This window comes from Bufo bufo, chromosome 2 (assembly GCF_905171765.1).
Source record: "Bufo bufo chromosome 2, aBufBuf1.1, whole genome shotgun sequence".
In the NCBI taxonomy this organism is placed as follows: domain Eukaryota; kingdom Metazoa; phylum Chordata; class Amphibia; order Anura; family Bufonidae; genus Bufo; species Bufo bufo.
Genome location: NC_053390.1, coordinates 524,137,007 through 525,099,996, shown reverse-complemented (window position 1 = coordinate 525,099,996; position 962,990 = coordinate 524,137,007). Strand labels below are relative to the sequence as shown.

Below are 962,990 nucleotides of genomic sequence, written 5' to 3'. Positions count from 1 at the left end.
GGATCCGCTCGCCTCCGCACGGCCAGGCGGACACCCGAACGCTGCAAGCAGCGTTCAGGTGTCCGCTCACTGAGCGGAGCGGAGGCTGAACGCTGGCAGGCGGATGCATTCTCAGTGGATCCGCCTCCACTGAGAATGCATTGGGGCCAGACGGATGCGTTCGGGACCGCTCGTGAGCCCCTTCAAACGGAGCGCACGAGCGGACACCCGAACGCTAGTGTGAAAGTAGCCTTACGGGAGTGTTTTTGCTGAACCCTGCCGGATCCAGTAAAAACGCTAGTGTGAAAGTAGCCTTACCCTTAAAGTGCTTATGGCCTTGAACTTGATGGTTTACCCTAAAGTTCCCCATACGCGTTATTGTCCACCGACGGCAGGCTGGCCAACGATGTCATGTGTACGGGGAGCTCCCAGCTCTTTCCTGACAGACCATATGCAGGGAGAGAAGGATTGGGCATGTTGAATTCCAACGCCCCTGCAGATCAGCCGCCACCAGAAGTGTCTGACCATACCTACATGCTTGGCATGGGAGATTTGTTCTCGATGAGCACTGGGCACCTTTAGGGTAGGTTATCAATATTTGATTGGCTAGTGTCAGGTGCCCATCTGCATTAACATTGGCATTCCAGAGCAGCAGGCATCATTTTCCCCAGTGCGAGGTACACCAGTATCACCAGTAAAATAGTGGAATTATATCAGAAAGCAGAGGTAACTGCAGAGATAAATCATAGAGAAATCTCTCCGTTTCCAAACCTCCATGGCCTGTGCGCAATAACATCTGAGACCTCCATAGTAAAGCCAGCCATAGATTTCATGTGTATGGGGGAGAGGGGGCTCCAGACTCTCGCCTGATGGTAGATTGCTGTTAGCTGGGTGGGCATCTGATGGTAGATTGCTGTTAGCTGGGTGGGCATCTGATGGTAGATTGCTGTTAGCTGGGTGGGCATCTGATGGTAGATTGCTGTTAGCTGGGTGGGCATCTGATGGTAGATTGCTGTTAGCTGGGTGGGCATCTGATGGTAGATTGCTGTTAGCTGGGTGGGTATCTGGTGGTAGATTTCTGTTTGCAGGGTGGGCATCTGATGGTAGATTAGGGTGGGCATCTGATGGTGGATTAGGATGGGCATCTGAATGGGGAGAAGGGAGCCAAAACCAGGAATGAATTAAAAAAATAGGAGAAGTCATATCTGTCCTTTACACTTTCTCTTCTTTTATGATTCACTCCTGATTTTTGCTTCCAAAACTGCATGCAGAAACCTGACCGTGTGGCCAGACACCAATGGTGACCTCTTATCTTCCTAGAGAACAATACAATGAGCATGCTGAAATCCAACTATCTGATCCTTCTCTCCCCAACATCTACCACCAGGCATGAGTCTGGAGACCTCCATAAACATAACATGGCAGCAAATGTGGTCAACATTCAACTATTTTGAGAGCTTCTATTTGTAGCTGCCTCTCTTTCTAATATTGGATGGTTCTGAGTTTGGGAACCACTTTGTTATGTACCTTATGACCCAGTGGTGCACATGGGCAGAGATATGGTGTGAAATGTAAGGATTTAGTCTACTGGTATCAATTGTCTATTTTTCTCTATTTCTAAGAATATGAACATTTGTGGGATGAGATGTTATGAGGCAGTGTCCTGTGGAGATCAGATGAACGTCAAGGATTATGAATGAAGGTAGACCTGCAGAGCTCAGATGATAGTCAAAGATTATGACTGCCGGAGGACCTGCAGAGATCTACTGATCACCGGAGATTATGACGATTGGTAATTCTGCAGACTTCAGATGATTATCATAGATTATAACTGCTGGTGGAACTGGGAAGATCAGTTGATCACCAGAGACTATTACTGGTAGTTTACCTGCAGAGATAATCTGATTACCAGAGATTCAGTCCCCTAGTTTGACTACGAATAAAGTCAGGAAAGTAAAACAAAGTTTTTAAAAAATATAAAAAAAAAGCTAAAAATTCAAGTCACCCCCTTTCCCCGTTTTCCAAACAAATTTAAATAGGTAACTAAAAAGAAAATGATTGGCATCACCATACCAAGAAAAATGCCCAGACTATTAAAATATAAAAGGATTCATCCTGTGCATTGAATGCTGTAACCGAAACATAAAGTGTCCAAATGGTTGGTTGTTAGTTTTTTTTGGTCACTTCACCTCCCCCCAAAATTTTTTAAGGGGTTATCCAAACTGTATAATGCACCCTAAAATGCCCAGGTAATATACAGGTTATATACCAATAGCAGGCTGCGACGGGAACGAGCCTCCCTAGCATCACCCGCGATGCTAGGGAGGCTTGTTCCCTTTGCGGCCTGCTATTGGCTGCCCCCTCCCCCAGATGTTTTGATTCGTGCAACGGGGAGATGCAGCAGCGGCCGTAAGGGCAATAGGAGCGACGCGGGTGTCGGGGAGCGGGGTAAGTATAACCTGTATACGGTATAGCATAAGATAAACAAATCTGGTATTGCTGTAATCATATTGACCCGCAGAATAAAGGTAACGGGAGTCATTTGTACAGCATAGTGAATACCGTGAAAACAAAAGGGCAGAATCGTATTTTTCTCAGTTCTACCCCATTAGAAATTTTTTCCAGCTTTCCACTACATCAGATGTATTTTTAGTTAATCATTGTTATTTAAATTCTAGGTTTGCCTATACACCGTACTGTGATGTTTATGGTTAGATCTGTCTACTGTGACACAGCGAGTGTTTTTGTCTGGGAAGGCAGATATTTTCCTCCCAACATGTGTGACTGGGCTGGTTTCCAGCCAGGTGAGGTCAAATACTGGACCAGCGTTTAAGTGCCGGTCCGGGTTTTGGCAGCACCTGGCTGTCCTTAAATAGGCTGCTGGGCTCAGCAGCTGAGTCTCTGTGTTGGGATCTGAGGTTTTGTGCCGGACTGGAGGGCTGAGACCCATGTGCAGGGGGAAGAGGCCCCCTAACGCCTGCTGTGGACTACTGGAGGCAGAACTGCCAACAAGGTGACTTGTGCAATTTAAACTTTCCCTTTGTGTGAATTAACACCAAAGACTGCAAAGTGACGTGTTGTTTTATGCAACTGCCGCAAGTGTGAATAAACACTGAAGTTTGAGTTAGGCCTCATGCACACGACCGTTGTGTGCATCCGTGGCCGTTGTGCCGTTTTCCGTTTTTTTTTTCGCGGACCCATTGACTTTCAATGGGTCCGTGGAAAAATCGGAAAATGCACCGTTTTGCAGCCGAGACCGTGATCCGTGTATCCTGTCCGTCAAAAAAATATGACCTGTCCTATTTTTTTGACGGACAACGGTTCACGGACCCATTCAAGTCAATGGGTCCGTGAAAGAACACGGATGCACACAAGATTGGCATCCGTGTCCGTGATCCGTGGCCGTAGGTTAGTTTTTATACAGACGGATCCGAAGATCCGTCTGCATAAAAGCTTTTTCATAGCTGAAAACTCAGAACCGACAGTATATTTCGGTTTCTTCGTGAAAACTCAGAACCGACAGTATATTCTAACACAGAGGCGTTCCCATGGTGATGGGGATGCTTCAGGTTAGAATATACTAAAAGAACTGTGTACATGACTGCCCCCTGCTGCCTGGCAGGTGCTGCCAGGCAGCAGGGGGCAGCCCCCCCCCTGTAGTTAACACATTGGTGGCCAGTGTGGCCGCCCCCCCCCCCTCCCTCCCCTGTAGTTAACTCATTGGTGGCCAGTGCGGGCGGCCCCCCCCCCCCTCCCCTGTAGTTAACTCATTGGTGGCCAGTGGGCCCCCCCCCTCCCCTGTAGTTAACTCATTGGTGGCCAGTGGGCCCCCCCCTCCCCTGTAGTTAACTCATTGGTGGCCAGTGCGGCCGGCCCCCCCCCTCCCCTGTAGTTAACTCATTGGTGGCCAGTGGGCCCCCCCCTCCCTCCCCTGTAGTTAACTCGTTGGTGGCCAGTGGGCCTTCTCCCCTCCCTCCCCCTCCTAATTAAAATCTCCCCCCTATCATTGGTGGCAGCGGAGAGTACCGATCGGAGTCCCAGTTTAATCGCTGGGGCTCCGATCGGTAACCATGGCAACCAGGACGCTACTGCAGTCCTGGTTGCCATGGTTACTTAGCAATTTGTAGAACCATTATACTTACCTGCGAGCTGCGATGTTTGCGTCCGTCCGGGAGCTCCTCCTACTGGTAAGTGACAGGTCCCAGGCAGCAGGGGGCAGTCATGTACACAGTTCTTTTAGTATATTCTAACCTGAAGCGTCCCCATCACCATGGGAACGCCTCTGTGTTAGAATATACTGTCGGATTTGAGTTTCACGATGTAACTCAAATCCGACGGTATATTCTAACATAGAGGCATTCCCATGGTGATGGGGACGCTTCAAGTTAAAATATACCATCGGATTGGAGAAAACTCCGATCCGATGGTATATTAACTCCTGACTTTACATTGAAAGTCAATGGGGGACGGATCCGTTTGAAATTGCACCATATTGTGTCAACGTCAAACGGATCCGTCCCCATTGACTTGCATTGTAATTCAGGACGGATCCGTTTCGCTCCGTACGGCCAGGCGGACACCAAAACGACTTTTTTTTCATGTCCGTGGATCCTCCAAAAATCAAGGAAGACCCACGGACGAAAAAACGGTCACGGGTCACGGAAAAACGGAACCCCGTTTTGCGGACCGCAAAAAAAATACAGTCGTGTGCATGAGGCCTTAAGAACTTGTATTTTACCTCTGTACTGCGCCCGCTTACCCTTTCTACCAGAGCGAAACCCCACAGTACATACATAGGAGTCTAATAGAGTGATTTTGGCATAAACTGTGGCAAAAAAGTAGCACAATTTGGCACATCTAGGTTTAGAGAAAGTTTCTTTACCAAGTCCAAAAATGGTATGCGGCTTAACAGAAAGGGCTATGGCTTTGGGAGAACTATGGCGTTGCAAACTAGGCAACTATTCTGCCGTAAAATTTTCTCTCAAAGGAGATAGTACAGAGTCAGAGAAAAGTGTCTGCCCCTGCACCACATTTATCATCCAGCCTGAGCCCTTGTGATACATCTGTTGCAGGGATAGACAGCCTGGTAATGTATCAATGTGCCACTTTCTACTCTTTTTTTTGAGTGTCTGCTTGGTTTGATGCCATTGTTTTGTGTGACAAATTTACAGAATGTTATACATAAAAAAAGTTTATGTCACATGAAATACTGTACCTAGGGATTTTTCAATGTAAAGTCTAGTCATATTTATAAAGTTCTAAAGTTTAGCTATATTTATTGCAAAGGATCCATCAGGTTGTAAGATCCCAGAGGACTGGAGTATGACTTTTTTGCGCCTTTTTGGAAAATGTTGCAGTGATAAATCTGTAGCCTGCCCACAAAACATCTGTCTGCCCCTTTGTAACTGTCAACTGTTGGGCATGGGGCAAACCACCCTGAAAATGGCACAAATACATCTTAGGCTACTTTCACACTAGCGTTCAGAGCGGGTCCGTCTGGTGTCTGCCCAGATGGATCCGCTCATATAATGCAGACGTTTGGATCCGTTCAGAACGGATCAGTCTGCATTATATTGTAGAAAAAATTCTCAGTGTGAAAGTAGCTTCAGACGGATCCGTCCAGACTTTACATTGAAAGTCAATGGGGGACGGATCCGTTTGAAAATTGAGCCATATAGTGTCAACTTCAAACGGATCCGTCCCCATTGACTTACATTGTAAGTCTGGACAGATCCGTTTGCCTCCGCACGGCCAGGCGGACACCCGAACGCTGCAAGCAGCGTTCAGGTGTCCGCTTGCTGAGCGGAGCGGAGGCTAAACGCTGCCAGACTGATGCATTCTGAGCGGATCCGCATCCCCTCAGAATGCATTAGGGCAGTACGGATGCGTTCGGGGCCGCTTGTGAGCCCCTTCAAACGGAGCTCACAAGCGGAGCCCCGAACGCTAGTGTGAAAGTAGCCTTAACTTAAGCAATAAATGCCTACCCCACTGAGAAAACAGGCAAAATCACTCACACACTTTTGATATACTGTATATTTTGATATACTGTAGTGTTGTGCCGTTCACAGTTGCTGAACACTTGCTATATATATATATATACGTATATATATATATATATATATATATATATATATAATTATTTTTTTATATATATATATATTTTATATGCATATTACACCATAAGCATAGTAAATCTGCCACCATTGGCTTACATTTACTACACTGCGTGCAGAATTATTAGGCAAATGAGTATTTTGACCACATCATCCTCTTTATGCATGTTGTCTTACTCCAAGCTGTATAGGCTCGAAAGCCTACTACCAATTAAGCATATTAGGTGATGTGCATCTCTGTAATGAGAAGGGGTGTGGTCTAATGACATCAACACCCTATATTAGGTGTGCATAATTATTAGGCAACTTCCTTTCCTTTGGCAAAATGGGTCAAAAGAAGGACTTGACAGGCTCAGAAATGTCAAAAATAGTGAGATATCTTGCAGAGGGATGCAGCACTCTTAAAATTGCAAAGCTTCTGAAGCGTGATCATCGATCAATCAAGCGTTTCATTCAAAATAGTCAACAGGGTTGCAAGAAGCGTGTGGAAAAACCAAGGCGCAAAATAACTGCCCATGAACTGAGAAAAGTCAAGCGTGCAGCTGCCAAGATGCCACTTGCCACCAGTTTGGCCATATTTCAGAGCTGCAACATCACTGGAGTGCCCAAAAGCACAAGGTGTGCAATACTCAGAGACATGGCCAAGGTAAGAAAGGCTGAAAGACGACCACCACTGAACAAGACACACAAGATGAAACGTCAAGACTGGGCCAAGAAATATCTCAAGACTGATTTTTCTAAGGTTTTATGGACTGATGAAATGAGAGTGAGTCTTGATGGGCCAGATGGATGGGCCCGTGGCTGGATTGGTAAAGGGCAGAGAGCTCCAGTCCGACTCAGACGCCAGCAAGGTGGAGGTGGAGTACTGGTTTGGGCTGGTATCATCAAAGATGAGCTTGTGGGGCCTTTTCGGGTTGAGGATGGAGTCAAGCTCAACTTCCAGTCCTACTGCCAGTTTCTGGAAGACAACTTCTTCAAGCAGTGGTACAGGAAGAAGTCTGCATCCTTCAAGAAAAACATGATTTTCATGCAGGACAATGCTCCATCACACGCGTCCAAGTACTCCACAGCGTGGCTGGCAAGAAAGGGTATAAAAGAAGAAAATCTAATGACATGGCCTCCTTGTTCACCTGATCTGAACCCCATTGAGAACCTGTGGTCCATCATCAAATGTGAGATTTACAAGGAGGGAAAACAGTACACCTCTCTGAACAGTGTCTGGGAGGCTGTGGTTGCTGCTGCACGCAATGTTGATGGTGAACAGATCAAAACACTGACAGAATCCATGGATGGCAGGCTTTTGAGTGTCCTTGCAAAGAAAGGTGGCTATATTGGTCACTGATTTGTTTTTGTTTTGTTTTTGAATGTCAAAAATGTATATTTGTGAATGTTGAGATGTTATATTGGTTTCACTGGTAAAAATAAATAATTGAAATGGGTATATATTTGTTTTTTGTTAAGTTGCCTAATAATTATGCACAGTAATAGTCACCTGCACACACAGATATCCCCCTAAAATAGCTAAAACTAAAAACAAACTAAAAACTACTTCCAAAAATATTCAGCTTTGATATTAATGAGTTTTTTGGGTTCATTGAGAACATGGTTGTTGTTCAATAATAAAATTAATCCTCAAAAATACAACTTGCCTAATAATTCTGCACTCCCTGTAATGTCAGTGTGTCTAGACATTGTTGCAAACTGCACCAATTTATTTTAATTTTTTTGTGAAATCCACTACACCAGCTGAAAATGGGCATGGTTCTACGGGTTTAGCTCTAAAATTCTGTCTCAAACTAAGGCCTCTTGCACACGACCGTATGTTTTTTGCAGTCCGCAAAAAAACGGACCCACAAAAATTACGGATGACATCTGTGTGCATTCCATATTTTGCGGAATGAAACAGCTGGCCCTTAATAGAACAGTACTATCCTTGTCAGTAATGCGGACAATAATAGGACGTGTTCTATTTTTTTTGTGGAATGGAAATACGGACATACGGAAACGGAATTCACACAGAGTACATTCCGTTTTTGTGAATGGTTCTGCATACTGTCCGCAACAAAACCTGTTTCCTTCCCGACAGCCGGCTGCTTGTTCAGTGAAGGAGAATGCGCATTTATATGCAGCGATCTCCTTCACAGTATGAGTACGAAGGATGGCTACACGATTTGCTGCCCAGAAACAATGATTGATGTGCCTGCAGGAACGACAGGATCACCCAATGAACCAGCGTTTTGCATGTTCATCGGGAACATTTACATCGGCACACTGTTGAGAACGAGCATTCACAGGAACAGTCGTCTGGTGCATGTCTAGACAGCCTGTCATACACATTAATCTTCATTAGAGAACAGCGGGTTTGGACGACACTCTAAAGCCTGTATTAGGCTACTTTCACAATAGCGTTCGGGTGTCCGCTCGTGAGCTCCGTTTGAAGGCTCTCACAAGCGGCCCCGAACGCATCCGTACAGCCCCAATGCATTCTGAGTGGACGCGGATCCGCTCAGAATGCATCAGTCTGCCAGCGCTCAGCCTCCGCTCCGCTCAGCAGGCGGACACCGTTCGGGTGTCCGCCTGGCCGTGCGGAGGCAAACGGATCCGTCCAGACTTACAATGTAAGTCAATGGGGACGGATCTGTTTGAAGATGACACAATATGGCTCAATTTTCAAACGGATCCGTCCCCCATTGACTTTCAATGTAAAGTCTGGACGGATCCGTCTGAACTACTTTCAGACTTAGAATTTTTTCTAAACTATAATGCAGACAGATCCGTTCTGAACGGATACAAACGTCTGCATTATAGGAGCGGATCCGTCTGAGCAGACACCAGACGGACCCGCTCTGAACGCTAGTCTGAAAGTAGCCTTAGGCTAAGTTCACACGAACGTGCGTGACCCGTGGCCGTATTGCGGCCCGCAAATCGCGGGCCGCAATACACGGCCACAGTTCCGTGTGAATTCCGCATCACGGATGCGGACCCATTCACTTCAATGGGTCCGCTAATCCGGAATCGCGGAACGGCCGCACGGGACGGGACCCCTCGGAAGCACTACGGAGTGCCTCCTGGGGTTACGTCCCGTTGTTCCGTTCCGCTAAAAGATAGAACAAGTCCTATCTTTTCGCGGAACGGCCGGATCGCGGACCCATTAAAGTGAATGGGTCCGCGATCCGATGCGGCTGACCTACGGCCGGCGAACAAGCATTGCGGCCCGCTATTTGCGGGCCGCTTCACAGGCACGGGTCACACACGTTCGTGTGAACCCGGCCTTAGACTGGCAGATTTTCTGCCAGATGATCACTAATGAGCGTGCGTAGTAATGCTTGTTAGCAATCATCTGACAGTCTAATACTGCCGCCGATTACCCAATGAACGAGCTAACGTTCTTGTTCATCGGGCTTGTTCATCGATGGGGCCATTGTGATCTTTCACCATGCTGTGTAATCACGATCTGCTGACAGCAAATAACTAGACAGCATTGGGACGAGCAATGGCGTAACGATTGATCCTCCCCATACTCTGCAGGAGATTGCTGCATATAATAGCATTAGTCTCCTCTTCTAGCGGGCAGGCGATTGCCAGGAATTGCCTGCAGAATCGCTGGTGTAATACAGCCTTACGGCCACACATTCATGTTTCTGCATTCAGTTTTGAAAGCCAAAACCAGGATGAGTTCAAACTAAAGGAGAAGTCGTATTTATACTTTACCCTAAGTTCACACTTGCGCGTTTTACAGCGCGTTCGAACGCGCTGTAAAACGCATAACCGATGCAAACCAATGCTTCCCTATGGGACTGGTTCACATTTTCGCGTTTTACAGCGCGTTCGAACGCGCTGAAAAACGCTTGACGCATAAACAAGTTCTTGAGCTTCTTTGGGGCGTTTTGTCACGCGTTTGCGGCCATAGGACACTGCTGTCAATCACACAAACGCGCGTAATGCGCGCGTTGACTATGGACAAAAACGTGCGACAAAAACGCGCGTTAAACGCGCATATCCAATACGCTCAGGTCTGAACCCAGTGTAAGGGAACGGCCACACAGAGTGGCCGTGTTGTGGTTGCGTTGCAGCCATGCTGCTTTCATGAACTGCGCAGCCAATTTGCATGCGGCTTTCTTTCATTTAACTAATAAAGACCTCACAGCATAGTCAGTCTTTATTTTTAATAGCCGCATGGTATTGAAGGGGGGGTTCATGACTGCAGCACAGCCACAACTCGACTGGATCAAGGTCACTCAGTGTGGCCGTACCTTAGGCTGGGTTCACACGGGCATGTCCGGATTAGGTCCGGATGCGTCCCGGTGTATTGCGGCAAACCCGCGCGAGTAGGAATTGCAGTCAGTTTTCACTGCGATTGCGTTCCGATGTTCAGTTTTTATCGCGCGGGTGCAATGTTTTTTGCACGCGCGTGATAAAAAACCGACTGTGGTACCCAGACCCGAACTTCTTTAACCTCCTCAGGACCGCCGTACGCAGGATTGCGTCTTTTCGGCGGTCCTGTTACTCTGGGTGGACGCGCCGGTGCGTCCTCTCGCGAGACGCGAGATTTCGGGCATTGCCGGCCCGCCCATGCGCATCGCGGGCCAGCAAAAGTTAAAGAAGTATTTCGTCACCAGCCTGCCAGCCAATGATCGTGGCTGGCAGGCCTGCGATTTTCAAAAAAATCTAATCAAAAGCCAGATAAGGGCTCTTTCACACTTGCGTTATTGTCTTCCGGCATAGAGTTCCGTCGTCGGGACTCTATGCCGGAAGAATACTGATCAGGATTATCCTAATGCATTCTGAATGGAGAGTAATCCGTTCAGGATGCATCAGGATGTCTTCAGTTCCGGTACGGAACGTTTTTTGGCCGGAGAAAATACCGCAGCATGCTGCGCTTTTTGCTCCGGCCAAAAATCCTGAAGACTTGCCGCAAGGCCGGATCCGGGATCAATGCCCATTGAAAGGCATTGATCCGGATCCGGCCTTAAGCTAAACGTCGTTTCGGCGCATTGCCGGACCCGACGTTTAGCTTTTTCTGAATAGTTACCATGGCTACCGGGACGCTAAAGTCCTGACAGCCATGGTAAGTGTAGCGGGGAGCAGGGGAGCAGCATACTTACCGTCCGTGCGGCTCCCCGGGCGCTCCAGAGTGACGTCAGGGCGCCCCAAGCGCATGGATCACGTGATCACATGGATCACGTCATCCATGCGCATGGGGCGCTCTGACGTCATTCTGGAGCGCCCGGGGAGCCGCACGGACTGTAAGTATACCGCTCCCCCGCTCCCCGCTCCTACTATGGCAACCAGGACTTTAATAGCGTCCTGGGTGCCATAGTAACACTGAAAGCATTTGGAAGACGGTTCCGTCTTCAAATGCTTTCAGTACACTTGCGTTGTTACGGATCCGGCAGGCACCTCCGGCAACGGAAGTGCATGCCGGATCCCAACAACGCAAGTGTGAAAGAGGCCTAACACATCATATTAGTAAATATGATGTGTTAAATGGCTTGTCTGCTCCTCTGCTGGTCCTATTCGTCGGTTGGTTCCAGCAGAGGAGCAGACATCACTGTGAGTACCCACCAAACACTACCCTTAGCCCCAGATCACCCTCCATCACCCCCATCATCCAAATTAACCCCTTGATCGCCCCCTGTCAATCACTTAGTGAAAGACAAAAAGTGATCAGTGTAAACTGTCACTTTTTTTTTTCACTAGTATTGGCTGTTAGGTTTTAGGATAGTTTAGGCCCCTTGGTTAGGTAGTTAGCGATCGGTTAGCGCCTAGCCCGTATCGCTAATCAGCATTTGTACTTTTATAGTATCTGTAAGTGATCAAAACTGATCACAGTCAGATCTATAATAGTATTAGTGTCACCTTAGTTCGCCCTCCACCCAAAACGCAGTGTTTGCCCGATCAGGCCTGATCGGTCGCCCACATGTGCGTTCACCCACACCCGCCCTGCCGCAGTGACCAAAAAATTTTTGTTTTTTGATCACTGCACAATCACTTTCCAAGCTCTGCGGCGATAAAAAAATCAGTTTTGATATTTTTTATCAACCGCAGCGGCCTCCGGTACTTCGCTAGCCTCCCCTTTGTAAGACAGGCTTGCTTTTTTTCTTGGGTAGTCTCAGGGAATACCCCTAAATTTAGTAGTCCAAATGGCAAACAGGGGGTATTCTTCTGAAGAGGCCTACAGGATTCTGACCCAGTTGGATGAGGAATGGGAACCCTCATCTGACGAATCTAGCGGGTCAGAATATGAACCTGTAGAAAGCAGTGGCAGTCTGACCCAAAGTTCGGACGAGGAGGTGGAGGTCCCTGATAGCACCAGGCGTACCCGGCCCCATGTCGCTAGACCACAGGTTGTGCAGGATCCGTTTCAAGAGCAGCAGAGTGGGGCTGGCGCTGTCGGATTACGTGGTGAGGCATACACCAGCAGCGCAGCCCATCCTGGACCTAGTACCAGCACTGCCGTACAACCTGGTGAAGTGGCGAGCACCAGAAGGGCAGTTGAAGCTGGTACGGTGGCACGTGCAGTAGTTACCCCGTCGCAGCCACTGCGCAGACAGGCCCGTAGAGCCCCTAGAGTCCCTGAGGTGCTGGCAAACCCTGATTGGCAGTCACCAACTTCAGCCGCACCTGTAGTTCCCCCTTTCACCGCCCAGTCTGGAGTTCGGGTTGAGACAGCTCAGATCGGTTCGGCCCTGGGATTTTTTGAGCTGTTCTTGACTGCGGAGCTCTTGGACTTAGTCGTGGCAGAAACAAATCGGTATGCCACTCAATTTATATCCACCAACCCGGGAAGCTCTTATGCCCAGTCTTTCCGGTGGAAACCAGTCCAAGTTTCCGAATTTAAAATTTTTCTGGGCCTTCTCCTCAACATGGGTCTAACTAAAAAGCATGAATTGCGGTCATATTGGTCCACGAACCCGATTCATCACATGCCCATGTTCTCTGCTGCTATGTCCAGGACACGTTTTGAGACCATCCTGCGTTTCCTGCATTTTAGCGACAACACCACCTCCCGTCCCAGATGCCACCCAGCTTTTGACCGGCTCCACAAAATTCGGCCCCTCATAGACCACTTCAACCAGAAATTTGCAGATTTGTATACCCCCGAGCAAAACATCTGCATAGACGAGTCCCTAATACATTTTACCGGGCGCCTTGGCTTCAAACAATACATCCCAATCATGCGTGCCCGGTATGGGGTCAAATTGTATAAGCTCTGTGAAAGGGCCACAGGCTATACCCACAAATTTCGGATCTATGAGGGAAAAGATCAGACCCTGGAGCCGGTCGGTTGCCCTGACTACCTGGGGAGCAGTGGGAAGACAGTCTGGGACTTGGTGTCACCCTTATTTGGCAAGGGGTACCATCTTTATGTGGACAATTTTTACACAAGTGTGCCCCTCTTCAGGCATTTGTTCCTAGAACAGATTGGCGCCTGTGGCACCGTGCAAACTAGTCGCGTGGACTTCCCGCAACGGCTCGTTACCACCCGTCTTGCAAGGGGGGAGAGGGCTGCCTTGTGTAACGAAGAACTGCTCGCGGTGAAATGGAGAGACAAGCGTGACGTTTACATGCTCTCCTCCATTCACGCAGACACGACAATCCAAATTGAAAGGGCAACCCGTGTCATTAAAAAGCCCCTCTCAGTCCACGACTATAATGCGCTCATGGGAGGGGTGGACTTCAATGACCAGATGTTGGCTCCCTATTTAGTTTCCCGACGCACCGGACGCTGGTATAAGAAGGTATCTGTATATTTAATTCAATTGGCTGCATATAATAGTTTTGTTCTCTACAGTAAGGCTGGGAGAACAGGATCCTTCCTCGAATTTCAGGAAGAGATCATCGAGAACCTCCTGTATCCAGAAGGTTCCGTGGCCCCAACCACCAGTGTAGTTAGCCGTCTACACGAGCGACATTTCCCCAGTGTCGTTCCTGGTACCTCAAGCCGACCGCCACCCCGAAAAAAATGTTGTGTCTGTAGCAGGAGTGGAATAAAAATAGTAAATTGGGATACAGCGGCTCACCCCTATCACGTATGGATAGGTGCTCACCCTCTAGTCCTACCCTCAGGACCACAAAGAATGCAAAACGTATAGAAGGAACGAGGGGGCACACACACCAGGGAGACACTAGATGGATGAATAATTTGATGTTTAATGTTTAATACTCTAAAAACAAGCCCCTAAAATCACATAAAACGTACATCAAATAACTACAATAGCAGCCTATATAGCATGTACATATAACGCCACAGATATAATATATTGACAACTGTGCAGCCGGTGTAGTGGTGAGACACTACTATGGGTACAATCTATTAGAGTTTGATGTGTAACAGTTCATCCAAACAGTGTCCCAAATCATGCGGTGCTGCACAGAGTAAACCAATAGCGGTAGTAATATAAGAAGTCCTGAAGATAGCCCCAACAGGTGTATCGGATGGGGCAATGAAAATGACTATATGTCAATGTCCGGTATTTGTAAGTAAGTACAGAGATGCGTACGGGTAAAGCGCATAGGCACTGGCCTCCAGATTACTTACAGTGTCCAGCCGCTTCAGGTCTCCCGGTCTCACCCCTCCTTGCTGCCTAGCCGCAGCACGATTTCCCAGGTGGCCGAACACGGCCGTCTGTGGCGTCCCACGTGACCTGGTGCTCTGGGGTTCCGGGCAGACGCTTAGATGACGTCACTGCTTTGCGGCGGTAATTTTAAATCTGGATCTGGATCTCTTGCGCTTTTGATCTGAAGTATAGTTTCTTTGTCCTTTTTCTCCTTGAATCCACGCTCACTCTGTATGCCAGACGCGTTTCAGGGTCTAACGCCCCTTCCTCAGTGGCCACCGAGTGAGTGGATTCTCACTCCTTATATATGGTATTAGCCCACCCTCAATTGTGCTTTGTTCAGCTTGTTGCAATATGTGGGATGGATTTAATTACTGCTGCATTTCTACTAACAATTAAAATGTTACGTTCAAGTTAAAAACATGATACATAATAAATATTACTCCCCTTTAGTAAATACAACATTAAAATATCTTAAAAATGTTCTTGATATAGGACTGCAGGGTTAGAACTGCATTATGAGGAAAATCGCATTGAAAACGCTTCAAAAACGCAACAGTGTGAATTGCGTCTTCATTGCGGTTTTTGTGTTTTTATATTGTATAGAGTCAGGTGACCCTACCTAAAAGGATTGGACCAGGATAAAAAGATTTTAAAAAGATATAAAAAGATATAAAAAGATATAAAAGATCTTCATCAGAAATCATATATTGCAAGGGTAATTCATGGTTGTATAGTTGTATATGTAGGGAGTCATCCGGTGGGGAGGTGAATCACAGTGTCAATATCTGACCCTCCTGCGATATCTCATCCCCACCGGACAGCCCCCCCAAAGTATTTACAGGAACCCGAACACCTCCATCTCAGCATTGAGACCCCTTGGCATAATGGTGTCATACTCGAAAATTCTGCGGGATTCCTGTCGTGACATGTGAGCAATGTGATTCCCTCCTCTCCACATTTTTTTAACCCTTTCTATGGCAGTGAATTTTAGGCCAGTTGGGTCACAATTGTGTTGAATTTTAAAATGTTTCGATAGGGAATGCGTTTCTAGACCTTTTTTAATATTCGCCACATGTTCGGCTACCCTCTTTTTGAGTGTCCTTTTGGTCCTGCCTATGTACTGTTTCCTACATCCACATTCCAATAGGTATATGACATCAGTGGAATCGCACGTAAGGCACTCTTGTATTTCTACACTAAAGGAATTTGTTGTAGATTTCACCCTAGTTGTTTTTTTGGGGAAACTAGTGATCTTACAATTCGTGCATCTACCACATTTAAAAAAGCCATTGGTTGTTAGCCAGTTTTTTCTTTGTTGTTGTTGACTATCCTTTTTAGCTTTAACGGTTGGGGCTATTTTACCTGCCAAATTGTTTGCCCTTGTGTACGTTATTTTTGGAACATCACTCAAAAGTGGGCCAATTAGTTTATCGTCTAACAGGTGTGCCCAATGTTTTCGAATGCTCCGTTCCATTATTCTGTATTGTGAGCTAAAAGGGAGAATGATTCTCAACGTTTCATCTAGCGGTTGTGATGGGCCTATCTCAAAGAAGCCTTTTCGTTCCATCTTTTGCACTTTCTCCAGTGATTTATCAATTATTTGGACGGGGTAGTCTCTCTCCAGCAATTGTTGTTTCAAGTGTGCAGCCTCTTCATCAAACTTGCTATCAACCGTACAGTTTCGCTTGAGTCTGCGAAACTGGCTGGTTGGTATATTGATTAGCCACCGCGGAAGGTGGCAGCTAGCAAATCTGATGAAGCTATTTTTGGCTACAGGCTTGAAAAACGTGTTGCATTGTAGCTGGTTTCCCCTAATCCATATCTCCAGGTCTAAGGATTCTACTTTTTCTTGACTGACAATTGGACTGAATACTACATACATAGGAGTGGAGAAATTCATCAGACGCCTATGTCTGAAAAAATATTTCCTTAAAAATCCCATCAACAGGGAGATAGACATGGGTATTAATGTAAATAAATATGCACACACAGATCTCAAAGTTAGATCGAAAAAATTCCCTAGACAGGAGATAAGCAGTGAAATGGCCACCTTTAGGAATAATGTTGAACGTGACCTGAGAAGAATAAAAAGCCGTAGGGTCAATACAAATCTAAGTAGAGAAGAGATCAAGGCCATAAAATCTCTACAGGAGGAAAACAATATTATAATTAGGCCAGCGGATAAGGGCGGTGCCGTAGTTATTCTCAATACAACAAACTATATAGAGGAATGCTATAGGCAATTAAGATCAGAGAACACCTATCAAAAACTGAAGGGAGACCCGACACAGGAATATTATAATATTTTGAAAGATTACTGTGCAAAGGGGATAAAAGCAGATTTTCTTACTGATCAGGAAGCCAAGTTCATTTTGGACACTGAGAGAAGAATACCAATGTTCTATTGTGTCCCCAAGATCCACAAAAACCTGGAAGCACCTCCAGGTCGCCCGATAGTGTCGGGTATCCAATCTATATCATGTAACCTATCCAAGTACATCGACCAATGGCTCCAACCATATGTCAAGCAGGTGCCATCATACATCCGTGACACCACTGACATTATTAAGACATTGGAGGAAGTCAACTGGGTAGATGGGTGGATCTTGGGGACATTGGATGTTGGATCACTCTACACAGTTATTGAACACACCAGGGGAATACAGGCACTACATGAGCAACTGTCAGGAGATGCCGGACTCCCTGTGGAACAATTGGAGTTCCTGCTGGAAGGAGTGAGATACATTTTAACTCACAATTATTTTTCTTTCGAGCAGGAGTTCTATCTGCAGTGTACTGGCACCGCCATGGGCACCAGATTCGCCCCCAGCTATGCCAACCTTTTTTTGACTCAATGGGAGAGAGAGATTATCCTACCCAGGCTGGGGACGGATCTGGTGCTGTGGCGGCGGTATATTGATGACATTTTGTTCATTTGGCGTGACACTACTGAATCTTTAGACTTGTTCCTTAGTAACATTAACAAAAATGACAAAAATTTAGTATTCAGTCCAATTGTCAGTCAAGAAAAAGTAGAATTCTTAGACCTGGAGATATGGATTAGGGGAAACCAGCTACAATGCAACACGTTTTTCAAGCCTGTAGCCAAAAATAGCTTCATCAGATTTGCTAGCTGCCACCTTCCGCGGTGGCTAATCAATATACCAACCAGCCAGTTTCGCAGACTCAAGCGAAACTGTACGGTTGATAGCAAGTTTGATGAAGAGGCTGCACACTTGAAACAACAATTGCTGGAGAGAGACTACCCCGTCCAAATAATTGATAAATCACTGGAGAAAGTGCAAAAGATGGAACGAAAAGGCTTCTTTGAGATAGGCCCATCACAACCGCTAGATGAAACGTTGAGAATCATTCTCCCTTTTAGCTCACAATACAGAATAATGGAACGGAGCATTCGAAAACATTGGGCACACCTGTTAGACGATAAACTAATTGGCCCACTTTTGAGTGATGTTCCAAAAATAACGTACACAAGGGCAAACAATTTGGCAGGTAAAATAGCCCCAACCGTTAAAGCTAAAAAGGATAGTCAACAACAACAAAGAAAAAACTGGCTAACAACCAATGGCTTTTTTAAATGTGGTAGATGCACGAATTGTAAGATCACTAGTTTCCCCAAAAAAACAACTAGGGTGAAATCTACAACAAATTCCTTTAGTGTAGAAATACAAGAGTGCCTTACGTGCGATTCCACTGATGTCATATACCTATTGGAATGTGGATGTAGGAAACAGTACATAGGCAGGACCAAAAGGACACTCAAAAAGAGGGTAGCCGAACATGTGGCGAATATTAAAAAAGGTCTAGAAACGCATTCCCTATCGAAACATTTTAAAATTCAACACAATTGTGACCCAACTGGCCTAAAATTCACTGCCATAGAAAGGGTTAAAAAAATGTGGAGAGGAGGGAATCACATTGCTCACATGTCACGACAGGAATCCCGCAGAATTTTCGAGTATGACACCATTATGCCAAGGGGTCTCAATGCTGAGATGGAGGTGTTCGGGTTCCTGTAAATACTTTGGGGGGGCTGTCCGGTGGGGATGAGATATCGCAGGAGGGTCAGATATTGACACTGTGATTCACCTCCCCACCGGATGACTCCCTACATATACAACTATACAACCATGAATTACCCTTGCAATATATGATTTCTGATGAAGATCTTTTATATCTTTTTATATCTTTTTAAAATCTTTTTATCCTGGTCCAATCCTTTTAGGTAGGGTCACCTGACTCTATACAATATAAAAACACAAAAACCGCAATGAAGACGCAATTCACACTGTTGCGTTTTTGAAGCGTTTTCAATGCGATTTTCCTCATAATGCAGTTCTAACCCTGCAGTCCTATATCAAGAACATTTTTAAGATATTTTAATGTTGTATTTACTAAAGGGGAGTAATATTTATTATGTATCATGTTTTTAACTTGAACGTAACATTTTAATTGTTAGTAGAAATGCAGCAGTAATTAAATCCATCCCACATATTGCAACAAGCTGAACAAAGCACAATTGAGGGTGGGCTAATACCATATATAAGGAGTGAGAATCCACTCACTCGGTGGCCACTGAGGAAGGGGCGTTAGACCCTGAAACGCGTCTGGCATACAGAGTGAGCGTGGATTCAAGGAGAAAAAGGACAAAGAAACTATACTTCAGATCAAAAGCGCAAGAGATCCAGATCCAGATTTAAAATTACCGCCGCAAAGCAGTGACGTCATCTAAGCGTCTGCCCGGAACCCCAGAGCACCAGGTCACGTGGGACGCCACAGACGGCCGTGTTCGGCCACCTGGGAAATCGTGCTGCGGCTAGGCAGCAAGGAGGGGTGAGACCGGGAGACCTGAAGCGGCTGGACACTGTAAGTAATCTGGAGGCCAGTGCCTATGCGCTTTACCCGTACGCATCTCTGTACTTACTTACAAATACCGGACATTGACATATAGTCATTTTCATTGCCCCATCCGATACACCTGTTGGGGCTATCTTCAGGACTTCTTATATTACTACCGCTATTGGTTTACTCTGTGCAGCACCGCATGATTTGGGACACTGTTTGGATGAACTGTTACACATCAAACTCTAATAGATTGTACCCATAGTAGTGTCTCACCACTACACCGGCTGCACAGTTGTCAATATATTATATCTGTGGCGTTATATGTACATGCTATATAGGCTGCTATTGTAGTTATTTGATGTACGTTTTATGTGATTTTAGGGGCTTGTTTTTAGAGTATTAAACATTAAACATCAAATTATTCATCCATCTAGTGTCTCCCTGGTGTGTGTGCCCCCTCGTTCCTTCTATAGGAGTGGAATAAGGCGTGACACCCGCTATTTCTGTCCTGACTGTCCTGACCACCCTGCCCTATGCTTTGGAGAGTGTTTCCGGAAGTACCACACACAGGTACACTTAGCATAGGGATTGCATCTCACAGGACAGGCACACAGGGCTATTAGGGCCCATTCACTCACAGCTGCTGCAAACCTCTCCTTTTACCTGGGATAAAGTGCATAATGTACTTCGCCACATCTTTGGGCGATTTGCGCTTTGCACATTGTCCCATGGGGAAGGAGAGGTTTGTTCTATAAAGATAAAAAAAAATAAACAAAAAAAAAATTACCGGTAAGTAAAAAAGTTAACGTTCAGTTAAAAAAGTTAAAAAAAAGTTTCTATGTTCTGTTAAAAAGTTATTATAAAGTTAATAAATTTATTGCGTTGCGGCCTGGTTTTTTCTTTTTTGTTTTGTTTTTTTTACCTTCCAGGTGGACCAACCGATCGACTAGCTGCAGCACTGATGTGCATTCTGACAGAAGCATTGCGCTGCTGTCAGATTACACACAAGTCGGTGTATGCGGCGCTGCAAGACGAGATTTCTCCTCTGCAGTAAAAGATACGTTTGCCGAGGCAAATGAGCTGAGGAGGTGGCGGTGTTCATATGCTTTGGCAAACACTTTGTATATATATAAAAAAAAAAAATCCCGGCAATGATTTATTCATTCACATCGATTGATGTGAATGGAGAAATCTGGTTTGCCAGGGCATACGAGCTAAGTGGGTATGGATGTTGGGCGGAGCTCCTATGTCCTGGCAGACGCCTTTCCCCTCCTTTTTTTTTTTTGGCAGAGATTTTTTCATCCACATTGATCGATGCGAATGAAGAAATCTGTGCCGTTCATTTTTTCTTTCAGCCCAGAGGCTGAACGAAAAAAAAAAATCTCATTACCCGTATGCTCAATATAAGGAGAATAGCAGAAACTCCTAATGCTGGCCATACATGTAATGATTGCGGAGACCCTCAAATGCCAGGGCAGTACAAACACCCCACAAATAACACCATTTTGGAAAGAAGACACCCCAAGGTATTCGTTGAGGGGCATATTGAGTCCATGAAAGATTGAAATTTTTGTCTCAAGTTAGCGGAAAGGGAGACTTTGTGAGAAAAAAAAACAAAAAAAATCAATTTCCGCTAACTTGTGCCAAATTATTATTTTTTCTATGAACTCGCCATGCCCCTCATTGAATACCTTGGGGTGTCTTCTTTCCAAAATGGGGTCACATGTGGGGTATTTATACTGCCCTGGCTTTTTAGGGACCCTAAAGCGTGAGAAGAAGTGTGGGATCCAAATGTCTAAAAATGCCCTCCTAAAAGGAATTTGGGCACCTTTGCGCATCTAGGCTGCAAAAAAATGTCACACATGTGGTATCGCCGTACTCAGGAGAAGTTGGGGAATGTGTTTTGGGGTGTCATTTTACATATACCCATGCTGGGTGAGAGAAATATCTTGGTCAAATGCCAACTTTGTATAAAAAAATGGGAAAAGTTGTCTTTTGCTGAGATATTTATCTCACCCAACATGGGTATATGTAAAATGACACCCCAAAACACATTGCCCAACTTCTCCTGAGTACGGAGATACCACATGTGTGACACTTTTTTGCAGCCTAGGTGGGCAAAGGGGGCCACATTCCAAAGAGCACCTTTCGGATTTCACCGGCCATTTTTTACAGATTTTGATTTCAAACTACTTACCACACATTTGGGCCCCTAGAATGCCAGGGCAGTATAACTACCCCACAAGTGACCCCATTTTGGAAAGAAGACACCCCAAGGTATTCCGTGAGGGGCATGGCGAGTTCCTAGAATCTTTTATTTTTTGTCACAAGTTAGTGGAAAATGATGATTTTTTTTTTATTTATTTTTTTCTTACAAAGTCTCATATTCCACTAACTTGTGACAAAAAATAAAAACTTCTATGAACTCACTATGCCCATCAGCGAATACCTTGGGGTGTCTTCTTTCCAAAATGGGGTCACTTGTGGGGTAGTTATACTGCCCTGGCATTCTAGGGGCCCAAATGTGTGGTAAGAAGTTTGAAATCAAAATGTGTAAAAAATGGCGGGTGAAATCCGAAAGGTGCTCTTTGGAATGTGGGCCCCTTTGCCCACATAGGCTGCAAAAAAGTGTCACACATCTGGTATCTCCGTACTCAGGAGAAGTTGGGCAATGTGTTTTGGGGTGTCATTTTACATATACCCATGCTGGGTGAGAGAAATATCTTGGAAAAAGACAACTTTTCCCATTTTTTTATACAAAGTTGGCATTTGACCAAGATATTTATCTCACCCAGCATGGGTATATGTAAAATGACACCCCAAAACACATTGCCCAACTTCTCCTGAGTATGGAGATACCAGATGTGTGACACTTTTTTGCAGCCTAGGTGGGCAAAGGGGCCCACATTCCAAAGAGCACCTTTCGGATTTCACCGGCCATTTTTTACACATTTTGATTTCAAACTTCTTACCACACATTTGGGCCCCTAGAATGCCAGGGCAGTATAACTACCCCACAAGTGACCCCATTTTGGAAAGAAGATACCCCAAGGTATTCGCTGATGGGCATAGTGAGTTCATGGAAGTTTTTATTTTTTGTCACAAGTTAGTGGAATATGAGACTTTGTAAGAAAAAATAAATAAAAATAAAACATCAATTTCCGCTAACTTGTGACAAAAAATAAAAAATTCTAAGAACTCGCCATGCCCCTCACGAAATACCTTGGGGTGTCTTCTTTCCAAAATGGGGTCACTTGTGGGGTAGTTATACTGCCCTGGCATTCTAGGGGCCCAAATGTGTGGTAAGAAGTTTGAAATAAAAATGTGTAAAAAATGACCGGTGAAATCCGAAAGGTGCTCTTTGGAATGTGGGCCCCTTTGCCCACCTAGGCTGCAAAAAAGTGTCACACATGTGGTATCTCCGTACTCAGGAGAAGTTGGGCAATGTGTTTTGGGGTATCATTTTACATATACCCATGCTGGGTGAGATAAATATCTTGGTCAAATGCCAACTTTGTATAAAACAATTGGAAAAGTTGTCTTTTGCCAAGATATTTCTCTCACCCAGCATGGGTATATGTAAAATGACACCCCAAAACACATTGTCCAACTTCTCTTGAGTACGGAGATACCACATGTGTGACACTTTTTTGCAGCCTAGGTGGGCAAAGGGGCCCACATTCCAAAGAGCACCAACTTGTGACAAAAAATAAAAAGTTCTATTAACTCACTATGCCCATCAGCGAATACCTTAGGGTGTCTACTTTCCGAAATGGGGTCATTTGTGGGGTGTTTGTACTGTCTGGGCATTGTAGAACCTCAGGAAACATGACAGGTGCTCAGAAAGTCAGAGCTGCTTCAAAAAGCGGAAATTCTCATTTTTGTACCATAGTTTGTAAACGCTATAACTTTTACCCACACCATTTTTTTTTTTTACCCAAACATTTTTTTTTTATCAAAGACATGTAGAACAATAAATTTAGAGAAAAATTTATATATGGATGTCGTTTTTTTCGCAAAATTTTACAACTGAAAGTGAAAAATGTCATTTTTTTGCAAAAAAATCGTTACATTTCGATTAATAACAAAAAAAGTAAAAATGTCAGCAGCAATGAAATACCACCAAATGAAAGCTCTATTAGTGAGAAGAAAAGGAGGTAAAATTCATTTGGGTGGTAAGTTGCATGACCGAGCAATAAACGGTCAAAGTAGTGTAGGTCAGAAGTGTAAAAAGTGGCCTGGTCATTAAGGGTGTTTAAGCTATAGGGGCTGAGGTGGTTAAAGAAGTTCAGGTTTGGGTTAGTTGTAGTGTAGATTGTATTATTTTCCCTTATAACATGGTTATAAGGGAAAATAATAGCATTCTGAATACAGAATGCATAGTAGGTGATCAATTGAGGGTTAAAAAAATAAATAAAAATTAACTCACCTCCTCCGCGTAGTTCCCGGTCTCTTCTTTACTTCTTTAATGATGAACTACAGGCTAGGACCTGTGGTGACGTCAGATCACATGCTCCAATCACATGGTCCATCACCACGCTGATGGACCATGTGATTGGATCATGTGATCTGACGTCACCAAAGGTCCTTTAGCCGACAGCTCATCAGAAGAGACTGGGAACTACGCGATCAAGAGGAGAAGGTGAGTTAATTTGTTTATTTTTTTTAACCCCTCCAGCGCTATTTTACTAAGCATTCTGTATTCAGAATGCTGTTATTTTCCCTTATAACCATGTTATAAGGGAAAATAATACAGTGAATAGACTGTCAACTAGCAACCATGCGTGAAAATCGCACCGCATCCGCACTTGCTTGCGGATGCTTGCGATTTTCACGCAACCCCATTCACTTCTATGGGGCCTGCGTTGCGTGAAAAACGCAGAATATAGAGCATGCTGCGATTTTCACACAACGCACAAGTGATGCGTGAAAATCATCGCTCATCTGAACAGCCCCATTGAAATGAATGGGTCCGGATTCAGTGCGGGTGCAATGCGTTCACCTACCGCATTGCACCCGCGCGGAAATCTCGCCCGTGTGAACGCAGCCTTATACTTTCCCTCTTTTTATGATCCATTCCTTATTGTGGTTTCCAAAATTGCATGCAGAAACCTGACCATATGATGCTAATGAAAAGTGCTTGAGGAGCTCCCAACTTTGCCAGGAGATAGGCAGCTGCCAGAGGTGTGTGGCAACAGCTTTCTCTGCTCTCTCCTTAGAATACAGTGGATATAAAAAAAAAGTCTACACACCCCTGTTAAAATGTCAGGTTAGACAAAGATAAATCATTTCAGAACTTTTTTCCACCTTTAATGTGACCTATAAACTGTACAACTCAATTGAAAAACAAACTGAAATCTTTTAGGTGGAGGGAAGAAAAAAACCTAAAATAATGTGGTTGCATAAGTGTGCACACCCTCTTATAACTGGGGATGTAGCTGTGTTCAGAATTCAGCAATCACATTCAAAATCATGTTAAATATGAGTCAGCATACACCTGTCATCATTTAACCGCCTCCGGACCGCCGAACGCAGGGACGCGTCCTGGAGGCGGTCGATTCATTCCTCCTGGACGCATATACGCGTCCTCTCGCGCACATTCACAGGATCGGAAGGTAAGCGAGTGGATCTCCAGCCTGCCAGCGGCGATCGTTCGCTGGCAGGCTGGAGATGCGATTTTTTTAACCCCTAACAGGTATATTAGACGCTGTTTTGATAACAGCGTCTAATATACCTGCTACCTGGTCCTCTGGTGGTCCCCCTTGCTTGGATCGACCACCAGAGGACACAGGTAACTCAGTAATAAGTAGCACAAAACACCACTACCCTACACCCCCCCTGTCACTTATTAACCCCTTATTAACCCCTGATCACCCCATATAGACTCCCTGATCACCCCCATGTCATTGATCACCCCCCTGTCATTGATCACCCCCCTGTAAGGCTCCATTCAGACGTCCATATGATTTTTACGGATCCACGGATACATGGATCGGATCCGCAAAACGCATACGGACATCTGAATGGAGCCTTACAGGGGGGTGATCAATGACGGGGGTGATCACCCCATAGAGACTCCCTGATCACCCCCTGTCATTGATCACCCTCCTGTAAGGCTCCATTCAGACGTCTATATGATTTTTACGGATCCACGGATACATGGATCGGATCCGCAAAACACATACGGACATCTGAATGGAGCCTTACAGGGGGGTGATCAATGACAGGGGGGTGATCACCCCATATAGACTCCCTGATCACCCCCCTGTCATTGATCACCCCCCTGTCATTGATCACCCCCCCTGTAAGGCTCCATTCAGATGTCCGTATGATTTTTACGGATCCACGGATACATGGATCGGATCTGCAAAACACATACGGACATCTGAATGGAGCCTTACAGGGGGGTGATCAATGACAGGGGGGTGATCACCCCATATAGACTCCCTGATCACCCCCCTGTCATTGATCACCCCCCTGTCATTGATCACCCCCCTGTAAGGCTCCATTCAGATGTCCGTATGATTTTTACGGATCCACGGATACATGGATCGGATCCGCAAAACACATACGGACATCTGAATGGAGCCTTACAGGGGGGTGATCAATGACAGGGGGGTGATCACCCCATATAGACTCCCTGATCACCCCCCTGTCATTGATCACCCCCCTGTAAGACTCCATTCAGACGTCCATATGATTTTTACGGATACACGGATACATGGATCGGATCCACAAAACACATACGGACATCTGAATGGAGCCTTACAGGGGAATGATCAATGACAGGGGGGTGATCACCCCATATAGACTCCCTGATCACCCCCCTGTCATTGATCACCCCCCTGTCATTGATCACCCCCCTGTAAGGCTCAATTCAGATGTCCGTATGATTTTTACGGATCCACGGATACATGGATCGGATCCGCAAAACACATACGGACATCTGAATGGAGCCTTACAGGGGGGTGATCAATGACAGGGGTGTGATCACCCCATATAGACTCCCTGATCACCCCCCTGTCATTGATCACCCCCCTGTCATTGATCACCCCCCTGTCATTGATCACCCCCCTGTAAGGCTCTATTCAGACGTCCGTATGTTTTTTACGGATCCACGGATACATGGATCGGATCCGCAAAACACATACGGACATCTGAATGGAGCCTTACAGGGGGGTGATCAATGACAGGGGGGTGATCACCCCATATAGACTCCCTGATCACCACCCTGTCATTGATCACCCCCCTGTAAGGCTCCATTCAGACATTTTTTTGACACCAAGTTAGCGGAAATTTTTTTATTTCTTTTTTTCTTACAAAGTCTCATGTTCCACTAACTTGTGTCAAAAAATAAAATCTCACATGAACTCACCATACCCCTCACGGCATCCAAATGCGTAACTTTTCCCATTTTTTTTATACAAAGTTGGCATTTGACCAAGATATTTATCTCACCCAGCATGGGTATATGTAAAATGACACCCTAAAACACATTGCCCAACTTCTCCTGAGTACGGAGATACCACATGTGTGACACTTTTTTGCAGCCCAGGTGGGCAAAGGGGCCCACATTCCAAAGAGCACCTTTCGGATTTCACCAGCCATTTTTTACAGATTTTGATTTCAAACTACTTACCACACATTAGGGCCCCTAGAATGCCAGGGCAGTATAACTACCCCACAAGTGACCCCATTTTGGAAAGAAGACACCCCAAGGTATTTCGTGATGGGCATAGTGAGTTCATAGAAGTTTTTATTTTTTGTCACAAGTTAGTGGAATATGAGACTTTGTAAGAAAAAAAAAAAAAATCATCATTTTCCGCTAACTTGTGACAAAAAATAAAAAGTTCTATGAACTCACTATGCCCATCAGCGAATACCTTAGGGTGTCTACTTTCCGAAATGGGGTCATTTGTGGGGTGTTTGTACTGTCTGGGCATTGTAGAACCTCAGGAAACATGACAGGTGCTCAGAAAGTCAGAGCTGCTTCAAAAAGCGGAAATTCACATTTTTGTACCATAGTTTGTAAACACTATAACTTTTACCCAAACCATTTTTTTTTTTTACCCAAACATTTTTTTTTTATCAAAGACATGTAGAACAATAAATTTAAAGAAAAATTTATATATGGATGTCGTTTTTTTTGCAAAATTGTACAACTGAAAGTGAAAAATGTCATTTTTTTGCAAAAAAATCGTTACATTTCGATTAATAACAAAAAAAGTAAAAATGTCAGCAGCAATGAAATACCACCAAATGAAAGCTCTATTAGTGAGAAGAAAAGGAGGTAAAATTCATTTGGGTGGTAAGTTGCATGACCGAGCAATAAACAGTCAAAGTAGTGTAGGTCAGAAGTGTAAAAAATGGCCTGGTCATTAAGGGTGTTTAAGCTAAGGGGGCTGAAGTGGTTAAAGTGCCTCTGATTAACCCCTAATAAAGTTCAGCTGCTCTAGTTGGTCTTTCCTGAAAAAAAGCCATGGTCCACAGAGAGCTTCCAAAGCATCAGAGGGATCTCATTTTTAAAAGGTATCAGTCAGGAGAAGGGTACAAAAGAATTTCCAAGGCATTTGATATACCATGGAACACAGTGAAGACAGTCATCATCAAGTGGAGAAAATATGGCACAACAGTGACATTACCAAGAACTGGACATCTCTCCAAAATTGATGAAAAGACCAGAAGAAAACTGGTCTGGGAGGCTACCAAGAGGCCTACAGCAACATTAAAGGAGCTGCAGGAATATCTGGCAAGTACTGGCTATGTGGTACATGTGACAACAATCTCCCGTATTCTTCATATGTCTGGGCTATGGGGTAGAGTGGCAAGACGAAAGTCTTTTCTTACGAAGAAAAACATCCAAGCCAGGCTACATTTTGCAAAAACACATCTGAAGTCTCCCAAAAGCATGTGGGAAAAGGTGTTATGGTCTGATGAAACCAAGGTTGAACTTTTTGGCCATAATTCCAAAAGATATCTGGCTCAAAAACAACACTGCACCTCACCAAAAGAGCACCATACCCACAGTGAAGCATGGTGGTGGCAGCATCATACTTTGGATCTGTTTTTCTTCAGCTGGAACTGGGGCCTTAGTTAAGCTAATGGGAATTATGAACAGTTCCAAATACCAGTCAATATTGGCACAAAACCTTCAGGCTTCTGCTAGAAAGCTGAACATGAAGAGGACCTTCATCTTTCAGCATGACAACGACTTAAAGCATACATCCAAATCAACCATGGAATGGCTTCACCAGAAGAAGATTAAAGTTTTGGAATTGCCCAGCCAGAGCCCAGACCTGAATCCAATTGAAAATCTGTGGGGTTGTGCACAGGAGATGCCCTCGCAATCCGACAGACAGATTTGGAGTGTTTTTGCAAAGAAGAGTGGGCAAATCTTGCCAAGTCAAAATGTGCCATGCTGATAGACTCATACCAAAAAAGACTGAGTGCTGTAATAAAATCAAAAAGTGCTTCAACAAAGTATTAGTTTAAGGGTGTGCACACTTATGCAACCATATTATTTTATTTTTATATTTTTTCTTCCCTCTACCTAAAAGATTTCAGTTTGTTTTTCAATTGAGTTGTACCAGTTATAGGTCACATTAAAGGTGGAAAAAGTTCTGAAATTATTTAACTTTGTCTAATTTTTTTACATCACAGAAACCTGACATTTTAACAGGGGTGTGTAGACTTTTTATATCCACTGTATATGTCCAGCTGTATGTGTATGGGAAAACTGAGAGGGAGACGGGAGAGTTACCCGTCAGCCAAATGATCGCTATGTATCTTAAAATGGCAACAATAAAACCTACAGGATTTACAAAGGATGAGCCATCAGACAGCTCTGCCGAAATAAAAATAAAAATGTTATAGGTCTTTGAATATTGTGACACAGAAACAAATTATTGTAAAAAATAAAAGGTTTTTATTGTCGAAAAGTAGGAAAACATAAAACACTATATAAAAGGGTTAATTACTCTTACCGTTAATTGGATTTTCCAATAGCCTCCCCAATGGCACTGACAGGTAAATAACAAAATACACGGTAGTGATGCAAGAACAAAATTATATTAATCCAATTGGAATACAAGAATGAACATGACATTAGAAATTGAAGAAAAAACATAATTAAGGGAGGGAAAATCCATTGGGGACGCTATTGGAAAATCCAATTACCGGTAAGAGTAATTAACCCTTTCCCTGTCGCCTCCCCAACGGCAGTGACAGGAGGAATAACAGAGGACTTTAACTTAAAATGGCATGACGGCAGAAAGAATTCTGCGTCCAAAAGATAAATCCTGGTTATGCATGACATTTAATTTAGAATGGTTGAAAAAGGTCATTGGATTCGCCCACACAGCTGCTCTACAGATCTGTTCAATCGAGATGACCGCATTTTCTGCCCAAGAGGTCGAAGGTGACAGGCAGAACGGTGGTAAGATGATCTCCTGATTACAGTGAAATCTGGATACCACCTTCAGGAGAAAGGATGGACAATGACTTAAAATTATCCTGTCATCTAAGATCCTGAGATAAGGAGGACAGCAAGAGAAGGCCTGTATTTCCCCCACTCTTTTTGCAATTGTTATGGCCAGAATGAAGGTGGTCTTTAACCTCCTCAGGACCGCCGTACGCAGGATTGCGTCTTTGCGGCGGTCCTGTTGTTCTGGGTGGACACGCCGGTGCGTCCTCTCGCGAGACGCGAGATTTCCTGTGAACGCGCGCACACAGGCGCGCGCGTTCACAGGATCGGAAGGTAAGCGAGTGGATCTCCAGCCTGCCAGCGGCGATCGTTCGCTGGCAGGCTGGAGATGTGATTTTTTTAACCCCTAACAGGTATATTAGACGCTGTTTTGATAACAGCGTCTAATATACCTGCTACCTGGTCCTCTGGTGGTCCCCTTTGTTTGGATCGACCACCAGAGGACACAGGCAGCTCAGTAATATGTTGCACCAAGCACCACTACACTACACCCCCCCCCCCCCCCCCGTCACTTATTAACCCCTTATTAGCCCTTGATCACCCCTGATCACCCCATATAGACTCCCTGATCACCCCCCTGTCATTGATTACCCCCCTGTCATTGATCACCCCCCTGTAAAGCTCCATTCAGATGTCCGCATGATTTTTACGGATCCACTGATAGACTGATCGGATCCGTAAAAATCATACGGACGTCTGAATGCAGCCTTACAGGGGAGTGATCAATGACTGTGGTGATCACCCCATATAGACTCCCTGATCACCCCCCTGTCATTGATTACCCCTCTGTCATTGATCACCCCCCTGTAAAGCTCCATTCAGATGTCCGCATGATTTTTACGGATCCACTGATAGACTGATCGGATCCGTAAAAATCATACGGACGTCTGAATGCAGCCTTACAGGGGAGTGATCAATGACTGTGGTGATCACCCCATATAGACTCCCTGATCACCCCCCTGTCATTGATTACCCCTCTGTCATTGATCACCCCCCTGTAAAGCTCCATTCAGATGTCCGCATGATTTTTACGGATCCACTGATAGACTGATCGGATCCGTAAAAATCATACGGACGTCTGAATGCAGCCTTACAGGGGAGTGATCAATGACTGTGGTGATCACCCCATATAGACTCCCTGATCACCCCCCTGTCATTGATTACCCCTCTGTCATTGATCACCCCCCTGTAAAGCTCCATTCAGATGTCCGCATGATTTTTACGGATCCACTGATAGACTGATCGGATCCGTAAAAATCATACGGACGTCTGAATGCAGCCTTACAGGGGAGTGATCAATGACGGAGGTGATCACCCCATATAGACTCCCTGATCACCCCCCTGTCATTGATTACCCCTCTGTCATTGATCACCCCCCTGTAAAGCTCCATTCAGATGTCCGCATGATTTTTACGGATCCACTGATAGACTGATCGGATCCGTAAAAATCATACGGACGTCTGAATGCAGCCTTACAGGGGAGTGATCAATGACTGTGGTGATCACCCCATATAGACTCCCTGATCACCCCCCTGTCATTGATTACCCCTCTGTCATTGATCACCCCCCTGTAAAGCTCCATTCAGATGTCCGCATGATTTTTACGGATCCACTGATAGACTGATCGGATCCGTAAAAATCAGATGGACGCCTGAATGCAGCCTTACAGGGGGGTGATCAATGACAGTTGGGTGATCACCCCATATAGACTCCCTGATCACCCCCCTGTCATTGATCACCCCCCTGTCATTGATCCCCCCCCCCCCCCCCCTGTAAGGCTGCATTCAGTCTTTTTTTTGGCCCAAGTTAGCGGAATTTTTTTTTTTTTCTTACAAAGTCTCATATTCCACTAACTTGTGACAAAAAATAAAATCTCACATGAACTCACCATACCCCTCACGGAATCCAAATGCGTAAAATTTTTTAGACATTTATATTCCAGACTTCTTCTCACGCTTTAGGGCCCCTAGAATGCCAGGGCAGTATAAATACCCCACATGTGACCCCATTTCGGAAAGAAGACACCCCCAGGTATTCCGTGAGGGGCATATTGAGTCCATGAAAGATTGAAATTTTTGTCCCAAGTTAGCGGAACGGGAGACTTTGTGAGAAAAAAATTAAAAATATCAATTTCCGCTAACTTGTGCCAAAAAAAAATAATTTCTATGAACTCGCCATGCCCCTCATTGAATACCTTGGGGTGTCTTCTTTCCAAAATGGGGTCACATGTGGGGTATTTATACTGCCCTGGCATTCTAGGGGCCCCAAAGCGTGAGAAGAAGTCTGGTATCCAAATGTCTAAAAATGCCCTCCTAAAAGGAATTTGGGCCCCTTTGCGCATCTAGGCTGCAAAAAAGTGTCACACATCTGGTATCGCCATACTCAGGAGAAGTTGGGCAATGTGTTTTGGGGTGTCATTTTACATATACCCATGCTGGGTGAGATAAATATCTTGGTCAAATGCCAACTTTGTATAAAAAAAATGGAAAAAGTTGTCTTTTGCCAAGATATTTCTCTCACCCAGCATGGGTATATGTAAAAAGACACCCCAAAACACATTCCCAAACGTCTCCTGAATACGGCGATACCAGATGTGTGACACTTTTTTGCAGCCTAGGTGGGCAAAGGGGCCCACATTCCAAAGAGCACCTTTCGGATTTCACTGGTCATTTACCTACTTACCACACATTAGGGCCCCTGGAAAATGCCAGGGCAGTATAACTACCCCACAAGTGACCCCATTTTGGAAAGAAGACACCCCAAGGTATTCCGTTAGGGGCATGGCGAGTTCCTAGAATTTTTTATTTTTTGTCACAAGTTAGTGGAAAATGATGATTTTTTTTTTTTTTTTTTTTTTTTCATACAAAGTCTCATATTCCACTAACTTGTGACAAAAAATAAAAACTTCCATGAACTCACTATGCCCATCACGAAATACCTTGGGGTCTCTTCTTTCCAAAATGGGGTCACTTGTGGGGTAGTTATACTGCCCTGGCATTCTAGGGGCCCAAATGTGTGGTAAGGAGTTTGAAATCAAATTCTGTAAAAAATGACGAGTGAAATCCGAAAGGTGCTGTTTGGAATATGGGCCCCTTTGCCCACCTAGGCTGCAAAAAAGTGTCACACATCTGGTATCTCTGTATTCAGGAGAAGTTGAGGAATGTGTTTTGGGGTGTCTTTTTACATATACCCATGCTGGGTGAGATAAATATCTTGGTCAAATGCCAACTTTGTATAAAAAAATGGGAAAAGTTGTATTTTGCCAAGATATTTCTCTCACCCAGCATGGGTATATGTAAAATGACACCCCAAAACACATTCCCCACCTTCTCCTGAGTACAGAGATACCAGATGTGTGACACTTTTTTGCAGCCTAGGTGGGCAAAGGGGCCCATATTCCAAAGAGCACCTTTCGGATTTCACTCGTCATTTTTTACAGAATTTGATTTCAAACTCCTTACCACACATTTGGGCCCCTAGAATGCCAGGGCAGTATAACTACCCCACAAGTGACCCCATTTTGGAAAGAAGAGACCCCAAGGTATTTCGTGATGGGCATAGTGAGTTCATGGAAGTTTTTATTTTTTGTCACAAGTTAGTGGAATATGAGACTTTGTAAGAAAAAAAAAAAAAAAAGAAAAAAATCATCATTTTCCGCTAACTTGTGACAAAAAATAAAAAGTTCTATGAACTCACTATGCCCATCAGCGAATACCTTAGGGTGTGTACTTTCCGAAATGGGGTCATTTGTGGGGTGTTTGTACTGTCTGGCCATTGTAGAACCTCAGGAAACATGACAGGTGCTCAGAAAGTCAGAGCTGCTTCAAAAAGCGGAAATTCACATTTTTGTACCATAGTTTGTAAACGCTATAACTTTTACCCAAACCAGTTTTTTTTTACCCAAACATTTTTTTTTTATCAAAGACATGTAGAACAATAAATTTAGAGCAAAATTTATATATGGATGTCGTTTTTTTTGCGAAATTTTACAACTGAAAGTGAAAAATGTCATTTTTTTTGCAAAAAAAATCGTTAAATTTCGATTAATAACAAAAAAAGTAAAAATGTCAGCAGCAATGAAATACCACCAAATGAAAGCTCTATTAGTGAGAAGAAAAGGAGGTAAAATTAATTTGGGTGGTAAGTTGCATGACCGAGCAATAAACGGTGAAAGTAGTGTAGGTCAGAAGTGTAAAAAGTGGCCTGGTCTTTCAGGGTGTTTAAGCACTGGGGGCTGAGGTGGTTAAGGTCAGGAGTTTGAGAGAAATGTCTTCAATAGGCTCAAACGAGGAGTCCATCAGTACCGTAAGGACTAAGTTAAAGTCCCAATGTGGGATGTTAGAGTGTAATCTGGGGAATCCCTGATTGCTCCTTTGATGAATCGCCTGATTAGAGAATGTTTTGATAAATTTGTGTCTAGAAAAACTGCTAAGGCGGAGATCTGAACCTTCAGAGTGGACCGCTTAAGCCCCTTGTTCAAAGCTGCCTGCAGGAGGTCTAGAATTTGGCATTCAATCTTCACGCCGTCAACTTTAACTGAAAGACCCCCGGATGGTGTACTGGGCCCTGGAAGAAGGCCTGGAAACACTAGAAGAGTCCAGGATATTCCTTGCGATAGTCAGAGTAAGAGGGGAAACCAGGCCCTTTTGGGCCAACGGGGTGCAATCATGATGACCTGTGCGTCTTCTTCCGCCACGTTCATCAGGCTGAATGGGGGGAATGCATATAACAAACCTATTGGCCAAGGGCGAGATAGGGCGCCCACTATCTCTGGACCGCCTGGGGGGGTCAGGGAACAAAACCTCTCTACTCTCCTGTTCATCCGATCTGCGAATAAATCCAGAACCGGTACACCCAATTTCTTGGTAATCTGAAGAAAAACGTTGGTATGTAGAGTCCATTCTCCCTCTTTTAGAGTTTGATGGCTGAGGAAGTCAGCCATCATATTGCTGATAGGTGTAAAAATAAAAATATCTCTTGATGTTGCTGCCAGAGATCTGCTTCGGGTACATCCTTGCCTGTTTAAATAAGCAACTGTCGTCGTATTGTCTGAAAGAATTTTGATATGATCGAGAGAGGTTTTTGAGTGTAGGGCTAGAAGAACTTCGTAAACTGCTCCGACCTCTCTTAGGTTTGATGAGGCACTTAACATGGAATCGTCCCAGACTCCCTGAACCATAAGGTCCCCTGCATGGCCTCCCCAGCCTCGACTGCTGGCATCTGTAGCCACCACTAGAATATTCTCTTGACGCCAGAAGACACTTCTCTGCAGATTTATTTTTATTTTCCACCAAGCCAAGGAGCGTTTTACATGTGCTAGAATAGATGCCAGAAGAAAGGCCTACAGAATTCTGGTGTGGCTTTATGCCCATCTGACAGCAGGGATTGAGGATGTCAGAATTTCCAGGATTGTCATGACGTTTCTGATAGTAGCGGATCTTACACTGCAAAACTGATTTACCTTCAGTTGAAGGGACAACTAGTAAATGAGAGTCGAGAAGAACACCTAAAAAGACTCTTTGCTGAGCTGAAACAAGGTTGGGTTATGATCCATCCCAGGTCTGTGAAGGTCTTTTGAACAAGGTCTAGATGTACTAGAAGCTGATTTTCTGATTCTGCTGCCATCAGAAAGTCGTCTAAGTACGGGACAATAAGACCGCCCTGCAGATGGAGATGACTGGTTATCTCTGCCACTACCTTCATAAAAATTCTGGGAGCTGATGACAGGCCAAAGGGGAGCGCTTGAAACTGAAAGTGACAGAGGCGACCTCTCATAAATACTGCTATCCTGAGAAATTTTTGATGGTCTCTGAAAATGGGTACATGGTAGTATGCGTCCTCAAATCTATTGCTGCCATGTAACAATGTTGGGGAAGCAGATTTATTGTTGATTTGATGGTCTTCATCTTGAACATTTTGTAAGATAGGCACTTGTTTGGACTCCTTAGGTTTATAATAAGCCTGAAAGACCCCCCTGGTTTTTTTATTAGAAAAACTGGAGAAAAAAATCTTCGCTGTTGCTGGTTTTCTGGAACTGGTAGCAGGACCTTTTTTGAATCAAGTTGGTTATTTCTGTCTATAGGCGTCGCTACAGGGGAGGCAATCGCCCCCCCCCCCCCCCTAGGTTATTCCTTGCTCCCCAGTGTGACCCCCATCATGCTGATTTCCCTTTACGAGCTCCTCATCAGTTGGCAGCCAAGTGAATCTTCCCCCGCCCACCTCAGCTACTATTGGCTGGGAGGGAGAGGGCAGCACTGCCATTGGCTGCCTGTGTATTTCAGCCTAGCAGGGCCTGCAGAGGCAGATAAGAATGCGGCTTGGGGATTTAACATCAGGAAACATCGTTGCGCGCCCCTCCCCCTGCCACCATGCCTAGAGGAAGAAGGCACGAGGACAGAGCACATTAGAACTGTAAGTACCTTTCTATCTGCGATGCACCCCTGACCAGCGCCCCCTGTGTTACATGCACTCCTGACCAGTGCCCCCTGCGTTAAATGCATCCCTGACCAGCGCCCCCTGTGTTACAAGCACCCCTGACCAGCGCACCCTGCATTACATGCACCCCTGACTAGCGCACCTTGCGTTGCAAGCACCCCTGACCAGCGCACCCTGAGTTACACGCACCCCTGACTGCCGCACTCTGTGTTACACGCACCCCTGACCGCCGCATTCTGCGTTACAAGCAGAATAAGTAGTATTAGTTGCACACACCAACAACACCCACAGGGTTATTTCACAAAAGGGTGAAGAGTTTGGAGAAGTCAGAAGAAGTGAACAATATAGGACAACATAGCTGATTTGAAAAAAATTCTCCAATTCAGCTCAATTCCCTATTCAGTTATGTTGTCCTATATTGTTCCCTTCTCCAAACTCTTCACACCTTTGTGAATAAGTCTGTGAGCGTCTGTTCATTGGTCTTTTTTAGTGACATGTTTAACATATGGGATTATTTACACAGCCCTGGTGTTTGCTGAAACTGCTTTAAACTATAGAGAAAGGTTTTCAAGAGTGTTTCTCTCTCTCAGGTCTGAAGCAATACTGAGGAAGAAAAGAAAACTCTTTAAAGCTTGTCTTTTAAAGGGTTTCTACCACTTCGTTTCACATAATTAGCTTTCAGACACTAGCGATCCGCTAGTGTCTGCTCTACCAAACCATCCTAATATCATTGCTTTTGGGGCAGCCGTTTCGCAAAAAAAAAACTTTTATTGATATGCTAATGAGCCTCTAGGTGCTATGGGGGCGTCTTTAGCACCTAGAGGCTCGGTCTACCTTCACAAACTGCCGCCGCCCAGCGCGTCCCTCCAGCCCGCCATCTCCTTCGGAATGCGATCCTCCCTGTGAGCGTATGTATTTGGCGCATGCGCAGTGAATGTCTGACCGCTTCCCTGCTCAGACTTCTCCACTGCGCCTGTGCGATGACGTCATAGTGCTCCGAGGAACAGGCGCAGTGGAGAAAGCGGTCAGATATTCACTGCGCATGCGCCGAATACATACGCTCACAGGGAGGATCGCATTCCGGAGGAGATGGGCGGGCTGGAGGGACGCGCTGGGCGGCGGCAGTTTGTGAAGGTAGACCGAGCCTCTAGGTGCTAATGACGCCCCAATAGCACCTAGAGGCTCATTAGCATATCAATAAAAGTTCTTTTTTTTGCGAAACGGCTGCCCCAAAAGCAATTATTTTAGGATGGTTTGGTAGAGCAGACACTAGCGGATCGCTAGTGTCTGAAAGCTAATTATGTGAAACGAAGTGGTAGAAACCCTTAAGTCTGTGGTCTTCAACTCCAGTACCCAGGGCCCACCTACAGGTCATGTTTTCAGGATTTCCTTAGTATTGAGCAGGTGATATAATTAGCGTCAGTGCATCAGGACTTACCACAGGTATTCATTCTGTGGGATATTCTCAAATCATGATCGGTAGGTGGGCCCTGAGGACTGGAGTTGAGGAACACTGTTTTAAGTATTAGGTTAGTACAATAAAAAGGTATCCCTGCATACCGCAATACTCTCGTATTTTGTAATCTTATTTATATATACTTATTAAAAAAAAAATTGTAGTATGATTAAGTGGTGAAAATTATTAGTGCCCCCCCCATTTTTGACTGTGGTATCTTATGTGCCCCCCCCCCCCCCTATATATTGTTCCTAGAGTCGCCACTGTCTCTGTCTCTAGGGATGACTGTTCCTCTTTCTTGGTCAAAGATTTGTTGACGATAAAGTGGTCTGGTGGGTAAGTACGGAACTCTACCATGTTTTTTGACGAGCTATCAGGATTGAAGAGGAATTCCTTGTTCCTTCCTCTTGAAGATTGCCATCTTCCTGAGTATTCTCTCTTCTTTTGTTCTGGCTTAGGCTTTCTTTAGCTACGAAAGGAATGTCTCTGATGGAAGTGTCTTGAGTCAGTGGGAAAATCTTACTTCTTATCGGAAGCTTGCTCCAAAACATCATCCAACACTGACCTAAAAGTCCTATCACCTTTACATGGGATGGAACACAACCGTTTCTTTGAACCCGGATCTCCAGACCAAGAACTGAGCCATACGGCCCTCCGGGTGGCATTAGAAATAGTAGCTGATCTTGCTGACAACCTCACTAGATCTGCCGAGGCGTCTGCAAGAAAATTTGAGGCCTGTTTAAGCATAGGTAATGAGTCCAGAATCTCCTCCCTTGGGGTTCCTGCTGCAAGATGATCCTCTAGCTGATTGAGCCATACTGATAGGGATCTGGCGGTACAGGTGGATGCAATGCTTCGTCTGAACATAGCTGTATTTACTTCCCAAGCCTTTTTGAGTAAGTTATCACACTTCTTATCCATTGGATCCTGAAGTAACCCCATGTCCTCAAATGGGAGGGAAGATTTTTTTGGATATCCGTGCCACTGGAGCATCAATCTTTGGAGTTTTATCCCAAAGATTTGAGTCAGAGTCCGAGAACAGATACTTTCTTTTGAAAGTGTTTTTAATCGGGGTTCTCCTTTCAGGATCCATCCACTCCATAGAGATTAAGTCCTTAACATTATTATGGATCGGAAAGACATGTCTTTTCCTCTCTCTTAGACCCTAAAAACATTTGATTCTGAATGGAGTGACTTTCTTTAGACTCATCCAGGAGCTCTTATTGTTTTAAGAGACTGTCTGTATCTTCCGGGAGAAACAATGGTCTCCCTTGCCCGTTGTCAGATGAATCAGAGTCTATGTCGGAAGCAATCTCCCCCTCATCCAAATCCAACCCGAATAAGTGGTAACTATGGGATTTTTGAGACGTAGAGGCTTGCGGTGAAGAGGAAGGAAACCTAGACTCCACTGCAGCATTAACCTCTTCACGTATCATGCTGCACATGGAGTCTAAGAAGGAAGGAGATTCTTTAGCCACCACTTTTTCAGTATATTTGGGGCAAAGTGATTTCTTGGCTTTAGATATAAATGGCTTTTTGCAGATAGCGCCTTTTTGCGACTAGAGTCAGACCCAGGTGCCTTGGAGGTGGAAGTGTCTCTATCCTACAAAATTAAAATTGAAAAAAATAAGTAGGGTTGCAAGAAATAGACACCAGCACCAGGCACCCAAGGTGGATAATAGGCGTAACATCACCCATATCTGCCCAAGTCAGGAGAGGAGGCTTACCGGGCTGATAGTGCTTGCGGCCACATCCAGAGGCTTGCGGGCGGTATCCGGGTCAGAAGGAGCTGACATTGCAGAGAAGGGAACAGCACGTGTCGCTGCTCCCTGAATCCAGCTTCCATTTAAAGTTCCCGGCCTACAGATTTTTTGTTTCATTTGCAGCTGTTCCAGATCCCTAAACCACCCTCCGTCCCTGTCCCCTTGCCTCCGATACTGAGTCTGCCAGTAAGGAAGAAGAGGATGCCACTTTCCTCTACTCCTCTACCCCCTCATCATCATAATCATCCGCTGATGAGGGCCCCTTTAGAAGGCGCCCCAGGGTAGCAGAGGAGGTAGACCCCCAGAGTGACCCCATATGGACCCCACCCCTGACAAATATCATCCACAGAGCCCCCATAACAGTGCGTCATCCACAGAGCCCCCCATAACAGTGCGTCATCCACAGATCCCCCATAACAGTGCGTCATCCACAGATCCCCCCATAACAGTGCATCATCCACAGTTCCCCCATAACAGTGCATCATCCACAGATCCCCCATAACAGTGCGTCATCCACAGATCCCCCCATAACAGTGCGTCATTCACAGATCCCCCCATAACAGTGCGTCATCCACAGATCCCCCCATAACAGTGCGTCATCCACAGATCCCCCCATAACAGTGCGTCATCCACAGATCCCCCCATAACAGTGCGTCATCCACAGATCCCCCCATAACAGTGCGTCATCCACAGATCCCCCCATAACAGTGCGTCATCCACAGATCCCCCCATAACAGTGCCTCATCCACAGATCCCCCCATAACAGTGCGTCATCCACAGACCACCATTAGTTCAAAACCTACCAAAAGCACACCTTTTGGTTCAAAATATTTTTTTCTTATTTTCCTCCTCAAAAACCTAGGTGCGTCTTATCATCAGGTGCGTCTTATAAAGCGAAAAATACGGTATTTCTGTCTTCTGTGAGACACCTGTTTGCTGAAAAGTACCCTTTCTACCACTTAAAATGTTCATATGGGGATGCTCTTTCTGAAATAGGGTCACTTGTTGGGGTTTTTTATTTCTGGGGACCTCAGAAATTTATTAAATGCGACATGGCACCCATGTCTGCCAATTCAGGCCTGTCAGCAAAATTCATATTTTGCCATTTGCCTGCTGTGCGCCCATACAGCAGGCTACAAGCACATATGGGGTGTTTCCTGAATAGGGAGAAAATGTGGAACACAACCTGGGGTGCATTTTCTCCTTTAATCCCTTGTGAAAAAAAATTTGGGTCTGCTAGCCGTATTTTTCGCCCCATAAGACGCACTTTCCCCCCCAAAAAAATTGGGGGGGGGGGGGAATGCCCCTGCGTCTTAGGGGGCGAATGCTGACATTTTTACATCGCAGGCTGCGATGTATGAGCGAGCGGGGAGGGACTGGGAGGAGGAGCTGGGGGCCGGCAATTGCGGCGGGGCCGGTGCAGTCACATCCACAGATGTCCCCCATAAAACTGTCATCCACAGATTCCCCCCCCCCCCCCCGCCGCTCCAGTGCTGCACTATACAAATATAAAATGTCTTATTCAATTAAAAGTGATTAAACATGGCCCCCCCCCCCCCACTTTTAATATTACCGTACACCCTAACAGCTTCTGTAGAATGCCTGCAGGCAGGCGGCGCAGGCACGTGACGTCAGTGAGTGATGCGCCGGCCTGCCTGCGTTGTACAGAAGCTGTTAGAGTGTACGGTAATATTAGGAGTGAGCGGGCATGTTTAGTCACTTTTAGGCCTCATGCACACGACCGTATTTTGTTTCCGTGTCCGTTCCGTTTTTTTTGCGGATAGGATGCGGACCCATTCATTTCAAAGGGTCTGCAAAAAACGCGGACAGCACGACGTGTGCTGTCCGCATCAGTATGTCTGTTCTGTTACTCCGCCAAAAAAATAGTGCATGTCCTATTTTTTTCTAGTTTGCGGACAAGGATAGGCATTATTACAATGAATCCGTAAAAAAAAAACGGATCCGCAGAAAAAACGGATGCCATACGGAATGTCATCCGTTTTTTTTTTTGCGGATCCGCAATTTGCGGACCGCAAAACACGTACGGTCGTGTGCATGTAGCCTTAATTGAATGAGACATTTTATATTTGTATACTGCAGCACTGGAGCAGTGGGGGGGGGATCTGTGGATGACAGTTTTATGGGGGACATCTGTGGATAGCACTGTTAAGGGCTGGGGGGTCTGTGGATGGCACTGTTATGGGCTGGGGGGTCTGTGGATGGCATTGTTATGGGGTGGGGGGGTCTGTGGATGTCAAATATATAACAGTGCCATTCACAGATCCCCCATAACAGTGCCATCCACAGATCCCCCATAACAGTGCCATCCACAGATCCCCCATAACAGTGCCATCCACAGATCCCCCATAACAGTGCCATCCACAGATCCCCCATAACAGTGCCATCCACAGATCCCCCATAACAGTGCCATCCACAGATCCCCCATAACAGTGCCATCCACAGATCCCCCATAACAGTGCCATCCACAGATCCCCCATAACAGTGCCATCCACAGATCCCCCATAACAGTGCCATCCACAGATCCCCCATAACAGTGCCATCCACAGATCCCCCATAACAGTGCCATCCACAGATCCCCCATAACAGTGCCATCCACAGATCCCCCATAACAGTGCCATCCACAGATCCCCCATAACAGTGCCATCCACAGATCCCCCATAACCGTGCCATCCACAGATCCCCCATAACAGTGCCATCCACAGATCCCCCATAACAGTGTCAGCCACAGATCCCCCCTGTAACAGTATCCTTTACAGATCCCCCCATAACAGTGTCCGTCACAGATCCCCCATAACAGTGCGTCATCCACAGATCCCCCATAACAGTGCATCATCCACAGATCCCCCCATAACAGTGCGTCATCCACAGATCCCCCATAACAGTGCCATCCCCAGATCCCCCCATAACAGTGTCCTTCACAGATCCCCCATAATAGTGCCATCCACAGATCCCCAATAATAGGGGCATCCACAGACCCCCTTTTGGTAAAAAAAATATTTTTTTCTTATTTTCCTCCCAAAAAACCTAGGTGCGTCTTATGGGCCGGTGCGTCTTAGGCTACTTTCACACTTGGGTTCGGGGTTCCGCTTGTGAGTTCCGTTTAAAGGCTCTCACAAGCGGCCCCGAACGCATCCGTACAGCCCCAATGCATTCTGAGTGGATGCGGATCCGCTCAGAATGCCTCAGTCTGGCTCCGCTTGGCCTCCGTTCCACTCAGCAGGCAAACACCCGAACACAGCTTGCAGCGTTCGGGTGTCCGCCTGGCCGTGCGGAGCCAAACGGATCCGTCCAGACTTACAATGTAAGTCAATGGGGACGGATCCGTTTGAGGTTGACACAATATGGTGCAATTTCAAACGGATCCGTCCCCCATTGACTTTCAATTCAAAGTCTGGACGGATCCGTCTGACTAACATTCACACTTAAATTTTTTCTGAAATATAATGCAGACGGATCCGTTCTGAACGGATACCATCGTTTGCATTATAGGAGAGGATCCGTCTGTGCAGACACCAGACAGATCCGCTCCGAACGCAAGTGTGAAATACTTATATGTGTTTTTAAATGCTTTCAAGGTATTTCTGTTTTCTGTGAGACACCTATTTGCTGAAAAGTACCCTTTCTAAACACTTAAAATGTTCGTACAGAGGTACTCTTTCCGAAATGGGGTCACTTGTTGGGGTTTTTAATTTCTGGGGGCCTCAGGAATTTATTAAATGCGAAATGGCACCAAAAATACACGTCTGCCAATTCAGGTCAGCAAAATCCATATTTAGCTGTTTGACTCTAGATCCCTGCCATGCGCCCATACATCATTTTTTGACGGGGTGTTGGCGTATTCGGGGGGAAATGGGGAACAAAGTGTGTTGGTGCATTTTGTCCTGTTACCCCTTGTGAGTGCTCACTACACACCTTGAAATATTCCTTGAGGGGTGTAGTTTCTGGAATGTGGTAACTTTTTGGGGGGTTTCCACTGTAGGGCTGCCTCAGGGTGTCTTCACATGCGACATAGCTCCCAATTACCATTCCAGCTAAATCCGCTCTCCTAATGCCATATAGTGCTCCTTCCACTCTGAAGCCTGCTGTGCGTCCATACATCATTTTTTGAGCACATATGGGGTGTTTCCGTATTCAGGGGAAAATGGGAAACAAAATTTGCGGTGCATTTTGTCCTGTTACCCCTTGTGAAAGTGAAAAATGTGGGTGTAAAGCAACTTTTGCTGATAAAAATTGTCATTTTTCATTTTCACAGCCAAGCGTTTACTAATTCTGTGAAACGCCCGATGGGTCAAAGCGCTCACTACACACCTTGAACTATTCCTTGAGGTGTGTAGTTTCCGGAATGGGGTCACTTTTTGGTAGTTTCCACTGTAGGGCCACCTCAGGGTCTCTTCACGTGCGACATAGCTCCCAATTACCATTCCAGCTAAATCCGCTCTCTTAACGCCATATAGTGCTCCTTCCACTCTGAAGCCTGCTGTGCACCCATACATCATTTTTTGAGCACATATGGGGTGTTGGCGTATTCAGGGGGAAATGGGAAACAAAATGTGGGGTGCATTTTGTCCTGTTACCCCTTGTGAAAGTGAAAAATGTGGGTGTAAAGCAACTTTTTCTGGAAAAAAATGAAATTTTTCATTTTCACAGCCAAGCGTTTCCTTATTCTGTGAAACACCCGATGGGTCAAAGTGCTCACTACACACCTTGAAATATTCCTTGAGGGGTTTAGTTTTCAGAATGGGGTCCCTTTTTGGGGGTTTCCGCTAGGGGTACCTCAGGGTGTGTTCAATTGCAAGATGGCGCCTGTCAATTATTCTGGTGAAATCTGCTTTGGTGCTCCTTTCCTTCTGTCCCCTGTGGTATGTCCATATAGCAGTATACAAGCACATATGGGATATTGCCGGAATCAGGAGAAAATGGGCAATAAATTAGGGGGTACATTTTCTCAAGTTCCCCTTTGTGAAAGTGAAATATTTGGACCTAAAGTCAATTTTTGCTCCTTCCACTCTTCCACTCTGAAGCATGCTGTGCGCCCATACATCAGTTTTTGAGCACACATGGGGTGTTTCTGTAAACTCCTGATTCCGGGTAATAGATTTAGAGTTTTGTTTGGCTGTTAACCCTTGATGTGTTGCAGAATAAATTGATTAAGAAAAAAAAAGTTACATTTTGAAATTTCATTCCCATTCATTTAATTCTCGTGGGGCACCTAAAGGGTTAACAAATTTTGTAAACTCAGTTTTAAATACCTTGAGGGGTGTAGTTTATAAAATGGGGTGATTTATGGGTGGTTTCTAATATGTAAGCCCCAGAAAGTGACTTCGTAACTGAACTGGTCCTGAAAAAATTGGGGTTTGGAAATGTTCTTTTAAGATTTGTTTCTAAACTTCTAAGCCTTCTAACGTCCCAAAAAAATAAAATGTCAATTTTAAAATAATTCAAATATTAAGTAGAAATATGGGGAATGTAAAGTAATAACTATTTTTGGAGGTATTACTATCTATTATAAAAGTAGAGAAATTGAAATTTGGAAATTTGCTAATTTTTCTAAATTTTTGGTAAATTTGGTATTTTTTTATAAATAAAAATTAATTTTTTTGACTCAATTTTACCACTGTTATGAAGTACAATGTGTGACAAGAAAACAATCTCAGAATGGCCTGGATAAGTAAAAGCGTTTTAAAGTTATTACCACATAAAGTGACACATGTCAGATTTGCTAAAAATGGCCTGGTCCTTAACCACCTCAGGACCGCCGTACGCAGAATTGCGTCTTTGCGGCGGTCCTGTTGTTCTGGGTGGACGCGCCGGTGCGTCATCTCGCGAGACGCGAGATTTCCTGTGAACGCGCGCACACAGGCGCGCGCGTTCACAGGATCGGAAGGTAAGCGAGTGGATCTCCAGCCTGCCAGCGGCGATCGTTCGCTGGCAGGCTGGAGATGTGATTTTTTTAACCCCTAACAGGTATATTAGACGCTGTTTTGATAACAGCGTCTAATATACCTGCTACCTGGTCCTCTGGTGGTCCCCTTTGTTTGGATCGACCACCAGAGGACACAGGCAGCTCAGTAATATGTTGCACCAAGCACCACTACACTACACCCCCCCCCCCCCCGTCACTTATTAACCCCTTATTAGCCCTTGATCACCCCTGATCACCCCATATAGACTCCCTGATCACCCCCCTGTCATTGATTACCCCCCTGTCATTGATCACCCCCCTGTAAAGCTCCATTCAGATGTCCGCATGATTTTTACGGATCCACTGATAGACTGATCGGATCCGTAAAAATCATACGGACGTCTGAATGCAGCCTTACAGGGGAGTGATAAATGACGGAGGTGATCACCCCATATAGACTCCCTGATCACCCCCCTGTCATTGATCACCCCCCTGTAAAGCTCCATTCAGATGTCCGCATGATTTTTACGGATCCACTGATAGACTGATCGGATCCGTAAAAATCATACGGACGTCTGAATGCAGCCTTACAGGGGAGTGATCAATGACTGTGGTGATCACCCCATATAGACTCCCTGATCACCCCCCTGTCATTGATTACCCCTCTGTCATTGATCACCCCCCTGTAAAGCTCCATTCAGATGTCCGCATGATTTTTACGGATCCACTGATAGACTGATCGGATCCGTAAAAATCATACGGACGTCTGAATGCAGCCTTACAGGGGAGTGATCAATGACTGTGGTGATCACCCCATATAGACTCCCTGATCACCCCCCTGTCATTGATTACCCCTCTGTCATTGATCACCCCCCTGTAAAGCTCCATTCAGATGTCCGCATGATTTTTACGGATCCACTGATAGACTGATCGGATCCGTAAAAATCATACGGACGTCTGAATGGAGCCTTACAGGGGAGTGATCAATGACTGTGGTGATCACCCCATATAGACTCCCTGATCACCCCCCTGTCATTGATTACCCTCCTGTCATTGATCACCCCCCCTGTAAAGCTCCATTCAGATGTCCGCATGATTTTTACGGATCCACTGATAGACTGATCGGATCCGTAAAAATCATACGGACGTCTGAATGCAGCCTTACAGGGGAGTGATCAATGACTGTGGTGATCACCCCATATAGACTCCCTGATCACCCCCCTGTCATTGATTACCCCTCTGTCATTGATCACCCCCCTGTAAAGCTCCATTCAGATGTCCGCATGATTTTTACGGATCCACTGATAGACTGATCGGATCCGTAAAAATCATACGGACGTCTGAATGCAGCCTTACAGGGGAGTGATCAATGACTGTGGTGATCACCCCATATAGACTCCCTGATCACCCCCCTGTCATTGATTACCCCTCTGTCATTGATCACCCCCCTGTAAAGCTCCATTCAGATGTCCGCATGATTTTTACGGATCCACTGATAGACTGATCGGATCCGTAAAAATCATACGGACGTCTGAATGCAGCCTTACAGGGGGGTGATCAATGACAGTTGGGTGATCACCCCATATAGACTCCCTGATCACCCCCCTGTCATTGATCACCCCCCCTGTCATTGATCACCCCCCTGTCATTGATCCCCCCCCCCCCCCTCTGTAAGGCTGCATTCAGTCTTTTTTTTGGCCCAAGTTAGCGGAATTTTATTTTTTTTCTTACAAAGTCACATATTCCACTAACTTGTGACAAAAAATAAAATCTCACATGAACTCACCATACCCCTCACGGAATCCAAATGCGTAAAATTTTTTAGACATTTATATTCCAGACTTCTTCTCACGCTTTAGGGCCCCTAGAATGCCAGGGCAGTATAAATACCCCACATGTGACCCCATTTCGGAAAGAAGACACCCCCAGGTATTCCGTGAGGGGCATATTGAGTCCATGAAAGATTGAAATTTTTGTCCCAAGTTAGCGGAACGGGAGACTTTGTGAGAAAAAAATAAAAAATATCAATTTCCGCTAACTTGTGCCAAAAAAAAAAAATTTCTATGAACTCGCCATGCCCCTCATTGAATACCTTGGGGTGTCTTCTTTCCAAAATGGGGTCACATGTGGGGTATTTATACTGCCCTGGCATTCTAGGGGCCCCAAAGCGTGAGAAGAAGTCTGGTATCCAAATGTCTAAAAATGCCCTCCTAAAAGGAATTTGGGCCCCTTTGCGCATCTAGGCTGCAAAAAAGTGTCACACATCTGGTATCGCCGTACTCAGGAGAAGTTGGGGAATGTGTTTTGGGGTGTCATTTTACATATACCCATGCTGGGTGAGATAAATATCTTGGTCAAATGCCAACTTTGTATAAAAAAATGGAAAAAGTTGTCTTTTGCCAAGATATTTCTCTCACCCAGCATGGGTATATGTAAAAAGACACCCCAAAACACATTCCCCAACGTCTCCTGAATACGGCGATACCAGATGTGTGACACTTTTTTGCAGCCTAGGTGGGCAAAGGGGCCCACATTCCAAAGAGCACCTTTCGGATTTCACTGGTCATTTACCTACTTACCACACATTAGGGCCCCTGGAAAATGCCAGGGCAGTATAACTACCCCACAAGTGACCCCATTTTGGAAAGAAGACACCCCAAGGTATTCCGTGAGGGGCATGGCGAGTTCCTAGAATTTTTTATTTTTTGTCACAAGTTAGTGGAAAATGATGATTTTTTTTTTTTTTTTTTTTTTTTTATAAAAAGTCTCATATTCCACTAACTTGTGACAAAAAATAAAAACTTCCATGAACTCACTATGCCCATCAGCGAATACCCTGGGGTCTCTTCTTTCCAAAATGGGGTCACTTGTGGGGTAGTTATACTGCCCTGGCATTCTAGGGGCCCAAATGTGTGGTAAGGAGTTTGAAATCAAATTCTGTAAAAAATGACGAGTGAAATCCGAAAGGTGCTCTTTGGAATATGGGCCCCTTTGCCCACCTAGGCTGCAAAAAAGTGTCACACATCTGGTATCTCCGTACTCAGGAGAAGGTGGAGAATGTGTTTTGGGGTGTCATTTTACATATACCCATGCTGGGTGAGAGAAATATCTTGGCAAAAGACAACTTTTCCCATTTTTTTATACAAAGTTGGCATTTGACCAAGATATTTATCTCACCCAGCATGGGTATATGTAAAAAGACACCCCAAAACACATTCCCCAACGTCTCCTGAATACGGCGATACCAGATGTGTGACACTTTTTTGCAGCCTAGGTGGGCAAAGGGGCCCACATTCCAAAGAGCACCTTTCGGATTCCACTGGTCATTTACCTACTTACCACACATTAGGGCCCCTGGAAAATGCCAGGGCAGTATAACTACCCCACAAGTGACCCCATTTTGGAAAGAAGACACCCCAAGGTATTCCGTGAGGGGCATGGCGAGTTCCTAGAATTTTTTATTTTTTGTCACAAGTTAGTGGAAAATGATGATTTTTTTTTTTTTTCATACAAAGTCTCATATTCCACTAACTTGTGACAAAAAATAAAAACTTCCATGAACTCACTATGCCCATCAGCGAATACCCTGGGGTCTCTTCTTTCCAAAATGGGGTCACTTGTGGGGTAGTTATACTGCCCTGGCATTCTAGGGGCCCAAATGTGTGGTAAGGAGTTTGAAATCAAATTCTGTAAAAAATGACGAGTGAAATTCGAAAGGTGCTCTTTGGAATGTGGGCCCCTTTGCCCATCTAGGCTGCAAAAAAGTGTCACACATCTGGTATCTCCGTACTCAGGAGAAGGTGGGGAATGTGTTTTGGGGTGTCTTTTTACATATACCCATGCTGGGTGAGAGAAATATCTTGGCAAAAGACAACTTTTCCCATTTTTTTATACAAAGTTGGCATTTGACCAAGATATTTATCTCACCCAGCATGGGTATATGTAAAAAGACACCCCAAAACACATTCCCCAACTTCTACTGAATACGGAGATACCAGATGTGTGACACTTTTTTGCAGCCTAGGTGGGCAAAGGGGCCCACATTCCAAAGAGCACCTTTCGGATTTCACTCGTCATTTTTTACAGAATTTGATTTCAAACTCCTTACCACACATTTGGGCCTCTAGAATGCCAGGGCAGTATAACTACCCCACAAGTGACCCCATTTTGGAAAGAAGAGACCCCAAGGTATTTCGTGATGGGCATAGTGAGTTCATGGAAGTTTTTATTTTTTGTCACAAGTTAGTGGAATATGAGACTTTGTAAGAAAAAAAAAAAAAAAGAAAAAAATCATCATTTTCCGCTAACTTGTGACAAAAAATAAAAAGTTCTATGAACTCACTATGCCCATCAGCGAATACCTTAGGGTGTGTATTTTCCGAAATGGGGTCATTTGTGGGTTGTTTGTACTGTCTGGCCATTGTAGAACCTCAGGAAACATGACAGGTGCTCAGAAAGTCAGAGCTGCTTCAAAAAGCGGAAATTCACATTTTTGTACCATAGTTTGTAAACGCTATAACTTTTACCCAAACCATTTTTTTTTTACCCAAACATTTTTTTTTAATCAAAGACATGTAGAACAATAAATTTAGAGCAAAATTTATATATGGATGTCGTTTTTTTTGCAAAATTTTACAACTGAAAGTGAAAAATGTCATTTTTTTGCAAAAAAATCGTTAAATTTCGATTAATAACAAAAAAAGTAAAAATGTCAGCAGCAATGAAATACCACCAAATGAAAGCTCTATTAGTGAGAAGAAAAGGAGGTAAAATTCATTTGGGTGGTAAGTTGCATGACCGAGCAATAAACGGTGAAAGTAGTGTAGGTCAGAAGTGTAAAAAGTGGCCTGGTCTTTCAGGGTGTTTAAGCACTGGGGGCTGAGGTGGTTAAAGGGGTTCTGCACTTTGTTTTAACTGATGATCTATCCTCTGGATAGATCATCAGCTTCTGATCGGCGGGGGTCTGACACCCGGGACCCCCACCGATCAGCTGTTTGAGAAGGCAGCGGCGCTCCAGCAGCGCCGCGGCCTTCTCACTGTTTACCGCTGGCCCAGTGACGTCACGACTAGTATCAACTAGCGTGGGCGGGGCTAAGGTCTGTTCACTTGAATGGAGCTTAGCCCCGCCCGCGCTAGGTGATACTAGTCGTGACGTCAGTGGGCCGGCGGTAAACAGTGAGAAGGCCGCGGCGCTGCTGGAGCGCCGCTGCCTTCTCAAACAGCTGATCGGCGGGGGTCCCGAGTGTCCGACCCCCGCCGATCAGAAGCTGATGATCTATCCAGAGGATAGATCATCAGTTAAAACAAAGTACAGAACCCCTTTAAGGTGAAAAATGCCATGGTTTCTAAGGGGTTAAAGTTTGAGCTGTCGTGTTGAGCTGCACCCAACTGTCAGTGCTGTTGGGGAGGCGCTGGGGAAATTTGGTATTTTTGTAATCATACTGACCCACGGAATACAGCTATCATGTTACTTATACTGCCCCAAAATTGCGCCATATAAAAATAAAACTCATCTTGCAAAAATGTCAACAGAAAAGTAAAAAGTGTATGGCTCTTGGAATGCAGAGATGAAAATATTTAATAAATCACTGTATTCTAAAGTCCTATATTTACTGTATGTTTAAGGGGTTAAAAAGATTAATAAAAAAAACTGCACTGTGTGAACTTATCATATAGACCTACACCTGAGAGCCTGAGGCAATCAATTCACCCCTAACAAAATATTTATGAGTTTCCCATTAAGGGCTCATGCACACAAACGTATTTTCTTTCCGTGTCCATACCGTTCTTTTTTGCGAACCGTATGCGGAACCATTCATTTTAATGGGTCCGCAAAAAAAAAAAAACGGAAGTTACACCTTTTGCATTCCGTTTCCGTATGTCCGCATGTCTGTTCCGCAAAAAAATAGAACATGTCCTATTATTGTCCGCATTACAGACAAGGATAGGACTGTTCTGTTAGGGGCCAGCTGTTCCAGCTGTCATCCGTATTTTTTGTGTGCATGAGCCCTAAGGCAAAAACATTCAGCTGACTTATCTTCTAAAGCCTCATTTACACGCCAGTGTTCCACGGACAGCACACGTCCCCATTCATTTTAATTAGGGATGAGCGAACTTCATATTTTGAAGTTTGAGTTTGTGTTCGGGTTGTGCTATATGCTGAATTGCATTATGGATTCCATTACCACGGACCATAACGCAATTCCATAACGGAATGCCTTTAGAGGCATTCCATTATTCATTCCGTGATAATAGAAGTCTATAGCCAGCATAACGGATCCATCCGGTTTCCGTTATGCTGGAGTCCTCTCCGACATAACGGAAACCGGACGGATCCATTATGCTGGCTATAGACTTCTATTATGACGGAATGAATAATGGAATGCCTCTAAAGGCATTCCGTTATGCATTGCGTTATGGTCCGTGGTAATGGAATCCATAATGCAATTCAGTATATAGCACAACCCGAACACAAACTCAAACTTCAAAATATGAAGTTCGCTCATCCCTAATTTTAATGTGTGTATTCAAACATCAGTGTTTTAGCACGGTCCGTGGGTCTGTGTTTTTAGCACGGATACATGCTCTATTTTGTCCGTGTTCACTGATCCATCACGCCCATTATAGTCTGTGGGTCCGTGAAAACCACGCATGCCATCCGTGTTGCATCCATATTTCACGGATAATTAAGAAGAGATGCTTTGAAAAAAAAAATTCAGCTTTGCAGGGTCAGTGAAACACGGATGACACATGGACAGCAAAAAATGGACACATGGACCCAACACAGATCCTTCACGGGCAGCTTCAGGGATGCCTCACTGACCACCATCTCACGGATTTGAGCACGGACATGTAAATGAGGCTTAACCTGGTGTTATCAGGGTTAAGGGCTCATGCACACGGACGGATTTTCTTTCTGTGTTCATTCTGGGTTTTTTTGTGGACCGTATGCGGAAACATTCATTTCAACGGTTCCACAAAAAAAATCTGAAGTGACTCTGTGTACATTCCGTTTCCTTTTGTCTGTTCCACAAAAAAAGAAAAAAAAAGAACATGTCCTATTATTGTTCTCATTATGGACAAGGATAGGACTGTTCTATTAGGGGCCAAGTGTTCAGTTTCACAAAATGCGGAATGCACTCGGACGTCATCCGTATTTATTGCGGATCCATGTTTTGCGGAACGCAAAATACATACGGTGGTGTGCATGAGCCCTGAGCCTCATTCACATGTCAGTGTTTTGATCAGTGATTTCCATCAATGATTGTGAGCCAAAACCAGGAGTGTAGGCTACACCGATATAAGGAAAGATCTGCACCTGTTCTGCGTTTAGACCCGCACTTGGTTTTGCCTCAAAATCACTGATGGAAATCACTGACATGTGTGAATGAGGCATTAGGTCTGTGCTAGAGATAGTCAACACCTGGCACCCTTACCGATCAGCTGTTTCGGGCATCCATGGCACCAGAAACTTTACAATATTTGGAGCGGAAAACAGAAATCTTTGTACACTGTGTAGTTTGCCCACATACTGCAGTTTAGTTTCCATTGAGATTAACAGAAGCTGATCAGTAGTATCCTGACACAGACACTCTATAGAGCTGTCTGCTTCTAGTTCCATGCACTGTATAGTTTCTGTTCCAATGGCTGCCTGAAAAAGCTGATTGGGTGTCAGATGTTGAACCCACACCTATCTGATATTGATGAACTATCCTGACGATAGGACAGCAATATAATTTCTGAGGCCCAAAATAGCTGGGGGTGCCGGATGTCAGATCCTCACCGAACTGATATTGATGACTTACCCTACACCTTAAAAAAATCTAAATGGCCGATTTGAAGTTTGTTTTCTTGTTGTTGGTCACTTCACCTCCCCACCAAAAATTGAATAACAATCAAACAGTAATACGCACTCACCCCCCAAAAAATGAGCCCTTACATAGCTTTGTAAACAGTGGCTCACTGGTTAGCACTGGTGCCTTGCAGTGCTGGGGTCCTAGGTTCAAATCTGACCAAGAACAACATCTGCATGTTCTCTGTGGGTTTCCTCTGGTTTCCTCCTACACTCCAAAGACATGCTGATAGGGAACTTAGATTGTAAGCCCCATTGGGAACATTTGGTTGCTAATGTTTGTAAAGTGCTGTGGAATATAGTAGTGCTATATAAGTGCATAAAAGAAAAAAAATAAACATAACTACAAAAAGTTGTAGGGGCCAGAATATGGCGATAAAAAAAAAATAGTTTTCAAGGCTTTTTTTCAGTATGAAAATGCAAGAAAAACTATACAGTTGTGGTCTCGCTGTAATCGTACTGACCTGAAAAATAAGGGCTGTTTCACACGAGCGAGTCCATTGCGGTAATCACGCTCCGTGTGTGAGTGTGATCCTCTGCTCTGGACTTGCAGGAGCGCACGGCATTATCATGAATTATAATGCTATGTGCCTCTGCTTGACTTTATTTCTACAGAATCATACTGACAGCTGTATGTCACTATGATTCTGTGGAAAAAAGGCCATGCAGAGACACATAGCATTATAAATCATGATTAGGCCCCTTTCACACGGGCACGGATGCGATGCGTGAGTTGAACGCATTGCACCCGCACTGAATACCGACCCATTCATTTCTATGGGACTGTTCACATGAGCGGTGATTTTCACGCATCACTTGTGCGTTGCGTGAAAATCGCAGCATGCTCTATATTCTGCGTTTTTCACGCAACGCAGGCCCTATAGAAGTGAATGGGGTTGCGTGAAAATCGCAAGCATCCGCAAGCAAGTGCGGATGCGGTGCGATTTTCACGCACGGTTGCTAGGAGACGATCGGGATGGAGACCCGATCATTATTATTTTCCCTTATAACATGGTTATAAGGGAAAATAATAGCATTCTGAATACAGAATGCATAGTAAAATAGCACTGGAGGGGTTAAAAAAATAAATAAAAATAATTTAACTCACCTTAGTCCACTTGATCGCGTAGCCCGGCATCTCCTTCTGTCTTCTTTGCTGAACAGGACCTGTGGTGAGCATTCATTACAGGTCAAGGACCTGTGGTGACGTCACTCCGGTCATCACATGATCCATGATCCATCACATGATCTTTTACCATGGTGATGGATCATGTGATGACCGGAGTGACGTCACCATGTTATAAGGGAAAATAATACAATCTACAGAACACCGATTCCAAGGCCGAACTTCTGTGAAGAAGTTCGGGTTTGGGTACCAAACATGCGCGATTTTTCTCACGCGAGTGCAAAACGCATTACAATGTTTTGCACTCGCGCGGAAAAATTGCGGGTGTTCCCGTAACGCACCCGCACATTTTCCCGCAACGCCCGTCTGAAAGAGGCATAATGCCGTGCGCTCCTGCAAGTCCAGAGCCGAGGATCACACTCACACACGGACTCCCACAATGGACTCGCTCGTGTGAAACAGCCCTAAAGGTAATAGGTAATTTTTACCACATAGGGAACGCTGTTAAAACAAAACCCATAAAACTGTGGCGGAATTGTGTTTTTTTCCAATACCATCCCATTTGGAATTTTTTCCAGCTTCCCACTATATCATATGCGATAGTAAATGGTGCCAGTAGGAAGTACAACTTGTCCCTTAAAAACCAAACCCTTTTATGGCTATGGAAATGGAAAAAAAAAATGATGGCACTGGAAAGGCAGGGAGTAAAAAACAAAAACTCTCTGGGGGTAAATGAGAAAATTAGCCCAGTTAGGCCTCATGCACACGACCGTTGTGTGCATCCGTGGCCGTTGTGCCGTTTTCCATTTTTTTTCGCGGACCTATTGACTTTCAATGGGTCCGTGGAAAAATCGGAAAATGCACTGTTTTGCAGCCGAGACCGTGATCCGTGTATCCTGTCCGTCGAAAAAATATGACCTGTCCTATTTTTTTGACGGACAACGGTTCACGCACCCATTCAAGTCAATGGGTCCGTGAAAGAACACGGCTGCACACAAGATTGGCATCCGTGATGCATGGCCGTAGGTTACTTTTATACAGACGGATCCGAAGATCCATCTGCATAAATGCTTTTTCAGAGCTGAGTTTTCACTTTGTGAAAACTCAGAACCGACAGTATATTCTAACACAGAGGCGTTCCCATGGTGATGGGGACGCTTCAGGTTAGAATATACTAAAAGAACTGTGTACATGACTGCCCCCTGCTGCCTGGCAGGTGCTGCCAGGCAGCAGGGGGCAGCCCCCCCCTGTAGTTAACACATTAGTGGCCAGTGTGGCCGCCCCCCCCCCCTCCCCTGTAGTTAACTCATTGGTGGCCAGTGCGGCCGGCCCCCCCCTCCCCTGTAGTTAACTCATTGGTGGCCAGTGCGGCCGCCCCCCCTCCCCTGTAGTTAACTTATTGGTGGCCAGTGGGCCCCCCCCTCCCTCCCCTGTAGTTAACTCGTTGGTGGCCAGTGGGCCCCCCCCTCCCTCCCCTGTAGTTAACTCGTTGGTGGCCAGTGGGCCCCCCCTCCCTCCCCTGTAGTTAACTCGTTGGTGGCCAGTGGGCATTCTCCCCTCCCTCCCCCTCCTAATTAAAATCTCCCCCCTATCATTGGTGGCAGCGGAGAGTACCGATCGGAGTCCCAGTTTAATCGCTGGGGCTCCGATCGGTAACCATGGCAACCAGGACGCTACTGCAGTCCCGGTTGCCATGGTTGCTTAGCAATTTGTAGAACCATTATACTTACCTGCGAGCTGCAATGTCTGCGTCCGGCCGGGAGCTCCTCCTACTGGTAAGTGACATGACCTGTCACTTACCAGTAGGAGGAGCTCCCGGCCGGACGCAGACATCGCAGCTCGCAGGTAAGTATAATGGTTCTACAAATTGCTAAGTAACCATGGCAACCGGGACTGCAGTAGCATCCTGGTTGCCATGGTTACCGATCGGAGCCCCAGCGATTAAACTGGGTTACCGATCGGAGCCCCAGCGATTAAACTGGGACTCCGATCGGTACTCTCCGCTGCCACCAATGATAGGGGGGAGATTTTAATTAGGAGGGGGAGGGAGGGGAGAAGGCCCACTGGCCACCAACGAGTTAACTACAGGGGAGGGAGGGGGGGGCCCACTGGCCACCAACGAGTTAACTACAGGGGAGGGGGGGGCCACTGGCCACCAACGAGTTAACTACAGGGGAGGGAGGGGGGCCGGCCGCACTGGCCACCAATGAGTTAACTACACGGGAAGGGGGGCCCACTGGCCACCAATGTGTTAACTACAGGGGGGGGGGGCTGCCCCCTGCTGCCTGGCTGCACCTGCCAGGCAGCAGGGGGCAGTCATGTACACAGTTCTTTTAGTATATTCTAACCTGAAGCGTCCCCATCACCATGGGAACGCCTCTGTGTTAGAATATACTGTCGGGTTTGAGTTTCACGATGTAACTCAAATCCGACTGTATATTCTAAGATAGAGGTGTTCCCATGGTGATGGGGACGCTTCAAGTTAAAATATACCATCGGATTGGAGAAAACTCAGATCCGATGGTATATTAACTCCTGACTTTACATTGAAAGTCAATGGGGGACGGATCCGTTTGAAATTGCACCATATTGTGTCAACGTCAAACGGATCCGTCCCCATTGACTTGCATTGTAATTCAGGACGGATCCGTTTGGCTCCGCACGGCCAGGTGGACACCAAAACGACTTTTTTTTCATGTCCGTGGATCCTCCAAAAATCAAGGAAGACCCACGGACGAAAAAACGGTCACGGATCATGGAAAAACGGAACCCCGTTTTGCGGACCGCAAAAAAATACGGTCGTGTGCATGAGGCCTTAGGAAGTGGTTAAAATTATGACCACCATTACAACATAAACAGTAGAGGAGATTTCTGAAAACTGGCGTAAAGGAAAACTGGCTAAGTTGCCCATAGCAACCAATCAGATTCAACCATTTATTTTTCAGAGCTCCTTTGGGAAATAAAAGTTGAAATCTGATTGGTTGCTATAGGCAACTAAGCCACTTCTACTTTATACCTGTTTTCAGAAATCTTCCCCAATGACTAAAAACAGCATATCTATGAGATGTTTGAGACATAGCCAGAAACTACTGATGGAGCTCTTCCCTGAGATCAAAGGCAAAACAATGACAGAGTAGGGCAGGGAGGAAGGCAGTGGGGTGGGATGTCAAGTAGTCTATACCATAACTGATACGGTATAACCCAGCAAGGAAATTGATAACCCAAAGAAACATGAGAGGTTACTTCAGGACAGGTGGACTTACACATTAATAGGTCACATAACAAACAGCAAAATCAACATATGAACGTAGATACAGAAACAATCATCCAACCAGAGAATAAATGAGATGCAGGAGGCAACGCACAGAAAAAGAAAACATATTCAAAGTGAACAATAAAGGCAGAAAGTGTAAAAAGTCAAAGACATTCAGGTGTCAGTAGTGCTCACGATATTCTTCTTGGACTTTGGAGACTTCAGTTTAGAAATGACTCAACGCACCTGAGACACAAGGAGGTAAGGAAGTTGCACATCCAGTGGAGGGCTGGGACGAGGGGCAGGGAGGTGTGCATTCCGTGTGCGTGTGCATTCAGTTTTTTGCGGAACGGAACAGCTGGCCCCTGATAGAACAGTACTATCCTTGTCCGTTATGCGGACAATAATAGGACATGTTCTATCTTTGAATGGAACGGAAATATGTAAACGGAAGGCATACGGAGTACCTTCAGTTTTTTTTGCGGATCCATTGAAATAAATGGTTCCGTATAGGGTCCCTATACGGAATGCAAAAAACAGAACGTAAACGAAAAAAAAAAATGTTTATGTGCAAGAGGCCTTAGGGCTCATGCACACGCACGTTTTCTGCGTTCCGTATACAGGCTGTATTTAGATTCCGTATATGGTCCGTATACGGAACCATTCATTTCAATGGGTCCGCAAAAGATGCGGACCGCAAAAAACGGCACGGTCGTGTGCATAAGCCCTGTTCCGTTCCGCTAATTTTTAACCGCAAAAAACGGATGCCACCCGTGTGCCTTCCGCAATTTGCGGAACGGAACAGGAGGCCCATTATAGAAATGCCTATTCTTTTCCGCAAAATGGACAAGAATAGGACAGGACTCATAATTTTTGCAGGGCCACACAGAGTGCTGTCCACATCTTTTGCAGACCCATTGAAATGAATAGTTCCGTATACGGAATCAAAATACGGCCCGTATATGGAACGCAAAGCCCTAAATCTCAGATGCCGTGAACAGCCGTTTCCCGTCATTGCTCCCGCTACATACAAAGAAATGCGCTTAGTGACAAACTAATTTATCACAAAGTGAATTTCTTTGTGGAATTTGGCAAAGCAGCCGAATCGAAGTTTCCATAACTTCGCTCAACTATAAACACAATATCCAGTCTACACTAACATATACATTCTCACGTATGGGATGAAAGTCTTCTTTTGACTGCTCTTTTCAACTTCCTTGACATCCTTTTCTAAACACTTTTCAAAGCAGTCAATGAAACCGTCAAATATGTCATAGTAAATTTGGTTCAGGTCGTGCACTCTCAGTTTGTTGCATAATTCGGGCACATTTTGTTGAGATGCAAGTACCAGGCGCAGAAACCTGCTTATGGCCCATTAAGGCTACGTCTACACGACGACATTTGTCGCGTGACAGATAGGGCACAACTACACTGCAACATTTGTAGCGCAACATTTTGTTGCACTAATGTCGCGCGACAATTTTTATAATGGCAGTCTATGGTGTCGCACTGCAACATGCAACATGCTGCGACTGATGCAACAGTCGCAGAAAAATCCATCTCGAATGGATTTTCTGCGACTGTTGCGTCGCAGTCGCAGCATGTTGCATGTTGCAGTGCGACACCATAGACTGCCATTATAAAAATTGTCACGCGACATTAGTGCAACAAAATGTTGCGCGACAAATGTCGTCGTGTAGACGTAGCCTTATACTACTAATTGGTAGGGTCACACCCGAAGAATATGCTATCACTTTTAAAACATTTTCACCACAAATATATCCACAAATTAGGTCTCTTGGCTGTTTTTCTAACTTCCACTATCTTGTACTGTGTAGAGCAGAGCCTGTCACCACAAAATGCAATGCAGTTTGCAGATATCATGTTAAAGAGCAGGAGGAGCTGAGCACATTGTTACATCGTTTTGTAAGAAAAGATTTAGCTAAATTATTTAAGTCTCTGCAATTTCTGATTTATCAGTCCCTGATAACACCTCCATGTGAACTATGAAGTCAGAAAAAGCTGAGATTTTAGGCTTCATTCACACGTCCGCAAATGGGTCTGCATCCGTTCCGCAATTTTGCGGAACAGGTGCGGACCCATTCATTTTTTATGGGGACGGAATGGATGCGGACAGCACACAGTGTGCTGTCAGCATCCGCATTTGCGGAGCGCGGCCCCGATCTTCAGGTCCGCAGCTCCGCAAAAGATAGAACATGTCCTATTCTTGTCCGCAGCTTGCGGACAAGAATAGGCATTTCTATAGGGGTGCCGGGCGGGTGTGTTGCGGATCCACAATTTGCGGGTCCGCAACACACCACGGACGTGTGAATGGAGCCTAAATGTATAGAATACAGGTTTTACTGAAATTAAGTTTTACAGAATTTTTCCCACAAAAGTATATATCAATCTGCTCAGCTCCTCCTGCTCAGTAACATGCTGTCTGCAGACTGCACTGCATTTTGTGGTGACAGGCTCTCTTTAAAATTTAATATTTTGGTGAGTTGTCATATTGTTTTATTATTTACAGTAGGGTATTCTAAATACATGTGAATGTAAACGGCTGGATGTACCATTGGTGCAATACTAGGTAATATCACCCACATGTGCCAATGCTGTCTAGCGTCCAAACTCATACCAATGTCACACCGGTGACAGGTTTGAGAAGGTCTGAAAGATTATCTACTCATTAGTGATCTGACAGCATCTTTTGGTTTCACTTTGTCTGTGTGTTGCTTGTATGTCCACACCTCCTGTTCAGGTGTGGATCATGTGACCTTTACCTCCCCCTATTTAGTTTGACTTCACCCATCACTCCTTGCTCTGGATAGCTTCATTTGGTGTTGGAAGAGCTGGAGTGTGGTTCTAGTTGAAGTCCTGATCATCCATCGAAGTTAAGTGTTCTGCTTGTTGTGTTTTGTATCCCCCTCCCCTCTGTTGTTTACTAGGCCTCAGTGAGACGCTGGTTCCTTCACCAGGGAAGGAGCGGGTTGTCTCTGCCCTGTCATTAAGTCTAGGGCATCTGCGGGCCACCAGGGTTTTCTAGGTTCCTGTGTATGGGCATCTCTACCATCGAGAGGTGCCCATACGGATAGGAGTTAGGGCCAGGAGCAGGGTTTCATAGGTGGTGACCCTTTTCCTTCCCTAGCGGTGAGGCCTAGTGTCTTTTCCCTTCCGTCTTGTTGTCTTTTGGTGTTCTCCCGTACTACATCCGTGACATTATCCAGAGCCCATACCGCCATTTTTTGTTCTGATCTGTGCAGCTATGGATGCTATGACTGCACTGGTCGAACAGATGCAGAATCTGACTTTGGAGGTAGCAGACCTCCGTGCGATGGTTTTGCAGATTCTGAGCCCACAGGCTGCTGGTTCCGGTGGTGGGTTCCAGGCTTGCCCTGAACCGAAGGTAGCTCTCCCAGACAGGTTTTCCGGGGGTAGTGACAATTTCATCCGGTTCAGGGAGTCATGTAAATTATACTTTAGGCTTCGTCCATACTCTTCTGGTGATGAGTGTCAACGTGTGGGTATGAATATTTCATTACTTAAAGAGGACGCCTAATCTTGGGCTTTTTCTCTGACGACCGGATCACCGTCCCTCCGGTCGGTAGATGAATTCTTTAGAGCCTTGGGTCTTATCTATGATGACCCGGATCGGATCTCTCAGGCCGAGACCAAGTTACGGGGTTTGCGGCAGGGAGAACGTTCTGCGGAGACCTTTTGCTCTGAATTTAGGAGATGGGCTACGGATACAGAGTGGAACGATTCTGCTCTTTGTAGCCAATTCTGCCAGGGTCTCTCTGAGAGACTGCAGAAAGCATTGGCTTTTCATGAAAATCCTGAGTCATTGGAAGCAGCTATGTCCCTTGCTGTACGTCTTGATAGACGCCCGAGGGAGAGATCTAGGGGTCCTCACCTTCAGAACGTACTGTCCAATAAGGGTACTGCTTTCTTTGACACTTGTGATGAGCCTATGCAGTTAGGAGGAGCTACTCCTGGAACTACTGGCAAAAGCTTGGGTCATGTGAAAGGAGTCTGCTTTTGTTGTGGCAAGAAGGGACATTTTGTGAATATTTGTCCGCACTTACAGCATCAAGGTGTAAACCAAAGGAAAAAAAAGTTTATTCCCCAAATTACTATTGGTAGTGTGGGTGGGCAGCAAGAAAACCTACTTTTGTCTTTTACTGGTAGTACCCGTTTTCTCCTGTCAGCTGAGGTGGCGCTAGAGTCCAAAACTGTGAAAATAAAAGCTTTTATCGACACTGGGGCAGGAGTTAACTTGATTGATGGACAGTTTGTACGCATTCACGGGTTGACTACTAATGCATTAGAGAATAGTATTTCTGTCTTTGCAATTGACTCAGCACCTCTCGCCCGAAAATGCCTGTCGCAGGTAGTGAATGACATTCATTTAAGAGTGGGTGATTTGCATCAGGAATCTATCTCCTGTTATGTGTTGGAGGGTCTGCCTGCTCTGTTGGTGTTGGGCTTACCATGGTTAAGCAAACATAACCCTAACATCGATTGGCAAGCGAGACAGATTCTCGAGTGGAGTGATTTTTGCATGGACAACTGTCTTAATGCATCGTTCTCTATGGTTACCACTAAAACTGTACCCTCGTTCATTTCTGAATTTTCTGATGTGTTTTCTGAGAGTGGTAATCAGGAGTTGTCTCCACATCGGGAGTATGACTGTCCCGTCAATCTTATTCCCGGAGCTAAATTGCCCAAATCTCGGTTGTATAATCTTTCGGAACCCGTAAGAAAGGCTATGCAAGAGTATATCACCGAGAGTTTGGCAAAGGGACATATTAGACCATCCAAGTCCCCAGTGGCTGCTGGATATTTCTTTGTAAAGAAAAAGGATGGTACCCTGAGACCATGTCTGGACTTCCGTGAGCTCATTCGTATTACCGTCCGTGATCCTTACCCCCTTCCTTTGATTCCGGATTTGTTTAGTCAGATTGTTGGTGCCAAGGTGTTCTCTAAATTGGATCTGAGGGGGGCATATAATCTGGTAAGGATCAAGGAGGAGGATGAGTGGAAGACCGCATTTAATACCGCTGAGGGTCATTTTGAAAACCTGGTCATGCCCTTTGGGTTAACTAATGCTCCTACGGTTTTTCAACACTTTGTCAATGACATCTTTCATCATCTGGTGGGGAGGTTTGTCATTGTATACCTTGATGACATACTAATTTATTCGCCTAATATGGAGACTCATCAGGATCATGTGAAACAGGTGTTACAGATCCTAAGAGAGAATAAGTTGTATGCTAAGAAAAGTGTGTATTTGCTGTACAGGAAGTGCAATTTCTGGGTTACCTGCTCTCATCCTCAGCTTTTCGTATGGATCCCAAGAAGGTCCGTGCCGTGTTGGACTGGGATCGACCCGAAAATCTGAAAGCGCTTATGCGCTTTTTGGGGTTTACCAACTACTACCGTAAATTTATCTTGAACTATTCATCGGTGGTTAAACCTTTAACAGACATGACTAGGAAGGGTGCTGATATTTCTATCTGGTCTGATGCGGCATTACAGGCCTTTTCTGCTGTGAAAGAATGTTTTGCTTCGGCCCCTAATCTGGTGCTGCAGCAAACAAGTCATTCTCCGTGAGAAAGAACTCCCCCCTGAACTGCCAGTTTGAATTAAATCTAGTAGAGCAATCAGAGAAATGAATGGCAAAAGCTCTTGATCGACATTAGGTACAGGGCTGGTTCTAGGTTTGTTAGAATTAAGGGGGTCATTTACTAACTGAAATTTGCCTATTTTGGCCGTATTTCTAGCGCAGATTGCAGCACAAATGTTACTTGCGCCGCAATCTGCGACTTTTCCCCACTCACGCCTGGTCTAAAAAAGAGGGTGGGGAAGGGGACAGGCCGGCAGGACCATCTCATTTATCATTTTCAAGGCCGGTGCTCCTTGATAACTCCAGCGGATCCACCGCCAACGCACAGTTTTGTTAAGACCAGCATCTAAAACGTTGGTCTTAATAAATGACCCCTAAGTTTCTATGTACTATATGATGTCAGATTTTAATTTTTTCACATTAATCATGGGATAACCCGTTTAAGGTATAAAGATTAAAATCTTTCAAAACTGCTGACTGTGTATTAATAAGTGTAATTTCTACATCTACATTTTTCATGCAATGTAACAGAATGGAATGAAATGGGACAAAGTTTTAAAATGATCCAGTGTCTTTTAAATATTGGTAACATAATAAACATGAGTCTGTATAGTTTATAGCCTTTCATATGTGTATGCCTATCAACTAGTGATCACCATTGTCAGTTACCAGCAGTCCCGTGACACTAGATTTTGTTATAACACTTACAGCATACCATACTATTATACCAAATGAATGTTCTTCATTATATGCAATGTTGTAGTGAACTGCAGCTTGACTTAAAATTGACCTTTCACCCTCTGACTTTTATAAAGTTCTATATACACTTATTAAACGTTCAAATATGTCCTGTGCACAAATGTGTTTCTTACGGTATATTTTTTGCACACAGAGACTAAAGATTTCTAAAGGAATGAAAAGTCAAAAGCACAAGCTGGTGTGTGTGGTAATCAGAAACAGGTGGGCACCCGTGGGGCATGCAATAAATTAAAGTAAAAACTGGCACAGGCATTGCTGTTCCAAGACTGAACTTGGTGATAGATACAATTACTTTACATTCAGTGACTATTGAAAATTAATGATTCACTTATTTCATGTGGTTTATTGTTTGCAATTAAACACCTGCTTTTTCATGGCAGTGAAAATTCAGGTTTGTTTTGCTCCAATTAATAAGAATTGGACACATTAGAATGTAAAGATTTATGCCTGTAAGTTTTCGTTCCTGACATTATCTGGCACAGGATAGCTGGACCATGCTACCTCTCTTGTTTTGTGTATAGGATGGTATTATGTACTACCATAGTAATTCTGCTTTATTGCAGGCGAGTACTTAAAGGGAAACTAAACCCAGAATCCAAACAAAGAAAAAACAATAAAATGTAACATAATCTCCGTATGAGTTTTTTTTTTTATTTGCTCTCGATATCAGAATTGCAGACCATAAAAAATAAACAAAAAAAAAGTACATTGTTCTCTCAGGCTGCAGTCATAACTTATCCTTCTCCCTCTACCCCTCTGATACTAATGCACATGGGACAGGAAGTTTAGAAGGGTTTAATCTGGATAACTTTTGTGTACACAGTGAGAGTAGCCTTTTTGTTGGAAGGAATCTCCTAGTTACTAATATTTCAAAATAGATTTGTTAACAGCACCAGCCATAGAGCATCCAGCTGAATAGTGAATCTGCTTAGGTATGCAATGATAATTCCTCAACTGCATAGTTGTACAGATTTGCCTTTCAGAAACTTTCATAAGCTAGGTTGCATGTGGAGGTATGCAGGAGATCAAACTACATACTGTATATAGTATATACTTACGGTTCTTCTGATATTATATTTATGAACGTAGCATATACAGAATAGCTTGTATAAATTGTAGCCTCCATTACATCTCTGCAGAGGTTGTTACCCAGCTCTCACAGACTGCTGAATTCCAAATGTGCCTAGTTTTGTAGTGATAAATCCCTTCATATAGCTAGACTAACTTGCTGATCGGGGGCCTGGAAAGCTGGATGACAACACTATTCAGCTGCATTGGTGACAGCATATTATGTTGCACTGGTACCATATGATAGATTCCCACAATATATCAGTGCAAGATTGTGTATATCTTATGTAACAGTATGCCCCCATCAGAACCCTAGAGATCGTGACCCAGCTTTCCCAGACTGCAGACTGCCAGATCAGCCAATTTATGAATTGGTAAATCCCCAGTATTGTAGAGTACCTAGCTGGATTTTCTAGTCAGGAGCCTGGAAAAGCTGAATAACAATCCCTATGACAAATCTTTCATGCTGTAGCATAGCTAGACATATTTGACATTCAGTATCCCATGGAAGCTGCGTAAAAAAAAATAATAATGATAATACCTGTAAAGTGATGGGGAATATGTTGGCACTATAAATTAGTAAAATAAATCATATGGGCCTGTAGTAGGAACTGCTAAATAATAAGTAATTCTCCTTAAATCCTAACAGTGCAGTAGCTAGGCAGGTTTGCCTGGAAAAGCTAGATTACCACCATGTAAAACTAAAATAGACTGCAGAATACTAAATCTACCAAGATAAATCCCCTTCCTCAATACTAAATAGTGCCATAGCGAGGTAAATTTGCCTTTCAGGGTCCTGGGAAAAATTGGTTATTTGCGCAATGTAAAGGTAGCATTATATGATCAATGTGTACAGATCCATAAAACTTGTAATTCAATTCTTCAATACTGATGAATGTAAAAATGTGCTTAGACAGTGAGAAATTCCTCCTAACTATATAGGGAAACTTGACATTTGAGCACCTGGGAAAGCTGGGTAGCACATTCTGTAATATCAGTGCCCAGGTATTGTCTAGTATCCCTGCACACACCCCGGCATTTTTTGTAAGAAGCTCCTGAAGTTTTGCAGCTTCCATACTCTTTCACAGTGTCTGACAGTCAAGTGAAGTGAATGCTGTGTTAAGCCCCACCCCTAACCAACTTCCTGACTGCCTCTGATGTCATGCTAGTGCAGAGTCAGTCTCTAGCCGAAGATGCAGAATTTGTTTAACTGTCCAAGGACAAACGTTTCTGAGCAGGTTATGCTTCTTTTTTATTTTTCAGGGTTTAGTGTCCCTTTAAAATACAAGAAAATTGTTATATAACAATCATATTATGCTTGAGGTTATGCTGTGACCTTACTTTTCCACTGTATATTACAGAGAGAATGCTTAAGGTGAGATTTGCATCAAGTTTGGAGTTACGTTCAGGGGAACCATTTGAAACATTCCACCAAATATATGACTCACACGTATGCAATTATATGTCCCAAAAAATTAAAGGGGCTGTATTACACAAGGGTTAAAGACCAGATGTTAGGAAATGACATGGAAATGTCACATAAGTATTGGGGATTTCCTTTAAGACAATGTTGGAGGTATTGAACCATTTGGAAAATCTTCATACCCTTTTTCCTTTTTCATATTATGTTGTGTTGCAGCCTTATGGTAAAATAATGACAAAGTAAAAACAGAATCTTTGGCAAATTTATTCAGACCCTTTACTGAAGCAGCTTCCAGAGCGATTACAGCCTCCAGTCTTCTTGGGTATGAGGCCACAACAAGGTTTGTACATCTGGATTTGGGGATTTTCTGCCATTCTTCTCTGCCGATCCTCTCAAGCTTTGTCAGGTAGGATGGGGACTGTCGATGGACACTTCAGGTCTCATCAGCTATGTTCGACAAGGATGTCAGGGTTCTGGTTGGGCAACTCAGAGACATTCACAGAGTTGTCCCGAAGCCACGCATGTATTGTCTTGGCTGTGCGCTTAGAGTAATTGTCTTGTTGGAGGGTGAACCTTCAGCCCAATCTGAGATCCAGTGCACTCTGGATCAGGTTTTCATTAAGAATATCTATGTACTTTGCTCCATTCAGATTTTTATCAACCCTGATCAGTCTCCTTGTCCCAGCCACTAAAAAAGACCCTCACAGCATGATGATGCCACCACCGTGCTTCACTGTAGGGATGGTATTGGGCAGGTTATGAGCAAAGCCCAGTTTCCTCCGGAAATGGCTCTTAGAATTTAGGCCAAAAAGTTATATCTTGGTTTCATCACACTAGAGAATCTTGTTTCTCACTGTCTTATGCTTTTTTCTTGGTTTTCAGGGTGTAATGATCCTTTAAAATTGTGCCTCTGAATGGCCTTTGGAGAATGAACTGAAAATTGCAACAGGTCGTACTGGAGATGATGTGGACCCACTGCATCTGATGGGTTCGGCATAAGGCTTAATGAGGGGGAATATTTTAAGGTATTACGTGTTTTTCATCATTAACCCCACAGAAGTTCCCAGGTCACTACTCAGAATATTCTCCATTATCAACAGCAGAGGCATGGAAGGACAGTACCATGGAGGCATGGAAGGACAGAAGGACAGTACCAAGGCAGGGTATAGAAATTGTAGTCAGTGATCAGTGGCACAATTATCAAGAATGAGCATTTGTATAAATATTTGTTTTGCTGATAATTGTTCCAATAATCTGCAGAAGTAGACTCTAATTCCCAGCTATTTTATGGGTAGGACAACAATACTTTTTCTAGGAAAGTTTTGATGCCAAAAAGACAGAAATGTATATATGTAAAATCATCACAGATCCCTCATTTCTAATTCAACAAGCTAATTGTTGCTATTCAGTGTATAATGTTCCCTCAAACTGCCCTTAGGGTGCTGTCACACCGTTTTTGGGGGTATTTGTTGGTTTGTAAAAAGCTACATTAAATTCATGCATTTTTTTTTAGAAGGGTTGTTTTGGTGTGTTTTTTTTATAGTCACATATTTTGTTTATATTCTTCCCAGACTTTTTTCCCTATAGGGAAGTCTATGGGAAAATGCCTGAAATCACCACACCCAGAGCATGGAAATGCCAGTAGAAAAATGGAGTTAGTAGGGTGGTTTATAATTTCCATTTGGCCGACATGTAACCATAGCTTCAAAAATTGTTTACAAAAAAGCACAGTTTAAAAAAAAACTGTGTATAACCATTCCTGGCGTGTCTTCACAGGTAGTGGAAAAATTTGCCCTGAAATTCAAATATTCATATTCTTAATTCATGCAAATTTTGATGCATTTTGTTGCAGATTTTTATCACAAATTATCATGTTTTCTACAGCGGAACACAAACACATGGATCTTTATGCATTAACCCAGTTCTTTGTTTCTTAAAGGGGGGATATTGTGATTTAATGTTCAAAGCACTCATTTCTTTATGAAACGTATGTTCCACATGGTGATATATGGGCAACAAACAGTTATCACTGTCAATGTTAGCCTAGTTTCTAGGGTGGTCGGCTGGTCCCACTCCTGGCTAATTGCAGATTCTTAGTTGCGCAGAGCTAGAAACAAAACCTGCATGTGTGTGCTCCTGCCTAAAGAGAAGCCTCATCCATGAAACACCATTGCCGAGACTGAAAAGCTGCCAGAGAACAACTGAAAGAATGAGAAAAAGAAAACGGACATTGACAGAACCATCAAGGCCATGCCTGGAAAGACAGTAAGGAATCACACATTTATGGCAATAAGACTTTACTCCCTGTAAGAAAGATATATTGCTTCAGCACCCACCATACTTTAAAATGGACTGGCCATCTGGATTTTGGATCTGCTCCCGGCAACTGGGAACTGCAGAAAGAGTTAATGAGAGTGGATATGCATGCATTGGTTATTTGGAGAGACTGCAAAGTGTACTTAGAGAGATAGATCAGGAAGTGCTACTAATACTACTAATACCATAATTGCAGCCTATACGCAGCTATTAGCAAAAGTCTACACTGTGACAGCTATTAGCAAAAGTCTACACTGTAACCAACAAGCCTGGTCATTGACTCCACTTACCTTTTGTCGGCCCTGCACCTACCCTTATGCCTTGCACCCTGCCAACCGTACTCCATCAAGGGCATCCCAACTGCCATCAGACAGGAGTCCATAAAAAACCCAGGTTCTGCCCCGAGGTAAAAAGTGGTGTGCCCTCCATTCACAGCTACATGGATCCACACTCCGCCAGAGTGATGACAGTTTCATCCATGGGTCCCTACATCTGCCTTCCTGCCTTGCACCCATCTGTCTAACATCAAGGCCAGGGTACCCCACCCAACACCTGGCAAGAGCCCCCAAAAGGTCCAGAGTGTACCCAGAGGGAAGAAAGAGTGTGCCCTCCTTTCACTGCACGGCCACAGGAGCGTTAGGCCTCATGCACACGACCGTGCCGTTTTTTGCGGTCTGCAAACCGCGGATCCGTGAAAAACGGAAGCCGCCTGTGTTGCCTTCCGCAATTTGCAGAATGGAACGGGCGCCGGCAATATAAATGTCTATTCTTGTCCGCAAAGCGCGGACAAGAATAGGACATGTTATATTTTTTTAACGGGGCCGCGGAACGGAGCCACGTATGCGGACAGCACACGGAGTGCTGTCCGCATCTTTTGCGGCCCCATTGAAGTGAATGGGTCCGCATCCGAGCCGCCAAAACGGTGGCTCGGATGCGGACCCAAACAACGGTCGTGTGCATGAGGCCTTAGAGTGAGGAAATTTATGTGGAACAACACTACTCCTATTAGTGCCATTACTACCACTCCCCTCCCTCCGGCTCTTCCTTGCATGCTCACTGCATTTACAAAAGACAAATTTAAACTCCATAGGAATATATGTGAACCTATTTATCATGCAGGTTTTCCAGAAATGCAGTCCGCTAGATTTGAAGGCACCCTTTTGGAGGCTCAGGAGGTTGTGATAGCGATACAGTATGTAAATCAATGGGTTCTTTTTTGTTTCCATGGTAAGTTAATGAGGCAGCTAACATAGATTGTCCCTGATCCAATACAATCCTAAGCAATTTAAATGGGGGCTGATGAGATATGCTTTTTATCACACTTCCCACAAGCAGGCTGTGTTGTTTGTAGATAAGACTAGTCTAGACTTTTATTTAAACAATGTGACTTTTTGCCTAATCGTGTCCATATTTCATGAATTTACTGACTAGACCTCTGTGTATTATCTTTCTGTGTATCAAGTTCTTTTCTCCCATCATACTTCACAAATAAATGACTGTGAAAATCTGTGTGAAGATGATGTCTTTACAAATAACTTAAGGATTAGTCAGTAGTTATCAGTTAAATGTTTTATGAAGAAAGACAACACAACAAGTGCAAGGTGCAAACACTTGAGTGATAGAAATAAATGATATAAGTAAACAGGAGATAATCTTGCACCACTGTTTGCTAGTCTGTGGGATTTTCACCATGTTCTTGAAACAGTTTTGTAGTAATCCCGCAGAAAACACAGGGATAAATAATCTACTGCTAATTTGTTTCACTTTTTCGCTGAGAAATGGGCGAGGGAAAAGGATTTGTCAAGGGGTGAAGCTTAAATTCATTTCTATAGGAGTTCTGAAAATAGCCTAGCAAGCATGCTACTTTCAGAAGTCCCATAGAAATAAATGGAGAGCACACTGCGCAAGCCGGCCACTGCTCCATTCACTTCTATGTGACTTCTATGGGACTGCACTGGCTTGGCTATTTTTGTCAGTCCCATAGAAATGAATGGGGGCTGCCGCGCGTTCACATGCACAGTCCTAGTGATATGACACCAATGTGTAAGGCGAGACAACCACTTTAACATTCTTTTTGTCCTACTGCAGACAGAGTAGATGGGTAGGCTCCTGCTGCAGCTAGTTGTGTTATAGCATTACACAGAACAGTGAGGGGGTGCCATGGCTGATCTCACATACGGAAGGGACACATACGGAAGATTAATTTATATATTTATCAGCTTTAATTGTAATATGAGACAAAATATGATCAAAGAAATGAAAGTGAGGAATTGCAGGTTTTTGTTTTCATTTTTAGTGCATTTCCTAGGTTTACATTTTGTGTAATCTGTGTTTCCTACATGCATACCTCCTTAACTGTTGCTTTTAAATGTGTTACAAAAAGCTTAACTGTTTTATTACAAGATACAGGCTATTTCACTTTTTACATGCCCCAGGCAATAGCGCCTGCTGTATGTAAGCGGTTACAGAGGGAACAGACTCCCTCTGTCTCCCATCGGCACACCACAAATGAGATTGTGGCATGCTGATGTATGTGCTTGCAAGCCAGGGCCTAGTGAAGACCCTAGACCTGCCTCCAGAGTGTCCCAGAAGCGATCAAAAGATTGCCTATTATACTTCTTAAATAGTTTTAAAAAAAGTAAAAAAAAAAACGCTTTTCAAAGGAAATAATTGTAAAAATAGACTCTCCTCAACATATTTGGTATCGCCGCATCCATAACAACCCACGATATGCAAGTTTCAAGTAATTTATCCCATATGGTGAACGCTGTAAAAAAATTAAATAAAAAAAATGCCAGCGTTGCTAATTTTTGCTTTTTTTCACCACCTAAAGTGTTATGTACCCCAAAATGATGCCAATTAAAACTACAAGTCGTCATGCAAAAATCAAACCTCACTTAGCTCCATAGAAAAACAATGAAAAAGTTATGAGTCTTAGGATTCACATTATACACTACTTGTTTACAAAAAGCAGAGACGCACTGGCTATGGTGCCCTCTGCGCTTGCAAGCTGGTGCCATATTTAAAGACCCTCCCAGTGCTGTACATGTAGGGTTAAATGGAAATAGAAGGATAATATAACTCTATTTATTCTCCATATTCACTACTGGAAAATTAAAAAAATGACCACCTATAAGGAATTGAGATAAAAATCCTAATTTACAATAATGCGATCCAGTAAAATTCATTTTGGGGGCCTACCACACAGATAGTGGAGTAAGTCTACTGTGTTATGTGCTACTTGTTGGTGGCAGACTAGGGGACCACCTAGCTCAAGGGCCCACCGGGGGATTCACCTGTACCCCTGTGGGCCAGTCCGAGCCTGCCTGGAGGGGATCATGGAGTAGTGATCAAGTTCCAAGATCCTCACTTTACATACAGATGCTCCACGCATTTTTGTCTGGCATCACTGTTATTTTTTGTATGACAGCACTGTTTTTCATCTTTTCTCTTATAGGACTGTTAATTGAGAGTTGTTGAAGTGTTCACTATGCATGCTAGAGAAAGGCATGCACCAATTAACAGACTTTGAAAAGGGCCAAATGGCACCATTCCTGCTGCCTTTTTTGACTCAGGGGATGTGGCATTCCAACAAGATAATGCCCACCCACACACTGCCCACACTACCCAAAGTTCTCTTCAGGGTATCCAGCAGCTCTGCTGGCCAGGTCGGTCACCAGATCTCTCCCCTATCGAGAATGTCTGGAACTAGATGGGGTGATGGATCTCCCATGCACAGCAGCCAACAACCACCTTGGCTGAACTATGGGTCCAAGTTGAAAGAGCTTGGTATGACACAGGAGGATATCCAGCATCTGTATGACCGTTACCATGCCAGAGTGGCAACTTATATCGCAGCAAGGGGAGATGCCACCAGTATTAATATGACCCTGCCTCATCATATACCCTGCTGCAGAACCCTAAATAAAGGGTGCACCACCTTGGTTTTGTCATTATTGACAAAGCACCACTAGGTTATACTTTATCAATCTCAACTCAATCCCATCACGTTTTCCAGGTGTTCTTTTTTCATTTTGCATTAGTTTATGTTGCACTTTTTACATGATGGTTGAAAAATTTAAGGGGAGATTTATCAATGTTTTTATGGTGTAAAGTAGAGCTGGCTTAGCTGCCCATAGCAACCAATCAGATTCCACATTTCATTTTTCAGAGCTTCTTTGGAAAATGAAAGGTGATTGGTTGCTATGGGCCATTAAGCCAGTTTTCCTTTGCACCAGTTTTGATAAATCTCCCCCATACCGTTGGGCCCCTGCGCCACTTTTTTCCAAGACATACAAATGGCTTAAAAAACAGGATTGGCTTCAGAGTCATGCAGAATGTGACTCATTTATCAGTTTCTCATCACTTCCAGCATTTTTCTGTGGCAGATTCACAATTAGGCTGTGCTTTCAGTAGATGAACCTGGCACATGCTGTATTAGGGGAGAGACTGGTGCATTGCGTGTATGGTGTTGTAGTAGTAAATCTCAACCAGTGTGTAAAAAATGACTCCTGGAGATCAACTTTATTTAAAAAAAAAAAATGAAAGCGTATGCAGAGAAAATACTACATGTTTATAAGAATACTTCCCACATGATGCATGAGAACAACTTGTAAACCACCAGCACTATTGCCAAAAGCATAACAGGTTTTCCAACAGTTTTTCTTGGACATGCCAACGTAAACAAAACAGAAAATACATTCCCATCACCAGCGGTTTTCATACCTAAGCTCTACAGTGGCCTACTATAGTACAAGATGGCAGGCAAGATAATAGGGTCATGTAAAACATCAGTGCTGGCATAAATCAGCAAAGTCAAAGGAACCAATTCAAAGATTAAATCCAGCAAGTAAGGGAGCATGAAAACCAGGATATGGCTCATTGTAAACTGAACTGCTAGAGGTCGTTTTGGGATAAGACCAGTAAAGATGGCTATCCATTATGGTCTCTATTACAAACCTTTAGAATGAGTGTGCTCCGATGAATCTACATAAATTCTCAAGTCTCATACACTTCAGAGTACTATGTGGTTCCAGCTTGTATCTAAACAGGGATCTTGGTAAGTATGTAACAAAGACATCCTATATAATACTTATATTTTGGTGTTGTCAGTAATGGTGCATGCATAAAGAGAAAGCATTGGCTGCCCAGAGTTTGTCACATACATATATATATATATATATATATATATATACACTGCTCAAAAAAATAAAGGGAACACTTAAACAACACAATGTAACTCCAAGTCAATCACACTTCTGTGAAATCAAACTGTCCACTTAGGAAGCAACACTGAGTGACAATCAATTTCACATGCTGTTGTGCAAATGGGATAGACAACAGGTGGAAATGATAGGCAATTAGCAAGACACCCCCAATAAAGGAGTGGTTCTGCAGGTGGTAACCACAGACCACTTCTCAGTTCCTATGCTTCCTGGCTGATGTTTTGGTCACTTTTGAATGCTGGCGGTGCTTTCACTCTAGTGGTAGCATGAGACGGAGTCTACAACCCACACAAGCTGCTCAGGTAGTGCAGCTTATCCAGGATGGCACATCAATGCGAGCTGTGGCAAGAAGGTTTGCTGTGTCTGTCAGCGTAGTGTCCAGAGCATGGAGGCGCTACCAGGAGACAGGCCAGTACATCAGGAGACGTGGAGGAGGCCATAGGAGGCAACAACCCAGCAGCAGGACCGCTACCTCCGCCTTTGTGCAAGGAGGAACAGGAGGAGCACTGCCAGAGCCCTGCAAAATGACCTCCAGCAGGCCACAAATGTGCATGTGTCTGCTCAAACGGTCAGAAACAGACTCCATGAAGGTGATATGAGGGCCCGACGTCCACAGGTGGGGGTTGTGCTTACAGCCCAACACCGTGCAGGACGTTTGGCATTCGCCAGAGAACACCAAGATTGGCAAATTCGCCACAGGCGCCCTGTGCTCTTCACAGATGAAAGCAGGTTCACACTGAGCACATGTGACAGAGTCTGGAGACACCATGGAGAACGTTCTGCTGCCTGCAACATCCTCCAGCATGACCGGTTTGGCATTGGGTCAGTAATGGTGTGGGGTGGCATTTCTTTGGAGGGCCGCACAGCCCTCCATTTGCTCGCCAGAGGTAGCCCGACTGCCATTAGGTACCGAGATGAGATCCTCAGACCCCTTGTGAGACCATATGCTGGTGCGGTTGGCCCTGGGTTCCTCCTAATGCAAGACAATGCTAGACCTCATGTGGCTGGAGTGTGTCAGCAGTTCCTGCAAGACGAAGGCATTGATGCTATGGACTGGCCCGCCCGTTCCCCAGACCTGAATCCAATTGAGCACATCTGGGACATCATGTCTCGCTCTATCCACCAACGTCACGTTGCACCACAGACTGTCCAGGAGTTGGCAGATGCTTTAGTCCAGGTCTGGGAGGAGATCCCTCAGGAGACCGTCCGCCACCTCATCAGGAGCATGCACAGGCGTTGTAGGGAGGTGATACAGGCACATGGAGGCCACACACACTACTGAGCCTCATTTTGACTTGTTTTAAGGACATTACATCAAAGTTGGATCAGCCTGTAGTGTGTTTTTCCACTTTAATTTTGAGTGTGACTCCAAATCCAGACCTCCATGGGTTAAAAAATTTGATTTCCATTTTTTTATTTTTGTGTGATTTTGTTGTCAGCACATTCAACTATGTAAAGAACAAAGTATTTCAGAAAAATATTTAATTAATTCAGATCTAGGATGTGTTATTTTTGTGTTCCCTTTATTTTTTTGAGCAGTGTATATATATAAATAATAATATCGCTTTTTTAAAGCTGAGACACCTAATTAAAAAGTATTTATTATGCTCCTATGAGCCTGCTAACTTAACCCCTTAAGGACTCAGCCCTATTTCACCTTAAGGACTTTTGCATTTTTTGCAAATCTGACCAGTGTCAATTTAAGTACTGATAACTTTAAAACGCTTTGACTTATCCAGGCCGTTCTGAGATTGTTTTTTTGTCACATATTGTACTTCATGACACTGCTAAAATTGGGTCAAAAAAGTTAATTTTTTTGCATAAAAAATAGCATATTTACCAAAAATTTAGAAAAATTAGCAAATTTCAAAGTTTCAGTTTCTCTACTTCTGTAATACATAGTAATACCCCCAAAAATTGTGATGACTTTACATTCCCCATATGTCTACTTCATGTTTGTAGCATTTTGGGAATGATATTTTATTTTTTGGGGATGTTACAAGGCTTAGAAGTTTAGAAGCAAATCTTGAAATTTTTCAGAAATTTACAAAAACCCAATTTTTAGGGACCACTACAGGTCTGAAGTCACTTTGCGAGGCTTACATAATAGAAACCGCCCAAAAATTACCCCATTCTATAAACTACACCCCTCAAGGTATTCAAAACGGATTTTACAAACTTCGTTAACCCTTTAGGTGTTGCACAAGAGTTATTGGCAAATGGGGATGAAATTTGAGAATTTCTTTTTTTTGCCTAATTTGCCATTTTAACCCATTTTTTCCACTAACAAAGCAAGGGTTAACAGCCAAACAAGACTGTATCTTTATTGCCCTGACTCTGCCGTTTACAGAAACACCCCATATGTGGCCGTAAACTACTGTACGGGCACACAGTAGGGCGTAGAGGGAAAGGTGCGCCGTATGGTTTTTGGAAGCCAGATTTTGCTGGACTGGTTTTTTGACACCATGTCCCATTTGAAGCCCCCCTGATGCACCCTTAGAGTAGAAACTCCATAAAAGTGACCCCATCTAAGAAACTACATCCCTCAAGGTATTCAAAACTGATTTTACAAACTTTGTTAACCCTTTAGGTGTTGCACAAGATTTAATGGAAAATAGAGATACAATTTCAAAATTTCACTTTTTTGGCAGATTTTCCATTTTAATATTTTTTTCCAGTTACAAAGCAAGGGTTAACAGACAAACAAAACTCATTATTTATGGCCCTGATTCTGTAGTTTACAGAAACATCCCATATGTGGTCGTAAACCGCTGTACGGGCACACGGCAGGGCGCAGAAGGAAAGGAATGCCATACGTTTTTTGGAAGGCAGATTTTGCTGAACTGTTTTTTTTGACACCATGTCCCATTTGAAGCCCCCCTGATGCACCCCTAGAGTAGAAACTCCAAAAAAGTGACCCCATTTTAGAAACTACGGGATAGGGTGGCAGTTTTGTTGGTACTAGTTTAGGGTACATATATATATATTTTTGGTTGCTCTATATTACACTTTTTTGTGCGGCAAGGTAACAAGAAATAGATTTTTTGGCACTTTTTTTTGTTATTTACAACATTCATCTGACAGGTTAGATCATGTGGTAATTTTATAGAGCAGGTTGTCACGGACGCGGCGATACCTAATATGTATACAATTTTTTTTATTTATGTAAGTTTTACACAATGATTTCATTTTTAAAACAAAAAAAATGTTTTAGTGTCTCCATAGTCTAAGAGCCATAGTTTTTTCATTTTTTGGGCGATTATCTTAAGTAGGGTCTCATTTTTTGCGGGATGAGATGACGGTTTGATTGGCACTATTTTGGGGTGCATATGATTTTTTAATCGCTTGCTATTACACTTTTTGTGAAGTAAGATGACAAAAAATTGCTTTTTTTACACTGTTTTTATTTTTATGTTTTTACGGTTGTTACCTGAGGGGTTAGGTCATGTGATATTTTTATAGAGCCGGTCGATATGGATGCGGCAATACCTAATATGTATACTTTTTTATTTTTTTAAGTTTTACACAATGATTTCATTTTTGAAACAAAAAAAATCATGTTTTAGTGTTTTCCAAAGAGCCATAGTTTTTTCAGTTTTTGGGCGATTATCTTGGGTAGGGTATGATTTTTTCGGGATGAGATGACGGTTTGATTGGTACTATTTTGGCGTACATGCGACTTTTTTGATCACTTTTATTACCTTTTTTGGGAAGTAAGGTGGGCAAAATTTCAATTTCCTAATAGTTTTTTATTTTTTATTTTTATGGCGTTCACCGTGCGGGGAAAGTAACATGACCGTTTTATAGATCAGGTCGTTACGGACGCGGCGATACCAAACATGTGTAGGGAATTTATTTATTTTTTTAATCAGTGATAAAATGTGTTTTTTGATTTTTACTTTTTTTTTTACTTTTTTTCACTTTTTTTTTTACCCAGACCCACTTCGTTCTTGAAGATCCAATGGGTCTGATGTCTGTATAATACAGTACAGTACAATATATAGTGTACTGTACTGTATTTTACTTACACTTTGTCTGAACAGATCTCTTTAGCACAGATCTGTTCAGCACCATGGACAGCAGGATGCCTGAGACGGCGTCCTGTTGCCATGGGAACCTTCCCCGTCTGCTCAGTACTGGTCAGAACTTCGCAGACGGGGAAGGGTAAGGAGGGGGGCTGTCTGGGGGCTCTCTCCCTCTCCATCGGGGGGCTGCAAAGGCACTGCAGCCCCCCGATGCGAGAGGGAGCTCCCTCTTACTGTTAACTTTTTCCATACAGCGGTCCGTACAGACCGCGGTATGGAAAGGGTTAAACGGCTGACATCTGCACAGATGTCAGCCGTTTATACCAGGGTGTCAACAATGTGCTGACACCCTGGTATACCCACTGTACACCAACGAATTTTCAAGAGGAGGCGGGCGGGGGATCGCGATCCCGCCTTCCGCACCGCCGGCAAAAAATCATGCAGGGGGGGTGCAAAATCTTTATTTTAGGGACACTAAAGTTTCTGATCCCCGCGTTCAGGGACCGCGGGGATCAGAAACTGCAGAAAGCGCAGCAAACCGCAGGTCTGAATTGACCTGCGGTTTGCGGCGATCATACGGGGGGGTCACATGACCCCCCCCTGGCGTTGTGACAGGATGCCGGCTGAATGATTTCAGCCGGCATCCCGTTCCGATTAACCCCCGCGGCGCCGGAATAACGATTTAAAGTTAGGACGTACCAGTACGCCCTGAGTCCTTAAGGGGTTAAAGGCTATGTACACCTTTGGGGGCAATTTTTGTTTATGATTGCATTTAACAAATTCATCTTTTCAACTGGCCTTTATTAAAAATTATTTAGCCATTCGGTCACAAAGGGTTAACTGTTTTTTAACTGTGTGACTGGTACTTTCACTTTCACTTTGTACTGGTCATCTAATAAACCTTATCTCTAAACTACTAAGAGGTCAGAAATACTTATTTAAGCCACATTCTTATCAGTAAGATAAGCACTGAGCTTTAATGAGTGTTTATAATGTCAGAGAGCAGAGATAAGGAACCCCTACGGGTACTTTCACACTTGCGGCAGAGTGATCCGGCAAGCAGTTCCGTCGCCGGTGTCATCCAGGAAAAACGGATCCGGCATTTATTTTTTTCTCCTTTTTTTCGGTCTTTGTATTTTGAATGCTGGCACTAATACATTCCTATGGAAAAAAATGCCGGCATTCAGGCAACTGTTAAATTTTTTGGGCCGGAGATAAAACCGCAGCATGCTGCGGTTTTATCTCTGTCCTGATCAGTCAAAAACACTGAACTGAAGACATCCTGATGCATCCTGAACGGATTAATCTCTATTCAGAATGCATGGGGATAAAATTGATCAGTTCTTTTCCGGTATAGAGCCCCTAGGACGGAACTCTATGCCGGAAAAAAAAAACGCTAGTGTGAAAGTACCCTAAGCTCCCCAAATGACGGAAAAGACAGAAAATCCACAGGCTGCTACTACAGCATCTCAGCTATGTACACAAAAAAGGATTTCATATTTTTAATAAAGACCAATTGAAAAAAATGACTTTAGCTCAAAATAAGTACAATGCAATAATCAAAAAAATTGCTATTGCCCCAAAGGTGTACATATCCTTTAACTGTTTACTGTCCCTTTCATTATCACTTCCTTTTACAAATATGTAAATATCAGATCCACAAATAACTAGTGACAGTGTAAGGGTTGTATTAAAATGCCCAACGTTGGGGCATTGCGAGTGCCAATGGATGAGAACACATCCATTGGTGCTTGTTTGCACCAGCCTGTTTACACAGGACATTGAAAACTGAATGTGGGAGGAATGATTGCTTGCTACCTCTGTCATTCCTCCTTCATTCAATTCTGTTGGTTATCGGCTGCACATACCTGATTACATAGTGAGATATGCTGCCAATAATTGGGCATATTTCATCCTGAGGAAAGATGCCCATCAGTCAAGAAACAAGCGTTTGCTCGTTCATTGGCTGCTTGATTATACAGACCAATTATCGGGAACAAACATTCCTACTGTATGAACGCTTGTCCTGATAATTGTCCCAAAACTATGCAGTCTAATAGGGCCCAACCTTCCTCAAGTGGATGCATTACTGTACTTTTCCTATCTTAACCCCTTTAGGACACAACCTTTTTTCACCTTAAGGCCCAGGCCATTTTTTGCAAATCTGACCAGTGTGACTTTAAGTGGTGATAACGCTTTGACTTATCCAAGCCATTCTGAGATTGTTTTTATCGTCACATATTGTACTTCATGACACTGGTAAAATGAAGTTAAAAAAAAATCTTTTTTATTTAAAAAAAAAATACCAAATTTACCAATTTTTTTTTACAAATTGCAAATTTCCAAGTTTTAATTTCTCTACTTCTATAATACATAGTAAAACCTCCAAAAATAGTTTTTACTTTATGTAAAGGGAGAATATTAATCACCAATATTTATGTAAATATCAATAATTAATATTCATAAATGGGAGGACCCGTCTATTGATGACTCCGCCTATTTATACCTTTTATATAACAATAATACAATACTTTACCTTTACCTTATCACTAAGCTAGCTGCATGCGCCTTACTAAACTATCGCTAATAACCACACATTACACAGATAGTTACAAATAAAACATAGTATTTATTAATACCAACAATACACTACGCACGCAATACACTAACAATACAGCACTAAATATACAGTACTAACTACACTACACGGTTCCCAAATTCCACCCACAAACCAACTATACAATACATTCACACATGTATTAGCAGCCCACCCCACCTGACTAAGGCCTCATGCACACGACCATCCGTGGCCGTTGTGCCGTTTTCAGTTTTTTTTCGCAGACCCATTGACTTTCAATGGGTCCGTGGAAAAATCGGAAAATGCACCGTTTTGCAGCCACATCCGTGATCCGTGTTTCCTGTCCGTCAAAAAAATATGACCTGTCCTATTTTTTTGACGGACAACGGTTCACGGACCCATTCAAGTCAATGGGTCCGTGAAAAAACACGAATGCACACAAGATTGGCATCCGCGTTTGTGATTCGTGGCCGTTGGCAACTTTCACACAGACGGATCACAGATCCGTCTGTATGAAAGCTTTTTCAGATATGAGTTTTCACTTCGTGAAAACTGGGACTCCGATCGGAACTCCATCGGGGGGAGAGAGGGGAGGCCGCACACTGTGCCACCAATGAAAATAATACAATAGAGGGAGGGAGGGGGGGCCGCACACTGTGCCACCACTGAAAATAATACAATAGAGGGAGGGAGGGGGGCCGCACACTGTGCCACCAATGAAAATAATACAATAGAGGGAAGGAGGGGGACTGCACACTGGCCACCAATGAAATTAATACAATAGAGGGAGGGAGGGGGGGCCGAGGGGAGTCTGCCCCCTGCTGCCTGGCAGTGCCGGATCTCTTACAGGGGACTATGATATGCACAATTAACCCCCCTCAGGTGCGGCACCTAAGGGGTTAATTGTGCGGATCACAGCCCCCTGTAAGAGATCGGGTGCTGCCAGGCAGCAGGGGGCAGTCATGTACACAGTTCTTAGTATATTCTAACTTGAAGCGTCCCCATCACCATGGGAACGCCTCTGTGTTAGAATATACTGTCGGATCTGAGTTTCACGATCTAACTCATATCCGACAGTATATTCTAACATAGAGGCGTTCCCATGGTGATGGGGACACTTCAAGTTAAAATATACCATCGGATTGGAGAAAACTCAGATCCGATGGTATATTAACTCCTGACTTTACATTGAAAGTCAATGGGGGACGGATCCGTTTGAAATTGCACCATATTGTGTCAACGTCAAACGGATCCGTCCACATTGACTTGCATTGTAAGTCAGGACGGATCCGTTTGGCTCCGCACGGCCAGGCAGACATCAAAACGACTTTTTTTTCATGTCCGTGGATCCTCCAAAAATCAAGGAAGACCCACGGACGAAAAAAAACGATCACGGACCAACGGAACCCCGTTTTGCGGACCGTGAAAAAATACTGTAGTGTGCATGAGGCCTAATTCTATCCCTAAGAGATTGGGTAGGGATCCAGCAATGCAAGGGTTAATACCTTGCAAGTGACTCTGGTAGGATTAGTGTGAAGGGGAACTGAAGGGTAGGGATCCAGCAATGCAAGGGTTAATACCCTGCAAGTGAATACTGGGGTACAGGTGAATGGTAGGGGTGAATAACAGGGAGAGGGGTAGTAGGGATGATGGTGGGGGTAGATTGGGGTATGGGGTGAGTGGCAGGGGTTGGATAATCAGGGGAGATCAGGGGTGTAGGGAAAGGGAGAATGTGGTTGGTTGCCAGGGTATTTGCAGGGGGTTTCACCAACAGGGGTTGATGCTGCTGGGCAGGGAAGGGGTAAATATGTAATTATAAAAAAAAACAGAGCAATGAAGATAAGGAAATCTACAAGATTATGCAGAGAGAGGCCAAGCAAGTTATAAGAACTTCTAAAGCGCAGGCAGAAGAAAAACTAGCTCAGTCTATGAAAAAAGGGGATAAGACATTCTTCAGATATATAAATGAAAAAAGGAAATTAAAACAAGGAATAACTAAATTAAAAACAAAGGACGGAAGGTATGTAGAAGAGAATAAAGGGCTAGCCGACTGCCTTAATGAATACTTCTGTTCAGTTTTTACAAAAGAAAAAGGAGAAGGACCTCCACTAGAAAGAATGACTATTAAATCGTTTGATGCATGTATCTTTACAGAGGAAGATGTTCTAAGTTTGCTGTCTAAGGTGAAGACGGATAAGTCACAGGGGCCTGATGAGATACACCCAAAATTATTAAAAGAGCTTAGTGGTGAGCTGGCAAAACCGTTAACAGATTTATTTAACCAATCATTAGTAACAGGAGTCGTCCCGGAAGATTGGAAATTGGCAAATGTCGTGCCCATTCACAAGAAAGGTAGTAGGGAGGAATCGAGCAACTATAGACCAGTGAGTCTGACATCAATAGTAGGCAAATTAATGGAAACCCTATTAAAGGATAGGATTGTGGAACATCTAAAATCCCATGGATTGCAAGATGAAAAACAACATGTGTTTACTTCAGGGAGATCATGTCAAACAAATCTTATAGATTTTTTTGACTGGGTGAATAAAATAATAGACGGTGGAGGTGCAGTAGACATCGCATATCTAGATTTTAGTAAGGCTTTTGACACTGTCCCACATAGAAGACTTATCAATAAACTGCAGTCATTGAGCATGGACTCCCATATTGTTGAGTGGATTATGCAGTGGCTGAGTGACAGACAACAGAGGGTTGTAGTCAATGGAGAACATTCAAAACAAGGTAATGTTACCAGTGGGGTTCCACAGGGATCTGTACTGGGACCGATTTTGTTTAATATCTTCATAAGTGATATTGCAAAAGGCCTCGCTGGTAAGGTTTGTCTTTTTGCTGATGACACAAAGATATGTAACAGGGTTGATGTTCCTGGAGGGAAACGCCAAATGGAAAAGGATTTAGGAAAACTAGAAGAATGGTCAGAACTCTAGGAACTGAAATTTAATGTGGATAAGTGCAAGATAATGCACCTGGGGCGTAAAAACCCAAGGCCAGAATATAGAATATTTGACACAGTCCTGACCTCAATATCTGAGGAAAGGGATTTAGGAGTAATTATTTCAGAAGACTTAAAGGTGGGAAGACAATGTAATAGAGCAGCACGAAATGCCAGCAGAATGCTTGGATGTATAGGGAGAGTTATAAGCAGTAGAAAGAGTGAAGTGCTTATGCCGCTGTACAGAACACTGGTGAGACCTCACTTGGAGTATTGTGCGCAGTACTGGAGGCCATATCTCCAGAAGGATATAGATACTCTAGAGAGAGTTCAGAGAAGAGCTACTAAACTAGTACATGGATTGCAGGATAAAACTTATAAGGAAAAGTTAAAGGACCTTAATATGTATAGCTTGGAAGAAAGAAGAGACAGAGGGGATATGATAGAAACTTTTAAATACATAAAGGGAATCAACTCGGTAAAGGAAGAGAGCATATTTAAAAGAAGAAAAACTACCACAAGAGGACACAGTTTTAAATTAGAGGGGTAAAGGTTTAAAAGTAATATAAGGAAGTATTACTTTACTGAGAGAGTAGTGGATGCATGGAATAGCCTTCCTGCAGAAGTGGTAGCTGCAAATACAGTGAAGGGGTTTAAGCATGCATGGGATAGGCATAAGGCCATCCTTCATATAAGATAGGGCCGGGGGCTATCCATAGTATTCAGTATATTGGGCAGACTAGATGGGCCAAATGGTTCTTATCTGCCGACACATTCTATGTTTCTATGGTTGGCAAGGGAGATACAATGCCATGCCAGCGTATACTCAGCCATCTCCAGGTGCATATGGGCATCTCTTCCTTCAGGGACCTGTTCCCATGTGTCTCTCTCTCTCTCTAGTCCAGTTCCAAAAAGCCCCACCTCTGTCCTGCTTGGGCTAATATAGCCCAAAAGCAGCCCCCTCCTCCTCAGGCATGTGCCCAAGAGTCCATCCCCCCTAGTCCCAAAAATGCTGGGAGTAGGGGCATGGAGTTTAGCCATGGGGCAGAGGTGTGGAAAACAGGTTTATGATGTCTCTGGTTAGAAAGCCCCCTCACAAACGGTGCCAGAGAGTCTGATTGTTTGGGGCCTGAACAAAAGAGGACTAGATACTAATCAGCTGTTATCCTACAGGCTATCAGCGCAAGTTTTTCTCTAAACATGGGGGATGAACTGTTGATAAGAGTTGGAATTGCATATATACATAGTACATAATACATATATATATCCACAGATGCTTGGGGCACATCTATAAACACATACACATACAAAACCGGGGGTATAAATGGGCAGCAATAAGCCCACATACATACTGTCATGCTGACATAAGTGTATATACATAGACATGTGTGCAAATACATACACACATATCTATATATACACACACCCTTGCATATACCTGGGGCATCACATACAGGGGACATACATATGTCCCCACTTGCCATACAGGGCCAATATATACACGGTCATACAGGAAATATATACTAACTATAAAGGGACACATATAAGGGGGCACATATATACACTGCTCAAAAAAATAAAGGGAACACAAAAATAACATCCTAGATCTGAATTAATTAAATATTCTTCTGAAATACTTTGTTCTTTACATAGTTGAATGTGCTGACAACAAAATCACACAAAAATAAAAAAATGGAAATCAAATTTTTTAACCCATGGAGGTCTGGATTTGGAATCACACTCAAAATTAAAGTGGAAAAACACACTACAGGCTGATCCAACTTTGATGTAATGTCCTTAAAACAAGTCAAAATGAGGCTCAATAGTGTGTGTGGCCTCCACGTGCCTGTATGACCTCCCTACAACGCCTGTGCATGCTCCTGATGAGGTAGCGGACTGTCTCCTGAGGGATTTCCTCCCAGACCTGGACTAAAGCATCTTCCAACTCCTGGACAGTCTGTGGTGCAACGTGACGTTGGTGGATAGAGCGAGACATGATGTCCCAGATGTGCTCACTTGGATTCAGGTCTGGGGAACAGGCGGGCCAGTCCATAGCATCAATGCCTTCGTCTTGCAGGAACTGCTGACACACTCCAGCCACATGAGGTCTAGCATTGTCTTGCATTAGGAGGAACCCAGGGCCAACCACACCAGCATATGGTCTCACAAGGGGTCTGAGGATCTCATCTCGGTACCTAATGGCAGTCAGGCTACCTCTGGCGAGCAAATGGAGGGCTGTGCGGCACTTAGTGTTGCTTCCTAAGTGGACAGTTTGATTTCACAGAAGTGTGATTGACTTGGAGTTACATTGTGTTGTTTAAGTGTCCCCTTAATTTTTTTGAGCAGTGTATATATATATATATATATATATATATATATAAAAGGGACATAAAGGGGGCACATTTTCCCCACAGGGGCCACATATTTCCCACAGGGGCCACCATGAGCCCCTGTGGGCCACTAAGGGCAGATGTGCGCAGATGCTGGGCACATCTGCGCACATCATCCTATAAAATGACCATTAATGCATGCATATATATCATACATGCATGCACGTGTTTGCATGCATATATGTATATATATGCATGCATCTCAACCCTTCCTCAACACTTTACATTCCCCATATGTCTACTTCATGTTTGGATCATTTTGGGAATGATATTTTATTTTTTGGGGATGTTACAAGGCCTAGAAGTTTAGAAGCAAATTTTGAAATTTTTCAGAAATTTTCAAAAACCCAATTTTTAGGGACCAGTTCAGGTCTGAAGTCACTTTACGAGGCTTACATAATATAAACCACCCAAAAATGACCCCATTCTAGAAACTACACCCCTCAAGGTATTCAAAACTGATTTTACAAACTTTGTTAACCCTTTAGGTGTTGCACAAGAGTTATTGCCAAATGGGGATGAAATTTGAGAATTTCATTTTTTTGCCAAATTTTTCATTTTAACCCATTTTTTCCACTAACAAAGCAAGGGTTAATAGCCAAACAAGACTATCTTTATTGCCCTGACTCTGACGTTTACAGAAACACCCCATATGTGGTCGTACACTGCTGTACGGCCACACAGTAGGGCGTAGAGGGAAAGGTGTGCCATATGGTTTTTGGAAGGCAGATTTTGCTGGACTGGATTATTTACACTATGTCCCATTTGAAGCCCCCTGATGCACCCCTAGAGTAGAAACTCCCTAAAAGTGACCCCATCTAAGAAACTACACCCCTCAAGGTATTCAAAACTGATTTTACAAACGTCGTTAACCCTTTAGGTGTTGCACAAGAGTTATTGGCAAATGGGGATGAAATTTGAGAATTTAATTTTTTTGCCAAATTATCCATTTTTTCCACTAACAAAGCAAGGGTTAACAGCCAAACAAGACTGTATCTTTATTGCCCTGACTCTGCCGTTTACAGAAACACCCCATATGTGGTCGTACACTACTGTACGGCCACACGGCGGGGCGTAGAGGGAAAGGAGCGCCGTGTGGTTTCTGGAGGGCTGATTTTTATTGACCGGTTTATTTATACCGTGTCCTGTTTCAACCCCCCTGATGCACCCCTGGAGTAGCAAATCCCTAAAAGTGACCCGATTTTGGAAACTACGGGATAAGATGGCGTTTTTTTTGGGACTATTTTTAGGGTACATATGATTTTTGGTTGCTCTATATTACATTTTTGTGAGGCAAGGTTTCCAAAAATTGAAATTCAGAAATTTCATCTCCATTTGCCACTAACTGTTGAGGAACACCTAAAGGGTTAATAAAGTTTGTAAAATCAGTTTTAAATACCTTGAGGGGTGTAGTTTCTTAGATGGGGTCACTTTTAGGGAGTTTTTACTCTAAGGGGGCATCAGGGGGGCTTCAAAAGGGACATGGTGTCAATAAAAAAAGGCCATCAAAATCGGCCTTCCAGAAACCATGTCGGTCCTTTCCTTTTGCGCCCTGCCTTTTAGTGATACAGCAGTTTACGACCACAAATGTGGTGTTTCTGTAAACTGAAGTATCAGGGTAATAAATATTAAGTTTTGTTTGGTTGTTAACCCTTGCTTTGTTACCGGAAAAAACGTATTGAAATCGAAAAGTGCCAAAAATAGCTGTTTTGGCACCGTTTTTATTTTATATTTTTGACCATGATAATCTGGGCAGTTAGGTCATGGGGTATTTTTATAGAGGAGATTCTTACGGACGCGGTGATACCTAATAAGTCTACTTTTTTTACAATTATTTAGGTTTTAGACTATATTATCCTTTTTGATACAAATTTTTTTTAGTGATACAGCAGTTTACGACCACAAATGTGACGTTTCTGTAAACTGAAGTATCAGGGTAATAAATATTAAGTTTTGTTTGGTTGTTAACCCTTGCTTTGTTACTGGAAAAAACGGATTGAAATTGAAAAGTGCCAAAAATAGCTGTTTTGGCACCGTTTTTATTTTATCTTTTGGACCGTGTTAATCTGGGGGGTGTTAGGTCATGGGGAATTTTTATAGAGGAGATTATTACCGATGCGGAGATACCTAAATTGTATACTTTTATTAAATTATTTTTGTTTTTACAATTTTTTGGGGTGTCTCAAGTCTGAGAACCAGTTTTTTTATCCGATGTCAGTGGCTAAATTGGGATATAAATTTAGTACTTCATGGAAGTGTGGTACTCCCTGAAGCAACCAATAATGCAGAGGCCCGGATGATCGGGGCACGTGTCACATTGAGTAGTGGTGTCCTTCCGTATCCCCCTCCTGTGATACACTCTGCACCTTTTTTGGGTTCGTCCCTTCTTTCCAGTATGGGGGACCACACCTGGAAAGTGTTGGCCAGGGATGATCCGGGCGCCTCCAGTTCCCGAGGTACTCCGGCCTGCTCTTTCCTGGTCCGAAAAGATCAGGGCCTTGAGTACTGCCTCATAGAACTGAAGGAATGTGTTGCCCGCGCTGGGACAGCACAAAAGAGTTGTACATGGCAACCTGCACCAAGTAGACCGCAACTTTTTTGTACCATGCCTGGGTTTTGCGCATGGCATTATATGGCTTGAGTACTTGATCAGAGAGATCAACTCCTCCCATATACCGATTGTAGTCGACGATACAATCGGGCTTGAGGACCGTTGCCGCGGTACCTCGCACAGGGACAGGGGTGATGCCGTTACCATGAATTGTGGACAGTACAAGGACATCGCTCTTGTCCTTATATCTGACCAGCAACAGGTTTCCAGTGGTAAGGGCACGGGTCTCACCTCTGGGGATAGGTACCTGGAGGGGGTGGGCAGGGAGGCCGCGTTGATTTTTCCACACAGTCCCACAAGCGGATGTGGATCTGGCGGCGAGGGACTGGAACAAGGGGATACTAGTATAAAAGTTATCCACGTAAAGGTGGTAACCCTTATCTAGCAGTGGGTGCAAAAGGTCCCACACAAGTTTCCCGCTAACACCCAGAGTGGGGGGACATTCTGGGGGTTGAATATGGGAATCTCGCCCCTCGTACACACTAAACTTGTAAGTGTACCCTGAGGTACTCTCACAAAGTTTGTACAGCTTCACGCCATACCTCGCCCGCTTTGAGGGAACATACTGGCGGAAAATGAGTCTCCATAGGGGAGTGTGTGTCTGCGTGTGTATGTGCGTGCGTGTAAATCTTTATTTGGTGTGCGTGTGTGTGGGGCACGGGTGTTCACGTACTCACCCTAAGCCTAACAGACAAAAAAATAAAAAGACTAACTAAAAAAAAAGGGAAAAAAGTATAAAAAAAAATTAAAACCACTGATCAACCGTCCGAAGTTGATCAGCGGTGGGGTGTGCGATGCCCTAACAGTGGCCGGACGCTAAGAGTGCCGGCCACAGTCAGCGTACGCACATAAAAAAAAAAAACTGCCTACGCCCCAAAAAAGTTGGGGGGGGGCAGGCAGCAGCACCCCTGGGGGGTCTAGAGTCACACAGCTGTGCTGTGGACCCCAGACACCCTACTTAGGGTGATGCAAGAAAACTTTTTTTCACCACTAACTTTCCCTTTATTTTCCCTGCCTAGCCCAACCTTTCCCTATATTTTCCCTAATTACCTGCTGATAAAGATGGGGGTGCTGGGGCACAGATCGGGTCCTGGGGGCAAGGATGGGTGCTGGGGCACAGATGGGGTTGCGATCCACACGTGCAGGCAGCGCTCCTCTCTCCTCGGGCTCCGGACACAAAAGGAGGAGGAGAGGAGCGCTGCTATCATTTGAATCTCCCGCCGGCCCGCCCTCCTACCAATCAGAGGTGATCCTGAGAGGTGATGTCACCATCACCACTCAGGATCGCAGGATGGTGATTGGTGGGGTAAAATCACACCACCGATCACCATCCTGTTCTGGGTTATCGGGTCACCAGAGACCCGAATAACCCGTAAACGCAGAAGTACGTTTAAGTGCCAGGACAACATGCCGTACCGGTACGTCATGTGTCCTTAAGTACCAGGACAAAATGCCGTACCGGTACGTCATGTGTCCTTAAGTACCAGGACAACATGCTGTACCGGTACATCATGTGTCCTGAAGAGGGCCTTTAAAGGGCATTTGTGAGCAGATTTGTGCCTATGAAACTGGCTGACCTGTTACATGTGTGCTTGGCAGCTGAAGGCATCTGTGTTGGCCCCATGGTTATTGTAAAGGCAGTGTAAGTGTGATCAAGTCTGGCCCTGTCAATCACAGTGCAGAGAGCATGGCAGTTGCAGAGACAGTGGAGGGCAAAAAATTATGTTTTAATATATGCAAATGAGCAACAGAGGAGTTGCCCTCCACTCACTCTGCAACTGCCATGCTCTGCACTGTGATTGACAGGGCCAGACTTGATCACACTTAAACTGCCTTTACAATAACCATGGGGACAACACAGATTCCTTCAGCTGCCAAGCGCAGATGTAACAGATCAGCCAGTTTCATAGGTACAAATCTGCTGAAAGATGCCCTTTAAATCTCTGACTTTCTGAAGATAATACATAGTCTTTGTGTTTTTATTTATTTTGTACAACTTTCATAATGTTAAAGAATTTTGTCACCTACTACGCTATACTAGACACTGTAAACAGAGAGCAGAGGACCTCTGTACATGAACGGTATATGAGACCTTTTCTCTCCAGTAGTTCATCATAGGTGGATCAAGAGTTGGAGGGGTGGGGGGAGGGAGGTATGTAGTTTGTGGGGTGGGTTGCGATGCGTCTCCCAGGTTGGGGGGGAAAGAGGTAGGAATTGGGGAACATTTTTTTTATCTGACTGATGTCGGTTCGAATTTTAACCTGGAATGTTCGGGGTCTTGGTGAGAAATGTAAAAGACAAGCAGTTTGTGATCAGGTTAATAGACACCTTCCAGCGATTGTCAGCTTACTGTAGACTCGTTTTACTGAGGGGAAGATCCCTTGCCTCGGTGGGAGATAGGCCGTGCAGACTTATCATTCCACTTTTACTAGCTATTCTAGAGGAATTACAGTATTAATTCATAAAGGGATTGATTTTGTCTGCCGGGCTTCCTCCATCGATAAGCTGGGGAGATTTACTTCTTTCCATTGAGCTATGTATGGTGGATGATAAATACAGGGTTAGTCCCCTATTTAGATTAATTCCTCATTGGATATCTGTAATTGACAACCATGAATTGGTTAAACAGGAGATAGTATTCTTTTGGGATAGTAATTATAATTCAGCAAGGATCTATTTGGTATGGAATGCATTTAAGGCCTTTATGAGGGGGGTGTTTATTAGCAATATCTTTAACTTAAGAAAAGGCTATACTAAGAAAGAGAGAGACTTGCAAGAACCAGTGGCCGCTGGTATGGATGAGTTTTCCAGTAGGAACACAGAACAAACCAGGGAGGCTATGCACAGTACAAGTCAGGCTTATTCTGATGTTCTTCTGGATAAGGCCCAGCAAAGGCCTTTTTTTAAGGGACAAATTTTTTTTTCGGAATCAGGCCGTCCGGGTAAAAAGTTGGCTAGGGTGATCTCCAATCAGGATCCCAAAAAATAGATAGTTAGTGTTCGCTCTTCTGAAGGCACAATTATTCAAGATCAGGAATAATACTTGACCCCCTAACATCACAGAAGAGCTAGAAACGCAACTGTATAACCAAATAGAGCAGGCGGCACAGGCTGGTACAGTAGTCATAATGGGAGATTTTACCTTCCCAGACATTGACTGGGGTCATGGTTCTGTCTCAACTGTAAAGGGGAGAAAATTCCTCAACTTGCTGCAGGACCACTTTATGGGCCAGTATGTAGAAGCTCCCACTAGGGGCAATGCTCTGTTGGATCTGGTAATATCTAATGATGCAGAGCTTGTTGGTAATGTTACTGTTCGAGAAACACTAGGTAATAGTGATCACAATATAATTATATTCCCCCTAAACTATAAGAAGCAAACTCTGTCGGGCAGAGCAAAGACACTGAATTTCAAAAAGGCTAATTTCCCTGGGTTGAGGGCAGAATTTCAGGGCACAGACTGGGAGCAGTTACTGTCACATAATAATACAGAGGATAAATGGGAGAGCTTCAAATCCACATTGAGTAAATGCACTAAAAAATGTATCCCTTTAGGTATCAAGTATAAACGGTTTAAATTAAACACCCCATGGCTTACAGCTACTGAAAAAAGAGCAATAAAAGACAAAAAGAGGGCATTTAAAAAATACAAATCTGAGGGGTCAGCTGTAACGTTTGAAGATTACAAAGGGCTTAATAAAATCTTCAAAAAGGAGATAAAATTTGCAAAGATACAAAACAAACAGCAGGTAGCAAAAGAAAGCAAAACAAATCCCCAAAAGTTTTTTAAATATATAAATGCTAAAAAACCTAGGACGAGCAGGTAGGGCCCCTAAATAATGGTAAAGGGGGGTTAGTCACTGAAGATAAGGAAAAGGCAGAGTTCCTAAATAGCTTTTTTAGCTCTGTATATTCAAAAGAAGAGAAAGGAGCTGATATCTGTGGCGCCAGGGTTGTTAGTACATCCAGTGATATACTCAATTGGCTAACTGTAGATATGGTCCAAGAGAAGTTAAATAGGGTAAATGTGAACAAAACTCTGGGTCCAGATGGATTACACCCAAGAGTGCTTAAAGAGCTCTGTTCAGTCATTGCTGTGCCCCTGTTTATAATTTTTAAGGATTCTCTAGGGACTGGTACAGTGCCAAGTGATTGGCGCAAGGCAAACGTGGTGCCCATATTCAAAAAAGGATCAAGGTCCTCCACAGGCAATTATAGACTAGTTAGTTTAACTTCTGTTGTGGGAAAAATGTTTGAAGGAATCTTAAGGGACTATATACAGGAGTATGTGACTATAAATAATATTATAAGTGATAACCAGCATGGGTTTACCAAGGACAGAAGTTGTCAGACTAACCTGATTTGATTTTATGAGGAGGTGAGTAGTAACCTGGACAGAGGGGTGGCTGTGGAAGTAGTGTTTCTGAATTTTGCAAAGGCTTTTGATACTGTCCCTCATAGACGCTTATTAAGTAAAGTATGGTCTATTGGCTTGGAAAATATAGTTTGTAATTGGATTAAAAACTGGCTGAAGGACCATGTCCAGAGAGTTGTGGTCAATGATTCCTATTCAGAATGGTCCCAGGTTATAAGTGGTGTACCCCAAGGTTCAGTGCTGGGCCCTTTATTATTTAATTTATTTATTAATGATATTGAGGACTGGATTAATATCACCATATCTATTTTTGCAGATGACACTAAGCTGTGTAGAACTGTACGGTCTATGGAAGATGTCCACAAACTACAAGCTGACTTGAACACGCTGAGTGATTGGGCATCAACTTGGCAAATGAGGTTCAATGTGGACAAATGTAAAGTTATGAATCTTGGTAGTATTAATCTCTGTACTTCATATGTCCTAGGTGATGTAGCACTGGGAGAGTCACTTATAGAGAAGGATTTGGGTGTCCTTGTGGATGGTAGATTAAATGATACTATACAATGTCAATCAGCTGCTTTTAAGGCCACCAGGATATTGTTATACATTAAACTAGGCATGGACTCGCGGGGCAGGGATGTAATACTACCACTTTACAAAGCGGTAGTGCGGCCTCATCTGGAATACGCAGTCCAGTTCTGGGCACCAGTACATAGAAAGGATGCACTGCAGCTGGAACAAGTACAGAGGAGAGCGGCTACAATTATAAGGGGCATGGAGGGTCTTAGTTAGTTAAAAGAATTGAATTTATTTAGTCTTGAGAAGAGACGTCTAAAGTGGGACATGATTAACCTGTACAAGTATATAAATGGGCCATACAAAAAATACGGCGAAAAGCTGTTCCATGTAAAATGTTCTCAAAAGACAAGGGGGCACTGCCTCCGACTGAAGAAGAAAAAGTTCAGTCTCCAGAAGCGTCAAAGCTTCTTTACTGTGAGAACTGTGAATCTGTGGAATAGACTTCCTCAGGACGTGGTCACAGCAGGAGCAGTGGACAGTTTCAAAAAGGGTTTAAACAAATTCTTAAAAGTAAAAAATATAAATGCTTATGAAAACGTGTAGAAATCTGAGTCTCACTTCCTTCTGTGATTCGCGTCCCAACCTATCCCTTGGTTGAACTTGATGGACGTTTGTCTTTTTTTAACCGTATTAACTATGTAACTATGAATGCATTAAAGAGGTATTCATGAAATATTTTCTGGAATTGTATAATTCAGTTAATAGTGTCTTAGATTAAGCGGTTGATTTATATTTGGATTCTATCTCTCTTCTAGTCCTTGCAGGTATCCAAAGAGAATTCCTTGTGCAAACCTCTCCTTGCAAAGGTTAGAGGCCGCTTTGAAAGCTTGTGTGGGAAACTTCTCGCCAGGATCTGATGGATTCCCATATGAGTTTTATCGTAAATATAGGGATGTTGTTCTCCCCCATCTTCTGAAGGTATTCATTGAGGCAATAGAAGCCGGTAGTCTCCCAGAATCAATGACTGAAGCTGTAATAGTACTAATATTGAAAAAAGGCAAAGATCCCTTGGATATGGGTTCATATGGGCCGATTTCTTAACTTAATACAGATGTTAAGCTTCTCTCAAGGACTCTTACTACTAGGTTGTCTAAAGTAATTTCATCTATTATACACCCTGACCATAATGGGTTTATTCCTAACAAGGGTACCCATTACAATTTGCACCACCTTTTTCCTCCCGGGGGGTCTCTCGTTCCATCTTGTCTTTGGATGCCTCTAAGGCTTTTGACAGGGTGGAGTGGAGATTCCTTTGGAGGGTGTTAGAGAGGATGGGATTTGGGATTAAGTTCATAAATATGATCAAGCTTTTATACAAATCCAATAAGGCAAGGTTGAATATTAATAAGATGTTTACAAGGTGTATTTCCTTGGGGGGAGGTACTAGCCAAGGATGTCCACTCTCTCCACTATTATTTGATATTTAGATTGAGCCTCTTGCTGTTAGGGTCAGGCAGGATCCCAGGATTGAAGGGTTTGGGATATCGAGAACAGATGATCGCATTTCCTTATATGCCGATGATGTTTTATTTTATATACAACATACTAATGCTTTATTCAAGTTGTTGACTTCTTTGGTGAAGTTTCGGGTCTTGATATTAATTGGTCTAAGACCATTCTTATGCCTTTAGATAGATTAGAACTAGTGTTGATCGAGCACCGTAGGGCTCGGGTGCTCGGGGGCTCGGGCCGAACAGAGCACCCGAGTATAATGGGAGTCAATGGGAGAACCCGAGCATTAAACCAGGTACCCCCTGCGCTGAAAAGGGGAGGGTGTCTGGTTCATAGGGAAATGTCAGAAATTGATGGAAACACCACCGAAATGGTTCTGGAACAGCATGGGGAGGATGTCTGGATGCATCTTGTACTCGCAGGTCGCTGCTGGGAATGATGTTGTCCGAATAGTACGCCACTTTTACAAACTGACAATAATACGCACAAAACCGAAGAAAAAAAATCTATTTTAGAGGCAAATATGATAGGAAACATTCTTTCCTGTATATTTACTTGTATATAAAGTACAAGTGCTGCCAAAAATTACAAGGAAGAGGCACTCCGATACAACCTGTATATCACATAAAGGAGGGCCTCATTCACATTGTATTACAATTGTTCATGTAGTATGTAGTGGGACACCTACACTCATAAAGCCTATGCACTAAGTGAAAGGACTGCCAAAAATTACAAGGAACCGTCACTCCAATACACCCTTTGTTACACATAAAGGAGGGCATCATACACAGCCTTGAAAAATTATAATTGATGGCCTGCTAATGATCCTCAAAAATATTTGAAGCAAGGGCCTGCTGATTTGACCATCTAAAGCATTATGGGCGAGGGCATGCTGCCCCTTTGGTGACTCTAGATAACCTGGGGACGATCGCACGTCCCCGTGACAGCAACGATCCATTCGGAGGTCTGCCCTATCAACTTTCGATGTTATTTTCAGCCCAAACAATGTAGACCATGGGTAACGGGGCAATCATGGTTAGGTTCCAGAGAGGGAGCCTGAGAAATGGCTACAGCTACCACATCCAAGCAAGGCAGCATGCGCACAAATTACCTATTGGGTATAATTAGGTGAGGGCCTGCAGGTGAGCTGACCCTGTAAATGATTGTAGGTGAAGGCCTGCTGGTGAGCTGACCCTGTAAAAGATTTTAGGTGAAGGCCTGCTGGTGAGCTGACCCTGTAAAAAATTATATGCGAGGGCCTGCTCGTGAGCTGACCCTGTAAAAGATTTTAGGTGCGGGCCTGCTGGTGAGCTGACCCTGTAAAAGATTTTTGGTGTGTGCCTGCTGGTGAGCTGACCCTCTAAAACATTATATGCGAGGGCCTTTAGGTGAGCTGACCCTGTAAAACATTATATGCGAGGGCATGCAGGTGAGATGACCCTCTAAAAAATTAAATGCAAGGGCCTTCAGGTGAGCTGACCCTGTAAAAGATTTGAGGTGCGGGCCTGCTGATGAGCTGACCCTGCAAAAAATGTTATGTGCGGGCCTGCAGGTGAGCTGACCCTCTAAAAAATAAAATGCGAGGGCCTTCAGGTGAGCTGACCATGTAAAAGATTTAAGAGGCGGTCCTGCTGGTGAGTTGACCCTCTAAAAAATTATATGTGAGGGCCTGAAGGTGAGCTGACCCTGTAAAAGATTGTAGGTGAGGGCCTGCTGGTGAGCTGACCCTCTAAAAAATTATATGCGAGGGCCTGCAGCTGAGCTGACCCTCTAAAAATTTTATGCGAGGGCCTGCAGCTGAGCTGACCCTCTAAAAAATTATATGCGAGGGCCTGCATGTGAGCTGACCCTGTAAAACATTATATGCGAAGGGCATATATGCGAGGGCATTATATGTGACGAATAAGCATGTTCATATGATGGAGGAGGAGGATGAGAAAAGGAAGATTCAACCATACCCTTGTTTGTGGTGGAAGGGGTGCATGGGAATACAGTGTATTCAGTACATTATAAACAACATATTTAAAGTGCCTTTATGTTCAGCCGCTTTCCTCTGGTGGAGTCGAGAAGTCATGGTCAATCCAGGCCTTGTTAATTTTTATAAGAGTCAACCTGTCAGCATTTTCAGTTGACAGGTGGATACGTTTATCTGTTATAATGCCACCAGCAGCACTAAATACCCGCTCAGACAAAACGCTGGCGGCAGGGCAGGCTAGCACCTCCAAAGTGTAGAGCCTCAGTTCGTGCCACGTGTACAGCTTGAGGACGCTGACACGGTCTGCTATGTACTCCTTCACCATCTTTCAAAATTTTTCCTTCCTTGTGACAATAGCCCGCGCATCTGGGGGAGGGTACTGGCGGGGTGTCATGAAACTGTCCCAGGCTTTGGAGAGTGTTGCCCTGCCTCTGTTGGAAATGCTGTGTGTTCCCCTTGTCTCCCCTCCTCGGTTGGTCAAGGAACTACGGACTCTACCGCCAGTGTTGTCAGCTGGAATTTTTTGGAGCAATTTTTCAACAAGGATCTTCTGGTATTGCACCATTTTGCTCGTCCTCTGCACCAGAGGAATGAGAGATGAGAAGTTCTCTTTGTAGCGGGGTCAAGAAGGGTGAACAACCAGTAATCCGTGTTGTCTAAAATGCATATACCGCTCGGGTCGCGGGAAAAGCAGCCTAACATGAAGTCAGCCATGTGTGCCAGAGTACAAACAGGCAAGATTTCGCTGTCGTCATCACGAGGATCACTCTCAATCTCCTCTTCCTCCTCTTCTGCCCACCCACGCAGAACAGATGGAATTAAACTTCCATGGGTACTACCCTCTGTAGCGGAGGCAACCGTCTCCTGCTCCTCTTCATCGTCCAATTCGAGCTGAGAAGATGAAAAGCGCCCTCCTTCATTGTGAGCAGCGAGCGTTTCAGTAGACACAGAAGTAGGATGGTTACGCTGATAATAACGGCATTGCCGTTTTTTGTTGATTCCTCAAAGTTGCGTAAAACCTCACAGAGGTCAGACATCCATGCTCACTTGTCGCTTGTGAAGAGCGGAAGCTGACTGGAAAGGTGACGACCATGTTGCAGCTGGTATTCCACTACTGCCCCCTGGTGCATACAAAGCCTGGCCAACATGTGGAACATGGAGTTCCAGCGTGTGCTCACGTCGCACAACAGTTGGTAAGCTGGCAATTGCAAGTGCTGCTGCAGCGTTGCCAGACCAGCGGCAGCTGTAGATGACTTTTGGAAATGGGCACACACGCGGCGCACCTTCACCAGTAGCTCAGGCAAATTGGGGTAGGTTTTGAGAAACTGCTGAACCACTAAGTTTAAGACGGGGGATAGGCTTATGATGTGTGTGAGCGTACAAAGTTACGACCATTATCAGACACAACCATGCCTGGTTCTAGGTTGAGTGGCGAGAGCCACAGCTCAGTCTGGTCTCTGATACCCTGCCACAGCTCTGCGGTGGTGTTCTGTTTGTCCCCTAAGCATATCAGCTTAAGCACAGCCTGTTGCTGCTCCCCCACTGCAGTGCTACTCTGCTTCTAGCTACCAACTGATGACTGACTGGTGCTGCATGCAGATAATTGGTGGAAGTGGAGGAGAAGGTAAAGTGGGGGTTGGAGCCACTAACGTAAGTGCTGGCGGAAACCCTGATCGACGTAGGGCCCGCAATCCTTGGCGTTGGTAGCACCTGTGCTATCCCAGGGTACGACTCGCTCCCGGCCTCTACAACGTTCACCCAGTGTGCCGTCAGGGAAATGTAGAGTCCCTGGCCGAATGCACTTGTCCATGTGTCCGTGGTTAAGAGGACCTTCCCAGTAACTTCTTTGGTCAGGGCACGTGTGATGTTACAGGACACATTTAAGGCGGGCACGGCAGACCGTGAAAAATAGTGGCGTCTGGGGGCTACGTAACAAGGGACGACCGCCGACATCAGGCTGTGGAAGGCCTCAGTGTCCATAGGTCTAAATGGCAACATTTCCATTGCCAGTAATTTGGAAAGTTGCGCATTTAGTGCTATGGCCTGTGGGTGGGTGGCTGGGTATTTGCGCTTGCGTTCAAATGCCTGGGGTAAGGACATTTGTACGCTATGCTGAAACACAGAAGTGCATGTGGTCGCTGATGGTGCTTGTTAAGGTCCAGGTGCAGGGCGGGAAGCATCCGGGCCTGCACCTTCGACAGGGGATTGGCCAGCACGTAACACAGGGGAAGAGGAGGCAGTGGTGTGAACCGCAGACACAGATTGTGGACTCAGACGTTCATCCCACTTATTACGGTTCTTGGATGCCATGTGGCGGATCATGCTGGTGGTGGTGAAGTTGCTAGTGTGCATGCCCTGGCTCATTTTCATATGGCACAGGTTGCAAACTACTATTCTTTTGTCGTCCGCACTTTCCTCAAAAAAGCGCCATACTGCGGATAATCTACCCCTTGGCAAGGAAGATTTCCGCAAGGGGTTGCTCCGTGGAGCAGTTTTGGGCCTGTATGGTGTGGCCCGCCTTCTTCCTTTTTCCAGCCAACTGCCTCTTCCAGCCTCTTCCAGCCTGTTGCGGTGCTGCAGATCCCTTCCCCTCTGTATTGCTGTCCTCGCTCGGCTTTCCACCTTCCCAGGTTGGGACAGTGACCTCATCGTCCACCACCTCCTATTCCACTTCCTCATTTTGATCATCCTCCTGATTTGTTGACCTAACCAAAACCTCAGTGATTGACAACTATGTCTCATCCTCTTCTTCAACCTATTGAGACAGTAATTGCGGTTGACTCATTGGCAACTGTGTCTCATCATTTTTATCCACGTCAATAAACACTAATTGACGTTCACCACCGTCATGTTCTTGTGACTGTGGATGTTCAAGAGGTTGGAAATCAGGGCACAAGATCTCATGTCCCTCTTCAAGCGTGCTTGGCGAGTCGTTAAAATTCAGGCATTTAAACAATAAAATGTGTAGCACCGCCCGACCCGGGTATCGCCAGGATAGCTTCCTAAGGGGCGAATGTCGTACCCTTCCTTGGGTGTTCCATTATACCAAGGAGGGAGCCATATAACACACCTCTTTTCCTTTGTTTGTTTATTAAAATATAACTAAATATAAAAACCTTCTACATAAAATTCTCCATACAATATTACACATCTTTTATAAAATTATATACCAAGAATTCCTCCTTATTATTATTAACCAGATGTTATATTTTTCTCTTTCTTTTTTCCTTTATCCTTCTATTCCACACATACCTTTTTTCACCACTATCTCGATCCCATAAACCACATATACCTACATTCTTTCCCTGCACTTATATCCCTATTCACACTGCGGCAGGATAAAAAACCTATTTGATCAAACATGGTTTCAAGTCAAAATCAATATTCAATCCGCTGGTTTGCAGTGAATCTAACCTGTAGATCCACTCAGGTATATGTGGTTTATGGGATCGAGATAGTGGTGAATAAAGGAATGTGTGGAATAGAAGGATAAAGGAAAAAAGAAAGAGAAGAAAAGAAAGAAAAAAATATAACATCTGGTTAATAATAATAAGGAGGAATTCTTGGTATATAATTTTATTAATGAAAAAAGATGTGTAATACTTAGGATTGAGCGAACCCGAACTGTAAAGTTTGGGTTCGTACTGAACTTTAGGATTTTTGGACCCCGGACGGTTCGAGTTCGGTGTTCGGCGATTTAATGGCGCTTTTTGAAAGGCTGCAGAGCAGCCAATCAACAAGAGTTTAACTCTTGTGCCCTTAGAAGCCATCACAGCCATGCCTACTAATGGCATGGCTGTGATTGGCCAGTGCAGCATGTGACCCAGCCTCTATATAAGCTGGAGTCGTGTAGCGCTGCACGTCACTCTGCTCTTAATAGTGTAGGGATAGGATGCTGCTGCTGTGAGGGATAGAATAGGAAAGAATCTGTTATCAGAAGCGCTTGTTAACTCTGCGATCTACAGCTATTTTGTTTTGTGGGTGCAGTGCACCATTTTTTGTACCCTGTCCTGAGCCCAGTGACACAGAAAAATAACTTTTATCCGTCTGTTAGTTAGGTGGGCATCAGCGGCCATTTTGTGTAAGTTCAGAGCACCAGCACAGCATATGGGCATTTGTGACAGTCAACTACAAGCTTTAAATACTGCAGTTATATTCAGGGTTCAAAAAAACACCCATTTTTTGCAAGACCATACATTTAGGGCCTTTGCTGCATTTGTGACAGTCAAATACAAGCTTTAAATACTGCAATTATATTCAGGGTTTAAAAAAAACACCAATTTTTTTGCAAGAACCTACATTTGGGGCCTTTGCTGCATTGGTGATAGTTAAATACAAGCTTTAAATACGGCAATTATATTCAGGGTTTAAAAAAAAAATTGTTTTGCAAGATAATACATTTTGGGTCCTTTGCTGAATTTGCGACAGTCAAATACAAGCTGTAAATACTGCAGTTATGTTTTGGTATTCAAAAAATGCCCATTTTGGGCAAGATAATACATTTGCGGCCTTTGCTGCATTTCTGACAGTCCAATACAAGCCTTAGATACTGCAATTATATTCTGGGTTTAAAAAAACACCCATTTTGTGCAAGACCCTACATCTGGGGCCTTTCCTGCATTTGTCACAGTCAAATACAAACTTTAAATACTGCAATTATATTCTGGGTTTAAAAAAACACCTATTTTGTGCAAGGCCCTACATCTGGGGCCTTTCCTGCATTTGGCACAGTCAAATACAAACTTTAAATACTGCTGTTATATTCTGGTTTTAAAAAAACACTCATTTTGGGCAAGATAATACATTTGCAGCCTTTGATTCATTTCTGACAGTCCAATACAAGCGTTAGATACTGCTGTTATATTCCATTTTGTGCAAGACACTACATTTGGGGCCTTTGTGTCACGGATGGTGTACAGGAAAAAAGACAATACCATATAAACAATGTCTCTCTGGATCCACAACTAAGGAACAAAGGGAGACCCCTGCAATAGACCTGCCGCTCTCCCTCACTGCTCAGCCTATGCGAACACCCCAAAGGTGGATGGCCGCATATCCACGTTCCTCGGCTATCTATTACCTGAAGACCCTACAATAGTGAAGGGACACGACCACCGGCTCCCTACACTGACACGGAGGGAGTCAGGGTCACCTGGATCCAGAAAAGACAAAATCATAAATACATAAACAGCACTTATCTTGCAGACGAATGACGACTGACGACTGGGAACAGGGAACTGGGAACTGGAACTGGAACTGGGAACAGCATGCACACACACTCCAGGAAGTAGTATCAGCCGCACACTACTGCATTATGGGGAGGAACTTAAAGGGTAGCGATCAGTCTAACTGCATGACAGCTGAGATAGACTAACGAGATGAGAAACTAAACCAAAACAAAGAAATTCAAGGAGGAGGATCTGAGAAGCTCCTGTGAGCGCTTCTCAGCTGTCTGGCTGTGACACTTTGCTGCATTTGTCACAGTCAAATACAAGCTTTAAATTCTGTAGTTATATTCAGGGTTTAAAAAAACACCCATTTTGTGCAAGACACTACATTTGGGGCATTTTCTGCATTTGTCACAGTCAAATACAAGCTTTAAATACTGCAGTTATATTCAGGGTTTAAAAAAAACACCCATTTTGTGCAAGACAATACATTTTGGGCATTTCCTGCATTTGTGACAGTCAAATATAAGCTTTAAATACTGCAATTATATTCTGGGTTTAAAAAATCACCCATTTTGTGCTAGACCCTACATCTGGGGCCTTTCCTGCATTTGTGACAGTCAAATACAAGCGTTAGATACTGCTGTTATATTCTGGTTTTAAAAAAACACCCATTTTGTGCAAGACACTACTTTTGGGGCCTTTGCTGCATTTCTGACAGTCCAATACAAGCCTTAAATACTGAAGTTATATTCTGGGTTTAAAAAACACCCATTTTGTGCAAGACCCTACATCTGGGGCCTTTCCTGCATTTGTGACAGTCAAATACAAGCTTTAAATACAGCAGTTATATTCTGGGTTTAAAAAAACACCCATTTTGTGCAAGAGCCTACATCTCGGGCCTTTGCTGCATTTGTCACTGTCAAATACATGCGTTATATGCTGCTGTTATATTCTGGTTTTAAAAAAACACCCATTTTGGGCAAGATAATACATTTGGGGCCTTTGCTGCATTTCTGAAAGTCCAATACAAGCCTTAGATACTGCTGTTATATTCTGGTTTAAAAAAAACACTCATTTTGTGCAATTTGGGGCATTTTCTGCATTTGTGACAGTCAAATACAAGTGTAACGATCGCGTACACACACACACAGGGGGGAGGGAAGTGACCACTTCGCTCCACCCTTACCCCTGGCCCTGCCTACTTGCCTCGCGAGTCCTAATGACAGGGGACAACTGGACGGCAATCCCTAACTTGGAATAAGTGCGGGGATGACAGACAGACAAACAACAGGACATGAACGGACCGAGTCAATACCAGGAAAGCTACAAAGTACAAATGGAGCAAGCAGAGAATTATCAGGAGAAGTCAGGGTCATAAATACCAGGAGAGACGTGAAGTACCAAAGGAGTCAGCAGAGGATCGTCAGGAGGAGGCCGGGGTCAGAATACCAGGAGAGCAGCAAAGTACACAAGGAGCCAGGCAGAGGATCATCAGGAATTCAGCAGGAGGTAAGTACGCCAGGAAAGACCAAATCACAGGTGGAACCTAAATCAACAGGCAACCTGTGGACAGCAGGCTGCCTGTATTTATAGTGGGGAGTGGGGAGTGAGGGTCATGTGACGTGGCCAGCGTCACATGACCGACAGACCAACCAGTCGAGCACCGAGTGATCAACTCGGCGCTCAAGGCAGACTTAGGAGCAGGGAGCCACCCAGCTAGTAAAGCCGCCCTGGGAACGAGGTAAAACACAGATCCTCGTTCCCGAAGCTAAGCATCAGGTCTGCGGCTAATGGGGGACCGAGTGCACCTTCGGAACCCCGTTACAGTACCCCCCCTTTTATGAGGGGCCACCGGACCCAAGACTTCAGGCGATGGCCTTTCAGGGTGTTCTAAATTAAATTTTCGAACAAGTCTAGGTGCATGAACCTCCCTGGCAGGTACCCAAGGTCCATACCCCTTCCAGTGAATCAGGTACTGCAAGGAATTACGCACCTTCCTGACATCCACTATTTTAGACATCACATACTCGACAGCATCATTAACAAGAACCGGCGGAGGTGAGGCTTTCGATGGTACTACCGGTTCAAAATATTTTTTAAGTAGAGATTTATGGAACACATTATGAATGTGGAATGACTCGGGCAGCTCCAACCTAAATGATACCGGGTTAATCACCTCCGTGATCTTATATGGTCCAACAAAACGAGGAGCAAACTTTTTAGAATCTACCTTAAGAGAGAGATTCTTGGAGGACAACCATACCTTATCCCCAACCTGAAAATTCACCCCCCTTGAACGTCTCCTATCGGCCTTGAGTTTCTGAGAACTTTGAGCCTTTTCTAAGTTCGATTGAACTTGGGCCCAAACTGTGCACAGTTCAGAGGAGAACCTATCCGCCTCAGGGTTAGAGGAGGAGACGGATGACCCAGAATGAAAACGGGGATGGAAACCATGGTTACAAAAGAAAGGTGAAACCCCAGCAGAAATTTCACCCATAATTGCTGGTCATCAGCAACATACAACCTCAAGAATTGTTCCACAGACTGAATAAGGCGTTCAGTCTGCCCATTACTCTCAGGGTGGTAGGCAGAGGAAAAAGACAATGAAATTTTACATTTTTGACAGAAGGCCCTCCAGAATTTGGACACAAACTGCACACCCCTGTCAGAAACAATATTTTCCGGGATACCATGCAATCGAACTATTTCTTTCACAAAAATAGACGCCAGGGTTTTGGCTTTCGGGAGTTTAGACAGGGGAATGAAATGGACCATCTTGCTAAACCTATCGACCACTACCCAAACTACAGTCTTACCCTCTGCCGGCGGTAGGTCAGTTATAAAGTCCATCGAGATATGGGACCAGGGTCTACTGGGAATGGGTAGGGGTCGTAGGTTACCAGCAGGGCGAGTCCTAGGTGTCTTGGACCTGGCACAAACCTCACAGGCTGACACGTAGGACTTGACATCCCTAGTTAGAGTGGGCCACCAATAAGATCTAGAAACCAGTGCCCTCAACACCCGGATGTCCACAAAAGGCAGAATCGTGACACTCACCCAACAGCTGGAGACGAAATTGTACGGGAACAAACAACTTATCTGTTGGGGTGGATACCGGTGCCAGATGTTGTTCAGACCTAATGCGAGCCGAGATATCCTGGGTAAGAGCTGCTAAGAAGATTTTTGGTGGTACCTCAGTAGGTTGAAAAGCCTTGAAGCTCCGAGATAATGCGTCCGCCTTCACATTTTTACTTCCCGGCCTGAACGTAATGGAAAAATCAAAACGAGTAAAAAACAAAGCCAATCTGGCTTGACGGGGATTCAACCTCTTAGCAGACTCGAGAAACATAAGGTTTTTATGGTCAGTGACAACAGTTACACAATGCCTTGCCCCCTCCAGAAAATGTCTCCACTCCTCAAAAGCCCATTTAATGGCCAGTAGCTCCCTATTCCCTATGTCGTAGTTTCTCTCCGTGGGAGAGAATTTCCTGGAGAAGAAGGCACATGGTCTCAGGTTAGTGAGGCTAGCAGGACCTTGTGAAAGGACTGCTCCTGCGCCGTCCTCGGATGCATCCACCTCCACAATAAAAAGTTTCTCCTGATCAGGCTGGATCAGAATGGGAGCGCTACTGAATGCCTTTTTTAATTTTTCAAATGAAGAAATGGCCTCAGTGGAACAATTCTCCAAACCGCCCTTTTCTTAGTAAGGTCTGTCAACGGTTTATCAATTACGGAAAAATTCATAATAAATTTACGATAGTAATTGGCGAAACCTAAGAACCGTTGTAAGGCCTTTAAGGATGAAGGTCTTACCCATTCCTTAATTGCTAGTACCTTACCAGGATCCATCTTGAAGGCGTGAGGAGTCAGAACATGCCCTAGAAACAGAATCTCCTGTACACCAAAGACACATTTATCTTGCTTAGCGGATAGCTGATTCTCCCTCAACACCTCTAATACTTGTTTAACATGAGACACATGGGATTCGAAGTCAGGAGAGAATATCAAAATGTCGTCAAGATAGACAATAACAAATTTACCTAAGAACTCCCTAAGAATGTCATTCATGAAGTTTTGGAACACAGCTGGGGCATTGCTGAGTCCAAAAGGCATCACCTGATATTCAAAGTGTCCTACCGGGGTATTGAACGCCGTCTTCCATTCGTCTCCCTCCTTGATTCGCATTAGATGGTATGCCCCTTTCAGGTCAATTTTGGAAAACCAGGTTGCCCCCAGAACCTGGTTAAATAAATCCGGAATCAATGGGAGGAAGTATCTATTCTGGACAGTGATTTTATTTAATCTCCGGTAATTGATACATGGCCTAAGACCACCATCTTTTTTCTTAACGAAGAAAAACCCCGCCCCCATAGGAGAGACAGAAGGTCTAATATGCCCTTTACCAAGGCTCTCCTTAATATAATCTTCCATGGCCTTGCATTCGGGCATAGAAAGATTATAAATTCGTCCCTTAGGAAACTTGGCCCCCTCTACTAGCTCTATGGTACAATCATAAGGTCTATGGGGGGGTAGAACCTCCGGGGTTGGTGATGAGAATACATCAGAATATTCTCTAACAACAGAGGGTAAAGTATCAGACTTTACTAAGACCCCAGCCTGTACCACGGACAAGCACGAGTCACACTTAGGCCCCCATCTCACCAACTCCCCATTGGACCAATCTATAGTGGGGTTATGTAGTCGGAGCCAAGGCAACCCTAGTACCACCTCAGCCGGTAGGTTCTCCAGAACTAAAAGCGAACATCTCTCTGAGTGGCACACACCCACGGTTAGAGAAATCTCTGAGGTACATAAGCTCACCGTACCACCAATAAGAGGAGTAGCATCAATAGCCATGACATGAATAGGAGTTGGTAAGGCAAACATAGGAATACCCAATCTTACAGCATACTGAGAGTCAATAAAGCTAGCCGCTGAGCCAGAATCAATAAAGGCCTTACCCGGCCATTTATCTACTCCCAGAGAAATCGTAATGGGTACCGGAAGCTTACATTTAGAAAATTCAGGGTGTACCTGGTCTTTAGGTTGCCTTGCCTTAGGAGACTTGACAGAGAGGACCTTCTTAGGACACTGGTTGATCCAATGGTCAGGATCTCCACAGTAAAAGCATTCTCCATGTCTGCGGCGAAGATTCCCTCGGGTCATGCCAACCTGCATGGGTTCTTCGGTGGAGACCTCAGCATTGTCTCTGGGATAGGCCTCTGGCTGGACCACCATCTGGGAAGAGAACTGTTGTTTCTGTCGTCTCTCTCTAACCCGTCGGTCAAGTCGGACAACAAGGGTCATCATCTCCTCTAAGGTCTCTGGAAGTTGATAACTGACCAGAAGATCCTTTAATTTATCAGACAGACCTGACCTGAACTGACTCTTCAGGGCTGGTTTGTTCCATCCTGAGGGGACACACCACCATCTGAATTGGGTTATTGGGCCTGTTAATCTGTAACGGTCGCGTACACACACACACAGGGGGAGGGAAGTGACCACTGCGCTCCACCCTTATCCCTGGCCCTGCCTACTTGCCTCACGAGTCCTAATGACAGGGGACAACTGGACGACAATCCCTAACCTGGAATAAGTGAAGGGATGACAGACAGACAAACAACAGGACGTGAACGGACCGAGTCAATACCAGGAAAGCTACAAAGTACAAATGGAGCAAGCAGAGAATTGTCAGGAGAAGCCGGGGTCATAAATACCAGGAGAGACGTGAAGTACCAAAGGAGTCAGCAGAGGATCGTCAGGAGGAGGCCGGGGTCAGAATACCAGGAGAGCAGCAAAGTACACAAGGAGCAGGCAGAGGATCGTCAGGAATTCAGCAGGAGGTAAGTACGCCAGGAAAGACCAAATCACAGGTGGAACCTAAATTAACAGGCAACCTGTGGACAGCAGGCTGCCTGTATTTATAGTGGGAAATGAGGGTCATGTGACGTGGCCAGCGTCACATGACCGACAGACCAACCAGTCGAGCACCGAGTGATTAGCTCGGCGCTCAAGGCAGACTTAGGAGCAGGGAGCCACCCAGCTAGTAAAGCCGCCCTGGGAACGAGGTAAAACACAGATCCTCGTTGCCGAAGCTAAGCATCAGGTCTGCGGCTAATGGGGGACCGAGTGCACCTTCGGAACCCCATTACAACAAGCTTTAAATACTGCAATTATATTCTGGGTTTAAAAAAACACCCATTTTGGGCCAGATAATACATTTGCGGCCTTTTCTGCAATTCTGACAGTCCAATACAAGCGTTAGATATTTGCTGTTATATTCTGGTTTTTAAAAACACTAATTTTGTGCAAGACACTACTTTTGGGGCCTTTTCTGAATTTCTGACAGTCCAATACAAGCCTTAAATACTGCAATTATATTCAGGGTTTAAAAAAACACCCATTTTGTGCAAGACACTACCTTTAGGGCCTTTTCTGCATTTCTGACAGTCTAATACAAGCCTTAAATACTGCAGTTATATTCTGGGTTTAGAAAAACACCCATTTTGTGCAAGACACTACTTTTGGGGCCTTTGCTGCATTTCTGACAGTCCAATACAAGCCTTATATACTGCAGTTATATTTTGGGATTAAAAAAACACCCATTTTATGCAATACCCTACATCTGGGGCCTTTCCTGCATTTGTGACAGTCAAATACAAGCGTTAGATACTTCTGTTATATTCTGGTTTTAAAAAAAACACCCATTTTGGCCAAGATAAAACATTTGCGGCCTTTGCTGCATTTGTCACAGTCAAATACAAGCTTTAAATACTGCAGTTATATTCAGGGTTTAAAAAAACATCCATTTTGTGCAAGACACTACATTTGGGGCCTTTGCTGCATTTGTCACAGTCAAATACAAGCTTTAAATACTGCAGTTATATTCAGGGTTTAAAAAAACACCCATTTTGTGCAAGACACTACTTTTGGGGCCTTTGCTGCATTTCTGACAGTCCAATACAAGCCTTAAATACTGCAGTTATATTCTGGGTTTAAAAAACACCCATTTTGTGCAAGACCCTACATCTGGGGCCTTTCCTGCATTTGTGACAGTCAAATACAAGCTTAAAATACTGCAGTTATATTCTGGGCTTAAAAAAACACCCATTTTGTGCAAGAGCCTACATCTCGGGCCTTTGCTGCATTTGTGACAGTCAAATACATGCTTTATATGCTACTGTTATATTCTGGTTTTAAAAAAACACCCATTTTGTCCAAGTCACTACATTTGGGGCATTTTCTGCATTTGTGACAGTCAAATACAAGCTTTAAATACTGCAATTATATTCTGGGTTTAAAAAAACACCCATTTTGGGCCAGATAATACATTTGCGGCCTTTGCTGCAATTCTAACAGTCCAATACAAGCGTTAGATACTGCTGTTATATTCTGGTTTTAAAAAACACTCATTTTGTGCAAGACACTACATTTGGAGCCTTTGCTGCATTTCTGACAGTCCAATACAAGCCTTAAATACTGCAGTTATATTTTGGGTTTAAAAAACACCAATTTTGTGCAATACCCTACATCTGGGGCCTTTCCTGCATTTGTGACAGTCAAATACAAGCTTTAAATGAGGCAATTATATTCTGGGTTTAAAAAAAACACCCATTTTGTGCAAGACCCTACATCTCGGGCCTTTGCTGCATTTGTCACAGTCAAATACAAGCGTTATATACTGCAATTATATTCTGGTTTTAAAAAAACATCCATTTTGTGCAAGACCCTACATCTGGGGCCTTTGCTGCATTTGTCACAGTCAAATACATGCGTTACATGCTGCTGTTATATTCTAGTTTTAAAAAAACACCCATTTTGGGCAAAATAATTCATTTGCGGCCTTTGCTGCATTTCTGACAGTCCAATACAAGCGTTAGATACTGCTGTTATATTCTGGTTTTAAAAAAACACCCATTTTGTGCAAGACACCTCATTTGGGGCTTTTGCTGCATTTGTCACAGTCAAATACAAGCTTTAAATACTGCAGTTATATTCAGATTTAAAAAAACACCCATTTTGTGCAAGACACTACTTTTGGGGCCTTTTCTGCATTTCTTACAGTCCAATACAAGTCTTAAATACTGCAGCTATATTCTGGGTTTAGAAAAACACCCATTTTGTGCAAGACACTACATTTGGGGCATTTTCTGCATTTGTCACAGTCAAATACAAGCGTTATATACTGCAATTATATTCTGGGTTAAAAAAAACACCCATTTTGTGCAAGACCCTACATCTGGGGCCTTTGCTGCATTTTTCACAGTCAAATGCAAGCGTTATATGTTGCTGTTATATTCTGGTTTTAAAAAAACTCCCATTTTGTGCAAGACACTACATTTGGGGCATTTTCTGCATTTGTGACAGTCAAATACAAGCTTTAAATACTGCAATTATATTCTGGGTTTAAAAAAAACACCCATTTTGGGCAAGATAATACATTTGCAGCCTTTGCTGCATTTCTGACAGTCCAATACAAGCGTTAGATACTGCTGTTATATTCTGGTTTTAAAAAACACCCATTTTGTGCAAGACACCTCATTTGGGGCCTTTGCTGCATTTGTCACAGGCAAATACAAGCTTTAAATACTGCAGTTATATTCAGGGTTTAAAAAAACTGCCATTTTGTGCAAGACACTACTTTTGGGGCCTTTGCTGCAAGACTGTCATGAGTTGAAGGTCCCAGGAGAGACCTCCGCGTCGTAAAGTAAAAACAAATGGAAATCAGGTACAGACACACAAGAGTTTATTGCACAAACAAAAACCAGGGAAGGCAGCACAGACAAAACATGAGCTCTATGTACCGTCAGCACAGTAGGAGAAAAACCCCACTGCGCCACTGTCTAGTAATACTCCAGAGGGGCGTGACTAAGCAACTCCTGGTATTCACTAGGGCCCCAGTTGGTAGGGTTAGACTTTGCAGCAGGAAGTTGCCAGGGTCCACTCTGGAGCGTGAACTAGACAGTGACAACAGGAGCAAACGGACAACAGGTACCAGAAGGTACCGACGGTACATAGGCAAACATAACAAATAGGCAACTAAAAATACAAGCAGGAGTTCACGCAAGGGAACAGGAGTGGCAATGAGCAGAGAAGTATTAGCTCCACCAGTGGTATACTGTGTGGCCTTGCCCATAGCACTCTGCAGCAACGTACGCTGCAGCAAGGGCTTGCTGAACAGAGACATATAACATAACAAACAGGCAAATACAAGCAGGCAACTAAAAACACAAGCAGGAGTTCACACAAGGGAACAGGAGTGGCAATGAGCAGAGAAGGACTAGCTCCACCAGTGGTATACTGCGTGGCCTTGCCCATAGCACTCTGCAGCAAGGCACGCTGCAGAAAGGGCTTGCTGAACAGAGACATAAATACACACAAGGTGACTCAAACATAATGTCACGGCTGAGGATGGGGGAAATCCTCAGCCGTGTGGGGCCTGGTCATGTTATGGCCTACTCGGCCAGGAGAACAGGATAGGGAGCAGGTCACCTCCTAACAGCGTCCCTACCCTGACCCTAACTCCTAACTGCATGGGCCGACCTTAAAGGTAGGAGGACCCATGCGCAGGAACCTCGGATCCCTAACTCACCCTCCGTCCGGTCCCTGCGCTAGGAGTCAGAGTAAGACGCCCCACTCCTCCTAGGCACGGAGGAGCAGGAGTCTCAACGGCCAAGCTGTTGGGAAAATGGGGGAACACAAACAGTCCTATGGATATGGCAGGTAATGTGAACTAGTTCCACTTACCTGCCACAGCCTTGCTGACTGGATCCCTGTGCAGGCAAGCTGAAGTCCAGACAAGATTCAATGAACCCAGCAAACACACAACCACACACAGGAACCCAGATCCATAGCTGCACAAATATACAACAGGAACAAATCAACAGATCATAACATAACATAGAGTATCACAATTTATGATCACAAGGGTGGCCCACACTGGCAGATGGAAAAGACCAGGAGAGTTCCTCCAGCATACAAGGCTGGAGTACCCCCCAGAAGTCTGTCAAAACTGAGGCTTTATAGCCCAGGCAGCCACACCCACAAACGGACACACCCAGTGCACACACACACTAGGAAGGAGATTAACCCTTCCAGTACCAGGGAAGGGAAACACACACTTAAAATAGAAGTGTCCAAAACCCGAGACACACTGTGGTTGTTGCCGCAAGCAACGACATGGGTGGCACACGTGTCCAGGGAGTCAGCCCGAAGGCCGGGACACTGCCACCACATGTACACAACTAAACGTTGCCACGGGCAACCACAGTGAGGGGAAGATGTTAGTGCACACCAAACATACAACGTGCATAACATACAGACACACAAACTCCAAAGGGACCGCACACACTCCTGTTGTCCGCGGCAACCGCACTTGAGGCAAAGAACATCAGGCCCCAAGCTGCGGTTGAAACAACAACCCAAACCGCGGGCAACTGTATGCGGCTCCCAAGGAGTCACGGCCAGAACCGTGGCCGTGACACATAACTGGCAGAACAGATAACAGAAACACAGGAAAGAGGACGGGAATGAACAAGTAGGAAACCCACAGAGCACAGACCGACACGGATCCCATGGGTCAGCAGCATGGGAGAGTGAGTACAAACAAGGAGCAGGACAAGACAACACACACCAGGAGAGCTGACACAGAACTGAGGAAACCTCAGCCTTAGGCCTCTTTCACACTACAGTATGTCCATTTCAGTGTTTTGCGTTCCGTTTTTCACGGATCCTTTGTCCCGTTTTTGGGTTCTGTTGTGTCTCCGTTTCCGTTCAGTATGTCCGCAAAAACCTTTCAGTATGGTTTCCGTATGGTTCCCGTATACGGTCCGTTTTTCATGGATCAAAAACGGAAGCCACCTGTATTTGTGCTCAGCCAAAGTTTGGCAACAAGAAACACATGGCCACAGTGGGCTGGGCCTAGCATTCGTTAATGACGGATCCGCAAAAAACGGATGACATACGGATGACATACGGATGCCTTCCGTATGCATTCCGTTTTTTTGCGGACCCATTGACTTTAATGGAGCCACGGACCGTGATTTGCGGACAAACATAGGACATGTTCTATCTTTCCACGGCACGGAAATACTGAAATACTGAAACGGAATGCACACGGAGACACTTCAGTATTTTTTGCTGAACCATTGAAATGAATGGTTCAGTATCTGTTCCGTATACTGAACTCAAAAAACGTCCAGTATACTGAACGCAAAATACTGTAGTGTGAAAGAGGCCTTATATGCAGGTTCCATGGGTGCAGCAGAGAGGCCACACCCATGGAGCAGACAGAGAGGATTAACTCCAGATAGGAACACAGGGGAGTTAACCCATAACGAACCACAAGCAACACACAGGAACGGAGCTGCAGCGAGAGCATAGGCAGAAAGTCACAGCCAGAGATAACGACTGCATTTGTCACAGTCAAATAAAAGCGTTAGATACTGCTGTTATATTCTGGTTTAAAAAAAAACACAAATTTTTGGCAAGATAATACTTTTGCGGCCTTTGCTGCATTTCTGACAGTCCAATACAATTGTTAGATACTGCTGTTACATTCTGGTTTTAAAAAAACACCCATTTTGTGCAAGACACTACATTTGGGGCCTTTGTTGCATTTGTCACAGTCATATACAAGCTTTAAATACTGCAGTTATATTCAGGGTTTAAAAAATCACCCATTTTGTGAAATACACTACTTTTGGGGCCTTTGCTGCATTTCTGACAGTCCAATACAAGCCTTAAATACTGCAGTTATATTCTGGGTTTAAAAAAACACCCATTTTGTGCAATACCCTACATCTGTGGCCTTTCCTGCATTTGTCACAGTCAAATACAAGCGTTAGATACTGCTGTTATATTCTGGTTTTAAAAAACACCCATTTTGGGCAAGATAATACATTTACGGCCTCTGCTGCATTTCTGACAGTCCAATACAAGCGTTAGATACTGCTGAAATATTCTGGTTTAAAAAAAACACCTATTTTGTGCAACACACTACATTTGGGGCCTTTCCTGCATTTGTGACAGTTAAATACAAGCTTTGAATACTGCAATTATATTCTGGGTTTAAAAAAACACCAATTTTGTGCAAGACCCTAAATTTGCAGCCTTTGCTGCATTTGTCACAGTCAAATACAAGCGTTATATACTTCAATTATATTCTAGGTTTAAAAAAATACCCATTTTGTGCAAGACCCTACATCTGGGGCCTTTCCTGCATTTGTCACAGTCAAATACAAGCTTTAAATACTGCAATTATATTCTGGGTTTCAAAAAAACACCCATTTTGTGTAAGACCCTACATCTGGGGCCTTTGCTGCATATGTCACAGTCTAATAAAAGCGTTAGATACTGCTGTTATATTCTGGTTTTAAAAAAACACCCATTTTGGGCAAATAATACTTTTGCGACTGTTGCCACATTTCTGACAGTCCAATACAAGCGTTAGATACTGCTGTTATATTCTGGTTTTAAAGAAAACACCCATTTTGTGCAGGCAACTACATTTGGTGCCTTTGCTGCATTTGTCACAGTCATATACAAGCTTTAAATACTGCAGTTATATTCAGGGTTAAAAAAAACACCCATTTTGTGCAAGACACTACTTTTGGGGCCTTTGCTACATTTCTGACAGTCCAATACAAGCCTTAAATACTGCAGTTATATTCTGGGTTTAAAAAAACACCCATTTTGTGCAATACCCTACATCTCGGGTCTTTGCTGCATTTGTCACAGTCAAATACAAGCGTTATATACTGCTGTTATATTCTGGTTTTAAAAAAACACCCATTTTGTGCAAGACACTACATTTGGGGCCTTTCCTGCATTTGTGACAGTAAAATACAAGCTTTAAATACTGCAATTATATTCTGGGTTTAAAAAAGCACCCATTTTGTGCAATACCCTACATCTTGGGCCTTTGCTGCATTTTACACAGTCAAATACAAGCGTTAGATACTGCTATTATATTCTGGTTTTAAAAAAACACCCATTCTGTGCAAGACACAAAATTTGGGGCCTTTGCTGCATTTGTCAGATTCAAATACAACCTGTCAATACTGCAGTTACATTGTTTGTTGACAAATGAAAATTTTTTGTGATCGTGAAGTAATTGTATAAAATTCGCCTGTCACACTGTTGTGTGACCTCAAGAGATTTTTCATCTTTATGACACCGTCACTGCCTTACTCTCAGTGAACTTAATTGTTGACTATTGGCGGTTACATTGTCGCTTGACATAAACCATCTGTTAGTTTGGTGGCTGAACGCAAAGAATGAGGAGAGCGTCAAATAAGGGACGTGGCCCCGGTCGTGGTGCTGCTGGTGGAGCTCCTGTTGCAGGGAGAGGACGTGGTCGATCTCTGCCAGCTACACACACAAGTGAAACACATTCCTCCGGTGCGAGTAGACGACAGAACCTTCAGCGTTATTTGGTAGGGCTGAATGCGGCTCTCTGAATGGTGAGGCCAGAACAAGTACAGGCGATAGTAGATTGGGTGGCTTACAGTGCCTCCAGTTCCCTCACATAGTCTCCCACCCAGTCTCCTGCTGAAAGATCAGAGTTGGCACCTGCAGCCCATGGCCATCAGTCTTTCACCTCACCCTCTTGCAAATCAGCCAAGCAGTCTGAGCGCCAAGTCATGCAGTAGTCTCTTCTGCTTTTTGATGACTCTGCTAGCAGGGTTTCCCAGGGCCATCCACATAGCCCTGCCCCAGAAGTGGAAGAGATTGAGTGCACTGATGCCCAACCACTTAGGTTTCAGGATGAGTACATGAAAGGACCACCGCAGCACGCCTCGGATGATGACGAAACACAGGTGCCAACTGCTGTGGCTTTCTGCAGTGTGCAGACCGACAAGGAGGGCAGGGGTGCAGACTGGGTTGAAGCTGATGTGGAGGACGATGAGGTCCTCGGCCCCACATGGAATCAAGGTCATGCGAGTGACCTGTCTAGTTCGGAGGAAGAGGCTGTGGTCGCACAGAGCCACCAGCACAGCAGAAGAGGGAGCAGGATTCAAAAGCGGTGCGTACGTCCCCTAGACAGTACGCCTGCTACTGCCCACCGCACCAAGTGACCGAGCACACCAAAGCCAGCTCCAAGTAGTTCCCTGACATGGCAGTTCTTCAGACAATGTGCTGACGACAAGACACGAGTGGTTTGCACGCTGTGCAATCAGAGCCTGAAGCGAGGCATAAACGTTCTCAACCTGAGTACAACCTGCATGACCAGGCATCTAAGTAAAAAGCACGAGCTGCAGTGGAGTAGACACCTCAAAAACCAAGAAAGGTCTCTGGCTCCTCCTGCTTCCTCTTCTTCTGCAGTCTCGGCCTCTTCATCCCCCTCTGGAGTGACAGTGGCACCTGCCACCTCTTCAAACAGAGGATCTGCCAGCAACGCCACCACCTGGGTCACCAAGCATCTCCACAATGTCCCATGGAAGCGCTCAGCAGTCTATCTCCCAAACACTTGAGCAAAAGAGGAAGTACCCCCCTACCCACCCGCGATCCCTTGCCCTGAATGCCAGCATTTCAAAATTCCTGGCTTTTGAAATGCTGTCATTTCGTCTGGTGGAGACGGAGAGTTTTAAAAGCCTTATGGTGGTGGCTGTCCCACAGTACGCCATGCCCAGCCCCCACTACTTTTCCAGGTGAGCCATCCCTTCCCTTCCCTGCACAACCAAGTGGGGGACAAAATCAGGTGTGCATTGCGCAACGCCATCTGTGGCAAGGTCCACCTAACTACGGATACGTGGACCAGTAAGCGCGGTCAGGGACGTCATATCTCCCTAACAGCACACTGGGTAAATGCAGTGGCGGCTGGGCCTGAGTCGGATAGCAGTTTGGCGCATATACTTCCACCACTGAGGATTGTAGGGCGCTTCTCTTTGCCTCCTGTTGCTTCCACCTCCTACTCCACTTCCTTATCCTCTACCGCCTCCTCATCCGGTCAGCGTAACACCTTCACCACCAACTTCAGCACAGCCAGCAGGTAGTTTTAAAACGTATATGTTTGGGGACAAACCCCACACCGCGCAGGAGCTGTGGACGGGTCTTGAACAACAGACTGATGAGTGGTTGGTGCCAGTGAGCCTCAAGCCCGGCCTGGTGGTGTGCGATAATGGCCAAAATCTCGTAGCAGCTCTGGGACTAGCTGGTTTGGCGCACATCCCTTGCCTGGCGCATGTGCTGAATTTGGTGGTGCAGAGGTTCCTTAAAAATTACCTTGACATGTCAGAGCTGCTGCAGAAAGTGCAGGGCCGTCTGTGATGGCTTACGGCGTTCTCACCCTGCTGCTGCTCGGCTGTCAGCGCTGCCGCGTAACTTCGGCCTTCCTGCTCAGCGCCTCATATGCGACGTGCCCACAAGGTGGAACTCCACCTTGCACATGCTGGCCAGACAGTGCGAGCAGCAGTAGGCGATAGTGGAGTTTCAGCTGCAGCACGCACAGGTGAGTCGCTCTGCGGAACAGCACCACTTCACCACCAATGAGTGGGCCTCCATGCGAGACCTGTTTGCCTTGTTGCGCTGTTTCGAGTACTCCACCAACATGGCCAGTGCCGATGACGCCGTTCTCAGCGTTACTATCCCACTATGCCTCCTTGAAAAAACGCTTTGGGAGATGATGGAAGAGGATGTGGCACAGGAGGAGGAGGAGGAAGAGGGATCATTTCCTAGGGTTTTGAGGCCAGTCATTCACAAGTGGCTCCGAGGGTGGGTTCCTGCACCCACAAACTCCAGGTACATAATTGTCTAGCAAGGGCACAGTTCTGAAGGATGAGGAGGAGGAGATGGAGGAGGAGCAACCATGTTCACAGCAGGGTGGCACCCAAAGCAGCTCATGGCCATCACTGGTGCGTGGCTGGGGGGATACAGACAATACACCTCCCACAGAGGACAGCTTGTATATGCCTCTGGCCAGCCTGGCACACATGAGCGATTACATGCTGCAGTGTCTCCGCAACGACCGCCTAATTTGTCACATTTTAACTTGTGCTGATAACTGTGTGGCCATGCTGCTGGATCCCCGTTAAAAAGACAACGTACCGTCCTTAATTCCGTCACTGGAGCGTGATCTTAAGATGCGCGAGTACAAGCACACGCTGGTAGACGTGCTGCTGGTGGCATTCCGACCTGACAGCGAGGGCACAGTGGAAGCACAAGGCGAAAGCCGAGGAGGAGAAAGATGTCGCCAACGTAGCTGGGGCACCGCCAGCACCTCAGAAGGCAGGGTTAGCATGGCCAAAATGTGGAAAAGTTTTGTCAGCACCACCAGCTGATATGGAACGTCTTAGCAGGAGGCAGCATTTCAACAACATGGTGGAGCAGTATGTGTGCACACGTCTACACGTACTGAATGATGGGTCTACCCCCTTCAACTTCTGGGTCTCCAAATTGGGCACATGGCCTGAGCTTGCCCTTTATGCCTTGGAGGTGCTGGCCTGCCCTGCCCTGCAGCCAGTGTATTGTCTGAACGTGTGTTTAGCATGGCAGGGAGTGTTATCACAGACAAGCGCAGCCGCCTGTCCACAGCCAATGTGGACAAGCTCACGTTCATTAAAATTAACCAGGCATAGATCCCACGGGACTTGTCCCACCTTGTGCAGAAAAGACATGTATTCCGGCCTTACCAAGCCATTGTTATACTTCAGCGCAATTACTCATTGTTGTATTTTTTATATTTCCCACTTTTTTGAGGTGTACCCTAATTTAAAATAAATAAATAAATTAAAACAAAAAACAGTGTTGGCTACCTCCTCCTCCTCCACCGCCGCTTCCACCTACACCGCTACGTCCACCGCCTCCTCAACCTCCTACACCATATGGACCTCCACCTCATTATTATTTTAAATTTTTACGTATTTTATTTTAAGTAATTTCACTAATTTGTCTGATACATTGTTGGGTTACATATCCCAATTTTTTGGCTGTGATATACCCCTGCTCTACCTACTAGACAGGGAAATACATTTCACAAATTTTTCTGTTACATTGTCGGGTGAAACTCACCAATTTTTGGCTGTTATATACCCCTGCTCTACCTACTAGACAGGGAAATACATTTCACTAATTTTTCTGTTACATTGTCGGGTGAAACTCACCAATTTTTGGCTGTGATATACCCCTGCTCTACCTAGTGGACAAGGAAATACATTTCACTAATTAGTCTGTTACATAGTTGGGTGACATTCACCAATTTTGGGCTGTTATATACCCCTGCTCTACCTAGTGGACAAGGAAATACATTTCACTAATTAGTCTGTTACATTGTTGGGTGACAAATGCTCATCTTTTGTGCTAGAAAGTACATTTGCGGCCTACACTGCATTTAGGACAGTACGAATGGTGAGGCCAGAACAAGTACAGACTATAGTAGATTGGGGGGCTGACAGTGCCTACAGTTCCTTTGCATTGTCTCCCACCCAGTCCCCTGCTGAAAGATCAGAGTTGGCACCTACAGCCCATGGCCATCTGTCTTTCAACTCACCCCCTTGCAAATCAGGCAAGCAGTCTGAGTCCCAAGTCATGCAGCAGTCTGTTATGCTTTTTGATGACTCTGCTGGCAGGGTTTCCGTGGGCCATCCAAATAGTCCTGCACCAGAAGTGGAAGAGATTGAGTGCACTGATGCCCAACCACTTATGTTTCAGGATGAGGACATTGGAAGACCACCGCAGGACGTCTCTGATGATGACAAAACACAGGTACCAACTGCTGTGGCTTTCTGCAGTCTGCAAACAAACAATGAGGGCAGAGTGGGTGGAAGATGATGTGGAGGATGATGAGGTACTAGACCCCACATGGAATCAAGGTCATGCGAGTGACCTGTCTAGTTTGGAGGAAGAGGCGGTGGCCGCACAGAGGCACCAGCACAGCAAAAGAGGGAGCAGGGTGCAAAAGCATCTGTTACATTCTTGGGTGACATTTTACCATTTTTGCTGTGAATAAACCCCTGCTTTGCATAGGTGACAGGGACAAAAATTTTAAAAAATCGTCTGTTACATTGTCAGGTGACATTTTACCAATTTTGCAGTTTACAAACCCCTGCTGTGCATAGGTGACAGGGACCTAATTTTTGCAAAATCGTCTGTTCAATTGGTGGGTGACATGAACACAGTTGTGCCGTGAATAAACCCCTGCTCTGCATAGTTGACAGGGACCGAAATTTTTAAAAATCGTCTGTTCCATTGGTGGGTGACATTAACCCATTTTTGACGATGAAAACCCCCTGCTCTGCCTAGGTGACAGGGACTTAAATTTCTAAAATTCGTCTTTAATTGACGCTCGTCACCTCCTTTAATTCGATCCTTCCGCTTTAACAACTTGGCCCACATTTCCACTCGATCACATTTCAGCCCTTGACCTCCCTTGGATGTGGTATCCCTTTCTCATGCTCCCTGATTCGCCACTAACCATGATCAACATGGTAGGCGCAGAAAAGAACATCAAAAGTTGATAGAGAAGATATCCAATTGGATTGTGGACGTCACTGGGATGTGCAACATGGTTGAGCAGTATTTGTGCACACGCCTACACGTACTGACTGATGGGTCTGCCCCCTTCAACTTCTGGGTCTCTAAATTGGGCACATGGCCTGAGCTTTCCCTTTACTCCTTGGAGGTGCTGGCCTGCCCTGCAGCCAGTGTATTGTCTGAACGTTTGTTTAGCATGGCTGGAGGGGGTTATCACAGATTATATTTTCCAATGTTTTGGGGTCTACCCAAATGTAAACAAAAAAATAAAAAATAAAATAAAAACAAAACCAGTGTTGACTACCTCCTCCACCGCTGCTTCCACCTACACCACCACATCCACCGCCTCCTCAACCTCCTACTCCATATGGACCTCCTCCTCCTAGATCAAGATTATTATTTTCTATTTTTACGTATTTTATGTTATTTTAAGTCATTTCTCTATCCACATTTGTTTGCATAACACTTGCCATGCTCTTAACCACATTTTGCTGCCATTTGCCTCTAACCCTTTCCATGATTTTTTTAGAGCCATTTTAGTGCTCAAAAGTTTGGGTCCCCATTGACTTCAATAGGGTTCGGGGTCAAGTTCGGGTCCCGAAATCGAACTTTTTTGTGAAGTTCGGACTAACCCGTGGATCCCGAACATCCAGGTGTCCGCTGAACTCTAGTAATATTGTATAGAGAAATTTATGTAGAAGGTTTTTATATTTAGTTATATTTTAATGAACTAACAAAGGAAAGGAGGTGTGTTATATGGCTACCTCTTTGGTATAAAGGAACGCCCAAGGAAGGGTGGGACATTCGCCCCTGACCAAGCTATCCTGGCGAAACCCGGGTCAGGCGGTGGTACAGATTTTATTGTTTAAATGCCTGAATTTTAACGACGTTTGTGAGTATATTAAAAAGTATTTGAGAGATAAAGATTGGCGCAACTTTGTAATCCACAGGAGGAACTCGTATGATAGAGATTACCTTTTGGTGGAAGCCTGTGTTATAGCTACAGAAAAAGAGCTGTTGCTTTTCCTTGACTTTGCACTCTGATGCTTTGAAGTGTGCCTGGCAGCGCGACTACCTTTTGAATCCACTGAGACATATTGTGAAAATCACCCACATCACACGGTTGGTCTGCGACGCCGAAGAAGATTTGAAATCCTGCAGTGGTGACTTTATAACATATATTTACATCATTTTGGTGTTTTAAGATTGGACTTGGTGGAAGACAGGGTGGTTCTTAACCGACTGGAAGCATTGTCTGCTGCAATCAAACCAACCACCTGGTCGCACTGGTCTGATTTCAAGAGTGGTGTCCTGCGCCGCCCTGCAAACTGGGACATGAAGCTAGGTATCTTGGATGATTGTTTTTCTTGTGCTCTGGCAGCAGGCACTGTTTCTCCGCGTCCAGAGCCACAGCCTCTGTGTGCACCATCAGCATCACGGCCACTTCCCCGTCCCTTACTGCTCGCCTTCTTTATTTTAAATGTGATATATGCTTGAAAGTATGTCACACGTACAGTAGCGTAGGATTTGGAAGTGTATGTGCAAAAAAATTTACGAAGGTATTTGTGATGAGGAAACGTTATACAGCACAGGTACCACAGGTAATGTCACAGTTCTCAGTGTCTATGGAAAAAGTGTACTGGATGTCATTGATATTTTAGGGATGCGCACATTTTAAACAGGAGATGTGGCGCGGTTAATTTAACTGTCCACAGCGGACACCATCTACGGAAAAAGTGCACTGGATGTCACTGATATTTTAGGGATGCGCACACTTTAAACAGGAGATGTGGTGCGGATAATTTTACTGTCCGCAGGGGACACTATCTACGGAAAAAGTGCACTGGATGGCACTGATATTTTAGGGATGCGCACACTTTAAACAGGAGATGTGGCGCGGATAATTTAACTATCCGCAGCGGACACAGTCTACGGAAAAAGTGCACTGGATGTCACTGATATTTTAGGGATGCGCACAATTTACACAGGGCATGTGGCGTGAATAATTTAACTGTCTGCAGTGGCCTATTACATGGTATTTTGCGCAGGATGCACTAAAAATGTATATTGCTGCTGTCACACACAATAGTCCTTAAAAGAACTTTTGGGTCTCTGAAAAGTTTTTTGTGTAAAAATCTTCCTATTACACTCCCTACACTGTCTGTCCCTTCCTATGCACAGCCCTCTCTAACACTGAGCAATTTAGAGCAGGTTGTGCTACAAACATATATTGCTGCTGTCAAACACAATAGTCCTTACAAGGACTTTTGGGTCTATGAAACGTTTTTGTAGAAAAATTTAATTGAATTACACTCCCTACACTCTCTTCCTATGCTCTACTCTCCCTGACTTAGAATGAGCCGAACACGCGTCATCGGGTGCTTTATAGCACCCGATGACTTGTTCCGGCCAGCCAATCACTGTAATGCCAGTAGCCAACATGGTTACTGGCATTACAGTGAGGGCAGTATTAACCTGCATGTTTATTGGCTGCTTAGCGGGGAGGAGACTCGAGCATTTCGCTTGAGAACATGCGGTACTCGGCTGAGTACCGCCATGTGCCGAGCATAGCGATGCTCGAGCCGAACTGGTATTCAGCCGAGCATGCTCGCTCAACACTAATTAGAACCTTTCACTGAGGAGTTTTCTAGTATTTTGAAGATCGCTGATTCATTTGAATACTTGGGTATTACTATTTCTTCTAAGATTGAAGACTTCCTACAGCTTAACTTGATCCCATTGATAATGAAATTGAGATCTAAAATTAAGATATGGCTCCGACTCCCGCTATCTAGAGCTGATAGAATATCCTGGTGAAGATGGTGATTTTGCCCCAATTACTGTACATCCTCAGGAACTCCCCAATATGGATTGAAGATAAGTTTTTTAAACTGTTTGAGAGAATGATCAATGATCTACTTTGGGGGAGGAAGTGAGTAAGGCTTAGATTGGACAGTTTTTATCAGCCGATAGTACGGGGAGGATTAAATCTTCCCTGTTTCAAGGTCTATTTTATAGCATCACAGTTATGACTGTATTATGAATGGGATAAAAGACCACTTTGCAGAACCCTGGTGAAGATTTCTTCACATGATAATATCTTTACTTTATTTGAATCTGGTCAATTATTCAATCTTCAACAGGAATATAGAGTTGCTGGAATATAGAGTCCTGGAATACTATTAGAGATTGGTTGGGAATAAAGGGATCCCTTTTATTGTACGCCCCTTTGGTATAATTGTCATCTAGAGGATTTAGATGAATTGGTTGGGGATCAGTATTGGCAAAAGAATAATATTTATTATCTTGCACAAGTGGTTGGGAATGGGCATATTTTTTCGTTTTTGGAGTCAGCACAAAGAGAAAATATATCTAATTTATCTTTAGCTCTTTATTATTTATTTCTAGGTATTTTCAGTTAGGTTCAGCACTTTCTAGTATAAAAGAAAAATCGCTTTTTGATATAGACACCTCCACATTGCTGCATAATTTCATAGTAAAGTCAGCATGGAGGGTTAAGATTTCTCAATGTTATAAAAGTCTACTTAAAGCACGATTTATTAACATATATTCCCCTGGGCAAAGGGCCTGGAGAAGGGCTAGTGATTCAATTGGATGATTGGGATAATATATTGGTGAATGTGGGATTAGTTTCTTATAATTTTAATCAAATATTGGTTCAATTTAATATTTTACACAGAATTTATATTACACCTTTATGGCTTAACAAACAGGGTTTGAGAAACACCTCTAATTGTCCACGGTGTGATTCATCTGAGGCAGATTATCTACATATGTTTTGGACTAAAAGAATATTGGGGGGCAATTCATAACTATATTACCCAAAAATTTAAAGTGGTGATTCAATTTACGTTTGAGTCTTGGATTTTGAGTGATCTTTCCAAGGTTGGGTGCTATAAATATAAATTGATTCTTTTGGTTAAAATAATGTTTTTGGCAAGGCTCTTGATTGCACAGGCTTGGTTCTCATCCAATACTCCAAGTATAAATACATGGTTAAAGCTCATTAACAAAATTAAAAGGTATGAAAATATTTTAGATAAACAAAGAAACTCTGAGGATAAATGGTTTAAGGTATGGGGAGAATGGAATTTGTAATTTTTCCTGCCTCAAACTCCTCACTATCCCCGTTCCGTTTTATTTTATTTTTTTTACGGGGTGGGGTGGGGTAGGAGACGCATCGCAAAGGGGTGGGAGTCCGGGAGGAATTGGGGGTCTAAGGTTTAAGAAAATAGAAATAATAACTTTGATGTTTTATTTTGTATAGAAATATTATTGTCTAAAATAAAAAATAAAATTTAAACTTTTATAAAAAAATAAAAAAAATAAAACAAGGCCTCAGACAGCTACATCAATAAAAAATAATAAAAACATTATAGCTGCTGAAATGCTGAGAGGAAAAAAAAAGAAATGCTGGTTATTGGGGTCTTTTAAGGCCTTATTCAGGGGTTAAAAAGCCTAAAACTAAATAAAACGATAAATCAATTTGTTCTTGAATAAAAGATTGCAATGATTAACCTCCGTTATTACATTCCTGTACGTGCAATGCATATGGATTGTCAGAATAACCCTTGCAGGGCACAGCTGTGCATTAAGCTAACAAAGGAAACAGCTGTGTTTATCTACAGATGTCCTTAAAACTTTGTCATGTTTGTGAACTAAGATTCTGACATGAGATGTATATGGTCATTGCATTTATTACCTTTTGAAACAGTGGCTTCAATCAGATCTTTGTGAACATATAGAACAGAGATGAGCGAATCAATTCCTTAACAAATCGTATTCATTCTGAATATCACAAAAATTAATCCGCAAAACAAACCTGAAGATTTTTTTATTTGCTTTGGACGAATTTGCGTAAAAATGGCACCCATTTTACTGAGAATATTGGCGAAGAAAACCATGAGGAAGGAAGAAGATGGAAGATCACATGACACTGGGATGAAGTGGGGGGTATGCCCTGATAGCCTGGATCAGCCAAAAAGCTATTACAGACAATAGCCACTAATGTAGTGTAATAGAGGCACTATAGGGAGAGAATAAGGAGGTATATTTTAGTAAATTTAATTAGGGGAAGCTTTAAGGGAAGCTTTGAGGGAGTGTGGGGCTAGTCACATTGTTTTTAATACAGTTGATGCTGGCAGCTAGTTCTGCATTACGAAACCCATTATAAAACCACTAGCAAGAAAAATAAATTTGAACAGACAGCTTAAAAAAAAACTCTTGGGCTCATTGGCCAATTGCCAGCACACAGTAGCATTCTGCTGCAAATGCTGAGCAAGTGCACGTTGTATTTTCTCCCTAAAAACATTTCAGTGCATTATATATGTGTTTTTAAATGCGTTGCATTATAGCAAAAGCATTTATCTGAAAATACACAATTTTTATACCCGTGTTTTATTGAATGCATAGTTCATTTTATAGCAAACATTGCATTGTTATATCTGTATTTGCGAGTGCATTAATGCATCAGACTGTGAAGTCCAAAGACATTTCACAGCAAAAATTGAATTGTTATGATATACCCTTATTAACTGCATAGTTCAAATACATTTTACTGCAAACATGGTGTTGTTATAGCCATGTTATTGAACGCATTACAGCATTAGACCTTGTAGTTCAAAGACATTTCACTCCAAGAATTACATTGTTATACCCTTGATATTGAATGCTTAGTTCTAATGAAAACATTGCATTGCTATATCTATGTTATTGAACGCATTACTGCATCAGAAAGTGTAGTTCAAAGACATTTCAACAATCCATATTATTGAACGCATGGTTTTACCGCAAACATTGCATTGCTATATCTGTGTTATCGAATGCATTACTGCATCAGGTCTTGTAGTAGTTCAAAGACATTTCACCACAGAAGTTACATTGTTAAACTCGTGATGTTAAGTGTATAGTTCAAATACATTTTCTTGCAAAAATTGCATTGTTATATCCCTGTTAATGGACGCATAGCTCAAAGACATTTTACTGCAAACATTGCATTATTACCAGAGTAAATTATCAATAATAGTGTGTAGTGTGTTTGTAGAAGGGAAGGGGTGTTTAAAGGGATTATCCTGGAAAAAATAATGATGACTTATTCTCAGGATAGGTCATCATTATCGCATAAGCAGGGTCCATGTCCCAGTATCCCCTCTTATTAAAGCCAGAGCTCTGGTGAGCGAAGAGGGCTCCCGGCAGCTATCCAAGGACAGCGCGGTACATTGTATAGTGGCAGTTCTTTGTATTGCAGCTCATCCCCATTGACTTAAGTAGGGCTGAGATTTAACTAGGCCATGTGACCAATATACAGTGATGTCACTGGCCTAGGAAGAAGCTGCGGCGCTCAAGTCCTCTTCTAACAGCTGATTGGCGGGTCCCGGGTGTCTCACCCCTGCAGATGACCTATCCTGAGAACATAAATGTATTTTCCTGGATAACCAACCCCTTTATTTTTGCCTGTCTTTACATTACAGAAAACACACTTGCAAATCTGTGTATCAAACCCATGCCTTTACAGTTATAGGAAATCAGTGACTTTTTATTTATAGGCCTCATACTAAAATGTCTAGAAAACAGAAGAGAGCAAAATGAAATACCCAGGCCTCATCATTAGAGAGTCAGAATGTGGGTAGTAGCAGCAGTGGCAGCACCAGCCATCCAGCCAGTCGTAGTAGGCTACTGTGCTCCCTGGCTTCCGATAGTTGGCACATTATTATTGAGGACAAAGTGGAGGACACTGTGGACTTGATGGCTCATTCCTCCTCTCACTCACAGCAGGATGATGTGGATGTCACCTCATTCATCTTGGTCACAGCATTTATCCTGCTCCTCCTTCTTGCATCCCCAGAGAAGCCTTTCAGTTGCATCTTCTCTGTCTTTACCTAGTAGGGCACCTACTTTTTTCCTAAGAGGAGGCAACAAAACCATAAGTGCTATAGAAGAAGTGCTATAGAAGATACTCAAGATATTCTCCCTGCTGATGGCTTGATGTGAGAACAGTCAGCATTTGGACTGGAGGGTTATGCTGGGGATCCCATGCATAGCTGTGTTGGTGGTGGTGTTATTAGGGGCACTGGTAGCGGCAGTGGGACTCAGGGAAAATACAGAGAAGGGAATGCAGAGCCAAGGAGCCCACAATGACATATCGCAGTCTGATAAAAGTGGAATAGAGGGTGAGGATGATGAATACAATGATTGTTTCTTGGACAGGACCTGGGAGCCAGATTGGGGTGCTGAGGAGAAGGTAACAACAGAGGAAGAGTGGCCATACATTGCTATGCCATATTAGAGCTGATCAGCCTGGGTGAGAATAGTCATTCACTTCCTAAAGTACATCAAGCAGCAAAAACATCCCACTGACTGCCCAGTCCAATTGGGCAAGGTGGTCAGTGATAATAATACATGCTCCTTGCATTGTGCATGTGATAAATTTTGTAGTGCAACGCTTTTTAAAAAAGTACAGTGGCAAGGAAAGGGTGCTGGCCAGGTCCAGTAAAGTGTCCTCACATGTCAACTATTCTTATGTGACAGAACAGTCTGCCATTTCACTGCTTTATCCGTGACATTCCAACTTGCTTAAATTCCATCTTGCATTTGCTAGAGCATGTTTATGAGCAGCATAAAGTGGTGAATGGTTTCGCCATGCACCAGACCTCTGCAACAGGGACCATGTGTTTTTTCCAGGTAAGGCAGTAGCAGCTCACCAGACATGTCTGTTGTATATTCAGTCCCTTCAAAGGGGCCAACAGATTTGTCAGTAGGGATAACTGAGGCGTCAACTACCATATGTCATCCCCTGATATTTATCTTAGAGCAGATGCTCACGCTGATGATACAAGGGATGGTGGAAGAAGAACAGCTTACACATCTTGCTGCCTTAGAGAAATCCCTTAGAGAATGAAGTAGAGGATGAGAAGCTACCACTAAAGGAGGAGGAAGAGTAGGAGGAGAAGGAGTCACTTGTGTAGGAGGATGAGGCTGATGATGATGATGACCAATCTCAGTGGGGGGTTGAGGCGGAATGAACTTGGTCCTTGGGCATGCAGTAGGTTTCCTTGCTAATGACAGGCGTATCCTTACTATCAAGCAATCTGATGATTACTGGATAGCCATGCTTTTAGACCCTCACTACATAAACAAAATGGGGGAATATTTTCCTATTGCCAAAAGGGAGGCTAAACTACGCTATTACCAAGATACATTATGTAAGCAGCTTGCTGCAGCTTTTAGTAAGCAGATACCTGCCATCCACATGTCTGACAGGAAGGCCCCTCTTCACACCCCTGCAGAGTCACCCACCTCCCACCTTCTCTGCCACAGTTAGTATAGCATTATCAACATGATTGAGAAATTTTTCCATGTGCTGCGCCAGGCTGACACAAATCAGAAAACAGAGATATACCGCCTAAAGACCCAGGTTCAGCCGTATGTGGACTCTGGCCTTTCTCTGGCACATGCTGTCTTGCTTGAACCTATGGACTTCTGGGTAGCCATATTGGAAAGGTATGCACTGTCTGTAGTGTCTTTCCCGGCCTCCAGTCTTATCTCATAGAGGGTTTTCAGTATGGCAGGTGGCATTGTGATGCTAAAATGGGCAAAGTTGTCCTCTGCCATTGTGGCAAAGTGAATGAGGCATGGATCATTGAAGATTTGAGGACACATCCTACTAGGGCCAATGAATAGATCTGCCCTTGCTGACGGTGCCGCATCATGCCACTGCATCTGTCTGCCTACATACCATTATGTTCTGTAAGATATAGCTGTTGCTGCTGCCATCATACCATTATGTTCTGTACGGTATGGCTGTTGCCACCGCAGCTGCTACTCCCTGCTGCTAACTCCCATACTGTCACTTCAATTACCCTTACTGCCTATTCCATTACTGCTACACAACCAGCACTACTAATACCCATTAAACAGCCACACACACTTCTGCCTTGTCTACTGCTGACGCTACTATTGCAACCACATACTACTATTACCCTTCCTTTTCCACATCCACACTGTACTGCTTCTGCTCCCAATTAAAAGGAAGAAATTTTCAAGGCTTGTTCATGCATAATTTATGAATGCTTGTGCAGAGCAAACCACCATTTCTCATTACATTAATATGTATGTGGTTATACACAGGACCTGGAACATGCAGCCATTAAGGCATCATTTTTGGACACTTGGTCACAACAAGCCACAGTTTTTTTCACTTAACATTGTGTGTATTTAAACACCATCTACACCCAATAAGTAATATTTTTGGAAGGTTTCTAACATGAAAAGCATAACACATACAGTGGTGCAGTGTCTTTTTAAACACACTGTTTGTTAACACTGTCAACCATGCGTTTACCCATTACTATATGTGTCAGTGTCACTATTTGACATTACTTGCTATTGCTGTCATTGTGTTCAAGAGCTTAAAAGGGAGGGCGGGGGGCAAGATTTAAAAAAGGGATAACTAACATATAAATAAAAAATCTGAGTCCTAGGAGAACTCAGAGTGTCATATACCAAGTTTCAGGTCATTAGGAGCATATTTGATTTGTGTAGAATTAATTCAGACATTAATCTAATTTTTTGAAAAATTAGACGAATCGGACGCAAAACTAATTTCAATAAATTTTCTATCTCTAATATAGAACGTTAAGGGTGATTGCCAAAGCATCACCAACTAGGGAGCTCATTCAGGTCATTTAAGAACTTGTAATTTGTAATATGCACATCTGTTCTTTATCTAGAAACATCCTCTATAGCTTTATCAAATGAGCAGCTCTGAGATAGTAATGATGGAGCATTCAAAAGGTCACAGAATAAACCTCAGGTAAATAGTTTAGGAATTTTCTCACACACACTTCCAGAGTTAACAACATGAAGACAATATGTTTTCCTTTTAATATTAAATCCGAGTAAATCTATAACTGGTGTTATATTTAGAACTGAACTATATAGAGGAAGTTTCAAGTCAACTTCCTTATATTTGGTACCACTTTATCTGTACATAATTACTTTAACATTTTATACAACAATCTTAACTCTATGGTAGAGAGGTGCTGTGGATAGTGTGCCTAATTTGCATGAATACTGTCTCTAATTAGTGTGGATAGTGTACGTAATTGGTATATAGATTCCCTAGTTTGTGTGGTTAGTGTTCCTAATAATTGTGGATAATGTCCATGATTCCCGTGGACAGTGTCTCTAATTCAGATTAATACTGTCCCTAATTTCCATCAATAATTAGCAATAATTAGTGTAAATAGTGTGCTTAATTGGAAGGGTTTGTATAATATCCCTAAATGGAGTGGATACTGTCCCTAATTAGAGTGGATACTGGAGAGGATAGTGTCCACAATTAGCCTGGATTGTGTACTTAATTGGCTTTGATAATATCCTTAATGGTATTCCTAACTGGCGTTGATAGTGTCTTTAATTATCATGGACAAGACATAGGCATATGCTGCATGTACAAACTCTGCACATCTTTTAACTTTTGATTTAATTTTAACTTTTAATTTAAGCTTTTTGCATCTAAGACTGGCTTGCATCAGATTTTTAGCCATAAACATTATCTTGTTTGCTTTTTATATCACATTTTGATTCAGAATTGCAAAAAGGCATCCACATAACTTCAAACTGCTGGGTCATTTATTGATTAATCTCTTTATATCACCAGAGCCAAGTAAACAGAGACTAGTGAGGGACTAGGAAAGCATTGGCACAAGAGTGGGAGGGGGTTGGTAAGGTAACACGCCTTTTGTTACTTTATACCATTGTCAATAGTTTGTAAAAAAAAAACATGTGGCTGGAAACCCATTCTTATGTCGACACTTACTACTACATACCAGATGATAATAACCCACTCTTAGAGCTGTCAACAGCTAACACCTGAAGATTCTTTCACGGATAAGTCAACTGAGGTTAATTACTTCCTAGGATGTAGACAGTCCTAAACTGAAAATCTTATCTATCACTTATCATACTATGAGAATGGAGCTTGGCTTTAAATTTTATAGAATATCCACAATATAAAAAAATAAATTAACTTTTGGTAATTTGGCACCTGATGTTTAGCACTTTTTATTAATAGGTTGTACTAAACAGCCTGGAGAATAAGTGAATATGTAGTCATCAAAAGTGCCTTGGTGAACTCTACTCTGTTTACTGAAAGGATGATATTGGAGACTCAGTACAGCATAGGGGAAAAAGTATGGTAAACATGCTTTTAAAGAGAAACTGTCACTTGATTTTTACACTTCCAGCTAATAACATATTGATAGCTGGGAGTGCACTAATGAAGTAGATGTGATTTGTTTTCCCATACTATCAGTCTAACCCCAGCAATACTCCTGTCAGTCATCAACCTGCATGAGACCTAGTGAGTCCTTGCAAATGTTACGCGTGAGCTACTGCAGTCCTGGTATGTAAATTAAGTCTGCTAGGACCCGCCTACTTCACTCTGTGTAGGACATCCCCTTCTCTTTTTCCAGGCTGTAATGTCGCACATGCTCCATTCTTACACAGTTGGAGCATGTGCAGTGATTCTTTTGAGTCATTTGCCCTTCTATACAGGAGCATAACTACGTGTTTCATCCATTAGGGGGGCAGCAGCTAGTGCTCTTGCTTAGATACATACACGTCCCACCACCAGCTGCAGCAAAGTGCCTTTATACCCTACAGTCTGACCTCCATGCTCAGCACTGCCCTACTATAGTGCAGCACTGGACAGAGGAGTCATAGTACTAGCATTCATCCACGTCAGGGAGAAACCTTTGGTGGCCCTTGTCTGATCCTTCAAGCCATAGGAGAATGTGGCTGCTCTGCTGCAGGAGGGGAGAAGACGACGACAGTGAGACCAGAAGGATGGGTCCGAGCAAGTATGGATGACAAGACTACAAGGAAGTGGAGACAGACTGCATACTGTATATGTCCTCACTACTAACTGCATGTATCCTGACTACTGACTATACACTGCATTTGTCCTCAAAACTGACTATATACCATATACTGTATGTTTTCTCAAAACTGACTATATACTATACACTGTATGTGTCCTAAAAACTGACTATATAGAATATACTGCATGCATCCTCACTACTGACTATATACTATATACTGCATGTGTCCTCACTACTGACTATATACTATATACTGCATGTGTCCTCACTACTGACTATATGCTATATACTGCATATGTCCTCAGTATGATGATACACAATATACTGCACGTGTCCTCAGTACTGACTATATACTGTATGTGTCCTCACTACTGACTATATACAATATGCAGTGGCCAGGTTTTGGGTGGCCTCAACGCTACGCTGGGTCCCTCAGACAACGGCGAGGTGTCACCTTGTGTTGCTGCTCTACGGAAGGGATGGTAAGGCATGATGCACTCCAATGGGAAATAAGTCTAGAGAGTCAAGGTCTGCAGTAAACCAGTGTGCTTCTTTACTGGAGAAAAACAGGTGCAAAACAATACAGTTGAGGCATTGGGCTGGCTTCTCCAGTCTCCTTCCTGGTAGAAGAAGGGTTTGATGCTGAGGAAAAGCCTGAACCAGGTGTCCCTCTCTCTTTCTCAGAAGGCTGGTACCCTGATCAAAGGCTGTAGGCCCACGGTCTGTAGCTCAGTAGTCCAGGTGGCTCCTTGGTCACAGGGCTGGTGACCCATGGTCGGTGGCTCAACGTCCCCCTCTCAGCATCTTCTTCTGGTCACTCATGCAGTCTGGCAGAATCTCCCCCTCCAAGCACTGGTCCCTAACTAAAGAACATTAGGGGCTCTGACTACTCTCCTTATATACAGTTTCTGGCTAAACTAGAACTTCTTCTAGTGGGAGGGATGGAGTGGAAAAACTCAGCACAAACAGATACAAAGTTATAACAGATACAAAGTTACAAGTTACATTAGAGCTTTAAAGGGTTGTCCAGGTTCAGAGCTGATCCCGGACATACCCTTATTTTCACCCAGACAGCCCCCCTGAGGCTAGCATCGGAGCATCTCATGCTCCGATGCGCTCCCGTGCCCTGCGCTAAATCCCGCAGGGCACAGGCTTTTTTGTTTTCAATAACACACTGCCGGGCGGTAACTTCCGCCCGGCAGTTTGTTCTGTGACGTCACCGTCTCTGAGGGGCGGGCTTTAGCTCTTCCCTAGCCGTTTTACTGGTACTCAATGGCAATGACACAGCTAGTTTTCCAGACACCAACAAGTTTTCACACATAACAACATAGCTAAACCAGACATTCAAATGGTCTGGAGTATGGAGACAGGTCTCCATACAGTATTAAAACAAATTGTTTGAACGAATTGACTTCGGATTAGTGTTGAGCAAACCTGGACTACTATTTCTGGTACCCGAACCCGAACTTTGACAGAAAAGTTCGAGTTCGGTGTTCGGGCATTTAATAAAGCTTGTTGAAAGGCTTTTAAGCTGTGTGCCCTTAGAAGCCATTACAGCCATGCCTACTAATGGTATGGCTGTGATTGGTCAGTGCATCATGTAACCCAGCCTCTATATGAGCTGTATCACATGTAGCACCGCCCATCAGCTCTCAGTAGTGAAGGGACAGAAACCAGGCAGCTGAAGTGAGGGACAGTGTTAGTGCGATTTTTTTGAGGGTGGAATACACCATCTTTGTACCCCTGACACAGAAAGCTAATCATAAATCTGTCTGTTAATTCTGTGGGTGACCTACAGCGATTTTTTTTGTGGGTGCCATGCAGCATTGTACTTTGTACCCCTGACACACAAATATAATAGTTAATCCATCTGTTAGTTAGGTGTAGAGATGGCCTTGCGGTTCGCCCGGCTGTTTCGCGGCAAACTATGCTCGTTCGCAATTCGGCGATCATGCGAATATATGGCAATGTTCGCATGCGCCATATTTTTTTGCATTGCGCCGAACTTTGATCCATGACACATCCATCAGGTGGGACAGGACAGCCAATTGAGACGTTTCAGCACATGGACACACCCCTACCCTATAACAGAACCCGATCTGGCAGCCATTTTACATTCTGCGTTTTGCCAGTGTAGGGAGAGGTTGCTTTGTGGAGCAGGGACAGACTGTTAGGGACACCAAACTATAGCTAACAGGGCCCCAAAAGTCCTTTTAAGGATTGGTATAGGTGTGCTATTGATAGGTGTGATATACTGAGGGGTGTGATATACTTATAATATACTTTCTAACATAGAAAGTATATTATAGTGCATTTGTGATCACGTGGGTCGGCATTGCAGTCGTGCACGTCTGTGTATCTATGACGCGCGCTACCGGTCACGTGTGTGTGGCGCATCACGTGACCGGTCATGTGACTCAGGGGGCGTGGGAAGAGCGACCCAGCGCGCTCTATAAATGTAAGTACGTTCTGCATTGATGCCGCTGCTACCACACATGGAAGGCCACTAGGGACTGCCAAACACAGGATCTCCAACATGCTACAGCTGACTGTCATCCGGATTTCATCGGACATCTAAGTAGTCCTATTAGGAGACTAATCCCCGCTTTATACAGTTATTCTTATCATGGATTTTATAGTTGCAACATCATCATATGTATGTACTTGTCCCCTGAAGATTTGGCGAGAGCCAAAGAAACGCTTTGGAACACTTTCAGTTACCATTATTGTTTCACCTCTCTTTTCTTTATACATCTTGACGAAGTTGGGCAGTCACTGTCCTGTCTTTAGGAGAGAGAGGTAGGGACTTTAAGTTCTTTTGGGTCTGAGGATTAGCATATAGGGACATACAGGGACATAGACCCAGTATTCTATATCTTAATACTGTTCTTGCTATTTCCTCCTTCCCATTTGTTTCTGTCATTCCACTGTGTATCCACCATACAGTGTTGGATGATTAAGCGTAAGCTATCAATAGTGTTATATGTATTTTACACATTGAATATCTATTTTTGGGCTCATTTTTTATAACGTATATGTATTAAATGTTACGTTTTAATATCGGTTCTATATACCTGCCTCCACAAAATACTGATTAAGTGGATTGATATACCTGCTTCCACAAAATGCTGATTAAGGGGTTTGATATAACTGTTTCCACAGAATACTGATTGAGGGGTGCGATATACCTGCTTCCACAAAATACTGATTGAGGGTTGCAATATACCTGCTTCCACCAAATATTGATTAAGGGGTTCTACTGTATATACCTGTTTCCACAAAATACTGATTGAGGGGTGCGATGTACCTGCTTCCACAAAATACTGATTAAGGGGATTAAAATACCTGCTTCCACCAAATATTGATTGAGGCCTGCGATACACCTGCTTCCACAAAATAGTGATTAAGAGGATTGATAAACCTGCTTTCACCAAATATTGATTGAGGCCTGCGATATACCTACTTCCGCAAAATACTGATTAAGGGGTTTGATATACCTGCTTCTGCAAAATACAGATTGAAGGGTGTGATATACCTGCTTCCACCAAATATTTATTTAGGGGTTCTATATACCTGATTCCACAAAATACTTATTAAGGGGGGTGATATACCTGCTTCCAAAAAATACTGATTAAGGGGATTGATATACCTGCTTCCACAAAATACTGATTAAAGGGTTTGATATATCTGTTTCCACTAAATATTGATTGAGGCCTGCGATACACCTGCTTCCACAAAATACTGATTAAGGGATTCTAAATACCTGTTTCCATAAAATACAGATTGAGGGGTGCGATATACCTGCTTCCACAAACAACTGATTATGGGCTTTTTCTATACCTGCTTCCACAAAATACTGATTGAGGGGTGCGATATACCTGCTTCCACAAAATATTGAATTAGGGGTTCTATATACCTGTTTCCACAAAATACTGATTGAGGGGTTTGATATACCTGCTTCCACAAAATACAGATTGACTGGTGCGATATACCTGCTTCCACCAAATATTGATTAAGGGGTTCTATATGCGGATGTAGTAGAGTTAACAATCATAATTTATGAGACGTGTTATCTAAACTAAATGCATTAAGCAAACACCTTCAATTGCTTTTCAATGTTTTTTGTCTCAAGATAACACAATGAGTTAAGAAATTTGAGTTAAGAGCTTGAGTACTAACCCTGCTACATCTGTACCTGCTTCCACAAAATACTGATTAAGCGGATTGATATACCTGCTTCCACCAAACATTGATTGAGGCCTGTGATACACCTGCTTCCACCAAATATTGATTGAGGCCTGCGATACACCTGCTTCCACAAAATACTGATTAAGGGGATTGATATACCTGCTTTCACCAAATATTGATTGAGGCCTGCGATATACCTACTTCCGCAAAATACTGATTAAGGGGTTTGATATACCTGCTTCCGCAAAATACAGATTGAGGGGTGCGATATACCTGCTTCCACCAAATATTGATTAAGGGGTTCTATATACCTGATTCCACAAAATACTGATTGATGGGTGCGATATACCTGCTTCCACAAAATACTGATTAAGGGGATTGATATACCTGCTTCCACAAAATACTGATTAAGGGGATTGATATACCTGCTTACACAAAAAACTGATAAAGGGATTTGATATACCTGCTTACACAAAATACTGATTGAGGGTTGCAATATACCTGCTTCCACCAAATATTGATTAAGGGGTTCTATATACCTGTTTCCACAAAATACTGATTGAGGGGTGCAATATACCTGCTTCCATAAAATACTGATTAAGAGGATTGATATACCTGCTTCCACCAAATATTGATTGTGGCCTGCGATACACCTGCTTCTACAAAATACTGATTAAGAGGATTGATATACCTGCTTCCACCAAATATTGATTGAGGCCTGCGATACACCTGCTTCAACAAAATACTGATTAAGGGCATTGATATACCTGTTTCAACTAAATATTGATTGCGGCCTGCGATACACCTTCTTCCACAAAATACTGATTATGGGGTTTGATACACCTGCTTCCACCAAATATTGATTGAGGCCTGCGATATACCTGCTTCCACAAATACTGCTCTTCTCTAGGGACTTTGGCACAGGATCATTTTGAAAATGACAGGCAGAGGAAGAGACAGGCCGTTCCGCAAGGGTGGTAGGGGTCAGGCAGGTGCACCAGGCCGGAGCCTAAGTGGGAAGTTGGAGACGGTGTGTGCGATTACGTTAAAGGACGCCCCAGAGTTGTTTGAGTGGCTCACTCAGCCTTCCACTTCTGCAACCTCCGCTTACTCTGCATCTCCACCCTCCTCACTCTGCTGTGTGCACCCCCAAAGAAACCACCACCACCATAGCCCTTCCACTTGAGTCAGAGGAATTATTTTCCCATCCATTCCTAGACCTTACTGATGTGCAGCCATTCTTGGCATCGGATGAGGAAGAGAAGGTAGCAACGGCCGCCATCCAACGTTCTGACGACAGTACCCAGATCAGCCCAAGGAGGGTGGTCTCCGCTGTTGCTGCCTACTCCGAGATCTCTAATGTCAGTGGTGGTGAAGGTAACGATGATGACATGTCGATGGACGTGGGTGTGCACAAGAGAGGAAGAGGAAGGGAGTTCAGAGGGAGAGACGGAGCAGCAGATAGGGAGGAGAAGCAGGCAGAATTCGCAGTGCACAGGAGGCAAAAAGCAGACTGCAAATGTATCTGGAGCGAGCCATCCACCATGCACGGTCACATCTTGCACTCCCAGGATGCCGGCACATGGCTCTGCAGTGTGGGCTTTTTTTTATGTGTCAGGTTCTGACAATAGTGATGCCATCTGCAGCCTGTGCTGTCAACGCATAAGTTGCGGTAAGCCCAACACTCACCTAGGGATGACCGCCTTAAGATAGCACCTGGCATCTCATCACCGATTCCAGTGGGAACAACGCCGTCAGAACTCACAAAGCCACACTCCCGACACTCCACGTCCTGCCACTTCTTCTTCTCCTCTCTCCTCCCATTTGTCCTCCACTCCACCTTCCACCGTGCTGTCGTCGTGTTCATCTGGCAGAAGGCAGGCTTTCATGGCCCAAATGTTCGAGCGCAAAAAGTTGATGACACCGGATAACCCTTTTGCCCAACGGCTGACCGCTGGCTTGTCGGAACTGTTAGCCCACCAACTACTGCCATATAAACTGGTGGACTCGGAGGCCTTTAGAAAATTTGTGGCCATTGGCACACAGTCCCCGGAAGTCCCCGGAAGGAAATATTTCTCCCAGAAGGGTATCCCAGAGCTACAGTACAGACCAAAAGTTTGGACACACCTTCTCATTCAAAGAGTTTTCTTTATTTTCATGACAATGAAGGCATCAAAACTATAAATTAACACATGTGGAATTATATACATAACAAACAAGTGTGAAACAACTGAAAATATGTCATATTCTAGGTTCTTCAAAGTAGCCACCTTTTGCTTTGATTACTGCTTTGCACACTCTTGCCATTCTCTTGATGAGTTTCAAGAGGTAGTCCCCTGAAATGGTCTTCCAACAGTCTTGAAGGAGTTCCCAGAGATGCTTAGCACTTGTTGGCCCTTTTGCCTTCACTCTGCGGTCCAGCTCACCCCAAACCATCTCGATTGGGTTCAGGTCCGGTGACTGTGGAGGCCAGGTCATCTGGCGCAGCACCCCATCACTCTCCTTCATGGTCAAATAGCCCTTACTTTCAAAGTTTTCCCAATTTTTCGGCTGACTGACTGACCTTCATTTCTTAAAGTAATGATGGCCACTCGTTTTTCTTTACTTAGCTGCTTTTTTCTTGCCATAATACCAATTCTAACAGTCTATTCATTAGCACTATCAGCTGTGTATCCACCTGACTTCTCCTCAGCGCAACTGATGGTCCCAACCCCATTTATAAGGCAAGAAATCCCACTTATTAAACCTGACAGGGCACACCTGTGAAGTGAAAACCATTTCAGGGGACTACCTCTTGAAGCTCATCAAGAGAATGCCAAGAGTGTGCAAAGCAGTAATCAAAGCAAAAGGTGGCTACTTTGAAGAACCTAGAATATGACATATTTTCAGTTGTTTCACACTTGTTTGTTATGTATATGATTCCACATGTGTTAATTCATAGTTTTGATGCCTTCAGTGTGAATCTACAATTTTCATAGTCATGAAAATAAAGAAAACTCTTTGAATGAGAAGGTGTGTCCAAACTTTTGGTCTGTACTGTATATGGCCACGTTTATCGGCAAGTGAATATATCTCTGGCACACAGCTTCGGTGCCAAGATACATCTGATCACAGACACGTGGTCTAGCAAACACGGGCAGGGATGGTACATAACTTTTACTTCCCACTAGGTGAACCTTCTGACAGCCGTCAAGCATGTAACCCGTGGCACCCGTGTGGATTTGGTGTTACCGCCACGGATTGCATGCAGGCCTGCCTCTTCTTCTCCTCCTCCTACTCCATCCTCCGTCTCCTCCTAGGCTGACTCCACCTTTTCCACTGCTACCGCCTCTTCCACTACATCCCCCAAGCTCCCCAGAACCTATTTGACGTGCCAGGTGAGAGGTTGCCATGTTGTGCTGCGGCTGTTGTGCCTGGCAGAGCCACACCGGTACTCCACTCCGCGGTCACAGGCCGATCAGTGGCTAACTTTGCTCAATTTGACAGTTGGTAAAGTGGTGTGTGACAACGGTGCCAATCTGAGAGAAACAGGGCAAAATGACACAAGTGCCGTGCATGGCACACATCCTGAACTTAGTCGTGCAGCGATTTGTTCCCAAATACCCAAGGGTCCAGGACGTCTTGCAGCAGGCCAGTAAGATCTCTGGACATTTTAGAAGATCTTACACGGCCATGGCTCGCCTTGCTGACGTTCAGCGGCGACACCACCTGCCCGTCAGACGTCTGATTTGTGACAGCCCGACGCGCTGGAACTCCACCTTGTATATGCTTGATAGGCTGCTCAAGCAGCAATGTTTCGTTAACCACTACTTGTACGAACTCTGCAGCAGGAAAGGTGAATGCCTAATTTTTGGGGCCTGTACTGGCCTACAGTAAAATTGTTATTCAGTGACCGCCTAATGTACCTCCAGCCACATACCGTATTTTTCACCCCATAAGACACAGTTTCCTCCCCCCCCCCAAAGTGGGGGAAAAATGCCCCTGTGTCTTATGGGGTGAATTCTAATGAAGCGCTTCATTAGTACCGGGAAGCGGTGAAGGATCTGTACTCACCACTTCCTGATCCTCCGCTCGGCTGTTTGCTGTGCAGGGCTGTGCACCATTTGACCTCACTGTGCGCAGCCTTCACAGCTGACAGCCAAGAACCAGGAAGAAGATGGAGAGCGCTGGTGGTGAGGAGCGGCGGCGTCCAGGAGCAGGAGAGGTAAGTTATTTTTTTTTCTTTTATTTGCTCTGATTGCTGACATGGGGGCATGATGGCTGACATGGAGGCATGATGGCTGACATGGGGGCATGATGACTGACATGGGGGCATGATGGCTGACAATGGGGGGCTGATGGATGGGGCTGATGGCTGACATGGGGGGTTGATGTCTGACATGGGGTCTGATCTGAGGCATTGGGGGTCTGATCTGAGGTCTGATTAACATTGGGGGTCTGATTGGGGCTGTGAACTGAGTTCTGATTAACATTGGTGGTCTGATTGCTGGTCTGACCTGATGTGTAATGGAAAATAGTTTTTTCTTATTATCCTCCTCTAAAACCTAGGTGCGTCTTATGGGCCGAAAAATACGGTAATCACTTGTTCTTTTCTGTCAGATGAAGGCCTAATTTTTGGGGCCTGTACTGGCCTACAGTAAAATTGTTATCCTCTGACCGTCCAATATACCTTCAGCCACATAATCACTTGTTCTTTTCTGTCAGGTGAATGCCTAATTTTTGGGGCTTGTAATCCCGTGGCCTAAAATAAAAATTTTCTAGGCTCCAGCAGGGCACATTTTTGAGAGTTTCCCTTTAAGATGCATAAAAATGGTCCCTGATTAAAATACATATTTTTTGTGGGAATTTTTGCCATTGATCGCCCTCTGGTATGTCACTGTCCATGTTGTGGGACTATTTGTGCACTTCTAGTAAGTATTTGGAGGCGGCAAATATGACCTGAAGGTTTTTCCGGTTCGCCTGCTATTAAATTGAATGGGGGCCGCCGCGAACGTGCGGTTCGCTAACATTTGATCGCGAACATGCGGTTTGCTAACATTTGATCGAGCCGATGTTCGTCCTTCACTAGTTAGGTGCACATCATATACCCATTTATTGTGTGAAGTACACCTGCACTGCATACGTGACAGTGAAATTAATATAGTTAATCCGTCTGTTAGTTAGGTGCACGTCATATACCCATTTATTGCGTGAAGTACACCTGCACTGCATACGAGACAAAGAAAATAATATAGTTAATTCGTCTGTTAGTTAGGTGCACGTCATATACCCATTTATTGCGTGAAGTACACATGCACTGCATACGTGACAGGGAAATTGATATAGTTAATCCGTCTGTTAGTTAGGTGCATGTCATATACCCATTTATTGCGTGAAGTACACCTGCACTGCATACGTGACAGGGAAATTTATATAGTTAATCCGTCTGTTAGTTAGGTGCACGTCATATACCCATTTATTGCGTGAAGTACACCTGCACTGCATACATGAAGCACACCTACACTGCATCTCCACAATGTCCCATGGAAGCATTCAGCTGTCTATCTCCCAAACACTGGAGGGAAAGAGGAAGTACCCCCCTACCCACCCGCGATCCCTGGCCCTGTATGCCAGCATTTCAAAATTCCAGGCCTTTGAAATGCTGTCATTATGTCTGGTGGAGACGGAGACTTTTAAAAAACTTATGGCGGTGGCTGTCCCACAGTACTTGGTTCCCAGCTGCCACTACTATTCTAGGCGAGCCATCCCCGCCCTGCACAACCAAATAGTGGACAAAATTAGGTGTGCACTGCACAACACCATCTGTGGCAAGGTCCACATAACCACCGATACCTGGACCCGTAAGCACGGGCAGGGACATTATATCTCCCTAACTGCACACTGGGTAAATGCAGTGGCGGCTCGGCCTGAGGCGGATAGCAGTTTGGCGCATGTCCTTCCTCCACCGAGGATTGCAGGACGTTTCTCTTTGCCTCCTGTTGCCTTCTCCTCCTACTCCGCTTCCTCTACTACCGCCTCCTCATCTGGTCAGCCTAACACCTTCACCACCAACTTCAGCACAGCCAGAGGGAAACGACAGTAGGCTGTTTTGAAACTCATCTGTTTGGGGGAAAAATCCCACACCGCTGTGGATGGGCATGGCACAACAGACTGATGAGTGGTTGGTGCCACTGAGCCTCAAGCCCGACCTGGTGGTGTGTGATAATTTGTCGAAATCTTGTAGCAGCTCTGGGCTTAGCCGGTTTGACGCACATCCCTTGCCTGGCCATGTGCTGAATTTGGTGGTACAGAGGTTCCTGAATAATTACCCCGATATGTCAGAGCTGCTGCAGAAAGTGCGGTCTGTCTGTGCGCGCTTTTGGCGTTCTCACCCTGCTGCTGCTCACCTGTCTGCGCTGCAGCGTAACTTCAGCCTTCCCACTCCCTGGCTCATATGCGACTTGCCCACAAGGTGGAACTCCACCTTGCACATGCTGGAGAGACTGTGTGAGCAGCAGCAGGCGATAGTGGAGTTTCAGCTGCAGCACGCACGTGTGAGTCGCTCTGCGAAATAGCACCACTTCACCACCGAGTGGGCCTTCATGCGGGACGTGTGTGCCGTGTTGCTCTGTTTCGAGTACTCCACCAACATGGCCAGTGACGATGACGCAGTCCTCAGCGTTACTATCCCACTTCTATGTCTCCTTGGAAAAAATGCTTCGGCGATGATGGAAGAGGATGTGGCACAGGAGGAAGAGAGATCATTTCCACGGCTATCAGGCCAGTCATTCACAAGTGGCTCGGAGGTTGGGTTCCTGCACCAACAGAGACCAGGTACACAATTGTCCAGCCAGTGCACAGTTCTGGAGGTAGTGAGGTTCTGGAGGAGGAGGAGGAGTAGGAGGAGGAACCGTGTTCACAGCAGGGTGGCACCCAAAGCAGCTCATGGGCATCACTGGAGCGTGGCTGGGGGGATACAGAGGACACAGACAATACACCTCCCACAGAGGACAGCTTGTCGTTGCCTCTGGGCAGCCTGGCACACATGGGCAACTACATGCTGCAGTGCCTGCGCAACGATCGCCGAGTTGCCCACATTCTAACCAGTGCTGATTACTGGGTGGCCACCCTGCTGGATCCCCGCTACAAGGACAACGTGCCGTCCTTAATTCCGTCACTGGAACGTGATCAGAAGATGCGCGAGTACAAGCGCACGCTGGTAGATACGCTGCTAATGGCATTCCCACCTGACACCGGGGGCTCAGTGGAATGAGTTACCTCTGAGCTTTAAAGAGGACCTGAGATTACAATATAAGTACCTGTTACTGTAGGGCAGTGATGCCCATCCTACGTCCCTGGAGAAAGTCTAAAGAATACCAATACACCTTAGACTTTTCCCCCACATTCATCAGCGCAGTGAGCAATGTGAACGTCACAGGCAGCGCAGGCTTACAGCAAGGAGCTTTGTTATTGGTTGGTATAGGTGCGCACCGGAGCAATACAGGTCCTGCAGCAGGGGAAGCCGGCGAGAGCTGGAGGGAGGAGGGGCCCGCTCAAGGGGTGGCTGTTGTAAGGAGAGCGGGGCGTGCTGCCCGAGGACCTTGGGAAACATGACGGCCCTTGGAGAGGTAAGGAGCCATGGACTCATGTAACTAGTCTCCGGTTACCCTGCTCCTCCCCCTCCTCCTATCACCCCACTAGTGACCCTGCTCCCCCCTCCTCCTGTCATCCCACTAGTGACCCTGCTCCCCTCTCCTCCTGTCACCCCACTAGTGACCCTGCTCCCCCTACTCCTGTCACCGCACTCGTGACCCTGCTCCCCCTTCCTCCTGTCACCCCACTAGTGACCCTGCTTCCCCCCTCCTGTCACCTCACTAGTGACCCTGTTACCCCCTCTTCCTGTCACCCCATTAGTTACCCTGCTCCCCCCTCCTCCTGTCACCCCACTAGTGACCCTGCTTCCCCCTCCTTCTGTCACCCCACTAGTGACCCTGATTCCCCCTCCTCCTGTCACCCCACTAGTGACCCTGCTCCCCCCTCCTCTTGTCACCCCACTAATGACCCTTCTTCCCCCTCCTTCTGTCACCCGACTAGTGACCCTGCTCCTCCCTCCTCCTGTCACCCCACTAGTGACCCTGCTCGCCCCTCCTCCTGTCACCGCACTAATGACCCTGCTCGCCCCTCCTCCTGTCACCGCACTAGTGACCCTGCTCCCCCCTCCTCCTGTCACCCCACTAGTAACCCTGCTCCCCCCTCCTCCTGTCACCTCACTAGTGACCATGCTCCCCCTCCTCCTGTCACCTCACTAGTGACCCTGATTCCCCCTCCTCCTGTCACCCCACTAGTGACCCTGATTCCCCCTCCTCCTGTCACCCCACTAGTGACCCTGATTCCCCCTCCTCCTGTCACCTCACTAGTGACCCTGCTCCCCCTCCTCCTGTCACCTCACTAGTGACCCTGATTCCCCCTCCTCCTGTCACCTCACTAGTGACCCTGATTCCCCCTCCTCCTGTCACCCCACTAGTAACCCTGCTCCCCCTCCTCCTGTCACCCCACTAGTGACCCTGCTCCCCCCTCCTCCTGTCACCCCACTAGTGACCCTGCTCCCCCTTCTCCTGTCACCTCACTAGTGACCATGCTCCCCCTCCTCCTGTCACCTCACTAGTGACCCTGCTCCCCCCTCCTCCTGTCACCCCACTAGTGACCCTGCTCCCCCCTCCTCCTGTCACCTCACTAGTGACCCTGCTCCCCCCTCCTCCTGTCACCCCACTAGTGACCCTTCTCCCCCTCCTGTCACCCCACTAGTGACCCTTCTCCCCCCTCCTGTCACCCCACTAGTGATCCTGCTTCCCCCTCCTCCTGTCACCCCACTAGTGACCCTGCTCCCCCCTCCTCCTGTCACCCATGTTCTGTTTTGGTGCACTATATGCTAATCCATACCATCGGTACAGGGAGGAGGATATGGCAGTGTTTCTCAGGGCTGTGAGTTAGCCAACCACAGTGGAGAGCGTCACAGCAAGGGAGAAAAAAAGCTTGCCTTTTCCCTGATGCGCTCCGCTGCGTTTGGCCATCTCACAGCCAGGGAGAAGGAGACGCCCCATGAGAAACAGGGCCGTCTCCTCCTCCCTTTACCGATGGTATGGATTAGAATACAGGGAGGGAAACCAGAATGGGGGCACAGCAGGAGAACGGAGCAGCCCATTGGACAAAAAATAAGAGTGAGGACATCTCCTCAATATGCCAGGTACATAATGTCAGGACCGGTGAAAGGTTCTCTTTAAACAGGGTCGATCTGTTAGAGAGCATTTTATAATATAAAATACTGTATTTTCATGGGATTTTTTTACTTACTGTATAATCCACCTATAAACATGTATTCATTTTGTAAATATAAATGTCCATACAGGATGCAATATTTATGAAGTCAATAGACCACTTTTTCCTGTATTACTATAATAAAATTGAGCAAGGTATAACTGCAATAAAAGACACATAACACTACTATGTTATGGAGCATCTTTTTATTTCAGGTGCTTTTGCCTATTAGCCATTTGCTATTTCACGGATCACTTATGAGGGACAAATGATGAAAGAACCTTAAGTAGGTTTTTGAAAACGGCATGCACATTCTTGTTGGAAACTTATCCTCCTGTTCACAAAGTATATTTAAGGACAACGTGAGTGCCATCAGTTGTAGCCTTCTCAGGTGATATGCCTCCTGAGGTGTAAATGGCCTCTTGACCTTTTGCTGTAGTTCATAGACACTAGGAAATTTTATAAAATGCCAACATTGTCTTAGTTAAGCATGAAAACACTTGGGAGGACAAGTCATCAACAAAAGTGAAAATGTCCAGAGGGTATTCTACAGAGAGCTGAGTTTGGCGTAAGTCAGGAACATGCAAATGAAACATTCTTTAATCTAGATTGCAATGTCCAGTATTTAAAAAAGAAATATTCTTATATAGTCTTCATTTTGTCATTTGGAGAACATATTACATGTTCATATTACTGTATACATATATCTACATGCAAAATCATCTGTGTTTTGTTAGCGTCACTAACTTTTGAAAAAACTTTTTATATATCATAGAGACATATCAAAAGTTTTGATTGGTGGGGGTTTGAGTGTGGATAAAAGCGACTGGACAGGAGCTACAGAGACTCACCAATCTCTACATGGCCTACAGAAGGAGAGAAAAAGGCAAGAAGTTTCAGAAATCTGAATGAGTATTGGAGTCAGCAATGTATCCTGCTACCAAGGCTCTTTAGACTTTACTTCAGTGAGGGAAATACTGTTAAGGCACCCTTCACACTTGAACACGACTTGGCCTGTCTTACCTTGAAAAATGAGAGACTATAAAAAGATAGAGAGCAAAGAGTATGATAGTTACCATCATTGCTTAAATCTATACAAAACCATCTAGGAAGATTTGCGCTGTATATTTTAGGAACTGTGTTTTTGCTATTGTTGGATGTACTACAATTCTCTTCTGCACCTGAGTAAAGAGATACATTTTATTTTGATATGTCTGGCCTGATTTCTGACTCCCGCACCATACGCTAGCCATTGAACTGTAACAACCAGAGCTTATATATTTCCCTACTTATAAATGCACCCCTAATTAAGAATAAGAATGGTAGTTATACCTAGACAACCAAAAAAAAAGAAAAATACAATCCAGCAAAATGGCTCACATGATATCCAATAACAAAGATAAATACCCAATCAGGATAATGAAGGTGTCGAGGTTAAGACATGCAAATTTTCTACCCTATGAGTATCACTGGTGGACAGCAACTTCCTCAGAGGTTTTAAACGTTAAAACCTTAAAATACTGTAATACATATTTTGTACATTACATTACTGAATTGTGCTTATTTATTGTTGTCAGGAATGAGGACCGCCTTATTCCTAGTTATTATAATGTTAGCTGTGATAATATATGTTTTATGGTTATGTGTTGTGGTGTAACATGTTCTGGTGTGATTCACATATATATACAGTATGTATTTATATATTTGTGTTGCCAGGCCAGCAGCTATTGATGAATTGGTTTAAAGGGAACCTGATGCTAACGAGGATGTTCTCGCTGGCTGGTCACACTCGGGACAGGGGACAGTAGACTCTCCGGCGCCTTGTGTCAGCGTGGGGGCTTCCTAACCAGAGCATGAACCATAATCCGTACCCTTCATAACTTGTTCAGGAGGGATCGGATGTCCCCAAAACCTAGCTTATCATCTCTGGTATGATGGGGGCATCGCATGGACACCAGACATGGCATATCAACTCACCTTTATCTTCTTAAAATAAGGATCTCATCTTCCAAGTATCGTGGACGTGTAGAGTTTGATATGCTAGGACTCAGAACGATGAGATATGAATTATGAAGAAGGGCTGGGGTCTGTATCTTCACCAGGGCAACTGGGAAACTATCTTTTTGATATTTTCATACCTGTTCCCTAGTTGGCCAGGGGGCCGGCTGCATGGGTAATGTAGCTTGGCCCAGAGGGGCTGAGCCAGAGGTGGGAGTGAGAATCCCCCTCAGGCCTGCCCCTGGAGGAAAGGCATAAAAATGCAATCCCTGGATATTTGGGTGTCACAAAGTGGGAGATCCAATCAAATTGATTTGTGCACCATTACTCTGCCCAAATCTCCTGGGAGGAAAGGACTTTTACCACCCACATGCTTAGTATCAGAACTTTCTATGTTTTAACCTTTTTATTTTACATTTGTTTGCCATTTATGTATGTCTCTTGTTAATCATTTTTTGTAACCAAGTGCTGTCCATTTTTCATACATTAAACCTAAAAGTTTGATGGTTTGTCTTGTAACCTTAAGAACTTGTTAGCTCCATGAAGAGTACGTGTGCAGTCTGAGGCTGTATGTTGTTTTTCCGTGAGGCCTACTATCGTGTGTGTGTTTGCTTGCGAGTGGAACACTCAGGGGTGTCCTGTCGAAATTATAACGGGCGAGTGGTGGCGGCAAAAGTTTTGTGTTATTGCATGGATGTGCTTGCAGGCTTCAGGTGGCGATTTATGCTCGAGTTACGGCTTGGCGCAGGGCGTAACATCATGTGAGGACGTGAGAGGTGAATCGGCCTGAAGGGCTTGGGCAACCCTTGTCACTTGATGCGGTGGGGCTGTCTGGTCCCTGGTACGTGAGAATTGTCTACCGAAACTACAATCACAATTAAGATATTTTAAATAATCTGAGCAACAACCATGCCCTGATTTATATATCTGAAATGTGATTTGACAGCATGCTTGAATTGTTACGCTATATAATTTAGCAACATTGTCAAGTGTTGTCAGGCCACTGGAGTTGCACACCCATTTTCACTGTTTCATTTCAATTTTGTTTTGTTTTCTCTTTTATCATTTTGATGATGAAACTACTAAAACATTGGATTCTAAAAATAGAAGGAACTTACTGGGTGAGGTTATTTTACAAAAGCTGTTTTAGCACAAGGGATAGACTCCTCACTTTTGACTGCTATGACATGGAATTTACAAAGAAATATGTTACTTGTAACTAAGAAGCAGCATTACATAAAGAACATACAAAATATTAATTCCATATAACAGCACTTAGAATTTTGAGAATTGGCAGTTTGCAGGTTTGGGGACTTTATTTTAGCTACGGCTCATTCACTTAGCTTATGAGTATACCTTTCTGTAAATGGTCCTCCAAATTTTAGTTCCTTTTTATCAACATCTAAGCAAAATATGATGGAAAACTCTTTCACTTTCTCAAGGTCATAATATTAATCATTAACCATCTTAACTATTTTACTGGAAATTTCCAGGCTTGTCATGTCCCAGTAACCTCTGCTGAATTTTCTCATGCATGTCAAACTTTCCAGTAGGGTTTATTTAAAGGGAATGTGTCACCAATTTTTTTTCTGCCAGTTAAAACCAGAGAGTTACACATATCCTTTTTTCCAATCTGTTTTTATTTTCTGATTATAGATTTGTTTTTCTATTTCTAGAGCATGATTATTGGGACTGCTATATTGCCTCAACTGTTACTAATACCCCATACAGTATAATGTCTCCTTGTAGCCCAAAAATATTTTTCTTCGAAATGGGTATTTATCGTGATATATATTGCTATCACAATAAATTTCTTAATATCGTAATCATGGGAATATTTTGTATATCACCCAACCCTACTCTAAACTGCTTCCATACCGACAATCAAAGCATTGCTAAGGAAATCTTTTGCATATATTGTATATTGAATACAGACATAACATAAACTAACAAGGCAGACTTCTCAGCCACTGCCCACTGCCTCCCTACATTGAATATATACATATCATTGCTTTGTACTGAAAACCAAAACCTTCTACCTGTGTCCATGTGTGTAACACTTACTGTCAACACTGATTGCTAACAGTCCTGCTGGCACTAACTAACTAACTAGCTGCCAAAATGCGCCGGGAACCTAGGGGAGAGTTGATCTGTCGGAGATCAGTACTGACAGTAAATTTTAGACCCTGAAGCACAGATAGAAGGTATAGCTTTTCAGTTACTGGTGTCTATATTCAATGTACAGTACACGCTGAAGATGGAATTTCCTTAGAAACGTTTACAAACTTTCCTAATAAAGTATAATTCAAAAATTCATAAGATCACCTAGACATAAAAAAGAAATTTAAACAACAGTTACACTTTAAAATATGTTTTATGTAACTTACTTATATGTATGTAATTTTAATGTTATACTTTGAATGTCATTTTTAATGCTATTAGCACATGGGTCTCAGTAAGTTTAAAAATTCTAATATGCTTACTCTTATAATTCTCCATTAGTTCTCTGCAGCTTACTGTCCACTATTAACTCCTCAACACCTCTCCAACCATCTGCAAATGTCAGATTATCACAATATGATAATAAAAGGAAGCAGTTAAATGAGAACAATGCCACATTAAATGTTCCTTTACACTGCCCGATATTTAGACAGATTATTGCTAACGAGCATTTGTACTAACTCTCGCTAGCAATAATTGGTTCATTTAATGGTGCCGCTGCTTACCCTCTGAATGTGCGAAATACACATTCATTGTGTAATAGATCATTGGTGTGGTCACCTAAATTATTGTTTCTGCTACCCACAAACAGTGATTATGTATGGGGACAAGCTATTTCATTAGTGATCGCTCCTCCCCATACTATGGAGGAGATCACTGCATATAAATGCAGTGGTCTCCTCCACTGACGACAATCATCTGCTCTATCGAGCAGTGTAAAGGGGCCTTTAAAGGGGTTGTCCCACAAAAAATATTCTACAGTTTTGAAACCAGCACCTTGATCTGAATACTTTTGTAATTGCATGCAATAAAAAAATTTGCATAGCCACGGAGTTATTCAATAAAATTTATCTGCATAGGACCATATCTGTATCTGCTGTTTGTTCTTTTTCCTATTTCTTTGCCCTGCTTACTGACATAGGCCACACATGCTCAGTTTCATCTTTCAACTGCATCTTGAGTTGTGATAGGGAAAGCATGGACACGCCCCCTGATCTACAGCAAAAAAGACACTCCCCTTGAGCTGTGAGCTTGATATCAATCTAGCAGAGCAATGAATGGGGAGATCTCTGGATCCATGTGAGGTACAGAGCTGGTTCTAGCTTTGTTAGAAAGAGGTCACTGTGTACTATATGGTGTCATTTTTACACTAGTCATGGGATAACCGCTTTAAAAGGTAAGTATATTAAAATATTTTTACCATCTTGATACGTGATTTTGGGGGGACCGATAGCTCCGTCAATATGGTATTCCTACAGGTAGAAGTTTTATGTTGTCAATAGTAGTTGGGAATTCTATAGATGCACTCTACAGAACACAATTTTACTGAATCTTTTACACCTTGACACCACAGTATCACCAGGTGCTTAGTGTGTATGGAGGGTCAAGACCCCTTTACCACATAAAAAGATCTGTATTATAAATGCATATGGTAGTTGGTGGGTCAAGTTACAAATTTTGCATTTGGGCTTCATAGCTTTAAACTGCACATCTAGTTACTAATATCTTGCTGGCAGTTGAAGAAGCTATCCAATGTACAGTAAGTGACTTTATGAATTTTATATAGTCGAGTAGAGATATTGAAGTTAAAGGGATTCTGTCACCTTGTTTTAGCTTATAGAGCTGCGGACATGCACGGCTAGATCGCCGCTAGCATGTCCGCAATATACAGTGCTGCCCATAATTATTCATACCCCAGGCAAATTTTGACTTAAAGTTACTTTTATTCAACAAGTAATTTTTGGACGGAAAATGACATAGGTGTCTCCCAAAAAATAATAAGACGATGTACAAGAGGCATTATTGTGGAAAAAAAAACATTTCTCTGCTTTTATTTACATTTGAGCAAAAAGTGTCCAGTCCAAAATTATTCATACCCTTCTCAATAATCAATAGAAAAGCCTTTATTGGCTATTACAGCAATCAAATGCTTCCTATAATTGCAGACCAGCTTTTTGCATGTCTCCACAGGTATTTTTGCCCATTCATCTTTAGCAATGAGCTCCAAATCTTTCAGGTTGGAGGGTCTTCTTGCCATCACCCTGATCTTTAGCTCCCTCCACAGATTCTCAATTGGATTCAAGTCTGGACTCTGGCTGGGCCACTCCAAAACGTTAATGTTGTCTGCTAACCATTTCTCCACCACTTTTGCTGTGTGTTTGGGGTCATTGTCATGCTGAAATGTCCATTGGTGCCCAAGGCCAAGTTTCTCTGCAGACTGCCTGATGTTGTCGTTGAGAATCCTCATGTATTGCTCTTTTTTCATGGTGCCGTTTACTGTGATTAGGTTCCCTGGTCCATTGGCTGAAAAACATCCCCAAAGCATTAGGTTCCCACCACCATGTTTGACAGTGGGGATGGTGTTCTTTGGGTTGAAGGCTTCTCCTTTTTTACACCAAATGAAGGAAACATCATTGTGACCAAACAATTCAATTTTTGCTTCATCTGACCATAACACAGAAGACTAGAAGTCTTCTTCTTTGTCCAGATGAGTTTTTGCAAAGGCCAAGCGAGCTTTTGTGTGCCTTATCTGGAGAAGTGGAACCCAACAGTGTGCAGTGTCCGTTGGTTTGTCTGCCTTGAGACATTGCCACCAGCAGAGCCCAGATTCACCAGGATGGCCCTGGTGGTGATCTTCGGATTCTTTTTCACCTCTCTAACTATCCTCCTGGCCAGCACAGGTGTCACTTTTGGCTTCCGACCACGTCCTCTGAGATTTTCCACAGTGCGGAACATCTTGTATTTTTTGCTCAAATGTAAATAAAAGCTGAGAAATGTTTTTTTCCCCCCACAATAATGCCTCTTGTACATCGTCTTATTATCTTTTGGGAGACACCTATGTCATTTCCCGTCAAAAAATTACTTGCTGGTTGAATAAATAAAAAATTTGCCTGGGGTATGAATAATTATGGGCAGCACTGTACCTGTCCCATAAAGCTGTGTCCTTTCATTGTGCTTAAAAAATGATTTTGGAGATATGTAAATGAGCCTAGTAAGGTGCCCAAGGGGCTGTACTAACCTTCTTCGTGCCCAGCCACGCCCCCCTGTGAAGGAGCCCAGCACCGCCTGCATCCTCCGAATCGCCTCCTTTCTTCACAGTTAGATTGCCATAATCTTGCGATGCGCGAATTCGCGCATGCGCAGTTCGTTCCCAGAGGCTGATGCCAGCACAGGGAAGGAACACTATACCGGCACTATGCATGCGCGCGCCAGATTACAGCAATCTAACTGTGAAGAAAGGAGGAGTTTCGGAGGACGCAGGCGGTGCTGGGCTCCTTCACAGGGGGGCGTGTCTGGGCACAAAGAAGGTTAGTACAGCCCCTTGGGCACCTTACCAGGCTAATTTGCATATCTCTGAAATCATTTTTTAAGCACAATAAATGGACACCGCTTTATGGGACAGGTATATTGCGGACATGCTAGCGCCGATCTAGCCGTGCATGTCTGCAGCTCTATAAGCTAAAACGAGGTGACAGAATCCCTTTAAGTGCAGATACTGTTGAATTTGTAACCCCTTAAGGAGTGGGCTAATTTTCACCTTAAGGACCAGGCCATTTTTTGCAAATCTGACCAGTGTCACTTTATGTGTGAATAACTTTAAAACGCTTTTACTTATCCAGGCCATTTCCAAGTTTCAGTTTCTCTACTTCTATAGTACATAGTAATACCTCCAAAAATAGTTATTAATTTACATTCCTCGTATGTCTACTTCATGTTTGGATCATTTTGGGAATGCCATTTTATTTTTTGGAGACGTTACAAGGCTTAGAAGTTTAGAAGCAAATATTGAAATTTTCCAGAAATTTTCCAAAACCCACTGAAATCACTTTGTGAGGCTTACATAATAGAAACCACCCAAAAATGACCCCATTTTGGAAACTACACCCCTCAAGGTATTCAAAACTGATTTTACAAACTTTGTTAACCCTTTAGGTGTTCCACAAGAGTTATTGTCAAACGGAGATGATATATCAGAATTTCAATTTGTGGGCAAATTTTCCATTTTAATCCATTTTTTCCAGTAACAAAGCAAGGGTTAACAGTCAAACAAAACTCAATATTTATTGCCCTGATTCTTTAGTTTATAGAAACACCCCATATGTGGTCGTAAACTACTGTACGGGCACATGACAGGGTGCAGAAGGAAAGGAACACCATATGGTTTCTGGAAGGCAGATTTTGCTGGACTGGTTTATTTACACCATGTGCCATTTGAAGCCCCCCCTGATGCACCCCTAGAGTAGAAACTCCATGAAAGTGACCCCATTTTGGAAACTACACCCCTCAAGGTATTCAAAACTGATTTTACAAACTTTGTTAAACCTTTAGATGTTCCACAAGAGTTATTGGCAAATGGAGATGAAATTTCAGAATTAAATTTTTTTTGCAAATTTTTCATTTTAATCCATTTTTTTCAAGTAACAAAGCAAGGGTTAACAGCCAAACAAAACTCAATATTTATTGCACTGATTCTGTAGTTTATAGAAACACCACATATGTGGTTTTAAACTACTGTACGGCCACACGGCAGGGCGCAGAAGGAAATGAACACCATATGGTTTCTGGAAGGCAGATTTTGCTGGACTGGTTTATTTACACCATTTCCCATTTGAAGCCCCCCTGATGCACCCCTAGAGTAGAAACTCCAAAAAAGTTACCCCATTTTGCAAACTACACCCCTCAAGGTATTCAAAAGTGATTTTACAAACTTTGTTAACCATTTAGGTGTTCCACAAGAGTTATTGGCAAATGGAGATGAACTTTCAGAATTTAAATTTTTGGGCAAATTTTCCATTTTAATCCATTTTTTCCCAGTAACAAAACAAGGGTTAACAGCCAAACAAAACTCAATATTTATTGCCCTGATTCTGTAGTTTATAGAAACACCCCATATGTGGTCGTAAACTACTGTACGGGCACACGGCAGAGCGCAGAAGGAAAGGAACACCATATGGTTTCTGGAAGGCAGATTTTGCTGGACTGGTTTATTTACACCATGTCCCATTTGAAGCCTCCCTGATGCACCCCTAGAGTAGAAACTCCAAAAAAGTGAACCCATTTTGGAAACTACGGGATAAGGTGGCAGTTTACTTGGGACTATTTTTAGGGTACATATGATTTTTGGTTGCTCTATATTATATTTTTGTGAGGCAAGGTTACAAAAAATTGAAATTCAGAAATTTCATCTTTATTTGCCAATAACTCTTGTGGAACACCTAAAGGGTTAAAAAAGTTTGTAAAATCAGTTTTTATGGAGTTTCTACTCTAGGGGTGCATCAGGGGGGCTTCAAACGGGACCTGGTGTCAAGAAAACCAGTCCAGCAAAATCTGCGTTCCAAAAACCATATGGCGCTCCTTTCCTTCTGCGCCCTGCCGTTTGGCCATACACCATTTTACGATCACATATGGGGTGTTTCTGAAAACTACAGAATCAGGGCAATAAATATAGAGTTTTGTTCGACTGTTAACCCTTGATTTGTTAATGGAAAATATGGATTAAAATGGAAAATTTGGCAAAAAATAGCTGTTTTGGCACAGTTTTTTATTTTATTTTTTTGACTGTGTTCATTTGAGGGGTTAGGTCATGTGTTATTTTTATAGAGCAGATTCATACGGATGCGGAAATACCAACTATTTCTACTTTTTTAAATTAATTTAGGTTTTACTTTATAATATCCTTTTTTAAACAAAAAAAAAAACATTTTAGTATCTCCATAGTCTGAGAGTCAGTTTTTTTTTTTTAGCCTATTGTCTTAAGTAGGGGCTCATTTTTTTGCGGGATGAGAGGACTGTTTTATTGGCACTATTTTGGGGTGCATATGACTTTTTGATTGCTTGCTATTACACTTTTTGTAATGTTAGGTGACAAAAAAAAGCTATTTTTTTGTCCCCTTACATCACTAAAAGTGTACTAGCAAGCGATTAAAAAGTGATTTGCACCCCAAAATAGTGCCAATAAAATCGTCCTCTACTCCCGCAAAAAATTAGCCCCTACTTAAGATAACCGGCTAAAAATAAAAATGACTCTCAGTCTATGGAGATACTAAAATGTTTTTTTTTTTGTTTAAAAAAGGATATTATAGTGTAAAACCTAAATAAATTTTAAAAAGTAGACATATTAGGTATTGCCGCATCCGTAAGAATCTGCTCTATAAAAATAACACATGACTTAACCCCTAAGATGAAAGCCATTTTTTACACCATTATTATTATTTTTTTACTGTGTTCATCTGAGGGGTTAGGTCATGAGAGCCATATTTTCTTTTTTTTTTTTTTCTGGGCGATTTTCAGTGGCTAAATAGAATTAAAATTGTGGAAGAAGATTATTAATTTAGTACTCCATGGAAGTGTGGTACTCCCTGAAGCAAACGTCAATGCAGAGGCCCGGATGATCGGGGCACGTGTTACACTAAGTGGTGGCGTCCTTCCGTATCCCCCTCCTGTGTCACACTCTGCACTTTTTTTGGGACCGTCCCTTCTTTCCAGTATGGGGGACCACACCTGGAATGTGTTGGCCATGGACGATCCGGGCGCCTCCAGTTCCCGAGGTAATCTGGCCTGCTCTTTCCCGGTCAGAAAAGATCAGGGCCTTGAGGGCTGCCTCATAGAACTGGAGGAATTTCCCTGTGTTGGACAGCACAAAAGAGTTGTACAAGGCAACCTGTACCAAGTAGACCACAACTTTTTTGTACCATGCCTGGGTTTTGTGCATGGCGTTATATGGCTTGAGGACTTGATTAGAGAGATCAACTCCTCCCATATACCGATTGTAGTTGATGATACAATCAGGCATGAAGACCGTTGCCGTGGTACCTCGCACAGGGACAGGGGTGATGCCGTTACTGTGAATTGTGGACAGTACAAGGGCATCCCTCTTGTCCTTATATCTGACCAGCAACAGGTTTCCACTGGTAAGGGCACGGGTCTCATCCCTGGGGATAGGCACCTGGAGGGGGTGGGTAGGGAGGCCGCATAGATTTTTCCGCACAGTCCCACAAGCGGACGTGGATCTGTCGGCGAGAGACTGGAACAAGGGGATACTAGTATAAAAGTTATCCACGTACAGGTGGTAACCCTTATCTAGCAGTGGGTGCATAAGGTCCCACACAAGTTTCCCGCTAACACCCAGAGTGGGGGTACATTCTGGGGGTTCAATATTGGAATCTCGCCCCTCGTACGCACAAAGTTTGTATAGCTTCACACCATAACTCGCCCGCTTAGAGGGAACATACTGGTGGAAAATGAATCTCCCTTGAAAGCAATGAGAGACTCATCAACAGCGACCTCTCATCCAGGTACATAGGCCTCCAAAAATTTTCCGGATGGCCTTAAAATGGGAACGTGTCATGGCCATACAGTAGAGTGGGGTCTGGTAGAAGACGTCCCCACTCCAGTACAGCCTGACACTGGGTTTTTGACTAGGCCCATGTGCAGCACGAGGCCCCAAAACGTCCTCATCTCGGCTGCACTGACCGGTGTCCAGCCACCGGACCTAGTCAAAAAAGAGCCCGGGTGTTGAGCAATGAACTGTTAGGCGAACAAGTTTGTTTTTTCCACCATCAGATTCACAAAGTGGTCACTGAAAAAAAAAAAAAAAAATAGTCATATTCAGTGAAGCCCACTGTCGGAATCTGGATTCCTGATTGGCCAACAAAATCAGGAATCACGGGCTCAAAATCCTCTGGGGTACACCATGCTAGTTCACCGGTAGGGGGCTCAGGTGGACTTATCTGGTGGGCCCGGAAAACTAGTACTACCCGCTGAGCTGCTCGTACTAGTGTGGGCCACAGTGTCCCTGGCATGGGGGTCCCCTTGCTCTGCCTGGCGGCTTCCCTGTCGCCTTGGGGGCTCATCATCATTACTAGATGATGAGGATGACGCGGATGACAAGAGGAAAGTTGGGTCATCCTCGTCCTCACTGGGGCTCTCGGAATCGGAGGCAAGCAGGGCGTATGCCTCCTCGGCCGAGAACATCTGGCGGGCCATAGGCGAGTGTGTAGGTGCGTGTGTGGAAAACTTTATTTAGTGTGCGTGTGTGGAAAACTTTATTTAGTGTGCGTGTGTGTGGGCGCACGGGTGTTCGTGTACCTACCCTAAACCTAACAGAAAAAAATAAAAATAAATTAAAAAAAAGCCCCAAAAAAAAAAAAAAAAAGATTCTAACTTACTGATCAGCGGTCCGAAGCTGATCAGCGGTGGGGTGGGCGATGCGCTAACAGTGGCCGGACGCTAAGAGTGACGGTCACAGTCAGCGCACGCACACGAAAAAAAAGTTATTTCGCCCCAAAAAATGTGTGCGGTGGGGCAGGGTCACACAGCTGAGTGTGCTGTGGACCCCAGACAACCAATCAGGGTGATGCTGAAAAAAAAACTCTCCCTAATCTTCCTGCCTAATCTAAGCTGTCCCTAAACGTGTCCCTAGGTACCTGTGGTGGCTCAGATGGGGGGATGCTGGGCACAGATGAGGGGTGCTGGGGGTGCTGAGCTCCATGAGGCTCCTTTCTCCATGCTCCAGGACGCAGTGTGGAGGAGGAGGCAGAGCTGGGGGTAGTCAACCGCCCTGCCAGCCCGTGCAGCTATTCGGAAGCGATCCTAAAAGGTGATGTCACCATCATCTTTCAGGATCTAAGGATGGTGATTGGTGGTGTATTATCACACCACCGTTCACCATCCTATTCCGGGATATTGGGTCACCAGAGACCCAAATAACCCGGAAACGCAGCAAACCGCAGGTCTGAATTGAACTGCAGTTTGCCGTGATCGCCGATACGGGGGGGTCGCAGGACCCCCATCCACATTGTCACAGAGTGCACTCTGTTCCGATCACCGCCCTGTCAGGAATCAGGAATACACAGGGTGTACAGGTACGCCCTGTGTCCTTAAGGGCATACCTGTATGCCCTGTACCCCCAACAGGTTAAGCTCTGAGTTGAACAACCCCATTAACTAATTTGACATTTATAATGGAGATGATGATCATAAATGTTTTTCATAACGACTTTATCAGTGGTTATTTAAGTTTCAACGCTTAGATTTTGTTGATCTTAAAGAGAGTCTATCAGCAGTTTTGAATGGCTGAAACGGCTGACAGCACTATGTAGGGGCTGAGAAATACAGTATAAACATACCTTTTGTGGAGCTTTTATTATCAGGAGTAGTGTGAATATGCAATGGAGACAGAGCTTCACTGTGAAGTGTTCTCTTCTCTTTGCACTGAGCTGCTTTACAGCCCCTCCCTCTACTTTCAATGACATCTACAGCATCCAACCAGGCGACCACTACATGTGTCACTCAAAGCAGAGCAGTGGGTTTGTGAAGCAGATCAATGCAGAAAGCACTTCACAGTGAAGCTCCTCCTCCAGTACGATAAAGGAGCATACTAAAAGTCCACATTTTCACTACTCCTGATAATAAAAGCTCCACAAAAGGTATATTTGCATTGCTTGCCCCCACCTAGTGCTGTCAAAGGTTTGGAATTGTCAAAACTGCTGACAAATTCCCTTTTAAAGGGATTCTGCCAATATTATTCATGTATCAACAGGATATGTGGGGTCCCAACCCTGGGTACTAGTAGGAGTGTGTATGAGGAGTTGGTTGAGTATTCACATTGACATTTAATAAAAACACTTTGGGAGTTATGAAAATTTGTAGCTATTTGTAGCACTCTAGCAACTAAACTTAGATCTCCTATTCATTGGAAAGAATCAAAATATCTAGCATTAATGAAGAATGACATTGAATGGGTGACATTAAGTATAATTTGCCTGAATATCAAACAAAAGGCAGTTAAATTTCTAAGACAGATCTCTCCTTTTCATAACCCCCAATGAAGATATTGTTTTTATCAAAGCCACATGACTTAGTGTATTTTTAGTTTAAAAAAAGACCAAATTTACATCTACAGATGACATACCTAGAGCGTGTCCTTATTCTACAAAAACTCATAGTGGTGGTGTAATACTGAAAACGCTGTGTAACCAAAATATGATTGTCTAGGGTTATTTGTGTAGACATAATAAAGACACGGCTATGGAGAGTACAGCAGTCTGGCAGTATGCACAAAAGGATTTGTATTGTTACAGAATTTTCAAGTGCAATTGTGCAAATGTAAACAGGCTCAGGCAGGAATCCCCTGACTAACATTATTTAACTCTACTGTTTACCAGATAGAGCACACTACCCGCATATCTGCACCCATCTCTTGTTTTGCATTTGGAAAATATGTATTTTGTCTTACTGTGGTTTTAATTAAACAAATGTCTTTTAAAATATCTATGTTGTGTTTCCATGGCAATACTGTAAAATGTTATGTAAATGAATGCAACAGATATTGATCTGTAATTTATATAGTTTAAAAAGGTATGTGAGAGGAAGTGAGAGGAAACACAAGCGGAGCTTACACAAGATACATTAGAACCAAGAGAAGGTCATTAATTGCACCACTGTTTGCTTGGATAAACACGTTTGAGAATGTAAGCAAACCCGTGAAAGATGTATAGCATAGTATGACAGCTCTCAATAATTTTATAGATCCTGTAGGCCCAAATATGTTACTTGTTTAATTGTGCCGAGAACTATGGAATGTATAAGCCAGACAGTTGTTCGATGTTCTTCTGTATGTTACAGGCAGTGACAGAAGCCTGTTATTGCGGAAGGTTTTATTCTGTCTACAAATGTCCTCTAAATGACATATCTAGAGATGGGCAAATCCCTTCTAAACTAATCAAATGTGTCTCAAATTTCCCCTAAATTCGGATTCCAGTCAAATCTGAATCTTTGGTGATTGGATTTGGTAGACTCTCCCAAAATGGCAGCCACCATGTTATGAAAAAGAAGACATTTCCAAATAAGGGATAATTTGTGGGCTATGTTTAAATTTAAAAATAAAATCTAACACTTCAGTGTGTTTTTAAACAGACTGTTACCATCGGCTGGCATGCATTTACCCATAGCCATATATGTCACAGTCACTTTGACATTATGACTGGTGTTTTGGTGTTAAAAAGCTTGAAAGGGGTTGATGCAGTCCTACCAGACCTCAGAGTGTCATGCATGACTTTTTAGGACAATCTAAGCACTTTTGATTCTGGATAAATTTATTCATACCTGAATAAAATGTGCCAACTGATTCCTTAAATACAAACCCGAAATTAATTTCAAGTATACAGTGTCAATATTAGGACATCCTCAGATATAAAAAACAAAACAGCACTGACTCGAACACTGAGTCTGATGCTAACCCTGATGATGACATTGACTCTGACCCTGATACTGATCACTCAGTTTTTAGGGTCATCCAAACATGTTAATGGGTCCGGATCCGTTCCGCAATTATGCGGAATGGGTGCGGACCCATAAATTTTCAATGGAGCTGGAAAAGATGAGGACAGCACAATGTGCTGTCCGCATCCGCATTTCCGGTACACGGCCCCGAACTTCTGGTCCGCGGCTCCAGCTGCGGACAAGAATAGGAATCCTCTATTAAGTGCCAGTAATGTGCGGCGTCAGTGTTTTGCGGTCCGCAATATGCGGACCGCAAAACACTACGGATGTATGAAGGAACACTTACTTGCTATTACGGTATTTTTTAATTTGCTACATTATGCATATAACAATTCTGATTGGTCACAGATTAGGTCTAGCCACTGTATTAACTGATATTGAGGAAATTTAAAAAAAACGGTGTAAAGGAAAACTAGCTTAGATGTTCATAGCACCTTTAATTTTCCAGAGCTCCTTTGGAAACTGAAAGGTGAAATCTGATTCATTGCTATAGGCAACTAAGCCAGTTTTTATTTACACCAGTTTTGATAAATCTTCACCTTTGTCTCCTGATTAATGCAGAATGCTCATACAATAGGAAAATCCATTTGATTACAGTCAAGGTAAAGTACATATCTGTGTCTTAATTCTAGTTATTATAAATAATAATTTATACAATTGCTCCCTGAATATAGACAAATAGTTTACTTATATTGTGTTGCCTTCACAGAATTTAACCTTTGACAGTGTTCTCAGGCTCCTTCAGAAATCTCTTATGATAACACTTTAACCAGAAAAACTTCCTAGCTACCTAGGTTCCAGTTTAGACACTGAAATGATGTCTGACTTTCACATCTGCTTCACTGGTCTGTGTCAGCATCAGCATGAGCAGGTTGATCCCCTCTCTAGCTCCATCTATCTTGTGCAGTGGAGTATTGTCATAGAAGGGAGGGGTACTGTCACTCACAGATCAGAGACTGACGATGACCCAAGGCTGATGTTGACCAGTGAAGACGATCAGATGTGAAAGTTAGACATCATTTAAGATTGTAACCTGAAACATTGCTAGCTGTAAATCTTTTCTAGTTAGAAAATTAAGGAGTCTGAGGACATTGTCAAAAGTTTTATAGCTAGCTAGGTTTCAGATTTCAATCTCAAATGATGTCTGACTTTCATATCTGTCTTCACTGGTCAGTGTCAGCCTCAGTGTCAGCAACAGTCTCTGCCCTGTGAGCAGCAGTTTAACACCCTTCTGTGAATACACTACAGCCAAATGTACAACACTATGGGGGGAGTTTATCATGTGTGGTGGTTAGAGATAAGTCGAAGTTGACGAAGTGGAATTCGATCCGAATTTCAGGAAAAATTTGATTTACACTGAATCCGAATTTCCTCACGTTTCGTGGTAACCAGTGGCGACTCTAGGAACAATATATGGGGGGGGGGGGGGGCAAATAAGATACCACAGTCAAAAATAGGGGGGGCACTAATAATTTTTACCACTTAATCATACTACTGAATAAAACAAAATAAATATATATAAATAAGATTACAAAATACTAGAGTATTGCGGCATGCAGGGATACATTTATAATAAAAACAATTTACTTACAAAAGAAGCTATTCAGTCGTCTGCTGTGCTGTCCCCTCCTTGCTTCCGCTGATTCTTACCCCTCCTTTCTGCCTCTCCTCAGTGCGCAGGCGCTCTGTTATGGGGGATCTGTTAATGACACACTGTTATGGGGGATCTGTGGATGACACACTGTTATGGGGCATCTGTGGATGACACTGTTATTATGCCTCTCATTAGCCCCCATTATGCCTCTCATCACCCCCATATCAGCCCCCATGCCTCTCATTAGCCCCCATATCAGCCCTTATGCCTCATTAGCCGCCATATCAGCCCTTATGCCTCAATAGACCCCCTATCAGCCCTTATGCCTCATTAGCCCCCATATCAGCTCTTATGCCTCATTAGCCCCCATTATAAGCCCTTATGCCTCATTAGCCCCCATTATAAGCCCTTATGCCTCATTAGCCCCCATATGCCTCTCATTAGCCCCCATTATGCCTCTCATTAGCCCCCATATTAGCCCTTATGCCTCATTAGCCCCCATATCAGCCCTTATGCCTCATTAGCCCCATTATCAGCCCTTATGCCTCATTAACCCCCATTATCAGCCCTTATGCCTCATTAACCCCCATTATCAGCCCTTATGCCTCATTAGCCCCCCAAGAGCTTCTAAAGCACAGGCAGAAGAGAAATTAGCTCAGTCAATGAAAAAAGGTGATAAGACATTCTTCAGATACATAAATGAAAAAAGGAAATTAAAACAAGGAATTAGCAAATTAAAAACAAAAGAAGGAAGGTATATGGAAGAAGATAAAGAACTAGCTGACTGCCTCAATAAATACTTCTGTTCAGTTTTTATAAAGGAAAATGAAGGAAAAGGACCTCAGTTAGGGAGGAAGACTAATGAATCTTTTGATGCATGTGTCTTTACAGAGGAAGAGGTTCTAAGTCAGCTGTCTAAAATTAATACAAATAAGTCACAGGGGTCAGATGGGATACACCCAAAGCTATTAAAAGAGTTTAGCGGTGTACTAGCAAAACCATTAACAGATTTATTTAACCAATCACTGGTAAAAGGAGTCGTCCCAAAGGATTGGAAATTAGCAAATGTTGTGCCCATTCACAAGAAAGAAAGTAGGGAGGAATCGGGCAACTATAGGCCAGTGAGCCTGACATCAATAGTGGGGAAATTAATGGAAACCATACTTAAGGAGAGGATTTTGCAACATCTAAAATCCCATGGATTGAAAGATGAAAAACAAACAGCATGGGTTTACTTCAGGGAGATCATGTCAAACTAATCTTATTGATTTTTTTGATTGGGTGACTAAAATAATAGATGGCGGAGGTGCAGTAGACATCGCTTATCTAGACTTTAGTAAGGCTTTTGATACTGTCCCACATAGAAGGCTTATCAATAAATTGCAGTCTTTGTGCTTGGACTCCCATATTGTTGAATGGATTAGGCAGTGGCTGAGGGACAAACAACAGAGGGTTGTAGTCAATGGAGTATATTCAGACTATTGTTACCAGTGGGGTACCTCATGGATCTGTTCTGGGACCCATATTGTTTAATATCTTTATCAGCGAAATTGCAGAAGGCCTTGATGGTAAGGTGTGTCTTTTTGCTGATGACACAAAGATTTGCAACAGGGTTGATGTTCCTGGAGGGATACACCAAATGGAAAAGGATTTAGGAAAACGAGAGGAATGGTCAAAAATCTAGCAACTAAAATTTAATGTTGATAAGTGCAAGATAATGCACCTGGGGCGTAAAAACCCAAGAGCAGAATATAAAATCAGTGATACAGTCCTAACCTCAGTATCTGAGGAAAGGGATTTAGGGGTCATTATTTCAGAAGACTTAAAGGTAGGCAGACAATTTCATAGAGCAGTAGGAAATGCTAGCAGAATGCTTTGGTGTATAGGGAGAGGCATTAACAGTAGAAAGAGGGAGGTGCTCATGCCACTCTACAGAGCACTAGTGAGACATCATTTGGAGTATTGTGCGCAGTACTGGAGACCATATCTCCAGAAGGATATTGATACTTTGGAGAGAGTTCAGAGAAGAGCTACTAAACTAGTACATGGATTGCAGGATAAAACTTACCAGGAAAGATTAAAGGACCTTAACATGTATAGCTTGGAAGAAAGACGAGACAGAGGGGATCTGATAGACATTTTTAAGAAATATAAAGGGAATCAACAAGGTAAAAGAGGAGAGAATATTTAAAAGAAGAAAAACTGCTACAAGAGGTATAGTTTTAAATTAGAGGGGCAATGGTTTAAAAGTAATATCAGGAAGTATTACTTTACTGAGAGAGTAGTGGATGCATGGAATAGCCTTCCTGCAGAAGTAGTAGCTGAAAATACAGTGAAGGAGTTTAAGCATGCATGGGATAGGCATAAGGCCATCCTTCATATAAGATAGGGCCAGGGGCTATTCATAGTATTCTGTATATTGGGCAGACTAGATGGGCCAAATGGTTCTTATCTGCCGACACATTCTATGTTTCTATATGCCTTATTAGCTCCCATATGCCACATTAGCCCCCATTATGCCTCTCATTAGCCCCCATATGCCTCATTAGCCCCCATTATGCCTCTTTAGCCCCTATTATGCCTCATTAGCCTAATTATGCCTCTCATTAGCCCCCATTATGACTCTCATTAGCCCCCATTATGCCTCTTATTAGCCCCCATATGCCTCTCATTAGCCCCCATTATGCCCCCAGCAGCCTAATTTTTTATAAAATAAAAAAACACTTACCTCTCCTGCTTCTGGACATCTCTGCTCCTCGCCGTCCGTGATTTTCTTCCTCCTGATGTCGGCTCTCGGATGTGCGCTCTGAACTGGCGCGCACAGCGTCTTGTCACAAAGCGCCTCACGCTGTGCTCAGCCCTGCGCAGCCGACAGCCAAGGACCAGGAAGCGGTAAGTACAGAGTGTTCACCGCTTCTTGGTCCTCCGGTACTAATGAGCGCTTCCAAAATGGAAGCGCTTCATTAGTATTCACCGGCCAGCGGGGCTCAAGAGGCTTTGGGCCCGCCAGGAGCAACTGGGACCGGGGCAGCTGCCGCGTGTTAAGGACGGCATTGGTTTTAAAGGGGAATCAGCGTGTGGGCTCCCAGGGGGGCAAGGAAGCGACGCCTGTAGCCTGTAGCGACACCACTGGTGGTAACGAATCGCATTTTTTCCTAAAATGGCTTCTGCACGAGTTAGGACATGGAGCAAGGAACTCTTGGAACGAGGGATCACCCACAATGCCATGCATGCAGCCAATCAGCAGCCAGCCAGCCCTGTGATGTCACAGCCCTATAAATAGCCTCAGCCATCTTGGATTCAGCCATTTTCCAGTGTACTTAGTGCAGGGAGAGACGTCAGCAGTCGCTAGGGATAGTGGTAGAAAATACTTTATTGTGCTGAAAAAACGATTTAGAAGTTCGGGGAAAGGAAAAGGAAGAATCATTCCACAGTATTGAAGCAGAACAGGGTTCAGTAGGGGAGGTTACAGCCTAGGTAATACGAACAATTCTTTTAAACCTTGCTGCACTGACTGCGGATCCTAATTGCCATTTTACAGATCTGTAATTCCAGCAAACTGTTCGTGTTATTGTTGTGCAAGTGCTTTTTGATACAGCCATTAACAGGGTTTATTACAAGGAAATATTTATGTTTTATTTGCCCTTGTTCAGTGCAGTTATATGTTCTAAAGCATTTTTTGGCTTATTAGCCGTTGTGTGGTAAAGTGAGAAAATTACAGCCCTTTTTGGCGTGTATTACTGGCAAAAAAGCTTTTTTGCCGTTCAGCGGTGCAGTTATATATTCTAAAGCCCTTTTTGGCGTGTATTAGTGGAAAAAATATATATATTATTTGCCTTTTAGCGGTGCAATTATACAGTATGTTCTAAAGCACTTTTTGTTGTGTATTAGTGGCAAAAAAATATATATTATTTGCCGTTCAGCGGTGCAGTTATATGTTCTAAAGCACTTTTTTTGCATGTATTAGTGGCACAAAAAAAAGTATTTGCCATTGTGTGGTGAAGTGAATAAATTACAGCCCTTTTGGCGTGTATTAGTGGCCTAAAAATATATATTATTTGCTGTTTAGCGTTGCAGTTATATGTTCTAAAGCCCTTTTTGGCGTGTATTAGTGACAAAAACAATATATTTGCTGTTCAGCAGTGCAGTTATATGCTCTAAAGCCCGTTTTGGCGTGTATTAGTGGCACAAAAAAAAGTGTTTGCCGTTCAGCGGTGCAGTTTTATGTTCTAAAGCCTTTTGTGGAGTGTATAAGTGGAAAAAAGTAAGGGCCTATTTGCCGTTCAGCGGTGCAGTTATATTTTCTAAAGCTCTTTTTGGCGTGTATTAGTGGCAAAAAATATATATTATTTGCTGTTTAGCGGTGCAGTTATATGTTCTAAAGACCTTTTTTGCATGTATTAGTAGCACAAAAAAAGTATTTGCCTTTGTGTGGTGAAGTGAGAAAAAGAAAACTACAGCCCTTTTTGGCGTGTATTAGTGGAAAAAATATATATATTTGCCGTTCAGCGGTGCAGTTATATGTTCTAAAGACCTTTTTTGCATGTATTAGTGGCACAAAAAAAGTATTTTCCTTTGTGTGGTGAAGTGAGAAAATTACAGCCCTTTTTGGCATGTATTAGTGGCAAAAAAATATATATTTGCCTTCAGTGGTGCAGTTATATGTTCTAAAGCTTTTTGTAGAGTGTATAAGTGGAAAAAAGTAAGGACCTAGTTGCCGTTCATTTGTCCGCTAGCCAGGCAAGTAGTGATGAAAAGAGTGGCGTGGGAGCTGGTCTTGCGAGCGGTCAGCCGGGTGAATTACGAGCTTCATCATCATCGGAAGAAGAGGGTGGTAGCTTACCTGTGAGGCAGTGGGAACTAGTAGTTTCTAAAGAAAGGTGAAAGGCTGCCTAGGTATATAAAGCCACAGGTACCATGTATGTTTATGTCTTTTATGTTCTTGTGCATGCTATTTGCTCCTGAGGAAGGGGGTGTTTTCTGTAAACCCCCGAAACGCGTTGAGCCTTGATTTCAATAAAGGGAATCTTCCAGAACTACCGTCCGTGGTTGCTGCGGTTATTCCTGTGATTCTACAAGCGACCCTGGCAGGGGAGTTTAGCCTATGGGTGTCTTGAGCTTTATACCATAGACTATCTGTGGCGAAACCAACCTCGCCACTGGGTTTTGGAGAGGACTGGCTGCTGGCCTCTTGCCCCTGGATTATGGGCCATATACTAACTTTTAAACCCCTGAACCGATTCAAGTGAATTTTGGATAGGTTTGTCCCCAAGTTATACTGTTTAAATTAATGTAAGTTATATGTATGGCCAATGTAAACTCACAAAGTTGTAACAATTTATAATAAGTGTAACTTGTCAGCTTGGGAGGAATATGCGGGTGTGTTTCTATTGTGCCATTGTCCCATTGTGTGTTTAAAATGGTGATGTCTGTTCTGTTGTCCTCACATGTGTATTGGCGATCTCCCTTTTGTCCTGAGAGATAATTGGATTGCTCTTCAGGTTGTCTTAGACAGAGAGGAGGGAACCATGATGCATTGTGGGGATATGTTGTCCTATGTCACAGTCTTCATTCTGGTCCTCTGGGGGCGTGAACGATTGGTTGCTGTAGTTACATTGTATGTGTTGTAAATTACTGATTGGTTGTATTTCAAACCCCTGTGGGCAGTACTATGTTTGTGGTTTATGAATAAAAGAGGCTGTACGTGAAGTACAGTCAGACCACTGCTTGACCCTCAACACGGAGCCTTGTCTCGTTATTGGGGGGATTCACTGTATGCTGTTAGAAGACCGATTGCCAGGATTGTAAGCTGATTCCTGTTCGTCTGCTAGCAGCTATTCGTGAGGTTCCAGTTTGGAGTGCTACTTTGTATCCAGTTCGGGAGGTTGGTGTCCTGCAGTAGCTGGGCCTGTCTCTCAGAAAGGGGCTTATCGCCTAAACGGATTTTAACCCCTTGTCTGCTGAAACGGTCCGTTACACTATCTTCCCCCGTGAAGTGAGTTATCCAATGCACACTTGCATATTTACCTATATTGATGTTTTTAACCATCTTTGAGTGTTCAGATATATACTGACCCAGCTTCCTATTTAGGATTATTTCACACTAAGATCTATTATATACTTTATATTTAATATTTGATATTTGCCATAAATGCTGAATAATTTTTTATTCCTATGGATCTATAGTACTATTTGAACCGATTTCAATCTGTGGACTGGCGCCCACACTGTGTTTGCGTTCTTCTTTTTTCTCTTACCTCCACACTCTGTCATTGTGCCACCCTGTGGCCTCCTCCTGATGATGCTGCTGCCACCTCCACACTGTTATTGTGCCACCCTGTGGCCTCCTCCTGATGCTGCTGCTGCCACCATCTCTGCACTCTGTCATTGTGCTACTCTGTGGCCTCCTGATGCTGCTGCCACCTCCACACTATGTAACCTTGCCACTCTGTGGCCTCCTGATGCTGTTGCCACCTCCACATTTTCATTGTGCCACTCTGTGGCCTCCTGATGATGATGCTGCTGCCACCTCAACACTGTCATTGTGCCACCCTGCGGCCTCCTCCTAATGCTGCTGCCACCACCTCCACACTCTGTCATTGTGCCACTCTGTGTCTTTCTGATGATGCTGCTGCCACCTCCACACTGTCATTGTGCCACCCTGTGGCCTCCGCCTGATGCTGCTGCTGTCGCCACCTCCACACTCTGTCATTGTGCCACTCTGTGGCTTCCTGATGCTGCTGCCACCTCCCCACTCATTGTGCCACGTCTGTGTGACCTCCTGATGCTGCTGCTGCTACCTCCACACTCTGTGATTGTGCCACGCTGTGGCCTCCTCCTGATGATGCTTCCGTCACCTCCACACTTTGTCATTGTACCACTCTGTGGTCTCCTGATGCTGTTTCTGCCACCTCTACACTGCCATTGTGCCACCCTGTGGCCTCCTCTTGATGATGCTGCTGACGCCACCTCCACACTCTGTCATTGTGCCACTTTGTGGCCTCCTGATGCTGCTGCCACCTCTGCACTGTCATTGTGCCAATCTGTGGCCTCCTGATAATGATGCTGCCACCTCCACACTGTCATTGTGCCATCCTATGGCCTCCTCCTGATGCTGCTGCTGCCACCTCCACACTCTGTCATTGTGCCACTCTGTGGCCTCCTGATGATGTTGCTGACACCTCCACACTCTGTGATAGTGCCACTCTGTGGTTTCATGATGCTGCTGCCACCTCCACACTGTCATTGTGCCACTCTGTGGCCTCCTGAAGATGTTTCTGCCACCTCCACACTCTGTCATTGTGCCACCCTGTGGCCTCCTCCTGATTCTGCTACCGCCACCTCCACACTCTGTCATTGTCCTACTCTGTGGCCTCCTGGTGCTGCTGCCACCTCCACACTATGTCACTTTGCCATTCTGTGGTCTCCTGATGCTGCTGCCACCTTCACACTATGTCACCTTGCCACTCTGTGGCCTCCTGATGCTGCCACCTCCACACTTCATTGTGCAACCCTGTAACCTCCTCCTGATGCTGCTACTACCACCACCTCCACACTCTGTCATTGTGCCACCCTGTGGCCTCCTCCTGATGCTGCTGCCGCCACCTCCACACTCTGTCATTGTGCCACTCTGTGGCCTCCTGATGATGCTGCTGCCACCTCTACAATGTCATTGTGCCACCCTGTGGCCTCCTCCTGATGCTGCTGCTGCCACCTCCACACTCTGTCATTGTGCCACTCTGTGGCCTCCTGATGATGCTGCCACCTCTGCACTGTCATTGTGCCAACCTATGGCCTCCTCCTAAACCTGTTGCCGACAACCTCCACACTGTCATTGTTCCACTCTGTGGCCCCCTGATGCTGCTGCCACCTCCACACTGTCACCTTGCCACTATGTGGTTTCATGATGCTGTTGCCGCCGCCTCCACACTGTCATTGTTCCTCTCTGTGGCCTGATGCTGCTTACACCTCTACACTATGTCACATTGCCACTCTGTGGCCTCCTGATGCTGTTGCTGCCACCTCCACACTCTGTCACTGTGCCACCCTGTGGCCCCCTCCTGATGCTTCTGCTCCTGTTACCTCCACACTCTGTCATTGTGCCACCCTGTAGCCTCCTGATGATGATGCTGCTGCCACCTCCACAATGTCATTGTGCCACCCTGTGGCCTCCTCCTAATGCTGCTGATGCCACCTCCACACTGTCATTGTGCCACCCTGTGGCCTCCTCCTGATGCTGCTGCCACCACCTCCACACTCTGTCATTGTGCCACTCTGTGGTCTCCTGATGCTGCTGCCACCTCCACACTGTCATTGTGCCACTCTGTGGCCTCCTCCTGATGCTGCTGCTGCCGCCACCTCTACACTCTGTCATTGTGCCACTCTGTGGTCTCCTGATGCTGCTGCCACCTCCACACTGTCATTGTGCCACTCTGCGGCCTCCTCCTGATGCTGCTGCCACCTCCAGACTTTGTCATTGGGCCACTCTGTGGTCTCCTCATGCTGCTTCCACCTCACCACTATATCATAGTACCACCCTGTGGACTTCTCATGCTGTTCCAACCCTCCCCACTTCATGACTGGGCCACTATTTTGCCTTTTGACCTGGTTGACATCATTATTTATTTGACCCTTCTTCTGATCTGTCAGAAGGAAGGAAAAATGAGATGTACAACGGATCCTTTCTATGTAACAGCTGTAGGGCCTGCATGACATGGTCCCTATTTTGCATCATAGCCAAAAGCAGGAGTGGGTACAAAACACATCTCTGTTTTGGATCCACAGTTTTTTTTGGCATTATCAATACTGATGGATTACTGACCAAATGCTGACCGAGTGAAGGCGGATGCTCCACAGACAGGATCCGTTTTTTGGGGTTATTGTTCTGACAGATCAGAGAAAGGGCAAAATAATCAGTGATGTCAACACAAACTTACTGCTGACACCCACTCTGTCGGGGGCTCTACTTGTATAAGCGTTTAATAGAACAGGTTCTGTAGACATCTATGTGGAATCAGCTGCCGATGGTGTAAAAGGAGTGCGCTTCTTCTTGACGCTAACATTAACCTGTAAGGCTGAGTTCATACTTGAGTTATTTGGTCAGTTTTGGCCCCATAACTGCCCAAATAAGTGAAGTGTGCAGTGATTTTAAGAGCGACGCCTGTCATCTACATGTCATACTGACTCACAGTATTGTTTCACTACCACAGCAGACTCTCCATTAGTGTTACTGCAAGGCACAGTGTTCTACACCACTATAAAGGCTCTCTGCAGCTCGGAAATAGCCGTGTTTTAACGAAATTTGCCACTAATAAATTTGGATCAAATCAAATTTTTTCGGAAAATTCGAAGAACTGGCCAAATCGAATTTTTGAGAAATTCACTCATCTTTAGTGGTGGATTTGGTGTCAGTTTTAAGTCTGTCTTTGCTTTGTGAATTTGATGCAAATTTATAAAATGGTGCATCGTAATAATATATTTGGCGCAGGTGCTATGTGGTGTACACCTATGTCTGTAGAAGTACACCAGGTGGTTGCCTGGTGTGGAGATGCGACTTTTTATAAGTTGTGCATCATAAATGAGATAGGCCATGAATATTAAAGTCCCATTGAACCCTTCTAAAGAGAATTGCATCTGCAAAGATGAGAATATTTTTCTATTATTCTCAGTTTCAGGGAGTTACATAGTCACATGCTTAATATGGTTAAAAAAAACCATAAGTCCGTCAAGTTCAATGAAGGGATAGGTGAGGATGCAAATTTTCGGAAAGGGGGAGCAAGACCAAGGCTTCCACACATTTGCATAAGCATTAAATGTTGTTTACTTTTAAGAATTCATCTCCTTTTTAAAACTGCCCACTGTTCCTGCTGTGACCATGTTATCAGGTAAAATATTCCACAGATTCACAGTTCTTACAGGAAAGAAGCCTTGCCTTTGTGCTCCAGACAGAGGCAATGCCCACTTGTCTTTTGAGGAGATTTTACATGAAATAGTTTTTCACCATATTTTTTTGTACGGCAAAATTATGTATGTTAATCTTGTCCCCCCTCAGACGTCTCTTCTCAAAACTAAATAAATGTAATTCTTAAAATCTTTTCATATTACTAAGACCCTCCATGCCCCTTATCAGTTTAGTTGCTCTCCTTTGTACTTTTCCAGCCCTGGGGCATCCTTTCTATGGACGGGTGCGTAGAACTGAACTGCATATTCCAGATGAGGCCACACCAAAGCTTTGTAAAGTGTTGTGAATATTGTTACTGTTTATTGCTAAGCATGTATTACATCTTATAATAGATGTTCAAAAGCTGTGATAAAAAGGGTTTATATTCAGTAAGGACATAGTCAAGCAATTCTTGACACAAGCCTGTTGAGGAAGTTTCTTAGGATGCTCTAAAGGTAATAAAGCTGTTAGTGATGGACGAACATCTGCCGGGACGATCAAATGTTTGCTAACCGCAAGTTCGCGGCGGGTCCCATTCATTTTAATGGCAGGCGAACCTGAAAAACCTTCAGCTCATATTTGCAGCCAAGAAATAATAACTAGAAGTGCACAAATAGTCCCACAACATGGACAGTGACATACCAGATGTATTATTCGAATTTGCGATCTCCATTCATTACATTTTTCAATGCAAAATATCGGCAATATAATTTCCGCGTACGCGCATGCGCAAATGCACTATACAGTACCCAAATGCACTATAAAGAAAGTATATTGGTATATAACACCCGGCTTCAATCAGTTTTTTTGGGGGGCGACTGGTATATCACACCAGTAGAAATTATTTGTTCCAATAACGCTTGTCCCTCTATATACCTGCAGTATCGCAGCAGAACCGCATACAACTGCCGCACAATACAAGTGCACTATAATATACTAACATAGAAAGTATTTTATAACATTGTACAAGGAAGGCAATCTATTAGAATATACATAAAGATAAAACGTAACCTTTAATATTGTTACTATGAGGGTCCATTCACACATCCGTAAGTGTTTTGTGGATCCGCAAAACACGGACACCGGCAATGTGCATTCTGAAATTTGCGGACTGCACAACGGCGGCACTATAATAGAAAATGCCTAATCTTGTCTGCAATTGCAGAATTTTTTTTGCAGAAACGGAAGCACGGATGCGGAAGTGCGGATCCGCAAATGCGGATCCGCAAATGCAGATGTGAACAGCACATTCCGGCCCCATTGAAAATGAATGGGTCTACACCCGTTCCGGAAAATTGTGGAATGGATGCAGACCCATTTTGCGGACGTGTCAATGGAAAAGATATCCCTCAAAATGAAAATAAATGAAATTATTAAAGTTAAGCAAAAGCATAGATGTGGTAGGCAATAACAAGTGCTCGGCGGCACCAAATCAGAAACCATATGTCCTACCACAATCCGGGGGGTTCCAGTGCACATCCATGAATCCCAGAGGGAAAGCAAAAAACATCTATCCCTGGGCTAGATAATGATGTGGTATTGAAGGACAGGGTGGGCAAAGAACTGTCCCTAATATTGCTCTACAGGGGAGTGCTATTCTGGCCCTGAATGCCTAACCACAGACAACCCACCCCGATAAGAGCGACCCCGTCCAGGACCTTACCCTGTATAAAAATGGCCCTAGTAAGCCCCTAGCCCCTAGGCCCCTGACTTCCAGGTGATCACTATATAGATCTATGTGTTTTTGACTCATTATAAAAGTATATTATAAGTATATCGCACCCCTCTGTGTATCACACCTATCGATAGCACACCTATACCAGTCCTTAAAATGACTTTTGTGGTCCTATTAGCTAATGTTTGGTGTCCCTAACAGCCTGTCCCTGCTCCACACAGCAACCTCTCCCTACACTGGCAAAACACTGAATGTAAAATGGCAGCCAGATCAGGTTTATTTATAAGGTAGGGGGTATGTCCATGTGCTGAAATGTCTGAATTGGCTGTCCTGTAACACCTGATGGATGTGTCATGGGTCAAAGTTCTTCACAATGTAAAAGAATATGGCGGGCGCGAATATCTCCATATGTTTCCATGTTCTGCAAATCGCGAACACGCAAAGTTCGCCACAAAACAACATATGGCAGAACATTTGACAAATTTTCACCAGAAAAGTGGAGCACTAATGATGTCCCACCATAGGCTATGTATGTCTTCATCTCATTTTGAATTTTTCTATTAGAAGCCTCTTGTAGATGCATAGTTTGCATGTACTACAGTTAACATTTCTACAACTCTTGTACTCGCAGGAATTCTTTGCAGTGTACTACTAATAGGGGGATTAGCTGTAAGTCCAGCTTTTATGACAACAGGCTCTGGATGGAGATCTAAAACTATTTTTGAAATTTCTGTTTGCATGTTTCTAACTGAAGAGTGGGACCACCATGTCTAATGATATGGGACTAAAGACTCAGAGCCAAAGATAAGTCAACGAGCTGGGGCAATAGCTTTTGCAAGCTGGAGCTATTCATGTATTTGACTTTAAAGAGGGGTGGAAAGCAGAGCTTGAAGATGTGTTTTTCTTTTTGTAAACACTGTATATGGTATAAAGGCCTGCACCTGCAGTGCTTCAATAAATTCTGCACCTGTGCTTTTGTTTTGCTTTCAGTAAGCGGAGTTCCCTGGTCTGCATCAGTTCTCCCCACCTCCCTCATTCAGACACCCTGCAGACAGATGCAACAATGACTTCCATTCATCTCCACAGCTCTTCTGTATTCCTAAGGTTAGAGATTTTCTTCCTGATATACTTTGTCTCACTATAAAACTGTCAAACAAAGGCGCATCAGTAGGACTCCAGGACACAGAGACAAAGTCAAAAATAAAGTAAGTTCTTCTTCTAAAATCCATAGAGCATCCACAGAGTTAGTGAAGTCATCTGTGATAAAAGTAAATTAAGTATAGAGATCACATTTATTTCTGTAGCTACTGCAGAACCATGTCAAGTATCTCAGCTGGATCTTGGCTTAACTATAACATAACCAGATGTATTATTTTAGTGTAACAATTTAATTGATAAGTACTTCCAATTCGGTTACTTGATTCATGAGCAAACAGCATGAATTATGAATAAGTTATAGCAAGCAACCCAAGTTTCTTTTCTTAAATGTAAAGTAGATTTTTTTTAAGGTTTATCATAATGAGAAATATGCTATAGGTTAAGCAGACCCATTCTCAAGGAAATCACTGACTAATATATCCGTTGTTAGAAACTTGGTATCCTACTGGTTTTAAGGTTACAAACTTTATTCAAAAAGCACTTTGTTTGTAAGGCTTGGTTCACATTATAAACATGGCTTCTGTTAATAAAAGAGCTACGAGAGCGATGACATTTTGAAGAATCCTCCTAAATTCTGACAGAATAAATTGACTTATAACTACAGGTCTGGCACATTTAACCCCTTAAGGACACATGACATACCGGTACGGCATGTTTCCCGAGTCCTTAAGGACACATGACGTACCGGTACGTCATGGCTTTAAATCGCGATGCCGGCATCCTGTAACAACGCCAGGGGGGGTCATTTGACCCCCTCATATCGGCGATCGCAGAAAACCGCAGGTCAATTCAGACCTGCGGTTTGCTGCGTTTCCGGTCCATTCGGGTCTCCGGTGACCCGATGAACCGGAAAAAGACTGCGATCGGTGGCGTGATTATACACCACCAATCACAGTCCGTGCATTTGGAGAGGTGGTGCTGGCCCTGGTGCTGAACGCTGCTGTCCAGGGTGCTGATTAGTGCAGGGGAGAGAGGCGCGAGATTCAAACTTCCTCCGCTCCTCTCTCCCCTCCTCTTCCTGTTCTGCACGAGCACCCTGCAGCACCGTCCAGCACCAGCTCCTGAGTCCCCCTAATCGTAATCCATCACCCTCCTGCACCCATCACCCTCCAGGTAGGTTAGGGTCAGTGAGGGAGAGGCACCGTTAGGCAGGGATAGAAGGGAAAAGTAAAAAAAAAAAAAAAAAAAGCATATTTATTCTTAACGTTTTTGTTTCAGCTTTCAGACCCCAGACCCCCCCTGCCACTTGCCACGTCACGCATACCCCCCACCACCAGCCCCACCCCCCCCCCACCAGCCTCCAGGTACCTATCCCCAGGGGTGAGACCCGTGCCCTTACCAGTGGAAGCCTGTTGCTGGTCAGGTATAAAGACAAGAGGGATGTCCTTATGCTGTCCACAATCCACGGTAACAGCACCACCCCCGTCTCTGTGCGAGGTACCGCGGCAACGGTCCTCAAGCCCGATTGTATCGTCGACTACAATCGGTATATGGGAGGAGTTGATTTCTCTCAAGCCATATAACGCCATGCGCAAAACCCGGGCATGGTACAAAAAAGTTGCGGTCTACTTGGTACAGGTTGCCATGTACAACTCTTTTGTACTATCCCGAAGCGCTGGCAGCACAGGGACATTCCTCCAATTCTATGAGGCAGTCCTCAAAGACCTGATCTTTTTGGACCGGGAAAGAGCAGGCCGGAGTACCTTGGGAATTGGAGGCACCCGGATCGTCCCTGGCCAACATTTTCCAGGTGTGGTCCCCCATACTGGAAAGAAGGAACGAACCCAAAAAAGATGCAGAGTATATCACAAGAGGGGGATACGGAAGGACACCACTACTCAATGTGACACTTGCCCCGATCATCCGGGCCTCTGCGTTATCGATTGCTTCAGGAAGTATCACACTTCCATGGAGTACTAAATTTTTATAATCTTCAACAGTCCCCTAGAGAACATAAAAAACTATGTCTCTCAGACTTTGGAGACACAGAAACAATATTTTGTTTCCCAAAAAATATTAGTTTTAGTGCAGGCATCCTCAAACTGCGGCCCTCCAGATGTTGTAAAACTATAACTCCCAGCATGCCCAGACAACCTACAGCCATCAGCAGGGCATGGTGGGAATTGTAGTTTCACAACATCTGGAGGGCCGCTTAGTGTCTCCAAAGTCTGAGAGCCATACATATTGGGCATCGTCGCGTCCGTAAAAATCGTCTCTATAAAAATAACATTTAACCCAACCCCCCCGGATGAACAGCGTTAAAAAATAAATAAAAAAAAACGTGTAAAAAAAGCCATTTTTTGTCACCTAACAACAGAAAAAGTGTAATAGCGAGCGAACAAAATGTCATATGCACCCCCAATTAGTGCCAATAAAACCGCCATCTCATCCCGCAAAAAATGAGCCCCTACATTAGATAGTCGCCCAACTAAAAAAAAAAAAAATTTGCTCCCAGGCTTTGGAGATACTAAAATAATTTTTTTTGGTTCCTAAAATGATAATGTGGTGTAAAATCTAAATAACTTCTAAAATGTAGACATATTAGGTATCGCCGCGTTCGTAAGAATCTTCCCTATAAAAATAACATTTGACCAAACCCCTCAGATGAACAGCGTTAAAAATATAAAATAAAAACGGTGCCAAAACACCAATTTTTGGGCAAAATTTCCATTTGAATCCTTTTTTTCCGGTAATAAAGCAAGGGTTAACAGCCAAACAAAACTCAATATTTATGACCCTGATTCTGTAGTTTGCAGAAACACCCCATATCTGGTCGTAAATGGCTATATAGCCACATGGCATGGCGTAGAACAAAGGGAACTCCATATGGTTTCTGGAAGGAAGATTTTGATGGACAGTTTTTTTTTACACCATGTCCCATTAGAAGCCCCCCCCCTGATGTAGCCTAGACTAGAAACTCCAAAAAAGTGACCCCATCTAAGAAACTACACCCCTCAAGGTATTCAAAAGTTACTTTACAAACTTTTTTAACCCTTTAGGTGTTCCACAAAACTAAATAGCGAATGTAGAAACAATTTTAGAATTAAACATTTTTGTTACCTTGCCTCAAAAAAGTGTAATATAGAGCAACCAAAAATCATATTTACCCCTAAAATAGTCCCAAAACAACAACCACCTTATCCCGTAGTTTCCTAGATGGGGTCACTTTTAAGGAGTTTCTACTCTAGGGGTGCATCAGGGGGCTTGAAAGGGTACATGGTGTAAATAAACCAGTCCAGCAAAATCTGCCTTCCAAAAACCATATGGCGTTCCCCTTCTTCTATGTCCTGCCGTTTAGCCAAATAGTAGTTTACGACCACATTTGGGGTGTTTCTGCAAACTACAGAATCAGGGCAACCCATTTTGAGTTTTGTTTGGCTGTTAACCCATTTTTTTCAGTAATAAAGTAAGGGTTAAAATTGAAAATTTTCCAAAAAATATAAATTTCTAAATTGTTTCTCCATCTGCCATTAACTCTTATGGAACACCTAAAGGGTTAACAAAGTTTGTAAACCCAGTTTTGAATACCTTGAGGGGTGTACTTTCTTAGATGGAGTCACTTTTTTGGAATTTCTATTCTAGGGGTGCAAGGGGGGCTTGATATGGGACATGGTATAAACAAAACCAGTCCTGCAAAATCTGCCTTGCAAAACCCATATGGTGTTCCCCTCCTTCTATGTCCTCTCGTTTGGCCAAACAGTAGTTTACGACCACATATGGGGTGTTTCTGCAAACTACAGAATCAGCGCAACCCATTTAGAGTTTTGTTTGGCAGTTAACCCTTGTTTTTTTTCCAGGAAAAAATTTATTATATTGGAAAAGTTTCCCAAAAATCTAAATTCTTAAAATTTATGTCCATTTGCCATGAAGTCTTGTGGAAGACCTAAAGGGTTAACAAAGTTTGTAAAAACAGTTTTGAATACCTTGAGGGGTGGTTTCTATTATATAAGCCTCACAAAGTGACTTCAAACCTGAACTGGTCCATAAAAAGTGGGATTTTGAAGATTTCTGAAAAATTTCAAAATTTGCTTCTAAACTTCTAAGCCTTGTAACATCCCCAAAAAATAAAATATCATTCCCAGAATGCTACAAACATGAAGTAGACATATGGGGAATGTAAAGTCATCACAATTTTTGGGGGTATTACTATGTATTACAGAAGTAGAGAAACTGAAACTTTGAAAATTGATAATGTTTCAAAATTTTTGGAAAATATGGTATTTTTTTATGCAAATTTTTTTTAACTTTTTTGACCCAATTTTAGCAGTGTCAGGAAGTACAATATGTGACGAAAAAACAATCTCAGAACGGCCTGGGTAAGTCAAAGCGTTTTAAAGTTATCAGCACTTAAAGTGACACTGGTCAGATTTGCAAAAAATGGCCTGGTCCTTAAGGTGAAATAGGGCTGTGTCCTTAAGGGGTTAAAGGGAGTCTGCCAGCAGTTTTGATCATGCTAAACTGCTGATGGCACAAAGTAGAGCACAAACATAGCTTTTGTGAAGTGTTTATTATTAGAAGTGTGAGTATGAATATTTATTCTGTTCTTGCAAGTGCCCAGGGCAGAGATTCACTATGAACTGCTCTCATTAATGAGATGCCTCACAACTCTTTCCTCTGAGTGACAGTTGTAGCAACCAACCAGGAGACTACTACAGCTGTCACTCAGAGCAGAGTGTTAGGGCTGTTAAGCAGGTCAGTGCAGATAGCACTTCACATTGAAGCCTGGCCTCAGGAACTTGCAAGAGCAGAATCTGGCAGAATAAAACTTCATATTCTCACTGCTCTTGATAATAAAAGCTCTGCAAAAGGTACACTATATAGTATACACCTACACTTTACATCTACAGGAGTCTTATGACTAGGGTTGAACGAATCAGGTTCGGATTGCTATCTCCAAACCAGATTGTTTTACAATATCAGTTCTGTCCTACTGTAAAATGTATTGCCTCTGCAGAGCTCTTTCCGAAGGTTCAGCAAATATTGCGAGACTTACTTTGTCTTGCCTCTATCACATGTCACTATGTTTATTCGCATAAATTACTGTATCAAAATGCAAAGCTGAACTTGGCTTCATTAATGAGGCACGAAGTCGAGTTCTGCTTAGTACTTAGATATTTGCTGAAAATTTGAAAAAAACCTCTGCGGAGGATGGCGTCAATATTCTTAACAAAGTTTTCAAAACAATTGGTCTCGGAAACAGCAATCCGAACCCTAATTATGACACCTCATTCTATAAGTATTAATATGGAGTTGTTCTCCCATATGCAGCTAAAAAATCTTTCACTTTTCTGGGAAGGCTTTCTACAAGGTTTTGGAGTGTCTATGGGAATCTTTGCCTATTCCACCAGAAGAGAATTTGTGAGATCATACACTGATGTTGGACAAGATGGCCTGGCTTGCAATCTCCATTCTAGGTAATCGAAAAGGTGTTTGATAGCGTTGAGTTTAGGGCTCTGTGCAGGCAATTCACATTCTTCCACATGAAACTCACCCAACTTGCTTTGTGCACTGGGGCACAATGTTGGAAGCATACAATTTGTCCAAAATATCTTGGTATGCTGAAGCATTAAGATTTCCCTTCACTGGAACTAAGGGACCTAGGACACCCCCTGCAAAACAACCCCAGAGCATTATCCATCCTCCACCAAACTTTACAGTTTCCACAATGCAGTCAGGCAGGTGATGTTCTCTTGGCATTCACCAAACCCAGATTCATCCATCAGACTGCCAAACAGAGAAGCGTGATTTGTCACTCCACAGAACATGTTTTCACTGCTCCAGAGTCCAGTCGCAACATGTTTTAAGATACTCCATCCTATGCTTGATATTTTGCTTGGTGATATAAGGTATGTAAATGCAACTGCTTGTCTGAGGCTCCCAGCACACAGATTTTATGCCGATGTTAGGGTACGGCCACACGGTTAAGTTTCTGTATACAATTTTGAAAGCCAAAATCAGGAGTAGATCATAAAAGGAGAGAAAATACAGTATAAAGGACAACTTCTCTTTTTTCAATTCTCCCCTGTTTTTAGCTTCTGAAACTGCATTCAGAAACCTGACTCTGTGCCTTAGTACCATCAATGCATCAGTGTAAAATTTTTGATGGGCATCAGAATGTGACTTACAATAATGCAACATAATACAAAAAAATAGCTAGTCTATGCCTTACAACTGAGGGCCATTTTCCCGCCCAATATAAATGGCTGCTTAACATACAAAACACCTTATTTAAAACAGATCAAGAAATGTGTGATGGGACAAATTATTCCCCAGCAACAAGGCTTTGATCTGTGAACAAATGAGCCCTTTTATTTGCATATAATATTTCTTATTTCTATATCTGTCTCTAAGACACTTGTAAAGATGAGATGAAAACAACTCTGCAGTTTCTCAAACTGAGCTGTGTTTACTGATGAGTACTTTGCAACTAATTCCCTGCTCTCATCCTTCTCTGGCAAAACACCAATAGCAACCTACATCCCAATTAGCTATTTCTTAATGTCTGGAGTGGCTTTAAATTGTTCTAAAACTTTTGTGACCAAGTAGAGTTGGTAGGGATAACAATTTTGTTCTATATTCCCAGCAGTCTAACTTTTACAAATTTCTGTTTATGATAGTTCACATATGTTGAGGATCTAGACCCGGAAGAAATCAATACCAACCATGGCTAATTCTTGTATTCTGTTCATATTATGGATTTTTTCTTTTGTAAGTAACTGCCCCCACTAAACTGAGAAATCTAGGAAGGAACTTTTCTTAATTGGCAAGAAAAAGGGCGTTGCTCAATAGGAGTGGTGGAGCTTCAATGCTCTCTGAATTTACTATAATTTACGTCACAACCTGGTGCAAGTTAGAGCTCAAGGTGTAGATTTGAATTTCCAGCGCATGGAGGACTAGATTTATTAAGAGGCATCTGCAGTCTATACTTGCATGAGGAGGGTTCAGATGCAGATGCTTTCTTTGCTCCTCCAATTCCAGCTGTTGGGCAACCAGTTCTCAATATGAGATTAACTTATTTCCAGGCAGATATAATACTATGTCCACAATTGGCAGCCCAAGATCATACAGTCTCTCTCGAACTTGCCAACAAATCTATAAGGTCTCACTTCTCACTCTTTCTACTGGTCCTGACATATCATTCATAGCAACCACTATACAAGATCAGTACTTCCCTAAGGCTTCCATAATTCTCTGCCTCACTCAGCCAGTCAATAAGCTTGCTCCACAGTGGCTGGCTAGGTCTAGACCTTGGTACTCTTTCACAGTGGTTCTCCTGTGAACATACACACTTGGCACCAAACATACACTTTTAAGGACACACCTTAGCCTCACCTACAAAGTTTCTGGAGCAATGCTTTTGGCGCCAGTGTTTGCCGTCAACAGTACAGGGCTTCAAGGCAATAACCCCCATTAACCTCCACCACCTCCTGCAGAATGGCATCCAGGAACTTAATTCCTTTTGTCTTCAACTTTAAACAGGTGATAGTGACAGTGCTGCCGCCACAGTGTGCCAGCTTTTACCCAATATGCAAGGCAGGTGCAACACCAACATACATTGCAGTACAATATTGAATCACTCAATGTTGCATAAGGTGAGTATATAGGAGCAGGGAAATTCCAACAGTTGCCAAAATGATCCCCAAAATTTTGACAAATATAATATGAAACTGAAATCCATTTTAGGATATTTATGAAGAAATATGCTTACATCATTCTGTATTCTTTACACAGTACTGATTTAGAACATTTACGTTTCTAATGTGACTTTTAATTACATTTTATTCATCACTTTTATTTTGTTTAGTATTATTATACTGGCTCATCACATAATTATACATGTAGCCAGTGTCAGACTGGGCTGTCTAGGGCCTACCAGTCAAATGTATTTATTTATTTTGGGGGCCCACTGTATGGACACATACAACTATTACCTGCTTACACAGCAGCAAGACGCTAAAACATGATTGATTATGGGGTCCTTGCAGCAACTTTGAGAAGGCAGGTCCCTGGGAAAGGAGGATACTAGCTGTCCTGCCTCTATACCTTGAAGTTAACTCAGCTACAAGAACGTATCTATAATAATAATCTGGGTAGTTTCTTAAATATTCTACCCAGTTTTTTATATGAACTTAGGCCGATTGAGGTGCTGTACGCTGCCTATCTACAGTCGTGGCCAAAAGTTTTGAGAATTACATAAATATTGGAAATTGGAAAAGTTTTTATAATAGCAATTTGCATATACTCCAGAATGTTATTAAGAGTGATCAGATGAATTGCATAGTCCTTCTTTGCCATGAAAATTAACTTAATCCCAAAAAAAACTTTCCACTGCATTTCATTGTTGTCATTAAAGGAACTGCTGAGATCATTTCAGTAATCGTCTTGTTAACTCAGGTGAGAATGTTGACGAGCACAAGGCTGGAGATCATTATGTCAGGCTGATTGGGTTAAAATGGCAGACTTGACATGTTAAAAGGAGGGTGATGCTTGAAATCATTGTTCTTCCATTGTTAACCATGGTGACCTGCAAAGAAACGCGTGCAGCCATCATTGCGTTGCATAAAAATGGCTTCACAGGCAAGAATATTGTGGCTACTAAGATTGCACCTCAATCAACAATTTCTAGGATCATCAAGAACTTCAAGGAAAGAGGTTCAATTCTTCTTAAGAAGGCTTCAGGGTGTCCAAGAAAGTCCAGCAAGCGCTAGGATCGTCTCCTAAAGAGGATTCAGCTGCGGGATCGGAGTGCCACCAGTGCAGAGCTTGCTCAGGAATGGCAGCAGGCAGGTGTGAGCGCATCTGCACGCACAGTGAGGCGAAGACTTTTGGAAGATGGCCTGATGTCAAGAAGGGCATCAAAGAAGCCACTTCTCTCCAAAAAAAACATCAGGGACAGATTGATCTTCTGCAGAAAGTATGGCGAATGGACTGCTGAGGACTGGGGCAAAGTCATATTCTCCGATGAAGCCTCTTTCCGATTGTTTGGGGCATCTGGAAAAAGGCTTGTCCGGAGAAGAAAAGGTGAGCGCTACCATCAGTCCTGTGTCATGCCAACAGTAAAGCATCCTGAGACCATTCATGTTTGGGGTTGCTTCTCATCCAAGGGAGTGTGCTCACTCACAATTTTGCCCAAAAACACAGCCATGAATAAAGAATGGTACCAAAACACCCTCCAACAGCAACTTCTTCCAACAATCCAACAACAGTTTGGTGAAGAACAATGCATTTTCCAGCACGATGGAGCACCGTGCCATAAGGCAAAAGCAATAACTAAGTGGCTCGGGGACCAAAACATTGACATTTTGGGTCCATGGCCTGGAAACTCCCCAGATCTTAATCCCATTGAGAACTTGTGGTCAATCCTCAAGAGGCGGGTGGACAAACAAAAACCCACTAATTCTGACAAACTCCAAGAAGTGATTATGAAAGAATGGGTTGCTATCAGTCAGGAATTGGCCCAGAAGTTGATTCAGAGCATGCCCAGTCGAATTGCAGAGGTCCTGAAAAAGAAGGGCCAACACTGCAAATACTGACTCTTTGCATAAATGTAATGTAATTGTCGATAAAAGCCTTTAAAACGTATGAAGTGCTTGTAATTATATTTCACTACATCACAGAAACAACTGAAACAAAGATCTAAAAGCAGTTTAGCAGCAAACTTTGTGAAAACTAATATTTTTGTCATTCTCAAAACTTTTGGCCACGACTGTATATGTATTGCAGTAAGTCTACTGTGTCATGCGCTACTTTTGCAGGAAGTGGAAGACAAGGCCCCACCTTGCTCACGGGCCCACCGGGGGATTTACCTGTACCCCTGTGGGCCAGTCCGAGCCCGCATATAGCCCAACTAGAAAAATGTTAAGGAATGCCCATCCTGATACATTCCATATACAGAATTTTGGTTTATTAATGCACATTGCCCATGTGACATTAAGTACATAGTTATAGTTAACAGAAATGTCTCATAATCACTGTCAACCAAGGAAAGAGAAAATCAATTTTTAATCCCTTCCCACACAAGGCAAAGTCCAGTTTTTCAGTTATGATGTGTCACTTTGTGTGATAACTTTGGAATGCTTATACAGGATGGCCCACAAAAAAGTTTTTTTTAATTACCCACAAGTCACAAAGGATGCTGAAAGTGGTCCCAGTTACCGTCTATACATCTTTGGGCACGTTCGATGCTGCAAATAGTGTTTGTGATGTTTTCCTTGAGTTCATCCAGGGGATGTGGATGCCTAGCGGACACCCTCTGCCACAGTTAAAAATCGCACATGGACAAACCTGGGGACGTGATGGTCACAACCCCTTGCTCACAGTTCGTTCCTCCGTAAATAGTTCATGAACCCGTGCCTGTGAGCTCCGTGAGGTGCGGCATATTGCCCCATCTTGTTGGAAAAAGCAGGAATTTTTTCTTTCTGCAGCATTACTGTTGAAGAGCTGCAAGCAGTATCAGCCAACATAATCAGAAGTGCCCAGAGATGCATGTGAACGAGGACCACTTTCAGCATCTTTTGTGACTTGTGGGTAATTGTGGGTGTTGTTTCTATTGGCACCATTTTGGACAATGCATATATGACTTTTTGATAGTTTATTTTAATGTTTGGGAGGGGAGGTAAGATTAAGGGCTATATTTGACCTGGAGACAGTCAGGCAGATCATTGCTAGCAATCTGCAAAGAAAGAAATGGGGGTTAGTCAGCACATCCCAATACGCAGGTGCACGTCACCATGGCTGAAAGCGCAAAAGCAAAACAAACACAATGTAACAGCACTCTGCAAGCACAAATAATAAAGCAAATTTTTGCAGGATGACTTGTAGTTTCTATTAGTTCTACTTTGGGGTACATATCACATTTAGATCACTTTTTAATTTTGTGGGAGGCAAGGTGGCCAAATAATAGAAATTCTGTAATTTTTTTATTTCTATTTTTATGTGGTACACTGCATGTGTCAAATAACCTGATAGTATGAAAATTTTATTCTGCAAGTTGATATGATTACGACATACATTTGGGGTCATTTATTTGGGGTCATTTATCATCTGAAGTTGTTTTTATGTCAGTTTTAAGTCTGGTTTTGCTTTGTGTGCCTGCACCAAATTTATGAAATGGTGCACGTTAATAATGTACTTTATCTGGCGTGAGTCCAATGTGGTTTACAACTTTAGGTGTACAAGTACTAGAGGTTTGCCTGGGGTAGGTTGCGACTTAGTCACACATAGTAAATGAGCCATAATCAAGGTCTACTCTCACTTTTAGATCACTGTGAAAAGTGGCAAGGATCACTAACTGTCGCAAATTTAACTAAATGTTGTAGAAAATGTTGTAGTTGCCACGACGTGCTACTTTTTTAGACCACAAAACTGACATATCTGATTTGATAAATGTCCCCCATAGTTTCTTTATGTTTTACTACTTTTGCATCATAAAATCACTTTTAATTAAAAATCGTTCTAAGAGTAAGACCCATAGCATTTTTACTTTTTTTGTTGAGGCAGCTAAATGAGGGCTTTTTTTTAGCAGGACAAGCTTTCATTTTTATGATTACAATTTTGGAGTAAATATGCTTCTTTGGTAGGGTGGCTTAAAGCAGCAGTTCTTTTTTTTTGTTGCGTAACGTAAGGTATAAGTGACGTAATGATTTTATAGATCGGGTTGTTACGGACTGGGGGCTACGAATTATATGTAGTATATTTTATTTATTTACTTCTTTTTCAATAATAAAAGGCTGCATAAGGGATGAAAGGCATTTTTTTCTATATTTTTTTCTTTTTCTTACTCTTACAGGATCTAATCCACTTTGCCAGCTGGCAGACCCAGAGGCATTGATTTAACTCTGAACACCACAGCAACCATTGGCACCCCACAATCATGTGTCCCTTTTTTCCTTTCCCCTTTGCTTACTTGTTTATTTATTATAAAATAACTGTCCTGAACAGAGCCAAACAGATTCCATTGACTATAACTAGGTCCATTTGGTTTCCGTTTGGGAGCCCGCTTTCTTTGCGGGGGCAAAATGGTCCTGCATAGGAATTTTTTGTCCACTGTTTTTGAATCAGCAATAGAGCCCCCAAATGAAGCCTCTGATTCAGTTGTGAACAAGCCCTCAGCTTTGCAGTGATTATAACACCCTAAGCTATGCAACTAAAATGTTGCTACTGTAATTATGAAATATGAACGTGCTATGGTGTTCACATTTATATAAAATATATATTCAAACTAAAACGGATATATACTATATGTGATCTGAGTAGTATTATGGCGGTACATGGGTGGACACTGGCAACAGCAGGCTCCTACACAGGAGAAGTATATTGTGATTTCCTGTAAACAATATAATGACAGCAGAGTGCTAGTCATAGAGCTTTTCAAAAAATCTGATTCTCTAGTACAGATGGGAATGTGCATCAAGAGTGACCAGATAGTAGGTAGCATTGTAACGTTTAGGTAGCAGTGGCTCCAATATTTTCAGGACCTCTGTATAGCTGCACAAGTTGCACATATGATATGTTTGCATCTGTGCCACACATACATAACACAGTGCCTAGAGAAAATAATTTCTCATTTGTTAGAATAGGACAGTTCTTTCCACACTGTAAATGAATGAGGTTTGCATTGGCAAGGACTGTACACTATGATTGCAGGATCAAGAACACAGATCAATTTACCAAAACACTTTGCCAATTTCTTTCCATTCCATGAAATACACCCACAGATCATATAAACTAAAGGGGATAGATTATACAGTTGCAAGAAAAAGTATGTGAACCTTTTGGAATGATATGGATTTCTGCACAAATTGGTCATAAAATGTGATCTGATCTTCATCTAAGTCACAACAATAGACAATCACAGTCTGCTTAAACTAATAACACACAAATAATTAAATGTTACCATGTTTTTATTGAACACACCATGTAAACATTCACAGTGCAGGTGGAAAAAGTAAGTGAACCCCTAGACTAATGTCATCTCCAAGAGCTAATTGGAGTGAGGTGTCAGCCAACTGGAGTCCAATCAATGAGATGAGATTGGAAGTGTTGGTTACAGCTGCCCTGCCCTATAAAAAACACACACCAGTTCTGGGTTTGCTTTTCACAAGAAGCATTGCCTGATGTGAATGATGCCTCGCACAAAAGAGCTCTCAGAAGACCTACTATTAAGAATTGTTGACTCGCATAAAGCTGGAAAGGGTTATAAAAGTATCTCCGAAAGCCTTGCTGTTCATCAGTCCACGGTAAGACAAATTGTCTATAAATGGAGAAAGTTCAGCACTGCTGATACTCTCCCTAGGAGTGGCCGTCCTGTAAAGATGACTGCAAGAGCACAGCGCAGACTGCTCAATGAGGTGAAGAAGAATCCTAAAGTGTCAGCTAAAGACTTACAAAAGTCTCTGGCATATGCTAACATCCCTGTTAGCGAATCTACGATACGTAAAACACTAAACAAGAATGAATTTCATGGGAGGATACCACAGAGGAAGCCACTGCTGTCCAAAAAAACATTGCTGCACGTTTACAGTTTGCACAAAAGCACCTGGATGTTCCACAGCAGTACTGGCAAAATATTCTGTGGACAGATGAAACCAAAGTTGAGTGGTTTGGAATAAACACACAACACTATGTGTGTAGAAAAAGAGGCACAGCACACCAACATCAAAACCTCATCCCAACTGTAAAGTATGGTGGTGGGGGCATCCTGGTTTGGGGCTGCTTTGCTGCGTCAGGGCCTGGACGGATTGCTATCATCGAAGGAAAAATGAATTCCCAAGATTAGCAAGACATTTTGCTGGAGAACTTAAGGCCATCTTTCCACCAGCTGAAGCTCAACAGAAGATGGGTGTTGCAACAGGACAACGACCCAAAGCATAGAAGTAAATCAACAACAGAATGGCTTAAACAGAAGAAAATACGCCTTCTGGAGTGGCCCAGTCAGAGTCCTGACCTCAACCCGATTGAGATGCTGTGGCATGACCTCAAGAAAGCGATTCACAGCAGACATCCCAAGAATATTGCTGAACTGAAACAGTTCTATAAAGAGGAATGGTCAAGAATTACTCCTGACCGTTGTACACGTCTGATCTGCAACTACAGGAAACGTTTGGTTGAAGTTATTGCTGGTTCAACCAGTTATTAAATCCAAGGGTTCACATACATTTTCCACCTGCACTGTGAATGTTTACATGGTGTGTTCAAAAAAACATGGTAACATTTAATTCTTTGTGTGTTATTAGTTTAAGCAGACTGTGATTGTCTATTGTTGTGACTTAGATGAAGATCAGATCACATTTTATAACCAATTTGTGCAGAAATCCATATCATTCCAAAGGGTTCACATACTTTTTCTTGCAACTGTAAATTAACCTAAGCTATATAAAATTAAGTATGAGAGATTTGAGCATTGTTCATTTAATATATCTATGCCAAGATGTAATTTGGATTAATAGAATTAAAATGTATGTTGCAATCAAATTACATAACACATCAGATTTACTTATAACAATATAACCTAGACAGTTTAATTGTATTCCGTAAATCTATGAACGTCCAAGTGAGAATAAATCTCTTTTGTCAGAACTCATTTTGAAGTTCTCAAATGTTGGGTCATAGATTTAAGTTTGGTGTATGCCGGCGGATCATGCGCCGAAATGATGTAGAGGTCTGTGCCTATACATGACTTTGGGGTGTCCACCACCGATGCAGGGGTATTAAGACCAGCGTTTAAATCGCTGGTCTTAATAAATGACCCCATTATGTTCTATATATTGTTTGTGATTATCTAGATATATATAGGAATTTGCATATTCATTTTGATGTTGCAGATGCTGTCCCTCTATACCCACACACACACACACACACACACACACTACATACACAACCTATTGCTTAGATAATCTATCATACTATGAGTCACAGTCTATATTAATATATATCTTACTCACTCATTTAATTGACAAGTATAAATGAGAAATGTAGTGTAATAACTCTTTTTGTCAAGGTCTTGACGTTTTTAATAACAGCACTATTGGTAGAACATACATTGTTTGCCCCACAGCGGTACAAAGGTTGTCAGGTCAATGCTGCAGTCACTTGACCCACACTATGTAAAAATGGTACCTAGGGATATATTACCACCAGGAAAAGTGATCCTTGTGCTACCCTACACCACACTGATAATTAGTATTGTAATAATGAATCTAGAACCATCTTAAAAAAGTCAAAGGTGTGTCAAGTAATGTCAGAAATGTGTTTACTATTGAATTCCTGTCTTCAGGCTTAAAATGATTAAAGGGGTTGTCTCACTTCAGCAAATGGCATTCATCTTGTAGAGAAATGTAATACAAGGCACTTACTAATGTATTGTGATTGTCCACATTGCCTGCTTTGCTGGCTGTATTCTTTTTTCCATCGCATTATACACTGCTCGTTTCCATGGTTATGACCATCCTACAATCCAGCAGCGGTGGCCATGCTTGCACACTATAGGAAAAAGTGTCGGCCTATGTGTGCTCACATGGGTCGTGGTGTAGATATGGTAAAGTGTCTTTTATTCACAGCGACGTTTCAGTCCCCTCATGGAACCCTTTTCATGCCTTGGCTTGAAAATGGTTCTGTGAGGGGACTAAAACGTTGCTGTGACATGTGTGAATAAAGGACATGTGTGAATCTACAGGAGTCCCATGACATTTTTCCATATATATATATTAGTGATGAGCGAGCACCAAAGTGTTCGTGTGTTCGGTCCGAACACATCGCGATATTCGTGCGCTCGGCCGAGCACCCGAGTATAATGGAAGTCAATGGGAGGCGGATAAGGGGAGAGTGCCTGGTTCATAGGAAAAGGTCTGAAAGTGATGGAAACACCTCTGAAATCGATTAGGAACAGCAGGGGGACCATGTCTGGAAGCATCTTGGACACTAATTTCGCTGCTGGGAACCATGTTGTCCGAGTTGTACGCCACTTTTACAGACTGACAAAAAATGCCCAAAACCCCGCCCCCACAAAAAATAAAATTTCTTTTAGAGGAAAAATTGTTAGGAAACATTCTTTCCTGTAAATTCAATTGTATATACAGTGTAAGTGCTGCAAAAAATTACAAGGAAAAAGAGATACAGCCTCTATATCGCATAAAGGAGGGCCTCATTCACATGGTGTTACAATTGTTCAGGTAGTGGGACTTCTACACTCATACAGCCTATGCACTAAGTAAAAGGCCTGCCAAAAATTACAAGGAACAGGCACTCCAATGCACCTTTTATTACACATAAAGGAGGGCATCATACACACCCTTTAAAAATTATTAATAATAGCCCGCTGCTAACCCTCAAAAAACATTAGGAGCAAGGGCCTGCTGGTTACCCTCTAAAACATTACGGGTGAGGGCCTGCTGCTCAGATGACCCTCTTAAACATTATGGTTGAGGGCCTGCTGGTGAGCTGACCCTGAAAAACATTGGAGATGAGGGTCTGAAGGTGAACGAACCCCATAAAACATTGTAGTGAGGGCCTACAGGTGAGCGGACCATATGAAACATTGGAGGTGAGGGCCTACAGGTGAGCAGACCATATGAAACATTGGAGTGAGGGCCTACAGGTGAGCGAACCCCATAAAACATTGTAGTGAGGGCCTTATACTGAGCAAACCCCATAAAACATTGTAGTGAGGGCATACAGCTGAGCAGACCGTATGAAACATTGGAGGTGAGGGCCTACAGGTGAGTGAACCCCATAAAACATTGTAGTGAGGGCCTACAGCTGAGCAGACCGTATGAAACATTGGAGGTGAGGGCCTGCAGGTGAGCAAACACCATAAAACATTGTAGTGAGGGCCTACAGCTGAGCAGACCCTGGAAAACATTGGAGGTGAGGGCCTGAAGGTGAGCAAACCCCATAAAACATTGTAGTGAGGGCCTACAGCTGAGAAGACCGTATGAAACATTGGAGGTGAGGGCCTACAGCTGAGCAGACCGTATGAAACATTGTAGTGAGGGCCTACAGCTGAGCAGACCGTATGAAACATTGGAGGTGAGGGCCTACAGCTGAGCAGACCATATGAAACATTGGAGGTGAGGGCCTACAGGTGAGCAGACCGTATGAAACATTGTAGTGAGCGCCTACAGGTAAGCAGACCGTATGAAACATTGGAGGTGAGGGCCTACAGGTGAGCAGACCGTATGAAACATTGTAGTGAGGGCCTACAGCTGAGAAGACCATATGAAACGTTGGAGGTGAGGGCCTACAGGTGAGCAGACCGTATGAAAAAAAGGAGTGAGGGCCTACAGGTGAGCAGACCGTATGAAACATTGGAGTGGGGGCCTGATGTTGAGCAAACCCCATAAAACATTGTAGTGAGGGCCTACAGCTGAGCAGACAGTATGAAACATTGGAGGTGAGGGCCTACAGGTGAGCGAACCAAATAAAACATTGTAGTGAGGGCCTTATAGTGAGAAAACCCCATAAAACATTGTATTGAGGGCCTATAGCTGAGCAGACCGTATGAAACATTGGAGGTGAGGGCCTGAAGGTAAGCAAACCCCATAAAACATTGTAGTGAGGGCCTACAGCTGAGCAGACCGTATGAAACATTGGAGGTGAGGGCCTACAGGTGAGCGAACCAAATAAAACATTATAGTGAGGGCCTTAGGGTGAGCAAACCCCATAAAACATTGTATTGAGGGCCTATAGCTGAGCAGACCGTATGAAACATTGGAGGTGAGGGCCTGAAGGTGAGCAAACCCCATAAAACATTGTAGTGAGGGCCTACAGCTGAGCAGACCGTATGAAACATTGGAGGTGAGGGCCTACAGGTGAGCAGACCGTATAAAACATTGGAGGTGAGGGCCTACAGCTGAACAGACCGCATGAAACATTGTAGTGAGGGCCTATAACTGAGCAAACCGTATGAAACATTGGCGGTGAGGGCCTACAGGTGAGCAGACTGTATGAAACATTGGAGTGAGGGCCTACAGGTGAGCAGACTGTATGAAACATTGGAGTGAGGGCCTGATTGTGAGAAAACCCCATAAAACATTGTAGTGAGGGCCTACAGCTGAGCAGACCGTATGAAACATTGGAGGTGAGGGCCTACAGCTGAGCAGACCGTATGAAACATTGGAGGTGAGGGCCTACAGGTGAGCAGACCGTATGAAACATTGTAGCGAGCGCCTACAGCTGAGCAGACCGTATGAAACATTGGAAGTGAGGGCCTACAGGTGAGCAGACCGTATGAAACATTGTAGTGAGGGCCTACAGCTGAGAAGACCATATGAAACATTGGAGGTGAGGGCCTACAGGTGAGCAGACCGTATGAAAAAATTGAGTGAGGGCCTACAGGTGAGCAGACCGTATGAAACATTGGAGTGGGGGCCTGATGTTGAGCAAACCCCATAAAACATTGTAGTGAGGGCCTACAGCTGAGAAGACCGTATAAAACATTGAAGGTGAGGGCCTACAGCTGAGCAGACCGTATGAAACATTGTAGTGAGGGCCTACAGCTGAGCAGACCATATGAAACATTGGAGGTGAGGGCCTACAGCTGAGCAGACCATATGAAACATTGGAGGTGAGGGCCTACAGGTGAGCAGACCGTATGAAACATTGTAGTGAGCGCCTACAGCTGAGCAGACAGTATGAAACATTGGAGGTGAGGGCCTACAGGTGAGCGAACCAAATAAAACATTGTAGTGAGGGCCTTATGGTGAGCAAACCCCATAAAACATTGTATTGAGGGCCTATAGCTGAGCAGACCGTATGAAACATTGGAGGTGAGGGCCTGAAGGTAAGCAAACCCCATAAAAAATTGTAGTAAGGGCCTACAGCTGAGCAGACCGTATGAAACATTGGAGGTGAGGGCCTACAGGTGAGCGAACCAAATAAAACATTGTAGTGAGGGCCTTATGGTGAGCAAACCCCATAAAACATTGTATTGAGGGCCTATAGCTGAGCAGACCGTATGAAACATTGGAGGTGAGGGCCTGAAGGTGAGCAAACCCCATAAAACATTGTAGTGAGGGCCTACAGCTGAGCAGACCGTATGAAACATTGGAGGTGAGGGCCTACAGATGAGCAGACCGTATGAAACATTGGAGGTGAGGGCCTACAGCTGAACAGACCGTATGAAACATTGTAGTGAGGGCCTATAACTGAGCATCCGTATGAAACATTGGTGGTGAGGGCCTACAGGTGAGCAGACTGTATGAAACATTGGAGTGAGGGCCTACAGGTGAGCAGACTGTATGAAACATTGGAGTGAGGGCCTGATGGTGAGAAAACCCCATAAAACATTGTAGTGAGGGCCTACAGCTGAGCAGACCGTATGAAACATTGGAGTGAGGGCCTACAGGTGAGCGAACCAAATAAAACATTGTAGCGAGGGCCTTATGGTGAGAAAACCCCATAAAACATTGTAGTGAGGGCCTACACCTGAGCAGACCGTATGAAACATTGGAGGTGAGGGCCTACAGGTGAGTAGACCGTATGAAACATTGGAGGTGAGGGCCTACAGCTGAGCAGACCGTATGAAGCATTGTAGTGAGGGCCTATAGCTGAGCAGACCGTATGAAACATTGGAGGTGAGGGCCTATAGGTCTGCTATGTATTCCTTCACCATTTTCCATAACTTTTCCCTCCTTGTACCACTAGGCCGTGCTTCAGGGTAAGGTTGCTGGCGGGGTGTCATGAAAGTGTCCCATGCCTTGGAGAGTGTTGCCCAGCCTTTGTTGGAACTGCTGTGTGTTCCCGTTGTCTCCCTTCCCCGGTTGCCTAAGGAAGTACAGACTCCGCCGCCAGCGTTGTCAGATGGAAAATTCTGGAGCAATCTTTCAACAAGTACCTTCTGGTATTGCACCATTTTACTCGTCCTTTCCACCACAGGAATAAGAGATGAGAAGTTTTTTTTGTAGCGGGGGTCAAGAAGGGTGAACAGGCACCAACAGTACCAACAGGCAAGATGTCGACATCAGAATGACTCTCCATCTCCTCTTCCCCCTCCTCCTCCTCCTCTTCGGCCCTTCCACGCTGAACAGATGGAATTAAAGTTCCATGGGTACTAGCCTCAGTAGCAGAGGCAACAGTCTCCATCTCCTCCTCTTTCTCCTTCTCTTCACGGTCCAATTCGTGCTGAGAAGACGAACTGTGGGTGGTCTGGGTATCACCCTGTGAGATGTCCTCCCCCAGTTCCTCGTCTGTCACATTCATAGCGTCGTCCTTAATTGTGAGCAGCGATCGTTTGAGTAGACACAGCAGTGGGATGGTTACGCTGATAATAGCGTTATCGCCACTAACGATCTGTGTGGATTCTTCAAAGTTTTTTAAAAGGTGTGACATCAATGCCCACTTCTCGCTTGTGAATAGTGGCAGTTGACTTGAAAAGCGATGACCATGTTGCAGCTGGTATTCCACAACTTCCCTCTGCTGCGCAGAAAGCCTGGCCAACATATAGAATGTAGAGTTCCAGCGCGTGCTCAACAGTCATTGAGCTGGAAGCCGCAAGCGCTGCTGCAGCATTGACAGGCCGGATGAAGCTGTGGACGACTTGCGGAAATGGGCACACACACGGCGCGCCTTTACTAGTAGCTCTGGCAAATTGGGGTATGTTTTGATAAACCGCTGAACCACTAAGTTTAAGACGTGGGCTAGGCATGGGATGTGTGTCAGGTTGCCGATCTCCAAAGCCGCCACCAAGTTACAGCCATTGTCAGACACAACCACGCCTGGTTGTAGGTTGAGTGGAGAGAGCCACGGCTCGGTCTGGTCCCTTATACCCTGCCAAAGCTCTGCGGCAGTGTGCTGTTTGTCCCCTAGGCAGATCAGCTTCAGCACAGCCTGTTGACGTTTCCCCACAGCAGTGCTACACTGCTTCCAGCTAGTGACTGATGGCTGACTGCTGCTGGAGCTGGAAGTGGAGGAGGATGAGGCAGAAGAGGAGGAGAAGTGGGGGTTGGAGCCAGTAACATAGCTGCTTGCGGAGACCCTGATGGACGTAGGGCCCGCAATCCTGGGTGTGGGTAGCACCTGTGCCATCCCAGGGTACGACTCACTCCCGGCCTCCACGACATTTACCCAGTGTGCGGTCAGGGAAATGTACCGTCCCTGGCCACCAGCACTTTTCCATGTGTCCGTGGTTAAGTGGAACTTCCCAGTAACTGCGTTGGTCAGGGCACAGTTGATGTTCTGGGACAGATGCTGGTATAAGGCAGGCACGGCACACCGTGAAAAATACTGGTGGCTGGGGACTGCGTACCGAGGGACCACAAGCCTATATGGCAACATTTCAAGGGCCAGTAATTTTGAAAGTTGGCAAATAAGTGCTATGGCCTGTGGGTGGGTGGGTATTTGTGCTTGCGTTCAAATGACTGTGGTATGGACATTTGGACGCTGCACTGGGACAGGGAAGTGGATGTTGTTGCTGCTGGTTTATTCGAAGGTCCAGGTGCAGGGCGAGAGGCACCCGGGCCTGCGTCTTGGACAGTAGATTGGACGGCACGTAACACAGGGGAAGAGGAGGCAGTGGTGTGACCCGCAGACACAGATAGTGGACCCAGGCGTTCGGCCAATTTAGTAGGGTGCTTGGATGCCATGTGGCGGATCATGCTGGTGGTGGTGAGGTTGCTACTGTTCATGCCTCGGCTCATTTTGGTACCGCACAGATTGCAAACTACCACTCTTTTGTCCTCTGCACTTTCCTCAAAAAAGCGCCATACTGCGGAACACCTACCCCTTGCTAAGGTTGATTTACGCATAGGGGTGATCGGTGTAACGGTTGCGGGCCTGTTTGGTGTGGGCCTTTTGTAACCCCACTGCCTCTTACAGCCTGTTGCGGTGCTGCGGATCCCTCCCCCTCTGTACTGCTGTCCTAGCTCGGCTTTTCACCTTCCCATGTTGGGTCAATGACCTCATCGTCCAACACCTTCTCTTCCACTTCCTCACTCTGATCATCCTCCTGTCTTGACCTAACCACAACCTCAGTGATTGACAACTGTGTCTCATCTTCATCCACCTCGTGAACTAATGATTGACGTTCACCACCGTCATCTTCTTGAGACTGTGAAGGCTCAAGAGGTTGGGAATCAGGGCACAATATCTCAGGTCCCTCTTCAAGCATGCTGGCCGCGAGGGCCAAATCTAATAGTGGAGCTGAAAAGAGCTCCTGGGAATATCCGAGTGTGGGATTACTCGTTTGGCAGGCCTCTCCATGGTCGGAGGAAGGATGATCTGAGTGAGGAGTTAGCTGACCAGACTCTTGGCTACAGAGACTGGACTTGGTGGAAGAGAGGGTGGTGCTTAGCCGACTGGAAGCATTATCGTCAGCAAGCCAACCGACCAACTGTTCTCACTGATCTGACTTGGACAGTGTTGTTGTGCGCTGCCTAGCTAAGTTGGACATGAAGCTGGGTACGGTTTTCTAACTCTTTTTTTTTGGGTGCACTGGCAGCAGGCACAGTTTCATTGCGCCCAGTGCCATGACCTCTGCCTGAACGATCAGCATAACTCCCATTTCCACGTCCCTTAGTGCTGGCCTTCTTCATATTTACATACAGACGGTATAGAAATGCAATGCGCTGCGATAAACAGTTTCTAGCGCAGACAAAAAAACTGTGTGCAGATTCAGTGAAATTCAGTGAAATTTGTATATATATTTATTTTCACTTTTTACCCAATATATGGGATTGAAGCACTCAGACGGTATAGAAATGCAATGTGCTGCGATAAACGGTTTCTGCCGCAGACAAAAAAACTGTGTGCAGATTAAGTGAAATTTGTATATATATTGATTTTCACTTTTTCCCGATATATGGGCCTGAAGCACTCACACGGTATAGAAATGCAATGTGGTGCGATAAACGGTTTCTACCGCAGACAAGAAGACTGTGTGCAGATTCAGTGAAATTTGTATATGTATTGATTTTCACTTTTTCCCAATATATGGGCCTGAAGCACTCACACGGTATAGAAATGCAATGCGCTGTGATAAACGGTTTCTACCGCAGACAAGAAAACTGTGTGCAGATTTAGAGAAATTTGTATACATATTGATTTTCACTTTTTCCCAATATATGGGATGGAACACTCAGATGGTATAGAAATGCAAAGAGCTGCGATAAATGGTTTCTGCCGCAGACAAAAAAACTGTGTGCAGATTCAGTGAAATTTGTATATATATTGATTTTTACTTTTTCCCAATATATGGAATTGAACACTCAGATGGTATAGAAATGCAATGCGCTGCAAAAACTGTTTCTGCCGCAGACAAAAAAACTGTGTGCAGATTCAGTGAAATTTGTATATATATATATTTTTACTTTTTCCCAATATATGGGATTGAAGCATTCAGACGGTATAGAAATGCGCTGCGATAAACGGTTTCTGCCGCAGACAAGAAAACTGTGTGTAGATTCAGTGAAATATGTATATATATTGATTTTCACTTTTTCCCAATATATGGGATTGAAGCACTCAGACGGTATAGAAATGCAATGCGCTGCGATAAACGGTTTCTAGTGCAGACAAGAAAACTGTGTGCAGATTTAGTGAAATTTGTATATACACTCACCTAAAGAATTATTAGGAACACCATACTAATACGGTGTTGGACCCCGTTTTACCTTCAGAACTGCCTTAATTCTACGTGGCATTGATTCAACAAGGTGCTGATAGCATTCTTTAGAAATGTTAGCCCATATTGATAGGATAGCATCTTGCAGTTGATGGAGATGCTCTATTAAGTTGAGATCTGGTGACTGTGGGGGCCATTTTAGTACAGTGAACTTATTGTCATGTTCAAGAAACCAATTTGAAATGATTCGAGCTTTGTGACATGGTGCATTATCCTGCTGGAAGTAGCCATCAGAGGATGGATACATGTTCTCATTCTGTTTACGCCAAATTCGGACTCTACCATTTGAATGTCTCAACAGAAATCGAGACTCATCAGACCAGGCAACATTTTTCCAGTCTTCAACAGTCCAATTTTGGTGAGCTCTTGCAAATTGTAGCCTCTTTTTCCTATTTGTAGTGGAGATGAGTGGTACCCGGTGGGGTCTTCTGCTGTTGTAGCCCATCCGCCTCAAGGTTGTGCGTGTTGTGGCTTCACAAATGCTTTGCTGCATACCTCGGTTGTAACGAGTGGTTATTTCAGTCAACGTTGCTCTTCTATCAGCTTGAATTAGTCGGCCCATTCTCCTCTGACCGCTAGCATCCACAAGGCATTTTTGCCCACAGGACTGCCGCATACTGGATGTTTTTCCCTTTTCACACCATTCTTTGTAAACCCTAGAAATGGTTGTGCGTGAAAATCCCAGTGTAACGGATCCGCTTCCGTTAATGGACGCTTCCTAGCTTGCGCCGAGGACCACAAGCACCGCACTGGACACCACAACCACCGCAGACTCCACAACCGCCGTAGCTTAACTGGAGCCGCGCCGTCTTCCTTCCACCCTGAATGAACCTCCAGCATTCAGGACCGTGTGGGAAAGATCTCTCCTCCAGGGAATATGCAGAGCATAGCAATCCCCAGCGTGATACAGAAATTCCCTCCAATAACGAGACAATGCTGCGTTTTGAAGGGTTGGAAAAACATGAACTGAACTGAACTCTTTATTGAGGGCTACCCGCCCGTATTTATGCAGGTCCCCACAATGCATCATGGTTTCCTCCTCTCTGCCCTGGAGACACCCGAAGAGCAATTCAATTATCTCCCAGGACAAAGGGAAACCACCAATACACATGTGGGAACAATAGGAGAGGAATCCCCACCCGAATACACAAAATCCTCCCTTCTGTCTGGGATATAATTATGGATTAACATAACTATCACAGACAGTAAAATACAGTTTTTAAACATACACTGTAACTTTAAAACCATACATTCCATCTCCATAAAAATTACATATTTAAACTCAGCATACATCAAACATAAACACTTCTAAAAATCACACAAATCCCTCCAGCGGATCAAAAGTTTAGTGGAAGTCCTTTATGACCGACCGCAAGCACAATTTCCTGCCCAAAACAGTTCCATAGATTTGGGCTGTGCGGTCGGTCAATTTCATGCAGAAAACGACTAAGTCCCATCTTCGAACGGGACTTAGTCTCTGGAGCTGAAAGTTCAGTATGGAAGAAGGTAATATGTCCCGGGGCCATAGTCGTAGGGCAGGAGGCTAGCCACAAGTTTTCTACAATGCCCAGTGACAAATGGCAGTTTGTCACACCCAGTAACTGAGCAGATTGTGAAATACTCAGACCGGCCCGTCTGGCACCAACAACCATGCCACGCTCAAAATTGCTTAAATCACCTTTCTTTCCCATTCTGACATTCAGTTTGGAGTTCAGGAGATTGTCTTGACCAGGACCACACCCCTAAATGCATTGAAGCAACTGTCATGTGATTGGTTGACTAGATAATTGCATTAATGAGAAATAGAACAGGTGTTCCTAATAATTCTTTAGGTGAGTGTATATTGATTTTCACTTTTTCCCAATATATGGGATTGAAGCACTCATACGGTATAGAAATGCAATGCGCTGCGATAAACGGTTTCTAGCGCAGACAAGAATACTGTGTGTAGATTCAGTGAAATTTGTATATATATTGATTTTCACTTTTTCCCAATATATGGGAATGAACACTCAGATGGTATAGAAATGCAATGCGCTGCGATAAACAGTTTCTGCCGCAGACAAGAAAACTGTGTGCAGATTCAGTGAAATTTATATATATATTGATTTTCACTTTTTCCCAATATATGGGATTGAAGCACTAAGACGGTATAGAAATGCAATGCGCTGCGATAAACGGTTTCTAGTGCAGACAAGAAAACTGTGTGCAGATTTAGTGAAATTTGTATATATATTGATTTTCACTTTTTCCCAATATATGGGATTGAAGCACTAAGACGGTATAGAAATGCAATGCGCTGCGATAAACGGTTTCTAGTGCAGACAAGAAAACTGTGTGCAGATTTAGTGAAATTTGTATATATATTGATTTTTACTTTTTCCCAATATATGGGATTGAACACTCAGATGGTATAGAAATGCAATGCGCTGCGATAAACTGTTTCTGCCGCAGACAAGAAAACTGTGTGCAGATTCAGTGAAATTTGTATATACGGTATATTGATTTTCACTTTTTCCCAATATATGGGATTGAAGCACTCAGACTGTATAGAAATGCAATGCGCTGCGATAAACGGTTTCTAGCGCAGACAAGAAAACTGTGTGCAGATTCAGTGAAATTTGTATATACAGTCAGCTCCATAAATATTGGGACACAATTCAAATTTTGAAACAAACAAGATGTGCTTTAACTGCAGACTGTCAGCTTTAATTTGAGGGTGTTTACATCAAAATCAGGTGAACGGTGTAGGAATTACAACAGTTTACATATGTGCCTCCCACTTGTTAAGGAACCAAAAGAAATGGGACAAAATAATAATCATAAATCAAACTTTCACTTTTTAATACTTGGTTGCAAATCCTTTGCAGTCAATTACAGCCTGAAGTCTGGAACGCATAGACATCGCCAGATGCTGGGTTTCATCCCTGGTGATGCTCTGCCAGGCCTCTACTGCAACTGTCTTCAGTTCCTGCTTGTTCTTGGGGCATTTTCCCTTCAGTTTTGTCTTCAGCAAGTGAAATGCATGCTCAATCGGATTCAGGTCGGGTGATTGATTTGGCCATTGCATAACATTCCACTTCTTTCCCTTAAAAAACTCTTTGGTTGTTTTTGCAGTATGCTTTGGGTCATTGTCCATCTGCACTGTGAAGCGCCGTCCAATGAGTTCTGAAGTATTTGGCTGAATATGAGCAGATAATATTGCCCGAAACACTTCAGAATTCATCTTGCTGCTTTTGTCAGCAGTCACATCATCAATAAATACAAGAGAACCAGTTCCATTGGCAGCCATACATGCCCATGCCATGACACTACCACCACCATGCTTCACTGATGAGGGGGTATGCTTAGGATCATGAGCAGTTCCTTTCCTTCTCCATACTCTTCTCTTCCCATCAATCTGGTACAAGTTGATCTTGGTCTCATCTGTCCATAGGATGTTGTTCCAGAACTGTGAAGGCTTTTTTAGATGTCGTTTGGCAAACTCTAATCTGGCCTTCCTGTTTTTGAGGCTCACCAATGGTTTATATCTTGTGGTGTACCCTCTGTATTCACTCTGGTAAAGTCTTCTCTTGATTGTTGACTTTGACACACATACACCTACCTCCTGGAGAGTGTTCTTGATCTGGCCAACTGTTGTGAATGGTGTTTTCTTCACCAGGGAAAGAATTCTTTGGTCATCCACCACAGTTGTTTTCCGTGGTCTTCCGGGTCGTTTGGTGTTGCTGAGCTCACCGTTGCGTTCTTTCTTTTTAAGAATATTCCAAACAGTTGTTTTGGCCACGCCTAATGTTTTTGCTATCTCTCTGATGGGTTTGTTTTGTTTTTTCAGCCTAATGATGGCTTGCTTCACTGATATTGATAGCTCTTTGGATCTCATCTTGAGAGTTGACAGCAACAGATTCCAAATGCAAATAGAGCGCTTGAAATTAACTCTGAACCTCTTATCTGCTCATTGTAATTGGGATAATGAGGGAATAACACACACCTGGCCATGGAACAGCTGAGAACCCAATTGTCCCATTACTTTTGATCTCTTAATAAGCAGGAGGCACATATGCAAACTGTTGTAATTCCTACACCGTTCACCTGATTTGGATGTAAATACCCTCAAATTAAAGCTGACAGTCTGCAGTTAAAGCACATCTTGTTCGTTTCATTTCAAATCCACTGTGGTGGTGTATAGAGCCAAAAATCTTAGAATTGTGTCGATGTCCCAATATTTATGGACCTAACTGTATATTGATTTTCACTTTTTCCTAATATATGGGATTGAACACTCAGATGGTATAGAAATGCAATGCGCTGTGATAAACGGTTTCTAGCACAGACAAGAAAACTGTGCAGAATCAGTGAAATTTGTATATATATTGATTTTCCCTTTTTCCCAATATATGGGATTGAACACTCAGATGGTATAGCAATGCGTTGCGACAAATGGTTTCTGCCGCAGACAAGAAAACTGTGTGCAGATTTAGTGAAATTTGTATATATATTGATTTTCACTTTTTTCCAATATATGGGATTGAAGCACTCAGATGGTATAGAAATGCAATGCGCTGCGATAAACGGTTTCTAGCACAGACAAGAAAACTGTGCAGAATCAGTGAAATTTGTATATATATTTATTTTCACTTTTTCCCAATATATGGAACACCTTCTATTAAAATAGCCAATGAAGCGATTTTTTTTGTAAATCTGCACTTTAAATTGCTGCCAACACACAGAGTAGTCCTTAAAAGGACTTTTGGGTCTTTCAAACGTCTTTAAAATTAGTAATTTGCGATAAAATTCTCTCTACACTCTATGTCCCTTCCTAATAGCAGCTTTCCCTGACTCGCAATGAGCCGAACCTGCTTGACCGGTTGCTATATAGCACCCGATGATGTGTTCCGGCCAGCCTATCATTGTAATGCCAGTAGAAAACATGGCTAATGGCATTACAGTGATGGCAATACTTACCAGCATGTTTATTGGCTGCTTAGAAGGCGCCAAACGTGCAGGGAGGAGACTCTAGCATGGCGCTCGAGCACATGTGGTACTCGGCCGAGCACTCGGATCTGCCGAGCATAGCGATGCTCGAGCCGAACTGGTACTCGGCCGAGCATGCTCGCTCATCACTAATATATATATATATATATATATATATATATATAGTGCCAGTGGAGTTACCAGAGTAGCATATGAGGGCCACCAAAATAGGGGAAGGGTGAGAAAGTCTGAGAAAACTTGGCTTTCCCTCTCTGTTCATCAGCTAGGCTGTTAATGGGGGATAATTACCAGCCAACTGAGTAGCTCAGTGAGATGTGGGCTGTACATTTCAGTTGTGTCCGTGGGAGCCAGGAACCTCTGGGGTTCTGTTTTGGGGAACTGGGTGATAGGCCCAGGTCCTGCTAGTGAGGGAAACTACTGTTTAATTAGTGGCCAGACAGAAAAGGATTTTGTTTGTTACTGTGTTTGAAAGTACACTGATTGCTATGAAAGAGATAATAAAGCTGGTTGCGGCCAGATTGCACCCAAATCTATGGTGTTGGAGTGGCTTCTTGAGGTGTGCTTACTGTCTGAGAAGAGGGCGATCCCAGAGAGCTAAGTGATCCTAAAATTTTCCAATATATATAAACATCATTTAACTTGTGTATTTTGTAGAAAACTGACTTCCAATGCATAAAAGTATTAATTAGGAGGGAGGCTGCATTATTGATAAGGGAAACTTTTTCACCCGCTATTTTGAAATCCACTAAATTGAATTCAGCTCAGGATTTTCCAATAGGAAGTGGGTCATGTGATATATCAGTCTTGGCTAGAATTTACTCAGAAACACACTGGAATTGTCAGCTTTGACCTATCTGTACCTGTTAATGACATTTACAAGGTCAAAGTTTCCTAAAGTGATTTACATGATGTGTTTACCATTTTGCCGGATGGACATGATTAAACTTTTAATCCAGTCCATGAACACACTGAAGAACTGCAGCTGATACTTCTTCACAGCTCTGTAGAATTTGCCATTTCGGGTGAGCCCAACTTTTCAGCATAAAAATTTGATCACTGACAAACAATGATCAATCAGAAGAATACTATTCCATTATCATAATTTAACCAAGCATACTGTTTAAAGTATAGCTTTGTATATCTAAAAAAAAAAAATCTAAATAATATTAATGAATGTCCATGAAAAATAAGCATTGACTCTTCATGTTGTTTTCTTCGCTTAGATGAGCCACAAGTGCCACTATTCAAAATTATATACGTACTGACATAGCTGCATAGGAAGTACAGTTGAAAAGACAATGGACCACTACATCAGTTTCAACCAGGGAATAGGAGAGGATGTGGATGAAGGGAAGAGGAACAATATAAGTTAAATGCTTGTGTTCTAATAAATCACCTGAGCCTTTTTTTGAAGCTATCATCCGTTACTACTGGACTGGCTCCTGAGTCTATTCTACAAATTCATAGCTCTCTATTTTTTTTTTTCACCATGTGAGGAAAATGGGGCACATTTATTAAGACCGACATTTTAGAGGTGGAGGTGGTTCCGCCAAAGTTATGAAGATGCGCTGGTTTCTTCATAACTTTGGCGGATCCTCCACCAGTTCTTTTTTTTTAATAGCGTTTATTTAACACTTTTCAAGTTAATACAACAATCCCAAAGGGAAAAACAATTCTGCATGACAGTCACACACGTAAGCAAGTCCAGACAAATCCATCATTATCATATTGCACAACAGTAAGAGACATAAATGTATCTTTATTACAGAGCATCACTGTCGTCACAAAGAAAAATCTGCACTCACTCACTCCACATCCACACTCGCAAACACACACTTGGGTAATGCAGTCCCAATCATCAATGAACCTCAAACTGTGCCCTCCACTTGCACCCATATTCCCCAGATTTTGTCAAATCGATCAGGCACTCCTCTTGCTTCATATGTCAATTTATACATCTGAAGATCTTTGTTAATAAGGTGCACCCACTGGTCCACCGTGGGGCACTTGGGTGGTTTCCAGTTCAAAAGTATGTTCTTTCTGCCGTAAAACATTAATAGTCGTAGCAATATTCTACTATACTTGGATGGGGTCACATCAGAAACAAGCCCCATAACGCATATTATTGGATCACAGATCCCTGGTAGCCCCAACTTAACATTAATGAAATTGCACACCCCCTTCCAGTATATCTGCATTGTCGGACATAGCCAAACCATGTGAAAAAAAGATCCCCTATCCCCCCACACCTGTCGCACCCAGGGCTCGGTATCTGCCGCATCTGATATAGACGCATTGGGTTCAGATATACCCTATGTATCTATTTGACCTGAATGAGTTGATCTCGAGCGCTTATAACAGACTTCCTCCACCCCAGACGCCATTCCTCCAAATGAGAGTCTTCCAGCTCTGGGATATGCGCCGACCATCTAACAAATGATCGCTGGATAGGGGATTCTTGCATCTTAATAATTTCAACATAAAAGGAAGAAATTGGTTTGTGTGATTGCTCTCTCCTAGCTGCTAATTCCAGAGGACCACACTTTAAGCTCAGGGTCAAAGATTGAAACTGCTTATCACAAGCGTGCCTCAACTGGAGGAAACGGTAAAAACTCGTCCGAGGTAACAGGAAGTCCGACTGTAGACTCTCAAAGGAGCGAAAAATCCCATCTTGGAACAACTGTGTCAAATACTTAAGCCCTTTCCTAGGCCAAAATTCAAAATCTGACAGATGTAAGAGCTCAGGGAGGTGCTTATTACGCCATAGTGGGATATACGAAGACCAGGTTTCTCCTGTTTGAGTATCCATATGTGTATTCACAAATCTCACCCAGGCCTCTATAACCATCACCATAGCCTCCGTATACCTCCCATGAAATAGAGATCCGCCTCCCCTATAAACTAAGTTCGTTAGAGCTCCATACGACCCAACTAACGCCGCCTCCAACACCACCGCTGGATTGTTGGCATCCACTCTAATCCACCAGGATGCATACATCAAGCGTGTCGCTATGTAGTAAATATGCATGTCTGGAAGCTGCAAACCCCCTTGTAAGTAGGAAGCTTTCAACGTCTTTCTTGCTATTCTTGGGGTCTGGTGACACCACAAGAATCGAGACATGACTTTGTCTAAGACATCAAAATGGGACTTAGGGATCCTTACTGGAGCTTCTCTATACACATACAATAGTTTAGGCAACAACACCATTTCAATGATGTTGATTTTGCCTATTAAGGTCAAGGGGAGATTTTCCCAGGCTTCCAGCTTACGTGTGACATATTCCATAGTGGGTCTCAGATTCAAAAGGCAGAATTGCCGAGGGTCTCTATGGATATGAATCCCCAAATAAAGAAAGCTGTCCACCACTTTCAGGGGGGACACCGGAGAGATATCTACCCCTTCATCTACGTCTACTATACATAGACTGGATTTAGTCCAGTTCACTCGCAATCCTGAATATCTACCATATCCATTCACCACATCTAGCAGGGTTTCTAAGGAAGGGCCAGGGTCAGCTAAGTACACCAACAGGTCATCCGCATACAGCGACACTTTCTCTTGTATCCCGGCTATCGTCCATCCCTCTATCAAAGAGCTATTATTGATTAATTGTGTAAGAGGTTCCATTATCAGGGCAAACAGCAATGGTGACAGGGGACAACCCTGCCTTGTGCCCCTATACAACCTAAAAGGTCGGGAAGTAAAGCCATTCACTCTGATGCGCGCTGTAGGCGCCTGATACAACAGCTGGACCCATTTAATAAAAGAGGAAGGGAAATGAAGGCGGGACATTGTCTCCCAAATAAAATGCCACTCTACCGAGTCAAAGGCTTTCTCATTATCGAGAGACGCCAGGACCCTTGATCCCGCATTATCATGCCTGACCTGTAAATTTGTAAATAACCTCCTAAGATTGATATCAGTTGTCTTTCCAGGAATAAAACCAGATTGGTCGGGGTCAATGATGGATAAGACTACCCTACTAAGTCGCTTGGCCAAGACTTTGGCTAAAATTTTGGCGTCAGTATTCAGTAGGGAAATAGGCCTATATGATGCACAGTGGTCCGGAGACTTCCCAGCCTTATGAATTACCACTTAGGGAAAATAAGGTACAATTTCTGTTCAAATATTTGACCCTCTAGCGCTGCAAAATCCCGGACACAAGTGAGCAAAAAGTCAACACAGTAAAATAGAAGAAAAAATGGATTGCGCTGCAGGAGAGTATGCTAGAAATAATCAAAGTCACAAAGTTATTTGTATTTTCTTCCTATGTAAATCTTCGGTCAAATGGATTCATCCATATACATCAAACACAAACTGGAATGTAGAATTCTGAAATAAAATAGAGACCGCACAATGGTGTAGTAACTTCTAAAAGAGTGCAACCTAAACACAGGTTATACTCACAAAACTCAGATGGTGATAAGCGTAGAGGACCGGCTCAGCGCTGTCATGGACCCAGGAGCTGCACACCTCAGATGCGGTTCACCAGACCAGACAGACGGACAGAATCTTTAGCCGTTTACACAAGCACAAGCCGGATCTCCGAGTGAGAACCACTTAGGCAAGATGTCAAACTTTACACTCCTCAAAGTCTCGGAAGAAAGATATCAACCAATGGTGAAGTACATACCGCAATGTTGAATAAAAAGGGTTTATTATACTCACAAAGAACGCAAGTCCGGGGCATCATGGCGAAACCCGGGTCGGGCACTTTGTACACTTGTTTTAAATTTGCTCCAAAACTTGCGTTCTTTGTAAGTATAATAAACCCTTTTTATTCAACATTGCGGTATGTACTTCACCATTGGTTGATATCTTTCTTCCGAGACTTTGAGGAGTGTAAAGTTTGACATCTTGCCTAAGTGGTTCTCACTCGGAGATCCGGCTCGTGCTTGTGTAAACGGCTAAAGATTCTGTCCGTCCGTCTGGTCTGGTGAACCGCATCTGAGGTGTGCAGCTCCTGGGTCCATGACAGCGCTGAGCCGGTCCTCTACGCTTATCACCATCTGAGTTTTGTGAGTATAACCTGTGTTTAGGTTGCACTCTTTTAGAAGTTACTACACCATTGTGCGGTCTCTATTTTATTTCAGAATTCTACATTCCAGTTTGTGTTTGATGTATATGGATGAATCCATTTGACCGAAGATTTACATAGGAAGAAAATACAAATAACTTTGTGACTTTGATTATTTCTAGCATACTCTCCTGCAGCGCAATCCATTTTTTCTTTTATGAATTACCACAATGGTAGCCTCTCCAAAGGATAAAGGCAATCCATCGGATTCATAGGCGTAGTTAAAAACTTTTAGTAATCGTGCAGAATGTAACTCAACATCTAAGCTGTACCATTCGACTGGGAAGCCGTCCGGACCAGGTGATTTCCCCACTGCCATATCTCCAATCGCAGCTTTAATCTCCCCTTCATCGATAACTCCCTCTAAATACTTACTATCCGCCCTCGCCAAAGGTATAAGGGGGATGGCTTGAAGGAAAGATCGGATCTCATCCGGGGTCAAACTAATTTTAGAGCTATACAGGTCTGCATAAAATTGGGCAAACTGCTCGCAGATATCCCCCGACCGATATACCCTCGAGCCATCTCCACAGGTAATGTGTGGGACCACCGTCTGAGGTGTCTCAGTCCTAGCCAGGAAGGCCAAAGCACTCCCGTTCTTATCTCCGTCAGCAAATACTAAGCGTCTTTGATACAATAGCTTCTTCTGGGTATACTCTGTTAGGTGTAAACTAAGTTTCCTCTGCGCCTCATCCCATAACCTACGACTCTCTACATTCGGGTTTACAATAAAAGCCTGCTCTTTCTCTACCACCTCCCCTTCTAACTTAGTCCTATTAGCACTCAACTCCTTCTTATGCGTAGCTATCGCCTGACTCAGCGTACCACGCATTACAACTTTAAAGGCTTCCCACTCCACTGACGGGTTGGTTGAGCCCTCATTGAATTCCCAATAGTCCTTCATACCTTGCTGTGCAGCCCAAACTACAGGTAGGACCTCCAGCCATTTACTATTGAGTCTCCATATTCTTTCAGCCGGTGCAAGGGGTTGCTTCAGAATTACCAACAAGGGGGCCTGGTCAGAAATACCTCTTGGCAAATAATCAGCTACCACCAGAGAGGACAACAGGTCCCTACTAAGGAACACTAAGTCTATCCGGGAGAGTGCTGCGTGAGAGGCAGAATAACAGGAATATTGACGTATCCCCGGATGCAAATACCTCCAACCCTCCGTTAAATCAAACACATCAGCCCAGGAGCTTAACGCCTCATTGTGAGTATCACTAGGGCGAAGCCGATCCAGCGACCGGTCTAGGACCGCATTGTAGTCCCCAAGCACAATCAGAGGCATCGGGGGCATAGATGCTACTTGTCTCATAATCTCATCCAATATTTTCCTCTGAAAGGGGGGGGGGACATAAACATCCACCACAAGGTAATCAATACCTCTGATTGCAGCGTGAAGAATCACAAAATGCCCCATCATATCATTATGCACAGAATGCAACCGGAAAGGAAGGGACTTCGCCACCAGAATTGATACACCTCTGGCTCTAGAGTTATATACAGCGGGGTAGGCTGCACCCACCCAGGGCCTCCGTAGTGCCAAGAGTTTCCGCCCCCTGCAGATGTGTCTCCTGCAATATCAGTACATCCGGGTTGTGATTTCGTAGGAAAATTAAAGACCAGAGATCGTTTAATTTTGTCATTGAGACCCCTGACATTCCAGGAGACAATCCGACAGACCGTCATCATGGCGGCTTGATAAAACAATGACCCCAAAAGAAACTGCACCACCCAAGCCATACACTCACACATTCATACCAACTCCTCAAAATTAAAGCAAAAACCTCCCAATATGCCCAAAACATCAGGCAATACCCCCCTCCCTGCCCAGATGACCCCAACTTATCCAAGCCTAAATGCCCTCCCCCCATTTGTTTCACTAATAGAAAAAGGGGACGGGAAACCCGTTCTCAACCCCACCGCTCTAGGTAAACCACTAAACTGAACCTATGCAGCAGGTTACCCCAACCATCGCACATTCAGCTCCATTGATACTGCGATCATCTGAAAACATATGGTGAGACACCCAAAACATAAGACACGTTGCACTCAGCCCCTGCGGTCGAGCCAGTCCGATGCCTCTCCAGGGGTAGCGAAGAATTTCACCAGCTCTCCATCTTGCACTCTGAGCCGTGCCGGATACATCATGGCATAAATAAGACCCTTCTCCCGTAGCCGGGTTCTCACCGCCGTAAATTGCCTACGCTGCTTCTGCACTTCTGTAGAAAAGTCCGGGTAGAAGGAGATCCGGGTGTTGTCAAAATGAATGTCGTTCAGTCGGCGAGCCGATGCCAGAACTGCATCTCGGTCTCTATAATTTAAGACCTTAAAGATGAAAGGACAAGGCGGGGCCCCAGGAGGCAAAGGACGAGTGGGAATCCTGTGGGCCCGCTCCACTGCAAAAGTCCCTGAGAGATTTATAGGATCAAAGACCTGTTTTATAAGATGTTCCGCAAACTCCTCAGGAGAGGGACCCTCCGCCTTCTCAGGTAACCCCATAATGCGAATATTGTTCTGTCTGTTACGGTTCTCGGCGTCCTCTACTTTCGCCATCAGGGTCTTGACTTGGTTCTGCAGAGCATTTATCGCAGAGTCTTCACGTTGAGCCCTGTCCTCCACATCACTCAGCCTCCTCTCCACCTCAGTCGTTCTCTCCCATATCTTATCAATATCATGTCTGAGGAGAGTAAGATCTGCCTGGACATGATCAATTTTGACTGTAAGCGCCGTCTGGCAATTAGTCCAGCAATTGTCCAGCATTAATTTAGGCGGGATAGCTGGCCCTAAGGTGCCCGTTTTCCGGCCCATAAAGCGATCTCCCTTTCACCAGCAGTAGGAGCAACGGCTCTCCGGCAATCACCCTCATTCAGGGGTAACAGGGTATCAGCCGCGCCACTTACTTGAGAGAGTCTTTTCCTTGGAGCAAGGGACAGTCTCACTACACCCCAGCACAGCGGCACTCTCCACCAAGTATGATCCTCCTAAGTGTCAGGAGCGTGCAAGCAGGAGAGTCAAAATCCAGCACTAATATCGGAGATGAGAGGCAGCTGTCCCCAGCGCTGCGGGTAAGATGGCGCCCGTACTGTCAGACACGCGGGGGGAAACTTCAGGCCAGCAGTCCAGTCGGGAGAGAGCCTGGGGGTCACACCGACCTGCAGCACCAGGCTCCACTCGACCACCGCCACCGGTAAGTATGATGTTCGTGCGTCCCCACTCCTCTCGCTCTCACCGAGAGGTCTGCAGTCCAGGATATCACGCAGCGTACAGGCCTCGCTCGGAGGGACCAGACAGGCAGCGGCAGCCACAGCCGCAGAGCAGGTAATCAGGTCACCGGTAAGCAATCAGGTTGCAGAATACCGAGGGGTGTCTCAAGGAAAAGATCAGGATCCAAACGGTCAGACAATCAGGATAATTCAGGATATTGCCGGAGCTGAAGAAACTTGCGACCTCACGCCATGACGGTTAGGCCACGCCCCCTCCACCAGTTCTAAATGTAAGACAGCTTCCTAGATGTCTTAGGCCTCATGCACACGACCGTGCCGTTTTTTGCGGTCCGCAAACCGCGGATCTGCAAAAAATGTAAGCCGCCCGTGTGCCTTCCACAATTTGCGGGACGGAACGGGCGGCCCATTGTAGAAATGCCTATTCTTGTCTGCAAAATGGACAAGAATAGGACATGCTATATTTTTTTTGCGGGGCCATGGAACAGTGCAACGGATGCGGACAGCACACGGAGTACTGTCCGCATCTTTTGCGGCCCCATTGAAGTGAATGGGTCCGCACCTGAGCCACAAAAACTGCGGCTCGGATGCGGACCACAAAAACGGTCATGTGCATGAGGCCTTACATTTAGACATTTTTCTACATCTGAAGCAGGCATAGAAAATGGTAAAACAGACGGTCTTGCCCGCCGTTCCCTTCCCCGTCCACAATTTTAGCGTGAGAAGGGAAAAGTTGCAGATGGAATCATCTGCACCTGAAATACACCTAATATGGGCGTATTTCAGTATAATAAGTGACCCACAACGCCCCTTTTTGTTTTAGTTATTTTACATGGAGCAACCTTTTTACATGGACCCCCTTAGACATCTACAAATACATTTCTTTTAATCTTTGTTCATAAGATCTTCCATGCCATGCCCCTTATTAGTTTAGCAACTCTTCTTTTTTATTTTTCCAATCCTTTTTATGAACTGGAATATGCATTATTCTTTAATACTCCTTGGGTATATGATATAAGCATGTTATTGGAATTTAGATGCATAAATTTACATTTAATTTAATCTCTTCTTCTGATTGTAAGCTCTTAAGATCAGGACCTCTCTCCTTTTGTCTCATAGGCTACACATCAGTTTTATTTTTTATTCTACTTGTGTGTTATTTCCTAAAACTCTGCAGGGGGGTATTTTTCTTGCTTCTTCACAGTCTTGTCAAGTAGAATTCAAATTATGTTCTTTGCCATTAATTGCCATCTAACCAGCCACCATACCTCATCATCTGGTGACAGAAACTGCACCTTGTACATACTTTTGCTGGATGTAACTCATGTTATCCTTGACATTTGATGTTCTCCTTTCTCTGCCTGATTCCTTCACGTCATCTTTTCACCGCACTGAACCCCAGGGAGTGATGGCCTGAGGGAGTACACTGTAACACAACATCTTATCAGGGCCACTTCCACTCCCATCCTCTGCACCAAATCCTCAGGGGTTTGCTGCAATTGCAATAATACTAACAGGCATAAGACAGAGCAATATACAGGTGAAACGCGAAAAATTTTAATATTGTGGAAAGTTCATTTATTTCAGTAATGCAACTTTAATGGTGAAACTAATATATGAGATAGACTCATTACAGGCAAAGTAAGATATTTCAATCCTTTATTTGTTATAATTTGGATGATTATGGCTTACCGCTTATGAAACCCCAAAGTCACAATTTTGAGGTATCCTTCACTCAGGGGGTATGGATTAATTAGCTGACTAGAGTGTGACACTTTGAGACTAGAATATTGAACCTTTTCCCAAAATTCTAATTTTAAGCTGCATTAATGCAATTCCTTTTAAGTTCAATTACTGAAATAAATGGACTTTTGCACAATATTCTAATTTTTCGAGTTTCACCTGTATAAGCATTGCAATGTATCATTGAAGCAGTCAGTGAATGGCAGGATCAAACATTAAAAACATATATATATATATATATATATTTTTTTTTAATAGATCTTTCAGAAGAAAAAAATGTGAAAAAAAAAATTCCAATACAAAAGGCTTATTATAAAAAAAAAACACAAACAAAAACTTCAGCTCACGCACGCTTGTTTGCGGCTGTGCAAGGAACCCCCGGACCAGGAATAAACTCCAAAACAAACAAACTTCCACCATCCAGGATGTAATAAATAATGAATATATAAATGGCATGATCTTTTTTTTTATATTAACCCCTTAAGGACTTAGGACGTACCGGTATGCCCTATTTCCCGAGTCCTTAAGGACTCAGGACGTACCAGTACGTCCTAACTTTAAATCCCGATTGCGGCGCGGCAGGGGTTAATCGCAACAGGATGTCCGCTGAAATCATTCAGCGGGCATCCTGTCACAATGCCGGGGGGCAGGGCCGGTGCAAGGATTTTTGCACACACAAACGAAGCTACATTTCGGTGCCCCCCCCCACAACTCGGTGGGGGTGATGTAAAAAGAAGGGCGTGATGTGACATGGAGGGGGTTGAAATGTGACATGGAGGGTGGAGAAATGGGACATAGGGGGGTGATGTGACATGGAGGGGGAGAAATGTGACATTTCTCCCCCTCCATGTCACATCACCCCCTTTGTGTCACATTTCTCCCCCCCATGTCACATTTCAACCCCCTCCATGTCACATTTCTCCCCCTCCATGGCACATTTATCCCCCCATGTCACATCACCCCCTTTGTGTCACATTTCTCCCGCCCATGTCACATTTCAACCCCCTCCATGGCACATTTACCCCCCCCATGTCACATCACCCCCCCAACATGGCACATTTCCCCCTCTATTAATGTTGTGTAAAAATTTATGCTCCTCATCTGGGCCTGTTCCCGTCTGCAGCAGCTCCCCTTCTCCTCTGTGTCCTGGTATCTTCTCTCTGTGCTCCCGACAAGACTTTGAGGACCTTTCCCACTCAGCCAATCAGTGGCTGCAGCTGTGTCATATGTCAGAACAGTGATTGGCTCAGCGGAAAATCACTGCCCTGACACGTGACACAGCTGCGGCCACTGATTGGCAGAGTGGGAAAGGTCCTCAAACTTGTCAGGATTCGGGAGCCCAAAAAGAAGATATGAGGACCACCACACAGAGGAGAACAGCCGCAGGAGGCCGGCGGCATGCAAGTGATTAATGGAAAAAAAAAAAAGTTTCATTTTTCCGCCCCCCCTTCTCTGCACCCTAAGGCGGCCGCTTGGTCTGCCTTATTATAGCACGGGGGGGGGGGGGGTCCTGTGACGGCTTTTACCTTATCCGGCGGGCAGCGGGCGGCGGTGCCATCGGGTCCCCATGCGGCTGTAGGGGGGACCCAATGGCATGGAAGGCATCGCGATGTCTAAGGAAGGCATCGCGCTGCCTTCCGGTGACGATCCTGTGAGATCCAGTTCCCTGGATCTCACAGGCCGGAAGCTGTATGAGTAATACACACAGTATTACTCATACAGACAATGCATTCCAATACAGAAGTATTGGAATGCATTGTAGAAGTGATTAGACCCCCTAAAGTTGAAGTCCCAAAGTGGGCCAAAAAATAAAGTAAAAAAAAGTTGAAAAAATAAAGTTTCCCCCCGCAAGTTTACGTTTCAAGTAAAAATAAACAAAAACATCATTTTCCCCAAATAAAGAAAAAAAGTATACATATTAGGTATCACCGCGTCCGTATCGATTGGCTGTATAAACATATCACATGACCTAACTCCTCAGATGAACACCGTAAAAAATAAAAAATACTACAGCAAAAAGTACAACAGCAAGCGATCAAAAAGGCGTTTGCCCACCAAAATAGTACCAATCTAACCATCACCTCATCCCGCAAAAAAATGAGCCCCTACCTGAGGCAATCGCACAAAAAATAAAAAAACTATGGCTCAGAATATGGAGACACTAAAACATAATTTTTTTTGTTTCAAAAATATTATTGTGTAAAACTTACATAAATAAAAAAAAATTATACATATTAGGTATCGCCGCGTCCGTATCGACCGGCTCTATAAAAATATCACATGACCTAACCCCTCAGATAAACACCGTAAAAAATAGAAAATAAAAACTGTGCTAAATAAACCATTTTTTGTCACCTTACCTCACAAAAAGTGTAATAGCAAGCGATCAAAAAGTCATATGCACCCCAAAATAGTGCCAATCAAACCTTCATCTCATCCCGCAAAAAATTAGACCCTAGCTAAGATAATCGCCCAAAAACTGAAAAAACTATGGCTCTCAGAATATGGAGACACTAAAACATAATTTTTTATTTTTTTTTAAATGATATTATTGTGTAAAACTTACATAAATAAAAAAAAAGTATACATAATAGGTATTGCCATATCCGTATCGACCGGCTCTATAAAAATATCACATGACCTAACCCCTCAGATGAACACCGTAAAAAATAAAAACTGTGCTAAATAAACCATTTTTTGTCACCTTACATCACAAAAAGTGTAATAGCACTCACCCCAAAATAGTGCCAATAAAACAGTCATCTCATCCCGCAAAAATCATACCCTACCCAAGGTAATCGCCCAAAAATGGAAAAAATTATGGCTCTCAGACTATAAAAAAACTTACATAAATAAAATAAAAAAGGATACATATTAGGTATCGCCACATCCGTGAAACTGGTCTATAAAAATATCACATGATCTAACCTGTCAGATGAATGTTGTAAATAACAAAAAATATAAACGGTTCCAAAACAGCTATTTCTTGTTACCTTGCCTCAAAAAAAGTGTAATATAGAGCAACCAAAAATCATATGTACCCTAAACTAGTACCAACAAAACTGCCACCCTATCCTGTAGTTTCTAAAATGGGGTCACTTCTTTGGAGTTTCTACTCTAGGGGTGCATCAGGGGGGCTTGAAATGGGACATGGTGTCAAAAAAAACAGTCCAGCAAAATCTGCCTTCCAAAAACCGTTCGGCATTCCTTTCCTTCTACGCCCTGCCGTGTGCCCGTACAGCGGTTTACAACCACATATGGGGTGTTTCTGTAAACTACAGAATCAGGGCCATAAATATTGAGTTTGGTTTGGCTGTTAACCCTTGCTTTGTAACTGGAAAAAAGTGAAATTTTGAAATTGTATCTCTATTTTCCATTAATTCTTGTGGAACACCTAAAGGGTTAACGACGCTTGTAAAATCAGTTTTGAATACCTTGAGGGGTGTAGTTTCTAAATTGGGGTCCTTTTTGGGTGGTTTCTATTATGTAAGCCTCACAAAGTGACTTCAGACCTGAACTGGTCCCTAAAAATTGGGTTTTTGAAAATTTCTGAAAAATTTCAAGATTTGCTTCTAAACTTCTAAGCCTTGTAACATCCCCAAAAATAAAATATCATTCCCAAAATGATCCAAACATGAAGTAGACATATGGGGAATGTAAAGTAATAACTATTTTTGGAGGTGTTACTATGTATTATAAAAGTAGAGAAATTGAAACTTGGAAATTTGCAATTTTTAAAAATTTTGGTAAATTTGGTATTTTTTTATAAATAAAAATGAATTTTTTTTACTTCATTTTACCAGTGTCATGAAGTACAATATGTGACGGAAAAAAAAGTCTCCGAATGGCCTGGATAAGTCAAAGCGTTTTAAAGTTATCAGCACTTATAGTGACACTGGTCAGATTTTCAAAAAATGGCCAAGTCCTTAAGGTGAAATAGGGCTGAGTCCTTAAGGGGTTAATAGAGTTCTGGTATTTATTGCAGTATTTACATGTTTTGATTTATTTGTTTTTGTTTTAATATGGCACTCTGTACGCCTGTTTTGATTTAATTAATTATTATGCAAACACATGGTAAAAGGCGTGCTGGGGGTGGTACTATAAAAAAAATTTAAGGAAGTGATGTGTGCACATGTAATCTGGTCATGATTAAGACAACACATCGTAACACATTGACCGTTTTGTGATTTAAGGCTGGATTTTATTACGCCCTGGATGCTGGAAGTTTGTTTGTTTGCCTCATGAGTATAAGACACTATGATGATCCTGGACATTGATCGGGAGGATGTCTTGACATGTATCCACCGGATGTATACTGTGACTTACGTGTACACTGTTATTTTTTTATTAATTTTTTCATGATACCATGGTTGCGCCAATGTTATATCTGGAGTTGATATAGCCCTAACAATATGAGGAGAACCCTCTTGTACATGGGAGCAGGTGCTGGTTTGTGGACCTGATAGGATATGCGCTTGATACAAACGTATTGTGCACGTATACACTGTCGGTCCCTTAGGGATGGGGTTTGTCTTCTTTGACAAGAGGTCACCTCCCCTATTCCAGGATGCACCTTAATATACATATTTGCCTCTATAATAGAGGAGCATTGGGTGATTTACCTATTCCAAAATGGCGCTCTATACAGCATCTGGCAGATGCGCATGCGCCACTGAGTCAAACTACTAGTACCATTTCAAAGATGGCCGCCGGGAATGCAATATGGAAGAGCCCACACTCCTGAGACGGCTGGAGTGACTGGTTCCTGGGTGGATGTTTGACGTAATCTGGCGCAAGCGCACTGAAGTGTTTAGTACGCCGAGTTTTCGACTTTGGAGTACACAAGGTCCCCGTCACACCTGGTCGGTATGAATATACATCATTCCCTTGATTTGTCCCTGATCATCATGCTGTCACCCTAATTTGTATCACTTGTGATTAATGAACACTCACAAATGAGTACACTAATGATGTAATATGAATATTGTGCAATACAATATATTTGTACACTGTTACTTATGCTATGCCTATAATGTTATGTAAAAGTGTATATTCACTAGTTTTTATGTCATAATGTCACTTTTTAACATGATTTTATCTATGAATTTTCACTTTTATCACTTATGTATTTTCTTGATTGATTAATTGGTTTGGCTTTATATATGCTACTCGTCACTTGTGTTTTTTGGTTGAGAAAGGCTCTATGGATGAGCCGAAACGTTGCTATATTGTACCAAATGGGTAAATACATTTTTCACTTTTTATATTTTTGGAAGTGCTGTCCATTTTTCCATTTTATGTTTTGGCTCATTGAGCCTGTACCCTGGGACATAGCACCCATTTGTAATTTGGATAGTCGGTGCTGCCATTTTTTCATTCTATATTTTGAGCTTTTTGGCTGAGCACGACCACTGTTATATTTTGTATTTTTTTTGCGATTTAACATGGATATGGATCCGCCATGTGGTTTCGCTTATACTCAGGAGGAATCGGAGCGCATTTTACAGGGCATTGAGGGAGATGCCACCTTCGGTTAAAGAGTTAAAGTAGAAATATGAATTTCTATCAAGAAAAGCTGCATCTCTGCGTTTGCATATGACCACCCTTGGAGAATACCATAAAGAGCAACGGATACCACGTGGGATGATATCACATCTACGCCCTAACTTGTTTTCGGGTAATCCGGTATTCTGCAAGTGGTTTGAGACACTCTCTAACAGGTATTCTTTGGATTTGATCCTTCTCAACATAGAATATCTGCAACATGAATTATCTATTAATAATGTTGATCTGACAGACATTGAGCATTCTTTGACTACACTAATGTCTGAGGAGGACTTTAAACATTTCAAGGACAATTTAATCACACAATTGCAGAAATTCCAGATGGAATCTGAAGAAGTGAAATGTTCCAAATTAAACAGGGACTTAGACGATTATAAAAAGGGCAATGTGTATATATGGCAATCGGACAGCAGTAATACTTTTCAAAGGGATTTTAGAAAGCGGAAAAGGAATGTCCCGCCATCTACATCTGAACAGGTTCCTTTTTTAGGCAACAGATCCAACAAAACGTCCAGAGACGAACTCGGACCAGAAGGGGCGGCCTCAGATATCGAAGAACCCGGAAAATTGAGGAACAACAAAATACGCACAGCAGTCAGCAAACCCCAGGCATCCAGGAGGAAATGACAGTGGTCAATCTGTCCTCTAAGATACTTACACCAGCACAAGTGAGTGTCCTCAGTAAGGGACTTTCTTTTTGCCCTAATGTTTTGATGAATTGGTTTGATTTAGACTCTGATTTGAATGCATTTTTTCGTAATATAAAACTTAAGATCTGGTTTAGCAACAAATCACAAAGTGAGATTCCAGAAACCAGTGAATTATCTTTGACAATGTTACATTTGTCCATCAAGACAGGGTTTACACCATGTGTTAATGAACCAGCTGTTGATGCATTTATGTCTGCTGTTAAAACTGATATTTTAGGTTTGAAATCCACACATGATAGAAAGGGATTTAAGCATCCTAATCTTACCAAATTAGAGGTGGAGGCATTGGATCAATTGAGGAATGACCCCCTCCTTACAGTGAAATCGGCTGATAAGGGAGGTGCTGTGGTCATTATGGATACACACAAATATGTGGCTGAAATTATGCGACAGTTAAGTGATGCTAATGTGTATCAGGTTATTCACTCTGATCCAAAGTTTGATATTGCCAGAATGATTGGAGTGTGTCTGTCTGATGCAGTTGGGGCGGGGGTGGTCGATGATGATCTTTGTGAATAACTTACGGGGGTCCATCCTGTCACACCTGTGATATATGTACAGTGCTGCCCATAATTATTCATACCCCTGGCAAATTTTGACTTAAAGTTACTTTTATTCAACCAGCAAGTAATTTTCTGACGGGAAATGACATAGGTGTCTCCCAAAAGATAATAAGACAATGTACAAGAGGCATTATTGTGGGGAAAAAAACATAGATACGAGGTGTGGCGATGGGGTCACATGTGGCACCAACATATGCTGATATTTTCATGAGAATATTTGAGGAGGATGTCGTCTATCTGTCCCACCACTTCAGACGTGTTCTGGGGTGGTGGCGATATATATCGACAACATCTTCCTCATATGGACTGGTGAATTATCTCAATTGATGGACTTTCATACCATACTTAACAATGTGAATAATGACCTACAATTCACTTTGGTACACTCGAGTTCAGAAATACAATTTCTGGACACCACAGTTAGATACCTGGATGGGAGACTGTATACTCAATTGTATATTAAACCTACAGACAAAAATATGACTTTACGTTTTGACAGTAACCATCCTAGGAGTATGGTGAAGCATCTTCCATACTCACAGTATTTAAGGGCAAAGCGCATAGTTTCAGAACCTAATACACTTGATAATACAGTACATTGGATGCTATGGCTGAAAGGTTTAGGAAAAGAGGATATCCACGTGATCTATTGAGAACACAAATGGAAAAAGTACGAACAATTGAAAGGAAGGACACATTGATCAATAAACAATCTAGACAAATGCATACTAGAATTCCGTTTATTTCTACAAACACAGAGTGTAGTATGGACATTAATTGGATTATCAGACGCCATTGGGGGATATTGTGAGGGTGTTAGGGCAATATTGCAGAATTTAAATCCCCCCCCATTGTTCTCATTTCGTCGTTCGAGAAATCTACATGACCAGCTGACGAGGGCCGACATTGGCCCCAAGAAGGGAATTACACAAACCACATTGACACGGCCGGGCTTAGAAATAGAGTTAAGCGGACACCTGGTTGTTCGGGTTCGACAGGTTCGGCCGAACTTGAAAAAAAAGTTTGGGTTGAAGTCAATGGGGACCCGAACTTTTGGCCACTAAAATGGCTCTAAAATATCCCTGGAAAGAGCTAGAGGGCTGCAAAAGGCAGCAAAATGTGCTTAAGAGCGTGGCAAATGCTCTGCAAACAAATGTGGATAGGGAAATGAATAAAAAAAAACTTAAAAGACCTTAAAAAAATAAAAATTAGGAATGATGTAGGAGGAAGAGGTTGAGGAGGCGGTGAATGGGTGATGTAGGCTCACGTGGCGGTCTAGGTGGAAGCGGCGGCATAGGAGGAATAGGTACGTCCACGTTGGCTTTAGACAGGCTGCTGCGTCTGTCTGTAATGACGCTTCCTGCCGTGCTAAATACACGTTCAGAGAGTACACTGGCTGCAGGGCAGGCCAGCACCTCCAAGGCATACAGGGCAAACTCTGGCCATGTGGACAATTTGGAGACCCAAATGTTGAATGGGGCAGAACCATCAGTCAATATGTGTAGGTGTGTGCACAGGTACTGTTCCACCATGTTGTTCAAATGCTGCCTCCTGCTAACACGCTCCGTATCAGCAGTTGGGGCCGGTTGTTGCGGCGAGGTGACAAAGCTTTTGAAAAAAGCATTCCGAGGTGCTGGCGCTGACACAGCTGCGTTGGCAACCTCTTCCTCCTCCCCTGCCTTCGCCTTGTGCTTCCACTTGTCCCCCGGCGTCAGTCGGGAATGCTCTCAGGAGCGCGTCTACCAGCGTGCGCCTGTAGTCGCGCATCTTCCGATCACGCTCCAGTGAGGGAATTAAGGACGTCACATTGTCTTTGTAACAGGGATACAGCAGGGTGGCTACCCAGTAGTCAGCACATGTTAAAATGTGGGCAACTCTGCTGTCGTTGCGCAGGCACTGCAGCATGTAGTCGCTCATGTGTGCCAGGCTGCCCAGAGGTAAGCATACATTGTTTTTAACACGATTTTATTCCTGTATTTTTCTAAGTACAATAAACCCTTTTCATTTGCAACCACTGGTACGTACTTCCCCATTTCTGCGCCTTCCTTCCTTTCCGAGCTCTATGGAAGTGTGAGACGGGTGACATCTCGAAGTGACGCTCTCCTGGTAGGATCATAGTTCAGACAAAGATCTTCTGAATTGACGGCTCCTGGTCCTTACCTGCCTTACAACCAGAGCTCCCTGACTGAAGACACACCGGTCCCTCTCTATGCGCATTACGAGTGATCTTTGTGAGTATATCGCATACATCCGATGCGACAGGTGTTTGAACATACTACACCATAGTGCGTTTTTTTTTCCACTGCGTTTCAGGTTTCCATGCAACTGTTGAAAGTTTATGATTGAATGTGGTCCATCTAACTGAAGATTTTTCTGAATGTAAGAAAGAGAAGACAATAGGAATATTTAAAAGAATCCTCTCTTGTAGCGCAATCCTTTCTTTTATCATTTTATTTAACAGACTTTTACCCACATTGTCTTGGGATTTGCAGCTCTTGAGTGGACTTATTCCCTATACAGAGACTTTGTGCTTTTATTCTATTTGCCCAGAGGTAAGGACAAGCTGTCCTCTGTGGGAGGCGTATCGCCTGCGTCCTCAGTATCCCCCCAGCCACGCACCAGTGATGGGCCCGAGCTGCGTTGGGTGCCACCCCGTTGTGAACATGCTTCATCCCCATCCTCCTCCTCATCCTCCTCGTCCTCCAGTAGTGGGCCCTGTGTGGCCAAATTTGTACCTGGCCTCTGCTGTTGCAAAAAACCTCCCTCTGAGCCACTTCTAAAAGACTGGCCTGAAAATGTTAGAGATGACCCCTCTTCCTCCTCCTCGTCCTGGGCCACATCCTCTTCCATCATCGCCCTAAGTGTTTTCTCAAGGAGACATAGAAGTGGTATTGTAACGCTGATAACGGCGTCATCGCCACTGGCCATGTTGGTGGAGTACTCGAAACAGCGCAACAGGGCACACAGGTCTCACATGGGGGCCCAGTCATTGGTGGTGAAGTGGTGCTGTTCCGCAGTGCGACTCACCCGTGTGTGCTGCAGCTGAAACTCCACTATGGCCTGCTGCTGCTCGCACAGTCTCTCGAGCATGTGCAAGGTGGAGTTCCACCTGGTAGGCACCTCGCATATGAGGTGGTGAGCGGGAAGGCCGAAGTTACGCTGTAGAGCAGACAGCCGAGCGGCGGCAGGGTGAGAACGCCGGAAGCGCCCACAGACGGCCCGCACTTTATGCAGCAGCTCTGACATGTCGGGGTAGTTGTGAATGAATTTCTGCACCACCAAATTCAGCACATGCACCAGGCAAGGGATGTGCGTCAAACCGGCTAGTCCCAGAGCTGCAACGAGATTTCGCCTATCATCACACACCACCAGGCCGGGCTTGAGGCTCACTGGCAGCAACCACTCATCGGTCTGTTGTTCTTTACCCCGCCACAACTGCTGCGCGGTGTGGGGCCTGTCCCCCAAACACATCAGTCTCAGAACGGCCTGCTGACGTTTACCCCTGGCTGTGCTGAAGTTGGTGGTTAAGGTCTGTCGCTGACCGGATGAGGAGGTGGTAGAGGAGGAAGCTGAATAGGAAGAGGAGGCAACAGGAGGCAAATAATGATGCCCTGCGATCCTTGGCGGCGGAAGGATGTGCGCAAAACAGCTCTCCGCCTGGGGCCCAGCCACCACTACATTTACCCAGTGTGCAGTTAGGGAGATGTAGCGTCCCTGGCCGTGCTTACTGATCCACGTATCTGTGGTTAGGTGGACCTTGCCACAGATGGCGTTGCGCAGTGCACACTTGATTTTATCCGATACTTGGTTGTGCAGGGAGGGCACGGCTCTCCTGGAGAAGTAGTGGCAGCTGGGAACGACGTACTGTGGGACAGCAAGCGACATGAGCTGTTTGAAGCTTTCCGTCTCCACCAGCCTGAATGACAGCATTTCAAAGGCCAGTAGTTTAGAATTGCTGGCATTCAGGGCCAGGGATCGAGGGTGGCTAGGTGGGAATTTACGCTTTCTCTCCAAGGTTTGTGAGATGGAGAGCTGAACGCTTCCGTGTGACATGGTGGAGATGCTTAGTGACGGAGGTGGTGGTGTTGGTGGCACATCCTCTGTTTGCTGGGCGGCAGGTGCCAACGTTCCTCCAGAGGCGGAGGAAGAGGCCGAGGCAGCAGCAGAAGAGGGAGCAGGAGGGGCCTCAACCCTTTCTTGGTTTTGAAGGTGCTTACTCCACTGCAGCCCGTGTCTTGCATGTAGATGCCTGGTCATGCAGGTTGTGCTAAGGTTCAGAACGTTAATGCCTCGATTCAGGCTCTGATGGCACAGCGTGCAAACCACTCGGGTCTTGTCGTCAGCACATTGTGTGAAGAAGTGCCATGCCAGGGAACTCCTTGAAGCTGCATTTGGTGTGCTCGGTCCCTGGTGACGGTGGCCAGTAGCAGACAAACTGTTTTGGCGATGGCTGCTCTGCTTTTGCACCCTGCTCCCTCTTTTGCTACGAACTCTGAAAGTCAGTGGCACGACCTTCATTCAATGTGGGGTCTAGGACCTCATCGTCCCTTGCATTGTCTTCCACCCAGTCTTCCTCCCTGACCTCCTTTTCGGTCTGCACACTGCAGGAAGACGCATCAGTTGGCGCCTGTGTTTCGTCATCATCAGAGACGTGCTGAGGTGGTATTCCCATGTCCTCATCAGGAAACATAAGTGGTTGTGCGTCAGTGAATTCTGTGTCTTCCACCCCTGGGGTGGATGCCCTTGGGAAACCCTGCCAGCAGAGTCTTCAAACAGCATAAGAGACTGCTGCATGACTTGAGACAGGTTCCCCGATATGCACGGGGTGATGTGACAGACTGATGGGCATGGGTTTCAGGCGCCACCTGTGCGCTTTCTGCAGAAGACTGGGTGGGAGATAATATGAACCTGCTGGATCCACTGTCGGCCACCCAATCGACTAGCGCCTGTACTTGCTCAGGCCTTACCATCATTAGAACGGCATTAGGCCCGACCAAATATCGCTGTAGATTCTGGCGGCTACTGGGACCTGAGGTAGTAGGTTCAGTAGGACGTGTAGCTGTGGCAGAACGGCCACGTCTTCTCCCTGCACCAGAGGCTCCACCAACACCACCACCGCGACCATGACCACGTCCCTTATTAGATGTTTGCCTCATAGTTAGCGTTCACCAAGCAAAGTAAAAAGTGGTTGAGTCTGTTAAAAATAATTATCCGCCAATAAAAACCCTGATGTAGGGTATTGCACTCAATTATTTATATATTTTTTAACTCTATATGACAGTAAGCAAAAGCCGTATTTGTGGCCTAAATTTCACAGTAACTTATGCACCTCTAATCCCAGATGTGCAGTATATCAGAGTTTTTTTTTTAACCCCAGTTAGAAAAAGCCGTATTTGTGGCCTAAATTTCACAGTAACTTATGCACCTATAATCACAGATGTGTAGTATATAAAACACTGTGTTTTTTCCACCCCAGTATGCGAAAGCCGTATTTCTGGCCTAAAATGAACAGTCCCTTATGCACCTATAATCCTAGATGTCCACTATATGAAACAGAGGGGTTTGTTTCACCCAGTATGCCCCAGTAAGCAAAAGCCGTATTTGTGGCCTAAATTTCACAGTAACTTATGCACCTCTAATCCCAGATGTGCAGTATATCAGAGTTTTTTTTAAACTCCAGTAAGCAAAAGCCGTATTTCTGGCCTAAAATGAACAGTCCCTTATGCACCTATAATCCTAGATGTGCACTATATAAAACAGAGGGGTTTGTTTCACCCAGTATGCCCCAGTATGCCAAAGCAGTATTTCTGGCCTAAATGTGACACTCACTTATGCACCTATAATCCTAGATGTGCACTATATGAAACAGATGGGTTGTTTTCACCCCAGTATGCCCCAGTATGAGAAAGCCCTATTTCTGGCCTAAATTTCACAGTTACTTATGCAGCGATAATCCTAGATGTGCACTATATGAAACAGAGGTTTTTTTTAACCCCAGTGTCTCAAAGCAGTATTTCTGGACTTGCAGACATGCAGATATCCTGTGCTGGTGCACTATCATTGCATAAAATGGCTGCCGATTATGTATTGACTAACTGAAGGAAAAAAAGTTCATTTTCAGTAGTAGTTGGCTCAGGGCAGGCTTAAAACAATTGTGCACTGCACCCACAAAACACATTTGCTGTAGATCGCTGAGTAAAGAAGCAGTTCTTCATAAGATTCCTCCCTGATCTCTCCCTCACAGCAGCTGCAGCCTCTCCCTACACTAATCCGAGCAGAGTGACGGGCGGCGCTACGTGACTCCAGCTTAAATAGAGGCTGGGTCACATGCTGCAGTTGGCCAATCACAGCCATGCCAATAGTAGGCATGGCTGTGATCGCCTCTTGGGGCAAGTAGTATGACGCTTGTTGATTGGCTGCTTTTTTAGCCTTTCAAAAAGCGTCATAAAAATCGCCGAACACCGAACCCTAACTTTTACATAAATGTTTGGGTTCGGGTCCGGGTGCCGAAAAACCTAAAGTTCGGTACGAACCCGAACTTTACAGTTCAGGTTCGCTCAACTCTACTTAGGAAGTTTTCCGTGCCTGTGCTGTGTCAATTTTGGTTATATTTGCAAGGGCAGTAGGTTTATACATCCAGATACGGGAGTGATATACCCGATTCGCTTCCATCTCACATGCAATTCGAATTTTGTTATTTATATACTAACATGTCCCTGCAAGCTACTATATGTGGGCGAGACCTCCACAGATTTGAAGACACAGTTATATAATCACCGACTGTCCATACGTAAAAAACATATATATATATATTAATAGATCTTTTAGAATAAATAAAAAAGTTTTAAAAAAATTCCAGTACAAAATGCTTATTATTAAAAAAGTACAAACAAAAACTTCAGCTCACGCACGCTTGTTTGCAGCTGTGCAAGGAACCCCCGGACCAGGAATAAACTCCAAAAAAAACAAACTTCCACCATCCAGGATGTAATAAATAAGAAAGATATAAATGGCATGATCTTATTTTTGAATATTAATAGAGTTCTGGTATTTATTGCAGTATTAACATGTTTTTATTTATTTGTTTTCATTTTAATATGGCACTCTGTACGCCTGTTTTGATTTAATTAATTATTATGCAAACACATCGTAAAAGGCGTGCTGGGGGTGGTACTATAAAATGTTTTTAAGGAAGTGATGTGTGCACATGTAATCTGGTCATGATTAAGACAACACATCGAAACATGTTGACCATTTTGTGATTCAAGGCTGGATTGGATTTTAAAAGCAAGAAATAAACGTTTATGGATTTTATTACGCCCTGAATGCTGGAAGTTTGTTTGTTTGCCTCATGAGTAGGGATGAGCGAACCCGAACTGTATAGTTCAGGTTCGTACCAAATTTTGGGGTGTCCGTGACAGGGACCCGAACCCGAACATTTTCGAAAAAGTCTGTGTTCGGGTTCGGTGTTCGGCGCCAGCCAATCAACAAGCGTCATACTACTTGCCCCAAGAGGCCATCACAGCCTTGCCTACTATTGGCATGGCTGTGATTGGCCAGTGCAGCATGTGACCCAGCCTCTATATAAGCTTGGGTCACGTTGCACTGCACGTCACTCTGCTGATTGAAGCATAGGGAGAGGTTGCAGCTGCGACGTTAGGGCGAGATTAGGCAGTGATTAACTCCTCCAAAAGACTTCATTCTGTGATCGATCTGCAGCTGTGGATCATTGAAGTGCTAATATTGACTTGCTCACTTTTTTGAGGCTGCCCAGAGCGTTTTTAGATCACTTTTTTTCTGGGGTGATCGGCGGCCATTTTGTGACTTGTGGTGCGCCAGCACAAGCTATCACCAAGTGTATTTAACCATCAATAGTGTGGTTATTTTGTGCTATATCCTACATCAGCTGAAGGCTGAGCCTGTGTCACCGAAGTGCATTTAACCATCAACAGTCTGATTATTTTTTGGCCATATACTACATCTGGTGCAGGCTGAGCCTGTGTCACCCAAGTGCATTTAACCATCAACAGTGTGGTTATTTTTTGGCCATATACTACATCAGGGGCAAGTTGAGCCTGTCACCCAGCGCCTAAAAAATAGACCTGACATTTCTATTCAACCAAATCTGTACTGTTTTAGCTGGTCAAGTTATTTGTAGTGACTGTAAAAGCACACTTTTTGTTCTGGGTTGAAAAACTATTCCCAATTTTGCCATTCTCAAAATAACTAGTTTCTGGTATATGAGGCCTACTTGAAATCTATCCCAAAAAGAATATCTTACATTGAAGGTACTGATAGTGCCATTCAGAAAAACCTAAGACACATGCTACCGTGCAGATAGAAGTCTGATTCTGAGATTAAACCTTAACCTGTCACACAGTGCAAAAAAAAACAGGTCTCACATTTCTATTCAAGCAAATCTGTACTGTTTTAGCTGGTCAAGTTATTTGTAGTGACCGTAAAAGCACATTTTTTTTTTCTGGGTTGAAAAACTATTCCCAAATTTGCTATTCTCAAAATAACTAGTTTCTGGTATTTGAGGCCTACTTGAAATCTATCCCAAAAAGGATATCTTACATTGAAGGTACTGATAGTGTCATTCAGAAAAACCTAAGACACACGCTACCGTGCAGATAGAAGTCTGATTCTAAGATTAAACCTTAACCTGTCACACAGTGCAAAAAAAAACAGGTCTCACATTTCTATTCAAGCAAATCTGTACTGTTTTAGCTGGTCAAGTTATTTGTAGCGACCGTAAAAGCACATTTTTTTTTTCTGGTTTGAAAAACTATTCCCAAATTTGCCATTCTCAAAATAACTAGTTTCTGGTATTTGAGGCCTACTTGAAATCTATCCCAAAAAGGATATCTTACATTGAAGGTACTGATAGTGTCATTCAGAAAAACCTAAGACACACGCTACCGTGCAGATAGAAGTCTGATTCTGTGATTAAACCTTAACCTGTCACACAATGCAAAAAAAAACAGGTCTCACATTTCTATTCAAGCAAATCTGTACTGTTTTAGCTGGTCAAGTTATTTGTAGCGACCGTAAAAGCCCTTTTTTTTTCTGGGTTGAAAAACTATTCCCAAATTTGCCATTCTCAAAATAACTAGTTTCTGGTATTTGAGGCCTACTTGAAATCTATCCCAAAAAGGATATCTTACATTGAAGGTACTGATAGTGTCATTCAGAAAAACCTAAGACACACGCTACCGTGCAGATAGAAGTCTGATTCTGAGATTAAACCTTAACCTGTCACACAGTGCAAAAAAAAAACAGGTCTCACATTTCTATTCAAGCAAATCTGTACTGTTTTAGATGGTCAAGTTATTTGTAGTGACCGTAAAAGCACATTTATTTTTCTGGGTTGAAAAACTATTCCCAAATTTTCCATTCTAAAAATAACTAGTTTCTGGTATTTGAGGCCTACTTGAAATCTATCCCAAAAAGGATATCTTACATTGAAGGTACTGATAGTGTCATTCAGAAAAACCTAAGACACACGCTACTGTGCAGATAGAAGTCTGATTCTGAGATTAAACCTTAACCTGTCACACAGTGCAAAAAAAAACAGGTCTCACATTTCTATTCAAGCAAATCTGTACTGTTTTAGCTGGTCAAGTTATTTGTAGTGACCGTAAAAGCACATTTTTTTTTCTGGGTTGAAAAACTATTCCCAAATTTGCCATTCTCAAAATTGTGGTGAACGGGAACAATGAGGAAAACATCTAATAAGGGACGCGGACGTGGACATGGTCGTGGTGGTGTTAGTGGACCCTCTGGTGCTGGGAGAGGACGTGGCCGTTCTGCCACAGCCACACGTCCTAGTGTACCAACTACCTCAGGTCCCAGTAGCCGCCAGAATTTACAGGGATATTTGGTGGGGCCCAATGCCGTTCTAAGGATGGTAAGGCCTGAGCAGGTACAGGCATTAGTCAATTGGGTGGCCGACTGTGCATCCAGCACGTTGACATTATCTCCCACCCAGTCTTCTGCAGAAAGCGCACAGATGGCGCATGAAAACCAAGCCCATCAGTCTGTCACATCACCCCCATGCATATCAGGGAAACTGTCTGAGCCTCAAGTTATGCAGCAGTCTCTTATGATGTTTGAAGACTCTGCTGCCAGGGTTTCCCAAGGGCATCCACCTAGCTCTTCACCAAAGGTGGAAGAGATAGAATGCACTAACGCACAACCACTTATGTTTCCTGATGATGAGGACATGGGAATACCACCTCAGCACGTCTCTGATGATGACGAAACACAGGTGCCAACTGCTGCGTCTTTCTGCAGTGTGCAGACTGAACAGGAGGTCAGGGATCAAGATTGGGTGGAAGACGATGCAGGGGACGATGAGGTCCTAGACCCCACATGGAATGAAGGTCGTGCCACTGACTTTCACAGTTCGGAGGAAGAGACAGTGGTGAGACCGAGCCAACAGCGTAGCAAAAGAGGGAGCAGTGGGCAAAATCAGAACACCCGCCGCCAAGAGACTCCGCCTGCTACTGACCGCCGCCATCTGGGACCGAGCACCCCAAAGGCAGCTTCAAGGAGTTCCCTGGCATGGCACTTCTTCAAACAATGTGCTGACGACAAGACCCGAGTGGTTTGCACGCTGTGCCATCAGAGCCTGAAGCGAGGCATTAACGTTCTGAACCTTAGCACAACCTGCATGACCAGGCACCTGCATGCAAAGCATGAACTGCAGTGGAGTAAACACCTTAAAAACAAGGAAGTCACTCAGGCTCCCCCTGCTGCCTCTTCTGCTGCTGCCGCCTCGGCCTCTTCTGCTGCTGCCGCCTCGGCCTCTTCTGCTGCTGCTGCCGCCGCCTCGGCCTCTTCCTCTGGAGGAACGTTGGCACCTGCCGCCCAGCAAACATGGGATGTACCACCAACACCACCACCTGCGTCACCAAGCATCTCAACCATGTCACACGGCAGCGTTCAGCTCTCCATCTCACAAACATTTGAGAGAAAGCGTAAATTCCCACCTAGCCACCCTCGATCCCTGGCCCTGAATGCCAGCATTTCTAAACTACTGGCCTATGAAATGCTGTCATTTAGGCTGGTGGACACACACAGCTTCAAACAGCTCATGTCACTTGCTGTCCCACAGTATGTTGTTCCCAGCCGCCACTACTTCTCCAAGAGAGCCGTGCCTTCCCTGCACAAACAAGTGTCCGATAAAATCAAGTGTGCACTGCGCAACGCCATCTGTGGCAAGGTCCACCTAACCACAGATACGTGGACCAGTAAGCACGGCCAGGGACGCTATATCTCCCTAACTGCACACTGGGTAAATGTAGTGGCGGCTGGGCCCCAGGCGGAGAGCTGTTTGGCGCACGTCCTTCCGCCGCCAAGGATCGCAGGGCAACATTCTTTGCCTCCTGTCTCCTCCTCCTCCTACTCAGCTTCCTCCTCCTCTTCTTCCACCTGCTCATCCAGTCAGCCACACACCTTCACCACCAACTTCAGCACAGCACGGGGTAAACGTCAGCAGGCCATTCTGAAACTCATATGTTTGGGGGACAGGCCCCACACCGCACAGGAGTTGTGGCGGGGTATAGAACAACAGACCGACGAGTGGTTGCTGCCGGTGAGCCTCAAGCCCGGCCTGGTGGTGTGCGATAATGGGCGAAATCTCGTTGCAGCTCTGGGACTAGCCGGTTTGACGCACATCCCTTGCCTGGCGCATGTGCTGAATTTGGTGGTGCAGAAGTTCATTCGCAACTACCCCGACATGTCAGAGCTGCTGCATAAAGTGCGGGCCGTCTGTTCGCGCTTCCGGCGTTCACACCCTGCCGCTGCTCGCCTGTCTGCGCTACAGCATAACTTCGGCCTTCCCGCTCACCGCCTCATATGCGACGTACCCACCAGGTGGAACTCCACCTTGCATATGCTGGACAGACTGTGCGAGCAGCAGCAGGCCATAGTGGAGTTTCAGCTGCAGCCCGCACGGGTCAGTCGCACTGTGGATCAGACACACTTCACCACCAATGACTGGGCCTCCATGCGAGACCTGTGTGCCCTGTTGCGCTGTTTCGAGTACTCCACCAACATGGCCAGTGGCGATGACGCCGTTATCAGCGTTACAATACCACTTCTATGTCTCCTTGAGAAAACACTTAGGGCGATGATGGAAGAGGAGGTGGCACAGGAGGAAGAGGAGGAAGAGGGGTCATTTTTAGCACTTTCAGGCCAGTCTCTTCGAAGTGACTCAGAGGGAGGTTTTTTGCAACACCAGAGGCCAGGTACAAATGTGGCCAGACAGGGCCCACTACTGGAGGACGAGGAGGACGAGGATGAGGAGGAGGTGGAGGAGAATGAGGATGAAGCATGTTCACAGCGGGGTGGCACCCAAAGCAGCTCGGGCCCATCACTGGTGCGTGGCTGGGGGGAAACACAGGACGATGACGATACGCCACCCACAGAGGACAGCTTGTCCTTACCTCTGGGCAGCCTGGCACACATGAGCGACTACATGCTGCAGTGCCTGCGCAACGACAGCAGAGTTGCCCACCTTTTAACGTGTGCGGACTACTGGGTTGCCACCCTGCTGGATCCCCGGTACAAAGACAATGTGCCCACCTTACTTCCTACACTGGAGCGTGATAGGAGGATGTGCGAGTACAAGCGCACGTTGGTAGACGCGCTACTGAGAGCATTCCCAAATGCCACAGGGGAACCAGTGGAAGCCCAAGGCGAAGGCAGAGGAGGAGCAAGAGGTTGCCAACGCAGCTGTGTCACGCCCAGCTCCTCTGAGGGCAGGGTTAGCATGGCAGAGATGTGGAAAAGTTTTGTCAACACGCCACAGCTAAGTGCACCACCACCTGATACGGAACGTGTTAGCAGGAGGCAACATTTCACTAACATGGTGGAACAGTACCTGTGCACACCCCTCCACGTACTGACTGATGGTTCGGCCCCATTCAACTTCTGGGTCTCCAAATTGTCCACGTGGCCAGAGCTAGCCTTTTATGCCTTGGAGGTGCTGGCCTGCCCGGCGGCCAGCGTTTTGTCTGAACGTGTATTCAGCACGGCAGGGGGCGTCATTACAGACAAACGCAGCCGCCTGTCTACAGCCAATGTGGACAAGCTGACGTTCATAAAAATGAACCAGGCATGGATCCCACAGGACCTGTCCATCCCTTGTGCAGATTAGATATTAACTACCTCCCCTTAACAATATATTATTCTACTCCAGGGCACTTCCTCATTCAATACTATTTTTAATTTCATTTTACCATTATATTGCGGGGCAACCCAGAGTTGAATGAACCTCTCCTCTGTCTGGGTGCCGGGGCCTAAATGTGTGACAGTGGCCTGTTCCAGTGGTAGGTGAAGTGAAGCCTGATTCTCTGCTATGACATGAAGACTTATTCTGTGCTGACATGAAGCCAGATTCTCTGTTACGCGACCTCTCTCTTCTGCCTGGGTGCCTGGGCCTAAATATGTGACAGTGGCCTGTTCCAGTGGTGGGTGACGTGAAGCCTGATTCTCTGCTATGACATGAAGACTTATTCTGTGCTGACATGAAGCCAGATTCTCTGTTACGTGACCTCTATCCTCTGCCTGGGTCTAAATATGTGACAGTGGCCTGTTCCAGTGGTGGGTGACGTGAAGCCTGATTCTCTGCTATTACATGAATACAGATTCTGCGCTGACATAAGGCCAGATTCTCTGTTACGGGACCTCTCTCCTCTGCCTGGGTGCCTGGGCCTAAATGTGTTCCAGTGGTGGGTGACGTGATGCCTGATTCTCTGCTATGACATGAAGACTTATTCTGTGCTGACATGAAGCCAGATTCTCTGTTACGCGACCTCTCTCCTCTGCCTGGTTGCCTGGGCCTAAATATGTGACAGTGGCCTGTTCCAGTGGTGGGTGACGTGAAGCCTGATTCTCTGCTATGACATGAAGACTGATTCTGCGCTGACATAAGGCCAGATTCTCTGTTACGGGACCTCTCTCCTCTGCCTGGGTGCCTGGGCCTAAATGTGTGACAGTGGCCTGTTCCAGTGGTGGGTGACGTGATGCCTGATTCTCTGCTATGACATGAAGACAGATTCTGTTCTGACATAAGGCCAGATTCTCTGTTACAGGACCTCTCTCCTCTGTCTGGGTGCCGGGGCCTAAATGTGTGACAGTGGCCTGTTCCAGTGGTGGGTGACGTGATGCCTGATTCTCTGCTATGACATGAAGACAGATTCTGTGCTGACATAAGGCCAGATTCTCTGTTACAGGACCTCTCTCCTCTGTCTGGGTGCCGGGGCCTAAATGTGTGACAGTGGCCTGTTCCAGTGGTGGGTGACGTGAAGCCTGATTCTCTGCTATGACATGAAGACAGATTCTGTGCTGACATAAGGCCAGATTCTCTGTTACGGGACCGCTCTCCTCTGTCTGGGTGCCGGGGCCTAAATGTGTGACAGTGGCCTGTTCCAGTGGTGGGTGACGTGAAGCCTGATTCTCTGCTATGACATGAAGACTGATTCTGTGCTGACATAAGGCCAGATTCTCTGTTACGGGACCTCTCTCCTCTGCCTGGGTGCCTGGGCCTAAATGTGTGACAGTGGCCTGTTCCAGTGGTGGGTGACGTGATGCCTGATTCTCTGCTATGACATGAAGACAGATTCTGTGCTGACATAAGGCCAGATTCTCTGTTACAGGACCTCTCTCCTCTGTCTGGGCGCCTGGGCCTAAATGTGTGACAGTGGCCTGTTCCAGTGGTGGGTGACGTGAAGCCTGATTCTCTGCTATGACATGAAGACTGATTCTGCGCTGACATAAGGCCAGATTCTCTGTTACGGGACCTCTCTCCTCTGTCTGGGTGCCTGGGCCTAAATGTGTGACAGTGGCCTGTTCCAGTGGTGGGTGACGTGAAGCCTGATTCTCTGCTATGACATGAAGACAGATTCTGCGCTGACATAAGGCCAGATTCTCTGTTACGGGACCACTCTCCTCTGTCTGGGTGCCGGGGCCTAAATGTGTGACAGTTGCCTGTTCCAGTGGTGGGTGACGTGAAGCCTGATTCTCTGCTATGACATGAAGACTGATTCTGTGCTGACATGAAGCCAGATTCTCTGCTATGGCATGAATAGACTGATTCTGTGCTGACATAAGGCCAGATTCTCTGTTATGGAACCTCTCTCCTCTGCCTGGGTGGCTGGGCCTAAATGTGTGACAGTGGCCTGTTCCAGTGGTGGGTGACGTGAAGCCTGATTCTCTGCTATGACATGAAGACTGATTCTGCGCTGACATAAGGCCAGATTCTCTGTTACGGGACCTCTCTCCTCTGCCTGGGTGCCTGGGCCTAAATGTGTGACAGTGGCCTGTTCCAGTGGTGGGTGACGTGATGCCTGATTCTCTGCTATGACATGAAGACAGATTCTGTTCTGACATAAGGCCAGATTCTCTGTTACAGGACCTCTCTCCTCTGTCTGGGTGCCGGGGCCTAAATGTGTGACAGTGGCCTGTTCCAGTGGTGGGTGACGTGATGCCTGATTCTCTGCTATGACATGAAGACAGATTCTGTGCTGACATAAGGCCAGATTCTCTGTTACAGGACCTCTCTCCTCTGTCTGGGTGCCGGGGCCTAAATGTGTGACAGTGGCCTGTTCCAGTGGTGGGTGACGTGAAGCCTGATTCTCTGCTATGACATGAAGACAGATTCTGTGCTGACATAAGGCCAGATTCTCTGTTACGGGACCGCTCTCCTCTGTCTGGGTGCCGGGGCCTAAATGTGTGACAGTGGCCTGTTCCAGTGGTGGGTGACGTGAAGCCTGATTCTCTGCTATGACATGAAGACTGATTCTGTGCTGACATAAGGCCAGATTCTCTGTTACGGGACCTCTCTCCTCTGCCTGGGTGCCTGGGCCTAAATGTGTGACAGTGGCCTGTTCCAGTGGTGGGTGACGTGATGCCTGATTCTCTGCTATGACATGAAGACAGATTCTGTGCTGACATAAGGCCAGATTCTCTGTTACAGGACCTCTCTCCTCTGTCTGGGCGCCTGGGCCTAAATGTGTGACAGTGGCCTGTTCCAGTGGTGGGTGACGTGAAGCCTGATTCTCTGCTATGACATGAAGACTGATTCTGCGCTGACATAAGGCCAGATTCTCTGTTACGGGACCTCTCTCCTCTGTCTGGGTGCCTGGGCCTAAATGTGTGACAGTGGCCTGTTCCAGTGGTGGGTGACGTGAAGCCTGATTCTCTGCTATGACATGAAGACAGATTCTGCGCTGACATAAGGCCAGATTCTCTGTTACGGGACCACTCTCCTCTGTCTGGGTGCCGGGGCCTAAATGTGTGACAGTGGCCTGTTCCAGTGGTGGGTGACGTGAAGCCTGATTCTCTGCTATGACATGAAGACTGATTCTGTGCTGACATGAAGCCAGATTCTCTGCTATGGCATGAATAGACTGATTCTGTGCTGACATAAGGCCAGATTCTCTGTTATGGGACCTCTCTCCTCTGCCTGGGTGCCTGGGCCTAAATGTGTGACAGTGGCCTGTTCCAGTGGTGGGTGACGTGAAGCCTGATTCTCTGCTATGACATGAAGACTGATTCTGCGCTGACATAAGGCCAGATTCTCTGTTACGGGACCTCTCTCCTCTGCCTGGGTGCCTGGGCCTAAATGTGTGACAGTGGCCTGTTCCAGTGGTGGGTGACGTGATGCCTGATTCTCTGCTATGACATGAAGACAGATTCTGTGCTGACATAAGGCCAGATTCTCTTTTACAGGACCTCTCTCCTCTGTCTGGGTGCCTGGGCCTAAATGTGTGACAGTGGCCTGTTCCAGTGGTGGGTGACGTGAAGCCTGATTCTCTGCTATGACATGAAGACTGATTCTGCGCTGACATAAGGCCAGATTCTCTGTTACGGGACCTCTCTCCTCTGCCTGGGTGCCTGGGCCTAAATGTGTGACAGTGGCCTGTTCCAGTGGTGGGTGACGTGATGCCTGATTCTCTGCTATGACATGAAGACAGATTCTGTGCTGACATAAGGCCAGATTCTCTGTTACAGGACCTCTCTCCTCTGTCTGGGTGCCTGGGCCTAAATGTGTGACAGTGGCCTGTTCCAGTTGTGGGTGACGTGAAGCCTGATTCTCTGCTATGACATGAAGACTGATTCTGCGCTGACATAAGGCCAGATTCTCTGTTACAGGACCTCTCTCCTCTGCCTGGGTGCCTGGGCCTAAATGTGTGACAGTGGCCTGTTCCAGTGGTGGGTGACGTGAAGCCTGATTCTCTGCTATGACATGAAGACTGATTCTGCGCTGACATAAGGCCAGATTCTCTGTTACGGGACCTCTCTCCTCTGCCTGGGTGCCTGGGCCTAAATGTGTGACAGTGGCCTGTTCCAGTGGTGGGTGACGTGATGCCTGATTCTCTGCTATGACATGAAGACAGATTCTGTGCTGACATAAGGCCAGATTCTCTGTTACAGGACCTCTCTCCTCTGTCTGGGTGCCGGGGCCTAAATGTGTGACAGTGGCCTGTTCCAGTGGTGGGTGACGTGAAGCCTGATTCTCTGCTATGACATGAAGACAGATTCTGTGCTGACATAAGGCCAGATTCTCTGTTACGGGACCTCTCTCCTCTGCCTGGGTGCCTGGGCCTAAATGTGTGACAGTGGCCTGTTCCAGTGGTGGGTGACGTGAAGCCTGATTCTCTGCTATGACATGAAGACTGATTCTGCGCTGACATAAGGCCAGATTCTCTGTTACGGGACCTCTCTCCTCTGCCTGGGTGCTTGGGCCTAAATGTGTGACAGTGGCCTGTTCCAGTGGTGGGTGACGTGAAGCCTGATTCTCTGCTATGACATGAAGACTGATTCTGCGCTGACATAAGGCCAGATTCTCTGTTACGGGACCTCTCTCCTCTGCCTGGGTGCCTGGGCCTAAATGTGTGACAGTGGCCTGTTCCAGTGGTGGGTGACGTGATGCCTGATTCTCTGCTATGACATGAAGACAGATTCTGTGCTGACATAAGGCCAGATTCTCTGTTACAGGACCTCTCTCCTCTGTCTGGGTGCCTGGGCCTAAATGTGTGACAGTGGCCTTTTCCAGTGGTGGGTGACGTGAAGCCTGATTCTCTGCTATGACATGAAGACTGATTCTGCGCTGACATAAGGCCAGATTCTCTGTTACGGGACCTCTCTCCTCTGCCTGGGTGCCTGGGCCTAAATGTGTGACAGTGGCCTGTTCCAGTGGTGGGTGACGTGATGCCTGATTCTCTGCTATGACATGAAGACAGATTCTGTGCTGACATAAGTCCAGATTCTCTGTTTCAGGACCTCTCTCCTCTGTCTGGGTGCCTGGGCCTAAATGTGTGACAGTGGCCTGTTCCAGTTGTGGGTGACGTGAAGCCTGATTCTCTGCTATGACATGAAGACTGATTCTGCGCTGACATAAGGCCAGATTCTCTGTTACGGGACCTCTCTCCTCTGCCTGGGTGCCTGGGCCTAAATGTGTGACAGTGGCCTGTTCCAGTGGTGGGTGACGTGAAGCCTGATTCTCTGCTATGACATGAAGACTGATTCTGCGCTGACATAAGGCCAGATTCTCTGTCACGGGACCTCTCTCCTCTGCCTGGGTGCCGGGGCCTAAATGTGTGACAGTGGCCTGTTCCAGTGGTGGGTGACGTGATGCCTGATTCTCTGCTATGACATGAAGACAGATTCTGTGCTGACATAAGGCCAGATTCTCTGTTACAGGACCTCTCTCCTCTGTCTGGGTGCCGGGGCCTAAATGTGTGACAGTGGCCTGTTCCAGTGGTGGGTGACGTGAAGCCTGATTCTCTGCTATGACATGAAGACTGATTCTGCGCTGACATAAGGCCAGATTCTCTGTTACGGGACCTCTCTCCTCTGCCTGGGTGCCTGGGCCTAAATGTGTGACAGTGGCCTGTTCCAGTGGTGGGTGACGTGAAGCCTGATTCTCTGCTATGACATGAAGACTGATTCTGCGCTGACATAAGGCCAGATTCTCTGTTACGGGACCTCTCTCCTCTGCCTGGGTGCCTGGGCATAAATGTGTGACAGTGGCCTGTTCCAGTGGTGGGTGACATGATGCCTGATTCTCTGCTATGACATGAAGACAGATTCTGCGCTGACATAAGGCCAGATTCTCTGTTACAGGACCTCTCTCCTCTGTCTGGGTGCCTGGGCCTAAATGTGTGACAGTGGCCTGTTCCAGTTTTGGGTGACGTGAAGCCTGATTCTCTGCTATGACATGAAGACTGATTCTGCGCTGACATAAGGCCAGATTCTCTGTTACGGGACCTCTCTCCTCTGCCTGGGTGCCTGGGCCTAAATGTGTGACAGTGGCCTGTTCCAGTGGTGGGTGACGTGATGCCTGATTCTCTGCTATGACATGAAGACAGATTCTGTGCTGACATAAGGCCAGATTCTCTGTTACAGGACCTCTCTCCTCTGTCTGGGTGCCGGGGCCTAAATGTGTGACAGTGGCCTGTTCCAGTGGTGGGTGACGTGAAGCCTGATTCTCTGCTATGACATGAAGACTGATTCTGCGCTGACATAAGGCCAGATTCTCTGTTACGGGACCTCTCTCCTCTGCCTGGGTGCCTGGGCCTAAATGTGTGACAGTGGCCTGTTCCAGTGGTGGGTGACGTGAAGCCTGATTCTCTGCTATGACATGAAGACTGATTCTGCGCTGGCATAAGGCCAGATTCTCTGTTACGGGACCTCTCTCCTCTGCCTGGGTGCCGGGGCCTAAATGTGTGACAGTGGCCTGTTCCAGTGGTGGGTGACGTGATGCCTGATTCTCTGCTATGACATGAAGACAGATTCTGTGCTGACATAAGGCCAGATTCTCTGTTACAGGACCTCTCTCCTCTGTCTGGGCGCCTGGGCCTAAATGTGTGACAGTGGCCTGTTCCAGTGGTGGGTGACGTGAAGCCTGATTCTCTGCTATGACATGAAGACTGATTCTGCGCTGACATAAGGCCAGATTCTCTGTTACGGGACCTCTCTCCTCTGTCTGGGTGCCGGGGCCTAAATGTGTGACAGTGGCCTGTTCCAGTGGTGGGTGACGTGATGCCTGATTCTCTGCTATGACATGAAGACAGATTTTGTGCTGACATAAGGCCAGATTCTCTGTTACAGGACCTCTCTCCTCTGTCTGGGTGCCGGGGCCTAAATGTGTGACAGTGGCCTGTTCCAGTGGTGGGTGACGTGAAGCCTGATTCTCTGCTATGACATGAAGACAGATTCTGCGCTGACATAAGGCCAGATTCTCTGTTACGGACCGCTCTCCTCTGTCTGGGTGCCGGGGCCTAAATGTGTGACAGTGGCCTGTTCCAGTGGTGGGTGACGTGAAGCCTGATTCTCTGCTATGACATGAAGACTGATTCTGTGCTGACATGAAGCCAGATTCTCTGCTATGGCATGAAGAGACTGATTCTGTGCTGACATGAAGCCAGATTCTTTGCTATGGCATGAAGAGACTGATTCTCTGCTGACGTGAAGCCAGATTCTCTGTTATGGGACCTCTGTCCAATTGATATTGGGTCATTTTTATTTTTTTAATTTTTATTTTAATTCATTTCCCTATCCACATTTGTTTGCAGGGGATTTACCTACATGTTGCTGCCTTTTGCAGCCCTCTAGCTCTTTCCTGGGCTGTTTTACAGCCTTTTTAGTGCCCAAAAGTTCGGGTCCCCATTGACTTCAATGGGGTTCGGGTTCGGGACGAAGTTCGGTTCGGGTTCGGATCCCGAACCCGAACATTTCCGTGAAGTTCGGCCGAACTTCTCGAACCCGAACATCCAGGTGTTCGCTCAACTCTACTCATGAGTATAAGACACAAATGATGATCCTGGACATTGATCGGGAGGATGTCTTGACACGTATCCACCGGATGTATACTGTGACTTACGTGTACACTGTTATTTTTATTATTAATTTATTCATGATACCATGGTTGCGCCAATGTTATATCTGGAGTTGATATAGCCCTAACAATATGAGGAGAACCCTCTTGTTCATGGGAGCAGGTACTGGTTTGTGGACCTGATAGGATATGCGCTTGATACTAACGTATTGTGCGCGTATACACTGTCGGTCCCTTAGGGATGAGGTTTGTCTTCTTTGACAAGAGGTCACCTCCCCTATTCCAGGATGCACCTTAATATACATCTTTGCCTCTATAATAGAGGAGTACTGGGTGATTTACCTAAACCAAAATGGCGCTCTATACTGCATCTGGCAGGTGCGCATGCGCCACTGAGTCAAACTACTAGTACCATTTCAAAGATGGCCACCGTGAATGTAATATGGAAGAGCGCACACTCCTGTGATGGCTGGAGTGACTGGTTCCTGGGTGGATGTTTGACGCAATCTGGCGCAAGCGCACTGAAGTGTTTAGTACGCCGAGTTTTTGGCTTTGGAGTACACAAGGTCCCCGTCACACCTGGTCGGTATGAATATACATCATTCCCTTGAGTTGTCCCTGATCATCATGCTGTCACCCTAATTTGTATCACTTGTGATTAATGAACACACACAGATGAGTACACTAATGATGTAATATGAATATTGTACAATACAATATATTTGTATTGTTTGACGTAAATAAAAAGAGTTGCTAAACTAGTAAGAGGCATGGCATGGAAGATCTTATGCGCAAAGATTAAAAGAAATTTATTCATAGATGTCTAAGGGGTTCCATGTAAAATAACTAAAATAAAAAGGGGCGTTGTGGGTCACTTATTATACTGAAATACGCCCATATTAGGTGTATATTTCAGGTGCAGATGATTCCATCTGCAACTTTTCCCTTCTCACACCAGGGCTAAAATTGTGGGTGGGGAAGGGGACGGCAGGCAAGCCCATCTTATTTACCATTTTCTGTGCCTGTTTCAGATGTAGAAAAAATGTCTAAATGTAAGACATCTAGGAAGCTGTCTTACATTTAGAACTGGTGGAGGATCCGCCAAAGTTATGAAGAGACCAGTGCATCTTTGGCGGAACCACCTCCACCTCTAAAATATCGGTCTTAATAAATGTGCCCCATTTTCCTCACATGGTGAAAAAAAAATAGATAGCTATGAATTTGTAGAATAGACTCAGGAGCCAGTCCAGTAGTAACGGATGACCAGGAATATACTCCAAAACAAACAAACTTCCACCATCCAGGATGTAATAAATAAGGAAGATATAAATGGCATGATCTTTTTTTTTTATATTAATAGAGTTCTGGTATTTATTGCAGTATTTACATGTTTTGATTTATTTGTTTTTGTTTTAATATGGCACTCTGTACGCCTGTTTTGATTTAATGATTATGCAAACACATGGTAAAAGGCGTGCTGGGGGTGGTACTATAAAATGTTTTTAAGGAAGTGATGTGTGCACATGTAATCTGGTCCTGATTAAGACAACACATCGAAACACGTTGACCATTTTGTGATTCAAGGCTGGATTGGATTTTAAAAGCAAAAAAATAAATGTTTATGGATTTTATTACGCCCTGGATGCTGGAAGTTTGTTTGTTTAAAAAAATATATAATAGGTACACCAGTACAATAAAATTAACATGTTATTTATTCTGCATAGTGAATGACATAAAAAAACTGGGCAGAATTGCTGCTTTTGTTAACTTCCCGCCCAAAAAAGAATAAAAGATAATCATTAAATGAAAATGTCTGCTTGTCCATAAACAATAAGCCTTATACAACTCCATCTATTGGAGTGCGACAACACAAGAATATTTTTAAAAAGCTTTTTATTGCACAACAGTAGTAAAACATTAACCCCTTCAACCACTGTGACATACCAGTCACTAACCCTGTCAATTAACCACTCAGATGCTGCGATCAACACCAATGGTGGCATCTGTGAGGCAAGGTAGAGGGATGCGATACCCTCTACCTTCTGATCGGAATCCCTGCAGTGAAATCTGTTACCATAACAGCCTGGACACTTCTGAAACTTACCATGCCTGCCATGGTAAGCTCCCTGTCAAGCTGGGCAAGAAGCACAACGCAGCAGGGAGCATATAAAAAATCCTATTCACCCAAATAGATCTCTATTCGGCTGAATAGGAAAAGGGATCAAAAGATCCCAGGTTCTAGCTCCCTAAGGGGGTTAAAAGTTCTTACTGTGAAAAAAAATAAATAAATTAACAGTAGAGATGAGTGAATCCAATCCCACAAAGTGGAATTCGATCCGAATTTCAGGATAAATTTGATTCGCGTGTGTGTGTGTGCATGTCCGCTAAAGGAATCCACACCGTTGCATTTACAATCAAATCAAATTTGGCACACAGGTACATCAGGTGTCCGGGAAGGTTTTAGAGCAGGTCTCAGCCTTTGTAGGATGTACCGGTCCTGAGATATTCCCAAATAATGCATTAGCCAATAGACGCTTGATCACATGACCGTTATCAGCCAATAGAAGCTTGCAGGTCCTTCAGCCTCCACATACAGTTTTACTTCAGGTTTCCATAACAACCCAGCCATTTATTTTCACTGCTGTAGATGAGTTTTAAAGGAAATCTGTCACCAGGATAATCGCTATTGAATTAAAGCCTTAGCCAAATAGCACTTAGTACCTTATTTCAAGATGTGCCTTTGTTCCAGCAATAGATGTTTTTATCTTCTGAAAATCCAGTTTATCTGGTATGCAAATGAGCCAGTAAGAAGGAGCCCAGACACGCCCCCTGCCACAATGTGTCCACCCTCAAAAGATTAACTTAAAACCCAGCCCCAGGTCCCGCTAAGCCACGCCTCTGATCTGGTTAGGCCACGCCCCTCCCACTCAGCCGACAGGGATTGAAAAAATGAAGTTAAAAATCAACTTCTAGGACCCTCTAGGCCACGCCCACGATTTAGTTAGGTCAACCCCCCACTTATTAGCTGATAGGAATTGAAAAAATTAAGTTAAAACTCAACCTCTGTCAGCTGCAAAGGTTGGGAGGGAGGGTGACTTTCTCCTTGCGGCCCAAACTCAAACAGTACAGTGCTGCTGTCTTAGACTGAGCTGTTCAAATGTAAACGCGCCCGATCCAATTAGGCCATGCCCCCTCCCACTCCTCAGCCGACAGGGTTAGAACAAATGAAGTTAAACATCAACTTCTAGGTCCTGCTAAGCCACTCCCTGATCTGGTTATGACATGCCCCTCCCACTCCTCAGCCGACAGAGATTGAGAAAATGAGGTTAAAAATCAACTTCTGTCAGCTGCAGAGGTGGGAGGGACGGTGACTTTCTCCCTGCAGCTCACACTCAGACAGCACAGGGCTGCTTTATGAGAGTGAGCTGTTCAAAAGGATATCCTTGTGTCCATCCAGGCCCTACGCCAGATGGAGGACAGGGAGTCTGAAAGTTAGACTGTCCAGCCTAAAACTGGACCTATGGCCACCCTAGGGGAAGGCTGCTGTGGAGGTCACAGATAAGGGGATTGTCCGCTATGGAGGTCAGTGTTAAGGGGCAGATTGCTGTAAAGGCCACTGTTAAAGGGGCGGGCCCCTGTGGAGGTCACTGTCAAGGGGGTGGTATGCTGTGAAAATCACTGTTAAAGGGGAAGGCTGCTGTAAAGGTCAAAGTTAAAGCTGCTGTGGAGGTCCAATTTTAAGGGACGGGGCACTGTGGGGGGGTCAGTGTTAAGGGGTGGGGGGCTGTGGAGGTCACTGTTAAGGGGGCAGGGTGCTGTAGATGTCACTGTTATAGTGGATAGTGTTGATATCATTTAACGACACACAAACATTAAATGAAATTGATTAAATATACCCGTACGAAGCCGGGTCCTTCTGCTAGTCATATATATATAAAGCTGAGTGTATGTGTGTGCGTGTGTGTATGTCCGCTAAAGGAATCTGCACCATCGCATTTACAATCACGAAATTTGGCACACAGGTACATCAGGTGTCCGGGGAGGTTTTAGAGCAGGTCTCAGCTCTGTAGGATGTACCGTTTCCGAGATATTGCCAAAAAATGCAATAGCCAATAGAAGCTTGGTCACATGACCCTTATCAGCCAAACAAAGCTCTCAGGTTCTTCAGCCTCCACATACAGTTTTACTTCAGGTTTCCATAACAACCCAGCCATTTATCTTCACTGCTGTAGGAGAGCTTTATGAAAATCTGTCACCAGGATAATCACCATTGAAGTAAAGCCTTGGCCTAATAGCACTTAGTACCTTATTTCCAGATGTGCCTTTGTTCCAGCAATAGAGGTTTTTATCCTCTGCAAATCCAGTTTATTTGGTATGCAAATGAGCCAGTAAGGTGCCCAGAGGGGCGTCACTCTTGCAGGAAGGAGCCCAGAAACGCCCCCTGCCACAATGTGTCCACCCTCAAAAGACTTAAAACCCCGCCCCCAGGTCCTGCTAAGCCACGCCCCTGATCCAGTTAGGCCATGTTCCCTTCCACTCCTGAGCCGACGGGGATTGAAAAAATGAAGGTAAAAATCAACTTCTGTCAGCTACAGGGGTGGGAGGGTGGGTGACTTTCTCCCTGCAGCTCACACTCACTTAGGCTCCATTCAGACGTTCATAGTGCATTGCGGATCCGCAAACTGCAGATCTGCAATACACCCAGCCGGCACCCCCATAGAAATGCCTATTGTCCACAATTGCGAACAAGAATAGGACATGCTCTATTTTTTTCCGGAACTGCAGACTGGAAGATTGAGGCCGTGCTCTGGAAATGCGGATGCGGACAACACAGCTGTCCGCATCTCTTCCGGCCCCATAGAGAATAAATGGGTCCGCACCTGTTCCGCATAATTACAGAACGGATGTGGACACCTTCTACGGACATGTCAATGGACCCTTAGAGTGAGCTGTTCAAAAGGACACACACCCTATCTGGTTAGGCCACGCCCCCTCCCACTCCTCAGTTGGCTGAGATTGAAAAAATGAAGTTAAAAATCAACTTCTAGGTCCCGCTAAGCCATGCCCATATCTGGTTAGGCCACGCCCCCTCTACTCCATAGCCGACAGGGATTTAAAAAGTGAAGGTAAAAATCAACTTCTGTTAGCTGCAGAGGTGGGAGGGAGGGTGACTTTTTCCCTGCAGCTCACAGTCAGACAGTACAGTGCTGCTGATAAACATATAATCCAGCTCACCTCCGTAGTAGAGTATATGGTCCCGGCTCCAGGGGCCCTAGGGGAGTGTTCCCGTGGCAGGCTGCAGGTAAGGAGAAAGAAGGTCCCGGAGACAAATGGAGTTCCTCTATCAGCTTTCCTTTAATTTTGCATAAAGTTGACAGACATCACCACCCTCCACATGACATAATATTGACGCGTTTCGGGTAGACACCCTTAGTTGTAACACCATGTCAAGTGTGGCTTTTCTATTTAAAGGGAGTCAAAGTTTCCTCCACCCACCGTGGGGAAGGAATCAGTCACTCCATAGGTTGCCACACACCTTGACACACCCTTTAGTTTCTTGTATCAATTACTACTATAATTGGCAACACTCTGTGCGAACATTGATCCGAGCGTATTAACCCCTACAATACCGAGGTACTCGCTTGGCATCAAAAGCCGCACCGTGTGACCATACTGTCATATTTTAAAATCGCATAGTATATATGCTCAATCCTAATACATAAAGTGAAACAAAAACTGAAATGAAAGAATGACCCTCAGCATTCCAACACTTAGTAGCTCATTATGTTCTAGCAAATGGTGTCAAATTGCACAATGAGCTAACAATGTGTTTGGAAAAATATAAATAGAATTACTATAAAACAAAAAACAATCCATTGCGGCCGGCAGATCTCTATGTGGGACAACATCAGTAGCAATCAAAATACATATACATGTGACCTTAATAAATACATGGTTTGCAGTAAAAACTGATTGCTGCAATATTATTACAATTTACTCATTGTTTGATTGCCCCATAGAGAGAGAAAGGAGAAAATAAACGCACTGTCTAACTGCGGTTCTAAAGCTTGATACGTGAATGAACAGAGATGTGTGCTGTAAATGAAAAGACAAAAAGGGCAAGCTATGAAAGCACTTATATCCTTCTTTAGCTTTCATATGTTCCCTTATATGGCCATACTGTCAGCAGTGAACATTTGCCATTTATTTTAGCAATTTGATAGATCACTGGTAGACATAGGTCAATTCTTTTCTCAAATTCAGACCCGCTGGAGTTCTAGTCGCAAGTCTGAAGATCCAATAGGCTTCCCTAAGAAGGATTTTCTTTCGGTAATCTCCGCCCCTTTTGGGGGCCAAGACTCGTTCAATAGCATAGGCTTGAAAATATGACACTTGACGTGCATGTGTTTTTATAAAGTGCCTAGCTATGTTCGAGATATTTAAGATGTTAGGATTATTAATATAATTGAGATGTTCTAGGATGCGGTTTTTAAACTTGCGGGATCTGCTGCCTATATACATGAGATCACAAAACGTGCATTTAATTATATAAATAACACCCTCTGTGTTACAGTTTATATAACTACGGATGGGGTATTTGCACGTATGGTCCGAGTTTTCAAATGTTTTTGTGGGCAGCACATAACCGCAAGTTTTGCAGGGATTTCCTCCGCATTTAGTAAATCCTTTGTAGACAAGCCAGTTTTGCTTGAAATCTGCTCCCTTATTGCAGGCAGTATACATAAAGGCAGTAGTCCATAAAGGCGTCCACCCCCCCCCCTTCGCCCCATAGTGTCTGGGATAGGTTCCCTGATGGAGCGCCTGGGCAGCTGGCTGGACAATGTCCTCCAGCCGCTGGCCAGGCGCACCCCAGGGTTCCTGAAGGACACAGCGGATGTACTGAGAGCAATGTACGAATTTGTTTGGGAGAAAGACTACTGCTGGATCACGGCAGATGTGGTCTCCCTTTATCCCTCCATTCCCCACGGGGTTGCTCTGTTGGCGATGGAATACCATCTCCACCGGTATACTGGACTTAGTCCAGGGCATGTGGATTTTATATGTGAAATTACCAATTTTCTGCTAACCCACAATTACTTCATGTTTGATGGTGTGTTCCACCTACAGACCCGCGGTGTGTCAATGGGAGCTAAATTCTCCCCATCATTGGCCAATCTGACAATGTCATACTGGGAGGAGAAGTATATTTACGATCTTAAAAATCCTTTTATGCCTGGTTTGGTCTGGTACGGCAGATACATCGACGACGTGCTCATGGTATGGGCCGGCGGTGTGTCTGCCGTCCCAGACCTCCAGGCATATCCAAACAACAATGATTATAACCTACAATTTGTATGTACAGCTCATGCTTCTCATGCCAATTTTCTTGATCTGACGCTCCGCGGGGTTTCTGGTGAGGTGGTGCACACCATCACTTATAGGAAGGAAGTGGCAGGTAACTCCATACTAAATGCTAAAAGTCACCATCCTATCCACACCATCAGAGCAATCCCCGTGGGTGAATTTACACGTACAGTTAGAAACTGCAGCGATACAGCTAAACTGGAGGAAGAACTTAGTAAGGTGGAGAAAAGATTAAAGGATAGAAACTATCCAATGTGGATGATAAAGAGGGGAAGAGAGATAGCCTCCAACAAAAAGAGAGGAGATATGTTGTTTGGAACCCCAAAAAAGAAGTCTAACATTAAACCAGCTGCCGGCCGAACCGGGGTGAATGGAGACAGTGACCAGGACAGAGTTCCTACGCTATCCTTAACCTATAGTAGCGAATTTAATGCAATTAGTACTGTAATACAAAAATGCTTGCCCATATTATACGATGACCACATTCTATACCAAGCCCTCAAATCAGGGTGTAGAGTTGTATCTAGAAGGGCTACAACTCTGTCCTGCTCCCTGTCTCCATCCCTGTATACTGCCTGCAATAAGGGAGCAGATTTCAAGCAAAACTGGCTTGTCTACAAAGGATTTACTAAATGCGGAGGAAATCCCTGCAAAACTTGCGGTTATGTGCTGCCCACAAAAACATTTGAAAACTCGGACCATACGTGCAAATACCCCATCCGTAGTTATATAAACTGTAACACAGAGGGTGTTATTTATATAATTAAATGCACGTTTTGTGATCTCATGTATATAGGCAGCAGATCCCGCAAGTTTAAAAACCGCATCCTAGAACATCTCAATTATATTAATAATCCTAACATCTTAAATATCTCGAACATAGCTAGGCACTTTATAAAAACACATGCACGTCAAGTGTCATATTTTCAAGCCTATGCTATTGAACGAGTCTTGGCCCCCAAAAGGGGCGGAGATTACCGAAAGAAAATCCTTCTTAGGGAAGCCTATTGGATCTTCAGACTTGCGACTAGAACTCCAGCGGGTCTGAATTTGAGAAAAGAATTGACCTATGTCTACCAGTGATCTATCAAATTGCTAAAATAAATGGCAAATGTTCACTGCTGACAGTATGGCCATATAAGGGAACATATGAAAGCTAAAGAAGGATATAAGTGCTTTCATAGCTTGCCCTTTTTGTCTTTTCATTTACAGCACACATCTCTGTTCATTCACGTATCAAGCTTTAGAACCGCAGTTAGACAGTGCGTTTATTTTCTCCTTTCTCTCTCTATGGGGCAATCAAACAATGAGTAAATTGTAATAATATTGCAGCAATCAGTTTTTACTGCAAACCATGTATTTATTAAGGTCACATGTATATGTATTTTGATTGCTACTGATGTTGTCCCACATAGAGATCTGCCGGCCGCAATGGATTGTTTTTTGTTTTATAGTAATTCTATTTATATTTTTCCAAACACATTGTTAGCTCATTGTGCAATTTGACACCATTTGCTAGAACATAATGAGCTACTAAGTGTTGGAATGCTGAGGGTCATTCTTTCATTTCAGTTTTTGTTTCACTTTATGTATTAGGATTGAGCATATATACTATGCGATTTTAAAATATGACAGTATGGTCACACAGTGCGGCTTTTGATGCCAAGCGAGTACCTCGGTATTGTAGGGGTTAATACGCTCGGATCAATGTTCGCACAGAGTGTTGCCAATTATAGTAGTAATTGATACAAGAAACTAAAGGGTGTGTCAAGGTGTGTGGCAACCTATGGAGTGACTGATTCCTTCCCCACGGTGGGTGGAGGAAACTTTGACTCCCTTTAAATAGAAAAGCCACACTTGACATGGTGTTACGACTAAGGGTGTCTACCCGAAACGCGTCAATATTATGTCATGTGGAGGGTGGTGATGTCTGTCAACTTTATGCAAAATTAAAGGAAAGCTGATAGAGGAACTCCATTTGTCTCCGGGACCTTCTTTCTCCTTACCTGCAGTACAGTGCTGCTGTCTTAGAGTGAGTTATTCAAAAGGACACGCCCCGATCCAGTAAGGCCACTGTTAAGGGGGCGGGCACCTGTGGAGGTCACTGTCAAGGGGGTGGTATGCTATGAAAGTCACTGTTAAAGGGAAAGGCTGCTGTAAAGGTCAAAGTTAAGTGGGTGGTCTGCTGTGGAGGTCCAATTTTAAGGGACGGGTCACTGTGGGAGGTTGTGTTAAGGGGTGGGGGGCAGTGGAGGTCACTGTTATAGTGGATAGTGTTGATATCTTTTAACGACACACACAAACATTAAATGAAATAGATTAAATATACCCGAGCGAAGCTGGGTCCTTCAGCTAGTAAAAATATATTAACAATAAAAAATAAATAAAGATCAGGTATCACTATGTCCGAAAATGTCTGAACCATTAAAAATAACGGCCGCCGGCCACCATCTTGATTGAAGATCTCGGCCGAAATCCCATGCGTGGTGATGTATGACGTCACCACATCGGGTGGCGTGATGATGTAATCTCGCGCTGCGCAAGATTTCGTGCCAGATCTTCAAGCAAGATGGTGGTGGCCGGCCAATCACAAGCAAATTGAGGCAGTAAGTTTGATTTTAAAAAAATGTATGTTAATTTTACACAGTTTTTACACTCAGATGCCGCCATCATGTATGAACGCGGTATCTGAGGGGTACAATGACGGGGGGAGACGTTATCGCAGCTCCCTGTCATTGCATCCACTACTTACAAAAAAATTCTGCGAATCAGCCAAATCAAACTTTTGAAAAATTCGCTCATCTATAATTAACAGTTTAAATAACTCCTCTTTTTACATATAAAAATATATTAACAATTAAAAAATAAACATCAGATATCACCACGTCCGAAAAAGTCTGAACTATTAAAAAAAAATTCCTGTGTAGGCAACGCTGTAACGGAACAAACCACACGTTTCACCATGTTTAGTCACCATTCCCCCCCAAAAAATGTAATAACATTGATCAAAAAGTTATACGTACCACAAAAATGGCACCAATAAAACTATAGTTCTTTTCGCAAAAAAAAGCCCTCATACAAGTCTCTAGAGTGAAATATAAAAAGTTATGGGTGTGTTAAAATGGCGATGAAAAGAAAACTTTTTTTTTAAAGGTTTTTATTTTAAAAAAATATAGTAAAACAAAAAACACTATACAAGTTTGGTATCGCCATATTTGTATTAAACAGCAGAATAAGGACGTAATGTCATTTTTAGCGCACAGATTGTGTAGGAAATTGCACAGCACTCGATCCATTGTCCGCACTGCACAGAAAGGGATGATCCCCACAATCAATGTTCAAGTAATCCCAGCAGGCGTTTGTCTCGTTCAGCAAGGTGTATTCTTTATTGTAACATAAATCATAGTTTTTCCCATCTGAAAAAACTATGATTTATTTGCTACAATAAAGAACACACCTTGCTGAACGGGACAAATGCCTGCTAGAATTACTTGTATATTTTTAGCGCATAGTGAACATCGTGATGTAAAAACCCCAAAAACCTTGGTGGAATCATGTTGTTTTTTTTTTCAATTTAACGCCACAAAGAATTATTTTCCCGTTTTCCAATAACAAACTTGGTGAATTAAATGTACAACTTATCCCACAAGAAATAAGCCCTCATATGGCTATATAAACAGAAAATTAAAAAAGTTATAGCTATTGGAACATGTGGAGGAAAAAACAAAAATGCTAAACAAAAAATGGGCCTGGTAATTAAGGGGTTAAAGAAATTATATACATTTGGTAACACTGTAATTATAACGACATGGAGAATAAAGTTATCATGTAATTTATGCTGCATGGTGAGTGCCATAAAAAGACAACTAAAAACTATGTCGGAATTGACGTTTTTTCATCTACCCTCCCCAAAAAGTTCAATAAGTTATATGTCCATGAAGCAGTACCCATGAAAATTTCAACTCATCTTTTAAGCCATAAACCCTATACATCAGTTTAATTGCCCAGATACTGTGGTTATTACTGACCAAGGCATCCCAGTCATTGCAGTGAGATGTCAGCTGCATTACACAGCTGACACCCTCTGTGTATGGAGTGGGCTCAGCTTGTGAGCCCACTCCATACATTTCCTGTACACCAATGACATACAGTTATGTTAGGGTGTGAAATTGTGAATGTCCCCTTTGCTTATAGTTAAATCCAGCAAATTATTATAAAAATTTCTTGTATTTAATTATAAACTAAACTTTTTTAAGGGATGATGACTTTTTAAGGGCCCCATTGAAGTGTGTTTGTGTGCATGAGCCCTAAGTCATCATTATCTTTTCCAGGATAACTACTTTAACATTAAAACTTGCTTGCATTTTTGTGACGTCTTTTCTTAATTATTCCACAGTACACCTCTAGAGGTCATGTGACCTTCTGTTTAACCTCTTCCTGATATTCGGGTCTTTAAAGATAGCCGCTGTTTCATACAGCAGACACCTGCGGCTAATGAACGTGATCGGCAGCAATGCTGACCGTGGACATTTAACACCTCAAATGCCGTGGTGAGATTTGATTATGGCATCTGAGAGGGCTTAAACCTGGAAGTGCGCTCTTCCTGTTAAGGAATACTTCCATTGGGCATAAATTGGGGAGTTGTTTATTCATATTAATCAGCCTGAGCCTATACTAGGCTTCCAGGCTCATTACTTGCATATTACAGTTCAGGCCAGCAGGTGGCAGCACTGAACTGTAATATAGTGATTTCTGTATAGAATAATGGAGCAAATGTCATTATTCTATACAAATTGCAATCTTATGATTGCAAGTTGGGTTCCAATTGGGTACCTAACAAAAAGCTAAAAGAAGGAAAAAAGTTTTGAATAATATAATTTAAAAAAATATAAAAATTTAAATCACCCCCTTTCCCCAAAATCAAAATAATAAAAAAGTTAAAAAATAGCATCGGCTCCTTTTACATCACATCTCCGTGTGCAAAAACACCCATACTATTAAAAAAAAAAATTTAAATATCCCATATGGTGAATGGCGTAACAGAAAAAAATAGAAAAGGCTGATTCGCCATTTTTTCATCACTTTATTTCCCAAAAAAATTGAATAAAAGTGAACAAAAAGTCATACACACCCCAAAATGGTATTAGCAAATACTACAGATTGTCCTGTAAAAAATGAGCATCCACATATCTCTGTAGACATAGCTATAAAAAAAGTTATGGGGGTAACATTTTTTTCAAAAGTTTTAATTTTTTCAGTATTAAAACGCAAGAAAAACTATACATATGTGGTATCGCATAGTGAATGCCATAAAACAAAACTCGTAAAAATGTCAAGATTGCATTTTTTTCCAAATTCTACCCCATTTGGAATTTTTTCCCCACTTCCTACTACATTATATGCAATATTAAATGGTGGAATTAGAAAGTACAACTTGTCCCACAAAAAATAAGCTCTCATATGTTTATGTGAACAAAAAAAATAAAAAAGTTATGGCTCCGGGAAGGCAAAATCGCTGCTTCAGCAAAAGGTTAAGATTGTGATTGGTTGTATTTTAATTTAAATGTCACAGTGAATTCATAAATGTAAGGCACAAAACGCATAAGTAATATAGGTCATGATTATGTGATGAATTATTTGGAAACCTTTAATAAAAGTTGCAAGTTTTAGCGTTTTAATCACTTAATGCTGGTCTTCATTTTTCCTAAGACATCTATACATCTCATAAGCATTGGTGTTATTTTGTTCTAAGAAATCATCTTTTAGTTTGGCTATTTAGACCTGCATCCCCCCATCAGGCCAAAAGTTACAGCTTTAATTTGGTCACAGAAATTGTCTGAAATTGACCTAATTGAAGACTGCTTAAAGGGAGAAATGTGATAAAATAAAAAAATTACCAATATTCACTTGTGAAATCCCTCAGCCCTCCAACACCATTATCTTACAGTAGTGCTTGAGATCCGGCAGGCTGTTCCCGCAGGGAACAGCCTACCAGATCTCTTTGCATTCCAGCATTGCTAGAAGTTCGTAAGTCTCCATCCGACCCCAATAACTATAATGGGGACTGGTGGAGATCTGGTCGCAACTCGGCAAATATTCCATAGTTAATGGGGGCGGAGACTTATAAACTTCCAGCAATGCCAGAATGCAAAGAGATCCGGCCGACTGTTACCTGCGGGAACAGCCTGACGGATTTCAAGCCCTAGTGTGAAACTAGCCTTAATAGAGCAACAGGAAAGGAGTTTTTCATGTGGGACCTCCTCTAGTTCTATAGCTTCCCTATATCTTGGTCCCCAGAACTATGATTTTGTGTGTGTGTTCAAATTGATACAGGTGACATCATTTTCATTGAAGCTATTTGCAGTGGAAAAAAAAACATATGTCAGTATGTCGATACTCATGATTAGAGATGAGCGAATTTCATATTTTGAAATTAGTTCACACTTAGTTTTTTGGTAAAAGGTGAAAAATCATATTTTACATTGTTGGATCCTAACAAGGTTCCAAGTAGAGCTTCAACATGCAACAAGAAGAAATGAGAGTGAGACAAAACATTTTTTGAGCATTCAATTAATTGAAAATAACGATTAAACTGAAACAGGCTGTTTTTCAGCTGATCCAAATTTTAGGACCACATGCCTTTAAAAGGCCAAATCTGTGCAAAGATGTGGATTCATTGTCATTTTCTGTCAGGTAGTCACACGTTGTAATGGCAACGGCAAAAAAACTCCCCCTTTTTGAACATGGTCAGGTGGTTGAACTGCATAAGCAGGGTCTCTCACAGCGCACCATCGCTGCTGAGGTGGGACACAGTAAGACAGTCATTTGGAATTTCTTAAATGATCCTGATGGAACAAAGCAGTCAAGTGGAAGACCCAAAAATTTTTAATTAGCACTGAGCCGGAGGATCCAATTGGCTGTCCGTCAAGACACTGGACGATCCTCGACCCAAATTAAGGCCCTTACTAGTTCTGACTGCAGCCCCAAAACCATCAGACGGCATCTGAGACTGAAGGGCTTCAAAAACAAAAAACGTCCTCAAAGACCTCGTCTCCTTGAACGCCACAGAACTGCTCGTTTGGACTTTGCAAGAGGGCACCAAACATGGGACATTCAAAGGTGGAAGAAAGTTTTATTCTCTGATGAGAAAAAATTTAACCTTGATGGTCCTGATGGTTTCCAACGTTACTGGCATGACAAGCAGATCCCACCTGAGATGTTTTCTACGCGCCACAGTGGAGGGGGCGCCATAATGGTCTGGGGTGCTTTTTCCTTCAGTGGAACAATGGAGCTTCAGGAAGTGCAGGGGCGTCAAACGGCTGCTGGCTATGTCCAGATGTTGCAGAGAGCATTCCTCATGACTCAGGGCCCACGTCTGTGTGGTAACGACTGGGTTTTTCAACAGGACAACGCTACAGTACACAATGCCCGCAGGACAAGGGACTTCTTTTGGCCCATCCTGCGTGTTCCCCTAATCTAAATCCAATTGAGAACCTTTGGGGATGCATGGCAAGGCAAGTTTACAAAAATGGACAACAGTTCCAGACAGTAGATGGCCTTCGTGTGGCCGTCTTCACCACTTGGAGAAATGTTCCCACTCACTTCATGGTAACGCTTGCATCAAGCATGCCAAAATGAATTTTTGAAGTGATACACAATAACGGCGGAGCTACTCATTACTGAGTTCATGTTTGGAAGTTGGATTTCAGTTTTTTGTTTTTTTTGTAGGTGTGGTCCTAAACTTTTGATCAGCTGAAAAACAGCCTGTTTCAGTTTATTCGTTGTTTTCATTAAATTGAATGCTCAAAAAATGTTTTGTCTCACTCCCATTTCTTCTTGTTGCATGTTGAAGCTCTACTTGGAACCTTGTTAAGATCCAGCCATGCTAAATATGATTTTTTGCCATTTTTCAAGTGGTCTTAAACTTTTGATCAGGACTGTATGACGGAATGCATAACGGAATGCCTTTAGAGGCATTCCGTTATTCATTCCGTCATAATGGAAGTCTATGGGCTGCAAAACGGATCCGTCCTATTTCTGTTATGCAAGGGAGGACTCCTGTACTTTGTATAGTGGCTGTGCTTGGTATCGCACTCAGCCCCATGTAATTAATACCTTAAGAATGCAGCCCCATGTTTCAATTCTAACATATGTCACTTTATTTGGTAATAACTTTGGAACGCTTTTACTCATCCAAGCAATTCTGATATTGTTCTTTAGTGGCAAATCATACTTTATGTTAGTGGTAAATTTGAGTCAATGAGAGACATTTATCAAGACTGGCGTACTCATACACCAGTCTTGATTTCCCTGCACTGGAGGGAGATGTGCCTAATGTATTAAGAGGCAGATGCATCTCTGCCCTGGCTTACCCGAGTTTCTTGAGAAAGTTATAATAAATTTGCTGGGCCATGCCAAGCTTTGTCCTTTCCCACAGTCCTGCTCCCTTTTATCTTTATTGGCGATAAGCTTAAAAAGTCACAAATTATGGTGAAATTATGCCATACACCACACCAACTTGTGAGCTCTAAAATACAGGATATGATAATTATCCTTCTAATATGTATTACTTTTTTTTTTTTACCATATTAGCCCACACAGCAAGGCTGATAAGTAGTGATGAGCGAAGTATTTGAAAATTCGATTTGGCTGCTTCACCAAATTTTACAAAAAAAATTACTTTGTGACGAATTACTTCGTCATAAAGCACATTTCTTTGTAAGTAGTGGGTGCAATGACAGGGAGCAGCCATTGCGCCAATCCTCATCATTGTAACCCTTAGATGCCGCATTTCTAGCTGATCATGGCATCTGACAGTAATAACAGAGAGTAAAGTGTAAAAATAAATTAATTAAATCATAATACCTCATCAATTTGATCGCAACAAGCCGGACGCCGCCATCTTGATTAAAGATCTAGCGCGAAATCTTGCACGGGTCATGATTATGTAATCATGTCAAGATTTCGTGCAAGATCTTCAATCAAGATGACAGTGGCTAGCTCGTTGCGATCAAATGGATGAGGTAAGTATGATTTTTAAAAAACATTTTTTTTAACACAATGGCCTCAACACTTCTTTTGAACTCATGCTCTAATTGCCTCACACAGAAAAAAGGCGGTTATAGCCCAGGCACTTAGGAAAACAGTTAGTTTCACACTAGCACTAAACTGTTTCTGCAGGTTGTTCCGGTAGAGGAACAGCCTGCTGGAGTTCATTGTATAAGATATAGCCGGATACTGCCTGTCCCAGCCAGAGCCCATTTACTATAATGGCCTGTTTCTGGCATTAGTGACGGCATTCGACTGGACAAAAAACACTGCTTGCAGCAGTATTTGTCCGGCTGAATCTCAGCACTAATACCGGACACAGGCCAGATCTCCAACGGTCCCATAATAGTCAATAGGCCTTGGTAATGTTGTGTCGGATGCGGTTGACTCCAGCAGGAGGTTCCTCTACAGCAGGGGTACTCAACTAGTTTTATTAAAGGTCCACATACCTGGGTCTGCAGTCAGGTGAAGGTCCGAGCTGAACGCCAACAGTAAAGATGCCATGCGATCATGTGATCCATGCGCGTGGGGCGCTCTGACGTTATAGTGGAGCGCCCCGGGTAAGTCCCAGAATTAGTAATGGCCACATTAGTGCCCCAGTAAGAATAATGCCCCCAGTAAGAATAATGTCCCCATTAGTGCCCCCAGTAAGAGTAATGCCCCCATTAGTGCCCCCCTTCTCTGCTTTTGCAAAAAAATAAAATAAAATTTGCATTCACCTGGCTGCGGTGAACATTCGCTGCTGACTGCAAGCTCAGGACCGGTGCTCCAACATGATGACGTCTTGTAGGTCCTGTCTTGAGCTTCTAGTCAGCAGGGAGTGCTCTCCACAGCGTGAGCAAATGGAGGTGGAGGTACCGTAATTTTATTAATTTTTTTACTAGCACAAGTTGCGGTGGAGGTAACGGCTGTACTAATGGGCGTTCCATGATGGAAGCGCTCATTAGTAAGGGTACTTTCACACTTGCAGAAGGACGGATCCGACAGGCTGCTCACCCTGTCAGATCCATTTTGCCACTACTTCGCCGTGCCGCTGCTCTGTGCCCATCGACTATAATGGGGATGGGGGCAGAGCTACGGCGCAGCACGGTGAGAGGCCGCCAGACTAAAAGTACTACATGTCCGACTTTTTCGTCTGGCGGCCTCACGCCGTGCACTGCCATGCTGCACCGTAGCTCCACTCCCGCTATAGTCAATGGGGAGTGGCAGTCCGGCGAAATAGCGGCAGGACGGATCTGACAGGGTGAACAGCCTGTCGGATCCGTCCTGCCGCAAGTGTGAAAGTACCCTAACAGTCCTTAAAGGAAAATTCTGGCACCGGCAAGGGAACTAAAATACCAGCCTTGCTGGTGAACTACTGGCCGGGTGGCAACCCAAGCCACAGAACAGACATATGATAGTTTTGTTCCGCATCCAATTCCCATTATTGGGGGATTGGATGCGGCCCCTTAATTACAATGGGGCCACAAGAGATGCAGACAGCACACTGTGTGCTGTCTGCATCTTTTTCCGCTCCATTGAAACTAAGGGGTCCGCATCCAATGCCCCAATAATGGGAATTGGATGCGGAACAAAACTATCATGGTTTGATGGGGCTTAATCACTTTATTTAATCAGGTTACCTAAAGAAGATGGCCCAGGGGAGATGGGAACACGACACTGGAGTCAGTGACGTGTTCCCGCCTCTCTGTAGCCCTCTCCACGCACCCCTTACTTTCCAAATGTGACATTTATTTCATTGGTGGCAGTGGTGATGTCCCTCCCCTCTCCAGCAGCACGTAAGTGTCCTTTGGAGCTTGAAGCTCCCTTATGTGCTGCCGCTGCTGCAGGGGAGGAGGGACCTGTGAGCGCACTGAGGGAGAAAGCGCTGGTGCCTGCATGTGGAGGGAGCCGTCTCTCACTGCGCCCCTGGGAAGGAGGAAGTTTGCCGGTAAGCTCCGCCTCTTGCACGTACCAGAGTGTGCAGGAGGAGGAGCGCTATATGTGGAGGGAGCCGACCTGTCTCACTGCGCTCTGGGACAGGAGGAAGTGCGCCGGTAAGCTCCGCCTCCTGCACGGCACAGTGTGCAGGAGATAGTGATGGGAAGTTCGGATCTTTTAGGTGAATCGGTTCATTTGAATCAGCTCATTCGGATCAGAATCGGATCTTCGGTTCACTTGGCGAGTCAGACTGCTGAGCTGACTCGCAAGTGAACTGAAGACTCTAGGTGCCGGTGCGCATGCGCAGCTGCTGACTCAGTCAGTGACACTGCAGTGAGTCGGCTCTTCAGCTCTCTGAAGTTGAACTCGTCTCTGATTAGTATTGAGTGAGTCAGGAAGAGTGATTTTTTTATAGTAAAGGGAAGCTGAGGCTGACGTTGGACAGGCGGACAGGAGGAAGCTGTCACTGTGGTGTGCAATGTGAATTGTTGTCTGTTGTGCATTGTTCCCCACAGTGACAACAGTCTGACACTGACAGTAGTACAACGAACCAAGTGAAGTGAAATGTGAATGCACAGGGAAAACTATGTGCTGAACTGTGTCATCTGTCCCTTCTCTTATCTCTCTGCTCCTTATCACTGCTGCAACAAGAGCCGACAGCCTCAGTGTAACCTGTTCTACATTCTGACTCTCGGCTCTTTTAACTCAATGAATCGAATGAGTCACTAACTGAGTTGGATCTTTAGGTTCTTTTGACTCATTCGATTCATTTAGACTCCCTGACCCTGCACTACTCCGAGGACTCGAGTCAGAGCTGCTAGTGTGCTGTGCTTGCCTCGCCCCCTCAGCTCTGGTCGGTGATTGGTTGGTGGGCGGGGAGGGGTGGGGCTGGCAGAAGCCAGCTTCCACTCTAAGATCATATTACTGACTCCTCCCAGTCCCTCCCTCAGGCTCCTGCTGCCAGCGTGAGGTGAGCTGAGCGTCTCTGTCAGCATTGCTGTGTGCTGTGACTGAGCTGAGCCGGTTCAAACGGATCGGATCACTCTGAACTGAATCGATTGGAGGAGCGCTCTGAAGGATGGCCGGGGTCCGGACAACTGGCGGCCGCGGTCCGTATTTGGACCGCGGTCCGCCAGTTGAGTACCCCTGCTCTACAGCAGTGATGCTCAACCTGCGGCCCTCAAGCTGTTGCCAAACTACAACTCCCAGCATGCCCGACAGCCTACAGCCATCAGCCTACAGCAGGGCATGATGGCAGTTGTAGTTTTACAACAGCTGGAGGGCTGTAGGTTGGGCATCCTTGCTCTACAGGAACAGCCTGTCGGAACAGTTTAGCGCTAGTGTGAAACTAGCCTAAGGCCTCTTTCACACGGGCGTCATGTTTTTGGCCCGGATAAGATGCGGGTGCTTTGCTGGAAAATGCATGATTTTTCCACGCGAGTGCAAAACATTGTAATGCGTTTTGCACACGCTTGAGAAAAATCTGCATGTTTGGTACCCAAACCTGAACCCGGATTTCTTCACAGAAGTTTGGGTTTGGGATCGGTGTTGTGTAGATTTTACTATTTTCCCTTATAACATAGTTATAAGCACAAGTGATGTGTGAAAATCACCGCTCATGTACACAGCCCGGATTCAGTGCGGGTGCAATGCGTTCACCTCATGTATCGCACCCGCGCGGAAATCTCGCCCGTGTTAAAGAAGCCTAATAGTTTAGACTTTTACAGATGCAAAAATACTATGGGTGACGTAGCCTCCATGGAGATATGCAGGGGCAGACTGGGGTCAGCAATACCATATCACAAAATGTAATCTCATCAAAACCATATACCACAGTGCAGCACCATTTATTGCCCCAAATGCTGTCCCTCTTTGGTGGCCATCAATAGATGCCATTTTTTGTCCTCCTCCTCCTCCAGTTGTCTCTAATTAACCTGTGATTGTGTTGTTGCAGTTGCTATTGACCATAACCTCTGAGGGGAAAGGGTTAAAAAGGTTTATGTATAATTGAAACATATACCTTATTCCCAAGATATTATGTAAGCATCTGATCATTTGGGGGTCCAACTGATGGAAGCCTGAGCAATCACAAGCACAGATGTCACATGTCCCCCTTTTGAATGGAGTGGAGGTAAAGCAATAGTCATTCCTATAGACTTCAAAAAGAGCATCAGTGTACATGCTCGGCCACTGCTCCTGTGGGCAGGATAAGTTTTGATTCTAGGAACACCCCCTTAAAGCATCTTTTTTCTTTGCAAACCTTGTGTTTTGTGGCAGTGGGTGCTGGATGTCACATATGTTTACATTTTGGTGGGAAAAAGTCCTAATTAATTGGTATGTACATAGACTTTCAAACCAGAATATCCACATATTCCATTCCTCAGAAGTGTAAATGACAGCCCTTTAATGTTATTGCATTTTTTTTCATTCATCTACTTGACACTATTGGTCTGTGCCAAGTCCTCAGTAACGCCAGTAAATTCATTGTTTTTCTTAACTAATAAAAAGTGCACTCAAGCAAATCTTAAGTACAAATAAAAAATCACAGCCAGGATAGAAGAACGATGAAAAGCAGCAAAGAAAGGAAACTATAAAACACCTTTCACTGAAACAACTAACTTGCCAGCATTCCTATAGCATTTATGAGTGTGTCTTGATTATGGTGTCAGCCTCTTTGTATGTGTTAAGTCCAACCCGCTAAGTCAAAATATTCTGCCTGTTTATATTGCTGGGAACATTGAAGAACAGAAGAGAACAAACATTAGACACAGGAGACGAGCATAGATTTAACAATGTTGTCTGCATCAGTTCTGCAGGAGGTGGTCCATTATGATAATCTTGATAGATCAGTCCTTCTATCTGATACAAATTACCAAGGCTGAAAAATTATCTTCTGCATTACCAGCAGGGCAAATTGGAGGTTTGTTTGATCATTTTTGGTTGAGTGTCCACATTTCATACCATACCATTTCTGTCACGGTGGACAGGATATAAGATACACAAATAACAAAACAAACAGGTTTTCTAGGCGAGACGCTGGGGATAAGGTCACCTCCTAGCAAATCCCTAACTGCTCTCCCTATTCTGCTTTGCCCACATTCAGACCCTGAAGGTGGGAATAATGTGTCCTCGTGCCTGGGCTGAGAATACCCTAGAATCCCTGAGATGGTGAAAGGGAAAAAAAGGGCAGCCTGCTCCCTCAGAACCAGGAGGGGACAGACGACACACAAAAGCCTAGACAGCAAACCAAAGAAATCAGAAACCAACTTATCTTATCTGAGCAGGAAAAGACAATCCTTTACTCCTTGCTTATACAGCCAGACAGAAGCAATAACCCGCACGGCACCCTGGGAGTGAGAGTAATTTAAACCAACGACCCCACCCAGAGCACCTGAAGGGAGGCGGATCTAGCACGACTCCAAAACAAAACAAATGACTAGACACGTGCTGCTAATCTGGCAGACCTCCGCACATCGTCTGAGCAGGGCATGACAATTTCATACTGAAAATGTATTCCATTGTATCTCTGATATTAGCCATAGCATCTGGACTGTGAAATAATTCATTAATTAATACAAATATGTGAAAGACCCAAGTATCAAATTATCTATGTTCTCATTTTCATAAAAAGGGATTGTACACTTTTGAAGTTCATGGTTTCTTTGTTAAGGGGAATGTGTCATCAGAAAACGGCCTACTGCTTACATCACTTTTTTATGTTTAACATGTTTTTAAATAAATTTTTGATGTTGTTATTTTCAACCTCACTTTTCATATTTAAACTAAAAACAAAAAAATCCTGCAGTTTTTGCACAGGCCTCTATGTCTAATAATTGGCGCCACTTCTTGGTTTATACAGATCACTTTACTGCAGTTAACTCATTCTAATCATGCCTATAATTATATCATCTCTGTGTATAGATAAGACAGGATCTACTATTCACAATAGGTGATTGTCAGATCTTATTTATCAATAGGGTCCCTCCTGACTATTGTGTCAATGGCCCATGTGGCTACCGTAAAGCAATTTTTTAAATTATTTGTAAATGCTGTTAAGAACAGCTCGGGCAAGATGGCAGCCACCATAATATAGATCTGGTCCAAACTATGTAAGATAAAGTAAATGTCAACAAAGTTCCAGGTCCAGATGCATTACATCCAAGAGTTCTGCGAGAACTGAATTCAGTTATTTTTATACTCATTTTAAAAAACTTCCATAGTGGAAAACATTTTTGAGCCTACTAATGAGACTATATGCAGGAGTACGTGACAGTAACTCTTGTGTCTCAAAAGTTGATTATCAGGTGTTCTAAAAGTTGATTTAGGGTACACCCGCACAGGATGTAAAATACTATGGAAAATCTGCTACATATTTTGCCCCTGATCTTCCTAAACCCTAGCAATGCCCCTGGCCCTGTCATTTCCCAAGATCCCTCCCCTTGTCTCTGCTTCTTGCTCTTTCTTGACACAGACATGTGACCACTGCATACAAACACTGCTTGTAGCAGGTAACTGCGACTGTGGCTTCAGCAGTAACATGTCTATGTCGAGATATTACAGGAAGTAAATTCCAGCAAGGACCCAGATAGTTTTGGAACCAGAGCATCTTGTTGTTGCCTTGATTCATTCTCATCTTGACTACTGCAACGCATTGCTAATCGGTCTCCCTCTCACTAAACTCTCCTAAACGGACTATTCCCCGACTAAGCCACTTCCCCACCAACTCCTATGGCCTGAACTCGATCCTCTAGTAGTCCCAAACCCGAAGCAGATCGGCCGGCACCACTCCTGTCAGTTCAATAATGGCTCAAATCCTACTTATCACAATCAACTACCTTATGTGTCACCCCCAATTCCTCCTAGATTGTAAGCTCTTGCGAGGAGGGCCCTGACTCCTAGTGTTTCAGTTGCATATTAGCCAGTTAGTTTTGTTTCGTACATGAACCCTATGAATTTGTAAAGCGTTGCGGAATATGAAGGCGCTATATAAATTTTATCATGGTCCAATGATTGTCTATTTAAATGTTTTTAAAAGAAATATGTCACAAAAATTTTATCTGCCAGTTAAAACCAGATAGGGACACATTCTTTTTTCTTATCTGTTTTTATTTTCTAATTGGATATTTACTTATTTAATTTCCCGACCATGATTATGGGGGCTACCATCTTGCCTGAGGTGTTCTTAACAGCATTTAGAAAACAACAAGAAAATTGCTTTGTGGCAGCCCCATGGGCCATAGACACAATGGTCTGGAGGGAACCTCATTGACTTACATGGGGGAGTTTTCTAGGTATGCTCTGTGACCTGTGCTGAGGTTAATGTACAAGGAAAAAATAGATAAGCTTTGACAATCACACAGAGATGATATAATTTCAGGCAGGATTATAATGACAGCTAAGCAGGTAACTGCAGTAAAAAAATCTGTACAGCGGTGCCTATCATAAGGCTTAGTGAACACTGAAAGATTTTATTGTTTTTGTTTAAATATATTCATATGGAAAAATAAAAAATTTGTACATGTAAAAAACATGTAAAACATTATAATGTGATTTAAACAATAGGCTGTTTTCTGATGACACATTCCATTTAAGCGGTGCTGCACTTCTTCTTGGGTAAGCCCCTTACTGACACTTGTTTGTTTTTTTCATCTTTGATTTTTATTTAGTAATTTTTTTAATTTTTTTGTGTGAAAAAATTGCACTTTCTAATGTTGCCATTTATATTTCATTTGATATAGTGGGAAGCTGGAAAAAAAATTCCACCATTATGTCATGGGTTTTTACAACTTTCCCTGTGCTGTGAAAATGATATGTGAACTTAAGGCCGAGTTCACACGAACGTGTGTGACCCGTGCCTGTGCTGCAGCCCGCAAATTGCGGGCCGCAATGCACGATCGCCGGCCGTAGGTCAGCCGCATCGGATCACGGACCCATTCACTTTAATGGATCCGCGATCCGCCCGTTCCGCAAAAAGATAGGACATGTTCTATCTTTTTGCGGAACGGAAGTACCACGGAAGCACTCCGTAGTGCTTCCGAGGGGTCCCGTTCCGTGCAGCCGTTCTGCAATTCCGGATTTGCAGACCCATTGAAGTGAATGGGTCCGCATCCGTGATGCGGAATGCACACGGAACAGTGGCCATGTATTGCGGCCCGCAATACGGCCACGGATCACACACGTTCGTGTGAACTAGGCCTTATTCTGCAGTTCAGCACGATACCATATTAGGTTATGACCACACGGTCAGGTTTCTGCATGCAGTTTTGGAAGCCAAAACCAAAAGTCAATTAATAAAAGAGGAGTAGTCCTATATGTCCTATATACTTTCCTTCCTTTTATGATCCACTACTAATTTTCGCTCTCAAAACTGCACTCAGAACCCTGACTGTTTGGCTGCACCCTATAGTTTTTCTTTTGTTTCCTTACTTAAAAAATTAAAACTTTTTTCTTTGCATTGGATAAAAAATTTATGTTTACTATGTAATAGCTCAGTTTTTACAGGTTGATCTGTATTTTTCATTGATACCATTTTAGGAGGTTATGACTTTTCGATCTTTTTTTTCTTTAGTTTTAAAGCTGCCAATAAAAGGTGAAATGCCATTTTGATTTGTTTTACGTTACACTGTTCACCTTAAATGATAAATACTTATATTTTTATAATTTGGCTGCCATAGCGAATTGCCCCTGCTATCTCGTCGCGGGGAGCCATTTGGTTACCGGGAGAAAATTGTTCCTGGTAAATTAAATTTGCAATATACGAGGCATCTAAGGGCTTAAAAGTCTTTCAGTGGTGTTGTCTCAGATCATGGACTCTGCCACTGGGTGTCTGCTATGCTATGGTGCCGGCTTAGCTCCTGAGCAGGAGCCATCTTTAAAGACTCGATGTACATAAACAGTGGATGTCGGGAAGGGGTTAAGCAGATAATATTTAATTTACATTGAATGAATTTACATTATCCCAAAACATGTCATCTGCTATTGGATTTTTCTGTGTAAATATGGTAGACAAGAACAACTGTATATTTTATAGACTGGACTATTCCTTATCCTCCTCGATCATGACGCCTAAATTATTTTTAAGGGGACCAACACTTTTAGCTTTAGGTTTTTTTATTTTTATTTACAGTATTTCACAAAAGTGAGTACACCCCTTACATTTTTGTAAATATTTTATTATATCTTTTCATGGGACAACACTGAAGATATGACACTTTGATACAAAGTAAAGTGGTCAGTGTACAGCTTGTATAACAGTGTAAATTTGGTGCCCTCAAAAAAACTCAACACACAGCCATTAATGTCTAAGCAGTTGGCAACAAACATGATTACACCCGTGAAAATGGCCAAAAAGTGCCCAAAGTGTCAATATTTTGTATGGCCACCTTTATTTTCCAGCACTGCCTTAACTTTCCTGTTGGTTGCACCTGGAATCCTCTTCCACTCCTCCATGATGACAAGAAGTTAGTGGATGTTAGAGACCTTGTGCTCCTCCACCTTCCATCTGAGGATGCCTCACAGATGTTCAATAGGGTTTAGGTCTGGAGACATGCTTGGCCAGTCTAGCACCTTTACCCTCAGTTTGTTTAGCAAGGCAGTGGTTGTCTTTTAGGTGTGTTTGGGGTCATTATGATGTTGGAATACTGTCCTGCGGCCCAGTTTCTGAAGGGAGGGGATCGTGTTCTGCTGTATGTCACAGCACATGTCGGCATTTATGGTTCCCTCAATGAACTGTAGCTTTCCACAGCCAGCAGCACTCATGCAGCCCCAAACCATGACATTACCACCACCATGCTTGACTGTAGGCAAGAAACACTTGTCTTTGTACTCCTAACCTGGTTGCCACTCCTAACTTGGTAACCACACATGCTTGACACTATCTGAACCAAATAAGTTTATCTTGTTCTCATCAGACCAGAGGACATGGTTCCAGTAATACATGTCCTTAGTCTGCTTGTCTTCAGCAAATTGTTTGCAGGCTTTCTTGTGCATCATCTTTAGAAGAGGCTTCCTTCAGGGTGGCGTATGGTCTGAGCACTGACAGACTGACCCCCCATCTCTTTAACCTCTGCAGCAATGCTGCCAGCACTCATACAGTGGATATAAAAAGTCTAAACACCCCTGTTAAAATGTCAGGTTTCTGTGATGTAAAAAAAGGAGACAAAGATAAATCATTTCAGAACTTTTTCCACCTTTAATGTGACCTATAAACTGTACAACTCAATTGAAAAACGAATTAAAATCTTTTAGGTGGAGGGAAGAAAATAGAAAAAAAAACTAAAATAATGTGGTTGCATAAGTGTGCACACCCTCTTATAACTGGGGATGTAGCTGTGTTCAAAATTAAGCAATCACATTCAAAATCCTGTTAAATAGGAGTCAGCATACACCTGCCATCATTTAAAGTGCCTCTGATTAACCCCAAATAAAGTTCAGCTGCTCTAGTTGGTCTTTCCTGAAATTTTCTTAGTCGCATCCCACAGAAAAAGCCATGGTCCACAGAGAGCTTCCAAAGCATCAGAGGGATCTCATTGTTAAAAGGTATCAGTCAGGAGAAGGGTACAAAAGAATTTCCAAGGCATTAGATATACCATGGAACACAGTGAAGACAGTCATCATCAAGTGGAGAAAATATGGCACAACAGTGACATTACCAAGAACTGGACGTCCCTCCAAAATTGATGAAAAGACAAGAACAAAACTGGTCTGGGAGGCTACCAAGAGGCCTACAGCAACATTAAATGAGCTGCAGGAATATCTGGCAAGTCCTGGCTGTGTGGTACATGTGACAACAATCTCCTGTATTCTTCATATGTCTGGGCTATGGGGTAGAGTGGCAAGACAAAAGCCTTTTCTTACGAAGAAAAACATCCAAGCCAGGCTACATTTTGCAAAAACACATCTGAAGTCTCCCAAAAGCATGTGGGAAAAGGTGTTATGGTCTGATGAAACCAAGGTTGAACTTTTTGGCCATAATTCCAAAAGATATGTTTGGCGCAAAAACAACACTGCACATCACCAAAAGAACACCATATACACAATGAAGCATGGTGGTGGCAGCATCATGCTTTGGGGCTGTTTTTCTTCAGCTGGAACTGGGGCCTTACAGCATGACAACGACCCAAAGCATACATCCAAAACAACAAAGGAATGGTTTCACCATAAGAAGATTAAAGTTTTGGAATGGTCCAGCCAGAGCCCAGACCTTAATCTGATAAAAAATCTGTGGGGTGATCTGAAGAGGGCTGTGCACAGGAGATGCCCTCACAATCTGACAGATTTGGAGTGTTTTTGCCAAGAAGAGTGGGCAAATCTTGCCAAGTAAAAATGTGCCATGCTGATAGACTCATACCCAAAAAGACTGAGTGCTCTAATAAAATCAAAAGGTGCTTCAACAAAGTATTAGTTTAAGGGTTTGCACAATTATGCAACCATATTATTTTATTTTTATATTTTTTCTTCCCGCTACCTAAAAGATTTCAGTTTGTTTTTCAATTGAGTTGTACAGTTTATAGTTCACATTAAAGGTGGAAAAAGTTCTGAAATGATTTATCTTTGTTTTATTTATTTTTTACATCACAGAAACCTGACATTTTGTAGACTTTTTATATCCACTGTATGTCTATTTTGAAAAGACAACCTCTGGATATGACGTTGAGCACGTGCACTCAACTTCCTTGGTCGACCATGGTGAGGCCTGTTCTGAGTGGAACCTGTCTTGTTAAACCACTGTGTAGTCTTGGCCGCCATGCTGCAGCTTAGTTTCAGGTTGTTGGCAATCTTCTTAGAGCCTATTCCATATTTATGTAGAGAAACAATTCTTTTTTCACATCCTTCAGATGTGCCATGTTGAACTTCCAGTAACCAGTATGAGAGAGTGTGAGAGCGATAACACCAAATTTAACACACCTGCTCCCCATCCATTCCTGAGCCCTTGTAACACTAATGAGTCACATGACACTGGGGAGGGAAAATAGCTAATTCTGTACAATTTGGCCATTTTCACTTCAGGGTGTACTCGCTTTTGTTGGCAGCGGTTTAGACATTAATGGCTGTGTGTTGAGTTATTTTGAGGGCACACCAAATTTACACTGTTATACAAGCTGTACACTGACCACTTGTACACTGTCCCATGAAAAGATATAATAAAATATTTACAAAAATGTAAGGGGTGTACTCACTTTTGTGAGATACTACGTATATGTAAAAATAAAGTTTTTAAGTATTGTTACTTTCTTTGGTAATGATCCTCTGTGTTTCAATCTTTGCTGCTTATTGAAGTTTGCATTTTTCTACTACCTTTTTGTGTTTCCAGTTTAAATGCTTTCTTTTTATCATTTATTGCGCAATTTACCATTTTGTTTAAACCACATTGGTTTTCTCTTGGCTCTAATATACCTATTGTTATAAGATATATATATTTCACAGTATCAATTTAAGATTTAAAAAATTTACAATTTGGCTTGTTTACATTTAATTTTGTGAACATTGCCCCAGTTTATATCATAAATAGAGTTGAGCGGACACCTGGATGTTCGGGTTCGACGGGTTCGGCTGAACTTCGGAAAAAAGTTCGAGTTCGGGACCCGAACTTGACCCCGAACCCGAACCCCATTGAAGTCAATGGGGACCCGAACTTTTGAGCAGTAAAATGGCTGTTAAAATGTCATGGAAAGGGCTAGAGGGCTGCAAATGTCGTCAAAATGTGGTTAAGAGCATGACAAGTGCTCTGCAAACAAATGTGGATAGGGAAATGACTTAAAATAACATAAAATACATAAAAATAAAAATAAAAATAATCTTGATCTAGGAGGACCAGGTCCATATGGAGTAGGAGGTTGAGGAGGCGGTGGATGTGGTGGTGTAAGTGGAAGTGGCCGTGGAGGAGGAGGAGGTAGCCTACACTGCTTTTTGGTTTAATTTTTTTTAAAAAAATTAAAATTAGGGTACACCCCAAAACATTGGGAAATATAACCCTCCAGTCATGCTAAACACACGTTCAGACAATACACCAGCTGCAGGGCAGGCCAGCACCTCCAAGGCGTAAAAGGCAAGTTCAGGCCATGTGCCCAATTTGGAGACCCAGAAGTTGCAGGGGCTGACCCCTGTCAGTTAGTTCGTGTAGGCGTGTGCATACTTACTGCCCCACCATGTCGCACGTCTCTGTGATGTTCACGATCCAATTTGATATCTGCTCTATCAACTTTCGATGTTCTTTTATGCGCCTACCATGGTGATTACAGGTGGCGGGGAATCAGGGTTCCAGGCCGGAGAGGGAGCGTGAGAAAAAGAGACCAAATTTAAGGGAGATAAATTTATAAAAAATATTTGGGATCGAGAAGAAATGTGGGAAAAGCTATTGAGGCGCAAATGTGGGACAAATTACAGAAGCCCAAATGTGGGCCAAAAGAGTCAAGCGGAATTGTGGGAAAAGCTATTGAGGTGCAAATGTTGGCCAAAAGAGTATAGCGGAAATGTGGCACAAAGTTTTGAAGCTTAAATGTGGTACAACTTGTTTAAGTTTAAGCATTGAATCAAAGGAGGTGGCGCGCATCAATTAAAGAAGCATTTCAGAAATTGTATTCCCTGTCACCTATGCAGAGCAGGGGTCTAAAATTGTATAATGTCAACCCAAGAATGTAACAGAAAAATTACAGAAATTAATTAACCTGTCTACTTGGTAGAGCAGGGGTCTATGACAGAAAACAATTGTTTATTGTCACCCTAAAATGTAAAATAAAAATTATTGAAATTTATTAAGCTGTCAACTAGGTAGAGGAGGGGTATATTACACCAACAAATTGGTGAATTTGACCATAAAATGTAACAGACAATTTTTTTTATTGTTTAACCTGTCTACTAGGTATAGCAGTGATACTTCACACCCAAAAATTGTTGAATTTCAACTGAAAATGTAACTGACAAATATATTTTTTTTGTTAACCGGCCTACTAGGTATAGCAGTGGTACTATACACCCAAAAATTGGTTAATTTCACCAGAAAATGTTAATGAGAATTTATTTTATTTTTAACCGGCCTACTAGGTATAGCAGTGGTACTATACACCCAAAAATTGGTGAATTTCACCCGAAAATGTTAAATGACAATTTTTTTATTTTTTTAACTCGCCTACTAGGTATAGCAGTGGAACTATACACCAAAAATTGGTTAATTTCACCAGAAAATGTTAGAGATTTATTTTTATTTTTTAACCGGCATACTAGGTTTAGCAGTGGTACTATACACCCAAAAATTGGTGAATTTCACCCGAAAATGTTAATGACAATTTTTTATTAGTTTTTTTTAACCGGCCTACTAGGTATAGCAGTGGTACTATACATCCAAAAATTTGTGAATTTCACCAGAAAATTTAAATGACAAAGTAGTGAAATTATATAAAAGAAATCACGTACAAAAAAAAAAAAAATTGATTTATGAGGTGAAGTTCCATATGGAGTAGGAGTTTGAGGAGGCGGTGGACGTAGCGGAGTAGGTGGAAGCGGCGGTGGGCAGTAGGAGGTGTACTGTCTAGAGGATGGCCGCTCCGCTTTTGCACCCTGCTCCCTCTTCTGCTGTGCTGGTGGCTCTGTGCGACCACCGCCTCTTCCTCCGAACTACATAGGTCACTCGCATGACCTTGATTCCATGTGGGGTCGAGGACCTCATCGTCCTCCACATCAGCTTCCACCCAGTCTTCACCCCTGCCTTCCTTGTCAGTCTGCACACTTTCGAAAGCCCCAGCAGTTGGCACCTGTGTTTCGTCATCATCCGACACATGCTGCGATGGTCCTCCCATGTACTCATCTTAAAAGATAAGTGGTTAAGAATCGGTGCACTCAATCTCTTCCACTCCTGGGGCAGGGCTAGGTGGATGGCCCTGGGAAACCCTGCTAACAGAGTCATCAAAAAGCAGAAGAGACTGCTGCATGACTTGGGGCTCAGACTGCTTGGCTGATTTGCAAGGGGGTGAGGTGAAAGACTGATAAACATCGGCTGCAGGTACCAACTGTGGTCTTTCAACAGGAGACTGGGTGGGAGACAATGTGAAGGAACTGGATCCACTGTCAGCAACCCAATCTACTATCGTCTTTACTTGTTCAGGCCTCACCATTCGTAGATCAGCATTATACCCGACCAAATACCGCTGCAGGTTCTGTCGCCTACTCGCACCTGAGGAAGGGGTTTCACTTGTGCATGTAGCTGCCACAGATCGACCACGTCCTCTCCCTGCAACAGGAGCAGCACCATGAACTGGGCCATGTCCCTTATTTGAAGCTCTCATCGTATTTTCCGAATTTAGGATCTTGCCCTAAATGGGTGTTTAATTAATAGTAGAATAGAACGACAGTATGTAAAGGGTGTATCTCACACGGTCTGAACCAGTGTAGGCCTGAATTAAATATTTCTTTGCCCAAAATGGCTGTATTTCAAATGGCTGTATTTCAAATCCCTGAATTAAACCCCTGTATGAAGAGGGAGTATCTCACACGGTCTGAACCAGTGTAGGCCTAAATTAAATATTTCTTTGCACAAAATGGCTGTATTTCAAATCGCTGTATTTCAAATCCCTGTATGTAGAGGGGGTATCTCACACGGTCTGAACCAGTGTAGGCCTAAAGTAAATATTTATTTGCCCAAAATGGCTGTATTTCAAATGGCTGTATTTCAAATGCCTGATTCAAACCCCTGTATGTAGAGGGAGTATCTCACAGGGCCTGAACCAGTATAGGCCTAGATTAAATATTTCTTTGCACAAAATGGCTGTATTTCAAATGGCTGTATTCCAAATCCCTGAATCAAACCCCTGTGTGTAGAGGGAGTATCTCACACGGTCTGAACCAGTGTAGGCCTAAATTAAATATTTCTTTGCACAAAATGGCTGTATTTCAAATCCCTGTATGTAGAGGGGGTATCTCACACGGTCTGAACCAGTGTAGGCCTAAAGTAAATATTTATTTGCCCAAAATGGCTGTATTTCAAATGGCTGTATTTCAAATGCCTGATTCAAACCCCTGTATGTAAAGGGAGTATCTCACAGGGCCTGAACCAGTGTAGGCCTAGATTAAATATTTCTTTGCACAAAATGGCTGTATTTCAAATGCTTGCATCAAACCCCTGTATGTAGAGGGGGTATCTCACACGGTCTGAACCAGTATAGGCCTAGATTAAATATTTCTTTGCACAAAATGGCTGTATTTCAAATGGCTGTATTTCAAATCCCTGCATCAAACTCCTGTATGTAGAGGGAGTATCTCACAGGGCCTGAACCAATGTAGGCCTGAAGTAATTTCTTTGCCCAAAATGGCTGTATTTCAAATGGCCGTATTTCAAATGCCTGATTCAAACCCCTGTATGTAGAGGGGGTATCTCACACGGTCTGAACCAGTATAGGCCTGAAGTAAATATTTCTTTGCCCAAAATGGCTGTATTTCAAATGGCTGTATTCCAAATCCCTGAATCAAACCCCTGTATGTAGAGGGAGTATCTCACACGGTCTGAACCAGTGTAGACCTGAAGTAAATATTTCTTTGTCCAAAATGGCTGTATTTCAAATGGCTGTATTTCAAATGCCTGATTCAAACCCCTGTATGTAGAGGGGGTATCTCACACGGTCTGAACCAGTGTAGGCCTGAAGTAAATATTTCTTTGCACAAAATGGCTGTATTTCAAATCCCTGAATCAAACCCCTGTATGTAGAGGGAGTATCTCACAGGGCCTGAACCAGTGTAGGCCTGAAGTAATTTCTTCACCCAAAATGGCTGTATTTCAAATGCCTGATTTAAACCCCTGTTTGTAGAGGGAGTATCTCACAGGGCCTGAACCAGTGTAGGCCTAAATAAAATATTTCTTTGCACAAAATGGCTGTATTTCAAATGGCTCTATTTCAAATCTCTGAATCAAACCCCTGTATGTAGAGGGAGTATCTCACAGGGCCTGAACCAGTGTAGCCCTGAAGTAAATATTTATTTGCCCAAAATGGCTGTATTTCAAATGGCTGTATTTCAAATGCCTGATTCAAACCCCTGTATGTAGAGGGGGTATCTCACACGGTCTGAACCAGTGTAGGCCTGAAGTAAATATTTCTTTGCCCAAAATGGCTGTATTTCAAATGGCTGTATTTCAAATTCCTGAATCAAACCCCTGTATGTAGAGGGAGTATCTCACAGGGCCTGAACCAGTGTAGGCCTGAAGTAATTTCTTTGCCCAAAATGGCTGTATTTCAAATGCCTGATTCAAACCCCTTTTTGTAGAGGGGGTATCTCACACGGTCTGAACCAGTGTAGGCCTGAAGTAAATATTTCTTTGCACAAAATGGCTGTATTTCAAATCCCTGAATCAAACCCCTGTATGTAGAGGGAGTATCTCACAGGGCCTGAACCAGTGTAGGCCTGAAGTAATTTCTTCACCCAAAATGGCTGTATTTCAAATGCCTGATTTAAACCCCTGTTTGTAGAGGGAGTATCTCACAGGGCCTGAACCAGTGTAGGCCTAAATAAAATATTTCTTTGCCCAAAATGGCTGTATTTCAAATGGCTGTATTTCAAATCCCTGAATCAAACCCCTGTATTTAGAGGGGGTATCTCACACGGTCTCAATCAGTGTAGGCCTAAATTAAATATTTCTTTGCACAAAATGCATGGCTGTGATGGCTTCTAAGGTCAGACAGTTAACTGCTTGTTGATTTCAAAAAGTGCCAAAATAGCGCCAAACACCAAACCCAAACCGGAACTTTTACGGAAATGTTCAGGTTCAGGTCCGGGGTCCAAAAATCCTAAAGTTCGGTACGAACCCGAACTTTACAGTTCGGGTTCGCTCAACCCTAATCATAAAGGTCTTTTCTTAGCTGCTGAAAATTGGCCTTCCCCAACATTAAGCTTTTTGTAGCTTCTCTGCTAAATATCTTAACCCCTTTAGAAACTTTTCTAGTAACATAATAGTAATATAGTAACATAGTACATAAGGCCGAAAAAAGACATTTGTCCATCCAGTTCGGCCTGTTATCCTGCAAGTTGATCCAGAGGAAGGCAAAAAAAAAACTGTGAGGTAGAACCCAATTTTCCCCACTTAAGGGGAATAAAAAATTCCTTTCTGACTCCAATCAGGCAATCAGAATAACTCCCTGGATCAATGACCCCTCTCTAGTAGCTATAGCCTGTAATATTATTACGCTCCAGAAATGCATCCAGGCCCCTCTTGAATTCCTTTATTGTACTCACCATCACCACCTCCTCAGGCAGAGAGTTCCATAGTCTCACTGCTCTTACCGTAAAGAATCCTTTTCTATGTTTGTGTACAAACCTTCTTTCCTCCAGACGCAGAGGATGTCCCCTCATCACAGTCACAGTCCTGGGGATAAATAGATGATGGGATAGATCTCTTTACTGACCCCTGATATATTTATACATATTAATTAGATCTCCCCTCAGTCGTCATTTTTCTAAAGTGAATAACCCTAATTATGATAATCTTTCAGGATACTGTAGTCCCCCCTTTCCAGTTATTACTTTAGTTGCCCTCCTCTGGACCCCCTCCAGCTCTGCTATGTCTGCCCTGTTTACAGGAGTTCAGAACTGTACACAGTACTCCATGTGTGGTCTGTTTTTGCATTTTCATTTTCAACTCTCTGCCTTCCCAGAGCCATAAGGTAAAGTAATGGAAAAATTAAGAATCAGACATTTTTTTTGCTACCCTATTCGCCGTATGGGATAAATATTTTTGTATTTTAATAATGAGCATTTTCAGATGTCGTTAGGCCTATTATTTTTATTTTTTGATTATTTTTATTTGGGGAAAGGGTTGTGATTTGCATTTTTAAAAAAATGTTATTATATTTTTTTTAAAATGTTTTACTTTTTTTGGACCCCAAGGAGCGAACAACATACAATGGTCTATTTCTATTTAGCAATGGAATTAAACCCATTGATAAATAGAAGGTTCAGTATATTCCAATGTAGTGCTGCCACCTGCAGGTCTTCCTTTGAATATACCTGTGAAAGGCCTGGTAGTCTCCAGCAGTATCAGGCCTTTCACAACAAACAAACAGAAGTGGCATACTTTCGGGTTTTGGGCTCTCAGATGCCAGATCCCATTTGACCATGGCATCAGAGAGGTTAAATGCCTGTGATCAGCATTATTCCCAATCACAGACATTAGCCTAGGTGTCTGCTGTATGAAACAGCAGAAACCCAGTGGCTATAGTGCCCAGTGCACTTGTGAGAAACCACCTTTTTTAAAGACTGGACTTCCATTAATATACGTCAGATGTCTGTAAAGGGTAAATAAGAGATACATAAAAACTCATGTTATGATTACTATTACCTATTTGACTACCAACCTTTACTTTTGATATGCTGTCTGGCCTTTTTGATAGAATTAGCTCAAGAAGTTCTCCCCATCACATATGTTGTCTTGCAGGATGGACATTAGTTAGGATTTTACAAATAAACAAACCCCTCCCACTTTCTTATTTTTAGTCATATCTAAACAAACTGTAACCCTACAATCTGCAATCCTCCTACAATATGGTAAATTACCCCCAGGTCACTGGCGTAACTATAGGGGTCGCAGAGGTCGTGGTTGTGACCGGGCCCCTAAGCCAGGGGGGCCCAGAGGGTCCTTGCCAGTGGTACTGTACTTTTTCCTTTACAAGATGCAGTGCATATTATAAAGGGAATACTAGCGAGCGCTTCCACAATGGAACTGCTCACTAGTCTACCCCCTCCTCCTGCTCGCTCTTCTCAGGGCTCACTCTGCTGTGTCCTGTCTGCCTGCAGTGTCAGAATGTACAGAGCGCACTCTGACCTGAGGCTGCAGGAGGTCAGGTGACTGAAGCACGGGCACTGAGAAGAGAAGACTGCCAGGACAAGGAAAGTGGTGGCAGGAGAGGTAAGTTACTTTATTATTTTACAGTCTGATCTGAGGTCTGATATGGAGGTCTAATGGGGGGTCTGGAGAGGTCTCACTCAGGGTCTGGAGAGGTCTAATGAGCAGGGCCGGCACCACCTGTAAGGCGACCTAGGCAGCCGCCTAGGGCACAATTTAGCAGGGGGTGCCGGCCCCGTGCGGTTTAAAAAAAAGAAGCGTTGCCGCAAGTTGTTGTTTTTTTTTTAAGTACGGCAGCGGGCCCCCCCCTCGCATCGGGCGGCTGCCGCACTGCCCAGAGAGAGGGACCGACAGGAGGGAAGCGCCTCTAATGTAACGTGGCTGAGCTCTGTTCGGTCCGCGGTACAGGAGCTTTTGTTTCCTGTACCCGGCTGGACTGACAGGAAGTGCTCACTTAGTGTGCACTTCCTTTCAGTCTGGCCGGGTACAGGAAACAAATGCTCCTGTACCGCGGACCGAACAGAGCTCGGCCACGCTACATTAGAGGTGGTGGGGGGGGGGGGGGAACTGGAATGAGAGTGACAAGGGAGGGAGGGGGGGGCAAGAATGAGAGTGACAAGGGAGGGAGGGGGGGCGGAAATGAGAGTGACAAGGGGGGGAATGAGAGTGACAAGAGAGGGGGAGGGGGGAATGAGAGTGACAAGGGAGGGGGGGGCGGAAATGAGAGTGACAAGGGGGGGATGAGAGTGACAAGGGAGGGGGAGGGGGGAATGAGAGTGACAAGGGAGGGGGGGAGGAAATGGTGAGAGTGACAAGGGAGTGGGGGGAAGAATGAAAGTGACAAGGGAGGGGGGGATGAGAGTGACAAAAGAGGGGGGAATGAGAGTGACAAGGGGGGATGAGAGTGACAAGGGGGGAGGAGGAAATGATGAGAGTGACAAAGGGGGGAAGAATGAGAGTGACAAGGGGGGGGAATGAGAGTGACAAGGGGGGGGAATGAGAGTGACAAGGGAGAGGGGAAATGAGAGTGACAAGGGAGGGGGGGAAATGAGAGTGACAAGGGAGGGGGGGAAATGAGAGTGACAAGGGAGAGGGGGGAATGAGAGTGACAAGGGAGAGGGGGGAATGAGAGTGACAAGGGAGAGGGGGGAATGAGAGTGACAAGGGAGAGGGGGGAATGAGAGTGACAAGGGAGAGGGGGGAATGAGAGTGACAAGGGAGAGGGGGGAATGAGAGTGACAAGGGAGAGGGGGGAATGAGAGTGACAAGGGAGGGGGGGAATGAGAGTGACAAGGGAGGGGGGGAGTAAATGAGAGTGACAAGGGAGGGGGGGAGAGAGTGACAAGGGAGGGGGGGAGAGAGTGACAAGGGAAGGGGGAATGAGAGTGACAAGGGTAGGGGGGAAAGAGAGTGACAAGGGACGGAGGGGGGGAGAAGAGAGTGGCAAGGGAGGGGGGAGAAGAGAGTGACAAGGGAGGGGGGGGGGGGAGAAGAGAGTGACAAGGGAGGGAGGGGGGAGAAGAGAGTGACAAGGGAGTCCCCAGAGCCAGACTGCAGCCAGATACCAGATCATCTTATTGTCCTGGTGGTAAGTAGACAATGCAATATGTTTATTATGTAATTGTTTAGTTATTAAAACTACATTGGAAACTAATTTACCTCACATTAAGGCTCCATTCACACGTCCGCAACGTGTTTTGCGGATACATGGAGCCGCGGAGCCGCAAAACACAGAAAGCGGCAATGTGAGTTCCGCATTTTGCGGACCGCACATTGCCGCCACTAATAGAATATGCCTGTTCTTGTCCGCAATTGCGGACAAGAATAGGACATGTTCTATTTTTTTGCGGAACCGAAGTGCGGACCCGGAAGTGCGGATCCGCAATTCCGTGTCCGGGCAGCACATCGTGCTGCCCCATAGGAAGGAATGGATCCGCAATTCCATTCCGCAAAATGTAGAACGAAATTGCGGACGTGTGAATGGAGCCTAAAAGGACACTATAGTCCCAGAACCACTACAGTTTAATGTAGTGGTACTGGTGTCTATAGCCTGTTCCTGCAGAGAAAAGACACTGTGCAGTACTGGTGTTAAAGGAGCACTATAGTGCCAGGAAAACAAACTCATTTTCCTGGCACTATATAGTTGTTAGGAGTGGGGCACCCTCGTGTCCCCCTCCCACTGGGCTAAAGGGGTTAAAACCCCTTCAGCCACTTACCTTTCTCCAGCGCCGACACTGGGAACTCTTCTCCCCGATCCTCCTCTCAGCTGCGAATGCGCATGCATTCAAAACTATATTCCGCGTCTTCCCACTGTAATTTTCACATTGAGAATAGCGGAAGCACCTCTAGCGGCTGTCAGGGAGACAGCTACAAGAAGCTTGATTAACCCTAAGGGAAACATGCTGAGAAAGGGGTGGAACATATGTGATATCATGATATGGGCAGATCATCTGATAAAGGGGGGGGGGGCGGCAATTTTTATCTTGCCTAGGGCGGCAGAAATCCTTGCACCGGCCCTGCTAATGAGGGGTCTGGAAAGGTCTAATGGGGGTCTGGAGGTCTAAAGTGGCCTAATAGGGGGGTCTGGAGGTCTGACTGGGGGTCTGAGTGGTCTAATGGGAGTCTGGAGGACTGGGGGTCTGATTGGGGGTCTGGAGGTCTAATGGGGGTCTGATTGGGGGTCTAGAGGTCTAATAGGGGTCTGATTGGGGTCTAGAGGTCTAATGGGGGTCTGATTGGGGGTCTGGAGGTCTGATTGAGGGTCTGGAGGTCTAATGGGGTCAGATATGGGGGTCTGGAGGTCTAGTGGGAGTCTGGAGGTCTAATGGGGGTATAGAGGTCTGATATGGGGGTCTGGAGGTCTGATATGGGTGGTCTGGAGGTCTAATGGGGGTCTTATATGGAGGCCTGGAGGTCAAATGAGGGACTTATCTGAGGTCTGATATAGGGTCGGGGTCTTACATGGAGGTCTGCAAAAATCCTTGCACCGGCCCTGTTAATGAGGGGTCTGGAAAGGTCTAATGGGGGTCTAGTGGGAGTCTGGAGGTCTAATGGGGGTATAGAGGTCTGATATAGGGGTCTGGAGGTCTGATATGGGTGGTCTGGAGGTCTAATGAGGGTCTGATCTGAGGTCTAAAACTGTGGTCTTATATGGGGTCTGACATAGAGGTATAAAAGGGGGTTTTGTCTGAGATGGGAGGATCTCCTTTAGGGTTTTATATGGGGGTCTGATCTGAAAGGAAGGGGGGATTTTTTGTACTAGCGCACAATATAAAGAGGTGTTTTTGTACTGACGCACTATCTGTGTGGTACCAGTATTTTCAGGGGGACTGTTTCTGCGGGAAAGTATTGGGGAGCACAGTGGACACAGTATTGGGGGTGGCAGGATGGGGTGTTGAGAAGACGAGGGGGAGGATAGAAAAGAAAGAAAGTAAGATGTGTGTTTGCTTAACTTTGCAGAGACGATGTGCGGCTGAAAGAAGTCACCATGGTGGTCTGGTCTGACAGGAAAACAAGATGAAAGAGAATATCTACATCAGAGAAAGTCACTGGATGTAAGAGGTACATATGTGGCGCTGTATTGCCCTGTATGTTCTGTAGCGCTGTATGTAATGTTTTCCAAGTATGTCTTTAAAGGGGTTGTCCGTTTTTTTTGTATGAGCGCTGCCTTCTCTGCTCTGTTTACCTGCTCATCACTGCAAATGCTACGGCATTGAGCAGGTGAACAGAACAGAGAAAGCAGCTCTCATATGAGCGCTGCCCTCTCTTCAAATAGCTGATCGTCGGGGGTGACGGAGGACCCTGGCTGATCTAATATTGATGACCTATCCTGAGGATAGGTCATCAGTAGTAAAAAGAGGACAACCCTTTTAAAAGTAGGACTGGAGGGAAGGGGGGGGGGTCCATTTCAATATGTGCCTTGGGCAGCAGAAAAGCTAGGTGCACCAGCGCTGAGTGAAGGGGGGCCCAAGCTGAACTGTTGCACCAGGGCCCATGAGCCTTTAGCTACGCCCCTGCCCCAGGTCCTTAGTTTAAACATTCCTGTGACCTTTTAGTCATCTTCTCCCCCAATACCATCCCATCCTACAGTAGACACTGTAGCAAACTGAGAAGTCAGCCTAGTTCTTTAAGAACCCAACCCCCTCTTTTGTACACCAGTTCTTGAGACACTTGTTTACTTCCTGATCTCCTGCTGCCTCTTTAGTGTGGCACGTGGTACCAGTAGTATGTCAGAAAATATTTTAGAGGACCTTGCCCTGTGCTTGATGCACAAGTCCCTAATTTCTACCTTACTTGTTCCCAGATGTGCAAAATCATATTGGCCATATGCATGTCTTCCTTAGGGATCATACTCATAATGCCACTTTCTCATGATCAAAATATGTTGAAAAGTGCCAATGCTTAATGAACTATGCACTCCAATCCCTTTCAACTGAGAGTACAGAAAGCACATCCTAGTTGATAACTATTATATTGGTGTGGGTCCAACCACTGGGAGAGAACGGGGTTGGGCTCCATTCATCTCTATAGGACTTCTAGAGATAGCCAAGTAGCAGCAGTCTGCTATTTTTGGCACTCTCATACAGATAAATAAAGGCACAGTGCATTTGCAAGACCTGTCGCTCAATTCATTTTGGGGCTCAATGTGGGGTACAGGGTCCACATTCTCATGTTTGGTCAGCTAAACTGTTTTATAGTCTAGTGATATTGCAATTTACCTGCATTTACACTGAGTTATTTCCTGCCCCGCTTAACCTCTTGCGGACACATGACGTACCGGTACGACATGATGTCCCGGTATTAAGGACACATGACGTACTGATACGTCATGTGTAGTTCCGATCACCGCCGCCCAGCGGGCGGTAATCGAAACAAGTTGCCTGCAATACGGAAGTATTGGAATGCATTGTAAAGGGGATTAGACCCCCAAAAGTTGAAGTCCCAAAGTGGAACAAAAAATAAAATTAAAAAAAGTTTAAAAAATAAAGTTTCCCCCCCAAAAAATTTAAAGTTTCAAGTAAAAATAAACAAAAAACGTAATTTTCCCCAAATAAAGTTTAAAAAAAACTGGGAAAAAATAGGGGGAAAAAAAAGGTAGACATATTAGGTATCGCCGCGTCCGTATCGACTGGCTCTATAAACATATCACATGACCTAACCCCTCGACCAAAAAGGTGTATGCCCACCAAAATAGTACCAATCTAACCGTCACCTAATCCCGCAAAAAATGAGCCCTGTCATGGCGGGGAGTGAGGGAAACCCCCACCGTACAATATCAGTCGCTGCTACGCCGGATAGCAGGGAACAGGGAGCAGGTCACCTCCTAACGCAACCCTGAAGATCTCCCTAAACTCCTAATGCATGGGCCGCCTCAGAAGGTAAGGGGGCTCATGCTCACCAACCTAGAACCCTAAGTATCCCTTTTATGCCCTAGGCCTGAAGACAGGGCAGAGACCACCCATTCATCCTACACAACGGATGCATGGTGTCTCCAGAAGCCCAGCAGCTGGCCACCAACTAGACAGGGTTCACAGCCGAACGACAGGTAAGTAACAAAAGGCAACAGACAACCTAGGTTACCAGAACTTACCTGCCGCCGACAAGATGGACCGGAAACGCACTGTCTAGATGTTTGCTTAAACCCCTCCAGGAAGGAAACCCCCTTTCGGAGGAAACACACCACAACACAATAACCTCCAAACATAGCCCACACCATAACAACATCCACCAGGTGGGAGAGGAAAAAAACAGAAACATGCCGGAGGGGACACACAGACAGAGCAACGGAAACAATATAACAAATAAGGGTGGCTCACACAGACTTTTACATATAGCCATGGAGCAGAGCTCCTACACAGACTGACAAGCAAAATCAAACTGACCTCAGGTTCCACCACCCCAACATATAAGGAGGCCTGAGGTCACACCCACCACACCTAGCAAACACACCTTAACCCCGTGCACACCAGGATGGGAAGGGACACACAACGTAAAGGGGAAGTGTCAAAACATGCAAAAACAACATGTTGCCACCAGCAAAAAGCCCGCACGGCAAAAGTGTCATGGTCCACGATACCAGACCATGACACAGCCGTGACAGCCCCTACCTGAGACAAGCCCCAGCAAGCGATCAAAAAGTCAAACGCACCCCAAATAGGTGCCAATCAAACCGTAATCTCATCCCGCAAAATCATACCCTACTCAAGATAATCGCCCAAAAACTGAAAAAACTATGGCTCTCAGACTATGGAGACACTAAAACATGATTTTTTTTGTTTAAAAAATGAAATCATTGTGTAAAACTTACATAAATAAAAAAAGTATACATATTAGGTATCACCGCATCCGTAATAACTTGCTATATAAAAATATCACATGACCTAACCCCTCAGGTGAATACCGTAAAAAAAAAAAAAAAAAAGTAAAAAAATGCCATTTTTTGTCACCTTACATCACAAAATGTGTAATAGCAAGCGATCAAAAAGTCATACGCACCCCAAAATAGTGCCAATCAAACCGTAATCGCATCCCGCAAAAATCATACCCTACCCAACATAATCACCCAAAAACTGAAAAAACTATGGCTCTCAGACTATGGAAACACAAAAACATGATTTAAAAAAAATAAAAATTAAATCATTGTGTAAAACTTACATAAATAAAAAAAAAATACATATTAGGTATCTCCGCGTCCGTGACAACCTGGTCTAAACAAATACCACATGATCTAACCTGTCAGATGAATTCTGTAAATAACAAAAAATAAAAACTGTGCCAAAACAGCTATTTCTTGTTACCTTTCCTCACAAAAAGTGTAATATAGAGCAACCAAAAATCATATGTACCCTAAACTAGTACCAACAAAACTGCCACCCTATCCCGTAGTTTCCAAAATGGGGTCACTTTTTGGGAGTTTCTACACTAGGGGTGCATCAGGGGGGCTTCAAATGGGACATGGTGTCAAAAAACCAGTCCGGCAAAATCTGCCTTCCAAAAACCGTATGGCATTCCTTTCCTTCTGCGCCCTGCTGTGTGCCCGTACAGCAGTTTACGACCACATAATGGTGTTTATGTAAACTACAGAATCATAGCCATAAATATTGAGTTTTGTTTGGCTGTTAACCCTTGCTTTGTAACTGGAAAAAAATTATTAAAATGGAAAATCTGCCAAAAAAGTGCAATTTTGAAATGATATCTCTATTTTCCATTAATTCTTGTGAAACACCTAAAGGGTTAACAAAGTTTGTAAAATCAGTTTTGAATACCTTGAGGGGTGTAGTTTCTAAAATGTAGTCACTTTTTTGGAGTTTCTACTCTAGGGGTGCATCAGGGGGGCTTCAAATGGGACATGGTGTAAAAAAAACAGTCCAGCAAAATCTGCCTTCCAAAAACCGTATGGCATTCCTTTCCTTCTGCGCCCTGCTGTGTGCCCGTACAGCAGTTTACAACCACATATGGGGTGTTTCTGCAAACTACAGAATCAGAGCCATAAATATTGAGTTTTGTTTGGCTGTCAACCCTTGCTTTGTAACTGTAAAAAAATTATTAAATGGAAAATCTGCCAAAAAAGTGCAATTTTGAAATTGTATCTCTATTTTCCATTAATTCTTGTGGAACACCTAAAGGGTTAACAAAGTTTGTAAAATCTGTTTTGAATACCTTGAGGGGTGTAGTTTCTAAAATGGCATCACTTTTTTGGAGTTTCTACTCTAGGGGTGCATCAGGGGGGCTTCGTTTGGGATATGGTGTCAAAAAACCAGTCCAGCAAAATCTGCCTTCCAAAAACCGTATGGCATTCCTTTCCTTCTGCGCCCTGCCGTGTGCCCGTACAGCGGTTTACGACCACATATGGGGTGTTTCTGTAAACTACAGAATCAGGGCCATAAATATTGAGTTTGGTTTGGCTGTTAACCCTTGCTTTGTAACTGGAAAAAATTTATTAAAATGGAAAATCTGCCAAAAAAGTGAAATTTTTAAATTGCATCTCTATTTTCCATTAATTCTTGTGGAACACCTATAGGGTTAACAAAGTTTGTAAAATCAGTTTTGAATACCTTGAGGGGTGTAGTTTCTAGAATGGGGTCATTTTTGGGTGGTTTCTATTATATAAGCCTCACAAAGTGACTTCAGACCTGAACTGGTCCTTAAAAAGTGGGTTTTTCAAAATTTCTGAGAATTTCAAGATTTGCTTCTAACTTCTAAGCCTTGTAACATCCCCAAAAAATAAAATGTCATTCCCAAAATTATCCAAACATGAAGTAGACATATGAGGATTGTAAAGTAATATCTATTTTTGTAGGTATTACTATGTATTATAGAAGTAGAGAAATTGAAACTTGGAAATCTGTAAATTTCTCAAAATTTTTCGAAAATATGGTATTTTTTTTATAAAAATGATTTTTTTTACTCCATTTTACCACTGTCATGAAGTACAATATGTGACGAAGAAACTATCTCAGAATGGCCTGGATAAGTCAAAGCGTTTTAAAGTTATCACCACATAAAAGTGACACTGGTCAGATTTGCAAAAAATTGCCTGGTCCTTAAGGTGAAAATGAGCCCGGTCCTTAAGGAGTTAAGTTCTGTTCCAGTGCTCCTACACTTTCAAGTCCAAGTTTAGATTAGTTTGTGTTTAAGTGAATCCAGTCTGTCTTCTCTGTCTGTGCACCAGTCAAGTTTCCAGCCTGCCTCCCTTGTGTGTGCCTTACCACGACCCCTCCCGCAAGTCTTTCCTGTCTCTATGTTAACTTTGCACTGCCTGGATCTCTAAAACCAGCATTCAAGCCATGGTGCCTGTTCATACTGTACCTATGGTTTTTTTGTGCATTGCTTTTGCACTGGAGTCCTTGACCTCAGTGGGTCAGCTGCCAACTGCACTGGGATTATCCCAGGAGGTAGTGGTCTGGTTGCTAACCTGCAACAAGGTCTAGATCTCTGAATAGAGGTCAAGGCAGGAAGTAACAGAAAAACAAAATACACTTAGGGTTAGCCTTACACACAGTGGGTTCACACTCACTGATCCATAACACAAGTTTTAGCTGTTGGATACATTGTATTTTATTGACTCTAGAAAATGTTGGTATACAGAGGAGTTCATTGTCTACTCAGTGACTGCAAAGTGCCCAGCTCCTGTGGCTGCAAAACAAGCCCAAATGATCACATCTCCATTTCTGTGCTTGATAGTTGGTATAAGGTGTTTGAGCTAATATGTTGTGGATGTAGCACTATCCATTATGGTCAAATATCTCCATTTTGGTTTAATCTATTCAAAGAACATTGTTCCAGAAGTCTTATAGTTGGTTCAGATGCAACTTTGCAAACTTAATGCCTTACTGCCGTATTTGTTATAGAAAGAAGAGGCTTTCTCCTGGTAACCCTTCCAAATACTTGTACAGTCTTTTTCTAATTGTAGTCATGAACTTGAACATTTCACATGCGAACTGAGGCCTGTACACTTTTAGATGTAGCACAGGTTTGTTGCAATTTATCTGACCTAGGAGTGAATTTGCTAGGGCTCCACTCCTAGGAAAGGTGTCAACTGTCGTGAATGTTTTTTACTTTAGAATAATCTTTATCACTGTAGAATGATGGACTTCACATTTTTTTTTAAATGGCCTTATAAGTAGTGTTGAGCAAACCCGAACTGCAAAGGTCATGCGAGTGACGTGTGCAGTTCGGAGAAAGAGGTGCTGGTCACACAGCGCCAGCTGCACAGCAAAAGACGGAGCAGGGTGCAAAAGCAGAGTGGCCATCCCCTAGCCAGTATGCCTGCTATTGCCCACAGCACCCAGGAATTGAGCACACCAAAGCCAGCTCCAAGGAGTTCCCTGGTATGGCAGTTCTTCAGACAATGTGCTGACGACAAGACACGAGTGGTTTGCACGAGGCATAAATGTTCTAAACCTGAGCACCACCTGCATGACCAGGTATTTAAATGCAAAGCATGAGGTGCAGTGGAATACACACCTCAAAAACCACGAAAGATCTCAGGCTCCTTCTGCTCCCTCTTCTGCTGCGGTCTCAGCCTCTTCCTCCCTCTCTGGAGTGACAGTGGCATCTGCCACACCGCAAACAGAGGATGTGGCAGCAACACCACCACCGTCACCGTCAACAAGTATCTCCACACTGTCCCATGGAGGTGTTCAGCTGTCCATCCCCAAAACACTGGAGAGAAAGAGGAAGTACCCCCCCACCCCTACCCACCAGCAATCCCTGGCCCTGAATGCATTTCAAAATGTCTGGCCTTTGAAATGCTGTCATTCAGTCTGGTGGAGACGGAGACTTTTAAAAACCTTATGGTGGTGGCTTTCACATAGTACGTGGTTCCCAGAAAAAATCAGGTGTGCACTGCGCAACGCCATCTGTGGCAAGGTCCACATAACCACTGATACGTGGACCAGTAAGCACGGGTAGTGACGTTGTATCTCCCTAACTGCACACTGGGTAAATGCAGTGGCGGCTGGGCCTGAGGCGGATAGCAGTTTGGCGCATGTTGTTCCGCCACCGAGGATTGCAGGACATTTCTCGTTGCCTCCTGTTTCCTCCTCCTACTCTGCTTCCTCCTCTACCGCCTCCTCACCTGCACCACCAACTTCAGCACAACCAGGGGGAAATGACAGCAGGCTGTTTTGAAACTCATCTGTTTGGGGGAAAAAACCCACACTGCGCAGGAGCTGTGGACGGGCATTGCACAACAGACCGATGAGTGGTTGGTGCCACTGAGCCTCAAGCCCGGCCTGGTGGTGTGCAAGAACGGGCAAACTCTCGTATCAGCTCTGGGCCTAGCCGGTTTGATGCACATCCATTGCCTGGCGCCACCAACATTGCCAGTGCCGATGACGCAATCCTCAGCGTTACTATCCCACTTCTATGTCTCCTTGAAAAATGCTTTGGGCGATGATGGAAGAGGATGTGGCACAGGAGGAAGAGGAGGAGCAAGAGGTATAATTTCCACAGTTATCAGGCCAGTAATTTACAAGTGGCAGGTACACAACTGTCCAGCCAGGACACAGTTCTAGAGGATGAGGTGGAGGATGATGAGGAACCGTGCTCACAGCAGGGTGGCACCCAAAGCAGCTCATAGGCATCACTGAAGCATGGCTAGGGGGGGATACAGAGGACACCTCCAACAGTGGACAGCTTGTCGTTGCTTCTGGGCAGCCTGGCACACATGAGCGACTACAAGCTGCAGTGCCTGTGCAGATACGCTACTAATGGCATTCCCTCCTGACAGGGGAGGCTCAGTTGAAGCACAAGCCGAAGGCAGAGAAGGAGGAAGTCGCCAATGCAGCTGGGGCACCACCAGCACCTCAGAAGGGAGGGTTAGCATGGCCGAAATGTGGAAAAGCTTTGTCAGCATGCCTTAACAACCAGCACCACCAGCTGATACGGAACGTCTTAGCAGGAGGCAGCATTTCCTCAACATGGTGGAACAGTACGTGTGCACACGCCTACACGTACTGACTGATGGGTCTGCCCTATTCAACTTCTGGGTCTCCAAATTTCCAAATTGCGCACATTGCCTAAGCTTGTCCTTTACGCCTTGGAGGTGCTGGCCTGCCCTGCAGCCAGTGTATTGTCCGAATGTGTGTTTAGCACAGCGGGGGGGGGGGGGGGGGGGGGGGTGATCACAGACAATCGCAGCCGCCTGTCCACAGCCAACGTGGACAAGCTCACATTCATTAAAATGAACCAGGCATGGATCCCACAGGACTTGTCCGTGCATTGTGCTGAATAGACAAGTATACCGGCTGCACCCAGCCATTGTTATACTGCAGCGCACTTTCTCTTTGTGTTCCTCTTTTCCATTTCCCAATGTTTTGGGGCCATGGAGGGGGGGTGGGGGTAAGATGTGCTGCTGTGCTGCCAGGCACATGGAGGGGGAGAAATGTGCCATTGGGAAGGGGGTAAGATGTTCTACTGCCAGGCCCATGGAGGGGGAGAAATGTGCTATTGGAGGGGAGGAGTGCTGCCATGGAGGGGAGGGGAAGAAATGTGACACGGAGGGGGTGATGTAAAAAGGAGGGGGTGATGTGACATGGAGGGGGAGAAATGTGACATGGATGGAGGGGGAGCCTGGGAGGCATCATTGGGGGCACTTTTTACTGGCACATTATTAGGTGGCACTATGGGGGCACTTCTTGCTGGCACATTATTGGTGGGCACTATAGGGGCATCTACTGAGGCCACAAAGAAGGGGTATGTTATATGGAGGGCTCTGTACAGTAACATTTTATACTGGGACACATTATGGTGGGTACTATGGGGAAGGGGGGAGAGGAGTACTATGGGGTCATCTCCAGGGGGCACTAAGAGGGGGCATTTTATGCTTGCAAATTATAGGGGACACTGAGGGCATCTGCTGGGGCACTATATAGGGGCATTTTATACTGTTACATTATGGGGGCACTAGGAGGAAGGGGGGAGAGCAGCACTATAAAGCATTTACTGGGGGCACTATATAGGGGTATTTTATACAGGCACATTATGGGAGACACTATTGGAACATTAGCTCAACTGGGGGCATTACAAGGGGGTATAATTCTCATTATAAGGAGAATTATTACTACTGGGGGGACATTATGGTGGGCTTTATTACTCCCCCATGGTATGACCCCCTAGTAGCAGCACCAGCCTCTCTCTGCTCTGCTATCCCTCTGCCCTTTCTCCAAATCCTTATTATGAAATCTTTCTCATTAGGATAAAACACAACATCAGCTCCGCCAAGCCCCCGGCCAAAGTGTTGAAGTGGTGTCCGAGATCCCCAAGGGCCAAGCCAAGTATTTGTAAGTTTTCATGTGAAATCTGTTTGTTATACACATATAGCCTACACTGTGCCACACAATATACAGTATACCTCTACACTGTGTAGTCTGTTCTATAAGCACATTATTTTCTGTCCGCCACCGCAAAACAATCTGGAAGTGTCCCTCCATGTGGCATCATGTATGTGGGCAGACAGTGTTGTATCATATATGTAAGCAGTCATTTTTTTAAATTATGACAAGTGCCCTTTTTTTTTTTACTTAAATCCCTGCCCTTCAAAATGTCTGTGCACGTCCCTGCCCTGTACTATGTGCTGCAAGCATGCAACTGCTTAACCCTGACTGTGACATCACTGTGTATACCCTGTACTGTGATGTCACTCACTGTGCATGTTAACCCTGTACTGTTAGTCACAGTACAGGGTTAATATGCGCAGTGATGTCACATACAGTACAGCCAGGGTTAATCTTTATTATCATTTGCATATCTTGTGTTTGTGGGGGCCTCATGTTCGAGTTTTGCCTAAGGCCTCACAAAGTCTAGAGCCACCTCTGCCTACTTATAAGCCTTCCCGGATTGAAAGAGCAGCAAAATGTTCTTCTCTAAGATCATTGCCGATACCTTCCCTCCTAGGCATTGTGTTAACGCACATCTGAAAGCTCCAGACCAGCAAACTGCCCAAACGTCTGCTTTTATAGAGATGGTCCCATTTGGTTATAATCAATTAATCAAGGGTATTTAATTAGCAGCACCTAGCTGCTACGTACTTGGCATAGTTTTAGATAAATAAATAATGGCACAGTGTAATTTATCACATGTTGTTCAACTAAGGTTGTCGTTACCTAATTTTAAGCCCTTCTAAGGACCAGATGTGTTTTTATTATGTCCTGATATGTAAAACCATAGAATTCAAAGAGGGTGCACTTTTGTTGTTCTCACAACTGTATATACAGTAAGTACTTGGAATGGATTGGTGGGTAATTAAACCTGATGTATTCCATAATTGTTGTTTTTCTTCAATACATTTGCCTCCAATGGGATTTGATAAATAGTTCTCTTAATATACTATGGTAGTACAAAGTGATTTGGGAAATTATTTCCTGGCTAACAAGCTCTGTAGCACCAGTGCAGAGATGAAAGTACTCACTCAGGCTTTAATTATGTATGTGATCATCTGTTTAATGTCTAGGTGCACACACTGCTTCTATGCTTTCTCATCTTGAATAGTAAGTTTCATGGCGGTAAGACCCCTTCATACTTTATGAGCTGGCATCCTAACATGATGTTACAGTATTTTAAGTAGAGATGGCCTTGTGGTTCGCCCGGCGGTCGTTTCGCGGAGAACTTTGCGCGTTAGCGATTCGCCGAACATGCGAGCATATGGCGATATTCTTTTACATTGTGAAGAACTTTGACCCATGACACTTTCATCAGGTGGTACAGGACAGCCAATTGAGACGTTTCAGCACATGGACATACCCCCTACCTTATAAATAAACCTAACCTGGCCGCCATTTTACATTCAGTCTTTTGCCAGTGTAGGGAGAGGTTGCTGTGTGGAGCAGGGACAGGCTGTTAGGGACACCAAACGCTACTTAATAGGGCCACAAAAGTCCTTTTAAGGACTGGTATAGGTGTGCTATTGATAGGTGTGACATACTGAGGGGTGTAATATACTTATAATATACTTTCTAGCATAGAAAGTATATTATAGTGCATTTGTATTGTGCAGCAGTTGTGTGCGTTTCTGCTGCGATACTGCAGCTAGATAGAGGGACAAACGCTATTGGAATAACTAATTTCTACTGGTGTGATTTACCAGTTGCCCCACAAAAAAATTGATTGAAGCAGGGGTGTTATATACCAATAATATACTTTCTATATAGTTACCGCAGCTACACAGAGTGACAAACACTATTGGAACCAATAATTTCTACTGGTCCGAAAGGACGTTCAGTGCAGCAGGGGGATCATGACCGATAAGTGCACTCGCCTAGCTCACGACAGTGTGGACTACCTCACATTTCTAAAAATTAATGAGGAATGGATCTCGGAGGAATTCAACACATGTGACGAGTCGACCACGTTTGATTGAATTTCCTCATGACCCACAAATGTCCGCCACCACCCAGAACAAATCATGGTCCCTGTCTTAGGTAAATACAGCGGCATAAAAGACCTTTTATGTTCGTCGAATGCCTAATTTTTGTGGCCTGTACTGGCCGACAGTTACATTTTTATCTTGTGACCGCCTAATGTCCCTCCAGCCACAGAATCCTACAAAGTTGTGTGCTCAGGTGAATGCCTATTGGCTAATTTTTGGGGCCTGTCCTGGCAAGTTCTCACAACACTACTTAGTGCACCAATCACTAATATCTAATGAGACCTTATAAAATATGAAGTTGTGTGTACCGCGGAAAAAAAAATCGCATAATTAGGGATTTTCGCAAAAATATTTTTAACCCCTTAAGGACTCGCCCCTTTTTCACCTTCTGGACTTGGCCATTTTTTGCAAATCTGACCAGTGTCACTTTAAGTGCTGATGACTTTAAAACGCTTTGACTTATCCAGGCCATTCTGAGATTGTTTTTCGTCACATATTGTACTTCATGACACTGGTAAAATGAAGTAAAAAAAAAATCATTTTTATTTATAAAAAAATTTTGTAAAAAATTGCAGATTTCCAAGTTTCAATTTCTCTACTTCTATAATACATAGTAATACCTCCAAAAATTGTTATTACTTTACATTCCCCATATGTCTACTTCATATTTGGATCATTTTGGGAAGGATATTTTATTTTTTGGGGATGTTACAAGGCTTAGAAGTTTAGAAGCAAATCTTGAAATTTTTCAGAAATTTTCAAAAACCCAATTTTTAGGGACCAGTTCAGGTCTGAAGTCACTTTGCGAGGCTTACATAATAGAAACCACCCAAAAATTACCCCATTCTATAAACTACACCCCTCAAGGTATTCAAAACTGATTTTACAAACTTTGTTAACCCTTTAGGTGTTCCACAAGAATTAATGGAAAATAGAGATACAATTTCCAAATTTCAAATTTTTGGCAGATTTTCCATTTTAATAATTTTTTTCCAGTTACAAAGCAAGGGTTAACAGCCAAACCAAACTCAATATTTATGGCCCTGATTCTGTAATTTACAGAAACACCCCATATGTGGTCGTAAACCGCTGTACGGGCACACAGCAGGGCGCAGAAGGAAAGGAATGCCATATACGGTTTTTGGAAGGCAGGTTTTGCTGGACTGTTTTTTTTGACACCATGTCCCATTTGAAGCCCCCCTGATGCACCCCTAGAGTAGAAACTCCAAAAAAGTGACCCCATTTTAGAAACTACGGGATAGGGTGGCAGTATTGTTGGTACTAGTTTAGGGTACATATGATTTTTGGTTGCTCTATATTACACTTTTTGTGAGGAAAGGTAACAAGAAATAGCTGTTTTGGCACAGTTTTAATTTTTTGTTATTTACAACATTCGTCTGACAGGTTAGATCATGTGGTATTTTTATAGACCAGGTTATCCCGGACACTGCGATACCTAATATGTATACTTTTTTTATTTATGTAAGTTTTACACAATAACAGCTTTTTTAAAACAAAAAAAAATCATGTTTTAGTGTCTCCATATTCTGAGCCATAGTTTTTTTATTTTTTGGGCGATTATCTCAGGTAGGGGCTCATTTTTTGCGGGATGAGGTGATGGTTAGATTGGTACTATTTTGGTGGGCAAACGCCTTTTTGATCGCTTGCTGTTGTACTTTTTGTGATGTAAGGTGACAAACAAATTATCACAGTTTTTATTTTTTTATTTTTACGGTGTTCGTCTGAGGGGTTAGTTCATGTGATATGTTTATAGAGCCAGTCGATATGGACATGGTGATACCTAATATGTATACTCCCCCCCCCCCCCTATTTTTTACCAATACTTTATTTGGGGAAAATGACGTTTTTGTTTATTTTTACTTGAAACGTAATTTTTTGGGGGGAAAACTTTATTTTTTCAACTTTTTTTTCACTTTATTTTTTGTCCCACTTTGGGACTTTAACTTTTGGAGGTCTAATCCTCTTTACAATGCATTCCAATACTTCTGTATTGGAATGCATTGGCTGTATGAGTAATACTGTGTGTATTACTCATACAGCTTCCGGCCTGTGAGAACCAGGGGGCTGGATCTCACAGGCTCATCACCAGAAGGCAGCGCGATGCCTTCCTTAGACATTGCGCTGCCTTCCATGCCATCGGGTCCCCCCTACAGCCGCATGGGGACCTGATGGCACCGCCGCCCGCCGATGCCGCACCAGGTAAAAGCCGCAAACCGCAGGTCTGAATTGACCTGCGGTTTGCAGCGATCGCCGACACGGGGGGGTCACAGGAACCACCCCCCCCCCCCCCCCGGCGTTGTGACAGGATGCCCGCTGAATGATTTCAGCGGACATCCTGTTATGATTAACCCCCGCCGCGCCGCAATCGCGTTTTAAAGTTAGGACGTACCGGTACGCCCTGGGCCCTTAAGGACTCGGGAAACAGGGCGTACCGGTACGCCCTAAGTCCCTAAGGGGTTAAACACTCGATCTGCATATACAGCGATTGTTCTAACATGCATGTGAAATGTAATCAAATACACTGCTTTAATGTCAAATTACTTACAGTGACAAGTTCTTCCTCAACGTTGCGAAAATTTTGTCAACCATCTTTTCTGATCGCATCCAACTTCGGTCAGGTGGAAACCAGTTGCTGTAGTAGGCCGCACCTATTTTGCACATGCGCATACGCGAAAATTACATTGCCGATATTTCGTATTGAAAAAAATAGTGAATGGAGAAAATTCTAATAATACATCTGGTATGCCACTGTCCATATTGTGGGACTATTTGTGCACTTCTAGTAATTATTTGGTGGCTGCAAATATGACCTGAAGGTTTTTTTAGGTTCGCCTGCCATTCAAGTCTATGGGGCCCACTGCGAACACACGGTTCGCGAACATTTGAGCGCGAATGCGCATTCGTGAACCGTGCCGGCCAATGTTCGTCCATCACTAATTTTAAGCAAGAATCCATGAAACCATGAAACATGCAGATTTCCACCCTACTCTTATGACTATTTTAGCAATGAGTATATACCGTATATTTCGCCCAATAAGAGCTCATTAGTACTGGAGGACCAAGAAGCGGTGAATAATCTGTACTCACCGCTTCCTGGTCCTTGGTTCTTGGCTGTGCTGTGGCTGTGCACAATGTGAGGGCTCTCTGTGACCTCATGCTGTGCGCATCAGGTCTCAGCACAGCTGATGGCAGGAGGAAGAAGATCACTGACGGTGAGGAGCAGCGGCACCTGGAGCAGTAGAGGTTAGTGCTTTTTTTTATTTTATGTGATATGAGGGATGGGGGCTGATGAGAGGCATCTGGGGGCTGATGAGAGCCATGGGGGCTAATGAGAGGCATATGGGGGCTGATGAGAGGCATATGGGGGATATGAGAGGCACAAGGTGCTGATGTCAGGCAAATGGGGGCTGATGTGAGGCAAATGTGTGCTGATGAGAGGCATGGGGGGTTCTAATGAGAGGCATATGGGGCTGATGAGAGGCATGGGGGTCTTATCTGAGGTGTGATTGGGGGGTCATTCACATTTGGGTCTGAGCTTAGGTCTTATTGGGGTCTTATTAACATTGGGGGTCTGATTCGGGCTGTCAGCTGATGTCTGATTAATATTGGGGGTCTGATTGATGGTTTGACCTGAGGTCTAATGAAAAATATTTTTTTCTTATTGTCCTCCTTTTCCCTAAAACCTAGGTGCGTCTCATGGGCCGGTGCATCCTATACGGTAAGTTTTGCAACAGGTTTTAGGGAAAATGAAGGATTTATAAAATATCTGAAAACAAAATATACGCTGCCAATTATACTGTAAAACATGCTTTTTGTACACTAATTAACTGTAGCAGCTTTGCACCAGATTTCTGGGGGGAAAAAATTATGTAATTGCAGAACCGTTCAGACCAAAATAAATCCTAGTATTGATGCAGTAAAATATAATTATTGTACACTGATTAAGTGTAGAAGCTTTGCAACAGGTTTCTGGGAAAAAAACAAAAAAAAACTAACCCGCTCTTATCCCTGGGCTAAAACGTGTCTTTCTACCAAATAATTTGATCTACCTAACTAAATACATCTTCCCAATCCTTAAAACTGTCCCTTAAAACCCTAAGCTCGCTGTATTGTATGTCTAATTGATGTGTCTGTGAAATGTCGTATCACATCAGTGGCTGGTCCCAGAATGGCACCTCTGCTTGGGACCTTACATAGAGCCTAATAGACAAGTCAATATTGTCCCTCCTCACTGACTCTGAGGCTGACTGGCAATCCCGCCAGCCAGACCCCACCCAGAGTCATGTGATCCTCCATCTTCATCTTCCCTGCCCTGTTTCCCTCACTAGTTTCCGGAATTTGATAAGCAAAATGGTGGGCCCTGTTTTACATGATTAATCCTAATTAAATCTCTAAAACTTTTGCTTCATTTGGAAGTAGAATTTTTGGGAAAATTAGTAATGAATTTGAGTAGTTTAAATTTGATTTGATCATCTCTAATATTTTCAAATATTAAACATTGTGAGGGTTATACTGAAAAACAACAAAGTATAACTATAACATATGGAATGCTCCCGCTAGCTGTAAGGTTGCCTTTTGGAATTAATATGACGAATTGCTCAGAGTAAGATAATGTTTTAATTTACCCTTTCATTTACTCAGAATAGTGGTCATGTTTACAATGTCTTAGAGATTCCAAAAGATTGTTATTCCTTAATCCAGTGTTCACTCAAGAAGAACTTCATTTGTGTGCTGTGTAGGAAGATATGCTGTAAATAAGTAATATACAAAGTATAATAAAAATTTATGGATAGGGCGGATAACCCCTGACATTATATACAATGGACAAGGCACACTCCTTAGATTCATGCGTTTATTTAATAAGTAAAGACAAAGTTTATTTCTTCAGTTCAAGTCTTTCTTCGGGTGATGTGGTCATAGATAACAGCTTGGATGTATAGACTGGTTTGAATAGGAGTCCGAGTTGAATTATCTCCTGGTGAGGCCTAAAATTTACAAAAGAACCATCAGTTTTCAATATCAAATGTGTTTGTATTAACAGGCAATATTATGATAGTTATGTCCATGGACTGTTGAAGTCTGAGAGCATATTTTACAGTTATTCTTACTACCACAAAATACCAGTAGGAACATGGTAATGGTTGACATGGTATGAATTTTTTTTTTAATTAGATATGACTTTGAGACTTTCATACTTTCTTGATTACAAGTCAGCATACTAGCTAAAAAATGTAATCCAATGAATGAGAAGCATGAGATGCTTGTCTGTAGGATGAATATGCAGTGCAGTCACCCTGCAGCAAAATGCTGATTTGGGCAGTTCTAGCAGTGAGATCTTTTCATAATCGTTTTCGGAAGACCTTGAATCTAAAATAGGGATTATTAATTAAGACATTAATATAATGATCAAAGATCCAAATTCTTACTAAATGCCAGAACTGCTATATGGAAGACATTGGTGGGAGTGCTAGCTTTCGAATCACCATCAATGCAACCATCTGATACGTCTAACTTATATACTGAAAAGATACCGTAGTTGAAAAACTCCATTAGTGATTCTCTTTATATGTACGTATTTAACATGTTAAGTGTCAAAGTTTGCTAAACCAGTATATTAACTGTAAGTTCTATGTGAAGTTTGTAAGTAGTCACTACCAAACCCATGCCAGCAGGCAACTTTATTTGCAGGTGGCACCTATGGATATTGTCAAACCAGTAGAAGTAAATGAGGACTTTCATTACAGTACTGCCACTGACTTCCAATGATGTACAACTGAAACAGGAAAAGTCTACCGGGTGCCTAGCCTTGCTTAAACATATCTGCAAAATAATCCATTTGTGTTATGTAGCTAAGGGTATGGCCACAAGGTAAGGTTTCCTAATGCAGTTTTGAAAGCCAAAATCAGGAGTGGATCATAAAAGGGGACAGATACAGCTTCTATCTTTTTAATTTTTTAATTCATTCCTGGTTTTGGCTTCCAGAACTGCACCAGGAAACCTGACTATGTAGTCGTATCCTTTGACAGTGGAAATGTTGATAGAAAATTCTACATAAAAAATCAGTTTGGACTTTTTGAAACCTAAGCAAAGGTTAGGTATTTTAATAAATGTATTAGATATATAAGGGGTTGTGTCACAAAACATAGTCTACACTGGATCTGAATAATTTTGTTAATTGCATGTAATTAAAAATTTTGTATCGCCAGTGAGCTATTCAATAACATTTATTTGTATAGCGCCACCTGCTGTTTGTTCTTTTTGTAATTATTTTGTCTCTTTTACTTAGCTGGTTGAACGTGCTCAGTTTAAATCTTTAAAGGGTTTCTATCACTTGGTATCACATATTTAGGTGTCAGACACTAGCGATCCGCTAGTGTCTGCTCTAACAAACCATCCTAATATGATAGGTTTTGGGGCAGCCGTTTTGCTAAAATAACAACTTATATCTATATGCTAATGAGCCTCTAGGTGCTATGGGGGCGTCATTAGCACCTAGAGGCTCCGTCTACCTTCCTAAACTGCCGCCGCCCAGCGCGTCCCTCCAGCCCGCCCATCTCCTGCTGAATGCTATCCTCTCCGTGCGCGTCTCTGTTCTGCGCATGCGCAGTGAATGTCTGACCGCTTCCCTGCTCAGACATCTCCACTGCGCCTGTTCCTCGGAGCACTATGATGTCATCGGCGCAGGCACAGTGGAGATGTCTGAGCAGGGAAGCGGTCAGACATTCACTGCGCATGCACAGAACAGAGACGCGCACGGGGAGGATCGCATTCAGCAGGAGATGGGCGGGCTGGAGGGACGCGCTGGGCGGCGGCAGTTTATGAAGGTAGACGGAGCCTCTAGGTGCTAATGACGCCCCCATAGCACCTAGAGGCTCATTAGCATATAGATATAAGTTGTTATTTTAGCAAAACGGCTGCCCCAAAACCTATCATATTAGGATGGTTTGTTAGAGCAGACACTAGCGGATCGCTAGTGTCTGACACCTAAATATGTGATACCAAGTGATAGAAACCCTTTAACTGCCACCAGCCATATGTTCTTTCAGAAGCTGTGCCAGTTACAGGGAGAGAGCTGCAGCAGAAAGAACATGCCTTCTGAGCTGCCAGGCTGAAGATGATGTAGCAGAGCAATTAGAGCAATGAATGTAGAGATCTCTGGAACCTTGTGAGGTACATGGATGGTTCTAGCTATTAACCCTTTCAATAGATGCCATATTAGGTGCCCTTTAATCGCATGAGTATTAAAGCATTCAGATGTACTAATGGTGTCCTTTATACACTTACAGCCTGTTTGTAAACTATCCGTATATACAGTGCAAGGCTATTAGAGAAACTGAAGAAAAGAAAAGCAACAGATGCAATGGAAATAATTAATGTCGCTCGTTTTGTTAACATTCAGAAAACTGTCTCAGTTATTTCCATTTGCCAGGTCTGCAGCTGGAAATCTGAATAAACTATGCTCCCAACCTGGGAGCATAGTTTATGTTGACATATAGGCAATGTTAGCTGTACACTGCACTCAGCCACATAGTCACGGTAACCTAGAGTAATAAAACTGTTACCATGCTTAAGAGAAGGATAATACATGTATTGTGTTTTCATCAGTTTAGCACAAAAATAACAAGTAAGATCATCTAACAACTTTAATATCTGATGTTTGCACAAATACAAAGCATCCTGGTATAAATATTGACACTAGGATAGTAAATAAGATATCCGAATATTTTCTTGCAGAACCATTTGATCCAGCCATGCACAGGAAGCAGCTGCAGTTTAATAAACATGATTAATAATAGTAATAATGTGCACATCTAAATCCACCAGGCTGTATGTGCAGAATAGCTGATTATCATGTTATTCATTCCTGTTCACACTAACTAATAGTAGTGAAAGCATAGCCGGATACTGCCGTCCACCGCTAGAGCCCATTGACTATCACAAAGCCATTACTTTTAAATTTTGCCATTCAAATAGCCATATGAGGGTTCGTTTATTGAGGGCCAATTTGTATTTTCTAAGGACACCATTTAAAATTGCATACGATGTAAGGGGACGCTGGAAAAATAATCCAAATGGGGTTTCCTTTTTACGGCTATATGTAAAACTGACCTATTCCCCTCATTCTCTGGGTCAGTATGATTACAGCTATACCAGATTTGTATAGTTTTTTTGTAAACTGAAAAAAAAAATTTGGTAAAAAATTTACATATACTGTGAGGGCTCATTTTTTGCGATCTGTTGTTTTTAATTTTGGAGTGTGCATGTCTTTTTGATCACTTTTTATTCCATTTTTTTTGAGCTGAAGCAAAAATAAAAAGGCCAATTGGTCATTTTAATTTTTTTTTTTCCATAATGGCTTTTACTGTTCGGAATAAATACATTTATATTTTAAACAGTAAGGTCATTTTGGGACACAGCAATGCCTATGATCTTTATTTTTATAGTTTATTTTTATAGTTTATTTTTATTAGGGAAAAGGGGGTGATCTATATTTTAAAAAACCTTTTTTACTTCTTTTTATTTTTTACCTTTTTTAACCACCTCCCGTCTGCCCGTTGACTATAAACGTTCGGGAGGTGGATCTCTATCTCTGGAAGAACGTTTCTGAATGTCCATTAAGAGATGGCAGCTGCATGCTAGTCGTGCAGCTGCAGAGTGGGTTGCCCGCTGTCAGTGACAGCAGGGTAACCCAGAGAGAAGGCAGGGACAGTTTCCAAGTGATCAAAAAAGCGTACGTCCCAAAAAATGGTACCAATAAAACCTTCACCTTAACCCGCAAAAAATGAGTCCCTACATAAGAAAATCGCAAAAAAAAACAACACTAACATGGACACATTAAAACATCATTTTTTTGTTTCAAAAATGCTAATAATGTGTTAAAGTGAAAAAAAAAAAAAAAAGTATACATATTAGGTATAGCCGCGTCCGTAATAACCAGCTCTATAAAAATATCACATGACCTAACCCTTCGGGTGAACATCGTAAAAAAAAAAAACTGTGCCAAAAAAAGCTATTTTTTTTCACCTAACATCAAATAAAGTGCAACACCAAGCGATCAAAAAGGCATATGCCCCCCAAAACAGTACGAATCAAACTGTCACCTCTTCCTGCAAAAAATTAGACCCTAACTAAGACAATCGGTCAAAAAATATAAAAACTATGGCTCTCAGACTATGGAGACACTAAAACATAATTTTTTTGGTTTCAAAAATGCTATTATTGTGTAAAACTTAAATAAATAAGAAAAAGTATACATATTAGGCATCTCCATGTCCGTAACGATCTGCTCTATAAAAATATCACATGACCTAACCCCTCAGGTGAACGCTACAAAAATAAATAAAAACTATGCTAAAATAACCAATTTTTTGGTCACCTTGACCCATAAAGTGTTATAATGAATGATCAAAAAATCATATGTACTCAAAAATGGTACCAATAAAAACGTCAACTCTTCCTGCAAAAAACAAGCCCCTGCACAAGACGATCGGCATAAAAATAAAAAAAGATATGGTGTTCAGAATATGGAGACACAAAAACATAATTTTTTTTCAAAAATGCTTTATTATATAAAACTGAAACAAACAAAGAAAGTAGACAAATTTGATATAATTGTGTCCGTAATAACCTGTTCTATAAAAATAGCACATTATCTACCCTGTCAGATGAATGTTGTAAAAAAATAAAAACAGTGCCAAAAACCATTTTTTTGTTACCTTGCCTCACAAAAAATGTAATATAGAGCAATTAAAAATCATATGTACCCCAAAATAGTACCAATAAAACTCGCACCTTATCCCCTAGTTTCCAAAATAGGGTCACTTTTTTGGGAGTTTCTACTGTAAAGGTGCATCAGGGGGCTTCAAATGGGACATGGCATTTAAAAACCAGTTCAGCAAAATCTGCCTTCCAAAAACCATATGCGAGGAATATGGATTATTATTTACTGGCAGCCCTGATTGTCAGTTGATTCACCTTTTGGCTTGTGTACAGTCAGTGTACATGCAAAATATGTTCCCACCCCCCAGCCATCTGATTGTCAGCTAGCAAGGGAGAAAGCCGCAGGGGTCCAGGCTTCAAGGAGGCCCCAGGTGGATAATGTCACACTTCAACCAGCCAGTTTGGAGGCAACCAAATCTGCAGGAAAACCCCCAGCAGGGGGTCTCAGCTCTTGCCCAAGATCAATGATACCTCCCAGACATGTTGGCACCTACATTTCATAATGAATTATGAATAGCCCGGCCATCGCAGGCGCAAACTGGATACATATTTGTGTCCCAGTGGCCACGGTGAACATGTTTGATGGTGGCATGCCAGGGAAGGGAGATATCCATATCTCCCCACAGAAACCCAATAGCGGCACCATGTTTGGACTCTAGTTGTGGCCGGAACCCAGGCGGATCCGCTGGTCCCAGAACCATCTCCCTGTGACCTTCTGGACTGGAGCTATAAACCCTAAAGGGTTTTGTGGGTCATTTGGAGCCAGTCCAGCAGAGGGGGTGGACCCCTCCCAAAGGCCAGGAGGGGAGGGGCCGGCTACAGGTTAAAAGGCTTGTGCCAGCAAGCGGGCGTGTCTTTCTCTGATGAAGGGTTACATCGTGTAATGTGTTTAGGGGGACCCAAGAACTAGCTGAGATCACTGCCCTTCATGTGACTACAGCAAAGAACACCTTACAACCCAAAGGAACTTTCATCTTACCCAGTAACTGACTTTTACTCTGCTTAACCCTGTTGTACCCATATAACCTGTATCTGTAACCTCAGACCACTGTATATATTCTCTGTGTATATTGTGTTATATCTAGTGTGCCCTTACAGCGATTAAATATACAGGTGAAACTCGAAAAATTTGACTATTGTGCAAAAGTCCATTTATTTCAGTAATAGAAATTAAAAGAAACTGCATTAATGCAGCTTAAAATTAGAATTTTGTGAAAAGGTTCAATATTCTAGGCTCAAAGTGTCACACTTTAGTCAACTAATTAATCCATACCCACTGAGCAAAGGGTACCTCAAAATTGAGACTTTGGGGTTTCATAAGCTGTAAGCCATAATCATGCAAATGAAAACAAATAAAGGCTTGAAATATCTCACTTTGCATGTAATGAGTCTATCTCATATATTAGTTTCACCTTTTAAGTTGCATTACTGAAATAAATGAACTTTGCAACTTTGTATCTTGATCACGAATCCCACGTCCGTGTTTTGGCCTAGTTATAAGCTACCACGGGTTGGTTATTCACCCTATATAATGCCGTTAGCGGAGTGGGCTTATATCAAACAAGAAGCTGGTGGCAGATACCCGGGCTGAGACAGCGCTGTGTTCACTGTGGCAGTGAAAAGGCTCTCTCAGCTTGTTGCCTCTCTGTACCCGTGTGGACAGGAGGTGTCTGTGTAAACTGTACCAAGCTGACCTTACATGCTCCTCTGGAGGGCGTAACGTCACGCTGTGGTAACCCATGACCATACCGCAGCTCGTGAGCTCGACGTAGGTGACGTCAAGCGGGCACGAGGTGTGATATTCGTCACAGCACTCCTTTTCTTCTGCGCCCTGCCGTGTGCCCTTACATTAGTTTACGACCACATGTGGGGTGTTTCTGTAAACCGCAGAATCAGGGTAATAAATATTGAGTTTTGTTTGGATGTTAACCCTCGATGTGTTAAAGAAAAAAATGGATTAAAATTGGCGGTGTAGTTTCTACATTGGGGTCATTTATGGGGGGTATCCACTATGTAAGCCCCACAAAGTGACTTCAGACCTGAACTGGTCCTTAAAAAGTGGGTTTTGGCAATTTTCTTAAAAATTTGAAGAATTGCTTCTAAAATTCTAAGCCTTCTAACGTCCTAAATTTTTTTAATGACATTTACAAAATAATGCCAACATAAAGGAGACATATGGGGAATGTTAAGTAATAAATATTTTATGAGGAATCACTTTCTGTTTTAAAAATTTGGGATTTTTTCATAAATAAAGGTGAAATATATTGACTCAGATGTATGACTATCATGAAGTACAATGTGTCACGAGAAAACAATCTCTGAATGGCTTGGATAAGTAAAAGCGTTCCAAAGCTATTACCACATAAAGTGACATATGTCAGATTTGCAAAATTAGACCTGGTCAGGAAGGGGGCAAATGGCTCGGATGTGAAGTGGTTAAGTTCCCTTAGGGGACTTGAATATGAAATCTTCAGATTGTTTCTCTATTAAAATGCAACTAAGTACTATTGCAGTGTATTGTAAATTCAATATGTTTCTATGCAGCCCTGCTACCTGCAGGCCTCATCTGCAGATAGCTGTATCAGAGTGATTGCTCCTCTTTAGTGCAGAGGCAGATGTGAAGCTGGCTTAATTATTATCTAAGTCATGTCCCAAGCCCTGTTTAAAAAGTTAAACATTGACTTATACGATAACTACCTCAAATCTGATAGAGTAGGAGGCAGAGCTTACTAAGAGCTCTACCCTCTTCCTAGAATTCCATAAGGGAGTTGTCTGGCCTATAAGACTCCTCACTCCATTTAGACACTCTCCATAAGGAGATATTGTATTCCCCTAATCCTGACCTAGGCATCTCACCAAGTTGAGCCAGTACTCTCTGCTCCGCGCTGATGAGGAGAAACCGCCCTGGAACAGTTGTCTGCAGATGAGAGGCTGTATTATTTATTATACAAGTCATGTCTCAAGGCCTGTTTAAAAGGTCAAATATTGACTTATAGGATAACTATCTCATATCTGGTGACATTAGAAGCAGAGCTTGCTAAGAGCTCATTTACATACCCTCTTCCCTTTTGAGACATTGATTGTCATACACAATTCATTTTGGAAGCATGTTAGCTTTTTTGTCATCCAAATTACAAAGGTACTGATATGTCCCCCAATTTATACTGTAGAACCCATTGGACTCTACCTACTTCTGACCTGAAAACAGGGCACTTATCTATTCCCTGAACAAAGTAGAGATGTAGGAGTTGAAAATAGTGCAAACACATATGCAGGGTTGGACTAACCAAGATAACAAAGGAATCAATAAAGGTGATAACCCCATTTGTTATTGACAGCATGGATAGCTTAGTGGTTAGCAGTGTAGCATTAAAGAACTGGACTCCTAGGTCCTGGTTTAGAATTTGATCTAGAGAAGTATTAGGCACATTTTATTTATTTATTTGTTTGTTTCTAGTGTGTGGCTTAATCTGTCACTATCATTAGCCACAAAATGTTGTAATTTGAGGGTTTCCGTGAGCATAATTTAACCTATAGAGCTTGACCCTAATTCTCATATACTTTAACGCTGATTCTTTGGCGATATATCATGACTGGCTAAAGAAAAAAAATTTGCTTCCACGTATGACCTTCACTTAATAAGTAGCATCTCCTGCACTATCTTATTAAATTTCCATAGACTTTGATGTAGCTAGACACTGTTATTAGGTAACTATTGAACAAACTTTGCTACAGTTTAATAAAGAATGGAATTCATTAGATGAACATTTATCAAACCAGACAGTCAGAAAGAGAAATAAACAGGAGATTAATCATTCTTCTAGGAGGCAAAAAACAACTGAAACATTTCGTTTATCTAGGGTACTGACAGATAATTCATATATACTGCTCTTCAAAAGATATGTCCTTCCATATGGAATTAATGATAGCCATTGGAGGAAAACACTATGCCAGCGTTGTCTCCTTCTCCGAGACAATAAATAGTCTCTATGTTTATGCAATGGATGGTGTACACATTTATCATGAGTAGGTCATTTTACTGTTTAGAACTATCATATTATCTATGGAGATGGGCAAAAGTTACAAATCAAGAAAATATATAGGCATGAAGCAAATATTTTAGGATGGATTGTCGTACTCCCATGTACAGGTGCAAACCTTATTCTGTTTTTTTTTTTTTAAGAACATCTGCTTAGTCCATTTGTTAAAAAATCTATATGAAAGTAGTCTGCAGTAAATGCAAATTCTATAGTTTTATAGTTCTACATGCTAGATCCTCATCATGTAAATGTAATAGATGTAATCTTAGTAATCTTTCTGATTATGGAAAATCATTTCATAAAGTCCCAGCACACAGTTCTTAAGTGGTTGTCCCTTCCAGAGGCAGTTTGGATATCTTGCTTTAGGACTTGGTGGCTCCAATCTATACATTTATGTAAAAAAACAAACGGTAAAGGAGTGAGTGAGCACTCACAACATTTGGACCATAAAGGATATATTTATTAATTGATAAGGGAATTGCTTATACAATAAAAACCTACTATATAAAATACATGAATTGCACAAAGTTCATATATCATACAATAAAATACAATTGGTACCAAAGGTTAAAAAAATAAAGAATACTGGTAAAGGGGTGTTGCCCCTATTCCCACAATATTAGTAACGTAGTATGCAGGGATAATTCAATACGTTCAGGAAGTCTCTTTAAGCAACTAATTGGTTGCAGTAGATAGTCCCTGTTAAGTACCGCAGACCGCAAATAGAAGAGAGCGTCCTGTAAATTTCTATAATGGGTCACTTGAGAAAGTGACTTATCCTCAATGGATGCAGGCAAATAATATTCAGAATGCAAGAAGGCAAATACAAAAAGTCTGTCCAGAGTTTGCCGTTATATTTGCTTTTTCAGCTGTTTAGCCTTGCCGCTAAGGTAAATAAATTATAAATCACTTGGTGTTAGAATGATAGTTCCAGGTTCCTACCTGTCTCCTGTCGAACTGTTCCACTGAGACGTGTGTTGCTCTCGTTGCACGAGGGGCGCGCGGTGCCGGCAGCACTCAGCATCTCGCGTTGCACTCCTCGGGTAGATGACGTCACAGTATCGCGGGATTATACAGACAGGAGTGATACCTTGTCAGCGGCGTCCGTTGATATATGAACTTTGTGCAATTCATGTATTTTATATAGTAGGTTTTTATTGTATAAGCAATTCCCTTATCAATTAATAAATATATCCTTTATGGTCCAAATGTTGTGAGTGCTCACTCACTCCTTTACCGTTTTTTTTTTTGTTACCTTACCTTGAGGCAGGGCACCCAATTGTGAGCTAGCAGCACCCATCATAGCCACTAGGTGTGAGCCAACCACTTGTTTACTATTTTTTCTATACATTTATGTGGTCTACTGCTTTGTTCCATTTCACAATAATATCACATACAGTTGACTGGTACAGATCAGAAGTTTCCCAAACTGACCTGTTGCTAGTTGTGACCAGGTTTACAGTCACTCAGCTTTTTAGTACTACCCATATTACTGCTAATACTTCTTGCATTGCGACTGCATGACTGTGTGCTTGGATTTATGCAAGGTATGTTTGAAACACCTGAAATTAAGTGTAGATGTGTTCATATACTTTTAGCCATATAGTGTGAGTATCTGGATGTCCATCTTCTAAAATCACAAATTGTAAGCACAGTCTGTTTTCCTCTTCTATAGCCATAAGTCTAAAAAGTTTGTGGAGATCAGAAACAGTGGCCATCTTGTCTGTGGGTTGTGTACTGCAACTCAGTTTCATTCATCTGAGTGAGACTGACCTACAATACTTTGCACAGTCCATAGACAAGTGTGGCACTGTTTCTGGAAATAGCATAACTCCTGTACAGTCTGTGGTACTGCACGATTGCTTTCACATAAATTTGAGTATTATAATTAGTGTTGAGAAAATCAAAGCATCTGAAGTGGAATTTGATCTGAAATTTAGGAAAAATTAGATTTGCGACAAATGCGAATTTCCTCACGCTTCTAAATGGCTGCTGCACATGTTACAAAGTGAAAGCAAGAATCCCTGGAACGTGATATGACCCATAATTTCTTCCAGCCAGCCAATCAGCAGATAGCCATGCCCTGTGATGTCACATCCCTATAAAAGCCTCATCCCTTACAGTCTCCACCATCTTACTGTGAGATGAACTTAGGAAAAGATGTGACAATCGCTTATGTGCTAGATACAATGTTTCAGTAAGCAGTATAGGGAGATCGTAAGTAGAGTTTTTAGACACTGTAGGGAGAGCATAGGGAGACTGCAGGGACAGTGCAGACTCAGTGTAATCGCCGTGTGCATCTTGTTGAACTGCTGCCACAGTCCATGCTAATCTGATAGTTTATACATAGAATTACTGTGCCTCTGTATTAAAGGGTGGTCTAATATATTGCCGCGTGCATCTTGTTGAACTGCTGACACATTCTTAGTTCGCACATTACTCATATAGTTACTGTACACTATAGCCATCAGACAGTTGCCTGGGCCCTCCAAAGTAATGGGCAGTGGCAAAAATGTTTCTGTAGCTGGCACAAGTAACAGCAGAAGGGGTGATGGTAGTAGCCAGCGGTCATGTTTTGACCAACAATTCAGCTGTACTGGAATGACTGACTCACTCTTCAAAATCATCTCAAGTGACAACAGATACACACAGCCAGGAATCGGTGGGTTTCTATAGCACCATGCTTAGTTGGCATGACACAGAAACTGCCTCTGTGCCCTCATCTATCCTGAACCTGCCTCTTGCTTTTGCTGCTTCTACTACAAGCCAAGTAATGTATACCGCCAGCTCTGCTCCACTTTTCAGCAAGGATAAGCTCTGTGAGGACAGTCAGCAGTTACAGGCCAGCACAGACTTGGAGGAGAGGTCTGCTGTGGATTCCTCTAGGTGTGCAACTACCGATAATGACAGTCAGGTGGGAGCACATCTTGCAATATATCAGGGACGTGTGCAGGAGACAGGTGGGGGTGACAAGTGATGACCAAACAGATGTAGATAACGATGTAGCTGATCGAAATTGGGAGACGGGTGAAAAGGGGGCATCGTCATCATCAGGGGGAAAGAATGGTAGTGTGCCCGTGAGACAGCAGTGTGGAAATGTGCCTGTGAGACAGCAGGGTGGAAGCATACCTGTAAGTCAGCAGGGTGGAAATAGTGGGAGATCTGCAGCCATATGTCGAAGGGGTACACTGTCTGCTACTCAGGAGACTACCTGTCAGAAACACACTAGCAGTGCATTGGTTGATAAAAGCAGTGGCAGATAGGCATCACACAGTGTTGAAGGGAAAATGCCATACTTGCGAGTGTGGGAATTTTTCACCCAGTCACTGAGGGAACGTTAGTGTGACAGCATGCAGGATATGTGGGCAGAAGGTGAGGCACGGCTAATTTTGGCACAATGGCCCTGCATCCACACATGGGGCATCACCATAAAGTTGTGTGAGAAAACTGTGCCACTCCTTTAGTGTTACAGCCTGATGCAGCAACTGCTGCATCTCCCATCGGCCCGCACCACCTCTCCAGCAGGCAGGGCTCGACAATGTCAGCAGAAGGTAGCTGTTGTTCCTTCCCATTGACTTCAATGTCATCTATTGCTCCTGATGCTCCTCCCCCTCCTTTTCCTACAACTCATCACTTGTTTTGACAGCAATCAATCACCAAGGCGATTTCAAAAAGACAACAGTATGCGTGCACTCATCCAATGGCACAGAAGCTGAACATGCACCTGGCCAAGTTGCTGGTACTATGGTCCCTTCCTTTCCATGTAGTTGACTGCACAACTGATGGCTTGTGCCCAGCTAAGGTGAAAAGCCCCAAGCCGACGTTACTTTTCCAAAAAGCTGTACAAGCCCTGCAAATGTACGTTGAGCAGAAGGTGGGCCAGTCCGTAGACCTTTCGGTGTCTGGCAGAGTTCATGCCAGCACTGATGTATGGAGTTAAAACTATGGTCAAGGACTGGGTAAATGTGGTTTGAGACCAGACACACCAGCAACTTGGCCTGGTGATGGCATTGGCAATGTCGCCTCTGCATTGTAAAGCTGGAAATTCTCTTCGCCAACTGGAGATAGGAACCACGGTTACTGATAAAGGGGAGAGCATTTTGTCTACGCTGCATCAGGGAAAGCTGACCCATGCGCTCTGCATGGCACATGTCTTCAATCTCATTGTCAATCGGTTTCTCAATACTTCCACTGAACTGCAAGAGCTGTTAAAAATGTCCAGGAAACTGTGCATGCACTTCAGCCACTTTTACCATGCAAAACACTCTCTCTTTGAACTGCAAATGCTCTTCCCCAACATCGCTTCATACGCAACGTTTCAATCCATTGGAACTCCATGCTCCATATGTTAGACTGCTTGTATGAGCAGAGGAATGCGGTCAACGATTTCTTAATGTTGCAGATGCACAGGTCTACTCCCCGATCTAACTTCCACGTTAGCCAATGGCAGCTCATGTGTGACATGTGCCGTTTGCTCAGGCCATATGAGGAGGCCAATTTATTTGTCGGCAGAACTACAAGATGAATCATGTCATTCCACTCCTTCACTTCCTGGAGGTGATGTTGACAAATCTTATTGGTGAGGGGACAGAAGACATGGCACCTTCATTCCATGTCCACCTGAGCTCCGATGAGGATGCACTGGCAGTGGATTTTATGCACAACTACGTGGTTTATCTGCCCAATCTACAAGAGAGGAGCAAGAGGAGCATGAGGAGCTGGAGGGGTGACGACAAGATGAAGCAGATGACCCCAACATACCATGGCAATATGCAGTGGGGATGGAGGCAGGGAAGTGGCCAGATGCATGCTGTCATGTTTGTGTAGTGACAGACGCATTGTCATGATTCGGCAGAGGGATGACTACTGGCCATCCACATTGTTAGACCCTCGATACCAGTCAAAAATGGGGGCAATTTTTTGGACCTTCTGAGAGGGATGCAAAAATAGACTATAGAGACATGCTATGTAGTCAGTTGGTCGCTGCCTATGAGCGGCATCACCCATCCTCAGGAAGTTCTGACCGGGGGGACCCTTTGCTCGCACGTTTCACTGCCATGACTTGATGGGGGGGCAGGAGCAACACCAGCTACATATGCAGCAACTTCAGTCTGGAGCCTATGATAAGCAGTTTTCTTTAGCCGCCTACTGAAGAAACCACCCAGCAGCAGCAGGAAATGCAGCAGAACCTCAACCAGCAGGTGGTGGTATACTTGGACTGCATCCTGTCACCCATGATCCAAGATCCCCTGGACTACTGGGCATGCAAATTTAAAATGTGGCCACAACTCGCTGAGTTTTCCCAGAGCATGCTTCCCTGCCCAGACAGTAGTGTGGGATCAGAGCGGGAATTCAGTGTGGTGGAGGCATAGTTGCCCCTAGTAGAACTTGCCTTTCCTCCCAAAATGTTGAGAGACTAACCTTTATAAAGATGAATCAGGCGTGGATCAACCTGGATTTCCAGATGTCGGTTCCTGATGCAACAGTATAAATCATTCTGCCACTAATGATCATACCTTAGTGTGCTGCCACACCGGAATATTCTGCAAAATGGGCTGTTGCTTCTGGCCATGTGCTGCTGCCACCATTCGGATGCTGCCACCCGCCTGCTGCCTCTACTGCCGTTCCTACAATAGGGCTTCTTGGCCTACTAATATGTACTTGTTACATTTTTTAAAGGATATGCATGCCACTGGGCCTTGCCATCACACTGCTGTTTTTGGGCTCTGATACTAATGTGATCTGCCACCATCTTGTGCTGTATGCCACTGCTGCAGCCCCCCCTCCCCACTCTGTCATGGGTCAACTATAGTCACTGTCACTGCTGCTGCCCCCGCTCCCCACTCTGTCATGAGGCGACTATAGTTACAGTCATTGCTGCTGTCACCCTCCCCACTCTGTCATGGGGCTACTATTGTCCCCGTTACTGCCACTGCTGTTGGACCCCATCCCCTCTCTGTTATGCTGCCACTATTGACCCTGTTTGTCCGTGTTGACATCACCAGGGCCGCTGATAGAAATCATGGGGCCCCGTACAGCATACATGACGGGGCCCCCTTCAGCTCCACCCCCTGATCCCTCCTTCAGCCACACCCCTGGCCCCGCCCTTGGCCCCTCCCCAGACGCCGCCTTCTGTAAGCCCTGTAAGGCTTCATTCAGACGTCCGGATGCGTTTTGCGGATCCGATCCATCTATCAGTGGATCCGTAAAAATCATGCGGACGTCTGAATGGAGCTTTACAGGGGGTTGATCAATGACAGGGGGGTAATCAATGACAGGGGGGTGATCAGGGAGTCTATATGGGGTGATCACCACAGTCATTGATCACGCCCCTGTAAGGCTTCATTCAGACGTCCGGATGCGTTTTGCGGATCCGATCCATCTATCAGTGGATCCGTAAAAATCATGCGGACGTCTGAATGGAGCTTTACAGGGGGTTGATCAATGACAGGGGGGTAATCAATGACAGGGGGGTGATCAGGGAGTCTATATGGGGTGATCAGGGGTGATCAGGGGCTAATAAGGGGTTAATAAGTGACGGGGGGGGGGGGGGAGTGTAGTGTAGTGGTGCTTGGTGCTACTTTACAGAGCTACCTGTGTCCTCTGGTGGTCGATCCAAACAAAGGGGACCACCAGAGGACCAGGTAGCAGGTATATTAGACGCTGTTATCAAAACAGCGTCTAATATACCTGTTAGGGGTTAAAAAAACACATCTCCAGCCTGCCAGCGAACGATCGCCGCTGGCAGGCTGGAGATCAACTCTCTTACCTTCCGTTCCTGTGAGCGCGCGCGCCTGTGTGCGCGCGTTCACAGGAAATCCCGGCTCACGCGAGATGACGCGTATATGCGTCGCTGAGCGCAGGGCTGCCACCTCCGGAACGCGAATCTGCGTACAGCGGTCCGGAGGTGGTTTGGTTATGTCGAGGCTGCCCGGGCCCCCCTGCCAGCCGGGCCCGGTACAACTGGGCCAGCTGTACTGGCCTATCAGCGGCCCTGGACATCACCATTCTTCTTATCCATCAGAAGAACGGAAAAATAAACAGTAATGTGAACACAGTCTTACCGCCTCTGCTGTTGCCCCACCTCTCCACTCTGTCATGGGGCTACTACTGTAACTGGTACTGTCACAACTGCATTAAAAGAACATTTTTTTCTCTCCACTACTTTATTGGCGCTAGCTCCATTTCTTTATTTTGTTCCATTAAGGAGCCATTCGGACACAGGTCCTGCAAGGGCTGTACATTTTTTATTTTTTTTGCTTTACTGAAGGGTGCTGTATGCTTTTCTTTTGGTTTAACAGAAGGGATTAGCTATGAATCCTGGTGCACTGCACAGTGATGAAGATGGTGATAAATTACACCTGCCTGTAATACTGACGGCACAGTACCTACTGAACGAATGAATGTGGGTGCACTAGAACATAATGCACATGGTGATACACTCTCCCTGAAATCTTCCTACAATTTAAGTTTAAAGGCTTCACACTGAGATTGGGCCACCAAGTGGGAGGAATATGATTAGGAAAAATGGCCTGGGTATAGCTGATTTATCGCGTTTTGTGACAAATTAATTCAGAATAAATCAAATTTCTTGTCGAAGTTCAGCGAATCAACCAAATCAAATTTTCAAAACTTTGCTCATCTCTAATTATAATTCAGGCTACTGAAACTGCAATATAAGATGAGTGACAAAATGGGAACGGGTCGTTGTATACCTGGCAAAATGGGTTATTTTGGAAAGAGTCTGGAAAAAGTCTGTCAAAAAGCTCTGTCCTGTTTTAACATACAGTCAGATAGACACATCATCAGGATGTTTTAAAAGAATCAAAGACATTTTATTTGGGATGACGTGTTCACTGGAAAGGAAGGAGAGGGGACAGAATTTACTTTCTAAAAGGCATTTATCACTATAACTACTGTATAGTGTTAGAAAAATCTCCACCTGACATTTATTTGCTTTCATAGCGGACTACTTGATACTTATGCGCATTTAAAGGTAACACAAAAGGAAAATCCCATGATGGATTCTCCTTAACACAACCTAAAATAACAGCGAGTGCATATTTATGTGTGACTGAGGCACGAACAATGAACCTCTGAGCTTTAAAAGAGCGTACAGATCCCTCATTTCAAGCAGATTCTTAAATATATAAACACACAAAGGAGTGACAATATTAGTCCTCAAGTTTCTAAGTGATACCACTTGTAAAGCCATGAAACACAGGCAGTAAAAACAGTCCAAAATCCTTAAAACATATGGTAATGTGAGAAGAGAAGTGAAAATTGCCGCTTTGCTCAGGGAAAAATATTTACCTTAGGATCCACGTTTAGTATTTTCCTGTCCCGCTTATTTTTGAACAGTAATCCAGATGAATTTTCTGCAATCACTTGGTAATTTGGACTTGCATTTGAAGTTGAAACATGGGTTTCCCAGTTATAGAAACTGCAAAAATGGAAAGAAAACAAAAAAGGTAAAGCAAGACCCTCAATAATGGATATGATTTATTACTTTTTAAAATATTAGCATTGTCTTATAGCTGCAACAAAAATATTTTTAATCTGGAGTGACATCTGTATGTCCCTGTAGGACACTTCGGACCTGGTGACCGCTAGAGGCCACTGTCTCCAATGGTCTCAAGGTCTGTGTTTGTTAGACATGGACTAAAGCAGTGTATGCCCTTAATGGGGTCATTTATGAAACTGGTGTAAAGTAGAAAGTGCTTAGTTGCCCATAGCAATCATTGATATTCCACCTTTCATTTTGGACAGCTCCTTTGGAAAATGAAAGGTGGAATCTGATTGGTTGGTATGGGCAACTAAGCCAGTTCTATGTTAAACCAGCTTGATAAATGACTCCATAAGTTTCTGCACATGGATCCTTGGAAAAAAACAAAGATGAGAAAAAGATAATTTACTTTTATGGGTCCTGGTTCTGTCCATGTGCAGTCTGCTGCACATGCAGACAGCACACAGATTGTGTGAATTAGGTCTTAGACTTAAAGGGGTTTTCTGCGATCTGTTTACTGGTGACCCATCCTCTGGATAGTTAAAAAAAATCAAAGATGGTGGCCAGAACACCCAGGTAGATCTGGTGGTGCATGCACATCTCCAGGGGAAGTGGTTAGATTCCCCTAATAAGTTGGATATCCACAAAAAATAATAAAGAGAGTATGGAGACAGCACATCCTTTCTGTGAGGCTTATTCCAGATGCGACGTTTCGGCTAATATACTTGAAAAAGGCTTGTTAGCCGAAAAATCGCATCTGGAATAAACCTCACAGAAAGAATGTGCTGTCTCCATACTCTCTTTATTATTGTTTGTGGATATCCATCCTCTGGATAGGTCATCAGTATCTGATCGGTGGGGGTTTCACACCTTCTGAGCTGTCTGAGAAGGCACCATTGCTCGCAATAGTGCCGCGATCTTCTCACACCTTTCTTTTGGCCATGTGACGTCACGTTCATTGGTCACATGGCCTAGTCATTAAAGTCAATGAGGCCGAGCTGCGATACCAAGCACAGCCGCTAACAAATGGACGGCACTGCGCTTTCAGGAGCGCTGGTGCCTTTTCAAACAGCTGATTGGTGGGGGTCCCGGGAGTCGGACCCCCACTTATCAGATACTGAGGATCTATCCTGAGGATAGGCCATTAGTGAAAAGATCTTGGACAACCCTTTTAATTGTGGAATAGGACTGTTATCTAATACAGCAGTAATTATTACAAATACACAAGCAAGGTCGATCCTCTTACATTTTGATCCTGTCTGACTGAACTGTTAATGTGGATTGTAAGTAACACAGTAATCAACATCAGACAGCAGTGCTTAATGAGGTCTGGATTCACACGACACTCTAAAATAACTCATAATTGGTTTTGCGGTCTGACAAATGGTTACTCATTTTGTAGCCTTCGTGGGAATAAAATATACACCGGTGGACATAATCCAAGGTCACTCTTAATTAGTATCCAACAGCCGGTATGTGAATACCACATGTAGCATACACAGTGTGAGATACATGGTTGTTCCATTGCCTATGTAGGTGCCTCTGATTTATCATAGAAAGGTCATTTTTCAGAACAAAAGATAACTTGAGGGTGACTATTCGTCTTTTTACAACTCACATCATCCAAGAAAGATATCAAAGACGGAATAGAGAAACAACTGCACATCTTCCCTGGAGTTTTGCACATGATTGCTCACATAAAGCTGAATAAACATATTTTGCAATCGCAAATGCTTCAGACATTACAATTACGTTAACCAGAAACATGATCGACTGTAGATGTGAGAGGCATGTAAGGACGGCTGCCAAGTACGGTGCATGCACTTGTCTCATGAAGCTAAGAGCTGTGCTACATGGATTACAAACGCATGGACCGTAACACTGCAGTCAATAGAAGTCAAATTCGAATTACTGCTTCCTGTGACTACAGAAACTAAAAAAAAAATAAAAGAATTTAAAGACAAACTAATGGGGTGTACAGTATGTAAAATTTCTCTTTACATAAATCTTTCCCATTGATTAGCATTGCTTATACATGGCTTATATGTAATATATCTACATTACTTTTTCATATTGTAACAGATTTTTAACTGAATACAGTCAACACACAGAATAGGTGCTGTTGATGGACCTTGTTATTACTTGTGCTGGTGTAAATGGGATATAACAATTTCATAACAAGGACAACTCAACCTATTGTACATAATTGTTCATAATGTTTCCATAGACTAAGGTACTTAAGGTGTGTAGAACATATTTTTTCAACTATGACGCACCTGACTGATGCACCAAGGTTTCAGAGAACAGAAAATGGGAAAATAATATTTCATGTCAGTTCAGCATTAATAATACTCTATGTGATCTTTAGTCTATGTACAATTTTAGCAATATAAAATATGTATAGTTTTTTTCGTGTGTTCTACTTTTGCACAATAAAAAGCTGTTAAAAAAATCTTTATTGTTGTGTGAGGGCTTGATTTTTGAGCTGGATGTTTGAAAAGTACCGCTTTGGGCTACATACGATTTTCTGATTGTTCTTTTTTTTAAATAATTAAAAATTATAATTTATAGTTACAGTGAAAATGTCTTTTCTGACTGATATATATTAGATATGCCTTTCATGTAATAACTGTTATCACTATTACTGCAGCATGTAACAGGTATTTCTAGAGACATGGTACACATATTTTCCGCAAAAGATTGGGAATATACAGTATAGGGCCACTGTTAAATGTAAAATTTATTGTTGTTTGTGATGCAAGTTTTTTGCAACAGCAATCGGGACACTGGTAAACATTTGGGTTGAGGCATCAATAAATGGCCCAGTTAGGCACATAGGGTTGATTAGAAGAGCAAGAGCTCATTTTCTCACTACTTTTCTGGGGAAATAAAAACCTCTCCTATATGTGACAATCAGCAAGTATGCTGTCTGCATGATTGATAACATGCACTGAAGTCCATATTATCCCTCCCCCTCAGGTCATGTACAGTTACACAGGGAAAGGAGGATCTACATCTCTCCTCCTTTCCCTGCAGTGTGTCAGCATGTCCCCACTGCCTCCTCTCCTTCTCCATACTGGCTGACATGAGTGCTTACTAAAATGGGTGGGTGGGGGCTACTTCAACCTGCTTTATCTAAGGCTATAAGAGACAGATCTTGTTTCAAAGCTTAAAATCTAAAACAAGCTCTCATTCCTCCTGGTTTCTAAAGGTTATATCTCTATCTATACCCTGGTTAGCACTGTGATCCTTTTCTTTTTTTAAGGTTCACATCACTAGCTGCTATACAGCCTGAGATAGTGCCCTTAGTAGCTTATGGCATTACTGGCATTACTTGTATATGTCACATGGCCGGTAAGGTAAAGGATTTACTGTAGCCAAACAAAGCCTGGTGGGGAGGATCAGAGAAGCAGTACTTGAATGGGCACTGGAGATGAAATAGGTGAGTATTCATTTTTTTAAATTATTTTATCACAATTTATGCCTTCAGTGACATTTTTTGTAATAATTAAGACAACCCCTTTAAATGCATAAACATTTGAAGGGTGCATGGTATCAGTATCTCAGATTTGGAAAATACACTGCTTCTTTTTTTTAAAGCAGCACTGCCCACAGAGTGCCTACCAAAGAAACAGCTCCAGAATGCTTATGGCAGAGACAACCTATAGCATGTCAGAGATGCCTTCTTGCAGTGCCAATCTAATTAGTTGGAAAAGAAACGTCCTCCTATAGTGCCTATCAAACATAAAATTAGCGAACTAGGCAATTTGGTTGATTTGAAAACTGAAAAACATTGTATATTAAATCACAGAAATTCAATATTATTCATCAGAAATCAGTACTTAATTTAAAGTAAAACTATATGAATTAATGGAGTAATAGCAGATGCTGGAATGGTCCTCACTAAAGATGAGCGAAGTTATCAAAAATTCAATTTGGCTGCTTAGCCGAATTTCACAAAGAAATTCAATTTGTGACAAATTACTTTGTCATGAATCGTATTCCATTGTATGTAGCGGGCCCCCTGTCATTGAACCCCTCAGATGCCATATCTTTAATAATGAACATTTATACATTTAGAAAGGTGTCTTGACAAAAAGCACAAGTGTCCCCTTGCAGGGATTATCTGTGGGAAAATCTGTCAGTAAGTAGCCAATTTTCCTGCAACACCACAGAAGAAATGAAGCATTACATACTGAGAGGCACTAATAGGCTAAATGAAAATTTGGAAAAAGAAAGAAAGAAGAGGAGGGCACTCGGCTATCTGGTTATCGGGCTACAGGAGCGGTAAAGTTGTGATATGATTAAATATATAGTATAATGGTACCAAAGTTAATATCTGAGGCACCGCAAGATAAGCGAAACTAGCTGATGATTACCACTACCTCTTCTCTTTTTTTGCAATTGGATATAATTGCTCTTTGATTGCTCTCATACTATATGGTGGATCTAGATTAGTTGTCAATTCATCAAATGACTCTCATACCGTATGGTGGACTCTAGATAAGTTGTCAATTCATCAAATGACTACCAACCAAATGTGCCACTTCTTGTGATATCTATATATCATTGAAGCAGCCATTATATTGAACTTGATAAGTCACATATAGAGTATCAATGGCCTGATTGCTAGTGATGGACGAACATCGGCCGGGACGGTTCGCGAACGCGATCAAATGTTCATGAACCGCAAGTTCGCGACAGGCCCCATTTACCCAGCCACGGACAACACCAGGAATCCTCGAAAAGTTTAAAGCCTGCTCTTCTTGCTCCTCCTCCTCCTCCTCCCCCCAGCCACCATACTCCTCTGACTCCTCTTCAGACTCCTGCTGACTTGTCTCGGATGGAGTAGCCCCCCTCTGGAATTCATTCAGCATTGCAACTTCCTCATCTTCCAGCTCCTGCTACTTGACGGCTTGATTAATGACACGACGCAATGCACACTCCAGAAAGAAGGCGTAATGTACGATGTCACTGATGGTGCCCTGGCTGCGACTGACCAGTTTGGTGATCTTATCAAATGGCCGCAGAAGTCTACATGCTTTGCACATGAGCACCCACTAGCGTGGTAAAAAAAAAAACAAGCTCCCAGAACCTGTCCTGCCGCAGAGTTCGTACAGGTAGTTGTTAATGGCACGTTGCTGTTGGAGCAGCCTATCAAGCATATACAAGGTGGAGTTCCAGCGCGTTGGGCTGTCACAAATGAGACGTCTGACGGACAGGTGATGTAGCCGCTGAACGTCAGCAAGGTGATCAATGGCCGTGTAAGATCTTCTAAAATGGCCAGAGAATTTCCTGGCCTGCCGCAAAACGTCCTGGGTATTTGGCAACGAACCGCTGCATGACTAAGTTCAGGATGTGTGCCATGCACGGCACCTGTGTCATTTTGCTCTGTTTCAGCATGCTCAGCAGATTGGCACCATTGTTGCACACCACTTTACCAACTGTCAAATTGAGCAGGGTTAGCCACTGATCGGCCTGTGACCGCAGAGCTGAATGCAGTGCAGGACCGGCGTGGCTCTTGGCTTCCATTAACAACAGCCGCAGCACAGCATGGCAACGTGTTATCTGGCACGTCGAATAGGTTCTGGGGAGCTTGGGGGGTGCAGCAGAAGAGGCGGTAGCAGTGGAAAATGAGGAGTCACCTGAGGAGGAGACGGAGGATGGAGAAGGAGGAGGAGAAGAAGAGGCAGGCCTGCATGCAATCCGAGGCGGTAACACCAAATCCACATGGGTGCCACGAGTTGCATGCTTGACAGCCATCAGAAGGTTCACCCAGTGGGCAGTAAAAGTTATGTACCTTCCTTGCCCGTGTTTGCTAGACCATATATCTGTGGTCAGATGTATCTTGGCACCGACACTGTGTGCTAGAGATACATTCACTTGCCGCTAAACATGGCCATATAGCTCTGGGATGCCCTTCTGGGAGAAATATTTCCTTCCGGGGACCTTCCATTGTGGTGTGCCAATGGCAACAAATTTTCTAAAGGCCTCCGAGTCCACCGAGTTCACAACCACTGACATTAGAGAACTCGGAGTAGGCAGCAACAGCGGGGATCACCCTCCTTGGGTTGATCTGGGTACTGTCGACAGACCGCTGGGTGGCGGCCGTTGCTACCTCCTCTTCCTGATCCGATGCCAAGAATGGCTGCGCATCAGTAAGGTCTGGTAATGGATGGGAAAATAAGTCCTCTTAATCGAGTGGAGGGTTTATGGTGGTGGTCGTGGCGGTGGTTTCTTTGGGGGTGCACACAGCAGAGAGTGAGGAGGGTAAAGATACAGAGGATGAGGAGGGTGCAGAAGCGGAAGGCTGAGGGAGCCACTCAACCAACTCTGGTGCGTCCTTTGACGTAATTGCACGCACCTTCTCCAACTTCACACTTAGGCTCTGGCCTGGTGCACCTGCCCGACCTCTACCACCCCTGCGGAATGGCCTGCCTCTTCCTCTGCCTGTCATTTTCAAAATGACCCTGTGACAAAGTCCCTATAGAAGACCAGTATTTGTGGAAGCAGGTATATCGCAGGCCTCAATCAATATTTGATGGAAGCAGGTATATCAAACGCCTTAATTAATATTTGGTGGAAGCCATTGTATCGCAGGCCTCAATCTATATTTGGTGGAAGCCGGTATTTCGATCCCCTCTATCAGTATTTTGTGGAAACAGGTATATAGAACCCCTTAGCAAGTAGATAATAGAGAAGGCTCACCTACTGATCAAAATATGGAATGGGTGCACCTACAAAGAAGAATTCACCCAATCTTCTAAAAAGATAATTGTAAAAATAGAAAGGTAGCAGGGCACACCTTCACTCAGCTGCACATGGAGAGTTTGTAAAGGCAATATATTTATTCAGACTAAATTGTATACAAAGTTACATAAAATACACATATAGAGAAATATAGACATATACTAAAATATAATAGTAATAAAAAATAATAATAATAAAATCATAAAAAGTACTGGTGGATCCCTGATGTGTTTGAATAGCAATCCCAATAAAGTAGTTCTGTGTAAATAGCATTATTCGTCCGGTAACCTCACTGCCCTAACTAACATCGAGGTGGGGCGTACTCGAGTTTAAATTGATAGTCAGATGGAATCCTCAGTATAATCGCTTGTATTTACTTGGTTAGATCGATTTATATATTTGGTATAGTACCTCAGATATCGCTGCCTGCATATACATTCACTCGGCGCTGGTTTACTCACTACTCACTATAGAACCCCTTAATGAGTATTTGCTGGAAACTGGTATGTCAAACCCCTTAATCAATATTTTGTGGAAGCCGGTGTATCGCAGTCCTCAATCAATATTTTGTGGAAGCTGGTGTATCACACCCCTCAATCAATATTTTGTGGAAGTCAGTATATCACACCCCTCAATCAGTATTTTGTGGAAGTACGTATATCAAACCCCTTAATTAGTATTTTGTGGAAGCAGGTATATCGCATACCTTAATCAGTTTTTTTGGGGCAACAGGTATATCACACCAGTTGCAATTAGTTATTCCAATAGCGTTTGTCTCTCTATCTAGCTGCGGTATCTCAGCAGAGCCGCACACAACCGCTGCACAATACAAATGCACTTTAATATAATTTCTATGTTAGAAGGTATATTTTAGGTATAGCACAACCCTCAATCATTTTTTTTTAGGGGCAACAGGTAAAGTGGATATAAAAAGTCTACACACCCCTGTTAAAATGTCAGGTTTCTGTGATGTAAAAAAAATGGAGACAAAGATAAATCATTTCAGAACTTTTTCTACCTTTAATGTGACCTATAAACTGTACCACTTAATTGAAAAACAAACTGAAAACTTTTAGGTGGAGGTAAGAAAACATAAAGAAAAAAACTAAAATAATGTAGTTGCATAAGTGTGCACACTTATAACTGGGGGTGTAGCTGTGTTCAGAATTAAGCAAACACATTCAAAATCATGTTAAATTGGCGTCAGCATACACCTGCCATCATTTAAAGTGCCTCTGATTAACCCCAAATAAACAGTGACATTACCAAGAACTGGACGTCCCTCCAAAATTTATGAAAAGACGAGAATAAAACTGGTCTGGGAGGCTACCAAGAGGCCTACAACAACATTAAAGGAGCTGCAGGAATATCTGGCAAGTACTCGCTGTGTGGTACATGTGACAACAATCTCCTGTATTCTTCATATGTCTGGGCTATGGGGTAGAGTGGCAAGACGAAAGCCTTTTCTTACGAAGAAAAACATCCAAACCAGGCTACATTTTGCAAAAACACATCTGAAGTCTCCCAAAAGCATGTGGGAAAAGGTGTTATGGTCAGATGAAACCAAGGTTGAACTTTTTGGCCATAATTCCAAAAGATATGTTTGGCGCAAAAACAACACTGCACATCACCAAAAGAACACCATACCCACAGTGAAGCATGGTGGTGGCTGCATCATGCTTTGGGGCTGTTTTTCTTTAGCTGGAACTGGGGCCTTAGTTAAGCTAGAGAGAATTATGAACAGATCCAAATACCAGTCAATATTGGCACAAAACCTTCAGGCTTCTGCTAGAAAGCTGAACATGAAGAGGAACGTCATCTTTCAGCATGACAACGACCCAAAGCATACATCCAAATCAAGAAAGGAATGGCTTCACCAGAAGAAGATTAAAGTTTTGGAATGGCCCAGCCAGAACCCAGACCTGAATCCGATTGAAAATCTGTGGGGTGATCTGAAGAGGGCTGTGCACAGGAGATGCCCTCGCAATCTGACAGATTTGGAGTCTTTTTGCAAAGAAGAGTGGGCAAATCTTGCCAAGTCAAAATGTGCCATGCTGATAGACTCATACCCAAAAAGACTGAGTGCTGTAATAAAATCAAAAGATGCTTCAACAAAGTATTAGTTTAAGGGTGTGCACACTTATGCAACCATATTATTTTATTTTTATATTTTTTCTTCCCTCTACCTGAAATATTTCAGTTTCTTTTTCAATTGAGTTGTACAGTTTATAGGTCACATTAAAGGTAGCAAAAATTCTGAAATGATTTATCTTTGTCTCATTTTTTTTACATCACAGAAACCTGACATTTTAACAGGGGTGTATATCCACTGTATATCACACCAGTTGCAATTAGTTATTCCAATAGCGTTTGTCCCTCTATCTAGCTGCCGTATCTCAGCAGAACCGCACACAACTGCTGCACAATACAAATCCACTATAATATACTTTCTATGTTAGAAAGTATATTATAAGTATATCACACCCCTCAGTATGTCACACCTATCGATAGCACACCTATACCAGTCCTTAAAAGGACTTTTGTGGCCCTATTAGCCTCTAGCTAACAGTCTGTCTCTGCTCCACACAGCAACCTCTCCCTACACTGGCAAAAAACAGAATGTAAAATGGCTGCCAGATCGGGGTTTTTTTTATAGGGTAGGGGGTGTGTCTATGTGCTGCAACGTCTCAATTGGCAGTTCTGTCCCACCTGATGGATGTGTCATGGGTCAACGTTCGGCACAATGCAAAAGAATATGGCGCCTGCGGACATCGCCATATGTTCGCATGTTCGACGAACCGCGAACGAGCAAAGTTCGCTGCGAAACGATCGCCGGGCCATCTCTACTGATTGCTAATTGTGATTATTTTTATGCTCTTATTTATACGGTTTGACTTTTATTTTTATTTTTTAATGATTATTATAGGAGGTATTGATCACCACCTGTGATCATGTATGTCTTGTACGTTTTTTAATAAATGTGCCATATTTATTTTATCTACCTATACCGTATTAGTCCATCTATAACCAGATGCCCCTCTCTTCTTTCTTTGTTTTTCCAAATTTGACATATACGACAAAGGGTGTGTCGTGGGAGGTGCACTGTCCCATTCTTGGTTACAATAGTTTAAGCCACTATTACCTCCTCGCTTGAGGTTATATAATAATGTTTTTATAAACTAGACAACAATCGCTGCAAAACTATGGAATAATAATGATATTTCCAATATCAAATACACTTAAAGACTTAAGCAAAATGATAATAAAAGATGGATATATGACATTGATGTCTTGTAATTTTCTAATGTTATATGTAAAAAAGAAACAATGAGGATTTAAATCAAAATGTATTTGAGAAAGCCAGCAAGTCTGAAGCCATGTTTCAAACACCTTAGGTGTGGTCTGATACTCTGATACTAAAACATAAATTAAAGTAAATTCAAACCTGCTCTGGAAGGAATGATACAAAGGAAACAGAAGGTTATGGGAAATGCCTCTGGATAGAAGATCGATGAACTGGTTGGGAAAAAGAATGAGCCAATTTAAACATGGGTAATTTAAATCACTGCGTCTGAATGAACCACTTCCAAGGTTATTTCCACAGAACATTTGATAAAGATGTTATTAACTAAAAATGTGGTTTCATAACATAATCTTTCATTTCTAATATATCCAAAGAATGATTGCTGTAGATATACATTTCAGTAATAGAAAGATATATCCATGAAACATTTACCAGTCCTATTACAAGAAGCTGATATTAGGTTAATTGGAAATGTAATAAATGATATTACCCAATAAGTCGCTACCGCTTTTGATGTACCTGATGTACCAGCTGTGAATGCCAAGAAACCCCTAATATAATCCCCATGACAAGATAAGTCTATTTGTTTCCACATAACCACTACTATCAATTTGTTTTGATCCCATGAAGCCAAAAAGTGCAAACCTTTCAGTAATTGATAGAAACTGGGACTATGTTTCTCCATGGTAACGGACTACAAACAAACCATGTGTAGTCTGATCCTGCAGTCATATGGTCATCTATCCTCTACTTCTACTAAATGCCAATTTAGCAAATGTATTTTAATAAGATGTAAAGGACATCTGACTGTCAAATCAGACTACCCTATCAGTTCTACCCTATCTAATTTGTTTCTTGTGGGAAGCGCATAACCATTTGGAGGGGCTATGAGGTACTATGCTATAGGCTACAATGTAACCTTTAAAGTCAAGTATTTCAGCTGTCAAGTATACTGCTATGTACAAGCACGCAAAAGAGGCTGACAAGTTAAATTCCCCCACTATAGTCCCATTTACCTCTAAAGATGCCACCAGGGAAATTTGGATTCTGCATTAAAGTTTATCCCACTATTTCACTCAGGATCCATCATGTTATAATATCTACTAGGGGCTACTGAGCTAGATTTGGTTTCCAGGGAAAAACTGCAATAATTAACCAGTCATATTTCATAGGACTGTACCTAATTATTTTACAACTGCAAGATTAGGAATTTAGAATTTAATTGACTTCAAAGCACTTAGTAAAATAAAGGCCTTGTGATGAATAAATACTTTTTGCATGTTTTTAATGTTAAATTACAATCTTGTATTAAACTTCCGTGTTTTTTCTAAGTAAAACACCACATAACTTTTCCCACATTATTTTAATAGGCCTTTTATTTATTTTTTTCCCATACAAATTTACTGTCCATCCCAGCTGTGACAGGAATACTTTGGAGGTTCTGCAGAGCAGATACATTTCCCCAAATTTTTGCCAAATGTCTGCTAAACTCAGATGTATGTTTCGTAACTTTACACTAGTTCACACTTTGTTAAGGTCACAGAACTTTGAAGGTCAACAAAATGATTTATCTCTTCAGTCCACTTTGAATTTATGGTCATACTAGACAAGCAAAATGTCAGACGCTGATCAACAGATATGGTCATAGAACTCATTGAGCGTCATGAGATTAAACTGTGACACCAACTGGAGGTCACCGAAAAGAGACAATAAAATTTAAAAATTAAATGTTCACAAATTGTAGCTGCCAAGGTGTCCATATATGCTTTTGGAAGATGTTTGGCAGATTGAGGGGTGTTGTCATGAGTGAGTTTGTATTACTATGTTGGAAAAATTAGAACATTTCCCCAAATAAGCAACTAATATTAGTGACTTTCTGAAATTTTCTGCCATTTACGCAATTGTTCAATATGGGAAGGGGTGGGTCCTCATCAGCCCAACATATATCAAACCTGCCGTAAATTGTAGCTGGTGTAGATTTTATTTTGTAGTGCATGGGCAGCCAAAGATGTAGCACATTTCTGACGAAGTGTGCTCTATATGTGAATGTAAGTGTAGATGTTAAACCTAATTAAAAATATATCTGCTATTACTATTAGAGATGAGCAAAGTATTGGAAAATTTGATTCAGCTTCTTCGCTGAATTTGACAAAAATGTTTGCTTTGCGACAAATTACTTCATCACGAAGCGCATTTCTTTGTAAGTAGTGGGTGCAATGACAGGGAGCAGCCATTGCGCCACCCCCCGTCATTGTACCCCTCAGATGCCACGTCCATACATGATTGCGGCATCTGATGTTCATAACACGGTGTAAAATAAAACAATAAAAATAAAATCATACTCACCTGATCCATTTGCTTGTGAGGGACCGTCCGCTGCCATCTTGCTTGAAGATCTGGCAAGAAATCTTGCACAGGCCGAGATGACTACATCACACTGGCCCGTTGCGAGTAAATGGAGCAGATAAGTATGATTTTTATATATTATTTTTTTGCACAATTTCAGGTTAAATCGATTCGCTACCACAAAGCACGAGGAAATTCAACTTTGCAGCAAATCAAATTTATCCTGAAATTCAGATCAAAGCCCACTGCCCACTAATTACAATCATTACCATTTTAATGACTTTGTGATAACCTCACCAATAGAAACTCTAGTGTCCAGGGGCTTGCTATTGGTGTTTTGTAGAAAAATAGTGACCTGCTTTTTAGACTTTTTCTCTAGATGCATTTGAGCAATATCAGTGATGATGGGGGAAGCAAATGCAGAGATGGAGGGGAGGATAGGAGGAGTGGTGAAACCGTGCATAGTGAATGGAAGACTCGCCTTTTCTTCCCTCGGGGCTCACCCTAGTGTTTAAACTCCTGCCTAGTGGTAGTTGGGGTGCCCTTGATTGGCTGGGTGCAAGGCAGGAATGCAGAGCTGACAAATGGATGTTGGAGTCAATAAACCAGGCCCATTGGTTGTAATAAATAAAGTATTTTTTTCCTGAATTGATGATAGGGATAGTAGTACATATAGCAGCTAAAGGCCTAATTTCAAAGTAGATCATAGTATGGTCTCCTCTCTATAGCTGTGTATGGCCAGCAACAATGATGGTAAAAGTAGTAGTCCTTAACTCTCATTCTAAGGACACTTTACAGTCTTTCCAAATAACCACAGGCATAAAACTCTGTAATTGTTAACCCTTTCTGCAGTTACCGGCCTAAGGAGTACAGATTTTAGATCTGGGTGGCCAGTCCATTTCATAGTGTGGTAGGTGCTGAAGGCAGCAATCCTCTCAACAGCAGCCAAGTCTCAATGCCATAAATGAGTGATTGCGGTCAAGAATCCTGCAGGGCCTGGGTGATTCTGGACCTTCTATAGACATCTGATATCTTTCTTTCAGGGGTACTCTGGTAGTAGAGCAGCGTCTTTGGCAGCTGTAGTCTCAGAGACAGAAATTCTCTGTACCTGGGCCTGGTTTGCAGGAATTTTTACACACACACGTCCTTCCTGTAGCTAGACTCACTGACCAGAGAGTTTGGCTAAGTCCATCACTCTGATACCTTAACGAGTCTGCCAATGTTAACCATATATTACCCATACATTGATTTTTGGTATACGCAGTGCATAAAAAGATGTGCTTCAAAAACAAATGACATTTAACTTTATAACATTACACTGACCCTTTTAGCAGTAATTAACCCTTTGCAGTCACCCTTTGGGGCACTGCAGAAGTCTGCAAAAGCATCATGGTGTTAACATGGCTATGAATTGGTGATGTTAGGCAAACAAAAATGAGCAACTTGTCATTTGTAGTTTGCTTTTTGCAAAAAACGCCCCATATATCACATCAATTAACGATGTCACTATGTCACATCGGTAAGTGACTTGCCGCAAATTGACATAGTGACATCACGGCAAACTCCAGTTTAAGATGGCTGCTCTGCACGGCAGGCAGCCATTTTAACTAAGGGCTTTTTCCACCCCCCTGCAGCCCCGATTGCTGAGATTGGCCGGTGTCACGAGGGTGTCAAGAACCACGCCTGACTCCGTTATACCCGGGGTCAGGAAGTCGCAGCGGTTGGCTGCACGCTCTATGTAAGATAGGGCTGTTTCCTTATGGTAGCTTTCTGGGTTTGCTTTGCAAACCCTTTTCGCTCACTCAGGGATCCGCAGCTCCTTCTCCTCAGCTGTTCCTTGTCCAGCACTCCCAACCTCCTTATATTCCCCTCTCACACTTCTCTGGTTGCCAGATATAGAGCTTCCTGCCTGGACATCTATTCTGACCCTCTGGAGCTGTGTTGCTGCGTTCTCTGGTAGTTGGTCCAGAACGCTACCCTCCGGATCCCTGTTGGACCTTTGTGGTCTATTGTGGTCGCCCACCTGGGTGTATGTGTTTTTCTGTTTTGTCTGTCCTCTCCCTGGTGTTTCCCTCTTAGTGACAGTGGTGCGGACTAGCGATCCCACCGGCCCGTTCACTATCTAGGGCTCATTTTAGGGAAAGCCAGGGTTTAAGCACGTGATCGCCTCACGGGTGAGGAACCCGTCTAGGGACGTCAGGGCAGTCAGGTGCCAGCCGCAAGGTGAGTTAGGGGTCACCACCTTTCCCTCTCCCTTGGGCAGGGCTTTCCCTTTTTCCTCCCTGTGCGTGACGCCGGTCATTACATTATATCTGGCCCTTATTTTGTGTAGGTAAAAAAAAAAAAAAAAAAAAAAAAAAAAACTTTTTTTTTTTTTTCCTACTTAGAATCCAGTATGGATCAAATTGCTGCTCTGTCCAAACAATTTCATGGCCTGTCTTTGGAGGTGGCAGGATTGAAGGCGTCGGTCCTCCAGCAACAGCAGCAATTACAACTGACCGCAAGCCCAACGGTTGCTATTGGTAACCAGGTTGTTGCGGAACCCAAGGTCCCTCTCCCTGACAGATTTTCTGGGGGAAGGGACAAGTTTTTGACATTCCGTGAGGCCTGTAAATTATATTTTAAACTGCGCTCTTACTCCTCTGGTAATGAAGAACAGCGGGTGGGGGTTGTTATTTCCCTGCTGCAGGGGGACCCGCAGTCCTGGGCGTTCTCTTTACCTACTGATTCCCAGGCTCTTCGGTCAGTGGATGAGTTTTTCGGGGCCTTGGGTCTCATATATGACGACCCTGACCGAGTCGCACTGGCTGAATCAAGATTACGGAGACTCTTACAAGGAGAGCGGCCGGTAGAGGAGTATTGCTCTGAATTCCGTAGGTGGGCTACGGATACCCAATGGAACGACCCGGCTCTCAGGAGTCAGTTCTGCTCTGGGTTATCCGAAAGGGTTAAGGATGCGCTTGCATTATATGAGACCCCCTTTTCCCTTGATGCGGTTATGTCCCTTTCTATCCGAATAGATAGACGCCTTAGGGACAGGTTGAAAAAACCGGAGCAATTGGTAACCCCTCCCAAGCAGCAGTTAGTCTGTACGGACTTAGACGAGCCTATGCAGCTAGGAGGAACTACTCGTCAGGTCCGTACTCCTGAGGCACGCCGTAGGCGTGTTTTTTTTTTTTTTTGTGGGGAGAGGGGTCATTTCATTAATGTCTGTCCTTCTTTCCTCAGAAACAAAAGACCGTCAGAAAACTACTAACCCCAGGCTGTGTGGAGGATGTCAGCCGGGGGGTATACGTTTCCTCCATGCGTACATCGCAATTTGCGGTTATTGTTTTTGGTGATAAGAGGGAGACTATTTCTTTCTTTCTAGACAGTGGAGCAGGGGTAAATTTGATAGATGCCCATTTTGCCCGCACTATGGGTTTGTCTCTCTGTACGCTACAGAGACCTATTCCCATATTCGCTATTGATTCTGCTCCTCTGTCTCAGAGAAACCTCACCCACATTGTTCATAATTTACACCTTCGGGTAGGGGACCACCATAACGAGATGCTTTCATGTTATGTTCTGGAGGGGCTTCCCACTCAGGTAGTGCTGGGCCTTCCCTGGTTGGTAGCGCACAATCCAGTGGTGGATTGGCAGGCCAGGGAGATATTGGAGTGGAGTGAGCAGTGCAGAGAAAATTGCTTAAATAGCAATTGCTTAGTCACCTCCATAACTATCCTACCTACATTTATTTCGGATTTTGAGGATGTTTTTTCTGAAAAGGGTTGTCAGAAGTCACCACCTCATCGTCCTTATGACTGCCCGGTTAACCTTATTCCCGGCGCAAAATTACCCAAGACCAGGTTATATAATCTTTCGGGTCCAGAGAGACAAGCCATGAAAGATTATATCTCCGAGAGCTTGGCTAAGGGACACATCAGACCCTCTTCTTCACCTGTGGCTGCAGGGTTTTTCTTCGTTAAAAAGAAAGATGGGGGCCTGCGTCCTTGCCTAGATTTTCGCGAATTAAATCGGATAACCATCCGAGACCCATACCCTCTTCCTCTCATTCCTGACCTGTTTAACCAGATTGCGGGTGCTAGGTGGTTCTCCAAACTTGATCTTAGGGGGGCCTACAATCTGATTCGTATTAAGGAGGGGGATGAGTGGAAGACAGCTTTTAACACCCCTGAGGGGCATTATGAAAATCTAGTTATGCCTTTCGGTCTGACCAATGCTCCTGCCGTCTTTCAACATTTCGTTAATGACATTTTTAGTCATCTAATCGGCAGGTTTGTGGTAATATACCTAGATGATATTTTAATTTATTCGTCTGATCTGAGAACACATGAGGTGCATGTCAGACAAGTACTGCAGGTCCTACGGACGAATGAATTATATGCTAAAATTGAAAAATGTGTCTTCGCCGTTCAGGAGATACAATTCCTAGGTTATTTTTTATCTGCTTCAGGTTTCCGTATGGATCCTAGGAAGGTCCAGGCAATTTTAGATTGGGATCTTCCTGAGAACCTCAAAGCACTACAACGGTTCTTGGGCTTCGCGAATTTCTATAGGAAATTCATTAAAAAATTTTCACTTATTGTAAAACCCCTTACTGACATGACTAGGAAGGGGACTGATTTTTCTAAATGGTCTGACGCCGCTAAAGTTGCTTTTTCCTCTCTAAAAGAGAGGTTTACCTCAGCACCTGTACTAGTCTAACCTGATGTCTCGCAGCCTTTTATTGTAGAAGTCGATGCGTCAGAGGTGGGAGTGGGGACGGTGCTGTCTCAGGGTCCGTTGTTTCCCTGGAGGGGGTAATGTGAGTGATCCGGTGCCCATTCTTCAAAGAGGAGTGGTTGTTTCTGCGGTACACTCTGTTCTGGAGGGGAAGGTGTTAGAGGCCCAGGGGGACGCCCCGGTCTCTTGCCCCTCAGAGAAATTGTTTGTACCGTTGAACCTACGTTTCGAATTATTAAAGGAACATCATAATTCGGCACCCGGGTAGTAAAGCAACCTTGAAGCTATTGTCTCGTCGTTTTTGGTGGCCAAGGTTGCGTCAGGATGTATTGGATTTTGTGTCTTCTTGTTCTACCTGTGCGCGCGCAAAAGTTTCACATACACGTCCTGCAGGGTCTCTATTACCACTCGTCATTCCCAATAGACCATGGACACATCTGTCAATGGATTTTATCACTGACTTACCTTTGTCTGCGGGCACAACAGTTATTTTGGTAGTAGTGGACAGGTTTAGCAAAACGGTACACTTCATTGCGTTACCCGCACTACCTAATGCTAAGACTCTTGCTCAGGTATTCGTCAGTGAAATCGTGAAGCTTCACGGGGTCCCCTCCGATGTTGTTTCGGATCGGGGTACCCAGTTTATTTCTAAATTTTGGAAAGCTTTTTGTTCCCGTTTGGGGGTACACTTGTCCTTTTCCTCAGCTTTCCATCCTCAGTCGAATGGACAGACTGAGCGTACCAACCAAAACCTGGAGACATATCTAAGATGTTTTGTGTCTGAAAACCAAGAGTTGTGGTCATCATATTTACCGTTAGCTGAGTTTGCCATAAATAATCGTCGTCAGGAGTCCACTGGCAAGTCACCATTTCTTGGTGCATATGGTTTTCATCCCCAATTCTGTACTTTCAAAGAGGGGGGTCTTCTGGGGTTCCCGAAGAGGAACGGTTTTCATCATCTCTTTCATCGGTATGGCAGAAGGTGCAAGCTAACTTGAAAAATATGGGAGGTAAATACAAATGCATGGCTGATAAGAGACGGTCGCCAGGTCCGGACCTAGGAGTGAATGACTATGTGTGGTTGTCTACTAGGAATATTAAATTGAAGGTTCCCTCTTGGAAACTGGGTCCTAGGTTTATTGGCCCTTACAAAATTGTAGCCATCATCAACCCCGTGGCTTTTCGCCTGGAGTTACCTCAGAATTTTAAAATCCATAATGTTTTTCATAAGTCGTTACTCAAAAAATATGTTCCACCTCTAGAACCGTCACCGCTGCCACCCCCTCCTGTTGTCGTGGATGGTAATCTAGAGTTTCAGATATCCAAAATTGTTAATTCTCTTCGGGTCCGCCGCTCTCTTCAATATCTGGTGCATTGCAGAGATTACGGTCCCGAGGAAAGAATGTGGGTTCCTGTGTCTGAGGTAAACGCCGACAGGCTAGTTCGGGTTTTTCATGCCTCTCATCCTGAGAGACCTGGTCCTGAGTGTCCGGAGGCCCCTCGTAGAGAGGGGGGTACTGTCACGAGGGTGTTAAGAGCCACGCCTGACTCCGTTATACCCGGGGTCAGGAAGTCGCAGCGGTTGGCTGCACGCTCTATGTAAGATAGGGCTGTTTCCTTATGGTAGCTTTCTGGGTTTGCTTTGCAAACCCTTTTGGCTCACTCAGGGATCCGTAGCTCCTTCTCCTCAGCTGTTCCTTGTCCAGCACTCCCAACCTCCTTATATTCCCCTCTCACACTTCTCTGGTTGCCAGATATAGAGCTTCCTGCCTGGACATCTATTCTGACCCTCTGAAGCTGTGTTGCTGCGTTCTTTGGTAGTTGGTCCAGAACGCTACCCTCCGGATCCCTGTTGGACCTTTGTGGTCTATTGTGGTCGCCCACCTGGGTGTATGTGTTTTTCTGTTTTGTCTGTCCTCTCCCTGGTGTTTCCCTCTTAGTGACAGTGGTGCGGACTAGCGATCCCACCGGCCCATTCACTATCTAGGGCTCATTTTAGGGAAAGCCAGGGTTTAGGCACGTAATCGCCGCACGGGTGAGGAACCCGTCTAGGGACGTCAGGGCAGTCAGGTGCCAGCCGCAAGGTGAGTTAGGGGTCACCACCTTTCCCTCTCCCTTGGGCAGGGCTTTCCCTTTTTCCTCCCTGTGCGTGACGCCAGTCATTACAGCCGGTCTGTGAAGACCGGCTTATGGCAGCGGCGGCAGTACTGTTTACTATTTATGGTGCTGCAGGGGGAAGTTATACGGAAGTGACTGGTGCCGTGAGGTCAGGAAGGGGACTCCACTGTTTGGAGTCCCCCTGCCAGCGATGCGATTGGCTACAACACTCCAGTCAATGGCAGCGCTATAGCAGCAGAGGGAAAAGGAAGAACCTCTCTGTATGCAGCCATTCTAGCTGGTGACTGCTTGCAGAGTGGTTATGTGCTTCTCTGTGCTGCTGCTTTGCCTGCTGGGACTTGTAGTGCACCACCACAGCAATCAGTACTTCTCCACTGAAAAGAAGAGATGAAGAACATCTGGAACTGCTGAAGTGAGTTTTTTGCTCATCTGCAGCAGTTTCAGATGCCTTATCCATCCTAATCCCCTTATACCCCACCCAACCCCCCGCCTGCCCGTTTTGTCTTTTTTCCAGCTCAAATTTTTCTGTGTGCGAGGTGTGACTGGCAAGTGTTGGTCAGTGGGTATGTGTACAGAATGTATTCAGCTGAGGAGACATATGCATATCTTGTCTCTGAAACTGAGTCTGCCAGCGAGGGAGAAGAGGATCCTCATCATCACCATCTGGTGATGAGGGACCCTCAAGGAGACACCTCAGGACAACAGCTGAGGCAGCCCCCAAAGTGGTCCCATATGGGCTCCACCCCCTAAAGAATATCCGCCCAAAATTCCTCAATTTGTCGGCAGCTCAGGAATCCAGATTGATTGTGCGGGCTTCACAGAAATAGATTTTTGCAAAATCTTTTTCTCTGAAGATTTCATTAATTTGAAGGTGGCACAAAAAAATGTATACGCCCAGCAATTTATTTCCCAGAACTCCACATCATAATATGCAAGCCCACTGATGTGGAACCCTGTAAATGCAGCAGAGATTATGACATTTGACTGTCTAATTAAAATTAGACCCATCCTGGACCACTTTAACTCCAAATTTGCAGAGGTGTACACCCCTGAAATAGATATTTGCATTGACGAGTCCCTTGTACATTTTAAAGGAAGGTTAAAATTAGGGTTGTCCCGATACCACTTTTTTAGGACCGAGTACAAGTACCGATACTTTTTTTCAAGTAGTCACCGATACCGAATACCGATACTTTTTTTAAATGTCATGTGACCGTTTTGGGGGATCTGTGGATCTGTGGATGACGCACTGTCATGTGGGGGATCTGTGGATGGCACTGTTATGGGGGACCTGTGGATGGCACTGTTATGGGGGATCTGTGGATGGCACTGTTATGGGGGATCTGTGGATGGCACTGTTATGGGGGATCTGTGGATGGCACTGTTATGGGGGATCTGTGGATGGCGCTGTTATGGGGGATCTGTGGATGGCACTGCTATGGGGGATCTGTGGATGGCACTGTTATGGGGGATCTGTGGATGGCACTGTTATGGGGGATCTGTGGATGGCACTGTTATGGGGATCTGTGGATGGTGCTGTTATGGGGGATCTGTGGATGGCACTGTTATGGGGAGGATCTGTGGATGACACTGCTATATGTCATCCACAGATCCCCCTCATAACAGTGTCCCCCAATACACCGGGCCCCGCCGCTCACCGAAGTATTTATAAACGTGAATCCTTATCCTGTTATTAAGTTGAACTAACGCTGCCCTCTCCCATGTTCCCCTGTATCCCCCTGTATCCCCACAGCACTTACTTAAGCTTCCATAGCAGGCAGAGCGGACGGCACCAGTAACGTCACTCACTGACGTCGCGCGTCTGCTCCGCCTGCTTCATTCATAAAGTGGGCGGAGCAGGCGCTCTACGTCAGTGAGTGACGTTACTGCTGCCGTCTGCTCTGCCTGCTATTGAAGCTTACAGGGGGATACAGGGGAACATGGGAACATGGGAGAGGGCAGCGTTAGTTCAACTTAATAACAGGATAAGGATTCACGTTTATAAATACTTTGGTGAGAGGCGGGGCCCGGTCTAAGAGTACAGTGACTGCACCGGGCCCCGCCCCTAGTTACGGACTCCAGCCCCTCCTCTCTCCCGATGCTGCATCTTTGCCGGGCCGCAAAAATATTCATTGCGGGCCGCATGACACCCATGCAGTAAGTAATACCCAGTCACATACCAGCAATAATTATCGTTGCCGGCTCTCTCCACCCCTTCTCAGCTGCCGTTCACTGCCCCCTCTATGCACCGCTCACCAGCCCGCTTGATGTAAAAAAAAAAAAAAAGTATTCTATTTATGTATCGGGGCGGGGTATCGGCGGCTGAGTACCGCCGAGAAAACTCGGAATCGGTCCCGATACCGATACTAGTATTGGTATCGGGACAACCCTAGTTAAAATGACGCCAGTACCTGCCCAGCAAGAGGGCACAGTATGGAATTTAAATGTACAAACTGTGCAGGAGTGGCTCTGTGCACATCTACAGGTTCCAGGTTGATGAAGGAAAAGACTCCCAGATTGAACCCCCAGAATGTCCCCCGTAGTAGGAGTTAGTGGGAAGAGAGCGTGGGACTTAATTCACCCACTGTGGATAATTATTATACTAGTATTCCCCTATTCCCTAAACTTCAGAGGTACTGTAGTATGCGGCAAAATTTGCAAAAAACAGAGAGGCCTCCCTAGTTCCCAGAGTTCCCTGGTAGGGCAACCACTCAGAAAAGGTGACAGCAGAGTTCTCCTCCATGAGAACATGCTGGTGGTTATGTGCAAGGACAAGAAAGATGTCTTTTTACTGACCACAGTTCATAGGAACACCAGTTCCTCTACCCATGTGCGAGGTACCACAACTACTATCCCTAAACCAGACTACATTCTAGACAACAACAGAAACATGGGAGTGGTTGATCTTTCAGATCAAGTTCTAAAACCATACAGTGCCATGTAAAGCTAAGGTGTAGTACAAAAAGCTGGCTGTGCACATTGTACAGCTGGCACTGTACAATGCATATGTGTTATATCAACCTACAGGCCAGATGGGAAAATTTGTATTCAGAGCTCTTTTTCAAAATCAATAAGGGGAGGGCCCCAGTACTTAAGGAAGTTATGGTGCCCGTGTTGTACCAGGGCAACATTTCCCTGTTGAAATCCCCCAAAAAGCAAGCAAGGGAAGGACCCAAAAAAGGGTTTGTTACAAAAGTGGGATACTAAAGGACACTATTAATCATTGTGAAACCTGCCCTGATAAACCTAGCTTCTGCATGAAGGATTGTTTCAGAGTCTACCACTTAACCATGGATTATTAATTTTATCCTCCATGTTCCCTGTAATTTTTCCCCCTTATTACTTTCTCATATAGTCTGCACAGCTTCCAATAGAAAGAGAGAATCCAGCTTCTTGTGGAGTAAAAAGTAGTTCTTTATTGGCTCATCGTATAAAATCCACCAAAATCACAGGAAAAAGGTGTACAGTAACAAGTTACAGTCTGCACAGCTTACATATTCACTTTTCACCAACCACTACATATTCATAGTAACATAGTTTATAAGGCTGAAAAAAAGACATCTGTGCATCCAGTTAAGCCTGTTATTCTGCAAGTTGATCCAGAGGAAGGTAAAAAAAACAACCTGTGAGGTAGAAGCCAATTTTCCCCACTTTAGGAAATCTGAATAACTCCCTGGATCAACGACCCATCTCTAGTAGCTGTAGCCTGTAATATTATTACACTGCAGAAATATATCCAGGCCCCTCTTGAACTCCTTTAGTGAATTCACCATCACCACCTCCTCAGGCAGAGAGTTCCATAGTCTCACTGCTCTTACCATAAAGAATCCTCTTTTATGTTTGTGTACAAACCTTCTTTCCCCCCAGACGCAGAGGAATATATATTCATTTTTGGAAAACACCTGTTTGGTCAAAAGTGCCCTTCACAATGGGGTCACTTCTTGGGGTTTTTTACTGTCTGGGGACCTGTGAGGAATATGGATTAATATTTACTGTCAGCCATGTCCTCACACCCCCATTTGCTGACTGATAGCGGAGGTAGTGAACTCCACAGGAGGGCCCTGCTTCAAAGCCCCAGCCCTGATTGTCAGCTGATGCACCTCTTGGCATGTTCAGTGTACATGCAAAATTAGTTTCCACCCCCAGCCATCTGAGTGTCAGTTGGCAAGGAAGAAATCCCCAGGGGTCCAGGCTTCAAGGAGAAGGTCACACCTCAGTCCACCAGTTTGGAGCCAGGCTCAATCCTGCAGGAAAACCCCCAGCATGGGGTATCCGCCCTTGCCCAGGATCAATGAGACCTCCCAGACATGTTGGCACCTACCTTTCATAAGGAATTATGAATCGCCTGGCCATCGCAGGCGCAAACCGGATACATATTTGTGTCCCGGTGGCCACGAGGTACGTGCCCATGGTCTTTGTTTAATGGGACAAGGTCAGGGGAGGAAGGTATCCATATCTCCCCATAGAAACCACATAACGGTACCAGGTTTGGACTCTACTTGTAGCCGGAACCCAGGCAGGTCCATTGGTCCCGGAACCATCTCCCTGTGACCCTCTGGTCTGGAGCTATGAACCCTAAAGGGTTTTGTGGGTCATTTGCTGCCAGCCCAGAACAGGGGGAGTGGACCCCTCCCTGAGGCCGGGAGGGGAGGGGCCGGCTACAGGTTAAAAGTCTGGTGCCAGCAAGTAGGCGCGCCTTTCTCTGAAGAGGGGTCACATCCTACAACTAAAAGGAACTTTCATCTTACCCGGTAACTGACTTTTACACTGCTTAACCCTGTTGTAACCATATAACCTGTAATCTGTAACCTCAGACCACTGTATATATTGTCTGTGTATATTGTGTTATATGTAGTGTGCCCATACGCGATTAAATCTATAATTTAATCTTGTGCTATCTTGTATCTCGATCACGAATCCCCACGTCCGTGTTTTGGCCTAGTTATAAGCTACCGCGGGTTGGTTTCTGACCCTATATAATCCCGTTAGCGGACCGGGCTTATATCAAACGAGGACTGGTGGCAGATACCCGGGCTGAGGAGGCACTGTTTCACTGCGGCAGTGAAAAGGCTCTCTCAGCTTGTTGCCTCTCTGTGCCCGCGTGGACAGGAGGTGTGTGTAAGCTATACCAACCTGACCTTACGTGCTCCACTGGAGGGCGTAACTTCACGTTTTTGGTAGACCCGTGACCATACCACGTCTCGTGAGCTCGACGTAGTTGACGTCAAGCGGGAACGAGGTGTGGTATTCATCACAGGACCTAAGTTTTTTTTTAAAATGCGACATGGCACCTAAAATTCATCAATTTATCTGCAAATTCTGGCCTGCAAAATCTATATTTCGCCTCCTGAATCCTGCTGTGCGCCCATATAGCAGGATAGGAGCACATATGGGGTGTTGCTATAATCAGGAGAAAATGGGTAACAAATAGTGGAGTGCATTTTCTCCTTGTGAAAATAAAAAATTGCACCTAAAGTGATATTTTCTTTTAAATGTGTACGGTAATTTTTTATTTTCACAGCCATGTGCTTCTATATTCTTTGACAAGTGTTTCAAAATTGTGAGACTCCTATATGGTCAAAAGTGCTCTTTCTACCCCTTAAAATGTTCATACAGGGGTGGAGTTTCCAAAATGGGTTAACTTTTTGGGGTTTTCAATTCTCTGGGGACTTCAGGTTGTTGTTTTTTAAATGCGACATGGCATCTAAAATCCATGTCTGCAAATTCTGTCCTGCAAAATCTATATTTTGAAGTCTGCCTCCTGAGCCCCGCTGTGCGTCCACACAGCATGATAGGAGCACATATGGGGTGTTGCCATAATCAGGAGAAAATGTAAGTGTTTCAAACTCCTGCAAAAAGCCTATTGGGACAAAATAGTCATTGAACTCCTTGAAATATTCCTTGGGGGTGTAGTTTCCAAAATGGGGTCACTTTTTTAGGGTTTCCATTTTAGGGGTTCATCAGGCGGTCTTCAAATGTGACATGGCGGCTGAAAATTATTGTGGTGAAATCTGCCCTCCAGAAGCCATTTGGTGGTCCTTCCCTTCTGATTCTTGTGGTGCACCCATATAGTATAATACAAGCACATATGGGGTGTTGCTAAAATCAGGAGAAAATGGGTAAGAAACTATGGGGTGCATTTTCTTCAGTTACCCCTTTTCAAACAGAAACATTTTGAACCAAAATGTCTTTTTCTTGTAAGTGTTTCAAACTCCTGCAAAAAGCCTATTGGGACAAAATAGTCATTAAACTCCTTAAAATATTCCTTGGGGGTGTAGTTTCCAAAATGGGGTCACTTTTTGGGGGTTTCCACTTTAGAGGTTCATCAGGCGGTCTTCAAATGTAACATGGTGGCTGAAAATTATTCTGGTAAAATCTGCCCTCCAGAAGACATTTGGTACTCCTTTCCCTTCTGATCCTTGTGGTGTGCCCATATAGCATAATACAAGCACATATGGGGTTTTGCCGTATTGAGCAGGAAATGGGTAGCAAACTATAGGGTGCATTTTCTTCAGTTACCCATTGTGAAACTGAAAAATTCTTGTAAAAAATATACTTTTTCAGTTTTACAATCAAGTGTCTCAAAATCCTATGAAACGTCTATTGGGCAAAATAGTCATTACACCCCTTGAAATATTACTTGGGGAGTGTAGTTTCTAAAATGGGGGTCACTTTTTGGGGTTTCCACTTTAGGGGCTCATCAGGCAGTCTTCAAATGTGACATGGCGCCTGAAAATTATTCCAGTGAAATCTGCCCTCAAAAAGTCATATGGGGCTACTTCCCTTCTGACCATGCCAGTAGTTTACGACCACATATGTGGTGTTTCTGTAAATTTTTGGAATTAGCGTTATAAATATTGAATTTTGTTTATCTGTTAACATTTACTATGTTACAGTAAAAAAGGATAAAAATTGAAAACCTGCAAAAAAAATATGTAATTTCTAAATTTCTCTTATATTTTCCTTCAATTCTGTAGCGCATGTAGCGCATTAAGGGTTAACAAAGTTTGTAAAATCAGATTTGAATAACTTGAGGGGTGTCATCTCTAAAAAGGTGTCATTTATTATTGACACTTTCTATTTTGTAAACCCCCAAAAGTGAGTTCATAATTGAAGTGGTCCTTTAAAAAATGGGCTTTAGAACTTTTCAGGAAAATCTAAAAATTGCATCTAAAATTGAAAGTTGTCTAACATTCTAAAAAATTAAATTAAAATTTACAAAATGGTGCCAACATAAAGTAGATATATTTTGAAAATTGTAGGTAAATTTTTGATTTGTTTAAATAAGTAAAGGTGAAATATAATAACTTAAATTAACCACTGTCATGAAGTACAATGTTTCACAAGAAAAGAATCTTAGAATGGCTTAGATAAGTAAAAGTATTCCAAAGTTATTACCACATTTCAGATTTGCAAAAAAGTGCTGGTCAGGAAGGTGAAAACTGGCCTGGGGTAGAGGGGGTTAAATGCCTACTATTTACATCCAAACGTGTGCTGTAGTATTTTTTCATAAATTAGCTTGGCAAAAGCAATACATGTTGATAAATTCCCATTAATGACTTCCCAATTATTCCAACTACACACAAAAAATATAAAAATCCAATATGGCAGATTTATTTTACCAGAGATATCCGGCTTCAGTCTGAAAGGCATCAGTTGACAGCAAATTGTCAAAGTTGGGAATTTTTTGAATGTTATAAAAAAATCACTAATGTATGACCATCGTTAGATTTGCTAAGTATCTCCTTAACTGAAATGATGACATATAGTTGATATTAATTTACATGGATTTTCCTAAAGTGTGCTTCATGACCCTACTGTATATTACATTATTGTCCTAACAGGAATAACTGTAGTCATAATGTATTATGTCCAGCTCACTGTGACCTCTGCCTATTACCATAGAATAGCCAAATAGTGTAATAAGGAGGGTGTTGAAGGACATCTTGTTTTTTTGAAGGCATGGGTAGGTACATCTTGTTTTTCTTTCATCGTAATTGTCAGCAAAAGAACTGCATCTCCAGTATAATGTCTGGAGTAAACCATCATTACCGTATGGAAGCATCATTGCAATTGACTTCATTATAAAATATGAAGCCCTGAAGAAATGGGCACAATATAAAATCATTTCCAACTGTGCCAAGACACCTTGTCGTGCTAATGCACAAAGCTTAGTTTTTTTTTTTTTTTTTTTAGGCTCTGCAGACTACACAGTCTTTCTTTGGGAGATACGTTCTACTAGTTACAACTACACTGCCAAGACATAGCAATGAAACAGCTTTGCTGGCACAAGTATCAGCCAGCTTTGGATTCTCTATATCCTTTCATATTCAAATCTTGTTAATAGATCAGACTGAAAAGTAATTTTAATTTTTATTCACAATAGTGCAACCTTAGAATGTGAATAAAAGTCTTTGAAAACCAAGAGAATGTGAAGGTAGCTTGCTAATGTCATTATGTGAAAAACAGTTTTAAAGAAGTTCAATGCACTATATGACTTGTAGGACACAGCCAATTTATAGTGTTATCATATAGTACAATGCTCTCTCTCTGAACCGTAAATCCTTATGCCCTCAAATATACTGTACAGTACATAATAGGACATCATTATACTGGTACACTAAATGTATATAAAAAAAAACTGAATCAGGGATGAGAGACAGCCGCACATGCATCTAGTACTTTATAAGAAAATGACTTCTTGGAGATATTCCTTTTGAAGATAGAAGTAACTGTCATCAAAAATTGGCATATTATTTAAATCAGATTTTTACAGGTTTTTTTTTTACAAAATGTCACTAGTGTGCTTTTATGTTTTTTTCTATCAATAAATTTTTTTCTATTCATTAAAATCTTCACATATTCCACTTACACTAAATGAGCAGAGGTTTATATAAATAAAGTACAAGTAAGGGTCCATTCACACGTCCGTTGTTTCTTTCCTGATCTGTTCAGTTTTTTGCGGAACAGATCTGGACCAGATCTGGACCCATTCATTTTCAATGGGTCCTGAAAAAAAATCAGACATTGAGCTGTCCGGTTTTTTTCAGGACCCATTGAAAATGAATGGGTCCAGATCTGGTCCAGATCTGTTCCGCAAAAAACGAAACAGATCAGGAAAGAAACAACGGACGTGTGAATGGACCCTTATACTGAATTTTCCCCCATAAAACTATATATCAATCTGCTCAGATTCTGTTGCTTTTTACATGCTGGCTACAAGTCAGATTTCATTTTCAATGTGACAGGGTCCCTTTAAATCTGAGCTCCAGCGATAAACAAGATTTTGTTCTGTGAAATGTTCTGTATTTTCTTATACTAAGGTGCAGAATGTATGCAATATGAAATCCTTAAAATTCACATAATATCAATGAACATTGTCATTTATATATATATTAAATCCATCAAAACTAAGTACTGACAGAGATGGTTTTATAATTAGTTGGAGAATAACTTATTTATAATAATTTCTCATAGAAACTATGACAAATCCAAAATGATTCAGTCCCATATGAACATACACTTACACTTTAATTTGATTAAACTTTTACATCTCATTTGTATACAGTATATTATGCTTGTGTATTCTTTCTTTTATTTAAAGCCTAATAAAATATAATGAAATAAAAAAAAAATTGCAACTTTATCTTCAAATCCCATTTATAATATATCACAAAGTAGACCAATCAAAACAAGCCTGGCCAAAAGAAACACCTCCACTTCAATTTCAAACAGGACAACCAAGTTTGTCCTAACAACTGAAGAAGATAAAGGAGTTACAGAAGTGAACAGTGGGGCATATTATGGAGGCATTTATATCTGTTTTCTGCCATAAATACATTGAAAAGCATGGCTTTCAAGCCAAATGTCAAATTTATGAAGTCTCTGCTACTCTTTTCATTACCAATTTGAATGTGATTTATTAATCTAAAAATAATTTCATTTGTTTACTTCAACATCATGAAATATCTAGTTAAAAAAAAGTTGAAGCAAAAAAATCACTTACATGAGTGGTGAAATGTCTTTTAAGGATTTTAAAAATTTTAGTTGCTAAGTACCACCACTAGAATAAATGGAGTATTTAACTTATCTCAACTCACTCTTATATTTCTGGTCTTGTGACCTTCAGTTCTGAATAAAATACATGGTCTCTTTTAAAAAAAAACATAAGGACAAGGCCAATTTTTGTTTCTTACTCTTTCATCTTTTACCTCAGAACAAGCATCAAAAAAATTATGCCTGCCCATATTTATACATACATATGGTAGTACTGGATAAACAGTGGCTTGTTCTGAACAAGTGTCCAAAAATTAGGCTTTGCTTAAGTCTAAAAGCATGGCTATCCAGTAGTTTGTTTGGCGCTAATCATACACCTGTCAGCCCATAAGCAAGCAAGCATGCAGCTTGCCCTTGCCAGTGTACCTGAATACCCAGTTTTTTACAGCTACACCCCCCCCCCCCCACTGTGATGATTGGTCATGGCCAGTGTCATTATCATCATAAAAGGTCTCTCTGATGAGCTGAAAATGCCTGAGCTCAAAATAACACATGCTACCTGCTGTGGTGGTCTGGTGTATGATGTAGTCATTCACCAGTTTATGCTTCTCATACAGACACTCCAGCATATATAAGGTAGAATTCCAGCAAGGTGGAACTCCACAGATCAAGAGGATCAAAGGCAGATTGTTCTGTCGCTGCATGTTCAGGAGGGTGTTTTTAGCCACATATGACTGGCTGAAATCAGGGCCGTCTTTAATATTGATTGGACCCTGGGCAAAAAATTTACTTGGGCCCCCTGGATCCCGCCTTCCCACACCTTAGCAGGCAATCACGGCCTCCACCACAACATACACAAAAAAAATCCACACATCTGGTAGAGTACAGTGAATGACTGTAAATACTTCCAGTTCTGAAGACTCCAGCAGCTCAGGATCAGTGCTCTGGGCAGCTGGGCTCAGGCTGGAAGTGGGCACCGCTCTGCAGGAAGGAGACCAGGGCTCGGCTCACCCTAGTGTTACAGTGCACCCCAGTACCCCACAGTATGCAGTATAGCACCCTATAGTATACAGCACCCCATAGTATGCAGTATAGCACCCTATAGTATACAGCACCACACAGTATGCAGTATAGCACCCCACACTATACAGTACCCCACAGTATATAGTAGAGCAGTATAGCAGCCCACAGTATACAGCACCCCACAGTATACAACACCTCACAGTATACAGTAGAGCAGTATAGCACCTCACCGTATACAGCACCCCAAACTATACACGATACAGCCCACCACACTATACAGTACAGCAGTATAGCACTCCACACTATACAGCACCCACAGTATACAGTATACAGCCCCCCACACTATACAGGCCCCCCACACTATACAGGCCCCCACACAGTTTACAGCCCCCCACAGTTTACAGCCCCCACAGTATACAGGCCCCCCACAGTATACAGCCCCCCCCACAGTATACAGCCCCCCCACAGTATACAGGACCCCCACAGTATACAGCCCCCCACACAGTATACAGCACCCCACACAGTATACAGCCCCCCACAGTATACAGCCCCCCACAGTATACAGGCCCCCCACAGTATACAGGCCAGCCACAGTATACAGGCCCCCACAGTATACAGCCCCCTACAGTATACAGGCCCCCACAGTATACAGGCCCCCACAGTATACAGGCCCCCACACAGTATACAGCACCCCACACAGTATACAGCCCCCCACAAGTATACAGCCCCCCCACACTATACAGGCCCCCCACAGTATACAGGCCCACACAGTATACAGCCCCCCACAAGTATACAGGCCCCCACACAGTATACAGCACCCCACTATACAGTAGTTTACAGTATATTAGCATAACAGCCCCGTCACCTTTTTCTGATGTAATCTTCTCAAAAAAAGCTCCACAGTTAAGGCAAACTTCTCCTGCAACACTCCTGGTAGGACCTGTGATGACCTCATAGCCATGTGACCAGTAATATTGCTAGGTTACTGGTCACATGGTGATGATGTCATCTAAGGTCCTAGATCACAGCTCTCACAGTACGCTGCCTGGACTCAGTGCCGGCAGGCATGGCATGGCAGCACCCACTGTGTAGCTGACAGCCTGACACCCAGGGCAGTGGCTACCAGGGCTCAAGAGGCAGCTGCCTTGGGCCCCCCTGGAGCAACTGGGCCCAGGGCAGCTGCCCCTTTTGCCCCTTGGTAAAGACGGCCCTGGCTGAAATGTACAGACACTCTCCTGGATAGGCCAGCACATTCTTTTTCAAAACGCATTGCACCACTAAATTTATGACATGTGCTATCTAGGGAGCATGTGTTACTTCCCCCAAAATGTAGAGCAGTCACTATGCTTCTGCCATTGTTGCTCTCCTCCTTGCCCAAGAGTAGTTGGTAGGGAGACAGCCAGTGGAATATTTGCTGTTTTCCCCAGAATTATCAGTTCTAAGAAAGCATGGCAACGCATTCGTTTACACATACGATAGATAGAGAGAGGGAATGAAAGCGATTCTGTTGGGGATAGGATATGTACATTGAGGAGGACATAAAGGAGGTGGATAAATGCCTTGTGTTGGAAACACACTGGCACAAACATGTTGATTTCAATAGGACCTGGTTTCATTGTTGTAGTGTTGTGTCACTGCTGCCACTCACAAGATTAACCCAGTGGAGTTCGGCTTGCACACAAACTGTTGTTGCCTAGCCACACATTCAATAATGGATGACTGATGATGAAGTGGATGATGAGTAGTGTGAGCAAAAGAAACAGTAACAGATTATGACAATAAGGAGACTGTACTTGTAGTATCCCACTAGGTAGGAGTGGGCACTACACAAGGGTCAATTGGTTCACGTGTTACTTCTACTCTTAAGGGACAGTAATATTATATTTGACCATGTATGTTAATGTATTTTCTATGTGTTTTTACATGCAATGTTTCCCCTGTGTCATGCATAGCAGGCCTATTAGGGTGTAGTTAGGCATCCTAGACACTAGAGGGAGATAGGGAGCCCCTAGTATAAATGTTCAGGCCCAGACAGGGAGGAGTTAGTCTGTAGTCAGGAGTCTGTGGACACAGAAGTGAGAAGGCATCTTAGCCAGAGATATGCTGAGGGCCTCCTCCTGACATGCAGCTGGATAGTCCAGGCTGCTAGTTGCTACCAGGAGGCTAGTGAAGAACTCTAGCCTGCCTGTTGATAAAGTGAGCCTCAGTTAGCTCAGAAGATTACCCCAGAAGAAGGACTTACCTCCTGGGAGCAACCTGCAGTTATCCTCCAGCAAAGCAAAGGCAATACAACCAGCTCAGACAAGTAAGCTGATGGGGAGAAGTACTATAAAATAGAAGCAAGGGTCAATACGGGAGGAGGATTATTTACCAAGGATTAAAGCCAGCATTTAGGCATCCGGGCCTTGGGATACAGCCAGCCAGAATAGCTGTGAAGATAGTGCAGCCTGGTCTGTGAAGCATTCATTGTATTACGCTCCAAGTATCTTGCAAGATTATACCTGCCATATTATTGAATGTAAGCCTGCTTGTGGAACATTGATATAAGGAACTGCATCATCATCTCTGTACAAAGTTGGACTGTTTTCCAAGTAAAGCAACGTTTGGTTTACCATACCATCTGTGTACCTCACTTACTGCTACTACAAATCGGCGTGCCACCATTACAGGCACTGGCGTCACGAATCCTTAAAGGGACCTTGCCCCAGGCACTCAAAATACCTGTAACATCCAGGGCACCTCATCCACCATCAGGCCTGGTCCCTACATACAGAGTGTGCCCCAGAGGAACTTGTGTCTACCTCTCCTTCACTGCCGCATGCCTGCCCAGGGTCCTCCAAAAAGTGAGTAACCCTCGATTGCCCATAACCGTGACCTCACTATCGCAATACCCTGCAGGTCTGGCGTGCTGCTGTCATGACCGGCGTGCCGATCACATACGTGATGCAAAGGGAGGGAAATGGGAAGGCCCTGTCCAAGGGAGAGGGAAAGGTGGTGACCCCTAACTCACCTTGAGGCTGGCACCTGACTGCCCTGACGTCCCTAGACGGGTTTCTCACCCGTACGACGATCACGTGCCTAAACCCTGGCTTTCCCTGAGATGAGCCCTACGTAGTGAATAGGGCGGTGGGAACACTAGTCCGCACCACTGACACTAAAGGAAAACACCAAGGAGAGGACAGACAATACAGACAAACATATAATCCCAGTTGGGCGACAACAGCGGACAACAAAAGCCTGACAGGGATCTGGAGGGTAACGCTCTGGAACAACGACCAGGAATCACAGCTACACAGCTCCAGTGGGTCAGTATAGAAGTCCAGGCAGGAAGCTCTATATCTGGCAACCAGAGAAGTGGGAGAGGGGAATATAAGGAGGTTGGGAGTGCTGGACAAGAAACAGCTGAGGAGAAGAAGCTACGGATCCCTGAGTGAGCCAAAAAGGGTTGCAAGGCAAACCCAGAAAGCTACCATTAAGAAACAGCACTATCTTTAGACATAGAGCGCGCAGCCACCCGCTGCGACTTCCTGACCCCGGGTATAACGGAGTCAGACGTGGCTCTTGACACCCTCGGGACAGCTGCATACTGCTTGTACATCCACAAGCCAGGAGAAGGAGGGCAGTCTTGTTCTGATTGCTGGTAAGTTCTATTTTCCCAATGGACCTGGTGATGCTGCCTCATATGCTGAAATAGATCTGTGGTGTCTATGTTTGTGCCTGACAATTGTGCACGGTACAAATATAAATATAGAAATATGAATCAATCGCCTTCACAATTCCCACACTGTCCCTGCAAGACCTTAAAATGGCTGGCTTGTGTGTATAATTGCTGTGTCTGTCTGAGAGTCATAAAAAGATGCCACACAACTGCTTCATTTAATAGCAAAAAACCTTTATATCAAAAATTGCTCAATTCCATTGCATGGCACTCCAGTATTTAGCACAGCATATAGGATATAATATTTCTGCTTAAATCTGGTTTCAATACTTTACATTTACTTGGTGCTGTTAAAAGTCCAGTCACAGAGGATACAGTACATTGTGTGCTTTGAGTAGATATGAAACTATGTTTCGGGGAACTCTTTTGTCAAGTAATGTATGTCTAAAACATGGTGGACACATCCTATCACATGAGTGGCTGAGCTTACAATGGCATCTGTGCTTCAGTACTAGCAAAAAGTCTGACAAACCAGCCAATATTCACCCTCCTGATTGGCAATGAGGATGACTGCAAAGCATTGTGGGCACAGTCATGTGATGCTCCATCTTCATCTTTTCTGACTTTTTTATTTTGCTAGTGTACTAAATTTTAAAAGTAAAATGGCAGACACTGTTTTGCGAAATTCGCATGATGCTAATTGCTAAAACTTTTTGTGAAATTCAAAACAATTACGATTTGTTTAGAATCAATTCGTTTGTCTCTAGGCAATACCAATTACATTAATTTATTATTATTATTATTTTTTGTATGTAAAACTGGAAAAGAGGAATAATTGAAATTTTTAATGTCAGATCAAGTCACGTGCAGCAACTCTGACAGATCTCCTCAGAACACCCACAGGGCAGGGCGTGACAGTACCCCCCCCCCCCCCTCTACGGGTGACCTCCAGACACCCAGGCCCAACTTTATCCGGGTGTGCCCTGTGAAAGGAGAGAGACCCTGCGACAAGACTGCTCCGACTCCCACTTCTGACGCATCAGGTTGCATCAGAATGGGAGCAGAAGCAAAACATTTCTAAATAGCAGAAAAAGCCTGTAATGTCTCATCCGACCAGACAGAGAAGTCAGCGCCCTTCCTAGTAATATCTGTCAAAGGTTTGACAATGGTGGAATAATTCAGGATGAATTTTCTGTAGTAATTAGTAAATCCTAAAAACCGCATCAGGGCTTTCTGATTCTCTGGCCGGTCCCATTCCAGTACCACATGGACCTTTTCGGGATCCATACGAAAACCGGAGGCAGAAAGCAAGTACCCCAAAAACGGCAGCTCCTGAACAGCAAACACACATTTTTCCAACTTAGCATACAATTTATTGTCCCGAAGAATCAATAACATTTGTCTCAAATGATCCTGATGAGTCTTCATATCGGGTGAGTAAATTAGTATGTCATCGAGGTAAATAACAACGAACTTCCCCACCAAATCATGAAAAATATCATTGATAAAGCGCTGAAAGACTGCTAGAGCATTAGTTAAACCAAAGGGCATGACTAGGTTCTCAAAGTGACCCTCGGGGGTATTGAAGGCCGTTTTCCATTCATCTCCTTCCCTGATTCTGATCAGATTATAAGCTCCTCTTAAATCCAACTTAGAAAACACCTTGGCACCAACAATCTGATCAAATAGACCCAGAATTAAGGGAAGGGGATAAGGATCACGGACAGTAATGAGATTCAGTTCCCGGAAATCTAGGCACGGTCTAAGGGATCCATCCTTCTTCTTTACGAAAAAGATGCCAGTGGCCATAGGAGACTTAGATGGTCTAATATGTCCCTTTGCCAAACTCTTGGCAATATACTCCCACATAGCTACACTTTCGGGTTGAGAAAGATTATATAACTGAGATTTTGACAATTTTGCTTCAGGGATAAGATTGACCGGACAATCATACTCTCTGTGAGGGGGCAACTCCTGAGCTCCACCCTCCGAGAATACGTCCGAAAAATCGGAAAGAAACTGAGGCAACACCTTAGTGGACACCCCCGAAATAGAGGCACTAGGACGGTTGTTCATACAAAATTCACTCCAATTACTGATTTGTCTTGTTTGCCAGTCAATGGTAGGGTTATGTTTTATCAACCATGGTAAACCCAGAACCATCGGAGCAGGCAAACCTTTCATAACAAAACAAGAAATGAACTCAACATGAGAATCACCCACCCTCAAATGAATATCCTGAACAATATGAGTTAGACAGCTTTGCGAGAGGGGGGCGGAATCTATAGCAAACACTGGTATCTCTTTGCTTAATGCGCTAGTTTTAAAACCATGACTCTGAAGAAATTGAAAATCAATAAGATTAACCCCTGCGCCACTGTCAACAAATACCTTTAACTCTAAACTTCCAGAGTCTAGCGCCACCATGGCAGGCAGGAGGAATCGGGTACTGCAGGTAGGATACGAATATGCCTGCTCTAACTCCCCATTCACACTACCAAGAGTAAGGGAGCTCTTTTTTCCTTTGAAGGAATCCCCTATTTGTTTTTCATTACCACTTCGAGGTTTAATAAAAGGGCCCACATTAACGAAATGACCTTCTTTACCACAGAAGTAACACAGTCTATTCAGCTTCCTAAAATTCCTATTACCAGAGCAAAAAGTAACCTGACCCAATTGCATAGGCTCCTCTCCAGCCCCTAATTCAAGTGGCATAGTACCCCGATGGACAGGAGGGACTGATTCCCCACCAGACAGCACCCCCTGCCCGAAGGGAACCTTGCACCTCTTCCTAAGATGTCTATCAATCCGTACAGCCAAAGACATGGCAGTCTCCAAAGAATCAGTTTTTTTATGAAATGCAAGGGCATCTTTTACTCTCTCAGATAACTCCTGACAGAACTGACTACGGAGTGCAGGATCATTCCACTCTGAGTTAGTCGCCCAACTTCTAAATTCAGCACAATACGACTCAGCAGTACGTTCTCCCTGGCACAAGCTGCGCAACTTAGATTCAGCCATAGAGACCCGGTCTGGGTCATCATAAATCAGGCCCAGGGCTCTGAAAAATTCATCCACCGACCGGAGGGACTGTGAACCGGTCGGCAGAGAAAAAGCCCAAGACTAAGCGTCACCTTTTAGTAGAGAAATAATAATCCCTACTCTTTGGTTTTCGTCTCCAGATGAAATCGGACTTAGACGAAAATACAATTTACAGGACTCCCTGAACCGAACAAAGTTATCACTTCCCACGGAAAACCTATCAGGGAGAGTGACCTTAGGTTCCAAGACGCCAAAGTACTCTGACACCGTGCATCCGAATTGCGGAGGTCAGCTACCTCCAAAGACAATCCCTGCATGCGATCAACCAAAGCATCAATAGTTTCCATTTTGCAAACAGCAAGGGAAAGAATGATGGTATGGCGGGTTATAATGTCACAGTAGGTAAGATAAGGGAAGAAAACAGAACACGGCAAAGCAAACAAAACAACTGACTAGGCCCCAAATGCTAGGGAACAAAGGGATAACCTCCTAGAAATCTCTAAAACACTTTCTCTAAGCTGCTATGCCCATGTGCATATGTCGATGGTAGATATTAACATGCCCACATACCTAAGACTATGACACACTGAACCAAACCCTCAGCTGTAGGAAAGAGGGAAAGAGACACTCAGCTTCTTCAACAACCGAAGGAGCTAGAAGCCTAGTAAAAACAGACACAGAAGGAAAAAGGGAAAAGGACTAATCTAGAGATGTGTTGGAGCAGACGATCCACCAAACTTCCAGAGCTCATACAAGGCAGAACTATAACCCGCAAAGGCTATAGGGAGAGGGAGGAATAAATAGCCTCACCAATTACCTAAAGAACAACACCTGGGAGGAGGTGGGATTCTGTTCAAACCCACAACAAAACAAACTGTCAGATCGAGTCAAGTGCAGCAACTTTGACAGATCTCCTCAGAACACCCACAGGGCAGGGCGTGACAGATAGTTGTACACAGGGGGAGACGTTATCAGTATTTGATAGCATTCTCTGTAAAAGCAGAAAAATCATGTTATAGAGCAGAAAAATCTGAGATATAAATGTATAATTTACAAGTTATACTAAATGTTTTCCCACAAAACTATACATCAATCTGCTCAACTTTTCCTGCTCTATAACATGCTGCATGCAAATTAACATGTCCTGGCTTAGTGTGGCAGACCTGGAAGCCTTTACATGGCCCCAGGGTGTGACAGCAACTGATTGGAGCCCTGCAATTTCTCTGCAGGGGCTCCGACTGGAGGGCTCCGACCTTCCTCTGTCTAACCACTCAAATATCACAGTTACTATTGACTAGGGATCGACCGATATAGATTTTTTAGGGCCGATACCGATACCGATAATTTGTGAACTTTCAGGCCGATAAAATATTTTTTTTGTAAATCTTTATTTTTCATTTATACTTAATATTTATTTTTTACTAACTTTTAGCCCCCTTAGGGACTAGAACCCTTGTCCTATTCACCCTGATAAAGATCTATCAGGGTGAATAGGATCTCACACTGTCCCTGCTGCTCTGTGCTTTGTGCACACAGCAGCAGGGAGCTGAACATGGCAGTCAGGGCTTCAATAGCGTCCTGGCTGCCATGGTAACCGATCGGAGCCCCAGGCATACACTGCTGGGGCTCCGATCGGAGGAGCAGGAGAGAGGGGATCCTGTGGCCACTGCCACCAATGATTAATACTGGGGGGGGGCTTTGGTGGGGGGCGCACTGCGCCACCAACGTTTTTAATACTGGGATGGGGGTGGGGGGCGCACTGCACCACCAATGATTAATACTGGGGGGCTTGGGGGGGCGCACTGCGCCACCAATGAAGATAAGTCTTTCATTAATTCATATACAGGAGGCGGGAGCTGGCTGCAGAATCACATAGCCGGCTCCCGACCTCTATGAGCGGTAGCTGCGATCCGCGGCACCTAAGGGGTTAACTACCGCAGATCGCAGCTACCGCTCATAGAGGTCGGGAGTCGGCTATGTGATTCTGCAGCCAGCTCCCGCCTCCTGTATATGAATTAATGAAAGACTTATCTTCATTGGTGGAGCGGTGGCCACAGCCCCTCCCCTTCTTTTGTCTTCTCTCCTCTAATTGGCGGCAGCGGCATCACAGGGGGAGGGAGACACTGCTTCCTTCTCCCCTGTGCTGCTGAGGGAACACAGAGAGCGCTGAGCAGCGCGTTCTGTGTTCCCAATACGTTATCGGTATATCGGCAAAATAGATGCCGATACCGATAACGTTCAAAATCCTGAATATTGGCCGATAATATCGGTAAAACCGATAATCGGTCGATCCCTACTATTGACCATGGCATCTAGGGGGATTAAATGAATGAAATTGAAGTTCTCTCTCATTCCAGTCTTTTTGGACAGATGCCAGCTATATTACATAGCCACACCTACAGCATGTAGAGTGGGGCCAGCTTGTGCAAGCAAATGTACAGTGTTTTGGGGCAGCAATCATTCGGTGCAATAAGTATGCTGTTGTATTTCTTACAGAACAGCTAATGCATTCTGCTCTTTACAAGGGTGTTCCCATTTCATAAAGTGGTAGCATATTGGTAGTATATGCTATTATATTGTGATCTCTAGGAGTCCAAACTCTGGGACCCTCACTTATCCTGAGAAGGGGCACAAGTTGATTTATGGCTGCATCCCCATGGTTGTACACAGAACTGCAGCCAGCCCCACAATGGATATTTAGGGTGCTGTGAGGTCAAATCAGCAGTGCACCTTCTTCATCCTCAGGATCGGTGGGACTCACATAAAGTGATGCCTTATTCTAGTGATGTGCCATCAATAAAGTGATCTGCCTGGCGACAGGTTTCCTTTCCATTCAAAAGTGTACAGATCGCTTGATACACTATACAGATTTCTGCTGCTAGAGCCATTAGGATGTCGTCAAATGATTCAGCTCCACTTTACAAGCACTGGGATTATGTCTCCCGGTGGGTGTATCCTTCCACTGAAAGTGGGCACATTTTCTAGAGGAATTTTATTAGATATACTATCCTGGTGTTGCCAAAACTGAAAAGTTAGCAATTATGTTGCTAAATAAATGTCATAAGGCGCTTGTAGTCTACTCTGCTTGGCTAGACCTGTAGGGAGTGGCTGGTCAGCTGTAGTCATAGGGATAAATATCCTTGATCTAAGCATTATTGCTATGTATAAATTTTTGCATTTCTTACCTATTATCATTATGATATATACTTTACTGAATTATGACTACAAATTTAAGGAATTTAATGTTTTACCTGTTTAGTTCACTGTTTACCACCTACGCAGAATCTCATTCAATAATTTGACCTGGCCAGCACAACCAAAATTTTTAACCCACAAGCGTCAGATCCATTTGGCCTTAGACTTTGTTCACACTACTGTTTTTAGGTTTGTCAGTTATTTCAGTATTTTACATGGCAAGAATATCCTGATAACTTGCTTTTCATAATACTAGTACCCCTGAGATTATAACTCAGTGAGGTCCATCAAGGTTCGTTGGAATTGAAAGCAGATTCAGCAATGAACAAAAGCCATAATGCTAGTGTGAACAGTGGCACTGATATATCCCATCTGCTTATCAGGAATTTAGAAAAACTGGGTGACAATTCTACAGGAGCTAGAATGATGTCCAATGTGTTTTCCCCAATTTATTAGTAATAGATATAACTGAAAAACAGATGAATAGATTTGTAACAACTTCATAAAAAGGTCTGTGGCGAAACCAACCTCGCCACTGGGTTTTGGAGGGGCCTGTTTGCCAGCCTCTTGCCCCAGGATTATGGGCCCTCTCATAAGCCCATGCTAAACTTTTGAACCCCTGGTCTAATTCGTGCCATTTTGGGATATGTTAAATGTCTATGTGTACTGTAAAGGGTGGGACATTGTATATTTGAGTAGTGATGTCTGTCCTATTGTCTCCACGTGTGTATTGGCGATTTCCCTTTGTCCTGAGAGATAATTGAATTACTCCTCGGTTGTCTCCAGGACAGAAGACATTGTGTATTCTCCTGCCTGTGATGATTACATTAACCCATTGTGTAAGGTAATTGTATCACAGGCAGAGGGGAGGATTTTGTGTGGGAGTGTTTTACTGTATTGTACGTGTTTATTGGTTGTTTTTACAAAACCCTGTGGGTGGTAACCTTGTTGGAAAATGTGTATAAGTCAATGCTTGTGTGTTCAATAAAGAGTTCCTTTTTTACCCTTCATCATGTTGAGGCTGGTGTTTCGGTAACTGATCGACACTGGGGATTGCTATACGCTGAAGATTTGCTATACTCCCCTGGCTATACTACTAGCTCTTGTAAGAGCTGTTCCTGCTCTCTGGATTTAGGAGAGGTTCACCTACTGGAGCCTTGTCGTAGGTCCAGGGTGAGTAGGAGATGGCGAGACCTCAACCAAGCTTTGGCGGTTCGTGGGGTCTGTGGCGGTTATGGTTTCAAGTGGAGTGCTTGGAGTCCTCGGGAAGCGCTAGGAGCATCCATCGACGGAGGTACCCGGTCGGGGTGCTAGGAGATCCGTTAAAAGGTCAATTCAAGGACCTACTTTACGTCAGATTGTTGCGTAATAGGGGAAATTCATAAGGCTTTACGCTCTTGGCCATATCTATATTTTGGTCCACAAAATAGGAATACCTTCCTTGTGCATTCCCCATTTTTCTCAGTACCATCAATAGAATGGGAAATTCTTGTCTGCAATATGGACAAGAATACGATATCTAATATAAAAAGCTGAGTGTATGTATGTGTGTGTAGGTATGTATGTCCGCTAAAGGAATCCTAACCATCGCATTTACAATCATGAAATTTGGCACACAGGTACATCAGGTGTCTAGCACGTACCGTTCCTGAGATATTCCCAAGAATACATTAGCCAATAGAAGCCTGGTCACATGACCCTCATTAGCCAATAGAAGCTCGCAGGCCCTTAGTCGCCACATACACACAGTTTTGCACCAGATATCCATAACAACCCCAGTCATTTTTCTTCACTGCTGTAGGTCAGCTTTAACCACCTCAGCTCCCCTAGCTTAAACCCCCTTAATGACCAGACCACTTTTTACAATTCTGCACTACACTACTTTCACGGTTTATTGCTCGGTCATACAACTTACCACCCAAATGAATTTTACCTCCTTTTCTTCTCACTAATAGAGCTTTCATTTGGTGGTATTTCATTGCTGCTGACATTTTTACTTTTTTTGTTGTTAATCGAAAATTGACCGAAATTTTTGCGGAAAAATGACATTTTTCACTTTCAGTTGTAAAATTTTTCAAATAAAACTACATTTCTATATAAATTTTTCTCAAAATTTATTGTTCTACATGTCTTTGATTAAAAAAAATGCAATAAGTGTATATTTATTAGTTTGCGCAAAAGTTATAGCGTTTACAAACTATGCTACAAAAATGTGAATTTCCGCATTTTGAAGCAGCTCTGACTTTCTGAGCACCTGTCATGTTTCCTGAGGTTAATTATGCCCAGACAGTATAAACACCCCACAAATGACCCCATTTTGGAAACACACAAGTTAGCGGAAAATGATTTTATTTTTAATTTTTTCTTACAAAGTCTCATATTCTATTAACTTGTGACAAAATTTTACATGAACTCACCATGCCCTTCACAAAATACCTTGGGGTGTCTTCTTTCCAAAAAGGGGTCACTTGTGGGGTATTTATACTGCCCTGGCATTTTAGGGGACCTAAAGCGTGAGAAGTAATTTGGAATCCAAATGCGTAAAAAATGCCTTGTGAAATCCTAAAGGTGCTCTTTTGAATTTGGGCCCGTTTGCGCACCTAGGCTGCAAAAAAGTGTCACACATGTGGTATCGCCGTACTCAGAAGAAGTAGGGCAATGTGTTTTGGGGTGTATTTTTACATATACCCATGCTGGGTGAGAGAAATATCTCTGTAAAAGTCAACTTTTCCCATTTATTTATACGAAGTTGTCATTTTAGAGAGATATTTCTCTCACCCAGCATGGGTATATGTAAAAAGACACCCCAAAACACATTGCCCAACTTCTCCTGAGTACGGTGACACTTTTTTTCAGCCTAGGTGCGCAAAGGGGCCCAAATTCTAAAGAGCACCTTTTAGGAGGGCATTTTTAGACATTTGGATTTCAGACTTCTTCTCACGCTTTAGGGCCCCTAAAATGCCCGGGCAGTATAAATACCCCACATGTGACCCCATTTTGGAAAGAAGACACCCCAAGGTATTCCGTGAGGGGCATGGCGAGATTATAGAAGATTTTTTTTTTTGCCACAAGTTACCGGAAATTTAATTTTTTTTGTTTTTTCTCACAAAGTCCCCTTTTCCGCTAACTTGGGACAAAAAGTTCAATCTTTCATGGACTCAATATGCCCCTCAGCGAATACCTTGGGGTGTCTTCTTTCCAAAATAGGGTCATTTGAAGGTTGTTTGTACTGCCCTGGCATTTGAGGGTCTCCGCAATCATTACATGTATGGCCAGCATTAGGAGTTTCTCCTTATATTGAGCATACGGGTAATGAGATATTTTTTTTCCGTTCAGCCTCTGGGCTGAAAGAAAAAATGAACGGCACAGATTTCTTCATTCGCATTGATCAATGTGGATAAAAAAATCTCTGCCTAAAAATGTGCAAAAAAAAAAAAGGAGGGGAAAGGCGTCTGCCAGGACATAGGAGCTCCGCCCAACATCCAAACCCACTCAGCCTGTATGCCCTGGCAAACCCGATTTCTCCATTCACATCAATCGATGTGGATGAATAAATCATTGCCGGAATGTATTTATTTTTTATAAAAAATTTTGCCAAAGCATATGAACACCGCCCCTCAGCTCATAAGCCTCGGCAAACATATCTTTTTTACTGCAGAGGAGAAATCTCGTGTTGCAGCGCCGCATACACCGACTTTTGTGTAATCTGACAGCAGTGCAATGCTTCTGTCAGAATGCACATCAGTGCTGCAGCTGGTTCATCGGTTGGTCCACCTAGAAGGTAAAAAAAACAAAACCCAAAAAAAAAAACAGGCCGCAACGCAATTAATTTATTAACATTAACTTTATATAACATTTGAACAGAACATTAACTTTTATAAACTTTATTGAACTTTTGGAACAGAACATTAACTTTTTTGCTTACCGGTGATTTTTTTTTTTTTTACCTTTATAGGACAAACCTCTCCTTCCCCATGGGACAATGTGCAAAGCGCAAATCGCCCAGAGATGTGGCGAAGTACATTATGCACTTTGTCCCAGGTGAAAGGAGAGGTTTGTGGCAGCTCTGTGTGAAAGGGCCCTAAGACCCCTGTGTGCCTGTCCTGTGTCACGCAATCCCTATGCTAATAGTGTACCTGTGTGTGGTACTTCCGGAAACACTCCCCTAAGCATAGGGCAGGGTGGTCAGGGCAGTCAGGACAGAAATAGCGGGTGTCACGCCTTATTCCACTCCTGCTACAGACACAACATTTTTTTCGGGGTGGCGCTTGGTTTGAGGTACCAGCAACGACATTGGGGAAATGTCGCTCGTGTAGAAGGCTCACTACACTGGTAGTTGGGGCCACGGAACCTCCTGGATACAGGAGGTTCTCGATGATCTCTTCCTGAAATTTGAGGAAGGATCTTGTTCTCCCAGCCTTACTGTAGAGAACAAAACTATTATAGACAGCCAATTGAATTAAATATACAGACACCTTCTTATACCAGCATCTAGTCCTGCGGGAAAGTAAATAAGGAGCCAACATCTGGTCATTGAAGTCCACCCCTCCCATGAGCAAATTATAGTTGTGGACACAGAGGGGCTTTTCAATGACTCCAGTTGCTCGTTCAATTTGGATTCTCGTGTCTGCGTGAATGGAGGAGAGCATGTAAACGTCACGCTTGTCTCTCCATTTCACCGCGAGCAGTTCTTCGTTAAACAAGGCAGCCCTCTCCCCCCTTGCAAGACGGGTGGTAACGAGCCGTTGGGGGAAGCCCCGGCGACTAGGTCGCGCAGTGCCACAGCAGCCAATCTGTTCTAGAAACAAATGCCCGAAGAGGGGCACACTTGTGTAGAAATAGTCCACATAAAGATGGTACCCCTTGCCAAATAAGGGTGACACCAAGTCCCAGACTGTCTTCCCACTGCTCCCCAGGTAGTCAGGGCAACCGACCGGCTCCAGGGTCTGATCTTTACCCTCATAGACTCGAAATTTGTGCGTATAGCCTGTGGCCCTTTCACAGAGCTTATACAATTTGACCCACATACCGGGCGCGCTTGCTTGGGATGTATTGTTTGAAGCCAAGGCGCCCGGTAAAATGTATCAGGGACTCGTCTATGCATATGTTCTGCTCAGGGGTATACAAATCTGCAAATTTGGTGTTAAAGTGGTCTATGAGGGGCCGAATTTTGTGGAGCCGGTCAAAAGCTGGGTGGCCTCTGGGACGAGAGGTGCTGTTGTCACTTAAGTGCAGGAAACGCAGGATGGTCTCAAATCGTGTCCTGGACATGGCAGCAGAGAACATGGGCATGTGATGAATTGGGTTTGTGGACCAATATGACCGCAATTCATGCTTTTTTGTCAGGCCCATGTTGAGGAGAAGGCCCAGAAAAGTTTTAAATTCGGAAACTTGGACGGGTTTCCACTGGAAAGACTGGGCATAAAAGCTTCCCGGGTTGGCGGCTATAAATTGAGTGGCATACCGATTTGTTTCTGCCACGACTAAGTCCAAGAGCTCCGCAGTCAAGAACAGCTCAAAAAACCCCAGTGCCGATCCGATCTGAGCTGTCTCAACCCGAACTCCAGACTGGGCGGTGAAAGGGGGAACTACTGGTGCGGCTGAAGTTGGGGGCTGCCAATCAGGGTTTGCCAGCACCTCAGGGACTCTAGGGGCTTTACGGGCCTGTCTGTGCGGTGGCTGCGACGGGGGAACTAATGCACGTGCCACCGTACCAGCTTCAACTGCCCTTCTGGTGCTCGCCACTTCACCATGTTATACGGCAGTGCTGGTACTAGGTCCAGGATGGGCTGCACTGCTGGTGTATGCCTCACCACATAATCCGACAGCGCCAGCCCCACTCTGCTGCCCTTGAAGCGGATCCTGCGCAACCTGTGGTCTAGCAACACAGGGCCGGGTACGCCTGGTGGTATCAGGGACCTCAACTTCATCGTCCGAACTTTGAGTCAGACTGCCACTGCTTTCTACAGGTTCGTATTCTGACCAGCTGGATTCATCAGATGAGGGTTCCCATTCCTCATCCGACTGGGTCAGAATCCTGTAGGCCTCTTCAGAAGAATACCCCCTGTTTGCCATTTGGACTACTAAATTTAGGGGTATTCCCTGAGACTACCCAAGAAAAAAAGCAAGCCTGTCTTACAAATGGGAGGCTAGCGAAGTACAGGAAGTGATTGTGCAGTGATAAAAAAAAATAAAAAATTTGTGAACGCACGTGTGGGCGACCGATCAGGCCTGATCGGGCAAACACTGCGTTTTGGGTGAAGGGCGAGCTAAGGTGACACTAATACTATTATAGATCTGACTGTGATCAGTTCTGATCACTTACAGATACTATAAAAGTACCAATGCTGATTAGCGATACGCTAATCAGCGAATCAGTGACTGCGGTGTGGTGGGCTGGGCGCTAACCGACTCTAACTACCTACCAAAGGGGCCTAAACTAACCTAAAACCTAACAGTCAATACTGGTGAAAAAAAAAGTGACAGTTTACACTGATCACTTTTTTCCCTTTCACTAGTGATTGACAGGGGTGATCAAGGGGTTAATTGGGGTGATGGGGGGTGATCTGGGGCTAAATGTATAGTGTTTTGTGTACTTACAGTGATGTGTGCTCTCTGCTGGAACCAACCAACGAAAAGGAAGCAGCAGAGAGCACAGAAGCCATTTAACACATTATATTTAAAAATATAATGTGTTAAATGGCTTCTGATTTGATTTTTTAAAAGTCACCAACCTGCCAGCGATGATCATTGGCTGGCAGGCTGGTGACGAACTTCTCCTCTAACTTTTCCCGGCCCGCACTGCGCATGCGCGGGCCGGCTATGCTCGAAATCTCGGGTCTCACGAGAGGACGCATCGGCGCGTCCAGGAGGAATAACCCTGCCGTCGCCAAGACGCAATCCTGCGTTCGGCGTTCCTGAGGAGGTTAAAGGGGTAGCGCGCTGTAGATGAAACTGTTAAGGGAGTGGAGTGCTGTGAAGGTCACAGTTCAGGTGGCAGGTAGGATGGCCATTCAGTCCACCCTCAAAAGACGGACTTAAAAAACCCATCCCCAGGCTCTGCTAAGCCATGCCCCCAATCCGGTTAGGCCATGCCCCCTCCCACTCCGCAGCCGACGGGGATTTGAAAAATGAAGGTAAAAATCAACTTCTGTCAACTGCAGGGGTGGGAGGGAGGGTGACTTTCTCCCTGCAGCTCACGCTCAGACAGCACAGTGCTGCTGTCTGAGAGTGAGCTGTTCAAAAGGACATCCCTGTGTCCGTCCAGGCCCTGCGTCAGACGGAGGACAGGGAGTTTGAAAGCCGGACTGTCCGGCCTAAAACCGAACCTCGTGCAGGCTGCTGTGGAGGTCACAGTTAAGGGGACAGTCCGCTATGGAGGTCAGTGTTAAAGGGAAGATTACTGTAGAGGCCACTGTTAAGGGGACGGGGTGTTGTGGAAATCACTGTTAGGGAAATGGGGTACTGTGGAGGTCACTAATAAAGGGGTGGCCGCTGTGGAGGTCACTGTTAAAGGGGAGGGCGCTGTGGATGTTACTATTAAGGGGGCAGGCCGCTCTGCAGGTCACTGTTAAAGGGGTGGGGTACTGTAGATGTCACTGTTATAGTGGATACTGTCGATATTTTTTAACGACACACACAAACATTAAATGAAATAGATAAAATATACCAGTGCAAAGCCGAGTCCTTTTTGCTAGTCTTCTATATTTGAAAAATGGCAACACAGAGTCACATAAAATACAGGTGTGTACATGGCCTATACAAATGAATGGGTCAGAGTGCTATCTGCAAAAAATATGGATAGCACATAGATGAAAAATACAGCTTTGTGCGTGAGTCTTAAAAGGTAGTTTCCAGACAATTAAAAATGTTTAAAGCTGTATATAGGGTTTACTGATCTCTGGTGGTCCAACCACTGGAAATAGCGAAGCCCTATACTCTTCTATCTCCGGCTAGAGAATGAATGGAGCGGTAGTGCTTATGTCTGACTTACTATTCCATCAGATCAGGGGAATGGGACCTCCGTTCTTGGGACTGGTGTTGGTCCCAATGGTTGGATCCCAAGAGATCAGTTAGTTACCTATTCTGTGGATAGGGGATAACTTAGAAACTTGACACAACACAGGGGCATAGGTAAAGGCTCATGGGCCCTGGTGCAAGAGTTCAGTTTGGGCCACCCTTCCCTCAGTGCTTTGTGGCCACGGGCAAGGAAGCACATAGCCTTTGTGCTGCCTGAGGCAAAAATTGAAACGGCAACCCCCCAATGCTAAATTCTCGACCTTGCCCCTTCTCTCCAGCCAGAGGTGTAACAGGACCAGCGTGCACTTTCTATAATATCAGTGTCTTCTTATGTGGCACAAGGACTTTGGGCCTCCTTAGGCTCCTGGGCCCGGTAGCGACTGCTACCTCTGCATCCTCTATAGCTATGCCCATGGCACAACACCTATTAAATTGAAAATGCTACAGACAGGCCTGAGTAGATTGATTTGCAAAAAAATTTCAAATGACGCATTGTATTTCTATAGACAACAATTTCAGAGCAATTCAGAGTGAGGAAAGTCTACGTGTAATTCGGTATCATTCATCAGATGAAGCTGATATACTATGCAATGTTCCGACCCTTTCCCTTTTTTTCACATTTCGCTATGTTGTGCTAAAATAAAAAACAAAAATCAAGTTTTTCCCATCAATTTGCACTCAATTCCTCATAATGAGAAAGTTAAAACAGAATTTTAAAATTGTTTTTTTTTTTATTGAAAAGAAAAAACAAAAATCTTGACATAAGAATTTAGATCCTCATGCAGTACATAGTTCAAGCACCTTTGGCAGGTATAATGATACAAGGTTTGCACAATTGTATTTGGAGATTTTCTGCCATTCTTCTCTGCAGATCCTTTCAAGATCTGTCAGGTTGGATGGGGACTGTTGGTAGACAGCCATTTTCAGGTCTGTCCAGAAATGTTTGATTGGGTTTAAGTTAGGGCTCTGACTAGGCCACTCAAGGACTAAGCCACTCCTCTGTTGTCTTGGCTGTATGCTTAGAGTCATTGTCTTATTGAAAGGGGAGCCTTTGACCCAGTCTGAGGAGGTCCAAAGTACCCCGGACCAGGTTTTCCTTAAGAATATCTCTGTACTTTGCTCTACTCTGCTTTCCCTCAACCCTGCACTGTCAGCTGTGAGACCTTATATAAACAGGGGTGTATCTTTCCAAATCACGTCCAATCATCTACCACACGTGGACTCCAATTAAGCCATAGAAACATCTCAAAGATGATCAAGAAAAATGAGAGACCCCCTCAGAGCTAAATTTCGGGTTTCATAGCAAAGGACTATATACTTACACATACAGTACAGACCAAAAGTTTGGACACACCTTCTCATTCAAAGAGTTTTCTTTATTTTCATGACTATGAAAATTGTAGATTCACACTGAAGGCATCAAAACTATGAATTAACACATGTGGAATTATATACATAACAAACAAGTGTGAAACAACTGAAAATATGTCATATTCTAGGTTCTTCAAAGTAGCCACCTTTTGCTTTGATTACTGCTTTGCACACTCTTGGCATTCTCTTGATGAGCTTCAAGAGGTAGTCCCCTGAAATGGTTTTCACTTCACAGGTGTGCCCTGTCAGGTTTAATAAGTGGGATTTCTTGCCTTATAAATGGGGTTGGGACCATCAGTTGCGTTGAGGAGAAGTCAGGTGGATACACAGCTGATAGTCCTACTGAATAGACTGTAAGAATTTGTATTATGGCAAGAAAAAAGCAGCTAAGTAAAGAAAAACGAGTGGCCATCATTACTTTAAGAAATGAAGGTCAGTCAGTCAGCCGAAAAATTGGGAAAACTTTGAAAGTAAGGGCTATTTGACCATGAAGGAGAGTGATGGGTTGCTGCGCCAGATGACCTGGCCTCCACAGTCACCGGACCTGAACCCAATCGAGATGGTTTGGGGTGAGCTGGACCACAGAGTGAAGGCAAAAGGGCCAACAAGTGCTAAGAATCTCTGGGAACTCCTTCAAGACTGTTAGAAGACCATTTCAGGGGACTACCTCTTGAAGCTCATCAAGAGAATGCCAAGAGTGTGCAAAGCAGTAATCAAAGCAAAAGGTGGCTACTTTGAAGAACCTAGAATATGACATATTTTCAGTTGTTTCACACTTGTTTGTTATGTATATAATTCCACATGTGTTAATTCATAGTTTTGATGCCTTCATAGTCATGAAAATAAAGAAAACTCTTTGAATGAGAAGGTGTGTCCAAACTTTTGGTCTGTACTGTATGTCCATGCAGAATTTTAGTTGTTCCTTTTTGACAATCATTTCTAACATTCTGTTTTCACTTTGTCATTATGGAGCATTGAGTGCAGACTGATGGGGAAAAACTTGATTTTTGTTTTATTTAACTCTAGGCCATAACACAAAATGTCCTGCATTTTTAGGGTGCCTTCACACATGGTAGATTTTGTTGCAGAAAACCTCTGCGACAGACAATTGGTTCCATTCATGTGAATGGGATTGTAAGCACATAGGGTGAGATTTATCAAGACTGGCGCTTTCTGCGTCTGTCTTGTTATCCTCTGTGCTGCCGGAGATTGCACCTAATTTATGATGAGGTGCACGCCTAGTCATAAATTAGGCGCATCCTCCTGCAGTCTGTGCGGTTAACCAAAAATGTACGACAGCTCAAAGCAAAAGAAAACTGGTGTAAATGAATATAAATTTGTTGCTGAGGCTGATCACGCTCCCTTATCTGCCCTTGCCACGCCTCCTTTTAGAAAAGTGGAACTGATCAGCCAAAAACCTGCCAGGAGTGAAGGCACCCTTACAAATCTGGTTTTATAAATTAAAGATGAGTTTCTATTCGTAATAATTAGAATCAACAGATCATGTAAAATATTCATTGCATATTGCATTATGTAATTTTGAAAATATAATTTTTACCCGTAAACCTGCTCTCCATATACTGTTCTCCCGAGGCAAGTAACACTTCCATCTGTATTATTTCAAACATGACATGCCAAAAATCTATTTGTGTTTCTAGATTATAATTTGCAATGTTAATTGACAGTTGTAAAAAATTATACACATCCTTTTCTTACATGATTTAACCTTTAGGTTTCTGATTGCAATTATTCCTCTATGATTTCTGCCAGGTAATGTAAGGACGAACTTAACGGTTTAATTAGTGTGGGAAAGCGGTCAGGAATGACGTTCTGCTGTTTATTTGGCAAAGTATAGTTTAAACTAAGATAAAGTGGTGATCTGGTTCAAAATGGCTTTGGCATATTACTAAGTAGGGGATTCAGCAAAGTGTAAATTATGTGCAATGTATTCATTTCTTACAATACAATGGTGGAACAAGCAGTGAAATAAAGAAAAATACTGTCACTGAAAACTAGATATATAAAGACATAGTAAAAAAAAATGCCTAGATCAATGTGTCACTGCATCTCCAAAATGACAGGTCTTCTTCTCCAGTATTCTCAGTATCAAATGGATAGTTTCTATCATCCAAGGGAACAACCAGTGAACTAGCGACAGGGTCATGAGTGCCCAAAGCTCATTGATGAGTTTGGGAAAAGAAGCCCTAGACCATCTGATCCATCAGAAGAGCTACTGTAGCATAAATTGCTGAAAACAATGTTGTGCCATCTCAAACTTTGATGTCATATCACTAGGATATGCCATCAAAGTCATATAGGAGCAGGACAGGTCCCAGACTCACACCTATCGCCAGTACGGGCCCCCGAAAGTTAAGGAAAGCGCACCAGGCATGTGCAGTATGCTCTCCATTGATTTCTATAGGAGTTATGAAAACAGTCGAAAGGAAGTCTCATAGAAGTAAATGGAGAACGCACCATGGCCCAACACGGCCCCCGCTCCATTCACTTCTATGGGACTGCTGGAGATATCTGAGCTCGGCTATTTTTGATAGTCGCATAGAAATGGAGGGCAGACACTGGTGGCATATCCTAGCAATACGCTACCAATGTCTAAGATGAGACAAACCCGTTAATTCTTTTCTTCATCAACATCCTGGCTGCCCAAGATGGAACAGTTTGTGGCAGTCCAGGATGGACATGTTCTTCCCTCTCAACATGAGGCAGTTCCTGGCAAGCCATATAATGTTCTTAACCAGTTAAAGACTGGGCCATTTAACCCCCTTCCTGACCAGGAGCATTTTCTATTTTTTTTAGTACAAAAGTCTTTTAAAGCTATAATGTTTTGGTTTCAATTTGGCTATGTAAATCATTTTTGCACCTTTTTTCAGTGATACATAGGGCTCTATTTTCATGTCATATTTATTTTTGACATTTTTGTTTTTAGAAAACAGGAAAATGTAAAAAACGGGAAAATAGTCTATTTTTCACCTTGCCTATATCTCTATATCCTCAAACCACAAATTGAGGAGTAGGAGCATTGCTACAGAGCATATACGATATATACCCCTGATGTGTCGTCCCTTTATTTTCATTTCTATGTTTTGTTTGTCTGTGAGAGTTTGTTATTTTATATATAACCAATATTAAAGGCTATGTTTTATAGCAGGAGGTACCCTGTGACTTAACAATTATACATACATACTACCTGTGATTATTACTCCCTCTGATGGGATATTGTCTTAGGTGTGATTTATTTTTTTGTTAGTAGCACTATATGCAGCTAAATATTTATTTGTAATATGTCCCCTTTTCATAATGGTCATTTTTGATATAGGCTGTTAGGTATGTTCACTGGAGAAATACAGCCTCCAGAGAGGTTTCACAAGACTGCACAGTCTCTCTGCAGAGCTGATCTGGGTCTGCTAAAACCCAACAGCTCATGCAGACACCCAGACCCCGGAGATCACATTGCTAGTGGCACCACAGCAGGAAGCATGATGCCATTTTGTGATTGCTGTTCATTGAGTAGTGTGATGGAGAAGGCACGGATGAGGAAAAACTGCCTGTGCCTTCTCTGTGGGGATCCCTGCTGTCACTGACAGTGGGATCCCGACTCATGCAGGATTAGTATGTTTAGAAACGTCAGAGATATGTGCTAACTGTCCACATATTTATAGTCAAGAGGCAGTTGGCAAATGGTTAAAGGGGTTTTCTGGTTTAATATTTAATAATTTGATATTGATTACCTATTCTCTGGATAGTTCATAAATATCTGATCTGTGTGGGTCAGACTTCCAGCACCCCCATCGATCTGCTGTTTGAATAGACTGCAACACTCTAGTGAGATTATGCAACATCAATCATAAATGTTTTGATGCAGTATCTTACCATCCTCCTTCCCTACATATACACTGCGTGCAGAATTATTAGGCAAATTAGTATTTTGACCACATCATCCTCTTTATGCATGTTGTCTTACTCCAAGCTGTATAGGCTCGAAAGCCTACTACCAATTAAGCATATTAGGTGATGTGCATCTCTGTAATGAGAAGGGGTGTGGTCTAATGACATCAACACCCTATATTAGGTGTGCATAATTATTAGGCAACTTCCTTTCCTTTGGCAAAATGGGTCAAAAGAAGGACTTGACAGGCTCAGAAAAGTCAAAAATAGTGAGATATCTTGCAGAGGGATGCAGCACTCTTAAAATTGCAAAGCTTCTGAAGCGTGATCATCGAACAATCAAGCGTTTTATTCAAAATAGTCAACAGGGTCGCAAGAAGCGTGTGGAAAAACCAAGGCGCAAAATAACTGCCCATGAACTGAGAAAAGTCAAGCGTGCAGCTGCCAAGATGCCACTTGCCACCAGTTTGGCCATATTTCAGAGCTGCAACATCACTGGAGTGCCCAAAAGCACAAGGTGTGCAATACTCAGAGACATGGCCAAGGTAAGAAAGGCTGAAAGACGACCACCACTGAACAAGACACACAAGCTGAAACGTCAAGACTGATTTTTCTAAGGTTTTATGGACTGATGAAATGAGAGTGAGTCTTGATGGGCCAGATGGATGGGCCCGTGGCTGGATTGGTAAAGGGCAGAGAGCTCCAGTCCGACTCAGACGCCAGCAAGGTGGAGGTGGAGTACTGGTTTGGGCTGGTATCATCAAAGATGAGCTTGTGGGGCCTTTCCGGGTTGAGGATGGAGTCAAGTTCAACTCCCAGTCCTACTGCCAGTTTCTGGAAGACACCTTCTTCAAGCAATGGTACAGGAAGAAGTCTGCATCCTTCAAGAAAAACATGATTTTCATGCAGGACAATGCTCCATCACACGCGTCCAAGTACTCCACAGCGTGGCTGGCAAGAAAGGGTATAAAAGAAGAAAATCTAATGACATGGCCTCCTTGTTCACCTGATCTGAACCCCATTGAGAACCTGTGGTCCATCATCAAATGTGAGATTTACAAGGAGGGAAAACAGTACACCTCTCTGAACAGTGTCTGGGAGGCTGTGGTTGCTGCTGCACGCAATGTTGATGGTGAACAGATCAAAACACTGACAGAATCCATGGATGGCAGGCTTTTGAGTGTCCTTGCAAAGAAAGGTGGCTATATTGGTCACTGATTTGTTTTAGTTTTGTTTTTGAATGTCAGAAATGTATATTTGTGAATGTTGAGATGTTATATTGGTTTCACTGGTAAAAATAAATAATTGAAATGGGTATATATTTGTTTTTTGTTAAGTTGCCTAATAATTATGCACAGTAATAGTCACCTGCACACACAGATATCCCCCTAAAATAGCTAAAACTAAAAACAAACTAAAAACTACTTCCAAAAATATTCAGCTTTGATATTAATGAGTTTTTTGGGTTCATTGAGAACATGGTTGTTGTTCAATAATAAAATTAATCCTCAAAAATACAACTTGCCTAATAATTCTGCACTCCCTGTAGTTCATGCTTTTTCTATTGTTTATACTGTAGATATCTGTTTTATGGAGGTCTGTATTCTGCCTATGGAAAAGCTGGTGCATGATCTCATAAAACAGCATGACTAGGAGGGGGAAAGTATACCAAAGGTACACCAAACTTATTCTGAGGTGCACAGATCTTAATAATTTTGTCACATCGGGATATCCAAACAGGAAAAACTGAAATACATGCCTAGTTACTTACTGACATATGTTTCAGGTGTAATTTGCACCATTCCATTGTAAATGATAGCACATTTTTTGAGCCATGAAGATCATACCATTTCCTCTACATATCCAACCCATCCCCTCCCACCAATTCACATGTCTGATTTTCTTCAAAGACCATCAGTCTGTTCAGAGAAAGTCACACCATACCCTACTTTAACCCAATTTTCATGCTAGACTCACCCATTCAAGTCAATAATTCAGTAAAAAAATTGGACAGCACATGGACGCAAGTTGTGTGCAGTCCATTTTCACAGACAGTTGCTAGGAAACACTGACGGGCATTTTATTTTTTATTTTATTTTTATTAAGTGATGTGAAAAACAGGTGACATACTGTTGCCATACAGATGTAAAAAAACAGACAAAAGGAACACAGTCGGAGACAAAATTGAGTCAACATGGATGAGAAATCTTCTGTTTTCAGTGGGCAGAACACAGGAGAGTTTGCTCATCTGAATAAGCTATAATTGTTGAATACCACCACCTTCCATTCTGGGATATTTAACATGAACCTTCTAAATGCTTAAAGGGTATTTCCATCTCATTCATTGATAGCATATAGCTAGGCTACGTCATCAATGTCCGATAGATGCAGGTCTCATCTCTGGGACTCGCTTCTATCACCTTCCAAAGTGAAGGAGAGCTCACTGTGCAAGCGTGACCACCCTTCATTCACCACTATGGGAGTTCTTAAAATAGCGAGCTCTGGCTTGGCTATTTTCAGCAGTCCTATAGTGGTGAATGGACAGGTGGTCCTGCATGCTGGGTGCGCTTACCATTCACTGCTATGGGACTTCCAAAAATAGCTGACTTGACAGCTCACTTGACTTTTAGGGACTCCCTTAGCAGTGGATGGAGAGTACAAAGCGAATGCGTAGTGTTCTCTATTTCACTTTGGGGGCCCTGTTCTGCAGATAGGTGCCGTACCCACCTCTATCTGACATGTATGGCATATCCTAGCAATATGCCATCAATGTCTGAGATGGGAAAAACCCTTCAACAATGATATTTTTAATAAGTTGTACTATTATTGATTAACCAGTTATCTGAGGTCATTTTGAAAGATTGTTAGTGTTGAACACATCAAAGCGAAATGAATTGACCTTGATCCAAATTTCAGCAAAAATTCTATTTGCAGCGAAGCTGAATTTCCTTGCAATTCGTGGTAATGAAAAAATTCTTACTCACCCATCCATTTCTGCATAAAAAATTCATCATGGCCATATTGATTGCAGAAACCGTGAGAAATCTCACGCGGGTTGAAGTATGACGCCACCACACATCATCAGTGATGACATCATCACACCCTGCCAGCTTGATGATGTCGCAAGATTTCACATGGTGTCTTCAATCAATATGGGCAAGACAGCCTCTATGCGAGCATATGGATGAGGTGAGTATATTTTTTTACCCTGATTAACCCATGAAATTCCAAAATTGTAGCCTCAGATGCTACTATCAGCGATGAACGCGGTTTCTGAGGGGTTCAGTGATGGGGGAGACAGGGCGATCGACATTTCTCGCCATTGTGCCAACTAGATACAAACGAATGCGCTCATGACTAAGTAATTCGTCACAAATCAAATTTCTTTGTGAAATTACGCAAAGCGGCAGAATCAAATTGTTCCTAACTTGGTTCATCTCTAAAGATTGTAGCCACACTTCAGTCGGTCAATAGTACAAATACCACGGTGTAAAATAAACCCATAGGTCAGATGAGTGCAAATGGATGTATATCACATAAAACACTTCAGAAGATGAAATAATGCAGTCATAGGCTGCCAATGACTGTAATTCTGCATTAGCATCAATTCATCTGGTACCTGAGCAACCTGCTACCTTTACCTCTAAATCTTTCCACTGCACTCATCTTGTTTTCTTCATAATTTGCATTGAAAAAATGAAATTGAAAGAAGTAATATTTACAGTGTATAACACAAGCCAGATGTGGAAGTAAAGTTCTCCAAGCTAAACATTTACTGAGTTGGCAGAAGCACACGTCTTTCCTACTCCATCCAAATATGTTAAGTTAAAATGGACTGTAATTTCTTCTTATTCCCTTAACCTCCCTGGCAGAGGTCCGTTGCCTTGTTTACTGAGTGGTGGCTTTTAGTTACTGTTACCTACCCCTCTCCAGCACAGCTGCGTTTCGGCTTTGCATAACAACTCATTTTCAATCTAAAAGTATATTTCATGGTTAAGCTGAGCACATTAGTAAAATTTAAATGCTGTCATCAGAGTGTCATGCCACATTTCTCTAATTCTGCACTGATTAATTGTCATGATACATAAACCAATCTTCTCTTCAAGTCATCTCTTTGAACTTGGAAAACAGATATGATAAAGATATTATAGAGATGGAAAAGAAATATATAGATATAAACAGAGATCTTTCTCTTATATAGCACCAACATACACTACTCACAAAAGTTAGGGATATTTGGCTTTCGGGTGAAATTTATGCAAAACACAAAAAGTTCACGCCACAGTGATATTATATCATGGTGATTTCCTCATCTTAAACAATTTATTGAAGCAAAAACCAACAACAATGGTGGGTATACCCTCACAAAAATGTCAATGTCTCAGTAACTTGTCATGTGGCCTTAAGCATCAATTACAGCTTGACAACGACGTCTCATGCTGTTCACAAGTCGACTTATTGTCTGCTGAGGCATGGCATCCCATTCTTCTTGAAGGGTGGCCCTCGGGTCATTGAGGTTCTGGGATACAGAGCTATGAGCCTCTACACGGCGACTCAGCTGATCCCATAGGTTTTCAATGGGATTCAGGTCTGGAAAAAGTGCAGGTCACTCCATTTGTGGTACCCCAGTTTCCAGCAGCCGCCCCTTAATGATGTAACCTCGATGAGCTGGTGCATTGTCATCCATGAAGATAAAATTAGGCCTGTGTTGTTCATGCAGAGGCACAATGATTGAATAAATGATGTTATTCAAGTAGTATGGGCTTGTCACTGCACCATTTACAAAGTATAGGGCAGTTCTGTATTGACTAGACACATCTGCCCACACTGTAACATCACCACTGAAGGCTCCTCTGTGGCTGATGCATAGCACTCTCCTCAATGTCTCATCAGCACTGAAGCCCACTGGTCCCTCGTCCAGCGTAGATGCTCCCTGGCCCATGTAAGATGATAATGCATGCGTCTGCTGGTGTGGTCAGGTACCCTTGCACGCCTTGCCCTGTGAATGTGCGGAGGTCTGTCAGACTGGCTGCACATGTCTGACTTCTCTGTTTGTTTTGATTTGGGTTTCAGCTGGATCCACCTTCCCTCAGGTCTACTGGGTTTCATTGTTAGTGAGGCAATTTATCCCTTCTTCCCCCAGTGGCCTGTGTGGGTTATAATTATTTTCTGGGAGCTCTGGATGTGTGGTGGATTGTCTGCTCCAGCTCTGCTCAAGATGTGCATATCCACCATAAGGGTATACACATGGGCACAGCAGTTTAGGGAAAGCTTTTAGGGATCGCTAGGAGATGACCCTTTTCTCCCTAGCTTTTGGGCCTAGTCGTTTGTTCTGTTTGTTTTTCTGTGTTTGGTTATTTCCCCACTTACCCACCTATCCTGACAGTCTAGCATGCAGACCAAGCTGATGTAAATGGTTTTGAATGGTCTGGTGTGACACTTAGGTATTTCCCGCTTACCTACCTATCATGACATTATAACCCGCCTTAAAAAAAAAACGGCATATCCCTGCTGTTTGCGAAATGGAGGCTATGGATGCCTTGGTTGATCGCATGCAGGGATTATCGCTGGAGGTTGCAGATCTCCACAGTTCTGTTGCACGGTGTCAGAATGCTCTGGCGTCTGGCACCATTGGAGGAAATCAGGTCTGCTTAGAGCCTGAAGTCGCTCTCCCTGATAGGTTCTCAGGGGGTGGTGCTGACTTTATTCGGCTGATGTCATCTGGTGACGAGAGTCAAAGAGTGGGGATCATTATATCTCTGCTCAAAGGGGACGCGCAGTCCTGGTCTTTTTCTCTGCTGACCGGTTCACCATCCCTCCGGTTGGTGGATGAATTTTTTAGAGCCTTGGGCTTGATTTATGATGACCCAGAATGGGTCTCTATAGCTGAATCTAAGCTGCGCAGTTTGTTACAGGGATAACGTACTGCGGAGTCTTATTGTGCAGAATTTAGATGATGGGCAACTGCCTGCTCCGCCTACTTTATGAATGAAGCAGGTGGAGCAGGCACGTGACCTCAGTGAGTTACGGCCGCCTGCAGCCCGGCCTGCCTGCTAGCGCTTACTACAGGAGACGGAGTGTGACATGTACCGGTAAGTACGGTACAGATGGGGAGCAGGGGGAGCGCAGTTTAGATATTATGATTAACACTAGGTATAATACAGTACATACTGATTGGCGGGACCAGAGTACAGTGCCTGCACTGCCCCGCCACTCTCCCCGCCTACTACAACCCCTCCTTAGGGATCTATGGATGGGATAATGATGGGGGGGGTCTGTGGATGGCATTATGATGGGGGGGATCTGTGGATGGCATTATGATGGTGGGGGGATCTGTGGATGGCATTATGATGGGGGGGATCTGCGGATGGGACTGTTATGGGGGGGAACTGTGGATGACACATATAGCAGTGTCATCCACAGATCCGCTACCCCATAACAGTGCCATCCACAGATCCCCCCACCATCATAATGCCATCCACAGATCCCCCCCACCATCATAATGCCATCCACATATCCCCCCCACCATCATAATGCCATCCACATATCCCCCCCGCCATCATAATGCCATCCACAGATCCCCCCCACCATCATAATGCCATCCACAGACCCCCCGCATCATAATACCATCCACAGCTCCCCCCCATAACAGTGCCATCCACAAATCCCCCACCCCATAACAGTGCATCATCCACAGATCCCCCATAATAGTGTCATGCACAGACCGCCATTAGTTCAAACCCACCAAAAGCACATCTTTTGGTTAAAAAAAAATTTTTTCTTATTTTCCTAGGTGCGTCTTATGGGCCGGTGCGTCTTATAGGGCGAAAAATACGGTACTAATTTACTCTCCCGATTTGGAGACCCATCAGGATCACGTGAGACAGGTGTTGTCGATCCTTCAGGAGAATAAATTGTATGCAAAATTGGAAAAATTTGTATTTTCTGTCCAGGAGCTACCGTTTTTAGGATACCTGCTTTCTGACTCTGGTTTTCGTATGGACCCCAAAAAGGTCAGGGTGGTACTGGAATGGGACCGGCCTGAGAATCAGAAAGCTCTGATGCGGTTTTTGGGTGTTTCCAATTACTACAGAAAATTCATCTTGAATTATACCACCATTGTAAAACCTTTGACAGATATGACTAAAATAGGAGTCGACTTTTCTGTCTGGCCGGATGTGTCATGCCCTGCTCAGGCAATGTGCGGAGGTCTGCCAGATTAGCAGCACGTGTCTAGCCTTTTGTTTTGTTTTGTTTTGGAGTCAAGCTAGATCCGCCTCCCTTCAGGTGCAGTGGGTGGGGTCGTTGGTTTCAGTTTAAATCACACCCACTCCCAGTGTTCCCTGCGGGTTATAGCTTCTGTCTGGCTCTGTGTTTGCAAGGAAGGAAGGATTGGCTGTTCCTGCTCAAAAGATAAGTTGGTTTTTGTTCTCTTGTGGTTTGCTGTCTAGGCTGTTAGAGAGACGCCTGCCCCTCCAGGTTCGGAGGGAGCAGGCTGTCTCTATTCCCCTTTCATCATCTTAGGGATTTTTAGGGTATTCTCAGCCCAGGCACGAGGACACGTTATTCCCACCTTAACCACTTCCCATCTGGGCCCTTTGCCCCCTTCCTGACCAGGCCAAATTTTGCAAAACTGACATATCTCACTTTATGTGGTAATAACTTTGGAACACCTTTATTTATCCAAGTCATTCAGAGATTGTTTTCTCGTGACACATTGTACTTCATGATAGTCATAAATTTGAGTCAAAATATTTCACCTTTATTTATGAAAAAATCACAAATTTACCCAAAAATTTGAAAAATTCGCAATTTTCTAAATTTCAATTTCTCTGCTTTTAAAACAGAAAGTGATACCTCATAAAATATTTATTATTTAACATTCCCCATAGGTCTACTTTATGTTGGCATCATTTTGGAAATGTCATTTTATTTTTTTAGGACGTTAGAAGGCTTAGAAGTTTAGAAGCAATTCTTCAAATTTTTAAGAAAATTGCCAAAACCCACTTTATAAGGACCAGTTCAGGTCTGAAGTCACTTTGTGGGGCCTACATAGTGGATACCCCCATAAATGACCCCATTGTAGAAACTACACCCCTCAAGGTATTCAAAACCGATTTTACAAACTTTGTTAACCCTTTAGGCGTTCCACAAGTATTAAAGGAAAATGGAGATCTAATTTTTAAATTTCACTTTTTTGGCAGATTTTCCATTTTAATCAATTTTTTTCTTTAACACATCGATGGTTAACAGCCAAACAAAACTCAATATTTATTACCCAGATTCTGCGGTTTACAGAAACACCCCACATGTGGTCGTAAACTGCTGTATGGGCACACGGCAGGGCACAGAAGAAAAGGAACTCCACATGGTTTTTAGATGCCATGTCCCATTTGAAGCCCCCTGATGCACCCTTACAGTAGAAACTCCCAAGAAGTGACCCCATTTTGGAAACTAGGGGATAAGGTGCCAGTTTTATTAGTACTATTTTTGGGTACATATGATTTTTTGATCATTCATTATAACACTTTATGGGGCAAGGTGACCAAAAAATTGGTTGTTTTAGCACAGTTTCTATTTATTTATTTTTACAGCGTTCACCTGAGGGGTTCAGTCAAGTGACATTTTTATAGAGCAGATTGTTACGGATGTGGCGATACCTAATATGTATACTTTTTCTCATTTATTAAAGTTTTACACAATAATAGCATTTTTGAAACCAAAAAATTATGTTTTAATGTGTCCATGTTCTGAGAGCTATAGTTTTTTTATTTTTTGAGAGATTTTCTTATGTAGGGGCTCATTTTTTGCGGGATGAGGTGACGGTTTTATTGGTACTATTTTGTGGGACATACGCGTTTTTGATCACTTGGTGTTGCACCTTTTGTGATGCAAGGTGACAAAAATTGCTTGTTTTGACACAGTTTTTTTTATTTATTTTTTACGGTGTTCACCCGAGGGGTTAGGTCATGTGATATTTTTATAGAGCTGGTTTTTACGGACGCGGCAATACCTAATATGTATACTTTTTTTTATTTGTTTCACTTTAACACAATAATAGCATTTTTGAAACCAAAAAAATGATGTTTTAGTGTCTCCATGTTCTAAGAGCAATAGTTTTTTTATTTTTTGAGAGATTTTCTTATGTAGGGGCTCATTTTTTGCGGGATGAGGTGACGGTTTTATTGGTACCATTTTGTGGGACATACGCGTTTTTGATCACTTGGTGTTGCACCTTTTGTGATGCAAGGTGACAAAAATTGCTTGTTTTGACACAGTTTTTTTTATTATTTTTTTACGGTGTTCACCCGAGGGGTTAGGTCATGTGATATTTTTATAGAGCTGGTTTTTACGGACGCGTCAATACTAAATATGTCTATTTTATTTTATTTTTTCTATTTTTAATTTTTTTTTTTATTCCTTACTTTGGATTTTTTTTTTTTTTACATGTGAAACTTTTTTTTATTTTATTTTTTCAACCCTTTATTTTTATTTTTTTTTATTTTACACTTTTCGTCCCCCATAAGGTCATACAAGACCTCTGGGGGACATTTACTTCACTTTTTTTTTTTACACAGTTGATTTCTCCTGTAACTGGGGCTGACATAGTAGCCCCAGTTACAGAAGAAATGCACCCCTATAGAGGCTGTACAGCAGCAATCCAGCGCTGTACAGCCTCAGTGCAGGGCTGATCGAGGTCTCTGAGAGACCTCACACAGCCCCTGCACTCTCCGGTCCCGGCGGTCACATGACCGCCGGGCCGGAACAGGAAGCGCACAGCGCTTCCTGCTCTGCAGACACAGCGCTCGGTGAGCGCTGTGTCTGCAGCGATCGTCAAGGCAGGGACACCTGGGAATTGTCCCTGCCTTATCTCTGGGTTGCCCTGCTGTCACTGACAGCGGGCAACCCGATCAGCAGCTGCACGATTAGCGTGCAGCTGCTATTTCTGACAGGACGTTTTAAAACGTGCTGTCAGAAATAGACGTCCACCCATAGGACGTTTATATCCTATGGGCGGACGTGAGGCGGTTAAGGGTCTGAACGTGGGCTTAGCAGTATAGGGAGAGCTGGTAGGGATTTATCAGGAGGTGACCTTGATCCCCAGCTTCTCGCCTAGAAACTTGTTTGTTTATTTATCTGTGTTTCTATATCCTGTCCGCTGTGACATTATAACCCGCCAATACTTTGACTGCCATTGCTCAGCGGTTTTGAGATGGAGTCACTTGATGCGCTAGTTGATTGCATGCAGGGATTATCCCTAGAGGTTGCGGATCTGCGTAATTCGGTCACACGGTGTCAGAATACTCTGGCATCAGGTGCAAGTCAAATTTATGGGGGTGTGGATGACTTTATCCGCTTTAAAGAATCATGCAAGTTGTATTTTCGGTAGCGTCCATCTTCATCTTGTGATGAAAGTCAGAGGGTTGGTATAATCATTTCTCTGCTAAAAGGGGACGCGCAATCCTGGGCCTTTTCTCTGCCGCCCGGTTCTCTGGCCCTCCGGTCGGTGGAAGAATTTTTTAAAGCCTTGGGATTAATATATGATGATCCAGATCGGGTCTCGATGGCGTAATCTAAATTGCGCAATTTATTACAAGGTGAACATACTGCAGAGGCTTATTGCGTTGAGTTTAGGAGATGGGCTACTGAGTCAGAGTGGAATGACCCCGCGTTACGTAGTCAGTTTTGTCAGGCATTATCTGAGAGATTGAAAGATGCCCTTGCCTTTCAGGAGTACCCGGATACATTGGAGAATGCAATGTCCTTGGCAGTACGGTTAGATAGACGTATTAGAGAGAGGTGTAAGGCTCCCTCCGCGCAAGGGATCCCTTCTGTGAGTGGTTTTGTCTCACCTGCTCCCCAGGGTGATATTACATGTAACTCTGGGGTAGGGGAGGAACCCATGCAGCTGGGTCAGGTATCTTTCCGTTCTGGTCGTAGAGACTTTAGGAGGTTGCATAAACTATGTTATTACTGTGGAAAAAGTGGTCATTTTACTTTTGTTTGTCCTTTCGTTAAACTGCATGTTGATGAGAAAGAATCACCAAGAGGTTTACTTAAAGAAAAAAAAGAAAAATTCCTGACACTTGGTAGTGTGAATCGAGTGGTTGGAGCAAGCAGGTATGCAAGCTCCCTGTAGTACTCGTTTTGTCCTTCCAGCTATGGTGGCGCTAGACTCAAGAATTTTTTTTGTTGAAGTATTCATTGACTGTGGTGCTGGGGTAAACCTTATTGATTTTCTTTTTCTTCAAAATCTGGGTCTTGCACTTTAGAAAGAGAGATTCCGGTTTTCGCAATTGATTCTTCCCCTCTTTCTCAAAGGAGTCTCACTCATATTGCTCATGGTATTCTGTTAAGGGTGGGTGATTCACATGTTGAGATTATGTCTTGTTTTGTCACGAAGGACTTACCCGCTCCTATAGTCTTAGGGTTACCATGGTTGACAAAACATAACCCAATTATAGATTGGCAAGCAAGACAGATCATTGGTTGGAGTGAGTTTTGTTCAGATAATTGTCTTGGCACATCTATCTCTGGTGTGTCTACTACGGCTCTACCTCTGTATCTCTCAGATTTTGCGGATGTCTTTTCGGAGGGTGGGGCTCAGGAATTGCCCCCTCATCGTGACTATGATTGTCCAGTTAATCTCATCCCAGGGGTTAAGTTGCCAAAGTCTCGGCTTTACAATCTTTCTCAACCTGAAAGAGAGGTCATGCGGAAGTATATTGCCGAGAGTTTGGCAAAAGGTCATATTAGGCCATCTAAGTCTCCAGTGGCAGTGGGTTTATTCTTTGTAAAGAAAAAGGATGGATCGCTGAGACCTTGTTTGGATTTCCGGGAATTGAACCGTATTATGGTCCGTGATCCGTATATCCTTCCTTTGATCTCCGATCTTTTTGATCAGATTGTTGGAGCCAAGGTGTTCTCCAAGTTGGATTTAAGAGGGGCCTACAATCTGATCAGAATCAAGGAAGGGGATGAGTGGAAAACGGCCTTCAACACACATGGGGGTCATTTCGAGAATCTGGTTATGCCTTTTGGGTTAACGAACGCGCCAGCGGTATTTCAGCGATTCGTCAATGACATTTTCCATCATTTTGTGGGGAGGTTCGTGGTAGTTTACTTGGATGACATTTTAATTTACTCTCCTGATCTGAAGACCCATCAGGATCACGTGAGACAGGTTTTGACGATCCTTCGGGAGAATAAATTATATGCCAAATTGGAGAAATGTGTGTTTTCTGTGCAGGAGCTTCCGTTTCTGGGATATCTGCTTTCTGACTCTGGTTTTCATATGGACCCCAAAAAGATCTGGGCGGTTCTGGAATGGGAATGACCGGAGAATCAGAAAGCTCTGATGCGGTTTCTGGGGTTTACTAATTTTTATAGAAAATTTATTTTGAACTATTCTACCATTGTAAAACCTCTGACCGATATGACTAAGAAGGGCGCCGACGTCTCTGTCTGGTCGGATGAGGCATTGCAGGCCTTTTCGACTATTAAAGAATGTTTTGCGTCTGCTCCCATTCTGGTGCAGCCCGATGTGTCTCAGCCATTCGTGGTGGAGGTTGATGCATCAGAGGTGGGGGTTGGAGCAGTGCTGTCTCAGGGTTCATCTCCTGGCAAATGGGTTCCGTGTGCTTTTTTTTCCAAGAAGCTCTCGGTCGCCGAGAGGAATTATGATGTAGGAGATAGAGAATTACTGGCCATTAAATTGGCCTTTGAGGAATGGCGTCACTGATTGGAGGGGGCGTCTCACCCTGTTACTGTATATATGGATCATAAGAATTTGGCTTACCTGCAATCTGCCAAGCGTCTGAACCCTAGACAGGCCAGATGGTCACTGTTTTTTACCAGGTTACTTTTCGCCCGGGGGTTAAAAACGTTAAGGCAGATGCGTTGTCTCGCAGTTTTCCTGGGGGATGTGATTCAGAGGATCCTGCTCCGATTTTGGCTGATGGGGTGGTGGTCTCTGCTCTGTATCCCGAATTGGAGATGGAGGTGTTGGGAGCCCAGGAGGCGGCTCCTGGTTCTTGTCCCCCAGGGAGGTTGTTTGTTCCTGACGGACTGAGAAACAAGGTGTTCAAGGAACATCACGATACTGTCCTTGCTGGACATCCTGGTGGTAAGTCCACCTTTGATCTTGTGTCCCGGAGGTTCTGGTGGCCCGGGATACGTAAGAGCGTTGAGGATTACGTGGCAGCCTGTGAAACCTGTGCACGGTCAAAGGTTGCTCATACTCGACTTGCTGGTTCACTTCTTCCTTTGTCTATTCCGTCTCGTCCTTGGACGCACTTGTCTATGGACTTTATTACGGATCTGCCGAGTTTATATCATTAGCTAGTCTGCCCAATGCCAAGACTCTTGTGCAGATTTTCGTGGATAATATCGTGAAATTGCATGGCATTCCTTCGGATGTGGTTTCTGATAGGGGCACACAGTTTGTCTCCAGGTTTTGGAGGGCGTTCTGCTTTCGGCTTGGCATTCAACTTTCGTTCTCTTTGGCTTTTCATCCGCAGTCGAATGTGCAGACAGAGCGTATTAATCAAAACCTGGAGACCTACTTGAAGTGCTTCGTGGCTGAGAATCAGGAGGACTGGTCCTCATTCTTGTCCCTAGCAGAGTTTGCTTTGAATAACCGTAGGCAGGAGTCCACGGGTAAGTCACCATTTTTTGGCGCATACGGTTTTCATCCTCAGTTTGGTACCTTTTCTGGGACTAGTTCCTCTGGGATGCCAGAGGAGGAGAGATTTTCTTCTGCCTTGTCTTCTATCTGGCGGAGAATCCAAGTGAATTTGGAGAAGATGGGTGAGAGGTATAAGCGAATGGCTGACAAGAGACGTATGACTGGTCCGGACCTGTGTGTGGGTGATCTGGTGTGGTTGTCTACTAAAAATATTAAACTGAAAGTACCATCTTGGAAACTGGGTCCAAGATTTATTGGACCATACAAAATATCTGCGGTGGTCAATCCAGTGGCGTTTCGGCTGGATCTTCCGCAGACTTGGAGGATCCATGATGTGTTCCACAGGTCTTTACTGAAAAAATATGTGAAACCGGTGGAACCATCGCCTTTGCCTCCTCCTCCTGTTCTGGTTGATGGAAATTTAGAGTAAGAGATCTCCAGGGTTCTTGACTCAAGAGTTCTTCGGGGTTCCCTTCAGTACCTGGTACACTGGAGGGGATACGGCCCTGAGGAAAGGATGTGGGTTCCGGCTCGGGATGTTAGTGCCAGCCATCTGGTGAAGGCTTTTCACAGATCCCACCCGGATAAGGTTGGGCCAGGGTGTCTGGAGGTCACCCGTAGAAGGGGGGGGGTACTGTCATGCCCTGCTCAGGCAATGTGCGGAGGTCTGCCAGATAAGCAGCACATGTCTAGCCTTTTGTTTTGTTTTGGAGTCAAGCTAGATCCGCCTCCCTTCAGGTGCACTGGGTGGGGTCGTTGGTTTCAGTTTAAATCACACCCACTCCCAGTGTTCCCATCGGGTTATAGCTTCTGTCTGGCTCTGTGTTTTCAAGGAAGGAAGGATTGGCTGTTCCTGCTCAAAAGATAAGTTGGTTCTTGTTCTCTTGTGGTTTGCGGTCTAGGCTGTTAGAGAGATGCCTGCCCCTCCAGGTTCGGAGGGAGCAGGCTGCCTCTATTCCCCTTTCATCATCTTAGGGATTTTTAGGGTATTCTCAGCCCAGGTACGAGGACACGTTATTCCCACCTTAAGGGTCTGAACATGGGCTTAGCAGTATCGGGAGAGCTGGTAGGGATTTATCAGGAGGTGACCTTGATCCCCAGCTTCTCACCTAGAAACTTGTTTGTTTATTTATCTGTGTTTCTATATCCTGTCCGCCGTGACAGGATGAGGCATTACAGGCCTTTTCTGCTATTAAGAAATGTTTTGCGTCTGCTCCCATTCTGATGCAACCTGATGTGTCTCAACTGTTCATCGTGGAGGTTGATGTATCAGAAGTAGGGGTCGGAGCAGTTCTGTCGCAGGGTCCATCCCCTAGCAAATGGCGTCCGTGTGCTTTTTTCTCCAAGAAACTCTCGGCCGCTGAAAGAAATTAAGATGTAGGAGATAGAGAGTTGCTGGCAATTATATTGGCCTTTGAGGAATGGCGTCATTGGTTGGAGGGGGCTACTCATCCTATTACGGTATACAGTCAGGTCCATAAATATTGGGACATGGACACAATTCTATCATTTTTGGCTCTGTACATCACCACAATGGATTTGAAATGAAACGAACAATGTGTGCATTAACTGCAGACTGTCAGCTTTAATTTGAGGGTATTTATATCCAAATCAGGTGAACGGTGTAGGAATTACAACAGTTTGCATATGTGCCTCCCACTTATTAAGGGACCAAAAGTAATGGGACAATTGGCTTCTCAGCTGTTCCATGGCCAGGTGTGTGTTATTCCCTCATTATCCCAATCACAATGAGCAGATAAAAGGTCCAGAGTTCATTTAAAGTGTGCTATTTGCATTTGGAATCTGTTGCTGTCAACTCTCAAGATGAGTTTCAAAGAGCTGTCACTATCAGTGAAACAAGCCATCATTATGCTGAAAAAAAAAAAAAAAAAACAATCAGAGAGATAGCAGAAACATTAGGCGTGGCCAAAACAACTGTTTGGAACATTCTTAAAAAGAAGGAACGCACCGGTGAGCTCAGCAACACCAAAAGACCCGGAAGACCACAGAAAACAACTGTGGTGGATGACCGAAGAATTCTTTCCCTGGTGAAAAAAACACCCTTCACAACAGTTGGCCAGATCAAGAACACTCTCCAGGAGGTAGGTGTATGTGTGTCAAAGTCAACAATCAAGAGAAGACGTCACCAGAGTGAATACAGAGGGTTCACCACAAGATGTAAACCATTGGTGAGCCTCAAAAACAGGAAGGCCAGATTAGAGTTTGCCAAACGACATCTAAAAAAGCCTTCACAGTTCTGGAACAACATCCTATGGACAGATCAGACCAAGATCAACTTGTACCAGAGTGATGGGAAGAGAAGAGTATGGAGAAGGAAAGGAACTGCTCATGATCATAAGCATACCACCTCATCAGTGAAGCATGGTGGTGGTAGTGTCATGGCGTGGGCATGTACGGCTGCCAATGGAACTGGTTCTCTTGTATTTATTGATGATGTGACTGCTGACAAAAGCAGCAGGATGAATTCTGAAGTGCTTCGGGCAATTTTATCTGCTCATATTCAGCCAAATGCTTCAGAACTCATTGGACGGCGCTTCACAGTGCAGATGGACAATGACCTAAAGCAAACTGCAAAAGCAACCAAAGTTTTTTAATGGAAAGAAGTGGACTGTTATGCAATGCCCAAGTCAATCACCTGACCTAAATCCGATTGAGCATGCATTTCACCTGCTGAAGACAAAACTGAAGGGAAAATGCCCCAAGAACAAGCAGGAACTAAAGTTGCAGTAGAGGCCTGGCAGAGCATCACCAGGGATGAAACCCAGCGTCTGGTGATGTCTATGCGTTCCAGACTTAAGGCTGTAATTGACTGCAAAGAATTTGCAACCAAGTATTAAAAAGGGAAAGTTTGATTTATGATTATTATTCTGTCCCATTACTTTTGGTTCCTTAACAAGTGGGAGGCACATATGCAAACTGTTGTAATTCATACAACGTTCACCTGATTTGGATGTAAATACCCTCAAGTTAAAGCTGACAGTCTGCAGTTAAAGCACATCTTGTTTGTTTCATTTCAAATCCATTGTGGTGGTGTATAGAGCCAAAAATGTTATAATTGTGTCAATGTCCCAATATTTATGGACCTGACTGTATACTGACCACAAGAATTTGGCTTACCTGCAGTCTGCTAAGCGCCTGAATCCTAGACAGCCTAGATGGTCACTGTTTTTTACTAGGTTCAATTTTGTGCTCACCTTTCGCCCTGGGGTTAAAAACGTCAAGGCAGATGCGTTGTCACATAGTTTTCCTGGGGGGAGTGATTCGGAGGATCCCGCTCCGATTTTGGATGATGGGGTGGTGGTTTCCGCTCTGTACCCAGAGTTGGAGATGGAGGTGTTGGGGGCCCAGGAGGAGGCTCCTGATTCTAGTCTTCCAGACAAGTTGTTTGTTCCTGCTGAACTGCGATACAAGGTGTTCAAGGAACATCATAATACGGTCCTTGCGGGACATCCTGGAAGCAAATCCACCATAGATCTTATTTCCCGGAGATTCTGGTGGCCAGGGTTGCGCAAGGGTGTGGAGAGTTATGTGACAGCTTGTGAGACCTGTGCATCCCTTCTTCCTTTATCCATCCCGTCTCATCCTTGGACACATTTGTCCATTGACTTTATTACCAATTTACCGAGTTCCTCTGGGAAAACTGTGATTTTGGTGGTAGTGGATAGCCCACTTTATACCGTTACCGATAACATTGTGAAACTACATGGCATTCCCTCTGATGTGGTGTCTGATAGGGGGATGCAATTTGTTTCCAGGTTTTGGAGGGCGTTCTGCTCTCATCTGGGAACTCAACTGACTTTTTCTTCGGCTTTTCATCCCCAGTCGAATGGTCAGACAGAGCGCACTAACCAAAACCTGGAGACCTATTTGAGGTGTTTTGTTGCCGAGAACCAGGATGACTGGTCCTCGTTCTTGTCTCTAAGCGAATTTGCCTTGAATAACCGTAGACAGGAGTCCACTGATAAGTCGCCATTTTTTGGTGCATATGGTTTTCACCCACAGTTTGGTACTTTTTGTGGGACTGGATCTTCTGGGATGCCAGAAGAGGAGAGATTCTCTTCCGCCTTGTCATCTATCTTGCGGAAGATCCAAGTTAATTTGGAAAAGATGGGTGAAAGATATAAACAGATGGCTGACAGGAGACGTATGACTGGTTCGGACTTGTGTGTGGGTGATTTGGTGTGGTTGTCCTCTAAAAACATTAAGCTGAAGGTACCATCTTGGAAATTGGGTCCAAGATTTATTGGCCCTTACAAAATCTCTGCGATTGTCAACCCGGTGGCGTTTCGTCTGGATCTTCCGCAGACCTGGAAGATCCATAATGTGTTTCACAGGTCTTTATTAAAGAAATATGTGGAACCTGTGGAACCATTTTCATTGCCACCTCCCCCTGTCCTGGTGGTTGGCAATTTGGAGTTTGAGATCGCTAAGATTCTCGACTCACGCATTCTTCGGGTTTCCCTCCAGTACCAGGTGCACTGGAAGGGATACGGTCCCGAGGAAAGATTGTGGGTTCCGGCTACTGATGTCAGTGATAGCCGCCTGGTGAGGGCCTTTCACAGGGCACACCTGGATAAAGTTGGTCCGGGGTGTCCGGAGGTCACCCGTAGAAAGGGGGGGGTACTGTCACGCCTTGCCCTGTAAATGTGCGGAGGTCTGTCAGACTGGTTGCACATGTCTGACTTCTCTGTTTGTTTTGATTTGGGTTTGAGCTAGATCCACATTGTAGTGGGTTTCGTTGTTAGCGAGGCTATTTATCCCTCCTTCGCCAGTGGCCTGTGCGGGTTATAGTTCTTTCCTGAGAGCTCTGGATGTGTGGTGGATTGTCTGCTCCAGCTCTGCTCAAGATAAGTCCTCTCTGTTATTTCCCTTTGTGTGTTTTATCTAGGCCTCTAGGGAGACGCTTGCTTCCTCCTGGTTTGAAGAAGTAGGTTGCCTCTTCCCTTTTCCCTGCTGCTTAGGGTTTGCCCAGGGTGTTTAGATTTAGGCACGAGGGCATGTGCATATCCACCATAAGGGTATACACATGGGCACAGCAGTTTAGGGAAAGCTTTTAGGGATCGCTAGGAGGTGACCCTTTTCTCCCTAGCTTTTGGGCCTAGTCATTTGTTCTGTTTGTTTTACTGTGTTTTGTTATTTCCCCACCTACCCACCTATCCTGACAGTCTAGCATGCAGACCAAGCTGATGTAAATGGTTTTGAATGGTCTGATGTGACACTTAGGTGCCTCTCACCTCCCTTAAATGTGCCAGGAGTTGTGTGGCATTCTTCATCTGGTTCCGCAGGGAATTGTTCACAATGAAGCGGTTATCATGTGGGATGTGGCCAAAGGAAATCCACTTTTATTGCATTCTGTGACTCTTCCAGTATCTCTGTATCTCTGTTGCAACCTGCTGATGACACTCTGACACTTTAGGCTCAGTGGTCACATCTGTCTGAGAACACCCTGCTTGAAGTCAATGGCGAGGTATTGTTGATCAATTGTTAGGTGTCGTCTTGGTCTCATGATGTCAAAATGTGAACATGATGAGGAGGCCTGTATAAATACCAATTATAATTGAACCAGGAAATGTATTGGGCAATTCATAGATCAAACACCTGTTGTGAATTTTGCCGTTAAGCTCTTTGCTAGAGAACAGCAAGTTGTGCACAAAGTACTGAAACATTGAACAGTTGGACATGTGCAATCAAAAGTTTAGAGAAGGTCACATTTAAGTTCACTTGTAAAGGTTAAAGTGCATTTTAGGTTCATACTGAAATTTCACCCACAAACCAAATATCCCTAACTTTTTGTGAGTAGTGTATTCCACAGCGCTTTACAGACATTACAATCACTAACTGCACCCTGTGGGGCTCATAATATAAATTGTAGTCCATAATATGAATTCAGTATATCTTTGGAATATGGGAGAAAACATAAAATTACACCAATTTATGAAAGACTAAAATGATCTAAATATAGATATTTTTTATGGGAACAGTGCCTCATTTGGCAGATTACCCACATTTAATTGAATTAGACTGAGATGTAATATAAGATGTATAAAGGTAAAAGGTACAGTTATAAGTGCACATTTTGTCCTGATGTCATTTATCAGCCGACTGTAGGTACCTATGTAACCATGGCTGAGAGACTTTGGTACCCAACAAATACTAAGGCTAAATTCAAAGTGTTCACGATGAACCCTTACAAGCCAGTGGTATTCATCAGGATTCATTAGTTTTCATATTGGTGACAGTTTATGCCTTGTGTGAAAATCCTCTGCTGATTTTGCTTCAAATATACAGGGAGTGCAGAATTATTAGGCAAATGAGTGTTTTGACCACATCATCCTCTTTATGCATGTTGTCTTACTCCAAGCTGTATAGGCTCGAAAGCCTACTACCAATTAAGGTAGTGCAGAATTATTAGGCAAATGAGTGTTTTGACCACATCATCCTCTTTATGCATGTTGTCTTACTCCAAGCTGTATAGGCTCGAAAGCCTACTACCAATTAAGCATATTAGGTGATGTGCATCTCTGTAATGAGAAGGGGTGTGGTCTAATGACATCAACACCCTATATTAGGTGTGCATAATTATTAGGCAACTTCCTTTCCTTTGGCAAAATGGGTCAAAAGAAGGACTTGACAGGCTCAGAAAAGTCAAAAATAGTGAGATATCTTGCAGAGGGATGCAGCACTCTTAAAATTGCAAAGCTTCTGAAGCGTGATCATCGAACAATCAAGCATTTCATTCAAAATAGTCAACAGGGTCGCAAGAAGCGTGTGGAAAAACCAAGGCGCAAAATAACTGCCCATGAACTGAGAAAAGTCAAGTGTGCAGCTGCCAAGATGCCACTTGCCACCAGTTTGGCCATATTTCAGAGCTGCAACATCACTGGAGTGCCCAAAAGCACAAGGTGTGCAATACTCAGAGACATGGCCAAGGTAAGAAAGGCTGAAAGACGACCACCACTGAACAAGACACACAAGCTGAAACGTCAAGACTGGGCCAAGAAATATCTCAAGACTGATTTTTCTAAGGTTTTATGGACTGATGAAATGAGAGTGAGTTTTGATGGGCCAGATGGATGGGCCCGTGGCTGGATTGGTAAAGGGCAGAGAGCTCCAGTCCGACTCAGATGCCAGCAAGGTGGAGGTGGAGTACTGGTTTGGGCTGGTATCATCAAAGATGAGCTTGTGGGGCTTTCGGGTTGAGGATGGAGTCAAGCTCAACTCCCAGTCCTACTGCCAGTTTCTGGAAGACACCTTCTTCAAGCAGTGGTACAGGAAGAAGTCTGCATCCTTCAAGAAAAACATGATTTTCATGCAGGACAATGCTCCATCACACGCGTCCAAGTACTCCACAGCGTGGCTGGCAAGAAAGGGTATAAAAGAAGAAAATCTAATGACATGGCCTCCTTGTTCACCTGATCTGAACCCCATTGAGAACCTGTGGTCCATCATCAAATGTGAGATTTACAAGGAGGGAAAACAGTACACCTCTCTGAACAGTGTCTGGGAGGCTGTGGTTGCTGCTGCACGCAATGTTGATGGTGAACAGATCAAAACACTGACAGAATCCATGGATGGCAGGCTTTTGAGTGTCCTTGCAAAGAAAGGTGGCTATATTGGTCACTGATTTGTTTTTGTTTTGTTTTTGAATGTCAGAAATGTATATTTGTGAATGTTGAGATGTTATATTGGTTTCACTGGTAAAAATAAATAATTGAAATGGGTATATATTTGTTTTTTGTTAAGTTGCCTAATAATTATGCACAGTAATAGTCACCTGCACACACAGATATCCCCCTAAAATAGCTAAAACTAAAAACAAACTAAAAACTACTTCCAAAAATATTCAGCTTTGATATTAATGAGTTTTTTGGGTTCATTGAGAACATGGTTGTTGTTCAATAATAAAATTAATCCTCAAAAATACAACTTGCCTAATAATTCTGCACTCCCTGTACTACAAATCCACAATTCATTGCAAAATATCCACGTTACCTGTGGATTTTGTGTTGACTTTGTCAGTAAATTTTGCTGTGGATTGCAAAGCTGAAAATCCCCAGCTTGCACCCAAAACCAGAGTACTACCTGTAATTAGTTTTTTTTTTAAATCCTATTCACCAGCGCTGTACTTTCTTGAAATTTCTTGAAAAATTTAATTTATGTCATTTCAAGTGCACACAGATATGGCTTCTATAAAGTGCCAGTCACATGATTACATGTAGTGCACCATGCTACCTAGCAGGGTATGGGTCACGACTCAGTACACACTACATGTACTGATTTTTGGTAGGTAATTGGATGTATATCTCATGTCCGTGCCAGTTTTCCCCACCTAGATTGTGCTCTTTGCCTCATTACCTTTCCCAATATTATGCAGGCTTAGGTCTATTTGCCTTATTCACATATGTACCTTGCTATCATTTATCTATTGCTTTCCATTTGGGCACCAATCTATCCCAGCATGGACTGCACCATGCTTATCTGTTGCCTGATTTCACATTGATATGGTTCTAAGGTATTTTCTCACTAATTGAATGTGGTATCTGACTCTTTGTAACTGATCACCTACCCTCTATAGTTCATCAGTTACAAAGAGTCGGATAACCCCTTTTATTATACACTGCTCAAAAAAATAAAGGGAACACAAAAATAACACATCCTAGATCTGAAGTAATTAAATATTCTTCTGAAATACTTTGTTCTTTACATAGTTGAATGTGCTGACAACAAAATCACACAAAAAAAAAAAAATGGAAATCAAATTTTTTAACTCATGGAGGTCTGGATTTGGAGTCACCCTCAAAATTAAAGTGGAAAAACACACTACAGGCTGATCCAACTTTGATGTAATGTCCTTAAATCAAGTCAAAATGAGGCTCAGTAGTGTGTGTGGCCTCCACGTGCCTGTATGACCTCCCTACAATGCCTGTGCATGCTCCTGATGAGGTGGCAGACGGTCTCCTGAGGGATCTCCTCCCAGACCTGAACTAAAGCATCTGCCAACTCCTGGACAGTCTGTGGTGCAACGTGACGTTGGTGGATAGAGCGAGACGTGATGTCCCAGATGTGCTCAATTGGATTCAGGTCTGGGGAACGGGCGGGCCAGTTTATAGCATCAATGCCTTCGTCTTGCAGGAACTGCTGACACACTCCAGCCACATGAGGTCTAGCATTGTCTTGCATTAGTAGGAACCCAGGGCCAACCGCACCAGCATATGGTCTCACAAGGGGTCTGAGGATCTCATCTCGGTACCTAATGGCAGTCAGGCTACCTCTGGCGAGCACATGGAGGGCTGTGCAGCCCTCCAAAGAAATGCCACCCCACACCATTACTGACCCAATGCCAAACCGGTCATGCTGGAGGATGTTGCAGGCAGCAGAACATTCTCCACGGCGTCTCCAGACTCTGTCACGTCTGTCACATGTGCTCAGTGTGAACCTGCTTTCATCTGTGAAGAGCACAGGGCGCCAGTGGCGAATTTGCCAATCTTGGTGATTTCTGGCAAATGCCAAACGTCATGCACGGTGTTGGGCTGTAAGCACAACCCCCACCTGTGGACGTCGGACCCTCATATCACCCTCATGGAGTCTGTTTCTGACCGTTTGAGCAGACACATGCACATTTGTGGCCTGCTGGAGGTCATTCTGCAGGGCTCTGTCAGTGCTTGTCACAACCAGACAGTTGAGAAGCTCTGACAGGAGCTTTCCAGATCCTCCTCCTTGAGTTTCTTTGTTTTGGTTAAGTTCCTCATCTCGTTAGTCTTTCTCAGCTGTCATGCAGTTGGACTGATTGCTTCCCTTTAAGTTCCTCCCCAGGATGCATTAGGTTGCGGCTTATACAACTTCCTGGAGTGTGTGTGCATGCTGTTTCTATTCCTCAGTCCTCTGCAAGATAAGTGCTATTCCTTTATTTGTGATTTTCTGTCTGCTGGATTTTCAGGTGACCCTGACTCCCTCCGTGTCTTGTGTAGGGAGCCGGTGGTCGTGTCCCCTCACTATTGTAGGGTCTTCAGGTATTAGATAGCCGAGGTACGTGGATATGCGCCCATCCACCTTTGGGGTGTTCGCATAGGCTGAGCAATTAGGGAGAGTGGCAGGACTCATGTAGGGGTCTCCCTTTTGTTCCTTAGTTGTGGATCCAGTGAGTCATTAATTGTATTGCATTGTCTTGTTTCCTGTACACCATCCGTGACAGTGCTCCTCCTGTTCCTCCTTGCACAAAGGTGGAGGTAGCGGTCCTGCTGCTAGGTTGTTGCCCTCCTACGGCCTCCTCCACGTCTCCTGATGTACTGACCTGTCTCCTGGTAGCGCCTCCATGCTCTGGACACTACGCTGACAGACACAGCAAACCTTCTTGCCACAGCTCGCATTGATGTGCCATCCTGGATAAGCTGCACTACCTGAGCCACTTGTGTGGGTTGTAGACTCCGTCTCATGCTACCACTAGAGTGAAAGCACCGGCAGCATTCAAAAGTGACCAAAACATCAGCCAGGAAGCATAGGAACTGAGAAGTGGTCAGGTCACCACCTGCAGAACCACTCCTTTATTGGGGGTGTCTTGCTAATTGCCTATAATTTCCACCTGTTGTCTATCCCATTTGCACAACAGCATGTGAAATTGATTGTCACTCAGTATTGCTTCCTAAGTGGACAGTTTGATTTCACAGAAGTGTGATTGACTTGGAGTTACATTGTGTTGTTTAAGTGTTCCCTTTATTTTTTTGAGCAGTGTACTTTTTGTCTTTTCCGAGGTGGCGCCTGTCAATTCCAACATGGTTGTACACTCTTACCCTTTCTGTGCAGTCTTTCACAAAATGATGATGATATCCTTCAATATGGCACATAGGCTCAGTGTCTTCAGCCATGCCCAGAATCTTCAAACCTTTGTGCTCATGCCCAGGCCTCTTTCCTTCTATGCATTGTCAGGTTTTTGTAAAATGACAATGGGCTCCTTCAACACGGCACATGAGTGTGCTCTGTATCTCTGGGCATGCCTTGCTGCCCTCTCTCCTTCCTTAAAGGGGTTGTCTCACTTCAGTAAGTGGCATTTATCATGTAGAGAAAGGTAATACAAGCCAATTAATAAGGTATTGTTATTATCTATATTGCTTGCTTTGCTGGCCGGATTCATTTTTCCATCACATTATACACTGCCCGTTTTCCATGGTTACGACCACCCTGCAATCCATCAGCGGTGGTCGTGCTTGCACACTATAGGAAAAGTGTCAGCCTTTCTGGTGGCCGGGACCATGGGAACGCACATAGGTCAGTGCTCTTTTCTCTATTGTGCAAGCACGACCACCAATGATGGATTGCACGGTGGTCTGTAATCATGGAAATGAGCAGTGTATAATCGAAAAATTAATCCAGCCAGCAAAGGAGGAAATATGGATAATAACAATACATTAGTAAGTGGCTTGTATTAACTTTCTCTACATGATAAATGCCACTTACCGAAGTGAGACAACTCCTTTAAAGTAATGTCCCATCCTCTACGCCAACCTCAGCACCAGTGACATACACAGCTCTCAATGCATAGCTCTCTTCTGGTTTCTGGTTTCCATTTTATTTCATGTTCTATGTTTTGAGCACTTAATTATCTAATTTTTCTAAATTGTATTATAGTTTATACCTGTGTCTATAGCAATGAAACATGTTGGGACAGTTTGATTTGTGTCTGTTCCAGTCTTATGACTGATACTGGCTGATTATCTGTACATAATAGTTAGACTACAGATTTTCATCAGCTTTTTGTATCCTGTTCACCCTATAGTAGGGGTAGTCTTTTGTTCTGATGCCGGTCAACCTTTGTCAGGGCACATAAGCTGTTTTAACTGTTTAGGCTTTAGTGGTATATGGACTTCCAGGAAGAGAGGGATGCAAATGAGCTCTTAACAAGCTCTGCCTCTAATGCCACCAGATGTATGGCAGCTATCCTATAAGTAAATGTTTAGCTCTTTAAATAAGCCAGCTTCTCATCTGCAGACAGCTGTTTCGGGGTGATTGCCCCTCATCAGTGCAGAGTAATGGCTTAACTGGGTGAGAGTCCTGTCAGGATTTGGGTGGTACTATCTCTCCTTGGGGAGAGAGCACCTTAATCGGCGTGAGGAGACTTATAGGGCATTCATGTTCCTCTGGAATTCTGGGAAGAAAGGGATGCAAATGATCTCTTAACAGGCTCTGCCTCTAATGCCACCAGATGTAAAGCAGCTAACCTCTAAGTCAATGTTTAGCTCTTTAAATAAGCTGTCAGACATGACTTGGATATTAAATAAGCCAGCACCGCATCTGCGGACAGCTGTTTCTAGGAGACTTCCAGGGTGAGATAGCTTACCGTGCATTTTCAACAGTTACTTTACTGCGTCATACACTGCGCAATGGCTGTGCTTATTGCAGCTCAAGTTCACTTGAATGGGATTGAGCTGCAGAAAGTCCATGTGATTGACAGACGTGACATCATAGGCCAAGTACTGTGGCCCTATGAAACAGCTGATCATCAGCGAGGGTCCCGGGAGTTTGACAATCAAATATTGATGACTTAGGCTAATTTCACACTAGTGTAATAGGCCCCCAGCAGGCTGTTCCAGCATAGCCAGATGTAACCACAATGCCCGCCGGCCCCATTGACTATGATGGGATTCATTGGAGAACCGGCCGTTAGCCGGCAAATAAGTTGGGATTCACCCGGGCAAAAACAATTTTGTGCACCTGGATACAAAGGGGCAGATTCATGAACGCTATCTAAAAGAAAACTGTCTTTGTTGCCCACAAAAACCAATCACAGATTTCGCTATTCAAGAGCAGAATTTGTTTACTTTAATGACAGGCCTTTACTTTTGTACCAGGCTCTTTTAATCACCCTGTACATTACACTTACTTCTGTAGTGTAGTGTATTATACCTGTCATTTTACACTAAAATGCAGCCTGTTAGACCCCCTCCTCTGGCAGGGCCTATCAGGCTACTGCCCTTGGCAAACGCAGGGGCCATTGTTAGTACTCCAGTTGCCATACCGACCATTACATCCGATGATTGTGTTCTGGTGGGCCAATAAAAGTTAAAGAGGGAGACCCCTGCCTCTGAAACTATTTAGCAGCAGCTGCTACTGATCACAGTATCTACGGGGTTAAACTTCGAGCATTGGAAGTTTCTCTGATCCCAGCCTTTAGAATAAAAGCCTGTCTGTCAATCAACAGCCAAGCACCTGCTCCGATAACACAGAAAACCAGTGCCATACTAAAACAGCAGGTCAGTAAAAAGGTGTATAGATGCTCACTATGAGGTAATATGATCCTTACATACTTGTAATTACCAACGACACCTGAACTACAATGCCCTAGCTGCAATCTTAGGAGTGAGTGTGTCTCCAGCTTTTTATGTGTAGTATTATGGTTGTTATGATATATTGAATATAATATGTATTTGCATTTTGCTTATAATTCTGTGGACTGTGTTTTTGTGTTGGTCTAATAGTCAGTGAAAAACACACAGCCCAGCTGTCATTATCATTTTTGAAGCCCAGTTTATATTGATGTTATAGACTGAATGTTGGAAAATTATACATTGTACAGTACAGTACTGTTGTACTGTGGCAGGATTAATTATCTTGGTGAAAGAAGCCACTGCCATTAATGAATACCAATGCCATGACTAGATGTATTTGATCTAGAACAATGTACTTGTATGTGGTACATGTCAAAGTAACATATACTGTAGCTGAATGACAGGACCCAAGGTTTCCCAGCAGAACATTGTTCAGAGCATCACTCTGCCTGTTAGCTTGTCTTCTTCCTATCATGTACCCAGGTGAGCAATGGACAGGCACACGATCATCTGCATGATGCAAAAGAAAATGTTAATTTGGCCAACCAGATCACCTTTTTTCCTTGCTCCATGGTTCAGTTCTGATGTTCATGTGCCAAGTGTAGGCACTTTTGTTGTTGGAAAGGGATCAATATGGGAACTCTGACCTTTTGGCAAATACGCAGCCCTATACACATCAAACGGCAAGGGTGTGTTCTGACAGCTTTCTATCCAAGTCAGAATTGAAGAGGTTGTCTCATTTTAGACATTGGTAGCATATCACCTAGATATGCCACCAATGTCAGATAGGTGCACGTCCCAGAGCTATCTCCAGAACAGGATCCCAAAAACGAGCAGAGAGCAGCCGTGCAAACACGGCCACCCTCCATTCATTTCTATGGGGCTGCCAGAAATGGCTAAGCTATCCCATAGAAGTGAATAGAGCGATGGCGAAGCAGCTGAATTGAAGTTTTGTAAACTTCACTCATCTCTAGTGGCTAGCACAGCCTTATCATAGATGTGCATGGCCTACTTAAAACATAGAACAACTAAATATTCTGCAGATCTTCTCAAGTTCTGTCACATTGGATGGGAACTGTTGGTGGATAGCCATTTTCAGGTCTCTCCAGAAATGTTCAATTGGTGGCTAGCACAGCATTATCATAGATGTGCATGGCCTACCTAAACATAGGAGCACAAATAAATATTCTTGAAAAATGGGTTAAGTGTAATATACCGCCACTTTTTTTCCCTCAAAGTCATAATTTTAGGATCCGATCTGTTGATTTCTACTTTATTTGCAATTACTGTAAGTAATAACTTTAGCAGACAGTAAAACTAGGAACACATCATGTTCAAAGACAGGGGACAAAGTGTCTTTGGGGTGGAAAGAATCATATTTAAAAAAATATATATAGCACCACGTTTCAAATTTGTCATTACCCCTCTTGAAGGAGTGATTCACAGATTTCAGTAGCTCAAGTTAAAACAAATCTCTACAGAAGTTCCATCAAAAGATTTTTCTTAAATATGGAAATGTGTACTTCCTGGTGACTCACACAGTTTCCTTCTTTGTAAATTCATATTTTTGGTGACAAGTTGATTGGAAATGTTTTAAATATTACAGTATCCACTTAAATGGATTTGAAAAAGGGATATTCATTTTTATTATAAAAAAATCTGTAAAAGTTATGATGCAGAATAAGGTTATACATTTATGTACAATATCAAGTTCACACTGTAGGTTCTGTATTAGTGTACTTTGTTTTAAAGGAAACGTCCGCATTTAAAGCCATTTGCTTTTGCGTCCAAGCATTTAAAATGTTAAGTTTTACTTTCAAATCTCCAATTTATTTTCAAATTTCAAATCTCATCCTACTTTGCATGTACAGCTCCTAATTCAAAATAAAAAAAAGTATATGTATGTACAAAACCTACATTAACCCCTTAATGACCCATGACAGATATATCCATCATGAGTGGGAAAAAAGCATGTTTGGAGTGGACTCACAAGGTGATCTCGCTCCACACGTTACAAGGTGATTCGGGCCTTGTGACGTTTGACGACCTTGACTGTATTCGGAGATTACTTCAACTCAGGTCATTTAATCCCTCAGATACTGTGGTTAACAGCGACCATGGCATCTCAGCAGTTAGAAACAGGGAGAAGGCTCCCTCTGTCTTCTGATCAGAGCCCCAGCTTCAAAATCACGGGGATCCGACTGGGTTCTATGACAGCATTGGGCCTTGTGAAAGTTCCCAGTGCTGTCATAGTGAGCTACCTGAAAAGCTGTGCCCAAGGCATGGCCTGACAGGCAACCAGTGAAAATTTAAATCAATTTAACATCTAAAAATAAACAATTAAAAATAAACATAATAGGTACTGCCATGTCTGAAAATGTCCAAACTATTAAAATATAATTATATAATATTTTTTCTGTGTAGTAAACGCCATAACGGGAAAAAATAAAAATGCATAATGGCATACCTTTTTAGTTTATTTAATTGAATTATTATATCTATACCATAATTATACTGTATTAGATATTGTCATGCACCATTACAATTTAATTATAGTATAGGACATTGCTAATTGGTTGTTCTTTTTTGTACATGAGCATTAAGATCAATGCTGTGATATAAACCCTTATTTCTGTATTCTGTGGAGAGAGGCATTTTTCTATCACTATTTCTTTAATGACTGTATAGGGTCATTTTATACTGTTCTGTACTGATATTTAATACATTTTTGACATTATGGAAAGAAACCATATGTAGTCTAATCCTGTGGCATTACTTCCTTCAATTCGTCCCCTGTTTCTTAATAAACATTCGAATGCTATAAAATATTATGGGACAAATTTAAAGAGGTTATCCGGGAATGATTTCAAAAGGCTGCCAGTACCCTGTTCTACAATATGAGCAAGACTTGTTGCTACCACTTTCAGAGTTGCCTAGGGATGTGAAGGTGTGGCCTCACTACTCATTACGCTCTGGCACTGGCATATATTTCATATTGGTGAGTTTTCCTGTCAGGCTGCTCAGTCATAATGGCATATTATAGGCAGGATCACATAATTACCATCTATTATACAGCAGTGTAGTAAGGCCCAGCTCCCCAGCAGTTAGAAAATCTAACAAATTGAGGGGAGATTAATCATGGGGTGACTTCTTAAAGTGGTGAAGTTCAGGGGTGGTAAGTGTGACCACGTGTGTTGTATCATATTTGAAATGCATGTGGCCCGTCAACTGGAAAAAAAATTCGACCAACTTTGAGACCACCGCTCTACTTTTAATGGAGTAAGACTGCAACAATTTATACGACTTTTTAAAAAGTCTCTGTGATAAATCTGGAGTAAAAGTAATTAAACCCTGCCCACTTTCCCACCCTTAGCCCTATTTTGTGACTTTTTGAATCCAGAATTCTGGAGTGCAGCGCTTTATAAATTAGTTCATAGAGTTTCATGGAACATTAACCTTTTTTGCTAATATTTAAGCTGTTTTATTGCTCTTCCCCTGCAGTACCTCTTTGAGACTTATAATTTGTACCTGCTTACATCATACAGCGTTTAATATTCACGTTAATGCTTGTGCTCTAGTTTTTGTACTTCTACATTAATTCTTTAAAATATAATACATCTGGAATGTGATCTATATCTAGTTAAAACCTCTTGTCCGTAATAAAACAGCTCAAGATAGCTGAAAATACTGTGGGTTGCATAGCTGAGGTTCAGCGAGCGCAGCCAATACTGTATTTAAATCCTTTAAAACCGCAACCACAATTAAAGACCACCTTAACTTTGGCTAAAGCCTCTGGTCACTGCATATCTTGGCAATGCAAATAAGTAAGGGTTTCAATAACTACAAAGGATTTCATGTGCTGTAATATGGATTCATCTGAGCAAGTTAACATTGCAGAGACATAACATCTGTGACGGCTACAGTTACACACACTCACAGAAATATGAAGTTATAGAATAATAAGTAACGGCTGACCGTAAAAAGTCAATTATTCATACACAACAAAAAAAGTATGACTATCGATAAAATGATATGTACAGCACACTGATACTTAATATAACAATAGAAATAATAAAGAACCGCTATAACTTTGACATGATGGGACAGATTTACTATTGATGTACATGCTTTGTAGTGCATTAAACACGTGTTTTAGACTTTTTTCTAAACTTTTTACGCCTCATCTGACAAAGGGGCATGGCTTTATGGAGAAAGGAGAGTGGCTTAGTGGGAAATTGCTTGTGGCTTAAATGCCCAAAAAATATACCAAACTTATGGAGTTTTTTTTGAGTAAACAAAGCCAGTTTATAGGTGGCATACATTTAGACTACATTTATCATATTTATCATCAAGGATAGGTATCTGTTAGTCAAATGCTATATGATGTTTTTGGTCATCTTAATGGGGTTGTCTCACAAAGCCATGCCTTCCCACCGTCTTCCCAATAAATGAGCAACTGTTCTGGTGGACTCCAACTGTCCGTGTCATGAATGAACAACTACATTTATCTGCCTCTGCAAGGGAAGTGTCTGCTTGGCAATGGCTTTCACGAGCAAAGTCAGTATATTTTATTGTTAAATGACCATTAGAAGTGGATTTTTTCTGATTACAGCCTCCATGCACCACTACAAAAGCTAAGACAAATTAATTTCATTATTTCTACACTATTGTTATCATAATCAGTACCTTAGGTCAGTGGGTCTTGGAAGGAGCTTTTTCTTGCCACTAAAATAGACTTCAAAGTCTTCTGTCTTTAGACGAAGAGAATAATCAATATATCCAGACACCTCCTGTCCATGTGAATTTTTATGTCGGATAAAGATGATAGACTAAAAGAGAAAATTCAAAAATTATATTTAGAAAAGAAGTCAAAATCATATATTAATGCTGTATTTTAAGAAACTATAAAATCTATAAAATATGCATAAATGATATCATCACCAAAATGTAGGTTCGATTTTTGGATCTGTTCATGCTAGTGTACTGGCCTCCATGTATTATGCATCCAAGAGAGATGTATTTTTAATGGATTGAAATAAGGCCTAAATGGTCCTTTTAATATATTAAAGGGGTTGTGTCATCACAGAGAACTCCATTCAGATTGGTGCTGTTGAGCAATCAGCAGATCACTTAGGGATACGGGCAGGCAAGACTTTTAAAGGCTTCCTTCAGGTTTCAATTACTCCTGGAAGAGTTGACTGCTTTGGACAATCTCTTTATGTCATAAGGATACCCCAACAGTAAGCAGATCACAACTAAGCGGGGGTAGCTCCTAAGGCAGCATATATGTACCAGTGAAAGCATGGTACTGCAAGTTTTCACTGACATAGTGACAGTCAGAGATCTTGGTGCGTGTTCAGTCACTACATTGAATATACTATATGACCACACAGGACCCATATGTCCCCTGCATTGCCACACAATTACTACACCTTAGCCAAGTCTATGCTGCTTTGTGCTACACGTTGGCACCCAGTGATCTTCTATGCCCTCATGAATAATAGTGGTGTGGACACAATATAGAAACAATCAATTTGTGGTGGAAAGTGATCTTGTCCATGGTGGGAGTGTTCACATCGATCACTCTACTCACCAAGGAAGACAAATTATAATTGGTGGCTTCATGGGTGGTATTGCTTAAAACCAACATAGACAACCAGCTCTAGTTATTCTCTGCTATTAGAACCTGTGAAGTCAGATGGCTTCTTCTCTTAATTTTATTAGAATAACCAATAAAACATTTGTTATTTTGTTTCTTAACTGTTTCTTCAGGCAGTGAGTGAGATCACAGGTTAACCCACTTCTAAGATCTTCAGAGACCAGCTGTAACCTGTGAGTAACATATCAGCTAGTGTTTAACATGCCTACAGTGCCACCACAGTAGAAATATGATACAGGTGGGGCAGTCACAAAAGCCATTGAAAAATTCATTGTTTACTTAACTTGTTAAGAATCAAGATGACAATTGCTACATCTGTATTACAGTGTGCTCATTGAAATCAATACGTTGCCCATAAAATGCATGGCTGGTCCTCCAGAGTAGGAGACAATCTTTGTTGCTGCTGTCTTCTTTGGGTTATAGAAAGAGAATTCTACTGTATATTAACATATAATTGCCTAGTAGAAGATATGAAACTAGGTATTCAAAACCAGATAATCACTTTAATGTTGGATATTAACGCAGACTTCACAATTCTACCCATCAAGTGCAATGCTTTAGAGGGGAACTTAAATGAAGTCATGAAAGTAGCAAAATGAAAAAGGACATTAATTGGAAACATTTTGGTAATGATGAAAGAACAGAAAATCATATGGTAAATGTTAGTGTGAACAGAGTCCTCCAGAGATAGCATGGGTGGTAGCTATGCTCCTTCCTGTATCTAACCCCCGCCAGTGGCCTGCCAGTTGTCTCCATGCTACTCTTCACACCATACTGCTTAACATGTGGATATTTTATACATATTTAACACATGATAACTCAATCGTCTTTAGCTGTTATTAATATTTCAAAGGGTGATGATTGAACAGAATATTTTGCTACTATCATAGTCAAAGCCACAGTAAAAATACATTGTTTGATGTTAAGCATAACTAACACCCACTCAGAACACCCACAGTATACCTGGCTGAAATTCTCCAGACGCTTTACTAGTCTTTTGTGTCTGTGCCACTTTATTCCAAGCTCCAATGCCACAAATATTCTCCCAGCCTCTGCTGCCTGTACTAATATAGTATGCCAGTTTCCTACCTACCTGTGCCAATACCATATTTTTTGTAAATGGAGATGGAGTAGTAGCATGGATGCTTTAGATTTGGGGTTTGGGATGCCTATAGACAAAACTCACATTTGTGCAAATCTTTCAGCATTGTAAAATAAAATAAATATAAGATAAATCTTCTCGTTTACAAGCATATAATAAAAAATGCCAAAAATGCCCTCCCCCCCAAAGAAAAAAAAAAAAAAAATAAAAAGGATTGGTCAGATGGTTGTACAGTCGGATGGTCAAATCTTCCTTCTTGCATGCCTTTTTGATTCCAATTTCTAATATGAGGCAACTAATGTTCTCCAAGCTATATCGCACATATGTATTAACCGTGGCAAACTGCAGCATACATTACAATACATTTTAACACAGCAGTATTTATTTTATATGGTATTACAGCAATGCACTTATTTGGTGCATACACAATTTTCAACTTTAACATTTAGATACACAAGACAGCACCTAGAGAGAAACAGTACCATAGTTTGCAAGTGTGCATATTTTGTCAAAAAATATTCATTAATATCAACTAATGCCTCATGTTTGTGAGGTGGAGAATATATGTTTTTTGGGGAACACATAGAGGGTACTGGGCAGCCCACCTTAACAAACAGTATAGGCCTGATTAACTACATGGTGAACTATATCCAGGGCTTTTTTTCTCAGAGAAAAGGTGGTGGAACTCAGCCCCCCTCCCCTGGCCACGCCCCTACCCACCCCTAGGACCGCCCCCTAAAACCGCCCCTTTATAGAACAGGGATGCAAGTAAAATTTGGGGGGGCTATAGAAGTCCAGCCCAGCAAAGAAACCCCCCAGATGGGGATGGCACTGTTAATGGGGGATCTAGGGATCTGGGGATGGCACTGTTAATGGGGGATGTGGGGATGGCACTGTTAATGGGGGATGTAAAGATGGCATCCGCAGATCCCCCATCCTATAACAGTGCCATCCACAGACCCCCCCCATTTTATAACAGTGCAATCCACAGACCCCCCCCCACCCCATAACAGTGCCATCCACAGACCCCCCCATCCTATAACAGTGCAATCCACAGACCCCCCCATCCTATAACAGTGCCATCCACAGACCCCCCCCCCATTTTATAACAGTGCAATCCACAGACCCCCCCACCCCATAACAGTGCCATCCACAGACCCCCCCATCCTATAACAGTGCCATCCACAGACCCCCCCACCCCATAACAGTGCCATCCACAGACCCCCCCACCCCATAACAGTGCCATCCACAGACCCCCCCTTAACAGTGCCATCCACAGACCCCCCCTTAACAGTGCTATCCACAGACCCCCCCCCCCACCCCATAACAGTGCCATCCACAGACCCCCCCACCCCATAACAGTGCCATCCACAGACACCCCCTCACCCCTTAACAGTGCCATCCACAGACCCCCCCTTAACAGTGCCATCCACAGACCCCCCCACCCCATAACAGTGCCATCCACAGACACCCCCCCACCCCATAACAGTGCCATCCACAGACCCCCCACCCCATAACAGTGCCATCCACAGACCCCCCCCTTAACAGTGCCATCCACAGACCCCCCCACCCCATAACAGTGCCATCCACAGACACCCCCTCACCCCATAAAAGTGCCATCCACAGACCCCCCACCCCATAACAGTGCCATCCACAGACCCCCCCTTAACAGTGCCATCCACAGACCCCCCACCCCATAACAGTGCCATCCACAGACCCCCCCACCCCATAACAGTGCCATCCACAGACCCCCCCTTAACAGTGCCATTTACAGACCCCCCACCCCATAACAGTGCCATCCACAGACCCCCCCACCCCTTAACAGTGCCATCCACAGACCCACCCACCCCTTAACAGTGCCATCCACAGACCCCCCCACCCCATAACAGTGCCATCCACAGACCCCCCCACCCCATAACAGTGCCATCCACAGACCCCCCCCCACCCCTTAACAGTGCCATCCACAGACCCCCCCACCCCTTAACAGTGCCATCCACAGACCCCCCCCACCCCTTAACAGTGCCATCCACAGACCCCCCCCACCCCTTAACAGTGCCATCCACAGACCCCCCCACCCCTTAACAGTGCCATCCACAGACTCCGCCACCCCATAACAGTGCCATCCACAGACTCCGCCACCCCATAACAGTGCCATCCACAGACCCCCCCCTTAACAGTGCCATCCACAGACCCCCCCACCCCATAACAGTGCCATCCACAGACACCCCCTCACCCCATAACAGTGCCATCCACAGACCCCCCATCCCATAACAGTGCCACCCACAGACCCCCCCTTAACAGTGCCATCCACAGACCCCCCCACCCCATAACAGTGCCATCCACAGACCCCCCCACCCCATAACAGTGCCATCCACAGACCCCCCCACCCCATAACAGTGCCATCCACAGACCCCCCTTAACAGTGCCATCCACAGACCCCCCACCCCATAACAGTGCCATCCACAGACCCCCCACCCCATACCAGTGCCATCCACAGACTCCCCCCCCACCCTTAACAGTGCCATCCACAGACCCCCCCCACCCCTTAACAGTGCCATCCACAGACCCCCCCCCCCCACCCCTTAACAGTGCCATCCACAGACCCTCCCACCCCTTAACAGTGCCATCCACAGACCCCCCCACCCCATAACAGTGCCATCCACAGACCCCCCCATTTTATAACAGTGCAATCCACAGACCCCCCCCCACCCCATAACAGTGCCATCCACAGACCCCCCCATCCTATAACAGTGCAATCCACAGACCCCCCCCACCCCATAACAGTCCCATCCACAGACCCCCCCACCCCATAACAGTGCCATCCACAAACCCCCTCTTAACAGTGCCATCCACAGACTTCCCCCTTAACAGTGCTATCCACAGACCCCCCCACCCCATAACAGTGCCATCCACAGACCCCCCCCCACCCCATAACAGTGCCATCCACAGACACCCCCTCACCCCATAACAGTGCCATCCACAGACCCCCCCTTAACAGTGCCATCCACAGACCCCCCACCCCATAACAGTGCCATCCACAGACACCCCCCCACCCCATAACAGTGCCATCCACAGACCCCCCACCCCATAACAGTGCCATCCACAGACCCCCCCCCCCTTAACAGTGCCATCCACAGACCCCCCCACCCCATAACAGTGCCATCCACAGACACCCCCTCACCCCATAACAGTGCCATCCACAGACCCCCCCACCCCATAACAGTGCTATCCACAGACCCCCCCTTAACAGTGCCATCCACAGACCCCCCCACCCCATAACAGTGCCATCCACAGACCCCCCCCACCCCATAACAGTGCCATCCACAGACACCCCCTCACCCCATAACAGTGCCATCCACAGACCCCCCCTTAACAGTGCCATCCACAGACCCCCCCACCCCATAACAGTGCCATCCACAGACCCCCCACCCCATAACAGTGCCATCCACAGACCCCCCCACCCCATAACAGTGCCATCCACAGACTCCCCCTTAACAGTGCCTTTTACAGACCCCCCCACCCCATAACAGTGCCATCCACAGACCCCCCCACCCCTTAACAGTGCCATCCACAGACCCCCCCACCCCATAACAGTGCCATCCACAGACCCCCCACCCCATAACAGTGCCATCCACAGACCCCCCCCACCCCTTAACAGTGCCATCCACAGACCCCCCCACCCCTTAACAGTGCCATCCACAGACCCCCCCACCCCTTAACAGTGCCATCCACAGACCCCCCCACCCCTTAACAGTGCCATCCACAGACCCCCCCACCCCATAACAGTGCCATCCACAGACCCCCCACCCCATAACAGTGCCATCCACAGACCCCCCCACCCCTTAACAGTGCCATCCACAGACCCCCCCCACCCCATAACAGTGCCATCCACAGACCCCCCCACCCCATAACAGTGCCATCCACAGACACCCCCTCACCCGTTAACAGTGCCATCCACAGACCCCCCCTTAACAGTGCCATCCACAGACCCCCCCACCCCATAACAGTGCCATCCACAGACACCCCCCCACCCCATAACAGTGCCATCCACAGACCCCCCACCCCATAACAGTGCCATCCACAGACCCCCACTACATAACAGTGCCATCCACAGACCCCCCCCCTTAACAGTGCCATCCACAGACCCCCCCCACCCCATAACAGTGCCATCCACAGACACCCCCTCACCCCATAACAGTGCCATCCACAGACCCCCCACCCCAAAACAGTGCCATCCACAGACCCCCCCTTAACAGTGCCATCCACAGACCCCCCCACCCCATAACAGTGCCATCCACAGACCCCCCCACCCCATAACAGTGCCATCCACAGACCCCCCCTTAACAGTGCCATTTACAGACCCCCCACCCCATAACAGTGCCATCCACAGACCCCCCCACCCCTTAACAGTGCCATCCACAGACCCCCCCCACCCCATAACAGTGCCATCCACAGACCCCCCACCCCATAACAGTGCCATCCACAGACCCCCCCACCCCTTAACAGTGCCATCCACAGACCCCCCTACACCGCTTAACAGTGCCATCCACAGACCCCCCCACCCCTTAACAGTGCCATCCACAGACCCCCCCCACCCCTTAACAGTGCCATCCACAGACCCCCCCACCCCATAACAGTGCCATCCACAGACCCCCCCCATTTTATAACAGTGCAATCCACAGACCCCCCCACCCCATAACAGTGCCATCCACAGACCCCCCCATCCTATAACAGTGCAATCCACAGACCCCCCCATCCTATAACAGTGCCATCCACAGACCCCCCCCCATTTTATAACAGTGCAATCCACAGACCCCCCCACCCCATAACAGTGCCATCCACAGACCCCCCCATCCTATAACAGTGCCATCCACAGACCCCCCCACCCCATAACAGTGCCATCCACAGACCCCCCCACCCCATAACAGTGCCATCCACAAATCCCCCCTTAACAGTGCCATCCACAGACCCCCCCCCCTTAACAGTGCCATCCACAGACACCCCCTCACCCCATAACAGTGCCATCCACAGACCCCCCACCCCATAACAGTGCCATCCACAGACCCCCCCTTAACAGTGCCATCCACAGACCCCCCCACCCCATAACAGTGCCATCCACAGACCCCCCCCTTAACAGTGCCATTTACAGACCCCCCACCCCATAACAGTGCCATCCACAGACCCCCCCACCCCTTAACAGTGCCATCCACAGACCCCCCCACCCCATAACAGTGCCATCCACAGACCCCCCCACCCCATAACAGTGCCATCCACAGACCCCCCACCCCATAACAGTGCCATCCACAGACCTCCCCCACCCCTTAACAGTGCCATCCACAGACCCCCCCCCACCCCTTAACAGTGCCATCCACAGACCCCCCCACCCCTTAACAGTGCCATCCACAGTCCCCCCCACCCCTTAACAGTGCCATCCACAGTCCCCCCCACCCCTTAACAGTGCCATCCACAGACCCCCCCACACCATAACAGTGCCATCCACAGACCCCCCCCTTAACAGTGCCATCCACAGACCCCCCACCCCATAACAGTGCCATCCACAGACCCCCCCCACCCCTTAACAGTGCCATCCACAGACCCCCCACCCCATAACAGTGCCATCCACAGACCCCCCCATTGCCGTTCCAGTACAGTTATAGAATGTGTAAAATGAATAATGATTCTATTTATGAGGCCCCCTCTGTAGTAGAACATTCAATATATCCATGATCCTACTCACAGGGCTGCTATCGTAATCCAGGCCGGCCGGGCAGACGAGCGGCAGCATCACTGACTGACGTCACCTGCCTGCGCCGCCTGCTTCATTCATAAAGTAGGCCGGGCACGTGACGTCAGTCAGTGACGCTGCCGCTCGTCTGCCCGGCCGGCCTGGATTACGATAGCAGCCCTGTGAGTAGGATCATGGATATATTGAATGTTCTACTACAGAGGGGGCCTCATAAATAGAATCATTATTCATTTTACACATTCTATAACTGTACTGGAGCTGGGGGCCGAAGCACAGTGAACGCACCGGCCCCCAGCTCCTCCTCCCAGTCCCTCCCCGCTGATACATCCAGCCTGCGATGCTGGAGAATGGCAGGCTGCGATGTCAAAAGGTGGCGGAACGCCGTTCCGGTGCGTTCCGCCAGAAAAAAAGCCCTGACTATATCTTACTATGTGACTGGCACCTTTATCAAAGCCTTATCTGTGTGCAATCGGACAAATAAGCACCCACCTCCTCATGCATGATAGGAGTGCCAGTGGGTAATCATGAGTCTCTTGCATAGTATTTTGTGGGGCATCCTGCTGGGAATTACTGTTACTGTTAGCATGCCCTTGTATCAGTAAAGCAGTCATACACTTTCAATAGCTTTTAGCCAGATGCTTCTCCTACCGAACTCTCCATACACATGCATGTCCAGTTCAGCCATGCATGCATGTGTTTTAAATGAGAAAATAGGAACAAGCTGTTGCCAGGGTCTCTTGTGGCAGCTGATTTCATTGAAAACAAAGGATTGGGCTGGAAATGTTATACACATTAGGTGATTGGCAAGGCCGCTGAGTCCAAGGCCCTGATTTATCATACCTTCACTCCAGAATACGGCTTTTGCACTCGCTTACGCAAAATTTAAGCGATTGCGCAAAATTTTGCAACTTTTTTGCAATCACGCAAAGTTTTGCGACTTTTGCATTTTTACACGACTCACTCCAGTTTTGTAATGTGGGTGGAAACGTGAGTATGGTTAGTTATGCTAATGAGTTTCACTCCAGATTTATCATTGACACTTTTTTTTTTAAGTTGCAGAAATGTCGCAATCTCACTCCAGGAGGACGGAAAACTGAAGGAGCTTCTCTAGACAAAAGTGTCAGGTCTGAGGATAAGGCAAATTTATCAAGTAACATGAGACATTTGATAAATGTAGCATAAGGTACTCTAATGCAGATTCAAGCAAAACTGACTTCAAATTTTCCCCTCACTATAAATTTCCCCCTAAATGTATATGGACACATTTAATATGAATTTTTATAGAGATATGATGTAGATGTGACATACTGTACAGTGATTTACAACCCTATATAACTAAAGTGGACATAGTGTGGATCGAAAGTCAATATAATAAATAGAGATGAGCGATTTGTTGGATTCAAGGTTCTTTCTGAATGCAAACTGGTAATCTTAGATACAACGAGAAGAACATGGATTCAGAATATGTGTTACATCAGAGGTTTCCTGGAAAAAAGGTAGTCTCAAGTTCTGTAATTTCAAAAATTTTTGATCTCTCATTAGAAACAATACAACAATATAAACTGAAGAACCAACAGATTGGATTACCAGCAGGGAGTCAAGTAGAACTAAACGTGCCTCTACACTATAACAAAGCATGGCCAACCAGGCATGATCTGAAGTTAATGCTGACTACTCATCTCGCCCCCATGACAATAGGAGTTGTGGGGATAAAGGACTAGGCATGTTGGAGTTCAACATGACAACTCATTTGTTCCCTCAGAAGATAAGCTGCTTCCAAAAATGTGTCTATCCCTATTAAAAATAAACATACACACTCGAATGTTCGGCAGGGATATGTTTAAGGAGCATTCAGCGAACAGTTATCTCATGTGTATTTCTACCTTTATTCGAACTCTAAGGACATGTTCACACAATTAGTGTTTAGTCAGTGTTTGATCAGCAATTTTCATCGCTAATTGTGAGCCAGAACCAGGAGTGGAGCCTACACAAAGGTAACATATAAGGGAAAGATTTGATCCTGTTCTGTGTTTTTGACCGGCTTCTGGCTTACAATAATTGATAGACATCACTGATCAAACATTGACCAAACACTGAAAATGTGTAAGCAACCTAAGAAAAATTGGACTCTCGTTATATAATTTATACAAATTTCCCTCTGTGGTTTCACAGATAGGATGAGTAAAATATTACGATGACTACCATACCTATATAACTAACCAACTTTAGTCCCTTCCAATTTTCTTACTGCTCAGTAATGAAAAAGCTGATTCCATTCAGCTGAAATTCTTTCTCATTCCTACTGAGATTATACATCCTTTAACTCGTTCAACAACGTGCCATCTTCTCCTGTTGAGAGCCAGATTAAGAGGTCCTATTTATTTAGTCACACTAGTTCATCCGAACAAAGAAAGGATCAACAATACTTAGCATTCCCTTTCCCTCTCCCACCTGTGATAGCACCAGATTTAGCAATATAAATTACTGCAAGGAGTCAATAAACTACAGATGTGTACCTTCAGTTATCACACATGACCAAGGAGGCCCATTCAATATTCATTTAGCTGGAGAACATCTGCTTTATAGACAAAACTGACAGACAAATTCTACATGTCATATGAAAGAAAATGTACAGATCAGCTCAGTATTATTTTACTCTGAAAAGTCTAGATGAGCTACATAAAGTAAAAAAAAAAAAATAATAAATAGGTATAATTAAAAAGAAACATAGCTTAATAATATGGATTTTTTCAATAACAACATTTTAAAAAACAAAAAAACATTACAATAATAATTGAATTTATATCATCCTCCAGTGTCCACTGCCTTAACAGAGCCACATTAACAGACTGAAGCAATGTTTTTAAGGACCGCTAAACCCAGATAACAGAGAAAACAACCAACAAAACTTAACATAATCTCCTTATGTGTCTTTGTTATTTGCCCTTGTTTCGTTAGATATCACAAATGCAGACCAGGGGGAAAAAAAATAGAAAAACATTGCCTTGTTCTCTCAGGCTGTAGCCATGTCTTCTCCCCCTTCATCTCTCCCATCCAAAGCTAGTGCATGTGAGCCAGGAAGTTTAGGAGGAGGAAGCTGAGTTTACTCTGGATAATTGTTGTCTATACAGCAAGTGTGGCCATTTTGTTGGAAGGAATCTCCTAGTTACTAATAGTACAATATAGATTTGGTAACTGCACCAGCCATAGAGCATCCAGCTGACTAGCTAATCTGCCCAGTTACACAGTAATAATTCCTCCATTCACTGCATAATTGTACAGAAGCTGGGTAGCAGGAAAACTGGAGACCAAACTACATATATCAACCTGTTTATGAATGGTTAAATCCCCAGTATTGTAGAATACCTAGCTGGATTTCCTAGCCAGGAGCCTGGAAAAGTTGTGTAAGTGACAAATCCTCCAAACGGTATTGTAGCATAGCAACAAAGAATTGTCATTCAAGGTCCTAGGAAAGCAGTGTAACAAATTAAAGATAATAATGCCTGTGAAGGGCTGTGGAATATGTTGGTGGTATTTAGCAGTCCCTGTACTAGGGACAGATAAATAAGTAATTCTCCCTACTCCCTAATAGTGCCATAGTTACCATAGTGGAGCTGTAATAGACTTGCAAAATACTTAATCTACCAAGATAAATCCCCCTCCTAAATCCTAAATAGTCATAACTCTCTTATTTTTTTTCATTTACATAGCCGAATGAGGGCTTTTTTTTTGCCGGACAAGATACACTTTCTAATGGTGCCATATACGGTTGCATAAAATGCGGTGGGAAACGGGAAAAAAATTCCAAAAGTGGTGGAATTAGAAAAAAACAAACATACACTATTCCGCCACAGTTTTATGTGTTTTTTTGACACCATTTACTATGTTATAAAACTGACCTGTTACTTTTATTCTCCAGATCAGTACGATTATGGCAATACCCCATATGAATAGTTTTAATACTAAAAGAATAAAAACTTTTAAAACATTTCTTTTTCTTTTCATAAGCATATTCTGACCCCTCTAACTCTTTTGTAATAATTTGTATGGAGCTATGTGCATTTTTTGCAGGGCAATCTGTACTGTTCAATGATACCAATTTTAAGTGTGCATGACTTTTTGATCACTTTTTATTTAATTGTTTTGGGATGTGAAGAAACCCAAAAATTTAAAATCGGCCATTTTCACTTTTTTTTTTTTACATTTTACTGTTTGTCGTATGGGAAATAATATTTAATATTTTAATAGCATGGGCGTTTTCGCACGTAGAGATGCCCATGATGCGTGTTTTAATTATTGCTTACATATTTTTTATTTACATTTTGTGGAAAGGGCGGTGGTTTTAATTTTTATATTTAATTTTTCTTTATTTAAAAAATAAATATTTTTACACTTTTTTTTCTAGTTCCCATAGGAAACTATAACAAGCAATTATCAGATTGCTTTTCTCATAGACTGCAATGCATTAGCATTAGAGTCTATGAGAAATCAACTATGTTTCTATGGAGCCCTGCCACAGGTGCGTGCTTCCGGGTTTTAGAGCAGCCAGATACCATGGTCATATTTGACCATGGCATCTGAAGGGTTAAATGTCACAGACATTAGTGCCGGGTGTCTGTTATTTAAAACAGCAACTGAGAACGGGAGGCCATGGCACCTGTTGCACGAGCAAGTGGGCGCCATTTTTAAATGTCCGTCCACCAACTGAAATTTACTGTCGGTGGTTAGAAATGAGCTAAAATAATGGTTGCACTATTCCGGGCATTTTTTTAAAAATTTGTAGGGTAAAAAGAAGGTCTCCAAGCCAGGGAACCCATTTAATATACAACTGTCATCATCATTTATACAATTAGTGATATATGAAATGTGAGTGGGTGAATACTGTGAAGATGCTAGCACAGTGAAAGGTAATGCGCTGAGATGGCTCCTTAAATTAGACATCCTTAAAATAGAAGAGTTAAGCAGAATAAAATGCTCCTGTGGTTTCAATCATCATTGAGATAAGATTTTTCCCAAAGGCTCTTTGCTGTGTTAACTCGACAGCTTTACTGTGTGTTGATGACTTATCTTTTCTGGAAAGGAGAATTGAAGCTTGTTCTTTCAAACAAAGCACAAGTAAACTTGAGACCCCAAAGAATGACAAATTACAAAGAGGAGCTGAAGAAAACAAAGGCAGACAGTCCAGCCATTAAGCCCCTCTGCAGGCGTTGTTGTACCAACAATGTAACAGGTGCTCCTTTTGGGCCCATCTGTAGCTTTTTACAGAGGAAGTCCTTTACCAAATTACAAGGACCATTTTTATTACCCTTTCAAAGAGGACCAGTTCAATTAGAAGAGAATATTCACTGCTGATCATTGATAAGTTTAAATCCTGTGTTTTTTCATGTGGTCACATATAAAAGCTACAAAAAAAAAAAAAAAAAAAAGTTGTTTTTTTACTACCATTATCCATTTTAAATTCCTGAACTACACTTGTTTTATACCTCATGTATTAAAAGCACTATATGTGGGCTAGACAACATTCCCAGTGCACGGCACAGATCTGCATTCACTTAACACGTTACAATGTGTAACGGAAGTGTTACAGCATTATCAAAGCCCCCTCTCCATCTTCATCCTTTAACCTCTGTACAGGGATCTGGACTATGTTGCAGGGGGACAACCAGGCTGCTACCTCTTGGAGTAGTCTCTGTTCAGTAGCTGCTGACCCACGGTGGGGTCTAGACTGTTTAGGAGCATTAAGGCATCAAGCAAAACCATAGTCAGGAACAAGCCAAGGTCAGGGCAGGAAAAGTTCTTACAATCCAGTAAACAGTCCAAAGTTTGGAGTGGCAGCACAGTGTCAATATGAGGAAGAGGCAGAGGTTAGGTCAGTTATTAAAGTGTCACATCCAGTCAGTACACAGGCAAACACACCAATTGCTCAGGCACCCTCTCATTGGGGAGAATGCCTTGAATACCCTAGGTAGAAGAACCATAGACGGGACAGATTAAGATACACACTGTCTCTTTAAAAACTGTCACTGCAGGCAAAAAGCAGGCAGCAGACCAGCATGGAGTGGATGGAGCAGCAAGACACTAAGGGGCACATACTACCGAAGCACAGGAGCAGAGAAACGGGAAAGTGCTCTGGCAGCCATGTCTGCTAGGACCAGGGAAGCGCCAGTTGCCATGGATCTCCAGGTCACACAATTATGGTGCTCCATCTGTGATAAGACTACATAGCAGAGGATGTCTTGACTATGGATTAATATTACTGATGACTAGTCCTTAGAGGTGACCTATAAGATGCAATTTATAGTCTTCCAACTAATGCTAATTACTATATAAGTATTAGTAGTTTATAATTAATGACAGGCTTCATTAATTGTAATAATTACCAAAAAAACAACGGGCGCTTCTGTAACGCCCCAGAGTGGCATTACCACTTATTCACTCTGCTACTGTCTCTAATGGGCTAATATCATGTCATCCTATGTATTCATTTCCAGGTACTATATTATGTGCATTTCCTATTTTGCAACTGTGATGTTCAAATGTAGTGTACCAGGTTCACCAGCAGATGTCAGCAAACATGGCAGAGCTACAGGTATATAGATTGGAGCTTTCCATTCCATCCTAACACCCCTTTTCCCCTCTGTGGAGGACTGGGCGAGTACCACTTCCTGCAGCAAGGGTGGAGTTCAGTTCCTAGTCAGTCTAGCTTACCCCCTTCTAGGGGATGGTCTACCTTACCCCCTACTAGTGGAAGGAAGCAAGGGCTGGGCACGTCGCCATTTGATGTGCCCACGCCAAGCCTTGCCTAGGCCAGCTAGAGCACCTTAAGCTCTGCTGGATATGGAGGCCACAGCTTGAAGCCTCTGGAGCCAGGAGTAAAGTTCCCTGGACCAGTTTAGAGTCAGACTACAGAGAGAAGTTGCAGCATCCTGCAGAAGCAGATATTCCATTTAAGCCTGTCAGCACAGCAGAGCCAGGGAGTGACAGATGTAGCAAAGAGGAGTTTGCCTGCCACAGTTAATGCTAAAGCCTGCTGGAACCAAGATAAATTCTGTGAACTGTTGGAGAAACGTTTATTCAATTAAAGCTGTTATTGAACTTCATCACAAGGTCTGGACTCAACTTATTCCATCTCCTCCTTCATCAACAACCCCCCTTTTCATTGCTTCGGAGCCAACGCCTGTGGTCCAGCGTATCGAAGTAGGAGCACCGTGACACATGCACCAAACATTAAGGAACATTTAGGCCACCCTACACCACTCTGGCATTCCTACACCTGGGTACCATCCACTACATCACAAAAAGGGGCCCGGTAGCCTTGTTGCTTCACTGCAACTGGCGTCACGAAAACAAGTACTTTTTCCTCCTAAAGGGCCTTGGGGGGAGGGCGCCCGCTGCACTTCCACTAAAATAACACTTGTCAAAGGGATTACTGTAGGTTTATGTAAAAATAATCCACATAAACACATTCCTCACAGTTGCTCTCTAATAAGGAGGATAAGATGCTAAAACATATTCAGAAAAACGTACACTTTTGGTTTAACTAGAAAGAGATTCTCGTTTGTGCTACAGATTCACCAATTAGCTATGACATTAAATCCAAGTGAATACCATTGATTATATCATGACAATGACATCTGTTAGTGGTGGGATATATTAGGCAAGTGAACAGCCAGTTCTTGAAGTTGATGCATTAGAAGCCGTAAAAATTAGCAAGTGTAAGGATAATGAGTGACTTTCATGAGGACACTATGTAGTGAATGGAACTGGTAACTGCATCACTACTCCAACTCAATTCAGTGGGAGCAGAGCTTCAGTTACCAACTCCATCCACTACACAATGGATGGAGCAGTGTAGTTCCTGGTGTCAGAGAAACCCCTGAAACTGCTGATTGGAAGGAATGCTAGTGTTGGACCTCTGCTGATCTGATATTGATGGCCTATCATGAGAATAGGTCAATATCAAAATCCTGGTCACCCTCTTCAATGGAAATGGCTTCTTTCAGCTGAAATTGGTCAGGAATGGTTCAAAAATCATAAAAAAGTTTAAAAACTAAAACATTTAAAAAGTTTAAGAACTAGGGTCACCGTTCGGACCACAGCCAGTGAACCCCAAGACTGCTACCAGCCTTCCAAAACCACTCTGGGTAGTATGAAACTAAGGCTATTCCTAGGTGTTCGTCAGGACCTACTACAAGCAGGATCGACTTGGCTGCTTGGGACCCAGGGTATGTCTGAGGAGCTGATAACAGGACACTAGTGTGGGTACACTGGTAGAAGACACAATGAGTCGCACTTGAGGGGACCTCACTGATTTCTATGGGATATTTTCTTAGGCATATATAAGTGATATCTGTCATTGTAATTCTGTCTCTGATGATAATTCAATGGCTACTGAAAAGTTACCTGTATAGGACAACAAGTCTCAGCACATTATTAGGCTTAATGGCCAGTGAGAAAATTGTCCAATTGAAGGTATTAAAAAAAAAAAAACTATACATGAAGACATTGAAAATTGAAACAAAAATTCTAAAAAGAATAAAATAAAAATGTGATTTAAACAATGTCATTTTCTGATGACACATTCCCTTTAACAGTTCAGTGAGTTCTAAATTTCCATTTTCTTCCATAACTCAAAGTAAAGTTAAGACCTGACCATTCCTTTTAAAAGGGGTTTAGGTCAGGTTACGGTAGGTCATCAATATCTGATCATGGTCTGAATATTGACCTCTGAATCAGTTGTTTGTAGTGCACCGCATCCTATTTCTAGACCAGTGACATCACATTGATTGGTCACATAACCTAGGCGCTGCTGAGTGCCATTTAAGTGAATCGACCTGAGCTGCAATACTAAGCACAGCCACTATACAACATATGGCACTGTGCTTGATATGCTGTGAGAAGGCTGGGGCCTCTTCAGACAGCTAAATGTGGGAAGTGCCAGAAGTTGGACCCCCATGGATCAGATACTGATGACCTATCCTGAGGATAGACCATCATTTTTTTTAATCTTGACATCAATGCAGCGTAAGATACAGAATCAATAAATCTAATATGTTCGGACATAACTTGCCAATATATAAAAAAAAAAAAAAAAAATTGCCCTGTGAATCTGACCTTACAATTGTACATGCTTTAAGGCACAGAAAGAGTAGAAAGCTATAGCCTTATTTGGAAGGCTGGGAAAGGCCATGATTGGCTGTTATAGTTATTTTACACAATCTTGAAAGGAAATGTGTTTATTTTCTGATTGCAGATTTTTATTTTATTTACTGAACATGATTATAAGGGAGGCCATCTTGCCTGAGCTGTTCTTAATAGCACTTAGATATCATTAAGAAATTGCTTTACAGCAACCACATGGTCCATAGACACAATGGTCAGCAGGGGACCCTATTGACTTATATAGGAGAGTTTTCTAGGCATGCCCTGTGACCTATGCAGAGGTCATTGTACAAGAAAGAATAGATAAGATCTAACAATCACCTATTGTGAATGATGAATCCTGTCTTATCTGTCATTTAAACCCTGCTTGTAATGATATCACCTCTGTGTATACAGTCGTGGCCAAAAGTTTTGAGAATTACATAAATATTGGAAATTGGAAAAGTTGCTGCTTAAGTTTTTATAATAGCAATTTGCATATACTCCAGAATGTTATGAAGAGTGATCAGATGAATTGCATAGTCCTTCTTTGCCATGAAAATTAACTTAATCCCAAAAAAACCTTTCCACTGCATTTCATTGCTGTCATTAAAGGACCTGCTGAGATCATTTCAGTAATCGTCTTGTTAACTCAGGTGAGAATGTTGACGAGCACAAGGCTGGAGATCATTATGTCAGGCTGATTGGGTTAAAATGGCAGACTTGACATGTTAAAAGGAGGGTGATGCTTGAAATCATTGTTCTTCCATTGTTAACCATGGTGACCTGCACAGAAATGCGTGCAGCCATCATTGCGTTGCATAAAAATGGCTTCACAGGCAAGGATATTGTGGCTACTAAGATTGCACCTCAATCAACAATTTATAGGATCATCAAGAACTTCAAGGAAAGAGGTTCAATTCTTGTTAAGAAGGCTTCAGGGCGTCCAAGAAAGTCCAGCAAGCGCCAGGATCGTCTCCTAAAGAGGATTCAGCTGCGGGATCGGAGTGCCACCAGTGCAGAGCTTGCTCAGGAATGGCAGCAGGCAGGTGTGAGCGCATCTGCACGCACAGTGAGGCCAAAACTTTTGAAAGATGGCCTGGTGTCAAGAAGGGCAGCAAAGAAGCCACTTCTCTCCAAAAAAAACATCAGGGACAGATTGATCTTCTGCAGAAAGTATGGTGAATGGACTGCTGAGGACTGGGGCAAAGTCATATTCTCCGATGAAGCCTCTTTCCGATTGTTTGGGGCATCTGGAAAAAGGCTTGTCCGGAGAAGAAAAGGTGAGCGCTACCATCAGTCCTGTGTCATGCCAACAGTAAAGCATCCTGAGACCATTCATGTGTGGGGTTGCTTCTCATCCAAGGGAGTGGGCTCACTCACAATTTTGCCCAAAAACACAGCCATGAATAAAGAATGGTACCAAAACACCCTCCAACAGCAACTTCTTCCAACAATCCAACAACAGTTTGGTGAAGAACAATGCATTTTCCAGCACAATGAAGCACCGTGCCATAAGGCAAAAGTGATAACTAAGTGGCTCGGGGACCAAAACGTTGACATTTTGGGTCCATGGCCTGGAAACTCCTCAGATCTTAATCCCATTGAGAACTTGTGGTCAATCCTCAAGAGGCGGGTGGACAAACGAAAACCCACTAATTCTGACAAACTCCAAGAAGTGATTATGAAAGAATGGGTTGCTATCAGTCAGGAATTGTCCCAGAAGTTGATTGAGAGCATGCCCAGTCGAATTGCAGAGGTCCTGAAAAAGAAGGACAACACTGCAAATACTGACTCTTTGCATAAATGTCATGTAATTGTCGATAAAAGCCTTTGAAACGTATGAAGTGCGTGTAATTATATTTCACTACATCACAGAAACAACTGAAACAAAGATCTAAAAGCAGTTTAGCAGCAAACTTTGTGAGAACTAATATTTGTGTCATTCTCAAAACTTTTGGCCATGACTGTAGATAAGCAGTTGACTGCAGTAAAGTGATCTGTACAGACCAAGAAGTGGCACCTATTAGGATTAGTGGTCAATGCAAAAACTGCACCATTTTATTTATTTTTTGTTTAAATATAGATATTGACATGGAAAATTAAAAATAACCATCATCAAAAATTCTTTAAAAATGTTAAACATAAAAATGTGACTTAAACAATAGGTAATTTTCTGATGACACATTTTCTTTAATCGGTGTGCATTGCTGTCTGGACAACCAGCAGCGGGGAAATTAGTAAGCAGCAGTACCGGTAAGGGTCTTTTTCAAGGCTATAAATATATGGTTTTTTTCGGACATCTTGTAAAATAAAGGTCCAGATTTACTAATCCTGTAGATGGCTTAAACTTAGGCTGTCTAGACCTGTGCCAGATTTATCACAGGGGCTCAGGTTGGATGATAAATCTGGTGCAGGTGCAAAGGTAGACACTTTTCTCTGACTCTATACTAACTTTTGGTTGGCTTACTTTGAGACAGATTTTGACATCAGATTTTTGGCATATTTTAAGCCTCACCTCCACCCATTCTGGTAAGCCGTACCCCTTGTTGAGCACCTCAGAAAAAAAGTGTATAAACCCTAGATGCACCAAATTGTGCCACTTTCTACATAGATTTTTAACACAGACACATTAGTAAATCTAGTCCAAATTGTTTTTTTTATTATTGCATAAAACCCCACTGTATCTGGTAAAACGTAGCCAAAAAGGTACCAAGGCCGAAACATGGCCACGATGCGGGCACAATGTTTAAGCATGACCTCTGCTCTTTGCTGAATTGAGGAGTATGCTTTCCCTTCGATTCTTGTGCAGTATCTGCTCTAAAGACGAATCAGAATGTAAATTACCAGAACAAAGTCTGTGCAAAAGTGCTGGGAAATGTGAACTCAATCTGTGTAATAAAAAAAACATCATAAATATTAAAATGGCAGTAATGTTTTCAGTGGCAATTATCACTGTGCTAATATGTTTCTTTTAGACACGCTATCCACTTGTGATTCTTTACACACTCAGAGTAACCTCACGATCCTGGCGTGAAGATGATAATTTGCAAATATACATATATTGCTTGAGTCATTTTCTGAAAACTGTAGCTTTTTATGACCAACACCACAGTCTGCTGGAACACGTGCAGCAGCCACACAGTCCGTTCATACCTCACCCTTCACAATCAATGCTTCACCTGCTCATATGGTGTGCACCTGTGATTTGTTGGCACAAGATACAAGAAATGCATAAAGTACAACGCCAAGTAACCCTCTAGTGACTCTAGAGACAATATATTATTAGAGTTCATGTTCCATATTGCATTCCATTTTGGTAACACTATCACACCTTCCAGGTGAAAAGGTGAGCTCCACAGCCACTGCCTGCTGCTCAGATGTCTCATATGTCTCAGGTATCAAAAACACCTGTACAAAACTATTTACTTCTAGCCCAACATAAAAAATAAAATCAACCTCTCATTAATTTTCCCTGTAATGCCTTTGGGCATAGAGCCTACTGATTAATCATGGCTAAGGAATTAAAACTGTTCCCAGAAGATGTACAGGTTCATGGACTCTTCAAATATTTTCAAACTTACAATAAAAAGTCCACATGCAGCACTCTCATTCCATTTTTCACTTCAACAAGTAAGAAGAACAGCACAGAGCAGTTTCTTCTCTGGCTACAGTTATTTCCTCTTGTATGTAATCCATGTTCTATTGCTATGAGTCATCGTAAAATCTTTGCGCAAAATAAAAATGGTGTCAACAAAATGTTTGGACTACACCCTAAATTAACTATATTACGGTGTGAATCTAGATTAATCTAGTTGTGAACAGTAATGACCTAATATATACTTATTATCCATCTCTTCAGGGTTGATCACTGACCCTACAGGGAAACTTCCTGGTGGGCCGATGCCCAGGGGGCCGCCTGAGCCCTCCTCAAGACAGCCAGGCAACCAGGTAATCATCTGATCCTCTCCTTTGACTCATTAATTCACTGTATTGCCATCCTGAGGCAACTAGGGAAGGAGAACGCGGCAGCTGGCATTGGCCACTACAGAGGGGCAGTTTTTGGGGAGGTATTAGTGCTGTTGAGGCAGTATTTTATGAGTGGTATTTGGGGTGGTATTAGGTGCCACAAATAGTAATGATGGTTCCACCTACTTGTGTTGGCCCTGCCTTCTGTTAATTCAAACCTGCCCACAACGTTGGGGCTACTTTTTTTTATACTGTTTTGGATCTCGCCAGGCTTGGATGTTCTCTGCTGTTAACCAGTATTGATTTTTGGCTCCATTTGGTTACGCTTTCCACCTGTTCGCTCCAAAAGTTGGCAACTACTATACAGATGATACCTGTACAGAGGTTAAAGGGTGAAAATCTGGGGTCACTAGATACTGCTAACCATAGTGGCTGGCCAGCTCCAAGTTAGATTGTGGAAGCATTATTGTTAAACAGGCGTCCCAAACCATTACACTGTCCTTCACAAATTGCATCCAGCATTTAGGTAACATATTTTGAGTAATGGCACGAAAATCAGCTTTCATGCAACTTTTATCAAACAGCTGCCTGTGTGGTAGTCATTAGGGCCGAACAATCTATCTATCTATCTATCTATCTATCTATCTATCTATCTATCTAATAGTAGCCTGTAGTATTATTTTAGAAGTATGTAGTGTTATTGAACTGTTCACGGTTTTGTAATATTATGTAATCACTATATGGCAGAATTATTTGGGAGCCATATGATATTGTTATTAAGAATTGTATTGTGGTAGTATATAGGTACTGAAAAGCACTGTCACTGGACCTTTAATATGACTATATTAGTCTGTATTGAACCATTATGTCTTCACTTTATGTAATAGTATTTAAATATATGGCAGTACTGTGTGGCCACTAAATGATACTAAGCTGTCAGGGCTAGATTATGGCAGTAATACTACTAATAAAAATAAAAAAATACTCACCTTATCCATTTGAGTGGGAAGAGGCTGCCATGGCCATCTTGATTAGAGATCCCGCGCAAAATCTGGCCAGCGCGCCAACGTCATACGTCACAGCGCATGAAATTTTGCGCGGGATCTTTAATCAAGATGGTTGCTGTGGCCTCTTTGCACTCAAAAGGATGAGGGATGTATTTTTTTTTTTTTAACGACATTTCAGAATAAATTGATTCATTACCATGAAGCACAAGGAAACTCGGCTTCAAGGCTAATCAAATTTTCCCTAAAATTTGGATCAAAGTCCACTTTGGATACTTCAGTTCGCTCCACCCTAGTTGTTATATAACACTTATTCCAGTTTAACTATCATTAATTACCATTAGGATCTCTTAAAAGGCAAATAAAAATCATTCACATATCATCTGTGTGATTTTGTAAGAAAAAAAAAAAAAAAAAAACTGTTGTGGATCATTTAAGGGTCGGTCTTGCCAAAATATTTTTTTAACTGGCAAAAAAAGTATGTTCCAATAATTTCCAGGTCCCTGTTCTGGCCTCTGCTTCCTGGTCCCTCTTAATCATTGGCTGATGAGGGTCATTGATGCAGCCTGCCATTGGCTGAATGGTCATTTTCTGCATGTCAAAAAGAAACAGGAAGCAGAGATAGGTGGGAACCCAGAAATCATCAAAGTTTGAGCAGCAGGCGTTCAGTGAGGTATGTCTGTATGAAAAAACATGAACAAAAACCTGCACACGTATAGGAACACTGATGAAGGGCCTAAAGGCCACACCTGATTTATGCAGGCTACCAGCTGGACATTGATGACCTGGGTAATGGAAACAGTACTTGCTCTGTACAGTGGATAAGTTAACTATAATGACTCATTTAGTAGAATCAACCCAGCTGACAAAAACAAAGCAAGCACGTTGCTGCTCATGCTGATAAGTATTTCATGCCGTGCCTCTCTCTTCCCAGCTGGGATGTGACCCACAGCAGGGTCTAATTGGAGAGGGATGCAAAAAAAACTTCTTGATAAATTGAGAACGTTGCAGGTCAAAACACAGCTGACACGTTACAGCAATAAAACTGATCCAAGAAATCAAACAGCAAAATCAAATAAAATGTGTTTTGGTAAACGTCTTCAATATCATATTCATATGCAAGGAACTGAATCTTTCCAGATGCCAAAACATCAGCTACATATGAGGATCAAAAAAAGTGGACAACGGTAAAAGAAAGAAGATCCCAGGCTGCAAATCACTCACTGCTAACCAGTTACAGGTGCAAGCAATAGCGGCAGATGAAAAATATTAAAATGCAATAGCTCTGGAGTGATGACATGTGATTTCATAATACAATCATCACAAAGTGCAGCCAGGCACCTGTTTAATATTTGTTTTTCTATTTTTAAAAAATATTGGACGGAAAGCTAAAAACCAAAAAGAAAAAAAGCCCACAAACAGTTCCTAATAAATGCTGTAAAGATTCATAAAAAGCGACTACATAAAATTATGCTGTGGAGTTCATCACGCAGACTGGACTGGTCAGGAATGTTTTTGTAAAACTAGTAGTATTGTCAAACTTTTCGCAAGCCTGCCTGGGTGTGCTGATATGCCCTTGCCTCTATTAGGGTATGTTTATACGTAGAGGTTGAGGTTCTATTAAAACATGCATCAAAACCGCATCGGAAAAAATGCAGTTTTTCCCACAAGTTTTTGAAACTGTTTTAATTGCCCCCCAACAGCTGCATGAGAACATACTGTAACGCTGGGTTCAGACCTGAGCGTATTTGATATGCGCGTTTAACGCGCGTTTTTGTCGCGCGTTTTTATGCGCGTTTTTTGCAATAGTAAACGCGCGTTTGACGCGCGTTTGTGTGATTGACTGCAGTGTCCTTTGGCCACAAACGCGCGTCAAAACGCCCCAAAGAAGCTCAAGAACTTGTTTTAGCGTAGGGCGTTTTTCAGCGCGTTCAAACGCGCTGTAAAACGCTCAGGTGAGAACCAGGGCCATAGGGAAGCATTGGTTTTCATGTGTTGAGCGTTTTACAGCGCGTTTGAACGCGCTGTAAAACGCTCAAGTGTGAACCCAGCCTCAGCCAAGTTCTTGAGCTTCTTTGGGGCGTTTTGACGCGCGTTTGTGGCCATAGGACACTGCAGTCAATCACACAAACGCGCGTCAAACGCGCGTTTACTATTGCAAAAAACGCGCATAAAAACGCGCGACAAAAACGCGCGTTAAACGCGCATATCAAATACGCTCAGGTCTGAACCCAGCCTTAGGGTATGTTCAAATCTGAGTTTTTCATTTTTTTTCCCATTATTATTTAAAAAACAAAAATAAAGGAAGCGCCATTACATGATAGACAACATGATGGATGACCTCATTGACAATAATAGGGTCCATTCTGTTTCCGTCATGGAGTCCATCATTTTTTTTACACTTTATATAAAGGGCATCTGTCATCAGATTTGTACCTAAGAAACTGGCGGACCTGTTACATGTGCGCTTGGCATCTGAAGGCATCTGTGTTGGTCCCATGTTCATATATGCCCGCATAGTTACATAGTTAATACGGTTGAAAAAAGACATAAGTCCATCAAGTTCAATCAAGGGATAGGTCGGACGGGAATCCCAGAAGGAAGTGAGACTCAGATTTCTACACGTTTTCATAAGCATTTATTTTTTTTACTTTTAAGAATTCATCTAAACCCTTTTTAAAACTGTCCACTGTTCCTGCTGTGACCACGTCCTGAGGAAGTATATTCCACAGATTCACAGTTCTTACAGTAAAGAAGTTTTGACGCTTCTGGAGACTGAACTTTTTCTTCTCCAGAAAATGAGAGAGAAATGATGTTTTATATAGGCAAATGAGTCTCTGGGAGCAACGGGGGTGTGGCCATTACACCTAGAGGCTCAGCTCCCTTTGCAACTGCCGCATCCTCTCCACTTTCATTGACAGGGCCAGGCAGCAAAAACTTCATCACGCCTGGCCCTGTCAATCAAAGTTGAGAGTTCTCCAGGCCTGTACCTAAAAAGATTCTTTCTGTAGAGAGAAGACACTTTGAGCAGTACTTACCTGTCTGTTGCTTCGCCAATTCTGCGATTCCAGCAGGGATCACATGACCTCCCGACTGGTTGCAGGCTCTTTTCTGACGTAGCAACCGTATATGCTTCTTTCTCTTTATGTTCAGCTATATCTACATTATGCAGCCAAACAGGAAGTAAGAGGTGCACATTTGGTCACGACTTCAGAAGAAGAGACCATAGCCAGTCGGGGGTCACATGAACCCAACTGGGATTATGGAATCGGTGGAGTGATGGAAGGGTAAGTACTGCATAAAGTGTTTTCTCTCCACAGGTTAGGCTACTTTCACACTTGCGGCAGTGTAATCCGGCGGGCAGTTCCGTCGTCGGAACTGCTCGCCGGATCCGCCGATTTGGATGTGACTGAAAGCATTTGTGAGACGGATCCGGATGCAAGCTTGTCATGCGGACAGACGGATCCGTCTTGTATTTTTTTTTCACTTTTTTACCGGTCTGAGCATGCCCAGGCCGGGAGGATGGATCCGGCATTCCAGTATTTTGAATGCCGGATCCGGCACTAATACATTCCTAAGGGGAAAAATGCCGGCATTCAGGCAAGTCTTCAGTTTTTTTCCGCCGGAGATAAAACCGTAGCATGCTGCAGTTTTATCTTTTGCCTGATCAGTCAAAAGGACTGAACTGAAGACATCCTGATGCATCCTGAACAGATTACTCTCCATTCAGAATGCATGGGGATATGCCTGATCAGTTCTTTTCTGGTATAGAGCCCCTAGGACGGAACTCAGTGGCGGAAAAGAAAAACGCTAGTGTGAAAGTCTCCTTAGCTGAATGAGGCTTTTTAGGAACAGAACCCGAGAACCCATTTAAGGCAACATATAAAGAAAAGAAACAAACAATGAATATGACCTTATGATCACCCCTCAAAAAATGCATATAATTTTACCAGAACAAAATAACGCTGTATATTATTTTTTTTTACTCAGGTTTTAGTGCCCAATAGCCTCAATTTAGCACCCTATCTACAGAGCATACAAGTGAGGCCTTTATAAGCTTGCATTATAAATGGAAAATATTAGCTGGACGCCAAGTCAGTATACCGAGGTATGGCAATGAGGAACAATCACAACCAGGCTTAGACACATTGGGGACCCACTGTCAGCTCAGCTACCTAAGACATCCTATGGGATTTTTGTAAAGATGTTTTTAACCACTTTCAGACCGGGCCATTTTCTCCCTTCCTGACCAGGCCTAATATTGCAAATCTGACATGTGTCACTTTATGTGGTAATAGCTTTGGAACACTTATTTATCCAAGCCATTCTGAGATTGTTTTCTCGTGACACATTGTACTTCATTTATTTTTTAAGACGTTAGAAGACTTAGAATTTTAGAAGCAATTCCACCAAAACCCCACCATTTCAGGTCTGAAGTCACTTTGTCGGGCTTACATAGTGGAAACCCCCCATAAATGACCCCATTGTAGAAACTACACCCCTCAAGTTACTCAAAACTGATTTTACAAACTTTGTTAACCCTTTAGGTGTTCCACAAGAATTAAAGGAAAATGGAGATGAAATTTCTAAATTTCACTTTTTTGGCAGATTTTCCATTTTAATCCATTTTTTTCTTTAACACATCGAGGATTAACAGCCAAACAAAACTTAATATTTAATACCCTGATTCTGAGGTTTACATAAACACCCCATATGTGGTCATAAACTGATGTAAGGGCACACGGCATGGCGCAGAAGAAAAGGATGGTTTTTGGAAGGCAGATTTTGCTGAACTAGTTTTTAGATGCCATGTCCCATTTGAAGCCCCCCTGATGCACTCTTACAGTAGAAACTCCCAAAAGTTTAACCCATTTTGGAAACTAGGGGTTAAGGAGCCAGTTTTATTGGTACTATTTTGGGGTACATATGATTTTTAATTGCTCTATATTATGTTTTTTGGGAGGCAAGGTAACAAAAAAATGCTGTTTTGGCACTGTTTTTATTTTTTACAACAAACATCTGACAGGGTAGATCATGTGCTATTTTTATAGAGCAGGTTGTTACGGATGCAATCATCTATGTCTACTTTCTTTGTTTGTTTCAGTTTTACATAATAAAGCATTTTTGAAAACAAAATTATGTTTTTGTGTCTTTATTTTCTGAACGCCATATTTATTTATTTTTTCTGCCAATCGTCTTGTGCAGGGGCTCGTTTTTAGCAGGAAGAGTTGATGTTTTTATTGGTACCATTTTTGGGTACATATGATTTTTTTGATCATTCATTATTACACTTTATGAGGCAAGGTGACCAAAAAATTGGTTGTTTTAGCACAGTTTTTATTTATTTTTACAGCATTCACCTAAGGGGTTAAGTCATGTGATTTTTTTATAGAGCAGGGTGTTACGGACGCGGCAATACCTAATATGTATACTTTTTCTTATTTATTTATGTTTTACATAATAATAGCATTTTTAAACCAAAAAAATGATGTTTTAGTGTCTCCATAGTCTGAGAGCCATCGTTTTTTTATTTTTTGACCAATTGTCCTAGTTAGGGTCTCATTTTTTGCGGAATGAGGTTATGGTTTCATTGGTACTATTTTGGGGGCATACGCCTTTTTGATCGCTTGGTGTTGCACTTTATGTGATGTTAGGTGACAAAAAATGGCTTTTTTGGCACTGTTTTTATTTTATTTTTATTACGGTGTTCACGTGAGTAGTTAGGTCATGTGATATTTTTATAGAGCTGGTTGTTATAGACGTGGTGATACCTAATATGTATACTTTTTAAAATTTATTTCACTTTAACACAATAATAGCTTTTTGAAACAAAAAATGATGTTTTAATGTCTCCATGTTCTGAGAGCTATAGTTCTTTTTTTTTTTTTAGTGATTTTCTTATGTAGGGGATCATGAGTACGATTTTATTAGTAAAATTTTTTGGTACATACGCAATTTTGATCACTTGGTGTTGCACTTTTTGTGATATAAGGTGACAAAAATGGCTTTTTTTGACACAGTTTTGATTTTGATTTTTTTATGGTGTTTATCGAACAATGTGGATCATGTGATATATTTATAGAGCCGGCTGTCACGGACATGGCAATACCAAATATGTCTATTTTATTTTATTTTGTTATATTTTTAACATTTTTATTACTTAGTTGGGGAATATTTTTTTTTTTACATCTGAAACCTTTTTTTTAATTTCTTTTTTAAACACTTCATTTTTTTATCTTTTATTTTACACTTTGCGTCCCCCATAAAGTCATACAAGACCTCTGGGGGACATTTAACTTCACTTTTTTTTCACTATTGATTTCTCCTGTAACTGGGGCTGACATAGTAGCCCCAGTTACAGGGGAAATAAACCCCCCCAGAGAGGCTGTACAGCAGAATACAGCGCTGTACAGCCTCAGTGCAGGGCTGATCGAGGTCTGTGATAGACCCGACAGTTCCTGCACTCCCTCGGCACCAGCGATCACATGACCACCGGGCAGGGACAGGAGGTGCATGTGTATACAGCGATCTAGAAGGCAGGGACACCTGGGAACTGTCCCTGCCTTGTCTCTGGGTTGCCCTGACAGTGGGCCCCCCGCTCGGTAGCTGCACGATTAGCCTGCAGCTGCCATCTCTGAATGGACGTTTTAGAACGTCCATTTAGAGATAACCGCCCATAGGATGTTTATATCCTATGGGCGGTCAGGAAGTGATTAAGCAATGAAGTACTGTATGTATTCTGGTTCTTATGCATTTTCCTTACCAAAATTTAATGGCATACTTTAACTGCTTTGACCCTACAAATCATGAAAACCCCAATTACTAATAGTTATTATGGTATTAGACATATTATCACATCTTAAGTAAAGAATGACTGAGCTCTTGAATAACAAGGAAGCACCCAATGGCCCAGCATGTGAGGGGGACCACAGGTCCTCATTCCATACATATGATGCAACTGTGGATTCCAATCGGGGGTGGTCAGTGAAGTTGATTAGTTCTTATAAACTGATTACTGAAATTCAAAAAGTTAGCCGACTGATGTAAAATATTGGTCCAGGTCAGCATCAAAGGAAGCATTGTAAGTCCTGATGAAGTTGTGTAGAATAATACAGGCCTGAGTCACCAAGGTGGCATTCTCCGGATCCATCTGAATAGACAACAGGAACATCCTTCACTTGTTGAAAGTATTCCAAAAGTGCATTTCACATACCAACGGGCTCTTGTCAACCGGTAGAAGATACACTTTCTGTCATCCAAATCATGTCTTAGGAAGGGTCACGTGGGGTGTCAATGCAAACCCTTCATCAGCCACAATGAAAAATGAAGCCGGTGGTCATGCAGATCAGAGCAGTTTTCTTGTTGACCTAAAGCCATCCATCTAAATAGAAGCACGAGAGACTGGGCACTGATATCAACAAGCACCACCGAAAAATATTGGTTATAATTGAAGTATCAAGACCATGAGTGAGACGGCTTCTTAACACGTACGTGTTTTCCATCCATTACCCCGATGCAGTTCAGAAACTAAGCAGATTGTTTAAAGCCCTCATTGACACATAGCCAATCTTCTGCTGTGGGCTCTGGCATCATTGTCTCTCTGAGTCACTCCCAGATGACTTCACAAGTGTATTGGATGATCCTAGATATGGTCGAGATCTCCAGCAGGAACTCAAAATGCAGTGACGCATAAGAGTTGGCGGTCGCAAGGAATCTGTAATTAAAGAGATAAATGGAGGGGGAAAAGGTGCAAAAAAGATGGCCAACAAAAAAGTTTTAACGGTTTAGAATATGGCTTCTTACTTCAGGGTGATGATGAGCCTTTTCTCAGGTGAAATGCACCTCATACTTGTCAGATGGTCAAACATGGGCACCAAAACCACTGAAATTTTTGTAGATGCTGCCACAGGTCATAGTACATTGAGTGGAAGTGGCCCTTCCTGCACTGTTGAGAGACAATGGGGTAACCCCACTGCCTCCTCTGTTCTTTGTCCAGCATAGGTGACTGCTGTCCACATCGCTGAGAAAGAATCCAGTACAGGAGAATCATAGCCACAGGTGTTTTTGGCTTAACGAACAGGAAGGAATGACAGAAACCAATGCCAGCCAAGCAGATGAATCTAAAGCAGTAGAAAATGGTGTGATGTGTGATCACATGACCTTCCTTTTGATGTTCACCAGAGGGTTAAAGTTCAAATTATGACAATTTCCTCCTTCCATTTTTTTATATTTTTTAAATCTAAGTTTTGTGCACCTCAAAATGGCAACTGTCGTGTGAATGCACCCTAAGGCTAAGTTCAAATCGCGGGCCGCAATACACGGCCACAGTTCCGTGTGAATTCCGCATCACGGATGCGGACCCATTCACTTCAATGGGTCTGCAAATCCGGAATCGCGGAACGGCCACACGGGACGGGACCCCTCGGAAGCACTATGGAGTGCCTCCGTGGGGTTACGTCCCGTACTTCCGTTCCGCAAAAAGTTCTATCTTTTAGCGGAACGGCCGAATCGCGGACCCATTAAAGTGAATGGGTCCGCGATCCGATGCGGCTGACCTACGGCCGGCGATCGTGCATTGCGGCCCGCTATTTGCGGGCCGCAGCACAGGCAAGGGTCACACAGGTTCGTGTGAACTCGGCCTAACACAGATGCTGGAAGTGCTGTCTGTAGATTAAGGGCACACACAGCCCGCCGAAGGGTGAAAAATCCTATAGGTAGCAATGAAAGCATGTATGGAAAGTTACAACTAATCAAGTATTTGCTTATATTGTATATTATGTATTATATATTAGCAGTAATACTCTGTGCATCTCCGACCAGGATCCAAGCACTCTGTCGTATGCATGACTCTTTAATCAATATCTCCCGTAGATTCCTTTTTTAATATGTCTCCCCTGGAGATGCAGACCTGGTCATATGATTTTTCCCTGATCCTCTAATAAGGACTCAGGGAGAGGTGCCAAGGAGATAAGGGTTCTTTATATTGTACAGCAATGCTCAGCAAGCCATTACCATTATGCCAAGAGAGAATACTGCTGCTTTGTTAACATTTAATTATGTGAAAACGTACAAACAGATGGATTAACACTGAGCAGTGACTTCAGGGATATAACCCCAGGGTTCATTGAGTTAATGAATTTGTCTTGAATGTGCAAATACTTAACAGACTTCTTGAATGGGAATTTCTGTTAGTAAATATTTGTTCTGACACTAATGTCATGGAATTTGCACTAGAACTGCCCCAAAACTAAAGTCTGTACTGCTTAAAGGAAATGTGTCATCATAAAATAGCCTATTGCTTAAATCATGTTTTTATGTTAAATACACTTTTAAACATTTTTGATTATGTTATTATAAATTTTCCATGCCAATATCTGTATTTAAACAAAATCCATAAAATCCTGCAGTTTTTCCCGTGGACACTAAGCCTAATAATAGGCGCTACTTCTTGGTCTGTTCAGATCACTTTACTGCAGTTATCTGCTTATCATTACAGGCAGCACTAGAATAACAGATATCACCTCTGGGTATAAATAACACTGGATCCACCATTCAGAATAGGTGATTGTCAAAGCGTATCTACTTGCTGGATAACAGGCTGAACAGGGTGGACAGATGTGCCTTACAAAGTATGTTACTATGTTACTCCCTCCTGTCCTCTGCACACGTCACAGAGCATGCCTAGAAAACTCTCCCATAGAACTAAATGAGGTCAGCTCCTGTCCATTGTGTCTATGGTCCATGTAGCTGCTGTAAAGCAATTCTCTAAATGCTGTTAAAGGTTAAATGCTGTTAAAGTTGACCACTTTCTGGTTACTGTTGACCAATGTGTATGTAAGATGAGCATATGGCACTTACTAATATAATCTTTGTTGAAATTCTGCACCATTTTCTATATTTCATAAGCTATGCCCCATTGTTTGCCAAGTCTTTTGTGCTGTGCACACAGAGGTCCTGTCCATAAAATGGCTGCTGATGGTGGGTCATGTGAATAGGCAAATCACCTCCATGTGATGTCTCCTCCATTTGCCTAATCACATGACCCTCCTTCAGCACAAAAGACTTGGTAAAAACAAGGAGGCATATCATGAAATATAGAAAATAAAGCAGAATTTTAACAAAGGCTATGTTAGTAAGTGCCACATTGTCATGTTATGCACATATTGGTAACAAGTAGCCAGAAAGTGGCCAACCCCTTTAAAAAAAATCTCAGGCAAGATAGCAGTCCCCATAATTATGTCCAGGAAACAGAATAAAAAAAATCTGCAATCAGTATTTAAAACAGGTGAGAAAACTGTTGTGTCACGATCTAATTTTAACTGGCAGAAAAAAAAAATTGGGTGACACATTTCCTTTAAAAATTCTGGACAGCAAAAGGATAGCAATACGCAGCTGTTTATGGAGCACCAGTATCAATTTTACTTTATGATAAAACCTTTTGGGAGATTTTAATTCAACATCCATTACATTTTAGGTGTCCAGTTGAACTTTTTATTTCTTTTGAAAATTTCAGTCCTCAAGGGTTTGTCTTTTCTCTGGATGAGTCTGTGGGTTTTAGATTGTAGAAATACTCAGAATGACCACTTTTGTTTAGGGTAAGGCCACAGGGTCAGCTTTTCTAATGACTTTTTGGAAGTCAAAATCAGTAGTGAATAAAAAAATAAAAAAAGAGGAGAATTTGTAAATGTCCTTTATACTTTCTCACCTTTTTATAACATACTCCTGAATTTGGCTTCCAAAACTGCATCAGGCCGGGGGGAGGTAGAGCACACCCAGATGAACATGGTATTTGAAGGACACTCGGGGGGACCATTGGCCCCAGCACTGGCGTTGATGGGGCTAATGGTTTATAACAGGCATCCTCAAACTGCGGCCCTCCAGCTGTTGTAAAACTACAACTCCCACAATGCCCTGCTGTAGGCTGATACCTGTAGGCTGTTCGGGCATGCTGGGAGTTGTAGTTTTGCAACAGCTGGAGGGCCGCAGTTTGAGGATGCCTGGTTTATAATGACAGCCCCGGGGATTCCTAACAAAAGCCTGTGCATGAAAAGTACTAATGCATTGCAATACTGTACATTGGTATTTTAATGTATCATAAAAATATATTAAACAAAAATCACAAATATAAAAACCTGCATACTTGGTATCCCTACAAGTGGAACAAACCGGATAATACTCTAAACATGGTATTTATAGTGTGTGGTAAATAGAGTAAAAATAACCACCTAACCACTATGTACACCCCCACTCCTAAAAAATGAAACACTATGTGGTCTGTGTACCCCAAAAAGATGTTATAAAACATACACCTCGAAATTCATAAAATGGGTGCACTCAAAATGCCAGGGGGAAATATAACAGTTATGGCTCTTGTAATGCGATAAGCAAAAAATAGAAAAAATATGCTGTGTCCTGAAGGCCAAAATTAGCTGCATTCTGAATCATTATTACTATGGTGTCGATAGCTACAAAACAGTAAAATATTCAATTCATGACAACATTACTGGATGGGATGTAAGTCAATCGCCATACAGTATGTACCATATTATACTATATCATGGTAAGACTCTGTTGAATGTATTTAGACTCCAGGCACCCAACACTCTTATCACCCAGCTATAGGTACAGATATCTACAGTGTATAGAGAGAGATATTGAGATATTGACCTTTGACCTGCCATCAGGTAAATCCTCTGCCTCTCCCAACCTCTAGAAGTTCTTAGATTATAATAACATCCTTCACTTAAAATGATAAAACTGATACTTCTGATTGTAATGAGTTTTTTTTTAACAACGTAATTTTTTTTGCAAATGTTTTCCATACAAAAGAATAGCAGAAACGTATACAGTACATGGTCATGTAATAATAGTCCAAAGAACAAAAGCGAAACAAAACAAGAACAGTAAGAAAAGGCAGTGGGCACTATAATCAAGCACGGGTGAACCTCCATGGACCTTGTAGGCAAGAATTGCCACATCACTCAGCTATATTGTCATAGTCAAAGAGAGGGAGGAATTACAATGCTAAAACTGAGTCTGGGATAGGTGTAGCATATCAACTGGAGAGCCAAGGCAACCATTGATGATGGGATTTATATCCTGGATTGCAAGGAAGATGCATGTCCTGATTAATCATATGACCTCAGATATCTACTGAGTAAAAGCTAGCCCCCAATGTTGGGCAATAACTTTACACGGGGCAGTCAAAATATGCTTGACTACTCAACGAGCATGGAGGGGAATGTTTGATAGCCCAGCACACAGGATTATCAGTTCTGGGGAAGGGGAAACTGGTCAGTCACCTGATTAAATTAAAGGTGGCTTCTCAGAAGGGTGATACCAGGGGAAAAAACACCACATAGGGAACAGAGGTTCCTCTTTGTCCACAATTTCACCAACATATCAAAGGGTAGTGCTTTGCAAAATTCTGTCAGGTGTCAAATGCCATCTAGGCTGTATATTCCTATTTAGAGTTGAGCGGACACCTGGATGTTCAGGTTCGGCAGGTTCGACCGAACTTGAAAAAAAAGTTCGGGTTCGGGACCCGAACTTGACCCTGAACCCGAACCCCATTGAAGTCAATGGGGACCCGAACTTTTGGGCACTAAAAAAGCTCTAAAATAGTCCTGGAAAGGGCTAGAGGGCTGAAAAAGGCATCAAAATGTGCTTAAGAGCATGGCAACTGCTCTGCAAACAAATGTGGATAGGGAAATGACTAAAAATAACATAAAATACAGAAAAATTAAAAATAACAATCTGGATCTAGGAGTAGGAGGTTGAGGAGGCGGTGGATGGGTGGATGTGGCGGTGTAGGTTGACGTGGCGGTGTAGGTGGAAGCGGCGGTGAAGGAGGAATAGGTAGCCAACACTGATTTGTGTTATTTTTTATTTTTAAATTGAGGTATCCCCCAAAATATTGGGACATATAACAAAATAAAACAAAGAATAAGTGCACTTGAGTACAAGAATTGATGGTTGAGGCTGGTATAAATGTCTATTCTGCACAAGGTACGGACAAGTCCTGTGGGATCCATGCCTGGTTCATTTTAATAAACGTAAGCTTGTCCACATTGGCTGCGGCCTGTGATACTGCTATCTGTCGTGCTAAACACACGTTCACACTATATACTGGCTGCAGGGCAGGTCAGCACCTCCAAGGTCGACAAAGCTTTTCCACATTTTGGCCATGCTAACCCTGCCTTCTCAGGTGCTGGTGGTGCCCCAGCTGCGTTGGCGACCTCTTCCTCCTCCTCTGCCTTCACCTTGTGCTTCCACTGTGCCCCCGCTGTCAGGTGGGAATGCTATCATCAGCGTGCGCTTGTAGTCGCGCATCTTCCGATCAGTAACAGATGTTTTCACTAAATTTAGTTCCCTGTCAACAATGCAGAGCAGAGGTTCTTTTACGGCAAAAGGGGGTTCATGTCACCCAGCAATAGAACAGAGGATTTTGAGAGATTTAGGCCCCTGTCACCCAGGCACAGCAATGGTTCATTCACGGCAAAAGGGGGTTCATGTCACCCAGCAATACAACAGAGGATTTTGAGAGATTTAGGCCCCTGTCACCCAGGCACAGCAGGGGTTCATTCACGGGAACGACGTACTGTGGGACAGCAAGCGACATGAGCTGTTTGAAGCTGTCCGTCTCCACCAGCCTGAATGACAGCATTTCAAAGGCCAGCAGTTTAGAAATGATGGCATTCAGGGCCAGGGATCGAGGGTGGCTAGGTGGGAATTTACGCTTTCTCTCAAAGGTTTGTGAGATGGAGAGCTGAACGCTTCCGTGTGACATGGTGGAGATGCTTGGTGACGGAGGTGGTGTTGTTGGTGGCACATCCTCTGTTTGCTGTGCGGCAGGTGCCAACGTTCCTCCAGAGGCGGAGGAAGAGGCAGAGGCAGCAGCAGAAGAGGGAGCAGGAGGGGCCTGAGCCCTTTCTTGGTTTTGAAGGTGCTTACTCCACTGCAGCTCGTGTCTCGCATGTAGATGGTTCAGAACTTTAATGCCTCGCTTCAGGCTCTGATGGCACAGCGTGCAAACCACTCAGGTCTTGTCAGCACATTGTGTGAAGAAGTGCCATGCCAGGGAACTCCTTGAAGTTGCCTTTGGTGTGCTTGGTCCCTGTTGACGGTGGCCAGTAGCAGGCAAACTGTTTTGGCGACGGCTGCTCTGCTTTTGCACCCTGCTCCCGCTTTTGCTACGCTGTTGGCTCGGTCTCACCACTGCCTCTTCCTCCGAACTCTGAAAGTCAGTGGCACGACCTTCATTCCATGTGGGGTCTGGGACCTCATCGTCCCCTACATCGTCTTCCACCCAGTCTTCCTCCCTGACCTTTTCGGTCTGCACACTGCAGAAAGACGCAGCAGTTGGCACCTGTGTTTCGTCATCATCAGAGACGTGCTGAGGTGGTATTCCCATGTCCTCATCAGGAAACATAAGTGGTTGTGCGTCAGTGCATTCTATGTCTTCCACCGCTTGGGAAGGGCTAGGTGGATGACCTTGGGAAACCCTGCCAGCAGAGTCTTCAAACAGCATAAGAGACTGCTGCATGACTTGAGGCTCAGACAGGTTCCCCGATATGCACGGGGGTGATGTGACAAACTGATGGGCATGGGTTTCAGGCGCCACCTGTGCGCTTTCTGCAGAAGACTGGGTGGGAGATAATGTGAACGTGCTGGATCCACTGTCGGCCACCAAATTGACTAGCGCCTGTACTTGCTCAGGCCTTACCATCCTTAGAACGGCATTAGGTCCGACCAAATATCGCTGTAGATTCTGGTGGCTACTGGGACCTGAGGTAGTAGGTTCAGTAGGACGTGTAGCTGTGGCAGAACGGCCACGTCCTCTCACTGCACCAGAGGCTCCACCAACACCACCACCACGACCATGATCGCGTCCCTTATTAGATGTTTGCCTCATAGGTAGCGTTCACAAAGCAAAGTAAAAAGTGGTTAAGTATGTTAAAAATAATTAACCGCCAATATAAACCCTGATGTAGGGTATTGCACTCTATTTTTTTTTTTTAACTCTATATGACAGCGGTATTTCTGGCCTAAATGTGACAGTCACCTATGCAAGTGTAATCCCAGATGTGCAGTATATCAGAAGAATTTTTCACCACAGTATCCTAAAAGCCTTATTTGTGGCCTAAATGTGACAGTCACCTATGCACGTGTAATCACAGATGTGCAGTATATGATAATAATTTTTTTTAACAACAGTAACCTAATAGCCGTATTTGTGGCCTAAATGTAACAGTCACCAATGCAAGTGTAATCCCAGATGTTATTTATGTATTAAAATCTCACATAAAATGGAATATAAAATACAAAATACAATGTATCATAAAATCAATATGCACTGGGATTTATTCTGTTAATATGGTAGGTTTCAACAGCATCTCATGCTGTTGAAACCTACAATATTAACAGAATAAATCCGTTGATCTATATTGCTACATTAGCGCTACACTGTATGGATACAGCTTCTACATAAGAAGAGTAAAATCCGTTGATCTATATTGCTACATCAGCGTTACATTGTATGGACACAGTTTTTCACATAAGAAGATACTATTAGGTATCTACAAGATTTTCTTCACAGGATATTTTTCACAGGATATTGATCCTATTTTTCATAGGACACTTTTTTCCTATATATTTTTCACAGGATATTTTCCTTTCACAGGACATTTATTGTTTGATTTTATTTACAGGACATTGATTTCACTTATCACTTAGGCTGCGTTCACACGGGCGAGATTTCCGCGCGGGTGCAATGCGGTAGGTGAACGCATTGCACCCGCACTGAATCTGGACCCATTCATTTCAATGGGGCTGTTCAGATGAGCGATGATTTTCACGCATCACTTATGCGTTGCGTGAAAATCGCAGCATGCTCTATATTCTGCGTTTTTCACGCAACGCAGGCCCCATAGAAGTGAATGGGGTTGCGTGAAAATCGCAAGCATCCGCAAGCAAGTGCGGATGCGGTGCGATTTTCACGCACGGTTGCTAGGTGACTGTCTATACACTGTATTATTTTCCCTTATAACATGGTTATAAGGGAAAATAATAGCATTCTGAATACAGAATGCTTAGTAGAAGGTCAATTGAGGGTTAAAAAATAAAAAAAATTAACTCACCTTGTCCTCTTGTTCGCGTAGTTCTCCCGGTCTTTAGTTCTTTAAAAAGATGAACTATGGGCTAAAGGACCTTTGATGACGTGAGATCACATGCTCCAATCACATGGTCCATCATCGCCGGTGATGGACCATGTGATTGGAGCATGTGATCTTACGTCATCAAAGGTCCTTTAGCCCATAGTTCATCTTTTGAGAAGTAAAGAAGAGACCGGGACTTACGCGAACAAACGGAGAAGGTGAGTTAATTTTTTTTATTTTTTTTAACCCTCAACTGATCACCTACTATGCATTCTGTTTTCAGAATGCTATTATTTTCCCTTATAACCATGTTATAAGGGAAAATAATAACATCTACACAACACCGAACCCAAACCTGAACTTCTGTGAAGAAGTTCGGGTCTGGGTACCACAGTCGGTTTTTTATCACGCGCGTGCAAAACACATTGCACACGCACGATAAAAACTGAACATCGGAACGCAATCGCAGTCAAAACTGACTGCAATTGCATTCCTACTCGCGCGGGTTTGCCGCAACACACCGGGACGCATCCGGAACTAATCCGGACACGCTCGTGTGAACCCAGCCTTATAACGCACAGCTATATGAATTATTTTTTGACGGGTATTTAATTTAACTGATTGAAGCAATTATTCTTTGAAGCATATTGTCACAAAGCAATATATCCATCCTGCTAGCTATATATAGAGTGAATAAGATCGAATTACATGTGCCAAGACCACTGATCCCAGTGCATATTGATTTTATGATACATTGTATTTTGTATTTTATATTCCATTTTATGTGAGATTTTAATACATAAATATTATCTACTATAGACATGCCAGCTGGTGAGTGCCTGTTTTTATTCTTTTCGTTTTTATTCTTTTCATTTGGATTACATTTGTTACATCGGATGAATAGGTGAATCATCCAAAAAACAGAGCACCTTAACCACATTAACAGATACGGGTGAGCCACGATATAAATATATTCTACTAATCCCAGATGTGCAGAATATCAGAGGGATTTTTCACCACAGTATCCTAAAAGCCTTATTTGTGGCCTAAATGTGACAGTCACCTATGCACGTGTAATTACAGATGTGCAGTATATGAAAAAAAGGTGTTTTTTAACAACAGTAACCTAATAGCCGTATTTGTGGCCTAAATGTGACAGTCACCTATGCACGTGTAATCACAGATGTGCACTATATCAGAGGGTTTTTTCACCACAGTATCCTATAAGCCTTATTTGTGGCCTAAATGTGACAGTCACTTATGCACGTGTAATCTCAGATATGCAATATATTAGAGGCTTTTTTCACCCCAGTAACCAAAAAGCCGTATTTATGGCCTAAATGTGACAGTCACTTATGCTTGTCTAATCCCAGATGTGCAGTATATTAGAGGGGTTTTTCACCCTAACCAAAAAGCTTTATTTATGTCCTAAATGTGACAGTCACTTATGCTTGTCTAATCCCAGATGTGCAGTATATTAGAGGGTTTTTTCACCCTAACCAAAAAGCTGTATTTCTGTCCTAAATGTGACAGTCACTTATGCACGTGTAATCCCAGATGTGCAGTATATCAGAGGCTTTTTTCACCCCAGTATGCCAAAGCCGTATTTATGGCCTAAATGTGACATTCACTTATGCATGTGTAATCCCAGATGTGCAGTATATTAGAGTGTTTTTTCACCCTAACCAAAAAGCTGTATTTCTGTCCTAAATGTGACAGTCCCTTATGCTTGTCTAATCCCAGATGTGCAGTATATCAGAGGCTTTTTTCACCCCAGTATGCCAAAGCTGTATTTCTGGACTTGCAGATAGCCTGTGCTGGTGCACTATCGTTGCATAAAATGGCTGCCGATCATGTATTGATATTAACTAACTGAAGAAAAAAAAGTTCGTTTTCAGCAGTAGTTGGCTCAAGGCAGGCTTAAAAAAATTGTGCACTGCACCCACAAAACACATTTGCTGTAGATCGCTGAGTACAAAAAACAGTTTTTGATAAGATTTCTCCCTGATCTCTCCCTCACAGCAGCTGCAGCCTCTCCCTACACTAATCCGAGCAGAGTGACGGGCGGCGCTACGTGACTCCAGCTTAAATAGAGGCTGGGTCACTTGCTGCAGTTGGCCAATCACAGCCATGCCTATAGTAGGCATGGCTGTGATGGCCTTTTGGGGCAAGTAGTATGATGCTTGTTGATTGGCTGCTGTGGACCCGAACACCGAACCCGAACTTTTACGTAAATGTTCGGGTCCGGGTGCCGAAAACCCTAAAGTTCGGTATGAACCCGAACTTTACAGTTCGGGTTCGCTCAACTCTATTCCTATTCTGTTCTGCATGATTAATACAATGTGAGCATGTAACTGACCAGTATAGAGCATCATGGCCGAGATCCAAAGGGAAATATTGCCCTAGTTCCTTTTCCCATTGGTCCATAAATACACTTGCTTGTGGTAATGGATGGAAACAATGTTGTATACACTGTAGACAAGATTTTTTGCAGGTAGGGGAGCCTAGGAAAAACTTCTATGGGAGAGAGTTGCCAAGAGTGTGTAGTTTTTTTGAGGGAAGTGGCAGATTTAGAGATATTGATAAAACAGCATATTAGCGAGAGAAAACATTGTACGCAGTGTTTCAAAGTGACCTATGGCATTATTCTGAAATAGTTTCCCAATGGTGTCTATGCCTCTGGCTACCCAAGCAGTAAGTGACAGGTTGAGAATATGATACTCTAGAGCTTCCAAAGGAAAAGAGTAATAATCTTCAATCCTACATAATGAGTTTTTTAAAGTTAATGAATTGAGACCAAATATAAGCAGCAGATTGCAAAGTGGTCGGAAATTATAATCAAGTTGTTTCATAAAATGGGCTTCTAGAAAAGTTTTATCAACTAATACCAATGATTGTAAGGGCTTACTTTATTCATATAGAGCCAATCTCAAACTCATTGTCCTTGGTCAAGTTTGATCCTATGACTTAACTAGTGCTACAGAGCGACCTTACCAATCACTATGCTGCCTATCACTCCTCCGAAATACTGAGAAACCTTCATAGCCTTATTCACACGTCCGTTGTTTCTTTCCTGATCTGTTCCGTTTTTTGCTGAACAGATCTGGACCAGATCTGGACCCATTCATTTTCAATGGGTCCTGAAAAAAAACGGACAGCTCAATGTCTGATTTTTTTTCAGGACCCATTGAAAATGAATGGGTCCAGATCTGGTCCAGATCTGTTCAGCAAAAAACGGAACAGATCAGGAAAGAAACAACGGACGTGTGAATGGACCCTTATACGGCTCATGATGGAGTATGCCACAATTTTATTTCCTATTGTAATATTGCTGTGTGCATGAGGACTAGTGTTGAACGAAGCAAAGCATCCAACGTGGAAGTTAGTCCAAATTTTCTGAAAATTTTTATTCTAACCGAAGCCGAAATTCCTTGCGCTTCGTTGTAACGAATCATTTTTCCTAAAATAGTGGCTGGAGTTGTCTGAAAGAATGGAAAAAAAAAATACCTCATCCACTTGTTCGTGCAGAGGCAGTCCACTGCTCTCTTGATTAAAAAAGACCTGCGCTGAGCGTAGTGACGTCACCATGGCTCCCAGTGTAATCACATGGTGACATCATCACTGATGAAGTCACCACATGACCATGCAAGGAGTGTGTGGTGAAGTCATCACGCTCAGCGCAGGTCTTTTTCAATCAAGAGAGCAGTGGACTGCCTCTGCACATACAAGTGGATGAGGTAATTATTATTTTTTAAACCCAAAAGGCCATATTGAACAAAAATATTACCAATTTAATGGCCATTATACCAATACACTTCTGTCTAAGCGGTCTTTAAAAACGGTTTGAATGGGGTTTTAACAAAGCGATTTGTGACAAATTAATTCGTAACGAATCAAATTTCTTGTCAAACTTCGGCGAAGCTGCCGAATCGAATTTTTCAAAAGTTCACTCATCTCTAGTGGGGACTAATGTTCATTTTAACAGTACCGTCCAATTAAAAGTTTGTACAGTTCCACACAAATCAATATTATTGAATAGTAGGGTGGACCCCTGTTGTTGGATAAAAGGCAAATCAACACATTTTTTCAAATTGATCAAACTCATACAAAAATCTTGCTTCGGTGCCCAGGTACACCACTCTATATCCCAAAGTAGTCTTGGATTGGTGGCAGTGTAGCAGTAACAGAAGAGTAGTCAGAAGCCAGGCAGAAGTCTACAAACCGTAGTAAGCAAAGGTAACATTTATATAGAAAGAAGATACTCAGAACAAGACAAGATCAATACCATAAAGGACAAGAAGTTTGTAGTCCAAGGGATAACAGAAGTAGGTAGTCAGAGGAAAAAACAGTTCCGCAGCAGGAGTCAACAGTCAGGAAAAGTTAATCACAACAGATAAACTGCTATCATGAGATGATGTGTAGAGGTTGGAACAAGGTTTAAAGGAGTTGTCTGGTTTCAGGTGGAAACTGGACAACCCCCTCAGTATGCACCTGAAATAAAAAACAGGAGTACTTACCTGACCTGTGTACTCAATGAGGCCATTCAGTGTCTGCAGTGGTCACATGTTGATGCAAGGTCATCGCTACAGCTCAGTAAATAGAGCCTAGAAGAACCAGAGTGATGACGCAGGACCTGTTCTTTATCGGTTTCTTCATCTTCAGTCGCCACAGGAGAGGCGTGTGCTGAAGATCTCATAGCAACTGGATGGGTTTCACACTGTTCATATAAAACCCAATATTTCCTGCTACAAAGTATAACTTTACAGTATATACTGCTTATAGTACATGATTACCTAAATCTTATCACTGAACAATTTCAAGACCGGGGTCCTCAATTAGAGGGGGGAATACAGCCCCCACAGGTTTTAACATGGCTATTGAGCATCAATGCAGAGCGTATAGTGATCATATGATCACTGGGTATACTAAGACTGGAGTGGGAAGTGGCCTTGCAGCTTCCTGATCTGTATACACAGTATTCCTAGAGGCAGAAGGCACGGATTGTGAAAAAGAAGAAACGCCCTGCCTTCTCTATGAGGAGCCCTGATGTCACTGATAGCGGAGCCTCTTGGAGCTGCATGATCAGCGTGCAGCTGCTAACTCTGCAAGGATGTTCAGAAATGTCCTTGCAGAGGGATATGCTCACCACCCAGATGTTTAAAGTCTACGGGTGGTCAGATAGTGGTTAAATAACATGCCACGACTGCAAGACTGATATCTATACCCCAATAATTTCTTCCTAGAATTTTTCTTGCAGCTGTAGGCAGTCTCTAGACGGTTCCTGTTAGTGTATGTGTTTGTACCAAAACCTGTGGAAGCCTACCTATCAACTCTCAGCTAAGCTGCTTCCTCCAAGATGAACAATCATGCACTTGTAAATTTTGCTGCAGGTGCCTAGGGGTGTCAGCTGGCCTCTGTTTATTATTGGTGTGCTGTGTACAGGGAGACCGGCCAGGCCATCAGAGACAGCCCTATGCAAACGGGTCAGGGAAATGAAAATAAAGCTTGTGCTGCTGGAACTGCTAGGGTCTGAGGTTTTTCTGGCAAGACCTTCCTGAGTTCCTCTTAGGTGCTACTTAAAAATTGCTACTTGTTTGATTTGGAAGGGACTTCACATAACACGGCCTATGTGAGATATGTGTAGCAAGGAAACCAGATGTGTGCAGGTGTGCTGCTTTTTATTTTAAGTTTTACCGGAGGAACACTTCCTTTGCCTATTTCTAAGGGGGTTCTCTTCTTTCAGAAGTCTGTTTATAAAATTTGTTTTGGAGGGAAAAAAGGTGCTGTAAGACAGCCAAGGCTTCATTTGCATGATTTTGAACTTTATTTAAAGCGCTCTTATTTTATATAAATGAGTGAAATATGCCAGCACCTGTCTAAATTCTACAGTTGTCTCACTTTTTCCCCAGCGCACCATTATGAGATGTTCTCAATCTGTTCATCACATCATATTGTGGGTATGAACACGTCTTATGCCACTTAAAGACAATGAAGAGATGACTAGGCATCTGACCAAGGACAACATGCATGGAGTTTCTATGTTCTACCTGTAGTTGTGTGGGTTTCCTCTGGGTACACTCCAATTTCCTCCCACACTCTACAAACTGATAGGTTAATTCACAATTTAGACTGTGAGCTCCAACTGAGACATGGACTGATGTGAGCAATGACAGCTCTGCAGAATATGTAAGCGCTATAAAAATAAAATAACTGAGAAGGGATTAACATGTGAAAACGGATTGCATTTGATTCTGATCACAATGAAAAAATGCATTGGAAAAAACGGATCCGCCATTTATGGACTTTAAATTTTTTTGCACATTTTTCGGGTTTAAAATGCAAAAGCCAGATACGGTTTGACGGAACACATGGCGCCGGATCTGGCATTAATGCAAGTCAATGGGAAAAATGGGCGTTCAGTCAAAGTGTTCCGGATTTTTGGCCGCAGGTGAAAATACAACATGCTACGGTTTTCTGAAAAGCCTGATCAGTAAAAAGGACTGAACTGGATGCATCCTGAACGGAATGCTCTCCATTCAGAATGCATGGGGATAAAACTGATCAGTTCTTTTCCGGATTTGAGCCCCTAGGATGGAACTCAGCACCGGAAAAGAAAAACGCTAGTGTGAAAGTACCCTAAGGCTACTTTCAGACTAGTGTTTTTGCTGGATCCGGCAGGGTTCAGCAAAAACGCTTCAGTTATTGATAATACAACCGCCTGCATCCGTTATGAACGGATACGGTTGTATTATCTTTAACATAGCCAAGACGGATCCGTCATGAACTCCATTGAAAGTCAATGGGGGACGGATCTGTTTTCTACTGTGTGAGATTGTGTCAGAGAAAACGGATCCGTCCCCATTGACTTGCATTGTGGGTCATGACGGATCCGTCTTGATCCGCATCCCAGAATGGAAAGCAAACCGCAGCATGCTCCATTGACAATGAATGGGGACAAAACTGAAGCGTTATTTTACAGTATTGAGACCCTATGACAGATCTCAATACAGGAAAATATTAGCGCTCGTGTGAAAGTAGCCTAACGGTACCTAAAGGTAGGGGAAGCCACATGCCAGTGTAAGAAAGTAGAGAGCTTTGGACCATTAGACAGACAAATGGGTGGCCAGTAGTGACATCACTGCTCTTTAAAGGGCATCTGTCAGCAGATTTGAACCTAAGACCCTGGCTGACCTGTTACATGTGCGCTTGGTAACTGAAGACATCTGTGTTGGTTCCATGTTCATATGTGCAGGCATTGCTGAGAAAAATAAAGTTTTAATATATGCAAATGAGCCTCTAAGAGAATTGGGGGAATTGCCTTTGCAGAGAGAGCTGAGCCCATTGCTCCTAGAAGCTCATTTGCATAAATTAAAACTTCATTTTTCTCAGCAATGTGGCCACATATGAACATGGAAGCAACACAGATGTCTTCAGCTGCCAAGCGGACATAGAACAGGTCAGCCAGGTACAAATCTGCTGACAGATGCCCTTTAAATAGAGTAAGTACATATAGTGCACTGGGTAAGGGCGTATAGATTTAGTAATCAGAGCTGATTCTGTACCATTGATTTTATCGACCATGAGTTCGTGGCCAATTAATAGCATAACACTCCTAGAAAGTAAGTATTTGGAGGCAGATGTTCTCTCGAAATATGCATATAAATCTTCTTAAAAGGACATGTGGATTTACATATGGATCTTGCTGAATTCTACAATTCCTGCAGAAATTAGTAACATATTATTTTACTTTTATTTTCTCTACCCTGAAGTATTGTATTTCTGAACACTCTTCTCTTTGCAGCACAGTAATCCAGTTGTAAGCACAATGGGTGTTCCTATTTACATATTCTGATTCAGCACGGTGAGACTTTAAAGGACTGACCTATTTTCAAGAACATACAGTATGTTGTCATTTCGTCTTGACTATACATGCCATGGAAATATTATTGTATTATAGCACTTATTTATGACTTTCGTTGTAGTGAGCCTGGTATTGAAATGGGATCATATGATCTAATATATAAAGTTGAGTGTATGTACAGTATGTATGTATGTCCGCTAAAGGAATCCGCACCGGCGCATTTAGAATTACGAGATTTGGCACACAGGTACATCAGGTGTCCGGCAAGGTTTTAGACCAGGTCTCAGCTCTCTAGCACGTACCGTTCCAGAGATATTCCCAAAAAATGCAAATAGGGCACCATCATATCACCTACATTAGCCAATAGAAGCCTGCAGGTCTTTCTCCTCATATCCCAACTTTCATACACACGGTCACATGACTCTTATCAGCCAAGAGAATGTCACAGGCCCTTAGTCTCCACATACACACAGTTTTACACCAGGTTTCCATAACAACCCAGCCATTTTTCTTCACTGCTATAGGTCAGCGGTCGCTGTGGATGACACTGTTAAGGAAGCAGAGTGCTGTGGAGGTCACAGTTAAGGGGGCAGGCTGCTGTGGAGGTGACAGTTAAGGAGATGGTCTGCTATGGAGGTCAGTGTTAAGGGGCAGATTGCTGTAGAGGCCACTGTTAAGAGGGTAGGTTGTTGTGGAAATCACTGTTAAGGATTTGGGGTACTGTGGAGGTCACTAATAAAGGGGTGGCTGCTGTGGAGGTCACTGTTAAAGGGGTGGGCCGCTGTAGAGGTCACATAAGGGGGCGGGACACTGTGGAGGTCACTGTTAAAGGGGTGGGCACTGTGGAGGTCACTATCAAAGGGGCAGCCGCTGTGGGGGTCACTTTTAAGGCAGCGGAGTACTGTGACAGGCACTGTTAAAGGGACGGGTGCTGTGGAGGTCTCTGCTAAGGGGGCAGGGAACAGTGGAGGTAACAGTTAACGGGATGGTCTGCTATGGAGGTCAGTGTTAAGGGGCAGGGTGCTGTAGAGGTCACTGTTAAGGGGGCGGGGTGTTGTGGAGGTCACATTTTAAGGAAACAGAGCTCTGTGGAGGTCACTGTTAAGGGGGGCAGATTATTGTGGAAATCACCGTTAATGAGACAGGGTACTGTGGAGGTCACAAATAAAGGGCCGGCCGCTGTGGAGGTCACTGTTAAGGGGGCGGGCGCTGTGGAGGTTACTTTTAAAAGGGTGGGGGATTGTGGAGGTCACAATTAAAGGGGCAGCTGCTGTGGAGGTTACTGTTAAGGGGGCGGGTTATTCTGGAAATCACTGTTAAGGAGACGTGGTACTGTGGAGGTAACTGATTAAAGGGTGGCCGCTGTGGAGGTCACTGTTAAGGGAGCAGGGGACTGTGGAGGCCACTATTAAAGGGGAGGTGGGGTACTGTGAGGTCACTGCTCTGGCAGCGGGTACTGTGAGGTCATTGTTAAGGTAGCGGGGTACTGTGGAGGTTACTTTTAAGGGAGTGGGGTACTGTGGCAGTCACTGTTAAAGGGGCAGTTGCTGTGGAGGTTTCTGTTAAGGGATCGGGAATGGTGGAGGTCACAGTTAAGGGGACTGTAACCTATGGTCAGTGTTAAGGGGCGGGTGCTGTAGAGGTCACTGTTAAGGGGGTGGGGTGCTGTGGAACTCACTGTTAAAAGGGCAGGCTGCTTTGAAGGTCAAAGTTAAGGGGGTGGGCTGCTGTGGAGGTCCCATTTTAAGGAGGCAGGGCACTGTGGGGGGCAGTGGTAATAGGTGGGGGGCTGTGGAGGTCACTGTTAAGGGGGCAGGGTACTATCTTTTAACGACACACACAAACATTAAATGAAATAGATTAAATATACCCGTCCGAAGCCGGGTCCTTCTGCTAGTTTATTAATATTAATAAAGAAATCTAAGACACTTATAAGGAAACTTGAAGAAAGAGGAGGTAGAACTTCAGTTTAAAATCAAGAAGACCTGTCACCAGATTTTACAACACAAACTCCAGAAATGATGACATAGCTTTCTTAAAGGGCATACTTCAGCAGATTTGTACCTATGAAGCTGGCTGACCGTGGCATGTGCGCTCGGCAGCTGAAGACATTAATATGTATATAGGCAACACTTTAAGACTGTACTGTCCCTGAATAACCATAAATAAGCAGAATTGTTCAGCCTTAGGCTGTCGTGTATTTGATTTTGGTGGCCGGAGTTAGTGGGGGAGAGGAAAAAGGGGAATCTGCCGTGGGGAGCTGGTAAGAGCCCAGTTACAATGATACTGTGGAAGGCCATAGAAATAAATAGCTGGATAATAATACCTACATTTGACCTGACTATTTTGAGAAGACACATCACTTTAAAAAGGTTAACTATCATTAGAAGAAACAAGATAGATGGATGCAATGAAACAAATCACGAACAAGCAATTATGAAACCTGTATACTCCAACAGAATAATAAAAATGACAGAGTATAACATAGAACTCTTTTTAATTACCATATTTTTCGCCCTTTAAGACGCACCGGCCCATAAGACGCACCTAGGTTTTGGGGAGGAAAATAGGGAAAAAAATATTTTTAACCAAAAGGTGTGCTTTTGGTGGGTTTGGAACTAATGGTGGTCTGTGGATGGCACTATTACTGGGGATCTGTGGTTGGCACTATTATGGGTGATCTGTGAAGGACACTGTTATGGGGGGATCTGTGAAGGACACTGTTATGGGGGGATCTGTGAAGGACACTGTTATGGGGGGATCTGTGAAGGACACTGTTATGGGGGATCTCTGGATGACACTGATATGGGGGGATCTGTGGATGACGCACTGTTATGGGGGATCTGTGGATGAAGCACTGTTATGGGGATCTGTGACGGACACTGTTATGGGGGGGATCTGTGAAGGATACTGTTACAGGGTGGATCTGTGGCTGACACTGTTATGGAGGATCTGTGGATGGCACTGTTATGGGGGATCTGTGGATGGCACTGTTATGGGGGATCTGTGGATGGCACTGTTATGGGGGATCTGTGGATGGCACTGTTATGGGGGATCTGTGGATGGCACTGTTATGGGGGATCTGTGGATGGCACTGTTATGGGGGATCTGTGGATGGCACTGTTATGGGGGATCTGTGGATGGCACTGTTATATATGTGCCATTCACAGACCCCCCAGCCCATAACAGTGCCATCCACAGACCCCCCACCCCATAACAGTGCCATCCACAAACCCCCCCACCCCTTAACAGTGCCATCCACAGATGTCCGCCATAAAACTGTCATCCACAGATTTCCCCCCCCCACCGCTCCAGTGCTGCAGTATACAAATATAAAATGTCTCATTCAATTAAAAGTGATTAAACATGCCCCCTCACTCCTAATATTACCGCACACCCTAACAGCTTCTGTACAACTTCATTCATAAATTAGGTGGCGCAGGCACGTGACATCAGCGAGTTATGCTGCCGCCTGCCCGGCCTGCCTGCCTGCATTCTACAGAAGCTGTTAGGGTGTACGGTAATATTAAAAGTGGGGGGGGGGGGGGGCATGTTTAATCACTTTTAATTGAATGAGACATTTTATATTTGTATAGTGCCCCCAGCTCCTCCTCCCAGTCCCTCCCCGCTCGCTCATATATCGCAGCCTGCGATGTAAAAATGTCAGCATTCGCCCCATAAGACGCAGGGGCATTTTTTCCCCCATTTTTGGGGGGGGGGGAAGTGCGTCTTATGGGGCGAAAAATAAAGTATTTTAAACTCAAATTATAGGTGATGTGTGAAATAACATCAATATATACAGTAGAAACCATCCATATGTTTCATATAGATATAGCCAATGTATAAAGCAGAACTGTACCCCATTTAGCAACATTGCAGGGCATACAGCTGTTTAGATTTGTAAGGCCACTGTTTTCTACATGTATGATTCCATTCTACAATGTAATTAGTACGTCTATATTTATGAGAAAGTAACCGCTTGCTCTTCCTACATTAAAACTCTAAAGAAAAGCATTACGGTATTTAAGTCCATGCTACTACTGTACCTATATAAGAAGTTCGTATATAAGTGACCATTTCAGTCTGAGAAGTGAGTGACAGAAAAAGACTTCAGTGCCATTACTGTTCACATGTTCACCTCCAAATCTTTTATAATTTAACCCCTTAGTGACCAGACTGTTTTGGACCTTACTGACGAAGCGTTTTTCTTCCTTTTTTCATCGTCGCGTTCTAAGAGCTATAACCTTTTTTATTTTTCCGTCTGTATATCTTTATGAGGGCTTGTTTTTTGCGGGACAAGTTGTAGATTTTAATGGCGCCATTTTGGGGTACACATAACTTTCTGATTAAGTTTAATTAACTCTTTCTCGGAGGGAGATGGGAAAAACAGCAATACTGCCACCGCGTTTTTACGTTATACATTTTACGGCGTTCATATTTCGGTATAAATAACATAATATCTTTATTTTCTGGGTCAGTACGATTACAGTGATACCAAATGCATATATTTTTTTTTTGTTTTACTACTTTTTTGCAATAAAACCCTTTTTTAAAAGAAAAAAATGACCCATAACTTTTTTCTTTTTCTTTCTATGGAGTTGCATGAGGGCTTGATTTTTGGGGGACGACTTGTATTTTTCATTGGTATCAATTTGGAGTAAATGGCGCTTTTTGATCACTTGTTATTATGTTTTTTTGGTGGCAACTAAGAATAAATGAGCAATTCTGTCTTTTTGTTTTTTTACGGCGTTCACCGTAGGGGATAATTTATGTGATATTTATGTAGTCCAGGTTGTTACAGACGCGGCAATACCAAATATACGGGGGAGATATACGGGGCAATTTTTTTCATTGAGAAGCGTATTTTCAATGAAAAAAAAGTGTCTTTTTTTTCATGGAATTTTTTTATTTAATAACTATGTTTTTTTTTTTACCACTTAATAGTCCCACAAGGAGACTATAACAGACAGTATTTTGATTGCTTTTAAAATGCAATGCATTATCCCTATAATGCATTGCATTTTAATAGCAATGCTATTTTAACATTGACCAGCAGGCTGCGCCAGAGAGGCACAGCCTGCTGGAAATTACTACAGCCGGGACCAGGGCCTACAACAGATGCCACGCAGCCTGCACACACATCGGCACCCCACGATCGCATTTGCGGGGTGCCGATGGTAGACAGAGGGAGTCCGCTCCCTCTGTCACCGCTTTACATGTGGCGGGCGCCATTGCCTCTCATGTGAGAGACGGATCACCGCTCCCTGCTGCACGGGGGACCCGTGCAGTGCTTAGACTGGGCAGCCGAAAAAAGCGGCGGCCCAGCCTAAGACCCCTTAGTGACGTATCTGTGGTCACTAAGGGGATAATGTACTTAATTAAAAGAAGAGTGGACACATATGTATGTTATGTACCTCCCCCTCAGGAACTGCACTAGGCTTAACAGTGTATCTGTGTTCCTTTAAAATCACAAATTACAAATATTGGATTGATAGAGCTAGAAATAATGTGACCTAGACAACTGCAAATGATGTAATTGCACAGCAGAATGTGATCATAATACACTAAGGTTGTACATTTAAATGGCCACTGTACGTTCAACAAACTTTGCATAAATCAGTAGTACTAGGGAACACATTAAACTTTGTAATATATCTTATCAGAGATAAATGTCTCTTTCTCCCCCTTCCTAAACTAACATTGTCTGCAGAAGTCTGTCTTAAGAGACAAGATGGACTGCCAGTTCACTGAAGGATCAGATTACATGCTGCCCATAGATGTCTATGGAGAGGGGAGGAAGGAGGAAGAAAAATGCATTTTTCTCTAAAAAGATAAATTACATTTTGGTCCTACTGCAGACATGGCAGGGAGGGAGGCTCCTGCTGCAGCCAGTTGTCTTACAGGCAGACTAAGGATAGTGGAGAGGAGGTGAGGGAACATGGCACACAGAAGAATTCCTAATATACTTATTAGTCTAAATCTATCATTTATCTACCTACCATTCTATCTATAGTAACTATTTAAAGTATAAAAAGTAACAAAAGTTCAAATAGATGAAAAATCTATCCAGCAAAGCAGCTAGGTGAATAGATATAGTTAATTCCTTAAGGACACAGCCTTATTTCACCTTAAGGACCAGGCCATTTTTTGCAAATCTGACCAGTGTCACTTTAAGTGGTGATAACTTTAAAACGCTTTGACTTATCCAGGCCATTCTAAGATAGTTTTTTCGTCACATATTGTACTTCATGACACTGGTAAAATGAAGTAAAAAATAATTAATTTTTATTTATAAAAAATTGCTAATTTCCAAGTTTCAATTTCTCTACTTCTATAATACATAGTAATACCTAAAAAAATAGTTATTACTTTACATTCCCCATATGTCTACTTCATGTTTGGATCATTTTGGGAATTATAGTTTATATTTTGGGGATGTTACAAGGCCTAGAAGTTTGGAAGCAAATCTTGAAATTTTTCAGAAATTTTCAAAAACCCAATTTTTAGGGACCAGTTCAGGTCTGAAGTCACTTTGTGAGGCTTATATAATAGAAACCACCCAAAAATGACCCCATTCTAGAAACTACACCCCTCAAGCTATTCAAAACTGATTTTTACAAACGTTGTTAACCCTTTAGGTGTTCCACAAGAGTTAATGGCAAATGGAGACAACATTTTTGGCAAATTTTTCATTTTAATCTATTTTTTCCAGTAATAAAGCAAGGGTTAAAAGCCAACCAAAACTCAATATTTATTGCCCCGATTCTGTAGTTTTCATAAACACCCCATATGTAGCTGTAAACTACTGTACGGGCACACAGTAGGGCGTAGAGGGAAAGGTGCGCCATATGGTTTTTGGAAGGCAGATTTTGCTGGACTGGTTTATTTACACCATGTCCCATTTGAAGCCCCCCTGATGCACCCCTAGTGTAGAAACTTTATAAAAGTGACCCCATCTAAGAAACTACACCCTTCAAGGTATTCAAAACTGATTTTACGAACTTTGTTAACCCTTCAGGTGTTGCACAAGAGTTATTGGCAAATGGGGATGAAATTTGAGAATTTCATTTGTTTGCCAAATTTTCCATTTTAACCCATTTTTCCACTAACAAAGCAAGGGTTAACAGCCAAACAAGACTGTATCTTTATTGCCCTGACTCTGCCGTTTACAGAAACACCCCATATGTGGCCATAAACTACTGTACGGGCACACAGTAGGGCGTAGAGGGAAAGGTGCGCCATATGGTTTTTGGAAGGCAGATTTTGCTGGACTGGTTTATTTACACCATGTCCCATTTGAAGCCCCCCTGATGCACCCCTAGAGTAGAAACTCCATAAAAGTGACTCCATCTAAGAAACTACACCCTTCAAGGTATTCAAAACTGATTTTACGAACTTTGTTAACCCTTCAGGTGTTGCACAAGAGTTATTGGCAAATGGGGATGAAATTTGAGAATTTCATTTTTTTGCCACATTTTCCATTTTAACCCATTTTTTCCACTAACAAAGCAAGGGTTAACAGCCAAACAAGACTGTATCTTTATTGCCCTGACTCTGCCGTTTACAGAAACACCCCATATGTGGTCGTACACTACTGTACGGCCACACGGCAGGGCGTAGAGGGAAAGGAGCGCCGTGTGGTTTTTAGAGTGCTGATTTTTATGGACCGGTTTATTTACACCGTGTCCTGTTTCAACCCCCCTGATGCACCCCTGGAGTAGAAACTCCCTAAAAAGGACCTCATTTTGGAAACTACGGGATAAGGTGGCGGTTTTGTTGGGACTATTTTTAGGGTACATATGATTTTTGGTTGCTCTATATTACATTTTTGTGAGGAAAGGTTACCAAAAATTTAAATTCTGAAATTTCATCTCCATTTGCCATTAACTGTTGAGGAACACCTAAAGGGTTAATAAAGTTAGCAAAATCAGTTTTGAATACCGTGAGGGGTGTAGTTTCTTAGATGGGGTCACTATTAGGGAGTTTTTACTCTAGGGGTGCATCAGGGGGGCTTCAGAAGGGACATGGTGTCAATAAAAAAGGCCATCAAAATCGGCCTTCCAGAAACCATGTCGGTCCTTTCCTTTTGCGCCCTGCCTTTTAGTGATACAGCAGTTTACAACCACAAATGTGGCGTTTCTGTAACCTGCAGTATCAGGGTAATAAATATTAAGTTTGGTTGTTAACCCTTGCTTTGTTACCGGAAAAAACAGATTGAAATGCAAAAGTGCCAAAAATACCCTTTTTGATACAAATTTTTTTTTTTGTATCTCTAAAGTCTAAGAGTCTTTTTTTTTTTTTTTTGGACCGTGTTAATCTGGGGGGTTGGGTCATGGGGTATTTTTATAGAGGAGATTCTTATGGACGCGGCAATACCTAATAAGTCTACTTTTTTCCAATTATTTAGGTTTTAGACTATATTATCCTTTTTGATACAAAAAAAAAATTTGGGTATCTCTAAAGTCTAAGTGTCATTTTTTTAAAAGTTTTTTAGCCGATTATCTTATGTAGGGGCTCATTTTTTGCGGGATGAGAGGACGGTTTTATTGGCACTATTTTGGGGGCTATATGACTTCTTGATCGCTTGCTTTTAAATTTTTTGTTATGTAAGGTGACAAAAAAAGTTCTTTTTTTGCACTTTTTTTTTTTTTTGGACCGTGTTAATCTGGGGGGTTAGGTCATGGGGTATTTTTATAGAGGAGATTATTACCGATGCGGCGATACCTAATTTGTATACTTTTTTAAAATTATTTTAGTTTTTACAATTTTTTTTGGTGTCTCAAGTCTAAAAAACAGTTTTTTTATCTGATTGTCAGTGGCTAAATTGGGATATAAATTTAGTACTCCATGGAAGTGTGGTGCTCCCTGAAGCAACCGTCAATGCAGAGACCCGGATGATCGGGGCACATGTCGCACTGAGTAGTGGTGTCCTTCCGTATCCCCCTCCTGCGACACACTCTGCACTTTTTTTTGGGTTCGTCCCTTCTTTCCAGTATGGGGGACCACACCTGGAAAGTGTTGGCCAGGGACGATCCGGGCGCCTCCAGTTCCCGAGGTTCTCCGGCCTGCTCTTTCCCGGTCCAAAAAGATCAGGGCCTTGAGTACTGCCTCGTAGAACTAAAGGAATGTCCCTGTGTTGCCAGCGCTCCGGGACAGCACAAAAAAGTTGTACAAGGCAACCTGCACCAAGTAGACCGCAACTTTTTTGTACCATGCCCGGGTTTTGCACATGGCATTATATGGCTTGAGGACTTGATCAGAGAGATCAACTCCTCCCATATACCGATTGTAGTCGACGATACAATCGGGCTTGAGGACCGTTGCTGCGGTACCTCGCACAGGGACAGGGGTGATGCCGTTACCATGAATTGTGGACAGTATAAGGACATCCCTCTTGTCCTTATATCTGACCAGCAACAGGTTTTCCCTGGTAAGGGCACGGGTCTCACCCCTGGGGATAGGTACCTGGAGGGGGTGGGCAGGGAGGCTGCGTTGATTTTTCCGCACGGTCCCACAAGCGGACGTGGATCTGGCGGCGAGGGACTGGAACAAGGGGATACTAGTATAAAAGTTATCCACATACAGGTGATAACCTTTATCTAGCAGTGGGTGCATAAGGTCCCACACAAGTTTCCCGCTAACACCCAGTGTGGGGGGACATTCTGGGGGTTGAATACGTGAATCTCGCACCTCGTACACACGAAACTTGTAAGTGTACCCTGAGGTACTCTCACAAAGTTTGTACAGCTTCACACCATACCTCGCCCGCTTTAAGGGAACATACTGGCGGAAAATGAGTCTCCCCTTGAACGCAATGAGAGACTGATCAACCGCGACCTCCCTTCCAGGTATATAGGTCTGTACAAATTATCTGAATAATGCAGGTATTTCCGGATGGCCTCAAACCAGGTACGTGTCATGGCCGTACTGTAAAGTGGGGTCTGGTAGAGGACGTCCCCACTCCAGTAATGCCTGACACTAGGTTTCTTGACTAGGCCCATTTGCAGTACGAGACCCCAAAATGTCCTCATCTCGGCTGCACTGACCGGGGTCCAGCCACCGGGCCTAGCCAAAAAGGAGCCAGGGTGTTGAGCAACGAACTGTTGGGCGTACAGGTTCGTCTGCTCCACCATTACATTTACCAGTTGGTCACTGAAAAAAAGACTAAAGAAGTAATTATATTCAGTGAAGCCCACTGTGGAAATCTGGATTCCTGATTGGCCTACAAACTCAGGAATCACAGGCTCAAATCGCTCTGGGGTACACCAGACAAGTTCACCGGCAGGGGGCTCCGGTGGATTTAACTGGTGGGCCGGAAAACTAGTACGAGCCCCAGAGCTGCTCGTACTAGGGTGGGCCACAGGGTCCCTAGCATGGCGGTCCCCTTGCTCCGCCTGGCGGCGTCTCCGCCGATTTGGGGGCTCATCATCATCGCCAGATGATGAGGAGGACGCGGATGACAACAGGAAAGTGGGGTCATCCTCGTCCTTACTAGGACTCTCGGACTCAGAGGCAAGCTGGGCCCATGCCTTCTCGGCCGAGAACATCCGGCGGGCCATAGGGGAGTGTGTGTCTGCGTGTGTGTGTGTGCGTGTAAATCTTTATTCAGTGTGCGTGTGTGTGGGGGCACGGGTGTTCACGTACTTATCCCTAAAACTAACAGAAAAAAAAAAGACTAACTAAAAAAGGGGGAAAATGTGAAAAAAATATTTTAAAAAAATTCTATTTCGGACGGTTGATCAGCGGTGGGGTGTGGAATGCGCTAACAGTGGCCGGACGCTAAGAGTGCCGGCCACAGTCAGCGTAAGCACAAAAAAGCGGCAGCACCCCTGGGGGGGTCTAGGGTCACATAGCTGTGCTGTGGACCCCAGACACCCTACTTAGGGTGATGCAATAAAACCTTTTTTTTACACTAACTTTCCCTTTATTATCCCTGCCTAGCCCAACCTTTCCCTATACTTTCCCTAATTACCTGCTGATCAGATGAGGGGTGCTGGGGCACAGATAGGGTCCTGGAGGCAAGGATGGGTGCTGGGGCACAGATGGGGTGATGCTGGTTCAGATCTTCACGTGCAGGCAGCGCTCCTCTCTCCTCGGGCTCCAGACACAAAAGGAGGAGGAGAGGAGAGCTGCTATGATTTGAATCTCCCGCCGGCCCGCCCACCTACCAATCAGAGACGATCCTGAGAGGTGATGTCACCATCACTACTCAGGATCTAAGGATGGTGATTGGTGGGGTAAAAATACACCACCGATCACCCTCCTGTTCTGGGTTATCGGGTCCTCAGAGACCCGAATAACCCGGAAACGCAGCAAACCGCAGGTCTGAATTGACCTGCGGTTTGCTGCGATCGCCTACACGGGTGATTTGAGCAGGCACCGGGTTCCGATCACCTCCCGCCGCACGGCGGTGATCGAAAATACACAGGGCGTACAGGTACGCCCTGTGTCCTTAAGTACCCGGACATAAGGGCGTACCTGTATGCCCTGTGTCCGGAAGAGATTAAAGCGATTCTGTCACCTCGTTTTAGCTTATAGAGCTGCGGACATGCACTGCTAGATCGCCTCTAACATGTCCGCAATATACCTGTCCTATAGGGCTGTGTCCTTTTATTGTGTTTAAAAAATAATTTTATAGATATGTAAATTACCCTGGTAAGGAGCCCAAGGGGCTGTACTAACCTTCTTGGAGCCCAGCCACGCCCCCCCTGTGAAGGAGCTCAGCACCGCCTGCGTCCTCCGAATCTCCTCCTTGCTCACAGTTCGATTGCCGTTATCTCGCGATGCGCGAGCTCGCGCATGCACAGTTCCTTCCTTGAGGCTGATGCCAGCACAGGGAAGTAACACTATACCGTCACATCGCCAGATTACGGCAATCTGTGAGCAAGGAGGAGATTCCTGGATACAGGCGGTGCTGGGCTCCTTCACAGGGGGGCGTGGCTGGGCTCCAAGAAGGTTAGTACAGCCCCTTGGGCTCCTTACCAGGGTCATTTACATATCTATAAAATCATTTTTAAACTAAATAAAAGGACACCGCTTTATGGGACAGGTATATTGCAGAAATGCTAGCGGCGTTCTAGCCGTGCATGTCCGCAGCTCTATAAGCTAAAACGAGGTGACAAAATCCCTTTAACTGACCTGCTATTTCAGTAAAGTAGCTGTGAACTGTTTGTCATCTTGACTGTCACTGACAAGTTAATTAAAATGAAAATTAAATATGGAACTGAAGAGAAATACAAACTTCCAAAGTCAATTACAAATGCCACAAATCAATTTAAAGATAAACAAGTGCCACATTATGTAGCAGACAATAAGTCTAGGCCAGTAGTATGCTGAGCAAGGCAATTAAGTATTCTTTGTGTATTATGACTCACACAATTATGAACACTGTAAAATGTGCACCAGAATATCTGCTCTAGTGACCACAAAAAGCTACTACTAATCAAGGATTGACTACTAAATCCAGGATTAAAAGTGGGTAGATTCTACAAAATTATTTGTACCGTATAAAATTAATAATAGTCTTCATGTAATAACTCTTAATTATCATCCTGTATTTACATATTGGCAGCATACTAGGCCATGTTCACATTACAGTTGTGATGTCTGTTCAGTGTATATGCCAGGAAATTGATTGATTGGGTTTTGATTATGCTGAATTGGTCGATCGATTAGCTTCTGGTCTAAAAATTTGTGTATAACACCCTAAGAAAAATATTCTTTATTTTTCTATTTTTTTATCTCCCTCCCAAAAAAAAAAAAAAAAATCTGATTAAAAATTAACTTTATTAATTGTATTCTCACTTTCATCAATTCATTTTTCTTTTTTTGATGCAGCAGATACACCCAGGTGAAATATAGTTCTATAAGCACACAGGCATCCAAGAATGTTCTGTCACCCAATTGATTGCAGTTGTTTTTTAACGGGCTGCAAGCTGTGACTACAACTGGAGTAAAGCCATTGTATCTATCAAGATAGAATCTCAGTTGGGAGTTGTATTAACATTGGTTGCATTCTGGGCACCAGGAGGTACATTAAACAATAGCAGCTGTATTGCATCTGGCAAAGCCATACAGTTCAGTGAGGTTATATGACCAATAACACTTACATTACAGAGAAAGCCCTATGGGAAAGAACATTATTCAAACCCAATAAATTAAATATACTGTAAGTGTTTCACTATATGGGGCAGTTTGTAACAGATTTCCATGCCCTTCTAATAGGTGTTTCTAAGAAGCAATGGGTTGTAATTGTTAAAATTAAGGAGCATGAACTAAACCAAAAAGTGATTAAAAATTACAGTGCAAGAAAAGAACTAGAAAGGGACAATAATAATACAAACTGCAAGAAAATAGCTCACTACAGGACAATAAAGGGTGAAAAGCAGGGTAGCTAAATTGATAATTACATTATAGAATAGAAGATTAACTTATTCTGTAATATGTATTTATCTATGAATCCATGTGCAATGGTCTACAGTAAAGGGAGTCTGTGAGCAGATTTGACCATGTTAAACCGCTGATAGCACTAGGTAGAGGCTGGGTAAAGCAGAACAAACATACCTTTTCTGGAACTTTTATTATCAGGAGTAGTGTGAATATGAAGTTTAAGCTTTGGCTCTCTAAGTATTTAAAAATATAGGGGGTCATTTATCAAATCTGCTACTCTAGTTTTGTGCAGTAAAAACATCTGGTCAAATTTTGCAACAGTTGGCGAGCCCCACCACTTTTTGAAGTGCAATGAAAAGTTGGTAAGGATTTCAGATTAGAACATCTTCAAGTTTCATTTATGATGTGCGACTTTTTAAAAAGTTGCATCTCCACATCAGTCAACCCTCGGTGTACTTTAACAGACATAGGCATACACCACATTGCACTTGAGGCCAAAATATTATTACCGTACACCATTTAATAATTTTGTCGCAAATTCCGAAGAGAGTAAGGATGGGCAAACCAGTTTGGACTGGACCGGGCTCGTACCAAACTTTGCTATTTTTCGAATGGCATATGAATATTTTCATGTTTGTTCCGGACAAATCTACTAAAACGATGTGCAGCGCCATTTTAGTGCACATGTCGGTGGGAAAAAAAGCACTAGGGAGGAATAAGAAGGGTTCTCACATGACCATGAGATGAAGTGGGGAGGAGGGCTTGCCCTGATTGGCTCCCAGGTGGAACCGAAGCAGAGTTCAGATCCAAGTTTTAAAATGGATCAAATACCGAAGCTATTTAACAAAGTCTGGTGAGACTTTGCAAATAACTAACTTCGCCACATCAGAGGCCGTACATTTTAATGCTTAGTTTTGAGTGAAGTGACTTCAGATCTAGGATCCGAAGCTTGCTTCGTTCATCACTAATTACTACAAGACACAGGTTAGGGCAGCTATCTACTTGAGAGTGATAATGAGAAAATAAGCATCAGGCCTCAATCGTCCGTTTCTGTGAATTCCATTTCCACGCGGTTGGAATAAAAACATTTTTTTTTTTTAGGGGGGGGGGGGGCAATTTCAATTTAATGAAACCAGCATATAGGTCATCAGTACACCAATAAACAGGCTATATTAACAATTTACCTGTGAGTGTTAATGCGATAATAAGGATCAGGCCTCAATTGTCCGTTTCCATATATTCAGATTCCACATGGTTGGAATTTAATTTTTTGGGGGACTTGTTCAATTTAATTAAACCAGCATATAGGTGATCAGTACAAACATACACAGGCTAGGTCAACAATTTAGCTGTAAGTGTTAACCTGAAATTGAGCATGAGGCCTAGTCCTTAATCATCTGTTAACATTCATTTATTTCTTCACACGGTTGAAATTTTATTTTTTGGAACTTATTCAATTTAATTAAACCAGCATATAGGTGATCAACACCAATACACAGGCCAGCACACAAAATTATCTTTGAGGAATAAAGAATTTAAGCCTAAATCAGTATCCCTTTATTTCTGTGTCCACAACCACCTTTCCAATCCATTTTTTTGTAAGCTTTGATGAATACATTTAAACTAGCAGCATGATTACTATACAAATAGACAGGGTAGCACACAAAAATATATGGGATTGATAACCAATTTAGGCCGAAATCCATTTCCCTTTATACACACATTTTTAATCAATTTTTTATGGGGTTGTTGATTATATTTAAACTAGCAGCATATACTGTATACATGATTACTACATCAATACACAGGGTAGTGCACAATATTATCTAAGAGGCCAAAAATGGGTTATGGAAGAGTTTGAAACGAAAGAACCAGAGCCTGAATGTGGGTAGTAGAAGCACCAACTGAAGTAGTGGTAGTAGTAGTAGGCCACAGTTGTCCCTGCTGGCTTTGGAAAGGTACAACATAATAGTTGAGGAGAAACAAGATGAGATTGTGGATTGGATGGCTCACTCCTCCCCTCAGTCACAGTAGGATGTGGAGGTGACTTCACAGTCTGACACCATGCCATGGATCCAGGGGTCACAGCACTCCTCCTGCTCCTACCCTTGCAGCCCCAAAGAAGGCTTTCAGTGGAGTCCTCTCAGTTTTCACTACCTATTCCTAGAGGTGCGCCTTCTTTTTTCCTAAGAACTGTAAAAAAACAAACACCAAGCCTTATGGCAGATGGTCAAGAGACTGTCCCTGTTGACTTGTATTAAAGCAGTCAGCGTTTGTATTTCCCTGAGGAGGAGGTGGAGGAGGAGGCTGCAGACCCCAGGCATAGCTGAGTTGGTGGTGGTGGTGGTAATGGCCCCTGTAGCCGGGGGGGCCAAAGAACCTACTATGATATCCCACAGCCTGATAGAAGCGGAAGGAAGGGTGAGAACTCCGATGACGATTGTGTGCTGGACAGGACCTGGGAGCTGAATCAGGGTGCTGTTAACGAGGAGGGTGATGGGTTAGGCCCAAAATGTGGCAAGAGCTAAGCCAAGCTCGACTGCCTCTACCACTGCTGTGCGAGTATCTCCCGTGTGGCATTATTTTCTCCACGCTGACGAAAGGTAAAAGCATTGCCTTGTGCGAGATGTGCAAGAACAAAATAAGACAGAGCAGGCAAACACAAACATAGGCACCATAGCTCTATTGAACTACATGAAGTGGCATCATCCCACCCCATGGGCAAACAGTGGTGGCAGCTGGCCACCACGGCAGACGTTCCCCTTTCTTCTGGTCCCCTATTCAGCAACCAGTGCTCATCTAAGGGCAATATGGTGTCTTTCACATCGTCATCATCCCTTTCTGCTTCTACTGCTCAGACTTCCACCCCTCCGGTCCATCGTCAGCTATCGATAATAGAATGAGTGGCCAGGAAATAACTCTATGCGCCCAGTAATCTGATGGTGCGCAAGCTTTATTTCCATTTGGCCCAAGTTGCGGGCAGTGCAGTTGCTGCCGTACCATGTAGTCGAGTCTGCTGCCTTTAGAAAGCTAGAAGATTCCTAGCCGGCATTATTTCTCCCAAAAAACCATCCCTGCCTTGTACTCTCACATGACAACGTGGGCCACTCCCTGCAATTCTCATTGTGCGGCAAGATTCATGCCATGGTAGACACCTGGAGCAGTTCTTGCAAGCACGGACAGTAGAATACATGTCTTTCATGACCCACTCGGTCAATGCTTTTTCCGTCAGCCGCAAGGCACCACCCCGGCAATCAGGCGAGGTCCTTTTGATCCCCCCACTATTTTGCTGGCTCGGCTCCCACACCAGGCACTTATCCTCCTCCTTCATGGACACGTTCCCCTCTCCCACAGCAGCAGGGAACAGGGTTGCTTGCACTACCCCTTCTTCCTATCACATTTGTCAGGTCAAGTGTTGCCACTCTGGGTTCAGGCTGATTGGCCTGGGAGACAGTAACCACACCAGTGAGCAGTTGCTCAAGTACACCAAGCAGCGAACATCCCTCTGGCTGTCACCCTGCCGATTCCAACTGGGCAACGCGGTAAGCGACAACGGGCACAACATCTTGGTCGTCCTGAACCCGGGCGAAATAACACATTCTCCCTGCATGGCGCACATCATCAACCTAGTGGTGCAGCACTTTCTAAAAAAGTACACTAGCTTGCGCAAGGTACTGGCAAAGTCCAGGAGACTTTCCAAACACTTCAGCCACTCTTACATGGCGAGGAATGCTCTCCTGGACCTACAGCGACAGTACGACCTCCCGCTACACTGCTTAATCTGCGACATGGCAACTGGCTGGAATTCAACATTGCACATGCTCGAGTGTCTGTACAAGCAGCGGAAAGCCATGAGCGATTTTGTCATGCACCCGACAGACTCAGCAGCAGGAAGCATGTGTTACTTCGAGGTCAGGAAGTGGCAGCTCCTCCGAGATGCTTGTCGAGTGCTGAAGCCCTTAAATGAAGCCACAACGTTTGTTAGCATCGACAACTGCAACATGAACGACGTCATCCCTTCTCATATTTATCTTAGAACAGACACTGACACTCATGCAGCAGGGGAGCACAGCAGAATAAGAGCAGCTGACGCATCTTGCTGTCCACCCTGTAGCTGTTGGGGACACACAAAGGGAATCTACCATGGAGAAGGTAGATGATGAAGATGAGGATGATGAAGATGAGGAGCTGCCACTTCAAGAGGAGATGGTGGTGGAGGAGCAAGAGGACAATAAAGAGGATGACACCGGCCAAGACCCCCAATAGTCTCTGTAGGGACTGGAGCTGATAAAAACTGGCTCCTTAGGCACGCTGGCCAGAATGATGACGTGTATGCTTGCTTACACAGTGACAGGCGTATCGTTGACATAAAACAATCTGATGGTTACTGGATAGCCATGCTTTGAGATCCTTACTACAAAGACAAAATGGGGAAATAGAAATGTATTCTTCTCGCAGAAAGGAGGGACGAATGATATTATTACCAGGAAATACTGTGTACGCAGCTTGCCACAGCTTATGGCAAGCAGACACCTACCGCCTGCGTCTCTGAAAGGGAGGCCCCTTTACGTCTCCCCGCAGAGTCAGCCCCCTCCCGCCGCCATGAGCAGCAGAAGTCACAGTAGCAGCAGCAACCATTTTAGTCTCCTCAACATGATGGAGCAGTTTTTCCATGTGCTGCACCAGGCTGAGGCCAGTCAGCAAGCCAACAGCTTCCAACTCAACACCCAGGTTCAGGCCTACCTAAACTCTGGCCAGTCTCTGGCGCATACCCTGTTCCTTAGCTGCCTGCCATCATGTTCGGTGGCATCATGAAGTCGGCACAGAAGCCATACAGATGCCAACATGTACCATATGTCTGCAGCTGCCACTGCCTCATCTGCTTCTGCTTCTCACTGCTAATCTTCTACCACCACCATTATTGCAAAGCATCTGCCACCAGTATCACTACTACTACTATTGCTACTACTACCCACAGGCAGTCTCGTATGTTCCATGCTATGCTGCTCCTGCTGCTGCTGCTACTATAATTGGTACTGTACAGTTTCCACATCCACACTGCACTGCTGCTGCCTATAATCAAAAGGAAGAATTTGTTTAGGCTCGTTCACAACGAGCCACTTTTTCTTCTGACAATCAACACTTCTGTGTGTCATATGGGCAGGCATCCCAACCCTGTCAAGGCATAATTTTTGGACGTTTGGTACCCCACTTTTTTTATTTTTTTATTCCATAACACTGTGTGTGTCTAAAAATCATCTTTTTGGAAGCTCTGGAATATGAAAAAGCATAACACATGTGCCGACACGGTATGTTTTTAAACACGCTGTATATTTACGCCATTGAAGGTACATTTACCCATAATTATGTATGTCAGTGTCACTCAGACATCATTTACTATTGCTGTCATTGCGTTCCAGAGCTTGGGGAGGCAGGAGTTAGGAGGGGGAAAAAATTCATTAAAAAAATAAACGAGGGGAAGAGATAACAAGTTTTCCTAAAAATTTGGATTCCTAGGAGGCTAGAAGAGTTATATACCAACTTTCAGGAGAATTTGAGAAAATTTGGTTCAGCCCGAATCGATTTAGGTCCGAAGTGAACTTTTTAAAAAATTCGGCGAATCAGACCTGAAACAAATCTCGAGTTGTTCGCTCATCTCTAAAAAAGAGACTTAATAGTAACACCAAAACCATCGTGAATGATAAATTCCCTCCATAATACTCTCAATTACCAATCACTAGTTGCATAGGGATGCATTTTTGTGTCCTATACCAGATATGATTTTTTTTCTTGTATTCCACAGGAATACAATATTCATTTTTTTAAAACGTCGTTAGATAAATATGCAGGTTTATAAAAGTCAAGTCATCGTCTCCATTAGATTGCAGCATGTGTTGGGTAATGACCCAGGAGGAAACGGAAAAATCTAACAGCAGATAAAACAAACCAGAAAAATGCAAAGATAAAGAGCACCTGGAAGATTATTCTTTCCCAAGTGGGTGTAAAATTTATGTATGTGCCATTAATGCAGATGAAGACTGCAACTGCTTCTAATTTAACACTTTAGGTCATACTTATAGAATGTATGTTTAGCAGAGTAGACACAAATTTGTTAAAGAGTAACTAAACTTTTCTACAACTTTATTTAAAATGATTCTTAAAGCCCCACTACAATTTTTTTTTAATACGCTTTATTTTTGTTTGTTTTATTTTTTGTTTTTGTTTTAGGGACTAAATAAGCACCCCAAGTTCTGGGTGTCTATAGTGCTTTAGAATTCGTACACTCGTACACTGCTGACATGTCATCGGTGTATAGATTCTACTGTACTGCAGGCATAGGGCCTGCATTGAGCGATGCACAGGCAGGAGCACACATCACTGCTCTTCCTAAGCGTAGGCAATGATGTGCTATGCAAAGCTTTTAGCAGAGAAGAGTAGGCAAAGGCAGGGGCTCTGTGCAAGAAGTCGCTGCTACTGTCTATCCCCGCTCATTCAGCTAAAAGCTCTGCATAGGAGATTCTACACAGATGTCCTATACCAGGATTCAGCTGAGTGGAGCAGGCACAGGCAGGAGCAGCAATGTGTGCCCCTACCTGTATACTGTTCACTGCGGGCCCTATGCCTGCAGTACAGTGGAATCCATACACCCATACAACGCTGACATGTCATTGGTATATGAATGTACGAATTCTAAAGCACTTTAGATACGGTACCCAGGACATTTTTTAGTAATGATATTCTCCCAGACTGTGCCTGAACATTTTCTCAGTTGAATTGAATAAAACTCCTTACAGGAAGGATTTGCATTTCTAGGAACATGTTACCTGTTCGGTGAGATCTTCTACCTCAGTCATAGGGCCATACATGCCCGTGATGAGAACATAGTCCTACCACTTTACAAATCACTGGTCAGACCACACATGGAGTACTGTGTACAGTTCTTGGCTCCTGTGAACAAGGCAGACATAGCAGTGCTGGAGAGGGTTCAGAGGAGGGCAACTCAAGTAATAACTGGATTGGGGGGACTACAGTACTCAGAAAGATTATGAAAATTAGGGTTATTCACTTTAGAAAAAAGACAACTAAGGGGAGATCTAATAACCAGGGGCGGACATATCGCCTGTGCAGCTGGTTTAGCTGCACAGGGGCCCAGAGAGGGAGGGGGGTCCTTCCCAGTGCCAGCGGAGGTGTTTTCTTTATTTTATTATTTTTTTCCCTCCCTTCCTCTACCAGGGTAACCTGGTGACCTTGGGGTGAGGGGTGGTGAGGGGGGGGGGGGGGATGGTTGTGACTTACTGTGAATCTGCTGCCGGTTTTGGCTATACTCCATAGCTGAAGGACCTGAGATGACATCATAGTCATGTGATCTTTTTAACACTGGAAGTGCTGGTAGGACCTGTGATGAGGTCACCATCATGTGACCAGTGCAGAAAAAGGCAGCACTCAGCAATGGAGACCTGTGAGGCCATGGAATAATTGTAATAATAAAAGTGCCAGAGAAATGCTGGGAGATGTGGTTCTCCCCTAATAAACCTCCTCCCTGCTTAGTTGGAGGGAAATATGTTATTTAACTGGGACTGTATGTTAGAAGGGCTGAAGGGAGGGGATGGGTGTTAGTTACATGGGACTGTATGTGACAGAAGATTGGGGGGAGATGACTGGTATTATTTACATGGGACTGGAGGGTAAGGAGTAATGTTATTTACATGGGACTATGTGTTGGAGGGGCTGAAGGAGGGGATTTAAGTTATTTACATGGGACTGTATGTTATAGAAAACTGTAAGGAAGAGAGTTTTTTTTACATGGGACTGTATCATATAGAAGACTTGTGAGAGAGGACTGGTGTTATAATTTATGGGGGCACTACAGAGAAGATTATAACTCCAGGGGGTACTGAAGGGGGCATTATAATTGCAGGGGGGACTGCAGGGAAGATTATAAATACTGTGAGCAGTGGTGACAGCCATTACTACTGAGGGCTCCACAGAACTGCCTTATAGATTGGCTATTAGGGTGCCTTATTAGTACTGAGGAGACTGTAGGGGTACTATGGTGGTGGGGGGTTCCACCTAGCAGTGAGCCCAGTGACGTCACTGGCATTAATGGACGGGCTTTAGTGCTGCCATCAGCCACCGGAAACACTGCTAGGGCTGTAAACAAAACAGCTCTTGCCGTAAACTTTACAGCACAGGCCAAAGAAGAGCATCGGAGTATGACATGTCAGAGGGGCTGAGTGGGGGGAGAAGGGGATATGTCTCGGTTCAGCTCTGAACCCGGACAACTGCTTTAAACCCTTCTACCCCAGGCCAGTTTTTGCCCTCCTGCCCACTCCATTTTTTGCAATCTGACATATGTCACTTTATGTGGTAATAACTTTGAAACACTTTTACTTATCCAAGCCATTCTGAGACTGTTTTCTCAAGACACATTGTACTTCATGATATTTCACCTTTATTTATGACAAAATCCCAAATTTACCAAACATTTTGAATAATTCGCAATTTTCCATATTTCTATTTCTCTGCTTTTAAAACAGAAAATTATACCACATAAAATATTTATTACTTAACATTCCCCATATATCTACTTTATGTTAGCATCATTTTGTAAATGTCATTTTATTTTTTAGGACTTTAGAAGGCTTAGAATTTTAGAAGCAATTCTTAAAATTTTTAAGAAAATTTCCAAAACCCACTTTTTAAGGACCAGTTCAGGTCTAAAAGTCACTTTGTGGGGCTTACATAGTGGAAACCCCCCATAAACGACGCCATTGTAGAAACTACACCCCTCAAGTTACTCAAAACTGATTTTACAAACTTTGTTAACCCTTTAGGTGTTCCACAAGAATTAAAGGAATATGGAGATGAAATTTCTAAATTTCACTTTTTTGGCAGATTTTCCATATTAATACATTTTTTTCTTTAACACATCGAGGGTTAACAGCCAAACAAAACTCAATATTTATTACCATGATTCTGCGGTTTACATAAACCCCCCATATGTGATTGTAAACTGCTGTATGGGCACACGGCAGGGCGCAGAAGAAAAGAAGCGCCATATGGTTTTTGGAAGGCAGATTTTGCTGGACTGGTTTTTAGATGCCATGTCCCATTTGAAGCCCCACTGATGCACCCTTACAGTAGAAACCCCCACAAAATGACCCCATTTTGGAAACTAGGGGAAAATGTGCCAGTTTTATTGGTACTATTTTGGGGTACATATGATTTTTAATTGCTCTATATTACGTTTTTTGGCTGGCATGGTAACAAAAAAATGTCTCTTTTGGCACCGCTTTTATTTTTTGTTTTTTACAACATTCATCTGACAGGGTAGATCATGTGCTATTTTTATAGAGCAGGCTGTTACGGACGCAATGATATCAAATATGTCTACTTTGTTTGTTTGTTTCAGTTTTACATAATAAAGCATTTCTGAAAAAAAAATTGGTTTTTGTGTCTCCATTTTCTGAACGCCATATTTTTTTATTTTTTTTGCCGATCGTCTTGTGCAGGGGCTCATTTTTCGCAGGAAGAGTTGATGTTTTTATTGGTACCACTTTTGGGTACATATGATTTTTTGATCATTCATTATTACACTTTATGGGGCAAGGTGACAAAAAAATTAGTTGTTTTGGCACAGTTTTTATTAATTTATTTTCACAGCGTTCACTTGAGGGGTTAGGTCATTTTTATAGTGCAGATCGTTACTGACGTGGTAATACCTAATATGTATACTTTTTCTTATTTATTTAAGTTTTACACAATAATATAATTTTTTAAACCAAATTGTCTTAGGTAGGATAGGTAGGGTCTCAATTTTTGCGGGATGAGGTGACGGTTTAATTGGTACTATTTTGGGGGCATATGCCTTTTTGATCGCTTGGTGTTGCACTTTATGTGAATTTAGGTGACCAAAAAATAGCTTTTTTTTTTTTTTTACGCTGTTCACCTGAGGGGTTAGGTCATGTGATATTTTTATAGAGCAGGTTGTTACGGACGTGGAAATACCTAATATGTCTACCTTTTTTATATTTATTTCACTGTAACACAATAATAGCAGTTTTGAAGCAAAAAAAATCATATTTTAGTGTCTCCATATTCTGAGTCATATTTCTTTATTTTTTTTGACTGATTGTCTTAGGTAGGCTCTCATTTTTTGTGGGATGAGGTGACGGTTTTATTGGTACTATTTTGGGGGGCATACGCCTTTTTGATCGCTTAGTGTTGCAAAAAAATGGCTTTTTTTTGGCACTGATGTTATTATTTTTTATTTTACGGTGTTCAGCTGAGGTGTTAGAACATTTGATATTTTTATAGAGCTGGTTGTTATGGACGCGGTGATCTTTAATATGTATACTTTTATTTTTTTAACTTTAACACAATAATAGCATTTTTGAAACAAAAAAATTATGTTTAATGTCTCCATGTTCTGAGAGCTATAGTTTTTTCTATTTTTTGAGTGATTTTCCTATGTAGGGCTCTTTTTTTGCGGGATGAGGTAACGGTTTTATTGCGCTGACCCCAGCATAGAAGAGGTTAATCCGCCAGCATCGGCTTTTACAGCGATGCCGGCGGATATAGCAGGGGCCCCTGCAGTGATTGGGCGCACACCTCTCCGGTGCCTGCCTGATCAACATGACGCAATAATACGTCAAAATCCAGCAAGTCACTTGTCGCCATGACGTACTATTATGTCATATGTCGGGAAGGGGTTAAAGGGCATCTGGCAGCAGTTTTGAAAGCATGAAACTGTCACCGCCAGTTCTGTGAGAAGGTCTGGCAGACGTTCTTCTCTACCTCTTGTATGATGTTCTTTGTTTTGGTTTCACTTTCTCATCTCCTTTCCTTCTGCCAGGTGTCACTTATTTAGACTAATCGTCTTCCTTTATATTCCCTCCCATACTGCCTCACTTTGCGGTTTATACTACTTCCTGGATGAAGTGTTCACTGCTAGAGGCTGCTTCTGCTGTTTGCTCAGATAAGTCCTTTACTTTATTGTGTTTCCTTTCTGGCTTGATTCTAGGTGACCCTGACTCCGTCCGTATTAAGTGCAGGGAGCCGGTGGTCGTGTCCCCTCACTATTATAGGGTTTTCAGGTGTCACACAGACTTAGGTACGTGGGCATGCAATCGTCTACCATCGAGACCCTTGCATGTGCATAGTAGTCAGGGAGAGCTCTTAGGGTTTTATATGGCTCACCTATAAGCTCCTTAGTTTGGGATCAAGCCAGTCGCTCGTTTATTCATAAGTTCCAGCTATCTGTAAACTTCACCCGTGACATTATAAACCGCCATAACCATCTTAAGCATGGATCCGGTTTCAGCCTTGATTGACCGCATGCAAGGTCTTTCGCTGGAGGTAGCAGATCTCCGTAAAACTGTGTCTCAGTTTCAGGTGACCGGTTCTGCTGGCGTTCATGGAGTTTGTTCCGAGCCTAAGATCTCGCTTCCGGATACGTTCTCCAGGGGTAGTGGGAATTTTGTTCGCTTTAGAGAGGCTTGCAAACTCAATTTTCGCCTACTTCCCCATTCCTCTGGTGATGAGGAGCAGAGGGTGGGGATCATCATCTCGCTGCTCAGGAATAACGCTCAGTCTTGGGCCTTTTCGCTGCCGGTGGGGGCATGGCCCCTCCGATCGGTGGATTAATTTTTTGTAGCCCTGGGGCAGATATATGATGACCCGGATCGTATTGCTCTGGCTGAATCTAAACTGCGTTTTTTATGCCAGGGTAAACACTCCGCAGAGATATATTGTTCTGAATTTCGGAGATGGGAAGCTGATACTGGTTGGAATGATGCTGCACTCCAAAGTCAATTTTGCCATGGTCTTTCAGAAATATTGAAAGATGCATTCGCTTTTCATAAGAGACCAGCGTCGTTAGAGTCAGCCATGTCTCTAGCTGTTCGTATTGACAGGCGTCTTAGAGAGAGAGAGGAGACTACTCTTTCCTGTCATATTCAGCCCAAGGACAGTGGGGCTGTCTCATTCAGTGCACAGGGGTCTCAGTCTGTCTCAATCCCCTCTGAGGAGGAGGCCATGCAGCTGGGTTTGCTTGCCTCTGATAGTAGAGGATTCAGCTCTCAGAGTAAGGTTTGTTTCTGTTGTGGGGGTATAAATCATTTAGCTAATGTTTGCCCCTCTAGGAGATTCATGAAGTTTTCTGAGGGTAATAAAAACAATACAAAACAAAAAAAAAACTCTAAAACCTTTCCATTTGCTACTATTGGCAAGGTTGATGCGGAAATTGAAGGTTTGCCGTTTGCTTATAGTTCCCGTTTTCTCCTACCTGCCAGGGTAGCGCTAGACAGCAAGAACATTGTTTGTGAGATTTTTGTAGACCGTGGAGCAGCTGTCAATCTCATTGATAATCAATTTGCAACAACGCATGGTTTCCAGGTATGCACTTTGGAAAAGGATATACCTGTTTTTGCTATCGATTCAGCTCCACTTTCTCAAAGATCGTTAAAGGGCATAGTTCACAATATCCGTTTGACTGTGGGTGACGCTCATGTTGAGGATATGTCATGTTTCGTCTTAAGCGGATTACCTACTCCTCTAGTGTTGGGGCTACCCTGGCTCACTAAACATAACCCCACCATTGATTGGCAAGCAAGGCAAATAAATGGTTGGAGTGAGTGTTGCAGAGAGAATTGCTTCACAGCATCTCTTTCAGAGGTTTCTACCAAGACTGTGCCATCTTTTCTCTCTGAATTTTTGGATGTTTTTTCCGAGAGTGGTGTCCAGGAGTTGCCCCCTCACCGGGAGTACGACTGCCCTATTAATCTCATCCAAGGCGCCAAGCTGCCAAAATCACGACTATACAATCTCTCCCAACCTGAAAGGGTCGCTATGCAATCTTAAATCTCTGAGAGCCTGAGAAAGGGACACATCCGACCCTCGAAGTCACCTGTTACCGCATTATTATTTTTTGTTAAGAAAAAAGATGCTTCTTTAAGACCTTGTCTGGATTTCAGGGAGCTGAACCGTATCACGATTCGTGACCCATATCCGCTTCCTCTGATCCCGGACCTGTTTAACCAGATTGTTGGGGCTAAAGTTTTCTCTAAGTTGGATTTAAGAGGGGCATACAACCTAGACAGGGTCAGGGAAGGGGGCGAATGGAAGACGGCCTTCAATACCCCTGAGGGTCATTTCGAGAATTTGGTTATGCCCTTTGGTTTGATGAATGCTCCGGCCATCTTCCAACATTCTGTGAACAGCATTTTTTATCATTTAATGGGGAAATTTGTACTGGTGTATCTAGATGACATTTTGATTTTTTCTCCTGATTTCAAGACTCATTGGGACCACCTATGTCAGGTCTTGCTGATTCTGCGGGAGAATAAATTGTACGCTAAACTGGAAAAATGTGTGTTTGCGGTTCCGGTTTTCTTCTCTCCGCTTCTGGTTTTCGGATGGACCCTGAGCAGGTCTGCGCTGTGCTTGATTAGGAGCTTCCTGAGAATCAGAAGGCGCTGATGCGGTTTTTGGGTTTTGCCAATTATTACAGAAAGTTCATTTTGAATTATTCCTTTGTTGTTAAGCCACTCACTGATATGACTAAAAAGGGGGTGGATTTTTCCTCGTGGACGGTAGATGCGCTTAAAGCCTTTTCTAGTATTAAAGAGAGTTTTGCTTCCGCTCCCATTTTGGTACAACCTGATGTCTCTCTACTTTTTATTGTTAAGGTGGATGCTTCTGAGGTGGGTGTGGGTGCGGTCTTATCTCAGGGTCCCTCTCCTGCCAAATGGCGACCGTGTGCCTTTTTCTCAAGGAAACTATCCTCTGCAGAGAGAAATTACGATGTGGGAGATAGGGAGTTGTTGGCCATCAAATTAGCTTTTGAGGAATGGCGCCATTGGTTAGAGGGAGCCAGACACCCTATTACTGTGTTTACCGACCATAAGAATCTGGCCTACTTGGAATCGGCCAAGCGTCTGAACCCGAGACAGGCCAGATGGTCTTTGTTCTTTTCTAGGTTTAATTTTGTTGTTACGTTCCGCCCTGGGGTAAAAAATGTGAAGGCGGATGCCCTGTCACGTTGTTTTCCGGGAGGGGGGAACTTTGAAGACCCGGATCCTATTTTGGCTGAAGGGGTGGTCGTCTATTCTCTTTATCCTGATTTGGAGGCAGAGGTTCAGGCAGCCCAGGCAGAGGCTCCTGGTCTTTGTCCTCCTGGGAGGTTGTTTGTGCCTCTAGCTTTACGACACAAGGTTTTTAAGGAGCACCACGATACTGTCCTTGCTGGGCACCTGGGGAGTAGAGCCACAGTAGATCTCATTGCTCGGAGATTCTGGTGGCCGGCTCTTCGTAAGACGGTTGAGGGTTTTGTGGCAGCCTCCGAGACCTGCGCTCGTGCCAAGGTCCCTCATACACGGCCATCGGGTTCTCTCCTCCCGTTACCCATTCCTTCCCGTCCTTGGACGCATCTGTCCATGGACTTCATTACGGACCTGCCTCGTTCCTCGGGGAAGACTGTGATTCACCGTGACAGAAACTCGCTGACCTGTTACATGTACACTTGGCAGCTGAAGACATCTGTGTTGGTCCTATGTTCATATGTGCCTGCATTGCTGAGAACAATGATGTTTTAATTTATGCAAATTAGCCTCTAGGAGCAAAGGGGGCGTTGCCATTACACCTAGAAGCTGTGTTTTTTTTGCAACTGCCACTCCCTGTCTACTTTGACAGGGCCTGGCAGTGAAAATGTAATCACAACTGGCCATGTCAGGAGTAATTGGAACCCCCCCGTTTGCATATAATAAAACATCATTTTTCTCAGCAATGCGGGCACATGCGAACAACACAGATGCCTTCAGCTTTCAAGCTCACATACAACAGGTCAGCTCTTTAATTGTGCAAGCGTATGAGGGAGTCCTGAGGGATAGCTGAAGGCCTAGGGAGCATTTTGCCATCAGCTATTTAAAAAATATGGACCAGTTGGAGGAGGAAGCCGACACTAAAGTGCCTAGGGCAGCATAAAATCTAAATATGGCCCTGGCTCCACAGCAGCAGCACAATGTAGTATCAGACATCACACTGATACTGTGAAGGGGGGACAATATCTGGGCATAGCTACTGTGAAGGGGGCACATATCTGGACATAGCTACTGTGAGAGGCACATATCTGGACATAACTACTGTGAAGAGGGCACATATCAGGGCATAACTACTGTGAAGGGGGCACCTATCTTGACATAACTACTGTGAAGGGACACATATCTGGACATAACTATTGTGAAGGGGGCACATACATATCTGGACATAACTAGTGTTAGAGGTACATATCTGGGCATAACTACTGTGAAGGGGGCACATATTTTGGCAAAACTACTGTGAAGGGTGCACATATCTGGCCATAGCTACTGTGAAGGGTGCACATATCTGGGCATAGCTACTGTGAAGGGGGCACATATCAGGGCATACCTACTGTGAAGGGGGCACATATCTGGGCATAACTACTGTGAAGGGGGCACATATCTGGGCATAGATACTATGAAGGGGCACATATCTGGGCATAACTGCTGTGAAGGGGGCATATCTGGGCATAACTACTGTGAAATGGGCACAGATCTGAGCATAACTGCTGTGAAAGGGCGCATACAGTATCTTGGTATAAGTGCAGTGAAGGAGGAACATATCTGGGCATAACTACTGTGAAGGGGGCACATATCTTTGCATAAGTACTTTGAAGGGGGCACATATCTGGGCATAAATGCTGTGAAGTGGGCATCTGGGCATAACTACTACATTCCTTGCACAGGGGCCCTCTCCTGTCTGTGTCCGCTCCGGCTAATAATTATGTATAAATATATCAGGGGGCAGAAGGGGACATCCTCTGCGTCTGGAGGAAAGAAGGTTTGTACACAAACATAGAAAAGGATTCTTTTCGGTAAGAGCAGTGAGACTATGGAACTCTCTGCCTGATGAGGTGGTGATAGTGAGTTCACTAAAAGAGTTCAAGAGGGGCCTGGATGTATTTCTGGAGTATAATAATATTACAGGCTATAATTACTAGAATTCTGGAGAAGGGTCGTTGATCCAGGGAGCTATTCTGACTGCCTGATTGGAGTCAGGAAAATTGGTTTCTACCCCATAGGGTTTTTTGCCTTCCTCTGGATCAACTTGCAGGTTAACAGGCTGAAGTGAACGTATGTCTTTTTTCAGCAGTATAAACTATGGGGGATATTTATCAAAACTGGTGTAAAGTAGAACTGGCTTAGTTGCCCATAGCAACCAATCAGATTCAACCTTTCATTTTTCATAGCTCCTTTGGAAAATGAAAGGTGGAATCTGGTTGGCTGCTATGGACAACTAAGCCAGTTCTACTTTACACCAGTTTGATAAATCTCCCCTATGTTACTATGTTAGTGTAGTAGTGGTAAGATCAGATACTGGCTATCAGATACTGTGACTGGTTGACAAAAGTTCCCTATAACCTCTAAAATGCTGATGTGGCTACAACTTCCTGTTCACTGTTACAAAAGGAAGTGAAGGTCTAATGTGTGTCTTATCAGTGGGGATATGACTACTTGGACAAGGGGCAGATTGAGAACTTAAAGTGGCCCTGGAAAAAAAATTAAAAACAGCTTGATCAATACCATAGCGCAAAATACCTTCCCAGCAGCAACATATACCACAGTGCAGCACAATATATTGACCCCAAAATTTGTCCCTCTCTGGTGCCGCCCATCAAAAGCTGCTAGTTTCTGTCCTCCACCTCCATTTGTGATAGATTAAGATATGGAGCAGGGGGCTTAGGAGGTGGGATGGAGGCCATAACAGTTGAATTCTGAAGGACATATGAGGTCACTGGCTGGGTACATGAGAACCTGATTCTCACAGCGTTAATTACAGCTAAGAGCTCGTTATGTACCCAGACAGCGGCATAGAGGAGGGCCAGCGGCAATAGGGGTCCCATGTCATTCGAATACCATGAGAATGGGTCCACATCTGTTCCGCAATGGACCTAGAAATACGGTCATCTGATTAGACTATTACTCTGTAAAACCTTATCATCAATGCTGCATATGGATTGGACTTTTCATAAATACCAACTTTTTTCTGAAACAAAATAACTATTCTTTAGCATTTAGAAATTTTTGTTTTGGTTTTATATTCCATAAAAAAATAAAATGAGTGAGGTTTGGTAATGGCATGTTTTAATCAATGGAGCCCAATAGTAAGCCAGGGGACTAATTTGAGAAGTTTCCTTCCACTTGCAAGTACATTGTCAGGAACTTATCTAGCCATGTTCCACCACATAGTGTTCCAGGAGGGATGCTATGTCAACAGGCTGGCTCTGGCTGGTCAGCCTACTAATGAGTCCGGACAGTCAGATCCCTGTCTTAGCATCCACTCCCAAAACCAGTCGGGGGATTGAAGCCATGGACTTATTGCTTGTCAGTACCTGTGATTCTTTAAATCCTGGCTCCGGTTTGTTCTGTATGCACAGAATAGTACTGCATTTCTGTTGCACCATCCTCTGTTTTGTCCTTGGCTTGTTTCTGGATTAACCTCTTCTCTACTGATTAGGCCTCTTCTGATTCTCCTGACTTTGACTCCTTCCCTTTTTTCTGTATTAATCTCTTATCTCTTGTTTTAGCTTCTACTGAGTCTCCTGGTTTTTACTCTTGTTCTACTCTCTTACTACTCCTTGGCATCTGATAGGTCTGCTACCCGTGAGATTGCTCTTCTTTTCTGCTGCCTTACTCTGCAGACATAACCTCGTTCCCTAGTAGCTAAGTCCAACCAGGCTCATGGTGGACTCTGGTGAATACCTAGGAGTAGCATTAGATCTACTAACCAGATTGGTGAAGTTGCAGATTAAGAGTTTGCAGGTGGCAGTCATGGATGATGGCCATGTATTTCTTTCTCACCTGTGTATTCATTATATACATTTTACTTTAAACATTGATCTAAATGGTGTAAATTTAGGAGATGACCTTAAAGAGGTTGCCTAGGATTTAACAACTGATGGCCTGTCCCAAGGATAAGTAAGGGGTCCCACCCCTTGCACAGCCGCCAATCAGCTGTGCTGGAACAACAAAACTCCATCCATTGTGTATTGGATGGAGCTGGTTACTACAGGGCTGATGAAAATTAAGTGAACGGGAGTAACGCTGCAGTAATCAGCTCCATCCACTACACAATGGATGGAGCTACAGACGTGAAATTGATTACCTATCCTATGGATAAGTCAATTTTTAAATGCTAGATAACGCTTTTCAAATATTAGAGCGTGGAACCCTTTTATTTAAAGAAGGGTTTGTAAAGCAGATGCATACTGTATACCACAGGAATTAAATAAGAAGACAGCACTACTCACTGAGCAATCTCAGATAGTCCAATATGTGGCGGTGCCCGCAGTGTCGAGTCCCGGCCTCTGGGTCTCCTCAAATGGCAACCAAAGATGAAATAACTGCGGCACTCCAACGATTAAATATCTTCTGAAATTTATTGACACCGAATGCAGCAATGCGAATGGTTGGAGTGCCGCAGTTATTTCATCTTTGGTTACTGTATACCACACACATATACAGGAGAATGCTTCCAGGAAGAAACATCCACCAATATGTATTATAACTTTCTTCCTGTCCCTATCATTACATTGTCTTTTATGTTTGACAAATTTAGCTTTCAAAGTTCCTATGGAACACAATTTAAAAGAGTTTATTTTTGTCTTGGATATCATAGTTATACTTACAAGGGAGTATGTTTGAAAACAAAGTACATCTGGGTAGCTGGTGACCATGCTATTGATGTCATATGGGAAAATAGGGAAAATAAGAATACTGTGGTTAGCCCTGACCATCTGCGAGAGTGATTGTTATGATATATACATATTGCTTGCATGTTCCATCTTTTATTCATAACCTTTTCATGACTTTCATGTTTTGTTTTTTTTTGTGCCAAGATACCCAGAATTTTTTTTTCTTTTGGAATGCAGTATTTTAAAGGGAGTCTGTCATCACAATTTGCCCTTATAGACCACTTACATAGCACTGTAGCATAACTATAGATCAGTCAAATGGTACCTTTGTCTTTTTGTTTGGATGTTCACCAGGGGCAAAAACAGAGTTTTATTCATATGTAAATGAGGGCTCGCAAGTGCCCAGGTCGCTCTTCCTTCTTCTCACATAACCCCTCTCCAGCCTGTTGCTTGGCCTGCCCTGTATGCCTCTTACGTTATCCAGTGTACTGGCCGATATCCCGCCCGCGCATGCGCAATGCATGGAATGATGCTGCATCCCACAATGGTCATCACAGTGCGCATGCGCCGGCGGGATATCGGCCAGTACACTGGATGACGTAAGAGGCTTACAGGGCGGGCCAAGCAACAGGCTGGGGAGGGGTTATGTGAGAAGAAGGAAGAGAGGCCTGGGCACTTACAGCCCGAATGCTGCCCCTGGTCTATAAGGGCAAATTGTGGTGACAGACTCCCTTTAAAGTTATTTTTATTTTTTTTGTCTACCCATTTTTGCCTTTTATTGCAGTATACGCTTATGGCTTTTTATTGTTCTAAATTGAAGTATTTTTATTCTACAGGTAAAATAAAATGGGCAGAAATTGTTTTCGTAAATGTTAATCCTAACAAATCCCAAACCATACATAGTAGATGTACGCTATATGGACAAAAGTATTGGGGCACCTTCACATTACACCAACAGGTTCTTTTTTGAAATCCCATTGCAAATCTATAGATATTAATATGGAGTTGGTTCCACCTTTTCAGATAAAACATCTTCCACTCTTCTGTGAAGGCTTTCTACCAGATTCATCCAGAAGACAAATAAGGCCTTGCTTAAAATCTGATTTGTAATTCATCCCAAAGGTTGGGATGAGATCATGGCTGTGTGTAAGCCAATCAAGTTCTTCCACAAAAAAAAACCCAAACATGTTTTTATGGATCTTGCTTTGTGTATTTGGATACAGTCATGGGGCAGAGCCTTCTCCAAGATGTTTCAACAAAGTTGAAAGCGTACAAATGTCTAAAATGTATTGGCATACTGAAGCATTAACATTTCCCTTCTCTGGAACTAAGGGGTCTAGGCCAACTCCTGAAAAGCAAGCCCATATCATCATCCTTGCTGTAAAAAACTTTACAGTTAGCACAATATGCTGTGCTGCAATTCACCAAACCCAGACTTATCCATCAGACTGCTGGATAGAGAAGAGCGATTCATCACTCCACAGAAGATGTTTCCTATGCTCCATAGTGGCATCATGCCTTACATCACTTCATCTGATGCTTGGCATTTTTCTTGGTGATGTAAGGCTTGCATGCAGCTACTTGGCCATGGAAACCCATGTCATGAACCTCTCGGCACACAGCTTTTGTGCTGATGTTAATCCCAGAGGAGGTTTGGAACTCTGCAGTTATTGAGTATTGCAGAGCGTTAGAACTTTTAGACACTTATCAAGAGCGGCATACTGTATGATGGTTTTGATTAGTGTTGGGCGCGAATATTTGAATCGCGAATATTGGCACTTTGAGAATTCACGAATATTTAGAATATAGTGATACATATTCGTAATTTCGAATATTCTAGATTTTTTTTTCCATCAGTAACCTCCCTTCTTGCTTGTGGGCCAATGAGAAGGCTGCAATGTCTTTGTCTGAGCTTAGCAACATCCCTAGCAACCAATAGGAAAGTTGCCTACCCCTTAGTATATTAGAACCTCCTCAGCAGCCATTTTCTGCTGTTATTTAAAGTTCTGAGAGAGAGAGAGAGAGAGAGAGAGAGAGAGAGAGAGACGGAGCAGTGTCATTGCTGTGCTCTGTGCTTTCCGCTCATTACATTAGATAGTTAGTTAGCTTATATATATATATATATATATATATATATATATATATATATATATATAATACAGATAGTTAGTGGGAGATAGTCAGTGTAGGTTATATCCTGATATAGTGTATCTGTAGTTCTGCTGTCCATACATACATGCTACAGACATATCGCTGTGATGTCACAAGAATACTTAGTGCACCAATCAGTAATATGTAGTCAGACTTGCTAAAATGTGAAGTTTCACATATTGAGCCAAAATATTTGCATCATTAGTGCCAATTAGCGCAATCGCGAATATATTGGAGCACTCTATCTGCATATAAAGGCATTTTTAATGTTCTGCCGTGCCAACCATTTTCTCCAGTCTTAGAAAACTTCTAGCAGCTTGGAAAATGTAGCAAAAGGGACCCACGTCTGTATTGCATGCGCATTACGCGAATAATACATTGACGATTTTTGCAATCAAGAAAAAAAATTGTGAATTCTTGAATTTGCGAATATATGATGAATATTCTACTAAATATTCACGAAACATTGTGGATTTGAATATTGCCCCTGCTGCTCATCACTAGTCTTGATATTTCCCCCACTGCACGGCTCTCATATACAGTATTTGGCACACCTTTCACACTTAAATCTACGGAAGCCACCTAGCTGCCTAGATTTAAGTATTTCTTAATGCTGGAAAACTGTCCTGAAAAAAGATAAATATTGGGGGCTGCAGAGCCACCCGCTCCCCGACCACGGCAAGCCCCCATGAAGAGGGAAGTGTTGCACATTTTGCCACAGAAATGGCCTGCGACAAAATGTGCAACCTATTTATGCCACTTACTCCATTAGTGAATGTCCTCCAATGTGCCACAGTAATTGTCGACCCTGCTCTAAAACTTGACATACAGTTGCTGTGGTTCCTAAATGCTTCCACTTTGCAATAAAACCACTAAGTTGAAAAATTTGCGCTATGTAACACAGAAGCTGGTGAAGCCAAACTGTTCAACATTTTTAGGCTAAAATACATACTAGTGTTGATCGAGCACCAAAGTGCAGGTGAAACTTGAAAATCGTGCAAAGTTCAATTATTTCAGTAATGCAACTTAAAAGGTGAAACTAATATATGAGATAGACTCATTACATGCAAAGCGAGATATTTCAAGCCTTTGTTATAATTTGGATGATTATGGCTTACAGCTTATGAACCCCGAAAGTCACAATCTCAGGTCCCCTTTGCTCAGGGGATATGGATTAATTAGCTGACTAGAGTGTGACACTTTGAGCATAGAATATTGAACCTTTTCACAAAATTCTAATTTTAAGCTGCATTAATGCAATTCCTTTTAATTTGCATTACTGAAATAAATTGACTTTTGCACGATATTCTAATTTTTCAAGTTTCACCTGTACTTGGGTGCTCTGGTGCTCTACAGCACAATGGAAGTCAATGGGAGAACCCGAGCATTAAACCAGGCACTCCCTGCTCTGAAGAGGGGAGGGTGTCTGGTTCACAGGAAAAGGTCAGAAATTGATGGAAACACCACCGAAATGGTTCAGGAACAGCATTGGGAGGATGTCTGGATGCATCTTGGACTCCCAGGTTGCTGCTGGGAACAATGTTGCCCGAGTAGTACGCCATTTTTACATACTGACAATAATATGCACAAAACCGAAGATAAAATCGATTTTAGAGGAAAAATTGTTAGGAAACATTCTTTCCTGTATACTTACTTGTATATAAATTGCAAGTGCTGCCAAAAATTACAAGGAAGAGGCACTCCGATACAACCTGTATATCACATAAAGGAGGGCCTCATTCGCAAAATAAAATAAAAAATAAAATAAAAGATCGTCAGGAGTCTTCTCAAGAGATGAAGGAAGGGCTGAGTAACTTAAGTAAAAAAAACTGTGTACTTGGAGTCAGAGTGTAAATATTTAAAAGATAAAATAACAGACATGGAGGATAGAGCAAGGAGAGCGAATTTGAGATTTCTCGGTTTCCCAGAGGGAACCGAGAAAGAAGATACTAGAGGTTTTATTCAAAAATGGCTATCTGAAATTATTGATGTAGAATCGCAATCCCTTTGGTTCATTGTGGAGAGGGCTCACAGAGTTCCAAGAAAAACCCCTCCCCTAGCCATCCGCCTAGAGCTATAATTGTTAAAATGTTATGCTCCAATGATAGAAATGTAATCCTGCGGCGAAAACGAGTATTACAGGTTTTTAAATACAACAACAGCCGAATAGAAATTTATCCTGATTTCTCTAGAGAAACTAAAAAAAAGAAGAAGTGAATTCTGGGAGATTAAAAAGAAACTTGACGCTAACAAGATTGTGTACTCAATGTTATATCCAACTAGACTTTAAGTTGTGTATCAGGAACAGGTACAGTTTTTCTCAACTGTAGAAGAAGCAGAGAAATGGATGGAGCTTAGGGGGATCGGTGTATGAGCTATTCTGTATAGAGATGGTGGGATGGGCATGGGGGGGGATAGATTGTAAGAGATTTATGAGAATCTTCTCATGGGTCAGTATGGGGGTGGGCTGGATCTTCCCTTTCTTGCGCTTGATGCCTCTGGAGCCGGGGGACAGGAGCACAACCCCAGCTGAGGGGGGGCCTGGGCCGGCCGCAATAACCCATCTTTTAGGTAGGATATGGTATACAGGGTGTTAATTTGGAATGTACGAGGGTTGGCAGATTTTTATCCTGCAATCCATGTACTAGTTTAGTAGCTCTTCTCTGAACTCTCTCTAGAGTATCTATATCCTTCTGGAGATATGGCCTCCAGTACTGCGCACAATACTCCAAGTGAGGTCTCACCAGTGTTCTGTACAGCGGCATAAGCACTTCACTCTTTCTACTGCTTATACCTCTTGCATTCTTGCTTTCATATACATCCCCCCACCATTTGCACTATACTGTATCTCATGTTTGGCCACCTTTGCCAGTAGTAGGGCTGCATTATAGTTGCCGGGGATTTTAATAACCTGATGTCCCCAGACATAGATAGACTCTCAATTTCCTCTGGTTAGAAAGAACAAAGGGGAAAACATACCTTATTATATAAATCTTGTCATGATCTAGCACTTATAGATATCTGGGGACATTTGTACGGGAATAAAAGAGCTTTTTCGTGTTATAGTCGGTCTTGTGAGGCAATGTCTTGGATCGACATGGCTTTCACGACTTCTGACTTCATAGATAGAGTGGAATATATAAAATATGAACCCTGCGGTGTCTCGGATCATTCCCCTATGTTGTTAGTGTTCAGGCAGACCGATCCAGTCCGGCGGAAGAGGAACTTTAGGTTGAACCCTCACTGGTTGAGTTTGATTGACGAACAAGAGAAAGTCGCCCGCGAGATAGTAGAATTTTGGAATTTTAGTTATGGTTCCTTGCATATACACTTCGTGTGGGATGCACTTAAAGCATTCATTCGAGGTGTGTATGTGGGACAAATTAAGAGGAGAAAAGCAATATTTGCGAAAAAGGAAAAACAATTAGAAGATAGGGTAGGTGAACTAGAAAGGGACATATTTAGGAATAAAACTAAGGAAAAAATGGAAGAACTAAATAAAGCTCGGGAAGATCATAAAAAATATCTTTTTAATAAGGGCCAACAGAGGATCTTCTTTAGTGGCCAGAAATATTTTTGCGAAGCCGGAAAACCGAGCCGCTTACTCTCCTCTATTATTCAGAACCAACAAAGCCAAAATAAAATTCTATGTATTAGAGCTAAAAATGGACGGATTCTGACTGACGCTGGGGAAGTGGAGAGGGAATTTATTACATTCTTCTCCACTCTATACTCCACAGGACAGTCTGGGACTGAAAAGTAACTGGACAATTTTTTTGAGAAATTAAATATGACAACCCTGGTGGAGAATGAAAGGGCTCTTCTAAATACCCCAATTCAATTAGGTGACCTACATGAGGCCCTAGGTTCCATTCAGGGCAACTCCGTCCCTGGCTCAGACAGACTACCATTTGAAATCTATAGAGGTTCTCCTCCCGCTTCTTCTACGAGTCCTTAATGAGTCTTATTTAGTGGGCTCTCTCCCTGGCTCACTTTCGGAAGCCATTATTGTCCTTATACCAAAAAAAGGATAAAGACTTAAATGACCCAAGTTCTTACCGCCCAATATCTCTTTTGAACACAGATTTGCAACTCGACTGAAAAAAGTAATAGGAAAATTGATACACCCAGACCAAATTGGTTTCATACCCAATAGACAGGCCCACACTAATATTCGCATGGTTATAACTAATATTCAGGCGGTGGAAGGTGAGGGCCGCTCCATCCTGTCATTGGATGCCGCGAAGGCCTTTGACAGGTTGGAGTGGAACTTCTTATGGAGGGTGATGTCTGAAATGAAGCTAGGGAAAGAATTTACTCGCTGGATAAAGTTAATGTATAATTCCCCCACTGCGCGAATTATTGAACAAGTATTGACGGGTCTTGTTCATCCCCATTTGGGCTTTAGCGAGGCACCAGGCAGGGATGCCCCCTCTCTCCTCTCCTGTTCGCAATATTTATGGAACCTCTTGCTTGTACGATTAGACAGGATGAACGTATTCTTGGGTTTGGGATTAGGGGCTCCCAGGATAAAATTTGCCTTTATGCTGATGATATTCTTATATTTCTAAAAGAGGGAGGTGCATCTGTGGCCCAAGTTATGAAGGTAATTAATGAATTCGGCTTCCTTTCTGGTCTTGAGATTAATTGGGAAAAATCTGTCTTTCTCCCAATAGGACATCAGAAAATAGAAAGGATAGAGGAATATGGAGATGTGCTTCCTGACACGGAGATAAATTACTTAGGGGTGAGAATTAGTGCCTCTGCGGGTGATTTTACCCAACTTAATTTAGCTTCGTTGGAAGAGAAAATAAAAAATAAAGTTGGAGTCTGGCAGAGACTGCCACTCAAATTTATATATTTTATATATTTTATCTGCTTGCCCGATTTGGATTAATGATGCATATTTTAATCATATTGATCGGCTTTTTAACGATCTGATTTGGGGCCCAAAGAGTGCGAATCAAGCAGAGGTTCTTGTGGTTGGCAGAGGAGAGAGGGGGGAATATCCCTTCCGTATATTGAAGGTTATTTTATGGCAGCACAAATCCAATGGTGCATGGGACAAGGAGAGAAAGACCTTGTGCAATATTTAATCATAAATTATGAGGGATCCCAGAGAGACATTTTTAGTATCTTGGAATCAGGATACTTGGCTACCCGAGGCAAAGTTTGCCCCATAAGTGAAATGTTACAATTAGTTTGGAATAAGATAAAAAAGGTATTAGGGGTTACACAAGGTTTAAGATTTACTCCACTTTGGAACAATTTTAACTTAAAGGAACTTATTAAAAGAGAAGATAGTATATATTGGCAAAAAAGGGGAATAATACTTGTTTCACACGTCACTGAAGGTGGGAATATTCGAACTGCTAAGGAAATTCTTTACTGTTCTCAAATAGATAATATGGCCTGGCTCAGGTATACACAATTACAACACCTCCTTTATAATATCAAGAATAAGCACTTCTTAAACGTAGTAGATAACAGTTTTACGGATTTCTGTTTCTACTGGAAAGATGTAAAAACCTCTATATCACAGATTTACAAACAAATAAAAGAGGGAATAGCTAATATCACACAATTTAAAAGCAAAAAGAAATGGGAACGGGAGATTGGAGGAGAAAGGAACATTCACTGGGTAAGGGTATACAAAAACATAAATTGGGTTATCTCTTCTGCTAATTTTAGAATTATACAATTCAAAATAGTACACCGATTATATCTCTCTCCTCAACAGAATTGCGAACATGTATGGGAAAATGGAAGCAAAATGTCCAAAGTGTCGCTCTGATCAGGCCGAATTTTTACATACGATTTGGATCTGTCCAATGATCCAGCAGTTCTGGGCAGAAATACATGAACTACTAACTAATAAACTAGGCACGGGTCCAGAAACGGGTGTTGAGCTTGCTATTCTGGGAAAATTGGGACCTGATAACCTTAATAGACAGGACCTTAAGGCTTGGCTTAAGAGCATGTTATTAGCCAGAGTAATAATCGCAAGAAAGTGGGGATCAACTGACCCCCCCTCCCTTGCAGAATGGAAAAACCTAATGGATAAGGTGAAACAATATGAAAAAATAGCATTTAGATAAAAAAAAACTGTTGGCGCAATGGGAAAAGGTGTGGGCTAGGAAGGGAAAGAGGGGAGATCCATTGGGGAGGGTTGGGGAAAAATTAATTATCTTTCTTTTATATTAAATAGAAACAGGGAGAGGGAGAATTGACGTTTCTAGAGAAATAGATACTACCTTCTCTATTATATATGTATATGAAATGAGAGATTGTACTAAGGCTGAACTTGATAATTAAGTTGCTCTCTCCCCACTGTTTCTAACTTTTGTATTGTATTGAAAAATAAAGAATATTTAAACAACATTGTGGTACAATTGTTCTGGTAGTGGGACTCCTACACTCCTACACTCGCGATCTCTAACACCTCTAACATCAAGAGTAAACCATGCCTAAAAAAATAAAACATTATGTCCCTACACTATCTGTCCCTTCTGCTGTAGCTCTCCCTGACTAAGACTGAGCCGAACCACGTGTCATCAGGTGCTATATATCACCCGATGACGCGTTCCGGCCAGCCAATCACTGTAATGCCACTAACCAACATGGCTATGGCATTACAGTGAGTGCCAGTACTTCCCCCGCACGTTTATTGGCTGTGTAGCAGCCAACAAACGTGCGGGGAGGAGACTCGAGCATCGCGCTCGAGCACACGAGTCAAAATGATGTTCGGCCGAGCATGCTCGCCCAACACTAATACATACAAATCAATAATATAAATGGTTTCACAAGAGTTCATAGCCTTTAAATGAGTATATATATGTCGTCCTCAAGCCTATCTTAACCCGTAGAGGACCTGCACCGTACATGTACGGCGCAGATGTCCGTGACTGAAGGACCAGTGCCATACATGTACGGCGCTGTGATTGGGCGGGTGCAGGAGATGCGCCCGCCCGATCTGCTACAGGGGTCCGGCAGTCACTAATAGCTGGACCCCTGCTGCATGCGCCGGCATGGGTGAAATCACAGATGTCGGCGCATTAACCCATGATGTGCCGCGGTCAGCGCTGACCGCGGCACATGCGATGTTCTTGCAGGTATCGGAGCTGCCATCGGGTCCCTGTGCTGCTGTGACCCGATGGCATTGAAGGCCGCACGATGCCTTCCTTAGGCATCGTGGCTGCCTTCCGGGAGATCCTGTGAGATCCAGCCCCCTGGAATAAAGTGAAAAAAAAGTTACAAAAATAAATTCCCCCCCCCCAAAAAAAAATAATATCCTTTTGCCAAAATAAAGGGAAATAAAATTGTAAAAAATAGTGGAAAATATAAAAATACACATATTAGGTATCGCCGCGTCTGTATTGACCGGCTCTATAAAACTATCACATGACCTAACCCCTCAGATGAACACCGCCAAAAAATTTTAATAAAAACTGTGCTAAATAAACCATTTTTTGGACAACGAGGCGTATACCCCCAAAATAGTACCAATCTAACTGTCACCTCATCCCGCAAAAAATGAGCCCCTACCTAAGGCAATCGGCCAAAAAATATTAAAATTGGGCTCAGAATTTGGAGACACTAAAAATTGTTTTTTTGGTTTAAAAAATGCTTGTTATTGTGTAAAACTTAAGTAAATAAAAAAAAGTATACGTATTAGGTATTGCTGCATCCGTAACAACATGCTCTATAAAAATACCACATGACCTAACCCTTCAGGTGACTACCGTATAAAAAAAAAATATAGAAACGGTATAAAAAATAGCCATTTTTGTCACCTTACATCACAAAAAGTTTAATAGCAAGCGATCAAAAAGTCATACACACCCCAAAATAGTGCCAATCAAACCATCATCTCATCCCACAAAAATAAAACATGATTTTGTTTGTTTCAAAAAATGTGTAAAACTTACATAAATAAAAGAAAGTAGACATATTAGGTACTGACGCGTCCGTAATAACTTGCGCTATAAAAATATTACATGACCTAAACCCTCAGGTGAATACCATAAAAAAGCGTAAAAAAGCCATTTTTTTCACCTTACATCACAAAAAGTGTGATAGCAAGCGATCAAAAAGTCATATGCACCCTATAATAGTACCAATGCTTAAAAATCTGTATTACACAATGAACGAATGTTTGCTCTTTCATAGGGCAATCGGTGGCAGTATTTCACTGCAAGATGATCGCTAACTCGTTAGCGATTGTCAGTCAAAATATCAGCCTTAAGGGCTGTATTACACCAACAGATTATCTGACAGATTTTCTGACCAATCATTGGTCAGGTGGCCTATTACACACACACAGATATTTTGTTATATACACCAACTAATGACCTGATTGGCCAGATATTGGTCAGATAATCTGTTGGTGTAATACAGCCCTTAGTGGCACAAAAGTGGTGACCAAGTGTGCAAATCCAGGAAGGTCCAATGTGCCTTTTGATAAGCAGTTTCCCACATTATATAGGTATGTCTTATCAAGTTATGCATCTTAATTGTTAAAGTACAGTATTGGAGATTCTCTAATGACATCCTAGAACATAAAACCCCAGTTTTTACACACTAACGATATTATGCCATTAGTTTGTTGGATTCCTGAAAGCCATTGCCAGATTCTTGCTCGCTTTGGGTAAGTTAAAGTGTCACTGACTAGGCAAAATAATCTTACCAAACTTCATAGTTGTGATAAAAAGATAACATGACTGTATTTGGCCCTTTGAACTGGAATTTGTTTGCAGAAGGGCTGTGCTGTACCATAGCAATTTGAGCTTAGGGGTTATCATTTGAAAAAGAGAAAGTGAGATATCTGACATCCTAAGATGGCCATACACAATATAACTATTAGTTGAATGCTCAGCAGCGCTTTACAGACATTAGCATCAGGCTGTCCCCAATGGGGCTCACAATCTAGGCTCTCTATCAGTATGTCTTAGGTGTGTGGGAGGAAACCAGAGTACCTGGAGGTAACCCACAAAAACACAGGAGAACATACTAACTCCATGCAGAGGTTGTCCTTGGTCGAATTCAAACCTAAGACTACAGTGCTGCAAGGCACCAGTGCTAACCACTGGTGTTCATTTAGCCAACCACTGAGCCACTGTGCTTCCCTATACATATACCTGTCTGGCTCGGCTGAGCTTGCATATGTATTGGATGGGTAAAAGGATAGAAAGCCGCTGCCAGACACCCTTAGTGTCAACTGTGAACAAAAGGATAGGGCAGTTGACATCCCACATTCCTGATCTTTATCTCCTTCGACATCAGCGTTTGGGTAAAGATAGTCGTCTGAAGCCACCAAAAATGATGGGTTTGCCCAACATATATCTGTGTATGGCCAGTTTAACCCCTTAAGGAGCATTGCCGTACATGTACGTCACAGCTGGACATGACTTAAGGACCAGCGATGTACATGTACGGCGAGCTGATCGGGCGGGTGCAGGAGCTGCGCTCACCCGATCAGCGGCACGGACACGGCAGTCACTAACAGCCGGGTACCTGCTTCACATGCCGGCATCAATGTCTTATTAACCCCTTGTATGCTCCGGTCAAAGCTGACTGTGGCATGCAGAGGGTTTGCAAGGGGTACGGGTGCCCTCTCCATCTCCATCTGGTCCCCGCGCTGCAGTGGCGGGTCCCGATTGCAGAGAAGGCAAGACCGATGCCTTCCATAGGCATCGGGGCTTGCCTCCTACAGAAGCCTGTGAGAGCCAGTCCTTAGGCTGGGTCTCACAGGCAGGCTGTCAGCATAAAAGCTGACAGCCAATGTATAACAATACAGGTTGTATTGTAATGCATTGCAGAGGGGATCAGACCCAACAAGTTGAAGTCCCATAGTGGGACAAAAAAAAAATATATATGTTTTTTATAATAAAAAAAAAGTTTCAAGTAAAATTAAAATTCACAAAATAAAACACATAAAATTGTGAAAAAAATAGAAAAAATAAATAAAAATGACATACTGGGTATTGCCGCGTCCGTAATGAACGGCTCTATAAAAATATCACATGATCCACCTGAATTCCGTTCAAAAAATTTAATAAAAACTGTGCTAAAACAACCATTTTTTTGTCACCTTACATCACAAAAAGTGCAACACCAAGCAATCAAAAAGTCATATGAACCCTAATATAGTACCCATCAAACAGTCATCTGATACCGAAGAAAATGAGCCCCTACAGTCACCCAAAAAGCAAAAAAAACTATTTTTCAGAATATGGAGACTCTAAAACATGATTTTTTTTTGGTTTCAAAAATGCTTTTATTGTGTTAAAAGTGAAAAAAATAAAAAAAGTAGACATATTAGGTATCGCTGTGTCCGTAACAACCAGATCTATTAAAATATCACATGACCTAACCCCTCAGGTGAACACCGTAATTATTTTTTTATGAAAACGGTGTCAAAAAAGTCATTTTTTGTCACCTAACATCACAAAAAGTGTAATACCAAGCGATCGAAAAGTCATACGCACCCCAGAATAAGGAGACACAAAAAAATCTTTTTTTTCAAAAATGCTTTATTTGGTATTGTCGCATCCGTAACAACCTGCTCTATAAAAATAGCACATGATTTAACCTGTCAGATGATCATTGTAAAATACAGAAATATAAAAACGGTGCCAAAACAGCCATTTTTTGTTACCTTACCTCACAAAAAGTGCAATATAGAGCAACCAAAAATCATATGTACCCTAAAATAGTACCAACAAAACTGCCACCTTATCCTGGAGTTTCCAAAATGGGGTCACTTTTTTGGAGTTTCTACTCTAGGTCTTCAAAAGTGATATGGCAACTTAAAATGATCCCTGTGAAATCTGCCCTCCAAAAACCATATGGCGTTCCTTTACTTCTGCGCCCTGCCGTGTGCCCGTACAGCAGTTTAAGACCACATATGGGTTGTTTCTGTAAACTACAGAATAAGGCCTCATGCACACGACCGTTTTTTTTTGCGGGCCGCAAAAACGAGTTCCGTAGTTCCGTGATCCGTGACTGTTTTTTCTTCCGTGGGTCTTCCTTGATTTTTGGAGGATCCACAGACATGAAGGAAAGTAAAAAAAAGTCGTTTTGGTGTCCGCCTGGCCGTGCGCAGCCAAACGGATCCGTCCTGACTTACAATGCAAGTCAATGGGGACGGATCCATTTGACGTTGACACAATATGGTGCAATTGCAAACGGATCCGTCCCCCATTGACTTTCAATGTAAAGTCAGGAGTCCCTATTAATATACCATCGGATCAGAGTTTTCTCCAATCCGATGGTATATTTTAACTTGAAGCATCCCCATCACCATGGGAACGCCTCTATGTTAGAATATACCATCGGATTTGAGTTAGATCGTGAAACTCAGATCCGATAGTATATTCTAACACAAAGGCGTTCCCATAGTGATGGGGACGCTTCAAGTTAGAATATACTAAGAACTGTGGACATAACTGCCCCCTGCTGCCTGGCAGCACCCGATCTCTTACAGGGGGCTTTGATCCGCACAATTAACCCCTCAGGTGCTGCACCTGAGGGGTTAATTGTGCGTATCATAGCCCCCTGTAAGAGATCAGGTGCTGCCAGGCAGCAGGGGCCAGACCCCCCTCCCTCCCCAGTTTTAAATTCATTGGTGGCCAGTGCGGCCCCCTCCCTCCCCAGTATTATATTCATTGGTGGCAAGTGCGGCCCCCCTCCCTCCCCAGTATTATATTCATTGGTGGCCAGTGCGGCCCCCCTCCCTCCCTCCCCAGTATTATATTCATTGGTGGCCAGTGCGGCCCCCCTCCCTCCCTCCCTCCCCAGTATTATATTCATTGGCAGCTAGTGCGGCCTCCCCTCCCCCCTCTAATTAAAAACACCCCCCCCCCATCATTGGTGGCAGCGGAGAGTTCCGATCGGAGTCCCAGTTTAATCGCTGGGACTACGATCAGTTACCATGGCAGCCAAGACGCTACTGCAGTAGCGTCTTGGCTGCCATGGTAACCAATCGGAGCCCCAGCAATTAAACTGGGACTCCGATCGGAACTCTCCGCTGCCACCAATGATGGGGGGGGGGGTGTTTTAATTAGGGGGGAAGAGAGGGGAGGCCGCACTGGCCACCAATGAATATAATACTGGGGAGGGAGGGGGGCCGCACTTGCCACCAATGAATATAATACTGGGGAGGGAGGGGGGCCGCACTTGCCACCAATGAATATAATACTGGGGAGGGAGGGGGCCGCACTGGCCACCAATGAATTTAAAACTGGGGAGGGAGGGGGGTCTGGCCCCTGCTGCCTGGCAGCACCTGATCTCTTACAGGGGGGTATGATACGCACAATTAACCCCTCAGGTGCCGCACCTGAGGGGTTAATTGTGCGGATCACAGCCCCCTGTAAGAGATCGGGTGCTGCCAGGCAGCAGGGGGCAGTTATGTCCACAGTTCTTAGTATATTCTAACTTGAAGCGTCCCCATCACTATGGGAACGCCTCTGTGTTAGAATATACTGTCGGATCTGAGTTTTCACGATGTGAAATCTCAGATCCGTAAAAGCTTTTATGCAGACGGATCTGCGGATCCGTCTGTGCGAAATTAGCCTACGGACACGGATCACGGACGCGGATGACAATCTTGTGTGCCTCCGTGTTTTTCACGGACCCATTTACTTGAATAGGTCCGCGAACCATTGTCCGTCCAAAAAATAGGACAGGTCATATTTTTTTGACGGACAGAAAACACGGATCACGGACGCGGATGATAAACGGTGCATTTTCCGAGTTTTCAACGGACCCATTGAAAGTCAATGGGTCCGCAGAAAATCATGGAAAACGGAACAACGGACACGGATGCACACAACGGTCGTGTGCATGAGGCCTTAGGGTAATATTTAATTTTGTTTGGCTGTTAACTCTTGCTTTGTTACTGGAACAATTGATCAAAATGGAAAATCTGCCAAAAAAGCGAAATTCTGAAATTTCATCTCCATTTTCCTTTAATTCTTGTGGAACACCTAAAGGGTTAACAAAGTTTTGAACAACTTGGGGTTTAGTTTCTAAAATGGGGCCATTTATGGGTGGCTTCTATTATGTAAGCCCCACAAAGTGACTTAAGACCTGAACAGGTCCTTAAAAATTGGGTTTTGGAAATTTTATAAAAAATTTAAATATTTGCTTCTAAAATTCTAAGCCTTCTAATGTTCCAAAAAAAAAACAATGTCATTAACAAAATGATCCAAACATGAAGTAGACATATGGGAAATGTAAAGTAATCATTATCTTTTTTAAAAGCAGAGAAATTGACATTTTGAAAATTGCTAATTTTTCTAAATTTTTGGTAAATTTGGTATTTTTTTATAAATAGAAATTAAATATTTTGACTTATTTACCAATGTCACGAAGTACAATATGTGACAAGAAAACAATCTCAGAATGGCTTGGATAAGTAAAAGCGTTTTAAAGTTATTACTAGAGTTGAGCGGACACCTGGATGTTCGGACCCGAACTTGACCCCAAACCCGAACCTCATTGAAGTCAATAGGGACCCGAACTTTTGAACACTAAAATGGCTGTAAAAATGCCATGGAAAGGGCTAGAGGGCTGCAAATGGCGTCAAAATGTGGTTAAGAGCATGGCAAGTGCTCTGCAAACAAATGTGGATAGGGAAATGACTTTAATTAACATAAAATACGTAAAAAATAATAATAATAATCTTGATCTAGGAGGACCAGGTCCATATGGAGTAGGAGGTTGAGGAGGCGGTGGATGTGGCGGTGCCGGTGGAAGCGGCGGTGGAGGAGGAGGTAGCCTACAAATGTAACTGACAATTTTTTTATTTTTTTTTACCGGTCCACTAGGTATAGCAGTGGTATTATACACACCAAAATTGGTGAATTTCACCCTAAAATGTAAATGACAATTTTTTTTTTAACCGATCTACTAGGTATAGCAGTGATACTATACACCCAAAAATTGGTTAATTTAACCCCAAAAAGTAAATGACAATTTTTTTTCTTTGTTTAACCTGTCTACTAGGTATAGCCGTGGTACTATACACCCAAAAATTAGTTAATTTCACCATAAAATGTAACTGACAATTTTTTATATTTTTTTTTACCGGTCCACTAGGTATAGCAGTGATACTATACACACCAAAATTGGTGAATTTCACCCTAAAATGTAAATGATAATTATTATTTTTTTAACCTGTCTACTAGGTATAGCAGTGGTACTATACACCCAAAAATGTGTTAATTTCACCATAAAATGTAACTGACTGACTGTTTTTTTTTTTACCGGTCCACTAGGTATTAGGGATGTCCCGATACCATTTTTTTAAGACTGAGTACGAGTACCGATACTTTTATTTAAGTACTCACCGATACCAATTACCGATACCAATTTTAACAATAAAATACACACATATGTATTTTGTGACCACTGACCAACCAAAAGGCCCAAAAACAGAACTATAACATTGTTTAAGTGCAAGAGGCAGTGTATCAGATGTCTGTGGGCAAAGTCATGGGCAACATGAATAAAAAAAAAACACTTGAGGCTCCAAGGAGAGTTAGGAGACATTACACTGAATGGGGGCCACAAAGAGACGTTATACTGTATGGGGGCAGCCACAAGGAGACGTTATACTGTATGGGGGCAGCCACAAGGAGACGTTATACTGTATGGGGGCAGCCACAAGGAGACATTATACTTTATGGGGGCAGCCACAAGGAGACGTTATACTGTATGGAGCAGCCACAAGGAGACGTTATACTGTATGGGGGCAGCCACAAAAAGACGTTATACTGTGTGGGGGCAGCGACAAGGAGACGTTATACTGTATGGGGGCAGCCAAAAGGAGACTGTATGGGGGCCACAAGGAGACATACTGTAAGGAGTCAGGACAACAATTTTTGAAGCCCCTCCCTCCTCAGTATAATAGTCTTGTGGCCATCATACAGTAATATATATTTCTTCTTGCCCTAATGCCTGCTTTTAGAGATCAATGTGCAGCTTGCAGGCAGGAAGGGAAGGACCAGGGCCATAGAAGACAGACACAACACCTTTATTTCTTTCTGTCTGTGACCACTTGGGCTGGTTATAATATTCTAACTAAGCTTTATACACTTACTAGGGTCGGTTCCTATAATTTTTAAAACTACTGGCAGGCGAACTCTGTTTGAGGAGGCCGGAGGGTGTCTGGACTCTGGAGAGGCTTTTCCCGCGGCTGGCTTGCTCCTGTGCTCCGATTCGGAGATTAGATGTCTGTGGGTGGAGTCATCGGGAACATGGGGGGAGATGCCGGGGACGGTGGCGGCCGCTGCGGAAAATGTGAATCATAGCAGCCGTGGGAAAAGTCTCTTTCCAGACAACCTCCTAACACCACATGCAGAACTGGTCACGTCGGATGGCTGTGGGCGGAGTCTTAAACATGCGAGGAGCCGGGGACAGCGGAGGCCGCTGGTAATCAGGGCGAGGGGCGGAGACTGGGAGCAAGAAGCAGCTGTTTTTGCTGTGCGAGATGCAGGGGCAGGCCGCGGACGGACACAGACACATTTAGAAGCGGCGCACAGGTTTCGGGGACATTTGCACGAGTACAAGTACTCATGCAAATGTCCGGTATCGGTATCGGGACATCCCTACTAGGTATAGCAGAGGTACTATACACACCAAAATTGGTGAATTTCACCCTAAAATGTAAATGACAATTTTTTTTGTTTAACCTGTCTACTAGGTATAGCAGTGGTACTATACACCCCAAAATTTGTTAATTTCACCATAAAATTAAACTGCAAATTTTTTTTTTTTTTTTACCGGTCTACAAATTACAAAGTAGTGAAATTATATAAAATAAAACACGTACAAAAAAAAATAATTGATTTATGAGGTGGAGTTCCATATGGAGTAGGAGTTTGAGGAGGCGGTGGACGCAGTGGAGTAGGTGGAAGCGGCGGTGGAGGAGGACGAGATAGCCAACACAGGTTTTTGGTTTTAATTAAATTTTGTAAAATTAAGGTACACTCCAAAAGAGTCTGAAATATCCAAAATACAAACATGAGCAATTGCACTGCAGTATAACAATGGCTGCTTAGTGCCGGTATACATGTCTATTCTGCACCAGGTACGGACAAGTCCTAAGGGATCCATGCCTGGTTCATTGTAATGAACATGAGTTTGTCCACATTGGCTGTGGACAGGCGGTTGCGCTTGCCTGTGATGACACCCCCTGCCGTGCTAAACACACGTTCAGATAATACACTGGCTGCAGGGCAGGCTAGCACCTCCAAGGCGTAAAGGGCAAGCTCAGGCCATGTGCCCAATTTTGAGACCCAGAAGTTGAAGGGGGCAGACCCGTCATTCAGTACGTGTAGGCGTGTGCACACATACTGCTCCACCATGTTGGTGAAATGCTGCCTCCTGCTAAGACGTTCCATATCAGCTGAAGGTGCTGGTTGTTGTGGCGTGCTGACAAAGCTTTTCCACATTTCGGCCATGCTAACCCTGCTTTCTGAGGTGCTGGCGGTGCCCCAGCTGCGTTGGCGACCTCTTCCTCGTCCTCTGCCTTCGCCTTGTGCTTCCACTGTGGCGCAGCTGTCAGGTGGGAATGCCACCAGCAGCGCGTCTACCAGCGTGCGCTTGTACTCGCGCATCTTACGATCACGCTCCAGTGACGGAATTAAGGACGGTACGTTGTCCTTGTAACGGGGATCCAGCAGCGTGGCCACCTAGTAATCAGCACAAGTTAGAATGTGGGCAACTCGGCGGTCGTTGCGGAGACACTGCAGCATGTAATCGCTCATGTGTGCCAGGCTGCCCAGAGGCAACGAAAATCTGTCCTCTATGGGAGGTGTATCGTCTGTGTCCTCTGTATCCCCCCATCCACGCACCAGTGATGGCCATGAGCTGGTCTGGGTGCCACCCTGCTGTGAACATGGTTCCTCCTTCTCCATCTCCTCCTCCTCCTCCACCTCCTCATCCTCCAGAACTGTGCCCTGGCTGGACAATTGTGTACCTTGGGTTTGTGGGTGCAGGAACCCACCCTCGGAGCCACTTGGGAATGACTGGCCAGAAACCCTACAAAATGATCCCTCTTCCTCCTCCTCCTCCTCCTGTGCCACATCCTCTTCCATCATCGTCAGGAGCGTATTTTCAAGGAGGCATAGAAGTGGGATAGTAACGCTGAGAATGGCTTTATCGGCACTGGCCATGTTGGTGGAGTACTCGAAACAGCGCAACAAGGAACACAGGTCTCGCATGGAGGCCCAGTCATTGGTGGTGAAGTGGTGCTGTTCCGCCGAGCAACTCACTCGTGCGTGCTGCAGCTGAAACTCCACTATTGCCTGCTGCTGCTCGCACAGTCTGGCCAGCATGTGCAAGGTGGAGTTCCACCCTGTGGGCACGTCGCATATGAGGCGGTGAGCGGGAAGGCCGAAGTTACGCTGCAGCGCTGACAGTCGAGCAGCAGCAGGGTGAGAACGCCGAAAGCGCGCACAGACGACCCGCACTTTAATTTTTAAGGAATCTCTGCACCACCAAATTCAGCACATGCGCCAGGCAAGGGATGTGCGTTAAACCGGCTAGTCCCAGAACTGCTACGAGATTTCGCCCATTATCGCACACCAGGCCGGGCTTGAGGCTGACTGGCACAAACCACTCATCGGTCTGTTGTTCAATGCCCTTCCACAGCTCCTGCGCGGTGTGGGGTTTGTACCCCAAACAGATAAGTTTTAAAACTGCCTGCTGTCGTTTACCCCTGGCTGTGCTGAAGTTGGTGGTGAAGGTGTTACGCTGACCGGATGAGGAGCTGGTAGAGGATGAGGAAGCAGAGTAAGAGGAGGAAGCATCCGTAGGCAAACTGAAGCGCCCTGCAATCCTCGGTGGTGGAAGGACATGCGCCAAACTGCTACTTGCCTCAGGCCCAGCCGCCATTGCATTTACCCAGTGTGCCGTGATGCAGATATAACGGCCCTGACTGTGCTTACTGGTCCACGTATCCGTAGTAAGGTGCACCTTGCCACAGATGGCGTTGCGCAGTTCACACCTGATTTTGTCCCCTACTTGGTTGTGAAGGTAAGGAATGGCTCGCCTTGAAAAGTAGTGGCGGCTGGGCACGACGTACTGTGGGACAGCCACCGCCATAAGGCTTTTAAAACTATCCGTCTCCACCAAACGGAATGACAGCATTTCAAAGGCAAGTAATTTAGAAATGCTGGCATTCAGGGCTAGGGATCGCGGGTGGGTAGGGGGGTACTTCCTCTTCCTCTCCAGCGTTTGGGATATGGAGAGCTGAACGCTTCCGTGTGACATTGTGGAGATGCTTGGTGACCCAGGTGTTGGTGTTGCTGGCAGATCCTCTGTTTGTGGGGTGCCAGGTGGCACTGTCACTCCAGAGGTGGATGAAGAGGCCGCGACTGCAGCAGAAGAGGAAGCAGGAGCCAGAGACCTTTTGAGGTGTCTACTCCACTGCAGCTCGTGCTTTGCACTTAAATGCCTGGTCATGCATGTTGTGCTCAGGTTGAGAACGTTTATGCCTCGCTTCAGGCTCTGATTGCACAGCGTGCAAACCACTCGTGTCTTGTCGTCAGCACATTGTTTGAAGAACTCCACAGCCAGGGAACTCCTTGGAGCTGGCTTTGGTGTGCTCGGTCCCTTGCTGCGGTGGGCAGTAGGAGGCATACTGTCTAGAGGACGGCCGCTCTGCTTTTGCACCCTGCTCCCTCTTCTGCTGTGCTGGTGGCTCTGTGCGACCACCGCCTCTTCCTCCGAACTACATCGGTCACTCGCATGACCTTGATTCCATGTGGGGTCGAGGACCTCATCATCCTCCACATCATCTTCCACCCAGTCTTCACCCCTGACTTCCTTGTTGGTCTGCACACTTTCGAAAGCCCCAGCAGTTGGCACCTGTGTTTTGTCATCATCCGAGACGTGCTGCGATGGTCCTCCCATGTACTCATCTTGAAAAATTAGTGTTTGGGAATCGGTGCACTCAATCTCTTCCACTTCTGGGGCAGGGCTAGGTGAATGGCCCTGGGAAACCCTGCTAACAGAGTCATCAAAAAGCAGAAAAGACTGCTGCATGACTTGGGGCTCAGACTGCTTGGCTGATTTGCAAGGGGGTGAGGTGAACGACTGATGGACATCGGCTGCAGGTGCCAACTGTGGTCTTTCAGCAGGAGACTGGGTGGGAGACAATGTGAAGAAACTGGATCCACTGTCAGCAACCCAATCTACTATCGCCTGTACTTGTTCAGGCCTCACCATTCGTAGAGCAGCATTAGGCCCGACCAAATACCGCTGCAGGTTTTGTCGCCTACTCGCACCTGAGGAAGGGGTTTCACTTGTGCGTGTAGCTGGCACAGTACGACCATGTCCTCTCTCTGCAACAGGAGCTCCACCAGCAGCACCACGACCTGGCCACGTCCCATATTTGACGCTCTCCTCATATTTTTGAAATTTAGAATCTTGCCCTAAATGGGTGTTTAATTAATAGTAGAATCGAACAACAGTATGTAAAGGGTGTATCTCACACGGCCTGAACCAGACTAGGCATCAATAAAAGATTTTTTTTGCCCAAAATGGTTGTATTTCAAATGCCTAATTCAAACCCCTGTATGTAGAGGTAGTATCTCAGAGGGCCTGAACCTCTGTAGGCCTGAAGTAAATATATCTTTGCACAAAATGGCTGTATTTCAAATGCCTAATTCAAACCCCTGTATGTAGAGGTAGTATCTCAGAGGGCCTGAACCTCTGTAGGCCTGAAGTAAATATATCTTTGCATAAAATGGCTGTATTTCAAATGGCTGTATTTCAAATGCCTAATTCAAACCCCTGTATGTAGAGGTGGTATCTCACAGGGCCTGAACCTCTGTAGGCCAGAAGTAAATATATCTTTGCACAAAAAGGCTGTATTTCAAATGGCTGTATTTCAAATGCCTAATTCAAACCCCTGTATGTAGAGGTGGTATCTCACAGGGCCTGAACCTCTGTAGGCCAGAAGTAAATATATCTTTGCACAAAATGGCTGTATTTCAAATGGCTGTATTTCAAATGCCTAATTCAAACCCCTGTATGTAGAGGTGGTATCTCAGAGGGCCTGAACCTCTGTAGGCCAGAAGTAAATATATCTTTGCACAAAATGGCTGTATTTCAAATGGCTGTATTTCAAATGCCTAATTCAAACCCCTGTATGTAGAGGTAGTATCTCAGAGGGCCTGAACCTCTGTAGGCCTGCAGTAAATATATCTTTGCACAAAATGGCTGTATTTCAAATGGCTGTATTTCAAATGCCTAATTCAAACCCCTGATGTAGAGGTGGTATCTCAGAGGGCCTGAACCTCTGTAGGCCTGCAGTAAATATATCTTCGCACAAAATGGCTGTATTTCAAATGGCTGTATTTCAAATGCCTAATTTAAACCCCTGTATGTAGAGGTGGTATCTCACAGGGCCTGAACCTCTGTAGGCCTGAAGTAATATATCTTTGCACAAAATGGCTGTATTTCAAATGGCTGTATTTCAAATGCCTAATTCAAACCCCTGTATGTAGAGGTAGTATCTCAGAGGGCCTGAACCTCTGTAGGCCTGAAGTAAATATATCTTTGCATGACGACATCGCGCCTCTCCGGCCGGCAGAACGCACACAGAGAGCAGACATCTGGGAAACTGAGCGAGTACCGAGTGGTGGAGGTGCGCCGAGCCTCACATGGGGGTCTCAGGAAACAATGACGTCACCATGCCGGAGGATGAGCACAAAACTGCCGCCAGATCCAAGGAGGTGGTGGCGCCCCCCGGGGAGCACCCGCTGCAGTACCGCTACACCTTCTGGTATTCCCGGAGAACGCCCTCCCGGCCCGCCAGCACTCACAACTATGAGCAGAACATCCGGCAGTTCGGCACAGTGGCGACGGTGGAGCAGTTCTGGCGAGTCTACAGCCACTTAGTACGGCCCGGAGACCTCTCAGGATACAGCGACTTCCATCTCTTCAAGGAAGGCATCAAACCTATGTGGGAGGACGATGCCAATAGAAATGGCGGGAAGTGGATCATCCGCCTGCGGAAGGGCCTGGCGTCCAGGTTCTGGGAGAACATCATCCTGGCCATGCTGGGCGAGCAGTTCATGGTGGGAGAGGAGATCTGCGGGGTGGTCGTGTCCATACGCTTTCAGGAAGACATCCTCTCCATCTGGAACAAGACGGCCAACGACCAAATCAGCACCATCCGCATCCGGGACACCCTCAGGAGGGTCCTCAACCTCCCGCCCAACACCATCATGGAGTACAAGACCCACAACGACAGCCTCAAAGACAACTCAAGCTTCAGGAACACAAAGCTCACGCTCTAGCGACCGCCCCATCTCTGCGGAGCGTCCTGAGGGAAGTAGGGCTGGACACGGCTCTCGGGACGCCGCGCTGCAGTCCTCCTGACCGTCCCGCCCCATCTCTGCGGAGCGTCCTGAGGGAAGTAGGGCTGGACACGGCTCTCGGGACGCCGCGCTGCAGTCCTCCTGACCGTCCCGCCCCATCTCTGCGGAGCGTCCTGAGGGAGGTAGGGCTGGACACGGCTCTCGGGACGCCGCGCTGCAGTCCTCCTGACCGTCCCGCCCCATCTCTGCGGAGCGTCCTGAGGGAGGTAGGGCTGGACACGGCTCTCGGGACGCCGCGCTGCAGTCCTCCTGACCGTCCCGCCCCATCTCTGTGGAGCGTCCTGAGGGAGGTAGGGCCTGGACACGGCTCTCGGGACGCCGCGCTGCAGTCCTCCTGACCGTCCCGCCCCATCTCTGTGGAGCATCCTGAGGGAGGTAGGGCCTGGACACGGCTCTCGGGACGCCGCGCTGCAGTCCTCCTGACCGTCCCGCCCCATCTCTGCAGAGCGTCCTGAGGGAGGTAGGGCTGGACACGGCTCTCGGGACGCCGCGCTGCAGTCCTCCTGACCGTCCCGTTCTTCTTCACTATTTTTTATGTAATCAATGCGAATTAGGACAATAAAGTATTCTCTGCCAAAAAAAATAAAAAATAAAAAAAAATATATATCTTTGCATAAAATGGCTGTATTTCAAATGGCTGTATTTCAAATGCCTAATTCAAACCCCTGTATGTAGAGGTGGTATCTAACAGGGCCTGAACCTCTGTAGGCCAGAAGTAAATATATCTTTGCACAAAAAGGCTGTATTTCAAATGGCTGTATTTCAAATGCCTAATTCAAACCCCTGTATGTAGAGGTGGTATCTCAGAGGGCCTGAACCTCTGTAGGCCAGAAGTAAATATATCTTTGCACAAAATGGCTGTATTTCAAGTGGGCTGTATTTCAAATGCCTAATTCAAACCCCTGTATGTAGAGGTAGTATCTCAGAGGGCCTGAACCTCTGTAGGCCTGCAGTAAATATATCTTTGCACAAAATGGCTGTATTTCAAATGGCTGTATTTCAAATGCCTAATTCAAACCCCTGTATGTAGAGGTGGTATCTCAGAGGGCCTGAGCCTCTGTAGGCCTGCAGTAAATATATCTTTGCACAAAATGGCTGTATTTCAAATGGCTGTATTTCAAATGCCTAATTCAAACCCCTGTATGTAGAGGTGGTATCTCACAGGGCCTGAACCTCTGTAGGCCTGAAGTAAATATATCTTTGCACAAAATGGCTGTATTTCAAATGGCTGTATTTCAAATGTATTAAGGGTGTATCTCACAATGAAATCTGCATCAAAGGCAGCCAACTAAATTTTTTGTGCCCAAATGAGTGTTTGTTAAAAACTGATTTTGACAGCAGTATATAAGCCTAAAATTTCACACGTGCTGATGCTGCAAGGCCTGAAAATAGTATTTTTTGTCAAAAGAGTGTGTTTTTCAAACCCCAGAAAATGATGGGTGTATTTCTACCTTAAATTGCACACTGACTAATACAGATGTTGTAGATTGCCAAAAAAGTCTTTTTTCGCTAACAGATATGAAAGCTGTATATATTAACTTGAATTTAACACTTGCAGATCTGGAAAATACTGTTTTTTGAAAAAAAAAAAGGTGTGTTTTTCAAACCCCAGAAAATGATGAGTGTATTTCTACCTTAAATTGCACACTGACTAATCCAGATGTTGTAGATTGCCAAAAAAGTATTTTTTTGCTAACAGAATATGAAAACTGTATATATTAAACTTGAATTTAACACTTGCAGATCTGGAAAATACAATTTTTTGGAAAAAAAAATAGTGTGCTTTAAAACCCCAGAAAATGATGGTGTATTTCTACCTTAATTGCACACTGACTAATCCAGATGTTGTGATTTGCAATGTCCCAAAAGCTCAGATGCAGTGCTGGTGCACTGAGCATGCATAAAATGGCCACCGCCGCCGCCACCCACCTAACTAACAGAATTCTAAAAGTTAGTAATTTTTGGTCAATGAGCTCAGGGCAGGGTAAAACGATAGTGCCCTGCACCCACACAACTATTTGTCTGTAGATCGCTGAGTTAGATTCTCTCCTATTCTCTCCCTGAAATCACAAGTCCAGCAGCATCCTCTCCCTATACTTGTAACAGCAGAGTGACGTGCAGCGCTATGTGACTCAAGCTTATATAGAGCCTGGGTCACATGCTGCTCTGGTCAATCACAGCCATGTCATTAGTAGGCATGGCTGTGATGGCCTCTTGGGGCAAGTAGTATCGCGCTTGTTGATTGGCTGCTGTGCAGCCTTTCAAAAAGCGCCAAGAAACCACCGAACACCGAACCCGAACTTTTACGGAAATGTTCGGGTTCGGGTCCAGGTCCAAAAATCCTAAAGTTCGGTACGAACCCGAACTTTACAGTTCGGGTTCGCTCAATCCTAGTCATTACCACATAAAGTAAACACGTTACATATGTAAAAAATGGCCTGGTCCTTAAGGTGAAAATTGCCAGAGTCCTGAGGGGTTAAGCAAGGATAGGCAGATAAACATCTGTTATCTAAACTTAGGAGCCATCTTAAAGGAATTTGGTAGACAATGAAGTATTAAATATTCCATTTCTTTCTCCCTAATCATGTCACTGTCCAGCTATAAACAACGCACTTGCCTAATGCCTAATGAATTAGTAGGTGGGTCTGAAACCTGAGTCAAGGACTGAATAAAATATTAATAGTTAGCCCCCAACGGTCTCACCCACATCCTGTGTCGAAGAAGCGTAACTTCCCCTGTACTACTATATATATATAAATATATATATTGTGACACAGTAAGCAGTTGTGTCTGCAAAGCAGGTATTTTTCTCCCAGCATGTGCGGCTGGGCTGTTTCCAGCCAGGTGAGGTCAAATACTGGACCGAGTTTAAGTGCCGGTCCGGGTTTGGCGCACAGGCTATCCTAAATAGGCAGCTGTGCTCAGCAGAGATGTCTCTGTTTTTGGGATCTGAGGCTTTTTTGCCGTGCTGGAGGGTTGAGAGCTGCATGCTGGGGAAACAGGCCCCCTAAAGCCTGCTGTGGACTACTGGAGGTAGGGACTGCCAGCAAGGTGACTTGTGTTATATGAACTTTCCATTGTGGTGAATTAACACCAAGACTGCAAAGTTACGTGCTGTTTTGTGCAATTGTCTCAAGTGTAAAATAAACACTGGACATTTTGTAGTTAAGAACTTGTATTTTGCCTCTGTACTACGCCCGCTTACCCTATCTACTAGAGCGAAACCCCACAATACAGTCCCTGACAAAAGTCTTGTCGCTTCTCTTATTTTGTAGAAACTCCTGCTATTAACCTGACTTTTAATTAATCAATTGGTGTTAGAATGGCTCATATGAAAAGCAAAAGCCATCCCAAATGATGTTTAATGCACTGAAATAAATTAGTTTCACTAAAAAAAGATTAATCATTTAATCAAGACAGAAAGGTCAAATTTTACCAAGACAAAAGTTTTGTCGCCTATACAGAAATTGAACAACTTTACTTAAATCCAAAAATATGTCAGCAAATTTAGAATGGATGCCTGTGAGATCCAAATTTAATATCTTGTATGACTTCCATGAGCTTGAAGGACAGCATCCATGCGGTTGGCAAGGATTCATACAATTTATTGATGAAGTCATCAGGAATAGCAAAGAAAACAATCTTGCATGCCTCCCAGAGTTCATCAATATTCTTTGATTTCGTCTTCCATGCTTCCTCTTTCATCCTACACCACATATGCTCAATGATGTTCATGTCTGGTGACTGGGCTGGCCAATCCTGGAGCATCTTGATCTTCTTCGCCTTAAGGAACTTTGATGTGGAGATGGGAAAGTATGCGAGGAGCACCATCCTGCTGCAGAATTTGGCCTTTTTTATGTTGGGAATATAAGAGGTAGCTAAGATTTCTTGGTATTTTAGATATTGATGTTGCCTTCCACCCTGCAGATCCCTCGCACACCCCCATACTGGATGCAACCCCTGACCATGATTTTGCCTCCAACCAAACTTCACTGTTTTCTGGGTAAAATCTCGGCTCCATGCGGGTTCCAGTAGGTCTCCTGCCAATATTTTCAGCGGACTGTGGGTGTAATTCACAGAAGATTCATCTGAAAAATCCACCTTCTGCCACTTTTCCAGCGTCCATCCTTTTAGCAGGCTGTGGCCCTTGGCAAATGCCACACAGTTTTTCAATTGTCTTTTGTTTAGTGCTGGCTTATGGGCACTGATTCGACCATGGAGGCCATTACGAGACATAATCCGACAAACTGTTCTGGTTGACACAGGGACTTCAGGTGACCAGGTTCGTGAGCTCTGCTGCAGTGGAAAATGGGTTGGCCTTTGGATCTTCGAGTCCAACAAACTGTCCTCTCGAGCAGTTGTCTTGCGGGGTCGCCTAACTGGCCTGTCCAAAACGTCTCCAGGTCTCTTCAAATCTTTTTTTTATCCTCTGAACTTGACGCTGAGACACATTGAAGGTGTCTGCCACATCAGCAGTGATCTGTCTTCAGCTCTTGATAATCAACACTTTAGTCTCCGGGTGACTCTTAGCATGTTTGCAGAGGTCTAGTTGCAGTTGATGTGAAGGTCTAGTGTACTGGGGTTTCTTTTTATACACACCTGAGACTAATTGATCCATTTTAGTCACAGGTGAAGCTCATATGACAAGGCGAAAACACTTATGTCTTGGCAAAAAATGACTCAATGGGCTTTACCAAGCTGTGAATATTAGAATACTTTTTGTCAGTTTCGTTTTGCACTGAAACATTATTACAAAAGCTGTTGGGATTAAAATGACCCACTTCTTGTAACAAAATCTTGATTAGAAATATATTTTAGCGGCACTTCAGGTCAATTTGTACACAAGCGACAAGACTTTTGTCAGAGACTGTATATATATATATATATACAGTTGCAAGTAAAAGTATGTGAACCCTTTGGAATGATATGGATTTCTGCATAAATTGGTCATAAAATGTAATCTGATCTTCATCTAAGTGACAACAATAGACAATCACAGCCTGCTTAAACTAATAACACACAAAGAATTAAATGTTACCATGTTTTTATTGAACACACCATGTAAACATTCACAGTGCAGGTGGAAAAAGTAGTGTGAACCCCTAGACTAATGACATCTCCAACAGCTAATTGGATTGAGGTGTCAGCCGAGTGGAGTCCAATCAATGAGATGAGATGGAGTGTGTTGGTTACAGCTGCCCTGCTCTTTAAAAAACACACACCAGTTCTGGTTTGCTTTTCACAAGAAGCATTGCCTGATATGAATGATGCCTCGCAAAAAAAGAGCTCTCAGAAGTACCTACAGATTAAGAATTGTTGACTTGCATAAAGCTGGAAAGGGTTATAAAAGTATCTCCAAAAGCTTTGCTGTTCATCAGTCCACAGTAAGACAAATTGTCTATAAATGGAGAAAGTTCAGCACTGCTGCTACTCTCCCTAGGAGTGGCGATCTGTAAAGATGACTGCAAGAGCACAGCGTAGACTGCTCAGTGAGGTGAATAAGAATCCTAGAGTGACAGCTAAAGACTTACAAAAGTCTCTGGCATAAGCTACATCCCTGTAAGTAAATATCTGTGAACAGATGAACTAAAGTTGAGTTTTTTGGAAGAAACACACAACACTGTGGAGAAAAGAGGCACAGCACACCAACATCAAAACCTCATCCCAACTGAGAGTAAGGGTAGGGGCATCATGGTTTGGGGCTGCTTTGCTGCGTCAGGGCCTGGACGGATTGCTATCTTCGAAAGAAAAATAAATTCCAAGTTTATCAAGACATTTTGCAGGAGAACTTAAGGCCATCTGTCCACCAGCTTAAGTTCAACAGAAGATGGGTGTTGGCAACAGGACAACGACCCAAAGCATAGAAGTAAATCAACAACAGAATGGCTTAAACAGAAGAAAATACGCCTTCAGGAGTGGCCCAGTCAGAGTCCTGACCTCTACCCGATTGAGATGCTGTGGCATGACCTCAGGAAAGCGATTCACACCAGACTCCCAAGAATATTGCTGAACTGAAACAGTTCTGTAAAGAGGAATGGTCAAGAATTACTCCAGACCATTGTGCACGTCTGATCTGCAACTACAGGAAACGTTTGGTTGAAGTTATTGCTGCCAAAGTAGGTTCAACCAGTTATTAAATCCACAGGGTTCACATACTTTTTCCACCTGCACTGTAATGTTTACATGGTGTGTTAAATAAAAACATGGTAACATTTAATTCTTGTGTGTTATTAGGTTTAAGCAGACTGTGATTGTCTATTGTTGTGACTTAGATAAAGGTCAGATCACATTTTATGACCAATTGTGTAGAAATCCATATCATTCCAAAGGGTTCACATACTTTTTCTGCAACTGTGTATATATATATAACTCAATAGCGCCATCTATTGGTTTCATAGTCTTCTAACAAGAATATTAGACGAGTCTTATGACAAGTTTATTAGTGTAGCCTTTTGCATGGAAATTTGCGATAAAAATTCACGATTAGAATATTCACGATCTACACTAGATGATATCTGACACAGGGAAAGTTGGTTAATAACTCAGTAAATATATCTGACACTGGGAAAGCTGGTAATAACTCAGTGATAATATATGACACTGGGAAAGCTGGGTAATAACTTGCGATCTACACTGAGTTATACCCAGCTTATCCAGTGTCAGATATTATCACTGACTTACAACATAATTATTAACATAATATTCGCTTTATTGCTATATATTAGATTTATTTAGAATATTAACGAATATTCTAAAAAAAAAACAATATACAGCAATATAGCGAATATGATCGCAGCGAATAGTCTTGTTATAACACTATGCAACTAATAGAGAGCGCTGTTCATGAGTCATGATTTATGAATCATGACTCATGAACAGAACCCTCTATTAGTTGCATAGTGTTATGACAAGACTATTCGCTGAGATCATATTTGCTATATTGCTCTATAGCAAAGTCCAATCTAGCCTTCTTATTCTTGAGGCTTATGAGTGGCTTGCAGCGTGCAGTGAACCCTCTGTATTTACTTTCATGCAGTCTTCTCTGGATTTGGATATTGATACGCCTATATCCTGGAGAGTGTTGTTCACTTGGTTGGCTGTTATGAAAGGATTTCTCTTCACCATGGTAATTATTCTGCGATCATCCACCACTGTTGTCTTCCGTGGGCATCCAGGTCTTTTTGCATTGTTGAGGTCACTAGTGCTTTCTTTCTTTCTCAGGATGTATCAAATTGTAGAGTTTGCCACTCCTAATAGTGTAGCAATTTCTCAATATGGGTTTTGTATCTTTTCGCAGATGAAGGATGGCTTGTTTCACCTGCATGGAGAGCTCCTTTGACCGCATGTTTACTTCTCAGCAAAATCTTAAAAATGCAAGGACCACACCTCAAATCAACTCCAGGCCTTTTATGTGCTTAATTGAGAATGAAATAATTAAGGAATTGCCCACACCTGTCCATGAAACAGCCTTTGAGTCAATTGTCTATTACTTTTGGTCCCTTTAAAAACAGGTGCCACATGGAAAGGAGCTAAAACTCCTAAACCCTTTATCCGATTTTAATGTGGATACCCTCAAATGAAAGCTAAAAGCCAGGACTTTATGTCCATGCCCATTATATAACTTGAATATGTTTTGGTAAACAGGTAAAAAAAACGAAAATATGTGTCTAGTGTCCAAATATATATGGACCTAACTGTGTATTAGAGATATAATATATATATATATATATATATCTTTATATACACTGCTCAAAAAAATAAAGGAACACAAAAATAACACATCCTAGATCTGAATTGATTAAATATTCTTCTGAAATACTTTGTTCTTTACATAGTTGAATGTGCTGACAACAAAATCACACAAAAAAAAAAAATGAAATCAATTTTTTTAACCCCATGGAGTCCTGGATTTAGGGAGTCACACTCAAATTAAAGTGTAAAAACACACTACAGGCTGATCCAACTTTGATGTAATGTCCTTAAAACAAGTCAAAGTGAGGCTCAGTAGTGTGTGTGGCCTCAACATGCCTGTATGACCTCCCTACAATGCCTGTGCATGCTCCTGATGAGGTGGCGGACGGTCTCCTGAGGGATCTCCTCCCAGACCTGGACTAAAGCATATGCCAACTCCTGGACAGTCTGTGGTGCAACGTGACGTTGGTGGATAGAGCGAGACATGATGTCCCAGATGTGCTCAATTGGATTCAGGTCTGGGGAACGGGCGGGCCAGTCCATAGCATCAATGCCTTCGTCTTGCAGGAACTGCTGACACACTCCACCCACATGAGGTCTAGCATTGTCTTGCATTAGGAGGAACCCAGGGCCAACCGCACCAGCATATGGTCTCACAAGGGGTCTGAGGATCTCATCTCGGTACCTAATGGCAGTCAGGCTACCTCTGGCGAGCACATGGAGGGCTGTGCGGCCCTCCAAAGAAATGCCACCCCACACCATTACTGACCCAATGCCAAACCGGTCATGCTGGAGGATGTTGCAGGCAGCAGAACGTTCTCCACGGCGTCTCCAGACTCTGTCACGTCTGTCATATGTGCTCAGTGTGAAACTGCTTTCATCTGTGAAGAGCACAGGGCGCCAGTGGCGAATTTGCCAATCTTGGTGTTCTCTGGCAAATGCCAAACGTTCTGCATGGTGTTGGGCTGTAAGCACAACCCCCACCTGTGGATGTCGGGCCCTCATATCACCCTCATGGAGTCTGTTTCTGACCGTTTGAGCAGACACATGCACATTTGTGGCCTGCTGGAGGTCATTTTGCAGGGCAATGCTCCTCCTGTTCCTCCTTGCACAAAGGCGGAGGTAGCGGTCCTGCTGCTGGGTTGTTGCCCTCCTACGGCCTCCTCCACGTCTCCTGATGTACTGGCCTGTCTCCTGGTAGCGCCTCCATGCTCTGGACACTACGCTGACAGGCACAGCAAACCTTTTTGCCACAGCTCGCATTGATGTGCCATCCTGGATAAGCTGCACTACCTGAGCCACTTGTGTGGGTTGTAGACTCCATCTCATGCTACCACTAGAGTGAAAGCACCGCCAGCATTCAAAAGTGACCAAAACATCAGCCAGGAAGCATAGGAACTGAGAAGTGGTCTGTGGTTACCACCTGCAGAACCACTCCTTTATTGGGGGTGTCTTGCTAATTGCCTATAATTTCCACCTGTTGTCTATCCCATTTGCTCAACAGCATGTGAAATTGATTGTCACTCGGTGATGCTTCCTAAGTGGACAGTTTGATTTCACAGAAGTGTGATTGACTTGGAGTTACATTGCGTTGTTTAAGTGTTCCCTTTATTTTTTTGAGCAGTGTATATATACACTCACCTAAAGAATTATTAGGAACACCTGGTCAAGACAATCTCCTGAACTCCAAACTGAATGTCATAATGGGAAAGAAAGGTGATTTAAGCAATTTTGAGCGTGGCATGGTTGTTGGTGCCAGACGGGCCGATCTGAGTATTTCACAATCTGCTCAGTTACTGGGATTTTCACGCACAACCATTTCTAGGGTTTACAAAGAATGGTGTGAAAAGGGAAAAACATCCAGTATGCGGCAGTCCTGTGGGCAAAAATGCCTTGTGGATGCTAGAGGTCAGAGGAGAATGGGCTGACTGATTCAAGCTGATAGAAGAGCAACGTTGACTGAAATAACCACTCGTTACAACCGAGGTATGCAGCAAAGCATTTGTGAAGCCACAACACGCACAACCTTGAGGCGGATGGGCTACAACAGCAGAAGACCCCACCGGGTACCACTCATCTCCACTACAAATAGGAAAAAGAGGCTACAATTTGCACGAGCTCACCAAAATTGGACTGTTAAAGACTGGAAAAATGTTGCCTGGTCTGATGAGTCTCGATTTCTGTTGAGACATTCAAATGGTAGAGTCCGAATTTGGCGTAAACAGAATGAGAACATGTATCCATCCTCTGATGGCTACTTCCAGCAGGATAATGCACCATGTCACAAAGCTCGAATCATTTCAAATTGGTTTCTTGAACATGACAATGAGTTCACTGTACTAAAATGGCCCCCACAGTCACCAGATCTCAACCCAATAGAGCATCTTTGGGATGTGGTGGAATGGGAACTTCGTGCCCTGGATGTGCATCCCTCAAATCTCCATCAACTGCAAGATGCTATCCTATCAATATGGGCCAACATTTCTAAAGAATGCTATCAGCACCTTGTTGAATCAATGCCACGTAGAATTAAGGCAGTTCTGAAGGCAAAAGGGGGTCCAACACCGTATTAGTATGGTGTTCCTAATAATTCTTTAGGTGAGTGTATATAGATATATATATATATATATATATATATACATACAGTATGGACCAAAAGTTTGGACACCTTCTCATTCAAAGAGTTTTCTTTATTTTCATTACTATGAAAATTGTAGATTCACACTGAAGGCATCAAAACTATGAATTAACACATGTGGAATTATATACATAGCAAACAAGTGTGAAACAACTGAAAATATGTCATATTCCAGGTTCTTCAAAGTAGCCACCTTTTGCTTTGATTACTGCTTTGCACACTCTTGGCATTCTCTTGATGAGCTTCAAGAGGTAGTCCCCTGAAATGGTTTTCACTTCACAGGTGTGCCCTGTCAGGTTTAATAAGTGGGATTTCTTGCCTTATAAATGGGGTTGGGACCATCAGTTGCGTTGAGGAGAAGTCAGGTGGATACACAGCTGATAGTCCTACTGAATAGACTGTTAGAATTTGTATTATGGCAAGAAAAAAGCAGCTAAGTAAAGAAAAAACTAGTGGCCATCATTACTTTAAGAAATGAAGGTCAGTCAGTCAGCCGAAAAATTGGGAAAACTTTGAAAGTAAGGGCTATTTGACCATGAAGGAGAGTGATGGGGTGCTGCGCCAGATGACCTGGCCTCCACAGTCACCGGACCTGAACCCAATCGAGATGGTTTGGGGTGAGCTGGACCGCAGAGTGAAGGCAAAAGGGCCAACAAGTGCTAAGCATCTCTGGGAACTCCTTCAAGACTGTTGGAAGACCATTTCAGGTGACTACCTCTTGAAGCTCATCAAGAGAATGCCAAGAGTGTGCAAAGCAGTAATCAAAGCAAAAGGTGGCTACTGTGAAGAACCTAGAATATGACATATTTTCAGTTGTTTCACACTTGTTTGTTATGTATATAATTCCACATGTGTTAATTCATAGTTTTGATGCCTTCATAGTAATGAAAATAAAGAAAACTCTTTGAATGAGAAGGTGTGTCCAAACTTTTGGTCTGTACTGTATATATACATATATTTAACAAATATTTTAAACTATGCATGCAATTTAAATTTATAGAACGTTGGTTTGATAATGTCTGGTATAGGCCTAGCTACAAAAAAGTCTTGATTAAATTAGGATTTATTTATATGGCCCTATTAATTGCGGAAAAGGTCACATTTAGGGAAAAAAACGTACAAGATGACTTGATTTTAAAGAGAGAACTGAAAGTGTCAGTGTTCCGTGCTGTGCTTTTCCAGGTGCACTTCACTCAATGGATCTGCTGAATGAGCTGCCTGGGATTCTGCTGTCGTTCCAGAGAACAACTTAAAACTCACTTGATATTAGACACTCTGCTCAGTTTGGAAACATATTAATTATCATCTATAACAGGATAGGACTTTCATACTTAAATTTATGACTCCCTGAATAGTAGGTATTTTGCCACAAGCTTTCATGTCCCTGCCAATGAAGGTGTTGATATCTAACAGCTGTATTGGTCCTCTTGAAGTGCATATTATTATTTGCAGCCTGCAAGTTCTGGTCAGGGACAGTGCCTATGAAGAAGAGACTTGTAAATCTAATGGACAACTATTAAAAAGCCATACCTTATATGAGGAGTTTGCTAACATGATTCCTGGAAGTGTATTTTCATTGCAAACACTTTATTTAGGGTTAAATAAATGGAATTACACAGTGGTTTCTTTACCAGTGTTCAATTATTGCACAATGTGCTCTTGTCTCAGGATTCCAGAAGGCTAATGACATTCTAACTACCATAGTCCCTTCTTATGTGGGCTCTTCTCTTCCTCTTACTCTCCATCCCTTGGGTCCCCAATTACCTCTTCCCCCTCGTTAGGCCTCAAGCACATGGCTATATACGCTTCTGTGTGCACTCCATATTTTTCTCACTCTCATCAATAGAAAGGGCTATTCTTATCCACAAAAACGGACGAGAACAGAACCTGCAGTGAAATTCTCAGAACAGACACACGGATAGATAAAAAAAAAAACAGAGGCGTTAAAATCCCCTTCACAACAGCCAACCAAGTGAACAACACTCTCCAGGATATAGGCATACCAATATCCAAATCTACCATAAAGAGAAGACTAGATAAAAGTAAATATAGAGGGTTCACTGCACGGTGCAAGCCACTCGTGAGCCTCCAGAATAAGAAGGCTAGATTGGACTTTGCTAAAAAAAAAAATCTTAAAAAAACAACACACTTCTGGAAGAACATTCTTTGGACAGATAAAACCAAGATCAACATCTACCAGAATGATGGAAAGAAAAAAGTATGGTGAAGGCATGGTACAGCTCATGATCCAAAGCATACCACATCATCTGTAAAACACGGCGGAGGCAGTGTGATGGCTTGGGCATGCATGGCTGCCAGTGGCACTGGGTCCCTAGTGTTTATTGATGATGTGACACAGTCCAGAAGCAGCCAAATGAATTCTGGGATTTTCAGAGACATACTGTGTGCTCAAATCCAGCCAAATGCAGCCAAACTGATTGGTCAGAGTTTCATAATACAGATGGACCATGACCCAGGAGTTTAGTAAAGCAAAGAAGTGGAATATTCTTGAATGGCCAAGTCAGTCACCTGATCTGAACCCAATAGAGCATTTCAATTGTTAAAGACTAAACTTCAGACAGAAAGGCCCACAAACAAACAGCAACTGAAAACTGCTGCAGTAAAGGCCTGGTAGAGCATTAAAAAAGAGGAAACACAGCGTCTGGTGATGTCCATGAGTTTAAGACTTCAGGCAGTCATTGCCAACAGAGGGTTTTCAACCAAGAATTGGAAATTAACATTTTATTTACAATTATTTAATTTGTCCAATTACTTTTGAGCCCCTGAAATGAAAGGATTGAGTTTAAAAAATGCTTTAGTTCCTCACATTTTTATGCAATCATTTTGTTCAACCCACTGAAAGTCTGAACTTCAACTGCATCTGAATTGTTTTGTTCAAAAATCCATTGTGGTAATGAGCAGAACGAAAGATGAAATAATGTGTGGATGAAAATATAAAAATACATAAATCACAGAAAAAAGGCGCACCACAATAATATGCGCACCCCACCTATAACAGGCCATGTGACACAGACTACCAGGTGCACCAGAATGTTACCAATGACAAGCATTAGCACATTAAATACATGTAAAGAAAAATCACTGAATAAAGAGGCCAAAATGGCCTGCTATAGGTGGGGCTCGCAGCCTCCTCCTCCCTCCCATTGTATTAGGGATGTTACTATGGAGGTATCTAGGAGTTTGGCTGTGAGTCGGTCCTTAGCACCTATCAGACTGTGTTAACACACGATAGGTAGATACATGGCAGACAGGGCCCCCCCGCGCTCCTAGAGGCTAATTAGCATATTATAAAAGTTAGATTTCTGGCATAACAGGGGCATAGATACAAGTAGGAATAGGCTAGTTAGGTTCAGCTGACATTAGCACATCGCTAATGTCAGCTAGTTTAATAGGGTTAATTCTGATGACAGAAACCCTTTAAAACATTTGCCCGAAAAATACAATTTATAAACCTCACTAATATGCATGTAAAAACAGTATTGAAAAATGCTGACATACTTTACATGTATTTTAAAACTCTGCATTCCACATTAGAAATACATGTTCTCAACCAAACAACCCCTTTAATTTGATTGTACCAAGAAATTTAGTAAACTTATCCCCTAAACATAGAATAGTTCTGACCAGGGGTGGGATTCAAATTTTTAACAACAGGTTCCCTACTTTGCGGGTGGGATGCCCGTGGTTAGCGCACCTCAGAAAATGATTCCTACCCTACTCAATATTTTTTACATTTTTTGTATGCAACAGTGATATTCTGTATATTTTTTCTAACTTGTAAGCCCCACATAGAATTTAAAAACTAATTTGCCATCCATTATTTATAGACTTATATACACTCACCTAAAGAATTATTAGGAACACCATACTAATACGGTGTTGGACCCCCTTTTCCCTTCAGAACTGCCTTAATTCTACGTGGCATTGATTCCACAAGGTGCTGATAGCATTCTTTAGAAATGTTGGCCCATATTGATAGGATAGCATCTTGCAGTTGATGGAGATTTGAGGGATGCACATCCAGGGCACGAAGCTCCCGTTCCACCACATCCCAAAGATGCTCTATTGGGTTGAGATCTGGTGACTGTGGGGGCCATTTTAGTACAGTGAACTCATTGTCATGTACAAGAAACCAATTTGAAATGATTCGAGCTTTGTGACATGGTGCATTATCCTGCTGGAAGTAGCCATCAGAGGATGGATACATGTTCTCATTCTGTTTACGGCAAATTCGGACTCTACCATTTGAATGTCTCAACAGAAATCGAGACTCATCAGAACAGGCAACATTTTTCCAGTCTTCAACAGTCCAATTTTGGTGAGCTCGTGCAAATTGTAGCCTCTTTTTCCTATTTGTAGTGGAGATGAGTGGTACCCGGTGGGGTCTTCTGCTGTTGTAGCCCATCCGCCTCAAGGTTGTGCGTGTTGTGGCTTCACAAATGCTTTGCTGCATACCTCGGTTGTAACGAGTGGTTATTTCAGTCAACGTTGCTCTTCTATCAGCTTGAATCAGTCGGCCCATTCTCCTCTGACCTCTAGCATTCATTTTCGCCCACAGGACTGCCGCATACTGGATGTTTTTTCCTTTTCACACCATTCTTTGTAAAGCCTAGAAATGGTTGTGCGTGAAAATTGCTTAAATCACCTTTCTTTCCCATTATGACATTCAGTTTGGAGTTCAGGAGATTGTCTTGACCAGGACCACACCCCTAAATGCATTGAAGCAACTGCCATGTGATTGGTTGAACTAGATAATTGCATTAATGAGAAATAGAACAGGTGTTCCTAATAATTCTTTAGGTGAGTGTACAAACATGTATACGATGTTTTTTTTTTACCCCCAAAATACAAAAGATTAGTGTTATCTGTACCAATACAATATTGGACCAAGTTAACCGCTTGCCGCCACGCTAAACGCCGAAAGGCGTCATTGCGGCGGCTCCCCCAGGCTACGCTAACGCCAATAGGCGTCATCTCGCGTGAGCCGAGATTTTCCTGTGAACGCGCGGCACACAGGCGCGCGCGCTCATAGGAACGGAAGGTAAGAGAGTTGATCTCCAGCCTGCCAGCGGCGATCGTTTCGCTGGCAGGCTGGAGATGTGTTTTTTTTAACCCCTAACAGGTATATTAGACGCTGTTTTTTGATAACAGCGTCTAATATCCTGCTACCTGGTCCTCTGGTGGTCCCCTTTGTTTGGATCGACCACCAGAGGAACACAGGTAGATCAGTAAAGTAGCACCAAGCACCACTACACTACACTACACACCCCCCGTCCCACTTATAACCCCTTATTAGGCCCTGATCACCCCTGATCACCCCATATAGACTCCCTGATCACCCCCCTGTCATGATTACCCCCCTGTCATTGATCACACCCGCTGTAAAGCTCCATTCAGACGTCCCGCATGATTTTTACGGATCCACTGATAGATGGATCGGATCCGCAAAACGCAACGGACGTCTGAATGGAGCCTTACAGGGGCGTGATCAATGACTGTGGTGATACCCCATATAGACTCCCTCATCACCCCCCGGTCATTGATCACACCCCTGTAATAGTTCCAATTCAGATGTCCGCATGATTTTTACGGATCCACTATAGATGGATCGGATCCGCAAAACGCATCACGGACGTCTGAATGGAGCCTTACAGGGGCATGATCAATGACTGTGGTGATCACCCCCATATAGACTCCCTGATCACCCCCTGTCATTGATTACCCCCTGTATTGATCACCCCCCCTGTAAAGCTCCATTCAAGACGTCCGCATGATTTTACGGATCCACTGATAGATGGATCGATCCGCAAAACGCACACGGACGTCTGAATGGAGCCTTACAGGGGCGTGATCAATGACTGTGGTGATCACCCCATATAGACTCCCTGATCACCCCGCCTGTCAATTGATCACCCCCCTGTCATTGATCACCCCCCTGTCATTGATCATCCCCCCTGTCATTGATCACCCTCTGTACGGCTCCATTCAGACATTTTTTTGGCCCAAGTTAGCGGAATTTTTTTTTTTTTCTTACAAAGTCTCATATTCACTAACTTGTGTCAAAAAATTAAATCCTCACATGAACTCACCATACCCCTCACGGAATCCAAATGCGTTAAAATTTTTTAGAAATTTATATTCCAGACTTCTTCTCACGCTTTAGGGCCCCTAGAATGCCAGGGCAGTATAAATACCCCACATGTGACCCCATTTCGGAAAGAAGACACCCCCAGGTATTCCGTGAGGGGGCATATTGAGTCCATGAAAGATTGAAATTTTTGTCCCCAAGTTAGCGGAAAGGGAGACTTTGTGAGAAAAAATTAATAAAATCAATTTCCGCTAACTTGTGCCAAAAAAAAAAAAAATTCTATGAACTCGCCATGCCCCTCATTGAATACCTTGGGTGTCTTCTTTCCAAAATGGGGTCACATGTGGGGTATTTATACTGCCCTGGCATTCTAGGGGCCCTAAAGCGTGAGAAGAAGTCTGGAATATAAATGTCTAAAAAATGCCCTCATAAAAGGAATGTGGGCCCCTTGCGCATTTAGGCTGCAAAAAAGTGTCACACATCTGGTATCGCCGTACTCAGGAGAAGTTGGGGAATGTGTTTTGGGGTGTCATTTTACATATACCCATGCTGGGTGAGAGAAATATCTTGGCAAAAGACAACTTTTCCATTTTTTTATACAAAGTTGGCATTTGACCAAGATATTTCTCTCACCCAGCATGGGTATATGTAAAATGACACCCCAAAACACATTCCCTAACTTCTCCCGAGTACGGAGATACCACATGTGTGACACTTTTTTTGCAGCCTAGGTGGGCAAAGGGGCCCACATTCCAAAGAGCACCTTTCGGATTTCACAGGTCATTTACCTACTTACCACACATTAGGGCCCCTGGAAAATGCCAGGGCAGTATAACTACCCCACAAGTGACCCCATTTTGGAAAGAAGACACCCAAGGTATTCCGTAAGGGCATGGCGAGTTCCTAGAATTTTTTATTTTTTGTCACAAGTTAGTGGAAAATGATGATTTTTTTTTAATTTATTTTTTCTACAAAGTCTCATATTCCACTAACTTGTGACAAAAAATAAAAACTTCCATGAACTCACTATGCCCATCAGCGAATACCTTGGGTGTCTTCTTTCCAAAAATGGGTCACTTGTGGGGTAGTTATACTGCCCTGGCATTCTAGGGGCCCAAATGTGTGGTAAGGAGTTTGAAATCAAATTCTGTAAAAATGACCAGTGAAATCCGAAAGGTGCTCTTTGGAATATGGGCCCCCTTTGCCCCACCTAGGCTGCAAAAAAGTGTAACACATCTGGTATCTCTGTATTCAGGAGAAGTTGAGGAATGTGTTTTGGGGTGTCTTTTTACATATACCCATGCTGGGGTGAGAGAAATATCTTGTCAAATGCCAACTTTGTATAAAAAAAAATGGGAAAAGTTGTCTTTTGCCAAGATATTTCTCTCACCCAGCATGGGTATATGTAAAAATGACACCCCAAAAACACATTCCCCAACTTCTCCCGAGTACGGAGATACCAGATGTGTGACACTTTTTTGCAGCCTAGGTGGGCAAAGGGGCCCAAATTCCAAAGAGCACCTTTCGGATTTCACAGGTCATTTACTACTTTACCCACACATAAGGGCCCCTGGAGAATGCCAGGGCAGTATAACTACCCCACAAGTGACCCCATTTTGGAAAGAAGACACCCCAAGGTATTCCGTGAGGGGGCATGGCGAGTTCCTAGAATTTTTTATTTTTTGTCACATGTTAGTGGAAAATGATTTTTTTTTTTTTTTTTCATACAAGTCTTATATTCCACTAACTTGTGACAAAAAAATAAAAGCTTCCATGAACTCACTATGCCCATCAGCGAATACCTTGGGGTGTCTTCTTTCCAAAATGGGGTCACTTGTGGGGTAGTTATACTGCCCTGGCATTTCTAGGGGCCCAAATGTGTGGTAAGTGTTTGAAATCAAATTCTGTAAAAATGACCTGTGAAAATCCGAAAGGTGCTCTTTGGAATATGGGCCCCTTTGCCCACCTAGGCTGCAAAAAGTGTCACAACATCTGGTATCTCGTACTCAGGAGAAGTTGGGGGAATGTGTTTTGGGGTGTCATTTTACATATACCCATGCTGGGTGAGGAGAATATATCTTGGCAAAAGACAACTTTTCCCATTTTTTTATAACAAAGTTGGCATTTGACCAAGATATTTATCTCACCCAGCATGGGTATATGTAAAAAGACACCCCAAAACACATTCCTCAACTTCTCCTGAATACAGAGATACCAGATGTGTGACACTTTTTTGCAGCCTACGGTGGGCAAAGGGGCCCATATTCCAAAGAGCACCTTTCGGATTTCAATGGTCATTTTTTACAGAATTTGATTTCAAACTCCTTACCACACATTTGGGCCCCTAGAATGCCAGGGCAGTATAACTACCCCACAAGTGACCCCATTTTGGAAAGAAGAGACCCCAAGGTATTTCGTGATGGGCATAGTGAGTTCATAGAACTTTTTATTTTTTGTCACAAGTTAGTGGAATATGAGACTTTGTAAGAAAAAAAAAAAAAAAAAAAAATCATCATTTTCCGCTAACTTGTGACAAAAAATAAAAAGTTCTATGAACTCACTATGCCATCAGCGAATACCTTAGGGTGTCTACTTTCCGAAATGGGGTCATTTGTGGGGTGTTTGTACTGTCTGGGCATTGTAGAACCTCAGAAACATGACAGGTGCTCAGAAAGTCAGAGCTGCTTCAAAAAGCGGAAATTCACACATTTTTGTACCATAGTTTGTAAACGCTATAACTTTTACCCAAACCATTTTTTTTTTACCCAAACATTTTTTTTTTATCAAAGACATGTAGAACAATAAATTTAGAGCAAAATTTATATATGGATCTCGTTTTTTTTGCAAAATTTTACAACTGAAAGTGAAAAATGTCATTTTTTTGCAAAAAAAATCGTTAAATTTCGATTAATAACAAAAAAAAGTAAAAATGTCAGCAGCAATGAAATACCACCAAATGAAAGCTCTATTAGTGAGAAGAAAAGGAGGTAAAATTCATTTGGGTGGTAAGTTGCATGACCGAGCAATAAACGGTGAAAGTAGTGTAGTGCCGATTTGTAAAAAAGGGCCTGGTCTTTAGGGGGTATAAACCTGTGGTCCTTAAGTGGTAAGAAACAGCACCAGAACCTCTCTGTTGTTGCAGGATATAAAAGAGCAAGGGAAACTGAGCTCAATGGTATATAGGTTTATATGATTTGCTGTAAGATTTTTAAACAAAAAGCAAAGTAAATCCTGACAGGACTCCTAGGAGAGAAATTGAAAGTCCTGATTATCCTGCCTACACACAGTGTGTATGTGGGGTAATCAGGACTCTCACCATCTCGCCTAGGAGTCCTGTCAGAGCCTACTGCTTTAATTCTGACCAAAATCCCATAACTGTATACCGTATATCATATATACTTTTGAGCGAATCGAAATGTCCGAAGTGGACTTCAATTCGTATTTCAGGGAATATTAAATTTGCAGTGAAGCTCAATTTCATTATGCTTTGTGGTAACGAATCAATTTTCCCTAAAATGGCGGTAAAACTGAAGAAATTCATACTCGCCTCATCCATTTAAAAGTGAAGAGATTTCACCCTTGATCTTCAATCAAGATGGCGACGACGGGCTCTTCACTATCAAATGGATGAGGTAAGTATGATTTTAGATATATTTTTTTAATTATAGACCTTACTATTAATGTCAGAAGCCGCGTCCACCAATGAACGCGGCATCTGAGAGGTACAATTATGGGGTGTGGCGCAATCGCCACTTACAAAAAATGTGCTTTGTGACAAAGTAATTCGCCACAAAGCAATTTTTTTGTAGAATTCGGTGAAGAAACAGAATCGAATTTTCAAGAACTTCTCTCAACACTAATCTTAGAGCTAAGATCCTCTCCCTCTTTCATATCCTGCACTCTGATAGGGCAGCAGAAATCACCTGACAGCTTTGCCTTTAATTCAATATTATTCCACCAAGTACACAAATGATGCACCTCACTAGTCTATACATAACCCCTCTGACAATCTAAAAAATAGAATACTTAACATTGTAGAGTTCGGACAACAACATTGACACTGTGTTTAACACTTTTTGCTTGAACATTTCAGCTACAACATACTGTATGCTTCTGGACAGAAAAAATATTGGCCAGCTTTCCAGTACTTAGGCATCAAAAAATCTATGGGAGTGTCAAACAATAATCAAACTGGATTTACACCCTTAATGTGTTACTGAAAAGTACGATAAACAGACAGACTCTCAGAGAGCAGTCAGTTGAATCAGAAACTGGTCCTCCCACCATAATTATCTATGTTTTCGCTGGACAAACACTCGGCTTTGACATGTTTGCTTTAGGCCTTTTCTCAATTAGCCCTCTTCTCGTCTCCTGCCAGCATATCCAGGTGGCAGATCATTCTACAAAAGCAAAACATGGAAGTGTTTGAGTATCAAAAAGTATGGTTACTTCTTTCCCATGTATGATGTATGACAGAATCCAAGTGTTTTAGATGTTTTACTACCTATCATATTGAAAGGTTGCAGACTAACACTATATTTTTCTAAACATCAATTTCTGCTTTAGATTGCTTGCCATAAAAACAACTGTAATATGTGGAAGTTTTCAGATGACACGTATATTGGATATATAAAATGCACAGTTGATTTCAAACTCCCAGGACTGTCCAATAAACCAGAACCAACTGGAAGCATACGCCTGAGCAAAAATAACCAACTAAATAAAAGAATAATAGCATATTTTCTACATTACTTATTTTATTATTAGATTTTGGATGTAGGTTTTCATTGAGTTGGATGTCCCCCGAAACGATCTATATTTATGAAGAAAGTTCTACCCTTCCAATAATCCAGAAAACTGGTTACATTTTAGTACCAAAAGAAAGAGAGATGTGGTCATGTTATGTCCATTAAATCCAGGGAAAGCAGGTTCCACTAGGAGAGGTAAAATACAGAGTGGGCTCAGCATGCATGTGGAACCTGCTTTTCCTGAATTTAATGGAGGCCACAGTGGCACCAGTGGATGTAGTATTTAGCATAGGTAAATAGATCGCCTTGATGCTGGTGGACAGGCACAAATAATTTTGTACAAAATATATTTGCCAAGAATCTCACGTGTCTATGTGTTTGCAGAGTACTGTTGCATTTGTATTTGTTTTTGCTATTGTGCTTTCAGCCATGGCAATGTGCACCTGCGCATTGGGATGTGCTGACTAACCCTAATTTTTTTCTTTGCAGTCTGCATTGGATGGATAAAAGACATGCAGGTGTGGACTGAGAATTTAAAGTGACCCTGAAAGAAATAAACGTGGCCCAATGTTGTAGGTGTGTCCAAACTGACAAAAGGCAGAGCCAACACAAATAAGCAGGGTCGACTAAAATAGGCGGAGTCAGCAATACAATATTGTGGCACAAAATACTGCCCCAGCAGAACCAGATACAACTGCCACTGTGAGGAGGCCAGTGCCAAATGCCACATTCTGTCCTTCTACTCCAGTAGTTTCTAATTAAAATATGGAGGAGGGGGCTGAGGAGGTGAGACACAGGCCACAGCACTAAGCAGAAACATAGAAGCATAGAATGTGTCGGCAGATAAGAACCATTTGGCCCATCTAGTCTGCCCAATATACTGAGTACTATGGATTGCCCCAGGCCCTATCTTATATGAAGGATGGCCTTATGCCTATCCCATGCATGCTTAAACTCCTTCACTGTATTTGCAGTTACCATTTCTGCAGGAAGGCTATTCCATGCATCCACTACTCTCTCAGTAAAGTAATACTTCCTGATATTACTTTTAAACCTTTGCCCTTCTAATTTAAAACTTTGTCCTCTTGTAGCAGTTTTTCTTCTTTTAAATATTCTCTCCTCTTTTACCTTGTTGATTCCCTTTATGTATTTAAAAGTTTCTATCATATCCCCTCTGTCTCGTCTTTCTTTCAAGCTATACATGTTAAGGTCCTTTAATCTTTCCTGGTAAGTTTTATCCTGCAATCCATGTACCAGTTTAGTAGCTCTTCTCTGAACTCTCTCCAAAGTATCAATATCCTTCTGGAGATATGGTCTCCAGTACTGAGCACAATACTCCAAATGAGGTCTCACTAGTGCTCTGTAGAGCGGCATGAGCACCTCCCTCTTTCTACTGGTAATTCCTCTCCCTATACACCCAAGCATTCTGCTAGCATTTCCTGCTGCTCTATGAAATTGTCTGCCTACCTTTAAGTCTTCTGAAATAATGACCCCCTAAGTCCCTTTCCTCAGATACTGATGTTAGGACTGTATCACTGATTTTATATTCTGCTCTTGGGTTTTTATGCCCCAGGTGCATTATCTTGCACCTGGGCGTAATACATCACTACATACCTATTAAATCCAGTGATGTCTATTTTGATGTACAAATGCTCTTTCCTCATCTTCTCCAATTGGCCCATACTGCCTTGTTGACTTCTTTAAGCCGTGTCTCGCCTCTGCAGAGTTTTTCACACAGACATCTTAGATTCCTCATTTTCCATTATCCTTTCCATCCTGATTCTCCCAATACTGTCATCCTTCTGTATTTGTACCAAATACTATACTGCTGTAAAATGGTGCCCTGTTGTAATAATGCCTCATATATTGGGCCCATTAATAATGATGCTACCTCTATATGCCACTATAGTGACCTTAGTATAATTAATGCCCACTACAGTTCCTCAAGCAAAAATAATACCCACATAGTACCCAAATTAATGTTGCTATAGCACCCCCAGTATGAAAAAAAGCCATTGTAGTACTCCCAGTATGGTCACCTACAGTTCGCCCAGTATTAAAAATGTCCCCACTAATGACCCTATAGTGCCTCTAGTAATGCTCATTATACTGTAATGCCCATATGGGCAAATAAAAAAAAAAAACTAATACTCACCTGGGTTCCTTTCCATGCCACCATCTGTGGTGCAGGCCACAGGTCTCTTCCAGCCTGTGGCCTGAGAGTCCTGTGTCTGCACAGGCCTAGTCAAGAAATAATCTTCTCCCGAATGAAAACTTTGGATGAACTGCACAGAACACAGTGCGAAAAGAGCCTTATGAGCAAGTTTAGCTACAGGAATCCAGGCCGTAGGATATCAAACATCTGCATGGAGTTTGTATGTTCTCCCTTTGCTTGTGTGGGTTTCCTCCAGGTACTCTGGTTTCCTCCCACAATCTAAAGACATACTGATAGGGGACTTAGATTGTGAGCCCTATTGGGGACAGTGTGATGCTAATGTCTGTAAAGAGCTGCAGTATATAGTAACGCTATATAAGTGCATAAAATAAATAATAAATAAATGTTATAACAACCACACAATACAACAAAACCCATCAATCCCAGACTAGTAGATATGTGTAAAGTCATTTATGGTGTGACCAGGACTTGTACTATGGCAAAAACTTTGTTCACATAGGACAGTGATGGCGAAGCTTTTAGAGACCGAGTGCCCAAACTGCAACCAAAAACCCACTTATTTATTGCAAAGTGCCACCACGTCAATTAAACCTGAATACTACAGTCCAATATAGTATATCTTCCATGTACTTTATCATTTAGCTATAATAGCCAGCCTGCATTTAATGAGCTGCCTGTACTGTTCATAGTGGGCCCTGTGCTGATGAATGGCAGGAAAAGTCTAAGGCATATTGGTACGCCTCAGACTTTTTCCAGGGTGTGGGTGCCCACAGAGAGGGCTCTTAGTGCCGCCTCTGGCACTCGTGCCATAGGTTCACCACCACTGACATAGGATCTAAAGATCCTGACCACTTCTTGTTTAGGGACCAGAGATGTGAACTGCTGGATACTGTACCATTCAGACAATCACTATAATTTTATTATAATTTTTTATTTTAAATAAATCTTTCTTAGTATATTCTCAATACAAATAACCATAAACACAACGACAATACAAAATATACATTTAATACCGCTCCAAAAAAAAACACCCCAACTTACTGCTGGAGAGAGTTTACACAATTAAGGAGTAACAAACTTTTTCTCTGCTTGATTTAAAAAACTGTTGTGTTTTTACAGCTATACATATATATATTTTTTTGTATTATAAAATTTCCAATTTACGTACACAGCCAGTCATTAAACAAAAATTTACAATAGATGCTATCAAATCTCTTCAATATTGTTTCAGATTTATAGCAATGTTTACAGCTGGCATGTTAGGATAGGTTGGCAACAGTGCCCAGAGTTTAAACAAGATGATTCACATTCAGCCAGAATCATCATGAACCATCATCAGTTCTGTGAGACACATATTTTCTTTCATTGATTGCCAGCAACACTACATGGCAGGAGTTGCTGAGTGTATTCTGTTGACTCAGTAGGCTTCTTGCATGCTGTATATGCTCACTTACTGAAACTGACAGCAGCAGAGCTACTGGAAGTGCAAAAAAGCAGCAAATTTCTAATTCTCTATAGTGTCTCAAAGCATCAATTTTAGCACTATATGACAGTGGCAAATCAGACTCATGTAAAGCACATACATAGATTTTCTGGTTATAAATATGAACTAGGCAATATATACTACATATGGCCATTATGTGTTACTGTAAAGAACCTACATCTTTGCATCTCCATAGTAACAGAGAAATTCTGTGCAGCGTAATCTTGCAGTTTGCCAACTTCGTACTTTCTTGCATTTGTCCCTTATTTTGTATTAATACCTTATTTCCTAGTTTAGCTCGAAGTAGACGACAGACAGAAGGACATATGAGTGCAAGATCAGACTACGCAGAATGCATTTGCTGTCTGTTACTATGGAGACACAACATTTGCATAGAAGCTGTAGAAAAAAATGGTACCAAATTTGTAATATAAACCTAACTGTAAAGTTGCTTCATTTTTTATTTTATTGCAAATCTTTATATAAAATCAAAAGCAATTCACAAAAGGGAGTCAAAAATCGAACATATCATAGAAAAAAAGACATTATGCATTATGCCATAGAGGTCTGATAGGTGTAGGTCCCACCTATGGGACCTACTCCTATCTCCAGAATGAAGACCCAAGGTGAACAGAGAGCAGGCTGCACTTGTGTGGCCACCGTCCTTTCACCATTAAGGGATTCCGAAAATAGCAGATAGCTCTAAGACTTTATATGCCTCCATATCTAATCAGAGTCATAAGGATAAACTTTAAAGGGGTTATGTCCCCCCACAATGCCCCATAGACAATACTTACCTGGTCCATGGTACCCGTGCAGCGGTGGCCGTGCAGCAATCCAGAGGGACGCGGGTGCCGCGGACAGGGTAATTATCTATATGAGGAACCCGGGCATTGGGGGGGGGGGCATTTCTACTATTGAATAACCCCTTTTAGGGCCCAGAAGTTGCATGGAGCCATAAAAAGGCTATATACAGTGTGTATGTATATATACAATGCCTGTCCAAAAAAAAAGTCGCCACCAAAAAAAAGGTCACACACTCTAATATTTAATTGGACCGCCTTTAGCTTTGATTACGGCACGCATTCGCTGTGGCATTGTTTCGGTAAGCTTCTGCAATGTCACAAGATTTATTTCCATCCAGTGTTGCATTAATTTTTCACCAAGATCTTGCATTGATGATGGTAGAGTCTGACTGCTGCGCAAAGCCTTCTCCAGCACATCCCAAAGATTCTCAATAGGGTTAAGGTCTGGACTCTGTGGTGGCCAATCCATGTGTGAAAATGATGTCTTATGCTCCCTGAACCACTCTTTCACAATTTGAGCCCGATGAATCCTGGTATTGTCATCTTGGAATATGCCCGTGCCATCAGGGAAGAAAAAATCCATTGATGGAATACCCTGGTCATTCAGTATGTTGAGGTAGTCAGCTGACCTCATTCTTGGAGCACATACTGTTGCTGAACCTAGACCTGACCAACTGCAGCAACCCCCAGATCTTAGCACTGCCCCCACAGGCTTGTACAGTAGGTACTAGGCATGATGGCTGCATCACTTCATCTGCCTCTCTTCTTACCCTGATGTGCCCATCACTCTGGAACAGGGTAAATATGGACTCATCAGACCACATGACCTTCTTCCATTGCTCCAGAGTCCAATCTTTATGCTCCCTAGCAAATTGAAGCCTTTTTTTCTGGTTTGCCTCACTGATTAGTGGTTTTCTTACGGCTACACAGCTGTTCGGTCCCAATACCTTGAGTTCCCTTCGCGTTGTGCGTGTGGAAATGCTCTTACTTTCACTATTAAACATAGCCCTGAGTTCTACTGTTGTTTTTCTTCGATTTGATTTCACCAAACGTTTAAGTGATCGCCGATCATGATCATTCAGGATTTTTTCCCGCCACATCTCATCCTCGAATACGAGTTTTTAATAATGCGTTGGACAGTTCTTAACCCAATTTTAGTAGTTTCGGCAATCTCCTTAGATGTTTTCTCTGCTTGATGCATACCAATGATTTGACCCTTCCCAAACAGACTAACATCTTTTCCACGACCACGAGATGTGTCTGTCAACAAGGTTGTTTAAGAAACGAGAAGTGACTCATTGCACCAGTTGGGGTTAAATAACTTGTTGCCAGCTGAAAGATAATCACCCATGCAGTAATTATCCAATAGGAGGCTCATAACTATTTGCTTAGTTAAATCCAGGTGGCGACTTTTTTTTTGGACAGGCAGTATATATATATATATATATATATATATATATAGTACTGTGCAAAAGACTTAGGAAGGTGTGGAGAAAATGCTGCAAAGAATGCTTTCAGAAATATGTTAATAGTTTGTTTTTATCCAAAGTGAATGAAGAAAACTGAAATCTAAACGAAGTCAATATTTGGTGTGATCACGCTTTGCCTTCAGAACAGTATTCATTCTTCTCGGTACACTTGTACACAATTTTTTAAGGAATTCGGCGGGCAGCTTGTTCCAAACATTTTCAAGAACTAAACACATGTTCTGTGGATGTAGACTTGCTCAAATCCTTCTATCTTCATATAATCACAGACCAATTTGAAGTTGATATCAGAGCTCTGTGGGGCTATATCATCACTAGGACTCATTGTTCCTCTTTATGCTGACGATAGTTCTTAAACTATTAACACTTCTATTTGCATTTTTCCACAGCTGCTGAAAACTTTTGCACAGTACTATATATACAGTCAAGTCCATAAATATTGGGACATTGACACAATTCTAATATTTTTGTCTCTATACACCACTACAATGGATTTGAAATGAAAGGAACAAGATGGGCTTTAACTGCAGACTGTCAGCTTTAATTTCAGGGTATTTACATCCAAATCAGGTGAACGGTGTAGGAATTACAACAGTTTGCATATGTGCCTCCCACTTGTTATGGGACCAAAAGTAATGGGACAATTGGCTTCTCAGCTGTTCCATGGCCAGGTGTGTGTTATTCCCTCATTATCCCAATTACAATGAGCAGATAAAAGGTCCAGAGTTCATTTCAAGTGTGCTATTTGCATTTGGAATCTGTTGCTGTCAACTCTCAAGAAGAGATCCAAAGAGCTGTCACTATCAGTGAAGCAAGCCATCATTAGGCTGAAAAAACAAAACAAACCCATCAGAGAGATCGCAAAAGCATTAGGCGTGGCCACAACTGTTTGGAACATTCTTATAAAGAAGGAACACACCGGTGAGCTCAGCAACACCAAAAGACCTGGAAGACCACGGAAAACAACTGTGGTGGATGACCGAAGAATTCTTTCCCTGGTTAAGAAAACACCCTTCACAACAGTTGGCCAGATCAAGAACACTCTCCTGGAGGTAGGTGTATGTGTGTCAAAGTCAACAATCAAGAGAAGACTTCACCAGAGTGAATACAGAAGGTTCACCACAAGATGTAAACCATTGGTTAGCCTCAAAAATAGGAACGCCAGATTAGAGTTTGCCAAACGACATCTAAAAAAGCTTTCACAGTTCTGGAACAACATCCTATGGACAGATGAGACCAAGATCAACTTGTACCAGAGTGATGGGAAGAGAACAGTATGGAGAAGGAAAGGAACTGCTCATGATCCTAAGCATACCACCTCATCAGTGAAGCATGGTGGTGTTAATGTCATGGTGTGGGCATGTATGGCTGCCAATGGAACTGGTTCTCTTGTATTTATTGATGATGTGACTGCTGACAAAAGCAGCAGGATGAATTCTGAAGTGTTTCAGGCAATATTATCTGCTCATATTCAGCCAAATGTTTCAGAACTCATTGGACGGCGCTTCAAAGTGCAGATGGACAATGACCCAAAGCATACTGCAAAAGCAACCAAAAAGTTTTTTAAGGGAAAGAAGTGGAATGTTATGCAATGGACAAGTCAATCACCTGACCTGAATCTGATTGAGCATGCATTTCACTTGCTGAAGACAAAACTGAAGGGAAAATGCCCCAAGAACAAGGAGGAACTGAAGACAGTTGCAGTAGAGGCCTGGCAGAGCATCACCAAGGATGAAACACAGCCTCTGGTGATGTCTATGCATTCCAGACTTCAGGCTGTAATTGACTGCAAAGGATTTGCAACCAAGTATTAAAAAGTGAAAGTTTGATTTATGATTATTATTCTGTCCCATTACTTTTGCTCCCTTAACAAGTGGGAGGCTCATATGCAAACTGTTGTAATTCCTGCACCGTTCACCTGATTTGGATATAAATACCCTCAAATTAAAGCTGACGGTTTGTTTCATTTCTAATCCATTGTGGTGGTGTATAGAGCCAAAAATGTTAGAATTATGTTGATGTCCCAATATTTATGGACCTGACTGTAGCCTCTTGAAACTGTGAAATGGCAGATCATAGTAAACCATTATAAGATTTTTCATGTCACCAATTCAGAACCTCTATCCCCTCTGCACCCTGAATTCACACCCAGGAGGAAGTGACTATTTATAGGGTGAAAGAAAATGTGGGGATAGTAAGGGTGCGACTTGGGAAAACAATTTTTATCATTATCCCAGGCTTCTTGGTCCACCTTGTGCCTGTATAGAAACCTTGGGCATCTTCCCATTTTTAATGCATAAAAGTTAGCTTTTAAATGTTTTTTTTTTCCTTCAGGCAATTATACATTTTATAACTTTAAACGTATACCCCGTTAACTGTCAAGAAGTAACCTGTCGACATTACCACTATGTTGGGGGCCCTAAAGGACTATTCTTGTGAGAAGGCATTAAAGGGATTCTGTCACCAGGTTTCACCCCCTCCAGATAAAAATATGGTTATGTTCAGGGAGCTTTAACCATTCCTAATGTGGTCTTATAAATGTAATCTGTAGGCTCATTTTGCTAAAAATACGCTATTACTAACCTGTCATTCATAAAAATAAGGTGCCCAAGGGGATGGAAATGGCTCCAAGCTGCCGCTCCGCACCTGCTGCCGTTTGTGCCCAGCGCCGCCTCATAATCTTCTGTGACGCCTCCTGCTCTCCCTCCCCCTCCTCCTGCTGCTGTAACGTCTCCTGCTCTCCCTCCCTCCCCCCTCCTCCTGCTGTGACGTCTCCTGCTCTCCCTCCCTCCCCCCTCCTCCTGCTGTAACATCGCAATGTTATAGTGCCGTGTATAGTCGGGTGTCGGCTATTTGATTCCGGCACCCGCCTCCTGTATTTGTATAAGAAACATTGGTGGCACAGTGCGCCCCCCCCCCCCCAACACCCCAGTATAAGAAACATTGGTGGCTCAGTGGGAAGTGCCAATGAGGGTTAAAAAATAATTAAAAAAATTAACTCACCTCCTCCAGTTGATCGCGTAGCTGCCGGTCTCCTGTTCTTTCTTCAGGACCTGTGGTGACGTCACTGAGCTCATCACATGGTCCATTACCATGGTGATGGATCATGTGATGTATCATGTGATGAGCACAGTGATGTCACCTTTGACAGGTCCTGAAGAAAGAACAGGAGACGATCAATTGGAGGAGGTGAGTTAATTATTTTTTTATTTTTTAACCCTCATTGGCACTGCCCACTGCGCCACCAATGTTTATTATATTGAGGGGGGGCGCACTGCACCACCAATGTTTATTATATTGCGCCACCAATGTTTATTATATTGGGGGGGCGCACTGCGCCACCAATGTTTATTATACTGGGGTGTTGGGGGGGCGCACTGCACCACCAATGTTTATTATATTGGGGGGGCGCACTGTGCCAATGTTTATTATATTGGGGGGGCGCACTGTGCCAATGTTTATTATATTGGGGGGGCCCACTGCGCCACCAATGTTTATTATACTGGGGTGTTGGGGGGGCCCACTGCGCCACCAATGTTTATCATACTGGGGTGTTGGGGGGGCGCACTGCGCCACCAATGTTTATTATATTGGGGGGGCGCACTGCGCCACCAATGTTTATTATACTGGGGTGTTGGGGGGGGCGCACTGCACCACCAATGTTTATTATATTGGGGGGGCGCACTGCGCCACCAATGTTTATTATATTGGGGGGGCGCACTGCACCACCAATGTTTATTATATTGGGGGGGCGCACTGCACCACCAATGTTTATCATACAATGTTTATTATATTGAACTTCTACCAAGCCTTCTGTATTAAAGAATGCTATTATTTTCCCTTATAACCATGTTATAAGGGAAAATAATACAGTGAATAGACTTTCATCCTAGCAACCATGCATGAAAATCGCACCGCATCCGCACTTGCTTGCAATTTTCACGCAGCTCCATTAACTTCTATGGGGCCTGCGTTGCGTGAAAAACGCACAACATAGAGCATGCTGCGATTTTCACGCAATGCACAAGTGATGCGTGAAAATGACATGACGTGAGGAGGTGTTCAGCACCGCGCAGGCGCACAACGACGGGTTAGGGAAATTTCACAGCAGAGTGCGCATGCGGTTAGGGTAGGGAAAAATTATGGGCCAGTGCACAGGTGCGGTGATCGGATGGATGTTCTCAGCTGGACACCGGCCGACACTGCGCATGCACCGGGAGCCTCACCAGCGGTTAGGGAAGGGAAAAATTACGTACGGGCCAGTGCTTTTTCCCTTCCCTAACCGCTGGTGAGGCTCCCAGTGCATGCGCAGTGTCGGCCGGTGTCCAGCTGAGAACATCCATCCGATCACTGCGCCTGCGCACTGGCCCATAGTTTTTCCCTACCCTAACCGCCGGTGAGGCTCCTGGCGCATGCGCACTCTGCTGTGAAATTTCCCTAACCTGTCGTTGTGTGCCTGCGCGGCGCTGCACACCTCCTCACGTCATGTCCGGTGCGACCGGAAGTGACGAAGGTAGGGAAATCTCACGAAGTAGGGAAGTATAACATTACACCGGCCTTTGGGGTGTGCGTGCTGGTAACTACTTGGTTGGATAGTCAGCCAGCCTATGCCATGATGCCAGCAACAAGCAGTGTTTTTTTTTTCTCCTTCCCATATCACTAGGCAATCATCTATATACCTTTTCCAAGTTCTTAAAGTCCCACTTTTTTTTTAAGTTGGTTCACCTCGGGGTCAATATATAGCTTTTCCCACATGGTCATAAAAATATTCGCGAAACTGGGGGCGAATTTCACCCCCATCGCCGTTCTGACCTTCTGTAGATAATATTCGCCCTTGCACCAAAAATAGTTGTGCTCTAGGCAGAATTCCACACAGCGTACAATATTTTTATGACCATGTGGGAAAAACAATATATTGACCCCGAGGTGAACCAACCTAAAAAAAGTGGGACTTTAAGAACTTGGAAAAGGTATATAGATGATTGCCTGGTGATATGGGAAGGAGAAAAAAATCAGCTGGAGGCATTTATTGGAAGATTAGAAAATAAGGAATGGAACTTAAGTTTCACCAGCACTGTTAGTGCGGTTTCGGTTGACTTTCTGGACCTGACCATATATGTGGAAGAGAGACAATTCAAAACTAAGACCTATTTTAAACCCACAGATGTCAACGGGTACATAGATTTAACCAGCTGCCATTATGCCCCCTGGCTTCAAAATGTACCCAAGGGACAGGTCCAGAGAATCCACCGCAACTGCACTGACACAGCTATTTTTAAAGAACAGAGTAAAATAATAAAAGAACGCTTCCTAGAAAAAGGATATGAGCGTGAGAATTTGGAGAGATGTATAAAAGACACAATAAAACAACTAGAGGAGACCCCAAATAACCCAAAAATACTGAAAAAGGCAATTGACTTCCGTTTTTTGTTTATAACCCAGTTCACACAATGTTCTGGGGAACTAAAAAATGCAATAAAAAAAAACTGGTCCATTTTAAAAAATTATTCAGTACTTGGACCTGCAATTCCCGAACAACCACTAGTCTATAAAAGAACACCCAATTTACAAAATAAACTAGTACATTGTCACGGATGGTGTACAGGAAACAAGACAAAACCATATAAACAATGTCTCTCTGGATCCACAACTAAGGAACAAAGGGAGACCCCTGCAATAGACCTGCCGCTCTCCCTCACTGCTCAGCCTATGCGAACACCCCAAAGGTGGATGGGCGCATATCCACGTTCCTCGGCTATCTATTACCTGAAGACCCTACAATAGTGAGGGGACACGACCACCGGCTCCCTACACTGACACGGAGGGAGTCAGGGTCACCTGGATCCAGAAAAGAGATAATCATAAATACATAAACAGCACTTAACTTGCAGACGACTGAGGACTGGGAACTGGGAACTGGGAACAGCATGCACACACACTCCAGGAAGTTGTATCAGCCGCACACTACTGCATTATGGGGAGGAATTTAAAGGGCAGCAATCAGTCCGACTGCATGACAGCTGAGATAGACTAACGAGATGAGAAACTAAACCAAAACAAAGAAATTCAAGGAGGAGGATCTGAAAAGCTCCTATGAGCGCTTCTCAGCTGTCTGGCTGTGACATACATAGTGCCAACCGACTAGAAGATAAAAACACAAATAAAAAAATAAAAAACACTTTCAATTGGTGTGGTTTTTGCATTGCCTGTAAAAACAGAAAAAGAACAGAAAGATTACAAAATAGTACTATAGTAAATAGTACTGTTAAATGCAAACAATTGGAAGTAGTAGGAGATATGACATGTCATAGCAAAGGGGTCGTATATGTACTGGAGTGCCCCTGTGGCCTCCAGTATGTAGGACGGACCATTAGACCCCTCAAGGTCCGGGTGCAGGAGCACATAAGAAACATAAAAAAGGGTCTCGAAAGTGTTTCGGCACATTATAAAAAATGTCACCAAAAAATCCAGAGGGATTAAAGTTCATGGGGGTGGAACTAGTACAAAACCACTGGAGGGGAGGAAGTTTTCTAGATAAAATTAATAAAAAAGAAAGTAGGTGGATATACGAATTATGTACGCTACAACCAGGGGGCCTGAATGTAGATTTTGACCTGCAAACCGTTCTAAATTAGATAAATAAATTGGTAGAACAATTATTCCCATGTGAATTAGGACCTAAAGATCAGCGTTTTTCCCTTGAGTACTAGGAGATACAAGTGTAGGGTTAATTGTAGGAAAAAGAGAAGGTGTCTGGAGCAGCACATCAGGTGCTTGATTAACTCCAGCCTACCAAATAAAAAGAAGGGGGAGGGATAGATGAATTGTGCCCCTGACGAAGCTTAAGGAGCGAAACCTGGGTCGGGCAAAGAATAAGACGCTGGGATTTTTTAATGCGAATTTTAAAGTGCATGTTTGTAAGTATGTACTAATAAACCTTTTAAAACAGTTATCGGAGCTTCACTATGGTAGGAGCCACTTGTATCCACAGAAACTTTCAAGGAAAAGAAATCGGGAATACTAGCAGACTCATCTGGTGTGCTGGAATCAAGTCCGTGGTTTTAGCCCTGTTTGGTGGTGTATGAACGTGGATCTTCGCCGCGAAAAATCTAACCACCTGCGGAGGATATCGTAGATACGCTTTTTGTTGGTGGAGTGCCGTGTAAGTACAATCTGTGCACTGCAGGGCAAAACAACCGTACGGATTTACACTATTATAATTTTTATTAGTTGCAGGATATCCACAAATAGGACATTTGCAGCCCTCGGTTTATTTCTAAAAGGAGAAGGAGAAAGAAAAAAACTGTTTGTATACCGTCTCTTTATGCGCGCGGTCCGAACCCTATACATATATAGCTACTAGAGAGGGGTCGTTGATCCAGGGAGTTATTCTGATTGCCTGATTGGAGTCGGGAAGGATTTTTTTTCCCCTCTAAAGTGAGGAAAATTGGCTTCTACCTCACAGGGTTTTTTGTTTTTTTTGCCTTCCTCTGGATCAACTTTCAGGATGACAGGTCGAACTGGATGGACAAATGTCTTTTTTCGGCCTTATGTACTATGTTACATACATGCACTGAAAGTACCTGACATAGTTTTTTTTAAATGTATTAGATATTTACTTGTTGTCCCCAAAAGCCACTGGCAAATAGTACTGCCACTATATTACAATGAAATAAGCAATATTTTATGAATTAGTAATTAGTGTTGGGCACGAATATTCAAATAGCGAATATAAATCGCGAATATCGGCACTTAGAGAATTTGCGAATATTTAGAATATAGTGCTATATATTTGTAATTTCGAATAGTCAAGATTTTTTTTCATCAGTAACCTCCCTTCTTTCTTGTGGGCCAATGAGAAGGCTGCAATGTCTTTGTCCGAGCTTAGCAACATCCCTAGCAACCAATAGGAAAGTTGGCTACCCCCTTATTATATAAGAACCTCCCCAGCAGCCCTTGTATGCAGTATTTTGCAGATCTGAGAGAGACAGCAGTGTTATTGCTGTGCTCTCTGCTTTCCTGTGCAGTGGCGGATTATAATTGGGGCGTTTGGGTCTGTAGCCCCGGGCCCAGGCATCGCTGGGGGGCCCAACGCCGATTCAAACGCCCACAAACTACAGCGGGGCACGGGAGCGGATAGTTCCCTGCCCTGCCGCCTATCAATGCCATAAGCTTCAAGCCTAGTAGGCCTGAGGCCTGTGTGGTGGTAAAAGCCCGGCGCGGCGTGCGTGATGAAGTCATCGCGTGACGTGCGTGATGACATCATCGCGCACCTATATAGGGGCACGTGCAGGGCTTTGACGTACGTGCGCCTGCCTCACCATTACAGACACAGGTAAGTATTAGCCTTTTTTTTTTTGTGTGTGTGTGTGTGCCAACTTTGGGAGGCAGAGGAGGACATATTACTACAGGGAAAGTTGGGGAAAATGTTTCCATGGGGGCAAATTACTTCATTGTGTGCAGTGTGGGGGCAAATTACTTAATGAAGGGCAGTGTGGGGGCAAATTACTTAATGGGGGAAGTGTGGGGGCAGATTGCTTAATGAAGGGCAGTGTGGGTGCAAATTACTTGATGGGGGCAGTGTGGGGGGGCAAATTACTTTGTGGGAGCAAACTACTACATGGGGAACAGTGTGGTCAGAATTACTATATGGAGCAGTGTGGGGGAAATTACTATATGGGGCAGTGTGGGGGAAATAACTATATGGAGCAGTGTGGGGGAAATTACTATATGGGGGCAGTGTGGGGAAAATTACTATATGGGGCAGTGTGGGGAAAATCACTATATGGGGAAAATTACTATATGGGGGAAGTGTGGGGAAAATTACTATGTGGGGCAGTGTCGGGGAAATTACTATGTGGGGCAGTGTCGGGGAAATTACTATATGGGGGCAGTGTGTGCGAACTTACTATATGTGGGCAATATGGGGGAAATTACTATGTGGAGCAGTGTGGGGGAAATTACTATATGAGGCAGTGTGGGGCAAATTACTATATGGGGCAGTGTGGGGGAAATTACTATATGGAGCAGTGTGGGGGAAATTACTATATGGGGGCAGTGTGTGGAAAATTACTATATGGGGCAGTGTGGGGGAAATTATTATATGGAGCAGTGTGGGGGAAATTACTATATGGGGCAGTGTGGGGGAAATTACTATATGGAGCAGTGTGGGGGAAATTACTATATGGAGCAGTGTGGGGGAAATTACTATATGGGGCATTGTGGGGAAAATTACTATATGGGGCAGTGTGGGGGAAATCACTATATGGGGGAAATTACTATATGGGGGCAGTGTGGGCGAAATTACTATATGTGGGCAATGTGGGGGAAATTACTATGTGGAGCAGTGTGGGGGAAATTATTATGTGGAGCAGTGTGGGGGAAATTACTATATGGAGCAGTGTGGGGGAAATTACTATATGAGGCAGTGTGGGGGAAATTACTAAATGGGGCGGTGTGGGGCAAATTACTATATGGGGCAGTGTGGGGGAAATTACTATGTGGAGCAGTGTGGGGGAAATTACTATATGGAGCAGTGTGGGGGAAATTACTATATGGGGGCAAATTACTATATGGGGCAGTGTGGGGGAAATTACTATATGGAGCAGTGTGGGGGAAATTACTATATGGGGGCAGTGTGGGGGAAATTACTATATGGGGCAATGTGGGGGAAATTACTATGTACAGCAGTGTGGGGGAAATTACTATGTGGAGCAGTGTGGGGGAAATTACTATATGGGGGGAGTGTGTGGGAAATTACTATATGGGGGTAGTGTGGGGGCGTTGCTATTAGGGGACATTATTTTTGGAGGCACTATACAGGCATTATTACCTGAAGCACAATATTATTACTGGGGGCACTCTAGGGGACATAATAATTGCTGTAGACACTATAGGGACCTTTGGGGTAATTTATCAAACTGGTGTAAAGTAGAACTTGGTTAGTTACCTATAGCAACAGATTCCACCTTTCATTTTTAACAGCTCCTTTGGAAAATGAAAGGTGGAATCTGATTGGTTGCTATGGGCACCAAAGCCAGTCCAACTTTACACCAGTTTTTATTAAATTACCCCAATTATGAGAACTGTAACATGTCTGTGTAACAAACTCTGTAGAGACGAGATGCGGCTGAAAGAATTAGTCATGGCGGTCTGGGTCAAACGGAGGAGAAGAGGAAAGAGAAGGTCTACATGACAGGAGATGACACTGGATGTAACAGGTATGTGATGTTGTATTCCCCTATATGTAGAGCTGGCTCACTACTGTGACCTGCGTCTCATCTTCTCCTCCAAGTCTTTTTTATCATAATCATATGTATTTTAAATTTGGCAACTAAAATTTTAATTTGTCACCTGCAGTCCTATGTAACAGCCCAGATAACAGTGATAACTTTCTGTGTGCAAATAATGTAGTAGATGTTCCATGCAGTCCTATGTAACACCACACATAACACAATAGTTCACTGTGTTATGTGGGTTGTTACATAGGACTGCAGGTAACATCTATGAAATCTGTAGTCACAAAAGTTATGAGATGGTGGGGGTCCAACTCCTGGTACCCCCGCAAATCAGCTGTTTGAGGAGACCGCGATGTCCCAGTGAGCACCTCAGCCTCTTTGCTCCTTACCAAGCACAGCTCTGTCCATTTGATAGCACTGTGCTTGGTACTGCAGCTCAGCCCCAATCACTCAGATGGGACAGAGCTGCACCTAGACCATGTGAACGATGTCATATGGCCTAGGAAGAGACTGTGGCACTTACAAAGCATCGCAGTCTCTTTATACAGAAAAAAACCCTAAAACTAAAATGGAGGGGGGAAGGGGGGGCCCGAGTTGGGTAGACAGCCCCGGGCCTATCATGCACTTAATCCGCCCCTGTTCCTGTGTCATTACATTAGTTAGTTAGTTAGCTTATATACAGTTGCAAGAAAAAGTATGTAAACCCTTTGGAATGATATGGATTTCTGCACAAATTGGTCATAAAATGTGATCTGATCTTCATCTAAGTGACAACAATAGACAATCACAGTCTGCTTAAACTAATAACACACAAATAATTAAATGTTACCATGTTTTTATTGAACACACCATGTAAACATTCACACACCATGTATATATAATACAGATAATTAGTGGGAGATAGTCAGTGTAGGTTAGATAGTGATAGGTTCTGCTGTCAATACATACATGCTACATATATACATAGTGCTGCGATGTCATAAGTTCACAACAATACTTAGTGCACCAATCACTAATAAGTAGTCAGACCTGTTAAAATGTGAAGTTGCACGTATTGCGCCAAAATATTTGCATCATTAGTGCCGATTTTGCAACCGCGAATATATTGGAGCACTCTATCTGCATATAAAGCTATTGTAATATTCTGCCGTGCCAACTATTTTCTCCAGTCTCAGGAAACTTCTAGCAGCTTGAAAAATGTAGCTATAATGACCCACGCCTGTATTTTGCGTGCATTACGCGAATATTACATTGCCGAATTTTCGCGATCAAGAAAATAATCTCGAATTCGTGAATATATGGATATTCTACCAAATATTCGCGAAATATCACAAATTCGAATTCTGCCCCTGCCGCACATCACTATAAATAGTAATAACTGCGTAGTGAAGTACTTAGAAATAGTTTCTGTGCCACTCTATAAAGAGTAATACCCACATAACAAGCTAATTAACCTGTTACTTTGCTGGAAGAACCATCTAACTACGGGTGGCATTTAGCTTTGACAGAGGAATCACCATCGCTACTCAGATTCTACTGACTTGGCCACATGCCATCCCTGGATGGAGAACATTCACCAGCTGTGTAAAGCTTCAAATTCCTAGTTTCCATTCCGACTAAAGAACTGGCAAGTACTGACTTGTCTCTCCTGATCTTTAAGCCTCCACCAGTCTAATTTCACTATTTTTGTATTTGCTGTAGCCCACTAAGCAAGGTTAAGTTTAGCTGTTATGTATCTAGAGTCATGGATGCTCTATGACTCTGAGTTAATATTTTAAAAAAGCTGCTTTTCAAAGGCTCCGTTTTATATGGAACATGGCAGCTTTCCTGGCTTCTCAGTTCCAACACCTGTTTTTAGATAATTCCCGTCTTTTACACAGTGATAGATCTGTATGACATTCTGTTGGGGAAACCCTTTAAAATACAAATATCTACAATTCCATCTATCATTACTGACTAAATGCAACCAAATAAGCAAATTTTAGCTTTCCTAAGGCTTAAAAGGGTTTCCCAATGTTGGAAATTGCAATGAATCTATTCAAAATGTAATGCTCTTTGGATTATCCACAAGTCCCCAATAGCTGGTAATATATTATATATGATACCCAGGTCAATGGCTGGTATACAAAGTGTGCCTATATGACTGAATTTAGATTTTTAAGACTGACAGGCAGAAGAAAGTGTGATAAAGCATGAGTATGTGTCCATAGAAATAGTTCTACTGGCAATCTCTCTTATGTACTTGGTCAAATTCATATTAAAATGATCCTGAATATGGCAATTATAGCCTTGATGTGATGCCATACAGGGCCATACGGCAGGCCCTCTACATGCCTCTTGGTGGATGGGTAAATCTTTTACCATAAAAAGTTGGCAATTAACAGACCACAGAATGGATCCCAAAGGTTGTGACCATTGATTTCAATGTTGGACAAGAGGGAACAATCTGGGCCATTTCCATCAGATCAGGCTGTTTCAAAAGTGAATGGAATTGAATCCATCTCCTGAAGGATGTGAATTCAGCCTTACTAGAAATAAAAATGATGGGCATAAACTGTAATCTCAAGAATTTTAATTAACATACACTATATGTAAAATGACAGAGAGCAGTTGTTCACCTCCTGAATCCAGAATAGAAAAAGAGGCAGCCTCCCACAGTTTGAAAACAAATGGTGCTTTAATCCAAGAAAAGTAGTACAAGCGACCCAAAAATGTAACGTTTCGGTTAAACCTTAGCCTTCCTCAAGCATGCATTTTTGGGTCGCTTGTACTGCTTTTCTTGGATTAAAGCACCATTTCACTGTGGGGTGCTGCCTCTTTTTCTATTCTGGATTTACCGTAAGTAAGGAGTTTTTAGATACGACTCTGGAGGAGCGCATTCAGTGTATCTGTACTTCCCTTTTTGGTACAGTAGGAGCTGTATTTATTTTCCTTATACACGGTTCACCTCCTGAAGATCAGGATTTTGTTCCTATACAACAATTTTTTTTCTTATAGTTGACTTATGACAATTTATGCATTTTGCTATATTACGCTCTCAATGTATGATTGGGTGGTGTTAAAACCTGGTGGCGGTGCCAATAGAAAAGCCTGTTCCACTATATTTCCTCTCTGCCCCACTTTTTTTTTTTTTTGTACTGTACACCCTTTATACTGTAGTCAACGGTTGACCATACAATCTCAGAAATCAGCAGCAGTCACAGCAATGTTGGACTGGGATTCCCTGGGCCCAACAGTGATAGCAAAGGCCATTAAAAAAAGACCAGACCACCTCTTTAAATGAACAATACTTTTGATCTTCCATTTTAGGCAGTACAAACCGTAAGTAGAGCCCTGCATCCACTCATGTATATGTATATTTCAGGCCCCCATTTAAACTAATCACATCACTAAAACACAAGAAAAACATAAAAAAAGAAATATTTATGCAGTAAAGGAAATTAGGGCACAAACATAATAAACTGGAAAGAACTAAACCAGGCTATTTTACATTTCTATGATTACCTGTAGTCTGGATGTAACCCTATCAGTAGAAATCTTTTAAAATAAACATTGTGGTTAGAAAAACATTTATTTAAGTAGAGTTGGTTAATAAAACCTAAGAAAATTTCCAGTATGTATGTTGGGATAACAATACAGTACTACATCAAGCAATAATCCTTCAACTCCTTATGAGACTTCACTTCATCAAGTTCAGTTATTTTCTGGTTTTGCTTTGAAATCTATGATCATTCGCAGATCACACCACACGCATTTCCAGTAATGAACAAGTTCCTCGTCCTTACTTGTTTGATTAAAGAGTCTTTCCCAGGCTACCTCATGATAATTAATTGTGGTCTTATAGTAAAATATCCTGCAATGTACACACAGTACAACATCAACGTTGTTTACCCTGAGGAGTGGGATGGTGCACTTTTACCATGGGTTTAGGGAAGCTTTGTATTGACCACCCAGAAGTGAATAGTTATGATACAGGAGGCAAGACAATCATCAAGGGAGCAGATTGCACAGTCTAACACATGTTCATATTTATCCCCATCTAAAGATAAAATACACATACTTTTATTTTACATTTTTCTGTAGATGTCCCTGACAGCATTCTAAAACATCTGGCATGAGAAATATAATATCAACAATTATCACACAAATCCATGATAAAATATATGGAAAATATTAAACATTTTATTGAAATGATAAAACAATTCAAGAGAACAGCCTAGTAATAAAAAGAACACAGGAATAAAAAGAAAAACTATTAATTGTTCAGTTTCTAACTTTACTTTTGCTCAACACATCAGTAAGGTACAAGAGGTGTGATCTCAAGAGTTTTGACCACTCTTGCAGGTAAAGTCTCATACACTCAATATTGGAGATTCATATCAAGTAGATTTTGTGTTTAGATTATATACCATATTGCGGGTTCAAATGCACATATTTGCGTACATGAGACCTTAAAGGAATTGTTCTGGATATTTTTTAAATGTACTAAATGCAGTGAAAGTATCAAAAATAACTACCACTCCAGATCCAGTTGTCCTCGCCGATCCTGCATGTAAGTTCTATACGGGTAAGGGCACTTGGAGAGGGTGAGATGTGGCTGCGGTGCAGCAAACAAATATGGATGACATACTGTTCTCATAAAACTGCTGTTTGCCTGCAAGGCTATTCTTTAAAGAAGCTCTGTCACCAGGATCAACCCTAATAAACCAGGCATATAGCCTGATCCGGCTCAATAAATTGATTCCTGTATCGTCTTTCTAGGTGCTGGCGTTGTGGAGAAATGAAGATTTTTATTCTTATGCAAAATGAGCCATTGGAGCACCGAGCGGCGGGCTTATGTGGTTTGAGGCCTGCTCTAGTGATGCCTCTGGTGCTCCCAACACCCCCTACCTTTAGATTGACAGCTCTAGACTTCACATCTATTGCTGAGTTCTTGTGCCTGTGCAATCGTTCGCAAACATGGCCTGTGTGCACCCTGTCTTCTGCTGCTTGCCAAGCAGTAAAGATGATTAGCGTGCACGCGTTGTTGAAGTCATTCCACCCAGAAGTGGAGACGCTGTTGGCTTCTTCTGCAGTCACCTTTATTTCCAGATGAAATGACATCAACTGCATGTGTGCACTAATCATCTGCTCAGTGCATAAATGCCGTGTTTGTGAATGAGTGTGTAGGCGCAAGAACTGAGCACTGGATGTGAAGGTTAGCACTGTCAATCGAAGGGGAGGGGTCATGTTTGGAGCACCAGGGGCGTTAATGGAGCGGCGCTCAAACCGCATAAGCCCTTCTCTTGGTGCCCCAATGGCTCAAAGACAATACAGGTATCGTTTTACTCAGCTAGATGAACCCTACCAGGTTATATGCCTGGTTTAATAGGGTTCATCCTGGTAACAGAGCCTCTTTAAGGGTCTATTCATTAATGGCCACATGATCTTACAAGTAAACAGTAGTTTTACTCACAAAACTGCACAGCCATTATCAATTAATTTGAACACTGCCCAGTTGTATTCGAAGCAGCTTCTTATTTATCACAATTCACAAGGTTTAAGTCCTTATGAGCCCAATGTCTATGTGATCCTAGCTATCAAGGAATATGAAAGAATGAAAGAGATAGCTGCATGTTATAAGACAGTGTACCTAGTGTAGGTGTTGTATTTCCATACACAGAATTAGTTTTACTGTAAGACATTTGTTTGCCATTTCAGAAATATATATGACTTAGGCAGGGTGCTGAATCTCCTTAAAGAGACCAGTCTTATAAGGAGACTTATTGGCAATGCTCCATAGGAAATAAATATGTAAAGAGGTAACTCCCACGGAAGAGAACCATCTTGGAAGTGTCTCCCTTTAAGTCCAAATCTGACTTCCAAACAAGCCTTAGGATTTGACAAGGGAATATAGCCAAACCAGATATCCATCTGTAGACAGCTGTTTAAGGGAGTTACCTCTTTGCATATTCATTTTCCCATGGGGCATTGCCAATAAGTCTTCCAGTAAGTCTCCATACAGGTCTCTTTAAGGAGATTCAGCACCCTGCCGAAGCTCCATTGAAAGCATAGACCCAGCCAGCCAGAATCCTACTCCATACTGACAAGGGGCAAGCACCCCGAAACAGCTTTCTACAGAGGGATATCTGACTTGGCTATATTCTCTTGTCACCTCCCAAGGCTTGTTGGAAAGTCAGATTTTGACTCATAGGGAGTGGCAAGATTGTTCTCTTTCATATTCATTTCCCATGGAGCATTGCCAATAAGTCTCCAATACCATGGAGTGCTTCCAGTAAGTATCCATACAGGTCTCTTTAAGGGGATTCAGTGCCGAAGCTGCATTCAAAGCATAGACCCAACCAGCCAGAATCCTACTCCATACTGACAAGGGGGAAGCACCCCGAAACAGCTGTCTACAGATGGATATCTGACTTGAATATTTGGAAAGTCAAATTCATGGGGAGTCATTTCCAAAAGGTGACGATAGCGGGATGGTTCTCTTCCTTGGGAGTTACCTTTTTGCATACAGAAATATACGTAGGTGTTTGCTAGTGGAATCACAGAGAATCCCAGTCTTTGGGTGACAGCCAATTTCGATGACAACAGGGATTGCCACCAATTGTCACCAGACTCTTGAATGGCAAAGGTATACTTCTTCTCTGCTGAGCTGCTACACTAGTTTAGAAAGATCTATATTATTTTAGAGGGAAATGTTCTTCACTATAACCAAAGGAACAAGGTAGGTAATATAGATTTATATAAGTAAGTAAGATACATAGAGTAAAGACTGGCATTAAGTAATGCAAATGGAGATGCAATAAACTGCATGAGTTGTAGGAGAACTGGCAAAAAATCCACTCTGCTATATACATCAGCTATATGCTTCATTTTCTATGATATTATTAGAATGTCACGCCTGATTGGCACTGTATACCTGACACTTTCTCAAGTAGCCTTTGCAGAAGTGTGGATCGTCCAAAAGCTGATTCTTTAACCAGGCCCCCATGATGTAGTGTAATTCACTGGAAGATTTATAGTTCATTTTATACAGTTACTGCTTAATGTAAAGATCAGAAGGATTTTATATGCCACTTCCAGCCTTGGTAGTTTATATTTATTGGTTCAGAAGTGTAAAAGTATTTGGTGGTAAAATGAACCCAGCGGATGTTTTTTCTGGCAGCGGTTAGCTAATGGCAACTGCACAGCTTATTGTGAAAGAATTAACAGCTGAGCATGTGAGCATTTGACTTTGTAACGGTGACAAAGAGGCCAGTACTGCACCATTAATTGGATTATGTTGGCTTTCCACTTCCCACCCGGAAAAATTGGCACCTACGTTCTTCACTTATCACCTGAAAGCTTATAGAGATCAAAGTGAAGCATTTTATAGTCATCTTCAATTATATAATTCAACATGGGTAGCATTTTATAAAAAAAAATTCCCACAGAAACCAGCTATTTATTTGTACAGTGCCAACATATTCCACAGCATTACCATTCACATCAGTCTCTGTAGACAGTATTAGCAGACGCAGTATAGAGGCAACAACAAGATCTTTGGATCAAACAGTTCAGTGTTTTTTTTCACACTTTAGGCAAGTGACAAAACAAGCAGTCATAATCAAGCAAAAAGTCACCTTGTGGTATTGGTGGCAATTCTGCCTCAAAGAGTCCTTGCTGATAGCAGCACCAACCTGTTTTCACGCCAAACAGGTAGCAAGCCTTCATCCAAACACAAGGCTCCCAGATCCCAACACAGAGACCTGGCTTCTGAGCCCAGCTGCCTATTTAAGGACAGCCAGGTGCTGCCAAAACCCGGACCGGCACTTAAAATCCGGCCTGGTATTTGACCTCACCTGGCTGTAAATCAGCCCAGCAGCACATGCTGGGAGGAAAATACCTGTTTTCCCAGACAAAACCTCTCATTGTGTCACAATATATATATATTTATACAGTATGGGCTTGTGAATATAATGGCATATTTTCATATAATTTCATAAGGGACAAGAGGTTTGACCAATACAGATCTTTTTTCATATGCAGTGTCATTCGTTTCACAAAATCTGAAAGGCTTCTTTCACATCTGCATTAACTGTGCAGCAGTTTTTGTCCAGCCAAACTATTTTGCCGAGTAGTGGCCGGATCTCCGCTCCCATTATAGTCAATGGGGCCAGCGGGCATTGCGGTAACATCCAGCAATGACGGATCCAGAGAGGTTCAGCAGGCTGTTCTCTGCCGGAGCTAATGTGACTAGTGTAAAACTAGCCTAAACCGCTAATTTCTTTAATTAATTAAATAAATAAATACATAAATACCTACACACATACATTTAGAAGGGACACTATATCAATATCAATAAAACCCAGGGTCAAACTCAGGAACCCCAGTAGCTGGTCTACACTTTTCTGACTAGAAAATGTTCTAACTCATGACCAGGTCAATGTTTTCAAATTATATCACAATTCCAAATTTTGTTCTTTTTAACAATGGGAAATAAACGACAGTGCCTTCCAAAACATGTTCACCTTCTGACAAATTCCGTCTTAATGACTGATATGTCTCAACTGATACTTGCCAATGTCAGTCACAAATTAGCCTCAGCCATTCAACATGACCATGCAAATCCAGTCAGCTGCACTTTTCCTTGGTGCTCCAGCCCTACTGAATGATACACATAAGGCAGATAATTGAGTTTACTGTCTTTCATGTCCCTCCTAGCAGGTGCTGGGCTCCTGAAGCCCTCACACAGCAGATACATTCCAAGGTACAAAGCCACAGGTGGAAGTTAATTAAGCCAAGGTTTATGGACCTCAATGAGGAGCCGAGGTGTAGATAATCTGAATGGAGTGACAAGACCAGTAATTATTTCGTGATGGCTATTGCCTTAAGTGAAAAGGCAAAAACCCAAAAATGAAAAGCTATTTTGTTGTTTCTCTCTTCTCTTTATTTAATCTTCTCCTACAGGGCCTCTTCCCTACCCCTTCCTGTCTCCTATTACAAGATCTTATTCATAGCTTCCAGCATTTTTTGTTTTCTTTTCCACTTGTAAACTAAATTTGTTAGTGGAAGGTGCTGATCTCCTCTCTTCTCCCAAAGCTGTCTTTTGCCTGCCACCTGACGTCAGTGGAATTATGGTTTCAACACAGCGCTTTCCAAACCTATCAACCTTATCATCCACAAAGGTATAACAACACCTGTCACAAATTCATACATTCAATTTTATTATTTTAAGACCATATGCCCCAGAAATCCAAACATATCTCTCCCATCAATATTTTCTTACCCCCTTACTACAGAACTTGCGACTGTAGACCATGGAATTAACTTCATAAATGGGTCACCATGAAAAAAAAAACTTATTAGAACAATATTATTTAGACATATTTAGGTATAGGTGACTTAAATTAGTTAAAAGTAACTCTCTGGACCATACAAAAGACAGTTCTGTAGTAAGATGAAAGTTTAGCAAGCTACATGTGTAACTTAGAGATTTGCACATACAAAAAGTAGTATAGTCTCAGCGACAAAACAGATCAGTTTTATGTTATACAGAAGAGACTTAGAGAGAGTCAATACAAAGTAAAAGTAAGTGGGTGAGCAATGAATATTTCCCCGGTAGTACTGAGCATGGAAAAGTATCAGTCAAAACAATAATATATGTCACAAAGACATAGAAATCAAATTCATGTAGCTAGTGCCTAAGGGGCAAAATAGTCCGAATATCAGGGATCATCCACCATACCTTACACACACTTTACCAATGACTTGAATTTATTTGTATGTCTAACAGTGATGCCACACATCAACGGGGTGCAATGTTTTGGGGGCGGCAAAAAAAAGGAAATGCATCAAAAAAAGGATGTGTTTTTTGCAACAAAATACTTGCATTGTTTATGCTGTGTTATTCCTCCAGACAGGGAAAACACACAGCAGACCTACATTACATCAATGTAACTATTAATGATTACATAACAATGTAATGTAAGTTTTGTAATTAATGTAATTCAGTTTTGCTGTGTGTGGTTTGCTAAACGCAGCATAAACGCAGATGTATTGTTGCAAACAGTATCACGGCGACATGTGGCAACACTCTTTTACACTGATAGATAAACTGGCAGATTATAGGGGATGAGTGTTTGTATAACCTCTCGATCCCAAGAGGATGCTGGCAATCTACAGCAACAATGATTCTCTATAGGCAAAAGCGATCGCTATATCTCTAGATCATCCCCATACAGAGGAGGTGATCGCTGCATGTAAATACAGTCCTCATCTTCGCTGATTATTAGGCAATTATTGGGAATGCCTGCTTAGTTCCTGATAATCTGCCTGATTATCGGTCCATGTAGAAGGACTAGTGGGATAGATAATTATTTTTAACTGATATTTGTACATTTTCAGTACTTGTGTGATACCAGTGAAATATTGTTTGCTTACCCCCCACTTATTTCACTTGGTATTGGCTCTCTCTTTTTTAGTATTATGAATGGAATAAAGCAGATATGTTTTGTTGCTTTTGCTAAAAAAATAAAATTATAAATAACGTACGCCAGAAAAATGTCAACTGACAATAAAGCAAATGTACAGAAGATGCTGTCTAGCAGAGCTTACAATCTAAAGGAGTTCATGACACTAAAAATAAGTAAAGTGTCATGAACCAGGCACCCAGCCAGTATCTGTTGGGAGTGAGAGAAGAGGTAAGAAAATCAGCTTGTAGCCCACGGAAAGCATAGTAAATATGTGATACGTGCTAAATATGTGTGTATATATATGTTTACATATGTACACATTACGTGCTTTTAAATGTTTAATATGTATAATTAGTCTGATGACCAAAACCGAAGCATTTTACAGTATGCAACACAAGAGAAGTCCTGCAGGTGAAAGAGATTGATAGCCATATGTACTCATAGCATAGAGGATGATCAGAGAGCACGGATAAGGGTCAGAGAAGTAGGATATGGTATGGTGCAGCATTGTTTGGACTTTGTGGATAGGTAAGTTAACCCCTTCTACCCCATGTGTCACTTTATGTGGTAATAACTTTGGAACACTTTTACTTATCCAAGCCATTCTGAGATTGTTTTCTCATGACACATTGTACTTCATGATAGCCATAAATTAGAAAAAATCCCAAATTTACCAAAAATGTTAAACAATTCGCAATTTTCAAATTTTCTATTTCTCTGCTTTTAAAACAGAAAGTGATACCTCATAAAATATTTGATACTTAACTTTCCCCATATGTCTAATTTATGTTGGCATCATTTTGTAAATGTTATTTTCTTTTTTTAGGAGGTTAGAAGGCTTAGAAGTTTTTTAAGAAAATTTCCGAAACCCACTTTTTAAGGCCCATTTCAGGTCTGAAGTCATTTTGTGGGGGCAACATAGTAGAAAGCCCCCATAAATGACCCCAGTGTAGAAACTACACCCCTAAATTTACTCAAAACTGATTTTACTAACTTTGTTAACACTTTAGGTGTTCCACAAGAATTAAAGGAAAATGGAGATGAAATTTCTAAATTTCACTTTTTTAGCAGATTTTCCAATTTAATAATTTTATTTTATTTAACACATCAATGGTTAACAGCCAAACAAAACTCAATATTTATTACCCTGGTTCTGTGGTTTACAGAAACACCCCACATGTGGTCCATAAACTGATGTAAGGGCACACGGCAGGGTGCAGCAGAAAAGGAACGCCATGTGGTTTTTGGAAGGCAGAATTTGCTTCACTGGTTTTTAGATGCCATGTCCCATTTGAAGCCCCCGTGATGCACCCTTACAGTAGAAACTCCCATAAAGTGACCACATTTTGGAAACTAGGGGATAAGGTGCCAATTTTATTGGTACCATTTTTGGGTACATATGATTTTTTGATCATTCATTATTACACTTTATTGGGCAAGGTGACCAAAAAATTGTTAATTTTGGCACAGTTTTTATTTATTTTTTTCTTACAGTGTTCACCTGAGGGGTTAGGTCATGTGATATTTTCTATAGAGCAGATCATTACACATGTGGCAATACCTAATATGTCTACTTTTTTTTTTTTTTTTCACTTTAGCACAGTTTTGAATAAAAAAAAATCATATTTTAGTGTCTCCATTGTTTGAGGGTCAATTTTATTTTGTTACTAATTGTCTCAGGTAGGCTCTCATTTATTGCAGGATGAGGTGACGGTTTTATTGGTACCATTTTGTTCGACATACGCCTTTTTGTTCTCTTGGTGTTGCACTTTTTGTGATGTAAGGTGACAAAAATGGCTTTTTTGACAGTTTAATTTGATTTTTTTCATGGTGTTTATCGGACAGGCTGGATCATGTGATATATTTATAGAGACAGTCGTTACAGACGCGGCGATACCTAATATGTGTACGTCACATGTCGGGATGGGTTAAAGAGGTTTGAATTGTATTCCAGAAGTAACAGTATACTGATCTAATGGCTAACAGAGAGCAGAGGAGAAATATTAACCTGGTTTCTGCTAGACTGGACAGAACTTGTCTGGTTAATGGGATGTCAATGACAGGGCTGGGGAATGTACAGTCAGGTCCATAAATATTGGGACATCAACACAATTCTAACATTTTTGGCTCTATACACCACCACAATGGATTTGAAATGAAATGAACAAAATGTGTTTTAACTGCAGATTGTCAGATTTAATTTGAGAGTATTTGCACCCAAAACAGGTGAACAGTGTAGGAATCACGATAAATTCGATTCGCCTCAAAGCCGAATTTCCTCGTGCTTTGTGTTAGTGAATCGATTTAACCTGAAATAGTGTAAAAAACCCAAAAAATTATACTTGACTAAATCATGTGCGTGGTGACGTATGACGTCACCACGCTGGCCGGTGTGATGACTTCATCTCACGCCGCACGAGATTTCGCGACAGCTCTTCAAGCAAGATGGCGGCAAATGGGGACGGTAAGTTTGATTAAAAAAAATGTTGATGTTAATTTTACAGTGTTTTTACACTGAGTAATTCGTCACAAAGCAATTTTTTTTGTAAAATTCGGCGAATCAGCCGAATCGAACGTTTCAATAATTCACTCATCACTAATGATAGGCATTTAAGTTACAGTAAATAAAGTATGAAATAATGATTTTAAATTCAGAAATATTTTTCTTCAAAAAGCTCAGTCCACTCTATTAAACCAGACATATTGCCTGGTAGGGTTAATTGTGCTGATTAAAATTATACCTGTCCTGTATCTGTAAGTGGAACTGTTGCTGAGATATCTGCATTTTTATTTATATACAAACAAGCTGGTTCGAGCACCGAGGGGCTGGCTGGAGCCTTTGGAGCACTGCTTTTGTAACCACCCTTGGATCTGGGCAGTCCCCTTTGATTGATCGGGTTAAGCAATCAAACAAAGGGAGGGGGAGTGCCCAGAACAGAGGGCGGTTACAGAAGCAGTGCTCCAAAGGCTCCAGCCAGCCCCTTGATGCTCAAACCATATCTGCATATAACTAAATACAGCATGCAGATACCTCAGCAACTGTTCCACTTACAGATACAGGAAAGGTATCATTTTAATCAGTATGATCAACCCTACCAGGCAATATACCTGATTTAATAGGGTTGATCATGCTAATAGATGCTATTTAAGTTAACATGTGGATTAAAGTATTCTCTCTATAGATCACGTAAAGGGAATCTGTTACCATGAAAATGCAGAGCAGTATAGAGCAGAAGGAGCTCAGCAGATTGATACCTAGTTTTAAGGGAAATTGATCATCAAAACGTGTAATTTATTGATCTAAACCTCTGCACTCTGAGCTAACTAGTAATGCAGGCTGTCCTATCAGTGATTGACAGCTATCTATGTATACTATACACACAGGGGCAGACTGGCCATAGACGTTACAGGGAATTTTCCCGGTGCACCAATGCCTAGGGGGCCACCGAAGCCCTTCTCTGAGTATATAGTGATCTGATACTCTCAGCATTAATTAATGCTAGGCGCATAAAGTGCCCTTCTGCATTAAATTGTATCACCGACCTGGGAGCAGAGGTGGCAATTTTATGGTGGCAATGCTGGACTGTGGTATTTGGTTCTGTTGGGGCGGTATTTTCTGCTGCGATACAGTATTGCTGGCCTTGTCTATTTATGTTGGCCCTGCCTTCTGTCAATTTGGACCCGCCTACAAAATTGGGCCACTTTGGGCCAGTTTTTTTCCCAGTTCACCCCTGTATACACACTATGCAGTAAATCGCTGCTAGGACTGTCCACATGGTTACTGAGCCCAGAATGACAGGAGATTACAATGAATAAATGACACCTTTTGATGAATAATCCCCCTTATAACTATAAATATAAATCTGCTCACCTCCTCCTGCTCAATGTCGTGTGGCCTGCAGATTGTATGCATTTTCCCTCTATTTAATAAATCATTACAACATTGCATCAGAAGTCTAGTCAGTTTTAGGATCAGACACAAATGTGTGAGTTTGTACTTAAACGGCTTCTGGCAATGTGTGATCCTTTTGATAAATATGACTTAAATTGTCAATTACATGCTTATAATCTGACAGTGCAGGTGGTAGAGAATAGTTCTACTTTACTCCTAAACGTAGAGAATAAACGCAGATGCTACTTACATTTGACTAAATTACTGTTTCCAGGACATACAGAGTATGTATTCATATGTATATAAACCATCAATATTTATAAGGTAGCATATGAAACTAAGCTATTTCTCTTTTATGTTGATCTATTATATTCAAATAGCCCTAGACGTTAATTGGCGGATCTCTTCATTATGGATGGTGCCGGGTGTGCCCCTAATTCTCATGTGGACAGGAGGCAACATGGATCTTACAGGATGTAATTTGATATATTGTACCTTTGAGATTAGTGACACAAGAGGTATCAGGTAATTACTTATTACATATGGACTACTGAGTCTCCCACCAACAACGGAAGTCCCTTGACTACTGCCGTATTCACAGTCTATGGGACTGAAGAAGATAGCTGAGGACAGCTTCAACTCTCTCAGTCATTTCCATAGTGAACAGAGGGGTGGTAAAACTTCTGTACTACAAATGTATTTATTTATTATATACACTTATAATACTACTACTATATTCTGCAGTGCTTTGCAGACATAGCATCAAGCTGTCCCCAACGGGGCTCACAATCTAAGGTCCCTATCATTATGTCTTTGGAGTGTGGGAGGAAACTGGAGTAAAATATAACTTTTATTAGGATCATTAAAATATGAGTCATTCAACTTAGTTGCAACAATAAATAAACTATATGTCGTCCTGGATCACACTAAATACTAGGTGTGAGTGTTGTATCATCTACTCAAGCTGGATCCTAGGACTGTACACACAAAAGGAACCCCCACACACAATACTCCAGTACTCAGATTATAAGGGTACAGATGTCTAAGAATAACGACAATATCACTGAACCCTGAGCTGCTGCCCTCGGTGCATCTACTATTGGAAACTGGCTACCATGTAGTTTTGCTTCCTATCATTGAGGCAATAGTCTCTACATCACTGTAGGCATCTAAGCCTGTACTGCTCAACGCGTTTCTTAGTTGCTGTATTATGCAACTTAGTCATCAGGAGAACAGAGTAGCGTATTGGAAGCCAACAAAAACAAACAAACAAACAAACAAGTATTGCTGCACGCTCTAATGTATAGCGTGCAGACATGTAGCCTGCGGCACTGGGACGCCCGTAGCGCGGCTGCCCTGTGCTGCTCCAAAAGAAGAAGAAGCCAGTCCCCCTGGGCCGACCGAAGCAGCGTTGGAGCCAATGGATCAGGGACACTGTCAGAGGCCGTTGCGCCCCTACTCCGCCTCTTAACAACGCTGCGTTGTTTTTTCAATAGTTAAACTTCAATCTCTTGTTGTCGCCCATTCATAAGAAAACAATATAGTGAACTATTAGGACACTGGAGTACCTGGAGGAAACCCATGCAAACATGGGGAGAACATACAAACTCCATGCAGATGTTGTCCTTGGTCGGATTCGAGTGCTGCAAGGCACCTGTGCTAACCACTGAGCCACTGTGCTGCCCATCTATTCACATATGTAACTCAGGGACCCCTAATTCTGTGAATGGTGGTGTTCCCGGTAGTCAGACCCTCAACAATCTAAAATGTATCTCCTACCCTGTGGATAGGCAATAAATGTTTATGGGAAAACCCCTTCAAGTGAAATGTAATCTTTATTACCACCTTAATTTCTCATTTAAGGGTTTCTATATAAACATCATTACATCACAATGAAAGCAGGCCTGCAACTGACAGGAAGCGAGATGAGCATCTTGCATCAGGCAATGGTTGACCTGCCTCTAAGGGGGTGGCAGTTTACCAAGTTGCCACAAGCCACTAGTCCTGAAACCTATGAGGCAGTAGAATAGTGCAGGAGCTCCCGATGAGGTGGTCACAAACGTCTGAGTCTTGACGCAGGCAATTATGACTTGAAACCCAGTGCAAGAAGTTGCATCGCAACCTCCTGTGTGGGGATACGTGGAAGAATCTTGTGGTCAACATTGTGGATGGCGGTGTGGAGTTAAAAACAGAGTATTTTTTAAGTACATATGTTGGCATTATTGGGGGCACTAGAGGGGGAAAGAGAGTATTATATATAATACCACTACAAGGGGCATTATACTACAGGGGGGCTATGGGGGGATGTAATCATATATACTGCCACCACAGAGGGGAATTATTCTAAAGGGGGACTACAAGGAGGGAGAACATTATATATACTACCACTACAGGGGGCACTATACTACAGGGGGATTACAAGTGGGAGAAAATGATATATACTACCTCTATAGTAGGCATTATAATAAAGGAGGGGGGATTTATAATACAGACAGAAGCACTACAAGGGGCATTACACATATGGGAGGAAGCATTATATGTACTGACACTACAACAGGCATTATAACACAGGGGGCACTACATGGATCATTTTAATTAGAGGGGCAATGCAGAGAGGCTTTACAAATACTATTGCTACTATTTGGGGTATTATAATCACTGGGGACACTGTAGTGATGCCTTATAGAGGGATCTTGTTAGTGCCTGAGGCAATATAGCAGTGCCTTACTTTTACTAGGCGTTCTAAGGGGTCATTATTAATACAGTGGGTACTGCGGGAGCAATATTATTAATGGAAACAAAATGAAGGGCACTACTACTAATGGGGGTGCTCTTGGCGAACATTCTTGCTATTGAGGGTACTGTAGGGGGCACTATTACTATTGAGGGAAGTCTGGGGGTACAATTACTATTGGGGGGACTATCTGTATGGCACTGTTATTTCTGCAGTACAGTATTTGGGGACATTGAGGAGCACACCAGGCATATTATTCAGGGTGGCAGCAGGATAACAATGTTGGGGCACTAGGAGGGGGAGGATGATGTGGAGGCGGGATATGGCTAAAAGAAGTCATCAAGTTGGTCTGATATCTGAATAAAGAAGATGAAGAAAAGGAATGTCTACAAAAGAGGAGAAATCACTGGATGTAATAGATTTGTAGATCTGTATTATCCTGCATGTTTCGTAGTGCTGTATGTAATGTCCATCCACATATGTGTTTAACAGTAGGTCAAGGAAGGAGGGTTTGGATAAAAAATGTGGCATTTCGCACTGGGAAGGGCGCCATTTCAGGCGACTGGCAGTCAATGATTGCTCCTGATGAAGGGACGTGCCTCTCCCGAAACGCGTTGAGCCGGATTTTTATACATGCAATAAAGACTTTTGAAGAGAAGCACCCGTGTGTTTGGCTGCCTTCATCTGTTAAAACTCTAGAAGCGATCCAGGCTGGGGGGGTACTCGGTTTACAGGTGTATTATGCTTATCCTGGTAAACCGCCCCCCTCGTGAAGTGAGTAAACTTACCTATGATACCACAATATTTTAATATATATGTCGGTATTTTTTTAAACACAAAAAACTTCTTATCCATTGTTCTATCTAACTGTACAACATCAAACTGTGTACGACGCTGCAGAACACGGCCTCTTAGGCAATAGAGACTGTATGCAGTGAGCCCACTTTTATGTACAATCTTTTTATCCTTTTATTCTCTCAGCCGAATTTATATGTGTGTACTATCACTTGCTCTTTGTATGCAGATATTATTTGTTTTATTATTATTATTTTTTACATACATGTATGTACATTTTTTCTTAAACATTTGATATCCCTATACACATTACTATACCATCCCCACTTCTACAAACATAACGCGAACGAAAACCTACCACACACTTAAACAGCCCAACATAAATCCACCATTTCCAACATCCACCACTATTGGCGCCCACAAGGGTTTATTAAAAAAGAGGCGAGATTTGGAGGGTATCCCTACCCACCAGTCCCCCTGTTTTTGGCTCACTACCTCATCCTATACAGGCAGACTTCCTTGTCGACCTGACTAAACCCGGAGCAGCCTCTAGCACCTATTACCCAACTTCCTCTCCACCCCGCTCCTATCCACCCGAGGCGCCTCAAGTCTTTCAGATCTAGTGGAAACCCATTCCAAGAGATCCGTTTGACCCTCATACTTTCTCTTTCTCTCTCTTATAGTCAATGACAGGACATGTAATAAGCTCTGTGACATAAAATTTCCTTCTGCTATGTGCCTGGAAATTGCCAGGCAGAGAACGGGGTGTGTAATGAAGGTGTCACCCGTGGCTGGATAGTGGATAACAAAACTTTGTAAGCTGCTTGTTTGCAGATCAAACAATCCTATCTACTGGTGGTGTGTAAGGGTCATACAAAGCCTGGTCACCATGTGTGCATGCCCTCATGTAACCACTGCTCCCAACACCTCCTAACAGCTAGGTTACAACATCCTAGGTGGCAGGCAATTCTTTGAAACAACCATTATACTTCTCTCAGTCCAATGATGCACTCCTCTCAAAGACTGTCAAGTGGGCAAAATGTATTTAAGTGCATCGTAGAGGAATGTCAACAATCTCACACCAAGAGGTACACTACCCAAAAGTAGCTTCTGAGAGCTTTTTTTTATAGAATCGTGGGTGAAGTACTTTTACTCCCTCTTGTGTGTGTAAAAAGTTATCAAAATTCCTAGGTGCAGCTTCTGCCGTTAAATAACCAAAAATATCAAATATTATAAAGCAGATACATACTAGATATTAATGACACCATTGTAGGAAACTATTTTATTTCACTGTAGTGTAGTTTTGCAGTGGTTTCTGTGTGCTGAATGCTTTTTTGTAGTCGAAACTGGGAGTAGATGCAAAAAATGTTTATGATCAGTAGGGTATTAAAAATCTTTTCCATTTTATCATATGACCCCATAAACTGTTAATCAAGGCTTGAAACTAGGAAATAAAGGTCAAGATGGTGTCTTATTTTCCCAAAAGACATATTACCCAATAGTGACAGAAACAAAAATAAGTAAATGGAAACGTCCAGTAACACTTTATAAAAATCTATTTTACATGGAGGCTTGAAGCCTCTGCATCTTGTCAGGGTGTAATGACCCTTGGAGATGTTTAATGGCGGTTTCCGTCAGATGTGTGCAGACTGTTTTGTTGACTTATCTGTGTTATCGCAGTCTGCCATTGATCCTCATATGTGTGTCTTACCCCTTACATTCAATAATTTATGACTCCGCTGATAAATTCAATTTGTCAGTTCAAACACAGACATCCTCTATAGTGATTAATGCCAGATAAGACAATTTTCCCTGCTTTAAATCAGAGCTGTCAAATTCCTTGCACTTCCAAGTTGTCATGTAGCATTTAAAACCATTTAAACAAAAATGGCCCTGCTAAGGACCTTGAGATTCCACATTTATCATTAACCTAGTGCTAATCCTCTGAGTCACTACAGCTCCAATTTTCCCATCTCGCTTACCTAAAGTGCACAGGAGGTGATGCCTAAAGAAGTCTTCAGGCGTTTTTCCTGAGAACGTGGTGCAGCTCTGTCTAGGCCACGCAGTGTCTCACCATATACAATTATCATTTATTTTGGTTCTGAGGACCAGTCTCAGCTCTCGTGCAACCAACAGCTATAGATTTCTCAGGCCTTGTTCACATTTCTGTTTTTCACTGACGCAAGCTGTCCGCTTTTTCCCATTTAATTTAATATGTTTGTTCACACATCATTATTTTTATACTGACCGTGGGTCAGTGAAAAAATCACGGGCACTTGCACTACTTTGATGCAGACCAAACACCCCCATTGAAGTCTATGGGTCAGTGAAAATCACAGACACAACACAGTTAGCATCCGTGTTTGGTCCGTGTTTGTTCTGTTTTTCACTGCCCACTGATAGCAGTGTCCGTGGAATACAGATGACACACAGAAGGCAAAAAACGGATACACGGACCAAAGACGGATCCTTTGTGGTCAGATTTTTTCACAGATGTCAAACAGATATGGAAATGTGGCCTAAGGGTGCTATGTGTTGGGTGCTGCAAAAAAATAATTCAAAATGCATGCTGTTTTTGCACCGACATGCTATGTTTTCTTCCAGCAAGGGAAATAACACACAGCCGACTTGAATTACATTAATGTAACTCAATTTTGTAATTAATGTAATTCAAGTTTGCGTTGAGGCGGTTCAATTACCTGCACCCTGCTGTTGATGAGAACAGGGGCCCTGTCCTCTACGGCCCCCAAATTGTGTCTCTAGTAACAATAATGTCCCCTATAGTGCCCCCAGTAATACAAAATGTCCCCTATAGTGCCTCCACCAATAATAATGCTTCCTATAGTGCCACCAACAATAATGCACGAAAGGTTGCGATGACGTCATTGTGGCAGCTGCTTTCCTTTGCAACCAGTCGCAATGATGTCATTGTACCTCCTGAGATCCAATGCAGGTAGTTGGGATGATGTCATCGCTTTGCAATTGCCTGCACCCTTCTACCAACTCATAGGCTTCAGGCCTAGTAGCTTGAGGCCTTTGAAGATAAACAGTGTCCTGTCGCACTGTTCATCGCCATTTGAATCCAGAAGGGGTACATAAGTGTCTGGCACTCCCAGAGTTAATTAACAGTGGGAGCGTCAGAATTTTAAGTAGCTGGCCATCAGCTATAATGGGGGCTCGAGAGTCCCACTGGACATCGGCCCACTTGGAATCATACTGGTGTGGTCTTAGGCCTTTTTGTCCTTGCAGAGGTATCTTCTCTTGGATTCATGCTGAATCTGACTATAAAAAGTACCGTATGATCCGCTGTTGTACATGGGCACCATATGGCTCCGCAGGGACTCAGTGTGACGACGTACAGACACCTAGTCACCAGCCCTGTGGCTTGTCTACAGTTATACATTATATATTACATAATACATTCATTGATTCTGTTTTAAAAGTGTTTTCAATTTGAAATTCATGTTTTATCTTGATCTGTGAATCAAACTGATGACACATTAAAAGCTGAAAAAGGATCCACATTTTTATTTGTACGTAACATATTACCTGCTTTCATAGGCTATATATTATATTGCTTTTATATTGCCTGACTAGTTCATTACATTTCAACTTACATTTTAAACCTGTCCAAGATAACATAAAATCTTAACAAAATATTCATCATTTGAATGATCTTCTGACACAGAGGATCATATTTCTGTGAAAACATACTGGGTATTATAAAACAGCTGGCTGGCTTGCAGTAATGCACTGATAGCCTAGCACTGAAATGACTTTAAAATACTTGGGGAAATATTAGGAGAGGATAAGAATACAGTATGTTTTAATGTTAATAAATACATGTAGGATCGTTTTACTCTTGTAAAATATTAGGAAATATATGATTGAATGATATACAATATACATTTTTACATGCACTTAGAGGTGTATTGGCCAAACCCGCTGATTTTGGCAAGTTTTGGACCTTTAACTTGTATGATGGCCTCCCAACTCTCCCCAGTGGCTGACGTTGGGTGAGATAAGGATGGGGCTTTTTGTATTTAACGCCCAGATCCCTTTGTTCACAGACAGATAATCCACTGCCAGAGCAGTCTGACAGCGACAGAAGCTGACAGAAGTCTCCCCTCTACCCATTCACTAAATATACATACCTGGCAGAGCCGAGCATGTATATACAGTATATGTGAGAATCAGGAGATATAGCTGTCTAATGTGTTTGTCTAGCTTTGGTAGGAGCAGAAAATAATGCAGCTCTATGCCTGAAACTTTTAAGAAAAAGTTGGCCATCATTCCCTGTTTGCATCCATTGTACAAAGGAATAGACACAGCATTATAAATCCATTATACTAGTATGAACAGATATTTATATACACTACTCACAAAATGTTAGGAGTATTTGGCTTGTGGGTGAAATAACAGGATGAACCTAAAATGCACTCTAACCTTTACAGGTGAACTTAATGTGACTTACTCTAAACTTTTGAATGCACATGTCCAATTGTTCAATCTTTCAGTACTTTTTGGACAACTTGCTGTTCTTTAACAAGGAGCTTAACAGAAAAAATTCACAATTGGTGTTTGATCCATGAATCGCCCAATAAATTTCTTGGTTCAATTAGAATTGGTATTTAAACAGTCCTCCTCATCATGCTGTTCATATTTTGACATCATGAGACCAAGACAACACCTAACAATTGATCAACAGTACCACGCCATTGCAAGGCTTCAAGCAAGATGTTCTCAGTCGGATGTGGTTACTGAGCTTAGTGTGTCACAGAGTGTCATCAGCAGGTTGCAACAGAGATACAGAGAGACTAGAAGAGTCACAGAAAGAATAGAAGCGGACATCTTTTGGCCACATCCCACACTGATGTCCGATTCATTGTGAACAATGCCTTGCGGAACCAGATGATGAATGCCACACAACTCTAGGCACATTTAATGGAGGTGAGAGGCAACTAAGTGTCACGTCAGACCATTTGAAACCGTTTACATCTTCGTGGTCTGCGTGCTAGATGACCTGCAACGGAACCTGACCACACACCCCAGGCACATGCGCCATCGTCTTGCATGGGCCAGCGAGCATTTACGATGGAAGAGATACAGTGGGCCTCAGTGTTGTTCACTGATGAAAGTCGATTCACGCTGAGCAGAAATGATAGCCACCAACGATGTCAAGGAGAGCGCTATGCATCAGCCACTGGTGAGCCTTTGGTGGTGGTGTTACAGTGTGGGCAGGTATGTCTAGTCAATACAGAACTGCTCTACACTTTGTGAATGGTACAGTGACAAGCCCATACTACTTGAATAACATCATTAAACCAGTCATTGTACCTCTGCATGAACAACACAGGCCTAATTTCATCTTCATGGACAAAAATGCACTAGCTCATCGAGGTCCCATCATTAGGGAATGAATGCTGGAGACTGGGATACCTCAAATGGAGAGGCCTGCATTTTCTCCAGATCTGAATCCCATTGAAAACCTATGGGATCAGCTGAGTCGCCGAGTAGAGGCTCGTAACTCTATACCCCAGAACCTCAATGACCTGAGGGCCACCCTTCAAGAAGAGTGGGATGCCATTCCTCAGCAGACAATAGGTCGACTTGTGAACAGCATGAGACGTTGTTGTCAAGCTGTAATTGATGCTCAAGGCCACATGACAAGTTATTGAGACATTGACATTTTTTGTGGGGGTATACCCACCACTGCTGTTGGCTTTTGTTTCAATAAATTGTTTGAGATAAGGAAATCACCATTGCATGCTTCTACTTAAATCCCCTACTTTCATGATATAATATCACTGTAGTATGAGCATTTTACATTTTCTATAAATTTCACCCGAAAGCCAAATATTAACTTTCATCCTTTTTGTGAGTAGTGTATACTGTATACAGTCATGAGAAAAAGTACACCCTCTTTGAATTTCATAGTTGTATGTATCAAGACATAATAAAAAACATCATAGTTTTTTTTATATTTCTCTGAGCATTGCACAGTCTGACCTTGGGGTGAATTTGCTGGGACATCCAATTCTGGAAATATTGTCATGATTTTTCACTTTTAAGCTATCTTTCTAATTAGAAATGGCCTTATAACTCTTCCCAGATTGATGGGCAGCAACAATTACTTCTCTAAGGTCGTTGTTGATGTCTTTCCTCCTAGGCATTATGTTAACATACAACTGAATGATCAAGCTTAGTGATGAGCGAATCGAAGTTGACGAAGTGGAATTCGATCCAGTAAAAATTCGATTTGAACCGAGTCCGAATTTTTGCTCACGCTTCATGGTAAAGAATCACATTTTTCCTAAAATGGCTGCTGGACATGTGAGGACATGGAGCAAGAAACTCTGGGAACGCGGGATCACCCATAATACCATGCATGCAGCCAATCAGCAGCCAGCCAGCCCTGTGATGTCACAGCCCTATAAATAACCTCAGCCATCTTGGATTCTGCCATTTTCCAGTATACTTAGTGTAGGGAAAGATGTCAGCAGGCGCTAGGAACAGTGCTAGGAAAGACTTTATTGTGCTAAAAAAAGATTTACAAGTTCAGGGAAAGATTTTTCAAGGTATAGGGAAAGGATAGGGAGGAATCATTCTGCAGCATTTATGTAGAACAGGGTTCAGTAGGGGAGGTTACAGCCTGGGTAATAGGAACAATCCTATTACACCTTGCTGCACTGACTGGGGATCCAAATTGCCATTATACAGCTCTGTAATTCCAGCAAACCTTTCTTGTTATTGGGGTGCAAGTGCTGTTTGGAACAGGCATTAACAGAGTTTATTACAAGGAAATATTTCTACATCTTATTTGCCCTTGTGCGGTACAGTTATGTTCTAAAGAATTTTTTGGCTTGTATAAGTGGGGGAAAAAAGGACTTATTAGCAGTTGTGTGGTGAAGTGCGAAAATGACAGCCCTTTTTGGCGTGTATTAGTTGCACAAAAAAATAACATTTTATTTGCCGTTCTAAAGCCCTTTTTGTCATGTATTAGTGACAAAAGATAAATATATTTGCCGTTAAGCAGTGCAGTTATATGTTCTAAAGCCCTTTTGTCCCAAGTGCAATCAGCTACATCATCATCATCATCGAGTACTGTCTGCACGTCACTGATGTCCTCCTCAATGGTCTTTGGGTCAGGAGCCTCACCGCTTGCAACACCAACTCCCACGCCACTCTCCTCATCACTACTTACCCGCCTAGCGGCGGAAGGGGCAGATGTCTCCTCCACATCTTGGCTGGCCAATAGCTGCTGACTGTGCTCTAGTAGCTTGTCCTCACTGTATAGTGGGGCTGAGCCCACACCATAAAATACTTCTCTGGCTGAGGGAACAGAAAAGGACAAAGGCAGGTTGAGGGCACAGGGCCTGTTCCCGGGCCATGCCAACTATGGGTTGTGTCTGACGAACCCACTGACTCTTGGCTGGGGGTGTCTGATGTCACTTGGGATGAAGTGGATGACCGAGTCAACCATTCAAGAACCGCTGGGTTGCTGGTCAAGACATGACCGCTAGATGACATCGGGAGCTCAGGCCTCTCGCAGCGACTCCTGCTGCCACGCTCCCTTACTGTGCTGCGACCTGTGCCTGCACCAGAAACATTTAGGCCTCTGCCACTCCCCTGTGCAGGGCCTGGCAAATGCTGTAAAGGCTCTCTGCAGCCAGGAAATAGCATTTTTTTAACGCAATTCGTCAAAATCTAATTTATTTTAAATTGTAATTTGTCAATTGCTGTTCATCTGTGACTGTGACAGGGACTAGAAGATCGAGGAGACTGTCTGCATGTTATTGACAGCCTCTTTGGTTTCCCTTTTCTGTGTTGTTGCTGGGGATGACCACACCTCTTGTATTTACCACACTGCGCCGTGACAATCTGAGGTTGTGCTTGCTTAATTTTATGTCCTGATACGTAAAATCATAAAATTCATATAGGGCATACTTAGTTTTTTTCATGACTGCAGTCAAAACATAGTTGGATTTACTAAGATTGGCATTATATATATATTTTATAGAACTGAAATCTACTTCAGCAAGGCACTGAAGTAGATTTCAGGTGTAATGTGTACCAGTCTTCTGTTGCTACAGATCCAATGACCCTTTCTTTACAAAAATTGGAAATGGTGAACAAATTTTGGCTTAAACCTGGACCTTCGCTGAAATTTTACATTTGTTTACACCCGAAAACTGGCATAGAAGCTAAATAAATCTCTGCTTTAACCCCTTCATGCCTTATGATGTACCTGTACGTCATAATGCGTGAGGGGATGTATGGAGCGGGCCTCTGCAGCGGGCTTGCTGCATACGCGGCAGATGTCAGCTGTATCTAACACTAACGCACTAACAGGGAGCGGCATTTAACCCCTCAGCGCTGATCGCGACACCTGTGAGTGAAGGCAGACGGATGCAGCTCCCTCTGCCTCCCTATTGGAACCCCTGCAGTGAAATCACGGGGCTCCGATCAGTTGCCATGGCAGCCTGGACGCTGCTGAAGCAATCCAGGCCTGTCATGGCAATCTCCATGCTAAGCTATGCATGAGGCCTAGCTCAGAAAGGAGAGAGTAAAAATCGTATTCACCCTAATAGATCTCTATTAAGCCTCATTCACACATCCGTGTCCGTGCTTAAATCCGTGAAGAAGTGGTCAGTGATGCCTCCGTGAAGATGTCAGTGATGGATCCGTGTGGGGTCCAAGTGTCTGTTTTTGCTGTCCGTGTGTCATCTGTGTTTCACTGACACTGCACAGCTGAAAAATAATTTTCAAAGCATCTCTCCCTAATGATCCATGAAACACGGATGGCATCCGTGTTGCATCCGTGGTTTTCACTGACCCATAGACTATAATGGGCGTGATGGATCCGTGAACATGGATAAAATAGAGCATGCAAGCATTTTTAGCACACAGTGAATACTGTGATGTCAAAACCCCAAAAACTTTGGCGGAATTCTTTATTTAAAATAATTTTTTCCCGTTTTCCAATACAAGACATGGTAAATTAAATGGTGGCATTACAAAATGCATCATGTCCTGCAAAAAATAAGTCCTCATACAGCTATGTGAACGGAAAAATTAAAAAGTTATGGTTATTGGAATGTGGGGGGGGGGAATCCAAAATGCAAAAATGAAATTACGCCTTGACATTAGGGGTTAATGTTCCAAATTATTCATTTTGTATTCTGTATTAAATTAAATCTTATACTAAAAACACATCCAGTGCCTTTACACATAAAAATTACAGATGAAACCTTCATTTTTCCTCTCACACACAACACTGGATATACAAGTACCTCCAACGCATGGCTCAAGTGTTCAAAGGGTTTTTCTTGAATGGAGCTGGAGTCAGGCACATCGTTCAACTCTATGGGACTGCTGCAGAAAGCCGAGCGATAAATGCCTATCTTCAGAATATCTCCTTAAGATGGAAACACTTCATGCGTTTTGGATGATTCCAACACAAAGTAGGTCATAAGTTCACTAGAAGTATTACCTAATTACCATTATTCTTAATGCATCAAAATGTTCCTTAAAGGAAAAGTGTCATGTTGAACAATGTGTCTGAGCTACAGGCGGCATGTTATAGAGCAGGAGGAGCTGAGCAGATTGATATATAGTTTTATAGGAAAAGATTCAGTATATTTTACAATTTATTCATTTATATCACCAGAGAGGCTGCCATTCTTTCCTTTCAGTGCGGAAGTGTGGTCACCGCTGTTGCATTGCAGTCGTGGCTATAACTCCTAGAGATGAGCAATGTTTAAAAACAAGCAAAAGTAGCAAATAAAGTGAACAAAAAGCTCTGGAATGTCCCTGATGAGGAGTTTCTAAAAAATATACATCACACATAGAAATCAGCAGCACGTCTCCTCAGGCATATATTTTACTCTATTTTGTTACGCTCACTCAAAGTACAATCTAAGGTTCATCATATGATACAATATATTTCAATGGAGAGATTAAAGGGGTTGTCTCATTTCAGCAAATAGCATTTATCATGTAAAGAAATTTAATACAAGCCACTTAATAATGTATTGTTATTATCCATGTTGCTTCCTTTGCTGGCTGGATACATTTTTTCAGCACATTATACACTGCTCGTTTGGTTAGGACCACCCTGCAATCCAGCAGCAGCGGCTGTGCTTGTACACTATAGGAAAAAGTGCTGAACTGTCTAGTGACCAGGACCATGGGAGTGCACATAGCCATGCATGTACAACTGCTCCCAGCCTGGCCACGTTGTATCTGTCCTGCAGCAGTGGCTGTAACCCCCAGAAACGAGAAGTGTAAGGTGATGGAAAAATGAATCCAGACAGCAGAGGAGGCAATATGGACAATACATTATATTAGTAAGTGGCTTGTATTAACTTTCTCTACATGATAAAAGCAATTTTCTGAAGTGAATTTGAAGTGAAACTCAAGAATAGCAATCTACATCTCCTAGCAACCATCAGTAAAAAACGCATTGCATCCGGACGTCTTTCGTATTTCACGCAAGCCCCATTCACTTCTATTGAGCCAGAGCTATGTGAAAAACGCACAATATAGAACATGCTGCAAATTTCCCTGAATGCAAAGATGACGCGTGAAAAATTAAGTTTTCATACCCATTGAAATGAATGGGTCAGGATTCAGTACGGGTGCTTTACCATTCGCTACATGCATCACACTTGGGCTTCCTTTTTCCATACTTCATGCGTGGAGTTTTTTTCTAATGGATGGCATTTAAAAAAAATCCAACAGCAAAAATACTATTTTGTGTGCTGCATTCCATATGTCTCATAGACTTTGGAGTTTCTTCAGCATAAAATAAAATACACAAAAAAAGCTGCTAAAAATGAAAACAAAATGCTGAAAAACACAACCAAAAACCTACATGTAACGCACTTCTTCAAGGAGGCCTATGTCACATAACTGTAATACCTGGTCCATACACAATCTCACCTAGTCACAGACATCTCCATTCCATTAGCTACCCTAGTTGCATCACTGTACGTTAGATCCATGTTGGTTAAAATGAATTATAATTTAGATTTTATTTCATGGACCTGACAAAATAGGCCATCATGTTACAGTTGAATGAAAGAAAAAAGAAAATACTGAAAAGTTGTGATATGTATTCACACTTTTTGCTATAAAACCCTTCCAAAATCACATCATTAGCTGAATAAAGTACCCTTGTGTGCAATCAAAGTGTCACATGATGTGAATAGGAATACACCATGCAACAAAGTACAAGGAGTTTTCCAAGCAGGTCAGAGACAACATTGTGGAGAACTATATTACCAGGGCTTCGTTATAAAGAAATATACCAAACGTTGAACATCCCATAAAGCACAATTAATGTCATTATAACAAAAGGGAAAGAATATGGAACAACTAGAAACCTGACAAGAAAAGTCCACCTTCCCAAGCTCACATGGCAAGTAGGACATTAATTTGAAATTCAACAAAGACAACAACGATAACACTGCAGGAGCTCAAACGATCCACAGCGGAGATGGATGTATCTGTCCATAGGACCACTATAGGCCACACACTCCACAAAGGGGGCTTTATGGTAGAGTAATCAGAAAAAAGCCATTGTTTAAAGAAGAACTCACATTTTTTTTATTTTCTGACCTGTTAGAAAGGTACATGATGTAAATTGTAGTGAATGAAATCTTCTCATCAGTGACTATATTTGTGAGTTATCCCCTCTCTTCTGCTTCTCGGCTGTGTCATGTGACCAGCATTCTGACTCTCCAAATATCACAGCATGTTATGTGTGGACAGGAAGTCAGTTTATCTATCTATTCCTATGGGAGCCTCACTCCCAAGTCTCTTAGGAATGAATAGAGAAGTATCTGACTTCCTGTCCTGTGTCAGTTGGAGATCAGAGAGTTGCTCACATGACAAAGCTGAGGATCAGAAGGGAGGTTATAACTCACAAATACAGTCAATGATGAGAAGATTACATTCAGTACAGATTACATCATGCACCTTTCAAACAGGTCAGAGAATAGAATTTTTTGCGGAAGTTCTTCTTTAAACAAAAACATAAGAAAATAAATTTTGGCTTCACCAAACATCATGTGGCAGACCCCCCAAATGAGGGAATGAAGGTTCTCTGGTCAGATGAGACAAAATTTTAACTTTTTGGCCATCATGGGAAACGTTATGTGTGGTGCAAACCCAACACTTCCCATTACTCCACAAATAACATTCAGCAGCATCAGTCAGAGGGGATGTTTTTCATCAGAAGGGACTGGAAAACTGGTCAGGACTGAGGTAAAGATGAATGACAGTAAAAACACGGCAATTCTTGAGGAAAACCTGTTTTAGTCTGCCAGAGATTTGAGACTTGTGATGCAGGTTCTCCTTCCAGAAGACAATGTAGTGCTAACTCTACACTGGAGTTGGGTGTAAGGGCAAACATTTTAATGCTTTGGAAAGGCCTCGTCAAAGTCTAAACCTCAATGCAATGGAGAATCTGTACTATAACTTGAAGACTACTATACATCAGTATACCCATCAAACTTGAAGAAGTTGGGGTTTGTTTTGCCTGGAAGAATGGCCAAACAACCCACTGTCTAGATATGTTAAGCTAATACAGACATACGCCAAGGAACTTGTGTCTATAATTGCAGCAAAAGGTGGCTCTACGAAGTATTGATTTTCAGGCACATTAAAGTTCTCTGTTTTTGTCTTAATTATTATTGGAGTCACAGTAAAACATATTTTGCACCTTCAAAGTGTTAGGCATGTTGCGTAAATCCAATGGTATAAATTTCTAAAAAATCCATATTAATTCCAGGTTGTAATAAGACAAAACAGGAAAAACACTAAGGTGGCTGAATATTTTTGCAAGGCACTGTATTCTACACAAATTTTCCAGCTGCAAATGCAAACTGTGGTATGGATTGTCTGTGCGGCACACCTCACTTTTAAGATACAGTGGTAAATTGGGTTAACATCACTCCTTACCAACATATCTTTTTGTTAACTCAATTCTTGTTACTCCAAGTTGTTAAGCTATCTATACACATTAGCGTCCTCTTAGAAGACTAGATGTGGGTCCATAACCAGTGCGGATCAACAATTAAACATTTGGATTGGTGCCCCTTTAAACAGCCTTCACACCAGCTGATGAAAACAGCATGGGGAACGAACAATTGCTACTACGATCGTTCATCCCCCGATGTAGCTTACTATACATTATGTGGGTAACACATCTCCACTCTACACAGGGAAATATGCTGCCGATGAGCAAGCATTTTTATGTCTGCATAGAAGAAACAATAGGCTAGCTAAAGATCATGTGCTTGTCTGCCAGCTGTTCTGCTTACAATGGACAATGATTGGGAAGAAGTGTTCTGATGTCTCAAGTTATCATTTGCAACTTTTTCTTGGCACAGTTAATGCTCTACACTGTCCTACACTGCTCAGTAAATGCAGATCATTGTGTGCTGCCTCGGTCTTCCTCTTCTATTAATACTGGATTTTGCATAGATGTTTTCCAGTTGGATATAGAGTTTATGTATACTTATATAAAAGGAAAAAAGAATTCTAGCAGAAGACAACTGAATCATTAGAAAACACAGTTTAACATACCATGGAAACAGGTTTTAATAGTACAGTTAGAGAGCGCAGAAACAATGGCGCGTGACAACGTCTTTGAAGACAGACACTGTAAGCTTAGCAATCCTAGCTTTGATGTCAAATCTGTTTAAAGTGTGCTCCACCCGTCTTTCATGGAGACATTCAGTCATTTCTACCATGCACAGCTAAAAGTAGTATGCATGATAGTTGGCAAAGTAGTAGCACCAGATGAGTGAAAAAGGTAAATGTGATACATTAATAATGTCTTCGTTCTGCACTGCTATGCACATTTCATCTTTTCATGGTAGCAGTTATGATATATTAAAGTGAAATCATGGAAGTTTCACATCAGCCTTTGAAGTTATAATATGAAATATACTGCCTGCCCTAACCTGTATCTATCTATCATGTTGCATGAACTCTGCCACCCATGACCTTGTATAACTACTGTATGCTCTATATTGATTGGAACCTCACTAAGGAAATATCATCTACAAGCCATAGATACTACTCTGAGAACTCAACTGGGAATCCGGGGATACAGTTGATATTCCTGTGAGGGACATTTTAAGGTGAAAACTTCAAACTTCCTTAGACTCCTTTCCAATTTCGCTCTTTATGTCAAATGTAATAGTGACACAGTGAATTCACACTCCTATCCAGAAGCCTAACCATGACACAGTTCAATGTTCAATGTTTCTTCAATAGCTGTTGGCCGAAAACTTATTTGGCTCACAGCTACTCCTTCCAACTTAGCATGGGTTTTCAGTAGGGAGAGGAGAAAAACTTGCTGACAGACACCTCTAGCAGTGGATTATATACTGGGAAAACAAACGATCCAGTATGATAAAATGTCTATCCTTCCATCCCTGAAAAATGAGTTGGGAGGCCTCCATGCACATAGGTTGGTTGTCTGGTCCCACAGAAATCAATGGGTTCGGCCGACTTTTCTCTTTCGAGTATGGGGCACTTTACTATACTATACATGGTCAGAACAAAATTGCCACCATACATCAAAGTCCTGTCTTTGATTTTCGAAATGTAAATTTATTGAATCCAGGGAAAATGTTTCTCGCTATTTTTTCATTCCCCTTCCATCCATATGATGACTCTAGAGGATGTCTTTTGAAATGATTTCCAACATAAAGCTATTTATGCCAACTTGCATACATCTGTTTCAAGGCCTTTACTTGTGATCTTGTCTGGTTGCCTGCAGACTGATCTAAATTGCTGATCATGTGGCAAAAAGAAATGTTTTCCTAACAATCTCTGAAAGTTCCTCATGCATTTTTATCAGAATATATCCATAACATCTGCAAAAATAACTGAGATGTCGTTGGCAGGGCTCATGTGTGTATATACAGTATCTAGCTCTGTCTGTCTTATCTATCTATCTATCTATCTATCTATCTATCTATCTATCTATCCATCCATCTGATCTATCTATCCTTTGAATCATCTCCGTAGGGACAAAAACTAATTATAAAATGTAACTGATTTCCTTCTCATTTGCTTAATTATCACTTTGTTGCTTAACTGCTGTATCCTTTGTTGAGGTTTTTTTTTGCAACCTTAAATGGAAAATTAAAGTCATGCAATCTTAATCATGTTCAAAGACAGTTTAGGCCCAGTAATTTGAGCTAAAGTGGTGCAGCTTTTAAGAAGAAACACCTTTGATCATATCTCACCCGCACATCTATTAAAACATTTATGTGGGTGATGGAAAGTACAGCGTTTGCTGCATACAATTCATAACAAGTTCATTTCCCCCATATTACAAAGCCTTAAATGATCTCAAAACAGTCATTAGACTACAACTAAGTTGTCATTTCACCAGCCCCGAGGAAGTGGAAGACAAACACTGTCACATACAGTAGCTAAGCCTGCTGTCTTTGAGGACCTAAAATAAGAAACTGCTTTTTGAAATATTATTTTCGTATATCACAAATGGCTGCACAAAGTGAAAGATTGTACTTTACAAAGGCAGATTCAAGTGCAAACATATTAACTTGATTTTAGAACAAGTAGACATGACACAACTAAAACAGAAAATAATATTGTTACAGTAACATATAAACATAATAAGCAGAGCCACCTCTATGGGTAGGCGACTAGACAGGGCGCGCTACCCTGGACTCCTAAAGGGTGCGCCAGATGGTCCTCTTTGCCTGACACACAGTTACCAGGATGATTCCCCCAGTTCCTGGGTGCTCCTGCATTCTATTTTGTCTGTGTCCACAAGACACAGATACAGTTGAATGCCAAGGTGAACCAGGGAGCCATTAGCTCCATGCTTCACCATAAACTGGCCTGCGCTCCTCAGCAAAGGTACGTGAAACACCCAGCCTGCAGGGCTGAGTAGAAGGAGTGTACAAGCTGAGAATCAGCCTGTTCGCTCTCCAGCTCAGCAGGTGCGATTAAATCACAAAGAGAGCAGGATGTTCTTCATTCATTGCGGGAAGGAGGCCGCTAGGTGAGTATTACATTTCTTATTTTATTAACACTAAGGAGGCAGCACAAGTGGATGGGGCTTTTTATTATGTAGGGACACTAAGGACACATTTTACTCTTTGAGTGCACTAAAGGAGCATAATGGCTATGTGGAAGCCTAAGGAGGCATAACTACTGTGTGGGGGCACAACTACTATGTGGGACCACTAAGGGGGCATAACTACTGTGTAAGGGAACTATGGGGCATAACTGCTGTGTGGGAGCACTAAGTGAGCACTATGAGGCATAACTACTGCCTGTGGGAACTATGGGGCATTCTACTTTGAGGGGCACTAAGGGGAAATAATTACTGTATGGGGCACTACAAGGCCATAACTACTGTGTGGGGGCTCTTAGGGGACATACCTACTGTACTGGGATACAAAAGGGGCATTCTACTGTGTGGGAGCACTAAAGGGGAATTCCACTGCGAAGGGTGAATTATGGGGGCATTTTACTGTGTGAGGGCATTCTTATTGTGAAGGAACACTAAGAGGTGTAACTTCTGTGAATGGGCAGTAGAGGTCTCTCCTTGGGATTTTTGAAAGTTGGAAGGTTTCCAATTGCCTTAGCGCTTACGAGACAAGGAAATCATTGGTTCCCTGCCTTGCCATTCAGAACTTGGATGCAGGCTGCAATGTTCTGCAGATCCCAGTCTGGCATGCGGAAGGCTGCAGATAGCACAACTATGTTATTGCATCGCTTATATCACATAAAAGGGACAAATGGCAAGGCAGGTAACCAGTGTATTTATGTAATGAGCTTTAGTCCTGGTGCTGTATCTATGTAATGAGCGTTAGTTCTGGTGCTGTATTTATGTAATGAGCGTTAGTTCTGGTGATGTATTCACCCCCCTTGACTTTGTTCGCGTTTTGTTGCCTCACAACCTGGAATTAACATAAATTGTTTGAGGATTTGCATCATTTAATTTACAGAACATGCCCACAACTTTTTTCTTTTTTTGTGAAGCAAACAACAAATAGGACAACATAACAGAAGAGGCCAATATGCATAACTATTCACCACCCTAAAGTCAATACTTTGTAGAGCCACCTTTTGCAGCAATCACAGCTCCAAATCGCTTTGGATAAGTCTCTATGAGCTTGCCACATCTTACCACTGGGATTTTCGATCATTCCTCTTTGCAAAACTGCTCCAGCTCCTTCAAGTTGGATGGTTTGCACTTGTGAACAGCAATCTTTAAGTCTGACCACAGATTTTCTATTGGATTGAGATCTGGGCTTTGACTAGGCCATTCCAACACATTTACATGTTTCCCCTTAAACCACTCAAGTGTTGCTTTAGCAGTGTGTTTAGGGTCATTGTCCTGATGGAAGGTGAATCTCCGTCCTAGCCTCAAATCACGCACAGAGTGGTACAGGTTTTTCTCAAGAATATCCCTGTATTTAGCACCATCCATCTTTGCCTCAACTCTGACCAGTTTCCCAGTCCCGGCTGCTGAAAAACATCCCCACAGCATGATGCTGCCACCACCATGTTTCACTGTGTGGATTGTGTTCTTTGGGTGATGTGATGTGTTGGGTTTGCGCCAGACATAGCGTTTTCTTTGATGGCTGAAAAGTTCAATTTTAGTCTCATCAGACCAGAGCACCTTCCTCCATACATTTTGGGAGTCTCCTTCATGCCTTTTTGCAAACTCACAATGTGCCTTTTTGTTTTTAGCTGAAAGTAATGGCTTTCTTCTGGCCACTCTGCCATAAAGCCCAACTGTATGGAGCATACGGCTTATTGTCGTCCTATTTACAGGTACTCCAGTCTCTGCTGTGGAACTCTGCAGCTGCTCCAGGGTTACCTTAAGTCTCTGTGCTGCCTCTCTGATTAATGCCCTCCTTGCCTGGTCCGTGAGTTTTGGTGGGCGGCCGTCTCTTGGCAGGTTTGCTGTTGTGCCATGTTCTTTCCGTTTGGTTACGATAGATTTGATGGTGCTCCTGGGAATCATCAAAGATTTTGATATTTTTTTATAACCTAACCCTGACTTGTACTTCTCAACAACATTGTCCCTTACTTGTTTGGAGATTTCCTTGGTCTTCATGGCAGTGTTTGGTTAGTGATGCCTCTTGCTTAGGTGTTGCAGCCTCTGGGGCCTTTCAAAAAAGGTATGTATATATAATAACAGATCATGTGACACTTATATTGCACACAGGTGGACATCATTTCACTAATTATGTGACTTCTGAAGGTAATTGGTTGCACTAGAGCTTTTTATGGGCTTCCTAAAAAAAAGGGGGTAAATACATACGCACATGCCAATTTTTTATTTTCTATTTCTAAACAATAGTTTTATTTATATATTTTTCTCATTTCACTTCACCAAATTACACTATTTTGTTTTGATCCATCACATAAAATTCATATTAACCAAACATTGAACTTAAGGCTGCAATGTAACAAAATACTAAAAAAGTCAAGGGGGTGAATACTTTTGCAAGGCACTGTATGTACCGGGCTTGGTTGTGGTGCTGTATTTATGCACTCGAGGAGGCAACCTTGGCGCGGTGAGTGAGCTTATGCTTTTTAATCAAAATGTGTACTAATGCCTCATGTATAGTATGCAACATAGGGGCCTGTATACTATTTATGACGCTGAGAAGCGATGTTAATTATGCTGAGAAGCAGTTATTAGATCAAAGCATAGTATGTGGATGTGCTATCCAGATTCACTCTTTTTCTAGATATTTTAACAGAACCTTTCCTTTTTTGCACTCTGGTATTAGCACTCCTCCCATTCCACCCAGGTGATTTTAACTAGCAAGAGACTGCATAAGGGTTCACAAATTCCTACCAGCTCTCTTCCTGAGAGCATATGATAAGGGAAGCTTTGAAAACTGTTCACATGGTGCGGTGCTGCATGGCAACCATTATTGCTGTGATGCTGTGTGGGTTGGTTGGTGGGGCCCAGTGCCAGGGTGCCATTGTCGAGCAGCAGGGGTGCTGTTTGGCTGCTGGGTCCCGCCGCCTGCTGGTGTGGTGTTGTGACGTTGGTGGTTGCCACGCAGTGTCACAACAAATTTTGAATAGGTTCCCACTCAAGGAGGAAACCTTGTCGTGGTGAGTGTGCTTATGCTTTTTGATCAAAATGTATACTAATGCATCATGTATAGCATGCAACATAGGGGCCTGTATACTATTTATGGCGGTGAGAAGCAATGTTAATTATGCTCAGAAGCAGTTACTAGATCAAAGCATAGCATGTGGATGTGTGATCCAGGTTCACTCTTTTTTTTTGGGGGGGGGGGGGTGGTATTTATGTAATGAGCTTTAGTTTTGGTGCTGTATTTATGTAATAATCATTAGTTGTGGTGCTTTATTTATGTTCCATGCTTGGTTCTGGTGCTGTATGTATGTTCTATGCTTGGTTCTGGTGTTGTATTTATGTAATAAGCTTGGCATGGCACCATACTACTACTACTGCACATGCATGGTGTCCTCTTCATTCACTTATATGGGACTTCTGAAAATACTGTAGCCAGTGCTCAGTTATTTTTGAAAGTCCCACAGCGATAAATGCACGGCTTCTTTGCCATTTACTTAGTGGGCCTGTTCTTGAGATATGAGCAGTTCCTAGAGATGAGACTTGCATCATTGGACATTTATGGCATATCCTATTGATATGCTGTAAATGTACCAGATAGGACAACCTTTGTAAGAATTAGATGTGCATTCTACTCTCCATAAACGTTACATTTTAAAATGAATGCTACTATTTTAGTGTATTTAAAACCCCATAATGGTTGCAGAGGTATGTGTGTTGGGGAAGGGGGGGGGGGGGGCACCAAAAAGACTTCTCGAACAGGGTGCCTGCCCTGATAATAAGCACTATAGTGGAGTCCATGATAATGAAAAAATGGCTGTCTCACAGTAATTTGCATGTACTTTTACTAAATCTTACACATAATATAAAATCCAATGCTTAAAAAACAGCCTTTATATTTACATAAATAACTAAAAAACAAAGTTCATACAATCTATTTCATGAACACGGTCCCTTTAAATGCGGAGCCTATCGCATACATAAAAGATAATAAAACTAAAAATACCCCAAAATTTGGTTTCCTTATAATTTCTTTGTTTTGGGCTTGTGGTTAGTAGTGTCAGTTTGTATTTAGTTTTGTTAGCTGGATTGCTTAATACTCTTAATGAATGGTAAACTTGTAACACGTCCTCGTGGTCTGCTACATATCCTTAGATGAGTTATTGCGCCAGTTTGCGTTTAGTTCATATTTCATCCACACATATTGTGTTAATGAGATGTTTACTCAGTCCATAATTTATTTCACCAACATTTGGTATATTATGTTACTCACAATCGTGATTAACCAGGGATGCTTTTCCTCCAACTAGCCTCCTTTCGTGATGTCTCGGTTGTGCAGCTCTTTGTTGCGCATCTCCTGGCGCATGCGTGCTAGACCCGCTAGAATGCCAAGAGCTAACCGAAGTCCTGCTTTGCCTTGACACTAATAGATCTCTATCCACACCGCCCGTTCAGGAACTGCCACCAGACGCGTTTCGGAACCGGTAGTTCCTTCCTCAGTGGTGCAAAAAGTGATGAATACTAGGACGTAACGTTTGGGTTTCTTAGACCATTTTGGGTGGGATCTAATTACTGGAGCAGATCATCATTAGAACAATCTCTTATGGGTGCTGCTATTACCACCTTTTAATTCATCAGTATAAATTTGCATTGTGGGTAACCTGTCCTGTTACATTAATAGATGTTATTCTCCCCTTCTGACCTCTTTTAACATCATTATAGAGAAAAGAGGAAGAAATAACAGAGGACAACAAAGAAAAGATAAATAAAAAATAAGAAAAAAAATTATGAGAATCATGAATAATGTAAAAGTAAAAGTAGCTAGAAGTAGGGGGTGAGGGGAAAGTCATAGGAAGCGTCAGTGCGCTGGTATACAGCCTGGCACTGACGCGTCGTGTGTTCTGTTCTCCCAACCCATTTACAAGAACCCGAAAATCTCCAGTTCTGCATTGAGTCTCTTTGGCATCAAGGATCCAAATTCATATATTTTCTTTAATTCGCATCTAGACATCCAGGAAATAAAATCACCCCCCCTCCAATTTTCACCAACGGATTAAATTGCCATGAACTTCAAACCCATTGGTTTGCTGGTGTGGCGAAACCAACCTCGCCACTGAGTTTTGGAGAGGCCTGTTTACCAGCCTCTTGCCTCAGGATTATGGCCCATACTAACTTTAAAGGAGAAGACAGACACAGCTTAAATCTGTCTTTGGAATGGTATTTTGTTATGTGAGGGTACCCAGATAGCCCATTTTATTGTATTCTTGTATTCTGAGTGCCATTCACCTAATGATTTGCACTCAGACTTGAGCTATCTGGGGCTATGTTAAATGTCTGTGTTTGCTGTGGGGGTGTGACATTGGGTGTTTGGGTGGTGATTTCTGTCCTGTTGTCTTCACATGTGTATTGGCGATTTCCCTTTGTCCTGAGAGATAATTGAATTGCTCCTCGGGTGTCTCCAGGGCAGAGAGGAGGAAACCATGATGCATTGTGGGGATGTGTTGTGTCTGTGTATCCTGAGTGCTACGTATCTGTCCTGTGTCTGTCACAGTCTTCCTTCTGGTCCCCTAGGGGCATGTCCACCAGATGGGGACCTGCATAAATACGGGCGGGTAGCCCTCAATAAAGTGTTCCTGTTTTATACCTTCATGAAGTCTTGGCTCATGTTTGGGGGATGGAATAACTACACTCTTGGGGATTGCTATATCAGAATACTCCCCTGAGTATAAGCTCTTGTAAGAGCTTGTTCATGGTTCCTGCTCTCTGGATGTAGGAGAGGTTCACCCACTGGAGCCTGGAGCCTTGTCGTAGGTCCAGGGTGGGTAGGAGACAGCGAGACTAACACCAAGCTTCGGCGTTTCGTGGGGTCTGCAGTGCTGACGGTGTCAAGTGGAGTGCTTGGAGTCCTCTGAAAGCACTAGGAGCATCTATCGACGGAGGTACCCGGTCGGGGTGCTAGGCGTTCCGTTACAGCTTGCATGATGTATTCTAAAATGATTGGATAATGTATGCTTCTTATATCTCATTTTGATGTTATTAATGTGTTCAGCAACTCTTGTTTTAACCCCTTTAGTATCGGGCCAATTTTTACCTTAAATCCCAGGCCGATTTTTCCAAATCTGACATGTGTCACTTTATTGGAACACTTTTACTTACGGTATCCAAGCCATTCTGAGATTGTTTTGTCGTGACACATTGTACTTCATGACAGTGGTAAATTTGAGTCGATATATTTCACCTTTATTTATAAAAAAAATCTAAAATTTACCCAGAATTAGGAAAAATTCACAATTTTCTAAATTTGAATTTCTCTACTTTTAAGACAGATAGTAATACCTCATAAAATGGTTATCAATCAACATTCCCCATATTTCTGCTTTATGTTGGCATAATTTTGTAAATGTTATTTTATTTTTTTAGGACGTTAGAAGGCTTAGAAGTTTAGAAGCTATGTTACAAATTTTCAACAAAATTTCCAAAACCATTTTTTTAAGCACCAATTCAGTTATAAAGTGATTTTGAGGGGCTTATGTAATGCAAACCACCCATAAATGACCCCATTTTAGAAACTACACCCCTCAATTATTCAAAACTGATGTTACAAACTTTGTTAACCCTTTAGGTGTTCCAAAAGAATTAAAGGAAAATGGAGGTGACATTTAAAAATTTTACTTTTTTGGTAGATTTTTTATGTTAATAAATTTTTTCTTGCAACACAGCAAAGGTTTACACCAAAATAAGGCTCAATATATATTACTCTGATTCTGCAGTTTACAGAAACACCCCATATGTGGCAGTAAACTGCTTTATGGGCATGTGGCAGTGGTCAGAAGGAAAGGAGCGCCATATGGATTTTGAAGGCAGATTTCGCTAGAATGGTTTTTAGGCACCATTTTGTATTTGAAGAGACCCTGACGTACCCCTACAGTGGAAACCCTCAAAAAGTGACCCTATTTTGGAAATTACACCCCTTAAAGAATATATTAAGGGGGTACTGAGCACTTTGACCCCCTAAGCATTTTACGGAATTTGGAAACACTTGGCTGTAAAAATGAAAAGTTTTGTTTCTTCCAATAAAAAGTTGCTTTAGCCCCAAAAAGAGGTAACAGGAGAAAAAGCACCCGATAGTTTGCTACCCATTTTCTCCTGAATACAGCAACACCCCATAGGTGGTGGTAAACTGCTGTGGGGGAACATGGCAGGACTCAGAAAGGAAGGAGTGCCATATGCATTTTGCAGCGCAGATTTTGATGGATAGGTTTATGGGTACCATTCAGGGTCGGCACCACCCATAAGCAGAGTAGGCCACTGCGTAGAGCGCACTCTGCCTGGGGGCACCGACACTCTGAAGTCCGAATCCCAAGCAGTAGCACCGGACTGTTACTTTACTGCGACGGGGGAGGGGGGCTATTGGCGCCATGATACTGGCACATGGAGGGGGGAGGAGAGAGGCACTTGATACTGGCACATTAGGGGGCAGGGGGAGAGGATGGCACTATGATATTAGCACATGGGGGGGGCAAGAAATGGACACGAATCATGAGGCGCAGAAATGTGAAATGATGGGGGGGGGCAAGAAATGGACATGAATCATGAGGGGCAGAAATGTGAAATGATGTGGGGGGGGCGGCAAAATGTAGATTTGCTTGTGTTGACAAAAATCCTTGCACCGGCCCTGACTTCGGGTGCGCAATCCCGCGAGACCAGTGACCTCCAGAGGTGGGTCTTACGGGATCACGCGCCAAAGACACATGATCTTGGCAAGAGCCAAGGCAATGTGGACCTGGAGCACAGCGAGTAGCAAAAACCTGGTGAGCACCCCTGGCAACCGCACTAGGGTGTCAGAGGCTGCAGGGCAGTGACTGGCAGCAGGGTGGCACACACTTGTGTACAGGGGTCAGGGCACACCTGCTGCTTGACTAGGAGCCATAGTTTCTGACTGGCACAGGGTGCCCAGCAGTGGCACATGGAGCCTAATAGGTGGCACAGACTGTTTAAAGGCTATGAATAGTACAGGGTGCAGGACAGTGCCAGACTGGCAGAGGGCACAAGGCAGCATACTGTTTTATGTTGCCCTGGTGGCACAGGATTTCAGACAGTGGCTGAATTGCGCCTGGCAGTGATTAGGTGGCACTGCTAGTGTTTGGTGTGCCAACCTGCTGAACAGAGCAGAGTGATTGGCATCACTGGGATGGTACTAGGTGGCATACAATGGCTGGATATTATATATACATGACCATAGTCAGACTGGCACAGGGTACGTGACCATAGTCAGACTGGTACAGGGTACATGACCATAGTTAAATGTTGCATGCAATAGGTGGCTGAAAAAGGGGCGGATAAAAGGGTGTGGTCAATGGGCGGAGTCAAGGGGGCAGCAAAATTTGCTTTTGCCTAGGGTGGCAAAAATCCTTGCACTAGCCCTGGTACCATTGGTTTTTATTTTTTAAGTGATTGTCTTATGTGGGGGCTCATTTTTTGCGGGATGAGGTGACGGTTTGATTGGTACCATTTTGGGGTACATAAAACTTTTTGATCGATTGGTATTAAACTTTTTGTGAGGCAAGGTGAAAAAAAATGGCTGTTTTGGCATAGTTTTTTTTTTTTTTTTTTTTCAGCATTCACCTGAGGGGGCATATAATGTGATATTTTTATAGAGCAGGTTGTTACGGATGCGGCGATACCTAATATGTATATCATTTTTATTTTTGTTAAGTTTTACACAGTGAAATCACTTTTGAACAGAATAAAATCTTGTTTTTGTGTTGCCATTTTCTGAGAGCCGTATTTTTTTTATTTTTTAGTCGATTGTCTTAGGTAGGGTCTAATTTTTTGCAGGATGAGATGGCGGTTTGATTGGTATGATTTTGGGGTGCATATAACTTTTTAATCACTTGCTATTACACTTTTTGTGATGTAAGGTGAAAAAAAAATGGCTTTTTTGACACCATTGTTTTCCCGTATAACATAGTTATAAGGGAAAATAATAGCATTCTTTAATACAGAATGATTAGTAGAAGTTCAATTGAGGGTTAAAAAATAAAAATAAAATTAACTCACCTCCTCCTCTTGATCGCATAGTTGCCGATCTCTTCTTACTTCTTTAATCATGAGCTGCCGGCTAAAGGACCTTTAGTGACGTCATATCACATGGTCCAATCACATGATCCATCACCGTGGTGATAGACCATGTGATTGGACCATGTGATGAGCTCAGTGGACCATGTGATGAGCTCAGTGGACCATGTGATAAGCTCAGTGGACCATGTGATGAGCTCAGTGACGTCACCACAGGTCCTTTGACAGGTCCTGAGAAAAGAACAGGAGACTGGCAGCTACGCGATCAATTGGAGGAGGTGAGTTATTTTTTTTTGTTATTTTTTAACCCTCAATTGAACTTCTGGTCTGGGTACCACATTCAGTTTTTTCTCACGCGTGTGCAAAACGCTTTGCACTCGTGCGGAAAAAACTGAATAACAGAACGCAATCGCAGTCAAAACTGACTGAAATTGCGTACCTACTCGCACGGGTTTGCCGCAATGCACCCGGGACGCATCCTGAGCCAAAACGTGACGCCCGTGTGAACCCAGCCTTAGGGGGAGATCAGTACATAGAGATTTCTGCAGGTATTATTGAATTTTTTTGGAGCTGTAAAAATTCTGCAGGCAGAGTTGTATCAATAAGAAGAAAATCAGTGGGTTTAGAGGTCACTGGGGGAGATCAATCAGGTTTGTGGCATAAATTCATTGAAAAAACTAATAGAAAATGTAAAACAAACTACAATTTGTTGTGGTGTTTTCTACAGATTTGGGTTTTTTTAAGTGTTTTTTTTTTTTTTTCTCAAAATGAAAAATGTGGTATTCTTTCATGCATTTGCTCTTAGGCTTCTACACAGAACTGCAAAAATGCATGAAAAACATGGAATTATGTGTGAATTAGGGTCCATTCACACGTCCGCAAGAGTGGACCGGATCCGTTCCGGATTGTGCAGAACGGGTGCGGACCCATTCATTTTCAATGGGGCCACAAAACATGTGGACAGCACACAGTGTGCTGTCCGCATCCACACTTCCGTTCCGCATAAAAATAGTAATAATGTCCTATTTTTGTCCGCAGACAAAGACAAGAAAAGGCATTTCTATTAAAGTGCCGGCCATGTGCGGTCCGCAAAATGCGGAAAGCACATGGCCGGTGTCTGTGTTTTGCGGATACACAATTTGCGGACCGCAAAACATTTACGGACGTGTGAATGGACCCTTAAAGGGGTTTTCTAGGAGTTCATGGCCTATCCTCAGGGTAGGACATCAATATCTGATCAGTGGGGATCCAACTCCCATCAGCCCTGCCAATGAACTATTTGAAGAGGCTTGCGGCACTCTGCTGCATCGCTTACCAAGCACAGCATCGCATATTGTACAGAGGCTGTGCTTGGTATTGCAGTCCAGGTCCGTTCACCAAGTAGCATATAGGCCATGAGACTGATGAAGGTGATGTCACTGGCCTAGGAAAAGGCCTCTGCTCTCACTAGAGTGCCACAATCTCTTCAAACAGCTGACCAAATGGGGTGCCAGGAGTTGGACCCCCTCCAATCAGATACTGATGACCTATCTCATGAGGGTATGTCATCAATACTCTCAGAAAACCCCCTTAAAATAGCAATCTTTGTGCATATATTATTCACCTACAGTACAATTAAGCACGTCTTGCTAGGACTATGGTAATGTGATTGGTAAATCCTCTGGAGTGCTTTTATAGTACAAAACATTGTGATATAAAACAGTAGAATCCAGAGCAAATTCATAATTTGAGAGGAAAAGTTAAGATAACATTTTGACTGGAATCATATCTATGCTTTACATCTCTTTGTGTAGAGCTACTACGTTATGGGCGCATTACTTTGTTTTGGTAACCAGCAATTACCTTTGTTCCCTGGTAATTAAAGGCTGGAAAAGAGGCATGTTGCTTATGCAATTTCAGGAATGTCTGATGTTCCGCCAACTTCAGCAGTACATTATTATCATACTCATTAGTGGGTAAATCAATCATAAATGGTACTATCCAGACTCAACTTGAGTAGAAATGAAACATTTAGTAAAATGTCTCATTAAACATAAAAGAGGGCCTGAATGGGTAATAATGCTATATGTACCATACAGTATGTAGAGACAATCATACAAGCACTACCATAAGTGTTATCATTTCACAGTTATTATATATCTATAGTTTATCAGTGGGAAAAATGGTAGCAGCAGATTCAGAGGGGGGCTAAAAAAAAACTAAATAATCGCTACTGATCCCACCCATCCATCGCCCCGCTATGATGCTGCCTGGGTATATTTCTTCCTGCTCATATTTTATATATATTTACATTTATACACATAAAAAAACAATTCATTTACTGCAGCACTCACCTCCAATTTTTTAAAGGAGTCACGGACTGTACTGGTCTAGACGCAGCCAGGTGAGCAATCCAGGAATAGCAAAAAAACATCCAGCTCCTTTTCCTTAAAAACCAATGCTTTATTCTTTCACATATTCAATTAAAATCCATGTGTACAAACTGAGAAACTGTAGCACAATGTGACGCGTTTCGGGCCACTTGCGTATGGGCCCTTCATCCAGACATTGTCTGGATGAAGGGCCATACGCAAGTGACCCGAAACGCGTCACATTGTGCTACAGTTTCTCCGTTTGTACACATGGATTTTAATTATATATGTCAAAGAATAAAGCATTGGTTTTTAAGGAAAAGGAGCTGGACGTTTTTTTGCTATTCCTACATTTATACACAGTATGGACTTCTGATGAAGTGGTTCATATTTGTGAACTCAGTCTCCATCATTATATTGTCAATGTATTAGAGATAAGTAAATTTCTTGAAATTTCTGTCTCGCTTTCGAAAAATTCTATTTGGGTCTAAATCGATTGCACCCAAATCAAACATGCTGCCATTGCTCTGAAAATGTGTATATAGCAGTTTCTGGTCTCCTAGAACTCATTTGCCTGAAAATATTAAGGAAATATGAGCCCTAGAAGACCAGAGAGACCCACAAGTAATAATCCACTGAAAATGAGACATGCAAGCCAGTTCTCCTTCCAAAATGACAAGGCTGCTGGGTGTCACAATATTATGCTTTTCTAAATGAGATGTGAAAGCATGTTCTCCATTCAAAAGGACAAGAATACTGAGTGCCTTAAAGAGAAAATCGCCCTAGTTAGCTGACTGGCTTTGGTGGTACTCTTGAGGCTGCTTTTTTCTCATTAGGGAGACCAACAAGTATGCATGAGGAGTATGGTAGTCCAGCCAACCTGCTCTGCCTTTCTGGAAAACATATGGGCAAATGTTAGTATCTTCTATCTGCTGGCATCAGATAGGCATAGTGTTCTTTTCTTTGTTGGAAGGAAAACTAATTTGAATATCCTTCCCAAAAACCCAAATGTATACAAATTAGCTTCCCTTCCAAAAATAATAGAACACTAAGCCTATGTCATGCCAGCAGATATAAGATACTAACATTTACATATATGTTTCCCAGAAAGGCAGAGCAGGTTGGCTGGACTACAATACTCCTCGTGCATACTTGTTGGTCTCCCTAATGAGAAAGAGTATCCCCAAGGCCACTCAGCTAACCAGAGCAATTTTCTCTTAAGACACCAAGTACCATTGTTCTTTTGGAAGGAAAACTGGCTTGCACATCTCATTCCCAGTGAAGCATTACATATGGGTCTCTCACTCATTTACCTGAAATGAATCACAAGAAATTTGGGACAAATTCCAAATCAGAATTGATTCACACATCTCTACAATGTTTGTATTTTGTGATGACTATTTGTAGTAACTTCAATTTTTTTTTAAAACAAATAAGTAAGTATGACCACTTCGTAGAGCTAATAATAATAATTATTAGGCTATGACAATAACTCCAATACCTTGAAAATTTTGGACATGCACTAAGAATTTAATGAAACCTCTTTGAGACAACTACCCAAAACTGCAATATATAGTGGACTTCTAGAGGGATGGTCTTCTCAAATGAGATGACCAGTTTGCATCATATGGGGTGGAATTGAAAATCTGTAACAGGAAATCTGGTCTGGATAATGTTATAGTCTTTTCAGAGAGAGGGTTTGCTATATATCATACATGGTATATGCCATATAATGCATATATAATTGTAATCCTAGTAACACAGCAATTCCCAAGACAATAAATATTGATAATCTATTAGTTCAACTAATAAAAGTAGAAAAGGTAGAAACATAATTACATAATGTCAGAAATATGAATATTCAAAAGACACCCACAACAAAAAAATATACCCATCAAGTACTAAAACAGTACATAAGAACCAGTATTCGGTACTAAGACTAATTATACAACACAGGAACTGGTGAACGTGGGATCCAAAAACTGGTTCTGAGCAGAAAGTTGAAGATCTATGATTGACCTATATTTGGATACAAAGTAGATCTTCCAGAATCCAGATGATAATTACAGCTCATTTAAAAAAATTTGGCCCTGACATTCTTTCCTTACTGATATCTTGCTGATCAATCACCACGTCTCAATATGTGCAATTTGGGGGTAGGGGGCAGTAGTCTTAAGCTAGCCATGCACATCAGATAACTGTCAGATGAAAAAAGGGATCAGGCACTTAAAATTCATCTTCCTCGAACAACAGCTGTCAGGGGATGCTTTGGAGAAAGTCACTGAAATCGGTAGGTTTGGCGGACATAGGTCTCATGTGTATGGCCAGCTTAAATTTGTGCTGGTACCTAATAACAGATGTTAGAATGTTCTTTTTTGGTGACATCACAAGCTGTTGATGTCACTCATCTGTATTTGATACAAGCAACAGGGATTTATCTGTGGAAACATGCTCACCCGTTGGGGAAGCAACTGCCTTACATGTGAGTCTGGGATAGGTTATCACATAGTTTGGACTGGTTAATTGATGAAGGAGCTATTGATTGCTTAGCCTTTATATTTCCATGCTGTTTTGCTTCTCTGGTTGCAGTGCGCATTTGTTTCCAGACTCAGTATCTTATTATTGTCTGCTGTGTTGTATCCTAAGGGTCCATTCACACGTCCGTGGTGTATTGCAGATCCGTAATACACCCGGCCGACAACCCCCATAGAACTGCCTATTCTTGTACGCAATTGCAGACAAGAATAGGACATGTTCTATTTTTAGCGGAGCCGCGGCCCGGAAGTTCGGGGCCGCGCTCCGGAAATGCGGATGCAGGGAACACAAAGTGTGCTCTCTGCATCCCGTTCTGCCCCGTTGAGAATGAATGGGTCCGCACCCGTTCCCGACATTGCGGAACGGATGCGGACCCATTTGCGGACGTCTGAATGGAGCCTAAGGCCTCATGCACACGACCGTTCTGTTATTTGCGGTCCGCGTGCCTTCCGCAATTTGCAAGACGGAATGGATAGGACATGTTCTATTTTTTTTGCAGTGCCACGGAACGGAGTGCTGTCCGCATCTTTTGTGGCCCCATTAAAGTGAATGGGTCTGCACCCGAGCTGCAAAAACTGAGGCTCGGATGCTGACCCGAAAAACGGTCTTCTGCATGAGGCCTAAGGCCTCATGCACACGACCGTTGTGTGCACCCGTGGCCGTTGTGCCGTTTTCCGTTTTTTTTCGCGGACCCATTGACTTTCAATGGGTCCGTGGAAAAATCGTAAAATGCACCGTTTTGCAGCCGCATCCGTGATCCGTGTTTCCTGTCCGTCCAAAAAATATGACCTGTCCTATTTTTTTTTGACGGACAACGGTTCACGGACCCATTCAAGTCAATGGGTCCGTGAAAGAACACGGATGCACACAAGATTGGCATCCGCGTCCGTGGCCGTAGGTTACTTTCATACAGACGGATCCGAAGATCCGTCTGCATAAAGCTTTTTCAGAGATGAGTTTTCACTTCCCCGCCCCCCCCCCCTATTGTAATATCATTGGTGGCCAGTGTGTGGCCTCCCCCGCCCCCCCTATTGTAATATCATTGGTGGCCAGTGTGTGGCCTCCCCCGCCCCCCCCCATTGTAATATCATTGGTGGCCAGTGTGCGGCCTCCGTCGGCACCCCTCCCCCGATCATTGGTGGCAGCGGAGATTCCGATCGGAGTCCCAGTTTAATCGCTCTGGGGCTCCGATCGGTAACCATGGCAACCAGGACGCTACTGCAGGCCTGGTTGCCATGGTTACTTAGCAATATTACAATATTAGAAGCATCATACTTACCTGCTGGCTGCTGCGCTGTCTGTGTCCGGCCGGGAGCTCCTCCTACTGGTAAGTGACAGGTCTGTGCGGCGCATTGCTTAATGATCTGTCACTTACCAGTAGGAGGAGCTCCCGGCCGGACACAGACAGCGCAGCAGCCAGCAGGTAAGTATGATGCTTCTAATAATGTAATATTGCTAAGTAACCATGGCAACCAGGCCTGCAGTAGCGTCCTGGTTGCCATGGTTACCGATCGGAGCCCCAGAGCGATTAAACTGGGACTCCGATCGGAATCTCCGCTGCCACCAATGATCGGGGGGGGGGGGGGGGAGAGAGAGGGGAGGCCGCACACTGGCCACCAATGATATTAATACAATAGAGGGGGGGCCGGGGGGGGCCGGGGGGGGCGACGGAGGCTGCACACTGGCCACCAATGAAATTACAATAGAGGGGGGAGGGGAGGAAGGGGGCCCAACGGAGGCCGCACACTGGCCACCAATGAAATTACAATAGAGGGGGGGAGGGGGGCCGACGGAGGCCGCACACTGGCCACCAATGAAATTACAATAGAGGGGGGAGGGGGGCCGACGGAGGCCGCACACTGGCCACCAATGATATTACAATAGAGGGGGGCGGGGAGGCCGCACACTGGCCACCAATGATATTCAAACTGGGGAGGGAGGGGGGTCTGCCCCCTGCTGCCTGGCAGCCCCTGATCTCTTACAGGGGGCTATGATATGCACAATTAACCCCTTCAGGTGCGGCACCTGAAGGGTTAATTGTGCTGATCACAGCCCCCTGTAAAAGATCGGGTGCTGCCAGGCAGCAGGGGGCAGTCATGTACACAGTTTGTAGTATATTCTAACTAGAAGTGTCCCTATCACTATGGGAACGCCTCTGTGTTAGAATATACTGTCGGATCTGAGTTTCACGATGTAACTCAAATCCGATGGTATATTCTAACATAGAGGCGTTCCCATGGTGATGGGGACGCTTCAAGTTAAAATATACCATCGGATTGGAGAAAACTCAGATCCTATGGTATATTAACTCCTGACTTTACATTGAAAGTCAATGGGGGACGGATCCGTTTGAAATTGCACCATATTGTGTCAACGTCAAAAGGATCCGTCCCCATTGACTTGCATTGTAATTCAGGACGGATCCGTTTGGCTCCGCACGGCCAGGCAGACACCAAAACGACTTTTTTTTCATGTCCGTGGATCCTCCAAAAATCAAGGAAGACCCACGGACGAAAAAACGGTCACGGATCACGGACCAACGGAACCCCGTTTTGCGGACTGTGAAAAAATACGGTCGTGTGCATGAGGCCTTAGGATGAGTTCACACTTCAGTTATGTAATCAGTTATTTCCATCAGTTATTGTGAGCCAAAACCAGGTGCAGGTCAAAAACACAGAACAGGTGCAAATCAAATAATTACACCTGATCTCTGTGGAGGCTTCACTACTGGTTTTGGCTCACAATAACTGATCGAAGTAAATGACCAAATAACTGAAGTGTGAACGCAGCCTAAGGGCTCATGCACACAACCGTATGGCTTTTTCAGTGTTTTGCGGTCCGTTTTTTACGGATTCGTTGTTCCGTTTTTTGTTTCTGTTCTGTTTCCGTTTCCTTTCCGTTTTTCCGTATGCCATATACAGTATACAGTAATTACATAGAAAAAATTGGGCTGGGCATAACATTTTCAATAGATGGTTCCACAAAAACGGAACGGATATGGAAGACATACGGATGCATTTCCGTATGTGTTCTGTTTTTTTTGCGGACCCATTGACTTGAATGGAGTCAAGCACCATGATTTGCGGACAAGAATAGGACATGTTCTATCTTTTCACGGTATGGAAATACGGAAATACTGAAACGGAATGCACACGGAAACACTTCAGTTTTCTTTGCTGAACCATTGAAATGAATGGTTCAGTATATGTACCCCATACTGAACTAAAAAAACGGCCAGTATACTGAATGCAAAATACTGTCGTGTGCATGAGCCCTAAGAATTGTGTTCCTCCATTGTTGTCCATATTAAAGTTTGCCTGTTTTCTGAATAGTTTTTTCATTTGTCTTGGTTATTTTGCTGGGTTGTATTTCAGAGTAAGGTCAGCTCAGTAGATTTGTTTCTGTTCAATGTCATTCATCTGCTTTCAACCTTGTGTCATTATCATCTGTCATCTAGTCCATTGCCAAACTCCCATATATCATCCTTTGGGTCTTGCTATCTATTGATGATTATATTTGACAAGGGTAATGATACCACCCAGTTGTCAATTTATTCGTATGTTTGTTGGAAAAACAACAGAGGAACTGTATAAAAATTATAGGAAAAGATGCTCCCAAGTAATTGGAGGTTGGTGATGGACACCCTTATTGAATTCCATTGCTGTGGCCTCATGCACACGACCGTTGTTTTATTCCGTGTCCGTTGCGCCGTTTTTCGTGATTTTCTGCAGACCCATTGATTTTCAATGGGTCCGTTGAAAACTCGGCTAATGCACCGTTTGCCATCCGCGTCTGTGATCCGTGGTTCCAGTCCGTCAAAAAAATATAACCTGTCCTATTATTTTTGCAGAAAACGGTTCACAGACCCATTCAAGTCAATGGGACCGCTAAAAAACGTGGAGGCACACAAGATTGTCATCCGCGTCCGTTTTTTTCCTATCATTTGTATGGCAAACCTGTCTTAGACTTTTTTTCACATTCCTTTATGTCTGGTGGTCCTCCAAAAATAAAGGAAGACACACGGAAACAAAAACGGAAACGGATCACGGAACAACGGAACCCCATTTTGTGGAACGGAACACAACAACGGTCGTGTGCGTGAGGCCTTTTATTGTAGCTCCTTATTCAGTTTTATGGAACATAAACAGTAATATGTCTGGTCAGTACTATTAGTATGTTGTATAATTGTACAAATACAAACACACTAATACACTTTAAACTGTGGAACACATGCTATCTGGTACTAAATTACTTTAGCAGAGAACGTGTTGCTCTTTCTTTATAAATATGGGGCACGCTTGATAAAATTTGAACCACTCCCCCCAATGTGAAGAAAAGTGGGCATGGGGAACACTTACAAAACTAGTAGCAAGATTCTTTATAGAAATGGAGCATGTGTGCAAGCTCTTTTCAGTGCCAAATTTACTTACAGGAAACATATCATCACAAAATGCAGTGCAAACTGCAGGGAACATGGTATAGAGCAAGAGAAGCAGAGCACATTAATACATATTTTTGTGGGAAGAAATTTAGAATTAAAGGGGTAGTCCAGTTATGTTAAGTTATTCACAGGATAGGGGATAACTATTAGATTGGGGGGACTCCCATGATCACGGGAACAGGGGTCCCAAACCCAGTGGAGCCCCCCAAAATGTACAGAGAGGCCAGTCAGGGATGCGCTCAGCCGCATTCATTTCTAAGGGAGTTCTGAAGATATCCACGTACAAGCTTTAAAGTGTAACCGTCATAAAAAGAAATCTATTTTAGCATATGGTACTGCTGCAGCAGCATTATGCATAAAGCAATCTTTAGTTTCTTCACATACCACTGTTTGAATTTTTTCCCCTAGTTATGGCTGTTTAAACATTTACAATATGAGTACCTTCTCCAGATGGCTCCTCTGCCAGCAGTTCTCTGAGGCCAAAACTGCATCCCCTCAGGTCACATACACACTTGCTGTAGCCAGCATCTCCCTGCCAGCCAATCAGATTGGATAACTGAGAGACACACCTCCTCACTCTAAAGCCTAATGCAGGCATGCAGTGTGAAGGACCACCCCTCTGTCTTCTGTTTATACTAAAGGGAAGACAGACAAGCCCTAGCAATGATCATTTAAGGGAGCAGTGGAAAGGGTCAGGAGACATTTTGTGTATAGAGCTGAGGACATGGGTTGCTAGATGGCGGCTAGCACATCCACAATATCCAGTCCCCATAGCTCTGTGTGCTTTTATTGTGTATAAAAAACGATTTGATACATATGCAAATTAACCTGATATGAGTCAGAGCTTGAAAATATGACTCTTCTCTGGTCACACAAGTAAGATATGACTCTTTTATGTTAAAGGGAATCTGTCACCTACTTTTAGCATTTTAAGCTGTCACCATCGCTATGTTCACTAAAGTACCTTATTTCCAGCAGTCTTCTTTTTACTTGATTTCGTTTTGTCCTTTTGATATAAAAGCGCTTTTTATGATATGCTAATGAGGGTCCAAGGTGCCTAGAGGGGCGTTTTTTTCCCTCTCCGGTGCCCAGTGACGCCCCCCTACAGTGCCCAAGAACGCCTCCTGATCCTGAAATAACCTCCCACAGCCCGGCAAACGGTTCCGCCCCCTCCCCACATCATAGTCTACCTTCTAGAAATGCCCCATCCTTCTTCCTGTCGGTGGCCAGAAAACTCGCGCAGGCGCAGTACCGCCTGCGGCCTGCGCGATCATCAACCTCCTGGGGGGAACAGCCTCAAAAGTCTCACTGGGCATGCGCCGAGCCCAGTGATGTAACCTGAGCGCTGTTTGCGCTGAGGAGGTTGAAGATCGCGCAGGCGCAGGCCGCAGGCGGTACTGCGCCTGCGCAAGTTTTCTGGCCGCCGACAGGAAGAAGGACAGGGCATTTCTAGAAGGTAGACGATGACGTGGGGAGGGGGCGGAACCGTTTGCCGGGCTGTGGGAGGTAATTTCAGGAGGCGTGATTTTCATGCAGGACAATGCTCCATCTCACGCGTCCAAGTACTCCACAGCGTGGCTAGCAAGAAAGGGTATAAAAGAAGAAAATCTAATGACATGGCCTCCTTGTTCACCTGATCTGAACCCCATTGAGAACCTGTGGTCCATCATCAAATGGAGGATTTACAAGGAGGGTACACCTCTCTGAACAGTGTCTGGGAGGCTGTGGTTGCTGCTGCACGCAATGTTGATGGTGAACAGATCAAAACACTGACAGAATCCATGGATGGCAGGCTTTTGAGTGTCCTTGCAAAGAAAGGTGGCTATATTGGTCACTAATTTATTTTTGTTTTGTTTTTGAATGTCAGAAATGTATATTTGTGAATGTTGAGATGTTATATTGGTTTCACTGGTAAAAATAAATAATTGAAATGGGTATATATTTGTTTTTTGTTAAGTTGCCTAATAATTATGCACAGTAATAGTCACCTGCACACACAGATATCCCCCTAAAATAGCTAAAACTAAAAACAAACAAAAAACTACTTCCAAAAATATTCAGCTTTGATATTAATGAGTTTTTTGGATTCATTGAGAACATGGTTGTTGTTCAATAATAAAATTAATCCTCAAAAATACAACTTGCCTAATAATTCTGCACTCCCTGTATACACAAAATCCCGGTGACAGGTTCCATTTAATGAAGGCTGTTATTATAAGGTATTATAAGGTAATTACAGATCTCTTGACGATCATTGACAGACTAACTCAGGTATACATGCCTAGCTCTAATAAACTAGCAAATAAAAAAATCCTTTAAGCATCTTTCTAAGGCCTCTTTCACACTTGCGTTGTTGGGATCCGGCATGCACTTCCGTTGCCGGAGGTGCCTGCCGGATCCGGAAAAACGCAAGTGTACTGAAAGCATTTGAAGACGGAACCGTCTTCCAAATGCTTTCAGTGTTACTATGGCACCCAGGACGCTATTAAAGTCCCGGTTGCCATAGTAGGAGCGGGGAGCGGGGGAGCGGTATACTTACAGTCCGTGCGGCTCCCGGGGCGCTCCAGAATGACGTCAGAGCGCCCCATGCGCATGGATGACGTGATCACATGGATCACGTGATCCATGCGCTTGGGGCGCCCTGACGTCACTCTGGAGCGCCCGGGGAGCCGCACGGACGGTGAGTGCACTGCTCCCCCGCTCCCCACTACACTTACCATGGCTGTCAGGACTTTAGCGTCCCGGCAGCCATGGTAACCACTCTGAAAAAGCTAAATGTCGGCTCCGGCAATGCGCCGAAACGACGTTTAGCTTAAGGCCGGATCCGGATCAATGCCTTCCAATGGGCATTAATTCCGGATCCGGCCTTGCGGCAAGTGTTCCGGATTTTTGGCCGGAGCAAAAAGCGCAGCATGCTGCGGTATTTTCTCCGGCCAACAAACGTTCCGTACCGGAACTGAAGACATCCTGATGCATCCTGAACGGATTACTCTCCATTCAGAATGCATTAGGATAATCCTGATCAGGATTCTTCCGGCATAGAGCCCCGACGACGGAACTCTATGCCGGAAGACAATAACGCAGGTGTGAAAGAGCCCTAAATAGTCTTCATGCAAAATTTCCTACCACTTTGCTTTTGCTGAGCAGGTTTAAGTTCTTCACTTAGGCTACATGTACACGAACGTATTTTGTTTCCGTGTTTTTTGCGGATAGGATGCGGACCCATTCATTTCAATGGGTCAGCAAAAAATGCGGACAGCTCACCGTGCGCTATCCGCATCCGTATATCCGTTCCGTAACGCCGCAAAAAAAATAGAACATGTCCTATTCTTGTCCGTTTTAGCCATTGTTACAATTGATCCACAAAAAAAAACGGATGGCATACGGATGACATCCGTTTATTTTGCGGATCCTCAATTTGAGGACCGCAAAACACATACGGTCGTGTGCATGTAGCCTTAGCCTGTGGTGCTGTTGAATCTGACATCAATCCATCACAGCACTGTTCCTGTTTCTGACAACTATCTCTGCTGTCCCCCTTTCAGTGTAAGGCCTCATTCACATGGCTGTATCCAATTAACGGTCTACAAAAAACAGATCCTTGTAAAATGGAAAGTTTCCATGTGCATTCCATTTTTTTTTCTCAGCACCATAAAGAGAAAGGATTATTCTCATTTTCAAAAATGGACATAAGTGTAGGGTCAGGCACAGGGATTCGTGACCCAAAACGGATATGTGCATGTCCCCATCCTGGACACACAGATCTAGCGTGTACTACTGGGAGGGTCATAGCACATGCTTTATGTCAGAAACTAGGAGCAGGTTGTAATGTGAATATCAGGGGTCTGAAAAATGAAGAAAAGAGATGTAAATAAATGAAGATTGTAGACTGAAACTGTGCATTTTTTTTTTACTTGAGGTAACCTCTAACATTTAAAAAGCACCTTTTCCTTGTCAAAGGTGTTCAAAGCCTTCAAAGAAACAGACTTCGTCCCATTGTGCACTCATTCTGCCACTCATCAGACAGATATATATCTTATACTAACCAGCAACATATAAAGTTGTGAATTTCCTCTTTTTACACTCTAAACCTAATCATTTTTATTTCCGTAAATAATAATTCATGCTGAATCTTCAAAACCTGGCAGCAATATTGTACACCTGCTATTATGCATTACAATGAAATTAAAATATTTGAAGAATTTGGCACATGTAACCTTTTTAAACTATGCTGGTAGCTTCAACTGTGACCTGAATGGAAGACTGTGATTCCTGTTTATAAGAAAAATATTGGTGCATATGAACTGAAGGAATAGCAGCTGGACACGTAGGAGAAATATGAAATAACTGCATCCGGTAAGATGGCACTAGGCTTCAGCAGAAATTCCTGTCTTTGGTAAAGTGAAACAAAATGCTGAAGAATGCCTACACGTTCCCTTTTTCCCTAAAACATATGCGTTGACCTCAATGGTTGAGAGAGTATTTTTACAGGTGCAATAATACAGCTCTTTGTGGGCTGCTCCGCAATGATAATATATAGAGCGTGCCAAAGAATTTAATCATTCCGTTATGTTCAAAGATCCATTGTAAGCAAATTTTATTATCAGGCTATTATCATTATTTTGGAGCTGTTAAGTATCACCGAGTGTAACATGACTCATCAAATTGAAAGTATGCCACGGGTGGTAAAACAACCTTGTGCTCGGATCGGCTCATGCTGAGAGGGTCCCCTACCTACGCCTATACTCCACCCCCCCAACCTAGAAGCAGCAGAGTTATGCCGGAACTGCTTATCGAAGGGTAGCCTAAAGGGGGCTACCCCAATAATGAGACCTGAAAGAAGGGAGGGCTCCTGGGTGGGTTGAAATCGTTCGAACCGACAAGTGGGGGGAGGAGGGCCAGGTTTAAATAGTGAACGCCCCGCCTCCCCTCACACAAATACGGCACTCTTAATTGCCTACCACTTGTGCTCGGATCGGCTCATGCTGAGAGGGTCCCCTACCTACGCCTATACTCCACCCCCCCAACCTAGAAGCAGCAGAGTTATGCCGGAACTGCTTATCGAAGGGTAGCCTAAAGGGGCCAAAAGAACCATGCATAGGAGTTAGAAAACTTGATAACAGAAACTACAGACCAAAACTCGAAAGCCAATGATATTTCGTATAAGGATCCGGGATATTACGTACGGAACACACGGAACTGCGACGACCCAACCGTTTGATGACATGTACTGGCACCTTATGCATGGACGCCGCCGCTGCCACGCCCATGCGGAAGGAATGTCCTGTGATCCAGCGAGGACCGACCCCTGGACCTGTCAACTAACCTGAAAGTACGTAAGAAAGGCCGCGGTGGTTAGCCGGGCATTGACTAGTTCGAGTACGGGAGAACATGCCGCTTGGACTAAATACTACGCAGCCAAGCCTCCAAGGCCTGCACCGGACACCATCTGCTGTCCGTGGGAAAGTATCTGACCGCCACTGGTTGCCCCGGCCGTGACGTCTTGGACGAGGCCAAGGTGAGGACATAGATGGACCCGCGCCGGATGAGCTGACCTTTCCGCAGGCACCCAGCCAGCGTATTGGTGCCCATGAGCTCGCCTGACCTGAGGAATCCATGGAAAGCCAGGTACAAGGCTGTTTCTACCAGAGCGCTAACCTGCGGCCCGAACGGTTTGCCCCTGCAGTTTGCCTGTCACGGCCTGAACAAGCTACCGGTAAATGGCTGACGCCCATGTCGTTTCACAACAGACATCTTGCGCAAACCCTTCAACGCCGCTTTGATCGGGTGGGCGGAGAAGAGTGACGGTAGGTCCGGATGTAGCCTGCACCAATGGTGCTGAATACCTGCCATGTATAGTTAACAATGCTATAGGACAGGTTTAATTGAGAGTGGCAAAACCCAGACGAAGCCCAATAGGTGAGTGATAGGTCCCCGGCCAGCGGCCGGGTAGGTGTTCTCATATCTCTGAAACAGGTGCCAAGCTGTCTTGTAAGCCCTCAGAGTATTACTGGCCAAGGAATTGGCCATCAGTCTCTTAGCTATGGTGAGATGGGAGACTAGTCCCAGCGCAGCTGGGCCTGGTGAGGAAATTTTTTTTTTATTTTTTTTTTTAATCTCCATGCGTGAGAGACTCTAATGGCGGAGTCATATGTGTAAAACTAAAACGGAGAAGCTCTGCGTGAGGGACTCTAATGGCGGAGTCATATGTGTAAAACTAAAACGGAGAAGCCATGCGTGAGAGACTCAGATGGCGAGTCATATGTGTAACCTAAAACGGAGAAGCCATGCGTGAGAGACTCAGATGGCGGAGTCATATGTGTAACCTAAAACGGAGAAGCCATGCGTGAGAGACTCTAATGGCGGAGTCCTATGTGTAAACCTAAAACGGAGAAGCCATGTGTGAGAGACTCTAATGGCGGAGTCATATGTGTAAAACTAAAACGGAGAAGCTCTGCGTGAGGGACTCTAATGGCGGAGTCATATGTGTAAAACTAAAACGGAGAAGCCATGCGTGAGAGACTCAGATGGCGGTGTCATATGTGTAACCTAAAACGGAGAAACCATGCGTGAGAGACTCTAATGGCGGAGTCATATGTGTAACCTAAAACGGAGAAGCCATGCGTGAGAGACTCTAATGGCGGAGTCCTATGTGTAAACCTAAAACGGAGAAGCCATGCGTGAGAGACTCTAATGGCGGAGTCATATGTGTAACCTAAAACGGGGAAGCCATGCGTGAGACTCTAATGGCGGAGACATATGTGTGAACCTAAACGGAGAAGTCATGCATGATAGACTCAGATGGCGGAGTCAAATGTGTAACCTAAAACGGAGAAGCCATGCGTGAGAGACTCTAATGGCGGAGTCATCTGTGTAAACCTAAAACGGAGCAGCCATGCGTGAGAGACTCTAATGGCGGAGTCCTATGTGTAAACCTAAAACGGAGAAGCCATGCGTGAGAGACTCTAATGGCGGAGTCATATGTGTAACCTAAAACGGAGCAGCCATGCGTGAGACTCTAATGGCGGAGACATATGTGTGAACCTAAACGGAGAAGTCATGCATGAGAGACTCAGATGGCGGAGTCAAATGTGTAACCTAAAACGGAGAAGCCATGCGTGAGAGACTCTAATGGCGGAGTCATATGTGTAAACCTAAAACGGAGCAGCCATGCGTGAGAGACTAATGGCGGAGTCATATGTGTAAACCTAAAACGGAGCAGCCATGCGTGAGAGACTAATGGTGGAGTCATATGTGTAAACCTAAAACAGAGAAGCCATGCGTGAGAGACTAATGGCGGAGTCATATGTGTAAAACTCACACGGAGAAGCCATGCGTGAGAGACTCTAATGGCAGATCTGTATGTGTAAAACTAACACGGAGAAGCCATGCGTGAGAGACTCAAAAATGTATATATTATTATTTTTTTTTTTTTATATATATATATATATATATATATATATATATATATATACATATTTTTTTTTAAATTTTTTTTTTTTTCACTATCAACCACTTAAGCAGCTCCCGTATGGGCACAGCTCTGAGTACGAGCATGAAGAGCATGGTATAACGCAGATCACCTGCACGGACTAACTAACATCTTGTGCCTAAATAACCCCCTTGGAACCTAATGTACGGCCGGCAGCAGGAAGCCAGCCACCGCCTATGATCTGCTCCCCCTGACCGAGCCTAGTACTCCTTCCCCTGATCCCTGCCTACCTAACGGCACGGCGGCCCGTGCCAGACTTTATTGAAGATGAGGAGCCTTACCCCCCAGCCGCGTGGGGAGCTCACGCTGCTCCCTGGCAGAATGCACCAGTGCGGGAGGGCCGACCCACCGCCGGCTGGACACTCGTACCGCGTGGGGAGCAGCGCCACTCCCTGGCAATGTGCACCGGATCAGAGGGAGCCCTTCCTTTACCGTGGGCCCCGGCCCCCGCTGGTTTGAACCGTGTGCCGCGTGAGGAGCCGCACAGCTCCCTGGCATTGTGCGCTGGTGCGGGAGTGCCCCCCCTCACCTAGAGGCTGGTTATTGTGACTGGAACCCGCTGGGAGACTGAAGCCTAACTGGACCTACCTGTGACCGTGAAGGCTGACCTCCCAGGCCGTGGCTGACCCACGTGCGTAGTCGTGACGCAACTACCCGTAGATGCCCACCCAGTGCCTGTAGTTAACGGGAGTGCGACCGAGTCTGTGGATGTGACCGACTAGCCCCTATAGTCGTGAGGGGACCCTACATCGAGAGTAGCGGTAACGGACCATCGCCTGTAGACGTGGTAGTATTACCTCATGAGTCTGTTGACATGAGACTAATGCCTGCAGTCGTGGCCGGTCTTAATAATGAGTCTGCAGTCGTAACGGATTTGTGCCTGCAGTCGTGGCAGGGCTTTAGAGCGGGTCTGTAGTCGTGACAGACTGATGCCTGCAGTCGTGGCAGGACTTTATAACGAGTCTGTAGTCGTGACAGACTGATGCCTGCAGTCGTGGCAGGGCTTTATAACGGGTCTGTAGTCGTGACAGACTGATGCCTGCAGTCGTGGCAGGACTTTATAACGAGTCTGTAGTCGTGACAGACTGATGCCTGCAGTCGTGGCAGGGCTTTATAACGGGTCTGTAGTCGTGACAGACTGTTGCCTGCAGTCGTGGCAGGGCTTTAGAGCGGGTCTGTAGTCGTGACAGACTGATGCCTGCAGTCGTGGCAGGGCTTTATAAGGAGTCTGTAGTCGTGACAGACCTGGCAAAGCAACATTCCTATCTATACCATTATTATAATTTTTTCTTTTTTTTTTTCTTTTCCCCCCCACCAAAGGCCACGACTGTAGGCGCCACCCTGTAAGAGATGCGCCAGAGGCCTGGACATAATAGACCACCATCCCCTGTCCCCCAAGCCTATGCAGGAGAAAAGAGGGGGTTGGCCCCCGCATGCACCACCCCTGACTCACCTGGCGGCCATGACAGCCACGAACCCCACAGTATCGTAAGTTAGCCCACCACCTGTGAACCTGAATAACCAAGGACAGACGTGTGAGTGAGCACACGCCAGCTGGGCGACACTTCACTCATGCCACCGCTCCCTAGCTAACCACCGGATTATTGTGACTGCGCCCGAACCAACCCCCTGACTGACCGTATGGGCTTACGGGCGGCCCGGCTGCGTGCGCAAAGTGACGTGGCCAGCCCCCCTCCTTGAATCCCTCTTTATATTTGATCCTTGAACATATTCAAAATTTTTTTAAATATTTTTTTTTTTTTTTTACTCCTGCCTTAGTACCTAGCCACTGTGCCTGAGCAGAGGAGCCCTGCACCAAGACTGCAGTACCAGTATGGGCCTGTAGGTGTCGACCATCCCCCGCCCTCTCTCAAGCCAGGACCTGCTGGAGCGCAGCAAGCCAGTGATTCCCTTCTAGGTTAGAATTAACCATTGAAATCATAACTTGTTATACAGTGCACATGTCTGAGTATCTGCTTATCTCGTCTTGCCTGAGTTTGGCGCAGTAAAGAAGACGAGTTTATTCTGCAGCGGATTCCTAGACATGAATAAGCATGTCCACCTTCACAGCCTCGCTAATTGTAATTACCAGGAGAACGTGCATCAGGATCGGCTGCGAGGGATTTGCGCTCCGCCATGTGGAACATTGCATCCCGTGCCCACCGCTATCGACTATTTGTACAGGGAAAGCCGCGGCGTATTAATCGCCTATAGGTTTCGGCTTCCGTCCCCTGATCCTGCAGCTGGACCTCCGCTTACTGATTGCAGCTAATGAATAGACCCCTGTGTGAGCGGACGGCGTTTTCCTCTACGGCGGAACGTTCTGATACGGGAGTGAGTGATATATAACGCTGCGTCGTGGAGCCGACGGCCGGCGTGACCGATGCTCAGGGTATGCGAGCGGACGTCGTGACCCGTCGCTGCTGAGCCACAGGTGAGGGGTGCCCGCCTGGGGGATGCTGCATGTGGGAGCGGGGATGCTTAGCGCAGGGCCTGGAGCGGATCGGGGTGCCTGTCTCGGGGTGCCGGAAGCGATCGGGAGTGCGGGCAGTCTCCAGCGCAGCTGGGGACCGGCGGCACGCTCGGCAGCCCCACATGTTATACATAGCGAGACGGGTGTGCAAGCCACCCTGCCTACCTAATCACCGTAGCGACGAGCTCGACGCAGCCGATCCCCCGATCCTCCAGTGACGCATGCCCTTCTCTGGCACCAACCCACAAGCCGATTCGAAATCGTTCGAACCGACAAGTGGGGGGAGGAGGGCCAGGTTTAAATAGTGAACGCCCCGCCTCCCCTCACACAAATACGGCACTCTTAATTGCCTACCACATAGCAGCCATACTTTGCTCAACGTTGTGGATTTGAAGGACAGAAGAAGGACAATTTATGCTGCCTACAGACATGTCTCATTCAGGACAGTACTGTTTTTTTTGTGATGACAACCGCTGCTATTCAAAAATATTTTCAGGTGTGTACAGTACACAGTCCACTAATTTATTGTGGCTGGTTCAATCGCATTTATACATGTAGACATATATGCTTAACAATAATGTCAGAATACACTGATTAAGGCATTAGGCCTGTATTAGGGTACTTTCACACTAGCGTTTTTGTTTTCCGGTATTGAGTTCCGTCACAGGAGCTCAATACCGAAAAAAAATGATCAGTTTTATCCTAATGCATTCTGAATGGAGAGCATTCCGTTCAGGATGCATCAGGATGTCATTAGTTCAGTCCCTTTTACGTTTTTTGGACGGAGAAAATACCGCAGTATGCTGCAGTTTTATCTCCGGCCAAAAATACTGAACATTAATTTACATTGAAGTGTATTAGTGCCGTATCCGGCATTAAGTATTCCGGCAATACGGATCTGGCGTTCCAGTGTGCACATGCGCAGACCTTTAAAAATGCGAAAAAAAATTTATACCGGATCCGTTTTTTCGGATGATACCGGAGAGACGGATCCGGTATTGCAATGCATTTGTCACACAGATCCGCATCGTCTGACAAATGCCATCAGTTTGCGTCCAGATTGACGGATCCGGCCGCAAGTGTGAAAGTACCCTTAGACCTGCAGATCAGCATTTCGATTGTCAGGAATGAAGCGTTCTTTCCCGACAATCGCCTGCTCGTCAGTGAAGGAGGCCGCTGCTATTACATGCAGCAATCTCATCCACAGTATGGGGAGGAGCGGTCACTAATGCCATCGCTCATCCCCATACAGAATCATTATTTGTCAGAAGCAGACGGTTAAAAATTGGGATGATCTGCCTGACTCTCCAAGTCTAATACAACCCTTATATTCAGGTTTTGAATAATTATAGTTTGACTTAATTTGTTGTATTTACCAGATGTGCGTGTATGTGCGCTAAAGGGGGTGGAGGAGTGGGGGTCAGAGTGTGGAAGAAACAAAGCCCCAAAAGGAGCAGTGCAATTATAGGATACTATGGGGGAGGTGTGGTGCTCTAATTGAGTCATTACCCCTCACTCCTTCATGGTCTGATTGCTGGTCTGACAAAGAGAGTTAAGTGCACAATTGTGCTGCACTAAAATTTCAGGCAGACAGTAGGTTAAAGAACAATGAAAGGAACTAGTAAACATGTAACACACATGTCTGTTGTCAGATTGCAGGCACAATGTTTTGGCACTGAATAAAACTCATATTAAGCGACATCAAAGTCTCCAGCTCATTATTTTCAGAGCCCAAAATACTCCAGAAATGACCACAAGCTGCATATAATGAAGCCAAAGCTATTATAACTAAACAGGACTGTTTATGAAACACGCTTGTGCCCAGGGGTGGACTGGCGAGAGACACCCCCTGGGCCCCATGTACAGTCGCTGATCTGACATCAGATGTCTCTTCAACATTTGGTGGTCGCAGGTGCCCTGCTCTGGACAGTGATACAGTTGAATACCGTGATGGGGAACTGTCCTTCTGTTCACCCTCATTGGCTTCAGACAACAAGGACATTACTGGAGCACTATAAGAGACATTACTGAGGCACTATATGGGGCATTACTGTCAGCACTATAGGAGTATTAATCACTACTATAAGTGGCATTATTGGGACTTATTGGGACTGTTAATACTAGGACACTATAGGGGACATTGTGAGTTAATTTTTAATACCGCGGACACCATGGGGGGCACTATCAGATGTATTTTTTAATACTGGGGGCGCTATAGTTGGCATTCCTGGAGGCCCTGGTGGAATTTTAATATTAGGGCACAATAGGGGAATTTTTTATACTGGGGGCATTATTATTAATGAACACAATTGGGGGTGTTATTGTTGCTGTAGGCACTATAGAGGACATTATTAATACTGGAAGTACTGTAGGAGGAATTATTACTTAAAATAGTGAGTACTATTGCTGGAGGCACTATAGAGGACAATAAAACTTTATGGCATTATGGGGAATATTTATTACTAGGGGCATTATTATCACCGGTGGAATTTTAGGAGCACAATAGGGAGCATCATTACTAATGGGGACACTTTTTTTCGGCAATATATTTTTTAGGGTATTGAGGAATAGTGTTGGTCGAGCACCAAAGTGCTCGGGTGCTCGAGTAGAACACCTCGGGATGCTCTGGTGCTCTACCGAGCTCCGAGCACAATGGAAGTCAATGGGAGAACCTGAGCATTAAACCAGGCACCCCCTGCTCTGAAGAGGGGAGGGTGTCTGGTTCACAGGAAAAGGTCAGAAATTGATGGGAACACCACTGAAATGGTTCGGGACCAGCAAGGGGAGGATGTCTGGATGCATCTTGGACTGCCAGGTCACTGCTGGGAACGATTTTGTACGAGTAGTACGCCACTTTTACAGACTGACAATAACACGCACAAAACCAAAGAAAGAAAATCGATTTTAGAGGAAAAATTGTTAGAAAACACTTTCCTTTATATTTACTTGTTTTTAAAGTGCAAGTGCTGCCAAAAATTACAAGGAAGAGGCACTCCGATACAACCTGTATATCACATAAAAGAGGGCCTCAATCACATTGTGGTACAATTGTTGAGGTAGTGGGACTCCTACACTCATAAAGCCTATGCACTAAGTGAAAGGGCTGCCAAAAATTACAAGGAACCGCACTCCAATACACCCTTTATTACACATAAAGGAGGGCATCATACACACCCTTGAAAAATTATGATTGATGGCCTGCTGGTGACCCTCAATAACTATTGGAGCAAGGGCCTGCTGATCTGACCATCTAAAATATTAGGGGAGAGGGCCTGCTGCTGAGCTGACCCTCTAAAATATTAGTGGCCAGTGTCTGCTGCTGATTTGACCTTCTAAACCATTAGGGGCAAGGGCCTGCTGCTGATGTGACCATCTAAATCATTAGGGGCAAGGGCCTGCTGGTGACCCTCAAAAACATTATGAACAAGGGCCTGATGGTGACCCTCTAAAACATTATGGGCGAGGGCCTGCTGGTGACCCTCAAAAACATTAGGAGCAAGGGCCTGCTGGTGACTCTCTAAAACATTAAGAACAATGGCCTGCTGGTGACCATCAAAAACATTATGGGCGAGGGCCTGCTGATGACCCTATAAAACATTATGGGTGAGGGCCTGCTAGTGACCCTCAAAAACATTATGGGTGAGGGCCTGCTGGTGACCCTCTAAAACATTAAGAACAAGGGCCTGCTGGTGACCCTCTAAAACATTATGGGTGTGGGCCTGCTGGTGACCCTCTAAAACATTATGGGTGAGGGCCTGCTGGTGACCCTCAAAAACATTATGGGCAAGGGCCTGCTGGTGACCATCTAAGACATTATGGGTGAGGGCCTGCTGCTGAGCTGACCTTCTAAAACATTAGAAGCAAGGGCAGCCTAATAAGCATGTTGATTTGATGGAGGAGGAGGACGAGAAAAGGGAGATTGAACCATATACCCTTTTTAGTGGTGGAAGGGGTGCATGGGAATACAGTGTATTCAATACACCATAAAAGCCACATTTAGAGTGCCTTTATGTTCAGCCGCTTTCCTCTGGTGGAGTAAGGCCTTGTTCATTTTTATAAGAGTCATTTTCAGTTGACAGGCGATCCGCTTATCAGTTATTATGCCCCCCGCAGCACTAAATACACGCTCTGACAAAACGCTGGCGGCGGGGCAGGCCAGCACCTCCAAGGCGTAGAGCGCCAGTTCGTGCCACGTGTCCAGCTTGGACACCCAATAGTTGTAAGGCACAGAGAGATCACTGAGGACGCTGACACGGTCTGTTACGTACGCCTTCACCATCTTCCAAAAATGTTCCCTCCTTGTGACACTAAGCCACGCATCAAGTTGAGGGTGCTGGCGGGGTGTCATAAAACTGTCCCAGGCCTTGGAGAGTGTTGCCTTGCCTCTGTTGAAACTGCAGTGTGTTCCCCTCGTCTCCCCTCTTTGGTTGGCCAAGGAACTACATACTCGGCACCCAGCGTTGTCAGCTGGAAATTTTGGGAGCAATTTTTCCACAAGGACCTTCTGGTATTGCACCATTTTGCTCGTCCTCTCCACCCCAGGAATGAGAGATGAGAAGTTCTCCTTGTAGCGGTGGTCAAGAAGGGTGAACAACCAGTAATCGGTGTTGGCCAAAATGCATACAATGTGAGGGTCATGGGAAAGGCAGCCTAACATAAAGTCAGCCATGTGTGCCAGAGTCCCAACAGACAAGACTTTTCTGTCCTCATCAGGAGGATGACTCTCAATCTCCTACCTCCTTTTCTACCCATCCACGCTGAACAGATGGAATAAAACTTCAATGGATACTACAGTCTGTAGCGGAGGCAACCGTCTCCTGCTCCTCCTCCTTATCATCCAACTTGCGCTGAGAAGACAAACTGAGGGTGGTCTGGCTATCACCCTGTGTACTGTCCTTCCCCATTTCCACCTCTTCCACATGCAAAGCGTCCGCCTTCATTGTGAGCAGCGAGCGTTTCAGTAGACACAGAAGTGGAATGGTTATGTTGATAATTGCGTTATCGCCGCTCACCATCTGTGTTGATTCCTCAAAGTTAAGTAAAACCTCACAGAGGTCAGACATCAATGCCCACTCTTTGCTTGTGAAGAGTGGAAGCTGACTGGAAAGGCGACGACCATGTTGCAGCTGGTATTCCACTATTGACCTCTGCTGCTCACAAAGCCTGACCAACATGTGGAACGTGGAGTTCCAGCGCGTGCTCATGTCGCACAACAGTCGGCCAGACCGGCAGAAGCTGTCGATGACTTGCAGAAAAATGGGCACACACACGCGGCGCACCTTCACCAGTACCGTAGCTCAGGCAAATTGGGAAAGGTTTTGAGAAACCGCTGAACCTCTAGGTTGAACACATGGGCTAGGCATGGTATGTGTGTGAGCTTGACGAGCTCCAAAGCCGCCACCAAGTTACGGCCATTATCAGACACAACCATGCCTGGTTGTAGGTTGAGTGGCGAGAGCCACAGCTCAGTCTGGTCCCTTATACCCTGCTCTGCGGCAGTGTGCTGTTTGTCACCTAAGCAGATCAGTTAAGGCTCGGCCTGTTGCCGCTTCCCCACTGCATTGCTACACTGCTTCCAGCTACTGACTGATGTCTGACTGGTGCTGCAAGATGATAATTCAGAGGTGGTAGTGGAGGAGGAGGCGGAGAAGGAGAAGGGGGGGGTTGCAGCCCCTATCGTAGGTGGCGGCAGAAACCCCGATGGAAGTAGGGCCCGCAATCCTTGGCGTCAGTAGCAGGGTACGACTTGCTCCCGGCCTCCGCAACATTCACCCAGTATGCCGTCAGGGAAATTTAGTGTCCCTGGCCAAAAGCACTTGTCCATGTGTCAGTCGTTAAGTGGACCTTCCCAATAACTGCGTTGGTCAGGGCATGGGTGATGTTACAGGACACATGCTGGTGTAAGGCTGGGACTGCACACCGTGAAAAATATTGGTGGCTGGGGACAGAGTAACGTGGGATGGCCACCACCATCAGGCTGCGGAAGGCCTCAGTATCCACAAGAATAAATGGCAACATTTCCAGGACCAGCAATTTGGAAAGGTGCGCATTTAGTGCTATGGCCTGTGGGTGGGTGGCTGGGTATTTGCACTTTCATTCAAAGGCCTGGTTATAGACATCTGTACGCTGCGCTAGGACACAGAAGTGGATGTGCTAGCTGATGGTGCTTGCAAAGGTCCAGGTGCATGGCGGGAGGCATCCTGGCCTGCGTCTTGGACAGGGGATTGGCCAGCACGTAACACAGGGAAAGAGGAGGCAGTGGTGTGACCTGCAGACAATGATTGTGGACCCAGGCAATCGGCCCACCTATTAGAGTGCTTTGATGCCATGTGGCGGATCATGCTGACGGTGGTGAGGTTGCTAGTGTTCATGCCCCTGCTCATTTTGGTACGGAACAGGTTGCAAATGACAATTCTTATATTGTCCGCACTTCACCTCAACTCAAAAAAGCGCCAGACTGCGGAACACCTACCCCTTGACAAGGGAGATTGCCGCAAGGGGGTGCTCGGGGGAACAGTTGCGGGCCTGTTTGGTGTGGCCCGCCTTCTCCCTTTTTCCAGACCACTGCCTCTTCCAGCCTGTTGCGGTGCTGCGGATCCCTCCCCCTCTGTACTGCTGTCCTCGCTCGGATAGCCACCTTACCAAGTTGGTTCAGAGACTTCATCGTCCACCAGTTCCTCTTCCACTTCCCCACTCCTGGTTATCCTCCTGACTTGTTGACCTAACAACAACCTCAGTTACTGACAACTGTGTCTCATCCTCATCATCAACCTCTTGAGACACTAATTGCGGTTGACTTATTGGCAATAATGTCTCATCATCATCATCCACCTCGTGAAACACTAATTGCCGTTCCCCACCGTCATCTTCTTCTGACTGTGGATGCTCAAGAGTTTGGGAATCAGGGCACAATATCTCCTTTTGTTCCTCTTCAAGCGGGGTTGTCGAGAGGCCTAAATCAAGGAATGGCGATGAAAAGATCTCCTCGGAATATCCGAGTGTGGGATCACTTGTTTGAAAAGACTCTCCATGGTGGGAGGAAGGAGTATCAGGGTGAGGATTCTGTGGACCAGACTCTTGGCTACTGAGACTGGACTTTGTGGAAGACAGGGTGGTGCTTAACTGACTAGAAGCATTATCTGCTGCTATCAAACCGACCACCTGGTCGCACTGGTCTGACTTCGAGAGTGGTGTCCTGCGCCGCCATGCAAACTGGGACATGAAGCTAGGTATCGTGCATGAGTGTGTTTCTTGTGCTCTGGCAGCAGGCACAGTTTCACTGCACCCAGGGCCACGGCCCCTGCGTGCACCATCAGCAGCACGGCCACTTCCCCTTCCCTTACTGCTCACCTTGCGCATATTAAATGGTATATATGCTTGCAAGTATGTCACACGTAGCGCAGGTTTTGTAAGTGTATGCACAAATAAAGTACAGAATGTCACAGATATTTTTAGGATGCGCACACGTTAAACAGAGACCTGTAGCAGCATCTATGAAAAAAGTACACTGAATGTCACAGATAATTTTAGGATGCACAAGTAATGTCGCTGCCAACAGCGGCTAGTAAAAAATGACACTGAATTAATGTCACTAATATTTAGGATGTGCAAACGTTATACAGGAGGTATAGCGCAAGCAATGTCGCTGTCACCAGCAGCTAATAAAAAATGTCACAGATATTTTTAGGCTGCACACACACGTTACACAGAAGATGTAGCCCAGATAATGTTGCTATCACCAGCGTAAAAAAAAATTACACTGAATGTCACTGATATTTCGGATGCACTAACATTATACTGGAGATGTAGCGCAGGTAATGTCGCTGCCACCAGCAGCAAAAATTTTTTGACTGAATGTCACTGATATTTCGGATACGCAAACGTTATACAGTAGATGTAGCGTAGGTAATGTAACTGTCCGCAGCGGACACAGTCTACGGAAAAAGTAAACTGGATGTCACAGATATTTTTAGGCTGCGCACACGGTACAAAGGAGATGTAGCGCAGATAATGTTGTCTGCAGCGGCCAAACAATTGCAAGCTATTTAGTGCAGGTTGCGCTAAAAATATATATTGCTGCCAGATACAATAGTCCTTAAAAGGACTTTTGGGTCTCTCTAAAAATTCCACGCAATTTAGCACAGGTTGTGCTAATAATTATATTGCTGCCAGATACAACAATAGTCCTTAAAAGGACTTTTGGGTCTGTAACAAGTTTTTTCAATAAAATATTACTATTTCACTCCCTACACTATCTGTCCCTTCTTCAGCACATCTCTCCCTGACTAAGGGTACTTTTACACTTGCGGCAGAGGATTCCAGAAGGCCTTTTTTTTTTTTTTGAATTTTTGCCGGTTTGAGCATGCGCAGACCGCAATGCCGGATCTGTTTTGCCGGAACACTTGAGGTCGGATCCGGCTTTAATGCATTTCAATGGGAAAAAAAGTGTTCCGGAATTATGACAGAGATAAAACCGCAGCATGCTGCGGTATTATCTCCGTCCTGAAAAGGCAAAAAGACTGAACTGAAGACATCCTGATGCATCCTGAATGGATTGCTCTCCATTTAGAATGCATTAGGATAAAACTGATCAGTTCTTTTCCGGTATTGAGCCCCTAGGACGGAACTCAGTGCCGGAAAAGAATAACGCTAGTGTGAAAGTACCCTTAGACTGAGCTGAACACGTGTCATCGGGTGCTATATAGCACCCGATGACGCGTTCCGGCCAGCCAATCACTGTAATGCCAGTATCCAACATGGCTACGGCATTACAGTGAATGGCAGTACTTACCAGCACGTTTGTTCAGTCGAACACCGCGATGTGCCTAGCATCGCGATGCTCGAGTAAAATTAGTGTTGCACCATATACTGCCCCTCTACCGTATTGCTGGTCCCGCCTAAGTGTGCTGCCCTGACTACTTGAGTTGACTCCGACTACTCATGTTGGCCCCACTTTCTGGCAGTTTTGGCCTGCACTTTTAGGTTTTAATTCCCAGGGCCACTTTAAATTCCCAGTCTGCATCTGCTGTAATAATATAATGTCATTGGATCAAATGGAGTCAAATTCAAAAATGCTGAGCAATGTGTTGATAAATGCAGGGGATACATATCAGTTCACTTTTAAAAACGTAATAATTTCTTGTTTCTGACCCTATGAGTATGTGTCTCACATTAGCACCTGCATACTGTAGCCATTAAATAAATATATAAATACACTAAAAATCCTTTTCTGACCTGTTGCGCAGTGTTCTGGTACATGACCAAGAATTTATTCAGCAAGATTTGAAACTCCCCTTATCAGATGTGTGTGTGGTATGAGATAATGAATATAACGTGCAGTTCCTTTGGCAACAGTTCAGTTTCCAGACGTCGGGTCACATTCTTCATCACATTGTTTCTCAAAGCAGACAGTACACGTTTAGTGCTTACATGGAAGCCGCCCCGTGTTTGGACCTCAGAGACAAGCTGCGTTCAGGCCGCAACCTATCTGCTATGATCTCATTCAGTCCTCAGTTAACAGAGCAATATAAAGCCATTTCATGCCAAGTCATAAACTAAGTGTAAACTACATATGTGATAGACTAAATGTGTGGTGTTTTCAACCAAACATTGCAGTCATCTACATTTTTTCATGCCTTAGCAGTAAGGACACCTATGTAACTGACTGTAAACTATATGATGAACCCTGGGAGTTAAATGTTCATGAGATAGGTCATCAATGTCAGGTTGGTTGGGGTCTGACTCCTGGCTGGCACCTCTGCTAATCAGCTGTTGGAAAGGGCTGCAGTGCTTGGGTAAGTGCTGCAGCTCCTTCCTAGGCCTGTGAAAGTCATGCCCATTGGTCATATGGTCTGGTCAAGTGAATGGGCCTGAGCTGCTATATACAGTGTAGTGCTTGGCACACTGTGAAGAGGGCACAGCTTTTGTCATGACTTTTTCAAACAGCTGATTGGTGGGGGTGTCAGGAGCCGATACGATATTGATGACCTATCCAGAGGATAGATCATCAATAAGTACACTCCTGGAAAAAAAACTAAAGTCACATTAAAATGTCACTTTTTATTGTCAATTTTGATTTTGACTCAAAAATATACTTGGTGCACAGAGCAGGTGACTAAAGTGCATTTAATCCCTTGATTCATTTTAACCTTAAAGACCAGTAACATTTCCCCCCCCTCCCCTCTGTGTTCTAACAGTCAGCTGTATGAGACCTTGAATTCTGCAGGACGAGTTCCAGGTTTTATAGGAGCCATTTTAGGGTGCATATAATCTATTAAATAACTTTTATACATTTTTGGGGGGAGATAAAAAAGAAACCAGTAATTTCAACATTGTTTTTGGGATTCAGTTTTACAGTGTTCACTTTATGGTACCAATAACATGATAACTTTATTCTGTGGATTAGTTTGAGTATGATAATGCCAAATTTATATACTTCTTAAGTTCTACTACTTGCACAATAAAAACACCAAATAATTTGCTTTTGCGTTGCCTCATACCAAGACTCATAACATTTTTATGTTTTTGATGGTGTAACTGTGTGAGAGCTTGTTTCTTGCAGGTTGATCAATTTTGATTGCTTTTTATTCTGTTTTTAGTCGGTGAAATGAATAGAAAACAACAATTCTGGTATCACTTATTGTGTTTTCTGTGACCCACAAATAATGTATCATGTTTATAGTATGGGTCATTTCTGATGCAACATAATGTGTTCAGGATGGTCATTACTTGTACCCTTAGGGAACCTCTAATCTAACCGTTTCTGAAAAAAATGGTGTTGGGGCAGGCAAAGCATTCCATTGTCTTATCAAGGTGTGCTTTGTCTGCCTCTTTGTTAAAGGAACTGTCTCATAAAAACAAGCCCTTTTTCAAATATGCCCTATCAGGATAGGCCATCAATATCAGATCAGCAGGGGTCCGACACCCGGCAACCCCGACGATCAGCTGTATGAAGAGAAGGCAAACGCCATGTGCATATCCCGTCTCCTGTCTCTCTTCCTGCACGCCACATGCCTTCTCTTCATACAGCGGATGGGCGGGGGGGCCGGGTGTCGGACCCCAGCCAATCTGATATTGATGACCTATCCTGAGTATAGGTCATCAATATTAAAAGCCTGGAAAACCCCTTTAAACAACCTCTTCACACTTTCCTTTTCAATGTTCTTTTTATATGACATAGAAAGCGGGGGGGGGGGGGGGGAGTGAGAAATGTGAGTACCGTAGAAAAAAAAACCTGTGTTTTAACTTTTTGGAACACAATAGAGGTAAGGGGGAAGGAAGGGAGTGGATTGAAGATGATGTGTTGGTGGGGGGATCAGAAGCAATCGATTAGGACACATTTGTAAGGAGCCTGGTCTGGGGAGACACTTTCCACTTTCCAACACTCCAGCCATAGTAGACCTAGAAGATCATCCTTATACTGCAGGGCTTCTAAATGTCCACCATTAGACATGGATCTGTTTACCCAGCACCTGGGAATACATACAGTATATGTACTTGTGACCAATGTTAATAGAAACCAAGAAGGACATTTAAGCCTTGAGATTAATTGGTGTCATGAGATGCAATAAACAATTCTTGCCGTACTGTAGTTTTTAAAATTTGTTGGACATTGTGAAAGCCTGAAAGCTTTCCCTCAGTGGTTGACCATGTTGTGGTCCTAGAAAGTTAATGGATCTTGTAAGTATGTCTCAATACAAAGTGGTTCCTAAACAGAAATGTTTTGCCCATTTCTGATTTTGAGTGTCATTTGAAGTCTTAGGTCCTGATTTATCAAACTGGTCTTGTCTTCAAGTAACTTTTCTCTCATTTTACTTGTAACAAAATTTTACTTGTTAGGGTGCTGCCACATGTTCCGGTTTTATTATGCAATTTTTGAAGCCTAAACCAGGAGTGGATTAAAAAAAGATTAGTATCTGTTCTTTATACTTTATTTCTTTTGTATGATAAAATCCTGATTTTGGCTTCATCAAAATACTGAACGTGTGGCAACACCCTAACAAATTTTTCAATAGTCTGCGACAGGCCAATGTTTTTGCACCTGCTAAGACAGTTTTAGAAATCCAGCTGTTTTGTGAGAGTTCCGATGGATTATGTTGGTTTTTGGCCTTATTTATCATAGGGAAAGTCCCTAAAAATTGTCTCAACTGCACTCCACTTCTAACCCACCTTAGCTGTGGCATTTGTAAAGAAGTCAGAATATGATAGTTTGTGTGTGCTAGATTTAACTGTGTACTACTTTCAGAAATGTTGTGCACTGACAGTTACTTTTACACAAATAGACAATTGTAAAAAAAAAATTCAATTTGTCCCTTGTTGATAAATATAGTAAAGGTACGACCACATATTCCATATTCCATAAACACTCCAGATTTTCTGCTGTAGAATTTCGTGCAGAAACAAATCTTAACAAACCTCATTCACATGCTGCAGACATTTTTCACAACAATATTTACACATATCTTGAGTTCTAGTGTGGTTCGGATGGTGAAATCTGCTGCAAAGCCCATAACATTTCGGCAGCAATTTCCAAACCAAAATCTGCACCATTTGGTGCGGATTTTGCCACTTCAGAATATCGCCAATTGTGCTGTGTTTTTTTCATTGTGGAAAATCTGCAGCAGACCTGCTACGTGTGGCCATAATCTTCAACACCTGAGGGTTATTTCTATGGACTCCCGTATTTCTATCAGGGCTGTGGAGTCAGAGTCAATTTTGGGTACCTGGAGTCGGAGTCGGCAAAAAATGAACCGACTTAGTTTAAACAAGTTTAAATGTCCCAATTCACAAAAAGTTATAATTAATTACAGTATTTTTCGCCCTATAAGACGCACCTGCCCATAAGACGCACCTAGGTTTTTGAGGAGGAAAATAAGAAAATAAATATTTTGAACCAAAAGGTGTGCTTTTGGTGGGTTTTGAACTAACGGTGGTCTGTGGATGGCACGGTTATGGGGGCATCTGTGGATGGCACTGTTATGGGTCATCTGTGGATGGCACTGTTATGTGGGATCATTGTGGGGGCATCTGTGGATTGCACTGTTATGGGGGCATCTGTGGATGACACATATATAGCATCTTATCTTATGTGTCATCCACAGATCCCCCATAACAGTGTCATCCACAGATCCCCCACTAACTTTTTGGCAGTCAGGAGGCTGGGCGGGAGGGCGCTCGCAGCGTAGCTCACTAGGTCACGCGCCTGCGCCACCTGCTTCATTCATAAAGTGGGCGGAGCAGGTGCATGACGTAGTGAGCTACGCTACGAGCGCCCGCCAGGCCTCCTGACTGCCAAGAAGTTAGTAGTAAGTAGTACAGCGCTAGATTTAAGATGATTGGAATACTTTAACAATACCAACAAGTTAGATATGATTACTGTATACTACAGTGAGCCCGGTGTAGTAGAATACAGTGACTGCACCGGGCCCCGCTGCCATTACAGAAACAGATGCCGGCCCCCTGCCCCTCCTCCCTCTCAGCCTATTCACCGGACGGTTGCAGCATTCGCCCCATAAGACGCACTGCTATTTCCGCCCGCTTTTGGAGGAAAAAAGTGCGTCTTATAGGGTGAAAAATACGGTGCTTCTCTACTGTAAGAAAAAAGGCCAATGCGTGCAGTGCGTCACGTTACCGCAAAACGAACACGTTAAGTGACCGTGAAGAAGCATGCTTTTCATATGCTTCACTATATGGCACGCAACGCACAGTTAAGGAGCGGCAATACTTATACTTTCCATTGTGTTGTGTTCCGCTGTTACAAGGAATGCAACACCCATGGTTAACCTAGCCTCTCACTGATAACTGATTAAGTAAATATGTTTTTTGCAGGACTAGAGACACTTGTATAAGTGAAGGGAATGGATAGTCAATAGTTCAAGACTGAAGCTGTAAACCATTTGAAAGACTCCTGTCATTCAGCTAAGGCTATAAAAACTTGTAAACTCAGATTGTTAGCTTAAACTTTAAACATGACTATGGGATTCTACTAGGGAAATCATGTTTTACAATAAATGTCCCTTCCCCTGCCCCTTCCTGGATCCTCCCACTGCCCTATCATCAGAAGATCAGCACACAAAGGAGAAGGCAGCAGCTTCCTAGCCAGTAGTTCTGTGGTAATGACATGTATGTTGCCTTTCTTTCCTTCAAGGAATGTATAAAATACATTCGCATATTAAATACAGAGGAGTCGGAGTCGGGGAGTCGGAGTCAGAAGTACCAAAAACTGGGGAGTCGGAGCATTTATCTACCGATTCCACAGCCCTGATTTCAATAAGGAGATAGCTTATCCGCTGTCTGAACAAAGGGTAGTCCTGAAATCCAATACTAATCCTTCTTTCCTCCAACATCTGCCATGCCTATTTTTTGATTATACAGTACATTAGTGTAGGCCCACTAAATAAGGTATAAAGAGATAACATTTGAATAAAACTAGAAATATATATAATGAAGTTAATCAAGATATCATGAGCGGGTTCTTACCACCTAGTAAAATAGGTACAAACCATTCTTGAATATGCCTCTACCTTTCATGACCCCCAAAGTAGCCACCCAGGCTGCCTCTATAATATGTATGGCCCTGGGTGAAGATGCTCATATAAATACCAAAATGGACTTGTTCCTCTACACTAACATTTATCAAACTTTAGTCACCTTCAACAAACTTTATATCCTTCATACTCTCCTCCCTTAAAGGGCTTCTACCACCACATTTTGACCTAATTAGCTGTCAGACACTAGCGATCTGCTAGTGTCTGCTCTACCTAACCATGCTATTGTAATTCCTTTCTCTGCAGCGGTTACCCTAAAAAACTTAGTTTTATTGGTATGTAAATGAGCCTCTAGGTGCTATGGGGGCGTCTTTTCAGCACCTAGAGGCTCCGTCCACTCACCATTTCTGCTGCCCAGTGCGCTCCAGCCCGCCCATCTCTAGATTGACAGCCTACTCGCGCCTGCGCCGTGTGCTTCTGTATTCGGCGCAGGCGCAGTGACTGTTGGACTGCTCCCTGCGCTGTAATCGGTGCAGGCGCAGTGAAGATGACGGCGCATTGAGACAGTCACTGCGCCTGCGCCGAATACAGAAGCACACTGCGCAGGCGCGTGTAGGCTGTCAATCTAGAGGATAGGGGCGGGCTGGAGCGTGCTGGGCGGCAGAAATGGTGAGTGGACGGAGCCTCTAGGTGCTGAAAAGACGCCCCCATAGCACCTAGAGGCTCATTTACATACCAATAAAACTAAGTTTTTTAGGGTAACCGCTGCAGAGAAAGGAATTACAATAGCATGGTTAGGTAGAGCAGACACTAGCAGATCGCTAGTGTCTGACAGCTAATTAGGTCAAAATGTGGTGGTAGAAACCCTTTAACCATGGCTACCATAAATTCATTGCATTTATGAGCAATCTTAGACCATAGCAAACAAAATCCCCCCAAAAACAGGAGATGTAGTAGACATTGTGTACAGAACTGAAACTTTGTAGTGACGTGGTCAGTATTAGATTTGCTGTCACTGTAGTGATGTATTAAATATATTAGTGGGGGCCTAATTTACAATTTACATATAAATAATAAATAAAATGGAAAAAAGATCAGTCAGGTCACTATAGAGATATACCACCCAGACTATGTCCATCATTATCAACGGTGCAGGGAGGATCCAGTTAGCACAGGAGAAGAGTAGTTTCTTGATGAAGATAGATGAATCTCCAGCACTCCATTAAAAATATAGAAACAAATATTGTCCCCTTAACCCCTTCAGGACAGTGCCTTATTTCACCTTAAGGACCAGGCCATTTTTTGCAAATCTGACCAGTGTCACTTTAAATGGTGATAACTTTAAAACGCTTTGACTTATCCAAGCCATTTTAAAATAGATTTTTCGTCACATATTGTACTTCATGACACTGGTAAAATGGAGTAAAAAAAAAAATCATTTTTATTTATAAAAAAATACCACATTTTCCCAAAATTTGGAAAAATTTGCAAATTTTCAAGTTTAAATTTCTCTACTTCTATAATACATAGTAATACTTACAAAAGTAGTTATTACTTTACATTCCCCATATGTGTACTTCATGTTAGGATCATTTTGGGAATGACATTTTATTTTTGGGGGACGTTACAAGGCTTAGAAGTTTAGAAGTAAATCTTGAAATTTCTCAGAAATTTTCAAAAACCAACTTTTTAAGGATCAGTTCAGGTCTGAAGTCACTTTGTGAGGTTTACATAATAGAAACCACCCAAAAATGACCCCATTCTAGAAACTACACCCCTCAAGGTATTCAAAACTGATTTTACAAACATTGTTAACCCTTTAGGTGTTCCACAAGAATTAATGGAAAATAGAGATACAATTTCAAAATTTAACTTTTTGGGCAGATTTTTCATTTTAATATTTTTTTTCCAGTTACAAAGCAAGGGTTAACAGCCAAACAAAACTCAATATTTATGGCCCTGATTCTGTAGTTTACAGAAACACCCCATATGTGGTCATAAACTACTGTACGGGCACACGGCAGGGCACAGAAGGAAAGGAATGCCATACGGTTTTTGGAAGGCAGATTTTGCTGGACTCGTTTTTTTGACACCATGTCCCATTTGAAGTCCCCCTGAAGCACCCCTAGAGTAGAAACTCCATAAAAGTGACCCCATCTAAGAAACTATACCCCTCAAGGTATTCAAAACTGATTTTACAAATTTCGCTAACCCTTTAGGTGTTCCACAAGAATTAATGGAAAATAGAGATACAATTTCAAAATTTCACTTTTTTGGCAGATTTTTAACTGTAATTTTTTTTTTCCAGTTACAAAGCAAGGGTTAACAGCCAAACAAAACACAATATTTATGGCCCTGATTCTGTAGTTTAAAAAAACACCCCATATGTGGTCGTAAACTACTGTACAGGCACACGGCAGGGCGCAGAAGGAAAGGAATGCCATACGGTTTTTGGAAGGCAGATTTTGCTGGACTGGTTTTTTTGACACCATGTCCCATTTGAAGCCCCCCTGATGCACCCCTAGAGTAGAAACTCCATAAAACTGACACCATCTAAGAAACTACACCCCTCAAGGTATTCAAAACTGATTTTACAAACGTTGTTAACCCTTTAGGTGTTCCACAAGAATTAATTGAAAATAGAGATACAATTAAAAAATTTCACTTTTTTGGCAGATTTTCTATTTTAATATTTTTTTTCCAGTTACAAAGCAAGGGTTAACAGCCAAACAAAACTCAATATTTATGGCCCTGATTCTGTAGTTTACAGAAACACCCCATATGTGGTCGTAAACTGCTGTACGGGCACACGGCAGGGCGCAGAAGGAAAGGAATGCCATACGGTTTTTGGAAGGCAGATTTTGCTGGACTGGTTTTTTGACACCATGTCCCATTTGAAGCCCCCCTGATGCACCCCTAGAGTAGAAACTCCAAAAAGTGAACCCATTTTTAGAAACTACGGGATAGGGTGGAAGTTTTGTGGTACATATGATTTTTGGTTGCTCTATATTACACTTTTTGTGAGGCAAGGTAACAAAAAAATAGCTGTTTTGGCACCGTTTTAGTTTTGTTATTTACAACATTCATCTGACAGGTTAGATCATGTGGTATTTTTATAGAGCAGGTTGTCACGGACGCGGCGATACCTAATATGTATACAATTTTTTTATTTATGTAAGTTTTACACAATGATTTCATTTTTGAAACCAAAAAAAATAGTCTCCATAGTCTGAGAGCCATAGTTTTTTCAGTTTTTGGGCGATTATCTTAGGTAGGGTCTCATTTTTTGCGGGATGAGATGATGGTTTGATTGGCACTATTTTGGGGTGCATATGACTTTTTGATCGCTTGCTATTACACTTTTTGTGATGTAAGATGACAAAAAATGGCTTTCTTTACACCGTTTATTTATTTTTATTTTTTACGGTGTTCCCCTGAGGGGTTAGGTCATGTGATATTTTTATAGAGTAACTTATTACGGACACGGCGATACCTAATATGTATACTTTTTATTTATGTAAGTTTTACACAATGATATTTTTTAAACAAAACAAATCATGTTTTAGTGTTTCCATAGTCTGAGATCCATAGATTTTTCAGTTTTTTTGACGATTATCTTGGGTAGGGTATGATTTTTGCGGGATGAGATGACGGTTTGATTGGCACTATTTTGGGGTGCATATGACTTTTTGATCGCTTGCAATTACACTTTTTGTGATGTAAGGTGAAAAAAAATTGTTTATTTAGCACAGTTTTTATTTTTTACGGTGTTCATCTGAGGGGTTAGGTCATGTGATATTTTTATAGAGCCGGTCGATACGAACGCGGCAATACCTAATATGTATACTTTTTATTTATTTATGTAAGTTTTACACAATAATATCATTTTTGAAACAAAAAAAAAATCATGTTTTAGTGTCTGCATATTCTGAGAGCCATAGTTTTTTCAGTTTTTGGGCCATTATCTTGGGTAGGGTTTGATTTTTGCGGGATGAGATGACGGTTTGATTGTCACTATTTTGGGGGTGCATATGGCTTTTTGATCGGTTGCTATTACACTTTTTGTGATGTAAGGTGACAAAAATGGTTTATTTAGCACAGTTTTTATTTTTCATTTTTACGGTGTTCATCTGAGGGGTTAGGTCATGTCATATTTTTATAGAGCTGGTCGATACGGACACGGTGATACCTAATATGTATACTTTTTATTTATTTATGTAAGTTTTACACAATAATATCATTTTTGAAACCAAAAAATAATCATGTTTTAGTGTCTCCATATCACTATATACTCATATAGTTTTTTCAGTTTTTGGCGATTATCTGGGGTAGGGTCTCATTTTTTGCGGGAGGAGATGATGGTTTGATTGGCACTATTTTAGGCTGCATATGACTTTTTGATCGCTTGCTATTATACTTTTTGTGATGTAAGGTGACAAAAAATTGTTTATTTAGCACAGTTGTCATTTTTGAAACAAAAAAAAAGATGTTTTAGTGTCTCCATATTCTGAGCCATAGTTATTTTATTTTTTGGGCGATTGTCTCAGGTAGGGGCTCATTTTTTGCGGGATGAGGTGACGGTTAGATTGGTACTATTTTGGTGGGCAAACGCCTTTTTGATCGCTTGCTGTTGAACTTTTTGTGATGTAAGGTGACAAAAAAATGGTTTCAACTTTTGGAGGTCTAATACTTCTGTATTGGAATGTATTGGCTGTATGAGTAATACTGTGTGTATTACTCATACAGCTTCCGGCCTGTGAAATCCAGGGGGCTGGATCTCACAGGCATGTCACAGGAAGGCAGCGGCGATGCCTCAGGAAGGCATCACGCTGCCTTCCATGCCATTGGGTCCCCCCTACAGCCCCATGGCGATCGCCGACATGGGGGGGTGATGATTTGAGCAGGCACCGGCTTCCGATCACCGCCCGCCGCGCGGTGACGGACTGAGCCAAATTTTGCAAATCTGAAGTGTCACTTTATCTAGTACTGTATTTTTCGCCCTATAAGACGCACCGGCCCATAAGACTCACCTAGGTTTTTGGGGAGGAAAATAAGAAAAAAAATATTTTTAACCAAAAGATGTGCTTTAGGTGGGTTTGGAACTAATGGTGGTCAGTGATCAGTGATGAACGTGGAATCTGAGGGGTTCAAAAATGGGGGACGGCATGATTGCCGTTCCCCGTCATTGCACCCGCTACATGAAATGCTCTGCATGACTAAGCAATTTATCAGAAATTTAATTTCTTTGTGAAATTGGCCGAAGAAGCCGAATCAAATTTTTCTTAACTTCTCTAATCAAGAGCACTGGGAGCCAGATCTCCACTGATCAGATATTGATGACCCTTTCTGAACATAGGTCATCAACATTTAAGAGACTCTTTTAATATCGGCACAAATTTATAAATGAGGTTCTTTGAAGCTTTAAATGTATATTTTATGTAAGTACCCTCGCATATGGCTAACGTTAAAGGGATTCTGTCACCTCTTTTTAGCCTATAGAGATGCGGACATGCACGGCTAGATTGCTGCTAGCATCTCTGCAATATACCTGTCTCATATCTCTGAGTGGTTTTATTGAGTGTAAAAAATGATTTTATATATATGTAAATGAGCCAGGTGAGGAGCCCAAGGAGCTGTACTAACCGTTCTGGAGAACAGCCATGCCCCCCTGTGAAGGAGCCCAGCACCGCCTGTGAAGGAGCCCAGCACCGCCTGTATCCACAAATCTCCTCTATGCTCACGAAGTCAGATCGCCGTAATCTCGCTGTGCGCGAGCTCGCGCATGCGCAGTGTCGGCATAGTGTTCCTTTCCTGTGCTGGCATCAGCCTCAGGGAAGGAAATGCGCATGTGCAAGCTCGCGCACTGCAAGATTACGGCAATCTGACTTTGTGAGCAAGGAGGAGATTGCTGGATACAGGCGGAGCTGGTCTCCTTCACAGGGGGCGTGGCTGGGCTCCGAAACGGTTAGTACAGCCCCTTGGGCTCCTTACCAGGCTGATTTACATATATATAAAATAATTTTTTACACTCAATAAAATTACTCAGAGATATGGGACAGGTATATTGCGGACATGCTAGAAGCGATCTAGCCATGCATGTCCGCATCTCTATAGGGTAAAAAGAGGTGACAGAATCCCTTTCAGAGTAGAGATTCAACATCATATTCTTATCAAAGACAAAAATATGTTTACATGTTCAAAATGTCAACTGGTCTTCATGTGTAAAATAATGAAAATAAGAAGTTAGAAAATGGTGTGTGGTCTGTCATAAATGTTATGGTGTAATGTATGCAAGTTAAACATATACAGTTTGTAGAAGCGATAAGATACATATCATAGATTTCAACACTACATCATATGGAAAAAGTCATGCAAGATGAGAGTCTTTACATGAGATAAGTACTACCTGGATATCTATCAGGATTCTTTCCACCTAATATTTCCAGAAGTAACTTCCTTTAAAGGGGTGGTGCCTCTAATATGAATATATCCTGCTGAACAGATATCGTTGTTATATCACTTTCTCCAAATGCCACCATTTAATAATGCCTTATTCTAAATTATTAGCCTACAATTGCACCCTATTGCAAATCTGTTTTCAGAATCAGTTACTGTAGGTTATGTCCTGTATTGGACATAGGGCTGCAACGAGTACTCGATAAAATCGAGTAATTAAAAAAAAATCCTCAATGCAGATTTTTCGCATGGAGAATTCGTTTGTGTCACGTGACCACGGAGCGGGAGTGAATCACTTGCTATTACTCCCGCTCTGGGATCTCCCGCTGGCCCGCAATGTGCTCGTAATACTCACCTTTCCAGCAGGGGGCCTCCAGACATGGTTCCGCTGTGCACTGACCTTCTGACGTACACATGCCGTGACCTGACGCGCTGTGTGACGTCAGGTGCAGAGCGGAACGATGGAGTGTCGGCAGCGGCCCAGCTGGAAAGCCCGAAGTGCACAGCGTCATAGCAACCAATGACGCTGTGCACTCCGGGTGTCAGGAGGCGGGCAGGCTGGGCTTTCAAGGACCGTGCGTCTGTGGTTTAACTAAAGTGTGACCCTGCCTTAGGGGAGAGATGGCACAAGGGGGAGAGAGACGATGGCACAAGGGGAGAGAGAGATGATGACACAAGGGGGAGAGAGACGATGGCACTGGGGGGAGAGACAATGGCACAAGGGGGATGGGAGCTGATGGCACTGGGGTGGGGGAGAGCTTATAGCTCTGGGGTGGGGGAGAGCTGATGGCACTGGGGTGGGTGAGAGCTGATGACACTGAGTGGGGAGAGCTGAAGGCACTGGGGGAGTGGAGCTGATGGCACTGGGTGGGGAGAGCTGAAGGCACTGGGGGAGTGGATCTGATAGCACTGGGGTGGGGGAGAGCTGATGGCACTGGGTGGGGAGAGCTGAAGGCACTGGGGAAGTGGAGCTGATGGCTCTGGGGTGGAGAAAAGCTGATGGCTCTAGGGTGGGGCAGAGTTAATGGCACTGGGGTGGGAGAGAGCTGATGGCACTGGGTGGGGGAGAGCTGATGGCACTGGGGTGGGGGAGAGCTGATGGCACTGAGTGGGGAGAGCTGAAGGCACTGGGGGAGTGGAGCTGATGGCACTGGGTGGGGAGAGCTGAAGGCACTGGGATGGGGGAGAGCTGATGGCACTGGGTGGGGAGAGCTGAAGGAACTGGGGGAGTGGAGCTGATGGCACTGGGGTGGGGGAGAGCTGATGGTACTGGGTGGGGGGAGCTGAAGGCACTGGGGTTGGATAGAGCTGAAGGCACTGGGGGAGTGGAGCTGATGGCACAGGGGTGTGAGGGAGAGCTGAAGGCACTGGGGAATGGAGCTGATGGCACAGGGGGTGAGCTGATGGCACTGGGGGATAGTGGAGCTGATGTTACTGGGGGAAACGGAGCTTATGGCACTGGGGGGAACTGATGCACTTAGACTGATCGCACAGGGGGAAACGAAGGGTGTTGGGGACTGATGGCAGGGGGTCTGATGAGTTTTTTTTATAAAGGAATACAGTCCATTAATTCATTTTTTCTTATTAGAGTACTCGATTAATCGTAAAAATAAATCGGTAGAATACTCAATTGCTAAAATAATCGTTAGCTGCAGCCCTAATTGAAGAGTTGTAATGTAGGACCTAGGACGCATCATTGGTAAAAACAAGGGACTCAGAGTGAGCAGTGCATGTATTAATAGAAATTTCAGAGACTTGACTGTAGACTGCTCTCTCCACTCCATCTGGCTAATGGAAGCCTATAGAAAATGTTAGCTTTTACATCAGGAGTTTACTCTGCATACATGCTTACAAACATGGTGTAAATATAGTTTTACATGAGTTAACATTAAGCCATGGATCCCACAGAGGAAAGAGTTCCAGGTGTTGACTTGGCATAAAAATTTTATAGATCTCAATCTGCCCAAGTGTCTGTGGGATGTCATGTAAAGTCCATGCATGAGAGGGACCTACACAATAATTGTTTTAATGTTATGGCTGATTGGTGTGTATGAGGGCTATATAAAAGTATTCTATTATGTTTCCCAATGTATATTCTGACATACATTTTAGCTACCGAGGTAGACACTATTATCTAAAATAAATGAAGTTTAGAGTATAGACTCAAGCCCAGGACTTGTATTACTGCCTACATTTTTTTTTTCTATTCTCTTTCAGTTTCATGAATATGGGAGGGGGGGGGGGGGGGGGGGTAATTGGTTTTAGGTAAGAGTCTGTCTTCCAAAGTATAATTTTCCTAATTTCACCAAAAGGGTCTTCACACTTTTACGGAGAGCTTCACTGAGAGACTTAAAATGAGTGACCCATTAATATATTCTTTTGTTATTCTAAATATTGTCACCTCCAGATCTAAAAATAATACCATAAAATAACACACTTACTACTTCTGACCAGTTTAATAGATTGGCACTACAGAATTATATTTATGAGAAAGTAAAGTTGACATCTCCATAGAGTGTATTTTTGCTTGAGATTGGAAGTATTTATATAGAGGCAGAAGCTAAGGTTTCCCAAAATTCTTTAGGGGCAGTTCACACAGTAATTTATTGTAAGATGAAAATGCTAACCATTAAGGGTGGATTTACAAAAGAATTTGTCTCACTACCTGAGTAAATGTAAAGTAAATGCCAAAAACAATACACTAAAAAATGAGTTGTTTGCTCTGTGAGTCACCATATCAGACATGTGGTGGAGACACCAAAATTTACAGGACACCGCTGACAGATGTTTGGGGTACCTGAGCCCCACTCCCACTACTAACTTCATCCCAATATTATGTCTGTGAGCTCTAGGGAGGTCTGAGGAGGAAGGGGCAGATATCGACCATATACTTGGTGTGAACACCAAAAATGATGTGACCAGATCAGCATGGATAGTAAATTACACAGATTAGGGTCTATCTTATGCAGTCAGGATCCACTAATGTATTAATGGGTATGGGAAGCATGGGACTCGCTGCACAAAGACTGATGGATTCCCTCTATAAAGCATATCCAGTTATATGTGAGGAACTTGAGCTGGCTGCGAGTCCATTACCCAGTTACCTAGCTAAACCCACCAAAAATCAAAGGTTATTTGCACCATAATCTGCAACTTTTTTCACACCAGGTCTAAAAAAGTGGGCGTGGTGATGGCGGGGAAGTGGACGGGTCAGCGGGTCCCACTCATTCATCATTTTCTGCGCCTGTTTTTGGTGTAGAAAATTGTCTAAATTTAAGCCAGCAAGAAAGCTGGCTTACATTTAGACTAGGGTCAAAATAAATCCTAATAAATGACCCCCTTAGTCTTTACTTTAATATGTGTCCGCCATTTCTGACTTTGACTTCAAAAACTGCATAAAAAATCTTGAACATAGACATCCACAACCACTTGACTTAATTAACACTAAAAATGAAAGGAACACGTGGTACATATCACAGACCGCTACTGAGCCAGCAGAGATTCTGTCAAAATCCATCACTCCTTGAAAGGACTGTTTAAGTGAAATGCTGTTGACAGCTTTCCAGATATCCTTTGCTGGGCTTAGAATTCAAGTAGATAGCATTTACACAATCTTCCTTTGTGAAAATGGTAAAGTTCTTCTACTTCCTTCTTGGACTGCTACTTATTCGGACTATTAAAAACATATAAGGGAACTAAAAACAGTAATTATCTCAAATGGTCATAGTTAGGGCTCATTCAGACTGCCAAATGTTTTTTGTGGCCCGCAGAAATGTGGATCCGTTTTTTTACAGTCAGTTCAGTATGTCATGGACCCATAGACTTCAATGGGGCCATGTCCCAATTTTTACTGACAAGTATAGGACATGTTTTATTTGTTTTGCGGGCCGTGGAACGGAAGAAAAGATATGCTGTCTGCATCTTTTGGGGCCCCATAGAAGTGAATTGGTCCGTATCTAATCCACAAAATTGTGGGTCAGATGCGGAAAGCAACATACGGCCGTCTGAATGAGCTTTTAGGGTGGGAATTTTTCTGGAACTTACTATTTAGTATAAGAACCACAAATGGATAGCATTTTTATGAAACCAAAGCAGCTGTGAGATATATTTTATTTGATTGTAGTTGGAAACAAAAATATTCCAAAAATAACGATGATGATATATTGATGTATGCAGATTATTGAGATTAACAATAACAGGAAGTCTGCTGAGTAATCAAAACCTACATGGTGGGACTACTCAAAGGTAAAACAGAGATCATATTCCACACAACCAACACCTAATAAACGCAACGGTTAGGTATTCTGTTGGATCAATGGACCACCAAGGACCATGTAAGCCTAGTGTTATTTGTACCAATGGTCTAAAGTACACTCTTTAGGTACAGTATCTGTAAGTCAGCTATGCCCTTCAATTGAATCCCTATAAAGAAATTGTTGTAGATGACAATAGAGATGTTCAGAAAACAGATGCATTTAAAGGGAATCTGTCATCTAATTTTACCCTATAGAGCTGCGGACATGCATAGATCGCCGCTAGCATGTCCGCAATATACCTGTCCCATAGCTATGTGTGGTTTTATTTACTTTAAAAAATGATTTCATATATTTGTAAATTAGCCAAGTAAGGTGCCCAAGGCGTGGTTACTTACAGTTAAGGAGCCCAGCCACGCCCCCTGTGAAGGAGCCCAGCACCGCCTGCATCCAGGAATCTCCTCCTTGCTCACAAAGTTGCAGTGCCGTAATCTCGCGATGCGCGAGCTAGCGCATGCGCAGTTCGTTCACTGAGTCTGATGCCAGCAAAGAGAAAGAACACTTTGCCGGCACTGTGCATGCGCTAGTTCGCGCATCGCGAGATTACGGCACTGTAACTTCGTGATCAAGGAGGAGATTCCTGGATGCAGGCGGTGCTGGGCTCCTTCACAGGGGGCGTGGCTGGGCTCCTTAACTGTAAGTAACCACGCCTTGGGCACCTTACTTGGCTTATTTACATATATATAAAATCATTTTTTACACTCAGTAAAACCACACAGAGCTATGGGACAGGTATATTGCGGACATTCTAGCGGCGATCTATCCGTGCATGTCCGCAGCTCTATAAAAAAAACTAGGTGACAGATTCCCTTTAATGTAACTATGCTGAATATTTTTAAGTCATTTAGATACAAAAAGTCAGTTAGATGTACAGGCAAGATTTGCTTGCCAAGTTTGGTCTGAAAGAGGATGTGAGATCTGAATTAAATATTAAAACAAAACTTTTATTTACCTTGATCATAGAAAGTTTGTATAAAAAAAGACTATAGGTCAAATCAGCACAGACAGACATGTTACACACAGTGATGAGCAGCATAGGCAATATTCGTTTTCGCGATAGTTTGCAAATTTTTGGCCTAATCGCCATAAATTAGCAAATTCGTGATTGCCAGTCATTATTTTCTTGATTGTGAAAATCGGCAAAGTATTATGAGTATATTGCGCGCGCAATACAGGCGTGGGTCACTTTTGCTATATTTTTCAAGCTGCTAGAAGTTTCCTGAGACTGGAAAAAATGGTTGGCAGCAACTTTCATGACTGTGAGGAAGAACTCCTGATCACTGTAAGTAATTTTACATTACAGAACTGTTTTTGATTTCATTTTGCATGCATGGCAGAACAATAGCTTTATATGCAGATAGAGCGCTCCAATATATTCGCGATTGCGCAAATCGGCAATTAATGATGTGCATATTTTTTTGGCACAATACATGCAACTTCACATTTCACTACACTATATCACTATCTAACCTACACTGACTATCTCCCACTGACTATCTGTATTATATATATTAGCTAACTAATTATCTAATGTAAGTGGATAAGGAATAGGATCCAGATGAAAGCAGAGAGCACAGCAATGACACTGCTCTCTCTCTCTCTCAGAACTGCAAAAAAACTGCAGAAAATGGCTGCTGGGGAGGTTCTTATATAGTAAAGGGGTAGGCAACTTTCCTATTGGTTGCTAGGACAAAGATATTGCAGCCTTCTCATTGGCCCACAAGCAAGAAGGGAGGTTACTGATGAAAAAAAATCTTGAATATTTGCGATTACGAATATATAGCTCTATATTCTACATCTTCGCAAATTCTCGAAGTGCCGATATTCGCAATAAAAATTAATTATTAGAATATTCGCGATCAACACTAGCTACATATACAGTGATCTATTGGGTAACAATGGCCTGAATATTTTCTACTGCATGTGTGAATGATGCTGGAGGATCCAATTAATTAACATGGACTTTTCACATCCATACTACTAAGCACATGCGCTGATTAGCTGTCTAGTAACACCATTATACAGTATAGTACAGTACAACATGTCCTGATACTGTAAAGCTCTTTAAGTGTGACAGGATGAGCCGCTCCTTTGGACACCAGGTGAGTCAGCTCCATGTTATTTTTCTGGTACATGTGTGTAATGTAAAGGACCATGAAGAAGCTCCTGTCCTCAATACAGAAAGTGATATACAAGTGGAGGGGATGGGGATGGGGATGGGGATGGGGGAGGGGGGGGGGGGGGAGCGAAGCCCAGACATAGATATTTCTAGTTACACCACTGGCATCTATTTCTAGTTTCGCCACTGGCATCTATTTCTGATGTAGGTCTTGCTTTATCTGTATTACTTATCTAATTACTTATCTAATCTTATTTCATTTTGACTTCTTTCTTATTGACATATAGTTTTCAGTAGAGTTATGATTTCAAGTTACCATGTTTTCAGCTTTCAATGGTCATACTGGATGAGCTAATATTGCAACCGGAGGAACGATCATACAATAACACTCTGCAAACCAATGGGATAACTAGTGTTGAGTGAATCGAAGTTGACAAAGTGGACTTCGATCCGAATTTCAGGAAAAATTTGATTCATTACAGAATTTCCTCACGCTTCGTGGTAACTAATAAATTTTTCCTGAAATGGCGGTAAAAGAAATAAAAATATATACTTATCTCATCTATTTGGTTGCGGAGAGGCCGTTGTGGCCATCTTCATTGAAGAAAACTTGAAAATCAGTGATGATGTCACCGCGCCCGACCAGTGTGATAATGTGGTGAAGTCAGTGTGCACAAGATTTGACGCGTTTTCTACAATCAAAATGGCCGCAATGTTTTTAACCCCTGATTGGCCTTAAAAGGCGTAAATGTGACTGTAAGATGTGACTGAGGGGTTCAATGACAGGTGGGCAGCGCATTCGCCATTCCCCGTTATTACACATGCTCCATACAAAGGAATGTGATTAGTGACAAAGTAATCTGTAACAAATGTAATTTCTTTGTGAACTTCGGCGAAGCAGCCAAATCGAATTTTTGATAACTTTGCTTATCTCTAGTGATAACCAGAAGCAAATGTGAGTACAATTCACATGAATATTACCGACAGATAGCACGCTATTTGTTACAGACATTTCATCTATGTATACACACTTACACAGTGAATGCTATCAGTCAGTGAAAACACCTCCCCTGTATACAATTATCAGTGACTGACAGCTATCTATGTATACACACTTACACAGAGAATGTTATTAATCACTGATAACACCTCCCCTGTGTACAACTGTCAGTGACTGACAGTAATCTATGTATACACACTTACACAGAGAATGCTATCAATCACTGATAAGAGCTCTCCTGTGTACAACTATCAGTGACTGACAGCTATGTACACCCACTTACACAGAAAATGTTATCAATCACTGATAACACCTCCCCTGTGTACAGCTATCAGTGACTGACAGCTATCTATGCATACACACTTACACAGAGAATGTTATTAATCACTGATAACACCTCCCCTGTGTACAACTGTCAGTGACTGACAGTAATCTATGTATACACACTTACACAGTGAATGCTCTAGTCAGTGAAAACACCTCCCCTGTATACAATTATCAGTGACTGACAACAATCTATGTATACACACTTACACAGAGAATGCTATCAATCACTGATAACACCTCCCCTGTGTACAACTGTCAGCGACTGACAGTTATGTATGTTACAAACTTACACAGAGAATGTTATCAATCACTGAAAACACCACTCCCGTGTATAACTATAAGTGACTGACAGCTATCTGTGTATACACACTTACACAGAGAATGCTATCAATCACTGATAACACCTCCCCATGTACAGCTATCAGTGACTAACAGCTATCTATGTATACACACTTACAAAGTGAATGCTCTCAGTCAGTGAAAACACCTCCCCTGTATACAATTATCAGTGACTGACAGCTATCTATGCATACACACTTACACAGAGAATGTTATCAATCACTGATAACACCTCCCCTGTGTACAACTGTCAGCGACTGACAGTTATCTATGTTACAAACTTACACAGAGAATGTTATCAATTACTGAAAACACCTCCCCGGTTACAACTATCAGTGACTGACAGCTACCTATGTATACACACAGAGAATGCTATGAATCACTGATAATAACTTCCCCATGTACAACTGAAGTCAGAAAAAAGCAGAGATTTAAATGTATAAATTACAGGTTTTACTAAATTTATTTTTCCCCACAAACCTATATATCAATCTGCTTAGCTCTTCCTGCTCTATAACATAAGCAGTTTGCAATGCATTTTTGTGGTGACAGGTCATCTTTAAGCACATCTGACAACAAAATAGTACATTGTATTTATCAATATGTACTGAAATAACTGTATTACTCTTTTATGAAAATATTCAGATAAGTTTTAGTTTGTTGAGAGCAGGAAAAGCAGATGAATTAAAAACTACATGCAACATTTTTCCAAGCTTGGATTGTAGTAAAGTGCTATAAAGACCGGAATTCAAAGAACTCACTTATACTCTGAAACATTTCAGAGTTTTACTGCATATATATGAACCAACTGCCTGTACTTAGTAACAGGTATAACAAACAAAAATTCACTAGCTGGCAGAACAAAATTGGTTTAACTCCATAATTGTGAAATAAGCCATCTGCAAAAAAAGCAAATAGAATCAGTAATGACAATAAATCATAGCATTTAGCAGTGCTAAATTTCAAAAGTATTTACATGTCTAAGATCCTCTGCACTGTTATATCTAATGCAACCTCTTCATGCACTTACTAAAAGCACATACACTGAGCAGTGAAATCATTAAAGGGAAACCATATTTTGACCAGGCTATAACCCACAGTTGCCAGTTCCCTTCCTTGGTATCCAGTGTAGCAATGTTAAAAAGTCAAGAGCTGAGGAGAGTGAGAGCTAGGGAATTTGGAGGCCACGTCAACACCTTGAACAGTTAATCATGTTTCTCAAAAGAAAGAGGCCACTGTCATTAGGGTACTTTCACACTTGCGATTTTCTTTTCCGGCATAGGGGTTCTATACCGGAAAAGAACTGATCAGGCATATCCCCATGCATTCTGAATGGAGAGTAATCCGTTCAGGATGCATCAGGATGTCTTCAGTACAGTCTTTTTGACTGATCAGGCAAAAGATAAAACCGCAGCATGCTACGGTTTTATCTCCAGCCCAAAAAACTGAAGACTTTCCTGAATGCCGGATGCAGCATTTTTTTCCATAGAAATGTATAAGTGCCGGATCCGGCATTCGAAAATAGCGGAATTCTAGATCCGTCCTTCCGGTCTGCGCATGCACAGACCGAAAAAAAGGTGAAAAAAATAAATGGCGGATCCGTTTTTCCGGATGACACCGGAAAGACGGATCCGACATTTCAATACATTTTCCTGCCATCAGTTGACATATGTTTTGCCGGATCACTCTGCCGCAAGTGTGAAAGTAGCCTTAGGGACTGCCATTGCCATGAAAGTGTGTATATGGTCTGCAGCAATGTTTCAGTAGGTGGTACGTGTCAAAGTAACACCCACATGAATGCCAGGACCCAAGGTTTCCATGCAGAACATTGCTCAGAGCATCACACTGCTTCTGCTGGCATGTCTTCTTCACAAACTCTAAAAGAAAAAGTGATTCATCAAATCAGGTCACCTTTTGACATTATTCCATGGCCCACCACTTATGATCACATGCCCAATGTAGATGTTTTAGTTGCGGAGAGGAATGGTGGCCAGCTGTACCTTTTTTTTTAGGAATTTGTACTTCTGTATCTTTTCTATGAGATCAGACCAGATGGGAATCTTTGACCCCGTCACTGGTGTCACCAGTTGTTCCTCTTTGGGCCACTTTTGACAGGTACTAACCACTACACACTGGGAACACCCCGCAAGACCTGCCATTGCTGGAGGGATGCTAGGTATGCTATTGATCCCTGGCAAAACCATTCAGATCTTTCTGCTGGCCCATAGTTGATGCTTCCAAAACTCATCTTTGACAAAAAGAAGGAGTTGTTTTGCATCTGAGCTGTGGCAAATAACATCCATAAGAAGATCTATATGCTTAGGAAGGGATGATTTGCTAAGGGTTAAAGTTCCCGCAATGTTTATTCTGCTGCACAATCCACTTACATCTTTAGAAATTTTGACAGCTTATTTGTGAGGTTGTTACACAGCATGACTACACTACATAAACATGTCAGCAGGCAAACAAAAGAGGTTGGAATATCTCTTTTGAGGCCATACGGTCTTGATTTATCAAAATTTTATAACTGGTTAACACAAGAAATGTGTTTTCTGAAGTTCTGGCAAAACATCTAAAAATAGGAAAATTGTCTTCAGTGATAAAAATATAGCTGCAAAATGGTTATTTGTGGATATAGATTCTGATAGAGACAAATTCAGTAGCTCATCAAAGGTATTTTTGATGTTGTACACTCTGACATCGATATTGTGTTCTTCACACAGTCGTACAAAAAGTTCCTGCTCTCACCATGTATAACATATGTTTAGATTCACCACAAACAAGGGCTATGCCTCCTTACCACCAAGGAGGGGCCCTCGACACATGGAAAATATCTCTGACCATTTGAACTGGAAGTAGGATCTACCACTGACCACAAAAGGATGGTGCTGTATATAAACATCTGGATAAAGAAGGAAGATTTTCTATTTGGTGTTAAGAATATGCTTATATTCTACGTACTGACTGTGCTGGTCTGGAGATAATCTTTTTAGGGAGGCTAAATGAAAGGCAGTCTAAAACCAGCAACCGCCCTCTGCAACTAACTGCACTGATACATAGGTTTGGGTCACCTGAGAAACAAGAGGGTCACCACTGCTCTAGTTGCACCAAAGTTCCGTTCCTTTCTGTGGCCATCTCCTTCCTCACTGCTGTGATTGACAGAGCCAGGAAATAACAACACAATCTCACCAGGCCATGTATTCTAGAGCATGCATTGTTCATTCGTATATTGGCACATGTTTAGTACACTTGTTTTTGGCCCAGCCGAGACTACTGGCTGCATTGCGCATGCACCAATAAGTGAACAAATGGATCATGCGTGAGATTACAGGGGCAGGTTAAATTACAATGCTTGGCAGGGCCGATCCTAGGGTCACAGGCGCCTGGGTGCAGAAATATTTCTGGCGCCCCCACATGGGCGTGGTTATCTTACTAACTCCTCCCCTTTACAATGTAGTGGTAATAGAGTCTCAAGGGTCTATAAAAGCAGCTACACTATTTTTACAAAGCATTGAAGCTCTATTAACACTATTATCAACATAAGGTCATCTAGAGAAACCGTAGGTTTTTATTTATTTTTTCTTTCTCTTTAGGTGTTAAAACATAACTTTAATTAGATTGCTCTAACACCTAAATGGGAAAAATAAGAATTTTAAAAAACCTGCTTTTTCTAGTCTAGATGACCTTATGTTAATAGTTAATAGTAGTGTTAATAGAGTCTCAAAGGTCTGTAAAAATAGTGTAGCTGCTTTTATAGACCATTGAGACTCTATTACCACTACCATAAACATAAGGTCATCTAGAGAAACAGCAGGTTTTTAAAATAATTTGGGGGATCTGTGGATGACACATTGTTATGGGAGATCTGTGGATAACACACACTGTTATGGGGGACATTATACAGGGGTAATATAACTGAGGGGTATCAGGTAAATTATACAGGGGGTAATATAACTAAGGGGTATCAGGGTACACTATACAGGGGTAATATAAGTTATATTACCCCTGTATAATAATGTCCCCTGATACCCCTTAGTTAGGCCCCAGAATTCAGAACACAGTGTTACCTGAAGTCTGGGGCCGGATGCGGCAGTGTGGGTCAAATTCTATATACCCCTTACCCTACCGAGAAACAGATATGTGCATGGGTAATATTATTACAGGAGAATGCCGCACCATACCTGTTACATCCAGTGACGTCTCCTGTGATGTAGACTTTCCTCGACGTCTTCATCCAGAGATAAGACCGCCATGACACCTTCTTTCAGCCGCTTCTCGTCTCTGCAGAGTTTCACAGATTATTTTTTAGGTTCCTCACTTTACTCTCATCCTCTCCTTCCTGGTGTCTCAACAACTCATCCTGCTGCCCCCCAATACTGTGCTAGAGCCAGACAGGTAGTCCCCCATTCCTCATAATATTATTCCCCCTGTATATTATAATGGCCCCCTCTTCATCATTAATGTAATGGCCCCCTCTTTATTATTAATATAATGGCCCCTCTTTAATAACAAAGAGGGGGCCATTACATTAATAATAAAGAGGGGGCCATTACATTAATAATAAAGAGGGGGCCATTACATTAATAATAAAGAGGGGGCCATTACATTAATAATAAAGAGGGGGCATTACATTAATAATAAAGAGGGGGCATTACATTAATAATAAAGAGGGGGCCATTATATTAATAATAAAGAGGGGGACATTATATTAATAATAAATAGGGGGCCATTATAATAATAATAATGTATTGGCCCCCTCTTTGTTATTAATATAATGGCCCCCTCTTTATTAATATAATGACCCCCTCTTTGTTATTAATGTAGTGACCCCCTCTTTATTAATATAATGGCCCCCTCTTTGTTATTAATGTAATGACCCCCTCTTTATTAATAATATAATGTCCCCCTCGTTGTTAATATAATAGCCCCCTCTTTATTATTAATATAATGGTAGTCTCTCCAGTCTCCACTCTTATTAATACTATGATGTCCACTGACTGAGTACTGTCAGTGGTCCTCCTCTCGTGCCCCCAGTGCCTCTGCAATAAGGGTAGAACGTAGGGTACATAAAAAAAAAATAATAATTAATACTTACCTCTCTCTCCTTCACAGCTTGTGGCATCCTGGTACAGGCGGTCATCATGCCTCACTCACTGTGCCTTCCCGCGCCGCGTCATCTCGCGAGATCCGACGCAGGAGGTCACAGTGAGGTACGTGACTAAGTCCTGCGTCGCACCTCAATTGAAGCCGCTCCCCCGGCCCCTCCTCCTCACTTCGCCTGCCCAGCTGCCCTGCACAGTGCGCGTCACACAGGGCCTCTCCTCTCGGCCTCCGCTCCGCCCCCTGTAAATCGTATCTTAGTTATTCAGCTGCGGCTGCGTTCTCCTGGCTTGAGGGGGCCCTGTGGGCCCCCCTGACTCAGGGGCCCGGTCGCAATTGCGACCGCTGCGACCCCTATAGCTACGCCACTGCGGGCATTATAAAATAAAATAAAAAAAAAGTCAAAAAAAAAAAAGTCCCGGCGGCTCGCTCGGCGCCTTTCGGGTGACAGCGCTGGGGTGCGGGGCACCCACTGCACCCCGTGTAGGATCGGCCCTGATGCTTGGCCCTGTCAATCAGAGCAGCAAGGGAGGGGCTGACAGAAAGAAGCAGTAAAAAAGTATACTTCACGCCTAAATAAGCACGTTCCCCAACTCACACCATACATATGATAGAAGAAAGGTGAGCACTGCTAGAAACAGTATTGGAGGCACTTATCAAATAATCTAGTCAAGATTTCGAGGAAAGACTCTCACTCCTACTTGTCACGTCGCTATTCTATAAGCTTGTGTATGTCCTGGGACTCCACGTGGTTCTCATAACTAGCCGAGTACTGCTTATTTATAAAGAGGTAGAGCACAAAAACCAGCTGTAACAATAGTGAAATACCACATGGACAGGGATCGTCATACAATTTTATTGTACTCAAAAGATCAAAAGCAAATCAAAAGGCATAAAAACATAAACCATGTGCAATGTTCACATGCCCGACTCGAGTTTCAAAATCAGCTTCTTTAGGGGCAGAGCATGGGTGCAAGGAGAGCAACTTTGATGTCCTTGTTGCACCAAACACCTAATTTGAATTTTAATAAAAAAAAGAGGTATTTCGGCAACATGTAATCTGAATGTGGAGTTTTTTTCACAGCAAAAAAATAAAAAACACACACCATAAATGACGTATATAAATCAGTTAAATGCCTAAAATATGGAAAGAATATGTAATAAATTATCTAGAATATTAGTACTATCAGTCTACGTTTCAGAATATTGCTTTGAAGACATCAGCAGTAGTGATGAGCAGCATAGGCAATATTCGTTTTCGCGATACTTTGCAATTTTTCCGCATAATATTCGCAATAAATTTGTGAATTCTAGAATTCGTGATCTCCAGTCATTATTTTCACAGTTGCGCAAATCGGCACTAATGATGCGCATATTTTTTGCGCAATACATGCAACTTCACATTTTATCAGGTCTGAGTAGATATTTCTGATTGCTGCACTAAGTATTGTTGTGACATCACAGCACTATGTCTGTCGCATGTATGTATTGTGACACAGTGAGAGGTTTGGTCTGGGAAAACAGGTATTTTCCTCCAAGCATGTGCTGCTTGGCTGATTTACAGCCAGGGAGGTCAAATACCGGACCAGATTTTAAGTGCCGGGCCAGGTTTTGGCAGCACCTGGCTGTCCTTAAATAGTCAGCTGGGCTTAGAAGCCATGTCTCTGTGTTGGGATCTGGGAGCCTTGTGTCTGGATGAACGCATGCTACTTGTGTTGGCGTGAAAACAGGTTGGTGCTGCTATCAGCAAGGAATCTTTGAGGCAGAATTGCCGCATGGTGTGAATTACCACCAACACCGCAAGGTGACTTTTTGTTTGACTATGACTGCTTGTTTTGTCACTTGCCTAAAGTGTGAATAAAACACTGAACACTGTTTGATTCGCAGGACTTGTTGTTGCCTCTATACTACGTCCGCTAATGCTGTCTACCAGAACGAAACCCCACAGTATGGACAGCAGAGAAACTGTAATTCCTATCACAGTACCTAACACCCTGCACTGGATTCTATCAGCTACACTATATCAGGATATAACCTACACTGATTATCTCCCAGTAACTATCTGTATTATATATACTGTATGAGCTAACTATCTAATGTAATTGGATAAGGAATAGGATCCAGATGAAAGCACAGAGCACAGCAATGACACTGCTCTCTCTCTCAGAACTGCAAAAAAACTGCAGAAAAATGTTCTTATATAGTAAGGGGTAGGCAAATTTCCTATTGGTTGCTAGGGATGTTGCTAAGCTCTGACAAACACATTGCAGCCTTCTCATTGGCCCACAAGCAAGAAGGGCCGCGCAGCCATATTGCTTGGAGATCCAAGACGAAATCTTGTGGGGCGTAATGATATCATAACATTGGCCGGCATGGTGACGTCATACGTCACCGCGTCTAAGATTTTGTGTGGGATCTTCAAGCAAGATGGCCGCGTCGGTCTCTGGATGAGGTAAGTATGATATTATTTTTGCCATCATTTCAGGGAAAATGGATTCATTACCACGAAACACAAGGAAATGCAGCTTCACAGCGAATCAAATTTCTCCTGAAATTCGGACCGAAGTGCACTTTGTGAACTTCGATTCGCTCAACACTAATCATAATGGATCAACTAAACAATTCTCAGCATGTGTGTTGTCGCAGAGTCGCCTCATTTCAATACCAATTAGGAGAAGATAAATGTAGCAACATATTAAATCTTTGGATCAGCAAACATAAGCAAAGCACCAAAAAGTGAATCCCCTCAAGAATTCCACCTATTAGAGAAAACAACCATGTATCCAGACCAGATTTCCATTTCAACCGTATAGTATGCATACTGGCTATCTTCCTTAAAAAGACCACTCCCCTAAACTAGAAGACCAGTTTTCAATGCACTTTTCGGCATCTCAAAGAGTTTTTCTGTATTTACAAAATTATTCCTAATTATTTACTCCAAATTATAATGGTGTTCAAATGTGAATACATGCCTGTTATAAGCAGATGGACACCTTGTCTCATAGAGTATATGTTATGTGATTTTATGAGTTATGTCATATGTTCTATTGTATGTCTAATGGTAATACTGTATCTTACTAGGGAGGGAGACCTTATTGAGCTGGTCTTATGCATATGGTTATAGAAGCCCTTTTTTGTGACCTACGTTGGGAGACCCAATTGGATTGGACGGTGCACATCTCATTTCCTGTCTCCGGGACAGAAAAGGACTTTTATTATGCAACATGTTAAGTATTAGACTTTCTGTTTTTCACCTTTTTATTTAAGTACTGTACTTTTTGCACGTTAAAGCCTAAAACTTTATTGGTTTGCCTTGTTGGCCTAAATAAACCATCATCCTTTATCGAGTATAAGTGCATCTTTTGTTACAGTGTGCAGGCTTGCTAGCAAGAAGAATTTTGTATCTGGGGTGTGTGGACCGTGTTGGAGAGTGATTGATGCTTAACTGAAGCCTGAGTGGAAGGTGAGTGGAAGACCAAGTGAGTGGAGTAAACTAACCCCTTGTAGTCACACTTGCGTTATGTACTAAGATGGTACGTAAATGACAATGCCTTATAGAAATGATATGGCTATTCTAGTACCAAATATGGACCTGCAACAACCTGTAAGTTTTTATTTTATTTTTTATCTTTAACAAATGAGACAGGTGAACTGCAAGAAAAATGTTCAGGCAGTGGGAAAGAATTGCAAGAAAAAGGGGGTCAGTCAGCACATCCCAATGCGCAGGTGAACGCCGCCATGGCTAGAAACACAAAGAAAAAAAAAGTGGAAAATAATGCATGACAGATATATTTCGGGATTTCCCAAAGTATACCTCCTATGTAAACCTCGAACATATGCCACTGTATTGGCATATAGTGACATATGTTGTCCATTGTCTCCCATTGTAAAATAACAAAACAAAAAAATATAAAAAATATAAATAATTACACTGCATGGTATGCATTTTTTTTTTTACATTTCTGACCCTCTACACAGGTACAGAATACTAAAGCAAACCAGCCAAGATATAACAAAAGGATTCTCTTTAGGCATATACTGGGTGCATTTTGTCCCATGGACATGTTTAGCTTGCACACTCGGAGCTTTCTTGGTGCACTCATTCATGCGTGCAAAAAACAAGATGGGAACTTAGCCTAAAATCATTTTGACAAGACGAAGAAAGTCTAGGCAAGGGTAGAAAGGGGGAAAGGTTCAAGGTAAGAAAAAGAGAGGTAAAATGTATATAAGAGAAATAAAGGGGGAAGGATGATGTCATTTGAAGGACAGGGGTTGGAGAACCTTAAGGGGTTTTCTAACACTTTTTAACTGATTACCTATTCTCTCGATAGGTCATCACATCAGTATTTGATCGGTGAAGGTTCGATACCCAGGACCCCCATCAATCAGCTGTTGGAGAAGTCAATGGTGCTCCTGTGAGCGCCACATCCTTCTCGCAGCTTATCCTAGGCCAGTGACGTCACATTCTTTGATTGTGTGGCCTAGGCAATGAATGGGGCTGAGCTGCTACTGTACAATGTACAATACTGTGCGTGATAATCTGTGAGAAGGCCGCAGTGTACACAGGAGGCAGGCCCGGGTGTCAGACTGCCACCGATCAGATACTGATGACCTAACTAGAGAATAGTTGAAAAAAATTCTTAGTTAAAAAGAATCAGAAAACCAATTTAAGAGAAAAGTTTAGAGGAAGGGTAGAAGTTAGTTACAAGGGGACCAAAAAAAGTTAGTTTTTTTTTATTATTCATATACCAGATTATGCTACATTTTGCACTAGAAAAGGTTGTTTCCAGGATTTTGTGATCACTTAGTCACCCTTAGATTTTCTTGCTAATATTGCCTCTGCAAGCTGAGAAAAAGCAGTAAGGTCAGTTACTGTGTAGATCAGAAAACATTGTTCCAAAGGCATTGTGAATTAGCGAAGGTCAACTGTGTGCATATAACATTGTCTACAGTGGTGGAACATCTTCAAAAACAAAATAGGGAGGAAACTTGGTAAGCAATGCAAGAATTTTTGCTATAATTTCTAAGAGAAAGAAAGACCCTTTCATTTCATTGAGGCCGCAAACGATGTGGACAGTACACTGGGTTCTGTCCACATCCGTAATTCCGCGGCCCGGCAAAAAAGATTCATTAATAAGAATGGCATAAAAAACTTACAAATTAGGAAAGAAAACTGCTATGGTCAAGCATAGCGAGACCCATAAATAGGATTACAATGAGTGCATACTCAAGTATAAACGATAGTCATGCTATAAACTATAATTAACAGTAGCATCAAGAAAGTTGGTACGCTGAAAGCAGGAAATTGGGAATTTGGCGGTGCGTTGCAGCTTTCTGTGTATTAGGTTGCATAACCAGAAACCAGTCAGAGTGCTTATGCTGACCCTTGTCCACTCTTGAAATCATCTACAATGGGCACATGAAATCTGAATTGGACCATGGCGCAAAAGAAGGAGGTGGCTTTGGTGTGTTTGCATCCCTTATCTGAGGAAAAGATTGCACTAGGATGCCCTATGAGAAGAAGGCGAGTTGGGGAGGCAATGTGATGCTCTGAGGAATGTTTTTCTGGGAAACCCTGGGTCCTGCCATTTATGCTGATGATACTCTGACATGAACCACCTACCTAAACACTGTTGCAGACCAAATAAACCCTTTCAAGGCAACAGTAATACCTGGTAGAAGTGGCCTCTTTTAGCAGGATAATGTGCTCTACAAGGACCTACACAATATTATAACATCAGTAATAATCAAATTACTTATACATATAAAACGTGGGTGATCTTATATACATTATTTTTAGAAAATATTTTATAGGAGATTTGCAGGAAAGAAAAAACTTGCCTATTGCTTAAACCCCGTCATTAGAACCAGCTGCAGTTTAGTTTGGGCTGAATACTACCCTTAACACTCCTGAAATGATCTCAAAAACTGTAGCTACAGTATTCAAGAGCAGACTGCTAAAAAAAATGCCTGACTAACTATAGTGGTATTTTCCTTATTATTTTCTTCCATGGGAACAATACATATAGTTTCCATCAGAATCCTATCTGTCTGCATTTTGTGGCACTCTCCCCTAACCAAGTACTATTGCCTTGGTAACTATGAAGCATTTAGTGGTTTCGTACAACCAGAAGTTTGCACATTTTTACTGCTATGTAAAAGATCTGACTTTTTTATTGATACAATATAATGCAAATATTCAGTAAAGAATAGAAAGTAAAATAATTCTGACACTGTGGAAAATTCTGGTGGTTGGTAAATACTACGACCCCTTCATGTCAGGAATTAGCTTTGAATATGCAGTTAAATGAGGACATGTCACAGTTATAAATGACAATAATGCAATGCAAGTGCTAAAAATGCTGCACGAGTATCTCCTGTCTGGCATTTTTTCTCCATGCTGCTGGAAGACAAAAGCATTGCCTTGTGCAGGAGCAAAATAAGAAGTGGGCAGGCAAACACAAACATAGGCACCACAGCTCTACTGAACCAAATAAAACGGCATCACCCCATTCCGTGGGTAAACAGAGGTGGCTGCCAGCCACCACAGCAGGAGTTCCCTCCTTCTCTCGGCCCCTCCTGCAGCAGCCAGGCTGCATCCACAGGCAGTACGGTGTCTTTCACATCGTCATGATCTCTTTTGGCTTCTCCCGCTCAGACTCCTACTTCACTCCATCGTCAGCCATCGATAACGGAATGCGTGGCCAAGAAACAATTCTACATGCCCAGCAATCCGAAGGTGCGCAAGCTTAATTCCCACTTGGCCAAGTTGCTGGCGTTGCAGTTGCTGCCATACCCTTTAGTTGAGTCTGCTGGTTATAGGGAACTAATGGTGTGCACTCAGCCTCGCTGGAATATTCCTAGCCAGCAATATTTCTCCCAAAAAGCCATCCCTACCTTGTACTCTCACGTGGCGGACAACGTGGGCGACTCCCTGCGATTCTCGCTGCACAGCAAGGTTCGTGCAACGGTGGACACCTGGCAGGGACACTACATGTCTTTCATGGCCCACTGGATCAATGTTTGTTCCGGCAGTGGTGGGGCAGCACGCCGGCAACAAGGTCCGATCCTTTTAACTCCCTCACAATTGTGTCGGCCGCATGCCACCATATCCGTACCATACTCTTTCCACATCCACACTACACTGCTGTTGCTCCTAATTAAAAGGGATAATTTTTTTAGGCTCATTCACAACAAGCCACTTTTTCTTCAACACTTGTACGTGTTGCTTTGTCCCCCAAGCCACTTTTGTATGTTTTTTTTCTCTCAATAACACAGTGTGTGTTTAATCATCTGCCCCTGATAAGGGACAATTTTTTAACGCTCTGGAATACGAAAAGCATAACACATGTCATGTGACGGCACTGTTTGTTTTTAAACATGCTATATGTTAATGCCGTCGCACGTGCGTTTACCCATAGCTATGTATGTCAGAGTCACTCAGACATCATTTATTATTACTGTCATTGCATCCCAGAGCTTGGGGAGGGGGGGAGGGGAAACAACTTCATAAAAAACAAACGAAAAGAGATAACAAGTTTTCCTAAAAAATCCTGGAAGGCTGCAGGGGGTTATATATCAACTTTAAGGGAAACTCGATCAACTTTGGTTCAGTCTGAATCAATCCAGGTCCGAACCAAATTTTTTTTTTAAATTGGCGACCCGGAACTGAAATTAATTTTGACTGGTCCGCTCATCTCTAGTTTGTATATTATATAGAAAATACAACATGACTAATTTATCACTAATATAAAGAAGTAAATGTAATTAAATCAGAACTCCACTGACAACCTGAAATTTCACACCAATTTTCCTCTCTGTAAATGTAATATTAAGAGATATTCAGAAATCTGAGCTATTAGGAGTTGACACAAAGCAACACGAACAAAAAACTAATTTTCAAACTAACAAAATAGTAATTCTACAAGGCTACTATATTGTTTGTAAGTGAAATAACTCTTTCATGACCACTGAGGACCAAAGGCACAAAGAAATCTCCAGCTGCCCCCAGTGTAAAGATCCAACCACACAACTTATATTTCAACTTCCAGGACCTTCTAGGAATGATCTGGGGGTTTACTGTATCAACAGCTGATTTTTCTTTTTCTTCTTAGCAGTGGATTACTGATTACAACAGTAAGCAAGGCGAATACATCAAAAGATATTACCAAAGACTGGACATGGTTGCTTCGAACAGCTAGGAAACCATGTAGTCTTGGTGGACACATCACATCTGCCTTCAAAACACATCTGTACAAAGCATGTTAGATCCTATTCATTTCTGTACTATTTGACAAATATTGCATGAGATGAAGGAATGTCAAGACTAAACTCGCCAGTACAGATGTAGAACATATGCATTTTCATTACCTTAAGGCAAAATTACAAGCCCTAGAAATGACTGTGGTGGTTTGGCAATTGGAATCTTCTATTGCAATTAGTACACACGCCAGAAACATTATTAGAAATGCCCTATCAAAATGTTGCAGACACATAAGGTCAGAAAATAATGTGTATCACTGGCCAATTACTGGAAAACATCAGCAACTCCATAACAATTATTCTTTGATTTAGTTGATTAGTAGCTATGTTTCTAATGCTGACCATACACATTAGATTGAAGGGGTTGTTACTAGGAATGAGTGAACTTCAAGTTTTGAAGTTCGAGTTCGGGTATATGCTGAATTGCATTATGGATTCCGTTACCACAGACCATAACGCAATTCCATAATAGAAGTCTAAAGGCCAGCATAACGTATCCGTCCGGTTTCCGTTATGCATAGACTTCTATTATGACGGAATGCATAACGGAATGCCTCTAAAGGCATTCCATTATGCCTTTCATTATGGAATTGCCTTATGGTCCGTGGTAATAGAACCCATAACACAATTTAGCATATACTCAAACCCAAACTCGTATTGAAGTTCACTTATCCCTAGTTGTTACATCTGGACATTTATGGCATATCCACAGATATGGCTTTCTCTAATAAATGCTGAGGAACGTCAGAAAATTATCAGTGGGTGCGGAACCACTGTGTCAACTAACTAGTTTGATTTTGGGTTAAACCTAAGCGCATTATCCTGGCTGTTCCCTGGTATTCACCCTTTAACCCCTATACAGGGATCTGGACTTTGTTGCATGGTAGCCACTGGGCTGCTACCTCCGGGAGTGGTTCGCATGTGGTTAAGAGCTAACCCACAGGTGTCAGAGACAACACTGTAGAGTACCGAGAGATCAGGACAAAACTCATAGTCAGTAGCAGGCTAAGGTTAGGCCAGGCAGAGTTCATGTGAATACATGAAACAGGTCTGAGGTCCAGGCAGGCAGCTACGGGTCAATAAGTAATCAGGCACAGGTCAGGTCTGGCAGTGGATGGTCAGTGTCAGGAATCTGGCAGAGATCAGATAAATGGAACAGCACACCTTATGCAGGTACTAGCAAGCTAGATCAACCTATTGCTCAGGCACCCTTCATTAGAGGAAGGTGCCATAAGTACACCAGAAATGTTAGCCATTGGCTAGTGAAGATTAGGACGTGTGCACTGGTCCTTTAAAAAGGCCAGGGAGACTAAAGAGAAGATGGAGCTGTGGCAGCCGGGCCTGCTGCAGGAGGGAAAAGGAGGAGCAGCAGATATGGACTGCAGCAGGGACAGGGTGAGTAACGTGCCCACCCGAAAATAGCCAAGTTTATTGTCAGAAACTAAAGTAGATGATGAGTGCTGAGATCATATCCTCAAGTGGTACTCCACTAGAAATATTTATCATCTATCCACAAAATAGGTAATAAAGACCAGATTGGTGGGGGTCAGACTAAGCTTAGTGGGGTCCTGGTGTTGAAATCAAAACTGATCTAGCATTTATCACTTATCCATTGTATAGATGCTAAATGTTTCTGGCTGGAATACAGTAACTCTTTAAAGGGAATGTGTTATAAGATAATGGCCAATTGTTAAAATAATGCTTTCAGGCTAAACATATTTTTTAGAATTTTTGGTGATTTTTTGTTTTTTAAATTTTCCATGTCTGGCACTAGACCTAAATAATATGTTGAGAATTCCTATCAAGTACAGGTAACTTTCAGTAGCTATCAAATTATCATTACAGGCAGGATTACAATGATCACCTACATATATATGATTATCACCTATATATAAATAATAATAATAATATTTATTTATATAGCGCTACCATATTCCGCAGTGCTTTACAAATTCATAGGGTTCATATACGAAACAAAAGTAACTGGCTAATATGCAACTGAAACACTAGGAGTCAGGGCCCTGCTCGCAAGAGCTTACAATCTATGAGGAATTGGGGGTGACACATAAGGTAGTTGATTGTGATAAGTAGGATTTGAGCCATTATTGAACTGACAGGAGTGGTGCCGGCCGATCTGCTTCGGGTTTGGGACTACTAGAGGATCGAGTTCAGGCCAGAGGAGTTGGTGGGGGAGAGTTTTAGTCTGGGAAAAGTCATTTTAGGTAGCTTGATAAGGCTGTCTGAAAAGATGTGTTTTTAAGGCACGTTTGAAGGTGGAGAAGTTGTGGATTGACCTAGTATTCCAGGGCAGAGTATTCCAGAGAGTAGGTGCAGCTCGAGAAAAGTCTTGAAGACGGGAGTAAGAGGTACGAATTATGGAGGTTAATAATCTTAGGTCGCTAACAGAATGGAGAGCACGGGTAGGGTGGTAGCTGGAGATGAAGGAGGAGATATATGGTGGCGCATCACTGTGAAGAGCTTTGTGGGTGAGGGTGAGAAGTTTAAACTGTATTCTGTGGTGGATGGGCAACCAGTGAAGTGACTGGCACAGACTAGTAGCATCAGTATAGTGGGTGGATGGATAGATGAGCCTGGCTGCAGCATTTAGGACAGACTGAAGGGGGGAGAGTTTAGTGAGAGGGATAGATAACACAGGATACACTATTTACAATAGATGACATTACAGCATATCTATGCCCTCCTGACCTCTGGTCACAGAGCATACTTAGGAGAATCACCCATATAAGTCAATGAGTCCCATTGACTAGAAAATATTCTAGAATATATGTTTAACATAAAAAACTTGATTTAACATATACAGTATGTGTCTGATGAGACATTTCCTTTAAAGGGGTATTCCCATCTTCAGTTTTAATACTTACCTTCATCCAGCGCAACGTCCACTTCCTGAGTTCGACTGGGCTTGAGTGACGTCTTCTCGCGGCCAGGCCGCGCTTGCGCAGAAGACTAAAGTTTTTCTCCCGGCCGGGCCGCGCAATGTCCTGAACGAGCACGCACGACGCGCATGCGCCATGGTGACTTATAACTGCCTTGTATAGTACAGAGCGGCTCTGTACTATACTGGCCAGGAAGAAGTCATCATGGCGCATGCGCGGCGGCGTGCGCGTTCAGGACATTGCACGGCCCGGCCGGGAGAGAATCTTCAGTCTTCTGCGCAAGCGCGGCCCGGCGGGATTCGACAGGAGAGGTGGCCGTAACCAGGGGAGACGAAAGACAACATCAGGCAAGAGGGGACTTATTTTCTCAAAAAGGGTGGGAATTGGGTAATAAAATGTATTTAGAAAAATGATCACTGTCAAATCATTAACATATTTAACAGTGATCATTATGATGGGAATACCCCTTTAAGCCTGAACCTCAGGCTATAATATAGGCCAGGGTTTGGCAACCTTCGGCACTCCAGCTGCTGTGAAACTGCAACTGCCAGCATGCACACTTCCTTATCTGTTCTTGTAACTCCCAAAAAAGTGAAAGGAGGATTCTGGGAGATGTAGTTTCAGAACAGCTGGAGAGACGGAAGTTGCTGATCCCTGATATATGCTATAACTTATTATCAGTACACGATTAGACTCTGCTCAAATTGGCGCTATTTATTTCCACCAGACCTGTGAAATGACAGAACCAAATGGCACAGACGGACTTCACTGACTATTTACCAGACAAAACTGCGCAGTATACTGCTTTGTTCATTTTCTTTGAACAGTATCTGTGAAGTAGGCCCATAAATAATGCAATTTGTTTTTAGTTAATTAATACTGAAGTAGGTTAATTCTATATGTCAACTGTGTTATAGTGTTAAGGTTGAAGATACACATAAATTCCGGGAACATTTTGACAACAGTTCAACTGTTCATGTTATATAATGTCATTTAATGTTATTTTATATGTTCTTGCCTTGTAATGTACCCAGCATAGCTTTGGTATGGATGAGAAGGGGTTAACTACCCTAGGCTCAGGTCCTGCAAAAAGTTAGCTGTGACCTGGCCCTAGGGAGCACTGGTGTGAAGATTGCCACTGTGATTGACTGTTACTTCCTCCGCTCCTCTTGGGCTGGTTGCGGCACAGGGAATATGATATCACTACTTACCTGCAACTTGTCAGTACATGCATTATACGGGTTGCTTTAAAAGCTTAAGAGCTGAGTAAATGGATTGTAACAAATCAATTGATCTCACCAGCAGCACTGCTTCACTATGGGAAGCTGCCCCCGCAGGTGAAGAAGCGCCCTCCTGCCGCTAGAATGATAGGACTGGAAATTTAGCCTGGCCCTGACAATTTCCTGCCTGCGCCACTGCTCCTGTGGGAAGCTGTCCCCAAAGGTGAAGAAGCCCCCACCTGCAGCTAGAATGATCGGAGCATCGGTGTGAGGATTGCCACCGTGATTGACTGTTACTTCCTCCGCTCCCCTTGGGCTGGTTGCGGCACAAGGAATATGATATCACTACTTACCTGCAACTTGTCAGGAGACTTGGAAGCTGTCCCTGCAGGTGAAGAAGCTCCCACCTGCTGCTAGAATGATAGGATCGGACATACAGCATGGCCCTAACATTTTCCTGCCTGCACCACCGCTCCTGTGGGAAGCTGTCCCTGCAGGTGAAGACAAATTCTGCCCTGCTACATTTGTGTGTCTGCAAGTAGCCATTCTAAGATAATTTCAAAAATAACATTGAAATGTAGTATAAATCTATGTTGTTTTTGTTTCTTTTACTATTTTTACTAATGGAAAACGAAAAGGAATATTGAGGAGACATGGTGAAAGCTTCCTACGTGTTTATCACAGAAAGTTAAGGGCTCCTTCTACAGGGATTTTACGGAAGTACAAGTGTTTTATTACAAGTTTTTTTGACATTGAAAATGTCCCTATGAACTTACTGCACCCTATGTAATTTACTCCACATACAACCATTATATTAATACATACCACATGGCCACGTGATGATTGCTGGATGTCCGGTCATACTCTTTGATTCCAAACATAAGCCTGGATGGGGACACTGCTGTTTTCTGAGGTTGACATTGCAGGCTCGGGTTAAGTGACGTGATATCAATTCATACAACACATTCATTCATACAACCCAGATAACAAAATTGTACAACTTTAAAGGGGTTTTCTGGGATTTTAATAGTGATGACCTATCCTCAGGATAGGTCATCAGTATCTGATCAGAGTGGGGTCCAACACCGTGAGAGTCGTGGCCTTCTTGCAGCTTACGAAGCACAGTGCCGTACATTGTATAGCAGCTGTTCTTGGTATCGTGCTCAGACCCATTGAAGTGAATGGGGCTGAGCGTGATACCAAGCACAGCCACTGTACAATGTATGGCGCTGTGCTTAGTAAGCATGGAGAAGGCCGTGGCACTCACAGGAGCACTGGTGCCTTCTCAAACAGCCGATGCCACCAATCAAATACTGAAGACCTATCCAACCTGGAAAAATATCTTTAAGTATAGTATTCTATGTACCGTATTTAAGTATTATATGTGTCAACCAAATGACCTCTTCCAGACCTAATCCACCAAATTATGGCAGTCAACTAATAATGTTAGAACATAAACAATTACATAAAGCAATTACATAGCAATAGGTTTGATCTGTTTTATTTGTCCTACTAGCAGAAGGACCCGGCTTCGTACAGGTAAATTTCATCTATTTCATTTAATGTTTGTGTGTATCGTTAAAAGATAGACAGTATCCCCCATAACAGTGACTTCTACAGCACCCCGATCCTTTAACAGTGAATTCCACAGTCCCCCACCCCTTAACACTGCCCCCCACAGTGCCCCGCCACTTTAAAATAGGACCTCCACAGCAGCCCACCCCCTAAACTTTGACCTTCAACAGCAGCCCGCCCCTTTAATAGTGAGTTTCACAGCACCCCAGTCCCTTGACAGTGACCTCCTCAGGGGCCTGTCCCCTTAACAGTGACCTCCTCAGTACCCCGCTCCCTTAACAGTAAACTCACAGTACCATGCTGCCTTAACAGTGACCTCCACAGCAGTTGCCCCTTTAATAGTGGCCCCTGCCCTGTTAACAGTGACCTCTACAGTGTCCGCCCCTTTAACAGTGACCTCCACAGCGGTCTGCCCCTTTAACAATGACCTCCACAGCGCCCTGCGCCTTTAATGCTAGGGCTACACGACGACAGGTGTCGCGCAACATTTTGTCTCAACAATTTTTATAATGATAGGCCATGGTTTCGCACTGCGACATATGACATCCTGCGACTGCGACACCACAGTCACAAAAAATCCATCCAAGATGGATTTTTCTGCAACTGTTGCATCGCAGTCACAGCATGTCACTTGTCACAGTGCAACACCATAGACTATCATTATAAAAATTGGCACGCGACATTTAGCAGTGTAGTTGTGCCCTATGTGTCATGCAACTTATTGTCGCACGACACATGTCGTCGTGTAGCCCTAGCCTAAAGCTGACCTACAGCAGTGAAGAAAAATGGCTGGATTGTTATGAAAACCTGGAGTAAAACGGTGTGTATGTGGAGACTAAGGGCCTGCGAACTTCTATTGTCTGATAAGGGACATGTGACCGTGTGTATGGCAGTTGGGATATGAAGAGAAAGACTTGCAGGCTTGTATTGGCTAATGCAGGTAATTTTTGGGGAATATCTCAGGAACAGTAAGTCCTAGAGAGCTGTGCCCCCCACAAGATTTCTTTCGAGGTAGCTAGGGATGTGTATACCAAGTTTCGTTGAAATCGATGGTCTTTATATATATAGATTTACGAATATTGATCCCGTATGAACATTTGCAACACTATGGCATAACTAACTTCCGAACCAACCAACCAACTATGGCATAACCAACTGGTGCTCAACAGAAATGATGTGAATATAGTGAAGTAGTGAAAAAAAATTAACAAAATACAATAAAAAATATACACTGATCAGCCATACCATTAAAATCTATTATTGTGTAGCTTCCCTTACAGTCATCAAAACTAATGTTCCTTTAACCATTTCTAAGTGTTGTAAGACACATTATCCTCCTAAAAGAGACCACTGCCATTAGGGCATGTCATTGCCAGGCAGGAGCGGATTGGCTATAGACCTTACATGGGAATTTCCCGGTGGGCCGGTGCCCAGGGGGCCACCTGAGCCCTCCTAAAAAAATGGACGTTTTTGGGAATGTATTTTGTGCTGGAGGCAGTATTTTGGAATAGGCTGTGGTATTTGGCTCTGTTGGGATGGTATCATGTGCCACAATACATGGGGACAACACAAATGTTAGCCATATACCCTCAAACAGAATGTCAGTGGGCACTGCAATATGTAAGTGAGAAACCGCACTGTAAATTATGTAACACCGTCAATATGCTTCCTAGACTATCCTACCTTTATTGACACCATGACTTTTGAGCATATACTTTTACAATGCCATATACTGCATAAGGTCCCTTATGCATAGGTGACCACGTATATTTGTTTAAAAAACATTCCCCACTAGGAACAAAGGCAATACCCATCGGATATCCATCATTTATTGAAAAATACAATAATAACATATGATTATAAATAATAATGAGGCAAAAAGCAAAAGCTCATGGAAGCCATACCCATAAAATGCTGTACCAAGTACATGGCCCCCCACATCACAACATTCCCCCAAAAATATGGAAAACCCTGCCTTTAAACATCTGTGGGAACAATTCTGTAGTGTTACAATATATAAGTAACCATGGGCCCATAAATCAATATTGTGTCAAAATCGGGAGATACCCCTATATCATGAACCCCTCTAAAGGTACATTAATACTAAACTGAGACCCAAAGTATATAATCATAAAGCCTAATCATGGTAACACTATCCAGGGATAGTTACCCACCTAAAGACATAACGAGGGAACGAGATTGTTTTAGTTGACTGATACAGTACAGTGCCACTTTAAGATCAATTGACAAATTTACTTCTGGGACAATTGATCTGTAGGATGAAAATGGTACCTAGAGGAGTATAACAAACAAAGCAAGAGCATATCAAACTCCAAGTTCACCATATGAATTGATTATTATAACTTACCCTCTCAGAGAATGTTAGAGGAACCACACAGCTTGTATTTGACAAATATTGGTGGATTGTAGGGTTAAATTTCCAAGCGAGTTTTCCTAGTCATACTTCATTGTTTGATATTAGAGCGTTTGGTTGAGGAATGTGTGAAAAACAAGATACTCAAGGGAGAGTAACACCCTAGAATTTTTGTAAACTTGCATAAGAATCAGATTTGGCTTTGATTTCTATTTTTGTGCGGCAGTGTATGATGTCGGTTAACTATATAAATCAGTTACTTGGTAAGCATATATCAACTTGGGAACTGGAAAAATTGTGATATTATCTAGAGTTGGAAACGCTTTAGGACAAGTTCAAGGCAGACAATAGAGTTAGTTGTTGTATACATTCACATACTAAAACAAAGGTTTTCAATCTTCAGGTGAGAATTTACATCATACATATGACACAAACTTTGCCTTGCAGCCTTATATGAAAGTATAATATAAATACACTAATAAAACAGTTTTCTAAAAGCTCATTTTTGCCATTTCTTTATACTTCCTCCCTAAACTAAAAAAAATATAAAGCTGTTAATCCAGCAATGACTAAAATGTGTTCAATTACAATAATAAAGTTTAGAGACATAAAATCACAAAGGATCCTAATAGCCAAACTTTGTTCTAAAAATGTTTTCCAATTAAAATATTACTTCCATTATTAAATACTGTGTATTAAAAAAATCTGTTCTTTATAGTAACATAACATAGTAACATAGTTTATAAGGCTGAAAAAAGACATCTGTCCATCCAGTTTGGCCTGTGATCCTGCAAGTTGATCCAGAGGCAAAAAAAAACCTGTGAGGTCCCCCAATTTTCCCCACTTTAGGGGAAAAAATTCCTTCCCGACTCCAATCAGGCAATCAGAATAACTCCTGGATCAACGACCCCTCTCTAGTAGCTATAGCCTGTAATATTATTACACTCCAGAAATACATCCAGGCCCCTCTTGAACTCTTTTAGTGAACTCACGACATCACCACCTCCTCAGGCAGAGAGTTCCATAGTCTCACTGCTCTTACCGTAAAGAATCCTCTTCTATGTTTGTGTACAAACCTTCTTCCCTCATAGTCTTTTATCCAGTCACAGTCCTGGGGATAAATAGATGATGGGAGAGATCTCTGTACTGACCCCTGATATATTTATACATAGTTATTAGATCTCCCCTCAGTCGTCTTTTTTCTAAAGTGAATAACCCTAATTTTGATAGTCTTTCTGGGTACTGTAGTCCACCCATTCCAGTTATTACTTTAGTTGCCCTCCTCTGAACCCTCTCCATCTCTGCTATGTCTGCCTTGTTCACAAGAGACCAGAACTGTACACAGTACTCCGTGTGACTAGTGATTTGTAAAGTGGTAGGACCATGTTCTCATCACGGGCATCTATGCCCCTTTTGATGCAACCCATTATCTTATTGGCCTTGGCAGCAGCTGCCGGACACTGGTTTCTACAGTTTAGTTTGCGGTTCACTAAAATTCCTAGGACCTTTTCCATGTCAGTGTTACCGAGTGTTTTACAATTTAGTATGTACTGGTGACTTGCATTAGGGTACTTTCACACTAGTGGCAAGAAACTCTGGCAGGCTTTTCCGGCGGGTGAAGAGCCTGTCGGATCCATGCTGCCGCTAGTGCACGCGTGCCCCCGGGCTATCGCTCCGGCCCCATTGACTATAATGGGGGCGGGCGGGAGTTCCGGCGGCAGCACAGCAAACATGCCGAGAGGTGTCGAGAATGTCCTGCCCGCCCCAATTATAGTCAATGGGGCCGGAGCAGTAGTCCGGGGGCACGCGTGCACTAGCGGCAGCACGGATCCGACAGGCTGTTCACCCGCTGGAACAGCCTGCCGGAGTTCCTTGCCGCTAGTGGGAAACTAGCCTTATTCCTTCCCATGTGCATAACCTTACATTTGTCAGTGTGCAACCTCATCTGCCACTTCTCTGCCCAAGCCTCCAATCTATCCAGATCCCTCTGTAGTAGTATACTGTCCTCTTCCGTGTTAATTACTTTACACAGTTTAGTGTTGTGGCGAAACCAACCTCGCCACGGTGTTTTGGAGGGGGCTGTTTGCCAGCCTCCTGCCCCAGGATTATGGCCCATACTAACTTTGAAGGAGAAGACAGACTGGCCGCACAGCTTAAATCTGTGGAACTGTTTTAGGCAGGAACTGGAACTGTCTTGCGGCCGGCCAAATGTGACTACCATGGAATTCGGGAACCCCTGCTCGGATCTGGGTGATTTTTGGATATGTTGTTCACCCAGATCAGAGCTATCCATGGATGTATACATTATAGGGGTGTGTGGGGTTTTGAGGTGTTTTCTGTGTGTTGGGAAAAATTTGTGTTTTCTGTCTGGTAGTGATTAAGTTAGCCCATTTCGTTTGGTAATTGTATTTTGTGGATTGCGTCTCAGACAATGCCAGTGTATTAGTTAATTGCGTCTCAGACAATGCTCATTGTATTTTGTTTATTGCGTTACAGACAGAGGGAAGGGGATTTTGTGTACAATTGCTGGGAAGGTTTGAATACTGTAAATGCATGTGATTGCCTGTTTTTACAAAACCCTGTGGGTGATAACCTTGTTGGAAGATGTGTATAAATCAATGCTTGTGTGTTCAAATAAAGAGAGTTCCTGTTTTTATACCTTCATGAAGTTTTGGCTCATGTTTGGGGAATGGGATAACTACACTCTTGGGGATTGCTATATCACAATACTCCCCTGAGTATAAGCTCTTGTAAGAGCTTGTTCATGGTTCCTGCTCTCTGCATTTAGGAGAGGTTAACACACTGGAGCCTGGAGCCTTGTCGTAGGTCCAGGGTGGGTAGGAGACGGCGAGACCTCCACCAAGCTTCGGCGGTTTGTGGGGTCTGCAGTGCTGACGGTGTCAAGTGGAGTGCTTGGAGTCCTCTGGAAGCACTAGGAGCATCTATCAACGGAGGTACCCGGTCGGGGTGCTAGGCGTTCCGTTACATTGGTGGCAAGCAGTGGGATGGCGTCCTAGTGTGAGGGGAAGCAGCTCGGAGACACCGTTCGTGGATTTACAAAATTGAGGGCAACGCTAGTATCCGTACAGCGCCCCTGGCTACAGCAATATGGATGCCGTTGGTTCCTGCACAGCATTACATGAGGAAGATCACCCGGATTACAGGGATGCCGAGCGGAAAGGCGTATGGCACCAGGCCCTGGAGGACGTGCAGCGTCGGAGGGGTGAGAGTCTTCCCAGTGAGGAGCAGAGATTACGAATGCGATTGGCGCTGCGACTACCTCTACTGGGAGAGCAACCATTGATGGAGTGGGTGTCAGAGCTTGAGACACTGGTATGGCAGGAAACCTGGCTGGATGACGCTTACCAAGCACTATGGTGGGACACAGTACGACAGTCTCCATGGATGGAGGAGTACACCAAGCCCAAAGGTGAGGAATATAATTGCCCTGGTTCATTGTGGGAGTCTTTTGAAGACATTGACTTTGGGAGCACAGAAGAATCTAGATTTTGGGACATTACTGACTACAGGGGGGACTTGCACAATTGGCCTACAACTAGTGGGGTGAGGGAAGATCTGACCTTTCTGGTCCAAAGGGAGTGGGCGCTGGAGCAAGATTATCAACAGTTGTTTCGCTCCATTCAAGCCCAGCGCAAGATACAAGACAGTTGGATACCAGGCCCAGACCTGCAGCCCTTCCCCTGGCAAGTCACTGCTCACCAACTGTGGAGGTAGGGGACTTCATAGACTGGAACTGGGAGGAACCCCAGTCGGCAGGTGGAGATGGGACCGTAGTCACTCCACCGGCCCAACAGGGTGGCAGGGGAGGCGGCCCAGATCCCCAACTGCCACTGGGAGTCCAGGGGGAGGAGATGGTCGGTCCCTCACCCCTGCAACAACCAGCATCACGGGTAGTGGAGACAGTCGGTCTCACTCCCCAGCGGCAGTGTACTTTGAAGGGAGAGGAGACAACCGGTCTCTCTCCCCAACCAAAGGGGGACAGCACCCCTAACTGCGATGGTGCAGATGGGACCGCAGTCTCTGCACCAGGCCTACCGGGATGCTGGACGGCCGGTACGGATCCCCCACCAACCCTGCAGGAATGCCAGGAGGAGGAGGTAAACGATCCCTCCTCTCCACAGCTGATCCGCAACAAGGTCCTGGGGGCAGGATTCCCTGACCCCATCCCAGCGGAAGAGCTGGCATCTGGGCAGAGCGCAGTCGGCCTCTGCACTCCCCTATCCTCTTCTCCAGAGCCGGACTTCCAACAGGCTACCCCAGTGGAAGAGCTGGCATCTTGGCAGAGCGCAGTCCGCTTCTGCCCTCTCCTATCCTCTTCTCCAGAGCCGGACTTCCCACAGGCTACCCCAGCGGAAGAGCTGGCATCTGGGCAGAGCGCAGTCGGCCTCTGCCCACCAAGTACCTACAGCTCCAAGCTAGCGAACCACAAGGAAGCAAGGAGTAGCAGATGCCCACTCAACAGCTGGGGACATACAGAACAGAGTCAGGCCCCAAAATTCAACAGGTCCAGTATTGGGTTGTGGGTGGACTGCCAGACTAACTCAGGTACTGACCGGCGTGAAGTCAGGTATCTGGTTAGTCTTCCGTGGGAGGGGGAGATGTGTGGCGAAACCAACCTCGCCACAGTGTTTTGGAGGGGGCTGTTTGCCAGCCTCCTGCCCCAGGATTATGGTCCATACTAACTTTGAAGGAGAAGACAGACCGGCCGCACAGCTTAAATCTGTGGAACTGTTTTGGGCAGGAAAGCCATGCTTGCGACCGGCCAAATGTGACTTCCATGGAATTCGGGAATCCCTGCTCGGATCTGGGTGATTTTTGGATATGTTGTTGTTCACCCAGATCAGAGCTATCCATGGATGTATACATTATGGGGATGTGTGGGGTTTTGAGGTGTTTTCTATGTGTTGGGAAAAATGTGTGTTTTCTGTCTGGTAGTGATTAAGTTAGCCCATTACGTTTGGTAATTGTATTTTGTGGATTGCGTCTCAGACAATGCCAGTGTATTAGTTAATTGCGTCTCAGACAATGCTCATTGTATTTTGTTTATTGCGTTACAGACAGAGGGAAGGTGATTTTGTGTACAATTGCTGGGAAGGTTTGAATACTGTAAATGCATGTGATTGGTTGTTTTTACAAAACCCTGTGGGTGGTAACCTTGTTGGAAGATGTGTATAAACCAATGCTTGTGTGTTCAAATAAAGAGAGTTCCTGCTTTGCCCCTTTATGAAGTCTTGGCTCATGTTTGGGGGATGGGATAACTACACTCTTGGGGATTGCTATATCATAATACTCCCCTGAGTATAAGCTCTTGTAAGAGCTTGTTCCTGGTTCCTGTCTCTGCATTTAGGAGAGGTTCACCCACTGGAGCCTTGGCGTAGGTCCAGGGTGGGTAGGAGACGGCGAGACTTCCACCAAACTTCGGCGGTTCGTGGGGTCTGCAGTGCTGACGGTGTCAAGTGGAGTGCTTGGAGTCCTCTTGAAGCACTAGGAGCATCTATCGACGGAGGTACCCGGTCGGGGTGCTAGGTGTTCCGTTACAAGTGTCATCTGCAAAAATTTATATTTTACTATGCAAGCCTTCTACAAGATCATTAATAGATATATTGAAGAGAATAGGGCCCAGTACTGACCCCTGTGGTACCCCACTAGTGACAGTGACCCGATCTGAGTGTGTACCGTTAATAACCACCCTCTGTTTTCTATCACTGAGCCAGTTACTTACTCACTCACAGACATTTTCTCCTAGTCCAAGTATTCTCATTTTATATACTAACCTTGTATGTGGCACAGTGTCAAATGCTTTGGAGAAGTCCAGATATACGGCATCCATTGCTTCGCCGCAGTCAAGTCTAGAACTCACCTCCTCATAGAAACTGATTAAATTAGTTTGACATGACCGATCCCTCATGAAGCAATGCTGATTTGGCGTTATTAGCTTTTTTCATTTAGGTATTCCAAGATAGCATTTCTTAGAAAACCTTTACAGTTTACCCACGAAAGATTTTAAACTTACCGGCCTATAGTTTCCGGGCTCTGTTTTTGGACCCTTTTTGATCATTGGCACCACATTTGCTATGTGCAAATCCTGTAGAACACTCTCTGTCATTATAGAGTCCTTAAATATCAGAAATAAGGGTCTGGCTTTGACATTACTTAATTCTCTTAGGATACGGGGGTGTATGCCATCTGGTTCTGCCGATTTGTCAATTTTAATCTTTTTAAGACGCCGCTGTACTTCTTCCTGGGTCAGACAGGGCACTTTTAATGGGAAATTTACTTTTACATTCCGCATTTCATCTGGCAGTTTATTTTCTTTAGTGAATACAGTGGAGAAAAAAAATATGTAATAGCTTTGCTATCTCCTCTATGCTGTCTGCAACTCCCCACTCATTACTCTGTAAAGGGCAGACACCTTCAGATTTATACTTTTTGCTATTTATCTAATTGAAGAACATTTTAGGGTTAGTTTTACTCTCTTTGGCAATTAATCTCTCTGTCTCTAGTTTGGCTGCTTTTATTTGTCTCTTACATATTCTATTTTTCCCCCCTATAGTTTTTCAATGCTTCCTCGCCCCCCTTCTGTTTTAGTGATTTAAATGCTTTCTTTTTGTCATTTATTGCTTTCTTTACTATTCTATTTATCCCCATTGTTTTTTTCTTGTTCCTTAACCTTTTATTCCCATAAGGTATGTACCTCTCACAATTAGATTTTAGGATGGTTTTAAAAATATCCAATTTTGCGGCTGTATTTTTATTTTTGAGGACTTAGTTAGCCCTATGGCCTCTCATAGTTGGCTAAATTTAGCTTTTTTGAAGTTTGGTATTTTTGTTCCTCCCTGAAGAAACACTCTTTTGAATGACAATTGGAAGGTTATTACTTTATGATCACTATTTTCCAGGTGTCCCCCAACATGCACATCTGTTGTTCTGTCAGGTCCATTGGTTAATACTAAGTCCAGTGTGGCCGCTCCTCTAGTCGGGTCCTGAACCATTTGGGAAAGGTAATTGTCTTTGGTTATTGCCAAGTACCTGTTTCCTTTATGAGATGTAGAGGTTTCAGTTTCCCAATCTACAGTATATCTAGGTAGTTGAAGTCCCCCATAATGACAACCTCATTATGATTTTCCGCCTCGACTATTTCGTTTAGAAGTAGATTTTCTGTATTTCTACCCACAGTGACTCCACATATTCATGTTTCTCACTTATATCTTCCCGGAGTGTGGGCTTTAGAAAGGACTTTACATAAAGGCAGACCCCTCCCCCTCTCCGGCTTTGACAATCCTTTCTAAACAGACTATAACCCTGTATGTTAACCGCCCAGTCATAGCTATCATCCAGCCATGTCTCAGTTATTCCCACTATGTCATAGTCATCCTCACACATCACTAATTCTAGTTCACCAGTTTTATTAGTCAGGCTTCTGGCATTAGTATACATAAAATTAAGAGGTTTATGTACACTGCTCAAAAAAATAAAGGGAACACAAAAATAACACATCCTAGATCTGAATTAATTAAATATTCTTCTGAAATACTTTGTTGTTTACATAGTTGAATGTGCTGACAACAAAATCACACAAAAATTAAAAAATGGAAATCAAATTTTTCAACCCATGGAGGTCTGGATTTGGAGTCACACTCAAAATTAAAGTGGAAAAACACACTACAGGCTGATCCAACTTTGATGTAATGTCCTTAAAACAAGTCAAAATGAGGCTCAGTAGTGTGTGTGGCCTCCACGTGCCTGTATGATCTCCTCCCAGACCTGGACTAGAGCATCTGCCAACTCCTGGACAGTCTGTGGTGCAACATGACGTTGGTGGATAGAGCGAGACATGATGTCCCAGATGTGCTCAATTGGATTCAGGTCTGGGGAACGGGCGGGACAGTCCATAGCATCAATGCCTTCGTCTTGCAGGAACTGCTGACACACTCCAGCCACATGAGGTCTAGCATTGTCTTGCATTAGGAGGAACCCAGGGCCAACCGCACCAGCATATGGTCTCACAAGGGGTCTGAGGATCTCATCTGGGTACCTAATGGCAGTCAGGCTACCTCTGGCGAGCACATGGAGGGCTGTGCGGCCCTCCAAAGAAATGCCACCCCACACCATTACTGACCCAATGCCAAACCGGTCATGCTGGAGGATGTTGCAGGCAGCAGAACGTTCTCCATGGCGTCTCCAGACTCTGTCACGTCTGTCACATGTGCTCAGTGTGAACCTGCTTTCATCTGTAAAGAGCACAGGGCGCCAGTGGCGAATTTGCCAATCTTGGTGTTCTCTGGCAAATACCAAACGTCTTGCACGGTGTTGGGCTGTAAGCACAACCCACACCTGTGGACGTTGGGCCCTCATATCACCCTCATAGAGGCTGTTTCTGACCATTTGAGCAGACACATGCACATTTGTGGCCTGCTGGAGGTCATTTTGCAGGGCTCTGGCAGTGCTCCTCTTGTTCCTCCTTGCACAAAGGCGGAGGTAGCGGTCCTGCTGCTGGCTTGTTGCCCTCCTACGGCCTCCTCCACGTCTCCTGATGTACTGGCCTGTCTCCTGGTAGCGCCTCCATGCTCTGGACACTACGCTGACAGACACAGCAAACCTTCTTGCCACAGCTCGCATTGATGTGCCATCCTGGATAAGCTGTACTACCTGAGCCACTTGTGTGGGTTGTAGACTCAGTCTCATGCTACCACTAGAGTGAAAGCACCGCCAGCATTCAAAAGTGACCAAAACATCAGCCAGGAAGCATAGGAACTGAGAAGTGGTCTGTGGTCACCACCTGCAGAACCACTCCTTTATTGGGGATGTATTGCTAATTGCCTATAATTTCCACCTGTTGTCTATCCCATTTGCACAACAGCATGTGAAATTGATTGTCACTCAGTGTTGCTTCCTAAGGACAGTTTGATTTCACAGAAGTGTGATTGACTTGAGTTACATTGTGTTGTTTAAGTGTTCCCTTTATTTTTTTGAGCAGTGTATATTTTTTTTTACCCTACACCTTTCCTTCTGAACTGTTCTAGTCCCTCCTTCCATTCCTCTCCCAGTCCCACTACCTTGCCCCAGGTCTCTATCTGCACTATCTTCCGCTCCTATAATGCAATTACCCTCCCCCCCAGTCCTTAGTTTAAACATTCCTCCAACCTTCTAGCCATCTTCTCCCCTAAAACAGCTGCCCCTTCCCAATTGAGGTGCAGCCCATCCCTACGATAGAGTCTGTTGCTGACGGAGAAGTCTGTCTAGTTCTCCAGGAACCCAAACCCCCCCTTCCTACACCAGTTCTTGAGCCACCTGTTAACCTCCCTAATCTCCCGCTGCCTTTCTTGTGTGGCTCGTGGTACAGGCAGTATTTCAGAAAACACTACCTTTGAGGTCCTTGCCCTAAGCTTGTGACCTAAATCCCTAAAATAATTTTCCCGGTCTTTGTGACAGATCGCCCTATCTGTAACCCTAATAATTGAGTCTCCCACTACCAGCACCTGTCTCGCCTGCCCTGTTCTCCTGGTCCCCTGCTTACTGGAGCCGACATTCCCCTGACTGGCAGAGGAAGTGTCCGGCTGCAGCAGTGCTCTCCCTAAACTGACATCCCCCTCATCTGCCAACCATGCAAACTTGTTGGGGTGTGTCATATCAGGGCTAGCCTCCTGGCAATCTTCCTTCTACCCCACTTTCTAACTGCTACCCAGCTAGCTACCTCACTTTCCTGATTCTCCATACTACCACCCTCCTCCACATCTACCCCATAGAGTGCCTGCTGTAATTGGTTTTCATCCAGTGACCAGAAGAATTTCTACTACTGAACGGTATTATGCTTACATTAAGTTGCACATACATCAAATTTAACATTGTGTTCAGACTGCATAGGTTTATTTATTATGGCTCACAGGTATTAAAACATTTATAGACTGGCCACCAGTTGTTGCAGGTTTCTTTCATGTCCAACAGCTTCCAGTCTGTCGCATGCTTCACTTTTTTTTATAAGGATGCTCCTACAAGCTAATGTGTAGCACAAAGAGACACTAAGATTACCAACAATTGCTAAGCCTAAGCATACACCAGGAAGAAGCCAAAGATATGCCATATATGATCATTCAATTTACACTACTTTGCAATATTTGGATTGGATTAAAAAAATCATATAAAGTGTTCCCTTAGGATCAGATCCTGGTTTGAATATATTAATGGAAAACATTTAAAACGTTGAAAACATATAGCACAAAAGACAGCAAAACCACAAGTGAAAGGGTATTTCGGTTTTAATGATTACATTTACTTCTATTTAAAATTTGCTTGCAGACCTTTATTATCTCCGTACCAAAGCCTTTCCCTAAAGAAAAAAATGGTATGGCCTATTTTAGTCCTGTAAAATACTTCCAAAGATCTGGATAGGACCAAACATGGCATCAGTCCTGTGAGCAGTCATTTGGCCCCCAAATGTCTTATCTGGCCTGGCTTTCAGTTAAATGCCCAGGTAACTAACAGGTGAATAGTAGTGTATTTTGGAGCAGAACATGTACAGTATACATGCTATTACTACCTGCAGTGTCACCTCAGCATGTCTGGCAGCATCTGTGTAGATCTGTGTGTGTGCTGTGTCTGTTTTTTTTGTTTTTTTTTACATTAAACTTTATTAACAACATGATATCACCTAGAGACAGGCACCCATTTTGCAACATCACTTAGAGACAGGCAGTCATTTTACGAATCACCTACAAACAGGCAGACATGTAAATACACACTGTAATGTAGTTACTGTAATAACCACAATAAAAATCACGATTCCACCACTTGTCCTATTTACTTACCACATAAAAGTGTCCTGTTTATCCTTAGGATAGGTCATCGACATCAGATCGGTAGGGACCTGATTCCCACCACCTCCTTTGATCAGCTGTTTGAAGGCGCTGCAGGACTCAGACAAGTGCAGCAGCCTCCTCATAGTGGCCGTGCTTGGTATTACAGCCTAATCCCACTTAAACCAATGTTAGGTTGTAAATATTAAAAATATTGATGGGCTTTAAAAAAACTTTTGATTTTATTGTGACAAATTAAGTGCTTTGATTAGTAGAGGTTGGAGTGGTGATATCCCCATCAATTGCACGAATGAGGAGAGATTAGTGCTCACATAGCATAGTCTCTCTCATCAATGCCTGAGACAGAATAGAGATGGGCTCATAGTTTTTCTTTTGAGCCTGTCTCCTGCATCGATGGACATGAGTATTGACATACAAATTTCAAATCTGGAGTCAGCGATAGGTGTTCTATACTTGTATCATTGTACTTAATACGGATTGCAGTAGGTGACAGATTCCTTTTAAGTCCCAGAAAACCCCTTTAAAACTATCTGCCCAGTTAGTTGAATAGGGGTGGTTTTGGATGTAAAGCTCATGGACACCCAAACCAGTCATCATCTTAAAAGACAGAAACACTTTTTTAGCTGCAGTCCATGGCTGCAATGGTAGTCTGGTTGTGATAAGCCACCACACAATTCACAGTTAGAGAACAGGGTGCCAGTGTTTTTTGGCAGCCCAACGCTAAATTTAGACAGGTATGGACCATCCACCCATCCTCCTTCCCCAGCTGGTAACAACCTATAGAATACGCTACTTATAAATGTACAAAAGCAGCGGGATGCATTTATGCCCACACAAACACAATAGGGCTAAAGGCCTTTTGTCTCTGTTGAGCTGCCTTCTTCCCATTGGGAATCCTGGTGCATAAGCAATGGTAAGACACCCAGCCACCCGCATTATATAAAAGAAAATATGATTTATCAAATTAAGCTACTATCTTCTATTACTCCATGGTCCAGTTCTGATGCTCACGCGCCCATTGTAGGGATTTTTGATGTAGGTGTTTTCGATGGTGGCCAGAGGTCAGCGTGTGCATTTTTCCTATACCCCATACACAGCTGCCTGCGGAGTGTGTGTTATGACACCTCTTTGTCATAGGCAGTGAAATGGGCCATTCACACGGCAGATTTTCCCCCCCCCATAATTTTGGCTCGGACAACAGGCATAAATTCCGGTGGCAGCTGCATGGTGTCTGCCTCTTATTGTTTGCAATGAGAGGCAGTGCTGCAGTTTGTGGCCCAGCAGTAAAATGCTGAAACCACATCAAGAAGTGGCATGTCCCTTCTTGTTGTGGTGTGTGGACACCCTCCTTTTGAAGCTGTAGTGGCTATCTACTTGCTGCTGTGATCTTTTCAATGAATACACCATGCGAATGGGCCCAAATTCAGCACTTGTCAACCCATTGGGCTTATTGAATGGATAAGGCTTGGGATTACTCTTGAAGGCATTGTCAAGATAGACCCCTGGGTTTCACCCTCTTACCCCCTTATGAGGGTCTGTACTTTGCTGCAGGGGCTACCAAGCTGCTGCCTCGAGGAGTAGTCCCGATTCAGAGGCTGCTGACAAAGACACATTAAGAGAGTCCAGTGAGTAGCACCAAGGGGACAGGCAAGAGTGTGGTCAATAGATAAGCCACAGTGTGGACAGGAATAGTTTGTGTAGGACAGTAGTTAGGTAATAGATCAGGACAGTCAGCACAGGGTCAAAACGGAGATCAGGCAGGAGTCAGGACAGACAGCACAGGGTCATTCCTTTAAACAGGCAGAGGATGGGCATGGGAAATTAGAACAATACAACAGCACACCTTCACAGGATTAAACAAGCTAGGATACGATAAGGAACTGTGATAACACAGGTCACAGTGTTATCGCGTAACAGAAGCCATTTAAAACCATTGAATAAGTTAATTAACATTTTCTTGCCATTATTTACAAATTGTCCCATGAAAAATATTCTCCAGTTTTAAAACCAGCACCTGAATCTGAATACTTTTGTAATTGCATTTAATTTTAAATTTTGCAAAGCTGCTGGGCCATTCAATAAAAAGTATCTGTATAGTGCCACCTGCTGTTTGCTTTTTTTCTTATTTCTTTGACCTGCTCACTGAGATGGTCGCACATGCTCAGTTTCATCCTTCAACTGGCTCCTGAGCTGGGATAGGGAGAACATGGACACGCCCCCTTAGCTGCAGCAGAAAAGACACTCCCACTGAGCTGTGATAGGGAGAGCATGGACACGCCCCCTTAGCTGCAGCAGAAAAGACACTCCCACTGAGCTGTGATAGGGAGAGCATGGACACGCCCCCTTAGCTGCAGCAGAAAAGACACTCCCTTTGAGCTGCCAGCTTGATATCAATCTAGCAGAGCATTGAATGTGGAGATCTCTGGATCTATGTGATGTACAGGGCTGGTTCTATATTTGTTAGAAAGATATCGTCGTGTACTACATGATATCTGATTTTTTATTTTTTTTACTTAAGTCATGAGTTAACCCCTTTAATGCGTTTACCATTCCTTTGAGCACTGCTACATCTATATATATCCCAGAGAACACTGCCATTGGAAGGGCGCAGATTAGCTCATGCACACAGCAGAAAGAGGCAAGGACAGCCTGCAAAAGTGCACAACATGGAGCGACGAGAAGGGAGAGTACTAGGGTGCCTGTACTGCCGGGAGAGGGGAGATGTAGACAAGCATGGACTGCTGGCATCCCAGACAGCATTAACTTTTTCAGCAATTTGTTCTACAATAACTCTTGTGCATCAATGATTCTTTGGCATCCTACTGCCAATTCACCATTTGTCCTGTCTTGGACCACCTTTGGTGGGTATTTGGTAACTGATGCATACCTGTAACATCCCACAACACCTGCTATTTAGAACTTGACCCAGTCACTTTGCCACCACAAATCAGCTTTTTTTTAAAAAATCCCTCCGATCCTTAGACTTGGCCATTTTTCCACGCTTCCAGCACACCAACTTCACAAACTGACTCTTGACGTATATATCCCAACCTTTGACAGGTGTCATTGTCATGAGGTGATAAATAGTTTTAATGGTATGGATGATGAGTATGCTTGAAAGTGGGTTTTCAGAAAGCAGCACAGTGGCTCAGTGTGTGGGTTTCCTATTGTTCCTCAGGTTTTACGTATTACTAGAAAACACACTAATTTAACACTAGCCCTTGTATAGTTAGATTAAAGGGACGAATGTGAGTCGCAGCTTATATAAGCAACATGAAATAATAAAGTCATACGACTCCAGTTATCTGGTTGTTTGTATTTGCTGGTAGCCATCAAGTCTTATTCTAGAACATGGATATTCTACAACACAAATTGTTTGCAGGACAAACGTTGACCTTGACCTTCTGTTACCAACTATCAATGGGATGACATTATTATTTTTCCATAAGCCAACTTTGTCTTCCCTTTATGTACCTATAACAAAGATAAAATACTGGACACTTAATGGCTCTACATGAGTTGAAATACAATAGCGCTGGGAATTCCTCCTTAATTTTAACTTTAAACTTGATCTTTTGGCTGCATGACTGACCAGCTTATTACCTGTACTGAACAAGGTTCTATCAATGCAGAACGTCCCAGGTCCACAGACCAAAGACAAACCCTGCTATTGTATAGACCGCTGCCTCTTGTCAAGTTAATATAAAGCTACCTGACAGCCATTATTTTCCAGCGTAAGGGATTACACTAGAAAGAGAAGAATTATTTATTAATAATTCAGATATGTTCCACTATGCCTCTCTAAATCAGAGAATGAATTTTTGCTGAAACATCCTGCCAAAGCTAATTAAAATGAATTCTATATTTTGTAGAGCTATTAATAAGGCTTATTATCTCTCCTTCAGATCATCTGATACAGCGGCGGCAGTGGCCGGGTGTAGAGTATGAGATGCCTTAGAAGCTAGCAAGAGTCATGGACTCTTATCTAACTGTATCTACACATGAAAAACGATCTTTTATTCTACAGTTGCTGTAGGATTCTGTGTCCAGTTCAAAGCCAGTCATCTGTGCACTGCTAGAACACGACTCTAGACCACTTGGAATGCTTTCTTGACTCCACTGTAGGGCATAGGAACAAAAGTACAAAAGGAGCTTATTGTTGATCATGTCAGTCCCAGCTGCCACTGAGACGTTTCTGTTACAGGACTGAAATATGTTAAATGAAATAGTGCATGCATATCACGTTTAATGGCTACAAAGAGAATACGTGTATTTGTGACTCGGTCCCTATTTACATTCCTTCTATCTCTTTTATTAAACTAATGGCTAGTAGTAGACTACAATACAGGATAATGCCATGTATATCTGACTTCGGATCTGTCTAAACGTGTGCACTCACTCGTGTCTAATGCACATGGAGGCCACAATTCTCAAATTTTACAACTATTTCTGGTTAAAATATGCTGGGCTCCAGTTTCCTACTACTGTTTCTTTCACCGGTCAAAATAAAAACCGTTTTTGCAAAACTTCTCACTTCTTCCGATAACCACTTCTTACATATGCTGTCATAGTGAAGCCTTAAACACATAGACATACAGTGTTTCTCGATTAGAAATGAAGGAAATACATATAATAAAAAAAAAGAAATGCATACAAACAAAATATAAGCTAAATGCATCTAGGAGGATGTCTAGGGCGGCTCTCCCTCTGGTTGGAGATGGCAAGGTGCTCCAAACTGATGTCGCACTCTGTTCACCAAAATCAAATAGTGCAAAAGGAAGTGAGTGGGCACTCTTATAAGTGGATTCACATAGACTCAATATATAATGTGTCACTAAAATGTATTTATTAAATGGTTGTAGGTATAAAATATAGCCAGAAATATATAAAATATATATGTATATATAAAATGTCCGAACAGATATCTCCAAGAAAAATATAAGCAAAAAAGGAAAATATATCTAGAGCAAAGCAATAGCAGCACTGCGGTTATTCAGTAAAGTATGGGTATCAGCTGTTAGACTTGTAAAATAGCTACTGAAATGCAGGTTCTGAGATCAGGGCAGAGTTCATTCCAATCTCAAGCAGAAATAGTCCAATAAATCCTAGAAGTAATGTCGTGAACAAATTTCCTTATGGCAACATTGTGTAAAAAAATATATAATTCAAGCTGTAACCTATATTTGTGATAAATAAAATGAATATAGTCCAAATCTGTGCAAAAAATGAAAAAAGGCAAATGCAGGTCAATGCATCTAAAAAAGTGTATCAAGGGTAAATGGAAAATACACAAAGTCCAACCAATGCAAAAAATGCAAAAAATAAAAATACAATGTGTTGCAAATAAAATACAGGGGGTTTAGCAAAAATAGAGGTGATTATATCTCTAAAAGTGCAGACGGGCTCATGGAGAAAATAATAGTCAAAGTGACGATCTGGACATGCTGCCAATTGTATGAAGGAACTCAGCAATAGTAATACCAAAGTTGTTTCCCTGGAGAATGTAACTTATAGTTACTAATTAATGTTCATATACAATGTTGCAGTCTGGGACTTGGATTCACAATATGATCAAAGTAGGTCAGTGATACACAGTGCGGTTTGCCGAGGGTTATTCCAGTACTCACATGTATGTCGGTAATATCCTATTCGTGGCGTGAGTATAGGGTAAGCTTACCTCTGACTTTTGTCTATAGACTTTTGTCTATAGCGATCTCTAATAGCGGGCTTCGATAATACCTCACTACAGCCGATGCAGTCTGTTATGACTGGTAGACGGAGCTCTAAATTTCATCCCCTGACATCACCCCTGTTTTACTCCAAAACACCAGTGATTGTCTGGCAGCAGTCTCTAACATAATGTCCCCTCTGTATCTAAAACCGAACCTCTCAATGAACTTCTTGTCTTTCCCCATCTACTAACCCACCCAAACTTAATATTTCAATTTTGTTCTGTGGCACTATCATAACTCCTGTGCAACACGCCTGCTGTTTTGGGGCCACATTTGACTCGGATCTTTCCTTTGTTCCCCATTTCCAATCACTTGCACGCTCTTGTCATCTGCACCTCAAGAATATCTACAGAATCCACCCTTTGGAAATGGCAAAAAGTCTTGTTATTGCCTTGATTCATTCTCATCTTGACTACTGCAAATAATTTCAAATCGATCTCCCTCTCACTAAACTCTCCACCCTTCAGTCTGTCCTAAATGCTGCAGCCAGGCTCATCTATCTGTCAACCCACTATACTGATGCTACTAGTCTGTGCCAGTCACTTCACCGGTTGCCCATCCACCACAGAATACAGTTCTCACCCACAAAGCTCTTCACAGTGCTGCACCTCCATACATCTCCACCCTCATTTCCGTCTAACACCCTACTCATGCTCTCCATTCTGCTAATGACCTAAGATTACAATCCTCCATAATTCGTACCTCCCATTCCCATCTGCAAGACTTTTCTCAAGCGGCACCTAGTCTCTGGAATGCTCTTTCCCGGAATATCAGATCAATTCCCAACTTCCCTACCTTCAAATGTGCCTTAAAAACACATCTGATCAGGCAGGCTTATCAAGCCTCCTAAAATGACCCCCGAGTAACCCGGTAGTGCTTGCACACTATAGGAAAAAGTGCCTCTCTGGTGGCCGGCACCGTGGGCGCTCACATAGGGTAGTGCTTTTTTCTACAGTGTGCAAGCACAGCCTCCGCGGATGGACTGTAGGAAGGTCATAACCATGGAAACAAGCAGTGTATAATGTGATGGAAAAATGAATCCAGACAGCAAAGGAAGCAATATGGACAATCACAATACATTAGTAAGTGCCTTGTATTAATATCTACATAATAAATGCTGTTTGCTGAAGTGACACAATCCCTTTAAGTTGCTGCTCATGGAGCTGGTGCTTTGAAGAGCCCAGGCAACTGTCTGTTGACCATAGTGTACAGTAACTGTATCACTAAAATAACACATTAACTCTAAATGTCAGTGCACTAGAATGTGATGCACACTGCGATATATGACACCTGCCTTTAATACTGAGGAACACTAAGGCCTCTTTCACACGGGCGAGTATTCCGCGCGGATGCGATGCGTGAGGTGAATGCATTGCACCCGCACTGAATCCGGACCCTTTCATTTCTATGGGGCTGTGCATATATGAGCGGTGATTTTCACGCATCACTTGTGCGTTGCGTGAAAATCGCAGCATGCTTTATATTGTGCGTTTTTCACACAACGCAGGCCCCATAGAAGTGAATGGGGCTGCGGGAAAATCGCAAGCATCCGCAAGCAAGTGCGGATGCGGTGTGATTTTCACGCATGGTTGCTAAGGAGACGAGCGGGATGGGGACCCGATCTTTATTATTTTCCCTTATAACATGGTTATAAGTGAAAATAATAGCATTCTTAATACAGAATGCTAAGTAAATTAGGGATGGAGGGGTTTCAAAAATAGTAAACAAATTTAACTCACCTCATCCACTTGGTTGCGTAGCGGATCTCCTCTTCTTTCTTCAGGACCTAGGTAAAGGATATTTGATGACGTCGCTGCGCTCATCACATGGTCCATCACATGATCCAGCACATGGTTCATCACCAAGGTGATGAACCATGTGATGAGCGCAGTGACATCATCAAAGGTCCTTTACCCAGGTCCTGACGAAAGAAGAAAGAAGAGGAGATCCGCTACGCGACCAAGTGGATGGAGTGAGTTAAATTTGTTTATTATTTTTAACCCCTCAATGGACATTTTACTAAGCATTTTGTATTAAGAATGCTATTATTTTTCCTTATAACCATGTTATAAGGGAAAATAATAAAATCTACAGAGCACCTAACCCAAACCCGAACTTCTATGAAGAAGTCTGGGTTCGGGTCTGGGTACCAAACATGCTGATTTTTCTCACGCGCATGCAAAACGCATTAAAACGCTTTGCACTTGCGCGGGAAAATCGTGCATTTTCATACACACCCGCATCCTATCCGGCCCACACACGTGACGCCTGTGTGAAAGAGGCCTAACTTTTTCACTAAAATAACGGGTTAAGGGTCCATTCAGACGTCCGCAGAATGGGTCCGGATCCGTTCCGCAATTATGCGGAACGGGTGTGGATCCATTCATTTTCAATAGGGCCAGAAAAGATGCTGTCCGCATCCGCATTTCCAGTACGCGGACCCGAATTTCCGTTCTGCAAAAAGATAGAGCATGTCCTATTTTTGTCCGCAGCTGTGGACAAGATTAAGTATCCTCTATTAAAGGGTTTCTATCACTTCATATGACATAATTAGCTGGCAGACACTAGCGATCTGCCCCACAAGTGATTATAGTAGGATGGTTGGCCAGAGCAGACACTAGCAGATCGCTAGTGTCTGCCAGCTAATTATGTCATATGAAGTGATAGAAACCCTTTAAGTGCCGGCGATGTGCGGCATCAGTGTTTTGCAGTCCACAATATGGGGACTGCAAAACACTACGGACGTCTGAATGGACCCTAACTTTGAATGCCGGTGCACTAGAATATGATGCACATGGTGATGCACTCTCTACACACTCTCCCTCTCCAATATTCTTCTATTAATCATTTACAGCAACACTGTCCCTAGCGCATGAGCGCTTGCCATGTCTTTCTGTATGCCCAGCTAACAAGACAATGGTGGAGACCTCAGGAAATGAGGGTGTTATAGGGCTGTGACATCACAGGGGATAACTACCTGCAGATTGGCTGGCTGCAAGGCATTATGGGTGATCTTGCGTTCCTAGACTTCTTACTTTCACTTTGTAACTCGTGCAGTCGCCACTTCAGGAAAAACTGATTCGTTACCATAAAGTGTGAGGAAATTTGTTGCAAATCGAAGTTTTCCTAAACTTTCGACCGAATTCCGCTTTGAATGCTTTGCTTCGCTCTACACTAATGGCAACCTAACACTGACCAATAGATCAGGGTTTAGAAATGTATATTTATACTCAACATAGTTCTCCGAGACTAGAAACCACAGTTTAGATGGCCAGGCAGAGTGTGAACATTTATTAAATCAAATAAAAAAGACTCACCAGTTACAGGTGCCATTTCTATGAGGTGTGACATGCCATTTACATGCATGTCACTGCTGCTGGTCAATCACTGACATTAGCAGTAACATGTGTAGGCAAGTGTCAGTAGTTGTGCATGTAGATGGCACGTCACAGCTCCGGTCCAGCAGGGTCTGGAACCAGCATAGAAGGGAGCTCGGCACCAGATCCAGAGACAGCGACTGGTGATCTAGATATTTAGACATCTAAAAATGGGTTCCAGATCTCGGAAATACACTTTATGGTCTCATGCACATGACCATATGTTTTTTCTGCATCTGATCCACATTTTTTGTGGACTGGATGTAGACGCATTAATTTCAACGGAGCCACAAAAGATGCTGATAGCACATCATGCGTTGTCTGCATCTACACTCACCTAAAGAATTATTAGGAACACCATTCTAATACGGTGTTGGACCCCCTTTTGACTTCAGAACTGCCTTAATTCTACGTGGCATTGATTCAACAAGGTGCTGATAGCATTCTTTAGAAATGTTGGCCCATATTGATAGGATAGCATCTTGCAGTTGATGAAGATTTGAGGGATGCACATCCAGGGCACGAAGCTCCCGTTCCACCACATCCCAAAGATGCTCTACTGGGTTGAGATCTGGTGACTGTGGGGGCCATTTTAGTACAGTGAACTCATTGTCATGTTCAAGAAACCAATTTGAAATGATTCGAGCTTTGTGACATGGTGCATTATCCTGCTGGAAGTAGCCATCAGAGGATGGGTACATGGTGGTCATGTAAGCAAGGACATGGTCAGAAACAATGCTCAGGTAGCCCGTGGCATTTAAACGATGCCCAATTGGCACTAAGGGGCCTAAAGTGTGTCCAGAAAACATCCCCCACACCATTACACCACCACCACCGTGCACAGTGGTAACAAGGCATGATGGATACATGTTCTCATTTTGTTTACGCCAAATTCGGACTCTACCATTTGAATGTCTCAACAGAAATCGAGACTCATCAGACCAGGCAACATTTTTCCAGTCTTCAACAGTCCAATTTTGGTGAGCTCGTGCAAATTGTAGCCTCTTTTTCCTATTTGTAGTGGAGATGAGTGGTACCCGGTGGGGTCTTCTGCTGTTGTAGCCCATCCGCCTCAAGGTTGTGCGTGTTGTGGCTTCACAAATGCTTTGCTGCATACCTCGGTTGTAACGAGTGGTTATTTCAGTCAACGTTGCTCTTCTATCAGCTTGAATCAGTCGGCCCATTCTCCTCTGACCTCTAGCATCCACAAGGCATTTTTGCCCACAGGACTGCCGCATACTGGATGTTTTTCCCTTTTCACACCATTCTTTGTAAACCCTAGAAATGGTTGTGCGTGAAAATCCCAGTAACTGAGCAGATTGTGAAATACTCAGACCGGCCCGTCTGGCACCAACAACCATGCCACGCTCAAAATTGCTTAAATCACCTTTCTTTCCCATTCTGACATTCAGTTTGGAGTTCAGGAGATTGTCTTGACCAGGACCACCCCCCTAAATGCATTGAAGCAACTGCCATGTGATTGGTTGACTAGATAATTGCATTAATGAGAAATAGAACAGGTGTTCCTAATAATTCTTTAGGTGAGTGTATATGTGCCATTTGGCAGACTAGATTATGCATTTTGACAATGGGACCTGCAGAAATTGTAGGACGCACATGGCCAGTATCTGTATGTTGGGGATGGTCGTGTGCATGAGGCCTAAGGCTAAGGTTAGCGCAAATATCTGTGTGTGCTTATTAAGTCATGATCATTTCACCTCTGTTAAGAAAAAAATCTGTTCACCCTAACAGTATGACAGATTTGCTTTCAAACAGAAAATCCTGGCAGATCCTATTGCTCTAAAATGGGATCTATCCATTATGTTTCTCATGGATTTGGTGTTTTTGACTTTTACTGATATAAACATCACCCAAGCAAAAAAAGCCGCTTGAACAAGACTTTACTATATGCTTTTAAAGGAGTTGTCTGAGATATCCTCAAGTAATCTCTGACTGGTGGGGGTCTAGCTCCTCGCATCTTTGATGATCAGTTGTTTGAAGAGGCCTTGGCCCTCCGGTGACCACTGCGGCCTCCTCACAGCTCACCAAGCACAGCACTGTTATATGGTATAGCAGGTGTGCTAGGTATTGCATCACAGGCTCAATGGGACTGAGCTGCGCGCCTTGGCCATGTAACAGATGGACATGACAGCAGTGATGTAGGAAGAGGCCCGATGCTCCAATAGCTGAGGGCGAGGGTGCCCACTGATTAGATATTGATGACCTATCCTGAGGATAGGCAATCAATATCAAAATCTCAGAAAATGCCTTCAAGGGATCACAAACATTTTTTTTTTTCCTTTTCCGTTCCATTTATTTTTACAGGTCCATATGCTGAACCATTCATTTCAATGGAAAAAAAAAAAACTAAAATGAATCCGTGTGCATTCCGTGTCCGTATGTCTGTTCCGCAAAAAAAATAGAACATGTCCTATTCTTGTTCATTTTGCGGAAAAGGACAGGCATTGTTACAACGGATGCAACATGTAGGTCACACAGATGTAATCCGTTTTTTTTTTTTTTTTTGCGGATCCATGTTTTGCAGACTGCAAAATACATACGGTCATGTGCATGAGCCCTAAGGGTAAGTATTATATTAGTATTATAAAATCATTTACAGAGGACACTGACCTGATTACAATTTTTTTATGTGTACTTTAAGTTATTTTTTTATTACACCCATCCATGCACTTGTATGGTTATATATTTGCATGTAGTACAGTATTTCAGAGAACTGAAAATATAGTATAAAACACTGTAAATTTAACCTCATCGTCTATTTTATTTTCAAGGGACCTGTAGGGCAACAGTCTGAAGCTCTGGAGTAACTTGAGTGAATAGGTTTACAACACATCAAAAAGTTAGTTACTTTCAGAGAAAGCTGGGATGTTTTAAAGGTGAAAGGTGACAAACTCTAGAATGAATGTTCCTTTCAGAGTAAATCCATTTAAAACAGCCTAGACTGGAAAGATTTACCTTACCACAAATGGCACTTCCTTTAAACTACTGCATTTTAACATGTAGATTTCCTGTAGACGTATGAAACCTAATGACGTCTGAGCCGCTCATGTTTGCATATATATGGTATCATCCATTTTTCAGCAGCACAACATATTATGGGGCAGTAGAAATGTCACACAAATAGAGCTGCCATGCTAGATTAGCTATGTCGTGACTTTAAATGCAACAAAACAACCAACACATTTAGCACTACCTTCTCATATATTATCTATGCTATAACATAATTAAAAGTACATATAATTAGGTAAAGGCCTCATGCACACAACCGGTTTTTTTTAAGGTCCGCAAAAACGGGGTCCGTAGGTCCGTGATCCGTGACCGTTTTTTCGTCCGTGAGTCTTCCTTGATTTTTGGAGGATCTACGGACATTTTTGGAGGATTTGCGGAGCCAAACCGATCCGTCCTGAATAACAATGCAAGTCAATGGGGACGGATCCGTTTGACGTTGACACAATATGGTGCAATTGCAAACGGATCCGTCCCCCATTGACTTTCAATGTAAAGTCAGGAGTCCCTTTTATACCATCGGATCAGAGTTTTCTTCGATGGTAAATTTTAACTTGAAGAATGGTGATGGGGACGCTTCAGGTTAGAATATACTAAAAGAACTGTGTACATGACTGCCCCCCTCCCCCCCTGTATTTAACTCATTGGTGGCCAGTGCAGCGCCCCTCCCTCCCCTGTATTTAACTCATTGGTGGCCAGTGCGGCCGCCCCCCCTCCCTCCCTTGTATTTAACACATTGGTGGCCAGTGCGGCCGACCCCCCCCTCCCTCCCTTGTATTTAACACATTGGTGGCCAGTGCGGCCGGCCCCCCCTCCCTCCCTTGTATTTAACACATTGGTGGCCAGTGCGGATGGCCCCCCCCCTCCCTCCCCCCCTAATTACAATAACCGACCCCCCATCATTGGTGGCAGCGGAGAGTTCCGATCGGTAACCATGGCAACCAGGACGCTACTGCAGTCCTGGTTGCCATGGTTACTTAGCAATTTTTAGAAGCATTATACTTATCTGCGAGCTGCGATGTCTGTGACCGGCCAGGCGCTCCTCCTACTGGTAAGTGAAAGGTCTGTGCGGTGCATTGCTTATAGCACAGACCTGTCACTTACCAGTAGGAGGAGCGCCCAGCCGGTCACAGACATCGCAGCTCGCAGGTAAGTATAATGCTTCTAAAAATTGCTAAGTAACCATGGCAACCAGGACTGCAGTAGCGTCCTGGTTGCCATGGTTACCGATCGGAGCCCCAGCGATTAAACTGGGACTCCGATCGGAACTCTCCGCTGCCACCAATGATAGGGGGGGAGATTTTAATTAGGAGGGGGAGGGAGGGGGGCCCACTGGCCACCAATGAATAGTCAGTAATACAGGGGAGGGAGGGGGGGCCAACTGGCCACCAATGAATTTAAAACTTGGGAGGGAGGGGGGTGTGCACCCTCCTGCCTGGCAGCACATGATCTCTTACAGGGGGCTATGATACGCACAATTAACCCCTCAGGTGCAGCACCTGAGGGGTTAATTGTGCGGATTACAGCCCCCTGTGAGAGATCGGGTGCTGCCAGGCAGCAGGGGGCAGTCATGTACACAGTTCAAAGTATATTCTAACTAGAAGCGTCCCCATCACTATGGGAACGCCTCTGTGTTAGAATATACTGTCGGATCTGAGTTTTCACAAAGGCATCAAAAGGAATGGTATTTTTGTTATAATCATCATGTGGATGTATTATTAATACATTTTTTAAGCACTGGTATTTTATGAGCATTTAGCACTTTTTGTGCAGTATTAAACACGGTATATCAACATAGTATTACATGTATCTGCTATTGTCATGAATTTAAGGTGATACTCACCTGCATGACCATAGACCCCCATAACTTATTTTATTTTTATGTGTACGGAACTGTGTGAGGGCTCATTTTTTGCGGGATGATATAGTTTTTATTGATACCATTTTGGAGTGACTTTTTCATACATTTTTATAAAAATATTTTGGGGAAGTGAAGTGACAAAAAGTGGCGAGTCGGCAGATTTTATGTTTTTTTCCATTATGCCATTCGCTATAAGAGGCTAAATATTTTTATTATATTTTAATAGTACGGGTGTTTTCGCATGCAGCATTTTTGTGTTTATTTATTTTTAAGGAAAGGGGAGTGATTTTAATTTTTATATTTTTTTTTTCTTAATATTTATAAAAACTTTTTTTTTGTTTACCTAGGGAATTTGAATAAGCAATAGATTACTTCTCTCATAGACTCGAAAGCATTTGCATTGGAGTCTAGGAGAATTTCTATATGTTCCTATGATCCCTGCTAGGGGGAGCCGTTACACGCCCAGGAGTGCACTCACCCGGATTTTTGAGCTCCCAGATACCGTGTTCAAATTTGACAGTATCTGAGGGGTTCAATGTGTGCAATCGACATTATCGTCGATCGCTTACATTAGCCATGGGTGTCTGCTGTTTAAATCATATTTAAATTTACATTGGGCAGTCGGGAACAGGTTAAGGCTTTTAAACTTATTTACTTTTGTATTTTTTTTATCTTCACTGATCAATGTATTTTCCTTTTTTAACCCACCATGACACCTGTATGCCATAAGTGTTAAGAAAACGCGATGAGCTAACTATAAATGTGGCGGGTGCCAGCTGTCATTTAACCCCTCAGTTGCCACTGATTGCAACATCTGTGGAGTTAAATGCTATTGATCGCAATAGCTTTGGAGTTAGAAGCCCCCACAGAATTAAGGGCCCAGTCAGTTGCTATGTGAAAGCTTTCAGCACTGTCATAGTGGGCTGCCTGAAAAGCCATGCACGAGGCACGGTCTGACAGGCAGGCAGTGAAAATCCCATAGACTGCAATAGTATTCTGTGACTGAACTATTAAAATATATCAATACGCAGACAACAGAAAAAAAAAAGGCAATTTGCTTTTCTTTGGTCATGTTGTCCTCCACAAAAAAGTTATAAATTAATAAAAAGTAATAATACTTATTTCACATATGCGCAACATAGATCTGGCAGGCTGTTTCGGCTGGGAACAGCCTGTCGAATCCATCCCTGAGGATCCGACATGGAGGCTGGCAGAGATCCAGACGCAACCTAGAAAATATGCCAAGGAGTGGTCGGACACATAACGCTGCGCAGTTATGTGAAACAAGCCTAAAAAAAGTTGTAGCCAATATGGTACCAATAAAAACTACAGCTTATCCTACAAAAAAATGAGCACTCACACAACTATGTAGACAACAAAATTAAAAAAAAATGGCTGCCAGAATATGACGATGCAAAAAAATAATTTTTTAAAGGTTTTTATTTTTTTTAAGTAGTAAAACATAAGAGAAACCAGTGGAGTAGCTATAGGGGTCACAGCGGTCACAAGTGCGACCAGGCTGTGTATAGAGTAGGCAATATTAAATCTGTATAGCTGCATAGGATTCCCCCATCAATTCCCTGCTTAACTTACACCCATTATTTAGAAATGTGGTAACCAAGGTGTAAACCAGAACAAAGTCACACATTTTTGCACAAAAGAGGGCCTTCAAAAAAGTCTGACTTTTCTCCATGGGAAACTGGCATAGCTACCTTCACAAATTCAACCTCATTCACCCTTATGTATTGAGGTGCTGTCTTCTCAACAGTGGTCACTTCTACCAGCTTTTAATGGCATTGTGTTGAACCATAAGGGTATGATTTATAGATGTGGGACTGGGTCTCATATTTAGGCCAAATGCACACGGCGTGCTCCGCGGCCGAGAGAGGTCCGTGGTATGCCGGGCTGGATTCCTGTTCAGAGCAGGAGCGCACGGCGTCATTGGTTGCTATGACGCCGTGCGCTTCATGCCGCCGCTGCACTACAGTAATACACTCGTATAGTGTATTACTGTAGTTCAGCGGCGACATGAAGCGCACGGCGTCATAGCAACCAATGACGCCGTGCGCTCCTGCTGTGAACAGGAATCCAGCCCGGCATACCACGGACCTCTCTCGGCCGTGGAACACGGCCGTGTGCATTCAGCCTTAGGCCTCTTTCACACTGACGTGTGTGATCCGTGGCCGTATTGCGGCCCGCAAATCGTGGGCCGCAATACTCGGCCACAGTTCCGTGTGCATACCGCATCACGGATGCGGACCCATTCACTTCAATGGGTCCGCAAATCCGGAATCGCGGAACGGCCGCACGGAACGGGACCCCTCGGAAGCACTTTGGAGTGCTTCCGTGGAGTTACGTCCCGTACTTCCGTTCCGCAAAAAGATAGAACATGTCCTATCTTTTAGCGGAACGGGCGGATCGCGGACCCATTAAAGTGAATGGGTCCGCGATCCGATGCGGCTGACCTACGGCTGGCGATCGTGCATTGCGGCCCGCTATTTGCGGGCCGCAGCACAGGCACGAGTCACACACGTCAGTGTGAAAGAGGCCTTAGAGTGAGAACCCTCCAATCTATAGAATCTGGGAAAAATACTCTTCTAGATAAACACTTCCATATCTAAATATAGCATATAGGGGTGAACTTGCAATTTTTTAAACTTTCGGAGCACAAATAGTTTGAGGACAATGCCACATTTCTTTGTGGGTAAAGGAACAAAATATGTATGTTTATTCTTTCAGTTCTGGTAAGCAGCTACCCCTTACGATTCTCAGAAATCTGTTACAGAACATGTTTTGTAGCTTTTTCTTCAGCTCATTTGTTCTTGTGCCACTCGGTAACACCACCATCTGGCATGGAAAAAGCCTCCAATTTGTCTCCTTTTCTTAGCCTTTTGAGTGATATTTGTTGATGTTTTCCAGATTGTATACTAGAAATCTTCATCAGAAATTTTCCACATTTTTCTTCAAATACTTTTATGATATCATGGTCATAATTATTGCTAAATTCAAGTTAGCCAGGGAAACATTTTACTGTCGTGAAATAGAAACAGCTTGTCAAGTGAAACAAACAAGCGTTTGGATCAACTTAATTCAAGATGTTCTGTGAATATTTGTTTCATTTGCCTACGCGCAATGTTTCTAAGGGCTGGTCCTTTGTTTCTTCTGGATGTTGGCCTCAATTGATCAGAATGAAAAGTGATGACAATAAAAAGCATTTTTATAGAATAAAATAAATAATTAAAGGAATCTGTTATGGGGGGATCTGTGGATGACGCACTGTTATGGGGGCATCTGTGGATTACACATATATAGCATCTTATGCTGGTCCCCTCTGTGTATTCTCATGTCCCTGTGTAAATACAGACCCCCATTACACTGGGCCCCGCTCACAGCAGTCTATATATGTAAAGTCTAGTCATGTAATCCTCAACCAGTGGCTCTGCTTTGTTAAACTACGGTAATCATCTGTAGTAGTACTCACTATCAAACTAGCAGGCAGGCTGCCAGCCTAACGTCACTCACTCAGTCATGCCCCTGCCCGCCAGCTTCATTAATGAAGTGGGAGGAGCATGACTGAGTGAGTAACGTTACGCTGCCAGCCTAAATGCTAGCTTGACAGTGAGTACTATTACAGACGATTATCATAGTTTAACAAACAGAACATTTAAGATGTCAGTGAAGATTCTCATCTTCAAATCTTTCTGTACACACAGCGGTGTCACCCCCCCAGAATCTTGCCACCACACCTCATACAAAAGTCAGATGTGTCTACAGTGACATGCACAATGGCCCCGTTTCTCATGGAGTGGACTCTCCGATGTGCACTGAAATTCTGAAGTTCCCTTCTTTCAAACTCTCCCAGAGCAGTACAGAACCTTTCATCACAGTCTTGTGGAGGCAGCAACTGAAGCAGAGTCTGGACAAACTTGATTTCTTCTGTGTCAGTGTTGGGTAACGTGTTTTAGAGAACTGGAATGGGGCTTAAGATCAAGATACTCTTCCAAGGCACAGCCGGAATCACTGTCACATGAGGAGACGGCAGGCGCCGGGGACGTAATAATCTGCTCTGGAGTCTCTGGTGCCATTGGTGTAATGGAGTAGAGTGACTGCACCGGGCCCCGCCGTGAGTTCAACAGCAGTTGCCGGCCTCCAGCCCCTCCTCCCACCCCGCGTGATAGAGCTCTGATACATCGCAGGCAGTGCTGTGCACCATAGCGGCCGGCAAAATACCAGTGTCAGCAATATAAAAATTGCACCATTCGCTTTATAAGACACACCTGTCATTTCCTTTTTTGGGGAAAAAAAAGTGCATCTTATAAAGCGAAAAATACGGTATATATGTCCTAATTGTCCATGCACCATGCATAGAGATGAGCGAAGTTATCAAAAACTAGATTCGGCTGCTTCGCCTAAGTTCACAAAGAAACTCGATTTATTACAAATTACTTAGGGCTCTTTCACACCTGCGTTCTTGTCTTCCGGCATAGAGTTCCGTCGTCGGGGCTCTATGCCGGAAGAATCCTGATCAGGATTATCCTAATGCATTCTGAATGGAGAGAAATCCGTTCAGGATGCATCAGGATGTCTTCAGTTCCGGAACGGAACGTTTTTTGGCCGGAGAAAATACCGCAGCATGCTGCGCTTTTTGCTCCGGCCAAAAATCCGGAACACTTGCCGCAAGGTCGGATCCGGAATTAATGCCCATTGAAAGGCATTGATCCGGATCCGGCCTTAAGCTAAACGTCGTTTCGGCGCATTGCCGGAGCCGACATTTAGCTTTTTCTGAATGGTTACCATGGCTGCCGGGACGCTAAAGTCCTGGCAGCCATGGTAAAGTGTAGCGGGGGAGCAGCATACTTACAGTCCGTGCGGCTCCTGGGGCGCTCCAGAGTGACGTCAGGGCGCCCCAAGCGCATGGATCATGTGATCGCATTGGACACGTCATCCATGCGCATGGGGCGCTCTGACGTCACTCTGGAGCACCCCGGGAGCCGCACGGACTGTAAGTATACCGCTCCCCCGCTCCTACTATGGAGACCAGGACATTAATAGCGTCCTGGGTGCCATAGTAACACTGAAAGCATTTGGAAGACGGTTCCGTCTTCAAATGCTTTCAGTACACTTGCGTTTTTCCGGATCCGGAGTGTAATTCCGGCAAGTGGAGTACATGCCGGATCCGGACAACGCAAGTGTGAAAGAGCCTTTAGTCACAAATGGCATTCTATTGTATGTAGTGATCACGCCGCCCTTGTCATTGAACTCCTCAGATGCCGTGTTCAATGCTGATTGTGACATCTCACCTCATCCATTTGCTCGTGGAGAGGCCGTCGTGGTCCTCTTGATTGAAGAAAATACTCCAAATCTCGCTTGCGCTGATGTGATGATATCATTACGTCATTACACTGGGTGGACACAGTGATGTCATCACTGATGACATCACTGCACCCAGCCAGCAGGACAGCGTGGTGACATAACACGTCAGCGCATGTGATATTTGGCGCACAACAAAGATGTTGTGGGTTAAACAAACTCCACATATTTGGTATCATTGTACACAGGAGAGACTGAGGATTTTGTGTACATTTTTTTGGAAAAATTTAGGACAGAATTACAAATGTTGAAATTTATACTTATTTTGCCAATTTTTATCCATATAAAAATGTAAATTCGAAGATAGAGGGCACTATGCTGCAAAAAAATAAATGAATAAAATATTGAATAAAATGTTTTTATCTCTAGAAAGCACTGTTTAGAAACAATGAAATGTCTTAGTCATAAATGTATATAAACATATAAGTAAGTAAAATAAAATTGCAGTAATCTATTCCAAACAAAGCAAGACATATGGAATTTTATCATACTGAACACATGCCTTTAATGAAAAGGGAACATTATAACAACTATTGAAGCTTAGACTACAGGGTGGAATTAATATACTCAATTTGCTCCATTTGCGCCTTCACAGGCTTTTTGGTATCACTGAACCACCTAACTATTTTTAAATGTGTTTGGTCAGGAAGACCGAATTTAATGTGATAAAATGCCTGAGAGTGGTATTCCGAGAATTGCGGATGCTAAACTAAATCTGACGTAATTCCGAGGCCACATAAGAGGAAAGACAAATTATTAACTTATGCAATACAGCAGATATATGCTTCATGAAAATAAACGTAGAATGTGCGCACTTTTATATAAATATTGATTTAGCAATCCCTCCACGATGTATGGATGAATGGACCTATGAGACATATCGTTAGGTCAGGCTTACTTTGGAGCTTTCCGTGAATGTTCTTTCAGTACACATACCATTGAAGGGCATGTTCACATCAGCGCTATTATTTCCGTTCTGGTCCGGACAACAAAAATAACAGAAGTGCCGACACTTAACTGACAGGGCAGAGCCAAACAGATCCCAATAACTATAAATGGGTCCATTCGATTTCTGTTTGGGAGAACATTTTCTAATGGAGAAAAAAGTCCTGCATGCAGGACTTTTGTCTCTACTATTTTTGATTAACTCTGTGTCAGAGGCCCAGAACGGAGCATTCAACGCAGATGTGAACATGCCCTAACATCTATCTAAGGTCAACACTTTACCAGTATCAGGTGCGCCCCTAGACTTCTGTAGGGCTCCTAATGTCACAGCCAATAATCAGAATGCTATGTCAGAGAAGAATGGCTTCACAGATTCCGCTTACATGTCAGCTGTCAGGCCTGATCAGACTGTTACATGTTACATAAACCTAGCATGAAGGGTGTCTGACCACCAGCATAAAATTACTTCAACACATTTTATTAAGAAATACTCTTGTGGGTCAAGACCAGAAGTTATTCAGTCATTAGTCTTACTTTCTAAGCATGGAGCTTCCAATGCTGAAATTACTAACCATTTATTGCAAATGCTAAAATAATTACTATGTGGCATTTAGGCAAGTGTTAGTAATTAAAATACTTTTAACTTTAGAACACTGATTTGTCTATATATTGTATTTTTTGCCTCTTGCTCTTAACCCCTTAGTGACCAGCCTGTTTTGGGCCTTACTGACCAAGTGTTTGTCTTCCTTTTTTCATCGTCGCGTTCCAAGAGCTATAACTTTTTTATTTTTCAGTTTATATAGCTTTATGAGGGCTTGCTTTTTGCGGGACAAGTTGAAGTTTTTAATGGCGCCATTTTGGGGTACACATAACTTTCTGATTAAATTTTATTAACTCTTTTTGGGAGGGAGATGGGAAAAACAGCAATACTGCCACTGCGTTTTTACGTTATAAATTTAACGGCGTTCATTTTTCGGTATAAATAACATAATATTTTTATTCTCTGGGTCAGTACGATTACAGGAATATCAAATACATTTTTAACGTTTTTACAAATTTTTTGCAATAAAACCCCTTTTTTCTTAAAGAAAAAAATGTTTTTGCATTTCCACTTCCCAAGACCCATAACTTTTATTTTTCTTTCTATGGAGTTACGTGAGGGCTTGATTTTTGGGGGACGACTTGTATTTTTTATTGTTATAATTTTGGAGTAAATGGAGCTTTTTGATCGCTTGTTATTATGTTTTTTTCGGTGGCAACTAAGAATAAATTAGCAATTCTTTTTTTTTTTATGTTTTTTTACGGTGTTCACCGTAGGGGATAATTTACGTGATATTTAAGTAGTGCGGGTCAATACGGATGCCGCACTACCAAACATATTTGGAAAAGGTTTTTTTCCGCTCCCTCTGTCAGCATCTTACATGCGGCGGGCACCATTGCCCACCGCATGTAAAGTGTTAAACAGCCCGGATCGGCACTCCTGCCTGTCCGGGCTGTTAGAGCAGGGCTGCGGCACTCATGTGAGAGCAGAGTGCCGTGCAGAGCTTAGACTGGGCCGCCGTAAAAAAGCGGCAGCCCACCCTAAGGCCCCTTAGTGACCGCTGTAAAAAGGCATATGGGTGGTCACTAAGCGGTTAAATTATATTTGAACGGTAGTTAAAGGGTTTGTCGCATGAAGACAAACCTGGGAATTCATCCGATTGCTGTGGGTCTGGATTCTCTAATGACAAACATTTGTGATGAGCTTTTTTGACACAAGGGACTCAAAGCTTAAAGAGGACCTTTCACCGATTCTTCCCCTATGAACTAACTATACAGATATGTAGAGCGGCGCCCGGGGATCTCACTGCACTTACTATTATCCCCGGGCGCCGCTCCGTTCTCCTGCTATGCCCTCCGGTATCTCCGCTCACTAAGTTATAGTAGGCGGAGATACCAGTCCCTAAGTTATGGTAGGCGGAGTCTGCCCTAGCGCTGGCCAATCGCAGCGCAGAGCTCACAGCCTGGGAGGTTATTTTCTCCCAGGCTGTGAGCTCTGCAATGCGATTGGCCAGCGCTAGGGCAGACTCCGCCTACCATAACTTAGGGAACGGAGATACCGGAGGACATAGCAGGAGAACGGAGCGGCGCCCGGGGATAATAGTAAGTGCAGAGAGATCCCCGGGCGCCGCTCCACATGTATGTATACTTAGTTCATAGGGTAAGAATCGGTGAAAGGTCCTCTTTAAAGATTATTATGGAGCAGGGGTGTCAGTGGCTGCCATATAAGCATTTCCAACACTCACTAGGGTTCATTTTATAGGAAGCCAATTATTTTATTCGTAGCATATTTTTGGAGTGTGAAAGAAAACCCACACAAACACATGGGGGAATATATCAACTCTATGCAGATGTTTCTCTTGGTCAGATTAGAACCCACAATTTATTATTTTGTTCTTTCCTTGGCCACTTAGGGAGCATACTACTGGGAACACTATAGGGATAATTACTGGGGGAATTCCAGGAAGCATGCTGAAGGTAGGGCTGGCTTGGTGCTAGACCCCCTCCTCCATATTGTAATTAAAGACAACTGGAGGAGGACAGAACGTGGCAGCTATTGATAGCCACCACAGAGAGATAGCTTCTGGTGCAATATATTGTGCGACACTCCAGTATTGGGTTCCCTTACCCTTACATGAATCCTAAACCACTTTCAGGTGCCAGGGGTCCCCCTCTTACATCCTGCTCACTCCCCAAAGGACAAAGCAGCAGAGAGTGAGGGGGGTTGGTCTATGCGAGTGACCGCAGCATCTAAGTTTGATAGCTACCGCATGTCACAATTGATGCCCTAACATGATCATGGAGGGTGATGCTTTAATATGGTAGCTGGTGGTTTTTCTACTGAGAGACAATAAGCAAAGTAAGATAATTCTTCATTTTTACCCTGCCACAAATCCTTAACCAATTCCCATCACTCTACTGACTTTTCCCCTTCTAATGCATGTGCCACTTTCCATTGAAAATTCATCCACTGACACCCCTTTCCTTCCCCATGAGGACCTTAAAGGGAACCTGTCATCAACTTTATGCTGACATCGAAAAGTGACAACTGCTGATTTCAGCGGTGTGTCACTCATGAGCTAAAAGTAAGTGGTTGCTGAGAACCAGCTTTATAATCATTACAGCCCAGGCCTCGAAAAGAGTCAAATCAACTTGAGAAGAGTCATGGTTATTCATAATCTCCTGCTCTCCCCGCAGGAGATGATTGGCAGTTCTCTCCTAGAGAGAAAGGTAGAAAACTAGGTAGAAGACTGTCAGTCATCAGCAGGTGGGCAGGAGAGCAGGGATTCATGAGTAACCAGGACTCTTCTCAGGTGGCCATGACTCTTTTCCAGGCCCAGTCTGCAATGATTGTGATGTTGGTTCTCGGCAACCACTTACTTTTAACTTATAAATGACAGACCGCTGAGATCAACTCACCTGTCTCTACTTTATTCTGCCGTTAGTATGGGCAACATAAAGGTGATGACAGGTTCCCTTTAGCACTTACAGATAATAATGTTGTGAAATACTAAAAATTCCAAAGCATTGTATATATGATGAAAGCATCACCGAGGGGGCAAAAAAATTCCAAAAGGGTTGGAATAGGAAACAAAAAGTGCAATTCCCACATAGTTTTATGGGTTTCGTTTTTGTGTTCCCTATGCAGTTTTTCTTGAGTTTTAATTCTATAATGAGCTTTTCACAGCCTGCACTGGCTATCAAAGTGCAGAGGGCACAGCAGTTGCAGAGAGAGCTGAGCCTCTAAGTGTAACAGCAATACTACCGTTGCTCCTAGAGGCTCATTTGCATACATTAACATTTCATTTTTTTCAACAATACGGGCACATATGAATATGGGACTAAAATAGATGCCTTCAGCTGCCAGGCACAATTGCAACAGGTCAGCCAGTTTCATAGGTACAAATCTGCTGAAAGGTGCCCTTTAAAGTATAACACAGAACATAGAAAATGATAACTGAGACGGGCCTACTGGCCTGCCCTTTTCTCCGCCAAGCCCCCTTTTTAGACCTGGCGTGAGCAGCGGAAAAGGGGGAAAAGTCGCAGATTGCAGCGCGAATAAAGTGGCGTATATATCTGTTTGTAAATGAACTCCTAAATGTCTACATTGAAAATTCCTAACACTGCCATTTCTACTGTAGAAAAGTAATGGCTGTAAACAGTAACATACAAGGCTTCCATTTCTTATTTTAGCATATGTTTCCATGAAAAATGTTTTTTCAAGTTAATCATGTATTGCAGTATGGGTTTATGCTCATTAACAAAAAGTGATCAAATAATTAACATTTTTTTTATGTCCTTTAAAATGTACCATGCCAAATCTCTAAAACAAGTTAATATATTTGTTAGGAAATATACTGTATATACAGGTGAAACTTGAAAAATTTGAATATCGTGCAAAAGTCCATTTATTTCAGTAATGCAAATTAAAAGGAATTGCATTAATTCAGCTTAAAATTAGAATATTGTGAAAAGGTTCAATATTCTAGGCTCAAAGTGTCACACTCTAGTCAGTAATTAATCCATACCCCCTGAGCAAAGGGGACCTCAAAATTGTGACTTTGGGGTTTCATAAGCTGTAAGCCATAATCATCCAAATTATAACAAACAAAGGCTTGGAATATCTCGCTTTCCATGTAATAAGTCTATCGCATATGTTAGTTTCACCTTTTAAGTTGCATTACTGAAATAAATGAACTTTGCACAATATTCAAATTTTTCGAGTTTCACCTGTAAATATCACATATGTATAGAAAATAAAAAACATCAGCCTAATCCTCAGATGAGTGTTCTGCAATTAATTTACAAATCAGCGAAGTGTGACTACAGAAAATAACTACTGCACAGAGTACCAATGAATCCAATCTAGTGTACTCACGGTCATCTTCCCATTGCGATTTGCCTCTTCCCTTAAGGCTAATGCTTTCAGGAAATTATCATTCAATTCTTTTCCTGCACTTGACAATATCCTGAAAAACAGGAAAGCAACTGTGATGATAAATATGTCTTCACAATGTACATATAATACATTCATGCATCCAGAGATAAAACACCTACGGGCAGAAGTATTTAAGGCATAACCCCACAACTTTTTACACTTTTCAGAAGTGGTGAGAAAAGTGGGCAAGTGGGGTGTGACCTCCCATGGCCCGACAGATGTTGTTATAATTTTTTCTAGAAACTGGCAGATCAGATTCTGGCACACAGACAATCAGAAGATGGGAGATCCGTCTCCATGCAGTATTAGAATGTATGGGCTCCAATGAGCCAAAGTTTTCCACTTTAAAAATCAACGACCAAAGATATTCAACAAAGTCACGTGCTACTTTGCGAATAACTAACTTTGGCTCAATGGGGACAATGGTTACCATAATGTCTATCAGTTTCTGAGGTTTAAAGAGGTTTTCCAGGATTACTTAAGTTCCAGCCCTGAGCTCTGGCTCTTGCTCAGCCATCTTCAGGATCCATGCTTGTTTTCTTCTAACTGCATATGGAAATTGTCACCTGCGCTGCTGTGGCCTATGAATGGCTTCAGTGGTGACATGTTCCCATGTGCAGCTTCGGGACATGTCACTGCTCAAGACAATCATTGGAGTAGGAAAGTATGAATCTTTTAATAGCCCATACATACTATGTGGGATAAATGAAAACAGTTATCCCAGAAAACCCCTTTAAGGGTCCATTCACACGTCCGTAATTTGGGTCCGCATTCGTTCCGCAATTTGCGGACCCATTCACTTTCAATGGGGCCGGAACGGATGCAAATCCACATTTCCTGGACCCACATCCGTTTTTTCGGGATCCGCATCCGTTTTTTCGGGATCAGTTTTTTCGGGATCCGCAATTTCGTTCCTGGAAAAAATAGAACATGTCCTATTCTTGTCCGCAATTGCGGACCAGAAAAGGCATTTTGTATTATAGTGTCTGTGATGTGCGGATGAAACGGATCCCGAAAAAACGGATGCGGATCCCGAAAAAACAGATGCGGATCCAGGAAATGTCGATTTGCATTGAAAAGTGAATGGGTCCGCAAATTGCGTAACGAATGCGGACCCAAATTACAGACGTGTGAATGGACCCTTAAGGTATGTAGATTTCTGAAGGTGCTATAAATAGGCGTGAGAAGGATGAGATTTCTTGACGGTGAAGGAAATAAAGTTGTGGTCCGGGTATGACAAAAGAGAAGTAGTAAAGTGAAAACTGAGCAGAGCTGGAGGAAGAGCAGGTCAAGTGTGTTACTGAATTGAAAGTTTTGAAAGGCCAAAAGAAGAGGTTAGAGCAGGGATGCCCAACCTGTGGCTCTCCAGCTGTTGTAAAACTACAACTCCCACCATGCCCTGCTCTAGGCTGATAGCTGTAGGCAAGTCTGGGCATGCTGGGAGTTATAGTTTTGCAACAGCTGGAGAGCCTCAGGTTGGCCATCACTGGGTTAGAGATAGAAATTGTGAGGTAGGTGGCGTGATAGGGCTGTGTATGGGGATATTATGGGGATATTTAAGTCACCCATTATGAGATCTGGTAACTTTCAAGGTAGGATATATAGTGGCAAGGGCAGCAAAGTGATCCAGCATCTGAGTGAGTAAGGCAGGGTGACGGTAGACAACTGCAGGGAGAATGGGTGGAAGAGTTTGAGGGTGTGGACCTTAAAAGATGGGAATGTAAGTGAGGGAATGACTTAAAAGGTGCACTGTATTGAAAAAGGTTTTCCTATTCCTCCTTCATGACTGTTCTCATGCCTGGGGGTATACAAAAAATTTAGATCACCATATGATAGGTGTAACGGGGTTCCGAAGGTGCACTCGGTCTCCCATTAGCCGCAGACCTGCTGCTTAGCTTCGGGAGCGAGGATCTGTGTTTGACCTCGTTCCCAGGGCGGCTTTGCTAGCTGGGAGGCCCCCTGCTCCCAAGTCTGCCTTGAACGCCGAGCTGATCACTCGGTGCTCGACTGGATGGTCTGTCGGTCATGTGACGCTGGCCACGTCACATGACCCTCACTCCCCACTATAAATACAGGCAGCCTGCTGGCCACAGGTTGCCTGTTAATTTAGGTTCCACCTGTGACTTTGTCTTTCCTGGCGTACTTACCTCCTGCTGAATTCCTGACGATCCTCTGCCTGCTCCTTGTGTACTTTGCTGCTCTCCTGGTATTCTGACCCCGGCCTCCTCCTGACGATCCTCTGCTGACTCCTTTGGTACTTCACGACTCGCCTGGTATTTATGACCCCGGCTTCTCCTGACAATTCTCTGCTTGCTCCATTTGTACTTTGTAGCTTTCCTGGTATTGACTCCGTCCGTTCACGTTCTGTTGTTTGTCTGTCTGTCATCCCAGCACTTATTCCAAGCTAGGGATTGCCGTCCAGTTGTCCCCTGTCATTAGGACTCGCGAGGCAAGTAGGCAGGGCCAGGGGTAAGGGTGGAGCGCAGTGGTCACTTCTCTCCCCCCTGTGTGTGTGTGTACGCGACCGTTACAATAGGGCAGCAGGGGAAGTAAAGTCAGATTGTTCAATGCACGTTTCGGTCAGAGCAAGCAAGTCAAGAGATTTTGAAAGAAGGAAATTAAGAACATAGGGGAGTTTTTTTGCACACTGACTAAGAATTACAGAGCTCACAAGAGGGAAGAGAAGTCATGGTTACTTGTGTTGAGGAGAGACATGAAGTTTATTGCAAGGCAAGGGGCAGAAAGAACAATTCAGTTATTGAAAGGACTGTTTGTGTCGTGCACTGGATCATGAGTACAGTCTTGTAAAGTATGGACCAATGTAAGCAAGGTTAAGGCCGAAACGCCTGCCCAAGCACCTTGCCCATGGCCCTTTCAAACAGCTGATCGCTGGGGAATGCCAGGAATCAGACCTCCACTAATCTAATAGTAATGGCCTATTCCAAAAATAAACCAACAGGTTTAAAAACCTGGATAACCCGGTTAACAATCCTAAATTATTTAGATTAATAGTCTAAAGGTGCCTATACATCTTCAATAGCTGTCAGCCAAACTTACCTAAAGCTATCTCTCTCAACTCTACCAAGGTGGAATGTGTATGTGTTTTAAATGAGGAGAGAGGATGGAGCTACTGCCAGATACCTCTAGTGGCTTATCTCGCTGGAGAACAGAAGGATCTGTTATTAAAATTCTAAGTGCCTGATCCTTCTATCTTCCTCATCTGTCTAGGGAGAATCAGGAGTTTGAGAAAAAAAAGATGCTAGTGGCTCAACCAGATTGCCCGGAGATGGCAGGTGCTCAGCCCCTCAGCGTCCCCAACGCCAAATGGAAATGAGTAAAAATGGAAAAAATGTGGGGGGCACTCACTATCCTGCAGTGAATGGACAGATTGTGGGAATGCTCACCGCTCACTACAAGTGAAGCATATTGTCTGTTTGACTAACGTTGTATACAAAGCGCTTTGACCTCTAGGGCTTTATATAAGGCTCGCAAATAAGGAAAAATCATCCTTTATCCTACAAGTAAAACCAATTTGATACGGATTGAAGATACGGATTGAAGAGCTTGCACATATCCGAATCTAGGTTCCATCTGGTTGTAACCACGGTCCATCACATGTTTTAATTCATCCTTATATTCATAATTTATATGGCGACCTGCCATTTGGGGATACCATTCCACTATTGCATATCCATATGCTTTTACCTAAGTTACTTGGGGTTATCAATTCTACTATTGTATATTTACATGTTTTTATCATGGGATTATAATAAAATTTGACACACAAATATCCATTCCCGCTATCTGTCCATTCGCTGCAGGATAGTGAGTGCCCCCCACATTTTTTCCATTTTTAGATTCAGGAGTTTGCCATACTCATTATATTGTCATCTGGGCCTGCTAAAAACAGCATGTTCAGATGACAATAGCCTAATATGCATAGGGGCCTTAAAGGAGTTGTCTCACTTCAGCAAATGGCATTTATTATGTAGAGGAAGTTAATACAAGGCCCTTACTAATGTATTTTTATTATCCATATCGGTTCCTTTGCAGGCTGGATTTATTTTTTCCTCACACTATACACTGCTCATTTGCAAGGTTATAACCACCCTGCAATTCATCAGTGGTGGTTGTGCTTGCACACAATAGGAAAAAGCACTAGCCTATGTGCGCTACCACAGTCCCAGCTACCAGAGAGGATGGCGCTTTTTCCTATAGCAACTATGGAAACGAGCAGTGTATAATGTGATGAAAAAATGAAACAAGACAGGAAAGGAAGCAATATGGATAATAACAATACATTAGTAAGTGGCTTGTATTAACTTCCTCTACATAATAAATGACACTTGCTGAAGTGAGACAACCCCTTTAAATTATTGGAGTTTTAGATTATCATGACAATATTTTATCAATTGAGACAAAAAAAAATCTGCATTTTGTTTTTTATGACTAAACCTTATGTAGGTTTACTTACCTCCTACATGTACTTTGCATATTGTAGGAAGGCACAAGGGTCCGTCATTGACGTAAGGTATGTGTCACCGAGATTCCTTATCTCGGTGAGGTAAGAGCCAGTAATTTTAAGTGTCAGTGGCAGTTAGTGCTGACTGATAGTGATGAGCGGCAGGGGTCATATTCGAATTTGTGATATTTAACAAATATTTTGTAGAATATTCGTTGAATATTCGCGAATTTGAATATTTGTTATATTCTACGATTTTTTTCACTCGAAAAATCGGCAAGGTAATGATCGAGTAATATGCGTATTTTCGTAATGCAAATTTACATAGCAAATTTTTCAATTCCCGAGTAAAAACATGATTCCCTGCTTCTTGCTTGTGGGCCAATAAGTCATAGCACTATATCGAATATATTTGTTTTTTCAAATATTTGTAATATTCTAAAACAAGAATATATAGCAATACAGCGAATATTCGAAAAAACGAATGTAGAGCAATTTAGCTGATATAGTGCTATAATCTTTTTTTTTATAGTTGTCATTTTTTTTCCAATCTGAACTTCAGATGAGAAAAAAATTACAACTATTAGACAAAGAAGATTATAGAACTATATTAGCTAAATTGCTCTATATTCGTTTTTTTGAATATTTGTAATATTCTAAAACAAGAATATATAGCAATATAGCGAATATTCGGAAAAAAAAACCGAATATAGAGCAATTTAGCTAATATAGTGCTATAATCTTTTTTTTCAATAGTTGAAATTTTTTTCTCATCTGAAGTTCAGATGTCAACTATTGAAAAAAAAAGATTATAGCACTATATTAGCTAAATTGCTCTATATTAGTGGTTTATTTTCCGAATATTCGCTATATTGCTATATATTCTTGTTTTAGAATATTACGAATATTCAAAAAAACTAATATATTTGTTTTTTTTAATATTCTTAATATTCTAAAACAAGAATATATAGCAATATAGCGAATATTCGGAAAGAAAACAAAAACACTAATATAGAGCAATTTAGCTAATATAGTGCTATAACCCTTTTTGTCTAATAGTTGTCATTTCTCATCTGAACTTCAGATTGGAAAAAAATTACAATTATAAAAAAAATAATTATAGCACTATATTAGCTAAATTGCTCTACATTCGCTTTTTTCGAATATTCGCTGTATTGCTATATATTCTTGTTTTTAGAATATTTAGAATATTTGAAAAAACTAATATATTCAATATAGTGCTATGACTCATTGGCCCACAAGCAAGAAGCAGGGAGGAATCATGTTTTTACTCGGCAATTGAAAAATTTGCAATAAAAATTAGCATTACGAAAATTCGCAATAAAAAAAAATCTCTAATATTCGAAATTACGATTATATATAACTATTTTCGAAGTACCTATATTCGGGATAAAAATTCGCAATTCGAATATTCGAGATCAACACTACTGACACACTATTTGTTATTTAGTATGGCTGTAGAGCCGATCCGGGCCGGCTCTTACTGGGAGCAGCCAAAGTGCAGGGTGGGTGGCTGCTCCCCACCGGGTTTTGGTTAGGGATATAAAAACCCAGCTAGCAGTCTCAGCTGTGTGGATTATCCTCCATTTCACAGTTAAGCTGTGGAGGCTCTGTGGTTTTTGGGATCTGCATGAGGTGTGCCGTGCTAAAGGGCTGAGAGCCGCATTGCTGGAAAACAGGCCCCCCTGTGGATGGCTGATAAAAAACTGCTAACAAGGTGAACATTTGTGTTCTGTGGACTTTCCATGGTGTGAACATACACCAACACTGTGAACTGTTATTTTGTTTTGCCTTCTGTGTGAATAAACACTGAACTATTTAAGTTAAAGACTTTGTGATTGCATCTATACTGTGTCCGCTAAGCTGCCTACCAGAACGAATCCCCACATTTGGTGTCGGATGCGGGCAAACGCAGTGAGGCTGGCCTGAAGGCGAAATTTTTTTTTTTTTTTCCCCGGGCATGGGTGTATGTCCTTTATCAAGCCGGCAAGGTTACGACCCGTGTCCCCTGACAAAATGGAGGTGGTTGTGAAAGCCCTTGTGGAGGCTAACTTGCAGCAGCTGGAGGCTAACAAGCAGCAGCAGGAAACCAACCAGCTGCTATTACAGCATGCGATGGCATTACAAGCGGCAGGAGCATCCCAGAATGTCCACAATGCCCGGAAAGCTGTTAGTGCGGCGGTCCCTAAGATGAACCAATCGGACGACGTAGAGACGTATCTGGCGGTGTTCGAAAAGGTGGCCATGCGGGAGAAGTTACCCCGAGACCAATTGGCTGAGGTCATCGCTCCATTCCTGGCGTCTGGACCCCAGCAGGAGTTTTTCGACCTACCAGCTGATCAAGCGGCCGACTACCTGACCGTAAAAGGTGAAATTCTGGCAAGACTGGGGGTGAATGCATTGGTCCGTGCCCAGCGAGTGCGTCAGTGGGAATTTAACCCGGCAGAACCCGCCAGACCGCAGTAATATGATCTGCTACACCGGCTGCAAAAATGGCTGCAGCCTGACGTACTGAGTCCTGCTGCTATAGTGGACCGCCTGTTGGTGGATGTGTTCTGGAGGGCTTTGTCGTACCCTCTCCAGCACTGGATTGGCCAGGTGTCTCCTGGTAATGCCCTAGAGATAATCGACCTGGTGGAGCGCTACGATGTTACCAGAAATCTGCAAGGGTGTTCTGTTGGGATGGGGGCCAGTCAAACCCCAGAAATCTCCACCCCAGGCCCGGCGGCTGGTGCCAGCCAAACCCGCCCGGGATGTACCCCCTGCAGACCAAGCCCCGGTGGTCTGCTCGCAGTGTCACGAGCCTGGAAACATAAGGGCCGACAGTCCCCATCGGGGTGAACCCATGGACACTAACTTTGGCTACCGCCCCGCAATGTATGCCAGGAGGCTGTGTGCATCCAGTAACCCCGAGACAATAGACAATAGTCACCTGTGCCAGGTAAAAGTGGGAGATACCCTGGCAGTGGCGCTGCTGGACTCAGAGAGCCTGGTGTCCCTGGTAAGAGCTGCCCAGGTGCGGCTCGCCGAGTATACTGGCCGAAAAGTAGGCGTAGTGTGCATCGATGGAAACTTAAAGGACTATCCCACCGACCTGGTGTCACTATTCACGGTGGCCGGCACGTGGACTCATGAGGTGGCCGTCGCCACACAGTTGCACTATGAACTAATAATTAGGAGAGACTTCCCCGGTTTCCTGGCACTATGGCTGGATACGAAAGTCACCGATACCCGGGAGACAGATGTGACCCTAGCAGAGTGGCCCGGCTCAGGTGGGAGACCAGAACCCTGGGAACCTGAGTCTGAAGGGCCAGTGGTAGGGGTTACCACGACTTTGGTGGAAGAGGGGGAGACAACCCCACTAAGTGTGATGGTGGGAGATGTGGAGGACTTGCCGCCGGGTCCGGAGTTGGCAGACCTCGACGTCTCCAGAGATAACTTTGGTACAGCACAGCACCAGGACCTAACTCTATCTCGCGCCTGGGAAAATGTGGTAATAGTTGAGGGTGAGCCGCAACAAACCGGGGCCGAGTCTATGTTCCCTCATTTTTTGGTTCAACAGGAGATGCTGTACTGGGTAAATCAACTACGGGGTCAGCATATTGAACAGCTGGTGGTGCCAAAGGCGTATCGCAAGCTCGTGTTGGAGTTAGCCCACCAACATGTTCTTGGGGGACAACTGGGCCAGCAGAAAACGCAGGACCGGATTCTATAACGGTTCTACTGGCCCAGTGTGTTCAGAGAGGTGGAAGAGCATTGCAAGTCTTGCCCAACCTGCCAGATAACCAGCCCCCAGCCACATTTCCATAGTCCCCTGGTCCCTCTCCCGAATATTGAGGTTCCATTCGAGCGGATTGCTATGGATCTCATAGGCCCAGTACCAAAGTCCGCTAGAGGGCACCAACTCATCTTAGTCATCCTCGACTACGCCACTCGGTACCCGGAGGCGGTGCCACTGCGTCATACATCAGCCAAATTCATAGCTAAGGAGTTAATGGAGATGTTTTCTCGAGTGGGTCTGCCTAAGATGGTTCTGACTGACCAACGGACCCCGTTTATGTCAAAGGTCATGAGGAAACTCTGTAAGTTTCCCCACATAAAACAGCTACGGACGTCTGTGTATCATCCGCAAACGAATAGCCTGGTACAGAGGTTTAATCAAACACTAAAAAATATGTTAAAACGAGTGGTGTCTAAGGAGAGGAGGCACTGGGATCTTTTTCTGCCCTATCTCATGTTCGCAGTGCGAGAAGTGCCCCAGGCCTCTACTGGGTTCTCGCTCTTCGAACTGCTATACGGCAGACACCCGCGCGGTCTGTTGGACGTTGCCAAGGAGACGTGGGAACAACAACCCACACCGCACAAAAGTGTTCTTGAGTACATCACCCAGATGCAAGGACGGATGGAAACAGTGATACCTCTGGTTATGGAGCATATGGAGGCAACACAGCGAGCCCAGAGTAGGGTCTATAATAGGCAGGCTCGGGTCAAGAACTTTAACCCGGGTGATTGGGTGTTGGTTCTGGTACCGACCGTAGACAGTAAGTTCCTACCTAGGTGGCAGGGGCCCTATGAGGTACTTGAAAAAATTGGAGAGGTAGATTACAAGGTACACCAGCCAGGGAGGTGAAAGCCGGAGCAGGTGTACCATGTGAATCTGCTCAAACCATGGAAAGATAGGGAAACCTGTATGGAAGACAGCCCACGACCAGAGTTCCTAGGGAAAGCGGTTTCGGCCCCTCTGTCAGAAGCAAGGGAAGCAGCTGCCACAGTGAAAATTGCTGAAAGGCTCTCCTCTAAACAGGTTCAGGAAGCCAGGGAGTTTGTTAGTCGGAACACGGATGTGTTCTCGGACCTCCCTGGAAGCACGTCCATAATCCGGCATGACATTGTCACTGAGCCTTAGGCAAAAGTCTGGTTAAAACCATACCGGGTACCCGAGGTTCGGCGACAAGCCATTGCGGAGGAAGTGCAGCTAATGCTCCAGCTAGGTGTCATCGAGGATTCAAAAAGTGAATGGGCCAGTCCGATAGTCTTAATACCCAAGCAGGATGGGACATTGCGGTTCTGTAACGATTTCCGCAAACTGAATGAGGTGTCCAAGTTTGACGTGTATCCCATGCCCCAAGTGGATGAGCTTATTGAGAAGTTAGGCCAAGCCCGGTATTTTTCTGTGTTGGACCTCACCAAAGGGTACTGGCAGGTACCCTTGATGGAGGCTGCCAAGGAAAAAATGGCTTTCATCATGCCAGAGGGGCTGTATCAGTATAAGGTATTACCCTTTGTTCTACATGGCGCTCCTGCCACGTTACAAAAGCTAATAGACATTGTACTCCGTCCACATCGTCGGTACGCGTCGGCGTACCTGGACGATATAATTGTCCATATCACCGACTGGGAAAGTCATCTACCTAAAGTACAGGCTGTAGTTGACTCCCTTAGGTAGGCTGTCTTAACTGCTAACCCAAAAAAGTGCGCGATAGGGTTAGAAGAGACCAAGTACCTGGGGTATGTAATTGGGCATGGAATGATAAAACCTCAGGTGAACAAAATTGAGGCAATTAGGAATTGGCCCCGACCTGTCACTACTCGGCAAGTAATGTCGTTCCTGGGTATGGTGGGGTACTATATGAGGTTTGACCCCAATTTTGCTACAGTCGCGGCACCATTGACAGGCCTTTTGAAGGGACGCAAGTCAGTTATGGTCCAGTGGAATGAGCAGGCGGAAAAGGCTTTCTACGCTTTGAAGTCGGCCCTGTGTGGGTCTCCGGTATTGGTAACGCCCGACTTCAAGAGGGAGTTTGTGGTACAGACTGATGTCTCTGAAGTAGGCCTCTGAGCTGTACTCTCTCAGAACATCAATGGGGAGGAACATCCCGTTGTTTTCCTGAGCCGAAAGCTTACCCCAGCCGAGACAAGGTACAGTATAGTGGAGAGAGAGTGCCTGGCCATCAAGTGGGCACTTAAGTCTCTCCGCTATTATCTGTTGGGGAGAAAGTTCCGTCTGGTGACAGACCACTACCCTCTCAAGTGGATGAGCCAAGCTAAAGAGAGGACTGCTCGGGTCACCAGGTGGTTCTTGTCTTTACAAAACTTTAAGTTTTCTGTGGAACATAGGGCAGGCAGGTTACAGGGAAACGCAGATGCCCTGTCCCACATACACTGTCTGGCAAGTGTTGAACAAAGGGCGGGGTATGTAGGAAGGCGCAAGGGTTAGTCATTGACGGAAATTATGATTCACCGAGATTCCTGGCCTCGGTGAGGTAAGAGTCAGTAATTTTAAGTGTGAGCGGCAGTTAGTGCTGACTGACACTATTTGTTATTTAGTATGGCTATAGAGCCGATCCGGGCCGGCTCTTACTGGGAGCAGCCAAAGTGCAGGGTGGGTGGCTTCTCCCCACTTTCCAGGCCGGGTTTTGGTTAGGGATATAAAAACCCAGCCAGCAGTCTCAGCTGTGTGGATTATCCTCCATTTAACAGTGAAGCTGTGGAGGCTCAGTGGTTTTGGGATCTGCATGAGGTGTGCCGTGCTAAAGGGCAGAGAGCCGCGTTGCTGGAAAACAGGCCCCCTAAAGCCTGCTGTGGATGGCTGATGAAAGATTGCTAACAAGGTGAACGTTTGTGTTCTGTGGACTTTCCATGGTGTGAACATACACCAACACTGTGAACTGTTATTTTGTTTTGCCTTCTGTGTGAATAAACACTGAACTATTTAAGTTAAAGACTTTGTGATTGCCTCTATACTGTGTCCGCTAAGCTTCCTACCAAAGCGAATCCTCACAATTTTCACAAACTATTACAAGTGGATTACCTACATTATTACTACATTTGATGTTTTAAATACTAAACTATTTTGTTACACATTTGCAACTGCTGAGTTGAATCTCTTCCATGGCTATCACAGAATTTGGCCTCCAATGGAAAGCACACACCTGACTAAACATTAACACTAATATTTAAACCATTTAACTGAGAACTACCATCTACATGAGCCTGTCACTCCTCCAACAGTCACAGCACTATATAGAGATCTCACTATCAGCTGCTTGCCCACTTTTAAGTCACTTCTGAATACATTTAATAGCCAAAATATCATCCAAAATGTTATCCTTGTGTCAAATCAGGCCTAAGGTGTCTACCATATTACAGAAACAACACTATAGTACTATATGTACCATATGGAATATCACTTATTTCAGTTCATATTGAGAAAAAAGTTATTACTATGCATTTCTATACATCAAACTTCAAAGAAACTTAAACGTTCTAAATACAGTGAAGCATCTTCTGAGGCAACAACCCAAAACTGCACTAAAAGATGGTCTTATGGAAGGTTGGTCACCTGCTGCCACTTGCTCCTGAAGCTATACAGTGAACAGAGCCAGAAGCACAAGGTTCCGCAAACTGTGTAGTGGCCATGTCAGGTTATCGCATCTCAGTTACCATTCAAGTGAAAGGGAGTAGAGCTTCAGTACACTGTTGCCTGAAATGACACAGTTGATGAAGCTTTCCACCAATCTGATATTGATGACCTATCCCGAGGGTGGGTCATCAATATCTAAGTGCCAAAAATCCCTTTAATTTATGTCTAATCGGCTCTGTTAGCCACTGTAGATGCCCATGAGAAATAAATTTGAGGCCTTTGTTAGCACTCTTCCCCTATGGTGTAATGTCATACAGTGTAAAAATAAACATACCAAACAGTGCCTTATATAATTCCCATACAGAATAAAATATTGCATGGATCAATTAATAGTGCCATACTTTAGCTAAATAACACTTCCATTAAAGTGCCTAAATAACAATCTACACAGTAACACTAACACATACACTACAAAAAAAAATTACTGTTCAATACCTAACAATCTATAGCTTGGAGCCACGCACACTCAATTAGATATGCAAAATAGTTTTAATGTGGAAAAAGCACACGTGTTAATTATACAAAAAAGTGCCAAAAGATATCCAAAAATATATTCAGCTCATTAAGTTGTATGCATGGGGGTTCCATGTGTGGAATCCAAATGATGGAGCTCCAGAAACATTGAAAAAGGTCAAACTAGACCTAAACGTCTGTCTCGGATATCGCAATTAATACATGTCTCTCTGGGACGTCTCGTACATACAACTTAATGAGCTGAATACACTGCTCAAAAAAATAAAGGGAACACTTAAACAACACAATGTAACTCCAAGTCAATCACACTTCTGTGAAATCAAACTGTCCACTTAGGAAGCAACACTGAGTGACAATCAATTTCACATGCTGTTGTGCAAATTGGATAGACAACAGGTGGAAATTATAGGCAATTAGCAAGACACCCCCAATAAAGGAGTTGTTCTGCAGGTGGTGACCACAGACACTTCTCAGTTCCTATGCTTCCTGGCTGATGTTTTGGTCACTTTTGAATGCTGGCAGTGCTCTAGTGGTAGCATGAGACTGAGTCTACAACCCACACAAGTGGCTCAGGTAGTGCAGCTTATCCAGGATGGCACATCAATGCGAGCTGTGGCAAGAAGGTTTGCTGTGTCTGTCAGCGTAGTGTCCAGAGCATGGAGGCACTACCAGGAGACAGGCCAGTACATCAGGAGACGTGGAGGAGGCCGTAGGAGGGCAACAACCCAGCAGCAGGACCGCTACCTCCGCCTTTGTGCAAGGAGGAACAGGAGGAGCAATGCCAGAGCCCTGTAAAATGACCTCCAGCAGGCCACAAATGGGCATGTGTCTGCTCAAACCTTCAGAAAAAGACTCCATGAGGGTGATATGAGGGCCCTACGTCCACAGGTGGGGGTTGTGCTTACAGCCCAACACCGTGCAGGACGTTTGGCATTTGCCAGGGAACACCAAGATTGGCAAATTCGCCACTGGCGCCCTGTGCTCTTCACAGATGAAAGCAGGTTCACACTGAGCACATGTGACAGACGTGACAGAGTCTTGAGATGCCGTGGAGAACGTTCTTCTGCCTGCAACATCCTCCAGCATGACCGGTTTGGCATTGGGTCAGTAATGGTGTGGGGTGGCATTTCTTTGGAGGGCCGCACAGCCCTCCATGTGCTCGCCAGAGGTAGCCTGACTGCCATTAGGTACCGAGATGAGATCCTCAGACCCCTTGTGAGACCATATGCTGGTGCGGTTGGCCCTGGGTTCCTCCTAATGCAAGACAATGCTAGACCTCATGTGGCTGGAGTGTGTCAGCAGTTCCTGCAAGACGAAGGCATTGATGTTATGGACTGGCCCGCCCGTTCCCCAGACCTGAATCCAATTGAGCACATCTGGGACATCATGTCTCGCTCTATCCACCAACGTCACGTTGCACCACAGACTGTCCAGGAGTTGGCAGATGCTTTAGTCCAGGTCTGGGAGGAGATCCCTCAGGAGACCGTCCACCACCTCATCAGGAGCATGCACAGGCGTTGTAGGCAGGTCATACAGGCACGTGGAGGCCACACACACTACTGAGCCTCATTTTGACTTGTTTTAAGGACATTACATCAAAGTTGGATCAGCCTGTAGTGTGTTTTTCCACTTTAATTTTGAGTGTGACTCCAAATCCAGACCTCCATGGGTTCAAAAATTTGATTTCCATTTTAAAATTTTTGTGTAATTTTGTTGTCAGCACATTCAACTATGTAAAGAACAAAGTATTTCAGAAGAATATTTCATTAATTCAGATCTAGGATGTGTTATTTTTGTGTTCCCTTTATTTTTTTGAGCAGTGTATATTTTGGATATCTTTTGGCACCACTTTTTTATATAATTAACACGTGTGCTTTTTCCACATTAAAACTATTTTGCATATCTAATTACAGTGAGGAACAGAAGTATTTGAACACCCTGCGATTTAGAAAGTTCTCCCACTTAGAAATCATGGAGAGGTCTGTTATTCACATTGTAGGTGCATTCCCACTTTGAGAGACAGAATAAAAAAAATAAAAAAAACAGGAAATCCCATTGTATGATTTTTACAGAATGTATTTATATAATGCTGCTAAGTCTCTACCCTTCAAGATATTTTGTATCTTTAGTTCCATGTTTGAATCTTATTCTAGTGGAGTGTGATTTTTGTGTTTTCTGGGATTTGCAGTTTTACTGTCTCTTCTGTTGTGTTTGAGATGTCTTTGTTGCTGGGCTGTTGTATTGTCCAGGCTGATTTACTGATTTACTAATTTGCCGAATTGAAATAGGGACAGCTTAGCATTGCCCTATTTCTGTTCACTGCCATTCATCCGCTATCTATCTACAGTATATGCCATACATCTGCTATCCAGTTCACTGCTGGATCCACTCCTCTAACAATGACACTCATCGTTCAATTCCTATTGGTCAATTTTAGTACCTTGCTTTCTGCAGCGAGTAAATAAACTTTACTTACTGAATGCATAAGTCTGTATATACAGTGGCATGCAAAAGTTTGGGCACCCCTGGTCAAAATTAATGTTTCATTGAACAGTTAAGCAAGTTAAGATGAAATGATCTCCAAAAGGCATAACATTCGAGATGAAACACATGTTTTAACATTTTAAGCAATATCAGTGTATTATTTTGGTTTTGTACAATTTTAGAGTGAAAATTGCAAAAGTATGGGAACCCAAGGAGATTTCAGCACTTAGTTAACTTTGATCGAGGTCTCAGACTTTAAATAGCCTTGTTAGGGTTAAGGCTTGTTCACAATCATTGTTAGGAAAGGCTTGATATTGCAAATTTTAAAGCTTTATAGATAACCAGACTCCTCTAATCTTGTTCCAAAAACCAGCAGCCATGGGTTCTTCTATACAGCTGCCTAACACTCTGAAAATAAAGCTGGTTGAGGCCCACAAATCAGGAGAAGGCCATAAGAAGATAGCTAAGCATCTTGTAGGATTGCTAAAAGACTGCCTGACTGCAAAAGACCTTTAGGAAGATTTAGGAGACTGGAGTTGTGGTAAATTGTTCTACTGTTTAGTGAGACTTGCAAATATGGTCTTCATTGAAGAGTCATCAAAAGAAAACCTCCATTGCATCCTCAACACAAAATGAGGTGTCAGAAGTTTGCAAAAAAACATCTAAATGAGCCTGATGCATTTTGGAAACAAGTATTGTAGACTAATGAGGTTAAAACATAACTCTTTTGCCACAATGAGCAAAGGTATGATTGGAGAAAAAGGGCACAGAATTTCATGAAAAGAACACCTCTCTCCAACCATTAAGCATGGGGGTGGATAAATCAAGCTTTTGGGGTTGTGTTGCAGCCAATGGCATGAGGAAGATTTCACGGGTAAAGGGAAGAATAAATTCAATGAAATTCCAGCAAATTCTGGAAGCAAACATAACACTAACTGTAAAAAAGCTGAAGTTGAAAAGATGATGGCTTCTACAAATGGATAATGATCCTAAACACACCTCAAAATCTACAATAGTGTACCTCAAAAGGTGAAAGCTGAAGATTTTACCATGGCCCTCATAGTCCCCTGATATGAACATCATTGAAAATCTTTGCAAATTTACATAAAATTTGGAAAAAAATAATTTTAAAATTTTTGTTTCTATGCTTTAACCTCTTAAGGACATAGGGCGTACAGGTACGCCCTTGTGCCCTGGTACTTAAGGACACAGGGCGTACATGTACGCCCTGTGTATTTTCGATCACTGCCGTGCGGCTGGCAGTCATCGGAACCCGGTGCCTGCTCAAATCATTGAGCAGGCACCTAGGCTATTTCCATACAGCGGTCCGTACGGACCGCTGTATGGAAAAGGTTAACAGCGCAGGGAGCTCCCTCCCTCTCCCATCGGGGGGCTGCTGTGCCTTTGCAGCCCCCCGATGGGGAGGGAGAGAGCCCCCAGAGAGCCCCCCGAGAGATCCCCTCCTTACCCTTCCCCGTCTGCGAAGTTCTGAGCAGACGGGGAAGGTTCCCATGGCAACAGGACGCCTCTCAGGCGTCCTGCTGTCCATGGTGCTGAACAGATCTGTGCTGAAAGGCATAGATCTGTTCAGTGTAAGTAAAATACAGTACAGAACAATATATATTGTACTGTACTGTATTATTCAGACATCAGACCCACTGGATCTTCAAGAACCAAGTGGGTCTGGGTCAAAAAAAAGTGAATAAAAGTGAAAAAAAAGTAAAAATCAAAAAACACATTTATCACTGATAAAAAATGAAAAAAATAAAATTCCCTACACATGTTTGGTATCGCCGCGTCCGTAACGACCTGATCTATAAAACGGTCATGTTACTTTACCCGAACGGTGAACACCATAAAAATAAAAAATAAAAAACTATGATGAAATTGAAATTTTGCCCACCTTACTTCCCAAAAAAGGTAATAAAAGTGATCAAAAAAGTCGCATGTACGCCAAAATTGTAACAATCAAACCGTCATCTCATCCCGCAAAAATCATACCCTACCCAAGATAATCGCCCAAAAACTGAAAAAACTATGGCTCTTAGACTATGGAAACACTAAAACATGATTTTTTTTGTTTCAAAAATGAAATCATTGTGTAAAACTTACATAAATAAAAAAAAAGTATACATATTAGGTATCGCCGCGTCCGTATCGCCCGGCTCTATAAAAATATCACATGATCTAACCCCTCAGATGACCACCGTAAAAAAATAAAAATAAAAACGGTGTAAAAAAAGCCATTTTTTGTCATCTTACGTCACAAAAAGTGTAATAGCAAGCAATCAAAAAGTCATATGCACCCCAAAATAGATGCCAATCAAACCGTCATCTCATCCCGCAAAAAATGAGACCCTACTTAAGATAATCGCCCAAAAACTGAAAAAACTATGGCTCTTAGACTATGGAGACACTAAAACATTTTTTTGGTTTTAAAATTAAAATCATTGTGTAAAACTTACATAAATAAAAAAAATTGTATACATATTAGGTATCTCCGCGTCCGTGACAACCTGCTCTATAAAATTACCACATGATCTAACCTGTCAGATGAATGTTGTAAATAACAAAAAAAAAAACGGTGCCAAAAAAGCTATTTCTTGTTACCTTGCCGCACAAAAAGTGTAATATAGAGCAACCAAAAATCATATGTACCCTAAACTAGTACCAACAAAACTGCCACCCTATCCCGTAGTTTCTAAAATGGGATCACTTTTTTGGAGTTTCTACTCTAGGGGTGCATCAGGGGGGCTTCAAATGGGACATGGTGTCAAAAAAACCAGTCCAGCAAAATCTGCCTTCCAAAAACCGTATGGCATTCCTTTCCTTCTGCGCCCTGCCGTGTGCCCGTACAGCTGTTTACGACCACATATGGGGTGTTTCTGTAAACTACAGAATTAGGGCCATAAATAATGAGTTTTGTTTGGCTGTTAACCCTTGCTTTGTAACTGGAAAAAAAATATTAAAATGGAAAATCTGCCAAAAAAGTGAAATTTTGAAATTGTATCTCTATTTTCCATTAAATCTTGTGCAACACCTAAAGGGTTAACAAAGTTTGTAAAATCAGTTTTGAATACCTTGAGGGGTGTAGTTTCTTAGATGGGGTCACTTTTATGGAGTTTATAATCTAGGGGTGCATCAGGGGGGCTTCAAATGGGACATGGTGCCAAAAAAACAGTCCAGCAAAATCAGCCCTCCAAAAACCAAACGGCGCACCTTTCACTCTACGCCCCGCTGTGTGCCCGTACAGTAGTTTACGGCCACATATTGGGTGTTTCTGTAAATGGCAGAGTCAGGGCAATAAAGATACAGTCTTGTTTGGCTGTTAACCCTTGGTTTGTTAGTGGAAAAAATGGGTTAAAATGAAAAATTAGACAAAAAAATGAAATTCTCAAATTTCCTCCCTATTTGCCAATAACTCTTGTGCAACACCTAAAGGGTTAACAACGTATGCAAAATCAGTTTTGAATACCTTGAGGGGTGTAGTTTCTTAGATGGGGTCATTTTTGGGTGGTTTCTATAATGTAAGCCTCGCAAAGTGACTTGAGACCTGAACTGGTCCCTAGAAATTGAGTTTTTGTAAATTTCGGAAAAATTTCAAGATTTGCTTCTAAACTTCTAAGCCTTATAACATCCCCAAAAAATAAAATATCATTCCCAAAACAATTCAAACATGAAGTAGACATATGGGGAATGTAAAGTCATCACAATTTTTGGGGGTATTACTATGTATTACAGAAGTAGAGAAACTGAAACTTTGAAATTTGCAAATTTTTTTCAAATTTTTGTTAAATTAGGTATTTTTTGGTGCAAAAAAATTTTTTTTTTTTACTCCATTTTACCAGTGTCATGAAGTACAATATGTGACGAAAAAACAATCTCAGAACGGCCTGGATAAGTCAAACCGTTTTAAAGTTATCAGCACTTAAAGGGACTCTGGTCAGATTTTCAAAAAATGGCCTTGTCCTAAGGTGTAAAAAGGCTGTGTCCTTAAGGGGTTAAAGGGTTTCTGTCACCCCATTAAACCGTTTTTTTTTTTCTTTACTAATAATCCCTATAGTGCGATCTCATGATACATAAGCAAATTAATCATTTTGGTTCAGTAGAATTTGCTAAAAATCGATTTTTAAAATATGCTAATTACCTTGCTACCAGCAAGTAGGGTGGCTACTTGCTGGTAGCAGCCGCATCCTCCAATGGTAATGACGCCCCCTCGGCATGCTGATTGACAGGGCCAGGGAAGGGAATCGTTCTCTGCTGGAGCTGTTAGAATTTGAAATCTCGCGCCTGCGCCGTACCTGTCTTCAATCGGCGCAGGCGCACTGAGAGGCGGCCGCTCGCTCGACCGCTCCATCCTCAATGCGCCTGCGTCGATGACGTCATCAAGTACACCCGGAAGAGATTTATTATTAATAATCGTTGGTGGTATAGTGTTAATAACTGTCATTTTTATAAAATTATTTATTCCCATTTCGTTGGTGGTTTTTGTGGCAGCATGCTTATTATGTACATACTTACCTGATTCGAGCATCCAGCGACGTCACCAGACTCTCCGCCTCCTTCCAGCGATGCCGGCGTCTTCTCTTCCGGGTGTACTTGATGACGTCATCGACGCAGGCGCATTGAGGATGGAGCGGTCGAGCGAGCGGCCGCCTCTCAGTGCGCCTGCGCCGATTGAAGACAGGTATGGCGCAGGCGCGAGATTTCAAATTCTAACAGCGCCAGCAGAGAACGATTCCCTTCCCTGGCCCTGCCGAGGGGGCGTCATTACCATCGGAGGATGCGGCTGCTACCAGCAAGTAGCCGCCCTACTTGCTGGTAGCAAGGTAATTAGCATATTTTAAAAATCGATTTTTAGCAAATTCTACTGAACCAAAATGATTAATTTGCTTATGTATCATGAGATCGCACTATAGGGATTATTAGTAAAGAAAAAAAAAAAAAAAAAAGGTTTAATGGGGTGACAGAAACCCTTTAAGGCAGATAGTGATACCTCATAAAATAGTTACTAGTTTACATTTCCCATATGTCTACTTTATGTTTGCATCATTTTGTAAATGTAATTTTATTTTTTTAGCATGTTAAAAGGCTAGAATTTCAGAGGCAATTCTTAATGTTTTAAGAAAATTTCCAAAACCCACTTTTTAAAGGACCAGTTCAGTTATGTAGTCACTTTTTTAAGGACCAGTTCAGTTGTGAAGTCACTTTGTGGGGCTTACATAGTAGAAACTGTGGCACACTGAGCATGAGTGCTTGGCCTGTGTTCTGGGGACTTGGAGCTCCCCTTTATTCAAACAAATAACTGTCCCTTCTCTGACTCGGAGCTCCCTCTTATTTAAACAAATAACTGTCCCTTCTCTCCCTCTCCATCTTCCCCCACATCCTAAACCAGACCACCGCCATAAACTTCTTAGTCCCTGACCCAGAGGTGACAACGATCACTGACCTCCACGACACTTTATATAAACATGCCTATATAGTGGACCGCTTCAAAGGGGTTTATTACTTTATGATAGGGGCACGCTTCCAGAGGGTGGGGGCAAGCTGCTCTCCATACCTCACTGTCTTTGGGAAAACCCAAAAATCTTACTCCGGTCATAACTCGAAAATACAGCTCAATAGAGATTATTGAGGTATGCCATTCTAACGGTCAGGAGGTGACGGTGCCACACATACCAAAAACCACCCATTTATGTTAAATCCTGGCTCAGAAAATCAGTTCTTCTGATTGGGGTCACGTGGACACCCCGTGTTTGATACCCCTGTGACCCCAATACTGAGAACTGAAAAATGAGCCCACAATTATTGGGCAGGCATTCTCCTGTGTAGATATATGGGCAGAAATCCATTTTAGACCAGATTTCAGCATGACTGACAGCTCATAAAAGTCACAGCCAACCCATATGTCACGCCCTAAAGGTAGGTTTACAGACTGCCTGGACCAATTCTTATAAATTGGATAGAGCAGAATGTACCGGGTTCCCCATTTTGAGGCCAATCTGATTGAATGAGGATCCGTGTCTTTCTGTCTTGCCTCAGGACCTGATAGCTGCAAGTCTCTGTGTGAGTAAAGTAGGCGTCAGTTTTCTTTCATCCTTTTTATTTTAATAACTGTTCTGTGTATATTTGTATGCTTCGGTTTTTACATCTTTACATTTTTATTAAAACCAATTATTTAACCTAGCACGGGCAATATTTTTTAAGGCAATTAGAGTTCGTAATTTTCCGCTACCTGTTTGCTTTAAAATGCGAATCTCAGAAGTTTATTAGTTGTTAGAAGGAACCGGCAACAATTTGTTCTCCTGTGCAATCTGGTCGATTGTAGGAAGCAGGCTGATCAAATTCGATAGTGTGTGTAGTGTCAGTACTTGTCCTGATTGACCGCTGATACCGGATCCCGGTCTGATCAGGTACCGCAACCTGGGGAATCGGCCAAGATCCTGACAGAAACCACCCATAAATGACACCATGTTACAAACTACACCATTCAAGTTATTCAAAACTGATTTTCCAAAACTTGTTAACCCTTTAGGTGTCCCACAAGAATGAAGGTAAAATGGGGGTGACATTCCAAAAATTTACTTTTTTTTGCAGATTTACCTTTTTCATCATTTTCCTGAAAGTTTTATTAGTAGTATTTTGGGGTACATGATTTTTGATTACTTATTACCCACACTTTGTCTGACTGTGGGTATTTAACTTTTGGGAGTCTGATCCCCTCTACAATGCATTACAATACATCCTGCATTGACTGTCAGCTTTTATGCTGACAGAGTTTTTGTTAAACTCTGGGGGCTGGATCTTATAGGTTTCCATAGAAGGCAAGCCCCTATGCCTGTGTAAGGCAAATGGCTGCCTTCTCAGCCATCGCATCCCTATCACTGCAGTACGGGGACCCAATGGAGACGGGGAGGGAGTCCATACCCTCCACAAGCCCCATGTATGCCGCAGTCAGCGCTGACTACAGCATACAGGGGGTTAATACGCCAGCATGGGTGTATTCACAGATGGCAGCATATACAGCAGGGGCTCAGTTGTCAATAACAGTCGTGCATGTGCAGCTGACTGGTGGGAGCAGCTTCTGCACCCGCCCGATCAGTGTGCCATAACTGGGACTCAAGTCACGTCCTGCATACAGGTATGGCACTGGCATCCTATGGGTTAATGTAATAAAAGTCATACTCACTTATGGATCCCCCATTGTAACCAATCCGATGGTTTGTGCTCCCCCACAAGTCTCCACTTCTAGGTATCTCTTGACACACAAGATAAGGCCTCATGCACACGACCGTTGTGTGCATCCGTGGCCGTTGTGCCGTTTTCCGTTTTTTTTTCGCGGACCCATTGACTTTCAATGGGTCCGTGGAAAAATCGGAAAATGCACCGTTTTGCAGCCGCATCCGTGATCCGTGTTTCCTGGCCGTGAAAAAAATATGACCTGTCCTATTTTTTTCACGGCCAACGGTTCACGGACCCATTCAAGTCAATGGGTCCGTGAAAGAACACGGATGCACACAAGATTGGCATCCGTGTCCGTGATCCGTGGCCGTAGGTTAGATTTTATACAGACGGATCCGAAGATCCGTCTGCATAAAAGCTTTTTCATAGCTGAGTTTTCACTTCGTGAAAACTCAGAACCGACAGTATATTCTAACACAGAGGCGTTCCCATGGTGATGGGGACGCTTCAGGTTAGAATATACTAAAAGAACTGTGTACATGACTGCCCCCTGCTGCCTGGCAGGTGCTGCCGGGCAGCAGGGGGCAGCCCCCCCCCTGTAGTTAACACATTGGTGGCCGCCCCCCCCTCCCTCCCCTGTAGTTAACTCATTGGTGGCCAGTGCGGCCGCCCCCCCCCTCCCCTGTAGTTAACTCATTGGTGGCCAGTGGGCCCCCCCCTCCCCTGTAGTTAACTCATTGGTGGCCAGTGGCCCCCCCTCCCCTGTAGTTAACTCATTGGTGGCCAGTGTGGCTGGCCCCCCTCCCTCCCCTGTAGTTAACTCATTGGTGGCCAGTGGGCCCCCCTCCCTCCCCTGTAGTTAACTCATTGGTGGCAAGTGGGCCCCCCTCCCTCCCCTAAAGGAGGAGCTCCCGGCCGGACGCAGACATCGCAGCTCGCAGGTAAGTATAATGGTTCTACAAATTGCTAAGTAACCATGGCAACCGGGACTGCAGTAGCATCCTGGTTGCCATGGTTATTGATCGGAGCCCCAGCGATTAAACTGGGACTCCGATCGGTACACTCCGCTGCCACCAATGATCGGGGGGAGATTTTAATTAGGAGGGGGAGGGAGGGGAGAAGGCCCACTGGCCACCAACGAGTTAACTACAGGGGAGGGAGGGGGGGGCCCACTGGCCACCAACGAGTTAACTACAGGGGAGGGAGGTGGGCCGGCCGCACTGGCCACCAATGAGTTAACTACAGGGGAGGGGGGGCCCACTGGCCACCAATGAGTTAACTACAGGGGAGGGGGGGGGGCGGCCGCACTGGCCACCAATGAGTTAACTACAGGGGAGGGGGGGGCCCACTGGCCACCAATGAGTTAACTACAGGGGAGGGGGGGGGGGCGGCCGCACTGGCCACCAATGAGTTAACTACAGGGGAGGGGGGCCGGCCACACTGGCCACCAATGTGTTAACTACAGGCAGCAGGGGGCAGTCATGTACACAGTTCTTTTAGTATATTCTAACCTGAAGCGTCCCCATCACCATGGGAACGCCTCTGTGTTAGAATATACTGTCGGATTTGAGTTTCACGATGTAACTCAAATCCGACGGTATATTCTAACATAGAGGCGTTCCCATGGTGATGGGGACGCTTCAAGTTAAAATATACCATCGGATTGGAGAAAACTCCGATCCGATGGTATATTAACTCCTGACTTTACATTGAAAGTCAATGGGGGACGGATCCGTTTGAAATTGCACCATATTGTGTCAACGTCAAACGGATCCGTCCCCATTGACTTGCATTGTAATTCAGGACGGATCCGTTTGGCTCCGCACGGCCAGGCAGACACCAAAACGACTTTTTTTTCATGTCCGTGGATCCTCCAAAAATCAAGGAAGACCCACGGACGAAAAAACGGCACGGATCACGGAAAAACGGAACCCCGTTTTGCGGACCGCAAAAAAATACGGTCGTGTGCATGAGGCCTAAGACTGCTCAGTCAATAACTGTCTGTGGTAAGTCACTGCTGCAACCAGCTATTGGTTTTACAATCATTTCTAGTGTGTCCAAGAAGCATCAGAACGGGGGCAGCAGAGGATTAGCAAGGTGAGTATGACATTTTACTATTTTATGCATTTTTTTTACATTTCTTACATTTAAATCCACTACACAACCCCTTTATATGTCACAAGGGTAGATTGTAGACCACAAGAACACAGAAAGAAAGAACAATACTAAAATTGCAGGCCTAATACAAGGAAAAGTGTTAGAGGTAATTGTTTAGTCATCTCAAAACCTTAGGCCAAAAATCAGAATACAAAACAAGACTGGAAATCAACAATAGATTCAGAACTGTAATTAAATATGGGAGTCTGCACATATTTGTCTTGCAATAATTTTACATCTGTATCAATAGCAATGCTGTAATAACTCTTCAGTAGAATTAATTACACATAAAAGTGACAGAACTGGTAAAATACATGCTGAGATATTTAACATTTTTGATATTGGAATTACTCTCCTGTGAGGTTGAGGTTAGGAGTTGATAATCCCAGCACTAATAATAGCAGTGGATTTCACACTTAAGATAAAGTGAGTTCTTCAGCTAAACTGGAACCTTACCAAAAAATACATCATTTAAAAATAAATAAGGCTAAGAAAACAAACTGGAAAACAGAAGAGACTATAGTTATATGTCAACATAAAAGCTTCCATGAATAGAAAAAACGTAAAAGTAACTACAGGGTCAAAGTACTGATGTATTATTAACTTACAGCAATAAATCTTGCTTTATCTGGATTAATGCAAACACTTAGTTCCAAGAATAACAGCTCAAGGAGTGCTAATAAGAATGTTGGTTTTCAAGATAGTAACAAAACAGAATCTGCTTATTGGTTATTCTGGGGTCAATGAAGAGTTATGCCAAAATAACAAAAATCTAAGTATACTGTAAATGAAGATACAAGGAAGAGGAAACTCATGTAAGTCATCATAAATTATACATTTTAAGAAAAAATGCTCATTACATTTTTGTAGAAACCACTGTTTTCCTACATAAATATGCAACAAGATTGGGAGGGTGGGAAGAGTTATTAAAAACAAAACAAAATGTATGTATGTAAGTATGTTCACAATGGAGTAAAATCTGCGGCTTGTAGGGATTCACTCTGATAGGCAGGTTAGCGTACGCAGTATAGAGGCAATAACAAAGTCTTTGAATTAAACAGTTCGGTGTTTATTCACACATTAAAAAAATGACAAAACAAAAAGTCAGTTTCAAGGAAAATAGTCACCTTGTAATTCTGGTGTTCGTTCACACCATGCAGCAAAGAAGATGTCCTTGGATAAAGCAGAATCCACCTGCTTTCACACCAACAAGGTAGCAGGCCTTAATCCAGGCCCAAACTCCCAGGTCCCAACACAGAGACTGACAGAGCTCCACTGTCAGAGAGGAGTAATCCACCCCACCTGACAGTGCTGCCTGTGTTTTATAGCCTAAAACCAAGACCCGGCCTGTAACGTGGGGAGTAGTCACCCACCCAGCACTTTGACTACTCCCAGTAAGAGCCATCCCGGATCAGCTATTAAAGCCATACTAAATAGCAACGTGTCAAACAGCAACTGCTGCTAACACATGAAACTGGCTCTTACTTCGAGGCCAGGAACCTCGTGACACATATCTATCATCCACTATCATCCCTTGAACGCTCCTACAGGCTGTACCACAGAGTTATCTTTGAACTGTTGCAGATTTGCACAAGGATTAGGCCCCATGTAATTCAATAGGGCTATTCTACGGCCTTTCCACTCATAATGCTAGCCCCAAAACTGTGCCTGCTGCTCTCTAATGCCTTGAAATACTATACTGCAGAAATAACAGTGCCATATACATAGTCCATATAGATAAAACCCCCATAGTAACAGTGCACCTAGACTGCCCTCAATGGTAATAGGGCCCCTACAGTACCCCCAATAGCAAGAATGCTCTCCAAGAGTGCTCCCATTTGTAGTAATGCCCTCCACATTGTGCCCAATAATAATAATGCCCCCACAGTACCCTGAATATTAATAATGCCCACTTAGGGCCTCTAATACAAAAAGGGATCCCTCTATTGTGCCCCCAGCAATAACAATGCATTTTTATAAGGTACAGCGCCCAGTAGCAGTTAGGGCAATCTATGAGGCACCCCATTAGAGTCCACAGTAGTAACAAGGCTTCCTATAGTGTCCACAGTAGTTATAATATAGTTTGCCCAGTATTTATAATGCCTCTTGTAGAATCCCCAGCATTTATAAAGCCCAACTGCAGTGCCCTTTGTAGTTATTATGACTGCTTGTAGTGCCCCCTGTATTCTAATTCCCCCTGTAGTGCTAGTGCATATAATGCACACTCTGTAATGGCCGTATGCTTAATACCCCTAATTAATGTATAATGCCCCTTTAGTGCCCCCTGTATTATAATGCACCCCTGTGATGCCCTCTGTAGTATAATGCCCCCTGTAGTGATAGTAGATATAATGCTGTCATCCCACCCAGGTCCCCCTGCAGTATAATGCCCCCTTTATTGATAGAATATGTAATGCTCTCCCTCCTGTAGTGGTATATATAATTTTCACCTCCCCTTAATATAATGCCCATGATCCATCCCTGTAGTGGACGTATACAGGTGAAACTCGAAAAATTTGAATATCGTGCAAAGTTCATTTAATTCAGTAATGCAACTTAAAATGTGAAACTAACATATGAGATAGACTCATTATATGCAAAGCGAGATACTTAAAGCCTTTATTTGTTATAATTTTAAAAGTCACAATTTTGAGGTACCCTTTGCTCAGGGGATATGGACTAATTAGCTGACTAGAGTGTGACACTTTGAGCCTAGAATATTGAACCTTTTCACAAAATTCTAATTTTAAGCTGCATTAATGCAATTCCTTTTAATTTGCATTACTGAAATTAATGAACTTTTGCACGATATTCTAATTTTTCGAGTTTCACATGTATATAATGCTCTCACCTCCCATAGTCACCCCGTTGTATAATGCTCCTCTGTAGTGGTAGCATATATGATGCTCTTCCCCATACCATAGTATAATTCCCCACTGTAGTAGTATACATAATACTCTCACTCCCCTTCTTGTAGTGGTAACATATATAATGTTCTCCGTCTTTGTAGTATTTTGCCCCCTGTGGTGCTAGTATACATAATCCTCTCACCTTTCCACCATAGCAGTAGTAGATATAATGCTCTCACTCCCACCCCACGTGGTCGCCCGGTTGTATAATGCCCCTCTGTAGTGGTAGCATATATAATGCTCTCCCCTCCTGTGAGGACTATGGATTAAAATTTACTGTCAGCCATGTCCTAACACCCCCATTTGCTGACAGATAGCGGAGGTAGTGAACTCCACAGGAGGGCCCTGCTTCAAAGTCCCCAGCCCTAATTGTAATTTGATTCACCTCTTGGCATGAGGCCCCAGGTAGAGAAGGTCACACCTCAGTCCACCAGTTTGAAGCCAAGCTAAATCCTGCAGGAAAACCCCCAGCAGGGGGTATCTGCCCTTGCCCAGGATCAATGAGACCTCCCAGACATGTTGGCACCTACCTTTCATAAGGAATTATGAATCGCCTGGCCATCGCAGGCGCAAACCGGATACATATTTGTGTCCCGCTGGCCACGATGTACGTGTCCATGGTCTTTGTTTAATGGGACGAGGTCAGGGGAGGGAGATATCCATATCTTCCCATAGAAACCACATAACGGTACCAGGTTTGGACTCTACTTGTAGCCGGAACCCAGGCAGGTATGTTGGTCCCAGAACCATCTCCCTGTGACCCTCTGGTCTGGAGCTATGAACCCTAAAGGGTTTTGTGGGTCATTTGCTGCCAGCCCAGAATAGGAGAAGTGGACCCCTCCCTGAGGCCGGAAGGGGAGGGGCCGGCTACAGGTTAAAATGCTTGTGCCAACAAGCGGCCGTGTCTTTCTCTGAAGAAGGGTCACATCGTGTAATGTGCTTAGAGGGACCCAGGAACTAGTTGAGATCACGGCCCTTCATGTGGACTCCAGCAAAGAACATCTCACAACCAAAAGGAACTTTCATCTTACCCGGTAACTGACTTTTACACTGCTTAACCCTGTTGTACCCATATAACCCGTTTCTGTAACCTCAGACCACTGTATATATTCTCTGTGAATATTGTGTTAAATCTAGTGTGCCCTCACGGCGATTAAATATATAACTTAATCTTGTGCTATCTTGTATCTCGATCACGAATCCCCATGTCCGTGTTTTGGCCTAGTTATAAGCTACCGCGGGTGGGTTTCTCAACCTATATAATCCCGTTAGCGGACCGGGCTTATATCAAACGAGAAGCTGGTGGCAGATTTCCCGGGCTGAGACAGCGCTGTTTTCACTGCGGCAGTGAAAAGGATCTCTCAGCTTGTTGCCTCTCTGTGCCCGCGTGGACAGGAGGTGTCTGTGTAAACGGTACCAAGCTGACCTTACGTGCTCCTCTGGAGGGCGTAACTTCACGTTTTTGGTAACCAGGGACAATACCGCGTCTCGTGAGCTCGTCGTAGTTGAAGTCAAGCGGGCACGAGGTGTGGTATTCGTCACACCTCCATGCAGAATAATGCCCTCCGTAGAGGTAATATATATATATGAAAGGATTCAAGAGATCCGCTCACCTCTGTTACCCTCAGGGTAGGTGCACCAACCAAAAATTCAGATCACCTCTCAAAAAATGGTTAAATTGTAAAATAAATATGGATGGGCACTCATATAAGGAGGTATAGGACACAATTTATTAATAAAATTTACAATAAAAATACAATATAAGCATGAAAAAATATTCTATTGGGTTAAAATACAAATGGAGAACAATCAATCCTGATTTGTAGCCGTGGCTGGCAGTCCAATTATCCGCAATATAATGCCTAATAACAAATCCTGGTTACAGGAAAAGGGTAACTGAAACAGCCAGTCTCCGCCCAATCAGGCAAAGGTTCTCTATAATTGAGTGCATAAAAGTTGTCAAACACATAGAATAATCAACACATTTAACTATGCAAGATAAAATGCTGTACTTGGTCCTATATAATATAAAATGCACGGTAAGTGCTAGCTTGTCACTAGGTACTCAATATGTTTGGTTTGTATCCAGAAATAATGTTCCACATATGTAGCAGTCTCTGTAGAATATATGTACAGTCCTTTTATATCTATAATGCTGTTACATTTGTATCGGAGTTGAATCTTTAAGTGCAAGTCTTATTATCTTTCCTCCTGGTATCTTGACGTTATAACTTTGCAAGTTTTAACCCACTATGTGGGCTTACCTTCGCCTGCGTTCCTCTGCTCGCTGAATGGGTTCACACTCCACAATGTGTGCCGGCGTCCCGGCTCTGGAGTTAACCGCGTCCCACGTGTCTCTCAGCTGACTGCAGGGTATGACTCAGTGGGAGGATTGCGTACCTCTCCGGCGCACTATTATTTGTGGATGATAGGATGTTTGATCCAGGGTATTCCGCCAGACGCGTTTCGGGGAAACGCTGTCCCCTTCCTCAGTGGCATACCCCAAATCTTTCAACGGTCTTAATTTATACTGATCGTCGATCTGTTTCAAAAGCCGATCTGGATTTTAATTGTGTCTCAAAGGCCGATCTGGATCTGGCTTTTCTATTTCATCTTTTATTTGCGTTTTTGGTGCGGTTTTTCTGCAGAGTTGCCTTTTGTCTTAATCTTTCTTCTATATTTATAATAGTGGTATGTTTAGCATTATTTCAAAGTAGTTTTTCATGAGTCTTCCTATTTTTCTAAATATAGGCTCTTTTTTCTTCACATTTCATTAAAAATATTTATTATCATTTTTAAAAGCATACAATTTTGCTATATAAAATTTCTAATTAAAATAAATAAATAAATGCAGATTTATTTTCACAGCTTTTATATCAGAGGGGTATCCTCCCTTTATCAGCAGGTGTTCACAGATTAATTTGCAGGCAAAAACGCATATGCGGTTTCATTGCGTTTTTTTAAATTTACCTGCGTTTTAATTTCTAACACCATTCTTGGGGTTCCTGGATTATTAAAATTCATAAAGGTCCACTTAGAATACTTCATATACCCACTTTCATATGCAAAATTTGTATTTTCTCCTTAACATATAACATATATATATATATATGGGTGTCACCTCCCCTCAACCTCCCCCCATAGTGGTAGTCAATATAATGCTCTGCCCCCCCAGTCACCCTGTAGTATAATGGTCCCCTGTAGTGATAGTGTATATAATGCTCTCACCCCCACACAGTCCCCCTGTAGTATAATGCTCCCCTAGTGATAGTGTTGGGCGCGAATATTCGAATTGCAAATATTAATCGCGAATATCGGCACTTTGAGAATTCGTGAATATTTAGAATATAGTGATATATATTCGTTTTTTTCTCATCAGTAACCTCATCAGTAACCTCCCTTCTTGCTTGTGGGCCAATGAGAAGGCTGCAATGTCTTTGTCTGAGCTTAGCAACATCCCTAGCAACCAATAGGAAAGTTGTCTACCCCTTACTATATCAGAACCTCCCTAGAGCCATTTTCTGTAGTTTTATGGAGTTCTTAGAGAGACAGCAGTGTTATTGCTGTGCTCTGTGCTTTCCACTCATTACATTAGACAGATAGTTAGATAACTAATATATATAATACAGATAGTTATTGGGAGACAGCAGTGTCATTGCTGTGCTCTGTGCTTTCCACATTACATTAGACAGATAGTTAGATAGCTTATATATATATATATAATACAGATAGTTATTGGGAGACAGCAGTGTTATTGCTGTGCTCTGTGCTTTCCACATTACATTAGACAGATAGTTAGATAGCTTATATATATAATACAGATAGTTATTGGGAGACAGCAGTGTCATTGCTGTGCTCTGTGCTTTCCACATTACATTAGACAGATAGTTAGATAGCTTATATATATATATACAGATAGTTAGTGGGAGACAGCAGTGTTATTGCTGTGCTCTGTGCTTTCCACATTACATTAGACAGATAGTTAGATAGCTTATATATATATATACAGATAGTTAGTGGGAGACAGCAGTGTTATTGCTGTGCTCTGTGCTTTCCACATTACATTAGACAGATAGTTAGATAGCTTATATATATATATAATACAGATAGTTAGTGGGAGACAGCAGTGTTATTGCCTTGCTTACCACATTACATTAGACAGATAGTTAGTGGGAGACAGCAGTGTCATTGCTGTGCTCTGTGCTTTCCACATTACATTAGACAGATAGTTAGATAGCTTATATATATATATACAGATAGTTAGTGGGAGACAGCAGTGTCATTGCTGTGCTCTGTGCTTTCCACTCATTACATTAGATAGATAGTTAGATAGCTTATATATATAATACAGATAGTTAGTGGGAGACAGCAGTGTCATTGCTGTGCTCTGTGCTTTCCACATTACATTAGACAGATAGTTAGATAGCTTATATATATATATAATACAGATAGTTAGTGGGAGACAGCAGTGTTATTGCCTTGCTTACCACATTACATTAGACAGATAGTTAGTGGGAGACAGCAGTGTCATTGCTGTGCTCTGTGCTTTCCACATTACATTAGACAGATAGTTAGATAGCTTATATATATATATACAGATAGTTAGTGGGAGACAGCAGTGTCATTGCTGTGCTCTGTGCTTTCCACTCATTACATTAGATAGATAGTTAGATAGCTTATATATATATACAGATAGTTAGTGGGAGACAGCAGTGTTATTGCTGTGCTCTGTGCTTTCCACATTACATTAGACAGATAGTTAGATAGCTTATATATATAATACAGATAGTTAGTGGGAGACAGCAGTGTCATTGCTGTGCTCTGTGCTTTCCACATTACATTAGACAGATAGTTAGATAGCTTATATATATATATACAGATAGTTAGTGGGAGACAGCAGTGTTATTGCTGTGCTCTGTGCTTTCCACTCATTACATTAGACAGATAGTTAGATAGCTTATATATATAATACAGATAGTTAGTGGGAGACAGCAGTGTTATTGCTGTGCTCTGTGCTTTCCACTCATTACATTAGACAGATAGTTAGATAGCTTATATATATATATACAGATAGTTATTGGGAGACAGCAGTGTCATTGCTGTGCTCTGTGCTTTCCACATTACATTAGACAGATAGTTAGATAGCTTATATATATAATACAGATAGTTAGTGGGAGACAGCAGTGTCATTGCTGTGCTCTGTGCTTTCCACATTACATTAGACAGATAGTTAGATAGCTTATATATATAATACAGATAGTTAGTGGGAGACAGCAGTGTCATTGCTGTGCTCTGTGCTTTCCACATTACATTAGACAGATAGTTAGATAGCTTATATATATATACAGATAGTTAGTGAGAGACAGCAGTGTCATTGCTGTGCTCTCTGCTTTCCACTCATTACATTAGACAGATAGTTAGATAGCTTATATATATATATACAGATAGTTAGTGGGAGACAGCAGTGTTATTGCTGTGCTCTGTGCTTTCCACTCATTACATTAGACAGATAGTTAGATAGCTTATATATATAATACAGATAGTTAGTGGGAGACAGCAGTGTTATTGCTGTGCTCTGTGCTTTCCACATTACATTAGACAGATAGTTAGATAGCTTATATATATAATACAGATAGTTAGTGGGAGACAGCAGTGTCATTGCTGTGCTCTGTGCTTTCCACATTACATTAGACAGATAGTTAGATAGCTTATATATATATATACAGATAGTTAGTGGGAGACAGCAGTGTCATTGCTGTGCTCTGTGCTTTCCACTCATTACATTAGACAGATAGTTAGATAGCTTATATATATAATACAGATAGTTAGTGGGAGACAGCAGTGTCATTGCTGTGCTCTGTGCTTTCCACATTACATTAGACAGATAGTTAGATAGCTTATATATATAATACAGATAGTTATTGGGAGACAGCAGTGTTATTGCTGTGCTCTGTGCTTTCCACATTACATTAGACAGATAGTTAGATAGCTTATATATATATATAATACAGATAGTTAGTGGGAGACAGCAGTGTCATTGCTGTGCTCTGTGCTTTCCACTCATTACATTAGACAGATAGTTAAATAGCTTATATATATATATAATACAGATAGTTAGTGGGAGACAGCAGTGTCATTGCTGTGCTCTGTGCTTTCCACATTACATTAGACAGATAGTTAGATAGCTTATATATATAATACAGATAGTTATTGGGAGACAGCAGTGTCATTGCTGTGCTCTGTGCTTTCCACATTACATTAGACAGATAGTTAGATAGCTTATATATATATATACAGATAGTTATTGGGAGACAGCAGTGTCATTGCTGTGCTCTGTGCTTTCCACATTACATTAGACAGATAGTTAGATAGCTTATATATATAATACAGATAGTTAGTGGGAGACAGCAGTGTCATTGCTATGCTCTGTGCTTTCCACATTACATTAGACAGATAGTTAGATAGCTTATATATATAATACAGATAGTTAGTGGGAGACAGCAGTGTAGGTTATATCCTGATATAGTGTAGCTGATAGGTTCTGCTGTCCATACATATATACATGCTACAGACATAGTTCTGTGATGTCACAACAATACATAGTGCACCAATCGGTAAAATGTAGTCAGACCTGCTAAAATGTGAAGTTTCCCATATTCCCATCATTTGTGCCCATTTCGCAATTGCGAATATATTGGAGCGCTCTATCTGCATATAAAGCCATTTTTAATGTTCTGCTGTGCCAAACATTTTCTCCAGTCTTAGGAAACTTCTAGCAGCTTGGAAAATGTAGCAAATGTGACCCACGCCTGTATTGCACGCGCATTACGCGAATATTACATTGGCGATTTTCACAATCAAGAAAAAATTTGAATTTGAATATTGCCCCTGCGGCTCATCACTAATTAGTGTATATAAAGCTCTCACACCCACACAGTCCCCCTGTAGTGGTAGCATATACAATGCTCTCCTTCTGTGGTGGTAATTGTAGTCCCCCTGTGATATAATGCCACCCCTTTAGTGATAGTAAATATAATTCTGTCCCTCTCCTCTGTAGTGGCAACATATATTCTGACAACAAAAAACGTAACTGTGTCCAGCTCCATGCCACTGTCTGCGATGCAGACCACAGGCCTCTTGACCATCTGCACTGGGTCTCAAGCAGCGTGATGATGTGGTCACAAATGCCTGCACCAGGTAGTAGGCGTTCATTATTACATCATCACGCAGACCGGGCACTTGGGGGTGCCATGATGTCATTGCAACCCCCTGCAATTTTCTACTACCTCAAAGGCTTCAGGCCTAGTAGCCTGCAGCCTACAAAGCTGAACAGATGGGATGGGAGCCATAGGCTGTGAATTGCCTCTCCCTCAGCTGCAGGGCAACCACCACCTGAGGCAAGATGCTCATCTCACCTTATGGCATATACAAGGACCAGGTGATGGGCGCTAAAATATCGCTGAAATTTTAAACAATAAAATATGCTAGTAACATCAATGATCCTACATTTCATACACAATAGAACATTCTTTCACTGCACAAACCCTTTAAATAAGTATGTTATGGGTCTACATTACCTGCTCAATGAATAATTATATCAATAAACACATATGTAAACACTATTATTATAATACAGTTGATTAATACAAGTAAATACTACTGCTGTGGCTGCTGTAAAGCTGTCTAATCTTTTGCAACCCACCTTTTGGAAAGGGGGTTATGGTTACATTTGAAGAATGTGATTCTAGCAGTTTTGGTGCATTTTTTTGATCACTGGGTCATCCAGCCTATTTACAAATGTGTGTCTCTATGCATACATGTTTTTATGCTACAGTATTCTTTTCTTTCACAAATCTTAGTTACATAGTTAATACGGTTGAAAAAATACATAAGTCCATCAAGTTCAACCAAGGGATAGGTGGGGATCTGAATCCCAGAAGGAAGTGAGACTCAGATTTCTACACGTTTTCATAAGCATTAATGTAATTTACTTTTAAGAATTCGTCTAAACCCTTTTTGAAACTGTCCACTGTTCCTGCTGTGACCACATCCTGAGGAAGTCTATTCCACAGATTCACAGTTCTCACAGTAAAGAAGCTTTGACGCTTCTGGAGACTGAACTTGTTCTTCTCCAGTCGGAGGCAGTGCCCCCTTGTCTTTTGAGGGCATTTTAGATGGAACAGTTTTTTTTTGTATTTTTTGTATGGCCCATTTATATATTTGTATAGGTTAATCATGTGTCCCCCTTAGACGTCTCTTCTCAAGACTAAATAAATTCAATTCTTTTAATCTTTTCATAACTAAGACCCTCCATGCCCCTTATCAGTTTAGTCACTCACCTCTGTACTTTTTCCAGCTGCAGTGCATCCTTTTATATGGACTGGTGCCCAGAACTGAACTGCATATTCCAGATGAGGCCGCACCAAGGCTTCGTTATTTAATCTACCATCCACAAGGACACCCAAAGCTTTCTCTATAAGTGACTCTCCCAGTGTTACATCACCTAGGAACAGGGCTGGCCTTAGGTGTTCAGGCGCCCTGTGCGAGCTAATCTTGTGGCGCCCCCCCCTCCCCCCGGTTCACCTAAACATACACAAAGAGGAAAACAATCTTTGTAACAAATAGTTTTTCACACAATCTCGGGCCGGCCAGCTGTAAGAGACCGACCGCGAGCTGTGTCCAGTGGCGGATCCAGAGTCTGGTCTTGGGAGGGGCACTTCCAGATTATTTTCTGTCCGCCGCCACAAAACAATGGTGCTTATAGAACAGACTACACAGTGTAGAGGTATACTGTATATTGTGTGGCACAGTGTAGGCTATATGTGTATAACAAACATATTTTACATGAAAACTTACAATTACTTGGCTTGGCCCTTGGGGATCTCGGACACCACTTCAACACTTGGCTGGGGGCTCGGTGGAGCTGATGTTGTGTTTTATCCTAATGAGAAAGATTTCATAATAAGGATTTGGAGAAGGGGCAGAGGGATAGCAGAGCAGGGAGAGGCTGGTGCTGCTACTAAGGGGTCATAACATGGGGGAGTAATAAAGTCCACCATAATGCCCCCCCCAGTAGAAATAATTCTCCTTATGTGACAGTACAAAAAATACCCCCTTGTAATGCCCCCAGTTGAGCTATTGTCCCCATAGTGCCCCCATAATGTGCCAGTATAAAATACCCCTATACAGTGCCCCCATAGTGCTCCTCTCCCCCCTTCCTTCTAGTTCCCCCCATAAAGTACCAGTATAAAATGCGCCAGTAGATGCCCTCAGTGTTCCCCTTAATTTGCAAGTATAAAATACCCCTTCTTAGTGCCCCCCGTAGATGACCCCATAGTACTCCTCTCCCCCCTTCCCCATAGTGCCCACCATAATGTGTCCCAGTATAAAATTCTACTGTACAGAGCCCCCATATAAAATACCCCTTATTTGGGGCCTCAGTAGATGCCCCTATAGTGCCCCCAATAATGTGCCAGTAACAAGAGCAACCCCCCCAATCATGTGCCAGTAATAAGAGCCCCCCCATCATGTGCCAGTAATAAGAGCCCCCCATCATGTGCCAGTAATAAGAGCCCCCCAATGTGCCAGTAATAACAGCCCCCCCCATCATGTGCCAGTAATAACAGCCCCCCATCATGTGCCAGTAATAACAGCCCCCCCATCATGTGCCAGTAATAACAGCCCCCATCATGTACCAGTAATAACAGCCCCCCATCATGTGCCAATAATAACAGCCCCCCATCAAGTGCCAGTAATAACAGCTCCCCCATCATGTGCCAGTAATAACAGCCCCCCCATCATGTGCCAGTAATAACAGCCCCCCCATCATGTGCCAGTAATAACAGCCCCCCATCATGTGCCAGTAATAGACCCCCATCATGTGCCAGTAATAACAGCCCCCCATCATGTGCCAGTAATAACAGCCCCCCCAATGTGCCAGTAATAACAGCCCCTCCAATGCACCAGTAATAACAGCCCCCCCAATGTGCCAGTAATAACAGCCCCCCAAATGTGCCAGTAATAACAGCCCCCCAATGTGCCAGTAAAAGTATTGCATATCTAAAAAAAAAAAAAAACACTTATACTTACCTCAGTGTTAGCGATGCAGGCCTCTTCCGGCCTGTGTCCCACGCTGTACGGTTCAGGTGTCGCGATGACATCACCGTGCCGCCTGCGCCGGCCTCTGATAGGCTGCTGGCCTAGTGCCTTCAGAGGAAGGGAAAGGGACACGCCTCTCCCTCCCCTGCCTCAGCACAGCCATCTGTCCTGAGGACGGTGATACAGATGACTATGGAGATGAGTGCTTCCACATTGCAAGCGTTCATCTCCATGTGCCCCCCCGCCACCTCCCCCCTGTTGCCATGGCGCCCTGTGCGGCCGCACAGCTTGCACACCCCTAAGGTCAGCCCTGCCTAGGAAGCACAGCAATTGCGGACAAGAATAGGACATGTTCTCTTTTTTTCGGGATCCAATTGTGGACCCGGAAGTGCGTGTCCGCATTTCCGGATCCGATCAGCACATCGTCCAGCCTCATAATGCGGAACAGAATTGCGGATTTGTGAATGGCCCCTAAGTCCATGTGGTTGGATTGTGTCAAGCTCATATATCCACTTAATCTCAGGCCGATCTATGTTTTTAACTGTATCTCCTCCCCGCCAGTCACCTCTCACTCTACTCCGGCAAAAATAAGTCCTCTATGATCCTTCTGGTGGACCTTCTTAAATTACATGGAGACTCCTTGGGTCTCCAGACCCTTCCTGAAATTCTTTATATGCTCCTGTATGCAGACTTTCAATTTTCTCATTGTACGCCCTACATACTGGAGGCCGCACGGGCACTCCAGCATGTAGACAACCCCCGAACCCTCACATGTAATTTGTCCTTTGATTTTAAAATCCTCATTCCTTTTGGCTGAATGTATCATCGACGTTCTCAACTGTTTTTTCTCTCTACTCCTATTTCTACATGGAGGGCAGAAACCGCACCACGAGAAAAGGTTTTTTTCTTTTTTCTCGTCACTAGTTGGGATCGCATTATGCACTAGAAGATTTTTGAGGTTCGGTGCTTTTTTAAAAATAAAGTCAAGGTAATTAGTAATCTCCTTCCCTATAACCAGGTCATTTTTAAAGGGATTCTGTCACCAGGTTTCACCCCTGTCAGCTAAACATATGCTGATGTTCAGGGCCTCATCAGGATTCCTAATGTTGGCTTATAAATGTGATCTGTAGCCTTATTTTGCTAAAAAAAACAGCTTTTACTAACCTGTCAGTCAAAGAAATAAGGTGCCCAAGGGGATGTGAAGTGATGCAACCCGCACCCGCCGCCGTTCGTGCCTAGCGCCGCCTTTCCAGACTTCTGCACCGCCTCCTAATCCTCTGTGCCACCTCTCGCTCTCCCTCCCTCCTCCTCATGCTGTAAGATCTCGCGCGTTCGCACAGGGCTCTGAGAGGCTGGCACCAGAGTGCAGGTCATACAGGGGGTTGAGCGAAGTGCCGGCGCATGCGCACGCGCACTTCGCTGTAAGAAGCCAAATGGAGAAGTCTGCACGGGCGCATCAGGCAGAGCCCTGTGCGCACGCGCGAGATCTTACAGCGGGGGGGGGGGGAGGGAGAGCGAGAGGCGGCACAGAGGATTAGGAGCGGCCGGCACCTTTGATCACTTCACATCCCCTTGGGCTCCTTATTTCTTTGACTGACAGGTTAGTAAAAGCTGTTTTTTTTAGCAAAATAAGGCTACAGATCACATTTATAAGCCCACATTAGGAATCGTGATGAGGCCCTGAACATCAGCATATGTTTAGCTGACAGGGGTGAAACCTGGTGACAGAATCCCTTTAAGTACTGTCCAATTTTTTCTAATGGCATTTTTTTATTAATCCTGCTTGTGCAGTGTATTGGGTGAGAAATGCAAATCTAAAATCCTTTCTCTTTTTGTCTCCATCCCTCATCTCCCTTCTTTCACTTTTTTCTACCTCTTGGCTATACATGGATAATTCCTCTTATATATATCCCTTCTCTATAAATCTTTCTTGAATCATCATGCTCTGTTCTCTAAATGTAGTAACATCAGTGAAGTGGCGGCGAATCCTCCCAATCGGTCCTTTGGGAATGTTTTTCAGCCACGGGCCATAATGGCAACTACTAGTGTCAATATAGCCATTCACGTCTGTTTTGGTCTTAAATTTCCCCTCCTCCACAAAAATCGTAAGATCCAGAAAATTCACCTCCCTTTCACTGATGCTACTAGTAAGATGTAAATTCCAGTCATTGTCATTAAGCTGAGCAATAAATTGTTCCAAACATTGTCTTTCTCTCTCCCACACTAAAATACAATCGTCTATAAATCTTTGCCATACATTTAGTTTACCAAGCTGTGTTTCTTTTCCTAAAAGCGGGGTGATCCTCTCTCTTTCACAAGCTGAGAATGAAAATATTAGCGAAACTGGGGGCGAATTTAGCCCCCATCGCCGTCCCGACTCTCTACAAATAATATTTGGCCTTAAACCAAAAATGATTGTGTGTCAGACAAAACTCCACACACTCTGCAATGAAGTCCCCATTTTAAGAAGGTCCACCAGAAGGATCCTAGAGGACTTATTTTTGCTAGAGTAGAGCTAAAGAGAGGTGACTGGCGGGGAGGAGATACAGTTAAAAACATAGTTCGGCGGGAGGTTAAGTGGATATATGAGCTTGACACAATCCAACCACACGGACTTAATGTGGAATTGGACTTGAAGCCGTGCCTGGCGGAACAGCGGTGATCTGTATGAGGAGAGGGGTGTGCCGCCGCTGACCAATCAGGGAAGGTAGGTGTATATTACGTGAGCTGCTAAGGGCTGGAGGAGGAAATGAAGGAGATTTATGAATGAAGGGTTCGTGAGTGAAGTAAAAGAGATGAGGGAATGTACTATAACAAGAAATAGTGACAAAATTGGTAAGGCTATGTGTTTAATCTGTGGATGAGGGATGACACTTTGCTGGTTATTGGAATTTTATAATATTTTAAACTAAAGTTTGTTATAGGCAATGTGGGAAGGGTAGGAGGGTATTTAGAGACTTGTGGGAAAAAAGTGTGGAACACGCCCCTGATGAAGCTTGGAGCGAAACCCGGGTCGGGCAGGATCGTTGGATTGTTTTATTACATTGCCTGGTACCATTTTATGTTTGCGGGTATAATAAACCCAATTTTATACTGGTTTTAAAAGCGGTGCTTCACTATTGGAGTTTAAATATTTTATACAGCGTTGTTGAAGAGAAGAGAAAGAAAAAGAAAGAAAGCAAAGCCTCTGATTTTGTGTGATGTGCCTGCATAACTAATTATGCTTGTGAGTACAACCATATGAGTGGTATTAGTAGTGGAATACAGTGCTTCACTATCAGCGTATTTTTGGATATCCCACAGGAACATCTGGAGGAAAATAGTAGTAGTGGGACCTGATGTTTTGCCTATATATCTGAAATTGGATGAGTTGAGCTTGAAGAGGTTTTCTTCTGATTGGATAGGGAATGTGCAGTCCCATATAACGCATTGACTGAACTGTAAATTGTGCCCACTTCACTCTTGGGAATCGCTGCGGTAAATCCTGATAACAACGGACTTGAATCTTAAAGTTTTGTTATATACCTGTTGCCCCCAAAAAAAACTGATTGAGAGGTGTGATATTCGTTCTTGCACAAAATACTTATTGAGGGCTTCGATATACAGTACAGTGCCTTGCAAAAGTATTCACCCCCCTTGACTTTTTTTTCGTATTTTGTTACATTACAGCCTTAAGTTCAATGTTCTGTTAATCTGAATTTTATGTGATGGATCAGAACACAATAGTCTAAGTTGGTGAAGTAAAATGAGAAAAATATATAAATAAAACTATTGTTCATAAATAGAAAACAAAAAATTGGCATGTGCATATGTATTCACCCCCTTTGTTAGGAAGCCCATAAAAAGCTCTGGTGCAACGAATTACCTTCAGAAGTCACATAACTAGTGAAATAATGTCAACCTCTGTGCAATATAAGTGTCACATGATCTGTTATTACATATACACACCTTTTTTGAAAGGCCCCAGAGGCTGCAACACCTAAGCAAGAGGCATCAGTAACGAAACACTGCTATGAAGACCAAGGAACTCTCCAAACAAGTAAGGTACAATGTTGTTAAGAAGTACAAGTCAGGGTTAGGTTATTAAAAAATATCCAAATGTTTGATGATCCCCAGGAGCACCATCAAATCTATAATAACCAAATGGAAAGAACATGGCACAACACCAAACCTGCCAAGAGACGGCCACCCACCAAAACTCACGGACCGGGCAAGGAGGGCATTAATCAGAGAGGCAGCTCAGAGACCTAAGGTAACCCTGGAGAAGCTGCAGAATTCCACAGCAGAAACTGGAGTATCTGTACAGATGACGACAATAAGCGTACGCTCCATAGAGTTGGGCTTTATGGCAGAGTGGCCAGAAGAAAGCCATTACATAACAAAAAGGCACATTGTGAGTTTGCAAAAAGGCATGTGGGAGACTCCCAAAATGTATGGAGGAAGGGGCTCTGGTCTGATGAGACTAAAATTGAACTTTTCGGCCATCAAAAAAACGCTATGTCTGGCGCAAACCCAACACATCACATCATCCAAAGATAACCATCCCCACAGGGAAACATGCTGGTGGCAGCATCATGCTGTGAGGATGTTTTTCAGCAGCCGGGACTGGGAAATTGGTCAGAGTTTAGGGAAAGATGGATGGTGCTAAATACAGGGATATTCTTGAGCAAAACCTGTACCACTCTGTGCGTGATTTGAGGCTAGGGCGGAGAATCACCTTCCAGCAGGACAATGACCCCAAACACACTGCTAAAGCAACACTTGAGTGGTTTAAGGGGAAACATGTAAATGTGTTGGAATGGCCTAGTCAAAGCCCATATCTCAATCCAATAGAAAATCTGTGGTCAGACTTAAATATTGCTGTTCACAATCGTAAACCATCCAACTTGAAGGAGCTGGAGCAGTTTTGCAAGGAGGAATGGGCAAAAATCCCAGTGGTATGATGTGGCAAGCTCATAGAGACTTATCTAAAGTGACTTGGAGCTGTGATTGCCGCAAAAGGTGTCTCTACAAAGTATTGACTTTAGGGGGGTGAATAGTTATGCACATTGACTTTTTATCTTATTTTGTCCTATTTGTTGTTTGCTTCACGATAAAAAAAAAAAAACATCTTCAAAGTTGTGGGCATGTTCTGTAAATTAAATGATTCAAATCCTCAAACAATCCATGTTAATTACAGGTTGTGAGGCACCACAAAATAAAAAAAAGTCATGGGGGGTGAATTCTTTTGCAAGGCACTGTACCTGTTGCCCCAAATAAACAGGGTGGTGTGATATAAGTGATGTGGCAAAAAAAATTATTGAGGGGTGTGATATAACTGCTTCCACAAAATACTGATTAAGGGGTTTGATATAACTGCTTCCACAAAATATTGAGGCCTGCGATATACCTGCTTCCACAAAATACTGATTAAGGGGTTCGATATAACTGTTTCCACCAAATATTAAGTGAGGCCTGCGATATACCTGCTTCCACAAAATACCTATTAAGGGGTTCGATATACCTGTTTCCACCAAATATTGATTGAGGCCTGCGATTTACTTGCTTCCACAAAATACTAATTAAGGGGTTCGACATACCTGTTTCCACCAAAAAGTAATTGAGGCCTGCGATATACCTGCTTCCACAAAATACTGATTAAGGAGTTTGATATACCTGCTTCCACAAAATACTAATTGAGGGCTGCGATATACCTGCTTCCACAAAATACTGATTAAGGGGTTCAATATATCTGTTTCCACCAAATATTAAGGCCTGTGATATACCTGCTTCCACAAAATACAGATTAAGATGTTTGATATATCTGTTTCCACCAAATATTGGTTGAGGCCTGCGATATACCTGCTTCCGCAAAATACTGATTAAGGAGTTTGATATACCTGCTTCCACAAAATACTGATTGAGGGCTGAGATATACCTGCTTCCACAAAATACTGATTAAGGGGTTCGATATACCTGCTTCCACCAAATATTGATTGAGGCCTGCAATATACCTGCTTCCACAAAATATTGATTAAGGGGTTTGATACACCTGCTTCCACCAAATACTGATTGAGGGCTGAGATATACCTGCTTCCACAAAATACTGATTAAGGGGTTCGATATACCTGCTTCCACCAAATATTGATTGAGGCCTGCGATCTACCTGCTTCCACAAATACTGCTCTTCTCTAGAGACATAGCCACAGGGTCATTTTGAAAATGACAGGCAGAGGAAGAGGCAGGCCATTCCGCAAGGGTGGTAGGGTCGGGCAGGTGCACCATGCCGGAGCCTAAGTAGGAAGTTGGAGAAGGCGCGTGCGATTACTTCAAAGGGCGCACCAGAATTGGTTAAGCGGCTCACTCACCCTTCCGCTTCTGCACCCTCCTCATCCTCTGTATCTGCACCTTCCTCACTCTGCTGTGTGCACCCCCAAATACACCACCACCACCACCATAGCCCCTCCAGTCAAGTTAGAGGAATTATTTTCCCATCCGTTCCCAGACCTTACAGATGTGCAGCCATTCTTGACATTGGATGAGGAAGAGGAGGTAGCAACGGCTGCCACCCAGCAGTCTGACGACAGTACCCAGATCAGACCAAGGAGGGAGGTCCCCGCTGTTGCTGCCTACTCTGAGATCTCAAATGTCAGTGGTGGTGAAGGTGACGATGATGACGTGTCGATGGATGTCATGTGGGTGCCCACAAGAGAGTTAGAAGAGGGTAGTTCAGAAAGAGAGAAGGAGCAGCAGAGAGGGAGGAGAAGGAGGATAAGCAGGCAGAGCTCTCAGGGCACAGGAGGCAAAAAGCAGACTGCAAACGTATCTGGAGCGAGCCATCCACCCTGCACGGTCACTTCTGGTGCTCCCAGGACGCCGGCACATGGCTCCGCAGTGTGGGCTTTTTTTTAACGTGTCAGCTGCTGACAATAGTATTGCCATCTGCAGCCTGTGCTGTCAACGCATAAGTCGCGGTAAGCCCAACACTCACCTAGGGACAATCGCCTTAAGAAGGCACCTGGCCTCCCATCACCGAGCCCAGTGGGAGCAACGCCGTCAGAACCCACAAAGCCACACTCCCGGTACTCCAAGTCCTGCCTCTTCTTCTCTCTCCTTCTATTTGTCCTCCACTCCACTTTCACCGTGCCATTGTCACGTTCATCTGTCAGAAGGCAGGCTTCCGTGGCCCAAATGTTTGAGCGTAAAAAGTTGATGACGCCGGATAACCCTCTTGCCCAACGGCTGACCGCTGGCTTGTCGGAATAACTAGCCCGCCAACTACTGCCATATAAACTGGTGGACTCAGAGGCCTTTAGAAAATTTGTGGTAATTGGCACACCGCAATGGAAGGTCCCCTGAAGGAAATATTTCTCCCAGAAGGGTATCCCAGAGCTATATGGCCATGTTCAGCGGCAAGTGAATATATCTTTGGCATACAGTGTCGGTGCCAAGATACATCTGACCACAGACACATGGTCTAGCAAACATGGGCAGGGAAGGTACATAACTTTTACTGCCCACTGGGTGAACCTTCTGACGGCCGTCAAGCATGTAACCCGTGGCTCCTGTGTAGATTTGGTGTTACCGCCAAGGATTGCATGCAGGCCTGCCTCTTCTTTCCTCCTTCTACTCTATCCTCCGTCTCCTCCTCGCCTGACAACTCCTTTTCCACTGCTACCGTCTCTTCCGCTGCGCCCCCCAGAACCTATTCGACGTCCCAGGTAAGACGTTGCCATGCTTTTCTGCGGCTGTTGTGCCTGGAAGCCAAGAGCCACACCGGTCCTGCACTGTTTCAGCTCTGCGGTCACAGGCCAATCAGTGGCTAACTCTGCTTAATTTGACAGTATAGTGGTGTGTGACAATGGTGCCAATCTGCTGAGCGCTCTGAAACAGGGCAAAATGACACACGCGACGTGCATGGCACACGTCCTGAACTTAGAAGTGCAGCGATTTGTTGCCAAATACCCTGGGGTCCAGGACGTCTTCTGGCAGACCAGGAAAATCTCTGGCCATTTTAGAAGATCTTACAAGGCCATGGCTCACCTTGCTGACGTTCAGCGGTGACACCACTTGCCCGTCAGACGTCTGATTTGTGATATACCAACGTGCTGGAACTCCACCTTGTATATGCTTGTTAGGCTGCTCCAGCAGCAATGTGCTGTTAACTACCTGTACGAACTCTGCAGCAGGACAGGTTCTGGAGAGCTTGGTTTCTTTTCACCGCGCCAGTGGCTGCTCATGCACTATGCATGCAGACTATTGTGGCCATTTGATGAGATCACCAAACTGGTCAGTCGCAGCCAGGGCGCCATCATTGAAATTGTACCTTACGCCTTCTTTCTGGAGCGTGCATTGTAATTGTATTGTGTCATTGATCAAGCCGTCGAGGAGCAGGAGCTGGAAGATGAGGAAGTCGCAATGCTGAATGAATTCCCGAGGGGGGCTACTCCATCTGAGACAAGTCAGTAGGAGTCTGAAGAGGAGTCAGAGAAGGATGGTGGCTGGGGGAGGAGTAGGAAGAGCAAGAAGAGCAGGCTTTGAGGGGACTTTAACTTTTCAGGTATCCCTGTTGTCACTGGCTGAGGGGAGGAGACAGAGGACGACATTCTCCTGGGCGATGAGCAGGAGCCAGGGCGCTCCACTGCTTCCAATTTAGTGCAAATAAACTAAAGGGCAAGAACCAGTACTGGGTGGCAACGTACTTAGACCCCCGGTACAAACACAAAATGACGGACATGTTACCAGCATCACAGAGGGCTGGCAGAATGCAGCATTTCCAAGCCTTGCTGCGAGAGATGCTGCTGTTGCAGGCGCTGGCAGAGGAATTTCCTCCCACAGCGAAACAGGTGCTGGTACCAATCCTACCGCGCCTGCAAGAAGAGGGCGGTTTGAAGATGTGTTGGTCACTTCAGATATGAGATCATTCTTGCAGTCAACCCATCGACAGCCACCCTCCAGATCCAGCCTCAGGGAATGCCTAGACCGACAGGTGTCCGACTACATTGGGTTAACGGCCGATGTGGACGCTCTAAGAAGCGAGGAACCCCTAGACTACTGGGTGTGCAGCCTTGACCTGTCTCCAGAGCTGGCACAATTTGCCATGGAACTCTTGGATTGCTCCTCAATGAGTGTCCCGTCCGAAAGGACGTTTAGTGCAGCAGGGGGGATCGTGACCGCAGTTGCCTAGCTCACAAATAGTGTGGACTACCTCACATTTCTAAAAATGAATGAGGCATGGATCTTGGAGGAATTCAATACCTGTGACGACCACGTGTAATTGAATTTCCTCATGCCAGCCCATACATATCCGCCACCACACAGAACAAAGAATGGTCCTTGTCTTATGTATATAAGGCAGCATAAAAGACTGACCAGTTTGGTGATCTCATCAAATGGCCACAGAAGTCTGCATGTGTCATGCATGAGCAGCCACTGGCATGGTGAAAAAAAAAAAAACGATCTCCCCAGAACCTGTCCTGCCGCAGAGTTCATTACAGGTAGTCGTTAACTACACGTTTATGCTGGAGCAGCCTATCAAGCATATACAAGGTGGAGTTACATTGCATCGGGCAGTCACAAATCAGAAGTCTGATGGGCAGGTGGTGTTACCGCTGAATGTCAGCAAGGCGAGCCATGGCCGTGTAAGCTCCTCTAAAATGGCCAGAGATTTTCCTCGCCTGCCCCAAGACGTCCTGGACCCTGGGGTATTTGGCAACGAATCGCTGCACGACTAAGCTCAGGACGTGTGCCATGCACGGCACGTGTGTTATTTTGCCCTGTTTCAGCACGCTCAGCAGATTGGCACCGTTGTCGCACACCACTTTACTAACTGTCAAATTAAGCGTAGTTAGCCACTGATCGGCCTGTGACCGCAAAGCTAAAAGGAGTGCAGGACCGGTGTGGCTTCAGGCACAACAGACGCAGCACAGCATGGCAATGTCTCACCTGGAACGTCGAATAGGTTCTGGGGAGCTTGAGGGGCGCAGCAGTAAAGGCGGTAGCAGTGGAAAAGGAGAAGTCAGCTGAGGATGAGAGGGAGGATGGAGTAGAAGGAGGAGAAAAAGAGGCAGGCCTGCATGCAATCCGTGGCAGTAACACCAAATCTACATGGGTGCCATGGGATGCATGCTTGACGGTCGTCAGAAGGTTCACCCAGTGGGCAGTAAAAGTTATGTACCTTCCCTGCCTGTGTTTGCTAGACCACGTGTCTGTGGTCAGATGTATCTTGGCACCAACACTGTGTGCCAGAGATACATTCACTCGTCGCTGAACGTGGCCATATAGCTCTGGGATGCCCTTCTGGGAGAAATATTTCTTTCCGGGGACCTTCCATTGCGGTGTGCCAATGGCCACAAATTTTCTAAAGGCCTCTGAGTTCACCTGTTTATATGGCAGTAGTTGGCGGGCTAGCAGTTCTGACAAGCCAGCGGTCAGCCGTTGGGCAAGAGGGTTATCCGGTGTCATCATCTTTTTTCGCTCAAACATTTGGGGCAAGGAAGCCTGCCTTTTGCCAGATGAACACGAAGACGGCACAGTGGAAGGTGGAGTGGAGGACAACTGGGAGGAGAGATGTAATGAAATCCGAGGTAAATAGACAGATAGATAGATAGATAGATAGATAGATAGATAGATCTCATATTCTCCTAAACTTACATTATCAATAGCTAATTATATAGCAGTGTCTAATTGATCTATTAAGCAAATGCAAACGGTGCCTCTAGATGCCAGCCCGTTTGAAGACTAGGTGAGAAACTCCACATTCTCAGAGAAAGCCCCCATTTAGCACAGGCCTGCTAATTGCCAACCATTTGGGCATCCTAATGAAGACCTGGGAGGGGGATACTTAAAATGCACAGCCACCCTAGATATGTTGGCTGCTAGACCAGTGGGTAGTCTAACCCATTCAGTAGATGAATGAAAAATTATCAGAAGCCATAACTCCAACCTCATGGCACCCACAGCCTCAGAACCCTAATAATTGTGTTCAGCCTGACATGGGCTTCGGGCAGAGTCTATGAGCGCCATACTGGACGGGAGGCATTTCTCTGTATTCAGGATCTGACCTTCTGGAATTCATAACTCAATCACATTTGGTGTCTGTATGACTGGGACAAAGCGACTCAGATTATGGGATCATACCTGTACCCGCAGTCCCTGTCATACAGCGAGGAATCGCCGTGATTCATATTGCCACTTCAGTCAGTCTTCCGGGAAGGTGGGGCAGAAACCTGAATAACATCAGACGTCCCAGAAGGCCGGACCGAAAGGAGGAAGGTTCCCTCACAGCCCACCCCTCGGCTGAGGGGAGATAAAAATGGGTGTTTGGGAACAGGTAATTGTCAGCCATTTTGGGGATCCACATCGTTTGGAGTGACTGCCTATAGCTTCAGCTGTCCCCACAGCCGGAATATAACTGCTGCATCTCAGTAAGCCAATATTCAGTATTTTATCCCGTTTATTTTATCTGTTCACTGCATTGTTATTGCATGTATATTTTGTTTTTATCTTTTATCTGACACTTTCTTTTTGTATTGCACTGCATTATTGTGTATTAAATTTAAACATTAATAAATCCCTTCCTTGTGGTCTTATAGAACTTGCTCTTTCGGAGGGAATAACGTTACCAGTAGTTTTTCAGAGGATTTTAGGTCCCATATAGATAACCTGTGTTACTGTGTTAAATTTGGGTTAAGAGAATATCTGAGTATAGGCCCCTATTACCTTATAGCAGTGATGCCCAACCTACGGCCCGCGGGCACACTGAGGGGGGGATATCTGTGGATGACACTGAGGGGGGGGATATCTGTGGATGACACTGGGGGGATATCGGTGGATGACACTGAGGGGGGGGGATATCTGTGGATGACACTTGGGGGGATATCTGTGAATGACACTGAGGGGGGGGTGTTATCTGTGGATGACACTGAGGGGGGGGTGCATCTGTGGATGACACTGAGGGGGGGTGTATCTGTGGATGACACTGAGGGGGGGGATATCTGTGGATGACACTGAGGGGGGGATATCTGTGGATGACACTGAGGGGGGGGATATCTGTGGATGACACTGAGGGGGGGATATCTGTAGATGACACTGGGGGGGATATCTGTGGATGACACTGAGGGGGGATATCTGTGGATGACACTGAGGGGGGATATCTGTGGATGACACTGAGGGGGGATATCTGTGGATGACACTGAGGGGGGATATCTGTGGATGACACTGAGGGGGATATCTGTGGATGACACTGAGGGGGGATATCTGTGGATGACACTGAGGGGGGATATCTGTGGATGACACTGAGGGGGGATCTGTGGATGACACTGAGGGGGGATCTGTGGATGACACTGAGGGGGGGATATGTGGATGACACTGAGGAGGGGATATCTGTGGATGACACTGAGGGGGGGATCTGTGGATGACACTGAGGGGGGGGGATATGTGGATGACACTGAGGGGGGGATATGTGGATGACACTGAGGGGGGGATCTGTGGATGACACTGAGGGGGGGATCTGTGGATGACACTGAGGGGGGGATCTGTGGATGACACTGAGGGGGGATCTGTGGATGACACTGAGGGGGGATCTGTGGATGACACTGAGGGGGGATCTGTGGATGACACTGAGGGGGGATCTGTGGATGACACTGAGGGGGATCTGTGGATGACACTGAGGGGGATCTGTGGATGACACTGAGGGGGGGATTTGTGGATGACACTGAGGGGGGATCTGTGGATGACACTGAGGGGGAGGGGTGTGGAGATGTTGGGGTGGGAGCTCTGGAAGGGGTGCGAGGTCTGATAGGTATGTGGGGGTGGGAGATCCAAGAGGGGGGGCCCATACATTTTTTTGCTATGGGGCCCAGTCATTTCTAGCTACGCCCCTGATTGGTAAGATTGGGCGGGCACTGGAGCGATAGAGCGCCCTGCTGTAGGAGAAGCCGGCGGGAGATGAAAGGAGGAGGGGCCAGCTCCTGATGGTGTCGGGCACACGGCGCAAGCATGGCGGTGGAGGATCTGACTGAAGCCTAAAGACCAGACATCAAGGTAGACCTGCAGAAGAAGGTGACAGCGCAGTATGTGATGTATACATGTGTGTAATGTATGTAGTAGAGTGTGTGATCATCACATACTGCACTACATACATTACACACATGTATACATCACATGCCCCCTCACAGTAATAATGCCAAGATATGTGCCCTCTTCACAGTAGTAATGCTCACACATGCCCCCTCACAGTAGTTATGCCCAGATATGTGCCCCCTCACAGTAATAATGCCAAGATATGTGCCCTCTTCACAGATGTAATGCTTACACATGCCCCCTCACAGTAGTTATGCCCAGATATGTGCCCCCTCACAGTAATAATGCCAAGATATGTGCCCTATTCACATTAGTAATGTTCACTCGTGCCCCCTCACAGTAGTTATGCCCTGATATGTGCCCTCTTCACAGTAGTTATGCCCTGATATGTGCCCTCCTCACAGTAGCTATACCCTATGTGCCCCCTCACAGTAGTTATGCCCAGATATATGCCCCTTCAGAGAAAAAATGCCAAGATATGTGCCCTCTTCACAGATGTAATGCTCGCATGTGCCCCCTCACAGTAGTTATACCCAGATATGTGCCTTCTTCACAGTAGTTATGCCCTGATATGTGCCCTCTTCACAGTAGTTATGCCCTGATATGTGCCCCCTCACAGTAGTTATGCCCTGATATGCGCCCCCTCTCAGTAGTTATGCCCAGATATGTGCCCCCTCACAGTAGTAATGCTCACACGTGCCTCCTCACAGCGTTTGCATTTCTTTCTGGCAAAGCTACCTGGTTCCGGCCCGCAAAATTTATACCAAGTGTAGTGCGGCCCTCAGACGAAAAATGGTTGGGCACCACTGCCTTATAGTATAGGTGGTGGCAGCTATTGTGATAGGGGTGTTAGAATCTAGGGGAGTAAGTTAGCATAATTCCATCATCTAGAATAGGTGGGTGGGAATTTCTGTGGTAACTGGATGAGCTCACTAGTATAATTCACCCCAGTGACATGACCTATTGAGTAGGGATTGTGACAAGAGAAGAGAAGGAGAAGAGGCAGGAACGGGAGCGCCAGGAGTGTGGCTTTGTGGGTTCTGACGGTGTTGCTCCCACTGGGCTCGGTGATGGGAGGCCAGGTGCCTTCTTAAGGCGGTCATCCCTAGGTGAGTGTTGGACTTACTGCAACTTATGGGTTGACAGTACAGACTGCAGATGGCAACACTATTGTCAGCAGCGGACATGTTAAAAAAAGCCCACACTGCAGAGCCATGTGCCGGCGTCCTGGGAGCACCAGATGTGACCATGCATGGTGGATGGCTCATTCTAGATACATTATCAGTCTGCTTTTTGCCTCTGGTGCACTGCGAGTTATGCCTTCTTCTCCTCTTTCTTCTCCCTATCTGCTTCTCCGTCTCTCCCTCTGAACTCCCCTCCTCTTCCTCTCTTGTGGGCACCCACGTGACGTCCATCGACACGTCATCATCGTCGCCTTCACCACCACTGACATTAGAGATCTCGGAGTAGGCAGCAACAGCGGGGACCACCCTCCTTGGGCTGATCTGTGTACTGTCGTCAGACTGCTGGGTGGCGACCGTTGATACCTCCTCTTCCTGATCCGATGCCAATATTGGCTGTGCATCATTAAGGTCTTGTAATGGATGGGAAAATAATTCCTCTGACTCGAGCGGAGGGGATATGGTGGTGGTGGCGGTTTCTTTGGGGGTGCACACAGCAGAGAGTGAAGAGGGTGCAGATAGAGAGGATGAGGAGGGTGCAGAAGCGGAAGGCTGAGTGAGCCACTCAACCAAGTCTGGTGCGTCCTTTGACGTAATCGCACGCACCTTCTGCAAATTTCCACTTAGGCTCCAGGCCTAGTGCACCTGCCCGACCCTTACCACCTCTGCGGAATGGCCTGCCTCTTCCTCTGCCTGTCATTTTCAAAATGACCCTGTGACAAAAGTACCTATAGAAGAGCAGTATTTGTGGAAGAAGGTATATCACACCCCTGCCTCAATAAAAAAAAATTGGGGGGCAACTGGTATATCACACCAGTAGAGATTATTTGTTCCAATAGCGTTTTTTACTCTGTGTAGCTGCGGTAACGCAGTAAAACCGCAAACAAATGCTGCACTATCTAAATGCACTATATAGAAAGCATATTATTGGTATATAACACCCCTGCTTTAATCAATTTTTTGGGGGGGCAACTGGTAAATCACACCAGTAGAAATTATTTGTTCCAATAGCGTTTGTTACTCTGTGTAGATGCGATAACGCAGCAAAACCGCAAACAAATGCTGCACTACCTAAATGCACTATATAGAAAGTATATTATTGGTATATAACACCCCTGCTTCAATCAGTTTTTTTGGGGGGCAACTGGTATATCACACCAGTAGAAATGATTTGTTCCAATAGCGTTTGGCACTCTGTGTAGCTGCAGTATCGCAGCAGAACCGCACACAACTGCTGCACAATACAATTGCACTATAATATACTTTCTATGTTAGAAAGTATATTATAAGTATATCACACCCCTCAGTAAGTCACACCTATCCACAGCACACCTATACCAGTCCTTAAAAGCACTTTAGTGGCCCTATTAGCTAGCGTTTGGTGTCCCTAACAGTCTGTCCTTGCTCCACACAGCAACCTCTCCCTACACTGGCAAAAGACTGAATGTAAAATGGCGGCCAGATAAGGTTTATTTATAAGGTAGGGGGTATGTCCATGTGTTGAAACGTCTCAATTGGCTGTCCTGTACCACCTGATGGATGTGTCATGGGTCAAAGTTCTTCACATTGTAAAAGAATATGCGGGCGCGAATATCGCCATATGTTCGCATGTTCAGCGAATTGCGAACGCGCAAAGTTTGCCGCAAAATGACTGCCGGGCGAACCGCAAGGCCATCTCTATACATATATATATTGGCCCTGCATGGCCACTGCACCGGCTCACGTGGACTTGGCTGCAGGCGTGCGCATGCCTGCAGTGCGGGAAGGCGGGAGCGAGTTTAAATAACCCGGCAGCGCTGCGCTAAAAGAACAGAAACCCGGACACCCCCCAATAAGATAGCGCAGGCAGCCATGCGCCAGGCTGCACTGCACTAGAGAGAAGGACCCGACCTGCTAAAGGCAGTTAACCCCTACACCCCCTGACCGCCCAGAAGGAAGCGCAGGCAGCGCTCAAGGATACAGAGCGCTGCGACCCCCGATCCTCCTCCCAGAAGAGGAGAGTGCAAGCAGCGCTCAGGCCCCAGGGAGGAAAGCGCAGGAACGGAGCAGCTCCATGTATGGGAGTGAAGACGGAGCACCCCAAGCTCTGGACTGGCTGAGTAAGCCTTATACCCCCTGCCCTGCATTGTCCTGTCCCTGCAGAGCATTAACCCTTGCTGCCCTGCAGCAGCCCTCCCTGTGTCACCACGGATTTACCCCTACATCTCTGCAGGATGGATGATTTAACCTCTGCACTGCCACTAAACCCTGCCTGCTGTACCCCTGATCCCTGATCTCATATACCCCAGGAATTAACCCCTTCACCCCTGCTGTCACCCTGCAGCAGTCAGCATTATATTGTGGTTAACCCTTTGTATCCCAATAGGGACAATATAGTGCCAGGATGGTGGGCTGCTGATATTTGTGTGTATGTAAGTGTGTTATCTAAGTAGATTTGTGGGGTGGAATAGTGTAAATTATTGTACAGTGTAGTATAGTTAAGATTGTCTTTACTGTAGTGCGATTACTGTACTGCGGCGTGTGCGTCTGTATATATATATATATATTTATAACCATTGATATATAAAAATATATAGATATAGCGTAATAGACTGTATTTGTGTTGTGTAATAAATATTTCTTTATTCATAACATACAGTGTATACTATTTTATTGTAGCAGTAAGTCGCATGTAGTTTAGTTCAGTGTAGAGTGAGGCCTGGGCGGGGCTAAGCTCCATTCAAGTAAACAGAGCTTAGCCCCGCCCAGGCCAGTGATACTAGTCGTGACGTTACTGGGCCTGCGTAAACAGCGAGAAGGCCGCGGCACTACTGCCAGCGCCTCTGCCTTCTCAAACAGCTGATCGGCGGGGGTCCCGGGTATGGGACCCCCGCCGATCAGATGCTGATGATCTATCCAGAGGATAGATCATCAGTTTAAAAAAACTGAAGAACCCCTTTAAGGTATAAATAGGCAGAGTCTTCACTAGACGACTCACGCCTATTTATGAATATTAATTATTGAGATTACCCAAAATATCAATAATTAATATCCCCTTAACAAGATGCAATTACTATTCAGATCCAGGTGCTGGTTTGAAAAATGTAGAATATTTTTCTTGGGACAACACCTTTAATTGCAGTTCACAATATTATATAAACCAATGAGCAGTCAAAAACATTATAGGGTTCACAGGAGTAAAATATTGTATATAGTCAATGTAGTGCTATGTCAGTGCTCTATCAATAATCAGGTAATTCAAATAAAGCACATAACAAAGTAGAGGAATGAAAATATAATTATGTATGATGTGAATAACCTTTTTACACTGGACACACCACATTTCTGCTCCTTGAAATCTAAGTAAACCTAACATAACACTGTGAGTCAGTTACCCAGCGTCTAGCTTGGAACCGTCTTCCACAGCTGACTCTTATTTGTAAGGACGTATACCATTAGAAACAGATTGGTACAATCATCTGTTACTCATTTGAAAGTAACAAAAATTCTAAATGAGTATCATTTATATTTTGGCATGTCGACTGTTCAATGAATCATCAAAACACAGATGATTTAGTAACCCCTTAAGGACCAAATGCCGCTTTTTATTATCACGTGGCTGGGGACACAATGCTAACTGATACAGTTAGGTCCATATACTGTATATATTTGGACAGAGAGAACATTTTTAAAATTTTTGTGGGTTGAATAAAATGATTGCATAAAAATGTAAGAAACTAAAGCATTTTTAATCTCAATCCCTTCATTTCAGGGGCTCAAAAGTAATCAGACAAATTAAATAATTGTAAATGAAATGTTAATTTCTAATACTTGGTTGAAAACTCTTTGTTGGCAATGACTGCCTGAAGTCTTGAACTCATATATGTATAAAGAAGGCTCTGTGGAAAGGGTTAATGAATACTGAAAGACTGTTTGGACTTTGAATGAGAAGCTGGTAATTTTTCACAGCTGTCATAGAGTTTAACCCGTAGAGGACCCGCACCGTACATGTACAGCGCAGGTGTACGTGACTTAAAGGGACACTGACAGGCTCAATAAGCATAATTAGCTATATATATATATATATATGCATGCACAGATCTTGTATTGTATATTAAAAACATATAAGTATAACCCCTGTCCACCTTATGAACACTGCAAACTGATGTTTTATAACCTGATGTAATCGGTCTTCTTTCTGCCCAAGGGGCGGCGTTTTAGCTTCACTTCTGCCCAGCCAGCCGCACCCCAACTGCCGTTTTGAAGCAGAAGCTGCCCAGCGAAGTGAATATTGATGAGCTGGGCGGCTTCTGCTGTCCCCGACGTTCCGAGATCCCGCGCATGCCCAATAGAAAGCTATGGGCATCGGACTCACTTTCAGCTTCTGCGCATGCGCCCGGCACCCATAGCTTTCTATTGGGCATGCGCCGGATCTCGGAAACGTCGGGGACAGCAGAAGCCGCCCAGCGAAGTAAATATTGATGAGCTGGGCGGCGCTTCAAAAGGGCAGTTGGGGCGCGGCTGGCTGGACAGAAGTGAGGCTGTAACGCCGCCCCTTGGGCAGAAAGAAGACCGATTACATCAGGTTATAAAACATCAGTTTGCAGTGTTCATAAGGTGGACAGGGGTTATACTTATATGTTTTTAATACACGATACAAGACCTGTGCATGCATATATATAGCTAATTATGCTTATTGGGCCTGTCAGTGTCCCTTTAAGGACCAGCGCAGTACATGTACGGCGCTGTGATCGGGCGGATGCAGGAAAAGCGCAAGCCCGATCCGCAGCAGGGGTCCGGCAGTCACTGATAGCCGGACCCCTGCTGCATGCGACAGCATTAACTCATAGCTGACGGCAGCACATGCGATGTCCTTGTGGGTATCGGAGCTGTCACCAGGTCCCCGTGCTGCTGTGACGGGGACCCGATGGCATGGAAGGCAGCCCAATGCCTTCCTTAGGCATCGTGGCTGCCTTCTGGGAGAGCCTGTGAGATCCAGCCCCCCTGAATCTCACAGGCAAGCAGGCTGTAAGCGTATTACAGTGATAATACACTTACAGCCAAGGCATCACAATACAGAAGTATTGTGATGCATTGTAAAGGGGATCAGACCCCCAAAAGTTGAAGTCCCAGAGTGGGACAAAAAATAAAGTGTAATAAAAAAAAAAAATTTAACAAAAAAAATTAAGTTTCAAGTTTAACAAAAAAAAAGCGTCCTTTTCCCAAAATAAAGTTAAAAAAAATTGTAAAAAATAGGGAAAAAAAAGAAAAGTAGACAAATTAGGTATCTCCGCGTCCGTATCGACCGGCTCTATAAAAATATCACATGACCTTACCCCTCAAATGAACACCATAAAAAAAAAAAATGTTGTTAAAATATTATTTTTTGTCACCTTACATCACTAAAAGTGCAATACTGAGCGATCAAAAAGGCATATGCCCCCCAAAATAGTACCAATCTAACTGTAACCTCATCCTGCAAAAAATTATACCCTAACTAAGACAATCGCCTAAAAATAAAAAAACACTAAAACATGATTTTTTGGGTTTAAAAAATGCTGTTATTGTGTAAAACTTAAGTACAGGGTGGGCCATTTAGATGGATACACCTTAATAAAATGGGAATGGTTGGTGATGTTAACTTCCTGTTTGTGGCACATTAGTATATGTGAGGGGGGAAACTTTTCAAGATGGGTGGTGACCATGGCGGCCATTTTGAAGTTGGCCATTTTGAATCCAACTTTTGTTTTTTGAATAGGAAGAGGGTCATTTGACACATCAAACTTATTGGGAATTTCACAAGAAAAACAATGGTGTGCTTGGTTTTAACGTAACTTTATTATTTCATGAGTTATTTACAAGTTTCTGACCACTTATAAAATGTGTTCAATGTGCTGCCCATTGTGTTGGATTGTCAATGCAATCCTCTTCTCCCACTCTTCACACACTGATAGCAACACCGCAGGAGAAATGCTAGCACAGGCTTCCAGTATCCGTAGTTTCAGATGCTGCACATCTCGTATCTTCACAGCATAGACGATTGCCTTCAGATGATACGAGATGTGCAGCACCTGAAACTACGGATACTGGAAGCCTGTGCTAGCATTTCTCCTGCGGTGTTGCTATCAGTGTGTGAAGAGTGGGAGAAGAGGGTTGCATTGACAATCCAACACAATGGGCAGCACATTGAACACATTTTATAAGTGGTCAGAAACTTGTAAATAACTCATGAAAGAATAAAGTTACGTTAAAACCAAGCACACCATTGTTTTTCTTGTGAAATTCCCAATAAGTTTGAAGTGTAAAATGACCCTCTTCCTATTGAAAAAACAAAAGTTGGATTCAAAATGGCCATATTCAAAATGGCCGCCATGGTCACCACCCATCTTGAAAAGTTTCCCCCCTCATATATACTAATGTGCCACAAACAGGAAGTTAATATCACCAACCATTCCCATTTTATTAAGGTGTATCCATATAAATGGCCCACCCTGTATATACAAAAGTATACATATTAGGTATCGCCGCATCCGAAACAACCTGCTCTACAAAAATACCACATGACCTAACCCCTCAGGCAAACACCGTAAAAAAAAAAAAAAACGGTGTAAAAAAAATGTCATTTTTTTGTCACCATACATCAAAAAAAGTGTAATAGCAAGCCATCAAAAAGTCATATGCACCCCAAAATAGTGCCAATCAAACCATCATCTCATCCCACAAAAATTATACCCTACCTAAGACAATCGTCCAAAAACTGAAAAAAATATGGCTCTCAGACTAGGGAGACACTAAAACATAATTTTTTTGTTTCATTGTGTAAAACTTACATACATTTTAAAAAGTTGACATATTAGGTATCGCCGTGTCCGTAAGAACTTGCTCTATAAAGATATTATGAGATCTAACCTGTCACAAAAAGTTTAATATAGAGCAACCAAAAATCATATGTACCCTAAAATAGTCAAAACAAAACTGCCACCTTATCCTGTAGTTTCCAAAATGGCGTCACTTTTTTGGAGTTTCTACTCTAGGGGAGCATCAGGGGGGCTTTAAATGTGACATGGGAGCAAAATCTGCCTCCCAAAAACCATATGGCATTCCTTTCCTTCTGCGCAATGCCGTGTGCCCGTACAACAGTTTACGACTAGAGTTGAGCGAACACCTGGATGTTCGGGTTCGAGAAGTTCGGCCGAACTTCCCGGAAATGTTCGGGTTGGGGATCCGAACCCGACACGAACTTCGTCCCGAACCCGAACCCCATTGAAGTCAATGGGGACCCGAACTTTTCGGCACTAAAAAGGCTGTAAAACAGCCCAGGAAAGAGATAGAGGGCTGCAAAAGGCAGCAACATGTAGGTAAATCCCCTGCAAACAAATGTGGATAGGGAAATGAATTAAAATAAAAATAAAAAAAATAAAAATTAACCAATATCAATTGGACAGAGGTCCCATAGCAGAGAATCTGGCTTCACATCAGCAGAGAATCAGTCTCTTCATGCCATAGCAGAGAATCTGGCTTCATGTCAGCAGAGAATCTGGCTTCATGTCATAGCAGAGAATCAGGCTTCACGTCACCCACCACTGGAACAGGCCACTGCCACACATTTAGGCCCCGGCACCCAGGCAGAGGAGAGAGGTCCCGTAACAGAGAATCTGGCTTCATGTCAGCACAGAATCAGTCTTCATGTCATAGCAGAGAATCAGGCTTCACGTCACCCACCACTGGAACAGGCCACTGTCACATATTTAGGCCCAGGCACCCAGGCAGAGGAGAGAGGTCCCGTAACAGAGAATCTGGCTTCATGTCAGCACAGAATCAGTCTTCATGTCATAGCAGAGAATCAGGCTTCACGTCACCCACCACTGGAACAGGCCACTGTCACATATTTAGGCCCAGGCACCCAGGCAGAGGAGAGAGGTCCCGTAACAGAGAATCTGGCTTCATGTCAGCACAGAATCAGTCTTCATATTATAGCAGAGAATCAGGCTTCACGTCACCCACCACTGGAACAGGCCACTGTCACATATTTAGGCCCCGGCACCCAGACAGAGGAGAGGTTCATTCAACTTTGGGTTGCCCCGCAATATAATGGTAAAATGAAAATAAAAATAGGATTGAATGAGGAAGTGCCCTGGAGTACAATAATATATTGTTAAGGGGAGGTAGTTAATGTCTAATCTGCACAAGGGATGGACAGGTCCTGTGGGATCCATGCCTGGTTCATTTTTATGAACGTCAGCTTGTCCACATTGGCTGTAGACAGGCGGCTGCGTTTGTCTGTAATGACGCCCCCTGCCGTGCTGAATACACGTTCAGACAAAACGCTGGCCGCCGGGCAGGCCAGCACCTCCAAGGCATAAAAGGCTAGCTCTGGCCACGTGGACAATTTGGAGACCCAGAAGTTGAATGGGGCCGAACCATCAGTCATTACGTGGAGGGGTGTGCACAGGTACTTGTAACAGAACTATGCCGCGGTCAGCGGTGTATACTAAAGAATCTATGGAACTGTTTTGGGCAGGAAATTGTGCTTGCGGTCGGTCATAAAGGACTTCCACTAAACTTTTGATCCGCTGGAGGGATTTGTGTGATTTTTGGAAGTGTTTATGTTTGATGTATGCTGAGTTTAAATATGTAATTTTTATGGAGATGAAATGTATGGTTTTAAAGTTACAGTGTATGTTGAAAAACTGTATTTTTACTGTCTGTGATAGTTATGTTAATCCATAATTATATCCCAGACAGAAGGGAGGATTTTGTGTATTCGGGTGGGGATTCCTCTCCTATTGTTCCCACATGTGTATTGGTGATCTCCCTTTGTCCTGGGAGATAATTGAATTGTTCTTCGGGTGTCTCCAGGGCAGAGAGGAGGAAACCATGATGCATTGAGGGGATCTGCATAAATACGGGCGGGTAGCCCTCAATAAAGAGTTCGGTTCAGTTCATGTTTTTCTAACCCTTCAAAATGCAGCCTCGTCTCTTTATTGGAGGGAATTGCTGTGTCAAGCTGGGGATTGCTATGCTCTGCATATTTCCTGGAGGAGAGATCTTTCCCACACGGTCCTGAATGCTGGAGGTTCATTCAGGGTGGAAGGAAGACGGCGCGGCTCCAGTTAAGCTACGGCGGTTGTGGAGTCTGCGGTGGCTGTGGTGTCCAGTGCGGTGCTTGTGGTCCTCGGCGCAAGCTAGAAAGCGTCCATTAACGGAAGTGGATCCGTTACATTGGTGGCAAGCGGTGGGATTGGTCCTTTTATCCAACGAGCAAGTACTGAATGGAGTCTCAATACGCCCGGCTGAAAAGACCCACACTAAAGGATTTATTGGAGAGTCGTGGTAGGAGTGCCAGTAACAAACCACGGAGGGAGCTGATCGCTGACCTGCTGGAGCTGGACGGAATGGATAGATCCATGGAAGGAACGGAGCCCCTTGCACCTGCCAGCGAGGACGATGTAATTACTGGTATCGTACAGCGGAGGTTATCCTTGTATCCAGAAACGTCCATGGAACTACTAAACTAACTGTTCCGGGATACAAGGGAAGAGATACAAACTAAGAGGGGACAAGAACTGGAACTGGTAAGAGCTAGGCAGCTCATTACACATGCAGTTCCTACTCCCACACCCCCTGCTACAGGAAAGAAAATACCATTCACTGCATTTAAAACTTTTGTAGAAAGTGAGGAGGAAATAGATGGATATTTGGCGGACTTTGAGAGACAGTGCTCACTACACCAGGTACCACCAGACCAATGGGTCACTATTTTGTCGGGGAAATTGTCAGGCAAAGCCAATGAAGCCTTTCAGGCTCTTGCTCCAGAGGATATTTTGCAATACCAGCAACTTAAAAAAGGCGCTGCTAACCCGATATGCCGTAACCCCAGAAGCCTACCGCCGTCGCTTCAGAGAGTCCAAAAAGAAGGCTGTGGACTCCCACATGGAATGGGCAAACAGGATACAAAGGGTGACGTCACATTGGGTGCGAGGGTGCAATGCCAACACCGGAGAGGAAGTGTTACAGTTGTTCTTGATGGAACATTTCTTCCAAGATCTGGCTGCGGAAATACAGGACTGGGTGAGAGATCGCCGCCCTGCCAACTTAACTGAGGCAGCGCGTCTAGCAGATGAATACGCGGAAACAAGGAAGGTGAGCCAAGGTACCACACGACCAGCACCTAGAACAGAGACACGCACCCCAACCTACGCTGCACGCACCGAATTTCGGGCTCCAGTACCCCCAGGACCGCCACGCCCCCAGGGGTCTAACAACCAGCCCCGGGAACCTTACAGTGACATGTCATCGCTGCAGCAACCCAGGACATATTGCCCGTTATTGCCCTCTGGGATCAACCAATAATAACTGGAGGCGCACAACCCCTAACAACGGGACCCCGCCAGCACGGCCCTCGGGTGCTCACTGCCTGGAAATTGAAGGGAGCCCTGAGGAGTGTTTGGGAATCTTGTATGAGGCCAACCCCATACAAGCTGCCTCCCCAGATAACCGCCAGCATCACCGCCAGGAGGTGCGAGTGAACGGACAGATAGCACAAGGCCTACGAGACACTGGTGCTACCATCACTTTGGTACAGAAACATCTGATAAAACCAGAACATGTATCTAATCGTACCGTTGCTGTTCGTGTCGCAGGTGGGGCTGTTTTTCGCTTACCCACCGCCCGGATCCACTTGGATTGGGGAGTCGGGTCGGGAAAGACCACAGTGGGCATCATGGACAATTTGCCTGCGGAGGTCGTGTTGGGCAACGACATTGGCCCTCTAGCCTCAGCTTTTTTACCCACGACTGCTGCTGCTTGCCCCGTGACCACCCGCTCACAGGCCCGTACCGAGGACGATCCTACAACAGGTTGGGAGACCCAGGTAAGCCACCAGCAGGCACTTAGCACCAACACCCCAGACAGACCCATAGCTTGGGACACCCCAGAAGAGTTTGGGAGGGAAACTAGACAGGACCCTACCCTCCAAAGGTACAGAGAATTAGCCAACAGTAGAGGGGATGAGCGGGAACGTTTTATATGGGAGGGCGACAGGTTGTATAGACTGACCGAAGGCAGAAAGAGAGGCTGTGTCCCTTCGCAGAAGCGCCAACTGGTAGTGCCCAGAAAGTACCGGTTGGAACTTCTCCGAATTGGCCATGACATTCCGTTGGCAGGGCATCTAGGGGGTAACCGCACCACCCACAGGATCACCCAGACCTTCTTTTGGCCGGGGGTCTCGAGGGATATGCGACGTTACTGCAGCACTTGTGACGTATGCCAACGGGTAGGAAAGAGAGGGGATCATCCTAAAGCTCGACTGTCACCTATGCCTGTGATCGAGGAGCCATTTAGCAGAGTGGCAGTCGACCTAGTAGGACCCCTACCTAACCCCAGCCCCTCGGGCAAAAAGTACATTCTGACCGTAGTGGACTATGCTACCCGCTACCCAGAAGCCGTCGCTCTGACGAATATCCAGGCTGACACTGTCGCCAGTGCCTTAGTCGGGATATTCACCAGAGTGGGATTCCCTCAGGAAATCCTATCTGACCGAGGAACCCAGTTCACTGCAGACCTAACTCAGCAGCTATGGAAAGTCTGCGGTGTCAAAGCCCTGCTTAGTTCACCGTACCACCCCCAAACGAACGGCCTCTGTGAACGCTTTAATGGTACCCTAAAGCAATTGCTGCGGACCTTTACGGCGGAATACAGAGACTGGGAGCGATTCTTGCCACACCTCTTGTTCGCATATCGAGAGGTGCCGCAGGAATCCACAGGGTTCTCCCCCTTCGAGTTGCTCTATGGACGGCGGGTACGAGGCCCCCTCGACCTCGTCCGGGAGCACTGGGAGGGAGAGATAGAACATGAGGGGGTCCCTATCGTACCTTATGTGCTGGAGATGCGGGACCGCATGGGGCACCTAGCCAGGATGACCCGAGAACACCTCCAGGCGGCACAGGGCCGTCAGAAACATTGGTACGATCGGGGTGCTAGACTGAGAACGTTCCAGGTAGGGCAGAAAGTCCTAGTACTTAGACCAGTTAAAGGGAACAAACTACAGACCTCCTGGCAAGGCCCTTACAAGGTGGTGGCCCAGGTCTGTGACACCACCTATGTGATTGCCAGTAGCAAGGACGAAAGGATACAGAAGTCCTTTCATATAAACTTATTAAAAGAGTACCAGGAAAGACCCGAAGATATAGCAGCCATATGTATCCCGGCCACTAAAGATCCTGACAGCCTCCCCATCCCAGATCTGTTAGCCGAATCCGAGCCTAAAACTCTGCTTAATACAGTACAGCTAGGGGAGCGATTAACTCCCACAGAAAGGGAGCAACTCCAACAATTGTTAGCTGAGAAAAGAGTGACGTTTTCCCAGGAGCCCGGTTACACCCCCTTAGCGACACATTATGTCGAAACCCCAGGACAAAACCCTCTCCGACAGACTCCCTATAGAATCCCTGAAGCCGTAAAAGAAGAGATGAGAAAGGAGATTCAGGAGATGTTAAAACTAGGAGTTATAGAGCCATCCGACAGCCCCTGGGCATCCCCAGTCGTTCTAGTCCCCAAAAAGGACGGAACGACCCGGTTCTGTGTCGATTATCGACGCCTCAATGACCGAACCGTGACAGACGCATACCCCATGCCCCGAGTGGACAAACTATTAGATCGTATTGTCAGGGGACGCTATCTGACCACCATCGATCTGTGCAAAGGGTACTGGCAGATTCCCCTGGCCAAGGACGCTATCCCTAAGTCGGCGTTTGTCACCCCGTTTGGCTTGTACCAGTTTAAGGTCATGCCCTTCGGGATGAAAAACGCCCCAGCTACCTTTCAGTGCTTAGTGGATCGCCTCCTTGATGGCTTCCAGGATTTCGCTTGCGCATATCTGGATGACATTGCGATCTATAGTGAGACTTGGGGGGAGCACCTGAGACACGTAGAGACTGTGCTAGATCAGATTAGGGCCGCCGGCCTCACCCTGAAACCAGAGAAATGTAATTTCGGTATGGCTGAGGTCCAGTACCTGGGACACAGAGTGGGGTGTGGGAAACAACGACCAGAACCCGCTAAGGTAGAGGCCGTAGCCAATTGGCCCACACCCCACACTAAAACTCAAGTGTTAGCATTCTTAGGGACAGCGGGGTACTACAGGAAATTTGTCCCTGACTACAGTGCCATCGCCAAACCCCTGACAGATTTAACAAAGAAGAATTTGCCTAGAGTAGTCCTGTGGTCTCCCGCCTGTGAAGCAGCGTTCCAAACCCGAAACAAGCCTTGATCAACGCACCCGTTTTGTCTGCCCCCGTCCCTAACAAAAGATTTGTCGTCCACACAGATGCGTCCATATACGGACTGGGGGCAGTGCTAAGCCAGGTCGGAGAAGATGGGGGGGAACACCCTGTCGCATACCTGAGTAGAAAGCTATTACCCAGGGAAGTAAGCTATGCGGCAGTGGAAAAAGAATGTCTAGCCCTGGTCTGGGCTCTAAAGAAGCTCACACCGTACCTTTACGGTCAGGAATTCACCCTGATCACAGACCACAACCCCCTGGTATGGCTGAACCGAGTGGCTGGGGACAATGGACGATTGCTGAGATGGAGCTTGGCCCTACAACCGTATAACTTTTCCATTCAATATCGCCCTGGCCGGTTCAATGGGAACGCAGACGGACTGTCCAGACAAACGGAACTTTTACCTTAACAGCAGAACGGACAGCCCCAAGTTGACCCGAAAAGGATCAATCCGGGTCTGCCGGAGTGTTCCACAAAAGGGGAGCAGTGTAACAGAACTATGCCGCATGTCTGGACTGTTCTTAGGACCGAACGCGGTCAGCGGTGTATACTAAAGAATCTATGGAACTGTTTTGGGCAGGAAATTGTGCTTGCGGTCGGTCATAAAGGACTTCCACTAAACTTTTGATCCGCTGGAGGGATTTGTGTGATTTTTGGAAGTGTTTATGTTTGATGTATGCTGAGTTTAAATATGTAATTTTTATGGAGATGGAATGTATGGTTTTAAAGTTACAGTGTATGTTTAAAAACTGTATTTTTACTGTCTGTGATAGTTATGTTAATCCATAATTATATCCCAGACAGAAGGGAGGATTTTGTGTATTCGGGTGGGGATTCCTCTCCTATTGTTCCCAAATGTGTATTGGTGATCTCCCTTTGTCCAGGGAGATAATTGAATTGTTCTTCGGGTGTCTCCAGGGCAGAGAGGAGGAAACCATGATGCATTGAGGGGATCTGCATAAATACGGGCGGGTAGCCCTCAATAAAGAGTTCGGTTCAGTTCATGTTTTTCTAACCCTTCAAAACGCAGCCTTGTCTCGTTCTTGAGAGGGAAAATATGGGATCGTTACGCTGCTCTTTTTACCGCTGAACCCGACTCTACCTCTGGACCGCGTGGATGGGGTTATACCAGCTGCCCTCGTACCCAGCAGCTTGCCAGGAAAAGGACGTCCCCAACGGCTGATACCCTCTCACTATCTGGGTAGCCGTTACAGTACTGTTCCACCATGTTATTGAAATGTTGCCTCCTGCTAACACGTTCCGTATCAGGTGGTGGTGCAGTAAGCTGTGGCGTGGTGACAAAACTTTTCCACATCTCTGCCATGCTAACACTGCCCTCAGAGGAGCTGGCCGTGACACAGCTGCGTTGGCGACCTCTTGCTCCTCATCTGCCTTCGCCTTGGGCTTCCACTGGTTCCCCTGTGACATTTGGGAATGCTCTCAGTAGCGCGTCTACCAACGTGCGCTTGTACTCGCGCATCTTCCTATCACGCTTCAGTGTAGGAAGTAGGGTGGGCACATTGTCTTTGTACCGGGGATCCAGCAGGGTGGCAACCCAGTAGTCCGCACACGTTAAAATGTGGGCAACTCTGCTGTCGATGCGCAGGCACTGCAGCATGTAGTCGCTCATGTGTGCCAGGCTGCCCAGAGGTAAGGACAAGCTGTCCTCTTCTGTGGAAGGCGTATCGTCATCGTCCTGTGTTTCCCCCCAGCCATGCACCAGTGATGGGCCCGAGCTGCGTTGGGTGCCAGCCCGCTGTGAACCTGCTTCATCCTCATCCTCCTCCACCTCTTCCTCATCCTCGTTCTCCTCGTCCTCCAGTAGTGGGCCCTGTCTGGCCACATTTGTACCTGGCCTCTGCTGTTGCAAAAAAACCTCCCTCTGAGTCACTTCGAAGAGACTGTCCTAAAAGGGCTAAAAATGACCCCTCTTCCTCCTCTTCCTCCTGGGCCACCTCCTCTTCCATCATCGCCCTAAGTGTTTTCTCAAGGAGACATAGAAGTGGTATTGTAACGCTGATAACGGCGTCATCGCCACTGGCCATGTTGGTGGAGTACTCGAAACAGCGCAACAGGGCACACATGTCTCGCATGGAGGCCCAGTCATTGGTGGTGAAGTGGTGCTGTTCCGCAGTGCGACTGACCCGTGCGTGCTGCAGCTGAAACTCCACTATGGCCTGCTGCTGCTCGCACAGTCTGTCCAGCATGTGCAAGGTGGAGTTCCACCTGGTGGGCACGTCGCATATGAGGCGGTGAGCGGGAAGGCCGAAGTTACGCTGTAGCGCAGACAGGCGAGCATTGGCAGGGTGTGAACGCCGGAAGCGCGAACAGACGGCCCACACTTTATGCAGCAGCTCTGACATATCGGGGTAGTTGTGAATGAACTTCTGCACCACCAAATTCAGCACATGCGCCAGGCAAGGGATGTGCGTCAAACCGGCTAGTCCCAGAGCTGCAACGAGATTTCGCCCATTATCGCACACCACCAGGCCAGGCTTGAGGCTCACAGGCAGCAACCACTCGTCGGTCTGTTGTTCTATACCCCGCCACAACTCCTGTGCGGTGTGGGGCCTGTCCCCCAAACATATGAGTTTCAGAACGGCCTGCTGACGTTTACCCCGGGCTGTGCTGAAGTTGGTGGTGAAGGTGTGTGGCTGACTGGATGAGCAGGTGGAAGAAGAGGAGGAGGAAGCTGAGTAGGAGGAGGAGGAGACAGGAGGCAAAGAATGTTGCCCTGCGATCCTTGGCGGCGGAAGGACGTGCGCCAAACAGCTCTCCGCCTGGGGCCCAGCCGCCACTACATTTACCCAGTGTGCAGTTAGGGAGATATAGCGTCCCTGGCCGTGCTTACTGGTCCACGTATCTGTGGTTAGGTGGACCTTGCCACAGATGGCGTTGCGCAGTGCACACTTGATTTTATCGGATACTTGGTTGTGCAGGGAAGGCACAGCTCTCTTGGAGAAGTAGTGCTGGATGGGAACAACATACTGTGGGACAGCAAGTGACATGAGCTGTTTGAAGCTGTGTGTGTCCACCAGCCTAAATGACAGCATTTCATAGGCCAGTAGTTTAGAAATGCTGGCATTGAGGGCCAGGGATCGAGGGTGGCTAGGTGGGAATTTACGCTTTCTCTCAAATGTTTGTGAGATGGAGAGCTGAACGCTGCCGTGTGACATGGTTGAGATGCTTGGTGACGCAGGTGGTGGTGTTGGTGGTACATCCCATGTTTGCTGGGCGGCAAGTGCCAACGTCCCTCCAGAGGCGGAGGAAGAGGCCGAGGCGGCGGCAGCAGCAGAAGAGGCCGAGGCGGCAGCAGCAGAAGAGGTAGCAGGGGGAGCCTGAGTGACTTCCTTGTTTTTAAGGTGTTTATTCCACTGCAGTTCATGCTTTGCATGCAGGTGCCTGGTCATGCAGGTTGTGCTAAGGTTCAGAATGTTAATGCCTCGCTTCAGGCTCTGATGGCACAGCGTGCAAACCACTCGGGTCTTGTCGTCAGCACATTGTTTGAAGAAGTGCCATGCCAGGGAACTCCTTGAAGCTGCCTTTGGGGTGCTCGGTCCCAGATGGCGGCGGTCAGTAGCAGGCGGAGTCTCTTGGCGGCGGGTGTTCTGATTTTGCCCACTGCTCCCTCTTTGTCTTTTGCTACGCTGTTGGCTCGGTCTCACCACTGCCTCTTCCTCCGAACTGTGAAAGTCAGTGGCACGACCTTCATTCCATGTGGGGTCTAGGACCTCATCGTCCCCTGCATCGTCTTCCACCCAGTCTTGATCCCTGACCTCCTGTTCAGTCTGCACACTGCAGAAAGACGCAGCAGTTGGCACCTGTGTTTCGTCATCATCAGAGACGTGCTGAGGTGGTATTCCCATGTCCTCATCATCAGGAAACATAAGTGGTTGTGCGTTAGTGCATTCTATCTCTTCCACCCCTGGGGAAGGGCTAGGTGTATGCCCTTGGGAAACCCTGCCAGCAGAGTCTTCAAACAGCATAAGAGACTGCTGCATAACTTGAGGCTCAGACAGTTTCCCTGATATGCATGGGGGTGATGTGACAGACTGATGTGCTTGGTTTTCATGCACCATCTGTGCGCTTTCTGCAGAAGACTGGGTGGGAGATAATGTGAACGTGCTGGATGCACTGTCGGCCACCCAATTGACTAATGCCTGTACCTGCTCAGGCCTTACCATCCTTAGAACGGCATTGGGCCCCACCAAATATCCCTGTAAATTCTGGCGGCTACTGGGACCTGAGGTAGTTGGTACACTAGGACGTGTGGCTGTGGCAGAACGGCCACGTCCTCTCCCAGCACCAGAGGGTCCACTAACACCACCACGACCATGTCCACGTCCGCGTCCCTTACTAGATGTTTTCCTCATTGTTACCGTTCACCACAATAAGAAAAATATTATTCGGGCCAATGTATTGAATTAAAATTCAGGCCTTTTTTTACAGACACCTAACACTGTCTGGCTATCTATTTAGGTACCGTATTACACTAATACAGGCACACCAGTAATGACAGATTTAGCTGAATATAAATGTGAGGCCTATTTTTTAGGCGCTGTTTGACAGGTATACGTTTAATCACAGAATTAGACTTGTATCTGCACTGTAGCATGTGTGTTAAGTTTTTCAGAATGACCCTATCAGCACCTTGAATCTAATATACCCTTTTAGGGATAGATTTAAAGTAGGCCTGATACAGCAGAAACCACTAATTTTGAGAATGGCAAATTTGGGAATTGTTTTTCAACCCAGAACAAAAACTGTGCTTTTACGGTCACTAAAAATAACTTGACCAGCTAAAACAGTATTGATTTGGAGGAATATAAATGTCAGGCCTATTTTTTAGGCGCTGGGTGACAGGATCAACTTGCCCCTGATGTAGGATATAGCAAAAAATAACCACACTATTGATGGTTAAATGCACTTGGGTGACACAGGCTCAGCCTGCACCTGATGTAGTATATGGCCAAAAAATAACCACACTATTGATGGTTAAATGCACTTGATGAAAGCTTGACCCTGATGTAGGATATAGCAAAAAATAACCACACTATTGATGGTTAAATGCACTTGGGTGACACAGGCTCAGCCTGCACCTGATGTAGTATATGGCCAAAAAATAACCACACTATTGATGGTTAAATGCACTTGATGAAAGCTTGACCCTGATGTAGGATATAGCAAAAAATAACCACACTATTGATGGTTAAATGCACTTGGGTGACACAGGCTCAGCCTGCACCTGATGTAGTATATGGCCAAAAAATAACCACACTATTGATGGTTAAATGCACTTGATGAAAGCTTGACCCTGATGTAGGATATAGCAAAAAATAACCACACTATTGATGGTTAAATGCACTTGGTGGTAGCTTGTGCTGGCGCACCACAAGCCACAAAATGGCCGCCGATCACCCCAGAAAAAAGTGACTGAAAAACGCTCTGGGCAGCCTAAAAACAATGAGCAATTGAATAGAAGCAGTTCAATGATCCACAGCTGTAGATCGATCACAGAATGAAGTCTTTTGGAGGAGTTAATCTGCCTAATCTCACCCTAACGTCGCAGCTGCAACCTCTCCCTACGCTTATATCAGCAGAGTGACGTGCAGCGCTACGTGACCCAAGCTTATATAGAGGCTGGGTCACATGCTGCACTGGCCAATCACAGCCATGCCAATAGTAGGCAAGGCTGTGATGGCCTCTTGGGGCAAGTAGTATGATGCTTATTGATTGGCTGCTTTGCAGCCTTTCAAAAAGCGCCAAGAAAGCGCCGAACACCGAACCCGAACCTGGACTTTTACGAAAATGTTCGGGTTCAGGTCCGTGTCACGGACACCCCAAAATTCGGTACGAACCCGAACTATACAGTTCGGGTTCGCTCATCCCTATTTACGACCACATATTGGGTGTTTCTGTAAACTACAGAATCAGGGCCATAAATATTGAGTTTTGTTTGGCTACTAAGCCTTGCTTTGTAACTGGAAAAAATTGATTAAAATTGGAAAATCTGCCAAAAAAAATTATATTTTGTAATGTTATCTCTATTTTCCATTAATTCTTGTGGAACACCTAAAAGGGTTAACAAAAAGTTTGTAAAAATCTGTTTTGTATACCTTGAGGGGTGTAGTTTCTAAAATGGGGTTATTCTTTTGGAGTTTCCACTCTAAGGGTGCATCAGGGTGTCTTCAAATGTGACATGGCAGCTTAACATTATGCCAGTGAAATCTGCTTTTCAGAAACCATATGGCGTTCCTTTCCTTCTGAGCAATACCGTGTGCCTGTACAGCAGTTTACTACCACACATGGGGTGTTTCTGTAAACTACAGAATCAAGGCAATAAATATTGAGTTTTGTTTGGCTGTTAACCATTGTTTTGTTAGTGGAAAAAAATTGATAAAAATGGAAAATCTGCCCAAAAAAGGGAACTTCTGAAATTTCATCTCCATTTTCCATTAACTCTTGTGGAACACCTAAAGGGTTAACAAAGTTTGTAAAATCTGTGTTGAATACCTTGAGGGGTATAGTTTATAAAATGGGGTCAGTTTTGGATTGTTTCTATTATGTAAGCCTCACAAAGTGACTTCAGACCTGAACTGGTCCTTAAAAAGTGGGTTTTGAAAATGTTTGGAAAAATTTCTAGATTTGCTTCTAAACTTCTAAGCCTTCTAACGTTCCCAAAAAATAAAATGGCATTCACAGATTGATGCAAACATGAAGTAAATTTGTCATTTTTTTCATAAATAAATTTTATTTTTTTTTACTCAATTTTACCACTGTCATGAAGTACAATATGTGACGAGAAAACTATCTCAGAATGGCCAATCTCAGAATGGCCTGGATAAGTAAAAGCATTTTAAAGTTATCACCAGATAAAGTGACACGTCAGATTTGCAAAAAATGGCCTGGTCCTTAAGGTGAAAAATGGCAGTTAAAGAAGACCCTGTTTCGGAGGGAAAGACAGATGTTGTTTACCTTCAAACCCAGACAGTCTGACCTTTTGAATGTCTGGCGAGAAGCGGATAGTAGCTCTCCCAATTAACTGCCCTGGATAGGTGCTCTGTCTCTAGTGGCTCACCCGGCCACTGAAATGCAAGAAAAACAGATAAATAAATATAAGGCAGGCACTCAATATCTGGTTGAATAAAATAGTGTGTTTATTAATCAGTAAAATGACGTTTATTTAATAATGTTCTTAATAGTCTTGGATTTGGCTAAAAGGTGTAAAAAGGATTGATATAATGGAGAATTAATAGAATATAAGATTATGATGGGTAGTGGTAGTTCATATATCATTAGTTGATGTGTCTTTTAGTAGGTTGGTGATCGCAGGTATCCAAGGGAGTGGAGGTAATAAATGATGGTAGTGAAAAAATTGATGATAGTGAAAAAATTATAATGAAAAAATTATAATGATACAATGAAAAAATGAATGAATGGAAAGGTGAAAAAATATATAATATAAAATAAAAGTTAAAATAAAAATAACAATGATGATGAAGATGAAGATAAAATGATGATAAAATAGTCAATGGTAATGATAAGTAATGATAAGATCAGTCCAGGATAGGTTGAGATAAAAAATGAATATAATAAAGGAAACTTTGGTCAATGGATAGTTGAATATTCCAATGTCTGATAGTAGGAGTGACAAACGCCAGCAAGGTGAGTAGTGGTTTTGCCAGAAAAAACTGTGCAAGTAATAGGGACCGGTTGTTACTCACTGTGTTATGGATGGCTCAATGTTCGCTATTGCCAGTGGCGTCCCACTCGGCAAGGAGCTAGTACTCACCCTGCCTTTACACTCTTCTCTGTATGATAGCGGTGCTGGGTTCTGTAGATTTTCCCGGCGTCTTGCTGTTTTGTGCTGCGTGTTTGCGCGGCCTTTGTTGCTGGCTCGGCGTCTCACGTGATCTATTACGTGGTTTCCTTTATGCCGATCAGCTCATACCTCTTTCTTGCAGTATGTTGGTCCTATTTTCCTTTGTATCTTCTGGTTATGCAAAAATCCAAATTGTCAAATGACGGTGTGGATAATGGTGGGTAGTCTCATAGCTGATGCCAGGTATATCATCTGCCAGACGCGTTTCGAGGAAATCCTACCTCTTTCTCAGTGGCCATGTTGAAAGTGTTTGGACTGCCCTCTTTTATACCCACTTAGTTTGATGTCCCACCAAAAACCCGACCCGGATTTCATTGATTGGGATATACTGCTTATATTGTGTTTTTACTGGGACATTGTGTTATAATTTCTACCAAGAGCGATTTATTGTGGTGGTTTTATCTTTTTTCTTTTTCTTTAGAAAATGTGGGGAATCTTATTTACAATCATAGTTTTTAAATTATTTCAGTTTTTGTATGAAAACGCGATTGCGATTTATGTGCGTTTTTCATGCTTTTTTGGGGTTATGTGCGTTTTTCATTTATTGATTCTGTTGTATTAATATTAATTAGTAATATTGTGTCATCCTATGTATTTCAGGAGAGATTGAACAGTTTTTTTTAATATTTCAAGCATTTCTGTGGGTGGTATTTCCTATCTTTCATTTGGGATATGTGTATTTTTCATATTGCATCTTTTATAAATTTAATATGGACTATGAGTCTTTCTGGTGACAGTTCTTCATGGCAAATTTTGCAAAAATATGTGTAGGTGACTTGAGTCTAATGGTGTATCACTTTTGGTATAAAAACGCATATGTGTTTTCTATGCGTTTCTTTTGTGTATAGGTGCGTTTTTACATTTATTTACATTATTTTGTCTCTTTCATTCAATCTATTGTTTCACTTTATTGAAAAGAGTGATTTATGTATATCTAGTATATCATATATTGAAAGAACAGTGTTTTTGGTACACTTGGGGGTGGTGGAAAGTCGAATTGCCTGTTTGTGTTTAGTTGTGTAGAGGTCCACTGTGTGTAGTTCTCTGTGTGTATATTTTTCTGTATGTGCTTTTCTTTCTGTGTTATTCTTTTCTTCTGATGTGACGATAGTTAGGTGTGGGTTTGGCTGTTAGGGTGAGAGCCCACCACCAAGTGGCGGACGAGGTGCTGTATGAACAGCCCCACCTCGTCCGTCCATCGACGGGGGCCAAACACCTCATGTTGAAATGTAGGCGTGATGTTAGTTGAGGTTGTAGGTTGAGTATTGGGGGGATATTGTTTAGTCAGAGAAATCCAAATAGTTCAATAGTGGAAGCCTGTGCTAGCATTTCTCCTGCGGTGTTGCTATCAGTGTGTGAAGAGTGGGAGAAGAGGGTTGCATTGACAATCCAACAGAATGGGCAGCACATTGAACATATTTTATAAGTGGTCAGAAACTTGTAAATAACTAATGAAAGAATAAAGTTACGTTAAAACCAAGCACACCATTGTTTTTCTTGTGAAATTCCCAATAAGTTTGATGTGTCACATGACCCTCTTCCTATTGAAAAAACAAAAGTTGGATTCAAAATGGCCAACTTCAAAATGGCCGCCATGGTCACCACCCATCTTGAAAAGTTTCCCCCCTCACATATACTAATGTGCCACAAACAGGAAGTTAATATCACCAACCATTCCCATTTTATTAAGGTGTATACATATAAATGGCCCACCCTGTAGTTTAAAGTGGTTGGATAGTGTGTGTTTTTCGTATCCGATTTTGATATAATTTCTGTGTTCTGATATTCTTTTTTTTTTAACAATCTCTTGGTTCTCCCTATATATTGTTTTTTACAGGGGCATTCGATCATGTAAAGTACATTGGATGAGTTATAGGATAGAAATTCGTCAATTTGGTAAGTGAACTTATTCGTTTTTGAGGAGATTTCAGTAGTTTTTTGGGGAAAATTAGTGTTTTTGCAGTTGCAGCACTGTCCGCATCTGTAAAAACCTTTTTAAGTTGAACCAATTATGTGGAGTTTCCTTATTTTGCGTTTTTTTGGGGTTTCGAACTGTAGGTGCTACTTTTAGTGCTAAATTAGGTGCTTTTGTATATACAATCTGTGGTGTACTTGTTAAAAGGGGACCGATAGTTTTGGTGCATTTCATCAAGGAATAGTTATAATTCTCTATCTGTTTTTTTCCATATGACGACATCATATTCATATGGAAAAAAACAGATAGAGAATTAGAACTATTCCTTGATGAAATCAACCAAAACACTAATAATCTTAAATTTACCTCAAATATCAGCAAAGAACAGAGTAACTTTCTAGATCTAACAATCAAAATCCAAGCTAACCACTTGGAATGCTGTACATTCCAAAAAGAAGTATCTAAAAATAATTACATACTATACTCAAGTTGCCATCTACCAAGATGGTTTCTCAACATCCCCATGGACAATTCCGATGTTTAAAAAGAAATTGCACCACAGAAACAGAGTTTGAAAAAGAAGCACAACAGCTGACGGAACATTTCATAGTTAAGAAATATCCACCTCACATACTAGACACATCATTATCCAAAGTCAGAGATATGGCAAGGGAAGAATTTTTTAAACCACAATCTAAGGAAACAAAAAACAAGCAGAAAAAGAAAAACAAGCAGAAGATCTGATAAGAATAATCCTTCAATACAATGCCCAATACAAAAAAGTAGAAACAATCATTAAAAATCACTGGCACTATGTCTTAAAAGACAAAACTATTGGTCCCCTTTTAACAAGTACACCACAGATTGTATATACTAAAGCACCTAATTTAGCACTAAAAGTAGCACCTACAGTTCGAAACCCCCAAAAAACACAAAATAAGGAAACTCCACATAATTGGTTCAACTTAAAAGGTTTTTACAGATGCGGACAGTGCTGCAACTGCAAAAACACATTTTCCCCAAAAAACTACTGAAATCTCATCACAAACTAATAAGTTCACTTACCAAATCGACAAATTTCTATCCTGTAACTCATCCAATGTACTTTACGTGATCGAATGCCCCTGTAAAAAACAATATATAGGGAGAACCAAGAGATTGTTAAAAAAAAGAATATCAGAACACGGATACGAAAAACACACACTATCCAACCACTTTAACCTATATCACAACAAAGATGCAAGCCAATTAACATATGCATCCTTTGAGAAAGTGGAAATTAATTGGAGAGGGGGAGACCACATATCACGAATGTCTAGACAAGAGTCCAGGAGAATCTATGATTTCGAAACACTAATACCGGATGGTCTAAACGCAGAATTTGAACTATTTGGATTTCTCTGACTAAACAATATCCCCCCAATACTCAACCTACAACCTCAACTAACATCACGCCTACATTTAAAAATGAGGTGTTTGGCCCCCGTCGATGGACAGACGAGGTCCGGCTGTTCTACCAGCACCTCGTCTGCCCCTTGGTGGTGGACTCTCGCCCTAACAGCCAAACCCACACCTAACTATCGTCACATCAGAAGAAAGGAATAACACAGAAAGAAAAACACATACAGAAAAATATACACACAGAGAACTACACACAATGGACCTCTGTACAACTAGATACAAACAGACAGTTCGACTTTCCATCATCCCCAAGTGTACCAAAAACACTGTTCTTTTAATATATGAAATACCAGATATAAATAAATCACTCTTTTCAATAAAGTGAAACAATAAATTGAATGAAAGAGACAAAATTATGTAAATAAACGTAAAAACGCATCTATACACAAAAAACGCATATGCGTTTTTATACCAAAAGTGATACACCATTAGACTCAAGTCACCTACACATATTTTTGCAAAATTTCCCATGAAGAACTGTCACCAAAAAGACTCATAGTCAATATTAAATTTAAAAAAGATGCAATATGAAAAATACACATCCCAAATGAAAAATAGGAAATACCACCCACAAAAATGCTTGAAATATAAAAAAAAACTGTTCAATCTCTCCTGAAATACTTAGGATGACACAATATAGACAAAACAGCATCAATAAATGAAAAACGCACATAACCCCAAAAAAACGCATGAAAAACGCACATAAAACGCAATCGCATTTTCAATACAAAAACTGAAATAATTTTAAAACTATGATTGTAAATAAGATTCTCCACATTTTCTAAAGAAAAACAAAAACAAAAAAGAAAAAAACACCACAATAAATCGCGCTTGGTAGAAATGATAACACAATGTCCCAGTAAAGACACAATATAAGCAGTATATCCCAATCAATGAAATCCGGGTTGGGTTTTTGGTGGGACATCAAACCAAGTGGGTATAAAAGAGGGCAGTCCAAACACTTTCAACATGGCCACTGAGGAAGAGGTAGGATTACCTCGAAACGCGTCTGGCAGATGATATACCTGGCATCACCTATGAGACTACCCACCATTATTCACACCGTCATTTGACAATTTGGATTTCTGCATAACCAGAAGATACAAAGGAAAATAGGACCAACATACTGCAAGAAAGAGGTATCGGCTGATCGGCATAAAGGAAACCGCGTGATAGATCACGTGAGATGCCGAGCCAGCAACAAAGGCCGCGCAAACACGCAGCACGAAACAGCAAGACGCCGGGAAAATCTACGGAACCCAGCACCGCTTTCATACAGAGAAGAGTGTAAAGGCAGGGTGAGTACTAGCTCCTTGCCGAGTGGGACGCCACCGGCAATAGCGAACATTGAGCCATCCATAACACAGTGAGTAACAACCGGTCCCTATTACTTACACAGTTTTTTCTGGCAAAACCACTACTCACCTTGCTGGCGTTTGTCACTCCTACTATCAGACATTGGAATATTCAACTATCCATTGACCAAAGTTTCCTTTATTATATTCATTTTTTATCTCAACCTATCCTGGACTGATCTTATCATTACTTATCATTACCATTGACTATTTTATCATCATTTTATCTTCATCATTGTTATTTTTACTTTTATTTTATGTTATATATTTTTTCACCTTTCCTTTCATTCATTTTTTCATTGTTTCATTACAATTTTTTCATTACAATTTTTTCACTATCATCAATTTTTTCACTACCATCATTTATTACCTCCACTCCCTTGGATACCTGCGATCACCAACCTACTAAAAGACACATCAACTAATGATATATGAACTACCACTACCCATCATAATCTTATATTCTATTAATTCTCCATTATATCAATCCTTTTTACACCTTTTAGCCAAATCCAAGACTATTAAGAACATTATTAAATAAACATTATTTTACTGATTAATAAACACACTATTTTATTCAACCAGATATTGAAGTGCCTGCCTTATATTTATTTATCCTTTTGAATGTCTGGTTTTAGCTATGTTGTTATGTCTGGAAACTTGTTTTTGTCTGGAAAAACTACTGTGTCATTGCCATTGAGTTGAAGCTCTTATGTAAGCCTATGAAAGACAGAAAGTGTTACATTGTAATTGTTTGTTATGAGCTTCTCCACTCCATCCCTCCCACTGAAAGGTTAAAGTTTAGCTAAAACTGTGTATAAGGAGAGCAGTCAGAGCTCCTAGTGTGCTACAGTTAGGGAACAGTGCTTGGAAAAGGAGACTCTGCCAGACTACTGAGTGACCAAAAGAAGACACTGAGACGGGGATACTCTGCCACAGACCCTTGATCACCAGCCTTGGACCAGGGTATCAGCCTTCTGAAGAGAGTGAGGGACAGCTAGCTCAGGCCATTCCTCAGCATCAAACCCTTCTTCTGCCACGGAGGAGACTGGAGAAGCCAGCCCTATGGGGTACACCACACCTTACCATACCTGGAGAGCAGCAACACATGGTGACAACTTGACATTGTCCGTGGGACCCAGCATAGCGTTGGGGCCAACCCAAACCCGGCCACTGCACTAGTTGACCTCGGCTGTCTACCCAGTCAAACATATCCAGCTCCATGTATATCCTGTGGTATATTTATATTCCTTGCTTGTCAAAAGGCAATTGACACGCAATCGCGTGTAATCTCCGATCCTCACAAGACCTCCTTCTCTCCTCTCCTTTCCCCACAATCGCCTCCAAGACTTCTCCCGTGCATCCCTCATACTTTAGAACTCTCTACCACAACATATCAGACTCTCACCTACAGTGGAAACCTTCAAAAGAAAACTGAAAATCCACCTCCTCAGACAAGCTTACATCCTACAGTGACCCTGCTGCTTCTATACCACTTTGACCAGCTTTTTCCTCACCTACTGTGTCCTTCCCCAATACCTTGTAGATTGTAAGCCCTCGTGGGCAGGGCCCTCTCTCCCTCTGTACAGGTTGTCACTCGTCTTGTACATGCTTATTGCAATTGTCTGTATTTGTATTAAGTATGTATAGCCCTTTTCATATGTACAGTGCTATGGAATGAATGTCACATTATTATTAATAATAATAATAATAATAGGCAACATATGCCACCTGATACCTATACAATGCCATAAGTTGGAGGTGTACATTGGGAAATACTTCCGACATAATGTATGTTTTATAGTAAGGAGACACCGTCTAGATCCTTACCAGAAATAAAATTGCCCTACTGTGACCCTAGCATTGCTTTCCAGGGAAGCAATAGGGCAATTTTATTTAGAGGCTTTTAGGTTGCAATAGTTCCCTCCCCACAAAGCAAGATAGAGAGAGCGACCGCCCATAGCCAACCAACACTGTGTATGAGGAGCCCCAACCCTACTGATACTAACAAGAACTGGGACTCAGCAAGCACCATCCAGGTAACACCAGTACCGATTAGAGTGTTCCTTCCTTACCATATAGGGCTTGACCTGTGATATTACAGTGGTACATTATATCTTGGTGGTTGTGTCAGTTGCTTGTGGTATTTATGTATGTCATATTATGTATATCCAGCAGAGTTCTTGTGTTATTGTGGTGACACTGGGTGTCATTTTATCTGCATATAATAATAAAAGCTACATTTTAAATGTATAGCTCTGATTTGGTAATTGGTACATTGCAAACCTAAGCAAATGGTGTATAGTTTATTTTGGCATAAATACTTAAAAAAATATGGCATTCGGATAAAAAGTCATACATATCTAAGAGGCTTCTCCACTACTTTCCTGACATGCACATTTGTATTGAAAAAATTTCATAGCCTCAAAAATGTGCAACACATTTATCAAGTTTCCACCTACAGTTGTTTAAATCCACCCCATGTACTGTGGTCCTTCATGTTACAGTGGCCCTCAGGTTATAATATGTTCAACATACATAGTAACATAGTAACATAGTACATAAGGCCGAAAAAAGACATTTGTCCATCCAGTTCGGCCTGTCATCTTGCAAGTTGATCCAGAGGAAGGCAAAAAAAATCTGTGAGGTAGAAGCCAATTTTCCTCACTTTAGGGGAATAAAAAATTCCTTCCTGACTCCAATCAGGCAATCAGAATAACTCCCTGGATCAACGACCCCTCTCTAGTAGCTATAGCCTGTAATATTATTACACTCCAGAAATACATCCAGGCCCCTCTTGAATTCCTTTATTGTACTCACCATCACCACCTCCTCAGGCAGAGAGTTCCATAGTCTCACTGCTCTTACCGTAAATAATCCTTTTCTATGTTTGTGTACAAACCTTCTTTCCTCCAGACGCAGAGGATGTCCCCTCGTCCCAGTCACAGTCCTGGGGATAAATAGATGATGGGATAGATCTCTGTACTGACCCCTGATATATTTATACATATTAATTAGATCTCCCCTCAGTTGTCTTTTTTCTAACGTGAATAACCCTAATTTTGATAATCTTTCAGGGTACTGTAGTTGCCCCATTCCAGTTATTACTTTACAGTGGTCTTTCCTGGGGCACTGTAACATGAAACCACATTAAAGATTCTCGGGGCCTACAGTGAGAACACCTTTAATCAAATCTGTGGAAGGACGACACATTTTACTATACTTACCATTCCGACGTGCCGCCAATTTCTCGCACAATGCTCATGTGACTTCCTCAATTTTGCAGCTCCTGCTGACATCAGATTCAGAACTTCAACTCTGTCTTTTGGTCTTCTGCAATCACTGATGTCAAGTACATTGCAAACAGGAAGGTAGGTATAGTTACAGTTGGGCATGATACACTAAGCATGCTCGGTTTGGTAAGTAAACTTAGAATAGAGATTGCAACAAAACATCTGGGACTGCGGTAATGATACAGAGAAGAAAGTAAAGAAGACAGAAAAAAAAAAAAAAAAGAATCATGGAGGACAAACATGCATTATTTGGGGCAACGTTTCGGGCATTTTTTTTTTCGTGCCCTTTTTCAAGCTGGTAAATGAGTAGGCCGCGGGTCTGGTGTGCACATATAATATAATTGCAGTTGCCTGCCAGTGAGTGTCAGGCCCACAGACTGTACTGTGCCCACTGCCCACCACTCATATCAGGTGGCACAGTACCTTGCAGATAAAAAAAGTCATTAAATTTTTTCTCTGTAATATAATTGCAGTTGCCTGCCAGTGTGTGTCAGGCCCACAGACTGTACTGTGCCCACTGCCCACCACTCATATAGGGTGGCACAGTACCTTGCACGCATAGTACCACTAATCTAAAAAAAAATGACAAGCAGAGGCAGGCCACCCGGCAGGGGCCGTCGTGGTCGTGGTGCTGTAATTTCCTTTGGCCCTAGAATAATGCCCTGTTTTCAGAGGCCACGTGCCCTGAACTCGAAAAATTCTGAGGACATAGTTGACTGGCTTACACAGGACACCCAATCTTCTACAGCTTCCGCTCGGAACCTTGACGCACCATCCTCCTCCAGCTCAGCTTCGAACACCTCTCAAGTTACCACTCGCCCGCCCGCCGCCACCACCAACACTAGCACCACAGCCGCTTCACTTGATCTGTCAGAGGAGTTATTTACACATCAGTTGGAAGAAATGAGTGATGCGCAACCATTATTGCCAAAGGATGTAGATAACAGGGATATGTCTCAGTCAGGCAGCATTACACACATGGACGTACGGTGTGATGATGATGATGCTGCTTCCTTTGCTGAGTTGTCAGATACAAGTGAAGCGGTTGATGATGACGATGTGTCCGTGGATGTCACGTGTGTGCCCGCTCGAAGAGAAGAAGAACAGGGGGAATGTTCAGATGGGGAGACAGAGAGGAGGAGATGAGTTGGAAGCAGGGGGAGGTCGTCGCAAGGAGCTAGTGGCATTTGACTAAAAAAGGACTGATGAGATGCCTTGGGCTAAAAATGGTCCACACGCTGCTGTATTTAATCTCTGCATGCCGGATGACTTACGGCTGCAACAATACCTAATTTTTCAGGCATGTGTACATGCCTAATTTTTCTGGCCTCTGGTGCTGCACTGTGGCTGCAAAAACAAAACAAAAAAAAAGGCACATACATGTGTCAATTCCCCTTCGTGATCGTTACCTTGTTGTGGTGAAGGGGCTTGCTTATCACAATGAAGTGATCACCTCTATGAGTGTGTTGGCAATGTTGGCACACCCCAGATGATAAGATCGTTGCTTCATTGTGAACAGACCAAAAGCGATCGGCTGGATAATTTTGCATAGAAAAAACATTAATTTTCTTTGTGATCATCTAAGGTGATCATTAAAGCCTACTAGGCCAACAATGGGCCCACACTGCAGAATCATTGTTTTCTGGGTCACTTAACTGTCACTGAACTACCTCAGCATGACTATAGGCTTTGAAAAACCGCCATCGCCTGCAATCTCCCAAACATGCGCACGAGCACAGTCATCACTACACCAAGATTGACGCATAGAGGAATAAAATTTATGTCATGAGTGTGTCAGCTATTGACAACTCTTTGTGGTTGTCTAAAATCTATTCGATACACGTCACCTCATAGGGGACGTAACAGGGATTAAACTTATAAGAATAGTTCTACTTAACACACCACTCATATAGGGTGGCACAGTACATTGCACGGCACACACGCAGTGCCCCAAATTGGAAGTAAGAGGACCGACCAACCATCTTTTTCCATCTCCCGGTTCCTAAAATCTATTCCATACACCGGCCCCTGATAGGGGACGTAACAGGGATTAAACTGATAGGAATAGTACAACTTAACACACCACTCATATAGGGTGGCACAGTACATTGCACGGCGCACGCGCAGTGCCCCAAGTTGGAAGTAAGAGGACCGACCAACCATCTTTTTCCATCTCCCGGTTCCTAAAATCTATTCCATACACCGGCCCCTGATAGGGGACAAAACAGAGATTAATCTGGTAAGAACAGATTTTTTTAATTTAAAAAAAAGAGGACAGCCTCTGCGGAGCTGGGTATTTTTGGGCCACGTTACTGAACGCTCATGCACAATGGCTGTAGGCTCATGCGTCCTTTGCGGAGGTGACAAACCTGGTCAGTCAAACCCAGGGCAACATCATCGACCTTATCCCATATGCGTTTTTTCTGGAGCGTGCCCTGCGAAGAGTGCTGGATCAGGCCGTAGATGAGCATGAAGAGGAAGAGTTGTGGTCACCATCACCACCAGAAGCAGCCTTGTCGTAGTCGATTGCTGGACCTGCGGCAACGCAGAGAGAGGAGTCTGAAGAAGAGGAGTCAGAGGAGGAAGGTGGCTTTGAGGAGGTGGAAGACCAACTACAGCAGGCGTCCCAGGGAGCTTGTTGTCACCTTTCGGGGACCCTTGGTGTTGTACGTGGCTGGGTGGAGGAAGAGTCCTTCAATGACGTCAGTGAGGACAAGGAACGGGACATGGCTAGCTTGGTATCCAACCTTGTGCAAATGGGGAGTTTGCGGTTGTGCAAATGGACTGTTTGCGGTTGTTTGCGGTGTGTTAAACGGGGAGTTTGGTCTGTCAGAGTTTGGTCTGTCACTGTGAAGCGGGCGTAACCCTTACACTACCTGATCGATACAACATCATACCTGATCGTATACACACACTGGATGTTTTAAAGCACGTTATTCCAAACAATTTAGGAATGTTAGGTGATTTATGCCCTTTATGGATTAAAACCCGACAGTCCAGGTGTTAGTCCCCTTGAAACAACTTTTCCATCACTATTGTGGCCAGAAAGAGTCCCTGTGGCTTTTAAAATTCGCCTGCCTATTGAAGTCTATGGCAGTTCGCCCGGTTCGCCATTTGCGGAAATTCGCGTTCGCCAACGGAAAATTTTATGTTCGCGACATCTCTACTATACAAACATGTAGGCCTTTTACCGTCTACAACAGGAAGAGAAAAGGAAATGAGTTAGAAGCGATATGCAGTGTCATTCCAAGTTTAGCAAGCACTGCTTGACTCCTGATCTCCCACTAAATGTCCACCTAGTACCAGGTAAGAGATAAAAACTGCAGATCTGCTCATATAAGATATGGGCAAAGCAATAAATTTTGCAAAACATGAAAGTCAAAGGAATTGCTTTTTGTCCTGGATTTGAGCCACTTCAAGAAATAAAAGCTGACATATCTGGCTGGAAATATGGAATTCTGCACATGAACTTGATATATTTGATTTCTGACTCACAATAAATTTCAAATATTTATATGAGCAATGTGAAGTACATTTTCTTATCAATATTCAAGATTCTTGGCTATAGAGTTGCATACAGTGGATGCTTGAGATAGTATTGTTCAAACAGGGCATGCAATACCTACATAAATTGCCATGTATATCCTGCTCAAGCAAGGGAACAAGCTTATTTGATTTGTTGTTTAGATAGATAGATAGATAGATAGATAGATAGATAGATAGATAGATAGATAATACGATAGATAATAAGATAGATAGATAGATAATATATTGATGGACTTTTGTGCCTATAGCAACCACAATGCAGATTTGATTTATTTCAGAGAAAGGTAAAACATTAAAGATAAGCTCTGACTGGTTGCTATAGGCAACAAGGCCAGTTTTTGTGTTTTGACAAATGTGGTCCTTAAAGAGGTTGTCTGGCCTAGGAACTAACAACCCATATGGTCCTAACCTGTACCTCATTAAAAAAAATCCCACTCACCTGTCCACGGTCCCGCTGTGCTCATGCCACTTCCCTGTTCCTGGCCACTTCCAGTCACTGGAGGACCAGGAAGTGGTTTTATCCCATGACCAGTGGGACCAATAACTGTCACCTTTGCTTGCTGCTGTGACGTATCGTATAAGAAGATGTGACTGCTGAGGCCTTTGATTGGCTACAGCGAGCCACTTCCTGGTCCTGCAGGGGCCAAAATCGGCTGGGAATGGGGCAGCAGTACAAGAACAACAGGACTGTGGACAAGTGAATGTGATTTGTTTTTGTTTGTGGTTAGGATCACAGGAGCTGTTAGCTCCACGGCCAGACAACCCATTATAAGATGTTTTCCTCTACGATATGATGTCATATCTTAAAGTTTAAATACATTTTGCTTTATCTGATACATTAAACACGTGGCATCTTTTGCACTATAAATATGTATTTCTGTTTTAAAATGTTCCCATTGATAGAAGAGGAAAGATCTATGCATCAGTACTTTTTCAGAAATGTTGAGTTCATTCCTGTTCTGTTAACACTGATGTCTGATGTATCAATCCAAGACAATCCTTTAGTTTCAGCACAGCTCCATGCACTTGTCTTTGAAGCAACGTGCTGACAGTCAATACTTGAACGCTGACATCAGACACTCAAGAGAGTCATCCACTGAGGCTGTCATGCTCTAGGCAGATTAATATAAAATGCTCAAGGCCACAAACCCTAACTGCCTGGGGACGTCATTTAGCACCTGCTCGTAACTGGAAGAGCATGAGCTCAACCTTCTGAACTCTGAATCACTGTCATTTGAAGTACGACATAGTTATGTCACAAAACATTATAAAATAATGAGTCTCCTAAAACACTTAGCAGCTAAAATAACCAAGTGTTAAGAACACATTCAGGTTTACAAACCAAAGCCAAAGCAAAAATAAAAGGCTAGCAAAATACCTATCCAATTATGGAAAATTATTTAAAGGGATGTAGGAAGGTACAAGGGGTCATCATTAATGGTAGCTATGTGTCACCGAGGTTCCAGGCCTCGGTGAAGTAAGAGATGGTATTTTCATGTGTCAGCGGTAGCTAATGCTGATTGACACTTTGCTATTTAGTATGGCTGTAAATAGCTGATACGGGACAACTTACTGGGAGTAGTCAAAGTGCTGGGTGGGTGACTACTCCCCATGTTCCAGGCCGGGCCTTGGCAGGCTTATATAAAACAGCCAGTACTGTCAGGTGGTGTGGATTACCTCCCTCTGACAGTGGAGCTCTGAGATCTCTGAAGACCGTGTGTCAGGCAAGCAGGCCGCCTTAAAGCCTGCAAGTGGACTTTCTGAGACTGAGAATTCAGCCGGGTGTGTACTGACACCCAGTATACCAAGTGAACTTTATTTTGTTTTTCTGTGTGTGAACGAGCACCAAGCCTGAAAAGTGACTGTTGTGTTATGTTTAAGTGTGGATAAACACTGAAGAGTGATTTACAACCTGGTCCTTTGCCCCTATACTGCATCCACTAACCTGCCTACCAGAGCGAATCCCCAAAATTGGTGAAGGATGCAGGCAAGCGCAGTGAAGCTGGCCTGAAGGCCAAAAATATTTTAGTTTTTCTGGGGACGGTTGTATGTCTTACAAACTGGATTCCAAAAAAGTTGGGACACTAAACAAATTGTGAATAAAAACTGAATGCAATGATGTGGAGATGGCAAATGTCAATATTTTATTTGTAATAGAACGTAGATGACAGATCAAACGTTTAATCTGAGTAAATGTATAATTTTAAAGGAAAAATACGTTGATTCCAATTTTCACGGTGTCAACAAATCCCCAAAAAGTTTGGACAAGTATCAATAAGAGGCTGAAAAAAGTAAATTTGAGCATAACGAAGAGCTGGAAGACCAATTAACACTAATTAGGTCAATTGGCAACATGATTAGGTATAAAAAGAGCTTCTCAGAGTGGCAGTGTCTCTCAGAAGCCAAGATGGGTAGAGGATCACCAATTCCCACAATGTTGCGCAGAAAGATAGTGGAGCAATATCAGAAAGGTGTTACCCAGCGAAAAATTGCAAAGACTTTGCATCTATCATCATCAACTGTGCATAACATCATCCGAAGATTCAGAGAATCTGGAACAATCACTGTGCGTAAGGGTCAAGGCCGTAAAAACCATACTGGATGCCCGTGATCTCCGGGCCCTTAAACGACACTGCACCACAAACAGGAATGCTACTGTAAAGGAAATCACAGAATGGGCTCAGGAATACTTCCAGAAACCATTGTCAGTGAACACAATCCACCGTGCCATCCGCCGTTGCCAGCTGAAACTCTACAGTGCAAATAAGAAGCCATTTCTAAGCAAGATCCACAAGCTCAGGCGTTTTCACTGGGCCAGGGATCATTTAAAATGGAGTGTGGCAAAATGGAAGACTGTTCTGTGGTCAGACGAGTCACGATTCGAAGTTCTTTTTGGAAATCTGGGATGCCATGTCATCCGGACCAAAGAGGACAAGGACAACCCAAGTTGTTATCAACACTCAGTTCAGAAGCCTGCATCTCTGATGGTATGGGGTTGCATGAGTGCGTGTGGCATGGGCAGCTTGCATGTCTGGAAAGGCACCATCAATGCAGAAAAATATATTCAGGTTCTAGAACAACATATGCTCCCATCCAGACGTCATCTCATTTCAGGGAAGACCCTGCATTTTTCAACAAGATAATGCCAGACCACATTCTGCATCAATCACAACATCATGGCTGCGTAGGAGAAGGATCCGGGTACTGAAATGGCCAGTCTGCAGTCCAGATCTTTCACCTATAGAGAACATTTGGCGCATCATAAAGAGGAAGGTGCAACAAAGAAGGCCCAAGACGATTGAACAGTTAGAGGCCTGTATTAGACAAGAATGGGAGAGCATTCCTATTTCTAAACTTGAGAAACTGGTCTCCTCGGTCCCCAGACGTCTGTTGAGTGTTGTAAGAAGAAGGGGAGATGCCACACAGTGGTGAAAATGGCCTTGTCCCAACTTTTTGGGAATTTGTTGACACCATGAAATTCTGATTCAACATATTTTTCACTTAAAATGGTACATTTTCTCAGTTTAAACTTTTGTTCCGTGATTTATGTTCTATTCTGAATAAAATATTAGAAGTTGGCACCTCCACATTATTGCATTCAGTTTTTATTCACGATTTGTATAGTGTCCCAACTTTTTTGGAATCCGGTTTGTACATCAAACCAGCGAGATTACAACCCGTGTCCCTTGACAAAATGAGGCTGTCATGAAAGCCCTCGTGGAGGCTAACTTGCAGCGGGAGGCAAAAAAGCAGCAGCAGGAAACCAACCAGCTGCTATTGCAGCATGTGATGGCTTTACAAGAGGCAAGAGCGACCCAGAACATCCACGATGCCTGCAAAGCGGTCCGTTCAGCGATCCCTAAGATTACCCCCTCAGACGACGTTCAGATCTATCTGGCGGTGTTCAAAAAGGTGGCCGTGAGGGAGAAGCTACCCCAAGATCAATGGACTGAGGTCATCGCCCGGTTCCTGGTATCCGGACCCCAGCAGGTGTTTTTTGACTTACCGGGTGATCAAGCCGTCACCACCAATTTAAATTATGAACTTATACTGTAATTGGGAGAGACTTCCCGGGTTTCCCGACACTGTGGCCTGATTCTAAAGTTACCGATACCCGTGAGACAGGTGTAACCCCAGTAGAGTGGCTTTGCTCAGGGGGAAAACCGCAACCCTGGGAAACTGAGACTGAAGGGCCAGCGGTAGGGGTGGCCACCACTGCGGTGGAAGAGGGGGAGGCAACCCCGCTAAGTGTAATGGTGGGAGACGTGGAGGATTTGCCGCCGGGTCCTGAGTTGGCAGACCTTAATGCTACCTCCCAGACATGTTGGCACCTACATTTCATAAGGAATTATGAATCGCCCGGCCATCGCAGGCGCAAATCGGATACATATTTGTGTCCCGGTGGCCACGAGGAACGTGCCCATGTTCTTGGTTTGATGGTGGGATGCCAGGGAAGGGAGATATACATATCTCCCCACAGAAACCAACTAATGGTACCATGTTTGAACTATAGTTGTAGCCAGAACCCAGGCGGATCCGTTGGTCCCAGAACCATCTCCCTGTGACCTTCTGGACTGGAGCTATGAACCCTAAAGGGTTTTGTGGGTCATTTGCAGCCAGTCCAGCAGAGGGGTGGACCCCTGCCAAAGCCCGTGAGGGACCGGCTACAGGTTAAAAGGCTTGTGCCGGCAAGCGGCATGTCTTTTCTCTGAAGAAGGGTCACATCATGTAATGTGTTTAGGGGTACCCAGGAACTAGCTGAGATCACTGCCCTTCATGTGACTACAGCAAAGAACACACCACAACCGAAAATACATTTTATCTTACCCGGTAACTGACTTTTACTCTGCTTAACCCTGTTTGTACTATATCACCTGTATCTGTAACCTCAGGCCACTGTATATATTCTCTGTGTATTGTGTTATATCTAGTGTGCCCTTAAGGCGATTAAATATATGATTTAATCTTGTGCTATCTTGTATCTCGATCACGAATCCCCACGTCTGTGTTTTGGCCTAGTTATAAGCTACCCCGTGTTGGTTTCTCACCCTATATAACCGTTAGCAGACCGGGCTTATATCAGAAGCTGGTGGCAGATACCCGGGCTGAGACAGAGCTGTTTTCACTGTGGCAGTGAAAAAGCTCTCTCAGCTTGTTGCCTCTCTGTACTCGCCTGGACAAGAGGTGTCTGTGTAAACTGTACCAAGCCGACCTTACCTGCTCCTCTGGAGGGCGTAACGTCACGCTTTGGTAACCCGTGACCATACCATGTCTCGTGAGCTCGACGTAGGTGACGTCAAGCGTGCACGAAGCATGGTATTCGTCACACCACTTGGTACCCGGAGGCGGTGCCCCTGCGACATACATCGGCCAAACTCGTAGTTAAGGATTAATGGAGATGTTTTCTCGAGTGGGACTACCTAAAGAGGTTCTGACCGACCAGGGGACGCCTTTTGTGTCAAAGGTCATGAGGGAACTCTGGTAGAGAGGTTTAATCAAACATTAAAAAACATGTTAAAAAGAGTGGTGTCTGAAAGGGATTTTTCATAATTTTACTATTTATACATCACAGATTATACAAGGCCTACAGGCCTCATCTCTTGTGGAATGCAGTACCCCGAATTAGCACATCTTACACCCTTTGCCAGTTGGTGAACACAATAGCACCTTCCTCCCTTAACAAAAGGCTATTTAAAATCACATCTCACATACAATGACAGCAGCCTATGACAAGCTTTCAACTCGTTAGCATTTAGATTAACCTTGGCCAATATGTAAAAAAAAAACTTTCATGTATTGTATATAGCAGATACCAGTATTGTTTAACGAAGTTTCAACTGTATCTTGTCACACACTATGTTCCCTCCCCCAATGCCTTATAAGTATGTGCTGTGGAATAAAGATTTTAGATATTGGCTACCTGAGTTGAGTCTGGGTGGCTTCTATATCCTGGCCAGTGAAAATCGGATATTCATTGCAAAGGGAAAAATTCACGGGTTGGAGGTCTGATGCCTCATCGTATAACCATCATAAACCTGCCTGGAGAAAAAACGCTAACAGTGTCTAAGCATGGAAGTGATTGGGACCTTCTTCTGCCCTATCTCATGTTCGCAGTGCGAGAGGTGCCCCAGGCCTCTACTGGGTTCTCGCTCTTCGAACTGCTATATGGCCGACATCCTCGAGGTCTGTTGGACATAGCCAAAGAGTCGTGGGAACAACAACTCACACTGTATAAAAGTGTAATTGAATATGTCACTCAGATGCGAGAGCGGATGGATACAGTGTTGCCACTTGTTAAGGAACACGGATGTGTTCTCGGACCTCCCTGGACGCACTTCTACCATCAAACATGACATTGTCACTGAGCCTCAGGCCAGAGTCCGGATGAAACCATATCGGGTACCCGAGATGGCGACATAATCTGGATGAGCCAGGCCAAGGACAGAAATGCCCGGGTCAACCGATGGTTTCTCTCTTTACAGAACTTAAAATTTTCAGTAGAACACAGTGCAGGCGGACACAGGGAAATGCGGATGCCCTGTCCTGGGTACACTGTTTGACGTGTGTTCACCCCCTCAGGGTTGAACAAAGGGGGAAGGTATGTAGGAAGGTACAAGGGGTCGTCATTGATGGAAGGTATGTGTCACCGAGGTTCCTGGCCTCGGTGAAGTAAGAGCCGGTATTTTCATGTGTCAGCAGCAGCTAATGCTGATTGACACTTTGCTATTTAGTATGGCTGTAAATAGCTGATCCGGGACAGCTTACTGGGAGTAGTCAAAGTGCTGGGTGGGTGACTACTCCCCATGTTCCAGGCCGGGTCTTGGCAGGTTTATAAAAAACAGCCAGTACTGTCAGGTGGTGTGGATTACCTCCCTCTGACAGTGGAGCTCTGGAGATCTCTGTGCTGAGGTCTGAAGACCGTGTGTAAGGCGAGCAGGCCGCCTTAAAGCCTGCAAGTGGACTTTCTGAGGCTGAGCCTTATGCCGGGTGTGAACTGACACCCAGTATACCAGGTGAAGTTTATTTATTTTTTCTGTGTGTGAACAAACACCAAGCCTGAAAAGTGACTGTTGTGTTATGTTTAAGTGTGAATAAACACTGAAGAGTGATTTACAACCTGGTCGTTTGCCACTACTAAGAGATATGAATATATTCTGTACAAGCAGAGAAATACGGAGAAAAAATGGATTGGAATTTGGGGAGACTGGAATTCATAGAACTTCTGATCCTCACTCGTCACCATTCTCCTCGGTCTTAGAACGAAGGAGTGGTGGTGAATGAAGATGCATCGCGGGGGGGGGGGGGGGGGGGGGGGGGGGTTGTGGGGGGGGGTTAAAGAAAAATATGATGATAAATGTTAGTAATTATATTTTTATACAACGTGTATTGTTGTATGACTAATAAAGTGTTAAAAAAAAAGTGTGAATAAACACTGAAGAGTGATTTACAACCTGGTCCTTTGCCTCTATACTGCGTCCGCTAACCTTCCTACCAGAGAGAATACCCCCAGGGGTTATCCCATGAGTAATGAGAAAAATGAAAATCAGATATCATATAGTATGACAGTCTATTTCTAACAAACTTATCCCCAATCATTGCTCCAATTGTTCTGCTAGATTTATTTCAAGCTGGCATCTCTGGGGGAGTTCACTTTCTCAGTGGGCTTGTCATTTCTGCTACGCCTGGTGGCAGTTGAAGGATGGAACTGAGCATGTTTGTCAACCTCAGTAAGCTGGACAGAGAATTTAGAAAAAGAGCAAACAGCAGGTGGCACCATACAGATAGATTTCAACTTTTTAATTACGCAATTACTAAAGTATTCAGATACAGCTGCTGGTTTGAAAAATGTAGAATATTTTTCATGGGACAACCCCTTTAATAGTGGAAAACACAAGGTAAATACAGTCTATTTCATGATGGAATAGTTCCTGGACTCAAAGGTCTCCAAAACTCTTCTCTGAAATGAGCAAAAAGCACCATGTAGGCTAACCCTCATTCAATGTGCTATTATCATGACGAATGTGAAGAATCATTAAAAAGTTAAATACATTTCTGATGGATTGCAGTAATCAGGTTCCTTACATTGAATGTACAAAAAAAATCACTGTACATAAGGAATCATGCCTGTACCATGCCGTGTGCACTGACCTGTAGTCTAAAGCAGTGCATGGTATACCCCACGGGTGTATATTCTGAATATGTAGGCATCTCCAATCCTGCCATGTGGTATTGCCAGGAGGAAAGCGGGGAGAATACTTTGGTAATAAACCATGGACTGGAGGAAGTCACAATCTTTTCTTTCAAGGAATCTTAGTGAAGTCATAGTGTTATGTGTGATTATTCCCACAAACTGACTGGTGTCATAAGCAACCATTTTTAGTTCAACAAACGCATCGAATTACGTTCAGGGATCATTAATTATTAGAGTTAGAATTTTTTTGTGTCCCTGTAATTTTGAAGTTTTCTTTTAAACATGAATGCCATTGAAAGTAGATATACACTCACCTAAAGAATTATTAGGAACACCTGTTCTATTTCTCATTAATGCAATTATCTAGTCAACCAATCACATGGCACTTGCTTCAATGCATTTAGGGGTGTGCTCCTGGTCAAGACAATCTCCTGAACTCCAAACTGAATGTCAGAATGGGAAAGAAAGGTGATTTAAGCAATTTTGAGCGTGGCATGGTTGTTGGTGCCAGACGGGCCGGTCTGAGTATTTCACAATCTGCTCAGTTACTGGGATTTTCACGCACAACCATTTCTAGGGTTTACAAAGAATGGTGTGAAAAGGGAAAAACATCCAGTATGCGGCAGTCCTGTGGGCAAAAATGCCTTGTGGATGCTAGAGGTCAGAGGAGAATGGGCCGACTGATTCAAGCTGATAAAAAAGCAACGTTGACTGAAATAACCACTCGTTACAACCGAGGTATGCAGCAAAGCATTTGTGAAGCCACAACACGCACAACCTTGAGGCGGATGGGCTACAACAGCAGAAGACCCCACCGGGTACCACTCATCTCCACTACAAATAGGAAAAACAGGCTACAATTTGCACGAGCTCACCAAAATTGGACTGTTGAAGACTGGAAAAATATTGCCTGGTCTGATGAGTCTCGATTTCTGTTGAGACATTCCAATGGTAGAGTCCGAATTTGGCGTAAACAGAATGAGAACATATATCCATCCTCTGATGGCTACTTCCAGCAGGATAATGCACCATGTCACAAAGCTCGAATCATTTCAAATTGGTTTCTTGAACATGACAATGAGTTCACTGTGCTAAAATGGCCCCCACAGTCACCAGATCTCAACCCAATAGAGCATCTTTGGGATGTGGTGGAACGGGAGCTTCGTGCCCTGGATGTGCATCCCTCAAATCTCCATCAACTGCAAGATGCTATCCTATCAATATGGGCCAACATTTCTAAAGAATGCTATAAGCACCTTGTTGAATCAATGCCACGTAGAATTAAGGCAGTTCTGAAGGCAAAAGGGGGTCCGTATTAGTATGGTGTTCCTAATAATTCTTTAGGTGAGTGTATGTGGTTTATGGAGTCCTCTAGGCTTACTGTTTTTTTGCAGGAAGAAAAACAGCAATAGGGTGGAAAAGAGCACAGCACAAGAAGCACAGGGAAGAAAAAGGTAACTATAACTTTGTTTGTTACTTTAGCACATGTACAGGGGTTGCTCGAGTATTTATATGAACAACCCTTTTCAGCCCAAGATCACCATGTTCAATTCCAAGCATCAACTGGAATGGTGGAAAGTATGCCATTACTGGTCTCAAGATGGAAAGACCAGAGGGCAGAATACGGGAATTTTTTGTTTAGTAGATGTTCAGAGAATGCTACCTACCAGAATTTATAGTGTCTTTTGTAACATTTGGAGGAAGAGGGATAATGAGATTGTGTTGTACATCAAGGTTTGTTTCAATGTTTCTATGTTTGGGCTTGGCCTCTTATTCCATGAAAGATAATATTAATCTTACAGCATATTAATACATTTTAGACTACGGTACGCTTCCAACTTTGTAGCAACATGTTAGACAAATTCCTGTCCCAGCACAACTGTGCCTCTGTACACATAGGAGGGTCTGTAGCAGTGGCGTACCGTCCATAGCGGCAGACCACGCAGTTGATATGGGGCCCATGAGCTTCAGGGGTCCGGCCAGGTTGAATGGCCCCACCCCCTGTCCGAACTGAATACACGCCACATACAAATGCTGGACAGATAAATGCCAGCCCTCCTGAGCACTACTCCTGAAGCCCCCTGCCAGTGTAAGGGAGTAGGGGGCGGTCCGCCCCGGGTGCCGGCTCTCAGGGGGTGCCAGAAGCAATGAGCGCTTCTATCAATACAGATGGAAGCGCTCATTGTTGGAGCGCTGGGAGCTGTGGTCCTGTCACTCACCTCTCAGCTCCCTGCGCTCCTTCAGGCCGGAGGCGCACAGAATGGTGAAGCAGGAAGACTTCTCCCTGCTCCACCTGTCAGCCTGCAGACACAGATTGTGCTGCCAGCCTGTGTGGGTGGAGCCTGCAGCCCGGAAATCTGCATAAGCTCTGCCCACACAGTGCTGCAGAGCAATCTGTGCCTGCAGGGAAGAAAGGTATGTGATCTTCAGGAGCAGGACAAGGTGAGTAGTTACTGTGTTGTTTTTTTTGTTTTTTTTCAATACAGAGGGGGGCACAGAGGACTTTATTACTATGGAGGGGCACAGAGGACTTTATTACTATGAGGGGGCACAGAAGGCAATACTACTATGGAGGTGGCACAGAGAGCATTACTAATGTGAAAGGGGCACAATGGGCATTTCTACTATGGAGGGGGCAGAGAGTCAGAGGGCATTACTACAATGAAGGGGGCACAGAAGGCATTATTACTGTGAAGGGGGCACAGAGGGCATTATTACTGTGAAGGGGGCACAATAGGGATTTCTACTATGAAGAGGGCATAGAGGGCATTACTAGCACAGTGGGCATTACTACTATTAAGGGGGCACAATGGGCATTATTACTTTGAAGGGAGAACAGTGGGCATTATTACTATAAAGGGGGCACAATGGGGATTATTACTATAAAGGGGGCACAATGGGGATTATTACTATAAAGGGGGCACAATGGGGATTATTACTATAAAGGGGGCACAATGGGGATTATTACTATGAAGGAGGCACAATGGGGATTATTACTGTGAAGGAGGCACAATGGGGATTATTACTGTGAAGGCACAATGGGGATTATTACTGTAAAGGGGGCACAAAGAGGGCATTACAACTGTGAAATGGGCACAGAGAGGGCACAACTACTGTGGGGGGGACACATCTGTACAAAACTACTGTGAAGGTTGTACAATGAGGGCAATACTACTCTGAGGGGATACAATTTTTTAAAGTATTAGGGGCAGGGTTGGGGTGCCAAAGATAATACACATATAAGTTTATTAAAACAAAAAAAAAAGACAAAAAACACTTCACAAGCTTTTTTTCTCATCAATATCAGATTAAACCTCACAACCCAATAGATAAACTACAATAATAATATTTTTTATTGCAAGGGGGGAGGAGGCCCAATTCTGAGTTTTGCCCCATGATTTCTATGTATGGCCCTGGTCCGTAGAGAGATGGTTTGGTGAGTTTTTGTGGAGAAAACTGAGTGGCATGTAGAAAGCCCTGACCTTAACCATATCAAGCACCTTCACATTAATTGGTTGAATTAGAAAGTTGATTTACAAGTCAGTTCTCCTTATTCAACATTTCACAATGCCTTTTTGTCTGAATGGAGACAAATGCAAACATACACGCTCTAAAATCTCATGGTTGCACTATGAGGGAAGTAGAGGCTATTATAGCAGCAAAAGGGGCCCAACTCCAAATTAATACCATATTAAATTCCATGGTTTTTTTATTAGATTTTTAACAAATTACAGTTACGATACAGAAGGTTTGATGGTCATCTGTCAACATACTTTTAGCCATACAGTGTACATGAACTTTATACACCTTGATTTTTGTGAAGGACTTTTGCAATTAACGGGTCTTCTTGGGTCAGACACCCAAACAAATTACGGTCTTTAGCAAAGTTGCATGAAGATATTCAGGCTCTCTGCTTTTACTAAACCTATAAGATTATCCTTGTTTGTCAGGAGGAGTAAATTTGATGCTTATAAAACACATTTTTAGTTATTTAAATGTTGATGATTGTGTGCAGACATAAGCATGTAGACATAGACATAAGCTGCATGCAGCACCTTTGCACATCTTGAACTTTTATTGGGAGGTAATGTCACCTATTGTTTAAAGGGAATGTGTCATCAGAAAATGACCTATTTTTTAAATATTTTTGGCTTAACACATTTGTAAAGACTTGTTGATGGCATTATTTCGAATTTTCCATGTCCGTATCTATAGTTAAACAAAAACCTTAAAAGTTTTCGACCTAGCCGCTAAGCCTGATAATATGAGCTACTTCTTGGTCTGTACAGATCACGTTACTGCAGTCCTCTGCGTATGTCATTTTAATCCTGCCTGTAATGATATCACCTCTGTGTATAGATAAGACAGGATCTACCATTCACAATAGGTGATTGTCAGAGCTTATCTATTCTTTCCTTGTACAATGTCTTTTGCACAGGGCACAGAGCATGCATAGAAAACTCTCCCATAGAAGGCAATGAGTTCCTCTCCAGATCACTGCATCTATGGACAATTTAGCTGCCGTAAAGCAATTTTCTTAATGCTTTTTAACCCCTTCTACCCCGGGCCAGTTTTCACCCTTCTGCCCAGGCCATTTTTTGCAAATCTGACCTGTGTCACTTTATGTGGTAATAACTTTGGAACACTTTTACTTATCCAAGCCATTCTGAGATTGTTTTCTCGTGACACATTGTACTTCACGATAGTCATAAATTTGAGTCAATATATTTTACCTTTATTTATGAAAAAATCGCAAATTTACCAAACATTTAGAAAAATTTGCAATTTTCAAAATTTATTTTTCTCTGCTTTAAAAACAGAAAGTGATACCTCATAAAATATGTATTACTTAACATTCCACGTATGTCTCCATCAGCAAAAGAATCACAGGTGGCACTGCTGATGCGTGTTCACACTGGTGCGTGCCTGCACAAGCCACTCGATACCTCCAAACAAAAACCAACAAGGTGGTGCACAATCCAAAAGATAAAGTCATTAAATCTTGCAAACTGAGATGAAGAAAAAATAGGCAGCACTCACGAATGGTTCATTTGCTTCTTTATTTCAAGCAGACAAGTGCTTCATGCGGCAAGGTAGCAGTTAGCCAGATTCACATACCAGATTCACATACCAGTGGCGACGGCTGTTTCGCACACGAGTGATTGTGCTTCCTCAGGCCACTACCATTCCCCGTATGTCTACCTTATCTTGGCATCATTTTGTAAATGTCATTTTATTTTTTTAGGACGTTTGAAGGCTTAGAAGTTTAGAAGCAAATCTTGAAATTTTTAAGAACATTTCCAAAACTCACTTTTTAAGGATCATTTCAGGTCTGAAGTCACTTTGTGGGGCTTACATAGCTCATAAATGACCCCATCTAAGAAACTACACCCCTCAAGTTATTCAAAACTTATTTTACAAACTTTGTTAACCCTTTAGGTGTTCCACAAGAATGAAAGGAAAATGGAGATTAAATTACTAAATTTCCCTATTTTAGCAGATTTTCAATTTTAATAATTTTTTTTTCTTTAACACATCAAAGGTTAACAGCCAAACAAAACTCAATATTTATTACCCTGATTCTGCAGTTTACAGAAACACCCCACATGTGGTTGTAAACTGATGTAAGGGCACATGGCAGGGCGCAGAAGGAAAGGAACGCCATATGGTTTTTGAAAGGCAGATTTTGCTGGACTGGTTTTTAGATGCCATGTCCCATTTGAAGCCCCCCTGATGCACCCTTACAGTAGAAACTCCCAAAAAGTGACCCCATTTTGGAAACTAGGGGATAAGGTGCCAGTTTTATTGGTACCATTTTTGGGTGCATATAATTTTTTGATCATTCATTATTACACTTTCTGGGGCAAGGTGACCAAAAAATTGTTAATTTTGGCTCAGTTTTTATTTATTTTTACAGCGTTAGGTCATGTGATATTTTTACAGAGCAGATCATTACGGACGTGGAAATACCTAATATATATAATTTTTCTTATTTATTTAAGTTTTACACATTAATAGCAATTGTGAAACCAAAAAAATGATGTTTTAGTGTCTTCATAGTCTGAGAGCCATAGCTTTTTTTATTTTTTGACCGATTGCCTTAGCTAGGGTCTCATTTTTTGTGGAATGATTTGATTGGTACTATTTTGGGGGGCATACGCCTTTTTGATAGCTCGGTGTTGCAATTTTTGTGATGTAAGGTGACAAAAAATAGCTTTTTTGGCACTGATTTTATTTTTATTTTTTACAGTGTTCATCTGTGGGGTTAGGTCATGTGATATTTTTATAGAGCAGGTTGTTACGGATGCGGCAATACCTAATATGTCTACTTTTTTTTTATTGTTTTCACTTTAGCAAAATAATAGCATATTTGAAAGAAAATAATGATGTTTTAGTGTCTCCACGTTCTGAGAGCTATAGTTTTTTTATATTTTGAGCGATTTTCTTATGTAGGGTCTTATTTTTTGCGGGATGAGGTGACAGTTTTATTGGTACCATTTTGTTCGACATATGCCTTTTTGATCGCTTTGTGTTGCACTTTTGTAAGGTGACAAAAATGGCTTTTTTTGACACAGTTTTTATTTTTTATGGTGTGTGGTAAGGTGAATAGAAAAGTGTATGGTAAAGTCCTAGAAGGGGTGTATATCCCACCCAGCTTCCTTAACTGCGTGAGGTAAATAAAATCCAAAAGGATAAAATGGTCTCAGCAATGTGTAGGTTGCTGAGACAATTTTGTTAAGTTTATGGGCTGGATTTTATTGGACTGGGCGAAGGTAAGCTTGGTAGAGGGACCTCCCCAGTCCACCCCATTCCGGGACAGGTTTTCCCATAGCCTGAGGTATCCCCAGCTGAAGCCAGCTGGGATCGTTAAGGGGAAATAAAACACAGTCCAGCCTGTCAGTCTGGGGAGAGTGATGCCTGGGAAAAGTCTAGGAAACTGGCTGCCCTGCTGGCTAGAGAAGCCGATTTGTCTGTGAGACCTGTGTTCAATAGGTGAGCTAGGATCTTCACTGCATTAGCCAGAGCCCAGACGGGCAGGTGTTTATTTTGGTTTGGTTTATGTTTTTTGTTTGGTGCTGGACCTTCACTTTACCCAGTGAGCTATAACTGGGGTTTGCCTGTATTACCGGAGTGTAATGAAAAAAAAAAAAAAGAATAATTTGGACTTTAACCCTGTGGTCTGCAAGAGAATCTGTCACCATCGCCCTACTTGAGAGAGCAATCCATTACAGGTGTTTATCGGACGGGGTGGATTATGTGATATATTTATAGAGCCGGTCGTTATGGATGCGGCGATATCTAATATGTGTGTTTTTCCTTTTTTTTCTATTTTTTATTATGAAATCTGGGAAAAGGGGCGTTTTTTCTTTTTTCACTTGAAACCTTATTTTTTTTTATTAAAAACTTTTTTTTTTACACTTTATTTCTGTCCCACTCTGGGACTTCAACTTTTGGGGGTCTGATCCCCTCTGCAATGCTTTACAATACATATGTATTGTAATGCATTGCCTGTTAGTGTATGACACTGAGTCATACACTAACAGGTTGCCAAGAAGACCCAGCCTGAGGCTGGATCTCCTGGGCACCCATAGAAGGCAGGTCCTGATGCCGTGCAAGGTGCAAAGTAGCGCAGGGATTCGATGCGCTCCTTCACCCGCTGCAAACCACTACTATGTCGCAGTCAGCACTGACCACGGCATAGAGGGGTTAATCCGCCGGCATCGCTGTAAACAGCAAAGCCGGCAGATACATCAGGGGCCCGGCTACCAGGGACTGCCGGACCCCTGCAGTGATCACCATGACGTACTATTACGTCAAAAATGCGGGAAGTCACTGACTTCCTCGACGTAATAGTAAGTCAAATGTCGGGAAGGGGTTAAATGCTGTTAAGAACAGTTCAGGCAACATGGCTGCCCCCATAATCATGTTCAGGAAATAGAAAAAAAAATTCTATGATCAGAAAATAAAAAAGAGATTACCATCTGGTTCTAACTGACAGATAGTATTTTCTTTAAATCAGTTTTTAGTCTCAGACATCAATTTAAAGAAATGTAGTTTTTTGATGCAATACTGCATGACGGTGGAAGTTAGTGTAACGTTTTGGTTGGCATTTTAACAATGTGTCAGATGTCTATATGGAGAAGTATACAGATGGTATAACACAATTTCTATGCCATCATTTATTTTTTCTTTGTACATGTCAGAAGTGTGAAAACTGTTTCAGCTGCCAGAGGTGCAAAATGTCCTTAAACCCCCTGCAGCTACATGGTTAAAGAGTACTTTAGTCTAAGGCCCATTTCACACGGGCCAGTTTTTCTCGCGGGTGCAATGCATGAGGTGAACGCATTGCACCCATACTGAATCCGTACCCATTCATTTCTATGGGGCTGTGCACATGAGCGGATGGGGACCCAATCATTATTATTTTCCCTTATAACATGGTATAAGGGAAAATAATAGCATTCTTAATACAGAATGCTAAGTAAATTAGGGATGGAGAGGTTAAAATAAATAAATAAATTATTAAACTCACCTCATCCACTTGTTCGCGCTGTCCGGCTCGTCTTCTTTCTTCTTCTTTGATGACCTGGGAGGAAAATGACCTTTGGTGACGTCACTGCGCTCATCACATGGTCCGTCACATGGTCCCCCACTGTACATCTACGGCGTTGGTGGACGTGACTTAAGTACCAGCGCCGTACGTGTCACTGACAGCCAGGTTCCTGCTGCATACGCCGGCATCGGTGAAAACACAGATTCCGGCGTATTAACCCCTTTGACCGCGGCATGCAGAGGGTTTGCGGTGGGTATGCGTGCCCTTTGCATCTCCGTCGGGTCCCCGTGCTGCAGTGGCGGGGACTCGATAGCAGAGAAGGCACCCTGATGCCTTCCATAAGCATCGGTGCTTGCCTTCTACGGAAGCCTGTGAGATCCAGCCCTTAGGCTGGCTCTCATAGGCAGGCTGTCAGCATAAAAGCTGACCGCCAATGCATTACAATACAGGATATATTGTAATGCATTGCAGAGGGGATCAGACCCCAGATGTTGAACAAAAATAAAAAGTTTAAAAAAAGTGTTTTTCATAATAAAAAAAAAGTTTCACTTTCCCAAAATAAAACACATAAAATTGTAACAAAAAGAAAAGAAAAGAAAAACAGACATATTGTGTATTGCCGCATCCGTAACGACCAGCTCTATAAAAATATCACATTATACACCACCTCACCTGAAAGCCGTAGAAAAAATAATAAAAACTGTGCTAAAACAACCATTTTTTGGTCACCTTACATCACAAAAAGTGCAACACCAAGCGATCAAAAAGGCATATGCCCCCTAAATAGTACTTATCAGTTACCTCATCCCGCAAAAAATTAGCCTCTACATAAAACAATCGGGCAAAAAATAAAAAAAAATATGGCTCTCAGAATATGGAAATACTAAAACATGATTTTTTTTGTTTGTTTCGAAAATGCTTTTATTGTGTTAAAGGTGAAAAAAAAAAAGGTTTACATATTAGGTATTGCCGTGTCTGTTACAACTAGGTCTATGAAAATATAACAAGACCTAACCCCTCAGGTGAAAACCATAAAAAAAATCTAATAAAAACGGTGTAAAAAAAGCAATACCAATCGATTAAAAAGTCATATGCACCCTAAAATAGTACCCATTAAACCGTCATCTCATACCACAAAAAATGAGACCCTATCTAAGACAATCGGCCAAAAAATATTAAAAAACTATGGCTCTCAGAATATGGAGACACTAAAAGAAGACAAAATAAGTTTTTAAAATCAGTTTTGAATACCTTGAGAGGTGTCATTTCTCAAATGGGGCCATTTATGGGTGTTTTCTATTATGTAAGCCCCACAAAGTGATTTCAGACCTGAACTGGTCCTCAAAAATTGAGTTTTGGAAATGTTTTAAAAATTTTTAAGATTTGCTTCTAAACTTTTAAGCCTTCTAACGTCCCAAAAAAAGAAAATGTCATTCACAAAATGATCTAAACATGAAGAAGACATATATGAAATGTAAAGTAAAAACTATTTTAGGAGGGATCACTATCTATTTTAAAAGCAGAGAAATTGGAATTTTGAAAATTGCGCATTTTTCCAAATTTTTGGTAAATTTATATATTTTTTTTAAATAAAAATGAAATATTTTGACTTAAATTTACCACTGTCATGAACTACAATATGTGACGAGAAAACAATTTCAGAATGGCCTGGATAAGTAACAGCGCTTTAAAGTTATCACCACATAAAGTAATACATTTGCAGATTTGCAAAAAATGGCCTGGTCCTTAAAGTGAAAAATGGCAGGGTCCTGAAGGGGTTAAATAGTAATAAAACGTAAAACACAATGTAATTCATAGACACAAAATGATATAAAACAAGGTGTGGACAAGCTGCATTCCAATGTATTCTCCACAGCAAAATATTCACTATACAGTTATAAAGAAGGTATGGAACATGATATTTAGAAAAAATGGGCTAGAAACTCCACATAAAACCACATGCTCCATTTAGTGAGCAACAAGTGCACAGTATAATAGCATATAATAGAATCATAGGTCTGGATTTAATCTGTCTGACACATCTGTCTTAGCAAATGTTAAATCAAACTTATGACTCCGACTGGCCCAGCTACATAGAAGAGCAAGGTCTTAGAATCACAATTTTGTGTTTCGGTTCATTTTACTTGCCCCTCTTTAGTCATACTGCATGCGTGCTCGGTACCATTTCACCAGAAATTTCTGAAAACATATAGGCCTCCACTCACTGCCATTCTTTGTGTGTCTTTATAGCACCACAACTACTAAGCCCCTTTTCCATTTTCTTAGCAGTAGCTTCCTTTGTTTGAAGAAAAGCTGTGCAACTCAAAGTTCACTTGCAGTGGCAACCCAAACTTATAAAAGCAACCAGAGACAGGCTTAGGGGTGTGAGACCTGTGTGACCACCCAGGGTGTGTCATCCTGCTCTAATGAAGGGGGTGACAGACCAGCTTTGCCAAAGGCAGCCAGCTACATTTTTCCCCATGTTTAATCTATTCCTCCTCTTTCTCAAACAGTACAGTGGAACCATCAGCAGCTCCAACTGGGCGGCTGTGATAGCTCCCTGTTCTCCCAGTGTACCCTGGTAAGGGACTTTAAAGGGACACAGTAAGTTCGTCCTCTCACAGAGTTACTGACAGCTCCCTGGGGCGCAATTTGGGTACTGCAGACAGCACTAGTTGCCAGAGGGGGACAGTAAGAATCTTGGACACTCAACAGATTCCTTTTTCTAAAAGTAAGGCAGCAGGAGCAAAGTTGTCACTCAGCTGCCTGATAACCCCAACCAACCACCATCCATTCTATCTAGCTATCTATGTACAGTGGTGCTTGAAAGTTTATGAACCCTTCAGAATTTTCTGCATTAAGTTGACCTCAAACTACATCAGATTTTCACACAAGTCCTACAAGTAAATAAAGATAACCAAATCCAACAAACGAGTCAAAAATATTAGACTTGGTCATTTATTTATTGAGGATTTATTTAATGATCTAATATCACAAATTACTGTACATTGTGCGCATTGCTCTTTGCTGAATTTTCACCATGCGATCCGCACTACCGACTACAACTCTACAGTTCATAACTGCGCCTGGCTTATTCCATCTGGCTACCGGATTTCAGCCGTGTCTATCAGTATCGTAACAAATGAATGTCACCAAGAGTTTGTTTTAGTCCCAGTATTGTTTTTTGCCAATACTAAACTTAGATAAAGAATTGAACCCAGGGTTTGAGATCTACATTTAGAAAATCTAAATCCTATATTTAAGATATCTCTCAAAACTGTATCTTGTGATAACAAAAGTATTTTTTAATTATCTGTTGGATATGTGAAAATGTGGTGCTATATGTTGTAAGTATTCAAAGTTACAACATCTGATTCGGGACATTTCATAGTGCAGTCTTTTTAATGTTTTGGCAAAAAAAATTATTTTTATTTTTATTCATTGCAAGCCAGATTTATTTACAACTGGGGATAACCCTTCTTTTTTTCTCTGCCCACTCCCCTTCCAGAGACTTCAGTGAGCTGACAATCTGTCTCATTCTCTCAAAATGGATTTATCACAGAATTCTGAGTGACTGTTAGTTTACAAAAGGAAGGGGAGAAAAATGAAAAATTAGCAAAATACGTTTTATTTTGATATATCAAAAGTGGCACATGTGCCAGTCCCACAACAATTCCTGGAAGGTTGCCATGCTCAACAGCCAAGCTCTGACAGGTTATCATAGAGATGGGATTATTTTCAGGTTTCTGGTTCACAATCCAATCAGAAGGCTAGGTTAAAATCTAGGTCAGTGCCTACGATTTTGTATGTGTCTTGGCTCTTTTTTGTCTTGCTTATTCCCTATTCTTTCTTAGATATCCTCCATGTACCGACTTTGGCTCGAATCCTGATTAAACTGTCTACAGATTGGCTTCTATATACTCTCTATCTGACTACTTTTCTGTGCCCCTTTTGGGTATCCGGTATTGTCTGCCACCTGTAAGCTTGCACCCATTTTCTGCCACCTTACTCTTTAGACATAACCTGGATCCCTAGTTAAAAAAGCCCATTCGGCCTTGTTGCAGGCTCTGATGAACACCTAGGGGTTAACTTAAATTGTGCTAAATGGAGTAGTGTAGGAACATTGGTAGGAGTGTTGAATTTGCTGCCTGTGCTGCAATTGCCAAGGCAGCCTGATACACTTTTATTCTCCGCTTATTGTCAAGGGACCTACTAATAATTAGGAATTGTCCAAAAGAGAAGAAAGGGGAGATTCCTTAAAATCCAGACCCCTGATTATTCAGCTCCAAACCAAGTTCAGTTTAAAGGATCCCCTTTTTGGGTGAGATATGACTTACTACCTAGTGGAACCCAAGGGTGTAATGTCTTCTGTGATGTTAGGCCAGCTAAGCTGTGTTCTACAACAGTTCTCTCACCAGTGCAAAGGGTGAGATGAAGCATTAGAATGGGTTTCCTTCTCTTTTAGTGAAGTTTAGAAAAGGTAATGCCTAGGGTAACGGAGATAGAAGCCCTTGTAATTAAGTAGGAAAATTGGCGGTGAGTTATTAATATTGGTATACCATTCAAGCATATTTGTCCCTGAGTTTATCATGTATCATATTCATCAACAAGGTACACACTTTAATACAATGGCAGGTTGAACCTGCATTGCTTTTATAACACTTTTCTTTAAGTAGACTCTGAAGCCCACCTATTTTTCCGTAACCCCTGGAAATAATTTGCTGACTCTGACAAAGTAGTTGACCTGTTTCCCATGCAAATGGTTCACACATTCTACAAAAAACTAAAAAATCAGAATCATAAAATTAAGAACCTGTGACGGATCGCCTGCCACCTCGACTCAGTGCCTCCATCGAACTATGCTGCTAGTGCTCGCCAAGGACCATCAGCACTGCACTCGACACCATAACTACTACAAACCCCACGAACCGCCGCAGCTTGGTTTGGGGTTTCGCCGTACTCCACCCACCCTGGACCCAAGGCCGGGTTCCAACTTCCAGTGGCTGAACCTCTCCTTAGTCCAGAGAGCAAAACAGGAAAAGTAACAGCTCTTGCAAGAGCTAGGAATTTTACTCTGGAAAGTATAATGATTATAGCAATCCCCAGAGTGTAGTTCTCCAATCCCCCAAACATGAGCCCAGACTTCATGTAGGGTAGAACAGGACCTTTAATGCCAGTCAGCACTCGCAATATATAACAATTCCACAGCCCAGAGGCACACCCCCTCTGCCTGTGATACAGTTAACTAATACAGTTCAAGAGGTCTAACATCATAACTTAATCAAACATGAACAGCATGCACACAGACATCCCCTCCCCGGTGTCTTAATGAAAGAGACTCTTAAATGAGGCTCCACAGTGTTTTCTGTAGCTGGTCTCCCTAAGATCAGCCATTGTTTTGTTTGAGTAGTCTCCAAGGCATTGCTCCCAGTTAGCCAGAATCCTACTCCACACTGATGAGGGGCAACACCCCGAAACAGCTGCCTGTGGATGGATAACTGGCTTAGGTCTTCCCCGTCACATCCTTAAAGCTTGTAAAAGAGCGGGTTCTTGACATAGGGGCCACTTGATATGGTGGATTTGGTGACCTCTGTTATGGGGACACCCCTTTGCTCGGTTTTCCTTCTTTTGAGGGATATCTGGCTTTCACTGTGTTGAAGACCCATAGCTGGGGCTCCATGGTTATTTTGCATATTAATGAAAGAATAGGGAGAGAGGAGACACATGTGATGGAATTATCTCCTGAGAGTATGATAGGGTGATCTACTCCTCTACACCGGAGTCGGCTACTTAATCCCATCACTAGCACAATAGAACAAAGGGACAAATGAACTAACACAGTCCTTGGGAGCCTCAGTACAGAGTTAACCCTTTTTGTGTTCACCCCTGCACCTTTAATGGGCAAAAGGAACGATATGGCCTATAATACTCCACACATAAATCAGGGTTAATAGTTCCTTGTAACCCCAAGAGGTCTAAGTGGGTCTCCATAGTTCTGGGTCCATAGTCTGGCCATCAGGTTTCTCCAGCAGCCCCAGTGACGGTTCAGTCCGTCACAGAACCCACTTCCTAATTCCCTCTTATCATCTGTTTAGCATTGAGTAATATAAGTCACAAAGTAGAAAATTGTCATTTAGAAATCGGAATGAACAAAAGGGAGCCCAAAGTTAATAAACTTTACACCCCAATAACATAAACAAAGAAACAATCCCTCTCCGTCTTTGGAGAATGCAATACCATAAAGTATTTTGCAATCATTAAGCCTGTTCCCACTACATAAGGTTCTGGAGTACCTGTTCCCTAATTGCAGACCATGTGCTTGTATTTCGCATCTGGAAAAACTGCAGTTGGAATCATCCCAAATGTGAAATCTGAACTGTTCACCACTCTTTGCTGATGTATCATATAAGGAGAAAAGCCAAAGATACATATGGAATGCTAAGCCCTCTGCAGCCATGAAAAACACACAATATCAGCTTATATAGCTGTGAGTAATCTTCTGTGGCTTGCTATAGAAACAGATTTTTAGAATTTGAAAACCTAATTAACTAGTTTGGCAAAGACCAGAATTTGTAGAACAAACATGTCACATATATAAGGATAGTAAGGAAAGTATGTAAGTATGAGAAAGTTCCATGCGTGTGAAGTTTTCTGCAGATATAGCAATTGTGTTAACAAGTTAAAATAGGGGAAAAATTTGAAATTCTAACTTTACAATCCACTTTTAATTGCTCATGAGATTTAATTTGATTTCCATTTGTATTAAATTAATTAATTAAAACAGGTACAAAAAATTAAGAGCTTCAACCAAAAGACTTAATCAAACGGAAGTATGAAGTATAATGGTTTGGATGGCACTCTATATAACACATCCCAGTTGAACTACTCAGATTGTAAATAAAATTCAATTTGTACTTATGAAAAAAAAAACATGGAGGAAGTAGAGGTCTATCAACCACAAAGTAGTGGCTACAATGTGGCAGTCTACTGACCACAAATTGGTGGCTACAAAATGGCAGTCTACTCACCACAAAGTGATGACTACAAGGTGGCAGTCTACTTAACACAAAGAAGTGGACACAAGGTGGCAGTCTATCGAACATGAAGTCATGGCTACAAACTGCAGGTCTACCAACCACAAAGTAGTGGCTTCAAGGTGGCAGTCTATTGACCACAAAATAAAGGCTACACAGTTTTGATCTATAAATAATACAGCAATGTCTACTGAGCACAAAGTTTTGGCAAAAAAGTAGCAGTCTATTGCCTAGAAAAGAAAGGATCCCTGTAAAGGAGATTCCATAACCAGGAGCTACTATATGCACCCATTTGCACTTTGTGCTAGCACTATGAAAGAGTCTCAAAACAACATTGAAATAGTGAACAAAATCTGTAAATTTATCATAGGTTGCAAGCTTTTATCCCTCATTGTTTATTAGTTTGTTTTCATTATCTGTAATTTTATGTTTGCTCCAATTGCAAATCATTATGCACTACAAGGGGTGACTACTGTCATATGCAATGGATCCCCAGATCATCACGATCATCACACCAACAGTTGACCATCGTCGGATGCCAAATATAACCTAGATTTATCGGTAAAGATGATATTGTTCCCTGAGGAAAGAAACCACTTGTTTTCTATAACATGTGGGAGGCATTGTGACAATCACCTCAATTGTGTGCCTGTATCGCCCTACTTCTCATGTGGAAGACACCACTGGCCAGGAGATTCCAACTGAAGATGGGACTTCTAAACAGCTCTGTTTGCCATCTTTGATCAAGGAGGAGTGGAAATTATTTACTATAACTTAAAAGCTTTTTTTCTGGTTCCTATCCACCAAGATAAGCAGCGCAATGTCTTTTACTTTTCTTGTATTTTTACAATGGGCCTGATTCTGGTAACCAAGATCTAAGCAAAGCAGCCTGTGGTGGTATCTCTATGCCCTTCTGAGTCTTGTGCCTCTTGCACAATACCTTTGCCGTTCTATTCAGCAGTCCTACCTATATGCGCTTCTTCCTCTTTTGCATGGTTCCAATTCGTAGCAGTCCAGGTTTCTAGTTCACAACACCACTGCAAATGAAGGCAACATTGGCTGGCTGTCAATAGCAGTAAATGTAATGTGAGGTGTGAAACAAAATTTCTTTCTGCTAAGCACCTGGACATGGTCTGGGCCCGGGAGTGGGGTGTGTAATGAAGGTGCCACCTGGGTCTGGAAGATAGGACAACAAAACTGTGGGAGCTATTTGTGCTTGTCAGCAGATGAAGCAATCCTCTCTACCAGCAGTCTGTCTGGGCTCTCCAGAGCCTGTTTGCTATGTATGCATGTCTTCATGTAACCATTCCTCCCCCAGCTAGGTTAGAATGGACTAGATGAAGGAAAATTAATCAAAATGACCATTGTGTTTCTCTCAGTCCAATGGCGTGCCCCTCTCAAAGTCTGACAACTGGGCAAAATGTCTTTGAGTGTGATCTCTCAACAAGGGTACACTACCCAAAAGTAGTCTCTGAGAGCCTTTTTATAGGGCAGTAGGGAAGCATTTTACACCCTCTTGTGGCAAGACTCCATGTCTAATCAGACCATACCTGTAATCATTTACATATGTGCCTGAGACATAAGTACATGTCGAGTTTTGCAGCAATCCGACGGCAACCTGACTATCTAGGTGCGTAATTTTTTGTCAATGAATATATATTCTGCAAACAAAAAACAATCTTCCCTTTATTTTCTATTTGGGAAAGACCAGTAATATGCAGGAAATAAAGTTCTTCCAAATTAAGTCCCCAGCTAGGACCCTCTAAATGTTCAGAATCCCATTGGTTCTAAGCCCCCAGGAACTCTCATTAAGTGGTCAATTTTATAAGACGGTGGTGACTTGTTTTAACTCAAAACTCACTACATGTGTATAGCGAGTTAAAATAAGAAAATATAATTGTCTTCAATTTTCCTCATTCAGGTATACTCTGCCTATAGTACGATCATAACCAGTACTGAAAAAACATTTGCAATATTGGAGAAAATTATGTGGTTTGGGTTTCGTGTTATATTTTAGAGAAAGAATACCAAAGGTCTAAACCGCAAACCTGGGCATCACACAACTGTCAAATCATTAATTCACCCACACGGACTTGTTATAGAACAGAGTACTAATTTATGTCAGCTGAACAAATGTAGAAGGAGCTCAGAGGTTTTCACTTGTGGTAACATTTCAATTCTACAAGGCAGGTTGGCACACATGAAGCTTCATATTACGCACCATGGAGATCTACTAAAATCCATATAACCTACATCAATTTAATAATTTTAATGTCATCTCTCCAGACGTGTCTGTTTTAGTACATACTTGTATTCTTCATAAAATAACAATTCTGGAGCATATTTTCTTATACAGTAACTCTACATTCCTGCTGACTATTAGGTGCTACCAGTTTGGGGGGGCGGAGGGGGTCCCTATGCACTGTACACACACCCTCATACTATCCAATCAGTTTCATACTCTATTGGCAACACACCCCTTTAACAAGATAATGGTAACATCCAATCTTTAATCCATATTATTAAGGAGGAATAGAGCAATGCACAGTTAAGAAGAGATGCACCAGAACTGTTATTTCACAAGTAATAAAAGTATTTACTAATCCGAGACATTCCCTTTTAGACAGTGCTTCCCCCTTTCACTTGCCATAACCCCAGAAAGCAGCAGATTTTTGCTAAGGGAAGCTCCAGCCAACCAGGCTTGGCAGAACGGGTCAAAGAGAAGACCCCAATTCTGAGATGTACATATGCCCTAAGAGGAAATTTTCATTATTGGCATTGTCTTTATGATACAACCACTTTAAGCACAATAGCTCTGTAAAATCTGTAGTCACTAAATTTTATAGATAGACCTGGTCATAGAAAACAGTGCAAGACAAAGTTTGTGGACAAATAAGGAACAAGTTTTAAAGGGGTTTTCTGGTTTTTATTAACATCCTTTAAATAATCATTTATCACAGTAGCTGTGATTTTGTAATGTATTTCTTTTACCTTTATTGCTCCGATTTTATGTTCTAGGCTGTGGTCACATGACTTTCTTATTTCCTACGATGTTATGTCCATGGGTCTGTCAGAGCAGCTACAGGGGCAGTGATAAGAGAGTGTCTATGTAACTGTCTGGGTGGGAGGAGCTATAAACTAGTTGGGCGTTGTTAGGGTGACAGACAAAGGAGAAGTGCATCATGGGTTTGGTTGGATAAAGCAACAGGAAGTGCTAGATAAAAGATGGAAAAAACTGAATGATTTATTTACATGGTGAAAATGGATCAGGAGAGTCCAAACTGAAAAAAATAAAATCAAGAAGAAGAAATAAATGAGGTAAGCAACTACATGGGCATATCTGTTAAAAAAAAATCATAGTAATCCTTGAAAATACTCAAGATAGGCCATCAATATCAGATGAGCAGAAGTCTGACCAGTGACCAGCGGCAACCATCTCCGTCCACTACACAATAGATGGAGACATCTAGTTTTGGCACCTATCTCTGGGACCAGAGCTACTCCTAAACAGTTCATTGGCGGGGTGCGAGGTGTAGAACACCTGTTGATCTGATGGATAGAGCATCAGTATAAAAGGGCTGGACAACCCCTTTAATATTTCATATGAATTGTTAAACTATCGTGTACGAAAAATTTAAAAACAGTGTCTAATAAGAAAAGGATATACCATAAACGTGGCACAATCTCTAAAACAAAGGGACTACCAGCCAATGGCTTTCAGAACATGGGTCATGGGCCACCACTATTTTCCTAATGGGTGTAGTCTATGGATCTATTATTTATGCCATAACCTGTGGATTTGTCATAAATATCTAAAGTTTCCAAAACCATAGAGGGTGTCTGAGGGAAATTAGAATATAAGCTCGGGCATGGGGAGGGACAAGAAAACATCAACAATAGATCCATACTTATCTAGTACACAGATGTCTTGCACCCCAGTACATGAAAAGAATTAATGACTAACTATGCCCAACTGACTACCAATCTAGATAGTCTCATAAACACTCTAGGGTCTCTTGAGCAACTTTAACTGGTTGAAGACTGCCTGTCATATAGATGGGCAGGAATTCCAGGTCTAAAGCCTGCGCAATAGAATACTTACAGCAAAGGCTTTAGCTGGCTGCCTGAGCTTTTGTCTTCTCTATTCTCTGGTACACGGTACTCAGAAAGGCTGTTGTCTCCCTATCCGTCTCAGTGGTCAGGTGACTGGTCGGTCGATGGTTGAGATGCCATTGCTAGGAATCTGCTGTTGAGTTAAGGAGACTCAGCACCTTCCAAACAGTGACAACTGTCACTTGTACTAGCCAGATTCCCCAGTACATGTGCAACAGTGTAATAGTGAAAAGTATAGTGTAAAAAAGTAATTAATAACAACAATATTTCCCAATCGTCGTGTCTGACAATTGAGGGCCAGAACAGACCCCCCCCCCCCACACACACAAATAAACAACCCACTCCAAAAAAAACTGATCACCGAACGAATCGTTGACGTACCACTAGCCAAGAACCAGTTACCTGAAAGTGGACATCTAATATAACAAAATTTATGGGAGACTACTATTTTATTACAAATAAAAGGAGCTAGAATGTAAAGTAGCGTATTTTTTTGCTAATGCATGTGAAATACTGCTCAATTGTGCCTGGTACTGAAGACAAAAATTACTCTAGTCCTGAATCGGTTGAAAGAAGCCATTTAATATCAGCATTCTTTTGAGTATGGTGAGAAACTCAAATAAAAAAAAGATGGAAGGAAGATCGTTACACGCAGTGGCGTACATAGAGACATAAGGGCCCCATAGCAAGGGCCATTTTTTCCACTGCCTCATTTGCTAAAAGTGGTTTCTTTAGAGCAGAAGTGCACAACCTACAGCCCGCATGTGGCCCCCAGAGCTATAGTTTGCGGCCCCCGTCCTGCTGGGCAGAAACACAGCGGATCCTGCAATCAGCTGTGTTTATGCCCGGAGCGCTGCACAGCGATGGATGTCAGCTCCTGCCCCCGCACCGTAGCAGGAGCGGAAAGGGTTCCCAGCTGTTAGTGAGAACGGGGAAGCCGAGGAGGAGACAGAAGAGCTTTATCAGCACTTCTGCCTTCTCCTCTACGAGCGTTATGCAGTGTGGATCCGGCGATCACGTGATCGCTGGGTGTCTCGGGGGCAGAGGAGTGCAGAGCTGCAGGGTCAGTAGACCCTGATCAGCTCTGCCCTAGTTAAAAGCACCCCCAGCAGGCTATTTAGACTTTTTATGACTTTTTAGAAAAAAAAAAAATAATAATAATTACAAATAGAAAAAATAAAAAAGGAAATTGAAAAAAAAAATAAAATACAAATAAAAGAAAAAGAAAAAAGTGCAAAATAATAGTGTTCATTGTCCTCCAACAGTCTTTTTAAGACCACTTGTGGGACATATTATGTGGGACAAAAATATATATATATATAAAAAAAAAAGTAATAAACCAAATATAAAAAAAAATGCGATTATAAAAGTCAATCACAAATCGCTAAATCACAAAAAAAGTGTCTGATCATTGAGCCTTTTCAGGCCTGGTCATTAAAGCGTTAACCAATGAGTGTTTTCAGCACTAGCAAGGTAAAGTGCTTACTGGTTATTGCATGGCGCCTGTAACTGGGGGGCAGGAGGATGTAATAACCAGTGAGCGCCATCCTCTGCAGTGGAGAAAAGCGCTGATTTATGAATAGGAGGCAGGATGGAAGGAAATGTCGCCACTTTGCGTTTTTTAACAAGTTCCTGCAGCATGGACCCTGTAATAGAAGATTCATAATTACCTGCTCCATGAACCTCCGGTCCTCCGGCTGACTCCATCTTCCTGTCCCCACGCTGTTTACACCTGGCAGTGCATGGCCATGGTCACATACATCGCTCCAGTCAATGACTGGCTACAGTGGTGACATGCTTCTTGTGGCCACATTAACGTTGAAGCCAGTCTTTGGCTGCAGTGGTGTATGACCATGTCCATGGACTGCCAGGTTAAAACAGCGTGGGGACCGGAAGATAGAGGCAGCGGGGGCAGTGCGGAGGACCAGAGCGGCGGGGAGCAGGTAAGTATAACTCTTTGGTTTCAGGGGCTATGCTACAGCATGATATTCGGGACAATTACCGGGAAAAAGTGTTCACAGGAGCGCTCATATCTTATATCTGGCGGGTATAATCGTGCCGGTGATCAGCCGATAAACAAGGAGTTGCTCATTTGTCGGCTGATTTGCATATTTTATCAGGATGAAAGATGTCCGATTATCTACAGCACATATCCGTGTAATCAGGAATGGGCTACCAATAATCAATATAACTAAATGAAGGAGGAATGACTGTGATAGTGATCATTCCTCCACAGTCACTTTGCACTGGTTTGTGTAAAAGGCCAATGCAAATGAGCGTCGATGACTTTTTTTTTTATTTGCGGCCCCTTGAAATAGAGCGATGTGACAATGCGGCCCCCAGACCAAAAAAAGTTGTGCACTCCTGCTTTAGAGGGTAGAGTCCTGACCAACCTTTCAGCCCCAGTAGCAGAGAAGATGATCTGCCGCTAGGGTAGTTACGTCCCTGGTTACACATGATAACAATGTCTGTACAGTGCTAAGGAATATGTTGCCGCTATATAAATGAGTAAAATAAGTAATATTACCTATTCAGTGTTCTACTGCCTTTTATTTCACAAAGCTTTAAATTCCATTATTGTTTCATGTTTTTGACTACAAGAATATATGAAATGCTGGATGCAGAAAACAGACATTCAAGCCATGAACAGTTTGCCAATTCGCAAGCAGTAATCTAGGAGTGGACACCTAAAAATGATTTATTTTTTTTGGCAGGATTTGGACTGGAATGCGTTTCCATGTTGGTTGTAAATTCTTCTTAAGTGCCTTGGGTTGTTGACTAGGGATTAAAAGGAATTTAAGGTCTAGGACCTGAAGCAGAAGCAACAGATTGTCTGTGGAACAGACGATATCATGTCAACTCCCAACTTGAAGATTTCAGACAAATAGCAGGTGTGGAGCGGGTGTCTTATACACTTGCTGGCCTCAGTGATCTCTCAGAACATTGAAAATCCTGGATGATTTGTCAGATGGATTTTGTTTAACACTGCAAAGCCATAGTTTTTCCTTTTTATATAGTTGATTATATAAGAAACAGTGTACACGCTCATTATTAAACCAGCAGTGTTCTGTGTTTCTTATGGCTATGTTAAAAAGATCTTTGACTGCTTTCTAAGAATGGAATGACACACTCTTTAGTATGATTCATCCTGTGTGACCCTAGCATAGCAATCTTTCTATTTACAAACAGTGCTTTTTACCAATTCATATACACTCCATCATGGAACATGTATGCAACTGGGTGGATTGTGAAAATACGAATCCAGCAGTCACAGCTGGTGATAACTTAGCAATGAGCAATTCTCACATGACTTTTCTTGCCAAAATACACTCATTGACAAAAAAAAACAAGGCACCAAGAAGGAGTTGTTGGAATCAAATAAAACTTTATATGTGTGAATGTAATGATGATGTGATATGTGTGAATGTAATGATGATGTACGTAATTACAATATTACAGTGAAAAGACAAGTTTATTAGGAGAAGCTGTACCATTAAAAGTAGGCTCTAGCACCTTGTTGGGCCACCTCTAGCATTGATAAGATATGGTTGAGCATTAGTGATGGACGAACATCGGCTGGGACGCGAATGCGTGTTTGCGATCAAATGTTCGCGAACCGCACGTTCGCGGCGGGCCCTATTCACTTTAATAGCAGGCAAATACGAAAAACCTTCAGGTCAATTTGCAGCCACCAAATACTTACTAGAAGTACACAAATAGTCCCACAACATGGACAGTGACATACCAGAGGGGGCAAAAATATGTATTTTAATCAGGGGCCATTTTTATGCGTCTTAAAGGTAAACTCTCAAAAATGTGCCCTGCTGGAGCCTAGAAGAAATTTATTTTAGGCCACGGGAGTACAGGCTCCAAAATATAGGCATTCACCTGACAGAAAAGAACAAGTGATTATGTGGCTGGAGGTATATTAGACGGTCAGTGGATAACAATTTTACTGTAGGCCAGTACAGGCCCCAATAATTAGGCATTCACCTGACAGAAAAGGACAAGTGATTATGTGGCTGGAGGTATATTAGACGGTCAGTGGATAACAATTTTACTGTAGGCCAGTACAGGCCCCAAAAATTAGGCATTCACCTGACAGAAAAGAACAAGTGATTATGTGGCTGGAGGTACATTAGGTGGTCACTGAATAACAATTTTACTGTAGGCCAGTGGAGTACAGGCTCCAAAAATTAGGCATTCACCTGACAGAAAAGAACAAGTGATTAAGTGGCTGGAGGTATATTAGACGGTCAGTGGATAACAATTTTACTGTAGGCCAGTACAGGCCCCAAAAATTAGGCATTCACCTGACAGAAAAGAACAAGTGATTATGTGGCTGAAGGTACATTAGACGGTCACTGGATAACTATTTTACTGTAGGCCAGTACAGGCCCCAAAAATTCTGTATTCACCTGACAAAAAAGAACAAGTGATTATGTGGCTGGAGGTACATTAGGCGATCACTGAATAACAATTTTACTGTAGGCGAGTGAAGTACAGGCCCCAAAAATTTGGCATTCATCTGACAGAAAAGGCCTTTTATGCCGCTGTATATATATAAGTTGTCAGGAATATGGATTATTATTTACTGGCAGCCCTGATTGTCAGTTGATTCACCTTTTGGCTTGTACACAGTCAGTGTACATGTAAAATATGTTCCCACCCCCCAGCCATCTGATTGTCAGCTAGCAAGGGAGAAAGCCCCAGGGGTCCAGGCTTCAAGGAGGCCCCAGGTGGATAATGTCCCACCTCAACCAGCCAATTTGGAGGCAACCAAATCTGCAGAAAAACCCACAGCAGGGGGTCTCAGCTCTTCCCCAAGATCAATAATACCTCCCAGACATGTTGGCACCTACATTTCATAAGGAATTATGAATCGCCCGACCTTCGCAGACGCAAACAGGATACATATTTGTGTCCCGGTGGACACGAGGAACGTGCCCATGTTCTTGGTTTGATAGTGGGATGCCAGGGAAGGGAGATATACATATCTCCCCACAGAAACCAACTAACGGTACCATGTTTGGACTCTAGTTGTAGCCGAAACCCAGGTGGATCTGTTGGTCCCAGAACCATCTCCCTGTGACCTTCTGGACTGGAGCTATAAACCCGAAAGGGTTTTGTGGGTCATTTGGGGAGGGGCCGGCTACAGCCTAAAAGGCTTGTGCCAGCAAGCGGGAGGGTCTTTTTCTGAAGAAGGGTCACATCGTGTAATGTGTTTAGGGGGACCTAGGAACTAGCTGAGATTACTGCCCTTCATGTGACTACAGCAAAGAACCACAACCAAAAGGAACTTTCATCTTACCCGGTAACTGACTTTTGCTCTGCTTAACCGGATATGTGTGGACTGGAATGAGGCAATTCAATTACACGTGGTTGTCACAGGTGTTAAATTCCTCCGAGATCCATGCGTCATTTATTTTTAGAAATGTGAGGTAGTCCACACTGTCGTGAGCTAGGCGAGTGCGCTTATCGGTCACAATCCCCTCTGCTGCGCTGAACGTCCTTTCGGACAGGACACTCAACGAGGGGCAAGCCAAGAGTTCCATGGCAAATTGTGACAGCTCTGGCCACAGGTCAAGCCTGCACACCCAGTAGTCCAAGGGTTCCTCGCTTCTCAGAGCGTCCACATTGGCCGTTAACCCGATGTAGTCGGACACCTGCCAGTCTAGGTGTTCCCTGAGATTGTATCCAGAATGCGGCTCTCGATGGGTTGGCTGCAAGAATTATCTCATATCGGAAGTGACCAACACATCTTCAAACTGCCTTCTTCTTGCAGGTGCGTTAGGATTGGTACCCGCACCTGTTTCGCTGTGGGTGGTAATTCCTCTGCCGGCGCCCGCAACAGCAGAATGCAGCATCTCTAGCAGCAAGGCCTGGAAATTCTGCATTCTGACTGCCCTCTGTGATGCTGATAACATGTCCGCCATTTTGTATTTGTACCGGGGGCGTAAGTACGTTGCCACCCAGTACTGGTCCTTGCCCTTTATGCTTTTTATACGGGTGTCCCTCTTCAAACACTGGAGCATGAAGGTCCCCATTTGAACTAAATTGGAAGAGGTGGAGAGCCCTGGCTCCCGCTCCTCGGTCTCCTCCCCCCAGCCACGGACAACACCAGGGATCCCTAAAAAGTTTAACGTCCCCTCAAAGCCTGCTATTCTTGCTCCTCCTCCTACCCCCAGCCACCATCCTCCTCTGACTCCTCTTCAGACTCCAGATTCCTACTGACTTGTCTTAGATGGAGTAGCCCCCACTAGGAATTCATTCAGCATTGCAACTTCCTCATCTTCCAGCTCATGCTCCTCGACTGCTTGATTAATGACACAATACAATGCACGCTCCAGAAAGAAGGCGTAAGGTACGATGTCACTGATGGTGCCCTGGCTGCGACTGACCAGTTTGGTGATCTCATCAAATGGCCGCAGAAGTCTGCATGTGACGCGCATGAGCAGCCACTGGTGCGGTGAAAATAAACCAAGCTCCCCAGAACGTGTCCTGCTGCAGAGCTCGTACAGGTAGTCATTAACGGCACGTTGCTGCTGGAGCAGCCTATCAAGCATATACAAGGTGGAGTTCAAGCACGTCGGGCTGTCACAAATCAGACGTCTGACGGGTAGGTGGTGTCGCCGCTGAATGTCAGCAAGGCGAGCCATGGCCGTGTAAGATCTTCTAAAATTGCCAGAGATTTTCCTGGCCTGCCGCAAGACGTCCTGGACCCCGGGGTATTTGGCAACGAATCGTTGCACGACTAAGTTCAGGACATGTGCCATGCACAGCACGTGTGTCATTTTGCCCTGTTTCAGCGCGTTCAGATTGGCACCGTTGTCGCAGACCACTTTAACAACTGTCAAATTGAGCGGGGTTAGCCACTGATCGGCCTGGGACCGCAGAGCTGAAAGCAGTGCAGGACAGGTATGGCTCTTGGCTTCCAGGCACAACAGCCGCAGCAAAGCAGGGCAACGTCTCACCTGGCATGTCAAATAGGTTCTGGGGAGCTTGGGGGGTGCAGCGGAAGAGGCTGTAGCAGTGGAAAAGGGGGAGTCAGCCTAGGAGGAGACGGAGGATGGAGTAGGAGGAGGAGATGAAGGCAGGCCTGCATGCAATCCGTGGCAGTAACACCAAATCCACACGAGTGCCACAGGTTACATGCTTGCTGGCCGTCAGAAGGTTCACCCAGTGGGCTCAGTGATGGGAGGCCAGGTGCCTTCTTAAGGTGGTCATCCCTAGGTGAGTGTTTGGCTTACCGCGGCTTATGTGTTGACAGCACAGGCTGCAGATGGCAACACTATTGTCAGCAGCTTACATAGTAAAAAAGCCCATGCTGCGAATATGTGACCATGCATGGTGGATGTCTCGCTCCAGATACATTTGCAGTCTGCTTTTTGCCTCCTGTGTACTGCGAGTTCTGCCTGCTTCTCCTCCCTATCTGCTGCTCCGTCTCTCCCTCTGGACTCCCCTCCTCTTCCTCTCTTGTGGGCACCCACGTGACGTCCATTGACACGTCATCATCGTCACCTTCACCACCACTGACATTAGAGATCTCGGAGGAGGCAGCAACAGCTGGGACCACCCTCCTTGGGCTGATCTGGGTACTGTCATCAGACCGCTGGGTGGCGGACGTTGCTACCTCCTCTTCCTCATCCGATGCTGAATGGCTGCGCATCGGTAAGGTCTGGGAATGAATGGGAAAAAAAATCCTCTGAATCGAGTGGAGGGGCTATGGTGATGGTGGTGTCTTTGGGGGTGCACACAGCAGAAGATGAGGAGGGTGCAGAAGCGAAAGGCTGAGTGAGGCACTCAACCAACTCTGGTGCGTTCTTTGATGTAATCGCACTTCTCCAACTTTCCTCTTAGGCTCCGGCCTGGTGCACCTGCCTAACTCCTACCACCCCTGCGGAATGGCCTGCGTCTTCCTCTGACTGTCATTTTCAAAATGACCCTGTGCCAAAGTCCCTAGAGAAGAGTAGTATTTGTGTTAGCAGGTATATCGTGGCCTCAATCAGTATTTGGTGGAAGCAGGTATATCGCACACTCAATTGGTATTTTATGGAAGCAGGTAAATAGAACCCCTTAATCAGTATTTTGTAGAAGCAGGTATATCGCACCCCTCAATCAATATTTTGTGGAAGCCGGTGTATCGCAGGCCTCAATCGATATTTGGTAGAAGCAGGTATATCGTACCCCTCAATCAGTATTTTGTGGAAGCAGGTATATCAAACCTCTCAATCAGTATTTTGTGGAAGCAGGTATATCGCACCCCTCAATCAGTATTTTGTGGAAGCCGGTGTTTTGCAGGCCTCAATCAATATTTGGTGGAAGCAGGTATATCGCACCCCTCAGCAGTATTTTATGGAAGCAGGTATATAGAACCCCTTAGGGTACTTTCACACTTGCTTTGTGAATATTCAGAATTCCATGTGCAAACGGATAGCATTTGTAGACGGATCCAGATGCGGATCCGTCTAACAAATCCATTGAAACACTGGATCCGTCTCTCCGGTGTCACCCGGAAAAACAGATCCGGTATTTTTTTTTGCACTTTTTACAGGATCCGTTTAGCAGGAAAACTTGGTGACGGATCCGGAATTTATGCATTTCAATGGATAATAATGCCGGATCCGGCGTTCCGGCAAGTGTTCTGGAATTTTAGACGGATAAAATACTGCAGCATGCTGCAGAATTTTCTCCGACCAAATACCGTAAGAGTGACTGAACTGAAGACATCCTGATGCATACTGAACGGATTGCTCTCCATTCAGAATGCATTAGGATAAAACTGATCATTTTTTTCTGGTATTAAGCCCCTGTGACGGAACTCAATACCGGAAACCTTTAACGCTAGTGTGAAAGTACCCTTAACCACCTGCCATCTGGGCCATTTGCCCCCTTCCTGACCAGCATGCTGCAGAATTTTCTCCGACCAAATACCGTAAGAGTGACTGAACTGAAGACATCCTGATGCATACTGAACGGATTGCTCTCCATTCAGAATGCATTAGGATAAAACTGATCATTTTTTTCTGGTATTAAGCCCCTGTGACGGAACTCAATACCGGAAACCTTTAACGCTAGTGTGAAAGTACCCTTAACCACCTGCCATCTGGGCCATTTGCCCCCTTCCTGACCAGGCAAAATTTTGCAAAACTGACATATCTCACTTTATGTGGTAAGAACTTTGGAACGCCTTTATTTATCCAAGTCATTCAGAGACTGTTTTCTCGTGACACATTGTACTTCATGATAGTCATAAATTTGAGTCAAAATATTTCACCTTTATTTATGAAAAAATCCCAAATTTACCCAAAAATTTGAAAAATTTGCAATTTTCTAAATTTCAATTTCTCTGCTTTTAAAACAGAAAGTTATACCTCATAAAATATTTATTACTTAACATTCCCCATATGTCTACTTTATGTTGGCATCATTTTGGAAATGTCATTTTATTTTTTTAGGACGTTAGAAGGCTTAGAAGTTTAGAAGCAATTCTTCAAATTTTTAAGAAAATTGCCAAAACCCACTTTTTAAGGACCAGTTCAGGTCTGAAGTCACTTTGTGGGGCCTACATAGTGGATACCCCCATAAATGACCCCATTGTAGAAACTACACCCCTCAAGGTATTCAAAACCGATTTTACAAACTTTGTTAACCCTTTAGGCGTTCCACAAGAATTAAAGGAAAATGGAGATCAAATTTTCTAAATTTCACTTTTTTGGCAGATTTTCCATTTTAATCAATTTTTTTCTTTAACACATCGATGGTTAACAGCCAAACAAAACTCAATATTTATTACCCAGATTCTGCGGTTTACAGAAACACCCCACATGTGGTCATAAACTGCTGTATGGGCACACGGCAGGGCGCAGAAGAAAAGGAACTGGTTTTTAGATGCCATGTCCCATTTGAAGCCCCCTGATGCACCCTTACAGTAGAAACTCCCAAGAAGTGACCCCATTTTGGAAACTAGGGGATAAGGTGCCAGTTTTATTAGTACTATTTTTGGGTACATATGATTTTTTGATCATTCATTATAACACTTTATGGGGCAAGGTGACCAAAAAATTGGTTGTTTTAGCACAGTTTCTATTTATTTATTTTTACAGCGTTCACCTGAGGGGTTCAGTCAAGTGACATTTTTATAGAGCAGATTGTTACGGACGTGGCGATATCTAATATGTATACTTTTTCTCATTTATTAAAGTTTTACACAATAATAGCATTTTTGAAACAAAAAAATTATGTTTTAATGTGTCCATGTTCTGAGAGCTATAGTTTTTGAGAGATTTTCTTATGTAGGGGCTCATTTTTTGTGGGATGAGGTGACGGTTTTATTGGTACTATTTTGTGGGACATACGCGTTTTTGATCACTTGGTGTTGCACCTTTTGTGATGCAAGGTGACAAAAATAGCTTGTTTTGACACAGTTTTTCTTTATTTTTTTTTACAGTGTTCACCCGAGGGGTTAGGTCATGTGATATTTTTATAGAGCTGGTTTTTACGGACGCGGCAATACCTAATATGTATACTTTTTTTTATTTGTTTCACTTTAACACAATAATAGCATTTTTGAAACCAAAAAAATGATGATGTTCTAAGAGCTATAGTTTTTTTTATTTTTTGAGAGATTTTCTTATGTAGGGGCTCATTTTTTGCGGGATGAGGTGACAGTTTTATTGGTACTATTTTGTGGGACATACGCGTTTTTGATCACTTGGTGTTGCACCTTTTGTGATGCAAGGTGACAAAAATTGCTTGTTTTGCCACAGTTTTTTTTTTTTTTTTTTTACGGTCTTCACCCGAGGGGTTAGGTCATGTGATATTTTTATAGAGCTGGTTTTTACGGACGCGGCAATACCTAATATGTATACTTTTTTTTATTTTTTCTATTTTTTACTTTTTTTTTTCATTCCTTACTTGGGGACTTTTTTTTTTTACATGTGAAACTTTTTTTTATTTTTATTATTTTCAACCTTTTATTTTTATTTTTTTTATTTTACACTTTTCGTCCCCCATAAGGTCATACAAGACCTCTGGGGGACATTTGCTTCACTTTTTTTTTTTTTTTTCACTGTTGATTTCTCCTGTAACTGGGGCTGACATAGTAGCCCCAGTTACAGGACAAATGCACCCCTAGAGCGGCTGTACAGCAGCAATCCAGCGCTGTACAGCCTCAGAGCAGGGCTGATCGAGGTCTCTGAGAGACCTCACACAGCTCCTGCACACTCCGGTCACGGCGGTCACATGACCGCCGGGCTGGAACAGGAAGCGCATAGCGCTTCCTTCTCTGCAGACACAGCGCTCGGTGAGCGCTGTGTCTGCAGCGATCTAGAAGGCAGGGACACCTGGGCACTGTCCCTGCCTTGTCTTAGGGTTGCCCTGCTGTCACTGACAGCGGGCAACCCGATCAGCAGCTGCACGATTAGCGTGCAGCTGTACTTTCTGAAAAGACGTTCTGGAACGTCCGTTCAGAAATAGACGTCCACCCATAGGACGTTTATATCCTATGGGCGGACGTAAAGCGGTTAATTAGTATTTTGTAGAAGCAGGTATATCACACCCCTCAATCGGTATTTTGTGGAAGCAGTTATATCAAACCCCTCAATCAATATTTTGTGGAAGCCGGTGTATCGCAGGCATCAATCGATAGTTGGTGGAAGCAGGTATATCGCACCCCTTAATCAGTATTTTGTGGAAGCAGGTATATAGAACCCCTTAATCAGTATTTTGTAGAAGCAAGTATATCGCATCCCTCAATCAGTATTTTGTGGAAACAGGTATATAGAACACCTGAATCAATATTTCGTGGAAGCAGGTATATCGCACCCCTCAATCAGTATTTTGTGGATGCTGGTGTATCGCAGGCCTCAATCAATATTTGGTGGAAGGAGGTATATCGCACCCCTTAATAAGTATTTTGTAGAAGCAGGTATATCGCACCCCTCAATCAGTATTTTGTGGAAACAGGTACAGTGGATAGAAAGAGTCTACAAACCCCTGTTAAAATGTCAGGTTTCTGTGCTGTAAAAACTTTTTTCCACCTTTAATGTGACCTATAAACTGTACCACTCAATTGAAAATCAAACTAAAATCTTTTAGGTGGAGGGAAGAAAAAAAGAACTAAAATAATGTGGTTGCATAAGTGTACATACCCTCTTATAACTGGGGATGTAGCTGTGTTCAGAATTAAGCAATCACATTCAAAATCATGTTAAATAGGAGTCAGCATACATCTGCCACCATTTAAAGTGCCTCTGATTAACCCCAAATAAAGTTCAGCTGCTCTAGTTGGTCTTTCCTGAAATTTTCTTAGTCGCATCCCACAGCAAAAGCCATGGTCCACAGAGAGCTTCCAAAGCATCAGAAGGATCTCATTGTTAAAAGGTATCAGTCAGGAGAAGGGTACAAAAGAATTTCCAAGACATTAGATATGCCATGGAACACAGTGAAGACAGTCATCATCAAGTGGAGAAAATATGGCACAACAGTGACATTACCAAGAACTGGACGTCCCTCCAAAATTGATGAAAAGATGAGAAGAAAACTGGTCTGGGAGGCTACCAAGAGGCATACAGCAACATTAAAGGAGCTGCAGGAATATCTGGCAAGTACTGGCTGTGTGGTACATGTAACAACAATCTCCCGTATTCTTCATATGTCTGAGTGGCAAGACGAAAGCCTTTTCCTATGAAGAAAAAAATCCAAGCCAGGCTACATTTTGCAAAAACACATCTGAAGTCTCCCAAAAGCATGTGGGAAAAGTTGTTATGGTCTGATAAAACCAATGTTGAACTTTTTGGCCATAATTCCAAAAGATATGTTTTGTGCAAAAATGACACTGCACATCACCAAAAGAACACCATACCCACAGTGAAGCATGGTGATGGCAGTTTGGGGCTGTTTTTCTTCAGTTGGAACTGGGGCCTTAGTTAAGCTAGAGGGAATTATGAACAGTTCCAAATACGAGTCAATATTGGCACAAAACATTCAGGCTTCTGCTAGAAAGCTGAACATGAAGAGGAACTTCATCTATTAGCATGACAACGACCCAAAGGATACATCCAAATCAACAAAGGAATGGCTTCACCAGAAGAAGATTAAAGTTTTGGAATTGTAACGGTCGCGTACACACACACACAGGGGGGAGGGAAGTGACCACTGCGCTCCACTCTTACCACTGGCCCTGCCTACTTGCCTCGCGAGTCCTAATGACAGGGGACAACTGGACGGCAATCCCTAACTTGGAATAAGTGCAGGGATGACAGACAGACAAACAGGACGTGAACGGACCGAGTCAATACCAGGAAAGCTATAAAGTACAAATGGAGCAAGCAGAGAATTGTCAGGAGAAGCCGGGGTCATAAATACCAGGAGAGACGTGAAGTACCAAAGAAGTCAGCAGAGGATCGTCAGGAGGAGGCCGGGGTCAGAATACCAGGAGAGCAGCAAAGTACACAAGGAGCAGGCAGAGGATCGTCAGGAATTCAGCAGGAGGTAAGTACGCCAGGAAAGACCAAATCACAGGTGGAACCTAAATTAACAGGCAACCTGTGGCCAGCAGGCTGCCTGTATTTATAGTGGGGAGTGAGGGTCATGTGACGTGGCCAGCGTCACATGACCGACAGACCAACCAGTCGAGCACCGAGTGATCAGCTCGGCACTCAAGGCAGACTTAGGAGCAGGGAGCCACCCAGCTAGTAAAGCCGCCCTGCCAACGAGGTAAAACACAGATCCTCGTTCCCGAAGCTAAGCAGCAGGTCTGCGGCTAATGGGGGACCGAGTGTACCTTTGGAACCCCGTTACAGGAATGGCCCAGCCAGAGCCCAGACCTGAATCTGATTGAAAATCTGTGGGATGATCTGAAGAGGGCTGTGCACAGGAGATGCCCTTGCAATCTGACAGATTTGGAGTGTTTTTGCAAAGAAGAGTGGGCAAATCTTGCCAAGTCAAAATGTGCCATGCTGATAGACTCATACCCAAAAAGACTAATGGTGGCTGGCTGTCAATGGCAGGACATAAAAAGTGTGCCATTACAACAAATTTACTTCTGCTAAATCCCTGTTAAGTGTCTGGAAATGGTCCAGCCAGAGTAGTGTAATAAAGGTGCCACCTGTGTCTGAATGGAGGACAACAAAACTGTAGGAGCCGCTTGTGCTTGTTGGTGGATCAAACAATTCTCTCTACTGGTGAGCTGTTCATCTTGTGTGCAAGCCCTCATGTAACCACTGTTCCCAACATCTCCTAAGACCTAGGTCAGAACGGCCTAGATTGCAGGCAATTCTTTGAAACATCCATTCTGCAATGATGTACCCCCTCTGTGAACTGGTCAATATGTCTTCATGTCTAGCAGTCAACAATCTCTCACCAAAAGGTACAATACCCCAAAGTAGCCTCTGAGAGCCTTTTTATAGGTCATTGGGGGAAGCACTTTTACACTCTCTTTTGGCAAGACGCAGTATCTAATCAGACTGCACCTGCAATAATTCAGATAACTGCATGGTGAGTTTTGCATTTTACATTTCTATCTAGTGTTCTGTGTTATTTTTTTATTTTTGTTTAATAACAAATAAAAAAAAATGAAATATAGAATTTAATATGCCAAAATTAATATATAGACACAAATACCCATGTTCTATGTGATTTTTAACTGATGGATTTATCTAAAATGGTCCAGGTGCAAAAACATTCCTTCAAATGCAAAGAAATAGGGTGGCAAAAAACTACTCAAACACACCTCACCTGCATCATGTCAGACTTGGGGTCACATTACATGAAAGTAAACATGTCATGGATTTGAACATTGAAGTTGTCAAAACGCAATGATAATGGAATATGTTTTATAAGAAACATATAAGTCTTGAGTACTAAATATACACCCTGTACAGAATTATTAGGCAAATGAGTATTTTGACCACATCATCCTCTTTATGCATGTTGTCTTACTCCAAGCTGTATAGGCTCGAAAGCCTACTACCAATTAAGCATATTAGGTGATGTGCATCTCTGTAATGAGAAGGGGTGTGGTCTAATGACATCAACACCCTATATCAGGTGTGCATAATTATTAGGCAACTTCCTTTCCTTTGGCAAAATGGGTCAAAAGAAGGACTTGACAGGCTCAGAAAAGTCAAAAATAGTGAGATATCTTGCAGAGGGATGCAGCACTCTTAAAATTGCAAAGCTTCTGAAGCGTGATCATCGAACAATCAAGCTTTTCATTCAAAATAATCAACAGGGTCGCAAGAAGCGTGTGGAAAAACCAAGGCGCAAAATAACTGCCCATGAACTGAGAAAAGTCAAGCGTGCAGCTGCCAAGATGCCACTTGCCACCAGTTTGGCCATATTTCAGAGCTGCAACATCACTGGAGTGCCCAAAAGCACAAGGTGTGCAATACTCAGAGACATGGCCAAGGTAAGAAAGGCTGAAAGACGACCACCACTGAACAAGACACACAAGCTGAAACGTCAAGACTGGGCCAAGAAATATCTCAAGACTGATTTTTCTAAGGTTTATGGACTGATGAAATGAGAGTGAGTCTTGATGGGCCAGATGGATGGGCCCGTGGCTGGATTGGTAAAGGGCAGAGAGCTCCAGTCCGACTCAGACGCCAGCAAGGTGGAGGTGGAGTACTGGTTTGGGCTGGTATCATCAAAGATGAGCTTGTGGGGCCTTTTCGGGTTGAGGATGGAGTCAAGCTCAACTCCCAGTCCTACTGCCAGTTTCTGGAAGACACCTTCTTCAAGCAGTGGTACAGGAAGAAGTCTGCATCCTTCAAGAAAAACATGATTTTCATGCAGGACAATGCTCCATCACACGCGTCCAAGTACTCCACAGCGTGGCTGGCAAGAAAGGGTATAAAAGAAGAAAATCTAATGACATGGCCTCCTTGTTCACCTGATCTGAACCCCATTGAGAACCTGTGGTCCATCATCAAATGTGAGATTTACAAGGAGGGAAAACAGTACACCTCTCTGAACAGTGTCTGGGAGGCTGTGGTTGCTGCTGCACGCAATGTTGATGGTGAACAGATCAAAACACTGACAGAATCCATGGATGGCAGGCTTTTGAGTGTCCTTGCAAAGAAAGGTGGCTATATTGGTCACTGATTTGTTTTTGTTTTGTTTTTGAATGTCAGAAATGTATATTTGTGAATGTTGAGATGTTATATTGGTTTCACTGGTAAAAATAAATAATTGAAATGGGTATATATTTGTTTTTTGTTAAGTTGCCTAATAATTATGCACAGTAATAGTCACCTGCACACACAGATATCCCCCTAAAATAGCTAAAACTAAAAACAAACTAAAAACTACTTCCAAAAACATTCAGCTTTGATATTAATGAGTTTTTGGGGTTCATTGAGAACATGGTTGTTGTTCAATAATAAAATTAATCCTCAAAAATACAACTTGCCTAATAATTCTGCACTCCCTGTATAAGACAAACAGGCACAGAGCTGCTTTTCATCTGTACTCCATTATTTTTCTATTATTGTCCTGGTCTGGTACAAATGATATTAGTAATCTTTGTATTTGTTTACTTTTCTATTTTTATGCCACACAAATCTAATAGAGAACACGTATGGAAATGCTATTCAGTTTGTAAATTCTATTATACAAAGTATGAAAATACACATGAAACTGTGGACAATATGCATTGCATATGTTGCCTCGTTTGAAGACTTCTTCAAGACTATTTTTACACTGACAGCAGGAAAGGTTTGAGGACTCCACTATATAGTTATTTCTAAAATGAAAACGGGTAAACATTAAAGGGATATTCTGAGACTTACCAAAATGAGCTGATGGACAGTAATGTTATACAATAAAAAAGAAGCAGAACCCACCTGTTCAAACTCCACCATTCCATTGCAGCCGTTATGGTGCTTCTAGGGTTGTTTTTCTCTAGCACTGCATGTTTCACATGCCTGACTACTCTACAGGCTACTTCAGCTAATCACTCACCTCAGCATTCAGGTGGGGTAATCAGGTACCGCTCTGTTGCAGCACTGGAAACCAAGACTGCCAGGGCAACAGAGTGTCTGTTGTCTAAAAAGCGGATGTGAATCTGCTTTGCCACAGAACAGATCTGATTTGTCTAAATGAACCCCTGGTATTAACCCTTTCTTCCCTGTACAGGGATCTGGACTCCATTGCTGGGAGTAGGGGGCAACAGTGGGCGCAGACTGCCAGTGATACAGTACTCCCCCCCCCCCATTACAATTACATTCCCTTTTTATTGGTCTAGAAGAAACTTTTTAAATACAGCAAATACCTTGATGCCCTCAGCAGGTTCCCACAATCTCCTTGGGACCAAATCCCTCCCAGTCCACCAAATAAAGGGTTTTACCTTCAATTCCTTTCACATTCAGAATTCTCTTGGTCTCATACTCATCTAAGGAGTAAGAAATGGCAGCTAGGAAACATTGGTTGTGCACCAGTGGTTTGAGGAGAGCGACGTGGAAGAAACAGGGTAAATGTAAAGAGGGTAAAAGGTGGAAGGTGGAATGTGTAACAGGCTGCGTTAATCTGCTTCTAGACTTCAAAAAAGCCAATTAATCAGGGTGGATACTTTCATGATGGTGACTTCAGATGTTCATGGAGGATAGCCAGATCATGTCCCCAGGAGAAAACTGAGGGGGTGACCCACACCTCTGATCCACAAACTTTTTCATGCGAGTGGCAGCCTGGACCAAGGATGATCTAGATTCCTGCCACTGGAAGAGTAATCTGCAACTGAGGACCATGCACAATAAAAAAAAAAAAATGGAGATTTGCTGGTTGTTTCACTAGAGTGGTTGTTGTAAGAGAACTCTGCCTAGGGAAGCAAAGATACCCAATCATCATGACAAGCAGAAATTAAGTGTCACAGGTGGTTTTCCAATACTTGATTAATACATTCCACCTGCCTATTGGACTGAGGATGATATGTTGAAAAGTGTAGCTTGATATTCCAAAGTCTACAGAGAGACCTCCAGAACTTGGATAAAAAATTTGCAGAAATGATGTGTTGTGTCAGGCAGACAAAAAGTGTGTTTAATGAACAGGCAAGCTGACTTACCTGTTCATTAAACTCACCAGGAAGACTGGTCAGAGTAACAAATGGGCCAGTTTAGATAATTAGTGAACAACCATCCAGTTCACTGTACAATCCAGGAATGGAGGCAGGTCTGTAATAAAGTCCATTGCAATGTGTTGCCACAGAGTATCATATTCAGGTAATGGAAGCAGCAGACCTGAAGGGTTTTGCCTATAGGGACTTATTCTGGGCACATGTGGCACAGAAGGTAACATAATTACAGATGTCTAGGGAAAATGCAGGCCACCAGTGGTGTTGGCAAATGTAGTTGAAACGCTAAGATGACAAGCTAATTTAGACCTACTATATATCCCTATGCCAGGATGTGTCTGCTCTTGGATACATACATGTTACCCCGAGGAATGTCCTTAAAGAGGACCTTTCACGGGTCTGTACATTATAACTAGTGAATTCTGTGGGGCATACTTATGGCATACTTACAGCGCTTACTATTTCCTGTATGTGCTACTCCGTTCGCCCGCTGTGTCCCCCCCCCCCGTTCACTTTTCCCGCTCGTTATGTAAATTCACACCATCGGCCCTGTTTCTCAATGGGCGTCTCCTTCTCTCTGGCTGTGAGCTGTCCAATCGCGGCAGAGAGCGTTACAGCCAGGGAGAAGATTAGCTTTTTTTCTCCCTGGCTGTAACGTTCTCCACTGCAAGAAACAGGGCTGTCTCCTCCTCCCTGTTCCGATGGTATTAATTTACATACCAGACAGGAAAAGTGAACGAGGGGCACAGCGGGGGAACAGGGCAGCTTATACAGAAAATAGTAAGTGCTGTAACATGCCATAAGTATGCCCCACAGAATCCACTAGTTATATTATAATGTCCAGACCTGTGAAAGGTCCTCTTTAACTAAAACAGGAGCTACAGTGATGATTCAGGCTGTATCAATAATGTGTTGAGGCTTTACTATTTGAAAAGTGCAAGTACAAGCACTGAGCTTGACCGGGATTGAGACACTGAGTAGTCTGCAAATATATCTGGTTCTTGTGGTTGGTAGGTTGTGGTTGGTAGAAATGACAACAGGATGTCTGAAACCATCTAGATGTCTCCAATACACCATTGCCAACTTGATGGTAAGGAGTTCCCAGTCTTTGATGGAGTAGTTAATTTCAGCTGGAAAAAAAACACATAAACATTCTCCTTTTGGGTTAATACTGCTCTCGGCCCCACAAAGAAAGCATCCACCTCCAGGAAACTGGTTATGATGCAAGATGGATGCCAAGGAGAAGGCCCATTTAAGATATTAGAAAGATGTCACGGACGTTCCCGCTACAGGTGGCAGGAGATCGGTGAGACTGGCAACACGTGGTTTGATCTGACATGTTTTCCGTTTGGATCAAATGACGTTTGTGTTGATTCTGGTGCTTGCCACACCTTCTTTCCCCAGGTGTGGCTATTATGGTCATTTAACCTTCTCTATTTATTGGTCACAGAAGTAAATTACCCTTAAAATATAACTTTTATTAAATACGATAATAAAATAGATAGGCGTGATTTAGTGATCAATCCAAAATACCTCTAACAATGATAACCGGATACATAGAGGTAAATGTGGATAAATAGGAGGAGGCAGGGTACCAATTACATAATGAAGAAAATCACATAAATAAGATAATAATGCACTTAGTAAAGTAGATGCAAGCATTATATATGGACGAAGTCCTCACTCTATAATAAAATCGGAGACACTTAGCCAATATATTTTGATCAAGCGCCAAGGTGGTCTCAGGTCAGGCGGGTCCTACGCTAAACCTACCTAAGCCGTTGGGCTTCTATGTTCAGGAGCGCAGATGCCGCACAAAGATAAAAACATCCTTCTTCAATAATATGGCCAGGGACATCCGCATATTTATATATCATACCGTGCAGGATGTTTTTATCTTTGTTTTTTTCTGTTATTTTTTTGCACCAATTACATAATGAACAGATACTGTATATTAGGAATTAATAACCTTTAGTAACAGAAGGGCTAAAAATACATAACAGAATTGATATAACTGTTAGCAACCATGTGCTAGTTACTCACGGTACCCAGGTAAATATTGGAGAAATCCACACAACATCTTAATTTATTTATAGAAGCAGCATTGAATTATAAAGCAGAGAGTGATTCTGCCAGTAGGAAAACCATACTACAAAATAACATTGAATGGTATCAAACCACTCTTAAAGAAAGAAAACACAGGCAATTTGTACGAGATCTTACTGAATCTCGTGAAAAACGTGTTTTCAATTATAATTTGGATTCTTCCACACAAGGTTATCAAGCTGCTGATTCTTCTACAATGGACCTAGACTCATCTGACACTGAAAGACGGACCAATTTGACACCCAAGGGTACTGTTCAGAATTGGGGTAGAGGGAGACGTCGATGGCCTCAAAAGGGATACAGAGGTGCCCGTACAGGAGCTGTTACCCAATTTCAGCCTGGTCCACAGTCATCAATAAGTGTGGCCCAAGCATCTGGCTCTCCGGCCTCTTCCTCTACTTCCTCCTCTTTTTTAGACACGGGTCTAAATGTCCCCCCTTATCAATTGAGGGACAGAGATACCACTCAGATCTCCCGGTCCCAAAAACCAAAATAACATCACAGATCAATCAGGTTATTAATCTATCTGATCGCTCATTAACAGATTTTGAATGTAGGGTATTGATGAAAGGTTTCTCTTTTGTCCCCACCACACGATTTGATTCATTCTGTTGGAACAAGGATGTGAATCTCTTTATTCGAAAACTGAAATGGGAAAAGTTTTTCAGAACACATGACAATGAGACATGTAGGCAACTGGGTGTATCTCTCTCAGACCTTGGGGATGTCCGTACACTTAATTCCCTTTTAGAAGAGAACACGAGAACTCCTTGCCAGGGACCCTTTACCTCCCTCAGATTGGGTAGCAAAAAAATGCCACCGCCACAAGATACTCAGGTACCTGATGTTTTTTATAAACAGTTGGAAGCCATTCATCCTACAAATTTTCATACTATAAAAATGCAGAATGGATGGCTTTAAAAGCACTCACTGAAGATGCAACAATTGTTTGCAAATCTTCAGACAAAGGGGGTAATGTGATCCTTATGGATCATTCCATGTATCAGACTATGTGTTATGATCTTCCAAATAATAGAACCTGTTATGGGATCCTACCCAGTAACCTACTGAGCCCTTTGCCATGTGTCTGGAAACTATATTATTGCGGGCCTTTGAAGATAAGGTCATATCCGCGGATGAATTGAGATTCATGATCCCCAACAACCCACAAGTTCCAAAGTTTTATGCCTTACCCAAAATACACAAGGGGTATGCTCCCTTAAGAGGCCGTCCTATTGTTTCAGGTGTCGGTTCCATCACACAGAATAGCAGTATTTATATTGATAGAATACTTAATCCCTTTGTTGTTTCTTTACCATCATACATACGTGACACCACAGAGTTATTGAAAAAAATCGAGAATATTGAGGTTGATGACAATGTTCTATTAGCATCGATTGATGTTGAAGCCCTCTATAATAGCATTCCACATAAATCTGGGTTGAAGGCCACACAATATTTTCTTAAAACAAGGGGTGTTCAATATAGAACACATAACCAATATGTACTGGAAATTCTTGAATTTATACTATCACATAACTACTTTATGTTCGACGGCCGTTTCTTCCACCAGCTCAGGGGGACCGCAATGGGTAGCCCCTGTGCGCCCAGTTATGCGAATCTCCTCCTGGGCTGGTGGGAAGACACTATTGTTTTCAATGAATCATGTGAACGATGGACTTCCCATATCCTTTTTTGGGGGCGATACATCGATGATATTTTGATCTTGTGGGATGGGTCTGCTGACTTGCTTAAGGCATTATTCAGCAACTCAATATTAATGACATTGGCCTTAGGTTCACCCACGAGATCAATAATCGATATATCGCCTTCCTTGACATTCTCATCACTAAGAAAAATGGAGAATTATGTACCGAGACTTACCGGAAACCGACATCCACTAACAGCCTCTTAAGGTGGGATAGTTATCATCCCCCGAGTTTGAAAAAAGGCATACCGAAGGGACAATACCTTCGTATACGAAGGAACTGTTCTTCTCTGCAAACCTTCAAGACACAAGCAGGGGACCTTCGGACTCGTTCTTCCCAACGTGGTTATCCATCTGAAACTCTTAGGGACGCTTTCCAACATTCACTGGACAGAGATAGACACACCCTGTTGCACAACATCCCGAGTGCAAAACGTAAGGATGACAACTTATGTATTATTGGTACATTTGATGAGCAAAACCGTCGGATACAGGGCATTTTGAAACGATATTGGGGGATTTTACAATCGGACCCGGATATTGGAGATCTCATCCCTCCACGACCACTGATTACATACAGGAGAGGGAGATCGATTGGTGACCGACTTATGCACAGCCACTATGTGAGACCACGCCCAAGTGGTACCTGGCTGGACCGCAAACCCCTTGGCACCTTTAAATGTGGCAATGGGTGCATTTGCTGTCCTTTTATCCACAAATCATCTACTTTTTGCAGCGTCTCTACCAATAAAATCTATCAAATTAGGGACTTTACAAATTGTAAGACACAGGGTGTGGTCTATCTCTGTACATGTACCTGTCCCCTCAACTATGTTGGGAAGACCAAAAGGGAACTTCGACGAAGGGTGGACGACCATTTGAGTGATATCAATCATAAACGGGATAAACCCATTGCCCAACATGTTACAGAATTCCATCAGGGAAACCCTAGAGCTATTGTTTTTCAAGTCATTGAGGTTGTTCGTAAATCCGCTCATGGCGGTGACTGGGACAAACAAATTCTACGTAAAGAGGCTCAATGGATCCACTGTCTCAAAACGGTGTCTCCCTCTGGCCTAAATGAACAGATATTGTTTGCCTGCTTTCTCTGAGAGCACACCCTTGCGTAACTACTTAAGTGTTTAATTTATCTTGCCTCTTATACTTATCCATGCATGTTTATCTGCCTTTTTCATCAGACCAAAATAGGTCCTGTGCGTTTTGTTGTTATCCATGAGGATTTGTGGGTTTATGGCTATTATATCCTTGACCCCCGTTTATATTATCCTCTTTCTATATACATACCCTCTGTTTCATGTCCTACTGGCTCCAATTCCAGTTTGTCCATTCATATTTTTTATAATCTAATCAATATATGTTACATGGATATTGATTCCATATAATATGCCCTCCATGTTATTGTTTATGCTTTATGCAATGTTGCGCATTGATTTTGGGTACCAATCCCTCTGTGCCGATGTTCTGTGCACTTGGAGCGCTGTTTGTGTTCCATATACCGGAAGTACGACAGCGGTGGAACGCACCTTGCGTTCCAAATACCGGAAGTGATGTATCGTCACTTCCGTTTTTTTTTTTTTTTTGAGCGGCGGCACCTGAAGAGTGGCGTCTGTATAAAGGTATGGCTTGTTTGGACATTCTTTGCACCTCTTATCATCTAGACGGCCAGTATCTGGGACATCACTACCAGATTACTACTTGTCCCCTGAGGAACCTTCGCTACCTGTTGGGGAAACGCATCGAGACGAATTTCAGCATTATTTATGTGTTTTTTTTAGGGGCATTCAGGGCACATTAGGGTGAGCCGTCGAATGAGTGGGGTCACACTTTTCGGGGCGGGTGCTCCACAGTTAGGTAGGGATTCCCCTAGGGATATTTAGGGTTATACCTTCCCAGACCTTCACTCAGCTGGCATCAACTATACCACCTCCGCATCATTTAGTTCTCACCGGCATCAAGGTGAAAAGGAATTTTCAATCATCGACTACTAACATAATTTCATCTGTGATCACCACTAGATTATACCTGGGTACCATGAGTAACTAGCACATGGTTGCTAACAGTTATATCAATTCTGTTATGTATTTTTAACCGTTCTGTTACTAAAGGTTATTAATTCCTAATATACGATATCTGTTCATTATGTAATTGGTACCCTGCCTCCTCCTATTTATCCACATTTACCTCTATGTATCCGGTTATCATTGTTAGAGGTATTTTGGATTGATCACTAAATCACGCCTATCTAGGCAGATTTTTCTTTATTTCTGTGTACATATATGCATCACTTGTTTGAGGGAATATCTATTTTAATATCGTATTTAATAAAAGTTATATTTTAAGGGTAATTTACTTCTGTGACCATTCAACCTATTTGCCCTAATTATTGGAATAGTTAAATTCTCTATTTATTGTTGTTTCTCCCACTATGCTATGCAGTTTATAGCTTCTGTTGGAGTTGTGGATAGCTAGTGTGTGGATCTCGGCTGAGTTCCTGGTGCTGCCATAGCCACTTGAAGTTAAGTGTTTTCTTTCCCTTTTGTATTTTGTTTGGGTTATTTTGTGTGTTGCATTTCCCTGTCATTTGTATTAAGGCCTGAGGGAGACTTCTGTTCGTCCTTCCTTTTGGAAGAACAGGTTGTCTCAGTCCTGACATTAATACCAGGGTCCTATAGGGTGAGTTAGGACACTAGGTATTCCGGTGTATGAACTCACCTACCTCTGGGGTCTGTTGATACTGGTAGTTAGTCAGGACTTTGTTTAGGGTATTATTAGGAGGTATCCATCTCCTTTCCCTAGTTTCCAGGCCTTATTCCCTCACCCCTTTCCCTACTATGTTCGGTATGGTGTTTCCCTCCCACACCCGAACGTGACATTATAAACTGCCAAAACCGTAATTTTTTTTGCTGGCCGGAGAGCTGCAGGGGCTGTTATTGGAAGTAGCTGACCTCCGCACGTCTCGCTGATCCAGAGACCACAGGCTGCTGGTCCTAGTGGTGGTGGTTACCAGGCCTGTCTCGAGCCTAAAGTTGCCCTCCCAGACAGATGCTCTGAGGGAAGTGATAATTTCATTTTGTTTAGGGAGGCGTGCAAATTGCGTGCATCTGCAGGTGAGATTCAGAGAGTTGGTGTGGTTATTTTGTTGCTTAAAGGTGGCAGTCAGTCATGGGCTTTTTCTCTGCCGACTGGATCGCAGTCTTTCCGGTCGGTGGATGAATTTTTCAAAGCTCTGGGTCTCATCTATGATGATCCGGATTGAACCACCCTGGCCGAGACCAAGCTACGTGGCCTTCGTCAGGGAGAGCATTCTGCTGAGATCTTTTGCTCTGAGTTTAGGAGGTGGGCTACGGATACTGAGTGGAATGATCCGGCTCTCCGTAGTCAGTTTTGTCAGGGATTATCAGAGAGGCTGAAGAATCCTGAGTCTCTGAAAGCTGCTATGTCTCTTGCATTATGCATTGATAGACGCCTGAGAAACAGATCTAGGGGCCACCCACTCTCAGGACGTACTATCACATAACGTATCGTCTTCCTCTGACACTTTGGGTAAAGATACTCCTGGGTTTATGTCTGAGGATGAACCCATGCAATTAGGGGGAGCTGCAACAACAGCAGTCCACAACGGGTCCCTTTAAGATGAGATAAGTGTTTTGTGACGCCCGTTGCAATGAAGCAACAACAGAACGGAGTCCCTTTAAGAAATGGTGTTGGTACCCAGGTGTAGGAATAGCCGAGTGATATAGGGTGGCCTATAATGTCTTGATATAGATAATAAAGAACAGCGGCTACACCCACAGATCAGTATTGGATATGAGGTGCTCACCTCCAAAAGGCCTCACCTCAGACCTAGGTAGACAGAGTGTATGAACAAATTTAAGAGGGGCACTCTCTGCAGAAGGGAACACACATAGGTCGTAGAGTTAATTATTAATCAATATAATTAATATAATTTAATTTCTTCACTTCAAGAAAACATTCATGGGCTATCCTTAAAATAGTAAAATGTTATTACACACCATAAAATCACATCAATCAATATAAAATAAATTCATAAAATCAATATATGTGAAGAAAAAAGACGTAGGTAATTTGTCCACCCTATATATATCTCCTTTTCAGGGATAATAAGTCCTTGGTTATAATGTAGTAGAATATCTTCAAGGGGAAGTGTAAAGTGCACTAGTGCCGTCCCTTATTAGGTATATGCAATTTGTTCAATCCAATTCAGTTATCTTATTTGAATACTTTAGGTCAAATCGACCTCAATTGTCCCTTAGTCCGTAACTCTGGTGCGCTATGTATTTCAGCCAGCCGGCTGTAAGGTGCGCTAATTGTATCCAGAGATGAACATGGATTTGCTTACCGGATTCTCCGGTGTCCTCCTCGCCCGCCTCCTAATGCTCGGCGTCTCTTACCGGCCTCCACGGCGTCCTCAGCTGTCCTGCTTCCCACACTTCACGTAGCGTCCCACGTGGTGACGAAGCTGGCGTCGGCACGGCGTCTCGCGTAGTGGAGCTCCCCCTGCTGGTCAGCTGGGTGTACTTGCCGGAGGTATTAGATCGGGCTTGATTTCTTTCTTAGACAGGCCTGTCTTGTTATCAGTCGAATGTCCTTATTAGATATTTGCGCTCACTTCCTGGGACCATGAAGTGAGCGCAAATATCCAATAAGGACATTCGACTGATAACAAGACAGGCCTGTCTAAGAAAGAAATCAAGCCCGATCTAATACCTCCGGCAAGTACACCCAGCTGACCAGCAGGGGGAGCTCCACTACGCGAGACGCCGTGCCGACGCCAGCTTCGTCACCACGTGGGATGCTACGTGAAGTGTGGGAAGCAGGACAGCTGAGGACGCCGTGGAGGCCGGTAAGAGACGCCGAGCATTAGGAGGCGGGCGAGGAGGACACCGGAGAATCCGGTAAGAAAATCCATGTTCATCTCTGGATACAATTAGCGCACCTTACAGCCGGCTGGCTGAAATACATAGCGCACCAGAGTTACGGACTAAGGGACAATTGAGGTCGATTTGACCTAAAGTATTCAAATAGGATAACGGAATTGGATTGAACAAATTGCATATACCTAATAAGGGACGGCACTAGTGCACTTTACACTTCCCCTTGAAGATATTCTACTACATTATAACCAAGGACTTATTATCCCTGAAAAGGAGATATATATAGGGTGGACAAATTACCTACGTCTTTTTTCTTCACATATATTGATTTTATGAATTTATTTTATATTGATTGATGTGATTTTATGGTGTGTAATAACATTTTACTATTTTAAGGATAGCCCATGAATGTTTTCTTGAAGTGAAGAAATTAAATTATATTAATTATATTGATTAATAATTAACTCTACGACCTATGTGTGTTCCCTTCTGCAGAGAGTGCCCCTCTTAAATTTGTTCATACACTCTGGCCTATAATGTCCCTTAATGTTTTGTGCATATGTCACAGTGCTCCTACCTGGATATGCTGGAACCCCAGGCGTTGGCTCTGAAGACAAATAGGGTGAACAATTGAGGGATTTGAAGAAATATTTGAGTCCAGACCTTGTGATGAAGTTCAATGGCAGCTTTACTTTGCATAAACGTTTCTCCAATTGGTTTACAGACTTTATCTTGGTTCCAGCAGGCTTTAGCATTAATTCTGGCAGGCAAACAATCTCAACTCTGCTACATCGGTTTCTCCTTGGCTCTGCTATACAGACTTAAATGGAATCTCTGCTTCTGCAGGATGTCGCAAATTCTGTTTGTAGTCTGACTCTGGATTATGCCAGGGAATAAGTTAGAATCCTGGCAGCTCCAACATGAGTCTCAACCAGAACACACCAGAACTCCCTACCTCCTTCTGGTAGCAAACAGGACTGGCCCACTTCTGACCAAAAAAACTGGAGGTGGGAATGGAATGGTGAGTTCCATTCTCTCTAAGTGTAGCTCTGCCATAGTTGCTGCCACCTGCTGGTGAACCACGCACATTACATGAACAATTACATAACTAGATTATGAATGCACATTGTGGAGGACCTGGAAAGACATACATAAGATGACATTATATTAGCATTCACAGATAGAAGCAGGGCATAGGAGTGGTAATGCCACTCGGGGGCGTTACAGAGCTACTACTGGATCTGCTTTTAAGCGTATTAGTCGGAAGAAGGGAGTGTGTTTTTTCTGCGGACAAAAGGGACATTTTATCGATGTATCTCCATGCATTCAGCATCAAAAAGAAAAAAAAAAGGAGACGTCTAATTCCCATCTGACTCTTGGAGGGGTGAGAGGAGAGTCAAAGAACATTCATTTGTCTTTAACTAGTAGTACCCGATTTATCCTGACTGCTGAGGTAGCACTAAAGTCCAAGACTGTAGGGATTGAGGTGTTTATCTACAGTAGGGAAGGGGTGAACTGATTGATGCTCAGTTCGTCCGTATGCACGGGTTGTCTCCAAGTTCATTAGAGAAAAACATTTCCATTTTGCTATTGATTCTGCACCTCTAACTCAGAAGTGTATATCTCAGATGGTGCATGACATCCGATTAAGAGTGGGTGACTTTCATCAGGAATTCATCTCGTGTTTTGTGTTGGAGGGTCTCCCTGCTTTGTTGGTTCTGGGTTTACCGTGGTTAAGTAAGCACAATCCAACCATCGATTGGCAAGCTAGACAGATTCTGGATTGGGGTGATTATTGCATTGACAATTGTCTGAATACATCTTTTTCTGCTTTAACCACTAAAACATTACCCTCTTTTATATCTGATTTTGCCAATGTATTTTCTGAAAGTGGATGCCAGGATTTACCTCCGCATCGGGAATATGATTGTCCTAACAATCTTATTCCCGGAGCGAAGTTGCCCAAATCTAGGTTGTATAACCTTTCTGGACCTGAAAGAACGGCCATGAGAGAGTATATTACCGAGAGTTTGGCTAAAGGACACATAAGACCTTCCAAATCTCCAGTGGAAGCAGGGTTTTTATTTGTTAAAAAAAGGACGGAACGCTTAGGCCATGTCTGGATTTCAGTGAGTTCAATCAGATTACTGTCCATGATCCTTACCCCCTTCCTTTAAATCCTGATTTGCTTAACCAGATTGTTGATGCCAAGGTGTTCTCCAAGTTGGACTTAAGGGGGGCATATAATCTGGTCAGAATCAAGTAAGGGGATGAATGGAAGACAGCTTTTAATACCTCAGAGGGTCACTTTGAGAACCTGGTCATGCCTTTTGGGTTGACCAATGCTCCTGCGGTTTTCCAGCATTTTGTAAATTACATTTTTCATCACCTAGTGGGGAGGTTTGTTTCCGTGTATTTGAATGACATACTAATTTATTCTCCAGATGTGGACACTCATCAGGATCACATTAGACAGGTGTTACAGATCCTAAGAGATTATAAATTGTACGCAAAATTAGAAAGTGTGTTTTTGCTGTACACGAGGTGCAATTATTGGGCTACCTGCTGTCATCTTCAGGTTTTCAAATGGATCCAAAGAAAGTCCGTGCTGTATTGGACTGGGATCAACCCGAAAATCTGAAGGCTCATATGCGGTTTTTGGGGTTCACCAACTACTACCGAAAATGTATTCAGAACTATTTGACAGTGGTGAAACCGTTAACAGACATGACTAAGAAAGGGACGGCTGTTTCAGTGTGGTCTGATTCGGCGTTGCAAGCCTTTTCTGCGGTTAAGGAGTGCTTTGCTTCTGACCCTATATTTGTGCAGTCGGATGTATCACAACCTTTCATTGTGGAAGTTGACGCATCCGAGGTGGGGGTAGAAGCAGTCTTATCGCAGGGCCCGTCACCTGGTAAATGTCGCCCATGTGCATTTTTCTCTAAAAAACTCCATGCCGCAGAGAGAAATTACGATGTGGGTAACAGAGAGTTGTTAGCCATTAAGTTGGCTTTTGAGGAGTTGTGTCATTGTTTGGAAGGGGCAATTCATCTGATCACGGTGTTCACAGATCACAAAAATGTGGCTTACCTGAAGTCGGCTAAACGACTGAACCCAAGGCAGGCCAGATGGTCTTTGTTTTTTTTTTACCAGATTCAATTTCATTGCCACTTATCGTTCTGGGGTTAAGAACTTTAAGGCAGATGCCTTGTCAAGTAGTTTTCCTGGAGGTGGTGATTTTGAAAATTTGAGTCTGATACTGTTAGAGGGGGTGGTGATATCCGCTCTATACCCTGACCTAGAGGGTGAAGGTGTTAGAGGCTCAGGGAGACACACCGGAGTCTTGCCCCTATGGGAAATTGTTTGTTCCATCAGAATTGCGTCATAAGGTGTTTGAGGAACATCACTGTACGGTTCTTTCGGGACACCCTGGGAGTAGATCCACTGCCGACCTCATCTCTCGTAGATTCTGGTGGTCAGGGTTGTGTAAGTGTGTTGAGGACTATATGTTGGCCTATAGTATCTGTGCACGTGCAAAGGTGACACATGCTCGAACTTCTGGATCTCTACTTCCGTTGCCCATACCGTCCAGACCATGGACTCACTTGTCTATGGATTTTATTACTGAACTGCCTAATTTGTCTGGAAAGACAGTTATTCTGGTGGTAGTTGATCGTTTTAGTAAAATGGTGCACTTTATAGCATTGCCTGGCCTACCTAATGCTAAAACACTTGCACAAGTGTTTGTTGACAACATTGTGAAACTTCATGGCATTCCCTCTGACGTGGTCGAGGATCGTGGGACTCAGTTTGTGTCCAGAATCTGGAAGGTGTTATGTACTCAGCTGGGGGTACAACTTTTTCTTCTGCTTTTCATCCTCAGATGAATGGACAGACGAAGCGCACTAATCAGAGTCTGGAGACTTACTTAAGATGTTTTGTCTCTGAGAACCAGGAGGAATGGTCTTCATTTTTGTCTTTGTTAGAGTGTGCCATAAACAATTGTAGACAGGAGTCCACTGGTAAGTCGACATTTGGAACCTTTTCTGGTTCAGATACTTCCGGTATCCCTGAGGAGGAACGTTTTTCGTCATCATTGTCTTCTATATGGCGTAAAATTCAAAATAACTTGATGAATATGGGCAACAAGTATAAACGTGTGGCTGACAGGAAACGTATGAATGGCCCGGACATAAGTGTGGGTGATTTTGTGTGGCTGTCCACAAGAAATATTAAGTTGAAGGTTCCTTCTTGGAAGTCGGGTCCAAAGTTTATTGGTCCATATAAGATCACTGCCATCATTAATCCTGTAGATTTTCATCTTGAACTTCCTCATGCTCTGAAAATTCATAATTAATTTCACAAATCGTTGTTAAAGAGATATGTTGAACCTTTGGACTCGTCCCCCTTGCCACCCGCTCCTGTCATGGTGGATGGTAGTTTGGAATTCCAGATCGTCAAGATTATTGTCTCTCGAGTTCTCCGTAGATCACTTCAGTATCTTGCTCACTAGAAGGGTTATGGACCAGAGGAGAGTATGTGGGTAACGGCATCTGAGGTGAATGCCAGTCATTTGGTGAAAGTTTTTCACAGGTCTCATTCAGATAAAGTTGGTCCTGGGTGCACGAAGGTCATCCGTAGAATGGGGGGGGGGGTACTGTCACGGACGTTCCCGCGACAGGTGGCAGGAGATCGGTGACACTGGCAACACGTGGTTTGATCTGACATGTTTTCTGTTTGGATCAAATGACCTCTGTGTTGTTTTTGGTGCTTGCCACACCTTCTTTCCCCAGGTGTGGCTATTATAGTCATTAAACCTTCTCTATTTATTGCTGTTTCTCCCACTATGCTATGCGGTTTATAGCTTCTGTTGGAGTTGTGGATAGCTGGTTTGTGGATCTCGACTGAGTTCCTGGTGCTGCCATAGCCACTTGAAGTTAAGTGTTTTCTTTCCCTTTTGTATTTTGTTTCAGTTATTTTATGTGTTGCATTTCCCTGTCATTTGTATTAAGGCCTGAGGGAGGCTCCTGTTCATCCTTCCTTTTGAAGGAACAGGTTGTCTCAGTCCTGACATTAGTACCAGGGTCCTATAGGACACTAGATATTCCTGTGTATGAACTCACCTACCTCTGGGGTCTGTTCATACTGGTAGTTAGTCAGGACTTTGATTAGGGTTTTATTAGGATGTGTCCATCTCCTTTCCCTAGTTTCCAGGCCTTATTCCCTCACCCCTATCCCTCTTATGTTCGGTATGGTGTTTCCCTCCCACACCCGAACATGACAAATGACGCCTCAGCCTCAGGAGTCCCTTATTTGGTATTAGACCCCTTCTTGGTGAGGGCACAGATATGTGCAGTAAGTTCCTAAAAAAATTGGGGTGAAAACTGAATAACTTGCCTCTGATAGCAAACCTTAAGAACTGCAGGATGGCTCTCAGGGCAATTAAGTATGGCTGACAACTTTGCAGGATCCATCTTTGGAACGGGGTCAGAAATCACATATCAGGAAAGGAAGCGATGTAGCACCGCATTTACATACTTCCGAGACATCATCCAGAAAAACTAACACACATACATAGATCAGGTCATAGAGGATGTTGGTTATGAACTTCTGAAGGACAATTGGAGAGTTGCTGAGACCAAAGGGCATGACAAGATACTCATGGTGGCCATCTCGTGTATTAAAAGTCATCTTCCACTCATCACCCTCACAGAAGCATATCAGGTTGTAAGTGCTTTGAAGGTCCTACTTAGTTAGGAGTTTGGCCGATGGATTCTATGAAAAATTTTAGAAATAATGGGATAATGGGAGATTTTAACTATCCAAACATAGATTGGGAACATGGTTCTGCCTCTGCTGCAAAGCCAAGAAAATTCCTGAACTTTTTGCAGGATAATTTTATGGGCCAGTTTGTAGAAGATCCTACTAGAGGTGATGCTCTTATGGATCTAGTCATTTCTAACGATGCAGAGCTTGTGAGAAATGTCGCTGTCCAGGAAAACCTTGGTAACAGTGACCACAATATAATTATATTCCAACTAAACTGTAAAAAACAAACTCAGGTCGGTAGGGCAAAAACACTTAATTTAAAAAAAGGCAAATTTCCCAGGGTTTAGTGCTGCACTTCAGGACATAGACTGGGAGCAACTATTGTCACATAATGACACTAATGCTAAATGGGAGTGATTTAAATCTACTTTGGATAAGTATATTGTTAAATACATTCCTAGAGGTAACAAGTACAAGCAAAAAATTAAAACCCACATGGCTTCCAAATAGTGTAAAAAGTGCAATAAATGACAACTGTAGCCTTTAAAAAGTATAAAGAACTAAATAAATTATGTAAGGTAATAAAAATCAGCGCAATAGGTGGCCAAAGAAAAGTAAGAACAACCCCAAAACATACATAAATGCAAAAAAAACAAAGTATGAAACATGTAGGACCCCTAAATGATAGTAATGGGGTGTTGGTCACTGCGGATCAAGAGAAGGCAGAGCTCCTAAATGTTTTTTTTAGCTCTTAATATACAAAAGAAGAGAGGGCATCTAATGAGGGTGGTGCCACTGGTGGAAATACCTCAAATACATGGCTGACTGTAGATATGGTCCGTATGCAAAAAAAATTTAAAAGTGAACAAGGCCCCAGGTCCAGGTGGATTACACCCTAGAGTTCGAAAGGAGCTCAGTTCAGTTATTGCTTTACCTCCGTTCATAATATTTACAGATTCTTTAACCCCTGGGTGACCAGCCTGTTTTGGGCCTTACTGACTAAGCGTTTTTCTTCCTTTTTTATCGTCGCGTTCCAAAAGTTATAACTTTTTTATTTTTCCGTCTATATAGCTATATGAGGGCTTGTTTTTTGCGGGACAAGTTGTAGTTTTTAATGGCACCATATTGGGGTACACATAACTTTCTGATTAACTTTTATTAACTAGGGAGATGGGAAAAAGAGCAATACTGCCACTGCGTTTTTACGTTGTAAATTTTATGATGTTAATTTTTCGGTATAAATAACATAATATTTTTATTCTCTGGGTCACTACGATTACAGTGATACCAAATACATATTATTTTTTTTCAGTTTTTCTACTTTTTGTTATAAAATCCTTTTAAAAAAGTTTAAAATGTTTTTGCATTGCCGCTTCCGAAGATCCATAACTTTTTTCTTTTTCTTTTTATGGAATTGTGTGAGGGCTTGATTTTTGCGGGACGACTTGTATTTTTTATTGGTATTATTTTGGAGTAAATGTTATTGATTGCTTGTTATTACATTTTTTCGGTGGCAACTAAGAATAAATTAGCAATTCTGTCTATTTTTCTTTTTTTTTCTTTTACAGCGTTCACCGTAAGAGATATTTTACGTGATATTTATGTAGTCCGGGTCGTTATGTACATGGCAATACCAAACATATAGGGGAGACATTTTTTTGCCATTTTTTTTTCATTAAAAAGCGTATTTTCAATAGGAAAAAAGCATAATTTTTTTTAATGGGATTTTTTTTTTACCACTGTAACAGACAACATTCTGATTGATTTTAAAATGCAATGCATTATCCCTATAGTGCATTGCATTTTAATATCAGTGCTATTCTTACATTGACCAGCAGGCTGCACCAGAGAGTCACAGCCTGCTAGAAATTACTAAAGGTTGGTCTGGGGCCTACACGAGTCCCTTGCCAGCCTTCACACACATCGGCACCCTGCGATCGCATTTACGGGGTGCTGATGGGAGACAGAGGGAGTCAGCTCCCTCTGTCAGCACTTTAAATGCGGCGGGCGCCATTGCCCGTGGCATGTAAAGTGTTAAACAGCCCGGATCGGCACTCCTAGGGAACCGTGCAGCGCTTAGACTGGGCCACCGTAAAAAAAACGGCGGCCCAGCCTAAGGCCCCTTAGCGACTGCCGTAAAAAGGCGTATGGGTGGTCACTAAGCGGTGACCTGTGGCCGATGCTTCCATTTCACCGCTGCGGTCCTGAGCCCGGTTTCTGTAGGCGTTATTACTTTTGAGGATTCTGCTCCACAGCTTCCACTCAGCCCTGGACACAGCATGAGTTTGGCTGGTTTCGTATCACACTGCTCTAAGGGTGGAGCGCATCACTCCCTGGGATGTGTGGGTTTGGTCAGGTGACCTTGCTGACCAACTCTGGCTCTCCTGCTTGTAGTTAAGTGTTCTCAACCCTCTTCCCAGATGCCTCACTGTCAAGGTCTTTGAGTTTGCTGGTTTCTGATACTCTTGTGTGGTCCTGATCTATACTTCGTTCCTGGACTCTGCTTATCGTCTGATCCCTGCCTGCTTGCTTTGTCTCTCCTGTTGCTGACCCGGATTGCCTGACCTGTACCTGTGCCGCCTGCCCTGACCTATTGCCTGTCTGACCACATCTCTGCCTTATGCTTCGATCCTGCACCATTGCTCCTGGTAACGTCTCTGGTCGCCTGACTACGCTTATACTGCTGGTACCTACTCAGGTACTCCTGGTCCGCCTGTACCAGCTGCCACTGACTCAGGGATTGCTCTGGAGTAGCCCCTGGCAACTACCCTAACGGCTCAAGTCTATCCTCGCCATCTGAGGCTCTAGTAAAAACCAGGTAGTTGCTTAGACACGCCCCTCCAGAGTATAGCCAGTCAATGACACAGTCCCTTGACAAGAATTGTGTCCTGTATTAAAAGAGTTATGGACTCACGGGACAGGGATGTAATTTGTATAGTCAAAGCGTTGGTGCGGCCTCAACTCGAATACGCAGTTCTGGGCACCAGTCCATAAAAAGGATACCCTGAAGATAGAAAAAGTACAGAGGAGAGCAACTAAACTCATAAATGGCCTGGAAGATCTTAGTTATGAGCGAAGATTAAATGAACTGAATTTGTTTAGCCTTAAAAAAAGACATCTAAGGGAGGGACATAATTAACCTGTACAAATATATAAATGGACCATAAAAAAAATATCAAGGGAAGCTATTCTGTATTAAACCCCCTCAAAAAACAAGGGGTCACTCCCTACGACTGGAGAAAAGAAGATTCAGTCATAAGAGGCGACAAGCATTCTTTACAGTAAGATCTGTGAATCTCTGGAATAGCCTGACGCAGGAGTTAGTCACAGAAAATACAGTAGATGGCTTCAAAAAAGGTTTAGACTTTTTAATTCAAAATAACATTGAAGCTTATGACAATGTATATAAATCTTGTTCTACACACCCTTTCGCTTTGGCACAACCCCTTTTAAAAGGAAGATGGACATTGATCCAGGGATCGATATAGCAGGATTTTTGTCGTTTTCCAACCTTAACAACTATGTAACTATGCAACTATAAATCAATGGCAACGAGTATTTATTTTTTAAAGAGATCTTGTTTAGACCTTGATAAACAATACAGGGTCACAGCGCACCAACCTTCTTTTGGACAAAGATGGAACTGACTCCAGCTGGGTTGGAGGTCTTGTGGAAAAATCCACTTTCTAGATTCTTCATGATGTAATCAGACAGATGTTATGTCTGTGGCAAAGACAAAGGGTTCACCTGACCTTGGGGAGGAGTGGTTCGCGGCCCAAAAGATTAATGGTACAATCATAATCACAATGTGCTGGCAGTATCTCATACTCGTTCTTTTCAAGCATGTCAGTGAAATTGGCATCGTCTGAAGGCTGACCCTGTGGACTTCTCCATGGGTACGGTAAATGTGCAGTACAGGTCACTAAGGCTTGACACAGGAAGCTGCCCACAGAACCGAAATGAAAGGAAGGTCTTTTCAGTAAACAGTATTATACCGTAGGACAGGGTAATTGTAATCGTTATCTTCTATCTTCTATCTTATAAAGACAGCCGGCCGGTGCATGCGCAATATGAAAAGTTGTTCCTCTGCCCATAATGGGCAGAGCAATGCGCAGGTGCAGGGCCAGTTCCCAGCCTGACTTCTTCTCTTGCTGCTCATGATGTCTGCCGGTTGGAGGCTGAGGAGGAGGCAATAATAGGACAGAAGGGCGGGCCAGAGGTCAAAAGAGGTGTGCTTTTCTGGGCACATCGCCCAGTAACGCCGCCACTTGGCACCTTCATAAGCTCATTTGCATAAGTTTAAAAAGTGTTTTTTTCATGATCTGGACGAGGGATATAGAAAACAAGGTACCATTGTAATAAGGGTCAAAGAGTCTACAACCTGATCTGAGCAATCTAAAACGCTTAGATTAGGTGAAAGACTCCCTTTAATGCAACCTGCCTGTCTCCCCCCTCGAAATGTAGCCACCAAAGCTACGTTATTACAGGACACCTCTCAAGATCGGGTAGGAATTCGATAGCATACTTCCTAGCAGTTTGCCCTGGCGAAGAGGGAGTAAAGACGATGCTGCAGACACTGTCCAGCCAGGCTCATCAAAGACCTTATGGAAGGTATGCGAACCAGGCAAACCGGACAGAAGATACACCAGGAAGGCAATTTTGCCATGGTCAGTGGGGATTTGGTGGGCCTCTAACTCAAAATGGATGGTACATAGGATCAGCAAGGCCCTGCATGCATTAGGATAACCATAATAGTGTGGTGGCAGAGGTATACAGTATCTACTCAGGTAGCACCAAATGCTACAGCAGTGTGTGGCTCTGAGGCTGGTGCTGCGGCTTGATAAAGCTGACCAGATGGAGAGACAGACAGAACATCCATGTGTACAGAGATCATGTTCAAATACTGGAGTGGTTGATTCTGGTGGCTGAGTTGATTAGTCAGCTCTTGCATCCTGCAAACCCAACGTGGGTGGGCCAGCAGAATCCATGGCCTGAGAAAACTGTAAGTGGACATGGATATGCTGTGTTACAGAACAGATTTGACTTGGGGATACAACTATAGACATTGTTTAAGTGGCCCACCTGGTCTTCACCCTTTCACCCCTGTACACAGATCTGGACTCCACTGCAGGAGAACCACAAGGCATCTATAGGGTCTGTTCTGTGACTGTAGATCCACAGGTGTCTAGACACAGTTCATGGCACCAAGGGATCAGGCAAACACAGTCAGGGACAAGCCAAAGTCAGGGAAGGCAGCGAACATTCAATCTGGAAACCAGTCCAAAAGTCATGGCAGGCAGAAAAGAGTCATATTTGGAAAACAGACAAAGGTTGTGTGCCGGCAAAACGATGAAACTATAGCACACATTCACAGGAAAACTAGCAGTCTAGAAATAACTATTGCTCAGAGACGAAGGTGTCTTAAATAGCCACAGCATATTAGCCATAGGCTGGGGAAGATTAGGGTACGCCTGCTGGTCTTTAAGAACCAGCAAGAATACACACACTCTAAGAAATAGCCAGAGGAGGCAGGAAGCCAGCACAGGCCATGCCGGGAAAATGGAGAAGGTCATAGGTTCAGTCCTAGGTCCTCTACTCCTCTCACTACTCAGCCCTCATAAATCAGTAGATTTGGCTTTCAGTACCATTTCTATGCTGACGACACCCAACTATACACTTCATCCCCTGACATCACCCCTGCTTTACTTCAAAACACTAGTGATTGTCTGGCAGCTGTCTCTAACATAATGCCCCCTCTGTATCTTAAACTGAACTTCTCAAAGACTGAATTTTTTGTCTTTCCCCATCTACCAACCTAAACTTGATATTTAAATTTTGGTCTATGGTACTATCATAACTCCTGGGCAGCACACCCGCTGTCTTGGGGTCATGTTTGACTCAGATCTTTCCTTTGCTGCCCATATCCAATCTCTTGTCTGCATCTCTAGAACATCCAGAATCCGCCCTTTTTTACGATGGAAATGGCCAAACCTCTTGTTGTTCCCTTGATTCATTCTTGTCTCGACTACTGTAATTCATTAGTAATTGGTCTCCCTCTCACTAAACTCTCCACCCTTCAGTCTGTCCTAAATGCTGCAGACAGACTCATCTATCTATACACCCCCTATACTGATGCTACTAGTCTGTGTCAGTCACTTCACTGGTTGCCAATCCACCACAGAATACAATTCAAACTTCTTGAAGTTAACTTCACCCACAAAGCTCTCCACAGTGCTGCACCTCCATACATCTCCTCCCTCATTTCAATCTACCACCCTACTCATGTTCTCCGTTCTGCCAGTGATCTAAGATTAAAATCCTCTATAATTCGTACCTCTCACTCCTGTCTTCAAGACTTTTCTCGAGCTGCACCTACTTTCTGGAATGCTCTGCTGCAAAATATCAGGTCAATTCCCAACTTCTCTACCTTCAAATATGCCTTAAAAATACATATTTTCAGGCAGGCATATCATGCTTCCTAAACTGACTCTCCTTCCAGTAAGCCCCTTCCACCCTCCCAACTTTTCAGACCTGAACTGGATCTTCTGACAGTCCTCCACCCAAAGAACTAGCACACACAGATCAGCTTACACCACTCCTCTCAGTAAAAAGATGGACTACTTAATATAACAATCAACTACATTTTGTGTCACCCCCACTTTCTCATAGATTGTAAGCTCTTGCGAGCAGGGCCCTCACTACTAGTGTTTCAGTTGTATATTAGCCAGTAACTTTGTGATGTCTTTTGTTTTGTACATGAACCCTCTGAATTGTAAAGAGCTGCGGAATATGTTGGCGATATATATAAATTCTCTTGGACCAGCGGAGCAGAACCACACAACATGGTCTAAGCCCGCCGGAAGCTGAAAGGCGACAGTATAGCAGGTACAGGAGGAGTATACTGGTGGACATGCCTCCTGTCCTCCCTCTGCTCCTGGCTGTGCTGGATAAGTAGGTGTTAAGAAGGTAAGTACTGTTTATTATTTTATTTTATAACATTCCTGTTTTTCAGCAAAATTTTTGGGCGTCTCAGGAAACCTCCTTAAAATGCTAATGGGACATGTATGCCCAATATGTTTATGTCATTTGAAGTGCAAAAAACATCTGTTTAGGTTGTGTTTATGCGCAACGCTTAGTTTTTTTTTGCAGAATTTTAATTGCTTTTTTTAGGTCAATAAGTGCTGTAACCAGATGTTAATCAAAAGTTTAAATAAACTACACTACACAAAGTATTTTGGCTTGTGGTACTTTAGACATTTTTTTATTTTTTTAACGCAGCATGCGCTCGGTATTGTGCTTTGGAGTTTGTAATTTGTTGTTAATAAGTACATTTAGCACTAAAGGGCTTAAATTACCAGGAAAAAATGCATGTGCTAAACATTTCAAAGTAAAAAGGCACAAAAACAATCGTAAACAGTACTATGTAAAATGATATGCATGATGGTTTTTACAAGCATTTAAAAATGCTGCAATAATAGTTTGTAATGAAGCCCTTAATGGTCATATTTTATTTTAGAAATTTATTTTGGATTGTTCTTATAGAAGTTTTCAATTCTAAATGCCAGTGCAATTGATAACAGAAGTAACAGAAACAGGCAGGCGGGGATTTATCCTGAGGAGGATATTTAGGAGTCTTCGTTGGAATAGTTTATACCACATTTAACAAATGTTGCATGTTGATTGATAAATTTGTCTCATCCTCAAACCTAAGACTTTTGTCTAGAAAAGCTACTCCAGTTTAGAGATGGCCAGTTCGCAGTGTTCGCCAGCGAACACATGCGATTTGCCATCTTAACTGACAAGTCCGGGGAGGCACAGGTAAGTCCTTACCTGTGCCTGTGCGCAAGCCGGTCTGAAATGAAATGCGGTCTTCGGGAGCAGGCAGTTCCGAGAACAGGAGACCGCATTTCATTTCAGACCGGCTCGCGCACAGGCACAGGAAAGGACTTACCTGTGCATCGCTGGACTTGTCAGTTAAGATGGCAGATCGCATGTGTTCACTGGCGAACACTGCGAACTGGCCATCACTGCTCCAGTTTTTCTACTCCATCACTGGCCATCACAGCTCCAGTTTTTCTACTCCACCCTCCTACTGGAGAAAGATTGTGACCTTTTTAAAAAGCTTCAGTTATAAATCTGGAGTGAAACTCCTTAAGATAGTCAACCAAGCACACTTTCCCACTCATATTTCAAAACTGGAGTAAATGTAAAAATGCAAAACGTTTCAACATTTTCGTACAAGTGAGCCCCAAAAGTTGCAAATGTCTCATTTTGAGACTTTGAAGCAACAATTCTGGAATGAAGGCATGATAAATCAGGGCCTGTATCTTGTAAAAGTCCATAAAGCATACAGGTTTTTGAGCACACTGCATCTGTTCACATTTGAGAGCACTAAAATGTTGCTCTACTTTATATAAAAAGCTCCAAAATAGCACAAGGTCAGATGTAAAGAAGTGGATTTGCTGGGCAGCACTAGGTTTACAAAACATTTTTGCCTTATGTTTAGCAAGTACATACTGTAGTGAAAGCTCTAATAGCCTACAGATGATGGATACTACTGCACGGGATCTGTCACCAGCCTCCAATAAATGTATAGGCTGAGAAGGTTTTGTGACATCACTGTCCATATTAGGACAGCAATCACGGGAGCTTCCCCAGACGACATTACAAGAGGGAAATGTTGAGGACTATGCATGGACTAGGGAAAAGGTCAAAGACCAATATAATTAATGGAAGAGGTGGGATGGGCCCAGAGACCTGCATTCCCATGCACACCAAGCAAGCCCCAACACAGGACACTGGAATTCCTCTAAACTCTCCTCTGGATTGAGGGCAGCCCCAGATCTGAGGAAGAAGCTTGTGCTTGACCAGAGCTAGAAGATCTGAGGAGGCTCACAGCATCTACAAGCCTCAAAGCCCTGTATTATTAATGGCTTGTGGACACCCACCCCCAAAGGGTCAATACGCAGAATAAGAGATGGGCCCCAGATGCATCACGGACTGTCTCAGCACTTAAAGCCTGATTGGCTCCACTGCTGCAGCCACATTCTGTATTCATTTTGTCATTATGCCGTATTGAGTGCAGAATGATGGGGAACAATCTTAACTTTTTTTATTTTAGCACAATGCCACAAGACAACAAAATGTGAAAAAAGTGAAAGGGTCTGAAGACATGGGCAAAAAAAAAAAGATGTGGATCCAAACTAATTGAAGTAGAACTGTATTTTAACTGTCATTTTAGAATACACTGCGTGCAGAATTATTAGGCAAATGAGTATTTTGACCACATCATCCTCTTTATGCATGTTGTCTTACTCCAAGCTGTATAGGCTCGAAAGCCTACTACCAATTAAGCATATTAGGTGATGTGCATCTCTGTAATGAGAAGGGGTGTGGTCTAATGACATCAACACCCTATATTAGGTGTGCATAATTATTAGGCAACTTCCTTTCCTTTGGCAAAATGGGTCAAAAGAAGGACTTGACAGGCTCAGAAAAGTCAAAAATAGTGAGATATCTTGCAGAGGGATGCAGCACTCTTAAAATTGCAAAGCTTCTGAAGCGTGATCATCGAACAATCAAGCGTTTCATTCAAAATAGTCAACAGGGTCGCAAGAAGCGTGTGGAAAAACCAAGGCGCAAAATAACTGCCCATGAACTGAGAAAAGTCAAGCGTGCAGCTGCCAAGATGCCACTTGCCACCAGTTTGGCCATATTTCAGAGCTGCAACATCACTGGAGTGCCCAAAAGCACAAGGTGTGCAATACTCAGAGACATGGCCAAGGTAAGAAAGGCTGAAAGATGACCACCACTGAACAAGACACACAAGCTGAAACGTCAAGACTGGGCCAAGAAATATCTCAAGACTGATTTTTCTAAGGTTTTATGGACTGATGAAATGAGAGTGAGTCTTGATGGGCCAGATGGATGGGCCCGTGGCTGGATTGGTAAAGGGCAGAGAGCTCCAGTCCGACTCAGACGCCAGCAAGGTGGAGGTGGAGTACTGGTTTGGGCTGGTATCATCAAAGATGAGCTTGTGGGGCCTTTTCGGGTTGAGGATGGAGTCAAGCTCAACTCCCAGTCCTACTGCCAGTTTCTGGAAGACACCTTCTTCAAGCAGTGGTACAGGAAGAAGTCTGCATCCTTCAAGAAAAACATGATTTTCATGCAGGACAATGCTCCATCACACGCGTCCAAGTACTCCACAGCGTGGCTGGCAAGAAAGGGTATAAAAGAAGAAAATCTAATGACATGGCCTCCTTGTTCACCTGATCTGAACCCCATTGAGAACCTGTGGTCCATCATCAAATGTGAGATTTACAAGGAGGGAAAACAGTACACCTCTCTGAACAGTGTCTGGGAGGCTGTGGTTGCTGCTGCACGCAATGTTGATGGTGAACAGATCAAAACACTGACAGAATCCATGGATGGCAGGCTTTTGAGTGTCCTTGCAAAGAAAGGTGGCTATATTGGTCACTGATTTGTTTTTGTTTTGTTTTTGAATGTCAGAAATGTATATTTGTGAATGTTGAGATGTTATATTGGTTTCACTGGTAAAAATAAATAATTGAAATGGGTATATATTTGTTTTTTGTTAAGTTGCCTAATAATTATGCACAGTAATAGTCACCTGCACACACAGATATCCCCCTAAAATAGCTAAAGCTAAAAACAAACTAAAAACTACTTCCAAAAATATTCAGCTTTGATATTAATGAGTTTTTTGGGTTCATTGAGAACATGGTTGTTGTTCAATAATAAAATTAATCCTCAAAAATACAACTTGCCTAATAATTCTGCACTCCCTGTAGATCTCAAGAAGGGGGAAAAAACTATTTCTAATCTGTCTTAACAGAAATGTGGAAAATACCAGCCATACATAAAATAATTACTGCATAGTCTTATTTAACACTTGACTTTTACCCCTGTATAAACTGTAAGGAAGCTTGAATAACGTGGCAGTGGTCAGCATTCTTGCTTTGTAGCACTGTACTCCTGGGCAAACATAAGGTGGCTATTAGTGTTGAGGGAATTGAGGATAATGAAGTGGACTTCGATCCGAATTTCAGAAACAATTCGACTCGTCACAAAGCCAACTTTCCTCACGGTTCGTAATAATAGTTTTTTTTCTAAAATGGCGGTAAAAAAAAAATAATACATACTCACCTCATCCATTTGTTCGCAGAGAGGCCATCTTGATTGGAGAAAACCTTACAAATCTCTCGCTTGCTGCCGTGTGACGCCACCACGTTATCACGATGGCCTGGTGCGGTGACATCATCAGTAATGAGAAATAGAAACAGTGCAGCTGCATGGGGGCGAGCGATCGTATTCTCAACCTCCTTAACAACCTTCAATCTATCCTCAACTCTGTTACCCAACTAATCCACCCATTTATTATTTTGGCTCTATATTGAGCCACTCCTGTATTATTCCTGCTAGAAGTTTACAAATAAATTGCCAGCAGTCTGCAGTAAAGGTACTGCTGGGTGTTACCAGTAGTGGGTGTACTGGTCTCATTTGTGTCTATTTCTGTCCAATCAGTGCTGCTGGTGTCAGACTGTGCAGGGACACAACCCCAATTGGTAACACCTATCTGTACCTTTACTGCGAGCTGCTGGTAATTCATTCATAAATTTATAGGAGAAATATTGAGAACAGATGCTTCAAAACTGTTATTACATGGGGAATGCAAGTAGTTACTACAACAGACATGTCTGGAGAGGTGACAGTTCCTCTTTAAGTAATAAAGATGAAATGAACAGACACATGCGTTTGGTCAGGAAGAATATCCTTTGTAGTTCTGCCTACTGTAAGCAATGATTCTTGGCATTCATGGTTTATCTATTCCAGTCTCTTACTTGGTTTCCTGAAGCCTGAAGACACAGTAAAACGGATCTGACAAAGAACAAATGAGACTAGTGGAAAGAAAGAGAACATGCTGCTACAGAAGACTATATAATAACGATGTTGTTCCTGTCAAGATTGGTACTTGTGTTTCAATGATCAAACAGAAGAGAGGAAACTACTGGAGAAATCTTAATTTTACTGTCACTAACAAAACACTTGGGACATTCTGGGCAATGATTATTCTTGATCTGTTCCAGTACTTCCCTTGTTTCTGCATACGTTTTTAGAAATGATGTACTGTCCCTGTGCTTTCATTATGGTCTGTCGGTTGTGCGCACATATTTTTATGTTTATCCTCTTTTCATAAATTAGTAGCTTACAGTCAAATGTGGTTGCACAGCAGAAACCTTCCAGCTTGCTCACCCTAACTGATCTGTAAAGCACATGTGTCTTGGTACAATATCAGACCTGTAACTAGTGTCCTTGATGCTGAGGGGAAGCACATGCCAATACAAATGTTTTTAATCATACAGAGGAGATCCAAAGAATGTGGTCCACTTGTTACCAGACACAGATGGGACTTACTTTTGTTGAGTTCTCTGGGAGAGCCTGGAAGCCTCTGCAGCAGCTTTTCTTGCCTCAAACTCTTCTCTTTTTAGTACCTCACCACTTCCCCTGTAGCCCAGCTCCACCAGCTGACGGGCTAGTTCTTCATCCTAGAGAAACAATAAACACTAGATGCTTTAGTGAAATACAGATGTCTTCATTTATGTGACCTTATACATAGGCAAACTGACAGAAGTCTAACTATATCACTTTTGACATCATACTTTCATGTCAAGTACCCAGTCCTAGAGCTTGACCTGAACAAAGGGACACTGGTGGATAAACAGCCTGAACTGTAGGAGTTCATTACTAGAGATGAGCGAATTGAATTTGACAAAGTGGGATTTGCACCGAAGTCGAATTTCTTCGCGCTTCGTGGTAACGAATTGCATTTTTTCCTAAAGTGGCTGCTGCACGTGTTAGGACAAGGAGCAAAGAACTCTGGGAACGAGGGATCGCCCACAATGCCATGCATGCAGCCAATCAGCAGCCATCCAGTCCCTGTGATGTCACAGCCCGATAAATAGCCTCAGCCTTCAGCCATTTTCCAGTGTGCTTAGTGCAGGGAGAGACGTCAGCAGGCGCTAGGGACAGTGCTAGGAAAGACTTCATTGTGCTAAAAAAAACGATTTACAAGTTCAGGAAAAGATTAGTCAAGGTGTAGGTAAAGGATAGGGAGGCATCATCTACACTATAAAAGGTGAACAGGGTGTAATAGGAGAGTGTACAGCCTGGGTAATAGGAGCGATTCTATTACACCTTGCTGCACTACTTGGGGATCCAAATTGGTGTTATACTGCTGCTTTTAGGTTGTTTGCACTATATGATAGATCACTAATTCCAGCAAACCTTGCTTGTGATTGGGGTGCAAGTTCTGTGTGATACAGTCATTTACGGGGTTCATTAATAGGAAAGATATGTACGTCCTATTAGACGTTCTGAGTTGATTTTATATTGTTTAACATTTTTTGGGGGAGTGTATTAATAGAAAAAAAAGGAAATAATATATGTCATAATTGCCGTTCAGTGGTGAAGTTACATTGTACTACAGTCATTTACGGGGTGTATTAATAGGCAATATACGTACGTCCTGTTAGCCGTTCTGCTGTTAAATTTTGATTGTTTTACTTTTTTGGGGGGTTTATTAATCAGAAAAAAATATATGTCTTAATTGCCGTTCTGCGGTGAAGTTACATTGTACTACAGACATTTACATGGTGTATTAAAAGGAAATATACGTACGTCCTATTAGCCGTTCTGCTGTGAATTGTGAATATTATATTTCTTTTTTGAGGTGTATTAATAGGAAAAAGAACACGTCTTAATGGCCGTTCTGCAGTGAAGTTACTTTGTACTACAGCCATTTACAGGGTGTATTAAAAGGAAATACGCGTACGTCCTATATATTAGCCGTTCTGCGGTGAATTGTTTATTGTTATATTTTTGGGGGGAGGTTTAATAATCGGAAAATATATATGTCCTAATTGCCGTTCTGCAGTGAAGTTACATTGTATTACAGCCTTTTTTGGGGGTATTTAATTTAAATTTAATTATTTTATTATACAATATGTCACATAGGTGATAGGCCCTTCAAAGGGAACGGGCAGAAGTAGCAGCAGAAGAAGGGGGATGGGAGCAGGAGTCGCAGCGAGAGGCCTGAGCTTCAGGTGTCATCTAGCGTTCGTGTCTTGACCAGCAACCCAAAGGCGCTTGAATGGTTGACTTGGTCTTCGACATCGTCGCAAGTGACAGCAGACAACCCCAGCCAAGAGTCGGCGAGTTCCTCTGACACGACGCTTAGTTGGCTTGGCCCGGGAGACATCCGCCGCTTCCTCCTACTATTTTTTGGTGGGTGCATTAATAGGAAAAAAAAAAGTTTAAAATATATATCATAATCGCCGTTCAGCGGTGAAGCTACATTGTACTACAGCCATTTACGGGGTGTATTAATAGGAAAGATACGTACGTCCTTTATGAATTTTGATTGTTATACTTTTTTGGGGTGGTTTATTAAGAGTAATTATAAATTATAAACAATACGTCTGAATTTTGATTGTTTTTTTTGTTTTTTTTTAGCTTGTCGGTGTCTGCCAAAGTGCACGGCAGCGCCGACGTGTGGAGCTATAACTACAGTCATGGACAATATATGTCCTTTACGGCCCACTGGGTAAATGTGGTTCCTGCCCAGCCACACCAGCAACTTGGCCAGGTGACGCCGCCTCTGTCTCCACGTTCTCACGCCATTGGTCCTGCGACAATGTCCGCCTCTGCCTCCTTATCCTCCACCGTGTCCACAGCCTTCACTGCAGGGACAATTCACAGTGCTCCTCCAGCATACCACATGTGCAGGGCACGGCGGTGTCATGCTGTTCTGCACCAAGTGTGCCTCGGCGAACAAAGTCACACAGGGGAGGAACTGCTCCGCATCCTTCATCAGGAAATCGAAACCTGGCTTTCTCCTTGACAACTCAAAATTGGAACCATGGTGACAGACAACGGGAAGAACATGATGTCGGCGCTGCATCAATGAGGGCTAAGCCATGCACCCTGCATGGCACACGTGTTCAATCTGGTTTTAAAGCGGTTCCTGAAGTGTTCACCCCATCTGCAAGACATCTTGAAAATGGCCAGAAAAGTTTGCATGCACTTCAGCCACTCATACACCGCAAAGAACACCCTCCTTGAGTTGCAGCGGCAGAACGGCATCCCCTAACATAGACTGATATACAGCGTTTCCACCCATTGGAATTCCACCCTCCATATGTTGGACCGATTATGGGAACAGAGAAAGGCCATGAACTATTTCTTAATGATACAGGCGGAGAGAGGTACTCTCCTGTGTAACTTCAATTTTAGCCAGTGGCAGCTCATGCGTGACACCTGACGCTTGCTCGGACCCTTTGAGGAGGCCATTTAATTGTCAGTTGCCAGGACTACAGGATAAACAATGTCATTACACTGATTCATGTCCTGGAACACTCTGTAGTCTCCTCATGCTGCTGCCACATCACCACTCTGTGGTTTCCTTATGCTGCTGCCACATCACCACTCTGTGGTCTCCTCATGCTGCTGCCTCTTCAACACTATGTCACTGGGCCAATCTGTGGTCTCGTCAGGCTGATGCCACCTCACCACTATGTTACTGTGCCACTCTATGGTCTCCTCATGCTGATGCCAGCTCACCACTACGTCAATGGGCCACTCTGTGGTCTCCTCATGCTACTGCCACCTCAACACTATGTCACTGGGCCACTCTGTGGTCTCTTCATGCTGCTGCCACAATCACCACTATATGACTGGGCCACTCTGTGGTCTCCTCATGCTGCTGCCACTTCACCACTCTGTGGTCTCCTCATACTGTTGACACCTCACCACTAGAGATGAGCCGAATTTTCTTAAAAAGTTTGGTTCGATCCGAATTTATTTGCAGCAAATCGGTTAAAAAAACTGCTATTTCCTGGCTGCAGAAAGCCTTTATAGTGGTGTAGAACCCTGTGCCTTGCAGTAAAACGCATAGGGAGCCTGCACACTTCACTTATTTGGGAAATCACGGGGCCAAAACTGAACAAATAACTCAAGTATGAACTCAGCCTTACAGGTCGATGTTAGCTTCGAGAAGAAGCGCACTATTTTTACACCATCGTCAGCTGATTCCATATAGATGTCTACAGAACCTGTTCTATTAAACGCTTATACAAGTAGAGCCCCCCGACAGAGTGGAGAGGGTGTCAGCAGTAAGTTTGTGTTGACGTCACTGATTATTTTGCCCTTCCTCTGATCCTTCAGAACAATAACCCCCAGAAAACCGATCTTGTCTGTTGAGCATCCGCCTTCACTCGGTCAGCATTTGGTCAGTAATCCATCAGTATTGCTAATGCCAAAAAAAACAGGAGTGGATCCAAAACAGAGATGACCGAGTCAACCATTTAAGAACAGCTGGGTTGCTGGTCAAGACACGGCCGCTAGTTGACACTGGGAGCTCAGGCCTCTCGAAGTGACCCCTGCTGCCACGGCCCCTTGCTCTGCTACGACCTCTGCCTGCTCCAGTAACATTTAGGCCTCTGCCACTCCTCTGTGCAGGGCCTGGCATATCTCTGTCTGACATACTGTTAGATCAAACAAATAAAAAGGAAGTTAAAACACCCAAAAAGTCTGTAATTTCCTCACTTCACCACACAACGGCTAATAAGCCCTATTTTTTTCATGCTAATACACGCCAAAAAGGGCTGTCATTTTCTCACTTCACCACACAACAGCAAATACTTTTTTGTGTTACCAATACATGCAAAAAAGGGCTTTAGAACATATAACTGCACAGCTGAACGGCAAATATTTTTAACTTTTTCCACTATTACACGACAAAAAGGGCTTTAGAACATATAACTGCACCACTGAACGGCAAATATATTTTTCTTTTGCCACTAATACATGCCACAAAAGGCTTTAGAACATATAACTGCACTGCTAAACGGCAAATATATTTTACTTTTGCCACTAGTACACACCACAAAAGGCTTTAGGACATATAACTGCATCGCTGAACGGCAAATATATTTTACTTTTGCCACTAATATACGCCACCAAAGGTTTTAGAACATATAACTGCACCACTGAACGGCAAATATATTTTTCTTTTGCCACTAATACATGCCACAAAAGGCTTTAGAACATATAACTGCACTGCTAAATGGCAAATATATTTTTATTTTGCCACTATTACATGACAAAAGGGGCTTTAGAACATATAACTGCATCGCTGAACGGCAAATATATTTTACTTTTGCCACTAATACACGCCATAAAAGGCTTTAGAATATATAACTGCACTGCTGAACGGCAAATATATTTTCTTTTGCCACTAATACACGACAAAAAGTGCTGTAATTTTAGCACTTCACCACACAACGGCTAATAAGCCCTTTTTTCCCACTAATACAAGCCAATAAAGCTTTAGAACATATAACTGTACCGCACAAGGGCAAATAAAACTTAGAAATAGTTCCTTGTAATAAACCCTGTTAATGGCTGTAACACCCCAATAACAAGAACGGTTTGCTGGAATTACAGAGCTGTATAATGGAAATTTGGGTCTCCAGTCAGTGCAGCAAGGTGTAATAGGATTGTTCCTATTACCCAGGCTGTAACCTCCCCTACTGAACACTGTTCAACATAAATGCTGTGGAATGATTCCTCCCTATACTTTCCCTACACCTTGAATAATCTTTCCCTGCACTTGTAAATCGATTTTTTTAGCACAATGAAGTTTATTCTAGCACTGTCCCTAGCGCCTGCTGACATCTCTCCCTGCACTAAGTACACTGGAAAATGGCAGAATCCAAGATGGCTGAGGCTATTTATAGGGCTGTGACATCACAGGGCGGGCTGGCCGTCTGCTGATTGGCAGCATGCATGGCATTATGGATGATCCCGCCTTCGCAGAGTTCCTTGCTCCATGTCCTCATATGTGCAGCAGCCATTTTAGGAAAAGATGCAATTCGTTACCACAAAGCATTAGGAAATTCGGATTCGGTGCGAATCAAATTTTTCCTGAAATTCGGATCGAATTCCACTTCGTCAACTTTGATTCGCTGATCTCTACTCACCACTCTGTCACTAGGCCACTCTGTGGTCTCCTCATGCTGCTGTTAGCTCACCACTATGTCACTGTTCCACTCTGTGCTGCAACCCTCCCCACTCCATGATTGGACCACTATTTTGCCTTTTTGGCCAGGCTGACATCATTTATTTGCCCCTTCTTCTGATCTGTCAGAAGAAAGGAAAAATGAGACACACAACAGATCCTGTCTATGTAGCAACTGTAACCATATGACACGGTCCCTATTTTGCATCAGAATTGGCTTATGATTTGGTAGCCAAAAGCAGGAGTGGGTGCAAAACACAGAAGACATGCAAATATTCCATTCACGTGTCATCTCTGTTTTGGATCCACTCCTGTTTTTTTTTTGGATTTAGCAATACTGATGAATTACTGACGGATAGTGTTTTTTTTTTTGTTTTGTTTTTTTAAGTAACTAGCCATGCAGTTCTATAGTGTGGTGGTTAGCATTCTGGGCTGTAATGTAGAGGGTTATGAGTTTAAATCCTGTCAGAAATACAGGCTAAATTTAATTTAAACATATATATATATAAGTTTTTAGCCATAATATATTTACATATATTATATATTTAGAATATATAATATATTATAATATATGTATATATTATGACTAAAACATCAGTAGTAGTTTCCCACATATTATGCATTCATATATATCAGAAGTATGATATATATATATATATATATATACACATACACACACACACTCACCTAAAGAATTATTAGGAACACCTGTTCTATTTCTCATTAATGCAATTATCTAGTCAACCAATCACATGGCAGTTGCTTCAATGCATTTAGGGGGGTGGTCCTGGTCAAGACAATCTCCTGAACTCCAAACTGAATGTCAGAATGGGAAAGAAAGGTGATTTAAGCAATTTTGAGCGTGGCATGGTTGTTGGTGCCAGACGGGCCGGTCTAAGTATTTCACAATCTGCTCAGTTACTGGGATTTTCACGCACAACCATTTCTAGGGTTTACAAAGAATGGTGTGAAAAGGGAAAAACATCCAGTATGCGGCAGTCCTGTGGCCAAAAATGCCTTGTGGATGCTAGAGGTCAGAGGAGAATGGGCCGACTGATTCAAGCTGATAGAAGAGCAACGTTGACTGAAATAACCGCTCGTTACAACCGAGGTATGCAGCAAAGCATTTGTGAAGCCACAACACGCACAACCTTGAGGCGGATGGGCTACAACAGCAGAAGACCCCACCGGGTACCACTCATCTCCACTACAAATAGGAAAAAGAGGCTACAATTTGCACGAGCTCACCAAAATTGGACTGTTGAAGACTGGAAAAATGTTGCCTGGTCTGATGAGTCTCGATTTCTGTTGAGACATTCAAATGGTAGAGTCCGAATTTGGCGTAAACAGAATTAGAACATGTATCCATCCTCTGATGGCTACTTCCAGCAGGATAATGCACCATGTCACAAAGCTCGAATCATTTCAAATTGGTTTCTTGAACATGACAATGAGTTCACTGTACTAAAATGGCCCCCACAGTCACCAGATCTCAACCCAATAGAGCATCTTTGGGATGTGGTGGAACGGAGCTTCGTGCCCTGGATGTGCATCCCTCAAATCTCCATCAACTGCAAGATGCTATCCTATCAATATGGGCCAACATTTCTAAAGAATGCTATCAGCACCTTGTTGAATCAATGCCACGTAGAATTAAGGCTGTTCTGAAGGCAAAAGGGGGTCCAACACCGTATTAGTATGGTGTTCCTAATAATTCTTTAGGTGAGTGTATATATACAGTCAGGTCCATAAATATTGGGACATCGACACAATTCAAAAATTTTTGGCTCTATACACCACCGCAATGGATTTGAAATGTAACAAACAAGATCTGCTTTAACTGCAGACTGTCAGCTTTAATTTGAGGGTATTTACATCCAAATCAGGTGAACGGTGTAGGAATTACAACACTTTGCATATGTGCCTCCCACTTGTTAAGGGACCAAAAATAATGGGACAGAATAATAATCATAAATCAAACTTTCACTTTTTAATACTTGGTTGCAAATCCTTTGCAGTCAATTACAGCCTGAAGTCTGGAATGCATAGACATCACCAGATACTGGGTTTCATCCCTGGTGATGCTCTGCCAGGCCTCTACTGCAACTGTCTTTAGTTCCTGCTTGTTCTTGGGGCATTTTCCCTTCAGTTTTGTCTTCAGCAAGTGAAATGCATGCTCAATCGGATTCAGGTCAGGTGATTGACTTGGCCATTGCATAACATTCCACTTCTTTCCCTTAAAAAACTATTTGGTTGCTCTTGCAGTATGCTTTTGGTCATTGTCCATCTGCACTGTGAAGCACCGTCCAATGAGTTCTGAAGCATGAGTAGATAATATTGACCGAAACACTTCAGAATTCATCCTGCTGCTTTTGTCAGCAGTCACATCATCAATAAATGCAAGAGAACCAGTTCCATTGGCAGCCATACATGCCCACGCCATGACACTACCACCACGCTTCACTGATGAGATGGTATGCTTAGGATCATGAGCAGTTCCTTTCCTTCTCCATACTCTTCTCTTCCCATCACTCTGGTACAAGTTGATCTTGGTCTCATCTGTCCATAGGATGTTGTTCCAGAACTGTGAAGGCTTTTTTAGATGTCGTTTGGCAAACTCTAATCTGGCCTTCCTGTTTTTGAGGCTCACCAATGGTTTACATCTTGTGGTGAACCCTCTGTATTCACTCTGGTGAAGACTTCTCTTGATTGTTGACTTTGACACACATACACCTACCTCCTGGAGAGTGTTCTTGATCTGGCCAACTGTTGTGAAGGGTGTTTTCTTCACCAGGGAAAGAATTCTTCGGTCATCCACCACAGTTGTTTTCCGGGTCTTTTGGTGTTGCTGAGCTCACCGGTGCGTTCCTTCTTTTTAAGAATGTTCCAAACAGTTGTTTTGGCCGCGCCTAATGTTTTTGCTATCTCTCTGATGAGTTTGTTGTGTTTTTTCAGCCTAATGATGACTTGCTTCACTGATAGTGACAGCTCTTTGGATCTCATCTTGAGAGTTGACAGCAACAGATTCCAAATGCAAATAGCACACTTGAAATTAACTCTGGACCTTTTATCTGCTCATTGTAATTGGGATAATGAGGGAACAACACACACCTGGCCATGGAACAGCGGAGAAGCCAATTGTCCCATTACTTTTGGTCCCTTAACAAGTGGGAGGCACATATGCAAACTGTTGTAATTCCTACACCGTTTACCTGATTTGGATGTAAATACCCTCAAATTAAAGCTGACAGTCTGCAGTTTAAGCACATCTTGTAGATTTTATTTCAAATCCATTGTGGTGGTGTATAGAGCCAAAAATTTTAGAATTGTGTCGCTGTCCCAATATTTATGGACCTGACTGTATATATATAGTAATTACACATTTTTTACAATTACTTAAAAAAATATAAAATATATAAATTTAATTTAGCCTCTATTTCTGAAAATTTTCGGACAGGATCTGGACTCACAACCTTCTACATTATAGGCCAGAATGTTAACCACTACACTATAGCGCTGCATGGCCTAGTACTTTAAAAAAAAAAATTATAAATAAAATGAGACTTCTGATGTATAGGAATACTTAAGACTAGTAACTATTCCTTACTATTAACTGGCCATTCAGCTCTATAGTGTAGTGGTTAACATTCTTGGCTATAATATACACTGCTCAAAAAAATAAAGGGAACACAAAAATAACACATCCTAGATCTGAGTTAATTAAATATTCTTCTGAAATACTTTGTTCTTTACATAGTTGAATGTGCTGTCAACAAAATCACGCAAAAATAAAAAAATGGAAATCAAATTTTTCAACCCATGGAGGTCTGGATTTGGAGTCACACTCAAAATTAAAGTGGAAAAACACACTACAGGCTGATCCAACTTTGATGTAATGTCCTTAAAACAAGTCAAAATGAGGCTCAGTAGTGTGTGGCCTCCACGTGCCTGTATGACCTCCCTACAACGCCTGTGCATGCTCCTGATGAGCTGGCGGACGGTCTCCTGAGGGATCTCCTTCCAGACCTGGACTAAAGCATCTGCCAACTCCTGGATAGTCTGTGGTGCAACGTGACGTTGGTGGATAGAGCGAGACATGATGTCCCAGATGTGCTCAATTGGATTCAGGTCTGGGGAACGGGCGGGCAAGTCCATAGCATCAATGCCTTCGTCTTGCAGGAACTGCTGACACACTCCAGCCACATGAGGTCTAGCATTGTCTTGCATTAGGAGGAACCCAGGGCCAACCGCACCAGCATATGGTCTCACAAGGGGTCTGAGGATCTCATCTCGGTACCTAATGGCAGTCAGGCTACCTCTGGCGAACACATGGAGGGCTGTGCGGCCCTCCAAAGAAATGCCACCCCACACCATTACTGACCCAATGCCAAACCGGTCATGCTGGAGAATGTTGCAGGCAGCAGAACGTTCTCCACGGCGTCTCCAGACTCTGTCACGTCTGTCACATGTGCTCAGTGTGAACCTGCTTTCATCTGGGAAGAGCACAGTGGCGAATTTGCCAATCTTGGTGTTCTCTGGCAAATGCCAAACGTCCTGCACGGTGTTGGGCTGTAAGCACAACCCCCACCTGTGGACGTCGTGCCCTCATATCACCCTCATGGAGTCTGTTTCTGACCGTCTGAGCAGACATATGCACATTTGTGGCCTGCTGGAGGTCATTTTGCAGGGCTCTGGCAGTGCTCCTCCTGTTCCTCCTTGCACAAAGGCGGAGGTAGCGGTCCTGCTGCTGGGTTGTTGCCCTCCTACGGCCTCCTCCACGTCTCCTGATGTACTGGCCTGTCTCCTGGTAGCGCCTCCATGCTCTGGACACTACGCTGACAGACACAGCAAACCTTCTTGCCACAGCTCGCATTGATGTGCCATCCTGGATAAGCTGCACTACCTGAGCCACTTGTGTGGGTTGTAGACTCTGTCTCATGCTACCACTAGAGTGAAAGCACCGCCAGCATTCAAAAGTGACCAAAACATCAGCCAGGAAGCATAGGAACTGAGAATTGGTCTGTGGTCACCACCTGCAGAACCACTCCTTTATTGGGGGTGTCTTGCTAATTGCCTATAATTTCCACCTGTTGTCTATCCCATTTGCACAACAGCATGTGAAATTGATTGTCACTCAGTGTTGCTTCCTAAGTGGACAGTTTGATTTCACAGAAGTGTGATTGACTTGGAGTTATATTGTGTTGTTTAAGTGTTCCCTTAATTTTTTTGAGCAGTGTAGAAGGTTGTGAGTTCGAATCCTGCCAGAAACTTTTCAGAAATAGAGGCTAAATTAGATTAAAATAAACTGGGTGTTCCCAAGCGCTGACTCCATATATGGACATAGCTATGTATGGAGTCAGAGCAGGGATTCTTAAGCCGAACTAGAGTTCAGACACCCTCCCCTCTTCAGAGCAGGGGGTGCTTGGTTTAATGCTCGAGTTCTCCCATTGTGAAGTGTTGTACACGAGCACTTTGGTGACACTACTGACCGAGTTAAGGCAGATACTCAACACACGGGATCCGTTTTTAGGGGGTTATTGTTCTGATGGATCAGAGGAAGGCCAAAATAATCAGTGACGTCAACACAAACTTACTGCTGACACCCTCTCCACTCTGTCATTGGGGCTCTACTTGCATAAGCATTTAATAATAAAGGTTCTGTAAAAATCTATGTCGAATCAGCTGACGACAGTGTAGAAGGAGTGCGCTCTTTCACGCTATAGTAGGATCTTGGGCCTCTGCACGGTTCTTTATACCTAGCACTAACATTGACCTGTAAGGCTGAGTTCACATTTCACTTATTTGGGCAGTTATGGGGCCAAAACTGACCAAATAACTCAAGTGTGCAGTGATTCTAAGAGCAATGCCTGTCATGTGCGTGTCATACTGACTCACAGTATTGTTTCACTACCACAGCAGGCTCTCTGCAGCCAGAAAATAGCTGGGTTTTTTTTTTAACACGATTCGCCACAAATAAATTCAGATCAAATCGAATCTTTTTGAAAAATTCGGCAAAGCGACGGAATGGAATTTTTGAGACATTCGCTCATCTCTATTTATTTAGAATAGGCTACCTGCAAATTGTTTATTGTTATTTAACCACCTCAGCCCCCAGTGCTTAAACACCCTGAAAGACCAGGCCACTTTTTACACTTCTGACCTACACTACTTTCACCATTTATTGCTCGGTCATGCAACTTACCACCCAAATGAATTTTACCTCCTTTTCTTCTCACTAATAGAGCTTTCATTTGGTGGTATTTCATTGCTGCTGACATTTTTACTTTTTTTGTTATTAATCGAAATTTAACGATTTTTTTGCAAAAAAATGACATTTTTCACTTTCAGTTGTAAAATTTTGCAAAAAAAAACGACATCCATATAGAAATTTTGCTCTAAATTTATAGTTCTACATGTCTTTGATAAAAAAAAAATGTTTGGGTAAAAAAAAAAATGGTTTGGGTAAAAGTTATAGCGTTTACAAACTATGGTACAAAAATGTGAATTTCCGCTTTTTGAAGCAGCTCTGACTTTCTGAGCACCTGTCATGTTTCCTGAGGTTCTATAATGCCCAGACAGTACAAACACCCCACAAATGACCCCATTTCTGAAAGTACACACCCTAAGGTATTCACTGATGGGCATAGTGAGTTCATAGAACTTTTTATTTTTTGTCACAAGTTAGCGGAAAATTATGATTTTTTTTTTTTTTTTTTTTTTCTTACAAAGTCTCATATTCCACTAACTTGTGACAAAAAATAAAAAGTTCTATGAACTCACTATGCCCATCAGCGAATACCTTGGGGTCTCTTCTTTCCAAAATGGGGTCACTTGTGGGGAAGTTATACTGCCCTGGCATTCTAGGGGCCCAAATGTGTGGTAAGGAGTTTGAAATCAAATTCTGTAAAAAATGACCAGTGAAATCCGAAAGGTGCTCTTTGGAATATGGGCCCCTTTGCCCACCTAGGCTGCAAAAAAGTGTCACACATCTGGTATCTCCGTACTCAGGAGAAGGTGGGGAATGTGTTTTGGGGTGTCTTTTTATATATACCCATGCTGGGTGAGAGAAATATCTTGGCAAAAGACAACTTTTCCCATTTTTTTATACAAAGTTGTCATTTGACCAAGATATTTATCTCACCCAGCATGGGTATATGTAAAAAGACACCCCAAAACACATTCCTCAACTTCTCCTGAGTACGGGGATACCAGATGTGTGACACTTTTTTGCAGCCTAGGTGGGCAAAGGGGCCCATATTCCAAAGAGCACCTTTCGGATTTCACTCCTCATTTTTTCCTGAATTTGATTTCAAACTCCTTACCACACATTTGGGCCCCTAGAATACCAGGGCAGTATAACTACCCCACAAGTGACCCCATTTTGGAAAGAAGACACCCCAAGGTATTCCGTGAGGGGCATGGCGAGTTCCTAGAATTTTTTATTTTTTGTCACAAGTTAGTGGAAAATGATGATTTTTTTTTTTATTTTTTTTTTCATACAAAGTCTCATATTCCACAAACTTGTGACAAAAAATAAAAACTTCCATGAACTCACTATGCCCATCAGCGAATACCTTGGGGTCTCTTCTTTCCAAAATGGGGTCACTTGTGGGGTAGTTATACTGCCCTGGCATTCTAGGGGCCCAAATGTGTGGTAAGTAGGTAAATGACCTGTGAAATCCGAAAGGTGCTCTTTGGAATGTGGGCCCCTTTGCCCACCTAGGCTGCAAAAAAGTGTCACACATCTGGTATCTCTGTATTCAGGAGAAGTTGAGGAATGTGTTTTGGGGTGTCTTTTTACATATACCCATGCTGGGTGAGATAAATATCTTGGTCAAATGCCAACTTTGTATAAAAAAATGGGAAAAGTTGTCTTTTGCCAAGATATTTCTCTCACCCAGCATGGGTATATGTAAAATGACACCCCAAAACACATTCCCCAACTTCTCCCGATTACGGAGATACCAGATGTGTGACACTTTTTTGCAGCCTAGGTGGGCAAAGGGGCCCATATTCAAAAGAGCACCTTTCGGATTTCACAGGTCATTTTTTACAGAATTTGATTTCAAACTCCTTACCACACATTTGGGCCCCTAGAATGCCAGGGCAGTATAACTACCCCACAAGTGACCCCATTTTGGAAAGAAGAGACCCCAAGGTATTCGCTGATGGGCATAGTGAGTTCATGGAACTTTTTATTTTTTGTCACAAGTTAGTGGAATATGAGACTTTGTATGAAAAAAATAAAAAATAAATAAATCATCATTTTCCACTAACTTGTGACAAAAAATAAAAAATTCTAGGAACTCGCCATGCCCCTCACGGAATACCTTGGGGTGTCTTCTTTCCAAAATGGGGTCACTTGTGGGGTAGTTATACTGCCCTGGCATTTTCCAGGGGCCCTAATGTGTGGTAAGTAGGTAAATGACCTGTGAAATCCTAAAGGTGCTCTTTGGAATATGGGCCCCTTTGCCCACCTAGGCTGCAAAAAAGTGTCACACATGTGGTATCGCCGTATTCAGGAGAAGTTGGGGAATGTGTTTTGGGGTGTCATTTTACATATACCCATGCTGGGTGAGAGAAATATCTTGGCAAAAGACAACTTTTCCCATTTTTTTATACAAAGTTGGCATTTGACCAAGATATTTCTCTCACCCAGCATGGGTATATGTAAAATGACACCCCAAAACACATTCCCCAACTTCTCCTGAGTACGGCGATACCAGATGTGTGACACTTTTTTGCAGCCTAGATGCGCAAAGGTGCCCAAATTCCTTTTAGGAGGGCATTTTTAGACATTTGGATACCAGACTTCTTCTCACGCTTTGGGGCCCCTAGAATGCCAGAGCAGTATAAATACCCCACATGTGACCCCATTTTGGAAAGAAGACACCCCAAGGTATTCAATGAGGGGCATGGCGAGTTCATAGAAATTTTTTTTTTTTGGCACAAGTTAGCGGAAATTGATATTTTTAATTTTTTTCTCACAAAGTCTCCCGTTCCGCTAACTTGGGACAAAAATTTCAATCTTTCATGGACTCAATATGCCCCTCACGGAATACCTGGGGGTGTCTTCTTTCCGAAATGGGGTCACATGTGGGGTATTTATACTGCCCTGGCATTCTAGGGGCCCTAAAGCGTGAGAAGAAGTCTGGAATATAAATGTCTAAAAAATTTTACGCATTTGGATTCCGTGAGGGGTAGGGTGAGTTCATGTGAGATTTTATTTTTTGACACAAGTTAGTGGAATATGAGACTTTGTAAGAAAAAAAAATAAAAATTCTGCTAACTTGGGCCAAAAAAATATCTGAATGGAGCCTTACAGAGGGGTGATCAATGACAGGGGGGTGATCAATGACAGGGGGGTGATCAATGACAGGGGGGTTGATCAATGACAGGGGGGTTGATCAATGACAGGGGGGTGATCAGGGAGTCTATATGGGGTGATCACCACAGTCATTGATCACGCCCCTGTAAGGCTTCATTCAGACGTCCGGATGCGTTTTGCGGATCCGATCCATCTATCAGTGCATCCGTAAAAATCATGCGGACATCTGAATGGAGCTTTACAGGGGGGTAATCAATGACAGGGGGGTGATCAGGGAGTCTATATGGGGTGATCACCACAGTCATTGATCACTCCCCTGTAAGGCTTCATTCAGACGTCCGGATGCGTTTTGCGGATCCGATCCATCTATCAGTGGATCCGTAAAAATCATGCGGACATCTGAATGGAGCTTTACAGGGGGGTGATCAATGACAGGGGGGTGATCAGGGAGTCTATATGGGGTGATCACCACAGTCATTGATCATGCCCCTGTAAGGCTTCATTCAGACGTCCGGATGCGTTTTGCGGATCGGATCCATCTATCAGTGCATCCGTAAAAATCATGCGGACATCTGAATGGAGCTTTACAGGGGGGTGATCAATGACAGGGGGGTGATCAGGGAGTCTATATGGGGTGATCACCACAGTCATTGATCACGCCCCTGTAAGGCTTCATTCAGACGTCCGGATGCGTTTTGCGGATCGGATCCATCTATCAGTGCATCCGTAAAAATCATGCGGACATCTGAATGGAGCTTTACAGGGGGGTGATCAGGGAGTCTATATGGGGTGATCACCACAGTCATTGATCATGCCCCTGTAAGGCTTCATTCAGACGTCCGGATGCGTTTTGCGGATCGGATCCATCTATCAGTGCATCCGTAAAAATCATGCGGACATCTGAATGGAGCTTTACAGGGGGTTGATCAATGACAGGGGTGTAATCAATGACAGGGGGGGTGATCAGGGAGTCTATATGGGGTGATAACCACAGTCATTGATCACGCCCCTGTAAGGCTTCATTCAGACGTCCGGATGCGTTTTGCGGATCGGATCCATCTATCAGTGCATCCGTAAAAATCATGCGGACATCTGAATGGAGCTTTACAGGGGGTTGATCAATGACAGGGGTGTAATCAATGACAGGGGGGGTGATCAGGGAGTCTATATGGGGTGATAACCACAGTCATTGATCACGCCCCTGTAAGGCTTCATTCAGACGTCCGGATGCGTTTTGCGGATCCGATCCATCTATCAGTGGATCCGTAAAAATCATGCGGACATCTGAATGGAGCTTTACAGGGGGGTAATCAATGACAGGGGGGTGATCAATGACAGGGGGGTGATCAGGGAGTCTATATGGGGTGATCAGGGGTGATCAGGGGCTAATAAGGGGTTAATAAGTGACGGGGGGGGTGTAGTGTAGTGTAGTGGTGCTTGGTGGGACTTTACTGAGCTACCTGTGTCCTCTGGTGGTCGATCCAAACAAATGGGACCACCAGAGGACCAGGTAGCAGGTATATTAGACGCTGTTATCAAAACAGCGTCTAATATACCTGTTAGGGGTTAAAAAAAACACATCTCCAGCCTGCCAGCGAACGATCGCCGCTGGCAGGCTGGAGATCAACTCTCTTACCTTCCGTTCCTGTGAGCGCGCGCGCCTGTGTGCGCGCGTTCACAGGAAATCTCGCCCATCGCGAGATGACGCATATATGCGTGACTCTGCGCAGGGCTGCCACCTCCGGAACGCGATCCTGCGTTAGGCGGTCCGGAGGTGGTTAAAGAGGTTCTCGGAAATGATTTAAAATGGCTGCCAGCAACCTGTCTTAGCATGTGAGCAGGACTGGTTACCTCCACTTGCAGAGCTGTCTAGGGGTTGAGGTGGAAGGGTCTCACTACACACTACACTTGGGTACTAGCATATACTAAATATTAGTTTTCCGGTCAGGCTGCTCAGCCATGATGGCATATCATTGGCAGAATCGCATCATTACCACCTATTGTATAATAGTGTTGTGTTTAGTGAGGCCCCACTCCCTCATACTCCTAAGCAGCTCTGCACATGGAAGCAACTAGTCCTCCTCACATTCTAAAACAGGTTCCTGGTGGCCATTTTAAATAATTCCCGGAGAATCCATTTAATGGTCTGATATATTGTATTGCGCCTGCACAGTTTTGTATGGATCAGTTGGGGATAACAATCATGACTCTGTCCCTGTATGAAGCTAGGAGTTGGTTTAGATCTGCCCTTAGTTTAGTTAGTCAGTTTTCAGATGAGGAAGAGAGAAGAGCTAACATGTGCTCACTCCTTAGAGCTTTGCATCAATAAGTACTCCAGAAAGAGAGAGAGAAATAACTAGAAGGCCCAGCTGCATGGCCGAGCATTAGAGTCAGCCAGTAAGGTTTTGATGTTTACAGCTCATATAAACTTCACTGCAGTGAGAGGGACATTGCTAATACACCCTTCCACACTTTGACACGATACTCGCCCACCGTATTTTAATCCTGTATAGAGATGGCCTTGCGGTTCGCCCGGCGGTTGGTTCGCGGCGAACTTTGCCCGTTCGCGATTCGCCGAACATGCAAACATATGGAGATATTCACGTCCGCCATATTATTTTACATTGTGAAGAACTTTGACCCATGACACATTCATCAGGTGGTACAGGACAGCCAATTGAGACGTTTCAGCCCATGGACATACCCCCTACCTTATAAATAGACCCGATCTGGCCGCCATTTTACATTCAGTCTTTTTTAAGTGTAGGGAGAGGTTGCTGTGTGGAGCAAGGACAGACTGTTAGGGACAAAAACGCTATCAAATAGGTCCACAAAAGTCCTGTTAAGGACTGGAAGAGGTGTACTATTGATAAGGGTGCAGTACAGAGGGGTGTAATACACTTATAATATACTTTCTAACATAGAAAGCATATTATAGTGGATTTGTATTGTGCAGCAGTGGTGAGTGGTTCTGCAACGATACTGCAGCTACACAGAGTGACAAACGCAATTAGAAAAAATAATTATAACTGGTGTGATATACCAGTCGCCCCCCCCAAAAAAGTGATAGAAGAGGGGTGTTTTATACCAATAATATACATTTTATATAGTGAATTTGGGTACTGCAGCATTTGTTTGTTGTTTTGCTGCGTTCCCTCTGCTACACACAGTGACAAACAGTATTGGAAAAAATAATTATAACTGGTGTGATATACCAGTCGCCCCCTAAAAAAAATTGATTGAAGCAGGGTGTTATATACCTTCTTCCACAAATACTGCTCTTCTATAGAGACTTTTGTCACAGGGTCACTTAAAAAATGACAGGCAGAGGAAGAGGCAGGCCATTCCGCAAGGGTGGTAGGGGTCAGGCAGGTGCACCAGGCCGTAGCCTAAGTGGGAAGTGGGAGAAGGTGCGTGCGATTACGTCAAAAGACGCACCAGACTGGGTTGAATGGCTCACTCAGCCTTCCGCTTATGCACCCTTCTCATCCTCTCTATCTGCACCCTCTTCACTCTCTCCTGTGTGCACCCCAAAAGACACCACCACCAACACCACCACCACCACCATATCCCCTCCGCTCGAGTCAGAGGAATTATTTTCCCATCCATTCCAAGACCTTTCCGATGCGCAGCCATTCTTGGCATCGGATGAGGAAGAGGAGGTATTAACGGTCGCCACCCAGCGGTCTGACGACAGTACCCCGATCAGCCCAAGGAGGGTGGTCCCCGCTGTTGCTGCCTACTCTGAGATCTCTAATGTCAGTGGTGGGGAAAGTGACGATGATGACGTGTCGATGGACGTCACATGGGTGCCCACAAGAGAGGAAGAGGAGGGGAGTTCAGAGGGAGAGACAGAGCAGCAGATAGGGAGGAGAAGCAGGCAGAACTTACAGTGCACAGGAGGCAAAAAGCAGACTGCAAATGTATCTGGAGTGAGCCATCCACCATGCACGGTCACATCTGGCTCTCCCAGGACGCCGTCACATGGGCTTTTTTTTAACTTGTCAGCTGCTGACAATAGTGTTGCCATCTGCAGCCTTTGCTGTCAACGCATAAGTCGCGGTAAGCCCAACACTCACCTAGGGACGACCGCCTTAAGAAGTCACCTGGCCTCCCATCAACGAGCCCAGTGGGAGCAATGCCGTCAGAACACACAAAGCCACACTCCCTGCGCTCGCAAATTCGAATACTACATCTGGTATGTCACTGTCTATGTTGTGGGACTATTTGTGCACTTCTAGTAATTATTTCTTGGCTGCAAATATGAGCTGAAGGTTTTTCAGGTTCGCCTGCCATTAAAATGAATGGGACCCAGCCTTATATTTTGCAGAGAGAGAGAGAGAGATACTTAGGAAAGATAGAAGAAATGATTACTACAACTCCCATCCTTGCTTTTATACATATATTGCCATTTAGGATGCTATGCACTGTAAATTTTTTGGAACTACACTCACCTAAATAATTATTAGGAACACCTGTTCTATTTCTCATTAATGCAATTATCTAGTCAACCAATCACATGGCAGTTGGTTCAATGCATTTAGGGGGGTGGTCCTGGTCGAGACAATCTCCTGAACTCCAAACTGAATGTCAGAATGGGAAAGAAAGGTGATTTAAGCAATTTTGAGCGTGGCATGGTTGTTGGTGCCAGACAGGCCGGTCTGAGTATTTCCCAATCTGCTCAGTTACTGGGATTTTCACGCACAACCATTTCTAGGGTTTACAAAGAATGGTGTGAAAAGGGAAAAACATCCAGTATGCGGCAGTCCTGTGGCCAAAAATGCCTTGTGGATGCTAGAGGTCAGAGGAGAATGGGCCGACTGATTCAAGCTGATAGAAGAGCAACATTGACTGAAATAACCACTCGTTACAACCGAGGTATGCAGCAAAGCATTTGTGAAGCCACAACACGCACAACCTTGAGGCGGATGGGCTACAACAGCAGAAGACCCCACCGGGTACCACTCATCTCCACTACAAATAGGAAAAAGAGGCTACAATTTGCACGAGCTCACCAAAATTGGACTGTTAAAACTGGAAAAATGTTGCCTGGTCTGATGAGTCTCAATTTCTGTTGAGACATTCAAATGGTAGAGTCCGAATTTGGCGTAAACAGAATGAGAACATGTATCCATCCTCTGATGGCTACTTCCAGCAGGATAATGCACCATGTGACAAAGCTTGAATCATTTCAAATTAGTTTCTTGAACATGACAATGAGTTCACTGTACTAAAATGGCCCCCACAGTCACTAGATCTCAACCCAATAGAGCATCTTTGGGATGTGGTAGAACGGGAGCTTCGTGCCCTGGATGTGCATCCCTCAAATCTCCATCAACTGCAAGATGCTATCCTATCAATATGGGCCAACATTTCTAAAGAATGCTATCAGCACCTTGTTGAATCAATGCCAGGTAGAATTAAGGCAGTTCTGAAGGCAAAAGGGGGTCCAACACCGTATTAGTATGGTGTTCCTAATAATTCTTTAGGTGAGTGTATATCTGATACTGTCTGATGTACTACAACTCTCATTCTGCACATTAGTAAAGAGAGAATTATCTACATTGTCCAACTGGCCTGGTTACTGACTCCGACACCATTCACTGGCCACAGCATCTAAATCTCCTGCCTTGCACCACTACAACACTGATAACACCAAGGGCACCCCAACATCATGGTGTGCCCCAAGTTAAGAAAGGATTTGTCCTCCTGTCACTGCCTGGCCCTAGGAAGCATTGGTGTGAAGATTGCCACTGTGAATAACTGTTGCAGCCAGAGCCACTACCATTCCTATTCTTTGCTTCAAAAGGAACTACACATGATGAAGAATTATGATGAAATTACTTAGCTTCAAAAAGGTTAGTAGTGTCCTAATCGCTATGTATCGCTGTAGATAGGATCTTTAACTAGCAGATAGAAGATTTACTAATCAGCACAGATGAGATATGTTAAGCTGGCCATTAGATGAATGCTTGTCAAACTGTGGGACTAGCCTACCAACTAGTATCGGGGTTTCCAAACTCTTGGGGTTTCCAAACGCTCCCCCAGTTGCAGACATTAGAGGATGGAAGGACAGGCAGTTGGAATTCAGGTGAATTCTCAGGGAGATGAGCCACTAGAGGAGCAGCTTTTGCCCATGACTGAGCGGGCAAGTGTTAGGTGCAAGCTTTCATAGAAACATAGAATGTGTCGGCAGATAAGAACCATCTTGCCCATCTAGTCTGCCCAATATACTAAATACTATGGATAGCCCCTGGCCCTATCTTATATGAAGGATGGCCTTATGCCTATCCCATGCATGCTTAAACTCCTTCACTGTATTTGCAGCTACCACTTCTGCAGGAAGGCTATTCCATGCATCCACTACTCTCTCAGTAAAGTAATACTTCCTGATATTAGTTTTAAACCTTTGTCCCTCTAATTTAAAACTATGTCCTCTTGTAGCAGTTTTTCTTCTTTTAAATATTCTCTCCTCTTTTACCTTGTTGATTCCCTTTATGTATTTAAAAGTTTCTATCATATTCCCTCTGTCTCGTCTTTCTTCCAAGCTATACATGTTAAGGTCCTTTAATCTTTCCTGGTAAGTTTTATCCTGCAATCCATGTACCAGTTTAGTAGCTCTTCTCTGAACTCTCTCCAAATATCAATATCCTTCTGGAGATATGGTCTCCAGTACTGAGCACAATACTCCAAATGAGGTTTCACTGTTAGCCCAGCGGCCTGTGCCGGCGCCGCTGCCCCTGTCAGCAGGCACGGGTGCCGGGCTCCCTCTTTCCCCTCCTACCGCCCAGCTGACAAACATGGGCAGCAACTTACTTAACTCTGCAACATGTGATCCATGCCAGTGTTTCCTTGCTGCTGGAAACTTGCACTGCTGCTGAAGCTTGCGTGGGTGTGTCTCTCTTTCCTATGTGGCAACACATACACGCTCTCTGTCTCAGCAGCCAATGGCCGGACTGCAGCATGTATTTAAAGGCACTTCTTACTACAGGAAGTTGCCTGAGCAACCTCAGTGTCTAGCTTGTATAGTCCCTGTGCAAAGGTGTTTATCTTGTCTGCCTTCCTGTGTACCGAATCCTGTTATTGAACTCCTGGACTTTGCCTGTTTGCTGCCTGCCTCTGACCTCGGATCTCGTTTATGGACTTTGTTTGTTTTCCGCCTGCCCCTGACCTACGACTTCGCTTACTGACATTGCTGGATCGCTGCCTGTCCTGACCCGGATCCTCCTGGCCACGCTCGTCCCCTCGGTGCTTGCACCGAGCACTCTGACCCCCTGGTCAGCTGCCACTGACTTGGGGACTACTCTGGAGTGACACCTGGCAGCTACCCTACGGCCCAAGCCTATCCCCACCATCAGGGGCTCTAGTGAATACCAGGTAGCTGCTTAGTTACGCCCCTCCAGAATATACCCAGTCAGTGGCGCAGTGGGTCCGCACCCGCTTGCATAACACTCACTAGTGCTCTGTATAGCGGCATGAGCACCTCCCTCTTTCTACTGGTAATGCCTCTCCCTATACACCCAAGCATTCTGCTAGCATTCCCTGCTGCTCTATGACATTGTCTGCCTACCTTTAAGTCTTCTGAAATAATGACCCCTAAATCCCTTTCCTCAGATACTGGACTGTATCACTGATTTTATATTCTGCTCTTGGGTTTTTACGCCCCAGGTGCATTATCTTGCACTTAACATAAAATTTTTGTTGCCAGATTTTTGACCATTCCTCTAGTTTTCCTAAATCCTTTTCCATTTGGTGTATCCCTCCAGGAACATCAACCCTGTTACAAATCTTTGTGTCATCAGCAAAAAGACACACCTTACCATCGAGGCCTTCTGCAATTTTGCTGATAAAGATATTAAACAATATGGGTCCCAGAACAGATCCCTGAGGTACCCCACTGGTAACAAGACCATGGTCTGAATATACTCCATTGACTACAACCCTCTGTTGTCTGTCCCTCAGCCACTGGCTAATCCATTCAACAATATGGGAGTCCAAGCTCAAAGACTGAAATTTATTGATAAGCCTTCTATGTGGGACAGTATCAAAAGCCTTGCTAAAGTCTAGATAAGCGATGTCTACTGCACCTCCGCCATCTATTATTTTAGTCACCCAATCAAAAAAATCTATAAGATTAGTTTGACATGATCTCCCTGAAGTAAATCCATGCTGTTTTTCATCTTTCAATCCATGGGATTTTAAATGTTCCACAATCCTCTCCTTAAGTATGGTTTCCATTAATTTCCCCACTATTGATGTCAGGCTTACTGGCCTATAGTTGCCCGATTCCTCCCCACTACCTTTCTTGTGAATGGGCACAACATTTGCTAATTTCCAATCTTTTGGGACGACTCCTGTTACTAGTGATTGGTTAAATAAATATGTTAATGGTTTTGCTAGTACACCGTTAAGCTCTTTTAATAGCTTTGGGTGTATCCTATCAGGCCCCTGTGACTTATTTGTATTAATTTTAGACAGCTGACTTAGAACCTCTTCCTCTGTAAAGACACATGCATCAAAAGATTCATTAGTCTTCCTTCCTAACTGAGGTCCTTTTCATTCATTTTTCTTTGTAAAAACTGAACAGAAGTATTCATTGAGGCAGTCAGCTAGTTCTTTATATTCTTCCATATACCTTCCTTCTTTTGTTTTTAATTTGGCAATTCCTTGTTTTAGTTTCCTTTTTTCATTTATGTATCTGAAGAATGTCTTATCACCTTTTTTCACTGACTGAGCTAATTTCTCTTCTGCCTGTGCTTTAGAAGCTCTTATAATTAGCTTACTTGTTTCAGCTAACGTCTATCTGATGTGTAAGGCCAGCCTAACCGTAACAACAGTAAAACCTCTGAATAGTGATGGACGAACATCTACCTGGACGATTCACGAACACATTCGCGCAAACACGATCAAATGTTCGCGAACCGCAAGTTCGCGGCGGGTCCCATTCATTTTAATCGCAAGCAAACCTGAAAAACCTTCAGCTGATATTTGCAGCCAAGAAATAATTACTAGAAGTGCAGACATAGTCCCAAAACATGGACAGTGACATACCAGATGTATTATTCGAATTTGCAATCTCCATTCATTATTTTTTTCAATGCAAAATATCGGCAATGTAATTTTCGCGTACGCGCATGCGCAAATGCACTATACAGTACCCAAATGCACTATAAAGAAATTATATTGGTATATAACACCCGGCTTCAATCTGTTTTTTGGGGGGACGACTGGTATATCACACTAGTAGAAATTATTTGTTCAAATAACGCTTGTCCCTCTATATACCTGCAGTATCGCAGCAGAAACACACACAACTGCTGCACAATACAAATGCACTATAATATACTTTCTAACATAGAAAGTACACTCACCTAAAGAATTATTAGGAACATCTGTTCTATTTCTCATTAATGCAATTATCTAGTCAACCAATCACATGGCAGTTGCTTCAATGCATTTAGGGGTGTGGTCCTGGTCAAGACAATCTCCTGAACTCCAAACTGAATGTCAGAATGGGAAAGAAAGGTGATTTAAGCAATTTTGAGCGTGGCATGATTGTTGGTGCCAGATGGGCCGGTCTGAGTATTTCACAATCTGCTCAGTTACTGGGATTTTCACGCACAACCATTTCTAGGGTGTACAAAGAATGGTGTGAAAAGGGAAAAACATCCAGTATGCGGCAGTCCTGTGGGCAAAAATGCCTTGTGGATGATAGAGGTCAGAGGAGAATGGGCCGACTGATTCAAGCTGATAGAAGAGCAACGTTGACTGAAATAACCACTCGTTACAACCGAGGTATGCAGCAAAGCATTTGTGAAGCGCCAACACGCACAACCTTGAGGCGGATGGGCTACAACAGCAGAAGACCCCACCGGGTACCACTCATCTCCACTACAAATAGGAAAAAGAGGTTACAATTTGCACGAGCTCACCAAAATTGGACTGTTGAAGACTGGAAAAATGTTGCCTGATCTGATGAGTCTCGATTTCTGTTGAGACATTCAAATGGTAGAGTCCGAATTTGGCGTAAACAGAATGAGAACATGTATCCATCGTCTGATGGCTACTTCCAGCAGGATAATGCACTATGTCACAAAGGTCGAATCATTTCAAATTGGTTTCTTGAACATGACAATGAGTTCACTGTACTAAAATGGCCCCCACAGTCACCAGATCTCAACCCAATAGAGCATCTTTCGGATGTGGTAGAACGAGAGCTTCGTGCCCTGGATGTGCATCCCTCAAATCTCCATCAACTGCAAGATGCTATCCTATCAATATGGGCCAACATTTCTAAAGAATGCTATCAGCACCTTGTTGAATCAATGCCACATAGAATTAAGGCAGTTCTGAAGGCAAAAGGGGGTCCAACATCGTATTAGTATGGTGTTCCTAATAATTCTTTACGTGAGGAAGGCAATCCATTAGAATATACATAAAGATAAAACGTAACCTTTAATAATTTTACTATGAGGGTCCATTCACAAGTCCGTAAGTGTTTTGCGGATCCGCAAAACACAGACACCGGCAATGTGCATTCCGCAATTTGTGGACCGCACATCGCCGGCACTATAATAGAAAATGTCTGCACTTGCGGACAAGAATAGGACATGTTCTATTTTTTTGCGGAAACGGAAGCACAGATGCGGAAGTGCGGATCCGCAAATGCAGATGTGGATCCGCAAATGCGGATAGCACATTCCGGCCCCATTGAAAATGAATGGGTCTGCACCCGTTCCGCAAAATTGCGTAATGGATGCGGACCCATTTTGCGGACGTGTGAATGGAAAAGATATCCCTTTAAAATGAAAATAAATAAAATTATTAAAGTTAAGCAAAAAGCATAGATGTGGTAGGCAATAACAAGTGCTCGGCGGCACCAAATCAGAAACCATATGTCCTACCACAATCCGGGGGGTTCCAGGGCACATCCATGAATCCCGGAGGGAAAGCAAAAAACATCTATCCCTGGGCTAGATAATGATGTGGTATTGAAGGACAGGGTGGGAAAAGAACTGTCCCTGATATTGCCCTACAGGGGGATGCAATTCTGGCCCTGATAGCCTAACCACAGACCACCCGCCCTGATAAGAGCGACTCCGTCCGGAACCTTACCCTATATAAAAATGGCCCTAGTAAGCCCCTAGCCCCTAGGCCCCTGACTTCCAGGTGATCACTATATAGATCTATGTGCTTTTGACTCATTATAAAAGTATATTATAAGTATATCGCACCCCTCTGTGTATCACACATATCGATAGCACACTTATACTGGTCCTTAAAATGACTTTTGTGGCCCTATTAGCTAGCGTTTGGTGTCCCTAACAGCCTGTCCCTGCTCCACACATCAACCTCTCCCTACACTGGCAAAACACTGAATGTAAAATGGCGGCCAGATCTGGTTTATTTATAAGGTAGGGGGTATGTCCATGTGCTGAAATGTCTCAATTGGCTGTCCTGTACCACCTGATGGATGTGTCATGGGTCAAAGTTCTTCACAATGTAAAAGAATATGGCAGGCGTGAATTTCTCCATATGTTTGCATGTTCGGCGAATCGCTACACGCAAAGTTCGCCGCGAAACGGCAAGGCCATCTCTACCTGTGAACTCTCTTCCACTGGATACTTTGATGGTTGAATTGTTGAAATGTGTCTTGATGCCTTTCTTGAAAACATGAAAAGTTTAATCATATTTATAAATCTCTCCCCGAAACCCATCCTGGCCAGGACCCTCCACAGGAATCGCCACTCCACCCTGTCAAAGGCCTTAGAGGCATCCAGTGACAGGATGGAGCGAGCAGACCCCCCGGGTGCCTGTATGTTAGAAAAAAGCCGGTGAACATTATGGTGAGTACCCTTATTTGGGATGAAACCATTCTGGTCCGGATGAACAATGGAAGAGATAACCCCAGCGAGTATTGTGGCCAAAATCCTCGCCAGGAGCTTTACGTCCGTATTCAACACTGAAATCGATCTGTAGGATCCCAAATCTATGGGGTCCTTACCTTTTTTTGGAATTAATACTATCAAGGCTTCCGACATTGAGCCTGGTAGGGTCCCCTCCTCCACCGATTCAGCAAAGACCCCCAACAGTTTAGGAAGAATAACCTCCCTATATTTACTATAGAATTCATATGGGAGTCCGTCTGAACTGGGGATGGAGCCAGCCAAACAGAGTTTGATTGCCCCTTCAAGCTCCTGGATTGAGAGATCGGCCTCAAGTACCCTCCTTTGGGCCGAAGTAATAGTGGGAAAAATAATACCATCAAGGTAGACATCCATCATTTCATCCGTTATCCTACAATCGGCTCTATAAAGGTTTGAGAAATAGTCCAAGAAAACTTTCTCTATAAGGTCTTGTCCAGTAACTATCCTCCCATTGGCCATTCGGATATTATCTATATTTTTCTTGGGTTCCCGGTTCGAAATAACTCTTGATAGGAGTTTCCCCGGTCTCCCCGATTCGGTGAAATATTTTTGACCCTTAAAGAATAAATTCTGTTGGGCCTTCTCCAGTAAAAAATTTGAGTATGATTGTGTGGCCTTCTGCATAGTTTCCCTATTTTCCTCTGTCCTATTTATATAAAAGGATTGTGTAGCTGAGGAAGCTTGTTCTTTTAAATTTTCCTCTTTTTCCGCATACTCCTTTCTCAGGTTGGCAATATTACCAACCATTATTCCCCTCATATAAGCCTTAAAGGTGTCCCATACTACTTGTGTTTTTGCTGAAGTATAATTAGCCTCCCAGAATTGGTTAATTTCCTTTTGTATTGTTTCATGATTCTTTATTACTGATAACCAATAGGGGTTAGGTCTAAATGAAGACCTCCCCGTTTGTTTATCATGGGTCAGGCAAAGCTCGAGGAGTAGGGGTAGTTGGTCTGAGAGTGACCTAGTCTCATACTTCATTCGTTTAACATATCGCACATATTTTTTTATTAATCAGAGCATGATCTATTCTGGACATAGAACTTCCTAATTTACTGATGCATGAAAAAAAAAAAAACTTTCTCCCCTGTCCCAAACTTCCCCAAACATCCTCAAACCCGGCCTCCAAGCAAAAGCGTGCCAGGGGGACTCCTGAACAGAGGCGTCCCCCTTGGCACCCATAGAGACCCTGTCGACCGCGGGATTGATAACACAATTAAAGTCTCCCATGATCAATGTAAGACATTCTGGCTATTTATCCCAAAATTTTAGCAGAGAATTAAGTACTGAAAAAGCAAATGGAGGTGGAATATAGACAAAGGCCAGAATACATATCTTCCCCGCCAGCTTACAATATAGGAAGACAAATCTCCCCTGGTGGTCAACAGGGGATGCCTCGCTCGTAAAATCAATCGTTCTATGGATAAAGAGAGTCACTCCCCTAGAATGACTAGAGAAGGTAGAATGGTACGTGTGCGCAGCCCATCCCCTGGTGGGCACCATAGAGGTCTCCCCAGTAAAATGTGTTTCTATCAAACATACAATAGATGGGAGGTGCAAGCGCATCAGGTCAAAGACCGCTTGTCTCTTTCTTCTATCCCCCAGGCCCCTGACATTCCAGGTAAGAATTCAAATTGACATTATAAAAAATTAATTCATAAAAAAAAAAATTAAAAAAAAAGGGAAAAACCCGCATCTCTTCCCCATACTAGACATATCACAGCCCCCCCAACCAACCCCCCCGTCCAACCCCCCATTCCAAATAATACACTGCATAAAGCAGCAGATCTCTCGCCTATGACCATCCCCCTCCCTCCACCCCTCCACTCAACGGCCTACCCACTGATTAAACAGAGAAAGGGAAAGATAGAGAACATCATCTGTCAACTATTGATCTGTTGTTCCCAACAGAGCCTTAAACAGTTAGATCACATATTGTTTCGTTCAAGCCACTCCGCAGCTTTGTCCGGCGTATCAAAGAATAAAGTTGTATCATTAAAAATAATCCGGAGTTTGGCTTGGAAGACAAGTGAATACTTAATATCCCTTTCTCTTAATCTCTTTTTAACGGTAATAAACGAGCGTCTCTTTTCTTTGACATCTTTTGAAAAGTCTGGAAAAAATGCCAGTCTATTTCCTTAATGAAGAACAGGGGGGCATTCCCTCGCCCGCCTTAGTACTATATCTCTATCTCTTGAGATCAACATTTTTGCAAGGAGGGTCCGTGGTTGTCTCCCGGGAATTAATTTACCACCTGGGACGCGGTGGGCTCTTTCTACTAGAAACGAGGGCGAGAAGTGTTCCCTCCCAAAGTCTTCAAGAATCAACGTCTGTATGAATTGAGTAGGGTTTTTGTCTTCAGCGCCCTCTGGGATCCCCAGGATTCTTACATTGTACCTTCGTGATCTATCTTCCAGATCCGCCTTTTTTTTTAAGGAGATTAAAATCTGTCTTGAACGTGGACATCTCTGTATTTATTTCTTTGTATTCATTCTGCATGATAGCCATAGAGCTCTCCACATTATTAACCATATCTCGGATTTTAGACAGATCATCCCTAATCAGTCCCACATCAACTTGAATTGCGCCAAGCTGGGTTGTAATAGCCTTTATTAGGTCCCCATTCTGTTTTACTGCCAATAAAATTTCTTTTAGCGGTGAGGGGTTGGGGTCAGTAAAATCTTCTCTGTCTATTCCCTTCTTCCCTAGGAAGTACCCATAAGCTTTTTGTAATTCAAGTTCCATCACTTCGGAGTTGTCATTCTTTTTAGAGCTACTATCCTTTTGCCCACCTCTAGTATTGACCCTTGGGGACCTCAAAAATTGGTCTATTTTCCCTCCTTCAGAGGGTTTGACGGACGGTTTCTGACCAGAAAGGTCCACAGAACGCCTGCTAGCCTTAGGTGCCATTTCCCTTCTTTTTTTTTTTTTTTCTTTTTTTTTACTTGATCTTTTTTTTTCTTCTTTTTCTTCTTTTTTTTTCCTTCTTTCTCTCCTTTGAGTATCTTTCTTTCTCCTTTGTTTTTTTTTTTTGTTTTTTTCCCCCTTCTCAGTGCATATCATTAGGTGAATGCCGCTCAGAATACACAAATACAATAAAATTAGCTATCTGGGTGCCCTCACATAACAACATACAATTGCATGAATGCTGGCGGTTTTCATGCAGCCAGCATAGGAACGTTACAGCCCACCTGAACCATATTACAGAAAACATATATACGCTTGGTTCTTTAACCACCTCAGCCCCCAGTGCTTAAACACCCTGAAAGACCAGGCCACTTTTTACACTTCTGAACTACACTACTTTCACCGTTTATTGCTCGGTCATGCAACTTACCACCCAAATGAATTTTACCTCCTTTTCTTCTCACTAATAGAGCTTTCATTTGGTGGTATTTCATTGCTGCTGACATTTTTACTTTTTTTGTTATTAATCGAAATTTAACGATTTTTTTGCAAAAAAATGCAATTTTTCACTTTCAGTTGTAAAATTTTGCAAAAAAAACGACATCCATATATAAATTTTGCTCTAAATTTATTGTTCTACATGTCTTTGATAAAAAAAAAATGTTTGGGTAAAAAAAAATGGTTTGGGTAAAAGTTATAGCGTTTACAAACTATGGTACAAAAATGTGAATTTCCGCTTTTTGAAGCAGCTCTGACTTTCTGAGCACCTGTCATGTTTCCTGAGGTTCTACAATGCCCAGACAGTACAAACACCCCACAAATGACCCCATTTCGGAAAGTACACACCCTAAGGTATTCGCTGATGGGCATAGTGAGTTCATAGAACTTTTTATTTTTTGTCACAAGTTAGCGGAAAATGATGATTTATTTTTATTTATTTTTTCTTACAAAGTCTCATATTCCACTAACTTGTGACAAAAAATATAAAGTTCTATGAACTCACTATGCCCATCACGAAATACCTTGGGGTCTGTTCTTTCCAAAATGGGGTCACTTGTGGGGTAGTTATACTGCCCTGGCATTCTAGGGGCCCAAATGTGTGGTAAGGAGTTTGAAATCAAATTCTGTAAAAAATGACCTGTGAAATCCGAAAGGTGCTCTTTGGAATATGGGCCCCTTTGCCCACCTAGGCTGCAAAAAAGTGTCACACATCTGGTATCTCCGTACTCAGGAGAAGTTAGGGAATGTGTTTTGGGGTGTCATTTTACATATACCCATGCTGGGTGAGAGAAATATCTTGGCAAAAGACAACTTTTCCCATTTTTTTTATACAAAGTTGGCATTTGACCAAGATATTTATCTCACCCAGCATGGGTATATGTAAAAAGACACCCCAAAACACATTCTTCAACTTCTCCTGAATACAGAGATACCAGATGTGTGACACTTTTTTGCAGCCTAGGTGGGCAAAGGGGCCCATATTCCAAAGAGCACCTTTCGGATTTCACAGGTCATTTTTTACAGAATTTGATTTCAAACTCCTTACCACACATTTGGGCCCCTAGAATGCCAGGGCAGTATAACTACCCCACAAGTGACCCCATTTTGGAAAGAAGACACCCCAAGGTATTCCGTGAGGGGCATGGCGAGTTCCTAGAATTTTTTATTTTTTGTCACAAGTTAGTGGAAAATGCTGATTTTTTTTTTTTTTTTTTTCATACAAAGTCTCATATTCCACTAACTTGTGACAAAAAATAAAAACTTCCATGAACTCACTATGCCCATCAGCGAATACCTTGGGGTCTCTTCTTTCCAAAATGGGGTCACTTGTGGGGTAATTATACTGCCCTGGCATTCTAGGGGCCCAAATGTGTGGTAAGGAGTTTGAAATCAAATTCTGTAAAAAATGACGAGTGAAATCCGAAAGGTGCTCTTTGGAATATGGGCCCCTTTGCCCACCTAGGCTGCAAAAAAGTGTCACACATCTGGTATCTCCGTATTCAGTAGAAGTTGGGGAATGTGTTTTGGGGTGTCATTTTACATATACCCATGCTGGGTGAGAGAAATATCTTGGTCAAATGCCAACTTTGTATAAAAAAATGGGAAAAGTTGTCTTTTGCCAAGATATTTCTCTCACCCAGCATGGGTATATGTAAAATGACACCCCAAAACACATTCCCCAACTTCTACTGAATACGGAGATACCAGATGTGTGACACTTTTTTGCAGCCTAGGTGGGCAAAGGGGCCCATATTCCAAAGAGCACCTTTCAGATTTCACTCGTCATTTTTTACAGAATTTGATTTCAAACTCCTTACCACACATTTGGGCCCCTAGAATGCCAGGGCAGTATAACTACCCCACAAGTGACCCCATTTTGGAAAGAAGAGACCCCAAGGTATTCGCTGATGGGCATAGTGAGTTCATGGAAATTTTTATTTTTTGTCACAAGTTAGTGAAATATGAGACTTTGTATGAAAAAAAAAAAAAAAAAATCATCATTTTCCACTAACTTGTGACAAAAAATAAAAAATTCTAGGAACTCGCCATGCCCCTCACGGAATACCTTGGGGTGTCTTCTTTCCAAAATGGGGTCACTTGTGGGGTAGTTATACTGCCCTGGCATTTTCCAGGGGCCCTAATGTGTGGTAAGTAGGTAAATGACCAGTGAAATCCGAAAGGTGCTCTTTGGAATGTGGGCCCCTTTGCCCACCTAGGCTGCAAAAAAGTGTCACACATGTGGTATCGCCGTATTCAGGAGACGTTGGGGAATGTGTTTTGGGGTGTCATTTTACATATACCCATGCTGGGTGAGATAAATATCTTGGCAAAAGACAACTTTTCCCATTTTTTTATACAAAGTTGGCATTTGACCAAGATATTTATCTCACCCAGCATGGGTATATGTAAAATGACACCCCAAAACACATTCCCCAACTTCTCCTGAGTACGGCGATACCAGATGTGTGACACTTTTTTGCAGCCTAGATGCGCAAAGGGGCCCAAATTCCTTTTAGGAGGGCATTTTTAGACATTTGGATACCAGACTTCTTCTCACGCTTTGGGGCCCCTAGAATGCCAGGGCAGTATAAATACCCCACATGTGACCCCATTTTGGAAAGAAGACACCCCAAGGTATTCAATGAGGGGCATGGCGAGTTCATAGAAATTTTTTTTTTTTGGCACAAGTTAGCGGAAATTGATATTTTTTATTTTTTTCTCACAAAGTCTCCCGTTCCGCTAACTTGGGACAAAAATTTCAATCTTTCATGGACTCAATATGCCCCTCACGGAATACCTGGGGGTGTCTTCTTTCCGAAATGGGGTCACATGTGGGGTATTTATACTGCCCTGGCATTCTAGGGGCCCTAAAGCGTGAGAAGAAGTCTGGAATATAAATGTCTAAAAAATTTTACGCATTTGGATTCCGTGAGGGGTATGGTGAGTTCATGTGAGATTTTATTTTTTGTCACAAGTTAGTGGAATATGAGACTTTGTAAGAAAAAAAAATAATAATTCCGCTAACTTGGGCCAAAAAAATGTCTGAATGGAGCCTTACAGAGGGTGATCAATGACAGGGGGGGTGATCAATGACAGGGGGGGGGGTGATCAATGACAGGGGGGGTGATCAGAGAGTCTATATGGGGTGATCACCACAGTCATTGATCACGCCCCTGTAAGGCTTCATTCAGACGTCCGTATGCGTTTTGCGGATCCGATCCATCTATCAGTGGATCCGTAAAAATCATGCGGACATCTGAATGGAGCTTTACAGGGGGTTGATCAATGACAGGGGTGTAATCAATGACAGGGGGGTGATCAGGGAGTCTATATGGGGTGATAACCACAGTCATTGATCATGCCCCTGTAAGGCTTTATTCAGACGTCCGTATGCGTTTTGCGGATCCGATCCATCTATCAGTGGATCCGTAAAAATCATGCGGACATCTGAATGGAGCTTTACAGGGGTGTGATCAATGACAGGGGTGTGATCAATGACAGGGGGGTGATCAGGGAGTCTATATGGGGTGATAACCACAGTCATTGATCACGCCCCTGTAAGGCTTCATTCAGACGTCCGTATGCGTTTTGCGGATCCGATCCATCTATCAGTGGATCCGTAAAAATCATGCGGACGTCTGAATGGAGCTTTACAGGGGGTTGATCAATGACAGGGGTGTAATCAATGACAGGGGGGTGATCAGGGAGTCTATATGGGGTGATAACCACAGTCATTGATCACGCCCCTGTAAGGCTTCATTCAGACGTCCGTATGCGTTTTGCGGATCCGATCCATCTATCAGTGGATCCGTAAAAATCATGCGGACGTCTGAATGGAGCTTTACAGGGGGTTGATCAATGACAGGGGTGTAATCAATGACAGGGGGGTGATCAGGGAGTCTATATGGGGTGATCAGGGGCTAATAAGGGGTTAATAAGTGACGGGGGGGGTGTAGTGTAGTGTAGTGGTGCTTGGTGGGACTTTACTGAGCTACCTGTGTCCTCTGGTGGTCGATCCAAACAAAGGGGACCACCAGAGGACCAGGTAGCAGGTATATTAGACGCTGTTATCAAAACAGCATCTAATATACCTGTTAGGGGTTAAAAAAAACACATCTCCAGCCTGCCAGCGAACGATCACCGCTGGCAGGCTGGAGATCAACTCTCTTACCTTCCGTTCCTGTGAGCGCGCGCGCCTGTGTGCGCGCGTTCACAGGAAATCCCGGCTCACGCGAGATGACGCGTATATGCGTCGCTGGGCGCAGGACTGCCACCTCCGGAACGCGAATCTGCGTACAGCGGTCCGGAGGTGGTTAAAGTGGTATACACATATGCAATAACATCGTACATACAGGAATGACAATATACAGTGGCTGCGTTTGCCACAATGCTCCCCCAGAACCAAGCCAGCATACCCAGTCTGATCCTAACGGATCGGCTTGGGGATGTCCGGAGGAGTACTCAGCGTGGTTAGGTGGTGCTGTGGTGCGAGCCTGTTGCCGTGTCACAACCGGATAAGCTTCATGGCTGATGGACTGGGGAACAAAAGCTGAAATCAGCTCCCCCAGGTCGTTTCCCAAAATAACGTCTGCGGGTAAGTCCTGCATCAGGCCCACCTCCACGTTCCCATTCCCCTCTCCCCAATTCAGGTGGACTTTGGCCGTGGGGATATTGTAGATCGCTCCCCCTGCTACACGCACTGTTAGACACTCCCCGTGAGGTTGCCTTTGGGTACTAGGTGGTTGCGGACCAGCGTTATAGTAGCCCCAGAGTCTCATAACCCCTGTACCTTTCTCCCCTCCACCTGTACCTCCTGTCGGTGCCCTTGGCGGTTGTCAGAGGCGGCTTGGATAGGGTTCACCTCATGTAGTGTGCCCAGGGGTTCCTGGTGGAAGCTAGGACCTCGGGTACTCTGTAGGGTTCCGCTTGGGCACAATGAACCGCTGCCCGGTTGTTGGGTACCGGGGGGTTCCAGCTGGGCCGTGGTCGGTTGCGGGGACAGTCCCGCTGCATATGTCCCTGTTGGTTACAGGTGTGGCATCGTATCGGGGGGCAAGCTTGATACCTGGGGGTGTAGGTGTTATTGCTTACCCCCGGGCGTGCTGGAACGGCTGTGTTTACGGTTGGTACTGGTGTGGTAGATCCATAGGTTGGTTTCGATTGAGTGCGCTGTTCCCTCCTGGTATCCTGGAACTCATCTGCTAGCTTGGCTGCGTCTTGTAGGGTGCGTGGCTTCCGATCCCGCACCCAATTCTGCAGGTGCGCGGGAATCCCGTCAAAGAACTGCTCCATTACCATGAGTTGGAACAGGTCTTCCAGGGTGTTAAATTGGGTGGCCTCCAACCACCCCTTTGCCGCTCGTTGTAGGCGGTGTGCCCATTCTGTGTGAGTGTCTCTGGCGAGCTTTTTAATGTCTCTGAACATTAATCGGTAGGCCTCGGAGGTAATCGCATACCTAGCTAAAATGGCCTGTTTTACCTTGGCATAGTTTGTACTGTCCTCGTCAGGTACGGCACGATATGCCTCTGCGGCGCGACCAGATAGTCTCCCTGCCAGTAGGGGTACCCGATCCTCCGCACTGATATTGTGCAACTGGCATAACCGTTCAAAATCCTGCAGGTAGTCATCTACCTCACCCTCCGCTTCCGAATAGCTCTTAAAAGCTTGGTAGGGAATTTTAGCTTTCCCTGGCAGGATGTTAACAGGCGTCGTGGCTCTTTCTCCAGTCTGCTGGTTCATCTGCGACCTCCGAAGCATGATGTATTCCTGCACATCTCCAAAAACTCTGTCAGCCATCTGGTCATATAGCGCTGTTGGAAGTAGAGCCACCCTGCTCCTGTATTCCTTCTCAAATTCTGTTGGCTCCTCCTCCCTTGGAGGTGCTGCAGCAGCCGCGGCTCTGTCTCCTTCCATTAGCTCTGCGATTAATATAACCTTTGTCTTGTTGCTGGCTACTGTTCCCCTTGCCTCCAGTAACTCTTTCAAAGTACTTCGTTTCAAAAGTGCATAATTCGTGCCCATTCACCGGCCGTTCGTGAGTTTCCACGTGTTCCGTTTTCAACCGAATGAGTAAACTCACGAATTGCTGCTTCCTTTCTTTCATTTGCTAGAATTCTGCCGAAAGTTGCTTTGCTGGGTAGTTGAAATGCCGTTGCTTGCCACCAATTGTAGCGGAGGGGTAGCATGATCCACAAGGTCTCCGCTGGTAGACAGGAAAAGCAGGCAATGATCCAAATAGGCCGGTACAGCATACAATCCTTCCCTCCCAAGAACTGTAACGGAACGCCTAGCACCCCGACCGGGTACCTCCGTCGATAGATGCTCCTAGTGCTTCCAGAGGACTCCAAGCACTCCACTTGACCCCGGTCAGCACTGCAGACCCCACGAAGCTTGGTGGAGGTCTTGCCGTCTCCTACCCACCCTGGACCTATGACAAGGCTCCAGGCTCCAGTGGGTGAACCTCTCCTAAATCCAGAGACAGGAACCAGGAGCAAGCTCTTACAAGATCTAGGAGTTATAGCCAGGGGAGTATACAGCGTATAGCAATCCCCATACACATGAGACGAGGCTCTATGTTGAATGTAAAACAGGAACACTTTATTGAGGGCTACCCGCCCGTATTTATGCAGGTCCCCATCTGGTGGACACGCCCCTAGGGGACCAGAATGAAGACTGTGTCACAGGACAGATATGCAGCACTGCAGGATAGACAGACACAATACATCCCTACAATGCATCATGGTTTCCTCCTCTCTGCCCTGGAGACACCCGAGGAGTAATCCAATTATCTCTCAAGACAAAGGGAAATCGCCAATACACATGTGGAGACAACAAGACAGGAATCACCAACCAAACACACAATGTCACACCCTCCCAGCCAACACAGACATTTAACATATTCCCAGGTAGCTCAAGTCTGAGTGCATATCATTAGGTGAATGCCACTCAGAATACACAAATACAATAAAATTAGCTATCTGGGTGCCCTCACATAACATACAATTGCATGAATGCTGGCGGTTTTCATGCAGCCAGCATAGGAACGTTACAGCCCACCTGAACCATATTACACAAAACATATTTACGCTTGGTTCTTTAAAGTGGTATACACATATGCAATAACATCGTACATACAGGAATGACAATATACAGTGGCTGGGTTTGCCACAGTCACTAAACCAGTGATTGCTTCAGCAACAGAAAAGCATGTGCTGCATATGAACACTACTGTGAAAACTAGCTCCCCGACTGTGCCTCACCAACAACTGGGGGTGCCTCATTGGTGAGAATATTGCTGGTATTACACAACCAGATCATGTTCTGTAATATAATACAAATCAATGAAGAATACAATAGATGGGGATATAAATAATACATGTAATGGTTATACAGATATGTAAATGTAACTTGTATAATAAGATGTTAGATCCAATACTATACTACCATTGACATGAAAGTGGAGGCGGTAACAGCTCTCATAGGGCCCTCTTGCCCATATATTACATGGACAGACCATTGATTTCAACAAAGGTGTAATGTCTTATTTCTCCTGTAGTGGCGCTGTAGGGGAATTCCTCGCCGATTGCAGTTGATCACTTGTGAGCCTCAGCAGGGAAACAGCCTGTATAGCAGCAGCTGAAGTTTTTCAACCCCTCTTCATAGACAAGATCATGGAGAGGGGTGCCCCATTCAGGACTCCCTTCCTTAAAGGGGTTGTCCCACACAAAAGTATTCTACATTTTTCAAACCAGCACTTGGATCTGAATTGCTTTTGCATGTAATTAAAAATGTAGTATAGCCATTGAGTTATTCATTGAAATGAATCTATCTGTATAGCGCCACCTGCTGTTTGCACATTTTCCTAAATTCTCTGTCCAGCTCACCGAGGTTCCATCCTTCTAGTGCCACCAGCTTCAGCAAAAACAACAAGCCCCCTGAGCTGCCAGCTTGAAATAAATCTAGCAGAGCAATGAATGGGGAGATCTCTGGATCAATGTAAGGTACAGGGCTGGTTCTAGCTTTTTTTAGAGACTGTCATTTTCACTTTTTAGAGAGTCCCTGAAAGGACATCTACAGCTCTGGAGTACTCTCTGTGACTATGAGGGACATTTATCAAGGCATGTATGCCACAATTATGGCGCATGGCATGTGTGCACCATAATTTGTGACTTTTTGAGCTTTGCGCCACTTCTCAGAAGGAGGCGTGGCTTTGCACTGTCACCGCATTTACTATAACTTTCGCCAGAAAGTGGCGGAAGTTATAGCTGAAGTCTACGCCAACCTGTAGTGGATGGATCCGCCAATCTTGATATATGTGTTAAATGGCACCATAGAACAAAGGGGAGATGAATGGCCACCCATAGAATGCTGTGGTTCTCGGCAGCGTATCGGGTATTGTTTTTCCTATGGAGGTTGACGACTTCTTGCTTAGTTCCTGTCTCTCAAATCACACTAACCTCTCCTAATCTGGAGAAGTGAAATAAGTGCAGTGGGTGGGTACAGTAAGTCCTCATGAGAAATATTACTATCTTAAAATGTTTTCACAGATATGATGTATTTAGAAAGTTATGGAACATAAATAAGTCCTAATTACATTGTCGCTTTAATTGTGCAAGAAAACAAGTAACATTTTCACTTATCTAAAGCCAACATTCACATTTCTTGGTAGGCTATTGCTTAGATATGTGCTGGAATATTTAAATATTTGACATAGTCTTAAAGCGGTAGTAAGTAAATAGTGAAGTAATAGACTGGGAAGGGCTACTGTTTGCTCAAGATTAGGATGAGTTCATCTAAGTTTGCTAATGAATAGTAACTACATGTATTAAACTGGTTTTAACAAGGCCAGAGATTGCTTGGAAGATGATAATTATACAGATTGATTTTTTTAGATTCCATAATGTTTTTGTGTATGGAGGGTTGCTTAGCTATATATCACCAGTAATTATTAGTGATGAGCGGCAGGGGCAATATTCAAATTCGCGATATTTGCGAATATTTGGGCGAATATTCATCATAAATTCGCCATTATTTTCTTGATTGCGAAAACCGGCAATGTAATATGCACGTATTGTGCGCGCAATACAGGCGTGGCACGGCAAAACATTACAATAGCTTTATATGCAGATAGAGCGCTCCAATATATTTGCGATTGCGCTAATCGGCACTAATGATGCGAATATTTTGGCGCAATACGTGCAACTTTACATTATATCAGGTCTGAGTAGATATTACTGATTGGTACACTAAGTATTGTTGTGACATCATAGCACTATGGCCTCCTGCACACTACCGTTTTTTTTCCCCCGTTTACTGGCCGTTTTTTGCGTTCCGTATACGGAACCATTCATTTCAATGGTTCCGCAAAAAAACCTGAATGTACTCCGTATGCATTCCGTTTCCGTATTTCCGTTTTTCCGTTCCATTTAAAGATAGAACATGTCCTATTATTGCCCGCAAATCACGTTCCGTGGCTCTATTCAAGTCAATGGGTCCGCAAAAAAACGGAACACATACGGAAATGCATCCGTATGTCTTCCGTTCCGTTTTTTGCTAAAACATCCATTGAAAATGTTATGCCAAGCCCAATTTTATCTATGTAATTACTGTATACTGTATATCCCATACGGAAAAACGGAACAGAAACGGAAACACAATGGAAACAAAAAACGGAACAACGGATCCGTGAAAAACGGACCGCAAAACACTGAAAAAGCCATACGGTCGTGTGCAATAGGCCTATGTCTGTAGCATGTATGTATGGACAGCAGAAAAACAGTAATTCCTATCACACTACCTAACACCCTGCACTGGAACCTATCAGCTACACTATATCACTACTAGCGCAGGGGCAATATTTGAATTCGCGATATTTCGCGAATATTCATCATAAATTTGCGAATTCGAGAATTTGCCATTATTTACTTGATTGCAAAAATCGGCAATGTAATATGAGCGTATTGCGCGGGAAATACAGGTGTGGGTCACTTTTGCTACATTTTTCAAGCTGCTAGAAGTTTCCTGAGACTGGAGAAAATGGTTGGCACGGCAGAACATTAAAAATGGCTTTATATGCAGATACAGCGCTCCAATATATTTGCGATTGCGCTAATCGGCACTAATGATGCGAATATTTTGGCGCACTACGTAAAACTTCACATTTTAGCAGGTCTGACTACATATTACTGATACTAAGTATTGTTGTGAACTTGTGACATCACAGCACTATGTCTGTCTGTCCTATCAGCTACACTATATCAGGATATAACCTACACTGACTATCTCCCACTAACTATCTGTATTATATATATAAGCTATCTAACTATCTGTCTAATGTAATGTGGAAAGCACAGAGCACAGCAATGACTTCCGTTCTCCCACTAACTATCTGTATTATATATGTAAGCTATCTAACTATCTGTCTAATGTAATGTGGAAAGCACAGCAATAACACTGACTATCTCCCACTAACTATCTGTATTATATATATATTAGTTATCTAACTATCTGTCTAATGTAATGAGTGGAAAGCACAGAGCACAGCAATGACACTGCTGTCTCCCACTAACTATCTGTATTATACACTTCTCAAAAAAATAAAGGGAACACAAAAATAACACATCCTAGATCTGAATTAATTAAATATTCTTCTAAAAAACTTTGTTCTTTACAAAGTTGAATGTGCTGACAACAAAATCACACAAAAAAAAAATATGGAAATCAAATTTTTTAACCCATGGAGGTCTGGATTTGGAGTCACCCTCAAAATTAAAGTGGAAAAACACACTACAGGCTGATCCAACTTTGATGTAATGTCCTTAAAACAAGTCAAAATGAGGCTCAGTAGTGTGTGTGGCCTCCACGTGCCTGTATGACCTCCCTACAACGCCTGTGCATGCTCCTGATGAGCTGGCGGACGGTCTCCTGAGGGATCTCCTCCCAGACCTGGACTAAAGCATCTGCCAACTCCTGGACAGTCTGTGGTGCGACGTGACGTTGGTGGATAGAGCGAGACGTGATGTCCCAGATGTGCTCAATTGGATTCAGGTCTGGGGAACGGGCGGGCCAGTCCATAGCATCAATGCCTTCGTCTTGCAGGAACTGCTGACACACTCCAGCCACATGAGGTCTAGCATTGTTTTGCATTAGGAGGAACCCAGGGCCAACCGCACCAGCATATGGTCTCACAAGGGGTCTGAGGATCTCATCTCAGTACCTAATGGCAGTCAGGCTACCTCTGGCGAGCACATGGAGGGCTGTGCGGCCCTCCAAAGAAATGCCACCCCACACCATTACTGACCCAATGCCAAACCGGTCATTCTGGAGGATGTTGCAGGCAGCAGAACGTTTTCCACGGCGTCTCCAGACTCTGTCACGTCTGTCACGTGCTCAGTGTGAACCTGCTTTTATCTGTGAAGAGCACAGGGCGCTAGTGGCGAATTTGCCAATCTTGGTGTTTTCTGGCAAATGCCAAACGTCCTGCACGGTGTTGGGCTGTAAGCACAACCCCCACCTGTGGAGGTCGGGCCCTCATATCACCCTCATGGAGTCTGTTTCTGACCGTTTGAGCAGACACATGCACATTTGTGGCCTGCTGGAGGTCATTTTGCAGGGCTCTGGCAGTGCTCCTCCTGTTCCTCCTTGCACAAAGGCGGAGGTAGCGGTCCTGCTGCTGGGTTGTTGCCCTCCTACGGCCTCCTCCTCATCTCCTGATATACTGGCCTGTCTCCTGGTAGCGCCTCCATGCTCTGGACACTACGCTGACAGACACAGCAAACCTTCTTGCCACAGCTCGCATTGATGTGCCATCCTGGATAAGCTGCACTACCTGAGCAGCTTGTGTGGGTTGTAGACTCCGTCTCATGCTACCACTAGAGTGAAAGCACCGCCAGCATTCAAAAGTGACCAAAACATCAGCCAGGAAGCATAGGAACTGAGAAGTGGTCTGTGGTTACCACCTGCAGAACCACTCCTTTATTGGGGTTGTCTTGCTAATTGCCTATAATTTCCACCTGTTGTCTATCCCATTTGCACAACAGCATGTGAAATTGATTGTCACTCAGTGTTGCTTCCTAAGTGGACAGTTTGATTTCACAGAAGTGTGATTGACTTGGAGTTACATTGTGTTGTTTAAGTGTTCCCTTTATTTTTTTGAGCAGTGTATATATATAAGCTATCTAACTATCTGTCTAATGTAATGTGGAAAGCACAGAGCACAGCAATGACACTGCTGTCTCTCTCAGAACTCTGGGGAGGTTCTTATATAGTAAGGGGTAGACAACTTTCCTATTGGTTACTAGGGATGTTGCTAAGCTCAGACAAAGACATTGCAGCCTTCTCATTGGCCCACAAGCAAGAAGCAGGGAGGGATCATGGGTTCAGATAAAAAAAAATCTAGAATATTTGCAAATACGAATATATAGCACTATATTCTACATCTTCGCGAATTCTCGAAGTGGCGATATTCGCGATTAAAATTTGCGCCCAACACTAGTAATTATTACCCATGATATAGACAAAGGGATGAATAGCTTATATTTTGGCACTATGCCGTGTATTAAAGGGTCAATGAGGTTTTTTTTGATATGTCAAAGAGACATATTGAAAGTTTTGATCGGTGGGGGTCTGAGTGCTGATACCCCTACTGATCGCTAGAATAAACAGAGTAAAGTGCTTGCAAATCTCGCTCTCTTTCTCGGTGCCGCAGAAGATGGAATGGAGACGGGCCCAAAGTCCATCGCTTCCTCTCCTGCAGAGAGGACATATCAATAGATTCTCTCATGACCCTTTAAATTACAAATAACATCAAGATAAGCATTAAAGTACAGATGATTACTCGTATTTTAAGAACAACAAGAATGAAAAATACTAACTTTTGGAAAATTACCCTTCTTTGGCAGAAATGTTAAAGGAAACCTGTCATCAGGATTTTGTGTATAGAGCTGGGGACATGGGCTGCTAGATGGCCGCTAGCACATCCGCAATACCCAGTCCTCATAGCTCTGTGTGCTTTTATTGTGTAAAAAAAACCGATTTGATCCATATGCAAATGACCTGATATGAGTCCTGTGTCCGGAGATGAGTCAAGCGGAAAGGAGCCCAGCACCGCCCCGCGTCCTCCGAATCTCCTCCTTGCTGGCTGACGTCAGAGCTGGAGCGCCGAAATCTCGCGATGCGCGAGCTAGCGCATGTGCAGTGTTGGCATCATGTTCATTCCCTGTGCTGGCATCAGCACAGGGAACGAACTACGCATGCGCTAGCTCGCGCATCGCGAGATTTCGGCGCTCCAGCTCTGTGACGTCAGCCAGCAAGGAGGAGATTCGGAGGACGCGGGGCGGTGCTGGGCTCCTTTCCGCTTGACTCATCTCCAGCTACAGGACTCATATCAGGTCATTTGCATATTGATCAAAAAGGTTTTTTAACACAATAAAAGAGCAGAGAGCTGTGGTATTGCAGATGTGCTAGTGGCCATCTAGCAGCCCATGTCCCCAGCTCTGTGCACAAAATCTTGGTGACAGGTTTCCTTTAAAGGCATTGTCTCACTTCAGCAAGTGGCATTTGTCATGTAGAGAAAGTTAGTACAAGGCACTTACTAATGTTATTATCTATATCGCTTCCTTTGCTGGCTAGATTCATTTTCCCATCACATTATACACTGCTTGTATCCATGGTTACGACCACCCTACAATCCAGCAGCGGTGGTCGTTTTTTCACACTATAGAAAATGGTGCAGGCCTCTCTGGTGTATGGGACCGCAGGAGTCCGCATAGGGTAGTATTTTTTTCTATAGTGTGCAAGCACGGCCACCACTGCTGGATTGCAAGGTGGTTGTAACGGCCCATATACATTGCCGTTTCTAGGACCAGGCGAGGGGTGCAACGGCAAGGGGCACCACCTCGCTGTCTCAAGGGGAAGACACTATTAACTAATGAGCACTTCCATTGTGGCAGCGCTTATCTCTCGTTATTCAACTCTATTGCCATCATCAGGACGGCAATGTAGATAAATGCCATAGTGGGGCACGGGAGCAATGTCTTCCTGCCCCGCTCTGATAGGCTGGGCAGCATACAGCTCAGGACACAGACCGGAAGAGGCCTGTGTCCTCTGTCACATTATTTTGATATAGAGTGTGAAATTCTGAAATCCTGCTCTACCTTTCTATATGGGGGGGTGGGGGGGGGATTCGCCCTGTTGGCCATATTGTCTATAACATGCCCTGTTCATATAGGACACCGTGGGGCACATTTACTAGACTGGTGCTTCATATGCTACTCTTAATAAGAGGTCCTTCCGAGTAAGATGCAATTGCAGCATGCCAGACCTGCAGGGTATAGCGAAGTGAGGTCACGGTTATGGGCAATCGAGGGTTGCTCACTGTATTGGAGAACCCTGGGCAGGCATGCGGCAGTGAAGGAGAGGTAGACACAGTTCCTCTGGGGCACACTCGGTATGTAGGGACCAGGCCTGATGGTGGATGAGGTGCCCTGGATGTTACAGGTATTTTGAGTGCCTGGGGCAAGGTCCCTTTAGGATTCGTGACGCCAGTGCCTGTAACGGTGGCACACCGATTTATAGTTGGAATAAGTGAGGTACACAGGTGGTATAGTGAACCAAACGTTGCTTTACTTAACAGTCCAACTTTGTAAAGCAAGATAGTTATACAGTCCTTTAGATCACAAGCTTCACAAGTAGGCTTATTTCACAGAATGGCAGGTATGGATCATGCAAGATACTCAGAGGGTAAATCCACAACACACTCAGAATCAGGTTGTACCTTTCCTCAGAAATAGTGTACACTGTTCTTTTAGAACTCCTGTCTGGTTTCAATCCCAAGGCCCGAATGCCTAAATGGTGGCTTAAATCCTTGGTAAAATATATCTTCCTCCCGTATTAATCCTTGCTTTGCTTTATAGTTCCTCTGCCTAATAGTGTTACTTATCTTGGCTGGAAATATCCTTACTTGACTTGTGAATGACTGCAGGTTTCTCCCAGGAGGTTCTGTCCTTCTACTGGGGTGTCTTCTGAGCTAACTAAGGCTACTTTCACACTAGCGTTTGGAGCGGGTCCGTCTGATGTTTCATCAGACGGATCCGCTCCTATAATGCAAACGCTTGCATCCGTTCAGAACGGATCCGTTTGCATAACAGTTTATTTCAGATCTGATTTTTTACTTCGGAAAACTCAGATCCGACAGTATATTCTAAACACAGAAGCGTTCCCATGGTGATGGGGACGCTTCAAGTTAGAATATACTGAAAACTGTGTACATGACTGCCCAGATGCTGCCAGGCAGCAGGGGGCAGACCCCCCCCTCCTGTATTTAACTTATTGGTGGCCAGTGCGGCCCCCCCTCCCTCCCCAGTATTAATTGTAACCAGTGCGGCCCCCCTCCCTCTATATTCATCGGTGGCCAGTGCGGATATTAAATATGAGCAGTGCGGTCTCCCCCTCCCTCCCCAGTATTAAATATGAGCAGTGCGGTCTCCCCCTCCCTCCCCAGTATTAAATATGAGCAGTGCGGTCTCCCCCTCCCTCCCTCCCCAGTATTAAATATGAGCAGTGCGGCCTCCCCCTCCCTCTATTCATTGGTGGCCAGTGCGGATTCAAAGTATTGTGATCAGTGCGGCCTCTTCCCCCCCCCCCCCATCATTGGTGGCAGCGGAGAGTACCGATCGGAGTCCCAGTTTAAATCGCTGGGGCTCCGATCGGTTACCATGGCAGCCAAGACGCTATTGCAGTCTTGGCTGCCATGGTTACTTAGCAACAAATAGAATCATTATACTTACCTGAAGAGCTGCGATGTCTGTGACCGGCCGGGAGCTCCTCCTACTGGTAAGTGAAAGGTCTGTGCGGCGCATTGCCTATAGACCTGTCACTTACCAGTAGGAGGAGCTCCCGGCTGGTCACATAGATCGCAGCTCTTCAGGTAAGTATAATGCTGCTATTTGTTGCTAAGTAACCATGGCAGCCAAGACTGCAATAGCGTCTTGGCTGCCATGGTAACCGATCGGAGCCCCAGCGATTTAAACTGGGACTCTGATCGGTACTCTCCGCTGCCACCAATGATGGGGGGGGGGAGAGGCCGCACTGATCACAATACTTTGAATCCGCAGTGGCCACCAATGAATAGAGGGAGGGGGAGGCCGCACTGCTCATATTTAATACTGGGGAGGGAGGGAGGGGGAGACCGCACTGCTCATATTTAATACTGGGGAGGGAGGGGGAGACCGGACTGCTCATATTTAATACTGGGGAGGGAGGGGGAGACCGCACTGGTCATATTTAATATCCGCACTGGCCACCGATGAATATAGAGGGAGGGGGGCCGCACTGGTTACAATTAATACTGGGGAGGGAGGGGGGGCACGCACTGGCCACCAATAAGTTAAATACAGGAGGGGGGGGGGGGGTCTGCCCCTTGCTGCCTGGCAGCACCTGCCAGGCAGCAGGGGGCAGTCATGTACACAGTTCTCAGTATATTCTAACTTGAAGCGTCCCCATCACCATGGGAACGCCTCTGTGTTAGAATATACTGTCGGATTTGAGTTTCACGATGTAACTCAAATTCGATGGTATATTCTAACATAGAGGCGTTCCCATGGTGATGGGGACGCTTCAAGTTAAAATATACCATCGGATTGGAGAAAACTCTGATCTGATGGTATAATCCTGACTTTACATTAAAAGTCAATGGGGGACGGATCCGTTTGAAATTGCACCATATTGTGTCAACGTCAAACGGATCCGTCCCCATTGACTTGCATTGTAAGTCTGGACGGATCCGTTTGGCTCTGCACGGCCAGGCGGACACGAAAACGCTGCAAGCTGCGTTCAGGTGTCCGCCTGCTGAGCGGAGCGGAGGCCAAACGGTGCCAGACTGATGCATTCTGAGCGGATCCGCATCCACTCAGAATGCATTGGGGCAGTACGGATCCGTTCGGGGCCGCTTGTGAGAGCCTTCAAACGGAACTCACAAGCGGAGCCCCGAACGCTAGTGTGAAAGTAGCCTAAGGCTCTTTGGATCTTCAGGCAGGCTAGGATTCTTCACTAGCCTCCTGGTCATGGCTAGCAGCCAGGGCTATCAAGCTGCATGTCAGGAGAAGGCCCTCAGAATATCTCTGGCTGGTGCCTTCTTACTTCTGTCTCCACAGACTCCTGACTCTGAACTCCCTCTCCCTGTCTGGGCCTGGACATTTATACTAGGGGCTCCCTATCTCCCCCTAGTGTCTAGGATGTCTAACTACACCCTAACTAGGCCTGCTAAGCATTTACACAGGGGAACATTGCACATAAAAACACATTAGAAGATACATTAAATGCATAATAAAATATAACATTTCTGTCCCTTGTGAGTAGAAGTAACACGCACACCAATTGACCCTTGTGTAGTGCCCACCCCTATCTAGTGGGACACTACATAATGAAATAAGAAACGCAGGCCTGTCATAAATTTGTCACATCTTGTGCTGTCTATGTGCCACTAGCTGAGGGCTGGTGTAGATTTCAGTTCATTTAGGCTAAATTAGGGTAAATGTGTTGAACCAATGAGACCTCACCCAATTTTTGTAAGCTGGCATGAGTACCACCAATTGCCACTTGCTTTTGGGGTTTAGTGTTTGACTAGTTTAACCCCTTCAAGACCTGGCGATTTTTTGCATTTTGTTTTTTTTACTCCTTGCCTTCACTGGAGCCACAACTTTTTTTCTTTTTCACATAGTCGTATGACAGCTTATTTTTTGTGGGACAAGTTGTACTTTCTAATGGCACCATTTAATACTGGATACAATGTAGTGAGAAGCTGAAAAAAACGAATTGGGTGAAATTGGAATAAAAAATGCAATTCGGCCATGGTTTTATGGGTTTAGTTTTTATGGCGTTCCTTATGTGGTAAAACTGACCTGTTTACTTCATTCTGCAGATCAGTACGATTACAGAAATTCCACATTTAATGACGTTCACAAAATGTTTTTGCCACTGTTTTTCATGTGTTTTCCGTGTGAAATCCACCACAAAAATGCCTCTAAAAAGCCTCCCATCCATTCAATAGGAAGCAGATCTTGTTTTTTTCCAGGCTGAAAATAACAATTTGGAAAAAAAGAAGCAGCATGGGCAGAATCTGCGCTTAGTCTCCCAGTAAAACGAATAGGAAGCTGAAAAAAACACACCAAAAACAGCAACAAAACCATGCAGAAAATTAATGCGGATTCTGAGCTGATTTTTTCAGTGTGTTTTCTAAACCTATATTGTAAAAATATCCTTATATTGTTTTTTTAATATATAGAAAAAAATTAAAACTGAAAAAAAAGTGATTATGTTCTTTGCTTCATTCTATAGCGTTATCACTATGGGGCTGTGTGAGAGCTCATGTATTGTGGGGCAATCTGTAGTTTTATTGACACCATTTTGGAGGTTTTCATCACTTTTTTAAAAAATTTTGAGGAGTTGAGACTTTGAAAAAAAGGTGAATTGGCCAATTTGATTTTCTTTTTCCGATATGGCATCCACCATATGAGATACATTCATTTATATTTTAATAGTACAGGCATTTGGGGAAAGTCAATATGATCTTTATTTTTTTATTGCCTACTTTTATTTATATATATTTATATAATAATATATATAGTTATAATTACCCTTACAGGACTCAAACATGCGATTGTCTGATCATTTCTCGCTGTGAATTACCACTGTAGTCTATAGGACATTTGCTATGTTCCTATTGAGCTCTGCCACAGACAGGGCTCCATAGGCACATAGCTTCTGTATGGTAAGCCTTTATGCTTTTAGACAGCTGAAGATTACCACAGGTAATAAACAGTTCTCTTGATCTTGGCGAGGTACAGCCATTCAAGCCAACTGACCATGGCATCTGAGGGGTTAAATGTCTGTGATCAGTTTTAGACATTAGTTCCGGGTGTCTGCTGTGTAAAACATCAAACTAGCAGATGCAATGACGCCCGGTCAGCTCCTCAGAGGGTGGCATATTTAAAGACCCAACATCCGCCATATGGATAAATATCCTCAAGTGTTTTTCAGCGACATTTTTTCCTTGTATTTTATTACCTAATACATTCTTGACTCAAATGAATAACCTTTTATTTAGCCGCATATTACATTTTTGAAAGTTGGTCAGTATGATTAAATTACTGAAAAAAAAAAGAGACGAGAACAGAACTCCTCAAGGACACCCTCTTTATAATGTCTGTCTTTTAGCTTTTGAAGATGACTGAAAGAAGCAGGAAAGTAAACAGAAGATGAAACGTCTACCAAGGCCACCTTTCATATTCGCCAGTGGTGGTCTAACACCAACAATGGAACTGAATTCTTTGCAATATCGCAACTCATATTGAACGTATTAGAAACTAGAAAAAAAAAAAACTATGATTAAAATGGATATGCTACAGATGTCATACAGCATTTTCAAATATTTTATTATGGCTAACAACATTATTACTACTTTTATTACGTTTTATATTCCTCCACTTTCATTCTCTCAAAACTGGCAAAAAACATTGTTTGGAAAATTTAGTGTTCTATAATAATTTAATAATGTCCCATCCAAGAACAAATTAACATCTTCAAAGTAAACACTAAAGCTTTGTAAGGTTTGAACACATTTTTGACATTTTGAGGTTTACTTAATGTGATGGCAGCCATAGCTCAATATGTTGCGGAGAACCGGGATCCAATGAAGGTCACATAGTCATGCGGCTATTCCACAGTTGCGTGTGAAATGATACAGAGTTGTATAGGTGGGCACCAGTACAGAGAACTATGTCGCTTATTATTTTGATTCAGGGGCCAATGGAAACGATGGTAAATTAGCTGTCAGGACAAGTGCGTGTATACAGGACTACATGAACAAATAGGCAATTGCACCCAGCCTTATCCTTTTAAGGCTAGGTTCACATCACATTTTTTGCATCCCTTTAACATATACAAAAAAAGTATAATTAAACGGATGCCTCAGACTGAAGCCATACAGTGGCATCCGTTCACCAAAGAGTTTCATTGTAAAAACAAACGTATACTTTTTATATGTGTTTTTTTCCCGCATTGTGCAGGATACAAGAAAGTGCAGTGCTGCGTTTTTGTATCCTTTCTTTTCTAACGTACATGTCAAATGGGGGCATAAAATGTGATGTGAACCCACTCTAAGGCTACTTTTACACATCCAGTGTCAAACTCCAGCATGGCTGTTCTGCCAGACAAGTGGAGGATCGGCTCGGACACAAACCGCAGCATGCAGCGGTGTCTGTCTGGCCGATTCTCCGCTTGTCTGCCGGAATGCATACGGATCTTCGCCGGACCCCATAATACTTAATGGGGCCCGGTGGACATTCCGTCCGCATCCAGCAGCTCAGGATCCGAAGAACAGCCTGCCAGAATTCAAACCAGAGATGTGGAAGTAGCTTAAGATGTTTCCACTACCTTGTCCCAATGACATAAAGCAGGTATGCCCAACCTGCGACCCTCCAGCTGTTGCAAAACTAGAATTCCCAACAGCTGTAGGCTGTCCAGGCATGCTGGGAGTTGTAGTTTTGCAACAGCTGGAGGGCTGCAGGTTGGGCATCTCTGACATAAAGTAAAAGTGACTATAAGTTGGGCATGATGTACAGTAGTACTGTTATTAGGCATTATATGGAGCAATTATTTTAAGGGGGTTTTCTCATGATTAAAGTAACCAATTAAATTCAGATATCATATAATCCATGACAATCTCTTTACCACAAAGCGAGAACCAGCCCCATACCTCATATGGATATAGAGCTTCCCCATTCATTTCTGCAATTGTTCTGCTAAATATATTTCAAGCTGGCATCCCTAGGGGCCATGCCCTTTCTGCTGCTGCTCTCTCTTTGGAACTGACAGCTTCTAAAAGAAGAAACAGCTGGTGGCAGTTGAAGGGTGGAGCTGAGCATGTGTGACCACCTCAGCAGTGTTACTGGGGTGGACAGAGAAATAAGAAAAACAAACAAACAGCAGGTGGTGTTATACAGATAGAGTTCATAAAATGACTCTGTGGCTACAGGTATACTAAATCTTTAAAGGGGTTGTTCAAGATTTCTTCCCATGTCCATGGGTTGTGTCTGGTATTACTGCTCAGCTCAATTAAGGTGATTGGGGTTGGGATACAATACCATACACAACCTGTGGACAGATGTGGTGCTGTTTTTGACAAAAAGCACATATATTTTTCTGATCCTGGACCATCCAGCATTCAGATATCAAGGCACTGGTTTGAAAAATGTAGAATATTTTTGATTGACATTTGATAAGGAAGTATTACGCTTCAGTTACCCTTTAAAATGCAATCTTTTATGTAGTATCCTCATTTCCAAATCATTAGAAGGGATCCTGTCAGTAGATTCACACCGAAATACTGACTGGCTCCCACATGACAAAGGACTATGGGGGCAATGAAAGATTTCAGTCTTCTATGCCAGAAAACTGGTGTAAGGGAAGATAAATATTCCAGGCGCATTGCCCTTGTCACGGTCCCTTCTTGGAAAAGGGGTTAGGAAGGTGTAGAAATGCAACTTGGGCCAAGATTAAAACAAAATGGCGTTTAAAAAAGTCGCAAAAAACACAAGGTCTGCAACTTTTTTTTCTGGCATAGGGGGAATGATAAATTCCCCCAATGTTTTACTCAGAAATTCTTCATACTTTTATCCACTTGATATTTTCCAATTGGCTTAACTTCACAGAAAGGTCTATTAAGGGGAAAAACTGTCAATCAACCTGAGCCAGGCAGGGAGAAGCTGTATGGTATTCAACCAACAGACACTTCTCCCTGTTCCCATCTCATTTTAAAACTACGGGGGTCATTTACTAATCTGAAATATGCCTACATTTGGCGTATTTCAGGCACAGATGGCAGTGCAATGGTTAGTTGCGCTGTTATCTGCAACTTTTTCACCGCTCACGCCAGGTCTAAAATTGTGGGCATGGCGTGGGCGGGGAAGGGGATGGGCCGGTCGGCCCACCTCATTCATTATTTCCTACGCCTGGTTTAGGTGTAGAATATGGTCTAAATGTAAGACAGCAAGGAAGCTGTCTTAGATTTAGAACTGGCGCCTGATGTGCCGAAGTTATGGAGAGGCCTGCACCTCTACATAACTGCGGCAGATCCACCACCAGCACAGGGTTTTATTAAGACTGGCATCTAAAACACTGGTCTTAATAAATGTGTCCCTATGTCTTCTCTGAAACACCATTGCTTTTCAGAGTACCCTAGTACAGTCTTGTACAGTCCTTGCATCTTCTAGTCCAGGTCCTTGTCTCCTCAGCCATACTAGTAGTTCATTACCAATGGTAGGTGTTCCCCCTTCTTCTACACTAGTCCAGATCTTTCCTCCTCCACATTTCCTCATTAGGACCATTTAGTGCATTACCTAGTTGATCCTGCCCCTAGTTAGACCAATGGTGTTAATCCTCTTTTCCCCTTGAGCTCTTGGCTATCAGTGGAGGAACACAAAAGGTGTAGTTTTTATTGTTACCTACTAGTTTATAGGGGACATAAATGGGTAATTAATACTGGGACATAAATGGGGCATTATTACTGTCCAGGGATAGTACCCGCAATCCCAATACATCTGAAACTGCCTCTAGAGCTCCTATAGAGCAATGCCACTTTTAGCGAACACGCCTGCGCGCCAAAACAACTGTTTTTAAACCATGTATTGTGATGTACTGTAAGAGCAGATTGTCCTGATGAAGAAGGATTTCCTACCCTCGAAACGCGTAGACTATCCTGCAAATAAAACCACCTATTCACCCTATTGGTGACTTTGGTCTGAATCCATCCAAGCAAGCGCCAGGAAAAAAGCGGTCAAAACTTGTTTTTAGTATGTTTTCAGGGATAAAAAAAAAAGAGCATGATTGCTGTGTAGATACCATTATTTCTGAAGTGCAGTATTTGAGGGCACTGTGCAACATAGCAGGTACAATAATTGGGTCAAATGGGGCAGCAACAGGTAGAAAGTAGTAGGGTAGGGAGTTTGTGTAGGATGAGAATAGAAGAAATGGGAGAGAAGGTACTGTACTATAATCATGTATACGGTCTGCAGAGCATGTGTAGAATTGGTATCTACTACTATATGGTCACTGTATAATGTTATTCCATTGAATGGCACCATTATTTGTGTACAGCTCATGGCTTTATTATCTATGTCTAATACTCCCATGTACATGAGTTCTTCCAGTTGTATATAGAAAGAGATTTTGGCTTTGTCATGTGAGGGGGTGGGCATCAAGCTGAACCTTTGGACCAGGGCCCAAGAGTCTTCAACTCAGCAATTAGCTCAAAAACGGACAAGTATAGAAATTATGGTAAGCAGTGGATGAAGCAAGAAGGTCCTGAAGCTAGGCTGGTGGCTTCACAGATGGCAGGGCTGTGGTGAGCATAGTGAGTGTGAGAGGAGTCCACTGTGGAGAGATGTGCGAAGAAGAGGGAAGCAAAGACTGCAGGAAAGCGAAGAGTGCAAGAAATGAGAAATAGAAGATAACCAAGGCCTGTGCATTCTCCTGTCCCAATGCAGCCATCAAATGGCCTGGGCTTAGAGATAAAGAGTTGGGTTTGGTGTGTGTTTGGGTTCATTTGTAAATAAAGACCTTGGGAGGTAGGAGAAAGTGAGATCATCTTCACGCGGTGGAGGTTGTATTCGCTGTGCAGATACTGGTAACACACCTATAGTAGGAATCTAGAGAGCAGTTTTACAAAACATGGGGTCTGGCTGGAAATCATAGTGGAACATTCACCCAAATTTCCGTCTTATTGTCAGATTAGCTCTGCACTAGAATTCCCATCAAGATCAGTACTAAGGCTACTTTCACACTAGTGTTTTAGTTTTCTGGTATTGAGAGCCGTCATAGGGTCTCAATACCAGAAAAAAAAGCTTCAGCTTTGTCCCCATTCATTGTCAATGGGGACAAAACTGAACAGAATGGAAAGCTCCAAAATGCATTCCGTTCCATTCTCATACCGGAGAGAAAACCGCAGCATGCTGTAGTTTGCTTTCTGTCCTGGGATGTGGAGCAAGACAGATCCGTCATGACCCACAATGCAAGTCAATGGGGACAGATCCGTTTTCTCTGACACAATCTGACACAATAGAAAACAGATCCGTCCCCCATTGACTTTCAATGTAGTTCATGAAGGATCCGTCTTGGCAATGTTAAAGATAATACAGCCGGATCCGTTCATAACGGATGCAGATGGTTGTATTATCAGTAATGGAAGCGTTTTTGCTAAACCCTGTCGGATCCAGCAAAAACGCTAGTGTGAAAGTAGCCTAACTAGACTATACAATGATACATTCACACAGTATGGCCCCTACTGGCCGGTACAGCTGCTTAAAAACCTTTCACGTACTGTGCCGACATGGCTTTGGACATTGCATTTATTGTATAGCGTTACTATATTCTGCAGCGCTTTACAGACATTAGCAACCAACGGGGCTTACAATCTAAGGTCCCTATCAGTATGTCTCTGGACTGTGGGAAAAAAACTGAGTACCGGGAGGAAACCCACGCAAACACGGGGAGAACATACAAACTCTATGCAGATCTTGCCCTTGGTAAGATTCAAACCTAGGACCCCAGCACTGCAAGGCACCAGTGCCAACCACTGAGCCACCGTGCTGCCCATGTCCATGCCGCTTATCCTGTTAAGGGCTTATACACACGGCCGTCCGTTGCTGTTTTGCGGTCCGCAAATTGTGGATCCCCAGGAATCCCTGGATTCCCAGAGATTACTCCCCCACCGGTCCACAAGTTATGCAAGAGTATGATATTATATAAGGAGAATATTCCATAAAATATTGTGACTCTGAAATAGAAAGGAAATCTTTGGAAGATCTTTTTCGTCATAAAACCATACCTTGCATTTAAAAGATTATACAGGCCTTGTATAATAGGATTTTCTAGTCTCTGATATTTGCTGTAACGACTCTATGTGAATTATAATAGAAAGCTTCAACTACCTTATATCACATAAATCATTCAATGGTGAAAAATATAGGGCAAATTTATCCTTTGCAGTGTTAAGTCTGTCTTTGGTTTGTGCCAGTGCACCTAATTTATGAAATGGCACACAGTAATAATGAATTTGGAGCAAGTGCACCCGGGGCTTGCCTGGCGTGGAATTGCAACATTTTTTCTGAATGTCGTAGAAGATGAGACTTAAAGGGAACCTGTCATCCCCTTTATGTTGCCCATACTAACGGCAGAATAAAGTACAGACAGGTGAGTTGATCTCAGCGGACTGTTATTTATAAGTTACAAGTAAGTGGTTGCCGAGAACCAACATCACAATCATTGCAGACTGGACCTGGAAAAGAGTCCCGGCCTCCTGAGAAGAGTCCTGGTTACTCATGAATTCCTGCTCTCCTGCCCACCTGCTGATGACTGACAGTCTTCTACCTGGTTTTCTTGCTTTCTCTCTAGGAGAGAACTGCCAATCATCAGCAGATGGGCAGGGAGAGCAGGAGATTATGAATAACCAGGACTCTTCTCAGGTAGATGTGACTCTTTTCCAGGCCTGGGCTGCAATGATTATGATGCTGGTTCTCGGTAACCACTTACTTTTAGCTCATGAGTGACACACCGCTGATATCAGTGAGGTCAGCATAAAGTTGATGACGGGTTCCCTTTAATAATGCTCTAATTTGCAAACCTGGCCTTTTAAAAGAGGCGCGGGGTGGTGCGGGAAGCCACGTGCTGCAACATTTTGCGTATGCATCATTTTAATGCCAGAAGACTGGTGTACCAAATTCAATAAATGATATAACGAAAAACACAGAATGGTTATATAAGTAGGACATAATACAGAACTGTCGTTAAAAAGTGATTTTTTTTCAAATCAGTAAATCTTTATTCATATTGAGGAAATTTTATGGATACCATAAAAAAATTGGTCAAGTTCACAAATCTAGAAAGACACAGATTACACTGAGAAATACAAATGATCATTTACTGCCATCTAGTGTTTCTGAGAAGTATTGCAGCAAAGAGTGCTAAAGAAATTGCTTCATGATTGTACAGATGTAGCAGGGGTAACACACACACGCTTAAGGCCTCATGCACACGACAGTTGTTTTTCTCGGCCTCCGTTCCGTTTTTTTTTGCGGATAGGATGGGGACCCATTCATTTCAACGGGTCAGCAAAAAAATGCTGATAGTTCATCCGTTTGTGTTCCGCGTCCGTTGTCCGTGTTTCCCTTCAGCAAAAAAAATAGTGCATGTCCTACTTTTTTCACATTTGCGGACAAGGATAGACATTTATTACAAGGGATCTGTGGAAAAAACGAATCCTCCAAAAAAAAACGGATGCCGCATCCGTTTTTTTTGCGGACGCACAATTTGCGGACGCAAAAAACAACTGTCGTGTGCATGAGGCCTAACTTAAATTTCTTAACTCATCACGTTATCTTGAAACAAACGTCATTGAAAAGCAATTGCTTAACGCATTTAGTTGCATTTAGTTTAGATAACATGTCTCATAAAGCATGTGTGTTAACCCTGCTACATCTGAACCTAAGCACCAATGTGAGCTGAACAATGAAACCTTACAGGCAATAGATAATCCCAAACATCACTGTATTTAATCTGTTCTCACAGATTTAATATTGATGCCTTTGGAGGCATTAAGGGCAAACAGTGTTCAGTGATGAAAACAGGTCTTGCTTTGGTTCTAATGATGGCCCATCAAAAGGGGCGGACTGGGAACTTAACCTCTTCAGGACACATGAAGTACCGGTACGCCATGTGCATTTCCGATCACTGCCGCCCGGCGGGCGATGATCGGAACAAGGTGCCTGCTCAAATCATTGAGCAGGCACCTTGGCTCAATGCCCAGGGGGGTCCTGTGACCCCCCCGTGTCGGCGATCGCCGCAAACCGCAGGTCAATTCAGACCTGTGTTTTGGCGGCTTTTTATGTTGCTGTCACGGCTGAGGATGGGGGAAACCCTCAGCCGTGCGATGTTAAACGTAAAGGGAAGCTGCTTGACCAGGACAACAGAATTAGGGAGCAGGTCACCTCCTATGTGTCCCTAACTCTGACCCTGACTCCTAGCTGTATGAGCCAACCCAGATGGTAGGAGGGCTCATACTCAGGACCTTCGGGTCCCTACTAGCCCTCAAGGGATCCCTGAACTAGGAGCTGAGTAAGACAACCTGTTCCTCCTGGACACGGACAAAAACTAAACTGGCCAAGCTGCAAGGGAAGAGAAACATAAACAGCCTATGGATATGGCAGGTGAGTGAAACTACTTCCACACCTACCTGCCACAGACACACTGACTGGATCCCGTGCTAAACTGCTGATGTCCACACCAAACATAAAAGGACACAGCACACACACAAACACACAGGAACCCAGATCCATAGCTGCAGTAATAAAAGACACCACATAAACATAAAATAACATCACGCATAACGTTTTATGACCACAAGGGTGGCCCTCACTGGCAGATGGTATAAGAGACCAGGAGGATGACTCCAGCTTACTGCAAGGCTGGAGTACCCCTCAGCTACAGGTCTCAGCAGAGGCTAAATAGCCCAAGTGGCCACACCCACACAAACACACACTGGAAAGGGAATTAACCCTTCCAAGGCCAGACAGGATAGGGAAACCACTTAAAGGGAAAAGGACAAACAAGCATTCCACTGCACCTGTTACCACCGGCAACGGCATGGGTGGCAACCATGTCCTGGGGAACAGCCAGCAGGCTGAGACACTGCCACCACATGCACACAACACCACACGTTGCCGCGGACAACCGCAAGTGAAGGGAAGCGTCACAGTGCACACATACACAAAGCTCGTGCACCACAAACAGGGAAAGTGCACACATACAAAAACACATTTGTCAGGTGGAAAGCGCACGCCCATAACAGCAAGCTGCCCAGTAACAGCTCAGGCCGCCATACTGTGACAAACATCATGTTGCCAGCGGCAACCACATGTGAGGCCATATACTTCAGCCCTCACCTGTGATTGAACACAAGACCAGACCGCGGCAACAGCATGCGGACACCCTGGTCGTGACAGTTGCGGCGGCGGTGCCATCGGGTCCCCGTGGGGCTGTAGGGGGGACCCGATGGCATGGAAGGCAGCGCGATGCCTAAGGAAGGCATCGCGCTGCCTTCCGGTGACAAGCCTGTGAGATCCAGCCCCCTGGATCTCACAGGCAGGAAGCTGTTTGAGTAATACACACAGTATTACTCATACAGACAATGCATTTCAATACAGAAGTATTGGAATGCATTGTAGAAGGGATTAGACTCCTAAAAGTTGAAGTCCCAAAATGGGACAAAAAATGAAGTGAAAAAAAAAGTTGAAAAAATAAAGTTTTCCCCCCAAAAATTTTTACGTTTCAAGTAAAAATAAACAAAGAAAAAAATAAGGGGTTGGGTCAGCACAACCTGCCTGTAGGTGCAGATCACTATGGCGAAATACATATACGAACGGAAATTTTTTCTTTGTAGTATATATTGGAGGCGTGGCGATCTCCTTGGAGTCATTGCACACCTGACCAGTTAATCTGTCCTTGAGGCTGGTTTTAAAGTCAGTATAAAACTGAGTCTGCTTGTATAGAACCTACCATTAGCCATCTGGCTCCAGGAGAAGTATATGGTGGGTTCAGCATGCATGTTGGTACTTGCATCCCTGGATCCGATGAAAGCTGTAATGGCACCGGACGGGGTTACAAGCAAAGTGTACTTGGCTTGCATGCTGACCTGCATTCCCTGGATTTTGTGTGGCTGTCATGGCCCATGAACAGGTAGGAACAAGAGTTAGGGACCACTCATGAGACGACCTTGACGCGGTGAGTGGCTTACTATGCTTTGGCCAAAATATAAACCAATGTCTCATCCAGCATGGAGGGCAGAGTGCTGGATGTAGTGTGCGATCACATTTGCATTTTCCGTAAAAATAAACAAAAACATAATTTTTCCCAAATAAAGTTTAAAAAAATTGGCAAAAAATAGGGGGGAAAAAAAATTAGGTATCGCCGGGTCTGTATCAACCGGATCTATTAATATATCAAATGACCTAAACCCTCAGATGAACACCGTAAAAAAAAAAAAAAAAAAAACTGTGCTAAATAAACCATTTTTTGTCACCTTACATCACAAAAAGTGTATTAGCAAGCTATCAAAAAGTCATATGCACCCCAAAATAGTGCTAATCAAACCGTCATCTCATCCCACAAAAAATGAGACCCTACCTAAGGTAATCACCCAAAAACTGAAAAAACTATGGCTCTCAGAATATGGAGACACTAAAACATTATTTTTTTTTTGTTTTAAAAATGATATTATTGTGTAAAACGTACAAAAAAAAAAATTATACATATTAGGTATCGCCGCGTCCATATCGACCGGCTCTATAAAAATATCACATGACCTAACCCCTCAGATGAACACCGTAAAAAATAAAAACTGTGCTAAATAAACCATTTTTTGTCACTTTTTTTTTTATAGATAATTCTTTATTGTTTTTTTCCAACATACAAATCATTATTACACTCTTTTAAGTTCATAACATTATAATTTCATAAAATTTTGTGTACCCCCCACCCAAAACCCATATTATTTTCTTAAAGAAAACACACAAAAAAAGGGGGCCCCTTCTCTCTCCCCAAACCCCCACAGCTCCAGCACACCCCGCATCGTCCTCTCAAGGAAAGATCATTTTATTAACCATTTCTGCCATGTTCTAATAAGTCTATGTTTTTTCTTAATATTTGCCAGATGAAATTCCTTTCTGGTAAGTGAAATTCTAGTGAGCCTCTCCCATTCCCTGACCGTGGGTACAGCACTACGTCCCCAATGTCCAACAATACATTTCCTTGCTTGAAAAATAAGTTTGGATGCTATTTCTCGATGTTGGGGGGTATCGATTTTTTCCATCACCCCCAGTATGCATATCTCAATTTGTCTGGGGATTTTAATCCTATGATATTGTTCTATTCTGTCATTGAACTTTTCCCAGAACTCTTGAATTTTTATGCATGGTCAGAGTATGTGGACATCATCCACCCCTACTTCCCCACATTTTAGGCAGCTAAAGATCTTTGGTTTGTAACACTTCATTAATATCCTAGGAGAATAGTACAGGGGATATAATATATTAAATTGGGTGATCCTATAAGAAAAATTCTTTGAGACCCTATTTTTTTCTTGTATAGCCAGATCCCCAAACTCTTCTCGCTGGGGGTTTATAGCATCTCGCTATTTTAAACATTAAGCTAGTGGCTGCTCTCTTCTTAGTTTTTCATTGTAATAAACATTCATATATTTTAGAGACTAATTTTCCCCCAGGTATCAGTTTAGAAATATTAACTAATGACTGCGGGAGAGTATCAATTTGTGTATCTTTCCCTATCGATGCACGTAGTGCATATTTTAGTTGTAAATAATAGAACCTCAAATTAGGGGTGGGCGATATGGCCTAAAATTTATATTGCGATATAATTTTAAGCATGTGCGATATGCGATATATATTGCGATATATTGTTTTCTATATTGGGGGGGTGTTTAAACTTTTTTTTTTTTTACTTTTTATTTAATAACTATTAGCCTCCTTAAGGGCTAGAACCCTTGTCATATTCACCCTGATAGAGCTCTATTAGGGTGAATAGGACTTTACACTCTCCCTGCTGCCCTGTGCTTTGTGCACACAACAGCAGGGAGCTGACCATGGCAGCCAGCCTCTCATGTGCCCCCCCAGCCTCTGATCTGCCCCCCCAGCCTCTGATCTGCCCCCCCCCAGCCTCTGATATGCTCCCCCCCAGCCTCTGATATGCTCCCCCCCAGCCTCTGATATGCTCCCCCCCAGCCTCTGATATGCTCCCCCCCCAGCCTCTGATATGCTCCCCCCCCAGCCTCTGATCTGCTCCCCCCCCAGCCTCTGATCTGCTCCCCCCCCCAGCCTCTGATCTGCTCCCCCCCCCAGCCTCTGATCTGCTCCCCCCCCCAGCCTCTGATCTGCTCCCCCCCCCCCCCCTCTGATCTGCTCCCCCCCCCCCAGCCTCTGATCTGCTCCCCCCCCCCCAGCCTCTGATCTGCTCCCCCCCAGCCTCTTATCTGCTCCCCCCCAGCCTCTGATCTGCTCCCCCCCAGCCTCTGATCTGCTCCCCCCCCAGCCTTTTCTTATCTGCTCCCCCCCAGCCTCTTATCTGCCCCCCCCCCCCAGCCTCTTATCTGCCCCCCTATGGTAACTCAAACCCACGCACGTGAGTATAATGCTGCTCACTAACATACCATCGCAGCCAGGACTTCAGTAGCGTGACTCCTGGCTGCCATGGCAACCGATCGGAGCCCCAGCATTACACTGCTGGGACTCCGATCGGAACTGCCCACTGCCACCAATGATGGGGGGAGGATTAGGGGGACCCTGTGGGATATGGCCGGCACATTCATTGGCCACAGTCCCTCCCCTCCTCCTCCTACTCTGTCCTCATTGGTGTTCAGCGGCAGCCGCGCACAGTGGGGAGGGAGGGACTCCTCTCCTTCTCCCTCCACTGTGCCGGCCGGTGGGCTCAGGAGAAAATGGTGGGCGCAGAGAGCGCGATCATATCGCGGTCCGGCGATATAGGCGATATGGCGAAAATCCATATCGTGGCCCAAATTTATATCGCATATCGCCTATACCGCCCACCCCTACCTCAAATCTATATTGCCAAGTCCATACTCTTTTTTAAGATCTTCATATGGTATTACATCCCCCTGTCTCCCTACCTGACCTAGTTTATAGACTCCATGTTTAAACCAAATTTTCTGTTCAATTAACTTTAGTTCTAAAAGGTGGGTATTTTCCCACAATATGGTGTTGCCATGGAGTCCAGTCTGATTCCACAGTGCTCTTACCTGCCTCCAGACCCTATCCATCAGATCAAATAGCAGTATCTTACTACCCTGTTGTGTCAAAATACCAGCTTCTACTAATTGAAAGATAGTACAATTCTCTAGCCTATCATTTATACCTTCAATCATGGACTTGTATCTTTGCGTATTACTCCACATTATCATGTTTTTTATATGCCCGGACATAAAATAGAGTTCCAAATCTGGAACTGATAGTCCACCCTCCTTCTCATGGATGCACAATATTTGTGCTTTTATCCTTGGTTTTTTCCCTCGCCATATAAAGTCCATTAGAAGGCTGACAATTATTTTAAATATTTTCCTAGGAATTATTACCGGTGAATTCTATAGAATATAATTCAGGGAAGGTAGTAGGCACATTTTTACCAAGGATATACGACCTGCCATCGAGACATATAGTCTTTTCCATGCATCTATTTTCTTCCTAATCTCTTGTATTTTGGGGATCACATTCAGTTGAACGTAGTCATTGGCATTTGGAGTTATTTGAATGTCCAGATAACGGTTTCATTTATTCTTTTAATTTCCAGTGCTCCTGGTATAAAATTGTTCAGAGGATCAATCGGGACGCAGGCCGATTTAGACTAATTTATATTTAACCCAGCATGTTTTCCATATTGGTAAAATACCTGGAAAATTTTCATAAGTGATCTATGTGAACCTACAAACATGATATCATCTGCATATAGAGCAATTTTTTCCTCGTGCTCACCGAACCTGAATTTTTGGTCACCTTACATCACAAAAAGTGTAATAGCAAGCGATCAAAAAGTCACACGCGCCCCAAAATAGTGCCAATCAAACCGTCATCTCATCCCACAAAAATCATACCCTACCCAAGATAATCGCCCAAAAACTGAAAAAACTATGGCTCTCAGACTATGGAAACACTAAAACATGATTTTTTTGGTTTCACAAATGAAATCATTGTGTAAAACTTACATAAATGAAAAAAAGTATACATATTAGGTATCGCCGCGTCCGTATCGACTGGCTCTATAAAAATATCACATGACCTAACCCCTCAGGTGAATACCGTAAAAAAATTAAAATAAAAACTGTGTAAAACAAGCCATTTGTCACCTTACATTACAAAAAGTGTAATAGCAAGCGATCAAAAAGTCACACGCACCCCAAAATAGTGCCAATCAAACCATCATCTCATCCTGCAAAAATGATACCCTACACAAGAAAATCACCCAAAAACTGAAAAAAACTATGGCTCTCAGACTATGGAAACACTAAGGCCTCTTTCACACGGGCGTTGCGGGAAAAGGTGCGGGTGCGTTGCGGGAACATGTGCGATTTTTCAGCGCGAGTGCAAAACATTGTAATGCGTTTTGCACTCGCGTGAGAAAAATCGGCATGTTTGGTACCCAAACCCGAACGTCTTCACAGAAGTTCGGGCTTGGGATCGGTGTTCTGTAGATTGTATTATTTTCCCTTATAACATGGTTATAAGGGAAAATAATAGCATTCTGAATACAGAATGCATAGTAAAATTGCACTGGAGGGGTTAAAAAAAAATAAAAAATTATTTAACTCACCTTAATCCACTTGATCGCGTAGCCGGCATCTCTTCTGACTTATTTCTTTGCTGTGTGCAGCAACAGGACCTGTGGTGACGTCACTCCAGTCATCACATGGTCCATCACATGATCCATCACCATGGTAAAAGATCATGTGATAGATCATGTGATGGATCATGTGATGAACAGAGTGACGTCACCACAGGTCCTGTTGCTGCACAGAAAGAAGACAGAAGAGATGCCGGCTGCGCGATCAAGTGGATTAAAATTAGTTAAATAATTTTTTTTTTTTTTAACCCCTCCAGCGCTATTTTACTATGCATTCTGTATTCAGAATGCTATTATTTTCCCTTATAACCATGTTATAAGGGAAAATAATAATGATCGGGTCTCCATCCCGATCGTCTCCTAGCAACCGTGCGTGAAAATCGCACCGCATCCGCACTTGCTTGCATCCGCACGGAATACTCGCTCGTGTGAAAGGGGCCTAAAACTTATATAAATAAAAAAAAGTATACATATTAGGTATCGTCGCGTCCGTGACAACCTGCTCTATAAAAATACCACATGATCTAACCTGTCAGATGAATGTTGTAAATAACAAAAAATAAAAACTGTGCCAAAACAGCTATTTCTTGTTACCTTGCCTCACAAAAAGTGTAATATAGAGCAACCAAAAATCATATGTACCCTAAACTAGTACCAACAAAACTTCCACCCTATCCCGTAGTTTCTAAAATGGGGTCACTTTTTTGGAGTTTCTACTCTAGGGGTGCATCAGGGGGGCTTCAAATGGGACATGGTGTCAAAAAACCAGTCCAGCAAAATCTGCCTTCCAAAAACCGTATGGCATTCCTTTCCTTCTGTGCCCAGCCGTGTGCCCGTAGAGCAGTTTACGACCACATATGGGGTGTTTCTGTAAACTACAGAATCAGGGCCATAAATATTGAGTTTTGTTTGGCTGTTAACCCTTGCTTTGTAACTGGAAAAAAAATATTAAAATGGAAAATCTGCCCAAAAAGTGAAATTTTGAAATTGTATCTCTATTTTCCATTATTTCTTGTGGAACACCTAAAAGGTTAACGACGTTTGTAAAATCAGTTTTGAATACCTTGAGGGGTGTAGTTTCTAGAATGGGGTCATTTTTGGGTGGTTTCTATTATGTAAGCCTCACAAAGTGACTTCAGACCTGAACTGGTCCTTAAAAAGTAGTTTTTTGAAAATTTCAGAGAAATTTCAAGATTTACTTCTAAACTTCTAAGCCTTGTAACGTCCCCCAAAAATAAAATGTCATTCCCAAAATGATCCTAACATGAAGTAGACATATGGGGAATGTAAAGTAATAACTATTTTTGTAGGTATTACTATGTATTATAGAAGTAGAGAAATTGAAACTTGGAAATTTTTCAAAATTTTGGGCAAATTTGGTATTTTTTTTAATTAAAAAACTAATTATTTTTTACTTATTTTTACCAGTGTCATGAAGTACAATATGTGACGAAAAAACTATCTCAGAATGGCCTGGATAAGTCAAAGCGTTTTAAAATTATCACCACTTAAAGTGACACTGGTCAGATTTGCAAAAAATGGCCTGGTCCTTGAGATGAAATAAGGCTGTGTCCTTAAGGAGTTAAAGTGGCCATGAAAAAATTACTAAAAGTCTACCCCTTTTGTAGTCGGGTCCACATTGATGGTAGGGCCAACACAAGTAGGATGGGCCAGCAATGCCATATTGTGGCACATTATACCACCCCAACAGAGCCAAATATTACAGCCCATCATAAAATATTTCTGCCAGCAGAAACAAAATGCATCCCCAAAAACTTCCACTGGCCAACCATGAGGAGGGTCAGGCAGTGCCCTGAGCATCGGCCAACCGGCCCTGTAAGTTCTATGGCCAATCCGACCCTGCTCATCAGAGTTCACAGGAGTGCTGGGGAGAACTTACTGCCACCATGCAGAAACATAAAGGACCAACAACACTAAGTCTCAAGCTTCAGAGGTACAGTTAGGCTTTGTTGTCATCTGCAACATGACTTCCATTTATAGCAGAAACCACAAAGCAGTGCCGCATCCACTGCCCGATTCTTGAAATTAGTGCCTGTGACAGCAAGGTGTCCCAAATTGTCACATTACAGGAACAATATGGCTAATAAACACTAGACTGGAGCCACTTTTATGGTAAGAATTCTGGTAAGCGGTACATCATAAATGAAAACCAGAATTCTTGTAGAACACAGAGAACCCACAAACATCTTGCACAAAGGTCCGAAGGAAACTAAGACTGTAGTCCTATACCATAGCAATCAGTGGTCCACCATATAACAAATATCCCTTGTGCTTCTCTTGGGCACAAAGTTGGACTGGCTCATAAGAGAACAAATAAACCATCCAGTAGGCCCATGATAACAGGGTCTTCAGGTTCAAATAGACAACCCAGATCGTTTTGCTGCATATTACTTCAGAAATAATTGAATTTTAGCCCTCTGAGATGAGATCATCTGTGTGTAATATAAAAACAGCATCATTCACAAAGCCGCAAAATTTTCTACAAAAAGAAAAACTGCTTTTGCTGCTCATAGGAACAGCTCACCGCATGTCCTTCAATTTTTAACAGCACTATAAGAAATTTTCCCCATAGTAATATGCACAGGCAACGGTACAGACACACTATCAGCATGTCCAAATAGGCAATTACATAAGAAAGCCATGGAAACCCTTGACAGTTTACTAGATGTCTCCATGGTGCTGTCGTGCCACCCGGCGATCACCATTAAAAGTTTGTTCTAATCCCGAACAACATATAACAACGCCACTGACACAGTTCTAATTTGTTAGTGCTGCATAGTGTGATACAATCTCAGTAACAAATAAGTCAAGTAGGACTACAAGTATCATGCTCAGCTGGTTATATTATGAATAAAACCACAGCTGTGGAATATGAGGGGCAGCCGATCCCAGAAGATCACCGGTGGACTCGTATAGAACACCGTTCTAGCGTGCAGATATAAACCATAAGGTCTCTTGCACACGATCGTATGTCTTTTTCAGTATTTTGCAGTCCGCAAAAAATACGGATGACATCCATGTGCATTACGTTTTTTTGCGGAACGGAACATCTGGCCCCTAATTAGGGGTGCACCGAAATGAAAATTCTGGTCCGAAACCGAAACCGAAAATTCAGGATGCCCTTGACCGAAAACCGAAACCGAAACCGAAACTGCCTTTTTGCCCAAATACTTTTAAAATACTTTTTTTTTAATGATTTTATTAATAATTCTTTTTCATGAATGAAATTCATCTGTGGGTGGCGCTGTTATGGAGAGGGGGATCTGTGGGTGGCGCTGTTATGGAGAGGGGGATCTGTGGGTGGCTCTGTTATGGAGAGGGGGATCTGTGGGTGGCGCTGTTATGGAGAGGGGGATCTGTGGGTGGCGCCGTTATGGAGAGGGGGATCTGTGGGTGGCGCCGTTATGGAGAGGGGGATCTGTGGGTGGCGCCGTTATGGAGAGGGGGATCTGTGGGTGGCGCCGTTATGGAGAGGGGGATCTGTGGGTGGCGCCGTTATGGAGAGGGGGATCTGTGGGTGGCGCCGTTATGGAGAGGGGGATCTGTGGGTGGCGCTGTTATGGAGAGGGGGATCTGTGGGTGGCGCTGTTATGGAGAGGGGGATCTGTGGGTGGCGCTGTTATGGAGAGGGGGATCTGTGGGTGGCGCTGTTATGGAGAGGGGGATCTGTGGGTGGCGCTGTTATGGAGAGGGGGATCTGTGGGTGGCGCTGTTATGGAGAGGGGGATCTGTGGGTGGCGCTGTTATGGAGAGGGGGATCTGTGGGTGGCGCTGTTATGGAGAGGGGGATCTGTGCACTGTTATGGGCATAACAGTGCACAGATCCCTTTCCCCATAACAGTGCACAGATCCCTTTCCCCATAACAGTGCACAGATCCCCCCTCCCCATAGCAGTGCACAGATCCCCCCTCCCCATAGCAGTGCACAGATCCCCCCCTCCCCATAGCAGTGCACAGATCCCCCCTCCCCATAGCAGTTCCATAGACCGATCCCCCCTACCCATAACAGCCCCGGCCCTGCTGCTCACAGCATCTTTATTTTACCTTACAATCGTGAGGCTCCAGTAACTAACAACTCTGCAGGCAGAGCGGAGGGCGGCGTAACGTCACTTACTCACGTGACGCACCTGCTCCGCCCACTTTATGAATGAAGGAGGCGGAGCAGGCGCGTCACGTGAGTAAGTGACGTTACGCCGGCCTCCGCTCTGCCTGCAGAGTTGTTAGTTACTGGAGCCTCACGATTGTAAGGTAAAATAAAGATGCAGTGACAAAGTAAACCGCCCGCCCGCAGATGGTGGGTGACAAATCCCACACCCCATATTTTCGGCCGATATGTAACAATATCGGCCGAAGTGGATTAGGTGCATTTTCGGCCGATATTTTCGGCTGCCGAAATTTCGGTGCACCCCTACCCCTAATAGAACAGTCCTATCCTTGTTCGTTATGCCAACATTAATAGGACATGTTCTATCTTTGAACGGAACGGAAATACAGAAACGGAAGGCATGCGGAGTACCTTCCGTTTTTTTTATGGATCCATTGAAATTAATGATTCCATATACGGTCCGTCTACGGAACGCAAAAAAAAATAAGAAGAATGAATAACTTCAAGATCAGGCACCACCAATGAGGTAGAGAGGTCTTTTATTTATTTAAATCCAAGTGGAATTAATGCCCCCGTCTTCAGATTGAATGGATTTGGGCCTCCTGTGCGGATCCGCAATACACGGGCACCGTTCCGTGGCCATTCACTTCAATGGGTCCGCAAATCTGAAGATGCGGTATGGTGCGGAACGGAAGCAGTGAACAGAACCCTACGGAGTGCTTCCGTGGGGTTTCATCCCATACTTCCGTTGCGCAAAAAGATAGAACAGGTCCTATCTTTTTGCGGAACGGCTGGATCGCGGACCCATTAAAGTGAATGGGTCCGCGATCCGCTGCGGCTGCCCCACGGATAGTATTCGTGCATTGCGGCCCGCATTTTTCAGGCCGCAGCACGACCACGAGTCGCACATGTTCCTGTGCAGGAGGCCTTATACAGAGACAATGCCCACATCATTTAAAAATTATGTTTTGACGCCATATGCAAATGATTAAGGGTGGATTTAACCTGTAAAGGTGGGCTGTATATCACACAATAAAATACAATTTTAAGAGGATCAGTTTTTTCTCAAATGGGAACTTTCTTCTGAATGACAATAAAGAAAAGGTTAAATATAAAGCATAATTTGTGTGAGTGACAGCTTATAGCGGGATTCACGACTGTTATCCAAGGGCACATATGTATAGAGGTAAGTCGCAAATATAAAATGTGATTTAGCTAATGTAGACAAATACCCGGAAGACAGATTTTATTCATCAGTCAGAAAATGAGATGTTGTTTTATAAGAAAAAGGTACCGTATTTTTCGCCCTATAAGACGCATTCCCCCCCCCCCAAAAGTAGGGGGAAAATAGCAGTGCGTCTTATGGGGCGAATGCTACGGCCGTCGGGTGTATCGGCTGAGAGGGAGGAGGGGCTGGGGGCCGGCATCTGGTTCTGTAATGGCAGCGGGGCCCGATGCAGTCACTGTAATCTACTATGCCCCCATAATGATTCCCCATAACAGTGCCATCCACAGATGCCCCCATAACAGTGCCATCCACAGATGCCCCCATAACAGTGCCATCCACAGATGCCCCCATAACAGTGCCATCCACAGATGCCCCCATAACAGTGCCATCCACAGATGCCCCCATAACAGTGCCATCCACAGATGCCCCCATAACAGTGCCATCCACAGATGCCCCCATAACAGTGCCATCCACAGATGCCCCCATAACAGTGCCATCCACAGATCCCCCATAATAGTGTCATCCACAGACCACCATTAGTTCAAAACCCACCAAAAGCACACCTTTTGGTTCAAAATATATTTTTTCTTATTTTCCTCCTCAAAAACCTAGGTGCGTCTTATGGGCCGGTGCGTCTTATAGGGCAAAAAATACGGTATCCCCTGGAATTATCACGACAGCTCTAGAAAGAGCAAAAACGCTCTCGTCAGATTTTAAACATCCCGAGTTGAAAATGAAAAATTAATGAGTGCAGACATAATTTCATCACAACCTTCAATCAGTCCCAAGCTAAAATTGGGTCTATGCCTCCGAAACACTGCATATCCTGCTACATGATACATTTAAAAAAAATATTAAATACCAGAAAAAAAACACAACACATATAGGCAAGCAATGACTATAGAAAACATTATAGCTCCTAGCAAATGAAGTTCTCATGCACACAACCGTATTTTGGGTCTTTGTCTAATCAGCATTTTTTGCGGATCGCACTTGGACCTATTCATTTCAATGGGGCTGCAAATAATGCAGACGGCACATGGACGTCATCCGCGTGCTGCCCGCATTTGTGCAGTCGTTCCGCAAATTATAGAACATGTCCTATTCTTGTCCATTTTACAGACAATACGCAGTTTTATTAGGTAAATGTGGTGTGCACATGGATGGTATTGGTATTTTGCAGTTTGCAAAACACTAAAAACATATGGTTGTGTGCATGTAGCCTAAGGAGGAAAGGACCAAGAGGGTCATTTACTATTCTGAAATATGCCTAAATTAGGCGTATTTCAGGCGTAGATGGTGGCGCAACTAACCGTTGCGACTTTTCCCTGCTCACGCCAGGTCTAAAATTGTGGCTGTGGCGTTGGCGGGGAAGGGGACGGGTAGGCAGGCCCGTCTCATTCATCATTCTCTACGCCTGTTTCAGATGTAGAAAATGGTCTAAATGTAAGACAACAAGGAAGCTGTCTTATATTTAGAACTGCCCTCTACATAACATCAGAAGATCCACCGCCAGTTTACGGCTTTATTAAGGGTTTAATAAATGTGCGCCTAAGTTTGGGTCAGAGAATAAATAAGGTGTCTCATCCAAAAGGTAGCTCTAGATGTGGCAGTAAGTGGTGTAGATGCTGTAATATCATTACCCATAGGACCCAAACGTTTAGGAGCTGGACTACTGGTGAGACTTGTACTAAGACTACCCTACTCAATTGTAACTCGTAATTTATCATTTATATATTGGAGTGCTTGTATGGTCTGCAATATGTAAGAACAGTGATGACCCTATAGGAACGGATAAACAAACACCACTAATGGGGATATAGTATCTAAACCCTTAGGATACCAGAGGTATTTTAGTTTTTGCGTTTTAATTTTTCTTCTCTATCATCCTTGAGCCATAACTTTTTTATTTTTCAGTTCACATAGCTGTATGAGGGCTTATTTTTTTTGCGGGACAAGTTGTACTTTCTAATGCATACAATGTAGTAGGAAGTGGGAAACCAATGCCAAATGGGGCACAATTTCTCCACTGTTTTACGGGTTTTGCTCCCACAGAGTTCCCTTTGCAGGAAAAATTAACCTGTGCCCTTCATTCTCTCGGTCAGTACGATTACAATGATACCACATATGTATCGTTTTTTTTTATGTCCAAATAGTGTAAAAATAAATTTCAACTTTGAAATAAAAAAAATATGTATTTTTTTTTTTACATCACCATATTCTGACCCCCATAACTTTTTTATAGTTTTATCTACGGAGCTGTGTGTGGCTCATTTTTTGTGGTGCAATCTGTAGTTTTTATTGGTACCATTTTGGAGGGTGTGTGTGACTTTTTGATCACATTTTATGACTTTTTTGGGTTAGAGAAGCAATGAAAAAATTGCAAATTGTCCATTTTGACCCTTTTTTCTGTTACACCATTCGGAGTATTGGAAAAATATTTTTAGATTTTATTAGGACAGGCGTTTTCGGAAGTGGTGATGCCCATGATGTTTATATTTATTGTTATTTATGCACTTGTTTTTTTTTTCTATGGAAAGGGTGGTGATTTAAACTTCTATATATTTTTTAAAAATGTATATATTTTTAGCAGAGTTTTTTAAACTTTTTTTATGATTTTGAAGCTCGTATTTGAGCCTACAAAACCTTCTTTTAGACCCATGATTTGAGGAGAATTGCTAGTTTCTTATGTTGGCCTGCTGGCAAAAATAAGAATTGCAGCTTCAATACCCGGTGTATTGAAACCAATTACCAGCATCCTTATTGGCCGCAGAGGATGCCGGTTTATCACCCTTTAGATGCCGTGATCTAATCTAAAGGCTTTAATGACCACGATCGGCATTATCGGTCATTAGCCGCGGGTCTCTGCTGTTTGAAACAGAGAAGACACGCTGGCCAAGATTTTAAGGTCACAACTAGTGCTGAGCGAATCAAAGTTAACAAAGTGGAATTCGATCCGAATTTCAGGAAAAATTAGATTCCCTACCAATCCAAATTTCTAAGGGCTTTGTGGTAACAAATCAATTTTTCCTGAAATGGTGGAAAAAAAAAAAAAAAAACACATACTCACCTCATCCATTTGATCGCGGAGAGGCCTGTCGCAGATATATTAATTGAAGAAAACGTGCCAATCCTTGCACGCGCTAATGTAATGACGTCACCACAGTGACATTTTCATCAATCAAGATGGCCGTGACGGCCTCTTTGCGATCAAATGGATGAGCTGAGTATGTATATTTTTGTTTTAACCCCTGATTAACCCCCCTGATAGGCTAAAACGCAGCATCTGAGGGGTTAAATGACGGGGGTGGCACGATCATGTGAAACTTTTAGACTTTTTTTTTTTATTCTTTATCTTACACTTTGTGTTCCAGATAAGATCATACAAGACCTGTGGGGGACATTTGACTAAACTTTTTTATTTCACTATTGATTTCTCCTGTGACTGGGGCTGACATTGTAGCCCCATTTACAGGGGAAATACACCCCCCAGAGAGGCTGTACAGCATAAGGCCTCGTTCACACAAACGTATTTAGTGTTCCGTATACGGGCCGTTTTCTGCGGGCCGTACACGGAACCATTCCTTTCAATGGGTCTGCAAAAGATGCTCCATTCCATGGCCCAGCAAAAATTATGAGTCCTGTCCTATTCTTGTCCGTTTTGCGGACAAGAATAGGCATTTCTATAATGGGCCTCCCGTTCCGTTCCGCAAATTGGGTAAGGCGCACGGGCGGCATCTGTTTTTTTGCGGATCCACAATTTGCGGACCGCAAAAAATGGCATAGTAGTGTGAACGAGTCCTAATACTGCGCTGTACAACTTCAGTGCAGGGCTGATTGCGGTCTGTGGAAGACCCTGCAGCTCCAGCACTCCCTCGGCCCATGACCACCGGGCCAGGACAGGAAGCGACACATCTCTTTCTGATCTGAATACACAGCGCTCCTTTAGCGCTGTGTATACAGAGATCTAGAAGGCAGGGACACCCAGGAACTGTCCCTGCCTTCTCTCTGCGGTGCCCTGCTGGCACTGACAGCGGGCCCCCCGCTGGGCAGCTGCACAATTAGCGTACAGCTGCCATCTCTGAAAAGACGTTCCAGAAAGTCCGATCACAGACAAATCTCAACCGCCCAGACATTTATAGTCAATGGCGGTCGGAAAGTGGTTAAAGAGGACCTGTCACCACAAAATCCAATGCAATCTGAACGCACCATGTTATGGAGCAGGAGAAGCTGAGCAGATTGATATATTTTTTGGGAAAAGATTCAGTAAAACCTGTAATTTATACATTTATATGGCGGTTGGGACATTAAATCTAAACCATGGCTCATCTGACCTGATCACAGCATCACAGTGATTTATGATTTAGTGACCCTGCTTGATTGCTGGTCTACTGTCCGGTACCTCACAGCGTCATGTGAATACAGAACACTAGACCCACCCATAATTTAAAAAAAAGGACTTTGAGAAGATGAGACACAGGTGACAGTAGTGAGCCAGCACTACATATAGGAGAAAACAGCACCACATACCTCTCACATCCAGGGACATCTTCTGGGGGACAAGGTGACTAAAAAGGGCGAATTGCGTGGTTTAGAGTTTTTTTTCTGTTACGGCCTTCACCGAGCGGAAATATTTTTTAATATTTTAATAGCTCATACTTTTTGGGACATGGCGATATGTAATAGGTTTATTCTTTATTGTTTGTAAATTTTTATATGTAAAACTGGGAAGGGGGCCATTTAAACTTTTAGTATTTTGGTGTTTTTTTTTATTTTTTTTTTAACTTTTTATTTAATAACCATTTTTTCCCTTAGGGACTAGAACCTGGATCTTTTCATCCCTTGTGCTATTCACCCTGATAGAGCTCTATCAGGGTGAATAGGATCTCACACATCTCCCTGCTGCCCTGTGCTCTGTGCACACAGCAGCAGGGAGCTGAACATGGCAGCCAGGGCTTCAGTAGCATCCTGGCTGCCATGGTAACGATCTGAGCCCCAGCAGTGTAATCTGCCACTGCCACCACTGGAGGGGATGGGGACACTGTGGCCACCATATAACAATGGGGGGGGGGGGGGATTTGTGGCAAGTGATAATGGGGGGGGGAGACTTGTGGCCAGTGATAATGGGGGGGGGGCGACTTGTGGCCAGTGATAATGGGGGGGGGGCGCACTGCACCACCAATGAATGTAATTAAAGAGGACCTTTCATAGGTCCAAAGAATATGAACTTAGTAGCAGGCTGCATAGAGCGGCGCCCAGGGATCTAAGTGCACTTACTATTATTCCTGGGCGCCGCTCCGTTCGTCCGCTGTGGCCCCCGGTATTTTCAGCATTCAGAGGAAGGAGGAGACGCCAGTGTCTCTCAGTCTCCCTGACGGCAGCGCTGTCCAATCAGAGCTCAGAGCGAGGGAGGTTTTTTTCTCCCTGGCTCTGAGCTCTGTGCTGTGATTGGACAGCGCTGCTGTCATGGAGACGGAGAGACACTGGCGTCTCCTCCTCCTTGCTCTGAATGTTGAAAATACCGGGGGCCACAGCGGGCGAACGGAGCGGCGCCCAGGAATAATAGTAAGTGCACTTAGATCCCTGGGCGCCGCTCTATGCAGCTTGCTACTAAGTTCATATTCTTTGGACCCATGAAAGGTCCTCTAACTCCTTTATACAATTGTCTGCAGCGGTATCACAGACCCGGCACCCGGCCTCAATAACAGGGCATGCGATCTGTGGCACCTGAGGGGTTAATTGCCGCGTATCGCATGCCCTGTTATTGAGGCCGGGTGCCGGGTCTGTGATACCGCTGCCTATACTTATGTTTTACATTCATTGGTGGCGCAGTGGCGACAGCTCCTCCCCTCCTATCTCCCCATTGGTGGTAGTGGCGGCTGCGTCACAGTGGAGAGAGAGGGACTCCTTCCTTCTCCACTGTGCTACTGAAGAGAACTTAGGCTGCACAGGAGCGCGGCGGTACAGTTGCAAATGGCGACAAGACTAAAAAGTCTTGTCGCCATCTGCAAATTTTAAGGCGCATTGGCGACCGTTTTGGTCGCCATCTGGAGCCCTGCCCACGGTCAGGCAGAAACTGCATCATAAATCACTGTACATGTCACTGCACATGGTTTTAGATTTATGTCTGACCATTCAGCTGTTCCTCTTCCGAGGACAATGAGGTCACGTTAATTGGTTATGTGGCCTGTTTGCAGTTCACTCTCATTCAATTGAATGGGCCTAGGCTGCAATACCAAGTACACAATGTACAGCACCGTGCTAGGTCACCTGTGAGGGGACTGCAACGCTCACTGGAGCTCTACGGCCTCTTCAAACTGCTGATCAGTAGGGATGCAGGAGTCCAACCCCTACCGATCTAATATTGATGACCTATCCTGAGGATAGACTATCAATACTGAACTCCCAGAAAACCCCCTTAATCCAATAATATCACTCGATTTGTATCTAGAGGGGAATCTGTTTGGTGGCCTTCATCGACCTAAGTTCAGCAATTAATCCACCCAAAATGTTTTGGGGCACTAATACTGTAGACAGGAGCTTAGCTATGGGGGTGCAGAAGTAACAGTTGCATCTAGGTCCAGGGATCTGAGGGAACCCAAAGGCCACCGTGTCACATAAGGAGACACCAGTATTAAAATGCACATGTAGGTGTGGAAACTGTAAGGGTCTTATGTGGCACTTGTGTCCTGTTTGGGTCATCTAGTCGTGGGGTTCCAACCCCATAACATAAATTAGACTTAGGCACTCCTTAGGATTTGTTTGAAGTATTGCCCTTGTTTTTATTTGGTTTTCATATGCAAGGCTACTTTCATGTGTACATGTGAGGTTTTGGTCCACACAGACCTTTTTCAAACACTAAATGACAAGAAATCATACAAAGTTCAAATGATTAACGTAAATTAAATCAAATATACCAAAATACAAAAATGCTCTCCATAATGCAATGCTAGTAGGCCAGGATGGACCCCAAAATGGAATTTAATCATAAAAATGAGTATCTGGAGTATGTAGAAATACGTTAGGCTAGAGTATTAGTATACCAGGAGAGCAGCAAAGTACACAAGGAGCAGGCAGAGGATCGTCAGGAATTCAGCAGGAGGTAAGTACGCCAGGAAAGACAAAATCACAGGTGGAACCTAAATTAACAGGCAACCTGTGGCCAGCAGGCTGCCTGTATTTATAGTGGGGAGTGAGGGTCATGTGACGTGGCCAGCGTCACATGACCGACAGACCAACCAGTCGAGCACCGAGTGATCAGCTCGGCGCTCAAGGCAGACTTAGGGAGCCACCCAGCTAGTAAAGCTGCCCTGGGAACGAGGTAAAACACAGATCCTCATTCCCAAAGCTAAGCAACAGGTCTGTGGGTAATGGGGGACCGAGTGCACCTTCGGAACCCCGTTACAAGTATCTATGATGGACGGAGCTAATTTCGTATCATAGGGATAACCACTTCATATCGATATTTCAAATGGAAATATAATACAAACGGGAAATCAGGTCTTGAGCGAGTATTTCAGTAAGCGGGTTCTGATGTGACTTATATGGGTAATTGTACCCTAAGTCGGAACTTCAATTTAGGGTTTAGATGATCCTCCATAAAGGGAACACAAGACGTGAGATGTAATACGGAGTTAAGGACAAACATACAGTACTATTAGTCACATTATACCGGGTCCCCTGAATGGTAAAGGGGACAGAACTCACCTAGTTGCCATGGAGAAAGAGGATGTAGATAGTAGCGGTGTGGAAAGGTCTGTTCACACCATGTGGAATATTACTGAACACAGGAAGTGCTACCTCTGACCTGGAAATGGTAACAAATTGTCCAAAAGTATTGGACAGGAGACCCTTATTGGTGTAGGGATGCCAAATACCACTTTATTGGTCACTGGCTGGGAGTAACAGAGGTTAGCTGAATGAAATTGCAAAACGTAAAATGCTGATGCGTTTCAGCGTGGAACGCACGCAATAAGATGAATTATGGATGTGTATACCTATCTCTACCTACATCTACACCTACCTGTGTATATAGTACTGAGCCTATACCTACCTGTGTACCTATCATTACCTGCATCTATACCTACCTGTGTATATAGTACTTAGCCTATACCTACCTGTGTACCTATCTCTACCTACATCTACACCTACCTGTGTATATAGTACTGAGCCTATACCTACCTGTGTACCTATCATTACCTGCATCTATACCTACCTGTGTATATAGTACTTAGCCTATACCTACCTGTGTACCTATCTCTACCTACATCTACACCTACCTGTGTATATAGTACTGAGCCTATACCTACCTGTGTACCTATCATTACCTGCATCTATACCTACCTGTGTATATAGTACTTAGCCTATACCTACCTGTGTACCTATCTCTACCTACATCTACACCTACCTGTGTATATAGTACTTAGCCTATACCTACCTGTGTACCTATCTCTACCTACATCTACACCTACCTGTGTATATAGTACTGAGCCTATACCTACCTGTGTACCTATCATTACCTGCATCTATACCTACCTGTGTATATAGTACTTAGCCTATACCTACCTGTGTACCTATCATTACCTGCATCTATACCTACCTGTGTATACAGTACTTAGCCTATACCTACCTGTGTACCTATCTCTAACATCTATACTTACCTGTGTACACAGTACTTAGCCCATACTTACCTGTGTACCTATCGGTAACATCTATACCTACCTGTGTACCTATCTCTAACATCTATACCTGCCTGTGTACCTATCTCTAACACCTATACCTACCTGTGTATACAGTAGTTAGCTCATACCTACCTGTGTACCTATCTGTAACATCTATACCTACCTATGTACAGTACACAGTACTTAGCCCTGCAGCTCTGTACGTTACACGTGCAGGTATACTGAAGTGGTAGTGGTCCTTCAGCATAGATGAGTGTGTTATGAATCGTTACCTCCAGATAGAAGAGATCTAGCGAGGTGATCTGCGAGTCCAGGAAGTCCTCGTACGTGTTGAACTGAGTTATAATGCCGTCCATAGCGGCGCCGGTATCCTCGTCCTCCATCTTTCAGTATCCAGGGTGCGAGCGTCCTTCCTTAGCAACGCAGACGAACGCCACATAGGTCACTGTACTAGAGGGGGCGTGTGTAGATTGTGACGTAACAGATAGGGTCCAATCACATGCTAGCCGCGTGTGGCTCCTCCCTTAACACGAGAAGATTGCTTACTGTAATCATTTTATAGGAAATAGAAGAGATTTCACAGTGAATTCCATTCTCAGTAATATCCTTTAGAATTCATGTGAGGGATGTACAAATATTTATATCTCGGGGCCCCCTCTGTTAGTGACCACTGAGGAGTGCTCTGTCCTGCTCATGAGAGCCTTGTCTGCCTGCACACACCATCTCTGACCTGGCAGCTCTGCGATCTGCACGCTGAAGATAGATAGATAGATAGATAGATAGATAGATAGATAGATAGATAGATAGATAGATAGATAGATAGATAGATAGATAGATAGATAGATAGATAGATAGATAGATATGAGGTAGATATAGCTATAAGATAGATATAGATATGAGGTAGATATAGATATGAGATAGAGATAGATATGAGATAGAGATAGATATAGATATGAGGTAGATATAGATATGAGGTAGATATAGATATGAGATAGATATAGATATGAGGTAGATATAGATATGAGGTAGATATAGATATGAGATAGAGATAGATATGAGGTAGATATAGATATGAGATAGATATAGATATGAGATAGATATAGATATGAGGTAGATATAGATATGAGGTAGATATAGATATGAGATAGAGATAGATATAGATATGAGGTAGATATAGATATGAGGTAGATATAGATATGAGGTAGATATAGATATGAGGTAGATATAGATATGAGGTAGATATAGATATGAGGTAGATATAGATATGAGGTAGATATAGATATGAGGTAGATATAGATATGAGGTAGATATAGATATGAGATAGATATGAGGTAGATATAGATATGAGGTAGATATAGATATGAGATAGATATAGATATGAGATAGATATAGATATGAGGTAGATATAGATATGAGATAGATATAGATATGAGATAGATATAGATATGAGATAGATATAGATATGAGATAGATATAGATATGAGGTAGATATAGATATGAGATAGATATAGATATGAGGTAGATATAGATATGAGATAGATATAGATATGAGATAGATATAGATATGAGGTAGATATAGATATGAGATAGAGATAGATATAGATATGAGGTAGATATAGACAGGGCCGGCCTTAGGTGTCCAGGCGCCCTGTGCGAGCTAACCTTGTGGCGCCCCCCCCCCAAAAAAAAAAAAAAAACACTGCTTGTTGCTGGCATCATGGCATAGGCTGGCTGACTATCCAACCAAGTAGTTACCAGCCCACACACCCCAAAGGCCGGTGTAATGTCATACTTCCCTACTTCGTGAGATTTCCCTACCCTCGTCACTTCCGGTCGCACCGGACATGACGTGAGGAGGTGTGCAGCGCCGCGCAGGCGCACAACGTCAGGTTAGGGAAGTTTCACAGCAGAGTGCGCATGCGCCAGGAGTCTCGCCGGCGGTTAGGGTAGGGAAAAACTATGGGCCAGTGCGCAGGCGCAGTGATCGGATGGATGTTCTCAGCTGAACACCGGCCGACACTGCGCATGCATCGGGAGCCTCACCAGCGGTTAGGGAAGGGAAAAATTACGTACGGGCCAGTGCTTTTTCCCTACCCTACCCTAACCCCCCTCAATATAATAAACATTGGTGGCGCAGTGCGCCCCCCCTCAATATAATAAACATTGGTGGCGCAGTGGGCAGTGCCAATGAGGGTTAAAAAATAAAAAAAAATTAACTCACCTCCAATTGATCGTCTTCTGTTCTTTCTTCATGACCTGTCAAAGGACCTGTGGTGACATCACTGTGCTCATCACATGATACATCACATGATCCATCACCATGGTAATGGGTCATGTGATGAGCTCAGTGACGTCACCACAGGTCCTGAAGAAAGACCGGCAGCTACGCGATCAACTGGAGGAGGTGAGTTAATTTTTTTAAATTATTTTTTAACCCTCATCGGCACTTCCCACTGAGCCACCAATGTTTCTTATACTGGGGGGGGGGGGGCGCACTGTGCCACCAATGTTTCTTATACTAGGGGGGGGCGCACTGAGCCACCAATTATGTTTCTTATACTGGGGTGTTTGGGGGGGGGGCGCACTGTGCCACCAACGTTTCTTATACTAGGGGGGGGGGGGCGCACTGAGCCACCAATTATGTTTCTTATACTGGGGTGTTTGGGGGGGGGGCGCACTGTGCCACCAACGTTTCTTATACAAATACAGGAGGCGGGTGCCGGAATCAAATAGCCGGCACCCGACCTTTGTGACAGGGAGCTGCGATCAGCGGCAGTTAACCCCTCAGGTACCGCACCTGAAGGGTTAACTCAACTGCAGCTGATCGCAGCTCCCTGTCACAGAGGTCGGGTGCCGGCTATTTGATTCCGGCACCCGCCTCCTGTATTTGTATTACAGGTCAGTTTTCTTCATTGGTGGCGCAGTGGCCACAGCCCCTCCCCTCCTCCTCCTGTCTCTCTTCTTATTGGCAGCGGCGGGGGCAGCAGGCAGGTCAGACAGGGGAGGGGGAGATGGAGGGGGCGCCCCGAGGGAGAACACAAGTACAGCCTCGCCTGCCGCAGATTACATTGCGAGCTGTCGGCCGCCCAGCGCCCCTGTTACTATGGCGCCCTGTGCGGCCGCACAGCCCGCACACCCCAAAGGCCGGCCCTGGATATAGATATGAGGTAGATATAGATATGAGATAGATATAGATATGAGATAGATATAGATATGAGGTAACTATAGATATGAGATAGATATAGATATGAGATTGATATAGATATGAGGTAGATATAGATATGAGATTGATATAGATATGAGGTAGATATAGATATGAGATAGATATAGATATGAGGTAGATATAGATATGAGGTAGATATAGATATGAGATAGATATAGATATGAGATAGATATAGATATGAGGTAGATATAGATATGAGGTAGATATAGATATAAGGTAGATATAGATATGAGGTAGATATAGATATGAGATAGATATAGATATGAGATAGATATAGATATGAGATAGATATGAGATAGATATAGATATGAGGTAGATATGAGATAGATATGGATATGAGATAGATATAGATATGAGATAGATATAGATATGAGATAGATATAGATATGAGGTAGATATGAGATAGATATGAGATAGATATAGATATGAGGTAGATATAGATATGAGATAGATATAGATATGAGGTAGATATAGAGATGAGGTAGATATAGATATGAGATAGATATAGATATGAGGTAGATATAGATATGAAATAGATATAGATATGAGGTAGATATAGATATGAGATAGATATAGATATGAGGTAGATATAGATATGAGATAGATATAGATATGAGATAGATATAGATATGAGATAGATATAGATATGAGATAGATATAGATATGAGGTAGATATAGATATGAGGTAGATATAGATATGAGATAGATATAGATATGAGGTAGATATGAGATAGATATGAGATAGATATAGATATGAGGTAGATATAGATATGAGATAGATATGAGATAGATATGAGATAGATATAGATATGAGATAGATATAGATATGAGGTAGATATAGATATGAGATAGATATAGATATGAGGATAGATATGAGATAGATATAGATATGAGGTAGATATAGATATGAGATAGATATAGATATGAGGTACTGTAGATATAGATATGAGATAGATATAGATATGAGATAGATATAGATATGAGGTAGATATGAGATAGATATAGATATGAGATAGATATAGATATGAGGTAGATATAGATATGAGATAGAGATAGATATGAGGTAGATATAGATATGAGGTAGATATAGATATGAGGTAGATATAGATATGAGATAGATATAGATATGAGGTAGATATAGATATAAGATAGAAAGATAGATAATAGATAGATAGATAGATGATATATAGGAAGGTAGATAGATATGAGATAGATAGATAGATAGATAGATATAGATGATAGATAGATAATAGATAGATAGATAGATAGATAGATAGATAGATAGATAGAAGATATATAGGAAGGTAGATAGATATGAGATAGATAGATATGAGATAGAAAGATAGATATGAGATAGATAGAAAAGAAAAGAAAAGAAGCAGCACTCCAGATAAAATATAAACGGGTGCAAAAAGTCCTCCTTATCAGACCTGTGACCAAGGTCCAAATTGTAGACACAAAGCAAAAAATGAAGGCAGCACTCCAATTAGTGAAGAAAGTGGAAGGTTTGTTCACCCAACCAGCAGCAACGTTTCAGCTCTCTCTATGGAGCCTTTGTCCAGCTGAGTAACATGTGCACAGTAACATACATAAGTAGTGGCATTGATTAGCATAATTACAAATCAATATGAAATGGTATACTGGGCACTCACACTATAGGCAGAACCATAAAATAGAAACAATGCTAATGACTGAATTAACAGATTTATTAGTATGGCTGGACGTTAATAATAATTGAGATAAAATACAATGGACTAAACTATCTAAAAGTCAATAGAATATCATTGGAATAAAATACAATACATTATAAGTACCTAAAATGAATAGAATATTGGTAAATAGACAATAATATGGAATTAATAAGGAATGGTAATATGCGGCTATAATAACATCTAATAGTACAGTTTAAAAGACAGTCGAGTTCCTGGCCAAGGAAATGATGATTATAATGTTTAGGATATTGGGGCAAGGTCTATGAATAATCCAAAATCCAATGGAACAGTGAAAGAGTGAAAGAGCAATGCTTTCGTTGCAGTGAGTGTAATATGCGGCGTCCCGCTTATACTCACTGTTCGGTGATTGTTAGTGTGGATTGCACTGCAGTGGTTCCGGTTCTCTGTGTCACCCAATAGTTGTTCCCAGGTTGTCTCCGCCACCGGTTTATAGGGCTCTGGTCACCGCTCCGTACGATAAAAGAGCCGATGTCCTCCAAGCCTATGTTTGCCTGCTTCCACGCTGGATTGACTTTGCGGTCGCAAAATAAGGATGTGCTTGTTCTCTGGTTTGGAGAGGTTCAAGCTCCTGATGTATCAGCGTGCCAGGTTCTCTTAGAAGATGTTCCGGTTGTATAGCGTCAGCCTGGAGAAAATTCAACACTTGGTGTAACAAAGGTTCAAATGGAGATAAGCTGGGGGTCTTGGATCAAACGCGTTTCGGGGCTTCACGTTGCCCCTTCCTCAGTGATAGTATAAGATCATAGTAATATCCTGTAAAAAACAGAAAGAATAAGGAGAAGACCAATTAGATAAATAGCACATGTTATTTTCCATACACGTAATCAAAAAAAGAAAGGACAAGCATAGTCAGCAATTAGACCACCCTGAACTCCACATTTAAACCCTGGGATTTCAGGGTGCCTAAAGTGTAGATCCAATACAGTTCACGTTTTTTTAGTAATTTTTTACAGGATATTACTATGATCTTATACTATGAATGGACATTTATGGCGAAGACTGGAGGAACTGTGTCGACGATCCCCATATATATTCTTGCACTAATTTATGCTGCTGAATAGTTTAGTGATTGTCCCTGTCTGTCCTGTATGGCCCTAGCCCCTGCACCCGGGACTGGGGTCATATTACACAGACGGTTGGACAATCTTGTTTTCGTTTTTTGAATATATTCTTACTTTTACAAGCTTACCGATGCATTGGATCCTTGTGCTCTTACAGTCTGTTGTGATTGATTCTTGATTTGGATCGGTCACTATATGACAGTTATGAGCACTATGGAGCGGATGCGCCGATATATCTGGACGACGGGGTGGAGTTGGTATGATAGCCACGCCCCCCTGTCAAGACGGATGTCCTGACGGTGACCGGCATTGAACTGCCGGCCCCCGATCTATGGATCGGCTTCTCTGCTGAACATTGCGGTATATGCCTTACTAATTTATGCTATGCTTAAGCTGGATGGGCGGTAATGCTGTGTTGCGCATGCGCCCTAATACGTTGTTTCCATAGTGGCCATCTTTGTTATGGTCCGTAATGATATTCAGCCCTAGTACAAGTCTCGCGACAACAGTCAGTGCGGCGCATGCGCCGCTGCTGTTTCCGGACGCCAGCAGTCTCCACCATGCCTCTTCAGCCTATATCGACCCATTCAAAGGTTTTTAATCAATTTCTTTATCTACACACTTGTTCACTGTTACAATGATTATCAATTATACAGGATTTGGGTATATTATACACTATATGAATTGCACTATGTACTTTTATACATGCACTTATCCGCTACTATATGTACACCACTCGCATGGATGAATTATACCATTTATATGATTGTATCTGCTATATTTATTCTATTTTGTGTTTATGACAACTTGAATTGATTTGTAATTATGCTAATCAATGCCACTACTTATGTATGTTACCTTGCACATGTTACTCAGCTGGACAAAGGCTCCATAGAGAGAGCTGAAACGTTGCTGCTGGTTGGGTGAATAAACCTTCCACTTTCTTCACTAATTGGAGTGCTGCCTTCATTTTTTGCTTTGTGTCTAGATAGATAGATAGATAGATAATAGATAGATAGATAGATAGATAGATAGATAGATAGATAGATAGAGAGATAATAGATAGATAGATAGATAGATAGATAGATAGATAGATAGATAGATAATATAGATAGATAGATAGATAGATAGATAGATAGATAGATAGATAGATAGATAGATAGATAGATAGATAGATAATAGAGATAGATAGATAGATAGATAGATAGATAGATAGATAGATAGATAGATAGATAGATAGATATGAAACAGACAGATACTAGATAGATATGTAGATATATATGAGATAGATAGATAATAGATAGTTAGATATCAGATAGAATATAAATATAAGATAGATATGAGAAAGATAGATAGATATTAGATAAGTTGTTTATCTTTGAGGGGCCTTTCTGCCAGACATCCCCACATTGGCGTCCCCCCCCCGTGTGACATCACTGGGTCACATGACATACGGGGGAAACATTGTTCAGTCCAACATAACAGGGTTACTGCAAATAGTTAAGTGGTGTAATCTTGTATTGCCAAGTTAAATGTTGTGATTTATTGTATTTGTATGTCTAATAGTATGGACATTGTATGGACTGTTTAATAAACCACCTTCTCTCGTCCTCTTAGGTTGCCAGGAGATGGACCTGGTCCATCCCTTGATTAGTTAATCAGAGTCTAAGGCAGGCTGTGTTGCAGTGAGGTCCTAGCTGTGCAAGCTTGGCCTAAGTTCAGAGAGCCTTAATCTCTGAGACATCTACAACCAAGGAAGCAACGTTATCATCAAAGGTGCTCCAGAGAGTAGAAAAATCACAAGGTCCAGAATCTACAAGGCCATGCAATAGAGTCAGCAAGGCGCACATTTATGGCAGAGAGCCCTTACTGCTGTCAGAAGGGACATTGCTAGCAAACCCTTACACGTTTGGACACAGTTTGGTCAGCTTTATGTTAAATCTGAACCCCTCAATCCTGGGAATTTGCAAAAACAGTTACCTAGAACCTTATTGTCTTCCTAAGGTTCTACAGAGAGACTTTAGAGAGAGAGAGAGAGAGAGACAGAAAGGAGTACTACAACCTCCATCATTGCTGCTGTCTATATGTTGCTATTGGAAAGGATTGCACTGTGCAATATGCCTTGTGATTGTCGGATGTACTACTACCCCCGTTCTGAACTTTAATAATGAGAGACTTGTTGTATTATCTCTTGTCAACGGGTAATAGATCTGTTTTCTTTTGTGTCAGAGAAAACGGATCTGTCCTGACACACAATGTAAGTCAATGGGGACGGATCCGTTGCAGTGTTATTCTGTCCTCGATGGGGACGCAGCTAGATGAACAGAATGCGTTTTGGCGCATTCTGTTTTGTTCAGTTCATTTTTGCCCCCAGTGACAATGAATGGAGACAAAACTGAAGCGTTTTCCTCCGCTATTGAGATCCTATGACGGATCTAAATAGCAAAAAGGGAAAGCACAGATGTGAAAGTAGCCTTACTGACTCCACCATACGGTGGCCACTTCACCGACTCTCATGCCATGCACCCATTCAAACATCTAATGCCAAGGGCACCCCAGATACCATCAAGGCCAAGGTGTTTCACTTGGAAGAAAGGTTACTGCCTCCAGTTACTGCTTGGCCCTAGGGAGTACCAGAGGGAAGATCACCACTGTGAACTGTGAGTACTACTCCAGGGTCAGCTCCAGGTTCATGTGGGCCCTTGGGCGATAAAGTCTCGGTGGGCCCCCTTGTGGCGTTTTGCACGATGCACATGGCAATGAAACTGCATGTATTGTAGATGTTGCCAAATACCATAGACAGAGCATGCCACAGTCTGGATATATGAGTCAGTCCTTATTTTTACATACCCAGTGTTTCAGGTCTACTCACAGTTTTTAACATTTTTGCATAAATACCTGTACACCTTTTTGATAGCTTTTTTGAGTTAATGGGTCCCATCTGGCATTGTCGGGTTCTTTGGGCCAAGGTGTCAGCAATTCTGGTATTTTCGTTGTTCTGCTCCCATGTTAGAGCAGAACAACAAAAAACAAAAAACAGATGTGAACTTTAGATTAAATAAGGTTCAATAGAAACATCCCTCCAACAAGATTTGGACCTAGACTTAAAGGGAACCTGTCACCGGGATTTTGGGTATAGAGCTGAGGACATGGATTGCTAGATGGCTGCTAGCACATCCGCAATACCCAGTCCCCATAGCTCTGTGTGCTTTATTGTGTAAAAAAAACAATTTGATACATATGCAAATTAACCTGAGATGAGTCCTATGCCTGAGATGAGTCACATACAGGACTCATCTCAGGGTAATTTGTATATGTATCAAATCGTTTTTATTACACAATAAAAGCACGCAGAGCTATAGGGACTGGGTATTGCGGATGTGTTAGCGGCCATCTAGCAACCCATTTCCTCAGCTCTATACACAAAATCCCAGTGACAGGTTCCCTTTAAATCCCTGGGTCACTATAGCAACATATGGGGGGCCCCCTCCCCACCCTTTCCTCACCCTAAAATCACAATATCTTACTTGTTATATACTGCAGACTGGGAGAGGGTTGCTGAGCGGGAGGCACTTTGCCTCACTTTGTGCTTACGATGCCTCCTCTGACTGTCTGCTCACACTCTGCGCTGGCACCTAGCCTGGAGTTTTCTTCTGGCTTCATTTCAGATCACAGAGCCACCTGCTACTATTGGCTGAGAGGCGATGTGTGACATGTAATGATGCAGATAGAAGTGCCAGCATCACGATCGCTGCTCTCTGCACAGACTGCAGAGCCGCCAATAGTTCGCCCGGATGACTTCCAGACAGTTTCTGTTGCGTGGGGTACGAAGTGAGCAGCTGCAGCGCAGCTATTCACTTTTTTGAATTTTGGAGTCAGGAGACGCAGTGAGCCCCTTTCAGGAGAAGTGCGCCCCAGCACTTGCCTGGGTATGCCGGGTGCTGATGCTGGCCCTGACTATCACCATTATCGAAACTACCACTCTCATCCTCCAAACACTCCCTAGCGGGTTGTTGCAATGACTGTGGCCAGTCTTTGGATGTTGACATAAAGAGATCGGAGAGAGGCAGCAGGAAACCAAAGAAGATGGAACCCAGCAAGTATAATAAATGCAGTGTGTGCATATATATAGTATATGCAGCAGTGAACGGATATGTGAGATACAAGGTGTAATTTGTACCTCGTACCTCACATATCAGTACACTGTCGTATATACTGTATATCTGTACGCACTACATCTATTATACCTCTTACTATCTGACCATCGGCAACATGACCTACGATGTTATGCCTATTTTTACCCACTCCATTCTATCTTCTACCAGAAGGCTCTCTCCCTCCAACTCCAGCCTCACTGCCCCTGTCCTGCAAGTCCCAAACATAGGTGAGTAGAGTTGAGCGAACCGGAACTGTAAAGTTCGGGTTCGTACCGAACTTTAGGGTTTTCGGCACCCGGACCCGAACCCGGACATTTACGTAAAAGTTTGGGTTCGGCGATTTTTATGGCGCTTTTTGAAAGGCTGCAAAGCAGCCAATCAACAAGCGTCGTACTACTTGCCCCAAAAGGCCATCACAGCCATGCCTACTATTGGCATGGCTGTGATTGGCCAACTGCAGCATGTGACCCAGCCTCTATTTAAGCTGGAGTCACGTAGCGCCGCCCGTCACTCTGCTCGGATTAGTGTAGGGAGAGGCTGCAGCTGCTGTGAGGGAGAGATCAGGGAGAAATCTTATCAAGAACTGGTTTATGTACTCAGTGATCTACAGAAAAAGTGTTTTGTGGGTGCAGTGCACAATTTTTTTAAGCCTGCCCTGAGCCAACTACTGCTGAAAACAAACTTTTTTTTCTTCAGTTAGTCAATATCAATACATGATCGGCAGCTATTTTATGCAACGATAGTGCACCACCATATGGTATCTGCAAGTCCAGAAATACAGCTTTGGCATACTGGGGTGAAAAAACCCTCTAATATACTGCACATCTGGGATTAGACAAGCATAAGTGACTGTCACATTTAGGACAGAAATACAGCTTTTTGATTAGGGTGAAAAAACCCTCTAATATACTGCACATCTGGGATTACACGTGCATAAGTGACTGTCACATTTAGGCCATAAATACGGCTTTGGCATACTGTGGTAAAAAAGCCTCTAATATACTGCACATCTGGGTTTAGACAAGCATAAGTGACTGTCACATTTAGGCCATAAATATGGCTTTTTGGTTACTGGGGTGAAAAAAGCCTCTAATATACTGCACATCTGGGATTACACATGCATAAGTGACTGTCACATTTAGGACAGAAATACAGCTTTTTGGTTAGGGTGAAAAAACCCTCTAATATACTGCACATATGGGATTAGACAAGCATAAGTGACTGTCACATTTAGGCCATAAATACGGCTTTGGCATACTGGGGTAAAAAAGCCTCTCATATACTACACATCTGGGATTACACGTGCATAAGTGATTGTCACATTTAGGACAGAAATACAGCTTTTTGGTTAGGGTGAAAAAACCCTCTAATATACTGCACATCTGGGATTACATGTGCATAATTGACTGTCACGTTTAGGCCATAAATACGGCTTTGGAATACTGGGGTAAAAAACCCTCTAATATATTGCACATCTGGGAATACACATGCATAAGTGACGGTCACATTTAGGACAGAAATACAGCTTTGCTTTGTTAACGCTAACTATGAGGCAAACATCTAATAAGGGACGCGGTCGTGGTGGTGGTGTTGGTGGAGCCTCTGGTGCAGGGAGAGGACGTGGCCGTTCTGCCACAGCTACACGTCCTACTGAACCTACTACCTCAGGTCCCAGTAGCCGCCAGAATCTACAGCGATATTTGGTCGGGCCTAATGCCGTTCTAAGGATGGTAAGGCCTGAGCAACTACAGGCGCTAGTCAATTGGGTGGCCGACAGTGGATCCAGCACGTTCACATTATCTCCCACCCAGTCTTCTGCAGAAAGTGCACAGGTGGCGCCTGAAACCCATGCCCATCAGTCTGTCACATCACCCCCGTGCATATCGGGGAACCTGTCTGAGCCTCAAGTCATGCAGCAGTCTCTTATGCTGTTTGAAGACTCTGCTGGCAGGGTTTTCCAAGGGCAACCACCTAGCCCTTCCCCAGGGGTGGAAGACATAGAATGCACTGACGCATAACCACTTATGTTTCCTGATGAGGACATGGGAATACCACCTCAGCACGTCTCTGATGATGACGAAACACAGGTGCCAACTGCTGCGTCTTTCTACAGTGTGCAGACCGAAAAGGAGGTCAGGGAGAAAGACTGGGTGGAAGACGATGCAGGGGACGATGAGGTCCTAGACCCCCCATGGAATGAAGGTCATGCCACTGACTTTCAGAGTTCGGAGGAAGAGGCAGTGGTGAGACTGAGCCAACAGCGTAGCAAAAGCGGGAGCAGGGTGCAAAAGCAGAGCAGCCGTCGCTAAAACAGTTCGCCTGCTACTGGCCACCGTCACCAGGGACCGAGCACACCAAAGGCAGCTTCAAGGAGTTCCCTGGCATGGCACTTCTTCACACAATGTGCTGACGACAAGACCCGAGTAGTTTGCACGCTGTGCCATCAGAGCCTGAAGCGAGGCATTAACGTTCTGAACCTTAGCACAACCTGCATGACCAGGCATCTACATGCGAGACACGGGCTGCAGTGGAGTAAGCACCTTCAAAACCAAGAAAGGGCTCAGGCCCCTCCTGCTCCCTCTTCTGCTGCTGCCTCGGCCTCTTCCTCCGCCTCTAGAGGAACGTTGGCACCTGCCGCCCAGGAAACAGAGGATGTGCCACCAACAACACCACCTCCGTCACCAAGCATCTCCACCATGTCACACGGAAGCGTTCAGCTCTCCATCTCACAAACCTTTGAGAGAAAGCGTAAATTCCCACCTAGCCACCCTCGATCCCTGGCCCTAAATGCCAGCATTTCTAAACTGCTGGCCTTTGAAATGCTGTCATTCAGGCTGGTGGAGACGGACAGCTTCAAACAGCTCATGTCGCTTGCTCTCCCACAGTACGTCGTTCCCAGCCGCCACTACTTCTCCAGGAGAGCCGTGCCCTCCCTGCACAACCAAGTATCGTATAAAATCAAGTGTGCACTGCGCAACGCCTTCTGTGGCAAGGTCCACCTAATCAAAGATACGTGGACCAGTAAGCACGGCCAGGGACGCTATATCTCCCTAACTGCACACTGGGTAAATGTAGTGGCGGCTGGGCGCCAGGCGGAGAGCTGTTTGGCGCACGTCCTTCCGCCGCCAAGGATCGCAGGGCATCATTCTTTGCCTCCTGTTGCCTCCTCGTCCTATTCGTCTTCCTCCTCCTCTTCTACCACCTCCTCATCCGGTCAGCGACAGACCTTCACCACCAACTTCAGCACAGCCAGGGGTAAACGTCAGCAGGCCATTCTGAAACTGATGTGTTTGGGGGACAGGCCCCACACCGCGCAGGAGTTGTGGCGGGGTATAGAACAACAGACCGACGAGTGGTTGCTGCCAGTGGGCCTCAAGCCCGGCCTGGTGGTGTGCGATAATGGGCGAAATCTCGTTGCAGCTCTGGGACTAGCCGGTTTGACGCACATCCCTTGCCTGGCGCATGTGCTGAATTTGGTGGCGCAGAAATTCATTCACAACTACCCCGAAATGTCAGAGCTGCTGCATAAAGTGCGGGCCGTCTGTGCGCGCTTCCGGCGTTCTCATCCTGCCGCCGCTCGGCTGTCTGCTCTACAGCGTAACTTCGGCCTTCCCGCTCACCGCCTCATATGCGACGTGCCGACCAGGTGGAACTCCACCTTGCACATGCTGGAGAGACTGTGCGAGCAGCAGCAGGCAATAGTGGAGTTTCAGCTGCAGCACGTACAGGTGAGTCGCACTGCGGAACAGCACCACTTCACCACCAATGACTGGGCCTCAATGCGAGACCTGTGTGCCCTGTTGCGCTGTTTCGAGTACTCCACCAACATGGCCAGTGGCGATGACGCCGTTATCAGCGTTACAATACCACTTCTATGTCTCCTTGAGAAAACACTTAGGGCGATGATGGAAGAGGATGTGGCCCAGGACGAGGAGGAGGAAGAGGGGTCATCTCTAACACTTTTAGGCCAGTCTTTTAGAAGTGGCTCAGAAAGAGGATTTTTGCAACAGCAGAGGCCAGGTACAAATTTGGACAGCCAGGGCCCACTACTGGAGGACGAGGAGGAGGAGTATGAGGAGGAGGATGGGGATGAAGCATGTTCACAGCGGGGTGGTATCCAACGCAGCTCGGGCCCATCACTGGTGCGTGGCTGGGGGGATACGGAGGGCGCAGACGATACGCCTCCCACAGAGGACAGCTTGTTCTTACCTCTGAGCAGCCTGGCACACATGAGCGACTACATGCTGCAGTGCCTGCGCAATGACTGCAGAGTTGCCCACATACTGCAGTGGTTCTCAAATAGTGGGGCGCACCAGGCTCCGTAGAGGGGGGCTCGTTCAGGGCCGGCCTTTGTGGTGTGCAAATTTCTTCTGTATAATGCCGGTTGGCAGGCCGGGCGGCCGGCGCATCCCTCAGTAATGTCACGTGCCTGCGCCGCCTGCTTTATGAATGAAGCAGGCGGCGCAGACAAGTGACGTCACTGAGGGACGCGCCGGCCGCCCGGCCCGCCTGCCGGCATTATACAGAAGAAATTCGGATATACGGTACTATTAGGAGTCAGGGGCGCATGTTTAATAACTTTAAACGCCGGCGGCGGGCACTCGGAATCTGTGGATGGCACAGTTAAGGGGTGGGGGTCTGTGGATGGCACTGTTATGGGCTGGGGGGGGCACTGTGGATGGCACTGTTATGGGGTGGGGGGTCTGTGGATGGCACATATATAACAGTGCCAGCCACAGATCCCCCTGTAACAGTGCCAGCCACAGATCCCCCTCATAAGTGTCCGTCATCCACAGATCCCCCCATAAGTGTCTGTCATCCACAGATCCCCCCATAAGTGTCCGTCATCCACAGATCCCCCCATAAGTGTCCGTCATCCACAGATCCCCCCCATAAGTGTCCGTCATCCACAGATCCCCCCCATAAGTGTCCGTCATCCACAGATCCCCCCCATAAGTGTCCGTCATCCACAGATCCCCCCATAAGTGTCCGTCATCCACAGATCCCCCCATAAGTGTCCGTCATCCACAGATCCCCCCATAAGTGTCCATCATCCACAGATCCCCCCATAAGTGTCCGTCATCCACCGATCCCCCCCATAAGTGTCCGTCATCCACAGATCCCCCCAAGAGTGTCCGTCATCCACAGATCCCCCCAAGAGTGTCCGTCATCCACAGATCCCCCCAAGAGTGTCCGTCATCCACAGATCCCCCCATAAGTGTCCGTCATCCACAGATCCCCCCCATAAGTGTCCGTCATCCACAGATCCCCCCATAAGTGTCCGTCATCCACAGATCCCCCCATAAGTGTCCGTCATCCACAGATCCCCCCATAAGTGTGTGTCCGATCCACATTTCTTTCTTTTTTTATTCTCTTATACGTTAATAAGGATACAGTGTTATGCAGAGGTGTACTTATAACAATTTTATAGACAAATGATACTATTTACAGTCGCGCGGGGGGCGCAAAATGTTTTCTTCTTCCTAGGGGGGGCATGACAGAAAATAATTGAGAAGCACTGACATACTGGGTGGCCACCCTGCTGGATCCCCGTTACAAAGACAATGGGCCGTCCTTATTTCCCTCACTGGAGCGTGATCGGAAGATGCGTGACTACAGGCGCACGCTGGTAGACGCACTCCTGAGAGCAATCCCGTCTGATGCCGGGGGACAAGTGGAAGCACAAGGCGAAGGCAGGGGAGGAGGAAGAGGTCGCCAATGCAGCTGTGTCAGCGCCAGCACCTCAGAAGGCAGGGTTAGCATGGCCGACATGTGGAAAAGCTTTGTCACCTCGCCGCAACAACCGGCCCCAACTGCTGATATGGAGCGTGTTAGCAGGAGGCAGCATTTGAACAACATGGTGGAACAGAACCTGTGCACACGCCTACACGTACTGACTGATGGTTCTGCCCCATTCAACTTCTGGGTCTCCAAATTGTCCACATGGCCAGAGCTTGCCCTGTATGCCTTGGAGGTGCTGGCCTGCCCTGCAGCCAGTGTACTCTCTGAACGTGTATTTAGCATGGCAGGAGGCGTCATTACAGACAGACGCAGCCGCCTGTCCACAGCCAACGTGGACAAGCTCACGTTCATTAAAATGATCCAGGCCTGGATTCCACAAGACTTATCTGTACCTTGTGCAGAATAGACATTTATACCACCATCAAACATACATTCTTGTACTCAAGTCAAGTGCAATGATTCTTTGTTTTATTTATTTTTATTTGTCCCAATATTTTGGGGGCTACCTACCCCAATAAAAAAAATAAAAAAACATTGTTGGCTACCTGTTCCTCCTCCATTGCTGCCTCCACCTACAACACCACATTCACCGCCTCCTCAACCTCCGACTCCATATCCACCTCCTTTTCTGAGTTGCAGGTTAATAATTTGTAATTTTTAGTTATTTTATTTATTTAAGTTATTTCCCTATCCACATTTGTTTGCAGATCAGTTGCCATGCTCTTAAGCACATTTTACTGCCTTTTACATCCCTCTAGCCTTTTCAAGGACTATTTTAGAGCCATTTTAATTCAAAAAAGTGCAAATTTTAGTGCCCTAAATTGAAAAAATTCTTATTTACAATTGTCGGGTGACATTTTACAATTTTTGGCGTATACAAACCCCTGCTGTGCCTGGGTGACAGGGGCCTAAATCTCTCAAAATCCTCTGTTCTATTGCTGGGTGACAAGATCCTCCTTTTGCCGTGAATGAACCTCTGCTGTGCCTGGGTGACAGGGGCCTAAATCTCTCAAAATCCTCTGTTGTATTGTTGGGTGACATGAACCCCCTTTTGCCGTGAATGAACCCCTGCTGTGACTGGGGCCTAAATCTCTCAAAATCCTCTGTTGTATTGCTGGGTGACATGAACCCCCTTTTGCCATGAATGAACCCCTGCTCTGCATTGCTGACAGGGGCCTAAATCTCTCAAAATCCTCTGTTCTATTGCTGGGTGACATGAACCCCCTTTTGCCGTGAATGAACCCCTGCTCTGCATTGCTGACAGGGGCCTAAATCTCTCAAAATCCTCTGTTCTATTGCTGGGTGAATTGAACCCCCTTTTGCCGTGAATGAACCCATGCTGTGCCTGGGTGACAGGGGCCTAAATCTCTCAAAATCCTCTGTTCTATTGCTGGGTGACATGAAGCCCCTTTTGCCGTGAATGAACCCCTGCTGTGCCTGGGTGACAGGTGCCTAAATCTCTTAAAATCCTCTGTTGTATTGCTGGGTGACATGAACCCCCTTTTGCCGTGAATGAACCCCTGCTCTGCATTGCTGACAGGGGCCTAAATCTCTCAAAATCCTCTGTTCTATTGCTGGGTGACATGAACCCCCTTTTGCCGTGAATGAACCCCTGCTCTGCATTGCTGACAGGGGCCTAAATCTCTCAAAATCCTCTGTTCTATTGCTGGGTGAATTGAACCCCCTTTTGCCGTGAATGAACCTCTGCTCTGCTTTGCTGACAGGGAACTAAATTTAGTGAAAACATCTGTTACTGATCGGAAGATGCGCGACTACAAGCGCACGCTGATGATATCATTCCCACCTGACAGCGGGGGCACAGTGGAAGCACAATGCGAAGGCAGAGGAGGAGGAAGAGGTCGCCAACGCAGCTGGGGCACCACCAGCACCTGAGAAGGCAGGGTTAGCATGGCCAAAATGTGGAAAAGCTTTGTCAGCCTTGGAGGTGCTGACCTGCCCTGCAGCCAGTGTATAGTGTGAACGTGTGTTTAGCACGGCAGAGAGCATTATCACAGGCCGCAGCCAATGTGGACAAGCTTACGTTTATTAAAATGAACCAGGCATGGATCCCACAGGACTTGTCCGTACCTTGTGCAGAATAGACATTTATACCAACCTCAACCCTCCATTCTTGTACTCAAGTGCACTTATTCTTTGTTTTATTTTGTTGTATGTCCCAATATTTTTGGGGATACCCCAAATTAAATATAAAAAATAACACAAATCAGTAGTGGCTACCTATTCCTCCTTCACCGCCGCTTCCACCTACACCGCCACGTCAACCTACACCACCACATCCACCCATCCACCGCCTCCTCAACCTCCTACTCCTAGATCCAGATTGTTATTTAGAATTTTTCTGTATTTTATGTTATTTTAAGTCATTTCCCTATCCCCATTTGTTTTCAGAACAGTTGTCATGCTCCTAAGCACATTTTGATGCCTTTTGCAGCCCTCTAGCCCTTTCCAGGACTATTTTAGAGCCATTTTAGTGCCCAAAAGTTCGGGTCCCCATTGACTTCAATGTGGTCCGGGTTCGGGGTCAAGTTCGGGTCCCGAACCCGAACTTTTTTTTCAAGTTCGAACGAACCTGCCGAACCCGAACATCCAGGTGTCCGCTCAACTCTATAGGTGAGACATTTACATGGGGACAATGCTGCTGCCAGTGGGGGAAGGGAAAAATTTCAATATTTTTTTATTTGTTACACTATCTGTGTACAGGTGTTTTTAGATAGCGTACTATGGAGGAGACTGGCTTATTGTCCATAGCAACCAATCAGATTCTATATTTCATCTTCCAAAGGAGCTCTCAAAAATGAAAGGTGTAATCTGATTGTTTGGGTAACAAAGCCAGTTTTCCTTTACACCAGATTTGATAAGTCTTTTCCTATGTCTGAGTGTCTTTTTTTTTGTCGGATTAGATGTGGAATATATTTTTTCTGCGGGCCCACCCTTCAGCTATACAGTGTTACATATTCATTGTTATAGGGATTAGGGATTGGCGAAAGAGTGTTCTGAGAAGGCAGGGTTAGCATGGCCAAAATGTGGAAAAACTTTGTCAGCCTTGGAGGTGCTGGAGGTTTGTCAGCCTTGGGGTTAAAAGCAGAGTGTGCTTGGCGTGCATGCTGACCTGCATTCCCTGGACTTTGTGTGGCTGTCATGGCCCATAAACAGGTAGGAACTAGTGTTAGGGACCACTCCATAGAGGCGACCTTGATGTGGTGAGTGGCTTATTACGCTTTGGCCAAAATGTACACCAATGCCTCATCCAGCATAGAGACAGGGCAGAATGCTGGTTGCAGAGTGCTATCACATTTGTATTTTGCGTTTGTATATGTATTTCGCCATAGTGATATGCACCTACATAAAGGGTTGTGCTGACTCAATCACCCACATTTTTTCTTTGTAGTATATATTGGAGGCGTGGCGATCTCCATGCAGTCATGCACACCTGACCAGTCAATCTGTCCTGGAGGCTGGTTTTAAAGTCAGTATAAAACTGAGTCTGCTTATATAGAACCTACCAGTAGCCATTTGGCTCCAGGAGAAGTATATGGTGGGGTCAGCATGCATGTTGGTACTTGCATCCCTGGATCCGATGAAAGCTGTAATGGCACCGGACGGGGTTAAAAGCAGAGTGTGCTTGGCGTGCATGCTGACCTGCATTCTCTGGACTTTGTGTGGCTGTCATGGCCCATAAACAGGTAGGAACTAGTGTTAGGGACCACTCCATAGAGGCGACCTTGACGTGGTGAGTGGCTTATTACGCTTTGGCCAAAATGTACACCAATGCCTCATCCAGCATGGAGGCAGGGCAGAATGCTGGTTGCAGAGTGCTATCACATTTGTATTTTGCGTTTGTATATGTATTTCGCCATAGTGATGTGCACCTACATAAAGGGTTGTGCTGACTCAATCACCCACATTTTTTCTTTGTAGTATATATTGGAGGCGTGGCGATCTCCATGCAGTCATGCACACCTGACCAGTCAATCTGTCCTGGAGGCTGGTTTTAAAGTCAGTATAAAACTGAGTCTGCTTATATAGAATCTACCAGTAGCCATTTGGCTCCAGGAGAAGTATATGGTGGGCTCAGCATGCATGTTGGTACTTGCATCCCTGGATCCGATGAAAGCTGTAATGGCACCGGACGGGGTTAAAAGCAGAGTGTGCTTGGCGTGCATGCAGACCTGCATTCCCTGGACTTTGTGTGGCTGTCATGGCCCATAAACAGGTAGGAACTAGTGTTAGGGACCACTCCATAGAGGCGACCTTGACGTGGTGAGTGGCTTATTACACTTTGGCCAAAATGTACACCAATGCCTCATCCAGCATAGAGGCAGGGCAGAATGCTGGTTGCAGAGTGCTATCACATTTGTATTTTGCGTTTGTATATGTATTTCGCCATAGTGATGTGCACCTACATACAGGGTTGTGCTGACTCAATCACCCACATTTTTTCTTTGAAAGAGTGTTCCTACTGAAGCATAGTGCACCCGCACCAGTTTCCAGGTCTTTCAGGAGGGAAAGTGGCCTATACAGTGCATTTCAGTGAGAACCACTGATGGATGGGGCCATGTCACGTCTTGGGTTGCCACCTTTCCCAAAAAAGCACACCAGCCAAGTTTATATGGGTAAAAAGGAGGTGTGGTTTTGGGGGAGCAGCTTAGTGTGGGTTGTCATTTCACACCAGTGGTTTGACCATATTTTGAGTTTTGTGGCATTTGTTTGTTTTTTTTAGATACAGCTGATGTCACATTTATTAATAAAATGCTTTCAGAAATGATTCACTGACTTCATGTGTGAACAGGTGTATTTAGACAAACACTCAACTCAATGCTGCCCCTAAACCGTTGAGCCCTGAGAAGGAGCCCAGTTTGCCCTGGTTTGTCATACTGGTTTGTTTTGTCAAACTAATTAAAAACAAACAATCATAGAAGTCACACAATCAGTAATAAATTAGATTCCTCTCAAGTGATAGATAGGCTACTTGCACATGGTATCCGTAAGACTGTATCGGCAGAGGAACAGCCTGCCGTCGTTTACCGTATTCTGCATAGCTGGATAGGGCCGTGCACCACTGGACCCCATTGAATATAATGAGATCCGCTGGGGATCCATCCGGTTTCCAACATATACACTGGGTTTCGGCTGGACAAAAACCAGTGCATAAAACCCAATGCTCATGCTGGAAACTGATCAGATCCCTGCCGTATCCAATTATAGTAAAAAAGCTCCAGTGATAAATGAAGCAGTATCCGGCTAAGCCGTATTTGGTGAACTTTGGCAGGCTGTTCTCTGCGGGAACAGCCTGCTGGATACCTTACCACAGGTGTGAAGTTAGCCTTATCGCTTATACTATATCTTGTAACAAGTATCGCTATTGAAGTAGTCTGGTGTGACTAATTCGACTCTGTAATCTGGACACTAGTAAATGCCTGGATTGTGGAGTTAATAAACTGCCTGATTAGGTCTAGAGGGGTGAATAGCTGAGCGAGTGCTCATTTCCTCACTACTTTTCTGGAAAAAAGTTTTGTTAAAGAGGACCTTTCACCAGAGGAAAGCCTCTAAACTAACTATACAGAAGTGTAGAGCGGCGCCCAGGGATCACGCTGCACTTACTGTTATCCCCGGGCGCCGCTCCGTTCACCCGGTATAGCCTCCGGTATGTAAGTAGTTAGGCTCCACCCACTTGATCCTGCCTGCGTCTTCTTCTCCTATGCTGTAGCGCTGGCCAATCGCAGCGCTCAGCTCATAGCCAGGCTATGGCTATGGCAAAATTGGGAACAAACCTCATATAGTACCCCACCATACCCAGGAATGACTTTACTTGCTGAGTAGTGACAGGTCGGGGCCAATTCATAATTGCCTCAATTTTGTTCACCTGAGGTTTGATCATTCGGCACCCAATTACATACCCCAGGTACTTGGTCTCTTCCAACCCTATCCGTGCACTTTTTTGGGTTAGCGGTTAAGCCAGCCTTCCTAAGGGAGTCCACTACAGCCTGTACTTTAGGTAGGTGACTTTCCCAGTCGGTGCTATGGATAACGATATCGTCCAGGTATGCCGAAGCGTATCGACGATGTGGATGGAGTACAATATCCATTAGCCTTTAAAACGTGGCGGGAGCGCCATGTAGACCAAAGGGTAATACCTTGTACTGATACAGCCCCTCTGGCGTGACGAAAGCTGTTTTTTCTTTGGCAGCCTCCGTCAAGGGTACCTGCCAGTACCCTTTGATGAGGTCCAACACAGAAAAATACCGGGCTTGGCCTAACTTTTCAATAAGCTCATCCACTCGGGGATACGCGTCAAACTTGGATTGTGGAGTTAATGAGGCTCAGTTATGCTGGATTACGGACATGCATCCAGGGAGGTCTGAGAACACATCCGTGTTCCGACTAATGAACTCCCTGGCTTCCTGAGCCTGTTTAGAGGAGAGGCTGTCAGCAATTTTCACTGTGGCAGCCGTTTCCCCTGCTTCAGACCGAGGGGCCGAAACCGCTTCCCCTAGGAACCCTAGTCGTGGGCTGTCTTCCGTACAATTTTCCCTTTATTTCCATGGCTTGAGCAGATTCACATGGTACACCTGGTCCTGCTTTCGCCTCCCTGGCTGGTGTACTTTGTAATCTACCTCTCATTTTTTCAAGTACCTTGTAGGGCCCCTGCCACCTAGCTAGGAACTTACTGCCTACAGTCGGTACCAGAACCAACACCCGATCACCCGGGTTAAAGTTTCGGACCCGAGCCTGCCGATTATAGACCCTACTCTGGGCTCGCTGCGCTGCCTCCATATGCTCCCTAACCAGAGGTAACATTGTTTCATCCGTCCCTACATCTGGGTGACGTTCTCAACAACACTTTTGTGCGGTGTGGTTTGTTGTTGCCACGCCTCTTTGGCGACATCCAACAAACCGCGAGGGTGCCATATAGCAGTTTGAAGGGCGAGAACCCGGTAGAGGCCTGGGGCACCTCTCGCACTGCGAACATGAGATAGGGCAGAAGAAGGTCCCAGTCCCTCCCATCCTTAGACACCACTCTTTTCAACATATTTTTTAACGTCTGGTTAAACCTCTCTACCAGGCCATCCGTTTGCGAATGATACACAGATGTCCGTAACTGTTTTATGTTGAGCAACTTACAGAGTTCCTTCATGACCTTGAACATAAACGGGGTCACTTGGTCAGTTTGAACCTCCTTAGGCAGACCCACTCGAGAAAACATCTCCATTAACTCCTTAGCTATGAGTTTGGCTGACGTATGACGCAGTGGCACCGCCTCTGGGTACCGCGTGGCATAGTCGAGGACGACCAGGATGTGCTGGTGCCCTCTAGCTGACTTCGGTACTGGGCCTATGAAATCCATAGCGATCCGCTCGAATGGAACCTCAATAATCGGGAGAAGGACCAGAGGACTACGGAAATGTGGCTGGGGGCTGGTTATCTGGCAGGTTGGGCAAGACTTGCAATACTCTTCTACCTCTCTGAACACACTGGGCCAGTATAACCGCTGTAGAATCTGGTCCTGCGTTTTCTGCTGGCCCAGGTGTCCCCCAAGAACATGTTGGTGGGCTAAATCCAACACGAGCTTGCGATACGTTTTGGGCACCACCAGCTGTTCAATATGCTCACCCCGTAGTTGATTTACTCTGTACAGCATCTCCTGTTGAACCACAAAACGGGGGAACATAGACTCGGCCCCCGGTTGTTGCGGCTCACCTTCAACCACTACTACATTTTCCCAGGCTCGAGATAGAGTCGGGTCCTAGTGCTGTGCTGTACCAAAATTATCTCCGGAGACGTTGAGATCTGCCAACTCCGGACCCGGCGGCAAGTCCTCCACGTCTCCTACCATCACACTTAGCGGGGTTGTCTCCCCCTCCTCCACCGAAGTGGCGGTCACCCCTACCGCTGGCCCTTCGAACTCAGGTTCCCAGGGTTCTGGTCTCCCCCCTGAGCCGGGCCACTCTGCTAGGGTTACATCTGTCTCATGTGTATTGGTGACTCTCGCCTCAGGCCATAGTGACGGGAAACCGGGGAAGTCTCTCCCAATTATTAATTCATAATGTAGCCCTGTGGCAACGGTCACCTCATGAGTCCACCCACTTCCATCTGGCACAGGTGGCTATTGTCCATAGTCTCTGAGGTTCCTGTGGCACACAACTTTCTGGCATATAATGAGTGGCGGTAGCCATAGTTGGTGTCCATGGGTTTTTCCCGATGGGGACAGTCGGCCCTTATGTGTCCAGGCTCCTGACAATGCCAGCAGACCACCGGGTTTGGATCTGCAGGGGTACATCCCGGGCGGGTCTAGCTGGCACCGGCCACCGGGTCTGGGGTGGAGATTTCCGGGGTTTGACTGGCCCCCTCCCAAAAGAACCCCCCTGTAGATTTCTGGTGGCCTCGTAGCGCTCGACCAGATCTACCATCTCCAAAGCATTACCCGGAGACACCTGGCCGATCCAGTGCTGGAGAGGGTACGGCAAAGCCCTCCAGAACACATCCGCCAGCAGACGGTCCAGCATAGCAGTGGGAGTCAAAATGTCAGGCTGCAGCCATTTTTGCAACCGGTGTAATAGTTCATAGTACTGTGGCCTGGCAGGTTCAGCCGGGTTAAATTCCCACTGATGCACCCGCTGGGCCCGGACCAACACATTCACCCCCAGTCTCGCCAGAATCTCACCTTTTACGGTCAGGTAGTCGGCCGCTTGATCATCGGGGAGATAAAAACAAACTTGCTGGGGTCCAGAAGCCAGGAACGGAGCGACGACCTCAGCCCACTGGTCTCGAGGTAATTTTTCCCTAACAGCCACCTTTTCAAACACCACCAGATAGGTCTCGACGTCATCCGAGGGGGTCATCTTAGGGATCGCCACACGGACAGCTTTCCGGGCATGGAGGACGTTGTGGGATGCTCTTGCAGCTTGCAATGCCATCACATGTTGCAATAGTAGCTGGTTAGTTTCCTGCTGCTGCTTGTTAGCCTCCTGCTGCTGCAAGTTAGCCTCCACGAGGGCCTTCACGACTGCCTCCATTTTGTCAGGGGACATGGGTCGCAACCTTGCTTGATATGAGACATGCACTAGTGCCAGGGAAAACAAAAACTATTCTGCCTTCAGGCCTGCCTCACTGCGTCTGCCCGCATCCGACACTAAATGTGGGGATTCGCTCTGGTAGACAGGGTAAACGGACGCAGTACAGAGGCAAAAACAAGGTTGTAAATCAAAGTTCAGTGTTTATTCACACATAGCAAACAAAAACAAGCCAAAAGTAAGTGTTCAGTTTTGGTGCCTGTTCACACAACAAAAAGTCCACAGTGCAAAAAGACTTCACCTGGTCAGCAGATGATTTTCACCCGCAGTCCGCAACAGGCTTTAGAAGCCTGTTTCCCCAGCCTGCTGCTCTCACAAATAGATGGCCTCAGTGTCTCAAACCACAGACTCCTCAGCTTCTCTGTCATGGAGGATAATCCACAATGGGCTGAACGTGCTGACTGGGTTTTTATATCCCAGCCCAAAACCCGGCCTGGAACCGTGGGGAACAGCCACCCAACGCGTCGGGATATACCTTAGCTAGTTTTTTCTAAGTTAGGTTAAGGACAGTTTAAGGACAAAATAGTCCTAGGTACGAGAACAGGGAACACATACCATCAAGGTGTGTCCCTGGGTTGAGAAGTGTAAGGGCTCAGTGAAGGGATAGTTTTAATTTTCCCGCATCCCGACTGTTTGCTGCCTTTGGCACCTCACTTTTTCAGCCTTTATGTAGTTGATAGCTCGTTGTATTTGTCAAAATGATCTTTATTGGATCCATGGGTGTTATTATTTTACAAATACATAAATAAAAGTTATGTTTTAAGATACTTGCTCTCAGTGATAGTTGCTTTGACCTTTTGCAAGTTTTCTCAATAATAGTAATCAGTGATTTGGGAACAGCCACCTACCCTGCTCTTTGGCTGCTCCCAATAAGAACCGGCCCGGATCGGCTTTACAGCCATACTAACAGCTGAAGGGTCAGACTGCAACTTAAAACTGACACTTTAGGGAAAAATCCGGTTCTTACCTCACTGAGGCCAGGAACCTCGGTGACACGTATCTCCAGTCAATGACGGCCCCTTGTTCCTTCTTACATCAGATAGATCCGGAGGCATCTCGAGACATCCAGACGATGTATAGCAGGTTCCTTGGAGGAGGTAGAAGGTGTAGAAAGAACCGGTAGGGATATCACCTAGCTGATATTCTGGAACAAAGGAACTTTAGGCCTAAAATACGGGAGAAATCTTAAAAGGACCCAGTCTTGAAAAAAGATGGTGTAACGGGGCGCCGAAGGCGCACTCGGTCTCCCATCAGCCGCAGACCTGCTGCTTAGCTTCGGGAGCGAGGATCTGTGTTTGGCCTTGTTCCCAGGGCGGCTTTGCTAGCTGGGAGGCTCCCTGCTCCTAGGTCTGCCTTGAGCGCCGAGCTGATCACTCGGTGCTCGACTTGTCTGTCTGTCGGTCATGTGACGCTGGCCACGTCACATGACCCTCACTCCCCACTATAAATACAGGTGGCCTGCTGGCTACAGGTTGCTTGTGATTTTGCGTCTCTAGGGCTGTGTGTTCTATTATTATTGCTTCCAACTTGACCTCTGGTATTGACCTTGTTAGTTTCCTGACCTCGCTTTGACGCTCCCTTGGTACCTACACTATCTCTCTGATTTGACCTCGGCTCGTTCTCGGATTTCGTCTCCTGCCTCATCCCTTATATTGACATTACCTCCCGGACCGACCTCGGCTAGTTGACCCGCCATTGCCTTTCCCATCACTGGGTACTGTTGTCTTATCTACCTCCCTGTCTATCCGTTTGCCTTAGTCTTGTGTACCGCCTTCTGCCTTGGCTGTCTGTTCCTCTCTTTCTCTGTTCGCTCTGCTCTACACTTACGTAGGTCAGGGACCGTCGCCCAGTTGCGCCCCGTCACCTAGGGCGGGTGGTGCATGTAGGCAGGGACAGGGTTGAGGGTGGAAGTTTAGGGGGTGCACTTCCTCTCTACCTTCTTTACCCGTGGCAGAATCACAGGCCTAAAATGACATAGAAACATAGAAACAGAATGTGTCAGCAGATAAGAACCATTTAGCCCATCTAGTCTGCCCAGAATACTGAATACTATGAATAGCCCCTGGCCGTATCTTATATGAAGGATGGCCTTATGCCTATCCCATGCATGCTTAAACTCCACTGTATTTGCAGCTACCACTTTTGCAGGAAGGCTATTCCATGCGTCCACTACTGTCACAACCAGACAGCTGAGAAGCTCTGACAGGAGCCGTCCAGATCCTCCTCCTTGAGTTTCTTTGTTTTGGTTTCTGTTCCTCACCTCGTTAGTCTATCTCAGCTGTCATGCAGTCGGACTGATTACTTCCCTTTAAATTCCTACCCATAAGGCAGTAGTGTGCGGCTGATACAACTTCCTGGAGTGTGTGTGCATGCTGTCCCAGTTCCCAGTTCCCAGTTCCCAGCTCCCAGTTCCCAGTTCCCTGTCCACAGTCGTCTGCAAGATAAGTTCTGTTTATGTATTTATGATTTTCTGTTTTCTGGATCCAGGTGACCCTGACTCCCTCCGTGTCTGTGTAGGGAGCCGGTGGTCGTGTCCCCTCACTATTGTAGGGCCTTCAGGTCTAAGATAGCCGAGGTACGTGGATATGCGCCCATCCACCTTTGGGGTGGTCGCATAGGCTGAGCAATAAGGGAGAGCGGCAGGTCGATTGCAGGGGTCTCCCTTTTGTTCCTTAGTTGTGGGTCCAGTGAGTCATTGTTTGTATTGTATTATCTTGTTTCCTGTACACCATCCGTGACATTATCAGCCGCCAACCAGGTTGTTGGGGCGAAAGTCTTTTCCAAATTAGACCTAAGAGGGGCATACAACCTGGTTAGGGTCAGAGAAGGAGACGAATGGAAGACGGCTTTCAATACCCCTGAGGGCCATTTTGAGAATTTAGTTATGCCTTTTGGTTTGATGAATGCCCCAGCCGTTTTTCAGCATTTCGTCAACAGCATTTTTTATCATTTAATGGGAAAATTTGTATTAGTGTATTTGGATGACATTTAGATTTTTTCTCCTGATTTCAAGACTCATAAGGAACACTTATGTCAGGTCTTACTCATCCTGCGGGAGAATAAATTATACGCGAAACTGGAAAAATGTGTGTTTGCGGTTCCAGAGATCCAATTTCTGGGGTTTCTTGTCTCCGCTTCTGGTTTTCGCATGGACCCCGAGAAGGTTCGCGCTGTGCTTGAGTGGGAGCTTCCTGAGAATCAGAAGGCGCTGATGCGTTTTTTGGGCTTTGCTAATTATTACAGGAAATTTATTTTGAATTATTCCTCTGTTGTTAAACCACTCACTGATATGACCAGAAAGGGGGTAGATTTTTCTTCCTGGTCGGTAGAGGCACGTAAGGCCTTTTCTAATATCAAGGAGAGTTTTGCTTCCGCTCCCATCCTAGTACAACCTGATGTTTCGTTACCCTTCATAGTTGAGGTTGATGCTTCTGAGGTAGGGGTGGGTGCGGTCTTGTCTCAGGGTTCCTCTCCTGCCAAATGGCAACCGTGTGCCTTTTTCTCAAAGAAGCTCTCCTCCGCAGAGAGAAATTATGATGTGGGAGATAGGGAATTGTTGGCCATCAAGTTGGCTTTTGAGGAATGGCGCCATTGGCTAGAGGGAGCCAGACACCCTATTACCGTGTTTACTGACCATAAAAATCTGGCCTACTTGGAGTCAGCCAAGCGTCTGAACCCGAGACAGGCCAGATGGTCTTTGTTCTTTTCAAGGTTTAATTTTGTTGTTACGTTCCGCCCTGGGGTTAAGAATGTGAAGGCAGATGCCCTATAACGTTGTTTCCCGGGAGGTGGGAATTTTGAAGACCCGGGTCCCATTTTGGCTGAAGGTGTGGTGGTCTCTGCTCTTTTTCCTGAATTGGAGGCAGAGGTGCAGGCAGCTCAGTCAGAAGCTCCTGATCTTTGTCCTCCTGGGAGGTTGTTTGTGCCTCTCGCTTTGAGACACAAGATTTTTAAAGAACACCACGATACGGTCCTTGCTGGGCACCCGGGGACAAGAGCCACACTGGATCTCATTGCCCGGAGATTCTGGTGGCCTGCGCTTCGTAAGTCGGTTGAGGGTTTTGTGGCAGCTTGCGAGACTTGCGCTCGTGCCAAGGTCCCTCATTCACGGCCATCAGGTCCTCTCCTTCCTTTGCCCATTCCTTCCCGTCCTTGGACACATCTGTCCATGGACTTCATAACGGACTTGCCTCGTTCCTCGGGGAAGTCTGTGATTCTGGTGGTGGTGGACCGTTTTAGCAAAATGGTGCATTTTATCCCTTTTCCTGGTTTGCCCAATGCTAAGACGCTGGCGCAGGCATTTGTTGACCACATTGTCAAATTGCATGGGATTCCTTCAGACATAGTCTCTGATAGGGGCACGCAGTTTGTTTCCAGATTCTGGAAGGCATTCTGTTCTCGCTTGGGGGTTCGCTTGTCATTCTCTTCTGCTTTCCATCCGCAGTCGAATGGCCAGACAGAGCGTGTCAATCAGAATCTGGAGACATATCTGCGCTGTTTTGTGGCGGAGAATCAGAAGGATTGGTGTTCTTTTTTGTCCCTTGCTGAGTTTGCTTTAAATAACCGTCGTCAGGAGTCCTCTGATAAGTCACAATTTTTTGGTGCATATGGGTTTCATCCGCAGTTTGGGACTTTCTCTGGAGAGGGCTCTTCTGGTTTGCCTGATGAGGACAGATTCTCCTCGTCTTTGTCATCTATTTGGCAAAAGATTCAGGATAATCTAAAGAACATGAGTGAGAGATATAAGCGTGTGGCGGATAGGAGACGTGTGCCTGGTCCGGACCTGAATGTTGGTGATTTGGTGTGGCTGTCTACCAAGAATATCAAATTGAAGGTTCCCTCCTGGAAGTTGGGTCCTAGGTTTATTGGGCCTTACAAGATCCTGTCTGTCATCAATCCTGTTGCCTACCGTCTTGATCTTCCTCAGACTTGGAAGATCCATAATGTTTTCCATAAGTCCTTATTGAAACCTTATGTTCAACCTATTGTACCCTCGCCTTTGCCTCCTCCTCCGATTATTGTTGATGGAAATCTTGAATTTCAGGTCTCTAGGATTGTGGATTCTCGTCTTGTCCGCGGTTCCCTCCAGTACCTCGTTCATTGGGAGGGTTATGGTCCTGAGGAGAGGATGTGGGTCCCAGTGACGGACATTAAGGCCTCTCGTCTCATCAGGGCTTTCCATAGGTCCCATCCTGAGAAGGTGGGCCCTGAGTGTCCGGAGTCCACTCCTAGAGGGAGGGGTACTGTCACAACCAGACAGCTGAGAAGCTCTGACAGGAGCCGTCCAGATCCTCCTCCTTGAGTTTCTTTGTTTTGGTTTCTGTTCCTCACCTCGTTAGTCTATCTCAGCTGTCATGCAGTCGGACTGATTACTTCCCTTTAAATTCCTACCCATAAGGCAGTAGTGTGCGGCTGATACAACTTCCTGGAGTGTGTGTGCATGCTGTCCCAGTTCCCAGTTCCCAGTTCCCAGCTCCCAGCTCCCAGTTCCCTGTCCACAGTCGTCTGCAAGATAAGTTCTGTTTATGTATTTATGATTTTCTGTTTTCTGGATCCAGGTGACCCTGACTCCCTCCGTGTCTGTGTAGGGAGCCGGTGGTCGTGTCCCCTCACTATTGTAGGGCCTTCAGGTCTAAGATAGCCGAGGTACGTGGATATGCGCCCATCCACCTTTGGGGTGGTCGCATAGGCTGAGCAATAAGGGAGAGCGGCAGGTCGATTGCAGGGGTCTCCCTTTTGTTCCTTAGTTGTGGGTCCAGTGAGTCATTGTTTGTATTGTATTATCTTGTTTCCTGTACACCATCCGTGACAACTACTCTCTCAGTAAAGTAATACTTCCTGATATTACTTTTAAACCTTTGCCCCTCTAATTTAAAACTATGTCCTCATGTAGCAGTTTTTCGTCTTTTAAATATTCTCTCCTCTTTTACCTTGTTGATTCCCTTTATGTATTTAAAAGTTTCTATCATATCCCATCTGTCTTGTCTTTCTTCCAAGCTATACATGTTAAGGTCCTTTAATCTTTCCTGGTAAGTTTTATCCTGCAATCCATGTACCAGTTTAGTAGCTCTTCTCTGAACTCTCTCCAAAGTATCAATATCCTTCTGGAGATATGGTCTCCAGTACTGAGCACAATACTCCAAATGAGGTCTCACTAGTGCTCTGTAGAGCGGCATGAGCACCTCCCTCTTTCTACTGGTAATTCCTCTCCCTACACACCCAAGCATTCTGCTAGCATTTCCTGCTGCTCTATGACATTGTCTGCCTACCTTTAAGTCTTCTGAAATAATGACCCCTAAATCCCTTTCCTCAGATACTGGACTGTATCACTGATTTTATATTCTGCTCTTGGGTTTTTACACCCCAGGTGCATTATCTTGCACTTATCAACATAAAATTTTAGTTGCCAGATTTTTGACCATTCCTCTAGTTTTCCTAAATCCTTTTCCATTTGATGTATCCCTCCAGGAACATCAACCCTGTTACAAATCGTTGTGTCATCAGCAAAAAGACACACCTTACCATCCTTCTGCAATTTCGCTTATAAAGATATTAAACAGTATGGGTCCCAGAACAGATCCCCGAGGTATCCCACTTACCCACAAGACCATGGTCTGAATATACTCCATTGACTACAACCCTCTGTTGTCTGTCCCTCAGCCACTGCCTAATCCATTCTGAGCTTGTCATTTCTTAACCTTTGTGCTACTGGCATATTCTGGCATTAACATGGACCCTCTACAGAGTCTCACCAAGCATGTGCAGGGTCTTGCCCAAATTGTGCAAGAATTATGGGAGAGGTTACAGGTACAGGAGACCGCCCAGACACCCCCCATTCTCGTTCCCGCCGCCATTCAGGTAGAACCGCATATTAAATTACCTGACCTGTTCTCGGGTGACTGCCGGAATTTTTGAGCTTTCAGTGAGAGCTGCAGACTTTATTTCCGACTACAACCTCACTCCTCTGGCCCTGACCCACAAAGGGTTGGGATAATCATCTCTTTGCTTCAAGGGGACCCCCAGGAGTGGGCCTGTTCTTTGCCGTCTGACTCCCCTTGTCTCAATTCTGTCGACCTCTTTTTTTTTTTTTCCAGCCACTAGGGGTCCTTTACGATGAGCCTGACCGGGCATCTGTTGCTGAATCTAATCTAAAGGCCTTTACCCAGGGAGAGCGGCCCGTGGAAGATTATTGCACCCAGTTCCGCAAGTGGTGCGTTCCCTCGGGCTGGAACGAACCTGCTCTCAAATGCCAATTTAGAGCAGGGTTGACAGAGAGGTTGAAGGATATGCTGGTCTGCTACCCCAGTCCTGACTCTTTAGAGGAGACCATGACCTTAGCCATCAGATTAGACAGACGGATTAGAGAGAGAGAGCGGAAGCATTTGTTTTCTCCTCATCCCCATCTCAAACCTGAGACTTCTCCTACCGAACCCAAGATGGAGGCTCAGTTGGACGAGCCCATGTAGCTCGGGATGATGCGAAGAGAACTACGCCGTCGTCGCGGCTCTTGTTTTTATTGTGGCGATTCCGACCACTGGGTTCGTCAATGTCCCAAAGCTCCTCCATCCGGAAGATCGTCCAAATCAGAGGGATCCAAGGACAAGGTATTCCCAGAGGTGGTAAGAAGCAAACTATTGCTGCCTGTCTCAATTTCCTTTGGGGTCTTAAAGGGGTCAGGAAGTGCTTTTGTGGATTCTGGGTCAGCATTTAGTTTTGTTGATCTCAAATTTGTTGAACGGGTAGGGATCCCAATACAAAAATTGTCCACCCCAGTCCAGGTGGTTGCTAGCGACTCTACTCCCCTCCTGGGGGAACGATAAAACTCCGTACTCCCGAGATTACCCTGTCTGTAGGGGTCTGCCACTCTGAGAAATTTTATTTTTTCATTTTAGAGAATCTTCCGGTACAAGTAGTTCTTGGCATGCCCTGGCTTCAGCAACATAATCCGGTCATAAACTGGAGTTCGGGCGAGTTAGAGAGATGGGGTTCCAACTGGAGTTCTTGCTTAACTGTAGTTCAAGCTGGAGTTTCTTTTGATGCCATTCCTCACTGATTTTCATGATGTTTTTTCCACTGCTGAGACCGACACTCTCCCTCCCATAGGCCTTATGACTGTGTTATTGAGTTAGTTCCCTAGTCCAAGTTTCCTAAGGGATGCATTTACAATCTCTCTGGTCCTGAACGCGCTGCCATGAGAGACTACATCCAGCAGAGTCTTAAGAAGGGACATATTAGGCCCTCCACCTCGCCCTTGGGAGCTGGGTTCTTTTTTGTTAAGAAGAAGGACGGTGGTCTCAGACCCTGTATTGATTATACAAACTTGAATAAAATTACTATTAGGAATCAATATTCCATCCCGTTCATTTATTTAAACAGATCTTGGGTGCTTCTTGGTTTTCTAAACTCGATTTGAGAGGGGCTTATAACTTGATTCGTATAAAGGCAGGTGATGAATGGAAAACGGCCTTTAATACCCCAGAGGGAGACTTTGAGTATCTTGTTATGCCATTCGGTCTATGTAAAGCCCCAGCTGTGTTTCAGAACTTTATGAACAACATTTTTAGAGAACTTATCGGCAAAGTTATGATTGTTTATCTTGATGATATTCTTGTCTTTTCACCTGACTGGAATACCCATGTACAATATATGGGGTTCGGACCGCGCTTCTGGTCCAGGTCAGTGTGCAAGTTCTTAGTCCTTCTTACTTCCTCGTTTAAAAAGAGAGCCTGAGGGCTGCAAATATCCCTCAAGTAGAAATCACAAGGCGTAAATGTAATCCCTCCGTGGTAAGTTGTTCTTGTTCTATCGGATCAGCCACGTTTCCATGCAATCTGGTTAGATCCCCACACGGACTCAAATGATGTATACCTCAGACAAATCTATATTTCTTTTCTTCAGATTCCTGAAAATTTTCTGTGGACAAGAATGGCTTCTGCAATAGTGAAGCTCCGTATATACTTGTTTAAAACTTTTTATTTGTCCATACTTACAAGCAGATGCTGGTAATTTTATGTGTTTTTAAAAGTTGTTTTAAGAAAGTTGTCTTGTAAGTATGGACAAATAAAAAGTTTTAAACAAGTATATACGGAGCTTCACTAATGCAGAAGCCATTCTTGTCCACAGAAAATTTTCAGGAATCTGAAGAAAAGAAATATAGATTTGTCTGAGGTATACATCATTTGAGTCCGTGTGGGGATCTAACCAGATTGCATGGAAACGTGGCTGTTCCGATAGAACAAGAACAACTTACCACGGAGGGATTACATTTACGCCTTGTGTGATTCGCATTGTGATATCTACTTGAGGGATATTTGCAGCCCTCAGGCTCTCTTTGTAAACAAGGAAGTAAGAAGGACTAAGAACTTGCACACTGACCTGGACCAGAAGCGCGGTCCGAACCCCATATATTGTACCTGTTTATAACGTGATTGAACCCACATCACTTTTCGGACCTGCTGCATAGCATTATTGCGGACTGGTGATATATTTCTTTCTTTATGGAATACCCATGTATCTCACATCAGATCTGTTCTTAGAATCCTCAGGGAGAATTATCTGTCCGTTAAATTGGAGAAATGTGTGTTTGGAGTTCAAGAGATTCCCTATCTTACATTCTTGCTCCACATTCTTTTAAAATGGATCCCAGTAAGGTTCAGGCTATCCAAGACTGGGTAAGACTATCCTCCTTAACCACTTGCCATCTGGGCCATTTGCCCCCTTCCTGACCAGGCCAAATTTTGCAAAACTGACATATCTCACTTTATGTGGTAATAACTTTGGAACGCCTTTATTTATCCAAGTCATTCAGAGATTGTTTTCTCGTGACACATTGTACTTCATGATAATCATAAATTTGAGTCAAAATATTTCACCTTTATTTATGAAAAAATCCCAAATTTACCCAAAAATTTGAAAAATTCGCAATTTTCTAAATTTCAATTTCTCTGCTTTTAAAACAGAAAGTGATACCTCATAAAATATTTATTATTTAACATTCCCCATATGTCTACTTTATGTTGGCATCATTTTGGAAATGTCATTTTATTTTTTTAGGACGTTAGAAGGCCAAAACCCACTTTATAAGGACCAGTTCAGGTCTGAAGTCACTTTGTGGGGCCTACATAGTGGATACCCCCATAAATGACCCCATTGTAGAAACTACACCCCTCAAGGTATTCAAAACCGATTTTACAAACTTTGTTAACCCTTTAGGCGTTCCACAAGAATTAAAGGAAAATGGAGATCAAATTTTTAAATTTCACTTTTTGGGCAGATTTTCCATTTTAATCAATTTTTTTCTTTAACACATCGATGGTTAACAGCCAAACAAAACTCTATATTTATTACCCAGATTCTGCGGTTTACAGAAACATCCCACATGTGGTCATAAACTGCTGTATGGGCACACGGCAGGGCGCAGAAGAAAAGGAACTCCACATGGTTTTTAGATGCCATGTCCCATTTGAAGCCCCCTGATGCCCCCTTACAGTAGAAACTCCCAAGAAGTGACCCTATTTTGGAAACTAGGGGATAAGGTGCCAGTTTTATTAGTACTATTTTTGGGTACATATGATTTTTTGATCATTCATTATAACACTTTATGGGGCAAGGTGACCAAAAAATTGGTTGTTTTAGCACAGTTTCTATTTATTTATTTTTACAGCGTTCACCTGAGGGGTTCAGTCAAGTGACATTTTTATAGAGCAGATCGTTACGGACGTGGCGATACCTAATATGTATACTTTTTCTCATTTATTAAAGTTTTACACAATAATAGCATTTTTGAAACAAAAAAATTATGTTTTAATGTGTCCATGTTCTGAGAGCTATAGTTTTTTTATTTTTTGAGAGATTTTCTTATGTAGGGGCTCATTTTTTGCGGGATGAGGTGACGGCTTTATTGGTACTATTTTGTGGGACATACGCGTTTTTGATCACTTGGTGTTGCACCTTTTGTGATGCAAGGTGACAAAAATTGCTTATTTTGACACAGTTTTTTATTTTTTATTTTTACGGTGTTCACCCGAGGGGTTAGGTCATGTGGAATTTTTATAGAGCTGGTTTTTACGGACGCGGCAATACCTAATATGTATACTTTTTTTTATTTGTTTCACTTTAACACAATAATAGCATTTTTGAAACCAAAAAAATGATGTTTTAGTGTCTCCATGTTCTAAGAGCTATAGTTTTTTTATTTTTTGAGAGATTTTCTTATGTAGGGGCTCATTTTTTGCGGGATGAGGTGACGGTTTTATTGGTACTATTTTGTGGGACATACGCGTTTTTGATCACTTGGTGTTGCACCTTTTGTGATGCAAGGTGACAAAAATTGCTTGTTTTGACACAGTTTTTTTTTTTTTTTTTTACAGTGTTCACCTGAGGGGTTAGGTCATGTGATATTTTTATAGCGCTGGTTTTTACGGATGCGGCAATATCTAATATGTATACTTTTTTTTATTTTTTCTAATTTTAACTTTTTTTTTTCATTCCTTACTTGGGGACTTTTTTTTACATGTGAAATTTTTTTTTATTTTTTTATTTTCAACCTTTTATTTTTATTTTTTTTATTTTACACTTTTCGTCCCCCATAAGGTCATACAAGACCTCTGGGGGACATTTGCTTCACTTTTTTTTTTTCACTGTTGATTTCTCCTGTAACTGGGGCTGACATAGTAGCCCCAGTTACAGGACAAATGCACCCCTAGAGAGGCTGTACAGCAGCAATCCAGCGCTGTACAGCCTCAGAGCAGGGCTGATCGAGGTCTCTGAAAGACCTCACACAGCTCCTGCACACTCTGGTCACGGCGGTCACATGACCGCCGGGCCGGAACAGGAAGCGCACAGCGCTTCCTTCTCTGCAGACACAGCGCTCGGTGAGCGCTGTGTCTGCAGCGATCCGGAAGGCAGGGACACCTGGGCACTGTCCCTGCCTTGTCTTAGGGTTGCCCTGCTGTCACTGACGACAGGCAACCCGATCAGCAGCTGCACGATTAGCGTGCAGCTGCTATTTCTGAAAGGACGTTCTAAAACGTGCTTTCAGAAATAGACGTCCACCCATAGGACGTTTATATCCTATGGGCGGACGTGAAGCGGTAAAAGGCACTTCAACGCTTTTTAGGATTCGCCAACTCTTATCGTAAATTCATAAAGAATTTTTCTGTTATCGCTAAGCCCCTTACTGAGTTAACTAAGAAAGGGTCTGATCTTGTCAACTGGTCATTGGAGGCCTGTCAGGCCTTTGAGACGTTAAAAAATTGTTTTCAAGTGGCCTCAGTCTTGGTTCAGCCTAATCCTGAGGAACCTTTTGTGGTGGAGGTGGATGGTGTGGGGGCCATTCTTTCCCAGAGGTCTTCCAACTTTACAAATTTAAGACCGTGTGACTTCTTCTCTCGCAAGCTCTCTCCTTCGGAGAGAAATTACGACATTGGAAACCGCGAGTTACTGGCCATAAAATGGGCATTTGAAGAATGGAGGCATTTTTTAGAAGGGGCTAAACACTGTATTACGGTCCTCACTGATCATAAGAATTTAGTGTTTCTTGAGGCGGCTAAACGCCTTAATCCTAGGCAGGCTAGGTGGGCTCTATTTTTTACTCGTTTTAACTTCTCTGTTACTTTCAGGCCAGGAAGTAAAAATATTAAAGCAGATGCCTTGTCCCGGAGTTTTAATGCCATCCAACCTCCTGTTGCTCCTCCTGAACCCATCTTACCGGCAAGCATCTTTATGGCAGCGATATCCTCGGATCTTTCCTCTGAAATTCAACGAGCTCAGCAACTTGCTCCTCCACAAACTCCTTCAGATAAGTTGTTCGTTCCCGAGCATTTTCGTTTTCGTCTTATGGGTAAGTGTCATGACTCTGTTCTGTGTGGTCATCCAGGCATCGCTTCCACTAAGGAATTGCTGCTGAGGTCCTTCTGGTGGCCTACTTTGTCTAAGGATGTACGATCTTATGTTTTGGCTTGTGAGGTATGTGCCAGATCTAAGACCCTGAGAACACATCCCGCTGGTGAACTACAAGCACTACCCATTCCCTGCAAACCATGGTCACACATTTCCATGCATTTTATTTCTGACCTGCCCCCCTCAGAGGGGAAGTCAGTGGTTTGGGTAGTGGTTGACCGTTTTAGCAAGATGGTGCATTTTGTTCCTTTAAGTAAGCTCCCTGATGCGAAAACCTTAGCATCCTTGTTTATTGAACATGTGGTACGCCTGCATGGTGTCCCTGAAAATATCGTCTCTGATAGGGGCGTTCAGTTTGTTTCCGGATTCTGGAGAGCTTTTTGTCAAAGATGAGACATCTCTTTATCCTTCTCGTCTGCTTTCCTTCCAGAGACTAATGGGCAGACGGAACGGTTAAATCAGGCAGTGGAACATTTCCTGAGGTGTTATGTATCGCACAATCAGCTTTTATGGGTGAGTTTGCCATCAACAATCGGGTTAATTCGTCCACGGGAGTATCTCCTTTTTTTTGTAATAGTGGTTTTCATCCTCGTTTTAGCTCTAATTCCTCCGCGTTCTCACTCAACCCACAGGCAGATTCTTTCACCTCTAGACTGTGCACAGTTTGCGCGGAGGTTCAAGCGAACCTGAAAAAGGCCCAGGAGTTTCAGCATAGACATGCCAATAAGAAACGTTCCAAGGGAGTAAATTTCGCACTCGGCGATAAAGTATAGTTGTCGACTAAGAATCTTTCTTTGAAACATTGTTTTCGAAAATTCTCTCCGCGTTTCATAGGACCATATAATATTATTGAGGTTATTAACCCTGTGTCTTTTACTCAAGAAATATGTGTCGCCAGTGGTTCCTTCTAAAAAAAACTCTCCCACCTGTGGAGGTTGGAGGTCAGGAAGAATTTGTCATCTCTAGAATCATGGATGTTAGAAAGGTTAGAAACTCCTTTCAATACCTGGTCCACTGGAAAGGTTTTGGACCTGAGGAGAGGTCCTGGGTACCTGTGTCCAGGATGCATGCTTCCAGGTTGCTAGGTTTCACCGGGAACACCCTGAGAAATCTCGTCCACAATGCTTGGGTCCGGTGACCCCTCGTAAAAGGGGAGGTACTGTAAAACGGCGGCTAAGGCGCACTCAGTCTCCCATCAGCCGCAGACCTGCTGCTTAGCTTTGGGAGCGAGGATCTGTGTTTGGCCTCGTTCCCAGGGCGGCTTTGCTAGCTGGGAGGCTCCCTGCTCCTAGGTCTGCCTTGAGCGCCGAGCTGATCACTCGGTGCTCGACTTGTCTGTCTGTCGGTCATGTGACGCTGGCCACGTCACATGA

General features: G+C 43.5%; 2 protein-coding genes and 2 long non-coding RNA genes across 5 annotated transcripts in view; 2 read left to right on the top strand and 2 right to left on the bottom strand.

Annotated features, from left to right (window-relative positions):
* Positions 1 to 298,306: 298,306 nt before the first annotated feature.
* On the bottom strand, positions 298,307 to 924,104 carry CFAP299 (cilia and flagella associated protein 299). The gene is made up of 6 exons (XM_040417930.1): positions 923,982 to 924,104; positions 845,880 to 846,010; positions 688,757 to 688,847; positions 400,882 to 401,024; positions 315,526 to 315,655; positions 298,307 to 298,437 (listed from the first exon to the last, which is right to left on the bottom strand). The coding sequence occupies exons 1-6, from the start codon at positions 924,090 to 924,092 to the stop codon at positions 298,342 to 298,344; spliced, it is 702 nt and encodes a 233-aa protein (XP_040273864.1). The 5' UTR covers positions 924,093 to 924,104; the 3' UTR covers positions 298,307 to 298,341.
* On the top strand, positions 363,426 to 371,322 carry LOC120989681. Its single transcript, XR_005776297.1, has 3 exons — positions 363,426 to 363,571; positions 368,608 to 368,611; positions 371,312 to 371,322. It is a non-coding gene; the product is annotated as an uncharacterized LOC120989681 (long non-coding RNA).
* LOC120989680 (eukaryotic translation initiation factor 4E type 2-like) lies at positions 501,669 to 503,064 on the top strand. Of its 2 annotated transcripts, none has more exons than XM_040417931.1 (2): positions 501,669 to 502,440; positions 502,524 to 503,064. In XM_040417931.1, exon 1 carries the CDS (start codon positions 501,762 to 501,764, stop codon positions 502,398 to 502,400), a length of 639 nt encoding a protein of 212 aa, XP_040273865.1. In that variant the 5' UTR covers positions 501,669 to 501,761; the 3' UTR covers positions 502,401 to 502,440; positions 502,524 to 503,064. The 2 variants fall into 2 exon arrangements, with proteins under 2 accessions (XP_040273865.1, XP_040273866.1); XM_040417932.1 differs by having other exon boundaries at positions 502,608 to 503,000.
* Positions 924,105 to 957,828: 33,724 nt separating the features above from the next.
* LOC120991654 overlaps positions 957,829 to 962,990 on the bottom strand; it is an 18,276-nt gene continuing 13,114 nt past the window's right edge. The window contains exon 3 of the long non-coding RNA XR_005776751.1: positions 957,829 to 958,130. This is a non-coding gene — a long non-coding RNA (uncharacterized LOC120991654). The remainder of the gene's footprint in view (positions 958,131 to 962,990) is intronic.

What these genes read in the sequence shown, in the direction of transcription:
- LOC120989680 (XM_040417931.1), top strand. Translation starts at nt 501,762, where the DNA reads ATGGGGGTCTCAGGAAACAATGACGTCACCATGCCGGAGGATGAGCAC.
- CFAP299 (XM_040417930.1), bottom strand. Translation starts at nt 924,092, where the DNA reads ATGGAGGACGAGGATACCGGCGCCGCTATGGACGGCATTATAACTCAG. An exon ending in TAGATCTCTTCTATCTGGAG is followed by an intron (nt 846,011 to 923,981) that starts GTAACGATTCAT and finishes TTGTTTCTCTAG; the next exon opens with GATGAAGAACTAGCCCGTCA. An exon ending in CCAAGACCCACTGACCTAAG is followed by an intron (nt 315,656 to 400,881) that starts GTACTGATTATG and finishes CCATTTTTGCAG; the next exon opens with TTTCTATAACTGGGAAACCC.